Below are 1,075,043 nucleotides of genomic sequence, written 5' to 3' on the forward strand. Positions count from 1 at the left end.
GCACATCTTCCAGACAAGGACAATCTCCCCGTGTCTCGTTACGGGGGAACCCTTGGTTTGAGTTGAGGAGGACGTCATCGTCACCCTCATCACCGCCGTCGCGCCGCTGAAGCTGGCATCACGACCACAGCGCGCGCGCAGCAGCTCCATCACGGCCGCTGATCACTGGGTAAGAGGAGAGAGTTTCATGTCGCGTATCCAAGCTTCGTGCAAGAAGAGGATTCCGTTGCGCCCACCCACGGGCGATCGTAACTTGGGAAGAGAAGGGCGTATCGCCATAATCATCCAACAGGAACGGGGAGACTGGGCGTTGGGCATCGTCAAAACAAGGGATAGCCTTGTTCACGACGAGACAACGGCGACATCCAGAGGGGCATCTGCCGCGCCAGCCAGGCACATCTACGACTGCTCTGGGTCGAGGTGCCAGCACAGACAAGGCCGTGATCTGTTTCGATCGTCACTTCGGACGTGTCGGGTTCGATCTCTAATAAACGGCGGATTGAACCGTTTCCCCCATGTGCCAGACCTCATTTAACGAAGAAACCTTGGTATGACACTTCTTGGTGCAGTATCATTATCAGTACCCCGTACTATTTTGACGCCGACTCTCTCGCCACGTTGCAACCTGGACGACTACAACGACGCGGATTTCCCCAATGAGACCTGACAGAAGAAGGCTTGCAGTTGCATCTGTCACACCACACGGCACATCACCACGGTGCAAGGGACGAGAGGACGGCATAGAAGCAGAGTCCTAGCTCGGCAAGCAGGCAAAGCCACAAACAACGGTCTCACCAGCCAGCCACCTAGCAAGGCGGCCACAGTGGCCGTAAGCCGTCATCATCATCACTCAACCTCAATCAGGACACGGCGGCGGGGTGTGTAGTGGCTCGCCGCCGGTTGCAGAGTCACGTCGACGTGAACAACTGGACAAAGACTCGACAGGAGGAAGAAGAGGAGAAGGGTTTTGGACCAACCAGAACGACAGGCCGGCTTCGTCGTCCTCTGGTGCCCAAGCGACCGTCACCGCCAGAGCGCGTGCCCAACCCCCAGCCCGACAAGGCAGAGGCAGCGGCAGCGACAGCCCAGGCCACCACGCGCACAAGTCTCCGGGAGACCCAGAGGTGCCAACCGCATCCGGCGTCGGTGGGCCAGGATCTGCTGAGGCCGTCGTCTCGGTCCAACGGTCCACCAAAATAGGTCGCCACTGGACGGGGACGGAGCAGGGTTGTTGGCAGCAGCAGGGCTCAGGCCAGGGCCAGGGCTGGGGCCAGGATCTGGACGAGAGCCAGAATCAGAATCAGAATCAGGGCACCCACGCGCGAGGCCAGCAACTCCAGGTGCAGATCCCGCCGCTTGACGTTGGGCTCGGTCAGGGAGAAGGACAAGCCTACTACGCCACACCAACCATCTCAGCCCAGCCATCGTCAGAGGAGATATCATACTCTTCTCCCTTTCACCAGCAGCAAGCAGCTGACGCCAGCAACCTGTACTATCTCGCCCTGCTGCAGAACCAGAACCAGCTTCACCAGGAGCAGAATTATCAACTCGACAACCTCGGATACCAGAGCCTCGACTATCACGCCTCCTGCTGGTCGCCACCACCTCTTCCTCCAGCATCAGCACCTCCTCCGGCATCTCCACCGAGGCCACCACCCAGACGGCGCTTCCAGCCAACTGCGTCTCGCCGTCAGCAGAGCCTGTCCCACTGCCGGTCCAGCTCAAGCTCTGGTAGGCGTCTGCTGGCCTCTCGGTCTCCTGCAAGTCAGTCTGCGTCTGCCACTGGGAAGACCCCTCGCCAGCGGCTAGACCCACTACCACCACAGAATCAGAGCCAGCAGCAGGCGTCCACGTCCACTCCTACGCCCACCGCCCACCACCGCCATTCGCCTTTTCTTCCCCTCCTCCACCTCAACCTCTTCCTTCTGCTCCCTCTTCTCTTTCTGCCTGTTCTGCCTCCCAACAACAACCCACCTCATCCCCCGTCTCTTCTCCCGTCCCCGTTCCGGCCTTTTCTTCCTCCTCTTCTTCCTCGTCCACGTCCACTTCCATCCCCTCATCGTCGTCTCGTCGTCAAACCCCTCACTCGGTCGACTCATCCATATCCCCTCAGATCACAATGTCGAGAGCATCCCGGAACCAACACGCCCCCACCGGTGCTGGTGGACGACAGAACGAATACTTTGTCCCTCGCGATGGCATCGATCGTGAGGTCATCTCGGCCGACATCTGCCGCTACCTTGGTAACGACGCCCTCGTGCGTCCTGGCCACTACGAGGTACGCCAACGCCATGGCTCACGCTGACACCCACGTCCGATTGAACAAATGGCTCACTGCCCACAACAGAACCCCCAGACCGGCCAAGTAGTCCAGGGCTACTACATCACCGCCTACAGGAACTTGACAACAGTAGGTTGCGTCCTTGCCCATCTATATGGTATAATACTTATGACCCCTCCAGGCCATGATTGAGGATCTCAAGGCAGACTCGGCTCGTTGGGATAGTGAAAGGCGGGCGCAGACCTCGCGCAACACCTCCGGAGGTATCCATGCCTCGAGAAATGCCGCTGGCGTTCCGCCGAGACACTCATCTAACTCACCTCTAGTGCAGTACCGCCATTCCGAGACGCATCAGTCGCGCCAGCACCACGGCCCGACCGAGGGTCCCTACCAGACCGACCCCTACGCCCGTGATTCAGGCTTTGACAACGCCAGGTATCCAGGAACGGGCGCTCCCGGCTATACTGGCGCTGCCGGCTCTTACACGCAGGCCTATGGCTCCACAAGTAGTGGTGCGTATGCCGGCTATCCTACGACCCAGCAGTCTCCCCCTCCGGCGGACACGCGATACGGCTCTACTCCTGCGAGCGGCTCCGTCTTGAACCAGGCCTACCAGGCGGCCCAGGATAGCTACATGACCATGGGCGCAAACCGCAACCAAAGGGGATACGCCGGTGACCCGTATGCTAACCAGTTGGCCACCTCAGCCGCCGCTGCCCAGCAGGCTGTCTATGCCACTGCGGCACCCACGCAAGCGGGCTATCCCGCCTCTGCTGCTCCTTACCCATATTCAGGTCAGGTTCCTCCTGTGGGTGCGTCGTCGTACGCGACGATGCAGCCCCAGGATCCCTTCTACGGTCGTGGTGCGTATCAGAGGCATACCCATCCGCCCACTCGCCTTGAGAGCACAGTAACTGATACTCGAGCGTCTTCCAGCAGGCCAATCGACCCAACAAGCATACGCAGCAGCCCAGGCACCACAGTATGATGAAACCCCCCGTGCTCGCGCTTCCGCGACCCCAACAAATACTCAAACAAATCCCAGTGGTTCCTCCAGCACCCGACGTAGTGAACGGGAAAGCGACAGGCACGCTTCCGACCGACACCACCGCTCCAGCCGCCGGTAAAAGGCGCCCTCCCCTTTCTCCCCCTGGATGACCGAGGCCGGAACCTCCCCCTCCCCCTTCATCCCCTTACCTGAGCTTGCCGAGGCGCTCCGACGTCCTCGCGAGTGTGTGATGATTTCTGCATAATGACCGGGTCAAATTGGAGTTCGGCTTTTCCACTTGGATCGACACTTTCGTCCCTCTCTTTTCTGTTTCTCCCGGATGTGATGCCAACCTCAGAGGTTCCAGATTTTCTTTCTCTGGCTGGCTGCCACGGTTGAGTTTGCAAGCTGCATCTCATCTCGGCACTGGAGTTCTCCCACCGGAAAGGTTTTACATCGTCCGTTTTTGGAGACTTGCTTGTCGTCCATAAACCCCCCTGGACACCTGACCTGACCTGCCTACCTGGACTCGATATACCCTCTTCCTCCCCCCTTTCCTGGATATACCAACTGCTATTTGCTACCGATGATTCCCTGGAACATTCAACTGGACCTGACCAGACCGGACCTGACCTTGGAGACGCATACCTTTGGATCTTTTTTTGACCTCTTTTTTGATTACGACCTTTGCATTATGGATGGGCCTGCCCTGGATGACGACCTCATCGACTTACGCACCGTTATTTACCTTGCCTTGCCACACGGATGAGACATGCTGCATACGTTTTACACTGGGATACGGCGCTGGGTGGGAAAAACGGAAGGGGGTCCATCCCTCGACCTGGTGGAACTTGTGGGTGGTGTTACACTGTCATGATGCATGCACGACGAAGCATGTCATATGTGACTTGGCCTTGCTGTCCGGATCCGCCTCGAGTGGGAGTATTTTGTGTTTTCGTTGCTTCCTGGATCTGGCTGGTTCTTGCTCCTTTCCTCCCTCCAATGTCTTTGGCTCCCCGGATTCTTCGATGTGACCCATCGTCGAGACGCGGTGTTTTTTGAACAAAAAGAATAATAGATTGGCAGAGGCCGGAACCCGGACAGCAAGGTGAGTTCGAACAAGAGCTTGTATATATTAGCCAACCCTCTCTCAAAGGATCTCTTTTGCTCCCTCCCTCTCTTCCTGCTCCCTCCTTTTCTCTCTTCCATTGATGGAACTCACCATGGACTCATTGAACTCTTTCTTGACATCTCAGCTTGAACCACAGAGAAACTGACTCGGCAGACTTTACTCTCCAGCTAGGCGTTACTTCCACTTCCTGGACATGGACTCGGGATCTCTCTGGATCAAGTCAATCTTGACAACCACCCGCTCTCCAGCTTCCAATGGACATGGACCGTCTTCAGGAGCACATCCCTCTTCACTCTGTCACCTTTTCTGGGCATCACTTCGATTTGCTATTGGCCGCTTGCTCCCTTTGGACAACCATGACCTCACCCGAGGCTGGTTCTTGTTCGTCTTGGACGATACTCGCTCTCAATTGCAACCGCGTTGAGTAGCATGGGAAACCAAACAAAACAAAAGAATGATGACCAGCAAGCCATTGCAAAGGAGTCAAGGTAACGTGCAAGCAAACACATGGTGTGACCTTCAACTTGGACTCTTTTCCCGTCTGAATAATCACCGGACTGCATATTGCTTCTGTCTGCGGCATTTGTCGCCATCGTTGCTATCTGCATTCTGCGGAATTCAGCCCGGTCTTGCGCCATTGGCTCAACCTTTCAGGACTTTGCTTGAGACGCGTCAACTTGCTTGCTACATCGTTTGGTCTATGGCAACTGTGATACTTCGACAATGTTCCAATTCGGTCTTTTTTCCTGGTGCTTCGACAATATCAACACTTGTGTGGATCAATCCTGAGGACGACAACCTGGTTCAACAATCGAGCATGTACACCAACTCTACTGGAAATTTTTTAATCTGGCTTCGAGGAACACCTGGTCTTGACGATGTGGATGCTTGGGTCCTTTTTCCCCCTCTCTTCTGGGATGATGATGATGTTTATGTGGGCAGCTCAGGGAAGGGTATGGGTATGATGATGGTCTCTGGCGGTTGGCTTCTATGTGGTCTTGTTCCATTATCTGGTATTCTCTGACCTTGGATCCGTGGATATTTCCTGTTTGGACCTCTTTATTGTTTCTTCTCTTTATCTGTTGGCATCTTTTAATCGCTGTTCTTGTCTATTTGACCATGGCCCGGACTGGACGAATGGAGTTTATGGTTGGGAATGAATCTTTCCTTGTCTGGATGGAGTGGAGTGGAGTGGTTTTGTGTGTTTATGTCTTTACGTGTCTTGAGATTGCGTCTTGACTTGGCTCGAGTACTTATCACTGTGCATTGCAAAAGTCTGTCTGTCATTGGAATACAAAGCGTTGGCAACATGGTCAATTGACTAAACAAACATTGAGCCCCTGCATTCGTCCCGTCGTTCCATCCAAATCACATCAAGATCCATATCCATCAAATCACCCAGTCCATCACAGCTGCGGCCTACCATCCATCACTCGCCTCGACCAGCCTTGCTATTCCCCTCCATCCCATCATGTCCGCTCTTGTCGACATCCGTCCTCAGTGGTCGCGGGATTCGCGCGAAGGGTTCGCCCCAGGGTTCATGAGGGGGTTGTTCACGAACGGGCGACGACCACGGCGTCGGTACGGATGGTGAGAGTGAAGGCGCTGGTGAATGCAATGCGCGGTATGATGATGCCGCGGAAGTTGATGAGTAGGCCGAGGAGGGGGTGGTGGCGCGAGGACGCCATCCTCGAGGAGCATCTCGATGACATCGCGGACCCAACGCTCCGCGCGGCGAAGGGCCTCATGCGGGGGGTCAGACTCCAAGGGGCAATAGGGGACGCCGAAGCCACGAATCAGCATGCGAAGCCGGTTCAAGTCGTGGGCGGCAATCGACCCGACAAGCCTGCTGTCAAAGACCATGGCCAGCTGTTGGATGGAGGTGACAGTGTCGGCCATCGCGATCATCATGGGCTGGGCGAGACCGATAAGATGCAGAACGTAGAAGAAGAACCCAATAGATGGCTGAGGACCGGTCGAGATGAAAAGTTTGTGATGGCCGCGGGGGGCCTCGACTTGGAAGACCTGGAAGAGAGTGGGCTCAGGTTCAGGCAGCGAAATGGCAGTTGATGGGGTAGACAAGGGAGACGCCGAGGAGAGAGTTGGCGAGGGGGAAGGGGAGTCATCATCAGAAGAGGAATCAGCAGAGAACATCATGGTGTTTGTAGTTGACATGTGAGTAGAGTTGTGCTTCTGTCTTGTCGTTGGTTGTTGGTTGTTGGTTGTTGGTAGAGAAAGAGTAGCCATGAGAGAAGAGGGGACAAGCCCTAGATATAGGCATTGGAGAAGCAACTCTGGGATATCCAGGTGGTACCGACGAGAACACGACAACTCCAAAGATAGCTAGCCAATTCCGTGACGGGCTCACCCGGACGGCCTGCACGACTCGGTTGATATCACAACAACCGTGGTCTTGGTCGTGGTGATGACCGGCCTCGGCTCGCAAGCCTGGTGCCATACAGGGCTAGGTTTCGGAGGCTGTAGGCTCCCGTGAGCTAGATGTGTGCATCCGCTGTTGTCCGGGGTGCCTCCTTGTTTTGGCCCCGACCTCTGATGGTGATGATGAGTACAGTGTTGAAACTGGACCTGGTCTTGAGAGAACAAACGGAACGGTGTGTGCGGTGCTCGTCGGAAGGTCCGCGGGGAGCCGGAGTTTGTGGTAGAGGGAGATGAGGCAACAAACGGAGACGGGCATGATGAGTATCGGCCATGTTTGACGTTTGAACCTCTTGAACTTGGGTGCTAAGACGACTGTCGGTCTCTCTCCATCGTTCTAGATAGTCCCTATGACATCAGTGAGGTGTTGAAAAGACATGATCTCGCACACTGGGCGGGATTTCCCCCCTTATGGCCTCGTTACACGAGGCTGCATGAATCAGGGCGTGACCTCAGTCAGGGACGTACGTACCTATGCAGGTGCTCGGATAGATTACCAGCATGAGCCCTATCCCGGACTTGGAGAGATTCTGCACGTATAAGGGCGCATATTGGCGTTTTGGGAGTACAAGTGGAACAGAGTCGAAGCGCAGAGCCTGTGGGCAGCCTAGCAGCCTTGCAGGGGAGGTTGGGACGGATGCCTCTTCTGTTCGAGCCGGTTGTCAGTTGCCAAGTCACCTCGGACGTTTATGCTCGGGATGGCAGTGAGACGGGTGGCTGCGTGGGTGTAATCAAGCATGAGCAAGTTTTGTCGAGAATATCGAGTCGTTGACGAACACGTCAGGTTGGGCTGGAGATGGAGGGGGAGCTTCTCGTCCGTGCTGTTGCGGATAGGAAGAGATTGGATGCGAGAAGTTGTTTGTGTATGTCTTGGAGTTGTGGCGCTGCAGCCAACCAGGGCTAACCACAGTATCCGAACGGAATATGAACTGGAGGGAACTAGCGTCAACAAGAAATACGAGTTTCTGAGACAAGGAAATAGATTGCCTATTGTCTCTGAGTACTCGAGAGAGAGCAGGGGATGAAGGAAGACAATGGAGGGGGAGGGGAGAGAGGAGGAGACGATGATAGGAGACACGAGAATAACCAATTATTTACGGAAACCGCAAGGCATCGACTTATGCAGTTGCCTCATATAGGCCGACTGCATCTTGCAGTGCAGCACAGCGTAGCACAGCACAGTTTCCCCGGATGGGAAAGAGCCACGCACGCACGCTCTAGACGCTCCGGTGTAACTGCAGCTTCCCGTCTCGTTTCCGACCTCAAGTAGGTATCGACCTATCTGGCAGGTGGCACCTGACTGCCTTCCAGCTACTGCCAAAGCATTCCCCGCTCTTGAGCCCTCAAGTGGGCGCCGGCAGGAGATGACTCCATGGATCGCTTCATTCTTGACCAAAACACCCACACATGACGCAAAACTGTGAACACCAAGATACCGACACTCGCAGGGAACTGGAGACACAAGCACATTCGTTCGTTCATTCATTATCAATCAACCCGAATCATTCAGTACTCCAGTCCAATCAGCTTCTTGATCTTGTTCCTCGCCGTTATCAACGCAATCACGCCAAACCTCGTCGTCTTCGCCTTCCACCCCTCCTTGATGGGCAGCCGCTCCTCTAGGAAGAATGCCCTGGCGTAGTCGCACGGAACTTCACTACCGTTGCCAATGACGTTGAGGACGAGCGCAATTTCGGCACACGAGAGGTCATGCTCGAAGGCTCCATACTGACAACCCGGGTTGTCGGCCTTCTGTCTTTCGATACGCCGCTTGCGCAGGTCGCCGAGGTCCTGAGCCGTGATTGCCTTTCCGTCCTTTGCAGAGGCGAGGAGGTCCTCGATGAGGTCCTTCTGAGGGGTTCGGTTGTCGCCTTGCTGATGATCACGCCGTGTAAGAGAAATGTCGTGCTCCACGACATTGGGCAGAGCCAGCTGATCCAGGTTCAGAACTCTATGACCCTCAGCGTCTTCTTGCCCGGGAGTCCGCATGCCGAACTTTCCAAAAATGGACCATGGGTCGCTGATCGTGTGCCAGACGCTCTGCAGAAACGTTCGCTGAGGGACAGGGTCGTTGTGGAACTTGGACGGTGCGCGCTCATTGAAGATGGGATTGGCAAAGACGGCGCCGAGGGCCTTGGACAGACCGACAGCATCCATGCCGGCGAGAACCTCTTCAACTCGCACGTTGCGCCCGTCGCGAGGCAGGTAGCCATGGTTTGCGAGACTGTTGATGAGAGGGCAAGGACCTCGCAGGTCACTAGGCTGAGAGGGAGCGTAGGCTCCCTTGGCGAGCTGTTCGGATCCTTCGTCTGCCATGGCTGCTTGCAGGACGAAGACTAGAGATGAGAGATCTAAGAAAAAGATAAGTGTGTGAGAAGAGGGGAAGGCGATGCTTCACCTCCCATAACTCCTCACCTCTTGGGTCACCGTACCATGCCAGCCACCGGTAAGCACCGTTGGCTGTGCGTGCCGAGAATGCGACGCATCTACAGGCCGGCGCGATGTGGCACAACGTCTTGCTGTGTCTCGAGCACATGAGCTTACGCCCAGTCGCAGATGAGGTCTCAGATCCTACTGCACAGTAGGCGAGTCTGACGCCGTCAGGTGGCCTATGAGAGCTGGCGAATTGTCAAGTAGCCTTTCGATAGATGCCGGCAGATGCATGCTTAGCCTGGCTCAACTGGGGATAGAGGCCGCCCCAGCTGCAGCTGAATATCTTGGGAGAGCCACAATAACCGACGTCCAAAAGTCCGCTGCAGAGAGCTTGTTTGTCTGGAGATGCCGGGTTGAGGGGACCCTAGCTTGGACTGAGACATGTTGGGCTCGGATGGGCTCACTCTCAACTCTAACCTCTCTCTTGCTTCAAGGCTTGCATCTATGCATCAGCCCGGTTTCAAAGCTGTCGGTGCACGAGTTTTCTTCCAAAGCTGTTAGCCATGGCGTCATTGTTCCCATCGCCGCATTCACGGTGCGACTGAAACTGAGGACGATGGATCTATACATGGCTCCTCTCACCCAAGTGGGTGTCAGCACTGGTAGTCCTGCCTCGAGAATTTACACGGCGTAACGAAAACCAGCATTCCGACAGTGATATCGTCTTGCATCCTCTTTAGCCTATGGTGGTATCTCCCATGTCATTGGACTGATGATCTGACAGGGAGGTAGACATTGACACTTCACCTCGGCCCTTGTTCCAGCCCCTCAATCATGGACATAATCAGCGAGTGTCTTTGCGTCTCTTAGAGTAGCCACATTCGTCGTGGAGGTTCCGCATACTGGCGGCTACCTTGGCCGGTGTGTCCTCTGTCGTCTCATTTTAAACAAAGGGGACGAGATGGCGATAAACGCGCTGGATGAGATGAGCAACGACGTCTGGTACGACGACGTTGTACACACCCCGCCCTCGAAGCGATACGCAATTTTAACGCTGCGATCGAAGGAATCGTTTGATCCGTTTCTAGTCAGAGAAGCTCTTGCTTGCCCTCCACAAAGGCTGCCAACGGCTTATACCCCTAACATCGATCCAGGGCCTGCTCAAGCTGGCCGGCCACACCGACGTGATGCTCAAGATAGCCGAGTACCTTCTACCCGAGTACTTGACCCTGGATGCGGAAGAGTCTTTGCTGCCCGAGGAAAGCAGAGCCTTTCTCCATTGCCTCGGAGCCCTTTTGAGGATGCTTCAATGAGTTTCAAGGTGTTAGGTACGTCAGGTTATTGTCTAACCAGAAGGATTCCTTGCGCGACCTGACCATTTACAACCCCCGAGATGACAAGACTGCAGATGTCGTATACACGGCACAGAATTGCCTCCATTTGCCATCAATCACCAGGACCCTCGCCTGTATACAAAGTTTGACATGAGATACCGCTACCCTGTTACGTTAAGTATGGCTTGCTGACTCGAGACAGGCAGTCAAGTTACGTTGGATAGGTCATGGCAGGATCCAAGGTCCTTGGCGTCCATGGGAAGTTGGCGAGCAGTGCGGCTGCCTTTTCGGCGAGACGGCATGACCTGTCCCTCACCAGCCTGTCAGAAAACCACTGCGTTCTGAGATGTACTCTGAAAACCCATATAGCTGCCCTGAAGCTATGTCGTCCTTTGTCTGCAATGGACAGAGCGTCGTGGGCTACTCTGCGTGTGTGTCAGGTCTGGCAGGCGTTTTGCTCAGCATTCATGCCCATGAGACCTGGCAGGACACAAGGCTGTACGATACCGAGCCTGACGACGATGCGGCTTGACTGTTTATGCCAATGGATGATGGCGAAGCCATGACTGAAGTCTGGGAGGGCATGGCGACAGACGGGTACATCCGGTCCATACGGGTGAGTCTGCTTTCCTGGATCTGTCCAACTCGAGCTAATATTGACGATACGATTAGATGAAGACAAGAAAGAACCGAATATTCCGCATAGAAGATGCCCCGCGCCGGTCTACCAGTCTCTACGACCGCGTTATCTATACACTGGTTGACCAGCCCAACAACGAACCCAGCCGAGTCTTCTTTCAATGCCAGAGACTGTATGGCATCAGCCATTCAGCGTCTGACAGTCCCAAGCCAAATGGTGAAGGCGATGCCGGGAGTATCCGTCTCGATGGGCTCCAAGAGCCTGTCATGACAGCTGAGCGGGCCACGATTTGGCTCGGTTTCAGGCACGACAACGCATGGACGGAGGATGCTTGCCCTCATGTGGCCGAGATGGCATTTGAGCCTTTGGGCATGGCCCCCATGGATGTTCTCGTGATACCGCTGAGAGGGTTGTTGGACTGATGGTGGTCATGCTATCAGGACGACTTGGTCTCTGGTGATCAGACTAGTCCGCGGCCGGTTTCCACATAGCCGTGCAATTGGGTCTATCATTGAACTTGACGAGTTTATAGAGCAGATGAAGGGGTGGTGTTGCCGTGGTGCTTACAGACAGGATGGGCTGGGTCATACAAGCGTGGAAGGTGAAAGGTTTGCCAAGTTGACAACAAACAAGGTGAGGGTATAGCCAACATGGTGACGTACCCAATTTGAACCAATTTCATTCTCTTGTTTTGAACTAACAAAATCTTTCAAATCGGGGTTCTGAGTTACCCGGAATGTCGCGTGGGCACCACATCTTTGGTTGGCGAGATGGAGGAAGCCAAGGATGGACTTGGCCTTTCAACACTCTCTTCTTGAAGTCCTCTTGCAGCACGGCGACTGCCGGTTGAGCATGTTAGTTGCCCTTGCTTGCAGAAATGAGGGTTTGTAGGCTGTGCTGGAGGGCAGGCCGAGGTTGGTTGGTCTGTTCCTGTCCAAGCTTGAGAACCGGCTGCTACACGTTCATGAAACTCAAGACAGTTGCCACTATAGATGCGCAGCTCTTAGATATTATTTAATGATGGCTATTAGCCCGCTATTCTGCAGGCTGGCACGGAGTGAGTACCACCCATCTTGCTTGATCCAAACTCTGAGCACGGAGGGTTTCAAGTTCATGGCGCTCAAGTTGGACAATGGCTTGGCTGCTCATGACACAATGACTCTTTGCCATGTGGCCTTGGGCAACGGTTCCTATGTAGATGACGGAAGATTCTCCTTTATATATCTCTGGTGGCGCCCCTTTGCTGTTGATTGACAGTATTGTCGAGGTCTCCCTGTTACCGACTACCGACATCACAGATTCTCTTGCAGCGCCATAGTGGCCATTGGAAACACCCAGGGTCAAGTATTGGTATTGTTAGGCGTGAGTTTCTTGAAATGTCCTGGGAAAAGCCTTGGAGCGATGGTCTCAATGACAGCTCCGTCACAGCAGCGAATGCAGCTCGGACCAGACACGAGGATGATTGATTGACTGGACTTGTACGAAAAGGAGAGTCTTGTCTTCGACTCGGATGATAATGCGGGATGCGGTTACACAGGGTTCAAAAGGTGCTGTGTCCATGTCATACATGGCTTGCGATAGTTTGGGCTGACACGGGCTCCCATGAACTTGGGATATGGCGAAGGTTCATGCTCATGCTCATGCATCATGGGGAAATGGAAATGTGGACCCGGACAGAGTATTAGAGACAAGTCATGCTATGCACCTCGTTAAGATTGCGTGTCATTATGAAATACGTATTTTGACAGCATCTCCAATCTCCAAGTCAGCATACTCTGACCCCGAAATGACGAGACAGTCCCGGCGTTGCCAGCAAGAAAGGCTGACCACTTGGAGTTTCTCCGTCTAAGCCAAAGGCGGTGAGCGTCAAGTCCGCATCCATCCATGGCAGGTGGGGTCATGCACATGTTTTTGTGGTGTTGGACCCTGCGATCTGACTGGATTTGACCACATTTTTTTTTCTTCGTCTGGGTTCAGGCTTTTGTTGCTGTTTTGGCTTTTTTGCTTCAGTTTTATGCATTCATCAGTCATGCAATGCAACCGGGGATTATCCGCAAGAGTCGGTGACAAGAGACACTGCATGTTTGCCGTTGTCACTCCCCTCCATCCCCCCTCAGCTGAAGCTAATTAATAATTAGGGGATTGCTCTAGGCCCTTGCTCATTGAGACAGCTCCATGTCTAGGGCACTGTCCTCTGGGGAAAGGCGCGCCGAGGCTCACAACCCCTCCAGCTGTACACTAAGCCCCTAAAATGAGGCCCCTAGAGTGATCGGCCATCCATGGGTGACCCGTGCATTGCTCGTGCTTTTCTCGTGGGAGACTCGTGGTCATTGGTACCTGCTTGGGGCGGGTAATATTGGGCATCCCTCAAGTATTACTGTACTGTACATGGCCGGTACCTAGAATTTTCTCTTGCTGATGGGTGTGCCTGACTCGACTCTGGTGCTTGACTGCAGGCGGAAGAAAAAACCCTTGCATTGAGTGGCACATTTTGCTTGGATCTATTTCCCAGCCGCTCCTGCCTTGGCGTCGCTAGTCAGCGTGACTGCTGTTTTAGCACTGCGACTGCAACTGCTCCTGCTTGATTGCTCCTGTCATTGTTGTTGATTGATGCCAGCCCAGCTCCTCCTGCCTGTTCCTGCTGCCGCATCCCGCTGCATCTGGCATCCATCGGCATCGAGACAGGTTCCAGTTGACGCCGTCAGCCGTGTGTCAATAACAAGCCTGCATCATCATCATCATCATCATCACCATCACCCTCGTAGCTGCTTCTTACTGGGTCTTGTCAGTTTGAGGCTTCATATTTTTTTCTTTTTCAACGTCAAAACACCCTCCACGTTATTATCGTCCGTCCCCCACAGAACAAACAGATAGAACAGGCCAACCTTTGGGGCCACCGTGAAAAAGTGTGTGTGTGTGCGTCAGGCGTGTGGTTTTTTTTTTTATTTGATTTTTTTTTCTTGGTTCCATCCTCCGTCCTGCCGCCGTCTCCAGCTTCCGCCGCCGAGCGACCGAATTGCGTCCCACACAACCCGCCCGCAGCCCTACTCGGTCCCAATCATATCCTCCATCTCCCATCTCTTTCTCCCCCAACCCCTGGAACCTGAACCTGGCCTTGCCTTTTGCTCTGCGCACACTCGCACACGGACGGTCCTTGCTTGGTACCTACCTACCGACCTACCTATTTTCCACCTGCTACTTTTTGGGCTTCTCTGGACGTCCATCGGGACCTAATATTTCCTTCGGCCACGACAAAAACAGCTCCTGCTGCTGAAAGCTTCAAAGGGGAAACACTCGGACCTTGGATCCTGCATCACACCGTGGCCCGTGAGCCTCTCGAGACTGTGGACTACTACTAGCTGGAGTCTTTTTCTCCCCCTTCCTCTGGGTCTCTTTGGGTCGTCTCTCGATGCCCCGCCATCCGCCGCTCGCCATCCTGATCCAGACTTGACAGATCCTGATTCCGCCTCTTTCCTCCGCCGCTTCGCTCGTCTTCCCTTCCTCCCTCTCCCATCGTCCTCGGCTTCGACGTCGACTTCTTCCATATCCACTGCACCATGGATATCGCCGCTGTGAGGTCCTTGCTCGCCGCTAGCTTGGACCCTGATGCCGACAACCGGAGGCGCTCTGAGCTTCAGCTAAAACAGGTGCGTCTTTGCGTCCCTCCCGCGTTTGCCTGCGTACATACGGATACCGCCCTCGAGCCACGGCTTGTGCTTCTGCACCTGTTGGATGCCGTGCTCGCCCGCCGAGTCGCCCGGCCGATGCGGATGCCTTTACCTCGACCCTATCCCTTGATTTGATGCTCTGCGTTTGATCTGTGTCGACCGCTTTGCAGCTGCCCGCCTTTTGCGACGCTCCGCGATCTTGGAGGACAAAGAGGACCTTGCGTGCTGACTTGGATCTTCTCATCGTCTAGATTGAAGAACAGCCCGGCTTCCTCGAATGCCTGCTTGATATTCTCCAGAACGAACAAGAGGCTAGTGTCCGGCTCTCGAGTATGTTTTCATCCAATCTTCCCTCTCCCCTCCATACCGCCGCATCCTTGAGGCTCTTCACCCAAGTTCAATCCTGACAAACTCCTCCCAGCCGTTATCTACGTCAAGAACCGGGTCAATCGATCATGGTACAACAACGAGGGGTACTCCACCGAGCCCCCCGCCGCCCTCATCCCCGAAGATGAGAAGGCTCGCGTGCGAGACCGCCTCCTGCCGATTCTTGCTGCCTCCGAAGGCCTCGTCCGCCAGCAGCTCATCCCCGTCCTCCAGCGAATCCTTCAATATGATTTCCCTGCCCGCTGGCCGCGGTTCATGGACTTCACCCTCGAGCTCCTCAACACAAATAACCCCAGTTCCGTCCTCGCTGGTCTGCAATGTTTGTTGGCCATTTGCCGCGCCTTTAGATACAAGTCGACAGACAGTGATGATAGGCAACACTTTGATAAGATTGTCGAGGCCAGCTTCCCCCGCCTGCTGGCCATCTGCAACGAGTTGGTGAACCAGGAGAGCGATGAGGCTGGCGAGATGCTCCACTTGGCATTGAAGGCCTACAAGCATGCGACTTGGGTGCGATCTCTTGGATAATACTTTTGGTATCTCGAAAGAGCGTGGGCTGACCATGATTATAGCTGGAACTCTCTCCCTTCCTGCGACAGCGCGACGTCAACATTGCCTGGTGCACTGTTTTCCTCCACACCGTATCCAAGGCCTGCCCCGCCAATGCTCTCCAGGGCGACCAGATCGAGCGCGAGAAGCATCACTGGTGGAAGGCCAAGAAGTGGGCGTACTTTAACCTGAACCGCCTGTTCATTCGGTATGATTGCGCTCGCTCTCCTATGCCCTGCTGTGTAACTGACGTTTCCCAAGACACGGCAACCCCGCGAGCCCCGGCAAGGGTGACGAGGCCCTCCAGTTCGCCAAGGACTTTATTGCCAACATCGCTCCCGAGATCCTCAAGCACTACCTCCAGGAGATTGAGAAGTGGGTTGCCAAGACCATCTGGCTCAGTCGACCCTGCTTGTCTTACACCCTCGTTTTCCTCGACGAGTCGGTACGACCCAAGGAGATGTGGACTCACCTGAAGGCGCATCTGACCAACCTCGTTACTCACTTTGTCTTCCCCGTCCTCTGTCTTACCGAGGAGGACGTTGAGCAGTTCGAGGAGGAGCCCGACGAGTATCTCCACCGAAAGCTTAACTACTTTGAGGAGGCGTCGGCCCCTGATGTTGCTGCCACCAACTTCCTCGTCAACCTCACCAAGAACCGCCGGAAGGAGGTCTTTGAGATCCTCAAGTTCGTCAACGTCGTCGTTACCGAGTACGAGGCCGCCCCCGATGACAAGAAGAACCACATCGCCAAGGAGGGTGCTCTGCGCATGATTGCCACCCTGGCTCCCGTCATCCTGAGCAAGAAGAGCCCCATTGCCGACGAGGTGGAATATTTCCTCGTTCGCTTTGTGTTCCCCGACTTCTCGAGCCAGCAGGGTTACCTCCGTGCGAGGGCTTGCGACACCATCGAGAAGTTTGAGCAGCTCAACTTCCAGGACCAGAACAACCTCCTGACCATCTACCGACACATCCTCGACTGCATGGCTGACCCTGCTCTGCCCGTTCGTGTCACTGCCGCCCTTGCCCTTCAGCCTCTTATCCGCCACGATGTTATCCGAACGAGCATGCAGCAGAACATCCCCACCATTATGCAGCAACTGCTCAAGCTTGCCAACGAAGCCGATATCGATGCTCTCGCCAACGTTATGGAGGATTTTGTCGAGGTCTTCGCTACCGAGCTTACCCCCTTCGCCGTCGCCCTCAGCGAGCAACTCCGAGATACCTACATGCGAATCGTCCGCGAGCTTCTTGAGAAGGAGAGCAAGGTTGGAGATGATGGCGAGCTTTACAACGAGTACGACGACAAGAGCATCACTGCCCTTGGTGTTTTGCAGACCATTGGCACCTTGATCCTCACTCTGGAGAGCACCCCCGATGTCCTCCTTCACATCGAGGCTGTCCTCATGCCAGTTATTAAGGTGACCCTGGAGAACAAGCTCTATGGTACGTATTAGCGTGTCCCTTTGACGTGATGCATTGGCTGACTAAATCAGATCTGTATAACGAGGTGTTTGAGATTATCGATAGCTGCACCTTCGCTGCCAAGTCAATTTCGCCTACCATGTGGCAGGCGTTTGAGCTGATCCACACCACCTTCAAGGCTGGTGCCGAGTACTACCTGGAGGATATGCTTCCTGCCCTGGACAACTTTGTGCAGTTCGGTGCTCCCCAGCTGGCCCAGAAGCCCGAGTACACCCAGGCCCTCTACTCCATGGTTGCCGACATGTTCACCGAGAGCATCCAGGGTGGAGTTGAGAGGATATGCGCCTGCAAGCTCGCCGAGGCCATGATGCTCAGCCTCCGAGGACAGATCGACTCGTGTGTCGAGGGCTTCATCAACATGGCCATGAACATCCTGGCCAACCAGGATGTCAAGGTTAAGAGCTACCGCATCCACCTGATGGAGATGGTTATCAACTCGATCTACTACAACCCTCTCCTGACTCTCCAGGTTCTCGAGAACAAGGGATGGACAAACCGCTTCTTCAGCCTCTGGTTTGGCAGCATGACTTCGTTCACTCGCGTTCACGACAAGAAGCTGTGCATCGTGGCTATCTCTGCTCTTCTTAGCCTTGGTCATGAGCAGGTTCCGGCTAGTGTCTCGGTTGGCTGGCCTAGGTTGCTGCAGGGCATCACAGAGCTGTTCCGCACGCTGCCGGCTGCTCAGAAGAGTGAGTTTAATGAATGATTACACCAGAGTGACAGACTAACAAGTGATAGACCGAGAAGAGGCCCTCCGGGACGATATCCACCTCGAGTCTTCGTATGACTATGGTGAGGATGATGAGTGGGATGACGACGACGTCAACTGGAACGCCGACGAGGAGGATCCTTCTACCGAGACACCCGAGACCAAGGATGAGAGCACTGCTTACCTCAACTTCCTCAATGAGGAGGTATGTTGTGAACCCAGCATTTGTGGCGAAGAAGGGGCGCTGACAAGAACACACAGGCTCAGAAGTTCAGCCGAGCCATTGACGACGTTGAGGAGGATGATCTCGGCGAGGATACTGTCCTGCTCGAGTCTCCTCTCGACAAGGTTGAGCCTTACCAGCTCTTCCGTGCCACGTTGATGAGTGCGTAATCCCTTGATGACTGAAAGGCATGCGCTGACTGTTTCTAGAAATGCAACAAGAGCAACCCCAATTCTACGCAACCCTGGCCGGACACCTCACGGCCGAGGACCAGAGCGTTATCCAGACCGTCATGGTCAAGGCTGACGAGATCGCTACGCAGCAGGCGCAGCTTCTCGCCCAGCAGCAGGCTGTCATGGCCGGCAACGTGGGTGCGCCCAACGGCGGTGCCAGTTAGATGTGGATAACGTTATATGACAAAGAAGGAGCCAATTAGTTGCGTTTTTTAGTTGTGTTTACCCCCCTATTTTTTACCTATATCCCCGTTCTCTTTCACGTCAGGGCAGGAGTCAAGATTCCCCGGAGATGCAGAGAAGGAAGAGCAGAGGCGAGGCGAGGCGAGGCGAGAGTGAGTTGAGCCCGAAGCAAAAGAAAGAGACTTAGAAGGTGCAAACAACGATGAACCCACCTGCTGGAGATCCCCTCAAAAGAGTGCCGTGGGTATGATTGGCAAGGGGAGATTGGATGTATCGAAAGAGACTTCGACCTCGGGGTCGGGACGCGGCTGGGGATGAGGTGCGCTTCAAGGCATCCCGTTCCCATCAGGGGAGAAGAGCGTGGAGGGCGAGTTGCATATGGCGAAGCATGATGGCGACCTAGCTAGGTAGGGGGGAGCAAGAGGAGGCTGCGACTATCGATTGAGTGATGAATCTGTAGTCCGAACGGCATATCAAATAACCAATAAGTATAGTTCCAAGATGTGTGTCTGTCTCGCCCTGGTGATGGTCTTGCACGTGGCTATTGATGGTTACGCAACAGTCGAAGTTGAGAAATGGTTGTGAGTCAAGGGTCTTTGTGCTACTCTCGAGCTATGATGCTGTCCCTGTTCAAGTGCTACATCCATATTGGGTTGACTTGAAACCGTTGCTATTCATCGGGTTCATACTGCATTCCATCATGGACAGAACTGGATACTTGATGGTAGATGGTAGTTCATTTGGGCGTTCTCACTCGCCAAGCTCTATCGCGCCATCCCAGCTGAGAAGGGCAAAGTGAGGCAAGCACCAGTTCCCCCATTAGCACAAGACGCTTATCTCTTTCTGGTTTTCTCTTCCAACCTAGGGACTTGAGCCGCATCATCGCGCGTTGATGACAGTGCTCTTCAAGAGGCATTCAGGTCCCGACTATGCATGGACACGGACAGGTACAGAAATGATGGTCACTGGTCAGAACTCCAAAGTCAATCCGAGTCTGGTATCCACCACCAGCGTCAAGATGTAAGAAGAACAGCCAATTCATCCTTGCTCAAGGCAGAATGAATGCGAAAACACAGAATTAGCCCTACGAGCGGCTCTCGGGCCCTGCCGGCGGCAAATCCTTCCCTCGAATCCTACAGCACGGCAGTCAATAAGCTCATCTCATTTCCCAAAGATCTCGTCCTGGGCTGCAGTGATGAAACGGGACCGAGATAGCGTCACCAACGGCGTCAAGCCCCCTCAGGCACAAGGCGTCCAGCGTTGCGGTGCGGTTGGCCCCGTTCTCGGGCGTGGCGCCGGGTGGTGGCAGGGATATGTCACTTCCAGTGAAGCAATCTTGGTAGGAGGCTTACCCAAACATAGGTTGATGTTTCTAGAGTTGAATGAGACGGGGTATGGCTTTTGAGGCTAGGTGCTTACAGGGCGGAGAGTGAGAATATGGTATGAGCTTAAGCCTTGTTGATAAAATGGATCTTGCCCCGAGTATGAATGCTTGAGTGGTGATCTTGACAATCCCTCTCGTTGAGAAGTTTGAGCCATGATGAGATCAATTCTACAGCTTGGCCTTGTTCTGCTTGCTGCAGCATATATTCACTGCGAGACCGTCTTTCAGCGACCACCAGGTCCAGGACCCAATCAAGATTATCGCGATGATCCCATCTACGAGCTTGGGCAGGAAATCGACCTGATCTGGGAGATGGACTTTGAAGAGGCGAGCATTGTCATCTGGCAGCAAGATGTCAACAAAATCTTTGGCGACAAGTCGTACTACGCCGAAGTAATACGCAAGTTAGCCCTCAAATTGCCCAGACTGGATGGTGCTGATGATGGTTTGAGCAGAAAACACAAAGTCGACGAGATACACTTGGAAGGTCACCTACGATGGCTTCTCCGTCGATCACGATCCAACACTGAGCAACGTCTACTTTTTTCAGCTGTTTGACACGACGGGCAATGCGACGCCTATAACGTGTCACTATTTCAACATTACCGATCCCAAGACGACGAGTACGACTTCTGCTGCGACTACGAGTGCGACTACGACGGCTTCAAAGACTTTTACAACTCGTACACCTAGTGTGACGGCTGAGAAAGCAGCGACAACTTCGCAGGTGGAAGATAATGGAGGAATGGGTCTTTCGAACGGTGCTATTGCTGGTATTGCTGTTGGAGCTGGGATAGGTGGGATATTACTTGGTGGATTGGGCTTCTTGCTCTGGAGACGTGTTCGAGGTGGAGGAGGTCCAAAGACGCCAAGGTCGCCTGATGATGACAAAGAGGTTGTATCTGTCTCTAGTCCTTCGGTTGATCCATATCATCATCCTGGGCATCAGTCGTATTATCAGCCGCAAGCACAGGAAGAGCCTGAGCAACCTCAAGAGCGGCAGATTGAGGGGTTGCATGAAGCTCCGACTGAACGGTATGCATAGCGACAATGAGGGTTGAAGTCGGTGACAGGAGCATTGATACATGAGCTAGCGAATATTTACCTCTATTTAAATTATATCAAGGCCATTTTTAGTATTTTACAGCTTCCCATTCATGACATTCCCCGTACTCCTACCAGCTGCAGCCAACGCCGTTCCAACAAGCTCATCCAGATCCTCCTGGCTCTCGATGCCCACACTGATACGGACCAAATGCTCGACGACGCCAAACTCTGCAGCCCATTCCAACTCGGAGTAGTGCGCAAACAAGGCGTAAGCACAGCAGAGTGTAAAGTTTGTTCCCAGGCTCGGTCCCTTGGCCACGTCTAGCGCATCGTGAAAGGCAATGGCGGCCTCTGGTTTCTTGAAGCGTATTGACAAAAGGTATCCATACCCCCTCCTCGGCTGTTTGAACCGTTCGTATATATCTTGTGTCGGGTTACCCTTTGGGTAGTATACTTGATCGACCGAAGAGTGTTGCCTGAGCATGTCTGCCATGCGTTCTGCGTTTCGGCTCGCGATGATGACTCGTTCTTCAAAATCAGCGCTGTTCTCTTCCATGACCATCACATCCAATGGAAAGTATGTGTCGATAGAGAGATCATCTAGGACTTTCTTCATGTTTGTAAAGAGCTTCGACCGCGGGTTCAGGGCTATGCTTCCGCCCATAACGTTGCAAGCACCGCTAAACATCTTTGTCAAGCTCGTACACGCCAAGTCGCACGACGAAATGAGGTCGACGTTGACCGACGTAGCGACAGTATCATCCACGACGAAGAGGAAGTTGTACTCGTTTGCGAGTTTGTATAGTCTGTCCAGATCGACGGAGCCGAGGAGTGGGTTTCCAGGAAACTCGGTGTAGAGTGCGTCCAACTGCATTCCCGCTGCCAGGTCCACCTCGAGTTCAGAGAGGGTTGCGTGGCCGTAGAGTTTGCAGTCGAAGCCGTGGACTTTGCTTAGGACCTTGAAGGTATCGACGTAGAGAAAGCTGGAGGTGGGGGTGAGTTTAGCCGTACAAATGGAACATGGTGGTGTGTCAAACCCACCCGAATACCGCGACTCTCAAGGTTTCCTTGCTGCTTCCATGGAGGCGGCGAACAGCGTCGGCAGTGTGACTGATGGCTGACATGCCGGTTGGGTATAGAAAGACGGCGTCTGTTGCAAGCTTGTTGGTTTCTGTGCTCAGCAAGTCGCCGATTCGTCTTTGAAGGGTGACTTTGGCATCTTGGGATTTTTTCAGTGGCAGATCAACGACAACTTCCCTCTTCCCACTATTCAGGAAGGGTGCGTGCTCCAGCCAGTAGGTTGCTCTTCGAGTCGAGACACCATAGCCGGTATGCTGCCAGAAAGCTTTGGCCTCGACAGCAAGTTCCTGAGGATGTACCACAGCACAAATTTCTCCAACGCTGGATCCAGGAGCCTCTAGAGGAATAGCGTCGGGGGTACGTATACTGCCGTCGAAAGTGATTTGCACGACAACAACAGGACGGTCCGTGTGAAGCTGCAAGTATCTCTGGCCCATGTCGGCCAGATGACAAGCTGGAAAGAGCATAGCCGATCGCCCAGGCTCAGCCAACAATGACCTCAGCTCTTTCGTCGCCCCATTTGCAGGTGTTCTTGATGCTGTCCATTCGAGGAGTCGCTCCGAGAGTTCGCGGACGATGAGGGGGACGAAGAATCGAGGGTAGCCGCTCTTCATCTGGGCGAGAAGCTCAGGGTTCCGCTGGGCCCAGGCTAGGGTGTCTTTCCATGTTGGAAGATAGACGCTGACGGCCTTTGTGTGTTAGTGGGTGGGCATGGGAGATGTTTGTGTTGGCTTACATGTTTGTCGCCAGGTGGGAGGGGACTTCCTAGTTGCGCCTTCATTTTTGAGGAAGGAGATATCGACGAGTATTTGGAAGTGGTATTTGGCGTCAATTACCCATCTCGAGCAGTGATTTTTCTCAATGTATCTGGAGGCAGCTTGGGCACATCTTGAACAGCTTCACGGGTAAGACAGCACAAGGCCAGAGGCAGTGTTTAAAGGATACATGGTCAATTCTTCTTGGTCGTCACAGCGACTCTAGCTACGGCACTTGGTGACGTGTTGAATGGCTCTTGCAGATGGTTCAGCACGGGAATTTGAGACATACATGAATAGTTCAAGCCGATGTGCTTAGCGATGGCTTTCAGCTGTGGTCTAGACAGATGTCAGCACGAAATGGTCGAGGCGTAGGTCACATGCCAAGGGTGTTCTGTGTGATTGAGTTGAGTGGTATTGCAGTTGAAGCTGCGACGCAAATAATCAAGAGCTTGTCACTGATTATCGTCTGAATACAAGAGCAATATGATTATTCGCCTTGAACACGAAGTCAAGAGTGAGGCAAATCGTCTGTCTAGGGTAACCCTGACGATGACGAAAGATGCAGCATTATCATGGATGGATATGCCAGTTTATGCTAATGCAGGACGGATTGGCAGGGGCAGGGCAATAGCTCCGGACCAATCACATATCGGGAATGGTCTAGCTTGGGGCAACAAGTAGTGGGGTCGGTCTTCCCCGCTTAACGGCGGCTGCCGTGGTTGCTTGCGTCGGACATGACCACCTGCCGGGCACCTTCCTCGACGGTCTTGACCATCTTGACCACCTTGACCTTTGACTCACCTTCATCTTGACAACTTGTCTTTGACATAATCTTTGACTTTTGACATACACCATCTTTGATACCCAATTTAGCGAATACCCATACACTACCTATACTCACGTCTATTCTCTTATCCATCGCAGCCATGACTACTCGTTACCGCGTCGAATGTATACACATCCCCTCCCTTATCTCGCCCAGTCACCATGGTTACACAGATACTGACGACACTCAGATGCCCTCAAGACGCACCGAAGAGATCAGTTTATCGGTATGTTCTCTACCTGTTTCGACACATAATCGAAACATTTCCACTCTATCTCACCCATCATCCCCTCCTTCTCCAACTCGCCCCTCCTCACCTGCCAGCCACCATCACCGCCTTTCACCACCCAGCTAACCAGACAACAGAATGGGTCAAAGGCCTCCTCGCAGTCCCTTTTGTTCTTTACTCTCAGCCCACCGGAGTCTTTGGAGATGGTCCTAGCGTTGCTCAGATGGCGGACGAGTCTCACCGCCGTTATGCAGAGATTATGCGTGATGTCGAGCTCATGATTGATGACCATAGTAAGAGCTGCCCCCTCAATCTGCCTCATCACGCATCTAACCGTGAATAGTCGCCCGTCAGCAGGACAACAACTTGCTCCCGTCCAAATTACGGATGCTGGTGCCCACAGCCGGTCCCTTCTTTACCCGTCTCCCGCTTGAGGCAGCCTTCAAGTACCAGGATAGGAAGCGGTACATCTCGTCAAGGAGATTTGTCGCCCCTTCATTCAACGATGTCCGCCAAATCCTAAACTCGGCCCAGGTCATGGCCGTGACCAACGGCGCCCTCCAACTTGCCACGTTTGATGGTGACGTTACTCTGTACGACGATGGGTGCAGTCTCGAGCCGTCCAGCCCCGTAATTCCCCGTCTTCTCGGTAAGATGCATCCCCAACGAGTTTCAAACACCATCTAACCAACCGCAGACCTTCTTCGCAAGAATATCAAGATTGGCATCGTCACGGCTGCCGGGTACACTTCCGCTGAGCGCTATTACGAGCGCCTCCACGGCCTGCTTGACGCCATTGCGGAGTCGACTGATTTGGACCCGATCCAAAAACAGAACATTATCATCATGGGAGGCGAGGCAAACTATCTGTTTGAGTTCTCGCCCTCGTCCCCTCACCGGCTTGCTCCCGTTCCCCGAGAAGAGTGGCTGACTCCCGAGATGGCCTCCTGGTCGGATGCCGATATTACCACCCTGTTGGATGTCGCTGAGTCTGCCCTCCGTGATTGCGTCAAGACTATGAACTTGCCGGCAGAAATCATGCGCAAGGATCGGGCTGTCGGCATCATCCCCAAGACACCTGAAACCCGCATCGCCCGTGAGAGTCTCGAAGAGACTGTGCTTGTCGTCCAACGGATTCTCGAGCTCAGCAGCCTCGGATCCACCGAAGAACGTCCTGCCAAGCCGCGCCCCTCTTCTTCGCCACCTCTCCCGCCCTCGGTCGTGAGTCAATCTCGGCGAGTGCCGTTCTGCGCCTTCAACGGCGGACGGGATGTGTTTGTCGACATTGGCGACAAGAGCTGGGGCGTCACAGTGTGCCAGCAGTGGTTCGGAAGCAGGGAGAGCGGAGGTGCTATCCGCGGCGAGAATACGCTGCACGTAGGCGATCAATTCTTGAGCGCTGGCTCCAATGACTTCAAGGCTCGGAGCGTTGGTACCACGGCTTGGATTGCGAGTCCCGCTGAGACTGTGGAGCTATTGGATGAGCTTGCTGATCTGATGCAGAAGAAGCTATCTTGAGTATGGTTGTGTCGGGTCGTTGCGTATGTTGTTTGTTTGCTTGTCGCAGGTGGCTGGTGTGGGAAGCCCAGGAGATTGACCGCCGGTACGTTGCATATTGCGAGACACGTCAATGTCCGATGGAATCTGATGGAATTTAGGTTTCTATTTTTGTTGAGTTTTTGGAGATTGAATCTTGTTTGAGAGGGATCTTGTCTTGAGGCGATCTAGGTTGAAGCAGTTTGATTTTGCAAATATATATACCCCTTGAACTCCAGCCAACTTGGCAACTCTTCTCTCCATCATCCACCAACCTTCCCATACATTTTTATATATACTGAATCACCATCATTGTCAATTCTTCTCTCCGTCACCCACCCACCTTCTCATACGTCTTTATATATACTGAATCATTATCATTGTCCATGCCATTCCCCTCCGACCCGAAGTTGTCTTTTGCTTCTTGACCCGTCTTGTTCGTCCACCTTGGACCAACATGCTTCAGACGATCAAGGACGAAGACATTTCTGGTCCAAGACGGCATGCCGCAATCTCGGCGGCGTTTAGAAGACCATTGCGGCTTCGCTCAACCCACCTGAGCGTCGGAGCTTGGAGTTGGCACGGGAGGGGAAGACGAGCTTCCTTCAGGACTCCCCGGCAACCCAGATGTCTTCCCCACCTTGGAGGAAATACACTCGGTGCGGTCGCTCTGTAAGTAGGGGTTCTTCACGTCGTTGACTGATCCAAGCTTACCAAGTGTCTCTTAGTGGTTCCTCAGCGCTTCTTGGGGAACTTTGCGACAGGCAAGATTTGCACCTGGTGCAATTTGTCGGGTACCTCGGTGTAAGAAGGAGAGTGCCACGACAGTGCCGGACGGCACTTCCTCAGAGATCTTGACTGCGTCCGATGTTATGGGTAGGCTCTTCTCTCTGCATCTTCCTCCATCTCTGATGTTGACAAATTTGTAGGCGTTGTCAAGCTTTTTTGTCCGGGGGATGGATGCACTCCATTCCCCACAAAGACGCTTGTGATGAAGCAGTTTGAGACTCAGACTCGGTTTGCGTTCCCCTTCTGGGCTGCAGCTCCAGTAAGTAGGACCCCTACACTACATCAGACTCCTTCACAAACATTTCCCTTGCCCTTGACGCGCAGACTTTTATGATCTGTTTGCTAACTGCTTCAAGTCTTCGGTAGTCCATCATCCTACTTCGGCGTTTTACCGAGAACACTACCCACCCCCCCATTCCATAAAATGGCTGGACCACGTATGCCTCTGCCTCTCTCCTCGAGAAGTATCATACTACTTGCTCGAGGCAGCAACAAGCTGCAGCGCCTGCTGGATCATGTGAAGCTAGCTGAGATGTCCATACGGCCCAGCAGCCAGCTGAGAACCCTGCTACGGTCATCGTGATCTACGATGCCGTGCCCGAGGCCCCGAATGTCTCCCTCAACCTACAACATGTCGGCCATCAAAAGACGATCTTGGTGGCTGTGATCCTTGGCGAACCATCATCGATGCAACTCCAACCTGCTACTCCGGCACACGGCTTTGTCCAGAGCTCTTTGCCGGTTATGACCGGGTGCGGGGGATGGTGGCCCTCCTCAACGATGGCCAAGTCGATGCAGGCATTCTCCAACTTTTCGTGGCGGCCGCAAGATGTGCGACAACTCCTAGCAACTCCATGGCATGAACAGATCATGGGTCCCTGACGGTCGAAGCCTCGTTTTACTGCTACTACCTTTCATTCTGTCCGTACACTTCCACGTGCTGGCATTTCAGCGCCCCGATCACAAAGGCCAACACCTCGAACCCCTCGAACCCCGCTATGCGCCCCTCGATATCATCTAGCTGTCTACAGCGCTTCTTGTAGCAGCGATGACGATGGCATCGAGATGATGAGAATGACGGAGACACGGACGTTGCTTGGTCTCCTCACCTCCCCTTCTCTGTGTCATCTTCCAAACGACACTGCGCTCTTTGGCCTTTCGGAGCATGTCGGGCCTCCTACTCCCCATATCTGAGGCCGAGAGGATGAAACTGCTAGCAGCAGCATGAAGTTATCACTCTGCCCGACCATGCAGTTTTCGCATCATTCGAAGAACCACTCTACACTTCACCAACTTTGACCATGGGGTGGAATCTTTGACAAGATTCTGGTGGTGCTTCACGCCGGATGTCGGCAGCGTTTGACGTCCCAAGACAACCAAACGGCCAAGAAGCTGAAATCGAAACATGCCTTGGCGTCGAGCTTGGCCTTATAGGCTTCGTTGTTCAGTTCAGGTGCTCTGGCGTTTCTACTTTCCACATTCTCTCCACGCAGGGATCATTACGCGTGACTTCAACCCTTTCGTATGACTATGTCATCTCCATGCCGACTGAACGCTGCGGCTTCCTACCGGCTCCCTCGGGTTTCTGGGCGTTTCCAACGAGATGTTCTCAAAATTTACTATTCACCTCCTTTCTTGAACGAACCAGAGGCAGTAACAACCTTCTGCTCCTTCCAACCATAACCAGCACATCGCACACGAATCGCTTTTTTCTGGACAACTGCCGAAAGTTTGCATCTGGCGGTCCGACAATGGCCCAAAGGACGAGCGCAACGAGACACTGTTACTAACTGGATCGTTGCCTTGATGGCCTTTGACCCAATGGCCGAAAACAACATCCTGCTCCGCATTCTCTGGCAATGGGGGACCATATCCGATCGGATTGTGCGGTGCCTAGCTCTCAGTGACACTAGCTTTTGCGCAACAAATAGCACAACAAACAATCGCGAGATCGAGTCAGAGGATGGATGAATAGCAACGGCCTCCCGATGTATCGATTGGAAGTGCCAGTCGTGGTATGTGGCGTCACCGCGACAACCAAAACCTACTACTTTCTTTGCCTGGCGGTTGAGACACAGGCAAGTTCGGGAGGCAGGGGCAGAAGAACTCAGCCACCTCAGCCTTCCTTTCTTCGGGAGAATCATGCTCCTCCAGACACTTGACGTCTGAACTCGCCAACATCTATCCCAACCACGGGACGCTACACTTCCTGTTCGACTTGACTGGCGGTGCCAACAGTCCTGGCGATGCGGTCCGGGCAACGGAGAAGTCCCTTTCGCTGTGTGCTCTTTCTACCGCCCACGAGCTTGGCTTCCCTATCAGTGCCCAGCTCGATAACATCGTTTCATTTATGGACATATATATGAGGTGCGAGGTCGAAGCTACCGTACGCACTCGAAAGACATGTTTGTCTACCCTGATGAAAGGTGGATTGGCTGTAAACTTTCTACTCAGCCTGCCTATGCTCTGGCTCACTTCCAGAGAGGCTCAGGCTTTGGCTAGCTCCCCGGACTTTTGAAAAACCCCCAACCGAACCACTGGGAATGGTGGAAGATGGTCCAAGCAGAGCTGGTCCCTGCCTCTCCCGGACACACACCACGACCATTCTGCACAGTCCACCTCGGGCCCTACTCCGGTTCCCATCACTTTCGACGACTGATACTTGCTGGACACGGATGCCCTAGGAAGGGAATCCGAACTATTTCTACACCGGAGAGAACATCATAGAGCATGTTCTCGACAAAACGGTCAAGGTCGAGCTCTGGTATCGTCGCGAGCAAGCTCGGCTTCACATCGGAAGGCTCGATAACAACAACAAATTAGGGGGCTTGGCCGGGTCGGAGAAAGAGATTCCGTTCATTGGCGGGCGCTCAGGGTGGACAAACATGCTGCCCTCATCAACTGGGAAGAGTTCCTCATGTTCTGCGATCATGTCCATAGCAGCACAACCACCCCACGACGATAACAACGACAACAATCAATTTTGGCCTTTCACTGTTTCCCTTGAAACACCTCATGACCACTCAGGCTCATGTATCTTGGAGAACAGGTGCGGGCCTAACCCAGATCCTCCACTTGCCGGGTGAGGAGGAGGAGCAGACTCGACTGATGAGCGTCGAGCACCAAAACTGGCATGACACTGGAGTGGACGAGCGGGAGATACACTTCAAGGCAGTACGAGGGCAACGTGACACATCGATCTAAGATGTGAAATCATTATTGGAGGCAGCCAGCGCGACAACGATGGGCATGGAACAAGAGTGGCAGCTTTAGTTGTGAAAATGGCGCCGCACGTCGATCTCTACATCGCGAATCGATGCCAAAGAGGTAATTGGTACGATCGAGACATTAGATGATACATAGCTTGATACGCAGTATCTATACCTATGGGGGGAATGGGGGCTCAACAATGGTGTATCCCTTGGTTTTCCGCAGGATATTAGGTAGCAAAGAAACATTGATTGCTAGGCTAGAACTCTCTAGCATCAATATACAAAAAAGACATAACAACCTCGGATACATTCTCCCTTAAGATATCCCCATGATAAAAAACACTGACTGAGGTAGCCTGCTCTGCGGATCATGCATATGAAAACCCCTCACCTGGGTAGGTGATGGGAGGTCATGTGGACACCGACAGCGCATCCTTCAGTACATAGCCCACCAATCAACGATTGCTGCGTGAATCGCTCCAAACTGACGACTAAAGATTGTGTAGTATTAGGAAATGAAAAGAAAGCAGAGAAGTCCTATTGCCCTTCGTATGCGAACACTTGGTATCGTTATCCCACCCAGCAAAACACAACTGAAACAAACTACCTGATGATCCTGCTGCTCCACAACTCGGTGCGCAGCGTGCTGATCCACGGCTGCTGGTTGGGATACTCAGTGAGGATCTTGCCGATGTACTCGTGCCAGTCGTCCTGCCAGTCGCAGAGGTGGATCGCCTTGGTGTAGTCCCAGTAGGAAGGATACCAGCCGGCGGAGGCCCAGCCTAGGATGACAATGTTGCCGTCTTGACGGATCAAGATGTTCTTGCGTCGTAAATCATTGTGAGTGAAGACGGACTCGTTGGTCCCCTGAAGGACAGTTGGGAGGACTCGACGGTAGTATTCGGTCTTTTGTGGTTCAGAGTTGCCACAATAGATTGTGTACTTGTCAATCACGGCTTGAATGAACTCGGCCTCAGTATTAAGCGCTCCGCCATCTCGGCGAATTGGCACGTCTGCCCAAAAGATATCGTCTCGAGGCTTGGTACTATCGACACTCCCAAAGTAGCCCAGGCCCCGTGCCGCCCGCAGCGAGACGAAGGCATCGCGCAGCTGGGTGCAGACGTCCCTCTTTTGCGCTGTGTTTAGCGAATCCCACAGATCGTCGAGGGGGTGACCAGCGACATCTTCCATGATGATGTAAGTGATGGTTGTGCGCGTCGTCACATCGCGCTGGTAGATGGCGTAGACCTTGGGCACGGGGGCGCCCGGTGCGTTCTGGCGCACGAAAGTCATGTTTTCGCCCTCAACCGGATCGACAAGGGATCCAAACTTGACGATGTAGCGCCGGCCGACTCGAGCCGTGCATCTTGCGCGACGCTGCTTGATGACGTCTGCCGAGTCCTCGATCTCCTCGGGCGTTGGCAGCGGCTCCAAGATCTCATTGTCCGGCAAGCTGAAGATGACCGAGTAGGCAATTGGTGATGGAGTTCGCACGGGAGGATGGACTGAATTCATGTTTGCGACGATGGTGTTGATGAAAGATCAAGGGAGGGTTGGAGAAATGCCAGGCTGCAGTGCAACTGTTCAGCTTGAGAGAGGGGAAAGCCTGAGGCAGCAATGCTTGCTTATTTGAGACTTTATGGAGGGGGAGGGATGTGGATGGGGAGAAGGGGAAAGATGCGAGACAACATGTCGCAGACATTGGGGGGTTTTTGAAGATTTGGAGCTGAGTGAGGTAACTTACAGAAACGTTATCTCCACTGCCTAGTTAAGCTATTGCTGAGCACACGCCCCCGTCTAGTGTCCGGGGGCACGAGCCGGGGAGCTTCGGTCGGAGTGGGGACCTTAACTGCCGGGCGCGGAGCTTGTGCCTTTCCAGGACCGGAAACGGCGCGGGAAGGCGTTGTCTTGACAAGAACGTACTACGTAGTGCTGAATTGAATTGAACCATGATGGCATTGACAGAATGGCGTAGCGACTGCCAAGATCTTTTCTTGTTCAATCCGTCAGCGTCATCTTTTTCGTGAGTCTTCTGTAATGGCAGGATCGAGGCGTTGGTTCAACCTCCTCTAGAGCACGTGACGTTTCAAGTTGATAGGCAACAGCACCCAGCCATCCTCAGCCTCGACCTCTTTTCTCCATCTGATCTATCAAATTCTTGCTTCAGGAAAACAGAACTGCCATCACAAAACAATGAGTTGGTGTGGCACATGCGATTACTCCCATTGGGCGCCATATAGCCCAGCTGGTGAATGTGAACCTTGGATACCTCGAACTTGTATTCGGCCCTGTTGCAGACTGTGCCGTTTCTCCATCAAGTGCGGCCAAGACATTGTTGCTTGCACGTCTTGCTTCCACTATCTGTTGGTACTCTCTGTTAACCTTTTGCCCAGTTACCGAGGACGGCCGTCAGTCCCCAACCTTGCCGTTTCCCGGGGAGGTCGAGGAAGTCAAGACGCCCGAACTCAAGGCTGCTTTCAAGAGCTGCTTCGGCGAGACGTGCGGGCACCACAACGAAAAGGGCTTCGCCTGTCACGCCGGATGCGCTGCCCTGGCTGAGCGCCTTGGCCTGACCCCCGCCGAGTATCTCCCCGCCCTCGCCTACTCGTACGAGCCTCCCAAGTCGGATGAGAGGCGGCGCCGTGAGCTCGTGCGCTTCCGTTTGCAGCAGGCCCTCAAGAGAAACCTCGGGAGGCTTCCGACTGAAGTTTGGGATTATGTGGCGAAGGATCTTGTTTGTGAGTTTGCTACCGTCGCCATCCCGGTTGTCGAGCCAAAGACGGTGTTTACTATTGACCCTCTGGAGGCTGTGTGGGCAAAGTACGTCGAGATTGATGGCGTCAAGTACGTCAAATCCGTCTCGAATGAACACAAACCGGGGGATCGGCTGCTCTGGGATAAACCCAAACCCCCAACTGGGCATGTCGTCTACATCGCGGAGGACCACTTGGGCATCAATGAGATCACCAACCACTCAGAATTTACGCAGTCGGCTCAGAGCAAGGGAGTCTCGACTTGGTGGCGTACCGTTCCAGCAGAAGACTCATCGACGATTGACTTCAAGACTGATGTGAGTTTAACGCTGTGTTCGGTCTTCATCGCTGACGCCTTTCCAGGGCGTAAAGCTTCGAAGCTTTTCGGCGACTGCTCTGCTTCCAGAGGTCAAGTGGCCGTACCCTATGACGCCAGATGAGATCAACGGCATGTCTCTTTACTATACCATGCTCGATCGTGAAGCCAAATTGATACCCGTGGACATCAATGCACCGGATACGATTGGATACTCTGTCGGTTGGCATTACGGTTGCGTCTATCTTCACGCACACAAGCGTGGAGAAAGCTTGAATTTCTACCATGAGCTAGACATGAGGCAAACAGAGGTGGAGACTAAATCAGCGGCAGTGAATGAAAATGAAAGACACGAGCCTCATGCCGCCAAGATGGCTCGGGTGGCAGAAGAGTCAGATATCGAGTGGAGATACCATCCCTTGAACGCAGGAGAAGCCATTGAGCAGGTCTGGATTCGACAGCCTCGGAAGCTCCCACAAGATGAGGACGACCTCAACAACAGCCCGTATGGTCCCCGATATCTATGGTCTGACTCTCCTCGCGACATTGCGATAGGGGTAAGTCTTGTCCGCCTGTTTGGATGTGGTCTTTGAAGCTCACACCTGCAAGCTCGTAACCAACCAGTCACGCACATTGGTATCAGGATTGCATTGCGATATCCCACATGAAAGGTTTCCATGGCGATGCATCGCAAAATCGTCGACAGCGTCCCCAATGCGCATCTTTTTTAGCTACTCTCTCAGTGGCATCAACTTGTTCGCCGCGCCAAAGAGCATCGCGAGCGACGAGGAGCCTATCCCTGAAGATCTGTATGAAGAGGAACCTGCCAACTTTTACTGGTATGGTTATGACTTCCATACGAGTGCGTCCCTTGAGGATGTCGCACAAGTCGTCACGTGCAAGGCCATCGAGTGCAACGTCATCAACCAAGGGAAGCCTTGCATAAATGGCCTCCTCTTCCGGTACAAGGACGGCAGCGAGAGAACGGTTGGAAAATTCCGGCTCGACTGCGCCCAACCACCGATTTCCTTTGACAAATCTCCGACGCTATTCCTAGGGATTGGCAAGTGCGGATCGCCGACGCGGGGGGATGAGCATGTTGTAGACGTCAGGCTCTCAGCTCCCAAGGATCGGGTAGGGTTGAAGTGGAAGAAGTTTTCGGCCAAGGAGCCCCTTCAGTGGTCGTGGAGGCAGTGTTGGACCAAGGTTTCGACTCCTTCTTGGGAGTATGGCCACTCTTCTGACAGCGAGGAAGATGACTGAGGTGGATGCACGAGGGGGTTTACATGTCAAGGCTCAATGTATGAGGCTCTTGTTTGTTCATGTTAGAGATATCTAGCTGTAAACGTATTTATAGATACAGTGCTGGTTATCATTGTGAATGATACTGGCAATGATGGTAACTACCCGGCAGCCCCTTGTTGTCTTCCAGAGGGCGTAATTCATACCGGGTGTCCCCCAACCAGGTAGATACGCACACGAAGCTGTTATCTGCTGAGCATATCTCTTCTTCACTTCCGCTCGCCCTTTGCCGTACTATTCCGGTCTCGTATTCCTAGGGTAGCTCTGGCGCCTAGGATCTTGACGCGCGGCAATGGATACACAGCCGGCCCAAGAACCAGACCTACTTCTCCATAAAACATTCGATGCATCGCCATGATCTATATTCATGCAAGTAGAATTGTAAAAAGGTCCAGGTTCATGCGGCCGAGGGGAGTGGCATGTCATTGGTTGATGGTGTTGGAGTTGCCGCTGAACCACATTGTCGGGACCAGGCTGGCGCGTAATATCGTGTAGGTCTGAGTATTTATTCCACGCTGAAGACATCGACAGGAGCTATTCTCCATCTCAATCTGTATCATTCAATTGTAAATCATCGCATCTTATTTCATTTTCCCTTGTTTCATACAATTTTCATTTATTATACCCTTTATTTCTTGAAATCAACTCATCATGTCCAACCCTGACAACTACACCGTTGGCTGGATCTGCGCTGTCTGCCCCGAGTATGTCGCCGCTCGGGTTCTTCTTGACGAAATGCACCCTCCTCCTGCATATGTGTCACGACATGACAACAATGCCTATACTTTGGGCAGGATCGGCCAACACAATATCGCCGTGGCTGTTATGCCCGACGGAGAATATGGCATCAACGCCGCCGCAGCTGTTGCTCGAGACATGATGCACAGCTTCCCAAATGTCAGGCTGGGCCTGATGGTTGGAATCGCCGGCGGCGTGCCCAGTGCGAAGCACGACATCAGACTCGGTGATGTCGTTGTTAGCTACCCTCGCGATGGCAACGCTGGCGTCTTTCAGTATGACTTTGGCAAGTCCGTTCAAGGACAGGCCTTTCAGGCGAGCGGCTTCCTCAACCAGCCACCGCAAATCCTACTGGAGGCCGTTCGTCGTGTGATGAGGGTTTATGAGGCTAAAGGACAGGCTCTTGACAAGACTGTCTCAGAGGCCCTGAACCGGAAGCCGAGACTGCTCAAGGACTACTCACGACCGAGCCCTGCAAGCGATCGTCTCTTCCGCAGCGACTTTGTTCATCCCGTGGAGAACAAGGCAGGCTGCGCAGGCCACTGTGATAGGGACGCTAGAAAACTGGTCAAGAGAGCCCCTCGGCCTCGTGGCCACGAGAGAGAGCCTGTCGTCCACTACGGCTTGGTTGCTTCTGGGAACTCAGTCGTTAAGAACGCCCAGCTGCGGGATAAGCTATCGCAAGACAAGGATGTTCTCTGCTTTGAGATGGAGGCCGCTGGACTCATGAACCATTTCCCCTGCTTGGTCATCCGTGGTATCTGCGACTATTCGGACTCACACAAGGCAAAGGAATGGCAGGGCTATGCAGCTATGGCGGCTGCTGCCTATGCAAGGGACATCCTGTTGAACACTGGGTCTGGACGGCCCGAGGTGGAGAGGGTGCCATACAAGCCTGGAAGGAGGTGATTGAGACTGGCGGTTGATCGGCGTTGTTATATGAGCTTAGACTCCACGGGAGAGTTTGTCGAGTTGCGATCTGGAATCGAGACTGACTGTTTCGAGCGTGTCAAAGTGAGATAATGGAGGAACTTTTGTCATGGATCATTCATGGGAGGGTGGTTTAGGGTCATCAATCATTCTTATTGTACAAGCTCTTTCTGTAACCATGAAAGCAATTCATGTTTGCCACCATACGGCACCCATGAATAATAATACAAATGCTGGGTTAAAACTCCCGCAACCTGGAGGCCTGTTGTCCCTCGACATGGCCCTGGACCATCATCTCGAACGCCCTGCTTGAGCTACCTGCTCATTAAATGCCCCCTGACTCTTTTGTTATCTCATCCAGTTCTTTATAGAATAATTCTCCTGGTAGAAAGCCATGAAAGTTAGACCCGCCATCCTCGGCGTCCCCTGGCGATGATGCCGTCCTTGTGTCCTCATCGGTGTCGGGCTCCGGACACAAACCCGGGCTATTCAATGCCTGGAATGCCAGAGCTAGAGAGCCCGTCGGATTACTGCGTGCCTCATGAAAAGGGGGGCTCGGATACCTGGTTCCCTGGAATGCCAGAGCAAAAGAACCCGTGGGATTATTGTATCCCCTGTTAAAAGGCGCGGTTGGATACTCGACTCCAATGCCCCAATCTGCCTGTGTCTCCTTCCTGGCGGAGATCATGTCTTCCCCTAACTCTAGAACGCCTTGGCTCTCTTCAAGTACGGCCACGGATGGTTCGGATACGCCCCGTCCTTCTTGGGGCGATTGAGTGTGTCGATCCAGTTGTGAGGAGCTGTCTCCGGAATCCGATGTTGTTGGCGTGTCAGGATATCCAAATGTGCGTCCCCGAGGGGGCAAAAACTCGTCCAGTATGGAGCAAAGTGCGTCGTCAGACGCTTCTGCATCCTCTTCATCTTTGATATCGTCTTGATCAGACTGGAGTAGACTACTCTCGTTAACTCGTCGCCTCTTCATCTCGCAAGCAGGACAGAGGAAGAAGCATCGAGCGCACTTGAACTCGTTCCTAGCGAGATTGCGGTATCTCAGGAAGCCATCTATTGTATAGCCAGCCTTGAGGCTGCGTGCGTATCCAGCACAAGGCTTCAGGTCGGGGTTGGCGCCGAGGCAAGCTTCCGAGCCACACCAGAGCTCAAATGACGACCACCCTGGTCGTCTCGCCGAGACGATGTCGGCCAAAGTTGACTCGCATCCTTTGCAGTAGAACTGGTCGAGGAAGCCTTTGGACCTGGCTAATGAGGAGTGTGTAAGTCAATTGTGTGGGCCCGAAGTCCAAGTGAGGGGACATACCTAGGTCTATCTGGGAAGTGTATAGTTGTTCTGATGGGAACTGAGGATGTGTTAGTCAAGGCCGTGTTTGTACTTCAGAGCTCAATACCTCTTGGCAAAGCGACATGTCGATCGCGCCGCGGCAAGGTAGGCCCCCTGCGCCATGGCAAAGGTGCCATTCGCTGTTTTTTAGTTGTAGCTGGCTCAGCTGTTCCATCGAAGGTATATTATTCCCGATGCTGAGAGCTGTCTTGCCGGCTGGACTGGTAGGGAAGAGATCAAGAGATCGAGAGGAACCGACAATTTCGATTTGCAATGGCTTCCTCATGACCTTGAGCATCCCCCACATGCTAGCCTTTGTTGATGGAGAAGGACTTTGCGGTGTTGTGGGAGGAGTCAAGGATGGTGTTGGTGGTAGAGGTCGGTTTGGAGGTGGAGAGGGAAACTTTTTAATGTTGACAGCTAGGGCCGGTTGCTTATCAGCATCGTTCCCGTCGCCAAACTTGTAGTGTTGAGGGTTGGATAGATCGTTGCAGAAGATGGGCAGGGCGACAAACGACATTGTCGACATGTTGCCCAAGCTGCGCCTCGTGAGCTCCGAGAGCAGCGAAAGGGCACGCATGTTTAGCGCCGAGGACCGATAGGAAAAGACTTCATCGACACCGCTTGGGACCCGTCGATAGGGTCTGGATGCTTCCAGCGTCTCTTCAAAGGCAAATCGGGAGCTGGGGGTGTCGCTCTGGGGGTTGGAGATGGCGATGGATTCAGGTCTCTTGGAAGGCGCTGGTCTGATGGTGGATGCATCGTCGCTTTGGACACTTTCTCTACTGCTTTGAATGCTCGGAATGGATTCGATGCTTCTACGCTTGAGATGGGCGACGTTTGGGGCGATCCTCTTGCAAATCTCCGACAGGTCGGCGATGGCTTCACGGGCTTCAATGAGGGATTCGCTACATTGTGTTAGCATTGACAAATCGACGAAAGTTGAATATCCAGCTAAGAGGGACAGACTGTTGCATAATGGTAAGCATCAAATTCAGTGATGCTTGAGCATCGCGCACACGCTGGGCTAGCTGATTGATGCGCTTGTCCTTCATGGCCCATTCCAGCCGATCACTGATATCGAGGCTCTGCAGCCGGGGGTCAGAGAGCGGCCGCAGCAGGTTCTCCAGCTGATCCAGCGACGTGACGCAGCCGAGAAAGACATTTTGGGCGTCGTCGAGGGAGAAGTAGATGCTCCTCTGGGCGTCAACTCTCTGCGAGTCGAGGAGCTGCTGGAAGCGAATCATGGTGAGGCGCATCATCGAGACATCACGGAGGGTCGACACTGCGAGGTCGGGTGCCTCCTTGACCTTCGAGGCCGTCGAGATGGCCTTGTCGAGAGCCTTGACGATCTCGGACGTGACCGAGATGCCGCCCGCGACGGCCCCAAAGATGGAGAGGGGATCCATGATACTCGACGATGAGATGGATTCATCGTGAGGGGCTTGACTCTTCTTTTCTACATTTTCTACATAAGCTGAGAGTTCGTGGTTCGCCCAAGTTCGCCTTGCCTTTTCTCAGCTCAAGGCCAACAGTTACCTGTCGATCTCCCCACACACAAGGATGGCACAGATGTTTATACAGTGGCTGACGTTTTCCAAGCCCCTATCGACAGCAAGGAAAAAGCAAATACACGCCCTGAAACGTTTGCACAAGGCATTCTCTTCTATTCAAGGTGGCTAAGCGGCAGCAATAGGGGAAGTCTCATCTTAATTGCGGAGCATATATGGCTGTCAGCATCCGTGTACAGATCGGAAATGAAGCCGGGCAAACAACGTTTATCTCATGTTGCTGACACGTTCCTAGTTTGACACTTCCTTGATATGAAACACGTCTACTTTGATGCGCCCTTGCGGGGACCATGCAGGTAGACTAGGAATGTAGATTAGTTGTCGGCAATAATAGAATTTCAAGGAGGGCAAATTTTAGCCCAACTGCCTCTCATCCAAAGGTCGCTTATCGAGCATCGTATCCAATGTCAAAGCGGCTACTGAGGCTGAAATGAGAGGTTGGGGGGTATGGAGAAACAGAGGTGGATTAATCCCGAGAATCACGTGATACCCCTCACGTCCAACAACACCCGAGCTAGCCTCTTACCAGCTGGTGACCTTATCCCGGGTCGCCCATACCACACCTTGGATTTTATACTCCCACTCTGGTGAATCAACCATAGCTTTCCAGCTTGGCCAGTATTTGATGGAATGGAATAAAAATATTTCGGCCTACTTGGATAGTGCCTCGGCGTTTTCAACACCTTACGAGTATCCTGAATGCCGAAGCATTCCCCTGAACGCAAACTCAATAAACGCTTAATAAAGAATCTTAAAGAGAGTTCACATCACAACACAAAACCTCCCAAACCCTTGACTGAATAACAACTCAAGCCGTGCCACCTTTCTCAGCCATCCCTCTGTGGTCAACGACGACTTGCCTTTGACGTTTTCTTGGTTCCTGATCCCTTCTTCTCTACCCTCAAAACATTTTTACCCTTGGCACTTGTACGAGGCTTTGACCTTTTGGTCAACCTTCTCAGCCGGCTTCCTCGTTGGTCGTGGGCGCAATTGGCGCGGCTCTGGTTGGGATAGAGGTTGACGTGCTGCAATGCGTGCGCTACGACGAAGCCCACCTGGCGGAAGTGAAGAGACGTCTGCACGCCGACGTGAACGCTTGTCAATCGCCTTGATTGGTCTCGAACTTTGAGCTTTCTCTTGAGCCTGCGCTGTGCCCTCTGCTGATTTGTTTGAGTCGTTGTGTGTAGGTGGAAGTGATCCCTGGTCAATCTTCTGTCTCTTCTGGCTGGGGCCTGCCGGCGACTCTTCTTGAGGACTAAGCATTCGCTTCTTCCCCTTGCTCTGGCTTGCACGAGACTTTTCCTCTTCAGCCTCTACCATCTCGGCTTCAACCAACGGAAGCTGCTTCAAAACCCACTGCACATACAGACTGTGACAAGTCCACTTCATCTTCGCACGAGCGTATTCATGTGTACCACTAACAAAAGCGCTCACTTTGTCATTTCGAACCTTGGCTCTTTTATGACGACGCTCAGCACGCTCGACATCCCGGGACACCTTGTTCAGCATCTCTACCCGTTGCTTCTCGGGAATCAGGAAGCGCTCTGGGGATTCCTGGGTCAAGTTGAAGACCCTCTGAGCCTCTGCTTTCGCCATACGGGCCTCGACGTGAGCTTGTTGAGCGTCGTTTTCGCGCTGGAGTGACCCTCTCATGGAGCGTATGTCGTCTATGGTCTCGTGAGGTCCGACGATCTTGGCGTCGACGAGCCTTTTCCAGGCTTCGTCGTGTTTCGGGGCCAGACGTTCCATATCCTCGGCGTGTCCATCAAGACACCAATATTCGTAACCGAGATACTCAATCCATGTGGTGAGCTGATCTTGCTGTGTGGGATCCTCCTTGAGTTCAAAGGGTCGAGTAATGCCATGACTGGCGAGACGACGCTTGACAGCCTCGAAATAGTCGGCGAAACCGTTGCAATCGCGCTCTCGACACCGGAGCCGCTGGCGGTTTCGGGCCTTCATTTCATACCTCCATTCAGGCTCGAGACACAATGGATTCCTCTTCAGCTTGTCCTCAAAGTCAGCTCGCGCCCAGTCAAGCTTCATTCGGTTCGCCCAGAACGTCGCCTCTTTGACATGAACGTCGTAGGTGTCGTTCTCGTCCTCAAGTCCTCGGTTGTCCTTTTGCCACTTGCGAAAGTCCTTCCATCTCTCGTTCTGTTCTAGAAAAATGTCAAACGGCTGGTTGTCCCCGGGGTACTTTTGCAAGGGCTCTACCAGCTCGCGATACTCCTCAGGCTTCTCAAGCACCTCGTCAATTAGCTCGATGGGGTACAGCGGGCGGCCGCCGTCTTCGATCAGTTGTGTGTAGTATATTCTTTCGACTTCTTTGCTCCTTTTCCGACGATTGGTCCTTGGGGATGCGTGCCTGGACTGCTCTGGAGATTGCTGTTGAGGTCGTGACGCAGTGGGATCGCCATTTGGTGGGACTTGACGTAGGCGCTCATCGAGATCATCAAGATCAAGCGGCTGTGAGCTGGGCTCACTGTGCAGAGAGATAACTCGCCCCTTGGATCTGGCGGTGATTAGGAATTAGCAAGCGTCGGGTGGAACGTCGTAGTTGAGCGAGACTCACTTCAACCTGCTGGCAAGACGCTCGCGCTCGTCCTTTGACAGTTTCTCCCAGCCATCCACAGGAAGGCTGTAAGTGCCCGCTGAATCACGGTGCTCCTTCATAAACTGGGTGAGTTGGTCGTCGCTCATGGCGATGAGCTCGCTGACAGGCAGCGGGAAAGGGGTTGGCTCCCTGGCACTTGGTGAAGTCATGTTGTTTCTTGACCACGAACGAAAACAGAAGAGGCGTGATGCGTATGAGGCCAGGAACATATGTGACTAGGCTCTAATAAATGTTGACAGGTGCAGGTTGATGTTTGGCGACTGTGGCAGAAGCCCCTCATCAGGTGTGCAGCTGCAGTTACACATCAACGGAAGCAGGGTTGAAGAGGGTTGTACGTCGCTATTTGTATCTCCCGAGACGGCCCTCATGGAGTCACGTATAGTCGCACTTCTCTGAGTCAGGTACGGTAGGTAGGTGTTAGTTGATGGTGAGCGTGTATCACCAATAACGGCCTGTCTCTGAATAGAGTCAACAGTCAGAGCACGCGGAGTAGAAACACTTCAGATTTCATCTACTCACACCGCGTTAGGTTCTCACAGGCTCTGGTCATAGAGTCTGATCAAGCAATAGACTGGAGAAGCTGTATCTGATGGACTGGCAACGGACCTGTATATATACCCATATGGAGCTGGCATTATGGCTTCCCTTCTACAATTTACCTCGCTATCCTCGCAATCTTCAATACCATCCCAAACCATTCATAAATGCAACTCTCAAAATGAACGACTCAGATATCATTGCGCGGGTGTATCCACACGGTACCAACTCCAACATCCCATTTGAAGCCATCACCACTAGCCCGCTTTGCAGTCGTCCACCTCAAGATTATGTCGAAAAACCTTATAACCGAAACGAGAGAGAGAACCGAGCTGCCTGAGGATACGAAAGGATCTCCCCCATGTGTGGAGGTCAGGTTCAGCAACATACCAAGGACAAGCTGGGGTATCCTCATCGGGTCCCATGCGGAATGCGATATTGTAGTGCCGCTAAAGGGGGTCAGCTCATGCCATATCAGTATAACATTTGACGACCAGAAACGTCTAGTTGTCAAGGACTGGGGATCTCTGGTGGGCACTCAAGTCACTTACGACAACCAAGGTTCAGGAACACGAAGCAAGTTCCAATGGATCATCGGTGGAGCAGAAGTTCCCAGGAACACGGCCAACATCATCCTCGACTTACAAAATGGAATCTCATTTCGAATTGTTGCTTCACGCCACGATACCTCTTGCCCTGACTATATCGAAAAGGTCGATCGTTTCTGTTGCGGGACAGCATCAGCTGGGGAACTTCTCGACGACCTCAACCTTATAAGCCGTCCGATGACCATGGCTCCCACCGGCGCGAACACGCCAGGCACGGACGATATATACCTCAAAAAGAAACTGGGCGAAGGTAGCTTTGGCGTGGTAACTCACCTATGGAACGTGAGTACCGGGCAAGAGTATGCCCTAAAGAAGCTAAGTGGGAAAGCCATGAAGAGGGGAGATATAAATATCGCGGCGTGGCTGAGGGAGGCACGCATCATGAGACAAGTTTCGCACGCAAGTATACCACCTCCTTAACTAATTGTCCCATGTTATACTAAGTTTTCAATAGCCTCATATTGTCGCATTACTTGTAGAATCTTTTACCCCCAAGCCGCGGCTCTTTCTCGAGTATATGCCAGGTGGTTCCCTAGAGCACCACATCAATATAACTGAGGACGAAACCTTGATGATACTCCGCCAGTGCTTATCAGCTCTAGAGTATCTCCATCGTCAGGATCCCCCGATCGCTCACCGGGACATCAAACCGGCCAATATCCTGGTGAAGTCCCGGAACGAGACCTTTATATATGTGAAGCTCGGGGACTTTGGCGTGTCGGGGGATGGCTCTGAGCTCATGACGTTGTGCGGGACTGAGAAGTATATGGCGCCGGAGATACATCAAGAGTGGCAGTTGCGAACCGGCGGAAAGAGGAAGAGGGGGTATAACGAGACTGTCGACATCTGGTCTCTTGGTATAGTGGCATACGAGTTGCTGGATGGCCTCCCACGGTACACCACGGCGTATAGGCAGGACGGCATGGCGTGGTGCGAAGCAATTGTCGACAAGCTTCAGGGGGACGTGCCACTACATAAGGACAACCTGCGTCGCTTCCTCTTGGGATCGATATTGGTGATATCACCCACGTCGCGCTTGTCAGCCAGGGACGCGTACAGCAAGGCCATAAACTTGTCCAGCGAGGGTGACGAGACACCCTCCTCAGGAGGATCGAGTCTGGGGTCACTTTTCGGCTCCACAGAGGAAGATGAAGGGACCATCGTTCAAAGGGCGCCAGAGGGTAACACGACGAGCTTGCCCAATCCTCCGACGATGGTCCAGGACCCAACCATGCCGACGCTCTCGCCCAGGACCCAGATGCCAGCAGATGGCCAAGAGCTGGCACACCTCCTGGGCAATTACTCGTCCGACTTTTTAAACAGCCTCTTTGTCGGCTCGACATTAGCCGAGCTAGGCGAAAAGGAGGGGTCGACGGGTATTGAATCTGCCAAAGCAGATTCAGCTGCGGGTTTGGGCGTCGAGGGCGAAACGGGTGATGAGGTCCTGGCAGTGCAGGACACGGGACAAGAGGATTTGGGAGAGGAAATAGGGTAGCGTTGTAATATTCAGAAATAAGAGTCTTTTTAAAATGCGAGGTGCCAACATCGACGGGTCGATCAACTGGACCAGCGCTTGGAGAACACCACGGTAACACGCTACACACATCGCCAGAGACCCATTTCCCTGAGTCTGATGGGAAGACCCGAACCGGCAAGCATTCAACCCAGTCGCAATGGATCACATCGTTCAGCGATCCTACTAAACGCCCCAGAATCGGAAGCGGCGAAGAAAGAGCCGAAACAACATGCCTTCATTACTCCGTCTCTGGCTTCCGGCCGTACACATACTTGTACTTGCAGTAAATGTGGATCGACCTGGTGTTGCGCATGATGCGGCGCATCTTGGCTAGGAAGACCTGGTACTCGTCCTGGGGCCATCCCAGGATGCTCGTCCAGAGAAAAAGAGTGTAGCCTGGCAAGATTGTCAGTCGGATCCTTCCATGGGGGACATGTGCGAGCTCACCTTCCATGTCATTCTCAAGCGTCAGTTGCGTGAAGCGCCCGATCTCGGCGAGCTTCTTATCAAGAGTCCATCCGCCAACAGGGGCCTAACAAGTCAGCGCCAAAACTCAAAGCTCTCAAGTCACATACCTTGAAAGGGAACGCCTTGATGTCCTCAAACCCTGCTTCCCTAATACCCGTCTCTTGAAGACCGTCCTCAATAACAGTAAAACTATGGCCGAGTTTCTTGCCACCCTCTTCAAAAACAGAGTTCCACACCTTGATCGTATCTTCATCTGCAGCAGTGCCGTCGTCGCAGTAGTAACGCGGGTCGAATTCGCCCGATTCAACATAACCGCCGGGCTTGCAGACACGATAAGCTTCGCGGAACAAGGCGGGCCAGTCCTTGAGAGCTCCGTTGAGGAAACGGATGTGGACGTAGTCGAAAGAGTTGTCAGGCCAGGTCCAAGGCTGAGTTGCATCATCGACCAAGAACTTGACGTTGGGTGGAACCCAGGTTGGCTGTTGGGGAGTCAGCGAGGAACTGCTTAGACGGTGGGATGAATATTACCTGCATTGGCGATAAATCGATACCTGTTACCTCGGCGTTGGGGTGGGCATCACCGAAATCGCTGCCAGTGTTTGTCAGTGCATGGCCATATGTCAGCCACGATGTAGATATCCTCACATTGCCCATATTCCTGCAAATAAGGTCAGCAACAAAACCACATGCAAAACTCAGCCAGCATACCATTTCCACAGCCAACATCGAGCACTTTCTGAATGGTCAAGCCTATCAGCCACCGTCCTTTGAGGCCAAACGCATGCTCTCACCTGAATATTCTCCTTGAGCGGGGCAAGATGGAGCTTCCCATCAAGAAGAAGTGTGAGGTAGTGGTGCCTATCAAGGTTAGTCGCCAAGAAACCTGTCGTCAGACATGTCAAACTTACACAATGTCAAGGGACTCATTCTGCTTCTCGTCGTTGGGGGTAAAGTACTGCGTGTTGTGCTTCTCGCTGTGAAAGGTCCTGCCGTGAATGGTGCGGTACTCGAGGATGCTCGAGGATATCGAAGCTGTGGAGCTGGCATTGTCTCTGGGGAACTCGGTTAGCTAGGGAGGGGAGGGGATGTTGACGATCTTGGATCTTGTGGGTCACTTGCTCATCAAGTAGAAACGCTGAGTCGTCTCGGTTATCGCCCTATGTGTCAAGATATAGTTAGCTGCTAGATGGAGATGTCAGCTTTGTCTGGGCGATATAAAGTTGGCAGCTGTCAAACTCACCCCGGCATCCTTGTCAGGTCATTCTGAGTTTCCACGGCTGCCGCTTGCTTACCTCTGCGGGTGGGCTGTCTGCGGCGATCAGCGGTTGGGTAGGTGCCGTCTCGATTGGCGACTGTCGGCCGGAGGACGGCTTGGGGGATGTCTCGTCTGCCATGGCTGATACTGATATGATGTCTCAAGCGCGATAAAGCGTGATTTGCAGGATCAGGCTGAGGGGAGGTTCAAGTCCGCGGAGGCCGGAACAAGGAAAGTCCCGTGACTTCCGTGACCCTTGATCGCGTTGCAGTCGAGGGAGGACTAAGCGACTGAACCGGGTATTATCATTCTAGGTGTCATTTATTCATTCAAAACTAAGAGATGGATTGAGAGACAAGTTTCCACTTCCTCCGGGCCTTCCCTTCCGTTCCCCTTGCATCTTCCACCTGTGGAATGTTAAGGTTGCTGGAGCATTTCGAAGTCATCTCCATCCCCGTTTCAAAGCCAATCGGCGGCAACCACTTGGTGGTGCGAGCTAATTTAGCCGACAAGCCAGACACACAGTTGATAGTTGAGATTTCTGTTGATAGAAAGTACCTTGAATATACCATCAGCCTCCCCGAGGGAATTATTCCCACTAGCCTGGATACCCTGGTTGTCAAAGGACCACAGTTGGATTGCTGCCTGAGGTATCCACACCTCAGCACGAACCACCTCAACTGCAGTGGTCTTGGCGATTTATGATGCCCTAATTGGAGCAGCCCCGGACAAGGTCACGATGTATCTTTCAACATCCAAGCAATGGATACATGCCCATTCTCTATTTCCGAGGCACAATATATCTACGCACGTCAAGGCCGGGCTGAACATGAGCTGGCTCACGGAGCGATTACTCGAAACCTCCGGCGGCTGTGACGTTGCACCGGATTGTGCCCAGTTCTTGGTCCCAGGTCTAAAGCCCATGACCAATGCTTCAATACGAGCAGAGATATATTGCCCCTTTTTGTTATACCGGGCTTGAAGCATGCTCTAGGAGTTGGTGTGAGATCTCTAGCAATCTGTATACTCAACACGCTGCCTCTTGGATTAACCCTTACCTTAATATCCCTTCACCTCGCTTTCCTTCCACATCTGAGTAAAGGAATCAACAAGAGTATCTTGACCTCGGATAACATTGGTAATATCGTTCATATCCTTTCCCAAACGTCCCCCAGGCAAAAACATGGGTATCATCTCGACAAAGTCATCCACGAGGTTGTCAGGGAGCGGCGAGCTCTGGACAAAGGTCTTCCTTCAAGCCATCTTTTTCGATGAGCCTAGCCTCGATCTTCTTTCCAGTGGCCTTTTCTCACGCCTCGTGGACGTCGTGGACCGAAAGGTTTTGAGGTCTATGGAGGCAGACGACAACGGCAGGGGTCAATGGATCATTGAGAAGTGTCTAGATCGCGGAGCGGGAGGCTTGGGCTGAGCCTAGGACGACAATGACCTTCATCTTGGGGTTTTTGTGGGATTTGCAGGTTTACTTCCAGGTATTAGTGCTTCAGACCTCAAAGGGAAGTTCATTCAGTCCATTCTTTATGCCTGTCCTCGGCTCATGTTCTGTTCGAGGATGCCCCTGGGCTCTGCTTCAACAGTAATGTCGACGGTTGACAAAACACAATCTTCGTGACAGGATCCGTTTGACCTTTTGTAGCTCATTTAATATTCCAAATTACCATTATGCACTACTTATAAGAGCTCCCACTTCTACACAAGCTGACCGAAAGCGAAGTTCATCCCAAGCATCCCACCGGCTCGCCGCCTCGGGCAACATAGGCCCCTCCCGTTTCAACCCAGCCTTGCAGACCACCTCGTCGATGCCCGCGCCGTTGGAGAAGGAAATTAACCGTAGAAACGAACTTCCAGGGTCGGCGGTGAACTCCTGCCTCTCCGGTACCATGATGGCCTGGCCCTGCCGCACAAAGGTCCACTCCGCGTCGTCCTTGAACTTGATCTTCAAGACGCCTTGTATGAGGTAGAAGCAGTGGACTACCCTTGTGAAACACCACCACCGGTTGACGAACGGTTCCGCCGTGAGGATGTACGAGGTTTCCATTGCTGAGATTGAGAACCTTCCATCTGACTGCGCAGTCGTGACGCAGGGCCGGGAAATGATGCCCCCAAGCATCCAGCTGGCGCTGTTGGTGATGCGAAGGAAGTACGGCTGCGATATTGGCGGCAAACTCGTCTCCATTTCTAGCCCTTTGAGAATATCCGGTGCAAGATGAGTTTGTTGAAAGTGAATGTCATACGTGACGTCTCCGCTCTGGTCGCCAGATGCAAGGCGGAGTTCTCCACCGTGATCGTGGCGTAGAACACGACCGAGTCCAGCTATGTCATGAACGGTGGTGAGGATGATGAACTCGGACTGGGGTTCAAGAGGCTTGTAGCCATATACGGTTCCCTTGCTGTGGTGTCAGGACAGAGTCGGTGACGCATTCACTCCACTTACCGGAGGGACGAAGACAAAGTCGCCGAGGCCTAGTGTATGGCCTCGATGATGATTCCAAAACTGAAAGCTGCCCTTGCATACCACAAAGGCGTTGTATGCAGTCTGGTGATGGCGAAAGCGCACAGGCTCTGTCAGCGTCGGTTCATGATGAAAGACAATGAGGCTGTCGTCATTTTCCTGTGCGGCTTTGACGACTGCCTTGGCGGAAATGTCGATCTGGCAGTCATCCTTGAGCCGGAATATTCTGATAGACATGACTTGTGTGTCATGGATCAGCAACGCAAGCCCTGGGGATAGCAACAGAGAAGGGATGCCGATAACGAGGCCCTGCAGCGGTGGAGGCGTCGCGTTTATGGTGTTGAATTGGAGCGCCGTCTGATTGGCCAGAGCAACCCCATTATAGGGGCTGTGCACTGTGCAAGCGCCCAATCACCAGTAGCGAGGTTGGCGATGCCTTCATTCACAATAGGTCCTCGGTCAACAGTTGACCATTTCTTATGCTTCATTTGGCTGACTTGGGCCCTTACGGCTATGCGCAGGGCCCAACCCGACAAATAAAATCAACATACTTGATAGGATCGTACCACTTGAGGTCCCTCCCCGGGAAATGTCTGGCTAATGACGTTTTTGCTCAGCGCGAAGCTCGGGACATGTTGGTGGCTCAACTGGCCGCCACGAGCAAATATCAACATCTTATCCGACATCAACAACTGCCCTCTCATCCTCAGGCATTTCTAATAAAAGCAGTGGGGCACTGGGTTGAAATGGGATGTGGTTTAAACAATGTTGTGGTGACAAGAACGGGCTGCCTGCTGCCTGGAGGAATAAGCCGTATGGCTCCACTAACTCAACCCCGCAGCAACCACCTGGAAAGCATCACCGGTTTTTACCACCATCACTCACGCCTCTTAGAGCTCCAAGTTTTCAAGTCTGTGACGATGGCAGACGGCCTCAGCATCGCCTCCAGCGTTGTCGCATTAGTTGCTTTTGCTTTCAAATCCAGCACTGTTCTCTATACGACCGTCCGCGACTTCCAGAGCCAGGATAAGAACGTCCGGGCGCTGAAAAACGAGCTAGCCGACCTCAGAGGGGTTTTAGAGTCACTCTCCGAAACGGTTGATACCAATTCAAACATCAGTTTTGACGCTCTAAAGCTTCCTTTACTTCGTTGCGGCAAAACCTGTGAGGAGTATGGCGACCTCATTGCTCGGTGCACGAAGCATTCCGGCTCATCTCGACCAAGCTTCCGGGATTGGATCAGCCAGCAGTACCTCAAAGGAGACATCACTGATTTCAGAGAGATGCTTGCTGGGTATAAATCCACTATCAATATAGCGCTAGCCAATGCAAACATGTAATGAACAATCCCCAGGCCTATATTTGCGCAGCCATCTGATTGTAGATGTTTTATAGGCGCGTGGTTTCCTCAATAACGCCTGACGCACTTGAAGAATACAAGGACTTGATACGCGATACGACGAGCGATCTACAGGAGCATATGACACGATTGGACGAAAGAGTACGGGCTTTAGCTGCTTCCGAGGCTGAGAGTTCCGTCCGAGATGAGCCTGAGTGGGTGGCTATGGTGGAGGAGAAGCAGAGTACTCAGGAAGGATTAAAGATCTGTTCCCAACTATCTGCCCAGATTGAGCGACTCGAATCAACCTCGAAGGAGAACCCGCAGTTCTCACAACAGCCTTCAGCATACAAGTTCATCAGGAGTGGCTTAGGCGGCGCCAAAGGCTCTATCCAATCCCTAGTTTCACGGCTTCAAACCCATGAGAACGACATTGACAAAAGAATGGAAGCGATGAGGTCTACAGTGCCCTTATCTGAGCACGAAGCTACCCAACTTGCACAGCTCCAAGAGACCAAGGAGAGCCTTCGCCAATGCATGAGCGTTGTCGCTGATGCGGGCGAGACTTTGACCAATGAGCGGTACAACATCTTCGAAGACATCACAATGGCTGACAGCAGCTACGGCATTTCGGTCTCGACTGTGAAAGACCTCGTGGTTGCGAGACGACTCAACTTGAGCGGCCAGGCCCGTTATTTGGGCGGTCAGATCAGCGATGAGAGCTACCAGAGAACAATCGACGGCCTGACACAACTAGACCTGGAAAGTGTGAAGTCAAATGGACAAGGCGTCGGGCAAACATCTTCTGCTAATGGGCCTAAAAGTGGCGGCGGAGTATCGCATGGGTTTGAACGCTATGGGCGTGGTTTCAACCTACCAGATAAGCAATAGCAGGCGCCGCTAGTTATATCATGGGGGATTTGTCTTTGCTCTCATCGTCTAGGAAATGGCGGTGCCCTACTCGGCTACTATGACGTCTTTATATTATTTCCGCCTATCCTTTATTATGCCGTGTTACTAGTAGCGCGCTCTAGCCGAGGTGTTACTATAATGCGTAGGGACTGACTAGAGACTGCTTATTATTATTAAAAAGTAAGGCTAGGCTAAAATAGGTCTTCTCTCTTATATTATTCCTCTTTAAACTACCTTAGGGGTTGGCCACTGTTTGTGAGTCATGTGCCATCGCAAGATCCGGCAGGTACAGGACTCAAGTGGTGACTTTCGGTCTTCCCCTGTTCAAACCCGTGGCTTCTACCCCTTCTGTCCAAGCGCTCTACACCGAGGTCATCAAGCACGACATCTTCACCGACGAGACTGCCAGTTTGCCGCACTTCCTACAGGCCGCCGACCGAACGCCGTGCCCTGGTGGGCAACGCACCCTCGCCTAGGAGCCCGATGCCTTCGTCCTGGAAATGCCGGTGGACAAGCACGCTCAAAGAACATCGTTGATACCCCTATCGCGATTGAGTACTTGGGCGGAATGTAATAGGCAGCGTCTAGCGGTATTAGGTATACCTAGACTAGAATGTGGCCCCGTAATGATTAAATGCTTCACGCAGAAGTCTTCTCGCCGGCAATCTCCTTCATAAGCGCAATCACCTCCTCATCGCTCATAGCCTCAACGCCCAACAGCTCATTGTCCGTCTTTTCCAGCCTATTTACGTAACCTGGAGTAGAAATAGAGTACCTAACGATGTCACCCATAACCTGCCAGTCTACCTGGCCAGCCTGTAGCTGAGCCATGGCCTTTTCAAACACCTGGTTCATATCCAAATCCTCCTCCTCCCAGCCTTGGTCGCCCAGAGCCCTCTTGGCAAGATTCGCAAGCTCCCTCTGTGTCATTTGTCTGTTGCAGATGTAGCAGATTCGATTTCTGGTCTCTTGGGGCTTGGAGAGAACGTTTGCAACAGCTGTAGCCACCGAAGCGACAGTGGTATTCGGAACAACCGTGTTGCCGCCGTTCAGGTAGCTGATTCTTTTGTTCTCAAGGTCGATGGCGAGAAATTTCGTGCGAAGACCCCAATCGAGAAACGAGTTGTTGGAGATGGCCGTCCAGGTAATCTTGCCGTCGTCGGCAAGCTTCTGGATATGCTCCAGGGCCTTGGCCTTGCCCTGGAAGACAGCCAGGCCTCGCGCTTTGGCGTTGGCCGGGTCCACACCGAACTCAGATGGGATTATTCTATAAACTCCGGCCGCGACGGCGGCATCCGTCAATCGGATGGCCACAGAAGGGTCGGTCGCCGAGGTGGCATCGATGAGGGCATCCTGATCCTTGAGGGCTTCAGTCAAGGCTGAAGCGGATCCGAAATCGACCACCTGCACGGCAACCCCAGAGGGCACATCACTCAAGGTCCTGCGAGAAATAACAGTAACATTGAAATGGCCGTTTCTGACCAGAGTTTGCAGGATGACCGAGCCCAAGCTGCCAGATGCCTAAGATGTGCAGGTTAGCTCATGTTGGAAGCCATAGGAGCAAGTCTGTTACCCACCCCGGCAAGAGCGACATTCTTAATTTGGCGAGTCATTATTCAATGGGATGAGCTAGTATTAATGGATTGGAGATGGCTTTGGAGGCGAGTATGGAGCTATGATGTTGGAAGTGATCTGGAAAACACTCTGGCATACCGGCGACTATCCGACGCCTTTTAAGCCAAAGAGCTGTAGTTTCCCCACGTTATCAGGCAGGTAGAATCCAAGTATTATTCATACAAATCAAAAAGTAACAAGATCGGATTCAATCAGGTACCGAGAAACACATGTTTGACTCCCATCTGAAGAGTTTAGACCCCGGCTTACACGAGCACACCGCAGTCTTGACACCTTGCGTGCCGCAGCCCCCAAACGTCGAGCATAGCTAGTCCAATTCAGTAAGAAGGATGAGCACATTTGTCATGCAAGTTCAAGGAGACCCTTGCCGTCGACAGGTTCGACGATGTGGTTCCTCTCTGTTTAGGAAACTAACGTTAACAAGTGCTGTCGCCAACGGGCATACAACGCTGACCAGCTCAGTCGCTGACAGACAACTTTAGTCATCGATCGGCCATGTTGGGTATAAATTCCAAGTGGGATACCGATGTTTCAACTTTTACTACTGCTGTACTCCAGCATATTTGCTTGATACAGGAGAGATGACTGGTGGACTTGGGAGAACTCGGGATGGACAATGGCTTTGTTCTCGGAAGAGGACTGGGGCTGATTCATCTCCCTCAATGAGTTCATGCGTTCCCGACATATGCTTGATGCAGGCTGTCGTCTACGTTGGCCACCGTACTGTGATGCGACACCGAGTCGCCAATTACAAACGAATGCAACTACTGGTTGCTACCGAGTTGAGCAATTATCCTCCAAACGGCTCTGTGATTCTGCAGCTCTGGCGACTAATGCCCATGGAGTACTGCAACTTGGGATCATACAGTCACAACTGTGTCGGAGACATTTTTTTAATATTATATTATAATAATATTTCTCCGAAACGAGTGGAAGGATGGTTGATGATGCTGGAACATCTCGCGACATCTCGACGTCCTGTAATAACCGTCTCCCAGCGTCAATCGAGATCAAACCATCCCCGATTCGTGACCCATTCATTCAACCTGACCATCTTTTCCTCATAACTCATTCCCAAATCCATTTCCAAATCCTTTCCCAAAGAAATTGTCAAGGATATTGTCATCAAGGAAATTGTCGTGAGGGGCATGTCGAGGCCATAACCCAAGCCATGTGAGGGGTCCAATCAGCAGCAACCAAACCAGTTGTGCCACATGAACCAAAAAAAATATAACACACTGACAAATCTAATGCAAAAAACGCCCCCAATTAACACACTCATAAAACGAAAGGAAAAAACGCAAGGAAACCCACCCATTTTCCACCAGCGCCAACTCAACAACATGATCGCCATCAAGGCATCACCCTTCCACATACGACCATACCCACTGGAGAACTCGGGATCCCGTCCGCTCTCCCATAGATAAGCCAGTGAGGGGCGGATTAGTAGTTGGGTCGGTGACGACCAGCGAATCCCCGCTGTTGTATGTTTTTTGTTTTGCAATTTCTTGCCAAATCTCTCTCTCTCTCCCCCCCCCCTTTTTTTTTTTCGTCGAAACTCTTCCTCGACCTCTAGAAGATTTGCTGAGCGAGTCTCAAGGCGGCAAGCTCGTCCGGAGACTCAGACCTGACATAATACTTCAACTCGTCGCTCGGCACTTCACATCCAGACGTAGCCAGATACAGCAACATAGGCCCCTGAGGAGGAAGTTGCTGAATCGTCTCGTAGTACGGCTCCAGAAAGTGAGCGATCAGGTTCCGATCCGACGCGACCTTCCACCATCTCATCGAGTGCTTGACCTCCAGCTCGGCCATGGTCTCCCCGTCGGGGTTTTGCTCCAGATAGTACTTCACAAAGTTGACCATGCCCATGCCAACAGCAAAGTAGAGCGTCTCGAGGCGCTGCGTCACTTCGCCATCGGGGTTGCAGCAGAAGCTAAAGTGCCAGTTTTTGCCGCGCTTGCGACGAGTCTCAGCCACGAGGTCGTGGATCCTCATGAGCATGGTGTTGGCGAACCTGGGACTGAACTTGTCTGTTCGCCCCACGTAGAGCAAGCAGTTTGACATGTCGGTATCTGCTCTGCCGAATGTAGCTCCGAGTTCTTGAGCTATTCGGCATTGGTGCCAGGACATGGAGGCGAGAGCTGCATCTGCGTTGAAGTTGTGGTCTTGAAGCTCCAGGCTTGAAAGGGTCCATGAATCAAGCCTGCTGAACCACTCAAACACAGTTCGATGAACAAACTCGATCGAAGAGTCAATCAAGATGTCATGGTGAGGGTGAGACTCTGGTGTTCCGCAGAAACACTTGGCCAAGTCATCCCCATCACTCCGGATAACCTCCAAGAGCCCACCACAGCGGCTGGCAAGGCGGTGCTCGAGGGCCAAGCACTGTCTGTGACGCGACTGGAGGGTTCTCTCCGAATGAAGCTCAAAGTTCTCAAAGTCCAGGCTGTTCTCGTCGACAGCGGCCAAGCCAACGGTCCAGACCCGTCCATGCTCGCCCTCGGCGCTTCGCGACTGCTTGCTTCTGTAGCAGATGCGGAGGATCTTGGCTGCCTGCTCGCGGTAACGGAGATCTACCTGATTGAGCATGTGCGCGTACAGGTCCTCGAGCTCTTCTGGTATGTCCTCAATGCGTTGCTCAAGCTCGTAGAAGCGTTCAAATGCGTCGAACCCCTGAAGAAAAACCTTGGTAGCAAGGACAGTCCACAAAAAGATACCGTATGCCCTTTCAGCAAGTGTCTCGACGAGGATCAGGGCCATGGTTTCATCCACATCTCGCAGGGTTCTCATGTACCGATGGGAATCAGTCTTGTCCTGCACATATTGCAGAATGTCTCCGTCGGTGAGCTGATCAAGATGGAGCTTTGGCGCGTCGGCAAAGGAATCAACAAAGACGGGATTGGGCCTGCTCGACACGACCAACTTGATCTTGGGCGATTTGCTGAGCTTCTGGACAAAGGCGACTGCTCTGGCCGCGTCGCCAGCATACTCGTCCAAGGCATCGACGATGAAGCAGAAACGTCTGTCGAGAACGCCTTCCTCGGTCATCTTCTCAAAGGCAATTCTCACGTCCGCCACGGACGGAAGAGGAAGCGACTCGTGGGATTCAAAGAGACTGCCTTCGTAGGCGTAGTGCCACAGGGTGGGCACAAGAACGGGGATGGCACTGGGTATCTCGTCGAGGACGTGGTAGAGGATTGCCCTGGCCATACCGTCTCGGCACTTCTGAAGGACCTTTCCCATCTTCCAGAAGAAGAAGGAACCCAGAGAGACAGTCTCTTCACCTCCCCAGGCGTCCAGACGCCTCCTGGTCTCGGGATGGTTGAAGACGTGCTTGAGAAAGGTTGACTTGCCCGAACCAGCTTTCCCACAGACCCAGTAGATGTCGGATCCTGACTCTAGCCAGTCGGCGAGACTATCCCACCCGACGTCAGGCTGCTGTGGTGCAAGAGCCCATTGAAAAGTCCCAGGGTGAGGATCCTGCAGCTTCATCTTCCTCTCATCCATCCCATCAAACCAGAGATTGTTCAGAACTCTTCTCCGCGCCATAAAGACAATGAGCTCCTCGGCCTCGCGAGCAATCGTAATTCTGATTTCCTTGGAGGCGTCGCGCACCATTCGCAAGTCATCCATGGTCTTGCACCTCTTGACGTCCTTCTTCGCCATCTCTGCCGTGATTTCGAGGTAGTCGGGTCTGTAGGCGAGCTTGTTGAGGGCATTGACGAGCTGTCTGACGTGCTCAAGGAACTTTTCGAAACCTACAGGGTCGCTGGCGACCCGTAGAAGCCTGGTCGTCGACGGTAAGTTGTCCGGAAGTCGCAGCACGCGAAGCTTCCGACGGGTAAACTTGCTGTTGAAGTCCTCCATGCGCGACTTGCTGAGGATGAAGTAGCTGTTGAGATAGGTCGCATCAGGCAGAGAGTCCTCTTGCTCATAGGTCATGATATTAAAGCGACTGTTGAGCTGCGCCTTGTCCATGAGCATTGTCTGGTGGTTGTGCAGTAGCTCAAAGATCTGATGATGGGTGTCAAGCTCATCAAGGCAGTGGTCGTAGTCCTCTTCAAGGAGCTTTAACCATATCGACCCCACTGCAGGAGCAGGGTTCTCTCAATGTCGAGCTTGGCCTGGAGAAGGGGCCAATCCTTTTCCAGAGCCTTGAGGCAGGAAACATCTGAGAGTATGTCGAGGCAGGCCTTGAGGGCGCCTGCGATGCCGGCGTTGCCAGCAAGAGGCGGGGCGACGCCCAGGGTCATGTTGTCTGTAGTTGGTTCCGTAGTGGGCAATAGTAAACTAAAAGGGTGAAGTAGTAGCTTGTAGATTGTTGTTGATGATGGGTCAAGTCAAAAGGTGAGGAAAAAAAGGCAGAATTTATCAGGATGGGCGCCCAACTCAAGTTCTCTCTTGTCTTCTCTTCTCCTGTGCGGGGTTTCCCATCCACCATCCATGTCTTATGCTACTGTAAGCCGCGTTACGGCAGCGCATTTGCACTTTCGAGCAAACAAAACGCCTTGCATGTTGGCTCTCGGATGTGATAGGATTGTCCAGACGAGGGTGGCTAGCTGGCCTGGAAGCGGGCCGCGTCTTGGGTTTCGGTTGTTGGGTTGGTGAAGCGAGAAAAGAAATAACGGAACGGCAGTTCAGTTGTCGAATGCTCTCGTTCAACTTTAATTTATCAAGAGTCTGCAACTTAACAAGACGGACCCTCTTTTGATAATACAACTAGCACTGCTTCTAGCTCTTCCAGTGTCGCTTGTGGCCCAAGGTGGTGTAGTGCCACGTATCTCGCCGAGCTATATTTTCTTCTTCCTCAGCAACTTCTGAGACAGTCCGTGCGAACCGCTTCTCAGCCAACAACCTTGGCCCTGTCCTGTTCCGTGCAATCATGAACCCGGGCCAGGCACACGATGCACTCATCTTGGCGCGACCTTGTCTCGCCCCTTCGGAAGAGGGCCCTGTCCACCACCTTCTGCGGTCCAGAACAAAGCCCCTATCCGAAACAAATGACTATTCAGAAATGCTGACACGCAGCCGTATTGTCCTTGCCGCTGCGAGTCCAGCCAACCAAGCACCTTGACGGGCTTGATACCACTTTAATCCCTGGCGTCATGTAGGTATCTATCCGATATCCCATCCCTCTGCAGATTGTGTAACTCGAAACCAGGCTCTGAGTGTTCAGGGACAATACCCGGGAGGGGAAACCTCTTTTCTCAGCCCGCACAGCAAGCCACATGACATGTCACCATTGCTTTCCTGAAGTCGCTACGTACCTCGTCTCGACTACCGATTTCCAGGTACATAGTGTGTAGTTGATATCAGAGCCGCCTCCCCGCACGGGCCTCGCAGGGGAGTTGTGAGATCTCAATAGACGACTGCTTCATTGTCTTCATTCGTTTATCGTAGTATTTAGTTTGTCTGCTTCTTCTCCCGATCAGTATAGACGATTAAAAAGACTCAAGATCGTGCTGCTATCAAGCCATGACGACAGGATAACGGTCGCCGTGAGTTCAGCTTGACCTGGGGACTCGGTCACATCACCCTGCATGCAAATGTGCAATATAGAGTGCTCAGTTCAGAGATGTAGAGCGGGGTTTGTGCGACCAGTGCATACTTGACGCACGTTGGGATCAGTCTCAACAATATGAACCGCGGTTCTCATACGAGTCCTTCCAGAGCCTCGTTCACTTCTTGGTGGTCCCCGTAGACAATACCCCGAGTCATAGTCTCAACCCGAGACTTCAACACCAGTAGCTCCATGTCGATGACCACTGCATGCATCACGGTGCCCTGTCAGAGTGAGTCAGTGTAAATGGTCGCCCTGACTTACGCAGCCTTGTGAGTTATGTACGTGACACTCTCCACAGTGAGACGTCAACTCTACTAGACTGAGGATAGCCACGTTCCCTCGCTAAAGGGCCTGGACTCCACTGGCTTCGGCAATGACAGGAATCGCGGGCCCTTGCTTGACGAGTGATAGGTCAGATTAGAGGGATATTATTGCTTCTTTATCATCCACGGAAGAATCATGCGGGGGTGGGTCATTTAGTATCTGCCGATACACTCTATGTCTATGACGAACCGCTATGATCTGCAGTCGAGGCTTTGTACAAGACCCTTATTGTCTCATCAATGTGGTGGCTATGAGAGCCTCGTTTCCAAACCCGACAGCTGAGCAAGAGCCCTGATTACGCAGACACGCAGCCGTCCTTGCTGTCCTCAATAAAGATACCACCATAGATCAGTCCCTCGTCGAGATCACTCTCCTGGAAGCCAGAGTTGACGACATCATCCGTTCCAGTGGGCTTCTTGAGAATACCAATCTGGTACTGTCCCCGTCCAGAGTTATCGTTGGAGATGGGCTTCGTGACAGCTCGGAGGGGCTTGCGGCCCTCCGAGTACCAGGCTTGGATGGTGCTGCGACCGGTCAGCAAACAAAAAGAAACAACAATACAGTCTCAGGGTGAGACATACTTCTTGTCAAAGTCGAGCGTGATGGCAAAGTTCTGCCACACGTCCTTGAGGATAGGAGTGGACCAGATCTGCTTGTTGGTGCGGTCGAGAAGCTTCCAGGTGTCCTTGGGCAGGTCCTGGCCGATGATGGTACCAGCCTCAAAGTTGAATTGGTTGCTAGAGTAGTCACCCGCCTCATGCCAGACATTCTGTTCACCGTCAGCTCTGTTGTTTGCACTTTTTGCGTCAATTGTCTCACCAGGTACTCATGGCTGAGGTTGAGAGGCCGACTCTCGTCCTGCAGAATGCTGAAGTGAAGTGTCTTGACGCCTTCAGAAGCAGGGCTCTTCTCATTGTCGTCCTTGGCAAATTGCAGACCGGCACGTCGGAAGCCGTGCTGCTGCATAAAGATGCTCTCATCGCTGATGGTGACCTCGAGAGGAACAGTGCGAGAGACAGCATCAAATCGAGATCGAGGGGTATTCTTGGGAAGCAGAAGAATCTCAGACCAAGAGATGTTGTTTCCCTTGACATAACCAGGGTTGAAGGGGTTCCAGCCACCGCCGTTCTCGGTATCAAAGTCGGTCAGGGAGGCATTGGCGGGGACACATCCGTCAAAGACAACGGCGCAAGAGTTGCTGGCCTTGGAGTAGGTGTGGAAGCGGTGACCGAGAGGAGTGGCCGAGACCACGGAGGAAACAAGAGCGAAGAAGGTTGCGGCACGCATTGTGAATGATTGTGGGTGATATGTACAAACGAGAGTAATGAATGAATGACAAGAAAACAACACTATCCAGTAGTGAGCGAGCTGAAGAGGACTGATTGATGAGACGAGACACTCAAGAGACAGAAGACGTCTGATATATATCTCCTCATGCTCATCTACCGGCTTCTTCGGTAGTTGCCAAGCTTCCGAAACATATCACCAGGCTTCGTCATCGTATACGGCACATAAAGAACAAATTCCTTACCAATCCCACCATCTCGTCACGAAATTATCGCAACCATTGGAGGGAAAATAGCTGCCTTTTGTACTGAACCTGTGGGCCGGGACTGGTGCTGTTGTATCTGAAACGGGCTTCTAGAAGCTAGAAAAGCTTAAAGCGTTGCGCTTGGCTCTAAATAGACGACAAGGTTTAATTAAGGAACCGCTCCGGGTCGTGGCAGGTTCCCGAGGTTCCGGACCTGGTAGAAGAAGAAACACGGGCCATTTCATCATCTTCTCGAAGAAGAGATGGTTTAATCATGGGAGAACCCCTAAAGCGTTAGGGCCCATCATTTGATCGCCTTCTTTCACCATCACATGACTGATCACAATGTGCCTTCCTTGGAAGCCGCCGGGACAGCCCGTCATCTTACCCTCAAAAGGCCCGAGCCTGCAGCCCTACGGCGCCTCCCGTCCGGCTTCGGCGCAACCTCCGTCTCGGTCCCACAATCCCGGCCTCGACCGGCCCTCCCGACCCGGAGCCCATCGGAGTAGTTCTTACGGGAATACCCACTACCCTCGTGGTATCAGTAGCACTGACAAGCTGTAGTTTGCGCTATGACAAGACGCTATGCCACGCCTTCACGAGTCAAACGGCATGGTATCTCAGTATTAAAGTTCAGTCACCAAAAGGAATTGTCCACCATGTGTCCAACCCAAACCTTGAGCCCGCCACAGCCGCCCAAGTACACTATCTTCACACCCTCACGATGTTCTCTCTTCCTGCATTGCAGTAGTGTTTCTCACAGAACATCACAAGCAAACAATCAACGACGATCCCCCTCAATACAACGGATTTCCCCAAAACCTGACCGAGCACCTCCGGGGAGATGATCCCCCACGACGCCTCCTGTATGCCAGGTGAAAAAACGCGGGCACGAATCACCTTGGCTCACCGAGGACGCCCGCTCATGTCGGCATCTCCCATCCGCTGACCGGCGTGTGCGCCAGGGCTGCAGCAAGGGCGGGTTGAAAGTGCAAACTTGTGTGAAATGTAGTTTGAGGGAGAGAAAAAAAGCCTCACTGAAAATGTTGTATGCCGTTCGGCACGTTCTATCCGTGACGGTGCAGCAAATCCTACACACATGGATATAGCATTTGGTTTCTTCTTCTTCTTGTGTGTGTGATACTGCATGTTGACTTGCCAGGTGACTACTACAAGGTCCAGCCATGTATTTGTAGATTACATCAAACTGCACAGACTATCTATCAACGAAGCGTCAAGCTCTCAGTTTAGTCAAATGCTTGAATAAGCAATTATATGCTTAACGCTGCAGCATGATACATGAGAAAAGATGGGACGAGCTGCTCTTTGACACATGGTGGTGCTTGGCTTCACGCCCCGAGGCGTTGTATCTACCAACTCTGCATTTGCATCTTCACTCCCTCCCCCTTCAACAAACATGGATTATACAGCTTCATTTTCAGCCTAGATGGCGTCACAGACAAGCAGGACAGTAAACACCTCAGATAAACATAACCAGCGGTGAGTCATCTAGTTCTTCGTTTAGCCGCAGTTCCCTCGATTCCGACTCGACCAGAACCCTCCGACGTCGCCCACCACCGCCCGTCAACACCATCACCATGATATATTCCGACAGCTCCCTGTGGGGAGACACGGCATGTCGCGTGGGATGCTTTCCACCCTTGTATCACCTTGATTCCACCCACTCCATTATCCTCTGGAAGCAAACATCCCAGCCCACCGTATCGGCGCAACTGACACGCCACAACGCGGGATATACTTCTCCTCGGCGGGCCAAAGCACCTGACAGGTCGACAGGCATCACCGCCCGGCGCCGAAGAAGTGTCACAGATAGCCCGAGAAAGCCCCTTTACAATGGATACCGGTTTATACACACATACAGGTTTGGATGGATCAAGAATGCAACTGTCTATTCTGCTGAGTCGCAAGACAATGACTGACGGTAATGGCTCAACAACCACCACAATGCCCAAGTGTCCCAATACTTGTAACTAGGTCGTAGTATAAGCAAAAGCAATCTTGAAAGGGCGCTTCTTTGCATCCAAAAAGAAAAAAAAAACGTAGCAGAATAAACAAAGGATGAATTGATAACCCCCCAGGTCATCTCCATCCCAACTTTTCTTTCCATCTACCGGGACAGTTGACCATGGTATATAATCAACCCTCGCCAGATTCCCAAAGAAAAGGCACAAGAGACTGATGTTCGGGGGTATTAAGCCTGCTTGCTTCCAATTCTGTCCTCCGTATCCGTTGGTCCATAGCATAGTACAACGTGGTGGGCAAAAAAAGAACGGTTCAAAGGCAGTTCCAAACTGCAACCGTATAGTATGTACAGTTCAGAGCACTAAGTAAAGAGAAACGACAGTGAAATCATCAACTCCGGACCATGTGGGCTGCCCAGCTCCCCTGTCCATGGTCCTCTCCCCAACGCCCTTATAGATGCATGCAAATGACAAGCAGCGCAGTCAAAGAATGCATGCCCTCATTCGAGGGCAGCTTGTCGAAAGACAAAAGAAAGAAATGAAAGCCCCAGTATTGTGATATCATGCCCGATAGAGTCGTATTATAGTATCTGTGACTGAATCGGGTCCATCTCGTCAAGAAAAAAATCTCGTTTCGTTGACATTCGTAAATTCGTCTAATAGCCAGGTTGGCCTGGCATCTTGCCCAGGGAGTGACCACCAGACATCTTCGGGGGCAGATGGTTGTGGCAGAAGATCTTCTTGTTTCCGTTGACCTTGTTGTCCTTCTTAGTGGCGTCGATAACCAGAGCTGGGTCATCATATGATTCTACCTGACAGCACTCGACATTCTTCATCCATCGGTTGTTGATGACCTCGTTGATGCCGATACGCTTGTGAGGGTCGGGGTTAAGCATCTGCAGCAACAGACGGCGAAGAGCAGGCGGGGTAACGCCAACGTCGAGGGCGTAGCACTTGGGGTAGTCGCTGTCGGAAATGCAAGCATCGCACTCGGGGTGCTTAGCGTACCACTTGTTCCAGCCATCGACGAGCTTGTCGTAGTGCAGGTTGCCCGCCTCAGCACGGGACCAGATAGCACCACCAAAGGTGAGGTAGATCATGATGATGGCTGAGCTCCACACATCCAGGGCGCGAGGGTCGTAGGCTTCCTTCTTGGCGAGCACCTCGGGGGCGATGTAGGGCTCACTACCGCAGATGCCGGGAGAGCAAAGGCGAACCTCGCCCATATTACGGCCGCATTGTCCGCCAGCCTCACGAAGACCAGGATGAGTGCCTGAGAAGACTTCTGAGACACCAAAGTCGGTAATCTTGAGCTTGCTGTCCTTGGTAATCAAAAGGTTCTCCAGCTTGATATCGCGGTGGGCAATGCCATTGGCGTGAAGGTAGGCGACGCCCTGAATGAGCTGCTTGAAGAGACACAGGCGGTCCTTCTTGCGCTCCTCACCCTTGAGGTGACCCTTCTGAACCAGGCTGAAGAGATCGCCTTCGGAGCAGTACTCCATAACGTGGTTCCAACGGGAGTGGTCGGTGCAGAGGCGGAAGGTCTCGATAATGTTGGGATGGTGCAGACTCTTGGCGATACTGAACTCGGACTTGATCTTGTTCTCGTAGTCCTGTTCGCTCTCACGGCGAGACTTACCACGGAATTCCTTGACGGCATAGAGTTCCTCGGGGTAGCCCTTGCGCATCATGAGCCTCACCTTGGAGGCAGCTCCCTTTCCGAGATGCTTGCCATGACGGCCAAGGAACTTGCGCTGATACTCAAACTCGCTTTGTAGTTCGACAACATCGACAGCAAAATCATCGGGGAGGCTAAGACTCATGCGTCTAGCCTTGGCACCAGTACCAGAGTCCGGAGGGAGCGGCCAGACGCTGCGTTGAGGAGGGTACATGGTCTCATCTTGCTCAGCGGGCGGTGGCAGAGGAGTGTTGGGACGGCTTCCGTCGAAGCTGCTAGCTCGACGGCTAAGCTGGGGGCGCTTGTCTCCATTCGCACTCTTGGCGTTTGAACCAACAAAGCCGATAGTTCGGCCACGGAGAGTCAAACCGGTGGAAGCCCGATTCTTCTTGAAGTCGCTCTGGCTGGGCAGGTTGTTGGCTGAGGAGCGCTCGCGGTGCACTGAAGCCATTTCGAGACCGGCATCACTTGGTGACGGGGGCGAGTTGGAGCGGGTTGTAGCTGAAGAGCGGTTCATGGAGAAGCGACGACGGTGGGTGGGTCGTGGGTTACCGTTGGTCTGAGGTTCTGCGGGTGCAGAAACAACGGAAGGAGTGGCAGAGTCCATGATGGCCGAGTTGTTGGCCACCTGGGAATTTGAGCGGCGGAAAAAGTTGGACATTGTGCGCTTGAAGCTCGAGGTCGAGCCGCGAGTCGACCGTTTGGAGAGCGGAGTTCCGGTGGAGGTGACTTCGTAGTCCGTATACTTGGGGGTTGTGGATTCGGTATGCGAGGGTCGGCGAGAAGACTGTGTCTGTGTCTGATAGAGCGTCTTGCTGTTGCTGTTGGCGCCTGGAATAGGAATAGGAACGGCGCCTGATGTGACTGAGCTAGCCTGGTAGGACTGGTAGCTCTGGAGGTCTGCGAGGTCTTGATTCTCAAGCGTAAAGTCCTGGGACTGACGACCGCTGATGGGAGTGACTGGTTCAATGGCGGATTCGCTGCCAGACTCTCCACCTTCCTCGAGAACAATTGACTCGGTCAGGTCGGTGAGATATTGACGCGGCGATGAGGCAGAAGGGAAGCTAATGGCCGAATTTGGGCTCAAAGGAGCAGAAGCGGCACTTTTATCTGTGGCGACCGCAAACAACAGACGTCAGCACGCAGGGGTTGATTAAACTTGGGAGAGTTGAACAGGGTGAAAGGTCAAAGGTGACAAGGAACAAGGGACACAAGGACAAAGCATGAGGCAGAATGAGAGATCAGACAGGGAATGAAGCGGAAGCGAGGCAGGGATCGGATGTGAAGAGATCCCCCAGCCCAGGCCCCAAGTCCGTCCGCCCACCAAGCCAAGGCACAGCACAGGAGCCGCAGGGCGGAAAAGGATTGCCCGCCTGTGGATGGACGGCGAATGCGTTGCGCGATGGATGCTCTTGACAAGGCAAAGAGGCTCCAGCCGGTTGCATGCTTTCCCTTTAGCCAGTGACAGACACGGTCGTGATGGCCGAGTCCCACGTTGATCGCGTCACTGGTGCCCCGGGCTCGATCCACGGAGATGCTTCTCGCTTTCGGGCGACGGGGCTTGACGATGACAAACGCAAGGCAAAGCAACAACGCGAGAGCGAGGGAAATGACCCGGAGACTGCGAGAACAGGAGGGGGACGGATTGGAGCGAGGATTGGGGGGTTACCAAGATTGGCTTGGCCCAAGTGCAAGAGAGGCAAAAATGAATGATTACTGAGAGAAGAGGGTCTCCATACCTGCTGAGTCGAGCATGGAGCTCTGATGTGGTTGGTGCTGGTGGGGTGCCACGAGCATCCCTGGGCCCGAGAATGCCGCCATCGTGATGGAGCGAGTTGCTGTTTCGGGGGGTCTCGGGGAGCTAGGTCGCTAAACTGTGGTGGATTCTAATGTCCAGAAGCGCTGGGGGTCCTCTGCTTCTTTATCCTGTCGGAGGCTTGTGGTGGATGTGTGCGTCTGGTCTGGCGGGGGGTACTGCGCTTCGGTGTACAGGCGGCGCCTAAGGTACAGCGGGCAAAGGGCAGAGGTTGGGGGCGGTTGCTGGTCACTGGGAAAGGCGAGGAACCACGACGTCAGGGCCACACACCATCCAAGAGATGGGTCAAATCGAGGATGGAGACGCTTCAGCAGCTGTCGCAGGCTGGGTCGTGCTCGTGGTTGGTTCGTTTGGTTTTTCCACGGTTGGCTGGTCCGTCACAGGCGTCCCAGGTTCGACGGCAGTTCCGAGAGCTGTTGCGGATTGCGGCGAAAGATGTCCAAGATTTGCGATCTTGGCGTTGCGTGCTGCGAGCCTTTCGGTCGTTCTGTCGGCCACTCAAGCTGCCCACGAGGGTTGTTGATACCGTGACGAGGGGATAAGGACGATAGGTGATCTGACTTTTAGTCGCCGGTTAAAGAGATATGACAGAATGCCAATGTTGATCTGGTGCGAGTCTGAGTCGGTTTGGATCTCGTGCCCGTGTAAGCCCAGGTGTCGATGCGGCGTTGTCGGTTGTCGAGATGCGTGCGAATGGAGATCCGTTTCCGTTGACTGTTCTGTTCTCAATCAAGGCCTTCGGTGTTCGTTCCTGCCACGTTCTTTCCGTTGATCCTAGAGGTAGATGTTGGAATGAACAGTCGGGGTCACCGTAACTGATCCGGAGGAGGAGGAGGACGCGATGGCCGAAGGAGAAGAGGAAGACGACGGGAGGAAGCGGCATCAAAGAAGCCGACTTGGGTTATATAACTGGACGAGTAGAGCAGCACAAGCTGTCGTTTTCCACCAGCATGTAAACAAAAAAGAGTAAAAAGGAGAAGGGGGAGCCGCGAGCTTGGAGATTAGGAAACCCAGAAAAAAGCGCGCAGCTTGTCTTTTGTGTTTCGCCGTCTGGGGCGGCAACAAGCTACCAACGCTACGAGTGAAGCCGGCTGCTGTCGCTCACTCGTACATTTCGGTCCCTTGTTGAGCGTCCACCACCCCAGCCCACCAGAGTCAAACCAAACCCAGGACCCTCTATGGCTTGCCTGCTCTGGATGTGGATGTGGACCAGCCGGCGGACGTGGGGAACTCGACCGGGGTGAGGATGCCTTGTCAAGGGGAGGGGGCGTGCGCATACTGAAGATACACGCGCACACACAAAGTGACTGATTTGGATGCACTGATTGACAAGTGGCTCAGGGTTTGGCTTGAGGCTTGACGTGGGCTTGAGTGGAGAGTGTGCCGGTGATCAAGGGAAAAACAGGAAGCCATCGTCGGACACTCTAGAGTCAACTGTCTCTTCTACCGGCCTTCTGCTGCCCGTTCCATCAATTCCAGTGCTTCTCAAGGGGACCGGGACGTGAGTGGTTGGATTCGATCCATCCATGGATCTCTGCTTGGCGGAATACGGATACGTACCTAAATAAGCACAGTGCGTGATTTTTCTCCCATCTTTTGAACGAATCCACATGGATTCATCCATGGAATTATGCGACCCAGTCAGTCAGTGGATGAATCCTCTTTTGCGTCTGGAGATCCATTGCAAGACGCAGATTGGTGTGTCCTGCAGTGGATGAGGGCGCGGGTGAAGAAATAGATGAGACACTAGAGAGTGAAGATGCCAGCTGCTTTCAAGTACTGTTCCTATATGGTCCAATGATTTATGTGAGAGTGATGAAATGCCAGAAAAGAGCATTCTAATAGAATGCAACACTCTAAGAATCTCTTATGCCTTGCTTTGTGATTCCTGTTCAGGCATTGTGGTCATGCTCTGTGAGGACAAATAATGCCTCTGTGTTGTTGTCCGTTTTTTATGTCACTCATGTGGTGAGGTCAGTCTTCCAGGGCAGGGTCGCTCTCCCTACAGGTCGACCGAGGTCCCCAGTTTTCTTTCCAAGACTCCCAGGAGTTTGCTACTTCAACTGCCTCTTGGGGCTCTGTTGACTCTGCAGCACAATTGAATCAACGTGACTGTTGTCAGTTATGTGCTGTCTCTTGGTTGACCTCCTCTTCCTTCCCATCCTCGCGTATACGGTGCACAGCCAGATAAACTTGCTCGCCTGCAGCCAATGCAGGAGCTCATGTGAGTTGAAATGAAGAGCACCAAGCGCGCACCCGCGCCTTCCCTGTTAACGGTAGTCCGCGCACACTGTACCTTCCACCTGAAGAATCGGTCTTTGATTTGGTGCTCCGTGATTGGCTGCACCTCCCTGTCAAGCCGGTGTCACTTTCCCCGTTTCGAGATGGACAGTTCGTTCTCCTCCAACCTGTGACAGCCATCCACCTGCACAAGCTCCACCGCCATCTTTGGCTTGTGTAAGCGCTGCCTTCAATTGCACGCTCCCAAACAACTTATGGATGCATATCATGAAGACGTCTCGAACGATCATGAACTCTTGTTGGTGTTGCCTCTTGTTGGCCCCATGATTGCATCGTCAATGTCCCACCTCAAACACAGCAGCTCCTGTCATGCGAATTGCCCACTGAGGTCCTTGTCTCGTCAATCTGTTGCCGCATCATGGCAATCCACCCCAGGCAATTCCAGCGCGAGCATCTCCCCGAGACCCTGCTTCTGCCAAGGCCATCAGAAAGCGATCGTGACGCTGCGAGAGGAGTCATCGTCATCAGATGCTACATCATGCTCCCGTCCAGACCACTCGCCCTGACGAGGAATTGAAGACGCCCTTCGTGGCGATGCGTTGCCCATCATCAGGCACTCTCCACTCAGACGCATCACGATTTCACGACTGAAGCTCTCACTCCCTGACGAGGCGCAATGGCACTCGGTCAATAATCCCGCGCCTCATCCCAGCCTTGTCTCGCCCTGCCTCGCTGCTCAACGTCCAACGCCCGCTATCATGGACCAGGAGAACAGTTGTCTAACTACACGGAACTCCTTGCTGTCGGCCCCGTTTCACAGTCCCTCTCCTGACCGCTGCGGCCCTTTTCCTAGTCGCCTCGCGTGCCCTTCAGCCAATTTGAGCCTGCATCCAAAGCCCGCACCTTCTAATCTCCAGAAACCGAATCCAGAACCCAGCAGACCGACGAGCCACTGCGTCGTCCGCCATGGGTTCTGTGCTGAGACTGCATTAACATGCTGCAGTGGCTGCCCCACGCGAGCCGAGGGCTGGAAACAGTGGACGACCACTGCAACGCTATCCACGCGTACCCGCTCAGCCGCCTCGCCTGAGTTGGCAGTGGAGGGCGACCGCTGGAGACAGGACGGCGACGGAACCTGGGCAGATTAATTATAGGTCCGTCGGCCTTCTCGCGCCCTGTGAGGGCCGGTTGCGCTGCCGCTAAACGCAAGGGCATCGCTGACATGCACCGCGACAACCGCCTCGGGGGGTCCATTTGATTGGCATCAGTCGGGAGAAACGGCAATTCTTGCCAACAGCACGAGACCAGCAACATCCACCATCAAACCTGCAACCAGACATGAGCCTCTCCATGTTGTCGGGTTTTACATATCTATTGTGGCACCGGATTGGTTGTGGGGGCTTGGTGTTGCGCACCTCAGGGCAGCCGCACTCGCGCGCATCCTTTCATCCGCAAAGCCGCGGATCCTCGACAACCACACTGTTTCTCGTCAATGCGGCTCTGGTATCAGGAGGCCACTCGGCCGGCATATTTCCAGCATGCCAGGACCCGGTTGGCTTCCCGGGTCTGCTTCACTGCTTGAAGCCCATTGACAGAGCCATGCCTGACGCGTTCCCTATGCTTGCCAAGCGCAACTGCGGTGAATCCAGGGCCACGACAGCATCAAGGACGACATCAACTTGCGGCAATGCTGATGATCATTCCTCGCCTCGACATTACTGCCGACGGTGACCCCTGAGTAGCCCGCAAGAGATGTGTACACAGTAACTACACGTCGTGCATCTCGACACAGATCTCAGATACAGTGCGGTTCATCTAATTACGGCCGCTGCTTGTACTGTCGTTGCTGCCATTGCGCCTCACCGTGACGTGGATTGAGACACGTTGCGCGGCGGTTTGAGATTATTCCAAGTAAGCTTGAATTCTAGCTCACAGCCGTCACCGTCTGATCGACGCAAGATAAGAGTCTCGCAGGCGGCATTTACGTACGTGCAACGCAAATCGCATGGGAATTGATTAACAACAATTTGAGACCCAGGGATACGCCTGGGGCGTGTCGGAGTCAAACTATCGGTCTGTCTCTGCCTCCTGGCCTCAGTGACAAGCGCAGTCTCCACGTCACCTTGAAACGCTTCTTGTCATTTCAATAAGGCCGCCAGCAAAGTGAGGATCATCATCAATATTACCGCCGAATTCAAAGGCGAAGGACACGAAGCAAAACAGGGTCGCACCCCAGGTCTAACCTGTCTGCACTGTCCGGCTCTGGAGAATCGGCCAAAGTCCCTTGTTGCCAAGCCTGTCGGTCTTTCCCCTGTTCTGGTGGCCCTGGTTGGTTGGACTCCGAGATCTCGGCTGCTCCAGCAGCAAATCCAGGGACTCCTCGGTGGCCGTTTGGCTCTGCAGACCGTGGTTGCTTCTGAGCCTCCGGCGCCGGTCTTGGGACACTGGGAAAAGATGCCAGTCTATTCCCGCCCACCTTGTATCTTGACCGAGTGCATCGTCCAGCACCCACGGCGCCTCGAGCGGCTGTTTCTTGGTGTTTAAAGCGGTCTCGTGGGCTAACATCGTGTACGAAAAAGGCTCCCCAGAGCCGGTCCGGTGCGGGATCTCCATTCCACACCCACCCTAACCCACACCCAGCCAAGCCATCTTCTCGCCTCTGCAGGGCAGGGATAGAGGACACGGGTGCGAGTGCGTCATATGCGCCCCGGAGAGACCAGGGGTTGAGATGATCCCTGAATAACCCGTGGCACGGTCCCCAGTCTTTTGTGTGTCTCACTCACACTCTCGGCCATCGATTGGCGGTTGCCCTTTTTCATGTGCCTGCTCTGAACGCTCATCAACCACCCATCATGAGCCGTCCAAGAAACGGAGACGAGCACGGGTTGAGTTAAACAGAGGGATCGACGACGGTTTCTAAATTAACAACATCTCCACTGGGCCGTGTCAAGTGAATTGATCAAAGTCTTGTCCTCGAATACCCCCGACAAACAAATGTCTCACCGCAATGGCTACTATACCGATTTTCATTGCCGGTTAGCTCTGCCAGGTCACTCGGTCCAGGGCCAACAAAGCGTCATGATGAGGCTGTTGAGATCACCGACAGTTGTCAACAGCAATAGCATCCGCTTTACAGTTGGGTGTGGGGATTAAAGAATGACTTCTTAGTGCTGTTGTCTAGGGTTCTCCCGTCCTTTCCGTTTTACCAAAGGATACAGTGCGCAACGGGCATTGCCTCGCTCATCCATTTGAGGTTCGGCATGGCAGTTTAGGTTACGGTGTCGCGACATGCTTGGCAGAATTTGGTAAGGATGGGACACGCTAGTTGGACGGGCTCTGCCACACCGTTGTTCGGTGAGTTGTTCATTCTGCCCTCACCTGAAGGTTGATGGTGATCTGCCGCCATGTGCCTCGCAAATCATTATCCGTGCTGGGCTGACAGGGCACCGGAGTCAGGCCGAGAACATGAGAATCTAAAAATGCCAAGAACATCAGGAGGTTATCAGGAGCAGCGACAGCGACAGCAACAGCAACAATATCTCAGTCAGAGATGGACGCGTGGAGGTGTGGCACAGAGTCGTCGGCCCGGTATCACTCTCCCTCCGATGAGACATGGACGTTGAGGATGAGGCGGGCGATACGGGTACTCGCAGCCTTTATGTAAGGTACACCTTGGTTACCTTGGTCTGCAAGGAAAGACACACCAAGTCTCGCCGATTCTTCACCTCGTCTCAAGACGGCCGGCCAGACATGCGTGGCGCCTGTCAACCAGGGCTCAATGCTGCCAAGTCGTGAAACATGTCCATCATTCAAGTGGTGATGGGACATGATGAACTGCTCAACAAGTTACAGTAAGAGACAATCATGGCCAAGAACGGGCTCCCAAGACTTTTCCAAGACTTCCAAGACTTACACAAGAACTCATCGACGGCGCTACGACATGGACCCAAGACAGAGAAATGTTCCCCCACGCTCGATTGCTTCATCCCCAAAAGATTCGACTGGCTCGCTTCCGGCAAGTCACATCCTCTCCACCCAAACTGCTACCGCTCTCTTAAAGGTCTGATGCATGATGCAGTCAAACGGGTTTCCAGCGCGGAAATGAAGAGCTCTTGGTATGTGTACAGTATGCATGCTGCAAGCGCAACTGCGTCTTCCATCCAGGCGATGTCCCATGACTGCCCTCTCAGCAGGGCCTGGCTTTTGACTGAGTGGTCCTCGCTGGGGTCGCCGCTCGTTCAAATCTCACTTGAAAGGTGTTGGGAGCATCGCATAACCAGGCAGAGCATCCCTCAGACGCGAAACATGGCACCACCAGAACTGACCCACGGATATGCCGTGATATCCAGTGCGCCCAATGGATCAGATATGGTTCGGAAGAGGCGCTCTGAGTTCTCCAATGGAGCCTCCTGGAGCCTCTCAGGATCCCTAAAAAACCTCGTGGCGTCTCCCCTGGTTGGAGATCTGGATGCGGCCTTCGGCTCCGGCTTCCTTGGCCCGTTTGTCTGCAAATCTCGATGGATCACAGAAAAGAAAGTTCAGCTACGTATCAAACGTCCAACAGTGGCGGATAAGGCATCTGGTCGCTTCAGGGTTGACAGACATGGGAGCACCTGAGAATAGCCTCAAGTGGTCCGAGCAACCAGCTTTCAAGATCTGGGCAAATGCCGGATCTCGCCACACCTTCTTTGGCTTCCCTCCCCGTGTGGTGCTACACCCAAGACGGCAAGGGCCAGGTCGAGGTCTTGATGAAAAGAAAATTCTTCAAGCTAACAGCAGCACTCGTCAAGCCTGTGAAGCTGATGTTGATGCTGGGCGACGACAGGATGGTCTGAGGTTGGATCTGGTAGTGGGAGGGAGTGTGCGTCTACGTCTGCGATACCACGGTCGCCATCGTCGGCGCCGCCCGTAACTATCGTCTCTTAGTGTCGGATCTGTCGATGTGGGCACGTCAAGGGAAGCGCTGCATGTTATGGCGTGCATCAGGAGCAGGAGCAGCGACGGCAGCCATACATTCATTCACTGAATGCTGCACTGCATCGCATCGACCGTTTGCGAGCGGCTTGTGATGTCTCATGTTCCAAACGACGTCTCGAAAGAGCATATCTCAATGTCGAACAAGATGGATTGCAGAGAAGCTGCATCAGGTGATGGCATCTCGGCGACAGACTCCGACTACTGCAAGCTCAGCTCACATGGCTGAGGAGACAGGCAGACGGACAGGGTGCGTGCCATGATGCACAGGTCGGTACGGTGCGGTGCTGCTCGACTGGGCGGTCATGGCCATCTTGGCGAACCCTGGGCAACGAAGCCCACGATGTTCGAGACTCGAGACCCGCCTTGGCCGCTTACAGCGCTGCGGGACCTGATACCGGCCATCACCTCTCAGGAGCGAGCGCCTATCGAGGAGGACGTAATGAAGGCTGGAGGGAGGGGAGTCCAGTCAGGGCATACGAGGGCCGGTAGCCAGTCAGTGGTTGCGGCGCGGCGGCGCTTGGGGGACAGAAAATGCCTCACCAAACAACGACGAGGCGCACCGTACGGCACCGGCACCGCACACAGCGCGACACCGACGGCTGTCCGCGGATACTTGCTCGACAGGGCAAGTTTATCCAGGCTGCTGGATACGCTACTGTCCTTGCAAGTGATCCATCCATGGATATCGGTCCCAACAAGGCCTGGCTGGACGAAGAGAAGAGGGCCCGTCCCGGTCACAGTCACGGTGGCGTCATGTGTCTCGGCATGTTTCCCGTGCTCAACGACTAAAGATGCTCTCAGCTCTGTGCTGTATCAAACAGGCACAGGCTCTCTCTACCTGGGATAAGCGCGCCTGTCAACCACGTCCTGGACAGGTGCCGGTGCGGGAGCGGCATGTCTCCAGACGAGGCACCCTATCGTCATGAGACGAGTGACATGACGGCTCATGGGATACCGGATCGGGATATATCTCACGCTGAATCAACCAGACGACAAGTAACAATTCGAAAGGATGCACACGCCATGTCACCCGGTGTCCCAGGTCGTCGGTTGACCTTGATGGAGTGCTGCAGCTGTGTTTTGTCTGTCCGTCAGTCAAGCTTTGCCTCCGCAGGCCAAGCTTCCATCCGTCCCTTTTGGAAAGAAAGAAAAAGTCAAACCGCAAACTCAATCCTGGCATGCGTCTTATCTAGACGACAAGATTGGGCACGACGCAGCGCTTGATGATTCATGGCCCCTCCAATACCTTGTCTGCCTCGACCACGCCCAGCTCTTGGCCGCCACAAGTCGTCGGCTTGGCCGCACGACGAACCACAAGCTTGTTGATCAAGCTTATTTCAAGACGAGTTACTGTATCTTGGCACTGGGGGGCCAAGAGACGAACTATTGTGGTGGAGCATCTAGACGAGAGAAAACAAGCTCCGAGAGTGCGCCCAGGTTGCATTGGCGAGGAGAACACGCACATGGCATCGAGTCTTGGTGTTGCCAGGATGGACTTTGTTGAGAAGAGGGGGTTGCAGCGAAATGAGAGAACAAGGGACAAGAAGAGGGTGAATGCCAGCAACAAGCAGCAACCAAGCAACCAAGCAACCAAGCAAGCCCCCCTCCGTTTTCCCCCGCTACCCCATATTCTTGGCGGAGACATGCTGCAGAGAGGCTTGCAATCTGGGGAATAACACGACTCACGATGGAGTCTTGTACGTAAAAGCCACTGGTCGAGAGCCCGGCGAGGGAGGTTAGGGGACCCCTTGAACGCCTCCTGCTTCTGGCCATCAGCATGGCTCAGTACAGCTCAGCTCAGCGCCGGGTAGCTGGGCTGCATATCGCAGTCTCAGGGAGGGAGAGACTGTGTCGCAAGTCGGTCCCTGCGCATCGCATCCTTTGACCTCCCATGCTGACTTGACACACACATACTCCTCATGATGGCCCAATGGGCTCCCCGCGGTAATTTTTGCCCCCCGGCGATTGTTTCCTACATGGGCCCCCAACGGCACTCACAAGGTTGGGTTAGCCCTACCGCCTCCGGCTTCAACTCCCACTTATCCGTTATTGAAGACCGAGGATATCGATGTGATGCGATGCGATGCGATGCAGCCTTTAGGGACCAACAGCATCCCCATGGGGCAACGGCATGGGGGACATCATGATCGACTCATGCCCTGGGTGCACGCCCGGCTGTTAATTGAATCTACATTGCCCAGAGTTGACGATGTCTTCATTTGCCGGTCTATCCAGAGACTTGATAGCAGCAGCAAAGGCATCGTCTCAGACCGCAAGTTGGGGGTTTCTTGTCTAGTGATCAGCCGTGACATAGAGCCGTGATATCCTCTGACTTGCCTACGATGGGCCTCTCACAATCCTCAAAGAAGCATGCAGGTCATGCTCATTCGGTTCTCACGCATATACTCCAGCTCGGATCTACGGAGCCATCACGATCATCATCTCGTTGTTTCAATGAGGGGAAGACTGTGGCATCGGGATACCATCCGAGAGCACCCTCGGCTTACACTGCATACCACGACTGGCATGTGTGCTTGCGCTCACGATGCCAGTCGGGCACTGACCAGGCTGCCATGAGTGTCATGAGTCTCGTCGATTTGTCCCGCGGCGTTGAGCATTTTGAAGCTCGCAGGGGTTGATATAGGATTGCCTCAGCCCTCCAAACCTCACCTAGGCTCACCCTGAAGATTCGATCCAGACACTCGGGCGTTGCTATCGGTCTGAGTGGATGTAATCAACCTCCAACGGGGCGATGAAACGGACAGTGTCTGGGTACCAATGTATCCCAAGACGCGAAGCTGGGAGAGGACTGCAGCTGCAGCAACATGTTTGCCCTCAGCGGCACGGCCTTGCAAGCATTGAAGGCGTTGTCTCGTCCCACCTGTGAACACATGAAGAAGAGCAGCCTCGGGCGAAGTTGGAGTGCAGTCATCGATCCTTGCATGAGAACATGTTTGAGCCTTTATTCACGGACTGTTGGTTGCCTTAGTGTCATCACTGTCCTTTCAAGTCCTATATTCCAGGGTTAATATTGGTCATTCTGCTGTCGAGAGGTGCCTGCCCCGGGCATATCAAGTTGGTCGTCGGGATGTATGAAGTACCTATCCCCGCTTCTTCCTGCCCCTTCACATTGTTGTTCCTGAAGCAGCTCACCAAGGTCGTCCCGAGCTGTCAGTGGCCTAGGGAACATTGTCTCCGCTTTGTTCCTACAGAGATGTGATTCTCTCAGTCATGTGCCCCATCGCCGGATCAAGCTCACCCAGGGGCATTGAAGTCAACTCTGACTAGATCATCCATTGAGCCATTTAGTGTGCCATCGTTACCAGACCAAGGCTGTCACCGCCTTCTCTCTGATGCTTGTGACATGGTCAGCGTTCGCTCTAGACCGCTGTCGAGACCTTGGGCGGGCGGCGTACAGATGATGTATTGTGCTGAGCCCCTGACACTATTCCATGTTTACGCACTGGATGCTGCACGAGGAGTCACGCGAGGAGCGAAAATTTGGCCCATCCCCCTCGAGCTCCTTGGCGCATATTCATGGCCAATATCTTGGCGTAAAGATTCAACTAATAGTCGAAAACGGGTTGATTTTCTCTGGTGATCCCGCTTCCTTCCGCTAAAAATGCTGCTATCACGACATCAGAAGGATTATTATTGCTGCTGGCACCTAAACTCACGAGGGAATGCAAGACGATCTCGTTCGAGTAGCCCAAGAGGACCGGATCACTACCCTGAGCTGGGACACTCAAGTGATTGTCGACGACTCATATGATTCGGACAGTTAGGGTTACAAACACACCCCTGAACTGAAGCAGGAGGAGGAGACTATGGATGCTATCAGGGCTGCTATGTAATAGTGCTCGGTTCGAGCCTTGGATTGAGAAGCCACTACTGCTGCCGTCAATGTTCCCCAACGAAGGAAGATATTGCCGATATGCTATCACTAACCCCAATTAACCTGCTGTCAGATCTAGACACCGTCCACAAGCTGATGGCGGACATTGATGCTGATGACTCGGATGAGACGATCAAGGGTAGCAAGAATCACATATAATTCACCTCGAAGCCGAACCTCGGAAGGGATGACTTGGCGACACAACCTTATGTCTCGAAGATTAAGTGATATGCTGAATTGCTCGTAGGGCTAGATATTTAGGACACCGTTGGGGTCATTGTTGACCAGTTCTTGCCAGTCACCAAAGAGATACGATCATTCATGAGTATGGTAAACAGAGTTCTGATATTGAGGACAAGACTACTCAATGCACTCAGGTATATCCGCTGTCTGAAGCAGCAGCAAACCATCCCTCCCCATACATATAAAACGCCTAATTACTCCCATCAAAGAAGAAGAAAAGAATTGAGTTTGCTTCGTCGGGACTGCTTGTGAACCCGAGCGAGCCCGTGTATCCCAGAAACGCCTAACCATCCCCCCTCCCTTTCTTTGTTGCTAAAAGTTGTTGTGTTTGGTATTACTTGACTTCCTGTGACACGGGAAGTTGCACAGGATCGTTAATCTCCATGTCTAGGGCGTCCTTGTCCAACCATCCCGAGTAGTCGTCATCGTCGTCGGCCGCAGCCGAGGCGGCGGGTAGTGCCTCTATCGGGCTGACCGAACTGCCGTCATCCTTCATTATGGATGACTCGGGAGTGAGTGTCGAAGGTTGTTGAGAAGTCGCTGTGCTGTTCGCCATGGTCTGCTCGCCGCTTGATGCCCAGGGTTGACGGTTAGAGTGGTCCTCTGCTGACGGTGTTGTCGGCTGAGAGTCGTCGGGGGCAGCGACGACAAGCATGTTCTGGCCGATGTCCGGTTCTGGTGCATGGCTCTGTCTGCGTCGACCACGTTGGTGCAACGTAGGAGGAAGTGCAGGCCGGTGCTCGTTGTGATGCTCATGGTGGTGCTCATGATGGTTCTCGTGATGATGTTCATGGTGATGTTCATGATGCGTATCCAGAGACTCGGCAGAACCATGAGAAGGAACAGGCTTCCTTGCCGGAACGTTGATAGGGGGTCCTATCCGTGTCATGCCGTTGGTAGGCTTCGGAAGGGGTGTTCCAGGGGGAGGCAGTGGCTGGCCTCTCCCCATAGGCTGGCTGAGATCAAGGTGGTTTGCTTGTTCCGCCTGTCTTCGCGCCTCCTTGTGCCGTTGGTAGGCATTCCAGCCCCATTGTTTGGCTTGCATGGCAGCGTTGGAGACGGCAGCCAAAGTTGTCTGCTTCTGGCCCTGCTCGTGAGGTCCATCACCGTGAGTCGACTCATCAGACTCTTGCAGCTCTGTGTTTCCTCGCCTCATGAAGAAGTTACGTCCCAAAGAGCCTGTCTGGCTCTTGATCGACTCCTTGATCGATGCTGCTGAGGATCCCGTTCCCTTTTCGTCGGAAAGAGATGCTGACCCGGTCGATGAGGTCGTATTACGACGCCCTGTCGCAACCGGTGTCTTTTGGCTATCCTCTGACACCTCGCCTAGGGGGTCTCCTTTGCTGACGACGAGGAGCGGCTGGATCGCTGAGACGCAGCTGAGGATTTCGGAGGCGAATCTGTAGAAGGTGGCGGCTTTGGGGAAGCATCTTGTGAGCGTGATTGCAGAGCAGCCATGTAGTTCGTTGCATGATCGGGTGGCGAGGACGGCTTGAAAATTTCGGCATGGGCAGCATCTGTTCCCACGATGGGTTCCATAGACTTGGTGATCTTGGGCGTAAGAATAGGGCTAGCACTCGCTGCCTTGGAGTCGACGCTCGTTGAAGATGCAGATGCCGCTGGGTTGTTGCCCGTCTTGTTCAGCTTCCGGCCAAACAGACCGGTAGGGGTTGGAGGAGATTCCATGATGGGTATGGTCTGGCTCTTCTCCAGAGGACGAGTCTCTTCTGTCATATCAGGTTCACCATCAAGGCGGTTCACGGCTCCGACATCCCCTGCTGTTGCCGCTATGCTCTCAGCATCATCAGACGGAACTGTGGCATCATCTCCCTCAAAGATGCCTCCTCGCCACTGCTTGTGCTCCGTCTTGAAGAAGGGCATGTCGTCCCAAAAGGGCAACACAACCGTCTCAGCGATGACTTCCTTGATTCGATTCTCGATCTGGCGGAGGATAACGGTATACGTGATTTGTCTGGTGCTCACAATTGGCTCAATGTCCATCTCCATCTTGGGCATGGACTGAAAAGTGAGCCAGACACGGTTACTAGGTGGAGGTTTAATCTTGAAGAGCATATGACCCTCAGCTCTCTTGAGAACGACCGCAAGAACGAGGTTGACCTCTCGAGCCTTGAACCTGGTTCCAAGATCAATCTTGGCCGTCGCTGCCACCTCGATGCGAGCGTTGCCCGAGTACTTGACGTCGGCCTCGACGACGCACTCTCCTTCGACGGTGAGGTCCTTGAGTTTCAGGTTGGTAAAGTATGGCGCCGCATCGCCCGTGTGGATCCCCTGAATGGCAATGTTGGTGAGGAATGCGGGCCGTTTAACCCGGGAAATCTTCTTTGTGAGTTTCTCACGTATGAAGTTCTCAAGGTCGCGCGTCTTGTGAATGCCCAGGAAAACACGTCCGAGCATCGCATTCACCCATCTCGAGTGAATATTCTCTTCGGTCGAGTGGAGCTTCTGGACCAGGGAAATGATGTTCTTGACGTCAAAGTGCAGAGGCTGGGGCACCTGAGTGTCCGTGCCAAAAGTCTGCTCTTGATTCTTGAGCAGGGCAAAGTAAAAGTCCTCTTTGGCTGAGCAGTTCTCGGAAAAGAGATAAAACGGCTTCGAGACCTGGCTATCGGGGCTCAGGTCTGCACCGCCCTGTCGTCGGGACAGGCGGATGGCGTTGCGCTTGATGAATAGTTCGCCCTCGGGGGTGTTATCGCCGCCCGAGTATATACTGATCTCGTGGTGTGCAAGTGAAATAACATGTCGAACTTCGACCTGCTCTTCATCGTCAAATAGCATCAGGTGGCCGTGTCTAGATATCATCATCGGTCAGCAATGGTGGATGCGGGGCCGGATAAGCTCGACACAAACCTCAGGACCACGTAAAAGACGTTGCCAGCGTTCTTGGGTCGCTGACTCGACCCGTTCCCGTTGTTATCCAGGGGTCCCGGGGTGGGTTTCCTTTCAAAGATGCTCCGATACATCGTCTGATAGACACTGGGACTTGGAGAGGCCACGGTAGTCGAACCGACCGGGGTCGAGCGCTCGATGGGCTTTGCGTTGATGCCCATGGGTGTGTACTCTCTGCAGACGGCAAAGAAGCCAGCAGCTACATCGAGATCGTTCGCGTGCGCTCGGGGTTCGTCTTTGTGCGCCTTCTTGGCGGCGTTGAGGGCGGTCGTATCGTCGTCCTTATGGACGATGTCGGCGTAGCCGCTCGCTTCTTCGGGGGGGTCGGCATCGCTGCGGATGGGGGACGAGTAGAAGCCGTATGCGAGAACGGACAGGACGACGAGAGGAATAAAAGTGACTCCGCCGAGCAGGTAGGCCACGAGGAGAGACGTAAAGCCAGCCATGGCTCCGGATTCCGAAGGCCGGAGATGGACAGAGCGGGAGGGAGGCTAGGCGCGGCGCGGCGGGATAGAGGGGCACTGCAGCCTCGACTCCTTCCTAGCTAAAGGGATCGGCGAGGAATCGGCATCGGAGGTGTCATGGATGTCGCAAAGGAAAAGAAAAAGAAGGAAAAAAGACAGTCGGTGTTGTTTTCGAGGACCGTTGGGGGAGGCGGCTGATGGTGGACGGAAGGTTATACGCGGAATTACTTGATAGGCTGGCAAGAGTGTAAGTGACACCCACACGGCTTCTGCTCGAAGCTACTCGGCAGGTAAGGGTAGCTAGCTCCCAGCTGCCTACGTCATGTGATGAACCCACTGGCTGACAGTCTCTCGTGGTCTTTCCGGGTCCCCCACCGTTTGAGACCCGCCTGTTTTTTGGTGGTTGCTTCAGTGGGGAATCAGATGCACGTTCATCTGTAGCAGAGAGCCTCAAGTCAACAAGCAGCAAACTACCTGCAGGAACAAGGACTCGGGAGACATATACTTTTCTCGTGTCAGGATTCGCCGAGAGAGTTTGTCCAACAGACACGAGGAAAAGCTTGTCAGTCAAATACAGCATCAATCCATCAAGCACACCACAACACAACACACCAAACAGAAACAGCAGGCAACAATCTAAAACGAAATCTCATTCAGTCGTGAATAGGTAATACTCCCCCTAGCAACAACTTCTTCATCCCATCCATCATCTATCTGCAAGTCTGTCCTGCTCTTCACGACCCCTGAACCACCCGCGTCTATGCAGAGTCGGCTCAGGGACCCTCCGTGATACCATTCGGCATCGAGAACATTGCGCAATCTGGTCCAAAGATAGAAATGTCGAACAGCTGGCGCCTTCTAATCCGAAAACACGCCAGCCTCAAAAACATTACAACATTCGGCTCGTACAGAAACAAGGCGCCGCGGTGCATGTCAGGTGTGCTCGTCAACCATAATTGACACAGCCCCTGCATCGCATCGCAAAAAATACAAACTCCTGCAAGTCCCCCAGCTTCCCATGCGCTGATCCGACCAAGAGTAGTAGTGGTGGTAGTGGTGTAGTAAAGCAAACTATGGTGCTGTGTGTATGCTTCAATGGCTTTTTATGGTTCTGTTTTTTGTGTTTGTTTTTCGTCTCCTCCATGTCGTGTGCCGATTGGTAGGATTAAGTTTGTGTGCGTAAAGAATTAAAGGAAAAAAGAAAAAGCAAAGCAAGGGAAAGTCTGGCAAGTCGTAGCCATAGGCATGGCTGAGGTGGGCTGATTATAGTCTTCAGAAACTACATGAGCTGTGATCCCGGGTTCATTTCGAGGATGCAACAGCGTTTTGATAACAGAGTCAAGAAAATCGTGAGTGTCGTCAACGTCCGTGAGGATATTTGGTCGTAACAGTTGGTAGTGTGTAAAGTAGTCTAGCGAGAGACGTGGTGGCACAATTTGTTGCCATGAATACAAAAGTAAAAATGCTCGAGTTGGTTTGATTTGATTTGGTCGCCCTGGCTTACGCTCGAGAGCGAAGAGACGCCATTGTCGTGTGGGACGCCATTAGTCCTTGGTGCGAGTGCGTGTGGTTGTTACCGTGTCGGCCTCGCTTAGAAAAGTGGTGGTGGTGAAGAGTTCCAACGTCATGCTTGCCTATAGTGGCGTTAGTATCTCAATCTTTGCATGGGGCAGATTATCCTGCTTACCATCGCAGCATGCTCGGACGTTCTCGAGCCGGTCAGCTTCTCTATCCTGCCGCTCAATAATCTCCCTCACATCCTCGGCGCTGTCGTGCGCCTCGCTAGCTTCATAAATGTTCACGTTCTGCGCGCTAGCCCCTCGTCCACGCCGGCTCGAGAACGTCCCAGAGAGTTGGCTGCCTTTCCAGTAGCCGCTGAGTTTGCTCAGCGTTCCATTAGGTCGCTGTGGCTGCGCCTTGGGTGTCAAGGTCGGGATGTTCATCGACACACCCACGGCCGGTGACTCGTTGCGGGTCGTCCGCGAGTTGTAAGACGACAAGGAAGCCGGCACTCCAGGTCGGGTTCCGTTCACAGCACGTTGCCCAAACTGAGGGTTGAACTCGTCCACATCTTCACGAGTAAAGTTCTCCGCCATATCCTCAGTATCAGCTTGAACATCGTCGTTGGTTCGGAGAAGTAGGTAGGAGAGGGCATTGAACCAGGTCTCGTGTCGCTGGCCCGTCGTGCAAGTGAACTTGATGGTCCTTCCAGGCGAGATGATAACCAAGCTCTTGCGGTGCAGTCCTGGAGGCATGGGGTTGTCGTCAGTAACGACACGCACCGCCTCAATAGGAACACTCTTGGCCTTCAGCTCTGCCCGCCCCGCACTTGAGGGGTCCCGTTCGCTCCAGTACAGAGTCCTGGTATAAGGGTGCACCCAGAAGTAACGGCGATGTCGGTTCTCCGACATGCCTCCACGGCCAGTCTTGCGTGTGTACTTCCAGAGATACTCGCCGATCATGGTCTGGGTGATAGCCTGGATCATGCGGGGATCAGTATTGGGGCCGAAGCCGCTAGGGTCAATGCCAAGTTCGCCGGGGCGCATGTTGAATCGAGAATCGAGCTCCGAGGCAAACGAAGACTGAGAAGACTTTCGCGATGCGTCAGTGAGCTTAGCAGGTGATTGTCTTCCAAGGTCGCCGTATCCACCACCATTGCGAACAACATGAGGAGTAGGAGTGGCGCGAGCGGACAGGGGTGAAGTAGGTCTCTGACCAGGTGTGCTTGGTCGCTGCTTGAGGGCAGACGCTGGCCAGAGAGGCGGTCCCATATTGCTCTGGTTACCTTGAGATGAACCAGATCGCGCGGCCTGGATGACTTGACGGTGGTTGGCAGGCAGAGGAGGAGCATCGTGGAGGGATGCCCTGCCACTTCTAGCGCTACCGGGTCTTCGGATGGAGCCAGTGTCAAAGACATCGTCGCCCTCCAAGCCCCTTCGAATGGGGCTCTCAAAGCTGTCCCTTGATCGGCGGATCCTGACTGTACCCGTGGTGCCAGCAGTTCCAGGGGTTCCGGGGCTGGCGAGTGACAGGCTCTTGTCAAGGCCAAAGACGGGCTGAGCTCGAGCCTTGAACATGGCATCGATGGCCTCGGCCGTTAGCGCGGTCTGCGCACCTTGGTCACTGGTCGGGACCAGAGCCTTGCGTGTAGGGCTACCGTTCAAGTTGGCAGGGATCTCTCTCAGGGGTCGCTGAGAATCAGGTGTCTCAGGCTCGGGAGTGTCAGCAGGAGATTGGCTTGTCTCATCTTCAGCAATCAGAGAATCTTGGTCCATCTCCCGGCCAAGGGGCGATCCAGTCTTGTTCTTGGGTGTCTCGGGCACATCTCTCTCCTTGAAGGGAGAGTCCATGTCGCGAGGAAGGATGAAGCCGTCTCTCTTGGGAGTTCGGGGTGAAACCGGAATAGTCTCAACAGACTCGATCGACGAGAATCCAAACACTGGTGCCTTGGGCGTCTCCACGACCGGGCTAATGGGCTCCACTCCTTCGGTAGCAATGGAAGACATAACAAGAGTGGGAGGCGTCGGGACGGGCTCGAGGACAGGCTGGACGTTCTCGGAAGCAATCGCAGACAAACCAAGGGATGGAGCAGGCTCAGACACAGGCTCGACATGTTGTGTGGATAGATCAGAGTAGCCCAACTTGACAGGGGTTGGCTGGGGCTCCTCCCTAGGCTCGCAGTTTTCGGCATAAATGGAAGAGAGGTTCAGGGACGGCGGAGGAACCACCTTTTCGGGCTCCTTGATGGGTTCGATAGACTCTGCAGAAATCGATGACAGGGCCAGGTCCGGGGCAGGAAGGGCAACAGGTTCGACGTGCTCTCCCTGGATGTTGGAAATGCTGAGCTGAGGGACAACCGGTTCCGGAACGGGCTCGGCGATCGGCTCAACATGTTCACCTGAGATGGATGACAAGCTGAGTTCAGGTGCACGCTCAGCAATAGGCTCGACCTGCTGTCCAGAAATTGTCGATAGTCTAAGTTCGGGAAGAGGTTCAACGACTGGCTCAACATGCTCTCCCTTGATGGTCGAGATCGTGAGATTGGGCATGGCCGGCTCAGGCTCAGCAATTGGCTCAACATGTTGACCAGAAATAGTCGACAGGCTGAGTTCGGGGGCACGCTCGGCAACTGGCTCAACGTGTTCTCGGGAAATGGTGGACAAGCTGAGTTCGGGCATCGGCTGCACGACAGGCTCGACATGTTCGCCGCGAATACTCGAGATGGTGAGCTGAGGGACAATCGGCTCAGGGACAGGTTCCGCGATGGGCTCGACAGACTCTCCCTTGATGGTAGAGATGGCAAGTTCCGGCGCCTTGGTAGCGATAGGCTCAACCTGCTCTCCCTGGATCGTAGAGAAGCTCAGTTCCGGAGCTGGAGGTGGAGGGGGGATAACCACCGCGGGAATGACAGGCTCCGGCTCCGGCTCCGCCACAGGCTCGACATGTTCACCTCTGATCGCAGACATGGTAAGATCAGGAGATTGCTGAGCAACAGGTTCGATATGCTCGCCTTGGATGACAGACATAGCGAGTTCGGGGGCCTTGCTAGCGATGGGCTCAACGTGCTCGCCCACAATCTCAGACATGGAGAGTGCTGGGGGCGGCGGGATGAACATGACTGGCTCAACAGGAGGCTCAGCAATTGGCTCAACCGACTCAGTTGAGATGATGGAGAGGCTTAGAGCGGGAGGCGGCACTTCAGGCTCGGCAATTGGCTCGACCGTCTCCGACATAACCGTAGTCATTGTCAACTCTGGCAAGGGCGCCTCGGGCTCTGCCACAGGTTCAAGCTCCTGAGACATAATTGTAGCCAAGGACAGGTCTGGCAGAGGGACCTCGGGCTCCGCAATAGGCTCAACTTGCTCGGTGACGATGGTTGTCAGGGAGAGCTCGGGAGGGGGTGTTTCGGGTTCAGCAATAGGCTCGACATGCTCAGTCACGATTGCCGTAAGAGACAAGTCAGGAAGGGGCGCCTCGGGTTCAGCAATGGGCTCAACCTGCTCATTGATGATGGTTGTGAAGGAGAGCTCTGGAACAGGTGTTTCAGGCTCAGCAATGGGTTCAACCTGCTCAGTGATGATTGTTGTAAGAGACAAGTCGGGAAGAGGTTGTTCGGGCTCAGCTCGGGGAGTGAGATCCTCGGCCTTGATTGACGAGAAGCTGAGGGTAGGGAGAGGGCTCTCGGGTTCGGGTAGGGGCTCGATGCTCTGGTTCGAGAGGGGAGTGAAGGTCAGAGCTGGTGGTGTAGGAGGTACCTCGACCTCTTCCCGTGGCTCGATATCCTCCGAGGCAATCGAGGACATGCTCAAGGTCGGAGGTAGGATGGGGAGCATGGTCGGGGGAGCAGGGAACAGAGCCAGCTTCTCCTCCATATCGGGATCGTGCTGCGCCCCGGCGTCGCTGTAGGACATGGAGATAGGGCGCGAGTTCTCAAGATGATCCTCATGTGTCCAAGATATAACACTGCGGACTTCAGAGTGGTCGACCACGGACCCCAAGGATGTAGGGCGGGGGACTACCACGACGCTAACAGGGGAAGCGGGAATCGACTCTTCATCTTCCGTCATGACCCCGGTGGTGACCATTCGCGGGGTCTCGGCCCCCTCAAACCTGGTCAAGATATTGATGGGGTCAGTCATGCTGCCGCTGTCAACCATGATGACCTTGGGCAATGGTGGCACTGCAGGTTGCGGTGATGGTCCTCGGCCCATAGAGGCGGGTGTACCAGAGCGAGCGCGTCTGCGACTGGGTGTACCTGGCTCAAGCGACTCGTCGTCACTACCGTCAAAGTCTTGAAGCTCAGCAAAGAGGCTCTGGCCAGTGGCTTGAGGTGTTCCACCACGGCTGCTAGCAAAGCTGGCGGGGCTGCTTTGGAATGGCGGCTCTTCGCTGGCCTGTCTCGAAATGCGGTGGAAGAAGGGCTCCTCGCTAGCTTGTCTGGAAGCACGGTGGTAGAGCGGCTCTTGACTCGCTTGTCTCGAGGCGCGATGGAAGATGCTGCGGTTCATGCGGAAACGAGTGCTCTTCTGGGATCCGATAGTGCTTGTAGGCGTCCGGAGATGGTAGGCGAAATCGTCTTCATCAGCCGAAGTCGATGCGGTGCTATGGAACGAGTGTCTGCTGGCATGTCGAGAGAGGCCAGAGGGCAAGCTCGGGGCTTCTTCATCTTACCAAAGCCTCGAGTTGTGCCCTCCGTCTCTGTCTCGCCGTCACTTCCTGACATCTGCTCATTGACGGTCTGGAAATCTTCCGTCTCAGTGGCCCGCTCATTGGCTGTCTCAAAGGCAGACTCGCTGGCCTCATTGGCAGTGTCGAAATGGTCGTCATTATCGGCAGACTCGATGCTGGGGAGGATAGTGTGGCTGCTGGTGCTCATAGGAGAAACAGAAGGGCGAGGAGAGGCATGAGAGAGAGAGCCACGAGGGGAGACATCGTGCTGGTCTTCCCACTCACCATCGTCGGCGATAACCTCCTGCCGACTGGAGCGGAAAGATCCAAGCAGGCGCGGCGGCTTCTTAAACTCCTTGGGTTCCGGCTTTCGGGATCGTCGATGAGCCTTGTGCTCAGTCGCGTCGTTTCTGGCCTTTTCAAGATCGTCACGGAGGTCCTGGATGATACGTCGGAGCTCCAGTTTCTCGGTCTTCTCACGATGGAGCAGACTCCTCTGGCTCTGGATGGTGCGCTGGGCGTGGTGGAGTGAAGACTTGACTGTCTCGGTCTCAAGAATAGCATGGCGAGGGGTTCCCTTGACAGGAGACTGAGGCGGCGAGTGATCAGGAGTGATGTGGTCAGCAGCGGATTCGAAGTCATCGTCACTGGGGCGCGCGTTAGGCTCCAGCTCCGTGGCTCTGCTTCGTTGCGTAGAGAAGGCCCTGGCGAGCTCTTGGTTCTGACCGGTCAAGTCGTCGATCCGACGCTGCATGGCCGCGCGTTCACCCTCTGCCATAGCAATGTTTCGCTTGACAGCTCCGATTTCAGTGTCGTGTTGCTTGACAGCAGCGGCGTGTTGGTCGATGAGTCTGGCGTGGTGCAATTTGACCTCGTCAAGCTCGCGTTGTGCTGTAACCTTTTCGGTCTTGATGACATTGAGAGCCTGGGCAAGCTTCTTCTCGCGGTCTGCGGACTCCTTCTGTTGAGCCGACAGTTCCTGTAGCTTAGTCTCCAGATTCCAGTTCTCCTCCTTGTATCGGTTCTCACTCTCGTCAAGGGTCTTGACTCGTTGTTGGAAGGCCTCGCATTCGATTTCAAGTCTGGACTTGTCGGCCTTGAGGTCCTTGGTCTCCTCATCTCGCTCGGCGAGCAGCGCTTGCAAGTTGCGGACCTGGGCGATGAGGGAGGTGCTGATTTCGGCGGCGAACTCGATGTCGTGGACGCGATTGGAGGGCTGGTTTCGAATCTTTCGATTCGGAACACTGAGCTTGGTGGGGGACCCTGTCGCTTGACTCTCAAACTTGGATGGGCTGACTGACCGCTATAGAGAAGAAAGTAATGTCAGTTAGCTGTGCCACGTAGCAGGGAAACCAGGGATGCGAAAGCGACATACTCTGCCGCCCCTGCTCTCGGGCGCAAAGGGGGAGCTCGGATTAGCTTCATTGCTGGGGACCCTCTGTTTAGGCAGAAAAGCCCGTGCAGACTCCCTGGCCAAGCTGTTGTACTCCTTCTCAATGTCGACGAGCTTCTGGCGGAGCTCCGGGTTCAGTTCTCCCTCGCTTTGCAACTTCTCGACCTCCTGGAGCTGCTCGGTGAGGGCTTTGCGCTGGGACACGAGCGCAGTGCCCAGCTTTCCGGCCTCCTCCAGACGTCGCTCGGTTTCGGCGAGATGTGCCTCGAGGGCGCGCTTTGCGGATCTGGGCGAGGCGGCGGGACCGGCGATGAAGAGGTCATGGTCAAAGGTGGAATATCGATGGTGGGCGGGCGCGGGCGTGCTGGCGACGAAGGGATCGGATTGCGCTGCGCCAGGAGCGGGCAGGCTTGGCTTGTCCGAAGCCAGCGATGAGGCCATGATTGCTCTGGAGCAATTTGACCCTCGTCAGGGTAAGCAAAGCTTCCTCAGACTCGCCTTGAAACCATCAAGAGATCGGACGGACGACGTAGCAGGCCCGTCGCGGGGGAGATGGTTGTGGGAGGGTCAAACGTGTTTGTGTTGTTGTTCAAAGCTGAGGTTAACGGGGTACCTTTTGCTAAGTACCTGCCCAACCCAACCGGAGCGAGATGAATTAGAGCTGGCGTGTGCAGTGCCGCAGACGTGACCAGTGAGATTGCAGCAAAGAGAGTTGGCTGCAGGGAGAGTGAGGGAGCGTGAGATTGGAACTAGAGAGCAGACCCGGCTGCAAGAAAAAGAAAGACTTTCCCACAGAAAACGAGGCAGGGCTGAAAAAAACCAACAACGGGTCAATGTGTGCAGTGCAGGCGCGAAAAAGAGGTCGACAATTACGAAGGATAGACCAGAGAATGAGTGCGAAGGATTGAGCGAACAATGCCAGAATCGTCACGTCGTAGGTAGTCGACAGAAAGAAATGCCGAGGCCGTGTGCGTCTAATGGCGGGCTGTTGACGCACCCTGTCGTCTGCGAGTGATTCCAGGTACCGTACGGCGGCAGGGCACAGTAGGCAAATGATTTATTACACTGCAGCACGCAGGCAGGCGGACGGTCGTACCAAGGCCAACAGTGGAGCGAGCGAGTGGCCCCCTGGTCCTCCAAGTGTCGCAGGACTGGCAGCGATATTTCAGGCCGCTGGCTGCTGGAATGTGCCTCCGAGACTTATGCGACAGTGACCTTGTTGATCATTCCCAATCCAATTGGAATTCGGCGCTTCGAGGGAACTCTAACGGCCGGAAGCGTTTGGGCGATGGACGGAGGCTGGTGCTGGTGGTTGGGCGCTGGAACCAAATGAGCGGCCACAAATACGGCAGCGACGTGAACGGTCGACGAACGGCGAGGTCCCGTGGGAAGAAAGACGGAAGAGAAGAGAGGAGAAGAGAGAGATTGTACCTGAATCTCAGGTGGAGTCTCTTTTCCAGGAGAAGGAAGACGTCTCTCTCTGTCCAGAATCGACTGGGGTGGATCGTCCGATTTCAAGGGCGGCCGGTGACGTGCGGTGGTGGACGTGTGGAATTGGATCGCCCTTGAGGAAGAAAGAGATTGACCAAAGTAAAAGCAGCCAGAAAGGAAAAAAGACAGCTCAGAAGAGAGAAAAAAAGGATAATGAGGGACAGTACGTAGGTGCACCAGGTCGAAGAGAGGCGATTCGCAGTCTTCCTCAAAACAGAGCTGGAGAGAAGAAGGAGAAAGGAGATGGCAGGGCCGAGGTTGACGAAATGAGCCGCTGCACAATATGACCCCTCATAAGACGACGTTCGAGGAAAGGACCCAGAAGGAATCGACTATCAAGGAATGGACGGTCCAGAGAAGGAACCTAGTGATGCGCAAAGTCGGTCCTTGGGGAGCCGAGGGGATGAGGATGCAAAGTGATTGGCAAAGGGCATCCAGAATTAGACGCGCTCCCTTTGTGCCTCCGGTCCGGCAGTGGCCTATCGCCCTTCGATATGCTGTATTGGTTAGTATTAGGAGTGAGGTGGTGGTGGTAGCACCGAGTCTAAAGGAGCGTAGACAAGAAAAGAAAGGGTCGGGAGGATGGAAGAGGAATTAGAAGGAGGAGATTTCGGCAGTATAAGGAGAGAGGGGGGATGGAGAGCTGAAAGTGAAGCTGAGGACGTACGTTTCGTTACTCTCGCTCTTGGTTCCTTATTTTCTCTCCTCGTTCAATGACGACGGGGTCAAGCAGCAGAAACAGCAGGGAACCAGGTCCAACCTGTGGGCTGTGCGTCCAGCTGCCTTGCACTGAAGCTGAAGAAGCTACCGACTCGTCACTACCAAAATGCTCCAGACCCTGTCCGTGGTGGATATGGCCCGGTCTGCACGGTACCTGATGATTTCCGCTTTTCCCTCCCTTCCCCTGCGCTTTGCTCTTGTACCTGCGTCAAGCCGCGTGCCGAGATGCACGAGAGCACCAGTCGGGCAGGCCAGGGCAGATGGGACAGGGCAGGGTCACTACCTTCTCCTGCTAGTGAGTGCCCCTGCTGACGGCAGGTCCTTTTTTCGTCTCTGGGCTGGCTGAGGAGCTGCTCAAACTGGGAATGAGGAGTCTTATTGACTGGGATGAGCGTGGAGTCGTGGTGGAACGTGGAGAGTGGGACGTCGGGGTGGGATAGACATGGACTCGCAGCGCCGACCGACACTTTGATGTTGCCAGGTACGCGGAAGAAGAAGAAGAAGTGATTCAATTTTTTACTCTCCTGTGCATTTATTGACATGCCCTCATGTCTTACATAGTACATCCGGCCTTGTCCCAGACGCCGATGTGTGTGTTATTCCATTCTTGTCATGCCGCAAGGACCACGATAGGATCCGTGAAGCGGCTTCGAGAAGGGGTCATACGGGGATGCGCTAATTGGGCCATTGACTGACGTGGGTAAGGGAATTGTCAAGGCAAGGCCACAAGCCGCTGCCCTCATCCCAGGTTGTTCCAGGCCGTGTGATTTATCTCGTCCCCCTGGCCGAGAGCCGGGGGCCAGGCGAGCGAGCGAGGTATGGATGAAGGATCAATTGTGATTCCCACTGGCTGCATATCGAAATGCTGAATTCGACCAATGCAGCATGACGGCGAGCCTTGTCAACATGGACACATCACATCACTCGATACCTAAGCACTGTTCATAATCTTGTTCCTGCGTCTCCCACTGCTTCCGGCCTTGACCATCGGCCTCCACCGCCGTAACGCCGGCCGTGATAGGTTCAGGTGCCCCTGCAGTCCAAGTCCAGGCCTCGCCGAGAGGACGGGGGCTGAAGTCGTGAGGAGGCTACCCTTTTTTTTCCTTCTTAGCCGCCGTTTGATGACGGCGCAGCGCCATAGCCTCTGGCACATGCCATAGGCTGAGCTTCCAGCCCTTCTGGTGAGCCGCGCGAAAGCTTGAGTGTGACCGCCACCGGCTCCGCAAAGAGGCAGATGACCTCTTCTCACGGACGCATTGAAGACTGTAAAGTTTTGGGCGTCGAGTTTGGCTTTCCTTTTTGCTTGTTCGCATCAATTGGGCGTTGCTGAATCAATTACCGAAGCCTGACATGGGATGGCTGGGCTGGGTTCATGCAAACAACGATAGCGCATTGTGCAAAAGTATAAAAACATAAACAAACAACACAACAACACGGCACAGCATTACATCGCAATGTTGACTTTTGGTTGGTGACGACGCCAGTAACGCGGGTGCAGCACTAGATATGTATGGCCGGACGTGTCATCCATTGTTTTTCTAGCGTCACATTCCGTCATGAACAAAACACAGCCCGTCCGTCAATGGCCTGGCTCCGCATTAACACCCTCATTCATCTCATTTCTCGTCCATGGATGTGCCTGAACAAGGGTCGAAGCTCCGGCCAATTACGTTTAGCAACCCCAGCCTAGTCCTTGAAGTGCCCGTGTAGGGGTAGATGGTGGGGTGGACTGCCATCCGAGCTGTTGTGTATGTGTGTTTTTTCCCATGTTTTCCTTCGTCAGAGATGATCAGATCTGTGGTCCCGAATCGATCGAGACCGTGTCCAAAAATAAGTAGCAGAATCGGGTTTACCTAGCTCTTGTTTGGAGTACACTCTTTGCAGTCCACGCCTGGAGCAAGGTATCGTATTTCACCCCGGCCAATTGCAGTTCTGGGGTCTAACCTTGGGACCAGTCTCCCACAAACACGTCACACGTGAGTTCCCATCCCAATATCGCTTCCATGCACTTGTGCGAGATCCGATCGGACGTCTCTGCACCTGAAAGGAGATGCTGGGGTTTGTGCATGGCTTGGTCATCGTCAGCTTACTCCAAAGGGGGGCCGCCAATGGAAAGGTATCAGCATAGCCTACCACCAGCTTCACTTCTCGTTTGATCAGGTACGCTTTCCTTCAAGCCCCCTCCAAAGCACCGACCACAACGAAAGACGACCTCGGTTTCACGGGTTGAAGCCGTCAACTCCTCCGTCACTGGCCTAACACCAAATGTTATACTCAGCAGAACTACATCTTTAAGGGTAGCCTAAGATAAAATAAAGCTTATGTACTAATAGTAGGCAAAGGATTACCTCTTTATATAATATTAAAACAAGAGTAGTCATAGTATTTAAGAGTGGTTAGGGGTGCTTTGCTATTCTACTATCTCGTTTCTTTCTCAGGTAGTCAACATGCCTCGTCCGTCGCTCGTAGCCTTTGGAAAGGCGCAACTATCATAAATTGCAAGAGTACTAGGAGTAGCAAGGGTAACCTCCGTAACGCCACCTCAGCAAATACGTTCCCTAAGGATGGCTTCTCGTTCAACAAAGTCGGTGATATAGTCGCCAACTTGAACGCCGTGTCTTTCTCCTGTCTGGTCTATTTCCTGACCAGCATGCCAATCAGCAGTCTCTTTGATACCTTCATGCTTCCCATCTGGAGCATTACTATCGTCCGAGATTCATTGCTCGTGGTCGAGCTGGAAGAATTCGACATCCTCGTCATCGCCGTCATCCTCATCGTTCCAGTCATGCCAGTCCGTCCCGTCATCCAGGTGAGACGGTTTAGCGCCAGCGATTGCTGCAACTCGGAGAAGATCCCACTGCAGCTCTAGCATATCCCAATCTGGAAGATCAGCTGGGTTTTCAGCGCGTATAGTGAAGACATGCCCCGTCTTGAAACGCAGCCACATATTCCGATCCGCAAACCTGTCGCCCCATATCTTGGTGTTCTCGGCGTTGAGGCCAACGTGCTCAAGGGGGTTGTCGTAGAAATAGGAATTAAAGATCCTGAATGCCGAGGGCTTCAGCCAGTGAAGCTGGAGTCGCCTTTCGTTGGGGTCGGCACTTCGAAGAGGCCTAAAGGCAAGGCGCGCACGACGAAATAAGAAGTCCGATGTGGAGCTTAGTGAGATGTGGTTCTGCGGAGACTCCATGAGGTCGGGATTGGTGAATGTGGCTATCCATGAGGCAGCCTTTTCTCCCCAAAACACCTTCAGGATCGATTGGAGACGATGGATTTCCTGCTGGCCGTTGCCCATACGGGGGAAAAGGCACAAAGTACCCACAAAGCGGCGTGATCCTCCCTCAAGGATACAGGGCGTTGCATTCTCTTCGAGGCTGGGAATGGTGACCATACGGTCTCCTGGAACATCTGCCATCGTTATTCAGTCAGTGTCTGCCTATGCACGGCGAAGGAAGAGAAAATGTCCAACGTACAGCTCTGGATTGCCTCGAAGCCATCTATGTTCAATCTTGCCATGACACCGTCAAAGAAGACGTCGGGGGCTTTCTTACAGGACTGAAGCAAGTCTTGGAGTATCTCTAGGGGCGCAATCATCAAGATTGCAGTCGCGACAGGCGTGAAGTAGCGAACGGGTATCCTGGGCCGCCTGAGTTGATCCCATTTTTTAATTAGGACTTCTCTCGCGGCGAATTCAGTGATATAGTCGTCGATTTCGGTTTCGACGCGATCTGTTGAGTCTTCAACACCGTTGGGCGTTGTCCGCATAGAGAGAACCATGGTTAGTTCGTAAGAGGCAATGACTTGAAAAGCATTAGCTCACTATCCCCCTAAGAGTAACAATAAAGATATGATGAGATGAGGAAGGGCTTGAGGGCGGCCTTAGGGTCGTGAGATCACTGGGAGTCTCTTTGGATCCAGTACGGCCTCACCAACTGGAGGCCAGCTTCTCCAGGGCAGCGCAACGCCTCCTGAAGATATGACCACGGTAGGTTCAGCACGTTGTGGGAGCATGGAATCACGAATTTGTACTGGTTCGTTGCCTTGCTTGTGTCATTGGGTGGGAAAACGCACCTACCTATCGATTGGGGCAGCTATCTGGTGTGTTGTTGGTGCTACTGTTGCTGCCGGTGCTGCTGGTGTCGGCTCTGGCGGTAGCACTGCTGGTGTTGCTTGAATCCATGAAGAGCGGCCGCTTTGTGATTCTTGATGGATTAAGCTTTGTTGAGGTAGAGTGTTCACGTGGATGCATATGTAAAGCATGATGATGTTGACTCTTTGCAAGCATGATGACTGTGTGTGTTGATGATAACTGTATTTATCTGGCAATATTGCATTTATCTTTGATACATAGTATTGCCTTCGCTTGACGGACATCCAGCCTTAGTTGATGCTGACTCTTCATGGGAAGATGTTGACCTGTGCAATGAATGATTCGGGTCGTTTGTTGTGTATTGTGATCAGTGTTTTCTTAGGTATGCAAGATCCAATCAGACGGCTTTGCAGCTCATGGCTTGATAAAAATGGGGCTCGTCAAGCAAGCCCCATTTTGACTGGCCTATTTTTAGACACGGCCTTCATCGATTCGGTGACCGCGGATCTGATCTTCTCTGGTGAAGGAAAACCATGGGGGAAACATGTATTCTCGAGTATTGTAGCACCTTAGATAGCGATTTTCAACCTCCAGGTTACCATGATATCCCGGATTAAGCAGAGGAGGCAACACAATGCAGTGATGAGGCCCCGCTGTCTAAGTAGAAGACATGGCATTGATCCCTCCAAGGCATCGGAAGGGTATCATTCTATAGGCAAGACTTCTACAATTCTCTGTTGTTTATACTTCTTTGGTGACGCATCCGTGCCACCGTTTTTTTTTTTTTTTTGGACAATTGGGTTTCGGTGCCGTCATGTGTTGACAGCTGCGCTGTTGTCGACTTATTCGGTACGTTTTCGAGATCAGCCGCGATGATCAGGAGAAAAAACGATTGTTACACCAATGGTTACTAATACCAGGGAAAATGACGCCAAGAACAGTAAATTAATAGCCGAATGTACTACAAACACTTAAAAAAGCTATGATCTCGTGAATCATCATCGAAATGAGGACAAAAATGAGAACTTCACGATTCAACAAGGCGTTACAGGGTAGCAAAGTCTAAACGCGTCCCCACAGCCACCGCGTCTCCTTCCGCGAAACCACCACCAAGTCACATGACAGTTTCTAGATTCCTCCGTCTGAAAGTTGATTTCCAATTGTTGATCGCATTTATAACCCAGCCGTCAACACAACCTGAAAAAAAAAACCACAACCATGGCCGATTCAAACACCGAAACCGCGGCGCCCGTCGCCATGTTCAAGAAGCGAGGCGCGAAGGGCAAGGCGAACCTGCGAAAACGGCCCGCGACGCCACCTCCTGCAGACAGCGACGATAGCGACTATTCATCCTCGGAAGACGAGTCGGGCCAGCGCGTCAAGCGGCGCAAGAAGACCGTCACCGTCACAGCTTCCTCCAAGGACACCGCGACTAGGGAAAAGGAGTTGACAGCGACGGTATATGCTGCAGATCGGAGCGTGCCAATCACGAGCACCAACGACGCCACAAAACACAGCAACTGGTACGACGAAGACTCCAAGGATGCGCTCTCAGCCAAGAACCTCCTGGGCTCAACAAGATCAACAACAAATGATTCGCAACCCGATGGAACATACAAGGGACTTTCGAATCAAACATCATTCATTCAAAAGAACCCCGATGCCCCCACTCGAAGCAAGGGTCCGATGAAGGCGCCAACCAACATCCGAACGGTCACGGTCATGGACTTCAAGCCAGACATCTGCAAAGACTACAAACAGACGGGTTTTTGTGGGTATGGCGATGCGTGCATCTATCTTCACGATCGAACGGACGTCAAGCAAGGATGGCAGCTGGATCGAGAGTGGGAGACCGTCACGAAGGGGAAGAAGAACCTGGGAGGCACCGTGGTTGCGAGCGCCAACCGCGACAAGAAGGAGGAAGTCGACGAAGACGAGGCAGAGGTCGCCATGCTCGAAGAGATCCCCTTTGCGTGTATAATCTGCAAGGAATCATATAGAGAGCCCATTGTGACGAGGTGTGGCCATTACTTCTGTGAGCCGTGTGCTCTCAAGAGGTATAGGAAAGACCCGACATGCGCCGCGTGTGGTGCCGGTACAAATGGAGTTTTCAACTCGGCAAAGAAGTTGAAAAAGCTACTGGAAAAGAAGAGGGAGCGTGAAGAGAAGAAGAAGCGAGAGGCAGAGGAGGCGGGCGAGGAAGAGGCATGAAGCAGAAACAAGGGGGTTGATGAGGATGATGAGATGGAATCACAGAGTAGAGGGATATGAACGCCATTGACGGGACAAAAAAGATACCACGGCACTTTGAATAATGAATCTAAGCCATTTCTAAAATGCCACACTCACTACCATATTGAACCATTTGTTCTCGTGATCTAAACACCCGACTTCATTCCCATCATTGCATCAAGAGCCTCTGTCGCACGTGAGCGAGATTTGGAGTATGACGTGCGTCGCGCACCATGATAAGATAAGCCAGGCACTCAGTAGCAAGGCCCGCCTCTGACTGGATGATCTGCAGTGCAGCCAATGAGGGGTCCAGGCACCCCACCATTAAGCCACCACCGCCTCCATGTGATCGCTTCATCACTTTGTGAATGTGCCGTTAAGTTACAAACCACAGTCATTGCCTTTTTTTCTCTAGGCTTCTTTCTATCAGTCATACCCAAGGCAACCGTTGACAGAACTCAAAGCTGTCAACACCTGGGATCAACTTTGATCTCTTGTTACTTTGATCTCGCATCGTCGACTTGAAGCTTTCACGAAGCTCCGACCCCGCATCTTCCATCGCTGCCGGTACTTGTCTCTATAAAGAGACCTTATCTCGCCCTTCTTCCAGCTTCATCGTCCACGACACACATCGAACCGAAACCTCCTTCGCACATCGCCCATCATGAACTACATCTACTCAACAGTCAACACCCTCCGGGACCGGTACACCCCCGTCACCCACAAGTCCACCTTCCGCCAGACGGGTCAGATCACACCCGAAGAGTTCGTCGCGGCCGGAGACTACCTCGTCTACAAGTTCCCGACCTGGTCCTGGGCGACGCCGACTCCCCCGAGCGCCGCGTCAGCTATCTTCCCCCGGGAAAGCAGTTCCTCGTCACCCGCAACGTGCCCTGCCACCGCCGCCTCAACGACGACTTTGCCGGCGACGCTGGCCACGAGGAGGCTCTCGTCAACGATGGCGAGGACTTCAAGGGAGGCGCGGGAGATGACGAAGATGGATGGCTGCGCACCGGTGGGCTTGCGAGCTCTCAGCCCCTCAAGGTCAAGGAGGTGAGGACGGTAGACGATTCTGGGAATGTCGGCGACCGAGAGGTTGTGGAGGATGATGAGATTCCCGACATGGAGGATGAGGATGATGATGAAGCTATCATCCGTGATACCGGAGCCGACTCCAAGAGCAGGTAAGTTGACTTCTGCAAACCTCTCGAGAACTTCTACTGACATTTCAGCGGCCGTCGAACTTACACCCTGTACATCATGTACACCACCTACTACCGAACCCCCCGACTCTACCTCTCGGGCTACCTTCCCAACGGCCAGCCCCTCCCTCCCCACGACATGATGGAGGACATCGTCGGCGACTACAAGGACAAGACTGTCACACTCGAGGACTTTCCCTTCTTCGCAAACAACATCAAGATGGCCTCGGTGCACCCCTGCAAGCATGCCTCGGTCATGAAGACGCTGCTCGACCGCGCTGACGCCGCCCTGCGACTGCGAAGGGAGAAGCTGCGCGCCGGCGCCAGTGCATCCGCAACGTCCGGGATGGAAGGTCTAGTGGATGAGATTGACAAGTTGGATGTCAAGGGCGCGCAGGAGGCGGCGGATAAGGATGAGTGGGAAGAGGTGCAGGAGGCAGAGATCGACGATCACGAGGTTGCTATCCGTGTGGATCAGTATCTGGTTGTCTTCCTCAAGGTATGTCCCCAGTCTTTCACCTGACCCAAGCCTCAATCACTAACATACTCCTAGTTCATGGCCAGTGTAACACCCGGCATCGAGCACGACTTCACCATGGGAGTCTGAGCAGAGCAGAGTCAACAATCGTGAGGAAGAGAGGGCCCGTGGAAGAATGCCAACAAGATGAAATGAGTTTGGGAGACATGGCGTCGATGGTGTTTTGTCTTGATTGCTTAGGTTGTTTCCTTGGATGGATTTTGAGTCAGGTAGAAAGGGTAGATCTCCCATCTTGTCATGAATGAAATGAAGCGATAGTAAAGTTGACAAAGGGCACAAGGTAAACTTGATGCTCAATTTCTTGTTCATCCGGTATTCTCATAGAATTATATTTCCTTAAAACTCCAGCACCTGCAACCCAGCCCGTCCTAATCCGGCCTCCCAGTCTGATCCCTTGGCTACCGCATACCATTCCCACCTCCATCCATATCAATTCCATGGTACTGAAGCATCCTACCTACAAACCCCCAGGGTATTAAACACGATCACCGATGCCCTAACACGCATCGACGATATCAAATAAGCCCGCCACCTTGCCTCCATAAACTCATAATGCGTCACTGTTGCCCGCTGCTGCGTCCAAAGTGTTGCCGATGTCCGTGTCCATGTCCATGCTCCTGAAAATAAAACAACGCAATGGGTTTAGTAACCGAGCCCCCGTTACTCCTTTTTCTATCAAATGTTTATCCCTTTTTTAATCCTTTGTCATGAAACCTCATGTGTGTGCTCGCTCGCCGTTGAGCCCGACTGAAAAACTCAGCCTGACCTGAAAAGACAGATTGCAAATTCGACTAGACGTGTGCGTCGTGTTGTTGTTGTGTTGTGTCGTGACATGTGAATCGTGACGTGCGTTAGAATACCGCTCAAGAAAACAACAAACGCAAAATGTTTCATTATCATGAGAAGCGTCAAACGTGCAGCTGCGTTGGGGGAGGTGTCGGATTATCGTCCCAATCTCCCTCTGAAGGAGGCGGAGCAGGCGGAAGTCCCGAAGCCTTCCAAGCCCAGGACGGCCATTGAAAATGTCCTCTTGTGGACCAGTTGGGGAGATAAGACTCCTCAACCCCATCTGTTTTGATACTCCGTGGAACCCCTAGAGCCGCCTTGTCCTACATGGCACCGAAAGGAGCGCCAAAGTTGGACGTGGCTTTAAACTTTAGGGGAACATCGGCGTCAATCCCGTTGTCGCTCGTCTCGCTATCGTTACCACTGTCCTCGGCGTCCGCTTGGGCATCTACCGACCCGTCGCCGCCGACATGTGGAACCTTTTGGCGCTTTTGTGCTTGTGCGTTCGAGCCTGAAGGCCCGGCTCCCACCTCCAAGTCTTCGAGGGAAGTCTGCATGACAGCCGGAAGAGCGTTCTGCCCTTGGCTGATGGGCTCCAGTTTCTTGTTGACAGCCTCCCAGAAAAGTTCGTCCTTTGCCGGCATGTTCCTGATCATAAGTGGTCCTTTGAGTGGTTTGTCGCCCTCATCTGGTTCAAACACGGGCTCGGGATGGTCCAGGTTCAGTTCCTCTTCTGCAAAAGATACAAACGAGACCTTGGAGTCACGCCTGGCGGTTTGTACAACGGTAGCTGCAGGGTCCTTAACCGGCTCTTCTGGGAGTGCTGCTGCAAGGTCGATAACCGTCTCAACGGTTGGCGTCGCGCCTTCGCCCACAATGGCATCCGTATCGGTCGGATTGACAGTGGGAAAAAGCGACAGAGAATGATTGGGAGTGTGACCGGCGTGCATCGTTAGACGGCGAGATTCAACGGCCGAGAGGGCCTGTAGAGTGTATTCCTTTGACGACCCGCGGACATTTGAGGGTCGTCCAAGTCGTTCCGGGTGTTGAGTGGCAGGGCCAGGGGGAGACGCTATGGGAGACGAAGAGTTGTCGGTAGAAGTTGCGCCATCGGCAAAGGTAGACTTTTGAACGGCGGTGGCCTTGAGGGGAATCCCTTCCAACTTGGGATCAATCTCCTGAACATCAATGACTGGCACGGGCGTCGTGGCTTCATCTGAAGGAGATGAGAGAAAGTCCCTGGCAACTGGGTTTTGAGTCTGCATTCTTGGATCCAGGGGGACAAAGGGGGATGATTCGGGTTGTGTGATGGGAGAAAGACGGGAACTGCCTGGACTTAAAAAGTGAGGTCTGCGAGATGCTCCGTCAAGGCCCGGCGGAAGAGATGACGCATCGCCCGTCGATAGACTAGCTGGAATGGCTGGGTTTTGCGGCCTTGACGTAAGTCGGCCCGGTGGAGCAGAAAAGTACGAGTTCTCCAAGGAGCCATCGCCGCTTCCACCTCGCTGACTCGCCAGAGGCGATACCACGCCCGTAACCTGGATGCTCTGGGCGGCGACTGCTTTGAGTGCATTGTTTTCTCCTTCAAGTCGATGCATGCGCTCCTTGAGATCTTCAATCTCTCGAATCATGTTTTCCTTCTCCGTCTCCCAACCCACTCGAACTTCGTCCATGATGATGCGCTCTTCCTGGTAAACTTCTTCGGCGCGTCTTCGATTGGCCTCGAGGTGGTTCCGTTCTGCTTCCCAAGCTTCACGAATCATAGCGTTTTGCTGAACAAGTCGTTGGACCACATGCGACGGTGATTGGGAAGGCGCCACGGCATCGGCAGACACGGATCTTGAGAGTGATGCACCGACAAGTCCGGAAGACACGCTGGGAAGAGGAGCTGTGGATGAAGGTGGCAGGCGGTGTTCGTGAATTGGAGGAGGACCTCCGTACGTGGGAGATATGGTGGCTGGTCGAGCTTTGAGAGATTCGAGAGACTCGGGCTGGAGCTGGATTGATGAATGGTGCGGCGGAACAGACTGCGTAGCTCGCAACGCGGCGAGTGACTGAGGAGACGTCTCGCTGGGCTGCAGAGACATCGTGCTGGCAGGAGGGATCCAGCCACGCTGGTTCTGGTGTTGGATATTGTTTCGACACGAGTTCAGATAGTGCTGCGGGTATTGATGGCGAAGAGTTCCGGCTCGTGGATATGAGTTGGGAGGCGAGATGTGGGAGTAGACGAGAGGATCGTTGAGGGTGAGACCAACGTCGGTGTCGTAGGCGCCCGAAGGCAGGAAAGCCTCGGGCGAGAATCTCGTCGCCATGATCATGGAAGGTGCGTAGAAGGTCGGTCACGGTGGAGCGAGGGAGAAATCGGAGAAGTAGCGTAGGATCGTTTTTCGTTAGGAAGGCATTGACCAGGAGTTTGGTTTCGGTTGCTTTCTTCTGTCCTTGATTCAATCGTGATGGCTTGTTCGGTAGGAAGGTCGAGTCGGCTTCTGAGAGTATCGTAGGTCCCGAGGAATTGAACAGTCTTATTCTCCAGGGAGCAAGCACGAGGGAGAGCAGCACTAGGGAATGGTGACGACTGCCGAATATCAAAGTATGACGCAAATGGGTCCGCCAGGCGCAAGGCACAGGGTCCCTTTTGGTTCAGGTAGTAGCGGGAGGTAGGGTTACGTCTTGGGCTGTGCGAGGGAGAAGCTTGATTCGAAGCAGGCAAGCAAGGTATAACAGAGCAGAGCACGACGTGTGAGGGTGACGGACTCGAGGCTGTTATCTAGAGATTCACATGGGAATGGAGAAAAGATGGAGAAAGGGACAGGAAAGTGAGTCAAAGGCGAGGCAGGAGCGAAATAGCTACCTAAGTAAAAAGACGGTGACTTGCCTTATTGATCCATTCGTTCGTTCCTGCGCGGAAGCCAAGGTCCCTCGGGTCGGTACTGGGTCTGTACCTTCCCTGCCACCCCGAGCAAGCACCCGGTGGTGGTGGTAACCTCGCCCGGTGGAGATGGGAGGGTGCGCGTGCTGCGAAAAAGTGTGGGGAGTGCCTTCCCGGTAATAACTTGTTCGCTAGTGGGTGCTGACGCCCCGTAGCCATTGGGCGTGGCGGCACCTGGCAGGTCGCCCTACAGCGCCGCTCCCCTGTAGCGCGTCCTGTAGCGGGCCCCCGGGCCCCTACGGTTCACTGCGGCCCCCCCTGTGGCATCCAATTTGGGTCCCCTGCAACCAGAGAGATTCCCGTGCTCCCCGGGCCCGAGCCGGAATGGCTGCGGAATGCCTGGAGTGCATATGGGTTATGAGTGTGTATCATTTCATATTTGGGTTCGTTTGACGAGATGGAACATGTACTAAAATAAAGCACACATCATATGTCATTTCTTGCGCCGAGACTGCGTTGGCTATCTGCCGGTGGAGCTGAACCTGCCCATGAAACACGTCCGGTACAGTACGTACCTCTACTGCCCAAGATGTCTTGCAATCATCTCTGCGCTTACACAGTCATGGTCGACAATCACTCGCCGCGTTCCCTCGAGACTGCCCGTGGCAAAGTCGCCTCGAACATTGCCTTTTCATGCATTCCGTTGTTTCAGCCTCCAAAAGCATTGTCTCTGGCGCCTCATATCTTTACAGTACGGGCGGTTACGGCGGACACCGGACAGGCGGGAGAGCAGATGGGCACACGGACGGATTGGATCATTTCAGGGCGTACGTTGATGTTAGCCATATGTGCAGCGCAGTGCATGGCTGCAGCCTTGAAGTACTGGACGTCGACGGCTCTCCCTCGGAGGTTCTGTGGTCAATCTGCGCTTCAACAGATGAACAGACAGGGGCAGGGGCTCCTGGAGAGCGCGCCGACGACATGGGGTTCATTCGAGGCGGAAGAAGGACCCTGATCTTCATGTTGCCTGATACCTCGGCACTATTGCAGCTTTGCCCGGCTGTTATGGCCATGGGTGGAAGATGCAATTCAGGGCTTCTTTACCATGTCTTCTCGCCTTTGCGGTACCTGATATCGAGGTCGCACGCACCCTGGCATCAGATCATTCAACGTTGGGTAACTTGGCTTCTGTGATCGCCGATGCGATGCCATGTCGCACAGCAAACCACATCATGGACAGCTCGACACCACCACCACCGGCACGCCCCTAGTCTCTCTCTCTCTGCAAGGGCAACCTCCACCACGGTCCGCCCCTTCAACGCCTAGCCCAAGCCTCGAGAACCTTGGAAACCTTGATTGGATCTTCTAGGCCCAATATCTGCCAGCTTCCCCCGTCTTGTTCCTTGCCGCAGAATTCAGAGCTCAGGCACACACTTGCAGAGCCCAATCCACGCTGTTAGAGTACCCACCACTCGGTTCTTTCGGGAAGCGCGCTCACACACCGCACACCGCACGCGACAGCTCAGCAGGAGGTTGTTTGCTGGCAACGCATTGCAGCCCAGTCCAGTCCAGTTCAGTTCAGCTGGGCCTCGACGACCACGGCGGTCAAGACCTCCTCACCTTTTGCTCCGACACAAGAGCTAGACGGGGATGCGCCCTGGTTGCCATGTGGCTGGCTGTTTGTGGACGCAAGGAATGTGGAGGCCGCGCAAGCCAGAGGGGAACCAGCACGGGAGTCATCGTCATCCAAGTCATGGAGCTGACTGATGCTTTGATCTAGATCCTCAATCTGCCCTCGATCTCTGACGGCCTTCACATGTCAGTGGCTGTCTCTGGCTCTGACTCGAACTGTCCCTGAAGCTATTTGCGGACCGGGGCCCAGGCTGGATCGGAGATTCCTAGACCTGGCGCTGTCTGACAGACCGAGCATGTACCGTACTCACTGGAGGCTGCGCAGATGCGCGAGACAAGTGATTTCTTCTTGCACAGTACTAAGTCCCTCAACACATACCTGCCCTCGACTCGTGGCGCCATGAACTGACCGACAAGTCGGGGATGGCAGGCGGCGGCCGCTGTCAAAACCCTTTGTGCTCCCTCGTCTCGACAGGGGGACGAGGACCCTTCCCGCTTGGCTCGAGTCTTGCAAATCTCGTCCCAATTAGCCGGAGTCTCAAGTTGCACAGCATGACTCTCGACACTGACCACCCAATTGCAGAGTCCGCATTCTTTCAAGCGGGTATCACAACTCGGCGCAATGCAGTTGATAGCACCAGCGTTTTGAAGCCAGGGTCCATCAGTCGCTAGTACTGTATTCCCCGCTCAACAGCAGCAGAAGTGCAGTTGATATCGTGCTCTCATTCGCGGCCGCAGACCCGACAGCTCCGACGGAACGGGTTTCCGGATCACGGCCCCACTACCCACCGAGCTTGACGGCGCCGATCCATTCTATGGCCACTGTCGTCACGAGCAGATCGGGTTGTCTTTTTGGGACAAACCGAATACTATTATTCAAGACTCGGAATAGAAGCGATCGGGAGAATCTAGAAGACGAGTTCCTTCTAGAATTCCACGCACGAACGGGGTTGGCTGGGGCCGTGGTCAAGATTGTACTATTCACCTCGAGATCCCACCTTTGTGTGCAAGGTTTGGTTATGTTTTTGGGATGCATGGTCTTTCACTGCTGTTGTCTAGTCCATTGAGGCTTGGGTATAAGCTTTAGTTGTGTTACGGCTGTGTTATTTCTGTTGAGTTGATCTGAAGCCCCCACCCCCCGGGTCTCATGGAGCTTTTTTGACAAAGGAGCATGGTCTTTCATTCTAGGAATCAAGTAGCTAGTCTTGGGCAACAATGCCCTGGGTGGTTTATCGGCTTCGCTTCTGCGTTGCACTTCGCGACATTATCTTCTCATGAACTAGAGCATGGCATCGTTGATACATGGTATTCAATAGCTCTATTTCATGATACCGGAATGTAAGCACCAGTGCCACTCTGATCTTGCGCCCCGAATCCAATACGCCTAACAATACATAATCAACAAAAGAAGAACGAATGCCCTCTCTATATAGTCATACACAATCATCTCGAGGTCCCTGATACTATCACCAATCAAGTGACAGCCTGTCAACCCCTTCCACCAACGCCTGTATCACCGGCTGGTTCGTATTCCGCTCTCCACGTGTCTTGCTGGTCTGCCTCATGCGCGTCCAAAAGACAGGACAATCCTTGCTGTCACATTGGACATCCTCCACGGGCCCTATTCCCGCACAGCTGCGACAGAGTGATAATACCTCTTGTAAGCGACGCTCCTCGGTCGATAGACGCGTCTGAAGGGTCATTAGTGATGCAGGGACATTGGTTCGACAGGCTGGACACAGCGGATTGTCCTCGTTTGCGAACTTTTTGTCGCAGATGAGGCAGTGGGAGGACTTCATATACGACTCGAGGGTTGTCTTTCGCGTCCCAAGCGTAGTCGCATGGCGTATTCGTTGTACCTTGGGCATTTCATCATACCACTGTCGAACGTTGGCACCCACAAGGTTGAAGATGCGCTCCAGCGGCGGGATCAAGTTCTTGGAAATGTAGTACTCGGCATCGAGCCGCCAATGCGGGTTGCTGAGAAGCTCCTCGGGCGCCACGCAGCGATCGATGAGTCGAGCACCTGGGGCGCCGGTGATGACAACGTAGGGGACCCTCTCGCCGTATTGTGGCTCTGCTCGTGCATCCTCGAGCATACGCTTGGTGCTGATCAGAGCTCCAGCAGGAGCAGGACCTTTGTTAGAGTACGTTCCTAGACGGACTTCCTTGGCGAAGCAAAAGTCCTGCACCGAAACATTGTTGCGCATGATCTTCTGGCACTGCTTCTGGAAATATGCCTTGATCTGGCTGAGATCTGCCGTCTCAAAGAGGAGTCGGAGAGCCTTCTCCTCAATCTTCTGCTCCGCTGGCGTGCCATCACGACGAACAGTCTCGATTCCCTTGGCGTCAAACTCGGGCTTCGTCTGGTCCTTGCTCTCGTACTTGTACCCGACGTATCGCTTCTTGGCAAGGAGAACGCAAGGGTGGTAGACCTTTTCAAACTTGAGCTTGATCGGTTGTGGGTTCATCTCGGTGATGGCCTTGGCAATCTCGTTTCCAATGTCGAACGCCTGTTCCCTTGTCCGACCTTTCACGTAGATGAACAAGCTATCAGTGTCGCCATAGACGACCTCGGCGCCCCATTTCTCTACCGAGTGAATGTAGGCAATCGCCCTCTCAAGGGTCTCCCGGCCTGTCTGCACGATGCTGTCCGCAATCTCCGAGCATGGCATGCGGCCTGAGAAAGACGCAGAGGCGTAGCCATAGGTAACGTTGGCGAGGAGCTTGAGAGCGAGCTGTCGGTTGTTCAACAGTTGCTGGAGTACCTTGTCGTCCTTGTCCTGCTTCATCCCGCTCTTGACCATTACTCGCGTTTCGAGAATCTCTGTGAGCATCTTGGCGAGCAGTGACTTGCGAATCTCTGTCTTTGCGTACATCATACCGTTTGGCGCAATATTGATGTAGTCCTCCAAGAGGGCAAGGAGACCTTGCTGCCTCTTGTACTCAGTGAAGCCCATCTTGTTCATGCCTCTCCAGTTGGTGATTCGGCCCAGAAAGGTCGAGTAGCAGTAGTTGTAGGCGATCATGACACTCGGATACAGACTTTGAAAGTCAAGTACCACGAGAGGACTGTTGTAGAAAGCGCTCTGCGGTTCCATGACAAGCGGAAGGCACTCGAGAGCGTTCTGGCCGCCGACCTGCTTGCGACTAGGCGACACGAGGAGAAAGTTCTCAGGCTTTGCAATCCTGAACATGATAGACTCGACTTTGAACTGGGATCCTCGGGAAAAGACAGAGAAGAAGTCCACGCCGAGAAGCCGGGCTTGTTCGCTTGTTCTGGCGATGAGCTCATTTGCCTCAAGAATCTCAATGTCGAGTCGAGTCCGGTTTTGGTAATATCTCAACATTCGGCTGAGTTCGCGATGCTTCCCACTCTGGTACCAGCTCGTCAAAGACTTCCAGGAGTAATGAGGTATCCGACGGTGAAGCAGGTGCCAGACGACGTTCTCCATTGTGTACTGGAGGAGGTTGAGCTCTCCTCTCATTGCTCTCCAGACGTTGATCATGTGCCGGCCTGTAACCCTGATTGTCGAAGTAGTGTTGAATCCCCATCGATCGTTCTCCTTGCCAAACCTTCCATGGGACTCTGTCTTCATGCGAGAGAACTCGTCGCAGAGATTGTAGTCGTACTTGAGACGAGCCCTCTCAATCATGTAGCCCCACGAACTACCATGAACCTCGTATCCAGTCAAGATATCAGGGTCATGCGTCCTCACGATCTCCACCATCCGCACCATAAGGTCCAGTTCAGAAGTCTCCTCGATGACTTCGGCAGTCGTTTGGCGCCGGATACGTTCAGACAAGTCGCTGTCGCCGGCCAGCACCAGAATGCCCGTCTGAACCACCTCTGCTGGATCCTGGCTGCTAATGACCGTCTCGTCTGACTTGAGTGCCCAGAAGACACACTGGACTTCGTCTTCTTCAGGATTAGGCACAAACTTGCCCCTTGTATTGACATGAATCTCGAGGCTCATCGTGCTCATGTACTGAGCTTCATGCTCCACGCTTGTCGTCTTCTTTCCCTGTGTGTACTTGAAGCCATGCTTGTTCTTTGGCGTTGGACCGTCGATCTGAGAGTGGTAGTGTCTTGGAGTTGGCGGCAAGTCTAAGCCTGGTTCTGCGTTCGCAGCTCGCTCCTTTTCGAGCCACCAGCTCTCAACTTCGTGGTATGTTGGCGGTGGATTTGCAATCTCCCATCCTCGCCACGAGCACTTCTTCCCTCGACGTTCAAACTGAAGATTCATGCGTGTCTTGTCAAGAGCGCCGTGCTTGATTCCATAGTTGGCTGGTGACGTTGCCGTTGGATCAAACTCAGGGAGAAATGGGAGCGTGTTGCCTTCCAGCCGAAACTCCTTTCCAGCATACTCACGCGTCCGACCGGGGACATCCTTTTCCTTGCTGTAATATGCATCCTGGTAGATGGCATCGGGAAGAAAGTAGTCCTTCAGAGAGGAAGCTACAGAGGCGGCAGAGGGAGGCGGTGGCAGGACGATGTGAATCTGAGACCCCGAAAACCTTTCAATGGCTCGCTGGATCTTAGATTCCTGGCTATCGTTCTCCTCATCAAGAGCAACAGATGACAGCAAAGACGAGGACAATGTTACTTGGGATAGGCCCTTCTCAGGACCAGGAGCAAAGGTGCTGGGGTCAAAGGAAACGTGTTTGGTGAAGTGACCATCTTCACTTTGCTGAGAAGCCGACTTCTGGCTCATCTGGCTGAGACGGAGTTTCGTGTTAGGATCATTTTGGTCCTTGACAGTTGGGAAATGGAGTTTCGAGTTGGAGCCAGCAGCCTCCTTCGAAGGTGATGTTGAGGCTTTGGCGACCAATGAACGCCCTTTGAGGATTGAATGGGTTCTGAATGTAGAAGTTGAGGGTTTACTCGAGTCTGGGGGAATGGGAACCAAGTGCATCTCGTCATCATCGATTAGTGGCGGCTCGTCAAGTCTGGGTCGTTTGTTGGGCGATAGAATTGATGTCGCGCTGGACAAGGGCCTCTTCAGCTGTAGGGGGGCGTTGGACGGTACAGTCTTCCAGGTACGGCCAATTAAGCCTTCGTTTTCTGCCAACTCAAGCAACTCTTTGCTCAGGGGAATGTCTGGTAGTCTGCCAGTCTTCAGACCGCTTTGGCAGATGCCGAGCAGTGAGTCTAGAGAATCATCTTCCAAATCGTCCATGGCATCGGTCGTGGTATCCTGTCTACGCCTCGCCCCTGAAGATAGGGCCGCGGAACCTCGAGAACCCTTGACAGCAGCCTTCTCAATGGACACCATCATTGAAATGGCTTCCTCGTCCGAGTCTTCAGAGAAGAAGTCCTCTTGCAAGTCGTCGACTTGGCGAACCTTGCGTTCGTCGACCTCAATGCTGCTTGTTGGATCTTGTCTCGCTTCTTCTACCCCTGATGGCAGACCCAGTACCGGTGCGAGGGTTGAAGGGAAAAGATCTTCAACAGACTGCAGCGTGGTTCTTACTTGTTCCTCGTACGGAAGGGCCTTGGCAAAGTTGTCGAAGGACAATTCGTCAGAGGTTGCACCCCTCTCAGCTATAATAAGCTCTTGAATCTGAGCCCGATACTCGTCCTCGTGGATCCAACCCTGCGGCTGCGAGTCTCGAACGTTGGCTGACATTGATACAAGAACCTCTGGCGGAAATGGACTGCTCCCTGGGCCAGGGTTCTGCATCTTTCGTTTCCGTCTCTTCGTCTCGTCCTTCCACAGCCCAGCCATGCTGTAAACGTATTTCATGTCTCCAGGAATCGGGTTGGTTCGCTCCGTGAAGTCATGGTGCAGTGGCCTTTCCCTGACCTTCTTCCGGTTTATTATATCCTGGACGCAGATGTCTACTTCTATCGAGCAGTGGCTGGCTCGAGGAAGTGTGGTCTCGTCTGTGATGTACCCTTCAGGGATGGACCGGGTGTGCCATAAATGCGTCGAGTTCAATCCCTGATCGTATTCGGGGACGGGAGACCGGAATCGGGTACTTGAAGCGTCCAAGTAGTCACAGCCGTAGAGGTTGAAGTCAGTCATGAACTGGAGAAGGTACTGGAGGTGCGCTTCGTAGGGCTGAAACTTCTGCTTCATGATGACGCCTTGCTGAAGGAGGTCGGCCAGTCTCGTCATGACAACAGGGTTGAACATGTAGATCTTCAAGAAGAAGCGGTATCCCACATGAAAGCCGTAGAACGGAACTCCCTTGACAAGGGTGATTCTCGCCACGAACCTCGCATTGTCACCTTTCTTGTCTCTCCGATAGCTGACTGCTAAGGCATGATCGATAGACAGATGAAATCGGTAGATGTATGCACCGACTAAGAAAGAGTAAATAACTTGTCCAAACCGAGTCTTGATCTCACTAACCTTCATCAGGAGCTAGGCCCCCCTGGTATTCCACGTACAGGTATGGGAACGCGCCATGAACGTGAGCACATACTTTCTGACCTGTCTCTGTCGATCCGAAGATCCTAATGACAGGAACCTTGGGCCCCTTCGAGATCTGAGAAGGACGGACATCGTTGCGAAGCTGGGGGTCATATCGCGTTGGAGTCGCCTGGTAGTGGTCGATACAGTTCAATCTGACCCGGAACAAGTCCATATTCCCCACGCTTCGAATCCATCAGGGCTTAGAAAAGCATAATCAAAAGACGCCAAAACAGTTTATCACAGACAAGATGGCTCTGTCATGAAGCAATTCGTCTAGGCTGACACGGTCTTTGTGTAACCGACGCGCCTCAGGACCCATGTCTTCAAGCGTCGCGTAGTCACGTGACGCGCGATAAGCCGCTTATCTAACACTGATGCTTTCGAGTTCCATCGCGACCAAGCTTTGCCGCCTGGACAAGCCTCTGTGTATCTGGATCTCTCGTGATCCATCCTTTTTGTGTTCTCTTTTGAATTTGCTGAAGATCATTCAACTGAACTTCGTCAACCCACACAATGCCGCAGCCACAGACAAATCCGCCGACTGGCGCTGGCGCCGCTTCGAAAGAGGAAAACATCTACATCCCATCCTTCATCAGTAAACGACCGTTCTACGCCGGCGAAGAAGGAGACGACAATGACTACCTCAAGCATCAGCGTCGCGAAGAGAAGAATGAGAAGTCTACATGGTACGATCGCGGCAGGAAGGCTGGCCCAGCCGCCACCAAGTATCGCAAAGGCGCGTGCGAAAACTGCGGCGCCATGACACACAAGAAGAAGGACTGCTTGAGCCGACCTCGGGCGAAGGGCGCAAAGTGGACAGGAAAAGATATCCAGGCCGATGAGCTTATTCAGGATGTCAAGATGGGCTGGGACGCCAAGCGCGATCGCTGGAACGGCTACGATGCGAAGGAATATCGCAACGTGGTGGAAGACTACAAGCAGATGGAGGAGCTGCGGAAGAAGGCTACAGCAGGCGTTGATGGCGAGGAAGAAAACGACGATGGCGATAAGTACGCCGAGGAGAACGACATGAGCAAGCACCAGAGTACAGCGACCCGACAACTGCGAATACGAGAAGACACAGCCAAATACCTGCTGAACCTCGATCTGGAATCCGCCAAATACGACCCCAAGACACGAGCATTGGTCGACGGAGGTGCGACAGCCGATAAGGCGGCTGAAATGTTTGCGGAAGAGGGATTCATGCGATCTTCAGGCGATGCTGGCGATTTCGAGAAGGCGCAACGATACGCATGGGAGGCACAAGAAACGTCTGGCGACACTAGCCAACATTTGCAGGCAAACCCAACGGCGGGAGAGTTCTACCGAAAGAAGGAACAGGAAGAGGCAGAGGCGAAGCGCGCAGACCGAGAAAAGGCTTTGCTGGACAAATACGGAGGGGAGCAAAAGGCAATGCCAGCTGCTCTACGCAGCATGGCGGTTACCGAGTCCGAGCGATTTATCGAGTACGACGAAGCTGGTCTGATCAAGGGCGCACCGAAGAAGAAGGCCAAGTCCAAGTATGCCGAGGACGTCTTCATCAACAACCATACCTCGACTTGGGGCAGCTGGTGGTCCAACTTCAAGTGGGGTTACGCATGCTGTCACTCTTTCATCAAGAACAGCTACTGCACAGGAGAGGAGGGCAAGGAGGCCTGGGAGGCTGCCGAGCGGCAACGCACTGGTGCCAACCTGATTGAGGATAAAGAGGAGGAAGAGGAGCCTACTAACGAGGATGGAGACAAGGAGGCTGAAGAGTCAAAGCCGAAGAAACGAACAAGAGAAGAGATGATGAACGGAGTAACAGAGGAGGAGATGGACGAGTACAGGCGGAAACGAACAGTTGCGGCTGATCCCATGGCAAAGCTCCTGGGCAAGGATGAACTTTTGACATAGCGTTATCATCACATAGCATTAATTCACGTTTGAGCAAACAGACACTTGCCCTCTACAAATGGCACATGGGACTTGATCACATCAGACAGGCGAAGCATGAAGAATTGTCGTGGAATAGGGCATGATCCATGAGATTCATTTACACAGGTGAGGAGAGACACCGGAAGTTTTTGTTTGTCGTTATCCGGTGAAATCATTCCATTTTTATCCTCTGGCCAACGCCGCAAGCTATGAAGAGAATCCCCTTCCCGTGAGTGGTATCCCATCACCCAGAGCCCTAGACATGAGGGAGAACCGTTTTTGCATGATTTGGTGCATTTACTCGTCATCCTCCTCCTCCTCGTCACCCTCACCGCCCTCGGCGGACTTGGCCTTCTTTCTGCGGACACGGCCGGGGCGGCCACCACCGAAGGGCGAGGTGAGAGCGAAGTCAATGTGCTTCTGGGAGTCGAGACGGACGATGAACGAGGGGACGTTGACGATCTGCTTGCCGACTCGGATGTGGCGCTGGCGGATCAGGACACGGGCGTGGTGGATGGACTTGGCCAGACCAAGCTTCCAGACGCAGGTCTGGAGGCGGCGCTCCAAGAAATCCTCGATCTTGAGGGCCAGGACGTAATCCAGCTTCATGCGGGACTCGTCAAGGACACCGACGCGGACGAGACGGCGAATGAGGGCATTGCCTTCGAAGAGACGCTTGGGGTCCTTCTCGTCGAGGGTAAGAAGCTGACTGTGAAATGGTTAGAGAGTGTCTTTTTCGATGCGCACAAGGCGCAAGGTCGGTTCGAGCATACCGGGCAGCACGACGGATCTTGGACAGAGTCAAACCGACTCGCCAGACCTCACGCTTGTTGCGCAGGCCATACTCGCCGACGAGCTTCAACTCAGAGTCCCTGTTGTTATTCGCGTCAGTTTACTTTCACGATCGACTTAAACAGAGACAAGCTCATGTTCAGTGGCCGGTGATACTGACAGTCGAGCAGACTCGAAGGGTCTGCGAGGGACACGGGAGGTCTTCGAATGGGCGCGGGGAGGCATCCTGAAAGACTTTGTTAATTGATGCTCGTGGTGATGTTGCCGTCGGTGGCACTCACTTGACTGGCTCCTGGGTGTTTGGCTGGAGTTGAACTTTTGCACACACGAGGTCAAAAAATCGCTACTTGTGTGGAGGGAAATTTGTCTCGAGTTGCAGGTCACGTGTGCAAGTTCGAGAACCCTAACAGGGGTGGGGGTTGTGTGCGGTGTAAAATGTGAGCCGCCCTTGCCCTACCGGTGTGGAAAAAAAATTCGGATAATCTCAGGTCCCGCTCCCACAAGCCCGGCTGCCTTCGTGAAATCCACAACACCAAGCGAAGGTCTTCACCATCTCTTTCGCCAACCCACGACTACTAACCCCAACCCTCCCGCGTTCGGCAGATAACGATTCGAGATGGGTCACTCCTACGGAAAGAGAGCGGGCACCCGCGTATGTTTGCTCACGATCTCGAATTTCAACGACGTCGAATATTGAAACTGACGATTTTGCAGTATGCCTTCAGCCGGGACTTCCGCAAGAAGGGCATGATCGCCCTGAACACCTATCTCCGACAGTACCGGTGAGTGCGAGCCCGAATCGCACGAGCAGCAGCGACAGAAACTGATCGATTGGGCAGTGTTGGTGATATCGTCGACATCAAGGCGAACGGTGCCGTCCAGAAGGGGTAAGCAACGCCCTCACCACCTTGCGACAAACACGCGAATTGCGAGATTGAGCGCTTGGGAAAACTTGTGCGATGGAGCAGGAGGGCTGACAACCGAATACAGTTTGCCCTACAAGGTGTACCACGGCAAGACTGGTGTCATCTACAACGTCACCAAGTCCGCTGTTGGCATCATTATCTACAAGAAGGTCAAGCACCGATACCTCGAGAAGCGAATCAACATCCGAATCGAGCACGTCCAGCCCTCGCGATCCCGTGAGGACTTCCTCAAGCGGGTGAAGGCCAACGCCGAGGCCAAGAAGCAGGCCAAGGCCGACGGTGTCGCCGTCTCCGTCAAGCGCCAGCCCGCCGGTCCCCGGGATGCCCAAACAGTCTCCCTCACCGACAACCCTCCCGAGACCCTCACTCCTCTCCCCTACGAGACTACGATCTAAAAAGGATTCTGCTGGGGTTGGGTGGTGCTTGCTTCTTTTTGCTTGGGGTATTGCGTCCGGATGGGAAAGAACTCTGCATGGCAAGGGCTTGCATTTTGATGTCGATAGGGAATGAGACTAAAAATGACATCGTTTGAAAGCATGCCAAAGTCTGTATTTGAAGATACCTCTGGTGAAGCGTGTCTGACCCATGTCGTGGGTTGGTCATTGACTTGACGCATCAATGAAGAACCCGGCTTCGAATAAGTTGGTATGTGTGATTGGTCTATGAAGTGTTGCTGCTGCCAGTTCGAACTGCATTCGGAGCTCCTTATTGGTAGGTCGATGGCCCTGGATTCCTTCGAACGGCCTCCATCTTCTTTCCAGTAGCCAACTATCACCACCGCAATTCACGATGACTGCAAGTCCACACTCCCGCCCCAACTGAGCGACCTCAGGCCCCTTTGATGACGCATCACTCACGAAACACAAGCCATTGTTTCCCACCGCATGAACCTACTTTCTTATGTTCAAGTTCCCTGACAATGTGTGTGAATGGGAATGCCCAAACAAACAGAACACCAAGGCTGACCATTATCGGCATATCCTCGCCGGTCTCTCTTCTCTTATGTTAGAAGCAATCCAAAAGAGAAAGACCTATAGGGTAAAGAGTAACATGTACGGTCCCCTCTCACCATTTGCCCTCATCTGTGCTATAAACTCATGTCCGTGAGACTGGCAGCGAGTGTGTGCATCTCACAAAACCAAAATGTGAAAATGGCCGAGGGCTAGTATTCGTGTGACCACTACGGTTACCTTTGCTTCGACGGTAACACGGTTCCAATTGTGAAAACCTGTTCCATCATCCCCTTTCATGAGTGCTCGCATGAGTCCGGTCTAAGTCGGATAATTTCTGTCCGACCACCGAACCCAACTCGAGCCTTGCGGCCCTCGGATCAGTGAAAGAATAAGACAACACCTGGACAGAGATGGCGATTTTAAAGCATGCTCCTCTAAGAGCCATAATAAAAAAAAAGGTGAGCTCACAAATTTATAAATACATCTAATAAAATATCATGTCCTCTTATTTTTATTCAATTATCTAACCCTTCTGCATCACCTCTCTTCTGCGAAAGGTCAACATTTGCTCTGCTGTCTCGTTTATTCTTAATCCGCGGCTTCTCATCTCGTGCCCCACATCAAATGCAAGAATACGTACCCCCGTATGACGCTCCTCTCGCAGCCCAGCCACTGAGAGCTATCGCACCCAAGAAGAGCCACGCTCAAAGTCGCCCGAGATTTGTCAAGGCTGACGACGACGACCCAAACTCCTCCTCGATACAGCGCACTACGAGCTGCTGCCTTGCTCTCTCCTCTTGTCGTGATACCAGTACACATTGTTCTCTTTCCAGTCTCTTTAGCTTGCACGGCGTCGGGCCTCGACGGGAGTTATTTGTCTCGTGATTTCCAGGGGTCTGTTGGCAGCTGTCGGAGCTCAACAGATCATTTCTCGCATCCGCGCGCATCCTCCCTTACCTACTCGTTCTATCGAATAATCGCATCGCGGAGCTATCCGCCACTCAGCAGTCATGGCTACCGTGCGCGGCATGGAGCATACCAAGTTCGTGAATCACGGCCGCGCCGGAGAAGCGCACAGCTAACTCATGATTGTGCAGAACCGACCAGGAACTGGCCATCAACATCAAGAAAGCCACCAATGCCGAAGAGATCTCCCCGAAGCGCAAGCACGTACGAGCATGTATCGTCTACACATGGGATCACCGGTCCTCGGCCGCCTTCTGGTCCGGCATCAAGGTGTATGTCTCACATCCCCCCTCCATCATGACTTCTCTTGTTGACCCAAGCTGTGCAACAGCCAACCGATCCTCGCCGACGAAGTTCAGACGTTCAAGGCCCTCATAACCATCCATAAGGTTCTCCAGGAGGGCCATCCCAGCGCTTTGAAGGAGGCAATGGCCAACAGGGGCTGGATCGAGAGCTTGAACCGCGGAATGGGCGGAGGAGGTGAAGGCATGCGTGGTTACGGCCCCCTGATCCGCGAATACGTCTACTACCTCCTCGCCAAGCTCTCTTTCCACCATCAACACCCCGAGTTCAACGGTACCTTTGAGTACGAGGAGTACCTGAGCTTGAAGGCCATCAACGACCCCAACGAGGGCTACGAGACCATCAGCGACCTCATGGTGCTGCAGGACCAGATCGAGCAGTTCCAGAAGCTGATTTTCTCTCACTTCCGCAACGTGGGGAACAATGAGTGCCGAATCGCCGCCCTGGTACCTTTCGTTCAGGAGAGCTACGGTATCTACAAGTTCATCACCAGCATGCTCCGAGCCATGCACTCCAGTCAGTGATTCACCTACCCCATCCCTGTGTTAAACTGACCTTGATAGCCACCGGCGACGACGAAGCGCTTGAACCTCTCCGTGAACGATACAATGCCCAGCACTACCGATTGGTCAAGTTCTACTACGAGTGCTCCAACCTTCGATATCTTACCAGCCTCATCACCATCCCCAAGCTACCTCAAGATCCCCCGAACCTCCTTGGCGAAGATGACGATGCTCCTGCGCTCCCCGCGCGACCAAAGCAGGAGATCGAGCGACAACCGACCCCTCCACCGGCGCCCAAGGACGAAGGCCCTGATGAGATGTCCGAATTCTGGAAGAGCGAGTTGGACCGTCAGAACCGGGAGTACGAGGAGCAGCAGCGTGTGCTTGAGGAACGTCAGCAGCAGGCCCTTTTGGCGCAGCAGCAGCAACAACTCAATGCGCAGCGGGAGTTTGAGGAGCAACAGCGCCTGCTGATGGAGCAGCAACAACGGGAACAGGAGGCTCTCCTAGCCCAGCAGGCGCAGTGGCAGACTCAGGGTCGTCTTGCCGAGTTGGAGCGGGAGAACCTCAATGCGCGCGCGCAGTACGAGCGTGACCAACTGATGCTCCAGCAGTACGATCAGCGTGTCAAGGCTCTGGAGAGTGAGCTGTCGCAAATCCAGAACAGTCTGGGCCAGCAGATGTCGAGCAAGGACGACCAGATCCGAGCTCTTCAGGAGCAGGTCAACACATGGAGGACCAAGTACGAGGCGCTCGCGAAGCTTTACTCCCAGCTACGACACGAGCATCTTGATCTCCTTCAGAAGTTCAAGGCTGTTCAGCTCAAGGCTGCCAGTGCGCAGGAGGCCATCGACCGACGAGAGAAGCTCGAGCGTGAGATCAAGACCAAGAACCTCGAGCTGGCCGACATGATCCGTGAGCGTGATCGCGCTCTTCACGACAAGGACCGACTGAACGGAAGCAACAAGGACGAGGTCGAGAAGCTCAGGCGTGAGCTTCGCATGGCCCAGGACCGAGCCGACAACCTGGAGCGCAGCAAGGGCAACGAGCTCTCGACGATGCTCGCCAAGTACAACCGCGAGATGGCGGATCTGGAGGAGGCACTGCGCAACAAGTCGCGCGCCCTGGAGGATGCACAGTTGAACCTCCGAGATGGAAGCTCCGATCTTGAGCAGCTTCTCCGTGACAAGGAGGAGGAGCTCGAGGTCTACAAGGCCGGCATGGATCAGACCCTCATCGAGCTCAACGAGCTCAAGCAGAACCAGGGCGAGACAGATCACGCCCTCGACGGTCAGATTGATGCTCTGATCCTGGCGAACCTCGACAAGATCAACGACATCATCGACTCAGTTCTGCAAGCGGGTGTCGCGCGTGTCGACGATGCACTCTACGAACTGGACTCTAGCATGCAGGCCGGTAATCAGAACGCATCTCCCACATACGTCCTGTCGCAGATCGAGAAGGCTTCTGCCAGTGCCATGGAGTTTGCGACCTCGTTCAACAACTTCATCGCGGATGGTCCTAACGCTACTCACGCGGAGCTGATCAAGGCCGTCAACGTCTTCTCTGGCGCCATTGCTGATGTGTGCAGCAACACCAAGGGTCTCACCCGACTGGCCACCGACGACAAGAAGACCGACTCTCTGATGAACGGAACTCGCCAATCGGCGCTGTCGACTGTGCAGTTCCTCCGTGGACTGCAGAGCTTCCGACTTGAGGGCATGGATCCTCTCCAGAAGACTGACGTGGTCATCAACAGCAACAATGACGTGCAGATGAACCTGCAGAAGCTCAACAAGCTTGTTGAGACGTTCGCGCCGGGCTTTGGCAAGCTCGCCAACAAGAAGGGAGACTTGGGAGACCTCGTCGATCAGGAGCTGAGCAAGGCTGCGGATGCTATCGCGGCGGCGGCAGCACGACTTCTCAAGCTCAAGAACAAGCCTCGCGACGGCTACTCTACGTACGAGCTAAAGGTTCACGATTCCATCTTGGACGCGGCTTCAGCTATTACCAATGCCATCACCCAGCTTATCCAGGCGGCTACAGTGACACAGCAGGAGATTGTGCAGGCAGGCCGGGGATCATCCTCACGAACGGCCTTCTACAAGAAGAACAACCGATGGACGGAGGGTCTCATCTCTGCAGCCAAAGCCGTGGCATCGTCTACGAACACGCTCATTGAGACCGCGGACGGAGTCATCTCCAACCGCAACAGCCCCGAGCAGCTTATCGTGGCCTCCAACGACGTCGCTGCCTCGACTGCACAGCTTGTGGCCGCCAGCCGAGTCAAGGCTGGCTTCATGTCCAAGAGCCAAGAGAAGCTGGAGCAGGCCAGCAAGGCGGTCGGAGCCGCATGCCGCTCGCTTGTCCGACAAGTCCAGAGCATGATCAAGGAACGCAGCCAAGAGGAGGACCAGGTAGACTACTCCACACTCGGGGCCCACGAGTTCAAGGTGCGGGAGATGGAGCAACAGGTTAGTGCATACCCCCCTACGTTTCCTTCCCTTACCCCCCATCCCAACCTTGCATCCCCTCTCATCTCCGGGGTTTGACGGCACAACGGTTACTATACCCGGGCTAGCTTCAAGATCGACAACTGACAGCCACCAACAGGTCGAGATTCTCCAGTTGGAGAACGCCCTGGCGGCCGCCCGGCATCGCCTTGGAGAGATGCGGAAGATCTCATACCAAGAAGAGTAAGGAGGCTGATTTGTCCGGGGTGTGCGCATTCCCCAAGGTCCAGCCTCTGGGCCTTATTGGACGGGGGTCAGAGACGAGACGAGACAAGAGAGTTGATGGCTTGCGAGGCGTCATAAGCTTGTTGGTCTCCGAGAGGCGCTTCAAGCTAGTGTCTTGGTCCCCGAGCGGCATCGAGAGATGGAATCAAGACAGCGGCCCCGTACAGTACCGTACAGTGCTGTGCGGGATAGTACAAGCTAGTATGGATCAGGCCGAATTGACGAGGGCGATGGGAGAATCTTCAGTGTGTATTGGATGGGACGGTAACCTTATTTTTTTTTCTCCAACATCTTTTTTATCTTGTACTAGTGGATAGAAACGGGAGTCGCCAAGCGAAAGAAGCAGCCATAATCACCTTTTGGGCCATTTTCCCGCGTTGTGACTGAAATCGGGCTCACGACATCTTGTTGTGTCTTGGCGATGTTGGTGTTGGACCCAGATCCCGGAGCCTGGGTCGTACTCTTCGTATCGGTACGGACTTGGGAAAGGCAGACACACACACGGGATGGGTGCACGGTTTCTTGATTTTCTCTCACAGCCTGCTTCAAACCTTGCAGATTGTTTGCTTGGCTGTTTGCTTTTAGTGTTGGTGTTGGTGATATCAAAAGCCTCCTGCGGCTGAAATCCAGGGTAGCACTTTGCCAAGCCTGCGCCATGATTTCCCCTCTCCTGCAGCTGCTTTCCCCCAAGCCCCATGCATGTCTGATCTTCCTGCGACCTGACTCCATTAGATCTAGCCCGAGATAGAAGATCAAGCGTGGGGTTTAGGTGACATGGCGATCATCAAATGCCGAGGCCGGTGAAGCCATCGTGCATCTCCCATCACCACCAACATCACCATCGCCATCACCGGCATGTCATTGTCAATTGTGACAGATTGTACCGCGCATGGTGCTAGCAGCTCGTCTATTGCTTCTTGAAATTGATCACCAGCTAAGGCGCCAAGGACCAACACGCAGTTTAGTGACATGATGAGCAGCATTCTCATTCGATGCTCCAAGCCTTGTTTCTTAAGTATCGTAACATCTCTCATCACCACCAAGACAGCATGCATATCAATGACAATCGTGACCAGCTGTGCCTCGCATGGCGCTAGTAGAGCGTTGATTGCTTCTTCGAATTTCTACCACTAATGCAACCTTGGGCGCTAATGATCAACACTCAATTCTCCAACACGCCAATCAGAAGTGATTCAACGAGATCGCCAGGGCTTAGCATATGGATGATTCCAACGTGGCCGGGTACATGGCTGAGACCAGGCTCTAGTTCCTAATCATCGTGCAAGCCTCAATCCAACCCTCCCTCCTGAAAGCCGCATGGGTTGTCTAGATCCAAGACCACCTTAGCCCCCAAGAAGCTGATCGTTATGGGCTGAGGTGAGGGGATTCGTGGTAGGGTTTGGTTCAGATGCCGTACCCATCGTCTCAGAGGGGGCCGGGGAGGATTCCCGTTGATGTTTGGGGTTAGGCTTCAGTGAGCTCGCTCTCGGCTCAATACCCAGCCGCCCAAGGAGGGAAGCGACAAGTACCTTCTCCAGATGCCAGTCTTCCATTGTGGACCCAATCGCCGTTGCAAGGGTAAGAACGTACATGCAAGCAGCAACAAGAAGGGAGACGATGGAGGCCAACCACAAGCCGATCCTGTTCGCATCGCTTATACAGGGATCCAGAAGAGCAAGGTAAAACAACCAAGCCGACAGCAGAAGGAAGCATGTGACGAGGAGGCAAACAAAAATAGCATGAACTGTGAGAACGATCCCGGATCCTCCTGCTTCGGCGACGAGGAAGCTATATGGAGTGAGCAGGAATCTGATGGCAGCAGTAAAGTACCGCCAGAGAAGGTGACCAGAGTGCCCGGTAGTCGCAAGGACCAGACAGTAGAGAGCAGAAGAGGAGAAAAAGAAAATGCGAGAAAGCCCCCAATAATCCCGTCTTATCTCGTTGAACGGAGGATCCAGAAGGGCCCCGACAAAAAAGAAAGGGCATCCCACGTAGAGCATGGCGAGGCAAAGGCCCATGGCTGTGTAATAAGCCATTCCCAGTATCCCTTTCCTGCCCTGGTTGGTGATACGGATGTAAGGAGTGAAGAGCAATCTGACGAACAGAGTGAAGCACCACCACGTGCCGCTTAATAGTCTGTTCATGTGTTCTGATGTCGTCCACCTTGTATTAGGCCGGAGCTCACGCCTCACCTGATTCGCTATCAGAATAAAGGAATAGCAGAATCCTGCCACCAGATAGCAGAGGATAGAGCTGCACACAATGACGTCCCCGGTCGTCTCATCCAGAAATCCCTTGCAGAAGAAGAAGATAAACATCCCGAACCAAAAGGTGATATAGAGGGATAGAAATACACCATTGGCCGTGCTGTTGGGACCAGCATTCCTTGCGAATTCCATGATGGGATTGTATGGAACAATGAGAAGTCTGACAATCGGAATGAAGTCCTTCCAGCCAGGGGGATCAAGTCGCTCGGTTTCATCGTCATCCTCCAAGTGGACCATGTTGGCCAAGGTCACGGTGGTGAGAAAGGTGGTGAGTATTGAATCGCCGGAGGGCCCCAGTGTTGTGTTGCGAAGGGCGATATAGCGATGCTTCAACTGAGAGACGACAGGCGGAGATGGTGAGATGAGGGTAGTGCTGAACTTGAGTAGTTCGATTGATGAATTGATGGTTGGGAGAAGAGAGTACATTTTTGATCCGTGTTTAGGACGGGGGAAGATGCTTTTGTTGGGGAACTCTACCTTTGTAGGCGGAGTATCGGGGTATTCTTCATAGCCTAACTTAAGAATCACCTAAATGTGGGTTTCCTCACTCCGTATATAGGTAATAATGCAGTCTAAGAAAAGGCTGAGAATTCGAAAATGCATGGACAAATCGGTCGAGGGATTCCTGCCCGACTGTCTGACTGGAGTCGATGAGAAGGCAGCAACCCATCATGCCCGACACCTTCGCACGCCTCATGGAGCGGCTCATACTTTAGATTCTTCCCATGACTTGCAGGCTATTAGATATTGTTGGTGCACGACACCTGCGATCCCTTTGCACATCCTTCGTCATCGCCGTTCCGTCCTTGCGTTTGTATCCACGGAAAACTCAAGTTTTTCTCTAAGCAAATGTTATCAAGGCGGCGGTTAGGGTTCTTCACTTTGGCGCATACTGCCTCAAAGTTCAACCGCGATGCTTTCAGCGTGCATCTCAAGTCACCCCAACAAAGATAATGTTAGAAGGAGGTTGCCAAACAGGAGGTATAAGAACAAGGCCTTCTGCGCTGTTTCCTGGCCTTCTACATCTCATAGATTTGTTAGTTAAGTCATTTGGATTTCATTTTATATAAAAAGGTCGCTCTTGGATTGACATTTGTGACAACTTAATACCACTATATCACTCTTGAACATTGCGACCCCCACCATCTCACACTACTACCACAACACTTACCAATACGACTTTCCGCCACACGATCCTCATCGAAATGGTTCAATTCGAGGAGAAAGACATGGTACGCTCTAAGGAGAAGGAGATGGTCGAGCGCATGTGCCACCCTCCAAGCAACCCCACCATCTCTGAGCCAACCCTCAGGCGCAGAGAGACGGTCTGGGAGAGGGTTTTAGGCAATTTTGTTAACGCGCTCCTGAGGGTTATTGGGGTCGCTATCTTTCTCTTGTCCATTGGACTTTTTTTTATGGCGGTCCAGGAACCTGAGGGTGAGAAGCGTAAGGAATTGGGCAGGGCTTCCGGCTTGAGCTTTGGCACGGCGATCGTGATCTGGAAATCGGTCTGCCAAGCAGAGGAATTTCGCAGGCAGCGCTTTCAAGCAGACCTTGAAGCAGGTTCGATTTCAAACGAGATACCTCTTATTGACATTGAGAGCTGATCCGACCTCTCATCAACTCCCGCCATCGACCACTTGACCCACATTTCAGCAACTCCTTCAAGAACTGCGAGAAGAACAGGAAGCTCGGGGAGAAGAAGGACCGAGGTAGTTGGGATTTATTAAATGGAATCAATATCCCAGAACGTTCATTTGCTTTTATTCCCTGTGAGGATTTGAAGATGGCTTCCCCTGTAGTTCGCATCTCCAACCCCACTCTTTGTTTCATGCTGTAGGCCGCGATCTCTCAGGCCCCAAGCAAGCCAATTTGCCCATTCTGGGTGGCGCCGACTGGCATGGGATCTGCATTGTACGCCCCACCTGCAAGCCCTCGGAGGTTGGTAGTGATGTCTCTATGCGTGCCTGGTACTGTAAAACTGCAAGCTAAAGCTAGCCAGTCTGTGTCGGGACTGGTGCAATGGCCAGTTTGAGAAGACTAACGGCACAAACGTCATGGCACTCCTTGCTGGCGGCGGATAATATAGTCCATCCCTGGTCGAGATCAGCCAGCTCCTGGTCAGCATGGCTAGGAACGCCGCGACCACCCTCATCTGACTTCATCTTTCTGTTCATCATCTCTTGCATGGGGGGCTCGACTTACGCTATTGCTGTGTGGCTGACCTTGCCTCCCACGACAGCGCTATTTCCGTATTAGTGCCATCTCTAACATCCATGTCAGCCAAGCCATACGCTTGCTCCGTCACACAGTAGGGCTGATCGATCGTGTGGGGGGTTTCACAGACCCTTGCATGATGCTAAACGTGGTTGAGTGGTGGAAGCCATCCACCCCAGGAAGTAGGTACCTGCTACATTATTCCCAGCGTCAATTTCAACAAGGGAAGTTAATTCTATAGTGATAAAGCTATGGTTAGGATGGGGTTAGGATTCGGGTCATGGTTGGGCTAGGGCCGTCTTGACTGCTCGTGCACAGAGACTTTGCGTGAAGGCAGGTAGCCTGGCTTAAAGTGGGCCACCAGGTACCTGGTCGGAGGGTTCGAGGCACATGGCGTTCGGAGGCTTTCAGGGCCCACGACTCCACTCGCTTTGGTGACTTCTGACATGAACCTCATGGCAAACTGGACTCAACGCTCATGGCTGCTGCATTGCACCTGCACAGTTTCTGACAGCTGGCTGGCACCGGCATACAAGAACCTCACCTTTTTTTTTTCACCTTCCTCTCACCTCACTTCCGCCTCACTTTTCCTGTTGCCTAGGCAGCCACGTTTGTTACCAGGCAGTGAGCAGTTATTCACTGAGGGGTGGCTCTATCAATCACAACACCATCGGTCCGTTCATTGACGATCACAAGCTGTAGTTGATCAGTCACTAGGTAGGTGGTCTGTAATTCTCACCTTCACATGTCTTATATGATTGCAATTGCCATGTAGATTTGTGAAGTGATTGCATTGCATACCTAATTCATTGCTGATTTAGAATCAAAGTGACCGAGTCCCAGCCAAATCCTGGACCACCCTTGCCCCATCACCCATGATTTACATGAATCCCATCGATGTGACTGCTTTGCTCACTGGAGCTCACTGGAGCTCACTGAAGATGCCATAGACTTCACCGTTGGGGTCTGTGAAGGCTGTCAGAATCAAGAAACGATTGAGGATATGGAGACTGAGTGACTTACTGATCTCGGCAATGTACCCAGCGACGTAAGAGTCATCCATGTCCCAGGCGCCGGCGACCTCGTTGAGTCGCTTCTCGTAGGCGCGTTGGGCGGGGGTAAAGTGAGCGTCGAAGGGCATCGAAGTCGGAACGCCAGGGCGGTTATCGTCATGGAAAGGGTAGGGTTCATTGGTGGGTGGGTATGGGATAGTGATGGGGATGTGACTGAAATCCCCAAGGTCGAGAGTCTCCCAGGAGTAGATCGACATGCGCTGAAAGTAGGCATGGTCGTAGACGGCACCAAGAATCTGCTCCGTCGCCTGGTATGGGTCCTTGACGAGTGCATCGATGAACTCCTTCTTCTTGTCAACCTTGTCGACACTCAGGGTCATGATACCGTTGTTGTTCTGGCTCATGAGTTGAACGAGGCCAGGTCCATGCTCAGGGAGATATCCAGACTCGACGAGGGAGGCAAGGAGCTCGATCTCAGAGGTGGGATAGGCATCGGGGGCGCTGGTAGACTCAACAGAATGCTCGTCGTCCTGGACCTGGGTGATGGCCATCACGCCCTCAGGACTCTCTTGAACGACCCAGCCCAGAGTATCAAGGTAGTCGGTGGGATCGATCATGCGCATGATGGGGCAGCAAAGAGCGAGGAAGGCCGCCAAGTTGACCTTGCCCTTTCCCAGATGGTCGCGGACGAAGGAGTAGACCTTGGCAATGAGGGCCCACTTGTTGCGTTGAGCCTCTTTGTTCCAGAGCGTGGTCAAAAAGCCAGAAACAGTCTTCTGCTGAACGTCGGGGAACATCTTCAGATAGTAGGCTTCCGACAGTTAGCAAACATTCATCGCAAATGTGAAGGGTCCTTACTGCGGAAAGCCATAAAGGCATTCAGAGGGCGCTTGGCGCGGCCAACAGAGGCATCCTGGCTGCCCGAGGCCTGACCAGCATTGGGCGACTCGAGGGCTTCATGAGCGGGAGGGCCGTTCGGGTGGAGCTGGGTAGCAACATGACGGAGGGTGTTGTTAGGGAGGACAGCCAGCAGGTCTTGAACGGGAACCCCGACGAGGCTCTGCGCGAGCGTGTTTCGATCCATGTTGACGAGGTAAATGCTTCAAAAGCTGAGAGTTGCCGATGTGGATGGAGCGAAGTGATGATTGCTGCCGGATGGTAGAAGAGGGAGGATGCTGCTTTTTTTTAAAGCAGTGAGGTGAGGGAGTGAGGAGCAAGGGTGTGTAGAGGGGTGCCGGTAGGATTGTTCTTGGCGACCACCAAGATCCACAGAGGACGATGGTGGGGCCGACCGATGGTCAGGCAACGAACAGGGAATGGTCCGTGCACTTAAACCTCCTCTTTTGGAACAGCAAGTACGTACCCAGGAGGCTTGGCTGATGGCAGTGAGGGGTAGACAGGCCGTAGTCATGAACCTAAGTTGGGCTGCCCGATGCTTCCAATTTACGCATGCAACACAAGTGTGACCGTCAACATGCAATTTTGTGATATAGACTAGACTCTGTAGCGATACCTCAGCACCTCTGCTGTACCTCTGCTGCCCCTTTTTTTTTCAAGCACCCTGGCCATTCTCTATGTAATGTGTGAACGTCATCAGATAGAAGTCATCGTCATCCGCGTCTGCATCCTCGAGAAACTGGCATGCATGGCATGCGGCATTCAAGAAATTGAGGGTAAGATACCCTCCCATGTCCGAACGGGGTGTCCTGCCCTGCATAAAAATTTAGACCGTGAACTATTGCTGGATGACAAAGTACTTACCGCTGGCGTGAAGTACAGGTACTCATCACTAATGTCATCGATCTCGTTGGGTGGCTATCATCAGGTCAGCGTGATGCCTTCGAAATACACGGAACAACAAACCAAGCCGTCCAGTCTCATGCCCGGATATGTCCCCCCGCTAGCTGGGCGAGGTCTATGAATCGTTCCTCTCGGTCGGCCAACGACCGTTCGTTTCCAGGTACATCCTTGAAGATATCAGCCACTGTTTGTGAGGATTATGAGGAAACTTACCACATCCATCTCGACACGCTTGAATTCGTATGCATTCTCGAAACCATCAGTCAACGTGAAAGCTGAGCAGGGCAGATGGTATTCGACGGAGTCCTGAGGCGGGGGAGTGCTGACAGGGAAGGTCGGCAGCTGGGTGTTCATGATGTAGTTGTTCCAAGGCGAACCAGGCACTCTTCGATAGGGATGCCAGAATGGGACAGATCGCCACTCGTTGTCCATTGCAACCTTGACCAGCAGCTTCCTTCCCTGACCCGACACTCTGATGGTATTGGGAGCCACATTGAATTCAATTGCAGGCGCCTGCGACGGCTGAGACAAGCGGTAGCCCTTGGCTACGATTGAGAGTGAGATCTTGAAAAGAAGTGCTGTGGCGGATTGCTCATCGACATAGGTAGAGAGACTACGCCACGGATAATCCGCGAGATGCTCCCCAAGGATGTGGGCGATGTAGAGGAAAGCAAGGGCGGTATGGGCGATAAGGCAGGCAGATCGAAATTTGAGGTCGGCAGGCTTCTCCCAGACTTCGCCTACGACCAACATCGCAATGAAACCCAAGTTGGCGAATGGGAACTGCTCAGACTGGCTATGCTCCCAAGGCATGCCCCGAGGCAGGCCAGCAAGTTCCATGGTGTCATTCGTGCCAGGTTGGTAATGCTTGCGGAAAGACGATATGGCCTCGGCATACCACATCGAAATGCTCGCCTGAATGATGACCGAAGGCTTTTCTCCTGGTATTTCCCTTGCAGCGAGCGTTCGAATGTTCTTGAGGATGTCATTATCCTCAGCAAGGTCTGAAAGTAGGTCTGGGATCAGAAAGGCGACCGATTCAAGAATGTCTAGAAAGCGTTAGGGTTAATGCAAGCAAAACAGTGTAATACATACCTTCAGTCTGGAGCTTTTTGCTCTCCAATTCCGGTAGGGGGATGTCTCTGAGGGCTCGCTGAAGGATAATGCCGTGAAGAGGTTTGAGAGCAGGGTCAACCTTCTTAGCGATGGAAATCTCCCTCCACAGGGGACTGAAGCTGAATGAGTTTTCCATGCTGGTGATCTCTGTGATGCGAAGGTTGAATGCGAACAGACCAGCAGCCGGGTCCGTGATGGCATGGCCCCTAAAACTCCGCATGCCTTAGGCCTAAAGCTCTAACAATAGAACTGTGCTTCTATTGTTCTTTAGGGCCCATTTGGGTAATTTAGACAACAATACGATAAAGCCTCCGATTGTTCTCTGCTTAGATTAGGTAAATTTGCCAAACTACATTGCCTTGAAAACATTGGAGAGTAGGTGACAAACCCAACCTTCGCGTACTGCTCTGTTGCCCAACACAACCCTCCCAAGTTCATAACATCGGTCACAAGCCTCGCCCTTATCGAGGCCGTCCCAACACCTACAGCCATGGCGCCCGACAACATCTCTATGGAGGACATGGCGAAGCACCCCCGATGTACTGCGGAAGGGTTTCTCAGCCCGCCCTATCTGGACGTCCCCCTCAGCTTCGTGTACCAGAAGGATCGGTCTGATGTTCACATCTTCCTGAACGACCTTTCGCACCCCCAATATCTGTGTTATGTCGCAGACAACTTCAGGCATGTGGACTTGTGATTGAAGGAGTCTTGATGATCTAATCGTCGCAGTCGCCGTGTTGAGCAGCCCGTCATGGTGTTTCATGACAAGGCCAGAAGAAAGTTCCGCCTCTGCCCCATGCCTCCGGGTGTGTCGCCCGATACCTCGACCTATGGAAGATTTTGTTTTGCCCGTGGTATGTATTTGTATCAACTGCGGTTATCTAGACGTTGCTAATATGATACTAGACGCTACCGGAGTCGACAATGTTCCTGTCCCCTCTGTCCTCCTGACGCTGGACAATGGATTGGCTCATTCCCTTTCGAAGAATGCATGGATCATGTACAGAAAGACAAAGGAACCGGACATTCGCAGACAGCGCCCCGAAATCTCGCATGTGCAACTTTGTAAGCAATCTTTTCACGAATATGCGAGCTTGTCTAACGTTTGTATAGGCGAGACCATTACTCAAATGTGGTTCAGTGAGACTCCTGAAATCAGAGAGCGTTGGAAGCTCATGGCCCAGGAAGCTCTCGTTCACTACATCGAGAAGAAGAAGGAAGCCGCGAACAACAATGCTTCGAACGGAAGAATGGAAGAGGAACCCTCGGGTTAATGTACCTCTGGGTGTAGCGAGAAGGTATCGCATTGTACTTTCCTCTACTAATCTGTGCGGGTTTGCTGCCCACGGCCTTCACCAGCACTCGGTGGCATTCCTGTTCGCTTGGAGGAAAGGTATCGATGGCGGTAGTATAGCTTGAGATCTCACCTTTGTTTACCAGGTTCTGCGATGGTTATGGTTATGGGATGCATGGTCTTTCACTCTGGTACTCAAGTAGCTAGTCTTGGGCAGCAATGCCCCAGGTAGTTCACCGGCTCCGCTTCTGCGTTACCCCAGGGTGAAGACCTAAACAAGGTCATTCACTGAATTTTCTGTCTGCTTGCGTGATATCGTGATGCCATGATCTAAGATTCAACCGTCGACGTGGGTCGGTCGCTCTTGCTTTTGGGAAACACTGGGGTCACCAAAGCAACCACGCACACTTCTTGACTACGATTAGGCAGGTATCTTGAACCTCGTTGACTGTGTTTATGCAAGTATTCTGGAGTGCTTAGGCAGGCATCTTCAACTTCCATGACTGTGTTTAGACAGGCATCCTCGAGTGTTCATGAGGTATCTTGAACTTCCATGGCTGTGTTTGGGTAGGTATCTTGGACCCGGCTGTATCTGCGTCACCCTAGCCAGTACTCCATATAAATGTACAAATGCCGTCCTTTCTTGACGTCGCTGGCAGCACCTTAGAAGGGGTGGAAGCCCTCGACCATCTCATGGCCCGTTCCAATCGCTGCTCCAGATGAATGTACCGCACCGCCACTCAGACCCCTTCTCCTTCTCTCCAGACGGACCCAGCGGCCGTGGGCAAATGTAGAACGATCGCCCTGTAATCAATGTTAGCTTCAGAGTTTGACCTTGTACCTGCCTGTAGCCATGTACTCGCGACGTTGTGCAACGGTGACGCCACATCATGCACGTTGCCAATCGTAGGATGGCATCCGTTTGGCTCACTTACCGCAGTTGACGCCTGGCTTCTTGGTGGTCAGGCTGATGCAGGGCTCATTGTGTTCACATCGGGGTGCAACTCTCTTGCCCAGCAGCTTTGACCAAGACTCTTTGGCCTCGATTGGGTCAAATACCCTGTCAGACGACTCGCCATCGGTGGTGGCTTTGCTATTCTCGGATGTCCTTCCTGCTGTGGTAGCAAACATTGATGAAGATGACCCTTGTAGGTTGGTCCGTGTATTTGACGACCCTGCCGGTTTCTTTGTTGGAGGGGGCGTAGAGCTCGTTGCCACTCGCTCTAGCTTGTCGGGCTGGGAGGCTGGTGCTTTCGGCTTGAAGAAACCCTGCAGGGTTCTTTGGCCCGGGGCTAGCGGCTTGCTCTTGGCGTCGTTGGAGCTTGTCGTAGTCTTGCTCTTCTTGAGGGATCGCGTTGGTGCCGTGCTCGTAGTCTCTGCGGGTCTCTTCGTGCTCGGTTGGGATTGGGTCTGGCTGGAGCTGGTGGTCTCGATGGTGTTGGGCCTGGACGAGGCGATGCTGGTCTGTGAGCTTGTGACCTGGTCAAGTTCTGCTGACGCTGTAGGTGTGTTGCTATTTGCGTAGCTTGAGGGCCTTGCGGGCGTATCTGTGCTGACCGAGTCTTGTCGGGAGAGGCTTGGACCCGTCTTCTTTGTGAACATGTCGCGAATGCTCTGCCGTCGGTCAAACTCTGGGATAAGCTTTGCAGACAAAGGGAGAAGGTCCTTGGAGCTCCAGTCACGCTGACGCTCGCCATCTCGAAACATCCCAGGGGGGTTCAGGACCTCCAACAGTGCACGCTCCTTACCCTCCACAGTTACCTTGTCAGCGAACGTAGCAAACACAGGACAGTGATCAGACCCCATGAGGCCTTCCTGGATGTTGGAAAATGTGAACCAGTCCTTGATGCCGTCACTGCACAAGACGTAGTCGATTCTGCTGCCGTTGTTGGCAGGCCGTGTGTTTCGCTTTGTGTCCCAGCAGGTGTTCATGCCTGCTCGTTCCGGGTGAAAGCAACGACACAAATCCCACAGAACAGGTTCCTCGCGGCCCTCGTCTCTCTCCAACCACGTTCCCCTCAAAGATGAGCTGGTTGAAGATGCGTCGTACGGGCATGTTCAGCCAGCTGTCCAAGCTTATGTCCTCTTTGCGTAACATCTCAGCGACGTTGGTCGAGTCCATCTCAGAGCGAACAACGTTCAAGTCGCCCGTTAGAATGACCTGCTTGCCTTCTGCTACGAGGTTTCGTATCCTCACATCGAGTGCTTGGAAGAAACCTGAGCGAAAGTCATCCCGAGACTCGTCACGGTTGGCGGGACTGTACACTCCAAAGAGCACAAACCCCGGGAACTCGAGAATCACACAGCGGCCTTCGGAGTCGAGAGTGGCTTCGTCGATGATGCCGTCGAGCTGGCCTGGCCGAGGGTAACCACCGATTTGCTGGTCGGGAGGAAGATCGCGGAACTTGGTCGTGGACTTGGGTGGTGTAAGGACACCAGTGACCCCTTCTTCGGCTCGGATGGGGGCACACTTGGAGTTTCGTGTGTAGATGGCGACACCAGAGTATCCTTGGGCCAATTAGCTTGCTGGTCTTGGAAGCTTCGTAAGGGGAGAGCTGTACCCTTCTTGTGCTTGGGCAAGCTGAAGAAGACGTCCCAGCCAGGGACGAGGACCATCTCATCATATAAATCCTTTCGCTGGATCTTAGTCTCTTGCATGACAACGATGTCTGCTTCCAAGATATCGAACATGGCCTGTGAAAAGAGTCAACACTTGCACTTGGACAGCTTGGATATGACCCAAGTCCCAGCTTCAGCATCGTCTAAATCGTCCCAGTCCTAGCCTCATCTAGATCCCAGCCTGGGCATCACCCAGGCCTAAGTCTGAGTATTACCTAGATACTTGTCTAGGAATCATTTAGGACCTAGGTTGAGGATCATCTAAGTCCTTGGCCAAGTATCATCCAGGTCGCTGTCTGACCATAACCAAGGACCTTGTCCAAGCATCATCGAAGTCCTTGTCTGGAAATCATACAGGCCCTAGTCTGAGTATTATCTAGGTTCTAGCCTGAGCACCATCTGGGTCCCAGCCTGGATCTAACCCATGTCTTATTCTAACCATTCGCAATATGATCAAGATTTAGGCTGTATCTAGACCGATGCTTTTTAAAGCAGGGAAGGAACTTCAACTGAGGGAGGAAGGATCGTAGCGTAGGAGACTGGGGGAAGACTGACTTGGAAGGTTCGCTTTTCTCTCCAAGGTTGATAACCAAAGGGATTCCTGATGAAAGCAAGGCATTAGAACTCCTCAGTCTCTTGACAAAGAAGTACCAACCTGATGCCGTTGACTGGGAATGTGTAAGTGAGTGAGTCTTTGAGTTGGAGAGGAGTCTCACCATTCCATGTTGTAAGACGAAATGCCATCGTGGAAATGCTCAATTCGAGCCTCGGGGAGGATATTTCACAGTAGAGTCTCTGCAGGGGTCGTGATGGGCGTTATTCTGGTGATGCACATCATCTCCAGCGTTTTGGAAGACGGGGTAATGGAGGACAGGGGGAACTCGGCCGTAGGTCACAAACAAGGGCAAATTGGCGGGATTCAAGAACGCCAGATGTGTATGAGAGGGCAAAGAGGACCACGAGAGAGATAAAAACTCAAAGCATCGCGGTATCGAAGTGGCTCGAAGTCGTGATCTTCACAGCATTGCTCGCGTGAGGGTTGAAGATCGCGGCTGCTGACTACAATGACGCAGGAGCTCCACCGCGTGGTGTTGAACCTCGCGGCCTCCTCGCGAGATCACGTGCCCTCGGTCACCCGCGAGAAAAATTCGAACCTTACAATTGAGGCAGCACTGATTGGCGGCTCTAACCGAGCTCGTCCAAGAATGACCTGATCACAAACTTGGCTTGTAACCATCAACCCGTCAACCGAACGAACAACAGCGTTCACCATGTCTGCCGCCCGACAGTTCACCCGCACCGCCTCGCGCGTCTCCGCGCAGCTCCGCGTCCCTGCCCAGCGCCGCTTCGCCAGCACCGCCGAGAACGAGTTCATCAAGGAGCGCCAGCACATCAAGGAGCACGCCAAGGGCACCACTGGTGAGTCGCCGACGACTGCGGACCGGGTCAATTGGATGCATTGGGCATGATTACTGACGGCTGGCAGAGCTCTGGAAGAAGATCTCCATCTTGTACGTCCCGACCCGAGAATTGAGTGAATTACGAGCCGAGCGTCGATTTCGGAGGATCGGAAGCTGAAGACGACATGGCCGCGATGCATTGGTACGAACAAGAGCTAACAAGATGGAAGCGGCGTCATCCCCGCCCTCGCCCTGTCCGGTGCCAACGCCTACTGGCTCTGGAACGAGCACTGGGACCACTGGAACCACATGCCTCCTCTGGAGGAGCGTACCGAGTACCCCTACCAGAACATCCGCTCCAAGAACTACCAGTGGGGTGATGGCGACAAGGTCAGTTTGGATTCTTTACGGGTCAATTGCACAATGCTAACAATATCACAGACTCTCTTGTAAGTTACTACGACTTCCCGAACGATGAACCTCGACATTGGAAGAGCTCTGCGAAGCTTGAACTCGACATCAGCTTCGACCAATAGAGCTTCACGTTTGCCGTAGAATGTCGAGGACAAACTGCTAACCTGCCACAGCTGGAACGAGAGCGTCAACTACCACAACAAGGACAAGGTCGCCTAAGCGAATCTTTAGACTGGTCATGTGTTGGACAACTGACGGACAGCTCCTCCCGGAGATACCTTGTACATGTTCCCTAGACTCGAATTGACTGATTGTTGAGATTGTGTGCCTTGATGAGATTGTGCTGTCTGGTGATGTGAGATTGTCAATGATGAGTAATGCCTCGCCCTTCACTGGTGCCATTGTGGGCGTGCCCAATGCGTGTCCTAGATGAGAAACTGGAAGCTCTCGAGCTTTACCTAGCTCTAGGAGGATCTTAATTGACATGGACGCCAATTGAGCATTGAATTTGCGCTGCTGGCCGATGATATCAGACCCCTCAAGTCATGTCCGACGACGCATCTGCCCACCCAACGTTGTGTCATCCGGCATTTTCCGAGGAACAGCCGACCAAACCACAAACCGCCAAGCGACCCATCAACACACCAAGCGCGCGCGCCAGGCTGGAGCTGAGATGCCTAGAGCTGTCTAAAGAACGGAGGCTATGAGTGTTTGACTCTTTGAGCGTCGATATCAAGGCTTGGGCCTCGCGTAGAGGTAGACACAAATTCCCATTTGCTTGGGGTCCTTCCTGATTGACAGTTACCTAGGCAGGAAGGAAGGCGCGACCGGGTGCAGAGCAACACCATCACTTCCCATCGCGTGCACACTCTGAACTCAAACCTAACTCCTTCATTTCACATCCAAACTCTTCCTTTCAACTTCACACATTTGATGGCGCGCAAGGATGGCCCGATTCCTCAACCCGGCCAAGATTGGCCTGCTCGTCCTCGTAGAGCTCTACGTCGAAGGAGCTGTGCCAAGTGATGCGATCCTCCCAGTCCTCTCCTTCGTCCACGACCACCTCACAGACTTTGCTCCAAAGAGTGTCTCTGCGGACCAGGCCGAGAGATGGGGCAAGGCAGAGCGAACGGTCAGCCTCATCATCAGCATCAAAGATTTTGAGAAGCTACTCGGCAGCTATCCCTTTTTGATGGGCATGCCTGGACGGAGATTATGGGATCAATTTCTAGGAAAGCTCTGGGACATCAACTGCCTTGATGCAATGCACGACTTCTTCGACCATCTCTCTCGTCTGCTGGCCAAGACGAAGGAGGAGCGACAGAGACTTGCCGAAGTGGGTCACCCCGTTGAAGACGAGGGAGGAGTCAAGCTCACACCCAACTCACCCTTTGGGACATTTGTCCGCCGGTCACGGCTGGAGTACCATCGACTTCGATTTCACGACTGCACCGAACTTTGGAAGAACTTTGTACGATATCGACAGCCCACGGCTCAGTACATGAAGCGCAAACTCCCGGGCTTTGGGCGGATGAGCTTCGACAATGTCTTGTTGATGGGCGAGCAAGAGGACTGGGATCACCAGAGTGTCATGGACCTGGCCTCGGTGGCGTACGGTGACATGCTCACTGGGGATCAGAGTAGTACGGTCCCTGTGAGTGCCGACGACATTGGGAGCCTCCTTGAGTTCCAGATTGAACAAGTACAGAGTGAGTGTAACCCCCCAGTGCTGAGGATCTTGCTTACACGAAATAGAGTATGGGAACCGAATACCACTTGAGATTCGCCATCAGTTTCACGACTTGCTCAAGGACAGCTGCATCAAGCCCAGTCTTACACACTACCTCAAGTAGGTCCAGCCCCTTTATGTCGCCGAGTCTATATCTAACAACCACAGTTTCCTTGACGCCTGGAGAGGAGGAGACTATCCTACCGCGTTCGACCTGCTTCATCGATATTTCGACTACACCATGTCCAACAGAGACCGCTCCTACTACCAATACGCTCTCATGAACCTTGCCGTGCTCCAAGCCGACTTTGGCTGCCACCGAGAAGCCCTGACAGCAATGCTCGAAACCGTATCGACAGCACGAGAGAACCGGGACATGTCTTGCCTCAACTTTGCTCTCAACTGGCTGTTCCACTTTGGGCGTGCCCACCCCGATCTTGTTCGCGACCTCGTGTCCCATAGCATGCTAGGCACGGGCAAGGACAATCTCGCATTCCTTCGGGTAAAGTCGAAAGAAACGGGCATGTGGACGCTATGGAGTGCTGTGCTCCTCAGCGAGGCGAAGCTTGGGCTCATCAACGGAGACAGCGTGGCTGCGGCAATGGAGTCAATGGTTCGAAGTTCTCATATTGTCGTGGTGAGAAACATGACGAACATGTTTGGCTCCCACCTCGCGCTCTCTGCGGCCCTGTGGGACCGTCTTGGTGTTTCGAGTATGTCGTCGGTGGCATGTGAAGTCTTTCTGAGATGCCATGCGCGACACTCCATCTTTGACGACGAACTCAAACTCAGCTGTCGACTTGCCATGATGCTCGCGGGGCAAGGAAGATACGACGAAGCTCTAGAGAAGTTGGAAGTGTTGGAAGAGAACTCACTGAGATCATGGAAGCCAAGTCAATACTGGCACAAGTACCGAGGGATCATCAAGCTCAAACGAGATCTACACCACAACAATCTGGAAGGGGCTGACCAACTGATATCGCAAATCGTTCAGTCCAGGGATGACGACCTGGAGCCCGATATGGCCTTTCTTGTTGACAGCCTCCATGTCGACTACTTGATCCGGCGGGGAGACTATCAAGCAGCATTTGCCAAGATCGATCGCATAATGTCGCAGATACAGGAAGAACGACGAGACGTGGTTCTCAAGGTCAAACTTCTACTGCTGAAGGCCACGCTTCTGGATAAGTGTGGCCGAACGCAGAGGGGCTTCACTGCTGCCATGCGAGCGGCAAGTATCTCTTGGGAAGCCCGCAATATTCCAGGTCTCTGGGAAGCCGTCGGCGCTGTATCAAACATCCTCGTTTCACTCAGCGAGTTTGAAGCAGCTTCGCAATTGTTGGTGGCCGTGATACCTCGGTCTCTTGAATGCGATACGGCGAGCTTGTCCGGCCAGCTCTACAGCTACCTGGCTGACGCAAATATGGGGCTTGCAGGGAAGTGTGAGCCCAAATCGGCCAAGCGGATGGAATACATGACCAAAGCCCTCCAGGCTGTACAGAAGTCCTTTGACCAATACTCGCAGATTGAGGACATGGCCATGCAATGCCAGATGACGGCGAAGAAAGCCATGATCATGAAGCTCTCCGGAGACATGGCCCTGGCGGCAGACTACGCGGCGGAGTATGTAGCACTACAGAAGAAGGCTGCTGCGCTCAGTCTTGGAGCGTGATGTGTGATGATGGCCAAAGCAAGGTATGACATGGTATAGCATGGACAGTGGCGAAGGGGAGCATCTTTAGGAGTTGATTATACTGTTTATTTGTACAAGGACGAGTGAGATATGAACCAGCCCTCAGGGGTACTCTTATTCAAGAGCATGAGATTTAATGATACACGTGCAATGTCTCGTTCCTCATCAATCGTGGTTGTCCCACGCAACACTTGTTCCACCTCCTGATGTCTACCATCGTACTTTTTCACCCTTCCTATTCCTCAGCCCACCCTCTGCCGGCGTCCCCTTTCTGGGGCCTCAACGGTTGGTGCTCCTGAATCGGCCTCTGACACATCATTCGTAGCCCATACTCTCTCAATGCAAAGCTCAAACGGCCCCTCTACACGATCCGTCAGTCCAACGCCCACACTCAGAACTTTTTGCCTCAGCATCTCAGTCTGAGGCTCTACAACGAAACCATGGTTCGTTCGTACAAAGTCGTTCCACTTGATGAGCACCGTCTCCCATTGACCTGGCCGCTTGGCGAAGAGTCGGTGCTGGTGTAGATCTGACGGTTCCACACTCTCGGTTTGTAGGTTGACAAGGTAACTGCGGCCATCCGACTTGACTCGCAGCGCGAGGTACAGGAAGGGATCGATGTCCCACATCGACCGCCCAAACACTGTTGGTCGCTGATCGGGAGTTCGGAAGCCGGCGAACCCGGTGCGCTGGATGTTGGGCTTGTCGGCGGGGAGGCGTGTAGAGATGGAGCCGTAGAAGCGAGCATAGGAGGAGGGAGATTTCGGGTCGGCAGAGGTTACGTGTTCAAAGTTGCTGTCGGAGAAGCCGCCGATGGTCTTGTCGGTCATGACGATGCAGTCGCGGACGTTGTTGGAGGTGTTGAAGTCGTAGAGGGGCTTGGGTTTCGTGGCGCCCTTGATGGCCTCGAAGGAGACGGCTGCGGTTTGTTAGCTGGAGGGACCGGAGCTTGAGTAGAGAGAGCATACCGATCTGTGTTCGTCGTCTGAGCTCGTCCATGCTCCGCCCGAAGAAGTTCCTCGAGAGGAGGGTTTGCGTCGCTCTCATGATGGGCGAGTTCTGAAGTAGAGGATGTGAGGTTCGTCGCAAGGTTCGTCGCAGAGCCCAATTGGCTCACCGAGAGTCGCGGGACATGAGCTAGAAGCAGAAGCAACGGTTAGAGCCTTGCGACTGCGTCTTTGCTCGGAGAAGAGGTGGTGGTGCAGCTCGTGATGTGGTTGATGAGTTCGAAAAGCCGTTGAAGGTTTGCACAGGCTAGCATGTGTGAATCAGTGACACCCACCCGGCCTTGCCCCGCGACTGTCCCCAAATCATACCATTTCGCACAGGGTCGGACCACGGCACATTATTTCTCCGATACCGGTCCAAGAAATTCTTCTGAGCCGATAGCGAAGTTCCGCCCGCCGATCAGAGCACCCAGCTCCGGATGATGACCCTGCGCCGGCTCAATTGGTGCCCTGACGAATAAATGCCTGCCTCGTCGACAATGGCGCTGCGCCCAGGCGCCCTGAGGAGGGGCGTCATGGGCACGGTGGGTGTGCAGTTTGCGCGGTACTCGTCCATACCCTCGAGGGCAAAGATGGTGCGGGAGATGGAGAAGACTGCCCGTCAAGAGTCGAAGAAGATGGAAGCCGAGTCAATGTCTGTTATGCAGAAGAGAGCGAATGATGAGTACTTTAGGTCAGGAGGAGGACCTCTGTTTCCTGGTGAGTTGGTCATATACCCTCCAATTGAGGTTGTGAATCACTGCAAGACTGACTTCAACTCAAGGCACTTTCGTCCCACTCCCCCTCTCTCGATACCCCGGCGGCACCAACTTCTTCCGTTACTCATGGTACCGCCTGCGCCAATGGGGCATTGAGACCCTCTCCGTGCTCCAGTTCAAGCTCAAGTCCATGCCCGACTGGACGACCCGGCCCAAGTGGAAGGCCGCCCGCGGCAAGATCGCACCGACAGCCAAGGTCATGTACACCGAGATGCTCACAGCTTTTGCGGCCGGCGACAAGGCTGCTATCAACTCTCTCTGCCTCGGCCAGTTCGCAAAGAAGCTCACTGCCGCCATCGACCGCCGCAACCCTACCGAGCGCACCTCGTTCGAGCTCGTCAAGTTCAACAAGACCCTCTTCTACCCTCGCGTCGTCGCCCACCAGGTGCACGCGGTGAACCCGTACGACAAGGACAATTCGACCGAACAGGCCGTCATTGCGATTGCGTCGACGCAGCGAGCGTCAAAGTACAAGAAGTCTACTGGGGAGCTGATCCCGGGAAGCACAAAGGTGCAGGAGAAGATTGAATACGTGGCTCTGTCGAGGCAGGTCAGCGATAAGACTTACCAGTCTGGATCTTGGCGTATATGGGGCACAGTCCCTGCTACGACTCTCGAGGCGTATCTAGAGGAGCAGGCTTGGATCAACGTGGAGCAGGCCAAGCGAGCGGGATGGACTGGACCAACCAAAAAGTAAGGAAGAGGAGGCAGTTGTACTGATATGAAGGCTGAACGACCTGGTTTCCAGCTGAAAACAATGGGAGCACGAGTCAAGGAGCAAGAGTAACGTGTAAAACGAGAGTGTATATTGTACGAGGATTATATCTGTGTACTATAGAATAGCATGGAAGTCGGCGAACGGACGTCAGTACATAGATAGTACTTCTCCAATTCAATCTTGGGTATTTGCCTTTTGTGTAAAAAGCAGCCGACGTCCACGAAGAAACAAGGTTCCTCAGGTGATATGAAGAGAGGTAGTGTTTGTCGAGTGTACCACTCTGGTCAAGGGTTGGCTGACCCTGTCAGCCGGGTCGTTGTGAGAAACGACCGCATCTGACGACATCTCATGGGGACATGTCTAGAAGAACTTGCCAGTCGTGGCAGAAACGAGGTTCTCAGCGGGCTCATCAGTCTCCCTGCTCTCAGGTCGCTCAAGAGGACGATCCAGAGCATCGAAGCGACGTCCTTGGACCTTGGCCATCACGAACTGGACAGAGAGACGCAGAACAAGAGCACCGACGCCCCAGAGGATACCACCGACAGGGGCAGCGACAAAGGCACCAAACGCACTCCAGTCGTTGCCGTACAGACCCTTCTGAAGGAGCAGAAGCTCACCAGCCTCCTGAGCGTTGCCGTAGTAGACAAGACCGAAGAGGAAGACGGTGAAGATACCACCCAGACCGCCAACGACAACCTCGAAGCCACGCCACCACCAGCAGCTCTTGATGAGGCCAATGCATAGGACGGGGATAGTGGCGGCGGAGATGAGATCGGTGATGAGGTAGATCTGAAGAATCGAGGGGGCCTTGAGAGCAAGGACGATGACGGGGATGATGATGAGGACGACACCGCCTCGAATGAACCAGATATTGAGCTTGTTGCGGAACAAGTCGTTGGAAGCGGACGAGACCATAGCCGACTGCAGACTGTCAAAGGCAGCTGTGCTAAGGGTGACGACCATGACGAGTACGATGCCCACGACCCAGCTAGGGAGACGTTCCAGAAGGGCGAAGAAGGCAATGGCCCCCGACGAGGCAATCTCATCGCCCTGCAGAGCTCCGGACCAGATGGCGATGAGACCAGTGGAACCAACGAGAGTAAGAACGCACAGCACAACGATGGTGGCGATCATGGTGCCCAGGTGAAGGTCCTTGTCCGTCTTGGAGGCAAAGGTGCGCAGCCAGAACGAGGACAGGAAGAAGCAGTTGGTCACGATGGCGACGGGGAAGATGTACAGGAGCTGCCAGCCGAGGAGGTTGGCCTTGAGCAGGCCGGATGAATCGATCAGGCTGCGGTCGATGCTTGTCTTTGCGCCGATGGTGATTGTGGCGATGATTACCAGGCCGATGACCATGGCTCCCTGGATGACATCGGTCAAGAAGGAGATGCGGAAGCCACCAAGAGCTGAGAGAGTCAGAATGTGGGTGCAAGACCGGAAAGGGGTTAACTTACAGGTGTAGATAGTGGTGATGACGCACTGGACGATCATGACGGGGAGACCATCGAGGCCAGTCAAAGCCGTGACGACCTGTCCAATGGCCGAGAGCTCAGAAACCATGTACAAGAACAAGGTAACCAGCGTCATAAAGCTAAGATACAGCATAGTCAAAGTGCCATATCGCTGCCTCGTCCACTCCGTCAAGACGAAACCCTCAGGGCAACGTCGTCGAATGACAGGACCGAGGTATCCAAACATGAGGATGGGCAGAGCCGCCGAGAGCGAGTAGACAATCATGCCCTGAACGCCAGCAATGGTTGCCAGCTCGGGATAAGAGAACAGAATGGCGGAACCGAGAGCTACAAGAGTCAGTTTGTCACCGACGAAAAGGGGATAGGGTCGGGGGGTTCTGGAGCGGCAACACTTTTCCCACGCAAGCATTAACTTGATCGAGTATTTACGGTACAATCTCAGCTTTGCCTCTGCACGTCAGCATCTCCCCGAGATGAACTCGAAAGTCCTCGAGGTTGGATGCCGACGCTGCTTCGACTCAGCGCCCGTAGTGAGCCGCATCCTCTCCCCCTCCCGAGATGTCTCTCTGGAGCAGGTTTGATGCATTGGTATCCAGCTCAGCTAAAGTTATACACTCAGCTGAGCTGGACGAGGGTTAGTAGCAACAGAGTTGTGTGAAACATCTTGGGGAGGGGGGAGAAGAAGTAAGATCGTTTTGTTGTGAGGTACGAACCTGCTCGTTCAGTCTTCACTGCTTCATGCTCGTCGTAATACTCGCGTGTGAGATCGAATTCCTCACAGCCAATTGCTTCATCGTTGCAATGCTGCCGTATTCTTTTGCGTTGCTACCGCTCCGGGATGTTGCGTTTCAAGAGCTCATTGAGGCTCTACTCACCGGAGGCGATGAAGTTGAGGGCCAGAGGAAGGGCTGTCAAACGTTAGTAGGTGGTCTTTTTAAAAGGAACCTGAGCCTTGAGGGTGCCCCATGAAGTACTCATGGGGCCTAGAGTCTCTGGGAGATGAGTTTTCCTGACCCGTCTGAGTTCCGTTGCCAGCGAGAAAGTCCTCTTTGGACTGGTTTCTCATTCTCCAGGCAACGCCTGTTCCAATAACGCTGCGTCCATTGTTAGCTTGGTGTCCGTGTACGCGAAAGAAGAGAGCGCAGAATCTCGAAGGATCACGAACAGGAATGCACCATAAGTCAGGTACATGACGGCGTTGGACGCCTGCGTAGATGGTTGACCCATGGCGGAAAAAGGCGACGCGATCTGTCGTTTTTCGAAATACGAAGACTAGACGTTCAACAGAAGAAGTGTCGTTCCTGCGTGGAATTGTTGATGTAGGAGAGAAGAAAAATCAGGCATTCCCAGACTGAGGGGGATTTTTTTCTTCAAATGCGCCGCCGCTTCAGCTGATTACAGTTAGAACCCATCTCCCACTCCCAATCCAGTAAAGGTAATCAGAGCCGTCACAGATCCATGGAAACTTGGCTTGGCCTCCCATCGAATGCGAGCTTTTTTCGTTAGTGAGTGTGGGGGTCAGTCCATCTCTTGGGACAACGCGAACTCGTGGTGAAAATGAGCCGACAGGGAGTCATCAGGTGGACACGAAAGAGTGGAGTTCGTCATGGAGCGACGGACCGAAGAGTCTACAGGCTTTTTGTTGGAGGAATAAAGGGAGATTGTTAACCCTTTGACGATTGGTCTCCATTGTTCACGGGAATAACTGCCTGGTTCATTAGAGGCAAACCTTACCTTAGTGTCGTCGTAATGCTTGTCGTGGAGTCGTAAAAAGCTTACCTGGACATCATGTAATAATTGACTGAGACTATTCACATCACAGTAAGGCTTACCATCACATAAGGCTTTCCTTAGGCTCATAACATCTTGGTAATGCTTATCTTGAATTCATACCAACATTTACACACGTTGTGACGGCCCTTAGGCCTCTCGTCAAAAATGTTATCTCGCCAGGGCTACCAAGTGCCCCATAGCATGATCCCACGTTCGGCCCTTTTGTCCATGTTCAAACATCATATCATATCATCACCAGGGAAAGCATTCACACATTCACCAAGCAAGAGGGGACTAGAGAGTTTTTTTTTTTTTTTTTTTGGTGGGCTTTCGCCCTTTTGTGGGCTTGCGCCCTTTTCCAACCTTGTTTTTTTGTTTTTCTAATTTTCTAAGGAAGTATCCCATCCATACATGTCCCATCCGTGGTTTTCATACAAACACTTGCCCTGGTAAGCAAGTGGGCAGTGCGAGGCCAAGAGATTGAGAAAGAAAGAAGTGCAAATGAGTGTAGGGAGTCGAAAGCAGAAGATGCTGAGAGAAATCGCAAACAATAAAGAGTCGAGCGTGTTGAGTGTGTCGAGAAGCAACAAGCCTTGGGTGCCGTCTCGACAATGAAGCCTTCGATTGACGTTCCTGGAAAAGTCAACCCCAACCACCAGGTTCGCGGCTTTGCGACTGCTCGATGGTGGTTGGGGGACAAGACATGTTAGGAGGTGGTCTGAAAGAAGCGACAGGTGGGTAGCGAGACTTGAACACCAGGCGATGAAGCTATCGTTGCGACAGAGCTCACTTGTAGTGCTCGAAAGATGTTGAGAGATGCGAAAGAAAGAGGTAAAGGCGAAACAGATTGAGTGAACCGAAAAAAGACGAAGCGAGTACAGAGCATATCGTTGAGAATCGTAAAGTAAACGAGTGTAAGCGATCAGATTGATATGCGTGTGTTGTGTCAAGAAACAACCGAGAAGTCGGTCGTGGTGTGAAGCTCTGGCTTCATGCTGATGCGATGATGAGTGTTGCATCAATGGTCGGAAAGCGAGAGCACATCAGAGAGAAAGAGATTAGTCCGAGAACGCAGACTCCTCGTACCCAGTGGTAGAAGTCTCCTCTTCGGTCTGCTCCTCAGAAGTCTCTTCCTCAGACTCCTCGTTCTGGTCATCCTCATAGATGTCATCCTGCTCAGTGACATGGGCCTGGCGGGTAGGCGACTCGACGAGAACGTATGGGTAGGCTGGGTTACCGGTGTACATCATGTTGCCGGCATAGGCGTTCTGGTACTGTGCCTGTTGAGGGTAGGCAGCTTGCATGTAGCCGAATCCAGGAGTCATTCCCTGAGGCATCATCTGAGGCATCAGTTGAGGGTGTGCCATATGAGTAGACATCATCTGAGACGCCATCATATGAGATTGCATGGCCTGGGCGTTTGCCATCTGGGCCTGCATCATAGGATGCATCATTCCCTGCGGCTGCATCATTTGCGCGCCGGGTGCTCCTGGGTATGCGAAAGCCTGGTGGTAAGGAGGAACCATTGAGACATAAGGCAGTGGCATCATACCCTGGGGGACGAGGTTGTTCTGACCGCCAGAAGCGAGGGCGTCGACAGTGCTCTGAGGAGTCTCATCCTTGGCCTTCTTCTTGGAAGACTTGGGAGTCTTGGTCTTGTCAGCCTTGACAACCTTCTTAGACTTCTCACCCTTATCAGCCTTGGCACTTCTCTTCAGGTCATCGCACGAGAGGTTGAGGCGATCAAGTCGAAGGTGCTCCTCGGATCGAGCGGTGCGCTTGAGAAGCTCATCCTCCACCTTGTTGTTGTGCTTCAAGTTCTCCTCGGAGAGGTGGTGAGCACGGATGAAGGCCTTCTTCTTGGTCATTCGGATAGAGTCACTCTGCGAATCGTCGACGGTCTCCTAGGCCGCTTCCTCGTTGGCAGCAGCAGTCTCGATGGCGAGTTCAGCAGCGGTCTTGAAAGCCTTGCGGGTAGCGTCCTCAGAGGCCTTCTTCTTCGCATCCTCGGCAGCCTTGTGGATATTCTCCTTGTTCGCATCCTGGATGTACTTGGCGAGAGTGCTCTGGATCTTTGCATCCTCGGTCTCCTCCAGGGCCGACTTGGCGCGAGTGACAGCATCGTCGATAGAAGGGAAAATGTTGGTGACCGAGCGGCGAGCACCAGAGCGATGACCAGCCATGCGCTGACCAAACGACGGACCAAGCGTGGAAGCACGATGGGCGTTAGACAGGTAGGGGTTTCGGTTGCTCTCAAAGTCAGATGACCCGGTAGAAGACACCGCGGGAGAAGGGGCCCAGTGAACAGAGGGCTTCAGCTTGTTGGGAGAAGCCAGGGGAGCATAGGCAGGGATGGCAGGAGGTCCCATGGCGGTAGTCTCCTCAAGGTCGAAAAGTCGACGTGCAGGAATTCTCAGAGGCTCAGGCTGCAGGATTTCAGGGCTGTGTGCCTGGTAGAGAGGCGATGCCTGCAGTCTCTGATACTGCATCTGCTGGTACTCGGAACCAGTGTAGGTCGGCTGTCGGAAAGAGGTTTCCTGGTAAGGGGACTGACCACTCTGCAGCTCAATGTACGAGGGCTGATAGGTAGTTGACTGACGGTACGAAGATGATCGTCGGAAGGACTGTGCCTTGGGCTGAGACTGAGGCTCATAGGGAGACTCGTCCTTTGGTGGCCAGGCACCCATCGAGAAGTCAAGCGTCTTGGGACCAGCAAGAACATCGTTGTAGACAGAAGCGGATCGCTGGTGTCCCTTGGCCCGACGTGTATGAGAGCCAGGCTCGTTGCGAGGGGTCACAAAAGCAGTCGCGAACGCTGATGCATTTCGACGATGAGGTCGGTTGGGGGGAACTGTGCCATAGGGCCCAGTGGAAGCAGCTGGAGCCGTGGGAGTGACCCTGGAGCGTCGACGCTCACAGCGAAGCGAAGTGCCGCCAATTCTGTAGCCGTTCTGTATCACTGTTAGCAGTTGACTACCTATATCTTAGACAACATCGGGGAGTACTTGCCAACTTGGAGATAGCCTTGTCAGGGCCATTGGGGTGATCGTACTCGACAAAGGCATAGTAAGTGGGCATACCTTGTACACGTTAGCAAGTAACTTGTCAGAGGTAGATATTACTTACCATTGCTGCCGTCCACCGATTGCTTCATCTGAACATTGACAATTGTTCCGCCCGCCGAAGCCAGCTCGCGGACAAGGAAATCGCTCGTATGAGCGGGGAGGGAACCGAGGAAGATGGAACGACTATCCCTTTCGAGATGGTCCATACAGGTGACGTCGGTGGGATCTCGCTCAGAGGGATCCTGAGCGACTTTGAAATCAAAGTTGATAATGACAAACGCCGTGTTGTCACCAACACCCTGCAAGACTGTTAGTGTTGAAGCAACGACGATGGTAATAGCTACTCACCTTGATGACATCACGTCGAGGATCAAACTTTTCGAAGCGAACACGAACCGCGGGCGAGAGACCAAGACGCTCCTGTGTGGCAGAATCCAGGTCCTCGATTTTGGCGATGGCTCCGAAAGGAGACAGAAGATCTCGAGCCTCTTCGTGGTACACCAGGCCCTTGTTGCGACGAACGACCAGGAAAACCACTATGTATGATGAGCAGGCAGTCAAACGGATTCAGTGGAGTGTCAATTACAGTTGGCGTTGCATCGTTCGGTGCGAACAGGTCGGCCGAGGATCTCGACACCCCGAAGGTTGGCGAGGGCCTTCTCAGCATCCTCAGGCTTCTGATGGAAGAGTCAGTTTCAACTATCAAAGGTGTGGGTGTCAGTGTTGCTTACGGTGTACTGAGCGAAGCCGAAAGGCATCTGGCGCTTGTCGCGCTTGATCTTGACAAAGACAGTACCGTACTGGTTGAAGACCTTGGTAACGGCGGACATGAGGGTCAGATCATCATAGTTCTGACTGAGGCTGAGTCTCGAGTTAGTGTGTTGTTTTCAAAAGGGGTTGTGATGACTTACTTTGCAACGAAGACACAGGCTTCGGGGGGTAGCAAGACTGAGCGTCCCATTCCTGACCGGAGGCGTTCTGGGTGGCCTCTGGGTTGATGAGGGGCCGAGAGATCTGCTCCTGGTTTGAGATCTCCTGAGTGGTGGAAGTATCAGTTCCAGCGTTGTCTCGTCCGGTCATGCCATCCGAGTTGGAAGGGCCCGATCTAGGGGTGTAAGCAACTAAAAAACAGAGAGTTTTCTGGAACACTCACCCAGAGAAGGACTGAGACTCATCATCCGCATCGCCGAAAGAACCAGGGGGAGGGAAACTGTATGTGTGTTAGGGTAACTCGTGCAACGAGCCATCGATCAACACCTACCTCTTGGCTACATGAAGGGCACGAGGACGGATTTCTGGGCTAGTTAGCTAAGTCATTATGGAACAGAAAGAAGATTTCAAAGCGGTGTAGAGGAATGATGAGGGAGTGATCTGGTCGTCTCTGGGGCTTCAACAATGCAAACTACACCTCTGAAAACGGCGAAAAGGCCGCAACAAACAGCAAACAGAGACAAACAATAAATATGCACAAGCATAGCCTAAGCATGAGGCAAACATGCAGACAATCTAGATGAAAGAGGCAAGTGCACACATCGAGTCTGGTGGAGACCCGGTGGATGCATATCACAACAAAAGGAGTAGTGGGCAGAGATAGAGAGATAGAAAAGGAGACGACGAAAAAAAGAGGAGTAGGCCACTTACGGTCATCAGAGCTGTCACTTCCAGAGTCCGCAGTGCGATGGATGTCGAGAGCGGAAAATGCGTTTCGAAGCTGGTTTTCCCCGTGTCTGGCGGCACCCCGAGGGCGACGCCACCCAGACGAAGACATGGTTGCGGCACCGAGAGGAAACTTTGCTGCGAGCGGCGACGTTAGAAACGAGAGCAGAACACGCGGAGGAGAGGGCAGAAGAGGTAGAGGCGAGAGCTAAAGAGGCAGAGACGAGAGCGACGGTCGGGGAGAGGAGAGGGAGCTTGGGAGAGAGGCGGAGAAGATAGAGGCGAGGGAAGAGAGAGGAGGAAGAGGGGAGGAAGAGGGAGCGAGAGAGAGAAGAGAGGGGATTTACCTGGGTGGCCTGTTTCTCTGGTGACCGGGAACCTTGAGAGTGAGGTCGGGCGCGTTCGAAGGTGCTTCTGAAGAGACGAGAGAGGGTATCGAGGCGAGCCAGCAGTCACAGACGTGCTACTCGCGTAGAGAGGTGATGCTAGAGTGAGCAGAGACGTGAAGCTGTTGCTTCGAAGGTGGGAGAAGATGTGATCGGTTGAGCAGCGAACGGCAGAAACCTGAAGGCTCGCGTGGAAAGCTGACGAGCACAAAGGCAGGAAGCCTCTCGAGAAGAAGTTTGAAAAAAAAAACACACACGAGAAGCTTACTTGTCAGGTGCTTGACGATGCGATGCTCGAAGAGAAGATGCGTTGCGGGTAAGGGTTTGCGGAGGTGTGGTGTAAGCGTGGTGAAGGGTGAAGGAGGAAAACAAAGAGAGGCGAGGGGGAGCGTGGGAGGGAGATGGAGATGCAGCTCACGGCCACCGCCAGAAAAACAAGGAGCGGGAGCACCAGCGTCAACCACGGTAAGGCACCTACGACAGATTCACACGCGCAGAAGATTCTAGGGCTAGACCAGATGCGCTGTAATAGGTTTGGACATGAATTAGGGCTTCGATTGATTCTACTCTAGTCCATTGTCCCCTCCTCAGGGCAAACAAGCCTCCAATACCAGTGGTGTTGTGAATGTTAGAGACGCATATAGGTGCTGTAAATTCTTGCATACGCTTCGACACCCACTAACCCACGTAAATGGCCTCCCCTGGAAAACGTCCCAGGAGTATCGTTGGCCAGGGCATTGAACTTGGTCGAGGTGCGTCCAAACAGCCTAGGGAATAATAGACTAGGCGGACGTAAAAGGGAATGGGCCCATAGGCAGCTGGCAAACACTCGGCGACGATTGTTGTGCTTTTGATATTTTCGTTCGACGCACCCCTTACGAAGCGGTATTGATGTCACAGCCATGCAGTGTTGGAGTTCTTTGTGATGTATGTTAGCCGCCAGCGTGCAGTAATTATTTCTTGGTGGGCAGTGTCATTGACCCCATCGCCACCAACGGGACCTCGAGGAGCTGTGCAGTCGGTGCGTATGATTTTGGCTCTTTCTACCATCTTCTGCGTGAATTCAGAGCCTTCTGATTCTATTACTCAACACCCAGAGTCGATATGTCCGCTGCTTCTTTCAAGATTGAAAAAGGAGGTCGTGATCCCGACCCTGTTCTGCATGGCGGTGATGCAGAATTGAGTCGTCTGGCCTCAGAGACGTCGGTTTCCTCCTCCCTTTTTACAAAGACCACGCTGACTCTGATCGCAGAAAATCCTCCTCCCGCTCGATACCGACAATTTACCAAGAATACTATTATGCCTATGTCGATCTGCCCCCTTGTCGAACACCTCTCGTCGCAGCAGCTACTCGAACGCTGAAGAATGAAGACGAATTTGCCCTCGGTCGCTTCGATCAGAATTTGGCAGCAGTATACAGTAGCATTGGGTACAAGAGAAGACTTCGGCGTGCTTGTTCATGACTCCGAAACATGGTGGCTTGCCCTCACTCGTACTTCGAGAGAACGGCAAGACCTGAGGACCCTGTCGCACCAACGGACTCCTCTTGACCCAAGCTTGACAGAGAAAGGTCTGAAGAACGTTGCTAGGGAAGAATACAAGCGAGTGTCACTTCGGGCCTCTTCGTAAAGACTCCTCGAGGACTTGGACGAAGGACACGGGAGATCTTGGCGGTAGACTGGGCAAAGAACAAGGAGAGAGAGACAAGCTTGGTCTTTTAGCGCTGGTCCTGATCATGATGGCTTAATTGGATTTCCTACTACTCACATTGTAGATCACTAGGTATTGAAAAGGGGCGCTGGGTAACAATGGTTCATAGAACCAACAGCGTTCAGGGTCAACCCTCGTTCGCTCTAAACTTCTCTCGCAGGCATGAAGCACACGCACGACTACCCTTACAGCTTTTATACTACGCTAAACTTCGCAGACGATAGACCAAGACCTTTCGCTTTGTGCTCGAGACCACTACAGCCATCGTCGACAGGGAATCCAGGACTGGAGCACTCGTGTGACCTGAGCAAGAAACGAATAACAACTGGGAAGACAGAAGAACCATCTATAGAGATCCTTTCAGTCGTCCTTGGCTCTCTTCTTATCCCTAATCAAGATCACTAGGTGGTTCATGGAAAGAAGGACCGGATTCTATTCTGCTAGACTGGCTGAAAAGGCTAGAAACTCGTCTGGACGAACCGTATATCACTGTTGGCTAACATATTCCCAAGTATTTCGAATCCTTCTCCTTTTCCCTACGCTCGAACCTACGATTATCCCTTCGAGTATTCCTTCGACCGCCCCCCAACTACATCTCCAAGCAGAGTTCCGGCTACGAAGCTCGCAGACCAGAATCTTCCGCTTTGAATCAGAGTCCTAAATGACCGTTGTCGAAGGAATCCCAAGGCCAGAGATGCCAGCAAGGCTTGAGGGTCAGGCCAAAACTCGTGCCGAGGCAGGGAGAAAAACCGTTGAGAGACATCCCCACGTCGTCACGAACGGACAACCTGCATAGAACGGGCAGAATGGAAAGACGAACGGTACCGACCGAACTCCAACACACGTTTGACGGCTTTTGGGTTGAGGATTTCATATGGCGTGCCAAGCTAGGACTCGGCTCTGCCATGTCCAGCTCCTTGCCTTCTCCGACAATGCTGCTTGCCGACTATAGGGTCTATTGGACAACGAAACGCCAAGTATCTGTTATTTATCATGCTGAGAGACGACACAAATTAGTAGAGGTAGGCATGGGGCATATGGCAGACCAGGAGGCAATTCGGTTGTCAGACAGTCCGATGACCAGCTTCAAAGACTGGTCGCCCAGGGGGTAATGTCAGAACATCCAGCTAAAAGCAAATACATGTCTGCTATCAAAGAAAGAACATTTCATTTTTTTTATGTGGCTCATCAATATCAATGTCGGCAGACTGGTAGCCTACTGGGCTCTTGGGTTATACACTTCCATTTTACCACTATGCCTAACACTCCAACCATACAAAGACCATACCACGGGACCACTCTTACACTTTCGACATGGAAACACAAAAAATCACAATACGCAGCTTTTTTGGTTCGCCAGAATTTGATTTCACATCGGCGTTGGGTGAAATTCTATGTGGCGGCAAGTGAGAAAAGGGGCTACACATACACCCGCACTAAGGGAGACAAGCAGGTTGGGTTGGATCTGTCCTTGGAAACCGATCACGCAGCAGCCTGTTTTCAACAAACAGTAAGGTTAGGTGTACTCGTGCATTAGGTTATTTCGACCTCAAACATCCGTTCGACGGCAAACACGCAGATCAAGGTGATCAGCCATCCGAGGATACCTCGCTTTCTTGTACCCTTGAGATGGCTTCGGATTTGAGTTTATTTTTCGTGAAAACGTGTATTGTGATTGTATGCAGAGTGCGTGCTAGCTTTTAGCAATAATCCAGGACCATCCCCGTGTAAGCCGCCGACACATACCCCCAGGCACCAGCCTCCCGCATCTAGTCAACCCCCAGCGGGACCTCGGACGTACGTCTAATCCATCGCAGGCAATAGAGTTAAAAGGAAATAGCACGTGATGTGCGTTTCGACTGCATACTGGCACACTGGGAGCTTGCCAAGATTGCCTCATGACTCCTTCATATAAGGTCGTCGAAGCAAGACATGGCCGAAGAGATGACGGAAGCCAAGAGCTCCAACTCCCCAGGGTAGGGCTCATTGCGACGCTGAGCGTTGATACGTGTGGTAGTGTAACAGCGTAAGCAAGTGAGGTCGCTCTCCAGGTTCGGCGGTACTGCAAAGTTATTTCAATTGTTAGCTCTCCCTCGGCCTTTCTGAAGACGGTCCTTACTTTGGAACTCGGCATACTTTGTCATTATCATCCCATGGTGTCTCCTCTCCGCAGCCATCTTCCAGCAGAATTTCCACGTCGCCGCCTTCTCCCAAAACCATCTTGTTTGTTGCACCAGCCATGAGTTGTCATGCCCTCGCCGGTGGGAGTGTCTCGATGCCCCCCAGTAATCCTATCCGCTCAGGGGAGCGTGTCTTGAACTCTTGTGGTCTCTGATATTGTCCCAGCTGCCTCCCAAGTCGGGCAGTATGAGACGTCTCATTCCGCTGTTCGTGTAAAAGATTCTTGTCGTGAGAAGGTGTAAACCAGGACTCGGTCATGTGAGTCGTGGCGGTAGGTTCAGATTAAGTAGGACGGCACGCCTCTTGTGCAGCAGCCGTTGCAAGAGCCACCACCTCAGCTGACGTGCCTGGCAACTGTTTGTGGCTGGAATGGAAGGTACCCGCATGTATCGGGGAGGAGCCTCCAGGAACCCCCTTTTGCCATAGAAGGGAACTCTGCGGGGATCCCTTCTAGCTGGAAAAACCACAGCTCTTCACCCACACACCTGGGTCCCTCATTTCTGTCGTCAGAGCGTTTAGACAAGCGAAGGTTTAAGGCAGGCTGAGTTCGTTTGCCAACCTCGATACAGCATCACGGTATGTACCAAGACGCCCCAGAAACTTATCGTGCAAATGCTAACCTTTGAAGCGGCGCCTAGAACAACGCTGTACCACGACCGAGGTGCCCGTCGACCACGGCCGATACAGACAATGTCCTGGGCAACATATGGGGTCCGTATGCATCAGACTGTCAGATATCTCTCATTGTATTTCTCTTGGGCCTCGTCACAGCGGGCCTATTCCTTGCCATTGGACTCTCCCTCGACAACGTCACCTACTCCAAGATCGCCTGCATCCTTCTTCTTGTGAGCGCATGTGGGGCCATCACCTAGAGAGGAGAGTGGGCGAGGAAGAGGGTACTGGTCCCTATACTCAGCGGCGCTGGGGGCGATAGCTACGGCAGCGTCTTTAGGGTCGTACGACCGATCGATTGTGGTCCTCGCAGGCATTGTGTTGGCAGACATTGTGTTGAGAAACTGCAGTCTTGAGAAGGTAGAAAGGGATAATTCTCTCTTATTTCTCGTATGGAGGTTAGAGCAGTTAAATACCCAGCCAGAAGATCGTGGTGCCATCACCAAACACAAGTACACTACCACACGGATCAACGCTGAACGACTATGTCAGTCAACTAGCGACTCCCTACTCGTGCCAGGAGCATTGATTTGTCTCCTTTTCCTAAAGCTTAGGTTAGTCTAGTATGACTCTGAGGATAGAACGGTAATACTTACCTATATACAGCCTACATCTTAACTAAGACTCGTACCTTGGTCGGAAACAGAGGTGAAAATATCCTAGACAATGAATCAAAGGAATCATGAAACTTTAGTTTGGTCCAAATTTCCCCAGACAAGAGATTCTCGAAACATCTAGTTGAGGAGAAACGGGGGGCTGATCTAGCTTTCGGCCTTTCAAGAAACAATGCCAAAGAGTTTGAGGAGAGTTGTTGAGAATGCACGTTGAAACTGTTTTCCGATGGAGGCATACACGGATGCTGTCTTGTATAAGTACGCCTCAACCTCTTGTAGTTATTCTCCTTCTCAACTTCATGTTCTCTTCTCGACTCCTCGTCATATTCAGCTGTTCTCAGACTCATCTTGCATCTCGCATCTTGCATAGCGCATACTTCTCATCTCGCAAAGCACTCAACAGACCCGTGTCAGCCTCAGCATAACAAACATCTCTTGTATGGCTTCTTTTTGGCAAACATAGTGGCGGAGACTGATATCACATCTAGTACAGACCCAGTGTCCGGAACTTAACCAGAGTCCATCATCTCCCTTGATACCGACATCATGACTCCTACGAACTCGAAGCTCACAAACAACACCCCTCAGTCGGAGGGAGCTACTCAACTCTCGCAACAACAAGTTGCCAGTCCTGTCCAAGAGATCGTTCGACAGGGTCCTCAACAGCCACTACGAAGTCCCCCTGGCTTGAGCTACGGACAAGATCAATCCCTCATAGCACCACCTAATGAGCCTCCCCACCCCCAGTCGTTGATCCCCGAGGTGCTCATATCGAGGGACACCATCGAGTACGTTGGCTTCACGCCCCAGGCGGCAGCCAAGATGTGGAACGCCTGGGTAGAATGGCCTAGAGGGTTGGTCCGGCGCGAGACAGACCCTGAAGACGGAAAGCCATATATTACCTTTTTGCAATTCATGATTAGACACATCGTGTATGCCGAGGACGCTGTCTACTCGAAATTGGACGAATGGGAAAGTTGCATGGACGGATATGGCCTGTCCAGAAGCACACAGGAGTCTGTCAAGAGTTTCACCAGACATCCTCAACTTCTCCATGTCAATTGCTCTTACTGGTCAAAGATGATCGTCCTTTCGCACTACGAGGTGCTTCAGGGATTGCAGCGGACGTGTCCGCTGCATATGATGCGGTCTAACCGTACGAGGCATCGCGTTCTCCCCTTCAAGTTTACAAGGTGAGAGGGTGCCCCTGGTGATAGGAGAGGTCGAGCTTGGAGATTGTGGGTTCACTGGTACAAAGATAGCAGCCAGGAACTCATCTTGGGAGAGTCTTCTGGCTCAGTTATCCCATCAAGGGCCGGGCTTCAACTATACAACATCTCGGCGAATTGCCAAACGTTCGCTGATTGACAACACAGCAACTTTGAACACAATATGGTCTTGGGACAAAGGTTTATGACTACCAATCTGGAAGTTTACCTCTTTGAAACTGCTCTGCTAGTCGGGAACCAAGCTGGGCGCAAGGCTAACCAAGAGCGCGACAACGTGGACAGCAGTGGGCTTGCGCAAGGGTAACAACTAGACTCTACGTCTATCTTAGGCATTGGCATCGCAATAGACTCATTAATTCATTGATGCTACCTAGTTCTAGGAATTGTGTACGGCTCTTCATACATGGTGGCCTGCTTATTGCGGTTCCTCTGACGGTGCTGCACAGTCAGTGTCCTATCCCTGTGCTACAACACGAGCCTCCTTGTACAAGTTACCTACCTCTTGGGATTGTGCCACCGTCTTAACACTTGGGAATAAACAACGTTTGTTGGCAGCTTCCACAGCGTCACCCACCGTGAAACTCATTCCCTGGAGATCGGTGATCCGGTCGGTGTCGACGGAGCTGACTGGATGGCCTCGGTTCCCAAAGATCTGATTTGCTGCGGCCCAGTGAAGATCTGTATGCTATCGGCTGTAATAAGAATAGAAACGGGTCGAGGCCAATGGGTCGGGGGCCTCAACTTGGCTCTTCGACTGTTCTCGTCGTAGTTAGGCATCACAACTTTGAGGCTCCGCCTGCGGTAGACCCCTCTCATCCTTCCAAGTTTCCTTTGCACGTCCAGTCGGGTCATTTGGTATCGCGGGTTCAAGTGGGGGACGGGATGTGACGCTGGGATGGCTGTTAGACCGTCCACGCCATCGTCAGCTTCTGCACCGGGCTTCAATAGCTGCACTCACAGTGTCGATCTTGCGATATGTCGTCTTTCCAACGGATCGTGTTCGGAGACCAATGACCTGAGAACATGCCTCTTGTGCTGCAACGAGAGGGGTGAGTGTGTGGAAGACGAGGGGAGGGGGGAGGACTGAGTGTCTTGTTAACTCTGTAACTACTCCGTTACTGCTAGAGTTGTCGGTAAATGGGAATGTAGAGTTTGGTATCTAATACGTTCCTTCTTCTGTCTACCTCCCCGATAATTATCGGGCACTATACTGGGCTTGGCTGTTCTATTGTTTCTGATTGCATTGGTCACCTGTCTATAGCTCCAAGGTTCAGCGTTTGCGTCGCACAAACTGCAAGTGTGTGTATACTAGACCGACCTTGCATACAAACGATGCCGCTTGCCCTCATAATCCGACACCATCTCTCTAAGCTCATGTTGCATCTTGCTTGTAGGGCTGGTAGGTACCTAACCTACGTGGCCCAGTGCCTGTTTGTGATCTCGAGATGGATCCAGTTCACGCAGATCGGGCCAACTACTGACATGGGTGCAGACCCTCTACGCAGCCTACACTGCAGCGTTCTCTCAAGGCAACAGCTAGGAGGTGCTGAGTGAAGCTAATCAGAGATCACCAAGCCTGCCGCTGGAACCACCATCTTGTCTCTTGTCTCATCTCCAGTGCTGGTACATGTTCTTGGCAACTTGACCTACCTGCTTGTCAAGACGGCAAACGACGCCTCGTCTCAGTACTTAGAACACACGATGATCATCGTCGTCACCTCACGTCAATGCCCCTTTGAACGAGACCATTCAAGTCGTTTTACCCCTCGATCTGTTTCAACGAGACCATGTCATCAATTATTCGTGATACTGAGACAACGGCGATAAACCGGGTTGAGAAGACCAAGTCGATACAAACCGTTGGTATGGATTGCTCCCTCTTTGTCCCATCACCCCGCAGTCACAGCCATCCACAGTGAAAGCTGCAGATGCAGCTCTTCATCAATGTCCAGACGGCATTGCGTATTGCATAGATGCAGTAGCAAACATTCAAGGCATGGAGGGTCTCTTGGTCCCCTGACTCACCGGACGGCAATCCGCGGAGCATCAGGTAGAGCCCACAAACGAGGCACCGGCCTTCATCTCAGACACAATCCATCAGGCTATCAACGCAAGCCACTTGAAGCATAGACATAAGCGCACATTCTCGCGAGTTCCTGTTGGATCACTCTGGATTGAGGACAGCTGAACCTGGCCCCCTCCGTAGTCCTGATTGGTCTCTCAAGGTAGTTCCAAGAAGAGGCGGCATTCAACTGTGCGAGATGTCACTTATTTCAGCCATGTTTGTGCAACCCATCCTCTTGCCCACGCCATTTCGCTGGGCTCACTGCTGAGCCGAACGCCTCAGGCCCTGCTCCCGGATATGCTGTCATGCAAGCATAACCATTCCAACATAGGATCCTTCCTGACCAGCTTGTGTTCAGCAATGAGCAGGCTCCCGAGATATCGCACCGACAGTAGATACTCATCAACTGCGTCTTGACCAACCAGTCAACGGGCGTTTCAGCACAGGACGCTGTACGACGTTGCTTTGTCGCACGCACCGCACGCAGGCCGACAGCCCCGTTTCCCTGGAAGTGGTAGCCCGACGTTGAGAGGCTGATGGTGGGTGACACAACACAGAGCGATCCCTCCCTTGGTCCCTCCCAGTTCGTCAGCCAAACCTCTTCCCAGCCGACGTCTCATGGGCTGCAGAGAACCGAAATTGGAAGAACGCGCAGTAGTAGCAGGCATGAGGGAACAAACATTCGAATCCATGTCTGCCTGCCTGCATGTATCGTCGATAAGGGCTTATTCCTGCCGCAGCAAGCCCAGTGTGAAAGGGCCAAGGTCATGACGCAAGGAGGGAGAGAACACCGTCAGCCCGCACCTCGGGGACCAGCATATGATCCGACCATCGAGCTCTGTCCCACTTCACAAGGGGATTGTGCGAGGTGACAAACGGGTAGACGTGCCCACAGTCAAAGTTGAGCTGTTTCAAGACGACCGGCCCTTGACTGCCACTGGCAGCGCACGCAGCACAAGTGAGGCGGGAGAAAGAGGGAGCAAGATTGTCAAGGTGGAGAGATTCGCCCGTGCATGAGCATGGGTGGTAAAACTGGGCGAGACATGCCTTGCATGTACTGTAGGTATGGGATGCGTGATGGGTCAGACGTCGTCTACATACAGACGTGCTGTGCTGTGCTGTATGTACATTCGCACATTTTGTTTGTCGCCGATAGGATCTGGTCCCCAGGTTTGTCCAGGTTCGGTATCTTCGGTAAGCTAAGAAAGGGTCAAGCTGCAGAAAAGGCAGATGGGATCGACGGGCAGCTGGCGCGCAAGGATGGTTGCTCGAGATCAGGTTGGTTCTCTCAGAGATTGGGACCAGCTAGTTACAGTAGCAGTTAGTTAGCATGGAGTCCCCGATGCCGGCTTGGACGGGCTTAGTTGGTCTTGGCCGGGGGGCAAATTGCGAGGACGAAAAAAAAAAGCTTTATTTGATGGCCCTGGATGATATTCGACGAGATTTCGGAAGATGAGTGGTGGTTCTAAAAGGGTTGCTGCGGACGGTGTCACCCAAGACATGCGACTTTTCTCGTCTGAACAGGCCTTCAACAAGACAAAACTCGCAACACCAGGCCAGACACTGTCACGACGATTGCGCGGGACGAGGAACAGAGTCAAACGTGAAAGGACCTGCATGCTCTTTGTGGTGCGTGGGGCATGGAAATGATGGACAAGGGAGTCTGGCTGGCTCGCTACACGGCGCATGATGGTGATACAAATGACAAATGTGCGGTCAAGAGGGGGGCTTTGGGGGAGATCCCGGGTCCCACGCATGTTGGAGCTAAACACTGCCTAGAAGTTTCTGGCGCTTATCCCGCGGTACTTGTCCTTCCATCCATTCTATCCATCAGTGGGGAAGAGATGCTCTGCTGCGGCCGCGTGCGACCGGCATCCACTTCTGCCAGCGTGGTGTACCTGTGTGCTGGATACTGGGACGTCCTTGATCTGGGAATGTTTTATGTCGACAGGCTAGTATTGCGGATATCGAGTGCAATGCCACGATGGCCAGGGAATGGGAAAATAATTGCTCAAAAATTATTGCCAGGGACTTGAAAATCATCTCCGTGTTGACACATTTTTATTCTATTTTTTACTTGTGTATTTGCTTCTTCGAGACGCATCTCTTGCTCGGGCAAAAGTGAAGTTTTCAGGTTACTCACACCCTTCTTACAGGGCTCTCTCTCTTGCCCAAACTGCCGAAGACTCTTCTGCTCCGGGGGTCACAAAACTCCGAACCCTAACGTTATCGGGTCACTTGATTCAGCCCATCTACAGAACCAGGGTTCATTCATCTTAGCTGTTCTCGTAGCCTCCGTCTGCTCTGGTGTTGACGGCAGCCCGCAGATGTAGGTACGTACCCGGACTCTTCGGTCGACCTGTGACGACTTGATGGAAAGGATCCACGCCGCCCGCTGTGGGGAGGGATGGACCCCCCTGGAACATGCCAAAACACGCTGCCGGCAAAGCTGCCCCGCTGCCCAGCCCTGGAGACTGAGAGGGTCCTGGAGCTGGGCTGCCCGGGCTAGGGACCCGGCTACCACGCAAGGCAAGGTACCGGGGTACCTGTTTTCCTCTCCGTGCCTCACTGACACAGGGCAGGGGAGTAGAGGGGCGACTTGACCTGGGCCGCGCTTTCCATCGTTAAATCGAAACCCGCGACGACCGAGAAGGTGCGTGCGAGCATGCAACTTCCTCACTCAGGAAATGCGACAGAACAAGGCTGCTTCTGCTTGCGCTTGCAGTGCCAGTGCCTGTGCCTGTGCACGCCCCCCTAATACCTTCCGAGGTACGTAGGAACTTACCTACGAGCTCAAGCTCAGCCTCACTCACGATCCGATCCCTCTTGTCTCATCCATGTGTGTCTCCTCTGCTTGTGTCACTGTCGGATCTGTCTGTGTCTGTGTCACTCTCTGTCCATTGCGTGACGCATGTGTTGGCTGCACCTCACTCGCCCGAGTCTCTCCTCAATCCTACAACACTGGCCGCCTTCCCATCGTCTTTAGCTGTCAGCCACTGAGCCAGCTTCACTCGCCCTCTGCTCGTCCGGCCGCCTCGTCTGCCAGGCTCTCTCACCCCAGCTTTTCTCCCGAGGCTCTCGAATGGACCGGCTACCAAACTCGCCTGCGCCCGATGGACCGACGGACCGGACGCCTTGTCGAGGTCCAGACGCCGTCGGGTGGACTGACAAGGAACTCGACAAGCACAATGAGCGTTGCGCGTAGGTCCATACTGACGACTCCCATCTGCCCGCGGCTGACAATAATCTCAGCAACCTCGACCTTGAAAGCCAAGACAAGGTCACTCGTTGGATGAGGGACCGAATCGGGTATGGGCGCTTCCTCAATTATTCTATTCCCTCTCTGATGGTTCCATAGTATCCTTTACTGCGACCTGCTGCCGAACATCCCCAGTGCCATCTATCCAAGTGACAAGCCCGGCAGCTACATGCATCTCTACCCCCACACCAAGCCCGAAAGCGAGACCCTGCCCAGTCCAACCACTCCTGGCAGAGCCTCATTCCGAGCTGGAATTAGACGGCCCCTATCACCTGAGGAGCGATATCTCGACACCCTCGACCGCGAAAAGAGTTTCCACAACTTACTAACCAGGAATGGAGGACGACCCTGGTATCCCATTGAGCGCATCGAAGAAGTCTCGAGGAAACCGACAAAGCACGCCGAGATTCTGAAGTACTGGCAAGGGGAGTCGGAAGAGCCAAAACCGGATGACTGGGTAGTGTACGAGCGGCAATGGGAAAGATGGGATCAGTTTCATCGTCACCAGCTGAGTGTGAGGAGTCGACCGGAAACCTTCAGTGAGCATTCTTCAAGGTGTCAGAAACGCTTGGCCAAGCACTCGTTCGCTGGGTCTCTTCATCTTGAAAAGAATCTATCAGATCAAACCGAGTTGTCTCAGTGGATCGAGTACCTGTGCTTTGAGTATTTCGAGTACGAAAAGTTCCTCCGGCACAAGCAGTCATATCCACAGTACAAGGAGGCTTGGAGGAATCTCGTCAGCACCAAGGTATTGAAACCGGACGAGACCAAGGACGACATCGAAGCCAACGAATTTGCGGCTGCCTGTGAGAAGGAGAGGACGTCATTGAGGCAAGCGGTGGAGGTTGCAAGATCAAATATCTTGCTGGCAGACCGGGACATGCTGGACCCAAGTGTGAAAGGGCCTACTGCACAACGGAAATTGTTCGAAGCCCAAGCGGAACTGGACTCGGCGATCAAGGAATTCGACGACTTTCAGATTCGGAAAAGTATGATTGAGGAGTACAAGAAGGCGACGGCAACCTACCGAGAAGCCAGGAGCGGAGCAAAGCGCCACGAGATACTACTGAGATGGATACGTGATCAAATACCTTTGATCGAGAAGAAACTGGGATTGCCAACATCGACCGAGGATGGTTTGGACCTTGAAGGAGGCGACAACTGGAACGAGGACGAGGATGCAGATCACCCATCTCTGCTGCCGAAACAACTGAGTGCACCCCAAAGAGACGGGAAAAAGCGGACACGCCTTGAAGATGACCTGGGAGAGAGTTCGGAGGAGGACGGCGGCAGCCCTCCCAAACGGTCGAAGCAGGACGAGGATTGAGGAGGACTCGAGCGAGGAGGACATTTCGTGGGGCTGAAGGTGGTGTGGTTACACGATGTGTTTCACCACTTTGTCAGTCGTTACCCGGAGGCTTCATTACCGGCGATTCAAGGGGTAATCTTGATGGTCTGGATTTCTCTCATATGTCGAATTTCTTACAACAATGAAAGTGACGATTGCGTCTCAAGGGTTGGATCGGTGGGTAGTCTGGATAAAATGGAGGAGTTTGCAAGTTAACCAACGAAAATATGATACCTTAGTGCTAGCTTTGAAATGGAATTGGGTGTAATGTCAGGTCTCTCATCATGACTTGTTTCTAGAGATAAGCCACTCTGTACGACTTATCAATGCCGTCTGTTGAGCTGTTTGCCTTTTCTGGTTTGGCAGATCTTCACTCCCGTCTTCAACCCTAACCCACGAGCCACGGGGACGGGGTGCTCGCGCCACAGTTTGAAATTGGGGGAGGTTCAGGTTCTAGCCACATTCATGACCCTTGTGTGCCCACTTGGCAGGCGCCGAATGCACAAACCATGCCAGCTTTCCCCGCAACCCCTGTTCGGACTCGGTGCGTGCAAGGCGAGAGGAGGTTCCTCCTTTGACGCCATCACCATCATCTTTTTTTCTGAATTTCCCCCCTTTGCTTTACGCCCACCGCAACTTTCTCGAATTTTTGCTCTACCAACACATTTTCTCTAGAAAAGCTGGACTCTACGAATTGCTTACCGAGAAAACATCTTGCTTCAGATGGCCTGACCGAGCGAGTGATGGCCAACCCCTCCCCCTCCGTCGGGGCTCCTCGACAGGCCATCTCCCGCTCCCTCCACAACCTCTCGCGACAACCTCCTCGACCCCGACCCCGAGTACAGCAGCGGCGACGACAAACAGCAGCTCTGAACCCCCCGTGCATCCTTCCCTCCTCCAGCCTCGCGTCGCCGTCGTCCTCAACGTGCCCCCGCCCTGGCACCCGTGGCTCTTCACCCTCCGCCTCGTCTCCATCCTTCCCGCCCTCTGGTGGGGTCTCCCCTCGGCGCTTCAGCTCCTGCTGAGACTGCTGCCGGGGCCGGAGCTTGTTGTTGTCGTTCCGTCGGCGGCGGCTGGGACAAAGGGGTTGACCGTCGAGGCGGATGCGAGGTATGCCCTGACTGAAACTGGGCTCGCTACTATATGGGTGCGTTTATACGGAGAAAAGCTGGCTCTATTGGAATATAGAGCTGTGATATGAAACTTCGAGAAGGAATTGTGCTGACATCGTGGGATTTTCAGTGTTTTGCTTCAGGATATTTGTCTTTTTTCTTTACCGACTGCCTGATGTCGCGATGGTACGTTGTCCACCCAAACACCCCTGCTCTCCAAGAACCATGATACTGACAAGCTATATACAGGCTCATCAACTATACTCCCCAGGCGACAATGGTCCGCCTCCTAACTATTAATGCCTGCAACGCCTACATCACGGCCGGCGTGCTCTCCCTCGCGGGCGGCTTTCAAGACCCCCGTCTCCTCCTCCCAGGCTGGATCGGCATAGCGACTGTACGTTCCCCCCTCACCTCGGCTTCACACCGCAACATTCATGTGCACCCTTCTCCCACTAACACACAAAAACCACACAGACCTTAACCGTAATGTATCACATCACGCACCAGAAAATCAACATCCGCAAGGAGACGTCGACTTCCATCAACGTCTTCTCCATCGCCAGCTTCCTCAGCATGGTGACACTGCTCGCGCACATGCACCTCTACACGCCCCAGTATCCCCAGATACCCCTCATCGCCTCTGGCCGCCGCGCCTGGGACGAGGCGTCACGCGTCGTCGCGCAGGTTAGGGGCAGCATCGAGCAGCATGACGGCCTCTAGCGCATCTCGTCATCTGCGCGGAACTGTGTGCCGGCATGCCGGTGTGCATCCTCCCCCTCACATTGAGCCAGGTTCTTGCTGGACCTGTGAATGGCCATCCGTACTTGGCCGTTGTCTGTTTTGGATTACTTGTATACGTTCTTGTATTCTCGTTCTGGAGTTTTATATCCCGCCCATGCTGGGGCTGTGTTTGTTGTTTTGTTTCAACTTTGTCTTTCAGCGAGTCCCTGTCATGCAGACTCTTGTTGTATTGTATTGTGTGTATAGGCAGTTAGTTTTGGAGTCGGTGCCTTGGAGTTTATCTTGAAACTGGATATGAAGGGCCTGGCGTCAAGTCTATTTACATCACTTTCAGTTGACCTGCGCCTTTTGGATCACGTTGAGACAAATCATTCGGAATTGACCTTGTATTTATTTGCCTGAGACTACTGCGGGGCTTGCCCAGGTAGGATATACTTGACTAACGAGCGACCGACAAGCCTTGTCTGTTCGTCTCAAGACACAACACGACAGGTGCTTTGCCCGTAGCCTCGTCCTCTCTGCACGTGAGCTGGGCAGATGCTGTAGGTAAACCACCACCCACCCGCTCCAGAACGTGTGCAGCAGAAAAAATACTCTTCCAAAAAGCCACCAGGAGTCAAACTCGCCCTGAGTGGATGCCCGTCGTCCTAGAGTAATCGGATCCGAGCCTCGGGGTGTCTCCAATGCAAGGGGACACGTCCGGATAAGGCACAAGCCGGAGGCCATGCATCCCTGTCCCTCTACGTCAAGACGCCCGGGTACGGCGACTGACAGGACGACGGGGCATGCGGAGCTTTAGAAGCCGTGGACCTTGATGGTCTTGGCATCTAGCTCGAGGCCTTCCTTCTTGTCGATGAGGAATTCCTGAACATCTTTGCGCTGATCCCCCTGGAGCTGGATCACCTCTCCCATCTCGGAGTCGTTGACGATGGTGCCATTGCAGGCTGTAGAGGTTAGCAGCTGGTTGACAGTGTGATGGGAGAGAAAACATACCAAACTTCTTCTTGATGACCTTGAGAATCTTCTTCTGGTCAAACTTCTTGGGGAGACCCTGGACAGTGGTCAGAGTCTTGCGTCCATTACGCTCTGCGATGGAGGTTAGCATTGGACGAGAAATGACGTTGCCGATGCAGCGATGCGACGATCCAGGCGACCACCAGACAATCTCACGTGAGGATGCAAGGTGATGCGACTCTCGATGCGCCGCGCCGGTGGCTGAGGTGGCTTGGAGGAGGGAATGACTTACGCTGAATGCGTATATGGATGTAATTCTGCGTCTGCTTGGTTTCTCCGGTGTCCTCGTCGGCTTCGGCGAAGGGGTCTATTGACGAGAGCAGTTAGTAAAACTTGTTTCCATACAAGATCTGTCCTGACATGTGGGTTTGGCGGGGTCGGAAGCATGTGGCTTGGCATCAACAGATGCAGGTACACGCGGGTCGGTTTTGAGGCTGGGTTGCCTCTCGACGATCTGAGGGCTTCCGACCGGTGGGTGAAGGAGATGGATCGAGAGAGAAACGTACCGTAGGTCTTGAGATTTTCGATGGACATAAACTCGGAGGTACTGGGGTGACCTTGGGAAATGGGTTTTGTAAAAGGGTTGAGGGTGTTTTCAGCGACCGCCGGCTAAGATAGCGCCTCGCTGTTGTAGGTTGATCGAAGAAGTGGTACGGGGGGAGTTGCGTAGGATAGGCGAGCTGTGATGAGCTTGCGAGAGAGGAGAGTCTTGCGACGAAGTTTGCGAGAGGACAAGAGTCTGGGGGGGTTGCGGGTATTTGTGTTGGTGACGTTGTAGGGGGTGAAGAAAGAGAGTTTCGAGAAGAGAAGCGGAGGGGCAAAAGATGAGTAAGTGAGTATTGGTTGGGCTCTGGCGGGCGGCGGGCGGGAGGGAGCACGGGCGACGGATGCCTTACGGGGGGCGGTTGTGGCCTAACATGTGAGGCGCCGAGCCTTGTCTGGATGAATTCGGTCGCCATCCACAGCCATCCATGGGAGGTTTCCACCAGGGACCAGCCCGAACAAAGAAGGCCCAGCCGCAGTCCAGGCTGTCAGTGGTCGGATCCGGTCTCTTAGGGGGAGTCACTCTTTGCGCCTTGGCTACCGAGAGTACTATCGCGCACACCGCTCTGGCCGGGCAATTCCAGTCCAGTCCAGTCCAGAATGCGAGACATGCAATGGTATTTTGGCCACATCTCCCATGAGTTGCACCCGGCGAAGCCCGTTTTACAGAATGCGGGTATTTGACTCTATAGAATTCCATCACTTGTCGCTTCCAGACTTTCAAGTTCGTATACCGGGGGGGGCAATGACAACACCGTACCCCTGGGAAATTTAGGAAAATGCACAGCCCCTGACGCACCGGCCATCGCAATCCAGCCTGCAAATCAGGTCCGGCCGGTTGTTGATAATGATATTTTGACCGCCCATCGGGGGATTGTTCCCGGCCGGTTGCGGGAGGGCCCAGCGGTGTTCCGTCTCCACGAACCGAAGAACTGAAGCGAACCCGCGGCAACTCAACCCCACTAGAGGACGATTGCGCTGCGAGTCACCCAGCCCTCGCTCGTGACGCACAGGGGTGCATCCCAGGTCCGTTCCGTGGAAGAGGGAGCTCGGTCAAGGAGCGTCTGACTTGTTGCCACGAAATAGTCCTTCTGCCAATCCTAACGGGCAAAAGGCAACATCGGGGTTGAAAAGTAGTCATTTCGAGGCAGATTTGACCTTGCAGAGCCTGATGTAGAGTCGCCACCTGATTCATCCATGCAGTCCTCAGCGACTTTTACGCAAAACACAGTCATCGCAGTGACTGTCCTCGGTGTCACATCTGCTTCCCGCTGATAGTGCCTGTATTTCGTCATTCTCGACGGATACCCTGTCCCTATCCCGGCTCCTTGGGACAACCCAAGGCACACTTCCCACTTTGCCTTCCCGGAGCCGAAGGTGAAGTGAGAACTGGGGGAGGCTTGTTCAAAGACGGAGGATTTGTCGCCTCATGGTCGTTTAGCGCATGGGGAGAGCTCCGAGTTTAACTGGCCTTTCCTTGCTTGACTTTGTTGGGCAGGCAGAGAGAAAGGCTAGCAACGTCCGGGGTGACATTCCCGAATCGCAAACTGTCGGTACCTGGGGTACATAAAAACGAGGCGAGAAACAAATGTCTAAATAGGCAAGCAACACAATAGAAAATAATGTACAAAACTCATAGGAAAATACCTTTCTATACTCTTTTTAATTTCAGTGAATTTTATATGTATTAAAAGGTGATTACCCTTGATAGAGTTCAAGCTGCTTGCCGTTCTACTCCGTAGTCTGCCGTTGTTTGACCCGCGTACTGGGCACCAACTGAATTTTCCCAAGACTCAAAAGTCTCACCACTTTAACAGCATCCCCTTGCAAAATTCAACCAGCCCTCTCCGGTCTTGCCGGCACCAACCTCCGATCCCCGTTCGTCAGACGAAAAAAAGATGGAGGTTCGAAGGAAATTGCCCTTTGACCCGGAAGAGCTCCCCCGGGATCGCCGTCCGCCCTCCGCGCCGATGGTGGTGAGGGTGGTGGTTGGGTGCCCGTGTGCCGCCACGCTTGTACCTTTGAGACGAGATACTTTGACGATATCATGTTGAACTTGGTTAGGAATCCAAACCTCAACTCCAAATGGTTGTTTCGCGCGGATGTTCTCTATGACGATGGGGATGGCTCGCAACCTCATAATAAAGACTCTGTCAAGGACTGCCCTTCTATTCCAGACTTTCAGGGCTTGATCTGTCAAAGAACTATTGTTCGCAGGCTCATTCCTCGGAATACACTTCGAGATGCGCCCCTGGATCAAACGTGCTCTTTCTACACTTCGCCTCCTACCCCAGAGAGCGAGGACTCTCCCGAGGGTGAAGGCCTGATAAGATCTCTTACCATCTATCTACCACATGCTACCTCTGCTGCAGAAATGCCCTACTATCACCCCAAAGTCAGGGGGGTAGGCCAGCTCCACGAGTGGGATCCGGCTACAAACACGGGCACAATCTCTATCCATTTCCTACCTTTCGAAGAGGACCCTGCCACCGAAGAGGCTGACCGAGAGGCTAATCGAGTGAAGCTGGGGAGGGTTGCCCATCATCTCCTCCAGACCATCCACAAGCACGGTCACGCCAATGCCGTCGGCTACGTCAAGAGGGTAAACCACGACGTCGTCGTGCCCCGAGAGCGGTTCCAGGACAGGTACTCCGAGCTCAAGAACAAGTACGCCAGGCGGCTTACGAGGTCTTGGCTCGAGACAACAGATCCGTCCAAACATGTGTTTGAGGACCTGGGCATCGCGGCTTTCCTCATTGAGCTGTGGGGAGACATGTACAAGGACGCAGAGTTTCCCGGCTTTGTCGACATTGGATGTGGAAACGGATTGCTGGTGCACATTCTACGAGAAGAGGGTTACACGGGCTGGGGATTCGACGCGCGAGAGCGCAAGTCTTGGGCTCAATACAACGGCTCATCGTCCATGTCTCCCTCGGGTAAATCCCTGCAGAGATTGCTTCTCCTCCCCAGCGTCGTGCCGAGGGAGGTTGCAAACGGAGAGCAGCATGAGGTCGGCCCGGATGACATCCACGATGGCATCTTTCCAAAGGCCACATTCATCATCTCCAACCACGCCGACGAACTCACGCCCTGGACACCCATCCTCGCCGCCATCTCGGAGTGCCCCTTCATCATGATCCCGTGCTGCAGCCACAACCTCACGGGCGACAGGTGGCGAGCCCCTCCGCCCCGCGACAAGACCAAGGGCAAGTCCATGTTTGCGTCGCTAGTCGACTGGGTGACTCTGATTGCCGAGGACTGTGGGTGGAAGGTCGAGACGGAGATGCTGAGGATCCCCAGCACGAGGAACACGGGGCTGCTGGGACGAACGAGGACCAAGGACCTCGACGAGGTGGACATTGCCGGGGTGCTGCAGAAGTACGGAGGAGTTGGGGGTTACTACAACAATGTTGTCAAGCTGCTCAAGTCGATGCCGAGAGGTCACTGATCCGGCACATGGCGAAAGGAGACGGGGATCGGTGGCGTCCTGACACTGCAACGCCAAAGAGGAAGATGCAAGCTGAAAAAGTTTGGGATGTCTGTTTGTTTGGCAGCGTGGGATTCACCGGGCTCTGGCATATCACATCTTGGGGGCGATGCATGGTTGAGTTGATGGACAACGTTGACAGTGTGAGAAACTACAACTGCAAGCCCCAAAAAAAGACACGACAGTCGATCACATTAGAACACAAACTGCATTGAGAGAAAAAACCACTCAATCCGTTTGTGTCGCACGGCAAATGCAGAGAGTCATGCCCCTTTTGCGCCTCTTTTCTCACCCATGCCATGTTCCCTCTTGTCACATCGCGAGATCCAATGTGACGATATCTCTGTTTGCTTCATGCACGGATGCATCATGGGGGTCGCTTTGCAGCCTCCTCTGGATCGGGCTCTGGGGCTAGACCCAAGCAGAGATAAGCAGTGGCTTTTTTTTCTTCAAGAGAACTCGATACACTACTGCAGCCATTCGGCAAGTCCAAAGCAATCCAGCAAACGGGTTGACGACGATCTGATATGTCACTTTTGTTCTTCCCGCTCCAGCTTGGCAGCGTCGACAACCCACGGAGCGTAGCCTGCATGAATACTGTATGTATGTTTGCAAACGCCAGCCTTGTTATGTATCGTGTGGTGTCACAGGAACGGCAACCCTTTCGATATGACTTCGTCAACTTGTAACTGGCTTCAACACAGTTCCCCCTCTTTCTTGTCCGTTTGAGGCCTCAGCCAAGCCATGGTTGACGGGAGCTGGCAGCTCAGCCGTGTTGATCAAATCAGCACCAATGCAGGATCAAGGAGAGCAAACTTGGAACAACGAATCACGGCAAGATAGGAGGCATCTCGCAGGTATCATGTCCTGCGAGCACCCGTTTGCTGCCCATGGGGTCGTCCCCGGATGGGCTTTCCGCGACACGAGAGCTGGGGTCTTCAACGGGCAAACGGTGGACTACCGCGATGCGGCTGCATAGTTACCGGTTATTTGCTGCTTCTCAGGTAGCAGTCCGTCGAGGGTGAAGGAGTCTCGGCGTTTGGCAGCCTATGCATCGTCAATGTTCACATTGAACGAAGCAAACGATACTGTCCCCCCTTAGGCTATGAGAGTGTCGATATTCTTGTTGCACGGCTTTCACGTCTGATGAAGCATAAAAAGGCCATCAACTTCCGTTCAACCTTCATCTCCACAGCAGCAGTGTCACAGAATCTCATTACCTGTTCCTATCTCAAGCACATCTCTATCAACACTCCGTTCCACAGCACCTTACCGACACCATGGCTCTGGATCCTTCGTTCGCCGTCTACTTGTATGACGAGTACACCAAGCACCTGCAGACCGAGGCCATCAGCGATATCATGGCCATCACCCCCGCTGAGAAGCATTCCAAGCTTGCGACTTACGGACTGAGTCCTCCTTGCCGGGCCGTCGTCTGGGCTGTCTTGAGGGGCATGGTATGTCTCCTGAACCTTTGCATTTGCCAACAAGTCTAACATAAACACATAGCACGGCCCCCTTTCGAGCTGGTCTAAAAAAGCCAAGGTCATCATCCATGATCTTAAGAGGCCCTGGTTCAAGCCCGAGGCCTTCCGCCTCGAGACGGGCTGCGCTCTCTGGCCGACCCCAGGCCACATCGTGGTCCTGATGCCTCTGAGCACCGGGAGGGCGAACATCGAACTGATGCCCCGGGGCACAAACTATTGCCTCCCCGCCCAGTGGGAGCCCGGCATGGTGCTCTTTCTGAACGAGACGGCCATACGGTTCACGGGAAATGGGTGCCTGCGCTTCATTTACATCTCGCTTCACAAGTCTGCGTTGCCGAAGGTGAAGAAGTATCGGTTCCGGTACTACAAGGCATGATTTGGATTCGTCGGGTTTTTTTGATACTTGGGCTTTGACAATACCGATATTGCGGTTTGATTGCTTGCTTCATTCTTGGTTGTGTGTTTGAAAGGGAAATATTTAGTGTCTCTCGTTATCGTCGAGTGTTGGGCTTTGACAGTACCGCACACTGCGATTTGCTTGTTTCATTCTTGGTTGTGTGTTTGAAAAGAAATGTATTTAGTGTCTCTAGTTAACTGCTTTGAATACACTCTTTGGCGTTTGAGCTCGTATGTCCTCGCCATGGAATTGAAGTGTACCGGTTGAAAACTGCACCTCTGAGCCTCTTGTCCTCTCGTCTTGACCCTTAAAAGGTGCCTTATGGTGCTAACATATGGGATGCCAGCTGCTTGCTACTAGATGGACACTGATATCATGAAGTTGGTGTTCCTTGTGTGAATCAACCAAGACATGCCATGAACGAGTCCTCGATAAGTGACCTCACTGTGAAATGGTGGGCCTCAGGACACTCGGTTTAAACGCCGTCTCTGTGTTAAAGATTGTCTTCTTGCCCCCCGTGTCTCACACTCTTCTTAACACCCGGAGGGAAAGTAGGATTATGGACAAGGTGACAGTACTTCAAGTAATTTTACCCCATAGCATACCCAAAGGGCAGATCAAGGCAACCCAGTCAGAGAGATACAGTTTTACACATATTGGGCCTGATGGCTTGCAAGGTGACAGTACGCCAGCGGAAAGCAGGGCAGCAGATCGTTTTTCGCACTCGTCACTCATCACGTCATATTTAGAAGAACAGACTCTTATTGATGATGAAACATTCTGAATACACACGTTGAATCTCAAAACTCATCTTATCCAAGTCACAGGAACAAACTCGGAGTCTGGAAACTCTCCCTGAACATGCCCATTGGATGTGGAAACGAACACGCGTACTCCTCCTTGAACTCATAAACAGGCCCGTCAAAATCACTCATGCCCTCGTCATCATTCTCATCATACTCCAGAACATCACCCATACAGATACTCCTGTACAGAGGCATTGGCACTCCCTCAGGTTGCAGGATCTCGCAAATGTCTCGATACCTAGTGACAGTTGTTAGTAAAAGGGGCACACCACGGGGCTTGAACAGTACTTACTCCCACTTTGAGCTAGACCCCCCCAGTATGTCGTACACTAGGGATGGGATCTCGAGGCAGTCGGACTGCAGGGGCGTTGTTGGTCGGTATGTGAACGGGATACGACTCTTGACAAAGGTTATGCACGCTGGAGTACATCGAATGAATAGCTGGAAACAATTAGGAGCTGTTCTAACACTCAGAGATATGGTCATGAATCAGGAAGCGGAGAAGACTTACTGTGAATGGGGATCTCGTGGGCGCGAGCCCCAACGACCCTCGCGTACTCGGTGAGAATCATGATGCCCTTGACGGCACCTTCTCGGAGCCTGTCGAGCATGGGCTCCGTGAGCTCGTACTCCCAGATGCCACACTGCCTGACACACTCTCTGATGCCAGCGAAGACAATCTCGCGGGGGCAGCCGTCGACCAGGGCGACATGGCATGCGGCGATGAAAATGAGAGAAAAGAGTGATGCCAGGGGAGGGTTCTCGCATGCTCGAGCGAGGTGCCATTTGCACTCTGCAAAGAGCCTCCCCCAGTCAATGAAATCCTTCCTGAAGCCAGGGTAGAGAAAGGGAAGTCGGAGACGGTGGCACAGAGAGCGCACCTCCCCGTTGGTGTTGAGGTAGCGAGACCAGGTGGCGTCATCCTGAGGAACTTCAGCGAGGAAGTTGATAGCATGAGGATGCCAGTCAAGATGTGGTTCCCCAAGCTCGTCTTCGCTCTCGTAGTCTTCACTGTCACTACCCGAGTCGCCCTCGTACGGACAGACCTCCGGGTCAGGGCCGTAGGTGGGACGGTTGGCACCGGGGGCAGACTGAGAGACTACGTCGCGGCCGACGGAAGGGTACTCAAAGAGGAAGCGAGCTTGGGACATTGTTGAAGTGTTTCTCAGGGGTGTGTGTGTGTGTGTGTGTGTGAGACTTGTAAAGAAGACAGATGAAGAGGGACAAGTAGGCTGTGGAAGAGATCTGGGGAAGGACAAAGAGTTTGAAGAAAAACGAGAGGATAGAGTCAAGGAGGCTCCATTTAACAACGTAGCACAATGAGGACTCGTCTAGTCTTTGGAAAGGAGTTACTACAGATCGAGAACCAATCTCGCCGTGACATCTGAGACTCCTGATGCACCCATCCATCAACTCAGAGTCATAGCGAACATACGAACAAAGCCCTACATAATCTTCTTGTCTCGAACCGTTTTCCCACACGGCAGCTAGCATTAGTGTCGCTGCCTGAAGCCCAAACCCGTAGTCGTTGGCGCCGCCACGTCGACCGATACTCTCGGGAACACGGGGGCTATGAAAAGAAGCAAATCTAAACCTCGTCATCAAGTGAACTGTACTGTGTGATGTCTAGGGCTTGGTATCTTTGCCGATCGTATTCGACAGCCGTTGAAAGCGAACGCCACCAGATTTTGCAACCCTTGTATTTTGCTTTTTCTTCCCGCAGCCAAAGGGGGGGAGCAAACAAAAATCTCGAGCCGTGTCTGTCTGACCCCTCACAAAAGCCATAACCTCCCAGATTCTTCAAGGTGCAGGACGCTACGGGTAGATGCAGACACGGCAGAGTCCTCGACGGGCCGCTGCACACAAGTCTCGAGGGGAGGGAGGGAGTGTGGACGCAGACCGGATACTATGTGATTGTGACTCTTGCTGCTTGAAGCTATACAACGATGGCTTGAAAAGTTGTGCTACAAGTGCACGACTGTAGTTGCTCCATGTCAGCCATCTCTGACCCGGGTACACAGCCCTAGCCCTCCTGCAAGACGACGCAACCTAGATCGAAATCTCCGGAATCAAGCTCCGGTGAACTCCTACATATGCCGGCAACCCGGTTGGGGGACAAACACGCACTCGGCACCTGAGACATGAACCAGCCTGGTCTACAAGATACAAAAGTGTAGTACACAGTACAAATGCGTAATCTTCCAGAGCCTGCATGGTGAATCTGCATCTCCCCGATCGTGAGATCCAACTACAGATTAGCTCACCCCTCCATCTTTTTTTTTTTTAAAGATGTAACTGTAGATTTGCTCACCCCCTCCATCTTGAAGAGAAAAAGAGACGCTCCATGTGGTGGTTTGCAAACGGGTGTTTGCAGCAACAGCCAGCCCCAGGTTGCATATGTCTCAGTCCGGGCCTCAAAAAAACGTGGGAGCCCGTCCCCCCGCATGCCTTTTTTCGTTTGACCGGTGAGACGAAAAAGAACGAGGTCTCGAGGTAGGCAACATGCATGTATGTAGAGTGACAGATTCGGTAGCCCGAACGAGGGCATCTACAGCCCTGCAAGGGATGCAGAGCAAACAAGATGAGATGGGTGTGTTCACGGACTGACTGCTTCCTGGGTAGGGTAGCAATGTCGCATTTGTTGAGAACGATCGATCGAGTCCAAAAAAGAGTAATGATAGGTTTTCTGCAGTATCGTCCCATCACGCCTTGATCCTTGCCCGACCCTATCCCCCCTCCCCGTTCCATGTTGAATAATTCCAACGACGATACCCTCCTTGAACGCCACCGCTTGCTTTGCTGTCCGCTTCATGGCGGAGAGAGAATGCTGCAATCAGGCTGCTGCTGCAATCATGCTGCCGGCTGCAAGCATACATGAGCCGGGGCCTCATTTACAGAAAGAAGCAAACACTTACCTCTGCAGATAGTAAGAGAAAAAAGAGAGAACAGTGCATATTCTTGGCTTGTAGTTCATCCAGGTGATCAAGCCTTGTTGCCACTCTGCCTGCTGCCGTGACCAGACTTGCCCTTGTCGTCTGCAGTCTTGTCACCAGCTCCCTTCTTGGTCATGCTCAGGCGGTTCATTGCCTTTGTAACGCGGGACACGACATCCTTGGCCTTGGTGGTGACCTTGCCCTTGGCCTCGGAGACGTCAGTGGCATTGGTTTCGTTGGCGCCGGCATCTGTGATGTTGGCCTCGTTGATGCCAGTGGTGTCGGCAACACTGGTCTCTGTGTCTCTGGTGACATCCTCTTCGTAGTCCCCGGCATTGCCGTTGTTCTTGGCTCGTGCCATGGCCTCCTCCCGAGCCTTCTTTCGCTCTTTGAGGTCCCACCGGTTGTACTTGGCCTGGTTCCCAGCTCGAGTAAGCAGCTCAATGGTGGACTGGTTGGTCAGGGTCTCCGTCATGCGACGGATATCCTCCTTTGTCTCCTCACTCATGGGTTCTGGCGCCATTGTGTTGGTTCATGTGGATCCTTAAGAGCGCTGTTGATGATGCTATTCGGGAATCTGTTGATGAACTCAAGCTTCTCAAGGGCTGAGGCGGGAAGAGTTGACAAGTACTGTTTCTGTTCTTCTGCTGGGGGCATCTGGAACAGTGTAATGGCTCCTGGTGAGATCCAAACGATTCATTGAGATACCATTCAGGACAATAGATGAAAGTCCGGTGTTTGCAGCGCAGCATGTAGTCCATTGTTACGAGAGAGCATTCTCTCGGACAGCTTCTTTCCAGAAGCGTTCTCAATAACAGCTGCTCGTTTGCTTTGATTCGTCAACTACAGAGCTTGAGTGACTAGACCAAAATAGCAATTGCTTCGATGAACTAATCTCGTTTGGCTCCTCGCGCCCACAGTCTTCAACATGGATCGTGATAATGACCCCAAGTCCAAATCCAGTTCACTTGACCGAGTCGCATGCCATATTAGCCTTGATGCTCGAGTCAGCTGCGAGGGATTCTGGCAATCACAGGGCATCACATAGCTAGACGAGACGATTGAATGCGCCTCAGATACGCTGGCTCGGACGCTGGCTCAGGCTGAACAGTGGCAGAGCACAGCAAAGGCTATTCTGGGTATCTGTGGCGAGCGTTTGAGTCAGTTCAAACATTAGATGAATATCACACGCAGGGTAGTTGCTGGATTGGGATGAAACCTCAATGTCATCAACCTTGGTCTCGGGACTCGACTTCAACCTCATGACCCCTCGTCATGTTTTCACCAAGACTCTTCGAGAGGGCAAGTATAGGGTGTTGAGCAAGGTCAGACAGTAAACCACAACCTCATCCAGCTCAAGCAATTAGTGCACATGCTCGTGTCAAAATGGTTCAATAAACTATCTACATGTCTGTGGCCAATCTCCAGCTATCCAAACATCAAACTCCCCAGCCGCCAAATCCGGCCAGGCTCTCTATATGCTTGCGTCTCGTCATGTCGCATCTCAGTGTAGGTAGGTACCTGGGTAACGAAAGAAAACAAAATCCACCTCGCCTGACCTGGCAGGGAGACGGGAACATGCCGTGTATTTACAAAATGCTTACTTTTTCAAATCCCGTCGTTGATGCTTGCTTGCTGAATGAAATGCCAACCCCTCGCCTAGTCGTAATAAAAAACTCCAAAATGCGGTGCGAATGAATGAGCAATGAGGCCGTGTCTAAAATGAAATGCAAGGGCCGTCGCTCAACGAGTCACGATTTGCTCATGGCTCGATTTTGGCCTTGACCTCGCCGTCTTGGCTCTTCTTAGGTTCCTCCTTCTCTTGAATCGTGTTGTCCTTACTGGTGTTGTCTGAGGAATCGGAGGAGCCTGGTGCCGTTGTTTGGTCGGCCCAGCTCACAGTTCTCTTCCTCCTTTTTGGTGTGTCGGTCGTCTCCTCAATCTTGTCCTCGGCAATCACCTCCTTATCCTCGGATCCCATCAAGTTGACGCTCATGCGAGGGAACTCGGCTGACTCCCGAGTTGGCGTCATCGGTGGTCGAGAAACGGAATACCTCGCTGCCTGCATACGCAGAGAGCTACTCCTCATGCGACTGATCCGTGCCGTATCTCCTCGGTTCATCTCAGCATCCCACTCCGCAAAGTCCTTGGAGCTCCATGAAGCACGGTGGGTGCGTCCAGAGCGAGGCAGGCTGTTAACAGAGTGTCGAGAGCTGGCGCTGTTTGCCCGACTGCGCCGGTTGAGCGGGTGCATTGGATGATCTGGAACATCCCCTCCTGTCCCTTCGAGCATCGGGAATGAGTTATCCTCGACAACCTTTCGCTCGCGTCGAACACTGTTGACTCTGAAAGTAGGCTTGGGAGGCTCCGGAATTTGCTCGACTTCCTTCGACTTGGGCAAGTCCCCGGCTCGGACTTCCATGTGCTCAAAGTATCGGACTCGGATCGGGTCGAGATCCTTGGGAAACTCTTCGCGGTTGCGAGACAGAGACATCCACGTCGAAATCATTCCCAGGGCAATCAAGACCAAAATCGCAACGGCCAGGAAGGCTTGGACCACAATAATGATCATGCCGAAGACTGTCGCAACGATGCGACTGAGGTTGAACGAAGGCAGAAAGGCAATCGAGAAGCCAGTGGTGACAATTTTGGATATCGACAACAGCCAGATCGCCGCCGTGGCATTGCGAGATCCTTCAAAAGGCTTCATCTTGATAATGGCAACCAGGGCGAGCACCTCAAAGATGAAGAGTCCGTAGACCTGAGCCAACGGATTTCCTCGACCCCCACCGATAAAGCACGCTCGAATGAACTGATAGGCAAGATAGACAGCAAAGAACCACCATCGCGTGCGTCGGTACCTCGCCGAGAGCCATCCAAAGCGCTTGATGTAGCCCGCGTCTTGGTGTGCATTCGCTCGGTTGGGGTCGTTGTCGGTGAACTTGATGCGTCGGACTGCCATGCTGCCAAAAAGTCGGGGCTTCTGGGCCTGTTCCTCCTCGCCAATCGAACTCTCCAGTGTTGCCGCAATGAAAGGCACCTTCTTGAACAGTTTTCCTTCCTCAAAGCGGATCGAGTCGGAAACAACTGAATACTTGCCCTCGCGCAGTCTGACGGCGCAAGCATAGGCCGCGAGTGCAGCAAGTCCAAGGAACATGGCGAAGATAACGGCGGCAATAGCCTTCGGGCCTGCAGGCGCACCCAAAGTGAATTGGTACGTGGTCAGTGTCATCATGGTGAAGAAGGCAATGAAGAGTGTCCGCAGCAGACCTGCCACCATGTATCCAAGCCAGTGTGAGCGGAAAAAGTCGAACCCATCAGTCTTGATCAACTTTATCTTGCGAGACAAGTCGAGGAGCAGCTTGGCTGTCACAACGAATAGGGCAACAGCTGCTAGTACAACACAAAGCCAGATCAGGCCGATGATGAACGCGTCGTACAGGGGGATGTTGACACGAGAGAGCGTGCCTGCGAAACCACCGTAATCACCTGGGAGGGGCATTCCGGGGTTTCGTGGCTTTCCTGCCCAAGTGTAATCATACGGATCACTTGCGTTGAACTCATTGCGCTTAGCAAGAGACTGAAGGACATCATCAACATGCAGAGGTGAACGGCGTATAAGTGATCGACCGTAAATCTGCTGTTTCAGTCCACCTCCGTTATTGATGGGAACCGATCCCGCAGAGCCAACCTGGCTGGCGTTCCCGGTGACACCGGCAAAGGGGCTGATGGCATCAACCATGCTGTCGCTCGCAAACATGCCAGCAGTCCACGCAAAGTTGCTCCACCAGGCAGGCAGAACGGTAGGCCAGTCAACCGACAGTGCTCCTGAAAAGAAGATGGACTGGAATGTTTCAAAGATGACCAAAATCGAGAAAGAGTGAGCGTAGTGCATCCTCATGTGCGGAATCTGGAGACCGTAGATGGCCGTCGCGAAGGAAGCCAAGGCGGCGGCGAAGACAAAGACGCCCACAATACTTCCCACATACTCCGGCTGAGAGAAGCTTTGCCCATTACTCATGGTGGCCTGGAAACACCCTATCTCGGTCTGTGTCGAGTTGGCAAAAATCCGCAGACGAGCAAAGCCCTCCAAATCGGGAATGTTCAAGGCGATAGACGGAATGCCAGCAATGTCGTCGGGCGAGATCTCGGTAGAGATGTATGCTTGAATGCCTTCGCCAGCCTCGAGTGGGCAGAGGGTCGTAACGTTGGACTTGCATGGATCGTAAGTTTTGTTGAATCTCTCCTCGCCGTATACTTGGATAGAAAGGTGCACTATAGCCCGGTTAGCTGGGTTGGCTTAGACGAGTTCCCCATACATACTCATGACATTTTCACGGCGAATATTGGAACTTCCGTATAAGTGAAAGGACACCGTGAGGTTGTCGGCATAATATGCAGCATCGAAGGCGGTAACATTGAACAAACTTCCACCACTCAAACAGTCGCCAAAGTCGCCCGTGTAAAGAGCCGGAGTTCGACTAACATCGAGATCGTCGCGATAGACACCATCGGCATCTGTCCCATTGATAAGGACCGGGTCCTGGGCGCAAACTGTTGGGACGAGACTGGTGGCAGAGAGCAGGGCCACCAAAGTCCTTACGGGCCGCCGAGTCGCGAACATTTCGAAGAACGGCAACGGGTCGTTAAGGGGCCGGATGAAGCGGGATGGTGGGCGATCCCGCCCGGGGTAGATTTCGTGACACCAAAGTGGTTATTTCGAAAGACTCTTATATCGAGCGGCTGTAGAAGAGAGAAAATCGGGTAACGGGTTCTCGAGGTGCGGGCGACCCGAACATGAACGTTGGCGGGCAAAGTTTCAGAGCTGCCGTGTCTCGGGGAGAAGATCGCAAGGATCTCGAATTCGCGAACGGGGGTCTGGAGGAGGACGAGGACGTCGCGAAGGAGCGCAAGCGGCGGGGATCGGTTTTTCAGGTATCAACCGGTCGATCGGAGAGGGAAAAAAGGAGGAGAGAAACAAGTCGTGTGTGAGTTTGGACTCTTGGTATTCTTGGTGCCAATGCAAAATCTCGTGTCGTTTGACGTAGGTGTAACCCCAGGAGACAAAGACCAAGAAGTGGCGCAGCGGCCGAGAAAGCCACCAGCGATCGCAGCTTGTGATTTAAGGTTGATAGGCTGGCATCTGCAGGGGAGTTTCAGGAAACGGACAGCAAAATGATGCGCAGTTTACGGCGCGTAAAAGAGAGACTGCGCGAGCAGTAGTATCCGTGGGTAGAAAAGAGGGAGCAAGAGGAGGCTGGTGTTGCTAGAGGGAAAAGTCTCTAGAACCCAAGTCTTGATTAGACCCTTCTGAGGCAATCAAGAGGTGGTCGGCGCGCTTTCGCAAAGAAAGCAAGTGCCCCGTGGTGCCATTGCACCTTCCATTTGCGAAACTGCACCTACGAAGCACCCCTTTCGGGACTTTTTAGGACCTGCCCCCGAGTGGCCCACACACCATTTCCTTCCAACATCGAGAGACAACCCTGTCTTCAGCTATTCAAGGCCTACGAATGCCCTCATTAGACCTTCCATTCCGCTGTGCTTGGCTGACGCTTACTTCTGGTTCAACATGAATTTCTCAACTTGGCGCAATCTGGTCGCGTCGACCGTTCTCACAGCAGCGCCCACCATGTACGCATAACATGATTCAAACCTCCAGACTGACTGTTGGAGGTTTCCAGCCAGTCCATCAAAAACTTGGTTCCCCCACCGCTTTTCCCGTCAAGTCTGGTCTTGGAATCGGGCTACAAAGAGTAACGATTGGCCGACGACGCATCATGCTTTAATCGAGGGGCGGGGGCCTCTCAGTGACTTGATCTCCACGTGTCGTACTTACAACCACCGTCTCAGCTGGTGCCGGCCTCTGGGATGGAGATGGATGCGATTTGACATGTCTTGATTGGAGATGGCGCATGAGAAGCGCTGAAATGATTTCAGAATGGTGAAAGGATCGTGCTACCCGCTCTTTTTCGGCGGGCACTTGATCTTGGCACATTGTTGGCCAAATTATCACCAGCCATCTTCCGGAGATCCCGCAGTGGTGTTATACGCGGGAGTGGGAAGATACGAGAAAGTGGCTGGGCTTTGGGAGAACGGAGAACGGCCATATTGTCGCCGACTTTCCCAATCTCGCCTGGCCACAACCCAGGTCAAAGAAATGGATCACTATTATATTAGCCGGCAGAAACCTCCACGGCGATCACAGCGGGGGCTTCGAGTTAATCACATCCATTTCTATTAGAGATACTTGAGTCAACGCTTCGCTTTGCCCAAGCAAGAAGTACTCAAAGCATAAGGATAATAGATATGCTCATCTGATAGCGAGTTTGAGATATTTTGCCTTTTGGTGTTTCATTGTATCCTGGCCGTGTGGCTAGGCAGCTTGTGTTAGTCCACCGCTCAGGCCTTCATCTTGGTCAAGATGAGGCAGCGCCAGTGTTAAGAGAGCAGGCGGCTGGGTCGAATCGACTCGTCATTAAACGTTGGGGACACTGGCTTGAGACTATTCTGAAACGGCCTTGGGCGGATGTACGGCGCTTTGGGGGAGTCCGTTTCGATCGTGTACGAACAAAGCATCAGTGAGCGATGATATTAGCATATGGTGTTTCTGTCAAGATTAACCATCCCCGTCGAATGCGATAGCTCTTCGGACCGTCGGCAGACACTCCCATCTCAAAGATCTCCTCGTCGACCTTATTTTCGTTCATGGTCGGCTGTGGATTCCCTGATGGGACCGGATCGCGGGACCGGGCCTTGGCAATCGATGGCGACTAAATTCCACAAAATGATGTGTTGCAGGTGGCTGGCCAGTCCGCTCGCGCCCAGCCCCTCCATCCCGCGCGGGCTTTCCGCCCATCATGAAAAGGTGCTGACCAAATGCCACAACCACAAGCGTCGAGCGACGTGACGGTTAAACAATGGTTCACTATTACCTTGTCGCAGCTGTTCAATAGTTCAAGATTGACTGGCTTGTGAGAGGCGAGTGCTTCAGTCACACGACCTTTTCTCAGTCGAGACCACAACGAGGACCACTTGGAGATGCAATGTCCATTGCCATCATCAACTCGCTGGTGACGCCATCGAAGAATCTGCACTCGTTGTCCACTTGATCACTCCGGCTGGCAATTTTTATGCGTACATGTCGCCTTTCATGATGCGTTTTGTACTGCCGCATCGTGTTATCCAACAGCCGTGCTCCACCACGCACCTTGTCTCCCCCACGGGCCGTTGCAGGACAGTTAGCCCCCGAGGCACGAACAAGTCTGGATCAATGAAGTGTGGGTTGCAACAACAGTTTTACTTGGTCATGGAAACGTGGAGGTTTTATGAGTTTGCTACAGCAGTCGACGAAGCTGTGATCAAAGATACGCGCGGCTACAGGCCATCAACACTCCGGAATTAAATGACATTGCGTGTCGATTCAAGGGTCCAAAGGATCCTTCAAACAACCCGAAGTTCCGTGAACCCAGATCGCCAGGGGACAGGCCAGGGGCACCCTCCTGGTGAAGGGTCAATTGAGCAATGGATGTCTAATCGCGAACTACAACAGGCGTCTCGAACGGACAATTCTGCATGGACAACACAGCTTTTGTGCCATGGTCAAAATGCTCACCAAAGCGTTTTCATCGGTCACGGCGTTAACAAGTGCAGAATGTCCGGGGTAACCAAGGCGAGCGTCGCATCAATGTCAGACACAGTATTACTAACATGATCCATCATGACTGAGGGGAAATGTATTTTTTTTTCTGCTTCCACCACTTTCCGGGCGATCGCCCGACCCGACAACCGCATCTGCTCGGGGGAACTGGCGCCCTAGTCGGCGGAACCACCCAGCAACGGCGTCTAGACGCAAGGCTACGGGGGGACTGACCGGACCGGAAGACCATCTGCGAAGCAACATGAGTTAATGAATAACAAGAATAAAAGTCGTGATCGGGCCAAGACACAGGCGCCTCGGAGAAGCAGCAGTCGTGAAGGTCTAGATTATTGCGTGCCCACGAGCGACTCGACTCGACTCGTCCCTCTGAGCCAGCCGGAGGTGGGTGTGGATGCTCGGACGTGGGTGCATGTGGATGGATGGTCGTGCCACATGGAACATGTCCGTGGAATGTCTCGTTCGCTTCTTGCGCAGTGGGATGCGATGCGGGGCTAAAAGAAAAAGGGCCCTGCTGGGAGTCTCCGTCTTGTCGCCACGGCACGGCACCAGGAACCCGGCCGCATGAGGCATGATTCTCAGGGGAGGACGAGGCTTACATCCCACATCACGGCGTTGTTGTTGCAGGGACCATGTCTTAGTAGACGTCCCGAGCCCAGAGCCGCGCAAGCCCATTCACTCCCAGACAGCTACCAGGACCAAAGCTTCAACCATCGCAACTGTGCCTCCTGGGAAACACCCATCATGATCTCCAACAACAAAGGTCGCTTCCAACGCCGCCCGAGAGCGATGCTCCGAGACCTAGCGCCGCCTTGTCCGGTCTCGCGGGCTTCTGATTGGCCTCTAGGGTCGTCGGCGGCAGGTATAAGCCTCAAGTCCCGAGCACGTCATCGAGAGCTAAAACCACAACCCCATTGTTTTTTTCTCTTCCTGACGGTGAGGATGGGCGTCTGGGAGAAGGACATCACACGCAGGCCGCCGATTTCGTCCGTTCGTCAATGGCCACGCAATTTTTTCACTCGATTTTCCCTTCCCACTCGCCGTACACCCCTCCATGTCGAGGGCCCCAGCAAGTCATGTTAGAGCCTGGCAGGGACGGGGGAAACTAGTAGACATGACAGGGTGGACGCAGCAAGATGGACTGTACCTTTTCCTGTATCCGGACGTGATTTAAAATCAACCGCTCCCTTCCACCCCTCGGCTGACGGCTCTCGTTCTTGTCCATCCTCTCTCCCGTCCTCCGTTGTCATCCATTCCCCGAGTATCACTCGTGCAATCGTCTTTCCCCCCACGATTGCGTGCTCTGCCCCCGGTTCTCTTGTCTGTTTTTAAAAGTTTCGAGACCCCTTCTTCTTGAACCTTGATCCTCGACTCGGTTCCTGAAGCTTCAACTCCTTCTCTTCTTCTCCAGAAACACCTTGATCACACATCACATCACAATGGCCAACGCTCCTCACGGTGGTGTCCTCAAGGACCTCTTCGCCCGCGATCTGCCTCGCCAGGCCGAGCTCCAGGCCGAGTCCGAGAAGCTTCCCGCCCTCGTCCTCACTGAGCGTCACCTTTGCGATCTTGAGCTGATCCTCAACGGTGGCTTCTCTCCCATTGAAGGTAAGAGCTGCTGACACCAATGCTGATGCTGATGCTTGGCTTGGCTTGTTCCCCCGCCGCGATGATGATGGCGCGCACGGGCAATGACCCCGCCCCCGCATCTCCGACCCCTGACCTTTGCGACGAGATCTTTTATGAGGACATCAATTGACGAGCAATTCAACAGGTTTCCTCACCGAGAAGGACTACAACAGGTATGTTTGATCGCTGGATCCAGCACAAGCTCTCAACAGGGGCTAATTGAGCTTCTAGTGTTGTCGAGACCAACCGCCTCGCTGATGGCGCCCTCTTCTCCATGCCCATCAACCTCGATGTTGACCAGGCCACCATTGACCGTTTGAGCATCAAGCCTGGCGCTCGCATCACCCTCCGCGATCTCCGTGACGACCGAAACCTTGCCATCCTCACTGTTGAGGATGTCTACCGGCCCGACAAGTAGGTGGTCTCAATGGCGCATACTGTCCATGATACTTACAAGGCATTGTACAGGGTCAACGAGGCCAAGAAGGTCTTTGGCAGCGACGATGACACTCACCCCGGTATCAAGTACCTCTTCTCCACCGCCAAGGAGTTCTACGTTGGTGGTAAGCTCGAGGCCATCAACCGTCTTGAGCACTACGACTTCCTCGACCTCCGCTGTAAGTGCCGATTCCTCGCTTTGGCTTGGCGCACAAGGCTAACGACGACGCAGTCACCCCCTCTGAGCTTCGCTCTCACTTCAACAAGCTCGGCTGGCAAAAGGTCGTCGCTTTCCAGACCCGAAACCCCATGCACCGTGCTCACCGTGAGTTGACGGTCCGCGCCGCCCGCTCCCAGCAGGCCAACGTCCTCATCCAGCCCGTCGTCGGTCTCACCAAGCCCGGTGACATTGACCACTTCACTCGTGTCCGTGTCTACAAGGCTCTCCTGCCCCGATACCCCAACGGCATGGCCGCTCTGGCTCTTCTTCCCCTGGCCATGCGCATGGGTGGTCCCCGTGAGGCCCTCTGGCACGCCATCATCCGCAAGAACCACGGTGCTACTCACTTCATCGTTGGCCGTGACCACGCTGGCCCCGGCAAGAACAAGCAGGGCAAGGATCACTACGGTCCTTATGATGCTCAGTACCTCGTCCAGGAGCACCAGGAGGAGCTTGGCATCAAGATGGTCGAGTTCCAGGAGATGATCTACCTCCCCGACACCGACGAGTACCTCCCCGCCAACGAGATCCCCGAGGGCACCCGCACCACCAACATCTCCGGTACTGAGCTGCGACACCGTCTCCGAACCGGCAAGGAGATCCCCGCCTGGTTCTCCTACCCCGAGGTCGTCAAGGTCCTCCGCGAGCAGAACCCCCTGCCCGCCCAGAAGGGTTTCACCGTCTTCATGACTGGTTACCAGAACAGCGGCAAGGACACCATCGCCCGTGCCCTGCAGGTCACCCTCAACCAGGGTGGTGGCCGCTCCGTGTCCATGCTCCTCGGCGAGAACGTCCGACACGAGCTCTCCCCTGAGCTTGGCTTCAGCCGCAAGGATCGTGACCTCAACATCTCCCGCATTGCCTTTGTCGCCTCCGAGCTCACCAAGGCCGGTGCCGCCGTCATCGCCGCCCCCATCGCTCCCTTCGAGGAGGCCCGCCAGGCTGCCCGTGACCTCATCGAGAAGTCCGGCCCCTTCTTCCTCGTGCACGTCGCCACCCCTCTCGAGCACTGCGAGAAGACCGACCGCCGTGGTGTCTACGCTGCCGCTCGCAAGGGCGAGATTAAGAACTTCACCGGTGTGGACGACCCCTATGAGGCCCCTGCCAAGGCCGACCTCGTTGTCGACCTTGAGAAGCAGACGGTCCGTTCCATCGTGCACGAGATTGTCCTGCTCCTCGAGAGCCGTGGTCTCCTCGACCGCCTGTAAAGGATGACTGGATGGATTGACCACTGGGGATGAGTCGAAAGGGAGATACCCAGAAGCTGCTTGCCTCGATCGATTTGAGAGGAGGTCGGCTAAGCCACAGCGTCGCGGTATGCATGATGCTACGAGACGCTCATGAGATTTTCAAGAGCGCAAGTGAAATACGGAATCGGCGTTATTTTTTATTAAGAGAAGGAAACATTATATGACGGACGGGGAAAAGAAGGGCGAGTGTTATGCTTTGTTGAATCACTTAGACAGCCAAGAGAAGCTCGCAATAGATTATGACGGATACGGGAATGAAAGATAAAGTTGCGATGCAATAGCTTGTCCTATCAGCGTATTATTTGTTGAGGCAACCGTTAACGGTGCCATTTTGAGTTGAGAGTTTCCTGCAAATGTCTAGACAAGTCTGATCCTCCTTTCCAGTGTCATTGGCGACCCTAAAGCTTAGATTCCCTAGCTTCCTTAGGTTCCTTGGAGTCTTTCTCGTCCTTCTTCGTCCTCTTCTCAAACTCATCCGGTGGGCAGCAGTACAGGATAATACCAGGTTGTCCCGTCCTGTGGATGACATGCAGATGGCGTCTCCTCCGCCGCCCCCAGTTCCAGGACGCGTAGTCCGAACACTCACCATTATGCTTGTCAAAGCAACGCACCACAAGCTCTTGCGAAGACTCTGGAGAAAACAGATCGGCCTTTTTCACATATCTAATATTTGCATCAAGACAAGACAAGGCGGAAACCTGTCCGAAGCTTTCGCCATGCAATTCGTCGCCAGCCAAACATCGATCCCGGTGCCCAAGGTATACTACGCTTTCATCCATAAGGGAACATCATACATCGTTATGCGCCACATCAAAGGACAAATGGCGGGATATGACTGGGCATACCGTCCAGAGGAATCAAGAAGGCGAATACTGGAGCAGCTACGGAACATGGTCACGGAGCTTCGCTCTGTTCCCCCTCCAGCTTTTGCACCAAATTGCCCCCTTTACTGGCCCAGGCGGTACAGTACCGCCCCAGGCAGGCTCAGGACACTAGGGGATTCGCCGCACGTAGATGTTGCCGGCTGGTGATGGCACTGCGCTGCTGCGTCACGTTGGGAGTGAAGAAACTCGATGCACGGCCGATTGTGAGGGGGAAGTATTCCAGCCGCCGGGTGAAGCAGAAGTAGCAGACTCGACGGCAGTCGATGAGGTAGAGATGGTCACCAAAGCGCTCACACGTGGAGCATCGGGTCGTGCTGAGGGTTGTGTACAGTACATAGCAGCTAAATGCATCTGCCTGGATGCTTAGAATGGCGCGGATGATGTTAGGACAATGCTTGATGATGGCGGCGTACTGGGGGACCGAGTCAACGACGGAAGGTCAGTGTATAGCAGGACCTGAATGAGAAGTTCTGCTGGAAGCTGGTCGAGTTGGCCAGCAGAATAACGCCGGGGGGTGGACGCGTTGGTGTGTCGCCCATTGTCAAGCGGACACCGCGTCACCAGCGGCGCATCGTCTAAAGTGTTATCGCAGATGGGTTGCTTCGTATAGATCGTGAAATCGGGCAGATCAGGGTCTGTTTTCTCCATCGCGGGCGCACTTTGAGCCCAAGTCTCTTGACGATGAGAGCAAGAGTGGATATATTCATATCAACTGACGGTTCCCTGGTTGTGATCTTGCTGGGTTACCTAAATTAGCACCGGTCAGTACCTGGCCCCAGCACGGCTATTTCTGGGTGAATCTGGTTTGCCCACTGGCACCTTCCGTCAGACAGCCTTGCCGCCGTACTCCTTGCTCAGGAACGCACAAACCAATGGGCCAATTTTACCACGAGGGGACACCTGCCTCCACTGTTTTAAACCCGTGGATAAAGATGGAGAAAGAGAAATACTTAGGAGCTTCATCTCAGGGCTTGATAGGCTGTTGTTTGCGGCCAATACGTTCCCCGCCCGGCCGAGGCGTCCTCGGTGTCGTCGGCATGTGAGGAATACGTGGATCTTAGGCCAACCATGATATTGTGAAAGGCTGTGATGCCGTTTGAAAGTGGTCTCGTGTTGTTGAAGAGCAAGATGGATATTCAAAGTGGTGACAGGCAGTTTTTGGGAAAGAAAGCTGCGCCGTAACCCTCCAGTACATCATCTACCGGCATTCCGGTCGTGGCCGTTGCGGGACATGGGCAAGGTCGTGGAACGAGGACGGCGTTCGTGGCATGGCGGTGTCCAACATGCGCCTCGTTGGATGCATTCTCCTCTCTAACAGCCGTCTGTAGGGTGTATTTCACTCGCAACATTGGGCGGCAACGGCCTCTCTGAGTTGCATCCACGACACCCATGCTACTCCCGCAGCGGCACCATCCTGGGAGCTGTAGCCATGATTGGGTTCAGCGGCGAGTCGTCTATGCATGCGATTGATTTTGCGTGGCATTTTCCTGTCCTTTGGAAGGGAGGACCACCATGACGCGTACCTACTGGCTGAGCATGTGGACTGTTGGCATCCTCAGTCACTGTTTTTAGCGTGAGAGTTATCCTGCATCAATCATCAATCAGTCAGTCTTGAGAGGGAGGAACTAATATGACCTTAAAGAGCTACAATGGTCACATATTGTGTGCTCGCGGTCAAGGCTATTAATAGGTAGGGAGATGACGGAAGCGAATATCGGCGAGATGAGAGAGACAGATGGATTGCTTGGGGGCCAAACACAGGATGAAAGCCCGGAAATCATCTCGCATGCTTGACAGCGCGTAGTGGAAAAGGAAGGGCGATGAAAGGCGAGCAAAGAGTCAGAATAAAATTTCTATGTGATATGGTCTATAACTGATTCGAAAGGAACTCGACAAGCGCGCAGTGCGCAGAAGACGCAAGGTGCCTCCAGCTGTCAGACTAACCCTGCCTTGGTGCCTGAAGTCTCCATGACCTGAGACACAGTGATTCAGGGCAGGCAGGTACCAACCAAAGCCGAGACTGCCCAACAGCTCTTCCGGCAGTGATTCACTGTCTCTGCACTGCCAACCCGACCTGATCTCCGATCCCCTCACCCTCACCTCATTCCTCTTCGCAGCTACGGAACCTGCCTAATTTTTTTTTATTACTCGATCAGGCTTCCTAACGGCCTGAAACCTTAACCGCTTCTTGACTTCCATTTTTCCCTTTTCTGACACGCACGCACTCCGCCAACATACGCGCTTCCTCCCCTCTTGACCGCTTTCTTGATCCAGAACTTCACCTCCCTTTGCTACGACTCGAACGACAGCGATCAACTCTCGGTTAATACTCGACGACTCACCCGATAATCTCCCCATCCCCTCCATGGTCCACCATGTCCACCATGTCCTCCAAGGACCGTGACGTCGAGGTCACCGAAGCCGACCGGTCACCGCGCGAAAAGCCCAGACGCTCCAAGTCGGAGCGAAAAGATCGCAAAGAGCGCAAGGAGCGCGACCGAGACCGTGACCGAGAACGAGACAAGGACTACGACCGCGAGCGACGCCGCCACCGCACTTCGCGCTCTTCCAGGAGCAAGCTCAGCGAAGTAGGCAGCGACACCATCTCCCACACCTCCAGCCGCCGACACCGACATCGCAGGGACAGGGACCACGATGATCACCATCACCACCACCGCGATCGTGCCGCCTCGACGAGTGACTTGGCCAGCTCAGACATGGCTAGAACCTCGACAGCTGCCACTTCTATCCTCTCGGAGCGCATATCGAGGCCTTACCCCAGTTTCAGCAAGGCACACAGCAAGGAGGCAATCATTAGTCGCGATTCTCTAGCCATTCCTCGTTACCCAAGCCCAAGCCCCAGTCCCAGCCCCAGTCCTTCTCCTGAACCAGCCGAACCTGGTGCCAGTGGCGACGCTGCGGCTGCTGAGGCGCCTGAATCTCCAAAGTCGCCAGTATCAGCCGGCAAGGCAGATTCGCCTCCCAGCCCACCCCGGACAGGTCTTGATGGTGACAAGAAACCCGAAGAAGGCACGGTGAAGGAAGAGATTCCGGAGGAGGAACCGGCCAAGGAGGAATCTTTAGCAGAAGAAGCCCCGGAAGAGACTCCGGGGCAGAGACGCCCAAGGTCGAAATGCCAAGGGTCGATACACCAACAGAAGATATTCCTGCCGAAGAGGATGGTCTACATCGCTCGAAATCGAGATCCTCAACCCTTTCCCGGTCAGCCTCACGCAACGAGGAACGCTCCCGAGTTAGTCGCCGATCTGCATCCTCGAGCCAAGCTACTTATGTCAAATCTTCTGCTATCCGCTCCCGAGACAAGCTCCGACCTGAATCGAGGACTTCCAGCTCATCTCGCCCCTCAGCCAAGCGGACATCGTCAACCCGAAGCGTCAAGAGACCCGAGGTGGAAGGAGCCGAGTCCTCGCCCTCGAGTGCTCAAGACTCATCTCCCAAAACGCCCACTCAGACGCCCTTCCCTAGCGTCTATCCCGAAACTAAATCTGGCACACCCTCCGTCATTGACGTCCAAGATATTGGTTCAAGCTTGCACTCGAAAACGGCGACTCCGGCATCTGCTTTCGCGGCACCTCCTCCACCACCTCCTCCGCCTGGCCTCGACATCCAGGATGTCCCACGTGTCGATTACCTCCTCCAAAATGGTGGCCTTGCTTATCCAGCCCCCAAGAATTTCTTGTCTGTGCTACCTCGACAAAACGGAACCCGACCATCCAACCCTCCTCTTGCCGGCGCTGATACCCTATTCGCTCCGTTCTTTAACCTTTTGGAGCAGTACAACACCGTCCTCAACAAGCAGGGATCAATTGCTGTTGCCACGGGGCGTCGATCCGTTGCCCGCAGACTCCTGGACCGCCTGGAGAATGTCTTTTCCCGGGATCTGCCCCCTCATGGCTGCACATGTATCATGTGTGACAACTCACACGAGATTCACCAGGGCCTGAACTGGGGTGATGTCCTGGAGTGGGTGAGTGGGCGCATCGAGCTCCCGCAGTGGCCTCCGTTCGACCTTGCCGAGATTGGAACCAAAGCTGCCGAGATCTCTGCCGATGTCCCCCCTCGACCTGCATCTCCTGTGAAGCTCGACCCCGATATCGCCGAGGAATTCAGAGAGCACTACCTCCGCCAGTCGAAGAAGGTCCGATCTGCCGTGGATCGATGGCTATCCAACACAGGAGAGACACCGGTGCCACCACCTCAGGAAGTGGACGATGAGACGCTCTCTTTCGCCATTCTCACAAACCTTGATCCCGAGGATCGCCCATACTTCAATGCTCTCATGACAGGATCGAAGGAGCTGCGGTCACCTGTCCGCGCACCTACTCCTGGTCATCGACCTCGCACTGATTTCCTCGTCAAGACTGGTCTTGCGTTGCAACGCCTGTACCGACTGCCTCAGGTCCCTCGTGATGCTGAGTCGGCCACATATCTCATCAAGAACTCACACACTCACGATCTACTTGTCGCCCTCTCAAACATTAACAACTCGGAATGGGAAATTCTCATCTCGGGACGGTTCGATGGCTTCCTCTGGTCTGGTGCTGACGACGACACGCTGCACACACCAAACCCCGAGTCACGAGGTCCTACTCCCGCTGGCGGATACTATCACACACGCACCATGAGTCCTGGCCCCCGAGCTTCATCTGTGTATAGCTCCAGAAACACAACTCCCTTCTCTGTCTACTCACGAGGTACCACACCAGCCTCGTTTGTAAGCCTCTCATCTTCAGGGGCGCCATCTGGCCGACAGCCAGTCTCCAACGATGAGGAGATGGAGATGGCAGTCATCGCAGAGATTGAGCGAGATATATACAAGGGAATGGAGCAGCTAGAGGATGCCTTTGAGAAGCTGCACCTCCGAGCAGAGCTGGTTCGAACAGCACTGCGTCAGCGAGGTGCGGGATTGATGCAGAACCTCCAGAACCGCCGACGCATCGACATTCTATCAGGACCCAGCTCCGGCAACTCGCAAACATCGGGCTATGAACGTCCACCATGGGCTGGAAGCGACCGTGACCCAGGTAGCGATGACGACTGGGCATTTGACGAGGCCGATATCATGCCCGACGACTCGGCCAGCAACATCAGCAGCTCGCGACACCGGCGACCTAAGAGGCGCACGGAGCGACGCACACCTGCCCCGATCGACGAGGAGGATGAGGGTTGAAGGCCAGAGGACGATATCAAGGATCTCACGACCGCATATTATATGACTGACGACCAAAAAAATGTTTGAAGGAGCGCATCTTTTCCCATCATAGAAATGTCAGAATCAACGACCAACCCAACCTCTTTTTTTTCACACAACCGAACCCCCTTTGTTTGATTCCAATAACGGCCTGACAGCACGTACCAAGATGTCTGAGAAGAGAGCAAGAACACAACTGTCGGAATATCACGCTTGTATGCTTGACGCTTGGATGTAGCCTCTTTTTTTCTTGATTCTTTATTTAGGAATCTTAGTTGGCTTTGCTCTTTAGTATTTTACTTTTTCGTTTTCTGTGTTTTTTTAACATGCTTTCTCGTCCCTTTTTTTGCTTTCGGGGAGGGAATGGGAACAAGGTCTGATGTTAGAGATATGTGATGAGCCCCGAGAATGTAAGAGGTTGTCGAGAGATAAGGGTCCTTTTCTACCGTGTCTTGGGTGGTTGTCTGAATGTCTGTCTGTTCTAGATGTACGGGTCAAGGGAGGAGGGTTCCAGAGTACAGGGGATATTTGTTCCGCTGGGAAGGGGTGGATGATACCTTATGGATAGGGGAAAATGTTAATGAAATGTATGGACTTGATTGTCTATCATGGTTTGCCGTTCAACATCTCGCCTGTGCTGTCTTTGCTCTTGGACCCAACATCTTGAGCAGCCTTGACGTGAGAGATTGATCACTCGTATTCATACATTGCCGAGAAGCTTCTTCATCGCCACATATACAAGCTACATCAAGTAACCAACATGGACACTCCAGCCCCAATTCTAGTCCTGCTCCATTATCCCTACTTTTGTCCCTTTATCATTCCATCCAGTTCATCAGACAGACACACTCTCTCCCTGTTCCCAAAAACTCCGCCATTCCCACCAAGCCTTCTTCCTCTGAGTCTTCCCTTGCATCACTAGTTGTCCTCTTCTTTACTTTTTGTCTCATTCCTAGCCTTTATCTTACCGAGGGAGATTTTGCCCTCGCACCGAAAAAAAAAGAGAGAGCTGAGACAATCTCAGCCAGGTGTATTATACAAAAGATCGAACCAGGCGGAGAGAATGCCACCAGAAAGGAGGCTCCTCTCGTGCCGAGCTCGGTCGGTGCTCGCGAAAACGACTCAAAACTGCAGAGCGGCCGTTAAACGTGGATAGTAAGTATTACAATGAATAGGCGTCATGTAGTCAGTCACTTTGTCTCAGATGACGACAGGTGTGAAACCCTTGTATATTGGAGAAAAGAGAATTGCCGTTTGGGCAGGAACCGCCTTTAGCCGTAGAGAGACTCGAAGAGGTAAAGAACACCAAAGATGAGGAAGGCACCGGCACCGCCGACAGTGACTTGGAAATGTTAGCTCCCATGATATCAAGCGTAGAGTAGACGTCATAAACTTACCAACTTTGAGGCTGACTCGGCCGGCGATGGCCCGACCGCCAATGACAGCAACACCAGTGCAGATGGCATGGCCACAGCTAGCACCAAGAGTAACCCACCAGTAATCCTGTCCAGCAGCCATGGCGATGGTAGCAATCTGGCTTCGGTCACCCCACTCGCCCAGGAAGGTCATGATAAAGGTCTGAACCCAAGCCGGGCTAAGCAGCAGAGAGCAGAGGTTGGTTACTCCTTGGAAGAGACCAGACGAACCACCACGAGATTCCCGAACAGGGGACTGAGAAGGCGATCGAGGAGGCGACATCAAGCGGTTACTGGGTCGAGACCTTCGGCCGTTGCCATTGAGACCCATCTCCAGAGTATAAGCCGACACGGAATCACCTCGCTTGCGGCCCATCTCCTTTTCCTTTTCGGCAAGCTCCTGCTCAACTTCATGCATCTCAGCAGAGACACCCTCGTTAGGGTCCATCTGGAGACCCTCCCGCATCAGCTTGGCTCCAAAGACAAAGAAGAGAATGGCAGCGAGGAATCCAGTCAGGCGCTTGGGGATCAGGGCAGGAACAGCATGGCCAAGAACAGCTGAGAGCACCGTCATGACAAGCAGGGCACCAAAGGCGGCAGTGAAGACCACCATCCGATCGTGCTTCATAGCCATCAGAGCAGCAACTAGGAAAGTCTTGTCTCCAACCTCGGAGACCAAAATCATGGTAAAGGATAGAACGAAGGAGTGGAAGGGCTGGCTGAGGTGGTCGTCATCTTGTTGGCCGTGAGTTGATCCTCTGCTCGGCTCGGTAGGTTCCTTCTTGGCGGAATCATGGAAAGGTGCGTTCTGTCCAACAGGTCGCTCGGGGAGATCATCTGGCTTCTAGAATAATGTCAGCAATCCTGGTCTCAGTTTCTTGGCAGGCGAATCGATACTCACATCCAGTCCAGTAAAATCCATATCATCGTTGCCCTTGGTGCCCTTAACAAGGGGCTTGACTGCTTCTCCTTCCTTCTCTTTCTCGTACTCTGACCCGACCTCCTTCTCGGTATCCTTGCCGGGTTCCTTCACTACACCTCCGGACGCGCGGATCTTTTCTTCCTCGCTGTGTGGCAGAGGAGGCGCCTCCTTAGGAGCCTCAGGCTTCTTGAAACTTGCTCCGTTGAGGTCCTCCTCAAGCTTCTTTGCCTTGTATTTTTCGGTCACGCCCCCTTCAGTCCCGGTGGTACCCTCTTGAGCATGGACTCGATTCGTGTCGAACATGACGCCGTCGTTGGTCTCGGGGATCTTCTTACCATCCACGATGGTTGGGTCAACGGGTCGGCCCTTGAGCTGAGGGAGGGTATCCGGGTCGCCCTCGGCAGATCCAGCGGCGGCCGCGATTGTCCGCTTGTGGTCGTCCGTCGTCTCGATGAAAGGCCCATGGTGAGGCTTTCCATCCTTGCCATCGACGGGGGCGTCCTTGGTCGGGACATCGTGTCGGTTAAGACCAGCCTGGGGTATCTCATTTGTTGCCTCTGGGACCGCGGCCGGAGCTGGTAGGTCGGCAATGTCATGGGATGACAGCGCGTAGGCAATGGATGGGAGGAGGAGGAAGAGCAAGGGCGAGTGCTTGGTGCGGATCTTCATGGTGGGCGACGAGTCGATGATGTCGAGAGCAAGACGAGATGATCAGGATAGCCAGTCGCAAAGACTTGCTGTCAGCGGTCACGGCCGCGGGTCGAGAGGACAGACGAAACTCTAGTCGAGAGGAGAATCGACAGACAGGTTCAAAGCCGCAAACCTTGTAGGAGTCGAGGTCGCGTGCAACGTAGGATGCGGTCCACGGCGATGACGGAGCGGAGAGGACGGGGGATCAATTGGACTCGAGTCCGTCTGACGCGCAAGTGGCAACGTGACAATAGGAGAAATAAAAGAAAGGTGTCCCAAAGAGAAAATTAATGAGGGCGCAATGCGTGGGCACCGACTACAAGAGAGACAAGAAGGGAGTTGAAGAACGAAACTGGAATGGAATTGGTTGGGGTTGGATATTGGATGGCTTGGATTGGATTTAGGGGCAAGGAAGGTCCGGCCGGTCACAGGAGGTCAGGTCAGATCAACCTTGAGGTTTCATGTGGAGATGCCAACTTCCCTCTTTCCCCAGGCCCAAGGTCCCGTCCCAAAGCCAAAGTGCAGGAGCGACAGGGCAAATTCAAGCTTGCAGGGGTCTGGCAAGTCCCGTCAGAGGAAAGAACAGTGGACGACGTGGCCCCAGCCGCGCCACGCTAAACCCAAATCCGACTAAGGCAACAGTTTAATCACCTATTTTTACACGAGCTTCAGGGGCCGTCGTGGCCACTTTTTCATGATCGTAAACAGGGGCTCTGTTCACCAAGGGAGCAGTTGTCTGTCAATGCCTTGGAGGGGGATTGCCTGCATACGAAAGCAATTTCCTAATATTACGATCATGAACAATCTGCCGCGCTTGTTCAGAAGAACGTTTACCACTGCTTCACCTCCCTCATCTGCATCGCCCTCTTTGCAGCAGTCATGGCACCAATTCATTCCATCCACGCAAACTTGGAGTCGTGTTAAAACCTCTGGGCCGCCCCGCCAAGCATCGGAACTCGGCAGAAATCTGGATCCAAGGTTCAGGATCGTCACTTGGAACGTCGACGCTGGTGCTCACTTCTCTGACTCTCGGTTGGAAGCCATAGTCTCTCACATCCTAGGCCTGAAGCCCGTGGCCGACATCATCTTTTTCCAGGAGCTTTCCAAGTCGGCGCTGCTACATCTCTTGAAAGATGCTCGCGTTCGAGAGTCATGGTTCTCAACTGAAGCGGATACGACCAACTGGGGAGGTCACATATTTGCGACCATGATGCTTGTTTCAAAGGCCAGGTTTGGACCCTCCAACAAATCCATGCCTGTCTCGGCCCTAGGACCAGTGTGGAGGGTCAAGTTTCCCAGTCGCTTAGGCAGAGATGCCCTGTCCAGCGATATCTTTGTTTCCTCCTCAACAGATAACTCCTCCCAGATATCGCGACTTAGACTGATCAACGTTCATCTCGACTCACTCGCCCTTGAACCTTCAAGGCGCCCTAAGCAACTGTCAATCACTGCAGAAATGTTGAGAGAGACTGGAAAGGGTCTGATCGCTGGTGATTTCAATCCTGTCCTTCCTGAGGATAATACACTTGTCGCAGATAATGGTCTTGTGGATGCTTGGGTCAAGCTGCACGACTCTGAGCCGGGGTTCACTTGGGGTGTCGATGGAAAATAGGCCTTCCCGCCAGGTCGGCTCGACAAAATTGCTATGTTGGGCTTGCAACCGCACGAAATCGAGGTCATGCATCCCGGTGTAATTGAGAAGGAGGAGTTTGGGGTTGGACAAGTCCCTTGGAGCGACCACTCTGGATTGAGATGTACCTTTGAGGTCTGAAGGTAACAAGGGAGGTATTGATAATAACTTCAACATGGGACCCTGGGCTGTCACAGCATGCACTGTACCGTAACTTGGCCCCCGATCTCAGTCAGCTTGTTCGATAAGCAAACTCGGATGTATCTGCGCCATCTCAGTACATTAAGCTGCAGCCATCCGATGTGGTGTTGCGCTTGGACGCCGTGATGGTGTCGTACCGATTGGTCGCTCTTGGCTGCACAAAGGAACGGTCCGAGTGAGCACTAGGATCCAGTGCTCAAAGTATCTCTAAAACAAAGGAGTATTCCTTCAAGACACTCACGTGTTGCAATTTTCGATATAATTGACACAGATGCGCTTAACTCCGTCGCTGAAGCTGGCTTGTTCAGGGTAGCTTATGTTATCGCGGCTTGCCTTATCTAATCTCCGGCGATGGATGTCGTCACAAGCTCGGGAAGCTTAGCCGTCGACTTCAGCTTGAACATCTCGTTCACGTCGCATCGTCGATAATTCATCAAACTCATGATTTCCCAAGCTCCTTACCGAGTCTTCATAATCCTCCATATCTTGTAATAAATCTCTTGACAATCTGTTCCGTCTATCCCGCCAGTCGGCCGCCTTGTCCCCTCCCAGCCGTCTCGCTTAGCAAGCAACACTAGGTCCAATCGTGAGCTGCCATCTCACTCACGACACCTCACACCCAGAACTCAATATGGCTCCCCTTAACGAAGGGAGGAGTTCGGAATCACAGCAGGGGAATCAAAATGATCGAGAAGCTCACGAGGAGAGCGATCACGAACCTTCGGCAGGCCCGGCATGGTTCTACGAAGTGGAACAGGATGAAGACGACGACGACGAAGATCCCGACTACCAGGACGAGCCGGATGAAGATGATGACGATGGGTTCCAAGGTATGCTTGAGCTGAATGAGAGAATTTGTCGAGCTTCGTCTGAGATCTGTAGACGCCAACGGTGGCCTCCAGTTTGAGGTCTTGTTAACTAACGATGACGGTGAAGAAGACAACAACGAAGACCAGAACGATCAAGACGAGGATGATGATGAGAGTGCACAGCGCATTCTGAATCTCATACGATGTAAGTGTTATTTCTGCCTTCACCAGAGAAGAAAACTGACTGTGCCAAGCCGGTGCTAGAACAGGTCTACTGACCAGAGGACAACTTGTTGCATTGATGCGCAATCGGGAACTCACCAACGTCCTGTTCCAAGATGACCCTGAAAGCGATATTGAGTTCTTGCAGTGGCCTCTGGGAAGACGGCGCACACCCAAAGACCCAAATCGTTTCCCGAAGGTGCCGAGCGAGGAGGGCATCAAGCTCATGCGGTCGGGGGTGTTTGGTGCCAACGACTACAACTTCAAGGCCAAGAAGCGTCTTGCTACGAGGATGCTGGAGCGTGAGTTGGCGTTGGGGGACCGAGAAGATCGGTTAAGGAATAACGCTCTCATCACACAGGTATGAGCTTCACCGACATGACCAAGACGACTCAACTAATATGACATGTTAGAGTATGTTGCCACGGAGCAGAGCGGAACAGATCATTCACTTTGATGATCCTGTATACTCGGGCCAGTTCTCCGATGATGGAAACTTCTTCTTCGCCTGCTCCCAAGATTTCAAGGTTAGGATGTATGATACATCCAACCCATACAACTGGAAGCATTACAAGACAGTCAGCTATCCCTGGGGTCAGTGGACACTCACAGACGCCTCGCTGAGCCCTGATAACAAATGGCTCGCCTACACCTCGATCCAGACTATGGTCTCGATTGCTCCCACTGACCCAAACGACACTGGAGACCCTTACACCCTGGATCTCGACGATGGGACTAGGCATGGATGGCACGGGCGACGTGGCTTCGGCATCTGGTCTGTTCGGTTTTCTGGTGACGGGAGAGAGCTGGTTGCAGGAACTAGCGCGGCATCTCTTGTTGTATACGACATCGAGTCACGGACGGTTCTGCACCACGTTCGTGGGCATCAGGACGATGTCAATGCCGTCTGTTTCGCCGACAAGATGTCTCCCCACATTCTCTACTCGGGATCTGACGACACAACAATCAAGGTCTGGGACCGGCGAAGTATGGGCGATAACCGAGAAGCTGGAGCATTCGTTGGCCACATCGAAGGCTTGACGTATATCGACAGCAAGGGTGATGGGCGCTACATTCTTAGCAATGGCAAGGACCAAAGCATGAAGCTCTGGGATCTCCGAATGGCCATGTCTACCGACCGATTCAAGGAGTTGAACCCTACCCGGCACACACAGAATAGCGACTTTGACTACCGCGGAGGAGTCTATGACGACGAGGACTGGGACGTACACCCCAACGACAACTCATTGGTGACGTTCCGAGGCCACAAGGTGCTCCGAACTCTAATCAGATGCCACTTCTCACCTCCCTCGGCGACCAACTCGAGGTATGTGTATTCTGGCAGCACGGATGGAAAGGTGTATATCTGGAACATGGACGCGACATTGGCTGGCATTGTCGATGTCAAGAAGGCGACGATGCGCACGCGACCAATGAACCACCGGTATCGCCTTTACCACTTCGATGAGCGAGGTGACTGGGGAACTTGTGTTCGTGATGCCAGCTGGCATCCCAGCGCCCCTGTTCTCGTTGGTAAGTTGACTCCTAAGTTTGTAACTTCCCCCAAGCTGACAATTCTTCAGCCTCGGCATGGAACGGACACAACATGGCGCAGGGAACTTGCTCTGTTCATTCGTTCAACGAGAACGTCGACGACGAGGGAGATCCGCCCATGGGCCGGAGCGTCAGCAATGTGCTCAAGGAAGATCCTGACTTGTACTACAACTCAACGTATGCTATTCATTAGAGCGAGACAAGATTGCAGAAAAGACTTTGGATATATTTTTGTACAATTGATCGTCTTCCCCAGCTGCCTTGACGGGGTGTCATCTCAACCCCATCTTCACAGCTCCCCCTGCACGCAAAAAAGGACACCATCGTCCTCACGGCGCTCGATCGAATTCCAGCGTAGTATGATGTCGCGTTCCCGCCATGATTCCGTTAAACTCCGCCCCATTGAAGGTACTCGCAACAAGAAAGGTTGTGTGTGACGCCCCAGCCACGCCATTTGCTAGTTGGGGATTATCGTAGAGTCGCCACCATCAGATTTCCACCCGTCGGTTGGTCGTTTATGCGCTGCCCACGAGAGCGTGGTTGAGGGGGATATGCACTGCAGTTGGGTTAGAGTAGAGTCGCATTGGGTGGTGGTTGAGGACATACCCAGCTTGACAACGTAGCCGACAGCGCCCATGATGAGGAAGCCAACGCCGACGGCCTGGCAGAGTCGCAGGAACTCCTGCTGGTCGGCTAGAAGATGACAGTTAGTAAGAGACCGAATTAAGCGTAAAGAGAGGCGTACGCTTAGTGCATCGTCGCACGAACTGAACGCCGTCCTTGACGAACTCGGAGGGAACCTCGAGAAGCTCTTGAACCTGGTCGGACATTTTGGCGGTGTTTGAAAGGAGAGGAGGTCGAAAAGACGTTATTAAAGTAAGTTGAACGAAGAAGAATAGAGAGACGACGGGTTCGCCAGTAGAGAAAGGGTCGTTGATGGGTCGCGTGAGTGGATGGGAGAAAGGAGAGTCAAAAAGGTCGAGGATGCGCAAAGGGGGCCTCTTTTGGTGATCCAGTAATGACAGCTGCCCCCCGTGCGAACGACGTGTTAACAATAATTTCCAATTGGGGGGAAGGCCAGATTTCCGAAAGGACGGACGGGCCGTCGGATGTTCCGGGAGAAGGTCTGGACCTCACCAGCCACAGCCAGAGCAACGGTTCTCCCCTGATGCCACCGCTTCAGCCCCAAAGAATGGAGAGGCGCGGAAGCATGGAAAGTGGGGTCGCTGGTTGCCTGCGGCTTTCCCAGGCTATTTCCCCCAGACGCGAGCCGCTAGACGCCAGCTGCCGCCGGGGGGAGGCAGGAGGGAAGTCCTTTGCAGGTGTGCCGTGCCGTTTGGCTTTTGCTTGCGAAGCTCCTTCCCCGGAAAGAAGGCGCGAAGCTCTTTCTCCTCGCAACCTTGGGTTCTCGCAAAAATCTCCACGTCCATCAACTCTGCAACGCGAATCTCGGGCCCATCTTCAAGCGTTCCCTATCCTTTTCATTCTTTTCTTCGAGTTTGCTTACTGGCGCTTTGATTCATTAAGCTAGTTCTTCCCGGTTCGACCTGGGTGAGCGTGCGCCGCGAGAGCCTGATTCAGACGGTGACGGAAGGGCCGACAACCAACGAACCGCGCGCCGCCGATTGAATAAATCGGACAGCCAGACGTCGACGGACCCCCAAGCGCAGTTTTCGACGTCGAACCTGCTAGCGACCGAATCGCGATTGATCGCCGACCGAAGGAAGCGCTCGCAGAAGGAAAGGAGGAAGGTTGATCGGGCTAGACGGCATCCTCTATTCCACTGCTCCCCGCCTGTACCTGTGCCTTTGCCCAGGAGCTAGATATCGAGGATTGCGAGCACAGAGCTTCGTCCTCAAGATTGGATCCTTAAGTCGAGGATCGTCTTGTCTGGAGGTATCATCTGGACCTCAATCCATCCTGTCACCCGAGGAGTGTACGTATTGCAAGCTTCCAGTCCTGTTCATCTTTCATCATCACACTGGTGTGTCAAGGCCTCTGAGTCTTGGGGAGTGCGGTTTTTGGAAAACGGAGCGATCAGTGGCTGATGACCAAGTGTAAAGACCAGAGGCCGTCTCGTGTATCTCGCAGACTAATTATCACTTTTGACCAACCTCATCCTCGTTGACCTTTAGATCGCTTGCACGGCACTAAACTGTGCCTCGTGCATCGAATCGGCTAAGATGGCCGAAGAGGACTTTGAGATCGACTTTTACGGCGATGCCAACAACGAGCAGCAGCAGGATGACCAGCGCGGCGATGGTGGCCACCACGACCACCACCAGGATCACCACCATGACGACCACCGACGGGATAGCCACGATGATCAGAACATGGATGAGCACCACCCGCAAGACAGCCATCGGGGTCAAAGCCACGACCCTGGCCATCACGGTTCCGGCTCCCAACAAGGAACCAAGCGAAAGCAGGAAGAAGATGGCCGGCCAGTTGACCAGGCTGCTACCACTTCAGTCATGATATCCGAGTTGAATTGGTGGACCACGGACGATGACATTCGAGGATGGGCGCGACAAGCTGAGTGTGAAGACGAGCTCAAGGACATTACATTCAGCGAGCACAAGGTCAACGGCAAGAGCAAGGGGTACGATTCTTATGGAATTGATGAGTTGGATGGAGTAACTGACCGTTTTCTAGCCAAGCATACGTCGAGTACTACTCACCTCAGGCGGCGACCGCATTCAAGCACACCGTCGAACAGATCATGGCCGAGAGTCAAGCTGGCCACAAGAAGATCAACTTGAGCTACTGGAACCCCAATGTGAACCCCTTCAAGACACTGCCCAAGGACGCCCCAGCTCGGGCCAAGGACCAGAACCGTTCATCGTCAGGTTCTTACAACGACCGCGGCAACAACATGGGCGGAAACTTTGGCGGCGGCTTCCGGGGAGGACGCGGCGGATACAACCGCGGCGGTATGAACCAGGGCAACTACAACAACCGCAACTATAACAACAACAATATGGGTGGCTTCAACCCCAACATGGGAGGTGGATTCAACGGACCCATGGGCGGCGGCAACTTTGGCGGCTTCAACAACCGGGGTGGCATGATGGGTGGAGGCATGCGCGGTGGCCCTGGTGGAATGCGAGGAGGTCGAGGAGGCATGATGGGTATGAACCCTATGGGCGGAATGCCTATGGGTATGCCCGGGAACATGGGAATGGGCATGATGGGTCCCAACGGGATGCCTGGTATGTTGAAACTCAGAGACTGTGATGGAGTATAGCTAACCCCTCTAGGTTTCCAAGGCATGCCTCCCAACTTCAACCCCGGCTTTGGCTTCAACCAGAACCAAGGCGGCGGTGATTGGGGCAACCCGCACGGTGCTAAGCGACCACGTCCAGAATAGAGCTGGCCGGGCGTTTGGTATGTTGATAGCCTCTTCACCGCACTTGCAGTGGTGGAGCATGGCTAATTCTTCTAGGTCATGCGGTTAGAAGCTTCGACGCTGGTAGTGACTCGGCTTTCGTTTAGCCAGCTCTCCGGCAACGACCGGGCCCCAAGGCGTGGGCAGCTCGGACGACGGTAGGAAACCAGAACCAAAGAGCCTCGTCCGCGGTTGCTCACCAGTCTCAAGATTGCTATAATGGCTTTCTGGACCAGGATGCAGTGAAGGTTCCTCGTTTAATGCAACAACTAGTGGCGTCTTGATTCCGGGAAAGGAGTGAGTGGTATGCGAACGGACAAGTGCCGGGGAGGAGGCGATTCAGGAAAACTGGAGACGCGGCCTCTCAACTGTATCAATAGATTTAGGCATGTAAGGTTAGGCACAGGCGTAACAGAGCGTTTATTGACTTTGACCGAGTGTGTTCATGGTTCTATGTCTTATGTGTATCCATGTTGTGAAGCATTCACAGGGTGTCACTCAAGTCGGAAGAGGGCTTTTACCATGTTACGGATGTAAAGGAACCCAGTGGGCTCTCTTCGCATAGGGAATTTGGAACTCTATCTGGTCATAGGACTGGGAACGCCTTAGGTCTCTTTCATTTGATGTGGGTTGAGTTGGCTACGAGCTCCTGCGCAGTCTCCTAGTCACACCACAACACCTGCCGGGAAGAAAAGGTGGATTGAAAAGGCGATAATAGGTTGGGATGGCGACAGAAAAGGGACAAGGCTATCGGTAATCGAAGCAGGATTTGCGGTTTCTTTTCAAGTCTCTTGAATGTGTGTCCATGTGCGCGGCATGGAGCTCGCCCAGTTCAGGAGAGACTTCTCGTCAACTTGACAAAATGGTAGACCATGCACGATCAAAGAAGGCAGGAATATTAATGGATTTTTAGACAATCAACATGCCCCTTTCGGTTCATCATGTTGTCGGACCGGTGGCGCTGCGCGTGCTTGTGTAGCTAATAACTTTGGTGCGCGACTTCTGCCAGCCGCCTGCAGCAAAAGGGACCTTGAGAAGTCTCGACCAATTGGTAAACAGGTAGATTAAGAACTATACATTACTTTAGAGCACTTTGTTCTAAGACTCGTAGCATTTACATTACTAGTTTATGAAGATAGTGAGTTTGCTATGAGAAGCTCCCAGTGTCATGCCAGATCGTTGGTGTGCCAAACCCCCTCGCTTCTTGAACCACAACCCAAATACGCATCTAGACTCATCTAGTTAAGATTCCAAGAGAAGGCTCATTGTTTATTACCGCAATCCATCATTGTTGCCTGTTACTACAGACTGTGACTGCTGCCTGAGGCTGGCTTATGCTGGGCAGGTAAGCACCAAACCTCGCTTCGACGACCGTCTGACATGTCCAATCCTGTGTCTTGTGATTGTTTTGAGTTACAAGTCTCTTATGTTTGAATTAAACTAGACAAAGACAAATGTCATTCAAGGCCCCAGTCCGAACGCTTTCAAGGATTGCCCCTCGTCATCGCCTATGTGGAACAATTGGTCGTTTGGGGGCCGACGCATTGAGTCGCCGTGTGAGTCAGGCCGTGAATCCCTGACGGCTTATTCGCTACGATCAGATCACTGACATTGGGGCAGTATTTCTCTCCTTCAGGACCTTCTATATATTCATCGCGCTGTTCTTCTCTCTTCACCGTTGAACCGCGGGCACCCATAAACCTCAGGCGACACTCCACCATGGCTACAGAAGACGTCAACAAGGCCAACGTCCTCGAGGAGGCTCAAAGCGAAGAGACTATGGATGTTCAAGACTCTGAGGAAGATTCTGACCCGGGTCCTATCTTCGAAAAGTGGCGGCCGATGATTGATGCCATTGCTGATGGCACCAAGGAGGCCTTTCCAGCCAGCCCACCTTTTGACCCCTCTTCGCCCTCAACATTCCAGACCTACTGGCGAGGGGTCTTTACAAGTCTCAAGGATTCAGTTTTGAAGAACCAAGAGATCCCTCATTACCTAACTGAGCCGCCCGTTTCCACGTGTGCCGTCACCTTGTTCGACAATAGACACGCACTCGGCTGTCCCTGTTGCCAATCCCCCTCGGAGCCCGCCATCGAGCTAGAGAACGAGAATGGCGTGACGAAGGAGGATTTTATGAATGCAATCATCAACACGATGTACGGCGAGGCGCTCCCCAAGGTGTTTATCGAGTCGGCCCCCATGTACCAAGAGGACGAGGAGACAGACGACGCTGATGATGATGGTGTCGAGAGTGAAGATGGAAGCGATGACGATGCATCAGAGACAGCCTCTTTCAAGAACGACTCGGGGGTACTCGTGTACACTTACGGCTGGATGAGTGCTGGCGGCAAAAACGAGGAAGGGACGGTTATGTATGGAGATGAACCAGATATTGTCCTGTACTGTTGCCCACCGGACAAGTTTGAGAAGAGGACGAAGAAGGATGAGAAAGACTCCAAGGACTCCAAGGATTCTAAGGAACCTAAGGAAGCTAGGGAATCTAAGCTCTGAAGACGCTAATGGTATTGGAAAGGAGGGCCAGGTTTTGTAGACTAACGAGAAACTCAACTCAAAACGGCACCGTTGACGGTTGCCTCTGCTAATAATACCTTGACTTGAGGGTTAATCCACTTGATTCCCAATCTATATTTGACCCTTGGACACTGATTGACTGAGTTGGAGTTATGAGTGATCGAAAGTGTCTTGTAAATATCTGATAGGAGGTCTTGTTCCTGTGTGATGCTGGGGGCGAACTGGAGGCTGAACCCATCAACTCTGTGCGACCGCACAATCAGATCGGAATACTTGCTAGGATATTTATTCAACAGCCCTTAGCAGGTTCGTGAGTCATGGTATGTTGCATGCACATGACTGCACGCTCAGTCGCATAGTGCTCCCGCTTGCCTTTGAAACGAAGAAACCGAGCCCCTGGATTGCAACAGCTCTCCCGACGTTGAAGTCATCATATGAGGTTGAAGAGGCTAGTCTAATGTTCGGATTGCAATGTGAAGACTCTTTCTTGGTGGATTGAGAACGATAGGTCTCGGTGTCGTTGGCGCCATCACACTGCTGGTGTATGCCCACTTTCATCACGAGGCAACTCGAGGCCGTTGCGATGACCACCTCTTAGCACACACCGTCAGCCTTGCCCTTGACGCCGCGAGGCCATCATCAGTCGTTGGGCATCTTAACCGGACCATAGATGCCACGAGCTTCATCATTTGGTGAGCCCTCGTCAGACATCTACTCAGGACCACGACACACCTGGGAGCAACCACCTACCAACTCCTGGCTCTCTCCACGACGAAATACTCAGACGTCACCAGAATCACAGATATGTTACACTACAGTACAGCTACATAAAGCTAATCAAGGGGGCGACGGGTACAAACGGGTATCAAAACCCCCCTCTCTCAGCTCCTTCAACCTCTTCTTCTCCTGCCTCTCCCTCTTACGAATACTCCTCATGTCCGGCGGCCTCTCGATCCCCAACTCCCTCCGCAGCTCATCCACGTCATCCTCCAGCCTCTCTTCCCAAAAGACATTGATCACCTCCTTCGCCCTGGCGCCGTTCTTGATCGCCCAGGGGAGGTAGATGCTCGCGAAGCGCTGTCTCTCGCTGCGCTTCATGGTCGCCGCTGCAAAGATGCTCAGACCCGTCATGGGGAGGAGCGTGTTCGCAAATTCAAACGCCTTGAGCGCGACTTCACCCTCCCTCACGATCGGCAAGCCCGTGAGGGCATGGTAGAAATCGTGACACTCGCGGTACCGCTGCATGACGTACGCGCACTCCTCGTCGTCAATGTACCGCACGGCGGAGCGGGTGTCGGGCGACACGCCCTCGCGGTCGAGCCATCCGACGTAGGCGCGGCCGACCGTGTTCTCCGGGAGGGCGCGCAGGGCTGGGAGGGAGAGGGTCTTGGACGAGATGCGGGGGCGGGCGCGGAGGATGCGGCGGCCGGTCGGGTCGGCGAGCATGGCGTCGCGGAGGCGGTAGATGAAGTATGGGGTTGCGGTGGCCTCGCCTGTGGCAGCGATGAGGTCTGTGACGGGTTAGCTAGAGTATTGGAAAAGTATAGAGTGCATACCATGACGATACGGGTCGAAAAAGGACCACAGACTAGCCCCAATGGCCATTCCAGCCCGCTCAACCCTCGTCAGAGGCACATGGCCAGGATAATTTGGCGGGGGCCGGTTCAAGCTCGAGAAGCCGCGGTGAGAGCAAGAAACACAAGCTGTAGCACGCAGAAGGGTGTAGCCCTGTCGGGCAGACCCAATTGACCGCAGCCGTGGCAGAGCAGCCTCCATTGCGACGGACAATCCGGCAATAGGTTGGTGATGGTACGATGTAGAGGGCTGGTGGTGTTGATGGAGACATGGGCATCCGCCATGACTAAGCTCCCAACCCAAAATAGCAAACCAGACGAACGTCACGCGAGAATAGCTTCACAAGGAAGCCGGTGAGTAATTGTTTAATTTGTCCTGATGATTAAACTTACTTATGAGTCAAAGGCCCTTGTCAGTTGATCGTTATTATGATCTGTTCAGCCCAGCCAAGGACTGACGAGCAACCTCCGGCCGCGTCTTGAGATGACGCCCCTCCAGCTGAGATTGATATTCATTCACCACCAGACACAATCCTGATTCGCTCAACGAGTGTGATGTATTGATCAAGGCTCCCAAAGTCATATCTCATGCCAATTTCACCCAATCCAATATCAATCCGCTTCATAACGCTAGCCAAGTAAATCGTCAAGTGTGCTCCCAAGATCAAGCCGAGTTCGCTACATCCGGCCCGTATGGCCTTTTCCGAGTAAGATATGTATTAAGGTGCATCAGTTTCTTGGGATTGTACCCTGGTTCGAGCTGCATCGTTTCAATGAGGTCCCATCCCTCGACAGCGCCGCCAAACTCACCACCTCGGACCTTTTCCTCCACGCTGAGCCGCAATATGGTGACCTCTCGCAAGTCAGGGTAATCGCCGCCCACCAGCACACCACAAACTTCGTCGTTGACCTCCTGGAAGACATCGGGATAGTCGGCATCTGGGGAAATGTAATATTCGGAGTAGAGGCACACCGTCTCCAGTGTGAAGGGTAGGGCCTCGTTGAGTAGCAGCGTTTCCTCAAGCCCGTGGACGCCCACAAGATTTTCCTTTGTGATACAGAGATGCTTCAGGCGTGGCATGCTTTCCAGAGAGCCAATTCGCCCATAGCAATGACGATGCTCTTCAAAGCCGTCGGTGTGTAAACCAAACTCGACTAGGTTCCGGCCGAATTCCCTCAACGAGTGGCCAATGCTGGTCAGGTCGAATTCCCAGTCGATATCAAATCCTGACTTGCGGAGGTTCCCGAGTGTGATGTAGAGGCTACGGAGATCCTTGCAGATGCGTAGGATGTGTCTGATTGTTGGAGCATCAATGATGGCTTCGGAGATGTCCAGACACTGGAGACGAATGGGAAAAGTGGCCCAGAGCCTCGTCTCCTTCTCAAATCCCAGCCAGTGGAAGCCCTGGGCTCGCAGTGTCCTGAGGTTGGGGTGAATCAGGACGCGCCTAAAGTCGGTGATGGGTGGGCTTGGCTCAATGGCCGAGTTGTAGCCGACTCCTCTCAGGCGCAACTCTTGCAGGTCTGGGAGATGGTTGGCATAGGTTTCTGCCACGTTGCCATAGGGCGTCTGCTCATCTTCGTTGCCAAAGAACTCGCTACAGTCGGCGTAGGCAAGCTCCTTCCGCTTGCCCAGACTTCCACCCAGCAGCCAGAACAAGGCTTTGGACGGGCAACTGTATGTGATGTCGACGAGTTTCACGTAGGGTGTCAGGGCCAGAATAAAACTTGTCAGGTTGTTTCTGTTGCGAGGGGTCATGTTGACGTAGGCACTGTGCATCTTCTCGTCCCAAAGTCTCTGGAAGGATTGAGGCATGTTGAGAGAGTCAAGGCGCTCCTCGAGCATGTTGGAAAAACCGGCATCTCTTGGCCACTCGATATCATCGATGACGATGGCCCTAACATTGAGACCGAAGTCGGGATGAGTAGCTAGGGTACGGGCGAGCTTGGCCTGGCGCTCGTACTCATCGTCTTTAACGCCGGACACGATTATTCGGAAGAGCAGACCCTGAGCTACACGGTGAAATTGGCGAGATACGAGGGACAGAATTATCAGGATCTTGAGAGGATCGCGATTCATCCTGTCCCGAAGCAGAGTCCATTTTACATTGGGGATGGCGCATAGGAACCGAGAGAAGATGTCATGCCAGATCTCGTCGGGGAGGCGTATCATGGTAGGCAGCTTGTTGAAAGAGGCCGGGATCACTGAGAGGTAGATAGGTTGGTTACCGTAGGTAGGTGGAAGAGACAAGATGAGAAGAGAAGAGACAAGGAGAGAAGAGAAGAGGCAAATGATGTAGAAAAGACAAAAGCGAGAGGACTAGAGTCTAGTGCAAGAGGCGAGACGAGACGAAACGGGATTGAGTCAATTGTCTATGATAGACATGTTCCCCATCTGAGTCTGGTTGGTGGTGTAATGATGGAGGAGGTGGGAAAGAGAAAAACCCTCGACTCGGCGGCGGCCAACAAGAATTAAAATATTATGAGCTTACCTCCAGCTGAGCTGTCAGTCACGTGGTGTGATTCTGCGAGAGAGAGAAACGGGAAGGATGGATTGAGGGAAGGAGAGGTCGGATCATGGCCTGGTTCGCTCGTTGGACCGCCTCAACTGGCAAACACGTCGACCAGGCAGGTGCAGGCAGGTCAGGTCGCGGGGGCGGCTCGCGCGGGCGTCGGGATTGGGATTGGGATTGGCACTGAGATGGATGGGTGTTTGATTGGGGACGATTCTGTCATAATATGCGTGTCTTATAACGGGTAACGTCCTAGTATTGGTCCGTACAGTATCCGTATGTATGTAGGTTGGTTACATGCCAGCCAGCCAGCCAGGTAGGCAGGCTGCGTACATGCGTTGCGTGAGAGAAGAGGGATTGTTGAAGTGAGGAGAAGTGCAGAAACAACAACTGCAATGCAGGCAGAGCCAGGCCAGAACCTTCTGATATGGGGGGCCTGGGTACATCTGCCGATGGTACGGTATCAAGTACCCCGGACTGGCTGTCAGACGGGACGGACGGGATGGGAACGGATGCAGAACTAAAACCGGCTGAATGGTTCAAGCATCCAATTATTGCTGTTGGGGCTTGAGCTGCGAGACCAAAAGCTGGCGTTATACCCTTGCAAGAGGGGAACCGGAGGAATAATGCCGGTGGATGGAGGGTGACAGTGGCAGTGACAGAGACAGACAGCCCAGCCTGAAGATACCCTCCATGTTTGACGCGGTGGAAACAAAAGAAAAGAATCATGACAATCTGATTTATCGTTTATCGGGTGCAGCTGGTGTCAGGCTGGCTGAGGAGCTGTTTCACCCTGCAACCATCCTTTCAATGAATGGCATGACTCCTCCCTCACTCTGCCACTCATTCCCCCTTGCTCCCCGCCCCAGCATGACACCCAATATGTATCCCGACCATGGATGGATGGATGCGATGCGATGCGATGGCTGAAATCACCTCCTCCTCCTCCTCCTGCACGACTGCGCCCTCCGACCAGAAAAAAAGAAAGGAATGGCGACCTGGTCCTCGGACGCCGGCCATGATCCAGATTCATCCCGACAATGCTTCCCGCCTCCGCCGAGTCCAACAAACGCCCGCCTCCGACGTGTACGTGTACGTGCGTATGTGTGTGTGTGTGCACACCGAATCAGCCGCTTGGCTGGCTGACGTACCGTAGTATTTGGCCACCTGGAAAGGCGTCGAGATAGTCAGCCGCATGCCTGGGCAGGTTGGTCGGTTGGGGATGCGGCTTGACATCCTTGGAGCCAGCGGGCGGTGCGTGAGATGATGAATACATCATGTTGGAATACGGCTCGCAGCCTTAAACAATGACTCTCGTGTGTCAGAAATGTACACATTGAGAAAACTACAACAGAATTGACTCTTTGTTTGTATCTTTGAGCCATTCACCCGAGAGCCTCGTGGCGTCTGTTTGATGGCTGTGACTGGGAGGTACTGTGGCTCAACCTGCCGACCAGGCTGTGACCAACGATGCCCAAGTTTCCTCCCAACATCGTGACAAAGTTGAATATAATTACAAAGGGTTGAAGTAAACGGACCGCGTGTTTGATTGGCTTCCAAATGACACCGGATACTTGCAGATCAAGGCCTCGAGTCGCATGTGGTTCTACGGCTGACTACATATTCGCGGCTCTTTGGCCCTTGTGCTACATCGGGTGGTTGCACGATTCCGAGAATAGACTTTGAATGCCTAGACGGGAAGTCAATGCAAAACCTTGTGCCTCGTCAAGGTTTAGGCACAATGGTGTTGTGTTGGCTATGGTTAATTCACCCATACTCTCGAGCCCCGTGAAGAGAAGAAAGGCCACACACAACCCTATTCTTGGTTCAGTCAAAGTATAACTACAGGGTCAGCATGCAATGACAAAGTTTCATATGAAAATAGGATGAAACTTTGAGGGCCTGTCAACAAAGGCTTCCTCTGACGCTCTTGCCCTCAACAAGTACTTCAAGACCATCTGGACGAGGGCAACCCTCTCAGCCATCCATCCCGTCCCAGACCTTGAACCAACTCAATCGGAGATTCATTGAGAGGGAACATGACCTTCTTCTTGAATACAGGCTGCCGAGCCCCGTTCTTCGAGCCATAAAGAGAACCGACCCCGGTTTCGGCAACACTTCTCCCACGGAGGCCGTACTTGACACCGTTGATTGGCATCATGTTTTGGCCGCCTCGAGGAACAACAAGATTAGGATGGGACTGGGCCCGACCCCAGTTCATGGTAAAACGACATCACAACTTGGAAACCTTTTGCTTGCCGGTGGTCATGATTCTTCGACAACATCAGCTTCGACCGCAGACTTTTGGACTTCCATGGCAACCGAGAATGCGGAACGAATCAACATTACACATCAAATGGGAAAAGGGTTTGAGGGCCTGGTCCTCAATTGACGTGAGTGAGCCTGGGAACCCAAGATTTTCCAGCTCAGAGAATTACGTTAAGAGAGAGGAAGCTTTCTTGAGCGCGTTTTCAAGACACACCTGGACACATGCACCAGCGCCTACGACTGACATGGACCCGTTTCGAATACTGCTGGAGCTCGAGGATCGCCGCCGTCGTCGCCGTCGTCGGTCATGGCACGAGTGACACCCCATATCTCCCTTCGAGCCACTCGTCTTCCCCTCATGCTTCTGGAGACACTCGCCACGGTACACCTGCGAGGAGCAAAAGGCCCGGCTCATCCTCTGGTAAAGCTGGTATCTTGCGTGTCAGGAACGGGGCATCTGAGCCTGGCATGAGTGTTGAAGATACCTTGGTCAACAGACGCCCTCCAGATGAAGCGCTCATAAATAGGCACCACCGGCGATGTACGACCGCAACCAAAGCCAGCGTCAGAACCCTCAGACATCCCCAACTTCGTGGATAATGCAGCAACGCCAGCAAGGCCAGGAGCCCATTGCTCGCCAGGCTACGATGCCATCGACGCAGCTTCAGACCTGAGTACCTGTCAGGTTTGGTGAGCCTGCTGCATGTGAAAAAGGGCTCTGACGATATTCATCAGGGACCACACCTCCCAGACCAACAATCTGAGGTCGCTGCCTCTTGGCCGGCATCCATCGACACGAAACGTGAGGCAGGTTGAGCGCCTGGATGTCATATTTATGTCTGAGGCTGTTTGCTGAATCTATTCTCCGGATAGAATGGCATTGAGGGGAACGGAACGGACAATTCGTACGGTCGATCTTCTGATAGACCCAAGATGTATGGGCATGCTCATACATGTGGACTGTAACAAACAGACACTCGAGTTCTTGGAAGCATTGGATCAAAGTCCAAGCCACGGACCCCAATGTTGGGAAACATCTTGCGATCTTCTGGCTCAGTTAACCCATCAAGGGCCGGGCTTCAACTATAACAAAGAACACATTATCAACACATCATAGCATCATATCCCAATGCTAACACAGTGGCCTTTTTTTCAGCCTTTCTGCTGCCCGCAGTAGAAGACTCATACCTCGCTGCATCATGAAAGGTTAAACCTCAGGGGGTATTTAACTGCTCTAACCTCCCACACGGTCGTCAAAAAACATGAGACACCAAACCAACCCTCTGCAGCTATTACGGCAAAATAGACTAAGTCTAAGGCCTAAGACTTTTAAGAAAAATAGTATAAGTAATTAAATAGTATTAAATAGTAATTATATTATTATTCCTCTCATTTATCTCTTATTCTGCTTATGTTTAGACTATAAATATTTCTCCTATCTTAGCTGACGCGGGCGTCTTGGTGTCTCAAGTTTTTTTACGACCCCGTGCCTCCGTACGAGAATAGTGAGTCAACCTGTCATGGGGAGTACGGCGAGGATCAGGTCGATTAGAGCTTGAATGCAACATCTCGGCGAATTGCCAAACTTTGGTTGGCACACATCAACTTTGAACACAATGGGGAAACATCTTGCACAGTGACTATTTGGGCGTCATACACCTGACAGGCCACGAGCCGACAACCAAAGGAGTCCGAACATGCATACTATGATCTAGTACAAGTTTGTCTACTCTATCCCGCCACTGAGTTCCAAGAGGAAACCAGACTAACGCTTCGCAAGAGAGAGGCCGTTGAGACCACGGGTAAAGATGCGACCACTGCGTTCAAGGACGCTTCAACGAACAAGCGGAAGCAGCGAACCCAGCTTGAATGGTGGATAGCAGATCTTGCTGAGATCTTTAACCTTTTCAAGTAGAGTGCTGGAGGGAAATTCGGTCATCTGGAGAGGTGATGTCGATTCTCAGGCCAGCGGCGTGGGCGCGTTCAGTTTGGATCAGGTGGCGTTTCCAATGAATCCGGCTTCTCAACTCGAGCCGTGCCGACTGGATCGACTGGACTCTTGATGAGGATGGTGTTGATCCCATCATCAGTCCCAGCGTAATAAACATAGACCTTGTCCGTCCAGGAACCAACCATCAAGATCTCCCTCAGTGTCCTCCAATAGCACTTCCAGTAAGTGTTGTCATCAATCGCCTATCGATGAGCTCCCGCCATATCCACCTCCTGAAACCCTTTGGTAGGTACTTGGGCATAACCTGCAACCATACCTGTACTTCTTATATCCTATGTGGTGAATCGACCCTTGGTAGTTCGTATCATTGGTGTGTAAGCAGATTAAGATAGACCCAATTAGAGAGGCTTCTGTCATCTTACTGTAAGATATGGATGTAGATACTTACGGCCAGCAGGCTGTTGGTCCGTATCCGCACTGCGCAAGGGGTGTCTAATGACTGTGAGACTCGGTGGACGTGAAACTACTCAAAATATACAACTACGTTATGATCCGATGTCCCTGCGGACGCAGTCAGAAAAACATACACAGGCACGTTGTATGAATCAGGGTGACTTGGGTTATAATTAGGCCCTCACCTTCAGGAACTCGTTCCAGATCTTGGTACGAAGCTTCCCGTGAGAGATGCCTGTGGACCTCAAAAGCTCAAGTCTTACCTCAAGTTAATGAAGCTCACAAGTAACTGCTCATTTAGTTAGAAAGAAAGATGGTGTTATATGGCGCGTAGACATCAATCGCACCAAGGGTCCTGACAAGTACCTTCATGGCTTCAACAATAAATCTCTGGGTGACAGGGTGACGATCATAATCGGCCTGGATAAGCTACATGATTTCTTCCCTAAAATTGCTGATGTTGATGGCCCCCGCTGTGACAGCTGAGAAATGTTCACCAGTCAGCCTTGTTAACAGGTCGTATCTCGTCGTTGTGTGCCTAGACCAGTGTTAATCTCCATCGACCTTGAAGCTCTTTGTCTGCGCATGGCTCCTAACCCAGGTAAGCATCATGTTATTAAGTCTCGCCGTAGCATTTATTCTCTTGTCACTACCGCTCAAAGTTGTTCATCAACCCTTGAACTACCGAGAACCACCAGAATTTTACGCAGAAGCAGTATATCCTCCCTCATAGATCCAGGTCATCATCATCGTCGTCCCAAGCCTTGCGCCTGCTCACGACAATCTTCTCCTCCTCCTTCTTATCGGCCATGGCGTTCAGCAACTCCTTGAGCTGCGCCTCTGTGACCTTTTGCCGCAGCTGGCCCGTCTGCGCGAGCATGATGAGTCTGTTCTCGACGTCGGTGGCTCGCTCCTCCTTGACGAGGCGGATGCGGCCCAGTCGGTCGGCCGCTTCGGGGTGGAGGATCTGGTTGAGGATGCTCTGGCGCGCGTCGTCGTTTTGTCTGTTTTAGAAGAGAGGCATGTTAGCATGGGTCGTTGTTGTAGAGAGGATATTACTGACTGTCGCTGCTGCTCTTGCTGCCCAGAGGAACCGCCGCCGCCACCTTGGGCCTTGAGCTGCTCAAGACGAGCCTTTCTGATCTGGAAATGATGTGAGTTGTGCCCCCAAGCTTGTAGGAAGAGAATCGCATACCTGCTCTAGCTCTGCGTCATCCATGATTTCTGAAGTATCGCGACGTCAACAGTGTGTAAGTCGATGTATCAGCTCAGCCAAACGCCGACCGCGGGGTTGCTTTGGTTGTCTCGCCTGTTCTGTGGAGGGGCATTTAAAAACGTCACATGACCCCACAGAGCATCAACCTTGATGCTGGACATCAGGCAGCAAGTCAATGCCAAGTGCCGTATTCGTCAAGGATATTTTGAGTTACGAGGGAAATGTGTTTTTACAACGTTAAATAAAATGTATTGGACGCTCTACAGATGTTGCGCCTTTTCAATGCTTGTGTAGATAAGCTCCCCAGACGCCAAATGACCCAGTTCGTCATGATGCTTACTCCAAAAGACTCCCACCCCCTGGTAGAGATCGCGTCCTCTGCCTGATGCTCTCTATCGATGCCTCCTGCACCGGGATATACGCATTCCTCTTCTCCATTGCCTCTGCCCGCCTGGCCTTGACCATTTGCACCATCAGCCTATTGGTCGGCATCTCAAGGCCTAATGTCTTTGCCCGCTTCAAAAAGTAGCCGTTCTGGTAGTTCATGTCCGTCTGCAAGCCCTTCTCGATCCGCTTTACGAGCTCGCTGGGGGCCATGGCCTTGCCTGTGATTCTGCGATAGCAAAACCTCTTGAGACCTTCTCCTTGGAGAAAGTTGAGCAGCTCAGTAGAGCCTTGGACCTCAGGAAGGTTTTCCACTACCGTGGCCATCTCATCCAAAAGCTTGTTCATCATGCTCTGTGCTGACCGGTTGTGCAAGAGGCCATTGTACGGTAAATCCAGGAGCACACATACCGGCTCAACGGCAGCCGTAAACATCATCGACGGGAGCTTGAACTTTAGCCATCGGTCGTAGGGACTTGTAGATGCTTTGAGTGAAGGAGCTAGCTGTAATGATCGCAAGAGGGTTCGATCGGGTGACGCGCGTAGGCCCTTGAGAGACCGCAAAGCTGTGTCGGCCATTGTGAGGACTGTTCGTCCAGCCTTGAGCTCCTTGACAGAGCCACGGTTCCGGTTGAAGACTAGGGCATGGCTCATGTGGCCCAGCATGAAGGTGGGCCCGGAGTATGTTCCGTTAAATATCTTTTCACGGACCTCCTCGAGCACGCCCATGCCGTCGTTCATGAGGCAGATGGTTGTGTTCTCGTCCACTCGGTCCTTGACGGAGGCAATGGCTTTCACAGCCTCAAATCCTCGACCCGTCACGAGTAACTGATCAATATGCGAGGTGCTGGGTGTGTCTGGCTCCTCAACTAAAGCCGTATTCTTTTCGGCGTATGCACTGCTTCTCGTCCTGTCAGGCTGGACCTTTTCGACATTTCGGTATCGTGATTTGGGCATGTCTCGGAAGGACAGCATTTCGACGGAATCATAGACACTGCAGAGAGCATGAGCGATGAATCTTGATCGCTCATCATCGCCCAAAATATGGATCTTATGGACCGGCCCAGCTTTGGCTTTTTCGGCCGGCAGCACAACCGAAGGGACGTAGAATCGTGATGAAGGGGCTGTCGATGTCGGTGTAACTGATCCGGCTTTGACCTCTGAGCCCTGCCATGGCCGTAATGAAGGTGGGTTTGCTAGCTCTGGAGGAATAGCCTCGGGCTTTTTGTGATGTGTGGTCGGGGTCGTGGCGGAAGCAAAGTGTCGCGTGAGAGCCCCACGGCTCACGCCGACACTATGTTGAAGCCATCGGTTCGATCTATGGGCTATTCGTGCGGTGACCCGCGCCTGCGGTAGGCTCGCCACTTTGACGGCTGTGATCGGGGTCGTGGAGGGGGAGGAATTGGGTGGCCACGAGGTAGCCGGAAGCCCTGGAGACTAGAGGGCGGATGCGCGCATGGGGGCGCGTGCGGTTGAAGAACGATGCGACGTTGTTGGAGTCGCTTTCGAGAATAGTGAAGGAGTCGGTATATATCCAATATCGTCGAGTTCGTCTTTAGTGGCGGATTAGGAAAAAGTGGTGATGTCGATAAGTCAAGTGAATGCGTGGGAGGGAGATTATCGTTCAGTCGGAAGGCGAGTCCGTTTTTTCCCTCCAAGTTGAAAATGGAGCATGGCCAATCAGAGGCTGCGGCCCAAGGGGACTTTTTGGGTCTTTTGAGCTGGTTTTTTGGAGGAGGCGCTATTGGTCAATTCGAGCTCCGATATCGTCCAGAGAATTGATAGACAGCCAAACCGTGGTAGAGAGCAGTTGTCAACGATAATGGCTTGATTCAATATTTCATGTGATATTTCAGAACTAATTTTACTATTTGGCACGATCAAGAGCTATGTTATTGCCTGCCTCAGAAGTCTACAGCAGCAACTGGTGACAGCCAAGGATCCAACGTTTTACAGAGACAGAAACTACGGAAAGCTTCGAAAAGAATTGAATCGCTCATATAGTAACACTCAAATTACATGCCGTTTCAATATCTACTTACCAACTCAAATATTAGTTAAACTTGTTGCGAGGAGACGAGTCAAGACGTTGAGCTTCAAAAGACGGCATCACACCGCCAAGTACAAAGGCCCCGATAAACAAATATCCACACGCTAGTCCAAATTGGGTTTCAGGTCCATCAAGTTTCTGCACTGGCCCTTGAAGTCTTTGAGACGACGTGAACATTTCATATTTGCGCCCTTCATCTGCATCGTTTGCACAGAACCGATACAGAGATGGCAGACGTCAAGGATATCACGCCGGATCTTGACCGGCTGGATGACCAGTTGGATGACCTCGAAGAGAAGCTGCAGCCCCTGATCGGCAACTTGGAGGGCATGGCCTCTGAGCTGCCCCTGCTTGACAAGGCCAAGCTGTTTTCACTGACCGCCTACGCAATTGAGTCTCTTCTTTTCTGTGAGTATTCGCGACCGGCGATATCTAAGTCATTTCGATCCATGTTTGATCAACAGCTGACAATCTTTGCAGCATCACTCAAGCTCGAGGGCACTGACGCGCAGAACCATGCCGTCTTCACTGAGCTCAAGCGAGTGCAGCAGTACTTTGGAAAGATCAAGGCTGTCGAGAAGCCTGCGGTAGAGGAGACGCGAAACTTGACAGTCAACCAAGAAGCCGCGGCGCGTATCCTGAAGGCTGATTTGGTATGCCATGCCCTCATGATATTTACACGGACGAAAATGCTGACCATCTAAACAGGCCGACAACAAGACCATCAGCAACAAGCTTGCGGAAAAGATTGCTGAGGAGCGAGCTAAGGCCTTGCTCAAGTCTGTCGAGAACAGGAAGCGACCAGCAGAGGATACGGCAGGTTCTTCAGGTTCCGCGGCTGAGACGCCTGATAGCAAGGGCAAGAAGAAGCAGAAGAAGAGCAAGAAGAGCAAGTCAAAGAAGTGAGGGGTCGAGAATGGAGTGCCTCGACGGTTGACGAGTGGATATCGAAGATGGACAGAGACTTGTCAAGATACCCCAGGAGGTGCAGGTCTGCGAGGGATCAGGCAGAATGTTTTTGGCTTTTAGAAAAGGGATGGTGTTTCGGAGTCTGACATTTTCATTTCAGGGATAGAACCTTTCGGCCTCAAAAACAAGAACGGCCTGCCGACATATCCGTACAGCCTGTTTAGCTGATCTCGCTTCCATCTCCGGATCAAGACGCGTGGATGATCACGTCAAGGCTGTTACCTCGGGTTGATTTGTGCAGGCCCGCACTGCATACATGATTCTCATGGCGCATGAGTCCTCAATCACGGGCTGTCAGGCGGAGTGGCATATTTGCAGCATGTGCATGTGTCCTCGCGCACAACCGTCCAACCTGTTGCGTCCAGGTCCTTGCAGGACTTTCCACAGTTTTTCTCAATGTACCTGCTGAACTCGGTCTGGCATGTTCCTCCTTTGCCTTCGCACAAAGTCTTCTTCCAGGTGCACATCTGCAGAGCCTGAATCAGCATTGCCGAGGAGACTGGGGCGGCGACGACGCAGTTGACAGTCCATCGTCTGACAGTACGTCTGGGGCATCTGGGGATGCATACCTATCTGGCATCAAACCAGGCCTCCTGTAGAGAGAAGCAGGAAACCAGATTCTTGTTGGCTTTGAGGTAGAACATGTGGCAGCCTCGCTGCCCGAATCGGAAATAGAAGTCTCACGGCAGACAGCCCCGCCATGCTTGTCCTCGACCAACTGATTGCATTTCACACAGTGAAAGAGTTGGTTCAGTATCGCCTCGTGATTAAATGGAATGGACAACCCATCAAGACAATGAATATATTGGGCTTAGAAGACTATGCGTTTAGCTCTTTTATACATCCGCCTACCTAGTTACAGTAACAAGGTTAGTCCAAGTCCACGACCAAGCGTCTGATCCCCAGGATCCATTGGGACCTCGAAGCTGCCGTACCCCGGCAACTTCTTATCGGGGCAGATAAGGAATGACTAATATTTCCTCCCCCCACTATCGGCTCATGAATTGGCTGTGAGTCAAGGCCCAAGGCGATCGCGGGGCACTAAACCCCTCCATCCCGTATCTATCTCGTGGCGCCCAAATTCTTTTTCCTCGTTCTTGCAGAGATAGAGCGAATAGACGACGAAAAAAATCATGGCGGTCATTTACATTGACGAAGAGGCCGGCAGCGACCTTCCCGAGGTCCAGGGAACCGAATCAGCCCCCTACAAGACCATCTTTGAGGCCTTCTTCCGCCACGGCGCCGAGTCAGAGTACCAGGTCAAGAAGAAGGACGACGAAGAGTACAAGCCTGCTGCAAAGTCGGCTTTGAAGAAGGCTACCAACTACGCTGCTCAGCAGAAGAAGAAGCTCGAGGCTGCTGCTAAGCGAGCAGAGAAGGAAGCCCAGGAGGAGGCTGCTCGTGAGGCCGTTCTGGAGGAGGCCAAGAAGATCCAGATTGTCAACGATCCTTCCCTTCCTGAACCCGTCCGGATCAACCTTGGCGAGACCGATGCTGCTGTTATTGGAGTGCTTCGAAAGAGCAAGGATGAGCCCGCTGAGGGAGTGAAGCGTGTTTTGGTCCAGGGCCGCGTCCAGCGCGTTGCCAAGCAGGGTGGTCTTATCTTTGTGACACTCCGCCGAGGACTCAACCAGATGCAGTGTCTTCTCTCTGGCGACCTCTCCAAGACATACGATGCCCTGACCCTCACGCGAGAGACGTCGATTGAGATTATCGGCGAGCTCTGGGAGGTCCCCGCCGGTGCCCACGCCCCCCTCGACCGCGAGCTGCGCGCCGACTACTTCAAGATCATTGCTCGAGCCCCTGGAGGCGACGATGCCTTCACCAACCAAGTGCCCCTCGACGGTGACACCCAGACCCTCCTCAACATGCGACACCTTACCCTCCGTCACGAGAAGCCCGCCGCCATCATGTTCGTTCGCGACGTCATTGAGTCGGCCTTCCACACCGCGTACAAGGAGTTGGATGTCAAGAAGGTCAGCCCTCCTGCTCTTGTGCAGACCCAGGTCGAGGGTGGTGCCACTCTTTTCAAGTTTGACTACTACGGTGAGACTTCGTACTTGACTCAGTCGAGTCAGCTCTACCTCGAGACTGTCTTGCCCGTCCTGGGTGATGTGTACTGTATCGAGAAGTCGTTCCGAGCTGAGAAGTCTCTCACACGCCGCCATGTAAGTGTCTCCATGCTCTGTTACCAATTAGTTTGATCCGTTGGTACTAATCATGAACAGCTTTCCGAGTACACTCACGTCGAGGCTGAGCTGGACTTTATCACATTCGATGACCTCCTGAGCCACCTTGAGCATGTCATCTGCCGGGTTATTGACCTGGCTCTGGAGAACCCCATTGCTGCCGAGGCCATCAAGAAGTACAACCCCGAGTTCAAGAAGCCCGAGCGGCCATTCCTGCGAATGCGCTACTCGGATGCCATCGACTGGCTCCGGGAACGAGGCATCAAGAACGAAGAGGGCAACGACCACACCTTTGGTGATGATATGTATGTGCATTTTTGGAGTTCAACGTACCGTATTTGCTAACTCGTATCCAGTGCCGAGGCTGCTGAGCGCAAGATGACTGACGAGATCAACCGTCCCATCTTCCTCACTCACTTCCCTGTCGAGATCAAGTCCTTCTACATGCAAAGAGCCGAGGACGACCCTCGCGTGACCGAGTCTGTCGACTGCCTGATGCCCGGCGTTGGAGAGATCGTCGGAGGCAGCATGAGAATCTGGGACTGGGAGGAGCTCATGGCTGGGTACAAGCGTGAAGGAATTGACCCCACGGGCTACTTCTGGTACACGGACCAGCGCAAGTACGGCTCTACGCCCCACGGAGGATACGGTCTCGGAGCAGAACGGTGCGTACTTTTGCTTGCATGATGACTGAATTGTTGCTGACTGATATGCAGATTCTTGGCGTGGCTTCTCAAGCTCTGGACAGTACGAGAGGCATGCCTGTATCCCCGTTTCATGGGCAGATGCACGCCCTAGATGGCTGTTGTAGAAGGTACAGAGGGGAAAAAGAAGCAAAAATTCGTCATAGAGTATACAGAAGAAGAGCCAGTCTAGAGTTGCCTTCTAGAAATAAACAAGCACGACTGTTTTACTCAGTTAACTGTCTTGTTCCTTAACTCCGTGATGCATCCATGTTCGTAAAGCGGCTGTCAACGGAAGAAGGCCCTGGATCCCTCTGGACCCCGTGGACCCCTGCCCGCCCGCCGCAGCTCATGCCTATACCGAGGCCTTACGGGGCAAATCCCTCCACCCTCCATGGAAACCCGCGAGCTCCCATTGGCCGGGTCCTTGCAGGCTTGGAACCACCGAAATCCGAGTCCCCGGCATTCTTTCTTTCCCCATCTCCACGCCGCCGGGAACTTGATCACATTCTTTTTCCTCAACATCAATTCAACCTCACCAATACACCCGTCCTCTCTAACGAACAAATCGAAAATGCCTCGTCAACGATCCGTCGGCCGCGCTCCTTCGCGCCCTACCGCTTCGGCGCCCGCTCCCAAGCCTCAGCAGGCTCGTCCTGCCGCCACCATGGCTGCTCCTCCCGCCGCTGCTCACCCTCCTCCCCAGGCCATGCCTCCTCAGGCTGCCGCTCCCGTCTCCCAGGGCCCGGGCCTCTTTGGCCAGATGGCCAGCACTGCTGCGTGAGTCATCCTCATCCTCAATTCGTAGTCCGGACTTGAGTTCCGAACTGCGTTCTTCCTCATGTGGAGCATGATATACACATCATGGCCCTCTCACAGCCTCTCCTCCAGACACGTGTGGCTAACTCTGATCCTTACAGCGGTGTCGCTATCGGCTCCTCGGTCGGCCACGCCATCGGCGGCCTCTTCTCCGGCGGCTCCTCCGAGCCCGCTCCCGCCCCCGTCCAGGCCCAGGCCGCTCCCCAGGAGCAGTCCTACAACAACTGCGCCGGTGCCGCCCAGAACTTTACAAAGTGCATGGACGACAACAACGGCAACATGCAGATCTGCAACTGGTACCTTGAGCAGCTCAAGGCCTGCCAGGCTGCTGCCGGTACCAACTGAGTGTTGAGTCACACCCATGTCCGTTACGATTTAGATACGAGGGGGAATAAAAAAGAAGAGACTTTGATATCAAACCTGGGGATTAAGAGCATAGGGAATTGGCTTCCCCTTGACTAGCGTGCGTTATTACGGGATCTGGTGGGAAAATACTACTGTTACAACTCTCGGCACAGCCATCCATTGTATAATACCAAAAGAACAAAAAAAGATCTCCATCCCACTCCACTGGGAAACACTACGCATCCTTCTCTTCCTCATCTGGCCGTGGCTCGAAATTCAACTTGCCAATGTTAGTAAATATGTCATGATGTGTTAAGACCGAAGATGCAACTCACAGAATTCCCATTGTACAGTTGTTGATCCCTCTGCTGGTTCTGGAAGGTCTGGATTCGGGACTCATCCCGAGGACTGGCTGGTGCATCGTTGTCATGCGCTGGTGCCTGCGGCGCTCCACGGTCTTCCCTCGACCCAAAGAGCCCAAAGAACCAGGTAAAGAAGCCCAGGATGAAGTTGATGAACCTCGTAAAGATGTTCCCTGAATCATCGTACGCGGATACATACTTCTTGACGGGAATCAACACCAGCGTTGACGATGGGGAGAGGCCGAGATCTCCGATGGCCTTGTCCTCCTCCGTCTCGTCAATGTTCTTGTTAGGTAGCGGTGTAAGCACTTGCTTGAACGTGTACGGCTGCTTTCCATCCGTCCTGCTCTCGTCTACCCAGCTGCGCACCTCCTTGAGAGCTGTCTCCGACTTGAACCGCGACCGGAGCGTCGATCCATCAAAGAGTCGTACCTGAAGCGCCGTCATGCTGCCGACCTTGGTCATGGAAGGCAGCTTGGTCACCGTCTCCAAGGGAGTTTCAACCGTCTCAGAACGCTGCTTCTGGCGCTCTTCGGCACGCATCCGCCGCTCCGCCTTGTCATCAGCGATGCGCTTGAGGATCCTCGCACGCTCCTCTTGGTCCTGCTGCTTGCGCTTCCTCACTGCATCGGCCGCTTTGTGCGCAGCCGCATTGTCCTTATCCATGGCAGCGGCCTTTGCCTTTTCGGCCTTTGCGCGCTCCTCCTTAGCCTTTTTCTCGGCCTCCCTCTGCTCCTGCAACCTAGCCGCCCGGTCAGCTAATATCCGACGAACATTCTCAGACGTTGAAGTCTGAGGAGCTGCGACTGGTGGTGCAGCCGCCGGGGGTTCTGGCTGCGCTGGGGCACTAGGTGGTGCCGGGGCCGGCTGGGTCGCAGCTGACGATGACGTTGTGGAGTTGAAGACACTCTGGACCCTCCGGATGAAATCCTCTTTGCTGGTGCCGGGCGTGATGTACTCCTTCAGGTCACCATTCTTAATGATAACCACAGTGGGAGTCCGGGGTAGAGGGAAAATCTGCGCCAAGTAGCCAGCCTCCTCAGAGCCGGCGATGAGGCGGAGTGCGATGGCATGGTCCTTGATGAGGTTGCTCAGCTGCACACTGCGGTTAGCGACAAGAGAACCAACCCCAGGCCATTGATCTGCAGATCCAGAAATCCTACCGTGTCATCGGTCAGAAACTCCGTCTCCCACTGCACGCCCTCTTCGCTCTCATCTGTGGCGCACGTGAGCACATCGCCTCTGTCGGCTCTGCAGGGGATGAAAGACATACCTGTCACGAAGCAGAGGACGAGCTTCTGTTGACCGACTGCGGTCGAGATTCCGTCCTGGAGGGATCCTTGGTAGAACATTTTGAAAGAGAAGAAATGGGGTAATTGGTATGATCAAATGAAGCGCCTAGAGGACGAAACAAGGCTGAGAGATGCCGAGGAGTTGAGAACCTCTCTTCTTGCTGGCAGATGTGAAAAGGTGTCTTCGAGTTGGTCTCTGCGTCTCACGAGGCTGAGAGCTTCCGGCGATCGTCTGGAATGCGCAAAAGAGTATGATTCATCGACAAGCGCATATCAGATGAACAACAGACTTAAGAAGGTAAAACAATTCAAAGAGAATCAACAGGAATTGGCACGAGGCATGAGCGTTCCCAACAGTTTGATCTCATCCAAAGGTCGGTCCAAGTGACCAGGTACAGTAGCAGCTTGGAGCTATGACGCTGGAGGCATCACGTGGGTAACATGCCGAAGCTCGGCTTTGTGCTGACTAACCCAAATTGGAAGCTCGCCATCCAGTAGAAACTTTGCGATGAGCTGCATGAAAGGATCCCACGGATGAATGAGTCAACATCAACTCTTTGCTTGCCGTGTTTTTTTTTGCTCTTTCTAGGATACTTGAATATTCTTAGATTGCCAGAGTAGAAGGTAAGTAAATCTCCAGGTAGATGTGCTGAAAATGTCTATCGACGAAGCTTTCCTGCCTTGGGCTGAGGGCAAAGGCGTCAAGTTGAAAGGCATTGAACCTCGAATTCTCCCTGGTAGAGGTATTGGTGTTGTCGCAACTCGCGACATTAGAGTAAGCTACTCCAACTCCCTCAAAATCTTTCTAATTAAATTCCTAGGAAAATGAGGCCATCTTGACTGTCCCATTGAAAGCCCTTCGCACCATAGACACTGTGCCAAAGCACATATCCGAGGCTCTACACGGCGTCTCAGTCCACGGCATCTTGGCTGCCGAAATTGCTCTTGACAAGAGCGATGACTTTGCCGTCTGGAAGACGGTTCTCCCGACCAAGGAGGATCTGGAATCTGGCATGCCCATGATGTGGCCGAGTGAGCTACAGCTACTACTCCCAAGGCGAGCAAAGAATCTCCTGGACAAACAGACTGCTACTTTTCGACGCGAGTGTGAAATTGTCTTGAACGCTTTTTCGAATTTAACTCGAGATGACTATCTATACGCTTGGGTGCTCATCAACACCAGAACCTTCTACAACAGCATGCCCAAGATGAAAGCATACGCCCAGGCTGATCGGCTGGTTTGTATGCCAGCCGCCGACCTTTTCAACCACGCAGATCAGGGTTGTCAACTTTCTTTCTCGCCTTTGGGGTACACCATCAAAGCGGACCGTGTCTATCGTCAAGGTGAGGAAGTGTATGTGTCCTATGGGCCCCATTCGAACGACTTCCTCCTTACCGAGTACGGCTTCATTCTCGGCACAAATCGCTGGGATGAGGTCTATCTCGATGACGTGATACTCCCGCTACTAAACAAGTCTCAGCGCGCAGAACTTGCAAGTATCGACTTCCTGGGTAGATTCACCCTTGACGACCAGACACTTGGCTGTCACCGCACTCAGGTGGCTCTGCGGATGCTCTGCTGCACCCCGGGCAATGGCAGAGGTTCTTTGATGCCGTGGATGATGGGCATGCGTCGCAAGATGAGGTGAATGAGCTGTTGCTGATGGCCCTAAAGGATTTTCTGGGGATAATTGCGAAGACCATGGACGAGATAGACGAAACAGAGGGAGGCTTGGGAAACCAGCGAGAACTACTGCGCCAAAGATGGCAACAGATTCAAGCCATGGTGACAAGGACAATAGAGACGCTTGAATGACTTGTTCCGCCGCTAATTTCGCTCTCGGTTGTTTCTGGGGGGCTGTTGGTCAATTGGGAGGCCAAGGAGACGGCCCAACTCTGCCAGCACGGCTGAAGGCTCCCCGAGGTTGATGCGATGATGGTTCACAAGCAATCTGCCAGAGTGATTAAACCGACCTGGGTCTTCCAATCTGTCGAGGAGCTGTATTGGAACAATTGCTTTGTACAAATGAAAGCCGGGTGCTCCTCTGCAGGTGACGAAAACATGAACCTGGCCCGCACAAGTCAGCATCATGGCCTTTTGCGTTAGGAAATATTTGACCAACCAAGAATGATCTGCTTTGGTAAGAGTCACAGATTCGATCGGCGGGCATGTATGCGGGCATCTTTCCTTTCGGATCCGGCTTTGGCGGTTGATCGTCAATGAACAACCTTTGCTGCTGGGCCAGAGCGATCAGAACAGCAACAATGAAGGGATCGCTATACTTGTCTTCAGGACAAATGCGATCGAAATCGGCCTGCCCGCGACGCTGCATCTCTTCGTCACCAGAATTTAAACCGCAGAGATGTTTGCGAGCGTCTTCAAGGTTGCCCAAGTCGAAATGGGCCAGTTGAGGGAATTCCCTAGACGACTCCTTCTAGCTGTACGTATTATGGATTGGGATATTGAGGATGTCAACTTCACGATATCGATACGGGATCGTCGATCTCGGATGTGTCAGTCAAGGGAATTTATCGAGAGCGGAGAGGAAAGTTACCTGAAAGCTGCAGGCCAGAGGCCAAACCCACGTAGCAAAGCCGGTATAAGGAACCAACAAGCATAAGTTGTTCCTTGGTTTAATTGCTCGATGACTCTTGTGGCAGATGTCAACGGCGATGCCGCCACGTCCCTCCACGGGTTGCGGAATCGTGAGGAAGACATGGTATTGCGCTCCCAACTTGCGTTGTTGGGGAGTTGCCTTGACGCCAGCTCGCTCAAGATAGTGCAGTTTATAGCCTGTAGTTGCTTGTTTGTCCAGAGCAAGGGGTTTTTGAACATCTGAGTGATGCAAATCTCATGGGATATGGCATTGAGTGACAAAAACTGCATTTGGCGAGGTTGCAGCAAACGTTGCGCAGGATGTGGTTGAGAAGATTGTTCTGCCTGAGTGGAAGATTGTCCGAACCCGGTCTGTATGTGTTCATTCCATTGAGGAGGAGGCGGTGTATAATCTGGAGGTCTTCGGGATGGCCCTGCTTCGGCCGGAGGATAACTGAACCTGACTTGTCTGCGAGGCCGTCGACGTGGAGGAGGGGAGGGTTCTACTCGATCGCGAGATGGCTCTTCTTCGGCAGGGTCTTCGTACACAATTGGCAGACCTTGTGACGATTGAGAAGGACTTTCATTGAGTCTAAGCGAGGATCGAGAGGGTTCTGAGTCCGAGAACCATTCTTCAACGCTAATCCGATGACCTTGTCGCGTTAGGGGAGCGAGTTCGCCCTCCTCATCTCCAAGAGGCTGCCGCAGGTCAGTTCCTGACTGGTTATGGTGAGCCAGTGATGCGCCTATAGGGGTCTTGTCAAATCCCAGGGTAATGACCTACAGTGCTGTCGTCGGCAGACGGGCTCTCGTTGTCGGGTGTGTTGTCGGCAGGCGTGTCGCCATCGTCTTCGTCGGTGTTCTTTTTCCCTCTCTGAAACCATCTTTTACCCAAAGATGTAATAAGAGTGCGAAATTTTCCCATTGTAACGACTGCGAGTAGCGATGGTATAGATGAATCCAAAGAATGTGCTTGATGTCGGGTGGGTGGTGGATGTTGATGAAACTGGAGGTGGAGGATGGCCGACTTGCCAGAGGGCTGGCTGTTCAATATGGATAAGAGCGCCCGGCGCACTTGCCTCAATGAAACAATTCACGGTGACAACCATGTATTATAAAAGAAAGGAAAGGACGATTCAATTTGTTGTGATAACCTAAAACCCTGTTCAATCCTACTTCCAACGTTGATCCTACCAAGCCAATGCTCTTTCAGCTTAAAATGTTGACAATCTGTAACTTTTCCCAATAACAACCCAATATTCTCGCGTACCTAACAAAGGCGCTGCTATACTGTTTCAAACAGGTTGTTCTTCCCTTCCCATTTTGTCGTCTGCTTACTTCTTCGCCTTCTATCTCCCCGAGGCCTCCAGCTCAGCCAACGCCGCCCTCCTGGTGGACGAACTGGTTCCGCCAACCCCCGTTTCGTAGACTGCTTCGGCAAGCATTCGAAGCTGCGAAGGGAATCGCGAGTCCGCGTAGTGCCAGGTGGCGCTAAACTGTTCCAACGCCATGTGCAAGTCCTGGAAGTCGGTTCCGGTCATGCCAAAGGCTTCGCACTCCCTTTGCTTCTGGGGTGTCCACCACGGCGGAAGCAAGTTCCTTCGGGATGCCGCTGTTTCGAGGTATTGCTTGAAGGCAGGTAGAGAATCGTCAAGGTCGTCGTAAATGGTGCCCTCTACGGCCTGACCGTCGTGTTGGCACTGTTCCTCCATGCGGAAGCGGAAGCTGTCGATGAGGATCCGGTAGACATCCCTCTCTGAGCGGTTGTGCAGAAAGGTGCCGTTCTGGAGACGAGTGAAGGGCGAAGAGATGCCGCTGTCTAGTCCCTTGGGTGGTGATGGGCCATAAGCGCCACTCAGCTCTTCGCCCAACAGTCCCTGTATCCAACTCGCCGCGGAGCTCTGTGAAACTCCCGGGATAGGATTTATGCTGCGGCAGGGCCCTCGATGGTTTGGCCAGTCACTTCGCTGGCACTCTTGGGAACAGTACTGGGCCGATAGACACGACCGGCAGGTCAGCAGCCTAACATCGGGCTCCCCCCTGTGACAATTGTTGCAGCCGGTCATGATTGAAGTGCTGGTGTCTAGATTCGTTCTCGGTGTTGATAAGTCACTGAATAGACATGAAAGGGAGAGGTTAAGAGGTGATGAGAAGATCAGGCTCTGGGCGGCGTTGGGTGTTGGTTGAACTCTGGGATCATCCAGAGCTGAAACGGGGCGGCAATAGCCTACCTACCCAGCAAGCCACCAGCTTACCCGGTCAGTTAATGCAGCGGGTATTCAACCGGCTTTCACCAATGCTAAGTGATATCCCTCGCAGGTGAGACAGTGATGTGCTTCTCGTCACCCGCTGGCTTGCTTCATCCCACCTTTTGAAAACGGTATCCCGCGCCGAGTCTCTCTCGACCGTCCACTTACATAGACCTCTGCGGCCTTTCTGGACCAATCCATTAAGCCATTCGCGGGGTAAACTTGTCGCCAATACTTGATTGACATTCTCTTGTTGTCTCATGCGAAGAGTTGTTGTCTCATTTGAATACCCGGCAATCTCAGTCTCAATGATACCCGGTCATGGCTGACCGACGAAGATCAGGCTTGAACATTGTGCGGTATTCCCTTTGATTCTACTCCGTCGTAGAGTGCTTTTTGAACAATGTAGTCAAAGATGATCGAAGATATAAAGATTGATTACACAGAGAAGCCGATTCTTCAACACGCAAGACCTTTAACTCTAGTTGAAAATATCTAGTCACATCTATTCCAGATTGTTTCCGCAAGCGCGGGACAGGACAAACTGCCCTGATGTAAGGATTGCGTGCATTTCATGGCTTGATCAGAGGGGCTGTTGGTACTTCTGGCGCTCTCATGTTCTCTTCTCTCCCAGACACATGTCAACCCAACTCAACCCACACCCCTCGTTCACATCAGACAACACTTTGTGAGTTCCGTTGATGAACGGAGACTACTTAAGACATTGGCATCGGGGATCCGGTGTTAATATCCTTCCCTGTCCGATGGCGGACCGAAACACTTAAAGCCACAAATTCACAATGGTGGTGACAACACATCCAATGTGATAAGTGTGTTGTAATTTGTAATTCTGACGACTCCGAGACAGGCTTCACCGCATGTGAGCCAAGTCTCACATTGTGTAAGCAACGAACCATATTCATTTAGACGCGCGTTCTGGGCGGAGTTCCCAAAGTGCAGTGACGATAGCCTCCTTGCTGCATGGCTGTCCAAAGGCGGCGCTGATGAACCAGGTTGAGGCGAGCTGAACAAAAACGATCTACATGTTGAACCATCAAAAAGCCCTCGGCTAAATCAAAAGCATTGGAAGAAGAAAACATTGCACATTGCTGGGGTCATGAATATCATCCGCTTCCCCGGCGGCTCAGCCCCATGTCATGTCTCTAGAGCATACGCCCTGCAGAATTTCAGTTGCGAAATACCATCGTCTTTGCTCGGGTGATGATCTCTCTTGACGAACCAACTAAGCAATTGGAAACCGTTGAGGCTGCTGTTATCTAGGATGAGGCCTTGTGTTTCGGTTCTCTCTGCCAGACTTGCCGTTGTCAACGTGAGCTCGATCCTTCGTTTCTTTTCTTGGACAAAGGAAATCAACACCAGTGATATCGTCTCAAAGGAAGCAACAGGTGAAGAATAATCTTCGAAATGAGTTCATTTGACGTGATTATTTGAATTAAATCGGGACTTGAAGGCCAGGTTGAACTGCTAATTGAATGTACACGCAATGAATGACCACGTGACCTGGGTTAGCTCTTCCCATCCTCAAGTGGATGCTATCACGAATCTCCTCGGCACTTCGCGGCGGCATTCTCAGCGGCACTCTATGGCAATGCTCAAGTCCAAGCTATCTACCAAGCTATCCACCAAGCTTCTTGTTCGGCTCCGGCTCATTGGGTCTTCGGAGAGGCCGCCTGATCCCACTTCTGTCCGCTAGCGCATCGGACGAGTCAGGCTCTCTTCAACCTCTGGATCGCCACAATGCCCCGGGCTCCATGATGGAGGACCACGACAGTTGAGCCCCATCGGAATGACGACGATCGATCCTGTAAGCGGCATCCACAGAGCGACCGGGTGTTTTAGACGGTCCACAGAGCTCTTTTTTACAGGCCTTGTAGCGCTTGCGACGTCACTAGCCAGGGGCTGCCAGGGTTCCTGGATGGGGACTTTGCAGAATCGAAAGGCTGCCCCAGAAAACGTCTGGTCTTTTGAACCCTTCCCCTGCAATGCGACGGAATGGGTTGCTGGTTCGTGATTCTTCTGACGTCCTTTCATTGTCTCTCCTTTCCCTTCATGTCTCGTTGACGGCGGCGGTCATGCCTGCAACTCCATCTCTTTCTAATTCTACGACGCAGATGCTCTCCTTCAGGTCATTGCTTTTCACTCTTTTACTTTTCCTCGCGCGTCCTGGCCTGGCAGCGCATGTCCAGGTCCGGGATTGCATCTCGGATTCTGGAGAGGCTCTCTCGTCGCACCCCCAGTTCACTCCCTATAGCCTCTCGGCATCCCTCGACGAACGACACAACGAGACGCGACTCCAATTGATCATCTCGGGCGAATATACGGACCTAAAGACGTGCGAACAATTCCGCCAACAGGATACCTCGATAGAGCTGAGCTTGGCTGCTCTCGGTGGAACGAGTCGATACCATGGCGAGATTCTAAACTCGACTTGCGAGTCGAGACTATGGACCGCTCAGAAGATTCAAAAGCGAACACAATACTTCAAGGTCCTTTTCCGAATCGATCACCCAGCACCTCTAGCGGCTTTCGAGCTGGAGGTGGATATCAGGGGCTCCGATGGCCTCCCAGTTGGATGCATGAATGGCTTCCTGACACCAGATATTGGCCCAACTATGCAAGGCATTTCCTTCTGGGGTCTGGTTATTATCTTTGTGCTGGTGATTCTCGCTGCTGGCTGGCGAGAGTGGTCCAATCTGGTACAACCGCTGCAAGACGAAGAAGAGGGCTCTGCTCAGAGGGCATCGAACAGGTCGCACCTCACCAGGATCGCCGATTGTCTCTCGTATATCCAATTCATCTTCTTTGCCGGAGCGCTCAGCCTCAATTATCCCGGATTTCTGCAACCGATTGTCAGCGCTGCCAGTTGGTCAACTCTGATGCTCCAACGAGGCATCGTGATACGACACTCCGTCTACTATGGCATTCACGACGGCATTCACGAGATCAATGGCACATTTGGTGGAACTTCGGGCCTCGAGCACATGATTCAGGTTATGGGTGCCCCTGTCACTATGGGCACTTGGAGCAACATCGCCACTCTAGCCGTCGTCATTCTCATCTGCTTCTTCATTCTAATCCACATCGGTCAGAGCCTCAGATGGACACGAGATTGGTTTCGACAAGCTGGGCAGTGGAGTCTGGAGGGCTATGCTCAAGACAGTCACAAGGCAACCATCTGGGTCGCGTTGCGTGTCTTTCTGAGCTACCTCTTGCTTCCTCTTACGGCATGGGCAACTTACCAGATTGACATGGCTCGCTTCTTGCCATCTTATTACACCATCTTGACAGTGGTGGTCATCTGCCTGTTGATTCTGGGATGTTGGTGGGGGTTGTCTTCACGAAGCCCCCAGAATATGGGATATCTGCTCATCGACGAACTCCACAGGCAGGAAGCTGATGAAGTACCATCACGAACCCAGGACTATTACACGTTGGCTACTTTTGGCTTTCTCGTGCTCCGCGGGTCTGTGATTGGAGGCTTGCAACACTTCGGAACAGAGCAGTTGTTTACCCTCATGGCTTGCGAAGTTGGTCAGCTTGGTCTCGCTACGTGGGCTTGGTCGGTGTCCGGCCTGCTTTCCAGGGCTACTGTGGTGACGGTCGCACGACTATGTGTCCTGCTTCTATGTGTGGGCATGGTCCCTGATCTCGTGAGCCACAAGGCCTCCAGTGCTCTCGGGTACATCATATTGATGTTTCATGCTCTTTTCATGATTGGCATGTTTCTCGTTCCCTCGGCCTACGACCTCGTCCAATTTGCCATAGCTGCGGCCAACAAGAGGAAAAGCCCTGAGCAGCCGGACAAGGACGAGGATCAGGAACGCCCTCAAGTAGGTGTACCTCTCTTGATGAAGGTTACTGTTATGCTAACTTGGTGTCAGGTGTTTGGCCTTCGACAACTCTCAAGGCGCCCCACGACTATCACCAATCTGTCCGTACGGGGCCTAGTAGTCGATCACGAGAGGAATAGCTCGCTAAGCTCGAAAGCGCCGTCAGTCTGCTCGCCTCGCGCTTCGTCTTTCGGCTCAGAGCCAGTATCACCAGAGCTACTACGTACATACTTCCGATCCCCAAGGCCCGAGAGGTCATCTTCGAGTCTCTTGGAGAGGAATCATCAGTTCAAGGCTCTGGGAAGATTAACCCCTGAGAGCATCGCTGAGAGCACAAGCGAGAGTTCCAGCTCGGGCAGCTCAGGGGGTGAAGGGGGACTGGAACCTGGAGAGGTGTCGCCAGCGTGGCAGATGGCTTCTCCATCCAATCCAAACGTTGATTACTCGTTCAGAGAGGCTGATCTTTATTATGTCAAGCCGCGACGAGTGTCATTCCGCCAAACAAGTCCTACCAGCTCTGATGACTCTGGTAGGCCGGTGAGTTTCGTGAGCAAGATCAGATTCTGGTCACGATAACAGTTTATAGAAAGCATTTGCATTTAGATAGATACCTTACAAGCGATTTAATTTTGACAACGATACAAAACCTTTGTTGCGCTATACCGTTCCACTGCAAAAACAAGCACAGCAATGTTGCTGTGCAACCACGCCCTGCACACCGATATGCCCTCGAGTGTTGAACTGCTCAACACAAATTCACAGAGGGAACCTCAAGGGACTGTTGCCCAAGTCGTCCCAGGCAGTCTGAAAGATGGCCTTCAGGTCAGAGTCCCCGAGCATCTTGCAGTCGTTCTTGTGGCCTTTCTCACGCCAACCTTGCGCCTGGCAATCCTATAAACCAATCAATATAACGATCCAACACCGCGGTATGTTGGCCCGGATGTCTCACCTTGTCGCAGTACCAGAAAAAGTGGCATTTAGCACATGCCTTGAGTGAGGTTCCCTGGCGTTGGCAGGCATGGCATGTTCTCATTCCGCCGTCGTGCTGGATCGAGAACTGCTGCACGCGGGCACTCAGCGACATCAGATCGTTCAAGGACATTGGGAATATCTATGAGTGTTGTCAGCATGTGATTTCGAGGACGGCGGCTGGGGGAATACCTTGATAAGGTCCTTCTCGCGCTCTCTAACGCGAAGCATATACTGGAGATGCTGCCCTAGGATCAAGTGCTCGGCGAGGTAACCCTTCCTGACGGGGCGCAAGATGGCGATGGCCCAGCCAACTTGGGGCTCGGGGCTGAGGGCTCTCGAGTTTTGACCTCCTGACTTGAATTCGATTGGGCACTGGTTGCGGTAGTGGTCCTGGATCCAGAACCGGACGCCTCCGGGGATGGAGCTGGTCTTGATAATCTCGGCGAGAAGGCACCAGGCCTTGCGAGTCTGTATACGGCGTCCGTCGTTGGCGAAAGTAAAGTAATCTGGACTGTTTCTGGGTGAGATAGGAAGACCTCCGAGGCGAGGAAAGACAGCTTCGTTGCTGAGGTCGGCAAAGCCGTTGAGGCAGGCCTTGCTGTCTCTCCAGAGCCAGTCCTCGAAGGCTTCCGGGTCAAGCCCTTCGGGCACGACGGCTGGGTCTACCTTGCCCATGACGGTGTTCCAGTGGGCCAGGCCCTGGAGCGTTTGCTGGCTGCTCAACGCCTTGGGGTTGTCGCCGCCCAGGAACAAGAGGCAAGCCTGATGGTGCCGCTCAAGTAAAACCATGTGTCTTGCACGCTCGTTCATCACCATGAACGAGAAGCAGGCGATGGAGTAAAGATGGATCGAGTAGTGGTCGAACGCGTCCTCCTTGGTGAGCAGGTCGGCGCATTCCCGGATGGCGCGATACCTCCTCCACACCGATTCGTCAGTGGCCTCAGACCGAGTCCCCAAGAGCTCGTACAAATACCACGATTGCTTCAGTCTCTGGTCGCTCTCTTCCAGGCGCTGCCCCTCGAGGGAGCACAGACTACAGGTGCATGTAAACTCGCGGAGTGCCGCCTGGCGTCCGGCCCTTTCCCGGAGCCTGTTGAGGTAGCAGATGGTGATCTCTTCGCCCTCTGCTATGTCCCTGAGAGAGTGGAGGGTGAGCTTCCCCAAGATTGCGTTCCAGGAGTCGTGGGCGTTGTTCAGACAGGCGTGATTAACACGCGAGGCTATCAAGTAAAGACCGTGGATGTCTTCGGCGGGTCCCTTCAGGCAGTTGCTACAAAAGACGCCCCAGGCTGGATCTTCGGACTTGAACATGTCCAGGCGGGTCAAGTCGAAGTAGGCCGTCTTTTGGGCTGGCGTGAGGTTGTTGACCTGGCGGATGACCTCGGCCTTGACGTTTTGGATCTCTAAAATGACGGGACTCGTGAAGACGGGGGCTTCGGCCAGGATTCGAGTGCCTTTAGGGATAGGTTTGGTTGCGATGAGGCCCTTTCCCTTGCCAGGAACGTCTCGGATGGCGTACATCGGGGTGTCGACTTTCTGGTCGGTGTCCGAATTCTGTTTGGTAGCCATCTTTTCGTCGGTGGCCATGATGAAGAGACCTTGACAGGGAAAATATTTGAGAGGGAGAAGGGGGGAGATGATAAAGGTGTGGTCGACCGTGGGTCAAATGAGCACTGCTCTCGCACTTCTGCAGGTGGCCGGCAATGGCCAAATCGTTGCCCTCAAGATATTGTATGCAGGAGGCAGCCTGCATACTAAGGCTGTTTGTTCAATATCGTTTGGTAGCGTAGACGGGATGCAACGACCCGCCCAGAGGGTAAACCAGCAGGATACCAAGCATATCAGCATCAACCCTGGGCTGATCACATATAATTTAGGCAGTGAAAGTTTGTTTGACTAGTAATTGGCACTGTAATCACGGCAGGGTCACCGGCAGGGGGCAATAGGCCACATGTTGGACAGTGTTGACTAGTCTGGTCAAACCGTTCAGTCGTGTGCAAGCAACTCGGGTGGCAACAGGATGGTGCCCGATCAGTCGCCTATGATAAGCAATCTTGGAAATAGGCTGACGGTAACATGTACTCTATACTTGTCTGTTCCAAGTTTCCCGTGCTCTTGCGTATTTCAGTGCAACCAAGCTCACAGTTGCGCGTTGATGTTTCCCCCATCAACACCCAGAGGCAAGCATCCCAGACAACCACTCCATACTTTGGGAGGTTTACTCAGGCGACGTGTGTGATTTCGCTTGTGAGGAAACATTTGGATATGAGCAATTACTGTATCTATCAAGAAGTTGCCAAAACAACAACGACAGGTTGATGCGTTGTCTTCGTGTTGTGTCGGTACATGCAAACTTGGTCACTCTGCTCCCAAATCTGCTCGCAAAGACATAAAGATAGGTGACAGCCATTCTCTATAAAACAAAGCAAACTCCGACCCGGTTCTAGCTGTCGCCGTCATCAATGTTGAGCATACTCTATATATCAGATCAACCACAACATCCCTATATACTAGAACTTGACGAACCCAGAGCGCATCGCGCCTCTGACAGCCTTTCCCCGTCATAGAGACCTCCCCGATCCCTAAGCCCTGTTGGATCCGAGATTGGCCATCTTCCTCCCGTCTAGACAGATGACGACATCATCATCCCTGTGTAGAAATCCCGTCACTCGAGCAGTGAGCCGCACATCTGCAGCCTGGGTGATGAAGCACCGAGCTGGTCCGAAGTCGTTCAGGACATCATGGGTCTCTGGTCCATTGGAACTACCCATCTCCGTACTGCTTTTATAATCTCGAGTCACGAGTCAATTCCGTTCACTGGTTGTGGACGAAACAAGTCCATGCCCGCCCTCGCCGAGGCGAGGCAATCTATTCATGGACCCTCGGGGTCAACGAAGACGTCGTCGACTACCCAGTAGGGCATTATGGACATATAGCCCCTCCGATACTTCCTCAGACAGAGACTGTCATCTCACAATACGATATCCGCAGAGACAGGAGTTGCCGACACCCTTCGGCCATTCCAACTGTTCACTCCACCTGCGTCCTCGCTGGCAGCTCAGGATCGTTAAGCAAAACGCCCCTGTTGGAGATATATATACCAGTTATCAGAGGGGTGAGCGCCCTATGCCAAGCCAGTTCCCAAAGGCGCCTCTGAATGCCCATTTGTCTGTGGTGATGGGTCACGAAAGGGATCCATCCTTCCCTGGCTCGGGTGTTGTTTGAGGGCGACAACCTGATCGAGGATCTCGAGAAAGGGAGGAAGAAATGTTTCAAGTTTGTTGAAATGCAACAGTTCAACCTAGAAGACCAGGCCACACCCCAGTCATGAGATGTTGGCCATGGGGATTGCCGCTACCGTCAACGGCATCTTTGAGAACATGTTCAAATCACCAGACGAGGGGCGCCACATCGAATGCTGCTCTGCTCCCTTCTAGCTATATAATTCATACTTGCACATTGAGGCGAAAAGAGAACTCGCCCGCTTCCTAGGACATCGAACATCGCATCGACGAGGGAGTTTTGGGATACGACCAAGCCCTGTGACTAACTTTCATCGCCTACATCCTGCCGACTACCTGTTATTGCCAGGCTTCGGCGCTTCCACCATGTGCCGAGTCGTCCCATCATGGCAACGCCGCCTTCGGGGATCAAGAATCGATTCAATTATATATTTATATATCACCTACGCAATTTCCTCTCAAATGACGAGTACGCACAATATGCTCGCTTACCCTATCCCACGAAGGTTTCCGAAAAAAAAAAAAAAAAAAGAACCTCCAGTGCCCTTTACCCCATCCTACGAAGACTTTCGAGGGCTAAAATAGTGTCAGGAAAGGTCATCAGTTTTTACTCCCGCAACCTAATGGTTTTGATTACACCTCTACACAAATATTACTGACAATGTCCTCTTTGCTTGTCTGCGAGCGAATGGAGCCATGTGCCTCAAGTCCCTGCACCTTCAACATATCTCTATGTCTCTGTGCCGCCGAGCTCACTTCGTGTCGGTTCGCTACTGTGAGGTCTAATGCCTCCTTCCTCTCTCCTAGATTGGCCCTGAGTGAAGTGGCTGTCCTCCGACTTGGTGCCCTCATGTGATGTCCTTGCTTCATTGCTTCCAACTCCAAGTAGGCTCATGTCGTCTTCCTTCATTTCACTCGTTGATGGCCCGCCTTCATTCCAAAGACTCTCGTGGTATTGTCGTTCAACAACACTGGCCCCGTTCTCAAAATCCTCGGGTTCACTTTGAGATGAGTTTCTTCCGTCTGGTCCAGTACCGGTGTCTGACGTCTTTGCTTCGCTCGATCCGCTTGGAGACTCTGTATCGACTGGAGAGCTATTGATATGTTAATAAGCTTGTTCGTGTCATTTCCAGTATCAATCCCCGCATAAATGACTTACCAAGGCATGGGTGGCAGCTCATACTGACGCCTGTACACTTGTGCAAAGACGGGCTCAGTATCAGGGACTGGCAAAGCGTACTCAATCAGACCAGCCCTGCGGATACGCCTAGGCGATGTGAATGGAAGCAGCAGGTATCCGCTAGAAGGATCCGGCCACCGCGTCACCAACCAGCCATTGAAGACAGCATCTTGGGAGCGATGCGGTTCCGGCACCCACTGCGAAAACTCATTGGGACATCCTCCCCACCAGTTGTAACGTGGACTGACAGGGATGGGGCGTGTCTTCCAAAACTCTTTATAAATGAAGTTCGGGCGGTTGGCGCAGGTGGAGTTGTTGAAGTCGATCAATATTACCCGGGGAGTGTGGGAATCAACTCCCTCGCTGGTAACAGGGTCTGCGATCATGGCGTTTCTGGGCGAGAAGTCTCGGTGGATGACGCCGTGAAACTTCAAATTCGTCTCAGCTTCGGCAGCTTTGGCAAACATTTCGGGTCTTTGTTCCGGAAGCACGGTATGGAACCCCAAGGCCTTTCCGTCTCTCTCCATGATGGTCTAGAGGTCAGTCCCCTTGATACACTCCATGAGCACCAAGCGCACTGGTCGCAACACCGGAGGAGTGCCTGTCAAAGGCATGTCGAAAGTCCAGGCGCCATAGTATTTGGGAGAGAAGCGGCCATCCGCCCCATCGGCCTTGAGGTCTTCGAATGCAGCCGCCTCTCGAGAATAGTCTTGGTCTGCTCTGTACGTTACGTCGACGGGGGTGCCAAAGTCTGGGTCCGAGAAGGAGTAGTAAAGGGGATCGTAGATCTTCGCGACATATACGTTGCTCAAATCGTGGCCTACTTGGCAGCGTACGACCTGTGCACCACGGCCGTCCTTGCAAGCGATGCAACCAACGATCTTCAGCATTTGCTCTTCTATGACGTCTAGGTGCGGTGCGGTTTCGACGACAGGATTGCGCAGGCACCATTCACTCTGTGGGAATTTGGCGACCTCTTCCTGTGGTGCTTCTTGGCGCTCCAACCCTCTGGTATATCCAGTCAATCCAAATGGAGGTGGAGGGACATGAGGTCGGATGGTGAGGGTGAGGCCGTTGTGGTAGGGGAAATCTGGGCGTCGCGGATCGGGTGGCGGCACCCATGAGTCCAGCAGCCAGTCCGCTATTTCAAGATCGTCGGGTAGCATTTTGAGACCTGCAAAATAGGATGTCGTATCATGGAAGTAATCAGTCTGGCCGCGAGGGAAGTCCCAGTTGTGTTGTGCAAGATGAGGTTGAGGTGCGCCGCTGCCTCAGGCACCTGGGGGGACCTGGCAAACAACCAGCTTGCGTTTGATACAATTTCTGAGCCGCTTCAGACTCTGTGCTACCGGCTTAAAATTAGTAGCAGATGGTGAACCTCCTTTGTGGGATTAAGTTGTCCTCGAACACAGACCTCTCTGATTGGTTGCTGTCCGAGTAGACGAACTGCTTCATCGAGAGGGACTCAGATGGTAAAATATGTCGACTCCAAATGCAAGCCCAGCTACCTCGCTGATTCCATCCTGGAGATTTCTCTAGAACTTCACGATATGGCTGGTGGAGTGGAGTTCGGCGTGCGTTTGCAGGCAGTGAATCACTGCGTCTAAGGACCTCGGACCAAGATCCAAAGTCGTCCCGTACCAATCTTGTCCTCTAAACCTTTCCCTTTCCCTTCCTCGTCCAATTCCTATCCCCAAATCATCATAAGCATGCGAAGATGCCTGCCATAACTATTCTCGCATCATTTGATGAACCTATACCAATAAGGACCGAACCCATCGCGAAGAATCATGATGCTCACGTTTCCGGCCCATCAACCCTGACATCAGAAGCTCCCATGCTCGGACTACGACTACATGATTTCTTTGCCCCTCTATCTACCAGCTTGATCCGTGGTCATCTGAAGGACTCCTATTTGGCTACCTGGGAGGAAACAAGAACTCTGCGCCTCGAAGCCGATGCCAGTGATGCGGCCTCCCCTCAGCTAATTAATCCCGTCGACCTTGCCCTGGCCGCCTATCACCCCAAGGAGATATTCCATCTCAACCAAGAGCACGTCAAGAGTTCCATCAGCGCTTCAGCCAGAGCGGACAAGAGCTAGCACCGACGTCTACCTGGCGGCGCCTCTGCTCGGTTCGCCACCCTCGACTACAAGAGACCTGGCATCATCCGCCTCAACGAGTTCACCGAGGCTTGCTGCACGCCGGATGACTTCCATGGGCGCATCGCAGGCTTGAATGGTGATCCTACAGCCTTCCACGGCTACGCAGAGATCCTGATGAAGCAGGCGGTCAACTACACCTACCAATACAAGTCCAAATACGTCGCCTTCTTCGATTGGGACACGCTCCTTCTCATCTACCTCGAAAACGCCGAGAATCATAACGGTGGAAGCTGGTGCCACATTGATATCGTGACGAACCGGCGCCAAATGAGGCGGGCTCTCCTTGGCTTTCTCGAGGCGGCGTACCAATCCTATGGAGGGAGAAGCCGCAGCAGGGGCCCGGTATACCCAATCCCACAGATCCCCTTGACGCAGCCCAGCCGACATAGTGGCCGGGTAAGATGAGGAGCGGGGACCGTACTTTTGGTATCGCCCTTGGCCGTACTCCGTATCTGGCTCAAGAGTGTGTGCTTGCAGGCTTCATCTGCGCCCTTTCAATACGCATGTGGGCGGTTCTGACCACTCACATCCTCGCCCTCATCCTCATCCTCATCCTCATCCTAACCCATCCTAATCCTTTGACTATTATCATGTTCGTCTTTTCATTCAATCTTCGGTATTCTCCTCCCCGCGATCTCTTCCCTCTTTCGAGCCAACATTCACCATGGCTGTGTAAGTTAACCAGTTTTCTTAACAATGAAACACCCGTGTCTGATTCTGCCATGCTGACCTGTATAGAATAAAATGAGGATTCTGGTTTAATGATGCGGTTTCTCTTGATCATAGACATGGGTTTCAGGGTGGAATACAGTCAATATCAAGGCGCAGTGTTCGTCTGTAGAGCAGTATTCTCCAGGCGTTCAGGGTCCAAAAATTCCGGTAATGGTCGAATCGCGGCAGGGGCAGTGAGGTGAAGGTGATGGTGAATGGTGGAAGGGGTATAAGAGCGATGTAGAGGCGGTACACACACGAAATTGCTAGTAGAAGGGCTTGGCACTGAAAGTTCGTTGATCAAGGAGAGTTTGTCAAACCACTTAAAACGTGCTGGTCGCTCAACTTTCGTGAATCCTCTCGAGCCGGATGGTCTGGGTCGGCGGTCCTTTCGTTGACTTGCCCCGCCGCAACCCTAGCATCTTGAAGCCAGCACCAAATTTCCTCACTCTGTAACAGAAGTCGAGGTTGGTGGACAAAGGGGGGTTCTTGCAACAAGGTTGAGGGACGGCCAATCGTTCCTCCGCCATGACTTGCTGCCTAAAGGCCGTCAAGATTGCCTCATCGGCCCGGGCCTAGCGTCCAAGTTCAAGGTGGTGAAATGATTCAGACAAGCTTTTATGGGAGAGTTTTCCTGAATCGAGCAAGAAACAGCCTCGGAGGGGGTTCGTCTGATTTTGGCATCGTGATCCCACGCATCAAATTCCTCAAAATTTGTGGCAAAGGCCAAGTCTGCAGGGCCCAAAGCTAAAGCTGACACTTCATTTTACCTCAACCCTACTCCTTTACACTTTACAAAGACGAGAAACAGGAGTCTCGATCAATTCAAGATAAGTAAGCAAAACAGGGGTGTATTTAGTCACGTAATTGACATTTTCAGGTCTCATCCCAGACGGCATCAGAACATCAAGATGGCCCCCACAGGCAAGAGCCTGCACTTCTCCAACCAGTTCGTCATCAGCTGTGGTACCGTGTCGCTAGATGTGGAGAGGTCAAAAGTGCTCCTTATCCGCTGGCGGCGAACAGGCGAATACTTGCTCCCCAAGGGCCGCAAAGACATAGGTGAACCCCTTGAAGAGACGGCCCTGCGAGAAACCTTTGAGGAGACGGGAATACGAGTCCAACTGCTTCCCATGGACATCGACACCCTGGCCACCTTGCCGTCCTCCATGAAGGCTGAGGGCCGCCCGAAAGCAGTCACTGAACCTATTGCCGTTTCCCAACGCACTACACAGAAGGGGATTCTCAAGATCATCTTTTGGTATGTTGCTGCGGCAGACTCTACCACTGTTCCAGAGGAGGGAACACAGCAGGAAAATGAGGATTTTGATACCGTCTGGGCCGACTTTGACAATGTCGCCTCCACCTTGTCATTTGATGATGATCGAAGCATTGCTCAAGAAGCCATCGCTGTGGTCCGCAGAGGAGTGGTTCCAGCTTCTTGATGGGCAGGTCCAAACATCTCCCGTCAGAATGGCATTCCCATTCAAGAAGCCAGAAAATCCTCAAAGCGTTGGTCAGTAAGGTCTGCAAAACCTTGGCAGCGAGTCGGAAGATCCCCACCGTGTTCATGCAGCCTTTATGGGTGCTGCTGACGTCGCACAACTCTCTTGGCAGGCAGCCAGTGACACAGACTGGGATTCGGGCGGTCTTGACTGTGCGCGGAGGTTCTAGAGAATGATTTCAGCCTCAAGATGATTGACTAGCGTCTCTTCTGTAGCATTGAACTCAGACAAATGAACACAAGCTGCTCATCCGCTGGTCTCGGTGAATGTCTGTAGCTTCCTGGGCGACTTGAGCCCACCTATGTGCCAAGTACGATTTGTCTAGAAGGAATGGAGGCGCATGTATGCATCCAGACTTCCCATTACAGGACCCAGTCTCTTGCCTGGGCGCTTCACTCGTGGGTCAGAAACAGATGGCAGTAATGCCTGTTTTCACGGCCGTAACTTAACTCTCCAGATGAGGGGGGCTGTTTTCGTCGAGAATGCGCAGGCCTTGCATGAAGGAGCGTCTCCTGGTCCAAGAGACGGCGGCCATGGTCTTAATGGTAGCAGTAGCAGTATCTAACGACTTGAGCAAAGAGAAATCCCATGCTATCAAGTGCTTGAGCAAGATGCCATGCTGGGATGATGGCTCCGACTGCAACTCTTGAGTGACAGAATGGTGGAAGGGGGTGCGGGGACCGACTTCAGGGGTTGGCAAACCAAGTTCCACAGACACGGTGAACTTGTAGGAGAAAACATAACTGCTCCAAGCTTTTCTAGGCTCACTCACTCATCGTCAAGGGACTGATTATATGGGGCTTGGGGGATAAAACCCAGGAAATGGATTCAAGATCGGCGTCGGCACAGCCGGCCACTTCTGCTGGCACGATCCTACATGTCACGCATGGACAGAACTAGAGCAAAACCCAATCTTCTCTCTCTTCTTAATAATTCTACTAGATTTTCGATGCGTCGCGGTGGAGTATGGTCAAGATCAAGGCTTGGAGTTCATATAGGGGGCAATCACATTCTTGTGTAACCATGAGAGTTCAGAAACACAACTCACCAAGAACAGCACAACCAAGACCCTTTATACGATAAAAACCCCATTTCACTCTTCTATAGCCATGTCCAACTCCGTTATCTCTCCAACCAAGCCAACCGGGTTGATTAGTCACCAACCCCTAAACGCCTCCCGGCGCTTCATCACTGCCAGACACCCGACAGAGCCTCTACCCTTATATATCACTTCCCCGGATCCCATTTTCAACAGACAGACATCCGAATGGCGTAACTGTGACGACTGTTCAGCAGGTCCTGACGAGGAACGCACTTCGGGATGGCCGGTATACCGGGGACGGCGACGTGTGCTGACATAAGGTGGGCATGTCGGTGTATATGGGCCTGGAGTTCGAAAAAGGTTGTGCTAGAAGATGTCTGTCCCTTACGCGCTTCTTTTTTTGCTGATATAGGTTTTGTAATTTTTGCAATTTTCTATGACTGTGTTTGGGCGAGTGGTGTTGTGTTGGTGAGTTGGCGGTTGATCACAAATGAAGCTATTCGCAAAAGGACGGGCAGCCAAAAACCAGTCAAGACCCAACTTGCTCAAAGTTAAACACATCCTGCCACTCATACGTATAATCAAAATCCCATCCAGAACTCCAATTCTCCGTCAGCTCACATGAGGGCTGGAGGTCGGTCGGAAGATGCATGTTGAACACGTTGGTCTCGAACTCGATGACATTTTGGGGGAGAGCAGGTGCAGGCTTCTCGACCCGCGAGATGCGCATCCTTCCAAAGTAAGGAATCGTTACCTCAAAGTTCTCAGGTCCAAAGAAGGTCCCGTGTCGCGCCGCATGTAGATTCTCCAGCACTTCGGCAGCTTGAGTCGCTACCGCGCAGTCTAGCACAGAGGTCATATCTCTCATGCTTTTGGCCAGCTCCATGATCAGTTTCCATAGCCGCTCCTCTTCCTCAGCCGAACGGGAGGAACTCTTGGATATCAGATCCGCAGCGAGGATGGCAGCTCCGCTGAAGGCCATAAAGTCGACAAAGTCGCAGCTCATGGGCGCAGTCCCGAGGACTCGCATGTTCAGGTAGGCTCGCACCATTCCTTCGGCAGACTCAAAGGCGGTGGTTCGGCTGTAGTCGTATCGCTTATCCCGAGCTGTCATGCGCACATAAGGCAAGTGCAGCAGCTTGTTGGTTGTATAGTAGAAGAGGATGATGGCACGACGTGTAAAGTCTATGCCATAGTACCCGGTTATATCAGCCTCAGTGGGTTCCCACCACTCGGTCGGTATCATCTCCTTGAGCTGGTCCATCTCCTCTATGATCCGAGCCGTGCTTGAATATGACGACTCGAGCTGGTGACAATTTCGATCGGTGATGTGGCCCGAAATTATACCCACCTTTCGAAGGATCTTCCGCTCCAGGGCATCATTTTCGTCAACTCGGTCGAGGCGGATGAAGTGCTCTGGAACAGCATAAGGCAGCCCCAGGAACAGTGATAGATGTCGATCCTGTACCCAGAGAGCATTCCATATCTCCTTTTTTCGTCCATTTGGGACGAACCCGTGCAGGCCCAGTATCATGGCGTTGTTCAAGGCGGTCCTAGTACTCTTCCAGGCACTGCAGGGACGTCCCATGAAGATGAAGAGTTCGTATTGGAGCGTGAGCGCCTCAATAAACTCCAGACTGCAGACAGGAGACGAGTGTGTTTGCAGCAGCTCCTCCACCTCTTTAAGGTAGTAGTCAATGATCTTGGGTGCCTTCCAAGGCAGACTCAAAGGTGTGTCCTTGTTGAAGTCTTTGGGCAGCTCCTGGAGGCAAAGGCTGAGCCAGACCAGAGCTCTTGCGACGACGCCTGGGTTTGAGGATATGACGGATTGCTGAATAAACCTCACGGCCATCGGCACAGAGTCTGGGAAACACCGTTCACCAGTATCCGTAGGCGTGAATGCCAGGGGCCAAATGGCCCAGAATTGCTGCGTATACTCAAAAATGCTGACCAGTACCGGGGCGCAGGGCAAGTAAATCATTGAAGAACGATTAGGAAAAGGGTCCCTAGGCCGGGGCCGCAACTCGGCTTCAAAACTGGGCTGGGTAGGCAAAGTCTCTCTAAGATTCTTCATAAGCGGTGCGTTTTCGAGGACAACACTGGCATCCAAGTCTTGATCACTGGAAGTGCTCCTCGACGAGACGGACTCGCCAACAACATGGGTAAAGATGGCGCCGAGGGATGTATCTGGCGGTAGACCGAGTCTCTGGCATTCTCGTAGACGAAGGATCTCAACAGCGCCCTCATTCGATTGCACATAGTCGGGCGAGAGACTCGATGTGCTGGGCGAGGTGCTCGATGGCGCTTGCTGGGGTCTGCACGGCGCCTTGTGGGCTTTGCACTGTCGACATCTGTCTGAGCCCTCGGGGAAGATGCATCGAACTTTTCGGCGTCTGCATTCGGTGCAGCTCTTGGTGCCTAGTCTCATCCGCTTAGGTTGAGACTGCATGATTCGTGTGTAAGTCTGTCCTTCGGGGAAAGTTGCTAGGGGTTGTTGGTTTCAAGATGGAATTATGCACTCAGCTCGGTCGAATTCGGTCGAGTCGGCCGAATCCTTACCTTCCCTTCCCACCCTGCGGACCTGGGTCCATTAAGTAGCACAACACCAACAATCAGGCAGGCGCAAGTGGATTAATCAGTTCGGACAAACTGAGACCATTTCATTTCGAGATTTATAATTAGGGATTGATAATCAGGTTACAGTTCGTGTTGAAAGAGGAAGAGAATCGAGTATATAGTAGGCAGAGTAGACGTGGTGGTGAGTCGAATCCAGCATCAGATCAACAACACTCAACACAATAACAACTTTACCACTCTCAAAACATCTTTCAAAACTCCAATATTCATTAAGCAATCCTACAAAATGTCTTCCCAGTCCGAGCAGCTTACCGCCATCGCCCAGTCCTTCAAGGGCGTGCCCGGCTCCGAGCCCATCACTGCCGCCATCGAAGACTTTGTTCAGTTCTTCAAGCCCCAGAATGCTGTCCAAGTTGGCGACAAGTTCCCCTCGTTCCGCCTGAGTGATGCCACCGGCAAGGAGGTGTCGAGCGACGACCTGCTCGCCAATGGCCCTCTTCTCATCACCTTCTACCGCGGCGAGTGGTGCCCCTACTGCAACATCGCCCTCCAGCACCTGCAGCGTCACCTCGACGAGTACAAGGCCCGTGGTGTTACTCTCGTCGCTCTGACTCCCGAGCTGCCCGACTACAGCTTGACCACGGCCGAGAAGAACGAGATCAAGTTCCCCGTCCTCACAGACCGCAACAACGAAGTCGCCAAGAAGCTCGGCATCGTCTTTGACCAAGTTTCCGCCAAGGACCTCTTCAAGCAGGTTGGCGTCGACCTTACCAAGCGCAACGGCCTCGACAACTTTGAGGTGCCCATCCCTGCCACTCTGCTCGTTGACGGTTCTGGTGTCGTTCGCAACGTCTACATCGATCCCGACTACCGAAACAGAATGGAACCCAAGGTTGCTCTGGAGTGGATCGACGCTCTTAAGAACTAGGCATCTTTGTAATAGCGGCCATGCCATTCTTGGACGCCGTTGGATTTGCATGGATTTAAACAGCCCAGGCTTTGGGACGCTTGGGGGGCTCAATGACAATGATATAGACCCCAAACAGAACAAGTACATTGATTATCACACAGAAATAGACTTCAATTCCTACAATCACCGTGCCTTGCCCCCAGTGTACACTCCAAGTTCTCACAAGTCGGCCCAACTTACACACAGCTCCAATGATCACTTTCTATGAGCAATTCATCTCTGATCACTCACATTAACTTTCTCGTGGCCATGACTGAACTCGCCCATATCAGCTCAACTAAACTTGAAATGCTTACCCCTCTAAAAGAAGAAATGGGAGGCTTGTTTTCGCAACTTCATTTATGTAAACCCAGGTCGCCGACTCTCTGGCTCCGTAAAGTGGGTCTTCCCGTCCGGTCCGAGAACGACATCATCACCACCAAGACCATCCCACCATCTCCCTCCACCACGACAATCCCCCAACCTCCAATGCGTCATCTACCACAATGAACGCGCCCCGGAATCTGCTATTGCGCAGCCTGCGCGCTTCAAGGCCCATCCCTCGTTGTCCGAGACTGGCCTCCGCCCCGCCGAAAAGACCCTTCACATCATCCACCTTTCGTCGCAATACCAGGAAGCAGCCCGACGCCGATGACCCGGAGTTTGTGTCGATTCTCGATGGACCGCCGCAGATTGTTCGTGCAGGGAAGCGTCATGGACCTGGCCTCATCATCCTCGGTGCGTCAATTCACGTCTACATACGAGCGGAGAGCTAACCTCTGCGCAGCCATCATCCCCATCACGGCCTTCATTCTCGGCTCATGGCAGGTCCAGCGTCTAGGCTGGAAGACGGAGCTCATCGCAAAGTTCGAAGACCGCCTCGTCCGAGATCCCCTCCCCCTCCCTCCCACCATCGACCCCTCGGCCGTCCACGAGTTCGACTACCGCCGTGTCACAGCAACAGGCCGCTTCCGACACGACCAAGAGATGCTCATCGGACCGCGCATGCGAGACGGTACTGACGGATACATGGTCATTACGCCGCTTGAGCGTGAGGACGCCACGACTATTCTTATAAACCGTGGGTGGATCGACAAGAAGCACAGAGATCAGAGGACGAGGCCGGATGGCCTGCCCAAGGGCGAGGTCACCGTGGAGGGATTGCTCAGAGAGCCGTGGAAGAAGAACATGTTTACGCCTGACAATCAGCCCGAGAGGGGCTTGTTTTATTTCCCTGATGTCAAGCAGATGGCCGAGTTGACGGGAAGCCAGCCCGTCTGGGTTGAGGCCACTATGGGTATGCATAACCTCCGCTTCATCCTTGCCATCTCGTCCAGTTCATCTTTGCTAACAACAGCAGAACCCGAGTTCATGCAGATGGTCGACTATGAGGCTCGCGGCATTCCCTATGGTCGAGCTGCAGAGGTCAACCTGCGGAATAACCACGCCCAGTACATCTTCACATGGTATGTCACCTCTCTCATCCCCACGCCATCCTCTCGGGTTTCTAATGCCTCGACTTCAGGTACGGTCTCTGTGCCGCAACCTCCATCATGCTGTGGATGGTCGTCAAGAAGCCCTCAAACGAGATTGTTCGTCGGGTAGCCCGCTCAAAGGGCCTGTAAAATGTAAATCTCACTCATCCATACCCATGTAAGACTCATGTATACTCTGCCACCTCTCCCTCGCCGTCTTCCTCCCGCGGACGCTTGGCACGTCGCTGTTTGGCGGGCTGCGGGACAGGCATTCTCAGCTCTTGCATCAGTTCTCTCGGGAGGTGCCTCTGCGCGAGAGAAAACATGGAGGAACGCGGTCCTATCTGGCGTTGCCTGTACCATATTAGAATTTCTGGCTAGAACAAAAAAGGAGCTGATACCCAATGAAACATCAACGTACCTTTTCATGAGCGTAAAAACGTCGCTCTCCTCGATGGTCTTGCGCTTCGCGTGGTCTGCGTAGGCGCCAAGATCATCACCCAGTTGCTCAAAGAACCACTCAGATGCTTGGATGAGAGCGTCCAGCGTCTCTGCAGAGAGACGCTGGTTGCTTAGACCCGATGACTGGAGAGCTGTCTGGGCCACCCTCTTGACAAACGCAGGAGGCAGTGGTGGATACTCAATGCCATGCTGTGATATCCGCTTCTGCTTCTTTCTCGCCTTCAAACCACGCGGAAGTCTGTCATCGGCTTGTGCTCGGTGTACTGTAGCAGTTACCGTGGGCTCTGCTATGGGCTCTGGTCCCTCATCCAGTGAGCTGTGGTCGTCAACACCGCCAGCATCGTAGTCCCATCCACCCATGTCGAAGCCTCCCCCTACATCCGAGTCAGAGTCACCGAGCACCACATCGGCTTGACGCTCCTGAGCATCTTCACCCATGGCCTCGGCAACAGAATGATCGACGATAGGTGATGTCTGCGGGACATTGACAGCTGGGTCAGACAGCATAAATGTTGTCTGCTCTCCTACACCGGGAGGGATCTCAAAGTTGAAATCGCTCTCTCGGCCAACAGTCATCCGCCGCGACTGATCAGCTTCGAATCTGTACTCGTCGTTAGGATACGCCAGTTCGCAAAACGCAGGCCAACACTCGACTTACTGGTCTAGAGAAAGGTCATCTGCGCCCGCTCTTGCTTGCAGGTCCTCCAGCAGGCCTGGGAAGAAATCCGACTGTTGACCAATATCCTCCGTGCCTTCTTCCTCGTTAAAATAGTCGCTCATGCGCATGCTTCCAAAGCTTCCACGGGATAGCCTTGATGCCGCCTGCTCGCTAATAGCTCGCCGCGGCATCTCGATCGACTGCATCGTAAAGTTGTCTTCCTCGAGTTGCGACAACCGCGGAGGCCGCAGATCGGAGCTTGTACTAGAAGCATCCTCATCATCAAACGGCAAAGATAGCCGTGGTCTGTCAATCGGTAGGTCGTCTTCATCGTCATCTTCGTAAATGTTGCTTTCTTCTTGCTGCACGGGCGATATGCTCGACTTGTCATCCGGTGACGAAGACGAGGACGTCTGAATGGGCTTGCTTGTTGGCGCCAGGACTCGGCCGAGGGTCCGCAGAATGTCCAGGGGCGTCTCACGCTGCTGCATCAAACTGCGCCGTCGGTTCTTTCCAGGCGTGAATATGGCTGTTCGGCGCTGGTCGAGCGCTCGACGAGCGGCTTTGGCATGGGGAGTTGGCGCATTGGATCGGCCAATAGAACCGGGAGTGCCACGGCGGATAGAGGCTCGGAGGTCGCGGGCTCCGGTACGATCGAGAGGGGTGTGTATCGAAGCGCGGCCCGAGTGCGGTTCGGCGCTGAAGGCGCGGCGGTTTGGAGTTCGTGAGGGAGTTCGGGACGGGGTTTGTGAAGCAGCCTTGATAGGCGACCCGATGGGGCTTGAGTCCATGACGTTTTGTTTAGAGGTTGCGCATCGATAGTTGAGGGTGAAATGGCGGCGCAGATGGCAGGTTGACGGGTATCAAGTATAATTTTTCGTCCGCTGGTGTTCGGGCCAATTGATGCCTTCACGGGCTCGTGTCAGACTCTCCCTCCTTCGCTATTGTTGATGTTGTTGATCCATGTCGATGATGGATGTTAGTAAAGGTGGGACGCGACAAGCTCCGACCACACGCGACGAGGGGGGTCCATGTCCGCGCACGGACCATCTACCCTATCATGACCTGCAACACCAACTTACAGCTGAAGTTGCAACATGACAGGCAATTATTACGAGATGAACCACGAGGTTCTACTCGGGATGGGGTCATTCGAATTGCCGGTAACATGTTCAGCTTGTGACATCAGTTTTCTCTGTTGCCGGCTGCCTGAAGTTCCGACGTTTCATGTTTCAAGGAGTAGGGATACGATAACCCGAGCGTTGTGGAACTCATAGGAGCTTCGATATAGACAAACGCAACCCAACACAGCCTCACTCACGGTAGCTAGTTATGGATTGAACTGAGTCAATGCGCAACATATTTCTACTCGGGGGTGGGGGCCAGGACGGTGCGTCGCATGGCTTCCTGAGGGATACTTTGAAGTGCAGGATTGTTATACCATACCTTTCTAACTTGGAGAAACGGAACTACCTCCCTAGCATACAACTATATAGGAGAACATGAAGGCCAGAAGAATACCGAAAGAGTGACGAGGTTCATAAGATTGGAACTTCCCGAAAGGATAGGCTTAGACTCCATTGCAGAACATTGGCCCGAGAGACCCCGTCGCCCGAATAGGTAGGTTACAATATTCACTGACTCGAGTCAGTTGAGACCGTACAATCAACCCCTTGAAGTCAACCCGAGCAACCCCCAGCCGCCCACGAGAAGACTAGCAGAAAACCTGAACAGGGCTCTGCCCGGAACGCCCTCCTTCCAGCACAGGTATCCATCTGCAACACCGGCCCAGAAAAGAAGGGCCATCAATGTATCCAGTGACTTGAAGTCACCTCGTAGATAAAAGATCCACATGGAAACACCCATGATGGATACCCGGGAACCATATACGGCGAAACACGTATGCGCTGGTTGAGACCTGGCTATGCCCTCTGGCAACCCGAACTCGCGAATGGCACGGGCCGGGTTCAAGAAGGGGAGAAGGCCGCCGAGGGTAAACGCACTGGCGATGAATAGGGGCGGGATATGCCACGGCGAGAAAGAAGAGAATGCGCCTGAAGCCATGGTGTTTGAAAGGATGAAGTGCGAGGCTTACACGGCAGTTAGTGACCGATATCGTGGAGATCTGAGTTGCGGATCTGAACTACAGGGACTGAGAGCAATGGCAACTTGTCACCAATTCGGACCACTCACTTGATATTGATTCACAACAGGCGACACCAAAAAGCAGTCGTTAATTCCGGGTAACCTAAGAGTTGTAACTTGTTGGAATCTTACGAGTGAGGGGAATGAGTGAGAGGCTCAACTGTAGAGTGAAATGTAAGCCGGCAAAATAGTAAGCAAGGGCAAAAAGAAAAGGTTTGAGGACCGAGCGTGGATCGAACACGCGACCTAGGGATCTGCAATCCCTCGCTCGTACCACTGAGCTATCGATCCTTGTTATTGGATGAATGTCGGTTTCCAACTTTTGGTATATATTCGCGATACTTTTATGCATGCAAAGGATGCATTGAGGTTGAATCAATACGTTCAGATAAGCGCCAGGAGTGAGTTGGATGGCATCCATTTGGGAACAACAGTGGTGATTCGTTTCGAGATTGAACCTTCAACCCCTGACTTACCCTCCATGCAGGTGAAATGTAGGTAGGCAGTGCCATTTCCTACTATTCCCAGCCTCTCTTGGCCAAAGCACGTCCTGCCTGTCCTGACGTCTTCCACCTGCACCTGAGGTACGCAAACTAAGGAATTCTTGTGTCATCCCCATTGTTGGGCCTGGTCGTCCTTGTGCGCCATCCCCGTCAATGTGCATCATAATGGCTTAAAATAAACCCATTCAACGATTGCAGCTGTCCAACTGCTTCTGCACTTCCCCCCGCCACCGATCCACAATCCCCCGACCACCTTTTGGGCCAAGAAACGGGTGGACAAGATGGGGAGGGCGGCGGTTGGTGTTGTTTCTTAGCCTGAGGGTACTCACACCACACCGACGCAAGGTACCTACATGCGACGTCCGCGCACAGAAGATCGCCCGCCTCCACCATTTTCCTTCCATTCACAACAGCCACGAGTTGTCCATCCCACCAGCTCCTGCGAATACCCGTTACTGTGCCTTTTTGGGATTCTTATTGCTGCTTCCCCCTACATTGAAGCGTCGCTGCAGCATTCCGTGTCCCGTCCTCCTTCTCATCCTGCTCTTGTCCTCTATCACCTCATCTCGGCGCGCTCCGAAGCCATCCCCAGCCACAGCTGGCCATCGACAAGAAGCGTTATCAGAGACACAAACCGCAAAGCAAAGGCAGGTTCCCTCTCCTCCATCAATCATTCCGCGTACCTTGGTTGGCCGTAGGGGACCCCCTGTATCACCCCCCACTCCCAAGGCGCCTAGAGCTGTCCAGCAGAGCTCCTCTAGAGGCCGTGATTGTCCAGAAGCTCCGACACTCTGAGCGGCACAGGAGCACCACCGAAAGGCCCCCTTGTCCCCCAGCCAGCCCAGCGGGCTGTTGGCAAGGCTAGGACTGTCTCTAGCAGGGGACCTTAGTAGGCTAAGGTGGCACCGGCGGTGGCTACTGGCTATCCTGGGCGCCTCTCTCGTGGTCCTCTCTGGCTGGCGTTGTCCGGGCGGGCGGTCGACTCTCCTTGTCTGTCTCTGTTCTGCTCTGGTCTGCTCTCTCTGTGGTGGATCGCTCCCATCATTGAACCTCCTCCTGTGGCCTCACCTTTCTGCGGCACAAAACGCGTGAACTACACCTCGGTTTCGTGTCAAGTTTGCTCGCTCTGACCTTTCCTCTTTGATTTTATGCATCCTTGAAACTTTTGTCGAGCGATTCGAGTCCCACCGTCGCTTACCTATCTCATCGCCAGCTTCACCGTCGCACTCCGAGCCCCCGTCCTCGCTTCGTCATTGTCGTTCCCCTCTCCTCGGGTTCTACATCTAGACGACTCCATCACAACCTCATTGTCCGCCATCCCGCATCTCGACCTGCGCCCCGGCAAATCACGAGTGACTTTTACGGCCGAACCTCTTCCGATCCCTTCTACAACCCATCGCAACAATGGCTCAGCCCGGCGTGCAATCGTTGAAGGTTTGTCGGTCGCTGGTTGTCTGACGCAATACCTTGGGTGGCTGACCGCTGATGCAGTGTGTTGTGACTGGTGATGGTGCAGTTGGCAAGGTTCGTCTCGACATCAAAGCATCGCCGTCTGGTGCGGTAGCTGCAAGCTCTTTACTGACTCTCCATCAAGACTTGTCTGCTCATCTCATACACCACGAATGCCTTCCCTGGCGAATACATCCCCACCGTGTTGGTTCCCGCTTTTCCCGCCGATAACATCCTGAACATCATGGCTGATGCAACATGTGACGCAGCTTCGATAACTACTCGGCGAGCGTGATGGTGGATGGCAAGCCCATTAGCCTGGGTCTCTGGGATACCGCTGGTCAGGAAGATTACGACCGACTGCGACCTCTGTCCTACCCCCAGACCGACGTTTTCCTCATCTGCTTCTCCATCGTCAGCCCCCCCTCTTTTGACAACGTCAAGGCCAAGGTACGATGAAACGACCATCGACGCAGCGAACAAGAACCCGAGTCCCGTTGACACAAGCTCTAGTGGCACCCCGAGATCGACCATCATGCGCCCAATATCCCCATCATCCTGGTCGGAACCAAGCTCGATCTTCGAGAAGACGCCGCTACGCTCGAGTCCCTCCGCCAAAAGCGTATGGAGCCCGTGTCGTACGAACAGGCGCTGGCTTGCGCCAAGGAAATCAAGGCATACAAGTACCTTGAGTGCTCCGCTCTGACTCAAAGGAACCTTAAGAGCGTTTTCGACGAGGCTATTCGGTAGGTTTCCTTCCGAGCTTGTGTTTGAGCCATCTAACAAGCCTCCAGGGCTGTCCTTAACCCTCGGACTCAGACCAGCAAGGCCCCCAAAAATAAGAAGTGCTCGATCCTGTAGATATCCAACCTTGCACCGCGCGCGGGTAGCCCACGCGCTTGTTTGATTTTCTCAACCAAGGCGTCTCGACGACGCAAAATGACATGACGGCTCTGGACAAATGATCGACGATTTGGCGATACAAAGACGGCGGCTCTAACGGAATATCCTGGGGGAGTTTCTACTCTAAACAATCCCTCAACCTCTCTCACACACACAACTAAACAGCTACAACTGCATATCATGATGGTATATGCGAGGCGGTTCTTGAATGACTTTTGGTCCTTTCTATCTGCGGTTCAATTTTTATCTCCACATTTTTTCTGTTTGCTCATATCTCTCACCTGTTTCCTCCTCGCGGAGGAGTTTATACCGATGTTGCAAGTAATTCAAGAACCGGGTTGCATTTTTGGAGCATTCTATTCTGCATGACTACTGCACCGTGACGCTATGATGGAGAGAAAGACGAGCGAGATGGCTCGTTCTATGGACTTTGTTTGTGACTGCTTTGTGTTGATTGTGGACGGTTGAATCTACGAGTTTAAATATTGCCTTGTTCCCCATGATCATTTCAGTATGCGCTCAAGTTAGCCATCATGGCTTAGAATGGACTGGCACCGGAATCTCCGTTCTACAAATGATGATGTCTTCGTTTTCATTGGCCTCGGATGCAAGTGGCTGATCCTCAACTCTGGTGTAAGTTGGCGGCGTGGACTATGGCTGTTGGATGAGAAGTCTAAGGGAGGCGAGTTTCTTACTCTTCATCATGAGTTCAAGTCACGGAGAGACGGGCTTGCGATTCGTCTAGAAAGTCGCGATTGATTGGTGTATAAGATTGGCAGAAACTCGTCTAGCTTGGTTGCCAGTAAGAGATCTTACATACATGAACTCCATGGCAATGGAGAGTTGCATCGCGAGTCATCACTCATAGTCCTGGGCTACAGCCTTGCGAGGTCATGATCCAATTCCTTGGGGTATCTCTCTATCTTGTACAAGTAAATGCATGCCAACTTTTGTGTATCCGACCGAGGCTTGATTCATTAGACTGCTTCAAGGACAACATTACGCTTCCTCCTCATAATAGCTATGCGCCAGGCTCAAAATGACGACGCAGCCGGCGACGATCTCTGGCATTCAGGTCCTACCAAGCATTACCGGGGACGCGACCACGACGGCTAGGGTGGATGGCGTCTTCCATGTGCTGCTCCTGGTCGGTGTTGGCTCTGGCCTCCTCCTTGGCGTTCTTCTCGCGCTGGATTCGCTTGGTGCGGTTCTCGTCGAGCTTGCGGTTCTTCTCCTGGATCTTTTCCTGGCGGCGCTTTGTCTTGCCGCCTCCGCCGGCACTGTTACACAAAGGGGTCAGCATCATGTTTCCAAGAGTGAGTTGCGAGCGTTGCGATTTGTCAATGGCTCTCTGCTGCGGGCGGGTTTTGCTGTTTATGCATATGACCACTCAAGAAGAGATACACGGGCCGCATCGGTCAGGTGGTGATGAGCGTGACTCAACGGGATGTGACCAGCAAGCCATGGAGGCGGATTGGGAGTGTTACACAAGGCACACTCAGAGACGCAAACCGCAGGAAATGTGATGCATCAAGAGAGGGGGAATGGATGGGGGTGTATGAGTGAGACACTTGAGAAAGAAAGAGGGTTGAAAAACTCACGTCAACTCGACATTTATGCGACGCGCGGGAGAGACACCATCCTCAAACATGGAGTGGTGGAACTTGTCGAGGCAGGTTCGCATATGCCAGACTTTGGCGAACTCGACAAAGGCGAAGCCGCGGCACGGCTTGGAGTCGGCCGGGTCGCTCATGCAGCGGACGTGGATGGGGGAGAGCGAGGCAAAGTGGGCTTGGATGGTGTCGGCGGTGGCGGTGAAGGGGAGGTTGCCGACGAAGACGATGTGGCGGTCGGCTTTGGAATCGGCGTCGGCAGCGGCCGTGTCCGCGTCGGTGCCGTTGGGTACGGCCTCGTCGTTGTTGTCGTTGTTGTCGGCGGTTTCAGAGGACGACTTCTTGTCCTTCTTGCTCTTCTTCTTCTTCTTGTTGCTGGACTCATCGTTGGTTTCAGCGTTGGCGGTGGACTCCTCCTCTTGTTGTGATTCTTTGTCCTTGTTCTTCTTATCCTTGTTCTTCTTCTTCTTCTTTGCGGCCTTGTCCGAGTCTGCGGCGTCTGCAGTCACAGAAGCGGGCTTGACATCGGCATCAGCCATTGGAGAATCCTTAGCAGGCTCGTCCACCTCCTCGTCGTCGTCCTGCTCGGGGAGGTCCTGGAGGTCCTTGCGCTTGTCCTTGCGCTCCTTGCGTGACTCCTTCTTGTGCTTCTTGTCCTTTTTCTCCTTCTTGGCCTTCTTCTTCACATCGGCGGTGGTGGCATCGTCGTCGTTGCGCTTGCGCTTCTTGGGGGGAGCCTCGACGTCGACGGGAGTGACGTGCTTGTCCTCAGCCTCGGCGGCCTCTCTTGCGCGCTTGCTCTTCATGATTGCGCCGGTCGTGATCGGATTGGGAGTGAGGTAGATAGAGATTGTAGCGTGATCTACTTTTGCGCAAGGCGGCAGAAAAAAAAATTATGCAGGATCTGCTTTTTTGCCAAGTCAGCACAAGCCTCTTTTTTTTCTGCTTCCTTGTCCGACGTCGCAAGACAGGGTGGCTTTGGAGCAAGACACAATCAATGGTTCGACTTACAGACGATCACAGACAGGCCAATTTGTGACGCCGGTTGGCAGGCTGCAGGATACTGCAAGACACGACTTGGAGATGGATGGGCCCGACGAGGTTTTCCGGTCTGCACGAGGCAAGGAAATGTTCCGTCCCGACTAACTAGTTAGCCAGCGGGCCAGTCAGCCCGGGCTAGAGAGAGTGTGTGACTTGGTGCTGCTGCTACAGCTGCACGCGCGCTGTGGTTGGGGCGACGTGGGATTGGAGATTTGAGGAGGATCGATCTGCGAGTGCCAAAACGTGCAGGAAAAGTGAGAGGTGAGTGGGATTGCTTGCTCACAAGGGAGCTAAGGAAGCGGGAGATGCCGAGACGGACGACCTACGGAGGATTTGGGATTTCTGGGACACTACCACGGGACGGGAGTCTAGATAAAAATAACATGTTGACGTATGTTACAAGACATGCGACCAAATATGAAACTGTATTGTTTCTGTTGTTTCTTCATCAGTTATCATTAGTTGCCAAATGCCAACTGTCAACGGCCGCCATCATGGCGTCCAATTTTTTTCTCTACCCATGGCATGGCACCCGTTGCTTTCTTTTTCCCATTTCCATTCCCCCTTCAGCTTTGTCAAAAACTTTTCTTTTTCCTTATTTCCTCCTTCGCCGCCGTCTCACACGTATCTCACTAATCTAATCTGCATCATGCACGTACATACATGTTGTCGTACAGTGCTAGTTAGTCTACCGACTAGGCTAGGGTTCTGGGTGGTAAATCAATCCCCCCATGCCATCCATATCCTTGCCATCCATGCTCTGTCCCAAAGCAAAGCTCCGTAGCGGGGCCGTCTATCGTCGACGGCCGTTGTCACTGGCCCCTCACAACCGACTCCAGACCCTGGGCCGCGACCCTACGACATCGACACCCTAGTCAGTCCCGGCGCAGTGTCGAGGACATCTCTCCTCCTGCGTCCCAGAAGATGCGGTGGACGTTGATCGGCTGGCTATCCTCCCTTCTTCAGCCGCTGTGCAACCCCGGAGCTGTCGGCTGTCAAGACGGCACTGCATTTCAAAACCTTGCTGCTTGCTTGTCAGTGGTTGACTTGGGGGGTTCCATGTGACAACCATTAAATTTTTTTCTTCACTCTCATCAACCCCAGTCCATCCATCCATCCATCCATCCATCCTTGGGGATTTCCAGCTGTCAGCGCCGCTACCAAAGCATGGCTACCTGACGTAGGCAAGGTGACGCCCATACGCAGCCAGAGTCAAGTGCCAACTGCAGCTTAGAGGCACACTGTATTATTAGGGACTAGGAGTTGGTGCACATTGACGCAGCTGAAGGGTCGAGGGTCCATGGTTGGCGCCCATCCCAACTTAGGTTGTTCGGGACCATCCTCTTATATCCAAGGGATACGATCCTGAATACAAAACCACCATTCCATGGCCGATGGATACGGTCAGCTGGGATACCAACTATTGAACTCAATCACCACTCGGGCGAGTCATTCAGCTTACCCGGAGCAAAAAGGAAGGAAAGCGAGATGAAAGAGACGGACAGAGGCAAAAAAAAAAAGAAGGTGAACCCCCTGGGCTGTTCAACGGCCGGCCTTTGCCTCGTGGTCGGTCGTCCTAGTCGGTTGAGGTGAGAAAAGCAAAAAAGCTCCGTGCTCCCAAGAGCCAAGGTGAGCGGACAACAGTGCGAATATCTCGAGTTTTAGACGGTAGACGGTCTGGTACCTTCCTGCGCCGCAACTGACAGCCGTGGAGTGCGTGTGGAGGGGGAAAAAGGAAAGGAAGGCACCACCCCTGTCGCTCTGTCCCTTGTCCCTGCCCCATGCTCAATGCCCCATCATCCATACCGCAGCCTTCAAACCCATCTCATCCCCGTCTACATCATCCATCTTTCATCATCCATTGACTTGACTCGGGGGGCCTCTATCCATATCCACTTGAATTGAATGAATCTCTCTTTCTTTTCTCCTCCTGCTGCCGTCTCCGCCATCTCCGCTTCTCTCCGTCCCGGGTCCGCTTGGCTCTCTTTTTACGCCTCCCTACGCTACAGTCCTTGTCCTGTACCACCCCTTGTTTTCCCCTCCGTCCCTCCGGCCCCCGTCTGTCTAGTTGCTGCAGCCAGCAACACTGCAAAAGTTGCTTTTCTCTATGCCATCTGGCTCTATTCACTCACTCTACAGTATCCGTATGGCAGCCCGGCCCAGGCTCAGGTGCAGGCTCGCACACCAACCCAACCCAGTGGCCGACCAGGGGCATGCGCGACATGCAAGCTCCCGTCCATGTCTTGTTTCTGACTCTCCTAGTGTCCTCCTCTTTGCCTCCCTCTCCGTTTATGTGCTCCGCCACTCAACCCCCAGCTCAGCCAGCCAGTTCAGTCGGCAGAGCAGAAGCCCAACCAGCGTTGCCGGCATCATTCATGGTCAAGGTCATTGCCATGGCATGGACGTAGTAGTCGCGGCAAGCAAGCATCAAGCACCAGCTGGCAAGCAGTACAGCACGCGAGATGAGGCCCGCCGCGCACCAATAGTCCAGCCATACCCGCTCCAACCCGAGTCTATGCAGCGCTTTTCTCTGCATCACTCAAAGTCTGCATCTTGCTTGCTTCTTATATACTCAACGGGTTCCCGGGGGTGGGTGGCCACCCGGAATCTTCAGCCTTTTCTCTGCTACGCTCTCCCCTGTCTGTCCGTCCCTTCGTCTCCATATTCCTCTCTCTCATATCTACCATAAACCTCTCTCACACACCTCTTTCTCTTTCTCTTCTCTTTTCTATTCCATCTTCTCCTTTTCCCACGACCTCCACGTCAACCTGCCAACTTTTTGTCCTTTCGTGTGACAACCAGGCTGTCTGTGTCCTCCACCCTGGCCAACCACTTAGAAGAGCCTCGATTTTTCTCTTCCTCCCACAATGCAGTTGACGTGGGACCTGGGAATGGACCATGTCCGGTCCTGGGTCCTCAGCGGCGATTATGAGCTGGACGACTCTTTCGACCGCCCCTTTGCCTGGAGTTCCACCATCGTCACTGGTCTCTCCGAGGCTGCCATTGTGCCTCAGCCTGATGATGCAAGTGCTCGTTCAGACGCTGGCGCAGACACTGAGACCTCTCTCGCTTCAGAGTTGACTCCAGCTTCCAGTGCCCAGGCTTCGTCTCCCTCTCTCTTTAAACTCGCCCCAGCCTTGAAGGAGCAGCAATTCCTCTCTGTGGCGGACCATGTCGACGACCCTTTGATCCCGAAGCAGAAGGACATCCGCCGCATCTTCAACAATGGCCGTCAGACTTGGCAACACTTTCTCAGCCAGGCCCTGGCCCTACCAAGAGGCTTCTTCCCCCCGGCCTAGACCCGTCCATCATGCTCCAGGATATGCCGCCGCTCCCCAACACGGTCCCTTCAAAGGGCGTCCTGGCCGGAGCCCCCACCTGGCTCGTCCCGGAGCCCGAGCCCTGTCAACCGCCGCCCGCCCAACCGTCCGCTCGGGACCGCCCACCACACCTCGACCTCAACAAGGTTACCGGCACCACAAAGTATTTCCGCCTTTCCTACCCCGAACCCATCGACTGCCTCATCTCTTCGGATCCGAGCGCCTCCCACTATGGCAATCCCTCTGGCAGCGCAGACGCGTCCAACGCCCCGCAAGGCCTTGCCATCTGGACCATGTGCTGGTCCTACATCTTCTCCACCCGGCTACTGCAACTGCAGAAGAGAAGGGCCCACTTCACCGACTCCTGCCTCCGCCCAATCCCGATCAACGCGGTTGGTAACCTCGCGCAGAGCGAGATCCTGGTCCAGCTCCCCGGCGAGGCCTCCTTGCGTCTAGTCCACTGGCTCTCTGCCATTCTGGCGCCAAAGCCGGGCTGGGCTTCTGATGACGAAGGAGGTGCATGCTCACCTTGGGATGCGCGATGCACGGGAGATGTGCGGTTCGTCATTGCTACTGAAGAGCAGGTCACGATTGACCCGAATGCTGAGCCTCCGAGCCCATCGGAGGCTACCGAGCTGCTCATTGAGTTTTGCAATCTGTTCGGCATCGGCCATGAACCCTGCCGATCCAGAGATCCTAGCCCCCTGTCGCCCATCAAAGCTGCCTTCCTTGCAACCCTCGCGATTCCCTTCTATCGCATGGCGAAGCTGCAGCCACATCTTCCTAGACCGTCTCTGAAGTTGCGCAAGACGACGGGGCTAGATGAGGGCCAGAAGACGGACATCCGGCGGTATGCTGGGGAAGCCCACTACTACATGACGCTGAGCATGCACCCTTACGCTCTGGGCCCAGTCCTCTGGAGCATCTTTTGGCAGCCCGACATCCAATGTAACCTTGTCAGCCCGTGGCTGGCTGCCATCTCCAGCGTCATCCGCCCCGCCTTCAACTACTGCGACTTTGAGATGCTGGTAAAGATCTTTGCGCTCCGCCGACCCCGCGTCGCGCTTTGGTGGCACGGTCTCTTCCTGCTTGGCAACCCCAAGATCCTTGACTTTATCCACAACTACCTCACAACCCTCGACGAGGGCTGCTTCTACGACACCCTGTCTCGCCCCGACATCGTCACCGCCGCTTGGACAGGGGCTCCCCAGTCATATCAGGATGACCTCTCCTCCACCGCCTACCATCATCTCAACGATGCCGTTCCCCGCGCTGCTCTCTTGCAGCACCGCCACACGCTGACCCTCCGCGACCCGTGGCCTCTCTTCTACGGATGGCGGCCGTTTGGATCCGTTCCGAAGGACACTATCGAGCCGGATCTCTACCCTTGGCTGGAGCATGGCCATAACCGTGAGTATAACCACTGGACCTGGTGGTCCAAGGATGATGCTTCCGTTGAGCCATCTGTGCATGCCGGCTACCGCAAGGAGACTGGGCGTTTCGACCCGACCGTCCCCGACAACCTCGAACTTCTTACCGCCCACGACTCCTCAGCCCCTCTTCCTCCTGCTACCGTCCTGCCCATTGCCTTTGAGCCCTCGCGACGAGCCACTCTGCAGATGATCAACCACTCGCTTGGCAACATTGTTGGCGAGCGTAGCGTCAGCACTGCTGTAATTCCTGATCTGAAGCAGTCTCACCCCTGGCTCAAGGACTGGACGCCTGTCTAAACATCTATTCCCGCATGATACCTCATCTGTTTTCAGCATTCTTATTCTATCACCCTTGCATCCTTATCCCCCACCTTTTGATGAACTATGACGGATACGAGAAAACGACGTTCGTGGCAGATGGGACTGCTTCTTTCAAGTCTGGGGACAAGGGAGGGCTTTTTGGCCCCGAAATATAGTGGAGGAGGCGCGTCTTGGATCACTAAAAGGAGGACTAATTGGGACAAACTGGTTTGTTGTTGTTTTGGGACCTTGGCGATGGGTCATGTATTGATATGGGTTTTGCGTCTGGATTCCCGCTGTTGTATCTTTTCTTCCCTTTGTCTTGATTCCTGTCTCATGGCGCTGCGAGGGGCGTCTTTGACGGCGCTCCCAGCTCGGGTTGCTTGTGTCATTCGAGGGTGTCTTGCTGGATCTTGGTGTTTTGGGTTTTATTCCAAGAGTTGTCCTGGTCCAGGCAAGCTAGCTAGGTGCTTTGTGTCAGTAGAAATGTCAAATACCCTACGACCACGTTTCAGTGGCTTCTCAACTTGATGCTCTATCTTGCCATCATCCTCGAGACTGTTCCCAAGTGACTCGAAAGTTCGAGGCAGCAGTTTGGACATTGTTCGAGGGCTATTATGAGCCAAACCACAAGTTCATTATGTTGTCGGGATAATCTAAGTCTACAAGAACATTATCATTACGAGGTAACAATCGGCTCCACGAGATCCATCACGCCACCAATCAATGCAAATATCCCGAATCAAAATAATAACACCATTGGATCTCAGACAATCCTATACACCTCCATGAATAAGAAACCATCATTGTCCGCCAGACAGCTCAAGGTGAAGAGTGCTAGAAGGACGATGGCGCAATACCAAAGCGAAGGTTAAGATCGTCCTGCCGAGCCTGCGACAACTAGGGGATCTAGAGTGGCACCTGATGGCGGATCTGCTCGAACGAATGTTGACGTCAGATCAGGGCCAGAGTCAGGATCCGGAGCGTCAGAGTTGATAGAGTCGCTGGATTCCTGGCCACTCTCCTGTCTTCGGGCGATATCGACCTCGGCGTTTGCTACGAGCTGAGGTGGCAATCGGTCCAATGAGGCGTCGTCCGTTGGCTAGACGGTGATGATCCTCGTTTGGGTGATTTCGACCTTCGTGGGAGCAAGCACCGTGATGACTTGAGGTCCACGATCAGTGTACGGGGCACTAGGGTCCTCCGGGGGGTAGATGGCTTTGACAAACTCGGTTGTTGTTGGACGATCCGCTCGAATGAACGTTTCCGAGGGAGGATCAGCTCGGATGAATGTTTCAGTCGGTTGGTTTGGCCCTGTCACTGAAGGAGAGTGCTGCCCCGATGCTGCTGGATCTCCAGGCGCTTGGGGATTCCCGTTATCCTGTCCTTGGCCGTCATTACTTGGAGGAGCTTGAGGATCATTGGGGGATTGGCTGTTGTGCGAACCAGGAGACTGAGCTGAGGAATTTGTAGTCCCAGGGTCAAGTGGCCTACCACTACCAGGGCTGGTCGGGCAGTTGCCGTTGCATGAAGGCACACCGTCGCCACTGTTGTCGCCTTGTGCCGAATTAGATCCCTGACCGCCATCACTACCAGGACCGGGAGGTACCTGGCCGTTTGGAGAGGATTCCTGGCTATAAGGGACAGGACCATTTTCTGGAGTTGATGAGCTACCAGGGCAAGGGCCAAGAGTTCCATCACAGGGGGGACCGTTTCCATTGGGCGAAGGATTTGTTCTTCCTTGCGTAGGCGGCGATCCAGCATCTGTCGGAGGTGCAGCAGTGTTACTGGCGGGAGGAGGACCTGGTGGTATTGGGGTAGTAGAAAGACTACTAGCTCCTGGATCAGGTTCGTTTGAGCCGGGAATAGGACAAGAAGAACCCTCTGCATCTCCAGAGCAGCCCCCTGGAATATTGGGAGGCACAGGAGATGATGGAGGTCGAGCCGGAGACGAAGGCTGTTGTGATCCAGGCGGCGCTTCAGCAGAGTTACAACTGCCATTTGGGTCGGATCCTGGACAGGCTTGTCCACTCCCATCGCCTGGAGATGGACCGGTTTGGGGGCTTCCTGGGTTTCCTGTAGGGTCGCCACCATCAGGCCCAGAGTTAGGGTTGGGAACCGAAGGCGGTGTTGGGACTGTTGGAGGCTGACCGGGGACGGGACATGGAGAGGGTCCATTTGCAGGACAGTTCGGATCACCTTGACCTGGCACAGGAACGGCAGAGCTAGGTGCCGGTGCTGGTTCTTGTGGTGCTGGAGGTACTGGAGGAGCTGGAGGACTTGATGAGGCACCACAGTCAGGCGAACCATCAGCCCGCTCAGGGCATCCTCCTGGGTTTTGGGTTCCTGGGGAGGGGACGATTGGAGTTCCAGGAGGTCCTTGGTTGTGATTCCCGCAAGCTGGGTTGTCGGTACCAACAGAGCAGTCTACTGGGTTGCCTTGGTTTCCAGCCGGCGATTGAGGGGAAGAGTTCTCTGGGGCACCAGAGCCAGGCGTGGGAGCAGCGTCATCTTCGCAGTCCTCACCGGCTCCTTCTGGAGGACTTGCATGACCAGGCACTCCAGCATCTCCAGAAGGGGTCAACGGGGTTGGATTCGCGGCCGCTGGTATAGGAGCAGGGTGGGATGGAGGTTGTCCTGATGTTCCTTGATTGGGGCCAATGGGTGGACTACCGGTATCGGCTCCAGCGCCATTGTTTGGGTTTTCGGGCACAGTGTTTGGGCTTGTAGGGGAACCGTCAGCTGGATTGGGAGATGGAGCATTCGGTTGACTACCGGGTTGGCCATTCGGGGAAGGATCACTATCGCTGGGTGAGCTTCCAGAAGGATGCTGAGCCGGTCCGTTGTTCGGAGCCCCTGAAGGGTTGTTGTTTGAGCCCTCAGTTGCTGGGTCGCAGTCTGCATCCACGGCTTCTGGGTTGCCAGCACCGTTGCTATGATTGTCGTTGCCCCCGGGGTTATTCGAAGCTGCGTGTGCGAACGTCCCTGACTGGCCACCATGTGATGTAGAAGGACCTGCTGGCTGGGATCCGAGGACGGGGTCGGTGTTACTGGCAGGTGGACTGGAATCGAGGCTGGGATCTGTGCTGCTAGCAGGTGGGCTGAACCCAAGATTGGGATCACCAGCTCCAGATCCAGTAACAAGAGGAGAATCGCCTGTGGAAGGAGACTGGGGAATACCAGAAGGGACAGATTCGGGAAGAGACAAGGTGAGGACGCCATTGGAGCCGGCCGCGCAGTCGACAGCAAGGGTGAATTGGTTGCCAAAGGCGAACCGGCCCGTGTCAAGTCGAGGAGTCAAATGAGAGAACCGTCGCGGGGCAAGGCCCACATGCTGTAGTTCGACAGGTAGGAGGTCGGTAATGAGAGCGCCGTAGTTGGAACATGCGGAGATGGTATATGCCAGAGCAGGACCGTAGTCTTCTCCACAAGAATTGGCCAAGCACAAGAAGAGTTCCTGATGATTGGAGTCAGCACACTGTCAACAGAATGACTAGTCTCCAACGTACCCTTTGCTTGGCTATGTCCATGCAGACAGCTTTGGTGGGTATGTTGTGCTGGTTGGTGAAGCGGTAACGAGAAAGGCCGCGAGAGCAAGTAGTAGCACATTCTATAGTCTTGTCAACTAAGGCTGTCAGCAAGGGGGTCAAGGGTATTCACCTGGTACAGACATGCCATGACCATGTACAGAGCCAGTGACAAGGCTTGACAGCATCAAGCCGGTGGCGAAGTAAGGCTTCATATCGTGTTCGTGTCTCGAGAGACTGAGCAATGGAAGTATTGAAGCAAGGGGAGTAGTTGTGGCGTAAACGACAGTGGCCGGAAGAAGCGGCTGGTTGAGGGAGGAGAAGGTTGCCAAAAAGAGCACCAAGAGTCGTCAGGAGCGACAATCGCCAAAAAAGAAGAGTAAAGTCGAAGCAAAGAGTTGTCAAAGGGTTTGAAATTGACTGCAGTCACAAAAAGAGGTGGTAAACGACAGTCACCAAGAAAGTCTGAGGTAAACGACACACCAAAAAAGTAGCCAGCAACGAACGCGGCGAGTCCAAAAAGGGAAGCAAGAAAATGGTCCAAAAACGGGCTTGTGAGCTCAAGGTGAAGCGGTGGATGATGGAGAGAGAAAGAAGAGAGAGGGGAGAGGTGGGAGAGATGAGAATAAATGGCCACCGAAGCCATCGTGAGAGGGAAAGAGCTGATCTCGAAGGATGGAAGAAGGTGTGTGGGTGTTGTTGCCCGGGAAGGCGCAGAGCTGATCGAGGAGGAATTGGCAAGAGCATCCTCCTTGAATGTTGATGCCACCACCAAGAAAGAACAGCAGGCTCGGATGAAGAAGCGGGAAAAGATAACTGCCGAACGAATACGCCGTTGAGACCAGGGAACTGACGAGAAAGAGAGGCAGAAACAGGAACAAATTGATTACTGTCAATTCTGCTGCATGGGTATCGTATCTAATAGAACAGCAACGCCAGCGGCTTCTTCTCATCCCCATACCGATCCTTGAACTCCTTCCGCGCCAGGAACTTGGCAAGAGGCATCATGGTGTCCTTCATGTCCATGACGCCGCGCTTCTTCTGGTCGATGTGGGAAGCATCCACGACGAGCCGCTTCAGGTTGTCGAGGGAGAGTGCGCCTGTCAATAGTTAATCTCATGCTGCTTTCCGGTCGAGTAAGTGGAACTTACCGTTGTCGATGAGGTCCATGAGTCGGGCAGGTGTGCCGACGGCGATGCCTGTTCTGTGGCCCTGAAGGAAGCTGACTTGCTCTTCGACTTTCATGTGCTTGGCGAACTGTTCCATCCAGTATCAGCAATTGACCATATATACAGGACACAAGAGGAAAAATACCAGCTTGGAGATTGTGTTGTCCTTGTTCTGAAACTTGCGCATCGCTCTGGTCTCCGTCAGCTTCACGTCTTGGCTTTCAGGTGGCAATGCGCCTCGCACCTCACAATGTCAGCCGCCCTCAAACCCGCTCCTGCAACGATGAGCGTATGAGGCGAGCCCTTCTTCTTAGGCGCCTTCTTCAGACCCTCGGGGTTCTCTGAGACGCTTTCGAGGAAGTCGGGAAACTTGTCCAACGTCCTCGTCTCCTGCCATGAAGTCGTGTCCTGGATGGCGTTGGCTGTCGCATCGTTAGCAGCTACATTCGACAGAAGCGGGATGGGATCTCAGCATTACCTGATACGGTCAGATCAGAGATTTCAACAGCGCTCAGATCGCTGCCGAATCGACTCAGCTTCTGAGCGAGGTGATCCGCCAAAAGCTGGTTATCCATTTTTGTAAACAGGATGTTGAGACCAAGCTCAGTGTCGAGAGTGTCATCATCCGGGGCATTGGCCTTTCTCTTCTTATTCTTCTTGGGCTTGGGTTGAGAAGGGTTGTCCTCCGCCTGCCTCTTTTTTGATGCCGACATGGTGATGGTCTCTGTGGTTTGGTGCTTCCTTGCGAGATTGTAAGAGTTCGTCGTGGTTGAGGCGTCAAGAAATTTTATGTTTTGCACAGTGCCAGAATTTGATCATGGCTGGATTCGCGCTAGGGATGGATATTCGCACGGTTTCTGGCACTGTATCTAGGACACCAGATCCACCAAGAGTCCATCATGAGTGAAGCAGACAGACGGGCTCATGATGAGTGAAAAGGCATTCTTCGATATCAAGCTGGATCATGAAATTCACCCCATTTCGATTGCGCCGTAAATAGTCGCCCAGATTTTGTTCTACTTGAAACCTTTTCAAGGTCATTAATTCCCTACTTGGTACGACAAGAAACCAGACATCCTCCTCTGACGCGCGTCTATATCCCTAGAACCCAAACACCAAATAATACCAGCGCCTGACCAACAAAGCAATATTCTCCAATGTCCCTGCTCTTTATCGCCGTCGAGGCTTAGAAGATGCTGTTGACAATGTTTCCTCCGATAGTCGCACCAGCACCAAAGATAGCAGCGTTACCCAGCTTCTTACCAAACTTCTTGCCGTACTGTCCCATCTTGTTCTCTCCCTCCTGACCCTGCTGCTGACCCGAAGATCCCTCGGCCACAGCCATGGGTGGCACATGCGAGTTGTAGGGGTTCTGCTGAGCGGGTGGGCCGTGAGACGGCGCAGGGTATCCGTACTGAGGCTGGGGAATGGCGGCCTTCTTGGTCTCTTGCTCGACAAGAACGTAGTTGCGTGGAAAGATACCCTCCTGGCCGGTGCGCTCGTTGCGGCCCATCCACCAGTCCTGGTTCATATACTCGTAAACGGCGATCTGGTCATCCTTCTCGAACGAGAGGTCGCGGCCGTCAGAGGCGCCGTAGCGGTACAGGGCGCGGGCCTGAGCGACAGTGGGCTTGACGTTGCGCGCGGGGACGCCGGGAGGAGGCGTCTGCTCGTATGCGGGTGGCGCGGGAGAGGGGGCCTTGTTGACCTTGAGGTCCTCAAAGGCCTTGGTCGGGGGCTCGTGGGAGGGAGTGGGAGTTGCGGCCTTGGCAGCAGCGTTGTTGTTGGAGGCGCCGGTCGCGGTGCGGAGAGGGCCAGAGAGCGAGGACTCGGGAGGGAGAGCGGTGTTGATGGTCTCATAGACCGAGTCGTCAATCACGCCTTTTTCGAGGAGGTTCTCGAGTTCCTGAACGGTGTTAGATGATCGCATCGAACGGCCGTACGTTATTCCAGAGGAGATAGCGAGTATGGCCGATGGGGAGGGAGGCTATTCACATTCTTGATGTTCCGAAGCGACCGGTTCACCTCGATGATGGTCTGGCGATCAGCAGCCATGGTTGCAGATGGAATTGCGCCGGGGCAAAATGGATATATCGCTGGATAATGTGAACAAAGACAGAAATATTAGTCGCAGCGATGAATAGTTGCTCCACGGAAAGCGAAAGCGATGGACAGAATGTCAAAGCCAGTTAGATGACGGAGGAGAGTTTCATGACCTGTTCAAAGTCCGGAGAGCACCAAGAAGAGAACGGACCAGACCCCTACAAAATAAAGCGGGCGGATTGAGGCGGTGCTGCCCCCTCGCCGAGACGGAGAGACTTGGCATGCCGGCTTCCCGACCCAATCACGGGGTTGGGCCACTCGTAAACGCCGCGAGGCTCTTTGATGCGGTGTAACCGAGTCGGTATTTCATTCCGATGTACGCGTATCTTCTAATTAACTTGGGTATTTGTTTGTATGAAGTCATCAGTGAATGGAAAAGAGGCTTAGGTGATGCTTAGTTGTGAAACACGTTCAATTCCTAATGGTTACAACCAACAGTGAGGAAGATGCGGGAAACAACATCGCCTAATATGGATGCCTTTTTATCCAGCAAGTCGGAGTATTTTATTCATACTCAATAGTGGATTATAAGTAAGCAACTGCAAAAACGTCAAGTCTGCCACATCCAATGCCATTTGAGAGGAGAGCTATCTCGAAAGCAAGTGAACTTTTTGAATTAGGTACATGAAAGCAATGATGAAAATACTACCCGTGTCCTGCTTAACTCCCCGAAACCTATCCCATCCTACTTCAGTGGTTGATTCTCCTTCTGGTTGCCAGCCGATGAGCCCTTAGAGACAGTGTCGAAAATCTTCTTGGACTGAGTCGCCTGCAGAACTGGATTGTTCTGCGGATTTGCGTTGGTGTTGATCTCAAAGCCAATGAATGAGATAGCGGGGTGGTTGCGGAGGGAGTACCACACGTCCAAGGTGACAATGATGATGAAAATCATAGACAATGATGGGAATACTGACTTGATCTCAACCCTGCGAACATTGTGGGGGCGGTTGACCAGAAGCCAATGCTTCATCTGGTCGAAAGTTGCAGCGTTAGCATCTCGAAGGTGGACGTGAAGGACCACATTGACTGGAGTTCGAAACAGTGGGACAACTGGCCCTGGAGTCCATGTCTCATGAGCCATTTTCGGAGCCAGCATGATAGGCATCCGAGTCGCTCCTGAATTCTGGAGGAAGTAGGGCATTGCGTTGAGCTTGGGAATTCCACCAGGCCTGATCAGATGCAAAGTAGCCATGCGATTGTAGAGTTGAGCGGTAGAAAGAATATGTCGGCTGTCGATGGCATGCTGGAGTTGCTGGACAAGGATGCTGGTGAAACTTTCTGGGCCAGTTTGGGTATTCTTATCAAACGCTGATGCTGCGATTAGCTCCTTGCGATGTCCAATGCCACCCCCAGCAGCAGCACAGCAGTCCAATAGAATAAGGACATCAGCAGGGGATGGGTCGATGATCTGGGTTCGAACTTCCTGGAAGTCGACCCACTGAGGTGGACAGCCTGGGACATCGGATGGGGTGAGAAGCAAGCGATGGGTACCGTCAGCTGCGTTGGGGTCTCGGTCACCATGACCAATGTAGTAGACAATGGCCAAGTCGTCTTCTTTGAGTCCATGAAGCAACCGACGAAGGTTGAAAGAGAATGTGCCATTTGGGTCTGGGTCTTGGTTCTTGAGCGACAAAGATTCGACAGTGTAGCCGTAGGACCGCTCAAAGACCTCATGAATACGTCTGGCTTGGTTGGCAATCTGAAGGCCATCCACCCAGGTCTCATCAACCTCCCAATGGACAGCAAGAACTCTCACCTTGTCGTAGAGCTTGTTTCGAGAGGTGTCGCCATAGAAGTTGTGGCAGGCGTCAGTCATGGCGGACTGGAATTCGGCAATGGTCATAGGTGTTGGACGCCAGGCGTCGCGAGGGTGGGTGGGTGAGAACTCCATGGTCGTGATGGGATGGGATGGGATGGGATATGAAGACAAAGAAATAAAGTTTGGTGTCTGTGTGTGTGTGTTTGTGTTTGTGCAGATCGACCCAAAGATCTGAGGTGTGATGAGGAGGATGAAGGAAGAGAATTCAAATCTGAGATCGGGAGAGAGGAGCTTTACTTATAGCCATCCAAGACTATGATTCACGATATATAGGGTTTGACCCTTTAAGGCTGTGATTCAGAATCTTGAGGACCTGAAGCTGTGCACGAACCTGCGTTGTTATTGTTGTTTATGAAACAAGGTTGGCGGAGGGGGGCGCAGTGATCATGTACGATGCATCGTTAAAACTTGTTGCATATGAATAGGCCGCCCATTATAGAACATTTCTACTAGCTCCCTATGGGGCCTTACATCTATCTCTCAGGTCCTGCCTTCTCGGCCAATGCAGTATGTCCCAGTGCCTTGCGCATCGTATGCATGCCCTTGATACTGAACTCGGCCATCATGCATCTTACAAATACATGAAATGACAGATTCCATACTCTCTCTGTCCTGTTACGAGTTGCTCGCCCCCCCTTTTGTCCAGCTGGCATTGTCTAAGTTGGCCATTGTGTTCAAAGTTGTTGCGCCAATCAAAGTTTGGCAATTCGCCGAGATGTTGTATAGGTTCCAGCTGCCTAGCCGACCTGTTCCTCGCCGTACTCCTCCTGCTGACTCACTCCAACAACCACAACCCAAGGGAGCAGTTCCGTATTGCTCTTAATGTGACGCTTCTTTTGATGATCGAGGGTAGGAGGAAGAGGGTGCTGGCCCCTATGCTCGGCGGCGACAGCCGGCTCGTAAGGCTGTTGGTCGGCTTGGAAGACTATCGAACGGGTTACCAGGCATCACCAAAGCTTCTTCTTCCTTCACTGATGACCTTATGCACACAAATAAGTTAATTAGAAGACACGCGTACATCGGAATGAGATATCAACTCGGTCACACCGCATCATAGAGCCTTGAGTTACCTGTGGGTATGCAAGGAAAATGACCTGAACACAGGAAGTGGACAAATTTCACTATGAGAGCAAGGGCAACAGAAAAGTAGTGGTAACTACACATTTTGAGTCAAATAGACATCGCTATCGTTAATATTTAATGCCATTTTCCATCCAATTCCAGCTCTTTCTCCCAGATTGACCGTTTATTGCACAAACTGGCTGCTCTCAACAGTGTACAGGTCAACGTACTCATCCACAGGAGTAGACTCGAGCTTTTTGGCATCCAGGTTGAGCTCGACAAGCTCCTTGACCCTGGCCTCGGGGTAGTGGGGGCCGAGGTGGCGCTTGTACTTCTCGAGGATGACGGGCTTGGCCTCCTCGCGACGGAGACGGTGGCCCAGGGGAGCCTCGACGGCGACCTCCTCCAGGACGGTGCCGTCGTTGAGCTCGACGGTGAGGGCGTTGGAGATGGTTCGCAGGTTGGGGTCATGGTAATCCTTGGTGTACTGGGGGTCCTCGACACACTTGATCTTCTGGCGGAGGGACTCGACCAGGGGAGAGGTGGCGGCCTCGCCACCGTCAACGTAGTCGGTGGCCTCGAGGCGGCCGAAGACGAGCATGGTGGCGCACATGTACTGGATGCAGTGGTCACGGTCGGCAAAGTTGTCCATGGGCTTGAACTGCTTGTCGATGATGCGGATGCAGGCCTCGTGGGTTCGGCAGGTGATGGCCTTGATGTCGGCAGCAGACTTGCCCTGGGCCTTGAGGATGTGGTGGATCTTCTCAGAGGCCTCGACGGCGGTCTGGGAGTGGAACTCGGCTGGAGCATGTCAGTCTTGATTCACTCATCTGTCAATTGGGGGTACATACCAGGGTAGGAGACCTTGAAGAGGACGTTCTCCATGACATAGCTGCCATAGGGACGCTGGAACTCGAACTTGTTGCCCTTGAAGAGGACATCGTAGAAGCCCCAGACGGGAGCGGACAGGACGGTGGGAACACCCTGCTCACCCTTCATGACCTTGAGAGCGAGGTTGACGGCACGCTGGCAAGCATCACCGGCAGCCCACGACTTTCGGGACATGGTGTTGGGGGAGTGACGGTAGGTTCGCAGACTCTGACCATCAACCCAGGCCTGGGTGACGGCGTCGGCGATCTGCTTCTCGCTGAGACCGAGCATCTTGGAGACGACGGCGGTGGAGGCAACCTTGACCAGGACAACGTGGTCCAGGCCAACCTTGTTGTAAGAGTTGAGGAGAGCCAGGCAGCCCTGGATCTCGTGGGCCTTGATCATGCCCTCGAGGACATCCTTGACGGTGAAGATCTTGCCGCCAGCGAGGTTACCACCAGCCTTGTTGGTGCGGTTCACCCAGTCGGCGACGGCGAGGATGGCACCGAGGTTGTCCGAGGGGTGACCCCACTCGGCGGCGAGCCAGCAGTCATTGAAGTCGAGCCATCGGATCATGGCGCCGATGTTGAAGGCGGCGTTGACGGGGTCAAGCTGGAAGGGGGTGCCGGGCACCTTGGGGCCGTTGGGGACGACGGTGCCGGGGACGATGGGGCCGAGGAGCTTGGAGCACTCCTTGAACCTCAGGCCCTCGAGACCGCAGCCGAGGGTGTCGAGGAGGATCCATCGAGCAGTGTCGAACTGAATTGAGCGTGTGTTAGCATTGTATTGCAGTGAGAGTGAGTTTGGTGTGTTGAGGTCAAGGCGGGGTATGGCGGGGTTGCAAAATCATCACAAGCTCAAAAGGCAAAAACTCACGGCAAGCTCAGAGTCAATGGTCTTGTTGGCGACATAGTCGGCAATGTCCTTGATCTCAGGATCGTATTCACGGGGAGCGGCGGCCATGTTGGGAGCTCCGGAGGATCTGGCAACGGATGTTGAGAAGGCGCTGTACGAGGCGGGAGTCGACGAGCGAGCGGCGCCGAATGCCGAGCGGGCCACGAGAGGGGCGGCGACGCGAAGGCCCCGGGACTGGAAGCGCAGCTGCTTGGTGGCCGTCCGGAGACTCCGACTAACGGCAGACATGCTGGAGATGTGAAAGCTGCTTTCGCTTTTTTGCTTGAGACTTCCTCTTCGCAATTAAACGGAGAAGGAAGGTCAATTGAGGTTCGCCGGTGAGAGAAGAGAGAAGAGAAGAGAGGGGGGTATCACGGCGAGCAGAGAAGAAGAAACAACCTCAGGGCTAATAACACCTGGAGCTTCACGTTTCTTTGGAGCTTGGTACTCGTTCGTATTTATTACGCTCGGCTGTAGGGGCCTTGGTTTGCCGTGGGTTACCGCGAAGCTACCCTCGGCTAGCCGCCGGCCTGACGACGGCCAAGCTGGAGATTTTGATATTGGCACTGTAATGTGCCTTGTAACGTGGCTGAAGGATACAGTGTGTACAGTGCACCAACATGTGTTCCCCAAGACAACAGTCGAGAAATGTTAACGTCTCATCTCAGACCCAGGTGTTTTTGGCGAGGGGAACGCAAAACCAACCAATCACGACCCCTCCCTTGCTCAATCTGCCTTCAATTGGGTTCGTAGCTGAGCTTCCCTTTACCGACGACGTGCCGCGCCCCAGGAACCAGGGAACGCTCTCCAATGGTTGGAGAATCCCTGGCATGCCAGATTTGAATGCCGAGGAAGTCAGGATACGTTATCTATTGGCTCTTTTTTCCTTGGTTTTAGGAGAGCGAGATCGGAGAATGGGAATGGGGAGATTGAGTGCTATTTTTGTTCTGTCTGAGGTGAAAGTTTTGGGACAAGGCAACGCGGGGAAAATGAGGATCAACGGTTCTTTCAATAGCAATGGATTGGGCTTGATACTCTTCAATTGAACAAACCTACACTGAGTAACGTTCAGAATATGTATCAATTGCACCTCTACGACACCAATTTAACTGTCACAATCCCCCCATCACCGCCAGTTCATCCATCACATCGCTGGACCCCATCTCCTTACCCCAGGTTCCCCTCCTCACGATGGAGCCCTCACAGCTGCTCTCCAGCCTGTCAGGGCGCCCACAAAAATCCGGGGTCCGCTCCTCCGCCCCCCGAGGTCCTTGCTTCGGTTCCCCCGCGCCCGACTCACTTTCTCTATTTGCTTCTCGGACGATGCGAGCGGACATACGACGGATGAACCGAACGCTGCTCCGACCGAGGATAACTCCTATCGTGGCTTGCCGGTAAGCGGAGGGTATCAATGGTAAAAGGTTTTTGAGGTTGTTCGGCTTAAAGACAAGACATGACATTTTGTAAGGCGTCAATGACGAGGTGGACGTCTGCAGCCCATCCCAGCGAGAGCAGCTTTTTTTAAAGCAGTAGGCTAAGAAAGATCTGAGCTCTTGGGAATAACACTGCAGCATTATTACCGCCATCTTTGGGGGTAAATAATCCAGTCCAATCGAACCTGTGCCAGGCCAGGATAGGTCTCACAAGGCAAGCAACCCCGTTTAGCTTCGGTCGATCTCCGCGGGTTCCTCGATCAGGATCAGAAACACCAACGGGTATCTCACTGGACGCTGTAGCACACTGCAACGGCTGACTCGGCGCTGCTGCAGGAAGTCTGAACAGGCTGTTCAATTCTTGATTTACCGGCCCGCTCCTGAGACAGCATAAAGAGGCCGTGGCCTCCTACGTCAGGTCAAGACTTGCAGACGAGAGATGATTCGCGCAAGCAGGCAAGTGATGAGGAGTTGCTACTCATCAGACGAGAGGGGCATCATGAGGATGTGTGGCGCGTAACACAGCATTGCTTCTTTGCCATATAATTCCATCGATCTGTCACTGTGGCGAGTTGAACTTGACTCAAGGCTCGATGAGCTTGATCAAGAGCCTGGAATAAGACGTCGAGATCGTTGATTGTTAGTGGGGGATCGTGGAAAGAGAGAGGATGGCGTTCTGCTGTAGGGTAGACAGCCGGGTATCTCATGTGTGGCTGTAGACACCTCAACTGCAGGGGAGCCTGAAAGGTCCAGTTGCCTTCATCGACGTTGCAGAATGAAACATAGCTACAGTACGTATTGTTCCATATTCGGTTACATACTGTACCGTTGTCCATCCCGGGTATTTGGGTTTGTGTACCTGAAAAGCAAACACCACTGATGCGATCACAAAGCATATCATCACCAGATCGCAGCGGATCCTCTCTAGTGCGACCTACGGGCCCGTATCTCTGGTAAAAAATCGACAATTACTGACTAGACCGAGAAAATGCCCGACGGACGTGCTGCGCGGGATTATCCTCCTGCACGTGTTGTTGCAGACGGTTGAGGAATGCAGATCAAGGTAGTTGCACCAATGCAGGCGGGCAAGGGGTTGCCTTGCGACAGTTTGAGCCAACAGGACGGGAACCCGGTACAGTACATAGGCACGCAAGCATGACGACTCTGCAAGTCCTGGTTGGAGATGACTCGTAGTATAGCCACACTCTTAAGATGCGGACGGCTTTGTAAGTCGAGACATGAGCAGCCACGATGCACATGAGGAGGAGTTGGGAAGGTATTTGCGACGAGGTTGTATAAAGCCTTGTACATTTGATCCCGTGGCGTTGGCCACGTCTTGCGGGGATGATGGCTCGAGTTGCCTTTGTGACTGACAAGAGGTGTGCTACTGTATCTCTCCAACGAAGGTGTGCGGAACGTGCTCCGAGAAAAAAGAAAGGAGGAAAACCTTGTGTGGTGTGTTGCTGCAGGGTTGGGAAACCAACAGAGTTGAGGCATGCATCCCAGCTGGTACGGGTACAAAAGTAGAGCTGAGAAATAGAACGGGCGAGAGTGGAGTTTTTCAAGGCATTGTCAAGCTGCAAAGAGACAGCATGATGCAGAGACAAGAGACGTGCAGAGCTCGGTGAGGGAGAAATGTGTGTGGCCTGAATAGAAGGCTTGTCTGGATCATGAGTGCCACAGTTGGAGCTGTAACTGGAATTTGCAAAAGTCTCGATTGTCAAGATGGCGCTGAAACACGGTCAAACGACAAAAGCTGCGCAGACATCAACTTGGCAACGGCATCTTCCGAAAGTATATTTGCTTCTTTTTCCTCTTCTGAGGCGCCGCCTCTTGTCATTTCTGGGACGCCCGTGTGTGTGTGTGTCACGGACGGGAGCGAGCGAAAAAAGGTGCCGTCAGCTGGTCAGAGAGTCGGGTCCCTCGATCGCAGGGAACGCACGTTGCCAACGGATATCGGAGACTAAACACACACAGGCCCCCCCCCGTCAGACCATGGACAGGGGTGTGTGTGTGTGTTCGTCTAGAGCGGGCCAGACCCAAGGCTGTCAAAGTTTGGGAGTAGCCGATGGCCGCGTGCCAGCACCCTACGTGCAGATCAGAAGGACAATCTACATGACGGGGCTATGGGATATCTCGAGGCTAGCAGACAGTGGATTAGTGTACCTTCTCAGAAGCCTCGATAAAAGTGACTGAATCTGCTCGATAGAAAGCTCATTCAGGGGATCCTGTGGCTGGAGCTAGGTCGTTTAAAGGGTGCAACTCTGATGTCATTGATCGTCGGTAAACCTGCTGGACCCTGATTCTTCCTTTAGCGGCGGGGAGGAGGAGTGAAGCTCCCTCTTGACGACAAAGCCTCACAAAGCTAAAGGGAGCAGCTCCGGCGCCACGGTGACGGTGCCCGCTTTGTAAAAAGTCAGTGGCTTTTGTCTCAGGCGAGGGAGGGAAAAAACGGATCTCGTCACCCCGTCCGTCGATGGTCATGTCGATACCCGAGCTGCTGCATCGCATCTCATCGTTTTCTCGGTGTGACGCAACGCAAGATCGACTTCACTTAAGAGAAGAGTGAGGCAAAGTGAGGCGAGAGAGAGATGTGTAGAATGTGATACAGAAGGATGATTCTAGATTGCGAGGCGGAGAGAAACATGGGTTCAAACACCATTCGAGGCTGGCCGGTGAAGAGATCAATCAGTAAGATTCCGGCCTCACCATCTTACACAGCCTGTACTGCCTGTCAATTGCTTCACTTTCCATCCATCTCAGCTGCAATCACCCCCTGCAGAACTCCTCCCCCTCCCAAAAAAGAGAAGCGCCGAGACTCATCGGGGACGCCTCAACCCCTGCAAAATAGAACGGCGCCTCGTCCCGCACTGCGCTCGCACACTCAGGTTGACAGGGTCCTTGGTCAAAATTGGGTTGCAGTCGCAACAGTCACTTTTTCAGACCACCACACGTTTTTTTTCTTCTTACTCCTTCAAGGGTCCTTGCTGCTTAGGCGAATCCGCATGAACCTTACCCCTGTAGGCTAAACCTCCCGCGTCTGGTCCGATCTAGAGGTTCGTTGTAGGGTCGTGGGAATCGCTCAAAAATCAGCAGAGGCAAAAAAAGCGACAGGAACAAAAAAAAAAAAAGACGACAACATGGCGCGCGCCCGTCGTTCCCCGGCTGGGCCGATCAGGGTCCTTTCCTCCTCCTGAATTTCTCTTTCTCTTTTCTTTTTCATTTTCTCCTGATTGTCACTGTTTAATTCCTGTTCTGTTTGTTCGATCTCGCCTCGTCTTGTTGTCAGTGAATAAGTGCCCGTGAAAAGAAAACAACCAACGGTTGGCATCGCCCCCTCCGTTTTTTCCAAGGCGCCATCACTTGCTTGTCTAAGGGCAACAAGTTCCGGGTTTCTAGACCTGCTCGCCGTCTATCGCCCAAGGACGTCCCGTCTCTCTTCTCTCTCCAGCCTGCAGGTTCCCCCTGCAACATAGCTCCCTCTAGAACATCATCATCGTCATCCATCGTTGTCAACATCGTCATCGCCTCCAAGCTCTCTTCTCGTTTATTGCACATCCTCGTCTGCTTCGCCAACCATCTCGCCCGCTATCCCTACAGAAACAGTAGCCTCAAAATCACAACAGGCCCCGAGAGCCCTACCTGTCTCAGCCTCAATATCCCCTCTCCTGAGCAGTTGACACAAGTCCTCTGTCTTGGCCCTGTTGATGCCATCATCATATCCACTCTTCAAGAGGCGCCAAAGAGTCCACTCGCCTTGGCGCTAGAGATCCATACTGAGCCGGCAGACAGGCAAGACGTCTGGGGACGCTGCAAGCGCATCATACACGCACACCCTGCCCTGCCCCGTGGCGATCTACCGATAACCCGCATCCATCGACGACGTTGTCTCGTTTCGCCTTCAGCCAGGAACCGTTGGAGCCACTAATGTAGCGAGATCCAGAGACGCAAGGATCCATGACCCGTTTGACATCTACACACCGGTCAACTCTCGAGTCGAGTTCTAGCTCACCTACAAGTTTACCGGCTGCCTCTCTACATACCTTGACACAACCACTTCACTTGGACGTTCCCCTGACCCAGCCTCCTCCGGCCCTGACCCACTGCCTGTCCGTCTGATATCCAACCATCCCCAAGTACAAGCCCTTATTCAACTCCCACCGCACAAAGCCTCCCCCTCAACATCTGCTGTAGCAGCCTCAACCAAGTGCCGCCCACCACCACCTCGAGACCGGACTGAGCAGCCAGTGGCCCGAGTCTCACCATCCCAGTACATCAAGTCCAGACATCCTGGCACAGAGAGGTCCAGACTCTTCCCGCACAGCCCGCCTAGTGGGAGATCTCATATCTTGCCTTCCCCTCCCGAGATCTGTCTGTTCATCGGATCCAAAAAAAAAAAAAAGGGGACCGCTATACCATTTTCACCATCGCTCCGTTTCTCAACTCTCCCTTCACCGCAAATCTCGCCAACATGGCAGGGAGTAAACTTCTCGTCTACCTCCTCCGCCGTGACCTCAGAGCCACCGACAACCCTATCCTTCACCACCTGGCAACCACTGACCATGGATTCACTCACCTTCTCCCCGTCTACGTCCTGCCGCCCCACCAGATCGAGGTCTCTGGCTTCCTCACCGAGAACCACAAGTCCCCCTACCCCCAGGCCCTAAGCCAGGTTGGCCGCTTCTGGAGATGTGGTCCGCACCGAGCAAAGTTCACCGCAGAGTCAGTCTGGGATCTAAAGGACAGCCTGGAGGATCTGGGCAGCGGGCTGGTGTTGCGTATTGGCAGCTTCTCCGACGTTGTGAGACAACTGATCCAAGCTCTGAACGACAACCACCACTCTGTTGATGCTGTCTGGATGACCGAAGATGTGTCATCCGAAGAAGTCGATGATCAGGAGGCTGTTTCTGCCGTGTGCTCTGAAAAGAGCGTTGGCTTCAAGTTGTGGCGGGATGACAAGTATTTTATCGATGAGTGAGTTGCCCCAACCCTTGTCTCATCCACAGGACACCATTGATGATCTGCTAACACGAAAAAAGCCGTGACACGGGCCTGAGCAACCCAAAGGAACTCCCAGATGTCTTCACCTCATACCGCAAGACCCAAGAACCCCTACGTGAGCGCCCTCGCCAGTCCCTCCCCCGCCCCCAGGCCGGATCCCTACCTCCTCTCCCTCCTTGGACCCCGCCCCAGGATGCCCCTTTCCAAGTGCCGGACACCTACGAAGAGTTTGAGCGTCGACTCCTACAGCCCATCGACTACATGCTCGCCAACCCCCCTGTCCTGCCCCAGGACGCCAAGTCTGCGCACCCCTTTGACGGCGGTGAAAGCTTTGCTTGGGAACGCGTTCGACACCTCGTCAAGACTGGTGGCATGTGCACGTATCAAGAGACTAGGAACGGGCTTCTTGGAGTCGATTACAGTACCAAGCTCTCGGGGTACCTGGCTCTGGGTTGCGTCTCGGCTCGTTCCATCCACGAGGAGCTGATGAAGCTTGAGGATGGCACGGATCAGGCCTATGTCCGGTCTAGAGGCTTTGGCAGAGGCGAGAACGAGGGCACCAAGGCTGTACGATTCGAGTTGTTGTGGCGAGACTACATGCGGTTGTGCACCAGGAAGTTTGGCGCCCAGCTCTTCAGAGTCTCGGGCTTCAAGGGGGCTACTGGTCAGTATGAGAAGAAGTGGAAGACAGCTGACAAGAAGATGGCTGCTATTGACCAGGATCCTGCTCCTGAGGAGCTCGGAAGAATCATTGATAGATTCCTCGAAGGCACGACCGGCATGGGCCTGATTGACGCCTCACAGCGAGAGCTCTACCACACGGGATACACCTCCAACCGAGCCCGACAGAACGTCGCTAGCTTCTTCTCCAAGCACCTCGGCATCGACTGGCGCTATGGAGCAGAGTGGTACGAGATGATGCTTGTTGACTACGACGTATCTTCCAACTGGGCCAACTGGCAGTACGTGGCTGGTGTGGGCAACGACCCCCGTGGCGACGCTCGCATCTTCAATCCCGTCAAGCAAGCCTTTGACTATGACAGCAACGGCGCCTACGTACGAACCTGGGTGCCAGAGGTCAAGCACATTGAGAAGCTGGAAAATGTTTTTCAAGTCTGGACCACGGATGAGGAGGAACTGCTCAAGTACGGCATCGTCGACGACATCATGGTCACGCAGCCCGTCAAGAAGATTGATTTCCAGGTCGACCGCAAGCCTCGAGGCCCACGGAGACCCTACCGCTGGAGACGAGGACCCGGACGCGGTGGCCGTCGCGGCGGTGCTGGAGGCCCATCGAACGGATCAGAGGACTACTCTGACATTAGTAGACACAACGGGGGACCTCCCTCTCCCGAGAGCGATCGACAGTTTTACAATGGCGAAGCATCCTACATCCAGAGCAACCAACACCCTCGCGGTGGCTGGGCTCCCGGGGAAACCATGCCATGCCATGGCGAGGCAATTCAAACGGGTATGGCAACCCCAACGGCGGACGAGGAGGACACGGCATGTCGCCCTTCCGCGGCGGCAACGGCGACGGCTTCCAGCGAGGATTCGCCACCAACAGCATGCAATACAACAACCAGCCTCCCCCACGGTACATGCCCGCCCCATCCTACCCTCAAGGGTTTCCCCCTCACGCCTACCACCACCAACTCCCTCCCCATCTGGGACCTCACGTCTAGCAGCCCGAGGCTCAGCTACTACCCGTATGGCGGGTATACCCATACGCATGGAACTATGAACACGAGGCGTGGTACCCACTGGGATGGTGATATCACGAGGATAACGAAGTGTGTTGAAGGAGGTTTAGGAACGATATTATATGTTCAAAGGGATCTTTGCTTTTTTTCCTCAACTTGGGCGTGCAGCTATATACACGCATCTGCTGCCAACTTGGACAGAGGAGGAACAAAAAAGTTGAGCACTCGTAACAGGGACAGAAAGGGAGTATGGAATCTGTCTATTGTATGTATTTATAAGAAGCATGCGACTTAACATCGAGGGCTTCCCAGTAGCCTTGGAAAAGGCGAGCTGGGCCGTGTGATTCGCCTAGATTGATTGATTGTAGGTCAAATCTGAGGTTCAATTCAAACTGAAACAACACTGTCGCTTCGTTTCTAAGGGGGGGGGGATGGACGTACTGTGTGTGAATGCTCCGTGTAACTCCATCTTACATCCCTCTCGCTGAGCTCCTTGGGCAAAAGAATCAAAAGCTCCTATGTCGATTTCCGCTGTCAAGTCTGGAAAGCTACTGCTAATAACCTGTGACATTCATCGAATTTATCCCAAAACGTCGATCCTTGGTCCGTTGCTTGATGCTGCGTGGACTCCACAAGCGTGTGAGGGCTCCCTCATGTTTGGCTTGCGAGAAAATGCACAATTGCAGCTTCACGTGATGCACACACCGACAAAAGATAAAAAAAACAAAAAAAAACACGGGAGTGCAAATGCCTGCAGAAGAGGTTGTATTGAGTGCCAGGGATCAGAGGCTGCCATCGAGGTACGTACCACCTGGAGTTCTGAAGCACCAACACAAACGCTTTTCCCTTGAGGCTCAAGACGACGCCCAAGCACATGTTGTTCATTTGATTTCAAATCTTTGCCATTGATTAATTGTTTAAGCTTCATGATAGTTCAATCTCCAAAAACCCTCCAAGTCAAGTGAGAGGGAAACCAAGTCCCCTCCTTAATCCATCCTCGCTTGGCAAACACCTCATCCGTACACCCTCAAAATGACCGGCTTTGGCTTGAAAATTTCGCCACAAATCTAGTTCCAGTCGTTGCGAAGTAATAAGAGATCTTGAAGAAACATTTCTTCTTCTTCGGTGCAAGACTTCTGCCATCCTGGGAGACAATTCCACGCCGAGGCCTCGTGAGACACTGGCCGATTCAACTCATTGCAGAGGTCGACGTGGAAGAAAGAAAAAGGGTTTTAATCAGTTGAAGAGTAAGATTTCCAAAATGATTTGAAGTCAGGAATTGTAATCTCGATTTCAAACCTGGGTATTCTTAAGTTGTCGTCCTCCCATTTTCTCCTCCTCCAAGAAGTGCAGTCCAGCTGCCTCGACTTTCCCCGTAGTTCAGCGTTGACGACCGGACGCCGTCGTCTAGATTCAACACACCACATGAAAGATCATGAGCATCTAGATTCGTGATACTCGTCGGCGGTTATTCCTGTTCCTCCCAAAGCCAAAGTTGAAGCCATTCCCGTTGCCATTTCCATTTCCATTTCCATTTCCGTTGGTGTTCCCGTTACCGTTACCGTTGTTGCCGGCACTGGTACCGCTCACTCGCTCACACAGCTCTCCAGCAACGTTGCCACAGCGGAATGGCAACAGACAACATCCGTCAGGGTCGACAAACTGTTCTAGCCCGTTGGCGCCGACGCCGACGGACTCGCAGTCGGGGCCGTCAGGGAAGCCACAGAAGTTGACGAGGAGAAGTCGCGTGGATCTTACCCGTTCTGTGCCAGGGAGGTGGCGGCAAAGAGAGAAATGGCAATTTTAGGAATCCGGCCGGCGGAGATAGAAGAAAAGGGTAGTTGTCGAGAGAATTGAAGATGCTGGTGTTGATGAATAACAATGGACAGCTCCAGTGGAAAAGCTAGGTATTTATACTACCGACTTCCGTTATGCCTCCCAGTCCGTCTCAGGTCTCCAACATCTTAGCAAATGTCCTGAAGGCGACCCTGTTTCGCTATATCCAACCTATGTAACAAATATGTTGTGAAACGCCACAACAACATGTAAACAAGCTAATCTTCTTCGCTTTCTTTCCGCTTGAACCAACCCCCCTTACTCTGCCGCTTCAGCTGGTCTCGGGACTTGATCCCCAGCTCTCTCACACCCTCGTCACCGCAATTCGCCCACCTGTCCAATAGCTCCCTGGCCTCGACAATGATGTCCTTGTCCTTCGGATTGTCGGCCTTGGTGAGGAGGTATTCCGCGAGTTCAAAGCACATGTAGTCTGCCGGCTCAGCCTCCTCGCCTGAAGCGACGTCGTATCCAGTCTCCTCTGCCAGCTTCAGCGCGAAGCGAACAAAATCCTTCCTGCTAGGCCAATTGTTGATGTCGTTCTTCAAACGCGCAAAGTCATTGTGATACGGTCGTCGGCGCGAAGCGAATGTCTCTGTCATCTGGCGGAGCTTGGATATAAACTCGGTTTCTTCTTCAAGTGACCCTCCGGGGAAGGGGACGGGAAGGATGGCAATGTTCATCAGAGTTGAGTTGGGCAGTAGGACAGGCTTCTTGCCTTCGCTCTTCTCGTTGCGCTGGCGAACGCGGACCTCATCCGTCTTTAGAATGATTCGCTCAATAAGAGGGTAGCAGTTCTCGCGCCAGCTGGTCCAAGATTCACGGCTTCGGAACCGATCCTCACACAGCCTCAGAACGAGTCTCTCAATCAAGTCGTCCTCGCCCTTTTGGAGAAGAATCTCCACAGCACCGAGCAAAAAGTCCTCTAGAGTGTGGATAGTGATCCCTCTGCCATCCTCAAGCTTTGAATGGGTCTCGTGGCTGGGCTTCTGCAGAGCGAGGACGGAGCTCCAAAGCCCAAACTTGAACGCGTCCACGCCCTGATCGTTGAACTGCGCGAGCCAATGCTTGCCGGGCTTTGAGTTGACAAGGTCACGGTTCTTCTTGATTAACTTTGTGATGGTCTTAATTGCTGGTGTTGGGTTGATGTTGGTAAACACCACGGAGCGGATCATGTCGAAAACGGAGAGTGGCATGTAGGCCATAAGTTGGGTAAAGATCGAGGAGAGCATCGTGATGTTGACTGGCATCTTGGGGAGCTCCTCGCCCTCGCCGAGATGAAATTTGTTCTTTGCCAGGAAGAGCTTCATCCAGCGAGCGTTGTTGACCGCCGACTGCTCCAGCGCCGTCATGATAAGCTGCGCAAGCCGTCCCTTGTCGTCTTCGTTGAGCTTGGCGGAGTTGGCCTGCTCGACCAGAAGCGCCAGCAGAGGGGTTTCCTCACTGACAGCAGGCAAGGCAGCGCCATCCTCTTCGGCAGCGGCCCAGTCCTCTTCTTTCATAGCGCGTCGTTCGTTGAGGTCCGCGACGACAGGCACAATGTACTTTTCGAGGGCGTCGAGAATGTGTGCACGTAGCTCTGGAGGGCAGGTTGGTTCTTGCATAGCGCTGATCAGACTGCTGGTGATGGTGATGCGGATATCAATATGTCGTGCCTCGGCGAGCAGACCGATCAGAATGTCGCAAGATGACGAGGCGTTTATGAAGAGGTTGTTCTGCAGAATTTGAGCAAGCATCTTGACTGTTGTAACCTTGATCCAAGGAGTTCGAGGCTTCTTGGCCTCCCCTTCAGCCTCCTTGGACTCGTCCGTATCTTCCTTCTTGTCCCAGATCTCGTTCTGTTGCCGCAGTCTCTCCGTCATGGCGCCGCCCATGTTTTGCAGGATCTCCTTTGCCGCCTTTGCCGGAAGAGACGAAAGAAAGGCCACGCTGAGGAGCTGCCGATGCCATGCAGAACTCTCGGCAGCGCCCTCATCGTGAAGGACAAGATCTCGGATGAACGGGGAAGCCAAGGCTGGCTGGTCAGAGTTGGCGATGCTCTCGATAACTGAAACAATGTCCCCCATGTGCACGCGCATCGCCTCCGACCCCAGACGCGTTCGCATCTGATCCAGCAGAAATCTCGCGAGGTATGCCAGCTGCGTAGGAGAGATGGCCGTATATGCTAGCTTCTTATAGGCAAAGAGGCCCGAGGCTTCAAACTTGCGAGAGCGCCCGATGAGGGCTGAAGAGTGAGGTGCATCACGGAGGGCATCAGATGTCGGGTTGCGAACGATGGCCTCTGCCTCAATGAGAGTGTCCATGGTCGGCTTCCAAACCGTCTCAACCATGACCGTCTCGCACTTTGCGAATTCAGCCGCCGTGCACTTTTTGAGTTTCTTCAAGAATCCTTTCACGTTGTCGAATCTCTTGTCGGCCACGACTCTCAAGAGGCCGATCACGTTATCCCAGTCCCGGCGCTGGAAGCCGGGTTCTCCAACTGCCTTGGTTGCCGTCTCTAGGAGGTTGATGAGGATCCGGTTTGCACGCACGATATCTTCCTTCACCACTGAAGACGTGAATGATATAGCGGCTTCTGGGTTTTTGATGCGTTCCGCTGGCATGGCAGCCAAGAGGGCTGCGATTTCTTTTGTTTTAAACACCCTTGGGCCATACAACTCCTTGCACGCCAGAGTGTCCTTGGTAAAACGGCGTGCCCACAGAACAGTATCCCCCAACGTCTCAATGTCAACGGCGGCGACACATAGATTTAGCGCCGACATGGCCCAAAAGGCGCGAAGTCCTGGCTCCCGAGCCTGTTGAGAGTTCACCCTCCGCTCATGGACAAGTGCGCGGGTACGTTGAAGCCAGCCCTCGTGCTCATTCTCCGTCTTGGACATGCGGATGAACAGCGCTCTAGCAACCTCTACGTCTGCAAAAGTGCTAATATCAGGCCTCTGACGCTGCGCAATGACCGAGTGGTCGGGTCCGGGGCTCAAGAAGTCGCTGCTCGGGTGGGCCTTGTCCAGTCTCTCAAACAGTTGCATTGCCTTCTTTGAGTCAATAGCCAAGAACAAAGCGGCGGGCCAAAGGCCTTTTTCGGTAGTCAATTTATTCAGTCGATCAAGCCCAGAGTCTGACCCATCGTTGATATCGATCTTGTTGTATCCTTTGGCGTGGAGGAAGAGTAGGCGGAGGAGCTCATATCTCGCCTCGTTATCGAGCTTCTTAGAGATGACTATGACATCGCGGAGCGAGTCTACGCCATCCCGTCGCTGGTTTGCGGGAGATAGCTCAATCAGCTGTATCAAGTCGCTCTTGAACCGTTCCTTGACGTCGCTGTCCACGGGGGCCTCGTACCACCGGTCGATCGTATACTGTACAGGCCCGACAACGTGGAAGAGGTTGAGTTGATTCGAGATAACCTTCTTGTGCTTCTGAATGCACTGCACCACGAGATGGAGATACTTCTGTCGCGTTTCGTGGTCGAATCTCCTCTTGAGCAGGCGTTTGAGCAACGGCATGACCAACTCTTCAACAAAGTCATTAGGGACTCGGATGTCTCCCTCCTTGGCGAGGAGGGTGTTCAAAATTTCCTCACTAAAGGCCATATTACCGCAAAACAGTCTCCTCTGCGACAAGAATGTCAATTCCTTGTCACGAGAAAAGATGTCTTCGAGGAACTTCTTCTCATGTTGCTCGCGGTGTCCAAGGGACAGTCTCTTCTGCTGCTGCGACGTCCATTCGACATGCCGTTGATTCTCCCACTCCTCAATCACGTCCATGGTACACGCCGGCACAATGTTCTGATAGAACTCCCGCAGTGGACGATCATCCTCGCCCCCATTGCAGAGAAGTTCCACAAGCTCCCCAAGGGCCTTGCGTCTCTCAGGTCTTGCCTTCTCAGCCGAGGCAGTACGTCCCAGAGCTTTGCACATTGTACGCACGTCCTTGACGCTGAACTCGGCCATCAACTGGGCGAGCCCAGCAGCTCCGCCCACGGCATCCCATGTCGGCTGAAAGCGGTCTCCACGACGGAGGGCCTTGGTGAATTGGCGGATGGCGTCCTTGCGATTACTTGCGCTGTCTGTCTGTCGTAGCTCGCCTACAATCACACTGCTGTCGGGACGAGGCATGTTTGCTGTTGATGGTGATGGTGATGGTGATGAGTCGAAGTGTTAGCTGCCTAGTGCCGTGTCAGCCGAGTTCTTTAAGCGACCACGTCAGCACAGCCTCACCGCTATCCTCCTTCTATTGACGTGCCTCTCAAAAGATAGATCCCATCTAAGTAATGGCCGAACAGCTATTAACCGGGGTCTGAATTGACCTGCTGCATTTGGCTCTTCCATCTCTTGTGTTAGTTATGTTTGCGGTATTGCGGGGCTGTGGCCAAGCACCTAGACACCCACCTGGGTGAGGAAAAAGAGAGACGCTCAGATAGATTCTTTAGCCCATTCTCCCCTAAAGATAATAAATGGAGTATAATAAGAATAAGCAAAGGAGGTCTAAATCTTTACCTTTATTATGATATGTTTTTAGTTAATTATTATGCTTAAGGGGGGCTAGGTAACTAACCCTCTTGATGTTCTGGTGTCTCGTTTATTCCTCGACCCAGGTGACACCCCCGGGCGTGACCATTCTCCCGTTTGCTTCAACCAAATACTCCGTAGCATGACCCTAAATAGCTTGCATGAGGCCTAAGATCGGACGAAAGGGCACGTAAGTTCTGAAATGGCAGGATGATATTGCCGAGAATGAATTGCTGAATCCATTGAGATCCCCTCTGTTTGCAGAGTTGCCGCACGCGACGGTCACTGAACCGGGCTGTTGTGGCAGAGTGAGTCAACGATCTCTGGTTTCTAACGCGTCCCTAAATCTAAATGTTCAAATATTTATGATACTATTTCTTATTTTAATCTCTCAATCAGCTCATAATTAGGCTAGAAAGTGAATGCTCTTTATTGATTGAACTGAGTGCAGCCGTCCTGGTGTCTCAAGTTTTTGTCCGCCCGCGTGGATCGTAGAACCCTGGAACTTACCAATGCACCTTGATAAGAAATGGATCTCAATGCGTATTGATCATCAATCAGCATCACTTTGGTATCCAATTGACGCCCATTGGTACTCCTTGGTATGGCAAGCTCGCAAGTGTCATCAAAAGGGTCTCGCAGACCAGGTTCATACAGGTTTCATCATAGCTAATCGTACAATCCAACAGCCTCAAGCTCAGGCACCAAACTTCTTGTCCTTGTCGTCGACAAAGAACTCCTTGCCCGTCGTCTCCTTGTACTTGTCGCGGATAAAGTCCGAGATGGCCTCGTCCTTGGCCTGCTCGGTGGCGCTCTCGTTGCTCTGGTCGCCCTGTCCGAGGAACTTTTCCTGCACGTAGTCGACGGCTGAAAGAAGCCTGTCAGCGCTGGTTCAATGTCATGTGTTTGGGGGTAGTTACCCTTGTCGAGGCCATCCTCGTTCTTCTCGCCTTGGGCACCGCCGCCGGCCATGCCGTTGAGCTTGTCCATGAAACCGCCGCCGCTGCCAGACTCTTGGTTCTGGTTCTGGTTCTGGTTCTGGTCGGCGTTGTTGCTTCCGCCTCCGGTGAACTTGTTGAGCAAATCCATGATGATGATTGAAGAGATGAACGGTGGAATTGATGTATTCCAGTAAAGAGGATTATGGAGATGAATTTACAGGTTTCAGGTATGATGACGAGAGAAGACGAAAACCTCACAAGACGTCCCCCACGACATCCTTATATAGCTGCGCGACACATCGTCACACACGGCAGGAGGCCGCACAAGGCGGGGTCGATCAAGGACTGAATTCTTGATCGCGGGTGGGAAAGATCCACTGACGCAATGAGACAAGGGTGCACTTAAGGTTGTGAGACCAAGGATGGAGACGCGGGAGACATGGGGACTTGGAAGATGGGAGCTGAAAGATGCGCACCAGTGACGTTGACGTCGTTGGCGATTGGCTGCCCACTTCAGCTCGCAGGTGGGATAAGGTGCGGCGCCCAGGCTCGTGTGCACCTTCGTTGCCCCTCCATGGACTGGGCAGGCAACATCGAAATGCAAGCTTAGCGAGGCCGTGATTCTCTGTCAAAGGGTTCGAAGAAGCGAGGGGGCGGGATGTCTTTTGGCGAGGCCGTGATTCAGAATTTTAGTGAGGCTGTGATTCACCAAGTCAAAAGGGTTGCATGAAGCCAGGGGAGTGTCTTCTGGCGGGCCCGTGATTCACTCTGTCAATGGAAGCGGGGTGGTTGATTTCTGAGGCCGTGATTCACAGCCACAGCGGGACAACCTCAGATTTCTCTCAGATTATGTGGGTCTTTCTTAAATTTCCTAATTCGTCTCGCGAGAATACAGTGTCAATGCACGAGCCACGGTGCAAGGTACTGTGCAAGCCCGAACACCAAATTTGGTATCACGGCGCATTGGGGGAGATGGGCGAAATGTGGTGAAGAATGTGGAGGGACACAATGAGCACAGCCAACATGGAATGGCAAAGAGTGAATAGACCATGCACAATGAACAGGTGAAAGCAGCAAGTGTGTGAATCTAGCTTTCTATTAGGGGTCATTATAGCTATTCACATGAATTCGATCCTTTTGTAAGCCCTTTTCATTACCAGTTCCTTCATCCCTCGTAACCTCGTAGCCATCATCCCTCGTAGCCATTGTCCTTCGTCAAGTCCATCCAGTCATGTCGAGTCCACCTTAGTTGTAAGGGGTGTACATGCCATCGGCATCGATCACAGCCTGGCATCGCGCAGGCATGCTCTCAATCAGTGTCATCAGGTGAGCCTCCTCAATCCAGTTCCAGGTCTCTATAGCTTCAACAACGGCGCTGCGGCCTCGGAGGTGGGCAACCAGGCGGTCTTCTTCGATCTTCGTCTTGATCATGTCCCAGGCGACGGCCATGAGATCGAGGTCGGGCGAGGCGGGAGGCAGCTGGAGAACCTCCATGTTCTTGTTCTGGAGTTCGGTGCGAATCGCGGCGTCGGAGTGCTCAATGGGGCGGTGTTCCATGCAGTACTTGGCGGTGTCTGGCTGCTGCTGGATCCAGTAGCTCACGGTGGGGAGAACCCGTTCGGAGTGGTTCTTGGCGTCGATGGTACCCCAGCTTGGGTCCCAAAAGACGCTGGGACCCTTGCCCTTGAGGCCGGAGAAAGTGGCCCAGAAAGTGTTGCCGCTCTGGAGATGGGCATCGTCGTCAATGATGCAGGCCGGGTCGCGTGCCTCGTGGATGGTGCGGGTGACATGGATTCGAGCGTGAGGTCCAGTCATGATACGGGTCTCGCCAGACCAAACGACGGCCTTCCACTGCTCGACAGTCCAGTCGACGTGGTCCTGGGCCCAGTCAAATCGAGCCTGGCGGAATTCTTCGATGATGGTGGGTCGAATGAGGGCGGGATATCGCTCGTACCCGACTTCGCGCAGCGCATTTCGGATAACAGCTGGCTTGCATCTCCATCCAAGGGAGGTAGCAAGTCTGTTGTACTCCATGCGGCGAGTGTCTCTGGAAGACAGGGTGAAGGCAAGGACGATGAGGAGTTGGGGATGGTTAAGGACGGGGAGTTGGCCCCTGACGGTATTGCCCTTGGGCACGGAGAGTGCCTCGGTGATCAGGATTGCGTACTGGGCCTGACGGGGGGTAAAGTTGAAAAAGATAGCAATGCGGGTGTAGTTCCATCCAGCTGAGCGAAAGAGAAGGCACTTTCTCTTCTGCTCTGCAGTGATGGGCTCGCTGGGTGCCATCAAGTTGTTGTAGGTGCGGAGCTTGGCCGCCATAGAGTTCAGCTGGCAGTTCTCACGGCGATGTTGCTTGAGGACCTGCTGAGAGGTCGTGGGGCAGTTGAGGACATCAGGCGTGAGTCGCGCATTGTGTCTCTCACGCTGGGCTTGGCGGAAAGGGTCAATGGTGAGCTCGTTGGAACGGTACTGCAGCTGAGCAATGGCAAGGCCGATGAGATCCGGGGCCAGAGGGGCGTTGATGGTGACGGGAGGATTGTGAGCCATCTTGACGCAATTGGTTGAAGTTGTTCAATGAAACGAAAATGAACAATGAAGTTTGTGGTTGGTGTTTGCGTTCTTGAGATGGAAGACAAGTACTTGCACCGAGATGGATGTGGTGGGGAGTGTTTGTCTTGGAGGTCCCTGGTGGAGCCAAGGTCAATTCGGTACCTGAGTGGGGACCTGGAGGGGTGCGTTTTCGTGGTGGCATGGGCGTGGCTCAAGCGAGAGGGCTCAGGGCTGTGGCTTGGCCGGCTGAGTCAACGCGACAAGGTATGACGCATACAGGGACCGCAACAACCGCTCACCTCGAAAAAAGTTCAAGTATCGCGACAAGACGCCCTTTGGACAGAGTCTTGGTTCGCCATCGTTGCCTTTTATCCCCGACAGACATAGAATAGTCATCGCAATGGCCAAGGCTAACGAGGATATCCTTAGGCGTCCCCTGTACCGTAAGGAATAACCCCTCACCCCACCATCGTTGCCCCTCAGATCGCTAACTGGGATCGCCAGTCTATGACCTGCCGCCAGAGGTCCTGGACACGTTGACGCTCAAGTCCGATGCCGACACCGAATCCATCGTCGAATCCTCCATCTCGTCCCCCTCCAAGAGCCCTTCAACGTCAGACAGCAACCTCGTTGGCTCCCAGGCTTGTTCCCTCTGCGGTCTCACATTCACCACTGTGATAGACCAGCGAGGGCATCTCAAGTCCGACCTGCACCACTACAACCTCAAGCAGAAGCTCAGAGGGCAGAAGCCAGTGTCAGAGGTCGAGTTTGAGAAGCTGATTGGGGATTTGGATGAGTCGTTGTCGGGCTCAGATTCGGACGAGTCGGACGAGGAAGAGGAGGATAAGCAAGAGTCGACACTTACAACACTCCTAAAGAAGCAAGCGAGGTTAGCAGATAGACGAGAGGACACAAATGGAGATGAGGAAGAGGATGATACCGCGGGTAGGAAAGGTCGTGGCAAGCCGCCCCTGATCTGGTTCAGTTCCCCTGTGCTCCCAGAGAAGACCTACTTTGGCATGTACCGTGCCATCCTCACAGGCGAAGAACAACGGAACCAGGACCTGGTCGAGGTTCTCAAGAAGAAGCAGGTCGAGCCAATCTCGATACCCAAGATGCCCAAGGACGGTTCGATACCCGAGATTGCGTACAAGGGCCCGCACATCTTCCTCTGCATGATCGGAGGCGGTCACTTTGCAGCCATGGTCGTGTCTCTTGCGCCGCGACCAAACAAGAACGGCACAACCATGAACCGGGAGGCGACGGTGTTGGCTCACAAGACGTTCCATCGGTACACGACACGACGAAAGCAGGGTGGCTCGCAGTCAGCCAACGACAATGCCAAAGGTGCAGCGCACTCAGCCGGTTCAAGTCTACGACGGTACAACGAGCAGGCCTTAGTGGAGGATGTGCGAAATCTGCTTCAGGACTGGAAGGCCTTGCTTGACACGTCAGAACTGCTCTTCATCCGGGCGACGGGTGTGACAAACCGGAGAACTCTTTTCGGGCCATACGAGGGCCAGGTGTTGAAGCACAACGACACTCGGCTGCGAGGTTTCCCATTCAGCACGCGACGAGCGACACAGAATGAGCTGATGAGATCGTTCATCGAGTTGACGCGACTAAAAGTCCGTGAGATCGACCCTGCTGAGGTCAAGAAGGAGCCTGAGTCCAGTGCGACTCCAACAAAGACGCAGTCGAAGCCTTCTAAGCCCAAGTTGTCAGAGGAGGAAGAGACAGCCTTGCTACATACCTCTCAGCTTCAGGCTTTCACACGGAGATCCAAAGTCCCCGCCCTCCTCTCGTATCTCAAGAACAACAGCCTCTCACCCGACTTTGAGTTTCGGCCCGTTGAGCAAAACCACCACGCCCCACGACCACTCCATCTTGCCGCGGCCCAGAACGCTGCACCGCTCGTGCTAGGGCTCCTGGTCCGAGGTGGAGCTGATCCCACGATCAAGAACGACGAAGGCAAGACTCCGTTTGAACTCGCCGGCGAGCGAGCAACCCGTGATGCTTTCCGTGTGGCGCGCTCAGAGCTTGGAGAGGCCAAGTGGTCCTGGGATTCAGCCAAGGTACCGCCTGCGATGACAAAGGCTGAAGCCGACAAGCGCGACGAGCGAGAGAAGAAGGAGGCGGATACAAAAGAGGCAGAGCGACGACGTGCGGAGGAGGAGAGGCTGCGAAGCGAAGGACCCAAGGTGCCTGAGGGCCGGAAGCAGAAGGGAAACACGCTCTCTGCGGGATTGACAAAGACACCTCAAGAGAAGAGAGAGGCTGAATCAAGAGGGTTGACACCGGAGATGAGGATGAGGTTGGAGAGGGAGAGGAGAGCGAGGGCAGCAGAGGAAAGGATACGGAGGATGCAAGGTGGTAGTTGAGAAGGCCAGAGAGAGGATCAGTAGCATTCTTTTAGGCAGGATAAAACAACATCTTCCTGAACCAGCTTCTTTTGGTCATTCCTTGATTGAGTTTCACCTGGTGGTTAGTTTATTGTCGCAAGCTTATTCAGGTGAAGTGCAATGAATCAGCCCGATTAGGCAAGGGAGCATCAACGACAGCTCAGAATGGATATCGCCCGTATACCTCACAGCCTTCCTAGCTAGGTAGGTAAGCTAGGAAGTTCATGAAGCCTTCAATCCTCCAAGTTTGCGGGAGACAGAGACTTTCTCAGCCCAAGGACTGGGCCGGCCTTTCTCTCTCTATGACTGCTCTGCCTGCCTCAATGCCCTTCTGTAACACCCCCAACACGGTCAGAATGCCCTTCTCAATTGTTTCCCCGGTATTTCTAGAAGAAACATGGCTTAGATAGGTCAGCACCTCCCTCTCTGAGATGTTCATATGTCATGTAAAAGGGGCGCATATACTTGGCACACCAACTTAGCCAATTACCACATTTTTGTTCACATGATGCATAATTTAACGAGACATTGTTCAAGTCACCAAAGTGATGGTTTTCTATTCAAATTCTATTTCTGGACCAATTCACGGCAGTCGCCTCTCCCTGCTGTGATATAGGTATGCAAAGAACGATGGATCAGCACCAAACATGCTACTGACTCCAGAGGCGATCACAGCCGAGTGCAAACACGCCATCAGGTCGAGGTCCAGTCAGAGCTACATTCTCTCCTTGCTCCATAATAGACTGCCTCATCCGAAAGTCCACGTAATCTCCACCAAAGCTGGCATGCATCGCCGTGGACAGCCATCGCCCCTGAACTGAATCCTCCACCTTGACCGTGATGGGACCCCATCGATAATTAGGCCCCATATATGTCTTCCAGTTGTACAGCCGGCCTGGGACGGGGAGGACATACATGCTGCTGGATGGCTGCTGCATTGACATGAATACTACAGTCCGTCCATAGAAGTCCTTCTTAAACTTGACGTACAGCTCCTTAGCTTGGATGTCAGGGTTGATTGGTTCCGGTAGCTGAATCGTGAATTCTGATTGCCCCTCTGCTTGGAGGGTTCGGAAGACGATGGGGGGATAAGGGATGATTATGGGGGTAAGGTAGGACTCGACGATGTCAAGAACCTTGAGGCGGTCTGGGTCAGCCGTCTCGAGGGGCGCTGGTGTTGCTTCCACCTGCTCGCTAGCGCGGCTTGATCGGCGTCTGAAGAAGTTGAGAGGCATCTTGTGACAGATGATTTGCTGAGTGTGGACGGTTGTGCAGGTGCTTAGTATGTTGCTTTTATAAACCGATTAGTTATTGTCTTGATGGTGAAAAGGTAATTAGCATGCAGAATCAGAGCTTAATAGAAAGGTTGTTGATATTTAAACTTCGATATGACTTCGAGAGGTAGTTGTTCATGACAATGGCTGTTCAGTCTTTTGACATGTACCTTAGAATTTGACTGAACATTGTCATTGTTGAGCGTGAACAAGCCATCTCTTTCTTTGTCGGCTTTCTAGTACGTCCATTTGTCTTCAGCGCGCCCTTTATCTACCTTACAAGAGAGACTTGAGATCAAGCATGGAGCGTGAAGCGAAACCCAGATACGACAGGAATCACAGCCGTTGAAAGCCTGCATGCAATCAGCAAAGTTACAAGTTCTGAACAACGAACAACGGCCAATGCAAAGATTCCACTAGCATGTAAATAGCTCGCCCGTCAGTTACATAGCTAAACTCACCCGCCAGCTGCACTTGATGCACAGCCTCGGAACACAGTTGTGGAGGTTCTGAACAGCGAGAGGCAGCACTGATTTTCCAAGACGGACAGACACTCTCACAGAACTCGCTGCAGTTGTCTCTAGAAATTCACGAAGCGCGTGACACTCATAAACCCTAAAATCTCTACCACTCTTTTCTACTCGCGCATCTGAGAGCTGGTGGCGTCTCTTGCGCAAGACTTGCATTTCCATCATTAACCTTCTATGGCTGCCGTTATAGAGGCTTAAAATTGTCCGATTGGCTTTACTGTATGATTCTAACACATCCACGTGTATAACTGTGCTCTTTGTCGCTGTGGGTAATGGGCTCCTCAGACACGTCGTGATGCTCAACGTCGCCAACCCATCCATGTCCACACCAGCCACATCAAGTTTCTTTGTTGTTGGGAAGATCAACCCCATAAATGCGCCAAGGTGATACCATATATAGCAAGATATAAACAAAGGCCCTCAATCTCGGTATAATGTCAAAGGGACACAAAGGTAAGCATTTTAATCCGCCACAAGCTTCGTATCCACACCCTATACACAAGCCTTCTGAGCATCAAAGAGAAAGCCACTTCGGGAACAGTACCAACGGTCGATTTTCATTCTATTCTCGGTCTCAAGCAAAGCAAGAGACACGTTGTGATTAGTTCCCTCCCTCCTCTCCTCGTGGGCAAATATCTTTCCCCTTTGATGGTACATGGCACATCACCGCATCTGCGTACTCAGCCTCCTCATACAAGGGTAGAAACATGGCCAACACGAAAAATCAACTTGAAACAAGGGTTTGCATTTACTTCAATGACAAAATCAACTACATGAGAACAAACAGACTTGGAAACAACTCCCCCTCCTCTATCGCATCTTTCGGTCATTAGGGGCACTTGATAAGAGAGGAGTAAATGTACTCCCACGCTCTTTCAGCTTGTCCCATGACCAAGGACAGATACATCCCATCGAGAGACGCATCGAGCTCTCCCACGACTTTATAACCGTCGATGGGGGTGGTGAGCTCCCTTCGGTACTTGTTCATCACACCTACAGGACCTTCAAAGTTAAACCCATTAGTATCGCACGGAGATATCAACATCTCCACCTCCATTGGCTGCAGTTTGACCTTCATCTGGACGAAAAGGTCCTTTGGCCCATTGGGGAGGAAGGGATTGCGGGAGTGCACCATGTATTTACCCACCAACCCTGAGCTGGGGGCCGTCGCGTCCTGCTGTACGATCAAGTACGTCTCGTTCAGAGCTTCCACGTTCATACATGGCTCGAAGTATCCATGCAGGGCTTGGCTGATGAACCTACCTGCTTCGGTGCTCAGCAACATGCTTGCGTTGGGGTCTTTTTCCACCTTTTCCTGCCATGCCGTCTTGTCTTGTCGTGCCTCGGCCATGATGACGTCGCTTGACGATGGGGGTGAGCTTGGACAGAAGGCCTTTTTGTTGTCTGCCAGAAATTGGGAGAGATGCCCATATACTTGCCTTAGATAAGGATCTTGAGACACTTCTTGCCAGAAGCAACAGTGGTTAACGTTTTTGCCTTTGCCTTTGCCTTTGTTATGATTGGTACCGACCCAGCCATTGCTGTTCCAGTCGATTTTGGCATTGCTGTCCTTGCTATTGTTTTGGCCATTGTTGGTAAATTTACCATTCTGCTGGCAGTTGCCATTCTGCTGGTTACTGTCATTCTGCTGGTTCTGTTGGTTTTGTTGATTCTGCTGGTTCTTCTGGCTCTGATGATTCTGTTGGTTCTGCTGGCTCCCGTCATTCTGGTGGCCGTTGTCTCTGCCTCCTTTATGCCAGGGTTTCCGGCCTCTTCCTCTGCCGTTATAGCCGCCACGGTTTTCATGAGTCTTGGCCATCTTTACGATTCAGTGTTCAGTGATGGTGATGAAGTTGGGAAGGTGATGCAGGTTATTGGTCTCTGAAGCCGAAAAGGGAACTCGAGGTGAATCCCTCGACTCGTCAATCCTTAAGTATCTAAGCAGTGTACGTAGCTCATTGTTCAGAGTTCATTGTTCGAATACCATAATGAAGTGTGAATAGAGACCGATTGGACATGGTATAATCCTTTCTGTGTCGAGGTTCATTGTCCGTCCAAGGCTTGAACAACAGCGTACAAAGGATGATGGGTGGCTCAAACGACCAGCCACCAGAAAACTCAGACACCAGCTCATCCTCCGAGTTGCCCAAGTCTCGCGTAGGCTTCCATTCATATCTCGTATACGAACACAGTCAGGTATCGACATCGGAAAGGGGCATGACCAACCGGTGATCATCTGGGGCCCAGAACTGAACATGACGGACACAAGCTGATGCCATCGCTTTGATATGGCCTGGATATCATCAGCACCTCGTAAGCCGAGGTTTTCATGTCGAGTTGAGAATCAGAGTCTCCTCCCAAGTGTCTAATCCCCACCAAAAGGCTTGCTACGTTCCCCATGGATGGGCCAACCTCGAACGGCAACAGAACTGTCAAAAGGACTTTTCATCGCATGGTTATCGTAAAGGTATGGCAAAACCTTGTCGATTGAATGCCCTAGTATTTCGTCGTCTCCGTTGTCGGATCCTTTGGGAGGTAAAATCCAAAGAGGCGGGCGGGTTCGACGGGCAGGGGACAGCACCATGGGACAAAGGATCCACGAGAGAACGGAACTCGGCAACATGACACCTCACACAAATAACGAAAGGAACTGGCTCTGGCCGAAGGCGGACGGAAGCGAAGAAGCCGAGGTGGCATCACCTGGTATCTCGGGTCGGTTCATGAGGTGCTGAAGAAATGCGATTGGTGGTTGGACGACGGAAAAAGAGGAAACTGAGGAAAGGAAGCTGGAACACTGTCAGTACCAACTTGCGGTGAGAGTAACGCTTGAACAAGTTGAGTTATCGTCTTGTTCGAGGCTCCATCAAGGAAGGAGTCTCCAGAGTTCCGGCGGTTTAACCAACAGAGAGCGCGGTCAAGTCGCAACACCTCTTTGTCACGACACCTGAAGTCATAACACAGACCTCCAAAGCTGAAATTTGGCTCAGCCCTACAGTTTCGCATAAAAGAGAACTCGAATGCCTTTTCTGTCCTAGAGATCTGCCGAACGAGTGGGCAACACGGGGTTAAAGGGTTTGAGCCATATTGTTGGTGAAACCGGCCCGAGTCCGTGTCCTTAAGGGGGTTAACAAATATAGAAGCCCGAAGCGGGCCAAGAAAGAGGCGACCTTGATGATCATCTTGAGATGATAGCCCTGGAAGGCGCTCGCTCGCTCGCATGCCCAAAGCGAAGGCCCCATGAATCTATCTCTGCCCACGGTCGAACTCTCCCAGATCCATGACCCTTGCCCGGCCCTGCGGATGAGGCCAGGATGAATAAGAGGTAGAAACGAAATCCACCACTCAGCTGGGCACGGACAAGGACAAATGGAAGATTCCACATTTCACTGCCACCTCCTAGGGGTCCCAAAAGAGAAAAGGAAGCCGCGTGCTTCAGGTGTCCAGCGCTCGATGTAGCATCACCTCCGCCCATGGACCAACAGAGGAAGGCACCGGAACCCAGATGCAGGTACCCGGTCCTGGCCGACTAGCAGGCACAAGGCTGGCAGGCTGGGCCATCGTCGGCCGCAGGAGTTGTTCATAGGCCGTGGTCCGGTTCCCCTGTCGGGGGATGCTAGGTACGGCATCTCGCCACGGCCATGTCCCCACGAGGGGTTCGGCAAACGCAGACGGAAAAACATGGCACCAACGTCCAAGGAGAAATAATTTGACGGACAAGTCGTTGGCCGAGTCAAGCTTGCTCGCTGAAATCCTTCCGTAGCTCTGCAGCCTTGGCCATGAGAAAACAACGCCGGCAGCCAACATGTCGGGCATTTTTGTGCATGAAACGGCCGGGCAACCACCAAAGAAGACACTTCTGGGCCGACGATCAGTGGGGAAGGCTGAGGCAAGGGAACCTGGCACGAGAAAAGGAGGAATCGGAGGCCTGGAAGTCGATCGACCAGGACGGTTAATCAATCGCCCAAGCGTCTGGCGATGAACGTGCCACAGGACATGTCAAGAGGGCAGAATTCGATGCCTGTCTCCCAAGGTTACCTGCGAGTGAACCAACATACGCACGCGAATCTTAAAAAACGTACGACCATGTTTGATTGCAAATGTGCACTTAGCAGTTGATTGAGGCCCGCTCTGCGACAGGACGCAAGACAAAAGTGCATCGGATTGACTCGTAGTCTCGACGTAGAAACGTTGCTTCACCGTTCAAAAGTAAAAAGAGGGTCGCAGCTTGGGTGGATGGCGTCGGTCGGTAGGTAACACGGCCATGACAGATCAAATCGCGGGTTTCAGCAAAAGCCGCCATCACCGCAACTCGAAACGCGATAGAGCCAGAAAAAGAAGACACTGGGGAGCACCCTTGCGTCCTTGATCTTTATGGCTAGTGTCGCCTGGGATCCCCTCGGCGAGCCAAGAAAGTCCCCGGTCATGAACAGCTTCGTCAGGGGTAGCACATCCCATCATGGCTCGACCTGCGAGAGAACAACCCCTGACAGAAAATACGACAAACCCCGGAAGCGGCGGGAATGGCGACGTTCCGTGATTGACATGTTTTTCCGTCTCAGGCCGTCTCTGAGACTCCAGCCGGGACAGCACTTGGACCAATTCGCAGCACCGTAATTCACCGTCCAACAAGTGGGGGATGATGATGTGCTTCTAGAAGCCCTTTCAAAACAAGCGACGCAAGAGGCGCAAAATGGGTCCGACGGCGCGCGGAGACAACGGCGAACCATCGTTGACGGACGCCAAAACAATGGCGTGAGCAAGCCACAGGGAGCTGTCTTTCGGTAAGCTCGAGCGTCACTGGAGTAGAAGCGGGCTAGTGTTCAGGCGTCTAGTCAACAGTAACAGTTCGTACCTGAACCATAGTGACGTTGACAAAGTGCCTGCTTCCGAGAGGCTGCGGCGTAAAAACTCTGTGAACAAAACGGGAAATTAAACAAGGAACCGTGGACTCCGGTCTACCAAACAAGTGTGGTGGAGGGCCATTCCGATTCGGCCGTCGCCAGATTCAGGTGAGGGAACCGTGTTTTGGTGGAATCGGTGACGGACGGACTCGAGGTTTCATACCGAACGACTGTGCTTTTTTGTTTCAACTGTTGCTGTATTTGGTTGAAACATTTTGGCGAGAGAGGTTTGGCGAGTAAGCATGCAATCAAGGTTGATGTGAAGGATCCTTGACAGCCGTCGATGCGGCCCGTCATTCATATCACAAACGAGTGTGTTGAAGGCCTCTCGATAATCTTCACCCAGCGTCGGCGTCTCTATGTCGGAAATTATGCTTAAATCATGCGGTGCAAGTTCTTTAACTGTGGCCGACTCTTCATATCCTATCATTCTGATCTTGTCCCGCAAAGGCGGTTGCTGTTGAGATGCTGGCGGTTAACTCTGATCTTCATCACCTACCCGGGACTTGGGAGCAACGGCCAATGCGCGCTGATCCATCCGTAAATGGAGAGATCTCATCGAGTGATTCCTAGAATAAGCACAAGTAAAACCAGCCCGGATGTTTCATAGGGCCTGACCCTTGCCATGTCTTTTTTTGAGACCCTTCAGTGTCCAATATGGCTTTGTTCAGGATCCATTGGTGAGCTTTGAGGGCGGCAAGGCTGGACCCTTTGCTGCTCTGTCTCAGATCGGGTCACTGACTGAGTTGTGATTGGCTGCCCTGATGTTGAAACAACCAGGGGCAGCCTGTCCTGAGACAACTCCAGCGTCAAACGACGCCACGCGATGGTAGCGCGGGCTGGGTGCTAAAAATGAACATCCACCAAGACGGAGGATTCAAGAGAAAGAAGAAAACTGGGGAAGTCATGGACGTGGGCGCCATATTTTTGCCTTTCCTGGTTCCGACAGCTATGACAAAGGCGGAATTGTCGATGGCAGAGACGGCAGAGGGACCTTTGCTTGTGCTCAGCGCTGAGGCCAGCCGCCTGTCTCAGTTATCGTTGCTCGAGCGTTGTCTGGTATCCGTCCGTCCTGGACGGAGTACGGAGTATCCGCCAGCGAGTTGATCTGAAGTCAAGAAGTGCCAGTGCCAAGCAATCAAGATGCCCAGGGAATTCCGCGTATGACGGCATTGGAAAACAAAACCACCAGATTGGAAAGTTACGAGCTAGAACAAATCGACAAATCCGGAGATGATGTTTCTTCGACGCGAGATTGGCTTCTTGCTCGGTGTTGCGAAGCCATCACCTGCAGAACGTGAGGGCCATGTCACGGAACCCCATCGGTCAGGCGATGCGAATGTCAGGGCGGCCCCATGCCAAGCGTGCTGTCTCTGGCCGATGTCTCCCACGGACCTTGGCCACGCTTGAATCCCTGACGGCCACGAACGTTTATTCATGATCAATGGCTGGTTGTACGCTCAATCCTGGAGCGGGACGGTGGCAACGGTGGGAGGGTGGAGTGGCCCTATCTCGGGCGTTGAATCGGCCTCGGTACGATGCTGCAAAACGGGGAAAGCGTGGAAGTTGAGCATCCTGGAACAATTCTTTGGTGCCTTCCAACGGGCGTCGGCTGCATGAATCTGTGCAATTTCTCGAGGTAGCATCCCGTGACGGATTTGTACTGACGTTGCTGTAGATTGCATGGGTGAACATACCATGGTATTTCCGGAGGCCATTCGTAGATCCGCCGACGGCAGTGAGGATCAACCACATGGCACGGAGGCGAGTGTATTTTTGGTGCTTATGCGGATGCTGTGTTTCTGACTCGAGCCTACCCGGCACTGACAACGTTGTGCTGGCGATAGAAGCCATGATTTGTTTGCGCAGGATCAAGGAAGAAGCAAAAGGACATCCCTACTGTGATGGATAAATCCTGTGGCATTGGACGTTGAGGTTGTAGTGGCGGCCTCCATTTTGGCCACTAAAAATTGGTTCCCTTCCATTAGCACCTTCCCTCTGCAAGTCATGCCCGCTGCTGCTACTTTCCGCGGATAGACGTCCAATGCCTTCAGTTGGTGGCTTTCTGGGGAAAGAGCCACCAGAGACATTCTCCTACAGGGGCCAAACCGCCACAGGAAGAACTTGCTCCCTCCCATTATGACCCCTTGACTGATGCATCCGCTCCTCCACCGACCTCACTGGCTCCCGCAAAGACACCCCCAAACCTCGAGCCGCCAGGGCTCCATCGAAGCGCTGCAAGTCTATTGGTGGGCGCATCGCCCGTGGTATCCGTACCTGCAGATGCTGCTGGAGGGGCATCAACGGAGCCCCACCACCCACCAAAAGGAGGTGCTTAACGCTCTCTGATAAGGTGGCGAAGCGTTTCAACGATCAGGTTGCACTTGGCCGTACGCGGAGCTCAATGGAACATCAACAGGCCCCAGCAACGGCAGCGGCGGTATGAGAAAGCATGCTGGCTTCAGGAGGCAAAACGCCGGGCAACAACAACTGGCGGTGGGTTTCTCCTATCACGATCCAGCCGGCTGGAGATATGCACTGACTGTCTCGCCTTGTGCTCGCCTTGTGCTTTGTGGCCTCACATCTCCAGCTCGTCTACCATCACCGCAACGCCGTCGTCGGTGAAAGCCCACAAGTTGAGGACAAAGCGCAAGCCTCTCGCTTTGTCTCTGATTCGCCGCACATCAGCTCGCTTCTTTGTCGACGATCTGCCCTTTGGCGTCTAGTCGACAGATCTAGCGAGCCGTCATTGCTCAACAACTGCCCCGCAGCGCTGCTGATAGACGCCCGCCCCGCGACATTCAGCATCAAAGACACCAAAACGCTGTGTTAACAGCTCATGCGGCTGATCCAAAGTTAGCACATCGGAGCTTTCAACAAAAATATGCATAATCTTGTCCGACTCGGGAATAGTCACATCTCTTGACACACATAGACAACGCAGGATGGATGGACCATGGATGCACAACGCGGCAATGCACAATTGGGCATCTGATAGGGTACACAATGGCATAAACAAAATATGTCAACGGATCCAAGTCTGGGCTGCGAAGAAGAAAGGGGATGCCTCCTTACCCATGGCCAGGCACAGGCATCACATTGGCCGCTGTCGATTTTCCCGTGCTCATGGTGCCAGCACGCTCGGCCATCAGTCCATCCAGCCTTCAGGGCCACATTGGTGCCCTGGTCTCGGCAGCAAGAAAGCCCCCTGGATGCGCTCTGGCAGGGCTTCTACAAATCGTTTGGCTTCGCCTAGCCCGCTGTCGGATACCCTTGTCAGCGGGGCCTCGCCCAGGTCCCAGATCCCTGCACGGTGACCCTGGTTCCTTGTTCCTGGAGCCGCCCTCTGGACTACGAACCGCTTGGCCAACACCACCTCACCGGAGAGCTTGGACGGTGGATGGACCGCTGCACTGCTCAGGAGCCTCACGAGCCCTCTTGTCTCCTCCAGCCGTGCTCAACCTGACCCAGACGCACACCAGGGGTTTCCATCGTCGGTGCCTTCTCCACCAGCCATGGATGGCCGAGGGGCGCATCCTTGGCACCAGATGCCGGGCTGGCCGGCCTTTGTGCTCTGCAGTCAGTCTCCCACTTCTTCTCGTCTGGATGTATGGACTGCATCTTGGGTATATAGTAGCTTCGCATGCCCTCCCATCTCTGGCTTTTCCTCTTGCTTCATCACCACCTTCATCTTTTCTTTTTTCCTTTACTCTAAGCAAATATCTCTTTTCCTTTCTGGTGTCAAAGTCATTCGTTTCCTTTGGCCCACACGTCTCTTAATTACATTCTCACTATCAACTATCTGCACTCATTCGCTACTACCAACTAGTTTTACAACAAATTCTTCGACAACCATTCACAATGAAGGCTACCTTCGCCCTCCTGGCAGTTGCTGCCAGCCTTGGCGAGGTTTCCGCTACCGTGAGTATCCCTGCTCTCTACAGAGCCTCATCTCATCTTATCGGATCGAATACTTACACATCTCTAGTGGGGTAACTGGAAGGAAGCCCCCAAGTACTCTCCCCCTCGTGCCGTTGACAACAAGTGTGACGACAAGCAGAAGGGTGGCTGGTCTTGGGGTGACCTCGACGTCGGCCGTTTCGATAAGTACAACGACTGGGACTTCAGCGGCTGGACCTGCGGAGAAGACAAGTCGAAGCGTGATCTTAGCGGCCGTACGTTCGGAAAGACCATTTTCGGAGAGTGTGGCTCCTCCAAGGAGTCTGCTCCCTCTTTCGGCTGCAACAGCGGCAGCTGCGGTGGTGGATATGACAAGTTCTCTGTGAAGAAGTTCCACGTCAAGCCCGAGTTTGACTGCCGCCTCGAGTTCCACTACGAGATGCCTGACGGCTCCAACTGCAAGCACCAGTCCGACTGCTCCAAGGACGGTACCGATGTCTACAACTCTCAGTGTGGTGGTGCCAAGAAGGTCCACATCGTCTACCCCAAGCAGCCCAACAAGCCCAAGGAGAAGTGCCGTGTCGAGATCCCCCAGATCGACTTCGACTGCGACAAGCCCGAGAAGCCCGTTTGCACCAAGTGCCAGCAGACCAAGACCTTCCCCTACGGTGACAACACCAAGACTTTCCCTGGTGGCGACCACACCAAGACCTTCCCCTACGGTGACAACACCAAGACTTTCCCTGGTGGCGACCACACCAAGACCTTCCCCTACGGCGACAACACCAAGACCTTCCCTGCTGGTGAGGAGACCACCACTGTTCCCAGCGGCGAGGAGACCACTTCTTTCCCCGGCGGTGAGGCTACCACCAGCGTCCCTGTTGGTGAGGAGACTACCACTGTCCCCAGCGGCGAGGAGACCACCACCTTCCCCGGTGAGGAGTCCCAGACCGTTCCCACTGGCGGCGAGAACACCCAGACCTACCCCAACGGCGAGCAGACCACCAGCTTCCCCGGAGCTGAGGAGACCACTAGCTTCCCCGGCGGTCAGGGCACCACCAGCGTCCCTGAGGGTGAGGAGACTACCACTGTTCCCACTGGCGAGGAGACCAAGACTGTTCCTAGCGGCGAGGAGTCCCAGACCTCTCCCATCAGCGAGCAGACCACCAGCTACCCTGGCGGCGAGGAGACCACCAAGACCTTCCCCTACGGTGAGGAGACTACCATTGTCACCACCTTCGACAGCACCTCCACCATCTACACCACTGAGATCACCACTGTCACCTCTTGCGGCCCTGAGGTCCCTGACTGCCCCGCTACTCATGGTACTCCCGTCATCGTGACCCAGACCGTTCCCCTGACCACCACCATCTGCCCCGTCACTGAGACCCGCGTCGAGACCAACCCTCCTGCTGGTGAGACCGTCCCCGCTACTCAGCCTGAGGGCCAGAAGACCACCACTGCTCAGTCCCCTGGTGAGACCCAGTCCGTTCCTGAGGGTGAGGGTTCCCAGACTGTCCCCACTGGTGAGGAGACCGTCCCCGCTACCCAGCCTGAGGCCGGCAAGACCACCACTGCTCAGTCCCCTGGTGAGACCCAGTCTGTCCCTGAGGGTGAGGAGGAGACCTCTTCCGTCATCACCACCACCTACGACAGCACCTCCACCGTCTACACCACTGAGGTCAAGACCATCACCTCCTGCGGCCCTGAGGTCACCAACTGCCCCGTCACTGCTGGTACTCCCGCTGTTGTCACTGAGACCATTGCTGTTTCCACCACCATCTGCCCCGTCACCGAGACCCTGACTGGCTCCAAGCCCAGCGGCACCAAGCCCGCCAACGGTGGTGACAAGCCCAGCTACACCAAGCCTGCCAACGGCGGTGACAAGACCACTGAGGGCTCTTCCCCTGAGGCCACCACCGATGTCCCTGAGGAGGAGACCACTGTTGTCACCACCTACGACAGCACCTCCACCGTCTACAGCACCAACGTCAAGACCATCACCTCTTGCGGCCCCGAGGTCACCAACTGCCCCGTCACTGCTGGTACTCCCGCTGTTGTCACTGAGACCGTCGCTGTCTCCACCACCATCTGCCCTGTCACCGAGACCCAGACCCACAAGTCTCCCAAGCCTACTGGTTCCAAGCCCAGCGGCGACAAGCCCTCGACTGAGAAGCCCGAGACTCCCAAGGATGGCTACAACGTTCCTGACGTTGTCCCCAGCTGCCTGAACACCTTCATTCAGTACCTTGAGAACTGTGAGGACAACACCGATGCTGCCTGCTACTGCCCTGACAAGTCCTTCGTCGACAACGTCTTCCAGTGCCTGTACGCCCACGCTGACAACGACGACATCGTCGCTGAGGCCGTCTCCTTCTTCCAGGGCATCTGCGCTCCCTACGCTGAGCAGAACCCCGTCATTGCCACTGGTGCTGACGCCGTCACTGAGCACATCACTGTCACTGGCACCACCATCATCACCTCTGCTCACTACACCACCGTTGTTGTTGCCACCACTGTCACTGAGCCTTGCGTCTCCCAGGGCACCACCATTGAGGGCAGCAGCACCGTCAAGACCATCGAGACTGAGATCGTTGTCCCCGAGGTTGGCTTCACCTCCGGCCCCGCTGGCAACGGCCCCATCCCCGCTGCTCCCACTGCTCCCGCCACCGCTCCCGTCACTGCCCCCGAGGCTGGCGCCACTGGCTCTCCTGCCTACCCCGCCAACCCCGAGGCTCCCGCTGCTGGCGAGACTCTCATCACCAACAAGCCCGTCGCTGGCACTGGTGGTGTCCCCGTTCCCACTTCGGCTCCCGGAAACGTCCCCGTGACTGCTGGTGCCGCTCGCAACGGCATGGGCATCGCCGCTGCCATCCTGGCTGTCGCCATTGCCCTGTAAGGGTCTTGACGAGCACTGCACATAAGCTTTGTTTTCCTTGTTATCTATAGATTGGGTCTTGGTACCTGAGGCGGAACATGTATGTCACTTGTATATCCCGCATCCCGAGACCGCTCAAGCTTCCAGGGAAGCCCCCAAGCGCGCTCATCAACATGTATCATTCTTACGATCCTTACGAAAAATATGCATTGGTGTGGAACGTTGGAACTTACCCGACCCCCTGACGCTTGCCGTCGGGGTCGAAAATCACTGACATAAAAACAAAAAAAAGAGCACGGGAAGTTACCGGCCGAGCCGACATGCATATAGACGCATATATACCCGCTGGCTGGTTTGTGTAATCTTAATATTGACTGATTTTTCTCTTTTCAATCAACTCCGATGCTCAATATCTGTGTCCCTGTGATGTCTAAGCTGCAATTGCATTGCTTTGTGAATGTTAAACATGAATTGGCCCTTTCTGCTCGCTCTTGACCTTTAAACTGGTCCTCTCTTTGGTCTTTGACCTCCATTCGGCCTTAAACTCTTCCCTTTGCAGTATCCACTGATGTTAGAGGTGGACTGACTCTACTCCTGTGCCTTGACACTAATACCGTTGCTATTGGGATAGACCTTACAAGTCGACGCACCTATTCAATGGTCTTGCCAACATAGGGCGCACAAGGTAACTGTGTCGAGTTGTATAGTATACAGAGTTTGTCCATCTTTGCTTATTTCCCCTCGTAGACTGTGGAGAACTCATCTTCATCTTACAAGTCGTGACTAAAGTCAGGTACCAAGCGACACATCTGTCTTCCCGATGTGCATGCCAGCACCAGTCAGCACCAATCTCGATCCTTCGCGTGAGCTTATTTCAACGTCGTTGAACGGTACACAGACGGGAAAAACGGACGGGAAATTTTATTTTGTGTGGAAGGAGGGAGAGCAGATCTTTTCGAGTTGGTTGGTCGGCGTTGTCACGGTTGGGTTGTAGCCGAACGCACTGTCGAACTTGTACCACGTCCCTTGCAGCGGAAGCAACGGCCTCGAGGCCACTCGGTATTAAAGATGATCTATCTCCCCGAGAGGGTGGATTAGAAATCGCAAAATGACGTCCGAGTTGGAGAGGGACCACTTGCCGAGGCTCGACCCACTCGGTCAGAGAAGAGGAGAGGAGAAAGAGAGAGGATGGCCAGTGATGGGAAATGCCGAACCCAAAGAGATGCATTCTGGGCGCGAATCTGGCTACAAGGGTCATGATGCAAGACGGCCCTCGGCTACAACCCCGGTTATCAGAGCGCATCTACAGATTTGTTTCAGCGCATCACGCAGCGGAATTAGGAGATGGTGGTTCAGTTCAAATTGGCTTCTTGTTCACTTTCTCTCCCCTCTGTTCCTCACGATCGTCATGGCTTCCGACCTCCCCTATTGGCTAGTACAACTCAAGCGTCTTTTCCGTGCCGAGGCCCTGGAGCTGGCGCACCGACGTTTGTGGGACTTGGGTGCTGTGGGACTCCAAGACAGTGGACGGGGTTGATAAAATAAACGGGACACTAGAAGAGCAACGCTACCTCTACTTTTGCAAAGGATTGTATCTTTTACTGTATAAGAGCCTGTTAAAAATATTTTGAAAATTCTCCTCAAGATTATGACACTCCTGAAGCTCTCTCAATTATTTATGAATTTTATCAGAGACCTTCAACCCGTCTACAAGCAACACTGAGTTAATGTCTCTGTACTGGTGCCTTATTCATTCCCACCCCCCTCGGCGTATGCGGGGGATGGAGCAGGTGGGCCAATGCCAAGGCCCCTACCCCAGCTTTTCCCTTTTCCTCGGTGGGAGGTCTTGAATTTGGCGACAGGAAGGCGCCGCCTTATCTACCTTCCCTTTCTCTCCCCAATTGTCTCTCCCTTTTCTCTCCGCCTCAGTCCCTTCACTCGCTTGCGCAGCTTAGATCTCCAGAACCTCCAGCAACAATGGTCTTTCTACCTCCCCCCTCAGTCCCAAAGCTCCCCTTTGGTATGCTCCTCTCCTCAAGTTTCTTCTACCGTAACTTGCTTGCTCACAACGCGCCTACCTGCAGATCCTCCCGACTCAATCACCATCCCCGAGTTTGTCTTCTCCGACAAGTACGGCCGGAAGCCCTTGTCTCGGTCTAGAAGGCCCTACACCTGCGGCATCACCGGAAAGTCGTACACCACCTCCGAGGTCGAGGAGCGCGAGAAGCTGCTCGCCCGCGCGCTTGCGAAGCGCCTCGGTTATGACTTGACCGACGGCACAGAGTGGGACAGGGTTCTTGCGCTGTACTCCCTCAACACGGTTCGTATGCCCAGAGCTGTTGTGTGAGGAAAACGCATGCCAACTGAACGCGTCGCACAGATTGACTACATTCCCTTGACCCACGCCGTTCACCGTCTCTCTGGCATTGTCACCCCCGCCAGTGCCGCATACTCTGCCCAGGAGCTCCAACACCAGCTCGTCTCGTCCGGCGCAAACGCTCTCTTCACCTGCGTCCCTCTTCTAGACAATGCCCTTGCCGCGGCCAAGGGCGCCGGTATCCCCGAGGACCGCATCTTTCTCCTCCCAGTTCCTGGCTTTGAAGCCAAGGCTCCGTTCAAGACTGTCGACGACCTGATCGCTGAAGGCAAGGATGCTCCTGAGCTCAAGCCGCTGAACTGGGTCAAGGGTCAGGGTGCGCGACAGGTTGCTTACCTGTGCTATTCCAGCGGAACTTCTGGTCTTCCCGTGAGTGTTGGTGGCATTGATCGGGACCTCTTGGCTCACAAATCTGTAGAAAGCCGTTCAAATCAGCCACCGTAATGTAATCGCAAACATCCTGCAGATGACCATCCAAGACGGCGTTGGTCGCAAAGCCGCCGGCGTCGACACTCAGGTCCAGCTCGGTCTATTGCCCCTCAGCCACATTTACGGACTCGTGCCCGTTGCCCATTATGGTAGGTCTTTGCTTTCGTTTGGAAGCGTGGTTGATGCTGATCCTGCGCAGGCTTGTACAACGGCGATGAGACCGTTATTCTCCCACGCTTTGAACTCAAGATGCTTCTGTCCGCTATTCAACGGTTCAAGATTGAGCAGATGGCCCTCGTGCCCCCGATCATGATCCACATGTTGAGTAGCCAGGCTGAGTGCGCCAAGTACGACATCAGCAGCGTGCGCTTCATCTTCAGTGGCGCTGCTCCCCTTGGAAAGGAGACCATGGAAGACCTCTTGAAGGTGTGGCCTAAGTGGAACATTTGCCAGGGCTATGGTAAGAGAGTCCTTGTTCTCATCGTTTTCCTCATGACTGACTCGGCCAAGGCCTCACCGAGACTTCTCCTGTCGTCACATCCACCAGCGAGTTGGACATCGACGCTGGCACCTCGGGTACTCTCCTCCCCGGCCTCAAGGCCAAGCTCATCGACACCGACGGGAGTGAAATCACCGAGTACAACAAGCCCGGTGAACTCCTCGTCCAGGGCCCGACAATCGTCCTGGGCTATCTCAACAACGCCAAGGCGACTGCCGAGACCTTTGTGCACCACGAAGATGGGCGCTGGATGCGCACCGGCGACGAGGTTCTCGTCCGCAAGTCACCCAAGGGCAACGAGCACTTTGTCGTTGTGGACCGTATCAAGGAACTCATCAAAGTCAAGGTACGCCCATTAATTATACTCATAGTTGACCGTTTACTTACATCGTGTAGGGCCACCAGGTTGCTCCTGCGGAGCTCGAGGCTCACCTCCTCAGCCACCCACTCGTCTCGGATTGTGCGGTCATCCAGGTCCCCGATCTGCGAGCCGGCGAGGTGCCCAAGGCGTTTGTCGTCAAGGCCCCCGAGGCCAAGGGCAAGTCTGACGATGAGGTGAGGCAGAGCATCAACAAGTTTGTCGAGGAACACAAGGCGAAGCACAAGTGGTTGAAGGGAGGCATCGAGTTCATCGATGTTGTGCCCAAGAGCCCTAGTGGCAAGATCTTGAGACGGTTGCTGCGAGACCGGGAGAAGCAGGCTCGCAAGGAGAAGGGAGCCAAGCTATAGACGGGCGATTAGATACTAGACGTCTAGATGAGCGATGCGATTTGAGCACGTTGAGACGATATTTTTGTAGTTGTAGAGGGGGCATCTTAGCGTAGACTATCTTGCATTAAAGAGAGTCTAGGTGAGGTATCTAGAAAGCGAATGAACTTTTGGAATTACATGAACATTAATCTTTGTCGGAAACTCATTAGACAGAACCCGCCTGCGACCCTGATATATCGTGAGGATAATACCCGTCTAGAAGACCATGCCCTGGGCCTGGGTGCTGCGGGCATCCTTCTTGCGGATGTCAATATTCTTCCACATGAACAGGCACAGCACGGTGAAAGGGATGAAGCAAGCACCGGCAATAACCATCTTCTGCTGAACGACATCGTAGGCGCCAATAATGGCATCGCGCTCAGGGGAGTCCCTGGCGTAGCTCATCTGAACCGTGATGTCGCCGTAGATGGTGGCAGTCATGTTCTGAGCAGACTCGGGGAGGCGTCTAGCCAGCTCACCAGGGAGGACGTTGGTCCAGATACCGCCGGCGATGGCAAGACCGATGGCAGCTCCGATGGAACCAAACATGCCCCACAGAGCGAGGGCGACAGCGACGTCTTGGTGGTTGACCGAGGACATGACGGCGAGACGAGCAGTCAGGGACCAGATACCGCTGTAGATACCGTTGAAGAGCTGACACATGACGAGCCAGTTGACAGCGGTGTGGGAGTGACGGAAGTGGATGAGCAGGGCAGTGCCGAGAACCATGAAGGGGACGCCGATGAAGGACGGCCACTTGAAGTGTCCGAGGTATCGGATGGCACTGTTAAGGTGAGTTTATTGCTCATAGATAGGTCGGTGGGGAGACTCACAGTCCGACGAATGGGCCGATGAAGGCGGCCATCAGGGAGAACGAGTTGAGAATGTAACCGGAAGTGGTGATGCTCTCAAAGTGAACGACCTGCAGGTAAGATCCGTAGTAACCATCCCAACAGCTGATACCAGTTAGATCAAGACACAAAGATATCCGATCAGGGTTACTCACAAGATGGAGGCAAACATGAGGCCGTAGATGAGGCAACCACCCAGGACGGTTCGGTTGGAGAGGAGGTGGAAGGGGAAATAAGGCACAGGGGCGAAAAACTTCTCCCACACAACAAAGGCGGCGATGAGAACGACTCCGAGGACGATCATGGTGATGATGTAGCCACTAGCCCAGCCGTTGGGGGCCTTGGAGGCGAGGTTGAAAGGGAGCAGGAGAAGCGACCATCCAAAGGTGGTGAGGCTGAGACCGACGACTGGAACAAGTTAGAAACAGTAAAAGCGATAGAGATTGAAGTTGAACATACCATCAAACTGCACAAAGTGGTACTTGATAGACTCCCACACGGTGCGGTTGTGCACCTTTTCGGGGGCAAGACCCAGCTTCTGAGCCTTGATCTCGTTCATGATGAAGATGACCATGACGGGAATGCAAAAAGCAAGCAGGATAATGCAGAAAGCACCAAAAGCCCAGCGGAAGTTGACATTGACGTAAAACAGCTCGGCAATCTTGGGACCAGCAAAGGTCGACGAGATGGTGGGTGTATAGTTGAGACCCATAATGATCAATCGGTTTCGGAGGGTGGTAGTGTCGGCAACAACCACGTCGATAACATAGATGAGACCAAGATGGCCAACCCAGTACAGCGTGTGAGCGGCGGCGTACATCTCGACGTTCTTGCAGGTGGCCTTCATGATCATGCCGACGACGATGAGGAACACCATGGAGCCAAAGCCCCAGACTCGACCCCAGATGTCAATGACCTTTGCGATGGGCAGGGCGCAGACGCCTCCGAGGATGGTGGCGACGATGCTCGTGGTCGCGATGAGGCCGTGCTGGGCGAAAGCGGATGTTACGTAGGGGACGAGGTTGGACTGGACGGCTTGGAGGAGACTGTCGACAAAGGCGACGAGCCAGACGCTGGACAAGTCAGCCAACATTCTCTTGGCTGAAGACCTCAATTGACTTACAAGATAAAGGTGGCAATCAGCATCTGCTTCGACCAGACGGTAGTCATGGCCTCGGCCTTCTTGACACCCTGCTGCTTGAACTCATCATCGGACAAGTCCTTGAGATCCTCCTCGGTGATCTCATTGTTCTTCTCGTTGCCGGCGACCTTTTCAATGTCGGGAACCGACACCTCGTTAATGGGCTCGGGCCCAATCTGAGTGTGAGTCGCCATTGGAGCAAGAGATTGGTCCTTCCAAAGTAAAGGAGGCGAGTTGCAAGACGGAGTGGTGGATGAAGGGGAGCTTGAACGTCGAGGAAAGCTCAGGACGTGGTGGGAGGAGTGCCCTGTTAAGTACCCTTTCTTCGGCCAAGATGCGACGCTGTCAGTACCTAGACGCAGACTTATTGACAGGGTCGGCGATGATCGTCCCTCTGGCAAGCCATGGTTAGACTCGTGGGATGGGTCTTCCAAGGGCCTAGAGTTGTGATGGTCTCCATGGTCATGGGGCGAAATAATCGAGACACCAGATGGGGGGACATATGTCTAACTCGTGTTCAGTAATTTACCTAAATATATTGACATGATGCTAAAAGTTATTGCGACATTAATAAACATTGCCCAAGTATTCTGCATTATTCTACAATTTTACGATAGCTATAGAGCCACCTATAGAGGAGATACAACAATGTCTGTCTCCTAGATGCCCTCTTCTTTTTTTGCCATGACCCGCGCCCAGGCTGAACCCCCAAACATCAACCCATGACTGAACAATCCCACGCTCGCCATGACACACTAGATAAACAAAGCTCATTACTACCCTGCGGGTGATTCGCAGCGGCGTCTGCCGTTGAGAACAGAAGTTCCCAACGTTGCATCGAATCTCAAGTCGACAGGAGAGAAAAGGCCGCACCGCGTCCCACCACGTCCCACCAGGACCCTGGGAATAGCACCGGAAAACCCCCAGATGGCAGGGTTAAGCTCCTTTGATTGGTCGGAGCTTATTTCCTAAAAGCTACCGGGCATGGCCCGGGGTTGGCATCCCATCCCCAAGAGCTCGGCGCGGGCAATGGCTAAGGGAGGATCATCGCAAATTTTCGGACACTAGTTCGATAATCTGATCATCTGATAATCGCTGACCAAGGGCCATCAGGGCAAGAGATCGGCCAACCTCTTGAGGCACAGCAACGGGCTCGTCCATGGTACTGGTGTTCCCTTGGCATTAACATGTGATGAAGACGACTCTGTGGATATACACCAGTCGAGGTTTCGACTTTTAACACTGAATCAAGACTGCCTGATTGCAGAAATGAAGTCAAAAGAGTCTCTTCACGTCGACTGTTGGCCGAGTCAGAATAGCCTACTCAACAGCGCGTCTGCCGCGCTTCTCGACTCGGAGCGGCACGCCGTCGACAAGGATGAGAAGAACAATGGCGAGATGGGGGCTTCGATTAAGAAACCGCCACCTGCGCCAAGATGGGGTTTTGGCCTGGACCAGGTCCCAAGCCATAGCCCGGCAGTAGGAACCGGCATGAACAGGGGGCCTGCTCTTCAATTTTGCGCCTTGGCGTCTACAGAACTTCGTGAGGCCCTATCCAACTCTTGGGAATCAGATTCTCAAACCACTTTCAACGTCCCACGCTGCATGTAGGTGTTGTTACATCGCAGAGAGACCTGCATCAGAGCCATGCCCATGGAACAGAGGATTAAGCTCCTCCTGTCACCCATCGCTCGCAGGGCAAAAGATCAACTCCCCCCTTGTTTCCACCCTGATCGCGTACGAGCGTGGGTCCCAAAGTCCGAACCCACCAGTTCCAGTTGATTATTGAGGCAGCTAGCTTAATCCAGCCCGGGCGACCGAAAGGAGAAAAGCCGATGGCCAGACGAGAAACAAGCAGGCCAGGAATGGTCCGCGTAAGAGAGGGAAAAAATTCTTCTCGAAACTGGGCAGCCTGGTCTTCTTGGCAAGCGGCCAGCAAAAGCTCCGTCTTGTCCCATGGGAACATGGAAAGGCTAGAGCCAATAGTGGCAATTCTACCGGCGTAGTGGTAAGTCCATGCTCGTCGCGTGGGTTCATCGGATGGCATGTGGGGAGGCTTTTCGTTGTTCATGACCATTCTAGCCAGAATTGACAAGGTTTCAGGCCTCGTAGGGCCAGGAAGACGTTCTCGTGAAGTGGGATTAAAGTTGAAAGACGATTCGTCAAAGAACGAGCGCTTCTTGGCGCCTTCGGTCCAGGCAGCTCTGGTCTTCCGGCGATGTCACCAAAGACGGGATCAAATCTTGACTGGGCCGGTGGGATAATCCCGATAGCGGATCCGGTTCTCCCTGCTGCCTCAGGTTTGCTGCTTGGCTGTGGTCCGCCTTTGCTTTCGTCCTTTGGCCTTCTCGAAGCTAATTGTGCTGATCGATTGCCACACTGGCGCATCTTCAAACCGCCACGTTTCTTGGACTGATTGATAAGATAAGATAAGATCGGCATGAGGTAAAAGACAAGAACCTCGGAGTCCGACACTGTGTCTAACTGTGTCTTCCAGGACCCCCAAAGATGTGACTCGGTCAATTCCTTTTACGGGTAAATGGAAGTGTTTCGGGCTAATCTGTGCTACGATCAAGCGATATCATCTCTTCGCCTGTTTTCCCTGCCCAGCGGGCACATTTCCCATGACCCCCATTACAATATGCGCGACCGACAGGCATACCACCTCCGTAAATTGAATTGCACTCGCAAAAAGGTGGTAAACGACTCGAAATAGGTGGTCCTGTAATGGTTCGGCGACAGGGATCGAGCTCGGCGTCCGCGTGGAGCTTGGACAAGGGTCTCGCCATGCTTACTCTGGGGGCAAGCATTTAACGCAACCTCGGCCAGGATCATCGAGTCGAGACTCTTGTCGGCCTATTCTCCCTGGTCATGTCAACCATTCCCTTTATTTTCCGGCCGCGTAATGAGCGAAAATGAAGAGATACAGTGGAGTGTTTAATGCCTAAGATGTGAACGATTGCTCGTGCCTTGCCGGTTGGCCAAAGTCCTAACAGTCGTGATTTCGATCAGTTTATCCGTCGTTGACGTGTGTTTCAAGACCCAGTTCACGAAGATCGCACCTAAGTGGTGATAGCTGGTGGTCCATGATTCGTGATCAAGCTCGGCCTGCCACGAACCATCATCGCCCCAGCCCGATTATCAGGCGACAAAGGAATTCTTGCAGAGAGCTAAAAGTTCTAGCAGATGCAAGACTTTCTAGAGAGAGCAATTCAAGTAAGATCCTTGAGAAGACGCTGGTTCAAATAGGGCTTAGCGAGTGTGCTCCCACGTTTTGCCAAACAAGGTTGCATGACCCGCTGTTCTTTCATCCTCCACAATTACCCTCACACGCGGGATAGTAAGACACTGTAATGATATTAGCATATCCTTCCCTAAGGGTAGCTATATATGTGTCAGAAAAGTAATAAAAGAATAACAAAAACAAGATCTAGAGTATTAACTCTTATTAGGTTGCCTCCTTATTCTTTTAATGTTACATATGCATTGTTATTATAGAGTAGAGAAAGCCTTTGAATTCAGGGTTCAACTTGGTGTCTCTGACCTTGTGTCGCCCAGTCGTCCTTCACGGCATCATTTTTGTCAATATCCATCACCACCAGTATGCCAGCCAACGCCTTCATGTATGCCTCTATTCTCTTTGCCAGCCCACCTCATGCCCATCCAACTCCCCGTGCCAGCAAGAAATTCGTCACCCGACGTGTCTGATATGCTTGGCGTGCCCGTCTCTCTACTTTCAAAAGAAATCCCCATCTCGTCTGTGATGATTCCTTCAAGTAATGGCAAATTCCCCGGTGCCTGCGGAATCACTGGCTGCATCGGTAGCCGTATTTGAAGTCCTCGCAAGCTGGGATCGACGTCCGGAATGCCCCGACGCACAGAATGGCGGAGTGGATTCCAAGGCTCATCTGTACCATGGATAAGCTCGTTGATGCCGTACCGGGTATCTTCTGGTCGTGTCTGGAGGATCATGCCTCCGGAAGACCTGGAATACGTTAACCAACGGAAGATTGCCAACTCACGGGTACTTTTTCAACGTACTCTTGCAAGTAGAATGTAACCTCCGTCTCTGACGCTTTCGGATAAGTTATTTTTTCCAGGATATCCTCCTGAGGGTCCTCTTTCATCTCGAAATCCAGCTCGTCCTCACCCATTCCACATTCCCTCAGCTCCCGAACCAACGAATTCTGCCCCTTGAACTTTGCCTGCCGGAAACAAGTTCTCTCCTCACTATTCTCGACGGACTTGTCAAAGGTCGGACTTCTTTGAAGGAGTTTGATATATGCCATGGCTTCGCTCTGTCGCAGAGCCACGTGGACGGGGTAATCTCCATTGTGATCTCGGATCTTCACGTTGGCTCCCCACTCTTGAATCAATCTTTCGACAAGATCTTTTCGGCCACAGCGAATCGCAATGTGTAGGGCGGTCTCTCGGTCCTCGATTAGTCTGTTAATGTCCCCCTTCTCGTGCAAATGGTTCATCAAGACGGAAATGACATCTTTGACCCCTTTAGCTGCTGGGTGTTTGTTGCAGCCCTGCTCCATGGACCACACATCCACCCGAGCACCCCGGTTCAGCAGCAGCGGGACACACACTGGGTTGTCGTTCTCTGCCTCTGCCACAACGCTGAGCTGGCTGGCATTATCGCCGCGAAAGTTGGCATCGGCCCCACGGTCGAGGAGTGTCTCTGCGACGGCAAGCTCCTTCCGAGAGAGCGCCTTGCCCAGGGGTGTGACCTGAGGCACATTCAAATCTGGAGTCGTAGGCATTGTGCTTGCGCCATTGTCTAGGAGCAGCTCGATACCTTCGATGTTGACGGGCTGGATATCAGCTGCCATTTCGATCACTTGATATAGAACCCAGTTGATTTCCTTACGAACCGCGTCTCTGCAAGACGCATGGTTCAAGAGTAGTTCGGCGATGCGGTTGCGCTGAAGCAGGATTGCCAGAAGTAGGGGATTGCTTTCAAACTGTCTCTTTCGAACTCGAAGCTCTCGACTCTTGTTCCAATGCTCATCGCGAATGGTGTACTGGACCTTTTTGTCTGCAGGAAATTCATGTCTCAGAAGAGAATTGACCAACAATTCGTAGGGTTCCCTCCCCTTCGGATTGTAAGAGAAGTCGATGGCCTGCAAGATGGCTTGCTCGCCATGGTTGACATCGAGCTTCTCGAGCGGATACTGCTGTAGTAGACGATCCACCATTGCAACATTCTTCGCTCGGATAACGGAAAGGAGCAGTCGTTCGGGGTGTTTTATCCTATTCGGCTGTCGGTTCAGAATTTGGGATAGATAGCTGGTGCAACCTAGCGAGGAAAGATATTCCAGTGCATCAAGGGGTAGATCCGAGGGGGTATACGGGTTGGCGCGTCTGGCCTCCATGAGCTCCCAGAAGACCCACAGGAAACAATAAAATGTCTCTTCTTCAAGTGCCTCAACAGGTCCTAGTTGAGCTATGAAGCCAGCCTTTGCGTGATGGCCCCAGTTCTCGGCCGAGTAGCATAGGAATGGGTACTCTTTGCAGAAAGTCCAGAAATCTACCACCTTCGGTTTGTCTGGATGTACTGTCCTGCTCCACTTGCCACTGGAAGTGTTATTGTCCTCACTTGCCTCGAATGCCTCGAATGCCTCGAATAGAACCAGCTGCCCGCCATCTTTGGCACCGGTAAAAACATCCACAATCTTGGATACTTCTGGAGGCAGATCTTCCTTCTTCAAATAGCTGAGGTACGTTGTTGATGCTTCGTAAAGCAGATTATGTCCGTAGGCCTTGAGATCCTTGAAGGCTCCCCCAAGGCACTGAGGCTTGCAGCGTTCAGTCAGGTAGTTCAAGGCTGTTCCATGACAAGGCTCAATGATGAATTCGGGCTTAGCACCATTGCTTTTGACCTGGGTGATCTCCAAGAATCCGCGGTATCTTGTTTCGATCACGGTCTGCAAATCCCGGTTGAATACATCAAGGTCGGTCAGATAGTCTTTGCTGATTTTGCTGTTGGTTTTCCTTCTTTTGGGGTTGTTGATGCGGTTGTTGGTGTTGATCTTGTTGTTCATCTTGAAGATCTTCTCTTTGTCGCTAAAAAACACAGCGCACTGTAGCTCTTTGACAGTCAAACGTCTCGAGGCTGCTACCACGATGGACAGGACCTTTTCAACCTCATCTCGAACGTCTGGCTCGATACTGTTGAACATCATCTCATAAAACTTCTCTAGGTCAGGTTGGAGATTGTTGAGAAGTTTCTCGGCCGAGGCTTTGGTCACCTCAGAACTCGTTATTGCGCGGTTGATCAGGTTTGCGCACACCAGCCGGACCCAAAGGAAGACTCCCTTGGCACGATCCTGAATTGCATCCGCAAGCGTTTCTTCCTCGCCCACGTGAATTTCTGTGAGCGTTGGATAGACTTCTTTGATGTACATTTCAATATCTTGTTGGGTGTGCTTGTCAATCTCAAGTCTCGGAAGCACGCCGAGGCTTGCTAGGCCGGCCAAGGCATTGTCGATCTTGGCCTCTTGGGTGCTGGAAATGCATAACTTTAGGCGCCCGCCGCAAAGCTCGAATAGTTTCTGAAGAAAGGAGGTCATATCGTGGAGTTCACCATCAAAGTGGTTCCATGCATCCACAACGAGATAGATAATCGGGCGCTGGTGATCTACTAGGGTTCCCCAGTACTTGAACACTTTCAAGCAAGCCTTTTTCAGGTCATCTCGAGGCCAGGTTGGTGATGACTGATGGGATGTGCGTCCCTGGAAAACTAGCTGGGCTTGTTCGAAAGCATCGGAGTCCGCTTCGACGAGCTGGAATAGGATAGACCTTAGAAACCCTTCAAACGTGCGCGAGGGATCTTGGCCGGCGTAGTGAAAGAAATGACTAACGACGATGGTCTTTCTGGAAGGGTTTTGTCGACGAGCCCAGGTAACAAGTGCTTCGTCCCCAGTCAGGTATTTCATGAATGTTGATTTCCCAGATGCACGCTTCCCAACCAGGTGGAAAACGTTCTCTTCAGGAAGCTCAAGCCAGGACTTGAAAGTCTCATTGAACTCGATCCATTGAAATGTCCCTTCGAGGTGAGAGCTCACAGTCTGGAACCGCTCCCGAACTTCAGGAAAGGCAAACGAGCGCAAAAATGCTATGAGGACCGATGAGTATTTCGCTCACCAAAAGAAGAAGAGACATACCTTCCCGGGCTTTCAACGCGTTCTCATCAGCCTCGGTTTTCTCAGCAAGCTCATTCTTGGGCTTGGTAAAGCGAACTGCCTTCACGATTTGAGCTATGACGCTTCGGTAAGCCATGATAGCTAGACCCCGTCTTGTCGATGGGGATCTTGGCCATGGTCTGCGTGGTTGTTAGGTGAGAGGGTTGGCTGATGATCAGTCCTCGCGACCAAGGCAGCGAAACCACTTTATACCCATCCGTCGCGCTGAATTTTTCTACTTTGGCCAAGGCTTTCATGCATGTCTTGGACATGGCCAATGGCTGTGTGCTGCGCATCTCTGGGCGCCTATCCTGGGCGGTTAATGCGACGTGTTGGTCGGGCAGCCCAGCAGGCATTAATGAGAGGGAACTGGCACGTCGCTAAGGCTTCCTAGCTATTCCCATCAAACTCCCATCACTACATTGTTTAATTCTGGATAATTGCAATCTTAGAAGAGTACGGAGTAGAAAGAGTGATAAAGTTTGAGAGTTCTTGTGATGTCTACTCTCGCTGTTCACCTCATCCAGGGACTTACCCTGGGACACGAGCAATAAATGGGTGTCAACCAGCCGAGTTAGATAGTGTGGTAAATTTTCTTTTCTATGGTGAATCTTTCTTTATATACCTATCACGTCCGCTTCCACAGAGCCTGCTTTGACTGTGCTCCCCTCTGGTTGCTCCAGGGTGTCAACACAGCCTCGACGGCTGGGATCCAATTGGTCCTTCAGCTGCCCTTCGACCTTTGCGGCCACGAGTGCGAAGGCGGTCAACTCTTGTTCTTCACTACCGGGCATTCAAAGCGATAAAACCCATTAGAATATGTTCATGTCACTGCTTTGTTACCGACTAGCTTACAGATGGATAGTGGTGGCTGCCTTTCCCCAATAGCCTAAATAGGTTATCGCCGGTCACATCATGGTGACTCAATACGACCACTGAAAGACACGCCGCGGAGCATGTTCCCTGTCGCCGAAGCCAGCGTCATTCGACCCTGATTGATCCATGCCTCTTCATGAAACTGCAACCGCCATCCAACAAAACGACACCATTGATACAGGCGAGTTGCACAAGGCCCACTGTGCTGCCTAGCACGCCCAGCATATAAATGACCACCCCTTCTCCGTCAGCTTAAGCTACTCTTCATCACGAATCATACACGAATCATACAATCACCGACCATGGCAAGAACCAAACGTGTACGGAAACAATCACCTGAGCCTGAGCCGCCTCGATTCCTGTCAAGGCTCAGGCGACGCAACAAGAAGAAGCCCGTGCCAACGCCTGAAGACATCCTCTCCGTCCCTGACAATCCTCAATCCGGCTCGCCGCTGTTCAGACTGTTGCCAGCAGAAGTGCGCAACCAAATCTTTGCCCTTGCTCTTACCGACTACGAGGATCCTTCCCCAGACAATCACTATGATGACAATACCTGCTTCACCCGGCCCTCATACTTTGCGCCGCGCAGGACGGATACGACCCTACTACGTACCTGTCGAGCCGTCTACCGCGAGTGCAGATTCCTGCCCTTCATGTTGACCGAGCAGTTGCACTGGCTCTCCTTCGACGAACGTGCGCCTCCGGAGTACGATGTCAACACTGCTGTCGATAAGCTGCACGCCACAGCTATGGAGATCGCCCAGCAGATGGGTCAGGAGCAAGTCCAGATCGAGGGCATTAGAGCGTTTCCCCAGATGTTCAAGTTGGAAGGGGGTGAACTGGGAAGTCTCCTGAGGTCACCTTACATGGACCCAAAGAGACTCACGATCACGATTCGGCACGCAGACTGGTGGAATTGGGAGGATGATGCACCGCTTCGCTTCGAGAGTTCCTGGATTAGCGACGTAAGCGACGAGCTGTCTCCCAGCCTGAATGAGATATGTATCGAGATGGAGACTCTAGAGCGCAAGAAGCGCCAGGTTGATCGCATCGCCAAGATGATGATCGAGCGCTGGTTCTTCAAGAAGCTAGATGGGACCGTTCTCGTTGCCGACACAGAGGGGTCAACCAGGCAGGAGAGTCGGTGGAGAGGGACCAGCCGCTGGCACAACAAGAGATGGATCCGCGATGAGACTGAGGAGGGCGTTATAGACTACTACATTGTGTCTGTGACGTTCCGGCCTCGGCATGTCATTGAGAGGAACGGAGGCAAAATCAGCGAGCATGTGAGCAAACGGGTTGAGACCTACCACTATGACAATGATGACCTTCGTCTTCGCTTGCCTGATGAGACTCCGATGGACTGCCCGGAGCCATACATCTATGAGTGTGAGGATTTCGGGTATTGATGTGGAAACGGTGATACTGACGATTCGCAGGATGATGAGGAGGCAGAGGGGAGTGACGAAGGAAGTGACGAAGGGGATGATGAAGGAAGCAATGGAGAGAGCAATGAGGGCAGCGATGAATGGACTGATGAAGAGGATGACGATGATCCGGCCAATGGATCAACTCAGGCACAGGCACAGGCACAGAGGGGCGGGAACGGCATTGTAAGGAGCGGCGGCGAGGGAACTGAGAGATTGTAGAGGAGTGACAGTTACGCAGCTGACAACGAGCGATGCCAAGGATGGGAAGGATTGCATACATATAGTCTCAAGATGAGAACGACAATTGCAATTCGAAAACAGAGGCTTACAGGGCTCCATTCCAACAAGCTATCGCTCAATGTGGCTTGACAGGTAGCCTCGTTCTAAACATGATGCTCTCCTCCGACGCCTTTCGGGAGCGTCACCGTTGTAAACAACCCTGTGGCTTCTCTTTCAACAAAAACTTACTGTGTTAACTGTCACCATCACATTACCGCCGCAATCGCCGTGCTCTAGAGAATGTCTAGATGCTACCCCCCGTTCTGGGTCCCTCCAGCCCCATCCCCAAGGCTAACACATTCCAGTCACTCTTCGCAGGATCGACGTTAGTTACCAGGTCCTCGGCGCGGGCGCACGAGAAACGCCGCAACGGGTCCCTGGTCCGGCACTTGCGTACACACGGCGGGAATGGACAGGTGATAAGCTCCGAGTAACAATGGGGACACGTCGAGCCATGTGGAACCTTTACTAACCCAGAGCATTGGGAGCAGTAGGCTATGATAGCGTTGCTAGATGAGACGCTGCCAAGTTATTCAGCTGGTGGTTGGTTTGCTTCAACATGTCGAACCAACACCAGGGGCGTGAGATATTGATATGCTTCGGTGACTTGGCAAGGCTGTTCCTGCATTCTTCCCGTCTTAAACTTAACAATCCTCGACGCAAGCCACACGGCAAGTCCCTCTGAGCTCAACGGCACGCACGCAGATTCGTACCTCAACGAACCCAAGCCCCCGCAAGGCACCGAGCCCAAGCCATCGCACGATAATTCACAAGATTAAAGTTGCTCTAGAACACGAGTCAGAGATCAGAACGCCGCTGTATGCTTCATGGTCATGGCCAATGACGCGGTCTATCAATTAAGGGTCATTATATCCAGAGAAAGGTGTCGTCGTCGTCGCAAAAAATATGTACAGTTATGCAAAGGTATCCCCCAGTCATGTATGTACACTATAGCAGGTTGGCGCCAAGGGCGAAACCACCAAGCACTGCGAATATCCAGCCTAGGGGCATGGGTTGCCAGGCGGCTGAGTCGTCGTCGCCGTTGTTGCCTGAGTTGGCTCCCGCCGTAACGGTGACGGTTCGCTGGGGTCCGACCGTCTGTGTTGTTACGACGCCGGTTCGACAATCGCGCTCGAACTCGGGGCATGATGTGACGGTGTAGGTGGTGGTGTAGGCTGATGTAGCGAGGCCGGTCCTTGTAGGAGATCTGGTGACGGTTGCCTAAAGGTCTTGTTAGCAAGAGTTGATCTTGTTGAGGAATCGAGAAACTTACGTGTCCAGTGGTAAAGGCATCACCCTCTTTGCACTTGCCCTTCTCATTGGGGACAGCATCCTTTCCAGATCCAACAACCACGATATCCTCGTCACCACAGTTGGCAGCCTGCGCAATGTGCACCTCCTCGTTGTCCCAGTCAAAGACAAAGTATCCAGCCCGGAGGACGGAGTCGCCGAGAATCTGCTGGTTGGTGGTGACGACGATGCCGACGTAACACTGTGCGTAACCCATCTCGATGATGAGATCACTGAGGGGAACACGGACAATCTTGTTGCCAAAGCCAAAGTCGGCTGTGGCGTCGCGGTCCCGGTTGTCGCAGTCGGTGATGTAGAATCCCTCACCGTTGTCCTGCACATCAAGCATTTCAAGAATCGGCTTCGCAGCTTCAAAATGCAGACGCGACAGTGTGCTTCCTGAGTCGAGGATGACGTTCTTGTCCGCATCATCAAGGTCGAACTCGTGCTCCTCGCCCTCGGTAGTCATGCCGATACTGCTCAGCTCCACAGCGAGACGGTATTCGCCGCCCTCGCCGCGGACAATTGGCCGCTTCTCCAGATTGCCAATGTACTTGTTGCGGTCGATGCCGCCGTAGATGACGGCACCCTCGTCAGCCTCGGAATGGCGCAAGTCGAGAGAGTAGACACGGCTGTTGATGAGGCCCTCGACAGCCATGGAAGTGAGCAGCAGTCGGTAAGGATCGTCGTTGTCGAATCCACCCCGCGTATCAGGTGCAAGACCCAGAATACCCTGAGCAATACCATCACTCTCGATCAACACACCAAATGTCTGGTTCTCGAGCTTGGCGTCTCCAAAGGTGAATGTGTCGGCGTAGTATCGAATCGTGGCCGACGTGTGAGTCGAGGGATCCGAAGCGTCGCCGTATCTGAGAGTTTCCCTGCCAAAGGGACCGATGGGCGGTGTCGTCGAGTCGTCGGGCTCATACTTTCCCATCTCATGACACATGTTGTACTCCCTTATGCTGCTGGCCTCGTCGCAGTCGGGGTTGACCCAGAGCTCGTTGGAGCCAGTGTCGAGGAGGACGGTAATCTTTTGCGGTGGCGTGCCGATCTCAACTGTTTCTCGTTGTTAGAGTTGTAACCTTTTTTCATGTCTTTTGTCTGAACGCACGATCGGTCGCGTAGAAATATCCCATATTATCCAACACGGCTATGAGGGCATCGCCATCTCGTCTCGTCTTTTCCTTCTTGGGCTTCTCAACGGTGCCGACGTGCACCGAGAGGTAACCCTTGCCGGTCTTTGATCGCGGGAAGCTCAGCGCATCGGCGCAGCTGAGCGCGGCAGCGACGGTGCCTAATGTCGTCCACCTCATGGCTTATACCGTAGATTGAACCTCTGGTTGAGGTCCAAAGTGCAAGATTGATGAAGAATCACACTGCATCATGCCGTACGCGCTGGAGGTGCCCTACCTTTTGTTTAAAAGGCGACAGCGCAGAACAAGAACCCCCCTTGTCGGTGGCCCCCGGTGGCGCAAGCTACGAGGTGGCATTGGCCTTGGTTGGCGTCTGGATCCTTGGTGTCCCAATGCCAAGTCGAGCCTTAATTGGGGAAGCTGAAAAACGCCCCCCTCTCACCCCGGGCGGCGGCAGTCGGGTGGATGTTCGGGAGCATGGCCTTGAACATTGGATTCTTCCATGGCTGACGCCTTGTGGCTTGCTAGATATTGGGACGCACGTTCCCGCAGCAGCTTATTGAGCGTCGTGAAGGGGGGTGAGGATGCAGCTGAATGTCAGCCAGTTGAGTATTTCTCCTTTAGAGTTGGCTTTGTTAACTCTTCTTCAACAGCCTGAACACCCATTCATTAAGCATAACGCCCTACCTCAGTCCCCCTCCTCCATGTTTCACTCCAGAGGCGCAACCCCGTCATCCTTCGGCATCCCTCCCCTCAGCCGCCCCATATCGCCTCGACTCCGCCTCGCTGGGCAAGCTAACTTGCTCAGGCGGGAGATTAGCGTTGCTGGGGTTCGAGCACACACTCAGCGGGATCCTCGGCCAACCTTGCTGACATTTTGCCCTGGCAGAGAGGGGATAAAGCGTCGGCCATTCTTGGCAATTGATTCGTGATGTGTTGGTTCTCTGTCTGCACGCTACGATCGAGTGTGGCCAGGTGATGCGGGTGATTGCTTCTGGGATAAGGGGGGCGTCTTGCTTGCGCGGCCTCCTCTTTTTTGCCAATTTTGTCGCCTCTGTTGTCCTGATCGGGTGCGTCATGGTGGCTTGATTGAGACACAAGCTGAGAGTCGTATTCATCATCCATCGAGGTTGGAATAAGCTGTAGTGGCATTGCTCGGTCTTCGTTTCCTGGGATGGCCCTGGACTCCGCTTACCGTCAGATGGATGCCAAATTGGGGCGGGATAAGCCTTGTGAGGCAGACGGGATCTTTATCCTTGTGCTCTTCATGTTTCGAAATCATCCGCACAACCTGGTAATTTACACCGCCAACCAACAATACGTGGAGTACTCCGTAGAGAACAAACAAGACGTCTGCATATCTGAGACTATTTCTCCGTGATGCCTCAACTTGTCCTTGATTGGATCTTTAACGAAAAATAAAGTCAGACCCGTCTGCGGACCTTCCCATGAGGTCCCTGGTTCATCCTGGTGGCTCTCAGCCTTGGGGCCTCTTCCGCTGCTTGGCGTCCCTTGTCTCATTTCGCATGCGGAACGCTGAGTCTCCGAGAGCACAAGCCATGAGGGTTGCTTGAGTCAGCTGGTCAAGCCTCAACGGCCAAGACAAGCCTCAGTGTAGGGTAATTTGCAGGGCAACATGGTGAGATTTGCTTATGCTTCGAGGCCGTGGCATTGAATAAGGGACAAGATGCCTGAATTGAGAAGGTACTCTGTCATGCTCCATGTCTATTTCTGTGTAGCCACACAAGCCTTTATATGTTGTGTAGCGAAGTCATATCTGCAGGTACATACTCACGATGCATAACCCATTGACCCAATGGAGCAAATCATCACGCACATCATTAAGCAACCAATCTAACTCTTGATCACAGTATGTTTGTATCCTTCTAATATCTATCATACATTTTTCTTATTCTACATGTGAGCATTTGTGATCATCATCCATCATGCATGGCAAATGACTTAAGACTTGCGGACACCCGACACTAACAGGGCAACGCTACCCATCTGCCTCCTCACATCCTCCTTGTTAACATCATGAGTATCCTCAACCTCTCCCCACTGTCCTGTCTGCCAGTCAACCTCCAGACTGGTAGCAAGAGAGGCCTCTTCAACGCCAAACTTGTTGCCTTGGTTGAGCTCGCCCTTGCCAACCGATCCCTCACTCCACTCAACGATGAACCGTGCAGCCGCAATTAGACTCTTGCCTGCCAGGGTAGCTCGCTCTAGTCCCGCAATCTCAAAGGCGTCGAGGCCTGTGATCCATCCCTGCACAACCTCTCGGACACCGGGGCTCTGCGCCTGGGGCAGAATTGAGTGACCGTCAAGAACAGGCGTGATGGTGATGCCTGGCCAGACATGGGTTGTAAGGAACGATACAATCTCCTCGGCTGTCCGCTTCTGAACATCTCGGAGCGACTCTCCTGCATCGTTCTTCAAGTCGTGCTCTCTAGCCGGGGGAGCCCAGCACAGAATTGAGTCGGTGTCTAGGTATCGTAGGAGCGTAGTAGCGATGGCATTTCGGACCTCCGAAATCTCAGCTCCGGAGGTCTTGTCGGCTTCAGCAATATCGAGAGCTCGGCAGGTAAGACTTGTGAGGGGAATGAGATGCTGTCGTGTCGCATCTTGAGCCGAAGTCAAGAGATCCCATTCAAGAGCGAGTGCCGAAGCGAGGTCGGGCTTCGAGATCGGGAGACAGATGATTTCCTTGGACACAGGGTGCCTCAATGGCCGAGTATCAAGGAAGACCTGCAAAGAACCTGTTCAAGAATACTTGTTAGTCCATTGCCGTTGAGATAACTGTGCGGAACCAATGGCCAAGCATTTGCCATCTTCACTTACCATCCACTTCCTTGACACGCACATCCTTCCAGAACCTCTTCCTCAAAGCGCCGCCTCCCTTTCCACCGCTCGCACTCCGCAGCTCCTTGGCATTCTTGAGCATCTCAGCCTGCTTCCTCCGCCTCGCGACACGCTGGTGAACATTCTCGGCGGCTGGCAGCGGTGGCTCCGGTGGCGGGCCGGTCCCGACGATGGAGGCGACATTGGCGGGCTTCGCAACGGTCGAGTGAATCGGACGGATGAAGACGGGGGCATTGACGAGCCGGGGAACCAGCCGCAGCGGCAGCCGTGTCGTAGGCTTCATTCTGGCGACGAATTCGTGGTGGAATTGGGTTGAGTCGGAAAGATTTGAGGCTGGAGGGCAGAACAGAAAGTCGCAAACCCGCCGGAGTGGAAAATTGGGTCCGGCTGAGGAGGCTCGGAGCCGGTGGATTCAGGGTCGACATGATGTCACCCCGAGAGATGGGAGCTCGCCAAAGACGACATTGCAAGGGTGATTCTGGCTAAATAGAGCTTGGATTCGACAATCGGAAATATAGAATCTAGATAAGAGAATTTGCCATTTATTAAAAGATTGTATCAAAGCTTCTGGGTTGAAGCTTAAAGTTGTCGAGGTACTTTGGACAGCAGTACTCCACGGCGCTGCAGCGAGGCACATTGAGAGACAAGAATGGGGGGCTTCTAGTAAAAAGAATGTATAAACAGGAAACGAATATTGAATCCATATTAAATCCAATCATACCCTTTTCTCATACCCCGTAAGACAAACCGAAATCGCTGTCACCTCCTTGCCAAAGTTGACACGAATCCCAGTCCCCGATAAGGGGCTGATAGCTGTCACGTGATGCGGCACGACCCATCCCTGACCTGAGTAACTGCGACGTGGTGATTCTGGATGAGCGCCTCGACCGCAACCACCAAGTCTCCCTCACCAAACCGCTCCCCCCACGACCCAGCTTGCCCAACATGAGTTACGGCAAAAAGGACGAAGACGCCGACCTCGGTTTGGTCAAGGTGGACCGCACTCAGGTGTTCCAGGAAGGTCCGTCTCGAGCAATCGCCCTCTTGCTGTTCCCCCCACCGTCCAAGTTCAAGTCAAGCTAAATAGGTCGACAGCACGACTCTTCAACTCGTCCCCGATCCAGCCTCGAAGATGTCGCATTCTCCTCACAAAGATCGCCCTCCTCCTCTACACGGGTGAAAAGTTCCCTACCAACGAAGCCACCACCCTCTTCTTTGGCATCTCCAAGCTGTTCCAGAACAAGGATGCCTCCCTCCGCCAGATGGTCCACCTTGTCATCAAGGAGCTTGCCAACTCGGCTGAGGACATCATTATGGTCACTAGCACCATTATGAAGGATACTGGCGGCAGCACCGATGCCATCTACCGACCCAACGCCATCCGCGCCCTCTGCCGCATCATTGATGTAGGTTGTCCTGTTGCTGGCGCCTCCACCGACTCTACTGACACTATACAAGGCCACGACTGTCCAATCGATCGAGCGAGTGATGAAGACTGCGATCGTCGATAAGAACCCCTCGGTTTCTTCTGCCGCCCTCGTCTCCTCCTACCACCTTCTCCCGATCGCCAAGGATGTTGTTCGACGATGGCAGAGCGAGACTCAGGAGGCCGCTGCCTCTAGCAAGTCTTCTGGCGGCTTCTCCCTCGGATTCTCCACCTCGAGCAGCCAGATCCCCATGAACCACTCGACCATGGCGCAATACCACGCTGTCGGACTTTTGTATCAGATGCGCTCGCACGACCGAATGGCCCTTGTCAAGATGGTTCAGCAGTTTGGCGCAGCTGGTGCGCTCAAGAGCCCCGCTGCTATTGTCATGCTTGTCCGACTTGCTGCGCAGCTCGCCGAGGAGGATCCTTCGCTGAGGAAGCCCATGATGCAGCTTCTCGACGGCTGGCTGCGACACAAGAGCGAGATGGTCAACTTCGAGGCTGCTAAGGCTATCTGCGACATGCGAGATGTGACTGACGCTGAGGTGTCGCAAGCCGTCCATGTCCTCCAGCTGTTCCTGACCTCCCCTCGTGCCGTCACTAAGTTCGCTGCTCTGCGCATCCTCCACAACTTTGCCAGCTTCAAGCCTACCGCCGTCCACGTCTGCAACCCCGACATCGAGCTCCTCATCTCCAACAGCAACCGATCGATCGCCACATTCGCCATCACCACCCTGCTCAAGACTGGCAACGAGGCTAGCGTCGACCGATTGATGAAGCAGATCTCCACCTTCATGTCTGAGATTACCGACGAGTTCAAGATTACGATTGTCGAGGCTATCCGAACATTGTGTCTCAAGTTCCCCAGCAAGCAGGCCGGCATGCTCACCTTCCTTAGTGGGATCCTGCGTGATGAGGGCGGCTATGAGTTCAAGAGGGCTGTCGTTGAGAGCATGTTTGATCTGATCAAGTTTGTTCCCGATTCCAAGGAGGATGCTCTCGCCCACCTGTGCGAGTTCATTGAGGACTGCGAGTTCACCAAGCTGGCTGTCCGAATTCTCCATCTTATCGGTCTCGAGGGTCCCAAGACTGCCCAGCCCACCAAGTACATCCGATACATCTACAACCGAGTGGTGCTTGAGAATGCGGTTGTGCGAGCTGCTGCTGTCACCGCCCTTGCCAAGTTTGGTGTTGGTCAGAAGGATCCCGAGGTCAAGAGCAGTGTCCGCGTTCTCCTTACTCGATGCTTGGATGATGTCGATGATGAGGTTCGCGACCGTGCTGCTCTCAACCTGAAGCTTATGGCCGAGGAGGACGATGAGATGGCTGCTCGATTTGTCAAGAACGGTAAGCAAGAAACAGCCCCAAATGTGAACAATGCTAATTCGCCTGCAGAGAACATGTTCTCCCTCCCCTTCTTCGAGCAGCAGCTTGTCCTGTACGTCACCTCGGATGACAAGTCTGCTTTCGACAGCCCCTTCGACATCTCCAAGATTCCCATTGTCACCCGGGAACAGGCCGACGCCGAGGACCGTACCAAGAAGCTCATCGCCACCACCCCTACCCTCAAGGCCCCCAAGGTCGGCCCCACCAAGACCTCTGGAGCCGAGGCTGTGGCATCTGCTACTGCCCAGGCTCAGCGATATGCCCAGGAGCTGCTGGAGATTCCCGAGATGAAGGAGTTTGGCAGCGTGCTCAAGTCGTCGCCTCTGCTTGAGCTCACTGAGGCTGAGACTGAGTACGTCGTCACTCTGGTCAAGCACATCTTCAAGGAGCACATTGTCCTTCAGTATGAGGTCAAGAACACTCTGCCCGACACCGTCCTTGAGAATGTGTCCGTCGTCGCCACCCCCTCGGACGACGAGGAGCTCGAGGAGGTCTTTATCATCCAGGCCGAGAAGCTTCCGACCGACCAGCCCGGCAAGGTGTATGTGGCCTTTAAGAAGATCAACGGCGAGGGCTCTCTGCCCATCTCCACCTTTTCCAACATCCTCCGATTCACCAGCAAGGAGATTGACCCCTCCACAAATGAGCCTGAGGAGACTGGCTACGATGATGAGTACGAGGTGGCCGAGTTCGACCTTACTGGCAGCGATTACGTGATTCCCACATTCGCTGGCAACTTTAGCCACATCTGGGAGCAGGTTGGCGCTTCCGGCGAGGAGGCAACAGAGACCCTCCAGCTTAGCGGCATGTCCAGCATTGCAGGTACGTTGAAATGCCAGATACATCAGAAGTCCAAGACTAACCAATTCCACAGAGGCTACCGAGCAGCTCACCAAGGCTCTCTCCCTGCAGCCCCTGGAGGGCACCGATGTCCCCGTCAACCAGACTACTCACACGCTCAAGCTTCTGGGCAAGACTGTTGGTGGTGGCCGGGTAGTTGCCACCGTGCGGATGGCATTCTCTTCAAAAACGGGTGTGACGACCAAGATCACGGTGCGAAGCGAGGAGGAGAACGTCGCTACGCTAGTTGTCGCGTCGGTGGCTTAAGTCTGGGCGAGCCGGCGTTGAGGATAATGATGTATCGAAGCTTGGCGGTCTTAGACATGCCTCCAGGAGCGAGTAATGTAACTGTCATGATTCATTCTAGAGCAGAGTCTCGGTTCTCACCCTGCAGAGGCCTCGGGTCGGAGGAGGATGCTTGCATTCATTTGGGTATGGAGCTGGCGTGCAGAGAATGGAGGACCGGTAGAAGGGAGCGAGAAGGTTCAAGAGCATGTTTATACGGGGCATGGTTGTTTCTAGTCATGGTATTTCTTGCAAAAAAGATGGAAGTTAGCTGCCAACTATTGGTGTTGAAGAGTGATCCTGGTCGTGGTGTTGTGATGATTGCAACCATGCTGGCCGGCCCCCCAGCACTTCCACCTGTATTAAGAAAACTGTTGTGTAAGAAGCAATATTGACAAAGGTTTGCCAATAACCGCCTCAGTGGTATGCCAGATATCGCTCCCCTTTTGCTACTCTTAGGTAGTTTGATGAGTTGTTGGGGTTGGGTGGTGACAAGCATCGCGACGGAATGCATCACGGCAGGCTGTTGCTGGATCGGCGTCCTGCGTATCTTGACGGGTTTCATCTTTGGCTATGTTCTAGTCTACTGTTTAGTTTGTACATGTAGTAAATATCGTGTTTGGAAGGTTTATACACCGTCTGTCTTGCGCACTGGTTTGTCCTGACTTGCAAGAGGTCGTGGATGCTGAGGAGGACTGGTAACTGAGAGCATCACAATTGCGTATCGGGAGCTCCCACAATCCTCTTTGGTACTAAGTAGTTTGTTTTGTTTCTTCGTGTCCCTGTTGGGATCAACAGGCTGATTTGCTTGGCACCTTGATGGACGAGTGTGTTCGGCGATGGTTGACAGCATCTAGACAGGATCAAACGTGGGCAAACACACACGCATCGCGGGTATTTAAAGTCTCCTCAAGTGCTTAGAGCCTTCCATTCCATCTTTCCAAACTCTTCTACATTAAAGTACTATATTGCTCTGTCCACCGTGGCTCGACTGGCCTGCTCTTCGAGAACATGAAGTCGGGTCGTTGACCAAGAGGCCAGAGTACAAAAAAGATGCTAAATTATATATATGTTTTCAACGCTTCAAGATGAGGAAAGATTGTCGGGGCCCGTCTCTGTGTTACGCCCAATCCTGATGGACTCCAATGGGAGGATCTATGCGGCTTTGTGGTGGCCTCGTTCTCAGCCCCATTTGGGGAGAGGGTCTAATCACCATCACGCTCTACAAATCAACTGAGCTTGGGAGGTCGCTAGCAGCAAGTATGTTGTTCGCGCCCTGATGGCTAGAAACGACGGTCTAGGCGCCCTGCCTGGGTATATATCATCACCCCGCCTCCACCTCCAAAGCTTGGATCATATGCTACACCTTTTCCTGTTCGTTTCACATTGAGATTCCACGAACTCTACTACATATATACTTTGGGTACACGATGCTCAGATGGCTCGTCACTCCCATCCTGTCCGCCGTTACCCGTTCATCTTTGGCGATACAGATGAAACCAACATACACTATCGGCGCTGGTCCGGTCGCGTGAGGTATACACTCTCCCTCACCTCGTCCTCTGATTTTACCTTTTTCTTCTTCTTCTCCTTCTTCCTACATATACACTATATACCCTCATATTTATGCGTATCCTCGCTCCCGTCGCTACATCGATTGTATGATGTCGACCTCTGGGCCAGAGTCAAGGGATACCGCCGTCTACGAGCCCTAGTCCAACGTTGGAAGGAACCATCACTATAATCGAAATGAACACTGAAGACTTAGAGGGAGGACTCTGGGGTGGGCTCCCACCAGCTGGAGCGGCTCGCAAGACATCACCGCTTGCCACGAACCTGGACATTGTACCCACCTTACGGCTGCGGCAGACGGCACTTTATGATGCCAGTCCTACTGAACTTCCGGACCGTGGAATAGGCCAATCTGGCTATATCTTCGGTGAAAGGCCTGAGAAAATGTGAGAACATCGTGTCGGTTGTACCTCGCGTGGTCGAATTGAACTTACCAACGCGTGGACAATCATGCAGCACTTTACCGATACCCTAGGAGACTGGGTAAAGTTTCATGAGCTTTTGGAACTGGCCGATAAGATTCGGCACCTTGCTACGGCTTGTTTTTATATATTTGATCCTGTGGCCTTTGGACTCGGATGGATCGCCTCTGGGAGGAAGCGAGTCCCGCCGAGGATGCTCCCTTCGCGCCCTTAAGCACCGCTGGCAACGAACGTAGGCAGTATCCTCGGCTTGTAGCTGAACTAGACAGAACTTTGCGATGCCTGTCCTGAGCTTCCGGGCTATGATATGGACCAACGTGCCTACAGCTTTGGCGAAAAGCCTGATAAAAGGTGAGAATATCGTGTCGACTCGAGCCTGGAAGTTGCTGACTCTGTGAAGCCAATGTATACATATCCGAGATCTACAAGTACGCTCATCGGGTTGTCTAGTGAGTTTGGCGGAGTGGCTATATATAAAGGGTTCACAGCCTTGGTGCATCCATTAAACCCAAGGCAACGACCACTCTTCAATCACGTCACGCAGGATGTAAGGACTCGAAAATCTCATCGCGCCATGGTAGCAAGAGGCTATAAACAACGACCAGCGCCTCCTTCAGCGCCAATGGCAAGATGCCCTCACCCGCCCTTCAGAGTCGCCCAAGGCTCAGGCCTCGACTTCACCCAGCCAAGAGAACCTAGACGGGCAACGTTCTGTCAGTAGCTTCCACTATACGGCCATGACTAGCGCTAACTAAGCAGGAATTCAAAGCAGGATTTTGGTACTTTTATACTGTCTGAAACGCGTACTGTCCTCCTATAGGCTCCTCGTGTGTGACCACGGGTAGCGCACCCAGACACTGTTGTCGCTGGGGGCACGTTGCATCTGCGACGATGGAGATTCTTAGCCTTTTCTGCTATTCGAACAACATATAGGAAAGCGATGCCTATCTATGGTGGTACTCAGACCAGCAGACATCGCTTGGACCCGGCAAGATTAGACGGGTCTCGTTGGGGTAGCGCATGTCTGGCTGCCAGGAGCGTCGCGACTGCGGTATATATCGTTGTTCACAGTTTCCATTTGCTATATAGTTACTCCGATCATGGTGCTTGATGTTTTATTAGGATTTCGCCCGAGGACTTCAATGGCTGGCATGGAATGCTCCTTGTGGCGCCGAGAGGAGAAGCTTTGGGGGCTCAATTGCTCGCCAGACATGGCAAATGTTTGCGACCAAGACCCTCAGGAAAAGAGACGAACACTCTGGAAGATGGGCTTGGACGACAAACAAGTCTCGTTGGGCAACGGAATTTGTTATATGTGATTCACTGTCACTCAGAAAGGTGAGCGACAGTGAATCACAGCGGCAACAGGCTGGCTACAAAAGCATGTCGCTCCGCGACTCACGACCTCGACCTTTTCGGCTTCTTCATCTCCACCCACCTTTTCTGGATTTTGTTTTTTGATACCATATCTAGATACACATACAAGAAGTTTCGGACTCCGGTCCCGTTCCTATATCGCTTTGTGATGCCGTACAACTCTATGGCACCTCCTGGGCGAGACCCATCGTGTCTCGCGCTTGACCCACGACCCACGCAGTCGTGAGTGTTTCATATCGACCTGGGCCTGATGAGTGACTGACTTGTGATCAAGGCCATATTTAGGAACTCTCTGGAGCCTGGTATTTGGCAATGAAAACTATGTCTGGATTCATGCTCGCATGATTAACAAGCATCCCGAGTTTGCGGCCAAATTCGAGAGCGGCCATCTTTTTGTCAACAACGTTCCGCCTGCTGCTGCACACATCATTATCGAGTATCTTTACACAGGCCGCTATTCGGGCCTCAAAGCGCCTGGGAACCAAGCCACCGACCAGATGAAACATGACTTCAAGATGGCGGTTCACGTCTGCGACATTGCTCACCAACTGAGCCTCGCACAACTGGAGAACATGGCCAGTCGGGAGCTCATGGCTTTGACACCAAGTATCCCTCTCGGCGTTGTCATCGATCTTCTCGACAGCAGAAAATTTTATCAGACAACCATCCGAGGTTGGCTTCAAGAGTACATGGGGCAGAGGCTCTTGCAAGCTGGCAGAAACGCCACCGAGGAGTTTGCCAAAAACATATCGGAAAGCATGAAAAAGAACCAACCGGTCACAGCCATTTTGTGCCAGGCGATCGCCCAGATGGGAATTGAAAACAAGCGCCTCCGTCAGATGAAGCCTTGAGATTATGTGAGGTTTGGGTTTGTTGGTTCTACCATAGTAAGGTGGGAAGAGAGAGAGAGTGTGATGCACGACGTGGCTCGAGCATGGAACCCGTCATGTACAAGTAGCTGGATGTGAGTTTGGTCATCAAGATGTCAGCTGTAAGATGTCTTCATAGATTGATTAATTGAACGAGATTCGCATGCTATGCAATAAATCTTGAAATGGATCGCGGTAAGTATCGGCGCCTGGCAGTGAATCACAGCCGCAACAAGCTGGCCACAAAAGCATCCTCAGCCTTCATCCACGGGCGGTCAACGCACACCAAGTTTTTTGCACGCGCTTTTGGAACGAAATTTTGAAAAGGTTCCTTGGTTCACCGACTCTCCTCTCTATCCTCTACGATCAGGTTCGACAATGTCCAACACTGTCGCGACTGTCGACCAAGGCACGCTGTCGTGAGTATTGCAGATTGACCGGACCCGACAAGTGACTGACCAGCGATCAAGACCTTACCTGGGAACCGTATCGGCGCTTGTTTTTAACGGCAATCATGTTTGGGTCCACGGTCGCCTCATTCGAAAGCACCCGAACTTTGCGGCCAGGTTTGAGCACAACCAGCTTCACATGAAGCCTGTCCCCCAAGGAGCCGCTCACATTCTGGTTCATTATCTGTACACCGAACGTTACGAGGGTCTCAAGGCGATCGGAAATCGAGAGCTCGATAAGACCAAGTTTCAGTTCCGCATGGCGGTTCATGTGTACGACCTCGCGAGAGAGTACAACCTCTATCAACTTGAAGATCTGGCGACCGACGAGCTAGTGGCCCTCACTCCCATGCTACAGCTTGGCACCATGATCACCATCCTTGACCAGGAGGAGTTCACTCACACTAAGATCTCTGGTTGGCTCCGCGATTATATTTCCCATGAGGTCATGACGGCTGGCAAGGCTGCCACCCCAAGTGTTGTCCGAGGCATGAGCGATGACATGAAGCACAACCGGCCCATCACGGGCATTGTCTGCGAGGCGATGGCTAGGATGGGGATGGAGAACCAGCGCCTTCGCCGCGCTCTTAAGGAGAAGTAGGCCCAGGAGTTTTTTCGTTGTTTCCGATTGTGTGGAGAGGAGGGGAAGTGTCGTTGGTCGTTCGTTGGTCGTCGGTCGGAGGCTCGAGTTTGGGATCCAGGTTGTAACGTTCCCGGCTGGTCAAGATGTTAGTTACAAGGCGCGCTTTTGTAATGTAGACGAGCTGGCTTAAACTCAAATGATAGTTAATAAACAGTACTGAACAATATTGCCATCATGCATCGGTGCTTTGTTTTTGCGGTCGCTTGCTTTAGAGTTGGATGAGTGCATCTGCCAGCTGTGACCATTTGTCCTTTGCCCAGCGAGACACTCCATCACTGGCATCGCAGATCTCGACTGTTCTTATACCCAGGGGGTGGAATGTCATTCTTTCGGTTATTGAACTCGTCTTTGTCTGCTTCTCTCAGAACAGGATCACCGCCAGACAAAGGCAAGCCACAGCAGCAACCTGCGCCCGAGAATTCCCGCCATTTAGGACCCTCGACACATCGCAAGATGAGAACTGAACCTGCGAGCGACGAGGGACCTGGAGAGGCCTGTCAGATGCCCGTCAAACGGTGTACTGACTTGTTCGAATCGTGCGCACCTCCATCTATACAGTCTCCCCAAAGCCTTTGCTTCGCCCTACTGATCATTCGCCCAGGCTGTACGTGGAAAATACGTACATAATCGAGATAGCAGACGAGTTGGGAGTCAGAGTCCCACGAAGCGTCATCAACAAGTATCCAACCTTTGCCTCACAATTCGTTGGTCATTACCTCAACCTCTCCGAGTTGGACAAGAATGGGGCCCGCGTTCTCGTCCACTACCTCTACACAGGGGAATACCAGACCCTGGAGCCCGAAGCGGAGTCCCCCGACGAGAAGCGCCCCAAGACCTTTGCTCTTAACCTCATGGTACACTTTGCCGGCGTCGCGTGCGGGCGCTTTAGACTCTTGTCTCCTTGGTCCTCGACATTTAAAGCAGTTCCCGCTATCCGGCTATCCAGCGTCTCGAGAAGTACATCGTCCGGTCTACAACAATGCCCACCTTTCGAGACAGCAGTTCGGTATATCGCTGAGTATTCTGCACTTCATTCTGCTGACGACCAAAACCGTGCGGCTTTCGCGACGGCATTGATGCTCCCCTTGGTCAATTTCGACAGGCAGAATGTCTTGCTGCCCGTGCCTCGCATGTACTTTGCAACACCACCAAGTATCAGGACCAGAACCAGCGTAACGCCAGAGGAACCAATCTGGGGTCGGGACCTCCGGCAATTTGATAGACTCCTAACATTATCATGCAACGCCCATGGCGTGAAATCTATCCTCGGGAGCATCTTCTACGAACCTGGTATACTATGCAATGCCTCTGGCCCATGGTTGCAAGGCACTATTACTGTTCTTCAGTCCAGAAAGGCAGGAGATCTAGATATTCTGGCTCGCGCGTTCTCCCTTCGGAGCCCCCATTTAAGTTTCCTATGGCTCGGTGCTATTATCGCTGGCCTGCATAAGGGCTTCTTAAAGAACCTTGGAGGACTCCTCGGCCTCAACAGGATTGACCTTCATGAGGCGGCCTGGACGGGGACTGTGCTATCTTTCGTGCAGAACCCTGTCCCTCATCAGCCGGAAAGCGCCACCTCAATCTCACGCCAGGACGAGTTCACATTGGCATTCCTTACCCAGGGAATATCCAGCTATAGATTCCCACCGGTTTATCCGTATCCGCCGCCGGGGTCAACAACAATCAATGACCTAGATCTTGATGTGCGACTTCACATAGCATGCCCAGGCGGGCACGGGCTGAAGTTTTCCAAAATCACCTGGAGCTGTACAGGAGGGAGGAAAGAAGTCCAAGAGGCGGCGACCTTGGCCACAATAGTTCGCCCTCCACCAACATCGTCTTGCCTGACGGCTGCTATTCCAGTTGACTATACCCGGATGGACCCAGATAGGGACATTTCAGAGCTCGCCACGCGGAATGTATTCGTGTGGATGCGAGGGATGGATGGCTTTCCCATCAACGAGCGAGAGATTTATAAGCACGAATGGTTTGGTGAGGATGATTCAGATGACGATGAGAGGAACCGTCCCGAAGGCGATGTAGGATCCTCAGTGGGTTGCAACTTGGCCGTCACGATGGGTGGTTGGGTCTCAGGTGTTGTGGTTGCTCGCTGCAACTCTCTTTAGGAGCTGGCCTAGGCTTGGAAGATAGATCTTGATACCTTTAGCTGCACAACTGACGCCTTAAAAGTGACCAAACACTCATCTCTTGCAAATGACACTCATGGATTGAGGCCCCTAATGCTAGACCCAAAGAAGGTACTTCATCAAGTATGAGCCTCGGGTACCCAAGATGCACATGCCCCATTCCAGCACCGATTCCCATCGGGATACCTGTAGGGGAGGAAGCAATGAAACAGGGCCAATACTCTGGATGACAATGTCCATGTCATCCCCCGTCACTCTCCGTTCAAGCTGGATCATGTCCGCCCTGTCCTTGATTTGGTACGCGCCAAGGAGCTCTTGATTTTCGTAAATACTGTATTTCCCAGGACGTAATCCGGAAAGATGAAGCTTAACACTGGAATTGGCATGTTAGACGCGAATAATTAGGGGGAGAAAAAGCTGATCCAATACTCACTTCTTGTCCTCTCCTGAATAGGAACGCATGGTGACAGCCATGGCTGCAAGATCTTCGTCCCAGCTTCCGCGCAGGTAGTCAACGCCGCTGGAGAGGTCGATGTTGTCGATGAATGGGTGAGTGGAAAAATACCTCTCGGTCCAGGGATTCTCGTACATCTTTCGCTGGCCCTGGAAGACATTAAGCCTCGCATATGGGATGGCGGCGTTCCCGGTGAAGGAATCCATGAGAGGCAGACTGCCATTTCCTTGAGAAGTGGCCGGATAAAGAGCCCGCCCTGTTCCCAGGTTGGGGGATAAGCTTCGTCGACAAAGCGTAAGTACTGATTCAGGGTGGTCTCGTCGCCGAGTTCAGATATCATCTGCGCTGCGAATCCTATGATGGGCTTGGTCATGGGTCGCGGAGCACCAGGAGATTGTGCCCTGGAGATCAAGGCCGTTGACGCTTCTACAGCTGTAGACTTGTTTGGTGGTATAATCATCTCCATCACCCTGTCATATGCCGTGTCATACGCGACCTTTGCCAGCTCTGGATTCCAAGCGTTCATAAAGGCAGCAGCCCTGTCATGGATTAGCCCTTCTAAGCCCCTTGAAAAGCTATCTCGGGTGCCCTTGCATACCAGGCTGTGAACCCAGGGTCTTTTGCAAGTGTCTTTCTGTCTTGCTTTGGAGAAAACCAGTCAATTATGAGGCCGTCGTCTTGGAACATGCCCTTGGACTTCCAAGCCTCCTCGTATGTTTCAAGAACGGCAGGGGCTATATGGGTATTGTCCCGAACATCATTGTACCGCATCCCGATCATCTTGATATCATAGCGTCAGCACCAATCGGTAGAAGAATGGGTCAAGGTGCTCTCACAGGAAACTGGTTGCAGACGACGAAAATGCTATTGGGCTCACAGCAGACGCCGAGCCAGTTTTCTCCCTCCATCCCCTTCAATATCGCTTGCTGCAGGGATGTTCGATTATAGATGAACTTTTCTGGTCCCATACCCCAGAAGATTGGCATCCAGTTGAACTCCAGGGCACCATGTTCATTGTACCTGTCATCGTCAAACAGCATCGTGTACAAGGACACCATGTGGAGGAGGTGACCAGAATACTGCGAGACGTTAGCGAGATACCGATAGCTTTCAATAGAGAGTTTGAAAACTTGCCATAATGTTCTCTTTTGCAACTGGATCCGCCCAGGGTCTCCGCAGCTCGGTGAGATCAGGATCTACAAGAGTGCCGCTGTGGCTAGTGAGATACCAATAGCCCCAAACATCTCGCAGCAACATTTTGGAGATGAGCTGTTCAAACAAGATCTTGAAGAGAGACCTCAGAAGGGGCAGCCGAAAGTAATGAGCTGCTCCTGCAGCGTATGTCATGGTCGCCAGCTGGTATCGGTACCCATCAAGCCATTCCTGGCCGGCAACTTGAGAGCCCATGTGACGCCACTCGCCATCTTTTTGGCTTGCTAGGTTATAGAAGTGTCGGAGGTGACCTGCTTGTTCGTGAGACATTTTTGGAAACTTGTCGATGAAGCCTTCATCAAGCGACCGAGGTAATGAGTCGTCATTTTCGAGAGGAACAACACGCCTCGCTCCGATGGCAAATCTAGATAGAGTTTAGTTGTTTGATGTAGTTAATTCACGGATTAAAATGTCTCAAATATAGTGGAATTAGGGTGGTACGAACGATGTATCTATCGAAGCCACCAGGATGGCACCGACATGGAGAATGGTTCCAAGGCGCATGATGGTAATAAGATGATGCTGGTAGATGCGATAGGGGTACTGAGGCTGTTGTCGGAGAAAGGTTCGATGACTCAAAGAATAAAGGATCTAACAATAATTCAGTAGAATTTAACAAGAAAAAGAAGTCAAACCGGCCCATCGGACCGCCTCAAGGCATCGGAGTTCGTCGATTGTCCGGAAGCCGTCCTTAAAGTCGGCCTCAAGAGAGGTGACACGGTCCGGGTACGGCAAGCCCTCTCTCTCCTACGAAAGAGAGGGGTTTAATTGGCTCAAGTTACGTGCTTGCCTTGATGGTGTATGACTACGTAGACAATCGTGATCATGAACTGGGGTTGTCGGCAAAGAGTCTCGGAATACGGAGACGGGACTTGGCCCAATTCCGCAACAGTTCCCGCCAGCCAATCGGCCGTGTCGGAAGAGTTGTCAATCTGCTCTATCCCCCACACGTTGCCGACTTGATCTGCCGGCTCGGTTTGCGAGGTTAATCAGGCGACCGTTATGTAGTCTTTTAGGATCCAAGGACATAGAAACGGACAACAGGGGTTAAAGGATATAGCCTGTACTTTCACTAAAATTATAAAACTATGTCTAAAATGATTTCTTTTTGAATATTTTTATTGTATTTTGTGATTTGCTTCTTAAATCTCAGTTATACAAAGGGGTCGTATCGCCCCTGGCATAATCGGGGGGATGTGTACACAACGGTCGTCATTTTCCTCAAAGCCAATGAATGAAATGGCAGGGTCCTCGCGGAGCGTGTACCATATATCCAAGGTAACGCTGATGATGGCAATCGCGCCTTTGGGTAAAGATGGGAACATAGACTTGATCTTGATCCTATCGATATTGTGCTGGCGGTTTTTCAAGAGCCAATGTCTCACCTGGTCCATAGTTGCAGCGTGAGCATCTCGAAGATGGACGTGAAGGATAACGATGACTGGGCTTTGAAAGATTGCCAAGACCTCCCCCGGAGTCCAACTCTCATGAGCCATGTTGGGAGCCAGCATGATAGGCGCCTGATTCTCCCCAGAGTTCTGGAGGAAGTAGGGCATGGCATTGAGCTGGGGTATTCGGCCCTGAATGGCTAAGTATTGAGTGGCCAAGTGTCGAGTGGCCAGGCGGTTGTAGAGTTGCGCCGCGGATAGGATGTGTCGGTTGTCAATGGCATGCTGAAGTTGCTGGACGAGGGCATCGGTAAACCTAGACGGGCTGTATTCAGTTGTCCCATCAAAGGCAGATGCTGCAATCAGTTCCTTGCGATGTCCAATACCGTTCCCAGGAGCAGCACAGCAGTCCAAAAGAATGAGGACGTCGGCAGGAGATGGGTCGATGATTTGGGCTCGCACTTCTTGGAAGCCCCCTTGGTCGCCATTTCCGATGTAATAGAAAATAGCCAGGTCGCCTTCTTTGAGTCCACCGAGTAATCGACCGAGGTTGAATGCAATCGTGACATCTGGGTTCGGATCTTGCATTTTGATGGCTAAAAGCTCGACATCATAGCCATAGGACCGCTGAAAGAGGTCCCGAACACGTCTGACCTGGTCACCAAGGCCTAATTTCTCATCCTTCTCCCAAAAGACAGCCAGTACTCTCGTTGTGTTGTAGGGACGGGTGGTAGCCTCGTAGTAGTTGCGACATGCGTCGGCCATGGCGGCTTGGAAGTCATCAACGCCAGTCATGATTGGATGCCAGGCGGTGCAAGAATGGGTAGATGTGGATGCCATGGTATAAGAGTGAGAAGAGATTTGGATGAAAAGAAGAAGGGCTTAGGATGAGAATGGGAAGAGGTTAAGATGGGAAAGGAAGAACTTAGGATGGGAATACGAAGAGTATAAGAGCCTGGGCACGTGCATGTGTGTCTTGAGGCGCAGCGTTGTGTGATGCATCTCCAAAGCTTATTGTATGTTGGTTTTGCGTTTGAGTGCGAGTAACTTAACCTATGGCTTTACGGCATTGGTAGGTATGTTTATCTTGCTGGGTTACTTCATCTGATATCTGGTTGACTGGTCAGATGAAGCCCCGAATGTTGAAGCGAGCAATCCCATTGGTCGATCTAGCCTTTCGCCTCAATATGGAGGCTATTCATGGCGTTACCTACTAATGCTCTTTATCACGTACCATCCTCTCCGTTGACTTTGTAAATATCAAGTCGGTAGGTTTATAGGCCATCAGCTGTTGGTTTAACTTTCTCTCCGAATCCTGACCTAGCCTCGTTGCGGATTCATCAACGAGAGCGTCCTTGGCGCACTGAAACGCGAGATCGTTGCATATAATTAGAAGAGACTCACTGAGATATGGACCAGGTTCGGCGAGTTTCGAGTAGAAGGGTTGATGAGCCGTTGCATACACGAAGGCTAATTGATGCAAGCTATTGTCTTGACAGGCCGACATTACCGGCTTTTGGTATTGATGAGTGCTTCTCGTCCTGGGCTATCTTGATCTATTCGCTATGTATTACGCGTGAAACACGGTAAAATAACTCAGGAATCTGTTGGAGAGAGAATGAATACGATAACTATTGAAATACATGTTGGGCTCCTCTGGGCTAATAGTCAAACATACAAGAGCTAGCCAAGCGTTTTCTATAAATTGGTTGACCCATGCCATGACGCCTTGGTCGATCGCCAAGACACCAGCTCGGGACCTGCATGCGTTGCACGAGGGCGCCAAGTGCCAAGAAAGCTAGATACCTGGTCTGCCGTTGAGCCGCCTTGGCATTTTTGACGTCTGTCGAGTTGGAAGTAATTGAGGCCGTGAAATCAACATACTACATGAGATTCAAATCTTCAAGGAGGTCATCATTGTAGAGCCGACATGGAGGTATTCCTGCCACGCATTAAACAATCAAGAAGCCCCATATTTGCTTGCGTAATGGCGTGAGCGAGGCGACTGCTGCACTCTAACCGAGCTCCATGTTGGGTCCAGGATATCGGTGAGGCAACACCTCTATTGGATTCATTCCCATTTAAGGTCCTAAATCGGAGACAGGGGGATGCACGACGGGCTCATCCTTGGTCGGGAGCCCGCCCGACGATGATGATAGCCAGTCTCGGCCGATCCACAGTTGCTATCACACGAATTGGGGGGGTCTGGTGGATGGGTTGCATGCCGCCATTGTGGATAGTGTCGATGGTGTCAGAGAAGTTCGCAGCACAATTTGCTTGTTTGAACCATGGAGTCGGACACCGTCCGGCAAGGGCGACCCTACTAACGATGTTCTAGACTATGACACGATTGCAGTGGCTGAAAGTGGCCTGTCGATGTGTTGTGTTGGTGTTGATGTGCGTTGATAACGTTGATAAACACCAAAGATGAGATATCCAGACCATTGACACTCATCTCTCACAAACTCAATTCCCCCAAGATCTCGCTTGAAAAAGAAAAATCACGTCCATCTCGGATACACGTATCCGCCTAAAAAATCTAACCCTTTTTCTCGCTCTCTTATCTCGTGGCGGAGAAATTGACAGGGTCGAAAATAAGGTGTTATCCTCACCCGGAATCACGCAAGATGGCCTAGCGATCCCACAATAGCCAGCTCCGAACATCCGGGGCCCCGTGCATATAGTCGCCGTCCCTTGTCTATTGGTTATCCCACTCTGTATCGATCCATCGCGCGCTACAATAAGGGGCCCAGAAAGTGGGAGGAAAAAATTCAAGAGCGTTGCAGCGAGCTGACGCGATCGCTGGGACCGATGAGTGAATGCTACAACATCTGATGCTAGCTGACGTTAAACCCGAGTTTTTCCCTGTATATATATCTGCAACGTAGCACTGTCTGCCAAACTGTAGTACCGTTCTGAGCAGTCCGCTTAGCTGTGACACGTTGGGAATACATTCTTCAACAATGGCTGAACCCAAGCACGCAGTCGACGCTAATGTCCGCGAGCCAGACACCGACTCGAGCCGATCTTCGCACGAGGATGTCGTTGTCAAGCCCCTCAAGACCTGGAAGGGTTACATCTGGGACACTTGGGAGCTGCCACCTGAGCAGCGGTGGCTTCTGTTCAAGGTCGACGCCTTTGTGTTGACCTTTGCCTCGATCGGTTACTTTTTGAAGAACATCGATCAGACCAACGTCAACAATGCCTTTCTCAGTGGAATGAAGGAGGACTTGAACATGTTTGGCAACGAACTTGTTACGAGTATGTATAAGCAGGACTGGGGCTTCTGACTATCGACTGACTCCCTTAGGCACCTCTATCTGGACCGTCGGCTATGTTATTGGACAACTCCCCTCTAATCTGCTTCTCACCCGTGTTTCCCCTCGCTGGGTCATCCCTTCATTGGAACTTGGTTGGGGTGTGGCAACCATCGCCACCTCGGCAGTCAAATCCTACAAGGCGCTGTACGCCCTTCGATTCCTTGTCGGACTCTTCGAGTAGGCCAATTGCCCCTATATCGCTGTGCGGCGTTGCTGACATTGCACTAAGATCTGGCTTCTACCCTGGTATCCACTACATGCTCGGCTCTTGGTATACTCCACGCGAGATTGGCAAGCGCGCCATGGTCTTCTGGCTCGCTGGCTCCATTGGCAACATGTTCAGTGGTTTCTTGCAGGCAGCTGCGTATACTAACCTCAACGGAGTACATGGACGTGAAGGATGTGAGTTACTGTCTTTCTCATACTGGTACTGTTCTAACCAAGATATAGGGCGCTGGCTGTTCATCATCGACGGCATTATTACTCTCCCTCTCGCCGTGATGGGATACATCTTCTTCCCTAACCTGCCTCAGGATGGCAAGAAGACTTGGTGGGTTACTGAGCGAGAGCGTGTCATCTCTGTTGAGAGAATGAACGCCGTTGGCCGAGCTGGCAAGCAGCCCTGGACAAAGGCCAAGGTCAAGTCTATTCTTTTCAGCTGGCACACTTGGCTTCTGCGTATGTAACCCCCGAAAGGTCAACGAAACGCAGCTAACAAAGACATTATTTAGCCCTCATCTATGTCGTTTGGAACAACGGTTACCCCCAGCCTGCCATGGGATACTGGCTCAAGAGCTTCAATGCTGATCCTCCTCCCGTACCTGGAAGGCACTTTACCGTTCCTCAGATCAACAACCGTGAGACACCAAGCCAATGATCTAGAAAGTTTCAGTGCTGACTCTCTTAGTACCCCTGCCCACGACCGGAATCTTCATCGTCATGGCCTTGCTATGGGGTTGGCTCTCTGACGGTCCTATGAAGGGTCGCCGATATCCTTTCATCTACCTTGGCGCTGTCATCACTGTAAGTATCATCAGACCTGATTTGTGATGGAATAGAAACTGATCGGATATAGATTTCTTTCCATATTGGACTCCTCAAGATGCCCCTATACGGAAACGTCACAAACCGAATGATTGTGTACTGGTTCGCCAACATTGGAGTGAGTTCAGCCTAATCAAAGATTGGAGCTGCCCATATCTAACCTTTCTATAGAGCGGTGCCGGTCCTCTCATTCTTAGTTGGATTAACGAGATTTGCACTGCCGATACCGAGAAGCGAGCTTTGCTTGTTGGCGCGGCCAATGATCTCGCCTATGTCGTGCAGGCAGTGGTATGTTCCTTCGAGATACTAGCCTCAAGGTTATCTCTGACTGACGTGGATTTCCAGGCGCCCAACTTTGTTTGGAAGACGACAGACTTCCCAGCAGCTAGGAAGGGCTACACTTGGTCTATTGTTCTAAATGTCTTGTTGAGTAAGTAACCAACCACAGACATGGCCCATACCCAACTAACCACCAAAACAGTTGTCATCACTGGAACTGTTCAACTTCTCTTGTGGAGGGATCAAAAGAAGGCAAAGAAGGAAGCTCTCAACGCTCCGCCTGAAGTGGTTGAACAAAAGGGAGACGAGAGTGACAACAGCAGGGTTCCTGCCAAGACTGCCGTTGACATAGTTTAGCTACCCCTTTCAGGTTGAGTTACATGAACCGGAGATTGTAAATAGAAGTGATAGATGATAATCGAGTGAGCGGCTGGACCGTGGGCGCTCACCCCTCATCACTGGACACATATAAACTACCTCTATCTTGAAAGCGTGATCCCATGCTGCGCAAAGTAATCGAGGCGTTCAGTTTAATCTGTTGAGATATCTTAGGGCTGAATGAAGCCTCTATTTTATCTACTCGCTCCGTATGTTGAATCGTCATCCAGAATTTTCAGTATATATATCAGTGGTATTTCCACCCTAAAATGGCTTTTGAAGTCGGGTATTTTGGAAGCCAACTGTAGTTCTCGTTGGTCGGTGCAGACAAAGTCAAGATGATGGATCGCCAGGTAGAACGTCTTTTGTTCGTTTCTCGAGGCGGGAAGCGTTTGCCAGGCAGAGTCTTTTCCAAGTCATTGTAGAGGGATGTGCGTATGGGATCGCGGGGCTGGAATCATCGCTGCACACCTGGTTCTGCTCGCGACAGTGAATCACCTTCGGAAACTCGAAAATTCCAAGAGCGATTACGCCGAGTGCAAAATACTTCGCTTCTTCACCCCTTCTCCTCTTTCATCATCCGGCACACAAGCTAATACATCTTCGCAACAAGGTTTGGCCTCTTTTCATATGCATGCCTTACCATCATACTGACCTCGATTCAGCAAGAAACCCAAGTCTCCGAGTAGTCCAGAGCGGCGACTCGCCCATACGAGAGACACCATGGAAGCTGAAGGCACCGGAGATAATTCTTCGTCAGTTGGAGTTCCCTGCCACCCATGAACCGACAGCTGACCAGTGGTGACAGGAGTCGTGTTCAGAGCATGGTGATCGTGACACTTGCTGGACCCAAACACCTTTTCCTTCCCGAAAAGGCCATCAGCAAATACCCAAAGCTAGCGAGCCGGTTCGTTGGCGTGCAGAACGACAAACGGCTCGACCTCACATCTTGGCCGACAGCTGTGGTGCATGTGCTCGTCATTTTCCTATTCACCGGCACATACCAGGACCTCCACGACCTTGACGAGGACGAACTGGAACAGTATGATGAACCTGAAGCTGTTCTCAACCGCGTTCTTCAGACGTACTTGCTGGCCACCGAGTACGGCCTCGACAGGCTCGTCCAGCTAGCCGTTCATGGGTTTGACGTAACGTCAAGCAGCATGTCGCTCCCGAGCGTCCTCCACGTCGTTTGCGGAAGCAACATCACGTTCGACAATCAGCATCTCGAGCTGATGAACAACCTGATCCAGAGAGCTTCACGAATCGGTCGGGAGGTAGAACTGGATGAAGGCCTTGGGACCTACCGATTAGCGCTCAAGAATGATGGGACCGTGTTTGGTGCACTCTTTTCGCAGATTCTGGAACAGAGAGTTAGGATTAGGGACCTCATGCTTGAGAACGAGAGGCTCAATGATCAACTTGATCCAGAGATGGGTTAGAGGTGGCTGGCTTAAATCTGGTTCATTTTTTTTTCGCATTGGGGGCTGGAGGAACTCAAGTTTTTATAGGCATGGCATGAATCAGTGGACTGAAAGATGAAGACGGAACAAGGGTGGATCATGGCGCCTCGAGATCAAAGGCCAGAGAGGGAGGTGTTGCTGAGATATCACATCTCTTTTCACTTCGCAGTGAATCACGAACTGAGCGTACAGGGTTACTTAATCTCAACTCCGGATCATCACCATCATCTTGAATCCTCCACTCTTCCACCGCCCATCCTTTCCTCTTTTCCACCTCATCGCCGAGAAAGATTTTACTCTTGTTGTGCAAGATCTTTTCTGAAGGCTGCCCAGACTTCACCAATCAACTGATTCCGGATCCGGCGCGAAACTTGCAAAGAAACCCTTAAAACAACGACAACGCACCGTAAAAGCGACATCGAATCATTTCAGCGTGACATTCTGACGACATGGCCAACCAACCTGGTGTCGAATCATCCAATGAGTCGTGAGTACATAGCGTGAGTCTTCACCACCCACGAACATGTCGCTAAATCGTCAAGGCAATACTTTGGGCCTGCGTGCCAATTCAAGTTCAGAGGAGGCGCTATCGCGTGGGTGCCTCGAGAAGTGATCGACAAGTATCCAAACTTTGCCGGCTCGGTCTACACGCAACAGCCAATCGGTCAACCCATCAAGTTCGACGTGACGGGAAGAGTGGGACACACGATCGTGCACTCTCTCTTCACCGGGACCTATCAAACTTTGCCACCCCCTGTGGATGAGAAAGCCAAGGAGCCCAGTGGTGCATTCATTGAAGCTCTCGAAGTTTACCAACAAGCCGAAATTTACGGCCTCGAAGACCTCGCTGAGCTGGCTACCGAGGAGATTGCTCGACAAGGCAAGGGCGAAAGCTTTGCTAGCATCGTCAAGGGGGTGTGTGGCGTGGATGAGATGTGGGAAGGCGACAAAATCTGGCTGGGTGATTACCTGGCTAGCCGAGCAACCATGACCCACGAGGAGGTAACTGAAGAGGATATCCAAAAGCTTCAATTCATTAATCAAGCCCACCCACTTGTCGACATTCTTCTTGAAGCCAACATGAAGCTCAAGTTTCAGCTTCAGCAAGCTGAGGAAGAGCTGAGTGAGGCTTCAAGCATGTAGTAAAAAAGCTCTTCGAAGCAGCTTGGGTTGAGGGGCCTCTGAGGCTTGAGTATGAACGATGACACCAACAACCCTACCTATTGGGTGTGGTTAGCACGGGAGGATGGAGGACGGAGATGAAAGATGCGTGGACACTACGCGTGATGGGATGCGGAACTAAAACGGTGATTTGATTCAACGAGGATATGCAGATATGAGAGATGAATGAATTTTTTGAGATTTTTAAGCCGTGCCAAGTTTGCCCTAGTGATGGCCTCATGCCCTGGAAGTGGCAATTCTGCCTTGTTGTGGCGGAAGTCAATCAACAATACCTAGCCACGTGCAATCCTCCTTCTAATGGGGAAAGGCGAGGTAAGGCATCAGTACACACCATCGTTGAAGTCAACGACAATTGCCTTCTCAATCAGCCCGTCCAGGCTCTTGATGAAAGCTTGGTGTGCAGGATCCGTCTTGACGTAGTAATCTCGATCCTCCACAGAACTGAACTCGGCCACAAATCCATGGGTAATACCATTCTATTACGGTCAATATTTTTCGTGAGCTCAGATGTATGGGGAGGGCAGCTCACCTGTAGTCCCTCTGGGGAGTTATCCTGGCCGCCCTTCAGTGAGCTGATGTAAACCGTGTTGGTCGTTGGGTGGATGCAGTTGTCCTTGAGCGCTAGGAAGCGGGCACAAGCCTGAAATGAAGTGAGATTGTGCACATTGCTGAATATGATTTACAAGTGCGCACCGCTTTGATGTCATCGGGCTTGGCATCGGCTTTGAACTGGAAGAGCACTGTATGCGTGACACTCATGCTTGCTGGACCGGACAAACGAGACACTGAAAAGGCCAATGACAGGGAATAGAGTTGCCTAAACAAAAGAACAGCTTCAATTGGCTGATGATGACAAGATTGAGTGTAGAGCTGAGCGAATATGGTTGATGTCGGAGGGAGATAATCTTCCCCGCTCGGCATCACGTGGAACCATGTGGGCTTCAAGACACATTGCACTGCAGCTGAAGCGTCATTCATAAAAGAACTCTGAAAGCGACAAGTGTGATTAATGAGCTGAAAATGATATTTCCCATCTTGACGTCAGGGGGTATCTGAAGACGAGACTACTCTGACTGGGCTGATTCCTTCAAGGCTCAAGAAGTTGCCATTTTGGCACAAAGTCATGTTCCCAAAGATGGTTGTGAGGCGGCCCTTCCGCGCATCGAAATCATCCCCTTTTGTCCCCTGTTCGATCATGCCACGGTCCGTCATGGCCTCGCGACAATTTTCTAGTCCATCCACGCCTTCGCGACCGCGCGAGTTTCCGTCTAGTGGATTCGAGGTTATAGACCCGTCTCAAAAGGTGGAGGAGGAGAGATTGCCCTTCTACAAACTGGAGGACTACTATCCCATGCAGATCGGTCAGGTCCTTGAAAACCGCTATCACGTAGTAGCAAAGCTGGGCTACGGCATAAGTTCCACTGTGTGGCTGTCTAGAGATCTGATGTACGTTTGTTTTGCCTTCAATAAGACGCAATAGTTACTGACTATCTATAATTCTGTCAGAAATCAAAAGTATTGAGTGCTCAAGGTTCATATAAACACTATCCAACGTAACCAGGAGCTAAATGTTTATCGTCGCCTCTCTGGCTTGACCATGGATCATCCTGGTCGTGGATACGTGCGGCAATTCCATGATTCGTTCGAGTTGAAAGGTCCTCATGGTGAACACGAAGTTTTTGTCATGACGCCCTTAGGCATGAGTCTGAGGACTTTGCAGGAGCTGCAAAAAGATCACGTCTTCCAACAGAGTCTTGCCACAACAGCTCTCAGCCAAGCGTTGCTGGGGTTGAGCTACCTCCATGAAGCAGACGTGATCCATACTGGTGAGTATCTAGACCTCACACACGGCGCTATTATCTAACCTGCGAGAAACAAGACCTCCATTCGGACAATTTGCTTGTTGCTATCACGGACGACGGGATTCTCTCCACAGTGGAAGAGAATGAGATACAAAAACCTTCGGCACGAAAGGTGATAGATGATGCCATCATTTACGTGTCTCAATACATGCTGGGGGGTGCCGGTCCGCTCACAATCTGTGACTTGGGACAAGCCCGCATTGGTAGGGTGCACCGCGGGAATGCCATGCCGATGGTTTATCGGGCACCCGAAGTTATTCTCGGTATGACGTGGGGGAATGCCGTGGATGTCTGGAGCACGGGACTACTGGTATGAACTCGCCCCTTTAAGCTCCCCTCGTTCTTTTTCTGACGCGATTCGGGGTTCACTGTCTTAGGCCTGGGATCTTCTTGAGAAAGAGAGCCTCTTCCGTGTGTACGACCGTGACTCCCAGGAGCAGAACGATGCCCACCACGTCGCAGCCCTGACGGCCCTTCTTGGCCCGCCACCGCCTGAATTTCTCAAGAGGTCAGAGAAGACAGGCAAATACTGGAATGAAGATGGTCAGTACCAAAAAGGAAGCAAGTACTGGGTTCTCCCTGCATTGCACCCGCCTACTCGTTTAATCGCTTCTGACCGAGTATCCAGGTCAATGGCATGGCCCTGTGCCCTTGCCACCAGAGAAGAAGCTGGAAGCTCTTATTCACAATGTGGCAGGAGAAGACAAGGAGGTGTTTATCAACTTTCTTGAGTGCGTATTAACCTGGCTTCCCGAGGATCGACTCACATCCCTGGAAGCCTACTTCCACCCTTGGGTGAGAGGCGAGAAGGTCTCTCAAGGTGAAGATTAGCAAGGAAATTTCAAGAAATGAATTTTGGAACACAATAGACCGCTATGCTAGCTGCAAGAGTGAAAGGTACCTTCAACTGGTTCCAAGGCAATAGGACCTTATCAGCTGCTTCACAGACTTCCATCTCGCAATAGGTATTTCCTAAAGAGCGTTGATAGCATCCAAATAGACAATTATTAGCAGTTGACTAGGCATCGCTGAATGTGAGAGGAGTGAGATTTCTTACTCCTACGGAGCAACCATGCTTGCGAGAACAACATTTGAGCTTGAGGCAAGATAGAGAGGGATATTTGAGAAAGAATAAAGAGAAGGAAATGGCCACATATATCTACTTAACTACTCTCTTATGTCGTGGGCGCTTGGGAAATAGAGATGCAAGCGGCAAGGCTACATAGATTAGGGAGTGCAAGAGACACCACAACGATAAAGAAGATCTAACTCTTCTTAAAACTTGTAAGGAAAATTATATAAATATGCTAAAATAATATCTTAATATAATTAAGATAGTAGACTTTTGTTTTATTATATCTTGCAGCTGCCTCTACCCAGGGAAGGATAAGCTGTGTATCGTTTTTCTTGACCCGCGTAAAGGCCCAACATCCATGTATTTACAATAAGCGCCCTGAAGCAGCCCCATGCAGGTCAAAAACCGATCATGGAGTGCCGGCACGTTTCATCTTGTGGGGGGATGCGATGGTGCATACCCCTCATGCATGTGTCTCGGTCGCAGGAGGCCAGTCTGCGGGCCTTGATAGTGGTCTCCAGGGATTTCATGGCCGCCAAGCCCCGGGAACCAGTCCAGTGGTAATCTTGGATATGCGATTTTGGGGATCGCTCCTATTCCGGACAGGAAGAGGCCCTTAGCAATGTCATCGACATCGGGCTTTTGGCATCTTCATTGGCCAGTTGCAGCTTTACAGGCTTGAGTTTGTCATAGATGAGTAGCTAAAGATGCATTATCTCGGCATAGTTGACGTATTAATCAAACATGCCCACCTCTGAACAAGGATCATTTATTCGTCAGCATATTCATCGAGACAGAGTTGAACAGTTAGAAACGCGATAAACTGCCTTTGACTGCAGATCTTGAGTAGCCAAGTTGATAGAACAGGTCAGTACACAAGGGCATGAGCTTATCAGCCCTTCTTCGCGTTAATAGCTAGGAGCTGCTATTTCAGTAGCTCTCCCTTGCAACGCTGCCCTGCCCTCTTCCCTGGTGGAACCTTGGACACTCCGGAGACCAAAAACAGTAGATAAAAACCCAGAAATAATCATAATTGGAACAACAGCAAAAAGAAAGAGAACCAAAACCAATAGCAGAGACGCAGGACTTGACAAGACGGCGCAGAAAGGTTTCCAGATTGGCCGGTAAATCAGAGCCACAAAGAGTGAGACAGGCCACCGTATCCATGTCCGCTCATCCTCAACAAACGGCACCTCTTCAGAATCGCGTTGAGCTTCAGCCGAGGATCCCGCTTCTTCTTGATCACAATTAGCGCTCCCTTCTCCTCTGCAGACAAAGGAATGAGACCGTACGCACCGGCATCGGGCCTCAGCCGTTGAGGACGACCACCAACTGCCCTGGTGCTGCCCTTTGCTCTGATCATGGCGTCTGCATCGCTTTCCAAGACGGAGGATGATGGGGATCGGCTGTGGGTTGATGAGGAGATGGTTTTCCGAGGCTGTGGGAGGATATGGAGGCGTGACCTCTCTCCGTTGGGGGAGAATCTGCCTTCTGGTCAGCCTTGATCTAGGGCGGCCACTCAACGTTGGCGTAAGACATGCCGGCCCGCCATATCATCCGGGGACGTCAACATCTCATTGTCTCACCTTGCATTCCCACCAGCGCGGCCAACCGCAGGTTTGAAAGGTTGGAGACGGTTGAGCTTGGTTTTAGAGGAGGTGATGTGACCAACAATCTCCATTTCCTGTCGTGACGGCTCGAGCTGGTCTCTACCGTGTACAAGTCTACTTGCGCCATGGGAGTTTAAGGTTTCTTTTATGCATACACCCAGAGGCAATTCTTCTCCAAGGTGACAATGGAAATGACAATGGAAATGTTGTGGTGCCATCACCATCTTGCAAATGACACTTGTGCCTCCAGTTGGGCTCGGTTTTGAGGTAGTAAATCAAGCACAAATCAGGCATATAGGTAAAGACACAAACACGATCTGAGCATTGACAATAGGTAGACTCTGAGATTACACTAATGACAACTATGTAACTAGGAGGCTGGATACAGCAAGACATCGCAGGATTACGCCAGACATGTCCAAAATACAATGCCACTCAAGGGCAAACAACTTCTCACAAATACAAAAGACTTTCCGCAGCAATCTTCAAACGCCATCCCTCTTGCAAAAATCACAAACTTAGGTCCAACATCCAATCAGCGTCTGTAGTAGTACTCAGGGGGCCGGCTACCGCTTGTCGGCTGAGTGTATGAAGGTTGGCTTGGTGCTGATGATCGGGGTGCAAAGGGGTTAGGGTATGATCGATCCGACCGCGTTGACTGGGGATTGGAGGATCGACTTGGTTCCCCGGTTTGGGAGCTGTAGGCTCTACCTGACCCTCCTGCTGCAGGGGGATAAGCCTGACTGGGTCTTGACGACTGAGAGGCGTACCCTCGACCAGATCCTCCCGCTGGAGGGTTATAGGCCTGACTGGGTCTTCCTGGTTGAGATGCATAACCTCTGCCCGAACCACCTGTTTGGGAGTTGGTACTCTGGCCGGGAATTCTGGAGTGGCCCTGAGACCCGGAAGGAGGCATTCGGTAGCGCATGTTTGCACTCCAATGATCCGGGGCTGGCGAGTTTGCCGGCGGAGCACGGTTCTGCCTCCTCCTCGTGCGCAGCTTCGTCGTCTCAGAGCAGTTGGCCCGTGTGAGAGCCGCACGTGTCGTAAAGACAGCCTCACTGGAGCGGCGGATCGGAAACGTAAATACTGGGAAGAGGAGCCGTTAGGGGAGCACACGCAAGAGCTGAGAAGATGGAAACTTACCCTGATTTGCGAATTCGTTCATATAGCCCAGTGAGACGGCATAGCCTGTGGCGTCCCGGTCCCCATTCTCGAAGAAATAGGCAGTGCCCGTCTGCCGAACATTCATAGGGTCATCATTGAAGGACCAGAACTCGACAACACCGCCAAAAAGAATATGTTCCCAGTACCGACCCGCTTCGCCAGCTTCCGAGTCACCGTATCGGAGCAAGCTGACCTCTGGAGGGGTGAGCGGGTTAGGGTCTCCAGTGATGAATCCCGTCAGGAGATGAACAATCTCATGGGCAATGCTGAGGCCCATCTGAAACTTGAACCGGATGTAGCTGTCACCAGCCATCTGTGGCAACTGCTGATGTGCATACACCATATTGTCGATGAGGGCGCTGCTGAGAGAGATCCTCCCTCCAAGACCAGCATCATAGTCTCGCATATTGTCACCCCAGTCGAGCCTCTGGGCCTCAGCCTCGCCACCGACTTCATCGTGGATAAATATGGCAGGGAAGTCAAAGCGCATGGAAGTAAGAAACCTGTTTATCCAGGCGGGCATATCTTTTAGTGATCCCTTGTAAATGTCACGACGAGGTGGCTGTTCGCTCCGGCCCTCTTCGATGATGGCCCTAGCAACTCTGGCTAGACTTTGCCTTCCCTCGGGAGTTTCCAGGATAGACAGCCCCATGTGGACCGAGGCTTCGACGATTTTGTATCTAGTCGAAGTTGAGGGGAGAGGCTCGACCCCGTCGAACCAGCGACCAGGGCGGATTTGAAGGTCCAAGACTCTGCTCTGGGACATGTTGGATATGATTGAACGACTTTCTGGGTTGCGAGTATTGGTGGAAAATGGCGAAAATTCTTGGACAGAAACTGGAAAACGGCCTTGATTGTTTCTAGAGAGTTGTCAACGGAGCTCGTAGCGCGCCGCATGCTGTTAGTCGAACGCATACATTTGTTGAAGAACGTGATATGTGGGAATCTGCCAGCAGATTGAACTGGGGAGCTTTGCAAAAGGGAAAGTCAGAAATGGGATAATGTGAAGTTTGGATAACCAGAAAAGAACACAGGTGAGAGAAACGGCTGTTGGAGTGATCTGAGCTGTATTGGAATCTTAGCCTGGTTTAACAGAAGACTTGGCCATGTCTTATACTTGCCCACTTCATCGTTCTCCTGGACCAAAGCCCCTCTCAAGTCAATATGAGTCGGCGCCAGCGTGAGGAACAAGGATGGATTTCCTGTTGTAAGCCTCAGCGGCACCAGAGGCAACTTGGATGGTGCCCTATTCCTGAAAGCGGAGCATCAAGACCATCAACCAGGCCCAACGCATGAGATGATAACCTGAACCCGAAACAGATCAGGACCAACAGACTGTATTTCCATTATACCAACACTCCAAGGTAACTAGTATTCTCAAAAAAGGAAGGCCGAGGTGGAATTTCCTTGCGCCATTCTCGGGAAAAGAATCACCGTCTTGTTGGTTGCAACCGCCCAGGGCCTGCTTAGCCTTTATGGGGCCTATCAGCTGGCCAAGCATGGGCCTGGACCTGGACGACCGAAGAGGAGCAGGCCAATGAGCCCCACGGTTTCATTTTCTAGCATGAACCATGTCGCTTTTCAAATACGAGGGAGAGTATGGTGGCCTGGCCTCCTGGCTGATAGGAGGGAAGCCAGCGCGCTTACAGCGCGGCGGGTCTTGTAAGCTACCTGATCCCATTGGCCCGCGCCCCGCCCCCGCTATTGTCGGCGCTTGAGGTATCGCACGTGCATGACGATGGTCCTTGGGTCCAGGTAGGCGGCCGCAGCGCGCAGTGCGCTAATTTTTGGCGCCCTGAGCTGGGGAGACGCGCACCGTCTTCTTCCTGCGACAATCTAGCTCGAAACACCACCCCCATCATCCCCAATTCCCAAAATCAGCGTCTTCCCTTGAGACTTCAGATTGCAGAAATCATGTCTTTAGAGCACTCAGAAACCTCATCGGCTGGGGCTCAATCTCCCTCGATCACGGATGACAGCCAGATCAGGAGCCTTTCCATCAATATCCTTGATGGCGACCATCATGATCTCTTCACCCGCGCCATCACCAGAATTCTTTCCACAGGGGTTGCCGAGCTGACATATGCACAAATAATTGATGGCCTTCCCCTGACCCAGGTCATATACGAGTCGAGGGGTGGAAAACTGCCCAAAGGCCATCCTCTCCACAGCGCTCACCAGGAGCTATGTCCAGGTATGCTGGACAAGGCGCGACAGTTCCGTGAGGCATTTGACCCTGAAATTCTCAGTATGGACTCTAGGGTTAGCTGAAAATTCTCGCGTGTCGTGTTTCTGTTAGGCGAGCTGACTTTTGTGCTTGACAGCTGCTCTTTGCGTACCAAGCTGCCGCTCCGGGGTCAAGAGCATTCAATATCCGACTTATTGAGTTGATGGCTGTTGCGGTTCACCAAATCGCAGTGATGCTATTCAATCTCGGCACGAGTCTGCACAAAGACGACGGCATCACGGAATGGGCGCCGCCAAAGTCCAACAGGCTGTACTGGGACCACAACCCAGACGGGCCACTTCCCACCCTCTTCAAGCACCCATGGTACGTTGACTACGATCAGTATCCCAACGGGGCTGCGGACATGGCAGGTTACTGGGCCGAGTCCCGCATCCTTGGGGGCGTTGTCGTGTTTGATCGGCGCAGACAGTCACCAGACTTTGACCCATATGCTGTCTACTTGCACCCGAACCGAACAAATGTCACATACCGGATTTATGAGCTTCTTCCTGAGCAGAAGCAAGCCTTGATCGAATTTTTGACTGCTGATGCAGCCCCGCCGGAAAGCCCCCTCCCGATCTTGGGCCACGACATGAACCGTAATCGCGTGGATCCGGAGGAGCCCATAGAGGAGACGGGTATTTACAGGGACCTGTGGGAACGCAAAGAGTTACCTCTGGATGCGCCTGATGCGGCTAGAATGAGGGATGTGTGGGATGCGCTCGATTTTCCAACACAGGCTGATAAAGCCGCCTCTAAGAGACGGGCGATTGAACGGAGAGATAGGTATCTTCTTGGTGATGACGGAGACGTGTAGTAGAACGTGATGCGTTATGATCAGTGTAGTGATAATTGACAACTGATCTTCTGTGTCAACGCATGTCATTTAAGGTTCCTTGAAAGGTTAAATCCAAGGACTTTGAGCTACAAAATCAACGTTTCTCCCACCTAGAGCCCATTAAGCCTTGCGTGGCTTACACCAGGCCGCGTGTTTGGCTAAGAGTTTCACCGTGTTTCTTCAGCAAGCTCCTGAGTTGCATATGTGGCAGTGTTTACGGCCGAATTAAAGCCCTAGGAGTGATGTATAGGAACCCCATCTCGCCCTTGTTCATTCTATTTCCCTACGCCTCCCACGACCCATTATTGAGCACCTTCGTCACTTACCGCGCAGCCTCACGACAAGCGCCATGGAGCAAGGAGTCATCCCGGTCAACCCAATGAGGGGACTCTTGCTTCAACGTTTTAGGCCTCGTACATGTGGTATATGCCATGGGGCGTTTCGGCCTTCGCTCGACAAGATCGTTGTTCGTAGGTGACCGTCACAAGACGCCCCTCCCCCCGCGCGTGGATCATATTTATCTTGCTGACTTTTGTATAGTCTACTGTAAGAAGTATCCGGTTGGCCCCTGGAAGATGGAAGTAATGGAGACCGACAGTGTGCCGGGAACCAAGAATGGATCCTATCTCTATCATTATAGATCCCCTTGTGTCAAGGTCCATGAGCACTGTTACGAGTGTCTAACCCCTCTCAAGTCTCCAGATAAACGGCGGAAGTTCGTTGGAAGAGTTGTGAGCTCGCTCATGGTCGGCGTAAACGATCCGGACGCTCGTGTTCCTAGTCCGTGGGGATTTTCTCCCGATGTCCTACGCGTGGTGTCCAAAAAGCTCAACCTTCCTGGTCTGGCGAGGCTCCCCGTAGAGATTTTGGTCATGATTCACAGACACTCGAGCGACGCGCCACTGTGGTGTCTTGCAAGAGCGGTGGACCTCATGATCGAGCTGTCTTCGATGCCGCAGGGAATTGAGATGGACTGGTTTAGACTAGTTGATATTGGGTCCTGGACTCGCGGAGATGAGGCCCCCAGGCTTAACCAAGGACCCAAAAACTACACCCGGATCACCCTAGACCACCATGGCATTCGCAAGGTGGAGGCTCTGGACGACCACCCAGAACCACTGAGCGAAAAGAGAAGCGACACGACGAGGTTTATTATTGCTGAGCGAGAGAGAATAAAAGATCTGGATGTCGACATCTATTTCAAGGTATTGTACAGGTTGGGAAGAAACCGTAACCTCGAGCTGATGATGGACAGAACGGCCTTGCATGGCTCGCAACTGAGACGTATGCACGGTTCGCAATGTGGGATACTCCAACGCCGCCCAAAGTCCTTGAAGTTCTTGTACCTCCTTCAAGATGCTTCAAACTTGAGTCGTGCGCCATGTCTCGGCCTATCAAGTATCCGTCGCATCCAAAGACCATTGACCTTGACTCCTGCACTGGCCTGACATTTTTATATAGCGGCTTCTCCCCGGAGGCCCCGCTGGCTATCCATGCCCATACCAGAACTTCCCCAGGCCTTCTGAAAAAGCCTCCGGTTGATGTTTTGGCAATTTACGTGCCGCTGCCACCTGGTGAGAGGATTCTATCAATGTCTATCCTGTGCGGTGATTACAAAGGCACAGGCTGTTTTAGTCTCATGGTGAGCTGATGAACGTATCTTGAAGTTATGGGATTTCTAAATGCAAAATAGTTCGAGACAAAACTGGCTGGGATTTTCCATGTTGGGCTTCAGCAGAGGCTCCCGTCTGAGAAGCACAGCAAGTCGCCCAAAGCGCTCATTTATGACCAAAGGACAAAGAGCCATGAGCCTAGGATTTCTATTTACCCCATGGGTGAAGGAACGTTACCTCATATATTCTACCGGCGAAGCCAAGACTGGTTAAACCGCTGTATAGGCATGTTATGGTCATGGGCCCCCTTGGAGAACATGACCCGCGTTGATGTATATCACTCCCAGAGCGGTATTCTCCGGGGGATGCACATTTATTATGAGAATGGAGCGCAGAGGACGGTTGGAGAGTGTTGTATTGGTTTTCAGCCATACAAGAGCTGGTTGAAGCCGTCAACTCTGTACTGGAGCCAACCAGGCACTAGCTCCTGGGTTCATGTGGTGTTTGATGACGTTCCGACAGGAGGAGATTCGGAAAAGGAGTGGAACCGAGCTGATCTAGTTGGAGAGGTGCATATTTGTTCGTCTGACTATCACCAATATTTCAAAGTGCTGCCAGCCGGAAGTTGGCTCGGGAAGTGATGGGGAAAAGGCAGGGGCCTCCCTGGATATGCTCTAATGCAGTTAGTCACTAGATTCTACTCTCTTCAGAATGCTTTTCTTATCAATCTTATCAAAACATGTTTGGAACAGGTGCGTTGTATGGGGTAGAGGAGTGGTACCAAGGACGTCACGTCTCGGCAGTGCTGACAAGTGACGGGCACTTGTTAGCAGTTTTCTCCGCCTTTCACCACTGCATGATGTTTGTACCTCCATCTGAGCAGACAAAAGCCATTCTGAGCTAAAGACGGTGCCGATTCTATTGTTGCTCAAGAAACGTCAGGTGCGATTTGTACGACTTGACCTCGAGCTGAAGCGGGGTGCAGAGACACACTGCGCCGATTACCTAAGGGGAACGACACTTTTGCTGCTTCACCTTTTCACCTTTTCACCTCTTCACCTCTTCACCTCATCTACTTCTGCCTCTGAGGTTTCCATCCTCTAGCCCTGGGCAAACCTCTTCTCTCCTCTACTCCATCCACCACTTTCTCACCATGGGCCAGGACTGGAAGCTGATCAACATCGACAAGAAGCGCCAGCTTCGCCACATCGGCCAGCCCAAGCTTTTGGAGATCCTCAAAAGCACTTCGGGCGAACAGCTGGTTGGACTTCTGGCCAATCCCTCGTGGCTGAGATTTCAGATTCCCGCCGAGAAAGCCATTCCCGCGAAGAACAAAAAGTGCGTTTGACCCTTTCCCCCGTCGGCCACAATATTGACCTCAGTACGCAAGTCACGACTCGCCTCTCGTCAATCTCCCTCAAAACGTCATCGACTTGATAGTTGCCCTCCTCTACGAATGCCGACACGATGCCGACCTCATCTGCCTTTCCGTCACCTGCAGCTACTTCTTCCGACTTATCGCCCACCTGATTCAGGCAGCCATCTCGGAGGACATCGGGCAGTGGGCTGGCGACCGACTCATTCTCATCAGCGAAAGGGCTGTCGGCTACCCTCCCGAGATTGCGACCGTCTTGGAGAGGTTCCAGTGGGACAGCGATGGATCCAACCCGCTATATGGAATGGGCGAACAGGCCGTGGCCGAGGGTCACCACTCGACCTTGGCATCCCTCGTCAAGGAACAGCCATTCGAGGTATGGGGCAGAGCACTCGATAATGTGCGTGAGCGACTGGACCAGAAGCAGGAGGTTTCGTTGCCGTTCAAGCGTTTAATGAAACTCCTGATGCACAACCCCCACTTCCCAAGCAGCCACCGACCAGCCGTGCTCCGCAACCTCACGACCAAGCAGTTCATCAGCGACGACGCTCTCGCCCGGTCCAACTTTTCCTACAGCCTTGGAGAGGTGCTGCTGTGCTACATCACTTGGGGAGAGGAGACTGCCCAAGACGAACGGGTGAGGCTGCCCATGAAGGGGGAGTGGGCCGGTCATCGGTTCGACATCACTACGAGGGAGAAGGTGAGCGGGTGGGAGGACGTGAGCCAGCAGGTCATCAAGAGAATGATGATGGCGACTAGAGAGGAGAGGAAGACTGGCAGACGGGTAGACGGGAAGATTTGGGGAATCTAGATGTCACAGGTCAGCTCCACGTTGTTCTTCAGAGGGAACTCCGTTCGAGAGATACAGAGTAGAGTTTCTCTGCCATGTTTTCGGCCATGCCACGATTGCAAAATACCCTCAGCAAGCTAGCGTCGTTTTATTCGTCGTACACGAAAGCAATCCGCAATGTCAAAAGCGAAGTTACTGAATTACAGGAACAAAAATGAACATGCCCATCAGCCCCCTTCTCTGTCTCCGTGACCCCAACACTAACCCAACTTGGCGAGAAACGCATCGAGGCACCGGCCCTGTGTCTCCGGGGTCTCGTCATGAAAATTGACGCCCAAAGAGTACAGAACCGTCTGGCGCTCGGTCGCGGTCATGATCTCTGGCGGCATCTTGAGCACCCGAACGCAGAACTTGGCCGCCAAGGCGCCCTGGGTGACCCTCAGATCATTGATCTTCCTGTCGGTTCTCTTGTTGACTACAGAAACGACGTGTCAGTAAACGATGCGGGTGATGCGTGATAAAGGTCGAATGAGAAATGTCTTACAGAATCTGAGGGAGTGATATTCGATAAAGTTGATCAGCACAACCAAGAGCGAGAAGAGCACCATGCCGAGACTGTTCTTCCAGTAAATCGTGTACTGATACCTTTGATCAAAATAACCCCACTTGTCCATCGCCCAATCCCAACCGAGCTCATCGAATTGTCTACGCTTGTTCCAGAAGTAAACGCATGCGATCAACGACAAGAAAGGGGATGCGAAGCAGATGATGCGGCTAGTCGTCCTGAAGAACCGCTTTAGGTACTGTTCTCGCTCTTTTCTGTAGAATGGGACAATCTGGAAAGCGATGGCCATCTGAGCGATGCTGAGATACAGATCCTGGTTTCCAACGGCTGTTTCAGTGAGCATGTGTTTGAGAGAACTGTCATTAAACTCACCGCCCGGCTCAAAAAGCTTCTTGCAGTCCAGCTCAAGAGCGTTTTCAAGCTCCTGATAGCACTTGAAAGCGGCGGAAGATCTGTCGTATGATGTCTGCCTCCGGCTTTTGGAAACCACCTTCACAACCTATCGCGTAGGGTTAGCCTCGACCTTTGGACTCATATACGACGGAGATGTTGCTACCCCTGCTGTTACAGCCTTCCTAGAGAGCCATGTCCCGAGCCCGAGCCACTCGTCTTGCAAGTCACGTCCTTGGACAGCCATGATAGCAAGATCTCCGATGCGCTTGTAAGCAAGTTTGCGAGTGTATTCATCCACGTTGGAAATCTGATGGCTAACGGTTACCTATATTAGCATGAGCGGTCTTTAAATGGCATAGGGCACTTGCATGATTCCGGCCACAACATCGGGGTCCACGACCAAGGCCTGAAGAAGTCGCGAATGTGTGTACTTGGTAATAGCGTAGCGATTGATGGATTCTCCAAGAGGAAACATGGTTAGAAATTGCGCTTCCTTGCCAGTCTCATCGAAGAAGTCTCGGATGATGGGTGGCAGAGTCTGATGAAAGAACACCCGCAGGAGCTCTTCGGGGGCTGTGTCATGCCCCCCCGGAACACGGGCTGATATTTGAAATCAACCTAAACGGCAAGAAGGATGAGCAATGTCCAAGTGACTTTCGGGTTACTAGATACTCACCACAGCGGGCACAAACTCATCCCTGCGGTTGCTCCCAACAGAGGCAGAGTTTGTTGGTTGGACGAGCCAGCCCGGAAGATCGACCTTGGAAAGTTTCTCGGTAAGGGAGCGGGTGAATGCAAGGTTTCTGCCTGCCTTGGAAAAGTGCCAAACTCGTAGTCGGACGAGAGGCGGCACCGTGTGAGCAGGCATCCCGGCTTGTGGAGGCGTCGTCGACGAGGACTCGGCAGGCGCAGGGGAGGCACTCTGAACAGCCTCCGCAGCTTGTCGAGAGGTCGACGAGGACGCGGTAGGCACCTTGACGCACATTTCGATAAAAGACATTTCGATAAGTGGAGGGGAGTTTGGTTGTGTTGGATATCAAAGAGTCGGAAAACAGCGCGTATTTAGAGAGCTCAGACAAACACCTGAGCCAACCTGAATGGCACACCAAGAATGGCCATCTGCAGGCTTTCCCAGGAGAACTGACGACAGACGGGGATGGACCAAGCAAGGGAGCAGGCAAGTGTCTCGTAGAACAAGAAAACCAAATGAGGGGTTGTTCAACTTGGGCTTTAGTGTGTTGGCCTTTGCGGCTTGACCATGCCGCCACAAGGATGGAGAGACAAAGATGAAAAAGCATGTGACGAGCATGGATTGGCAGAACAAAGGACTTAAATGCAAGCAATAAGCCAGACCGATGAGTCAAGAACTAACAATAGACACGGTGCTGGGAGTTACCTAGAGGTTCAGGAAAGGTGTGACAGTATCCTGTGCAAGGTGACTTACGATGGCTTGTGCTTTACCTTGATTGCAGGACGTTTTCGAGCCTTTCTGTGTGCTGTGAATGGACGGCTTCTTGATGTTTCCAAGCTAATTGCGTGAGCTGCCCTCGATACTTGACAAAGGCTTGGGTTAGGTGAGATGAATTGTTTGCAGCTTGGTTACTTTATTTGATTGTTGGAGATTATCAAGTAGGTCTCAAGGGATAGTAATATTACAATTAGGGCTGTAGCTCAATCCCATCCTATTTAATTGGGGCAAGACGTCAATGTCTTCTCAACCGCGACAAGACAATTCACTTCGGTATACGAGAAGGGGACCTAACCTGATTGTAGTTTGTTGGAGGAACCAGAACACACCCAACCACAGCCAGATGAGAATGTTTTCGTGATTTTCGGGGACTTTCAAAAGAGGGATCTCACACACTTCTTGATGAGGCAAATACAAAATAAAATGGCAAGGGCAATTAATCAATTGATAGCAATGAAGATTTGGCCTAAGAAAGAGCCCAAAAAGCTACTCCTTTCTCATTGACCGTGACGAAGGTGATGATGATGATCCGAGGCGTGGCCGCTACTGATCCTTTTCTACATACAAGAAATTGCCCAATGGCCCAAAACAGCCCTGCACGTTTTCCCCCTAACTCAGTAGGTAGCTCCCGACTGTTGAAAGCCCCGAACTTCCCCCACGGCAGGTTTAGACATAATACTAAAGTAAAGATAAGATTCTGTGATAAAAAACAACAACCTAATAGTGCTCTCGCAGTGGGGAAAATACCTGCTTGATGCTTTCGCGTAGTCGAGGGAGGGTTTGGTGAAGTCACCTGACTTGGGACAAGAGAGAAACCGCAGGAGAGCAGAAGGGGTGGGCTGTGCTGCTGTCATTTATGGCGCAGCACATGCGGTCATCTTTTCAGCTCGATCCATGGCCAAGAAGGGGCGCTTGGCCAAGGGCTCGAAGAAGCGGTGGTGGGTGGGCTTCTGAGCGACCCAACGGAAACCGCAGGAGAGGCGCAGACAGAGAGAACAACCGAGGCCAGCCATCATCCGCATTTGCGTGTTATCATGATCACCGGTTGCAACCAACCAGCAACTCTGTTTCAAGCCATCCTCACGAGGCACAATTCATGGCTGTCACAAGTCATAGAGCGCCATGGTTGACAACTCATTCTCCATACGCCCTTGGCCACAGCCTGCCGCGATGAAGCGCCACATTGGGCTGCGAACCAGGGGGCATAGCCCTTTGGGCATTCGCTGCGGCCTTGGGTTTCTGCCTAGGTAATATGAAAAGCAGGCGATCTGAAAAGACATTTTCAATTGTACCAACAGCTCCTCTCTCGTCGACATATTTCTTCCCGATTGTCCCTACCTTACGGTCAACAGGACAGTATCTATACGTCACCATGGATATTGCAGGGCTTACGGTCGGGGCGGTGGCCCTCATTGGCACTTTCAAAGATTGCATCGACCTCTACTCAATGATTTCGGCGGCGAGGTCTCTCGGCAAGGACGCAGCATTGCTGGAGACGAAGCTCGATGTCGAGAAAATGCTCTTTTTCCAGTGGGCAGACCGTGTCGGCTTGGTAAAGCCACAGGAATGGGACAAACGTTTGGATGATGAAACTCTAAACGCAACAGTCGCTGGGGTCCTGTCGAGCATCAAGACTCTGCTAGGGGAAGGCAAGGCTCTGCAAACCCGATACGGACTTGAGCGTCGCGACCTAAGCATCGGCGAGACCTCGTTCATTGATGACACAACCAAGGCTAGCACACCGCGGATGGAGCGCCTTCTTCGAAATTTCGAAAAGCTCAATTTGAGTAGCAGTACTCCAGAAGGAGGCACGGAAACCAAGAGCTTCAAAGTGAAAGACAGGTGGTGCTGGGTTGTACGCGACAAAGACAAGTTTGACCAGTTGATCCAGGAGCTCTTTTACTTTAACTCACGACTTGACACCCTGGTCCCGGACAACAACAATACCAGGTCGACTTTAACGTTGACTGAAGAAGATCTCGTCGACATAAGGAGCATCCCACACCTCAAGCTGATTTTCAAGGCGGCCCCTGGTATACCGTATGTCCTGGAGGCAGTCAAACGAGCTATTCGTACTGCAAACCAGAATCGGATTCTTCAGCGACTGTGGTTTAGACGAATCGAAGATCGAAGGGAAACCGTGAGCGGCGCCCATGCAGGGACGTTTTCCTGGGCCTTGAACCCTCCCGATCAAGCCCAGGAATGGAACAATCTGTGCGACTGGCTGCGGAAGGAAAACTCGGGCCTATACTGGCTGGCTGGCAAAGCGGGTAGTGGCAAATCGACGCTGATGAAATATCTCCATGGCCACTCACGAACGCAAAAGCTATTGAAGGAATGGGCCGCTGCCTCAGACCTCACTCTCATTGACTTCTTCTTTTATCAGCTGGGGATGCCCGAGCAGAAGTCCCAGGAGGGACTGTTTCGTGGGCTCCTGTATCAAGTCCTCAGTCAACACCCTGACTTGATTGAGACTGTGATGCCCAAGATGTGGAAGGAAGCGCTTGCGACGGAGGACGACCCGAAGGAAGAAATCTCGATGCCATCTGTACGCGAAATGCAAACAGGGCTTTTGGACTTTGCTAAGAGTCAGTCGGGAAAGCTTTTCTTGTTCATCGATGGACTCGACGAGTACGATGGGAGACCCATTGATGCCGCAGCTTTTATCGAAGAGCTAGGGAAGCTGGATGGCGTCAAGATCCTAGTGTCTAGCCGACCTCTGTCTGATTTCGTCGCAGCTTTCCAAGGGAAACCCAAGATGAATCTCCAAGATCTCACGAGACGAGACATTGAGAACTATGTCGATGACACAATCACACACCACCCATACATGACCAGGTTGGCCCTGGAAGATCCGAAAGGTTCTAGTGAGCTTATACGGGACTTCAATTTGAAGTCTTCTGGCGTGTTTCTCTGGGTTGTCCTCGCATGTCGTTCAGTGCTGGAAGGCTTTGCTGCATTCGACAGTATCTCGGATCTCAAACTTCGAGTCCACAGAATCCCCCCAGAGCTTGAAGAACTTTTCAGGCACATGCTCCACAGGATTGACCCCAGGTACAGAAACGAGAGCGTGAGGCTGCTGCGTCTCGTATTCGACAACCAGACGAAGGAGGACGTTGGTTCTATCCCGACGCTTGGGCTTGCTCTGAGTGAGCGACGGGGCTTTCGATCTGGCTGGGATGAACCCAGTGCGCCAGAGTTGTCTATCCATCAAAAAAGGATCAAATGTCAAATGATGGAAGGGCGCTTACGAAGCCGGTGTTATGGTCTAGTTGAGATTCAGCGTGTCACATCCACCAACGAGTCCAACATGATATGTGTCTGCGAGAACGAAGTGCACGACCTTTTTCTAGACTCGAGCGTCGTCTTCATGCATCGTTCCGTTTACGAGTTCCTTTGCACTCCGGATGTATGGGACTCAGAGTGGATGCAAATCGACGATGATGCATTCCACTCTCACGCCATTCTATCAACGCTTTGGATCGAGGTCGCAGGCATGGGGCAGCAAAGAGACATGGCCCACAAGAACATCTGCATCAACAATGCCCTGCTTCATATCTACTATTCCGAGATGGACGAAGACTCGCCATCCATCGTGGCAGCCAACCTTTCTAGACTCCAGGCTATTTTCCAAGGAAGCTGTTATGGTCCGTTTTGGGATGAAGCGAGGCAAGGGGCACTACACCGGGCGCGCTGTCGTCATTTCAACCATGACCTCTCTATCGGGGTTGCTCTTGCGGCCGAAATGGGGATGACGAGGCTCTTAAAGTTTGCTTTTGAGCAGCCAAATGATCTATCGCACTGCCTGTGTTCTAGGGAAGATACCTGGCTTGAGGATTGCACAGGCGCCTCGCCCCCTGACGATGGGGAGGGGATGACAATGTCTGGATGTCAGCCGGCATTCCGGGTAAACCAAGACATGTTTGGCCTATCTTCGTCCCGGATGACTGGTTTACCATTGCTCTACCACGCTACGTGCCGACCACTGCTTCGACATTTGCAAACAATGAACTTGGGCTTTCAGAGCGCATGTTCCGGTATCAGACGGTTGGAAACTGTCCGGTATCTGCTAAGGGCTGGATGTTACCCAAGCGAGCAATTCTACCGACCCAATGGAAATCAGGTGACGAGCCCTTGGCACTGTTGGCTGCACTACATTGAAGATGGTCCAAGGCAACGCGGCTGGAACGACCCTGAAGCATCATGCGACGGAGCCCAAATCACGCAGGAACTTCTTGCTGCTGATGTCAGCCTTGGCGTATCCTACGCCGGGCCTTCCTCTCAACTCGACAACGCGGTTTCGGGCATCTCCAGGCAGGTCTCGAACAGAGGTCCAAGTCAGCTCCAGGCTTGGGCGAGGTCAGACCGCCTGTGGGCTGGGGTCGGGGGCAGGGTCTGTCAGGGGTTGGTACCAGGGCGCGGTCCTTCCACAGCAGCAGGCAGCTTAAGTCTCCTTAGCCCGTCTGAATCCATTGACAGTGCTGGAGTTGGCGCCATTTTTGCGGAAAGAAGAAATCCGAGGGTCACTGAGCGGGGGTCTAATGAGGAACGCTGGTGGGCATGCCCCTTTCACAAATTCGACCCTTTCCGACATGAATGCTGCAGCCTACTTCAGCTCAAAAATGTAAACTACATGTTGCAGCACCTGAAGCGTTATCACCTGTGGAATCAGGACCAGGAGGGCCAGCGTGACGCTGAATCCTATCTCGACGAGGCGGAATACAAGCTGGTCATGAAAGCCAGTAGGCGAAGGGTGAGCGAGTTTGAAAAATGGTATGCTATATGGGACATCATGTATCACACGCCTCGGCCTAGCTCACCCTTCAAGGACGGGATTCTGGAGCAGATGCTGGAAATCGCGCGTGACGCTCATCGTTTCTACCGTGAGAACATTGGCGACACTTCCTTGGCGCAGTTGCTAGCCCGCCAGTCCACCAGGGGCTACGACACGTTGCAGGAGACGGAAAATGCCATCGAGGAACTGCTCTTTGACGGGGCACGAATCCGGAATATTGTCCGACTGATGGCTTCTAGGAACCCGAGCGGCAGGACTTGAGCAGCATACTTTCGTCCCCTGGTATCTGAGCAGCACTTATTCACGGTATCGGATTCTCAGCTATAATAACACATTGTTGTGAACATGCAAGGTGTTGAAACCTAGCCTATACTATTAAGCACTGGGACATAGGTGTACTACTTATTATGATGTTCTTATGGTGCGAGCCTTTGGGAGGTTATTGGCCACATTAACACTATGAAGCAACCCATACTCAGCCAAACGGCAATAGTCACAGGTTTCTATCAGCGGCTTGGCTCAAGCTCGCACGGCATTGGCCACTGTAGAAGCAACCTGGTTCGAACCCGTCCGGGTAATCGGACCAAGAACCTAAGAGGAGGACTCTATGTTAGCTTGAGGCCGTAATACCTGGGCTTTGGGGACAACATACCGCCTGTCTGAGGCCTAATGCAACGTTGGATGCGTTCTGCTGGCTCACTAGTTTCTGGCGATTGACTTGAGATGCCGTCTCCTGCTGACGCCTGATGTTTTCGATCCAATTCGCCGTTGCGACGCTGACGTCGAACTTGAGGGCATCTTGGATGATGCCTAGGAGTAGATAATCATTCACGTCGCCTTGGCCCTGGTTCGACACCAAATCCAAGCGGAAAGTGCAATCCTGGAGCGCAAAAGTCTGGCTATCCTGCTTCAGGGTTTTCTTTGCGTAGACAGTGTTGACGGGACCGAGCTGAGCTGGCTGATCGCTGTCTTGGAAATTCTCACTCATCAGGAGGGCATTTGGCAGTGTCGTCTGCTGGTCGGGTTGGCTGGTAAGGGGCTCGAACCGCGGCCAAGGGAGCTTCATGTACAGTGTGACGTCCTCCATTCCTTCGGGAGGGCTGGTACGCCGACGCCCAAAGACGTCGTCGGTAAAGTCCCTGTAGCCAGACGTCTGGTCGCTAAACCGCCAGGCGAGGCGAACTTGGTCGCCTTCCTTGATGTTGATCTTGTCTCCGGGTGCTGCACCCTTTTTGAGAATGCGCCAGATTTGGATTCCGTCATCGTCGGACATACCGGGGAGGAAGACGCCTTGCTGGTTGCGGAAGATCATGAGGGATGAGGCGGGAGTTGACGGCAGGGATGTCTTCAGGTTTTCGGTCTTGCCACTTGCTTCCTTCAACAGTCATTAGGAGTGTTGTTGGATGACCAAATGTTCATTGACTTACAGTATGGGTCAAGACACTCTCGGACTGCAGAGTTTCAGATCGCAGAATGACTCGAGATTCGTGGCACAAAGCCTCATCGTACGGCGCGACAATGCTCCAAACCGTGCTGGCGAACTGTTCATTGTACGCTGTGCCAAAATCGGCTTCACCCACCTTGTTAGTAGCATACCCATATATTGCGGGTGCCCGGTAACTGGAAGAGGAGAGTCAGTATTTAGCTCGGGGATAGCTGGGAACCGGGCGTTGGTGATACCTTCTTGGCGAGAAGAGCGGCTCTAGCTCCTTTCCTACGACATGTGGGTTGCCCCAGAAGTTTTGGTCGATGGCCATGGCTCTGGGCGTGGTGTACCACATGGGTCTATGTCCGAGATAGTACTGCGGAGGTGCCCAAGCGTCGTTCTGGGCACTGTCTTTGAGATAAGACAGGGACAGCCCGTTGTTGGGCGACGTAAGTCGGAGGCGGATCTTCTTGTCAAGAGAGTCCGAGAACTCGAGATACTTGCTCAGGACAGGCACAGCTCCAGCGAAGATCGCCTTGACATCTTGGAGGCCGTCCATACTGGCGATGGCGTCGACCATCAAGGTGAGAGAGTCTCTCTAGTACATCGTGTTAGTATATGGCTAATTGTGAATAAGAGTTGCTTACCTCGATGACACGCCAGTTCTTGTGGTTACCGACAGTCGGGGCCCATGCAGTAGGGCTGCGGCCATGGTTAGCATCAATTGTAACATGAATGCCCGGTCCACCTACTTTGTCGCGAGAAGTGTATCGCCGCCTGTGGCCTCAAAGAAATGCTGCTCCTCCTGCCTCTTGTCTGTCGTCGATGAGGAGCTTGCACTTCCGGACTCCTTCGTGTGCTTGACGGTTGAGCTGACCCACGGCGTGGTCACAGCAACTCCGACAGATACCTTCATGGACTGCTTCTGTTCCTGCTCCGAGGTCTTTGTCGTCTCCTCCATAATCTTCTTTGTCTGAAGCCGCCCGCCCATGGTGACACGGCGGCAGAACAGATATCCAAAATCGCTCTGGAGCTGACGCAAGTCCTTGATGTTCTTTGTCTTCCTCACCTTTTCGATGGCAGCCTTCAGTTCAGGTGTTGCTTCCAAAGTGGCAGCATGCAGATACACATCCGCTCTCGGACACTGTATCAGTTAGGAGTATGATCGCGGAGTAAAGGACAGAGGCACATACCAGGAACTTAGCGATCATGGTCTTGCTGTAGGTGTTGGTAGATGTCGCTGTTGAGATCGACTTCGACGTGGCGTAGCCCGCGCTGACCGATCCTCCAAAGCCGCCAAAACCTCCAGTCACAGAGCCTTCGGTAGATTGGGCACTGAAGTCATTCTCTGCCATGCTCTCTTCGAACTCGTGAGCGCTGACCAAGACGTCGATGCGGGAGCTATCGTTGACACTAAAGGAAGGCCGCAGTTTTGATCCCGTCTCCGCAGTGTCACCCTCACCCGGCTGTGTTTTCAGCTGGAAAGCTACGGGTCTGTCAGTTTGGGATATTTAACATTTATGAGGTCAACTTACCAGGTCTCGGAGCACGAGTAATGCGATTCTTGGTGCGGTCGATGCACCAGCCATACATGGCGCCGCAGTTTTCCAGCACGTGCTCCCATTCTTCCGCACTCAACTGACCAGCATGTCTGATTGGGGTGCGTTAATAATGATTCTAAAGAGGGAACTGGGGAGACTTACTTGTCCCCTTCCACAATTCCGGATCCCACGGTGACATCCTCCGCTTGCGACTTTCTCTCCGTTGACTCAAACTTCTTTGCGGTTTTCGATGAGTCGACGAGGTCCTTGACGCCCTGAATTGGTCAGTTATGCGTTTTATTGCAATGTGACTGCGAGACTTACCAGATCCTTTGCCTTGTCGATCTCCGCTTCCTTAGCTAGAGCTGCTGCCTTTTCAGCTGCCGTTGGCTCCTTTTCTTTCTCACCCGCTGGCTTGTTCTCCTCTGTAGGTTTGTCTTCCTCCTCTGGCTCTGGCTCTGGCTCATCCACGTCACCAGCATGTTTTGAAACCGGGGCAGACACAACTTTGCCTCCAGAAGTAGGCTGCTCCTTGTCGCCAGTGGGCTTCACAGCAGGGGTAGAAACAACCTTGGGTCCAGTAGGTCCAGTTCCCTGAGAGGTAGGTGTCTGTGTAGACCCGGTTCCCTGGGAAGTAGATCCCGGCGTGGGTTCCGGTGTTTGGGTAGTGGATGGATGTGTAGATTCTGTTCCCTGAGATGTAGACGGCTGTGTCGATTTTGTGCCCTCTAGTCAGGTCACACGAGATTAGTTATCTTGCTCTAGTCTCATACTCAGCTGGACACTCACGCGGCAACGGAGAACCGGGAAGGTCATCCGGATCCCGCTTTACAGTGAGCGGGCTGTTGTCGATCTTGGGAGCCATACTGGGAGATAAAAGATGGGGTGTTGCGTGATAGTGATACAAGGACGGTGGTTTGGTTTGAGGAAGGGGTTGAGAGCAGATTCATATATCAACCACTTTGGATTCCGGACCATCTCGTATTTGTGCCTTCAGACATAGAATAAACAGACCTCTTTGTAACCTGCCGGCGACAGGGTTCACAATTCCGCTTCAATAGGCGAGTGCGGCTATGGCGCATGGCGCCGATCTAGTGCTGTGGGCTGCCAATGGTTCAGGATAGTCCGAGACACGGAACGGCCAGCCAGCCACACCGGCCATCTAGTCTCTTGATCCTGTCGAGAACGTCAATGTTTATTAACGACAAGCTTATAATTATGGTTGTATGGACGGAGAAACGAAACCTAATCCTACATGACGTGGCAATATTCTTGGCAATATCGTCTCTCCAACTTTCAGCTCCAAGTCTAGATGGTCCATCTGCAAGCCACTCATGCAGTCAGGGTCATGTGTGTTTACATTCGATGCGAAAAAGTTTGCGATGTCTCACGGAACGAGCCATAATCATCGAAGACGTACGATGTCTAATCTTCGAGGGTTTTCGATACAATCAAGGAGGTAGTTAATCATAGCAGATAGCCCGTATGTCAGCAATGCGGCTGAGAATGTGCCGATCACTAAAACCAAGCCTCTTGCATGCTCAAGACAAATACTGTCTCTTTTACTTTCTGTTCGAGTCTACCCTATGTCCTTCGAAATACATAATAATAGATCCGAGTCCTTGTTATGGTGGCTACGTGTGGGGAAGCAAGGATAGATCTCGCTAGCTCCGCTTCTGCAGATACGAAGTGCTGGGGTCAACAAGCTAAACCTTTCGCCATTGACTAGCTCGCCGGGATTCGAGATTCTCACCGTAAACATCTCGGCAAGTAACCAGTAACAATTAGGCTAGGCACGGTCTAGGCCGACCTCTTTGGGGCTGGGATACTTAAAAGCAAGCAGCCAAGCAATCCAGCGACTGCATCCATGCATAATTGCAGTTCCAGACTCCCATTCCCTGTATTCAATTCGAATCTAGGCAGGGTATTTCAGACTATCATCCGAAATTTAAACACTGTTCAGCTAATATTCTAGGCGCCACGTTTCAACTCAGCTCGCCCCTATGCAGCGGGATGGTTCTAGGCTCTTCGGCTATGTGGAATGAACATCTTGCTTTCCATCGTATTCGAGCTTACATGTGTAAATAGCTATTCGAGATATAAGCTGAACCATGCCGCCCGGGCTTTAAGTGCTCCCTCATGACATCAAGCATTTCTTCCCTCTACCACTCAACATCAGCTCAACCTCTCGTTTGCCACAGATTTCACCATGAGCATGATACTAGCGCCCTACAATGATGCCATGCGCATCGGACAAGGGTATGTTGGAGTTTGCTTCAATATGAGAGTCTATTTACTAACGTAGTTTACAGCTTCAATTCTTATAGTAGGTCCAGTGTCTCGAAACTGTCGAGAAGAGTCTAACCTCGCTTCGCAGCGCATGAGCTTTGTATCGACGGCGCCGTCCTGGTCAAGTCAGCCGACCAGGGCGAACAGAACCAGACAAAGACTATCGAGAGTCCCGCCCAGGTACGTATCACGACGAAGGGCAGTGTAACTGAAAGTCTAACATCTTCTATAGATTGTGTCTTACTCAGCAAGAGTTGTTGAGAAGCTCAGTGATGTAGTTGAGGGTATGAACGTCTCGTACTGCTCTTCCATCAAAAAGGGCACAGTCGCAGTCAGCGGATCAAGCTCAACCATTGACGAGACTACCTTCAAGACGGCCGACCTCAACATTGTCGTCACCGTCAAGGTCACAAACCAGACGACCGTCATCAAGGAGAATGCCGAATTCCAACACATCGATGGCATCGAGCCTGGTTCCACACTCTTCAACGAGTCGTACGGTGACTCGTACATCTCGGGCTTCATCAAGGGTGGAGAGTTTACTGGCATCATTTCTCTGAAGGTACTTGACAGGAGCCGGGTTGAGTCGACGGTCAAGGCCATCAAGTCCGGCCTTGATGCCAAGGATAAGGCAGCCGAAGGGCTTACTCTGAACACTTACGGCTCCGACTCTTCAACCGAGCTTTCTACGGCTTTGAAGAACACGGAAAGCCATGTCAGTGTCGCATGGATGGGTGGCGGCCAGGTTAAGGATGGTAAATACGCAACTACATCATTAGAATTTCCAGACGCTAACAATCAACAGAGACCACGCTTTGGGACGTCAGCTCTGTCTTTGCAGCCGCCGCTGCATTCCCCAAGAGAGTTTCGGAGTGCCCACAGCGCACTTGGGCCATCTTGACAAAGTACAAGTCTAACAGATCCTTCGTCGAGTGGTCGCACAACAAGATGTTCAAGGCCCTGGAGTACGACCAGGTCAGCAGCTACACTGCCGAGTTGTTTGACAGCTATATGGACTATAAGATGCTTCTGAAGGATCTTCAAAACATCATTGACGACCGGGACGGTTTTGAACCTCGCATGGGTGTCAAGGACGCCCTCGATACGTCGATGGAGACCCTGCTTAGCGTCCGGTCTGCCTTGCGAGAGGAACAATCGAAGATCATCACGGCTATCAATGTCCTCAGCCGAGATCCCAGCGTCCTCAGGCGTCAGGGCAGCTGGGCAGCATTGCATCGCTCTGACAAGGTCACCGCCATCATCCAGCGAGCCTTGGGCAAATTGGCAGGTTCAGAGGCCACCGAGGTGGCCGTCCATGTGGCGTCAGCTTCCGATTCCGACGGGGTCGTCGAATTGGATGACGAAGAACCTGTTTCCAAGAAGGACTTCAACTTTGCCACCCTGCTTCCCGCAGAGGTCTGGAAGGATGTCATGCCTGTGGCCAAGCCCAACTACGCCCCAATCACCACGGCACCTTCTGTCGGCATGCAGGCCCAACTTGGGTTGAGTGGGTTTATCCCAGCAGCGCCATCCGACGACGCAAATTGGGTCTCCAGCAAGATTCAAGTCACTCAAAGCTACGAGGAAATGAGGAAGGAACTTGAGAAACAGAGAGCCGAGGTCGACAAGCTGCGAGCAGAGTGTGATGCTAAGATTGCCGAGGCGATGAGCAAGGCTCAGCAAGCCGAGGCCAGCCGTGATAGCCTGAATCAAACTCTCACAAGTCAGCTCAAGACAAAGGAGAGACAGGCTGCTGAGGCTGAGAACAGGAGGGTTGTGATTGAGCAGGAGCTGAACAATGTCAGGGGACAACTCCAAACCCGTACAGCCGAACGAGACGACAACGCGCGGGACAGAGACAACGTCAAGATGAGGCTAGAATCCACAACAAACGAGCTGAACGTCGCAAGGAGTCAGCTCATACCCGGGGAGCGCGACCAACTGCACATCTTCCACGTCCAATGGGGCCAGTCCTTGCCTGTCCAGCTGGGAGGCGTCATCGACAAGTGCTACAGTTACCACTCGCAGAACAGGCCTATCCCGATTACTGTCGAGTTCTTCAACAATCAGGACAGTCTGCGAGGCACGTCCAAGTTGGCGATTTTCGTGTACAGGAAGAACAAGTCGGGTCCGATCAAGGTCAAGGGGGCCATGGAGGCCAGCACACTTGTTTTCGACTAAGCATCTATCTTGTCTCCCTTGGGCCATGTACCTGTTTTCATTTTGATCCTACTGAAAGCTTATTATGCCTTTGAGAACAAGTCACTGGTGTTGGTTCTCTTTCCCGCGTGTAATTGCGAAAAATCAAATATGTCCAAACAATAGTAATTAGGTTATCCTTTATGATTCTTTCCTTTGCAATATTGTGATCATCTGTCGCCACCAAGACATTTCCCTTCAAAATTCTTATCTCATTAGACCCCCTATGCCTCTTTCTGCAACTTGATTCTCTTTATTAGTGTCTCTATCTCTCATCCCAGCTCATCCACTCGTCTCACTTCTATTCATTGATGTTCCATAAAGGCTCGGTCAAACCTCGAGCGAGCGTTATGACGTGCGACACAGCGGACCTCTTCTTCTTCTTCTTCTTCTTCTTCGACTCCCAGTAAAAGCGAACGCCCTCTGGCAACTTGTTCACACACCGTCCCGAGAGATGGTGATAGAAGATGACCTTTCCATCCCAGAGTTTCTCTCTTATCCAAGCATCAAGGGGAAGCGTGTTGTTGCCAACCACAATTTGACGATGGTCATCGTTCAAACTCATCATGATCAGAGAAAATACAGCCAAGGGGGCCGTCAGAGTGTACATACCGGTTTCTTTCCATGGAATTGCCACCCACCCGGCTGCATACTCTTCAACATTTTGACTTTTCACGTGGAAGCGAACAATGACGACTTCCTTGTCAGTGAGAATGAAGCCGTATCGCGTCTTACCGATGGCAGCGTATGTGGCAAGCTGCCGGAGAGTGTAGATAGCGTCTGGCTTCTTCAGACGTAGATCCTCCGAGGTAAATGTATTGGACAGCCGAGAGCAGCTAACGACAAAATTCGTATCATCCATGGCATAAAAGACGCCCCAAATCCAGTCAATTTGAGTATGGGGCGCCTTATAGTCACACAAAACATCGTGCTTGGAGCAAACGAGACTCTGCTTGAGCTTGGAGATGGCATACTGAAGGGGGCGTTGAAGAAGATGATGTAGAGCCTCAATGCCATGCTGCTTGAGCTCATCGAGGGTTTGGATGAGGAATCGAGGATGTGCATCAGACACTGGGCATGTTGGACATGGAAGGTCTAAAATGTGACCATAGGCGTTTCTGAGGTTGACCAAGTTAAAGCCTTGCCAGTACATGACGTCTTTGGGATCAACCATCATCCATGTTTGCACAGGTCTCGGGTTGATGGGTGCGTTGACATCGAGCACGAAAGCGGGAACTTGGCCCGTCAAGGTCTCTTGGATTGTTCGCAGTGGCATCTTGATAACAAAGTGTGTCCGGCCCGATTAGGGTAAGGACGGAAGGTGGCGAGTATGGGGATAGGATTTTGGAATGATGAATCAAGTTGTTGCACGCCTTTATATCATAGTAAATGATCAGAGCTGTTGCGCTCTGCCTCTGGGCTCTTCTGCACATTTGTGTCATCTGATCTCTCATGAACAAAAGACTGTGGACACGGAGAGTAAGCGACAGTAAGTAAACAACGACAAAGGACAGGACAGGTGAGATAATTTACGAATTGTTCTACTGTGAATAATCGTGCAGTAACACAGAACAAGTGGATTACCAGAATACTCGGAGACGAAACTCAAGCGTACCAAAATCCATTTCCGTGTCTAGAGCTGAGCTCCTGCTGCTCTAAGCTGAGCTGCCGCTGAGCTTGCCCTGAGTTGGGCTGAGTTAGCCAGGGGCTGGTCCGCTTTTTGGGCCCTGAATCTTCTTACGAAGGCCCAGATTTGGGCCCGTAATATTATCTTGTTGAGTATGAATACTGGTCCCAGGAGCTCTGCCAAAATCAATACCTTCACAAAAGCACGTGCGGCCTGCTCCTGTCGTACGCCTGGCTAGTCGGCTATAAAAGCGACTTTCGCATTGCACAAGAGAAAGGCATCATTCCAGCTGATATTAATTGGGAAGCATGGAGCACTTTTCTATGCGGCTTTCTCGATCGTATCGACTCGGACACGATGCAAAGGGTCGACAAGCGCTACCAATATGGCGAGTTGCGCCTGTCGCGCCTCAATACAGACATAAAGACACTAGCTGGAACCCCATTGGGTCTCGTTTTGAGGACGATTGATTCCTGTTTTCCGTAATTCTATCACTGTTAAACCCGTCAACTCGGATCATTATTTTTCCCGCTGACGAGTGAATAATATAAATAAAGAGTCGACTTCTCCTCCCATTAACCGATTCATTAATAATAACCAATAACTGACGAAAGTTTCATTTTCCTCAGCGACTTACTGTAAGTAGTTAGGGTTAAGCTGTCTAGATCGCCGACAAGTTTTCCCGCAACGCATTCCCGAATTCGCAGGCTAAAGTGCAAGTCTCTGGGACTATTCTATCAACTTGGCGGCATTGAACGATATTGACTCCTTGAGGCGATACTGCTTGCTGGTACTGCATGTCTTATAATGAAGCGAGCCAGCCTGTCGAGGAGCTCGGTCAGTTCCCAGATGGCGTTGGGATGAAAGAGATGAATTACACCTGTCTCTATTGACTTATTACTTTTGAGGCACATCCTTGCAACGACATCAGATGCAAGAAGGTATAGGTGGGCGTTGATTAATTTCTCATCCGTAGAACATAGGTGGTGATTATCTATCCTCTCATCCAAAACTCCATTATCGCGATATTATGCCACATTCCTTGCCTCCACGCGTTCGGGGTATGTCTCATTCGATACGCTGGAGCCAACCTCGCTTCGCTTCGCATCTTCATAAACAACATTGACATTAGTGGTCCGCAAGATACCATCATATGTCATAATCTCCTCCTCAGATCCGGTCGGGGATACGCCGCGAATCTCAGTATGTGCGTGCTTCCGCGACGGGTGCAGATCGTTGAGCATGAAGCCCGCCGAACGGCCCTCGCGGTTCCCAGTCCGTGACCGTTTCGAATTGGCGTTGGAGAATGCCAACCAGCTGCTGCCGTAATGTTTCTCGCTTGACTTGTCCGAGTTGTTGCCAAAGAGCTTAGGGTACCAGCGACTAAAGAGCGGTCGGAGGGCGGGCATGGAGCAGGATATAATAGCAAGATTAACCTCGACGGCTGTCCAAACGTAGGCGATGTTGTGGTGTCGGGCCTTTTCGTTCAAGTATAGTAGCCTGTAGATGTTGACGAGTCGGATTATGGCGACGATTGGGACACTGCGTCAACATAGTGATTAGTATCGTGATATCAAGTCAGAGGTGATTTCTATCCGCTTACAAAGCGCCAATGGCGAAGATGCCCAGTACCGCCACCTTTACTCCGCGCGGCATTCGAAGGCCCAAGAAAATCCAGAACGGCAACGCCAGAACCATTACGTCCATCAGTATTGTCAACGATGACTGAATGATGTGGAAGCTGTTGTCGATGCATCTGGTATCGGGCTCTTTTCTCAGCTCAGGGTGCCAGTTTGTCTCTATCGGCACACACTGGAACAGGGCACCGAAAAAGATGGCAATCGCGTGAAGGACCGTGGCAATAATCAGCCCCCAGATGACCCTGAAGATGGTCTTGTCGTGTCCTTGCAGACGTAGGAGGAAGACCAGGATCGAGCATTTGACGAGCGCGAGGACGGGATTATAGCATAGTTGCTCGACGAAATTCCACCAAAGACCTGCACTGGGGTCGAAATCTGGGACCTTGTCGTCCTCCCAGCCGTAATAGTTGAGCTTGAAGACTAATTGCGCATACGTTGTGAGCGGATGGGTGTATTGTACAGAAGGACAAGGACATACACATGAACAAAGTCGACGACACCAAGATCGAGGAGACCTAGGCCAAGTGAATTAGCACAACGAAAACTCATTGATAGCACTCGTGTAGCCTCTTACCAGTGCTCCACCGCAAAGCCAATCATCTTGAGTAGAAAGTCAGCATAAAGAACGTTCGAATAGTTGACAGAAACAATCCTCGTCTCTCCTGATAAGATCGAAGACGCACCTAAGCCCAGAGTACGCATCGTGATGCGAGTGTAAGCCCGGAGGGCGAAAATCACCGTCGACATGGCAGGGAAGAAAAAGATGATGAACAGTCCCGTCCGCTGCAGCGACGGTGTAGGAATCTTGGCAACATCTGGGTACGGTCCGGGTCCAGCGCCCCTCAGCTCAAGAGTCGAGCCATCCATCCATCTAGATCGCATTTGCGCATACAAAGATAGAGTCGTCAGAGGTCGTTCGATTTCCAAGTCGTTCCCTTCAGTATCAGGTGAGACGATCGCAGGATGGAAGATCCATCGTCCGGGGAAGGGGTTCGAGCGATCTTAACAAAGAAAAATGTCAGATTGTGTGCTCGAGATGTCCAGCTGCATGCCCCTTACATGTATCAAACCCACTTTACTAACTTACTGTCTAGACGAGGCAACCCTGCAGAGAACCGTTCGCAGGTTGCAGGACTGTAGGATTCACTCTCGACGAGGGTTGCGACACTTGGGATCCTGGAGGAAGGGATCAGCGCAATCCTCAGCTGGCATCTGCATTTGATGATGGCGCGAGAGCCTACAGTTTGCTGATCAGAAGTTTGGACCGCTCATGGGCCCGAAGCCGATCAAGATGGCGGAGAGAGCCTTGCCGGAGCACGACTTTGATCTTGTGTCTTATTGTCTTCCCTGATTAACTCGTCGATTGGGTCGAATCGCCGGCTTAGGTCGCTCTCTAATGCCGATTGACTCACCTCTAGCCTCATGCCAACGATTTTAGAGACCCATCAGGAAGGTCAACCACCCAGGCCCTTGGTGTGCTTACGGTGTCTGGCTGCCTCCCTTCTCTCAACATCGCCTATGCTTACTCCGTGCCTTATCCCGTTGGCACACTTCGCATGAGTGGACTTAGTGCAATACGTCTCGTTTCCAACCCATGCTAGTCTTCTCCCTAGTCACGGCAGAACCAGTTCCCCGACGAACGGAAAGATCTTCAGCAGATCGTCCAAGTTTGGGCATTTGACGTCCAGGGTTCATCCACAACCGACTCCAGGGATGATTCCCGTGGGTCAAGGCTCTCGTCAGGCGAACAGGTCCCGAGTTAGCGAGCCCAATGACTATTCACGTATCCCTCAGACGCTTACTTGGTGGAGAAACCTTGGTTCCCCGAGTCCTACGCTAGTAACGACGGCACCCTGACAGGGAAACACACGCGGGCAAACCATACCCAGACAACCCGGAGCCACGGACTGGGAACTTGGGACGACAGAAACCTGGGAGGGAAATGCTACTGCTAGTTTGCGGCATTATTTGTCTGCGCGAGGCAATGTCGCGCCTAGATTTGCTCCGTACTATGTGGACAAAGGAGCGGTCGTGGCCTCCCTTGATAGTGATATCCGCCACGTCCAGTCGTCGATTTGTCGTTGACAACTGAGGCGTCTGACCTTGTACCGTGGCCCAGAAACTGTGAAATCCCTCTTCGTATGTATTTCATCCCCGTAAGAGGATACCTTTTGTGTTTGGGGAGTTCAATAGGTGTACTTCATAGCTTCTCACGGCTGCGGCGAAACTCGTTGGATGACACTGCACACCGCGACGCGAACCACAGCTCCAACTCCAAGACCCTGCGTGAACGGAAATTGAAGGATGCATCGATAGATGAACGAACGCGCAAAAGGGGGACTCGCCAGAGCGCAGAAGTGAGCCCTGTCGATTCTTCAGCGTCTTACCCCGCTGATCGGCAATGAAAATATACAGATATGGGAGAGGCAGAAGAGATGCTCCATTCGTCTGCACTTTGTCAGCATTCAAGCCAAGACTTTGACTTTCCCTGTCGGCATAATATCCGACTTAAACTGCTGCTTTCGTGGTCAACCTGCAGAGGCATCTCAGCAAACCGGTAAACTCGCCTAGACGAACAACCTGGAATCCTGGACGGCAATTTCGAACTCCTCGTGTGGCCCACATGGTTCCCAGGAATAGGATCCTACTGCTCCGCCGGTATCGGGTCGTCGAATGAGAGGTTGCGTATAAGTAGTTTTATCTGCAACGTCAATTCATTTTTCGCGATAGCATCGTTGTTCTGCAGAAGATCAGCGTCTCTCAAAATGTTCATCCAGTGGTCCAGTTGGTTGGCTTCGGTGGCTCCATTCCTCCTCCTGTCCTCTTCCAACGCCCAAACCATTACCGTCGATGGCAAGACTGTCGGTACGTCACACTACTTCTTCTACGACATTCCTCGTGGAGAATTAGCTTTGCTATGCGAGAGCTTATTTTGCTAATCAAATTATCCCATGGCCAGCCGCCGATAGGTCCAATGTCGCTCCAGCAGCCGATGCTCCTTCGGGTGATTCCCACACGGGCTTTGAAAGCATCCAGTTGACTGAGGATGTACTCACCAATCTCACGGACCTCAAATTGAGCAATGTCTCGCTGTTCTACTTTGACGACGACTCCAACTCAGAGAAGCGATCCGTCGGTAGTTCTCAGAAGTGCAGGGCGTTGCCTGGCGATGCCCTCTATCCCAGCCGCATCGCCTGGAATGTCTTGGACATTCTCAGCGGTGGCGCGTTGATCAAGACGGTGCCCCTGGGTTCTGCCTGCTACGATGGCGAGCATTATGACGAGACCAAGTGTCAATTCCTCATCGACAACTGGAACAAATCCGACACACAGTGAGCTTCATTCCCGTATTCCCTCAGTAGCCTCATACTCTGTTGACACTTTGCAACAGCGTCGTGGATCCCTCCTCGGTCATGTCCCCTCTCTTCGAGGGTGCCACATGTGAGCCCCAAGGCGCTGCTCTCGGCAAGAACTGCACGCTGGGAGGATTCCCATCGTACTCGCTCAACATCACCAACGTGGCCCAAATCCAGCTGGCCATCAACTTTGCTCGCAACTCGAACCTGCGTCTCGTTGTCCGCAACACTGGTCATGACTTCCTGGGCAAGAACACCGGAGAGGGCGCTTTGTCACTCTGGACGCATCATCTTAATGACATTCAAGTTATTAAGAATTATAAGTCCGCTGGAGGCCGCTACAAGGGGCCGGCCTTCAAGGTCGGGGCCGGCGTCGTGGTACACGAGCTTTACGAGGCTGCTGAGCGCGAAGGCTACACCGCTGTTGGTGGCGAGTGTCGTGTAAGTTGGGAAGGCTGTTTTCTCAGAATTAAGACTGACTTGTGATTTCCCAGACTGTTGGTGTCGCCGGTGGCTATGCCGCCGGAGGAGGTCACTCTCCTGTGACGCCCATTCACGGCCTCGGTTCCGACCAGATTCTCAGCGTCGACATCGTCACTCCCGACGGCCGCTTCATCACTGCGGATGAGACTCAGAATAAAGATCTTTTCTGGGCTCTTCGTGGCGGCGGCCCAGCTACTTGGGGTGTTGTCACCTCGATGACGGTCAAGGTCCACGAGAAGACAGTCTTCTCCGGCATGACGTGGGATACCACCACGACGGCCATGAACATTACGGACGATACCTTCTGGAAGGCCATCGAAGCCTACTGGCGACGCTACCCTGAGTTCTCCGCTGCCAAGGCCTACGGTTACTGCCGAATGTCTGGACTCACCGGAGGTGGCTATGCCTGGCGAGGCTTGCCCTTCATGGTCCCCGGAATGAAACTCACTGATTTCAAGAAGCTTGTACAGCCTCTGATCGACGAATGGACTGCCCTGGGTGTTGATCCCCAGCTCCAGTTCTTCGAGCATGACAGCTTGTACCAGGCTTGGACTCGTCACTTCCCAGTCTCCAGAGTCGGTAGCCCTTATGCCCGAACTGGATCGCGCCTCTTGCCTCGCAAAAACTGGGAAGACGAGAAGCTCTTGAACAAGACTATCCAGACAGTTCGCTCCATCGTTGAGGATGGCGCTTTCCTGGTTCACTACAACATCAATGCGGATGAGCCCGACAACACGGCCGCGAGCTCCGTCAATCCGGCCTGGCGTGACGTCATGATGTTCAACATCATCGGTCTCACCTGGACCGAAGACACGTCCGAGTCCGATGTGGCTGCCATTCACAAGAAGCTCACCGGCGATCTCGTTCAGCGCCTCAAGGACGTCAGCCCCGGCGCCGGCGGCTACCTCAACGAGGGCGACGTCATGGACCCCGAGTTCTCCCAGTCCTTCTTTGGAGATAACTACGAGCGTCTGTTGAAGATTAAGAAAAAGGTTGACCCCAAGGATGTATTCTGGGCGCCTACTGCTGTGGGTAGCGAGGGCTGGTACATTACCGGCCAGGAAAGCTATGTGACGAAGCAGACTGGCCGTCTCTGCCGTAAGAACTAAGCAGCGGTTACTTTCTATGCACGGCTGCCTTGTAGATATTAGAAGAATGACATTGTAAATACATAGGGATATAGGTAGATTGTCTTATCCACCAACATGCGACGTGTATGTTGTGAGACAGTGAAACTCTCAAAAATGGGAACATGGACAAATACCTAATCTACGCTGCTCGCAGTGTCCACTGAAGGTCAAAGCACGCCTGGGACCTCAAGAAGATCGGAAATCTTCCGCAACCCATAGAACTAGGCAAACGGGTTGGATTCGTGAACGAAATCTGCCTTGAGCTGAGTTTTTGCGGAGGAATACCAATGGAACTACAAATTTATGAATAACGTTCGGATCCTTGGCGACGTCTCCAAATAGGTCACCACGCACAGTAGCAAGGAATATGGTTATCAACACGTAACGGCATTGAAATTCGAGCGCATGAAACGGCGTGGCCTATGTTCTAGTATGATGTTCCGCTTATTGAAAGTTCCCCAAACGACATGTCATATAGCTGGTGTTGTTAACAAGGAAACGGCCAAAGGCCCATAGGCGCCATGCAAAGGCGCGACATGAAGGAGGTAGTCCAATTATCGCCTGCACTTGGTTGTAGGAGGGCCCTGAAAGTGTTGAAGTGTTCTTTGTCGTTGTCGTCAATGACAACTCCAAAATAGGCCATCGGCCACAACGGCAAACGATATAGCCATGAATAAATGATTGCGTATATTCATCATGTCGATTTATACCGTATCTTCTGCTATCAAATTTGTCCACCATTAAGCATCTCCCTGAGAAAAGTATCTTGCAGACAACTGAGCGACTGCCCTTCAGTGTCATGCCCGAGAAACATATCATCACGTACGATTCTGGAATATCAGAGACTCTCACGCCCAGAAGAATTGTTCCCTGGCCCAAGCACTATCCATCGGAAACAAGACGGCAATCCTCGTATTCTGTCCAATATGCGATAACCCCTCCGGTCGCCCCTTGAGCAAGATACCCCTACGAAGCAGCCCCCCACTAGCATCAATAGGCTTCTCAAAGACAAAAGCCTGCGACGATGCAAGCCTGGTCAAGGTTTGATGCTGCAGGTGGAGCAAGCCGATCATCTGGGGGATCGTCGCGATCAGCCCTTCACCCGAGCTATACTCGGTAGTCTGCTCGGGCACCCGCAGAGCTTGGCGCCATCCGCCTCCACTGCTGGACCATGGCGTCGCTTGGTTCGAGACCTTGATGATCTGCAGCGGAGGCATCTCACCACTGTCAAAGCACTTGACCTTGCGCTTGGTTCGTCCCACGACGTAGCGGTTCGGCTTGATTTCGTCTTGGAGGATTTCGCAGATCTTTCTCGGGACGTCGGATATCATGGCGATGCGGTCTAGAGTGGTGATCTTGTGAGCGGGGGATAGCTTGGCTTGGAAGAGGGCGATGGCACCGACGTAGTCGTCGCTGTAAGTGACGACCGTGAGGTACTCGCTGTCGCCGCCCATGTACTTGTCCAGTCCAAGAAGTTCGTTCTCCAAGGAAAGCAGCCGCTCTTGTTCTTGCTCAGAGAGGTCTTCAAGCTTGTCATCCTTCTTGCCTGGAGTTGTGGGACGCTCCTTGGAAGAACCGTTACCCAACGCCGAGCGCGAGATCCTGATCTTCCGCCCTTCGGAGCTTCGCCACATGCCGAGCCATTCATACGTTGTGAATGACTTCTTCAAAAGGCTCGGTAGGCCAGTGGACGTGAAACCGCCTCCATTACCCATGGCCGAGAGATTGCCACCGAGCTGGACATGCTCGAGAAATTCGTCCAGAGCTTTCTTGGTCTCGGCGACAAACTTTCCCTGGGGTTTCAACTTGAACTCTTCTGCGGGATCATTCCAGCCGGGAAAAACAACATTGTGCTCTGAAGAGTCGGCATCATCGGCCCATCCAGGCTCGTCCACGGTAGTCGAGACATTGACCGTTTCTTCGAACAAAGCCTTCTTGAGATAGAGCTCAAAGCGATTAGGTGTCATCGGTTGCTGCTTCGGGGGTTGCACATCAACGACACCATCACCAAGCCCTCTGGAACCTTCAAATCCCTTCTCAGTGTCATTTTTGCCAGATTTGCGCATATTCCGAGGAATATCGGCACACGACTTTCCAATGGCAGTGAGAAGACGACATGGGCATAGGACGCAACTGAGGCACGGATTTGTGCCCACTGACGCGGCGTGTCCCACGGTATCATCTTGTTCAGCCAGAGCTAGCGCATACTCCCATGAGTCAGGGTCGTGAGTGTTTCTCTCCTGGTAGTACTCTGCGGCATGACCGTTGGACACCTCGGCCTCGGAGATGCCGTGTTCACGGTTCACGAAAACTCCGGGCTGTGGTCCAGCATTGAGCCATGGGTCATCCTCGTCAGACGAGTCGTCTTCGTCTTGGTCGGATTCTGGTTCAGAAGTAGATTCTTGGAGGTTGAGAAGGGCAGTCGCTTTGCCAGGGGTTGTCTCAGTCTCATCGAGCAGGCGTTTGACGGCATTAATCTTCTCCTCGTTGGCGTCTCCTTGCTGAGAGGAAGGCTTCGGCGGAGACTCCATGGTGACTGATAGTGGACGGAGGGTCAATCAGAGAGGGACAGAGAGGCGCGGGGATGCGCGCTTTTGTCCCGATCATGGTTGTCGTGAGAACAGATCGAGACGTGCCTCCTACGGCATTGGCGCCAAGCCTGAAAGTCTGTTTGGACATGGCTTCACTCGTGATAAAGTTTATCTGTATCAACTCAGATAGTCTGGGGTCTAGACTATCTTGTGAACCTTGTTAGTCATCATGATCGACGCTCTTGACCCATCTTCTTGATCGTTCTCTTCCTGATCTTCTTGTCCCCATGCCCTGCCCACTGTTCACTCACTGTCCACTCACTGCCCATTGCAATTCACCATAAGCATTTTCCATTCTCCAGGGCCCTATCGAAGCAATCTAGCCTTGCCTGAGCTTTTATCTTATCGAAAGAAGTCACATGGCGCCGGCTTCATTACATCATGGGTCCGATTTCAATTAATTTAACTTTCGCTCAAAATCTTGACTCAGCCTCGCCCCAGATTCCTTAAGCCTCACAGTCTTGGCATGCACTAAGTAGGCAAGGTCGTGTTTATCGATTGTACTAGGGTTCTAAAACACGCATGAACATGATTCTTGACGTGCTCACTTCCTTTGGTGGCTTTTTCCCAATCATTCTAGACTAGTGGTATGATTCTCCTGACAAATCTTTTCAACACATGATCGACACAGATAATGACCTGACACTTGGCCGAAGTGTTGACGGCGAATTGACGGTTGCTGGCAATCTGACAAGCCAAGATGAAACAGAATTTGAACATCTTTTCCATTTTTGGGAATTCAATAGCGATCAGAAATGACTCGCCTACAGAAATGCCCCTGAGTTGAACGGAACTACCCATGTTTGGGGGGCAATGTCATGCACCCTTGTCAAGCCAAGCTTCTCTCGGCATTCTTTTGGGATGTCCATGACTCAACAATTTATAGCACGCGCAGGGTCCAAGGTGACATCGATCGGCATTGGATCCAAGTCTAGGTCTTAGTCCATGTGGTTCTACATCGCTAGCATCACTTGGCTGTGTTTCCAAAACAACGCCAGGGGTTCAACTCCTTTCCGCGGACTAGCCTCTGGGCCGGCCAAGCCTACCCGATTCGACTAGTCGGCCCGCAATCAACCGGCTGTTGACACGTCGGGGCCATTCCGGAGCCGTAGTTTGAACTTGAACTGGGGGTCCGACCCTCCTCAACGGTTGCGGGCCTCGGCTTTTGTGGTTCCCTCTCCTGAAGTTGTCGTCTGCACTGCAAAGTGCCCACATGAAAAAGATTGCATGCATCTCCTGCGTCTCCCATTCCGCTGTACCGTAGCATCGGGACACCGCGCCCACTGCCGGAAATGGATCACAATGCAACTCATATTCCCCGAGGGCCTAGGATTATCTGGCACGGACGTCTGCAAGAATTGAGTTTTACATAAAATGCCCCCCGGCTTCCAAGTTGCCCGAACTGCTCTGGCAGTTCCGGGGCTGTTTCTTGCAAACCAACAGTTTCTGGCCCATCATGGCGACCAAGATTGAGAATCGAGGGCCGGAGCTCATGGCCGTCAACATCACCTTTCTAACGGCGGCGCTTATTTCCATGATTTTGAGAGCATATGTTCGGAGTGTCATGGTAAAGGCGTTTGGCATTGACGACTGGCTCATGGTTGTTGGAACGGTATGTTGGATCGCCATCCTTGCTTGACAAAGTTTCGCTTTCTGACTTGGCATTGATCTTCTTCCAGGTCTTCTTCACTCTATATGCCTCTTTCTCCATGACGGGCGTCACCTATGGTACCGGACGTCACCACAAGGACCTCGAATTGGTTCAGATCCAAACGGCCAAGATGGTAACTTTTCCTACCTGACGAGCCATCTCAACATGATCTAACTTGGACTCAGTGCTGGTGGTTCTGCTACCTTTGGTACTCCCTCTCCATGGTATCATCCAAACTCTCCATCGGTTGGTTCCTCCTCCGCGTCACGACGAGCAAGATCCATCGATGGGTAATCTACCTCGCCATGATGTCGACCACGTTGTCAGGCATCATCTTCTTTTTCGTCACTCTATTCCAATGCAGCCCCATGTCGTACTTCTGGAACGAGGAACAACCTGGAAAGTGTGTCAATGTCAACGTCGTCATCGCTCTGGCAACGCTCTACAGCGTCTTTGCCGTCATTTCGGATTTCATCTTTGCTCTTCTTCCCGGACTTATTGTCTGGAAGTTGCAACTCCACAAGAAGACAAAGTTGATGCTGATCCCTCTCCTCGCCATGGGCTGCGTGTAAGTTTGGTCTCGCCTACTCATATATTGAAGATGCTAATAGAGAATCCAGGGCAAGCTCGGCTGTTATTGCTCGTTTCCCATACCTGCCCAAGTTTAGGGAGGATGATTTCCTCTGTGAGTACTCTGTGCGTTCTCGCACTCGACCATGAACTGACTTGATCATCAGGGAACACTCTCGACATTGCCATCTGGTCATCGGTTGAGCAAGGTCTGGCCATCACCGCTGGTAGTCTCGCAACTCTGAGACCGCTCCTCAAGCTAGTAGCATTCCGCCTCGGACTCACCAGCAAGCCCATCTCTATGCCGCCTTCGGGCTACGGGGTCTCAGGACACCGTAACACTGGCACTGGAACCGAGGGATACTTCTCGGGTCACAACGCATACACACTTTCTTCTGTTGGTCGTGACGGGTTGTCAGATAAGAAGGCCAGTGCTGGCTCCGGCGCAGCAAAGGAGTATGGCATTGGTGTCAAGAGAGAGGTTCAGATCACAACAACTGGACGAAATGAGAGTGAGGAGGAGTTGCACTCGCCGCAGCCGTGGGTCAAGGCGAATAGTCACTGGCAACAGTGAGAAGATGCAGTAAACAGATGATGCACATACTACATGAACTACAGATCACGACATTCTTTGTACTAATTGAGAAAAGCGGCAGCCACTTGGAGAGACTAGATAGCTAGGCAGATAATTAATAGACACGGGACTTCACAGCTGGAAGCAGATTTCCCACGTTGTACTACTAAGTGCATTGGCTCTTTGAGATTATGCTGTTTCTCAATTCAGTTGCCATGCTGGCATGTGTCAATAACCATGCTCTTTGTTATTGTGGCTGATGGCTCCTCTTGGAAGGTCACCAAGGTCACATTGTGCACTGCATTGACTGTCGATCGTGGTGGGCCCTGGACCCACGAGCAGCACTTGGTGACATCTTGATATCTTAGAGGTAAATTAACCCCATTTTAGAAGGTCTTTAATTTGGGAATCCCACTTGGGGACGTTGGCGCTTGTAATAATGTATAATTGCGTTGATTATTATGACATCTTGCTCGCTAACGCTAACCGCTATCAAACACCTTACTCATACATGGTTCGCCATCATCACTCATCCCTCCTTCAAAGCAGCCAAGATATCATCAGCGGCCTTCTCAGCAGCCATGTACGTAGACACGGCAGTGAAAGTACCCGGGATACGGGGGTACACGGAAGCATCGACAACACGGAGGCCAGCAACACCGCGCACGCGGAACTTGGAGTCGAGAACAGCCATCGGGTCATCGTCAGTACCAATGGGGCAGGTGGAAGAGGCGTGGTGACCCCAAGCGGTGTCCTTGATGTAGGTCTCAATGTCCTTCTGGGAGGTCACATCCTTTCCGGGGAGGACCTCAGTGATAGGGACGGCTTGGCCGGCAAAGGCCTTGCGGGTGAGCTCAACGGCCTCGTACAGGGCCTGGAGATCCTTGGAAGAGTCTCCACTGCCGGTGTCAAAGTAGTTGAAGGTGATATCAGGGACATCAAGGGGATCGGCAGAGCGAAGAGTGACCTCGCCAGCAGTGTTGCGGGGATGAGCCTTGAGGATGGCCCAGGAGAACCAGTCGTGCTCAATAGTAGCGTTGACGGCGTACTGGGGGAAGTATCCTCGGAAGTTGACGGGGCCACCGAAGGCAAAGACGTCAAACTCATCCTTGGCAGTAGCAGTGCTCTTGTAGAACATGGCAGCGGCAAGACCAGAGGAAGAGTAGATGCCGTGGTCACCATCGACGGGAGCCCTCCAGCGGTCGAGGCAAGGGTCCTCGTCAGTAAAGAGGCTAAAGGTGCATCCATCGAACGCGGTAAAGTTCTGGGGAGGGTGGCCTTGGACAGTGATTTCGTAGTGATCCTGGAGGTTGGTTCCAACGCCAGGAAGATCAGAGATGACGGGAATGTTGAACTTCTTCAGCTCGGCGGCAGGACCAACACCACTGAGCTTGAGAATCTGAGGGGTATTGTAGACACCTCCAGCGACAATGACCTCGCGGGAAGCAGTGGCACTGCCTTCCTTGCCAGCGGCATCAGTGGACAGAGGGCTGGCCTTGTAGAGGTGCTTGCCGTCAAGGAACTCGACACCGGTAGCACGGGGAGGCTTAGAGTCATCAAAGGTGACCTTGGTGACGTAGGAGTTGGTTCGCACGTCGAGAGGGTACTTCTTGGTGCCGTTCTCAAAGGTGGCGTCTCGGACAGAGAGAATGAACTCACGGGGTCCGATACGACTGGCCTCACGAGAAGAAAGGGGAATCTGGTAGTATCCAGGGTTCTTGTCGCGAGTGGCAGTGTTGGCGTTGGCATCGCCGGCAATGAGGTCATCCATGGTGATGTTGGTGCCGCTGACCTCGCTCAGAGCGACAGCGCCTCCGCTGAGGAGGCTGAGGAGCTGCTCATCGCCAAGAGGGATGCTGAGAGGAGCAGTCTCGGTGCTGAACCAGCCATCGTAGCCGTGGCCATCCTGTCCAGCGGGCAGGTATCGGTTCTCCTCCAGCTTGACAAAGTACTTGCGCATGTTCTCGGCAGACCAAGAGTCATCACCAGTGAGGGAGGCGATATACTCAAAGTCAGACTCGTGAGGGTACACAGCAATCAGGGCATTGTGAGCTGTGCATCCACCCAGGGCCTGAGTACGAGGGTACAGAGTTCCCTTGAGCTTAGAGCCCTTGGGAGGGTTGAGACCAGTGTACTCGCCGCCATCGGGGGTCTCGTAGGTGGCCTTGTAGTCGCGGGCCTGTCGTGCATCGTCGGCGTAATGATGCACAAAGAAGTTCCAGGAAATCTCAGGGTCTTCAGAGGCGTTGGCGGAGTAGGCAGGGACCGTGTAGTTGACCGAGTTGTAGTCCTCACCAGCCTCGATGAGAAGAGTCTTGTGACCAGCCAGAGCGAGACGAGCGGCCAGGGGACCACCACCAGCACCAGAACCAACAACGATGTACTCATAGCCGGTAAGGGCGACTGCGTAGACAGAAGCCGGAGCGGCCAAAAGGCCGTAGAGGAAAGAGTTTCTCATGCTGACGCTGATCAATGACCCAAAGCCCGTGTAAGTGAAGGAATGAAGAAGGATGAACGACGGCTGTCGATTAGCGACCGATGAATGATCAGCAACGGTCCGGATCCTCCATCTTTTATAGCATTTTGCTTCTTTGGCGATCTGTGGATCTGACCTTACCGCTAGACCACGATGCAAGTCATGTCCTCAGAGATGCCTCGGCTGCCAAGTCCAGAACAAGCATGGCATTGACGCGTCGACGGAGATGAAGGAGCCAAGACTTCTAGGCACGCAATGCTACAGAGCCTCCTTGCCTCCGCATAAACGGTGGCGAAAAATGCTAGAGTAGCGGCTCGCTCTCTTAGCAGCCCGCTCTCTTAGCAGCCGTTGTGGTTGCTGCGAATGGCACGGCAGTAGGAGATGATAACCCCAGATAGTTGATCTCCGCTCAACCCCTGTAACGTCGGTAGCCGTTAGTAGCTTGGTTTCGTCGGCGTAGAAGGAGGCATTCGGCCGTGTAGGGTTGCATTGGGTGAAGCATGGTTCGCTCAGGGGTCAATCCGGCGGGGATCGAGCTTGGACTGGGCCCTTGCTTGATGCTTACGAGATAATCAATGAGGAGAGCGAGATGGTTGAGATAACTTGTGAGATTGTGTCATAGGGGCACAGGGTAGGATACATGAATTTCGGCAGTTGGTCAAGTGTCAGGCCGAGTTGCTGCTTGAAAATCTGCAATCTCTTTTTCTCGGCCGAGTCAGGGGCATTCAGCCGGAGCCAAGTGTGGCGTCACGTAAGAATTGCGGCAAATTGATCATGGGCTCAAATAAAGAATCTATAATCATTGTAAAGAATATGCTACCGCCTGGTATTATCCATAGAGTTGAAGTGAATCTAATGCCCAGTCCTCGAGAAAATCTACCCCAGAATGCATGAATGTCAATCTATGTTAACCATTCACCAAAACTCCAGTGTCTAACTCTGGCCCCATGGTATTGCCCTACACCCACCCGGATGGTTCTCTGATTTAGACTCCGCGGTCCAACTTCTGAGCTTCACACATCTTGGAATACATGCCTCCCTGCTCAATCAGTTCATTATGCGTTCCGGCCTCGATAATCCTACCACCGTAGAAGACAAAGATGCGGTTAGCCTCTCGGACAGTAGACAGCCGATGAGCAACGGCAATAGTGATTCTATCACCCGTAGAGGCTGCCTCCATCAAAGCTGCCTGAACAATACGCTCAGACTCGGTATCCAATGCACTCGTGGCTTCATCGAGGAGAATGACGTTGGGCTTGCGGACCAGAGCACGTGCGATGGCGATGCGTTGACGTTGTCCGCCAGAGAGTTGACTTCCACTTGAGCCACATGGCGTACCGAGACCTTCAGGCAGCGAAGACACAAAGTCCCAAGCGTTGGCGGCTCGGCAAGCTTCTTCAATGACGCTGTCAGGAACAGTCTCATCAACACCGACATCCATTCCCTGAGAGACGTTTTCACGGATGCTTCCGGGGAAGAGGGTAGGCTCTTGTTGAACAAGAGCGACGTGGTTACGGTATGTCAGAGGGTTGATGGATGACAAAGGAGCTGCCGAGTCGATGGTGATGGTTCCACTGGTTGGATCGTAGAATCGCTGAAGAAGAGAGATCATGGTGCTCTTGCCACAGCCTGAGGCGCCGACAAAGGCCACAAACTCGCCGCGATCAATCTACAGTTCACAGTCGTTAGATGGTATTCAAATTGGTAGACAAGGTCACGTTGTACGTACCTTGAGGGAAACACCCTTGAGAACGCGGTTATCCGGAGCCAGCGGATAAGAGAACTGCACATCGTCAAAGTCATAGGACCTGCAACCATTTGCAGGCCCCTTTTCCTTGTTCTCGTCAGTCTCGCGGATCGTTGGCTCCAGCTCCTTGAGCCAGAAATAGTAGTTTGTCGCTTGGTTGGCTTTGGTGAAACCTGTGTACAGATCAGCTGCTGAACTTGTCCCGCCTTTCAAGGTTGAACACTCACTGCTCGCAAAACTAAACAATTGTCCCGCTGCCTGGCCTGAGAAAAAGACACCCATGAACGAGACCATGAGCTGATAGAAGGAGATCTCTCCGTCGTGGACGAGCTTGGATCCCCACCTGTAAGCAATATTAGCATTTACTCTGCGTTGTAGAGAATATCGTACTAACCAGAAACCGAGGGCCAGAATAAAGTACTCAACAGCTTGAGTCATGGAGAACCAAATCATCATGTGAAACATGGAAGGCGCCGTTTGACTGATGGCCTGGTCCAGCTCGTTGGTGTACTTTGTCAAGACAGTGTCCTCGATGGCAAGGGAAGAGACGGTTCGGATCGCCGTGACAGTCTCAGAAGCCACCGAGGAACTGGCGGAAAATCTCTTGCCCATATCCGTGTCCATCTTTGTCTCGAGCCGAATTCGCGCGTAACCGGCTAGCAGCATGGGAGGGATGCCAGCAAACACCCCGACCAGGCCGAGCTTCCACGAGACCACCAAGGCTAGAACACTAGAAGCGAGGACGTTGATGGCTGATAGAAGAACAAGCGCCACATTGAAGCCCATGAGCTCGAGGACGGCCTGGGGGTAGGAATCTAGACGGCTGATGAGTGCACCAACGGTATTCTCTGGTCGGTCAAAGAATCTCAGGTCCTGCCGAAGGGTAAGGTCGAAGATCTCCTTTCGAAGCTTGATGTTCAACGTCTGCATAGCGTCAGCTCCGATCCCACCACTAAATACTCATTGGCTTACCTGTGCAATCACGTTGGTTGCCCATCCGAGAATAAAGTAGACAAAGAGGGATCCTAGAGCCAAGACGAACAACATGAGTGAGAAAAAGTTGCCGCGGGAGACCATGTTTGGACTGGAAAAGACGGTCATGACCTTTCCTAGCAGAACTGCTTGTCCAGGGAAAACAGCAGCTATTCAGACGTCAGCATGTTCTGTTCGCACCAATTCCTCAAAATGCTTACCTCCGGCAGTGCAGGTGGCCAAGATCAACAGGTACCAGTTCCACAAGTTGGGAGTGGCCATGATGAGCCTCGCGATGCTGTGGATTAGGCCCGTCTTGTTGTACAGCTCGTGATCTTCCCGGTCCTTGAGTGATGCCAGGTGCTGAGCTTCTACCGTCTTGAGCTTTGCCAGAGATTGAATCGGCTCCACATCATTGCCCTTTGTCGTTTCTTCATCCGATGACTGGTCGCTGTCTTGTCCGTTTCCAGAGGGAGAAAGATCCTGCGCCATGACGAGCTTGGCATAGACTTTGTTGAGGGCCACGAGGTCATTGTGACGGCCTTGCTCGACAATCTTGCCCTTGGACATGACGACAATGTTGTCAGCGTTGCGAATGGTTGCCAGCTTGTGTGCAATGACGATGGTTGTGCGGTTCTTGGAAGCACTGTCTAGCGCCTGCTGAACGATGGTTTCTGAGTGAGGATCAAGAGCGCTGGTAGCCTCGTCGAGCAACAAGATCTTGGGTTCCGAGATGACGCTCCGGGCAATGGCAACTCGCTGCTTTTGGCCACCTGAGAGAAGACCGCCTCTCTCACCGATGCGCGTGTCATAGCCTTGAGGGAGAGACATGATGAAGTCATGGGCAAAGGCGATCTTGGCTGCGTGTTCCACCCGACTCATCTGTTCGTCGCGGGAAGCAAATTGCCAAGGAGTTCCAACTAGACCATTGGCAATGTTTTCAAAGACGCTGCCATTGAATAGAACGGGTTCCTGGTCGTGTTAGGTTGAGTACGTGGCATGGGATCTGAATCTTTACCTGTTGAACAAGGCGGACATTGGTACGTAGCCAAGACAGATTGAGCTTCTTGATGCCTGTGCCATCGAGCGTGATAGCGCCAGAGGTTGGGTTGTACCAACGCTCGAGCAAGCCGATGATGGTGCTTTTGCCTGAACCACTTGGGCCCTTGGAACTGTTAACATGACGCAACGTGTCTTGGACGAGTAGGTACCACTTACGACGAGGGCCGTGACCTTTCCGGCTGGAACGTTGAGACTGAAGTCTTCCAAGACCTTGACATCAGGGCGGCTGGGATAGCTGAAGCCAATTCCTTGGAGAGCAATGACACCATGCGGGTCCTGGGGCTTCTCTCCAGACTCATCGAAAGGGTTGATCTCGGACTTGCGGTCAATCAAGACGAACAGCTCAGTGGCTGCTGATGCTGCACGTCCAAATGCGACAAAGTGAGGAGCAATCATGCTGATGGTGCTGGCGGCAATGATGACGGACATCAAGACTCTACCCGACGTTAGCGTAACTATACTTGGCGTATACCTCGGTCATGAAACTCACGTAAAGACCTTGCCAATGCCAGAGACCTCGCCACGGGCGATCATGGCGATACCCTGCCAAAAAGCCAAGCCCATGCCGCTGTAGACGACAAAGTACTCGCCACCAAACATGAGTCCGTAGAGTATATTCTTCTTCTTTCCCTCGCGGAAGACATCCTGCAAGAAGATGTCAAACTTGGCAACAACTCTTGATCGGAGGCTGAAGGCGTGAATGGTACGGATTCCCCCAAAGATACTCTCGGCGTAGCCTCCAGCTTGGGCTTGGATCTTTAGGATCCTGGTCTCGATCTTGGCGTCAGGGACCGACAAGGTGCCGACAATGATGATCAGGGCAGGCACAATGCAGATCAAGATGAGTGTGAGCTTCCACTGGCTGATAAAAGCGATGACAAAGGCGGCGACGAATGTGGAGATGGACTGGATAACGATTCCAAGCTTCTCTGCGATGCCCGATTGGATCAGCTTGCCGTTGGAGGTTGCCTGCATCGCGATGGAGCCAGCGACGCCTTGGTCGAAGTAGGCGATCTCTTGACTGAAAGCGGCTTTGAGGTAGGATCGACGGATATTTCTAGTGAGGTGGTATGCGACGTAGGTAAAGAGGGAAGCGTATACGTAGGTTGAGACGAGTCGAACGATGCCGATGTAGACGAAGTAGAGACTGGCTTGTCAGCGATATCGAGCGATCAAGGGCGATGGTTGAACTCACGCAGTCTTTTCCACGGCTGCCATGAAGCCCTTGGGGGCAGAGCCAGAGGTGGTAAAGTCGTTGAGAAGAGTGATGAACTGTCCAAGGACCACGTTGACCATGGCTAATGCGACACCTGAGGCGATGGCGCCGATTACGCCAATCACCTCGAGAAGGTAGAGCTGAGGGGTGCCATATCGAAAGACTCGCTGGATCACTTGTTAGCCAAAAGATAGGTATGCGACAGGTATTAACTTGCGATAAAGGACTTCATAGCTGAAGTCTTTTCAGGGTCGCGAGCCTTCTGGCCCGCGTCTTTGGCTGCCATGGGAGATGCTGGCGCGCAATGGTGGGGTTGTTGGCCGTGTAACTGGGAGCGCAAGGGACGAAGAAAAGATGAAGGGAATGAGCCAGAAGTGATGCTACCGTTTGAAAAGAATTAAGAGAAGAATTAAAGAGTCAAGGAACGAAGACGAAATGTTGCGACAACATGCAAACAATTGCAAGGGGTGAAGAAGAAGTATTTATTATTCTCCCTATCTCCCACCAACAAGATTACGAAGTCTCCAATCATCCCGCACTCTGCAAAGCCTCACGTCCGTCCGAAAATTTGACCCCTTCACGTCATCTCGATGGCTGTGAGATGCTTCGGACCCGGACGCCAAGACCCCGTGGCCGGGAGGGCCCTCAGCTTCGGAGCCCGGAATCCCAGCGCTCCGGAGGTCCGTGCCAAGACTTCAAAAGGATTGCCTAGCATCTTAGGGGGGCGAATGACGGAGTCCGCGTGTCCCGTGCGTGAGGGAGCTACATATGTGATTACGGTCAGAGTCCGCACGTCTTTTGTCTTGCGTTTGCAATCCTTCGCTTTTTCTTTGGCTCCGTAGCGTCCGTGTTTGCTCGCTTACAGGCGTGAAGCCTTTTCCGCTTACCACCATGACATCAACGCCTTCCGAGGGGCGCCAGACGCCTGCAGAGAATTTGATGCATCACGACACGAGCTTCACGCAGGACCAACTGTCGCAATTTGAGGAGCACGAGGGGCCCATTCTAGAAAAGCTCGCAGTAGGAGCCATTTTACACAATATTTTGACAGCTGCTAACTATGATAGTGCTCGAATTGTCGACAGCGCAAGGTGTGACTTGCATCCATCTCAAGCGGGTCCCAATGTTTACATCTTCAGGTCAAATGCGATCGCGTATACCCATGCACCCACTGCATCAAGACCAAGGCGCAATGCATTTTCCCTTCAGGTCAAAAGCCAAGGACAAAACGCCAACGCGTTCTAATATCCAGCATCTAGTGAGTCCATCTGGACGGCTCTGCTGCTGACTGAGCTGACCACGTCAACATTCGACAGCGAGAACAAGATTGACCGCATCGTCAACAGGATTGAAGAACTCAATCAAACTATCCAACAATTGAGTCTCAATCAATCTGGCCCCAAGTATCATGGCACTGCACTCAATCCGCAGACATCCCAAACCGCCTTCCGTCCAACGCCTGCAGCTTCAGAGCCAACCCCATCCAACCCCAGCAGCTTCGTCGACGAATCCCCTCCGTACTCTTCCAAGCCAGAGTATGAGGGCGAGTCGTCTCTATTTGCCCACGCCGTCTTTGCGACAAAGTTCCTCCAAAACTCGGTCAGAAACAACTCGTCGTCCGAAGTCGCACTCGAGATGACGTCTGTTCTCAACGCCCTCAGGGGTGTTATAGACGCCCAGAAGCAGGAGTCTGACACTGTTGAGAATCTTTATCCAAATGCTTTGCCGCTTCCTCCAGGGACTAGTCTTCGTAAACTTCCCATGCCTTCCACCGAAAAGGCGATGGCGTGTCTCCGGATAGCTCAAGGTAGGTTTGCGCTAGAAAACAAGTCTCAGGCAACTGACACTTCCAAAGATAGCACTCCAATCCAAATCCTCTGGCTCATGGACCTTCAAACGATACCCGAGTTCACCACGCATTTCATCAAAGTTTGCTCTCCGGGGCCGGTCACAGAAGCAGATCTAATCATCTTCTACCTCGGTCTGTATTGGCTCTTTTGCGAGTGCACCAATGTAGTAGAAGATGAGAGTCTCAAGAAGGAATACACTGCGCAGTCCATCATATGCCGAGATAGTCTCGAGACAGTTCTCTCTAGGCTTCCATTTCATATGCCTGCGACACTCGAGCACGTATTAGCCTTGTGCATGGCAGTGAGTTTCCCAAAATCTCCCGAAAACAAGTCCCACGTACTCATCAACCCTAGTCACTGTACTGTGTGCAAAGGTGCAAGCCATCAGCAGCATGGAACTTCATATGTGCAGCCTCCAACCTCAGTCAGTCTCTCGGTCTTCACAGCAGCGTCATGCTGGACCAAGAAACGACAGAGTCAAAGAACCAAAAGACCCGGCTCTTCTGGTGCATCTATACGACCGAGAAGATGCTGGCCCTCCGCATCGGCCGCTCTTCCACCATTCGAGAAAACGACATTACCGTCCCGAGTATGACCCCTGAGGTTTTGAACAACCCTTTCTTCAGTCATAGCTTCTTCAGCCAGGCCTTTCCCATCTGGATTGGCATGTCGACCCTTCAGGGCCGAGTATACGACGAGATTTACAGTCCAGCCTCTCTTGCACAGCCAGCAAGTGTTCGCACCGCACGAGCGAGAGCCTTGGCCGACGAGACCAAAAGGTTGATGGCGGTCGAGGACGACCTACAGGTGAGTAGCCATTTTCCCGCTGATGGGCCCAAATTCTGAGTCACGCTGTTCCAGATCAAATGTGAAGATCAAGTATCTCGTAAACTCGGCACTGTCTTGAGCCAGCTCTGCTTTCGTAGCGAGCGGGTTACTAGCCTCTCAATGCTCACCCTTATCTACCGCAGCATTCCCCCTGATAAGCCCGGTGGTTCGGTGTTTTGTGACGAATGCATCGCCACAGCCAGACAAGCAGTCAAGGAGCACGAGAAGTGTGTCGAAATCTTCACCAGCACGGAGAAACAGTCAAACTATTTCTTGCTATATATCAACTGGTAAGTCCTGACTCTAGTCTATTGGTCCGTTTTTTAACTCTGCTGTCAAGGACACTTCTCCAATCCCCCTTCATCCCCTTCATCGTCTTGTTCTGTCACATGATAGAGACGTCTGATCCATCCGATCTGCCCTGTCTGCGAGACCTGGTCCACACACTTGAGACGGTGACAGAACCGTCCCAGTATTCCCTGTGTCAGAAGCAGCTGAGTATGTTCAAAGCTCTCTACGACGTCGCGGTCAAATATTTCAACATCAGAGCCGCTGCGACACCAGAGGCCATGCTTGATACGAGAGGAACGGGGTCAGCCGGTTATTGCACACCAAACCCAAAATTGCCTTCACCAGTGCCGCAGATGGGGGCAAGCAACCAGAATGTGGCAAATTTATCAGGTATGCTGCCTTTTTCGAGCAGTGGACAGCCTGTTGATGCAGCACAAGGTCAAATGCCCATGTACGATTCAAGGACCAATCAGTTTGAGCCAGGAGAATTTGACATGGGGATAGACCAGCCCAGTAGAGAGCTGGCAACGTGGTTCTATGCCAATCACGACATGATGAGGATGCTAGAGGACACATAAAGTATAGACAGTTTAGGTGATATCTCGAACAGGCTCCATCAGGGGCTTCCCCATCTGGTGCCTTTACCTGACACCACTTTTCCTCCAAACGGCCGCACCGAATCTGAACAGATCGGTTCGGAGGTTCAGACCACTAGAGCGGAGTAGGCGTAATATTAGAAGGCCTTGAAGTTTCGCCAGAAGGTCTATGATGAGGTTCAGAAGATCTATACCTAAGGATTAGAAGAGGGCGGGGGAAATCTCAGGCTACCTGGTAACTCTTGGGGAACGTCCGCGACAAGGTCTTCCTAATAAGTGATTACATTTATAAAACTACCTTAGAGCTATGTAAAAGGTCCCATCTAATAAACATAGCTTAACACGCACTCTCTAACTCAATGTCGCTGACGTTTCGGAGAAGGAGTACCAGACTCTGGCGTGCGATACTTTGCTGCAGCCGAAGGCATCGGCTTAAGCGTCGACTTTGCTTCAGCCGAAGACTTCTCTTGACTCTCTTTCTCTTCCTTAAGGCAATCGAGGGACTTTCGAATCCCTTCTAGCCGCTTGCCCCGGCCCCAGTCTAGGATGTTGTGTACAATTTTGCGGAACTTGACGGATTGCTCAGGATCATGAAGGAGGTAGCTGCCGACATCTGCCATGTGGTATTCCCGCTCATCCTGTTTCCATGACACATATAATCGCGCCTCCGTATTGCGGATAGCAATGCTGAATGCAGCGCTGTCGATCGGTTGGGTAGGGACGCTCGTGCACTGCCTCAATTCAACGTTGAGCTCTTCCGTGATATTGACACAAGTCGCTGATCCCCCCAGACATTGGTTCGTCGCCACCCACAAACTGCCGCTCTCACCCTTGAACTCGACGAGCAAGAATGGATATAGGAGTCCGTCATTGTTTGCCTCAATCCCTTTTTTCAGGGTTCGTAGCTGCTGGGGAAAGGCATTCTGCATCGTGTATCCATAGAGCACGTCCGGTATAGGGATGCTGACTCTGTGCTCAGAATCCGTGCTGGGAACATGCCCCTGGGCCATTTTTCTTTTCCCGGTGCGTGTGACATGGTCAAAAGGCTCGGGGTCGGGGAAAACGTGAACAAGGAAATAATTTTCCACACGTGCCTCTGATGCACCCCGCGAGAGATCTTCGAGTCTTGCGTCGCGCCGAATCTCATCCGCTGATGGGCCAGGAGAATCCCGGCCCTGGCGCATCCGGTCCAAGAGTTCGGTGATAGGTGTTGGAGTCGGGTCGTATGAATGGTCGTAGTAGATGTTGTTTCTGACCAGGTTATAATCTCGGTAAGTGGGCTCTTCCACAAGGCTTCTTTTCGAAGAGGACTCAGTGGCGTTCGATCCGTTGGGTGAATCGGCCCCTGAGGAAGAAGGGGGCATCGACGCCGTCGAGCCTTTAGCAGCCTTACGTGTTTGGCGCATCGTTAGAGCCGATCTCGTAAGCCTAGGCGGGATGGGGTAGTCGGCTACAGGTTGAAGACGGCTTTCTAACCGGCAGCGTCTATCTCGGTTGGAACCAGCGGATTCGAGCCACTCAAGAATAAACCTGTGCTTCGAATTGGCGGGCTGGATGGGATCGATACACTTCTGGAGAAATGATACGGATGGGGGCTTCGGTCTCGGATGCTGGAGGACCGGTGCCTATTCAAGCTATGCCATTAGCACTTGACCCTCTACAAACGCATGCTGTCGTACGGACCTCATCAGCCCCTTCACCTTCAGCTTCAGGTAGCTGCGCGTTGGTCGATGGCTTCTTCGTAGGCGACTGGTCGATGTCGTCGAGCTGCCGCTTTGTCGATCTCTCTCGCGCGTCTTGTGGGAGGCCCACTGGATGGAGCAGCTGCTCTTGCGGTAGTCTCGGGCGAGAGCGCCTGGACTGAGGCTTGGAGATCCTGTTGTTCATGATGGCAAGCAGTTCTTATAGAGCATGAAGGAAGATTTGTGCAATAACGTCCCGGGCTGGCCGACCAGAAAGTCCTTTGTTTGTCTCGCGCTGGGCCCCAGCAGCAACCGCGGCACTTGAGAATGAGTTGATTGGCTGTTGACGCCTTGGGGTGCAGGTGGCCCGGGCTGCGGCTAAGTGCGTCTGCCATGGATGGCATATCGTGTGGGATAGGCGCCCAGACTAAAAAAAATGGTATACGGTAGGGAGGCAAGTAGAGCTTTGCCGAGCCAAGAGAACGCAATTTAGAATAAAATAAAGAAATAAAAATATAAAATAAATAAATAATACTCTAAAATTTATATAAAATCTTAGATTTATAATCATAAGCCTTTTATGCTATGATTCGGCGGATTAAAAGTGACAGTACTTGCGAAGTGTGCTATTCTTTTCTTCGACCACAAGGTAGGCAACATTAAATCCCTGTCTAGCCGCGCGTGCCCTATCGCTAGGCGATGTCATAACCCTTGAGCGTACTCCTTGCCATCCGGTCTTTATCATGCAATAACTGTCATCTGGCGGAGGATTCCAATAGTGGCTTTTAGGCTGTGTTGGTATCTGCGCTCCCAAGTTGGATGCATTGAGCGGCGTGGCGCTCAACCGGGTGTTTTTGACAAGTTTTATCGTGTTTAAACATGTTCTGTGTGCAACCGACCGCGCCCTGGATGTGTTGCAGAACCTCGCCCATCGCAGGCTGCCGCAGGACCTTGTGAATAAGAGTGAAAGTTGATGCAGAGTATGACTAGACTATGTTTCATGATATCTAGCTCTACCGCTTGCAGTTGGTTGCATGGCTCTGAGGGGTGTGGCAGGCTCGTTGATATGTATAAGGCTGTTCTGATTGAAGTTGAGGTATAGTTAAGCCCCTGGAAACCGGGCCATGATGACAGTGCATCAAACATGTATTAAGAACTGTGTTTTTTGCTGTTGCAGCTGACGGTCTCTCGCGGAATGGTCATTGCAGACAACATAAAAAGAAAAGAAAAAGTCATCCGCCGCGCCAGCAGCCCCTCTGAGAAGATTCTCCTCAATGTCGGGGCAGACCTGGATTCCGCCGCAGAAGACCGCCGGAGAGACTGGGATGGGGTGGTGGAGGCCGCAAGCATGGGCGTCTGGGCTGTTGGCAACCCCTCGGATTGGGTGGGAAGAGGGAGCAGCTTTCAGGGGTGCGAGATGCTTCTTTGCTAGATTATTCTAAAGTTCTAGCCCGGCGTGGGTAGGCGCTGAATCAGGAACTGACCCCACACTCTAAACAGGCGCCGTGTTATTGTCAGAGGATGTTTCGTTGGTGGCAGGGGAGTGGCAAGGATGGTTCTAGAAGAAGAGCATCTTGTGGAAAGAGTGTAGGCCTTGGTTGTACGCAATCTCACCGGTTCCCTCCAAGTCCAAGTTGGGATGACACCCCAGCCCTTTGAAGAGCCCGCTTTGGAGGAAGACATCCCAATTAGTGATGGTTGGATAGTTGTCATTCTGGGAGAGGGTCGTCGCCAGACGCGATGAATCCGGGTTCCAGAATAGCTTTGGTTCTGGTAGCAAGCAAGCCAGCGATCTATCTTTCGCGGGTATCCCATGACGGCGATATTGAAGTGAACCTCCGTGGTTCCTGTCACACCGTCCAGCTTGGACTTTGCTAGGTTCCCAAGTGATTCCCAGGCCTGAATCCTGTCGACCCCTGATCCGGCATATTTGGATAGTGCTGAGTCGACAGCTTCTTGGACCGCGCCCCCCAACTCCACGTCGAAACTGACTTGTCTCCTATCACAGCCAACTAGCGGAGTCGCGACTGCAATCGGTGGTCAGTGACCCAAAATTCCAGTTCATGTTCTACTCTTCCTCGTAAATCAGTTGAAGGCAATATATAGCTACTAGTTTTCAAATGTGGGGAGACGCAACGTTGAGACCTTTAGCTCAGTGTCAAAACGAAGGAAAATTCGCCCATTTTGACCATCAGCATTGGAGACATCTATCTAACACCAAGACAATTACAGCTCATCCATTTAGTGTTCAACCACTTTATTTCGGTGGCATCCTGGTCTCCAAAGAACCAGTCCTTCAGCGCTTGATAAGGTCCCCTGTCAGCCAATTTCTCCTGACACCGCCACCACCATGACAACCAGTTCAATTCCCCAGTTCTGCAAACATCTCCTTGGCCCTTGAAAATGGCAGCTGGCAGCGAAAATACGAAAGCACGATTGGCAGACGTGGCGAGATGGTGCAGCCCGTCAGCAGCCATGCCAAAAGGACCAGCACAGATAACATAACCCTTGCAAAGCCCATGTTTGATAGGTAACCAATTGAGACGGCAGACTGGCATCACGCGCACCCGGCCGACCCGTTTCAGGGTGCTGGAGCATGGGAATGCCGGTGACACAGCATATCACCTGAATAGAACGTTGACCGGTGGGCGGAGGAGCTCAACCACCCAGCCTGCTTCTGCCTCTCAGTCCCTGCCTTTAATTATCCGACACCGGGGTACATTCCTCACACAAACATCAAACCTTGACTTGCATGGCACCGTTTGCCGTTGCAGGGGGATCTCGTGTTGCCGTATTGAAAAGTAAGCGAGTAAAGCCACTCGGCTTGCTTGCACCAAAGCTGAGACAAGAGACTCCAAGTATTCTTCGGATCTGCTGTAGGAGTGTTGGGGCCATGGCACATAGCCGGCCACATCTTGCAGGGGCTTCAGAATGAGGCGGGTGAGTCAAACATCAAGCAGGCCGAAGGCTGAATTCCACGTCCTCCCGCCGGTCACTGGCCCAGAGAAACATGAATAGGGGAAAAAAGCAAGGGTTGGAAAGCCACTGTGTCGCCAACACAGCCGACGTGACGCGTCAGTTCTTCCTGGAGTAAACGGCAAGGCCTCAATCGAGCTCCCTTCGACTGGAAACACACTGTCTTAGCATTGGGATATGATGCTATGATGTGTTGACAATGTGTTCTTTGTTATAGTTGAAGCCCGGCCCTTGATGGGTTAACTGAGCTAGAAGATCGACTGGAAACACTGCATCCAACGTTGTTAATAAGATCACGGATCATGCTTTACCCCGCCTTGAGGCTTTGCGTAAGACAGCTACTTGGGATGGTTGCGTCATGCGAGACTGTCAGCTGCCAGGACTGAAAGGCGGAAGCAGTTACGGTAATCCTTGTCGAGGGGGGTAATCTCTTCTGTGATTTGGCACCTTCCCTTTTTGTTTCGTGCCGGAAAGGTGCCCCTCACGGACATCTATACTGTAGCTGAATGGGCTGTTGATTGCAAGAGCGGGGGAAGCAACAGAGCACAATAGGGTGTGATGGGCGTGCATGCATGGAACTTCGGGGTGGGGCTCGGAGGGCTCTCGTTGCAAGTTGAGAGCGATGCGCGTACTGTACAAAAACAGTGGATGATGATCGCTTGGGCCTGGGGACACAGCACGATAATAAACATTCTCACAACAAACCAAGCTCCCAATCAGCTTCCACCAAACAAAGAGGAGGTTTAAACCTCTTATGCCGTCAAGCAGAGCCATATAGGATATCAACGTCTTCAACAGCTTGCCGACTCTCAGCGTGAAATGACACGCTGAAAGAGCATCTCGAGGCCCTCGACTCCCATATAGACCTCTCAGAGCTGCGGTTTGACCTCCATAACCCTCCCCCCCCCCCTTTTTTTTTTCCCCCACGAGTCTTTTATTCTAATTTAGCTTTTTGCCCTTCCTATAGTAATACCTTCGAACGGTGTTATATAAGCGAGAAAGTCGATTTTATCCTCCTTCGTAAGCACTTCTCCATCGTCGAGGAAGAGCGCGCCGCCGAGTTCAACCACGTCTCGATCCCATGGCTCATCCCCACGGACGGCAAGGTGGCCGGCGGCTACGTCGTGCCCCGGCCCTGGCGCTTCTGGGACGACAAGCTGGAGCCATACGAGTTCGACTTTAACCACCCGGGCCAAGAGGATTATAATCTGGTCGAGATGCTCAAGAGTAATCCTTCCGCCGACAAAGCCTCGGAGGCTTGGCTTGATCTTGGGAGGTACGCAAGGGAGGTGCTCGCCGCGCAGGACACCCGCCGCTTCGCTTTGGGCTTTGCTCTGTGTGGATCTCTCATGAGGGTTTAGGTGTTTGACCGACTCGGAGGGATCGCGTCCGAACAGTTCAACGTCAACGACGACGGACTTCAGTTTATTCGCACAATCCTCGGCTTTCTTTGGATGAGCAAGGAGGAACTTGGATAAAATCCGACTATCATCTGGAAAAACCTTGAGCGATTCATCGAGATCAAGCGGAATGGTTCAACGGAGCGAATCATTATCGACCAGGTGATGGAGAAGCGCTTATGAGGGAGGACGAGACGGATTTTCGCAATGATGTGATGTCGCTCCAAGATGTTACCGCAGGCTGAGAAACGCGAGTGCAGGACAAAGCACTTGCGAGCTATGGGGGAAAGGGAGTTCAATAGAGGTTAGTCTTGATAGGAGCCTGCTTGGTTTCGTCATGGAGTTGGGAAGCGTGGTCCAAGAGGTAGCCAGCTCCACGGGTTTTCAATATGCCATGTTTCAGATTGATAGAACTCAGACTTAGAAACCCCTTGGATAACTGGCAAAGTCCAAGGTAGATGGTCTCACTAATAAATTCTTAGCCAGAGCTTCAAAGTAATCCGCCAAGAGCCATTGCGCACACCAGAGAGCTGCTTCCTCTTCTCACCCGCCTCGAGGGGATACCGAACATGAGCAGGCTGAAATTTAGGTTGAGACCCAACCCATGTATATTTGATTGCCATCAACGCATATAAGAAATCGGTAAACTATCCTTTCTGTAAAACACCGAGATTCATTTGAGAAGTAATGAAGTTACACCAGAATCCTGGACAGTGCCACAAAAGTGGCCCACACATTTGATACATCAGTAACGCAGCCTGGCATGGGAAGGGTCGCTGTGAAAAAGGCATAATGTGGTTTGCCCAAAACTCATATTTTTTCATTTCTTTTCAGGTATTGATCCAGGATATCATGGTGAGATTGGCCAGAGATGTGTGTGCCTGATTATTAAGGCTTATGTCAATCATGGCTGGGATCCTGAAACGCCCTCAAACGCGACCAACTCCTCCTCTCCACCGAAGCTCACTCCGGGTACAACCATGAGGTACTGCGTCCTATGCGGAATCCCCATCACCCGATTACCCAATGAACCATGGCTCCAGGAATTCCGAGCCGGTGAGTGACGGTTCCCCTCCAAAGAGTCAGCTATCTAACCCCTCTCAGTGTGGGTCGAGGCCACGCGCTGGGACGATGTCAAGCTGTCCGGGGTCGGCATCTGTAATGAACTTGACCAGGTTGGCGTTGACTCAGTTCCGAGACACGCCGACAGGCGCTACGACGACCCTCTCGGCCCAGGACCCATGATTGACGTCGAGCTGCGGATATTCCAACTTGAGCACCTGATACCTCCCGAGTACCGCGTCAGAGAGCCACAGGCGTTTTGGGGATGGGCATTTCACTCATCCTGCTGGGACCTGCTTAACCAAACCTTTACGCCGGATCTGAATCTTCTTTTTGGTGCCCTTCTTTCAGTTCCCATTGGCTTGGACGGTATCATCAATTGGGGTCATACCTATGGAGGAGCCGCGGCATTTCGTCATCGAGGCTCGGTCTCAACCTTGATAAGTTGTTTTCCCGACTTTTTCTATATTCCTCCAGACTTTCGATCGGATCCTTTGCACCTCCCCGGTCTTACGGATGCCATCAAGAACGATCTTGACCTCCAGGGTGACCCCTCTCAGTGCCGCCTTGCAATTGCCAATCTCTCTTTAGAGAAGGACATATTCTCCCGCCTAGCCCCTGAGCTCCTTGAACAAATCCTCACCCTCCTCCCCACTCGCGATGTGCACTCCCTACGTCTTGCGTCCCCAGTCTTTGCCTCACTGAGCTTGTCGGCAACGTTTTGGGCATCACGATTTCGGCAGGGCAACCAATTTGAACACATAACCGAGGTTTCTCACAACCCTCCAAAATCCTGGAAAGTGCTATATCTTACCGTTCGGACTCTGAGCCGCGATAATCCCAACATGGCCAGTCGAAGACGCGTCTGGAAGCTTATCAAGTGCCTGCAAACTACGGTTTCCCAGATGGTGAATACCCCTTGCAATGGGTCCCCGTTGGAAAGTTGGTTCGAGTCTTTCATGCCAGCTGAGCCTTCAAAAGAAGAAGGCTTTTGGCAAACGGCAAAGCGCGGAATCATTGACCCAGAGGCGAGGTTTCACCGTGGCTGTCGAGTCTTGCGAGTCCGGACTCTTCATACCTCGCAGCCGCTTCGAGTCCAGTGCGTGTCTGTATCTCTCGTTCGCACAGGGATGGGTGTTTTTGTGTCTGGTCTCATATTCATCTACCAAGATGGAAAGCAAGATGCTCTAGGATATATACACCAAGATCAAAGCGTCCCCATCCGATTCTCCACCCCCCAGCGTATACAGGGATGGCAGCTGGCTCTCGATACGTCAGGTATCAGGTCGATCGCCGTCGTTACTGAGGATGGGACAGTTTCTCCTTGGGCAGGTGAACCAGGAGACTTTCCAAAATGGCACTTGGCAGAGGACGAAGGTATTACCGCCGTCAGGGCAGAATTCGACGTTGGTTTCACCCTTTGCCAACCCACCTTGATGGCGACTAATCTTGTACTACTCCATTCAGGCCCTCAAAATGGTTTCACTCAGCCGGAATAAGCCTCGCGGCCTCCCGAGCAAGCATGAATGGCGAAACAGTCGTCTCTGGTACAATGTACCACCAGATCATCTGTTGTTTGACGGAAACGACGACTATCACTCACAAGATTCTTCCGGCCCGATCATCTCGACTGTCCTATTTGGTGGATCCGACAGACGTTTCATCTCGAGTCTTGTTGAGATTGCCATTTGGACTTTCAATGGTGCATATATCGGGAAAATGGAATTCCTCTACGCCGATGCCTCGCAGAACCAGCATCTGGGCGACATGGAGCCCGCCGGGAGCATTCCCCCAAGAGAACAGAGAGACAGTTACCAAAGAACCTCGATGGCGATTGACAGCACCGGGGGCGAGGAGCTAGTAGGTATCGAGGTCAAAGAGATGTCGGGCTATGTAATAGGGTTGAAGGTATACGTCCTACGACTTCTCGTTGACGCTCACTGACACCACCGCAACATCCTACAGCTTCGAACAAATTTCGGCCGAGAGGTCACATCCCCTCAGCATCTCATGTCAAACAGGATCAGATGGAGGGCAATTAAACCAACCGGCTCAAAGGTTGTCGGCCTATTTTCTACGCATGTAAGTTCGCCTTATCCTTTTGACCCCATTTACACAACAGTGAAGGACTAACTTTCATCTTCAGAGCCACATCTTTCAAAATGTTGGGCTAATATCGACATCCCTAGGCGTGGAGGATGGCTGAGCTTATAGTGCGCGAATCAGGGATCTTCGGCCAGTATCCTAAGAAGGCGAATACACGAGATTCGTGTTACTACACCATGGGTGTCTACCAGAGTATATAAAGAGTCTGTATTGTCTATAGTAAATCCAATTGTGCAAACAACTAACCCCTCCATAACTATCACCAAGCTAACTTGCATTATTGTCCGCAATGATGACAAGAAGCCATTATTATTGTCCTTAATAATGACAAGAGGCCATCAGCCACAACAGCAAAAAACACAGTCATTAATACATGGCGGTATTAAACTGACTTGTATGAATGAAACATGCCTGACACTCTATGCAATATCTCTTCTCAGGAACACAGTCCACATATCTGGCGCTTCTCGATGCGCATCCCAGTAATGGTTATGTTGCTTATGAATCAGCCGGTAGCCCCTTCGTTCATACCACTCGTGGTTAGTTGTCTGCCGCCTGTCAGTTTGCAGCCCCAAAACGATGTCACAAGTCATACCTTTGGTAACTGGCCAGTCTCCTCCAAGGCCATTTCGTTAGCACTATCCTTGTGCAGAGTGTCCAGTGCCAAAGTCTTGGCACACAACGGCTCGTTGACAGCCATGGCCTCAGCGATATCCATGGCAGCACGGCCAATGCCTTTGCTCTGCAAGGCTTTTGATACGTAAAAGGTCTTGATCCAGTAAACGCCAGTTTCCGGAAAGTCTAGGCCAAGATGGGCAGCCTCCACATTTTCGTCATCTAGTGAGATGTGACCGACTGGATAAATCGGCTCTTGACTAGGCGTGCGCGGCTTGGCTCGGATAGTAGTTGCGGTGTCGACTAGTGGTGTTTTCTCCTAGAGACTGATCAGCCATCGACTGGCATGAGCTTGGTGTATGAAGTGCGTACCGCTGGGAACTTGTCAAAGTGTAATTGGAGTGACTCCTGTGTACCGGGGTCATCAGGTGATAATGTCTATTCAAAGTTCAGCCCACTATCAAAGTCGAGATCAAAGAGGCAAAAGACTCACAATCCAGTAAATGCACTTGTGTCCCGACCTTTGCTTGTCACGCCACTTCTTCTCAACAAGTTCCTGGTTCCATCCGCACTGAACCCGCTGCTCGACGAGTCTCGCAACGTGCTCTGGGGATTCTGGGTCCCAGGGGACCAATAAGAGCTGATCTTGACGAGTTGCCAGAGACATGCTGAAAGTATAGGCCAACTCTTTCACTTCAGAAATAGGGCCAAATAGCGCAGTTACGATAATTTCTCGCAACCGGGTTTCCTTCAGTAAATGTAGCCGACGAGTCTTGGTCACTTTGTCAGCGTGAGTCATTGGAAGGCGCCGAGGATATTTTTATCCACCAAGGGCGCGCCTTTTGACATTTGGCCCAAAATAGCGCAAGCGGAGGTGAATAAGGCTTCTCTGCTGCGTCGCACAGCATTTTGGTGCAGCGAGGTACGAAATTTACTGTTATCAGCTTCGGCACTAGGAGATTTTCCAAGCCTTGGGTTTAATAGTTTAAACCTGTCACCGTATCAAAGGGAACAGAGCAGCCGGCTCAGATCTCGGATCCGAAGAAGGGACTCCACACGCCTTCACGGGGACAGGGTTGTTTCTTAGCTCATCGCTCGAGTCAGGGCCGGCTTCGGAGTTGACATGGGTTCTTTGGCGATTTTGATATTGAGCCTCCTAAATCAGGATATGATTTTGGCTCAGGCTGGGTGAATAAATGGGATCTTCCCATGACTGTGTCAAGATGCGAATAGCTTCGATATGATACCAGCTGCATCTGCAGGCAGCTAGGTCACGCGCAAATAACGACTGGCCAGATCTTATGCGGGGAAGTGAGACAGCTTGGAGACGGGCGATCCTGTGTGCTTCCCCGGACAAGCAAGACGCGCGGAATCATTTGATACTGCATGTACTGCAACTGCTGATGGACAAGGAGTGATGCCACACGAAACGAGCATTTAAGCAATGGGCAAGGTCAAGCCATTTCAGTTTCCGAATCAAGGAGAGGTATAGGGTGACAGACCACACCTCTTTGTCCCCAAGTCTCACGATGGCTTGCCCAAGAGTCAGGATGGCAGCCAGGGACATTCAGAAAACCACCAGTAGCTATCCAGCGACGTTCCGACGTGGGGTGATGATGGCCAACGGCTCTGGTTGAGGGTGTATTGAAGGATAAACCACCAGGTTCCCCGCAGCTCTCGACCCAAGCGCCTTCGACATGGGGGATGATGGATGCGGGGCCCCGGCATTTTGGGGGTCGGAAGAGGGCATGGCGATCAGTATGGAATTTGGTGTTTGGTGAGCTTCTCCTGGTTTGAGAAGCCAGTAGAGCATCAACAGGGAAATAGAAGGGAGAATGAAGAGACACCATAACTCATTTCCAGCTCACGGAGTCTAGCATCAAACGCCTACTATCTCCAGCCATTCATCCCCAGGTTTCGGTACTTCGTCCTCCCCCAGACTCTTTCATGCCGTCATGGCCTGTTTTCGTGCCATGGCCTGATCCCTCACTCCACCTCTCCTGCGGAGAAAGCCCAAAAACTTGGAGTTTCTATTGGCAAAAAAAGCAATAAAAGTTCATGATGCCAAGGCAGCCAACCCCTCCGCCTGCCCGGGGCCTCAGTTAGCCGACATGCCCCGAATGCAGAAGACAATGCCTCAGTAAACAGGCCACGATGAGTTCCGGAAAATTAACGTGTGTGGGCAGCTTCTTATAAGCTCTCAGATGGCCCCTCATTACCCCGGAATTGGAAAGGCTTTTCTAAAGTTTGTCGATCGTGGAGAAGCTCGAGTTAGCTTGTCTGTCTCACTAATACGCGACCACCTCGGCTTAACGACATTGCCGAGAATCAAAACATTCAACGATTCTTTCTTCCAACATCAACAACTGGTATACAAACTCAGCATGCGGTACGGTCTCATCGCACCGGCTCTTTGCCGGACCCTCGCCCGTAACCCCCGCATCGGCGTCACCATCTGTGAGCGGAGTCTGAGAAAGCTCTCATCCATGCGCAGCGGCAAGCCTTTTGAGGAGGAGAACTGCGGCAACTACAACCCAAGGAACTTTTACCCTGCGCGTATTGGTGAGACACTTGGTGGAAAATATGAGCTCATCTCCAAGCTGGGATGGGGAACCGGTTCCACTGTTTGGCTTGCGAGGGCTACATCTTGGTGAGCATCCTCTCGCATACGTCATCATTGACTCTAACAATCTCAGGCTTCCTTGGCAAAATGACCGCTACGTTTCTCTCAAGATCACAAACAACACTCCAGCGGTTCGGGCCGCGGCTCGTAAGGAGCTTGACCTGACAGACCATATCTTCTCTGTCCCAACGTCGCACCCCGGTCGCGAGTACATCCGCGGCGTCCTTGACTCTTTCGAGGTCGAAGGGCCCCATGGCACGCATCTCTGCATGGCCATGGAGCCTCTGCGACAACCGCTCTGGATGCTGGGACAGCAGAGTGGCCTTACCAGCTGGGTCCAGCCACGGACCATCAAGGCTGTGCTACCAAGCATCCTCAAGTCGCTAGACTACCTACACTCCGAGGCTGGCATTATCCACACAGGTGAGTTTTATATGAAGTGTTTCATGCACACACCTTACTTACACCTATCATAGATCTCAAGGGCGACCACTTCATGGTTCCCTTCGAGGATACCCGTGTCCTCGAAGAGTACGCCATCCGCCAGACAGCCAACCCAGCGCCCTGCATCCAAAGGAGCGGACGCCCTATCTACGAGTCACGCAACAGCTTCGGCCATCTAAGGGGAGACGTCACCTACGTCAAGCTTACTGACTTTGGTCTCGCCGTCCACGGTAACATGAAACATAACCACGACATCCAGCCTCGAGAGTACACCGCCCCTGAGGTCATGCTCCGAGCTGGCTGGACTTACTCTGCTGATATATGGAACCTTGGTCTCGTGGTATGTACCCTCCTCTCTGAGCAATACAGTGTGTCTAACTCAGCCTCAGCTATGGGAACTCCTTGGCGACGTTAACCTACTTAGCGGCCGTATTCCTGGCCACTGCAACTTCTCCAACAAAACGCGCTTCGCCCAAATGATCCGCCTCCTCGGCCCTCCCCCCTCGGAGCTCCTCGCCCGTGCCGACCGCGGAACTCTGTCCAAGTACTACAACGAGCAAGGCAAATTCAGATACCCCGAGCTCATCCCCAACGAGATGTTTACACTTGAAAACTCGACGCCCATGCTCGAGGGCCAGGAGCGAGCACTCTTCATCAACTTTGCCCGTCGCATGTTGACCTGGTTGCCTGAGCAGCGTGCTACAGCTAAGGAGTTGCTCGATGATCCTTGGCTCACGTCGATCGGCCGTAATAGGCCCTGTGGGTTTGGATACCTCGAGGACACACGTCTAACTTAGGGACGAAAGATCTTTCTTTGGAATGTGGCTTGGAGTTTGGCGTTGGGTTGTGGCGTTACGGGCTGGGAAAGGGTTAATCAATCACGCAAGAAATTGTAGGAAGCTATTCCGAGCAAATATCCATTTTAGTTAGTGCCTGGAGAACCATGGCAGAATACACAGAATATCCACTATCCTTTTCCTTATTTATCCAGGTACCTCTCTTTGGATGCACCAACGACGTGGGTTATAGGGGTACCTGGAGTTCTAGGCTGTCTACTCATTAACATCTATCATCACTGATCACTGTCATCCAACTTCGGCGGGCTAGATCACAGGAGAGGTGAGTTGATTAAAATATGTGAATAAATACAAAGTCTATGACCGAACCCAGTCTAATGTCTAGTCTATCTTTCTATGAAAGGAAATTATGTTATTTAGGACCTAGCAGGTTCCCTTTTACTCGGCCTTCTTAGAGGTCTTTGTACGGAGCTTCATCAGAACGTACACCAAAGCGTACGAGCTGATGGCAAAGATGACAACAATGGCCGCATCCCGCCAGCCATAGTAGTACTCCTTCAGGTTAAGGGTTCGGAGGTAGTCCTCACCCTTGGTGTAAGAGCACACCTTGCACTCGGACGTCGCATCCGGGTTGACGAGGTTGCTGATCATGCCCAGGCCCTGGCCGAGGTAGTCCTCCAGGTACTCGCCGCAGGTCGTGCCGTTGGGAGGATCGAAGCGTGCAAACTCCTTTTCGGAGCACTTAATGTCGGAGCCCCAAATGTCAAAGACAAGCATGCTGCCCATCAGGTAGTTGAAGGGGTTGAGCCAGTACATCCAGTACCGCCAGAATGCCTGGATCTGCTGGTAAGGCACCAACACACCACAGAAAGAGACAAGGGTACCCAGGAGGAGGGGGTTGACCAAGGAAGCAAAGACCTCGTTGGGCGCGTAGGCGGCGACAAACTGGCCGATACCAGTGTAGACAAACTCGTACATGAGCATGACGAAAAAGGTTGATCCGGCGCGCGAAGCATCATCAGGGAAACCAACAGTGTAATACCAGCAGACATAGTAGAAAACAGCGCAGAGGACAAGGTAGGGGACTTCAGAAACGATCAAGCCCGTAACAAAGGCGATCCATGAGTACATCTTGGACTTCTTCTCTCGCGTCTCAAAGATGTCGCGTCGATGGATGAACAGGGGCTGGAGCTGGGCCATGACACCAGGAGCGACAAAGATGAAGTTGAAAACGGTAAACAGCTTAAGCTGAAGCTCACCGACGGAAGAGCCAATGTTCCAGAATGTGAAACCGTTGAATAGGGCCGAAGTGATGTGTAGAATAAGCTTGTTGTTGATGTAGTCGGTGTTGCGGTACAGAGACAAGTTCATGCGCTGGGTAACAAGTCTGATCTGCTCCAACAGACTAGTAGCGAACTCGTTTCCGTCGTCAACAGTTCCAGGGGGCTTGGAAGCAGCATCCGAGATGATGTGATCGAGTTCCTTTTCGACAGCCTCGTGCTCAGGAGACGATAGCCAGACCTGGTTCCAGTCCTTGCCCTGGGACAAGTGTCCAGAGACAACATCAATCATATGCTCGGCAGGGTTGACATCCTGAGGGCAAGGAGCGCCGTAGCGGCCAAAGTACTCTCGAACCGTCTTGGCCTGTTCACCAATGTCGCCAAAGTAGACAGTCTTGCCACCCCTAGCAAGCAGAAGGAGGGTATCGAACTGGGCGAAGAGCTGGGCGGAAGGCTGATGGATGGTGACGAGAACAGCTTGGCCGACGCCAGCCAGCTTGCGCAAGAATCGGACAGTGTTGTAAGCAGACTGGCCATCAAGACCAGAAGTAGGCTCATCGAGGAAGATAAGGATGCTAGGCTTGGAAACCAGTTCGACACCGATGGTGACACGCTTGCGCTGCTCGACACTCAGACCAGCGCCAACCTCACCAATAAGAGTATCCGCAAGGTCGTGAAGTTCCAGAAGGTCAATGATGGTATCCACATACTTGAGCTTCTCCTCACGGGGCGTGTCGCGGCTTTGTCGTAGAAGGGCAGAGAACTCGAGAGCCTCGCGAACAGTGGCAAAGGGTTCGTGGACATCCAGCTGCTCACAGTAGCCGGCAGATCGTTGGAAAGAAACAGGCAGGGGTCGGCCGTCAACCATGATCGAGCCGTGAATGGTTCCCTCAGTCTTGCGCTGAGCCAAAACGTCCAGAAGAGTGGTCTTTCCAGCTCCAGAGGCTCCCATCAGGGCACCCAGCATGCCAGGCTTGACCCAACCTTGAACATTATCCAGCAAAGTGCGGTCTCCAGAAGGTGTCTTGACAGTGTATGTGAGGTTCTTCCATGTAAAGACAGAGGTGTTGCGAACAAGGTCCTCTCGATCCGAGTTGCTGCCTGTATCGTCGGCGACAACACCATCTCGGTTGCTCGCAGCCTTCTTCTCACTGACTTGTCCCTCCTCATCGGCCTGGCGCAGCGCAGCAGTGACGTGGGCATTCTCTCGGGGAATGAGCAGACTGGGACCATCCTCGGAAGCGTTATGCCACTTGGAGGTCGCGATGACTGTGATGGCAACAAAGAGAGCCCACCAAGCCCAGACAATGCCAAAGTTTCTCCACAGGTGAGAGTGACTATATGAGAGGGACGCCAAGTAGTCATCGCCGGTGACAAAGTTCTGGCCGGGTCGTGCTCCGCCCACGCCAGCACAGGCCTGGTGGTCGGCGTTGTTGAAGCTAGGGCCGCTGGGCACAAGGTTGGGCCCAACACAAGGAATAATCTTGTTGTGGAACTCGTTGGAAAGGAGTGCATCAAAGCCATAGGCCATGGGGTTGATCCAGAAGATCCAAACGAACCAAGGGTGCATCTGGGGTTTCTGAATCATGTAACCAGAGTAGATGATGGTTGCCGAGATGAGCAAGCCGGAAACCTTGGAGGCACCATCAAAGGTGCTGAATCCGGCACCAACAGCTCTGAAAAGCGCAGTCATACACTAAAGAAACAAGTCAGCATTGGGAATTGGGAGTATCAATATTGCACTTACCATGGTGATGGCAACCAAGATAACCCAGAATGTGAAGAAAGCCCCGGCACTCGAGGTCAGGCCAACCATGAAGTACAGGATGATGGAAAATGTCGAGACTTGGAACAGAATAACCGGGATATCGGCCGTGATCTGAGCGATACAGAAAGCGGCAGGGTGGAAGAAGGCAAACGACTTGTGCTTGAGAAGTACCGGACGACCAGTAAAGGAGTCGGTGACCTCAGACATGGACAGGAGAGAGTTGAACAGGATGGCGAAGAAGCAAGCACCAGACTTGATGAACAGACCACCAGAAGTATCAGGGGCGTTGTAGAACAGAGAACCGGCGATGAGGGCTTGGATAATGGTGGACACCTGCTTGATGATGAAGGTGGCCTTGTCTCCAAGCAGGATCTGATACTGGCGCTGGACACAAGCCTTGACCTGCTGGATGAAGCCAACTGTCATGGGATCCTTGTCGGCTAGCTTCTTGTCCTTCTCTTGGCGAACACCCTCCTTGAAGAGTCTAGTCCTCTCCTTAGCGGCATCGGTTGTTGGGTAGTCATACTCGGCAATCATGCGCTGATAAATGGGTGACTTTTCGTACTCGACCCGAAGCATGTCCGCATTTCGGGGGAACCGGTTCTCGAACTCAGGGCGAACATCTCGCTCGGTTGGGACAGTGACACCAGTCAGGTAGTCAGCGACGTTGGCTCCATGCTGGCAGATGAAACCCATGCTCTCCATGAAAGGACGAGCCTCCTTCAGAGGGCCATAGTAGACCTCCTTTCCTTCGTCCAGGACCAAGACCTTGTCAAACAAGTCGTAAATGCCGTTACCAGCTTGGTAGAGGGTAACGATGGAAGCTAGACCGAGGACATCAGTCATCGCTCGAATCGCCTTGGTGTACTCAAGAGCTCTGGATAAGGTTAGTACGTCAATGGATAAGATGTTGTTGAGAAGACTCACGTGCTGGCATCCAGACCACGGGTAGAGTTGTCCCAGCAGAACACGGAACCTCGAGTGGTCAAGGTCTCAATAATGGACACTCGCTTGCGTTCACCACCAGAAACACCTCGGATGAAGGCGTTACCGACCTTGGTGTCGTGGGTATGCTCAATACCCATGGATTGAAGAAGGAAATCCCGTGTCTCAACCCTCATCTCTTCGGCAGATGTCACTCCGTCGGGGAGCTGGAAGGGTACCTTGAGCCGGGTCGCGAAATCCATCGTTTGTCCAACGGTGAGGGATGGGAAGAACAGCTCCTCCTCTGTGTTCATCACGATCTGGCCTCTGTAGTTCTTGGCCTCCTCAGCCGTCATGGATCCGTAATGAACATCACCAGAAACGGAGGCGTAGCCTCGTCGGTGGTTGGCAATCATGTTGAGAAGCGTTGTGCATCCAGAGCCAGGTCGACCAAGAACAAGGAGCATCTCTCCAGGCTTGACGCATCCATGGCTATTGTCGAGGATGGCCTTCAAGGGTGGCTTGTGGCGGGACTCTTTGACAAGCTTCGGGATGTTGAACTGGGAGACGACGTTTTCGTGAATAGCGGCATCGGCCGTGATGACTTCGACGTTGAGGTTTTGCCAAGTGACACCGAGTTCACGGTCGGGGAAGCCAGAAGATCTATCGCGTTCTTTGAAGGCGGCCACCTTGGGCTTCAGAGCCCAATCGGAATCATTGTGTTCGAGCTCGTTCATAGGGGTCTTGTCATAGACCGTCTGGGAGTCGCTGTCGTTGGAGTCCATGGTGAGTGTCTGGGCAATGGCCCCGTCCTAGCTAAGGATGCTAGCCGCAAACCCCAGTCGTACAATGGGTGAATGCCTTTAGGTTTGAAAAACAAATGGCTACAAGTTTGACAAGGTTGAAACTGCCATTTTCAGCAGGGAGAGGCCAAGACCAGGTTTTAAAAGAAAGGAGGCGCTGCGTAAATACTAATCAGGACCCATCAGTCGGAGGTGTTGGCTAAATGGTGACAACAACATGGAGGATAGCGGGCTTTCTCGGGAGTCCGACGCCAACTCGAGATTGGCGAATAGAAGCATTCCATTTGCCAATTTTGAATGAGCCTCAACTCGAGCGGATCCAATGGATCCACATGTCTCTGACACACTGCTTGACATTTTGCGACACATGCTCGCACTCGCAGCGCTGTCGCCGCTTAGTCATTAGCCGAGATGGTGTTGGGATACGCGAAAAACAACACTCCAAAGACGCAATCAGGGAGCAGACGCGGTCCGTGGCATCCGATTGAGATAGAAAAGATGGGTCTAATGCAGTGGGATATTTCCACTCTGCTCGATAAGCATGTGCGTGTGGGGAGCGCGGAGAACGGACACGAACGTCAAGATAAAAGCGAAAGTCGGTGCCTGAAGGAGCCCTCAGATGCGTGAAAAGTCCGGGCACGGCGGGACAATTACAATGTCGGCCTTGGTAAGCAGCGAAGTCCGGGATGACGTAGGTGCCAAGGTCTGTCAAATGCCGCCGATTGCTTCGTATCTGAGCCCCATCGGCTCCGATTGACCGGGTTGACGAGAGGTTTTTGTGATGCGAACCGTGTTGGTCGGAAAGATGCTCAAAGCTCGATGCCGCTGAGTCAGCGGTGGTTTGAGTTTGTTTGAGTGAAGTGGATCGCACCTCCCACAATCCCACATGGAAAGCGGGCCATCTGCCGAAATTGTGGATCAATGCGGGAAGGTTAGCGCTGACGGGATTTCAGGCTAATCCCTTTTCATCCAAACTACCGCTGAGTCAGCGGAAGTTGGACAATCGATCCATTTCCCTCCTCCGCGTCACGGCGTCACCACCCCCAGCTCTGAATCTTGAAACTCGTTTTGTTGGTCTCGGGCTTTCGCGTTCGGAGTTTCAGAAGACGTGTCCCGATTTACCGACTCCGTTCGGGACTGACACATAGCTATCACTTCCGCCGCCCTCCCTGGACTCGAGTTCGGCAAAAGCCAGCTTTAGGGCTCTTGGGCTTGTCTCCTGCATCTCTTTGTTGCCTGTGGTACAACCCAGCCTGGCAGCCACGAGATAGGAACCAAGCTTTTGTCTGAATCCGAGCCATGCTTGCGTGCTGTCTCTGATTCAGTGCCATCTCCGCCATGGTCCAGAAAAGGGCTTGTGATGCCTGTCATAAGAGAAAGGTACGTACCTGGAACCAACCCTCAGTCACACCAGCTCTTTTATCCATAACCCTGGATATCTGGACCCTCTCTGTTCCCCATGATCGGACCATCTCTTGGCACCCTTGGTAGTTGATCAGAAGAACATTCTTTCTTGTGGGGATGCTTTGCCATGCCTGCTGACACTGGGTGGACGATAAACAGATCCAATGCGATTCCACCAGTTCCAAGACACCCTGCAACTGGTGTGAACATCACGGCTTGGCTTGTACATTTAACCGGGTTAGAGGCCGGAAGAAGAAGGCAAAGCCCAGGTGAGTGGTGTTGGCTCGGCCCATCGACATGCACCTAAGCTCGATAGAGCGGTAGGCAAACCCCCATTCGGCATGCTAACTCGCCCCCAGAACCACTCAAAGCTCCGAACAAAGTCTCGCAAAGAGACTGGAGCGCATCGAAGATGCATTGGCTCAAACTCTTGCTCGCCAGCGTGGTACCGATACCTCGTTGACATCGGTCCCCTCCAAACCCTCAACTCCTACTTCCACAAGTGTAACAACAACACCAGCGCCTCGCACCAGCTTGGATGAGACTACCAGATCCTCGATAAGTTTGGGCGAACAGTTTGACGCATTTGGGTCGCCATATGTATCACAATTATCACAATGCCCGCCTATCCCATCGACGCCGAGCGGCTTCACTAGCACCGTTTCATTCGGTCAGATTCATTACGGTGGCTGCCACTTTGGGCGGATCAGCCAACATAATGGCATGCCGATACTTTCTGCCGAAGGAATGAAGTGGCTATCGTCAAGGACTGGTGAGGATGTTTCGTTTCAAAAGTTCCAACCCCTCTCTCCGCGACAACGACTATTCTCCTCCACATCCTCCATCTCCAACTACTACAACAGCCCTTCCGACCTGTATGAGCTTCCCGATAGGAAGCTTGTCGACAAAATCCTCCGTGTATACCTCCACTCCGCCTTTCGACTTGTGTTTCCCGTCATCGACCGCGTCCTGTTTGAAGATACCCTTACCTCGGCATATGAGTCCTCAACCGAGCCTCTATCTCTTGACCAGATCAGTGCCAAATCTTGCGTTTATGCCTTCATCTCCATCATCTGCCTGTTCCAAGGCAGGGTGTCGGAGATTCCTTATCTCGACAGCGATGCCTGTGCCCAGAAGGCACACTACCTTTTGACAGATGCTCTTGAGGACACCAGCATTACAAGTCTTCAGGCTGTCTTTATGCTGGTATGTCTCACACAGGTATCCTAAGAATCCATCAAGTCATACTAACCTTTCTTAGCATATGCACCAAACCTTCTCTGGGCACTTGCAGTCGGCCGCTATGCTGCATGCCATAGCTTGCCGTATCATATTCATGCTTGGCGGGCATACATATACTCCCACCAAAGCCCATGGTACCGACGCCACTCGTGAAGAGCGCGAAACACGACAACTCCGAATGCTGTTCTGGTTGTGCTATATCTTTGACAAAGATATTGCCTTGAGAACCGGCCAGCCTCCTTTGATGTCTGACGACTACTGCGATCTCACCCTCCCTGAGGACTACATGAGTTGCTATTTCTACCTACCAGATCTCAATGAGAACCTAACATCACCATCCTATGACGATGAAAAGCTTATACCTCATCTTCCGGGAGATCCCCGACTGAGCCACCTCAAGGACAAGACAAGTCGCCTCCTCTACTCAGCACAAGCTGCCAAGAAGTCGGATGCAGAACTGCTTCGCGATATCCGTGAGCTTGATGAAGAACTCGAAGCTTGGCGACTATCGATCCCACCAGACTTTCGGCCTGCACTGTCGATAACTGAGAAATCCAAGGTGACGCTTGCGGGAATGCAGCTTCCCCGAAGCATGCGACACATCACGTTGCATCTGGAATATCACCATCTGATGACTGCTATCCACCGTGCGAGTGGACGATGCTGTGGGATGTCATCCGAGAACAATTCTGAGGATGGGGAATGGAAGGGAGGCATACAGTCTAGTATTGCCCTGTCGTTGGAGGCAAGCCGGTCTACAATCGTGTACCTGAGGGCGGCCATCGACGGGCTTGCAGGCGAAGCATTCTGGTAAGAGTTTCTCCGCAATAGCCGAGTTCCGCGTTTGCTCTATATATTATTACAGCTACTAACATTTACCTACAGGGTCGTCGTCTTTTATCCCACGGCTGCGATGATGAGTCTGTTTTTCAACCTTCTCATGAACCCGCTTGAGGAACAGGCCCAAGCAGATCTGGAACTTCTCAGCGACGCTGCTGGTCTAGTCAGGCAGCTGCCTGTAAGGCGGCTTACACCTCATGAGCTTACATACATGAAGCTGGTCAACGATTTTGTGACTGAGCTGATCCGGCTTTGCAAATGCGCAATCGCAAAGGCCACAAAAGAGCGGGAACAGAGGAACCGCGAATTGGAGTTGATGAGTATCTAATGAGCAGATTTTGGGAGGCACATTGTTTAGCGTGACAATCTTTTGGCGGGTTTGCATTGCTCGTTCTAGATTTTTGGTTTCGGGTGCTTTCTTAGAGGATATTAGACATGTAGGATACGGGGTCGGGTTGCTTTAGTGCAAGTTATAATTAGACTATCTGTTACATCTTCAATCTCTTTTGCCCTCTGACTTGTACCCATGTCCCGGGCAGTCGACGAGGTTCTGGAGACTCCTGTCGGGCGAGATAAAAGCTACTTATTCCCGCAAGTAGTCGCTACTGAGATGAATGTACTCACTAACACATGCTAGTGCAAGTCGCTCTCAATCCTGGCTGATGCGATACAGTCATGTGCAAACTCCTGAGCTATCCGAGAGATACAGACGCATCTCTGCTGTGAATATAATCAGAACAAATGACTATGCCACAACTGAATACATATATAAAAACAGAGGCATTTGCTTGTGTTGGAGCTAAAGGATTTGTTGAAGAATAGCCTCTGAAAATCAATCATTTGAGCTGGGCTCTAGGGTATGGGAAGGCGATCTCCATCTTCACTCATCTCCCGAGTGACGCAAATTAGTCTCTGGAGAGGTTTATGGGTCTGTCCGTTTCCCCTGGAAACAATATGTTCATTTCATTACAGACATTATGCGATGACGTAGCCAATGCACATCGCTCGTTGGCATCTAATATTTATCGCTTAGTACCACATTTCCAGCTTGATTTCACACTGATACTCTGAGAGAAGGGAGGTGACGTGACACATTGATTGGTAGGAATGCGACACAGCAACCATCTAAGAAAGGCCCAGATAATTGGTAACACAGGCTTGGGCTGGATCTGGTTCGTCACATTGAGCATCGGGTGGAACGTGGCCATGGAAGTGCGAATATCGCCATCGTAGCAACTCCATGAGCAAGTTATCTTGGGGAAAACAAGATTAGTTACCAAGATATGGTGAAGATGTGCGTCAGGGAGCCAGGGGCACTACTCAGAATTTCGAACTGCACTGGGAAAATATGCCATGAAATGTATTTAACATATAACTCGCTCCAATGTTATAAAACGTGACTAGAGTCGCTTAGAAGGGGACAATGTTGGCTGCCCAGAACAGCTCGCCTCGAGCATAGTGCTCGGTCAGAGGCTCAATGTTATCGATAGAGCATGCCTTAGCAGCAGGTTTGCCATTGAATCTGGCGTCGAGCCAAGCTTCAATATCGGCACGAGCCGACTCGAGAACTTGGCCGTGGCCCATCTCGGGATACAGCTTGGCATGGATCGGGCTCTTGGGATAGGATGAGCAAGTAAGGTTGAAATCCTCCATAGTCAGGACTGCAGGCGTGATGGTGTCGTTGACGCCCTGGATGACCAGCAGCGGTGCAGCAAGCGGATAAGGGCCTTGACCATTGTATCGAACAGCCCATTCATTGGTGGCGGGATGCTGGAGCCAGCTGGTGTTCTTGAAGAGTTGCTCAGGGCTGAGAGTACCAACAGCAGCAAAGCCAGTCTGGAAACACGAGTTGTCGAGAACTTGGAGTCGTTGCTGAGTAACATCGGCGAGATAGTCCTCAACCTTGATCTGCTTGGGAAAAAGCTTGGCAAGGGACTGAAGAAAGTAGACAGAGAATGGGCCTCCACCAGTTCCGGTCTGCTTCCACGAGAGAGGGATAAGCTTCTGGGGCCGCAGAGCGGGAGCAGCAGCTACAGCTCCGATGAATTCGCCAGCTTTGAGAAGACGCTCTTCGCCCTTTCGCGCAAGACGCTCTGCGGTACGCCAAGCCGTCATTCCTCCCTCGCTATGTCCAAAAACGGCCCATTTGCGACTCAAGTAGTTTCCGATAACCTTTCTGGCGGCAACAACCGAGTACGCAACATCGGCCGCGTGCAGGAAACCAGCCTCATACATAAATCCCTGTGGAATGTCGGATCCCTGGCCAGAGTAGTCAGGGGCAATGACGGCATAGCCAGACTCGGCCAGGATAAAGGGCGCCTTCCAGTCATAGTAGAGGCCTCTGTTGTTGGTTGTCGAACAGAGGCGGCTACGCCCGGCAGTGCCATGCGTCCAGACAACAGTCCGAAGCTTGCGAGGCTCCCCAGGAGTCGAGAGAGACCGGTGGAACGGGAGCAAAGCCCATGCGGTTGCGGGGATAGTGCTGTTGTTAATATCCTCGGTGGCATACATGAAGCGGTAAAGACTCAGGCTGGCGGGGATCGTCCAGTTGCGACTGAGCAGCGCAGCGGGTACAGCCTCCCAGCGGAGGATGTCACCTGGCTTTGCCGAAGAGATATTCGCCGGGGTACTGTAGAAGGGATCGCTGACAATGTCGCTCACCCAAAGTTTGGACTCGGACTGGTAGGTACCCTCGATGGCGGCTTGACAAGCGGCATCGCAACCCTTCTGGCAGTTGGTGTCGCAGATGCTTTGCTGAGCGCAAGCGGCTCCAAGGAGACCAGTCAAAGAGAGGAGAAAGCGCATTTTGAGAGAATGAATTAGCCAAGATGGAGCTCAGTGCGCCAAGATGGTTGTCTTGGTGTGTTGATCACGACACAGAGCGAACCTTTATATAGACATGTTCTTGTTGACACATCTTTTCCGCAATCGCATGACTCTTCGTTTACCATTCCGAAAGAACTGAAACGAGGGGTTTCAAGCGGTACGATTAAGGAAAGTGGTTATCCCTTGTCAGTTCTCTCAAGGTCTGTATAGAGTAATGCAGTCCGTGGAGGCACATGGGGTGGCCTGACCACCCAATGATTCTCTTCCCTCGAGCAACAACTGTCAAAATAAAGTTTAATAAACATATGCCGTGGAGACTTGCCGGTGATTCTAGAGTCCCAGCTATAGGCGGAACATGGATTTTGATACTATAGTTGATCATGGTGAACGAGTCGGGGGCGCATACAAGTGCCTATTTGGGAAGGTGTTGCCGCCGATCCATCAACTTTGGGCTAATTGACCGAGGTGAGGACCTGGCGGGGGTATCTTCAGTTCCTTTCGTCTATACCGAGGTGTCCTTCATTTATCGGAGCTCCTTATATTAATTACAGCCAGATTCTCGGAATATTCCTGCAGCTTTCCGAGCTTATCATCAGGGCGCTGATAGCTAAGGGAGAGCCAAGGATAACACGATAACCCCTGTCTCAAAATCATCTTAGACATTCAGCTGCTTCAATCATATATGTAATTTCCTCGCTTACTTGTTCCTATGATGAGATGTAGATTGCAAAGTCTCGTCATCTTCTGATTCCCAGCTTCAACACCTCGCAACCGCCACTGCATCAACCCTTCGGTGGTGGCTTCGCATTGTTGGGCTGCTCAAGGACGTTCAACCTGGACCTGAAAGCCATCACCCGACTTGGTCACTTCGAAAGAGGCAGAGCTGCGCGGCTTGAGAGTCTTGACAATCGAGATGCCAGGCGCAGTGAAGGTGTATCTGACATCCCGTCCGTTGCCAGGGCCGCTGTGGTAGAGCTGAACTCGGTACTTGTTATTGCCAAGATTGGTTACCACAAACTGGTAGTCTCGGGTGCCGCGGGTGACCGAGTCTGCAGGCCATCCAAAGGTCTCGCTGCCATCCTCCCAACGAGGAGCGAGTTGTCTCTTTTCAATCTGTTGATTCGAGGATGAGGTAGAGTGGCTGCGAGGCTCAGCCTCATAACTGCGCGCAACAATGGCAGCACTGTCCTGGCTGTCGACGGCGGCGGCTGCCGAGAATGTGACGAGAGCAAGAACGCTGAGAAGAGTTACAGGCCGCATAATGCTGGTATTATAAGAGACTCTTTTATCGGTACTTGGAAGGAAAAGATTGAAGGTGATGGTGTTGCTCTCTCACGCGAGATCTAGGTTGTTCTTATACCTGATTTTAGTGACAGTTGCTCTCCACCATGTCTCATGGAAAGCTTCAGCCAAATATTCTATTCCGTAATTCCAAGTATTTTCCACCTATCGGGTTCCTATTTCTACATATTTACGAATAATCCCGGCCTCTCAACGCCTCGCCACGTAACATTGTGCCCATTTCTGCACTGACGCCATCAAGAGAATGCAACGCAAGACGGTGATTGCACCAGAAGCCAGAGAAATCACGGGTGCCGCGGGAAGCGTTGCTTGCGACCATATAAGGTCTGCCACCTCAGGGTTGAAACAAGGATTTAGCATCGGGAGGCATTAGACTTTAATTTGATGATCTTCTTCCAATGACTTAGATTTGTGACATATGTTTTATTTAGTTTCGGAGTAAACAATGATTTGCGTTAATATAGTGTACCATGCCGTGAGGGTTTTATCCCATTGCGTGCTAAAAACTGTAGTTGCGACTATGATACACCATTGAAATAGACACACTAACTATGATATATATATTGCGGTACATTCGAAGCATCTTTCATTCCAATATTCTCCTAAAACACCATTGTTTCTTATTATGGTTAATACTATCTTTAAGAAGTGGTATGGGGGAACATGAATAAACATGGACTTTTCCTGCATCCCGCTTATCCCTCCTCACGTGCCACACTTCTCTTTATCGATAGTACCTAGCCACAGTCCAAACCACTTGAGCTATTGCCACTATGCCTGCCCCCAATAATCATTGGATAATGTGTGGTGGTGTTGTAGACCCGGCCAGGTGGGGTATCACGGCTCCGTTATGCCGGCTTGATCACACGGCTCCGTACCTGGGGCATCGGAGCCGCTCCCGCTCATGTGCTTCCGGAACCGGAGCTAAAAGATGACGGCAGGCAAGCGACTTGGGTACCGCATCTTATATAGACAACGGGCTCAGACATACTTTTGGAAGAAATGTGCTATTGAGTACATGACGACAAAGATACATCGCATTCTCTATTCCCTCATTCTTCACTGCTCCAGGGCGGTCCCACTGTGCCGGTCTCTCAGTTGAATACAATCTAAGGCGATATTCCAAGCTTCATGTGGCCTTGGTGCAGCCCATTTCAGGGATACCAACTGGGTGGGTGTGGTGCGGAGCCGCAATTGCAGCCTGGCCTTAACACTACGGATGCCACCTTAGAGAGGATCTGGGGAAGGGATTGGTGGAGGTTACCCCAGATTAACAAGCTCTTGAGCGTGGGGTAGGGCTGAGATGGGCTGTGCCAAGGTGCCGGCCTTGAACGCCTGGAACTTCAACAAATCCGTCAAGGCCAAATGACAGGTCTGCTTGGCCTCTCTCAGTCACCCTCAGACAGCCAAGCCAGCAGGTCTCGCGTAAGCCAATAAAAGGCCTGGGGCAGGATGATTCTCTCCATTGCTGTATCGTTGCATCCCAGTGACTAAGGCTTCTACACATGCGCATCCGAAGCCTTACCCAAGTCTCGTTCTGTCTATCAGGGTCAGAGCCGTACTGTCTAGGTGTCATAATTAGAGTACCGGGGAGGAAGAATGCCTTTGCAATCATAACCGTGGAGGATCTTTCCTCTTAGAAGCTTAGTGTTTAAAGGAGCTGGCCTTTCATGCAGCCTTCGATGGTTCTTGGACTTAAATCCTTGCGGGAGGTGCGGATCCGAGTATCGTGTTGAGATCACGATGACAAGTTTACGCCCATTTACCGCCCTTATCTCCTGAAATAGAAGACTCAAAGGTGGTTGAACATATGTAGTATTCTGCCATGTAGGACTGGAGCTTGTATAAATAGGCAGAGAATTCCACTTCTACTTCCACCTGTGTAACCAGAGACAGGCCAGTTCCCCTTCTTCAACCAGTACCAAACATCCGCGCTCTCTACAGTCATGGCACAAACGCCCAAAAAATACGGAGTTGTACTCTATGAGGGCTTCCAGCTCATCGATGTCTGTGGCCCAATCGACGTTCTCAATGTTCTCACCACCCACGTCGAGGGTATTTCCCTGTCAGTCATCTCAGAGAGCCTGAAGCCTACATCGACCTTCCCCAAAACCTGGCCAGATAAGATGGGAATGCCCCCTTTCACCACTTCTCAACTGATCACACCTACCCACACTTTCGAGACGGCTCCTCAGCTTGACGTTCTCATCATCCCTGGCGGAATGGGCTGCTTTGATCCGGAACCCAACAACGTCGGACAGCCCAACCCTACAGTCGTGAACCCAATCATCAAGTTCATCCAAAAGCAGTACCCAGGCCTCAAGTACCTTGTGACCGTGTGCACTGGGTCTGGCATCACATCACTGTCTGGGCTTTTGGACGGCAAGAAAGCGACGACGTTCAAAGGAGCTTGGAAGGTGATTCCTGCTTGGCGTCCTCAAGTCGAATGGGTCCCAAGCGCTCGATGGGTGGTCGACGGAAACATCTGGACGTCTTCTGGGGTGTGCTCAGGAATTGATCTCATGTTTGGGTTTGTTAAGGAGGTCTATGGAGAAAAGATTGCGCAGGACATTGCTGTTTGGATGGAGTATCAGAGACATGAGGATCCAACCATTGATCCTTTTGGTATTGAGGGATAAGGCTGAATAGCAAGTGGGAGTTTCAAGGGCTTGAAACGGATGCAGTATTGAGACGCCATTTCTCAACGATGTCATGAAAATGCATGCACTCCGGTCGGGATTCGATATCGCTTGATTAAGTAAACGAAGGGATCCGACCCATAGTTAGTTCCCTGGGCCTTTTTTACGAAAAAAATCCAATTGGCCGTCCTCACAACCACGATATCCTTGCTACCATTCGTTTATTAATATTATAAACTTTGAATTCTATCAGGCTTGATGTTTATCGCTAGAGTTCCGAAACTAGACATCCTGATGAATATCTTTATAAACGAACGAATTTTAATGACTATACCAGATAGGTATCTGGCTCGTCTGTAATCTTACATGCCCAGAGTTGCAAAAAACCCCTCATCTTCCATCACGGCCATCTTTCATATCGTGAATACAACCCGTCCCCCATAATGAGGCTGATTTCCGCAAAGAAGTTCACAAAAGATGGCAAAATCCGATTCAAAGAGTTTTACCGGAACAACATCCCTTCCTACGCAATCCTCTCGCACACCTGGGAAGATGGCGAAGAGGTCACCTTTGAGGACTGCAAGTCCCCCGTTGCCAAGGATAAAAAGGGCTACAAGAAGATTCAAAACACATGTAGACTTGCGATAGGCGATGGCATCGAATATGTATGGATCGATACATGCTGCATCGACAAGTCGAGCAGCGCTGAGTTGACCGAGGCGATAAACTCGATGTACCAGTGGTACCAGCAGGCCAAGGTTTGCTACGCTTATCTATCAGATTTGCAAGGTGGAAACTTGAAAGACTGCCGATGGTTCAGTCGTGGTTGGACCTTGCAAGAGCTCATTGCGCCGAAGACCATCCAGTTCTTTGATCGTTCTTGGAAGAATGCTGGCGACAAGATGAGCCTCCTCAAGCAGCTCTCGACTGTAACCAACATCGACGCCGGCATACTGAGTCACAAAGTTCCGCTCTCTTCGGCATGCGTTGCAAAGCGGTTCTCTTGGGCTGCCAAGAGGAAGACCACCCGGGATGAAGACCTGGCCTATTGCCTCCTGGGAATCTTCAACATCAACATGCCTATGCTCTATGGGGAGGGGCGCAAGGCGTTTACACGGCTGCAAGAGGAGATTATCAGGACCACCAACGATTTGAGCATCTTTGCCTGGACCTGGCGCGGCAGCTGGGATGGACGCCCTTATCTCAGTTTCCTTGCTGAGGGACCAGAGGACTTTACTTGGTGCTCGAGCCTTGCATTGAGAACAGACCCATTGGTCAATGAATACGAAATGGCCATCACCAACAAAGGAATTCATATGCAAGGATCTCACTGGGTCTCGGAGTACAAGGATGGCGCTATCCGTTATTCCCTTTCACTGCAATGCACAAACAAGGATGAGCAAAACCGACCTATCCTCATTCCCATGCGCAAGGCCGGACCAAACATTTTTATGAGAGCGGCCAAGTCGGGAAGAATGGATCTGAGCCTCGGCATCACTAGTTCTTACCCGATTAACTCCAAATCCTTCACTCTGTTGACGAGGTTACCACGCGACCAGCTGACATCTGGAAGCTTGGTCTCCATCTTCCGCCACGTCGCCGTCGCCGTCGAGTTTCCGTCTGATGTCCCGAGACTGGGAGTACATGGTATACCGCAGAAGCATTGGGATGTAGAGGACTCCGTCTTCTTCAGTCCCGACAGCGCAGTGCGACGTTGGGGCTGCGTCAGGCCGTCAGGGATGAGCGGCGAGATGCTCGTGTGCTTTTGGCACAAGTCGAACAACGAGTGGGAGTTCCAAGGGACCATCCTCAACTCAGCCGAGGAGGGCATGGATGGGCTTATGCAAGATCTGTTTGTTTTCGCCGAAGCTCTTGACTATCCAGCTGAAGTTGTGGAAGGGGTGCTTAGACGCCATGGAGTCAAGCTGGGCCAAAAGTCGATCCTGGTTTGGCATGGTGGGAAGAAGTTCCGGGTATATTTCCAAGTCGAGCGTGTCAATGACCGAAGAATTTGTTTTGGGCCTCACTTCAAAGTCAAGGTATCGAGGGTGCCGCTAGACTAGCGACAATGTCATTATCACCTCCTTCGTCTGAGATATCAGGGGTCAGCCTGAGAAGGACACTGGTGTCGGTACAACATGGTGACTCCAGATACCAACTAGACTATACCTCTCACGTCTTCAGCCACAAGTTAATTTAGTTAAATATTGCCTTTTGTCAACCTTGCGGGCTCCCTCCTGTTCGCTCTGAGACTAGTGGTTTCAATAGTGCGCCTCATTGTCTTGCTGGTGGACACAGCCACACGCTACAATCGCGACTCATAAAGCACCAATCGCCTGCCTGTCTCCCTCTTCAAGGTCCCCGCTCCGTATCCTTCACCAGAATGTCTTCCAAGAGCCCCGAGTGCTCTCTCAACACCACAGAATGCATCCTCAAGACAGTAGTCAGCATCCTCAGCGAGATTCAAGATGAGAACAACCAGTTCAACTGGGATCCTCTCAGTTTCGCTGTCACGGCCCTCATTGGCATGATTGCCCTCTCGCTCGCGGCCCTGACTATTGGACAAGGTCTTTTGGCAGCGGGCCCTGGGCGGACCAAGTCTGGCACCTACGCCATAGGTCCCTGGTCGCGTCTCAATGTTGGGAAGTTCGACTGGATCGAGATGAGCTATCGAACAGTCTCACGGACTCCAGTCCTTCTCGCCAAGGCGATATTGGAACCATCTTGGGATCAATTGGATCATCTCCGGCATCGACGCACTCGCCATATCGCTGCGAAAGACCTAGCAGTACTCGAAGACCCCAAGTACCTCAAAAAGAGACATGACGACTATTTCCCAGCGACCTGGCTTGCCCTTCTAACAGCAATGGATTTGGACGAAACAAAACTATGGGGAAGCAAGTCCACAGGAGCTGATTATGTACCATCCGACTTCTCGATAGTCCCTGCATACGGCTCCATACGATTTGTCGTCACTCTCACCATCATTTTTGCAAGAGGCTATGCCCGCCTCATCATCGATTCAGAATCCAAACTTCCCCGGGTGCAAGGCGCAGGATTCAACCTCACCTTTCGCCAACATCCGCTTTTGGGTGCCGTGGGACTCTTTGAAAGACACGAGGCTGAGCTCTCGCCGACTTCTCAGGGGTTGGATGAAGTACGAAGCTTAATACTATACGCCAATGGATACATGGAAGTCCCAGTGGTCGAAACTGAAGAAGCGATGAACCAACGAGGGTCAATCGTGGCGACCTATGCAAGAGAGCTCGACTGGAACTATGTTCACTTCGAACTGAGCATGATGTTTCTCAAGAGAGCCGATGCGGCATGTATTTGCAACGACCAGAACGCACCTCCGAGTCAGCGCTGTTGCGGGTTATTGCCGGCAGCGTGGCCTTCATCCTGCGGGCTCCTGAAGCAATTGCTCGATCAGAACTTGATCAACTTCAACATCGCAAAATGGGGTCCCTTGTATACTCTAATAGCGGATAGACCGCGTTTTCTACCGCTCTTATTCCCCCGCACAAAGATTCGGTTCCGCGACAAGCTAGATACTCTGTTCCTTCAAAGCCGATTTTGGGCCATGAGGGCTTCAGCGTACCTGGAACTCTCACCTGACCAAACCGAAGACTTTTCCAGAGATCAGAGCACTTTAGTGGCACAGGCAACTTCTTGGGCGACGACAATAACCGATGGCCCGGTGACGGACCTCAAGTTAAGCCCAAGAGTTTGGGCACTAACGTCTGATTACCTTGAGAGGCCGTTGTCCGCGACCGATGGCGATCGTTTGGAAGAGGTGGCAGCAAAAACTGCACTCGAGCTTGAAATTGTCGCGATCGACACTTGGCTCAGACAGGCGGGGCCTCTCGTTCTCTGCCGGCAAATGACTCTGGGTATCCTGGGTCATGCCATACAAGAAGTCATGCTCAACGCCCACCCGGGCACTACAGAAAGCACTATAAGCAGGGACCAGTTCATATTTCTTGCGTTACATGGGAAACTCCAACGGTTCCTCTACGCCGTTGGGGACCCAGACCTGAAAGCTTGTCTCTTCCACGGGGTGTTTCCAGCCGATGCAGCGAGTTTTGATCGAGCCAAGGAGGAAGTTTGCAAGCTCCTTGACAAGATAAGGGATCTCTGGGAAACCAGAGAAGTGCAAGAAAGTGTAAATGAGGATGAAGAGGAGGACGAGCCACGAGGGCGTCCGGTTTGGAAACTGCCCAACACAAGCCAACACCCGCTTGACGATTTGCTCATATACCGAGTAGTCCTTATTTCTTTATTATACTCGCTATCTATTGACAGTAGCAACTTGCTTGAGGAGGAATCGTATGGACTGGTTGTACCGATCATGTAAGACGCCAGTCACTGTAGGAGGCCTTTATAGAGCGATTCAGGTCCTCAGGGCAACAATTATTCTGGTGTGAAGAGCATCATGTAATTCATACTTCCAGGAACTGTGAATGATCCTGGTCAGCTAGTCATGTCTATGAAAATAAGTCTATATGCTCCGCGCTATCATCCCTTCATGTACGTGGACAACCATATCATTCGCATCTACCACTCGCGTTGTATTTAAAAGTCATTGATTCATCAACGCGTCCGCAAACTTCCAAGCTTAGCCACCAACAGAACCAACAGCGTAGGGAGTAAACACCGAACAACCTTGCACATCAGCATCACTGCCCAATCGCCAGTAGACACCGCAGTCAAAGTTGGTGCTTCCGCGGGTGCCCTGGCACGTCAGGGGACAAGAGCCGTCGGTCTTTTGCGTGACGGTGCAGGTCATGTCCTTGAGGGCGCCACCGCTGAAACCGAACAGCACATACGAGCTGGAGCCGTAATTGTTGGGGTCAGTCTGGCCGTTGGAGCCGCTCCTTGCACCATTGGTCACTTTCAGAGTTCCGTCGAGTCCCAGGGTGAACATGAGTGTGGTTCCATAGGGACCGTCGTCGCCGACTGTACCATCACCCATATCGTAGAGCGCATTGCCATTGTTCCATCCTCCCATGGCGAGGATGCTAACAGTTGGCTTGAGGATAGTTTGAGTTATCGACGTAGTTGTCTTTTCAGTAATCGTCTCAGAGTAGACAGTAGCTGGCTCTGTGACGGTCGATGTGGAAGTGGCAGTAACCGTGGCAGTAGCAGTAACCCTTTCTGTCGAGGGAACCTGGGCGCAAGAGTTGTTAATAGGGGTTGAAACAGAATGGGGGAGATGATGACGCTTACGGTGACAGAAGTGGTAACGGTCTTGGTCCGCAAAGTTGTGACCGATGTAGTGGTGTAGGGAGGAATGTCGAAGCAGTTGCAAGCGTAGGACACGGCCGCAGGGTCGACGTAGTTTCCAAAGGCTCCAGGCTTTGCAATACCACGTGCTTCAATGCGGTGCAACTTGTCCTGCTTGACTCGTTCCTCATGAGCCTCAAGGTCGTAATCGCGCTTCACCTTGCGGCCGACGGGAGATGCGCATGCAGTAATGGTTTCAGTCTTGATGACTTCTGTTATGGTGGATGTAGTGGTAGTCTTAGTTGTTGTCGTCTTGGTCTCAGTGGAGGTGGTAGTGGTTGTAGAGTCCGTGATGGTCTTGGTTGAATCAGTGGTGGTGGTGACTCCTGACGTGATGGTGGAAGTGGTCGTAGTGACACTAGAAAATATTAGAGACTTTTCACTGCAACTAAAGACGTGAATTGTCATACGTAGTGTAGGCTGTCACCGTAACCGACTTGGTCGACACGGGAATGCTGAGGTAGGAAGAGCAAAAGGACGTAACTGGCAAATCCTGACGTGCCACCTTGACCAGGGTCTTGACAATGGTGCAGAGCAAGCCTGGAGGTCCGCTAGGGGGCTGTCCTTTCACACAACCCTTGAGACTATCATAGTACTGGTCGGAGGAGCACCTCTGAGGCGGCGGTGATGCGGTACAGCCCTTACCAGTATCCCAGTACTGGCCGTTGGGACAGAGACCGGAAGCAGGAAGCTTGGGGGCTGCCAAGGCCGATGCAGAGCCCATGAGGCTCAGGGCAAGCCCAGCCACGGCGTTGAAGTGCATAATTGAGACTGGGGAAAACTTGAAAATGCCCGATGTGGCTGATTGTGAGCCGGTAGATTCTCTGCCAACGAGCTGGTAAGAGACATCTATGAGACTTGGCGCCAAGTCTTTATACACAAATCTCTCCCACTTTTCGTAGAATCGTCCAAGAGATCCAGACCCGGGATCGACGGGATCAACGGGACCGACAGTTGTTCAGGAGACCGTAAGGCTGACAAGATTGGAGCTGAAACCCGATGCACGGCGTGCATTAATTGAAGCCTACTCTCCGACTATTGGCACTATCGCGTCAATAGACGTTGATTATGCGAGGCTAAGGCAAGATCTTGGGGTCTTGTCCGAGACCCTTGATAATTTTCGGCCGCCTAAGGGTCTGGAACTTGATCTAGCGCTACGGCAAAGCCCTAGAGCCACGATAATCACCTGGCGCTATGATCCTTGATCATCACGATCGACCTGCCTATTTCTCACAGACCCGTGGACAGAATAGCTAGCCATCCAGCCATCCTTCACGCAAAGAAGTAGGTTCAATTAAAAGCCCCGTGCAATGGTGCGCCGTTTCTCGCCCCAGGCTCTGCACGCCGGGAGAAAATGGAACTGCTAGCCCGTCGATCACCCGCAGGACCCAACCAAGGTTCTAGGCTCGCCTCCAGATCTCGCAAGCAGAGACTGATAGTCTCGTTAGGGTCCGTTGGCCGTGCCCTGCGCCAGCGTGTTCAGTGGCTGTCAATAGCTTCGGCGACCCGGACAGCTCTAGACCAGTCAGGAGAGTAATAGCACTACAAAGGAGCAACAACTCAGCTCACATGACCACATCTTGACCGCTTTACGACTTGTTAAGAATTTGAGATGGGAAGTGTTGAACAAAGTTACTGTTAGGTCAAGGCTTGTATACTCTGGACAGTAATGTGTGAAGACACAACAAGACGCTTTGTGCTCCAAAAATCAAATTGAAGAACAAACGACCCAAATGAGGTATTCTACAGGGCCATCTTGCCGTGGCTGCTATACACATTCCGATGCTCTTCGGCCGCGGATAGCAGAATCAAAATGATCACACCATCAAGTGGCTGCGCATCTCGTTGAAATTGAGGGCGCTAGACTTCCATTGCCCCAAAGGTCCATTCCCATGATTGGTTGGACCAGCCTCCTCACATTGAGCTGTCTGCCAAGGATGCGCCAAGCTAAAATAGACGGCATGTTAATAGTTAAGCATACTACCTAAATCGAGTCAACCTCCGGGCCACGCGCCGCAAGGCCAGCCTTTACCCACGGGACCAGCTTACATGCGCTAGGAGCAGAGCGGAAAGCGAGCTGTCAGTTTGGCCTTTTTGTCGCAGGGTTGAAGTGCTTGCTCTGCCCCTATTACCTCTCCGTAGGGTCATGGCTACACCACTACTTGCTCACTCTACCTTTCGGGTTGTTTCATCTCAGTCTTGTACAAATTTGAATGTTTTATACAAGAGTGATTTTATAGCCGAGTCTACGTCAATAAATTAGTAGAAAGCAGACATATTCAATGGGATTGTCCTTGTTCGGCCGTCCCTTGAAACAATTCTCTTTCTAAAAACACCAAATACAAAGCCATCATCTCTTACACATCAGTAGTATCACAGCAAACCCAGGGTCAGATGCAAGAGCAAGGAACACAAACCACCCGTCCTCCATCAAGGCGAAGGGATAGGTGAACGCATGACGAAAGCCCACTAGGTCTCCTGGGCCAACAATACATGATATATCAAAACTTGAGGCCGACTTGAGTCGACGAACTCCACGCCCAGAATACCATCCGTGGAATGTTTGCTGGATCCAATTTTATCTGGCAGATCACGGGAATCACAGGGGCTCCCAAGCCGCTCTACACCGATCATTGATAGACTCGCCATTCGCATAGAGGTTGCAGTTGTCGGCGACTACCCCAGTGACGATAGGCCTGACCGATTCATCGCCCATCTGTCATAAAATAGGGAGGACTTTGCTGGAAAGCTGTGGGGCGCCTTTTGTGACACTTAACAGACTACAGCTAATTCAGCCATCCCGAGTTTCGCTAATACATCGATCCTCCCATACTTATGTCCAGAGCTGTCTATTCATACTGGGTAATAGGTAGGAACTTATTTGCAGGCCTGCTTTGGAGACACACAATATTTAAAACATGGTTTAGGTTTCAAAAAGAGGTAGTAAAGCCACTTTCTTTCAGTTACTTGCTGGTAAGCATTCATCACCATGGGTTGCAACTCGACGCGTTATTCTCGTCAGGGACAACAGAAGACCACAGCACATGGAACTTAATACGAAAATGGGCGCAAGGATGCGTTCTCTTAAGGACAATGGGGACATCGTCTCGAGACCCGACAGCAGGGAGGGCCAAAGGCTGCGCGGCTGCGTACGTGAAGCGCTGGGAAGCTGGCATCCACATATTCTCGACCTCATCCCGTGTGGAGCACCTAGCAGCGTGATCCGGCCACTTGCAATTACCGCAGCAGCCACCAAAGCGGCCCGGAAGGCAGGACAATCTCCATTTGTTGCCATCAGACCCAGGGCCCCTAGTACAAAGAGGCGTGGTCCTGGACGTGACACGGAGAGGAGGTGGGTCGTTTCGCATCTGATAGTGGACAGCCTTCGGTCGTGGAGGGCATGTCGCACGCATCCAGTTTTCTGGCCCGGAATAGTTTCATGGTACACAGCTGGTCCAACTGGAGAGGGCAAAACCGAATTTAGGGCATTCTCATGCTCGACGACTTGGCCATGTCGTGTCATGCAAAAGAGTCTCTGGTTTCTGTTACCGAGCAACGTTCTGGGTTCCTCCTAGTTGCGTCGCTCCTTGGAAAAGAATCCCAACTTCTTATACATTTCAGTACCAAATGCAAGCCAACCTCTCTTTCAGTGCCAGCAACATGGCGAAAAATGGAGGTCAATGGATGAACCCGCAAGAAGCAGGTTGGAAGTGTCTCGGCAGCCTTCAAACCGAAGCCCTGGGAGAGGGATGACCCGGCCAATGGTTCCAACAGTGACAAGCACCCCCAGATCTGAGATACCCATCAGAACCGCTAAAGCTACCAAGGGGATTGGCGGTAAATCTCCATGGGTGGTCATTCCCCTGCTAGAAGCCGATTTCTCCGCATTCTGTTCATCAAAATGCGGGGTGACTTCTCTTACCTCGGGCCCGGATCGTCGAGCATGACATGAGTGAAGCAAATGGGACGAGTCATTGCCAAAGCTGGATAAATCTTTAGCCAATAATAAATAAACGTCCCTGGTAATAGAATAGGTGTTATGCCCATAATGCCCCCGAACGTGGACCGTCACGCTCCAGATAATCGCGTATGTGCCATTTTCCAGAGTCAAGTTCAAACTGTAACATGCAAAACCCAGCTTGAGGAGCGGACTTGAAACTTCTACTTGAGGATAAGTAAGCTATGTTGTGGTGCAGATAGAGTCGCGTTGCTTTGCGCGTTGCAGCGAAATCTGTCACAAGCATGCACGTTCATGCATGCACGTTTTACGCATCATTACCCCGTTTCATCCCTGATTCTCCAGATCCCACATCCTTCACAGCGAAACTCAACAACGCGTGTCGAGCCAGATATTAGAAAACGGTAAACAGACCACCCTGAGCTGACGATGCGACGATTGTTGCCGATCGTGTCATATTGGGATTAACTTTCTAACCCATGCTATATCTAGTAGCCAACCCCGGACTAATATCATTTCCCTCGACAATGCTAGTAAAATCAGGAACATAATGATGATTGTTTATCCAGACCGAGGTCGGCATCCTCTCACGGCATTTAATTCAACATGGATACATTTTTATATATATTTATTCGAAAACGTATGCCAAGGAAATAGTTTCTAAAAGCTTTCAACAGGCTTTCCTTTGCTAAGATGAAACCTTCCACTTCCCTTCTCACGGCCGTCCTGGCCTCGTTCAATTTCTGTTCGACCGAGGCTGCGCACTACCCAACGGAGCAATCCCTGACGGTCAAAACAACCAGTGGAAAACTCACGGGATTCATCAATCAAACAGCTCCTGCTGTACGTCAGTTTCTGGGAATTCCCTATGCTGAGCCTCCCCTGAACTCTCGACGCTTCCAACCGCCTCGACGAATCAAGAGCAATGGCCATATCTCAGCAAAGAAATATGCCCCGTCTTGTAAGCAGCCTATCAGCAAGAACCCGACTGTGTACACGGAGCATATGCCCGAGTTTCTCACCAATGGCGGAGATTCTGAGGATTGCCTATACTTGAATGTATACGCACCTCTTGAGCCAGTCTCTAAGCGACTGCCTGTCTTCATTTACATTCCTGGCGGTGGCTTCACGGGTGGCGGTGCAGACTCTCTGTACAAGATCCCCGACAAATGGATCCAGCGAACGCAGGGTCACATCGTCGTCACCATGAACTACCGTGTCAACGTGTTTGGTTTCCCCAACGCCAAAGCAGCGCATCAGAACGTGGGCCTGCTTGATCAGCGAATGGTGGTTGAATGGACACGGGACAACATTGCGGCTTTCGGTGGCGACGTCAACAAGATGATTCTGTGGGGACAGTCTGCTGGAGGTGCTTCTGTTGGAATGTACGGATACTCGTACCCAGACGACTTGATTGTCCAGGGATTGATCTCCGACTCTGGGTCAACAAGCACATTGGCCAAGCCCTTCGGAAACTACTCAGACTTTAGCACCCTTGCGAGCTTGACGGGCTGCGGCGGTCTAGCGGATAGGGAGGAGCTCAAGTGCATGCAGCGCGTTGATGCTTCTGTTCTCCAAGAAGTATACTCCAACACTTCTAGCGTCTCTTTTACACCCGTGGCAGACAACGTGACTGCTTTCTCAAACACCACCGATAGACTGGCAAGAGGATTGGTTACGAAAGTGGTAAGTGGCTCTGGGCCGTTAATCTTCCTTGAGGACGCATTGACAACTGACCTTTTTAGCCATGGATCATGGGCAACAATGCAAATGAAGGTGCCGGTTTTGGAGCCTACAATGCAAGCGGAGTATCCCCTCCCAGGTCGCCATCGGTCTACAAGCCATCACTTGTCCAGTAGCGACCGAGATAAGGTAAGTACACAAGGCTTAGTGGAAATTAACTACTCACATTGCTTGCAGAGTACGGGCACAGTTTGGATACCCGACATATCGATACTACTACACTGGAAACTTTTCCAACGTCTCGCCTTTGCCCTGGATTGGAGCGACCCACAGCGGTAAGTAACTGATATCCCACAATCCTTCATGGCTAACAAGCAGTCCAGCCGAGCTACCCCTTCTCTTCGAGACACACTATGAATATCGCGGAAATTCCACCGAGTATGAATGGCAAGTCGCCCATGGCATGCAAGGTGAGTCAACAGCAATTCATGGACGGATAACCTGGAAAACTGACAAGATTTTAATAGCTCTCTGGTTGTCGTTTGCTCAGAACCCCAAGAAAGCCCCCCAGGATGGAAAGGGAATTACGTGGCCACTTTATAAGCCAGGGCAAGAGAAGATGGTGGTATTCGCGGAGGAGGGTAAGAAATGGTTTCAGTTGAAGGATGAGTCTATCAACGACAATCAATGTCGACGCTGAGAAGAGTAGATAGAGACTACTACGTTGTCGTCAATCTCAAATGGCGTCTACACAAGAAGCCATCAGCGACAATAGCAAAGAGCAGAGTGATAAATAAAAATGTCAACCACCGATCTCGCGTCAGCCTCAATAACCGATCTCAAATCTAAGCACCAGCATGCCCTGGAACTTGAAACAGCCACTCACAGATCAAGCAGCCGTGCTAAGGACAAAACGTGGGAAAGCTCCGGTGCTAGCGCTGCAAGATGATCGAGATGACGTTATCCCCAACATGCCCAGACGCCACGATTGGCTCTCGCCACGCACCACCTCGCACAACCGTGTGGCTGGAAAACCTGAAAGTTGACAGACTGACAACGTCATGCAAGGATAGATTACGAACATGGGGGAAGTTTGTCTGGGTTGGGGCTCTTTATAAATGATGCCCTGCCCAGGAAGGATTGCATTGCGTCAGTCGCAGCTTCAACCTTATACCGACGACATACAATGCCTCGAACATTGTTGCTGTGCTTTATCCATGGGTTCAAAGTCTGTTTCCTTATACATGGCCATGTAGAAACCCATACTGACTGGCTAACTAGGGAACCGATGATACTTTTCACGACTTTCCCTTTGTGTGTCCCCGGCGCTGAAGACAACCAAAGTGGCCCGCTAACTTCTGAAAGGACCTGAAAAAAGCAGTCGCCAAACAACTACCCGATGACAAGGTCGAATCTGTCGTCTATCCCAAATATGAGACGACAGGGGAGCTGGTTCAGGCCACTGAGGCCTTTCTTGAATGGCAAGTCATTTTGCCCAAGACCTGAACATTACTAACACACTCAGGCTCAAGGAACGTGTAATGGACATACGCAAGAAGAAATCAGAAAAGCCATGGCCGGCAAACGATCGAGACGTCGGTGTCATTCTTGTCGCTCATTCTATGGGGTGAGTGTTCTCGTTTCTCTCCATCCCGATGCATCACTAACTTCCACCCAGGGGCTTCGTGGCTGCGGATTCTTTGTTTCTGACTCTCAACGAAAGAGCCGCCAATGCAAGCGAAGACGGCCTCATCTTCCCCCTCATCCAAGGCATTTTAACCTTTGACACGCCATACAACGGCCTTGCACGATCCATGTTTGTCTATGGCGCCTTTTCCAACTACCAAAGGGTCAACAGCGTCTTCAACGTCATGACAGCTTTATCAGCTGCTGCACCTGCTGGCCTCGCACGTCTCAGTGCCCGGCGTGCGGCAACTTCAAGTGTAGCCGCCACCGGAAGTCCTCAGTGGAAAACATGGCAATTGGTCGCCGTCAAGACGGGCACAGTCGGCGCCATCGCCGCCGGAGGTGTTGCCGCTTACATGAACCGCGAGGCCATCATGAAGGGCATGCGAAGCGTCAAGAACATCAACAAAGAATCCGTCGTCGAAGGATACCGTTCGAGTATGGATGCCCTTGGACAAGGTCTAGCTTACATCAACCGCGGCAACGTGGGCAAGTCATTCGCTTGGCTATCGGACCACTTCACCTTTGTCGGTGCCCTACTCAGACAAAAAGAACTCAATCGTCGACTGGAGCGCATGGGGGCACTCAAAGGCATCGGGATCCACGACTTTTACTGCTCCCTTGGTGAAAACGGCTACTGGAGTGGAGGCTACTTTGTCCCCGAGAGAACTTTTTGCGCTGTGCCTGAAGAGAGCCACTCGGCGTATTCTCTCTTCGAGAGATGCGTCATGCCCAGAGCGGGTGATGAGATTGAAGCACATCTCAACCTGTTCAAACCAGAGAAGCATCGTGGCTACGAGGAAATGACGGACAAGTCAGCCGAGTTAGTCAAGGAATGGTTCCTCAGCGAAGAAAACGTCGTCGACGACCCCCAGTTCCGTGAGACACCTCCTGAAGAAGTTGCCGAAGAAAAGACAGCCCAGGAGATCCTAGAGAAGGGTCCCGCTCAAGAGGAAGAAGGTGAAAAGGCCAGTGACGGAGGAGACAAGGCAAAGGAAAACGAACTGCCCGACGAGTCTCCTATTGATATTGCGGCCGCCGCCTCTCTGGTCCCGCTACCCGACGACGAGGGTGACTTGATTGGAGATGCAAGCCCTGAGAATGCCGACACCCAAGAGAAGCGCAACTATCTCAACTACCTCTTCGGAGTTGCGCAACAGGCCGGCACGGGCTTCAGCGATGTAAAGGGCTGGCTTCCAAGCAAAATGCCTCACATGCCAAATATGCCAAGCATGCCCAGCATGCCCGCCATGCCCAAGGTTCCCACTGCTGTCTCCTCGCTAGGCAACGTCTCAATGCCAAGCGTCAATATTTTCTCCAAGAAAAATGAAGAGGCTCAGCAAACCGAGGAGAAGCAAGCCGATAAGAAGGAAGATGTGGGAGAAAAAACAGAGGGTGAGGGAGGGAAGGAGCAGGAGCAGGAGGTTAAGGAGGTTCCAGAGAAGGAGGCTGGCGAGAAGAGTCAAAATCTGGTTAGATTTAGTGTTCTTGTTTTGCTTGTAGGAGGCTCACGCCATTGCAGGTTTGTAGGCTCAACTGGGAGGTACCTTTAAGAATAATAATGAATTGCAATAATATGCTCGACTAGAACTGAACCAGCAGCCACCGAATCAATACCTGAACTTAACGCTCTGGAAAATCAGCATCCTGGCGGATACCCCCCTTTGACTTCTCTCCCGAGTCTCGGCTATCTTCTCCTTCACGGTTTTCCTCCTCCATGATCTCACTCTGCCTCATCTCCAGAGGAACGAGAGCAAAGTGGGGCGCGTAAAAGGTCTTGCTCAGGCGCATCTTCTCGGGAGGCACAAAGACGTCGAACCAGCGAGGGACGACGAAGCCGCAGGCGATGAGGAGCATGACGCAGTGGGCGACAGTAAAGGCGAAAATCTGCAGAGGATCGTTGCTCTTCTTGGCAAAGGCTGGGTACGCAAACGAGACGACGATGATTAGGATAGGGGCTGAAACGTAGCGAAGGATGACGGGCCAGACGATCGGAATGCTCCAGTTCTTGCCCGTGGCAATGACAACGTTCAGGTCGCGGCAGAGCTGGTTGCCCTGATCAATGTTAGAGAATTGAAATCTCGAAGGTCTTGATGGATTCACAGAGTAGAATGACAGCCACCAGAGCTTTGTCAGTACAGAGTTTTTCCCAGAACCTGGGGGGTCCAGAGTCAGGCGTCTTGGACACGGCGATTGCAACGACGTTGGTTAAGACAAAAACGCCAAAGCCTACACCAGCACCAACCTTGGGTCCTTCAGCCTGACCAACAATGACACCTAGGAGCATGGATAGAATATAGCCGATGCTATACACAGAGTATCCAGCCACGCCAACTTGGCCAATCACATCCTTGAACCGATAAAGCGTAGTCGCGCTCACTACCTCACACCAGACTACAAAGATGAGGCAGAGGTTGTTGGTCCAGGTGTCAACAGCATCCAAGAGGTAGAATCCAAACTCAGTACAGTAGATGAGCGAGAGGGGGAATGCAACTACGACAACGCTCGTGCAGATGGGGACACGAGAGGTCTTTCGACCCAGGCTAGAGTCGCAAAGAAGTGTCACGAAGGACTCGAGCAGAGCAAATGCAGAGCTCAGACCCAGGACAGCCAGGGTCAGGAAGAAGAGGGCAGCCCAGACATTGGATCCAAGCATCTCAACGAGACCGAGAGGGTAGGTTAGGAAGCCGACGGTGACGGTGCTCAGAGAGATGGACGGGTCGTCAGGGGAGTATCCCAAGAGACCAATAACACCAAAGACAGCAAAGCCAGCCGTGATCTCGTATAGAGAGTTGCAGCACGCAATGATGAGCGCATCTTGCACAGCGTTGGCATACTTGGTGTTGTACGAGGCGTACGACGTGAAATATCCAAAACCGACACCGATGGAGAAGAAGATCTGACTACAAGCTCCCTGCCAGATGTCGCCGTTTCCGAGTCTCCAGCCGTTCCACTCACCAAAATAGTACTTGATGCCCTTTCCGGCATCGGGGAGGGATACGGACCGTCCGAGGATGATGATCAGCATGATGACAGGGAGACCCATGGTGAAGTAGACAGCTCTACCGGTCGTACCAACGCCTTTGAACATGCAGAGCCAAACAGTGAATCAGATAAAGGCACACCAACCGACAGTCTCACCGATCATGGCCGTACCAGGATACTCGACATACCCCCCGTTTTCAGGAGCGACGGGGTCCTTGTTAGCAATGACATCCTGCATGTCAAACTCCATGCCCCGATCCTTCCACGGCAGTGAGCTGTGGAACGAAGCTCGGAAGTAGTGCATGACCCAGGCTAAGATGGGGACGTAGTAGGTGGCCACGACGAAACCCGTCATGATGACAGCGAATCCAAGACCCTTGAGGCGCTTGTTGATGCCGTGAAAGGCAACGACCACGCTGCCTCTGTAAGCCTGTCCGATGGAGATCTCTAGGATCAGGGTGGGAATTCCCAGGAAGATGAGGGCGGTAAAGTGTGGGATGAACCAGGCGAGTCCATTGTTGGCAAAGTCCCAGGGTGCGGGATTTGAAGTCAGACCCTGTTATTCTAGAGCTAGGAGTCAGAAGAGAAGGCAGACCACCGGTAACAAGTAGCATCAGACCATCAGTCGACCTTCAGAACCGAGTGCAATAACGTTGCCTTGAGTCGGAATAAACTTGCCTTGCGCTAAGGCCGATGCGATCCAGCCTTTATAAATGAGACAGTATGGCTCACCTGTTCTCTCGTCTCTAGAAATAGATGCCCGACACCTTCCTCATGCAGCTTAAGCTGAAGAAACCCTTTCTGGAAGCTCGGGTAAGACGAGGAATAGACATGGGGGAGGCGATGAGACGTTGGTTTAATAGGAGAGAAGCAACCAAGGGGGAATAATATTCGTATTGGGAATTACAAAGGATATGCTTATGTGTGCATGTGCCGCCGGGTGACCAACCCCGGGATAAGCACCCTGACACTTCATTTCATGGGTGCTGATTCGCGGCGCTTGACGCGCCCAGGACCCCGGATGTACTCGAAGTTGATCGGGGCCAAGACTCTCTTGGCGGTATTGGCATGTTCAGCTGGCACGCGACAAGATGGAGCTGGGATAGGGGAAAGCGTCCGACTTGCTCGCCGTTCTCTTGAAACTATAAAGTAGGTTCTCCAAGTGAGACTTAATCGACTCTGATACGACGAGACACTAAGGCGCCGAGCTAGAATTTGGCGGGCATACAAACATCAATTGTCAGTCAAGCCAAGTCGTCATGATCAACATTGCACAAAGAGGTCACACGCTGCGACTGGCGCCACTTGCACGTCACAGCGACGACAGAATCTTCCTGATAAAACAGCCACCAAGGATGTCGTCGGGCTTGGCGCCAGCGACGAACTACCGACAGCGATAAGATCCAGAGCGCTTGATCTGCACAAGATCGGTACATGGAGGTTCAGCCTCTGCGCCTGTCGGGTATCACAAACGCCAAGATGATCGAGGTTGGCAGACATTTGCCGCACGAGATTGAGGCTGTGCAGCTTTAAGACCCCAGAATCCGCGGGAAATAAGAAACGTTTAAGCTGAGAAACGCGCCGAGCACGGCAATTAATTGGTGTTGGCGCTGCTTCCAGAAAACTGCCTCTTTCACTGACCGAGGATCGATCCATCATCTCAGGAATCTTATCGCCAGGAATGTCTGCTTGTGCTGATAAGCTTGCATCAAAAGGCGACCCTCTTTATCATGGGATAAGAAGCGATTGAATCCTTCGCAAGCCAAGACGGTTCGATACGAACAAGGGCCCGAGGTGTCTGCATGCTCCTATCGACATGCCCTTACCCTCATTCGTCTCATTTCCCGCCACATCCCAAGAACCAATATATTTTCGGTGTACTTGCCAAGTTCAACCCGGTCTAACGAGGGCGTATGTTGGTTTTAGAAGCGCGTCAAGATTATTTCAGAACCTCGCATCCGACGAAGCGACACCTCACGAGCCACTGAGAAGAAGATCTCCAAGAACCATCCAGACCGAAAACATGGAATTGGCCACGTGCTCTTAAGGGACTGCACCATCTCGATGGGGATCTGAGGGTGGTCTTCCACCCTTGCCGGTTTGCCATTGACCGGGGCAGGGTGGGCTCCATTACCACATATCTGGGGAAGCATAGCCTCAATGAGATCTTGGCACTTTTTCGACGTCGGTTGATATTCTCCAGTCGGGTTAGTTGAGCGAACGCACAAAGGGCGATTTGTGAATACTGTGCCAGGCCGTCTGATGCAGCGGGAGAGGCGAGATGGATGGTTTCCAGGTACTAGTTCCTGCATTGATATGTTCACCATTGCGTTCTTCCATATTGTGCCCGATAACTCCTCTTGGAGATATCATGGATACCAACAAAAGCCAAAAGTGGCAACCGAATGTGTGGGACACCAACAATGAAGTCTAAGATAGCTTCAAACTCCCATTATCAGTCTTCAAAGGAGCACTGTGGATGAGAGGGGTATGCTGCGCAGCAGGCTTGGGTCAGCATCAACGCTGCTAGGATTCAGTTTAGGGTTGCCGGCCCTTTACTCTTCACTCTCTGTCAGGTTCGATAGGTGGCGAATCTCTATGAATCGGATGAATTGCACAAGCATCTGCAGTCGTGCTGGATGATGGTTGGTTCGGGAATGAGTACCCTCGCGCTAACGACAACCCTGACCTGGGAGACAACATCGTGAATCCCAAGAGATTTCCCAAACACCTCGGGCCTCTGGCTGATAATGCCGGCAAGCCTGAGACAGACATCCGATGGGACAAATAAATGGTCGACAGCGAGCCGGAAGCGGCAGTTATCCTTTCTTCGACTGTCATAACATCTTGGGTGAAGGCAACGCCTCCCAGACATGGCATCAATGGCATTTTATATCCAGGTAGAACGGGCTAACTAACCATCCTCACTTACCAGAGATGCGAGGCTTCCTTCGTTTTTCGAATTTACTTGTTGCATCAACTACCAGTAGACTTTCATGATGGGGCATTGTGTACAATATGAGGGCATGATGGGCAAGCTGAGTAACGAGTCAACACAAAATTTCTTTCTGAAATTTTCCTCGTAGATACCTGCCTTATGTGAGCCGATGTGCAGTTATTATGAAGAGATGCGAGTTTACTAGCCTCAACATGAATGCAAAAGACTTTGTGTCTACCTGACCTGAACCCCATGCAGGATGTTGAGGGTCCTTTACTGTGCGAGAAGAGCAAGATGCTCACAGGCGGTCAAGTGTCTATCCAATCGGAAGTCGAGGTGCTAGCCCCTGAGCCAACCGGAAAGGCCGCGGCCGCTTGACACAGTGTGCAAAGTGGAACCTTAATTGTAAGAATTCACGTCTTTTACCCAGGGTAGGTAGGCGAGGCGTTCACATCAATAGATTGATTCCTCTTGCTGCACCCTGAAGATCCTTTGATTTTGTTGGCAGGGTGTGTTACATTGCGTCTGGTATGGATGAATTTTAGAGTACCGTCTCATTGGCATTTAACACAACTGGTGTACTCAGATTTTGGCATGAGAAGCAAATGACACGTTGCTCAATTTCCTCATTCATGACCACCGAAGCATTGCATTTGGCATCCGGTTGTGCATCCATGATCTGATGTGAGGCCATTCCAGTTGTTGATTTTGCTGAATGTTTGACTATTGGTCAGATTGAGACAATTCGCTTGGATGCTGTCTCAGTTCAACCTTCATTCATGATTTCCCGGATGCCACGGAGGCATGACTGCCTGCCCTGAGTTGTGCAGCTGAAATGCTTGCGCTTGACCGCCTGAAGCATCTGCGGGCGCCATTTGAGCTGATCTGACTGAAGTATTTACACCGCCTTTGAAGCCTTTGAATACAACATACCCCAAGATTCTATTTAACTATCTGTTGTCCGTATCCAACTGCCGGGGAGGGTGGCTTCCTCGCTCACCGCTGGTTGGCTACTGCACTTTGTCAGCGGTGCTCCAGGTGCTCGCACTGGCGTTTCAGTGGCTGCCATGGACCCCTGCTCCCTCATGCAGGCCGGGACATATTTTCACCCTCCCCTCGACACCACCACCTGATTTACCGCTTCCCCGCTCTCATGCCATCCCGCGCCGTCACCTCCCTCGATCCGATCCATCCTCTCACTGCCTCTTTCTTTGTAATACATACGCCGCCTGCTCCTGCTGCTGCTGCCCTCCCAAGCTCGGTACCGGCAGTCTGGCACGCCCGCGCCTCTGAGCCTGAGGTGAGCGGACCTCCAATGTCCTCTGTTGGGTCTCCCACCACTGGCCTGTCGCCAAGAAGTCGCCGCTCGTCGTCGATGGATCAGTCACCGCCTGGGCAGCCGCCGACCAATACCATTGAAGTTGTGAGTCTCTGCCGCCTGCAGTCCAACGCCATCAATTGTTCACACGCGCATACAGGACTCGGATCTCAATGACACAGACTCTGCCTATCCCGAATCGTGAGACCGCTTTCATCTCCCCCGTAGCTAATGCAGGCTAACCGTGCCGCTAAAGAGAGGCTGCAACTGATGGCATGTCGCTGAGGTCCTCCATTCTAAACTACAAGTGGGAAAATTCGCGACGCTACCATGCCTACAAAGACGGCTCCTACTGGTGAGCTGCTGGGTATCTTGCTTTTGTCGCGACCATGCTTGCTGACTCTGAAACAGGGCCCCTAATGATGAACAACAACAGGACGCCGAAGACTTGATGTAAGCCGCCTGTGCTAGCATCCACCCACCTTCTGATAAATCAAGGCACGAGCTATACCGAGTCGTCCTCGACGGAAAACTATGCGAGGCCCCAATTGGCGATTATCCCCAAGTAAGTCTCCCTTTCCCTCTGATCCACCCGCTGTTGTACTAAACGGCCTTGCATAACGTCCTCGATGTTGGGTGCGGGACTGGCGTCTGGGCCATGTAAGTTTGGCCACAGAGCGTCCAACGCATCCGCATATTGACCTTGTCAGTGAATTCGCAGACGAGCATCCGTCCGCCGCCGTCCTCGGCATCGACCTATCTCCGATTCAACCAAATTTCGTCCCACCCAACTGCCGGTTCAAGGTCGACGACGTCAACGATGACTGGACATTCGGCGAGAACCACTTTGACTTTATCCATATCAGAGCCCTGATCGGCTGTGTCCCAGATTGGGTTGAGCTTCACAGAAAAAGCCTAAGGTAATGGCACGAGAGATCCAGATGCTATTAATCCTACCATTGTTAAGAGTTTGTCCTCTAGGTCTCTCAGGCCCGGCGGTTGGGTAGAGCAGGTGGAATTATCAGCCATCGCTCAGTCAGAGGATAATACTATTAGACCAGACTCCCCGTTAATTACCTGGAAGGAAATCTTTCAAGAGGTGGGGGAATTGACTGGCAAGACCTTCATGGCGTGTGAAACCGTCGGCGATGCCATCAGAGAAGCCGGCTACGTCAACGTCACCGAGCGACGGGTCAAGCTACCAATCGGCATGTGGCCAAAAGATAAACAACTAAAGCAGTGGGGTGCGTGGAATCGCCAGTACCTTCTCCAAGGGCTAGAAGGCTTTTCTATGCGGGGGTTGACGGAATTGCTGGGGGTATGTTGTTCACCCCTTCTGACTCGGTGTGCGAGCTGAACCTGATCGCAAACAGTGGAGCGTTGAAAGAGTACAAGACTTCTTGGATGAGATGCAGAGGGAACTTCTGGATAGTCGCGTTCACTCATATCTTGAGCTGTACGTACCGGCACCTCCCTCGGATCATCGCAGCGAAGAAACCCTTGGCATGCCCGAGCTAACTATGATACAGGTGCGTTGTCTTTGGTCAAAAACCGGAAGAATAATAGGCACTGCTGGCCTTGGCTTGGTCCAGCATCGTGAACCAGAAGAGGAACATGGAAAGCAAAAGCAGTGTAGAGACCTTGAGCTCTGGCCAGGTCGACGCGTCACCACCTTTGATACCCAAATAATTTGCCTTTTCCCCTGGACCTCTTGGAAAAGATGTTTGCATTGGACCATCCTTTTAGACGCCATGAAGCCTTTCGCTTTCACTAGGCTCCAGACCCATTCTCGAGGTAACAATTCAGACTGGTGAGTATCATATGTTGATAGTTGGAGCTGGTAACGAAGAGTTTACACATCTTCCAGGGCTAGCATTGGGCGGAAGCAGAACCAAGGGCTAGATATCCACTCTCTTGACAGTCCCCCTTCAGCATGCCATGTACGCTTCATATAATCAAATCTCAGGATTCGGAAATGCTCATTTGAGAGGTCCGGAGTCCAGGTGGCCCGAAGCGGACTCTAAAAATTCTCCGGTCAACACGATCTCCGGCCCGCCACTCCATGGGACAGCAAGCCCATCGATCGCGTATGCAAAGCCCTCTTCACCAGCATCTATTCGACAGAATCTCAATAGCTTGTTGAAAATCATCGGTAACAAAATCCATATCGCAAGCATGCCTGTCTCTCCAGAAGCCCTTGCCCTGACCCTCTCGGGATTCATGAGTGGTTGGTCACCATACATTTTTCTATACTGAGTCACTGACACATGTCAACAAGGCTACTACTTCAGCGGTGCCTACGTATTCATACCCGCAGTTGTCAAGGCGCCGCCACCCCTCACCGCTCAACAGTGGAAGCAAGCCTGGGATGTCGGCCGTTACATCGGCAAGATCGTTGTGACGGGAACCGCGGCGAGCTTTGCATACCTCGCGTACAAGGAACCAATCAAGACGGGCAATAACCGGTTCCAACTTTTTTGCGCCGCCTCTGCTATTGTAGGTGCCATTGTACCTTTCACGATCATCTCTTCCTATCCATTCAACGAAGCCATGAACGATCGGCTGGGAGAGATTAATGGTACCGCCAAGGCGTCTGAGGGGGCAAAGGACCTCAAGAAACTTGTCATCGAATGGGGAAGACTTGACTACTACCGTTCGCTGCTGGCATTTGCAGGTACAATTGTCAGGTTGAGCGCATTTCTGGTCTCGAATAGAGGGCAGATCGGATGATTTTTACTACATAGCGCAGAAACAAGCCGTAGGTGGAGAATACAAGAGCAATGTACCTAGGTAGGGTGGGAATGTAGCGAATGTCTAGTCAGAAAGCGTCTCTGAAGAGTTTCTAATCATTACTGGACATGGCATAGCAGGGCTCTTTTGAGCCTGGGTTGAGGCCATTTTGTGGAGCTTGCTTAACTGAGATCTTATCTGTCTAGCTATTCCATTCCTACACAACTACCCAAACGACCGAACAAAACCGACTTGACTGCCCCGTGGGCGCCTGAAAATTATTACACTCTGATCAAGTCCTTAATCCATTGTGCTCGCTTGTCATCTTCCTCTGCCACGGCTTCAAGGTTCAGCATATGTGCGTGTCCCCTTGTTTCCGTCTTGACGGTCTGAAGCTTGACACTCATCTTCTCAGCCTTTTTAACAACTGGGATCTTACCCGGTGCCAACTTGGTCGTGCTGAACTCGACGACATCAATCACCGGAAGCCCCTCATTGGATGGGTCATGTGGCTCCACGCAAACATCCAAGACCATGGTGTGTTCTGGCATCTCCTCCGACGCAACGGCAGAGGGAGATTCACCATCCTTGTATCGACCCCACAAAGCTGGGGCGACCTTCTTCATGACCGTGTTCTGCAGTTGCAGTTTCGGTTGAGATGCGGCATCTGCGCCTACGTGTTGCAGTGTAACCGTCATGTGTGAGCTTGCGATTGCTTCCTTGTGCTGCATCGGGCGCGCAAATAGCGAGGATGAGCTGCTGGTCTTGAATGGTGCATTTTGCCCAACCGTAGCACTAAGCATTGGAACACGTGCTTGAACTTGGAACTCAAGATGGGTTGCACGAATCTCGACTCGGGGCGATCCTTCGTCCTGGAACCCTGGGCGGGCGCTCTCGTGGACAGGCAAGGCGCCCTTTGTGATAGTGATGATGTGGTTTGGTGCATTCTTCGCATCAGATTCGCGGGGCTCAGCAGGTAGATTCTTGACCATGCGCAGGAACGGCTCCCACGAGAGAGGAGGCGGCCTCAGCGACATAGGACCGAAGGCGACGATGGTATCATACTTCCAGAAATGCAAGTGGACGTATCCAGCCATCGGAGGCCCTTGGAGGCCAAGGCGAGCTGAAAACTCCTTCGGTCCGAGATGAATATTGCAGAGTAAGGCCGGTATGTTGACCTCAGCCCAGAGACAAATGCCGACTTCGGCGATGAAGAAGAAGGGGTGGTAGTGCATGAAAAAGTCGGCCCAGGCGCTGAAGGTTGCTCGAACCCAGCCCTTGTTGACCACCAGGTCCATCCTTCCACCACCCATGGCGACTTGAGGGGTGATTGCAAAGTATGCTGCGCCCGAGATGTAAATATCACTGTCGTACTCCCACTTGATGCCGACACGCGATGGAGCTACTGGATAGTGAGACGGCACAGAGTATTGGTTGTGGTAGCCACCGACAGTAAAGACAAAGTCTCCCTCGTATGGAGAACCCGCGAGAAAGACCTGACAAGCGAAACCGCCAGTTAAGCGGCAGGACGGGTTGAGGATAAACGACCTGGGCGTCAGCTCGCCTGCGACCAAGAGATTGCCGTGATGCGGGTCGATCTCGGCACTGATGACAATGTCTAGGACGAGAAAGGCGCGGTCTCGAGACTTGCCCTTGGGGAAAATCGCAGTGGCCTGAGCCATGACGGCAAACTTGGGCTCATCAGCCAGTGTGAGAGCAACGAGGGCCTGGGCATCCACCGTCTGGAAGGCCTTGAATCCAACACCAGCGACCATCCACATATCGGTCGAAGGCATCGTTATCCAACCGGTCTTGCCCCCATCACCTTCACGTAGCGTTGAGAGTTGTGTCATCAAAGTGCTCGGGGGTGCCGTGTCCTTGCTGTTCATGGCGACAAATGGGAAGTCGGCAACCTGAGACACGGACGGCAACTTCAGTGTCGAGTTGTAGCCGAACCCGCCGGTGAGACTATTGATATCGAAACTGCCCACCGTGAAGAGGGTTCCGCGCAACGTGCCAAAGACGAAGAGCGACTTCATGGGGTCTGGTTTGGTCTTGTGTTTCGGGTTGGTCTCGAAGTACATACCGGCTGCGATGGCAGACCACTTGGCAACCGAGACGGCGATAGCGCCCATGAAGCCAGCCTCTCTGTCTTTGGTGGAGCCGAAGGGGACAAACATGCCAGCTAGACGGGTGGGTGACTTTTCAAAATCGACTGCCATGCCCCCCAAGCCGACAACAAAAGCCAAATCTCCGAGGTCATCTGGGCCAACGACCTTTTCCAAATTGATCGCGAGGGTGAGGCCCAGAAGCTTGATATTGACTGGTCCGAGACTGAGGGCTGCGTCGAGGGAGACGATGATGTTGCTGAATGACTGCCCAGAGATGGACAGTCCAATGCTGCTAACGCTTAGGGGACCGAGAGTCTTTGACATGGGTGTGATTGTCTTTCCAGAGGGTTGGTCTGATTCGGCGAGGGAAAGATCCTCTCTGTCTTGGAGTCCACCATTGTCTGATCTCTTAGGACCTTTCTTCTTGCGTTTCTTGGCAAGAACATGGTCCAGAACCAGCCTATGCGTTTCACCCTGGTTCATGCCAATCTGGAAGTGTAGGCCACGTAGTATTGGCTCTGCAGCCCCTGACTTGTTCTTGCTCAACAATGGTAGAGAATCAAACACCTCAAACACCTTCTCGTTGAAAAGCTTGACCTCGGCATCGGTCAAGTCACGATTCGTCCACACGATGCCAAGGTGGTCAAAGGGCTGCTCAATCGCGCCAACGATCGGCATATGTGGAACCTGGCGGACGCTGGGCAGCGTGAACCGGATCAACTGAGCTGGCCCATCGTCAGCCGTGCCTGATACACGGCCGTCACTCACTCTTGCAGCACTCAGCTTGGCCGCTTCCACTGAGCGGAGCTGGGCGAGCGTGAGGACAAATTCACCGACTGTGATGATGAGCGAGAAGATGACGTGGGAGTTGTTGTCGCCGTCCATTTTCTTGCTGCAGTCGAGATCAACGTTTAGCTTGTCGAGAGGAACTTGGAGATTGCGTAGGAAGCCCGGTAACTCGTCCTCATCTACTAGATCGCTGAGAAGACTAGCAACTCGGAGCTTAGCCTCGCTGGGCTCAGGGCGTAGCTCAGCTTTGAAGAGCCAGCTTTTGGTGTCGGCATGGTGCTCATAGTTGAAGCCAAGTTCTACTGCATGGCCGGACTCCGGTCGGCCCAGGCGCAGTTTTCCAGCAATGTCTAGCGAGGTGCCTCCATCATATCGATGCTGAATACTGGCCGTAGCCAGGTAAATTCCACCCATGACGTCCAAAAGTGCACGATTTGACCCGTCAGGGGCAAACAGTTGGAAGAGACGCGCCACTCTGAGTTGCTTGATGTTCGCTGACGACACCCACTCATATCCCTTACTGTTCTTCTGACGCGAGATGCTAAAGTCAATGGGTGACTGGGATGGCTCCGGCACACCCGAGGAGTCGAAGCGTGGTGGTAGAGATAGCGTCAAATGAGCATCGAGCCGAATATCAAGCTCGGGCTTGCCATTTTTGGGTGGAAAGCCGACCTCGAGGCCTAGATATACTGTGTCAAGGCTTAGAAGCGGAGCGGCAGTCTCATCTAGAGTACCAGAGGCTTTCGTCTTGGACATGTCACACTTGAGTATCGCAGAAAATGAGGCTCTTGTTTTACCGTGGCCTAAGCTCATCATCGCCCGAAACTCGGTGACCTTGTCTGGCAAGCCGGGTGGTATATGCGCGCCTTCCGGCAGATGGAGCAGGCTCTCAATTGGGATTTCGTAGACAGGATCGGGCGCAGTAGGTATAGTCAGGGAATTCTCCTCGTAGAACGGATGTAGTCTCAAGGGAGAAGAAGGGTCGCCAAAAAGTGGCACTGGCCAAGTCTCGCCCGACACCTGAAAAGCTCCATTGTTCCAACGAATAGTTATGAGAAACGGAGTTGCCGAGTTGCGTGGGAAGTGTGCGTCAATCTCAACAGAGATTTCGAGAGAACGAGGCTTCATCTTCTCGTCGAGACCAACCGAGATTCGGTGAATGGAAAAGCCAGTGGCACCCAGCGCTGTGGTCAAGTGGTCACTCAAGGTAGGCTGAGATGGCTCGCCTTCCTGCAAGCTCTGGTCACTTTTCCCGCCCATGAGTTTCTTGGCCCAACTGAGCAGGCTCTCCAGAAGATTTTCGCTGTGGGCAAGCTTGAAGACAAGCTCAACACCGGTAGCAGAAAACTCGAGAGAAGCCTTGCCCTGGAATGCTGGCGGAGAGCCGTTGGACTCCCCCCACTTGATGCCGGCTTGCAAGCCCAGCTTGGCCAACGACTCACGTTTTTTGGTGGTCAATCTCTCGACGACGCAAGTCCCGACGACAACGGGGTCTGAAAACCGAACTGAACCAAGGCTGTCCCCCAAGAGCTTTTCCAGATCGTCTATCCCACCACGATCCTTGGGTTTCAAAGCCATACGCAGGATGGTGCGAGAGTAGAACTGGGGAATGAACCAGATGCCTGAGCGAGATCCTTCATAGCCTGATAGTTCGAGATTGCCGAGATGCTTGGACACTAGGATGTTGCCAGAAAGGGGAAAGTTGACAAGTTTCGCCAACTGCGCCAAGGTGAGGGGTGGGAGGTATCAAGCGCGAGGAGCACTCCCTCGATGTTGGCATCAAAACCGCGCAGTGTCTGGTGAGTTTCGGCCTCGGGCCCAAATTGAGAGATCCGAGCTGCCCCGTTTGTTGTAAAGGATAAGGCGGAACTGTCCCCGCTGGGCGTGAGGAGAATATCCGCCCGCTTCAGCAAGACCTTTTCCTGGTCCCGCGTTCCAGCCAGTCTAAGAGAGGCACTGCTGTTGAAGCACTCACCGAGCCACCTGGCACAGGCAGACTTGGTGGGGGCTAGCACCTCGTCGAAAGCAGCTTCAAGACTAAGTTTCTCATCAAGCAGGCCTCTCAGGAGGATAGAGGCAATCCACTCCTCGACAGAGGAAAACCCAGGTGGCGCCGCCGTAGGCTTCATCGACACAACAGCGGCATTGGGCTTTCGCTGTTTGTGTGGATTGTCGAAACCTGATGGTAGTTTGTTTGTGTCAGCGACGACTGGGGAGAAATGCCAGTGTGTCGCGTTCGTCTTGGGCGAAGCATCACTCTCTATCTCCATAGACCCACGATTACCCTCATCAGTGAAGGTCTCGGCAGCGTCTGCAACCTGTTTGGTAACAGAGTCTCCGATGGCCCGTCGCACGGGCCTGACAATTTCAGGCCTGTTGCCGCTCGCCATGAGCATGATCCACTGCACCTCCCGGAAATCGTCTGAGCCTGGTTCAAGGAAGCCTTGCACCTTGGTCTGCGTTGACCTTTGGATCTTTTCAATCGTCCTTTCTAGATAAACCTCGCCCTTTTCCGGTAGCGGATTAACCATCTGATTTAGTTCCTCGAGTAAGGGATGGTCTTTGTCCTCATCGACTGCCTTATTGAAATCTTGTTCGGTCATTGTTTTGTCCGAAAAGAAACTGAGGTAGGCGTAAGCCGTGGCGCTAGGAAAGGCATCTTTGTAGTTTTCTTTCAAGAAAGTTGGGAGAAAGTTGTTATCGGTTGGCTGGTTGATCTTGCGGAAGTCCCTGTGAATGGCCAGAGCTGATAGCCCCCAGCCCATTACAGTTGCCGGATTGCAGTCTGTTGCAATGACGGACCTTGGGTGCCGGGTCAACCAGTAAGGATGTCTGGTACAGACCATAACAGGATGTGAATCTTTTCCCTGCTGGGCGTTTCGTAGTTGGGCCAGATAGGCTAGTGCAAGAAAGCAGTACACCACAGCGAAGCCTAGAGCCGTCTGTTAGTCCTGCTTCCTTGCTTTTTCAGGTGCATGGTATATTCTCGATGTTTACTTACTTGGGTGTCCAAACTGATTTCCAGCCGAGATGACGAGATACTGCAGCTTCTGCATAAGAAGCTTCTCGCTTGTTGAATAGTGAGAGCCGTGGTGGCTGGCCTTTACCACATCAAGCTTCAATTTTCTTGGGCCGTCTACAAGCCATTTTACCAACTCATCTTCCATAGGATCCTGTTCAACGTCCCCGCCGGTGTACAATGACACGCGCATTGGTTCAGTTGCCACTGGCTCGGGCCAGATGACCAACGCCATGATGGATGAGTCGTTCTTTGAAAGTTTTGTTGGCGCGCTCGGAGCACTCCACTGGTCGATGCTATCTTTAAAAGAAAGACCGTCAACCCCATAGACGAGAAAGATTGGCTTTTTAAAAGCCACGAGGTTTGGAGCGTTGGAGTAGACTTGGCTGAGGGATGATGGCCACATGAATGGCCACATGGATGGTTTCGTCAAGGTGTTCTCCGAGGGCTTGAGGCTGGTAAATAGATCGTGGCCCATGGCGTACGTGCTCACAACAGCGCGGCAGACGGGGCGCCACTCAGAAGTTGAGGAAAGCCGGAAGAACAGCCAGTAGCAAGCCTTTTTTTCGTCTAATCCGACCTTCATGTTGTCATTAATGCTCCCAAGGGCCTTGACGTCCTTCCATGGACAGTAAAAGGTGGTTATGTTAGAATTAATGTATGGCGGCAGCTTAGGCGTCTTCCATTGATTGTACAACAGTTTCATAAGGCCGGCATAATGATCCGCGTCCCAGTGCGTGACAACGATGGACGTGAAGGGAAATTTACTGTTGAACTCGGCGCGTATGCTGGCAATGGCTCCCTCGACAGAGCCCACGGATGTTGACCTGCCTCCGTCAATCAAGACGGCCGCTTCAACGCCCGGCGGATCCCGTTGTCGGAGGATATGGACGGCCGAGTCGCCTGCGCCCACATTGATGAAATATGACAGGACGTCGTAGTCCTCGTACTCCATGTTGAAGGGCCAGGGCGGAAGAAGTGAGTATACGTCCGAAAGCAACTCGTGGTGGAGATGGTGATGGTGGGAGGTTTGACAGCGCGCGAACGGTTAGAGGCCCTTGGTAAGTTTAGGTACTTTGTCTTTGTACACAGGCATTCGTAACGGCAGGCAATTCACAGGACCCATCAGCTCCTGAACGGGAAGACCGCGCATCTTGTCACCGGGACTATTGGCTTGTGCATGAGACCATGCTGTGACGTGAATTCAGCTGATAGAAAAAGTATAGGAACCGATGACCCGCACTGTGCGCGCGGAGTAGTTCGTCAGGGGTCTCGGTGCTTGGCATGGTTGGACATGGATTGCTGGCCACCCTGGATTGTGTACTCGACCGCTGAGGTAGATCGGGAAGAAAGCTATGAGAGCCTCCTTTTAGCCGTATTGCTATGAATAAATCTGATCCCGGTGCGCAAAGAAGGCCTAAGCGCGAAGAGTGTGATGTATTGTGGTGGTGATGAAGAAGCTAACTGATCCGTGACACAGATCACGTGCCCCCTTCCACCTACCAGATCCTTAACCACTCCCGTTCACTACAATATAACCCTCGACCAACTGGCTCTGATCCGCAGAATCTATCTTTAACTTCCCATCCAACGGCATGATAGCCACGTTAGACCACTTCGTCTCCATATTCCATGTGTCTTCGTTCTTTTCCTTTAAGGGCTGCAGCCATTGCCAGGCATTTACGCCCTCCCCACCACCCAGAGGCATCTGGATCGTTGGCCCGAGATTGCTTCCGTTAGGATTCACGACCATGATGCGTGCGTCTTCCTGCGCCGGCTTTGCTGGCACCAAGATCGGTCCAACCGCGAAGAAGGCGCGTAGCTTCCTCAGAGCGTCATCGACGGGCCAACGCGGTAGTGGCAGTGAGGCCACCGGGAATAGCGATCCCGAGTAGATGTGCATTGGCGTCTTGGGGTCAATGATGGCGCTGACAACAGTCAACCGCTTGTGGTGTTCCTCATCGAGATCGCCCCCCAGGGTTCCAGGAAGGAAATAAGGCTTGAGACGCAAGGGCTGTGGATGCTCACTCTCAGCCCGTCGCTTCTTCATGATGCCAGGACTGGACCCTGTCAGTTCCCCACTATCACGGTTATACGCCGAAGCAATCTTGTCAATGTCCCCAGACGCGGGAAAGGTGCCAACTAGGCCGTCAAATGCTGCCGTGTGATTCCCTAACGCAACGGGGAACTCATAGTCGCCCAGCTCGAGCTCTGACGTTGCTGAGGACAGCAGAGAAGCATCCTCTAATGGCGGTGAACTGAGCTCAATGGAGACGCCCACGTCAGCGATGCAGAAGGGACGTCCGAGGGCAGCTGGTAGGGCGCTATCAAAGCTGGTACCTGTAGTCAACACACTGTCGCTTGCGCCAGTGAGCATATCAAAGAGAGACGAGCATAGCTCATAATCCCGGAGGGCATCAACAAGAACACGCAGTCGACCAGAAGGAGTAGGATGCCCGGTTACACCGCTGGGTCCATCTGATGCGATCACTGTCTTTTTCTCATCGATGAGTAGCATCTCGATGATAAAGTCTCCCAGTGGGCCATAGACTTGAACACTGTGGTTGTGGAAGTTTGGCAATACCCATGCCCAGATCGGGTTGTCCCACTCGCTGGCAATGTTCCTGACAGGTGTTCCTGAGCTACTGAATTGGGCATCAGAGAGAGGCTCCAGGAAGTGTGCGTTGAGTCGCGCCGGTTGGTTGATGCGCGGTGGGATCTGGAAGAACTGGCATAGCCCATGTTTTTCCTCCGCCTGGACGACTGTGTTTGGCCAGTACTCGGACTCCTTCCCCTGAAGAGCAGGGATCGTGCCGCACGCGAGACTGGGTGAGATGCTTGGATACAAGGCGCCATCACCAGTAGGACCTAGGCGGATGCCAGATACGACCTGTCCAAACTTGTCGACGATGGCAAACTTGATGAAGCGTGCCTGGCCATGCGTCACAGGCTTAAAGGGGCTGAACTCATCTGTATATGACGGATCAAGCGGCGTCGAGATTCCGTACGGAGCCAGATTTGACGGCCCGTTTATTTCCAAAGGCTGCAAGTCTCGAGCTTCAATGCCGAGGGCTTCTTCAATGCCGCTACCATCATTTGCCTTTGGTCGTGGATGGTGGCCTCGCCGCCTCGTGGTGAGATGCTCAGCAAGTCCAGATAGATCGGCGGCGAAGTATTCGAGTCCAGTAGCCTCCTGGAGCGTCTCTTGGAACTGTTTCTTGTCCTGGTCCGTGTTTTCTGATGATTGGGCGAGCAGCTGTTCGATCCTTGTGCGGAGGGACTTGCCTGTCTCAGGAAGAAATGCTGAACGACCGGATATGATGCGCATGTCTTTGCCCACAGCCTCGTCCATGGGTAGCAAGAGCTGGCTTCCCGTCGGAATGACATAACGCCATCGGCCCGTGTCTTTGTCATTCTCAAGTGTCCACCGGTCAAAGGGTACGTGGTAGTACTCCAGCTCCCATTCCAGGAACAGTGGGAACCATCCCTGTGTGTTGTTCATTTCCTCGACGGCCTCGTAGGGATTTGGCACGCCTTTTGGCGAGGGGGCCTCAAGCTCCCGCAATAAAGCCACGACAGGCCTTGAGATATCCTTGAACTCGCTCTCGAGCCATGCTTCATCCGGTGTAACCACAGTAGAAGCGTCTGGGGATATCTGAGAGGCCAGCCGCACGGGCAGGGTCTCATTGAATTTGTCAGGCCATCCGGACTTGGCACCGGCCATCAACACGGTGGGATCTTGATGTTGACCAAAAGGATCTGTGGGAACCGTCTCGAGCGCCTTGTTGCCGGGGATGAGGTACTCGAGATCTTGCTTTGCGGAATTTACTGACCCCTGAGTCTTGGCAATGTACTTAACCAGGTCATCTAGACGGGCTACGACCTTGCGAGCCTCTGTTAGGATCTTGTCTCTTGCTGGCCGATGCTCCTCCAACGGCACCTTTCGAAGACTGGCTGCGTTCCACCAACAGGCATACAGACTATGTATGAGCTGCTCGACTTCTCGTGCGCAAGTGTCCAAGATTACTTGTCCTTGGTTGAGAATCTTTAGCTTGGGGACAAGATCTTTCGCAGCATCCTTGGAGATGGTTTCTGCCTCGTCCTTGGGCAGCGTCCAGGCCGTGCCTTGAGGTCTTGCCAGGAACGACTGCGACGCGGCATCCTCGGCAGCCTTTCTCAGCGAGTCAGGGTCGTCCTTCTCTGCCATAATGCGCATGACGAGTTGTGATAATGCCGATTGTGCCGTAGCCTGAGCTGCCTGGTTACCACCCATGGCAAAATGTAGGTAGGCTTCCAGAGCGTCCAGCATGTGCACGCCTACGGCGATGGGTTGCTTTGCATATACATCCCCTTGCAACAAGGCAGCCGGCCAGCGCATGCCTCTAGAGTCGGCCCGGCTCCATCTGACATTACGCAAGATGCCCTGAGTGAGGGTGCGGCCTGCTATACTGGCAGATGCACGTTCAAAGTTGGCAGCAGAGGGTGAGTCCTGGCTGAGCTTGAGATGGAGGGCATCGAGAAGCTCTTTGTTGCTCATCAACTCTAACTCAATCTCACCACTTTCGGACGCATGCGGGCCGTCGGGGATAAGTCTGTGAGAGTCGACAAAGGTGAGAGGATCCGAGTCCTTGGCCGAGGAGTGGAAGCCAATGACAGAGTAGTCAACAAGCTCGGCATCGATGCCTTGGAGATTGTCGAAGTACGAAAAGACGCCCATGTTGTGCGGCGCGTAGTCGGCAAAGTACTCATGCCCCAGCTCAAAGGAGTTAAAGGGCACGCGGTATTCGCGTCCTTCCGTCATGTTCTTCATCTGCGCCAGTGGCCTAGCCCGTCCCATTCTCAAAAGGGGCTGGTCCTCGATGGGCTTCGAGGTGTCCATGGCTGGACATGTCCCGGCCTCAAAGTCCTCGGATATATCGAGGTGGTCGATCCTGCGGATGCAGTTGCTCTCAACCAAGACATACTTAGTCAGGCTAGGCTTGCCGCGGACCTGACGGACGACGATCCAGCGATCTGGCGCAGGGCGAAACTGCACACTATGGTCGTTTGCAGCCTGGGTTCCGGAGACGTCACCGCCTTTGAAACCTGCACGAGCCTTGCGCGAGTCCCATTGCTGCTTGCCATCGCCTCGCAAGCCTGCCGTTGCACCCATTGCGCTGTCAGTCGCCGTGATGGCGGCACGGTAGAGTCGCGGTAGACACCAGGATAGATAGACACCACAACGATCCGAACGCAGCTCTCCGGTGCTGGGGTCGATGAAGCGGGTGCTGTATCGTGCCTGCATGCGCCAGTACGAGAGGTCAAGGTCATCCATGAGATCGTGGGTTGGAGCCCCAGCCTCGGCATGTTGCAGAAGGGTTGAATAGTCGGGCTCGATGAGGGGGGCGAACTGAGCGGCTGTTGAGGCAAAGTCTTGTGCAACGACCAAGGCTTGGACAGCCATGGGCACGACGACAGTAAAGTTCTTTTGCGCCGGGGGAGCTGCATCTTGAGAGGCCATGGCCAGTGAATAACCCAAGTGATTTGGAGGATACGACGAGTCTGTCAGCTCTCCAGTAGGTGATGAGGGAACTCACCTCTGCCATCTGGTGGTCTAGATAATGCAGTCAAGATAGACAGTGTCGTTTTGGGCTCTGCACGGTGTCGTATCGAGAAACTAGTGACAACCTGCATCAATAGTTCGGCGCGGCTGGCGTTCCCGCAACGGAGACTAGACTAGACGCGTGGAACCCTGCCGAGCGGCCCGATCCCTGAGTGCATCCGTCTAGAACACACAAGGACCAACCCCTCGCCGGGTCCTGCTCTCTCGGTCCTGGTGACCCTTCCTTGGTGTTCTCTCTCAACAGTCAACACGACAGTCAGAAGATGAAGTCTTATTCACGTAACCATCTTCGCCCGGCCTTCAACCACCTCGCGACGGAGGCCAGGTTGGCAGCCTCGCTCGGGTCTGACAACCCACCATCTGCCGAACAACTCCAGCTGTGGTCATACCAACTACCCACCCTGAGCGCCGGTAGCTATGACGTCTCCGTCTCTCAAGAGATCACTCTCCCCAGCGGAGAGACAGTCCATCTTGACCAGACGACAAAGGACCTTCACGTCCCGCTGCCCAAATTTCGGTTGCCGGACCCTTCGGACTTATACAGCGTCCATCCAGCACCTGGACACAGCGCTCATGCGCGGACGCTGGCCAACGTGGTTTTCAGCCAACCCACGACTCCGTGGGAGCGGGAAATTCCCCTTGGGAAAGACCTTGAGAAAGATGTTGGCTCCAACAAGCTGCCATACATGGCCGTATTGACCTTTTCGGACGAAGAGCTGCTCCTGGACCCAGAGGCATACAAGGCCTTTGGCTTCAAGGAAGAGTATGAGCTATCAACTGAGTATGGCTCTATCGTCACCACGGCCTCTAGACTCTCTGCTCCTGGTTTTCCAATCAAGTCAGCCTTGAATGCACCAGGAGCAAGTGATGACTTTAATCCCGATGATCATCTATCCCTGCTGGTGCTCGACTCGGAGATATTCAAGAAAGTCTTCATGGCGTACGACGGCGATAACAAGCCAGTCTGGACTGGGAATGCCGACTTGTCAAAATTCGCATTCATGGCATCGACGCAGGATAGCGGCAGCGGCTTCACGGCGAGCTCTTTTGCGGACGACAGCGGCGATGCTCATCGGCCACACTTCTCCGTCGTTGTCAGTCCTCGCACGGGGCCTCCAGGGATATCCTCACCAACGCGTGTCGTCTCTCACCTCATTTCACTTGAAGACGTCCACAAGATCGCCATTTCAGCCGACAAGGTCACAGGCCAGTATGTGGGCTTGGTATCTCTGCATGCATGGGAGTGGATAGCCGTTCCAGATACCGCAGGCGACTTTCGTCAGATTATGACAAATTTGGGGGAGACTATAGGTCCTCTCGAAGGGCCCTACAGCGATCAAGTCAAAGAAGGACCTTCCGAGGCACTAGCTTGGTTGAAAGCCAGAGCTGAGGAGGGATATGCCCTGAAGCGGCACACAGACCTTACAGGAGCGCAGACCAAGGTGCTGATGCGAGGTCCGCTGATCCCCGTTGCGCCAAGCGAGGACCCTCCCGAGGCCTTCTCGCTCTATGGCGAGGGCCTTGCACGGGTTGACAAGGAGACGGGAATCCCAGACGTCTCTTACAACTCCGCGTGGACACTTGGTCGATCCATGATGATGGCTGACCGTGCTGTGAGCGCAAGCCTACTTCGTCTCAGAGGCAACATCCATTCCGAGGCCGTTCGCCGAGCAAAGGCAAAGGCCCTCTCTCAAAAGGGTTACAAGATCCTCAGCAGCAGGGAGACCTATCTTTCCGGCTTGAAAGACGCAGTCAAGCATCTGCAGAAGGCCCAAGACATAAGTGACCTTCACAATAGAAGCGCTGCAGATCGGTGGGCTCGCCCCGATAATTCCAATCTTCCCGTCATGCGGTTATCAAACGACACTTCCTACTCTATCGCCGACTATGAGGACCAGGTCGGCCAGGTGACCCTGCACATGTTTGGCTACGAGTCCAAAGATGCAGAGGGCAACCCTGTTCCAGTACGCCAGATCGACGCTGACGCAGCTACCATCCGCGCCTGGGCTGTTGATCGTTTCCTCCTCGCCGGTGTCCCCATGCACAGCCTCATTCTTGACCCAGAAATGTTGCCTGAAGAGTCAATTCGGACGTTCTGCGTGGACAACATCTGGATCGACTGGCTCGTCGACGGTGGATTGAGTCTCGCGAACCACTTTGCGCGTGATGATGACACTATCCGAAGATCCTTCAAGAAATGCATCAACAAATATCTCAACACTCCCATGGATGGTGGAACGATCCCTCAGCTGCCACGCTGGGGGTTCCTCATGCGCAGCACCGCCGTCAGCGCGTTTCCAGATCTCAAAGTAGAGGCGCCACTTCCTGAAAATGCACCTGACAATGCCCGTCAGGTGCAATTCATGCAAGTCCTGGCCGAGGACGTTCTCGTGTGCCTGTTCGATCGTCTTCCCGGGGAACAAGAGTTCAGCTACATCCGTATCAGTCAACCACACCATCAGCAGGGCTTCTGTCTCGGTTCAAGCCTATCCGGCAGCGAGCTGCAGGTGTACCATCGCCCAGTGCCGAAGAAGATCGGCCAAAAGGTTGGCTCTGCGGGTGGGGATACTTTCAAAGATGAAGAATCAGTTCTTGGGTTCGACTTCAAAGCTCGCATGCTGCGGCCAGCAACGTACATGAACAAGTACCATGAGGCTATCAAAGACAGCGAGGGTGCTTACACGGGTGCGTCCGATTCGTCGTCGCTCCTTGCCACACAGCTCAGGACCTACAACTTGCGACTGGAACTGAAAGCAGAGAGCGATAAAAGCCACGGTGTCTCAAGTTCAAATCGATGGACAAAGGCGGCATTCAAGCTTTCAACAGGATCGGGGCCGGGACCAGGCAACGAGGAATCTGGAAAAGAGTCAGCACCTCCTGAGCGCATCGTCCGAGCACCTCCCAGTAGCAATGTCGCTTTGCCAACTGGTCCAAGACTCCAGATTCACCCTCCCATCTCTCCGTACGACTTTGAGGCAAAGAACAGCATTCAGAAAAAGCCTCAAACACTTCACGAGCTTGAGTCCAGCAATACGCTCCCGTACTCGGCGACTCCCCTACATGTCAGCTGTTGCCTCTGCTACGAGGCAGGAAACACCAGCAACACGATTTACGCGCCAGAGACACCGACTGATCTCATATTCAACATAAGCGCCGAAGAGTCTAGCGGCCTTCCAGCTGAAGTAGAACTTCGCATCCCCGTCGCCCTCAGCTCTGGGATATACCCTCCCAAAATCAAAGATGGGTCTCGGGGTGTCATTGTGATTCCAGGCACTGGTAATCAGCCGATAACTCCTGCGCTGGAGGATCTAAGCCCCAGTGAGTGGTGGTCGTTTACTCGCAAGCTCGCAACGTCTAGCCTCTACTCTTTCATCCCGGAGGCGCTCCCCGATGAGGGCGATCCTATCCCTATTGAGGCTGGGAAACTCGTCATGCTCATCATCAAAATCAAGCCACGGTTTGAAGGCCTGGTCGCCCCTCAGACGACGTCGTTCAAGACATCATTCATTCTGCGAGGCGTCACCTTCCTCCTGCCGAAGCCGAAGCCGGACCCTTCTGCTGATTGGCCTGCTGGGCCATCGAGGAATGCACGATTCGACCTGCTGTGGCGGCCAAGAAGCCCTGGCGGACAGACTAGTGTACGGACAACCCAGCTGACAATTCGGCCTGCCGTCATTGCCACCCTTGAGGACGAGGAGATCAATTTCGACCTGGACAATCAGACTCTCAAACTCGTCTTCTCCTTGTCTCGTCTCCCTCCCTCGGGAGCCCAAGCCCACCTTATCGTCACACGACAAGGTGTCGGTAAGCCGTTTAAGGAGACCTTCGAGCTTCCGAAAGCAGAGCATGATCCTGACGGCCAAGGCTACCGGTATTCCTTCGACAAGCTCATCTCTAAGCTCGGGTATTTCGTACCTCGTGAGACGAGACTAACAATCGTGGCCCCCGACAATGGGCGCATGCTAGGCCCAGACTCGGCACCGTTTGTGTTCCCGCAGGTTCCAAGCAAAGAAGACCTCCAAGGCTCATGCTCCTTTTATTGGGGTCGGGACTATCATGTGTCGGTCATATGGCCACCACCGCTCAACACCGAACATGTGCCCGTTAAACACAAGTTTGCCATCACTAGCCGACTGCAAGGGTCCTCAAAGGAGCCACTCCGTCGCGAGCCAACAGGCAATGAAGAAGAGATTGTCCGCTTCAAGGCGGATGAGCTTAAAGATTACGGGAATGAAAACTTAGGGCTTACAATCAAGGTGACCATCGCGGTGGACGACATCTCGATCCATGGAACCGTGGTGGATTGGGAGGCAAATCTCACTACAGTGCCAACCGTAAAAGAAACAGTAGAAGAACACGGCATGGCCGTGACGACACGCCTGGAGAATCCTGGCCCAGCTCCCCCGGTTTCCACCAGCCGGTTCCCGAGCATGCGTTTCTGGAGCGAGTCAGGAACAACGGGCTTCAAAACCGACATGTGGTACTGGAGAGATGGCAAACGCCTCGCCGGAATCCGATGGCACGCTTCAGAGGGGACAGCATACGAAGAAGCTGGCCCCAATGTCCCCCAGTCCAAGCCTGACCTCACCGGGGCGGGCGCCCTTGCTGTGGTTCAGATGCACCAAGATCGACGGTTCAAGATTGTCTGGATCGGCAACGACGGTAGCGTCAACCTCTGGTCAAGGGAGAATGAAGGATTGGGGCCCGAGAACTGGAGTTATAGCGTCCTCGCGCCTCCGGGCAGTGCATCAACGCTCGGCGGGGGGTGTTTGGCAGCCTGCGGCGAAGTGCCAGTCAAGGAGCCTCGACCACGGCGCAATCCCGTCATCTGGTGGCTGGGTCCACGCGGAGAGATATTTGGCCGCCGAGCTGTACCTGACGGTCCCAACTCGGAGCAATGGGTCGATGTCGAGCCAGGGGCCTCTCTTCCAGCCGGCAGTGTCGACGTCACCTCCTCATTGGCGAGGCCGGCGCAAATGGCAACTACATGGATGTATGACTCTCGCAAGGAGGATGAGGCAGCTTATCTCTTCTGGGTGCGCTCAAACGGGGATCTTATGGGGACATGCTCGTACACACCAGCCCGCGAAACTGATCCGCCCTTGACAGGGACCGCGATTGCATACCGTAATGTTGGGGCAGCACCTGGCACCTCGGTAACTGCGTTTATTGGGAATGGAACCGGTAGCAATGGCCCAATGGACGCAAAGCCCTACGTGCTCTGGGTATCTACTGATGGGTCCCTCTGTCTTGGCTCCACGGGAGATGTCAACTGGATCTTCTATGGAAGGAGTTGGGACCCCATCATCAGGATTGCTTCACCAGGTTGCGCGAGTCCCCTCTCTGACCTGTGTCTCCTGGGTCACTCGTCGAACACAGCGGTGGGAGTGGTATGGGTAGATCCCGGCCGCAAGTTACAGCTTGCCTGGGCTAAATCGATACCTGGAGCTTTTGGTCGGAATGAGTGGTCGCCATGGGGATGGAAGGAGTTTGAACACCGGATGCCAATCGGACAGACTCCGATAATTGCAAGGGCCGAAGCGTCTGACGCTCTCGGTCTTAATGTGATTTGCTTTCCGGCTGAGAAGGGGGGTGGAAGACTTGTACCGTGGACCTGAGTTCGATAAAGCCATGAGATGTAGTGGGAGGCACGGAAGTGGGTAACTGAAGGACGAATTTCTCGGTTGTTGTTTAATTGAGACATCTTTAGTAGGTATAAATAAGAGATATAACAGAACTCCACAGCGACGACTAAGGAACTACCCCAGTATCTTCAGACAATGAAACCTCATTAGCGCGAACAAGTTGACCCCTGAGCCCCTTTTTCATCCACGCCAGCCTCCTTGCAAAGTCCAACATGGACTCTGGTTGGTATCTCTCCATCTTCCCGTAGATCTTCACATGAGCTAAAGCGAAACCACTCCACGGCTTGACTTCCTCTTCCCCACCCCCTCCTTTGACCGTGATCCGCTGCTGATCCATGAACCGACCGGACAGAAGCCAAGCTCTGACGGCTTCAGTCCCTGCAAGCGCGAAGCAACTAGTGACGCCGTTCTTTCCAAAGTAGCAGACTGAGGCGCCTCGGCGTACGAGGTACTTAACAGCTTCGAGACTGCCGCAGGCACTCGCAAGCATGAGGGCGGAGCCCACGGAGCATCCTTCATAGTCAACCTTGGCCCCCATTTCCAGGCAGTTTTCCATTACATCGACAAGGTTCAGCGCTGCTGCACGACATAGAGGACTCCATCCACGCTGTGGCTCGAGGTTCAATATTCTCTGAAAGGTCCCCCGAGGGACTCGTCGCTGAAGGTGGCGGAATCTTGTTGTTAGAAAGGCCATCTTGCCGAAAGGATACCAATCCAGATGCCAAGGAAACGGGCTAGTTTCGGATAATCCAAGGTCATCCTCCGGCACGAGTTGTGATGCATCGTCCTTGCAGATGACGCGGTGCATCAAACTCCGGCCGCACTCGTCCTCCTGAGTCAAGTCGCACCCCAGCTGTCTCAGCGCAGTGAGGCGGTGGGGAGTAACGCACATACCCTCATAAAGGACTAGATGATGTGGGTCAAGAATCAACTGCCTTGGCAGCTTGGAGATTAGCCCGAGGTGCGGTTCCTCCGTTCCAGACCAAGACATCAACCAAGAGAGGGGATTTGTTCTGCAGACCATGGCCGGTGAAGCGCCCAGGCTAATGAGATGCGCTACCATGTCGACGGTCGTCGCGTAAACTAGAGGCGTCCAGCCGCTGCAGTCGACGCAGTCGACGACTGCGCCACGTTCAACGAGGATTGAAGCGGCCACCTTGTCTCCTTGCCACGAGGCGAGATGCAGCGCTGTTACCATGCGAGACTGCAATCCGTGGCTCCAACCGTGTGCAAAAACAAATGTTTCCTCGTCTCGGCGATTCACGATAATTTGGAGCATTTGCCGACAAGTCGAGTCAGGGTATGGTTTCCTAGATACCGCAGCAAATTAGCATGAAGCCCTCTGGACTCTTACAAGTGAATCTTACACCTGGGCGTCTTGCTCGAACTTCTCCCAGGCCTGCAGTATGATTTCAATCCCTTCGGTATTACCAGACTTGACGGCATAGTGGAGAGGGTAGTCAAGGCCACAGACTAAATCCCCACCACATTTGTGATAAGAATCGACAATAGCGCTCAAAATCGGGGCAAGGTTTGAATCTGAAGCCGCGGCCTCGATGATCGTCATTGTGCCCCAATCTGAGTCCTCAAACGACTTCAAGGTACTCGCACCCTCGTTCAGGAACCACTCTGCAATCTCCAACTCACCTCGCTCCAACGCCAGCATCAAAGGGGTGCACCCCCCAGTCCTCGGTAAAATGGCATCGATTGGGTAGCCCTTGGAGATCAGATTCTGACAATATTTCTGATCGCCAGCTCCGATAGCTCGGCCAAGTGCTGCTGCCAGACGACTTGGCTGTTTTCGAGATAGGTGCCCCCAGTTGCCAACCTCATCCCGCCAAGCTTCGAAGTAGTTGACGAGTTCAACCAGATTCCGCTCTTGGGCATAGTCTTTCGGGCTCTTTCCAAAGTCATCCAATGACTCGGATGCTCCATGTTTGCGCAAGACCTCCACAACAGAGATGCCATCCCTGTAGACAGCCAAGTGCAAGGGTGTCTGGCCGAGCTCGTTCTCCGCCATGGGATCGAACCCTTTGGAGATGAGGAGTTTTGTTGGCTTGGTACGCCCCATATAAGCGCTGACATGTAGCGGAGTCCAGCCCTCCTTGGTCATGGAATCCTCAGCCTTGATGAGCTTCCTCTCGAGGAGGAATTCCAAACAAGCTAAACTACCCTTGGCGGAGGCGAGATGCAGTGCGTTCGCATTTTTGAGGTTTGTTCTTCCTTGACCCCAAGCCTCGACGTAAATGTCCATGGACTTCCTCCAGTTAATGACAGACGATCTCTGTGCACTGTGAGACAGCACCTGCCACAGAAATTCCGCGTTATCTGATTCGAGCGCTATGGAGAGGGCTGTCAGGCGTCCATGGCAAGGATCGGCTCCTCGTCTTAGTAGCAACTCAACGCATGGCAAGGACTTCTTCTCCAGGTGGAAAGCAAGGACAGACATTGACTTTTTATTACGAGCCAAAATGTTGACGTTAGCGCCTCGTTGGATGAGGGATTCCATTAACCAGACATTGTCGGTGGTGTCTACCCGCAGGGCGAGCCTGTGCAGAAGTCCAAGACCATCCTCTGGGGACGTATCATTGAGTTTGTCGCTTTTGCAGTAGTCGACTAGAAGCTGCAACATGGACTTTTCAACCTTGGCCTTGCCGACATAAGAGCGACAGCAGGCTTCCTCAAGGGCTGAAGCCCCCTTGATCCGAAAATGGATGTCGACTTCGTGATCGAGAAGGATTCGCACCATCTCCAAGTCGCCGCTCTGCATGGCCATCTTGAGGAATTGCTGCACCGTGTATGAGTTTCTAACTGACGCCCAGTGTTGGGTCTGCCGCAACATCTCGCGGACCGTGTCGACAGTGATAAAAGATGGCTGAGCCTTGGAGACGTCGCAAGTGTGCCCACAGAGGCGAATCATCTCAAAGACGACAATGATGCCGCAAACTTTGTTCCGTTCTTCGTAGACTTGCATCGCCCCCAGTCCAACCATGGTCATCGTCACTTTGTCTATCAGGTTCGTCAACGCAGTCAACGCCTTCTCATCCGTATCTGAACTGATCCAGATTTCCATAGGCAAGAAAATTTCCCAGAGTGTCAACCCCTCGGCATCTCCGTTGCGGAGCACGCTGGGGGTCGTCAGCATCTTGATGACTTGTGCGTTTGGGTCCAGGCGCCCCCTCAGCGCATTCCTGATGTACATCTCGACTGGCAACCGGCCCCTGAATTTGTACTCGACCGAGTAGTGATATGCGTCCAGTAGAAGTTGCGCCTCCTGCAGTGGCATCAAGCTCGATAGCTCATGCAGTGGTGTTCGTGTTCCTTCAACGGCAGGCTCAAACTCGGCGCCCATCTCGACCAGGCGACGCATAACCTTTCCAGAGCCAAAGCAGGCCGCTGTGCCCATGACTGGGCCGTGGTTCGACCAGAAATTGGGGAGCTCCGAGCATATGTCCAGTAGGGAGAAGAATACACGTTCCCTCTTGTCCTTCTCTCGCTTCATGTCGCGTCTATGTCTGAATGAAATAGTAAATAAACTGTCCTCTGAAGAGACGGAACTGGAGCTCGTGGTGGCGAATTCACCCGGTTGAGACTCTCCATATTCCTTTTCATCGAGGCCCACATCTAAAAGGTCCCTTGAATTGACACCTAGTATACCGAGAGGCCGTGGCCGCAGCACGATTGAAAGCAGCGTCTCACCAGCGAGCGTCCTTGTACGAAGAGCACGACAGGTACCCTCGCGATCAAGTCGGATTAGTTCATAAAAGAGGTTCTCATCAAGGGTGCGTGTCTGGGCCAGACTGTGCCAAATCGTCATTCCCCTTGCGTCTGGATTCGAGAGGGTGATGTTGAGCCTCATCAAGGTCTCATAGAATCGGATCCCAGACTCGCAGTGATGTGCATGAATAGGCAAGCTACCATTTACATCCTCACAATAAGGATCGCAACCAGCGGTGATAAGGAGTTCGAAGACGTCGCAAGCGTCATTCCTGGCTGCCAGGTGCAGAAGTGTTTCACCATCATGGCGACATTCAACCACGTCGATTTCACCGATAGCAAGGTAACGCTTAACCAACTCGAGGTTGTCGTCGATGATGGCTCTGATCATTCTTGCCGGCAAAATATCTCTGACCGTCAACAGCTGAGTGTCGAAAATGTGGTCATGCTCAGAGAATGAGACTTTTGCCTTTATGCACCAGCGAGACACTTCAGAGCCAAGCTCCTTCGCCCACTTCTCGGTACGAACCGATTCTGAAGCAAGGTACCTCAAGAGTGAGAGCATTGATGACTTTGCCTCAGCATTGGTGCAATCCAGTAGGTGGAAGTGTGTGCTGAAGATGGGAAGCTCCCTCTCATCGGGAACAACCCCCGAAGACAGTAGGTATTTAATAGGAGTGACATCGCCGAGCCCAGATGCGAGAAAGGCAGTCATATTGGGGGAAAATCTTCTGTCTTGGGAAAAAAGGACTTTGGATGGTCTAGCCTCCTGTTGAATGAGACTATTGATGGTGAGGTTTCTCCGTCTGTTTACGGGAAGGAGGACCGGCAAGTCCCACGCTTCCACGCCAATGTCCCGGTCAAGATCCTCAGCGAACGTAGCTGCCGTAGCGAACGCAAGGTCTACCGGTCTGATGTTATCCCATCGAGAGTTTACCGCTACTCCCTGGCTGACGAGGGAAGTGCATAGCTCTGGAAGGTTGAGCGCTGCCGCCATGTGAAGCGGTGTAAAGCCAGGTTCGAGGATCCGTTGATGCCATGGTACGCGTTGGTTTGATGTCGAAAGCACGCTCTCGGATTCGTCAGATCCTTCGCAATCTGACCCGACGTCTGGCTCGGTCCCTGTTTTGAGATGGAAGCCATGGCCGTCGTAGCTCACAAGAGTGCTAACAAGTTCGCGTGACCAGCTTATGAAATAGCATGTCCTAAATGGATGAAAAAGCGAATTCGCGAGATTGAACAATGTTGGGTCTTCGAGCCCATCTCGTGTGAAAGACATCCAGAAGACGGAAGAATATGGGTAGAAAGGATAATCTTTGTTCCTCGTACGGATCAGGTCCTCATCATCAAAGTGTTGCTTCTCATCGTGTGTTTTGGGCTCCATTTCAAAGTTCTTCAGCTGTAGAAATCTCAAGCATTGGGTGGCCAGGAGCAAGTCGGAAGTCTGCTTCGAGATCAAGAATTTATCAATCCCAGGGCTATTACCTAATGCTGCCCTATCCTCGAGGAACTCTTGGACGGTGAAGTGAGCGAATTCCAAGCGGTTGCCATCTTGGGATTTTCGGATGAGGCTGCTGCATCTCCTCAAGATCTCCTCCTCTGATACTGTGGTTCTCTTGTCCAGAGTTGCGTCCGGGGTGGAGGGAGTTGAGATCGCCTGGAGCAACTGGAGAATGGTCAATTTTGGTTTGGCAAATGCGATGAAGCTGAGGCACATGTGAACCATCGATTGCACCGTAGTAGAAGCCCTGCTGACCCTCTCGAGTAGTCGACGGTAGCTCTCGGGCAGGTTCGGGGGTAGCTTCCCCAGGGCTTCTCGCCGCTCTCCATCGTGGGCACAGTCGCAAAGATAGTCTAGCTGACAGGCCACCCATCGGAACCTACTCGGTGTGAGTCAATTTGAAACTTGGGGAACAGTGACCACATACATGCCCTCGGCTCGGTTGACGAGGATTTCAGCTATCTCGAACTTCATAGTCATGTCATTGAGTTGCAGTCTTCGGGTTTTGATCCTCTTCTCTAACTCGGCTCCGACAAATAGCCTTAGGTCTTCAGTTTGTGCAGCAATATGGATAATTGCAAAGTCCTGGTCCAAACGAAGACGGATGTTGAGGTGGTCACGGCTGAACAGGGCCATCGACACCCTTTCGGAGTAGTCTGCCACCTCGCGCAACATGTCCACCACGTCTTCTGTTTCGTCACTGCACTCGTCAAGTCCATCGACAACTATGAGTGTCTGGTCAAAGTGTTCCGACATTTGGCTGATCCTAGCCCGAAGCTCGTCACTGTTAGGCGTTCTTGGGAGACCATGGGGAGGGTGGAGTTCGTGATAGTACTCGCAAAGGATTCCAAAGGCCTCTTCTTTCTGGCGGGCGAGCTGAGAGGCAACAGAGGCAAGGATATTGGTTGTTTTCCAGGTCGATGAGTCCTTGTAGTCACAGAAGAAGAAAGCTGTGGCTATCCCAGGAACATCATGGCTGCGTGCTAGGGCCTCCTGGATGACCGAGCCCGCAAGAATCGTCTTGCCGGCCCCCGGTATTCCAGTCAGCCAAAGCCTGGAGTCGGGCGTATGTAGCCAGCGATCAAAGGCCGGAGACTCGGTCAGCCACAGTCCCGTCAAAGCATGTCGAAGCCTGACGCTGGTTTCTAGATTAGGCTGTGGGTTGACGGTCATGAAGAAGTCGAGGATAGGCTGCTTCTTGCGGTCCACCTCAATCAGGGTGTTGATCTCAATCCTCCTTACCGTCTCTTCAATCGTTGTCATCCGCTTGCTCAACTCGCTGGCTTTGGACAGCGAAAGCTGCAACTTCCGCATCGAGTCTGCAGACAACGCGAGATTGATGGTGGCCTTGTGACTGGAGATCTCATTGAGAAGGGTCGTTGTTTCTGAGGCGGAAAAAGGCCACTTGAGCTGCTGGCCTAGGCTCTTTGACTTTGATCCGCTGCTGAAGCTGTCTGTGGCCTTGCTGACCCTTCTCCAGACCTTCTCGAGTGTTTTGTCACAGTGGCTCAAGTAATGGTTTCTCAGAGCTGGATCAAAACCATCCCCATTAGCCTCTAGGCTCTCGGCAAGCGCCTCAAGCACGCGCAGCACGCGAGCGAGGTCATTGAGCTGATCGGCGATGGTCTGTACCTCGTTCTTGGCGTCCTTGGCGGCTTTTGTGAACTTGTAAACATGCTTGAATGTGACATCGGCCAGGGATATGAGTCCAGCGATGCTGGCTGCCAATGACAGAGGCTCAGCCATGGAGCGAGCGTACTTACGACGCGAGACCTGAGGTGTCTTGGAGCGAAGCGAGATGGCATGATACTGTGAACCCCGCACCACGAGGTTGTGTTGTGTTTCTCATCAGCTTCCAACTGCCAATAGCAACTGCAGTACCTATGCATACACTTCGCCTGGGGTAAGCAAGCTCACCAACTTGGGCGGTTCTAACAGGTTAGCAGCATCCGTTGATTGGCATGACAGACTCTACAAGATCTCAAGGGCAGCACCAAAGAGAATACTCTGCGACAGCAAACCACACAACCTCGAAGCGCCTCGCAATCTTGCCCCCCCAATCCTCCGTGCGCCACTCATGGTCCAGCTCCACCCCAGATAAAATCTTGCAATACTCCCAGTACTCTGGGTACCAGCCCGCCTGCTCCCTGTCGATAATCCCGGTGATGACATAGGAGCCGGGGGAACCCGAGACCATGATATTCCCCAGTGTGATGTCTGCATGCGTAAAAGAAATCTCCCCCGTGTCGGGGAGCGAACCACGATACATGTCGGGATGGTCAAGCCCTTGAATTGCCTCATCGGGGCCTGGTTTCTGATGCGTGGCGATGGCAAATAGCCAATCGTTGAATTCCTTAATGGTGGAATATGGGCCCTTGTCGGAATCAATCCTAAAGAACCTGTCCTGTACCGGCCCTTCATTGATAGATCCTGTTGCCAGTTAGCAGAGTCATTCCAGAATCTAGTAAGAACTTGCCGATAATTCCAGGAGACTGGATTGGCTTCAATGATGCAACTATCTCCTTGAGTTTGACCTGAAGCGAGTTCTTGTCGTCTATCGTCAGAGACGGCCATGCTTCCCGCAACGTTTTGCCCGGGATAAGGCTCATGTAGACCATCCTGGCTTGAGAATCCCTCTTTGATGTACCAAGACGGCACTCCAATAAATCTTGACCCCAGAGAGATATACCAAGAGAGTGCCTCCTTGGAATCCCAAGATTTATCCCAGAGCAGGGTGTTGAGAGCGAGACAAGAAAGCGCGATACCTCATGGTAGCCCTTCCTTCTTTCACAGCCTGCATGCGGAGTCCGTATTGGAATAACCCAATGATGTGAAAATGCATGTTGTGTCGGGTTTCCATAAATAAACACAGGCGACCTAATACTTCTGGGTATGTCTCGGATCATGTCCATTTCCATTCCTACACTAGAAGTGAGCTCTCATGCAGAAACTAGACTGTCCGTTCGATGTAAAAGCTCACAAGCAGTTGTAGTACGATGTCTTCCTTTAACCCAACAATCCCGGAACTTGAGGCAGTTCAGAAGCGCATCAGCGAGTCACTGCAAGAGATCCAAAAGAAGGAGGATGAGCCAAGTGACCGTGGACCTGATTGAACTGGCTTCCGCGTCCGACCGAGACCAGATGTCGCGGAGTGCCTCCAGCTCTAGGAAGCGAAGGGGCAGGCTCGATGTTGATATAGATGATAATCTCGAGTTCCTTAAGCGGAGGTTGTTGCAGATAAGGGAGGCCATCCAGCTGCAGTATGTGAAGCTGAACGAGTTGCAGAGTCAGGAGAGAGCTCTGAAGGAACAGCAGCCGCAGGTGTAGAGGCAATATACAATACATTCTCTATGCTATTGAGTTTCTACGTTGCTCTACCTTGGCTACCCACTCTTGGTTTGTTGGGCTTGTTGGTCGACAACCAAGAGTCCTTGATCCTTTAGATATTGAGTGTACCTGCTTGATTCTTCGACCCGCCGTGTGACCTCGACTGCAAGGGTTTTGGCAATGTCTTGACGCTCAAAGAACTTGGGAATAACGCTAGCCTTTTCACCGTCGTAGAGCTTGGGGAAGATAAATTTGTGGTATACTCGCATAAGACAGGAAGGCTGGCGGAATATCTGGGCCATGGGGAACGCCAGATCAGGCAGAGGCTTCCAATCATCTCTGAGCTTGGCACATGTCTCTGATATTAAGCTTTTCTCCTCCGGCGCTTGGAGGAACTCGGGGTAGGCGGTGTAGTGCGGGATCGCTGCCACTGCATCGAGATCGTGGCCGGTAATCCACGGCGGCGGCGTGAATAGTTGCCGTGGGATCGTGCCTGCACACCCCCAGTCAATGATGGCATGAATGCGAAGGTCCTCTGCGACCATGATATTTCCGCATCTCAAGTCCATGTGAGCCAGCACAAATGGGTCGTTGGACCGCTGGGAGCTGACCAGCATGGGAATCTGCCTCTCCAGACCGTCAAGCGCAAGCAATTCCATCTGGGCCTGCTTACGGGACAAATCCTCAGTGAGAAGGCTGTATATTTTGGACAAGACGTGATACTGGTAATCTATGTACTGTCTTGCAGACGCAAAAGTTTTGATGCCCCATTGGTCTTGACAGCATCTTCCAAGTTCGTTAGCAGCCATGGAAAGGAGCCCGCCCACAGTAGGATCTGCTTCATTGTGGGCATTCGGCATCAATGAGCCCGCCGCTGAAAACTCTAGCTGGCCAGCGATGTGGTCACAAATCAGAAACGCCTGTGCCGTAGACTGGCCTTTTGCCAACCCTGAGTCCTGGCCATATGCATGGACACGTGGGATGGGAATGGCTGTACTGCATTGTAGATATCTGCACAACCAGCCCCGTCAGTTGCGTAGGTACATGGGGATACCAACATGATGAACGTACCGCATCGTGGCAACCTCGCTCTGCACCTTGTCCCACGCATTTTGAACGACGGGCTCGAGGGGAATTCTCACGACCCATCTCATACCGTCTTCATCGAAGTGGATAAAGAAACAGACATTAAAGCTACCTCTGTCGCGTCTAACGATGCTGCAGGGCTTTTGGTCATTGTGTTGAGAGGCGAGGCGACAAATTGCATCCTCGTCGAGGGAGCCCATGAATTTCTCGACCCTTTCTTGGAGTTGCTCTTCGGTGGGCGGGAAGTTATTCGCAGTGTCACGGTCGGCTTGGGCATCGGCCGTGTCTTTGTGAACAGGGTTGGCGGCATCATTTGCCCGTGGATCTTGCTGGAAGAGAAGAAAGCTCCAAAGCGTGGACACGTGGAGCACGAATGACGTCCATCGCGCCAGAATGAAGCGACGAAGCGCGAGAAACATCCTTGGGAGGCATAGAGTCCTGTATAGCAGATGACGAACCAGCAGATTCCAAGGCGATGACCATGAGACAATCAGCGCTTGAGTGGAAGTCCTCGTGTTTGCGTTACGGCCATCTGCTTGCAAAGGTACTCTGTAGTCTGCCGAGCTTCGCAGCGGAGCATGCATTGCTTAAGCCGTATTGGGAAATAATACCTACCTAGGTAAGCTATTAGATAAGTAAAAGAAGGCGTTTAGAGGATATATACATTGAGCAGAATATTTAATATTATAGTAGTTATTTACTTATCTTATGCTTAAAACTTTGTTAAGTTTTATCTAATATTTATAATATATACCTCTACTGTTAATTATTACATTGACATGTCGGTGAATAAAGAATTTAAGAAGCAGATAGTTCTATCAGCTCTGCCAGACATTTCACCAGCCGAGATGGACTTTCCTGATTCCCCCTTCTTTCAATCAGGCGATTCTCCCAAACCGAAGCTGCCAACGCCGGCCTCCATCCTTCAACAATATGGAGACCAAGGGGCCTGTGTCATACAAATTGAACACCTCAACATGGCCGTCAAGATCAACCATGAGCCCTATTTACGCCTGGAGGGAGCCCAAACCATGCGGGCAGTTCGAAGGTTCTTCCCGGATGGGGAGGTTCCTGCCCCAGAGGTTTTTGAGTGGAGGAAGTATGACGGTCTAGTCTTTATCTACTCCTCATACAAGCTGGCAGGAACCCAGTGTACCCCTTGGACAAGAGTGAGGAGGCCTCTGACACCCGCTATTGGCTGGAGGGGAGGGCTTGCCGTCTCAGCGGGGAAGGTCAAAGAGATCCGGGTGCGACCGGGAACTCCTGAGTTTGGTCCTTTACTTCGTGGAATGCTAGGTCATGTCGCTGTCCAAAAGCCAGTAGAGAGCTTGAGATGTCAGCCCGAGCCATTCCCCTCCGTCAACATGTTACTCTCCACAGCTCTAGTACAGCTCAACTCAGTATCCTCGCAAGATAGGTTGAACAGGCAGACAGGCAACTCCTCACGCTACGTTCGATTCAAGGAAGCCGAATCAACCGGACACCTGATCGACAGGTCTCGGAGCCTGGCTTGCCCCCTTTCTCCACCAGCATCAAATGCCTCGGCGGGATTCAAGTCTGTTGGTTGTCTCTTGGGGAGTTGTGCGGTCACACGGGCGGCGGGTGAGAGTCAGGCTGTGTTTATCGCCAATCCGACGGCGCGCTCAATGTCGTTGCAAGACCGGTGTATGGGAGAGCAAGCGTCGGTGGAGCCAGCCAAGACATCATGACAGGGGATACATTGGCTGGAGGTTAGCCTGGGATCTGGTTGGTGAGTTCAGGGGAAGAAGCAAACACAGCCTGGTATTTGACCAACACAGAGGTCTCAGGGGTTTCGGAGCATTCATCCCTTGCATCTTTCCAGAGGAAAGCTATCTCGAGCTTAATCCTCATTTAAAACTGTCCATAATCGACCCCGTAGCAGAGGAGTTATCCGTACGATCAAGGTCAGAACAATATTTGAAGCTTCTCGCGAGTCGAGACACGAAGGGCACCAGGCGTGATCAGTCAACCCGTCACCAACAGGCCGGGAAGCTGGCCCTGTACTTGGGGGCCGAAAGTGAGAATTGGAGCATCACCGGCACGGCACTGACACAGTCCATCTCCACCACGCTCCAACTTGTCAGAGCACGGGAATGCTAATTTATCTAGTAATATTCGCTTTCAAGATCCAGTCATACATATACTCAAAAAGATCTAGTATTCGGCTCATATCCTCTACTTAATTTGGACTTCTTAGCCTTCACCTTTCCCAGCTTTGCTTCAAGAAATGATTCGCGAATTAGTCGGAGTTGTCCATGCACTCCCTCGTCCTGGCCCTTTCCAGTCCGGATTTCTTTTTCTCAAAAGGCACAGTGCCCACGCCACAGCGGGATGGGTCATGGGATGATCTCCACACCACCACTGCTCCAACAGGATTGGGAAATGTCCTTATCATGTCCAGCCAGAACGACCTCATTCGAGTAAAGCAGCAGACCGTATAAACTATGAACTAACTGCCAGTCTCTCTACTTACTTCCAGTCTGAATCATCCATCAGAAAGGTTCACCACGGCTGTCTTCTTCCCGGCGGTATATAAGACATCCAGATAGGGGCCCTTCGCATTCACGGTCCTCGCGTTGGAGGTAGGCAACCATCAACTTTCATCATCGTGCCTCAGACTCTGGTGCGTGTGGAGTGGTAGCCTGCTTGGTGCATAGCACCATCTTCACGGCCTCTGTTGGCAAGTGATCGAGACTCAGCCGACATGTCCAAGATTGGAAAAGGGATGGGTATAGCACGATGCCCGGCTCGTATCGAATGGACAATGCAGACTCGAACGAACCAATTATCATCCCCGCCCGTAACTAGCACTATGTGTTCGTACGTAAACTCTACGACATCCTACAAGTTCTGCCGCCAGAATCCAAGGCACGTCCTGACCACGAAGGTCGTTATCGAGCTCTGCAAGAACGGATCGGGCAGAGAGTGTCCCAACCTGACTCTTGACGAGAAGTGTGTTTGGGGCTCTATCACTAAGCCTGAAGCATGTCCGCTATGCCCTAAAGTCTAACGGCGTCCCCGGAGGTTTGTTCAGGAGCATGTCTGCCTGTCTGTTGAACCATGCTAACCGAGCGTTTGCAGATCTGTTCGCTTCCGAGATTCGATCCTACAGACATACTATGGAACATTAAGATGAAGGATATGGAGATTGTACAAACAGGTAGAATCCAGTTGTCGAATGCAACACAACGATAAATACCGCAAAGAGCTACATATTCGTGGCGAGCCGACTAAGGAGCCTTCGAGTCATCTCCATCCGCACTCCGAGCCCGATGCAACATGAGATCCTGCTTGTCCACCGACAGGGCCTCGACTTTCTCTTCCAAATCTTTGACAACCTGATCCGCCGTATTATACGCCTCGTTCCAGCACCTCGTGATGATAGATCCAACCACATTGCCTTCGACCGTCGGGAATTCTTCCTTCTCGTATCTTGCGTAGACCTCGTCATCTCCAAGGCCCTGCCATGGGCGTTGCCAGGCGGTGATTTCGTAGATGGCAGAACCGAGGGCGAAAAGGTCCCTTTTCCGGGCTGGTCGGCTCTCGAATTTTCGTCCTCGTAAGGGAAGCTCGTACTGCGCCTCTTCGCAAAATGTCTCTAGGAAATCGCGTCCTTCGATCAAGGCGGCGCCAAAGTCGCCAAGCTTCACCTGGAAGTTGTCGAATAGCATTAGATTGCGGCAGCTTAGGTCGCAGTACTGGACTTGTTTTGAGTGGAGATAGGCGAGGCCCCGGGCGGCGTCCGTAGCCATACGTAAGCGTATCCCCAGAGGAAGAGGCTTGTCGGGATGTTCTTTGATGTAGCAGCGAACATTGTTCAGGGGAGCTAGCTCGAGGCGGAGAGAGTGGATACCAGCATCAAGTTCTTCCAAGCCCAGAAATCGAAGGATAAGCGGATGGTTGCCGAGATGCTGGTAGATGGCAGCCTCTCGAATCATGCCATCCTCGCCAGATGTTTGGGGAATCCCGGGATCCTCGTAGTAATCGAGCACACGCCTCCCATCCTCCCAAATCTGGTATCCCTTGAGCACAACGTTTGGATCATCTGTCGTGGAAACGTAGGAGCTGCCTCCAACGGCAAGGACTCTGAATCGGTGCGCCCGCTCCATATTATGAAGCTGTACTGACTGGAATTGAGAGCAATGACCATGACCTCTCAGGGGAAAAGCCAGCCAGTGTAACGGGCCATTCGGAAGAACCCAAGTCCGTCCACGTGAAGTTGTCATACGTGAGAGATTCATTAGTCTATCGTAGTTGTTGATATCATACACTACGTAAATATTTAAGATGATGTCTTTGTGGCCTGGATCTTTTGCAGATAATCTCGAACTATTGGACTTTGGCCAGTTGACCTTTAAGTAACCCATTCCAGAGCCCGTCCCAAGCTCCTACGACAGCAAAGTTGTATTTCTCTAAAATTCTCGCCACACGTACTCCGCGGCTATTTCATGAAGGAGCCATCAAGTTTGAAGTTTAGCCGAAGTGTGAACTATCTCCAATGAACATCTCTATTATTTCTTTCCCTCTCACAGAGTAAAATAGACTGAATGCCAGCCACAGGGGCAACAGAAACAATCTTAAACACAATCCCCGGCCTCAAAACTCAACATTATGAAACGTTATAAGTGGGTGTCTCCATGTAACATTGACGTATCTCTAAATGGACTCAGATGTAATCATCCTAACACTTATAGGCATAGCTACCCAAGATTCATTAGCAATGACTTGGTCCTTTGTTTCATAAAGATGCACGCCAGAACCCATTGGCATGGCATAACATCGTTCAATTGTCCTAGTCAAATGTGATAACTGTGCGTTCTTGGACTGATTTCCAGATAAACAAGGTACGGCTTCAGACTAGTTATACAACAAGAATACACCTGTGACAGCAAGGTCACAGCTGCGGGCACCTTAGCCGCTGCGCCACGGGGCAAAAGATTGGGCCATAATCGCTATTGTAGCAATTACAGAAGGTGCTTCAACTGCCTATAGGCCTTATAGCGCTGTTACGGGGAACCAAGCCGTAACAACACCCATGATAAGGCTTCTTGCGACTTGACCATATATCATGTAAGAACTGCATAACTTCTATTTAGGGTGTACCAAACATTCGCGTTCTAAATCTCTAAATCTCTCGTTTCCCTATGCTGGGAGAGCACAACAATATGTGATACATCTTGGCAAATTCGTGACGAAGTATTCACACAGATAAACTCTTGGATAGCATCTTAGCGACCGGGAACAAATTTGACTTAGCATGCAGAATGCTGGCAAGGCAACAACTCGACTATGCTCTCAGGTATGAAAATGCCTTTCTCTCACAGTTGTAGGTGCTATCCCTATCTAAATCTCCCTCAGTCGTCCTTCCCTTGCCTATCTAAGTGGAGATTGTCTCAGCGCAGGAAGAGTAGCTCATCTGCACAAGTCTGTCCTATCCATCACAAGAAAGTGACGTCGTTTCGGTAGTCTGTTGAAAGAAAGAGACCAGGAAAGCCCAATCCAAGCCAAAGAATAATTCAGCTGTGGGTGCTTGATGGTCCGGGATGATCGAGACTCTACGGTAGACGCAAACAACCGGAAAGGGAAACAGTGCAACATATGAGGGAGCAAGTCTAGCCGACATCAAGCCACCAATTCACGAGAGATGATCGTGGAACCCACGTCGTTCGCCTCATGCTTCAGCTGCAGACCTGGTGATGCTCTAACAACCTAGAGCTTACAGATGCCTCGGACGGTTCCCCGCTGGCGCCATGCCACGTAGAGCCCGCCCAGAGGCTCACCCCCACCTTTGAATCATTTTGTAAATTCCAGCTTCAACTACACTTGAGGGTGGTCAGACGTTCAAGCCACGGCGAAGGTGGAACCGCAGAGCCTGCAGTTCCTGGCGTAGCTATTCCACGCAGGCTGCCTTGCTCTCACTGCCCAAGTTAGCAGCCTGATATCCATGTATCTTGACTTGATAGATGGGGAATCAGTTGGGCACAAATGAATCATGATTCATCACTCACACTAAGGTGGGTTGAGCTGGCAGCTGCAACCACCAACAGTTGAAAACAACAACGCATACATTTGCATTTTCGAGTTCCAGAACCGTCGGCTCCTAGTTCAGGCTCCGATGGTGCGACGTAAAGCCACTTCTGCTTCTTTCAACGATTGTTCTAGTTGGTGTCGATAAATACGCCCTGAGTATCCCTCCAAGCCCTACATTCACATTGCATCCCAAAGCTCAACCACTCCATCACCAAGACAAGATGGCCAGAGGTGAGACGTCAATTCTTTTCTCTTCCTTTCCTACTTTTTTGACTGAGTGCTAAGTTCTAATTAGGCAGAAAGCGCTCTTCACGGAAAAGGCATGACTCCAGTCCTGTTCCCGAGTTGCGGAGCTGGCCCTGTGGTCAAGAACCCAGGTATGCAGCGCTGAAAGCATTCCCATCGCCATGCCTATCACAGTCTCTGACCAGTTGTAAAGACCAACAGATGTCTTCATCGCCGTGATGGGTGTCACAGGTTCGGGCAAGAGCACCTTCATCTCCAAGTGTTGTGGCCCAAATGCCACGGCCTCAATCGGCCATTCCATGAGATCATGTAGGTCACTCTCAAGCATTCACTTACTTCCTACACATTCTAACACTATCAGGCACGTCGGACGTGGCTATCTATCCCTTCGTGCTGTCAGACAGCTGCACCGTCTATCTCATCGATACTCCTGGTTTCGATGACTCCCACAAAAGCGACACCGAGGTACTCAATGACCTTGCCGCCTGGCTTGTAGCTTTTCGCGTTGCAAAGATCCTTCTCCACGGCATCATTTATCTGCACCGTATTACCGACACGCGTATGCAGGGCTCCGCCAAGAAGAATCTGCTTCTCTTCAAGAAGCTTTGTGGACAGAACGCCCTGAAGAATGTTGTGCTGGCCACTACCATGTGGAATTGTGACTCGAGCGGAAAGGGCCCCTCACGCGAGAAGGAACTGATAGAAACGTCAGAGTATTGGGGGTACATGATGGAACACGGCAGCATGTTTTTTCGAGTCGACAGTCCTGACTCGGAAAAACATATCGTCCAGCATCTGGCCAACCATAACAACCCAGTTACTACCGACTTGCAGACCCAACTGTTTGATGAGCGACGCAGACTCAACGAGACGTCGGCGGGCCAAGAACTACACACCGAGGTGGCCAAGGACAAGAGGCGGTGGGAACGTGCGGTCCAAGAGACCAAGACAGAGATGCGCGAGGCCAAGAGGCAAAGCGATCACGAAAGTCTAAGAGCTCTTAAAGAAGAGCTTTGCAGATGCAAGAGCGAGATCAAGCGATCCGAGGAAAGGCTTTGCATTCTTGACACAAACATGAAGGATCTGATTGCCCTGTACAACAAGCAGGTTGCCAACGTGGAAGAGCAACAGGCTTCCCACTATGACCATCCCGTCAGGGTGGAACTACCTAGCCTGGAGGGCCAAACACAACCAACAGGGCAACTCATCGAGGTAGAGCAGCCTGGCACAACCCCTGGCCCGTCAAACGAGTTGGTGTTATACGGAACCAACGGCATGTCAGAAATACTAGCACAAGATCTCAGGTAACACTCCACCCGTTCAATCCTTCTAAGCAACCTCGGAGGTATGCTCATGGTCATAAATAGTATCCATACGTACCCCGTAAATCCGATTGACTCAAGGAGAGATTACTCCGGAACCACACACGGTTCTATAGTTTCTCTCCATTCTTGGGGTATGGCCTACAAGTCTAACAGATAATTGAACGATTGAGGCTAACTACCGTTGGAAAAGGTTATTCTCCAGATCACACCGAGCACCACCTCCGCATTTGCAGCACGAGGGACCCTGCCAGGATCCGCTATTTTGATTTAGGGGACGGCCACGACGGTTTGGAATTGAAATACTAACTCTCCAAAGATACAATAAGAGAGATGGTCAAAGTTAGTGGAACGAGCTCGAATGTATGCTTCTGTTTCTGTTTAGGATAGGTCGACTCGGTAGGGGGCAGGGCATAGCAGCCAACTCAATTGTACATATTATGAGTTTATCGGATTTACGTAGGAATCGGCGAATTTGTGCATTTTATGGGAACCTATGTGCATGGAAGTGAGGGCCATATGTCTTTGACGGGTCGTGAAAAGGGAAATCGTCCAGTTCTGGGAACGGACCCAAGCTGTTGAATCCCGATCACCCAGTTCAGTTGGCCCAACTCCAGTTGAGTAAAGATGATGAAGATAATAGAAGAATCTAATAGCCATGGACACCATCAATAAATTAGAGCTACCCTTGATTGAGGCTCGTTAACCTGTTAATATCGACACAATATGTAACTTCCCTCAGTCCCAACCGGTCACCAACTACTCACGTCAGCCATCATCCGTGACCGACACCGCTGTCTTTCGCAGGCAGCAAGCCGACCATGTGAAGTCGACAGGTCGTGTGATTCTGACCAACCTCATCACGCGGCTGACGAAAACCAGGTTGATTACGAACCCCGCGTCACCCACAAGTCTCCGTAAGTTGGCCGGCATTCCGCCGGAGCACGCGATAGACACTACATTTTCCTTGAACCTCAATCTACCTGTTATGGGCAGTCGCTTCGCACAAAAGGTTTCGTCTGTGGATGCGACGTTGGTTGTCGGTGTGAGGCGGATCGTCTTGGCAACCGTGCCAGGATGTCGAGATGCCTCAGGTGCCGGGCACCTTGCGGTGTGACAAAGGCGCAGAGGTTGGTGATGAACATTCTTACGCATTAACTAGCTTGTAACTTTCTTATTTTAGCTGCCTATTTAAGGTTACGTATATCCGGTCAATTATAGGCAAGAAGCTATAGTTGCAGCAACCTCAGTGTCGTTGCAGATTTCACATCGGCATGTTCGGTAGGAGTGGACAAATAAGATCCATGTCAATCTTGGCAAATCGAAAAAAAAGTTAAACAGGCTTCTTGGAAATATGCGCCCATGGTTCCCCAGTGACTGCTCAAGATCGCTTCGACGCTCCGCCAGTGATGGCGTCAGCAGAACGAACTCGTCGAGCATTGCCAGTAACAAAGTCAAGCATTGCAAAATAAACCCGTATCCTCCTCCCAGTAGTTGTACACCTCAAACCAAGCCCATAATTTGACAATTTCGCCTCCCAATGATACCAAACCCCAAAGGAAACCAGATAAAAGCCCTCTCACGCTCTCCGACCAAACCCCCCAAAGTCATCGCGGCCGTGATGAGCCTCGTGCTTCCCCCCACGCTGCATCTCGGCGCAGCTGGGGCAGGTGACGACAATCGTGTTGGAAGTCGTGGCCACGCCGTAGCAGCGGCCGCCGGGGTTGTTGGACCTGCTCTGGAACGCCTGCTCCTGCAGTCTCAGGGCACAGCTCTCAATCTCCAGCTTGGATGTCGTTGTTCCGCAGCAGCAGCACTCTTCTTTCGTTTCCGTCTGGTTACACATTTTTTGCGGGCGCTCTCGACTGAGGTGAGTGTGTGTGTGTGCGTGCAGGGGTTTGAAAGGTTTCTGTCAGGGGGTGGTTGGTCGAAAGCGTGATGATGACGCAAGGATCTTGATACGTGACTTGAGCTGAGGGGAGAGGAGACGGAACAAAGAAATACTGACAATAAAAAAGGACTAGAGACGAAGAAAGCAATCGAGAAGAGGGGTTTGCTCGCCTTCATATAATCGTCAGGTGGTGCGTAGCATGATCAGTGCGAGAGCCTGATTCTGCCTAGGTAGACGAGGCGACCGTGAGGCAACAAAAAAAATGTGCATTGAGGCGGTGTAAACTGAGGTGAGGTAACACGAAAAAAAAGTATACAGTATATTTCCCTCTTTGTCACTTGTTGGACGGCCTCCTGCAACTAGAGATATGCAAGCTGCCGTCACGAGCAATCAAAGACACTGCCTGTTCTGGTCAACTACTCTTAATTCCTGCAGCTTGCCGCGAGGTGTAACACTCCCTTTGGTATTTATATCTCGTATTGGGTGGCCTAGCCCTTGTCCTTGACCAGCTGCAGGTCTGGTCGAGTTTGCCAGCCATGTCTGCCTTGTTTGCACTTTCTAGCGCCTTGTCTCTGGCCTCCTCATCGCCTTGCTTTACTGCTTACCAACGTCGAGTTGGTTGATAGACAGTGCGCAGTACTTGCAAAGCGACAACCCTGTACCCATGCCAATCTGCAAGATTCAGGTCAGACTCAGCTGACAGAGATTGCCTCACAGGTGCGGCGTAGGGCGATGTTAACGCCATTCGCACGCCTTTCAGTTGTCCTCGGATCCCAGGCTCTAGAAGTGCTGCTTTGCCTTTAAGGGGCTATCTGAAACCCACAGCCCGTGCCATTTCACCGGCGTATTTTCTCATCAAGTTACTCATAGTAGGGCAATGACACATGCAGCAGAGCCTCAGAATTTCTTGCACAAAGACTGATCATGGGATAGGCTCGGTGGAATGCCAAGCTGCAGTCAAGACAGGTAGGTGTCGGAGTTAGCACAACGCTAGCCACGCATAGCCACCCCAAGAAACACTCATGGGCACTGGCCCATCATCGCCGTATCAGTTTGGCAAAGTCTACGCTAGTTCTTTGACCCTCGACTTGTTTTGAAGTCAAGTCTCGGGGGTAGGCGGACATAGAGTTAACTATACTGGTCAGAACTCTATTAACCTCAACCTCCAGCTTCAGTTGGATATGGCACTGGGTTTTCGACGAAAGTAAAGGTCTTGGCAAACAAAACTCGACGTATTTAGTTCAGGGCCGCTGTAGCTTTACTAGACTTCTCTTCTCCACTACAACACAATTCCTCATCTCCAGGATATCGCATGATTATCACCCCTTGCCGCTACCCGGAAGCTTTATCGTTTTAAATTGGTATTGTTGAACAGTTACATTTTAGCAGGTTAAGATAGTCTAATAAAATTAGAATGTACGTTTTGGTATAATCACTCCTTAATGGCATTGAGATAGGTTAGAATCAGGCTCTGTGATTATCTGTCAGGCATCCCTAATAATCGAGACCAAGCCAATGCAGCATGTGATTTTAGATTCATTTGAAATTCGGTTTTAATTCGATTTTCATTCAATTCAAATTCTATTTACCATCAAATCAAGTTACGTCTAGATTCCTCAGGGCCATTTCACTTTTCTTTGCCCTCGCGCCCGATCCTTCTCTATATGAAGAAAAGTTACCAAAATTGCACATATTTTTTTCTTCAATGAAGTTGCCGTACTTAACTAAGCAGCTCTTCTCTATCACCTGAGCTTCTTTCACAAAACTAAAGGCGTTATCAATGCTCGACCCATCAGCCAAGCCAGCATAGCCATGCATAGGATCGTGGATCCAAGCCAGTGCCTGCCGATAAATTGGCGAACGTATTCTTAATATAGGTAACATGCACTTCAGCATTACTAGTTTGCTATCAACCCGTCCATCATGAGTTTCCCGAAACGGATTTGCCCAGAATGCAGTTTGGCCTGGCATACTCTATACACGGAATATGACGAAGTTTCAATTAGACAGGTTATCAAGCTCCAAAAGACCACAAACAACCCCTAGCCGGTCAATAGCAATCCCTAAGCTCGGGCAAGATGCAGGAGGCCTAGAGTTGTTCAGAAATTGGGCGGCTGGGTGGCGCCTTTATCAATGCTCAGAACTAAGTTAGTATTTCCGTGAACATTGTCCATAAGGCTCGGCTGGTCTCCTCAGTCTTTCTTCCGTTAATTTAAACTGTTTCTCGGTCGATACATGGCTTTAAACCCAAGGCTAGGTGCACCTTTTACCTCTGCTCTAACTTCTCGGAAGTTCGTTCAAGAATAAGTGCAATAAGAGAATGTGAGCATCAGTGAGGAAAGGCCAAAGACCCTACGTTAGCAGCCCTTTCGGACATGATCGGAATGGCGTCTTTTAACCCTCTTATTCGCGAAGAGAAGTGGCCTGAGGTCGTCCAAAAGCAAAGAGCCGCATAACCGCTCAACCTCGCATCCCACGTCGAAACAGATACTCTTCTTGGCCACTATTCGATTATCCCACTTCCCGAAACCTCTTTAATTATTCAGCACGACCCACTGATTGTGAATTTCTTACCCACTCTGCGTCGGGAGTGAATCCTCTGCAGCCGCTATCTGGGGATTGCCAATCCGCCGGATTGATGGCGCAATACGGCTGAAATGGCCTCATCGATATCCGACGATGGAGGACGCCGAACCTCATCAGATAAGCTTTATAAAAGTGTCACAATGCCCTTCCCAAGCTTTCTTAGCTCTGGCCCCTGATCGGCAAGACATATGCAAACACTTTGCTCGGACGTCCAATTGTATACAAGCTCCAGCAACCACAACTGCACCATATACCATGGCTGTCAAGAACCATGCCAACGGCGCCGGTCGTCTCCGGGTCGCCATCATCGGCGGTGGCCCAGGAGGCTTAGGTGCAGCCATTGCACTCGCCAAGCTACCCTTTGTGGACTGGACTTTGTATGAGAAGAAGCCCGAGATCAGTGAGACTGGGGGTGGCATTAGCCTGCAACTGCATACATGGAAACTGCTTGAGTGGAACGGAGCAGCCAAGAACATCCAACCCAATGACTTCTTCAGGGCTCCGTCAGGCATTAGTGGGCAGTACCGGTTAGTTGCAGCCTCCGAAGTAATAATACCCTGCCAAGTGCTAACCATACCAGGAACGGGAGGACGGGTGAGCTGTTGGACCAGAGCCTTCATCCTGCGGACACCCCCAAGAGCCAACTCAGTTGTCGACAGAGGCGAGCAAAACTGCAGGCCGCCCTTCTCAAGGAAGTTGACCAGTCCCGGATCCAACTTTCCAAGAAGTTGGTGGACATTGAGAAGCTTCCCAGTGGAAGAGTTGTCATCCGTTTCGAAGATGGACACACCGATGAAGTTGACCTTCTTGTAGCTGCGGACGGCATCCGATCTGTGAGTAACTCACTTGGTGTGCTCAACAATAGGTCAGCTGCTAACAAAACAGGTTGTTCGTTCCTTCACATTTCCTTCTCACAAAATCAAATACAATGGACAATCCGCCTATCGCACCATCATCAGCAAGTCGGATGTCAAAGCTCTGGGCACCATCCCCGAGTCCTCAGTGTTTTGGCAGAACCTCGGCGGAAGATACGTCTTCACGAGCCCACTTGGTGATGACGACTTTGAGGTCACGGCACGCATCAGCCGACCCTCCGAGGGCCAAGAGCAAGTCAGCTGGGGTCGCCCATTCGACTTTAACACACTCGTCCACGAGTATGACGAGTTCTGTGAGCCGGTACGACAAGTCGTTCAATTGGCGGCCAAGCAGGGAGAGACTCAGGAGTTTGCGCTCTTCTCAGGACCACGGCTAGAGAGTGTGGTTGCTCTGGACTCCGTGGCCCTCATCGGAGACGCATCCCATCCTCTATCAGGAGCCTTCGGTGCGGGTGCTGGATTCGCACTCGAGGACGTGTACGCGCTGTCCAAGACGCTTGAATGGGCGTGGAAGCGAGGCAGGGGTATCAAGGTTGCCCTGGAGCTATACGACAAGATCCGCTCGCCGCACTACGGGGAACTATACGACGTCCTGGACTGGTACGCTGGCATAAACAAGGAGATTGCGGCCGAGGGGTTGTCCGTGGACAGGGAGATCGAGGAGAGGGTCAAGAGAACCAAGGGCAAAAAGTCAAATTGGATGTATCACTATGACATTCAGAAGGTTGTTGATGAAGCTCTGCTGGGATTAGAAGCTTAGACTCAACAGGCAGTGAATGGAGAAGGGGGTAAAATGACAGTGTTATCTGTGAGTTTGCATATGCAGCAGTTTAGCATTAGCGACATGCTCCCCATGCGTTAGCGAAACTATTGCCATATCTCTATCTTGGAAGTTAGGTTGAATAATGGGAACCGTCTCAAACATCTTGAGATCCACGCGACAACTCGGCACCTGGAGTGTCAGAAGAGACAACCAAGTTACTAGGGTCAATCACGGGTACCTCGGGCGTAAAAAGACCGGTCAAAGTCGGAATGCCTCTGCGCAAGCAAAAAAGGCTGAAAGCCAGTCATCAACAAGTGCACAAATCGTATGCATGCGCGCCAAAGAGGCACAGATTCCTCGTCCGGATTGAACCCGGCAAAATAGGGCGGAGCAGCCGGCCACGAAAACCTCCGACTCTGGACGGATCGTGACGGGTAATGTCAAAGGCATCATGGCCGAGTGGAGCCACAAAATGGGAGCGGAAGCGGCCGAGAGGGACGGACAGCTATGCTCAGCTCTGGCTGGTCGAGAACGAATAGGCAGTAGAGCACACAGACTGCACAGAAGCGCACACAAGGTGACGTGGAGTTGTTGGGGTAAAAACGTGGTCCAAGAGCGGAATGCGGTGAAGATGAGGTGACTTGCATGAGGAGAACTGAGATAGTCTACCCTGTGGCCTTGAGCCTCGAACCAAGGCACGGACTTGATACTCCGGATTCGACAAATGGGACAAATACTGCACGCGAGCTGAGGGCCAAGAGTATTCAAGGTTACAATACCGATGCACTGGAGATCCTCTTCTCTGTCCTGCATTTGACACGCCCCAAGACCAAGGAGCGGAAAATCATGACCTTTTGAGGAGGCTTGCTCTGCACAACTCGCAAGCTAAGACACAAGCATCGACTGTCTTGGTGGAAGCGGTGATGATGACAGGGTCCAAAGCACGGTCGCAAACGGCTGTTGGGGACCAGAGCAGCCACTTGGAGCCGTTGCTCGCTCATGAATGACGGTGAAGGATCATGACACGCATTGATTCCAGCGCGAGTCGCTCTGTCATGCCTGGACCGCGCGAATGGGCTCCGATAATTCACCTGCATCACCACATCACCTCTTCTCAACAACAGCTGCGCTCCACCCTCATGTCTCTCTCTGTCTGCAAAGACAAGTTGAACGCGGGTACCTCGATGCAGAGTGAGACAGAGACACTGTCAGAGCCGGCGCCAAGCAAAGTCGGGGAAAGAAAGCCACGCCACCAGCCAGCGTCCCCGAACGACACGATACGATGGCAGCCTCAGTCAGAAAGTTGGTGTGTGGGTGAAGGGCTCTAGCGGTAAGGTCATGGAGGGGGGAGACTGTGAGCTAGAGGCGTTTGGGGATATAGTTGGCTGCCAGTGACGATGATGACGATGATGCTGATCGTGAGGGTCTTTGGGGGACGATGGCAACAATTGCGTCACTCGTCCGGCGATCCGGTCACAGCTGATATGCAATTGAGAGACAAGCATAAACCACAATGTCGCGATGCATACGAGATAGATCAAAGATGGCTGAGATGAATTAGATTGAAAACAGGCGTAAATAAAGAACAGAGAGTTCCCGTCGTCTTGGCCCAAGGACAGGGGGAAAGGTCCAGGTCCGTAGGTCTGGGCTCAGAAGGTACCCTGGCGGTACCTCCCGCCGTCCTAGAGGTGCGGCCACCCGCTGAACCCGAAAAGAGAACCCCTGAAGTAAGAGGCACGGACAAGGACAGAGTGTACATGATCTTTAAGGGGCGGCCACGTACCCAAGCTCCGGCATCAACAGGGAATGGGTTCTGATAGTCTGGGAAAATGCCCAAGAGAATCAGGTTAAAAGACTAGCGATTACTTGCAAAAGACATGGGAAATTAACAGGCGCAATCATCACCAACAACAACAAAGATCCTTGTCGCTGATTCTCGCTCCCTTTTCCCATTCCGCTGCGCTGGGCTGAAAGAAAAAAACAGTGGGTACCTCCCGGGTACTTCCAGCCTCCGTCCCTCCCGTCCCCAAAAAGTCTATACCTTCCAGGTCCATCCCCAGTTGACCCCCCATGCTTACTGTCCTGCCGAGTAAATCACCGCCAGCCTCCTTCGCCGCGTCGTCGCCTTCTCTCCCGTCTTTAATCCTGTCCACCGCTCCAGCTCGTCCACGCCAGCGTCCGCGTCCTCGTGCCTCCCAGCATCTCCTCGATCGCTCCCAGCTCGACTCTTACAGCATCACGGGGCCGAGCTCAGCCGGAGCGCGAGCGCGATGAACGCCATCCAACAAAAGTGTCGACCAAAACACCAGGTCCTGGTTCTCAAGTGCTATCCCAGGACCACCAAGGGCGCCGTCGACGTCAAGCCCAACAGCAGCGAGCTCAGTTACCTCCTCTACTATGCTACCAGCCGACGCTCCAAGATCCAAAAGATTGGCGCCTTCCTTGAGAAGAAGACAGCCAGTGATGTCTGGCGTTTGCGCATCGGGTATGTCGCATCACCCTCATGTCGGGTACCGACGCATCCGCTTCCATGCACATGATGGACTACCATGCAGGCCGTCCATCTCGCTGTCATGATTGAATCCCTCCCTTCGCATCCGCCGTACTCCAATGCTAACCTGCCCCTTTTCACAGAAATGTTCAGGTCACCCTTCAGATCCTAGCAGCTCTCATCGAAAAGCTCCACAAAGATGCCGTCCTCATTGCTCCCTTCGTTCTCAAGGTCCTCGATACAGTTCTGCGATCCGAAGATATCACCATGATTGAATCTTCTCTGCCTACTTTTGAGGCCTTCTGCGATTTTCACGATGCCGCTCTCCTGTCCGCCGATCAGGCCTTCCTTCACCAGTACGAAGACATCGTTCGCCTTTACGCTCAGCTCGCATCCACCCACCTTGCGCCTGGCAAGGAGTCCCTCAGCAGCCCCGTAAAGGTGCGCTGGCGAAGCGCAGGCCTCGAGGCCATTCGCAGTATTTCCACCGCCGACGCCCTTTCTTCCATCACCGGCCGCCAAATGGATGTCATAATGCCTCGAATTCTCGACAACTTGTGGTCCGACACACCCGATTTCCTCGAAGTTTTGCAGCAGCGAGTCGAAGCGGAGGAAAAGGTTGATACGGAAAAGCAGTTGAGGCGTAGGACAAGCATTGCTACTGTTGCGACCGTCGATACCGCCGGCGACCCGAATCCCGTTGCTCTCGCTGGAACCGCGGGCGATGTCGACAAGCTTGCCGAAGAAGAAGTTGGAGTTTTGGCTATGCAATGCCTCAAGAGCATCTTCATTGTTCCGAACCGATCGCAGATCCACGGTGCAACCGTCTCCCTTCTGCGGTTTATTCAGGGTCGCGTAAGCCAGGGTGAGTCAGTCGTTGACGTTCACGACGACCGAGAACGAGATGGCGGCTGGGCCATCAGCATCTACAGCATCATCTCGCGGTGGACTCCCGTACAAGACCGATACATCATTCTCGTGGCCGCGCTGGATACTCTTCTCCGAATTCCCATTCAGGACGCGACTCTTGATCAGCAACTTGCGTTGACCACCATGATGAGCTCTCTTCTCCGGTCTGACGTGAACCTCATTGGGTTGAGTGTTATGGATGTTCTCCTTGGTCTAATCAAGCAGATGAGGAAGCTCTTGCGGTTAAGGAGCCCCGCCAGCCAGAGCGATGATGGTGACGCTGTCACAGAACCCGAGCAACCTGTGCGCCAGAAGACAAAGCATCTTCTGGGCAGGCTTGAGCTCTGCATTGGCGATCTTGCGACCCACGTCTACTACGCCGACCAAATTTCGGACATGATCACTGCCGTCATCCTGCGACTAAAGCCATCTCGATCATCCAGCACCAGCTCCTCGCCCGGAGGTGAAAAGGCTGGAGAGGCAGGGCCAGGCGTGTCGAATATCGAATTGTCGGAAAGCCAACAGCTCGATCACTACTTTTCCCTCAGCGCGGGCAGAGCATCCGCTCTCCACGTCATCAAAGCTATCCTGCTGGTTGCCAATCCCCAGAAGAAACTCACCGGCAACATGGCCTTGTCTCGAAACCCTGTGCCGATCCATGTCTGGGAGGGCACTCACTGGCTCCTGCGTGACCCAGATGGCCATGTCCGCAAAGCTTACATGGACGCTCTTATCACCTGGCTTGACCGAGAAGCGACCGTCGCAGATGAGATCGCAGTTGATGAGACCCTTCCCCGTTCTCGATCATCCATCAAGATCAACCGAGAGCTGTCCGCTGCTGGTACCCGCCGTGCAGTTTCGAATGCTTCCCACAACAAAGAACGAGCCTCAAAGACTCGACACTCACAATTTCTGCCACTGCTACATCTTGTCATCTACGATAATGCTCTGCAGTTTTACGAGTACGAGAACGATCTGGTGATGCTTCACATTCTCCTCACCAAGCTTGCCTTCAAGTTGGGAGTGAACGCGGTGCGACATGGCCTTCCCATGATCTATCGGTTGCAGGAAGATATTCAAGAGATTGACACGCCTCTGCACAAGGTGCGGATAGCGGCCCTTTGCCACGGGTACTTCTGGGCTCTCACAGAAAAGTTTGACTTTGAGGCGTCAGTTGTCGGACGAGCTATCCAAAACGAGGTGGTGCGACGCAGAAGCAAGGGGTTTTGGATCGAGGGTATCCATATCCCACCTCCTTCAACCGACATTGTCGGATTCCCTGGAGAGACACGGCCGCACCCAGAATGGGATGCAGTCGCACTGGAGAGAGAGGAGCTTTTGCCATTCGATGACCGGAGCTCTCTTGTAGAGTGTGTCGCCGCCAACTACCATGAAACCATCCAAACACCCCCTGGCAGCCCTGCCATCTCCCCAGCCCGAGGACTCTCCGGTCCGATTCTCGGCTCGACAATAACCACGACCGCACCCGAGCCCGAGACCGAGCTGCCGGCCGTATTCCGCGAGCAGATGCTGACAGACTGGTCCAGAGACGCGGCCGTAGCCATGATGGCATCGGTTGGAAAATCAGAGTCCCTTTCAGGATCCAAGACTGGGACTTCAGTAACACAGCGAGGCCACCTCACGGTAAACACTAACGGCATCAATGGCAACGGTAACAATGGGCCCGTGTCACCATACGGTAGCCAGTACAACCTAATGAGGCCTCATTCGTCGCATGCTTTCCGTGAGCGGGATCGGGACGGAACGCCCACCAAGCCTCGCAAGAGCAGTATGCGGAGTGCGGTCTCGCCATCCCACTCCGTATCAAATCGGGGTGGCACCGTAGCCTCGGTGGAGCAGCTCAAGCTTGTTCTGTCTGGAAATCCTCCTCCAAAGACAGCTGGACTCGCCGGCGACGACGACAGCGGAGACAGCATGGTCAGCTACGACTACAGTCCTTCAGAGATCAGCTTTAACCCGGCTACACAGACCGATGAGGCAATCAGTCCAACGAAGAGGCCGGCGACGGCTACGACCCGTCGAGGAGGACCCCTGGGTGCGCACCCTCCCCTTGGAGGGCCACCCAACCTCCACGACGAGAAGAGCGAGGATGACGAGTCGGTTCCTCCTGTGCCACCTCTGCCCAACGTGAGTTTGCTGGGAGGAAAGAGAAGCCCTATCCAGTCGATCGAAGCATCGTTCCATGACCCGGCCAAGTTGGGTAGACACAGCCTTTACAGCCGGGGAGGTGATGGCACACGGCCCAAATCGGTTCGTTCGCAGAACACAAAGACGATGGATCTACAGGATCTCCTTCGAGGGATCGATAGCCGGCCGAGCGAGGGAAGCTTGGGTAACGTGACGAGGCCGCCGTATTAGGGGGAGAGACACATATGTACTATTCGAAGATGTTGGAAGAGGAGGTGGCCGAGGACAATACGTAATAGCGATAGTTGTTTTTAACATGTAGAGTAGCGACAGGCGCGTGTGATTTGTTTTTGAGAGTTATGAAAGACAAAATGGAAAAGGTTCCCTATCCACTCTGGCGGTGATGCATTGTATCCTGGTCGTCGAACGGATCCGCGATTCTTATTAGGCGGACCATGGTTCGCGGTGAAGGCAGCAGCGTAGCGAATGAAGCGGTAGATGGATGGTTCTAATCTGGAGCAGAGTAGTTTTGCCAAGTGAATCCCTGCAGAGGATCGTCTCTTGAAATCCTGCAGCCTTGCAAGGGTCGAGCGCGTTTCAGATGATGCTTGTCTGCGAGCCTACGTGGGTGAGGTGTATGCCGCCAAGCAGAGTCGAACTTGAGATGCTGTTCTTGGTGTTTATATCCAAGAACCTGCACAGTCAGCAACTAAACAAGCATATCATTGACTCTATCCCCGTCTGACGATCAAACACCCGTTCATTATTTAATCTATCATAGACAGAAACCCTCCCAGCCACCCCTTGTCCAGGGGCTTGGCGCGCCACGGTCAGTAGCCCGGGGGGCAGTGCACTCCTCCCCCGGTCAATCCCATCCCCTATCTCTCTTCCCTTCCACCCCCAGTCGGCGGGCTGGCGGCGAAATCATATGCCCCGACAAAAAAAGGCCTCGTTAAAGAGATTCAAAGGTGGCAGTGCTAAACTTGGTGTCTTACCTTGCATCTTCTCTCTCTCTTTTACCCGCCCTCGTTTATTTTTCGCTCATAATCTTACGGTCCTTCTCCTCTTTTTCTTTTTCAACCCTTCGGTTCCTCTTTTTCTCTTTCCTCTTGTTCCGTGATACACAAGTGATACCCAAACGAAGAGAAAAGAAGAAGATCGGATCGCCGGGACGCACACAGCGGGGATTCCAGTGTTTGCTCAGCCTCAAATCTGTTGTTATTGCCGAGTACGACCAGGAAGGAACAAGTTTAGGCCGAGAAGGGGAAGAGAGAGAGACAACAGGGTTATTTTGGAAAGACAAGAAAAAGAGAAAACAGTTTTTTTCTATCCGAGCCTGTTCAGGCTCTTTTCCAAACGACGAGAGAGGAACGACCAAAAACTTGGGAGGATGGATGGGCGATAACCTGACGATACCGATACAAATCAGATGATCAGAGGCCGAATTCCAGAAGTATCCTTTTCACCTCCATCACGCCAGCGGAATAATTAGCAGCGTCTCAAGGCCGTTCAAAACACCACTTCCTCACGTCGATTATTAACGTCTTGTCATCTCCAAAACCCTCAATCTCACACCATGGACCCCTCGGACCCTCGGCACGGCAGTCATCCATCTCAGTCGATACCAGACGCCGCATATCCCGACGACTCCCCATACCGACCTGGCGATAGCAACCACAACACACCGACTCTGAATCCGCCTCAAATTATCATCCCTCAACATCAAGGCCCATCAACATCCTCCTCGTCTCTCCCTCAGCAGGCCTACTCACCACCCCACGCCGGATCACCTTTCTACTCCAACCCATCATCACCCAACTCTGTCCCTTCACCATGGCAGCAACAACAATCAACAACACCGACGTCCCTCCACCCCCACGACATCCCCTCAAGTCCGCCGCCGCCGTACGACCCAACCCAGCCGCCGGCAATCTACTCCCCCTCGAACCGGTCCGCTCCCATCATCACAACCCCACGCCGCCGGGCTCCTCACACTACGGGTCGGCGCCAACTCCCTGGCCCGCAGCCCCCGCGCCAGCTGCGTACCAGCAACAGCAACAGCAGGCGCCGCTGTCTCCGAACCCCTACAGTAGCACTCCCGGGTCCAGCGTGAACGGCGGCGTCGGCGGCGCTTATAAGCTAGGTCCCGTCGCGGCGGCGAGAGCCCGGCGCCGGCGCAAGCTGCAGATGTGCGCCGTGGCGCTCTGCTTGACGCTCCTCTTCATGCTGGCTCTCATAATCGGCATCTTGATGGGAGTTGTCAAGGTGCAGTGGAAGAATAACCGGGATGACGACGACTAGGTCTGAAGGACGGCCCCAACAACTCGTTCATTTCTTTTGTCGACATTTTCTCCTTATGGCTTTTTATTCAGATGAATTTCAGAACTAGGCAGCGGCATGGCGTTTCGGAAGGAGGAAGCTTTCTTTGTTTATTCCCTCCTTGGCTAGGTTGACTTGAGTTTAAGCGTATAGATGCATCTTGGCTGTACAGCCTACCAACAGTACTACTACCTCTTTAAATAACGATACTCTTGAATCAACTGAAACGGGATGCTGTGGCGTGATAGATCTTGGTGAGGTGGTGCTCTTGACTGAATCTGTCAAAAGACGGGCTTGAAGGAGGGCGGCATTGGGGGCTCATGGTGACGTGATATTGAGGAACAATATCCAATCCAGCCTTGCAATCCCCCACCAACAGCCGCAATTCGATAGCGCAGACTTCATCCCACGCACTCCAACAATGGCGTCTTGTAATGTCCGAGTGGACCACTCACACTCGCGAGTCTGCCCTCTCCATCAACATCCATCCCCGACAAACTTCCCCCCAAGCAAACGTGCCTCCCAAGCCTCTTCTTTCATTGCCCATTCCCGGCCGACAAACACCCCCTCTCCACGCTTGGATTGCAAGCCCTCGAGCGGTGTGGCGACAGGATTACCCAAGATGTCGGGAAGAGCAATATCCAAGGGGCGGGATATCGCCAACATAGCCTTTTACGGTGCTCGCTTGTTGATTACTTGGCACCAGAGCGGGACGTGGAGAGCTGGGCATGGCACATGATGCAGAATGAGACACACACACACGGTACTGTGGTGAGTAGTGTGGGTGAAGGACTGGCTGGGAACAAATCCGTCGATAAGCCCTATATCGGGGAGTGTGAGCGGGAACGAGATCTGAGGCGAGGAATTCAACCCGATTGACCCATCTCAGCTTGCCTCCGACATTGGAGGCTAGAATCAAAGTTCCGGTAATTGGAAGGCCCGGGGGAAACAACTCCAACTTGGGTTCCCATGACCACGGTAAGGAGTTGAGCCGCCCTGCAGACCAGCCCTATCCCTCCCCCTCCCCCTCCCCCTCCCCCTCCCCTACGCAGCCATCTCCAAGCCATAAACTCGGTTAGATCTGTGCACAAGGCTGAGGTGAACACCCCCAACCGGGGCAGAGAGATGCCGTTGAGTCTCGACTATTCCACCGCCGTGTCCTCTCGGGCGTTGGGGTATTCACGGCATCCGGGGTCTCAGCCGCAAAAGTAAAATCAGCGCGAGCCGAAACGCGAGATGCCACAAGCACCCGTATTCGGTACATGATCACCAACAAAACCCCAAGTCATTTCTGACTTGTTCTGTCGAGTCTGGATCCTCCGTTGGGCAGTCGGACAACCACAATGGACTGGGCGCAAACAAGCAAACATCCATTGACCTTGCCGAGGTTGGCCGAGGCTGGTGTTTTGTTCTCCCACCGCCTCCAAGCCTCTCTGTAATGAAGCAAAAAGAAACCATAGAAAAATCTCTTCGCTCAGCGCGGGGACAAATCAGTAGTTCATCCAATATTCTCCCAGCTACAAGGAAGATGCCAGTCGCAACCTCGCGTCTCAGGCTCTTTGGCTCTACGCCGCGCCCTGAACGAGTTGACGTGTCGCTGCGTCTGAGGCTGTCAAAGTCTGAGCACTCCCTCGCAAAACAGGGCTGAGAGGCCGTAGCGAAATCAACGTCATCGCTGGCCCTCAAAAGGGTGTGAAGGCCTCCGAATCCGATTTTCTGGGTACCCAATCGGGAGGCGCGCCCTGCACGAGCCCCAAGCGAAGGTCTAGAGGTTTGAGGGGCGTTGATGCTATTTCTGGCCATTGTCTATGAGATTCCAGTCCTGGATCCTCTAGCTGGAACCCTCTAGACAAGAGGTTGACGAGGACAAACTCGCAATTGAGCCTCGCAGTCATGGCATTGAAGCTCCGATGCACTGCAGTCGGCAGGGGGAGCAGGTAGTCAAACGTCCAACACAGCTCTGCGTCTGCCAAAGTCGGCAATTGGAGAAAGAATAGAAGCTCCAGCAGAATCGAATCTAGGGGCATTGACGCCGCTCATCAACTACTGTGGCCTCTGCAGCTTGGTATCATCCAAGGTCCAGTCAAGCTTGCAGCTTCTCGCAGGCACAGCTCATCATGGATGCACCAGCTACTTTAGCCGGTGCAGGTACGAAGTGTAGCCCCAAGGATCTTCCTAGTTTCGACTGCCGAAACGATGCTGTACGTTATGCCACAAGGCTGTACGTCAGCTGCAACGGGGAGGCTCGTTTCGCATCTCCGGAGAAGCAGATAAATCATCATGCATCCTTCACCGATCAGAGATGGAGGCGCAAGATGATGAAAAAATTTTGCCAACGCGCGCACGAACCAGAGAGATTGGGTCTTGGGATGAAAAAGCACCTGCCAGCATGGATACCCAGCGTTGCTTTCCTGTGCTCTCTTCTCTCACACGCTTCGCCCTTTGCTTTCTTTTCTTTTGCAGAGCTCCTCCATAATCTCTTCCATCTCATTCTGAGAGATTCTCATGCAGTTGGTCATACAGTAGCGCGGGATCGGGCACAAGTAAGGCAAGAAAAGTTGACGCTGTCATGATGGAGATGAGACATCAAGAAATATTATGACATGAGAGAGATCAGATTCAGATACAGCCAGCCATTCATCACCCATGACGTTCAATCTGGGTCCGTGAAATATTCCGAGCCAGATACGGGAAGGCACGTACCGAGGGGCACCTCCCTCCCGTCGGGCAGTTTTTACGTGAGCCTCGAGCAAAGGCCAACCGATGGCAATCAACGGAAGGACCACTGCAGATGGGATGGCAGAATAGACTCGGTCGTCCCGAGCTCAGCACGTGGCAGGTCCTGCCTTGAATCACCCATCTCTCTTCTCCATCCATCCGTCAGGCCTCAGTCCAGCGTCCAGCGTCAATGCCGAAGAAGCAAGGATGTCATCATCAGCCAGAGCAGCTTCATCATCACCGCCAACTTCAGTCTTCAGATGATGTTGATTGCATTCACCTGCAAATACTGCAGCAGCAGCAGCAGCAACGGCCATAGCGTTGACATCAGTACTTGGCCCCAGCGCCCCAGCCCAGTCCAACCCAACGAATAGATCAGCCCGGGTCCAGCGGAGGCAAGCCAGCCTCTCCCGCATTCCTTGGGTGTGTGAGTTATTCCTTGGACCTTGGGATGCACCCTATCCTGACGTACGTCTGCTCAGCTTCATCCCCCCTCCAAAGGCCAGCCTGGAGGCGGCTCATGATCGATCGAAAAGCCGCCGCCTCCGTCCCAGTCCCAAGGTTCAGGTCCCTCCCAGCAGTGGGGATAGGGACTCGCGAATTTGGAGTAGAATCATGAGCCCCGGCCGCTACTCACGAATCACTGTCACGCTCCTTCCGCGGCAGCAACCCTCCGAGCCCCGTCCCCTGCCCCGAAGCTCCGAGTGGCCTCCCCGGAGCCTTACCGACTCCTCCCACGCCTCTCCAACGCTCCAATCCAGACCACAGGAAGGCCCTGTCAGCTTTCCGTCCAGTCTCGGTTCTCCAGTCCCCGCCAGGTGGTCCTCTTCTGCTGCCCCGCTGTCGTCCGCTGTAGCTCCAGGGCTGTCGCCCGTCATCCGTATCGTTGCCCGCTGCCCCTAGCTCCCCTCTAGCCCAGCCTCCAGGGCCAATGGTGTGCCATGTTCAACCATGGTACCGGGAGCCCTCCCAAGCTACTGGGGACAGGAGCTCCAGGCCGGTGAAAGAGGAACGAGAGAGGACAGCAAATCGCGGCGTCACTTTTGCATGGAATGGTTCTATTCGACAGGGAATGGGTCGTTCTGGGCATTGCTCTGCTGCATGTCTTCGCTTCGGAAGCACACGCCTCTGGATATCCAAGGGCGCAATGCGTCGAATCGACCGCAAGAGGGTGTTGGCATTGACATTGGCGTTGCTGGACGGAGCACACCCACGGACATCAACGCTGACGTCCAAGACAGACATCCATCCAGGAACGTTGCACAGCGGCGGGAGGGGGGCACTGGAGCTCGCGCCGCTCGCTGGGCCCTCTGCCTGCTGGGTCTCCAGGTCTCATCAGGTACCCTTGCACGAGTACTGGCCGAGAACTTGGGTCTCCATCCGCGTATCCATGCTAGCACAGCCTGGGTCGCATCTGACTTGAATGCCTTGGGACACCCTGGCACCGAGTTCGTCGTTCTGTTGCCTTGATCATGTGTCGTGGCCAGTCGGCGATGCTAAATGGATGCTAAATGCATCTTTCAGGGACCAAAAAGCTCGTGAGAGCCAACTTGACCCGGCGCAGCAGAGCCAAGCGGCCAGCCAACCATATCCGGTAGCCAGCTTGTCCCGAGAAGCCCCTCCGTATCCTGGTGCGGGATCCTCTTTTTTTGCCCTTTGCTATGACCGTGCTTTTTTGCTCTCTTGTCTCTCCTGTCCGTGTTACTGATTGCCAATTCCTGACAAGGAGGGATTCTGGCTGTTAACTGGTTGCTGACTCTAGTCTTGGGAATCTTCCCTTGCGGCGCTGAAGTGGCCCCCCGGCTGTTTCGCCTCTAGCAGCCCCATTCAGCATCCTCTTCTCCGTCTATCTGGACTCGGCCTCGGATCCTCCTGAGTTTTCTTTTTCGATGCCATCCACTCACTCTCATCTGCCGGTGTCGTGAATCACAAGCTCCCTTCACCCCTGCCGCCCCCGTACGTATTGTACGTTGGGTAGTGCATATCCCTCCATTGCCTCTTGTTCCTTTTCCCTACTTTCGGGTTCTGTTTTCTCACGCCCCATCCCATCTATAAGAGACACCCCGGCAGGTTTTGCTTTTCCTCTTGCTCCCGGTTTTTTCACAACTGGTGCTTCATGCTTTCTCATTTCTCATCTTGCAGGTCTCAGCCGCATTGCGTCCGTCGCCCGTTGTTGTTATAAGTGGCTCTTTCCGTCTTGTCTCGGTTGCGGATGTTGCAAATGATATAGCTCTGGTCGGCATAAGATCTACATCTTCCCCCCGACAGCAACCAGCATCTCTTCCCCCTTGGTTGTCAATCATCCATTCAGTACACCTCTGCGGCATTCATATCGGACGACACCTGTCATCCGTCGTCTTCAACTCGTCTCAGCCTCAGCCCAGTGCAGTCCAGCCCGATCCAGCCCGGCCCCGGACTCTTTTTTAAAGTCGTGCTTTGGATTCACGCCAGTTCTAGAACGCCGAAACCAGACTTGACAAGCATTTCACGCCAACCCTTTTAGCACTACAATTTTTGGGATCCGCTAAAACAAAACCATCATCTTTTCCCCATCCTTGGTCCCCTCACCATCCATCACATCACTCACAAACTCGCGGCCGCCCACGCCCAGCACAGGAGGAAGAAGAGGAGGCGTCTACGCAATTATTTGCTTACCCTGGGTGGCTTCATCATCTTCTGCCTTGCTCCCCGCTTCCCCAAGAAATCTCGAGCTAGCCGCCACGGGCGCATCCCAAATTCCCGGTCCTGGGACCAGACGACAAACTCAATTTCAGGCATCCCATCCCAAATCCCGGCGGCGGCCTTGTTTGGTCTTAGTTGCCCAGTCTTCTCTTGTCTCCCCTCTTCTGCCGGATTCTTTTTTCCCTCGTCCGTCCCCTCCCCGCGGCGGTTGATTTCTCACCCTTCCTTCAAGTTCAACAACCCGACCCTTCACTCCCTTGGTTGCAGTATCGCCCTTTTGGCGTCGCAAGCCTCTCACCGTCCGTGTCGTGCGTCTCGTCCTTCTGTGACGCGCAACTCATCGACCCTTGGTATCACGCCGTGAAACTCGCCCTCGAGTCTCGATTCCTGCCCGGTGTCTCATTCCTCAACGCTCACAGCAGCTCCCTCGCTCGGCTGTCCCTCGCTTGTCACCAACCGATCGACCGACATTCGGGCTACTAGTGCCTTACTTTTTTCCCTTACCTGGTCTCCTCGCTCACGCTCACACCCACGTATACCAACCAGGATCCAAATTTTCAAACCAGGAGGAAGACGGGACGTTGTCCAGTCCACATCGACATTGACGGCGCCACTATATTCATCATCACCTTTTAACCGTCACTTTTGCGGTCGCCTCTGTTAGGCACACGCTCGCTCATCACACATCTCAGTCTCGGTCGCCATCATGCCGCGACATTATCATTACCAGCCCAGGTAGAGGCACCCTGATCTCCGCTCATGGCGCAAACTCATCGCTGACTCTTTTTTTCTCTCTCAGCCGCGAACTCCATGTGGTAGTACTGGGAGCAGGTTCGTCAATGCCCAACATTGCTTTTGCTGCTTCGCCTCTTCTCCCTCAACCTGTGCGCTTGTTGGCTGACTCGTTGGTTCCCCTTTGGCAGGAGGCGTGGGCAAGAGTTGTTTAACTGGTGAGTTGTCCCCTTGCCCCCATGTCCCATGTTCCATGTCCTACATGCTGCGCTGTGCTGTGCTCGCTGCGATGCGCTGTGTGTGCGTCCCACCGTTGCACCTTGCATCCACAACCCATCCTACCACGCAATCCATTCGAACGTTCGTCTTCTGTTGCGGCGGCACCAGGCTCATGCGAGAACAGCCCAGTTCGTGCACAACGAGTGGATCGAGAGCTATGATCCCACCATCGAAGACTCATATCGCACACAGCTTCAGGTTGATGTAAGTGCAGTCAGTCCCAGTCGGCGGAAGCCAATCCGCTAGCATGCGGTGCGCGCTCTCCGGTGCTGCCACTTGACCCCCCTTGACTGACTCGTTCGTGCCAGGGGCGCCAAGTTGTTCTCGAAATGTGAGTTGGGCCTTGGTTCTCCCGCCCTTTGCAGGGAACATCCACATGTGGAAGTGGTTGGCACTGACTCGATGTCTAGCCTCGATACAGCGGGGACCGAGCAGTTCGGTAGGTCCTTCATGGCCCAGCAACTCCCACACCATGACCCTCGTACTGATGATGGTCCAGTCGCCATGAGGGATCTCTACATGAAGACCGGACAGGGCTTTCTCCTCGTTTTCAGCATCACCTCTTCATCGTCGCTAAGCGAACTGGCTGGCTTGCGTGAGGAGATTATCCGGATCAAGGATGATGAGAATGTCCCGATCGTGATTGTGGGAAACAAGGCCGATCTGGAGGAGAATCGCGCTGTGCCCCGAGCCAAGGGTTTCTCCATCTCACAACGATGGGGCGCGCCCTACTACGAGGCTAGCGCGAGGACGAGGAGTGAGTTTGCCCGTCCGTCCGCGGCCATGACCATCATGGCCACGCTATGGCCGCATCCGGACTAACAGACGTGCAGCCAACGTCGACGAAGTCTTTATCGATCTTTGCAGGCAGATGCTCCGCAAGGACGATGAGCAGAGCGCCAGCATGGAGGCAGATGAAGGCTACAAGTACGACCACGGTCGAAGTTCGCACAAGCGTCACCGTCGCCGACGAAGAAAGGACTCGCCGCGATGCGCTATACTGTGAACGAATCTCCCCTCCAACCGATTGATGACCACGGGATGGCATCAAGACGACACCACTCTGCTTCTTGCTTCAACTTTTTTTTAGGACCATGGCTTTTTGCCTTCTTTTTTGCACCTTCTAACGAATTGCTTTATGGGACACGGCCAGCAAAAACAACAACTCGCAACAGCCAAGACGAACGAATGATGGATTGATTGATTATTGAAAGGGACTTTGAAGGGCCTCGCGGTCCAATGCGAAACAACGAGGCTCGATGGAGCGCGCGACTGGTCAAGGCGCGGAATGACCCAATATGCATTCTGGAGCGAGACCGAGGCGTATAGACGGCATGCATAACGCATCTCACGCATTCTTCATCAAGCCATGGGCTACTTTTGCCTGTCCTCTCGGGGAGGGCAGCACTCTCGAGCTCATCTTTTGTATATGCACACAACGGCGCCGGCGGTGTTTGGATAACTCTCGACCTGGGATATAAGGTCTGAATGTGGAATTTCTTTTTTTAACTTCTTGAATGACGGGAGCATCTTGCTGTAGCCCTAAAGGAAAGGGGCTTTACCATCAGGGGCGAGGAGAATGGATCACGACTCGACACATTTAGACGGGCGCTAGAATGAGCGAGCATGATAATATGATGTTGACGACGACGCTTGACGATACTTTGATCAGGCCACTTTCTTTCTGATGATGTCTGCCAAGATGTACTACTATATGCCACACGGCGTCTCTTGTGACTACTATCGCCACACGCCAAGAGAGCTTAATTACCGAGCTTGGTGTTCAGTGCGCAACCTGGGGATGGGACGAGGACCTTGTCGCTTGACGGTAAGGGGACCGTCTTCCCTTCATGCCATTCTCCAGGTTTGTCTTTTGCCATGTGTCAGTATTGCTTACTATCGTGGTATATCGACTTGCTATCGATGCAAGCTACTCACGACAAGCAACCGAGTCTTGGGCATCAATGGACACAAACTTGGCTGGTTGCCCTAACTAGGCAATGGCGGGATTGCATAAAAAGACACCCCCTTGGCTTTTGTTTACTCTTGCATTGTTGCGGTTATCTCATCTTGTGGTGGAAGGAAGATGGATGGTCTCAAGATACCCAGGGGATCACCTGGGCTAGTTATTCTGCCATGTCCAGCATCTATGCATGACACATGAATAGTTCAAGTGAAAAATACGGCAGCCCGATTTACACAATATGTTGTCTTAAACTCTTTTATTCCGGTAGCCAAGGGCTCTCTACCGACTCATCATCATGTCCTCGGTCCGAGTTATGTTCACAGTTCCTCCCTCACCCTAGAGCCACCCATGGCTCGTTTTGTCCATCGTTCAGCTGCCACAACTTCTCTCTACAGACCCCGTTTTCCCCTAACTTTGTTGTAAATGCCAACTCAAAGCCATCAAATCGGCATGCTAACCAAGGCTTACCAAACTGTGCTCGCTTGCGTATAACAACATCGTGAAAACCAGACTATGCCAACTTCTCAACCAAGCCTAAGCCTCACTTGCGTCGGAAGATGCCCCAAATATCACTCAGTACTCCGAACCACCCCTTGACCTTCTCAGCCGCGTTGAGCAGCAGCACGAAGCGCTTGACAAAGGCGTCGGCGTTGGAATAGTCCTCAGCATAGCACTCCCACACGGCCCTCCCCTTGCCGCCACCCTCAATCTCACCGACAACCATGAGCTCGTCCTCGTCCTCGACAACCTTGACGTCGACGGTGCGGAGCTTGGGCCCAACACAGAGGGCGCGGCCCTTGACGGCCTCGTCCGCGACGAGCCGGGTAGCAGCGTCGATAACATCCTCAATCTCTGCGCCGCCGGCGGTGCCCGAGAGGAACATGGCTTCAACCTCGGGCTTGAGCATGTTGGACTTGGAGGTATAGTAGGGAGCGATCATGTTGACGCGGATGCCCTGTCTCCAGGAAGTAGCGCGCAGAGTGCGGAACAGGCCGAGGATCGCATGCTTGCTCATGGTGTAGTAGCACTGGCCCGGGAAGGGGCACAGAGAGGCAAGAGAGCCGATGAGGAGGAGGCAGCGGTCACGGCCTTCGGACACCTCGTTCTTGGGGAGCCAGTAGAAGGCGAGGTGAGTAGTGTAGGTGGCTCCTACAATGTTGACATCAAAGGTAGCCATGTTAGGCTTGGGGATTCGGCCGTCCTTAAGGACCGGAGCCTCAAACTTCATCGAGTGACCAGGGAGGATGATGCCGGCGTTGGGGACGACGACGTCGATGCCACCATGGGGGCTCACACGGACGGCCGTCTCAAAGAGGCTGACCTGCGATTCCCAGTCGGTGACATCGCAGTGCTGAAAGGCAAAGGTCGAGTTGGGGTATGAGGTCCTCAGAGCGGCGACGAGGTCCTCACCGGCAGCGTCAGCGACATCGCCAATGACGACGTGGGCGCCGTGCGAGGCCCATTCACGGACCATGTGAGCTCCGAGGCCATTGGCGCCGCCCGTGATGAGGATGGTCTTGCCCTTGAGAGTGGCCGGGTCGTAGGGCTTGCTCACGTCGATGGGCGGCGACTGACGGATGAGGGCGGTGATGTCTCTCTTTTCGGTAGCCATTTTGACGATTGAGTTGTTGACTAGGCTGAGTTGGTGCTGAATGAATCAAGTGCCGTGTCTCGGAGGTTATCAATCTGTAGGTAGACAGACAGACAGACAGAAATGCATGAAACGCTTTGCTGCTGCCAACTCAACGTGTCAGTTGAAAAGAAGCCGTTTCACCAAAAATACTCTTCCCCAACCAATCCAATCCACTTGTGGAGTCTCTTGAGCCCTTCAGCTGGCCTCTCCAGGGTCCAGCCAGCCAGGTCCAATCCATCCAGGCTATATCTGGTCTCTTACCTGGTCTAGTCGTCGTAGTGACCCGATAAATTAACTTGAGCGGGTCGCATCTGCCGGTTGAGCTCGTGTTTCGTATCCACTCTCTGGGCTGAGAGCGAGCGAGCAAGAGGGCGCTTTGACGATCAAGCCAAGTCAATTGAGTTGAGTGCCGAGAGCCAAGATGCGATGCGTGTGGATGGCGGAGGTTGCGAAGTCCAGGTTGCTTGCGCGTAAAAATATTTTTGTGGCGAGGCTGATTATGCACGCCTGCATGCGACTTGCTTGCTTGCTTGCCTTGGCTGTTTGTTTGTGTGTTGATAGTGAATCATTGTTGGTTCCTTAATGATCTCATCTCATCTCAACTGATCTGATCTGATCTGATTAGTGAGTGTCATTCACTGCAACCAGTGACAACTTCAACTCGGTTCTACCAAGTTGAAGCCACAACCACAACACAGACTTTCAATGTCATGGATCTCACTCGAGATTAGGGTTATGCCACTTAGCACCAAATCACCGAACCTTCTTTAGATAGATCTCTCCTCAACCCAATTTCATAAAAAAGTCCCTCCAGGGACCGTCTATCTCACCATCGTGGAAATAACCCCAAAGACAATGGAGAGGCCGCCATAGCACCTAAACAATAGGTAAGCTTCCCTCGATGGCGTACAATGCACAACTTGCTGACAGCTACTATCAGCCTCCTCAGACTAGAAATTCAGTCGCGTAGTCGCATCGCTCGGCTTTGACTCCTCCATGCCCAGTGTGTGTCGTTACAACTGTTGACTCCCACTCTCGGAACTTGCGGTCCCTCGACATGGCTTGACCATGTATCCGTGCTGCCGACTGAGATTCCATCCATGTGACCCTTGGTTGACGCAAGTGAGCCATCTCAACAACCATGGCAGGCGGCATCGGATGCAGCTAGGATCCCAGGCGAGATGCATCGTACCTAGCCGAGCCTTTATGCCGTGTCAGCAAAGCAGCCCCGGTCAGGCGACCGGCGATCTTGCACAATACACTTTGAGATAACTGCATTGATCCAGACTCAACATCTCGGTCGGGCGAAGGAGATCTTCGTCGAGATGCCCAGATACGGATGCCACGCTTGAAAGGGTGTCGCTGTCAGCACGTAGCTCAGGGACCTACATCCCCGCCGTCTTGAATTCATCATGCAGATACTTAACCAAAGTCAATGGCTCTCAACAACCCTTGCTTCGCTTGCCAAAGAAATCCCCTACGTGGTCGGCTGATTGATTGGTGGCTGCTAGCAAAAGAAACCTGTCTTCATGTGAGCAGCAACCAGTCTCTCATTGACGCCGGGAACGGCCCGACCACGACAACCCTCGACGGTCCGGGACCGAAGACTGACCCCTCGCTCACCCAGAGACCTCTCTTTTGCACCGCCCAGAGCCACCGACTTGATGGCATGTGGGGAATCTCGCTGAGAGCCATCGCAGGTCTGGTCTTTGTTTACAAGCCCTGTCCTGGCCCCCATGTCATGGGTCGCCTTGTCGGGTAATGGGCATTTGAACAACCCGATGCTAGCGCAACCCTTCTTGTCAATGCCCTTCCATCGCCCCTAGGCCCAAGTGCCGCTGCCCAACACTCGAGGCCGCCCGTATACTGTATCCAAGCCAAGGTGAACCGGCTTAGGAGCCTCGATCTGATGCGGCTCGGGACGGGAACGTGGCTTCCTAGCACAGCGGTATCGTCTATGGCGATTCGGACATAGGTATCTCGTGTGCACATAGAAGAGAATGCCGTGCTCCAAATCTTCCGAGACAACTGGAGCAAGGTCCGTCCCCGCGTACGGCACGGTGCGGTAGAGGAGAGAGACGGCATTGTCTCAGCCCTCAGAGGCCGTCTCAGCCCTCAAGGGCCGGGCGGGCGTTGCTAGTTCATCCCCTCAAGGGCCGGCAGACGGCAGCGTCGAGTCGAGGTCGGATGAGGGATGGGGGACGGGGAACGGGGCATGGCAACGAGATTAGATACGTCACATGAGGGCAAGAGAATGGGGGAAAGCGCTGATCACTTTGTCTAGAATCACCGTCCAAGTCCCAGCCCCAGGGAGCGTGGCTGATGTGGCCCAAGGTGTAGGATTCCAGCACGCCTTTTCATGCTGCCACATCCAATCTCGGTCGGCCAGGCCCAGCGGAATTCGGGCTTGAGGTTGGCATCGGTTGAAGAAGTAAGCTCAAGCCAAACAAGGGAAGAAAAAAACGGCCTTGGAGGGGGAGGCTCTGATGTGATGGCTCCCGTCGACGAGGAGGTGCGCAGACGCTGGCCTGGCATTGGGCCATCTTGATCTGCCCAGCACCAGTGCTTACTCCCCGACACTGAAGCTTTGGCCATGTCCCCCGGCCCCAGAAGCCTCCAACTTTGGGAAAACAAGACGGCACCAGCGATGCCGGGGAAGTGACGGGGCCCTCGAGGCACAGCTTCCGGCGGCCAACAGGCTGGGTTACCGGGGCCCGTTTTCACGGACGGTGGGCCATGTCCCCTGAAGCTCGTGCGTGCACTCATGTCTCTGTGACCTCACTCGTGGGCCGCGGCGTTGGGCCCACCGCGTTGGCGTCAAGTGCCACGCCAGGGGATCCTTGAAGGATTAAAGAGATGGGCAGGGGGACTCGACTCCCGAGGCTGAAGGGCCATGAGGTCAGTGGTCAATCATTCACCGTCAATGAGCCATGACAAGCCGCCTGGAACCAGTCGGGCCCGTGCAGTCGAGCTACGCACGCTGGGCTGAAGACCAAGAGCAAACTGACGGCCTCGCTCTACCGTACCGTTTTGTCTTGGTTCCATCACCTTGGAGCTGGACCGACTAAGCTTGAGCTAGCCCTCTCCCAACGTCCTGGTGGCTGTGGAACCCGGCCTTGTGTCTAGTAAGAATCGCGCCTCCGGCCCCAATCCGCAATCTTGGATTCACGTGGTGCCGTTAGACCACATGCTGCCACATGTTGTGCTTTGCATCCCGCAATCATGGAGGGCAGCAATCAACGAATCCCTCCCAAACCGATCCCACGTCCGCCGCCGATGGTGCCTAGCTGAGATGTGACCAAGCTTCGACAATGGAGCGACCACATCGACAAGCGCAGTTGGGGCTGCTTGTGGAGAGATCGGCGAAGGCCAAGAGACCGTTGGCGTTGCTGATCTGTGCTTAGTGACGTGAACCGGCTGCTTCGTTAGCTGTTGTTGCGCCCTCCATCCCCTCAGCCTTGGTGAGAACTCATCGCAACTCCTTCTCCTTACAAAGCAATTCCAATCAGCCGAACAACACGTCTCATGGTAGACAATACCACCACCAGACTCACAAGCTCACAAGGGCTCGTCACACACGTCCCCTCGCGAGCCAATCAGAAGGCTGCCGCAGGGAAGCGGAACGTTCTGCCGGCCAAACCTTTTCAAAGTGTTTGGGGTCTCGCCAGTCCAATCGGGATCAAGCATTGACGACCCAAACGGGGTTTGGAGGACGAGACGAGCAGGGTAGTAGTCCGGCAGCACGGAACGCCAAACTCCAAAACTCAGGGTCTGTTTGCTGAACCCTCGACAGATCGGCGCGAACAAGCACATCCATCCCTCTCTCCCAAGGCAAGCCGAGAACACAAGCCGGTTCTGCGTAGGAGGCAAACATGTCTCCTGCACTCGGTTGTGCCGGAGGGCAGCCTCATCCATCTCCCTAAGCTGGCCTGAGAGGTTGGAGAGAGAGGCGAGATAATACTGCTCTTTCATCAATATCCGGCATTCTTCGTGAACATGGATGAAAGATCCCTGCATCTCGGCTCTATTCGCAAAGAAAGCAAGTCGCTTTCGGTTTCTTTCTGACATGCCCTGTTGGATACAAGCGAGGCTGTTTCAACTTCAGTCCTGGCCAAGTGGCTCCGTTTTTAGAAAAGTCAGTATCCCGGCAGGGCTGAGATGTCAACGTCCTTGAGCCACCACCGTTAGCAATCGAAACTCTACCGAGGCGTGCATGTGCCGATATATCCTATCGAGTTGGGTCGGCCTCCGGTCCTGCTGACGAGACTATCAAGAGAGAGAGGGAAAGGATGACGATGGATTGACGGGACCTCGCATCTCCCCAGCCCCGCTATGTGGCACGTCCCACAATGAAGGATACCTCCAATCCAGCGGCAGATTGCAATCCCGGTGAGATCGATGTAGGGGAGGATGGTGAGACGAAAATGACAACCATCAGGCATGCCAAAGGAGAAGAGTAAAGGGAGGGAGGAACATGAACAGGAGGGCACACATGGCTGTCACGTGCGTAATCCAACGCTGAGTCGTACCCAAAGTCCCTGTTTGACAACCAGAGGGGGACCTGGCATGGTTTGAGTTCGTTGCCCAGTGTCCAAGTTGACTGACGTGTGCCAGTCTTCGTTTGTTGAGGGTCTACAGCCCAGATATAGATTTGCAACTCCTCGTCACTGTGCTGGCAATCCGTAACACCTGTGCGACTTGTATAGGGATGAGACAAACCTGGACAAGGCACACATCGGGAGACTGAGGCCGAACAGGACCCCTCAAGGATGAAGAATGTAGCAGGGCAGTTGTTCAAGCCACGACCCGCAGGTTACCTGACCCATCTCCAAACGGGTTCCCCCGTTGGTACACCATCCCATGGCGCTGGCTTCGAAACTTGATCACCGGCACTGCAGTTCTCGGATATGCAGAGCTGCTGGTGTTCGGTTTCATGTCGTCTTCGGCGGGTGCCCTCGCTAGCGCGCACCAGGGTCCCATCTCCCCAAATGTCCGTCGGCGCCTGTGGGCCAGCTTTTGGGCCTGTGGATGCAGGCGGCCCGTTCGATCGATCCGAAGTCCAGTGATCTGGAAAGTGCTTTGCCCACATGCGAGCGAGGGGGGCAGTGTGTCTCGCTTGAGTCTCATTTCGTCACCTTGTCCTCTCCTGTTGACGGTGGATGGATTGCGAGACATGCTCGTTCATATCAGAAGCAAATATGGCCAGCATCTTGGGTCCAATAGGATGGACCAACCGAGAAACGGAGCCACACTTGCCAAGTGCACTCGCTTCACACAACCTTCGCCCGCGACGTCCGAGGGTTGATGTTGCTTTGTCGTCGAATCTAGCTTGCTTTGTTTTCGGAGACTGGGCGGTAGCAGCTCTCAACGACACCATCATGACGGCCGGGTTGGCACAAATACTACCCTTCCGCCCATGTGGGAGCTCACTTGCCCAACAGAGACGCACCAGTTCTGAGCACCAAGGAAAAAAGGTGCAATGAGGCTGTCTGTTGGTTTGATTGACAGGGCCAGGGGAAAGCAGGGAGGGAGTCTTGATACCCCTGCCGCCAAACACTGCATGGTTGTTCACCGGTTGCCCACACCCCTCCTCTTACGTGCTGCCCACTTGCCCATGGCCACAGCCCTGGGAGGTCTAGCCTGCCTGACAGGACACCTTGGAGAATCCTGTGCATTTCGCGACGACATGAAGGCCGGCTCCTTGAACATGGGGGGTAGACGTGGCTCCTGTCGGAGACAACACGCCCCGACCGAGGACGAGCATGTCATGTCGAGAGCAAGGCCCTCTCCGAGTGCTTGTTGCTTGACGGGCCGACGACATGTTTCTGGGGGTTGTTGGGACCGTGGTTCCAAGGTTTCGCATCAGGTGTAATAGAGTCTGTCCCTAGAGGAAGAAATCCCTGTTCATATTCGACGTCGGGTGCCGATGTTGCGTCGCAGCTCACCTGGTTGCCATGAAACTGTCCTCATGAAGTCAGTGGGGGAGGTCGATGCTTGCAAGATCAAGCTCTGCACTGCACGCACCTTGCGGCGGATCCATTATTAAGGTCGTCGACTCGCAGGTGATGTTGTGGCTGCTGCATGGGAAAGGACCCGGACGGCATGATTCAGCAGCCAAAGCCACAGACGGGTTGACGATGATGATGACGACGGTGAAGACTTTTCTGTCCGCTGTGTGCCTGCGGGAAGGCAAGGCAAGGTTGCTCAAAAGGTTGAATTAAAGTCTACGCCTGGACCCCTTGGTTTCAGTCTGAGGCGAAGGCGCAGTTGGAAATGGCGATACGGATGGATGGCGGGCGGGCATGAAGCTGCAGCACGCACGGCAATTAATTTGTAGAGGGGCCGCTGATCAAGCAACAGCCATGGGCGAGCTACAGTGCCTGCCTTATCCCTACCCCTCCCTCCTTCCTCATCAATTCTACGGAGTGAGGCAAAGACCAATCAGAGCCAAGGATCGCTCCAACATCACGTCCGGCTTGTCATGGAAGAGAAGAAAGGAAGGAATAGATCATTAGTGTCAAAATCGTGATTCTACATTGAGTACCCTGCTTTGCTATCAAGATAGACTCTGATAAGTCGGAAAACTAGCCAGTAGAGATTTCCATTACTGCTCTCCATTGCCGTTTTTCTCTTGAAGCAATGGTGCAACATGGAAAGCAGTCTGGCCGTTGTTAATAGCAAGCACTATCTCTCTACTCGGATTGTTTTCTGTCCACCATCGCCAGATTCAGGGACGGGAGGAAGGTACGGCAGATACTCTGAGAGCCCCCCAGCCCCAACAACCACTCATTGACGGTCATTGATCTTACATTGACTTATGTTAAGCTTCTCCCATCGACTGTTGGCTCACGAGACGTAATCTGGGCCCATCTTCACATCGGTATCGCGGACGGTCGGCTACTCGGTCGATTTATCTCGATTAAGCGGTCATGTTGGCTTTGGTTGGGGCATGCCATCCATCACAGATTGCATCAGTGTGCTGGACTGGACGCTTCCCCTCCCCCATACTTGGTCTGCAATTTGCTTCTTTGATGCCTGTTAGCGTTGGTCTCCCTGTTTAGTGCCCAGTCTACCGTTTCCGCCCTTGGACAAATCATGGGCTTTCCCAGGCAAGCCAAGGGCCATCAAACGCCAGCCAGCCGGCTCTTCATTTTTGACTTTCCACTATTCGAGATGCGATGGCGTCCGATTGGCACGATAGCGCTGGGGACTGAACAAACGACCTCGACACCAAATTTGCGCCCACGCCCCATCTGAGCCCAGGTTTCCACACCACCTTTCCCCCTGCCCTGCCCGCCGAGTCTGAGCTGCCCCTCGTCTCTAGGTTCTCTTTTTGTCCGAGGTCATTCGAAAGGAAAGATTTCCTTCGCGGAGAGAGAACCTCCAAGCACGAGCCACACATGAGGTGACGATGGCGGGGAAATCGATGAGTAATTTGCGTCCCTGGCACGATGCTGCACCTGGAGCTGTACCGTACCAGTGCAGCACGCAGCCCAGCCTCATCTGCACTGGATCTCCTCTCTGGAGCTTGTTTCCCTTTTGACAGCATCACCTAATCCTCTGTGGGCCGGCCTCATCTCTCGATTTGAGTTTTCAGAGAGCTCTATTTAAGGGCCAGCGCGGTCTAAGATTTTCCTGCTCCGCAGCCAAGGCACTTGAACGCTTAGAAGCTCTGAGAGCACAAAGCACAAGTGGAAAGTGCTGTCATCCAAACCAACACACCTGGACCATTTCAGGAACCGCTGGAGGGAAAGGAAACACAAGCAAAACCTTCTTCTATCCATCACCTCCAGCATCTACAGCATCTACAGCAACACTACGACGTAGCACTTCATCTAACAATAGCATCCGTCCTTCGGGCTAGAGAGCCCACCATCATCCCGGCGCACTCAACGCTACCCTTTTCGGTCCAAGCTCCCTGGAGCCCCCTTCATCCCCGGTCGCCGCGTTCACTAGCATCAGTGTGTACAGTCAGTGCCTTGCCCATGTACCTAGGCCGCGCTGACCGAGCACAGAGCAGATCCAAGCATCGATCAGGTCCGGTAACCCAGGGACATCCGGGACGTAGGTACCCAATGAACCACGAGGTCGACCCAGCGATCCAGGACCTGGCGGAGGCCCAAGATACGAAGTCGATCCGCGACGGACCCCAGGCCAGGCCCAGGCCAGACGGAGCTCACTTCATCAGTAGCTTGACTGAGTGCCTGATCATATCCATCCACGCCGCCGCACGCACTGGCACTGGCGATTGTCGCGGCCGCTGCCCCCCGCTGTCACCCTCTCTCACGCAGTAAGTTCTCACACATCCATAAGCTATCACACACCTCATTCACTCCCCAAGCTACCCTCCCACACCACCCATCTTCATTCTCCATTCCCATTCCCATTGCCCATTCATTCCCCTTCTCCTCCCTCCCTTTCCCCCTCCCTCCCTCCACCCATCTGCATCGTGCAAGAGGAACCTGGCATCCACACACGCGCGAGAGCTCAAGCTTGGAGACGCTCACACAGGCGCAATCTTGCCTTGCCAGATTAATTATCTGCCCGCCCAGTTACTGTTCCTACCTGGTTGGCAATCTGCTGGCCATCCCGTCCCTCTGACACGCCGGCCACCAACTCTTCTTCCTCTACTCTCCCTCCTACACGAGCCGTTGACTCCCTCGCTTCATTCGGGCACTAAGGTAGAACCCCCGTGTTACCCTCCGGCGCATCTCCGTCACATACCAGCCATCCTGGCGTTCGGAACAGCCATACCTCCTCCCACACAGCCCTGGGTCTCTCAAGCCCTTGGGTTCTTCCTCGATCCGCTATAGACACACTACGGAGCACACTGCCGCTACCGTTGCTTTCACTTCCCCTGCTGGAGTCGGCTCTGGCGCGCCCCTACATTAACTACAACGGCCCCCCCTCCCCCCATTTCCTGCATCGTTCATCATCTCCATCCACGGGACATTCATTTCACCTTGCACCACACTCGCCCGCTGCGACAAGCTGTCGCACTCCTTACGACGCCATTTTCATTGCGCATTTGGCTGTCATCTTGCTAATTCCGCATTGCTTTGTGGCATCTCAGTTATTCTTCTCTTGCAACCATACTCGACAATTTTCAACTCTTTGGATTCTCATCTATCCTCCTAGCTAGACCCGACGCGCGCGACTTCATCCGCGCACTTTCTCGCCCCTTGCTTGTCACCTCAATCCAGATTTGCGCCAAATCACGACCGCGTCTCAGTACTGGCATCTATACTAGCACTCGATCGCCACTTGCATCTCTCGCTAATGTCGACGTTGACCCGTCTCGAACCTCTCGAACCGTGTTGCGACAACAAAAGCGACTGCGACTACGACCGCGATCGCGACCAATCCCCATCTAATATATCTCCACGATCGTCGCATCCGCTTGACCCCAGATCCTCCACCACCAGCGAATTAGAGTCTGTTCCAGCGCATGCAACCGCATATCGGGCGATGACAGAACTATCCGGCGCGACAACAGCTGCGTCTCCAACGACCAGCCAGCCCAGCCGCGCGACTCCTTTCTCAGCAGCCTACCCATCTGCGAACACCCCCGCCGATTCCGCCATGACTCTAGCCTCGTCATTCGGCCTGTCCAGCGCTGCTGGACAGTCGACAACCTTGAGCTACTTCCAGTCTGTGGCACCATCGTCATTCTATGCATCCAGTATGCGCGACGCGCCGAGATCTGGGAGCGCCCACTTCCCTCGCCCGACCTCGCCCTTGTATCCCGTCTTGATCCGCCGCTTGCCCCTCAATACCACGAAGGACTCGGTGCGACTCATGGCTGTCTTCTCCCAACAACTAGTAGATATCGAGCTACTCCCCCACGATCAGTCCAAGGATCCCGGCTTCATCTCAGCAGTCTTGCAATTCCGATCCGCAGGGGGTGCTTACGAAGCGCAGAAGATGCTACATGGGCGCACAATCGCTGACGATGCCGAGTTGATTGTTGAGCTTTTGCCCTCTAATAGCCCAGGGTCTTCCCGACAATATACAACCGAGACGGCCTCAAATGCCTCGACTTTGACGCCATCTGCTACCCCATCCTCTTCAACGTCCGGGCCTAGGCAAATTTCGCGCATCAACGGTGTCTTTTCCCCAGTCGAGACCCTCCCACCTCCGCCGAATGGCATATATACTGGGCACGAACTGCCAAACCCAGACACGAGCATCGTTTACCAGAATCTCTTCTCTCCCCAATCGCCAATCGGCAACCACGTTACGGAGCGCGGCCGGATATCAGGAAAGACGCTGATTGCCAACGATTCTGGTGACGACGAGGATACAAACGTTATCTTGAAGGATCCCATTGCTTACGCCGAGTACACTGATGGGCCAAGGAGAAAAACAGACCCGGCCATTCCTGTCCAAGGCATGAGTGCACTTTCGATCAACACCAAGAACACGACACCATCGGGACCATCCTCTCTGCCTCCGCATATGGGTGTCATGTCACCACAGTCGTTCCAAACCATGAGCCCGCCACAGCATAGGCCGCACTTCCCACCGGTCAATCCCGCCGATCAGAACCCCCCTTGCAATACTCTTTACGTTGGCAACCTCCCTATCGACACCTCGGAAGAAGAGCTTAAGGCCCTCTTCATTAAGCAACGTGGATACAAACGTCTCTGTTTCCGTACCAAGGCTAATGGGCCAATGTGTTTCGTCGAGTTTGAAGAGGTATCGTTCGCCACCAAAGCGTTGCACGATTTGTATGGACACCCGCTCCACAACAGCGTCAAGGGTGGGATTCGATTGAGCTTTTCCAAAAACCCCCTCGGTGTGCGGTCAAACCCGAATCCTAATCACGCAAACGGTGGCGCGCCAGGCGGAATGAACGCAGTCATGTCTGCTTCGGTCAACGGCTTCGCAGCAGCTCACAGGCCTCCTCCAGGACTCGCTGCTCCCCCTGGCCTAGGGGGCGGCCGTCAACAGCATTATGGGCCAGGGGGTTCACAGGGGGGCCCCCAAGGTGCAGGATTCCCAAACTCGGGCAATTTCAACCGGAATGCCAACATGTATGCGTACAACGGCCATGTTGGCGGTCAGCCTAACGGGGCCAATCCGATGTATTCGTACAATGGCCATGTTGGTATCGAGTCCGGCAGCATGAACCATGTCAACGGGGTCAACCCGATGTATGCGTACAACGGCTATGAGCCCAGAGCCGTGAATGGAGCCAACTCGATGTATGCGTACAACGGCCACTCTAGCCCAGATCTCAGCAACCTCAACGCCGTCAACGGTACCAACTCGATCTATGGGTTCAGCAACGGTCAAACTGGCGCCGACCCCAGCGACGTCAGCCTAATCAATGGTGTCAACGCTGTGAACGGCTCAAAGTCGGTCATGCTGGCCAAAATGTCGCATCCATTCAACCCGAGAAGGTAGGAGCGGTTGTTTTATGTGTGATGAAGGACCCTATGCTTATTTTGCCCCTTGTTTTCTTTTCGACATTCGCGATTCACCATGGTACGGAGTATTATTTGCATGTTTGTGTTGTTTTTACATTTGAATGATTCCCCTTCAGCGTTGCTTTTGGATTGGTTTGGCCAAGACCAAGCCGGTCTGCTCTCGGTCTCTCTGCATTATTCATAAATGGCGTTTTCTCTTGGTTTATCATGGATACATCGGATTTGCAGCTTCTTGGCGTTTTCTGTCACTATCGAGCAAGGCGCACTGGCAGTTAGGTGTCTAATTCTGGCGCCATCGGTCTCGCCTACAACAGAAGTACGACACATTCCGTTATTGCGAGAGACTGAACACTCGGCTTGGGATTCGTCGTGGGAGCCGGCTACACATATTCATTTGGTTGGGCTCGGTGCTTGCGGCAGGCAAAAGGAATGCATAGAAGCCTGAGCTCGCCACCTGCTAGAGTTACGCATCTGGTTCTATTCATTGGAGTTCTTTCGAATTGCATTTGTCTCTGGCATGGGCATTGGGGGAAAGATCCAAAAACCAAAAATCGACGGGGGAAAAGCGTACTCGTCTCACAGCACAACAAGCTACGGCGCGGAAGAAGGGGTATGAGGGAGGGGCTGGATTGCCCGAACTCGTCTCACTTGGTCAAAGATCGGAGTTTTCTGGCATGATACGGAAATGATGGAATTGGCAGAGCATGGGAAGAAATAGGAGCGGCCGTCCCGCGTCATATTGCATTCAAGGGAGGGAACGGTCATGGGAACGAACGAGTACACGAGAACATGGATTCAACACACAAGCCCCGACAATCATGGGGGACCCAAACAGGTCGCATCTACACGGAGCAGGCTTTCCTTTCATTCCTGGGCAACCAGCACCGGATGGCGTTGGATCATTCTCTTGAGAGATGTTGCAGGCATGGTTTATGCATGCATTTATGGGACAATGAAAGGCAAGGGTTGGGTGCTGCTAGGTTCATGACATCTCTGGAAGAAACAAGACGGGATAGGATGGGATGGGATTGGACTCGGATTGGATGATATGGGTGTTTGGCAGCGCAAGAAGGTTATGCAGATTATGGCGTTTCTCTTTCTCTATCTGTCTTGTCTTGCATTGCTGCGGTGGATTGCTTTGGTTTTGTTCACCTTGTCTTTGAGGGGGTTTCCATTCGACTTCATCGATGTCTGGGGGCGTTGAATGCTTACCGCGGATGGGTTGGATCCCTCCTCCAAGTCATTTCTTGGTTTCAATTATATAGAGCTATTGCATTGGTAGGCAGATGTGACTACTTAGTCTCTATCACCTGCCCAAGTAGCAGACATCAAAGGAAGCATTGTTTTCGGTATAAAGCTGATACCCCCTGCCCGTGAAATGCTATTCATCTGTACATTACATCCCATAAGCTGTCCCTTCCCAGGTTGGATAGGTCTGATAGCTCTGACTTGTTAAGCAGACTCATCTCTAACACGGGTATATCAGTCCCTCCGCAACGGCCCCCCCGCTTGGCAAAGGGATAAATGCAAGTTGACCTTTCGAGCCTTGAGTAGTCTTGGCAGTCGGGTTATTGAATCAGGTCCGAGTGGCAGGGCGGCAAACAGGGCTCTGGCTATTGTCGAGGACCTCGGAGTAGGGTGCCAGTGATATCTGAGGCGCCGGGCAGGTCGGTCAGGTGCATGTTTATGCATCCATACCTACTCGGAGATGCGGACAGTTCCTTTTGTAGCTACAGGTTGCAGCGTATTTTAGGTATAGGCGATTGGCTCGGGCCTCCTTGGCAAGGATGATATGGTAGAGTAGCAATTCCCAACAGAGCGTTCTGAAGCCGATGATATCCTCGGAAGAATATGCAAGTGGTGAATGCATCAAGTCATGTCGGCGACATCATGTGCATGTCTGTCAGCATCACCGGTGAGCCTCTTGGACGTGGACTACAGCATGAAGGGTAAAAAAGCTGGCAGGGTAACATTGGGTGGCTTGACACCTCGCCCATCTCATCTGGTGCCTCGGGTCGCAGCACAAGAATGCATCGCATCGGGGCGCGTCAAGCCGAAGCGCTTGTGCCACGCACCGTTCCTTCACATTCCGGATACCGGTGACGGGGAGAGGTGGTTACACAGCTTCAGAGGCAGCTATCTATACTATACCCAGGTTCGTGGGCTGAGCCTGGGTGAGTGGAGGGTGGGATGGACAGGGGAGGGGAGGGGGAACTTTGATGATGCCAGTCATGGTGTTGTGTGACGACGGGGGCGAAGGGAATGAGGCAGGCATGTCATGTGGGATGCCGCCAAGGGGGGCACCTTCAGGGGAGGGTGTGTTGCGAGGGCTTCACAGGGGTTGTGATGCAGGGGTGGTGATTTCTAGGTTGAGAGAGATGCATCGGAGGAGTGGCTGTTGGAGGTTTGGTCTCGTTGTGACGGAGGAGGCTCGGTGTACTTTGTGATTCGACCTGTCTCTTGTTTTTTTGAGCTTGGTGGGATCATACGTTTTGAAGAAGAGAGAATCCGAGGGTAGGTTATCGTAGGGGAAATCTCATGCAGCTGGGTATCACAGATGATGGTGTTGTTGGCCCGTAGTATCCGGTACCGGAACGAACGATCCGTCTGCGACGGTAGCAGCAGGCGCAGGTAGACACATGGGGTACCCAAGGAACTGGGTTTGATTATCCGATAGACTCTTTGAGGGGGGGTACTGGCTAGATATCCTGGTCGTCCATCAGGCTGTCATTCGCCCAGCCCATGGTCATGGTCGCCCACAGGTCATGGAACACAGCCTGCTGTCCTTCCTGCTGGCTCTGCTGCTGAGGTGGGAGCGGTGGCATCACTGAGCTCATGTCGAACCCCGTATCCCACGCTGAAATGTACGGCTCCATGCTGCGGTCAAACATTGGACACCCCTGCGGGCCGGGTCCCTTCCCGTGCAAGGCCGTCATGTTGAGCATGGCGACCCGGCGGTCGTACTTTTCCTTCACGACGCGCAAGACGACGCGTCCCGCAGAGAGGACGTCGACCCTTGTGCTCACTGGCGTCAGGTCTGCGCCGTCACACATGGTCTCGAGAAAGGCCTCGAAGCGTAGCTCTTCGCGCGCCCAGGCGTGATCCCAGTCTTTGACCTCGGACATGGGGAACGAGAGACGGACAGCAAGTATGACGGAGAGGACAAATTTGGTCCAGTCGACGCTGGTAAAGGACATAAAGCCTGACTGTTCTAGGTCGGTGAGGTAGTCGAACAAAGCACGCAGGTTGGTGACGCAGCTGCGGAGGCGGGACACAGGAGGGTGGACGAGACCCGGGGGAGTGATCTTGCGGGTTAAATAGAAGACGGCGCCACCTTGGAGAAAGACGTCGAAGAAAAGATCCGCTAGCCTTACGGGTGCTGAAACGTATAAGTTTGGGTTGGATATAGGGGTAGGGGTGCCTACCTGACCGGGCTATATGAGGCAACATGGCCTCCTTCAGTTCCCTATGCTGAGCCTCGAGTCCCAACAAAAGCAACTGAACCTGTTGAGCCGACTGCGCATTATTATCGCGAATCGATTTATTGGCCGTGTTCGTCGAGCTCGCCAACCTCGCAAGATAACACAGCGCAAGATCCCCATCAGCCTCTGCGCACCGCTGCAGCACATCGCAGCAGGTAGCCGTCCAGGGCGTCCAGGGGCAAGCCAGCAGGTCCATCCTCTTCCACGCCGTCATGTAGCTGGGATGGTAAGCAACGAGGGGCCGCATGTACGGGTGGCCGAGGACGTACTTTGACACGGCGTAGTAGTAGCCCAGGTATGCGCGCAGACGGTCGAGCTGCGATGCGGTCATGGCGCCGGGAGGCGTGGTGGTGAGCTCTGGGGATTCTTCCTCCAAGTCGAGGTCGTGGACGAGGTCGCCGGCCATTCGGTAGTATTGGAAGGCTTGCTTGTTCTTGGGGCGGAGGTGGAATGGGTACCTGAACTGTTGAGTCTTGCATTACTCTGTGACCTGGAGAGTGCTTACCAAGCGCAGTAGATGAGAATGCCCTGAAGAAGCTCCATACTTCTCTCTCCGCCAGCTACAAACTTGAGGCCTAGGACTTTTCGAAACTCTTCATCATAGAGGGTATGTCCCTGCAGCGTCCTCGATCCAGATGCCGCTGAGAGGATGGCTAGTAGAACAAACGGTCGAGAAGCGGCGAGACTTGATACTGTCTCTTCGGGCTTGAGAGAAACCACGGGATAGTGCACCAACATGCCACGAAACGAAGCTAATAGGGATGCCGCCGAGTCGAGGTTGAACTGCGGCTTTGCGTGCAGGGACTGAATGGAGTGCGTGTTAGACGAGCCCGGCGTCGGGAATCCTGTAGGCGGCGAATCTGGGGCACTGAGGGCATCCGACTCTTGATCCGATGGAAAGATGGAATCTATCATTTGAGAGTGGGAGTCGCGCAGGGCGTCAAAGTTCTCGTCCACCTCTGGCAGCGAGGGCACGTCAAAGTCGATGGTGAAGGTCTTTGAGGGAGCTGGCGGTGGAGGAGGTTGAGGTTGCGATTGATGGCCATCCACAATGCTGAAGACCATTAATATGAAATTCCCAAGTCTTTGGAAGTGGTGATGAGCCTACAATTTTGTTCTCCTCCGCCGTGTCCGGGGCCCTGTTCGTGAGATGCATTCCTTCTTGGACTCGAGACATCTGACATCCATCAATTGAAGTCCTCAGCAAGAGACCTCGGCGGAGACCTACTTGCGACAGACTCCTGGCTGCTCACTCGGTTGACATTTTATCTTTGTTACGCGACACGCCTCGCAGGCTGTAGAGATCCTCTTGCGCACGGGGGCAGCACCGCCGGCGGTGGCAGGAGATTCGCTCTCCATGGCTGGAATGCACAGATTGCCTCTGTGATGAAGCCAGTGGACAATCGATGAGCTCTGCGTCGTGAAGAAGAGAGAATAGGCACGTGAAGAGGTTCTACCTCTTCTTGGTGAATGCGACAAGATGGAAAAAAGACTCCGAGGTGCTGATGCGGAGGTTTTGCGGGCAGGGGCCGGCGTAAAGAGGAGCCGAACGGGGCCTCAATCGCCGAAGACGATCGGATATAGACGGCTCCACAACCACATGCATTCCGGCATGACCCACCAGCCCCGTGAGCATATATTCGACTTCACATAATATCTAGAGGCCATCAGAGTTGACATTCAGTACTTCGCAGGTCCTATATTCATGCATAGCCTGGCATCTGTTCGGCTAGTATTGGTACAAACAAATCAGGTCATTCGGCCAGCGAAATCTTCAGCCCCGGGTTACTCTCCTTCAACCTCTTCTCCAATAACTCTGACAGAGGCTCCGCTAGCTTCTTGACCTCGTCCACGGCCGTCTTTCCGTGCTTATCTTCCATGTGCCGGGGCAGGTTCGCCGCAGCGCACCGCTCCGTGCAGAATAGTGAAGCCTCCTTCTGCTCGACGCAGTCCTTACAAACAACCGCTTGAGATTCCCCATCCGACATCTCAGTATCTTCGTCGTAGTTTTGCGCACACCTTTCTCCCGCCTCGCAGTCGTGTTCCTTTTCAATATGTTCCTCCTACTATGGTTAGCATCGCCCAGAACACGGAGGCTTGGCAACTTACGTGTCCTTTGTTAAAACACTCCTCTGAGCAATAAACCGTCAGCCTCTTCTGACCACTCAGGTGCGTCACAGCTTGACACAGTGAGCACGAGAGGACGTTCTTCTGATCCGCCGCTCCACCACACACTGCGCATGGCGGAAGGTCGTATAGCTCCTCGGCCACAACGGGGGTCTGGCTCGCCTGGGCCCTAGCCATGTTCTGCTTATGTTCAAAAGCCGTCTTGGCCCTTCGTAGCTCATCTAGCCGTCTCCTATGGCTATCCCGCTGTGGCTGCGAGCTGAGGCTCGCCTTGCGGTCCTGTGAGATGCGGTCGATGACCTCCTCGATTGTCATCGACTCGCTTGACTCGTACGCGTCAAGGTACTTTTGCGCGTGCTCGGGCAGCGCCCCGGTCAATCGGTCTTTGAAGAACCATGAGATGTAGCGCTGTTTGAGATCTGCCCCGTAGTTCTTGTCCTCTTCGACCTTGAGCGTGATGTTGTCCACTTCGGAAGACCAGCCTGGAAACTTGCCAACGCCCTCCCAGATCCTCTCGATAAGCTCTTCGCGCGACCTGTCCGGGTCATCCAGCATGGCCCTCAACTCATCCTGGTCGGCACCGCTGTCGGCAGCGGACAGAAACTGAGGATACATGCGGAGCACCCATCGATACCAGGCCTCCTTCTCCGCCTCGATTCTGTCCTCGATAGACCTGAGGTCGATCTTGTGGTCCTTGACATCAGTGAATAGGGTGTCCAGCTCATTAAGGAACGCCGTTCGCTGCGTGAACCACTCCCTGCCCTCGGCCTCGCAGTACCGAGCGCGCATGCGATCCAGGGTCTTTGGAAAGCACTTTTCACAATCCACCACGTGTCGCTGGCCGCACTCTGTTAGGCAGGCCTTCTTGATGGCGTCGACATCGTCGGCGCATCTCTTGCGCTGTATCCGAGCCGCACTGAGCTCAGTCCAGTGCTCAGGTAGGGCAATCTTTCCGGTTGCCACCATTTTGCTCGTGGGAGCAGTTGTCTTGGAGGGTTCGGATAAGTGTGTCTCGAGTCTTCGATAATGTGGATGGTTGTCTTGTGATCTTGAGTTCGTGGCTCCAAAGGGGCTGGGAAAATGCTAGGGTGTTGTACGCCAGTCCGCAGTGCAAAGAGAATGAAAAAAGGTGAGTAATTAGGTCTCTTGATAGTGAAAATAAAAATGGTCACTTTGGTTAGTTTACAATCAGTGTTTGGGGTATCTTTGATGTCATGTGTAAGAGAATGGATGAGAGTGAGTGGGTGGATGAACGCGTTGCGTTGAGTGAGAAGCTTGGTTAGCCGAGGTTTAAGCGGCGCGCTCCCGGGTAGCCGAGAAGTCAAACTTGCTCCATGCCCTCACAACTCAAGCATAATATATGTCTGCTGAGGCTCAGTATGGGATTAGATTTTACTCTGGATCGACGTTACAGTTGTTCTCTAGGATATCCATTTCCACATTGTTGACCTCGACTTGACGAAAACTTGACATCGGGCATTGAAGGCGATCAGGTCTTATCCTTCTCAATAAGTATCTATACTAATGCACCATGCACACGACCAACATGTCAGAAATCGTCACCTTCACAGCCATCTGTAAATCCATGCGCCGCAAACACCGCCTTGTTGTTCTTGAAACACCGAGAGTTGACAAGGCCGGGTGTATTGAACGTCACCAGCCACTCGTGTCCGAACTGGTTGGGCCCGTCAAAGTACTCAAATTCGAAGGACGTAACGCCCTCCCCCAGACAGTCCTTGATGCTCGGGAGGAGCGTCTTCTTCCCATGGTCCCAGCTAGAGAATCCAGCACCTGGAGATCTCGGTCAGCATCAGCTCGTTCCTTGGGGGAAGTGTCTGCAACTCACCATAGATTGTATAGTCGGCATACCAAAAGTGGTTGTTCCCTCTGCATGTGCCAAAAGGCTCCTTGAGGTTCTGGGGTCGATTCTTCCGCTTAATGTCGAGCCGGTACTCGTACTGGCCGCGCTGCCAGCTGCCGCCGCGCTTCCAGCTCAGTGGGTTATCGTCATCCTCCTTGTCGCACCCGTGTATGATGTGCTTGAATGAGTTGAGGCATTCGTCCTTTCTATACTTTTTGGCGTCGCCTGTCAGAGATATGGTGTACTTGTGTTCATCTGGAGTGCCCTTATCAAACTTGCGTTCCTCTGTCCACCCTGCCCGGCTGGTATTGGGCTCCAGTTCTTCGCAAAAGTCCTGGTAAGTCTGAACAACGCGTTCCATAGTGGCATATCCTTTATCGCCATCATCAGACCAGCACTTGAACTCGTCTACGAGTGGGCACTCGCCACCATCCACACCGAGAACTCTGGCACGAGCCTCAACCGCTGCCGAGAGGCAGAAGGAGGCGATGGTAAGATGGCCAAGCTCGTTCGGGTGGAAGATCTTGCCAAAAGAGTCAGGCGTGCCCATGCCGAGATCCTCGCTGATTTCCTCGCCCTCGATCGCCTCGAGGTCCTTTTCTTCGTCAGGGGGGCCATCTCCTGGGCAGTCGGGCACCTTCGGAGCCCTACGGTCGAGCTTGTGGAGGACATCTGCTCGGGGATTCACCGATTTGTATAGGAGACTGTCGTACAAGGACCTCTTGCTCAAGGGCTTGAGTGTTCGCTTCTTCCATTCGTCATTGGGTCTGACGTTGGGCCTCGTGGTGTCGAACTTGAAGAAATGCAGATCTGGCTGTTCAGAATCGGGGTAGCGGCCTGAACTATTGGGGGAGCAGAACAATCTACAGTATGTTAGCCATCGTACACCAAGGTTGATTGACAGCCGACTCACCCATCAACGGCTTCGTAAGGCCATTTATCCCAGTTTGAAAAGGCGAGCGTGTAATCCACCTTTTTCTGGGCCTCCTCGATGGCCCCCTCGATGACCTCGTTAATCTTGAGAACAAGTTCGTTAAAAGTCTTACGACGCTCCTTGGTGAGTTCGAGCCATTCGAGTTCGTCATCCTTTATTAGCCACCACATCTCGTCATCTCCGCACTTTTCTTCCGAGGCGTTGAAGAAGCGAGCGTAGCCGTTGTACACGACGATGCCGTCTTTGTTCATGTGGTCATCTAATTCGGTGAGGATCTGGATCAGATTCGGTTTCAGAATAGTATCGAGATTCTCCTTGGCCTTGTCAATGATCTCTTCGCAGACATCTTCTCCGTACTTTGGGAGGATAACGCAAGCCTTGATCATGCCAGCCTAGACGTATCCAGGTTAACCACGGTTCTTTAGTATAATGACAAGTACGAACCAGACAGAGATCATTCCCCCCAGCCGTCATGATGATAAAATCCATGTCGTCGTCAAGCTCCTTCACCTGATCGTAGATGCCCGTGGAGCGGTCGCCACTGCACGCTAGGTACTGAAACTTTTCCACGCTGTCGTTGATCTCGTCATAGACGACATTAGGATACGCCTGGTCGTACCTTGAGCATTTCCAGTCGGCACGATTGCCCCAGAAGCTGCCAAGGGGACTACCAGCGCCGATACCAGCCGTGAAGCTGTCGCCGATGGCACCCATCTTCTTGACCCAGGAGAAGTCCTGCGGGTCATAATCACGACGGAAGAGCTTCGCCGGTATAGGCTCATACCGGCTCTGATCTATGGCACGAGAGAATGCCAGGGAAAGCAACGAAAGTATCGAAAGGTAAAAAGGAGTGAGCTGGGCCATGGTGCCCATGGTATGAGTGGCGTTGAGCCTTTTTGGTGGGAGGGTTGGGTTGAGAGTCCTGCCAGCGGGACTTGTAAGATGGAGGCTATTATCAAAGAAGAAACTCAGAGAAGGAAAAAAGGACTGGTGGTATTACTCCGATCTCTGTAGCTGACTCATGATGGTATGAATATTAATGTCAAGTTCTTAGAACTGTCAGTCGAAATGGCTGGACACCATGGCGCCATCCCCGAGTCTCATACGGCGATTACTTAATTCAGATCTTCTCAAACATCGCTAATATCGATTCCTCCAACTCAATTATTGTCGAGACTGATGGATCTGCCGATGTTGGTTCCATTGCGACCTGAAGCCGCGACGTTCCGTCTAGATTCCTTCTGCAACCGCTCGGTTCCGCTGCTGAGTCAACTCTAGATGTCTCATGACCACGTTGTTGGCTTTGACGCTGTGGTTATTATGGGGAGAATCAGTCGTGAGGTGGTTATTCTCGTCAGATTTCTCAACCAACAGCCTTAAGAAAACGCCCCGTGAACGTGGGCGGATAAGATCCAGAGTTACAGGCGGCCGTTTCGTGGAGCTGAAGTACGGCTGCGCCGTCTAGATTAAACTTGAAATTGGAAGTCAGTATATATCGACTCTCGCAAACTACCAACAGTGTCTTGGCAATGTGTTGGCCCGAGATAGTAGGCAAGGGGCGGGCCGAAGCCCGGACCTCAGACACAATTCGACGGGGTGCAGGGGGCGGTAGAGCGTCTCGAGTTGATGGACGATCGACGCCATAACCTGGATAATGGTCTCTTTATTCTAGACCCTGGGAACCAAGACAAGTAACTGACATGTACCGGTACTTCTATGCTGGAAATGCCAAGACAGGGATCAGAAACAGCTGCTCTGGAGAGGGCATGTATATTGGGTATCGAAATGCACTCTTCGGCAATAGATCCAAGCAGTTCACTTCTCGATAGCTCCTTGTCTTTACTTCCCGCCACCATGAGGACTGCTTGGATGACTCAAGCCGTGGTCGGCGCCCTCCTATCCTTCTCTTCTCTTTCCTTTGCCGACGAGGAAAAGACATGTACAAAGAAGACCAAGTGTGATAGTGGCTGTTGCGGGCCGCTGTAAGTCAAACTCCCTAGCTTCTCTCCGCTCTCTAACAGCAAGGAACTATAGAAACTCGACCGGCATAGGGATATGCGGCACTGGCCCTGATTACTGCGGCGAGAAGTGCACATCGAGCTGTGACTACAAGAGCGAATGCGACCCGGGCTGGGGCATCAAATGGTCCAACAACTCCGGCTGCCCGCTGAACGTTTGCTGTAGTGAGTTTGGCTTCTGCGGGACCATTGACAGTTACTGCAAGGGCAAGAAGGTTACCTCGCCTGAGTGCTCAGGCAGAAGCTCAGAGAAGAGGACCATCGGATACTATGAAGGATGGAACTTGGAGCGACCCTGTGGCAGTAAGTTGATAGCCTTTCGTAGTGTTGCTTCTCTCTAATGCTGACTGAGGCTACAGGAATGGAACCTGAAGAGATCCCTTTGGGTACAGATTCTGATACTTGATAGGTTTACTGTGATTCAGATGCTGATTGTTCTTTTTAGGATGGTACACCCACATCAACTTCGCTTTCGCCCTGATCAACCCAAAGACATATTTCATTCAGGCTATGGACCCCAACACGGCCAAGCTGTACGACCGTGTGACTGACCTCAAGGATAAGGACCCGAACCTAGAAGTTTGGATCGGTGAGAACAGTCTGACCTTCAGTGACGGTGAGATAAAAAGGCTAACGAGCAATTAGCTATCGGTGGCTGGGCTATGAATGATCCTGGCCCCTACCGCAAGGTCTTTTCCGAGCTTGCCAAGTCCGAAAAGGCGCAGGACGCCTTCTTCTTGTCTCTGCTCTCGTTTCTGGAGAACCACAATTTTGACGGCGTCGACATTGACTGGGAGTATCCCGTCGCAGAAGACCGCGGTGGCACTGAAGAGGACTTTGACAACTTTGTCAAGCTCCTTCGCCGCTTGAGAAGAGCCCTGAACAACTCCGGCCGAAAGTACGGATTGACCATCACATTGGTGAGAAAAAAGGCATTCGCTTAAGGTGCCCAAAACAGCTACTAATCAAGCCATGATAGCCAGCCTCTTATTGGTATCTGAAAGGGTTCAATATCGTCGAGCTGGAGCCATACGTCGACTGGTACAACATCATGACCTATGACATTCGTACGTGATGGAACAGGATTTGAGGTTCAAGAATTCGCTGACACGAGTTATAGATGGCGTGTGGGACAAGCACGTCGAAGATATTGGAAACATTGCGCAGGCGCACACGAACTTGACCGAGATTGATGTCTCGCTGGAGCTCATGTGGAGGAACAACATCAACCCCGACCGGGTGGTCATGGGCCTTGGCTTTTACGGTCGAAGTAAGTCAGGCCGTATAGAGGATTCAAGGCCACAGAGAACTGACATAACTAGGCTTCACAATGAAAGACCCCAAATGCATGAAAGCTGGCTGTCCTTTCAAGACAGGTGCAGACAAGGGTAAGTGTACAGGTACAGCGGGCGTTCTCTCAGCAGCCGAGATCAACAAGATCATCAAGAGCGGCGGCAAGGTCTCTTTTGACGAAGAGGCGGCCGTCAAGATAGTCACATGGGACGAGGACCAGTGGGTGAGCTGGGACGATGCCGAGACGCTCAAGATGAAGATGGAATATGCTAACAAGCGTTGCCTTGGAGGGTAAGTCAACCTGAGTCCTGTCGCTGTGTTCATCACTAACGAGTTTCACTCTAGCACTATGGTCTGGGCCATTGATCTTGACGACGGAACTCTTATCGAAGCCCTGGGCTCCAACCTCGAGCGTGAAAAGTCAGAGCTGAATCCTGCCATGCCAAATCCTTGGCCGGGACTTGCCATCTACGGATCAGACAAGGAACTGTAGAAGACAGCCTGGGGATGTGATTAGCTACCTACCCCCTTGCTCTCTAGAGTTGATATAATTTAAGACGGAAATCCACTTCGTTTCCGCACGGATGCGAACAAGCATATGAAGCTTAAAGCCAACGGTGACAAGGTCTTGTTTTCAAGGACAGGGGTTGTAGATCAAACAGCTCGCGGAGATAAGTGGTAAATGGTACGGCCACCCATTTTGTGACAATCTTCAAGTTTCTCTTCCACTTGACTCTTTCTTTTCTATTGAAGAAAACCAGGATGCGAGGCTCGTCAGCCGTGGTTTGGCTCCGTGAAAAGAACCCCTGGAAGCCTCCTGAACCTGGCATGCCTTATCTTCCAGCAGAGCGCCCACGTCCTTTGACAGCTTCGTCAGAAAGCCGGGACTCGAAAGAAAGCCCATTCTTCACAAAGCTCCCAAAAGAAATACGCCTCGAGATCCTCCGCCAGGCTATCGGGGGCACCGATATCCATATCGAGCTCGACTACGACTACCCTGCAACATTGAGGAAGCCACCCGTCAAGAATCACGCCTCCCGTATGAGCTTTCGGTACGGTGAGACTTGGTGCAAAAGAACTTGTAGCCATTGGGAGAAGACCGCCATCGTACCCAATAGATGGAAACCCAAGAAATGGCGATGGTGGAGCTGTGTATGCCATCGTCTCGGTGTGACACCCTTCGACGCCACAACTCGTTGGGGTGAGGACGACCCTTCGTATGATAGATGCAAGTATGGCGTAAACGAGTGGTGCAAGTCTACTCCCGGAGAGGCGCCTTTGAAATGTCACGTTGGGGCTATGGGATGGCTTCTCTGCTGTCGACAGGCGTGAGTTGCTGTATTCCGCGTGAATGGCACAAGCTGACCTTGATCAAGATACCGAGAAGGCATTCAAGTTCTCTACTCAACCAATGCATTTCTTCTTTCCAATACCGAGCTCATACTGAGTCTACCAAAGCTTCTTGTGCCTTCCAGACTTGAGTCCATGACTCGGGTGGAAATGCTCTGGAGAATCCACCCCTTTCGGGAGCAGCAGGAACAAGATCCGCCACTATCGGATTTTGATGCCTTCTTGACGCTTACCGAGCAAGCACCCGTGATATTCCCCAACGTGAAAATGATGTATATCTCCCTCCTAGGAGATATGTACGCAGCCGAGGGGGATACGTGTCATCAAAATTACGCCACAGAGCACGTATACCACAAGGTCGAACAAGTCGTCATCAAGCCGATGGAGGACATGATCAGGAAATTCCCTCACCTCGATACCTGTATAATCGCCCTCCCTTCATCATGCTACGGTGCAGAGAAGCGGCATGCGCTGGACAATGGGGGTAAGGTGCTTGAGCAGCGCCCCCACAAAGCTGAGCGTCTCTGGCGCGAGCTTCGAAGTGCTCCGGCTTTGGATGGCTATTGGATTCAGATTGGTCACCGGGATATGGGTGCGCCTTACTGGCTTGGGAATCTCATAGGATTCTATGAACCGCCTGAAAGGGAGACGGAGCCAATGGATATCTTGTACACACTGGATGGTTGTTCACCTTGGGGGGATAAAGGGGGCAGACTAATTAGCCAGTACACCTAAAATGCGCCACTTCTACTCGATCCTACTGCATCCTTGCCTATCTTCACCAAGTCGGATCCGGAAACGCAGAGGAGATGCGAGCGGCCGGACCTGTGGTTCCAATGCAGTACCAGTATCCAAGGTAGAGGTCAGAGCAGTCTCGGCTCACACTCGGATTCCATTCGTAAAAGTCCCTTGGGGCCATTGTGTTAGCAAATATCTAGGATGAAAGGAGAGAAAGCGCATACTCAATGCTAATGCCGGCGCCCCTGGAAATCTTTGTGCAATAGTCGCCTTCTTGGACAAGGTAGAATCGCTTGCAGCCACCAATCATACAATCCTGGGCCTTGTTAGTACAAGAGTAGAGATGATATCCAATGATTCTTCTTACCTCGCGGGGGAGAGGCGTAGCCACAGGGGCTGGACAGCCTAAGCCATCAGAGACCACAGCCGAAGGCCGAGTAGAAGCTGTGGCTTCGGTAGGGATAGGATGCTTAACATTTGGTGCACTGGAGATCGAGGCAGCGCTCGAGGTTGGGTTGGGTGCTGGCGGGTACAAACTCGCAGAAGCATCTGGAATGAAAGTGGCAAGCTGCGTATGCTGAGGACCCGTACCAATCTCGGTCACAGGACAGACAGTTGTGGACACAAGGATGATCTCGGTGGTGAAGTGAGGACCATCTGGGCAGTCGGACGTCTCCACTTCAGGGGCACAAGAGTAAAAAGTCAGCACACGAGTGGTGTAGACCGTTGAGGTAGTCCACTGCCCCCGGGGGATTGGTGTAGGAGATTGTAGACTCAGGGGCGCTGCAGTCCGCAGTTGAAGTGCTCGATTGCGTTGCGCCTTGTCGGGTAGACTTGGTATGCCCCGGAGTAGTGTAATCTGTCGCTGAAGCACTCGTCTCTTCGTGACCGGTTTTGCCATAATCGGCCGTAGTGCGGTCTGCCGTCAAAGTGCTTGAATGGGTTGTATCTCCCTGACTGGACTCGGTAGACTTGGATGTCTGTATCTCTGTGGTTCCGGGGACTGAGGTTTCGCTATACTCTGTCATCAAGGTGCTGTCTGATGTTTTAACAGAACTCTTAGCCTTCGTGATAAATGTGACGCCTGGTTCAGAGCTCGTCAGACTCTCAGAAGAGGCCGTGTACAGAAGGCTAGTCTGGGTTGCGGTTGTGCTTCCAGAGCCAAAGGTGGTCGAATTTAGCGATGAGGTAAACGTAGGGGCTGCAGAAGCAGAAGTCGCAGTGGTCTTGTCGACTCTGCTTGCAGCGTGTTGCACTCCTATACAGACCCAGTATTGAACCTTGAGATTGTCGCAGGTGTGCTTCTTGGCATCGCCAATAGCTGGGTTCCATGCGAAGAACTGCTCCTCGGTGATCCCTATGTGCTTGATGATGCTATCGCACGTATCTTGCCTATAAGTGCCCATCAGAATACCACTCACTGTCATTTTAAGGGCCGATGTCAACTTACTTGGTTACCTGCCACGTCCTATTGCAATTCTTGGCCATGCCTTTCTGTGTTTGGTCCTCCTTCGGGACAGGGGTAGGAGAGGGTATGATACCCGTTCTCGTGGTTGGAGAACCAGGTACTCCGACGCAGTACCACTGATTCTCAACGATGCCCTTGGAGCATTCTTTACCCACGCTTGGATTCCACTTGACAAAGTCCTCAAGAGAAAACATGTAGAACATGAGCAAGATGAGCTCGCAGTCTTCATGAGGAGCCGCCTTGTACCAGGCCTTGCAATCTCTCGTCTGTCCAGAAGGCACCACAGTCGGTTCAGCCGTGACTGTAGGTGGCATAGGGTACTCCTTCTCCCAAGGCATATGAGCAGCGGCGCAGTAGTAATACCCCTTATCGAGACCATCGCACTGAGACTCGACTCCAGGGTTCGAGCGATAAAAGTCATCCTTGGAGATGTATCCTCTGCTGATGATGAAGTCACAGGTATCGCCCTTTCAATGCCGTCAGTGTGCGTTCCCATGGCAATACAAACTGGCGTGGATGTTCTCACCTCCTTGGCTTGGTGCCATGCTTTGCAACTCTTGGAGGCGCCCTCGTGGGTGGGGGAGGGCGTCCAGCTCCAGTCAATGGTAGAACTGGGCTTTGGCGTATAGTCAGGGATGGAGACTGTCGTACTGGGGCGATGGAAGCCAAAGTTTTTGGTGGTAGTGTGTTTCATGGGAGCGTTGATACAAACCCACCACCCGATGAAGAGCCCTGAGCAGTCATCCAGCACCGTCGGGTTCCATTGCTTGCTGGGCAGGGCACAGTGAGCTACTTTCTTTGTTCGCGTGGAATCATGGGCAAGGTCTTACAAATTCTTGACAGTCATCCTCCAGTTTCCATAGTTTAAAACAATTGACTCGCAAGTATCGCCACGCTCGACCTTGTGCCAGTCCTTGCAGTTGCTTGGCTGGCCTTCTTGAGTTCTCTGGGGAGGCCATTCGGTATCTTCGGTCGGGCTGGCCAGTTCCCACGTAGCGACGGGATTCCGAATCGAGTAAGTCGTATCAGCCTTGGTGGAAGTGTTCCTGGAAACTCGGGTAGCGAAGGTTCTGATGGTGGTGGTAGTATCTTGGCCGTGGCCAGCTGTAGTCGAAGTAACACGGCTCTGTGTCTTTGTAGTAAAGGTAGAGAACGTCGTACTCGAAGAATCTTGATCAATACCAACGCAGTATGCATAGGTGACCCAAAAGTTCTTGCTACAGTCCTTGGAGACTGCCGGGTTCCATTTCAGAAACTCAGCGCGAGTGATATCATATTCAGACACGACAGTGTCACAATCATCGCCCTTCTTTACCGTGTGAAATGCGTTGCAGTTGGAGGCGATTCCCTTCAAGGTGTCGCTACCAGGTTTGGAGTCCGCGGCGCCAGAGACACCCAAGAGCACAGCAAAGACTAGAATAAATGGGATCATGGTCAAATATGGAGCCCTTGGAGTTTGTGTTTGAATGAATGAATATGAATGATATGAGAAGAAGAGAAAAAAATGAATGTGTTGATAGTGAATGCCGTTGGTGGAAGAGACCGTTGAGTGTTGAAAGAGAGTGAGTTGACTGATAAAAGGATTTGGGCATGTGTTGAACACAGCACGACTAACAACTCCAACTCCTCATCATATAGCTCATGATGCCATTGTTTTGGCATACCAACACGATCAAGTGACGATAAGTCGTTCCGTGTTGGTTAAGCTGCAGTTCATCACCCTTCGCTCATCTCCTCCAGGATCATCATCTCCGCGAGGGACTACTCCACAAGACGCAGGTCCTTGCTTTCCAGGATCTCACCTCTGAGTCAAAGCACGCAGGATCGCATCTGTGGGCCTTTGTACCGCTACATGGCTGGGATGGTGCTCGTATGCCGCTGAGCACGAGCCCCGTCCATACGACTTTGTTGGCTCTGGGTGACTTTGAGGACGTCTGTCTCAGCTGCAAGAATCGTCAATCTCATAGCTTGACTCATTTCAACGTCGATGAGAAATATTCAAGGGGCTTTGGCGGCCAGCATGTCATGCAAAGACGCTATTCAAGCTGAACATGGGCTTGTTCGGTCTTGCGAAATGTAGAGAGCCATGGACGAGAAATGTCGACACCGAGACTCAAATATTAGCCTGGTGCAGCTGCATCTCGGAACAGTTCTTGTCAGACATGAATCAATCCTGCCATGGCCACACTCTTTGCCCTCTTCGCCCTAGGCCTCGGAGGCGTCCCAGTTAACGCTGGCAGCCGCATGTGGGAAACCTCGATCAACTATGCACAAGTCAACGCGGTCGACGGGGCCTCAATGGCCTTTGTTTCCAACGAAACGGATGCCTCCAAGCGCTGGATCACCATGAATCCGGGTCCAGACAGGTTCGACGACCATATCTGGCCAGATCGGACCATCACCTACGCCTACAATAGCGAGGAGGATGAGGAGGCCATCTCCCTCATCTTCGACGACGCTACCAAGTTATGGGCCGCTGCCGGCCTCCCCGACGATGTATTCAAGTATGGCAAGATTTCTCGTCAAGAATGCATGGACAATCGACAGGAGTGCATGTTGGTCTCTGAAGAAAAGGTTGCCAACTCGGCCACGAGTCTCGCCTTGTCGCGGGGCAGGCTAGAGAACTTGCCGATCGCGCCAACCATGAGACTCAACCTGGATGAGGAGATCGGTCACATGAACGTCAGACTTAACGTTGCCCACGAGATAGGGGTGAGTTTTTGTGATTTGTGAGCCAGTGTCTGGGGACTAACCTTGCCTTGATAGCACGCCTGGGGCCTCCATCATGAGCACCAGAACCCTGCGTACTGGAAGCACACCAGCGAGCATCCTAACCTGGTCGAGTTTGACATTGAGGAGCAGTTCAAATGCGATAACCTCAAGGACTTTGAGAGGGTCATGCGGAGGATCGAGCAAGATGCGATGCCGGCCAGGGTAGCCGACTTGAAACATCAGGTGTGCAACAACTACTACGCGGCCATTAAGGAAGGGTTCGTTGGCGCCGAGAACTGGCTCCCCCTCCGCAAGTCTACGACACGGTACAGGATGAGGGCCCAGGAGATTGACTGGACCTCCATCATGATATACCCAAGCGACGCAGGCGGCATCCCCGACCAAGCTGGTGGCAAGCGCAGGAACATCCTGTTGAGGAAGGACGATACGGTGATTCCTCGCTCCAAGGGGCCCAACACGCGAGATGTCAAGGCCATCATGTGGCTGTATGATTACAGGCCCCGCAAGCGCGATGGAGGTTTGCTATGGGACGCTGGGCTCAAGATGGCTGAGTTGTTTGACAAGATCCGTCTCAACTGCCCGGAGAGGCCCGCCTGAGGGGGTGGTCATTAGCCAGTTCGATACCACATGTTGTTTGTTTAGATCTATAGCTTCTAGTATATATCAGCTCCTGTTCGTGCCCTCTACCATATCACGTATCAACCATGCGTCAAGCCGAAATGTGTTTCGGAATCTGACACCTCAGCAGACACCTCGACAAGGAAATCTCGCTTCAGATCGCCTATGACCTTGAACACAAATCAAGAATCCCTCCTTAGTTCATCCGTGACCAATAACTTGCTGCAAGGGACATCATCTGTACTGAGCCGAGACAAAAGGAGGATGGATGGGAAGGTTGAAGTTGCTGGTTTGGACCTTAGTCAGCAGGTGGACCGTGCTTGCCGGTGATCGCGACAGGTCGTGAGGCTCCTGCCATGCCCCACGAGCAAAACGGTCGCATTCGCATTCACCTTAAAACAACAACACTTGACGCGTCCTCGACATTTCGAATCGGACTTGGAGTCTCATTTACGGTCTAGATCCCCTTTTAGCTCCATTTTCCATCAAAGAGAAAACACCAGACACCTCGATACGTCTTCAGGATGGCAAAAGAACGAAACTACAACCCAGTTCAAGCTCAGCGCAAAGCTGACAAGGCCAAGGCTATCAAAAAAGGTATGTCGCACTGCAGACGTAACCCGTGCGCCCCTCTCTAAACGTTGCCTCTAGGCAAGGCCGAACAGCAAGGACGACGCAACGAAAAGCTCGCGCGAAAGAACCCCGACCGCATCCAGAAACAGATCGACGACCTAAAAAAGATCACATCAAGCGGCGGCAAGCTTACACGTCATGAGGAGCAGGTGCTAGAAGGGCTCGAGAAGGAGATTCGAGCTGTGAGGAAGGCAAGAGACACATTGGGCGACAATGCGCCTACGTTTGGACGAGGGTTCAACAGAGATCGCGACTCGGGAGCTGGAGTACTTGGCAAGAGGCGGAGAGGATCTAACGATGCCACTACCAGCGACGAAGAGGTTCCCGACGATATAAAGAGCATTCCTATGCCTCGCGATACACCGCCTCCGATCCCCAAGGATATCATGGATAAATGGTGGGCGGAGCGACGCGCACGAAGAGCTGCAGAGAATCCAACAAGACAAGACGAAGGAGACAGACCACCAAAGAAGGAAGCGCCTGCTGTCGAGGCCAAGACGGTATACGAGGCGAAGCCAATTGTGCGCGATCTCAGGAAAGAAGCGGTTTCGGCATTCGTGCCCACGGCAGTCAAGTTGAAGATGAACAAGGGACAAGGTCAAGGCGGTTTGATGGAGCCGGAAGAGGCAGACCGGCTCGAGAAGGAAGGTTACCTCAAAACGGGCGATAACGATGCATCTCGGCAAGCAGAACGAGGCCCGCCATCACGGCATGTGACCATGGAGGAGGTGAAAGATGAGGAGGTTTGATTTGATTATTCAGCCGTGGAGGTTAGTTCAGTTGGTTGTCGAGATGCTAATGATGCAATTGACAAATAATAATGCATATGACGGCAGCCAGTTCTTGACCGATTTCTCGGCCGATCTGGTGCATGCATGCACGTATGCAACAAAGGAAATCCGAGGAATGGTTGCAACCCGAAGTGACTCAACGACATTGGCTCATCCTAGTCAACTTTTGTCGATATTCGGCTACGATAGCGGCATGTGGAAAAGTCGGGGAAAGGACCCGTTCACCGGAAGAAAGAATGCGGAGGTCCAAGTGCGCCTCCTTCCGCACATGCGGAGGTAGAAGACGTCAGGGCGTGCCCAATAGAACGGCTCTGAGGAAGATGGTGGTAGTCAAGGATGACCTCGAGATGCCCACTGGTTTGGTGGAGCTGGAGCGAGACGAACAAATGACGAGTTTTCATTACCTTTTTTTCATCACGACAGGCCGGCGCCCTATGTTAACAAACCCACCCTCCGAAAGCGGGCCTTGCTCTTGGCTCGGGACGGCGCCGATGCCCGACTCTACAGAAGCAGTTATAAGTTGGACCTCCCGGCAAGGGTTTCCTCTTTTGCCTCCCCGCTCTGGAAATTCCTGACAACTCCAGACAAGTCGACATGCTGCCAGTTTAAAGACACGACATCAATTGGACAACTAGAAGCAAACAAGAAGGAAAATCGACATCGCTGAGCAACTCCGACGCTATGGATTGCCACCAAGTCACCTCGCGCGCCCTCCACGATGAGAACGACATCATCGACCATGTCAACCACATCGACGGAGGCGACGTGAAGCCAGGCACCGACCTCGAGAAACAACGGACGACAGCATCGACGGCATCCTATCAAGAGACGTATCCCGAGGGCGGCTTGCAGGCATGGTCCGTGGTCGCTGGTTCGTGGTTCACCCTATTCGCTTCACTTGGACTAATGAACACTCTCGGCACCTTCCAGGCCTACGTGTTGAACAACCAGCTCAAGGAGTATAGCGAGGGAACCGTCGGCTGGGTCTTTTCCGTCTACACCTTTCTCGCATTCTTCTGCGGTGTCTACATTGGGCCTGTCTTTGACAAGTACGGTCCGAGATGGCTCGTCATTACCGGAGCTGTCTTTACGGTTGGCGGTATGGTGTTTATGAGTTTCGCCACTAGTAAGTGAACCCCTTAACGAACTGTGCCCCGATATGCTGATGCCTCTCAGAACTCTGGCAATTCATTGTCGCATGGAGTTTGCTTACTGGCTTCGGAACCTCGCTACTGTTCACACCCTCGATCGCCGCTGTCGGTCACTTCTTCAAGGCACGACGCGGCCTGGCAACTGGCATCGCATCTACAGCTGGTGGGCTGGGTGGTATCGTCTACCCTTTCATGTTGACGTCGCTAATCGAAAAGATTGGTTATGGCTGGGCAACTCGAGTCGTTGCCCTCGTGTGCTTGTGCTGCAGCTTGGTGGGCATCTGTCTCTTGCGGTCTCGTCTACCTCCGGCCAAGGACGCTACGGCGCACCCCAACTTTCGTATCTTCAAGAGTATGCCGTTCCTCCTCACGACCATTGGCATCTTCCTTCTCGAGTTTTCCCTCTTTATTCCCCTCGGCTACATCTCGACCTATGCGTTGCAAAAGGGCTTTGGCAGTGACTTTTCTTACAACCTCATCCCCATCCTCAACGCTGGCTCAGTCGTGGGTCGAATCCTTCCCGGTTACTACGCAGACGTCATCGGCCCCTACAACGTTAGCATTCTCGCCGTCATCCTCGCCATTGTTGCATGCTTTTGCGTGTGGCTACCATTGGGCTCCACCACGGCCGGCATCATCGTCTTTACGCTGCTTTTCGGCTTCTCGAGCGGAACCAGCATCGCCATTGCCCCTGTCTGTATCGGGAGGCTCTGCAAGACGCAAGAGTATGGACGTTACTACGCTACTTCGTACACGATTGTGTCGTTTGCTTGCCTGATTGGTATTCCTATTGCCGGCAGCATCGTCCAGGCCAACGGCGGCGAGTACTGGGGTCTTATTATCCTGACGGGCGCCGTGTACATTGGCTCCGTGATTGCACTTTTCATGGCCAAGGTGTACCTCCTGGGATGGCACAACTGGAGGGCTGCGCTCTAAACAGGGGACGCAGGCACCAATTATCCAAACGTACGAGATCAGTTGCATTTGCATGGGTCTCGGAAAGTTGGACAGGGTTTGAAGACCAGGAAAAGAATAAAAGCATGACGAAAGTAAAAGTATTGCATTTCTGTTTTGGAAAAAGGAGTTTGGGCAAGGAAAACGAATCATATAAAGATAAAAATGGCACGGCCGGATTGGATTCTCTGTACATAGTTAAGCATAGCAAAAAGCTGAATATAATGTCTATTGTGTTTTTTTGTAGAAACTCGACCAACTTGTTGTGTAACTCGACCCATTTCACTCAAGGTCATTTAAATGTTGCTCTCATGTCATTACCCGTAATCTCAAAAAGCTCTAGGCGATTCACTTGGTGAACCCCTTGATGTGCTGATCATGCAACTCTTTCACGGCAGGGATGATCAGCTTTTCAACCTCGACGCCGGGATCCTCGCGGGGCAGCTCCTCGGCCTTTAGAGGTCGCAGCTCGGCTTCTCCCCAGCCGCCTTCCCGAGGCACACGCACCCAGCGGTCTTCGCGGCCGGGACTCACAAAGACGACCTCCCACTTGCGTGTAGAGAGGAGGTTGCCGATGACGAGGTGGTGCTGGTACCTGTCCAAGCTGTATCGGGCCTTGCGCACCAAAAGGGCAGGGTCCGTCTCCAGCTTGAAAGACACAATCATGCCCTCGGGCGCCCAGCCATCAACCAGGTTCTTGAGGAACTTGGGCACGGGGTCGAGATCAACGATGAGGCGCTTGGAGCGAGGGACCGAGGGCGACGAGTCAAAGTTGTCAAACGTCTCCTCGTCGTCGGGTTTCCTCTCATCCACAGCGTTGGTCGACTGGATCTTGTGCTCCGACATGCGATCCGGCGGCACGAAAAAGTCGGAAACAGCGGCTGCGAGATACAGCAGTCCAGAAGGGCCCAGAGGCCCCATGAGACGGGCAATCTCACGCAGCTCGTGTAGATAATCGACGATGGTGACAAAGGGAAGTGTCAGGAGCATGTTGCCGTCCCTAGCCTTGCGGTACTTTCTCAAAACACCTCTCATCTTGTCCTCAACCTCGGGCCGTACACCAATCCGCCCCTCACCATCCTCGGCTAGAAAGTCAAGAAAGCAATCGGTAGCATGGGAATAATGCCTCGAGTAAGGCAAGAGACTAAACTCTCGGTGCAGGAAAATCACGGCGTAACCGGCCTCGAGAAAGTACTCTGCGCTGGTGGCGCCGCGGGTTCCGGCGCTGAAGTTGTCAATGTAGCGGACCGTCTGGCGCTCGAGAGGGACGGTGGTGCCGCCGGAGGTGACGAGGACGACGCGGTGGCCAGCTGCGGCGTGGGACGAGATGAAGCCGGCGGCGAGGGCCGTGTGAGCCGCGAGGTTGCGCGGGGGCGGGTTCTGAGAGAAGTAGACGTCCTCGGCGGCGAAGGCCTCGGCGGTAGATGAAGCGGGAGCGGCCATGGCCGGGGGACGGGACACGGGCGGGCGAGTGGAGTAAAAGATCGGAGGTGTGTCCGGAGGGGGAGTAAGCGGAGGGGAATGTGTGAGATGGATGGGTGACGAGTTCAATTGAAAAGAATGAAAAAGTAAACAATCGAGATTTTAGGAAATCACCTGTGGGCGACCTTTTTATCCTCGCTTCCAGCTTCTCCTCATGATCAAAGAGGGTCCCCCATCACCCTGTGCTCACAACTACGAAGCATAATTCATCCCGGCGGATTTTTTGGGGCCATTTCGTCTCGCAGCGAAGCCGTTGGGGATAAGAACTGGCTACAATTTTTGAGGATATCTGGTTGATCTATAGTTCTTTGTGTTCAACTTCATTCATCAATTTCTATCCTTTCATCTCAAGTTGCGTCCATCGACATCCAATTCGCCCCCTCTGCCGGTGGTCCGGTGAGAGCTTCAGTTCCCCACATCCACACATCATAACGCTGCCAGGAGAGCTCACATGACATTGTGTCGCCCCAGTCTCGATATTCAGCTTCCCATTTTAGACCGAGCACTGTCCCTCTACGGTTCGTTTCGACAAGCCATTCCGTGTCGGCATCCTAGACTTTCTAGTCCAGCGTGCTTGGTTGCTGGCCGCGATCAGATCATCTTGGAGCGGGAGGACATTTGAACTCACTTGGCGCATTTTACCACTACCGAGGTATAGACGATATACTACAACATTCAATCCTCATACGGCATAGGGTACCAAAGTTGCACAAAATCACAGAAAGATGCTCCCAGACTAAATAAGGGAACCCGGGTCTAGATCTCGTCTTCTCTCACGTTCAGACTGCAGCAGTCTAGCTACCTATCCAAGCTGTTCCCTCAAGCTCCCAAGAACCCCGAGGATGTCTTCAAACCTCGAGGCAAACGAAATGTCAAAGATTAGCACCCTCCCAGACAGCCACCAAGATACCTTTCGTAGGGCGCTGAGAAACCTATTATCAACTGATGTCGCCGAGCATACCTATGCCCAGATCCTCGACGGACTGCCAACGGAAGAATCATACCTAGAGAGTTACCCCCGTCTGGAAACCCATCCCGTCGTTGAATTGGGTCATGTAGAAATGTGCGAAGGGTTTCTTGATAAAGCTCGAGAGTTCAGAGACCGATTTGACCCTTCCAAGCTGGAGTTTAAAGAAAATGTGAGATTGATTCTTCTTTTGATATTCTTGACCCTGCATGAGCGAGGCCTTTGGGCTGTTGTAGGCTAACCGCATGAGCGAAATCAGCTGCTCTCTGCCTTTCGGGACACTGCCCCGGGGACCAAAGACTTCAACCTACGGCTCATCGAGCTCGTCGTCGTCGCCTGCCACCAGATAGCCGCCTATCTCTTTGAGTGGGATGACGGAGCCCACAAGCACGAGCTCTACAACAGCTGGATGAAGCAGGAGCTCATGGAGTCGGTGTTGCAGTCCCGGCCTGGAAGATCCAGGACCATGGACAACATCCTTCCAGCTGCCTTCTGCCACATGGCATATGTGTATCCCGATCAGTACCCTCGAGGCGTCGCCGACGTTGCCGGATACTGGGCAGAGGGCAAGATCTTTGGGGGTGTCGTGGTGTTTGACCGCGGCGAGACTGAACAAGAGGTATGTTTCTCAACGTTCAACTTGAGCAGGGCATTGTAGTCCGTGGCCATCATGACTAAAACGCCAGGCAGTGCAAGGCCATGTGGATAGACGGAGCCCGTTGGAAGGGCCCGCACACGCTCTACCCACCCACGAAGGACCAGTTTGATTCTCTCGTCAGATTCCTCCTCTCGGAGCCCGACGAGGACATTCAGTGCCCCTTACCAATACGCGGAACTGATGAAAACCGCCCTCGTTGGCATCCGTGGCATGCTTTTTCCCAGTACTACATCTTCCGAGACCGGTACGAGAAGAAGATGCCCCCCGATCCGCCCAGGCGGGGGTGCACACTCGTTCTCGCAGACTGGCCCGAGACGCGTGGCTACTGGATTGCCATCAACCACGAGCTTCTCAGGAGAGAAGGGGCGACGATAACGGATGAGGACATTGCTGCGGCTCAGTTACGGCTGAAGGAGGTGACACCATCCTCACCTTACTGGCGTTACTGGAATCCCTCGTACCAAGGCCCAGTAGGATGATACCGAATAGCCTGTGTGTTGGGTTGATTAGCGAGTACTGGTCCTCTATTTCATTTCCTTCATTTTTTTCCCCCTTGTGCCGTATTCTCTTGTCTGCTTTTGCAAGGAGTTTGGTGACTTGCACTGACGAGTTGACGAGCAAGGTCGAACATCTGATTTCATGGGCTACAACTTAGGAGGCTCTGGGTCTCACATTATTATCATCCATCGCAGGTGCCAATGCGCAGCGCGTGATTCCAATCTCTCTACTCGTACATGCAAGTATTATTACAATAATCTCGTTGTTTTATATCTCATCGCTTGCCCTCGTTTCCTGGCGACAACCTCCACGCCCGCAGAGGCAGGCTCTGCAGATGCAGGACCTTGGGCTTGATGTACCACAAAAAGGTGGCAATACCAAACAGCACACACAGTATATTCACCACGTAGTACCCGTCGTGGATCATCTCACACGTGCCTCCTCCGGCCTCGCACCTCTCCTTCTCCGACTGCACGGCGCACGAGAATGCCTCGGTGATGAGGGGGCTCTTGGTGTCTGAGCTGCCGGGCTTGCCAGGGTGGCAGGTGGCCACTGTGAAGCTGTCGACGAGCTGCAGGACAAAATAACGCGGGAATGTACCGCCAAGATTGCAGACGCTGTAGACTGTTAGTTCGATGCACGGTAGAAGCAAGCCAAGACATTTACTTACGTTGCCAAGAGTGTCATGTAAGTACCGCCAATGACGGGGTCTGACACTCGCGCGTGGAAGGCTGAAACAGCGACAAACATGATGGTGTTGGTAAAAGTCGAAAAGAGATGCTCAGCGATGACAACCAAAAGATACCAGGGAGTAACTCCCTCGGCAGGAAAGATGGCTACGACAAATTGGGCTGTCAGAGCTGCGACAAGTCTGCCCATGAAACCCCAGCACCACAATCGCATAGGTGTATACTTTTGCGACCACATGCCAGCATAATAGCCCAAACCTATCTCGAAAGGAAAGTCGATGAGGACTGTCAGGGCCATGTTATCCTTGCCAAAGCCCTTGTCCAGAAGCTTCAGGTTGGTGACGCCGTCGTTGGCCTGGAAGCCGATCTTGGCGATGAGGTGGACGATGATGATGGTCTGCACGTTCTTGAGCTTGAGGATACCCCACATGATGCGGTACACATCCCACACGCCATCCTCGTTGTATGACTTTTCCTCCTTCTTGAGGAGGCCGAGTCCAACGGTGACAATGATGTACGACCAGCCCCAGAACTTGAGATATCCACCAAGGGAGATGAGGCCGTCATCCGAGGGGACAGCTCGGAACCACTTGTTGGCAAAATCGGCGGCGTTAAAGGCGAGGAAGACGGTATAGGACATGAAGTGACCAGCTGTAAGACCGACAGTCTGAGCGGTAGACGCATACGACACATTTCCGGGTGTCAAGAGCGTGAGCGCCCAGCCATCAACGGCGATATCCTGCGTCGCGCACATCAGGACCAGGAAGAACCACCAGAGCATGAAAGAAAAGGCAGTCATGCCGCCGGGCTTCCCTGCTGAAGCCATCATGTCCTCCACATGCGATCCCAGCCATAACATGCCAAAGCCCGAGAGAAACTGAATTGGAACGATCCACGTCTTTCTTCGTCCAATCTTGGGGCTCCAGATAGCGTCCACAAAGGGGCTCCAGAACAGCTTGAGAGAGTACGGATACGAGGCCAAGCTGAAGACGCCAATCTCGCTATAAGACATGTGGTTCTTGAGCAGAAACGGCACAGATCCCGTCGCGAGACCCATGGGGATGCCCTGCAGAAAGTATAGGAGGACCAGGAGGAGAAAGTTCCTCTGGTCCTGTCGAGGGAGGTCCAGGAAGCCGTGATTGTTGAGGGCCGGGGTCTTGGGGACGGGGTCGTCGAGGGAGAAGGACTCGCTCTTGATGAAGTTTGCGGCGACGTTGTCGGCGTCGGGGTTGGCGGCCTTGCGCCGCATTTCTACTCCGCTGCTCATGATGCCGTTTCCGTTTCCATTCGCATCCTCTACCTTGAGCGTCAGGGGCGGTCGGCGGTTTTTGTTCTGAGGTCGTCGGGCTCTGGCGGTCATAGGTGGCGGGAGGAAGATCGAGGTACGAGCGCGTTAAGGAGGGTGTTATCTCAAGAGATCGCAATGAGTGCGACGAGGCGTTGGACAGCGTCAAAGTCAGATCTCGGAGGGTGGGACACGGGCTCTCGGTGACGTATAAAGCCGACAGGGGGGAACGTGGTAAATGGCAGCGAGGTTCGAGTTGAGATGAGTAAAGTTGAATAAAGGAGAGAGAGAATATTATAGATAGTGGTCAAAGGAAGGGAGAGAAGATGATAACAAGAATCAACAACTAGAACAAGTATGCCCGAAGCAAACCAGGCAGCAAACAGTGAGCCGCAAAGGTTCAGAAGAATAAGTCAGTAGTAGCGTTTCGGGATACGGAACCGGGTTGGCGTCGAAAAAAACAGCTTCCGCTACCGTGGCCTCTTCAGGCTAAAGGATGGGATCTGATTGGATTGCTTCGATGTGGATGGATGGATCTGGATCTTGATGGAGAAGGTCTCGTCTCTTTTGTCCCTTGCCTCTTCTCTTTGACACGTTTGGTGGCGACAACGTCAACGTCAATGATACCGCCGCAGTAGAGCCTGGACAGAAATAACGATACAAAGATGATGCGATCAAGCCTCCCATAAGAAACAAGCAACAAGAACCCTCGAGCCACAGAGGAACAGGGGACGCCTCACCTCTCGGAACTCGCGTCTCTTCCCAAACAGGCAGCGCGTCAGGGGGTGATTGATTGATTGAAATCATGGATGGATCATGGCGAGGGGGAGACTCCACTGGCTCCCCGCCCGGCATCTCGCCCTCTGGATTACCAATCAGATGTGCTGCTGATTTGAGATCCGGGCTCTGGCTGTCTGTCACTGGGCCATGTGCTGTGGCTTGTGTTTGAACCTGGGGTCCAGCGCATGACTTTGCTTACGACATGTGAAGACGTGTTGGATTGGGATTTGAGAATCATTTGAAGTGTCAAAGGTGATTCTTCAGCCTGATTAGAAATGTCATTCCCGATGAAAGAGATGACTCACTCAAGTCTCCTTCTTGAATTTGCCATCATGTGAAACAGCAAGAACCCCGGATCTCGGGGTTTGTATTATCCGCACAGACCATCATGTCTTATCTTATCACAATCCCTGTCAGAGCTCCGCCAGCTGCGACTGGTTGAGCTTGATTGTTTGTAAACAGCTGCATTCTCAACACCAACAACTGAGCAGCAACAAGTCTCACCCTCGGCAAACGAGACCATCATGTCGTCAGAAATAGCCCTTCCGGATGTTAACCCTCTCGATCAAGAAATTGCGACTCTAAAAGAGCAAGGTAGGTCCCATAGCGACGGGCGCATTCAATTGCACCAAGCTAATTGCTATGCCAGTCGCTTCTTTGCGCAAGTCGCTCAAGATCGAAACTTCCACCATCCTCGCCTCTTCTTCCACTCGGAGTCTTCTCAAGCCATCTAGCAGTCTCCTCTCGTCTCGAAAAACCACCCCATATCGCGCAAAGCTTCTCACCGAAGCCGACAAGCAAAAGGCTTACAATCAGCAATGTCTCTATCGCATATGCAGCTCCGTCACCTCCTTCAAGGTCCACGACCCAGATCCCAATGCGGTTGATGGCGGCCACGTCCTCGGTTTGCGCTTCGAAGTCATGTCCAAGGGCCAGTTCCTGCGACCCTACTACGTCATGCTCAACAGACCGTACTTCAACTCCAAAAACCTGCGCATTCACCGCCACACCCTCCCTCCCTCTATACCACTTTCCGGACTAGCCACCCGTCACCTTCCAGCGCCGCGCCCCGAGAGCGACAATCCTCCAAAGCAAGATCTGGACCGTTTCGTGAGGACACTCAGAAGGGAGATTGTGCGGTACCATAACCGACTTGGCGTATCAGCCGATTTAAGACGGAGTCTCGGTCTCCATGACAAGATGGCTGAGGACATTATGCCAGACGATATTGTCGAGGTCGGAATTGCCGATATCGAAGCCAAGCAGATCCGCTTTTCTTGGGCCGACGACCGCAGCGGTAGAGTCGTGATGGACGATGATGGCAAGGCGGTCAAGCTTATCATGTTTGGCAGAGAAGGGCGTGATTGGGAAACGACCAAGGAGCTATATGGCAAGTATGATCGTATTGAGGATGTTACCAAGCAGCTACAGGAGTATGCCAATGGTTGAGGGGTCATCGTATGATGTCATGAACCCTAGAAGCAGAACTTCAAAGGCGGATGCATCAAGGCACGAAGGATGGGCACATTGTCCAGCCAAAGACGTTGCGGCATATATGGACCCAAATACCCCTCGAAAGTCTTTGGAAAAAACCAGCATCTCAAGAAACCTCGGGTCAGGAGAGCTTGGCGACAAAGACGCACCAATTCAAGGCTCTGGGTCATGTGAAAAGTAAGTGGCCCGGCACTGAAGAAGATTCACAGATCTAACACTTGGAAGCAGGGATAGAAGTACAAACGAGAATGAATTATGTATCAAGACTAAGTACAATAGTCGATCCCGAGAACGGGACACCAGAAGAAGAGAATTGAACCACATCAAAATGCTTCTCAGATCGCATCGCCATCATTTCCTACAACCATTACTGTCATGCGCATGAAATCCTGAGAAAATTCATATAGTCGAAATATAAACATGTCTAGAAGAGAGCAACAGCAGCAGCAGCAGCGACGGCAACAGCTCCAGCGATACCGTAACCGCTTCGAACACCAGCGCCGACGACAACGGGCGCAGTAGGGGTAGCATAGCCAGGAGTCTTGATGGTACCGACAGTGGTCGGCGCGGGGCAACCAGGACCAGGGCAGTAGACGGGAACCTCAGTAGTAGGGCTGCCGGGAGGAGGAGGAGGGTAGGCGCCAGTCTCGGCAGAAGGAGAAGGGTGGATGGGGTACAGGGGCTGTCCAGCGGGGGAAGTGTAAGTCTCCTCGCCAGAAGGAGTCTCGGGGGCCTCAGGGACGTAACCAGGCTTGTCACCGGTAGGGGCAGGCTGCTCGGGGGTGTACACAGGCGTCTCGCCGGCAGGATAAGTGGGCTTCTCAGCAGGGACAGACTTGGTGTACACGGGGTGCTCAACGGGAGTAGACGTCTCATCAGCAGTGTATCCAGGCTTCTCGTAGATAGGATGCTCAGGCTTGGTAGAGGTCTCAGCGGGTGGCTGAGGGGAGCTGTAGACGGGCTTGGTCGCCTTGTCGGAAGGGCAAGGAGTGGTCTCGGCGGGGTGAGGGTAGATGGGCTCCTCAGAAGTCACAGGGTAGCCCTTGGTAGGCTCAGGGTATTCGTTGGTCTCGCTGGGCTCCGGGTACTCTGTGTCGACAGGCTCAGGGTACTCGGCCGTCTCCTCAGGCTCGGGGTACTCCTCAGTTTCTTGGGGTTCAGGGTACTCTTCAATCTCGCTGGTCACAGCAGGCTGAGGATACTCCTCAGTCTCGGCAGACTCAGGGTACTCGTTGTGCTCGGGAACTTCAGGGTACTCGTCTGTCTCGCCAGGCACGGGGTACTCGTAGCTCCTTGGCTGAGGATAAGCGTTGCCTTGTCCAGAGTAAGGGTATCCGGTGTTCTTGCCAGGCTGATGGGAAGCCTCGGTTTCGACAGACTCAGGGCAATCATCCGTCTCAGCAGGGGGGTAGTATGGGGCGGCTGGCTCATAGCCATTGGATCCGGTATGCTGAGGGTACGTGACGGGCTTCTCGGGCTGGGGATAGACCTTTGTCTGGGTAGGCTGAGGGTATCCCTTGGTCTGGACGGGATGAGGATACTCCTTTGTCTGGTGAGGATGAGGGTACTCCTTGTCCTTGCCTGGAGCCGTGTAACCCGTCTTGACAGGAACGGGGTAGATGGTGGTCGTCTCAGGGACCACAACAGAGGCGTAGCGACCAGGGCAGTGAGGGACATTGGTCGGGCAGTCAACGATGGTGTTGACATGAGTGATAGTCTTGGTAGTCCAGACATACTCGCCCTGGTCAGGATGATTGGGCTTTCCGGGGTGAACCCAGTGCCAACCATCATCGTCATCATGGTCACAGCCATCAATGTCAACACCATGGTGAGGAGGGTGCCAGACATCAATGCAGTCCTCAGGAGGGTTACCCTTGGGGCCAATGTCAAGATTGATGGGCAGCTCAATGCCAAGGGGCAGCTTGATGTCTGCGTTGAGGGACAGCAGAGCATCGGCGGTGGCCGCGAGGGCAGGGAGGGCGAAGGCGTTGTACTTCATTGTTGCTAGTAGAGCGAGTGTATGTTACTTTTTTGGGTACAAGAGAATGGCACGTCAAACGAGTGACTCTGTTATGAACAGGTGGGGAGGTGAATACAAGAAGTGATGAGGATGAAGAATCGAAAATGAGGAGGGAAGAGATGGTCTTTTATCTTCAGTTTCTCTCTATTCGTGGAGTCCATCGTTGTAGCTGTTAGTGTCCCTAAAGCATCACATCTAAGAATATTACCACACAAGAGACATGGAATACAAGCGGTCCGATTCATAAGATGACGGCATCTCAGATTATCCAGTTGCGCCGCCTCCAGAAAAGTAAACTATCAACACAAGAAACCAATCAACTCACCTTGAAACTATTCTCGGCCGGAACAATGTCTGATGAACCCTTGAAACAATGAGATTGTCCGCCTTGAAACTAGACGGTAGTGCCTGAGCGAAAAAGCAAGTAGACGCTTAACATAAAAGGCCCGAGTTGGGTTTGCTGCATGTCTTGGATCGGGATTTGGGGCGATGAGAGACACGATGATGGCATCTTTGCATTTATTTCCGCGATGATAACCCCAATACTGGGCTCGGCCAAGTAGGAAGGATAGTAATTGGGGTTCTTGTCGAACAGCACCATCTCAACGAAATTACTCAGTGTGTTCGAGTAGCTATTCCGAGAGCAAGACACGACATCATTTATGGGCTCCTGCCGTCCCGTCATGATTTGTTACACATCGACTTGAAGTTGCTTTTGGGTCATGGATGCAACAACCCGGTTATGGGGATGTCTAAGATCCAAGTTTACATGCGAGACTTTTTTGACGGGAAAAGAGGGGAAATGGCATCGTAAATGGTTAGAACAATGTGTCTTTGCAAGACATGAATTGCTCTTTTGTTTCACGGCTTTAGCTTCCGATCTATTTCCCCTTGCTGATGTTCAACTCCACGCCGCATTGCCAGGGAGGCGCAACACGGCAACTCTTCGCCATCGTTAGACAGCCATCCGAGAGTCAATCATGGAAATCATAACCTTAGCTTGTGATTCCGAGTGTTCTTGCTCGTAGCTTCAACAGCAAGACCCAAGTTGGATGGTCCAGTCTGTCCAAATGTCAGTATCGCAACATTATTGGTGTTGTGAGAGTCAACATACCCGATCTACTCCTGCTCCTTGCCTCTATCCTCCTCCGCTTCCTTGAAGCGATAGTTCCTCGCGATAGAATATCCAGTCATAGTCTCAACCTCACCAATCAAGCGGCTTCTTAGTTGCCGGCGCAGCAGCCGAGACAAGCGGCTCATCCATGACACCCTCAAGCCTCTCCCCCGTCTCATCGTCCAAGACGCCCCTGTCGATCCTCCACAGCGCCACCTGCTCGTCCACGGCAGTCGTCCACTTTTTGATCAGCGGGTGCGCGTCGGCCACGTCCGCAAACACAACGTCGTCGCCATCGGCCTTGACTTCGTACTTCCAGTTGCCGTCCTCGGCCCAGTAGTCGGCTTTGAAGATGCCCTTTACGCTCAGGTCTTCGCGGGCTTGGCGGAGGAGCTCGGTGGTTTCGGGCGTGCGTGCTGCTTCGGCGATGCCTTCTAGTACGCCGAGGAGTTGGCCGGCCTTGAGTCCTACGGTCGCGCCCAGACTGAAGCCTTCATCAAAGCCCTCCTGTAGACTTTTTTCCTTTGAGACAGTGATTCCTTCTCGGTAGCCTGCTGTCGTGTGCTCTGTCTGCAAACGGTTGATGTCAGAGGGGTGAGAGACCGACTCATCATGGTGATGCTCCGCCGTTGGCGATGAGGGGCCCGACCCAAAGACGTCGTCCAGAGCATCATTGGTAGCTTGAGGCTCAACTTGAGCCTCCTCTTGAGGGCGGCCGATATAAGCGTCGTCGACCATTTCGGCGACGGGTTGGTAGTGCATTGCTGCGATTGAGAGTTGTGAAGGTGTAGGGTAGCGATCTGGGTGAAAGAGTTGAAGCCAGTGGAAAACTCTTCTTCGAAGATGAGCTAAGCAAAGTCAACCATGAAAACAACTCCGTTCAACCTCGTCTCAAACAACATGATGTGAATCTAGAGATAATGAAGGTATTTATCAGACTACTATTGCATTTTTGGTCTATAGAGGATACCGTAAATCTCAGTAAACAGCCCAACTAGTACTCCAGACCACAAACTGGCTGTGTTCGAAATGTCAACTCACCACGACTAACCCAAATATTCACCAAGCAATAAGCACGACACAACGAAACAGGAATTCATACAAAACAAAGACCTTGACTCCCATGCGCCTGAGAAAGCAAAGAAAACAACCCTCCCTTGCCAAACACCAACTCAAGCACAGGAGTACAGGTCTCTCCAATCGCCAAAATCTTGCCACGATGATGTTGATTCGTCCTCAGACAGCTCCAGGTCTCTATCCTTGCTCAGCAGTGTCTCGTCAATCTCCTCAGAAACTGAGAACTTTGGCGACCGATCAATGCCTCTATATGTGGTTGGCTTAGGACAGTCCTCTGGCGACGCCCATCGTTCTGACTCTGGGATAGACCGCCAAAGCTCCACAAAGTCGGCCTTCCATGTCTTCAAACCCATCGTGGCCTTCCTTCGCTCTTCTGGACTTCGTCGACCTTGCTGTCCGAGAAGCATGAGAGTAAAGGCCAAGTGCTGGCCCACGGCAGTGCAGGTCGGAGCGTCCGATGGATGAGCAGACACCTCGGGTCCAAACTCGGCCAGATGATAGTAAAGGGTCCCAGGCTCATCCCAATCAAGCTTGAGAAATACCGTAGCCTCCCCCGTGGCGACAAGTCCATACTCGAGACCCTCTTCAATCATCCGGCCATACGCATCCGTAAGAGCACACGCCGTCAGCTTCTCTGCGTGATACCGGAACCGCGCAGTTGAATCTCGACAGGCCAGCTGCATCGATTCCCGGTTCGCAACCTCCTCGTAGACATCCATTTCACGTAGAGCAACACGAAGGCGAGGAGCCGTCAGCATGTGAGGTAGCCTCCAGTCGACGACGCAAACTAGCTCTTGCTGCACAGATGGCTGGTCGACGTAGCTGCCAGGGGCGCAGGGGAATGGCATACGCCTACCGTAGGCTGCTCCAAAGGCATCGATGACAAAGTCCTGCCTATCCTCATAGTCAACACCATCTCCAATATTAAATGCCTCTCGGACCTTTTCAATCTTTGCAAGCTCTGATATGATGGCAGCAACCGGCTTCTCGAGGCTGTCACGCATGAAGAACCGGAAAAAGGTTTCGTCTCCAATCGGCTTCCGAGGGGAGCGCCCCTTCCAGAGACGCTCCATGACATCTCTGTTCTCAAAGACTCGAGTCTCAGATCCGAGTGCGTCGTAGAGTTTGCCAAATGTGAGTCTCTGCTGGTCGATAAAGTCGACCCAGGGCTTCAGCTTGGGACAGGGCTTGTCCTGTGGCATGTCCGCGTGGCCCAACGAGAGTTCTCGTGGGTCTGTTTCCACGGCGAACCCGGAAAAGATGAGTTCATGGCAGGCAGTCAAGTATTCGTCGAGTGTTGTGGAGTTTGCTCGCCGCTTGGGAACCTCATCTCGTTGGTGTCTAGGTCGATGTGTAAGCTGGTGTGCATGGTGGTCTACACAGGTTGCATCGCGAGGTCTCTGATTGAGCTCTGCAGCCTTGCGGTGCAGGCTGCTCAAGTCTCCAATGTTCATATTTGTAGCCATATCTTCAACACGTCGCTTCTGAGCTATCCGATATGTTGTTATTTTCTGAATCGTACGTGGCTCAGAGATGAGAGGTAGGAAACAGTGTGTGGATGGATGTGTAGTTGAGAAGCTGGACCGTAAACAAAGATGGGATGGCCTTTATATAGACACTCAACTCCTTCTCAATCATTCAGGTTCTTTCTGTGAGTCAAAGGAGTTGACTTTTCGTGAAGACTTATCTTGATGTTGTCCAAGCACCATCTCGGCCTACATGCACAGAGCCTAAAGACTATTTCCCAACACCCCTTGACAAAGTAAAATAGCATGATATCGTCCCTAAGCCTCTACCTGAGCAGGTTCCTGGTCCTTTACGGCGTTGATACCTGAGAGTGATGCCGTGCCCCCCCTGAAGTTCTGTTCACCTTCTTTCGCACCACTTGCAGTCAAAGTGCGCTTCCTGTTGCTCAACGAACGCTTGACTTAACCCTGATTCCCTCCTTACATATTTCTTTCCTTCGTATGCCTATTGTAGATCAGTAATCAAGAATTTCATCCCCTTGGTCATGAAAAAGAGTAGTTACATGTTGAAGTAAACCCCCTTTCCCAACAAACCTCGTGAACCCCAGTGTCATCCACAACACGCATGACCTAACAGTTTAAGATTACTACCTATATACAGTAAACAAGGTGCCAGCCCCCATTGAAAGCCTTCCCGCGACTTCGCCTCATCAAGAAAAGGTCAACATAGCCGCCCCGTCTCCTCCACAGGAAGCAGCACACCACCCACCTCGTCCCTCTCATGCAATGGCTGCAGCATGCGATACTTTTCTCGGAGGTACTCCCTCTGATTCTCCCGCATCCCGTCGAGGTTGAGCAGAAAGTTCACCACGTATAGAAAGTCTTTGACGTGTGACTTGAATCCGCCCTCTGACTCGTCGTGCGACGATGCTGGCAGCGCGAGCACATCGGCGATGGTGCTGGCAATCTCAAAGAGCTTCTGCATGATGCCGCTGCCTTGCGTCGCTATACTTACGATGCTATTTAGCCGGCTGACCAGGTTGCGAAGTTGGATCGACAGCCGTGACGCCGGGAATTGCAACGATAACCCTTCATGGGTCATATCTGACGGCCCTGACCGGAGCAGCCCCTGCGAGAGGGCGAGTTGCCAGAGTAAAGTCCGTAACCAGAGTCTGGTGATGAAAAGGTCTGCCCGTTGTAGCTCGGTGAAGCCAGGCTGCCCAGAACCGCTCAACTTTGCCTCGGCGGTTGCTGCGTTCATCTCAGCTTGGTCAAGCTGAACCTGCTTGCTCTCGATCCATTGCACCGTCAGACCACCTATCGCCCCTCGCTGTGATTGCCAATACGAGAGGAACGTCTCGTCCAGTATCAGAAAGAGGTCTATCAAGCAATTGAAGCCGGCCCGGATGTGTTCCGGCGTGCAACTGTCTGCAGTTGAAAGACCTGTCCGGAGTGGAGGAAGAATGCATGGGTAGCCAGAGATGCCAAGGAATCGTTCATGGATATAAGCCTCCCAGTAGACTTGCTGAAAGCGTACCGGGTCGTAAGGCAGCTGACTTGAGTCTCGCATGTCCCGCTGGTGCATCTCCAGTGTCTGGACCATTGAGATGGCCTCGCGGATAAAGTTGAAGCTGCGGTCGAGACGGCTGAGGCCCATGGTGGCGATCTCGAGGTAGATGCATGTCATGATGCGCTTGATACTCACAGGCAAGAATTCATCTAAGCGCCCAGTGACATGTGTGCCCAGCCCGGCTCGGTGATGTGCCTCCAAGCCATGATAGATGAGGTCGTTTATTTGCGCCGCCACGCTCCCATGCGTGTGGTCTGCCGTTTGAGACAGAAACGTTGTCACGGCTCCATAGGCGTAGACCAAGGCAGCGTCCTCGGGGCTACTGTGCATCATAGAAATGGCGGCGACCATGTCCTCGGGAGTGACAGCGGGGCTGAAAGGGTAGACGACCTTCTCAAACTCTGGTAGTAGGGCGGTGAAGAAGCCCGGCGTGTAGACCTCCGACGCCGGGCCCGAGTGCGACCCGGGACTGCTGCCACTTCCGGCCCAATCATGGCCCGAGGTCGGCGGCTGGACGGCCGTGGAAGATGGGGACACGGAGGAGGTCGGCGAGGACGGCAGGGGATTCTCCCCCTAATCTGAGCCACCAGGCGGCCTCGCTGCGGGTTCTTGCGCTTCCTCGGCCCCGTGGACCTAACGCACTGGACGTCGAACTGCCGGCAGGGGGAGCAGGGCTGCCCGTCGTCACATTTGACCTTGCGCACTCGGCACCCATGACACGCGGGCATCTCGGAGAACTCAACTGCCGGAGATTTTTTCTGATTTGAGGCTTGGGGGATTTGAGCTGCAGGTCGTCAGCAGCGGCGGGTAAGCATGCTCAGGGCTCAGGGCGCAGACTAGTTATTGAGGTTGTCGAGACGGGAGCGTGGGCTGTGATGAGATGGCTGGCATCACGTGATGTGGTTGGCACGAACGCCTCAGCTCAGCTTGAACGGGAACAGAGAGATATACTTTCCGCATTGGGATATGATGCAGTAACGTTACAATTTGCGAGTAAATGGGCAGTTTCTATGCCGTCACTTATAATCTCACTCTTGAGAATATACCAAAACCCCAGACGAGAGATCTACTGTAACTCTAAAGTTAAAAGACTGGCTGCAGTTAACAATACCCTGTACTCGAGTCGTGCACTAGGGAAATTGACCTGTAGTTCGGAAACTCGGCTTCAAACCACAAATATGAAAAAGGGCAGTTTTTATGCGGATGGATGGCAATGAATTAATAAATATTGTCTTGAATTTTTTCTCAAGTTCCTTCCCTGCGCAGCTCCAGTTTCAGTCTCCATTTCATGTACATTAGCACAAGAACCAACAACCCTCAAGTACATTACCACGTCACAGAACCCAACACCCACTCATCCAATCTCATCTACACCGCATCCCAGAATAGCACCAACGCACCCACTACGTAGTCCAGATTCTTGCCCAACGCCTCGCCCTTGCGGCCCAGAATTTCTACAGTACAGTATCGAGCACAGATCGCCCCGAGGAACCATCGTGCTCCATCTAGAGCCGCCCAATAACGCCGTTTCTTCCGCCCCGGATCTCAGTGCAGAATGCCCAGATATCTACCCGCGACGCTTTGAAGCGGTGACTCCGGTGCACGTTCTCGGGAGCCGCGTTTCGTTTCAAATCACGGGGAATTCGATCGATTGTCGTCCCATCTGCTTTGCCTCGAGCTGAATTCGACCCATGTTCCTTGACAAACCTGCAGCATCATGGAGAAGAGGGTGTGCAAGTTGCTGCACTTGTTGGGAAGCATCTTGCAACTTGGAACCTGCAGCTTCGGGTAGAAACCCACTGTGTTGTAATAATGCTCCGAAAAAGTCCCAGTCTTTCTGTTTGGTGCGGATCGCATCTCTGAGAATCTATAGGTGTACATAGATCCATCCATACCCACGGTTCCTCACAACGGGGCTACAATCCTATTCGAGACTGACAACAGCCCACGGAATTTTCCTTCTATTCATCTTCTGGTCGCTTATCGAACCCCTACCGGTACCCTACCCTACCGAGAGAACCTCTGAGGAGCCCTTCCGCCACGTCCGCCCACATCCCCGGCAGCTAGCTTCGGCACCGGAGCCACGGTTCCAACGCTGCCGCTTCCGGACAACGGGGAATTGGATCCCTGCGTCCGTACGTTAGACCAGACGAGCTTGTCTTGTGTCGCTGTTGGGTTGGACAACCACGGCTGCGCTAGGCTAGAGTGCACACCGCGTGGCACTCCACTTACACCGCGTCCAGTAATTAAGGATGCCTTCCCGCCCTAGGTTCCCCCCCAACCCAGCCCAACCCAACACAAAAGGACTGCCCACGATACGGCACTTGCACGGCACCTGTTGACTCTTGTTCATCGCATGGCGAGCAGGGATGCCCGAGCCAGCGCTGACCAAGAGCTGAGCACCGCCCCGGATGATCTGACTCTTTCCGGCTCTGTGCACCGTACCCCATAGGCTGGTCGTCGCCTGAAGAGCGAAAAGGAGGATTCACTCAGAGCTAAGGCGGGCCCAGAGACAGGACCGTTCTCATGGAACGTGCTCCGATTGGTGACAGCCACGCTCGGAGGCTCCTCTTGCGCCCTCAAACCCTTCTTCAGCAAGGAGACGGTTCAAAGAGTCTTTCGTATTGTGTCCACCCTTGTCCCTGCGTTTGTCAAATTGTTACTGTATGTATGATGTCGTCTAGACGTGTCCGAGATGAAAATTTTGCCATCTTGAGATGATGCTCATCAGCTGCGCTGCAGCTGCGAGATGGACGAAGCGTTCAGCCCCGTCTTCGCCGTCGCCGTGCCGTGCCATATGTGTGTCTTTCTGTCTATTTCTGACACGAGCTCCGTGATGACGAAACCTAATCCATCCCCCCTCAGCCTCGGCGCTCCTCGATGGTGGTTGCCCCAACCTGCCAATTGTCAGGAGAATCAGCCTTCCCTTTGCCACTAGACACCCCCGGAACTCTGGAAGCATTATCCGAGAGATCGGCAAGAGCACGGGACCGCGGTCCTGGGAAGGGCGGCGTGCCACGAGTGGTGGGAACTCCAGACGGCCGTTCCTCCCGGTTGGCTCAACAGGGCTGTGACAGGCGGGCGGGCTGGCTCTAGGGGAAGCATGGCCGAGCGAGCCAGCCCGGGCTGAGAACAACGTGGCCCGGGAAATGAAGGTGTGCCTGGGCTTGCTGGCTCGTGCGAAGGAGATTTGACCTGCGAGATACGCATGGAGAGAAGGTGAGGAGAGAGCGGACCCGACAGACGGAAAGGGGCCTGTGACCTCGCAACTGTGTCCCGGTCCTTCTGGAGCTTTGCCCTGCCCTGGTTTGGAAGCGGCTCTTTGACGACCAGGTCTAGCCCCGAGTACGGTAACGAGCCCCAGGCGGTGGGCGAACGTCACCAACAACAACGGTGAACAGTGCAACGGCTGGGCAACCGGGGGAGGCAGAGTGACGGTCCCGTGCAGCAACATGTGCTGTCGGTGTGGTATGACATGGGATGACGGAGTGCGTTGTGCTGGCTGTTCTCCCATGGCTCGCTAGTTGCTTTTTTTGTTGAATCAGTCTGATTGCCCTTTGTGTGGGTGTCTCTCAGCTCTTGGTCTTGTCTCATCGCCCATTAGAATCCTTTGACCGAGCCTAAGTAAATCGTCACAATCCCACACCGAAGAGTGTCACAATCTCACCGTTCGTTCTTCTGCCCCCCCAACACTCGGCGCGTCGTGTGTCCCCAGGTCGAAGAGCAGCACGGTGGCGTCTCTTCTAGAATCTGTTTGGAATAGAGCCGCCCCCAGCTGCAAGCTCAATCCCGGCTTCTCTTGGTAGGAGCCGCTCATTAGTATTCCCCACAAGCCCTCCTTGCTGGTGGCGGTCCACTCTCTCCCTTGACGCATTGCTTGTTGATGGCCACCCCCTTGTCCATATCAAATCCGCCCTCTAGATGGCTCATCTCGCTCGCCCTGCCTGCGCTCGTCAATTCCGTACAGACTCACAGGACCGTCCCCCTCAATCTCTCTCACCTTGTGTTGATCGCCTCACGTCTCCAAGCTGATCAATACCGCACCACAGACTCCACAGACATGATGCCGCTTCGCACAAACAATTGCCACTCCTGGATGCCTCCTCTAGCCCGGCAGCTTGAGTTGAGTTCCGACCAGGAGCTAGCAGAAGCTCGCGGCCCCTGCCGATCCTAGGTAGCATGGACCGTGGACCGTAAAAAAAACAAGCACAGGGGGGTTCGGAGACTGCTAGGAAAGTTATCAGGGGTGCCAGTGCATTCTGCTGACCGCCAGGTCATCGAACAGCGGTAGCTTAGAAGCCACGCGAGCTCTCTCAATTTCACGGGGATTTAAGACAATAGGGCCCCGTCATCGTTTTTTTCGTGATCAGTATCCCCTGGATTTTGCGAAAATTCGTTGTGTGTGTGCCCTGGATTTCTGTCGCTCAGCCTTTCTTTGCTCTGCTCTGCACACTTGCATCTGCCTTTGATCTCACCAACCTCTGCCTCGCGTATTCGCTTTGCTTCAACAAACCGACTCCATCACCATGCCGCGCGGACCGTATGACACCACTGGCGTGATAAAGCCAAGTGCACCCAAACCACCAAAGCCCGGAAAGTGCCCTCAGCTTGTTCAGCTATGAGGCGTCGCATCGCATCTTTGAGGGTTCTTCTCTTTTTGCTCTCCGTGTTATGAACCGGCGTGCTCAAGGTCAGTACTCACGGCAACCAAGAATACTCCCTTTCGCGATTGCTAACCCTGGTTAGAGTTCACGCCACAACACAACGCACACAAAACACAACCGACTCGACGAATAGCTCTGTACACTTGTTAAGCGATGATGATATCGACTGCCGATCGAAATAAAAGCACTTGCTGGGAAAGGACGGAGTTGTGGGGTTTTGCTTTCTTTTTGGGCCTTTCTTTTGGGCTTGGGACGGTTGGGAAAAAGTATTAGACGGGATAACTCAGGTCAGGAGTCATGATCAACTGAATTGGAAATCAAAAGAGGTGGAAACACGGAACGAGGGCATAGATACGAACGTACATAGAAGTGCGTCTGGCCGCAGGGTCGACCTAATTTTGATACCTACCTTTCACAATCACCAAACCGCTGGCTGTGGTCGGGTCGTGAACCATGCCCAAACCTGAGGGGCTACCCTTTCGGCCGAGATTGATTTGAGGCCCCCTAAACGTCACCCAAGGATGCTGGCCGTTTCGTGGGCCGTCACTGCAAAGGGCACAACGTTGCCGCATAAGTTGCAGCCCTACATTAGCTGTCGCAAAACCTTGAACCAGTTCGCCGGGTTTGTGGGGACCCGACAGAATGTGGGATCTGGGTGGGACCTGGCCCGGAGACCTGTTGGAGAAGGCTTGCCGCAGGTTGCACAAAGGCGTTCCAGGACTCGATGTTTGGTATCGACGCCGAGGGGGACGGATATCATGGCATATCTGCCCGTAATGCACTCGCAATGCTTCACATGCTGGCACTCTTGCTGTCTCGGCGTCGTTTGGCACGGAGGCGAGTCGCATCGGGGAGATCTGCAGGGGTTCCAAGGCCGTCGCTGTTTCGCAGTCGTGCACAAGCCACCAGAGATGAGTGGAACGACAATGACGGTATAGAGGCGTTGATCAAAGGGAGATTGAATGGATGAAGCTGTAGAAGGGAGAAAATTTTCAGTCGAGGAACTCCGAGACCAGTTTCTCCGTCCGGTCGATCGTGGAGAAAGGAATGACCCAGACCTCCTTCCTTCGGCACCTAGCTGGATGCACCCGTCTGAATGACCAGCTTCACCCACCATGATTGGCAGAGTAAGAGCAATTGATGCCGACTAAAGATGGGACGGTCCGTTGATCGAGTAAAGGTTGCAACCCTTCACCTAGCCAAAGGACCGTCCCGCGGATGTGGCAACTGACGTTGAGGGCGATATTCATGTGACTAGTGGCCGTGTCTGAGGCTGTTTGTCGTTGAGGTTTAGGACACGGAGGAGGTGCGGAAGCCGCCGAGACAGGGACCGACTTATACCGGAAAAGACGCCGAACTTGGGAGCAAACATGACGGCAGAGGGTAACATCTCCTTAATAACCATGAACCCAGCCTGACAGCTGGACTCCAGATGTTTTATACGTGGGAACTAAGAATAGGCCGGGCAGGCAGGTAGGCAGTTTACCCCGGATTTCAGTGTGGGGGTGGAGAAGCGTGGGATGTGGATGGACGGATGCCAACCTTTGACCCATTTTACGGCATCGCGAGACCCTCTCTCCCGTGCGCCATCTTTTTCCGGTGGGTGGAATCGGGTGCCGTATCCGCACTCGATGTGATAACGACGCTGATATCGGCATGGTCTTTGATCTAGATGATCTGGACGGATGTCTCATCACATCACGGAGAGGGTGGACGCACGCTCCAGCGTGCATCTGTCCATCTCTTTCTTGGCCAAGTCGGCCTTGAGCTTCCGTCAAAGACACCACTATCTAGGTATTACGCTCTATTTTCAGCCATCACCAGCAGCTGCGTGGATCATGCATCATGCTCAACAGTTTCACTTGCCTCTATCTCACGCATATTCACATGTTTTCGAGCCATGGACGAGCAACCGTCTGCCACGACACTTTATCATTATGCAAATGAGTCCCTACTTTGCCCGGTGGCGTGATCACCATGTCAAGCAGGCGAGCGGAGCTGGCTTGGGCTTGGACCCTGCGAACCAAAGAAGAGGCATCATCTGGGAGCCCACGAGGATATCACGATAACTCTGCGTTGCTGCTGCCACAAGATTGCGTATGCAACGATTTCTCAGGGTCTCGAGTGGTTTCCGTAGCAGCTCGAGATTGGACGCTTTGTGCGGTGTGCGATCCTCAAGGATGGCTTACAGCAATGGGCTGATGCCGCCAGGAATGTCGTATCAGCCGGATTTGCATGCAAGGATCGGAGACGCTGGGCCTCCCAAATTGGTCGACAGGCTGATGAAAACAGCACTGTGATGCTTTTTACAGTATGACAGCTGCTGCAGAGTCGACGAAACTGATCCAGAGGACATGCACCGTACTCGAGCCGCGCGGCAGAGCATGTTGGCCCGGATGAAGGACCGAGAAGTTGTCAGAATATGCGAGTGATTGGGAAATCGATATCACAGGCTGAGACTCTGCAGTCCCGCAAGCGAAAGAGCATGAATGCTCAGACCTTCTCTTATCTCGAGGGCCATGAAAATTGACACCATGTCTTGTTGGCGAGCACGCGGAAACGGGAACGCGTCTTCCCTTTTGGGTCTTTACTTGTCATAAAGGGATTAGCCTCGCGTTCAAAGTCGGACGTTAGCGTGCCGGATCAAGACTTCCTACAGATCCAGCACACCCACTTCTACAACAAACATCTGGCCCGTGATCACTTGCCTCAGACCTCCTTCAGACAGACAGGACATGGATAGCTCGCGCTCTGGCAAGTGCCTCTCGGCCAATTTCATGAATGGGCAAGTCCTCGCATTTTCCACTTTTTTGTTTGGTTTGCTGGAGACCCCAATCTCGTCTCTGGCTATCCAGCCTCCCCACCGCCGCTCGGATGCTACCGATCAACAACACCATCTCCGTCCACCGCACTTCCAACCTCCCCTCGAGCCAAACCCATGCCATGTCGTCTTTCCAACCTCGCCGGTCTCCGGCTCTTTTCTGAGCGAAAAAGTCCAGCTCATCAGCGTGCCCCTGAACGACCAACCTCTGCTAGATTCTGTTCCTGACTCTGTCCCGCGCGTTAGCGGTCCAATGGCTACTCCTGTTGGGGGCAAGCGTCTGGGTCTGCTTGCAAGCTCCCCCGGCTTCGGGTGGCACACCTATTGGTTCGCCCACGCGATCACGACAAGGACAAACACACCTTTGGCTCCGCCGAGTCTGTTCTGCCCAACGGCAAGCACAGCACTTGCGGTGACAGCTGGCGCAGCCCCGGTTCAGCCCTTGTCTTGAAATCCTCAAACATCGTTCACCGCCATGAGCTCGACTCCACGCGGCCCGCTCGCGCCCCGGGGGTCTGTCCTAGCTTCCCAGCCCACACAGCACCTGCTTGCACAGGAGTCCATGCGGTGAGAGCCTGGCCCTTGGCTGCAATACAAAATCAGCTCGTCCTGCATGCTCCTCTCGACTGCTTGCTGAGATGCATTGGTCTTGTCCCAAAGACAATCAAAGGCCTCTGTAGCCTGGAGAGCCCATGGCACCTCCAGTATCACCGACTTCCTCTGTTCTCTCCCTCTTTCAATGACAACGCCGCCCTGTCCGGGCGAGTCGCTCATGAATGGATTCTTCTAAGACCATCATGGCGGTCCCAGAGATCATCGCCAGCCTCACCTGGCAGCAGACTGGATGCCTGCTCGCCGGTGTCTGGCTCATCTACCTCGTCCAGCTGGTTATCCAGAGATTATGGCTCAGTCCTCTGGCCCATATCCCTGGCCCCAAGCTGGCAGCTTTGACTCAGTACTATGAGTTCTACTATGATTTTGTCCTGGGGGGACAATACACCTTCAAGATCATCGACATGCACGAAAAGTACGGACCTATTGTTCGTATCAACCCCTGGGAGGTCCACGTGGGAGACCCCGACTTCTTCTCGGAGCTCTACACTGGACCCAGCCGGCGCCGGGACAAGTGGACGTTCTATACACAACAGGCGAGTATACCATAGGATCTTCCACCGAGACCCTCACTAACACGATGCAGTCCGGGGCCCCTCGTACGCGAGTACCTCATCCCAACGCCTTGGCGGGACCTAATACTGCGACGGAAGGCTCTCTTGCTGCCATCGACCACAGCCTTCACAAGTTGCGGCGAAGTGCGCTGAACCCTTTCTACTCAACTCAGACTGTGCGCAAATTGCAGCCGGTGATTGAGGAGAGAGTGGATGCCCTTCTGGATGCGTTCCTGAACTACGCTGAGGTGTCCAACGGTCAACCTTTGGATGTCATGTACCCGTACTCCGCCTTTACCAATGGTGAGCTCTATCTGTCCCGTGATAGCGGGTGAGTCTAACAGTGTGTAGACGTTATCAACGAGTATGCTTTTGCTCGGAGTGATCATCTTGTCGAGAAGCCGGATTTCGGAGCTGAAGTCACCAACGACCTTCTTATCGGCACCCACATGGGGCCATGTGTGCAGCATCTCGACTGGGTGCTCACACTTGTCAATGCTTTGCCCGAGTCCATCTCGAACCGATGCATGCCTGGTTGGGGTGGTTTCTTGAAGATGAAGAACGATATCCTCGAGCACATTCACAGCATCGACCCACCCCAAAGCACAGGCAAGTGGACAATGGATGGTGGTCACCCTACCATGCTCTCGAGGCCTCGCTCAATGCGGGGGAAGCCTTCACCCCAAGTTCAAGAGGGACAGATCCTCGTCCAAGGCGGTACTCTCACCACCTCTTGGGCCATGTCCCTGGCAACCTTCCACCTCCTCAACCGCCCCGAGACTCTTCGCAAGCTTCGCGACGAGCTCTTTGCTGCCATTCCCGATGCTCATGATACGACACCGCTTTCCCGACTTGAGAAGCTCCCCTACCTTCGCGGAGTTGTCAAGGAGGCATTGCGTCTCGGCATCGGAACTAGCAGCCGGCTCGCCCGAGTTGCCGCAGACGAGACCCTCGTCTACCATGACCACGTGAACAACACGGTCTGGCGCCTACCTCCTGGCTCCATCGTGGGTATGAGCCCATACAAGACCGTCATGGACGAGAACATCTTTTACGATGCCCGGGGCTTCCACCCTGAGCGCTGGGTTGAGGATGGCGAGCGACTCGACAAGTACCTCGACATCTTTTGCTCCGGCTCCCGCGTCTGCTTGGGCATGGCTCTCGCCCAGGCCGAACTCTACCTTATGCTCGCCAAGCTCTTCCGCCGCTGGGGAAGCGGTGGTGTTGTCTTTGGCAGCGACGATGGTGACCAGCGTCTTGGAGATGTTGGTTACTTGAGCATCTACGAAACGAGGGTGCGAGACTGCGAGCCCGCTGCTGACTTTTTTATGCCTATCCCCTACAAGGTATGTCTACATGTCCAACCTGTCCAACAATAACACTAACAATGTGTCAAGGGATCTGAAGGTCTTCGCTTTGCCTTTGAAGCCTACTAAACACGTGGTTCGATACCTCGTAACGAATATACCTATAGGTAACGGTATTTCAGCTTTGCTCTGCTTTCGCTTTTCTGCCCTTGCTCTGCTTTGCCACCTATACCCTGTTGCCTTTTTATCATTATCATATGAGCGATGGAAACGAGATGTATGATGGATGGAATGATGAAATAATGTCACGACTCGAGGAAGTCATGAGTTTGATGTTTGTTTATGGAAGATACCTTTGGATACGGCACCTGGACGTGCCAATACCCTTTACTATGTCTTGTGCTTTTTATCAGTTTGATTTCTATCTATGGATGCTGGAGTTCATCTTGGGCTTCCCTATCGTTTTTACCGAAAGTGTTTCACGGGCATCACCGTGTCTCTGGAGAAGCGATTTCCTTTTTATACCATCAAGGTTTCAGCGCGGCGTCTGGGTTTAAAAACACGGACCTACCGCTGGTGGCCTTTTTTATTATCCCCTTTTTTTACCATCAACACCAAATCACCCATCACCGCCGACTATAGGCGCACGGGCGAGTGTTTTGATTCCCTTTGTCATGAAGGTGGTGGATGTCTTACACGAAATGCCGGATCGGAAAAAGATCATAAGATACCAATTTTGAACCAAAGTCGTGGGGGTTGAAGGGACGGGAGCCCATGGTGGAGGAGGATGAACCGAAGAAGCAAGCTTCTCAACAAAATACCCATGAAAACGAAAAAAAGAATTATGAGAAAACGCGACAAAAATACACACATATTTTTCAGTACAACTACTTCTCTCTGCAAGTGACCTGAAGTTCTCAACCTGAAGCCATCACCAAGTTGAATCACTGCCAATCCTTGGCATCCTCGTCCAAGCATTGCCGTGAATCGAGCCAGATTGATAAACGGCTGATGCAGAATGGGTGATGCCCGTCAATGGTGGGGAGATCTCAAGAGCCTGCAGCCACGAAACCCCCCTAAAGACACAGGGGTCAGGGGCCCTGAACAGCATCCACCACGGCACACGCACGGCTGATTCCATCACCTCCACGTCACGGCCCGGACCAACCAGAGGCGTCAAAGCTGCCACCACACCACCACGTATTCGATTCGACGACCCCGAAAGCGACAGATGCCATCAGTTGAGCAAGTTTCCACTGTCTCCTGAGAGCGCTTGTGGTCAATTCTTTTCTTTTTCTACGTATATATGTCTCTGGTTTTTTCCTATTGAACATCGGTTTCCGTCGTTTCTTCGTCACAAGTCTTGCTATACATCATCTTCGCATTCGCAACCAAACGCCATGGCTGGACTCGATCCCGTCGCGAGGAAAAAGGTTCTTCGCGTAATTGCCGTTTCTCTATTGCTCGATCTGGTATGTTCCAACTCTGCACGCTGCATTGCATGCGCCCGCGATTCTGACAGAAACTCTAATCTAGATCTCCTTCACCTTTATCCTCCCGCTGTTCCCGAAGCTCCTCGAGTTCTACCGCGATCGCGAAGGCGAGGAGCCCTCGCTCGACGACAATGGCCCTCGGACGCTTCTCCAGACCGTTTTGTCCGGCCTCCACCGCTACAAGACCTCCTTTTCACGTCCGATAGAATCGCGATATGATATTGTGCTGCTGGGCGGTGCGCTGGGCTCCTTGTTCTCGTACGTCAGCATACCATCGCAGGGCGCTTGTCGCGGTTTGCTAATAGTGTCTTTCTGTATAGACTTCTTCAGGCCATTGCCTCTCCCCTCATCGGCGCACTCTCCGATCGATATGGCCGTCGCAAGGCCCTCCTAGCTTCCATGTGCGGCAACATTCTCTCCGTCCTGCTCTGGGTCGCGGCCGTCGACTTCCGTACATTCATCGCGAGCCGCATCGTGGGTGGTCTATCCGAGGGCAACATCCAACTGTCAACGGCTATGGCGAGCGATATCTCGGATGAGTCCTCCCGCGGTGCTACCATGGCTCTGATTGGTGCCTGCTTCTCCATCGCCTTCACCTTTGGCCCTGGGCTCGGCGCATGGCTGAGCACCATCTCGACCTTTGCCGCGAATCCCTTTGCGACGGCGGCTGGCTTCAGTCTTGGCCTGATTGTTGTCGAGACGGTATATCTCTACTTCTGTCTCCCTGAGACTTTGCCTGCTTTGACTGGCATCAATGTCAAGGAGGGTGAGAAAAAGAAGTCGGCTCCCAAGGCCGTTAAGCGCACTAACTCGCACTTCATCCTTAACGCCGTGCACTTTGTCTTCCTCCTCTTCTTCTCCGGCATGGAGAGCTCTCTGTCTTTCATGACCTATGAGCTCTTCTCGTTTACCTCTGGCAAGAATGGTCGGCTTCTGGGCTACGTCGGTCTGGTCGCATCAATCCTCCAGGGCGGCGTAACGCGACGTCTTCCTCCTCTCCTGTGCATCAAGATCGGCACACTCGCCTGTCTCACATCTTTTGTTCTTCTTGGTCAGATTACGACGATTGGAGGACTGTACTTGGCGGCTACATGCCTTGCTATGACATCCGCTACCGTCGTCACTGGCCTCAATGCGCTGAGCAGCTTCGAGGCTCACGAGGATGAGCGTGGAAACAAGCTGGGTATGCTTCGCAGCTGGGGCCAGCTCGGTCGTGGATTGGGACCTATCTTGTTCACGAGTGTGTACTGGTGGGCAGGCCGAGAGGTTGCCTATGGTATGGGTGCGACCGGTATGGCGGTTGTTGTCGCGACCGTGTTTGCTGGTTTGAAGACACCCAAGGGCATGGAGAAGGCGAAGGGCAAGAAGACGGAGGGCAAGGCGCAATGATTGGCATGCTTTGGTGAAACGGTGACTGGATGTTCATATAGAGGGGGATGCATAAGGGTTTGGCCAAGCAGGACTTGGCTTGATCTGATATTCGCGGCCTCAGGGCCAAATACATATACCAAATCATAATTGGTGGTTCAAAACAATACTCCAGTATTGCTCCTTGCGTGGTTCATTGCCAGAATGGTGTTTGAACTGGACCCGAGTGCTATTCTACGTTGGGGTGAAGCACACCAAGCATGTCTAACAATCAACATCACGAAGGCGGATTTGCGGCTTCAAGCGCAATTACGGTGGCCAAGAACGAGCCAATCCCCCTCAAATATGGCGCAGGATCCCTCTTGTCGAGGGAAAGTGCAGAAAAAATTCCAAAAAAGATACCCGCACCCGGATTTGCACCGGGATCCTTGGCTCACACCTATACTGTTATAGGAGTCCAACGAGTTGCTATTACTCTATACGGGCTTCGTTCTTGACCGTTCGACCACGGAGGGAGGCCTCTTGGCTGTCTGTTGGGGTAGGTGTTTGGTATTGCGGGCTATATGTTGATGTGCAGGTGTTTGCCAGTTGGTGGCGGCTGGCGGGTTGATGCAGATGGTGATGGAGGCACGGGCGGGATTATGCAGGCTGCACAGGGACGGTGCGAGGAGGGTCGATCTCGAATGTGCGATAGAGCCATGAAGGAGGTATGGACAGTCGATTTAGGCCTGTACGAGATGATATCGACGGGTATTCGGTTGCTTGTTGGTTAAAGCCAGGTATCGACTTCGATATCGACTTGGAGGTGATGTTGCTCGTCCAGGTTACCTATAGAGTCAGTAGAATAGCCACAGCACAGCAAATTGCAGCTTTCACACAACAGAGAACCAGACAGTGGCCAATTCACTGTCCATTGGGGAAGGAAGTCAAAAGAAGTGCAGCGATTCGGCCAATGCACATCAGCTCGTGTAACCAGGGTTGGGGGCTGGTGGCTTTATATGGATTTGCTGCGGGCTCCGCTCGACTCCCTGGACACCAATACGGGTCAAGCGCAAGCGAGACGCAATAGCAACGATTATTTTTTATTGGAATGTGTAATGATACGCTTTGGGTTCGCTTAGTATCTCTAGCCACAACATCCTTGACTTTGTATGGGGGTTCGGGTTGATGGAGTTGTCCGTTGTTGATTCCCTCATGGCTTTGCTACCCTGAACTTGTTTTTCTATAACGCGGGCAAACTGCAATAATTTCAGGATAGAAACAAAATCTGCGACGACGTCTATGAATCATGGAATGCATCACTTGATTGCACATCAATGGAGCAAGCAGCTGCCTCCACCTCGTTCTGGCAGACTTCTCCGCGAACTACAAATGGGCCGCCGAACGACGGGCTCACGGCGGAGCCGATGCAGAGGCAACACATGCGTCGATGGCATACCCACTGTGGACAAACCTCCAGTCTCGGCGGAGGTTGTTGAGGATGGCAAATACCTACAACAGGCCAAAGGATCACGATGCAGACTGAGCGGTCTGCAAAGACAGCGCACATCGAGACCAGCTGGCACGCATACTGTATCTACTAGCAAAGCTCTGGGAGCTGGAGCTTCTTGACTCTTGCTCAAACGTAGCGGCCGTGGATAGGCGGCAGGTGGCCAAGAGATGGTGTCGAGAGCTGGAGCTGGATGCGACAGCTCGCAGACAGGCCGAGGCCCATCCTTGCCTATCTTGGACCTGGTCGAAATCTCGAACATGAGGTAGGATTGCCGCCGCCGCGGTGGCACCTCGACAAGACAACGACTTGTACTGATTGACAATTTGACCGGCTCTCAGTGGCTCCGCGCATGTCCTAGTCGCCAGTTCATCGAATCCACTCAGAGGCCGGCCCTGCACACAATCGGCCATGATTTGGGAAAAACCTCATCTTGGACCTCCACTGCGACCAGCCGAGCCTTGGCGGCGGCGGGTACGTGAGGTGTGAGCTGCATCAAAGGACCAAGACCTTTCGTCGAGGCTCCACAATGGCTGGGAGTTTTTTTTTTCTTGTCGCCCCTCCCTCATTATTTTGGCGCGCGCTTTCTTTTGAGGTTAGAGGCTACAGGACCCCAGCAACCTTTGGTCGGACTGAACTCTTCTGGAGGGGCTTGTTGACAAGGAGGGGGAGGGGGAGGGGGAGGGGCAGAGAAGCAGTCGAGCCATGAGACAGACACAACACACGAACACGACGAGGGAGACGGGAATTACCGAAGTAGAATGACAGCTGTTGATTGAGGCGCTTCTACAGCTCAAGCTCCAAAATTGTCAGTCCTTTGATGTCATATCATCTCTATTGAGGGCCGTTCACATCCATCATCCTTTACCCCTCCAGCTCCGAGGAAAAAATTTTGATATGCGACCTCGACTGAAGACGGCCAGATCTTCCGTGCACTGGGCTCCCAGCGGCGGTGGCAACCAGGAGGCGCTAGTGGTGGGGCATGACGTTGATTCGTACAGGGAGTTTGAGCCAGAAACAGACCGCGCCAGAGAAGAGGGGCAGCAAGCACCTGAAGCTCCCCTCCCTCCCGATCGACACGGGCAGAAAAAAAAATACGTGAAAAACAAAGGGAGCTCTTTCGGCGCAATCAGTCATTTCGGGCACGAAAAAAACTGGAATCTCTCACACGGTGTAATATCTACATGACGCATTCGGTGAGAAAACAGAATAATTAGATAGAGGCTTTCCCTTCCGTGACTCACGCCGCGTTGCGTTGGGCTGACAGAAGGAGGGGCAAAACCCGTGGGTTGGGCAGAAGACAGGTCCCACGGCTTGGGTTGTCGCAGCATCCATGGACTGGACTGCAAAGCAAGCAAGCAAGCCCATCCATCCATGGGCCCCAGACAACCGCCGCGTACTGTAGCATCCACCACACAAACCCACCGAAAAGCCTCGACCGCTAGGCGGCCCTTTGTTGAATTTTTTCCTGCTTGGGCCGTAAGTGTGAAATTTTTTTTCTGCTCCTCCCTTGGGCGGCGGTGCTTGAGAAAAAATTGGTCCCCGCAGGTATCTGCTAACAGATGACATGTACCTTGTCCACACAACTTGTTTTTTTCCGTCCTTCAGCCCTGCTGCTGTGGAAGCCAGATATTGGGTTTGAGGTCGAGATCAGTGGGATGGTCGATGAATGGCTAATGGAAGCGGTCAAAGGATATCTGGTGATGGTCGTCTCTGGTCTTGAACCACGCTGTAGCGTCCCGTAGGGTTATCAACAGGCTCTACTGTACTGTGCTCACAATTGTAAATGCCAAATGCCATACCAAACAGAGAGGTTGCTTGCCGGGCAGAGAGACATCTGTCCCAGCTCCCCTCCCTCAGATATCAACCTTGAGAGGCCTCAGCAACACCGCAACAACCCGTCAAAGCGCGCAACAGCTCATGGTAACATTAATTCAAGCAAATAGCTCCAGTAGATACTCCATCTAGACTCCATATTCCTCAAGAAACAAGCCTCTGATGTCCCGTAATCTCCATAGCTTCGCCCCTCCTAATGTCGTCCTCGTACCATTCCTCAGACCGATCATGCCTTTGCCCACACGCCGTATCCAAGGGCAGGCACCCACACTTCAAACAGACCGTAACCCCCCTTCGGCTGTTTGATTGGGTGTCAGGCTGGGAATTTCTGCCAGTGCTGGCGCAGTGCGGGCAGGAAAAAAAACCTCATTGCTGTTAGGGCTCGTCGGCCGGTGGCCAGCTGGTTGCCCCGCGCCCGCTGCAGCTGCCTTCTCCCCACCCCTCCCCCTCCACCTCTCCTCCCACCTTTTTAAATCTCCTCCTCCCACCTCTTCCTTTCATTTTTTTCTTCCCTTCTGCTCTTCGTCTCGCATACCCGGTTCAAGCATCCGATCTGCGAATTGTACGTTCCCTTCCATCAAAGGCCTTTGAGCATCATCACGAGGACTCTTTGCCTTCGCGCACAGTTCCTTCGCGATCATTCTCATCGCCGCCTCCTCTTCCTCTCCCCTCCCGCACCTGCTGACCTCTCCCCTCTGCAGCACGTTCTAACCAGACACTTAACGCACATCACAAACAACCGCCAAAATGGGTAAGGAGGACAAGACTCACCTCAACGTCGTCGTCATCGGCCACGTCGACTCTGGCAAGTCGACCACCGTAAGTCAAACCCTCATCGCGATCTGCTTATCTCGGGTCGTGGAACCCCGCCTGGCATCTCGGGCGGGGTATTCATCATTCACTTCATGCTGACAATCATCTACAGACCGGTCACTTGATCTACCAGTGCGGTGGTATCGACAAGCGAACCATCGAGAAGTTCGAGAAGGTTGGTGACATCTCCCCCGATCGCGCCTTGATATTCCACATCGAATTCCCCGTCGAATTCCCTCCATCGCGATACGCTCTGCGCCCGCTTCTCCCGAGTCCCAAAATTTTTGCGGTCCGACCGTAATTTTTTTTGGTGGGGCATTTACCCCGCCACTCGGGCGACGTTGGACAAAGCCCTGATCCCTGCACACAAAAACACCAAACCCTCTTGGCGCGCATCATCACGTGGTTCACGACAGACGCTAACCGGTCCAACAATAGGAAGCCGCTGAGCTCGGTAAGGGTTCCTTCAAGTACGCCTGGGTCCTTGACAAGCTCAAGGCCGAGCGTGAGCGTGGTATCACCATCGACATTGCCCTCTGGAAGTTCGAGACTCCCCGCTACTATGTCACCGTCATTGGTATGTTGCTGTCACCTCTCTCACACATGTCTCACCACTAACAATCAACAGACGCCCCCGGCCACCGTGACTTCATCAAGAACATGATCACTGGTACTTCCCAGGCCGACTGCGCCATTCTCATCATTGCCGCCGGTACTGGTGAGTTCGAGGCTGGTATCTCCAAGGATGGCCAGACCCGTGAGCACGCCCTGCTCGCCTACACCCTCGGTGTCAAGAACCTCATTGTCGCCATCAACAAGATGGACACCACCAAGTGGTCCGAGTCCCGTTACCAGGAGATCATCAAGGAGACCTCCAACTTCATCAAGAAGGTCGGCTACAACCCCAAGGCTGTCGCTTTCGTCCCCATCTCCGGTTTCAACGGCGACAACATGCTTACTCCCTCCACCAACTGCCCCTGGTACAAGGGCTGGGAGCGTGAGATCAAGTCCGGCAAGCTCTCCGGCAAGACCCTCCTCGAGGCCATTGACTCCATCGAGCCCCCCAAGCGTCCCGTCGACAAGCCCCTCCGACTTCCCCTCCAGGATGTCTACAAGATCGGTGGTATTGGCACGGTTCCCGTCGGCCGTATCGAGACTGGTGTCATCAAGCCCGGTATGGTCGTTACCTTCGCCCCCTCCAACGTCACCACTGAAGTCAAGTCCGTCGAGATGCACCACGAGCAGCTCACTGAGGGTCTTCCCGGTGACAACGTCGGCTTCAACGTGAAGAACGTCTCCGTCAAGGAGATCCGACGTGGCAACGTCGCTGGTGACTCCAAGAACGACCCCCCTCTGGGTGCCGCCTCTTTCACCGCCCAGGTCATTGTCCTCAACCACCCTGGCCAGGTCGGTGCCGGTTACGCCCCCGTTCTGGACTGCCACACTGCCCACATTGCCTGCAAGTTCGCCGAGATCCAGGAGAAGATCGACCGCCGAACTGGTAAGGCTGTTGAGTCCGCCCCCAAGTTCATCAAGTCTGGTGACTCCGCCATCGTCAAGATGGTTCCCTCCAAGCCCATGTGCGTTGAGGCTTTCACTGACTACCCCCCTCTGGGCCGTTTCGCCGTCCGTGACATGCGACAGACCGTTGCTGTCGGTGTCATCAAGGCCGTCGAGAAGGCTGCTGCTGGCTCCGGCAAGGTCACCAAGTCCGCTGCCAAGGCTGCCAAGAAGTAAGCTACTTGCTTCTAAACCGACAACCACCGGCGGGATCTTACGACTCCGATCTCGCGCCCAAGGGCTGATGTTCTCACTTCAACGACGATATGATCTCACATGCGGTGCATGAGCACTCGGCTTTTGATTGGGGCACATAATGAGAGGCAGGGAAAAAGCCTCGGATCTCAGGTTGTGCAAAACAAAAAAAGAATAGAGAGTCTAGAAGTGATTCGTGCAATTTTTCCTGTTCCCATGCTTGCAACGTGATTGTGAATGTGTGCCTAGTAAGATGATGCCTTGGTGATGTGTTGTTTGGTTTGCCATGATGACTTGGTTGGTGTTGTAGGTCTAACTCAAGCCTGTGTCTAACGGCCCTGCTCTGTTGCCCTGCCCTGTTGCTCTGCCCCGTTGGCCCTGTCTTGGTTCATGTTTGATGGTGGATATGGGTGTTGGCCATGTTGGTTCGTGTCGTGCGTGACGTGAAGGTATCATCATCGTACATGTCTATTCTTCATTTTGTCTTTACATCATACACAAGTGGTGCTACATATACAGTACATGTTATACAAAGTTACTTTTCTCCTTTATACCAAAATTCACCTCCTCCCTCTCTTCTTCCCCCTGCCTGACCACCTATCCTTTGCGGCATGGGGCTTGGGAAGGTCGTCAAAGAAGCCACCCCCGCCGCTCGAGGTGCGCTGGTGCGTGGTTGAGAGCCTGCTTGCAAAGGCGGCAGCGAACGGGTCCTTGAACTGAGTCGAATGGGGAGTCGCTTGTTGCTTCTTGACCCCGTGATTATGTTTGGTAGTGCCTCTTTTCGACTTCTGGGTGGGAGAGGGGGCCTTTGGAGGCTTGTCGGTGACTCTGGCTGAGAACATGGCCGAGAAATCATCCTCGCTGGTGGTTTGACGGGCTCTAGCATCCTGCTGCGGTTGACGAGCTTCAGGCTTCTCTTGCGGTTGATGAGCTCCAGGGTCCTCTTGGGGTTGGCGGGCTCCAAGGATCTCTTGTGCTTGGCGGGCTCTAGAGTTCTCTTGCGCTTGACGAGCATTAAACCTGGTAACTACTTCCTTTAGTAGGATGTTGTTGGCAGCATCGTCAACATGACGGTCCCCGCCAGGTTGGCCAGTAGGAGCCGTCAAGGATATGGGGTCGGCGAACTGGTCCAAGAAGGAGTGGAGAAGCTCTGTCGGGGACTTGGTCTTTGCGCCTCTCCGGCCCTTCTGTGGCTTTTTGGCACTTGTCCGGTCGACTTTGGGTTCCTTGGCCTCGGGTTCCTTGATCTCTTCCGCTGCGACATCTGACTTGTCGACACTCGCTTGGTCGAGCTCTGCTTCCCTGGCCTCGAGTTCCTTGGCCTCTGACGCCGTGGAACCTGGCCTGCTGGTGCTTATTTGGTCGACTTCGGATTCTTTGGCTTCAGGTTCCTTGACATCAAGTTCCTTGACATCAAGCTCCTTGATCCCGGGCTTATCAGCCTCCGCCTCGGTGACCTTTGGCTCGGTGGCATCAGGTTCGCCCATCTCTCTAAAGTGTTCCGTCTCTTCCAAAACTTCAAACTTCCTTGGCCTAGGAGGGGTATCCCTGGCCCCTCTTCGTGACATGTGTTTCTTACTGGACTGTTCAGGTTCCTCGTATCTCCTGAGGTTAGGGCGACCACGCGTGTCGAACTTGCCATCGTCCACAATGATGTCTTCAGTAAGCTCCTCCTCGGGAAGATCGTAACTGTGATCCTCGAGCTGACGGCTCTTGATGGACTCATATCCTTCTGTCCAGGAGAAGCACTGGCCAGTAGCCATGTCCTCGACCAGCTGCAGGAAGCTGTTGCGCTTCTTGCCTTTGAAGCTGGTGCCCGGATAGCCCGGCAGGCCTGCTTGGAGGGTAAGCTCCTGACGCTGGCCGCCGTGCTGGCCAGCCTCGATGCTCGAGTAGCGCAGCGTGTGGTCACGCCAGGGCATTTCAACCGTCTGGTGGATCTCCAGGCCACGGAAAGCGTAGGTGTGGCTCTTGGGCTTGATGGATCTTGTGCCAGGGTTGATGTATTTCGGGGGGATCATGAGGGTAGCTTGACTGGGCGTTCGGAGATGGCCTTGGAGGAGGTTGAATTCGGACGTATCGAGGAAGCTCCTGAGGCCGGATTTGTCCAGATCCAAAGCAAGGAGACGTTCGTGTTGCATGCGTACGTCTACGCTCTCGCCAGGAAGCAAGAGGTCATTACGGTACCACGGGATAACGCAGTAGGCGGCGGCATCTTTGGGGATGGAAAAGTTGGCCAGGTCGGCTTCAGCGTCGACTGGTAGGTGGACCTGAATGACAGGGCCCTGCCTGTTCGCAGCCGAACGGTCGCCGTGAACTGCAAGGTTCAGGATAATGGTGGTGGATTGAGTCAAAGTATCGCTGCCCTCGGGCTTGAGGGCGGAAAAGGAGGCAGGATGCGGGATGAGAGGATAGAACGTACGGCGCTTGTGGGATAGCACCGCACCGAGTATGGGGCTCTCGGGAGGGACGAGGTCATCATCGATCCCGGGCGTGCTCAAGTCGTCGGAGTGTAGAGGAATGATCAAGTCATTGGGATCGGCATCAGGAGACTGGGCCTTCTTCTTGCGAGTCTCAGCCTCCTTGAGTTTGCCTACTTGAAAGCTGTTATGAATGATGTGTCCAAAAGTGGCGGTTGTGACGTTCCTAGAACCGAGTTTGTCTGGTTGGTACTCGGGGAGGGAAGCTGAGCCGACTAGGTCTAGGGGCACAGGAGATGCCTCGTCTGGCTTATTGTTGATGGGGGTCACAACTCGCTGCCACGTCTGGAGCTTGTCTCTCCACGATAGAGCCCTCAGCTGTCGTCGAAGGTCGACAAAGTGGCTCTTTGGGATGCCCTTAGTTTGTGGCCGAGGGAGGCACTCCATATCCACCTCCCGGCCAGGGTTGGGATGGCCGAGCAGCAGGCGAAGGACAACGTCTCCCTTGTCCTCCGTCTTTGACTCGGCGGCGTTCTCCTGGGGATCTGGGAGCCAGGAGACCCTTAGTTCCTTAGAGCCCATTAGGTTAATGCACTACATGATGAGAGAGCAGATAGATGGTCGTACCTTTTTCTCGACGATCTTGAGAGTCGTTTTTGTGAGTTGAGAAAGGACCTCAAGCTCCGTCGAGGAGGGGATGAGTGTTACGTGTTGCCGAATAGGGATGTCTCGGACCACCCGCTTCTGTAGAATCTGGTCTAGATGTGCGAGAATACCGTAGGCGGTGGCCTTCCTGGCGACAATATTAAGGCGATGGTGTTTGCGGTTAAGAGTTATCGTTTCCTCCTCGCCAACGAGAAAGTCCTCCCTCAACTCCCGCACCATGCGATCTGATTCAACTGAGATATCCGGTGAGTATTGAGTGCATCCCAGTAACTCTCAATAAGGAAAACTTACAAGTGAGAAAGACAAAGAAATCAGGTTGCATCTGGACCATGACGTTTCCAAGATCATCCATGCTCTTTTGACTCTGAATCTTCCAGATGTCGTAAATGACCTTTTGAACGCATGCGAGCTTGTCCTGACCTCCTCGGACGTCGATCTTTGTTAGTGGCGCCCAGGGATAATGCTTCACAACCCAGGAATAGTTGATGACATCCTCCGGCACAACTTCAGCTTTACGAAGACGGCTATACTCTTTGAGCTGGTCCGTTGTAAACCCGTTCCGGAGAACCTCGGTCAGCTTCTCAATCTCCGAGTCTCGGAGGAAGCGAGTGTCTGGGCGAAGCTCGTCAATGTTGCGGTATATCTCTTCGACGCTCAATTCACCCTCTTCCTCTGAAGGAGTGAGGCGATTCCAGTCTAATTCAGAAGGTGGCTGAACGGGCTGAGACTGAACCACGGTGGGGGCCTTCTTGGAGCGGCGTATCTGGTTCGGGTTGTTGATAATGATGGCGTCGGCAGGGACACCAAGCGCTGACACTCCCAAAGACTCGTCGTGTACGAGATCGTGGCGGAACCGCTTTGTCGGCAAGACAGTTGGTTCTAGCTCGGGGATGACAGGCAATTCAAACAAGCTACTTTCAGAACTCTCCGCAGGGTGTTCGGCTGAAGAATCCGAGTTCTTTTCGGACGAGTCGAGGGGTAGTTCTGCAGAGGCGGGAGCAGAGGCTTGGGTCGTCGTCTCATCTCGGGTTTCTTGTACTGGATCGATTGGCTTCTCTGAGAGAGATTCGGTCGAAGGAGGCTCAGACTGGGTATCCGAGGTTGGCTTCACATCTTGATCGTCTTGAGGCTTTGGTGCGGTTTCGGAAGTCGTCTCGGCTTCGGGAGAGTGTTTTATATCGGTCGTAGTATCCTCTGGCTTGGTTATAGTCTCTGTTTGTTCTGGAGACTCTTCCTCTTTCGATTTCGATTCGGCCGGGATATTTGCGCCTGTAATAAAGCCTTCAATCTTGCCATCGCTCGCCTTCCCCATCTCCGAAGTATACCGTCGTCGTTGACCGAGACTTTGTGTAATTGGAGCTGCGCGAAAGCCCAGCAGGGCGCTGCGCTGCGTCAGGCCGAACCGACATGCCAGGCAGATGCGCGGCACACGCGCCGCCCTCGATATCATGGGAATTAAAGCAATTGAGGACAGAGTCCTGTGAAGTGGGCGAAAATGCGACGAGGCAAGTGGAAGCTTCTAAGAGAATAATGCTTCTAGGAAATTTTGCTGATGGCCGATAAGAGATAAGATAAGATAAAGTTAATTGGCTCCAACGCGTCGCGTACCTGCCCCTCCAACTGTCTTTGTCTCTACTCTCATCGTTACTATACCAATTCTTGGGCGTGTTTGTAATTCTACTGTTGTTTTAATATCGAAATAGCTGTATTTAGCAAACCATGCCCCCTCAAAGAAATCGCCGTGCTCGTGCCGTGAGTTGCTGTGATTCACCAAAGGACCAGGCTAACACTCTACAGCTTGAGGACGATGGATCTGAGGAGGATGTTCGTCCTCGTCAACGCCGTCGCAACTCTCTAGACGACCAAGATAACGAAGACGACCTTGACGACGAAGATCGTGACGACGAAGAGATGAACCAACACCCTGGCCGGAGCGCCGACGAGCAGATGGCCAAGAAGTTGGTTCGATATGCGATTTCGTGTGAATACTCTAGAACAACCATCCGAAGAGATGGTATTAAGGAGCGAGGTAATGGCACATGAAATTGGCTTTCACATCGTTGCTTATATATGTATTTTCAGTTCTTGGCAACCAAGGGCGCTCCTTCAAGCGCGTTTTCGACTTGGCGCAAAAGCAACTACGAGAGGTCTGGGGCATGGAGCTACGAGAGCTGCCCGTGAGGGAGAAGATGACTCTCCACGAGAAGCGCCAAGGTAAGGCCAACTTTGGAACATCAAGAGTGTCTCTGACAGTTTGCAGCAATGAAGAGCCAGTCACAGCCCAAGGCAAACTCGAACGCCTTCATCCTCACATCGACATTACCAGAAGCCTACCGAACCGCGGCGATCCTCCAACCGTCCAAGACCCCAAGCGCAGACGACGAAGCCACGTATTCGGCCTTTTATACGCTTGTCATCTCAACCATCTGGCTCAATGGCGGGGAACTGAGTGAGCAGAAGCTACAGCGCTATCTCACACGGCTGAACGCGGACCAGAACGTTTCCATGGACAAGACGGAACTGATACTCAAGAAGATGGAGAAGCAGGGATACGTGATCAAGAGGGTCGACAAACCCCTCGCGGGCCAGGACGGAGATCACACAATCACATGGCACGTCGGCCCGCGCGCGAAAGAAGAGGTTGGCCTGGATGGAGTTATGGGCATGGTGCGAGAGGTCTACGGCGAGAGCTGGGGCGAGGACATGGAGAAGAAGCTGCGCTCGAGTCTGAACATCAAACATCAGCGCGTAGACGGCGATGAGCAGGACGAGCCCGATGGAGACACCACCATGGTGGAATGAGGAGCTGATGCCGAAGATATGATACCCAAATGTGTGTTGAAAGAAGCAGACTCTAGCATGTTGAGACTGCGTATATAAGTGCAACTAGAATCGTTTTTATGCCATTTATCCTCCCTCTTGCGGGGGTATCGTTCCTTGACGCCGTTCTATGAAACCCAAACTGAATAGAAATCTCTGCGATCGCGCCCAGAGGTTGTTCGCATATCCAAATCGCACACGTATTAATCTTCGCGCTGTGGCGGCGGTCCGCAAGGCTGCACCATTTTCTACAGAAAAGTCAACATCACCATCGCTACCATTGCAGGGAAAGAGACATACTCGGATCATCTGGGCGCGGACCTTGGCGAGGGGTTCGTTCTCGGCGAGCGCAATGTACGAAAGGAGCGGTCGGTGGCCGGCGATGGAAGAGTACGTGTCGCGCTGGATGTTGGTCCGCCACTCCCAGCTCGTCGTGTCTGGGTGGCCGGTGCCGATGTACTTTGCCTGGAGGCGCTCGAGTTCTTGCTGGGTGCGGAGCTTGTCGGCCTGGGAGGGGTTAGCGATTGAAGCGCAGACGGAGAGAGGGGGGCAGTACCATTGTTGCGAGATTGGATGTGCTATGAAGGTATTCGTGGGGATGCGCAAGGCGTTGATGGCGATGTTAATGCAATGCGACGCCTGGGTGTTGATTGATGGTGAAAGCTCGGATTATTGCATAGCGGGTCTCAGCCCCTGGCAGGTCTTGCAGATGCCGTCAACACCATGCACCAAGTCATTCCTCAAGCCTCGACGATTGTAGTAACTTGTCAAGCTCGAATCAAAATCGAATTATAGAATTCTCGACATTCTTGTCATCATTTTTCCGTCATCCTTCCCTGTTGCCGCGTTATCGCACATGTCATCCAAATCCAACCATATCAACCTCTTGAGCCAGCCCCTTTACCTTTCTCTCAGGTCCCATATCTTGCTGCAAGGTTATCTCCAGGAATTTTCGGTCCGAAACGCCCTTGGTCCGTCTCAGTAGTTTCAAGGACCAAGAAACTTCAAAAAAAATGATATGACGTCGACCGCTGACCGAACTCATGATCCGCTTATGCAAGCAATCTCCTTTGGGGGGCAGATGGTTGTCATTTACCCCTTTAAACCTGGCTATTTTACGTATCTATTCATGGCTCTGTTGTTGACAAGGTACCCGAGGGTCATGGGAGGTGAAGCTATCCGTCCAATCCTAAAATTTCCCATGATGCGGTTGCCTTGGTTATTCAAACAGTGCGTCCTCGTTTAACCACCAGCCAATACCTCTCGATTCACTATTGGCACGAGCTGATCGGAGAATATAGAGTATAAAAGCAATGGTAGATCTCAAAGTTGTTTAGTAACCCCCTTCTTTGAACACAGCTCGGCCACATTTAGCAACACAAGCAGCTTGTAGTAACAAGCACTTCTCAGCGAAAGGCGTCAATAGCCGAACAAGCAGGATACGAAGATCATCAATAACTATAGCGAACGGCGCAAAGTACGGAGCGTACAAAATTTTCTGATCCAATAAGTGAAACATCTTGACTCAGTGGCTCCCTCCGTGACCTTCAGCTTTACGGTGTCCGAAGCCATCCCAGGGGCGATCGCACAATTCATTGACATACATCCCATATAAGCCAACCCATGGTTTCTTCGTCACTCATAATCCACAATTTAGAGCATTGCCCGTACATGTGCCCCTTCCGGTTCGTCATCGCTGCCAATTCCAGAATCTTCAGCTTGCTCATCACCCTGGATCGAGTGGATGGAGGACTGCTCCGATGAAGAAGAACCAGCGACGGCATCATCCACTGATTACATCTCAGTTAGCTCTGCCATGCAACAACTCGGGCCAACTTACATCCAAGCGCACCCATCGCGCCTAAAAGGTCGTCCACCTGGCTCTCCGCCAACGCTTGCTGCCTCTCTTGCTCGAGTCTCTGCTGTTCCTCCTGTTCGCGTCGGCGCCTTTCTTGACGGAACTGTTGGAACGCAGGAAGAATTTCCGTGTTGTACCAGTTAGGATCCTGGGAAAGGTCGTCCCAAAGCCAGTGGCCGACAATCTCCTCCTTCTCAACCCGCCAGAGACAGACGTAGTGGTCATTGTGCTCCTCGGACGGATTGCCGTAAGGATCTTGTTGGATCCCGTAGTACCGCATTTCCTCCCCAACACTGAGAACAGGCCAGCCAGCCCTAAGACGAACTTCCGGGTCAATAACGGTAATAAACTGTGTTGCTCTTCCCACCCGGGTCTTTCTGAAGTTTGCCAACTCTCGTAGCCTCTGCTCTGAGGCTTGGAACGAGATGTACGGCGTGGCAACGGCCCAGTTGCGGTGGTTGAGGTGAAGTTCCAGCGTCGTTCTTCGCACATCAGCGGTACGTAGGTCCTGGTCACGATTCCTGGCAAACATGTGCCCGGCCTCGTCTGGCTGGCTTCCTGACATCCTGTCCCATGTCCTGAGAAGAGGAACATCGATGTCTCCGACGTACAAGGGCCCGGGGAAAGGCTTCCAGTTGCGTCCAGACTGCGCCCATGTGACGCTGGTATTGCTGGCCTCCTCAGGAGAAGGGAATAGCCGGGAACGTACGACGGGGGAATCCTTGTAGGATACCATGGCTTCGGTCTTTGAAATTGAACGAGGCCTCAGGCAGTTGAAAATAAAGAGCTGCAAGTTTTGTGATATGAGAAGGAGATGAAATCCAATGGACTTTATTGTGCTACTCTCTCGACTTGAATTTGCAGCAAAGGGTTTAAATAAATTCTCAGTTGGGCAGGCCAGAGAGGCTTTGCACCAACAGACAGGCAACAAGGCACTCAAAGAAGCTCCCTGCCTCTTTATGAGCCCAAAGTGGTTGCTCAAAGGTCATGATGACCATTGTGGTCGGCCTCCCGTAACCTAATCTGCAGGGTCATTGGACGACTGAACCAACAGGCCGTGGCGGAGGGGGTCGCCAACACGGCTGGGCGAAGTAGTCCTTGACAAGCATTTTGTTCCACTTTGACGAGGATGTATGACAGGATGCTTCCAAAATGCTCTAGTTAATGCTGTCGATGAATTCTACAAGATGCTTATTGGTGGGCAACACACAAGCTGATCATGGCACGGTAGAGGTTTGCGGACGCCCTTTTTGTCCGTCTGTCTGTGTGCTGATGACGAGATCACAAAAGCGTTAACCTAGACCTTTTCACTTCATAGCGAGTAGAAAAGAGAGCAAAATCGCTTGAGACAAGTTATATGAAAGATAGCAATTTAATTGTATTGAGCTGTCAAACTAGGCCAAGAGAGAGCTTGGCCCACGACCTCGAATTGGCAACGAGTAGCAACAAACAAAAGAATAAGTAAAGCAAAAGCAGAAAACGAATGGGTATATCTGAACAAATAAAGGCAACGCTAAACGATAGGAAACCGGCTCAGGAGCCGTCTACGTATGCTCACCAAACACCTGCAATATCAAGAAGACGCCCAAAAGCAAATATCAGATCTTGTTTTCTCCTAGCGAAAACATGTTTGCCCTCGACTCGTCTCTCGCCACCGTCTCCATGCCGACACTCTCCTCGGGAGACGTAGGGCTCTGGAGCTGTCCGTTACGCTTGAACAGGGGCACAAAGTACCGTCTGCTCAACATGCGCCCTGGCTTGGGGTTGTCCATGGCGGCTGGCGGAGGTTGCTTGTTCCTCACCGGGAGAGCTGTCCCGGTGTGAGTTGTCTCGGGGAGAGGTTCGCACTTGGGGAACAGCGAGTACTTGGCCGGCGCCGGGGCCTGCATCGTGTCTTGGAGGAGGTCCCTGCCGAGGGTGCTCATGGTGCAAACAGAGGCGCCTGACTCACGATGGGGATGCTCTGGAGTCATCTCGATTGTAGGTGAAGGAAGCTCTGGGGCAAACGGACCCTTGTACGTAGTCGGTAGCTGCAGAGGCTTCGGTTCTAAGGGCGACTGAACTTGATGACAACCTGAGGCGACTGAAGGGTCTATGTGGTTCTCTTGGTTAACTCCCAACGACTCACAGTGATTCACCACTATCTTGGGCCATTTACCAGGGGGAAAGGAATTGGCCTGTCCATCTGTGGACATGGTTCCAAAGGACCGCTCAGAGCTGACAGACTCCGAGCCTGGTGTCGGTACCCGGTGGTTGAATGTGTCACGCCAGGTATCACGATATGTGCCATCAGATGTCGTCTCTGGCATGGAATCTCTTTGCGACGATTTGGCCTGGTCTTCTTTGTTCTCAGCTCGTCGAGGAGCAATACACCTTTTATAGATCAAAACGCCCAAGAATATCGCGATGCCGAGAAGCATTCCAGAGGTGATGGTTCCGCCAATAATGGCGGCCTTCTCGTTGATCTTGTTCGGTTTGTCGTCAGATCGAGAGGCATGAGAGGTATCGTCTGGGTTATTCGTCAGTTCCTGAAGGAACTTGGACCCCTCAAGGGCTAGATGCTTCAACGACTCGGCTTCTTCTTCGTTCCACGCTTGGTCTCGTGAGGTAATCGGCTTCGCGTCCGTCGGGGTATAGGCTATTGCGGCAAGGAGGCACGCCAAGAGGTTCGTCGACTGGTTGATACGTGTCATGGCGGCCGTCTCTTCGGTCTCGCGCCTTCTTTCTTGTCCAAACCCATTGCAAGAGTTCACCTTCGCCTTCGGCACACACAGGGACTGTCGCTTATTAGTAGACCCAAACGCTTTGTGAACACCCTCTCAAGTGCCCAGAGACCATAACGAGAATAGCCCATGTCGTTTTGGTCGACAAAGAGCTCTGTTGAGCAACCGAACACCTCCAAGAAGTCAACCAAGACCCTCCAAGCTCCATATTGGGCGACGTATTGCGTATGGCTGAGCCCAAATAGGCATCAATCCATCAGACTCAAAGAAGTCCACGTAGTATTTCGGTGTCTCGATCGGTCGTGTCATCGAACAAAGAGTCGGTCAAGTCTGTTGCGTCCGAGAACAAAGAAAGGCTGGGATCGATGCCCATGACACGCATCGGTACTGGCAGACCGTTTGACGTTTCATGTTTCTTTGACGGCGAAAATAAACTTTTATCCAAGATCCTCAGAAATAGCAATTTCGGTTCCTCGGAGCAGATATCCATCGTGCAGCACAAGGTGGGAGCAGAGGCTGATTTATGGCTGCAGTATCACCCACAGACAATCGCCGCAAACACAGCACAGGCTGGGCTGTGATAAGCTTGCGGATAGACTTCACAGACATGCTTCTGTCTCTGCTGCTTTGCGCATGGCGCAATTCCTGTATCTCCGGACTGATAAACATCTGGGTGTATACCACAGCCAGGCACAAGTCATGATTGGGAGACTGGTATCTAATCTCCATCCCTTGGTAACAGCCAGGGGGCGGCGAGGGATGGCCAGCCCCAGCGAGTATGCAAATATGACTTGCGTCAAAGTTAGAGACTACTTTGCCAGAGATAAGGACTCTCTTGGCCGCCGCAAATGCCCAACTCTCGATGCCATCGCGGCCTTGGGAATGCCCGAGGCGCCGACCAACCCGCCGACCTCTATTGATACGGCCTCTGCCCGTCGCTGCCAGGTTGACCTACTACGTAGTAGCCTCGGCCAGTCCATGGGCAAGTCGACTCCGGAGGCAGACTGCCCAGATTGGCGAGAGTTCGGGACAAGGGGCTCGGGGACACCATCCAAGCTCTGCCAACATTGATCCCATCCCCATCCCCAGGCCAGGGCCAAGGCCATCGAGACCTCCTCAAATCTAGATCAGCATGCATTCGTGGCTCAGCTTGTCTTCTTGGCGCACCCTTGCCTAGCAATGGTAACCCGGCACGCCAAGATCAGCTGAGCAGCAGCGTGTGCCCGGTGAGATAGGAGATAACATGCTGCTCTGCACGCATAGCAGAGTACAGTGCAGTGCAGTAAGGGATGGATGACCTTTCGCCTTGACCCCCATCCTCATCGGACCCCCACTCGAAGGGCAAAGCAAGCAAGCAGTGCTCACGCTTCTTCATGCCATGTTGGTCCAGCCGCCTGGAGTCGTTTCAATCCCTTTCCGCCGCGACCTGTCACGACAGGGCGTTGCTCCTGAAAGCTGGGGCGACGTATTCACGGCGAAGCGGAGCTCTTCTGGGGAAACTCGTGGCGACAGAGTCCCTCAACCCGGCAAATAACGACGGCTTTGATCCAGTCCGACTGGAGTCGAGGCGACTGTTTCGCTGATCGCGACCGACGGACAGAGGGCATGCTGGTTTCGGTTGCCTTGCCTTCTGCGGCTCAACCATGTTTCCGGGGTTAAGTTGCGGGCTGAGAATCTCATTGCGGGCGTTGGTGACTCGAGTCAAGAGATGTCATCGGTCAATCTCATACCAATGTTTAGCAACACAACTCGACATGACATATTAATATCTGTCTGTATCTTTGTGCCCACACCGCCAGGGTGGGGCGGCCCTCCGCCTCTGGCACCCAGCCATGTCTCGTCCTGCAGCCTCTCAAATGAAGAAACCGAGGGTCATTTTGGCTTTGGCCCTGCCTGCGACATGGCCGAGCTGTAATGGAAGGACAGGCGTAGCCAACGGAGTCTCCGTAAATGGTCTTCCGAGACCAAGCATGGATGGCATGGCTCACAACCGCTGGGCTTGCAGGCTGGGCGCCGTGTGGGGGAGCGACACACTTTGATCCCGCTGTACATGCTTGCTGTACCGTAGCTGTCGTGCTGCATCATTCATCCGATGCGAGAGAGCGGAGTGAGCATCCAGGAACTCGATTCTCAAGTTGGAGGATCCCATGCCTGCAATGTCCTTCCCGGATGCCAATGGCCGGGATTAGCTCCGGTCCGACAACCTTTCCCTTCATGACGCTTGGGTAGACACTCAAAAATGATGAGAATGAACTTGAAACTCCCTTCTTAGACGGTCAGGACTAGACTGCCGCTCGTTCAGAATACGCTCCTTAGAAGCAATCGCCGCCTCCCCGAGTACTGTGTCAAGCTCACGGCGAGGACTCGGCGTAGAGTCCTCCGACATCGTCGATCACCTCTGACCTATGGATTGTCGCATGGAGTGGCAGTATTCGAATTCAAGACACGTCTGATTCGTCCGTAAGCATGGGGTAGATGCGTCGCCGGTGCATGGCCAAGTCGTGACAGCACAGCGGGAATGCCCCAGAGGTTCCAAGCTCCAACACAGAGCAACCAGCACTCATCCTGTTTTGACGTCTGGATCTGCTTCCCCAAAGTATGGCAGCCTCGGGCTCCTGTTGTTGCTTGCCTGAAAAGCAAGGGTCTTCGCCAGCGCCGGGATACAGCGTCGAGAACAGTCGACTAGCGGGTTTATCTGCCAACAGGCTAAAATCCGAGTCCACTCAGGCCCCTCCAGGATCAAGCCGCTGACACCATGCTCGGACGCTTAGTGCAGTTTTTGAATCATTTGCGGGCGCAACGTCGACACTGAGCCTCTCACAGTCCGCTCGCAAGTCATCAACAGGAACAACGCCCTGAAGCGGTCGACTAGGGGGTCCAAAATCGACACATGCTTCTCCTTTCCGGCCTGAGCACGAGGGAATCTCCATTGTTATTCTGCTAATCCCTTTGAGATATAGCATTCGAGGCCAGGAGACTCCCTCAGGCCCGAAACTGGATATTGTGTCCGTGGCCAGGCGAAACAGAGTTCGGATGACTAGTAGGTACTGTATCTCCTCGACAATCTCATGGCACATCCGTTCCCCCTATGCCGGACCACGCTGGCGTACCGAGAAACGTTTGACCCATCTGAGTGGTGGAGGAACGGCCAGCAGACGAGGCCCAACAGCAACAGCGTATGCCTGTCCGACTCTCGGCCAGACGACTTGCATACCCGGCCAAGGCTGCGGCAAGTAGAGTGCGTAGACCTTCTCGGGCCCTCTGTAGGGATGGAACATGTCGGGATAAACAGGCCTGCTGCCCGAGCCACCAAGCAAGGTCAATCCAGCCAGAACCAGAACCGTGCCAAGCACCAGCATGTGAGACAGCCCCAGCTCGCCCGTCAAACCCCTGCCGACTCGTGGGTAGCAAGTGGGGGTTCCGACATGGCGTTCCATGCGAGTGCTTGGAGGCGTTCAACTCCACTGGCTCCCGTACCCAGTACCGGCCCTCGACTGCCTGTCTCGAACATCGTCAATGGATGGTGTAGCTCGGCCGGAACATACACGCATATGCGACTAAAATAAGCATCTGTAGCCAGGGGGTCCTCCTACCTCTTTCTGTCATTTTCGATGGCCTCTGAGTGTTTAATTCTTCTAATGGAAACCAAAGCCATTATACATGCCAACCGGGAGATTGTGCAGGTACCCCAAAGAGCCGGCATGTTGGGCCAATAGAGATATCCTCAGATCTCCAGGCCAGACACAAGCCAAGAGTTCGGATGTCGCATGACCAGTCCCCGAGAGAGTTGCATGCCAAGCAGCAACGACGACCACAAAGAACCATCGCCTTCCAACCTCACTAGGACGGCGTGAGGGAGCAAGCAGGTCCTGGGATTGGTGGGCAGATGGCACACTGACGCGAAAGCCAGCAGCCTCGTCAGCCTCCAATAAAAGCCACCGTCCTCAGTCAGCCTGTGTAAGCTGAGAGATCACAAGCGGGCTCGCGCCAAAATGGCCCTGGAAGGGTGACGTCTGCGACGGGCGTTGCTGGCATGAAAACTGGGCCTCGAACCCGCCGGAGGTTGCTCTTCATGGAGTTCATTATGGGGTTCGCTCGTTCGCGGAGGCAAGAATGCACTTGGTCCCCAGAGTTCTCCGCTCTCACAGCAAGTGCTGAGTGCAGGGGAGCTAGTTCTGTTCGAGAGGCCGTCATTTCCCTGACCCGTTCATTGCTTGTAGCATCTGAACGATGCCAAATCTTCCAGAAGAAAGCGTCAACCCAAAGGGACGGAGCCGCAACCGCAGCCGCAGAGCCAAGTACCGGAACGGTAGCGGCGACATCCATGGCTGGGACAATACGCCGTAGCTCGATCCTGTGTGTGTGCGTGTGGCTGCCAGCCATCGAAGAACGGCCGACCACTTCTCACATTTGAACGACAGGGCTACACTCCCCTGCATCTTCAATAAAGCTCTGCCGCACAGCAACGTACGACGGACGAACTCGAACAAGAGATGGCAGCACTGATGGTTGCCGCAGGTGACTGACCTCGAGGATCTGCCACAAGCTATGGGCCCAGGTCAAGGCTCATGAGCTCCATCCGGTTGAAGCTCGACAGCTGTGGCTCAACCGTTCAATAGCCAATGTCTCTGTACCCGGAACTCGTGCCGTGTGGGATGCATGTGGCGTTCGGCCAGATGGACCCGCCGCCCAGCTTATCCCGGGACATGCCAGGGCGACCCTAGCTCAAGCTCACGCATGCCCGTGGGGCCTGAAGGGTTCCCTAGATGCAGCACCAGCTCAAGCTTCAGTGTCGCTCAACCCATCTCCATCCCCCATGCCCATTTCCTTTTCTGATCTTGCCTCCGAGAACATGAGAGACCAAACATCGGTGCGGCAAATTGCCACAGATGCGATCGCCAGATGGTTGGCGAGTGCTGACGATGCAAGACTCCACTGACAGGCAGTCCGACTTCGCAAAGACGTGTATCCGTACCTCGGCAGCAGCATCCTTGACCTTGAACAGTGATAATATCGGCCGAGAATGATGGAGAATGATGAGGCTCTGACTTTGAGGTCAAGTCCAGCAAACGGGTAGATCTGACGAGATGGTCTCGATCCACGATGGAGCTGGAATTAAACGGTCAATCCACGTGTCGTATGGTGTTGAGGCGAAAGGTCGAAACCCACCAAATGGGACGAGCCGTTGCCAGTGAGCGTGTCGGTACATGTAGGTAGGCCATAGGTGGTGATAGACATAGAGGTACCGCTGAAAGCGGGCTTGGCCGCCTGAACGTGCGGAAGCGGGAGCTGGAGGCTGTGAGAGTCGTGGTTGAGGCGGCTAACGAGGAGACCATGCTAGGGCGGCTCCACAACTGCGGACACATATCGTCCGTGTGTCCTGGAGTCCATCGCCCATAGTCTATCGGCTCTGAGCTAAGTGGATTTGATCCATGGCCCGTCATCGCTTGTCGCTGCCCAGGCCGAGCGCCAGAAGCCATGATCCATGGGCTCGGAGACCAGGGCCTAGCGCCCATCGACCGAGGACGGACAGGCCAGACCCTTCAGAAGCTGCACACTCCGACGCCCTGAGTCCAGCGCGTGGGTCCGGCCGGCGCCAGCGTCAGAGTGTCTACGGTCTTTGCCCGAAGAACCGAACCAGAGTGGCCAGTCATGGTTGTGGTGTTCGTCAGCCCACGAGCGTCTTTGCTGTACTGGGTACATGGCGGATTCACTTTTGTCCCTCTTTAATGACGGCCTCATGAGGCTGATTCGCTAGATGGAAGAGGTGTGCAACACTGTTGGTGATGAAAAGGTGCTGATGCTTTTTCAGATGGATGCATGAGAGAAGAGGAAATATTTCAGGTCCGACCTTGCAGATGTAAGCGTCGATGAAACCTAGAGTACTTTCCACGTACGGAAACAGTTCGGAAAGATCTCGCTTCATCTGGCATCCGCAGTCGGAGGAGCTAAAGTGCTGAGGGAAAAAGATGACTGGGAATAACGCCGAGCTCGCGCAGATTTTTTGAGGGGTCGTTGAGGAATAGAACGAGTACGAAAATAAAGGGGACGTGAACTCATACCGTAGTAGAGAACTGAACATGGATGAAGACCCCGTATATCTGAATTGTCCCGTAGATTGATCTGTCGACAATGCCAACCCAACGTGCCTAGAGGCTGTGACAAGGGCTCAAGTGTCCCTGTCGATGACGAGGATGTTCCCCCACCGAGATGCCAGGTCTCATTCTGGAAATATGCAAGTAACTGGCTCTTCCCATGACTGCTTCATGGGTGCCCGTGGCCCTGGCTCCATGAGGGCGGAAAGGACAAGCTCATGTATGTCCGGATGTAGGAAGCCATACATCGCGCTAAAGACCTCCTCCAACCATGCTGCGTATGTGCCCAACCAGGCGGCCGCGAGAATGCTTAGCCGGAGCTCTAAGCATCTTGTGAAGGAATATATTTGGCATAACATCTTGTCAAAGCTGGCTCAATCTTGGAGCAGGCATCTCTCGATGACTCTTGTGCAGCAAAACGCGCATCGTCTATGGGTGAATTCGGGCCTAAGTGTAGTGGCGGAGCGGGTTCAGTTCCACGCTCCGCTCGATTGGGTCCATCAGGACGAGTCTTGGCCGGCAGCTAAAACGGAGGTTAACGTGTTGTTGAAGAGACATGGACCGTCTCGTCTCGGGGGTCGATGTGCGAGGCACCGAGAAGGGATAGATACTTTGAGCACTAACAATTTTCGAGGTTGGTACCTGGTACTTTGACTTGGATTTGAATGGAGGCAGGCACCCGACTCGAGGTCCCTTCTCCATATCCCCTCTCGTCCCCAACTTAAGACTTGGCTCCCGTCTCCTCTCGACTCTCAAAACCCTCCACATCCCCCGTCTTTCACCTGGGCCCGACAAGGACAAAAAGGCTGAATCTATCTCATGCGCACCGTCCCTGACCCTGACCACCCTGCCCTTGACCGTCCCGGTTACACAAGCAGACCAGACGGACACCCGGCCCCGTCTGCCTCCCGCTGAGAGGTGCCCGCTCGCCCGCTGGGCTGTCTTTCATCCAAGGTACCTACCACCTACTCCCAGCCGGGTGCCCACTGGAGTGCCCCGGAGCATCCCCCCAAACACCTACCCTGGCCCCACCACCAGATCCTGGTGCGCAACCTGCGCAGTGCAGCGCGGGCAGCACGCAGCGCACAGCTGGAGCACATTAGGTTGGCCTCGCCCTCGCCGCTTCTGGGGACTCCATCCCTCACTGGAGCCCGCGCTCGCAGATTCTCTTCAGGGCTCCTCCGCTCTAGCTTGCTCAGGCTGGGCAACGCTTGATTCAAGGTGTGCTTGAGCGGCATCTGCGTGCAGCAGTGCAACCCACACTCCGACCCTTCGCACACCCTCCCACCAAAAGCCATCCGTGGGGGCTCTGTGTTCCTTCTTCTTTTTTCGTCAGCCTCTCACACTCTACTCTCACTCACGCTCACACTTCTCTTTCCTCTCTCTCATAGCCCACTGTCCGCTCCACAGGGAATGCTCATACGCACCTCATTCTCAATCGCAAACTCAAGCCAGTATTCGTCATGAATCCCACAATAACAGAGCACGACTTTCGCTTTCCCCGGAGGCCCAGCGCCTGGCCCAGCACCGCCGCTCACCACGCTCCCATTCAGCGCGGCGGCGGCCGGCCGGGCCACCTCCCGAATGCTCGCGACGCCTCGGCCAGCTTCAAGGAGCACAACGCCGACATGTCCAGGACTTATTCCGTCGCTAGAGGTGGCCTGACGGGCTCGGCTCTATTTCCATTTCTTCAGAATGGACTCACCGAATCCGACCAGGGCATCTACAAGATGCAGCAAGACGATCCGCTCGCCACTCAGGTCTGGAAGTTCTTTGCGAGAACCAAGCAGCAGCTGCCCAGCCAGCATCGCATGGAGAACTTGACCTGGCGCATGATGGCCCTCAGCATGCGAAAACACCAGCAGGAGCAGCAGAGAAAGGTGGATGAGGCCGAGGCGCGCAAGAGGAAGAATATGGAGGCCAACAATAGGTACGCCAATCGCCTTTTATGCACTTTATTGCCATTCGCGCTCATCGATGGCTCTCGCCTGTCCATCGTCCATGACGTGCTGACCAGGGCCTCGCAGGCTCGCTCGACCCATGATGCAGAATTCTCCCAGCGGCATTGCTCAGCTGCGAAAGTATTCCGAGAACAACATGGCCCAGCCCGACGCCATGAATCTCGACGACTTCATCTTCTCCGACAACGCCGACACTCCTGTCAACTTTTCGTCTCCTCAGGACTCCGATAGATTCGACGACAGATCCGGAAACTCAATGGCTTCGGCCATCCCCATCAAATCCCGCAAGGAACTGTCGCACCACTTTGTCCCTCAGTCTGTACCAGCCCAGCCCCATCAGACGAACCAAGGCCATGAGTTCAACTACGTGAATCGCCATCTTCGCAAGACCAGCATCGATGACCGCCGGGTGAGTGACCTCACTGACCCCTCATGGGGCCTATTGTGTGACTGGCTGTGGAAATTCCCCCCTCCACCTCGAGCGCAAAACTCCAAAGCTGCCGTCTTATGCATGTGACAGCACATTTACTTTGAGCGCGGCTGCTGACTTTACTCTCATCTAGACTCGAAAGCGCCCCGCTGATTTCTCACCACAAGTGCCGGCGGCAAACAGCACGGCTCAGAATGATCTTGATCTCGACTCTGAGCTGCATGACTACTCTCTGGATAATCCTCACCCGGCCGGCTTGGCCCAGCAGCCCGGCAATCCTAACGTGCCCTTTAACCTCGATACCTTCATGGAGAATGACCCCATCATGAACTCGAATGGAAATTTCCAGCAAGGTTTCTCATTCTCTCCCTCTACCTCACCTATGATACCCAATGTTCCGTTCCCTGGCATGTACCAGAATTCATCCGTACCTCCGGCGCCGATGAGCAACACTGCCGACCTCTACTCGCCGACAGGTTCCGCCTACCAGTCAACAGCCTCAACCCCTCATCCCATTCCTGAGCAGGATGGCTTCTACTTCAACAGCCAAGATGGTCGATCCCAACGGCCCCAAGCCTTCCAGCAGAGCATCGGAGGCATGCTCAGCCAGCAGTTCATGTACAACGGCACAACCAACGGAAACAGCGGCAGCACCATGTTCTCTGCCCCAGGAACCGCGACAGAGTCCATGTCTGCGTACAGCACTGCTCCCAGCTCTTTTGGACACATCGACCCATCTCAGGTGTTCCAGGGTGACCAACCCGTCACTTCACCAACCATGCAGATGCAGCAAGACAACATGTTTTCCTTTGGAGCAGACTCGGATGACGAAGACAATGCATTCGCCGACCGCAATGTGGCAATGCAGAAGGATATGTCTTCGTCTCTTGATGAATCTGGCACCATGGGTTGGGATGCCTCGCTTCCTGGACAGTTCAGCACTCAGGCTGCCCGCTTCCCTGGCGGCCCAACTCGCAAGCAGGTAGTTATTGGAGGATCAACGACTGATTATGTCGAAAGCAATGGAGAATGGGATACAAACGGCCTTGCAAGGTCACAATCACAGTCATTCAGGCCAGGAAACCCGAGGAGGCAGCCGAAATTGACACGGAATGCCTCAACTCCAGCACATCTGGCTGGAAAGCAGAATGGCTTTGAACAACTCGCCCAGTCGATGCCAATGTCACCCTCTGGCGACAGGAACGGAACCATGTCTGGATTCTCCTCGGTCGCGCCAAGCCGGCCTTCGTCACCTCCGGGATCGAAGCATGGCTCCACGACGAACCTGCAAGCCGCCGCCGGCAACGGCAACAATAACAACGGCGATGGAAATGCTCCGACCACGTGCACCAACTGTTTCACTCAGACAACGCCTCTGTGGAGACGAAACCCTGAAGGACAGCCTCTGTGCAACGCTTGTGGACTCTTCCTCAAGTTGCACGGCGTTGTGCGACCATTGAGTTTGAAGACGGATGTGATCAAGAAGAGGAACCGTGGATCGGGGTCCAATGTGTCAGTTGGTGGAAGCAGCACAAGGTCCAAGAAGACTGCCAGTGCTGCAGCATCCCGGAAGAACTCGACCTTGTCCATGTCGACGATGGCTGCCAACAGTTCCAAGAACAATGCCAGCAGCCAGCCCCCAAAGAGCGTGACAACACCGCCTGCTTCTAGCCGGCCCCAGAGCAACAAGGATGTGGAGAGCCCCAGCAGCGGCCCTAACTCGGGCGCCAACACTGCAGGAAGCACTCCAAACAGTCACTTTGGGGCTTCCAACTCAAACACTGGCGCTGTGGGTGGCAAGGGTGTCGTTCCTATTGCAGCTGCTCCGCCCAAGACGAGCCCCGGGCCTGGCGCATCGTCCATGTCGGTTTCGAGGCCTTCGACTGTCTCGTCAAAACGGCAGCGTCGTCACAGCAAGAGTGTTACGGCCGATGCACCCATCACCATGGACATCGACAGTCCCGAATCTACGGGATCTAACGATGCTCCACGCCCCTTTGGTTCTTCGGCTGGGCTCTCGAGTTTGCCTGGTGGCATGTCAACAAGTGGTTTCAACCTGAACCAACGGCCTTCAACACTCGGGTCAGGAACAGGGTTGATCAGCATGTCGGGTGGACAAAACAACTCGTTGATTGGAAGCTCGGCCGGTCCTCAAGAATGGGAGTGGCTCACCATGAGTCTTTAATCGCAACGACCCGGCGAGGCTATTGTTCTGGCATCCAAGATGGTAGTTCCCATCATCATCACTTTCACCCCTGCCAGGGCTGGTCTTACTGGCAAGGGGCGCGATGTCGCGAAATCACTTGACGATGGATGTAATCGATTTTGTTGGCGTTTGGGAGACGTGGGCGTTTATTATTACACGACAACTTGATACCTCATCTGGATACAGGGCAGATTGCGTCTCTTCTTTGGTTATATGTTTATGGGTCTCTCCAGGGTGCTGCTCCGTCGCCGTCACCACTCGAGGTTGACGAGCACTTTGTTACGATCAGGCTATTCACGACGGCATGAAAGAACTGGGAATGGATGTTTGTCACGAAGACTTGTTTCCAGGGATGGCACACTCTTTGGAGATCCTGACGATATGTATGGGTGGCGCGATTCTTCTGTCTTTTTTGCAGGACTTTATAGAGAACAAGAACCGGCTATGTACGGATGGATGGGATGGTCCTTGAAGACCCGGATTTTGATGACTTTTGGACAGCGGCTTGCGATAGAATTACCTCTTGACGCTTATATGCGTGTCTGGGGCGAGATAATATCATTGTCACTATGATACCACTTGAAAGACCACATCTGTTTCACTTGAAGCCACTCACTCACTGTAAACTCCTACACGATAGCATTGACTTCTATCTTTTTCCCCCTTTCCTTTGTAACCCCCAAACACCTCTCGTCAACAGCAAGCAATTATACCCGAAGCCTGACCAGACGCAGACTCCTCCCTTGCCACTGGACCTCATCCATCCATCATCATAATAACCAGGTCCGTTTAAAACTCCCGCCTGCCAGAACGAAAAGAATAAAACTCGACTGCAGCATGCAGAAGGGAGTACATGACCAAAAAGTGATAATACAGCAGAGTCGAAAGCAGCCAAAGTGCAACAAAAATACTGGCCTTGGGATGGAGGTCAGGGGCGGTCCTCATCACCATGGCATTCTGCATCTTACAGTCCTCCTTTCGCCGCCTTGAAGCCAAAACAAAAGTGTGTCAGAGGAGAGCTCTCCCCTGGCGCACAATTCCACGCCAGCCGGCCCTTTTTGGACTCCGAGGCTCGTTCTAGAGCATTGTCCCAAACGTATCGTCCGTGGGGATACGCTTTCGAGGGCTGCTGCCGTCTTCTCCGGCAGGCTTGCGGTGTCTGAAAGTAAAACCAACAAAGAGACTCTTGCTCATTTGGTCTTCGCGTTCAGCCATGGTTTCGAGGGCCTGCTGCTTCTCGTGCACCTCCTTGTACTTGGCCATGTCCGCCTCGTTGGTAAAGTCATCAAAGTAGCCAGCATCCGTCTCCGAGTCCAGCTCAGGAACAAATGGCGCACGAGTCTGACGGAGAGTCTCCCAGTCGACCTCGGCAAAGTAGTGGTGAGCACAGATATCCTTAATGTTGGAGAATCGCCTCGTGCGAGAGTTGATGCACCTACAGCTGTTAGCTTCCATAACCATCAAGGAGCCGATAGACTACTTACGTGGTGATAAAGTTCCAGGTCCTGTTGCTGAGGAAATAGTTAGGGTCCTCCCACACAGGTCTCTTCAGTACCTCCTTCCAGTGCTTCAGATTACGCCATGTCTCGTCAGGAGTGGCACCCGCAAAGGGAGGGAACCCAGTGAGGGCCTCAAACAGCATGCATCCCAAGCTCCAGTAATCCACCGTGAAGTCGTATTCTTCCCCTCTAAGGACCTCCGGGGCCATGTAGTCGGGTGATCCCACAATGGATTTGGCATAGTTGACGTCGTTCTCGCGCATCGTCCGATAGCTCTCTCGGCGTTCAGCCACGGTTCGCTGATCCATGGGCTTTCCGAAAGGGACTGCCGTCTCGGACGCTTTCTCGAGCTTGATGCGCATTGACTCGATTCGAGAAGGTGCCAGGACACCAGCAGCCAGACCGAAATCTGTCAACTTGACATGTCCAGTAGAGTCCACCAGGAAGTTCTCGGGCTTGAGATCTCGGTGGATGTAGCCAAGCTGATGAAGAGCGTCGACAGCACAAAACATCTCGGCAATGTAGAATCGGGCGTGACGGTTTGACAACACACCAGTGTTGTTAAGCAGAGTGCGGAAGTCTCCGCCAGGCACATACTCCATGGCAAGATAGATACTCTTTTCATCCTGGAAAGAGTAGAGAAGCCTGACGAGCCACTCGCTCTGCGCAGTGGTGAGAATGTCTCGCTCGGTCAGAACGTGACGAACCTCGTCAAGCTTGAAAAGAAGCTTCTTGCTCATGACCTTGAGCGCGCAGACTTCTCGGGTGTCCTTCTTCTGGGCCAGGAAGACTTGGCCGTAGCCACCTTGGCCAACCTGGGTCAGGATCTGAAAGTCGCCGTGTCGGAGTCGAACTCGTCGCTTGCGAAGGTTTGCTCGCTCTCGTCCTGTGTACTTTGTCCACATCTTGCTGTGTGTCTCCTCATCGGTTTCAGGGGGTGGGGGGTATTCGCTCTTAAAGGCGGCCAATCGGTTCTGTCGGGCACCAACATATGTGAGAAGATCGAAGTAATAGTCGAGGAAGTCTAGGGGGTGTTAGAAAACAAGACCAGCCAGGCATGAGGGAACTCACAAAGCTGCGTAACGTTGACCATGCGTTTCACGTTGGGCTTCTGGAGAATCTCACGCTCCTCAGCTGTCAGGCCTCGAGCCGTGTTAAACCTCTTGGTCCCAGGCGTGGTAGGCCGGTCCCTGTGGTCCCTGTGCTCGTAGAGCTGCTGGCGAGAGAGGGCGGCATGGTTGTGCTGATGAGGAGAGTCGGTGCCAGCTAGGCGGGACACAGGCGGGGTGTTTTCCTGGCCCTGCTTCTTGAGGGGGCTTCCCGACCTAGACTTGTGGATGACACTGTCATCAACATTGGCGCTGGACTCGTCAAGAGGCTGTGCGTTGCTGCTCTTGCCAGGCGATAGCGATAGCGGGGTCACAACACTCTGGGGACGGCCCAGTCTCAGGGGAGGCTCGAGGCCGGGGGTGAGGGTCATTGCATGGTCGAATGCGGCGGGGAGGTCGTTGGCACCAGGAGGGTTCGTCTTCTTGCTGGGACTGCCTTGGGGGGTGCTGGGAGGATTGATGAAGTTGTCGGACTTGGGCGTGGCGGGTCGGGGGAGGTTAGAGTCGCCAGCACTCCTGTCTTTCCCTCCAGGGAAGAAGCTGGACATGAAGCTAGCCATGGCTGTTGATTCTGTTGGCGCGTCGTCGGCTTCGGGGAGAGGAAGTCGAGAGTGGCGCCCGCGAGGCGGAGAATGGTGATGTTATTGTCGCGATGATCGTGTCGAGGGGTAACTTTGGAGAGGTCTCAGCTTTGGGCAGCAGGCGGTGGGGGGGCGCAAAGATAAGGACAGTGGCCTGCAGAGGCTGAAACTGGCGGGGAAATGGAAAGGAGAAGAAGGATAAAATGTTGGGAAACAGGCAATTCCCTTTGGTTTTGTTTGGCCAGGCCTGAGAGAGACGAAGCAGAGAGAGAGCGAGGTAGAGAAGAGCTGAGATCAGACCAAGACCAATGCCGTTGGTGGAGGTGGTGGATGGAGCAACAGCGGGAGGGACCTTAAGGTAGGTACCTGAGTGGATGTTTTGGAATGACGTCGTGTTATTGGTCAGGCGACCTCGTGGATCAACATGGTTGCAGCAGCAACTATCGAGATCTCCTTCCTCCGATGGTGGGACAATTGGTTTTTCCGAGGAAGGCCCGAGACACCACAATTAAGGGCAGGAATGATGCTCTTCGAAACGACATGTTTTGCCGATGGTTACATTCATGTCATGATGACGGAATGTGCCTGACTATTCTCTTTTTAGAGATTATTGCCAAATAGCCTTTCGGGGTGCCTGTTCAATGCCGCTCAGCCCTGGTGCTGAGACGAACTGGCCAATTGACCCTCAAGTCTAGTCCCTTTAAATGCATTTCAGCGTTTTCCATAAAAGTAAGACAAATGCACAATGATGAAAACGTCTCAGAACCCTCTTGCTAGAGATTCAGTGGCGTTGAGCCGTTGCCAGACCCAGACGCGTGCCCATCCCAAATGGGGATAGACAACGTCAGTTGGACCCTTTGTTTTGAAAAGCAAGCACTGAATGTGCTCGATAATGCTTCGACATTAAAGCAGAGAAAAGGTCATAACATTATAGTTTCATCTTTTACTCAATAGTCCTAGATATCACGCATAAACGCGGCTAGTTAGCGCATATCTACCTCGTTTTCATGGATCCGAGCTTTTACCTACCCGACACTAGGATCATGGACCTCTGCTGAGTCTCTGATTTCTCCCCCAAGTCTATCGGCTTTCTCTCTCTCTACGCATTAGGCGCTTCGGGTCGAGGTCAGAAATCAATGCTGGACTCATTCTTCTCCACCTTGCATCCCTTAAGGGACTCCAGATTAGTGTATCAAACACCTGGGCCTAGTAGCTCCATCATCGCCAAGACAGCGAGAACAAACGAAATTGTTTCATGACAAGCAATCTCGCAACTTCGGCAATAAACCCCACGTCATGGATTCGCTAGCGCCCTTTGCATATTTGGGAATGGAATTGCCATTGTTTGCTCGGTAAATGTCGAACTCGGTTCGTCGGCTACATGTCTAGTCTTCGTCTCCAACTCCGGCATCGATTCTATATCTAATGCATCCCACATCCATGTATCGTCCAACTCCCTCGTTCCCCTTGCCTACGAACAGTTAGCATTGATGAAATTCATAGATGAGTCATGACTAAACTTACATCCATCCCAGACGTTGAAAAACACCTGAGGGCATGGATCTCCGCCACTTCCCATCGGACCGTACGGTGATTGGGTGTTGTCTCCCTCAAGCACGCACCCCTCGATCCAGTATAGGGAATACCTAAAGTTGACATTGTCCACATCCTTTTGGATCTCGTCCCAAAGACCCAGCTCCTTTGACTCGTCATCCGTGTACTTGCCGTCGGGGATGAGTGGGTGTCGCTGGCAGAGCTGCTCGGCCGTGCTCTCGACGCTGCTCTTGTGGATGTTGGCGTGGCCTTGGAAGTTAGCGGCATCGTTACAGACAGGCTCCGAGGACTTGAGAGGTGTGCCCGACTCTGTTGGTTCTTCTTCCTCCTTTTGAGTCGTTGTTGGCTCTGGATCGTCTTCCTCTTCTTCGATCCAGTAGCTGTACTTGCCGCATCCCACGTCGACCTCACCCTCGGCGTAGATGCCATCTTCTCCTGCGAGAGCACAAACCGCAGAAGCCTGACCAAAGGCACCGATGCAGTCCTCGAGGCAGTCGTTTTTGCCGTCCTCTCCCGTCCATTCAAAGGTATACTTGTACCCACCGCATTTGTCTTCCCGCTTGACAAACCACGAAGACCACAGACTGCGCTTCTCGTCAGCAGAAAACTGGTCCTCGCTCGTCAGTTCCTTAGAGAGCTCGTCCTTCTTGTTTTTGTTGACCTCTGTGCAAAAGGTTGGGAACAGCCCGATGAAGCACGTGAAATGAATTCCAGTCCTGTCACCATCACACTCAGGGGAGATCAAGTTCAACGCGAGCTCGAAGCCGGCGTCATCGAACAAGTCCTTGAACCAATCGTCGGTCTCCTTGTCGGGATCTGGAGAGTCACTCGACTCGTCAGTTTCCTCGAGAGGTCCAAACATTTCATCCAGAGGCACAGTTTCAATGGCATAGGTGGTAGTGGTGCTCTGCTTCCCTGTAACACATCCGGAGGTCGCTGGGCAATCCCCAAACGTGGTAGTCAAGTAGTCTTCTCCCTCCAAATCAGACGACACAGTCTTTGTGCATTCTGGTGGCTCCGTAGCAGTACATTCAGCAGATGTTGACGTCGGCTTCGTCGAAGTAGGGTCTTCTTCCTCATCGTCATCGTCATCATCTTCATCGTCGTCGTCCTTATCGTCGCTTTCAGGCTCTTTGGTGGGAGCTGGGGGGCGGTTTGTCGGAGCATTGCCTTTGGGCGACCATTTCCAGCCTCCAGGGAAGATGATGATGACCCCGCCATCGTCATCAGTAGTTGTCAAGGTCTCGGTAAGGTCGCTGTGCTCGGGGTCCTTTGTTGGCGTATACGTCACGACAGCTCCATCAGTGCCCGTCACGACTTCTTCGGTCTCCGAAGCCTCTGTAGGCTCGGGGCTCTTGGTGGGATCGTTAGTGTCATCTGATGTCTTCTTGGGAGGTGACGTCGTCTTTGGCGGGACCTCACTTGCTGGTGATTTCTCTGGCCTGTCTCCCGTTGTTTCCGCCTGGTCTTTTGTAGTCTCCGGCTGTGCGGCGGTACTTTGATCGACGGTTTCCTCTGGCTTCTCAGTTGTTTCTAAGGGATCCTGGCTCGCCTCTATTGTTCCCGTGGCCTCTCCTGTTGGCTCTTATGCCTCTGTTGGCTCTTCACTAGCGGCTGAGGTATCTTGTCCATCCGTGGCTTCTGAGGTGTTTGGCTGCTCTTCTGTCGCTGCTGACGTCTCTGTCTGGCTGTCAGTGGCGACGTTGGTGTCGGTTGGATCTTTGGAGGCAACACCGGTGTCTGTTGGGTTCTCTGTGTTTTCTGCCGTGTTTGTTGGCGCCTCTGAACCAGTTGCAGTATCCGGAGGGACTCCAAGGGTTTTATCTGTGCCTGTTGGGTTCCTGGTCTGTACTCCAGTCCCAGTCGGGTCTTGAGTGTTTGCTGCCGTATCTGTGGGAGGTTGAGGCGCTGTTTCTGTGCCAGTGGGAGCGCTGGAGTTCTCTCCGGTATTCGTTAGGTTTTCAGTGTTCACTCCTGTGCCTGTGGGCACCTCCGTGTTGACACCTGTCTCAGCTGGGTTGACAGAATCTGTAGCCGTATCCGTTGGGTCCTGAGAACCTATCTCAGTATTGGTCCTGTCGTCTGGCTCCTTCGTCTCAGTGTTGATTGAAGTCTCGCCCGGCTTCCTGGTCCCCACGGAGGTTTCTCCTGGTGTTGCAGAAGAACCAATGGATGCCCCTTCTGAGGTACCAGCAGGGTTTGCTGGTCCTGTAGCCGTTCCCACCGGCTTGCCAGTTGGAAATGAAGTATCGGGGAGGCCTTCGGAAGACGAGCCAGTCTCTCCGGGCTTCTGAGATTCTGGCGAGGCAGCGGCAGGATCGGCACTAGATTCAAAAGACACAGGTTGAGAGGTGCCAACAGGAGCTCCAGAAACCTTGAGACCGTGTTGGGCTTGAAGGAGCCCCAGTGTTGTTCGGGTTCTCAGGTGCAACAGAAGTCTCGCCCGAAGCAGCAGACGAGTCAAAAGAAACTGCTTCAGTGCCTGTCGGATTGTTTGGTTCCTTCATCGTGCCATCTGGGTTCTCGGGACGAACCGAGGTCTGGCCAGAAGCAGCGGATGAATCAAAGGATGCTACTCCAGAAGTCTCTGCTGGACTGCCATGCTCTTTTCCGGTACCATCTGGGTTGTTTTCCCGAACTGAGGTCTGCCCAGAGGCCGCAGAGGAGTCAAAAGATCAAGGCTAAGTCATTCGAAAGATTCAGAATTCAGTGAACAAGGTTATCATCTGATGCCCACATCTGATGGTACAGTTTCAGCTTGAGTGAGGGATCTCGCCTCGTCATGCGTTCAACTCGGAATCCTTGCCGCCAGCATAGCCTATCCAGTCTAGCAATGTTCGACCCAAAAGTTTCTACTCTTGTCTTTGAGTATGCTGGTTTTAAAATTCGCCAGGGACGGGATGGATCCCATGGTTGCGGCTGATCCCGTTGACGCAGGGGATCCTTGTCTCTGACAACACGATGCTCCCTATTATCCACAGTCAACCATGTTTTCGGAGTGTGGCTTCGGCTCCAGGCTATGCAACAGGGCTTTGAAAGTTTAAATTATATATCGAAACGGCTGAGCCGTCAACTCTGCCATGCCATGGATCTTGACCCATGTTTACTCCGTGCTCGTGTGACCCCTGGTGGCATCTTTGGTCACTGGTTGGCCAGCAAAGGGTTCCGAGAGCTTCGTTCAGATGGTTTGATATTTCTTGTCAAGATCCTCGTCTCCGGAGTGTTTGCTCCTTTCCGTAGGATTAACTTGTGACACATTTTTTATGGTACCACGTGGGGACGGATCGACGGATCCTACCAAGAGTAAAGAGTTTTCAAATCGCATACGATCCTTCAATCTTTCCGAATTGATTATATTAGTAGCTTTATCTTTACAGCCCTTCTATTTTCTTTATAGAAGGGTGTCTTTCACGTGACAACTGCTAGCCCATAGGTGATACGAAACTATACTCTCAAGATAACCGGTTGGAACACAGCCAGGATTCTTCACACAAAGACAATAGTGACTTCCATTTCAGTCCAAAATGCGTTTTCAAGTAAACGAAATCAATATGCTGGGGATTAAGTCATCATGTTAACTAACTGAACATACCGCGAAGACACCGTTTCACTTGGCTGTGCTCTTGGCGCAACCCAGGCAAGTCACCCATGCATGGTCTGAGAACAAAAGGTCTGGGAACCTTCCTAGATGGTAGTACAACACATCAGATCATGCATCTTGGTGGGCCTTGGGTCTAGGGTCTAGCCGGAAATGAAGCCTTTTGATCATCGTGTTGGCCAGGGACTCCACAAATAGAGTTAATATACGTGCAACTACGGGGCTGAGCGCTTTCACGGACCAACAGCATACATGATCGAGGTCCTGTTATTATTCACGGTTCTGATCCGGTCAAGTATGAAAGGTTCGGGGATGATAGATGCAATATAAACAGTCGATTAGCTTTGCCTCTTCGTTTTCACTGCTCCGGTCCCGTTTACCTGCGTTTCTCTTCCCCAACCGCCGTCCTCTCCTTAGCAGTTCTTGACCCTTGCTTGTATACATTCATTCTTCCCACACTCATTCACATGCGCATACTTCAGCTGGCCTGGCTTCTGGCCGGCTTCCTGGCCTTCCTGGGCCAGGTCCGGGCTCAAGACTTTACAGTTGGCGGCTGGACGTTTGACGGGAGTTGCAGAGCACACCAGGACTATGTAACAGCAAGCTTCGAAGACACCTTGAAAATGGTGACAAAGGCACAGTCAGATCTCAACCTGGTCTTGCCTCGCTTTGAAAAGAAGAGCAACCCGCGGCAGACGGCCCAGTACCGTATCGCGAGGGCCATGGGTCGTTGCTTTGGGTTCATGCCTGATGCAAAGAACGACAACGCCAAAACGGATCAGTGGTGGTCCAGACTCTCTCGTAGGTCTGACTCAACCCAGAGGTGTGTGGTTTTAAACTCCTGACCTTGACTCTTCTGATTACGACGAAGAAACCAGGGTGAAGCTCAAGGAGGACTTCAAGATGAAGAACCGACACCCGGAAAAGTTTGCACAGGGCTACTCAGGAGGATGGTACTACAGACAACGCATGGATTGGAGGAAAAAGGTTGCCCAGAACCCTCCAGGTCAGCCCTGCATGGATGGTGCCACGGGTACCACGCTCTTCGAGCTGGACGTGATTCACATCTGCTCAGTCAATTTCCAGTCCAAGCCCATCAACGCTGGTTCTCCGGTTGGTGCCCAGATCACGAGAGACGAGACTAAGATAGGATCCTTCGACGCCAGCGTTTCCAACACTTTCGTGCACGAGTTTACCCACTGGTATGGTTCCGCGAATAGTGGGCATGGGACTGAAGGACAGTAACCCATGAGTGTACCCTCATCTCTCTCCCAATAGTTGATGCTAACCGGGTTCCTCGCTCGTAAAGACATTGACCAACAGAGTCTCAACAAAGACGGAAAGTGGGTGTACAATGACAAGGACGGCCAGGGTGTATACAGGACTCGCAAGCACTCTGAGAAAACCCGAAAGAAGAATGAGCTCATTGAGGACGTGACTTGTAAGTTCCACGTGACAGTCTTTCAGGACACAGAGGATAGAACTAACTTTCTGACAACAATAGACGGCTACATAGACGTTTCTAACCTAGCCAAGACACATAACAACGGGAACGGTGAACCTGAATACGCTACAGAGACAGCCGAGGCATATGCCTTCTTTGCCATGATGTCGTAAGTGATGGTTCTCTGCAACGTTTAGCCGATACTGACTTTCGGGGTTTCCCTTACAGAATAATGGATGGAGCTGACTGGGTCAAAGACGGCATAGCAAGGAAGGTGTTCTACAAGAAAGCACCATCGATGCCGGTGAAGCTCCGAGTCTAGGTCTATACTGGCAATCCAAGAGTTAGTTTTTCATAGGGTTCATAAACTCTGCTCTCAATGTGTTGCGTTATGGAGCAGTCCTACATTACCTCTAAAGAAACGTGCCTCAAGAGATTTAATTCGGGAACAACATCGAGGCAAATGTACCAATGCTTTTTACTGTGTCAACTACCCAGATCCGAAACATTTTCTAGGCTTCCACGTTTTAACAGCACCTAACTACTCGATTTATATCCCGCTATAGAGTCACATGAGGTAAAATAGTCCATTCAGCTATAGGGCAAGCCAGGCTATGCATTGCCGATCTCGAATCAAGCCAATGCTAGTTCACCAGCCGTAAGATGACGTAAGGTGGTGCCGGCGCCCAGCCTCAAGAAACCATTATCACGAGGAATACGAGCCAACAGTCAGCGTGTTGCCCAGAGACAAGGAATATAAATTTCCGTTTCTGCAGTAATATCTGCATATTTGTGCCGTTCTCCCGTTGGAGGGTTCATATAATAGCCTCCTAACCCCCCCTCTAGTCCTGGACGCAGCGTAATCGTGATTACCTCCCCAGTCTCACTTTCAAACCCATTCTTTCGAACATCTCGCCCATTTGCGAAAGAACGGCCAGATGCGAGTATCAAATTCCAAGTGCAGAGAAACACATACTGCTCAAATATCAACCAACACTTAACCCATCATGACGTCGTCCGACTTAAGCCGTCGCTTTCAAATTGATAGAGGCGCATTCTCTAAACACTACGATGTCAAACCGATATCCGGGGATGCCTCATTCTACGTCGACGTCTCCTCTTTCACCCCAGGAAAACCCGACCTTACCCTCCATCGTGGAGCCAGCAAGACCGGTCCGGTTGTTGCGGCATGCCATCTCCCCAAGTTCTCGGGAGATTTGAAAATCGGACTCGCCGGTCCTGCTGGACCAGACTCTATGGCCTGGGAAGACATCACCAGAGAGTCAGTTCTCAAGGCCTCCGAGTACCGCTGGCAAACAGCCATCCCTGATATTGCAACCTCTGAGAACAGAATACTTTTCTGGAAGAGGACTCACTCGGTTGGCGTATCCGGAATGTCGCCGTCGAGTCTAAGTGTCAGGAACTTTAAGCTCGTTGATGGACAGACAGATGAGATCCTTGCCGTCTTCACCAGCGACCGGACATTGTCGGAGTGCGGAGTTTTGGAAATTCGAGCCAACTACGGGGATCAGTTTGACGTGTCGGTTTTGATTAGCTGCATAGGACTGTACGAGAAGGCCAAACGTCGAAGTAGACGCTCTAGTGCTGGTGGTGGTGGAGGAGGAGGTGGTGGGTGAACTACCGATACTTATCTCGGTGTAGGACTGTGGGAGCAGACTCGAATTTGGCACAGCACATAGTAATGATACCTCAAGGGATTTCCATTAAATAGCAATTTATTCTATATTTTATCTAGCAGGAACGCAGTAAGAAGACTTTTTATCATCAGGTTGTTGCCATATGTGTTATCTATGCTGTTAATCCTTTGAAAAGTCTACAGACTTGAAGTCAGGCCTGTGTTGATTTTCCCACTCTACATTCTCTTTCGAAAAGAGGAAATCTTTAGTAACCCATGAGGGGTGAAATTAAATCAATCCTTGTTTCTGGGCACTGGTGTTGTTGAATTAGTTATGAACGTGGAAAAACCTACCCAAACCGCCATACCCTAGGTGGGCCATGAATCGTGGCCCACGATTCGGTCCGAAATGGAAACAATGCCAAACTCAAGCCCTAAAAGAACTTCGCTTTTTGATACAAGTACGCTCGGTGTCATGCGATACTGGTTTAAAGCTACGCTCCATAATCTTGTAATCATGTCCCTCCGAAAGCAAAGAGTGTGGGTGGTTGACGCGCGCCAACCTTGTCGATAGCGTTGAACCTATGTAAATTCTAGAAAGACTCTACGATACTATAAGTATTTTGCTTTGGAATTTTTATTCATTCATTCAGTATCATTCTGTCATAAGCCTAAAGGCATGCTCATAAGAATCTGTTACGAGAGGCCTTGTCAGTGGCATGCCAAGGAGCGAAGTTGGCGTGCCAAGTATCCGGTTCCAGAGGAAGCAACAATATCACGCACACGACCCGGCCATTCCGGGCTTTCTTCCAAAATGTGAGTGGTATTTACCCAGCACTCTTGGCAATAAAAACAGGTGAGGCGGGTCAGAGGAAAAGCGAAGGATGGAGACCCTGGCTCGCTGACTGTGAATTTGTTGGTTGCTCAAGGAACGGCCTATGCTAACTGATGATTAGTCAGGGCCAGTTAGCTTGGCTTGGACTTAGGAAGGGCACGGGGAGTGTTCTCTATTAACTTTAAGTATGAAAATATGAAACAAATCTGATGGAACTCTGATGCTTTTGCAACTTGACCCTTTCTTCACCTTCTCAGTTTCATCCAGCTGCGAACCCAAGGTGTGGCGGACCTCCCTTCACCAAATGAGCATCGAGCCCTGATAGCCGATGAAACACTGACGGTACAGGTGCTTGGCTTCTCTCATCACGACCGACACTGGAAAGAAAAGGCTATTTCCGCGTCCATGTACGGACAATAGCCTCAAAAAGGGCAACAACTACCGTGGCTGTCTACCAAATCATGCCATCTTGCGGCACTCAAGCTCTTGGTGGGCCACTTAGCGGTCGCACGTCAACCGTTCGCTGCCCGGTTTCGGCCGGCTAAACAGGGATCTAATCTTATCAATCTAACCCTCGGGCGCTTGGTAACATCATCATGGGATCAAAGACCCCTTCCCCCTCCTCTACCTAGCGCGGCCGCCTCCGCCTCGTGCCCGCTTTGTTCGCTAGCGAAGAGCTTCTCTCCTCCAAGTGTTTTGGTGTGAGGCGCCAACCGCAGCCTGTGGCCATTAACTCCTTGCTCCCCCCTCACTCCTTCTCTCCGGCTTTCTCCTTCTTTTCCATGTGACGAGCCTTTGTACAATATAAGGCTGCTCCCTTCTGCCCATATCGCATAGAGATATCGGCATCGTTCCTTTTGAAACACATTCGGCCGAAACCTCGACCATGAAGTTTGCGCACGCCATCGCCGGCTTCGCTGCCACGGCGAATGCCTTCAACCCATCCGAGTGGTTCGCCGACAACGACCATGTCGACGTTAGCGCCCCTCACAGAATCCCGTCGGTCCACGAGTCGGTCGTCATGGCTCGTCGCATCCTCGCCCTGACCAAGCTTGCGACGCTCTCGACCGTCTTCCCCGGCGACCACGGCCTCGAGGCCAAGACCCTCCCCGAGGGACTCGGAGGCGTGCCCATTGGCATGATGGATTACGTCGCGGACTGCGAGGACGAAGGCAACCCGACCATCCTCGAGATTAAGATCGCAACCACTTTCCGAAACGTCCGAGCCGGATCCAACATTACCCTGTCCATGAACTGGGTTCCGCCGTATCCGCCTACCAAGCGAATTTCCTTCCTCTCCCGGCTTTCGGCCTACATCCCGTTCATCTCGACCTCCGAGTACAACACCCGATCCGAGGCGTCCTCCTCGGCCCCGGACACGGTGCCCTACTCGGCGGCCAACCTGCCGCGGTTCGCCCTCTTTGGCTACCTCGAGCCCATCGAGTCGAACCCCGTGTCGGCCGTCAAGCTCGCCGCGTGCTTCACCAGCAGACACCCGGATGCCAAGTACTGGCTGCCGGGCAACGTTATCCACGAGAGCTCTTGGTCTCGCCTGGTGGTGACCAAGATATACTGGGTTGGGGGATTCGGCGACCGTGCGAGGATTGGGTGGCTTCCCCTCGACGAATGGAAGAGTGTCACCAGAGACGAGTGGGAGTCCATCAAGCTGCCCGGCGAGGAGAGGGGCTGGAGCGAGTGGTCAGTCAGTCCTGCGGGGGAGCTGTAATGGCATGACAGCCTGATGCAGACGACGTACCTGGCTACATAACTTAACCCTTTGGGCTGGGAATTGGGTGATATTTGGGGCGGCATCATTCTTTTTGCATACGAACTAACTGGACAGATTGGATACGACAATCTTGACCGCATGGGAGGAGTTGATTTCTAGTTTGTTACGGAACGGCAGAGATCTCTGGGACGACAATAGTCCTCTTCTGCACAGCATATGTTTGTCTCTCTACGAAGCGGCAACCTGCAGCCATCTTCAAGGCATGTTCCTTGAGAAGACGAGCAGATAACCGAACTAGCCCGCTTTTTCAATATACATTGTTTCACCTGCGCTGCGCTGTTGTCCAAAGCGAGAGCTGTGTCTGTGACAGCCTTGGCCCGTCACAGACATTTGGATCCATCCATCCCAAGCATGTCCCAGATAAGACACATCCGAACAAAGATCCATGTCGGGGCACGGGTACCGAGGGGGGAAGAAGCTTGGAAACGTCCGTGTCGCTGTGCTTGGCACCGCGTGGCGTGGTCACCAGTCACCTGCCCAAGATCGACCCTTTCCCTTCTTCTGGTGAGATAGAGACAAAGTCCGTGGCTCGTTACAGAGGGCGACACGCTTGCTTGCTTGCTTGCTTGCTCACCGTAGCTCGGACCTCGCTCACCCTCAGAATGGGTGACATGTCGTGTTACTGTCGCAGCTGCACAGCTTGGGCGGAGTGATCCGGCACTCTGCGACCGGCCTGCGGACGATCCGATTCCCTGCGCCCAGGCGAGCGAGTTTCCCTGGGGGTTGCCAACGTGAGGAGTTCAGTTGAATGGGGGCAGGGTGTGTCCGGCTTCCCGTTTCGTGCATGGGTGTTCCGAAAGATCTACCAAGGGGGACGACTAATTAACGCTACTTACAGTGTGACGGAATACAGTAGACGAGGTAACTTATGGAGATGCCGGGGGACAGTTGCAGCTCGACTCAACTCTCAACTCAACTCGGCGTCTTGGACTTGTTCTGCCCCACGACTAATTAGGAAGCTCTCGGAATAAAGCTGTTGAGACGGCAATGGATCCGAGCTTCTGTGTTGCGTACTGTCTTTCTGCTGGGAAACTCAATTAGCCTGTCGGCGGGGAAAGGAACTCGGTCCAGGAGATGATGCCGACGGCGGTCTACTATTAGCCTCCGTGAATTCCGAGTAACGACGGCAAACAAGCAAGCGATGACAGTAGTTTTTCACATGAAGCTCCAGTTTCCGCCGCGTGATGGAGGATGGTGATGTCTTGCCCCGGACGTGGGCCGACCGACGACATCATCATCAACTTCTCCGCATGGGATGGATGCTGCACACCGCAACGCAACGCAGCGCAGCCCAGGACGCAAACGCAGGGCTCAAGCCAAGCGAAGCGAACAGAGCCAAGCGCGGCTATCGCGACCCAACAGCAGCGAGCAATCAATCAAGCAAGCAAGCAAGCAGCAACATCACGAAAACCCCATGATCTGCTCCCTCATGATTGACCCGGAATCGCCCAATCCACCCCAGGAGATAGCGTTATTGGCTCATGGCCCCGATAATAGGTTCCGCTGCCCGCTGGAGCGGCGCGCCGACCGGGGGCTTGCAGTGGCGCACGCTTATTGCTTCGCTCCCTCTCGTTGTTGACCCCCCGGAAGTTCAAATGCCCAGAGCCAGCTCGCTGGAGAAGGGGGGAGCAAGGGGGAGGGAACTGCGTGGGATGTGGATGGGTGGCACACACCGCGGCGCGGCCGCTGCTGTTAGGCGGTTCTGGATTGGGGACTATCGGTCGATTCTTTGGCTGACTAGTTATCGATGGGGACGTGATAGAGAGAGACGACGGATGGATGGAGGACGACTAATGGACATCAATGTCCAGTGTCGCTCTTTTCTTTTGCCGCGGGTTTTGTTTTGGAGAGAGGAGGGGGAACGAGCTGATGGAACGCACGAGCGAATATTGAAATCGGCTCCTTGATCCGGATTGGATGCCGTAAGGAATAAGCTGAGAAATGATGGCTGAATGGGTTGCTGGCTGGATCGGAGTAGCTGTCATGTCCCGCAGACATGGATCGCACAAAGGACCGAGACAAGCGTCGATGGAGCAGCGTCAAGAAGCGTCATTGCGCTCAGCCTCAACACTGCGAAACCGAGCATGTGTCTATTAACATGTTGGGCGTCTCCGGGCCGGGTTGAAGTACGAGTTGGTCATGTCGTTGACGAGAATGTGTCCTCTTTTGTTGACTCTCTCTCCGCCGGGGTCGCCTCTACACGCGCAGCACACCTGCACACCACCCCAAGGTAAACGCACATTCCACGAGGGAAAATGCTCCTTGCGATCTTGGTCGGCGATTAGAGTGTGTGTTGTGTCTCTCTAAGCGGGGTTGCAGATGCAGATGGATGGATGGCTACAGTACCTGGGTATTGTTGTAGAAGTTACTTTGACCCTGCAAGCCCGTACGTATCATCAACTGCAAAGACGTTTTCTCGTTCGGGTATACACGACTGAGAAAACTTTGTCAAGACGCACATACTCGACCATTCCGATTCGCTTCATCTCGTCGCAAACAAACAACAGCCTGCGGAAAGAGGAAAAAACCTAGGCAAGGCACAGTGCAGCGCAGCGCAGTGCAGTGCGTCCAACTGCCTGTTGTGTTGTGAAGCCCTGCGCGTCGCTACCCGGGCTAAGCTGGGGGTCCCGGGTCCATCCCCATCCATCCAACCACGATCCATCTTTAGCACGATTCGTCGCCACCGAGCGCGCCGCCCCCCCAGGATTATCCCCCCCCAATCATCCCGGACCCAAATCCCAAGTCCCCTAATAAAGCTCAGGTAATGGAATTGGATCCCCAATCCCAACCCCCGTCGGTCCCCGTAGCCCGTAGCCCGTCGCCCGCAGCAGACCGTCACGGTTAAAACGACTCAAGGGACCGATTTCTGGCAGGCGATAGAGAAGCATCTCAAACCGAGAGACGGATCAGAACCCGGACTTTGGACACGCTTCAGGTATCGGGTACAGTCCCCATCGGCTGCTATTCACCGAGAAACAGCGGGTAATCGGATCGCACCGCCCACTCCCGCCAGTACCCTCGACTTTCAGCTTGTCCGCACCCACACGGTTCAGGTTCACCCACCCCCCTCCCTAGGTCTCCGTCCCCATATTTCCTCCCATCAGAGCCTTTTACCTTGCCTTGCTTGCCTCACCTCAGACGCTCAGGCTTGCCTTGTGCCTCGCCCCGTCGACCCCATTCCCATCTCATAATCCAATCCATGTCGCCGCTCTCGGTCGGGGTTCCGTGCCGTTTGTGTGCTGCTCGCCTTTAGTATATTCCTCTTTTGTGCCGTACATACTCTTCCTCGCATCTGCATCACACGAGGGCATTCGCGCCCCCCTCCTCTCCCTTCGACCCCATTATCTCGACGACAACGACGGCGCTCGCGATAGACGAGATAACATATAAACGCATCGCACCCGCGACCGACTCACTCACGGATATCGGCATCACGTTGATTGCTCTCTCGCTTGTGTCGGATTGCGCGGCCGAGTTACCGGCTTCAGCTCACGAGTCACCCACGACGACGCGATCGAGGCTTTGAACCCTATCGGGCGACATTTTGACACCGAGCGGATCACATCGCCCTCTCACCTCAGCACCAACTTCGCAGGACACCGCGGCCTCATCTCGAGCGATCGCGTTGCCCTGTGATTTATAAACTTCCACCTCAACCACCATTCAACACATCGAATACCTAGATCTTCCGGAATGGCGCCTCCGCCCCCGACCCAGCAATGACCTCGCGGACCCCCATGGGCGTCCAGCCGCGGCCGCCTCAGCGCTCCGTGAGCTCTTCATCGCTACCCGTTCAGCGCCCTCCCAATCAGCGCACGTTATCCGGGCAGCAGCACCAGTTCCTGCCCGCCTCGCCAGTCCGGAAAGACTCGTCCTTTATCGACCTCACCGGCGATACCACCGATGCCACCCCTAATCGCTATAACACAACCCCAAGACGGGGCGGCTCACGCCTCCGCCTTGAACTATCCCACGATGCCTCCGCCGGCCCTATACCCACTACCGAATCTCCCCAGAGCCTCACCCCTTCACGCCTGCCGACCAACACCGACCCCTTCTCTACTGCTGCCGTCAGCCCAGCAGCCAGCAACAGCGCCAGCTCGACCATGATGCCGATGCCGACGCGCCGTCCACCCCCAACACAGCCCAGATCCGCCCCCCGAATAACCACAGCCGCGCCTGCGCCGGCGAAGAAGGATACTCGACCGAAACCGTACACGGTCGAAGTGCCTCCTCTCGCTCCGCGATACCTGACAACGAACCGATCCGATATTCCCGGCCGAACTCCAGTAGACCCCTTCAGCAAGGGGCTCAACTCAGGATACGCCGATTTCTTCCCGTGGAATGGATCGCATCACGAAGATGAGTGGAGCAGCGACGCCATCACGAAGGGTACGTGGGACAAGGTCAACCTGAACGTTGCCGAGACGTCGTCCGCGAAGCTGGCCATTTTCCCAGCCTTGAAGCAAAAGTCAGGCTTCAATGCTCTTTCTACTATTTTCATGGGTGTCTTGACTCAGCGCAGGCACCGTGGTCAGATCACCGCGCCCTCAACATTCAAGCCCCCCCCGCGAGTGACCCTTACCGATACGAAGAGAGAGGTCTGGCTCAAAGACCTGGCGAACCCTGCGATCTCCCTGCGACGTCTCAGCCGGACGATTCCCCATGGAATCCGCGGCAGAACCCTGCTTGACCAGTGCCTGAACAAGAACGTCCCTGCCGAGAGGGCTGTCTGGTTAGCCAAGTGCGTCGGCGCCAACGAGATAAGAGCTTTCAAGAGAAAGGGGGTGAATGGGGCTTTTGTCATGGGGGGTGAGCTGAAGTGGGCTCGAGACTGGACCGGACTTGTTGAGCAGTTTGTCGATTCTGTTGTTAATGGGTTCGGCGAGATCGACTGGAAGAACAGAGTTACATATGCGTAAGTTATCTGCTTCTGTCTCCAAGACCCAATTACTGACCATTTCATAGCATCCGTCTGGCAACAAACCTGTATTCCGAACAGTTGCTAGACAGAGATCATTACCTAGACTGGGTTGTTTCGGGCGTTGAAAATAGCCCTCAGTCTAAAATTCCTATGTGGATTCTAATAGCCCAGATATACTGGAAAGATCTTCTCAGATCTCGGAAGTATGGCCGACGACTTGTATTTGCACTTCTCAGCCATCTCCATGTGGTAAGTTTTATCGCCCTCACTGATTCAGTCGCCATATCTGACGTGCACCAGATACACAATGACCCTGATCAAGACCTTCTTGTGCAACTCTCGAGCAGACTATCGTCTCTGCTCGGCTCCTTGGTTAGAAATAACCCGGAAAGCTTCATTTACCCCAGTGCTTGGTCCAGGTACCGGGACACGCTCCAGGCTGCTCTCGGCCCAGACCACGAAGCAACTCAAACGGCTATACAAACGATTCATTCACGCAACTCACGACTCCTCGTGTCCAGTACCGCCTCACCCCCGGCTGGCCGGAGTCAATTGGTCAAGCTGCTTGACGCTGCGCTCAAGGGACCGGTTGACAACTTGACGGCAAAATGCTGGGCAACGAGCGAGAACAAGCCGCTCATCATGAAGACGGTTGTGGAGTGGGCGACCTCATTTCACCGCCCAGGCCTTGCCAAGGTCTTTGTTGCGGCGCGACTTATACGGCAGTGGAGCCAGTTCCGCGTAAACCCTACGACACCAATTCTCGAGATTTTGGATGGAGTTGCGATTCACGACAAGACGCGGAAGCAGCTTGTGTATCACCTTGTGACAGAGCTCGTTCGAACCGGCCACTTTTCCGTTTCCCAGTACATGCAATGGACGATTGCCCGCGGTGGTTATCACGACGAGGCGGACATTGATCCAGTGGAGGGCCCTTGTTCGAGTCGACTGCTCGTCGAGTTGCCAGTCCATGCTTTGTCTGAGAAGAAGAGGGGCGAGAGAGGAAACCTGCTGAGACGAGCCGGAAATTACTCAGTTATCGACGAGGAGCAGGACATTGCGAACGCCATCAAATACGTCAAACACACCCTCGGTCTCCCACTGGCTCCTGGCGATCCTCTATCTGAGAAGAAGCCAATGTCTCTCAAAAAGCTGTTGCAGCGGATAGGAAGCAGCAGTAATGCCCTCAGGAGCTGCATTGGCGCGCACCTGCGCGACTATCTAATCAACCAGCTATCCGCCAAAACACACCCTCCCTTGTCTTTGGCGATGTACACCTCTATCCGTGGCATCATGGAGACGGCTGAAGACTTTACCATGTTGTCAGACATCCTCGGAGCTTGCTCCAAAACAGCAGATGCTGATGTCCTCGCATCCTGCGCTGACACCATCAGCTCAAACCTGCAGATATTCTTTGCTCTGGGTAGCGCAGATGACCTGTTTAATAGCTTAATCGAGCGTCTCAAGTCGATCAACGAGGAGCAGGGGATTGTACACCGACCACTGCTCGCTGCCCTCTCCAGCCTTGCTCAACGGATGACGGGCCACGAAGAAATGGCCAGCGAGCTTCACCGAGAGCTGCTCCAGTGCGATCGCAACAACGCCATCGACGCCTGCTCGCCTGTGTCCGATATCATGTCTGCCCCTGCTCAACATGCCGAGAGCGAAATGGCGGAGGAAATAGAGAAGCTCCTGGCTAGCGGCACACGGCTGGACCCTCCTACGATGAATCGACTATTTAGGACCATCATTCCTCGACTTGAGCGAGGGTGGGCGAAGAAGGATGAAACGCGGCGAGTGTTTGGCATGCTGCTGGCTAGGATACGGGGGTTCGACGCTCAGCACTTTGACAAGCTCATGACGGACTGGACGAGCCATATTCGGTCCCTTCAGAACCGGCCTCTCCTTTCGGATCTGTTCCCTCTTCTCGTAAGTTCGGGCTGCCTGGCAATGCCAATCATCATGAGTACAGCTAGTCCGCCGTCTGCGAGCATGCAGAACGTGACCCCGGAGATGGTATCAACTCAACATGGGTCCGCCACCTATCTGCAAGAGCTTCTGCAGCTTGTCATTACCTCGCTACCGACTACGACGGGTCTTTCTCCCGAGGAAAGCTATCGATTCCGCACTGAGCAAAAATGCGCCAAGTTCGAGCAACCCAAGGGCCTCCTGAATCTCGTTCGCAATGCCCTCTTGGAGTATTCTGCCCTCAGAAGCCACGGCAACGGGGTCGAACTTCCATTCGACAACACTTCATGCCAAGAGAGCCTCCTCGAGACACTGCGTACTCTCGTGCTGGTGGATTCGACTGCAGTATCTAACGCCCTGAGCATCAAGTCGTTGCCAGCCGAGGCTGTCGGTATTGTGCGCAAAGTGACAACCAAGCTCTTGATCCCAGGAGACCCTGGCGAGACGCAAATCTCATTTGACCAGATCCTACAAATCGCAAACGAGCTGACGTTGCCTTTCTGCCAACTCAAGCTGAATCTGGACTTGGCCATGCCTCAGCCAAACTCGAACGAAGTATCCGATCAAAGCTCGTCCCGCTTCGAACTCTTTGCCAAGTCTATGGAACGGGCAATCGAGGCGGGCAACATCATGTGGACAAGTCTTTTGCCTTGCCTGAGCGACGACATTACCCAGCACCTCAAGAGCCAAGCTCAGGCTGGATTCCTCGACCTAATTCCTTCGCTCAAGTTCCCCAGCTCTACTGAGACGGGATCGAGGCAGCCTATCCACATGGCTGAGAATCTGTTGGGCGTCGTCGAGGCCATCATTTCAGGCCAGGCTCCTCCAAAGATGGCGCAGCTCTCTCTGGGCATGGTGGACAAACTGACAGACTTATGGGAGATTATTGCAGCAGGACCCCAGGAGCGATCCAACATCCACGCAGATGTCTTGGAGCACTGGCTGCCTGCTATCCTGCGCTTCATCACCCTCCACAGCTTATCTTCGGAGCCTCCGTCAGCGCCTCTTCCAACAGCCACCGCTACGCGACCTCCCATGCCAGCCGTTCACGACATCCGAGCACGTATCATCCTCGTCCTCTGTGGTCTACTACTCGAGTTGGAGCAACTGCCAGCTGCCACAATCGGCTCGCTTCCTCAACAAGTCTTCGATATTGCCATTCTCCTGGTTGACGCACTTCCGGAAGACCTGCGAGTCAACTGCGCCAAAGCCATCCTTCTTACACCAGGCGGCCTCCCTCATCCTGGGACATCGTCCGACCCGCGGTTGTATTACCTCTTCAGTTCACCTCAGCCGGCGGCATCAGACAACCTGATGCTGTCACACCGAGAGAAGGCGGCGTCACCGCACAGTGCCGTCGCCCGTGGCATGGGTGCTCAGTACGGCATTGGGCCTGCGGTCCAAGAGCGACTCAGTCCTTTTGTTCTTCGACGATGGGAGGTGCTTAGTGAGCCAACTCCTAACGTGGGCGAGAACGATACGAGCCTGAGCCTTGGTCTTTTCGAAGCCATCAAGATCCAGTGAGGCGCTCAAACTACTCGACTTGTGTATCTCTTGGCACACCTGTCACAACATTACTATCATACATTATACATTACATGCTCACCCTCACACACACACACACACACACACACACCTCATACTCTTTGGGAGCTCTGACTGGCTTGGACCTTTTTCTTTTATCTTTACTCTCACGGCTATACCCTTTGTACGGAACTCAACGTATGTTTGACCAGAAACCAAGCGATACCATGCACCGCGAGAAAGGGGGGCGAAACTGCAAAGACGGATATATCACTTTTTCTTTATTATGTTACATGGGCGGTCGGCGGCTAAACGGGCATGGTACATTGGGGTTTCATCGTTTGTTTCAGGGGCAACAAGGCTTTATCATCTCGTTTTTTGCACGGCATCAAACTCTCTATTGTCTCTTTTTTACTTTTCCTCTTGTGTTTGTTGTATTTTCTTGCATGGCGCTGCGCACAAAGAAGGGGGGCGGTCGGTGAACGGGGGGAACGGACAATGTTGAAGAAACAGAAACACACGCACGAAAGAAAAAAACCACTTGCATGTTGTGTATGAAACGGGAATCGGATATGGGTGTTTTTTATGTGTGTTCCGGGCCTCTACATTCAACAAAATGCGTATGAGCGTGGTTGTTGTTCGTGGCACATCACTCGTGATAGATGGGTGAAGAGAACGAATGAGGAATTCAATTGGTTCAAAGAAATGACTCGATAATTGTCTTGTGATACTATGATGTCGTCGTCAGAGGCGGGTTACTTTGGCTACTGTCGTTCCGCTCAGGGGCTTCGTCTTTGCCTCTTTTGCGTATTTCCCGAAACGGTAAAAATGTCGCGTGGCTGGCCCGGCGCGGAAGTGGAGCTTTTCCATCCACCGGGTGGCGGCTCCGAAAAAGTTGAACCTCGAACCCGGAGTAAGCGGCCCGGGACACGGGTCGGAGACGGGAAGGGGGAGTTTGGAGTTGTGTTTCTCTTAAAGCTCCTTGTTAATTGTTGAAGCTCCTTGATATTTCTTTCGAAACTACTACCCTTATGCAGTGACACCACCGGCAAACCTGGAACTCAACTCAAGCCACCTTCAATGTGGGCATCCGGGCAGTTGCTGTACCTCCCTAGGGCCAGCAAGAACCTTCCCTCGAGCAGTAGAACGCAAACAAACATGCAACTTATCGAGGTGACAAGCCCCTGTCACCCAGGTAGCTCTGGCAATACACACCACTCAACTTGAAAGCAAACATATAGGGATGCGCTCAGCATGGCCGCCCAGTAGTCTTACATTAAAATTCAAACATACGTAGAAGAGAACATGCATTAAATACGAGACGCCATGCAACATGAAGAGAAAGCCAACGTTGAACCGAGCGAAGCAAGATCCCCACCCCCCCTTCTCCTCCAGCTCTGAGATGTGTCCATTAAGCCTCCTAACCAAACGCAATGATGCGGTGGTTAAACATCTCTTCAAGTCAAGTTTAGTCCTCGTCAAAGATCTGCAGCGTGTTTTGCAGGATCGTGTCGATCGCCTTGATCTGCCAGCCTGCGTCGGCGATGGCGGTGCTTGGGTCAGTTCCCATGAGTGTGGGGCCGAAGATAACGGCCAGGTTGTGAGAGTTCATGCGGTTGTTGTGGCAGTTGTCCATGATACGCCAGAGGTGAAGGGTGAGGGCGCGGAGGGTGGCGTAGTTGGGGTCAGGTAGGCTGTTGATGATGGCGTGGAGGGAGTCACGTCGAACAGTGTCATCGTCATGTTCTAGGAACAGTGTTAGTATGCTTCGTTCAGTGATAGAGTACAGGTAAACTCACTGGCTGCCGCGATGAAGCTGTCGTGATGCTCGAGTGTCAGGAGGGGATCAGGAAGGTCACGGAAGAACTGCTTCAACAGGCCGGTGACGCTGTTGACATCGTGATAAAAGTTCTCGGGGTTCCTAAAGTCGAGAGCCGGGCTAGAGGACTCTGCTTCACAGTCAGCTCCGTTCTCACCTCTCAGTCTACTAGACATACCTGTGTCAAACATGTTCTTGAGCTTTTGGATGTGAGCCATGGAGCCCGACTGTCGGTAGATGCCTTCCACGTTGAGGCCGTACAGATCAACTGCTTGAATGCACTGGTAAACCACCATCGGAACCGCTAGGCCGTCACGTTCATACAGACGGCTCAAGGGGAGTCCAAACATGGGCTTTGATGGTGCTGAGGCTCCACCAGGTGGAGGGTGGCCAGGGACTCCGTAAGGCGGCGGCGACCGTCCGGCAGGAGTTCCTTGACCTTGACCTAGGCCGACGCCGCTGCCCTTGCGATCATGGGGAGCCTGGTATGGGCCGGATTGTTGAGGGGGAGATGCGTTGGGTTGGAAAGGAAGAGCACCCAGTTGAGGAGGGACAGCTGAGCTGATAGAACCTCCATTTCCGTATCGTTGTCCAGGCGCTGGCTGACTAGGTCCTCGGCCAGTAAACTGCGGTCCTGGTCCTCCCTGCGGTGTCGGCACGTTTCCTTGGCTGAAGCTCCTGTTATGAGGCTGGGAGAAGGGACGAGGATCGTCGGTTGGTGAGAAGGGGCCATCGCCACCCGTCACACCGGTAATAGGGCCGAGGCCAAGGGTACTAGTCCTGGAGCCAGGCCCCAGAGGCTGAGGACCAGAGAAGCTTCCCTGGGATGGGGGCAGTGTCACAGCTGGTTGTTGGACTGGACCGCCTGGCTGGTGATTGGAGCCCGGAGGGTTAAGCACCTACGAAACCGTTAAACAGGAGCTCTATTGATGGGCACCGGTGACACTAACTGGGTTGCGCTCATATTTGATCTCGCCCGTATTGGCAGGCATGCTCCTGACCTGCGCAACGACATAGTCATTCAAGTCCTTCTCGTTGTCAATTGACGAAGCAGCCTGCCGCAAGCTACGCTGTGAAGTGCTGCTCTGACCCGGACCTTGAATAGGGCTGACACTGAGGCCGTTGCTCAGCAGGAGCTTCTCGTTAAAGGAAGCTCGAGGAAGGTTAGTTAACGTGGAGGGCGAGATTGGGGTTGGGCCGACATACCAAACTTCTGCATCTGCATCGCCACACCCGCATCAATCTCTCTGATGGACTCCTGTAGATTCTTGACAGCCTCTGGTCGTGTCGACGACACAAGCTGGGCCTTTTCGGTCTGCAGCGCCTGGACATGCCCCTTGTAGGTCTGGTCGGCCGCCTGAACCTTCTTTAACAGATCCTCCTCGTGCTGGGCAGCTGACTTGTGACCCTTGAGGGCGCCAAACATCTTGCCGCTCTGGCGCGCCTCTCCCATCTTTGCCTTCTCGTAGTCCTCGGCGAGGGAGTCGTACTTGGTCTTGCTCTTGCGCATGGTCTGCTCCATCTCCGAGACCTTGTTCTCGGCTGATAGGCCATTGGCCTTCCATTGCTTTCGGCTTCGCTCGGCGACGTTGGCGAGCTCAATCAGCTCATCGTGCATTCGGTGCAGCTCGTTGGCAAACTCGATGCCGTTCTCGGCCATGCGGTCGTGGGTGCTCGCCATGGCGTCGTAAGCGCCGGCAAAGGTGCCTTGGCGGTGGTCGGGCCGTCGCATCACCTCTTGGGTGGTGCGAGTGAGCTTCTTGAGACTGTTGGCATGGTCCTCTTCGAGGCTAGATCGTTTCTTAAGGAACAGGGCGAATTCCTACGAGATAGAAGTCAGTGGGATGAATTGCGGCGGCATCGGAGGGGAACTGGTGAGGGCGCATACCTTTGCTGAAGCTATGCTCTGCTTGAGCCGGTTCAGGAGAGTAACAACGCCAATCTATCAATGCCATCAGCATGTCATCCACAGGTCCATCGGGCCATCTTGTCCAAGCAGGGAAGGCGTACGTCGGAAGATAGAACCTCAGATACTTGCTTGAGGACCTCAGGGCTAGCTCCGGATAGGCCCGGCGCAGCGTCGCCATCAGGGCTCTGAGAAGCATCGTCAACAGCGGCACCGCCATGGTCGGACGGCGGGCCCGGAGGGCTCACGGGAGCGTTGCCCACGGACATGCTGCCAGTTCGGTCGCGCGGGATCTGAGGGGAGAAGGCGTCGGCGCCGGTCGAGTGGAATTCGTTCATGACGACGACGACCAAGGGAGCGAGCGAGCACAGCGCAGGTGTCTCGTCTCGCGGGGCTGTATGTAGCGAGGGCCGTCTCTGGGGTGGATTTGTGTGTCGGGGTCGTCGAGGTGGTCCGCTCACATTCCCCAAGCTAGACTAAGGTCGAGGACGAGGTCGTGGAGCAAACGATTGGGCAGGACGTGGCTCGTCGCCGCAAGACAAGAGGGAGAGACAGGTCTCGGTGGATAAACGGCGTCGACGACGACGGGCCGGTAACAACGGCGACGGGAGGGTAGCGAACGAAAAGGTAGGTTCGGCACTTGGGCAAAATCGAACTATTTTTTTCGAATCGGCGATGATGATGGCGACGATGATGGGTTGACGATGGTGGTTGTAGGTGCCAAGAAAAGCTGTTGGTGGGAGGTGGTGGTGATCTGATGGGGCACCTCAGAGCTTCGCAATCTGCAGCTGGAGCGCACCTAGCGGCGGGGTGCTGCTAGCAACTGGGCCGATGCGTCGGAAGAAGCGGTAGACGGAGACGGAGATTCAAGAGAAGACGAGAGCAGCGAAATACTTTCTATTAAGGCAAGACGAGCGAGACAGGGGAGGGATGCAGAGAAGATACGATGCCCAAGTAATGAGCGCCCGCAATATACGCACGCAAACGCAGGAAAATGGCAACGCAAACTCCCAGGACAGTCAGTAGAAGGGAAACGAAGTAATTCTCGAACAGACAGATGGATTGGAAGATGGGGAGTATGGAGATCGGTAGGTGGAGTGAGGGAGGATGGGATCCATGGGATGGGGCCTTGCCTTGGCCTTGGCCCTGGTGAAATTGGGCTGACTTGTTTTGTGTGGCTGAGAATGGGATGCGTGACGCGGTAACTTTCAAGTCTCTTTAGCGGGCTAGGGGTCCCCATCCGGGCGCCATCTGCGGGCGGCCATGGGCGTTTTGGATAAGGAGGGTCCCCTGGGGGTGGGCTTGGGCTTGGGCTTCAGGGGCATTCGTCTTTCTCGCAGCAGCCTTTTTCGACATGTCCAATGGATTCAAAGGGTGGCTGACGGGGTTCGACCAGTTAAGCTTCACTTGATTGTGTAAATGCCATGAATGTCAGCAACGACTCCAACAACTCATAAGCCAGGATTGTATCTCAGTGTCCTCTCGACACCCATTGTCACCATCCTCCTTGAACCTAGACAGGGAAGCGTTGGCCATGGGCCCTTCCCCCTCTGGATTACGTACTGCGCACCTCTCCACTCTTTGGCAACGTGTTTGGCAGCGAGTTGGACAGCATCAAAAGCCACCACGGCTGCCCGCAGTAATCCAAAACGTGAAGCCATCCATATATCATGCTTTGCCGCCCCCGTCTGAGTCACGGACACGGACAGACACAGAACAGTGCCCAAATTCACCGAGGCCTCATTCCTCCTCACGGCAACCAACATGAGGAGTCCCCGTCTACACTGTAGAAGATGGATGGATCTCGGGTCCAGTCTCTGGCGCAAGAAACAGCCCTGCACGTCTGCGTCTGCGGGCATCTGCAGCCATGCTATGCTATATCGAGAGACCTGCTGCTGGCTTACACCCACAGGCAAGCAAGCAAGCCATCACATCTGAGACTCGGCGCCTTGAATCCCTCCAAGCATCCTCCCGTCATCCCATCAACTATCGTTAACCCTCCTATTTTTAGCCAGCAGCAGCAACAAACCAACACGGCCCGAGTCGCCGGCAAAAGACAAGACTCGAAAGTCCTCGTGTTTCATATCCCAGCCACGTTTCGTGTTCTAGAACAAGAGCACATAACGGGAAATAAGCCTGTTCGTTTTCTTACTCTCAAACGAGAAAGCATCGACGAGTAAAAAGGTACCGAGGTATCCCTGGGACATTTGCAGCCACACCTGTAGACATTGGCCTCTGCGTCCCTGTCGATCTCGCCAAACGGGCAGAGACGAGAAAAAAAACACCCTTCTTGATGCCTAAAGGTGCGGCGCTGGTTTCTCCTTTTGACAGGTTCTGCGTTCTAAAGGGGGGCAAGCATGATGCCACATTCAACACGAGTAACAATTACACGGAATACTGCAGACTACCACTGCCTCACCTGCCTGACACAGAAAAGTTCGATTCCGTACAGTATCAGCATCTCCATCTGTATTCTCCGAGACACGCGCCCTATTCCCGTGTTTGCTCATCAACTCCGTCCCCCAAAACAAACGGAGCGAACTCCCCCAGACCTTGTACACAAGGATCGTGTGTATGTGTGTCTCGTCGGCCATTGCAACTCTATTCCACGTAGCACTGCAACACCATTCGCTTGATGCGGTTGCCTTTTTTCTTCCTTTTCGGAGATTGGACATCTACCGGCATGATTGTGAGCAGGAAGCCGTGCTTCTAATGTAGGATGCCGAGGAGAGATGAGGTTGAATAGAGTTTTCGTCAACCACCTCGGAGGCAAACAAATTGCGATGGGCACGGTGAGCCTGAGCTAGATCCAAGGAACCCCAGCCTTCAAGTTCAGCATCAAGGATCATGCCCTCACTCAACAAGTGTCTCACTCGGGAACCATAATTTCGGAGACATGCATACACATTAGACGCTTTGGTCATCTGGTTCGTCAATTCACTTCACTTCCCTTCCCTTCTATCAATCCCAGGGCATCATCATGCTCAGCCATGCCATGCACTCCTCCATCCGTCATCTATCCATACAAGTCTCACAACATCCAGATCATTACACACCAAGCCGGTGTCGAGTACAAACTCGCAAATGTTAATAACCCTCTCATCTTTCTATGATCTGGAGATCTCCAATCTATCATGACGCAGCACGACCAACGTCTGGGGGTATGAACTAGGTAAATCACAAAATAGAGAAAAAATGGACACGCTCCCTCTCCAACGTCGATTAACATGTCAGGGCGAGGTCGTGATAACATCTCACCCGACCGTCTGTCGCTCTTTTCGTGGCCTGAAAACAGGTCCGCAGTGTATAGGAAAAGGAAATAGACGACAATGCTATGCTGATGCTTGAAAATGCGTTCAACTCCAAATAAACCGGCGGAACATGCTCGAGAGCTGCCCGCTTCCCATGGCTGGTTGGCCTGGTATCATGCCGTACAAAGTAAAAAGTCGTATAAACAAGAAAAAGGTGGAAAAAGAAAAGAAATCGGGGTGGTCGTAAATATCCCAAGGGAAAGTTGATAGTATAAGGTAGTAGAAAATCCAGGTGCTCGTCAAGGCCGTTGCTGAAATGCGTTGTCCGCTCGTGCTTTTCGTTGCACAGTATCACTCATTGATAATACCCAAAGCAAAAACATGCTTACTCTGTCGAAGGGGGCTTTGCCGTCTTCTCCTCGGGCCATGTCGGTGTGGGAATTGGGGCATACTTGACGCCATCGTGGGCCTCGAGTTCCTTACGAAGAATCTCAATGGCGAGCTCCCACCGGCGGACCAACTTGGCCTTTCTAGCGGCAAACGTGCCAGCAAATGTCTCTTCGTCGTGGGCAGCTTGGACAGCGAGGCCCTCAAGCTCGTCGCGGCATCGGTCAAGAAACTTTTCATGCTCGGTCTCCTGGCGGTCCATGAGCTCCTCCATGCGTTTGGCCTGTCGGTCCCGCATGACATTGATCTTGGCCTGGTGCGACCTCTCCATGCCGTCCCGGATGTTGTACTGCTGGCCCAGTTCACGGAGGTCCCGCTCCGTCACCACGCGATGGGGGAGGGAAGTCGAGCTTGAGCTGGGGTCACCACCACGGCCGAGACCATCGCAGTAAGCCTCCATGTGCTTGAGTCGGATCTTGACACTTCGCTCGCTCGCCTCCAGAGTAGATCGGAGGTCCATCTCGGCAGCCACTTGTCGATCCTCGAGGTGGCTGACAGCCCTGGCGTGCTTCTCCTTCATCTTTTCTTCCTGATCGGCATGTCGTTCCACCATGGCCTGTTTCTGCTCCGCATATCGGGCCCTCATGTGTTCCCTGCCTTGTTCGGCAAACTCGAGGAACCGCTCCATTTCGTGCTGCTGCATTTCGGCCAGGTTGGAAAAGTCGTCCTTGTTTCGTGTTCGCTCCTCGGCTGCGAGTCGTTCAGCTGACGCCGCGGCGGCTGCGGCTTCTTGCACAAGCTTCTCTGCCTCATACTCGGCGAGCTGGACCTGCTCCTCCCGCCTCCTCCGTTCCATCTCTTCCTCGCCATTGCAGTAGTTGGGGCACCCAATATTGGCGTCCCACACGCCACCACAGATGTAGCAGAACTGGGCCTTGCACCGACAAGTCATGTGGGTGCAACCCTCGACAAGCTCGACCAGATTCCGGCACTTGTAACACCGCCTCCAGCCGGCCTTGTCACCCATCTTCAAGACCTGATCCAGCTCCCAATCCTCTGGGCAGTCCTTCCCGGTCGGGTGGGCGTTGCGCTTGCACATGAGGCATGCCCGGGTGTTGCACTTGCGGCAGGTGACATTGAAGGGGTATTTCGGGTCCAGCTTGTAGTGCGGCGGGATGAATTCACCGCATGAGGGATTGGGGCAGAATATCCTCGCCTGCCAGGGGGTGCTGTACTGAATAATGGACTTGAGGAACTCCTGTTGAGCGTCCCGGCTCAGCAGGTCCTTGATAACGGAGCCCGGCAGCGGCTGAGCGCAGCACCGTGGAGGCATGCTGGACTCGTCAGCCATGGCGGCGTGAATAAGCGATCTAAGGCAGTCGGCGCAGTATGTGTGGCCGCAGGTGATGCTGTGTAATGAGCTTGAACTCTTGAAATCGGCATGGCAGCACACACAGGTCCTATAAGAAGCCGGTCAGCACACTATGGTTTTCTTGAGAGACGATCCAGGTCGGGATCCGGGGAAGTACACACATGAGGACCTCGAGAGGCTGGGGAGTCTTTTTCCTCCATCGCAGCTTGAATCCCGATTTAACGCTGAAAAGGCTTCGCTTGTTGGTCTTGCCACTAAAGATGCTCTGGGTTGTCGGATCCGGAGGTGGCGACTCCTTGAGAAATTTGGGATGGTTGTGGTGAGGATCGATAACGGACAAGTAACGGTCGTACTGAGCAAAGCTCAAATCCTTGGACTGCCTGGCGCTTGAGAGGTCCGGTGTAGGAGGGCCAAAGAGGGAGGAATGCGTAGTGAGAGCTGTGCTCGTAGATCCACCAGATAGCATGGAAAACGTGCGGGCGTTGTAGACGGTAGAAGCTGACTCGACGCTCGAGGTGATGCGCTTATCGGCGACGGCAGCAGTCGAGATACCCAGGGCGCTGGCCTTGGAGACAAGGTCGTCCTCTATCTGGCCCTCGGTTCGGCCAGAGGGCAACTGGAGAACGGTGAGGAAGTAGTCGATATCGCTAAGCTCGGGGGTGTGGCGTCGTGTTCGGGGTCGGAGCCGGTTTTGACGCCGGCGCTGACGCTGGTGGTGGTTAGAGGCGTCGTCGTGGTGTTGGTGGTGGTGGTGTTAGAGTTGGTGGGCATGTCGACGGCGATGATAGGGCCCTGGCGAAGCACCGCAGCTGCCATGGCTGGTAAGGGCGACTCTGCCAGGGAGATTGGGGGAGGAAGAAGGTGCGAGTCGGGTTCAAGAGTCTGTGTTTTCTTGGCCTCCTTCAGTGCATGATTGAGAGGAAAATCAAGAGATTGGTTAAAAGAAAAAAGTGGTGGTGTTGAGGGCGTGCGTGGGGTGATATCTAATAAGGTAGGTAGGTACGGATGACAGCGGAGGGCGGCTCGGCAGCGCGACTCGATGGACGGACGCGGACGCAGGTTGGGGACAAGGTCAAGGTCAAGGACGGACGGATCCTTTCTTTCTTGGGGTGCCCGTTGGCGAATAGCGCATTTATCTCGGAAGAGCGGGCGGAATTGACAGTGTCTGACACCTCGAGTCTTTTTGAATCAGGTCTCAGCGGGTGGATGAATGGGGTGTGCAGTTGGAGTCGCAGTTGCAGGGCCCAGAATCAAGTTTGCGTTCGCGATTCGATGCCAGTGGTGAGGAGAATTGGGTCCTGTTTGGAACGTGGCAGATGAGATGCCAACAGTAGATGTATGCGTGTACTGAATGGATGTAAAGGCGGTAATAGAATAGCAGATAATCTGGTAATAAACGAAGAGAGCGGTCGGCGCAAAGGTGAGCCAGATAGTTGTGTATGGAGCCCAACCACTAACAAGACGGACCTCGGAGAGTGAAGAAGGGAGGGATCGAAAATGGAGTCGTCCCGCTGACAGACAAGGCTCAGGGATCCGGGCCTTGCTACGAAAAAAAATGCAGGAGGCTTCTTTGACAGGCGAGGTCAGGTTCAAAGAGGGAGGAGAAGGGGAAAAAAGATGCCGGGATGTGTTTCCTTAATAATTATCAGCACCTCCACTTGGCCGTGGTCACGCTGGGATATCTGCTCCGAAAGAGTGGAAGAGCCAGACCAGAAGAGACAGACAGACGGGCGAGAGTGTTACAAGAGGAACAACAAGGTTATTATTATAAGGCTGGCTGTCTGTCTGTCTACTGACCCGAGTATCCGTTCGTAATATCTTACCGCCATCCAGGAACGGGCCAACTTACACACATGCTGGGCAGGACAGGGCATCCTCGGCGGTCCGATGCCATCTCTCTTCCTCATTCTCGTCATCGCTCAAGTATATCACCCGGGACGGACGCTGCGGTGCGGTGTCCACCAACAAACTGACAATCGGCATCACGCAGAAGCTAGCAAAGAAGCAATCATCCACCCCATCGTTCAATCAGCTCACGATCCCAAGGGCGGGTCCGCAACCGCTTGGCCAGGGTTTTTTGGTTTGGTTTGCGTTGCGGCCGGCGTCTTCGACCAGGGTCTGGCTTACAAGGGGAACCCCCCTCCAAGGGCGGCGGCAAAGACATGGGTGGGGGGGACGAGGATGAGGAGAGGGACGATTTTACCAGAGAGGACAAGGAGGCTTGACAAGGGTCCTGCCTTTTGGCACTCTTGTGTGTTTTCTTCTTCCTGTCAGTCAGTCTCTTGTCGCTGCAAGCTCTCTCAGACTCTCGCGAAAATGGCGGTGCCCCAATGGTGGTGGGGAAAGGGGGGTCAGGGAACAGGGCAAGGGATCATCCATCGTCAAATAGAAGTCGATGGGAGCTTGTCCGATGGATATGTGAGTTCTCGGGGATAGGAGCAAATAAGGCAAGGAGAAGCCATTTCACTCTTGTCTCCCTTTTCCCAACGTCATCCCTTGTTGCTGTTGCCTCGGGAATCTGTCATTGCAGCCAAGGGGTGTACACTCATGATCGGGTATCTCTGTTTGGACATTTGTCTCTCCTTCAGCTCTTTTCAAGTCCATCACCAACATCGTCCCACGGCAGCGGACTCCTCCCTCCTCTTCCTTCATACAAAGCCGTCCCCGGCAGTCAGGCGAGGTCAGGCGGGCCAGGCTTGGACTAGGGGGAGGGAAGGGTAGTGCCGAATGGACATCCAATGATTGGGAGACTCTCGGCCGGGTCGTGGACGAGTCCCATTTCCCTATTATTTCCTTTCTTCTTTTGCCTTTGCCGTCAGCCTCTCGTTTCTTTTTCCCTTTCCTCGTCTTCTTCGTCGTCGCCCCCCCCTCTTGGGGTTTTTGCTTTTTAATACCGGCGCTTTGCGCTGTTAAAACTGGTCCTCAACACACCACCATTGCATTTTGCATCCCATCGTTTGACGGCATGTGTGGGCGTGACTGGGAGAGCCTACTGTGATGGCTACTCGCTACTCTAGCCCAGAGAGAGGAATGCGTTGGTAGTCGCTTGCACCATGACGTAGCCGAATGGCACACTACAGGTCTACTCTGCTGTCAGAAGACCTGTTGCTAATGACCGACCTGACCTGAGGGATCTGGACCCATCGCCAATGTAATGTCGATCTCTTCATCTCAGATCAAAGACAATCTCATCCTGCGAAAACTGCATTGCCCTATCGCATCCGGCCATCAGAGACACCGTTGGATTGCCGTGATATCTTGAGGCCCCCGAGAGGCTTTCTCTACAACTCCACCCAGCAGAGTCGAGGCCGAGGCAGTTCGGCCCCAGTGGGTTACAGTCGATGTTGGGTATCTCAAGTTTCGTTTCTTTTTCCACCGTTCAGTTTCTTCTTGCACAAGAGCTAGGAAGACGCCGATTCAACCCATTGAAAACGTACGACATCAACCATGACCCACATCTACAACTCTTAAACTTGCTGCACCAGAGTCGCATAACCACATAGTATTTAACATATCCGAGGGAATTATTGCCCAACACGATGGGCGCTAGACCGAAAAGTCATGATGGGAGATTGAAAAATTGCAAAGGATCCTCGAACGAGTTTCCCCATTTCTCCCACGGCATCCGCCGGTGTCCCCCACATATTGTCCGTCTTGCCGATGCGGAAGTCGATGGATCTTGTTTGGCAAGATTTTTTTTTGGTTCTTCTCCCCTTGATCGTTTGTCCTCTCAAAGAGGAGAAGTCAGTCCCAGTTGCGGAATCGGTGTTGTGCCGGTCATTCGCGAGATGAACATGCGATGATCACTTTCCAAAACTCCACCAACACTACCTACCGTCCCGCGAATATGTTTTGCTTTTTTGCCCTTGGCCCAGTCCACATTGAATATCTCTTACCGAAGGGACTAGGCTCTTAAGCTGAAGGATGGCGCGGCAAGGAAAGCCGAGTTTTTCGAGTGTCTGCTCGAGGCGGTAAAACGATCAAGCAAGCGAGAAATGTGAATTGTTTGTGATGCCCGCAGATCTTGATCTGGCAACGACGATGCGTGTCTCGGAGACCAGCCTCGAAGCGTCCAGAGCTGGAACCACACAACTCCACAATCTCTGATCGAGCTGCCATCGGTCAGCGAGAGAGTAGTAAACTGACATCTGATCTGACAGGGCTGTCTTGCTGTGCTGTGGAGTTTGCTGTCAGGGACGGATACGCGCGCACACAGTAGCAAGGGAGACGAGACATATTACGGGCATCTGCAGGTTGTATTAGAAATCGGATGCGTATATCCGTACACAGCTATGTACGGAGTATGCTGATTCAGATGCTCCGATACCCTTGCTGAGCTTGTCTTGGAAAGATGGTGTTTGTCAACCTCGGCCGAGAGGACATGCTTCTTGCCAAAGGAGACGCAGGTTATGAACAGTATATACTTCCCTCGGGCAGTACACATACTTCGACTATATCTATACTCTGCATGGGTAACCGAAGGAGGTATATTCATCTCCTAGCGAATGATAATCGCTCCATCTGCAGACCCCCTTCAACACAAATCCCCACCAAAACAACCCATTCATCAGACATGGCGCTGCCCTGGCGCGATCTCGTTGACGCTCCAGAACCCATTGGGCCCTCTCCTGTGGCTGAATCAGAGCTGTCATCTTTCTGTCCTTCATGACCGACAGACAAGGCGCCGCTGAAGAATATGCAAAGCTTGTCGGCTTGTTCAAGCTTCTCTCGACCGGCGACTCTTTATGGAATACTTACGAAAAGACGCCTTGGCGATATCAAGAATTGCTTCTTTTATGCACTATGCATATGATGGTCTTGGCTACTTGTCCGTATCCTACCTAGGTCGGCACAGAGTACGGAGCATTTCATACACATTCATGGCTTGCACCTATCAAGCATACCCAAGATCTGGGGAATAACTACAAGGGGCTTCAATACACTGAATGCTTTTTGTCTCGTAATTTGACATTGCCATTCTGCAAAGAAAGGACTAGGATCCCAAATGGCATCATGATCAAACCGGTAGGCTGCCCAACTGTGTCAAACATCCGCTCCCTCGTTTCTTCTTCCTTTCAGCTGTATGCATGAGTGATCGACGCTCGGATCGTCGATTCCCGAGACCGAGATGAGCCGTCACCCAACGGCCGCCCTCCCGCCCTTTCCCTTGAGACAGGCGCTTACAGTACGAGGGACGGGCTCGAAGCTGGCATTTCGATCGGCGGGCAAGCGAACCCAAGCTGTCGGTCACCTAGGCTGTAATCGAGATGGGCTCGTCGGCAGATGCTGTCACCAACAGTCACACACGTCACCTGAACTTTACTTTAGTTGTCCCGTAGCTAGTGTGGGGGTTTGCAGACAGGAACAGGCTTGGCTCGGGGCAACAGCTTGTAAGGCAACCTGTCAATCGTTGCCGATCTTCAGGTTTGCCTTGTAACCAACAGGTTAACATCAGGCACTTACGGGTCGGGCAGAGGGATGATGTGAGCGGTCAAGTTGGTCTTGATGGGTGGAATCACCAACTTGATCACTCTTCACATGCCATTCATCATTCAAGGGTATCAATTACATTAGGTTGTTGGTCTAGTCTTGTGCGAGGTAATCTCTTATTCGCTTCGTATCCTTCTCCCGCCCAACTCCAACCCACACTTGCCCCTTGGAGTTCTGTCCCGTGAACCCATACCGGACCCTCATGTCCCTCATCTCGACTGTCATGTCGGCCCCGCCCATCTGTCCCGTCTCGGGCGGCATCTGGATGTACCGCGAGTCCCGCACCAGCGTCGACGCGTACCCGAGCACGTCGGGCCCGCTGGCCAGGTGAGTGAAGAAGACGCTGAGGATCCCGCTGGCGCTGAGCGCGATGCATGAGAAGATGCAGAAGCCCATCCACAGCCCCGTGACCGAGTAGACCTCGACCAGGTTGACCACCTCGACCTCCGTTGTCTCGTTCCACTTGTCCTTGACCCAATTGCTGGTTTTGGTGCTGCCGACGGCTCGAAGATACATCTGGCCCAGGAGTATATACGTGTTTAACACCTGGCTTAGCCGCAGACTGAACATCTCTTCATCGATATTGATAAAGGAGCCAGATACGTCGTTGTTCATTGTATCTAGGGCTGGCTCGTCCATGTACTGCAGAGCGAGGTCACATACTCCAGAGTTTCGTACTGCCGTTGCCAGTGGCATATATTTAGATATCCACCGAAACACGGCGGGGAATGAGAGGGGGTGATGGCCTCGGGCGCGTGATGTCGTTGCGAAGGCCTCTGTGCCGTGACGGTGCAGTTCTGCTGGCTGGTCGAGCTCGTCCGTCGGCACGTCACGCGAGACTCGACATACTTTTGCGCGATATCACAGTAAGCTGTGAGGCCAGGTGTGTCCCACATCAGCGCGTTGCTGAGCATGGCCTGGAAGTAGAGCCTTGCCGGTTTGACCTCGACCCCTGTCTCGTTCGCAAAGATGGCGGGTCGGGTCCGGGCCGCGTCTGCTGGGCTGGAGGCTCGCATGGCCCTTGCCCTTTGCATCAACAGCGTCCTGTTGGCCCAATACACATCGACAAACCTGTTCAGGGCAATGGCCCAGGAACGACGGTGTTCGTCCTGGAACGTGTTGTTGAAGCCGTACCAAGTGCCGTTCTTGAATGGCCCTGGCGACTCCCAGTCGGGCCAGTCAAAGTCGCGGTACTGAGTAACACCATCCATCTCAATCCCGGTCAAGTTGTAGCATTTGAGGTCAATGTAGCTCGACTCGAGAGAGAAGGTGGTGTTCCCCATCGAGACGTTGACCACCGGGACGCCAACGAGAGCAGAGTGATGCTCGAGCTTGGGGCTCCACGAGACGCTCTGCCAGCTGTCGTTGTCGTACGACTTCAGGAAGGGGATCTTGACGTTGCCCCAAACGTCCATTGAGTCCGTCTTGATTGACTTGGGCGAAAGGAGGGCAGCGCCAAACATGGTCCCCAAGAATGACAAGAAGTCAAGGTGGGATTCTGATGGTCCTCCGTCGTTGTGGGAGGGCTGTGATTCAGCATCCGTATTGAAATAAACAACGGTCGAAGCGTGGCCTCGCTCGTCAAGTCGGGAGCCCAACATCCGCAGTATGGACTGCGCGCCCAGAGGGGATACAGCCCAGACCAGTATCAGAGAGACGGCCAGGGGGTTCAAGGCCCGGAGCTGGAACTGGGTGAGGAGAGCACCCCCGACGGTTCGACTGCCCATCAGCTGCTCCAGAGAGCCCAGCGAGGTGCCTCTTTCCAGAGTCCATCTTGCCGTCTGGTAGATGAGACGTCCAAATATTGCAGCGAATAGAATGGGAAACAGAGTGGCGAGCTGGTGCTATTAAGCTCATTGGTCTCGAGATACGACTGGGGTCAAGAACTTACAACAGTGATGGCATTTTGCCATTGTGCAAATATTTCCTTGTCGACGGAAATCCCATCGAGGCGCAGGACGAGAAAAGAGAAAATAACAAGACCAAACGGCAGCACAATCACGGCGAAATCAGCAGACAGGCCTTGGAGATCCAGTTTCTGCTTCTTGAAAGCATGAAGCTGACCCTTTCCGAGGTCGGTGCTGGAACTATCCATTGAGCCTGTATCGCTCAGCCGGATGTTGTAATGGCCAGGCTGTCGAAGTTCCGCCTCAGTGAAGCCTGCATTGTTGTCTTGGCTCATCTTGGTTGAGTGTTGTTGACCAAGGTCTGGTCTTTGGAGAACTGACAAAGATCACCGATATGAACGGCCCATATCTCGATTTGGTTGGCAGTCGAACGATTAAGTCTGTTTAATAAACCAAAAGACCGAAACAGCGATGTTTTCTCCCTTTATGAGATCCAAACAATGGTTGTTGGCTCTGTTGGCTCTACACTGGGAGTCCCTGATCCAAGTTGGGTGTTGTAACGGCGTCTAAACGACATCTCGCATTGGACGAGAGCAGGGCTTCTAAATCCAGAGACTGAGTTGGAACCAACAGTCAATGCTAAGGTTGAATCCAAGCTTCTCAAAATAGGTGGCCAGGGTGCAATTTGTCCGTAGTTTAATTGTTGACAGTTCGTTTCGATCTGGCAAAGAAATGTAGCAGACTCAAATGATTTAGTTGCCCGTAAGTCGCGTAATTGCACGCCTGCCGACAGCGAGGAAAGTAGATCCACGAGGCATGTGTTTCTGTCAAGCTGAGCAGCAGGGTTTCGGTGCCAGGGTCCAGCTCCCAATGCACAGCTGGGCGCTTAACCAGTGGGCGGCTATATTTCCAGGAACAGAGCATCGAGAGCCTATCATTCGGTCAGTGCCTGCTTCCATGGACCAGTTGAACGACTTGGGGAGTTTGCGGTCAAACAAAGCAAATGTCCATTTCCAGGTACTTGGAAGTGTGAGCCACCATCTTGGCACATAGCCATCTCACGGCCTCTCGTCGGAACGTGAATGACGGTTTTGGAGTGTCCTGGGGCTTGTTCCTGCACTGATTCATTTTCTGGACTTCCAGAGGACGGTAGATTGTGATAATAACAGTCATCGTTCTAAAGGTAGGTGAAGAGACCGCAGTCTTGCTCTCAACCATGAGGCCTTCCCCCAGCATTGATGCTGTTGTGTCAGTCGAGGGACGATTGTCGGAACCGAGACTGGGTCAAGTATGTATCCTCCTCGGATATCAACCTGCGCATAGAATATAGATATATCATATGAACAAGCACTTATGAACTCGAAGAGAAAACCATTGGGGCTGGCTAATCTGAGATATGAGTCTGGGAAGAGTCACGCTGTGTTACAACTGGAGAGGTAAAGATGCTTACCCTAGACACACCGCGTGGTTGAGCGTGGATTGCCGTGAATAGCCTCCTTGCAGGAGTAACGAGGCATGACCGCGGTATTTGTCGTCATGAGGCAAAAAATGGTTCTTTCCCGTGCAGAATCCGACCATTTCATGTTGTGTGCTCACACCACTTGTTTACACGATACGACGACCCTCACGGAGTATCCGTATGCACATCAGACAAGGCGTGGCTGAGATGGACGCCTCACACATTGATTAATTGAGTGGAGTGCAGAGGTAACAAGGGCGTGCAGATCGAGCAGCCTCAGCCTCTCTTTCATCCTCTCTCTTTCACATTCATTTTCGTGACGCGAATAACGGATTTGACTCTTGCATTGCATCACAGTTGGGCCTCCCCAACAATTATTCCATTTACTTGTTGATGACCCCCGCCCACTCTGTCAATCAATACAAACGACATCGCCTCCACATTCGATACCTTAGTACTTAGCTCCTCCACTTCTAGCGGCCCCGTTCCATCTCACTCTAGACCCTCGGCCCCCCGGACTTGACCTTGGATTATCCCGCTCGCGTCCGTCAACTTGTTTGAGGACAACACCACGAGAGGAGGAGGAGGAGCCTTGAAGCTCATCATCGGTTTGTCTTCGTGTCTGTCAAAGCTGTACATCCACTCTTGTTGCCCATCATGGCGGCTTCTGGTCTCATCGACCCGACCAAGACGGGCAACTATCCCGTCATCCTCGGCGATGCTCTCCTGGGCAAGGCCTCGGACGGCATCTTTACTGGTATTCGATGTATGTCCATCTGGATCTTCCCCAGAGACCTTCCTGTGCTAAAATATACAGATAACCACAAGCCAACACTCTCATCTCCCTCCGCCCCGAACCTGGCCCGCCTGAAGCCCTCCGTCCACGGCAAGACGGCCTCATACGACCTCAGCTACACCGACAACGACGAAAAGTACGCATTCACCGGCACGCGAAACCTCGACAGCAACCAGTATGTCCTCTACTTTGACGCGAGCCGCGAAGCCTTCATCCTCGACCGCGTCGATTCCACCTTCAACATGAACGTCACACGACTCCCCGACAACTCGGACCCCGACAGCCTGCGCCGCCAGTTCCCTCACATCGACAGCAACACCGGCGCCGCGCCAAAGGCAGCACCCACAAAGATCGAAAAGACGGCCGAGAAGCCAGCAGCAAAGGCCCGCAAGCCTGCCGCGCCGAAGAAGGAGGCCAAGCGCAAGGTCGAGAAGAAACAGGCCCCCAAGAACATTGAGCTCTCCCTGCCGATGCCCATGCCCGCTCAACCAGAGAAGAAGAAGGAAGAACCCAAGCGACGTGCGCCGCCACCAGAGGAAGAGGACGAGGAGGATGACGACGACGATGGTGGTCTCCTCGTCGAGTACCCCGGTGCCGACACGAGCAACAACCGCAGAACCGACTTCTCTCCCGCCTTCCCGTCTGTACGTCGCTTTGACGAGTTCATGGATCAACGAGAATCAGAAGGCGACGACGCCGACGGAGAAGAGGATGACGACCCCGATTTCGACTTTAAGCTGCCCAGCCCCGTCAACAACCAGATCCAGCGGCATAACGAGCCGGAGCCCATGGATGTGGACTACGGAAACCAAGCAGCCGAGGATTCCGAGGACGACCTTGCCAAGGACCTGGAGAATGCGTTTGAGAACTTTGAGAACAGCCAGCAAGAGAGCCCCGACGGCGATGAGAGCGAGATTAGCGAAGAAGACTAGAGAGATTTCTCATGTCGATGAGAGCAGCTTGATGAATCTGCAACTTGCGACTTTTTGGACGGCGCCTTTTTGTTGGAAAGACTTGGAATACACACGGCGTTGTTTGGGCCAGAGTTTGATGAGCCACTTGTCAGGGGAAAAAAGAAGTCCTTGTTGGACTCGGCGTTGGAGCGAGATTAATGATGTTTATTTTACATGGCATGAGAACATGTACGGGGGTTGTTTTACTTTGATTTGATACCACCAGCGCCAGGACTATACTGTTTGTCCACCACTCTGCCACAGCTATCTAGACACGAGAATATAACATGTCTTTTGAAAAAACCATTACTCAATCAATCCTCTCAGCTCCTGCACCTTCATTATCTTGCTTCCACTTCTCCCCTTGAAGATGATCCGTGGCACCCTCAATCTCATCCTCGCACCAGAGATGCACCTCGGCGTGCGCCAGCAGCTTCCCCCAGCGCTTCAGTACCTCCTTGTCGAGCGTGCCGACAGACATGCTGATGGTATCCGCGTCCTCGCGGCGCCAGAAGAGCCAGCTCCCGCAGGCGGTGCAGAACCCCCGCGCGCAACCCTCGGTGGCGTGGTACCGCGAGAGCGTCGTCTGCGAGGTGAATGCAACGCTGGAGGCTGGTAGTTGGTGGAAGTAGGCGATGAGGGAGCCGCCGTTTTTGCGGCACTGGGAACACTGGCATGTCGAGCCCTAGGAGGGGACTGTTAGTTTATGAGCTTTGGAGAGAGGGAGAGACGTGCGCTTCTCTTCCAGTCGTGGATGTCTGGGAATGTCAAGGTGTATCGGACAGAACCGCAGAGACATCCACCCGATACAGTCGTAGGATATTCCTCTGAAGCCATCTCTGAGTAGTCCACGCAAAAAAAATGTATATCCAGAGGCCGAGTATATGTCCAATACGTCAATATTGCACGAGCGAGAGTGATGATATGATGATGGAGGTTAGAGTTTTGTTCATGTGAGAAGAGGAACCCCTCCTCTGCATTTATATAGACGCGTTGTGGATGCCCATGTCAACGACGCCTTTGCTCTATTTCTATTTCTCAGCCAACCGCCGTCTGTCTGCGTCGATAAATTGTCGCGTCACTATCATGACATCGAAGGGCGTGAAGTGCGGGCACCCGCAGATCGCCCTCACGCCTTGGTATTGCACATGGAATGTCTCTTACACCGCCATAGCTCTCGAGGATATAAGCTGTAGGATGACCCTGGGATCAAATTACCTCCCATTTCGCAATCCAGCCGACACTCTCGCCTGCGTTGCGGACTATACACAGCCGCCCTTCTTTGGGATCCTGCTCTATCCCGTCTAGCACCTTCTCAGCGGCGATGGATCCAATTGCCATGCCGTGACCCTCACTGAGACTGAATGACCCAGTGGTAACAAAACCAATGAGATCCTCTGCATTGGGAACAAGCGGGTGGCCGTTCATGTCGGATTGGTTTGCTGGTTCGGAAGAATAAGGCGTTGGTTTGGAGATGAGTTCGCGCGCAAGGACACGCTTCAACGAGTCCAAATCACGAGGCTTTGACGACTTGGAGGCCTTGCTCTTGGGTGTCGTAGAGGACGGAACGCGGGCGAGCCATTGGGAACGGATATCGCACGGGAGAGAAGAATGTGACGAGGACTCCGGGGGAATGGTAGCCGGGACCTCGGCTTCAGATGAGGGTGGGATGATTGTTGGAGGAGGAGGGAGACGGTAGATGCGAGCGCAGGGTGTGACAATGCCGCGGGAGAGTAGAGTGATTCGGACGGTGACGAGTGCATTTGCTGGTATCGTGGTAGGTTGAGGGATCTCAAGGAGCTGCTTGAACGAGTCCTTGGAGATCTGCTGCAGCCCATGAAGGCCCGATGACTTCTGTTGCGTTGACTTTTGCGTCGACTCGTCTTGGTCAATGTCCATGGGGTCTTCGTTTTGATTATTCGAGGAGCGCCGTGCCTTGGTCGACTTGAACAACAACTCAAAGTTGCTGGCAAAGCCATCTCCAATCTCGCCCTTCCTCCCTCCACCCAGATCCAACGACTCCCACGCCACCCTCTTGCTCTTTGGCCGCCTCTCCCAAGCAGCCTTTCGCTTCCTCCGCTCCTCAAGCTCCCACTCAGCGCCAGCTGCTGTCCCGGGAAAGTCTCCCGGGAACCAAGGCTGGCCGCGTTCGAAAGCGACCTGGCGAATCTCGTCCATCCCAGCGAACCGTGGGTTGCCCCCTGACGAGAGGGGGTAATGCACCAGACTGTACCAGATCGGCTGTATGCACTTCCAGGGGGCAAGGAGAGTCCATGTGCCATGGGTTTGAGTACTTGTGCCAGTGCGTGACGCCAGGAGTGTGACAGGAATGGGAGGATCGTCTGCTGTTGGCTTCAACAGAGATCCAGGGGCCTTTTTCGTCTTTCGTCGATCAACATTTTTCTGTGAGGGGAGCTGCGACGCGCGATGGCGGGCGTCTCGGTCAAAGATGGCATACGGCACTAGGTTCTCTTCTGCTGGCCAAGCCGCAATCTTTTCAAGAAGTTGTAGCTGCGCGTCTGCATCATCAGGGACCTCCAGCCGCCTGGGAGGATACCTAAGACGAGGGTCTTGGACTGGGAAGCTGAGGACAGAACCAGCAGGCAGTGTTGCTGCGTTGCTAAGTCCAGCGAGACCTCGGAAGAGCTCCGCATGCTGATCCTTTGCCTTGTCTTTCGAAGGATAAGGTGTTAGCACGGAGAGCAGGGCCTCAGTTGAGCCAGGACCAGTGAGGTCAATGCTGCCAATCTCAAATCGAAGATCCTCGATGTAGAGTCGGGGGTTCTCCTGTTTGATCAGTTGCAGCAGTTCATTGAAGAGTTCGAGAAAAGCCGAGGGATGAATGCGAAGAAACACTTGTCTCTGTTTCTTTTGAGGTTCTTGGACCTCAGTCTGTGTTGACGACTCGGGGTTCCAGAGAATTGTGCATGGACCGATGACTTGTCGTCCTGTGTTGGTCTTTCGACTCAAAATGCCCGTCCACGATCGGGTTCCCAGTCTCCATTTCCTGCCCTTCTCGTTCCAACATGAATCTTGGACAACTCCAACTCGCTTGAGGACCCTTTCTATTCCAACAGAGTTTCCGTATAATCCAATAGTACTCATGTAACTCATCTCCCATACCACGGCGCCCCTGTCACCCTGCGCTCGATGAGTTGGTCGGCATATCTTTTCGTTTGGTGTCAACGGTATAGCGAACCGCCAGAGGGGATTTAGAGGGTCTGTCATGCGCGCTCTCTTGGCGTGCCATGCATGTGTGGGTAGCCAAGTCTTGTTTAGTTGTCGTTTTCGAAACTTGGCCATAGGTTTTGGGGGCTCATTGAGCTCGTTTCTTCGAATCTTGGGTCTCGGCGCTCTTCCTACCACAGCCAATTCACTTCCGGGGTTTTCGTCTTGCCCATTCTCCTTGGCCTTTTCTAACGCAGCCCGTCGTTTTCTTGCTGCTAATATTCCTAATCGTCGCGCCGTCTCTGCTCGTATCCGTCCCCGAGTTGTCCTAGGTTTCCTCCTCCTAGCTTCTACCTTTGGCGTATTATCCTCGTTCATCTCCTTTTGCGCGCGCGATCTCAACCTGCGCGGAACTCGCTTTGGGTTGTGACTCGCCGTGCGACGGCGCAAACCTCGAGGAACCTTCTGAAAGGCGCGGCTGCTGCCCACAGCCTTGGATGTGGCCATGCTCTGCTCAAGAGACCGGATCTCGAACTCGTGGGCGGCCACAAAGGCCTGGAGGTCGAGTTCTCCATCCTTGAGGGCGGCGTCGGCGGGCTGGGCGGGAATGTTGCGTGCGATGTGAACCTTGGAGCGCTTCTGGGCAAAGTTGTCGCTGCGGGCATTGGGCGCTGGGGCGTCGGCCTTTCGCTTCTTGGCGCCTTGCCCAGATGAGCCTGCGGTGGCAGAGCCAGGAGCCATCGCGAAACTATCGGGTCGTGTCGTGTATAAAGGGTTGGAAGAGATGTGAAGTGTTGGTAGGAGAGGACGCGAAATGATGCAGAACAGAAAATAAAGCTTTATCGATAAGCACTATGGAGGATGCGCTTCATGCCCCTCCAACCCACCACGAATCGACTCACAACTCACAACATTTTTGCCCAGAAGAGAAACGTCAAGTAGATTCTTCTTGTCTCGGAGTTTTATCCGTCATTGGGTATTGAAAATAGTGTCCTCAGCCTTTCCTTGAAATCGCTGTGGTGAAGGGGTCCAATCAGTTGTCCGCTCAACGATGCCTTCATTGACAGGCCATAAGGAGAAACAGTGTCCCACAACTCATGGAATGGGATATGCACTGCCAAGAAGCTGGGCAACGAGATGTGCAAACAACGCGGCAGCCGCAACTACTTGAATAACAAGACTATGATGATCCCTGCGAGTGGAATCGAATCATTCGTATTGAGTGCTATATCTGTACCTATACCAAACCCCTAACGCTCCCTTTCCGTGATGAAATTGCTCTCTATACCTCTAATAAGGTTGCCATAACTCCTATCCGTTTCCAATATCCCGGACTTCCCCGACCTGACTATTCACCCGCGCCCTATCCTTTACCCAAGTGTCCCTACCGACTATACCAAACGCCCAATACCGAAGAAACGCGTCTGATGAGTCTGATGATGCGTTGCTACATCTAGACTCGTGAGGCCTTGAACTTCTCCTTCTGCCTCAGTCTGCAACGCTGTAGTGCCTCCTCACAGTCTCAGCGAGCTGCCCTGGAGGTTGACACTTGGAGCATAGCCTGTGGCCCCTAGAACGACGTCAATATGCAGGCTCGACGCGGTCGAAGATGTAAAAATGCAGATGTGGTGGAGAGCGTACCAGAACTCGGGCGGATCTACAACGTTGGGCGTGCAAGGCCTCTCGTTCCTCTCATAGTTTCGACACCACTTTCGAACGACCCAGGCATGGTGTCTGCATCGAAACTCGACCTGGGAGAGTTGTCAGTATACGATAAGCGAGAACGTGTAGTCGAGAGTATCGAGGTTTGACCTACATAGAAGTAATCGCACATTGTCAAATAATATCACTCTCAACAACAAACAAAGCTTCAATGGATGACGATCGTTCTTCTTTCTCGCCTGATAAATCTTTGCTCATTCCACCTTTTGTTTCCTCCCCCTTCCACTTCTACCTCCTCGCAGCAAGCAGCAGCAGCCGCCCCCGAAAGTGCAGATATGCCCAGGCATGGGCTGCGCGGTGAGACGGGCTTTCGAGGTCGCCGGGGAAAAAGAGGGCACATCACACTCCCCTCCCCGGGGCCTCAAATTGCTTCTGCCCGGAGCGCCATTCGAGACCAAGCGATGCAACATGCAACGGTTGGCAAGGACGCGGCAGACGAATCGGGAAGTGTTGTCTGAGAAAACATCAGCCCCGAGTGCGGGTCGAGTTTTCTCTTCCCCCGTGGGGAGAGGAAACGGTCTCTTTTTTGCTGTGACTGTGACGTCTTTTGCTGGGATTGCTCGAGTATCTACAATGGCAGGGGATTGTTTAAACGAGGTCAGATCATGCGAGAAAAGAGGAAATCTCTTGATCTTTACTTGAACATTGTAGCGGTTGATCTTGTTGATCAGGCTGTGATTCTAAACGTCCGTTATTCAGCTCACCACGGTCTCGGCTGATTCACCAGGCTGAGTGAGACTCCTGTCTCGAGCGCCGGGTATCTCTTGTCTTTGAGCTTCATTGCTTCTGCCAAGGTCAAGCAAGCATACCAGCAACCATGTTTTTCCCCAATCCTTCTGACCCCCCGGTCATGGATGAAACAGAGCGAACCGGTGGCGGATCACAGGATCAGATCGAGAAGATGACCCGCATATGGCTTGAGTCCAAGGGAGAGGTTAGGTAGGTTTTCCAGTGGAGCTCAGCCGCTAAGATACAACCTCAGCCCCCCTGTGGCTTCCGCTGGCAAGGGCCTTCTCTTCACCTGTGGCGCTGCAGTTCGCAGGGGGTCCTTCCCCCTAAAGCAAGCCCGTTGCAGGTAGGTGCTGTCTGTCATCGTGATGGAATTACATGTGACGATAACCTCATGCACCTTCAGTTCATCCTCTCACCCACTCGCGCCGCACCGTCGCATCGCCCACTCCAATAAGTTACAACGTCCCCTCGGCTAAATACCTAGATCCCATCTTAACTCCATCCCACGTGAAATAAACCGCCGTCGTCAGCGGCCCATCAGATAGCGGCGATAGGGCACCGCACAGCTCGGGCGAGCTCCGGCAGCCACTAGAGTTGGCATCGTCGTCGTCTGCCAAACCCAGAGCGGCCGCGCCAGCAAGGAAGGATGTCCTCTTTAAGTAAGGACCCTCCCTCTCCGCGTTTATCATGACGCTACCCTCTCTTTTTCTCTGTTTGTCTTTTCGAGCCTCTGTGGGGGGCTGGCTGGTCGCGTTTGTCAACCTCATTTCTGCTGAGATGCGACAAACTGTGCATGGTGCTATCAGTTGGAAGCCGTCTTTAGCTTAAGTGAGCCTGGCTTACTCCGACTTGGAGAAATCTCTTGGATACAAGATGAAATGAGAGACATTGCTTGCTAACATGGACTTTCTCAAACCTCAAGTTGGCAAGGCTCGAAAGGTGAGTGACGTCTCGTCTCCACCCTCAAGAATGAACTCATGCTGACACTCACCAGCCTAAATTTGAGCTTCATCTCAAGGTACATCCTCATCCATAGCGGCTGAGCGAGGAATCCTGACTCACCTATTCAGATCTACGACCTCAACAATGTCCCTCTCGTCTCGGGCCAGTCCTTCATCAAATGGAACCTCGCCCACTCCATGAACGCCGAGCACCGCGGCCGCACCGCAAAGTGCCCCATCGCCAACCACAGGGTCGACTACAGCTTCGTCACTCTCGTGCCCTCTATCCGCATCTCCATAGACCGTAACAACAACCTCGCCGAGTGTCCCATCGAGTTCGAGGTGATCCAGGAGTTTGGCATCTCCGAAAAGATGACCCTTGGCGTCGTCCGCCTCAACCTCAGCGAGTACGTCGAGGAGAGTGAAGCTTTTGGCAAGGATGTCGCGTCGCCTGGTCGCATGCGCAGCGGCAGTATTGGTGTCAGCCCAACTAGGAGCGCGACAGGGCGTCCCCGCCGCGATTCAGATGTTGTCGAAGATGGCATCGTGAGGAGGTATCTCATGCAGGACAGCAAAGTCAACAGTACCTTGAAGATCGGCATTCTTATGGTCCAAGTCGATGGCGAGCGCAGCTACGTTGCTCCTCCTCTCAAGACGGCCCCCGTGTTTGGCGGTATCGGCGGCATCATGGGCGAGTCAGTAGAGGACGACGCCGGACGTATGTTTACCCCTTGATCTCGTGCCTCCGACTTGACTGACTAACATGCCCTCATAGCTGTCCCCAGCATCTCAAAGTCACGAGATACCGCAGAGCTCCATGATCTCTACCGCAGCGTCCTCGCCGCCTCATGGTGCCGTCAGCCTTCGGAGCTGTCGGCTGAGGAAGTCATCGAGGACATATTCAGCGGCGGTAATGGCTGGAAGACCAAACCCCAAAACGCCTCACCAGACACAGATGGTGATGATGATTATGACGACGATTTGGACCACCGCGATACTCTTCGTCCTCGTGATGCCCGTCGTGTAACTCACCTCAACGTACATCATCACGGCACATCTCCCACCACGGCCTCCTCACCAACACACGCTCAGCCTAATCACGGTCCTGTCGGCTCCTCCCATCGGCGTTCGTCCAGCAACTCGAGTGATAGGAGCTTCTCGACTGTCACCGTGACGCCCGCCAACCGGCGCAAGGGGGTGCGCATCCATGAGCTCGACCACTCTCGCAGCCTCGCTAGCATGGCCTCCACCATGTCGCTCAGCAGCGATGTCCTCCGCGAAGTGGGATTTAAGGGGACCCGTGAGGTGAGGGAGGATGACGTTCGAAATGACCTCGTCGCCTGGAGGATGCCGGGCGACCCGCAAGTCATGTAGACGACGGGTATTGGGAGTTTGGATGGATGGGCACTGGGATACATATTGCGTTGGAGAACATAATTTGAACTATACCATTATCAACAAAGGGTTTCAACAGAGGAGTACAGCATTGATTGAAATCATGACTTTTTTGAAATCTTGAATCGTTTCATTCATCCCTGGCGTTCCCAATTCAACGGAACTCCCTCTATCTGTGTCATCTAGATTCTACCAATAAAACCCGTGCTTTTTGTCGTGTTAAAAGACGTCCATTCCATCCATCCTCTCTCTAGTTATATACCCATTCGTGAAAACAAAGGAATCATGGCGCATGTGTTGATGTTGGACTATTTTGCTGATCAAAGCCGTTCCCCTGTTTACAGGCCCTGGATGTTTCCTCGCACACCGCCCTTGCCGCCAACCTCGCGGATGGTCACGGTGACGCCGAGGTCGGCCAGGACGTTAATCGTGACCTCGACCTTGCCGTCGGCCTTGACGCCCTTGAGGGCGGCCTCAGCGAGGAGGTTGCCGATCTTCCACACCTTCTCGCGCTTCTCCTCCTCCTCATCCGAGTCAAAGTCGGAGTCGTCGTCAGAGTCCTTCTCGCCATCCTCCTCGGCCTTGGTCTTGGGCTCAGGCTTGGTCACCTTGATGTGGGTGCCACCCTCAACGACCTTGATGATCACATCACCACCCTCCTTGGGAGCGGGGATGCGGACGACGCGTCGAGCAGGGGCAGCAGTCTCGGCGGGCATGATAGGGGTGAAGACGTCCTCACCATCGGCACCGACGGTGATGACACCAATGGCGTTGGAGATGTGCTTGACGGTGGTAACGGCGGGGTGAGTGGACTGCTCAATGTCGGCAGCCTCGTACTCCTGGATGAGCGAGGCCTGGAGAGCAGCACCGCGAGCCTGGAGCTCGGAGGGGTTGATAGCGGTGGCGGAGGTAGCGGGGGCCAGGATGTTGGTGGTCTCGGGGAAGATGCCGCGGAGGTTGTTGGCGATACGGGGAGTGTGAGAAGTGCCACCAGACAGGATGACCTCGTCGATATCGAGGACGTCGAGGCCAGCCTTCTTGACAACACCCTCGATGAGGCGGTTGAAGCCCTCAAACACCTTGCGGCCAACCATCTCGTATCGTATCCTGTTGATGGTGACAGAGAAGTCGTAGCCGTCCGCCAGACTCTCCACGCTGAACTGAGCGTTGCTGCCCAGGCTCAGGGCTCGCTTGGTAGCCTCAGACTCGAGTCGGAGCTTGGCGAGACTGCGGGCGTTCTCTCGGGGGTCGACGTTGTGCTTCTTCTGGAACTCCTTGGCGAAGTGGTCCATGAGAGCCTGGTCCAGGTGGACACCGGCGTAATCGTAGTCGTGGGCAGTGGCCAGGATGGTGTACATGCCGCCGCGCGAGGCGACAACGGCAACATCAGAGCGGGTTCCACCAAGGTCGGCAACGACAATGATCTTGTCCTCGACGGTAGCCTCGGGGCGAGCATCGTAGGCCAGGACGGCGGCGACGGGGTCAGAGATGAGCTGGAGGACCTCGATGCCGGCATTGTTGGCGGCCTGGATCAGGGCCTCTCGCTGCTTCTCAGAGAAGTTGGTGGGAACGGTGATGACGGCAGAGGTGACCTTCTTGCCCAGGTAGTCGGAGGCAGAGCCGACGAGGCGTCGCAGGTATCGGGTAGCGGCCTCAGAGATGGAGACGGTGGAAGTCTCCTCGTTGTCCTTGTCCTTGACAGTGAAAACGACAGAGCCGGCAGCATCCTGGGGGTGGGCAGAAGCGTGGGAGTGGGTAGGGTCGATGGCCTTGAACCTGGGCGCTTCGAGTTAGTACGGCTTCTACAGGCTCGATACAATGGTAAAGGCGTACTCTTGACCAAGGAAGTCTCGGAAGTTGGCGATGGTGTTGTCGGGGTTGCGGACGAGGAAGTTCTTGGCCTGGCCACCATAGTACTCGTCGCCATCAACGTAGGAGAGGACGGTAGGAATCTGTCGGTCTGTTCAAAGAACAGTTAGCTACTAGTCTCAAGCGCACAATATAGAATGCAATTAAGCAGGCTCCAAGACATACCGCCGTCCTCGTTGGCAATAACCTCAGCCTTGTCGTCAACAGTAAAGGCAATAGAACTGTTGGAGTTGCCAAAGGTAATACCGATGGCGACTCGGTCGCTAGGCTCAGGGCCCGGCTTGGCACCCGCGTTGTCACTCATGTGGTCGGCTCGAGGAGATATCGTCGAAAGAAGAGGAAGGCGTAAAAAAGACCGGGTCGTCTTTTTTTTTGCTCGTCGTCGACTTTGAGGGTTGTTGTGAGTGAAGTTTTGGTTGGCGATGGTGGTGGTAGTGGGGTTTCTTTTCCCTCAGGGAAAAAAACTGCCCGCTAATCGCTAATCGCCCACATTTTTCTGGTGGCAGCCGAGTACGTACCGCTCTTATCGTTATCAGTGCCCCACCACGAATCCGTCCTCATGTTTTCTACCGTTGCGAGGCTGTCTGAGGCTGTCGCATTGAGACCTCTCCTTTGACTATCACTTCAACAACGAGCTTCCCACAGCAGGATACGCCCAAAATGGCCTCTGAAGTTGTATTCGTGCTGCCAGGCGACAACATTGATCCGTCTCACATCCCCTCACATCCCAAGAAGCCTCTCCGTCTTGGCCCCGGCTTGCGCCATGTTCCGCCCAACGACATCGTTCCTACAATCGCCGGCCAGCTCGTCACAGACCGACAGAAGAATGCAATTCGTGTAGAGAATGCTCGAGGAAGGGTAAGAACTACTTCTACGTTCAAAAGACGCAAGACATCCGAGCTAATCGTCTTCAGTACTCCCCCCGTGTCGGTGAACTCGTCATCGGAACCGTCCAGCGCAGCGCCGCAGAGATCTTCTACGTAACCCTCTCCGACTACACCGCTCCCGCTCTCCTCCCGCAGCTCTCCTTCGAGGGCGCCACAAAAAAGACCCGTCCCCAGCTCGTCCCTGGTGCTCTCGTCTACGCGCGCGTCGCTCTCGCCAACCGCCATATGGACCCAGAAATCGAGTGTGTGTCATCTTCAACGGGCAAGGCCGACGGGCTAGGACCTCTGACCGGTGGTATGCTCTTTAACGTGTCACCCGGAATGGCTCGGCGTCTTATGATGCCAAAGAGCGTGCAAGAAGGCCGCATCGCGGTCCTGGAGGAGTTGGGCGCTGCAGGGTTACAGTTTGAGACAGCAACAGGACGGAATGGCAAGTTTTGGGTCGACAGTGAAAGCACAAAGACGGTTATCGCAGTGGGCAGAGCAGTACAAGAGACGGACGAGAAGAGGTTAGATGTGGAAGATCAAAAGAAGCTTGTCAGGAAGATCATCAAGGAGTTGAGCTAGACACGCATATGGGGAAACTTGTTGCCAGTTTGGCTGTTCTTATCAATTCCTCAGTTGTACAAGGCTGTACCAAAATAGATACCCGAGAACGAATACTCCTGGTCCGTCTTCTATTAGACAGACGGTCCTTTCTTCCCTTGCCCAAACGCCCTTGTCCTACACGTCGGTCTGACGCTTCTTTTTCGGTGGACCGGTAGCCTCCGATACCCATAGACGCTGTGTTGTAACGAGAGTAAGAATCAAGTCGCTCTAAGAAAACAATAAAGTCAAGTAAGTGGTGGCCCAGGACAAGGCTTGATATCCGGATAACCTCCTATCCGTTCTCGCTCAATGCCCTAACCATGCAAAGTTCTAATAGCAATCCAACGCCAGCCGTCCACGTTCGTTCTTTTTGAACAAGTTTTGTTCCTGTGAGCCAGGTAAAATTAATCCTCGAAAACATCTCCAATTCTTCAATACCACTGTCCCCAAGGACGCAGTAATTCACTCTCAGCGCTGTTGGCGGGCGGAAACGGGTCAAAAGGCCTGTCCTACACGCCACTCATCTCATAGTCGACCTCTTCGGGCTCTGGTAGGTTGATGGGCGCCACGTTGTGAATCTTGGTCATATGTCGTTTCCAATTGTCTTTACGAGGGAACCCCTTGCCGCCTTGCTTCGAGTAGTCGCAGCCCGGTACAGAGCAATGGAACTTCTTCTTCTTTTCGTGGCGATCATTGATGTGTCGCTGAAGATGAGTCTTGGTTCCAAATCCCTTGGGACAGTTAGGGTAAGGACATTTGTGATCCCTTGTGTGATATCGCTGATGGTGCCTGATAAAGGTTAGTTGGCTCGTCGCCACTATGGAGCGCAATACACTTACTTGAGCTTATGCGGCTGGTCAAACACCTGGTGGCATCCAGGCTCATCGCACGCATAGGCACCGTTCCTGGGGGACAAGTTGGTCGCGCCGTTCCTCGGTGAGACACTGTGTTGGTAGTCGGATGAATTGGCCACCGAGTTGGGGGATGGTGTATCAAGCTGCGTAGCAGGAGTGTTTAAGGTCGAGGCATTGGTAGAGGCGGGTCCCGGTTGAGGAGTAGAGGCATCAGAGGGATAACTGGCGTGTCGGGAATTGAGGTCAGGCATAGGACTTAGATGAGAGTGTGAGGGAATCTCATCCATCTGCACATCTTGCACCTCGATAGGCTCCTGCTTAAGTACCGACTCGTTCTGCGTGGGTGTAGGCGACTGGATGATCGGGAGGGGTTGAGGATTGTTAGGAGGCAGCGTCAACGGAGAGGGCGAGTCTGTGGGCTCTTCTCGATGCGATGGACCTTCTGGCGTAGGCGACGCTTCTGGCAAAGGGCCGGGGTTCGGTGATGATTGAGCCATGTACATCTGGTAGTCTGTTCGATGCCATACCTCGCTTTCGGTCGAGGCTGGCATAATATCCATAGGGTTCACAGTACCAGGAGCGGGATTAGTAGGCGGGGATTGAGACGCATTGAACTTGAAGGTGGTCGGCGGGGAGTCTGGGGGAGTTTGCACAGCCCCCTTGGGCAGGGTAGACGGCAGAACAATCGGGGAGCCAAGAGCCTGGCCAGAGGGCGCTGGCAACGACTCGCCGGCTGGGGGTGTTATTTCGGTCGGAGATTCAGTGGGATCACCTGCAGTTGTGATTCGTTGCAAAGGAGCATCGTGAGTAGATCGAGGCATATTGGGCGCGTTCTCAGGAACCTCGGCGAGTGAAAGCGATGTTGGCGAACTCATGGACTGATCTCGAGTGCTCTTGCGACTAAACATGAGCTTCAAGTTGTGCCGTAAAGAGCTACTTCGTGATAGAGTTCGCTGGGGTTGAGCGATAGGCTCAGGCTCCGTGAACATGCCGAATGCTTCTGATGGTATCGATGGGCTGTAGTAGTCGGCGTTTGTTCCGCTGAGGACGCCATTATGGGCATCGCCAATGGATTGGGGCATGTACTCTCCATCGTAAGTGTCGAATGGGGTTGATCGGGGTATTGAGTCGTTGGCAACCTGGACGTCGCTGGGGCCGAAGGAAGGAGCTATGTTGGTGTCGAGCCGAGGCGCGTAGCCTGGATGAGTTTGAGTTTGAGCTTGTCCGTTGGGTTGTGTTAGACCATCATGAGGACCCCAGGGCAGGTCCTTGACCGAGCCATCTTCCAGTCCACCGCGGGTGAGCTCCCTTGAGGGCTTAAACGAGTCCTGCGAGGATACATGACGTTGGTCGTCGACAGCGGTGCCGCCCGAGGTTGGAACCTCAGCCGTCTCAGGGTCGCAAATACCAGAAGCGAGTTGCTTTCTCCGTCGTCGGATGCGTCGAATGACAAAGGGATAGAGGCAGAGGGCGACAAGAAAAACGCCTACGACGACACCGACGACGACACCGGCAATGCCTCCTTTGCTGAGGCCGCGCTTAGCCAAGGCTCCCCTCGCAACAAGATGATCCATCACATGGCGCTTCCTCCAACTTGGACCTGGCAAAGCTTCCATCGAATCGAAACCCGCCGAGGTCGAGGGCGCGCGCGTGGCGAATGCGGAGATCGGATCGGGGCCCAGCAACAGCAGGCAAGAGCTTGCGGAAGCTGGTGTTTGTGGTTGAGAAAGTCGAATGCTGATAGCTCTCGGTACTCGTGTGCTGGATTGGATTGGATTGACGGGCGGGGCGGCAGGCGCTGTTAGGTGGTTTGGGGGGGCTTGGGAGGCCGCCGCCGCTCTCTATGTTCGGCGACAGAGGAGAAGAGAAATGGGGCCCGTCCTCTGGCGAGAGGCTCGTGCTTTCCCGAAGGGTTTGGGGATGGGAAAGGAAGCAAGACAGGGGGAAAGGGGGATATAAGTTTAGAGACTCATGGCATCATGGGGAGAAAGGAAGAGATGCATGAGGTGAGAGGCCTACGAAGCATGGCACGACCAAGTAAAATCCGGGGGCGGTCGGTCGTCAGCAGGGCAAGCGCCGATGCAGCGAAGCAGGAGCACCGCACCGCACCGCACCGCACAGCAGCGCCGCACCTTCTCCAATGCCCAGCTTTTTTTATCGCGCCTTCCAACCAACCGGTCTCTCTTCAGGGCCCTTTCTCAGCCTCCCAAACACTGCAGAGACGGGGCCGAGCTGCTGGACAAAGACGCGTTGTGATTGGACGCGTTGGATAGGTGGGTCCTGCTTCCTGGACGGCGGGCACCCGAAAACCCCGTTAGGTCGGGTCTGAGCCACACTTGCCCAAAACTGCTCCTTTTCTCTTCTCTTCACTCCATCCACTCCACGCCCCCCCGCGTGTCTGGCGTGTAAATGTTTCCACTTGGGTTTAATTCCCTGACGAGATGATACGAGAGACGAGGTTGGTTTCGTGAGCTCGCTCTGAGCACGTGGAGAAGAGCGCGGAGCACCGAGCTGAGTATCCATTCTATCCCTGTCTGCTCAGAAAATAAGCAAATAAGCGCTACCAAAAGCTTGACTTCGACTTGGCTAGGTACTGTACTGGGAAGCTGGCCTGAGCTACTGCGACACTGATGGATTCGCTGCGGGTTTGGTTTTACGATGGAAGCAATCAACTGTTGCAGCACAAAATATCGGCCCGTCCGTGAGTTCACGACTGCCGACGATGACGCTCGCCCAATGAGCAGCATATCTCACGGTCCTGGGTCCCCGACTTCCCGATATCGACCTACAATGCGCTGCTCAGCTGCAATGTAGCCTTGACCACGGATTGCTAGCCCTACGAGGCCAGGTCCATCTCTTGATCCCTTTGCTTGAACGCGACTTCTCGGTCAGCCGTCAATTGACATTTGGATCTGTCATAGTCTCGGCTGACCGCATCACGTATCTGCGAGGCGTTGGCCCAATGCTGTCATCCCCCGACTACACCCAATCGCACATATCCGCGTAGTGATCGTACGGATATCGACGAGATGCCCTCATCGTTGCTCGCAATTATTCAATCTGACCTATAGTCTGGGTATGATATTGCTTAAGTCTCGATAGTCAATGGATCGCCACTTCGCGCAAGTTGTCTTGTTCTAGACCTCGCATCAATGTCAGGGGCATCAAAACTTCTCTGGCCCAGCAGCATCCGGATTATCCAGAAATCGTCACGTCGGATCGGGTTCTTCTTATCTGCCCGGTCAACCTCAAAATACGCGGACCTGGAGACACCAAAAGAAGCGGATTTGACACCAATCTCGCTTTGTGACATGCCAACCAGGCCATCCTTAGCAAGTCCTCCGTTGGCCCCATTATTGCCATGTGAAAATTATCTTGAAAGAAGACCCGAATTCGATCAAGGCTTAACTACTTATTACATATTGCAAAATCCTAGAATCTCCTCTCAAAGTCATCCACGTCCACTTATTAGCCTCAAACATGTTTCGACACCATCTTGGTGTCGAGGCCGAGGCTGCGCCACAGCCACCGATCTGCAATTGACACACATCTCGACCTCCACGTCCCCTTGTCCCACTGGATCCCTCGTGCAGCAAAGTGATACCCTTGTCTTGGCGTGCCCTCGTGCGTTTGGGGGCTATAATCTCGCCTCGCGCTCCCATGAAACATCCTTGGACCTCCGGCCTCTCCGTTGGTGTCTCCATTGTGTGTTGTCTTGTCCAGGCTTGGTTCCAACGCGACGCAACCGATACAAAGCTAAGCCTCGGATGCCTCTCATTGAGGCCTCATGGCAATTGTCTCTTCGCCATACCGGCCAGTAGCTAATTCTCCGAACCCTACCCAGTCGTGTGCCATCAGGCCGGGTCTTCCCCACTGCCGCGCCCTGTCTCCAAGTGGCGTGGCCTCCAATGAAAGCCCCCTACGTTAGGAAGCACATAGCCTCTAAGTTAGCTGCCGACATCACCACCTCAACTTTGTTCCAACATCAAGGCATTCATTGTGAGTGCGATGTCCTGTTATTCAGACAATACTGGATTCTTTCGATCAAGGACATGCATGCCTCTGTCTATCAAACTCGTGCTCTCAACCATTATAGAAAAAAACAAAGCCAACTTGCGAAATCAACCAACCAACCAAACCAAACTGATCAGACAATTTATCGCCATTCTCCATGCCATCCACATCCACAACCATCCACAGCCATTCTCGATCCTCCTGATCACTTCTCAACATTGATTGAAAACAGCCTCTTATCCGCCACAGCCTGATCCCAGATCTTGGAAGTGTACTCAGCTCGAACAGGTCGGCCTCGGTTCGTACGCCATGTCATCTGGTAGTGCATCACAATCACTTCAGCCTGTCGGGCTCTGCTGATTGCGACATTAAGTCGCTGCGGTTCATTCATGAAGCCGGCCTTCGTGGTTCGGACCATGTCGAGAAACACAACATCTGCCTGGTTCCCCTGGGCTTTGTCGACAGTCATGACCTCGACTCGCTCCTGCCATTCGGCGGGCCACTGTTTGACCTCCGCCAAGTACTGGCGCATCGCGGTGCTGTAAGGTACCTGAATCATGATGGTCCCAGGCTTTGTCGAGTATATCAGGCTCTTGAACTCCGAGTCCGTCAACAGCTTCTTGACTTCGCCGACAACCCAGTTGTGATGAGCAGGGTTCCAGAAGCTGCTTCGGTGGGTTTCTTCTCGGCTCTGTGCCAGAGAGATGACGGCTCGATTCTCGTTCAGATTCTTCTTGCCCTCGCCCAACTTTTCGAGATATCCCTTGAGGTATTGCACAGTGGCGGGATACTTCTCGGCCTCAGTGTAACCAGACTTCATCTGACCATCATAGAAGAGAGTAGACGGAAGCTTGTGAAGGTTCCCAAATGCACGCTTGTTCACCAGCAGCTTGCTGTTGATGGCGCCCACCATATCTGCCCGGGCCATGAGGCTCACGCGCATTTGCTCAGCATGAGGGTTGAACTTTAGTCCCTTCTTCTCGGCGTCACGTCGATCGCCGCTCTTGACAAATGGTCGGGTTTGTTTGACATCACCGGTAAGAATCCAGGCGATTGGCTCGAAGAAAGCGATTGGAATCAGTGTAGTAAGTTCTCGGGCATGAGGAGCCTCATCGATAAACACCACGTCGGGTCGGAAGAGCTTTGAAAAGCTGCCGTACGCTGCAACAGGTGTAGTGGCAATGAAGTCTGTCTGTGCGAGGACAGCACGGTACAGCATCGAGACTTGGCTCCGAAGTGACTTCCAATCGTTGCTGCTCAACACCTCACCGTCATCCATTCTTGCCAAAATCTTCTTCAAAGGTGTGAAGCAGTCGTGTTGGTGCTTGGCATAGTAGTCCCATGCCTCTTCATCCAGCGTTGGGGCTTTGTTGAAGTTTCGCTCCACGTTAGTGTGTTTAGCAAGACTCGCGGTTGTCAAGAACTTCTTGGTAAAGTCTGCCTCTGCACTGGAATCACCGTCCTTATCAGACCCGGATTCGTTCAGCTTTGCGCTGTTTCGCATCTCGTATGGCCATCCGTGCATACGAACAACGCGGAGCTTCAATCCTGCAGCCTTGCAGAGCTTGAAGTAACGATCCGCCGCGTCATCGACGGTCTTGTTCAGGTCCACCACAAAGAGAATAGGGCTATGTCGCTTCTTGGATCCAGGACGGCGCTTGGACTGGATCATCGCGGAGACAACCATGTTCCACTCAGTCTTTCCAGCCCCGGGGCATCCATTGACGAAGTAGAGGCCATTGGGGATCTTGGTCAAGCCGTCAAAGGCGGCACGATGGTCTGCGTTGAATGCCTTGAAGCGCTGAACAATGAGGTCTGGAATCCGATGGCCTGGGTACAAAGGATTCTTGAGGTGAGGAAATACTTCGTGAAGGTTGTAATGAGTCCTGAATGGGGTCTTAAGATCCAGGATCATCTCAAAGGCAGCCTTCGCCTTGGCCGACAGTTGTCGCTCTTCCAGTCGCGGCTCTTCAATAAATCGTCGCATCGCGGCGAGCTCGGCCTCGTAAGTGTTGCAGAAGGTATCCCAGGTAATGGTGATGGTCTGGCGGGATGCCTCACTCAACTTGAGATTTTGAAAGTCATCAAGGGAAGACACGGACTGCATTGTGCCCATGAGATCAAGTTCAACGTGTTCTCCATTCTTGTCTTCCCACGATCGAGGTACGTCGACCTTGAAGGCAGCACATCTGGAGACGGCTGAATCCGGGAGATCCTTGGCGTCTTCGTAGGGGTTGGGGATTCGCGTCGCATGAAGATGAACTAGCGAGAACACTCCATTGGCGTTCTCAATGGTGACATCCATATCCACAGTGAAATGGTCAGCCATAGCAGGGAAGATCATGTCGTCAGTCATCTTGGGGACCTTGACAAGAAACAACCAAGACTTAGCAAACGAAGTCGTGAGGCCGGGGATAGGAGCTAGAGGCCAAGCTTGAAATGGTGTGCGCTGTTGGTTGAATCGCTGCAGGACAGCTTCTTCGTTCTGCATTTCAATTATGGTTCCCTCCTCGTGTCGCCAGACATAGAGATCTGTGACGGGGAACGTATGCATAGGAGCGATGGTCTGCGCATCCATAGTTAGCGACCGAGAAACTCTAGCAGAATCATGGGTATTTTTGCTTGCCTTCTCAGAGACCCGCTGGGTCACGGTAGCCACGACGGACATTGTGAAAGTAGGAGAATGATGTTGAAGACAGTAAGGGAGGTTAAAGGCGATATGAGAAGTCAAGACAGTGTGCTTGCTTCTTGCTGATAACGCGTCGCCCCGTAGCTTGGGATGACAGGAGGGTTGGCCGCAACAGAGGGAGGAGGAAAAGAGACTGATGGCTAAGCAACGGCCAGAGAAGACGGACGATGGGGAGAAAGAATAAAGAGAAGAGAAGATGAAGTCAGATGAAGATAACGCGGGTGATGAATCTCTTGAAGTCTTGAGTGCGTTCAGCCAGCTCGACAAAGCGATGATTGATTGATGTTGGAAGCGCAAGAAGCCGTAGATAAGAAATCCCGAAGTTCTGACTGATGGTGAAGGAGGGAAAGAGAGAAGAGAGGCAGGAGGGAGAGAGGAGGGGACTTTATGTTCAAACGAGGAAGGCGGTTTGCACTGCCGTTTGCCCGTAGGCTGCCACTGTCAACACTGTCAAGCCTCAACACTGTCAAAGTCATGCAGGTGAGGAAAAATCTGAGGAGAGTTCTGAGAAATACCCTTCCATTGCCTTTGAGGCAGTGAATCACTGCTTGTTGAGAGGAGGGGATGCACGCACACACGCCCCTGAGAGGCACCTGGTGAAGGTGAAAACGGTGTCTGGTGATGATTCACAGTCGTTGTCAGGTCAACAGCAAAGGTAAAATGGAAAAATCAATCAAACACTTTTCGTCACAGCTATCTACGGGCATCTTGCCTTTACTCGCAGCTTCCATCGGCCTATGAACGTGTGCCAAATACCATACTCATGCTCAACCCTATCTCCCCAACAGATGGTCATCATTCTGTAGCCTAGAATGGGCCTCCCAAACACTGACATGCAGATGAGATACCGCATCGAACATCATGGAAAAAGGTCAAGCCAGTAGCTTTCCATCTCCGTGATCCCAATTGAGGGGAGTTGTTGGGGATTAGGTCAGATCGATGACCACACTCCCAGCTCGCTAATCGGTTCTAGCACCTTCGTTGCTGTCCACAGCCATCATGCTCCCTTCCATCATCTCCGGTGAATGGTGAACTTCATCTTCAGAAGCATCGGTCAGGTTGGTCGTCGAATCGGTGTCGTCATCGTCGACGATGATGGCATCTTGGCCATCGTCGTAGGGTAGCATGCCATCTTCCTTCAGAAGCCACTGCTCGATGTGCTTGTAGAGGACGCGGACCGTGTTGGGAGGGAAAGCGTTTCCAATCTGTCTTTTGATGGACGTCATGGTTCCAAGGAATTGATGGTTTTTGGGGAAACCTTGGAGACTCGCATACTCTCGCAGAGTCAGGTTGCGTGTGCCGTCTGGGTAGTAGAAGTCACCTCCACGGGTGGTGATGGTTCCAGCAAGGCGGTTCGGGTCGTATGGAGCTCTTCGGGGTTCGTAATATTTCACATTGTCAAGATCATGAAGATCATCGCCTGGTCGAATACCTCGAATGGCCTTGCCGATGCTGTTGTAGGGCAACAAGCCGGCTTCTGGACCGTGAGTAGGCTGAGGGAATGGAGGAAGTCGCTCTCCTGGAGCGGCGGCAATGAGAATCAGACGCTTTCTATCCTGTGCTGCGCCCCAAGTGCAAAGTTTGATGACTCTCCATCGCACCGAGTAACCATGCTGCGTGAAGTCGGCGAGAAAGGAGTAGAAGTATTCGGCGTGACGGTGATGTGTAAGGCCAAAAGTCTGCTCGACGGTGATGATACGAGGGCTGAGTTTCTTGAGCAACTGGTTGCAGCTGTAAAGAGCAAAAATGTTGTCGTCATCTTGGGCCGACGCGTGGGTGTGGGCAGGTGAGAAGAACTGACATGGAGGGGAGAAGTGGAGGACATCGACACGCATGTGTTGATTGTCAAACGAGAGAAACTCATCAAGAGACATCTTGAAGAGATGAGTGTCGGGGAAGTTTGTTTCGTATGTGTCCCAAACTTCTGGAGCTTTGTCGATTGCGTATTGGATTTTGAATCCAGCCATTAGAGCTCCTCGCGAGACTCCGCCCGCACCTGAACAAGAGTCGAAAACAGTGTACTTCTGGCCCTTGGCTCGAATCTTCTTTTGCTTGGTTCCATTGTCGTCATCAAGGTTGATGCAGCCCTGTTGGGAATTGAAGGTTGGCGCCCACGATCCTCCTTTGACTCTGGTGCCTCGCCATTGGTTGCTGAGGACTTCCTCAGAGATTCGATACTTTGGATCGAGAACCTCGGACTCGTGAACGCGAACAAAAGCTTCCTCGGTCTGTCTCTTTCTGCTCCCTTGCCCGGTGAAATAGACCTCCAGCTTCTAACGGCAGGTCAAGTGGGTAGACTGCTTCTCTGGGCGGCGTCTTGCCTCTGGGTGCTCGGGGTGGAAGGTGGTCCGGTTGAAGCGGGGATACAGGGCGTTGGTGGTGATAATGGGATAAGGTTTGATGACGGAGGATGGGCTGATATCGACAAACTCTTCAGATGCACTTGGATCATCTTGATTGTAGTAGAGCATCATGCAAACTTCGTGAGCCTTTCTGGGGAGCTTGCCCCAAGCCGAGCGAAGTCTGGTGAAAGGAATGCCGCGGATCTTGATTTCACCGGAGGATGTGCGCCGGACCACAATCTTGACAAGGACGAATTGGACAAGGTAGTCTCCAGAGTCGAACTCGTGGACTTGGAGAAACGTTCCAGGCTGGATGGTGTAGTTGGCGACCCGCACTTTTTCAAGTGCAAATTCGTCGTCATTGAGAAGGTGGTGGCCTGAGGTTCTCAAGTCTACTGTGAGGTCAATCACTTCCTCAGTCGTCGTTCCGAAAATTGGTGGTGACTCGTCGGTGATGGTGCAAGACGAGTCCCGCCGCTGGCGGCCACCAGACCCGGATGGCCTCTCCGTGAGGAAGCAAACCTCGTCATCTTGCTCGAGGTTAATGGAGGATGCCGGCATCCTTTCGATGAGGAGCCAGGGTGAACCCAAGGCAGAGAGAGTGATAGAGTCTAGATCGTTGAGTTAACAGACTAGGCAACCGTAGATGAAAGAAGGAGGGAAACATACCTTGTGATGTGCTTTGATGTGATGTGGAGATTGAAAGAAAGAAAGAAAGGAAGAAGGAAGGTGAAGGAAGACTTCTTCCAGTTGTGTGATTTGACTTTGCGCCTGAATTCGGCGGATTGGCTACCTCATTGAGAAGTGAATGTTGAAGGGGGGGCGCCGAAGGCGTTTGCAGTGACGGCTCAGAGCTGCATAGGTGTTGCGAGGGCAACGCAAAGGATGATAGGCGAGAAACGGTAAAGCAAAGGCAAACGCCAAATTTGCGGGGTAATAATATGGTAAAAATCATAATGGCGCAGAGATTGCGCGCGTTTGAGAAAAAACGCCGAGCAATTGAATAAGTTTGTGATCAAAGTGTTCATCTCTGCCCCCGTTTGCGCGGGGAGAACTCAACTCTTTGTTTACACCGTGAGGTCAGAGTGAACATGGCATTTACTACCTTGCAAACAGAAGGGAAGAATTACTCAATCTGTAAGTCGCCACCGTTTGATTGCCTGATATTGGCGTGACATGCTTTGTTCTTTCAACATGACAGAGGTGACCATGGATCCCTGAGATCGTCATTGCAATACTCTGATGACTTGCTTCGGCCTTTTTCTATTGAGCCACGTTGTTTCAAGTTGGATTTTCTGTATGTACACTCCCCTCCGTACCATGAGTTAGACGTATCAATGCCTTAACCTTATCCTGGAGTGAGAGTTTGCTGACGATGAAGGGCCGAGACGCTTTTACCCACTTTGGGAGATGCGGCCAGTTTCGTAAATATTTCTCCGAGACTCCATAACGCTTGTTTACGCAATGGATTTTTCTAGTATCTTCCTTGTGTATTGGAGCCGGGGTGTAAGTCTTCAGCCTAGCTTTTGTTGAGTGGTCTGTGTTGGCTGCTCTGGCCTCCATCAAGGCCGGAGCAGCTTCGACAAACGACGATGAAGGGACCTGGTGGGTATTAAGAAAGGAAACAGCCTGCGTTCGGATAAGGGTGGCAAGTGAATCTGCATGGTATCTGGTTAGTTCGGTGCCCAAGCATCAAAGTGACCTCACATTGCTCCCTTGGCATGGAGCTGTTCCATGGGGGATCAACAAATGTCAAGAAGCTCGTACAGTGTTCTTCCCTTCTGACTAGGGATACTATCTTTCATCGATCGTGGTGGTTATGGAAACTTCCTTGTGAAGTATACATGCCTCTGGCCCTGAAGTTCATACCCATCTTCGACTCGCTTCCACTCTTGGTAGTGTCGACTTTGGATCCGCTGGCATTTACAAAGTAATACTTTCGCCCCAATACGTGACGTTGGATCCTCACTTCCTTTCGCCGACCAGAGCGCCGAGAAGATACAACCACTGTCCCATCATCCTGACCCTCGGCCTCATTGACATCCGTCACCACTCCTGACACCCTCGCAGCGAAATCCCACCAATTATTCCCGCTCGTTGATAACAGGCTCAAGATATCATGATTAGCTCTCGATCCGAACATGGAAACGCAGTTTCTTAATTGGTAAAGACATCTTTCTTCAACATTCCGTCTCATGTGGCGTTTACTGTAGTGTGGTGCTGGGTTCCTACCAGGGAGTACCGCTTGGAAGTGGTTGAAGCTGACGTTCACGTGATATCCCAGTTCGCAACACCCCTCTCTCCTTGCCTAAGTACTCCAACAGCCTTCAACTTCCCTTCGCACCGCTTCTCTATCAATGTTACCATGAATCATGGTCTTTCCCGGCCTCGCATAGAGGACCATGTCACTCGGCTTCGTGCCGCACAACTCTACCGACCCCCAGTGAACATAAGACAAGCAAGGGCGCAGGCGGTCCCATTTCGCGACGACGAGCTGATGGAAGGGCCGCACAGTTGTTCCGCAGCAGATTTTGATATGCCATGCCTCCGGAGATGCCCTTTTAACCTGGCCGATATTGACTGGGAATCCTCATCTCGTCTCGGTGGTGGACTTGATGGGTACGTCTGGAAGGTGTGGTTCAAAGGGGATGAACCCTTTGTTCTGAAAGTGGTGAGCGAGTCCAGTCTCTTCGTTCTCGCTAGGCATACCGGCTCACTCTATTGATAGTTTTGGGACGCCGAGCCGCCTGAGTTCTACCACTACTTCGCTGTGCAGCGGGAATGTCAGAACGCCGCTCACATCCAAATGATGGAGACGGCAGTGAAACGGGCTTCAGCGGATTCAGCTTCGATTCTCGTCAAAGCTAAGCCAGAAACCAAGTATGATGCACTTGACAACATTCACGCCTTTTCAACCGAGGGGCGCGACCTATGGGCATCTGTCGAAGCTTCAGAGGTTACCGCGATAACCTCGATTCCGCGGATGAGGAAATGCTATGGCTGGCTGAAGTTCAACGGCCAGACTTTCCTTAATATGCCTCCGAAACTCTGGGCGCCAAGTCTTATCATTAACAAGATCAATCGCAATTTTTCCCCCGACAAGGAGTATTTTGCCATTGTTTACGAATTCGTCGAGGAGGGTGAAAACGATCCGGCGACGGTGGAGAAAGTCGACGAGTTCTTGTGGCTTTCTGGCTTCGGGCATAATTCTTCGCCCCTCGAAAAGAATTGGAAGAGTGGAGTGCTCATCGATCTCTCGGATATTGTTCATGCTGGTGGCCTTGGATGGTCTCCGAAATCTTACGGGGCAAGGCCAGCCAACCGCATTTTGAGGCCAACCAGAGGCTGCCGAAGCTGAAAAGAGAGGATGCAATACTCACTAATCGTATCAAGGCAGCGGCGCTGCTTGGTCATGTTGGGTAGAATTGAACATCTTGAACTGACTTGTCCGCTCAACCAAGGGTTGAAAACTTGCGTGGGTTGATCAAGTGGAAGGTCGGTGGGATCCAAAGACATATACAACATATGTTCTATGCTCGGTGCGAGTATACCCAGACACGGCTTTCGTGGAACTCGGTCCCAAGAACTTGTTGGAAGCCGTTGGGATTAGCAGTCTTACATCAACAAGCAGCCTAGCAGTTCAGAAACTGGGATATGGAACTTTGTGTTAAGAGCAGATATCAAAGTTTGGGGGAATGGGCATCATGCTGGGACAGGCGACCCTAAATCTCTGCTTAAACGCTTTTTCGAGACTTTTCTCTCAAGTTAAGAGAAGTAGCTCGTCGCTAGTCCTTAAAATATGTTCCCAGTCTGGACTACCATCAGCCTCGGTCGTCCTCGATCGCAAAGCCCAAAGTTCCTCAAGCACCTCGAGAGCCCTTGAAATATTCCGAAACCGACGTTTTTGAAACGAACTTTGAAGCTTCCATCGAATGGCCTCCATCTGATCGCTGTTCGTCACTTCGCCTCCCGCGATGAATAGGGGGAATAAAAGAGAGGATTCGCCAACGTCGTCGAGCGGAACGCTTGCAACGCTCTTAAGAACGCCCGAAACTTCTGCGTGGATACTGTCTTGGAGGGTAGCCCGTGATAGATCAACGTCGTTCAGGGCTTGCTGGGTAAATGGATCACTGTGTTGTAGGTGCTGTCGCATCTTTCGATATAGATGTATAAGAGCAGCTCCACGGTAAGCAGAGGCGACAGCCTCAAGGGTGGGAGGGGTATCATTTGGGCATTGCCAACTTTTTAGGGCGTCCTCTATGGCCAGATATTGCTGAAAGTGAGTAGAAACCCCAGACTCGGTCGTTTCCCAGCTTAGGTCGGTGGTTTTGGCAACCAAAGCAAGTATCGCGGAAGCAACACCCAAGTAAGTGTCGACTTCGTCTGTGATACCCTCGAGATATCTCGCGTCCAGTAAAGGCTTGGTTCCAATGGTCACGCTCCCAATAATATCATGGTATGCGAAATTGCGCAACACCCACCGGCCTTCAGACGTCGCCTTCAGGGCGTCGGGTCCTCGTCCAGTCTGGTGTTGAGCCGATGTGATGAGATGTTTTGCACCGATTAGGTGGTTATACCAGCTCGAATGACTCCCCAAACACACCTCAGAAGTCAACAGGATAAGAGAAGCAGAGAGGGTGGGCTCGGTAAAGGTGGGTTGGTCTGCTGGGAGGCATACTACCCTTGACAAGGCATGCAGGGCATTGGATCGTGCCTCGAGTGATACAGTGGTATATGACGAGTCCAGGGAAGATAGGTGACCTGAGGCGTAGGCAATTAAAGCTTCAGCAAGTGCAGGTGACTCTATAGCCATGGGTAGAAAGTCTTGAGTTGAGTGAGCAAAGAGTGTCGGAATGGAGGAAGCAATGGATCTTACCAGATAGAAACGAGTTATTATGTTTGCTAACCGTCAAAAGCTCAGAAAGAACTTTGATGTAGTGATTCATAGCATGACGTCTCCTGAGTGACTCCGTCTGGAGTGGTAGGCAAGCCAATGGTCTCGTCAAGGCCATCGACTCGGGAACTGGCTGAGGAAGAGTCTCCTCTGCTGTCCCACTTGCTTCAGTCACGGAACTCCGAGAAGGAGGCACAATGCGACGGATCGGATCCCGGATACACTCGAGATTAAGCCTAATGCATGCCCCGCATACTGGGAACGTGTTTTCCATGCATTTCTTTCGCCTGGTTGCTAAGTTAGCGTGTGTCCAGTACTGGAGATGTTGCCGAAAATCTGCCTAGGAGATAATGACCTGAGAAAGAAGGATAGCTTGGGGGCTATATACTGACCTGTATCTACAGGTTAAGCATCCTGTCTTGTCATGCTTAGAGCCTTTCCTCCTTTGCACTGTTTTCTCTGGCATCTTGGGTTTGGAGGAGTCGTTGCAGTTGGTTTGAGGTGTGACTGAGTGTGGAGGCAGATCCAAGACCGAACGAGGTGTGGCGACAAGGCACTTTTTGGCGTCTAATTGCACCCAGCTTGTTGCATTAGTCATGTTTGGACTCATGAATATTCCGATAGCCAAGCTTAGACCATTTATATAACGAGCTTTCTCGATTATTGCCTAGATTGCTATTCTATCTACGGGATGCTGATGACAACCTTGCCCGTATGGGTCGAGCTCCAGAGGTAGTCATACGCCGCCCTGGTTTCCTCAAACGCGAAGACCCGGTCAATGACAGGCCGGATTGACTTGGCCTCGAAGCAAGCCAGCATGTCTTGAAGCTGCTCTCGAGAACCAACAACTACGCCACGAACGACACAAAGTCTGTCGAGCGCGAGGAACGCTGCATCCGGGCCTCGAAGCTCCTTGCCCGCCCCTAACGGGTCCGGGTTGGTGATATGGCCAATGCAGTTTATCTGCCCATTAAATCCAATGGCATCAAAAGATGCTTGAAGCGTCAAGGTTCCGCCAATCTCGATAATGTAGTCAACTCCCTTGCCGTTGGTGATCTTTATGGCCTCCGCCGCCCAGTCAGGTGTCTTCCTATAATTGACAACGTGCGTTGCGCCCAGAAGCTTGGCTTTTTCAAGCTTCTCGTCAGACGAAGACGTGACAATGGTCTTTGCTCCTGCAGCATGGGCAATTTGCAGCGCAAAAGTCGAAACTCCACCGGTGCCTTGAAGCAGAACCGTCTGGCCGGGCCGGAGCGGCGTGAGGCCATACAAGGCGTTCCACGCAGTCAGTGCAGCGCAAGGAAGGCAAGACGCTTCTTCGAATGAGAGATAGTCCGGGATCCTGACCACGCCAGTCTGGGGGAAGATGAAGTATTCACCCAGAAGACCCTGGATCTCGCCACCCAGTTGAGTAAGGCCGATCTCGCGTGTTAGTCGGCCGGCAATATGATCCTGGGTGAAGTTGGCCAAGACTCGATCCCCGACCTTCCACCCAGTCACTCCCTCTCCAATCTCTTCGATGGTGCCTATAGTTTCAAGTCAGAAACGCAAGGGCAGCGTCGGGGAATCTGGGGCCAACAAACCGGCACCGTCACTCCCGGGAACCACCGCATCCGGCCCAGGGAAAGGATATGTCCCAATCGCCAATATTCCATCCCTCCAGTTTAGAGAAACAGCCTTGATTCGGACCAATATTTGACCAAACTTGGGAGGTTCCTTGGGAACATGGCGAAGGGTTAGGCAATCGAATCCCTTTTTCTCAGGGAGCCAATACTGCTTGAAGGTTGTTGGCGCCATCTTGTATTCAAAGATTGATAGAAAAGAAGAGATTTTTTGTTGGTTGGATTGCAATACCTGAGAATCTGAATCTATCTTGTCGAGGGTGCTCCCTTCCCTCTCGCAGCCATGGGCTCCTCTTATAGATGCGTCATATCTATCATATCTAAGCAGTTCACAAGGAAGATTCCTAATATCGCTAATTGAGCGTCTGTGGCGCTTTTGGCGTGTTGTTCCGGTATCAGTTCCTCTCTCACATTGTTCGCTCAACGTGTGTGATGCGTCTGGCGTGATGGGCGCGATGGGCGTATTCGGCGTAATTGAGTGTGGGGCAAGGCCAGGTGATGCTATCGCCATGTTTAGGGCCCGTCATTGCTGAGACTAGGTAGTGAATTGGTGAGGAGCAAAGCCAGGGGTTGGTTGGTTTCTATTATGGAAGAGAAAATCACATCCTCGATATCATGTTTAGGGTTGATTCCAACGTTGGGTCTGGTTCTGAAATGATGTACGAGGAATGAAGAGATGACGGCGAGCTTACAGTCAATTGGGACTCATTGCAAATGAAAGACCTACGGATTCGATAAACTCATCATCATTTAAAGCCACAATAACGTGAAAATAACCTAGCATTACACGCACCGAAGAGCCTCACATACTCATAATTCCATTTATGCTCTTTATGACTAGGCACACAGCGCAACTTACCCGGGAGCCCAAGGAATGCCTACTAGGTGACATTTCTTTCCTCTGCCTGAGAGTCGAGGGGTACAATCATCAATATCCCATCAGCAGCAGAAGAAAAGAGTCGGAAAATTTTATCTTGCAAATCCAATTCTTCAAGGATCTTTCGCCGCTTGACACGGCCGGGATATGGGCGGTGGTGGGGCTTGCGATCTTGGGGTAGACTCTTGAGGTCATTGATAATTGGATTGATCTATGAGCTAGGGAAATGCCAGAGCGCAGCAATGTAGTCGATAACTTGGAAAATAATCACTTAAATCAGGATCCAGGGACATTTTGATTACAAACAACTCTTGTCATGAACAAGGTCTTGCTCTTGGTTGCTGTCAAACGTCTCTCGACATTGCCTAATTGGGGTTACCAACTTCAGAATCTCAACCACCAAAAAACGCCACTAGTCGCCGGTATTGTTTGCACCTTCACTTACCTTGCTCAACCCGCCATGACAACACGTACACTACGAAAGCGGGCGGCCGCGAGTACCACAGAAAAAGTAGTGCCCAAACGACAGAAGACCAAGGTCGTTGGCCCGCCCGACGACGAAGCAGAGGAGTTGCCACACAATCTGGGCCCTGTCCGTCCATTCCGAAGGAACCACCAAGAGGATGCCACGTCAACAAAGGTCGCGGATGGGATAGTCGAACACGTCAAACTTGAGAACGGTCCCCCGGAGTCCAAACCACTCGTGGAGCCAACGGTCAAGCCGGAGCCCACAGATGGAGAAGTGGTGACTCGAAGATCATTGCGACCGAGGCGATCCGCTGCCAAGTCCTCGTATTTTGAGTCTGACGATGACCTCGACACAAAGAAGCCCACCAAGAGACCAAGCAAGCAATCAGCCGTGAAGAGGGAGGTAAAAGATGAATATGAGGATGCCGAGGCTACACCAGAGATTCCAGCTCGAAAGCCTGTCAAAAAGACCAAGGATAATCCCTATGGACTCACACCTGGCATCACCCCCTTTCCCGAATGGACAGCTCCTTCAGCAGGAGAGTGCGAAGAAGTCTATCGCAGACTTGCTTCTATTCATGGCGAAGCTAAGGCACCCGACAAGATACCGGCGCCGTCATTGGAGGTATCAGGGTGTGGAGAGGTTCCTTCAGTTCTCGATGCTCTGATCCGGACCCGCCTCAGCGCAAACACTTCCAATCGAAACTCGAGTGCCGCCTTCAGAGGGCTAGTGAGCACTTTTGGCACTGTCGATGAAGGGATTGGTAAAGGGAGCGTTGACTGGAATAAGGTCAGAACAGCTCCCTTGACAACCATTGTCGAAGCGATCAAAACAGGTGGTTTGGCGCAGGTCAAGGGAAAAGACATCAAAGCAATATTAGAGTTGGTTCATGAGGAGAATGTGAAGCGACGAGATGCTTTCATTCAGGAGAAGAAGTCAGGCAAGATATCCGGGGTTGTCAAGGCTGATGGCAAGACCCAGGGTCAAAAGGACCTAGAGATCTTGAAGACGGAACAGGATATCCTCTCACTGGATCACATTCACGGAATGCACCCCGATGAAGCGATGCAGACATTGACCAAGTTTCCCGGTATCGGCGTCAAGACAGCATCCTGTGTCATCCTGTTCTGTCTCCAGCAGCCCAGCTTTGCCGTCGACACACACGTCCACCGGCTTACCGGGTGGCTGAAATGGATGCCGCCCAAAGCCACGCGGGACCAGACGTTTAGCCATCTGGAAGTGCGAATACCGAATCATCTCAAGTACGGGCTGCATAAGCTCTTTGTTCAGCATGGGCGAAGCTGCATACGGTGCAGAGCTAACACGAGTGAGGGGAGTGAGGAGTGGAACAATGAAGAGTGCCCTCTGGAAGGACTCGTTGAGAGAACGGGGAAGAGACAACACGCAGCGGCAAAGAAGAAACAGATCAAGGACGAGGATAGTGACTGATATCCGATCTAGGCCTGTATATATGTACGATAGATGTGAAAATTAAGTTTTAGATCCTGTGCTAGACAAGTGAAAGTGATTGTGAATAACGCCAGGTCTAAGCCACAGGGAAGCCAAACGAGTGTTGCGAGTCAGCATGAAGAAGGTTGATAGAAATGTTTGTAAAACTGTCCTCGAAAATGTTAAGAAGGAATTAGCCTACTACGTAACAAGACATGAGCATTGATTCGAGTTTCGATACAATGGCATCAGGATTGTTGAGATAACTGTAGGTTGTTGGTGATTCACTTGCACTTGGCCGAACATCAACCGCTCCCCAGCGACGGCTGCCCCACTCATTTCATTAAAACCCCTGCAAGAACGCGGCTCCAAGGCGCGTCAGAGCCAAGGCAAGGCGGTCCGGAGCTTCAACCTGACTACATTTATTTTCAAAGCCTGTTCTCGGAGCACATCCATTGCAGGCTGACTGCCTGCTGCAGAAGAAAGACTTTTGGTAGGGCCTCATTGTGTTCATGTTTTATCTATTTGCGTATCTAACCCCGCTAGATTCGTTCCTTCCTTCCAACTGCCGCTGCTGCTGCCGTGTTGCGGCCTTGATGATCTTTAGTCCTCAGGGCGAAAAGTGACCCAGCAACCACCAACCTACCTCCCTGATAAATTCCACCTTCAACATCATCAATCAACCTTTCCACCTACAACATCCTCTCGCCTTCGATCGTTACCTCGGCTTTGCCCCCTTTCTTTCCTTCTTTCATCAACCGATCCGTGCCTCCGCCCGCATCGAGACGTCGCCGCCTACCGCACCTCCCGAGATCCTCGATGATCCAACCTTGTTGTCGACATCAGTCCGATACCCCACTTTGGCCGCGAAATCGAGAGATGCGTTTACCCAGACACGTCGCACAATATGGACATACATGAGGAGCTCAGTCAGTGGTACGAGAAGATCCAAAAGTTCCCCAAGGAGTGCCATCTGCTTTGCCCCCGAATCAGCGACGATGACTACGAGAACTACAAACTCCTCGACGATCCCGACTCGACCATATCACAAGATGAGAAGAAGAGTCGCATTGAGGAGGGGAACGAGCGTCTCAAAGTCACATACTGGAACTGCTTGATCTTTGCCTTTGACAAGCAGAGCCAGGGGAAATGGGGAGACGAACTTGCCGACAGACTCAATCACATCCTCAAGTATTGCCCCGAATGCGTCTTCAACTGGCACATGAAGCGCAAGGATGTTCTCCAGCAATTCCAGGAGTAAGTTTACCTCTGCGCCAAGGCATGGCAGATTTCCTTGTTAACAATTTCAGACGATGGAACGAAGAAGTTGTCACCGAGATTAGGGAAATGCTCGAGAACATAGACATCGCTCGTATCGATAAAAACCTCGTATGGGCCAAAGAGTTTATTGAGAGGATTGTGAACACCACCGGTGCTGCATTCAAGAAGTCGCAGCTTGGAGAGCACTTGACCGAGGTTCACATTTCCGTCTATGAAGCTCTATGCTGCATGCCGTACATGGCACAGCCAGACCGACGGGCGACATTTCAATTTGTCTTTCAGCGCTTGCAGGGCAAGAGTGGCCTCAAGCTCGGAACGAAGGACCCTTTACCAGGAATGACATACTTCATTTTTGACCAAAGAAACCAAGATCGCCGCAAGTGGGCAACACAGAACTTTCAGAACCTTGACAGCAACGCCATGTCCTTGGAGCAGTTCGACTGGGCTGTCAGCGGAGGACTCAGTTGGGCCATTGACGACATCAGCCGAAAGGACGCCCAGGCGCCAGAAGCGTGGCCCGAGATTGAGCAATTCTGGCAAGGGTTCAACGAAATTCTCAGAACACTCACTGCCGATGTCATACTTCAACGTCTCCGAAGCCTTGAGCTAAAACCAGGAAGTTTCAACATCTACGACCTGCTCTTCAGCCATATTCAATCCTGCCCTGCAGAGGGTGTCCTGGTTATAACAATCATCGTCTTGACCGGCTTTCTCAAGAAGGCGCCGACAGCCTTCTGGGACGTAATTGGTGACGCAAGACCCAATGTGATTGCAGATCTGCTCTTCGCGAGCCCAGTCTACAAGAACTTGCTTCGCCAGTCTCTGGAAGATTGCTGGACTGGATTCGACACAAATTCCTCTCTTGTGCCGTTTCCCACCTCCTGGGTTGACCCCTGGCTGCAATCGCTTAATCGAGATAGAAGGTATGATGCCTGTGAGGTCTTGATGCATACCCTCTTTGAGTCGCTGGCCAAGGATCAGTCAATTGGAGAGCCGGGCAGGGCCGCTTGCATACGCGCTGGTTTTGATGCCTTGCAATTCACTATGACGACCTTCCTCGACCAGGACACCAAGATCGGTGCTGGAACTACGCACCTCTACGCCAGTGCTGCATTCAATCTGGTCATGAAGTACAAGGATCTTATATTGAGAAATCTGCGTGCTCCTGGCCCAGACCGGGAGGGCTGGCAGACTTTCCAAGTGGCCAACGCAGCCAAGAAGGTCATGTCAACTGCCATGAAGCTGGACATGAAGATCTTTGCAGAGGAGTACATTGCCTGCCTTGAAGGAAAGCAGCTCCAGTCCGCAGTCACAAGAGACTCCAAGGTTTTCTGGCAAGGCGTCGTCGAAATGTTTGATCTGTCATCCGAGCAAATCGATCTAGCAAGAGACATTGTACTCTCTCTCGAACCCTTGATTGGTGTCGAACAAGTGAGAGCGCTAAAGAGCGATACCAACTTGGGAGAGTCTAGCAAACAGTTCAATAAGGCTCTTACCGGAACCGTGGAGGTTCTTGGGAACCTCCTTGGACGAGTTTCTGAACTCGACGCCACGGATCTCAACACGCTGTTTAACGACCGCCATGCTTTCCAGGGCACTATCGGCCTCTCCACTCACGGAGAGTCGGATCTCGCCGAGGCAGCTTCTGAACTGCTGAAAAGCTGGACTGGGGAGCTGTCCCGAAGCAGCGCCTTCGAGCAAATGTCGCAGCTGCATCCTGATCAAACCCTTTCGTCCATAGTGTGGGCATTGGAGCGGATCCTGAAGCCCCCGAATCCTTGGGGTCCTATCAGGCCTATTCTCAACATGAGTCGAGATATCCTCCGTGGTTTGACAGACCCTATCTCTGGTGTCCTCCGAGTCAAGACTCTTGAGCCAATGTCGGCAGCAAAGGTTCTACGTTGGTGGAGCGAGCAATGGCGGTTCGTGTCGACTGCCTGCAGGAACATCGAAGGCTGGTCTCGATACATTCAGAACGCCACCATGACAGAGTTCTGCAGAGAAATCATGGAGCTTGCTGAAGCTCTTGTCGCAGAAGACGGTCTCATCACTTCCGCCATTTCCAAAGCCCTAGGCAAGAGTGAGCAGGATACCATGTCCCAGATCCTTGTGCCAGCAAAACAGCACTTTGGCGGCATGGAAAACATGATCCGACTTAAAGATAGGTGGCTCGTCGACGTCACAGTCCGAGTCCTGTGCAAGATTCTCACCCGTCTTCGAGAGAACGGCCATGAGATCAACCCGGCCTCCCGTAAGCTGATTACTGATGCTTGTCTACCGACCAGCGTACCTGGCAAATATGTTAGAACCACAAACATGACAGATCAACAGCGGGCCGAGCTTTTGCAGGCCCTGGGGCAGACTGATGAAGAGGTTCAGATTTACCAACTGGGCATAGTGGAACAGTCGGCACAGAAAACCAAGGACAAGGTCAAGAAACAGAGCAGGCTTGATGCTTGGTCGAAGTCGGGTACTTCGTCCACAGGAACAATTACCACACCGTCCTCCAGATCAAACCGGGACGATGTGCTTGAGCTTAGTAGCTCTATCGACAGTCCTATTCTTAAGCAGCTTGAGGCACAACAAGCCAAGGCAAAGGCAAAGGCCATGCTCAAGGTCAAGCCCAAGCCCAAGGGACCTGATCTCAAGGCTATCTCTGCACTGAAGGAAAGCAGACAGAGAGCAAAGGCCGAAAAGATGAAGCGTGATGCAGAGGCTATCGCGCGAGCCAAGGCCCTTCGAGGGGAGATTGTCCCCGGTGAGGGTTCTGGTCTGCTTGGCCTTGGTCTTAGCGGCAAGGATCATGGAAGAAGCGACATCATGGTTAATAGCTCGGATGAGGAGTCAGAAGAAGAGGATGAGTCTGATGCTGACAACGAGCTCGCGGCTCTCAGCACTGGAGGCCAGAAGACTCTTGATGAGGCTGAGAAGCGTCGTCTGCAGGCGCTCCGTGACAAACTCCGTAAGCCCGTCAAGAAGGTAAGGCAGCAAAGATCTGTCAAGGAGATGAGAGCTCGGTTGATTCCTCCCATGGATCGACTGCATAACACCATCCTGGCCTGGGACATCTTCCACACAGGCAATGACCCACCCAACGGTCCAAAAGCATCTGAGGTTGCGACCAAGTACTCCAACCCTAGATCATACCAGGATACATTCTTCCCGTTGCTGGCATCCGAAGCCTGGCGCTCCTTTGTCACTTCCAAGGACGAGATAACGGCTCAACCCTTTGGCATGAAGATTGCTAGTCGTGCAAGTGTCGATAGCTATCTGGAGGCGACATTCACCATGCCCGTCGTCCAGAACAAGGATCGGGGTGTGTCGGAAGGCGACATTCTACTCGTATCTGAGGCAGAGAATCCCCTGACCGAGCAGACCGCTCGACACTGTCTAGCCAGGGTTCATCGCATCACATACAAGAAGGAGATGATCGAGGTCACTTACCGGGTGGCCTCTCGCAACAACCCCATGACACAGGTCCTGACCCCCAACGTTAGTGTGTATGGCGTCAAGATCACAAACATGACCACTATCGAGCGAGAGTACGCTGCGTTGGAGAGTTTGCAGTACTATGACCTGATGGACGAGATCCTGAACGCCGAACCATCTCCTATTCTTCGCTATGGCGAGGAAAAGGTGTCCAGCTGCATGGACAACTTCTCCCTGAACCACGGACAAGCTATGGCTGTTCTTGGTGCCCATGATAATGACGGTTTTACACTGATCCAGGGGTGAGTTCTTGTGATTTCTATAGAAGTAGATAACACTAACATTGTCAGTCCTCCTGGAACTGGAAAGACCAAGACCATCGTGGCCATGGTTGGCACCCTTCTCTCGGAGCAGCTCAGCCAAATGAACAACACGGGCGTTCCCGTGGGCGTGCCCCTACGACCGAACGGGGCACCTGCCGCCAACAACCAAGCTCGTTCTAAGAAGCTTCTTGTGTGCGCTCCCAGTAACGCCGCCGTGGACGAGTTGGTGCTGCGATTGAAATCTGGCGTCAAGACGATCTCGGGCAAGACTCGCAACATCAATGTCATTCGACTTGGCAGAAGTGATGCCATCAATGCTGCTGTGAAAGACGTTACCCTCGATGAACTCGTCAAGGCCCGCTTGGAAGGTGACGGCACCAAGGACAAGGCCAAGGCTGACCGCGACAAGCTTCATGAAGATGCTGGCAAGATCAAGGAGGAACTCTCGCTCCTACGACCTCGCCTCGAGGCATCAAGAGACGGGGATGATCGAGGCCTCTACAATAGGCTCTCTCGAGAATTCGAGGAGCTCAAACGACGCCAGATGTCGATCGGCAAGCAGATTGACGCGGACAAGAGTAGTGGCAACTCGGTTGCTCGAGAGATGGAGTTGCGCCGACGCCAGGTCCAACAGGAGATCCTCAACTCTGCCCAGGTCCTCTGCGCTACTCTGAGTGGAAGTGGTCACGAGATGTTCCGAAACCTCGATGTCGAGTTCGAGACGGTCATTATCGATGAAGCTGCCCAGTGCGTGGAGCTGAGTGCTCTAATCCCCCTCAAATATGGATGCTGCAAGTGTATCCTCGTCGGAGATCCCAAGCAGCTCCCACCTACAGTCCTTTCACAGTCGGCAGCCAAGTTCGGATACGACCAGAGTCTGTTCGTTCGAATGCAGCAGAACCACCCCAAGTCTGTGCATCTGCTTGATATGCAGTACCGTATGCATCCCGAGATCAGCATGTTCCCTAGTCGCGAGTTTTACGAAGGGCAACTCGCGGATGGTCAGAACATGCATGAGCTTCGACAGCAGCCATGGCACAAGAGCGCGCTGTTTGGCCCTTACCGCTTCTTTGATGTCCAGGGTGTTCAAGAACGGGGCCACAGAGGCCAGTCCCTGGTCAACACCAAGGAGTTGGACGTTGCCATGCAGCTGTACGACCGATTCAGCAAAGAGTATCAACAGTGTGACTTGACTGGCAAGATTGGTATCATCACTCCCTACAAGGCACAACTCTATGAGCTTCGCAACCGGTTCCGGTCACGGTACGGTGAGGCGATCACAAACATCATCGAGTTCAACACGACCGATGCTTTCCAAGGTCGAGAGTGCGAGATTATTATCTTCTCGTGTGTCCGAGCCAGCTCAACTGGAGGTATCGGTTTCATGACTGACATCCGACGTATGAACGTCGGTCTTACACGTGCCAAGTCGTCACTTTGGATTCTGGGTGACTCTCGAGCACTTGTACAAGGCGAGTTCTGGCGGAAGCTTATCGAGGATGCCCAGGCACGAGATCGATACACCAAGGGCGATATCTTGAACATGTTCCGAAGACCTCTCGAGAAGGCCAAGCCAGGCGCTTACTTACCTCCGCCTCCCCAAACCGGGGCTGGTTCTTCCGTGCCACAGAAGGCTCAGGATAGCGACCTTGTCATGCGTGATGCCCCCTCGAGAACGTCCTCACTTCCTTCATCACGCTCAAACTCGCCAATCGTGACAGCAGCACAGCAACCTCCCCCGGCGCCACTCATTCCAGGCCTCGGTGGAATTGAAAGAACTGAAGTCGTCCCACGCTCCGGTGGGCCTCCAGTCATTCACACATCATCGGCGGGTAAGCCTCAAGGGGAAACAAAGAAACGGTCGCACGATGGACCAGAGCCCCATCAACCCGTGACAAAGAGAGTATGTCAACCAACGCCGCCAAAAGTGGTCCGCACACCCGATCAATCTAACACCCGCACAGATAGCGAGCGACAAAGCACGAGGCGGAGGGCTCCTGGGCAAGTTTGGTCAAAGACCACATCGACCACCCAAGCCTCCAACAGACCCCTCGGCTATGTCAGTCATGGGATTGACGCCTCCAGAACGGCCGCCTCCGATGGCGCCAACTGGTCCTTCGATACCAACCGGCCCCAAGATACCAACGGGGCCGAGGATTCCGACGGGACCCTCGAATCCGACGACGACATCGAGTGGATCGACGTCCTACCAGGGACAGGACGACAGTAAGAAGGTATGTCAGTTGCTTCGATTGATTGAGTATTTCACTGACCGTTTGCAGCAGCCGATTCGGCCACCTCTGCCGCAACCTGGGCCCCGAAAGAAGGGCAAGCCAAGCCTCTTTGTTCCCAAGAGACGGTAAAGGGTTAGATAGATGGACCACATTTTGTACTATATGCATACGGGATACTTGGCATGCTGCATTCAAAGGCGTTGAGGGCATATGGGGCATTTTAGGAGAGGCATAACTGTAGAAGACAATGCGAGATGGGTGATTCACCGTTGGGGCTACGCAGGAACACCGAGAGGTTGGATCTCGGATATGGGTGGATGGATGGCTTGCAGCTTTTAGCAAAAGAAAATTGGCGGCGCGAGGATACTTGCGTGCGAGCCATGAGAGTCTCATGCAAGGGGGAACTAGGATGCTCATCTCGGGCAATTGTTAATGGGGGCGTGGTCGGGACATATCTCGACCAGTCTCGAGGCCCAAGGTGAGACTTGAGCAACATTCGACTTGCTCTTTACGGCCGGGTCTGGCTAGAATCAAGCAGAACAATGCTTGACCGTTATCTCCATCTGTTCAACATTGGATGCACGTCCAGACTCGGGAGCGTGATGTTTGGTGTGTGTCACGTGACATAACTGTGTTGACGGGGTCCGACTTGGGTGGTAACCAACCTGGCAATTTGACATGCCACTGAGGGTATCCTTAGCGAATGCTCATTAAGATATCTTCATTTTACTGTGAAATGGTAATTTTAGAACAAGAAAAACATCCAAGCTGGAATAGAGGCTTAACAAAGTGAGCTCTAACCATTCTCTAATCCTTAGACCAAAGGTATAAGGCGTGAATATGCACAGAGTTGGTGTTTCAAAACACTCTTCCCAAAAACATCATCACGGACCGGAGAATTGTCAAGTCGTCCAAACTCTATTCCGCAAATTGAAACACGAACGCGCCGGCGAATGAGGCGATTTTGTTTGCCCATGGGCAGACTTTCTCGCTAAAAGGAAGGATCCGGTAGTTGGGGTGCGAGGTAGGGTCCTGGTCCATCCAGGGCGCGATGTAATGAAAGCGAGCAGGGGTCTTCTATCACAGGTACGGTACAGGGACAAGGGGCTCCTTCAATATCGGCATCAACCTGGCAACAACCCGTCGTTCACCGGGCGCAAGCGGGGAGAGGAAGAGCGAGTCTCACGGCATATGCCAGCAAGCAAAGCAGGCTCCGACGATCTCAACTGTTTACGACATGCGCTGAAGAGTCCAGCTCAGATGCCAAGACGCAACATGGAAGGCCTGAAAAGAAAGAGAGTTGATCACCCAACATCACAAGCCGAAACAATCGAGAGCCCTGGCTGGCAAAACCTGGCTTTGGTCAGGGCACTAACGGTGCTCTGCAGGGCAGATCAGCGGTGGCGCTCGGAAGGGCCTCTGGCCGTGGAGCATTTGCGCCTGGGGGACCTTGGGCCGGGGTGTGGGCTGAGGAGCACAGCTGGAGATTGGACCGAGCTTGATGTGCCTGACGCGTGCGGCGTTCCTGAAAAGAGCCTCGGGCAAGCTGAAAGGAGGAGAGTTGGTTGTGCTTTGGTTGGGGTGAGAAGCACTCGTTGGTGGGATAGGTGAGAGAATGTCATCCCGTCCAACCATCAGGGAGGTTGGGGGAACACAGAGCACAAAGACGGCACACAATGTGACGACAGACAACTGAGCTGCTGCGAGCACTGACGATGGGATGGGTGGCCCTGGATCTCGACGGGGACTGAGCTCCAACCAAGGCGCGACCCTCTCGTCCTCTCGTCTACGATCCGGGATCCCTGTCCACTTCCACTTCCGGGGACCCTCTCGGACCCTCAATGCGCTGGACGCGGCTTTGCTTTTTATTGTTCCTTCGTTTCTTTTTCTCGCAGGGAGGTTGGACTGCGAGGACTTGATGTGCGTGGGCGGATATGCTGCCACTGCCACAGCTGCAGGCAGAGAGGAGGGGAGCAAGAGGAAAAAGAAAGCGAGCTAGCCACGGGGCTGGAAATGAGATCTCCAGTATCAAATCTGAGAGTTGAATGAGAGAGAGACGACCGAACGATGGGGTACCCGCCGCGCGGCGTCGATCTTTTGTGGTCACCAGGTTAGAGCGACAACCCGATGGGCTGGATACGTGCTGTCGTCAGAGTCGCAATTACGGCTGCGGCACCATGACTTGTGGCTAGCTCAGGGCCATTTCCCAGCGTTTCTACCGGCCTCCGTCAACGGGCCCTCCCCCCTTCCGAGCCAAAGGGGACAACGCCGTCCAACTGGTAGCGGCACTTGGCCCCCCCTCTCTTCTCGATCAAGGGTGGCGCTCCTAGGACATGGATGGGGCGGCCAAGCTTGGTGACGGCATGGCACTGAGACCTCACTGACTTAAAAGAGAACCCTGGCTGGGGCTTGCGCAAAAAAAGAGGCTGCTTGGGAGGGAGAGAGGAAGAGAGAGCTCGATCATGAGGCGCCGCCCCCGGGGTCTGTGTCCTTGCAAACCTGATTTCTTCCCTCAACACCAAACTTTCGACACATCACCAACTTACATCCCATCCCACTTGACCTGATCTCGTCTCTCACAGAGCTCAAACCCCGTGGCTGACTTTGATCGTTAGAGAGCTGTTGTACTGTGATACTACTTGCTGCCTCCTGCAACCAGCCGTGTCTCTCTCTTGTCATCCAGTTCCTCCCTCCCGGCCCTTGACGGCCTTCACCCACCGGAGGGAGGAGTACAAAGCATAGCACTACATGCAAAGAGAAAAGCCCCGAGGGGACGGACGGTGACACTGGACGCACAAAGAGGCAAGAAAGAACCGGTGACGAGGTTCACGGGTTTCCGCATACTGACTGAGACAGGGCTTCTTCCTTTCTCCTCTCATGGATGCAAGTGCACCATAGTTGCGCAGAGAAACTAGGACAAGTTTTTTGGGCGAGGCACATAGCTCTTTGGCCGCTGTGCGTGTGTCTCTCGTATTAGTAGTGGCCCGGCATGGCTCAAACTATTGGCGTCAACCGCGAGGTTTCTGTCACGTCGGGCAATGGCGGCAGCTATCCTCCTCGCACAACCGCGTCAGCCTACACCTCGAAGCCTCCTCAGCAGCAGCAGCAGCAGCAATATCAGTCTCAGCCGCAGCTCAGCTCGACAACGCCAGCGGCACGTACCCGGCCAAGGGCAAAGTCAGCCTCCAACCTGCTCACCAGGCCCAGCCAGGACGTTGAATTCCACGACGACACCCTCCTGGATCAGCAAGACCCTGAAGACCAGCAGGATGGGCTTGCGGAGCTGATCGACTTTCTGAGGAACCACGCGCCGCCGTCGGGCAACTTCATGTCCATCCCCGACGACATCAGCGACGAGGACAGGGGCCGTTGGTATAGGCTGCGCAAGCTGGGCAGGAGGAGGAGCAGCAGATCCCTCTCCAAGACGCCCCAGACCATCCGGCTCCCGGACTCTGCAGTCTCGGGCATCACCATAGGCGGGCACCGGCATATCGCCATCTCCATCCCGCTTGACGCCTCACCCTTTGGCCGGACCCCCAGGTCGCAGTATCCCGTCTATCAGCACCGCAGTGTCAAGCCGCTCACATCACGATACACACCCACGAGGGCTGTACTCAACGACAAGGGCGTCGTCACGGTGCTCCGAACTGTCACGGAGGATCGGGAGTCATCCTCAACCAGTCCTGCCTCGTCGCAGAGTCCCGCATCGGTAAATCACCAGAGACCTCAGAGCACCACCCTGGGAAGAGCATACTCCCCCGGCGCTATTAATAGCAGCAGCCACGGAGACACGTCCGAGTACTTTAACGTCTATATCCCAGCGACGCCGCCGAGAGTGTTGTCCCCGGATCAGGTCAAACAGTCCAATGAACAATCTCGGGAGTTTCACGACTACGATCAGTCAACCTCGACGCCAATAAGTTCCAATAGGCGAGACACCCTCCCATCGCGAAACACCAGCATGACAGGCGGTCGCTTTGTGCATCCGGGGACGTCATCTATCGATGCCATGATGTCTCAGCCAACCGCCGCGACTGAAGCTCGTCCAGCTCCTCTCTCATTTAACAGGCCCCCTTCCAAGGAGGGATCTCAGTCACTCTCCAAGAGCATCATTACGACAAGCGAGAACGATCCAATTGTTGCAGAGGCCAAGCCAGTCGAGGCAAAGCCTGTTGCAGCAAAGGAGTCTCGGATACGATCATCAACCAAGAAGACTGAGGAGACTCCAGTGACGGTCATGACTACCAGCCCTCTGGGCAATTCGAGAGAGAAGACCGATAAGCCCAAGAAACAAGTAACAAAGGATGAAAACTCACCTACTCCTTCGGTCAAGTCGACACAGAGTCGCCGTGAAAAGGTCCGGGACAAGAAGCGCAAGGACATGGAGGCGCAACGTATCAAGCGTCAGAGCCAGTTGATCGTTACGACAGAGATCATGCCAGAGAGTGATCAGGACAAGGCAAAAGAGACATCAAACGAGGAGGACACAGAGAAGCCTCCACCAGTACCTGTGAGGTCACCGCAACGACAGAGCATATGTCCCATCATGGTTGTGGCAAACGTCAAGCCATCACCTCCACCATCATCAAGACTTCCTGATGAAGCTCGAGATCAACCTGAACCTGAATCAAAGAAGACGACAGAGCCTTCAAAACCGGAGCCCAAGGCTGTGCCAAAGACACCTTCAAAAGATGCACAGGAGGATCTATCCAGCAGTACTACCTCACCGCCTCATCCCTACGTAGAGGGTTCAAGCAACCCAACTCCTCCCCAGTCGGCACATGGATCACCAGCTCACAAGAAGACGGGGTACGACCGAACTTCGCTCTCACGACGACGAGAGTGGAACGCAGCTCGGGAGCAGGAGCGCAAGGTTCGAGAGGCCAGGGCGATGAGCCCCCGATCAAAAGCAAGGAAGCTGGTCATGACGAAGGAGGAAATCGAGGAGAACAAGGTCCCTACGATGGAGAAGGAGGTTCTACGCCGCTATGAGGCGTACCGCGAGTATCGAATTAGAGAGATGGAGCGAAGAGTCCGTCGACTGGAACGCAACGGTGATGTATGGCTACGAGCACTCGTGCCCGTCCTCGACAACCTAAACCGCACCCTAGCCAACGTCCACGAGGACCAACAACCCCGACGCGCCCAAGGCTGGGTCTCTGACGAGGAGCTACCCCGTCAGCGAAGCCCTCAGGGAAGGCCATCACGACAAACCAGCCGAGGCCGGATGCTGGCTCGACCAGGGGGCACTTCGGAGCGAGAGTTCCTGGAGCAGCTGGTCAGGACAAAGGAGGAGCTGGAGGCAGGAAACGTGAGCGATGACATGAGTGGATTTGACACGATCGAGCCGCTGATGAGGGAGCTAGCTGGACGATCGCGACTGAGCTTCGAGGCCAGGTCGCTCGGCATGGAACAGGACGGGCTGCACGCATTCGCGGTTTGATATTGATATCCAAGGGCAAGGTATTTGTGATGGGAAGGGTTATAGGGGGGTTGGTTTATCTCTTGAGCGTTTGATCTTTTTGGGTTTCTTTTATACTTGGGGCAATGCTTCATGTCGACTTGAGCATTTGTTTCTGCCTCTGCACCAGACAATATTTCCTAGCTAACGGCTGTCATGACAAGTCTAGAGGGTTATTATTATCCTTACCATGTATTCAATCTCTTCACCACATGTATTTTCCTTACTAAATATATACAACAACAAAATCGAGCCTTTGTTTCATGGCAATAACCTCTCTTTTAATCCAAACGCCTCACCCTTGAACGTTTCTCAACTCTATTTTCAATGACACGGTTCAAATCTCAAACGGTTTCTTGTCTTGCCTATTTCGGATTTACGCGCTAACGCATCGATCGGGGGCAGTGGCGGATGCTGTCTGAGATCTGAGTAGATTCCTTGCATGACGTCGATCGTGGGAGTTGAGGGTATACGCATCATCGATGAGGCTGGCTACCTACCCATGGAGATGAGACGCATGTTGAAAAGAAATCCGACATTCCATCGATACCAATTCCAACTCTTCATCAATTATTCTATAGCTTCCCGCAAAAGTAATTGAGCTTCATCATGAGCAAACCCTGGATCTTGGTCTCCCCCTCAACCCGTGGCATAGGCTACGCCCTCACCCGTCACCTCCTCCAAAAGACGTCCCTCCCCATCCTCGCGACAGCTCGCCACCGCCATGACCCTAAGGACGTCAAGGCTTCTCTCCTCGAGGGTCTCCCCAAGAGTGACAGCCTCGCCTCGAGGCTTTCCATCGTTCATGCCGACGTAACGGACGACAAGTCCCTCAGCGAGGCAGCTTCTCAAGCGGCAGATCTGTTTCCTACGGATAAGCATCATCTGCGATTCGCGTGTGCCATTCCCGGCATCTTGAGGCCCGAGAAGAACCCAAGTCAGATCGACGCTGAGGCGAGTCTCGAGCAATTCCGCGTCAACACTGTCGGCCCCCTACTTCTCATAAAGTACTTTGACGCCTTTCTCCCTAAGCGGACGACAGAGCTCGCTCCAAGCCCCGAGAGCGACGAGCTTCGACTCCCTGACCATGCTGTATGGCTTAGCATGGCGGCCCGTGTAGGATCAACAACGGATAACCGTTCAGGAGGATGGTTCTCGTACCGGGCGAGTAAAGCCGGCGTCATCAGCTTGGGTAAAAGCTACGACAACTTCCTGCGAGGTCGAAGCGGTGACAAGGCCATCTCGGTCGCCTATCATCCAGGAACGGTAAAGACGGATCTCAGCAAGGACTTTTGGAACAGCGTGGAGGAAGGCAAGCTATTCAGCCCTGAGTACGCAGCTGAGAAGCTTGTAAGCGTCGCCACGGGGTTGAGTCTGGATCAGAGAGGCAAGTGTTGGGGATGGGAGGGAGAAGAGGTTCCGCCATAGGCGTTGAAGGGTAAAAGACCAAAACACAAACATGACTGATTAAACAAATAATATCTGCTCTGTCGCTGTCCCGAAACCTTCCCAGCCAACATTGGTAGTCATACATGATCTGTATAAGAGACATATCAGACAAGCAAGCAACTCAACTGTCATGCGCCATCCGAGGGGGAAATCCATCAAGGCATGCTTTCATATAGATGAACTGAAACCGTGAAATAAACCACCAACAACGTCTTCTTTTTGTATGTCTATAGTTCCACCTCCTGGAAGGATGCCCCGTCAGGCGTCGGCGCCGTCTTTGCGTTGGCGTCATCGTCAGCCTCATCCTCTACCTTGGCCTTCTTGTCGTCCTTGTCCTCGCTCTTTCGCTCGCTGCTGGCTGGCCGTAAGGCAACCTTGTTCTCCTCCTTGTCCTCGAACCGCACCTTTTGCTCCGCCTGCTGCTCTGCCTTGGCCTTTTGCTCGGGTACGTCGTCGTCTTCGCTACTCGAGCTCTGCGAGTCGCCATTCTTTTGCGCCTGCTCCTCCTTCTTCTCCTCCGGCTTTGCTGACTGCTCGCCGTTTTGCGCTGGTGGTGCGGGGAGATCCTTTTCCTCCTTCTTCTCATTCTTCTCAGGGGGTGGCGGAGGGTGAGGCGAAGGCTCTTCGCTCGGGGGTCCAGGCTTCATGGCGTCGAGGTAGAACTTTGTGACACCGAGGATACGACCAGTCTTCTCACAAGCATCGACCCATTCGGGACGTACGACGGGAATGTTGCTCTCGACAGCCTTCTCCCATTGCTGCCCCCGGCCTTCAGTGGTGACAAAGTGTGTCGTGTCAATGCGGACACCCTCAACAATCTTGGCGCCAATGCGCTCAACCGCCTTGATCAAGTTCTCCTTGGTAGTTCCCGGCAGAATACCCGTTGTGATAGTGATACCGCTCAGATCCGTCATCTTGTGTGTCCTCACGGGCACGCGCTCGCTGATAAAGGTGCCGGCGCTGGTGCGCAGGACCAGGTGGAAGGTGTACTCGGTGTCGACAGCGAGGCCGCTGATCTTGGTGCTGTGCATCTGGAGCGGACGGGGAATGTTACCAGCCTTTTGGCCATTTCGGTAGAGGCTCAGGGACATGAGGTCGGCGGTGGCGAGCTGAATGGGGTCCCATTCGAGGACGACCGAGGTCTGGGTGGCATTGCGGCAGCGGAGGACGGGGGTGACGGGCTCCGAGGCGCCAAACGAGCTGTAGATCTGATCTTGGAGGGCGCGGAATGCGCGGTCGGCGGCGGCTTCCTTGGTCGCGTTCTGCGAGACGTTGATGTCGACGATGCTTCCGGACGAGATGTTGGGGGGAGGAGGATGGAAGGGAACTCGATCTACAGGAACAAAGGCATTGTGTCAGCAGCAGATACAAGTGAAAGAACAGCGATTCGAACTCACCAGACGCTTATCCGGCGTCAGAAGGACGGTAACGCCCGCGTCGACCTTGCCGACGGTGAGGGAGACGAGCATGGTAGCAAAAGTCGCAGCAGGATAAGGGCGAACGGTGATGATGACAGGGAGGGATGGATGGCGATGGGGCACGAGGACGCGGCAGAGATGCACGCTCAGGATGAAACAAGGGTATGCAAGTAGAAGCTGGCCGAGATCCGTCTACTCCCGATCCGTGTGCGCAGAGGCCGTATCGTAAGTGCAAGAGAGGAGGTTGGTGACAGTGTCCAGTGCGATAACGTCGACGTGGAATTAGCTTCACAGTAGCTGCTGAGCTGTTCGTTTGTGGAGGTTGAAGGGTGACGGCTTTTCTGGCGCGCGACAAGACAGCGCCAAGCAGACTGGCTGCCGCTGCCCGCTCCGCGCCAGTAAATTTCGGGGGAGCACGGCCCCCTGAGCCCCTGTAAATTAGCACCCAGATTACCTCGACACTGCCCGCAACCGTCGCGGATCTTGTGAGGCTCTCCCCAGCTGCGTCAGCCCAGAACCGCCCCCTGTCTCTTTGTTCCTTAAATTAGGTAGGTAGGCTGCCGTCCGCGCCCGTTGACATGTTTCGGCCTGGAGCCGACGGGATCGATAAAGATGCCGGGAGATTAACAATGGGAGTTGCAGCACTAGAGGTATGGACTACGTTACCTCCAATTGGCCTGGAACCCAACTCCTATCGACAACGTCTCAATTCTCTCACCCTTCGATCCCCGTGCTCAGCCTCGCATTCCAGAAACTTGGTATTGTTGTAATGTTGGAGAAGGAATGTCCGCAGTGCAAAACGTTGAGTGTCAGAGACATCGTCGCCAGTGAGGAACCCGTCTTTATCCCAGTAGGAGAATTCTTCTCTAGCGATCTGGGCTTGGGCGCCTCAATGGTGCGAAGATGTGTACCCAGGTCCAAAACTGATAGACATTCAACAGGTTCCCCTACAGGGTTTCAATGCGATTTATCTTCCATGTCCTATCCTATCCGTTCCGCAGCCAGCCCCATTGTTATTACTCTAACTGGTGTGCGGGTAGTATACTGAATCTGTTATAACCTACCACCTTTACTTGCTTCTCCTTTGACTACCAGATTGCGCCTGTTTCCCAAGCACCCTGAGGATCATGCTCAGGATGCACCCATCCCAAAGCCCCCGTCTCCTTGTCAACGCCACGGCAGTAACCACCGGGGTGGATGTGGCCGGACTGGGGGGTCATTGGGCACCCAGATAGGCTACCCCATGAAGAACTCACGCCGAGTTGCAGTCAGTCCTCCAGCAGTGAGGGGACCCGGGACAGCAGCTCCTGTTTGACATCGCCTGAGTCCCTGCACCATGAGCCGATAGAGTGCGTAGCGAAACGTGCAGAAGCTTGTCTCCAGCGGCAAAACCCAACAATTCACCGCGCAGTTCTCGTCGCGAATATCCCTCGCCGTTTGTGCTCGGAACTGGAGGATGAGGAGGACTTGGCCGTCCCAGCAGAAGACCTGGGGGCACTGATATTTGTCTGCATATCTGTAATGGACTTAGTGAGACTCCTGCTACATAATGATCCCGCTAGAGGCTATTGTTCACTTACCCACGGAGCTCCCGCGAGAGAACCCTTTGAGGTTCCCCCGGATCACCTCGAATCCATTCATTCGCTTGAATGAGATTCCGCTTCATTTCGCCAATGATGACAGGTGCCCTTTCACCCTGAATATACATGGCATATGTAGAGTCGACACTCTGAGGAACGTTGACATCTCCCGGGGGGTTCGTGTGATCTGTGGGAACAATCGTTGGGTATCTGTGCCAGGCGGCGAGTACCACATCCGATACTTCTGTATGCCACCAATGCTCGATATCAGCCTCGGTCTCGAATCGCCAGTGCCTCGAGTTCGGCGGGTGGCCGACGTCGCTCATCCGCTTTTCCTCATCGTTCATAAGGGGAAGAAATGCAGCATCGAAGTCCGCGTGCGTCATTCCCGTTTCATCAATCGCGGTGTGAAGCCTATACCTTCGGATGGGCGCATATGATTTCGCCCATGTTTTCCCCGTATATGAAGTTATATTGGGATTGGCTATAAAGTTAGAAGGGTGGTCATAAATAAGTGACTGGACTGAACTCATAGTTATGATAGTAACGATGATGGTGATGATGACGATGATAGAAGCCTTTGGATTTACCAATGTAGAGCCTGATAACTATCCAAATCCCCTCAAATAATGGGGTAAACACCCTCTTCCATCCAACCTGGAAGGCTTCTTGCCCAGACCTGCTGCCTGCTCGTTGCCGCCTTCAGCCTGCAGCCTGCAGCGGCCTGTGTCTGTCGTTGGTGGGAAACAATCAAACCAACCAACAGCACCCATGGCGGCTAATGATGATGGAGGCTATCCTGAGGTAACTTGTCTGTTGGTGCTGCGTGCTGGGCTGGCCTGGTGATGACAAGGATAAAAGTGCCGCCGAGGCCTCAGGGGGAATGAAACCGACTTGACCAAAATAAAGTCAAGTCAGCCAACAAGATCTTGATTGCCGTGTCCAGAACTACGTCAAAATGGAAGGTCACTTGCGAGACCAAAAGGCCTGGTGTTCGGACTCGCTCCACAGCCGATGACGGGGATCGAGCTGCCCAAGTTTAAAATCCCTGGTGAACCGGATCGGTATCGCTTGACGGCAGCGGGTGGCCGCAAAGAGCCTACCCCATCATTGCAAACAGTGGTTAGTCGTAGCTGAGGAAGTATTCTCACGATCAACCTTGGGCTCATGTTGTTTTGTACAGCAATTTTGGTTTCGGACGCGTCTGGTTTCCGCCACTGGCCGAGCTGTTGATAGGTATCATCCCAATGTGCTGCGACTGCGCGTGGATCCTTCACCACTCCAGCGATTCATTCACGGTGTGGTGGGTTTCTTCCCTCACCTGGTCCGTTCATTCGTTGAGCGCGTCTTTCCTGAATGGTTTCTTCCGACAAACATTGTCCTCAAGACTGAGAGACAGGGCAAGGAAGAGGAGCACGGAGATGCTGATGAGCTTATGGACACCGAGATCCAAGCCTACAAGCAATTGAAACCCGTGCAAGGCGTCGTGGTGCCCGTTTACTACGGTCAAGTCCGGCGCAACGGTTTCAGGTCGATAATCATCCAAGACGTCGGGGGCGCGTCGTTACGCGAGCCCGCAGGTATGCTCCTGGAATTCGAGGAGCTTGCAAGACTGCTCGAGGAATGTTATGTTGCCATCGCCAGCTTTGGCGTGCGCCTCGAGGACACCCAACTAGGAAACTTCATCCTCGTAGACGGTAGAGTGACGGCCATAGACCTGGAGATGGTGACATTTGGCCAGACTAAAGAACAGTTGAGACACGCCATGTACGTAGCGATAACTGGGTTGTTAGAAACGTACCGAGACCATCGCAAATTCTTGCGAAGGGAGGGCTGGCTAGAGGCAGCGTGAAGAAAGGGATTCAATAAGATGATATAATTCTACAAACTTCACGCCTTCTGTTATTAAAGCTATAAAAGGGGGGCGTCATTGATTCAATGGCACAGCCAATGCACAAGGTATTCATTCATAGACTATTATACAGCCAAACCATCCAACATCATCTCTCATATACTTGCTGCAGCTTTTCTTGCACCTGCAGCCTTGGTTGGTCGTTAGGTACAACCTGGGCATTTCCTTAATCCTTAACAAGAGACATCTCCGTTCTTGGGGGCATAGCCTCACTTCTCCTTAACCATGAGGTCGAAGTTCACTAGCAGCTCATCCATCAACTTTTCACCCTTTGTAAATGATATCCTTAACCAAAACGGTGAGCACGTGCCGGCTTCACCGGCTCCGACTTCTTCCTCCACAGATATTGCTTCCACTCCCTATCGATCGCCTGCGCAACGCCTTGGCCAAATAGGTGAGCCGGAGAGTGTGCCGCCTTCAGCACATCTCCCAGCGTCACTATCACCGTCCCTCGGATCCCAGTGCCAGGGTGTCCCAGCTCCTCCAGCGCACTCGCCAACGCCCAAGTCAACCTCCGCTGCGTGATGCCCTTGACCACCCCGACGAACCCGCCCCGGTTCATGGTGTATATCCAAAGCTGCTCGTCGACCAGTTTCTGCCGGTACTGGGCCATCACAGCTGGTGTTAACGGGTGTTGATGCGGTGTTAGATATTGTAGGTGATATGGGTGAAGTATGTATTCGGGCGAGTACTGCACGCTGCAGCTAAAGTTGTCGGTAATGCGTCGATGTTCCGGGCCAAGCCATATCCTCAGAGCTTTCGAGTTGTTGTATTCTATGCCCGTCTCGTGGAGGAACTGCCACACGTCGGGCGTCGTCCTCAACCTTCCATTGGGCTGGACAAAAAACTTGGCCTGCGCGGGGATATAAAAGTTGGTCTGCGCCTTCGGGTTGTCTAATTGCGGGTTCCTGGCCGGCGGCGGTCCCTCTAGACCTTTTCTTCGGGGTTGGTCTGCATTCTCTGGTGAGGATTTTCGAGGGGCCCTATTTGATGGGCCTCTACTTGATAGATTCGGTTTGCCTGTTCGAGGGGGAGGAGGAGAGGAGGTAGATGTCGAGGATGAAGATGTCGTCGTTGTAGAGTAGGCGCATCGGAGAGAGGTTAGGGACCATGACAGCAGTCTAGGCCCTGATGAAGCTCGAGCTACCGCCATGATGATGAGATGGCAGAGCGGCTTCTGACCATTTTGTGGTCAGAGGATCGTCGAATGCGTTTGCGCCTATGATTGGCGTGCGCAAAGTCAATGCGACAGCGGGCGATGGAGCGAACGGGAAAACGTCGTCGAAGATGAAGTCGCCATCTTCGGAGCCGGCATTGGATGTTCAAGATTCAATTCCCGTAAAAGCCACAGTGGCGGTGCAATAATCCTGCCCCGCCAACAAATCCTAGCCGCCACCGTCAGAGTCACTGTCAATGTTATGCATGATAACGGGGTACCACACTCACAGCAAAGTTCGTGCCCGCAGGAAAAGTATCAGAGGATCAGTCATACGCCACACTTTGACTCATTCTGGGTCTAGTTCTGAATCACAAGCCCACCCGCCGCCCAAACAAAGCCCAACTCCGTCAGTCAGCAACCAAGCCAAAGTCGCCTTGGAAAAATCCACTTTCTCAAACCAACGACACCACAACAACATCATCACCACTTTCCCCAGACCAAACCTCACCTCTCTCTCAATCCAAAGACACAGACCCCAAACTCATCAACATGCCTAAGAACAAGGGAAAGGTACAGTACTCACTCCAACGTCCACTGATTTCCTTCGACGTCGCATCTCTACGCGCAACCGAACCGAGATGCCCCGCCCCCACCATCACCACAAGCCTACCGCGCGTAACAACAGCGAAACCTCATCATTGCTAACATATCTATCTCTGTAGGGCGGCAAGAACCGCAGACGTGGTACCAAGGAGAACGATGACCAGCGCCGAGAGCTCACCTTCAAGGAGGATGGCCAGGAGTACGCCCAGGTCGTGAAGATGCTCGGCAACGGTCGTCTCGAGGCCCTGTGCTTTGACGGCAGCAAGCGTCTCGCCAACGTAAGTGACACAAAGAAAAAAAAAATTGCCCCTCACCCGAAATGACCCGCGTTCAAACGTCACCATCCGCCCAGAACATGTCACCAGCTAACAAAATCCCCCATCTATAGATCCGCGGCAAGATGCGCAAGAAGGTCTGGATCAACCAGGGCGACATTATCCTCCTCTCCCTTCGCGACTTCCAGGACAACAAGGGCGACGTCATCCTCAAGTACACTGCCGACGAGGCCCGTACCCTCAAGTCCTACGGCGAGCTCCCCGAGAACGCAAAGATCAACGAGACCGACTCGTTCGGCCAGGGCGAGGATGGCGAAGCCTACTTCGAGTTCGGTGACGCCGACTCGGAGGAGGAGTCCGACGCCGGCCCCGGCGGCAAGAAGGAGGTCGACATCGACGACATTTAAGAGTCGCCCTTTGTCTCCCCCGTCTCTTTCTCACTCCACCGAGCCCCCGACGTCCCGGTCAAGAATCAGTCGTTCTGTTTCCCCAACCGGCGTCGTTGATACTGTCTTCTCTCTCAAACCCCTGGATGAGCCCTCAACTCTATTCCTTGGGTCCCACGACAGTAGTTGCTGTGGAGCCCTGGACGGCCGTGGTGGGAGGGACGTCACGGCCTGTCAACTTCTTTTTCCATCAAATCTCATGTCTGTTTTCTGTCTTGTTGTCTTTGTTGGTTGTACTGGACGATCAAGGTTTCTCATGCATGCATCGCGACTATCGCACTCGTCTCAAAAGTACTGGTTTAGACAAGATAAGAGAACGCTCACTTTTTCATGAATACTGTTTATTCGTCTACCACGTATCCAGACTCAACAAGCTCACACACACACGCTTGCTCGATCTGTCCGTGATCTCGCCTCGCAACTCGCGCTCGTAGAAATTCGAAACTCCTCAACACCATGCGGGCTTTTCTCCAGAGCTTGACCTCCTTTCCGTGCCAGACCCATAACGGATGCCCACGCAAAACAAGCCAACTTGACAAGATTTCAAACCCTATGAAGATGTTGCGGCCGCGCTTGCTCAGCGGCCTAGAACGTAAAGGTGTGGGAGCAGACTCCATTCTCGCTCGTGTGCGCAAGCCTTTCCATCCAAGCGACGAACCATGATTTTTTCCGGCTTCGTTTATCATATCCTCCTCTTGAGTCGCTGTAGTGTGTCACTTTACCAGTCGTCATTGTCGCTCTCGTCGTCTATTTGCTGTTAGAAACCCTGATTCAGATATCGTTGAAATTGTCATAACTTACCACTCTTAGAGACCTTCTCTTTTCGCTTCTGCAACGCGGCAGCCAGAGCATCGGCCATACCACCGCCACCACCAGGTGCACCGGGAGCTCCAGCGGCACCGCCGCCGCCGCCAGACTCACCACCAGCAACTTGGGCACCACTTCGGTCGCGAATCTGCGAGCGATCAACCTTCTTAAGCGAGGCGATACCGCCAGCTCGCTGGATATCTCCCAGCATGGCCGATCGACCAGTATCTGCTGATGGCAGAGCGGGCGCTGGGACACCTGATGAGTATCCAGAATCGCGGTTGGGCATGGGCGGAGGTGGAGGAGGCGCGCCGCCCATCGGGGGCATGGGAGGTGGAGGTGGGGGCGGAGGTGCACCAGAAATTGCCGGGGGCGGCGGAGGAGGTGGAGGAGGAGGAGGTGCACCGCCTGAAGTTGGCGGCAGAGGAGGGGGTGGAGGAGCACCACTTGTCGGGGGTAGCGGAGGGGGAGGAGGAGCGCCGCTGGTAGGAGGCAAAGGCGGAGGCGCATTGTTGGTCGGGGGTAGAGGCGGCGGAAGAGGAGGATGACTGCTGGCGGCCGGGGGAGGGGGTACGGGACGCGAGCTCGGAGGAGGCAGTGGTGGAGCTCCAGATGCCGGCACCTTTGGTGGTAGAGGTGGAGGAACAGCGGCAGGCGCAGCATGGGAATCGTTCGCACGCGGGGGAGGCGGAGGGGGAACTGGTCCACGGCTGGGTGTCGGGGGAGGAAGTCTCGCGCCGGCGAAGGGGGGAGGAACGCCAAACTTGTGGCCGTCGTTCTTCTGCGGATCGAGCGGCGTCTTGGCCGGCCGAGGAGGCGGTGGTGGCCCAGGGTTGGGGGCCGCAGCAGCTGGTTTCGGAGGCTCTGGACGCGAGAACTTGCCGGCATCGGCCAATGGCGGAGGGACGCTGAATTTGGGTCGGGGAGGTGACGCCGGCCTTTCAGGCGCGGCAGGAGACTCCGCCTTGCCGGATCGTCGCGGAGCCGGCGGAGGTGGGGGCCCGCCTTTTCTCGGGGCCGGAGGCGCAGGAGGAGAATGGCGGCCGGTCGCGGGCGGAGGCGGAGGTGGAGCTCGTGAGCCGCGGCCCTCATTTCCGTTGGTAGGAGGTGCCGACGCAGGAGGAGGCGGTGGTGGCGGCGTCGAGTGCGGCTGGTTCAGCTTCTGCTGCTCCTCCCTCAAGAAGTCGACGATAAACTCCTGGTTCTCCTTGATAAAGTCGTCGGTCAACCCCTTTTCCTGCAGATCGGCACCAAAATGCTCGCGCCAGAGAGGATCAAAAGCGTCGAGGAGCGCAAACTCGGATGGCTTGACGCCATTGATGCTTCCCGTGGAGTTGACAACATGATGCTGGACGGGGTTCGAGGTCATTCGTGGAGATTCCGGAGGGGTCGGGGCCGTGTTGTGGGAATGAGAGGAATGGCGGTGACCAAAAAGACCCCCAAGGATGCCGTGCTTGTGAGTCGGCTGGGCACCTCCTCCGAAGGGTGTAGACTTGGTGGCTCGGCTCGCATTCTTCTCGCGCTCGTCCATCTTCTTCTTGAACTGCTTGGCCTCCTTTTCGTCGACGAAGCTTAGACCAGCTAGACACTCCTCCAGTTCGAAAGTATGGAAAAAGGTTCGGTCCTGGTTGTAATGCCACGTATCAAAGATTTCCTGGTCCCAGATGACTCCTCGATTGGAGGGCTGAATAGGTTAGCGGGCTGATGAGAGAGGTGGTGAGGCAGGCCAAGGGGGCATACCGAGATGTCGACCAGCTTCAACCAGTAGGTATGTCCAACCAGGTCGTTGGCGAGCACAATAGCTCCCTGAAGTCCGGTATAGGTCCATTTTGAGCGATTGGGGTAAGCGACGTAGAGCCTAGCAACGGCCACTGCCTGAATCTTGTTGGACTGCTTGGGCACGATCCGCTTGACGGTGTCCTTGTCGTCGTCGCTGAGGATGGACGGCATTGTGACGTCGTGCTCGAGGGGGTCGGAGAAGGGGATTCGGGTCGATTCGACGTCTCAGCACCGATATCTCGAAGATGTACGGGCAAGAAAGAGTATGAGCGAAGGGAAGAGACGAAGCCGTCAAGTTGTCGCCTGAGCTGGACGCGTGGAGTGGCGCTTAGTCGGTCTCCTCTTTCGGCGTCTGGTCAGAGTGAGTCGCTTGGCGCTCGCGTGAGGCAGCCGAATTCTGGGGGTGGGAAGTAGGCCCAAAGATTCCAGGCAGCGGACAAAGAGAGAGAATAGAATGTGCAAACAGCGCCCGAGCTTTCGGGCTTAGAAGAGAGGGTCCGTCTCAAATGGCGTGGGAGAGGAGCACGGATGGACGTCGCATGGATGTCAAAGTGTCGGTCCGTGGGGAACCAGGCTGGCCGGGCGGCGCTTGATGAGGCGTAAGAAGAGTCGGAGAGCGGGCACCAGCCACAGCCGCTGGCGAAAGAAGCGCTTTCGGAAGGTCAGCACAGCCACCTGCCAAGCCTCCGAGCGGGGCAGTCTACGTCCTTTTGCAGGAAACGATAGATTTGCTTTTTAGCAGGAATGGAAGCTTGTGAATGGAGCTTCGAGTGTTGATTCTTCAGCGGCATTTGATCAAGAACAATAAGACATTCTATTCTTCAGGGCTGGCTCAGGTCGTGACGAGTCGCAGATTCAGCCACAAGCAGGGTTCTAGAAATTTCTCCGTACATGGGCACGCACAACTGTTGGGCAGCCACAGATTACCACCAAGATAGCCGCCAACTGTGGGTTCAGTGGAGCAGCATTTAGGGGGGAAGATGGAATCGACTGCGCGTCAGCCTGAAGCTGAAGCTCCGAGAGTGCCGTCAAACAAAGCTATCGGATACGTATACGAGCATGAGATTACATGTAACTGAAGATTGCGGACATCCATGCGCAGGAAGAGAATATCTTTATCATATTATATCATGTCTGGTGCAAGTTCCCATGTCTAGTCGTACAGTCATATCAGCAAGCGAATGCTGCTTATTTCTTGTTCAGAGCCTCCATCTTGGCCTTGCGCTCCTCCTTGGTTCCCTCTTCTTGCGGCATCTCCTTGGGAACGGCGGGGCCGGGGTGCGCGTTAAAGGCAGACACCTTGTCCTTGACCTCGTCCTTGATGGGCTGGATGGAGAACTGCTTCTCGCCCTGTGGCAGAGTGTGTCAGTCATGGGTTGGTGAAGTATTGGACTTGGGAGAGCTAACCTCCTTCTGCTGCTCGGTGCCGGTCATTTTGATGGTTTGCTTGGGAAGAGTGTTGTATTGAGAGTAGGTTCTTGTCTTTGTAAATGTTTTTGGTGTCTTGATCTGAAGTCTTGTCCACAAGTTGGATATTGTCGTCCTATTTGTAGTTGGCAAACGCATCATGGCCGCGACGGGCGATGACGTCGTCTCCCCTCCCACTGGCTCACCAAAACGCAAACTACGTAAGACGGCCTGTGGCGCCAGCGTGAATCAGATCGCGACGGGAAGAAACGCAAGCCGTTAGGGAGCCTGCAAGAGTGTCACAAGAGATTGGGGAAACTCGCTAATTGGTTATTTCCTGCAAGAAGAGCCGATGCCGAACTTGACGCATCGTACCATGACGTGGTGCCCTCGAGATTGTGGTGTGAACAATGTAAGTGGGCATCACTGTGAGACGGCCAAACCAAGGTCTTGAACAAGCTCGATCTTGGTAGCGTTCGTCGGAGAGAAAATCATCTACGGATTCACCAATCGCAATTTTTAGCCGGCTTTTGACAGGACGCCCGTTATCTGTGAACGGAGATCTGTTGAAGTCATGTTTCTACTTTCATGCAAGTCATTCGCAGCAGATCATCTTTCCGCTCGCAAGGTCTGACGTATGCCTGAAAGCCAGGTTCAAGGAATTAAATGGGCTAGAGCTTCGATTTGTTACAATATGAATCCGACTCGTTCTCTGGATAACTGTCAGTTTACGGAGTAAAGAAGTATCCCATCCTTGTCTAGCAAAAGCTGGGGTAAATGCTTGGCTCTGTGCAAAGGCTCTACAACCATAACTCCATCAAGTCGGCGATGACAACACCAAGTTGAATAAAATTACTTAATATACATCGGATAAATACGGGCCTTTGGCATCATTGATATTATTATCCATGTCTTGAGGCCTTCCATTCACCTTGTTCAGATCATGGCTGGTCCCTGCCGCAGCCTGATCCTCCCCACCAAGATCGCCATTCACGCCAGCCATCTTTCCCACCTTCAACACCTCTTCCACCACCAGCACCATCACTCGGGTGGCCCGCATGTCTGCAAGCAATGCCCCCCAACCAGTGAAGCTCTCACTTCCGCTCGTAAGTTGCCTATAGCCACCCACCACCCACCCCAAACTGACCATCCCCAAGGAGTACCAGCAGAATCTGTTCCAGGAGCTCCGAGCCGAAGATGAGCTCGTCGTTCTCGCCCGCGGCCTTGGGCTGATGCGCCTGATCAACAACCTCCTCCACTCGTACGATGCGGCCGGAAACAACCTGATAGTCATTGTCGGGGCCGAAGACCGAGAGAATGGCTGGATTGGAGAGGCATTGGCTGAGCATGCCGCCATAAGCATGTCCCCCAAGGCACGCGGCTTGACTGTGGTCAACACCGACCTCCAGAGCGTTGGCGCAAGAGAAAAGATGTATGCTGGCGGTGGTATTTTCAGTATCACGTCGCGCATCCTAGTAGTCGATCTCCTGACAAGCTTGCTGAACCCCGAGTCCATCACTGGCCTTGTCCTCCTTCACGCTGATCGCGTTGTCGCAACCTCTCTCGAAGCCTTCATTCTCAGAGTCTACCGGCAGAAGAACAAGGTCGGCTTCCTCAAGGCCTTTTCCGACAATCCCGATCCTTTCACCACGGGCTTTTCGCCTCTGGCTACCATGATGAGGAATCTTTTCCTTCGAAAAGCCTCGCTCTGGCCTAGGTTTCACGTCACGGTTGCGCAGTCTCTGGAGGGAAAGAAGAAGGCCGAGGTCATCGAGCTTGAGGTCCCCATGACAGACTCGATGAGGGAGATCCAAAACGCCATCATGGAGTGCGTCGAGGTCAGCATTCACGAGCTCAAGAAGGGTAACAGTGGCCTGGAAATGGACGACTGGAACCTCGACAGTGCTCTTCTCAAGAACTTTGATGTCATGGTCCGACGACAGCTGGATCCCAATTGGCATCGTGTCAGCTGGAAGACTAAGCAGATCGTCAACGACTTGACGGTGCTCAGAACCATGCTCAACTCCATCCTGACTTATGACGCTGTCTCGTTTCTTCAGCATCTGGATACCATCCATGCTGCGCACTCTCCTCCTCCAGGGTCAACTCGACAAACACAGTCACCTTGGTTGTTCCTTGACGCTGCACAAACCATCTTTGACACGGCAAGACGGCGTGTCTACTCAGCCACAGCAAAAGATGCCGCCCGAGAATCCAATATTGATTCCCTTCGGCCAGTCCTTGAAGAGCTTCCCAAGTGGTCGCTCTTGGCCGAAGTCTTGGAGGAGATCGATCGCGATCTGTATTTCGAACCTCCCGTCAAGGACGATTCCAACGGCAGCATTCTTATCATGTGCTCCAACACAGACACATGCAGGCAACTACGAGACTTTCTACAGACAATGCATGTCAAGCCCAAAACGGAGAAGAAGCCAGACGAGGATGAAGAAGATGCAGATAAGCCATCTGCCGCGTTCATGATGCGAAGGCGACTGCGAAACTATCTTAGGTGGAAGAGGCAGTTTGCCCAAGTCAGCGCGACTCTATTTGCCGAGAATCAAAAGGCTCTGAATGGTGCTACTGACTCTCGTCCAGGTATGGGCGGTCACAGGGGCGGGAAAGCACCGGCGAACAAGAGAAGACGGGTGCGCGGTGGAGGCAATGTCGGCGCCTCGATGGGTCGGGCAGAAAATGGCAGCATCATGCAGTACATTGAGAAGCCAGGAGAAGTCGCTGATCTCATGGCCGAGGTCCAGCTAACAGAAGAGGAGGCACAGCAAAAGGAGGAAGTTATCGCGGACCCTCTCGACAACATGGAAGATTACTTTCAGCTGTACGACATGCAAGATCTTATTGTCGCCCACGCCTATGACGGAGACCAGGACGAACACGTCCTCGAGGAAGTCAAACCACGGTACATCATCATGTACGAGCCAGATGCAGCCTTTATCCGACGAGTCGAGGTATACCGGTCGTCACACAATGACCGGAACGTCAGAGTTTACTTCATGTACTACGGTGGCTCAGTCGAAGAACAGAAATACCTTTCGTCGGTCCGCCGGGAAAAGGATGCATTCACCAAGCTCATCAAGGAGAGAGCGAGCATGTCACTAGTCATGACAGTCGATCCCGCTGAAGATCCTGAGGAGGCATTTTTGCGAACTGTCAACACAAGAATCGCCGGTGGTGGCAGGCTAGCAGCAACGGCTGAGCCACCACGAGTGGTTGTGGATGTGCGAGAGTTCCGCTCTTCTTTGCCATCACTACTTCACGGACGATCGATGATCATTGTGCCATGTATGCTCACAGTGGGCGACTACATCCTCTCTCCCAACATCTGTGTGGAGCGAAAGTCCATCAGCGACTTGATCTCGTCATTCAAGGACGGTCGACTGTACACCCAGGCTGAGACCATGTTCCAGCATTACAAGAGCCCGATGCTCCTGATCGAATTTGACCAAAACAAGTCATTTACTCTAGAACCGTTTGCCGACCTCTCGGGCAGCTTGAACAGTGTTGCTCCAACCAACATGTCTTCAGACCTTCAATCCAAGTTAGTGCTACTCACGCTGGCCTTCCCCAAGCTCCGCATCATCTGGTCTTCGTCTCCCTATCAGACAGCCGAGATCTTTGAGTTGCTCAAGACGCAGGAGGAAGAGCCAGATCCAATTGCGGCAGTCAGGGCCGGTCTGGATAAGGATGCACGCGCCGAGGATCAGGCGTTCAACCAGGAGCCACAGGATATGCTCGCCATTGTGCCTGGTGTCACGCCCAAGAACATCAAGAGCTTGGTGCTTGAGACGGAGAGCATTCGTGAGGTGGCCAACATGACAGAGAAAGAGCTGGAACCGTTGGTGGGCAAGACGGCTGGACGACAGATTCACGGCTTCTTTAACCGGAATGTCATGGAAGAGGATGACTAGGTAGAAGACAAGAATACATGATACACAATAATGTCTTGCTCTTGTGTTGTACAAGTTTCATAGAATGAATTATCCAATGTTAAAGGTCCACTGTCTTAGGTTGGAACATTAACCAACATGAACGAGAAGGATGTAGGCACTTATACACAACATCTGAAGGGCATGTTTAAGTTTAACAGGACAAGGTGGATTGGGTATCCTATGCTAACGCAATCATACAAAAAGGAAAAACAGTCGGCCGTCTCATGATGAATCTCTCCAAACTCGCTCTCCCCCTCTCACAATCTTCCTTCTCAGATCCTCTTCACAAGCGGGATCTTCCTCCCCTAGACCCTCGTCGTCCGCATGTGTCTACCGGTGCGTCGACGGGCTCGTCCGGAGCGGCTACCGCAGTAGCCGCAGGTCAGGAAGCTGACAATTATGCCGCAGAAGCGGACGACGGCGCTGATGAGGGCGTGGATGATGTTGCCGATGCCGCTGATGACGGCCATGATGGCGTCGCCGATGGTCTGGAAGACGGAGCGGATCTGGGAGAGTCAAATGTTAGCTAGTGTTGTGTGTGAGGCGGTGCAGTGTGGCTGGACGTACACAAGACATGATGCCACCCATTGTGAAGGATTTGTAGAGGGTTTTGTTTTAGGTGTGTTTTTTTCGGTGGTTGCTTTCGCAAAGAGTTGTCTTAGGTGGAAATGGAAGAATTGATGGTTTTTGTTTGTGGTTTGTTGTCGGTTTATGCGTTGTCTTTGAGTGATGAGTTGGAATGTTCCTCTTCCCCCTCAGGTTCCCCTGCATCCTTATATACAAAGATCCTGCCCCATCCCTGCCCCCAGGTTCGCGCCTGCCATCCATGTTTTCCCCCTTTCATCAAACAATTCTCTTTCCCTGACGTCAGGTTCACCCATCTCGATCCTTCGCCTCATGACCTCCAGCCACAAGTGCCTTTTGGTCCTGTGGCTAATGCATCATCCAAGAGTCGTAATTGGTCAGATGTGTGGCGTCCATGACGTACGCGGCTCGCCGTGTGGCTGGCACCAATGTCCCAAAATCAAGGCCATTGTGCATCCTTCGGCCGCCGTAGCCCTTCTTTTTTTCTGTTAATTCCGTTTGTGCTCTTGAGGTTGCGTCTGCGACGTCAGGGACATCGAATTGACCAGGAGGTTCCCCTGCAAGTGGATCCACTGATTTTCTCCTTTAGTTGTGTGACATGGCCTTGTTTGATGAAAGTGTTGTAGTACAGTAGGAGTGTGACGTCACAAAGTCATGATGAGATCAATCATCATAGACGGTTGTGTCACCGCGGCGATCAAGAATCCCCATGGAGAAGACGCGTCGGGAACAGGGCATCCCCTGTTTTCTGTGCCGCTGGCCTCATTGGTTCGAGTTCCCGAGCTTGCAGCCATGACGGTTGCTCGACGTTGTGTGTGTAATGTCCGCATTTGGTATATTCTGCTTCGAACTCGAACCTCATTGAGATGAGTAGGTATCTGGTATCGGGGGCTATCTCTCTAAGTATTTTGTACATGTGGCGGTGTCTGTGCCGTCGAGAAGTCCAGGAACGCCCAATTTCTAATATACAAGACGTTTAAAACCACCGCTTCTTTGCCGCCGTGGCCTTTTGCATGTTGATCCGCCGCAACATCTCGCGATTTCTGTTATCCAGGAGTCCCAATGCTGTCCGGTCATCGGGGAAGTAGACCTGGCCGCGAGGGATCCGTGGTCGCTCGTCGTCCATCATCTTGATACGCTGTACACGGCGTAGCTTGGTCAGACCGTACCAGCACACGATGAGTGAGAAGATGACCGAGATTCCAGTGACGCTTCCGAAACCCCAATGAGTCTCTTCGATAAAGTTCTCCAAGTTCATGCCGTAGAGACCAGCGAGGAAGGTTCCCATGGCAAGGCCCAGCGTTCCAACGCTGAACTTGATCTCGAGCAGCATAAGAGCGTTTCGATTCGCATCGAGAATGGCACGAACACTGTAAATGTTAGCAACACGACATTTTGGCATGGAATATCATGCTTACATGTCCTCCGTGTTTCGAATACCCGAAACGAGGCTTCCTGCCTCTTGGACGATTTCGTCCGTCAACTTGTGATACGACTCAAGCAGCATCTCAACCTCGGTGTGATCATCCATTCCCCTGTAGAGATCGTGCGCCTTTTCAGTCAAGTACATGGCCGCAAGGTCGTCATCCGCCTCAAGGAGATCCTCGATGGCATCTCGGACCAGCTTAACCTTTTGCTCAAAGGTGCTCACTCTCTTGGACAGGATGAGAAGCACGCGCAGCTTCTGCCGGTCGATATCATCCTCAAGCTCGCTGAGAATGTGCATGACCGGCTCGCGCACCGCTTCAAAGTCGGCCTCGAGCTCTGACGTCACTGAGGTCAAGACGGCTTCCAGCGCCCGGAACTCGTAGGGCAGCGAGCCCGATCCTTGTGTGTTCTTCTGCTGCAATTTGCCTTGCAGGTCGTACATGAAGGCCGATTGGGGGTATGAGGTTTTCGAGCCGTAGACATCGAAGAGAAGTACACGGTCATGCTTGATGAGGACCTTCAGGTGCAGAAGGTTGAGCAGGATGGCCGACGGACGGATGAGGATATGAGGCAGATTCGACGAGTCGATCTTTCGCAAGTCTCGGGGCAGCAGACCATACTGGTAACAGGCATCGTTAACATCTAATCGAATATCAATCGCGGGGTTGCAGCGACATACCTTGGCGATGAGCTCCGTCTTCTTGAACTCGCCATCCACCAGGATCACGTTGCCATTCTCGTCCACTTCTGTGCAGCGCAGCCGTGGCTCGGACGCCGCCTTGGCCGCCATGGTTCGACGACTGTTGAATATCGACGAACCGTCGCTGTACTCATCATGGCTGGGAAGATCGTCGGGCTTTAGGGATTTTTCACACTTTCGGCCTGTGATCCCCCATAGTCGCTCATGCCACTTTGGTGTAGAACCCGTCGAGGATCGACCCCATTTGAACCAGCCAACACTGCGCGAGGTACTAAAGTTGCATCTCGGTGTCGACGTCAACTGTTGCTGGTCTTGGCTCTTGAGCCTCCGCAGGATCGGCTCGAGGTTGAGGAATGAGGCTTCCAATGTTGCAGTACGGCGCTCGTATGTCGTAGCAAGTGACCTAGACTGCCTTCGTGTCGCAAGATTCGAGGATCGAGCCCGGCGACACAGGACCGGGCCGGCTATCGCTTCTGGGCCATGAGTTGCAAAGGCCCTCTTGGACTGGTACCGTAGGAATCGCAGCAGGCTTCGAGAGGGGACCGGGCGCAGAGTTGACATCTCTGAGGAATCCGCGCGTCAATCGACTCACGCAAGCATTGGCGATGGCGTTGAGGGTGGTTAGGTCGTCGAGTTAGAGAGCTTCTCGACCAGTTATCGTCGTGGATAGCAAAAGTTGGAGGTTGACTTGCCTTAGTCATCAGAACCAAGCCGTTGGAGTTTTGGAGGCAACCCGAATTTTTACGCTGGGATTCCGGGGTCGTGCACGGGCCATTTGCACTTCGATTCGCCGCTCAACTTGATGGCAGTTGGAGCGGGCGAACCACGATAACCCGTGAGACTGAGCAATAGCCAAGGTAAGACTCTTTAAAGATTTTAATATTCATCATCTAAGGGTTAAGTCTAGGGGTCATCGTTTGATATCTTATACTCTGAGCTTAAAGGGCCTCCATATCAACGCCTACTTGAACCTCCCATCAGCCATCCCAGATTTCTTTATCAAGCTCCTATCAACTTGATTGCAAATCTAAGGATTTCAATCTTACCTGGACCAAGCATCTCCCCTCGCCTGAGATAGAGCCATTCCATCCAGAGGATCCGGTCCAAGTTTTCTCGACTTGGTGCTACAATCTGAACCATTCGTCCAATCATTGTCCCAGCTCAGCACAGCAACCAACTAGTATTACCACCATCACCATTCAGTTCTACATCTTCATATCGACATCTGGATTCCCAAATACTATATCCTCGATATGGGCCTTACCCCAATCCGCATTCGAGGCAAACGCAAAGCTCCCTCTGGAAACAAACCATCCAAGTTACGCCCCAACCCTTCGACAGACGACAACGGACCAAGTCCCAAAAAGATGAAACGCTCACTCTCTAATGTCCTCGCCTCCCGGCCCCTTCGTGGACGCCCGACTTTACAATCTCTACCTGCCGAGGTCCTGGAGATAATCTTCCTCTACAGCGCCAGCCTATCCCTGCCGCGCTCTTCCCCTATTATCGGTGCAAAGCTATCCGGCCGTGCTACCCTCCTACGACATTTTATGTGGACGTTTCACGACACTTGGATCGATTGGTTCGGAATTCCTGTGAACTGCAATACATCTAGAGATGATGTTGGTGGTGATCCCCGACTCCAGGTTCGTCGGTCTCCTCTGCTTTCAGGCTCTTTTTCCTAACCCATTGCGATAGTCCGAGGTTTTCGAACTCCCTTGGGTAAAAATTGATTTTATCCTTCAGGCCCAGCAGACATGGGCCGATACACACGCCAAAGACCGGTACTATGAGCACTGCCTCCCGAAGCTCGACACGGAAAATAACCCCCTTATGCACACCTCCGACCACCCCATCCAAGGCCACAAGGGCGAATTCAACGCCCGCCAGTGCTTCGAAGCCGACTACCAGGTAGTATCGAGCTGGGAGCCTGTCAAGGACGTCGAGTGCTGGGCCCAGTGTGACGTCCACCCCGAGTTCCGAGCGCCCCGTTCCCTCATCACCGGGCCCTGGGATGAAGAGGAGCTACGCCGGCTTTTCTGGCTCCGAAGGGCGGGGTGGGCGTTTCACTGGGATGGTGAGAGCGTCGACTGGGAATCTCGGCTCGAGTGCCTCCGCAACGCCTTCATCGACGCCCCTGTCCCCAGTGTGCTTATCACCAACCTCCTAGACCTCCTTCAGCTAGGACAAGGTCTGCCAACCGACATACTGCAGAAGGAGAGGCGACGGATCGAGCAGCGGCTAGAATGGGGTGGTGACGATGCAGCAGGCAGGGAGGTTCTGCGACAAGTTTACTCGGGCACGGAGCTGTGTGACGAATCTCCTCTCCACAGACATTGAGGCGTCATCACCCCGCGACACGAAGCATCCCCCCGGGCCTTGCTCAGGCAGCTAGAGCTTACCAGATCCAGCTCGCCGATGAGGCATGACTAACTCGCCGACGCCCTTTGGTCTTACCATGTCAAACCCCAAGGATTCCAGATGGCTCCTCCCTGTCAAACCATTATGGGATGTATTACTGCTCATTTCGACTCATTATGGTTCATCATTCAATAATTCACATGTACAGAGTTACAGTCTCCCGTAGCGGAAGTTTCGGTCGTCTTGCTGCACACCATTATGTGGCATATGGAATCGAACCGAGTGAGGCACCGAGGTCTCGACACATAGTCATAGTGCCACAAATTAACCACTTTTAATAATAATTAATTTCAAAACTAATATTCTTGTGTGTATGTATCTGATATCTTGTATATTGTTGCTTATCTTCTCACAGCATAGAGGCTCGTTCTGTGTATCAGTAACTAATCGGCTTCTTGGATCGTGTGGCGTGGGAACTAGGGTTTGTGTGCAAATCATGGAAATCAAAAAGTTTCCGTATGAGGAAGGTAAACCCATGCTTCAAAAAGCTTTCATGTCATGGAACCATGACGGGACTGGATGGGGGAGGCTCATGTCGGAAGGGTAGCATCACCCGAGACCTCAACACCATGCATCAACATCAACAGACATCAGCACATGGATAGACAACATGGACATCACTTCACGCACGCACTCAACTATCAAAATTAACTTACCTCGTAGCCGAGTACACTTACCTTTCACTTACCTGTCTGCCCACTTACCTTTGATCCTCAACGTCATCAGTTTTTCCCCACACACACCACCATACTCAACGACATCCAACAACCCACGTCGTCTCCAACAACACCAACAACATGAGGCTTTAAAGAAGAGCCCACACACAGACACACCACTCCTCGCCACTGATTGCCTGATCCGGCAAGCCTCCAACCTCAAGGGGAAGGGAGAAAAAAAGAGAGTAACATCCCGTGAAGTGTGTGCCAAGTGGACGGGGGAACGAGATGACTCACACACCGTGAGCACACCATCCAATGAACCGCGATCCCGGGACTTCACGGCCACGGTCCAGGCAGGTCCCTAGCGTTCCCGGATGCAAGGTTCTCGTCCACGGGTGCTTGTGTGTGGTCGATTTAGGCGCTATCGACACCCAAAAAGAACAAGGCGATGCTCAGATGATGCACGCCTTTGAAGGGCTTTCACGGCCACAATTGCGCCTCAGGTGCTCCGCTCCTCAGGCTCCTCAGGCTCTCTCTCAACCGCGCGTTAGCTCAGCGGGTAATGAATGAATGAATCGTTGGTAGGTTTTCGTCTCCAGCGTAATCACGAGGTCACAGGTAAAGGGGTTTGTTTCGCTTCAGCCGCGCGTAAAGGTCAAAAACGTAACGTAAGGTAAGGGGCGAAGTAATGAGTGTTTGTTTCCAGCATAATGCTTTTTGATTTCGTGCTTGTCTTGCTTTCTCGGGCGTCTTGTCTCCTATCCGAGCGTTGGTTCCACGAGGGATCAAGAAAGACGGCCACGAGTCCACTATCGCGAGACTGTTTCAAGCTAGCTATTAGATTTCGCCATAGCGTCATCGCTCTCTCCTCAGTCCAGTCTTGGGGGCGCTCCTTTTGCTCGATTTCGCTTCCGAAGTCGGTTGGTTGGTTGCCATTGGAGTTCCCAGAATCTGCCTTTGAAGAGGTCGGGTGGATCAAGCTTTGGCTGTATGTCGAAAAGACATCATGAAGTGTTTTTTGTTGGTTGTCTTGTTGTTCGCAGAAAAAGGCAGCTTGAACTCCAGTTGATGCGAGAACCCATTACCTCGCAAGGTCCCGCAAGTCGACGCCGAGGCTCTTTTCTCTTCTTCGGTAGTCGTCGTCGGGTTTGTCTTGTCGGTCTTGATGGCGAACCAAACCTATTACTCCCCCTATAATTCCATTCCATTCCATCCATCCATCCATCGGGCATTTGTCGTTTGCCAGTATCGCTTTCAACTCTAGACTCTTGAGAATCTATAGCCATCATGATAGAGCAAACAATGCCGTATAAAAGCAACAAACACAAAAACAAAAATGCAGCGGCGTCCTAGTCATACAAGATTTGCAATGCAGTGCAATCATCGCCTCCCACCGTCTCCCGAAAAAAATGACTTTCGCCGCCGTCTCCCCCTCCCAACCAAGTGTCCGATCCGGTTATGCATGCAAGTGAACACGCTTTTGGGCCTCGACCTCGAGCGCCATCCAGATGCCTCTTTAGGGCATGGATGCACGCCCGTCCAAGGCCATGGTATCAAAGGCCTTTTGGCAAAAAGACTCCCTTCTTCCCAGCCTCCCAGGTAACTTGCTTCTTGACATAGAAAATAGTATTGAGTTCGACATTAATCTTCACAGTGTAGTCAAAGGATATAGCGTGTCGGTGTTCGACGGGGTATCAGGTTGGTAAGGAAATTATTGTGACCAACGAGTAGATAGTGATGTGAGGTTTAGTTCAGGATACCCTCCCACATGCCAGGTCCCCGCAGACCCATGTTGGAGTGGACAGAGGAAAGTGCATACTCCTGTGCCGCCTCGGCTGAGCAGCAGATTCGCTTGCCGCTGCCGGGAAGGCTGGGTTGAACGGGAATCTGGAGGTTCGATTCCAAGGCAGAGCCTCGGGTGCGAACCAACGTATCGGACCAAGCGGGGCGCTCGGTAGAGTAGTAGTGACCATTGAGCATCTCGCGGACATTCTCCTGGAGACCGTTATCCATAGAAGCAGTTCTGCTTCGCTTGGAGCCAGTCCGGGCGAATGCCGCGGGGACAGCTTCAGCAGCGCGGTAGTTCTGAAGCTCCTGCAGGGCGCGAGCAGCGTCGGACGCATCGCGGGTCATATCCTCCAGTTGCTGTTCTCGTCTGGCCAGTGGAGTCTCCATAGACCAGTCCCCGAGCTTGTTAACCGTGCCGGTGTAAGACTCGGGAGAAGACGAATAACAGTGCACGTCGTAGTCCTCGGGAACCGAAGGGATCGTCGGCTTCTGGCTCAGCCTCTCATTGCTCAACCTCGACATTCGGAATCGCGACTGCATGCCCAGCTTGGAGGAGCTGAGGGTCGCGCTAGCGAGCGAAGAGGCAGAAGAAATGGAGGAAGAGCGCGAGGAGCGCGAGGAATCCGAGATCATCGATTCGGGTGAGGAGGCAGTCGAGACTGAGTTGGCGAGGGAGGATCGACGGGTTGGGCAGTAGCTTTGAGGCGACGAAGTAATTGACATGGGAATGCGGTCGAGATACTGAGTGGCGCTCGTGTTGTTGGCCTGGGCCATTGCCAGGCCCATGGCTGAGCTCTTACCAAGCATGTGGGAAGCGGCACCCGCGGCAGGAGTGCAGAGTCCACTGCTCTGAGGAGTAAGTCGGGGGGTGGGTAGCATGCCCAAAGCCGGAGCTGGAGCCACGCGGCCGGGAGTATATACAGAAGGCGTAGGCTCCATAACCATGGGCGCGTTGTATGACTTGGGAGCGGACTCGGTCGAGTCATAAACAGTTGAAGGTCGGGTTTCCTGAGGAAGGTTGAGGATGCTGCGAGGCGAGAGCGCGCAAAGGTCGCTTGACCGAGCGGCAACGGGAGCAGCAGGAATCAAACCCGCCAGGTTGGTCAGCTGGGGGTTGAGACCCAGGATAATGCGCTTCCAGTCGGCGACCTGCTGGGTCACAAGCTGAGAGACACCACCCGGGGAGGGAGGGCTAGGAGGAGGAGTGTGCTTGAGCACAATATCAGTCCATCTCTGGAAGACCTCATCGGCGATGTGGAGCTTCCAGTTGACAGCAAGGAGGAACGCGATCTCGTTCTGGTTGATCTCATGAGTGTTGAGCCCCGAAATCTTGCTCCAAGCCCGAGCAGAGTAGTTCCGGTCCTGGAGATACTTGGAGGCCAGGATCAGAGCCGCGAGGAACATGCGGCGGCCACACTGGAGCGCGCGATCGGCATGTCGATCTTCGGGCTGCTCAGTAGTGAAGTTGTGAGTCGGGACATGAGGCTTGATGAGAATCAGGTAGTAGAGAGCAACCTGAAGAGTGGAGTAGCTTGTGCGCGAGCGGCGCAGAGTCTCCTGGATAAAGGTGCGCAGCGGGAGAACCGCCTTGCTACCCAGCTCGCTTCGGCAAACAACCGAAGAGAGAGGCCAAATTGCTTCGACAATTTGAGTCGACGAATCTAAAAGGGTGACGGCTAAGCAGACGAACATGTTGTCAAGATCCAGTCATAACATACCAACAAGGCTATCGACGAAGTTCACTTTTCGGTCGGACTGTCTAACCAGAGAGGGGCGGACCTTGGGACCGTTGGAAGTTCGTCGAGGGTTTTGGCGTAGCTCAGCAGGGACTGCCTCGGTCTGGGGCTTTTGCGCGTGACGTCGGAAGTTGAGGACGCGATCAGCAGCAGAGGCCTTGGCCGAGAAGAAGGATTCGCACGAGTCCGAGTCGGAAGAGTGGACAGAGGCGGAGGTGTCGTCGGAGTTCTGCGAGGAGGTGTCGGACCACACAGAGGATGTAGATGTTGAGGCGGAAGAAGCTAGAGATGCGTTGTATGGCGCATAGTGGGTGGTGGGGATAGAGGCGGGCGAAAGAGTCGCGTCGCACTTCATTTTGGGTGGTAGTTGATTATAGTAATAGGCCTGAAAGGGTGGTTCAAGCCAGGATGAATATCCAGTCGCCGTCAAGGGCTAAGTCAACCAATTAAATCGTGGTTTTACCGTAAGCAATTCGAGGGATCCGAGTCGAGTTGTTATACCTCGAGACAGCGTACAAGTGCTATCTCAAAGTATACGCGTAGTTGTGAGAGCAGGAGGCGTCTAGACGAGAGAGTCGAGAAGCGACTTGATAACACAAACGATGAGACCGGAAGACGAAGCGGAGACGGCGACTGGAAGAAGGTAGGTTTTGTCAACAGGCATTGCGGCAATGCTTCAAATCTCGAGGTTGAGGTTGGAAGCGAGTGGCGGGCCTAGAACAAGGCTACCATCGAAGCGGGTAGGAGGGAGTGGCGAGTAAGAATCCTAGGGTGACTGATGTCGGGGTCGGGGGTCGAGGTCGTGGTTGTTGAACTTGTTGATTGATTGATATGCAGGTACGGGGAATGTGTGGCTGAAGACGGAATGAGGTGACCTGGAAAGGAGATGGAAGGGTTTATTAGGTAGCCCGAAGTGGTGACTCTTTTTTAGGTGGCCTTGGGGGGCGAGATGCCAGGCGCTGAGGTGGTGAATGACAGCCTGGCGTAGTGGGTTGTGACTCTTTGCACGGTGGCGAAACCGAGCAAAGACCGCGGGGCTTGTGGCAGGTGGACGCCAACTGGCGATCTCGGAGAGAGCGTGAGGGAGCGTGAGCGGCGGGAGCCTGTGCCTGGCCTGGGTTTGTCTGAGGCAAGGATGACTAACGCGCGCGGCGGAAGACGCAACGGGTGTGGCGAAGGGGATGGACGGGTAGGTACCGGGGCTGCAGCCTGGGGAGGGAGTGGATGTAGGGACTAGGTAAGGAAAGTATGTTGTGAAAGCTTGAATGGAAAGGGTCAACAGACACGAGAGGGGAAATGCAGAGGGGATTGAATCAAACGGCGAAGGGAAATGATGTGAGGATGGTGATGGTGATGGCGATGGTGATGGTCAGAATGATGGGGGATGAGTGAGGGCTGGTGAGTAACACGGGAGACAGCGAGTCCGGAGACTGACACAAGAGTCACCCAAGTGGAAGAGAGACAGGACACTTCTCTCAAGTCACCTCACCAACAAGGCGAATGACTGGTGCTAGGCTGCGGGCAGAGAGAGGGCCAGGGGAGGCAAGGTTGGTCCCTAGAGGATAAGCTGGGCTTGGGCTGCGCTCGGCTTGGCTGGGCTGGACTGGACTGGACCCGGGGGCGGCAGTGCTGGCTGGCGAATTCGTGGACCGTAGGCGGGAAGCAGTCAAAAAGTATGACTCTTTTTTTCGACCTGTTTGGGTTGGGCGGCAAAAGATGTGCTGTCCGGTTTGCTCACAAAAGAGGTAGAAAAAGTCGCAGGGTGCAAGTGAATGCCGCTGCGGCCTGGCGTGACGAGGATTGTCGCGGGAGCCTGAGAGGAGAGATGAAGGTATGCAGGGAAAATAAGCAACAACAACAAAGACGAAGGCAGACGTCGTGGAGAGTGGAGAGGTACACGATCCAGAGCAGACTTCAGAGAGTCGCTGGGGACGGATTTAGAGGGAGAAATCGAACATGATGCCGACGATGCTGTTCGATGGGGGGAAGGGGAAAAGGCGGGAGATGGCAGCGGCGGGCCATGGCATAGTTTTGAATGCCCGGGACAGCGACAGCACCAGAGAGCCCGGGAGGAGAGGCGAGTTGAGCGACGGCACCTACGGCGCGCGCGCATCAAGCCCCAGTCGCGAGGTACCAGTACGATGCAGCCGTGAATCTCGTGCCTCTCGACACGGTGCAGCTGAGCCCTTGTCGATGAACCAGCCAGTCGACGCCTTCTTCTGTGACGCGCTGGCCCTGTCCACTGGGCCACTGGACCTTTCGGCTCCACATCACAGTGTTATACAGTGCTCAAATCGCGCATTTAATACATGCCATGGCCTTCTCGATGGGCCTTGCAGCGTGTCTGCCTTTTGGCATTTCCTCATTGGCCATCCGGATCCTGCAGCGCGCGTTTCCCCCCCTCCACCCACCAGGGCGCATCCACATCCTCCACCTCCACCCTTTCCCAAGCACGAAATGTCTCCCACTGGACCACCACTTCCCGGCCTCAAGGCAGAAGAGATCAGTGAATCAGTGAGGATGGTGGCAGAGCAAAAGGGATGAGGTTGACCCGGGCAGTGGCAGTGGATCGCCAACCGTCAAGACAGAACATCGCCCGCCTCGGCAAGACCTTCTTTCCTGTCGATACTGTATGTTTCACTCATGTTGGTTGAAGCCTCATAAGAATGCCTCATCTCCTCCATCACCGAGCAGATCAAGACGCCTTACAAGGCCTCCACTTTCAAGAGCCTTGTCGACGACGCTGCGCTCCTGTCTTTGACTGAGGTGCACAATCAACTCACCTCATCCTCAGACACTTCATTCACTTTACTCACGCACTAGCACGCCAGCCTGGTTCGTCCATGCGTCTCGCGTATCCCTGCCACTCCGGCCACCCTTGTCACCCACACAACCCTTTTCGGCTTCACTGAGTTGTCTCTTGGAGATGAATCCTCCTGCCCTTTGCTCGAGTTCGTCATCCTCAGTCAAATACAAGATGCTCTGCATCAGCAGTCGGGGAAGACTCGTCCCTGACTCAAACACTTTGCTAGATCGCGTACTACCCTCTTATAAAATCCCCGAGGCCGAGAGGATGAAGCTGCAAGCACTAACCGCTAACACACCCCATTCCTCAGCATCCAACCCAAGAAAGGAACGGACAGAGTGGTCTCGTCCAGAAGCCTTGACCAATTTGAGGGGAAGCACAGCCCGCCAAAACTTGGCTGCTGAGCGATGACTCTTCTCCTTCAGCTCCTCTCTGGACTGGACTGGACAGTGCACACCTCCGCCATCTCCGCCACCGCCCTGTGAACCTCTGCCTTGGCCCGCTGCCATTTTTGTGACTGTCACCTACGACGACGAGGTCTCCATTTCCTGTCATCCGTCATCAATATCGTGCCTGGTCATGAGGGGACCCCTCGGATTCGCTGCTGACCCGAGCTCATGGGTCTGTGACGATTACCGTTGCTCTCAAACTCCGTGAGCCCCTCAAGCGCCGGCTCAGGCATTTTGCTACTTCTTCACATGAGCATTCGACCGTACTAGGTACCGTCAACAGAGATTCACAATATGGCTTGTCCAATGATACCCCAGGTGGCTTCCCGCCAGGATTGGATGGACCAACAGGAGTGGGATGGGGATGGGTGGATGAGATGGCTTTTGGTTTGTCTCGTCTCGTCTCAAAGGCACGCCCACGACGCCGACCGCGCCGCCCGGATGCGCTACGAAACCTGAAATCCAACCATGTGTGCTTCAAGATTGTGCGGCCTAGAGTGTGGCCCCCAGATAGCTACGACTCGCCCAACAACTCAACCCAACCGAGCCAGACCAAAGCCAAGGCCAAGGCCAGAATAGCCAGAGAAAAACTTTTGAGTTGCACCAGATCTTGCCACAGTCTTCGCCGTGTCCCGGGTCGCGACAAAGAGGAAGCCGAGTGTGGCACGCGGGTCAAGGAATAAACGAGACACCAGAACTGCAAAGCACGCCTAACACATTTTCATATTACAGTATCACTTTTGCAGCAGGTGAACTCATATAGAATATGCTAAAATGATAGGAAGGGGTATCCCAATGACAGGTAATACTTCAGATCTCACTTATTTACTCCCTTCTTATTCTTACACTTGCCATCTGCTACCCTGATGAGAGGATAGATGATGTCTAATTGTACCGATGTCTCTTTCTTTTCTTTGACCCGTGTGGAAGCGAAAAAACACACCACTTTAATCAAGAAGCGCGCCTGTCCAACTCCGTTCCGATTCAAAGGAAATCTCATGCTTCTCTCTGTCCGGGTCTGGGCCGGATTTCCAGGCCATTCACAGCCCTGCTGCCTCCCTCCCTCACACAAAATCCCGAAAGGTCTCGCCATTCTCCCCATCGGATTGTTAATCCAACAGCCACGGGGAACCCGTCCGTCCCACAATGACCTCACTTGCAGTGACTGGTTCCCGGGAGAGTCCGCCCCGAGCAGCGAAGAAGCGATGGAAGCAATTGCCTTTTGGGCTTTGACTTGCATGTATTCGGAGCTCGTCTCTCGTGGCTCCGTAATGTTGCTCCGGGAACCATCTGGCAACAGCTTCGGAGGCTCGCCGACCAAACACGGGGTGCAGGACACCTAATGTTACAAGCCTCGAGGCTGCCATGCGGGCCGCAATGCACACCCTCGACATTAATATTGATACATCTTATCAGTGTCGATGCGCCTGGAGCACTTAGTTGTTTGTGTCAACCCTCTCCTAGGCATTTCTCTGCCTGGATGTGACCGTCTCGGTCGCCCTCCCTCTTTAACATCTGCACAACTCTCAACTGGGCTGGATGTGCAAGGTGATAATCATCAGTTCCTGCATTGTCTCGGTGAATACGCATCATCGACGCTATGGCAACGAGTCTGTCAGCCTGTCGACAAACATTCATGGCATAGCCATCATGATTGCGTGGTGAGCGGCAAGTGCCGTCATAGCCTCAGTTCCACTACTGTACGCTCATGAGGACGCGCGAAACTGGTGATGCAGTACATGATGAGTTTTCCTTGCCTCGATCTGCACGCACGCGAATCACTCGGTATCTGATTGTCGAATGGTGAAACGACAGCCCATCACTCTCGCACTCAGCAGATTTGCTTTGTTTCCGCCTCCCGATCATGATCAACGACCTCCCTCGTACCGGACACCTCACTCTGGCTCGTGCGTCCACCAAGTGGCGGCGCTATCAACCCCTTAACAGAGAGCCAATCTTGTTGGCGTTACCGCGACAAGTCCCGACTCAAGACTGCATGTAACTGTCTCTGTGGTCTGCCGGACTCTCCCCACTGTCCAAGATGTTGTGCAGCCAGGGAGGTTGTACAAATCATTACCTCAGCAGCGGCCGTGGGCTCACACTCTCGATTTAGGTACGGGGGCACTCCATCGGACACCGGATCCTTAACAGATCCGGGCGAACAGGTTCTTTGCCTAGGTTGTGCGCCGTGCTTGTGGACACCACGGGATTATTGCCATTCACCGTTCCCGTCTATCCAGGCCGTGTTACAAAGCATCTTCCTCTATTAGAAACGGATTTGCCGCAGCAGCTGTCACAGCCTTCTCCTTTGAGCGGGCAGCCCGGCAGGGGATACATGCACACGCGCACACGGGTTCACCTTTTTGGCTCTCGAATGTGCATCAAGGAAAGAGTCTCGACAGGGTGTTCATTCGGTAGCCGAATGAATCCCCCGCTCGGCTTGGGGGACCGTGATTGGCTCCGGGGTGACGCCGTCTGATGCTTCCGGGCTATCCATCCTGCTCTCTACTGTACATGACGGTCAGTTGTCGATGCCGTCGGAATACCTACCTCACGAGTTTTGCGGGATAGGCAGCCAGTGTGGTGTGGGATCTCAAGGACCTGTGAATCGAGCGTCTCTGGGCCAAACCCTAGATTCGATGCGCACCCTCCCACACGAACGACCCCAGCGCCTCCTCCGGCGTCATCAGGCTCGGATAGAATGAGTCAACCTCTAAACGCGACCGGCCTACCCTGGACAATCCAGGCTCCCCTCGGGCACATTCGCATTGAACGCATTCTCGCCCGAACTTTGACGGACAAAGGCAGACGGGGGAGATGATCCACCGTGATGTTCACGCCGTCTATTCTCGTGCTCGGCCAAGCTGTTCACAAGCCTAGACGCTGCCTGCACCGCCGCCTGAATCTCAGCCGCTGTCGGACGGCTGAGTATAGATGACGCATTGCAAGACACTCCCTCCCTCATGGAACCTCGGTGATTCCAAAGATATCGGCGTGGTTCTTCGGAGGCAGCATCGGAGACTGCCCAGACGAGAAACCCCCATCATGTCTAATTCACGAACGCCTTGGAAGGACCCATGATGCTCCTGGCGTTCGTTCGGTATCCCCCAACCCAACACCGGGTTTGATCCAACTCCCCACGTGGGTGAAGAAAAAAGTGATACACTAGCATGGAGGCACCACAAGGCACATTGTGTTTCCCACCGAAAAAATTGTAAAAGACGAGTAACGACAGCCATGATGAAGCACCTAGAGGATCCCTATAGCATCACATTATATCATGTACCTAATCTAGGTATCATCTCACCGTCCGTGTCTCTTCTTTCATCATCAACTAACAGCATCGGAGACGATTTTGGTCCTGCCGTGCCGCGTGCTCTCCCCCATGGCCCCCACATTCCGACCCCCGGCTTCTTCGGAGCCCCGCCCGGGCACGGAAGTTTCCATATGGATCTCATGAGAGGCGGTCGAGATTACGCGATGCTCGAGGCTGGGCTGACGCCCACCGAGCTCTTAATGTCTAGCTGACACGGACAGAGAGGTTCAAGCAGCAGCTGAGTTCTTGAATCCAAAGGGCTTATCTCAGACGAATCCTCTTTCGCGGTCCCGCCGGAACAGGAATATGCGCCCAAAGTCCCATTCCTTGTTCCTGTTCTGTTAATTTCGAACCTGGATGGATGGATGGTTGGATGTGACCGACCTGACGACCCCGGCCTCACCGTCAGATTTACAAAAAAGCACAGAACGTGGCTGCCTAGTCGTCCAGGGCACACCGCGCAGGCATGGCCCTTGTCGCCATTCCCTGACAGCACGAGGCGCGTTAGAAGCCCATCATCATGGTCATCCAATATCCACGCGCCGCTCGCTGCAACCATCAAACACAAGGCAGCCCTGGGTCGCGCATCACAAGGGGGAGAAGAGAGACTTTGACCGTTCCCATCAGGCAGCCTTCGAGAAGGCGTCAAGAAGGCGTCTGAAACCTCGAGGTTGCTGGAATCCTCCAGATCCTATCGACAGAAAGACTGCCCCCAAATGACATTTCCAAGTAAATGCCCCGACATCTGCCGGCGTTCCCCATCCACTCATGCATATTCCCCTCAAGGAAGATATAACCCAACCAGGTAAACCTGAGTGCTGATCTGCGGTGACAGCCTCCTGCCCCTCTTGAGACGTGGTGAACCTCTGAGGGGCCATGGCGGGGCAAACGATAAGGCGACGAGGCGGGCTTGCTCACCGAGTTGTTGTTGTCAATGACCATGAACCTTGGAAAAGAGGCCAGGCTGGCTTTTGCGACTAGTATGCTGCATGATAGAGACATCTGACCGAGGAGAGGTTGACACCGAGAGGCCATCTTCGTCGACCATGTTCCTGTTGTTTTGCTGCCTCCATTCCCACTGTGACTCAGTCGCAAGTTCGTTGTGTGACGTAGAGAAGCAGAGTAGAAGATATACTATTGTTACACGACTTGGAAGCTCATGTACACCACTCGCAAACTACGCGGCTTTAGCATGCATGAAAAAAGATCTCGATGGCAACCCGTACCACGGGCACATCGACACAGGTCCAACACCACAAGGCAGCCTGCCGTCTGCTTTTTCCGCAAACACATCGTCATCCAATGCAGAACAAATATTGACGACTGTTGCTACCCCTCGCGAGACCATCTTATGACCGACATCTAGTGTGTAGTCTTAAAACTCACTGTCACTACAACAACGCTCATCATCATGAGCCCTACTTGCCACACTCCGTAGAGTCACCTATTACTATCATCAACTTCGGGGGAGGGGAGCTCACCAAGGTAACACGTCGGGTTCATACAATGAAACTGGCTTTTTGTTTCAACCAGTCACCATCTCCAAGTCTTGAACCGAACATGACACTGCCGGTAAGAATGACCCATACTCGGGCGACCGAGCCGATTCTTCAAACTTTTTTATTCCGCATCATACCCTTCGATGTCGGCGTGACTGACGTCCGAGGAACCACAACCTTGTCATTGTACCGACCTTAACCGTTCAACGAGGCAAGGTAAACGAGTCACAAGGTGTGACAGGTTGACCATTTTGTCATGAAGAACTTCTCCGAGGCTGAGATGACTGGGCTGGACTGGAAAGGGCACTCTCCAACACAAGACAATCAAGAAAACAGTCTGCACTGAGGGTTTTTGCAAAATCCATTCAATAGTTACATACTCAATTACAATTGACCAAATAAAAGCCGGAACCGTTTGCAACTTTTCCCCTTCGCCGCCAAAAATGTCTTGTTTGATACCATTCTCCTGGTTTCCTCACCATTGCGTCCGCGGCAGCGAGAGAAGTTGACCCCTGTTGTCGTACGATCCACTCTAAACACCAGGCGATGCGGTACTCTAGGAAGCCATGTAAGTGCTGGCATCAACACCCTCCTTGGGGAATTCACTATTCTAGGTTAGTATCCAGTATCACAGACAGGAAGCAACAAAACTTACGGAAGGGCGACCTCGAATCGCTTCTCAATCTCCTTCAGCACCTCCTGGTCCTGGTCGGTGCTGACGAAAGAGATGGCCAGACCCTTGGTACCGAAACGGCCGGCACGACCGACTCGGTGAAGGTACGAGCTGGCGTCGTTTGAAAGATCGTAGTTGATGGCGAGGTTGATACGCTCAATATCAATACCTCGGCCGAAGACGTCAGTAGCAACGCAGATTCTCTTCTTGAACTCCTTGAATTCCTTGTAGCGACGGATACTGTGCACTGTTAGAAAAGGGCCTCAACGAATATGCAATGACGACTTACCGTTCCTCCTGGCTGACACCCGAGTGAACAGCGATCGAAGGGAAGTTGCATTCCCGGAGTAGCTTGTCAAGCTCGGTAGCACGGACGGTGCTGCGGACGAAAATGATGACCTGGTTGAACTGCAGATCATCCAGGAGCTCGTTGAGCTTGCGGTTCTTCTCCTTCTCCTCCAGCTTGATGTAGTACTGCTGGAGACCGTGGAGGGTGAGCTTGGTGTCCTCATCGACGTAGTGCTCGGTTGGGTTCTGCATGAACTTTCGGCAGATGGGCTTGACCTCCTCGGACAGAGTAGCGGAGAACATCATGACCTGCTTCTGCTGAGGAGTGGCGCGGAACACATCCTGAACATCGGTACGCATGTCTACCAAATTAGTATCGCGTCGCATTGCGCACCGAGAAGCAGTACTTACCAGGCTGGTCAAGCATCTTGTCGCACTCATCGAGAACGAAAATGCGGACGCTGCCAAGGCGCAGAGCCTTGTCGCGGACAAGAGCCTTAAGACGACCAGGAGTGCCGACAATGATGTGAGGGCAAGTCTCCTTGTTCTTCAGGGTCTCGACATCCGTCTTGATGGGGGTACCGCCATAGAACACACCAGTCTTGATGTCAGGCATGTACTTGCTGAAGCGGTTATACTCGTCCCGAATCTGGTAGGCCAGCTCACGGGTGTGGCACATGACAACGACCGAGACCTCTCCGTTCACAGGCTCAACCTGCTGAAGGGTCGCGAGGACAAAGACGGCCGTCTTTCCCAGACCGGACTTGGCTTGGCAGATGATGTCACCGCCGAGAAGAGCCTGAGGGATACAAGTTTGTTGGACTGTCGATCGAACCGATGTTAGAGCGGGTTTCTAAGAAGCAACGAACGACGGGTGCAGTGTCAGGAAGTCCGTCCATCGTCGCAGCTTAGCCATTGCCAAATCTCGCAGTCTCCATTGAGATTGGTGGTTCATCAAGGCGAAATGATGATGCCACAACCGAAGATTCCCAGGTCGAACAGCTGCGCAAGAACCATGGGCCTGGAGCGCCAAGAGTTCTGGTGTGCTGATCAAAGTGTTCCTCGTTTCGTCCATTATTTCAACCAGAATGATCCGTTCGCGTCAACCTCCTGCGCCATATCCGCTTTCACGCGATAGGTTGCGACAGGCGGGTTGTGTTTGCGGAGAACCACGTCTCTCACCCGTGGTCTGCTTCCGCCCGGATACTCGGACCATCTCAGGTCCCTGCTGAACCTCCTCCGACAACGACGACGATTTGTAGGAGAAAATGGCCATTTCTTCTTGCTTGCTTGCGAGATGGACGGACGCTTGAAGGGAGGGGATTTGATGACTTAGGGTATTAGAATATCAGGACTAACCCTCCGATGGATGTTCGAAACCGCAGTCGGCAATGGCGCGGAGGAGCTCGGCCTTGAGCAGGAAGTCGCGGAAACCGGTCGAGTGAATACCGACGTAGCTGCCCTTCTTGTCGACATTGTTGCCAGCGGCGAGCTCGCCCTTCTTGCCGTTCGAGGTGGTGGCGGCGGTCTCGTTGCCGCCGATCTCCTCATCGGAGTAGTCGATGAGATCTTCCTCGTGAGACATGATGGCGGTTGGTGTTGAGCGCGGGTTAGATTCTCGAATGCGAAGCTGCCGCGAAAGCTGTCCTTTTGCAGCGAGGTTGCGCTGACGTGCAGAACGCGATGCTCTCCACAAGGGGTCGCGTCGCCGGGGAAAGAGTCGAGGATGCGACGCGAACGTGCCACAAGATGAGGGAAACAGAGGAGAGTGATGGATTGAAAGAGAGAGAGAGAGGTGGGAGATGAAGAGGGAGCCCCAGGTCGTTCAAGGATGAACTTGAAAGGCTTTCTTTGTTTGAGGCTGAGGAGGGAGACGCCAGAAAGCAGGCAGGAGGGCCCGCTCGATCGCCCTCTTGACAAACAGGTCCGTGCACCGCGACATGCACGTGACGCGAGGCAGCCGTCAGCAACGGGAACAGTGCCAAGTTGGTGTTTTTGGCACGGACGGGCGAGAATCCTTGAAGCTTCGAGATGAGTCTTTGCAGACTGAACTTAGAAATCACATACAAATCCTGACAAAGACTTGGAATTAATGGCCAAGGCCAAGGAGCCGAAAGGCGTCCAGAACCGCATCATCTATTCCAGAGCCTCATATCTTTACCAAGCGGCCTCATACCTCGCCAGCCAAAATCGCCAACCTGGACAAGATGCTTCATCAAAATCCTCGCCCTCTGGTCATGAGCACAGTGCTCCAGCACCAACAGCCAACGAACAAAAGGCCGCGCAGAATATGTCTCGGCATATCGCCTCCAGTTTACGGGCTGTTTCTTTGAAGGCCCAGATTCGACAAAGCCCAGCCATGAAGCAGACCATCTGCAAATTCTGCGACACTCTCCAGGTCGAAGGGGAGACCTGCACCTCAACCGTGGAGAACGCCAGCAAGGGCGGGAGGAAACCCTGGGCAGATGTTCTTACGATACGATGCAAGACGTGTGGAAACGTCAAGAGGTACCCCGTCAGTGCGCCAAGGCAGAAGAGGAAGACCTTGCGAGGACCGAAGCCCGATGAGCCCATGGAGGATGTTTGCGACGAGACAAAGACTCAAGAGCCCACCCCAGGAACGACTCCAGGGCCGTGAAACAAGAAACCAAAGTTTGAATAACTTGATACCAATCTCCCGTCGGCTACGATAACATGCGAAGATCGTCAGAGCCGCGGAATTGGCGAGCTGTGAGAAGGACACTGAAGTCGGTCTTAACACCAGAACCCCCGGATGCCATACAACAAAGGACCATCTTTGGGAAATTGCATGAGAGATGGTGTAGGGCTGGCTGTGCTCGCCCTTGAAGCCAAGCCTTGGAGCCTGAAGTTGAATGCTACGAACAAGGCCAAGGTCTTGAACGCGAAGCGGCGGACCCCATCACAAGCACATGTCTGGTAGATGTCTGAAGTGATTCGCCAATATAGATTCGGCGATGATGATAAGTCGCCGTAATAGAGCATGGCTTAAGCCACAATACTTGTTTCTTTGTCTTAACCCGTTGTCACGTAACATCTCCATGGATACCATTGATCCATTACTTCCCTGGCTGACCAGCCTCTTTGACGCTTTCTTCTCCCAGCACCTTGCTCGCCGCCATGAAACTATAATCGTAAGCCACTAACTTGAACACAGGTTTGGGACGATCAACACTTACAGCCCGCCATGCCAGCTGCCCAACCCCCTCATCGCCTCCGCCTGCACACTGGTCATGCGTAGTAGGTTCTCTGTATCGGAGAGATTGGCGGAAAGCTGGGCGAGTTGCGAGTTGAGCTGTGCCTGTTTGTCGCGGGAATGTTAGCGGAGGAAGTCACTGCTGTGGCCAAAGACCTACGAGCTGTCTCGACTTGAGCGCGCTTCCGCTGGTCGCCATGCTCTGCCGCACCTGCGACCCAGTCACGTTTCGCGTAGCCATGACTGAGTTTCCTCTGACCTATTTCTGAAGCTCTTCAACTGCAAGTTCCCGGTCGTTGTGCCAAGTCTCTGTCTTGTGGCCCAAGTTCCAGCGCTCAGGCAGCCAGCAATGAAGTCGATGATAAAGAACGCCAACGCAGGAAGCCTGGAGTTTGGAGGGGGTTTGCGACGTCCTGGACGTAGGGGAAGGCAAGAAATCAAAATTAGATGTTTATCACGAAGGAGAGATAGATAAAAAAAAACCCCCCCGATATTGCCGTTGTTCTTATTCTGGGTGCTTGTTGTGATGAGAAGTCAGGATAGAGCGAGAGTGGTTGAACCTGGGGTTCTGCTTGATTGGCCCGTGCACTTTCCCGACTTGGACGTATCAACAAACAATCACTTGCTCACTTGGATGGAATGCAGGAAGGGCTGGATCTACCTTCATTGTCTATCTACCCCTTTTCCTCAGAAACCTATCTATCTCATGTTGATTAATAGCTTGTAGTAAATGAATGAATGTTGGGCCTCTTCTGTCTGTACGGTTCAAGATCATCCTGACTCCGTTCCGCACAGTTGGTACCTCAATTATTGGCAGCTTTGTCTGCGCCCGATCTTTTATCAATATCAAAGTTGATTCTGAACAGACTCAAGTATTATGCCTTGTTAATAATTACTTTACTTTTGCACTCAACATTTGCACTTTTCCCAATTCGTTGTCAAGGCTCAACGCTCGTCCCCGATACCAAGCCCTTCACATCCAGTCAGGTCATATACCTCCAATCACTCCACTGCCCTTGCTACTTTGTAGCCATCACTCATTAGGAAACCCTTCAAACTCGATTCATCGCCATCTTCTCTTTTGTAACCATTCGTGTCTATGTGTGTTTCCCAAAGGATCCCACTCCGAGGCTTTCCCTTTCATTTCTCCACAAACAAACAAACAAACAACTCGCGATCAACAGAGTAACCAGAAAAGAAACAACCATCCTTAGTCTAATGTGCTTGTGTGCCCCCAGTGAGAAAAACAATGCCTGTCATAGTCCCTCCCTGCTTGCGACGCCAGTCTGAATTCTTCATCATGCCTGCAAACACATGGGAGGGAACTCCAGTGAGAAGAAAGCAAAGACTTGTCCAGGTTATGCAGCGCCTTTGATCCTCCCCATCCACCCCTAATCCTGGAAGCCTGACCGCTCGTCCTCGGTCCCAATGACGTTCCGCCAGTAGTATCCTGAGTCCAGGGTGTTGGACACACCGAGACCATGCACATGCATTGGCTCAAGTGGAGGCGTGAAACGCCGCTCAGGGGCTGAGGGCCGATAGTCGATTATATGCTAAAAAGCACAGAATATCAAGTCCGATCCCAATGCAATATTACCAAAATAGGTTCCTTCTGTTTGATCGTTCCAATGTGTATGTACGGGTTGTGCCGGAACCGGAGCTAATTATGAAGACGTTGATCTTCCGAGAATAGTCCAAAGTGACCTTGACTTTTGTCGTGTCGTCGCGTGTTTTCGATGGATCTGAGGCGTATAATAAAAACAAAAGGAAAGTGTCGTCCTTGTCGAGGTGCGTGTCGTGTGAGTAGGAAGCCAGATAGGCGTATGTAATACAGGTAAGAAACTTCAAAGGTAGTCCCAACAACAGCGGGATACATGCAAGTTCCTCTCAAAAGCGAGGCTTTTAAGGGCATGAGAAAACTTAAGATGCCGCAACTCCCATGTTTCGGACATGGCTCGATTCTGTTTTCGAGGTCGGTTGTGCTGTCGTTTCGTCGGGGCCAGGATAAAGGCTAAGGACCACGGCTGTTCAAGTGCAGCTTATCGCACTCCAATCGGGGGACGCGGAGGCAGACTGCCCTGGCTGCTGTTTGCTGACTCGGATTCACCACTGCCCGCGCTGGCGCTCGCACTACCCGTCAGACTGCGAACATTCCTAGGTTTAGTTTGAGGGAGGGCGCTCACCCCAATATGTTGTTCAACTTGCTGTGGTGCTACTGCGTTGCCTTGGCCCGGAGGGTGTCGGGGAACGGGCTGGCGAACACCATCGGGTGGTGAGGGTCGCCCGTTCATGCCTGGGCCATAGCCATTCGGGGAGATCCTCGTCGGCTGCCACCGCGCATCGATGGACTATAGGGATTTCCAGGAGACTGACTGGCCCGCCGAGGGTAGGCACCGTTCATGCCGGGAGGTCCACCGGGGCCAGGGCCATACTGAAGGTCATCAAGCCTTGCAGCCGTAAGAGAGTTGGCCCGAGAACCTGCACTCATGGCACCACGGTCCACAGCTCCGTAGCGATTCGAAGAGCAACTCAAGAGAGGATCCTCCAGAATGTTCTCGGTTGTCATCGGAGCATGAGTATGCCCGACCTGGCTGGTGCGGTTGCGGCCGAAACTGGGTCTGAATCGCCCTCCTCGCGTAGGTGGTGGTAGATTATCGGGGTTGCGGCGGAACTGCGCAGGGTTCTGCTCAGGGGCCTTTCGGTTCTTTCTCGATGTCACGCTCATCATGTCGAAATTATCTGGGTCAATCAGTGGAGGCGCGGGGTTTGCGGTCGGATCAAAGTAGTCGTCGTCATCATCATCATCGTCGTCAAACACCTGCTTGCTGTTGCGCATAGGATGAGGACCACGGCGGGGACCAGGTCCTCCAGGTCCTCCAGGGGGGCCAGGCGGCCCAGGAGGTCCACGTCGCATCCGCATCTCTTGCTCTCGAATGGCAAGTTCTCGCTGTCGGAGGGCCAGCTCCCGCTCTCGCAGAGTAATATCTGAGTTATCACCGGCCACGGAAGGCTCAGAGCCTTCAGGGATGTCGTCATATAATACAAGGTGTGAGAATTCCTCTAGGCTGTTCTCCTCAAGAGATCCTCTCCTCGATGGTTGGCGAGAGCCTCCACCATTCATAGAAGGCGGCGGTCGGGGATAACCGTTGGGTGGCCCACCGTTCATTGGAGGTGGTCCACGACGCATACCAGCCTGGCTGAGATTGGACGAGTTCCGTGGCCTGGGTTGGCGAGGTGGCATCCCGTTTCCGTTGGGCATACCGTTCATCATGGGGCGATGGCTGTTCTGCGATGGCATTCGAGGCAGTTGCGGTGCGGTCGGAGAGCTTGGTGGCATGATGTTGGCATTCGGATCGCCCGGTTTAGGTCTGTTGCGGTTGACGGCATTCAGGTTATGGAGGATGGCGTAAAGGGTTTCGATTCTGGGAACGGAGACCTTGTTGTCGCGAGCGAGCTTGACGGGTGATCCTAGGTAGGTCTCGATTTCCATAGGCCTCCTGGCAACGTAGTCCTGCCACATGATACTCTCTCCCGAGGCCTTGGTCATCTCGTCAATTGTCTTTTGCTTGAAATCAGCGTCGAATTTGCATCCGTTAGCAGCGGCCAATCGAAGTAGCTCATCAAGAACTTCAGACACCATGTCCCTGACGCCAACCTTCTCGAGAAGAGCGGCATGGTTGGGAGTTTCGAAAATGACACTAATAGGATGGAAAGCAATGGGCCTGGAGAGCTGGTTAGTCGAATTCGAGCCAAAGTGTGGAAGACATACCCCATCACCCTCTCATATTGTTGTTGGCGTATGTTCGGGGACACCTTGCATTCCACCTGGCCAGAGCTAAGGGTCACCGCCAAAGCCTGTGCCATATCCTCCTGGATAGACTGGGGGATGTTTTTATTCTGGCTGGCAGGTCCAATCCAGATATCTGTAGGTCCTTTGTGTTCAAACTCGCTCTGGCCAAGCTGTGTAAGCTCGGCACCAGAAACGAGTGACAGGACGACATTGGTCGGAAACCGCTCCTCAAGAGCAGCTTCGACTCCCAGCGTGTGGGTAGTGTTGACGAGAATGCAAGTGTGCTGGGGGGTGACGACAGAATCGATTACGGAGGCGAGGTCATAGACATCTGGCAATGCCTTGACACAGAGAACAACGTAGTCGAAGGGGCCTTCGCGGGCACTGGCGGCGTCTTCGGGGTTTCGGACAACTGCAATTGGAGACAATTATTAGCTTTTGATGTCGCAAAAAATCTGGTCGTCGGCAACGTACCATGCCGGGGCTTGAATCGTTCATTGCCGAATGTCGGTGACCTAAGAAGAACTGGTCAGTGATTAATTCGTACCAGGGAGGACTTGATTCACTTACTTGAACGAGATGCCGTACTGTGCCACATGTTCGTACCCAGACTTCCAAACGAGCGTCACATCGCACGCGTTGGTAGCTTGTAGTCGCCATGATAGGAAGGCTGAGACAGGGTTGCCTCCCACTACACAAATTCTCATTAGCTCGTTGTCTGCCATGTTGAGAAGCGTAGGTGGAACGCTGCACGAGCAACCGTCCAGGCGGTTGGCGTGAGGTTGAAGATTGGGTGAGTAGAAGTGAAGATTGTAGTTGACGGAGGTTGTCTAATGTGAATGGATAGGAGGGGCCAGGTGGGTTGTAATGACGCGCCCAGTCACCGGGAGCCAGGCCTAGGTATGGAGGAAGAATTGCAGGAGAGAGAGGACGACAAACCTGATAGAATCCTGAGCCGGGGCGATACAGGCGCCATGGTGTCCGACGGGGACCTAATGTGGAATAGCGGGCTGGTCTGGTTTGAGGGTGTAGCGGGCGGTCTCTGATGACGGACCCGTAGCCTCGGGGCGTGATGGGTACCACAGCGCAACGAGGTCGGAAGGGATGGGGGCGCCTCCCTGGGGATGGCTGGACAAGGACAGGCCCAGTGGAGGCAGATTATCGTTTATTGCGAGCCGCAATGGAGAAGACAACGGCAGGACGGGGGTCCAGGGCGACGGAGCAGGCTCAGTCGTGCATGTAGCGGATCGTGTCAAGGAAGCTATCGCCTTTCGGGTTGGGACGAGGCCAGCGAGGCGTCGCGACCACGGAGAACGGACGAAAGATGGCGGCGGAGGTGACAGCGGTGGGATCAGCGAGCGACAGGGCCAGAAATCGTGGCGGCGGCAGGATGGCGTACCGGGGTCGTGAGCGTCGACAGCGATAGGTGGTGATGAAGCAACGAGAAGTCGACAGACAACCAGTCAATAGTGAGTGTGACCGGTGGGACGAGAGCTGAGATGGACGGTGACCAACGGGGGGGCGTGGGAGACTGTCTGGGGTTCGTAGGACGAGATAGGAGGAGCGAGTGTGGGCTGAGCTGAGCGAAGCTGGGACAAGAATTGGAGCTTGATCGAGGCTGGAAATGGCGACAGACAGCGGGCGCGGAACAAGTTGCGCGGACTCGGACTCTGGGCGTGGGAGTGGCCGTTGGGAAGAAGCGGTTTTCCCTTTGCAATCGTAGGCGACAGGCCCCGGACGAGCTGGAAATGGATCCCTGTGTTTTCTTTAGGTTAATCAGCGTCGGGTTGATGAAAGAGAGGGTCCTCTCGGTCTTGGCCTGGGCGGTGCGTGCGTGTCGTGCGTGCAAAAGATGGATATGGCCTGTGATTGATTGGGTCTGGACTTGAATTGGGGCAGCAGGGGTAAGGTGCCGCCGAGAGAAAAACTCAAGCACGTTGTGCAGTGTAGTGTAATGTCTACGGGAGTACCTCCTTGGCTGTCCTGTACTTGGCGAGACAAGTACCAGCCATTGCAATCTCTCTAGAGACCGGGGGGAGGCCAAGATGCCTTGGAGAGGCAGGCAATGTTGAGAGGGAGCAAGAGAGGTGTGGGAAAGAAGAAAGATAGTCGGCCAAGTACCAAGGGGGTTAAGCTTGCAAGGGGCCAGTAACAAGTATCGAGCAGGAGGCCAACAGGGAAAAGAAGACAAGGGTCCCAGCAGGATGTGCGATTTGCGGGAGTGGCTCAGCCCGAGTGTCGGTTGAAGGACAACGGCGACGATATCATGAGCTCCAAGTGGTGGACAGGCTCAGATTGGATGACGGCGTGTGTGTGTGAGTGTGGGTGAGGGTGACAGGGGAATGCGACCCCGGAAATGCTATCCCCGTATTTGCCGATTCCAAGGAAAAGAATGCCAAAGCGAGGATGGGGGATTGGGATAGGGAGTTGATGGAGGGTGTGGCTTCTCAAGGGAGGATCAAGAAAAGGGATTGTCACCGCGTTGATACTGACCGTCGAGGCGTATAGAGACCGGTGTAGCAGATGCAAGGTTCATGATCTGAGCGTGGAGGGGAGTGCAAAGGCAAAGAAAACAGAGTTTTGGCTCTTCAACTCACCCACTTGTTCCTTAATTTTCCTCTCTATCCCGATAGAATTCTCCCGAATCCAAGAGTGAGCAAGCCAGTGGGGTCGTAGTGACGAATGCTGACGATGACGGGAGGCCTTTGTTTCGAGATTTTGCGAGCTGGAGCTAGTGAGGGTCGGTGCGGAGCGGCCGGAGTTGAGGATGGAGAAGGACGGGAATGCCACGAGGAGGCACGCGAGATGAGATGCGTGACTTCAGCTGGGAACGACAATTGAGCTGAAAAGCAAGCTGATGGCCAAGCGTCGAAAGCTGGGAAGAAACTTCCTTCTGTTGCTGTCCAAACAAGAAGCAGCATCAACGGGTGCGCAGGTAGGTCGCTCGGTAGGTAGCGAACACCCAGGATGTCCAACCAAAAAAAGAAGCCAATATTCCCTTCTTGGATGTTCGTTCGTCAAAGAGAGGCGCCCGACCGGATACCGAGATTAATCGAACAATTCCAGGAGGGTCCCAAAGTCAGGGAATTATTAATGAAAAAAAAAAAGGTCGTAGGTAGGTAGGTTGGTTGGAGGTTGTGGTCGGCGTAAGTTCGTTGGTCGTAATCGATCGTTCCTTCCTTCGATCTTCTTTCCCTATCCGGGTCGTCGCTTTGATGTTTTGTTTCGTCTTTTAGAGGATCTGCTCTGCCCCTTTCTCTTCCTCAACCAACACTCGATCAAAGGAGCACAAATGAGAAAGAGTCTTGATTGATGGCGACTTGCAGCAGCGCGCAATCAGTGTCGGAGCAAACACATGGAGAAACAAACGAGAGCACTTCGAGCACGAAAACGAGCGAGGGAGAGGGAGAAATTTTGGCGACTGAAGGGAGAAACCAAGGGACTCGGGCGCATGCTAATGAATACGAAGTCAACCCCAGAAGCGAAAGTTGCCAGCGCGTTAGACGGGACCCTGACTGATTGCCGTCCATCCATCCATCCAAAGTGTCCGGCGACATCATCCGCACTGGCATGGCATCCTCATACCCATCTTCATCCGCTGTCCACCACATCCCTATCAGCATCCCTACCGGCATCACCCCGTCCTCACACTCCATGTGTACGGCACAGGTACTGCTGACGCGGGCACGCATTACGCACTGGGACAGGTACCTGATCAAGTTAGTTGACCCCTAACCAGCATCTAGGCCAGGCATCGAAACCCGTTGAATCCTCCTGCCCCGATATCGTACACGCTCTATATGTGGATTGGCCGGCATATATTGCCATTCTTCTACCTCTGGGTCGACCGATGGCTGACGTGCATTGAAACAAAATATCCACTGCCCGACCAACAACAACAAACAACAACTCATGTGTTGCGGTGTGCCGCAGCGTTCAAACTCGCTGCCAGCAATGGACGAATCCTTTTCTCGGGAGACCCGGTTCTTGACATGCCATCACTCGACATTCGTCATACTTTGAATACCCCGGTGATTAGAGCGTCGTATTAAGACACACGACCTTTCCTCCAAAAGTCGGGACGACCACCACCAAGAACCAAATCCCACCCGTACCAAGCTGCACTGCAACCCTGCCGAGAGGGCCCAAGCTCCAGCCGTGGACACCATGCCTCGTGTAAAGAATGGACCCAACCTTGCCGTGGAGCATTGCACAGCACACCAACCCACTGTCCCGCACCGCTTGCCTCGCAGCGAGGGACAAGACGCAGAGCAAAAGCGTGGTACAGTGGATAAACGGAAGGATTCTCCCTCTCCCGACGCGACGCAGACCCTCCTCCAGACGGGGAATAAAGCTGCCCGAGGTATCCTGTCAGGTACTTGCCCGTGCAGGTGCAGGTCTGCGCCTCGGAGGCCGCGTACGACCATGCTGAAAAAGGAGGCCGGCCAGGCAACGCGAGACTCACACTCATGCCTTACCTTTGCCCGTCCGTGAAGCCATCCTCATCAAGGTCGTTGATACGGGAGAGCACATGTCTGGTGTTGAAACTCGAAACAAGTCAGAGCAAGCCATGACGCCTCATCACTCAAGAGGGACCAGCCATGCCTGCGTTGGCTTCAATACACAAACGCCTGGCACGTATGCGATTCGCCGATCACCTAGTGCCTGTCATTCACAAGCCGCAAGACATACCCCCTTCAACAGTGTGTCTGTTTCAACAGACATTCCTTGACCAGGTCGACGGTCTGGAAGGAATGCCATCATCTCCTTTCTCGAAAGACAATTCCCATCTTGAATCCTCCATTTCAGTTTTTCCAGAGCCATCCTTGCTCACAGGTGTACGTCGCCGTGTTGGCCCGGGTTAACAGTGACAAGACTGAAACCCAGATATTGGTTGTGTTGTAGGGTCCATGGTATCACATGGCATCACAGACCTACGCCTCCAGTACCTCTTCAAGCATGTGTCTTGTGTGTTACACATTTTTTTAAACTCAATTGCAGTTGGCTCAATGCTAAGCATGTTTGTTGGCCGAGCTTGGTCTCTAGGTTTCAAATCCACATTCTTACCAACGTCATTTAAACATAAGGGCATGGCTACGTACTCCGTCCTGGAAGGTAGAGCTATTCAACTACGTTTGTTCCTGGCAGCTCACAAGCTCAACTCAAGTCCCTGTGGTTTGTAAGCGGGACGCCTGCTAACAATAGAATCTCCTATCTGGCCTGCCCTCCTGGCTCTTGGGTTCCCCTCAAAGTATCCTTACTGGAGTTCCTCGCTGTAGGTGGACCTGATCAATGAGTCCGAAGTCCGTCCCCACAGAGAGACCACCAGAGCCCACACGTTCTCCTCATATTAGAGTTGCTTCCAGTCCAGAGCGTCGAATGGAGGAAGAGGGAGCTCAGGTCCTCGAACTACCAGGTACGAAAGGGCGTGTTCCAGCGATTCCGATTCGTAGGACCACGCTCAGAATACGCGGATTCCCCGCCGCCGTGGCTTCGTTCCAGGGGCCGTCAGGGGTAAACTGACCCTCCCGCAGCGCCAAGTCCTGCCATCCCGTCCCCTGGAGGACTAGGTCTTATCGGTCTTTTCATCGCTTCGAGCTGGTGTTGGGTTGGGAGGGGGGCCATAGGTCATTCACTTATCAGTCACTGACAACAAAGCAGATCGATCGTGGACCCGAGAACCCTTGCCCTGTTTTCTCACGTTGTACCTTGCAGCGTTTACCCACACCCACCTGCAGGCAGGCAGGTCGTCGAGTTGACGACGGTGAAAAAGTGGACAGGAATTCCTTTTGCCATTTACTGCTGTGCCGTCATGTACGCGAAACCACGTCCAAGTCCCGCGGCGTCTTTCAACCATCGCTTGAGCGTCGCCACGGCGTAAACCAGAGCCTGGTGGAAGATAGGCACGCCGGAAGCTCCGGTGCAAATCTCGATGCGACAATACTGTCGATGACGTAATGTCAAACAAGGGCAGTGCTTTTTTTTTTTTGAGTCGAGCCTCTGGCCTGACGCCGAGATGGAGATGGGACGAGTTTGGTTCCCAGTCCAGGGGCAGGGGTCAGGACGGAGCAAGCAGGGCGTTCTAGCAACGGGCGCCACGAAGGCCACCCTCTTCATCAGCCAGAGGACCGACGCTGGGCCTAAACGAGGCCGTCGCTCCTTGCCCCGGGAGAGGCCGTTCGAGCTAGCTATGTTAGTGCCAGCTTGATTCGTCCGGCCCCGCCGGTCAAGTCTTGTTCATCGGACTTCATCGACGATCTGCCGGTCTTACTGTACCCAGTGAAATCTGCTTGCCGGCAGCCGGACCCAGCTGCAGACACTATCAACTGCCTGCACCGCACAAAGAAGGCTCACAGGCCGCAGAACCGGCGCGCGCCGTTGGGAATGGCGGAGGTGCAGCAGGTCTGTGTTGGCAACTGCCTATCTCCAGGTTCACCCTTGACCGGCCTTATCCGTCTTGGGGAAATGAAAAACTCTCCCTTTTCGCCGGCTGTGTGTGTGTGTGTGTGAATCGGTGTCGCAACCGGACACTCGTTCTCGCTCTGTCGCCGAGTCTAAAAATATGGTGCCTGCAGGTCCCTGTTCGTGGAGCATCTGCCGTTGGTCATCACATCTCAAATATATCTGGAGCTTGTAAATGAGTTTCCTGACAAATCCTTTCCCGCGGCTACCGAAGCACAGCCAACCCGTCGATCCCATTGTCGGCTCAGGGTCCTCTGTGTCCGTATAGCCCTACATACGCTGTTGGCTGGAGTCGATAGACGGTGGATACCGGAGCCAAGAGAAAAGCCAAGATAATAGCCAAGAGCAAGAGTAAGGAGATCTCACTCAGGACACGGCCTGCTGCCGCGGGCACACATCAGACGTGGGAAATTCTGTGGACATGAAGCTCCTCACAGCATCCCAAACTAGCTTCATGCGGTCTCATCCCCCCATTTCCCCAGCATCGGAAAGCACTTCTTCCGTTGTCGAAATGGCTCAACCAAGTTGAATGTCCGGGAGGTTCACTCCGGACGGTGGTCTATCTTTTGACCTACTGTCCTGCGTCTCCTGCTGTTGTCTTCGGGACCCAAGGCTGAGCGGCGCCCGATTGTCCCATTTCCTGGCTAGCCCGCCGCGCGGTAATCAAACGACCCTGGTCGACGTTACCTTCAGAATGGCCCATCTAGCATCGCCCACTGACATTCAAGTCTCCAGCACGTAGCCAAGAATCATGGAGCAAGTGCTAAATTTGACACCCCAGGGGGATCGTCGACGCTATCGGCGGGTCAGCCATGGGATTTCCAGAAACTTGCATGTTCTGACTTCTCCATGATCCTATCATAGAGGGCTTGACGGTTGCTGATGTGTTCTGACCTGGGTTCGCATGTCCATGCTGCATTTGACTATTGGCATGCTGCAGCATGGGGATGGCCAGTTGGCTTGGACGGCCTCTTGGACGAAATTGGATGTGCAAGATCGACACTTGGGCAGCATTTGGCCGTTAAGCTCGTCTGCCTCTGATGTCACTGGCGTTAGAGTGCGCAAATCTGCCATTCCATCCATGGCACTGAGACACCAATGTCGCACCACCTTCCCCGGTCTGTGAGTGCAGGGTAGCCAGCCAACGTGGGGGGTTTTCCTTGATTTGCTGGCTATCCATTGCTTACACTAGAATCTACTATAGGACATGGGCTTTGACTATTGTATTAGAGCGCGTTGTATAGTTCATCAGCTTCATGAGCGCTATGTTATTCTGAATTTCAAAGGATTGGATGGGTGTAGCTGTAGCTGGCGAGCTCACTGCTTAGCCAAGGTATCAGACATCTCTCCGTAGGATCCTCACCGAGTGCTGTGAGATTAAAAACTGCTAGCAAACGAGCCGTGTTAGTAGAGCAAGGCCACATGTTCACGAGGAATTCCCAAATGAGTAAACTCAGTAGTGGCTACTAATGCGAGCTCCACGGCACGTTATCTGGCACTACACCGCGCAGCTTGCTCCCGAGATCCTGGTCGTGGTAGACTGTGGAGGCCAGATAGAGATTATGCTTCCCTTGAGCGAAATGAAAAGATAGCATGCAACTATCAACCAAGAAGCATTACAAAGGAAGCATATGATAAGCTTAAGAGGTTGCCGGCTGCTATAGGTTGACTGTTGGAGCTGAAAATTGCTGCGCTCCAAAGCCTGGAGCACGACGCGCCGGGAGCGAACTGCAAAGCAACCAGACAGATGCAAGTTTCGCCAGGAACAGTCACCCGAAAGTCCTCGTAGTACAAGTCTCGGAAGGTTGAATGTTACGCAACCATGTGTTCCACCATGCGTCAAGCGGTTAGGGGCATACCCGAGGCGTGTGCTGCAGCGTCCCGAGCCGTAGATTTCTCCAAGGACGAATGGGGCAGATAAAAGAGGAGGAAATACGGGAACGAACATGAAGGCGAGACAATGGCCTGCATGGCTTGAATGTGATGGACCCTTACCACGTTGAATGGCTACCTATGGGTAGCTGGAACACGTGGTAGGACAAGCTGGAGCAATAACTGCAGAGACACGGGATTGAAAACTGCATAATAAACTACCAAAAATAAATAACAATAGCGGATTAAATCGTCCTAGGAATTGTTTCATAGAGTTGTCACCGAGCTGTGTGGTCTTGTTCGAGTGTGGACGACAGTCGAAACTAGACTGTCATAACCAACCAATAAAGTCGAGAGAAATTGGTAGACACCAAGACGAGGGGAAAGTGAGAGGTATGAATACCTGTGTTATTTATTCTCCCGGTGAAAGAAAGCAATCGTTGACGTACTGTTGATGAGTGTCATGCACGCCGCCGGAGTATGCAATAGGTCTTGTTGCCAGAGCTGAAGGCCTGGTATTTAGGCACATGCAAGGAAGGGCCTCAAACGCAGAAGATGTCAGCTTTTCAAGGATAGATGATGAGCCTCACAACGGTGAAGGGAGTGTGGTAGGCATTGTAATATTTGGTTGTCCCTGTGCCTGAAATGTATTGACTGTCACGCAACGGCGTCGACAGCGCAAGCATGATAGAGTCACAAGGAATGTATACATCAGACGACAGGTGACAACATATGAAAACCTTTGACTGTAATAAAGAGTTTTTTGCCTTCTACACACATTCATCTCATTCGTGTTGCTCTGACATGAAGTGTCTAGTTCCAGCGGATGGGGAAGAAAGGGGGGCAACCCTGAGAAGCGCAACTACTGAACCAGAGATACAAGCTACAACTGAACAGGCACTGGATGTGTGGCAATGAACTACGCTATGACCCTACTGGAAGCAACACTGACCGCAGATAGGAATACCAAGTGCTAAGAAACCTTGCTGTAACTGTCCAGACCAGATAAGGCCTCCTACTCCTTGCCGTCGTGTTACAACAACAACAACAACGTTCAGGCTGCCAGTTCTTATCGCGCTGCCTGCATATCCATGTACTATCTTCATGGCCAACCGAATGCCCTGCTGAAACATTCCGGCACCTGGTATTCACACGACATGACTGGCGTCCTAGCATCACCTCCTCGAATGATATACTACCAGTCGCTTGTGCCTGGATCCCGGCAAGTTGCGTTGGTCTCTGAATTATCAACTGCCACAGGGATATTATGAGCAGTGCATAATCATCAATCGACTCTCAGTAGAGACCTGAAAACTTCAAGGCACTCCTTACCCTCGCTTCTGCCACATCCACTCCGCAAAAGACCTCAAGCACTTCATTTGGAGGATGGCAGTCTGAAGAGACGTTCTGAACCTTCTACATGCTCCTGGTAGGCTGCCGACTCTAACCAATGCTACCCCTTTTTATTGAAGTTCCCGTTGCCTGATTCCCTCTTCAGCCGTCCCCAAGCGCCTGCACTGGAATAGAGGCCCTGGTATACCATTTTCGTGGCCGCTAGAAATGCAGCATTGGAGGAATTCCTTCCCCGAAGCGCTTCGTTATGTGTTATGAGACGGGTATTTGGAAACCACTGTGAGGACTTATTAGAATCTACCTCCTTCTGAGCCCGGCATACGTACATGTTATAGACCCATAGTGTCCTAGTTAAAGATCTGAGATGGATGATCCCTTGATACCCCACGTTTCTCCTCAGTTGCGCCTAATTCTCATCAGGCACAGTCGCCAGAGCGATGATGCTGAACTCGAGGTTTCCGTCGGCGGCATTGGTAAACTTCTTGACAGTAGCCTCCAACGCCTTGTCGCTGAGGAGATCCTCGTCATCAGCCAACACGCCCCGGTCGATCGGGCCTCCCCAGCCTCCTTCAAGATCATACAGGTGTCCGTTCTCCCCCTTGACGAAGCTGATGAAGTGGTAACCGACGGGCTCCTGGCTAGCAGGGGCTACGGTATCGCCCGTAACTGCGGCGGCCATGTGGGCCTTCTCCAACTCGGCAGAGTTGTACAAAAGGTCGGCGCGTGGTAGCGGCTTGAGAGGGAGAGCTTGCTTCAAGAGGTTGTCGAGATCCGAGCCAGGGACGATGAACTCCTTTGCTGAGCCGTTGCTCACGCTGTGGAGGAGAGCAATGAGGCCACAGGCGTTGCCAATGGTCTGCTTGTACCAGGTGACGGGCTCATCAGGACCGGAGCCGTCGTAGGTCAACTCCTCAGAGCCGGGATCGTTCTCGCGCACGCGGTAGTACATGGGCGCGGGGGTGATGAATATGAGAGCATGGACGGGACGGGGAATCATGGCCAGCAGGTCTGGCTCGTCGACGCTGTAGACATCGTAGAAGCCAAGTTTCTCAGACACGCCGAGGTTGTGGATGAGCTTGTTGAAGACCTCGGGGTTGTTCTCGAGCGGGATGAAGACCTTCTTTCCGTTCTTGTACGAGACTCCGGGAGTAGTCGACATGGTGGATGATGTTTGGTGAGACGTGATGGAGGTGAAACTTTTACCCCGCGATTGTTGTTATCGGCAGAGTTGGAGGCTTAAGGCGGTTGGTTGGAGGAGAAGCCAAAGTCGTCAAGTGAGGTCAGGCAGCAGATGATGCGTAACCTGGTTGAGTCAGCCACGCATGCCAGCGTAGGCGGCAGCACAAACAGCAGCAAAACAATAGGCAATGACGTATTGGAAACTCAGTGAATCAATGCCATCGTTTTGAAGTGACCGAGATGCAAAACTGGGTACAGTTGGTATAATTGGTTGACATGGCCGTTTGAGACGAGAAGTTGCATTACGTCCATGTAAGCTGCCGTGAATCACAGCCTGGAGTATGTCAGCTACTGCGAACAGCAGTAGTTCAATGATTGAGATGGAGTATCTATTGTACTGACCTGATGCTCGTGCAGCAAGACACGGCTACAGTTGTTCCGCTCTTGGTCAGGGCATGTTGACTTGTGGGAAGCAGTTTGGCATGAATATGCTGCACATGCTTACGCTCGGCACATCTCGATCATGAGAATTTCTGAATGCATAGATAGAACACGATATGCAAGATAGGATGTATTCAAGGAAATGAGAAACCCATGTGAGAACCAATGGTTGCTCTTGGGCTCAGGGTAAAGCGACGTCGGATCCTCGCCATATGCATTCTTGACACAACATGGGGCGATGAATATCAGATCCGTGTTTCTCCAGAAGCTAAATCCTATATGTTACAAAGCCATTTGTCAAGAACAAAAGTTCCCCAGTCTGACTATCAAGGTTGAGTTATTAGCTGATCTCGTCGATCCATGAACCGGCAGCGACACGGCATGCGACGTCTCGGCCGAGAAGCTTGGAGCCGGAATGGGCTGACCCTCAAAAGGTCCCGGTATTCTGGTTGCACCGTGAGTCAAGGGAAACAAAAGTTCGCCGCGTGGACATGTGTATGGAGACATTCTCCGTCTTTGTTTATGCGAGGGACCTTTTGCTGAGGACCGCCACTACAGTAGAGGAACTATTTGAATGTGATGTGGATCAGGCAAACCGAGGAATTATTTCCGGAAAGCTCCATCTGTTGGGATACAGTACAGTAATCGGCCAGATAAAATAAGATTCGAACTAGAGTATCAGATCTTTACTTTGATGTTGAGGGGAATGGAAGATGGCAATGTTGTTGAGTGTATGGAGAGCATCTGTCCGATTTGCGGAAGCCCCAGGTTCTTCTAGGCTGCACCCTGTATCCGAGACGCTGGATACCGCCCGAGACTGATACTCAAAGACCCTGGATCTGGTCGAGAAGCAGCTGTTTATCAGGACAGACGGCCGGTCATGCCGTTTATAGAGACAAAAGTGCCAAGCTGGGGGGAAAGAGACTCGCACCTGCCAACGTGTAAATCCTCACCACTACCACGGCCATGGAATAGTCCGAGGCTAGCCCCAGAGAGGAGGGAGATAAGCCGCCCATTGAAGGTTTCAACGCCATCCGGACGGCTTCTCATTGGCTGATAGCGAGGGCTGAATGGCGTGCCATGGGCTCAGGGGCAATTGATTGCGAAGCGAGCAGGGCATCTGATGCGACCTGAGGGCTGAAGGTGGGAGCGATGATGCCCTCAGGGCAGTTGCTTTTGCATGTTTCAATGCACGAATCTTCCAAGAACACAATCCAAAAGAACCAAACGGAAAAAGTGGCCCATCAAATAGAATGGGAGGGCAGGTCGACAAAAGGTCCGAATCTCTTCGACTCGCGGCCACAGAAGGACCATCGAAACTCGAACGCACGAACAAGGCCAAGGGCCGGCCATGCCTCTTTAGGAAGGTGGCCCCAAAAACTGTGCCGTTGTCCGTGATGGAAGCGCAGCAAGAACATCACGCTATGTCCGGGATCGTCTAGAAGCGGGTTCCAGCGAGAGTCTCCAAGACTGCAGCAGCGGTGCCAATCTGGTCCTCTTCGCGGGGAGATTCGTCGTCTGGGCCTGCCCTGTCTGGGCTTGTCTCTGGGGCTGAGACCGCCCCCCGGGGCCTGGGTCTGTATAACCACACCCGCTAAGCAGAGCAGACCAACTAAGCAGCCGACCGTCGGCAGGGCATTCATTCCCTCTTTTCTTGCTTCTACACTGCCTCTTGCGAATCCAGCATCGCTCAAAAGGTCGCTGTTGCTGCCGTCGTCGCTGCTGCCGTCGCTGCCATCGCGGGCTTCGAAGCAACCCACGCGTCGCCGTTAGGTCGCCCGTCGCTGTCGCTATCGCCCAGACAATAACGGGCGTTGCCGTCAGATAACCAACCACCATGGCGCCGTCCCTCTTCCGCAAGCGCCACGAGGCCGAGGACATCATCCCCATCCCAGGCCCCCTCGAGGCCGCTGCCATCTCCGCCTCTGGCCGCGATCGTCTTGAGAACCTCCAGCAGTTTGAGAAATCCCACAAGTTCGACCCGAACCTGCCCATCGACGACCTTACCGATGTTGACGCCGCTATCGCAACTGGAAATGCCGAAAAGGGCATCGAGATTGAGCACGCGCTCATGGAGGACAACAGCCCCTACCCCGAGGTGAGGGCTGTTGTCCGAAACTACGATGTAGATGTCCCTGCCAACACCATCCGCGCCTGGGTTATTGGCATGGTCCTTTGTACTATCGGTTCCGGTATCAATATGCTCTTCTCGCTGCGCAACCCTAGTATTACCGTATCTACATACGTCGTTCAGCTCGTCGCGTATCCCTTGGGTCTCGGCTGGGATCTCATCATGCCCGATCGCGAATGGAATCTCTTTGGCCTCAAATTCAACCTGAAGCCCGGAAAGTTCAACTACAAGGAGCATGTGGTTATCGTCGCCATGTCTAACGTGAGACCTTTCTCTGCACTGACGCAGGCTCTGGCTGACCTCGTTTCTAGGCTGCTTACGGTGGTGGTGTTCTTTATGCGACAGATGTCCTCCTGGCCCAGCAGATCTTTTATGGCCAGAAATTCGGCTGGGCATTCCAAGTTCTCTTCGGCATCACAACTCTCTGCACTGGATATGGATTGGCTGGACTGGCGCGTCGCTTTCTGGTGTGGCCCGCCGCAATGATCTGGCCCACCGACTTGGTCAACTGTGCGCTCTTCTACACCCTTCACGACCACTCTGGTTCCGACCCGACCAAGACCAATGGCTGGAAGGTTGGACGATATCGATGGTTCTTGATTGTGGCAGGCGGGGGCTTTATCTGGTACTGGTTCCCTGGCTGGATCTTCAAGGGTCTATCCTACTTCACCTGGATCTGCTGGGTGGCTCCTCACAATGTCACTGTCAACAAGATCTTTGGAGGTCTGACCGGCTATGGCTTGATGCCTACTTCTTTCGACTGGACCGTGTACAGCGGTTATCTGCAGTCCCCTTTGATCCCGCCCTTCCACGCTATCGCCAACGTTCTCGTGGGCATTGTCGTCTTCTTCGTCTGCATCTCGATGGGAATTCACTTTACCGGAACCTGGTACTCTGATTACTTCCCCGTTCAGTCCTCCGAGTCTTACGACAACACGGGCAACGTCTACAACGTCTCCAGGATTCTCGACCACAACTTCCACTTCAACGAGACCGCCTACAAGGAGTATTCGCCTCTCTTCCTGCCAACGCAGTTTGCTCTGTCGTACGGCCTCTCCTTTGCTGCTGTCACGGCTGTTGTTGTGCATGTTTTTCTGTACCATGGTCAGGAAATCTGGAGGCAATTCAGGCAGGCTCGCAACCAGGAAGATGATGTTCACATGCGCTTGATGAAGAAGTATAGGGATGCAGAGGATTGGTGGTATGCTGGTAAGTTAAACCCCTTTTGCAACGACCGCAGAATCGCAATTCTGACCTGTAAACAGCTCTCTTCGTCGTCATGATCTCCATCTCCATTGGTGTCGTCGCTGGCTGGCCAACTGGGTTCCCCGTTTGGGCCTACTTCCTGTGCATTCTCATCCCCATTCTCTGGCTGATCCCCATTGGTGTCGTGCAAGCCATTACCAACATTCAGCTTGGTCTCAATGTTCTGACAGAGTTCATCATTGGATATATGGTCCCTGGACGCCCCATGGCCATGATGATGTTCAAGAACTACGGCTACATCTGCATGGGTCAGGCCCTCTACTTTGCCCAGGATCTCAAGCTTGGCCATTACATGAAGGTCCCTCCACGGGTCATGTTCTCGTCCCAGTTGGTTGCGTCCATCTGGTCCGCCATTGTACAGATTTGCGTTATGAACTGGGCACTGGGACATATCCCCGATGTCTGTCATGATGATCAACCCAACAACTACACGTGCCCTGGCGGTCGTGTTTTCTACACGGCCTCCGTTATCTGGGGAGCTATTGGCCCGGCCCGAATCTTCAGCAACGGCGCCATCTACTCCTCCCTTCAGTGGTTCTGGCTTGTTGGCGCTGTCACACCTATTCTGACATGGCTCATTGCTCGGAAGTGGCCTCGATCCATCTGGCGCTATGTTAGCACGCCTCTTATCTTTGGAGGCTCTGGCATGCTCCCTCCGGCCAGTGTCTATATCTACCTCTGCTGGGGTATGGTTGGCACCTTCTTCAACCACTTCATCAAGAGGAGATATACTGGATGGTGGCTGCAGTACAACTACATCACCTCTGCGGCTCTTGACTGCGGCCTCATCCTGTCAACCATGGTGATCTTCTTCACCTTGTATCTGACGAGTGCCAACCCTCCTAACTGGTGGGGGAACTTTGGTGCTTTCAATACTTCGGATTGGAAGCACTTGGCAGTGAGCAAGTCAATTGCCAACGGAACAACGATTGGACCCTCAACTTGGAATTAAGATTTAAGAAAGTAAAGGATTAAGGATTAGAGCCGTGGGTTTTAGTTTGGAAAGCGAGATTCTGGAATATTTGCTGGGATTCTTCAGGCGTTATGGAATGGGTTATGTTTTTATAGGATTGTTAGTTGGCGAGATACCTCAATCATGATTGATGTTTATGGACGATAGTCAATAGCCTCCGAGATTGGTGTAAAACGGTCCAATGGATGTTAATGTGTGAGAAATCACTATCAAATCACTGAACAAACGCGCCTGGAACCGATTGCACAGCAATTATTGTATGAATTCTTCCCATCACAATTGCCTCCTCTCAAGACGCTTTTCCTCTTGTGGTGGTAAATCTTGGCACCGACCTTGCCCCAGTCACGTGCAGTTCGCGCCAATCGAGATCACATGACTTAGCTCGCACACACCGAACCCCGGTTTCTTAGGGCTCAGCAAGCAATTCGACCACTCCACCAAAAAAGCCCTCCCAAGTTTGAGAATTTCTCGATCGCCATCCTACTAACCGCCCAAACACCACAGCCAAGATGAGTACGTGACCACCTCACCGGGTAGAGGGGACTCTTCCCTCGAGAGAAACGGGTTTTTTGCTAACGCGATCGCCAACAGCGAAGGGTACCTCCAGCTTCGGTAAGCGTCACAACAAGACGCACACTCTGTGCCGACGATGCGGTTAGTCCTTGTGCCCTCTCCCTCTCCTTACCAGGCCTTCCTCGATCAGCGCATCAACGAATTCGACGAGAACCGAGACGGAATTTTTAACGACAATGAGCGACGGGGAATGGCCTGGATTGGAGACATGGAAACCTCGAATGAATCGGGAGACTGATGGGATATCTAGGTCGTCGCTCCCTTCACATCCAGAAGAAGGAGTGCGCTGCTTGCGGCTACCCTTCTGCTAAGACCCGGAAGTGTACGTGAAACCCCAAAAACGCACCTCGACCCGACAATCTCGACTCGGATGGTGCTTGTCCGTTGGGCATGTCATACTGACCCGATCCCTCGTGCAGACAACTGGTCCGAGAAGGCGAAGCGAAGAAAGACCGTCGGCACCGGCCGAACCCGCTACCTCAAGGATGTGTCCCGACGATTCAAGAACGGCTTCCAGACTGGCCAGCCCAAGGGCGCCCGGGGCATCAGCAAGGAGGCTTAAACGGGGATACCGCATCCCTCTACCCTCCCTTCACCACCCTCTCACCGCCCCGTCCCTCTTCTCCCCCGCCTGAACGGAATTTGATAAAGATGGTGTGTGCGCACCCCGCACGGGAACTGCTCTTTTAGAGCTGAATGAACGGCGGAAGGGAAAGAACTCCAGGCTTGGAGAACCACGGTGTTGGTGGTGGACGGAGCAGGTGTCTGGTTTTGGTTCGCGGATGAAAGGGGCGGCTGGAGCATGGGCACGGTGTTTTACATGTTTGAGCAAGGACAAAAAAAGAGGACCCTTTTGCTTTTCTGAGATTCCATAGGGATTCGGTCACTCACGAGGTTCTGAAATGGCATCTTGATTCTGCATGAAGGTGCCCTGGCGGTTGAGAGGTTTTGGTGTGTGGGAGAATATGAGCCATATGTGCAATTGGCTTGTTGTTAATGTGTGACGAGTCTTGATGTGCTTTCATGAGAGGCTCGAGCCAGTGATCTATTCGTTGATATGGATTTCAACCGTTCTTTTGGCCCAACCCAAGTCGAGGACTCTACCACACACTCGGTTCTTATCCAACTTCTCTACCCTGGAAACCTGTCTCTCAGGTTCCCCTCTCAAACACCTTGACCCCTCCATCAGCAGCAACATGATACAAGAACTCAGCCGCACCGCCCATGCCCTCGACTCCAGGCCCCGTGATACGCACAACCCCGCTGACGTCCCTCGCTGTTCCCGTGTCCAGCATCCGCAGGGCCAGCACCGCATCAGCCGCGTGCACCGCTGAGAGGGCGAGGCTGGCATGTTCGCGCTCCAGCGTTGTGGCTTGGGCAGCGATGAGAGGTGTATCGGCTGAGAGGGTGAGGAGGGTGCTGTGAACAAGCTGCAGTGCCAGTTAGTTTATAATTATCACACATACTGTAGTCAAAGGGAAACTCACACTGCGGAGAGAAAGAACTAGGTTCTGGAGAGCGAGGCCTGTGGTTGACTCGTCGGTGATGGCAAGTAAGGCGTCGAGTTGGTCGATGATGAGAACTTTGCGCGACGTCCGCAGGTCTGCAATGGCGCCTTCAACCTCTTTCTTTACGTCTGCAAGATTTGTACTTCTTATAATTCTCTCTTTGCGCGCACCTGGTACTGAAGGGCGCACTGCTGGTTGAGCACTGCTGTACAGTCCTGTGAGACCATCGACGAAAGTGAAGCGCCCTGTCCTGCTGAGAGCATCTAGATCCAGTCCCTGACTGTAGGTTAGTCAAGACGTACTAGATTATTGAAAGATGAGATATTCGAACAAAACTCACCATCTTGGTTGCACCCTCTCTCCAGAAAGCTCCATCTCTCATGAAGCTGACCAGAACAACTCCAGTATCTCTCGCACCCTCATCCCCATCTGCGCTTCCCTTCAGATACGAGTACACATGGCGCAGGGTAAGCCAATTCGAGCTTGCGCCGAGAACACTGGTGAGGAGTATGAGAGATGCCTCTGGAGGCAGAGAGAGGTAGGACTCTAGGAGGTGAGGTATGCGTGACGAGGAGGCCATCTTTTCTGAGGGATGATGATTTTGATATTGGAGATTTTGATATGTCTGTACTGTGCGAGCGCTGGAGTGAGGTTGGTGGGATGTGCCATGGTGGGGGTGGGGACTGTGAGGACTTGAGTAATTGGGCACTGTACTCAGGCTCAAGTGTAAAGTCTCAGGAAACCAAACGAGGTCTCAATATTTTATAAAAATGCAGTCAAAAATGAGAAGATATTATTATGAGCTTGATATCCATTTGGATGTGGACTACCATTGAAATTTGTTATCATTGTATTCCCGTTCACTCGGCTTGGTTACAATAAATTTCAGCAGCAGGTGCCTGAATGATGACGCACTTGCTAAGCACAAGCACGGGAACATCACTTCCACTGCCTTCCCTCTCACTTCTCTTTGTCACTTTTCATCCTCAACACCATCGCCGACCATCCGTCACCTTGCATATCACCAGTTTTCACGTCGGCTAGGGCCCTTTACCATCTCTGACCATACTAACGACACGACACCTACCATCGCTATTATTGCTTGCCCACGAACCCTGCCAACAGCATCCGTCGCCCCGCATAGGCTCAATTTCGTCAGCCCTCTCCAACAAGCTCACAAGGAAGCCCCGTTGGCTCAGTGGTAAAGCGTATCACTAGTAATGATAAGATCACTGGTTCGATTCCAGTACGGGGCATGTGACTTGTTTTTTTTGCGTCTCTTGACTCTGATTGAGCTTGGGGACTTGGTCCTTTTTGCTCCATGTTGTCGCATTGTGAAGTCAAGCATGGTTTTTGATGGAGTTGCTGTCTCATAAGAAATAGCTGACTACTCATAAGGCTTCCTTCATTCAGGTGTTCCGTGAACTGACAACAAGACTCAAGTCTTTTTGCATATTATTACACTCGAGATTCACGCAGACACTTGGATGTGACGCTCCCTCAACCAATTTTGTGCAAATTTCACTTCCATGGGTATTTAGCCTGATATTTCCATCAACTTCTTCATCCCCTATTGCTTCTCCGGTGTAGCCCGGCCACTCGACTCCTCCATCACCGCCTCACCCTGCACGATAGTGTTTGGGCGCCTACCCTTGACCAAGGACGTACACACCCGGGCAATCGTTGCGCGGCTCTCCCATAGAGGGTAGATGCCAACTGCGAAAAGAGAGAGGAAGATCCAGATGATGCCCACGCTGACCCAGCCGGTGAAGAAGGGCTTGGAAAAGACATAACGGGAACCGTACATCGGCATAGGCCAGAGCACGAGGAACGACAGAGTTCTGGAAACACTGGTTAGCATGGATTCGACTGCTTCCGGGTATGGAGGACAACTTACAGAATGATTGTCATGGTGCTGGCAATCTTGAAAGCCTTCTCGAGCTTTCGCTGCTCCTCCTCAAAGTCGGCCTGTTGAGCCGCGGCCACCTGCCTCTGGGCCTCCTCGTCAAGGCCGGACTCCTTGATCACATCGTGATCATCTGCTCTGCGGATGTTCATCATCGACTGCCAGTCATACTTGTCAAAACCAAAGATTAGACAAAAGATTGGGATGAAGATGACCGGGGAGAGTAGGGCCGTGAGGTTGCCAGCAAGCATGGGATCGTTGGATCCGGTGCAAGTCACATCCAGCTTGCCGCATGTCTTGCTCGCAGTCGCCAGCCACGCCGAGATGGCACAGGCGGCACCGAGGATGGGAGACAGGGTGGCCGCCCATCGGTTCTGGCCGCGCCAGATGAGAGTCAGTGTCGCTGGGAGCACAGCCGCAGAGATGAGCACACCCATGAGGAGGTAGAGGTATCCCATCGAGATTCCATTGTACCACAGTCCGACGGAAATACAGCAGATAATAAGAGCGTAGACGACCATGCAGGCATGGGACATCCAGATAAGGCTCTTGCCACTGGCATTGGGACGGAAATAGGTTCGGTAGATGTCATAGGTGAAGATGGACGACGTGGCAACCAGCTCAGAGTTGAAGGACGAAGTGACCGCCAGGAAGACCATGAGAAGAGTGGCGATGGCTCCACCCTTGCCCAGAAGAGCAACAGCAGCATATGGAAGAGCCAAACCAGCCGAGACGTCAGCCTCGCTCATACGCTCCGGGTACGTGGGGAAGCGAGGGTTCGACTCGAGGGCGAGGGCTGAGAGACCCAGAGTGGTGGCAGTCAGCCAGGGGATGGCGAACCAGGCAAGACCTCCGATGATGTAGCCAGGGAGGGCATGGACAGGGTGCGCGGCGATGGCCTTGTTGTAGTAGCCGTTGTCGAGGAAGACGGTACCAAAGTTGCCGACAATGTTGATGACGAAGAATGTGACTCCCCCCTTGGATCGCATCGTCAGATAGCTGCCGTCTTGGTTGCCGGAGACTGGGTGGGCCTTGGCTGCCTCGACAAGGAGGTCATACACAGCAGAGGGACTGCCCAGGACATCGGAGGATGCATAGGCCGTCAGGGCAAAGATGATGATAATGATGAGCACAACACCGCCGTGGATGTAGTCGGTGATGAAGGTGGCTTTGAGACCTCCAATGAAGGTATAAGCAACGACACCCACAGGGAGCAGGAAGATGGCAGCGATAGTGTTCATGCCGGTTAGAGCATTGACGGTTGCAGCACCACCAGAGATCAACATCAGAGACACAAGCACGTTGGTCAAGATGCCAAAGACGATGAAAGTGAAGTGAGCAGGTGTCCCATAGCGAGCCTTGATGACTTCGAGAAAGGTATGTGCGTTAGGGGCACGTTTCTTGAGCATGATGGCCAAGGTCGCGAAGAGAAGAATCTGCACAGTCGCTCCGGAAGCATACCAGAACGGGCCCGAGACGCCGTACCGGTAGCAGACACCGGAACTCTGTAGGAGGGTGGCGGCCCATGTCCACGAGGAGACGACGGCGGCGGCGACGAGTCCCGACTTCATGGAGCGGCCGGCCGTGTTGAACATCTCGGACGTCTGGACCTCATTGTTGTGGCGCTTGAGGATGTGGGTGAGGCTGATCTGCGAGATGTGAGCTTGTGATATTGTCTTTCAGACAAGAGACTAACCATGAAGACGGCAAAGGCGAGGCCGACGCCGAGGACGATGCCGTAGCCGGCGCCCTGGCTCAGAGCTGGAGTCCCAGAACCAGCCATGTTTGTAGAAGCTGGTGGATATCACTTGGAGTCTTTGCTCTGTAGCTTCACAGGATGTGGCTGGCAGTGTAGATCAAGTAGACCGACAGGAACACTCGCCATATATACTACTCTACACATGCTTGAACATTGGATCCCCAGCCCTATCAGCAAGGCCAAGCCAAAGCCAAGCCTTGCAGGTGTTGAAGCATTATGCAGCAACACCTTTGAGGGCTTGGGAGTATCGTTACATGAGATAAGGAGGGCATACGTCGATCAGTCACAGAAAAGAACAGGGGTGACGCCGCCGGGGAACTCAGGATCACGCCGGGGGAACTGGAGACGACACCGGGGAAGCGATGGGGAAGCGAATAAAGAACCATCGCGACGGGTGCGATGACGGAGAAGTTCAATCCGGGGCTTGATGCTTTGCCCCCACAGGTTTGCTGCTTGGAAGAGGTGCTAATGCACGGTAGTTCTTGGTAGTGATAAGGTCTTTGAGTGGTGTTTTGTCATCAGAGCCTCAGAGCGGGCGAGTGGATGCTGATGGCGTTTATTCTCCGTTAGATCCATCCAATACCATGGGTCGAGCTGCACGCACATGTTTAGCTTGGCACTTTAATTCAATGACAATCAAGAGTGATTCAGCGCTATCACAGATAATAAGGAAAAGAGTTGCTGGTCTTGCTTTGTCAAGATTCTCTGGGGTAATAGGGCTTGGACGAATGGGGGAGGCTTGATAAGAAAGACCATGGTTCTTTGATAAGCTCGTCTCCCCCAGTTCGAAGGCATCGTCTTGGCATATGTACCATGATTTTTTTTCTTCTTATCTCGCATGGATATTTTCTTCCCCAGAGACTGTTTTTTTTGAAGGATTTTCAAAGTCGGCCTTGGCTTTTTGTTTGACGAGCGCCGGCGGGCCGAGTCTTTTGTTGGTCGCCGGCGGCCTGGATAAATACTACTACAGGTCGAGAAATGATGCTCGATCTGAATAATCCTTGATCTGTAACCATCTTTTCAATCCGTAAGCGACCTCGTTAAAAGTCTTGGATTCATCCGGGGCGAGCCAAGTCTTCACCACGACATGGATGTTAAGGGAATTAAGTGGTGAGCGAACGGCTCAGGGTCTACCGCCAGTGCACCTCCTAATTCCCGAGCCACACTCATATGCATGCCAAACTCGAACTTCTCACCTTTGTTGGATGTTACTTGAGGAGAAGGGCGATTGAGTTTCCCTTGCCTCCATTCCGCAGCCCGGCCGCGAGGCAGCTTCGAGCCAGCCATCAGTGTTGCAGGTTTCAAGCCGCCATGCCTTGAATGTCCCGGCTATCATCCGATAGTCCTGGGCCCCCCCTCCTGGTACTGTTATCCAGGCCATCGTGGATGCTCAAGCTTGAAGTCCCCGGTAGAGCCTCTTCGAGCGCGGACAAAGCTTCTCGTGCAGTCGCATACTGTCTCATCCAGCACTTTAGTATGACACCCCCCCTGGCAGCTGCTCGACGTCGGGAAACTTTCCCGCCTTGAAGTTCGGGTACACAATCCGCTCTTCCCAGTCGAGCCTGTCGTCGACTTTAGCAAACCTGCCTGGAGTCGTCTTGTATGGCCACCTCCCAGTGAGGATGGTGTAGAAAATTGAACCCATCCCAAAGATGTCCAACAGCGTGCTTGTCCTGTTCTCGAACACGGGGCTGTAAAATGGGCCGTCTGGCAGGGAAAAGCCGTCGAGGCCTAGCTCTTGGCAGACCGAACCGCCAAAGTCGCAGAGTTGCAGGTCCCGAGCTCCCGGTGTTGTCTCATGTACGAGTATATTGCCTGGTCGAAGGTCTGAGTGGACGACGCCACGGCTATGGATGCAGTCGATGGCCTCTGCAACTTGACGGCACCAGGTCAGGCGCTGGCCAAGACTCGTGGAGGGGTAGCTATCTAGGTAAGCCTGGGGGTTGCCATGGCTGGCTTCGGCCAGGAGAATACCATTGCCCTGAAGCCCGAGGAATCTATAGAGGGGTTAGCAAGCATTCAGCGACTAGACATTGCAGCTTCGAGATCACCTTACGATCCTAGGATGGTGGCCTAGTCTCTTGAGGATTTGCTTTTCGACAGAAAAACAATTGGCAACTCGTTCATCGACTTCGGTTTGGCTCAGATATACAATTGGCTGTTTCAAAGCGACGCCTGGGGAGACGCGCTCAATGATACCTGACGAGCCACAGTCCAACATTGCTGCTTCGCCGTTACAAGAGTCAGATGGAATTCTCTTAGATCTAGGTGTTGCAGGCAGGGTGCTTGATAGGCAACTCCTCCGCATGGCCCCTTTGCTGGTCCAGCCATCCGCTTCGTCTGCGCCACATGCTGTGAGACCCTGCAGTACTTCAGACCCATCAATGCGCTGGTTTTGAGGCAAGAACTGTTAGTCTTCTTAAAGTATGAGCGCCATCAAGCCATGCTGGAGGAGAAAGGCATTACTACGCAGTACCTTTGAACTTGGGAGGTTGCAATTGCACAGTCGCACCTACGAGTGATTTTAATGACGCTGTTGCCCATGTGGCGGGAGATGATAGTTGAAATGCTCCGGATGAGCTGGAAAGGCGGTTGTTTGGGTTGGTTAATCAACTTGAATTTGCTGGGTGATTGATAATACAAGTAGTGTTGGAAAAGATGCTCTGATGTGGCAAATATTACAGGAACAGCAGCAGTTTTACTCCACAAGCAGTTGATAACCTTGGAGAGGGTGCTAGGAATTATTACACTAAGTTAAAACAAAAAAAATAAAAGATCTTTAAGTAATATATATATAAATCAGATAGATATAATATAGAGGACATATATATTCTCTGAAGCATATGTATATAGGTAGGTATATTATAAAGTTTTTACGAGGTCCTCTCTATAAGTTCAAGCGGTACCTTTATGCTAAGTATATAATATCTAGATTAAACACTCCCTGCTATACCACTGCTCGGCGAAGACCCGAATTCACCTCTCCCTCTACATCCCTCTTGGTCTCATCTATCAAGCCCTCCTCAAACAGCTCTGCCCACCTTGCCGCCAAAGATGCCATGTCCCGATCCTTTAGACCCCCTCCTAGTTCTGCAGCTACAGATGTGACAAGCTTGCCCTCGAGGCCACACGGCACGAATCGTGCCCATGGGTTCACCTCCTCGGGGCCTTCAACCGGCACGTCGATGTTGACGGCAATGCCTAAAGCTGTGACGTGCCGCCGGTGGTGCACTCCCATGGCTGCGATCTTGCGCGCCGGCTGCCCCTCCGGCGTGGGGACCCAGACGCCGGGCTCGTCGCGGGTTGTGTATGTCTGTAGACCGAACAGGTCGACCAGCAGACGCCGCGTCGTGGCCTCAAGATGGGCCGCATACGACATCACAGAGTACCGCGCGTATAGCGGCGAGTGCATGTCCAGCACCGGCCACAGCACTAGCTGTCCCGGACCGTGGTAGGTGGTCAACCCACCGCGGGCCGTCTGTCTTACATCGGGGATGAAGGTTTGCTCGGGGACGGCATCACGGCGGTCAGGGAGGGCAACCCGGAGGGGCGCACGGAAGCGTGAGGTCTGGGTTGGTGTCAGGTCGGTTTGACGGCGGCCAAGGGTCAGAGTCGGGGTAGCTTCAAAGGAGAGGAGATGCGGACGGGGCGGTTCGTCGTTGGGGAGGGTCTTCCAGGCGAGCAGGCGAGAGCGGAGCTTCTCCTGAGCGGCGTCGGCTTCGTCATAGGGGACAAAGGCGCCGGGGCCGGAGCCGGTGAGATGCTGATGCACAAGGAGGGAGGCCCATCGACGGGCGGCCGGCATCCGGGTTTCGGAGCGGGCTAGAGTGGAGAGAAGGACGGCGGAGGGCCGTAACCTGGGCTGCAACATGATCCCGGGCCAACAGGATGAGAATTCCTTACAGTTGGATTGGAGGACAACTGGCGGGGGGGCGGTCGACGTGGCTTGGCAGGGATCTACGAAACAAGTCCCCCCGTGTGACCTGACCTGAATCTCTTGTGGTGGAAAAAAAGAAGGACTTTCCTTCTGAAGATCTCGTGGGCCCGGGCCAGATGGCGCCGAGGGAAAAAAGGGCGCTTGTGGAGATGTGACGTCGGCAATGAAAAAAGTCGGCGCCGGAGGGGGAAGGTTCCGAACAATCTCGTCCGTTCCCTTTTTTGCACAGACTTTCATCCCGTCTTGCTCAGCTGAGCTACTTCAAGTCTCGATCGGCAGCTGTCAAACGGGCAAGATGGGTGATACCAACGTGAAGCCAATCCATCTGTTTGACCGAGACGAGCAAGAGCTAAAAAGCTATTGGCTGGAGCTTGGGTCAATCACATGAATAGAGATGCTCAACACGTACGACCGAGCTTGTTTGTCTTGATGCTCAGCTTCTTGGCAATATTTTGTCGCCCCATAATCCATAATCGACAAGAGCTCATGGACAAACAACTGAATCGTCGGCATCATCAACTCGGATGCAATGACATCAGCGAAGCTACGCTTTTCTTTGCTCTGCGCTAGCCTGGATGGACGGAAGGATGGATAATGTCGGGGGGGACAGCAGCAAGCTGAGCTTTACCTCCTCCCTGGTCCAGAATCGCCGCCAGTGTCGTCATCGCCCAGGCTTTGGAGCGATGGGTCTGTTCCACCTAGAGGGGAGACGAGAGAGAGTCCCGTCCGTCTCCCCACCCTCTCTTGGCACTGGAAAGCATCATGGGCTCTGTGCGGTGAACCAGGCTTTTTAGTGCCATTCACACAGTCTTTGGTGGTGATGGACCACGGGAGCCTACGTAACGCCTCCATCTCCAGACTGAATTGGCTGGACTGTGACTGCGATCCCGATCCCCCTCCCTGGACCATCCCATCCATGATTTATTAGCCTTGTTCTCCCCAGAACCTGTTTGCCCACCTTCTTATTCCTCCTCTTCTCATCGTTGTCCCTCTAATAAGACATCATTCTCTGTCGACTGAGACAGACATCCAGTGGCTCCACCAGCAACACGAGGCATCGGCAAAGCATCACATCACATTTGACTCTGTACATGCGCTATTGAAAAAGCTAAAAAAGAGAGGGAGGGAAAAGAAACAAAAACAAATTCACCTCGGCAAAGAAAAACAAGCTCCAGCGCGATCTTTTGCTTCCCTTAACTCTCCCTTCTTCTTCTTGTTCCCTGCTTTTTCTTCCCTTTCCCCATCTGCCGGTAATTAAACACGCCAAAACGCCCGACCCCACTAGCGCCCTTTTTACAGTGCTTGCCTTGCTTCCCTGGTGGTGATCCTGGCGTGACGACACGACAAGCAAGCAAGCAAATATAGCAGCAAAAATCAACCGACGTCGGCACATTTGACCTTCTTTTTTTCCCTCGGTCAGGCCCTTAACTTGACAAGCGAGCGACTCTTTTGCTAGTCAGATCGAGTTTGTTCAGCTTCTCTCGAAAATCAATCACAATGGCAAAGCGTGAGTTGCCCCTAAACACCAAAAACCCAGACATCACCACTAATCGTGACTTCAGACGCCCCCCTCGGCCTCGCGGCCCTCGTCCTTCTCGCCGCGTCCCTCCTCTTCCTCTGGTTCATCATTCTCTCGGGCCTTAACAATACCACGCCCCTCAACAAGACCTATTTCCTCCGCGCCGACACAAGCGACATCACCGGCGCCCGCGATGTCACCCAGTGGACCTTCTTCTACATCTGTGGCGCCGGAAACAAGGACTGCAGCGGTGCTCGCCCTGCGCCCTCCATCGGCCGCGCCTGGAGCTCGAACCCCTCCGGTGCACCGGACTCGTTGGTCGGCGGCAGCGATGGTGACCGAACCTCGGGCGAGTACTTTTTGCTCTGGCGCTTCGGATGGGTGTTTATCCTCATCACCCTCTTCTTTGAGACGGTCGCCTTCTTCACTGGATTCCTCGCTTGCTGCGGCCGTCTTGGCGCTGCCATCTCGGGATGCTTCTCGACCCTGGCTCTGCTGTGCTCCTCAGTTGCCATGTCCCTGATGACGTATGTATTTCCTCACCCACAACCAAAATTCAACTCACTCACTAACAATCTCAAGTGCCACCTTTGTCAAGGCTCGTGATGCCTTCAAGTCCGATGGACGCTCCGCCTCCCTCGGCAGGTACGCCTTTGGCTTTGGCTGGGCCTCTTGGGCCGCTCTCTTCCTCGCCACCGTGCTCTTCTTCCTGGGCCTGCGCGGTGACAAGTCGTCGTCCAGCGGAGGCTACAGCGGCCGCCCCTGGCGACGAAACCGCAGCGTCCGCAGCACCACGGGCTACGATGGCCGCCGCGTCAAGGACGACTACTCGTAGCGCGGGACGACGCCCTTGAAGCCGGCAACGGCCGCCGTGCGGGACGCGGAAGGGGATGGTGCTGGTGCGTCGGCTGAGGGTGAAGCCCGAGGCCAGGACCATGTTGAGCTTCGTCCTGTTCAAGATGAAGGCAACCGTCCTGTCAACGCCGAAGCTGTTGACTTGACAGCCAGAGCAGACGAAGACAATGTGGCTGACACCACCACCACCATTCCCTCTGAAACCAACATTGCCGCTGCCCAGGCCGGCAGCGGTAGCAAGACCTAACGTAATACGCTCACATCTCGGCCACTATCCATCTATCACCCGAACACGCTGTTCGGGCTGTTGTATACACGATGTCTTTTTTTCTTGGGAGGGTGGCATTTAAGCATGCTCCAGGAGTAATGTCGACGTTTTGTCCCCGAGTCATGAGCGATTAATCAAATCAAACTGTAATGAAAGATACCTATTGCGAGATAATACAATGAATTAACGCAGTGCCTCAGTTTCCCAGTGTAGCATTCAGCTTTGTTGCCATCCTGATGGATAGCTTCGTGACCTGGGTTCATCATTGGCGCAACATGTCGTGTGGTAACTTTGACTAAACACTCATCCTGGCTGCTTAGTTTAGACATGGAGAGAGGAAACGAACTGGCTGCCAGAGGGAAACAGCTTGTTTATTATACCATGCTCGACATCAAGCTTTTGCCATGCATTTCAACGAAGCTTATTTGAAGTTTGAAGGCGTCAGGCATTGCGCCTGTGACATCTTCATAAAGTGGTTAAACCTATAAATGCATGGCCCATATTTGCGTCTACTTCCTGATAGACACGTCTTTATCCTCTGCCTCCCGATAGAATACACCTGCCACTACTACGATCGTTCTAGAGACGATGCCGACCCCTACCGACTCGGAAGTGAAGCCTCTCCCCCAGTCGCAGGCTGGAAATCCATCCCCCTCGACGTAGACTGGACGAATACCATCTTTGACATAAACTGGAAGCCCGGCATAGAGGGGAAGCGTTCCTTTACAGGCTCGTAAGTTTTCTAAGCACCTCTCATCTTGCTTTCTAGATAAGCTCATGTTGTAAAGCCCCAGCCCCCAAAAGAAGACTTGGGATCGTGACCTAGCTTTGGTAGCACTCCCAATTCTTGGTTTCTGTGGCTTCATGTATAGCATCTGGGACAGAATATGCCACTGGGAGGAGCTGATCTGGCCGAGCGGTGATACCGCCACCACCATGCTGATGAAGGCCTACTGAATGTGCAGTACCCCTAACTGAAACGTTTGAGGAAGGAGATCGATGCTCTACATTGTTCTACTCTGGGGCGGGCATTCCTCCCTTGGACAATCATCTCTGCGTATTACATGCTAGTTTGCCGACAACTAGGCCAAGCTCGAGTATAGGAACTACTACTACACGGGCCAAGGAACAAAACACCGACCAAGGCAAAGAAAGGAATGAGCACATTCTGCTCTAATGATAGTAACAGAAGTAGAATAAATAGTCTAGAAGAGACCCATGCTAGATTTTCCTCATGATATCTCTTTGCTCACTTTAGTGTTTTTATGTACATTCACCCAATCATGATGAAGTCATGACCTTTGAGAGGAGTTCTGAGATGATTTGCCTCGTTGATTTCTCGACCCTCCTGACTACTTCACAGAATATGCTCTGACTTTAAACAAACTTATAGCCAAGAGCCCCTCAAAGTACATCCAACTCGATGACCGTTGATCGACAGAAACCTTGCTCACTCACAAGTTCATTCATTATGTTGACTGACCACGATAGTATTCAACTTTTTCCATTTATTTCTCTTGTTTCCTCCTTCTCTTACTTCACACATCCTCCCACTCACTATGCATCTCATCTCAGCCATTCTTAACCCAACGAAAGCCCGAAGTCGCCCTCAAAGCCCTCTCTTTGTATTCCCATCCCATCTTCTCGTGTCATTCACTTTTCCATTCCTTCGTATACGTACATGAGGAAACAAAACAAAAAAAAAAAAAAGAGGAACCAAAAATATGGTGCCCTGGCCGATTCCAAACCGCCCCCCTTCACCCCTATTTAGTTCTGTTCGTCCATAAAAGAAATATGCATAGATCCAACCCATGTCCGTCTAAAACCATCCCAAAGCGTGTACAGGGCGTTTTCCAGGAAAATTCAATAGCAAATATGGACCAACAGAGGGGATAGACAAATCCCGCAAGCAATCAAGTGCTTGTTGTCTCGTCAACAAAGGCAGAACTGCAAGCTGAGCCATCACATGGATCTATTGCACAGTGCCTGCCTGTGTGCCCTCAGAATCCCCCTTCTGTTTCACCAGCCAGATACCTGCTCTGTTGGCGGGTCAACGTTTTCGTTCGTTCTCCTTTGATGCTTTGACATCCTCGCTGCGGCACTCATACATTGTTCGGGCTCGAGATTGGACTGACGGTGTCGAGTGGTGCTGTGTGCAATGCTGGTCTCGCCGGCCCGTCACTATCCAGGTCCTCTCTCTTTCGGCGCAGCACGTTGTTAACCCATTCTGCTACCTCGGCGTCCTCAGTGGATGACTTCAGGTCAATCTTGCCGACAGCTTCGGCCACCTTTTCGACCTCGTCTCCTTCCTCCGCCTCTTCAGTAATCGTTTGGGGTTTGCTGAATTCGCTGAGCCATGCGTGCTTCAGCATCATGGCATAGGTTGGTCGTTTCATGGGGATCTTGTGGAGGCACCCTCTGACAAAGTCCTTGGCCGTATCCGAGTAGCCCTCTTCTGGCATAGCTGGTGGTTCGCCCTCGACGATGGCCTGTTGATCCAGTTAGTTATGTAGCATGGTTGAAGATATATGAGGTCACTTACGCTCAGTTGGCTAAAGATGGTGGATGACACCTCAGGCGGGTAAGGGTAGGCACCCTTGGCACACTCGATGATGGTCAGACCTAGACTCCAGACATCGCTCTGGACGCTGTATGACCCGTCTGCGTTGCCCGCCTGTGCAAAACCGCCACCAGAGATTCGTTCCGGTGCCATGTAACTCTGGCAGCCGATGTTTGTCCTGGCTATGCTGGCCACGAGGTTACCACTGACGCCAAAATCGCAGATCTTGACCTGGCCACGTGTGTTAACCAGGATATTTGTCGGCTTGACATCACGGTGGATGATGCTGTGCTCGTCCTTGAGGGACTTGAGACCCATGACTGTGGAGTATGTGATCTTTCGTAGTACGTTCTCTGGGATACCTCCGCTGTACAACTTGTCGATGGACCCGCCGTCCATGTACTCGATGCACATGTAAACAGCGCCCTCTTGGAAGAAGGCACCGTAAAAGTCGATAATGTAAGGTGAAACACATTCGTGGAGGATGACGAGCTCCTTCAGAATGGTTGTGAACTTGGCATCGTCAAGCTCCAACCGCATCTCCTTCATGGCCATGATGGTCCCGGTTGTGCCGTCGCTCTTCTCTGAGTCGGCAGCATCCTCGGCCGGCCGTACTGGTGTTGGGTCCGACTGCGAGTACTGGACAGGGACGGGCTTTGCACCGAGACCTTGACCGAACCGGGGAACTCTCCTCTTGGCATGCCTCACCTTGTAGACGGTTCCATAGTTACCCTTGCCCAGCTCTGCCAACGTTTCCACCTCGTCGAGTGAGATTCTAAAGGTCTGGCCGTTGGCAAAGTTGACTCCGGTCCGTGTAATTGTAGCAGCGCCATCAAACGTCACCCAGCCCTTCTCAGTGTCGATGTATTTCTTAAAGTCGTCCATCTTCGACCCTTGACCTGTAGGACCCGTTCCGTTCGATTGTGGCTGGCCAGGCTTGTCGCCTGTAATGTCCGACAGCTTCCCAGGAGGACCTGTTCGTCTCATGCCGGTGGTCGGGGCAGGGCTTGCTCCGCTCATATCAGACAGCTTCATGCCCATACCACCTCCCATCTTGGCCCTCCTCTCGCTCAATGACGGTTTCGGGAGGATGGGAGCGGACCTTGGATGTGGGATGGCGCTTGGCCGTTGCATATTAGGAGGCATGCGTAGATTCGCGGGGAAACCGTTTGACATGTTACCCGTTGGCGACTGTCCCGCAGGCGACATAGGGCCGCCGCCAGCGGGCGACATGCCTTTTTGCATTCGCTGTTGATGTAACGCCCGCGCCTTGGCCATGATGCTGTTTTCTACCGAGGCACCACCGCTTCCGGCGAAGCTCGACGACGTCGACACAGGATGTCTAGCCATACCCAAGAGACCCATGGCTGTCGAATTTGGGTTCATGTTGGGGGGATCAGACACGGACCGTAACGACGGCATTCTTCTCGGGAGCTCATCGGGGCTGTCGTGACTAGGAGATTCGAGCGGTGTGCTTGGTTCGGACGAGTCTTCAGAGCCTGGAGACGCAGGTGTGGAAAACTCCTTCAAGGACGAGTCGTCCGGCGTGGCCGGAATCGAGCCGGAGGCGGACATCGGAAGGGTACGGCGGAGCTACCTAGGTAAAAGAGACAAAGCAAGACTGTTGAGCAAGTTGTGATGGTGGATGATCGGGATATCTGCCAACAGCGGGAAACAGGTGGTAGAACAAAATTCGATAAGGCGGCGTCGAGGTCACGAGAGACAGCTTGCAAGGACCGCGGGGAGCTGTCGATCGGGAGACGGGACGCGATCGATTCGATAGGTACGAAGAGGAGGGATGGAGGGGAAGCAGATGGTGCGATTTTTGGAGCTAGACGGAGGCTCGCAGCGGGCGGTCTAGACCTTTAGAACTCTAGACTGCGACCAAAGCGACTGGGGGCCTTGTCGCCGGAGGATGAAGGTTGCAGAAGACCGGGGACGAAGAAGCCCAAAGAGGCACGCTGGTTTGTGATATCGGGATCGATGGCCCTTGAGCGGGTTGAAAATTGTGTTGCGTCGGGTGCAGATATTGCACTTGGGAGGTGATGGCGGATGCGCGAACAGGGATGCGGGTGCTGCGGAGCTTCTACCCAAACTGTATCATGAGAAGCCACCTCTCAACCATGATATGCCCAAAACAGGCGATATTCGCGGGACGAGGTCGACGATGGTTCACGAACTTTGAGGAGGGGTCGATGAGGAGGTTTCTCGGCGGGATCTGGATTAGACTCGGCCGTTAGCATGCGTTTCTTTTGCCTGATGCGCCGTCTCTTGCTACTCGTGGCTAGGCCACCGGATGCACATGGCGATTGCACTCGTACCTCGACAAGCCCCTGGCTGCAATGAACCGCAAAAAGGCAATGGAATTGGCTCAGGTATCCATCCGATCCGGCGCGTCTCTGTGGTCGGGCAACGTGCAAGTGGCCGGGTGCGGGTGCGGGGTCGCGGGCAGGCTTGCGCAGGCGAACAGAGGAGCGAGGGAGGGGAAGACGAGGGGCCAATGACTTGTGTAAAGCTGCAGGCGGCGTCTGCGCGGGTAGGATGCGCAGTGGAAGCTCAGAAGTTGCGAAGAGGTCGCTGTGAGGAGGAGAAGAGCAAGACGACTGTGAAGTGGATGGTGATGGTTTTGTGAGAAAGGCGCGAGAATGTAGTGGTGGTGAGGTTGGTATTTGGTTAAGGTGGGCCAGGACTGACCGGACGTGGAACCTCCAACCTAACCAGCAAAAAATCCGGTCCAAATTACGGCGCAGCTCTCCCCTCGGACACGCTGGGCACCGGTGCTGCCACTGGGCGCCGCTTGAGGTGGCTTCATGGCGAATGCCCCTATCCCTGCCCTGGACACTACAGGTACTTGGCGATGGATGGATGGAACTCCCCGCGACGGGCTTAGGTTGCGACAGGGATCCAACCTATCGACGACTTTTTGCAGTGGAGGGAAGGGCAGAAATCTGCGCTAATGTCACTGAAATTGTGTGACCAGTGCCAAATGGGCCCAGAAATATGGCCAAATGGGATTTTCATCTTTTGCAGAGACCGCAATCTAGTGAGGTCAATGATCGCTGGTGCCGAAACAGTGATGTAATCTGCCAATCTCTACGATAATTTTCCAGACATTTTTAGCACAGCGTCTAGGAAAAAACGGCTGCACACGCCTATGGTAAAATGGGTAATAATGCGCCGTTCGGGAAGGAGTATGATTTTCCAAGGCTTCGCGCGCGATTCGTCCGTCCTTGATTTTGGGAAATTTGCGACGCCATCGTCGATGGGGAAGCTGTTCCGATGACGTTGATGCTGTCGATATAAACTGTGGCTTGAAGCTGGCCTTGGCTAGAGGTGGGTACTTGGACGGGCAGTAGGAGAAACACCGCAGGCTGAATCAGGCTGACACAAGTATCGGTGCATCTCATCTTATAAATCAGATAGTCATGTGTGCGTCTTATTTTATCAGCCTCGGCCCAGTCGGCTGCATCGCCTCGTAACCTGCTTGGTGCCCTGCCTTGGCGGTGCAAGTGATGGGTCGGCGATATCCCCGCTACCCGCTGCCCACGATGAACATCTTTGACATGGCATCAAGAGGGGTAAAGATATGCATAGATTTTCATCATAGAGAGGGTTAATCACCAGATAAGACAAAACGAAACAGGTGTATCTGAAACAGCACAAGATTATCACGCCTATCAGTCGACCAGAGACATAGGAGACATGTATCGGTACCATCGCGATGGTGATAAGTGTGGATGGAAAATTGGAGATGTTGATTTCACTTTGGTAATATTCCAAGGCATGCTGACATCTAACAAGCCAACCTGACACTGGTGCAGCATCAAACAAGCTGTGCTAACCTTGAGTACCAACTGGAAAAGGTCTGGCAGTACAATGATATCTTGTCGCATTTTTGCCGTCAACATTACCTGCTCGCGTGTGCATGCATCGTGACAGACTGCACATCTCTACCCCTTGGAGTTGGAGACCAGGCCTGAGACAGCCCCAGTCGTCATGGCATCGGGGACTCCAAACCTCACGTTCCACGTGGGGAGCCGGGCCTGCCAATGCTCCCTCGCCGCGTTTGACGTGCGGGCGATCAAAGCACACTCACTTCCACCTTGGGGATGTCTCTGACCTTAGTGGGATGGTTGTGTGATGTGCATCATTCTCTCATGCCAGACATGTCTGGCCACTGGTCATTTTACGTTGACCCTGGAACGCGGGCTTTTACACATGGCGGCGGAAGCAAGAAACCTGCAAAGGAATGCTTGATGAGCTTATGCAAGGGCTTTGCCATGGCGCAGGCAAAAGGGAATAATAATTTCACTCAAACCCCTTGAAGTTTCCAACGGGCTTATGGCTGGATGTTGAGGCTACCTTCTGCTAGGCAGGCAGGCAGGCTTGGTCTAAACTGGGCGGTAATTGAAAAAGAGTTCATGGCTGGTATCTCATGGATCAAAGATTCTCCCCGAGTCTCGTGACTTGTCTCGTGGAATTTCTTTTTGCCCCTGGCTGGATCGTCCAGCACAGCCTTCTTCTCCTCAGCCGAATCCTGGGCTGGACCTTTTCTTGGCTTGTCCACTGCCGACCTCTGAGCATGGAGGGATGGACAACGTGCCTTGATTAAGCCATGACGAAGGCGGTTGTTGCCATGGCGCCACAGTCCAACCCATTGGCGCCCCGCCCAGGTCAACTCTTTTTTCTCTACCCCTGCTCAAGCCACCCCGGGACGCTTGATGATGGATTCCGTCACCTCTTCAAACGTCGCTTCGTCTCGATCAATCAGCTTTGCTGCTGCTCGTGAATGTCTCAGCGACTGATTCGCTGGATGGCTCGCGAGGGGAGTCATCGATTGAGGCGTCACGTCGACGTGGCCTCGTTACAGCACAGTCACAGCTTGAGCCCAATTGGAGCCTGCTCCGATCGATAGTTGGCCTCCCAAAGACGCGTGGCGCGCTCATCAAAGTGTAGGAAATCCTTGTGTATCACCCACGCCCTGACGCCACGGCAAGGTTTCAGCTGCTCTGCCCCGGACGGTTCAGGCAATGGCTGGGTTACCTCAGGGCGCATATGCTCAAAAGCTTGTTCCGGGAGAGGTGCAGGTTGATGTGCCCGTCACAAAGAAAGCGGCAGACAGCTCTCAAGGACCTGAAGCTCCAGCTTTGGGTTACTGTAGCCGAGCAGTCCATGCAAGTGTCGACGGGGCATCTGACAGCACATAGCCTTTGTCATAGTTTACCTAGCTGAACTAGGTTATCAATCGACCATGGGGGAACGTGCATCGTGGGTTTGCTCCAGGTATCCAAGATCCAATCCATTGCCATGGCCGGCACCGCCGCCTTTCGCCCCATCTAAAGAGCCCACTCCCACGTCTTTTCCCTTGATCTCGTCATCGCTGCCGTTGCTTTTTCCCTCTTGCAACCTTAAAACAGCGCAAGACCTGGTCAATTTCAGAGAGTCTTGCCTTTAATTGCTCTCTCCTGATCCTCCCGCGCCTAGCACTATTGGTCGTTGCTTGGGTGCCTTATCTTTCGCAGCCGCAGTCGCAGCCTGCGCGCCCCCGATAAAAGCGAGCTCCCCTTATCGCCCCCCGATTTGCGCCGACCACCAACAACTCATCTTTATCAACAACGACAACGAAACGAACCATCGCCAGTTTTTGATGGCTTCGTTGCGGACCTTTTCGGTACCGTCGTTCCGGCTGACGCAGTTGGCCCAAGATGCATACGAATTGCCTCTGCAGACCTTAGCGAACACCCATGAGTCGCATCCTTCTCTGGGGCATCTTTGCCTCCTGGTCTTTGAGGCCGTCCTCGAAGTAGTCTGTGTCAGTTTGCCAGGCTACATCGTTGCGCGACTCGGCCACTTTGATGCCGAGAAGCAGAAGTTTTTGGCAAACCTGAATGTGATGTTATTCACGCCATGCCTGAGTACGTCGCGCCTATCAACATCTTGCAAGCTCCTTCAGACACTGACATCTACTAGTCTTCACAAAGCTCGCCTCGCAGCTTAACGCTGAGAAGCTTTCCGATCTCGCCATCATCCCCGTGATTTTCATCGTCCAGACCTTTGTGTCCTGGACTGTGTCGGTTCTCGTCGCGAAAGTGTTCCGATTCAACAGACGCGCTTCCAACTTTGTCACCGCCATGGGCGTCTTTGGCAACTCCAACTCGCTGCCCATTTCTCTCGTTCTCTCGCTTTCGCAGACACTCAAGGGCTTGCATTGGGACAAGGTTCCTGGAGATAACGACGACGAGGTCGGTGCCCGAGGCATCCTGTATCTCCTTATCTTCCAGCAACTTGGTCAGCTCGTCCGCTGGAGCTGGGGCTATCACGTCCTCTTGGCTTCCAAGGACAAGTATCCTGAGTACCGCGAGCAGATTGCCGAGGAAGGACAGCGATATCGCGATGAAGAGCATGAGGAGCCCGAGGTTGAGGTCCTGATCGAGGGTCTTGATGGGGAGACCGAGGACGAGGGAGACCACCAGAGCATCGATTCGGAAAACTATGACCCTGCCGGTCGCACGCCCATTGCCCATGCCTCCCGAGTTTCCCTGGCTGTTTCTAGCGATGATGATTTTCTTTCCAAGAAGACCACTTCCAAGAACCACCAGGGACAGGTTGGAACCAACGGCTATCTTAACGGCAACGAGGGTGGTATTGAGACATTCCCTCGCGTCCCATCGTTGGAAGACGATGAAGAGTGCTGTGGTTTCTTGGCGCGAGCGACCTCATCGGCAAAGGCCCCTTTCATTCGCCTCGGAAAGGCTACATCGAAGGGTGTCTGCAACTTGTACCAGAAGTCCCCCGCTTCGGTCAAGTCGTTCCTGAAGTTCATGAAGCGAGTCGGTGAGAAGTTCAACAACTTCATCTGGGAGTTCATGAACCCCCCGCTCTGGGCTATGCTTATTGCCATTCTGGTCGCCTCCATCCCTGCCCTTCAGCGTCTGTTCTTCGAAGAGGGCTCTTTTGTCCAGAACAGTGTCACCAACGCCATCCGTTCCAGTGGAGATGTCGCCGTCCCGCTGATCCTGGTTGTGCTGGGTGCCAACCTTGCGCGCAACACCATGGCTAAGGATGAAGCTCTCGACCCCGAGGAGGAGCGCATCGGTAACAAGCTCCTGGTCGCCTCGCTCCTTTGCCGCATGGTCTTGCCCACCGCTATCATGGCCCCAATGCTCGCGCTGATGGCCAAATACGTGCCCGTCAGCATTCTTGACGATCCCATCTTCGTCATTGTCTGCTTCCTGCTCACCGGCGCTCCTAGCGCTCTGCAGCTGGCCCAGATTTGCCAGATCAACAGTGTCTTTGAGAAGACCATGGGCAGAATTCTGTTCCAGAGCTATGTCATTTGGTAAGCTAAACCCCGGTCCCTCGGCATAATGCAGCCCGAGATGCGCTAACACCTGACAGGATTCTTCCCTCCACTCTCATTCTGGTAATGATGGCTCTCGAGGTTGTCGAATGGGCTCGATGATAGATCTCTTTACTTCCTTGATTGGAAAAACTACGAACACGACATTGTCGATTCGGCTTGGAACTGGATTGGTTTTGCTTTCTGAAACAACATGTGCGGGCGTTGAGGCGAGAGTTATACAATGGACAATATACGAATAGGGGCCACAAGGCAGATCTGAGTTGTTGGGACCAGACCCGACTTGGATGGACTGGGCTTTTAGGAATTGCGTCTTTTGCGTGTGTTATCACATCACTTGGGATTGTCTATCAAGCAGGACAAAGTCAAGTTTTGTTTAGAATTAGTATGAGGAACGACCTAGTACAAGAGCTTGTATTGTTCAGCTCACTTAAGTATAGCAGCGAGCGTGATTACAAGCACAGCCTGATACCAACATTAAATAATGATATTGTTTTGTCATGAATGACCTGAAAGTGCCCCTCGATCAGCTAGTGCCATTAACCAAGTTCTCGGTCGGCACGATTTCCCAGTCTCTCACGGTTCCCTTCCAATCGCTGATGCGCACATCCCTGATATCCACCGACACAACCCTGACCTCCTCGCCAGCCACGAAGCAATTGCGGCCACCGTCCTGGGCGGGGCCATTGCCGCCGTTGCCATTGCCCTGCTGAAACCGCTGGATATCGACCTCCTCAAAGGTGTTGTTCTCGAGATGCTGCTGGCGATAATATCGCTCCTCCTCAGTCCCGCTGGGCACCAAACGGGCGGCACCTCCTATGGTGGCACTGATGCTAGATAGCTGCGATGTGTTGAGGTTGAGGAGAAGGGAGGCGAGGCTGGAGCGTTGCTCGGGGCCGGGGGAACCACCAGAGAGGCGGCGGCCATGGGTGGGTGGTCGATGAGAAACCCCTATAGCTGAGATTAGCACGCCAACCCTGACAGATGAAAATCGAAGAATGAGATGCGCGACGTACAATCGTGAACGAGTAGAGACACATTGGGGTTTGCGACAAGATTGATAGTCTTGCGAGATGCCGGGTTCGTGGTCATGATGATGACCGGGTAGTTGGAGTAAGGCGACGAAGGCAGGTATGTGTAGTTCATGAGCGATACTTGTGGAATGTTATCGTTACATGTTGCCAGATGAAGCTATATCCAATGTCAATCTTCTGTATTGGAGATGATATCCAACGCAACGGGCTGTCGGCGATGCGGGGGAGGGGTGCAGCGTACGAAGCGAGCATTCTCAAGGCACTGGACAACGTCTGGGGGAAGCGTCGATGTTGTCTGCTTGTTAGTGTCGCCTTGAGAGGCCTCAGCGTTGAGTGGTATATTTTGATCCATTGTGCGATGATGAGTGTTTGTTGATGTTGATGATGGAGTTGACCAGGATGGAACTCGTCTCGACGCAGCTTCTCCAACTCGGCACATTCCGCGACTCCCGGCAGGAATGATGACAGCGCTTGAAGCTTAGTCATCTATCGCTATCGATCTGGAGCTGGAGGGGCAGTCGCATGTGACGTAGCGGAGCAGCACCTTCCCCAGAGCGAGCTAAGCAATTGATCTAGCAAGAGCTGCCGTCCGGGGAAGTCCTACCCGGCTACTTGCGGTTCCTCGCGGTCACGTTCGCCCCCAACCGGCTTGGACCTCTCAAGCCGACGGCATAGCACATTCACGGCATTAGAAACGAGGGTCATCAACCGAGAAAGGCCTTTTCGAATAAATTTTCCCCTTCTTCAGATGCTTCTCCTTGCAAACCTCTCCTCCTGAGGCCTTCTGAAGCTGCCATTGCTGTCTGTCTCTGAATTGGGTGCCTCTCTCTCCAACCGCCCGCCATGCGTTCCCTCCGCGCAAACCGTCGTCTTCCTCTGAAGCCTCTCCCTCGTCTCCTCTCTACGACCGCCTCTCCCAGCGCGGCCTCTGCTTCTACTGCCTCCTCCTCTTCTACTCCCAAGTATACACCGATCAATTCGGTCCTTATCGCCAACCGAGGCGAGATCGCCATCCGTATCAACCGTACTGCCGAACGCCTCGGCATTCGTGCTACCACAGTCTACACCGATGTTGACGCTGGCTCCTGGCATGCCTCGTCGGGGTTTCAATCACTTGGCCTCGGCCCTGCCAACGCCTATCTAGACGGCGAGAAAATCATTGCGCTGGCCAAGCAGAATGGTATTCAGGCCCTACACCCCGGATATGGCTTCCTGTCAGAGAACTCCAAGTTCGCAGAGCGCTGCGAAGAGGAGGGTATTGTGTTTGTCGGACCCCCAGCTACTGCTATGGCCGACATGGGACACAAGGCTCGCAGTAAGGAGATCATGACTGCTGCCAACGTTCCCTGTGTGCCGGGCTACCATGGCACGGAGCAGGGCGAGCAGGAGCTTCTTGAGCACGCTAAGAAGATCACATTCCCTGTTCTCCTCAAGAGTGTACGAGGAGGTGGTGGCAAGGGAATGCGAATTGTCTTGACAGAGGATGAGTTCTTGACGCAGCTCAAGAGTGCTCGTGCCGAGGCCAAGGCCTCCTTCGGTGAGGGCGGCGAGGTCATGTTGGTGGAGAAGTACATTGTCCGTCCTAGACATGTTGAAGTCCAGGTATTCGCCGACAAGTGGGGGAACACTGTTGCCCTTGGCGAGCGAGACTGCAGTGTTCAACGACGACACCAGAAGATCCTAGAAGAGTCTCCTGCTCCTGATCTGGACGAGGCAACTCGACATGACCTCTGGGACAAGGCTAGGAAAGCTGCGTCTGCCGTGGGCTACGTCGGTGCCGGCACTGTCGAGTTCATCCTCGACAAGGACACCAACAAGTTCTACTTTATGGAAATGAACACTCGACTCCAAGTGGAGCATCCCGTCACAGAGATGGTGACCGGCTTGGACTTGGTGGAATGGCAATTCCGAGTCGCTGCTGGCGAGAAGCTGCCCCTGACTCAAGCAGAGGTTGAGGAGCAGATGAACCAAAGGGGTGCTGCTATCGAGGCACGAATTTACGCAGAGAACCCTGAGAAGGGCTTCATTCCTGATTCAGGCAAGCTGGTGCGTGCCTATCTGCCTACCGAGTTGCAGAGTGAGGATGTCCGCCTGGATTGGGGATTCCGATCTGGCAGCACAATCTCTGAGGCATACGACGGCATGATTGCCAAGCTCATTGTGCGAGGCGATACAAGAGAGCGTGCCATCGCTAAGATGGAGAGCGTTCTACGTGCTTACGAGATTGTCGGTGTTGCTACCAACATCGAGTTCCTCAAGCGACTCTGCCAGACTGACGCCTTTGTTGCCGGTGATGTCGAGACCGGCTTCATTGACAAGTGGAGAGACGAGCTCTTTAAGCCTAGGCACATCAAGAACGAGGTATTCGCCCAAGCAGCACTGGGCATGGTCAACTTTGAGCTCCGAAACTCTGTGCCCCACGGCCAGACACTAGGCTTTGGCGAGGCCAACACCATCGGTGAACGGAAGCTTGCCTTTAAGATCCTTGACGGATACAGTCAGGAGGAAGGCGAGGTTGTAGAGGCCAGCGTGACACAGACGGGTCACAACCTTTTCAACGTTGTCGTTTCTCGCAAGGGTGAAGAGACGCCCCAAGTCTTCACCAACATCGCATGCCAACCAGAGCCAGAGGGTGAGGTGATGAAACTGGAGTCATACTTCCCCTTGGAGCGAATCCAGTCTTCCGTGGTGCCCCAGCATACAGACAACGATACCAAGGTCACCATCTTCCAGCATGGAGTCAAGACAGATCTTGTCCTTCTACCGCCCAAGTGGTATGAGAAGGCACTCGGCTTGAAGGAGGCGACTGCATCTGTGGCTGCGCCAATGCCCTGCAAGATCCTGAAGAATGAGGTAGTAGAGGGCCAGACAGTACAAAAGGGAGCGCCCCTTGTTGTGTAAGTGTTGTTCTGTGAATCCTTCAAAACAATGCTAATACAGGAGCAGGATCGAGTCGATGAAGATGGAGACTGTCATCCGATCACCACAGGACGGCGTGATCAAGAAGCTAGCACACAAGGAGGGGGTAAGTGATAAAGTCCGATCATACCCAATCAAGATGATTCTAACCGGTTGTAGGACATTTGCAAAGCTGGAACAGTTTTGGTCTTGTTTGAAGAGGGTGAGGCCAAGGAGGGAGAGGCTTAAGGACAATGAATACCATGATAATGTTGGGTTTTGGGGCGTCATAAGGAAGACAATTTTATGCGAATACATGGGTTTTCAGTATGGCTCATGTCATGAATGAGGCTACGTTGGGTTGCAAGAGGGCCCGACCTATGTAGTCTCTTGATAAGGAGAGGATCTACATGACTCTTAGACTCTAGGATCGCAATGATGAGATAAGTTTAAATGCTATTCTGAACACTACCAACTCCAGCTGTGATAATAACAAAAAGTGAGATATTGCCTGTAACTGTATGCCAGTTTTCCAAGATGTCTTGGAAGGTCTTTTCTCTTTACACCGTCTGTTTGTAAGTATGTGATGTCTGTATTCCTGTAAATGCCCATATCCGAACGCCATGAAATACTATCCAACTCCCGGTCGTAAGTCGTAAACCTAAAATGAAAGAATGCTATGGTAGCCACAGGCTACCTCGTGTGCATCTTGGTGTAGTCCTCGGGGAGGTATCTCGCAAGCTTGGACTTCTTTGCGGCCTTGCGGATGCGAACCCACCAATCTTGGAGGCGAGCTTCAAACTTGGGGTCTTTTTGTGAGGTGAACGAGGTGAAGTTGTTGAGCAGATCCTGGAGAACGGTCAGCATGACTAACATGAATAAACAGCAGCAATCTCTTACCTCCTGAATCGCCAGCGTGATGAATCCCAAAACAAATGCCACCCAGGCAAGCGTCCCCTTGGTGCTCAGAAACTGGTTTCCGCCGCGGAACTCGACCGTGCCCGTGCATTTGCCCGTCTTGGGGTTGGGGAAGATGTTTTGAAAGTTCCACAACACGTAGCGGTTTCCCTGCATGTAAAAGTATAACTCCGTCTCAGATCCTTTGGCCTTGATTTCGGTCGCCACCTTGTGCATGGAGGCATTGCTCCTCCCACACAGCATGAGAGTGTCGTGGAGGCCCGATCCTTCGCTCTGTGAGTTGGGGCGGCAGTACTGGTTCTGGCGACGCGCCTGGGGGAGCACGGCGGCGACAAAGTCCTGGTAGACGACCGTGGCGAAGGCGATGCGACGGAGGGATCGCAGGGAGAACTTGTTGTGAAGGGAGACGGGCGTTACGTGGACGTGGCCGCCGCAAGAGACGTCCCTCTGGGGGTTGAAGTGGACGCGCATGGCTTCCCAGAACTCGCCGAGGATGCTGCTAACCTCTTGGGTTGTGTCGAGGCGGGGGGAGACGACCTCCATGCAGACTAGTGACGACGTCAGTGGCGAACTAGACAAGGATATCACGACTTGTGAAAGTTGGAGGATGAGTATATAAACTTACCCATGGGCCGCTCCCTCTTCAAGGAGCCATCTCTGGTCACAAACCACTTGCCTCCGTAGTACTCGGGATGCTTGCTGTACCTGGAGTTGTCGTCGTGGACGGCCTCGATGCCCCGGTTTCGCAGCTTCTGGGCGAGTTGGCGATACCAGTCGACGTTGGTGAAGCTCTCGCCGCCGCCGTACGGCTTGGCGACGGCCTCGATCTCGATGCCAAAGTTGTAGTTTCTAACCATGATGGACGTTTGCTTGTCTTCGATGAAGGATGGGAGATGAAGGATAAAGGGTAAGAGAAAAGACTCGAGCTTGCTTGTGTATATGAGGCCCTCTAAAAGTTTCCGTATGTATGTCGTCTGCCGTATCACATTGTCTGTCCGTCTGTTCGCCCTGCTCAACTCAACAAAAAACACGAGCAAATTGTACGTATTTCTTTGGCGCTCAACTCAGCTCAAATATTGCCCGCATGACCTGAAGCTGTCACATCTCGAAAAGAGGAGAGAAGGAGAAAGAAAAGCAAAAAAATTCACCGTCCTATTAATGCAGAATCGAAGCAGAACCCAGGTCGCTGTCACTTGCGGGTCCACCCGCCGGGGATCACGGAGGCTAGTCCGTGTGGGGCCGGGGCCTTAGCCGGAAGAAGAGGAGGAGCCCAACCTTCTTCTTTCTTTAGCGGCAACGGGCTGGGCCGTCTCGTAGCGTCTCAATTGACAGTGAGGCTATCGGATGACTGTTCAACGTTACTTTTACTCTGTCACAGCCTGGGGAGGCGCCCACGTCGGACCCAGGCATTCGGGCCCCCGTCAGACTCTGCCGTGCTCTGCTATTAGAGGCTGACCCTCCCCCTGAACGTGGACGACGGCAATTGGCTCTTGGTCGAGGCCCTTGCTGCCCAATGTGACTCTCACACAAGTCAGAGACATCACCGCCAGACGACACGCACACGATGGTCCACACGCCGCATCTCGCTCCGCCTCCTCGGAACTGGTCTGGCCTCGCCAGCTCGCCTTGCGTTCGCCTGGCTTGACCGTCAACTCATGACGTGCCTCTTGCGAGGGAGCCAACCTACCCCCATCCATTAATCTCCGTTAGCTCACTAATTGCTCTCCTCACCTCACGCATCTCCCTTTTTTTCTACTCTCCCCCTACTCGCCAATCTCGTTAGCCCACTCACACACGCACTCACATCACACATCACATACATACATACACTCCGACCATCGGATGCACGGAGCTTCCTGCCTCCGGATCATCTTCAACAGCATGGCCTCGCACGCCCCGGTCACCGCTACCGCCGCCGCCACCAACAAGTACTATTTCGCCTATGGCAGCAACCTCCACCTCGAGCAGATGAAGCGCCGGTGCCCCGGCAGCAAGCTCATCGGCAGTGCGAAGCTATGGCACTACCGCTGGCAGATCAACGAGCGTGGATATGCTAATGTCATGGAGGCTGACGGTCACTGGGTCGAAGGTCTCGTCTTTGAGATCAACCAGCGTGATGAGTCCCGCCTGGATGTCAATGAAGGTGTCTCCAAGAATGCCTACCAAAAATGCTTCATGACCGTCATGCTTCGGCGTGCAGAATCGTCTCTATATCGCCGGCCCGTATCCTGGATCGTCAATAACGGAGGTCCAGCCCAGGCACGTCAGATGGCAGCAGGACAGAGGAGATCCGTCAATCATGATCCGCACTGGGAGCAGAATGTGCTAGTGTACATCAGCCCTCAGTACATCGTCGACAGCCCGCCCAAGGAGGAATACATAAACCGGATCAACCTGGGCATCGCCGATGCTAGGGTCCTGGGTGTTGCTGAAGACTACATCAGCAACTGTATCCGGCCGTTTGTCCCGGCAACAACGCCAAAGGAGACCACGGCGCCAAAGACAACAGGTGCTGGGACAACAGCAACTACACCTACCAAGCCAAAGGTGGTGAGAAAGGTTCCGAGTCCAGGGAGAAAGGCTGTCAAGCAGCCCGTTCGAGAAGCCAGGAGACCTGCCGGTGCTGCTACTGCTTCAAAGAGAACTCCAAACCCATCACCAGCCCGATCAGCCCCAGGAATTAGCCCAGCGCGAGCTTCAAGACCAACACAGGCTCAATCTCAGGCAGCTCGTCGAGCTAGGAGCCAGGAACCCCCAAGAGTAGTCGTGAATACCTCTGGACGGTCAGGACCATCTCACAGGCGAGCACGTTCACATGCCTACTCACAACCACCACCCCTTCCCCCAAGGCCACTATCTGAGCAGGTTGCCGAGTACTACCAAGGAACTACTCTCCGACCCCCCACCACAAACCGTCAACGGGCTACCTCGGACGTCGGGGCACCACCACCTCTACCACCTCGGCCTGCCCGTCGAATGCGCAGCATACCCGTCATCATTGTTCAGGAAAGTCACAGTAGTTCATGGCGCAGATAAAAGAAAAAGCGTCGACTAGCTGGAATACTAGCCTCGACGTCATCAACATTCTGGAGATACTCATACAAAAGTGATAGTCCTCGTGCGTCTATATGTTTCATTGCCTTGTCATCCATCGTCCGCTAACTCCTGTCCGTTAACAAAAGAAACTCGCCTCACACATGAAATCTCATCTGTGTCTGGTTGATGCCGATACTACACTCCCAGCCGTCCCTAAACACACGGTCAGAGCTTGGAAAGGTGACCGGAACGGGGGTTCTTACTTCTCGCGGGCCCTCTCGCCACGCTTCGGCTGGGACCTTGTGATGACGGTGCATTGTCCCATAGCCATCTCATCACGGTTGGCGCTTGGCTTACTTCGCCTTCTGTGTTGTTGATGAGGACGGTGGGTTTCACAATTGCTTTCACGCCCTGTTTCTTTCCTTCTTCCATCCTCTCGACGAATAATCCGGGGGCAACGTCAAAGAGGTACGACACGTTTCGTCGTGACGGCGAGGTTTGTTTGGTCCCGCTCAAATCGAGAATCATGCCGTTGCTCGCAAGGTTCAGGCATTGGTAAACCTCGAGTCTAGACGCAGCCGTGCGAGGGGCGGGCCATTTCAATGAGAAGGAACTTGAGGCTAGATGGAGTTGATGGACAAGGTCTGATGCGGGCTCAACAATGCTGCGGCGAACTGAGCTGTGTAGCTCTGCAGGAGGTGTCCTGGGAGCAATGACTGAGAGAAGAGTGGTCAAATCATTGGTGACCATATGGAGGTATCGTGACCGTCGGGTTTTGAAGATGGGTTGATGTGTCAATGCTGTGAGCGTTTCGCTCCTCCACTCTCTGCATTGGGCCTCATCTAGAGTAAATTAGTCTCAGGTATAACGGAGTTTACAAGGGAAATTTACCTCTTGGGAGCCGAGACATGGTGCTCTGAAGTTCGTCGAGCCACATCAGGGTCCCATCCTCTTCTGTGTCATCCAGGGGACAATAGAATGATTTCGAAAACAAGGCAAGGTACAGGTAGTTCATGATGGCCCCCATTATGTGATACTCATCAGACTGGTCGGCATTCAGGCAACGCCTCGACTGCTCTCTGAGGAGGGCAACAAAGCGTGACGCCTCTGGGGGAACTGTTCTCGACTTGAGACGGCCGCTCTCCAGATCCTCAAGGATATCCTTGACCCGGTTCTCAACCCACCGCTGAACGTTTCCTACCAAGTTCTTGTAGGCTTCCCTCGCCTCGGTCTCAGTAATGTCCTTTCTGTTGGGCTGTAGACGAAAAATCTGTTCCTGGGCATCCTGTAGCTGCTTCGCCTTGGTCTTGGTTTCCCTCCGGGATTCGGAAAGCTGTTTCTGGGCGCTGGCGAGTTTCTTCTCCAGGGCTTCAACCTTGGCCGAGAGCTTGCTCTTCTCAGTCTCTCGGTTCTCGATTTCCTGCTGCCGGGAGTCCAGTACATTCTCGGTGAAGCGGCGTAGATGGGTCTCGTTGGTCAGCTTGGTTTTGAGATCAGGGCTCTGGGGAGAGGTCCCCTTTCCTACCGGGCCATTCTGTTCTGCTGGTCCTTGCTTGTTCCCATTTTGAGCCGGAGTTCCGGCCTCTGACTTCATGGTGGTTTGCTGATAGACTCCAAGGCGGTTGCCCTCAATGACGACTCAGGGTAAATGTCATCTAGTCTGTCAGCAGCGTATTTGAGGGCGATTCACCGTCTAACCTAGGCCAAGCTCAACTGAGTCCGACAGCTTCAGCCCGACAAGATGGAGTGAAGCCACATGTGGCACGACTGGGTCATTCCCTCGATGCATCGCCAATAAACGCCGTGGTTGCGCGATAAAGACCCAAGCAAGCAGCCTCACGGTCCGGTTGGACGACGGCTGTGTCTCAATTAGGCGCCGGTCGATGGCTACCTAACGCATCCAACTCGCTCTCCGCTATGTGACACAAAAAGTCGGTCTCGCCTCAGAGCTCCACCACATACCTTGCGACTGGCCTCCCACCGTCGTTTTCTGCATGCAGGGCCAAGAGCACGGTGCTCCAAACCATGACCGCCTACTGGATCCGACGCCCTGCGTGAGGCCGGAGAGCGGCAGGCGATGAGTTGGTCGTCGCAGCCTCCAGTAGTCGGTGAATGGGGCCCAAGCAAAGGCCCCAGTTCCCGCCCAGCAGTGAGGCCCGAAAGGATCGCAACAGCAGCGTCGTGGCCACCGAAAGAGCCCGTCGGGTGCTGATGAAAAATGATCCGAAGCCCTGCTGATCTCTGTCATACCCAATGAAGCGCCGACGAAGCGAAATCTAAGCGAAAACGCCATTTCATTTGCAGGTCCGAATAATCCGACTGGAATACCGCCTCGCCCCGATACACTCACTGTAAAGAGGCCCGCGGAATGCCATACCTGGTCGCCTTGTGTCACCAGCAGTTGATATAGCGATGAGACAGCCATAGCAGGGAACCTCGAGATAGCAACCATCAGCCATGAGCAGCCGAAGAATCATCGTTTCGATAGATTTCGGAACGACTTACTCAGGGGTTGCTTGGGCCGACACAACTCGAGTAAGCCGTCTGGTCTGCCCTTGTACCTCGAGACACTCCACTAACCTCCATCAGCCCGATGTTCAACATGTTGTGACGAGCTGGCCCGCCGTCGGCTCCTCCAAGAGCAGTCCCAAGGTGCCAACGGAGCTCCGGAAGGTCGCCAACGGATGGCAATGGGGATTTCAGATTCCCGAGTCGGCCAAGAGAAGTAAATACTTCAAACTGTTCGTCTGCCTTCTGTGGTCGTTTCAGTCGCTTGGTCTAATCAAGTAACCCTTGCAGGAAGCTAGACGACACTGGCCAAATAACCAAGGATGGAGAGTCAGCTCAAGATCTTACCAAGGTATACCTGTCATGCCTCCACGCGCATTTCGTCACCATTCTGGAGGCACGGTTGTCGCCAAGTGTAGTGAGGTCGACCCCCATGGACTTTGTTGTGACGGTTCCTGCGATCTGGTCGCCTGCGGCAAAGCAGGCCACAGAACGAGCAGCCGCCATGGCTGGATTCTGTGGACATCAAAGAATCATGCTTATTTCGGAACCGGTATGTTCGGTATCAGGGATGAGATTGCAGTCCTAACTGGCGTGTAGGAAGCAGCAGCACTCTATACCCTCAAGACTCTGAGCCCTGCCACGTTACAAGTAGGGCGCAAGTTTGTTGTTTGTGACGCAGGAGGTGGCACTGTCGATCTAATCTCCTATCAAGTCACACAAGTCGGCAAGCTCGAGGTCAACGAAGTCACGGAGGGCACTGGTGGGAAGTGCGGCTCCTCGATGCTCAACACCCGCTTCCGCCGGCATCTGAAGCAAACCCATGGTGAAAAGTACTGGACTGATGAAAGGCTCATAGTCGCCCTGAACGAATTCGAGTCGGTAAGTGACCCAAGCATCCCCCGAAAGTGCCCCAGCTCTAAGCGTCGTAGTTCAAGAAGACCTTTTCTCCCAAGGGCGAGCCCCTGACAATCAAGGTCGAACCCAGCCTTGGTCTGCGGCGAAACCGGTACACAATGTCACAAGAGGATATGAAGACCAAGATCTTTGAACCTATCATGAAAGATATTGTCTGCCTCATCAAGGAGCAAATCAAGATGGCAGGAGATGGCGTTGCTGCTGTGATCATGGTTGGAGGATTTGGCCAGAGCCGATATCTCAAGTCCCGTGTGCGGGAGGCCATCTCATCCAAAACCGAGGTCCTTCAACCAGAGAGCGGCTGGACGGCTGTCGTCAAGGGCGCGGCAATCCACGGGCTCAGTCGGTACTCGCCAGCAATATCCCGAGTGGAGGTTGCATCCCGAGTTGCGAGAAGATCATACGGAGTATGCTTGCTGACCAAGTATGATATGATGAGGCATGATCCAAAGGAAGCGTGGGTAGTTCGGGTCACTCTTCAAGTTCCCGCTGACATGTCGCAGTTTCTGGTCCGAAAAGGAGCAAGAAACGGTAGTCACTGAAATGTGCTGGTTCATCAGAAAGGTAACAACACTGACAAAGATTGATAACGCTCTGGTATTGACATGAGCAGGGCGAGTCTTACCCCGAAGGTAAACCGTCAACAATCGAGTATCAGTGTGACCTTCCCGTCATGCTTGGCCATGAACCGCAGACCGAGATCGAAATATTCAGTCACAGCGACGACTCAAAGACGCCCATCCACCTGGACTCAAGCACACAGTATATCGGAACGCTCTCGCTCGACTTGAAAAAGATCCCCGCCTCTGCCAAGAGAACTGCCAAGGTCAGGCGCATGGGGTGGCATCGGTACTATTGCCTCAAGGGAGTCATCGAAGCCAGTTATGGGTCAGCAGAAATCACATACAAGGTCAAACTTGGAGGTAAGAAATTCCCAAATGAACTAAAGACCTCGTCCTTCTAACACGGTTCCGCAGGAGTTACGCATGATGTGGTAACTGTCCGGTACGAACGGTAAGGACAAAGGCTGGCTGGATGCCGCACAATTGTACGACAGAAAGGAGACGAGTTCTCCACGAAGTAATGAATTATCTTGGATCAAGCTCAGGCGTTTTTTGTTTGTAAGCATGTTCGTCAATGGAGTCAAATTTGGTGGCGTAAGTAGGTAGGTAGGTAGTTGTAGGAGGAAAGTGCATCTAATTCAAGCGTTTGAGACCGAATATGATCCACCAAAGGACTAACATTAGGGTATAAGATAACTATCAAGAAGAAAACGGACATAGATATACAAATAAGCCATGAATTTTATACATATAATAATATAGTTTGTCAGTCTCTAATACCTGAAAATATTTGAAACAGAAATAGAGAGTACTCATCTGTTCACATCTCCTGTTCCCCAGGTAGTCAGAGACAAGCGGGAATGTGCCAGTCAGACAGTGGATCATGTAAAGTGGTCACGTGCACTCGCGTTAAGCCCCACTACCCATCGTCGCGTCTTCTGCCTTGTTGGATCTTGAAATCAGCCATCCCTCGCTATCCATCCAAACCAGCGTGGAATCACGATGCTTTATGCGTCATGGCCGGAAATATTCATCCCAGGGCGGCTCTGCTTGATCATGGACGCCCAGGCGGTGATTTTGCTACCGGTCCTCCGCCGTCAACCCTAGCTGCCCAGCTCGTGGAGAACATTTCAGCATCAACCAAATCCTCTAGGTCGGACGAGAACAGTGAGCTGAAGGGCTTCTTCGCTATCATCCAACGCGTCAAAGATGATCCTGCACTTCTCAAGACTCCTGAGGAGCGTATTGAAAACAATCACATGCTCCTTTACGTCTACGCTCGCGTTGTCCTGGATGGCATTCGGTTGGACGATCCATTCCTCGATTGGGCCCATGTACGCACCGAGGGCATCAAGGCAATCAACTTTCTCAAGTTCACCATCAAAGAGACACCATTGGTGCTCAAACACAAAGTAAATGGTCAAGAGTTCATGTTTCGCGGCCAAGAACCTTTGTGGGTCTGGTTGCTCCCTCAACTGTTGAGGCTTCTTGGGCATCCGCAATGCGTCGAGCTTACGGAGGGCATTGAAGGTTTCCTTCAATACTTGATACTCACTGTAGCGCAGACACGGAGTTTGTGGGACTTGGCTCCTGCTATCATGCTCTATCTGCGCACCACATTGTCTCGTAGGTCTTGCTCTACCGTGTTGAAGACACCTTTTGCTCACAGATACTAGGCCTTCTTGACTACCTACAGAATCTCTCAATTGTGCCTTCTTCAGAAGGAATCCTCAGGGACCTATCCCTTCCTCCAGATTTTGCCGTAAGCCGGCACTTGGGCGATGATTTATCCCGTCTCAACCAACTCACCTACCGCGTCGAACGAATGCCACAGGCTCTTCAACAGTGTCTAAGCCTCGGCGATGCCTTATCCTATCCCCTCTTATCCGGTGATGTAGCGTTTGACATGGTTTCGTCGTTCTCGGAGAGTGTGGTATGGTTGCTCGATGCTCTTGTGGACATGCGGTCTCTCCAGAAGCGCTACGAATCTGTATTTCCGGGCTCGCCTCTTCATATCATTCAGAAAACCTTACAGATTGTACGAGCGTTGTCCAATAAGAAGGGAGTTGGCGTTTCACTTCGGAATAAGGCCGTCACGCTCCTGGTCTTATTTTGCGGCGAGATGGCATCAAGTCCTGACAGCTCGCCCATGCTAGACTCCACTGACGAGGAAACTCGTCGCACGTATTGCGTGGCGCTTGCTACAGTCGCAAAGGCATGCATCGGCGATAGACCCCTTGGTCGGTTAGCAGTATCCAAGCTTGTGGACGAAACTGCTCTGCTATATCCAGAGATGCCAGCAGAAACAGATATATGGGTGGGAAACTACAATCAATCATGCTTTGCCGGAAGCTGACAACTCAACAGAGAACGACACAAACTCTGCGACAAGTCACCGCCGTTCCCCAGCCGAAACTGCTTGATAACGATTTGCATCCTTCAAAGTTCCAGGACGAGTATGTGCGTGAGGCGATCGAAGCGTTGTCAATGGCCTATAAGGAACCTGATGTCGACCCCGAGGACCGTACCAAACGGAGAAAGGTTTCATCCCAAGATCATAGCGCCATGTCTGTCCTAGTGAATTCGATTAGGGAGAGCTTGGGGCTTTCACGGGAAGATGATGACAACTGGGCGAATTTTGAACAACAATACATGTGAGTTATGCCTCAAGCACTGATGTCTCGATACTGATGAATAAAAGGGATGCGTTCCCGACGGTCGATGAAACGCACCAGTGCCTTGCTCTTGATCTTTTGTCACGAATTTGCTGTCTTGCTGACAGTGAGCCCGAATCGTCTGGTGCTGTCGAACCAAAGGCGGCTGATTCCCCGTGTCCTATTTGCGAGACGAATTCATGGCTGGGTCGTACAGCTTCCCACGAGGCCATCCTTCATAGGTCTCGGGTTGAAGCTCTCTTTACAAAGTTGGTCCGTTTGCCATCCATCGCAGAGTCTCGCCGTCCAAGAGTTGCTGCTATGCTGGCGCTGAGAAGAGTGGTCCAACATTGCGATGATACAGAACTGCTTAACTTGGAAACATCTGCATTGGGTCAGTGGTGTCTTCAGTCTCTGAACAGTTCTTTAAGGGAACTGCGCATCGCTGCAGGGAGGGTCCTGGCAACCTTCTCCCTTGACAGACCTGAGCCAGGTTTTGCACGTATGGTACTCCCGACTCGTCACCCAGGTAGAAAAGGCATCACCAATCAGCCCCTTCCTGACCTCCAAGCCGACGCTGCTCACGGTAGTGTGCGTTCGAGCGCGACGGATGGAACGTCTCCGATGAAGCGCCAGGATTTGGTGCATCGCAACAGGAAGAATTCAATTGCCTTTCTCAAGTCGCTATCTGAGAAGAACCGTGCCAATCTAACAGAGACATTCATCATGGCATGGGGCCAGTTGGGCACAGTCGTGTGCGAAGACGAACTTAACATGGTCCTCATCAAGCTCATGGAATACTTGGGAAGCAGCAACAACATAGTCTCGGCGTTCGCCTTCAATGAGCTGTTGAATTTGTCAGAAGCCCGCGGAGTAACACCCCGCGGTCTCTTTGAGCCTTTCTGGCCAAATCTGGCATACATGGCGACCAAGGATATGGTTCATCGTCCTCAGATGAGCCGTGTGATCGCTGAGTTACTGCAGGTCTCGGTTAACGAGCTGCTTCTCGTCATCCAGACACACGCGGTGCCATGGCTAGTGCTTGACAAGCAGAAGGACGTGATACAGAAGATCTCAGAGGCCCGGCAGGACCCAAGAGATTGGATGGTGGTGATGGATCCCCCGAACCTAGCTGCCACTCTTGCTCTGTTGTTGATCCAGGAGACTGAAGACATTACTGCCTTTGCAAAGTCGCGCTTGAACGAAATATCGACTCATTTTCACACTGCACCCATCATTGAGCTTCTTCAGACAGAGCCTGTCCTCACCGTTATGGAGTTGCTGAAGGTGGCGGGCGAGGCAGACGAATCCAAGAAGGCACCCGTAAGTCAAATGCTCACCAATATATGTCAGATTCTAATGCCTTTGCAGGTCCGAAAAGCCTTGAACACCATTGCTTCAATGATTCTAGCAGAGAACAAGGACGCCAGGGCGATGAAGAAAGGGGAGAAAACTCCTCGATTCATTCAATCTCATCTTCTTGGCCTTATGGCTCGCCTCACAGAAGTCATCAATGATCCGAATCTTCCATTCCAAGAACGTCGGCGATACATTCGGGCTATGGAACAAATGCTGTGCGTGATCAAGGACTCGGCAAGATTCGCCAGGCCACAGGTGAGAAAATCTGAGTTCCATACTGGTTTCACCGCTCACATGTGCAATAGATTGCCGCCTGTCTACTATCTACTCTGGCACAGGACACTCTGAGGGAAGCGAGTTTCTCCTGTTGGGCGGCCATGCTCAACTATTTTGATGAAGAGGACGTCGAGCAGCTGCTGGAGACCACGTTCTACGTGGTTACCCAATACTGGGACTCCTTGAACGAGTCAACAGCCCTGCTTGCCAAGGAGATGCTCCAGACCACCGTTAATCGTTACGACGGCATGATCGCGAGATATATCCTCAAGCTACCCTCCCTTCGCCACATTCCTGAGCTAAAAGACGTTGAGACGAAGCTGGAACAACACCGACCAGCAACTCCATTGGTTGAGGAAACCCTAGAGGCCTTCTCCGAGCGGATCAAGCACGAAAACTCAGGCGTTGTCCTCCAAGCACTGACAGAATTGGTTTCGTACCTTCAAACCAACCAAAACGCACTGCATGCTTCCGCCGCCAGTCAACAATCAGACGCTGTTGTTGCAGCGCTAATGCGATCTCTTCTTGACTGCGTGTGCACGTACAACAACCTTCCAGGAGAGATCGCTCCGCTCTGTACCGAGGCGATGGGCCTAATTGGGTGTCTAGATCCCAGCAAGATCGAGACAGTGAGGGAACAGCGGTCCGTGGTTATCTTAAATAACTTGGAGACTTCCGAAGAAACCACGGACTTTGTCCTTTTTCTATTGGAGCATGAACTTGTGCCTGCATTCTTATCTACCACTGACAACAAGTTTCAAGGATTTCTGTCATTCGCCATGCAAGAGCTGCTCAACCGCTGCGACATCACGGCCGCGTGTGCCATGGAAGGCACCGGCATGCTGGGTGGCAGCGAGATTTATCGGAAATACATTGCGATGCCAGAAGCTGTTCGAGAAGTGGTGGCCCCTTTCTTGGGCTCCCGCTATGTTGTTGCGCCAATGGCTCCTTTGGAGGTTCAGTACCCGATCTTCAGTCCCCCTAAACCACATGCGACCACTCCCCCGAAGCCGTATGCAACCTGGCTGAGATTCATCGTCTTGGATCTTTTACGAAAGGGACAAACCCCTTATGCAGATATGATCTTTGAGCCCCTTGCGCGTGTCATTCGCGTCAGAGACGTCATTATCGCAGAATACCTTCTCCCACACTTGGTTCTGCATCTCCTTTTAGGATCCAGAAGTTCTAAGAAGGAAAAGGACGACGTCCTCGGCGAGTTGCTCAACATCCTGAAGCATCAACCTGCAGAGAACGCCTCGTATCAAGAGAAGGAGGAAATGAAGCGATTTTGCCATGTAAGTTGTGAAACACTTGGCAAGGTTAGGCTGCTAATGGAGTTCAGGTCGTTTTCCGAGTTGTGGACTGCGCAATGAGATGGATCCAGACCAAAAGAGCCGCAGGACGCCTCACCGAATCCGACAAGGAGAAGTTAACCCAGGTCCAAGAAGCTCTGGATATGATACCCGCCGAGTTGATATCAGAAAGGGCCATCGATTGCAACGACTACGCCAGGGCTCTCTTTCACCTCGAGCAACATGCCCAAAAGATGGAACAGAGAAAAAGAAAGCCGGATGAGCGCACTCGCCTTCTCGAGAAGCTCCAGGACATCTACGCCAATATCGATGAACCCGATGGGCTGGACGGAATATCAGCCCATCTTCATGTTCTCGACATCAACCAGCAGATCCTGAGCCACCGCAAGGCCGGAAGATGGACCGCGGTACAGAACTGGTATGAAATGCAACTAGCAGAAAGCCCCGACAACGTCGATTTCCAGATCGACTTGCTTCACTGCCTGAAGCAGGCTGGCCAACACGGTGAGGAATCCAGAAATCCCCGTCTCGTTCTTGGCTAATTATAAACAGAGGTCCTGTTGAATCATGTTGAGGGAATGCATACCGATGTTTCGACAGACAACAAGATCATGCCCTATGCTGTGGAGGCGGCATGGGTGACGGGCAGGTGGCAAAGCCTGGCCAAGTTCAGCAAACGGTTCCATGGCGATGTCGTCGAGGACTTCAACATATCGGTCGCGACCATCTTTGCCAAGTTGAGGAACAAGAGTGACTTTTCCGAGTTGACTCTCCTCGTGAATGACATGAGGAGAAAGATTTCGGCATCAATGAGCACCTCATCTACTGCATCGCTCCAGGCTTGTCACGATCTTCTCCTCAAGGCTCACATCCTCACCGACCTGGAGATAATTATAGCTACGCCAACAGAAGACGAGGTGGCGCGTCAGAAGTCCATGTCCCTTCTGGATCGAAGACTTGAGGTTCTGGGTGCCTACGTGAACGATAAACAATACCTTCTTGGGATCCGTCGAGCAGCCATGGAACTCAGCCGGTAAGTCAGGTTAAGCAAAGCATGCAGAAAGTCCCCAGTACTGACCGCGAATAGGCCAGCATTTACTGACCTTGATATCTCGGGCCTGTGGCTGTCAAGCGCACGGCTTGCGAGAAAGACAAATTCGTTGCACCAGTCGTTCAACGCTGTTCTACACGCCTCCAAGCTCGGCGACGATGGCGCGGCCATTGAGAATGCCAAGCTGCTCTGGAGAGAAGATCAGCACCGCAAGGCGATTCAGATTCTCCAGGGAGCTATCAAGAGTAACAAGTTCATGACACAAACAGGAACTTCAACCAGCACCAGTTCCACCAAATTGAGCCCGCAACAAAAACTGCTGACAGCGAGGGCTCAACTCCTCCTTGCCAAATGGCTCGACAGCGCTGGTCAAACGCATGCCGGAGCCTTACGCGAGAAGTATCAACAGCCGCCCAAAACGTACTCCACATGGGAGAAAGGACACTACTACCTTGGCCGACACTACAAGAAGATCCTTGAGGCCGAGAAGCCGCTCAAGGTTGATGACCAGAGCGACAACTACATTACGGGCGAGGTTGCCAGGCTTGTCATTGAAAACTACGTGCGCTCGTTAAACTCGGGAACGAAGTATCTCTACCAGACTCTCCCGAGGATCTTGACCCTTTGGCTGGACCTGGGAGCACAGGTGGACAAGGCACCCGAAGGCAAAGTCTCACTGTCTCGTGAGCTTCATCGAAGACGCGTGGAACAACTGAATCTTTTGCACTCTTTCCTCGACAAGTATATTCACCGATTACCAGCGTATGTCTTTTACACGGCATTGCCGCAGATCGTCGCCCGTATTGCGCACCAAAACCCGAACGTCTTCGATCGACTCACACATATCATTGTCAAGGTTGTCGAGGCTCACCCTCGGCAGGCGCTCTGGAGTCTGATCGGCATCATGACAACCAGACAAGTGTCGGAACGAAAAGCGCGGGGCACTCAGATCCTCCAAGCATTGAGGAGCGTATCCAAGAAGGTAGAAGGCTCGACATATGACCTGAAGTATCTACTGAGGATGGGAGAGAAGCTAGCTGAACAGCTACTTCTGGCGTGTCAGAATGGAGACTTCCATGGCAACAAGACGGTCCACGCCAGTCTCACCCGAGACCTTCGATTCAACCACAAATGCACACCCTGCCCGTTGGTCGTGCCTGTCGAAGGCTCTTTGACGGCGACACTGCCAGCTGTATCCGAATACGTCAAGAAACACAAGGCATTTTCGAGAGATATGGTGACGATTGGGTCCTTCCTGGATGATGTTTTGGTGCTTAGCTCGCTCGCCAAACCAAGACGACTCACGGCACGAGGCAGTGATGGAAAGCTCTACATGCTCCTCATCAAGCCAAAGGATGACCTGCGAACTGATCAACGTCTGATGGAGTTCAACGGGTTGATCAATCGATCGTTGAAGCGAGACGCCGAATCTAGTCGAAGGCAGCTCTACATCCGAACGTACGCAGTCACACCTCTCAACGAAGAGTGTGGTATCATCGAGTGGGTGCCGGGGCTCAAAACCATGCGAGATATCCTCATTGGGCTCTATGCTTCACGGAAGATCTATCCTGATTACACTGTTCTCAAGCAACTGATGGACGAAGCCTGTCTTTCAGATGGCAAGACAAGAGTGTTTACAGATGAGGTTCTCGGTCGGTTCCCGCCAGTGCTCCAGCTCTGGTTCACACAACAATTCCCCAACCCATCAGCCTGGTTCAGTGCCCGACTGCGATACACACGCTCATGCGCAGTCATGTCCATGGTGGGCACGATTCTCGGACTTGGTGACAGGCACGGCGAGAACGTCAACCTAGAAGAGGGCAATGGAGGAGTCTTTCATGTCGACTTCAACTGCCTGTTTGACAAAGGTCTCACGTTTGCCAAGCCCGAGCGTGTGCCGTTTAGGCTCACTCACAACATGGTGGCTGCCATGGGTATCTACGGCTATGAAGGACCTTTTCGCAAGTCATGTGAACTGACTCTGAGTATCCTTCGACAACAGGAAGAGACGCTCATGACGATTCTTGAGGCATTCATCTATGACCCGACGTTGGATCTACAGAAGGAGAAGCGGACGCATCGAAGGGGAGACGTAGGCGTCAAGCTACAGCCGCAGAGTGTGGTAGACAGCATCAAGCGCAAAGTCAAGGGATTGCTCCCGCACGAGAGCATTCCATTAGGAGTCGAAGGACAGGTGGAAGAGCTGATCAAACAAGCGGTTGACCCTAGGAACCTAGCAGCCATGTATATTGGGTGGTGCCCATTTCTTTGAGATGGTGCAACGTTTCAGCTGGGGTTAGATAGACAGACAATGGGTTCTTTTAAATAGACAATTCAAGGCATATAGAGAGAGGGGAAAGTGTGAATAATGAAGAAAAATGAAAACTGCAGATCAATGTACTGCCTTCCAAGATGCCTGGCTTTCTTTATCTGCATTTTAATTTATTGCCTGTTGGTTGGTTATCGGGGGCGCATTGTGGTGGTGGTGAGGGGAGGGGGCCTGTGACTTGGGTAGCTCCTGCCTGGAAGAAAAACGAACGACGCGTCGCGCGCACCTCCCTCAGCCCAGCTCCAGCTCCTTCCCAAGCTCCATGCGTTGGCAGCGCCTCCCACTTCACCCTTCCTTTCAATCTCTCACATCATCTCCCCCTCTCTCTCTCTGCCTATTTTTCACTTCACAGGCGAAGGGATATCTATAAATTCCCTCTCCTTTCCCGCCAGCTCTAAGGCCTGTATTTGATTTCCTCACTGTTGCGCCTCTTGATTTTTACCCTGGCCATTTTCTCTTCAGGTCGCGCGCGCAAACCCAAGCGAAGCTCGCCCCCTCTCTCTGTCTGCACCCTTTGTCTCTTCCGACTCATATTTTTCCCTCTCTCTCGTGCCATTTTCGTCGCATCACAGGACGTTTCCTACCACCGCAAAGATGGGCGAATACCGTATTGGTGAGTCTCGAAATTTCATATTCTCGTGGGCGCCGTTGTCGCACTTCTTGCGGCCGCTTCTCCCCAAACTCTATGACGAACCATGATTTCTAACGGCGTCGCAGAGGTGTCCCCCAACAACCGCGCTGGTTGCAAGGACAGCGAGTGCAAGAAGACCAAGGAGAAGATCACTAAGGGCACCCTCCGCTTTGGCAGCTGGGTCAGTATCGAAGATCATGGAAGCTGGGCGTGGAAGCATTGGTAAGATGTCCTGGTTTCAGTCGCAGTCGCAAACCCAGCAGCCTTGCTAACGTGTACCATAGGGGATGTGTCTCTGGTCAGCAGTTGCAGAACGTCCGCGATCTCTGCGAGCAGGGCGATGGTAGTTTTGACTGCGATGCTATCGACGGCTACGATGAGCTTGGGTAAGTCATCGTCTCGTACCACGTCTGTCTCTGTACTCACACTCTCAGGGACCATCCTGACGTGCAGGAAAAGGTTCGGCGCTGCGTCACCCAGGGATTCATTGATCCCGAAGACTTCAATGGAGTAAGCCTTTCGGATTGCCTTGCTGGTCGACTCAACTAACCATCACGTAGGATCCCGAGAAGAACAAGCTCGGCGAGAAGGGCATCCATCTAACAGCTGCTCAAAAGAGAAAGAGAGAAAAGGATGCTGCTGCCGCCGCTGTAAGCTCTTAGCCAATTTGTACCACCAACGTTGCTAACCCGATATCTAGGCTGCTGACGACGAGGAGGAGGACCAGCCCAAGCCTAAGAAGGCACGCAAGACCAAGGCCGTCAAGGCTAAGAAGGAGGAGGATGAAGAGGAGGAGGAGCCCGCTCCTGCTAAGCCTGCCCGTGGCAAGAAGGCCGCTGCTAAGGCCAAGGTTAAGGATGAGACTGAGGACGAGGCTCCTACGCCCGCTCCCGCTAAGAAAGGACGCCGGACTTCAGCCCAGAAGGTCAAGGATGAGGCTGATGAAGAGGAGCCTGCCGCTGCTCCTGCTCCCGCTAAGAAGGGACGCCGAGCTTCGGCCCAGAAAGTCAAGGACGAGACTGATGAAGAGGAGTCTGCTCCTGTTCCTGCTCCTGCCCCTGCCAAGAGAGGGCGAAAGGCCGCCACCAAGAATACTGAGGAGGAGGAGGAGGAGGCTCCCGCCCCGGCTCCCGCTAAGGGGCGCAAGGCTGCTGCTCGAAAGACAAAGGATGAAGCTGAAGAGAAGCCTGCCACAGTCAGAAGACCACGCAGGGCCGCCGCCAAGAAGGCCCCTGTTGTCGAGGAGGATGAAGACGCTGCTGAAGAACAGGAGGAAGACGAGAAGCCTGCTCCTAAGGCCAAGGGCCGTCGTGGACGCCCTCGCAAGGTTTGAGCGTGTCTTAGTTGAGATGTCAAGATGTCTTGGGCAGTGTTGACTGCCAAGGGATAATGATGTTTCCCCGGTGAGTCGAGGTGTTGAGGCATGATCAGTGTGCATTTCATGTTTTGGGAGCGTTTTGCCATGATATCTGGTGGACTGATGAGGGTTGTTTGGTTGATAAATGGAGGTCAATGTACAAAATAAGGCACGACCGTAGTGTAATAATTCAGGGCATGGTGGAATTGGCTTGAGCAGGTGATGCTGTGACCAGCAACTGATAACCTTGGGGATATGATTGTTGACCAGAGGATCTTTTCATACCGAGGCAACTGGTAGGTTTGGCATCCGTGACATGAAATGAACCCAACAGAAGTGAGATCCAACTGTACTATGTTCTTGTTCATACAGACCATAGGTGAAAGGCTTCCAAGGACATGGCGTAAAAGGCACTGGTCTCACAGATGAATGAAGTAGATCTATATGTTATCATTGAGCCTATGGAAATGCTAGAATAGTGCGTTGGTTCGCTCGCTCCTCATATACAACCACACGTCACCCTCCCGAGATAGTTAATTGTCCTTTGCCTTGAATATGTACAGTTCGAAAGAAACCCCTCTCCTTTTCACGGCCCCTTGCTCGCTCATTACCACGTAAAACTCTCCTCGACAAAGTCTACAACGCTCGAACCCTGGACTACACGTGCTGCTTCCCGGACGTCGTCGGCGAGGGCACCTGGACCGCACACGGTGACGCACATGGCTCCCATTTGCTCCTGGACCTCCTTCTGGAGGAGGAGGGGAACGTTAGGCCGCCCTGGGAACATGCGCACTGTGGCGCTAGCACTGACGATGTCGCTTGGGTTCTGGGGCCGAGTCACGAAGACCTGGACGCGGAGGACGTCTTTGCGGTTGGGCATGCGGAGGATCACGTCCATGTACGGGCGAACCCACTCGAGGGACTCGTACTCACGGATGATCCAAACGAGGGTGATGCGTCGAGTCGCTGTCGTGCCGTCGTTGTATCCTTGGAGGAGGTGGCGCATGTACGAGACCTGGTGCGTGATGCCAGTTGAGCCGGCAAAGAGGACGACGTGACCGTACGAGTCGAGGCTGTTGTGGCCGGCGTAGGGGCCTTCCATGGCAGCCTTGATTCGAAGGGGTCGGCGGGACAAGGAGACGCGATCGTTGAGCTTCTTGGTGAAACCGGTCTGGGCTCCAATCAGGAACGAAACCTTGGTGGTCGTGTTGGGCTTGTCGATGGCGTTGAAGGGTTCCTTTTCGAGGACGGGCAGGGAAGAGTCCTTGACGTGCTCAACCCAGGCGATGGAGAAAGGGTGGCTTTCCCAAGCGCAAAGGCCCCAGAATCGCAGGTAGGCGTGGGTTCCGGGCTGCACGTCGACGTATCTAGGAAGGTGAAGTGTTACTCGGGTGACGTTGCCAGGCATGTCTTCACAGAAAGCGTCAGTCCATCCCTTGGCGGACCAGTTGACGTAGACGATCCGGATCATGCGAGCAAGGCGGTCAGCGAACCAGAGAGCCATGATGGCCATGATCCAGGGGAGCTGGGGAAGGCCGCCAGGGAGTTCAGACGAGGCGCAGTGAGCCCAGGTGGCGATGAAGGCCACAAAGGCCAAGACGATGTGGACGTTGAGAAAGGTCTCGTAGAAGGCGTGTCGCAGAGGCGAGAGCGAGAGAATCAGGAGGAGGGTCATAGCCACCGTCCCGACTGCTCCTGAACCCACAAAGAGGTTGGTGGCGATGGAATGTCCAACGCCCTCCCAACCGATGTCGTCAACAGCAACAATCGCCCAGGCGATGGTGTGGATGATGGCCTCAAGGACAACGATGCGACCCATCCAGCGATGAAGCAGGTTGTAGGTATCGAAGCTAATCTTGAGAATGGCGATGAGGGGGTTGTTGCGTCCGGCAAAGATGATGAGAGGCACCATGTTGACCAGAGACAGAGTGCCAGAGCGGCCTCGAAGCTCAGCGCAGAGAGCCATCTTGTTCTCATTGGCCCAGTCGAGGACAAACATGTAGGCAGTGTTGCTACCGAGGTAGATGAAGAGGATGACAAAGTGAAGTCGTGAGGGGAGGGTACCCATGCTGATGGCGGAAGAGAGCCTCATTTCTCTATTGTGACGCTTCTTCCACAACGGGGCATAGATGATGTGCTTCTTGAGATCGGGCATCCAGCTCCACTGCGAGGTTCTCCAGTAGCCCTGCTTGTTGCCGGCCACATTGAGCGTCGACACCTGGCGGAGCTTTGCCCAGAGGATCTCGAAGATGCGGATGCCGAGAACGATGAGGGCCATGATGCCCAGTGTCCACCAGAGCACATCCTTGAAAAGCAGATTCATAGGTTGATTGACGCCATCGAGACTCGAGTGGTAGTTGGGTGTATAAGAAGCCTGCTCGGGGTTGGCGTGAGCCGCCTCGGCACGGCTCTGCAAGGTTGAGGTAGCCATGAAGGAGTTGGCACTGGCGATCCGGCGCCGGTAGAAATCCATCTTGTTTGGTTAGGTGTAGTAGTAGTAGCAGCTCCTTTAGGAGCAAAGAGCGAGAAAATGAGCGGTATATGCCTTGTTTTATCGGGAAATGTCGAAGAGATGAGAGAGTGAATAGACGCTGTTCGCGGCGGGAAGAGGTTTGTCCCAGAACAAGAAGAAAGAGACGACGGTGATTGAAAGAGAGTAGATGTGCGCTTGTTCCTCCTTTAGTGATTTGTATGTTCAGAATTGTCAGAACATGATCGTGAGTAGTCGGTCGTTTGTCGTGGTCGTTAAAAAGAAATGAAAATCAGGGTTGCTTGTTGATGATGAGCGCGGTGCTCAGCGGTGTAGTCGTGGTAGTTTGGGTGAATCAAGGCTGTGTTCAACACAACAATGGTGACACGGCGCACAAAGGCGATGACGGAGAAGAATGGGAAGGTCCAAGAGAACAATGAGTGAACAGTGTCTGCAATCCGGGCAGAACAAAGGGCGATTGGAATCGAATCACGCGCGGTGCTCAATGACGTCCCGTTCACCTCGTCCACGAGGTGCTTGTGCTCAGATGCAGATGGGGATGGAGCCAGGACTCGCTGGCGATCTCCAGGTTGACCGAAAAAGAGGATCTGCAAAGAGGGAGGGAGAAGAGATTGACCGAACGTCGTGAAGAAAAGCGAGTGCAAAGTTGAGAAAGGCAGGGCAGGCGGCAGACGATCGACGTTTGGCCCGCGCGGTGCTGGTGCTGTGCTATGTTGTGCTGTGCGAGGGAGGAATTAAGGCGCTTGTCGCAGCACACACGCAGACGAGAAAGGATGAGATCGGCAAAAACAAGGACGGCAGAGACCTATGTTTTGAATGATTTCAGAAAATGAAAAGAATGTTCCGTCCCAAGACCCAGAAACCGGGCACCGAGAAACAAACACGCGAGAGCGGCTGTGGCGGGCAGCTGGTGAGCAGTTGTCGTCGTCGTGATCGAATGAAACCGGAAGCAGCAGAAATGGACCAGCCTCGGGCGAGAATGGATTGTCTATAAGAGGACAATGGACCGATGAAAAATTGAAATGAAGGGGAGAATAAACCACCGTGAACAGCGCAAAGCACACGAGAGAGGAATGAAGGTATGACGCCTCCCAACTTGCACCTCGTGTGTGTTGAGGGCGGCCACAGCGATAATATGTAAACGGGCCCCCAGCCAGAGAAACGGACCGCTAGCTTGGCGCTGGATGGAAGGATTCACTGCGGTCGCCTGCTAGCCCAGCGGGGAGATGCTCACGTCCGTTCCCCTGGGGCCCTCGGATGATCCCTGTATCGCCTCCCCAGGGGGGGGTCTATCTCCACCCCTTGAAGGTTCTTCAAGATGCGAGTCAAGCTCGTGACTGGTTGGTTCATCCGTCTTCTTGGAGGGTGTGATTGTGTGTTCTAGCCTTCTTAGCCAAGACCCTCTTGGGGAATGGAGCCAACGGTCTGAGATATCCAATATTTCTTGCCTGACCACGTTTTTTTCCTCGTAGTGTCGCTCGTGGCGTCTTACACGAGAGCTGGAAGGACGCAAGGCGCAACGAACCAGCGACCGTTTAAGCGCTGGCGTCCTCCTTTGGCAGCGCCTCCAATAATCTCAGATAACCTTAGCAAAGCCATCGCCCTCTGCAGGCTACGGCTGGGGCGCTCGCAGCAACGGCTGGGCTGCGCTGGACTCCATGGCCACGCAGCGGTCTGGCCTATGGCACGTCAGATCTGCCAAGAATATCCCAGGCTCTCGGCCGCGAGCGAAGCGGGATCGCCAATCAATCCAGTGGCAGCCGGCGGTGCAACCCCCAAGCCTCTGAAACGGGCCTGGCTCAGGGGTGCCCTCCCCTTTGGTACCGCGCTCTTCAGGGGTCCGACGCTGTCACTGGTTGGCTCCGGGAGCGCCAAGACGACGCCGGTCCCTCTTCGCTTCGGCGCCTGCTGGCCACTCGATGCTCCGCACGCCGGCCGCGAGTGAGACGTCAACCTCGCGGAGGCATCCAGTCGAGAATGCCCGTGACGCTATCGTCGCCCCTCTCTTGTTTCTGTTTCTGTCTGTTCTGTTTGATGTTTGGACAGTCCCCTCTCGGCTCCGGCCCTCAATGGCTTTGTTTCCTGACGCAGTGCCGTCGCATGCGGACACTTTAGGGCCTGACTGAAACAATCTACGGCGAACACGGCAAACTTGGAGGGCTAGATCCGTCATTCATGCCATGAATCATGGGAATCAACTCAAGCACCGCCGCTCGCAATCCACCTGCCATTGTTCGACAGAACCCCTCCCACTCCGTCAGCTTCCGATCCGTGCCCCTTGTCAAGATTGTCGACTCCGACTCAGGCCAGGGCCTAGATAGCCCTGCAAAAGTCATCACCGCCAAGAGTGGGAGGCCGGCCCGCTGGCAATTGAAATCCTCGCCTTGTGGTTGATGGAATCTAGATTCGACGTCAGTTATCTCTACACCGGAAATATGCCCGCCGCCTCAGGTGGGCTGACGGCCTGCGAGCCTCTGCATCCTTCACTGCCAAAGCGGGATGAACAAGCAGGGACAAGCCTCTAGCACGTCGCAGGTTAGATGAACAAGTGCCAGATGCCCTCGCTTCCGCCGCCCTGGGATCTCTTGGTGCCGTCCCATGTCAGAAAAGGAAAGAAGAAAGAAGAAAAGATGACGGCCCGGCCTCCGGGTCCTGAACCTGATGCTTGCATCAATCCCGTCCAGCCACGCGGTGAACCATGAGACATGACGAAGCCGTCCTTGTGCCGTCCCGTCTTTGGACGTTGGCGAGCATTGGTCTTGATGCTTCCGTTTCGACTCACCTCGGCCCATTTCTACCCCAGGATCGATACAGGTCGGAGCCTGCCGGCATCTTTTACCGCGCCAGGGAATGGAATGCCGATTGTGGCATGTTGTCATCTGTGTTGGTGAACAGCACGGACTGAATCTCGAATGATCCCAGCATCGGGTTGATGACCATGGGCCACACAGATTCAAACTAGTTGTCCAGGGTAGCCGCCGGCGCCTACGCAGCCAGTCGTGGAAATCGTGTTGGATGTTCTACATATGCGGGATGACCGCGTTGATCCATCAATGATATCACTTGCTTCTATCTCTGTAGGAGGGGTGTTGGAGGCTATCTATTGGAGGCTTTGTTGGTGCCGTTACCCGGTAGGTGGTTTACTTCATGAGAAGCTTCAATGACGTGGAATACTGTACCAAGGGCTGGCGGTAAGGATCCCGCCTCGCGTGCCTGTCACACAGCAAGAAAGTGGCGGTTAAGAAACAGATAACATGAGATTTTAATTGTCATGACATGTCCCGGATAGATGTGAACAGGCCGTTCTTTGCTTCACTCTAGATGTTGACACAAGAGTTAGGTAATTAACTGAATGACGAGTGTCACAACACCCTATATAGGCAAAATGTGATTTCAGTTACCGGGAACTCAATCATAATACGCAACACCATTGGGTTATCCCACAGCAATTCAAGTCGGTATTGAATGTCCAAATGGCACAATACGCTGGTCACTCAACCGTTACATCCGCATAATCTACATCGGTGAAGGGTTTCGGTGTGCGGTGAGGCGCCACACCAAAACGCCACAACCTGCGCCACTCGGCCAGACGGCCAGGAACATTGAAACCTGAGGCATTCACTGATCGCTGCTCCGTGACGCTCCCGAACAACGCCGGAAATTTCCAGGAAGGCTATCACGAGCCGGCATTGAACATCGGTTGCACGGCCATTGCCCTCGACACAATGGGTTCCAGCGAGTCGAAACCTATCTCCGCACACGTGTGGAAGGCGTACGTCCCCCTCAATGCCCCAGAACCGACCCGATCATGCTCAATCGATGACTGACGGCTTTCCAATAAACAGCTCAGCGCCTAACGGCCTCTCACAAGACCTCGTCGACTCGCTACAGTCCAGTAACGAGGTACATTACCCCCCACCCGAGCCGCAGACCGAAACACGATTATAGTCTACTCGATTGAAACTAACAAACGTCTCCCCCACCAGACTGATGCCTCCCGCACCAAGATCTACGAGCTCCAGATCCAGGCCCGCGTGGCCGAGGAGCTCAAGAGCTCCAGCAGCAAGAGGCCGAGGCCCTCAAGGTCGCACACGACAAGCTAAACAGCGCCGAGTACAAGGAGGATGGAAGCCTGAGCCAGCACACCGTCAGCAAGGAGATCGAGGCGATGCGGAAGCGGCTCGAGGAGCGCAAGCAGGTGCGGCCCCTGCCCGAGGCCGTCGAGGGCGCGCGCAACGAGGTCATCCGATGCCTGCGGGAGCACGACCGGCGGCCGCTCGACTGCTGGCAGGAGGTGGAGAACTTCAAGGCCGAGGTCAAGAAGCTGGAGAAGTCTTGGGTCGAAAAGGTTGTGTCGTAAGAGATGGGGATGAGATAGAGGGGGAAAATGGATTCATCGGTATAGAGATATGGTGATGATGAGCCTTGGAAAGGTACGCACGTGTACATTATGACATTGGCGGCGATAAAGGCTGCGTTGAGGAATACAAAATGTACAGCAACTCATAACCCGACGAGCAGTCCTGTCTGCTCCTGACCCTCGACTTCCGCAGGTATATCGTCTTCCACTGAACCGTCTGCTTCACGCTTCTTCTGTAGCTCAGCTTTCCGCCGGAGGCCTTCGGCACGCTTCCTCTCTCGTCTCGCCGCCGCATCCTCCCACTCTTCTCCCTCCGGATTGCGACGCGGAGCCGGGGCAGATACGGCCTCCCGGAAGGCATCCCGGAACCGTCCAATGCGTTTTGTATTCTCAGCGAAACGCTCATTGGCAATGTTAATGAGTGTTCTAAGATACTCGGGTGATACCAGACGCAGATGGTGACCATCAACCTGGTGTCCGATGAGAGACTCAAAGGCGAGACCCATTGTGCGAATGGCCACCATGGGAGTAGCAGCATCCTTGCCGCTCGGGATGATGTTGAGAGCGCCAGACTCGCGGAAGCCGGCCTGAAAGGCACACTTGAGGAGGAGCTGGGCATGTTCTGGTGATGCCGTGAGGACGTGGAGGATCTACGTGATATCTCAGCATGATTGTTCTTGTATATTCTAACATACTGCGGCTGCTTACCATGGCCTCGAACTTGAAATGAATGAGTCTCCTCTCTTTGACTGTGCCAGTCACATACTGAACTGCATTCGAGTCCTCAAGCCCCAATGTACTGCTCCAGTCCTTGTTCTCATCCCCATCATCTGGCACCGGGTCGTGAGAGACGAATAACCATGTTCCTCCTGCACCCTTTCCACCAACGCCTGCTACTTGTTCATCATCTCCATTGGTCTCGGCAACCCTCCGGCCCTCGAGAAAGACACTGACTCGCCCCGCGCAACTGCTTGTCGTTACAAACCCTGTCGACTGGTTAATCTCGTCGATGAGGTCCCGGATCCCCTCGTCTACAGAGCCTTTTGGTGAAGCATCCGTGTACTCAGTGTTAGGAACAGAGAGCTGCTCGAGGATCTTTTTCTTCTCTTGTCGAGAAAAGCAGGCGGACAGGGAGTCGAGGGCCCTGCATTTTCGAGATACGTTTTTTTTGTTAGGCGGACGCAAGGCTGTGATTTGGGGGTGTCACGATGGACGATAATAGAGGGGCAAGGGTGTAGAGGTCTGTTAATGGAATATCGGTTGAAAGCGCTGGTGTGGTGATGTGCTGTTAGGGCGGCAACGCCTGCTCCTCATTGACGCGGGGTACTGTACTGGTCAAGTGCCTGCGGCTCCGACCGACCTCGTGATCACCGCTCACTTATCGCATCCAACTTCATACCTCACGACCTTGGTCACGACGTCGTTGATATTCACGCCCTCAAGGAGTTTGGTTGGTATCTTTCTTATTGAGTTCTATCTAGGAACTGAAGCAGCTTCTATCTGCCCGGTTTCTTGCGCGCTATTCCCTGCCCTTTCCTCAGGCTCCCTGCTATTTACCCAACGCCATCCCATGAATCCAGATACCATGAGCTTCTTTTATCGCCCGGTTCTGGCTGTTTCATCGACAAATTTTACCCCCAAACGCCTGATGCAATGCTTCAATCATTAAATCGTCAAAGATGTGCCCCTTGTGCGAGTGCACCTCATACGGCGGGCAGAGCCACCTGCTCGAGGGCCGCGGCCAGCTTCTCCTCCTGCTGCTTTTGCTCCATCTGGGCGAGGAACTCGGCATACCTCGACTTCTTGTTGTGGATGCCGCACTCGGTCTTGGCCTGGCCCTTCCAGCGACCGGCTCGCTCGTCCTCGCCCTCCTTGACGGGGACGGTCGAGTGCCAGTCGCCGACGGACTTGTAGCCCTGGTCGAGGAGGGCGTTGTAGGGGACATTGTGCTCCTTGATGTAGTCGTTGACTTGCTTGAAAGACCAAGTGGCCAGGGGGTTGATCTTGACGACGGCACGCTCATCATCGTACTCGATGATGGGGATGGAGCCACGGGCGGCGCCCTGAGATCGTCGACGACCGTTAAGCACGGCGGCGACCTTGAGCTCCTCATAGGCTCGCTGGAGGGGCTCGACCTTGACGATCCAGTCATACATCTCAGAGGCGGTGTTCCACATCTCCTTGCCGTACATGTCCTCGAACTCCTCAGCAGTGTTGACACCGTCAGGCTTGAAGATGTGCACGGGGACATTGGGGTATCGGGCCTTGACCCGGTCGACTAGGTCGTGTGTCTCCTGAAAGTGGTACAAGGTATCCAGGAAGATGAGGTCGACGGTGGGGGTGTTGGGGTGCTCCTTTTGAATCTTGGACAGCATGTCCATGGTGACGAGGCCGGTCAGGCCGAAGGCAGTCGACTGATACAGGTTGGGGAACATGACCTTGCAGAATCGGAGGATGTCCATGGGGTGCATGGTCTCGAGCATGTTGTTGAGGTGGTCGATGTGGGCCTTGGTGAGAGAGACCTGAGGGAGGATGGTTGATGATGAGGGCGATGAGTATTCCGAGTTCTGTCCAGAGACATAGCCTGACTCGCACTCGAGCTTGATGTCCTGAAAGGACGACTGCGAGGAGGACTGAGAGATGAAGGCGGGCATGTTGGCGGCGGATGAAGTATGGTACGAGGAGAGAGGTTGTTGTCTGAGGGGTTTCGGGAGCTGGGACAGTCGACGAGAGTACCCGGGGTTATATTCAACGGTGAGTTAAAGCGGATGCTTGGAGAAGCTCTGACACAGTTGATGACGCAAATATTGTGCTGACTGGATACAGGACAAGACTCGGAAGCACGTTGCAGGAGGCAAGACGGGGAAGATGACGAACACAACGATGAAGAGAGGGCAGTCAAATTCTTTAAGAGAGGGAGAGGCCTGCTGTGGTGGTCAAGGGGGGCTTTACATGCTCTGTCCGGGCGACCGCCCGCAGGCCCCCGGCCAGAGGCAGCCTTAGTAATTCGGAAACGCAACATTCGAGCCAACCGAACCCGAAAGCCACCAGTCTACGGTGCCTGTGATGCGCTCTGGGCGTGGAAAAGATGGGGAGCATCAATTGCGCCATCGCCGCCATGAGGATTGTCGTCTTCAGGCTGCGACTGGGACTGATCACGACATCGACGCTATGCCTTTCGCGATGGTGGGTGCCATGGCAGTAACGAAGGCTGATTGGCCTGTCGACCGGAGCCCTGAACTGGCGGCTGGTCGATGGGACCTGTTTTGCCTCACCATCGGCAGCGACAGCAAGGCGTGGGAGCCGCCGAGCCGGAGGTAGCGAATACTTCCGGGCCTACTGTTGACTGAAACCACGTCCGAGACTGCACGGCGCCGCCGGAAGAGACTTTTTTTTCCACCATGCGAATGGAGCAAGGGAGCATGGGGGGCTCCTGGTTGAGAAGCCGAGATTGGGCTGATTTGCATTTGGACATGATCTCATTGATACGGCTTTGTTGTTGTTGTGTTGTTCAAGATCTGGGGGTGAGGCGACAGATGCTGGAGCCGGGGTCTTGATCTATCAAAAGCCAATTTGAGCACGAGGGCAGTTTCCCCGCGATCATGTCATTCGGGGCGTGGGTTGCGAAATCCGCTCCCTCGGAGAAGAGTGCCTTTCTGATGTCGAATCTTTGTCGTAAGACTGAGCCATCGTGTCGCCACGGCCCTGATCGACCAAGACGCCTTGGACTGTAGTATCTGCGGGCTCCCACGCTTTCACCCACGCTCTAGACCGGTACGGGGGAAAAAAATCTCTAATTGAATTTTGTCGTCTTAATGATGACAACGGTATGAGCCTGTGGCCTATCATCTTGGCCCCTCGGAGTGCCGTTTGTCGGAGCGGCAATCGCTGTTGTCCCTGACGGACCGTCGGCACCGAGGAACCGCGACTGCCGAAAGAGCCCCTGCCCCAGCAAAGGCAATTGCGATGCGGGCCTCTCCGGCTTTTGGCGCTTGGATGATTTCGTGGGGATGCCGGGTAAGGATAAAAGTCTGTCCGAAACTCGCCTGCCTCAACTTTCCTTTCTCGTCTCGTCTCACGCAAGCCCCACTCTAAGCGACGGACAAGTCCCGAGAAAGTGCCGCCTCTGCTGACATATTCACCCAGCTTATTCACCAACAAGCGAATGCAGTCGAAAATCTGTTGGAAGACAACGTCATCTTCGTCTTATTCATGGTTCTTTAATAAGCTATGATTTCTAACAGGTCTTGCCATTGCGTCTCTCGAGGCGGCGATGATTGAGGATGGCACGGGCTGACATCTCTGCACACTCGACATGCACACTCAACAGGTGTAGATCGCGTCTACGAACATCTACGAGCTTAACCCGCGGACTATGTGCTGATGGGAATCTGGGAATATCGAATGCACTAACAACCAATCATAATACTAAATGGCAGAACCAAACGCTTCCCTATCTGTGCAATTAGGTTCAACACGAACCAACTTGGCTCAGTCGGTCAACTGCAACTCTATCACGTGACACAAATATCAACCCAGTTTCTGACATCACGGCGGGTTGGAATGATTGCTTATTCGCACCAATCATAATCCAAAATCCTTTGACAGAAGCCGCACGAGCCGCACCTACCAGTCTAAGCAAAACCCGCGCCGCACGAGCCATCGGACAGCAACGGCAACGGTTGGGCGGGGCACGGAGGGAACAGGCCGGGACAAGATCGTTCTACCAAGCAACCCAACCACTGACTGAACCTCTGGAGGTTGACTCGATCTTTGGGTTCGTCGCTGCCCGCGCCACCTCTATCGTGCTTCAGGCTGCTCCTAGCCCTCGTCAGCTGTCGTGACCCCCCCAAAAACAATCCCCGACCTATTCCCTTTCGTCAAGATCGCCCATTCGACAAGGGTAGCCGCAGAAATCTTCACGACCCCCGCGCACAGCACAATGGCAGACCAAGCGAGCCCCGCCAAACAGAATGCCGCACGGCCTCAGTTGACGAGCTCGATGAGGAGCAGCTCGTATCTCAGTGACCACCAGCAATATCGCCCTCCCCGACAGGAGCAGTCTCGACAGGACCAGTTCCATGGCATTGACACCGTTGTGGAAGACTCGGGCATCTCTGTTCATGCTCCTGTCCATCACACCAAGCCAATCCTGCCCTTCAATGGCGTTCCCTCTGATGAGAACCCCCCGACTGTGGTCGAGAGCGGCCTGAGCCATTCCTACTCACACCCCAATTGCGCTCCCCGAGCTGGCCAGAAGTCGGATCGTCTCATTGCGACACTCTTCTACAAGCCGAGGGAAGACCAGGCCTCACGATCACCTGTCAAGACCACTTTCGCAGACAGCAGTGAGGCTCTGCCTGCCAACCTGGCGCCCACCAACGACCCCAAGGAGTACCCCCTTGAGCCGCCCACTCAGGAATCTGAGCAGCTGGATCACATCTACGGCTCCTACATCTCGCCGCTATGCATCACCTCATTCCTCCATCTCATGTCTTCCTTCCCCCTTCCTCGAGACGCTGAAGAGCCTTATTCTTCTCACCGGTGTCTCGACAACCAGGAGCAGCCGCGCATTGTTGAGCTGACGCTCTCTCCTGCACCGGCTCCCGAGTACCTTGGGCTCGACGACCTGCGGAAGCATGAGATGATCTATAGGTTCGAGCAAGAGTGGAACGTGGATGTGATTCTTCAGCGTGATATCGTTTGGAGGCGTCACCCGCGCCTGGTCGTCTTCGACATGGACAGCACTCTCATCACTCAGGAGGTCATTGATCTCCTGGCTGACCACGTCAAGGATCCCCCAGATCTGCCTGCTCGAGTTGCTGAGATTACGCATCGTGCCATGATGGGCGAGCTTGAGTTTGAGGGCTCTTTCCGTGAGCGTGTTGCCCTGCTCAAGGGTCTTCCCGCTACCCTTTTCGAGGATCTGCGGCCGGTATTGGACGTTACCAAGGGCGTGCCCGAACTGATCAGGGCGTTGAAGCGACTTGGTATCAAGACGGCAGTTCTCTCTGGTGGCTTCCAGCCCCTGACTGGCTGGCTGGCTGGACAGCTGGGCATTGACTATGCGCACGCAAACCATGTGGTCATTGAAAACGAGAAGCTGACGGGCGAGGTGAAGGGTATCATTGTGGGCAAGGAGCGAAAGAGGGATCTCCTTGTGGAGATTGCTGCCAAGGAGGGCATCGACCTGTCTCAGGTTATCGCCGTTGGTGACGGTGCCAACGACTTGTTGATGATGGAGAAGGCAGGACTGGGAGTTGCTTGGAACGCGAAGCCGCGGGTGCAGATGGAAGCGAATGCTCGTCTGAACGGAGAGAGTTTGCTGGACCTCCTACACATTCTTGGCTTTTCTTCTGAAGAGATTGGGGATTTGATTGCGTGAGCGGTTGGAGTTGGGTAAAGAGAGTTGTCGCAAGATGTGAGAGGCTGGAGTTTTGGGTACGTGAAAACAGGCTGTTGCTGTGTTGGGCGGGTAGATACCAGATAAAAAAGAAAAAGGAAAACACTTGGTGATGTTGTCTCTTTACAAGCCGGAAGACGTAGTACTTGTTGTGCCTAGTTGAGTATGGCTTCAAATTGATGTCAGCCGTTCGTCCGGTTGGGAGTGAGCTGGAACTTGGATGGCCAAACTTGACAGTGACAATAAAGCAATTGACAACGAAACAAGCTGTAGTTACAGACACAAAGCTAGAAAATATTGTGGCGCGTCGTATGTGAACTATGGGTGGTTGCAAAACTCGAGCCCATCGCGTCCTTCGTCTTTCTTCTACACGGGGCTAGAGGATTGATCCAACTCGCTCTCCCCTCGGATTTCCCTACAGATACATGCTCGCGCGTGACAGCTTCCAAAAAATCCCTTTGCCGGCTCTTGCTTGCTCGCTCGCTCGCTTTAAGGGTAGCCGTCCTTGCCCCACTTGTTGAACTTGTCGTGAAGCTCGGCGGGGAGGGTGACGTTGGGGACGACGACGACGTTGAGGGCGCTGGGGGCGTCCTTGGGCTCCTGGCTGGGGTCACCACCGGGGTGGTACTTGTACTTGCCAGAGGAGCCGCTCTCCCAGGGGTGACCGTCCTTGGCGATGTTGACGGGAGACTCGGAGGTGGCGCCAGTGGGAGATCGGCCTGATGTTGGAGATGTGGTCAGCAATTGCTTCGATGACGGCAGTCCAATTGGGGCGTTCACGTACCGAAGTAGAAGCCAGCGCCGCCGAGGGCAGCGACCATGACACCGCCGAGGATCTGTGGTCGGTCAGCAATTGTCCAATTCCTCATGGTCGTGCGGTTCTCCCAGCCGGTGCACTGTCGGGTCCGGCCGAGGCATTATGACGCACCAGAAGCTCGGGGTTTTGACGGGTCTCCTTCTTGAGCTCAGCCTTCTGGTGAGCCTCCTGGAACCGGCGGGTGGTGGTGGTGAAGAAACGGCGGGCGACGACGCGGGAGGCCATTGTGACGATGGGCTTTGTGACTTGGATGGGGAATGAGAATCTTCGTCGGGGGAACTTGGGTTATGTTGAAGCTTTGAAGTTCTCGTATGATTTCGGGAGCCCGCCGTCTGCTAGTTTGCGAGGCACGCTATTGGCCAATGCCGGGGAACAGATGGGATCACGTGTCGAATCACGTTTGGAGCCGAGATGACGTCTTGGTGGTCGAGTTCCACCAGGATGTACAGGCGATCAAGAGCCAGTCATAAATGGAGGGGATTTGTGTCGCCATGTTTTATACAAAGGCTGCATGACTATTTATGTCCTGTTCTTAGCGTGCAGGCCGTCGAGGAACCAGGCACAACAAGATTCAGCGCCTGTCCCTGGCGGGGCGATTCGCTCATCGTGATGCGACGGCGCGCAGTGCCATTCTCGCCTTGGAAACTTTATGGGCCAGAGGGGAATGCTGTCATAAACTCTTGGTTGCCTATTCAACGTAATAGACTTTATCACGCCGAGGTTACAAGAAAGCAACTTGGACAGGCTGTCAAACGTCAGCGCAACGGGTTGCTGCAGAAGGTTACCGTTCCCAGTCGAGGTGACGTCTGCGGACATGTACATGATGTCCAAGACACTCAAGGGCCTCAACACTCGCTTGCAGAGAAAAAAGATTAATCGCTGTAATGCTTGCAGAAACCATTCACTGCCATCTCTCTTTTTGCATTGCAAAAGACGCCGCTAGCAGGGACTCTTCAAGCTAGCCCCTTACCAGGGGGACCGAGAGCAGCGCAGCACAACTTACATAAGGCTCTCGTGTGCAATGCAAGGTTTCTCTTGGAAGTTAACAAGGCCCATGCCCAAGCCCAAGCCGGCACGAAAAAAAGGAACGAGCATACAAACCACACTTGACTCCTCTTCCTCCTCATCGCCGAGTCCTTTCTTTTCTTACCCGCCCTTTCCGTTCCCTTTTTACGATACTTCTCTTCACTTCTTCTACGCGCTCTCTCTACCCGTCTTGCGACCCATTCTCATTCCCTCCCTCTCGAGTCCGTCCCTAATTTCCTACGATTCCAAACACGCCTCCTCGACACCCCTGTCTATCCCTTTAGTTGCTTGACTACCGCGAGACACGAGCCACCTGCCGGTCCTGCCGACTCTCACATTCAACCACCTGCCAGCCTCCCGACGGCTCACCACTGTACTGCCCAGACGGCCCCGAAAAGGTGGCGCTTGATGCGATCTTGAACGCGATAGTCGACGCGCGACCGTTCCTTTGACTCGAGAGACAATCCGTCAACTAGCACCCGGCGAACGACCCGCAAACGACACCATTACAAACCAACACCATGACTTCGAAGCCCGATGATGATGGCTTCCCAGCGCCTCACATCCCCCGTTCCGAGGTCCCCGGACCACCGAGTATCATCTCCTCTCGAATGACGGATATTGCAAGCGATGATGGGGGCGACTCAGAGGCGCACCGGAAGAGGATGAGTCTGCCGCGGAGCGCGGATGTGGCCTCGAGACCTGGAACAGCCCGGACCGGAGCATCATCAAGGGGAGCATGGCCAGGCCAGCTAGGAGGGAGGAAGACGTACGTTTCCGGAGTTCAGGCCAAGAGGGGGAGCATCGCGAGTTCGACTGCAGGATCTACAAGCCAAGCTCCGAGCTTGTCGACTCGAAGCCATGTCCCTTCACTTACGTCGCATGCCTTTTTCCGACCCATGAGTTCGCAGAAACTACAGGCGCAGAGAGGAGGATCACACCGCCCGCCAACCATGAGCCAGCAGACACCAGGCTCGCCAACTTCACCGACATCACCAACTTCGCCAGTCCTGGATGACCACGGCGCCGAAGCAGGCGGCAGCCAAGCCAGGCAAAGCATTATTTCGAACCCGATCGCTCAGGTGCAGCGCCCGACTAGCGACGACGAGAATATGCGACCTCCGCCATCTCGTGGCACCGAAATGACGGAACAGGAAACTCTGGACCGGATCACGGCAAACACAAGCCCAAGCCATGGACATTACCCAGCCGGAAGTCTGACGGATAGTGTCCGTCCTCTTCAAGGCAAACATTCGGCAGACCAAGGCCATTTTCAACACAGCATTGTTATTGACAAGAGCTACAAGGACCTATCAAACCTTCCGAGCCCTATCAAGTCTCCCCGATCGTTTCGCTCTAGTTTCCTTATGCCTGGTCGAAGCGAGCAAGGACAACAAGGCCAGAACCGCAGCACCGAAGGAGCCGAGAAGCTATCGTCCTCTGCATCATCACCGCAGCTTCGGCCTGTGGATTCCCAAGGACCACGCCATCCGCGGGTGCCTTCTAAGCCCAGCCAGAAATCCGACCTCGGCCGGGTTCACCAATATTTCGAGGGTAACACAGTATTCTGCCTAGGTGGGCGGTGGCAGAACACGAAGGAACGCCCGGTCAATATTGCGACAGGCTTCTTTGTCGTGATTCCCTGCGCCCTGTTCTTTGGGTTTGAGGCACCGTGGCTGTGGAAGAATATTTCGCCCGCCATTCCAATCATCTTCGCTTATCTGGCCTATATTTGTTTCTCCTCCTTTATTCATGCCTCTGTCTCGGACCCAGGGGTAAGTACCTAGCGAATCAGGTTTATGGAGGGAGTTCGGCGACTAACATTGGACAGATTCTTCCACGAAACCTTCACCAATTTCCGCCTGTTGATGACAACGATGACCCTCTCCAGCTCAGCCCCCCTACGACGGACTGGGCGTTGATCAAGTCAGCTGAATCAGCGACTGCTGCAATGGAAGTTCCGGTTAAGCACTGTCGGACGTGTAACATTTGGCGACCTCCGCGAGCCCACCATTGTCGCTTGTGCGACAACTGTGTCGAGACTCATGATCACCACTGCGTGTGGCTCAACAACTGCGTCGGAAAACGCAACTACCGATATTTCTTCACTTTTGTCTCATCAGCCACCATTCTCTCAGCCTACCTCATTGGTACCAGTCTTGCCCAGATCCTCATCTACAAGAATAGGGAAGGCATCTCATTTGGCAAGGCGATCGACCACTTCCGAGTTCCTTTTGCGCTAGTCTTTCTCGGATTCATCTGTTTTCTATATCCAGCAGCCTTGATGGGATACCACATCTTCTTGATGGCCCGAGGCGAGACGACAAGAGAGTACATGAACTCTCACAAGTTTATCAAAAAGGAGCGATTCAGGGCGTTTTCACAGGCCAACATCATCAAGAACTTTATCGTTGTCTTGTGCCGGCCGCGACAACCGACCTATTATCGGTTCAAGGCTCACTATCAAGAGGGTGACCAGCGGCTTGGTATCCGCAGGGACAAGCGGCCCAGGTCGAGCTCACAGGGACTGGAGATGCACAGCGTCAAGCCTGCAGCACAAAGCTTTCAGGGTCCAGTCTCATTGAGGAACGAAAACAACAGCCACAACAACCAATAACCACGGCGCTCATTAACGGGAAACTACTTCTTTTCCCACCCTCTCTCTTTACCCATTCTAGAACGGCGGAGCTTCTGGGAAGTACTGATTTTAATTTCGAAGCGGTGACGGATGACTTACTAATGTCTGCTTATACTATATATACCCTTTTGTCAGTTGACCACATTCATGTATTCCCTTTTTGTTACAGGCTTCAGGAAAAGCCGGCTTAGCCAGCAAAGGCGGGCGTTGATCACGGGCCACGATGGGAGCCTCGGTTTTTGATGTACAAGTCAAGATTTAGATGCAGTAAAAAACGGCGAGCTTGACTCGCATTTGCACACACGCAGTGATTTGTTTGGCCGTTGAATTGCCCTGCACGATGCAAGATCTAGAAGTGACAAAGAAAAGAGTCCAGTGGCGGACGATAGGAAATGCACGTGGAAATAACAGGGATCAGCAAAGGATGCATCCATGCATGAGAGGAAGAAAGGAAAAAGCCTTATCGGGGGACGATAAGAGAAAAAAAAAATTTGTTTGGGCGCCGCCTTTTAGTGCTAGTGGGCAGGCATGTGGGAGGCGGGAGGCCAATACATGCCCAACCCATCTTTCCCTCGTAAGCAAAGCGTCCGTCTTTTCCTCCTCCACGTTCGCTTTCTCCTCAAGGGCCTCGTTGGTTTTTGTATTTTTTTTGCTCTCTACTTGGAAGGCGATAGAGGGCGATTCTCGTTTCAATTACTGACTGAGGCCCCTCTCCACTCCAAACAACAAAAAAAGCACAAAAAAAAAGGCCGCTCACGATGCCTCACCCCGTCTCGCCTCCGTCGCAGGAGCCGACGATGGTGTTCAAGGACGCCCCGCCCCCGCCATCCCAGGAAACCATCGCCGACTTTCTCAACACAATCTTCACGGCCAAGACGTCTGCCGCCTCGATCGATGCCTGCTACGCCCTCTGCGAGGTCCTGCTGTCTTCTGTCGGCGTCGTTGGCTTGACCCAGTATGGTATCCTTGCCGAGGTCAAGAAGGCCGCTGCCGATAAGAAGTCGGGCCTCCGTCGCGAGTCCAGCCAGAACCTCCTCGGCGCCATCTTCGAGCGTTTCCTCCCCCGTCAGAAGGTCAGCGAGGTCGTACTGCTGCTCCAGGATGGCGGCATGGTCGGCTGTGCCCTCGATGCCCTTGCCGACAAGGGCGCCGTTGTCCGCGATGCTGCCCAGTACGGACTCGATACCCTACTTGTCAACCTGAGCCCCGAGGCTCTCGTTGTCGGTCTCCTGCCCGCCCTGTCCAACTACCTGTCCAAGAAGACTGGTAAGTGGCAGGGAACCGTCGGCGCCTACAAGCTGCTGCAGAAGATGGCCGACAAGGCCCAGCTCGCCATTGGAAGCACCAAGGAGGAGGCTGCCGACAAGGACGTTCTGCGTGAAGCCATGGGTGCTAAGCTCGCTGGCTTGATCCCCATCGTTGAGGGTGGCATGCACGACTTGAAGGCCGATGTCGAGAAGCAGGCCGTTCACACCATGACCTCGCTCACCACCCTTCTCTCCAACGACGATGTCGCTCCTCGCTTCCCACTGCTCATCGACACCATGCAGCACCCCTCCACCCAGACTCTCCAGAAGGCCATCCACGCCCTGTCCATGACCACATTTGTCGCCATTGTTACCTCGCCCGTCCTGGCCCTCCTGACTCCCTTCCTCGAGCGATCCCTCAACAACCCCACCACCGCCCAGGAGGTTCTGCGCCAGACCGTTGTTATTGTCGAGAACTTGACCAAGCTCGTCCACGACCCGATCGAGGCTAGAACTTTCCTGCCCAAGCTGATTCCTGGTGTCAAGGGAGTTTGCGACCGAGCCTCCCTCCCTGAGGTTCGAGAGCTGGCTGAGCGTGCTCTCGCCACCATGGAGAAGGCTATGGGTAATGATAAGGACATTGTCGCTCGAACCTCTGGTGACGATGTTGCCCAGATCCTTGACGAGCAGATCAAGCTCAACAGCGGCCTCGCTGGACAGCTTGACCTGTACAAGCAGGCTCGCCCTTACATCTCTGAAATGGTTGCCATCGATGTCAACTACCGCTTCGTTGACCGCATTTCGGCTAGAATTGCGCCTTATCTCAAGGGCTTTATGCAGGATCCTGAGGCTCACCAGAAGGTTGCCGATACCATTCAGCAGCACTACGTCGACGAGGACCACCGCCGGTACGGTGTTCCTGAGAAGGAGGACGATGGTGAGATTGAGATTGTCAACGCTGACTTCTCTCTCGCCTACGGTGGTATGCTTCTTCTGTCGCACACCAACCTGCGCCTCCTGAAGGGTCACCGATATGGTCTCTGTGGACGAAACGGTGCTGGAAAGTCGACTCTCATGCGAAGCATTGCTAATGGCAAGCTTGAGGGTTTCCCGCCCCAGGACGTCCTCCGTACCTGCTACGTCGAGCACAACCAGGGTGAGGATGCCGACATCAGCATTCTCGAGTTCGTTGCCAAGGATCCTGAGATTGCCACTCAGGGCCGTGAGCGCATCTCCGAGGTTTTGGCCGAGTTCGGCTTCACTCCTGGTCCTGAGGGCCGACAGTCTGAGAAGGTCGGCTCCCTGTCTGGTGGTTGGAAGATGAAGCTGGCTCTGGCCCGAGCCATGCTCCAGCGTGCTGATGTCCTTCTCCTGGACGAACCTACCAACCATCTTGATGTCGCCAACATTGCATGGCTCGAGAACTACCTCAAGACCCATCCCGATATCACCTCTCTGATCGTGTCCCACGACTCTGGTTTCCTCGACAATGTTACCACTGACATCTACCACTACGAGCCCAACAAGAAGCTGGCCTGCTACAAGGGTAACCTGGCTGCCTTTGTCGAGATCCGCCCCGAGGCCAAAAGCTACTACACCCTGTCGGCCTCCAACGTCCAGTTCAAGTTCCCTCCTCCCGGTATCTTGACAGGTGTCAAGTCCATGACCCGTGCCATTATCCGCATGAGCAACGTCTCCTACACCTACCCCAAGGCCACAAAGCCATCCTTGCATGAGGTCTCCTGCCAGCTGACCCTGTCGTCCCGTGTTGCCATCATTGGCCCCAACGGAGCTGGCAAGTCGACTCTCATCAAGCTGCTTACCGGCGAGACCATTCCTACTACCGGAAAGGTCGAGAAGCACCCCAACTTGCGTATCGGCTACATCAAGCAGCACGCTCTGGAGCACGTTGAGATGCATCTCGAGAAGACTCCCAACCAGTACCTCCAGTGGCGTTACCAGCACGGTGACGACCGTGAGGTTCACATGAAGCAGACCCGTGTGCTCTCGGATGCGGATCGTGCCCAGATGGACAAGTTTGTCGACCTCAAGGACGGCAACCCGGCCCGACAGATCGAGTCTCTGGTTGGTCGCCAGAAGTACAAGAAGACCTTCCAATACGAAGTGTAAGTTGCCTCCCCTGGCTTCCAAGATGTACATTGCTAACATGCTACAGTAAATGGCGCGGTCTGCTGCCCAAGCACAACGCCATGATCTCTCGAGAGACCCTGACTGAGCTTGGCTTTGACAAGCTCGTCCAGGAGTTCGATGATCACGAGGCGTCTCGTGAGGGTCTTGGTTACCGTGAGCTCCAGCCCAAGGTCATCTCCAAGCACTTTGAGGATCTTGGTCTCGACCCCGAGATTGCCAACCACAACGAGATCGGCTCGCTGTCTGGTGGACAGAAGGTCAAGGTCGTCATCGCCGGTGCCATGTGGAACAACCCCCATCTTCTGGTACTCGACGAGCCTACCAACTTCTTGGACCGTGACTCCCTCGGTGGTCTCGCCGTCGCCATCCGCGACTTCAAGGGTGGTGTCATCCTCATTTCTCACAACGAAGAGTTCGTCGGCGCCCTGTGCTCGGAGCAGTGGCTCGTCCGCGACGGCCGTGTGGCTCAGCGTGGTAATGCCGCTGTCAGCCTCGATCGCTTCGAGGACAGCCGACCTGGCAGCGCCGTTGCCAGCACCGCTGCCAGCACCGCCGCCAGCACCGCCGCCAACTCTGTCGTCAGCAGTGCCGTCAACAGTGGCATTGAGGACAACTCGGACATGAAGTTCAAGGCCAAGAAGAAGAAGAAGATGACCAAGAAGGAGCTCAAGGAGCGTGAGGTCCGTCGTCGTCTCCGTCACATCGACTGGCTCAACAGCCCCAAGGGTACTCCCCACCCTCCCGACACGGACGACGAGGACAACTAGAGGGGGGCAAAAGGCGGCTTTTGTTTGTTTGCTTTTTTCTTCCCTTCCTTGGTCGATTTGCGCCTTGTTTTCCAGAAATCCACCCTCCGTGGATTTTGTTCATCATGTGCGGGACACTCGGGCTCTCTTGTTCAAGAGAGCATGGCATGACAACCAAAAAAGATTGCAATGATATCGTACACGCGCCATGTGGTAGACAGATAGACCAGACCTAGCTTGGGCTGAATGGGTTATAGAGGCGTTGGCTTGGGATAGACGGCTTTGAATCTTATCATCTATACTTTGACCATGGGCTTTGATTTCTGTGTATCTGCTTCTCTGTGATGTAATTGTCTCTTGGGTCTGCTTAGTGATGAGCTGCCTATCAAGTTGTGAAAATGCGCCAGATATGGAGGGAGCGGAGTTTGTGTGTTGAAAGTCCCCCCTCAGCACTTCATGATGAGCACTTGTCACCTTAGATCAACGCCACAAATGACCAGCATTCCTTTCATTTACCCTCGAATGTCTCTTTTTGATTTAGCGACTATTATACTCTAACAATGCAAACGAATGCGACTCTGGGTATGAACCTTCCATGCCTCTCTCCCATGCCATGCAACAACCAACATACAGGAATTCTCCTCGTCTAGACGCCCAAGACCTGATTGCCTGGCTAACACCAGAAATCATCTATATATGCTGAAATCCTATATCTTGCGCGCAGTCCATGATGTCAACGCCAAAACAACCAAGGAACATATGTATGAAAGATAGATCTGCCCAAATTGACAGCCAAATGAAAAAAATAAACAAGATTCTTTTCGCCACATGAAGGTGCATCACCACGAGAAGGTCATCAGGGCAGGGTTGAGGGCAAGGGGCAGCAGAAGATGACTTCCGGCCACAGTGACCATGGGCAAGATGGCGACAAAGTCGGTGATGCGCCAGTCATGGGGGACAAAGTCTGCAGTAGCGAGAATAATGACACCAATGATGCACAAGAGAGACAGAAGCATGGAAACACGGAACTAGATTTACAAGTTAGCTTGACCGTCGGTGATGCTGTCTTGAGGGGACAGACTTACCTTCTTCAACACCTTGGGCACCTCAATGAAGAAGTTGGAAAACTCGGCTTCCTTGGAAGTGGAACCCCAACTCATGTCGATCTCGAACATGTGCGCCAGGAGAGCCTGGCTGACGTGCAGAGACAGGCCACCGAGGAACAGGGCCAGCATGAGAGTCCACTTGAAGTTCTCCCAGATAGCGTATCCTATAGTACGTTCACCAGATCGATACCGCATGATGGCAAGAGACAAGTTACCAAGACCGTTGAAGACGATGATGATGGAGAACCACACCTGCCACGAGTCGAGGTAGTACTTGTCGAGGTAACCGTTATACCAGCCCATCAGGAAGTAGTTGGCTGTTGTCATGATCCAAGCAGCACCGATGGCATAGTAAGTGCCAATGTACGACACGATCGTGATCTTGGAGGTGAAGCGAATGTTGGAGAAGATGAAGCGGCGGAAGAGAGGAGTGAAAGGACCTCGCCACAGCCAGGTACGGATGGGGTTGAAGAGAAGCTCGTTGCAACCAAAAGCGTACTTTTCCCATCGAGCCAACTCATCGTACACAGTCAAGGACACACCCTCCTTGAAGCCATCGCCAGCCCAGGCAGCGAGACGAATGATGTAGCCATTGCACTGGAGACGGAGGGACATGTCGAAATCTTCCGAGACGTGGCTCTCAGACCAGAACTTGTCGTAACCATCCTCATCCTGGTAGGCAACCTGCTGAATGGCAGACCAGCGAAGGATAGCGTTGTGGCCGACAAAGGGAGCAACATCGCCGTTGGAAACCGTGTAACGAATAGCAGTGTAGATGAGATCAGTGAAGAAAGTGATGCCATTCTCGAAGTAGGTGTGAACAACCTGCATGACACCGGAGGAGAACTGCATGATGCCGACGTCAGGAGACTGCTCCATCTCAGAGACAGAGTCGAGGATACAATCCGTGGGAACACGCGTGTCTGAGTCGATCAGGAGAATGTAGTCACCAACGCGAATGTTGCCATCGGCCCAAGCGCGACCGTTCTCCTCAAGGACCTCCTTGAGAGCCTGCTCGTAGGCGAGGGCCTCATCGCTCTGGCTCCAGTCGGCAGGACGCTTGATGAGTTGCAGACGCTCCTCAACATTGCACGAGATCATCAGGCCAAAGTTCATGTTTGAGGCCTTCTTGAACTTGCCCTTGCGCACAAAGCCGTCTTCACCGTGCTTGGGACGTGCGACCCAGCCAATGCTGTTGTCGGCATAGAACTCGATGCGGGCATCGCGCTCCTCTTCACTGATGAGCTGAAGACCATCATCGTTGATAAACATGTTGGCAGAACCACCCTGAAGCTCGTAGGTTGACATGGCCTGCTTGATGGACTTGACCGTGGGAAGAATGACAGCATTCAGACCCTCCTTGTAGACAGGGCACTGAATGGTGATGTGAGGCAGGACGGCAGATTGGAGTCTTCGGGGAGGGCGGGCCGAGTAGAACTTGGAGTTGATGGTCAGTTGGCGGATGGGGCCAAAGATCTGTGCCAAACAACCAACGATGACCTGGGCAAAGAAGAGGGAGAAGAAGACCTGAATGGGAAAGAGAGCGACGAGTCCAAGACGCACGTAACTGCCGTCAATGGCAATCTCGATAGCAATCTGTCTCCAAGCCGCTCCCAGAGACGCCACGACGAGGAGGAGGGTAAGCGAGACAAGCACCGAGTTCTGCAGGTGAACTGGCCGCGCCTCAGGCTTGATCTCTCCACTCTCCTCGTCAATCTCGTACTCGGCCTCTTCACCACCTTCACCTTCTTCTTCATCCATTGCTTGTCCCGAGTTCCACACGAGCTCCATGAGCTCCGACTCGATAATCTTTGCGCGAGCCATCAAGTTCAAAGCATCATCGTCCCATACGACAAGCAGGCCATCCGAAGCAATGAAGGCGGCGAACTGATGCTTGCGTGCTCGAGGAAGGTCATTAACCGTAGGCAGAATCTGGACACGAAGACCGTTCATCAAGGGCACATCAACTGCATCAGGAGACCATTGCAGAAAAGTCTTGATAACTCGAGAGTTGACCGTCATGGCACACTATAATGCGTTAGCATATCTGATAAAAGCCAGTCCTAGAAGTTCATCATACCTGGACGTTGAGCGCGGTGCAGGCGACGGCGAAAGGCGATTGTCCCAGCTGTGGAGGGCAGGCCATGTACTGGCCGCGAGATTTGCGCAATAGCACGCCTTCGATTTCGCCGGAGCCATCTCCAACCCAAAGCATTGAGCACTGCTGTTGGTACAAGTAGTTCACCATGACCTCGTGCTTAATATCATCAAGAAAGCCACTGGCACTCGACTTGCTGGAGACTGCTATTGAAGGAGGGCCCGCTGTAAACTTGGGTCCGGGAGGCTGAAGCTCCATCACGGCAGCCGGAGGAGCCTTCTCATCGTTGGGAGGGTGTAGAGAAATTGAGGGACGATGGCTGGGTCTCCTAGGAGGAGGATCGGCCGGCAATGGAGGCGCAGGCTCGGCCTTGAAGTAGCTGCCGAGGCCCATCTTCGAATTCGGATCTGAAGTTTGCCGATAGGGTGAAGGACTGTTATCAAAGTAGACTGATCCTAGTCGATAACCCTCTGTCGGGGCACCTTAAAGGTGTGCGATGTTCAAGGCTGAATAATGATTGTTGTTGTGTGATAATGCGATATCGTAGAGGCAACCCAGAGTGAATTATGTAGATTCAAATGACTGGAAAGGTCTTAGATTGGCACGACCATAAAATGAGTGAGAGAAGGACAAGTTGAGTGAATGAATGACACCGACTTGGTCGAGTGAATGAATGAATGGAGAAGTTGGAGGGTAGAGAGTAAGCAACTTACAAGAGGCGAAGGGATGTTCCAGTCGAGCCTATTCATACCAGGTTTGCCGTTGATCTTTGACTCAACAGAGTTCAAGGGGGCAGGCAAATCAAGGTTTAAGGGCCCTGAAGGAGATATAAGTTCACGGCCAACGACGCCACTGCGGATATATAGCAAGACGATGAGGACGGACATGGCGACGGAAGCCATCAGAAGTGCATTTCGGACAGCCAACACCAAGGGCCTCCACTTGGACAGTGAAGACCCAGACCTGAGTCAAGACCCAAGGCCAGCTCGATCTGGAGGACCATGAGTCTGGATGAGCGGAGCTTGGGCACTGGGGGAGGGGTGAAGTTAGACGAGCCGGTATCAATATGGAACAGAGGCTTGGGCGAAAGAGACATGCTCTGACGATCAGAAACGGGCCTGATTAGCCTACTGAGGTTCAGCGGCGATGGCGAAGGACAGTATCCGGATGACTGTGGGCGAGACACGCCAAGGCGGGCGAACGAGGCTTCAGGCTTGAAGTTTCTGACGGAGAGGCGCTCTCCCCAGGCGGTAGGCGCCTCAAGTCTAGATGGTCCGAGTCGGGGGAGGCAAAGGCATGTCTACCCGACGAGAGGATCCGCAGTGGACCGCTCAAGAGGAACTCGATCGCAAAAGCATTGTGGCGCCAGACTGCCTTTCCTGGATCGGGTCCTGTAGACTCTAGAGAATCGTCAAGCCTCTCATGGGTCTTGAGCCGGCGGAGATGGCGAGCCATGTTGGACGTTCGAGAGAGGGAGTCTCAGGGTCCAAAGGCCGGGTCCGGCGACTAGCTGTGGGAGAGCAGCTCAAGGGGCACATGGAACAACGGTTTTTGGTCTTGTAGAATACACGAGATTCCTTCTGCAAAGACTGCCGTTGGAATAACGGACCTGGCATCGTGAGATTGTCTCGGTGAAGCCTCCAAGAATCCGGTTCATTGGAGGTTGGTGGGTAGAGGGTCGTTGTCAGGCAGGTCCCGAATTAGGACTAGAGCTATCGGAGCTAAGCCAATTAGAACCGCTCATCTAAAAGTTTGGACGCAAATGGGGCAGGTGGCTTTGACCCGCACCTCCCCTAGTGCGCTTTTGACAGCTTCCGGCGGGAACAAGGTGAAGCACGCTACCAAACGTAGTTAACACTGACCAGTGAGTGACGCAGGAACGAGGCAGGAACAGGACAGTAATGACTCTGCACCTGCATCGTCCCTGCGTGGGAAGCTCAGAGCCAGCGCAGGTACGCAAGCGCCTGCTCTTTCCCATCCTTACACTCGCTGTAGCCTTTGCCACAGCTTCCCCTTCTTGCCCCTGACTAGATAACCGTTCAGACCTCTTTTTCAACATCCTTTATTAATCATCTATTGACATGCGCTGGGCAGCCTTGAGAGAGGCCTCTCATTACTATAGCGTGAATGAGCTCATGCGAAGTTGCGCTTGATCCCCTCAGGTTGATTTCATTGGCATGGCGCATTCCTCCCCCAGCAACCAGGCGAGTTCTTCCTCAGCTTGTCCGCTCTCTATACCCTCAATGGCCTCAAACTTTACGCCGCCCGGGAAAGGCCAAGGCAACAAAAGCACAGATAGCCCAACTCCCGAGTGTTCCGCCAGAAACCCGCATCCTTCCCCTTCCCGGCCATGGCGAGCTTCAGTGCCTTTGTTCTCAGAGCGCCCATCCACCATCGCGAACCATAAATCTATTGACTTACACCATGCCAATCAGAACTCCCGGTACATGTCCTTGGAATGCATTGTCAGCGGAAGCCAGCAGCCACATTGTTAGTGGCTCAGCTTCCCCACGCCCACTAGCATCACTCGAGACACGCCGGAAGCATAACCAGACACCAAAAGAGCATCTCGATGTGTTTTCCAAGTGGAGTGCCGGCCCTCTTGGTGACCAATGCTCACAAGTCTTGAAGTCAAAACACCGTGCCTGTTCCTATCGGGAAACTCGAGAGAGGCGATATTCGCTGATCAGGGAAAGCTTCCGCTTGGCCTTCGGTCCCGATGCACTTCGGACAGTGCGAGGGGGCCACACACCCATGATTCCCAGAATCCGGTCAAACTAGGATGATGAGCTCACGTTTTTTGCATGGTTTTGAAGCCACTAAGATCTATCATGTCTGAGATCTCAGGGCCCTGTGTGTCCGAGACCTTGAGATCTGCACGACAGTCCATACCAACCCCTGCCCTACAGCCAACCTAGAATTGGGCGGCAACCGCTGTGAACGCAACTCTATGCATGCTTTTCGGGGTCTGGTATTACAGGAACGGCCTCCAGGGCCCAAGATCTGGACTCAACGCATCTCTAGTTCTGGATGAAACAGGCACTCCGCCCAAGAAAAAGACTCTTTCATGACAGGAGTTACCGATCGGTTAGATTAGCCTTGCATTTCCCCATATTATTGATCAAGTCTCGATTTTTTCAGCATACAGGCACATATCCACTCGGCCGTGGATACGAAGACCAAGGACTACCACGGTCATGCCATCCTCACTCCTCGGTACTGCACCACGGCCAAGCACCTGGGCCAGCTCTTGATTATCCCACGTCGTTGTGTGCCACAGAGACAGCCCAGCCCGTTGTTCCTGAACTCAGATATTCTTCCACTACCCATATGGCGTTGAGCGGTTTCAAGTAACCTTTTGGGTTTCCTTATCGCAAATCTCTCCTGGTGCCTTAACTTGGTCTTGACTCGGGTACACGATCAAGGTACTAAAACGGCCTCTCGCCGCGATCGGTCTTGGCCACTCTCATTGAGCTTGACCATTTTTCAACTTCCCATACTCGACAATAAAGAGGGTTTGCCTTAGCGAGCCGCCCATGCCATCGGCACGGCATCACTCAGCCCACCTCGAAGCTCGGCGCCTCCGTTCGCCTCCGCTCTCCACTTCCCCGGCTGTAGCTATGGCGTTACAGCTATGGTCCACAAGCTCGGTTAAAGGGCCACGGGGACTCAATGACAAATCTTGGTAAGAGGGCCTCGTCTGTGCCGGTAAAGTGATAGCGGCTCCGGGCGGGAGCTCGGAGGCTCGATGCTCCCGAGCTGAACGGGCGGACCGGAGCTATGGCTCAGCTTCTATGGTCACAGTGAGCAAACGTGGGTGGCACTTGGAATTCTCTTCTTTTTAGTCAGTTACGCAGCTCATTATGAGTCTTGGGCAGGCTTCGGGCATGAAAGGAGACGGAAGGCCGGTCTGAGATGGGGTAGTTGACGAGACTAACACGAATGCCCGACTCACACTCACGTCGCCCTGGCCTACGTAGAGAGGTTTTGCACAATGTCAAACCTTGCCGCTGAGAAGGATGTTTGTTTCGCTCTCATGATATGCAAGATCCAGTTTATAGTGATGATATCAGGGACAGATGACCAGTTGTGTGTTGACTGAAACATGGTGTACTCCGCATCAAAACACAGTTGGATATTTCACCTCTTATCTGCTTCACACAGGCACCTCAGGGCGACTCATGTTGATAACCATCGAGCAATACGGTTGAATGCTGTATGGACTAAATAGAGACATGAAAAACGCAAATAAACTCCGGAATGAACGATTCAACAATATTCCATCCCAATTTTTGCAAGATTGCAAAGGTCTCTCCCCAACACCCGTCAAGATCAGCCCCCTCTATGCAGCGCTTACAACTCCTCGTCGCCGTTGCACTGCTGCGTAATGACAACACGGCTGACTTCCATTTGAGGCTGCTTCCAAGTGGGATACCACTCGCCACGGGCCTCCCAAAAGTCCTTCTTAGCTGTCGGCGAGTTATCGTACCATGGCTTTCCAGACTTGCCATCCTCGAACCAGCCATTGGTGGCGCCGACAGCAACGTTGAGGATCAGGTAGAACTCCTGATCAAACGGTGCATTGAGCTCGCCCGAGGCGGACCAGGGGTCAGTGAGTCGAGTGCCATTCTGGTCGACGTCAGGAAATCCGCCGCGCTTCCACATAGGCTTCTTGAAGTTGGTGTAGGTGACCTGGAGCAGGCGGGTGTTGACATATGTAAACAAGTACTTTTGAGACCATTCTAGACCAAACATGTTGAAGCCAGCACTGTACGTAGTGTGAAGGGCCTTTCGCTTGTTGTTGGTCTTCCACCAACCGTCGTTGGCAGAGTTAGGACCCCAGTGCAGGGCAGAGCCGACAATGTCGTTTCCGCCTTGAGCGTATGTCCAATTGTTTCCACGCGACTCAATGATGTCAATCTCGCCGGATCTAGGCCAGGGGCCGTAGGTACTCTTGACGGGCAACATCCAGATGGCAGGCCACAACCAGTCACCCTCGGGAAGCTTGGCTGTCACTTCGATTCGGCCGTACTTGATGGTGGCTCCCTTCCTGGTGTTGATGCGACCAGACTTGACAGGGGGGACAACACTGTTGTTTCCCGCAGTCAAGTTGGTTGAAGCAATACAATTCGACCAGACCTTGGAGGTGCAGCTGCCGTCCTTGAAGAGGTTGATGACGTTGTTCTTTTCCATCAACTTTGCATTCTGGAGGGTGGCCTTGATGATGAGGTTACCGTTGTCGACATAGACATTCTCATCGGTGTTGGTTGTTTGTTCAAACTGTCCGTTACTACAAAGGTCAGTAAGCTGACAGAGACCAAGGATAGAGCTTATAAACTTACCCATATCCACCAACTTCAACTTCCTTGGTCCAGATCTTTGGATCCAAGCCTCCGCTAAAGTCTTCATCCAGGACAGGGCAGTAAGTATTTTTCACAACACTCCTTATGCCGTCCCAGACGAGAAACCCAGAGCCGGCAAGACCGATAAAGATGGCCAGGATTGGGAGAATGGTCACCCACTTCTCCTTGGGGTTGGTCTTTTCCAGCCATGGCTTCTCAATTTCACCGGGCTTGACTCTTCGCGAATGGAAGTACCGGTTCCGGTCCTCAAATTGCGTCCCGGAACCATGGGAAGACTCATAGTCCGAGGGAGGGCGTGAAAACTCGGGGATGCTAAACATGCCCGCGTTCCCGGCCGAACCTGGTCCACGTACAGGTTCGATGCTGTGACGGAGGCCACTGTTTGGTGGCTCTGGATGAGCTGAGTGAGTATTGGAGTCGACAGACATGGTTCGTGAAATGTCTGTCGGACCAGGGCCAACCCCGTCATGGTCCTGGCTGCTTTGTCGATGCTGGCTCATGGTGGAAGAAGTGTCGAACAGAAGACGTGTCTCGAAGTATATGAAGCTGGAGAATGAGGATGGAAAAGTCCAACTCGGCCCTGGCGGGAACTCAAGGCCAGTTCCTCGGATGCTCTCTAAAGATTGACAACAGAGCGGAGGCCAGAACAAGCAAGTCTTGTTTATCAAACTCGCGAAAACTGAGAACAAGAGGGCAGACGAAGAGATAAAAGACGATGAAGTGGTAGGCGGTTCAACGGCAGCAGGAAAGCCAGGTTCCGCCCACGGTTTTGATCAAGGCCATGGTCAACCCGATTCGATCTAACGCCGGACTCAGCCGAGATACGATCCAGACAGTGCGTGAGAATGGATCAGAGTTGCTGGAGGCTGAAGGATCCATGAGTGACAAGACGAAGATGGCCAAAGGCGGATGAGAGCGTGGTTGCTAGGGAGAGGTCCGATCGTGGTATGGCTTGCGGCACAGTGCTATTCACACACGCCCAGCTGACTGACTGCTTGTTAGGGCCATTCTTTTAGCGCGCTTTGCATGTATTTCCACCAAGACCTAGCATCTAAATACAGTGCTCCCAATGCACGACACTGTACGCTCTTGCCTGGTCATCAATTCCAAAAACTCAAGCCACACCATTCCAACAACTCTCCTCCATCATCACCAATCTCGACAATGTCTCAGGCCCTGCTCGCAACCGTCGATAACAAAGTTTACATGAGCCAGCTCTTCCGAGCGCTAGTCGACGGCCAGACCCCCATAGTTTCCGTTCCGGTCCTGCCCATGACTCCAACCCATCCTGTCGAGATCCATCGCCGAGGTTGCCAATGAGGCAGCCCTCGTTTCCCTTGGCAATACCGGCACTGCTGTCACGAACCATACCGAGTACCCGACTTGGTCCTTGCTTCCTCTCGAGCCTTGGCAATGATTCAAGCTCTCCAGAGGTGAGAGACGTGATTAGTTTTGTTCCTTGTTAGGCGACAAGGGCATCACCGGAGTCGATTTGTCTACAGTCAGGCAGAGTAGGATTAGTAGGATCCTAAGGCCTTTGTTTTTGGTTACTATTCACGCAGCTCAGCGATCAGATTGTCTTCCTCCTTCGAATTCCCACTTACCCTAGTCTCACCAACCTGCCAGACCTCACAGAAGTGGCGATAGCATCGACAGGAACAAGCTCAACGTGGCTGAGGAGGCATGACCACGCCCCTCCCGCTATCTTCAGGGCCCTGAACCTTGATTTACTTTAGGTACACGCCCTGGAGATCCCAGGAACCGCGTCTTGATCACCCACGACGAGGGCTTGCCACTTGATCAGCCAACCTCCTGGCCGGTGGGAACTTGTGGGAACTTGGCGGCTCGATATGCGCTTGTTTAGCCGCTTACCCAACATTTCATGTCTATGCTGGGCTGATTGTCGACCCAGATGGCGAATAGCATCATCGCTGCCGTCACAGAAAGGGCAATCTCAGCAACCAGGAGCTATTCACCACCAATCCTACAAACTGTCAACGGTTATCCCTTACCTTTTGAAGGTATCATTGTTCGCCACCTCTACGCTCAAAAAAACCTGTCACTGGCAATTGCCATGGATATCTACTGGACAGTGAACGTGACGGCATGATCACCGTTGCGCTCAGGCCTAGTGCTGCTAGTCGATGCATCCCTAATCATCATATCACCTCAAATGACGATACAGCGGCATTCCCGTGTTGCTACTGACAAATTGGGCCTTGCCGAGGTCTTGGCATGGAAATGTTAGGTGCTCAATTGCGTACCTTGCGCTCGTTCACCATGTTCCTTAGAGTTTGCCCCTAAAGGCCAACTGTGGATTTGAACGAGGACAATGACAAGGCGATGCCTACCTACGAAAATCTAACAGAAGCGGCAGGCCTGAGGTCTCTGAGGCTGATGAGGAGTATTTCAACTGTTTGATCGACAACAGAGAATCAAACCTAGAATGCCAAGGCTGGCTTCTGGATGTCTCGGGAAGCTCAGCACAAAGTCAATCTCACAGGTGGCCCAGGGGGACAAACGGGGACGACCGCCTCTCTTCTTCCTCGTGAAGATTTATGAGAATTTGATTCGTTGTCAGTGAGACATGACGACTCTTCATATTGGATGGACACGAGTTGCCCGCAGATGGCAGTGTGGATAGCGATTGCATACCATACACATGAACCGAGTGTCTGGACCAGGCACTGGCGCCACAAGCGTGGCCGGCTCCCCCAGGGCATCAGAGGTCAACCGGATCGAGCCACTATTCGAGCTTATCGGGCAGTCTACCTTTCCACCTCTAGAAGATTTGCGGCCTGAGTGCTGTCTCAGACCATTGGCCATGTGCCATGGTAAGGGTTCAAACTGCACGTTGTCCCGGTCTCCAACTGCCGCGCCTGCCGATGGCTTGGTCAACTTGGAGTGGTACACATACAAGGTTATGCCATGGCTTCATCTGGCGTTCAAGACCCCTACCTGGATGGCTGTCTAACGATCCATCTCTATTCTCAGTATTCAGGCACCAGGGGAAGGAGAGTCATGAATGCCCAAGCCAAATGTCGGCATCACTACCATAGAGAAAAGAGTTGCAGAGCTTGACAGTTGGCCTGGATTTCAAAACACATCATTGATGCAACAGATCAAGATACCAACAACTGGGAAAAGATGACTGCAGCTGCAAGTGCAGATCAAGAGTCACTGAACACTCTTGGGCGCACTCCCCACCAGAGGCTTTGTTACTGGAAATGGGAAATCCTTAGCCATCCCTCTCTCAAGATGACGAGTACCCCTCCATTTTCAAGTCGATCACATATCGACATGCCGCGCTCTTCAAAGGAACTACGGCCCAAGTAGAGCTAAGAGGTGACGAAAGGTGTGGCTCGTGCCCCAGTTTCGTGAGTCCCAATCCGGGGATCTAGACCACAGATATCCTTGACACAGGCGCCCACTAACAGGGTTCAGGGTTCGAGGCTCGGATGCTCCGCCGATCTGACAGGTGCTACAGTACGACACCTCCAAGTGCGGCCACGGTCACAACCCTTCATGGATCCGGAGGCTTGGCGGCGCATTTGGGTTCACCGTGGGGCGTTGGAGTTGGATGCTCGCTTTCATCGACAATGGCGGCAGCTTACAGTTCACCATGTGCCCAGCAGACTCTCTGAGTGGTCCAGAGCTTGGAAAACGGGGTGCCCGAGAGTTCTCGCCCAAGTAAGAGATGGTGGAGCTTTGCTGGTGAGGGGAGGAGAGTTCCCATGGCCTCGTCTGTGGGAATACTTATTAAACGCGGCCGGTAGACCGTTTCCTCGCCCGCTCACTTTCGCGTTGATCACGCTGCATTTTGCGCCTTTCTCTCCTTTGATCTTACTGCGATAGACGCATTGTTATTGCGTCTGACACTCTCTTCATCTTGACAAGGTCAAGTTTCGTGGTAGACAACTCGGTGCAACCGTTCACTACACTCCCTCCCCTTGCCCGCGAACGGCATACAAGAACAACAGTCTTTCCTGCGTCTGCTATCTATATACAAGTCGACACGATCGTTATATTGTTGGCCTCGGTCGCCACCTGAGCCATGTTGTGGTCCAAAATTCTTGTTGGCTTTGCCAGCATGGCAGCCTGTGTGGAAGCAGCTAAAGACTTGGGAACTGTCTTGCGAAATCACCCAAAGCTGACCAGTTACTACAAGTTAATTCAGGTTGGTCATGCCCCGCTCAAGCCGGAACGCCCATGCTAACAAGGCTCCTAGAAATACCCCGAGATCCTGATGCAATTACCCAGTTACAAGGGCGTGACGGTACATCTCAGCCACGACATCCTTTCCCCTGCATTTGCTAACTCATGACAGATTGTGGCACCCTCCGATTATGCCTTTACCCAAATTCCCTATTCAGCACTTTCAAAAATCTGGAATCCTGAACACAAAAACACGACTGTGCCTCTGCTCCAATATCACATCCTTCAGGGGACTATCAACACTGAGGATCTTGAAGCTGGCCCTGCCTACGTCAAGCCTACACTCCTTAAGGACCCTACATGGGCCAATGTCACGAACGGTCAGAATATCCTCATTACAAAGCAGCCAGACGTGGTGGTCTTCAGCACAAGGCTTGGAAGCCGGGCCACGGTCGTCAACAACGATATTGAGTTTGAGGGTGGTCTCATCCAGATCGTCGACAGTGTGCTTGTCCCTCCCTCTGGGATTGGCCAGGTCCTCACGGCGAGTCAAGTTCAGTCCTTCCTCGGCGGCTTGTACGACTCCAAGATCATGCCCGCTCTCGACGACGTCAAGGACATCACTGTCTTTGCTCCCAGGGACCAAGCCATGGAAGCCATTGGAGGAACTCTTGCCAAGATGAGTTTGAGCCAGTTGGCCGAGGTCATGGGCTACCACATCGTCCGTGGCAAGGTGCTGGTGTCTACAGATCTCAGAAATGCCAAATCTCTCAAAACAATAAGCCAGGGCAAAAGGCTGCAAATCCGTCAAATCGGCAACGAGATGTTTGTCAACTCGGCCAAGATCATCTCGACCGACATTCTCATCTCCAATGGCATCCTGCACATCATCACCAACGTCAACAACCCCGATGACGCGGATGCAGTGCCGAATCCCAACCTCTGGGCGCAGACTCCTGTCTTCCGCAACAGCCACGTCGACAACGTGTTCCAGACGGCCATACCCTGCACTACGCTCTGCATAACCGACCTCCACATGACTCCCAAGGCGACGGCGACAAAGGAAAACGTTGACGCGGCGGCCATGACACCCGACTCCATGTTCACGACGAGGAGCAAGGGAGTAGCGCCGGCGCGGGCTACGGCGCATGTGGCTCGGGCTGCTCTAGGCATGATGGGTATAGGTGCTGGAATGGCTCTACTGTGATGATATTTCCGGGTTTCTTGTACATTCTGTCATTTCCTCGAGCTTTGGTGTTTCAGGTCCGGCTTATTTCCCTTCTCTCCTTTTCCACTTGTAGGACTAGTATCCATAGATTCGCAGTGGCAATACCTATCGTTTGATAGACACTGATGTGACACTACGTATCGTGCACGTAGATTCCAAGGTGGAAACAGAGAGTGCGCTGCCAGTCTGGTCCGTGGGAGCACATGTCTGATGCTCCAACTTGGAAATTTCGCGCGCCCATATTATTATTTCTTGGCGCACCGAAATATTAAACGAATAATAAGAAGAGACTTTATTAAGCTACGGCATAATAATTGAGGAAATTAGAGGAGATCCTTTCTAACCTTAAAACTTCTACTCTGAGATTCAACATGCTATGATAGAATACGAGATGCTAATGAAAGTTAGGTTGCCAAGCATAGCCAGCCTCAATGGTAATGGATACCAAAAAGGCAACTTGGCCAGACTCGCTCGTTCATTTTCTATGGCCATAGCCGGATAACGATAGCCGAGTAGCCGTCATATGTGAAACAGCCCAAAGAATCCTCATGTGAAGAAGCCACGCATCGGCAGCGCTTTGATCCATGCTCTTGAAGACAACACATGGGAGAGGAATAAGCAATTATTGCCAACTCAAAACATAATGCAATCTCCCACTTGGTCTGGTCCCATTCCAATTGAGGCAACTCACTTCCGACATACTTTTTTTCTACTTCTTTCTATTTATTTCTTTGCTCCATCTTGGCAATCAGGTAAGTCATGGCGAAAGAGTGAACCTGGTTCCCCGCAAAGAGAGGACCTTTTGTCCTAGCCTCGGTCTAGGACGGAAGAATCATGGTTCAACGGGTACCTACGTACGTGTGTACCTATGCTTGTGATCCATCCTTGATGCAGAACCAACCTGATTCACCGGGAGACCTTCCGAACCTGTCCTATGGACGGATATCAAGGTCCCAGCCGGCGCACGGTGTCAGTCTAGGGTAGTTTGACTCTCTTATCCCTGGTTTGTGGGGTATCTAGCCAACTGGCAGGCAGGATGGCTTCATCAGTGTTGGGAGGGAATAATAGCACGGTTTAAGGAGAGAGGAACAGGGGGGGTGGCCGTGTAAGTGGACCAGAAGAGAATAGAAAAACAAATAGGCCTGAGCTCCCCCTCCGAGTCCGAGTCGAGCCGGTTGCCGAGAGAGGAAATTGGTGAGGGTCCCAGGATGGATGCTGGATATGGTATGTAAGCTATATCTGCCTGTGTCTGTGCCGCGGAAGAACGGGGATCAGACGGAGAAGGGAATGGGATGGGTACGGGTACGGGAACGGGGCAATCGACAAGACTTACCCGCCGCCTGAGCTTGTGCTTGCGCTTGTGCTTGTGCCTGTGTTTCGTAATAGGCAAGTCAAGTGTCCAATACCTAGGCCGCCTTTGGTCATTATCACACAATGCCACAGCCCGAAAGTGCCAAAAAGGGTCCCGCATGTTTCCACACTCTTTCTTGAGGCCTCCCTAAACGGGCGATAGGGTTTCATGTAATGTAATGTCATGTACTATGACGAGTGTTCAGCTGAGCTGAAAGTAGAACAAGTAGAGTACCAATCGGTAAAAAAAAAAGACATGCACACGATATATCCGGCGTTGCAATAGTGGTAACCCGATGCCTTCCCCCTCCCCCTCCATATCCGTTCCCCCTCCATAAAACTCCAGCCGCCGCCTATCGAAAGGACCTGTCCCAGAAACAATAGAACCATATTAGATATAAGACGCCCCCTCCCCGGTCCCTGGACCCCCTCCCCCGTCGAACCCCCGATAACCCACGCCACACAGGGCAACATCTCCGTCGTTCATGCGCCAAGACCTTCAACTGGGCTTGCCGTCCGTGGGACCGACGCTTCACCTTCCCCCCCACAAGCGCTGTTTGCTTCCGCATCCTCCCCAAAATACGCAGATCTTTGTGACCCAGGCGTCCGTCGCTGCCGTCGTGTGTGTGGCTCGTTCTGTTTGGGGGTCACATCTTCGACCCTGGCGTGATCGCCCCACGGGACATGGAAGGCTGCTCCTCTTCCCCTCTCCCGCCGTTTCTTGCCTTCCCACGAGGTGCACACTCTGTAGATCCCCAAGACAAAACTCCCGGGTGGCGGACCAGGGTGTGAGTGTAAGCTCCTCCTGGGGGGGCGAAGATCTTGGCTTCGAGAAAAAGGAAACAGGATTCCTTGCCTTGCCGCTCCGGGCAGCTGGATGAGGCTTGATCGGCCGAGAGAAGACAAGACAGACAGACACACGCAAGGTGGTGGCGGCATGAGGAGAAGAAAGCTCATCTCCAACAGAGTTCCCCAGAGATTCACATCCATCACAGAACCCAGCTGTGCGGAGGAGAAGGAGGCGGGTTTGGCTGTGGAGGAGGGACGCGTGGGCCTCCTGGGGGCGTAGGCGGAGGGTCAGGATCTTGGGGTTGAGGCAGACAAGTTGGCGGCTGTTGGATCTTTCGCATGTTAAGAATCATGAGTGAGCGAGGAGAGAGTATAGCAGAATCCATCTGTGTATGATTGATAGTCAAAGAGTAGAATAGAATGATGAAGCGAAAGAGGAAAAGGACAAGGAGAGATTATATAAAGAGGTTGACACTTAGATAGACCGAGAGAGAGAGAGGGGGTGGGAAACACGGATTTGGAGAAGGCTTTGCCCGCAGGCCGTGAGGTTATATTCGTCAACGACCGTGGCTTACCCCCCTTCCCCGAGCTTCTCAGTTAATCGGTGCGTCTCTCTGTCCCGTCCCAGGTACCTAATGAGGCTCACCTCTAGCTCTCGGACGGCATCCATGGCACGACATGTAGGTGCCTCGACTGGGATGCGGGCTGGACTGGACTGGACTGGACTAGAGTAGAAGCTGGGTGCTTGCTCCTCACCAAAGAGCAGCGCAGCGCAGCTCCCGTCTATCCGCCTTCCTCTACGCGGCCAGCCGCGCATGGTCATGGTGTAGCCCGCGGCATCTACATCCGCTGCCCGCCATGTCCCCAGCATCACCCATCGTCATACCCGAGGCAGTGGTTCACAGCGAGGACTGGGACTGCGCCGGGCGCATCAGGTGGTCAGAGGGGGCGTAGGCGTGAGGGGAACTGAGCTGGAACGGCGAATATGTTGCCTAGATGAGTAGAGCCGAGCAGCTGGGTAGGGTTCAGGGCCTGGCCGGGGAGGTGAGGAAGCCAGGCCAGGCAAGGGAAGGCATGTATGTCATGGGAAGGAGTTGATGTGTGAGAGGCCAAGGCAAGGCAAGGCAAGGCAAGGCAAGGCAAGGCATTGACATGACATACAGACCGACGCAGCGCGCGCATCCGCGCTAGCTGTGACACGCCCTCGGTGATTTGAGGCTCAACTAAGAGTATAGTATCCATCCTCCTGGGAGACGCTATCCTGTGGCAGGTCTGAGAGAAGCAGGCGGCCGCGTGGAGTTCGTGTGGGTGACAGGGACTCCGTGACGCCCAGGGCAACCAAGCAAGAAGCGCAGCAGTGCTCACACGCACGCAGCACAGCGGCAATGCTTGTGATGACTAGAGGCCGTCCGTCCGTCGTCGGTCAGTCAGTCAGTCATCCATACCTACCTTACACATACAGGCAATCAGGCTGAGATCACATCCCCCTTCCCCATCACACACCTCACCTCGCCTCTCCAACTTGGGGTACCGAGACGCCGCATCAGTGGGGTCGGTCTGTATCGATATGGCTGACATCCATGGGACTTACTTGGCTGACTGCAGCTCACCAACATCATCATTGTCGTCCACAAACAACAAGCAGCCACACTGTCAACTTCTCGGTAGCATAACCGACTGGCACGGACTAGGATCCTTGCCAATATTTCGTGTTCCAGAGCCGAGCGAGAGTGCCATACCATGCTATGCCATGCCAGGCTGAGTGAGAGCGCCCTGCCCTCCGTCGCCGCCGAACGCCGACCGCCAACCGCCCAGCTCCATTCATCCAGGCTTCAGCCAGCAGCGGCGCCGCGCCCAGAAACAACAACAGACGATGCGCCACACACATGCCTTCGTCGTACCATGCAACAGTCCTGAAGCGGTAATACTGCGAGACCGGACGCTAAAGCCGAGAATCGACCGAGCCGTCTGTTCCCTTGGGGCATCTCACAAGCTCCTTGGAAGAGGCAGAGAAGGATAAGGGGATAGAGAGGCATTTAGAGGCCGCTCCAGCAAAATATCGGGGAGATGACCCCCTGCGGCGGCCGGACGGTGAAACTTGCAACGCTGGTGGGACGAGCTAGGAGCTTTTTTCCTCCTCTTGCTTGACCATCCTGGAACCCGGGCTCCCGCCATTGGCTACCATGCGGATGGATCACATGCTGGAGGAAGCTCTTGGTCGGTGGGTATGGGTAGCTGTGACGGTGGTGGATGGATGTGAAGCCCCTCCCCTCCCCAAGTCGGAAGTGTGGTGGCTGTCATTGCATCGGGTCGGACTCGTGCTGAATGAGCGGCGCTGAACTGCGCTGGACTTGCCCGTGATGCGCTGCGTTGCGCTGCGGCGGGTGCTACGTTGTAAGACGCCCTCAACTTGTACCCTGCTGTCGTCTCCAAGGCGCGCAGTGAGCCGACACTCGCCGACAACCATGTACTCCTGAGTAGACAAGAGGTGCAAAGGTGGCGATACATGTCGCGAGATGTGCGCCAATGCCATCGACTCAGCGCAGTGCTGATGGTGTCAGACCTCGTTCCGCATCGAATCTCAGCGCTCGCTTCAACACATCCACCGTGTTGGGCCTTCCCAGCTGAGCCATAGTTGGCGCCGACCCCGATGGCCTAGGCCTCTCGTCTTTTCGCGGATGGGAGGGGGGCTGACGAACTGTCAAAACGGGAGTGGTGGCACACTGACAGCAGCGGGCTCCTTGGATGGTACCTCGGGCCAAGCTAGAGCATCATGCCCTACCCGGCCGAGTCGTTTCATGGATCTTGCCTGCAAGGGCTGAGTCGCAGGATCGCCAGTTGGTGTTCAGAGGCCCTCCCTCAGCCCTATAAGAGAGGGCACCCCCTTCTCGACCAAGGGGACAACGCTGAGCCCGTGCTGCGAGCCCAGTCGGGGTTAGCTCGACCGTCTTCTCGCGTCACCATGCTTCTAGTTGCTATTTATGTCGCGCTACCGCCGTCACTGCAAGGCGGCGGCGCCGGCTGGTGAAGGTGGGTAAAGGTTGCTGTGAGCCATCACGGAGACGCGGGAACTGCCAAGTCTAGACCCGCCAAACGTACCATGGATGCCATGCCAGTACCCATCCCCACACCAAAAAGTCTCGACGGTGGACCAGGGAGTGACAAATGATAGATGCGATCTAGTTGATCCTTGAAGGCTCGATGTGCGTTCGTACAAGAAAAGAAGCTACTGCAGCTAGGCGGCGTCAGCGTCAACGGGATAGCCATGCTCTCTGGTCCCTGGAGACAAGCAAGGAAGGACAAGCGTCCATATCCATCGCGGATCATCATCACCGGTGAGAGATCCATGCGGGCGAGACGACTTGCCTCGACTCGTCAACAGAACCGACCGTCCTTCCATTTCATTCCTTGGCCTCGGCCACACCGCCGCCTGTGGCAAAAAACCCATGAACCATGAACGATAGAGCGAGGTCACGCAAATCATCAACAATTGCTGCAATTTGGTACTGAATGGGGCCATTAGGTAGACTTGACTCGACTCTGCCAACCAACGCAACGGGGAAAAGATCCGGGCTGCAATATGATGGACCAGGGTCCCGAGAACCCTCAAGGCGGCACCTCCCATCGAGTTTGGTCATGCACCAATCTTGATGCGACTATATCCGTCAGCTTTGTCAACCGAGAGGAGGGTAGTTGACCACCAACTTGTTTTGGGAGCTAATTAAATCCTAGGCCCTCTTCCCTGCCCTATAATTCCTCTGTAAACGCCAATCGGAAGCCTGTCAAATATGTATGTACACCTTGTCTTGCCTTGCCGGATGTCGTCGCTCATCTGCGGTGGCTGCGAGATCGACTCCGATCACCGTGGCTACCGTAGCTGCTACGACTGTCGCCGCGGCGTCTGTCATCGTGCTCGTCGTGGCGGCCGCCGCCCCCTCGCCGTCTTGGAGCTGGGGATCTGGAGCGTGACCTGGATGAGTAAGAGTTGTTGGACCGACTGCGATACCGGCTCCCACCACCTCGCGAAGGAGGTGGCCCAGCTGACGATCTCGAAGGGGAGCGCGATCCTGGGCGGTATACGTCCGACCTAGGCCCATACCGACCTCCTGGAGACATGCGACGACGACCCCCTCCGCCGCCTATACCTCCTGGGCCGCCTCCAGCGCCCATACCGGGGGGACCCCCACGCGGGCCTGCGAAGGGAACTCTGGGATCGATGTTGGCTCCACGCCTGGCGGTGGGAGGAGCCGGAGAGAGCTTGCGACGGGGAAGCACTATAGAGACGTTGATGGTCGCGCCGTCCACCTGCGCCTCATGCATGTGGGCGATGGCGGCCTCAGCATCGGCCTCGTAGTCAAATAGGATGTATGCAGTTCCACGATTGGTGCCAACTTTACCCGGGTAATTAGTCGATGTCAAGGACCAGGGACATGGGTGCTGCAAAGACGGGGGCATTTTGTGATAATCTTACAAGTGCGATTAATGGGAAGATCCAGGTCCCTGATGCGACCGAATTGCCCGAAAATCTCGTAGAGGTGCTGTTCGTTGATGTTCTTGGACAGGCGCTCCACCACAATCTGGTTGCAAGGAGGTTAACCCCCGGGGTTGTAATACGCCCAGGAAAAGGAGCACATACCTTGGTGCTCTTTGCGAGCGGGGAGCCACTCCGGCCTCGTTCACTGCGGTCACGACCACGGTCACGGTCACGACCACGACTCCAGCTGCGGCTACGGCTGCGGCTCCTGTAACGACCATTGCGGCGCGGCGGGGTTGGCGATCGCGCAGGAGAACGCGAGTCATGACGGGGACGACGCTGGGGAGAACGCGAGTACTCTGATCGCGGTGTTGGCGACCGAGTGCGAGACCGATAGCGGCCACGCGACGGCGAACGCGAAGCCATTTAGGTCGGATGTGTGAGGCCTGAGGTGGTTGAGAAAGAACGGGGGGTTGTCGCGTCGTGAAGTTGAACAAACTCAAAGGAAGCAACGGTTGGCGGGCGGTGGTGGCTGTCTGGAGTTCTTGACAGGTGATCACGTGAGTGCTGCATTGACGCGACAAGTGCACCTGCCACCACAACAACTCCCAACTTCAGAGGCAAGTGTCACACATTCACTGCCTTTGTCTTGATGCAAGGATTAAATAGTTAGGTAAATACTTAGATTGATGTGGCTTTATTCTCGGTAGAAGTATTGAGTAGACAATTAGAAATGACTGCACGATCTGTGTGACTCTGGGTCTTTTCCTCTTATTCCATGGTAATTACCCCATAAGATGGAACAAAGAAATAGGTACTCACAATGATTTACTCAGGATAGCTTAAGTGTTATGCTACTTGACATCCAAGTTAGTGTGCCAAATACCTGCTGCTTATCTCAAACACTTGGAACTTGCACATCGACGTAGCATTGGACAGAATCCTTCGACCTCTCTCTCATGTCCGTTCTATCTCCAGACGCAGTTCAAGCCAGGGCACGTTTCATGAGATCCATTTGTTTGATCTAACTACACCTTGACTTCAGTACCCCAGACAGTCATGCAGCATCACAACACCGCCTAAACCGATCATGGAAGGGTGGATGCTTCTTTGTCCGTCTGCCGATCACTCCCTGAACTGTGCAACAAAGCCGATGCTCCTCCTTTGGATGAAAGAAACTCCAGCGCCACTGAAGCCCTGCAGTCAATCCCTGCCGCCATGCTGGATATCGCACTGGCCTCTTGTTGCCCTGCTTTCGAACCCATGTTCCGACAAAGACCTTGACCAGACGAAGTCGACAATGGTGGATGCCTAGCTTAGACGCGGGTAGCCGAGTCGGTTGCCGCTTGAACCGGAGTCATGTTGATGCCTTCGTTTCCTTGGCCGACAACATTGTCAGGGGGGCCCTGGGACGTCTCATTGGTCTTCTTGCTCTTGATCACATCTATCACCAGCGTCGTCAGCACCGACTCCTCCTTGATCACAGACTAACATGCGGACTTACCCAAAAGCTTGATTCCGAAAGACCAACCCTTGGCGGGCTGCTGGCCCTGGCCTTGTCCTTCGTTCTTCTGACGCGCCTGACGTTTCTTCTTCGCATTACCCTCCTCGAGTCGGGTCAGCGGACCCCCAATGCGACGGCGCTGATCGACGCTTCGGCAGATAAAGACGGCTGAGATGAGAAGGACGAAGCAGACGACAGTCACGGTGATGAGAGCGATCTCTAGACCAGTCAGATGCCCCGCGGGCTGGGCCTCCAGGCCCGGGACGTCGGAAGTTTCAGTGGTGGCGCGGTTCTCCATCATGATCAGTCTTGATGACGACGACGATGATGAGTTGTTGATGTGGTTTGATATCGAGGAAGAGCTCCAGCAAAGATCGAGTGATCGAAGGGATGATGAGAGCGCGAGAAGAGAAAGCTACGCAAGCCAATTGAGAGTGTTGAGCTATCTCGAGCAAAATGGGCAATGCCAAACGAGATGATGGACGGTATTGTTTTCAAACAAGTTGAGGAAACCAAACAAAAAGATTACCAGGACAACAGCGAGAGAAAAATATGCGATACCGGGTGGGAAGCTTGACGGCTGTTGCCAGCTGGCAGGGCACTGCGAGATCCATCTTGACACTGCTGGCACAATTTTGGCTCCCAACTGATCATCGAGTCTTGTTAATCTATCGTGGTTTTCTAGAAAGGGAACCCTGAATTTTCAGGAGGACTAAAGAGGTCTGAAAGCGAGACTCAGCTTGCCCCGGCTGGAGTCAGCCGAACCCAACATCCATTGACCAAGGTGATTGTTGAGCTGACACTTTGCAGCATGGGCTTATCATCCGCCGCCTCCATTGATTCAAACGTCTGGAACAGTCGAGTTATCAAGTACGACATTTGCGTTAGAGCAAACTGCTGGCCGATGCAGATCCGAGGCCCGCCGCTAAAGGGGATATACTCCCATCTGTTTGGAAGTCAGCGTTGGTTCATTGTCAACAATGGGGACCATACTTTGCTCGGAGTGTCTCCCATCTCTCGGGTTTGAACTCTTCTGCGTCGTCGCCATAGATGTCTTTACGTCGGTGAAGACTATAACTCGACCACCGGCATGCCGTGCCTTTGGGGACAAAAAGGGGCGATTGCCCATCTGGCCCACCGCCCTTGGGAAGAACTGTGTCTTTTACAGCTTCTCTCGAGTTTGTTGACACAGGAGCCCATAATCTCAAAGCTGTCGAGCAAAGTCGGTCAGTATTGTCTTGCTTGGGGCCAAAGTTAGGGTAATTCTCGACATACCTTCCTTCAACACCATGTTGAGGTACTTGAGTTCCTTCATCTCTTCCCAGTTTGGCTTTCGCCCATTCAGTCCCGCAATCTCGGCTCTCAACTTCTCAACCACGTCTGGCCGCCGTGCCAAAATCCAGAATAACGAGCTCATGGTGCTGGCACTAGTGTCTCTTCCACCGAGGATCATGGCAAGTAGCTGATCTCGGACATACTCCTGCGAAGCCCCTGAGGCGAACATCTCGTTCATAAACACGTAAGGCCTTTCCTTTTCCTTGCCTGAAGCAAGTGCTTCCTTCACGTAGCGGTCGATAAATCGCCTGCAGGTTGCAGCAGCCTCGTTGAGCTTTCTATCTGGCACAAGCAAAACAATCCAGCCTAAGCGGGCACGACGCGTTGCGGAGAGGAGGGCATAGTCGAAGGAACGAGTGAAGTCAAGGGCTTCTAAAGAGGGATCCGACAAGGTATTGGTTGAGTAGCCAAACCTGTCCTCGTGGTTAGTTACAGACAGGTTGAAGATGGCTCGGTTGAGGAACGCTCACATAAAGTCGGTCGAGATATCCATGGTGAACATGTACAGCAACTCCTGTAGGTCTACTGGTTGGCCATCTCTGGGTATTCTATCCAAGAATGCCTCAACATGCCTCTCTGTGCACTCCAGGTCGGCAATCTGATTTCTCACAAAGCTCGGTCGCATCATGGCCCTCGCATCATGCCAGGCGTGACCGTTGACAGAAAAGATGGCCTTCGGCCCCAGCGCGAGCACCATGGCTGTCTGCCTCACGCCGGCGATCTGCCACGTCTCGAACTGCCCTGACAGTAGCGCCTTGACGTTATCGGGCTCGTTTGTCATGACGATCCACGCGCCGACGTTTTTGACCCAGAAGGTGTTGCCCACGCTCGAGAACAGCCCATCCCAGAACTGCAGGATCGAGTGTGAGCTGATGGCCTTTGACATGTCGACGATCCAGTCAGTGCCGAGGAGCCGGTCCCGGTGGGGGTAGACGGGCGCAGGCTGGGTATCGTGGACACGCATCCAATGAAGCCAGTAGTGCTTGGAGCGTAGATACAGAACCATGGGCGTCAGGAGCGTGACCACCCAGAGGGGATGTGGCATGGTGATGGGGACGACATGAAGGCCTGAGGGTTGCAGCACAAAGTGCTCGACGAGGGTCAAGAGAATGTACAGTGAACCGAGCTGCACAAAGATCAAGTATGTCTGCTCTTTGTATATGTTCGACATGTTGGGCGGCGAGGCTGCGGCGTCGGTTGATATCAGATGCTCTAAGCTTGGAGGAGGGCCAAGGATAACCAGGCTCGAACCACGGCGGCACGTCTCGCAGTTATATACGACAAGGACGGCAGTTATGCCTCGTACTTGCCAGGACCAGACAGCTGTCACATCACCGAGGCTGCAACCACAGTTTCAATCATCCAAGCAAGGATGGCTATCCTCGGGGTCACCAATTGGGCAGAGCCTGCCCTACAGCACTTTTCCCCAAGCCATGACCTTGCCGCCACGGGGCGTCACTAGGACGACAGGAGGAGGGGGTCTAGACTCCGGCATACATCAGTGACACCAAGGCTTAAGCTGTGGCAGCTTGAGCATGAAAAGCTGGCGTTTGTCTAGAGATGCGTACTAGGAAGTCTTGGAACATGGCAATTGCCGTGATCCGTGATGCGGGGTATGTAGCGTGGCATAGCTACTTCTTGGTAAAATGCATGTGAGATCGCAGCTTATGACCTAAATTACATGGCTTAGAGACAATTGTAAGAGTCGGGGTTGGCGAGTGTGGGTAGCAGTGACAGTTGTTACCCCTGTACCTGGCGGCGAAACACACCTGGATTGTGAGATGTTGGTTCCGATATCCGTGGTACTTGTGCTCTCACTAAGTGGGCGACGATGATCAACAACCTCGACTGGGAGTCACCGCCAACGATGGACAAGGGTTGCCAAGTAACGTAACCTGTCAAAGACGTGTTAGGTTCCCATGTCCAGCCTGTACACAATTCATCTGGCCTGGGTGGTCAGCGGCCACCTCCTCTGAAGCAGTTGGGAGGACAAAGATGGATTCCACCTGCGATGATGTGAGATCAAGTTGATGAAACTCTTCATTTCTATACTCATCTAAAAGCAAGATCAACAACACAGTCAGAGTTTGTTCTACCAGTCAGCAGCTCTCTTATCAAAGGACTAACTAGTAGTAGCATTCTTCAGAAACCATGATCAAAACATGTTGCAGAAGAGAAGCCTTGAACGTTGCGAAAAATAGATTCAATGCAGAGTAAACCCGCTTCTAACTATTGACTCTGGCCCTTGCGCGCGCCGGTCAAGTATCCATTCCATCCGCTCCCCGGATAAAACTCCCAAGAACAATTCACCCCTTTCTAACCTCGCTGACGCCCGGCCGATCAGTTTAGGGTGTATACAGTCAAGCTGACCCCCCGACCCCCTAATCCTAACCATAACCCTTATCCTAACCCCACCCTAACCATAACCCTTATCCTAACCTATCCCTTGACTAATAGGTGTCAAAGGGGTCGGCTCACAAGGGGGTCGGGGGTCGGCTTGACAAACCACTCCAGTTTAGGTTCGGCTCTGTGAGGCGTTGAGAGCCTTGCTAGCAGTCTGGGCGGCGCTGCGGAGCTGGGACTCCAGGTTGGTGTCGCCAAGCATGGCTCGGCCGTGGGCGACAAAGTCGTCGTAGACGGGGACGAGCGCATCGGAGCGGAGATCACATCCGTAGTAGAACAGAACACTTCCGTTCTTGTTGAAGCTTCCGTCGGCCTTCTCGAAGAACCAGGTCAGGTTCTCGTCCTCCTCGCTGACAGTCCAGGCCAGGCTAGGGTGGTCCTTCTTGATGGCGGCAAACACGTTCTCAGCAATGTTGCTCAACCAACCAGACTTGGTGATGTTGAGAGTAGCCAGAGTGGCGACAGGTCGCTCCTCGCTGGCAGGAAGGACAACAGCCAAGCACTGCATGCCATCATCATAGTAGGCGCTGAACTTCTTCTCACCAAGGAGGTCCACAAATCGGTCAACAGTAGCCTCGGCATCAAGACCCTCCCGGTCACGGACCAAAGTCTGCTTGAACTTGGCAAGATCGCTGATCTCACTGACAGACTCGACCTTCTGAACCTTGTCACCGCGGCGGATCAGGGTACCGGCACCGGAGTCGGTGAACAGCTCCTTCTGCAGATCACTGGGGTGGATGATGGCAACTGAGGAGCTGCGAGGAAGGGTGTCGAGAAGCTCTTTGATCTCCTTGATCTTGAGTCGCGTTCCATATCGGCACCAGGGCTGGGACATGAGGTGGTCAAACTCGGCATCCAAGTTGATGGCCGAGATCTTCTCGCCATCACCATCAAACAGTCCTCCCTTCTCAGACAGATACACGACCTTCAAGGGCTCCAGGGCACGGGCAAGCTCGGCGGCAGCGACATCGGCGTTGACGTTGAGCAGACGTCCATCCTCGGACTCGGCCATGGAGGTCAGGACGGGGATGTAACCGGCCTCAATAGACTTCTCAATGGCCTCCTTGTTGACCTTGGTGATCTTTCCCACATACTGCCACTTCTCCTTGTCGAGGTAGTCGGCCATGAAGGCACCGCTGATGGATCGGGTAGCAACACCAAGCTCATCAAGGCGGTCAATGAGCTTTAGGTTCTCCTCAAGGAAGAGCTTGCGAGCAACACCCAGAGTCTTGGCGTCGGTGACCCGGATGCCCTCCTCGAATTGGGGCTCGACACCGGCCTCCTCCAGCAGGCGGTTGAGCTGCGGGCCAGCACCATGGACAAGAACAGGGTACAGGCCGAGCTCGTAGAGAAAGCAAGCTGCGGCAGAGCTCGTCGAGATATTCGGTAAGGATAGCACCACCGACCTTGATGACGGCGAACTTTTGGGACGAGACTGAGGTGAAGAGCTTGAGGTACTGCTGGCCCTCACGCTTGCTGCCAATGCTGCTCACTGTCTGCGCAACAATCTCTCGGGTCCTATCTCGGCCAGGCGAAGCGGTAAGGAGCGCTCGGCTCGTCGAGAGGGCTCGTTGGTTCGTGAGGCATCGGTTCTGGATCGGAGCAGCCCTCGTGCCGACGCGGGCGACGTTAGCGAGACGGGCAGCTCGTCGAACACCGGCGGGCAACATCTTCCTCGGGTAATAGAGGCCAATTCGTGAGGAGGGGGGATTGGATGGGTGTCAAGGGAGAATTGGTATCGGACGGGGAGGTTGTGACTCTTTTAAGAACGGGCGGCCCATGGAGCCTCGGACTCTGGGGGCGGGGCAGAAAAACACCTGGGCTACCTACCAGCCAGACCAAGAAAAAAATGGCACACTGAGGTACTTCGAGAACTCCGCCGGGCTATGGGAACGCAATTTAGAGTGAAATAAATTAATAAAAATATGAAATAAATAAGTTATACTCTAAAGTCTATATATGGTTTTATATTTATCATCATAAGCCTTTATGCTATTATTCTGTGGATTAAAAAGGTAGAGTACTTGCGAAGTATGCTATTTTTTTCGTGGACCACTAGGCGACCCCCCAGCTGAAAGAATACCACTTTGCTAAACCAAGCTCTCTTTGAGGTAGATAACCACCCTCAGTAAACTTTTATACCAGTGAGAATAGTGACATCCTCAATGAATTGTTAGGATCTTCTCTCTTCAACAGCTCTCTCTTCTTATCACTTCCACAAGCTACAACCGATGAGCCATTTCCACGAAACCTCAAGTCGATCGGCCAAGTAATTCTTTCACCCTCAACTTTTTGCCCCCCTCCCCCTCCTCGAGACCGCTTCGCACAGCAGCTCGCAGCACTAGCAAGATCCTAGCAAGTAGGTACCGAATCCACTGAAAACTGCACCGAGGGAACATTGGATGCAACAGTGGTTCTATCGGGAAGAGAGCCGGTCTAGATTCCAAGAGGTCTAGTCCCCAGTTACCGGTGCCTTGTTTGCAGGTTTCCACTCGATCGACGATACACAAAATTTTCTTAACCGGCTACATCTGAGTCGTGACACTCTCGGACAAGAGATTCAGGACGAGAGCAACCCTTCGTGATACCTACCCACGTTGTGCTTTTTAAAATTTGGGGGTTCAAGCCTGGGCAAGGGATCATCACTTCCCTTCACCCGCCGATCCCTCTCTCAACCCACGTTGTCGACGTGGATTTCATGATGGCGCCAGATTCATCCCACGCGTGCCGCGAGAGTGGCCGAGCTAGTGTGTCAACTACCGGTTGAGGCAGGGAAAGAAAGAAAAAAAAAAAAAAGAGGGCAGGTCGCGATGAGGTATTATCAATCAGCCGGCATTATCAATCTATCGACCTGCAGATGGTCTCAGGGCTACGGAACGCCGAACCCACCTTGGATATGACGCCAGCCCGGGACCCTTGGCCGCTCCAGCGGGCACCGAGGCTCTCCTTCGCTGCTCCTTCACCGACCCGTCATGATATGTGCATGCCGGTTCCACCTTCGGCGGAATTTCTGGTTCAGCTTTGCATCTCGTTCGTCGGAAGCTCGGTTGCCGGCCTCGCAGAATTCGTGTCTCGACCTCGACAGGCTTGCCACGAGGTAGTTAATACCACCCTGCTAAGCGTTCAAAACTCCATAGGGGACCACTTCGGACTTCTAGCTACAAGTAGTAGACCCCTCAAGGCCCAAGACAAAGTTCCTGCTGGATCTGTGGACCAAGCTGACAATGCATTCAAAAGATCCCTCACGCAACCAAGAGACAGAACAATGCTATGAATCAAAGATCCAGCAGAAAGGTATACATCTCAATTAATCGGGAACGCCTAACCTCAATCATACATCCAGCCCGGCCTGGCGTCTCCAGGAACAACACCGAGAGTGCGTCATCGGCGTATAGCTCCTTGGAGCAAATAGCGGCCAGCATAACATGACCGGGGGGCCAACGCGAACAAACTCCACCGTGCTCAAATCATATTCCGTTGCAGTAATGGCCAGTTGCCCAAAAGTTCCATTTCCCATGGTCGTAGCTTACGATATTTGACGTCGTCATATCCCAGCGTGTGCATCGTGAGGACCAAGTACCCAAAGCAGCAGAGCAAGGTGTCAATCAACCCTTGGTCACAACTGTTCAAGGTCAGCATCTGATCAGACATCTCTCAGAGGCGAGAAAACTTACCAATAGGGACAATAATAACTACCAGCAGGATGATAATACCAACAATCAGGCACATGCGCATCTTCATGTCCTTCCACCACATCTGCTTGCGGACTCTGTTGGCTCCCCGGCGGAAACCTTGCGCCGAGACGGCCAGGTTGTCGGTCTTGTCCTGAAGGGCATCGAGTCGCTCGCCACGTTGGGAAACCTTGTTGATGTTGTCACGCATCACACCGACGGTGTCATCGATTTGCTGTGATATGCATTAGCATGTTAAACAGACATGAGTATTCTTGTGGCGCAAGCCGGGACTGTGATGGATTGCGAGAAGTCGATTCCGATTATTGCAAGCCGCTAGATCTGGAGACCGAGCTCCATTCGATGAGACGCCAGGCGTAAGCAAGGCTCCACGAGAGGAGGCCGAGCGAACCAGACTTGAGCTACTCGCAAGCCAGCTGGCGACACTTTTCTTGGGGAAATCCAAGCTCCAGAGAACATGGAATCGACCAGAACTGCGCAGCTAGCGATTCGGGGTTAAAAGAGCGACCAGATTGCGACTTGTTCAATTGGCGCTCGTCGCCGAAAGGGGCAGGCTGTCATCATTGTCACAGGTCGCCAGATCTCGCAATCCATACACATGGGCATCGCCGCGCATCACGGAAAATCATCAGAATCAACTTACAGCTTGGAGGGCCTGCGTCCTGGCATTGCCGCCAGCACCCTGTTGAGCGCCGGCCTGGCCGCTGGGGATGTAGGGGTCGTAGGGGGCTTCCTGCTCGGGCATTTTGGCTGTAGTCGGGAGGTTACTGGAAAATAGGTAGGTTGTATCGATCGGAGCGACGCAGAAATTAGCGATGCAGAGGAGATAGAGGTCGAGGTCGTGGTCGTGGAGTCGTGTGTGGTATGGTATGTGAGAGAGAAGAGGCTGGCGTAGAGAGGTTGGAGGTGGGAAGTTGATTGTGAGACGTTGCGCTGGCCAAGGCGAAACGAGTAAGGTTACTAAGTACCCAAGTTACGTAGGTAGGTAAGGTAGGTGGTAGTGGAGGTACGACCAGGTTGAAGGGCGGTGCTCCAGGGCTGTTTTTGGAGTGGGCGCGGGCGTTGCGAGGCGCCGCAGAGGGTGACGAGGCCTAGGCCTGGGCGGGCAGCGCACGGAGACGGCGGGAACTGAACGGGGGGGCCGGGCTTTTGCTGAGTTCGAATTGGCTGAATTGGCTGCCTGGTGACCACCTCTACCACCTACCTACGGACTCTAAGTACCTTGCGTCGTCGTCCTTCGGGTGTGTGCAGGCATCTATCTTTTTCTTGGCGAGAGGCTTACGAAAACACTCAAGGTGTTTGGTCTCTTGTGCTGCTTCTTTGACCATCTATCAATAAAAGCCATGCGCAGGGAGCGAACACCCGTCAAAAAGGGGCCGTTCCCTTACTTCTACTCTGCCGCAGCCTTCACCATGACCATAAGAACATGTACCCTCCACGCCAAGGCCTTGTTGCGAGGCTGGTAAAGGAACCGGCTGATGACGGTCCCATGTGATGCCTCAGGTGCCAACTTTTCTACCCTTTTTAGGACGGAGGTGAGAGGATGGCCAAAGCGCCAACAGGCTGCGTATTCGGATCCCAGCAGCGGTTGTCGAAATTAAATACCCAAATTTACCATCTCTTTCGCCTAAAAGTGTTTGGTTATTTTACGCACCATCATCACCAGCCACCAGCCACGGGTTGCCTCAGCCATGGATGAATCTTAGCTCAGCGCTTACGAGCTGTCTCAAGGCTCATGCCCTCGGTTTCAGGCGCCACAGCAACCATGCTTAAAGATGAGACGCCCATCCATCTTATGCTGTGCACCCAGACAGGGCACTTGAAACGTCAAATAGCTCTCTTCCTCTGTTGATCAAACGCATCTATAAGTGCTTGCCACATCCGAATGCGCAATCAGGCATTGGATGCGTCTGGCATACGACGACTTACGCAGTGTGGCGAGACCTTCGCCATCTAGTCAGCCGATGAAGAACCCAAAGGAGAGAACCAAAACCTGCTGGTGCCGCATACGCACTCCCAGGGCGTAGAAGAAAGTGCGATACTTCTCACCTTACAGTTCATGAGCCTATTATGGCCATGATCTTCAAGGAGTGTTGTTGGCGCATTGATCTTTGAATCTTGCCTCACCAATGGCCTCACATTGCCAAGACTTGAATTCAATATTGCGATAGGAGAGAACTCCTCCAAGACAGTGACATGGTGCTGAATATGAAATCATCAGGATTGTGATGAAAAGTCTAGAAAATATACATCATACTTCTGTGACAGGCAAGTTCGCCGTGAGCAACGTCATTCAGCGGAAGCATCGGGGAGGCATTGCCTCGTTTTCCCTCACCCGCACGGGAGCTCGGGTTTCAGGCTCAGCCCGGCATATCAAATTCGACACCATAGACTCCCGAGTACTAAACGGTCCCGTGCTCTCGATGAAAGCGTCTCTGAGATGCTGCCGCTCCCGATCATCCTGAGGCGCACATTTGAAACGCACCAGCCCAACTATCTCATCTGCCACCAAGTCTATGCGCCGGCAACTCCTGTAGGAATCTCTTGGCCTTATTATACAAACCTTCTCTCAGGATAGGAGTGAAACATCTAAGGCGAAATAAAATGCTCTTTGAGTTTCTGCAAGGTATTTGTCCGTTTGTATTAAGACGCACAAGCTCCTTCGACATGCTCCGTTGTCATGCCGAGATATAAGCCATGTGATGTTGCTAATCCGATCTGATCAATACCTTATCTCTTGTCCTTGACGATACTTGGGGCAGACGATCAGTAGTGTTTGTTGCATCGCGACATCTCTCTAGTACGGATTGAGCCAACCCCAGCTCTTACACAGCAGGTTTATCCTCAACTCCCTAGCTATCTTGTGGCGAGCTCCTTGAATTAAAAGTATTGAGTAAAAGCTTGCTTACATCACCTCTCGTAAGAGAACTCCCTGCGAGTACTCCACCTGATCTCCAATCACTATCCAGCCGACCCCTCGGCCTCTAGGACGAGGGCAGGCGATCACATCGCGAGCCAATTCGACTACAAGGAGACTAAATCCCGTATGCCCACGTTCATATCCGTACACAAAGCCGGGCGATCAAAGAACTCAATCAAATCCCCAGACTACTCGACCTCCTCAAGGATAAGTGCGATATCCCGCTTTCCACTCAAAGCCAACAACTTGAGGCCAGCCGCGTCACTTGAGGCATTGCCATAAGCTCAGAAGTAAGCTTTTGACATGCTGTATGTGTCCCAACCCACCCCTGTCTCATGCTCAGTAAGGTGACTCTTGCCAGTAGCCAGATATCAACAACTGATGGCCCATAGCAGTCCTCCACGATCCTAACCTCCGGATCTCGCATATTCTCATCCACAATTCTAAGTATTACTTGCATGTGTACTATAAACTCTCGACCAGTAATTGGAAGGGCTAGGTATGAGCTCCTAAACCACTATCCTGACCCTCCCCCTCGCTGCCATGGTATCAATGTATACGAAAACAGATCCCCTTTTCCGAAGACCTTGAACTCAGGTGCTCCATTATGGCCTGCTCAATACCTGCCCGGGGCAACGTAACTGATAGTTAGCCAATAGCCTCGATCACTGGGGCTGCGTAGGCAACGAGAAGCAGGCAGTTTGTAAGCAAAAAGCACTTGCGAAGAAAGGAGCAATTCGAGTGTTGCCGGCCTGGCAGACACTTGGTTGCTGATCTGAACGCCAAGGCGACGGAATACATCACTGACTTGGACTAGTTGTCATAGGCGAATATCGCGAGAACTCGGGAGTTATTTGAGGTTGAGCCAGGGGTAATGGCCGGCCGGCGAGGCTCGAGAGATTCCCCTGAGTCTTGAAACACAACCCCAGATGTAATTTGGAGGCAATGATGTCAGGGAAATGACTAGACGGCCCGAAGACTTATGTCCATGCCCTCGCCTTTGGCACATTAAATATCCTCCGTTGTCCCCAGCACCAGGGCATAACTAGTGACGCGACACCGGTGATAGCCTTGAGCCAGGTCGAGAGGCTCCGTGGTAAAAAATAATGGCATGCCTTACTGCGTCTCGTGTGTCCATTCTCTATATCAACTCCTTTGGTTTCTAGAGAGTGGATTGTCGTTATGATTGGATGGGGGGTTACGATCTCGCACAGCGATTCTCAACATCCCGCAACCCTTCACTCTCCAAGATATATCTGAGACCATTCCCACTCAAGGCCTTCATATGAAAGACAATTTCGCTTGGTTTGGTCCCCAAACCATGGATGAATGAACCAAAACATGCGATCATCGTGCACTGCGAGAGTCACTCATTCTCGAGTAACAATATGCCGTGATACAGGAGCCTGGTTGTGCTGCCAACACTCGACTAGGCATCATGGAGAGGCCTGTCTGGTATTTCTATATCTTATTTTGGGTGTTCAGTCCCAGGGAGATTCTGTAGCAGTTGCACACTTGCAGTGTCTAACGTTACAGCAACTGGATCTATCTGTGAGGGAGACACAACATGAGGTGTAACAGTTTGAGAAGGGAAATTGGAGCCAATCATTGAATGAATTCGCGCTGCGCTCATAAAATATGAATCTCGTAATAACACACCTACCAAAGGTGAGCGAGCAATTGAGAGAGCAAAAAGAGATTGCTTGCTCGCTCAATTGAGATGCATTGCTCGAGTCTTTGTCAGCAATAGCAGTAACCAATCAAAACACTCAGCCCCACCCGAACGCAAATGATCATTCGGCCGAGGATCCGAAGCGCCCAGGGCCGGCCGCTTCTGTCCCAAAAAGGTAATGCAGCATCTTTCACAGGCTCTCAGTCGTCACTCCACATCATGCACGCACATGCATGTTAGTGACGCGTTCGGCCACGTCGAAGCCGGTCAATAAATATGTGTCCATGGTCCCTGTTGCTGGGAATGCGATGCGGCGCGACTTGGAACCGCAAGCAGAGCGAAAGAAACGGACAAGAAATGAAAGACAAAACAAAGCCGAGCGTTCCACATCGAAAAGATGGGCACAACAGAGGCAAGACAAGGCAAGACAGGTGGAACACTACGTCACAGCCTCGTTCAGCTTGTGGCCCCCGGCTCAATGCAAATTTCGGTTTTCGCATGGATGCCGGTCGGACATCCCATCAAGGTCAGTCCATGTCAGACGAGGCCAGGCCAGGCGAGTCGAGGGCAGCAAGAGAGTCTTTGTTCTGCTCCCTCCCAGCCACTCATGCACGCAGCCGATGCTTGATCTGTGGCCGAACAATGGCTTTTTGGTGTTGGCTTACTCACCTGTTACCTAAACCACCTTTATGCTTGTATTCTCCAAGTACCTACGGACTTCGTATAAGCTTAGCAAAGCCACCGGTTGAAAGCTTGTCTCCGGTCTCCTAGCGGTTGCCCTACGCACCAGGCTCCGTGCCTTACGAGTCTCTGATGAGAGATTCATTTCAAGCTTATCCCGTCTGGGCGGCACCTTTCCCAACGTAGGCCCCGTATCGTCAAGGTGGAGCCGGGGACGCCATCCCAAGGTGCTCCCCTCGTATTGGGAAATCTCGTGGCCTGGGCCAGGGGGCCATTAAGTGGGAATGATCGCTGGGCATCTCAGCCGATGGGTCTCGAATGGGTAGCCCTACCTATTATACGCGTTCGTCGGGGTGAGACTGGCGCTAGAAATGGCCGCTGACAGGTACCGCCAGCATGCGTGCAGAGGCTGTACACGATCCTCCTTGGCCCCTGGCCTGGCCCCGGGAAACGTCCTTTTTAGCTTTTTTGCTTTGCTGGTCCTCCTGTCAGAACGGGCTGGGATGTCCATCAGTGAGCTTCAACAACACGAGCCAGTCGTTCCGCTGCCCACTCACACAACTTTTGCCGTCCTTTTGTTGTCCTGTGCATACACGCACCACTCTGGGGTCCATCATCCTGTCTTGCCCTGTCTCTGTTTTTTATCTCTCACCTCTCTTCTTTTCACCTTCTGGATTCACAACCTTGGGTTCAGTTATATCCGATCCGTCCACTCGCTTGTAAAGTACCTACCTACCTAAACTACAGTACCTACAGTAGCTCCTTCCTTCCCCTGGTTTCCCGCCCGCCGTTCTTTAACCATCCCGGCCCCTCCGCTCAAGTTCAGGCGCCGCCCCCCTCCCTCCGCCCTTTGCCGTCATCCATCCCATCCCATCCATCCAATCCTTTCTTGGTCACCTTTCTTGGTCGTCCGTCTCACTCTTCTTCGACGCTCGCCTCGCCTTCTCGTCGCTTCATACCTCCTCATGAAGCTCGATGCGCATCGTCGTCGTTGAGCTCATCGTCGCTCACTTCTCTCTTTCGCCATGCGTCTGACATGGGGATCGGAGCCTAGGCTCGGGGCCGGCGCGCTCATGGCGACTCTGTTGATGATGCTCAATGGCCTCCTCGCCGCCGCCTACGAATTGAATCCCAACTCGACTTGTACGTTGCGCCCTGCCCTGACTTGATGTTGAAAACTGCCCAGGCAGGCTAACATTTGAACCCTCTCCAGCTTCCATCACATCCATCGCAAAGGACATTGCCGCCGACTTGGTCGGCATGTATCATGGCCATGAGCCTGGCGGTACCCCAGGCCTGCTCCCCGAGCCTTACTACTGTACGTCGTTTCTTCAACCCTTGTGCCCCGGTGCTAATCGCTCTCACAGGGTGGTATACCGGTGCCATGATGGGATCCCTCATCGATTACTGGGCCTACACAGGCGACGACGAATACGTTGCCCTCACCAAGCAGGCACTGCTCTTCCAAGTCGGCGACCACAACGATTACATGCCCCTCAACCAGACCAGAACCGAAGGAAACGATGATCAGGGATTCTGGGGTCTCTCCGTCATGTCGGCCGCCGAATACAATTTTCCTCATCCTGAACCCGATGAGCCGCAATGGCTCGCCCTCGCCCAGGCCGTCTTCAACACCCAAGCCGCTCGTTGGGATACGGAGCACTGTGGCGGTGGTTTGCGATGGCAGATCTTCCAGGTGCGTATAATTCTTGGTCAATTCTTAAACTTTCCTCCTTTTGCCTGTCAGGTTCCGTGGCGCTGTCTGAGCGCTTCTAGATCCTGGCCACCATCGCTCTACATGGTGTGGATGAAAGCTAATCAGCCGCCATTCTTGGACTTAGTGGAACAACGGCTACGACTACAAAAATTCCATTTCTCAAGCATGTTTCTTTGCCTTGGGCGCGCGTCTCGCCCTCTTCACCGGCAACAGCAGTTATGCAGACTGGGCCGAGACCACCTATGACTGGATGGAGAAGGTCAAATTCATCGACCCCAAGTCATTCTACGTGTATGACGGCGCTCATACTGGAAACTCGTGCTCGAAGATCGTGCCCTACCAGTTTTCGTACAACGCTGGCGGTTTCATCCTCGGCGCTGCCGCCATGTACAACTTTACCGAGAGCCAAGTCTGGAAGGATCGCCTTGACAACCTCCTCGAGGGTGTCAAGATCTTCTTTGCGGGCCCCGAAAAGAACATCATGTCAGAGGTCGCCTGTGAGCCCGTCAAACTTTGCAACCTCGATCAACAGTCTTTCAAGGCATATCTGAGCCGATGGCTAGCTGTCACTACTCAGTGGGCCCCGTACACTGCCGACATGATCATGCCTCTCCTGCGAACCTCAGCTGTCGCCGCGACGAAGGTCTGTACCGGAGGAAGCAACAAACGAATGTGTGGTCTTTACTGGACCAAGGACAAGTTTGAAGGTACTACGAGTGTCGGTCAGCAAATGGCCGCTTTGGAAGTCACTCTTTCGTGCATGATCCAGAGTCGACCCGCCCCCTTGACACAGGATACCGGAGGCACAAGTAAGGGTGACCCAGGTGGTGGCTCTGCGGATATTGGACGTACAACCCCTGAAGTCGACTGGGACCCCATCACTGGAGGAGACAAGGCAGGAGCTTCAATTCTCACAATTCTCCTCGCTGTTGGCCTCGTGGCCTTTACGGTTTGGATGTTCCTCGACGAGACATCAAATAAGGGCGTTGTTCCTCAGTTCCAGGGCTTCTCATCGTCGGTTGCTGCTGCGGTTACCACTCTGGCTGCTGGTGGAGGTCTCGCCGCAGCTCTGGGTTTCAGGCGCGAGAAGGACGAGGTCCGCGAAAAGCCCAGCATGATATTCCAAACGACAGGCGACCATAGCTCTCAGACAAGCGGTGACAAGCATATGGCCGTCGAGCGTCAACCAATCCCTGTTGGGGCTGTGCGCAGCGGAACCCCCGGTCAGCATCGTCGAGTGTCCAGCATGCCTTTGGGATGGCCACATAACCCAACAATGAGAGGAAGCGCCGCATATGACCCTGACAGTACCCATCCGGGATCAGGCCGACAGTCGCGGGTAGATTCCGAGCGAGGAGAGTCGAGCAGTACCCCGAGCAGCTCTAACGAGGCCAACCGAAGCTACATCCCTCACGAGATCCCGGTAGGAACCGCTCTTCCTCTATTTGACGACCCCAACCAAGCGTTCGATGGGAATGGAAAGGCTCCGGCTAGCGTGCAATCTACCGAGCCCACCAGTAATGTGGTCGAAAATAACGATAAAGCCGTGGCAGTTGGTGGCGAGAATACGACAGTGCCCAGCCCCGAACAGGGAGACACATCGGCCAGAGCGGAAGTGACTTCATCTGGAGAAGAGCAAGCTCGCCCTGCCGAGACTCCTCAGAAAGACAAGGCGGGCTCACCGGAGACGATTGGAGTAGCACATTAATTATTGGAACACGTCAGACAACCAGTCAACTGTTTGAAAATCTTCAGGACTACGAGTTTTGGGTGATGTTGGACGATCAAGCAGGATCATAACGGACTTACTACTACTACATCTACATTCATGGACGGCGTTCAATGGTCAGGGCGCAAATTGGCAGGCAGCCTGTGAAACAGGCTTTGAACAATATATACATACGGCTGTCTACATGCATTGGCAGGCCGTTAGTCGCATCAACAATAAGGGGTTAAATCATGGCATGGGTATGACTGTCTCAGCCATTACTGTCCTTTTCTGCAGGAGAATCAAATATACGGAGATTGAAGTTTGATGGCCACATTGTTATCACGTCGACGAGTGTGATGGAGCGTATCGTAGATGCGCCCTAAACTCTGTGTTCTCATAATCTATCGCTCCCTATCTAGCCACTGCAAGCTTTGCCCTACTCCCCAAGCATGGCGGTTGTTTCGTACTCAGCCAGACTTGTGATAGGTCTCCCGAACAGCCTCCTTCTCCCTCTCCAGAAACTCGTCAAATGAACTCAGAGGGATCCCCCACTTCTTCACCTCCTCCAGGCTAGTAAGATTTCCCATGTCCCGCATAATAAGCTGCCCAGTGATAAACGGGTTGGTGTCCTTCTGGACGTCGATCTCCTCGTCACTCAGGTAGTTGGTCTTGAGCTCCCGGCCCACGGCCTTGGACAACTTCTCTATAACCTCATCCGGGGTAAGCCATTCATCGGCGTACAGGATCTCCTTTTCGTGAAAGCGCTCCGGGTTCAGGAGAGCCTCGCCGCCGAACCTGCCGATCGTGACCGTGTCAACCTTAGGCAGGAGGGTTGTAGGTGTGAGTGCCGTCGTCCAGACTCCCTCCTTGACGAGGCTCGGGTACATCATGACAAAGGGCTCAAAGTAGTTTGCCATGAAGTTGCCAGGACGCAACACGGTCCAGTACTCAAAGCCAGCGGTACGGGTTTCGATCTCGATGACTTGCTTGTTTCTCATGACTGTGTCGACGAAGCTACCAGGCTTCAGGACCGTAAGCTTGTCGGGTTCATTTGCGCTGAACCCGCTGGAAAACACAGCGTGTTTCACCCCAGCCGCCTTGCCGGCGCTATAGATGTTTTTGGCCCAAGTCCTCTCCTTGGTCAGGTCCGTGAAGTCGGGCATGAGGACTAGGAAGATGGCGGTGCAGCCGGCCATGGCCGTCTCGATAGCTTCCTTGTTGTCGTAGTCACCAGGAGTGAGCTTGACTCCGATGGACTCCAGGTCGTGGGCTTTCTTGGAGGTTGGGTCCCGGACGAGGGCGTGGACTTCTACGTCCTTTGATCGAAGGTAGCGGGCTACAGCACCACCTTGGCAGCCAGTGGCACCACAAACAAAGACTGTAAGGTCAGACATGGTGAATAATGTTGGTTGATTTGCGTGGGAGTGTAAAGTATAGGTGTCTCTGCCTTCAAGCATCAAAAGATGTCCCGTGTAAGTTGAGGTGAACTGCTGTAGATGTTTTCTGGGTATCCTAAGCGCTTGGACGAAAGATGACAGCCTTTATATCAAACCCCTTTTGAAAAATCCCGAACTCCCACCCATTTCCGCTAAAGATCGTCTCTGATGAGCCTCCGCCGACCAAGGTCCGCTATTCCCGACCCCGGCGGTTGTAGGTCCCGAGTCACCTTCACCGGGCGGAGTTCCGCCCAGACCCACTTTTCCGGCGCACCTCCACTCCAGGCCCGATCTCTCACTCTCAAGTCTCACCTTAATCCTTCAACATCAAACACGACGCGTGCATCTCAGCCGCAGAGGCTCTAGCATTTCCTTTCTTCACATTCTCCGCATGTCAAAGTCTCCGCTGCGGACTTTTCCCCCATGTCTCTCACCGCTCGGGAACGCCGCAACCCTCCTCCGCGGCGGAAGTCGTGCGCCGCCTGCACAAAGGCCAAGCGGCGCTGCGACTTTGCAGTACCGGCTTGTCTCCGATGCTCGCAGAGATGCATCCCCTGTCAATATCCTTCGCGAACTCCGCGGGGGCAGACCACGACGACGAATTCGTCAAGTTCGCCAGAGACCATCATGCCCGGCCTGCTGACGAATGAGTCGGCATCCTCTACGCCCCCGGCTGTCGGTCAACTTGATGGACCCATCGTGGATGACTTCAATGCTGTCATTGCAGATATTGATACCAACTTTAATGAACTGGCGTCTTTTGATGTTCCTCTTGACGACGCCACTTTGGACCTCATCCAGCCGTCTTTAGAGCTGTCACCTCCGTCTACCAAGGAGTTTGGTGCAATCCCGGAAGCCATCACAGGTCGCCTCAAATGGTCAATAGCAGAGATCCAAAAAGCTCCTTCGACTATGGTCCTCGAAAACCAGACCCCTTGGTGCCACGCTCTCCTATACAAGAACGAAATGCCACGATCGATGCAGGGTAAGGTTCATCTCTCTTCCGTCAGGTACTCACTAATGCTTTCTGCAGATGCGCATGCAGCCTGTGCACTGTATCTCGCAAAGAACCGAGTAAATTCCCCCTTCATCTTCCGTAGTATCGAGACCCGCGTCAACGATCTCCTATCATCACCTCCACCCGTGACGCCGTTCGAGTGCCTTGCGCACACCCACGCTCTTCTCCTGTACCAAATCATCCGACTCTTTGACGGTGATATTGGCGCTAGAGCATCTGCAGAACGCATGATCCCCGCTATAGAGTCCTCGGCGATGGCTCTGTTTTCTCATGTGCAATTTGACTTGGACCGGACGTCCACCTGCTCCCTCCCCCTCTTCCCGATAGACCCAACGAAGACATTCTGGATGGACTGGATCCTCCAAGAGTCTCTCCGACGCACACTTCTCTTCACATTCTATTTTATGCAGATCTACCGCATCATGGCCGGCTATAAAGGTCTGCAGTGCGATGGGAGGATGGGGCTATGTCACTCCTGGACCCTGTCGGCGCATCTATGGCATGCGCGTTCTCCGCTAGCTTTTGCAGAGGCCTGGATGAACAAGAAGCATTTGGTAGTGACAGATGCGCTGTTTGGCAAAGTTCTCCAGGAGGCGATGGCCCATGATATAGACGTGCTTGGGCGTATTTTCATCTCGTCCCTTCTGGGTGTGGATGAAGCGGAGGGATGGTTTGCGAGCAGAGGTGGGAAACTCTAAGCCTGAGATGAGTTTGTTGAGACATGTATAAAAGAGAGGGATTGTCCGATAAGGCTGAAGTCACCGGCGTATACGGGTTTAATTGTGATGCATGTGATCCAGAAGAATGAAAGCTTAGAGGGCTATGATCATTATCAACCTCGGACATTATTATGTTCAAGGTGACTCCTCTCGACGAGCATCCCATTCCCCCTGAGAATCATTCGAGAGAGTCTGGAGCCATTGTCGACATAGCCAGAATTCGCAGTACCGGATAACAAGCAACAGCGGGTTTAGCTCAGTTGGGAGAGCGTCAGACTGAAGTCAAACTTCAATCATCCGATATCTGAAGGTCGTGTGTTCGATCCACACAAACCGCAAACTTTTCTTTTTGCGCTTGTTCAAGATTTAGTTCAGCTAGGAAGAACCAGCTAACCATCTATTTTTAGAATTGTACATTTAACATTAACTTTTGCCTCACAGGAAGGAACCTGGTCGCGGAGTGCCAGCTTTTCTCGATCACTTGCAGCCCAAAGATGCTCGTAAACGGCCCTGCATCAGCCCAGATTCCCAATCCGCTCACTCCCTGGACCCTGAAGTAATTAACCAAGTGTCATACAAGAACCACCTCTTGATCCATAAAGATTAAGTAAACTAACGGGATCCAGTAGTTCGTCTTGAAATCCGCCAATGACCTCGAGGAGGTCGTCCGATTCATGGGTCGAATGTGGGCGGCCGGAAGTCGGCGGATAGTAACCCCGGTCTCATTCGCGATCCTGCGCCAAAGTTCATCAGCGTCCATGTCTTACATCCCCTTTAAAGCGTCGGCGATAACCTCCGTGACAGATGTGCTACTTCTCGTGCCTCGCCAACCCCTCCTGAGGTCTCGTCATCATGCCACTGCAAGGACTTGACACAAGCCCCTCTCGCGGGGACCGCGACAATGCCTCGTTCCTCTCTCCTATCGCATACGACGACGATGCTTCATCAATCCACACCCGCAGCGACCAGGACACGGACAGCGACGACGATGAGCTTATTTCCCGCGCCAGAAATAGCCGGGAGCTTCGCGCCCACGATCGCATCGTCTTGATGGAGGAGGAAGATATCGATCGGCTTGTTACCGATACCAGAAAAAAGCAGGAAAGAGAGCGTCGTGGCTCCGGACTCGCCGTACCCAACCTTAAAAAGATGTTTGGACGTCGAGGAAGCAATTCAGGCACTTTTCAGCTCAACAGCTCGACCGAAGACCTTGTGTCCGAAAAGAGAAGCGCTCGACGTCAGAGGAGACAGAAGAAGCGTGAGAAGCTAGTGGAGGATGCGCAACATGGAGAAGATGGACAGTTGATGTACGAGATGGAAGAGGGAGGGATGAAGGAAGGCAGCTCCACCGGCGAGAGCAGCGAGAGGGATGATAGCGATGAGATTGATCGACACCATCTCAACCTCATCGCCGAGGCCAAGGCCCAGAGACGTCGCAGCTGGCGCCGCTGGGTCTTTATCCATTCCCTCATCGCGATTGGCTTTGCGATCCTCATCTTGATGGCCTGGAAGCTGTCCAAGAATCGCAAGGTCAAACCCCTGAAGCAGGCGCTGGTGAGCAACGGTACCGCCCTCTTCGCGCCCACGACCCTCATTATCAGCTTGGATGGTTTCCGCGCCGACTTCCTCCAGCGCGGCCTGACACCAACGTTGAACTCGTTCATCGCAGAGGGCGTGTCGCCAAAGTGGATGCATCCTTCTTCCCCTCCGTCACGTTTCCGAACCACTACACACTTGCGACTGGTCTGTATCCCGAGTCCCATGGCATTGTTAGCAACACATTCTGGGACCCCGATCTTCAGGCCCAGTTCTTCTATACCGATCCAGACCGTAGTCTGGACCCGAAGTGGTGGGGAGGAGAGCCATTCTGGGTGACGGCCGAGAAGCAAGGAGTCCGAAGTGCCATCCACATGTGGCCCGGAAGCGAGGCGCATGTTCTGCACAAGGACCCAAGCATTCTGGACAAGTTCAACCAAAAGGAGACACTTGACAACAAAGTCTCGAGGATCATGCAATTCCTTGACATGCCCGGCCTGGAAGACAAGACGGCAGATGTCAAGGATATGCGACCTCAACTGATTGCCTCCTATGTGCCTCACGTTGACTCCAACGGGCACAAGTTTGGCCCTAACAGCACTGAGATCCGCGATACTATCGAGAAGGTGGATACCATGCTGAGCAACGTCTTCAAGGGTCTTGAGGAGAGAAACCTGACAAAGATTGTCAACGTCATTGTGGTATCGGACCATGGCATGGCAACGACGGATATCTCCCGGCTGATCCAGCTCGAGGACCTCATCGATACCGACAAGATCGAGCACATCGACGGGTGGCCGTTGTACGGTCTACGCCCCAAGAATCTTGATGACCTTCAAGGACTCTACGATCAGCTCAAAGAAAAGTCCAAGTCGAACCCGAATTACGAAGTCTATCTTCGAGATGTCGACATGCCCGAGCGATACCACTTCTCCAAGCATCACCGCATCGCCCCCCTGTGGGTGGTACCAAAAACAGGTTGGGCTATTGTCACCAAAAAGGAGTTTGATGTCAAGGAGGGACAGAAGAAGAAGCTGGTGTACCACCCCCGTGGTCTTCACGGTTACGATCATGAGCATCCGCTGATGCGGGCCATTTTCATCGCCCGCGGCCCTGCATTCCCGCACCCAGCAAACAGTCAAGTTGACGTGTTCCGTAAGTCAAGACCTGAGAAAACTGGCAGTTTCGGAACTAACAGGGCACAAACAGAAAATATCGAGGTGTACAACATGCTGTGCGACTCGGTCGGCATTGAGCCGGCTCCCAATAACGGCACCCTGCGACTACCACTGAAGCCCGTTGGTCTGCACAAGCCTGAAGAGATGCCTGAGGAGCCAGCAGACCCCGTGTCCACGCATGAGGCAGAGTCGTCTGGGTCCAAGGAGCCGGCTCGCCCAACCATTCCAGAAAAGCCGTCGCAACCTACGCGACCGACAGTCCCTGAGAAGCCGAAGCAACCTGAACGGCCAACGGTGCCGGTGGCGCCGTCAAAGCCGGCAGAGGCCAGCGTGTCTCAGGCGTCCAGCAAGTCGGCAAAGCCTTCAAAGCCGGCAGCTCCATCGTCCAAAGGAGGTGAAGGAGATGAGGATAGTGATAGCGATAGCGACGACGAAGACGAGGATGAAGAAGAGGAGGGTTGGTGGGATTGGATTACTCACAAGGTGGGCAAGGTCTGGCACAAGCTGACCGGAGAAGACTCGGATTAGTGCTGTTTTTGTGGATATGGATAGATGGGCTGTACTGTAATTACTGGCGTTTGGGCTGATAGCGACTGATATTTTCAAGCGGCGTTTGAAGCCTAATGTAGAGCTGGGCGGATGGGCCAATATACCCAGCATGGATACATGATTTCTTTCAATCCATCCATCCCGCCTCTTCTCCATTTCTCCTCCCTCAGAGACGTGTCCTTGCAGGCAGCAGCGGCGCCCGTCGTCTGACGGCACTGCACATTGGGAGCCTGCCTTGCGAGATTGACTTCAGTGTCTCTGGTTGGTGGGGTTGGCCACCTATGGCTGAGCTGAGTCTTGGGCACACGCACAGGCATAGGCGAGGAGGTTGAAAAAGCATGATTCATAGGTTGCCTTGATATGCAGGCGAGCCGTCAGTCCTCTGAAAAGGGATAAAATACGGAGACGGCATGGGGAGCCTCAGCGTTTTGACATTCGACAGGCCAGGTATCAGAAACTCAGAGGGAGAGGCGAAGCATGATCGTGAATGACAACACTGAGACGTCGTTGACGAGGAGATGGCTACAAATGAGCCAGCCAAGAAATGTAAAAAAGGCTGTTTGTAAACGTGAATGTAAGTACCAAAATCACGGCATTGGAGCAATTAATTCCCTACGAGGTGTGTTTTTTCGACCTCGAGCCAGAAGCTGACGCCCTTTAATTGCCTCCCGTCGGGTGCTGCCCGTCCCCCGCCATCAGCTCTCCAGCTCCGCTGGGCAACCAAAGCTACAGGTCCAGGGCGGATTCAGCGGATCCCCTCCCCCGCTAGCGGCACCCTCGCACCGGGTCAACCACTATAACTCCCCACGCTCCAATCCAATTGATCTCTCCTCCGCACCTGCTGCAGCGCGACGCGTGACGCGGCTCTAGCTCCTTCCACACCATCGGGTACAGCACCTACAACGATTACCTACACATTCACAATCCTAATCTGTGTTCAAACCTACCCGGAAGGTGCCCGGTTTTTTTCAAGCATCCACCATCCATCAATATTCAGCTCATCAGCTCGCGAAACAACAAAGAGGGAAATAAAGAAAAGGAACACCGGTTCGCCTGGGCTGTGTCTCGTCTCCATTCAATAATCTACCGATCGCAACGGCCTGCCTGCTCTTTGTTCCACACATCCGTTGTCATTGGTGCACACCTCATACTCTTGAGTACCGTGCCGTACAGGACTGGACTGAACAGTACCTCGCCTCCTCCGCCAACGCCCATGGGCGACTCCTTGCCTCGTTTGGCCCGCCCTCTCTCTGACCGACCGGTGCCTGGCGTGCCTCGTTCTGCATCACATTGGATCCCAGCCTGAACCCATCACATCCATCCCATCCCTGGTGTGCTGTCCTGCTGCAGCAGGCGTCAAGCACAATCAAAAATGGCTGATGCCGATGGCGCTTCCATGAGCGTCGACGAGATCAACGAGGAGTTGACCATTCAAAAGGTCATTCTCGACTCGCTCACCGACCAAGATCTCGAAACCGTTGAGGACATGAGAGAAGATGCCCGCCAGGAGATTGCTCGTCTAAAGAAGCTCCTCCACGCTGCCAAGAAGAAGCAGCAGCCGCAAGAGTCTACGCCTCGTAAGTTGGCACAGCCTGGTCACCCCCCCGGCCATTTTCACGATACACAGTTACCGCGGGGATCGCTGTTCTGAAGGCTGACTGACTGACTGACTTTTGATGTGTGCAGAGCCTCAGCCTACCACGCCCGTCAGAAACCAAGAGGCATCCCGGTCTGTTTCAGGTACGGGTATCCGTTTGTTCTCTGTTTTCCTGTCTCAGTACCCATACGGTTGACCGTCATTCAACCATAATTTGCCTCACCCTGCCTCTTAACCTTGACTCTACCCATCTCCGTCGCATCTGCTCCTGTAAACCCACCATCCATTTCTTATTCCACCTGTTTCTTACATCTCTCTCCCTTCCCCAAACGCTCCTCAAAGGACGTCTCAAAGGACCTGGGCTGAGCTGGTCCATCTGACGTACAAAGACGCCCCAGAGCCTTATCCTTCTTTATCTTGCTTGCCCTACCTTTCAACCCACACAAGCCACATTCTCCCACTGCACAGACAGCTATTTCACTCAACTTTGACCTGAGATTCTGTCCTAAAACAGGTGGCATCGCCATCTGATTCTCCATCTCTCACTTGACTCCTCGCTGACCTTGCTCCTCAAGAATATCGAAAGCCTGGGGATCGCCAAGTCATGTACACCCCCTCAACAAACAACCAGAGCTTCACCGAGCTCGGATCATACTCCTTGCCTAATCGGAAACGGGGTGTTGATTCCGCTCGTCTCTCTACTCATGGAACACAGCCCAAGACACGCAGGGTGTCTCCGATGCCGCCTGGAGACCCCTTTTCTACCGCTCCAGCCCAAATGGACTTTAGCCAAATAGACTTCATCGACCTTACTGGGTAAGCTACCTGTCTTACAGGCCAACCCTCAAGGATGTGAACTAATGCAATCTAACCAGGGACGACGATGATATCGGCTCTGAAATCGTTGCTCAGCAAATCAAGGCCGAGAAGCAACGAGACCAGGAAAGGGCAGACCTGGAGTATGCGCTGATGCTCTCCCAAGGATCACCAGGCCCAGCTTCGACTAACTTGTCTCCTCACAACAACGCTTTCACAAGAATCATGAATAGCCAACCACCCGCTGCCAGCTCACAGGGCTTTGACTTTGACTTTGCTGATGACTGGAACGCAGCCCCTGGACCATCCAACCGAACACCAGTACCAAAAGTCGAGAATCCCGGCCTCTTCATCCCGGGTGCATATGATGCAAGCTGGGATGATCCGTTTGCCTCGGGGCCCTCAGCCAGCTCTACTGTTAGAAGCAATGGGGTTCACAGCTCGGCAGGAACGGGCCCTCCGAATACGCCTTATGGGAACGTCCAAGGAGGTCGACCTATTAAGAATGAGTCGGCACTTATGTCAGACTTCGCTAACAGTGTTGCGATGGCTGAAGCTGCCCGCCTCGGCTCAAGTGTCCCCCAACCCGGGTTTCCTGGCTTTGGACACCCTAACGGCAGTTATTCTAATGGAATTCCACACCGTGGCGCCCCCTGGTCTGGTGTTCCAGGCGTTCCCGGTTCGTCCTCGGGGCATGGCTCGTCTCTTGCTGATATCATCACCAAAACGAACATGTTCGACTACACCAGCGGCATGGACAGCCACGGGAACCCATTGCCCGAGAGACTCTCGGATTTTATCCAAGATGCCTACCACGACCCCAGAATGACTGAGAAGGACCTGGACAATCTCCTCCAGAACATTCGACCTGACATGGACATCCCGGAGATGAATCGCGACGGTACACCGGCTGGATTAAAGAGACCACTGTACCCCCACCAAGAGCTCGCTCTAACTTGGATGAAGAAGATGGAGCAGGGGTCGAACAAAGGCGGCATTCTTGCTGACGACATGGGTCTGGGAAAGACCATCTCGACCCTTGCGCTGCTTCTGTCTCGTCCAGCAACCACCCGCCCCAAGGTTAGTCAAGCTCTTTTTATCCATAGGTATCCCTGCTAACTTGGTAGACAACCTTGATCGTCGGACCTGTGGCACTCATTCGTCAGTGGGAGGAAGAGATCGCCACCAAGACGAAGCTCTCTCATCGCCTTTCGGTCTTTGTGTACCATAACCGCAAAACTACAACTGACGAGCTGCTCAAGTACGACGTGGTCTTGACTACTTACGGCACAGTTGCGCAGGAACTCAAGAAACTTGACAAGTACATGGAGGACAACCGTGGCCGAAACATTGACATGAACGACAAGACTTTACTCGTCAAGTGCCCCCTGCTGCACCCGGCAAAGGCAAAGTTTTACCGTATTGTCCTCGACGAGGCGCAGTGCATCAAGAACAAGGACACGAGAACAGCCAAGGCGTGTACCCAACTGCGAGCGACGTATCGATGGTGTCTCACAGGAACTCCCATGATGAACGGAGTCCTGGAGCTCTACTCGCTGCTGAACTTCCTTAGGATCAAGCCGTACAACCAGTGGGAGGAGTTCCGCCAGGCGTTTGGTATTCTCTTTGGTCGGAACGGTGATCCGAAGAGCGTCGCAATGAAGAGACTGCGAGCGCTTCTCCAGGCCATCATGCTTCGACGCAAGAAGAATTCAGAACTCGATGGAAAGCCCATCCTGAAGCTCCCCGACAAGACTGAAGAAATTGTCTATGCGGAATTGTCGCCCGAGGAACGTGACTTCTACGACCAGCTGGAAAAGAATGCCCAGGTGCAGTTCAGCAAGTACCTCCGCGCCGGAAGCATTGGAAAGAATTACTCAAACATCCTGGTCCTCTTGCTTCGAATGCGTCAGGCATGTTGCCACCCACATCTCAATCTGGACGTGGACGACGCGGCCCCAAACTCGACCATCTCAAACGAGGAGAAGGAAGAGTTGGTCAGGTCCCTAGATCGGGCCATTGTGGAGCGAATCAAGGGCATCGAAGGCTTTGAATGCCCCATTTGTTACGATGCTGTCCCGTGTCCCAGCTTCTTCATCCCTTGCGGACACGACAGCTGTAGCGAATGTCTTGTTCGCATTGCCGAGAATGCCTCAACGCTTAATCTGCAGGAAGGGAGTGAGAGTAGCCGGGCTAAGTGCCCCGTGTGCCGTGGCCCATTCGACCCCAGCAAATGCTTCTCCTACGACATCTTTCAGAAGATTCACATGCCCGAGTCAGTTGTGGAGAAGCCTGATGAGGAAGGCCAAGAAGAGGACGATTCATCAGATGATTCGGAAGAATCAGAATCGGATTATTCCTCAGATGACGAGATCGACCACAAGGGAAACCTGAGGGATTTCATCATTAACGACGAGTTCTCGGACGAGGAAGATAGCAAGAAACCAGCAAAGACCAAGAAGAAGAGCAAAGATAAGGGCAAGGGCAAAGGAAAAGGCAAGAAGAAGGCATCTGACATCAAGCCTTCGATGCTCAAGACTCTTCGCAAGGAGGCCTCCAAGAACCGTGATGCGTACAAAAAGTACATGCGATACTTGCGCAAGACGTGGGAGCCGGCGGCCAAGGTGACGGCATGCATGGATCTGCTGAAGCAGATCAACGAAACAGGAGAGAAGACGATCGTCTTTTCCCAGTGGACTTTGTTGCTCGACCTCCTCCAGGTGGCCATGTCTCACGAGAAGCTGGAAAAGCCAGAGAGATACGACGGGTCCATGTCAGCCACACATCGCAACATCGCAGCCCGCAACTTCCGGGATCGAAAGGACGTCAAGGTGATGCTGGTGTCTCTCCGAGCTGGCAATGCAGGTCTGAACCTGACGGCAGCGTCGCGAGTCATCATCATGGACCCCTTCTGGAACCCGTACATTGAGATGCAGGCTGTTGATCGTGCCTATCGAATTGGCCAGCAGAAGGAGGTCAAGGTGTACCGCATCTTGACGAAGAAGACAGTCGAGGACCGGATTGTGGCCCTGCAAAACCAGAAAAAGGAGATCGTCGAAGCAGCTCTTGACGAGAACGAGGGCAGACAGATTGCGCGTCTGGGCACGAACGAGCTCAAATTCCTCTTTAATACGCGCTGAGGGACCAGGGCGACGTCGACGACTTGAACGACTCGCTGACAACAGACGAATCATGACCACTTTCAGGCAGCGTCATGAGGATACACAGATTTGTTTTACTACATGGTCACCACATTGTGTGACGAAACCACGGATCGGGGAAACACGGAAAGGGCCAATGGACGCTTTAGACGGCAATGGAGTTGTGGTTCTGACCTCGGCCTTGTGAGGGAGCCGCAATACAGAGGCAGTTTTTGGGTTGACTGGGCTGGGTATTATTCAGCACGGGGAGCACATAGGGAAACGCCATGGGAACTTATGATTCACGACAAAGGCATCTTCAGGGATGGGCTGGAATGGTATTTGGGGATATTGCTTTTTGAAGATGGATGGCATGGCCGGACAGGAAGCATCCTGCAAAGATGGTCTAGAGCAGATGAGACACCGACGAATTAGAGCAAGCGGACATATTTTTGATAATTGAAGCATCATATGAATGAGAATAGTGAAGTCTACAGTAGGCATGCCTGGAACAGGTGTATTCTCTTGGAATAGATGTGGAAAATGGGTATATCCCCAACTGATATGCTAAAAGTAACTATGCCCCGGATTTAATCTTGCCAAACGCCATCGAAATCGCTTGAACCACTACTTTTCATGTCCCATGATAGGCAAGGCCTCTCAAGTATTGAGCGAGTCTGGAGTAGCCAGTAGCCAACCCCTCATGCCTACAGGCTGCTCCTCACTCGGGAAACGCCCTCTTGGCCTCGCGCTGGACAATGTCCTGCAGACTCGCCGGCTCGGAGGTGGTGTCAGGGTTCCACTCCCACTCCTGTCGTAGAGTTTTACCCTCGACCTGGGAGGTGCCCGTGACGAGCAGCTTGGGTTCGCGGGTGAGGGCGAAGCGCATCTCGAACTCCTCCTTATCGGCGTCGCGGATGGAGTCGCCCTTAATGCTCTTGACCCACCGGGTGCTCGAGGGAGACGAGGCGAGCAGGGAGCGGAAGTGCTCGGCCAGGACGCGGGCGGTGGCGGTGCTGAGGTAGTCGTGTAGGGCGTCCGGGGTCGGGTATCCCTCTCGGAAGGGGGCGCAGATGCGGGCGATGAGCGAGTTTGGAGGGGTGGTGACTTGGTAGTAGGTGGCAGTGACGGGGAAGAGAAAGGTGCGGCCGCGGACGTCCATGACGGCACCGGGGACGAGGGTGAGCCTGAGGTTAAAGTCGATGGGAGGGATGATGTTGCGGACCATGGCCCCCGGAACCGAACTTGGGGGCGCCCTCAAGTCCGCCGGGTCCGGATCCGAGACCCGGGGCGTCAGCAGGATGAAGTTGGCGGGGAGGCCGGCGTGCTGGAGAGACTGTACGATGCGGCCGACGTAAGTGGTGGCATTGATCAGGTGGCGGTAGTGCATGAAGTAGGCGATGACGGGCCGGACGAGGGTGTGTATATTCTGGCCTCGCGTGCGGGTGACATGAGGCGGTATAGGGCGTGTCCTGATGAGCTCGGCATGCCGATGAGCCGAGGTGAGGAGGATGTGAAGTGAGATGGCCGCCATCTCGGCGAGGTGGTTGTCAGGTAGAGACTTATCCAACAACGGCTGTGAGCCCAGAGGCACGAGCTCGATGGTCAGCTTGGACTTGGACGCGGGATCCAAGTCGCACGTCAGGCGGGAGCCGTCGGGCTTGACATCGTATGCGGCCAGATTGCGAGCCTCGCGTCTGATCTCGTACCAGAGCTCCTGCGAGAAGATGGTGTTGCGGGCCTCGAGGACTCGCGCCTCCAGGGGGGCGTCGTCCGTCGTTTGCGCGGGGAGGGCAGAGCGGCCTGTGACTTTGCCGTCCTTCTCGAGGGTCACGACGAGTCGTTCTGACACGCCGCCAAGTCGACCACAGTCGAGCTGGACTGCGCCGTCATCTCCTCTCCGCATGGGGGCTAGACCGTTGTTTCTGAAATCGGATGCAGCTGTTTATCGTGTGAGCAAGAGGCCGCTGTTTGTAGTATGGCACCAACCTTCTGAGAAGCCAAATCGAACACCAAGCGTGTGCCTCTCCTTGGGGACCCTTGATATAGACCACCCATTCTTCTGAACCGCCACAATCTCATCCCAGTACCTCCCCTCTGCCGTAATCTCCTTCTGCAGGAACTTGCAGGCCTCCTCGGCAGCGTCGCGCGTCTTGTTGACCTTCATGATGGTCCAGCCCACGGCCACGTCCTCGTGATCCTTGGCCTTTGCCGGCGACACGGTCGGGTCGTCGAGCTTGTCGAAGCCCATGGTGCCGATGCCCGCGATGTCGCGCAGGCCCTGCGACAGCGTGACGCCGGCCTGCGTGGGGTTCTGCTTGGAGAGGAGGAGGGAGAGGAAGTCGAGGGTGAGGAAGGCTGTGTTTCCGGCGATGCTGCGAGAGAGATATATTAGCGCGCGTCGCACATGTTGAGGCCAAGGTTGACTTGCTCAATGTTCCTCAACACCTCCATGCGCACCTCCTGAGGATCCCTCTCCGCCTCTTGATCCTCGTCTTCGTCGTCCTCGTCCTGACCGGTCTCGGCCATGTGCACGTCCTTGTCCTCGGCGGCATCCCCATTGGCGGCGTCCCGCGCGGCAATCTCCTCGCGCAGCTTGTCCTCGGACAGGGCTCTGAAGCCGCCGGGCTGGGCATTGACGCGGGCGATGAAGTCGGCGATGTTCTTGGGCCTGCGGTCCGCGACGGGGTTCGGTCGCAGCGAGAGCGGCTGGTCGTCGTGACCTGGAGCCATGGCGGGGGTGTTTGAACTCCTCTTGTCGATGGTCTGTTCGTATTCGTACGCGGTGAGGACTTGGATATTAGCTGATCATGGGCGTGAATGCTGTTGTTGAAGTTGTTTAATCCCTTTAAATAAACTTATAATACTAATAATTTTTATTTCTTAATGTTATACTTATAGCTATATAGCTAGATCTTAGCTAATTATAATAAGGCTTTTTTAATCTTTTTATTTAATATTATAAAAAGTCTTAATATTTATTTTAAGTATTATAAGCTATGCCTTATATAAGTATATATAATTATTTTTTAATTTATTTAAAAATATAATTTTTCTTTAAGTTAATTTTTTTTTTTAGCTTTTATTTAATAAAATTAAATTAATTATTTATATTATAATTTAATAAAAAGAGGCTAAGTAAAAAAAAAGCTTATAGCTAAAGATTATATGTTTTATTTATTTCTTTAATTTAATTAGCTATATACTTATTATAATATTTTAAATAACTTTATATAATATTACTTCTTATAACTTATTATAAGTATTTTTTATATTTTTATAAAGCTTATAGACTTTTTTAATAAGATTATTTTAATTATATAAGAAGGCTTATTAATAAGTATTAGCTATATTACTTTAATTATTTTATTAAAGGTCTTTATAAAAGGCTATTATAATCTTTTTATATATTATTAATTAATTATTATTATTATTAATTATAATTAAATTTCTTTTTATAAAGATAATAAAAATAATTTATGTCTTTTTAAATAATTAAAAATTATAAAAATAATTAAAAGGTTAATAATAGAAAGAAGAGCTATTATAAGAAGAGGTTAGATTTTAAGAGCCTTTATTATATATAATAATATATAATATCTAGCTAGGATTTACTTAATTAGTTAGCAGCTTTAATAGCCGCTTTATATTCTTATAAATAGTTCTTAAAAGGTTTTTATTTAATAAAATAAAATACCTAAGGGGCTTAATAAGAGACGCAAGGGGGGAAAATAAATAATAATTTTAACTTATCTTACTTATATATTATTATTTATAACTTAAGGATGCTAACCTTACATATAATTAAGAGTATAAATATTATTACTTAAGATTTTTTTAAGTAAGTAATATAAAACTTAAGAATCTTTATATAAATAAATAAATAAATATAAAATCTTATAGAAGGAGAGATATAAGTAGTTAATTACCCCGCTGTTTTAAAGTATCTAAGACGTAGGTATTATGTTTTTTTTTATATTTATTATGCCTATTATAGTTTTTCTATTAATAAGAAAATAAGGCTATTTCCACTTAATAGCTATCTCCTTAAGTCTAATTCCTAAACACTTCAGGGAACAAGCAAATACCAATAGGTTGAGTTTCAGTGCAATCGATTTTTGCTAGCTTAGGAAAACATGTGACACCAATCTCACTCGCTCTGCTCTGCCGGTGACTGGCTCATTGCCCCCCAAGTACAGAGTTCGTCCTCATCGTTGCAATAGAAACAGCTAGGTATGCTGCGCTGAGTAATACAGCGAAGGCCTAAAGCTTTGCACCGATCACAGGCTCCCCGGCACTTCTGTTTGTGGACGTTGTCCACTTTGCCCTTGTAAATCTGATGACACTCAGGGCAGCTGACCAGCCTTTTCGGACCAGTTGCGATGGGGGCCTTGCATTCTATTCCTGAAGCATTGCAAGCGCTGCAACCATTGGCTCGTCTTGCCAAATCGCACGGTACGTCATCAAAGGCCTGGCAGTTCGTACACTTATGACAGTTGAACCGAGCACACAAACCAGCGGCTTCCAGAGTCTTGAATGCCATTCCACAGTTGGAGCAGCTGAACTCAGGCCCTCGTTGTTGCTTCCTGTTATGACCTTGTCAATACATCTCCAGAAGTAGAGTCGTGTAGTTTGCAATACTTACAGCCTCATATCGTGGTATTGCTTTTCGAGAGCCACCAAGTCTGACCGCTGCAAGTGCATCTTCAGAGATCTTCCGTCAATGGTGACTGAAGCGTCCGAGAGTCCACTCTCCCTTTCCAAGACCCAACCAAATTCGCGAGCTATCTCGGTCGGCGAGACTTTGTCGGCAGATTGTCCTGGCTTGGAAATATGCCACTTCATCAAATCAACAAACCCATCAGGGTCCTGGTTGGTCTTCTCACAAACATAGTCTCGATATGCTTTCAGTACCTGGTCTGAGGAGTGTCAGTGAAGGATTTCTCTCAAACGAGCATTGACATACAGTCCGTAAACTTCAGGTGACGAGTCACTCCTGACACATAAGTCATCAATAGAGATTCTCTCTCGAAAACATGTTTGATCAGTGATTCAACTCGATGTGTCCTCTGTGTGTTGGATTCATCGCTCGTCACAGGAAGACCGTGATCCTCGATAACTTGGTTGGCGATGCTACCAATGTCGACTTCATTTCTCCTCGTTCCTTGGACAGCTCTAGCAACCCTCTGCAGCAAATCAAGTTCGCATTGGCCTGTTCATAAGTTAGTCCCATGTTCATCTATGAGGGATGAGAGCCTACGAGGTATTATATTCTTGCTCTTCCATTCCCTAGGCTGGCGGCGGGTAAGGTATTTAGTGTAGACTTTGGCAATGTATTCATCCGTGGTCATGGACGACACTGAGGACGAGCTCTCTTTTAAGGATAAAGGAGCAATGACAACCCGCTTGTTTGCCTGTGCCGGCCTCATTTCAGCGGAGGCCGGCCGCCTGGTTGAACGAATGTGTTGCGTTGTACTTGCTTCGATTTCGGGTGCGGTCGAAGAGCCTTGGCTTGGTTGTCGGGCCGAGTTTGTAGAGCTCTGGCCTTTGATTTCTAGCTTTCTCGCTGCTTCGTCTTTCTCCCTCCGTTCTTCTTTGAATTTCGTCACGTCGGTGTCTGTGTTGTAGAATAAGGCCGCAAGGTCGCGGCTGATGTCTGCGTCACATCGGAGGGTGAACGGTCTTGCCGCTGCCACGGACTTGGTCGATGAAGTCTTGCCGTCCCGTTCATGTTGCGAGATGGGTAAGAGATGAGGTCGAAAGCGGCGTAGCCCGACTAGAGTCTCTATGAAACCGTCAGGGTGCTGCTGTGACAAGGACTCCGACGAGTCCTCTGTGCCAGAATCAATCATCGAGCGGCTAGCTGGTAAGTTCGAATAAAATATCGGCTGCACTGCCTGAATTGCAGGCTCTATGTCTGTCCAGCTGGGTGGGTTCGCCCAGGCCTCCTAGACCTTTCGGGAAACCATACCCAAAGTGAGAACCCGAATAAATGTCCGGAGCAAAGCTTCAATCCAAGACATCAAAGGGAAGCAGCTTCTGATGGAAGCTTCAGAGACGTATGCTTGGCGGTCCTTGCGGAGCCCATCGACCAACTTCGACGTCACACGTTCCAGAAGACCCCCCACAAGGCGCCGAATCCCACCCCAGCGGGAGATCCATTTCAACAACGGGACACCCTTTTCAAATTCGACCTCCAGGTCGTCGAAAGTCATGTCCCCCGAAATATCTTCATGAAGTTGATGACGGCAAAGTTGGCGGAGCCTTTCTCTCATAACCGGCTTCAGGCGAGCAGATGATGCGAAATTGATCTCGTCAGTATTTCCAGAGAAAGAATCTAGCTCATTGGTTAGTAACGAAGTGGAAGATAAACGGAATAGCCTACCCCTGAGGAACTGAGCATTGCGAAGGATCAAAGCCAGTCGAGAGATGCCGCCGACTCTTGATCCTGATACCCAGATATCTCGCACAGCCTTCGGGGTACAGAGGTAGCACAGGTTGGGGTTCAAGAGTTTTTGCGCCTCAATGGCTACTTTCTGCCAGTCGAAATAGGTCGTGTCGACATCGCAAAACGATAAATCATTATCATTCGCAGGGCAAGGCTCACTGGCGAAGCCCTCTGAGAAGGCATAGCGGAGTACACCAGCCACAGCGGGGATTGTGAGATCATCGTATGGCAATTGATAAGTCTCTCCATGAGCCGCGAGCACTTTCTCGTAGCTCGCGCGAAGCCTTTGTACCATGCCGGGAAGATCTGGAGAACTTCCACCAAGCTCTCCTACCAGTTGCATGATGTCCTCGTACGTCAGCTTCCGTTTTGATGTTTTCAGATAGAAAGTCTCAAGTGTGGCGTAAACTCTGTCAAAAAGATGATTATCCGCAAGATCGTTGTCCGCAAGATCAATATGAAGGAAGTAAGGCACAACCTGTTGGCAAATGGGTAACACCCTGTTCAGGACTCCAATGTTCTGACCTGGTTCACGTCTGGGCAGGTTCACCTGACTCTTGAAGTAACCCATCAACAATTCACTTTGTTGAATATAGTTCCCACCCCGACGAATTGAACAGCGATTGAGCTTCCCAGTTGAGACGATGTTGAAGTGCTCGGTCGCGAAGGCAAGTAAGCGAGAATGTATGGAGGCAGCGCGATGCTGAGTCTTTGGGAACCTGAACAAGTAGTGGAACGAGTGCTGTGCCCCAGGTGTGACGCCAACCTCGTGAAAGTACAGCGCGCCACTGGTAGGCTGCCCCCGTAAGACTCTCATTTCGAAAGAGTCTTTGCAAAGAAACCTCTCGTGGTCGCTCAGCCGAGAAGCCTCTCCCCCAGACCCAGTGGCACTTCCATAATATTGCTCCATGCAGGGGTCGACGCCAGAGGATTGGACTATCCCCAAGTATGAGGTATTAAAGAGCTGGCCGTCATAAGCAGGATCACTCAGATCTACCGGCACTAGCATCCTGAAGAGTTGCTCCGTCCAGCAATCCTGGCCGAGGATAATTTGGACATCAAGTGGATGGTTGCCAAAATGAAGAAATCGCTGCACAATGCGATCCCTATCGGCTTTTCTCGCATTGGCTACAGTCCACCGATACCATTCAGTAGCTATACCAAGATCTGAGGCCTCGGGTAGGGTCAGGGACAGTGCCAGCCGGGCATTGGCGCGTAGGAAGGCATCCCAGCGACATCGATATCGGTCGAGTATTTTCTGAACGTCTGTGTAGGTATTAGATTTGTTCGTGCTCTATCTGAGGAGGACTCGAAAAGGGGCCTCTTACCATCACACAAAACAGGCTGTTCTAACAATCCCGGTGTGGCGGCTTCGATCGCGGCATCTACCTCTGGGCTATACCAGTAACATCTCGCAATCTCGGGACGAAGCAAGAAGTCTATCCGCGCCTGGACTTTGGCGTCGTCTTGTACATAGTCGTTGTCAAGGAGAAGGGTTTTGAAGTCAAAGACGAGGTGCGACTCATTAGCCTTTGCCTGTTCTTCTGGGACCTTGCACATCTTCAATACTGTTCGATGCCACAAGGATGTATCATCGACGCCATGAATACTGTCTTCTTCGGCGCCGTCATCTGATGCCCCTGCATCGTACTCGTTTGCGTCGGAAGCATCCCCGACATCTCCCAGGTGTTTTGGAATGCCGCAATCGACTGAAGGGCGAGATTGAGTCGCTGTAAGAAAACTCTTCTTTGTGGCAACACGTTCATATAGGGCAAGAGCCAATTGCCGGGCGACCGTCATTTGCACTTTCAACACATGGATTGGTCGAACCCAGAGTCCAAAGTCGCCCTCTTCTGCGTCGGACCCACCCACAGATTCCTAATCTGAGACATCTCCAGAGGCATCAATGTCGTCAACCTCTGTGGAGAGGAATGAATCGTATCCCATGATTTTGCTTATGGTGCCGAGGCGTGTAGGCGTAAACAAGTTGAAAAGTAGATCCAGCAGCTGTAGGGCAGGGTCTTCGGTGGTGCCTCGGGGGTCGAGAAACACAGATGTCCTGAGGGCCCAATCTGCGTTTCGGCCAAGTCGGTCAAGAGGTTGGCTTTCAGGATCTGAGTCCTGAGCGGAACACTGCCACCAAGCCCAGGGTACTGTGTGTGAAGGAAAAAGTGCCTCCAGGAACATCTGTGTGCGATTCTGGAAGTCTGTAAAGTCCGCAGTGGGGATAGTACAGTCCATGTAATGACCGAGTGCGCAGCACAGTACAACTTCACAATTTACCCTGAAGTTTCCGGTTATTGTGTTCGACGTCGTTATCTCGCAGATAGCGATCGAAGTCGTACCCGCTCGTGGATCTCGAAACAGGACGGTCTTTGCGCTTGAGGATGCTCCCGTTACCATAGTGGGTCGGAAGTACTGATGAGCTAACAATCCGAGCTCCTCCTGATCAGCATCGCCGTCGAGAAACCGCTTGATCGACGACACCGGGACTAGGGAAACATCTTGCATTCCAGTGTTGGCAATGCAAGCCGCGAGGATGAGGTCGAACAAAGATGGCTTGATTCTGTTGCCTGCGTAAAGTGACAAGAGTTCCGCGACTGTGACAGGACGATGGGGACGGTCATCAGTTGTCGTGATAAGACCTTGCCCTGCTGCGGTTTGAATTGCCGGCAGTAAGACACGACCCAGCCTTGCCCGCTCGACCAATTGCCTTTGTTTTGGATTGGCGTCGGTATAGATCTGAGAAAGTAGTTTAATCAGTGACGTGGAATTGCTCAAATTGGACAGCAAAAGCGCTATCTCATGTTCGGTAAGTGGCTGCTTGTCACCCGTTGTGCTGAATCTAGGACGTATACCGTGGACCCAGGCCCAGTAGGGTATCGGCAGTCCACTTTCTTGGCTGCTCTCAGGTTCTGTGCTGGCAGATGGTGCGTCCAGCCCAATGTAACCGAGTTTGAACCTCCCCTTCCGGGGAGATCTGCCTGTGACCAACTCAGGGAGAGTATGCCTCCACTTGACCAATGGCACTCGCATTTCTTGCAGAACTTGCCGTGGGATACTTGAACCCTTGTCCAACAGGGCTTCCAGGGAAATACCCGACAGGCATGAGACTGCTTGGATGAGGTTGTCACAGTCGATGTGTCGTGCGAGGCACGCACGTGCATGCAGGAGCGCTGGCAGGGTCTCCATGAACATTTGTGGCAATTCATTGTCAAATGTCTTGAATTGTGACTCAAATCTTGGCCGAAAACACTCGGGTATGAAGCCGGAGACATCATCCTATGATATCAGTGGCGATGGTCGGTTCTTTCTCAGGGAAGAGAAGGGCTTAGTAAGACGGTCGCCAAACGTCTTCCTCATCCAGTCGGGGCTGAGAAACCCCTTAGGATGGGGGAGGTGAGAAGGCCAGGTAGGGAATGCCTGAATGGATGACCCCCCAAGGGCCTTGGCACAAGCCTGGTAATGGTCGTGGATCATGCGCAGGATGTCGAGTTTCTGGATCGTTGGCGGCGGGAAGTCCCAGGGCGATCCTCCAGTCGAGACTAGCTCAGAGAAATGAGTGTTCCAAGCAGAAATCCTTGACGCGAGGAGTTCCCGAAACGTAGATCCGTATCGAAATGACGAGAAGCCGGATTGATGGTCGAAACATGCAACTTCCTCTTTTCTGTCGACAGTGGCTGCCGCGCTTTGAATTTGCCCAATAAGCAGAGCAAGGGCGTAGATTGCCCTGTCCACGAAGTTGGCGAGACACTCATCATCGTACAGACCTTGTCGTCGTTTCGCTTGCAGCCTTTTGCGCAAAGTTTGGATGCGCTGGAAAGCAGCGACATTCTCAGAATACTCGATATCCAACGAGTCGCCTGGTGCCCTGAAAGGTGTGGCAGTGTCGATGGTCGATGTCAACATGTCAGAATCGGCCACGATTTGGTTGTTATCGTCGTTCCTCTTGCTGTGTAGGGTAAGACACAGTGTTGGGTGCATAGAGGTGTCTGACCACAACGACATTGCTGCTCATGGAGGAAGCTGTAATGATGCGAGTGTGCGAAAGGGTGTTTTGAGGAGCAAGGCCAGCTCCATGCCATCACTTTGGTGTGAAGCAGCTTGTGGGGCGGGCACGACCCATTACGCACAGGCGGCTGTGTAAATAGATTCGGATTACTCAGGGCCCTGATTGCCCTTAGGAAGCTGATTAGTTGAACTGGCTGGGCAGCTGTGGCTAAGTGTGGCTCTTGTGGCTAGATTACGAGCCGGTTTCTGATTGGCTTTATTCTACTCTTTCTGCAGCTCAGTGATCCAAATCTTATTTGCACAGGGCTGTGCGTATATGGGTCGCCCTTTCCAAGCCAGCCAGTGTACCTGGTTGGAGGCATTATGTGTAGTGGGTGCCTTAGGCTACAACACTCCAACCAAGCCTGGTCCACTTCCTTCTCGCTCTGTGGGCTCTGGAGGAGTCTGGCAATAAAGTTGTGCATGCAGCTCCGTCGGGAGACTCTCTGTAGAGCCTACAGATCTCCCTTGCCTTGACTGTATCCGCCTGCTCCCTCATGAAGACCCCTTCATAAGGGCTAAAACGACGATATACTCGGTGCTGGGTCAATTGATTGTGGCCAACGTGCTTGGGGGGCAGGCGGTATGAAAAAAACACCGCCGCTCTCCCCATACAATTTTGGTGCCAGACCGGCGGTGTTTTTTTCATACCGCCTGGGGGGGTACTATGTAATACCGTGATACCGAGAGATCCCCCTAAAAAAAGAAAAAGAAAAAAAATCGCGCTTGGTCTGGAAGATGAGCTCGAATGGGCAGTCTGACGCCATCTCTGCCGTAATGGTTTTGCGTAGATAACCACGCGACCCCTCCCACCAGACCCGTCGCAGCGAAGCCAGACCTTATTGACTTCGCGACGAGTGAGGCCAACCACGGCCGTAGTTGACTGCTGCATTATGTATGACATCATTAACACAATCTCTTCCTGTATTCACTAGGGCTATTCAATTTAAACAGATGCAGTAGGATGAAATTCCGTCGACGCAATCCCTTCCTGCCTCAACCAACTCTATTCAAAGTGAACAGACTGCCTTCTGGTCGGTGGATGGAGGAAGAATGTCTGTAGGTCGTCTCGGCCGCGATCGTGGTGTTGTCATTGTTGTTGTAGTTTAGTGGTGCCGGTCTGTCGCGTGCGGCGTATCTCCTCAGCGGGTGTACCGTTTGTGGCCTAAGTAGCACGTCTCTATACGCTAAAACCCTAACGTATAGTGGCTAACTCAGGGCGACCTGCTACTATATCTGTTAAGGTTCTAAGACTGCGATGGAAATCGGAACCGAGTGGGGTCAAGGCACCGAGTCAGAAAAAGAAAAGGTGTGCGGTACGGATGAATGCTAAAGCTCAACAAGATAAGCCACATCTACCAATCACGATCTACCTGGATGCCACCTGATTTGGCACCTGAACCTTTCTGTGGGCGTGATGCCTGCAAAAGGTGTGTGTGTTCTTCCAAGGTTACGAAGTCCGGTTAACCTGGCGGTGAGGTGGGCTCAGGCTGTTGTGGGTCTGGGTGCCTCAGGCACCCACAACACTTTCTTAACCCAATTTTCCTCCGAACTCGGGCGCTCCTCATAAATTGTCATGACTGGCTGCCTGTTTCAAATCAAGACTTGCCGACGTCCCTTCTTTCCCCAGACACAAAGTACACACCAGGATTGCGAAAACCGAAGAGACAATTGCTTCTAGATCAGCACTCGCTTGCCCTTGACCTCAACGCCCACACGTCAGCCAGTAGAACACCAGACTTCGTAGTCATGGGCCGGCTCGTGACCGTCGCTGCCTCCTCGCTCAGGCAATGGGCCCTTGACTTTGAGGTACTGTCTTATTCATTGGATGAGAGCGAAATCCTGACTGACGCCTGTTAGGGAAATACGGACAGGATTATCGAGTCGACTCGCCAGGCTAAAGCTGCTGGTGCAAGACTTCGCGTGGGACCGGTATGCTTCTTTTCGCTTCATGCTTTCCATCTCCATTACCCCTCATCCTCTCCAACGGCTTTAAACAACTATCCTGAGATTTCCCACTCGATAGGAATTAGAGATATCGGGTTATTCGTGCAATGATCACTTTCTTGAGCCCGATCTTTACCTGCATTGCATGGAGATGCTGGCCCGAATTCTTGAAGACGAAACCTGCCATGGCATACTCCTGGATATTGGTCTTCCCGTCACCCACCGCAACGTGAACTACAACTGCAGAGTAGTCTGCCTCGATGGAAAGATTCTCTTTATCCGCCCGAAAATGTGTAAGTACAACAACCGTCAGCCTCCTCCCCCTGTTGGCTCCGCCGAGCTACGTGGGCTATTTCCAGGGCCAGACCAGTTCTACGTTGCGTTACTAACATTAGAGACAGATTTAGCGAATGACGGCAGTAGGTTTCTCTTACATCCCGGTGTAACAACAACTAGACCTGGTTTAAACTAACAATATAGATTACCGAGAAATGCGGTACTTCACTCCCTGGCTCCGGCCGACACACTGGGAAGAGTTTCACTTGCCAAAGATTCTACAAAAACTACAAGGAAGCACACATGTGCCCTTTGGAGATTGCGTCATAAGCACACCCGATAGCTGCTTTGGAGCTGAAACTTGCGAGGAAATGTGGTCGCCGGACGCGCCTCGTGCGTACATCACACACACTGCTATTAGCCCTGCTACCGGAACCCACACTGACAGGTTTGCCTAGATATTCCGATGACCTTGGACGGCGTTGAAATAATCACCAATAGTTCTGCTAGCCATTTCAGCTTGCAGAAACTAGATACCAGGCTGAAGCTCATTGGTGAAGCCACGCGCAAGTGCGGAGGTGTATATATATATTCCAATGTCTCCGGTTTGTTCCCCTTGTCCTGCATGACACTTTCTAGTATCTTCATCCTTTTCCAACACCTGACTTTCCTTTTCACAGGCGGCGATGGCGACAGGCTGTATTTTGACGGGTCTGCCATGATTTTCTGCAATGGCCAGGTACTCGCGCAGAGCCCCCAGTTTTCGCTCAATGACGTCGACATTGTCACTGCGACCGTTGACCTTGACGAGGTTCGGGCCTACCGCTCGAGTATATCCCGGGCGATGCAGGCTGCACAGAACACTCGGAAGTACCACAGGATACAGACCTCCTTCGAGCTTAGCCCCGAAGAGGATGATTTGAACCTGCGTCTCCGACCGACTCTACCTCGGGAACCGAAGTTCTACTCAGCCGAAGAGGAAATTGCACTTGTATAGTAACCCCTATCGACCAACAACAACTCCTGGGCTTGACTACTAAATTCATGCACAGTGCACTGGTTGTTACCTTTGGGATTACCTGGCAAGGAGTAAATCTGGGGGGTTGTGAGTTGTCCAGATCTCATGACAACTCGTGGCTCGATGTTCTCGTTGACTGACGGTATTCTGTAGTCTCGCCCCTCTGTCCGGTGGCCTGGACTCCTGCTCGACAGGTAGGTGAAGTCGAAGCAGCTGCTCCTGTGTTTTCTGAGCATGCCAGGCGATTCACTAACAGCTTCAATCCAGCCGTCTCTGTCTTCTCGATGTGCCGACTTGCCATCCTTGCCATCAAGGACGGAAACCAGTCGGTGATCACTACCCTTAAACGTTTATTCGGCGACTCTGCTCTTCCCCGAACCGCTCAGGAACTATGCCATCGCGTCTTGCACACAGTGTACATGGGAATGTCAAAGCAGAGCTCCCGTGAGACACGCCAACGTGCAAAAGATTTATCCGAGGCCATAGGAAGCTACCACATCGATCTTGATATCGACTCTGTGTATCATGCGCAGAAAAACCTCGTCAAAAGTTCGCTCGGCTTGGATGCAAAGTTCAAAGTAGAGGGCGGCTCAGAAGCCGAGAATCTCATGCTGCAGAACATCCAAGCACGCACACGGATGGTGGTACGACAACCTACCTGGAGTGAAACCCCTAGCTTTGTTCATATTCTGTGGCTAACCCATCCATCTCCCACCATGGCAGGTTGCTTACGAATTTGCTCAAATCCTTCCAACGACCCGTGAGTTGGCTGGCGGGGGCAGCCTGCTGGTCCTGGGCAGCGCCAATGTCGGCGAGGGTAGGCATAGCAGTCATGATCCCCTGATGAACGAGGACGCAGCTGATTTGTGTGTCTGTGTGTGTATTTCCAGCGCTCAGAGGTTACATGACCAAGTACGACTGCTCTTCGGCAGATATCAACCCGATTGGCTCCATCGACAAGGCAGCCCTCAGGGGCTTCATCGCGTGGGCCCAGGTTGAGTTTGACATGCCGTGTCTCGAGGGCTTCCTCACTGCCACCCCCACGGCCGAGCTGGAGCCCGTGACGGAGGACTACACACAGTCGGATGAGGCAGACATGGGAATCACCTATGCCGAACTGACCGCCTTTGGTATGAACGAACAACCTGTAGTTCCCTTCCTCCCTTTTGAGATGTTTTTCTAATAACAAAAAAAAAACACAGGGCGCCTTCGTAAGGAGAGGAAGATGGGACCCTTGTCAATGTGGCAGCATCTCGTTCACGTCTGGGGAAAGGATCGAAACAAGGGACCAGACGACCAGAATCCCTCCCTCGAACCGGCAGAAATCGCGGAAAAAGTCAAGTTCTTCTTTGCACAATAGTACGTCGTCCCCTCAGGGAATGTGGTGTTGAGGCAGGCCATCTTTCTACGAGCATTCAACACCGGGCCGACCAATGCTTCGAACCCCCTCGCCAGAAAACCACAGTAGCTAACCGAGGAACAGCGCCATCACACGCCACAAGGCCACCACCCTCACCCCGGCTAGTAAGTGCGCGCACGTTGAGTTCCTTTGAGGAACCATTCTTAGGCCCTAAATGCTTTTGGCCACCCTCGCCCTTTTCCGAATTTGGGATGAGCTTTATTTCTGTGCTAACCTTTTCTCCTTTAAAAAAATAGTACACTGGTAAACGACTTGAACTTCTCTCCCCCACTTGTCCTGGTATAAGTTGAGTTGAGTTGAGCTAATCCCCCGTCTAGCAACGATTACTCGCCCGACGACAATCGCTTCGGTAAGTCGTAACCACTGCCACAAATGGGGAATCCCAACGAACGGCAAAAAATGGCTGACCGATTCTAGACCTGAGACCATTTCTCTGTCAGTCCAAATGCAGAGTGCTTCCGTTGCGGCCATGGTAAAACTAATGCGAGTTTTTCTTAGACCCCTCCTTCTGGCAGAGCTGGAGTTTCAAGAGGATAGACAGGGAGCTTGCACGGATAGAGAAGGCACGAGAGAAGACCCGATCGACTCTATGACCGGGGAGGTAGGATAGCGAGGTGTTTACTTGCGAACCTCGGGGAGACAAATAACTCTTGGGAAGAAGAAGGAACCCCCCCCCCCCCCCCCCCATGTTGGATGTCTGCTTGGAGCTGTGGGCAAAGACACCCCTTTAGTGTGAAGCTATACCAAAATTCGGTTCTAGATAATAATGAACCTCTGACCAGCTGCGTTACTCTGGCAATGCTAGTAGTACAGTGGGCGTGGCGGCGAACAACGCTGTCGGCTAATGCAGGAAGACATCCACGATAGTCCCAAACAAGTTGCTTCAACATTTGGTCCCGGCAAGAAGCCGGGGGCGTGTGGCTCAGCTCTTATCGATGGAGGCGCCGCCCACATGAAGGAAAATCATGCTGAGGCAGAATAGTTCAGGTGCCTCGCTTTCCTTCTCCAACAAATCTTCTCTCTCCCAGTTCTCGCCGCGGCCTCTCTGCGACCGACATCTTCAATTAGCTCCAACTGCTCAATGATTAACGTTGCGTTTTTTGAACCTTGGCCCTGGCCTATGCTGCCGAGTTCGCGATGCCAGCCTCGATAAATGTGCCCGCGATGACGAGCCCAGACTAAGAGACTCTTCCGGACATAGTGCGCGACTCAAGAATCGAGACTTGGGGCCCGATCGGCAAGAGGCTAATAAATAGCCGAATTTGCTAAGAAAATACCTTTACGTGCATAACTAGCCTAATATACTAGAAACGCCGCTATATAAGCCAGGCCCTTACCGCTTTTCTTTTCTAACTCTAATAAGGCTCTTATTACTTTTCTTTTAAGGTATTAAGGGCTTCTTATAGAGTTAATATTATATTATTATTATAATTAGAGCTTTATAAGACTATTAGTTTAAAGACTTATATTATTATTTTATTGCTTTATTTTATTTAAAATAAGAATTAAAGTATCTTAATTAATATCTTAATAATTTTAATAATAAAGACTTTATACTTAAAGCCTAAGGTTTTAATAGGCTTAAATTAATAAGATTTATTTATATAATTATTAATAGCTTTAATAATATATTAAAATTAGCTTTATTTATAATAAATAACTTATATCTTAATTAATTAAAGAAATTAAAATTTAACCCTTTTTTATAATAATTTTTCTCTCTAATATTAATCTTTTAATTATTTTTATAATTATTAATTACTTAAAGAGGTTAAAAGCTTAAAAGATTATATTTATATTATTTTTATAAAAAAAGATTTAATTATAATTAATTAATAATATATTAATAAGATTATAATAGCTTTTTATAAAGATTTTTAATTAAAAAATTAATATAATATAATTAATACTTATTAATATACTTTTTTATATAATTAAAATAACTTTATTAAAGAAATCTATAAGCTTTATAAAGGTATAAAAAATACTTATAATAAGCTATTAGAAATAATATTATATAAAGCTATTTAAAGTATTATAATAAATATATAACTTATTAAATAAAAGATTTAAGTTAAACTTATAGTTTTTAATTATATATATATATATATATATATATTACTTAGCTTTTTTTTACTTAGTTATAATATAAATAACTTATTATTAAAATTATTATTACAATTATTATTATTTATATATTTATATAAGCTAAGATATAAAGTGGGGCACCTAGCTCTCGCTATAACCCTAGTCTCGATATCCTAAATCCCTCACCCGCGATTAATACTATAATATTTAATTAATAATTTCTTAATAAAATAATAATTAATTTAAATAATTAAAGCTAGAAATTAATATATATAAATTCCTTTTCTATTTATATAATTTCTATTGCCTTATTATAAAAATTAGGGCTATAAGCTTCCTCGTAATGTAAAGCTACTTATATTACTTTAAAATACGTAATTATAATTTCTAGGATATATATAAAGGTCTTATTAGGGTTATAGTTAATAACCTTACGCCTAGTTATCTCCTTTAACTTTAATTTCTCCTCGAGGAATATTATATAGAGTTATAAGGCTATAATTATAGTATTCTTCTTATTAAATTCCCTTGTATATAAATTTATAATATCTTATAGGTCCACGGGAAGGTATTATAACTCTAATTAAGGCATTAAGTTTATTTTTTTATATCTTTTTCGCTCTTTAGCGTATATTAAAGCTTAGTATTATTAAATTTCCTTTTCTTTAGTATATATAGTAGCGCTAATAAAGATAATAGCTCCTCGGCGTTAATAGCTTAGTCTAAAAGTCTTTTCTTATTAAGAGAGAATATTCTTATAGCCTAGAACCCTAATTATATATTCTAGCTTATAAAAGCTTAGTTTAATGCTTATTTATAAGCTTTAATAAACCGCTACTTCTAGATTAGGGCTATAATATTAAATAACGCGAAGTCCCTAGTTATGCGATAAAAATAAGACTTAATAGGTAAGAATAAACTTATATCTAGCGGCTAAGAGATATATAATAAATACGCCGATAAGTATATAAGTTAAATCTTATTTACCTATATTATATATATAATTTTAATTATAATATATATATAATAGCCGTCTAAGATAAGTATATATTAAGCTATTATATCCTTTAGTTAAGTCTCTTAGAGAAAAGATTTTAATAAATTACTTCTTAAAGATAATAATATTTAATTAACCTATAAGAGAATAATTAAAGAATTAATTTAATATATTTTCCCCTAGAAATTATTATTTTTAGAGGTTTATACTAGTTAGAATAAGGGCAAGGGTTAATTATATACCTATTACGCTAATATACTTAAGAATTATAGCCTAGGTATAAGAATTATTATTTATAATAATAAAGTATCTTATAAGAGTAAATTTATATACTTTACTGGCCTAGGTCTCCCCTTTTATAAGCCTATATTTATTAATATTATAGATATTATTATTTTAAATCCCTAGGGATTAAATAGCATAAGAAACTTAGTTTATATATTTTTTAAGCTTTTCTTTCGTTATAAAATATATATAATAGGTCTTAATTAATTATAATACCTTTATCTTAATATCCTTATAGCGGTCTAGGAATTAATCTACTTAGTTATATTTAATAAGTTTTTTATCCCTAGTTATATTTATAATTAATTATATAAATCCTTAGATATATACTTTTAAGGGAGCTTAGCTAATTACTTCTTCTTATAAAATCTATTGCATTAAGTCTTCTTTTTACTCTTCTAATAGTCTTTAGAATAGTTTTATCGCCTTATAGATATTTATATATCCTTAAAGCTAATTACATAAGGTTAAACGCGGGATACTATAGGCTATAGCTAATAAGTTAATTATATCCTATTTAATCTATATAATCGCGCTTTTAATTAGATATTTATAATCTTTATTGATTTAAGAAGATATAATAAAGATTTTATTTAATTTACTTAAAAATTAATAATATTATAATTAATTTCCTTATTTCTTTCTTTAGTGAGGGGTAATATAATACTAATTATCACGATGATAAAAAGGAGGTTATAGTGAGACCTAGGTGCCCTACTCTATATATTATATATTTAATTATATAAGTTTAATTAAATAAATAACTTAAAAAATATATATCAAAGATATACTATTACCGCGATATAAAGAAGCTAATTAAATGCAACGGTGCGCTATATTAATTAAGTAATAATAGCTAAGCCCCACGCTAAGACCTGCGTGGATGCCTGGCTCATAGTGAAGGGTAGACCGGGTAAGCCAGCTCCGGCAGAGCTCACCCGGCTCCGCTGGGTCGCGCGATTGGCTCAACGATGAGAGCAAAGCCCGCATCTTTACCTTGATCCCTGACCATTCAAGGTTAGCTCAGCCTTGAACTTGGAGCTCTGCTCTCAAAGCGATCAAGCGGCATGTGGATGACGGCGGGGCTCCATCAATTGTTGCTGGGGTGGGCCCGCCTCAGGCACACTCATCCATCGATGCCACCCACCCAGAGAATATACGCACCTTTGAGGCTAAGAAGCATGATATAGGTACTTGACAAAGATATGTAGAATAGTGTGAATAGTTGATAAAGTCTTTTGTCTAGCACTTAGGGTTGGCAGTGCAAAGCACTCAGTAGCTCTATCATCTAATGATATACACATACATACAGAGCTTCACCAAGAGCAGAGAGCAGGGCAAACAGATGGCAACAAGTAGAACCTATTCTTTACTCAACGTAATACTATCCAATCAGGGCTCTGTTCAAGTATATACTCGCCAGATCTCGCAATGTACATAGAGCTGAGCTTTGTGAAGAATTGTTTAAGGAATATGTATCCATTTCCGTTTAGTTTATAGATCCAATGATAAAACTCCTTTCAATCTTGCAAAAGCAACTCTATCCGGTTTATTATGTACAGTTATAGTTATGCTGCAACCCAAATGCAAACCTAGCCCAACACCAGTTCGCCATTGCAATGCTAGTCAGTCTAATCCCGCCTAGTCTAGTAAAGCACATCGCCGCCTCAGTCTTCCTTTGGGCCACTGCTACTGCTCTCGCTCCAGATCACATTGTCGTCTGCGGGCCTCTGTCCCTCTCGCTGCACCATCCGCCATCTTCGCAGGTTGGATCGAGGGTTGTCGCCCGTCATCGTCGGCATCAGGTCATCTTCCAGGATCGGCACCTCTCCCAACGGGTCCAGTTGGTCAATTATGTCCGAAATCTCCATAGGCGGCACCGACTTGAAGACAGCCTGAATGTCGCTGTGTGGCGATAGAGCTGTAAATTGCCACTTGGACCGTTTCCCAGAGGCACGTCTGGACTGCACCCACAACCGTCGTCGCTCGGCAAAGCTGATCAGGAGGAGCGTCGGGAAGTTGAGCGTTCGGATGAGCGCCACGTTGATGATGTGGAACACTCGAGCTGTCGTGACGAGCTTCAGAGGAAGCAGCGTGGCCAGCGCAAGGATGTTGAATGGAGGAGGATAGGAAAAGATGGAATCGCTCTTGACGCCCTCAAACGTCAAGACGGCCCGTCGGAACTGAATCTCGGCCGTCTCATCCGCCACGATCTTGGAGAAGGTGTTGGTGAGCATGGCGATGAGAATTGTCAAGAAGAGCGTGTTGCCAAGGAATGCAAAGGCAATCATGAGCGCTGGACCAAGCACGATATGGAACCGCACCGACTCCTCAATGCCCTCGCCGTCGAGGCCGAACCAGATCCAGAGCATCCACTTGCCCACAACGTACCAACTGAACTCCTTGTTGCCATCGTTGCTGGCACTAACGAGCCACTGCAGAGCGAGAAGAAATCCGGTGAAGCACCAGGTCGCTAAGAAGGTAAGCACAGTAAAGTCCTTCATCATGGCGTGGACGGAGATGAAGACGAGGTTGTTAGGTAGCAGGTTGAAGGCAACTCGCGTCAACATGACTGGCGCAGCGACACAAAGAATCGGTAGACCGTAGCCCGAGTGAAGCTGATCAGCCAGGAAGTCGTATAAGCGAGCGAGGAGGTAGGCGCCGAAGATGCAAGCAAAGGTAATGTCGAGAAAAGCCCATAAATTTTGTGCGTGAACCTCCCAACCATGCTCAACGATAGCCGCCATCTTTTCGAGAAGCCAGCCGGCTGTGTAGACGCAAAAGGCAAATTCCCACATGTTGACTTCCGAGTGCCGCGAGACCATAGTCATGACGTAGAGTGCTAGAAGAATGACGAAATGAACGAGTTCGATGAGATTCCTGTTGGAGGGGACGATGAGGCGGTGGTGGTTAAGGAGAGGCGCCGTCCGGGGGTCATAAAGAGAGATGGGGCGGCGTTTATAGTGATCCGGAAGAATATCCATAAAGGACAGAGGTGTATAGATAATTTGGCCGTTGTGGACAGCGTCGACGGCTCGCTGGCAGGCCGAAGAGCTGATGAAGAATTTGCTCTCAGAAACAATAGCAAGCTCCAGAGCAGTCACCTTTCTCTCTGAGCCGGAGCCGTCTTGGGAAGCCCCAGGCCACTGCGGGCGACGTCCACGACGTTCCATGTGCTCCGGAGCACCCTGGAAGGGATCGAATCCCTCCACGAGGATGTGGGCAAGTAGTAGAAGGCCCTGGGGCCCTGGGTTGTCTTCGTGAAAGCGTCGGAGGACTCGACTAGCGAGCAGCTCACACAATATGGCCCGAGCCTGGTTGACGCTCTGATGAACCGTGTTGGATTGGTCTCGCAGAAATGAGACACGGTTGGCCAGTAGGCAATAAACTACGTGGCTCCATGTCAGGAAAGGATCTTGCAGACGAAGGATCTCACGTCAGGACTTACCGACTGAGATGTCGTCTGGGTTGTAGAGCCGCTCAACCAAGGGCCTCACAACGAGGGCGTTCATCTTGGGATCTCTAAAGTGCTCCATAGTGTAAGGGTCATCTTGGCGAGGAATTAGCTATTAACTCTTGACTGTTAAACAACGAAAACTTACCGATACTCGCAAGGACTAGCCGGCGGACTCTACACTCAAGGAGAGTTAGCACGCTGATTCCTTCACCAGAGAAGCCTTCACCACGGCGCGAAATTGGGCGGATTCACCGATGAATTGTCATGTACACGGGGAGCGTGGCCGTGACCAAATCCAGCGTCGATCGATTGCCCTCGTCAAGACATCCCTTGGCCTCAGCATCGTCAGATGCAGCGAGGAAGCCGTCATCCTCGTCGTCGTCAGCAACTGGCCTCAGCCAGTCATTGGAGCGCTCGGTACTTTGCCGAATCATGATGGGAGGGTGGTCAGATCGATCTATAACTCCCGATCTGAACAAATTGAAGAGGTCCTATCTTGCGCTCTCTCTTTCCCTCTCTCGTGGGCGCCAGATCTGAAACTGCTCCAAGACGTTGAAGATGTGAGGGGGAAAATGATTTAATGGGCGAGGTTCACGATGGGAGGCATTGGCATTGGCAGTGTGTAATTAGGCAAGTACCCCTGAGATTCGGGGTCGGTAGCGGCCAATCGGCGCGCTCAAGACCCCGAGAGACCCGCCCTGGGATTCGCGTCCTTGGTCCCTTTTCGGCCAACTATTGGATCCCGTCGTGGATCGCCTATCGTGGATACGATAAAAAGGAGAAGTCATCTAGATGCTTCACGATGCGTAATCTGAGTGTAGAAAGTTGACAATGGCACCGAATGCCCTCCCAAGGTTCACACCTGGAGCCGTGTTGCATTGCGCTGCAAAGCATGGAGGCTTGGCGGCCACTGATTGCCCCAAAAGCTTCCACGTCGAACCCCTGAGAGCCATTCGCAGCCGGCACTCAAATCGCAGATCGACAGCACTAAATCCAGGGTCCAGGGGGAGCCTAGGGACTGGAGGCCTATAGCATCTTTGCGCTCTGTCATCAGGTTAATAAACAGTTGTCAATTGTGATGTTCCGTCTCGTTGTGACTATCCAAACGCCGTTTGCGCATATCGGCCATAGTGGGAAATGAGTTGGTGGCTGACTGGGATCATGTTTTAATTACCACCGTTTAGACGCATTTCGTCTGTGGCCTCACAATTTGCCCCGAACTGGCGGCATTTGCCGCCTTCAGAGACTCCAGACGTTTGGAGCTTGATTACCTACAGTTGGTATGGAATGGTCTAGGCCTCAAGGTCAGAAATGGACCCCTGGGACCTAGCTCCAGCCCTATGAATCTCTCCCTTTTCTGGATTGGATGCCGTTGCACCTTGCGGAGCAGGCAAACAGATAGATCGAATCAAGTGGTGTATCCATGCTGATGGGCTTCTAGCCGTAGTCCGTGAAAGGCATCCTTCAGCGCACTCGGCATGATAGACGATGCCACTTGGCAAGGATGAAACACGGCAGAGTGAGACGAAGCCAAAGGAGACCTACCTCTGACATGCCACGCCAGTAACTGAGTAGGAAGCAATAATCGCTCATCGAGCACTCCTAAGCACATGTATGGCTTGGCGCCGGCTCTCGACAAGATGTTGACTTAAAGTTTGGCGTCTCGGAGGCGCAACACCAGTGACAGGGGAGATTGGTGAATCCGAGTCGAGGACTTGATAGCTGAGGGGCACGTGCATCTTGGCGGGTGTCGTAGACGGGAGTCCAGTGGGCCAGCGTTGAAGCTATCTTGGCTGGACCGGACGGGTCATGGATGGCATCGACTGAAATGGGCTGTCGAGGCATGCACACGGCCCTGCAGGGCAATCGCAGGTCGCAGCGACTGTGGTCACTTGCATCATCAACGACCGATTTGGAGGGCTTGCCAGGGATCATTGACCGGCCCTTGGCGAGTGAGTACCTGGTGATACTTGGGATACTCGAGTGTAGGGGTGGTGGTTCACTCACCATACCCAGGAGCTATGCTTGATGCAGTTACAATATTGGACCTGAGGTTCGCTCAAGGCGAATCTGCAATATTTCCCCCTCAGTTCCGAGCTGCACCTGACCATCTCCAGAGGGTGACCCCAGGTCTTGGCCGCGAATTAGAAGCTCAATATGGGGTAGCGAAACCTTGGCTTCAGGGCGTGGCGTCTTGGATGCGCGCTCAAGAAGTGGCAGTGCAAGGAGGGAGAGAAACAACCAGTGATGAATATGGATGCCAAGAATGTGAACAGATACGAAGGCAAAACACATGCCGCAGGTTTGACTTGAACCCAGCGGCGAGCATGCGTCACCTCGGCTGCGATGCATCAAACGCCGCGGAACTCGGAGGGAGGCTGCTGATTGACCAATGTAATGTGAAAGAGGATGACAACAGGCCAATGTCGAGCGAGCCTCAGGGCCTGTTTCCATTCTCTGCCCAGAGTCCGGGGGAACAGGCAGGACAGGCGGCGGGGGTTCCGGGCGGCTTTCCTGCTGGGGGGTCTAAGAGCGACGGCGACGAGGGTTTGACCTGCGGCTCGTTGCATTTGGAGCGGGATGGCTCTCCAAAAAGAGGATCCTCAAAAGAGGTCGAGCGCCACTGCGACGTAGTAGAATGACATGGCGGATTATGAGTCCGGTCGGAGTGCCGGTGCAAGCCAGCTTACTTTTGCAAGTCGAGCGAGCGAGGTCAGAGTGTCATGACGCGTATGACGGTTGCTCAACAAGCTCACCTCCGTGCATGCCGATGGGACGACTGCCGCAAACCTGTTGGGGAAAGGTGATCAAGAATAGGACGGTTTGCCAGTCATCAAAATCCTTTGAGCTTGGGGAGACTTGGGGAGGGGGTTGCAGGGGATGGGATGAATGAGGCGCCCCCTGACTGATCAACGAAGGACAGTTCTGTAAAGGTACAGCAGGCCAAAAGTAAGTGTGGCGTTTCGTTTGGTGCTACTCTAACGTGCCGGTGGTCGATTATCATATGCCAATTCTCGGCCTCTGTTGGATGGAGGCTGTTTGTTTTTTTCATCAACCCAATCTTGGCCTCTATCCTTCAGGGGGTCTGGTCTTCTGGCACAACCTCCGTCGCGTTCAGGTTTGCTGGCTCGTGTGCGCCCACCCATGGAAAAGCCCTGCAGGCGGGCGCAGACCACACAATCCATTGCACTTCGGTATTGGTAGCATAAGGTGCTGACGGCTGATTCTGATGGGGATTCGGATGGAGCGGACGGAGGTTCTGCGTCAATGCTTCAGAGCATTGCCTCCCGCTTGTCGTGGCACGCGCTCAGCACCAGCACCAACACCAGCCTCATCCCAACGGCCGGTGATTCAACAAAGATCTCTCGGCACCCGGACGTCCAATCCCGCCCGTATATTGGTCGCATCTTATTGATCGCTCGACCAATCTTGCCTCCGGACGGACCGGACACGCTGTGCTGTCTGTACCTTGCTGTACACTTGTCGCCCCGATGACGACCTCAGTGCAAAGCCTGCAAAGCCCATCGAATGTCGTTGTCTCAGGCTCATAATTTGCAGGCCATAATTTTGCAGGCTCCATCTGTGACGCAATCCATCCGTGTCGAGCTCTGCAGCCTCTGGGCTCTTTCTGCTGCTTCCCCAGCGGACCTAGCGTCACCAGTTTCCCTTCAGAGCTTCCCTGTAGCTCACATCCTGGCTAAGCCTGAACGGGAGTCCTGATCTGGGCGAGCCCGCTTGGCCCTGCCGCAGGGTACATGATGGTACTCGCTGTCTTTTGGAGTAGCCAGGTGCCTTACCTACTCCACCTCGAGAGAAAATGGCCGAAGGGAAGGGATTGGGATCCTGTATTAAAACCGAAGACCGAGAGATCAGAAGCCTTTTCTTGCAATGGTCCAACGGACCAGTTGGACATGGAAAGGAAAGGACAGACGGGACCTTGTACGAGGCTTGTACTCACCAACAGACCTCGTCTTGGCCTCGACTCGGCTTCTTGGCATTCAAGTTTGATTTTGATCCCCCCGTACCGTACCCAGGTACCGTGCCCTCAACTTGCCTTGCACACACACCTGTCATGGCAAAACAAGCGTCAAGCCGGGTCGTTGTGGCGTCGCCGCCTGAGTGCAGCCCCGCTAGAGAGCTCTCCAGGTTGTCCTCTCCGCACGGCGACTGGGTTCGGTTCCTAGGGCAATGCGCCGCTCGAGCTTGTGAGTGACTCTGAGCCTCGGGTTCTTTTTGCTGTAGTGGCCCTTTTGTTCTCGTCTTGTTTGCCGTTGGTAGAAAGAAAAAAGGGCCCTTTTTCGGCGCCGCAGAGATGCTCCCGGTCCTTGTCAACGAAAGACCTCTCTCCAAGGGTGTCGGCCGCCACTGTTACAGGTCTCGTCGCATCACGGCTTTCCGTTGCTAGACGGGAGAAAGCCAAGGGAGCGTGCCCGGGTCCCGTCCTGGCCAGGTTGAAGTACCTTTGCAGGGAAAAGTGGGGATCCAAAAGTATCTTTAGGTACCTGCCTACCTAGTGGAGGTGCTTTACTTTGGTGCTGCAGGCGCAGTCCATCCATGTTCTTGCTTTGCTGCAACAGCTGCACTGCGCTTCTCCGCGCTTGGCTTCCACTTTGTCTGCCTTCCGTCGCCTGGCGTCGCTTCCTCCTCTTTCTTTCTTCCCGGCATCCATCACGTCCATTAATACACGCCTCCACCTATTTTGCCTTTCTCCATCCTCCTTCTTCTCCTCTCCTTCTTCCTCGCACACTCGTGATACCCTCATCCTCTTCCGTCCGTCGCCATAGTCATCGCGGATCGCCTGTGCGCGCTCCTCTTTGCAATCAAGTCTCGCCATCCTTAGCTCTCAACCTCCGTCTCCTTCGGCTGCTCTGTAGCCACCCGCAATCAAGATGACTGACTGGACAACGGGCATCATGCCGCTGCACCATGTGCACAAGCCTCCGTTCACCATCGAGGCTCCTGGCTACGAAAAGGTTCCCGGCGAGACCATCCCCCGACGTCATCCTCTGGCAAAGGACGGTCTCATCAGCACCCCCGCCCCCGACGCCAGAACTGTCTTCGAGATCATCCAGCGCAGTGCCCGCCTCTACCCCAATCACCATGCTGTCGGCTCCCGCAAGCTGATTAACATGCATACCGAGAAGAAGAAGGTCAAGAAGAACGTCGACGGTCAGGTCCAAGAGGTCGAGAAGGAGTGGTCCTTTTTCGAACTTACCGGCTTCGAGTATTTGACCTACCAACAGTACCTCGAGCGTGTCTTGCAGCTCGGCTCTGGCCTACGCAAGCTGGGTCTGACTAGCGAGGACAAACTTCACATCTTTGGCAGCACCAGGTATGTACTCACCAGCGCTTGCGCGCCCCAGTCTCATGCTTGCGCTTCCCGTTCCAGTGTCTAACGCGGCGTCTAGTGTCGGCTGGATTTCCACATCTCATGCAGCCGCCTCGCAGTCTATTTCCATTGTGACCGCCTACGACACTCTGGGCCCCAGCGGTGTCGAGCACTCTCTCGTGCAGACTAACTGTGCTGCCATGTATGTCGACTCTCACCTGCTCAAGACCGCCTCGGAGCCCATCAAGAAATCCGACGTCAGGGTCGTCATTGTCAACGACAAGACCATCTTTGCCAAGGGCGGCGAGGTCGAGGCGTTCAAGAAGGAGCACCCAGACCTGCAGATCATCACCTACGAGGAGCTTCGCCAGCTTGGAGAAGAGAATCCTGTAGAGCCAAACCCGGCCAAGCCAGAGGACCTCTATTGCGTCATGTACACATCGGGTTCGACAGGCCTGCCCAAGGGCGCTTGCATCACCCATCAGGCTCTCGTCGCTGGAGGTACGTCCTAAGCTCTGCAACCCCCTCTACTCACTCTCGCTAACCTTTGATTTTCAACAGTGACTGGTCTTTACCTGTGCGTCAAGGAGTGCGTGAGTGACAGGGAATGCATTCTGGCTTACCTGCCCCTGGCGCATATCTTCGAAATGGCGCTCGAGAATATCGTCTTCTTTATCGGAGGAACGCTCGGATACGGTAACCCTCGAACCCTGTCAGACATCTCAATGAAGAACTGCTATGGCGACATGCGTGAATTCAAGCCCACGGTCATGGTCGGTGTTCCCCAGGTTTGGGAGACTGTGCGAAAGGGCATCACAGCCAAGCTCGAGTCGGCTAGTCCTCTGCTCCGAAACCTGTTCTGGGGTGCATACAGCTGGAAGGCGTTCATGACCAAGAACAAGCTTCCGCTGGCCAGCCTCTTTGACAGTGTCGTCTTTGGCAAGGTCCGTGAACTGACGGGTGGTCGCATGCGATTCACTATGAATGGCGCTAGTGGCATCTCGGACGGTACCAAGAACTTCATTTCGCTTGTCGTTGCTCCCATGCTTGCTGGTTATGGTCTGACCGAGACCTGCGCCAACGGTTCTCTGGGCTGCCCGCTCGAGTTTTCGCCTGGCGCCATTGGTCCTGTTCCTGCGTCTTGCGAGATCAAGCTTGTCGCGCTCCCTGAGCTGGGTTACTCGACCGAGTCTGCTACACCCCAGGGCGAGATCTGGATCAAGGGCTATCCTGTCATGACCAAGTACTGGGATAACCCCGAAGAGACGGAAAAGGCCATCACCCCTGATGGGTGGTTCAAGACCGGTGATATCGGAGAGTTCGATGCTAATGGGCATCTGAGAGTCTTTGACCGTGTCAAGAATCTCGTGAAGATGCAGGGCGGCGAGTACATTGCTCTGGAAAAGCTCGAGGCCGTTTACCGAGGCGTCCAGACTGTGGGTAACGTCATGGTGCACGCTGATCCCGAATACTCTCGTCCTATTGCTGTCATCATGCCCAACGAGAAAGTGGTGCATGAGAAGGCTAAGGAGTTGGGTGTTGACGAAGGAAACCTACACACCCTCCACACCAACAAGAAGTTGGTGAGCTATGTGCTCAAGGACCTCCAGGGTGCTGCTAAGCGCGCCGGTCTGTCCAGCATGGAAGTCGTTTCTGCTGTTCTCATCACCGATGAGGAGTGGACATCCGACAACGTAAGGACCCCTCTGCTGTTATGTTTTTGTGTCTGATGATTTGCTAACTCGTATTGTAGGGTCTTCTTACTGCTACCCAGAAGCTGAACCGAAGGAAGATTACGGAACACTTCAAGAAGGATATCCAGGCCACGCTCAAGACCACTGGATGAATGAGATGAGACAGCTGAGCGAAGAGAGATGCCGGGTAACAGACAACGGAAGGATGGATACCAAGTAGGAGGACGAGAGTGTCGATGTGTGTGGGTGGGTTGACGAGCTTTTGGTACGGTTCTGTTTTAAGTGTATGTATGTGTACTGTAGTTTGGCGGCGTTGGCTTGATGATATCTTGAAGGGAAATTTGCAGAGACAGGGGATCTAGGCCCTCGATCATCTTATGGTTATTTTAATGACCCTGCTCTAGTTATGTACCCGTCGAGGCCCGCTCTGTTCCATGAGCTGACGTGATGGCGCTCAACAGGCAACCCTTGAGACCCATCCATATCAAGTCGAAAAAAAGAGTCTGACATGTGAAAGCCGTCGACCACGTGTGCATGAAGCCGGTACCTGGTGGGGCGGGAGCTAAGTATCAATGCTTGAATCGACGGTGAAGCAAGGAACCAAGAGTCTTCCCCCCGCTCGAATCTTTTGACGTCTACCTAATCTTGTGGTCGCCAGGGTGCCGGGACGGGTGGTGGACATGTCACTCCCGGAGAGTCTGTCGAGCGTGGTATGATCAGGTACCATCATCGAAGCTTGTGAGACGAAAAGAAGCAGAGCAGCAGGTGAAGGGTAATAAGCAGGTAGCATAATAAGTATATAGGTATAGGTATCGGTATAGGCACTCTAGACAAAACAGACGAGATGTCGCTTCACCGCCATCTCCCAAGTCGAGGAGAGGAAATCAGACGCTATAGAAAGATATACCCTGCCTGCTCCGTGCGATGCCATGCCATGCTGTGCCAGCGTTGCTTGCTGGGCTAGATACATATCAAAGGGGGGAAACAAAAGGAGCGCCAAAGAGTGCGAGCACGAATTCGAATGGATAGGGTGACGACGGGACGACTTTGGCATGTGGCATGGCGTTCCAATGACGGAGGAAAGCCGTCAAGAGGGCTGCCACATGTCATGAAGTGCCGAGACGTCAGGGACGAGGTGGGGGGACATGACAGGGGGCGGTTTAGGAGGTGCAAAAGCACACACACACACACGACGTATCCCAATGGAGGCGCTGGAACGAGATGAGAAGAGGGTCCTTGGACTTTGAAAAGCTTGGTCTTGCTTCTTCTTTTTGACACTGCCGGGAATTCCGAGGCTATACGAGGTGTCTGCGTGGGATGATAGGAGCTTGTCTCGCTACCGAGTCCATGGGATGGATTGTAGACGAGTTGTGGTAGGTGACGGACGGGCAACGGTGAGTAGCAGGGAGCCAGAGATTGGGTCGTCGCCATGAACCTCGGCAGAACTGCGTCCCGCTTTTTATCGCATCCCCTTTCGGCGGAAGAAGACGAGGTAAGGTACTCGGTCTCGGCCAGACTTGAAGACTTCTTCCTGAGCGTCGTCGCTGCCGCCATGGCCTATGCGGACCTTTGTTACGCGCGAGTCGTTGCAGCAGTACCAAGCGTACGGGTCGTGAGAAGACGAGTCGCGGACGTAGGCCAGATAATGGCCATTATCGATGCGACTGCCCGTGTGAACAATAACAGCATACGCTTCATACCTGAACGGACCCGTGAAGGCCGGATCTGTGGGTTCGACACCAGAACATGCCGCGCGATCCGCAGGAGGAAGAAAGTAGCGCGTAAAGTCGGTATCGTTGAAATCCCATGTGATGGGGGCCGTCGACTTGCGCAGATCGGAGGTTGCCTGCTGGTAGTGGAAGCGCCGGAAGACGACACAGAGCAGGGAGGGGAGGCGGGCGAGCGAGAGGGACTGGAGAGCGCGGGTGGGACGTCGGCAGCGGTCGCATGAAAAGTCGTCGAGGGTGTTGCCCGCCGTGTGCTGGTCGAGAACCTGCTCAAGCGTCATGCCGCGGCCCATGCCAACAGTGACGGGGATCCAGTCGAACGGCGTGAACTGATAAGTACGCGTGTGACACTCGAAGCATTCGACCGTTGACAGCTCGAGTCCGCGCCAGTAGCGATCGACTATAGACCGGTTGTACTCGAGATGGTTATGCCAGTAATCAGCCGCCGCCTGGAGGAGGCTCTGCTTCGTTGTGTCGGGCTGCGCAGCCTGGCCCTTGCGGTCTCGCCGAGTATTTGTCTCGTCGTGAAGGTGAGTGAGCAAGAAGGACATGAACTCCTGAGCGTCTTGCTGCTGTTTGCCACCAAACTGCTCGATGCTCCGGCCCTGATCGCAAATGTGACGTGAATAATCCTGGCATCGTGTTAGCTTCCTTGTCTATCGGACCGTTGCGTTGCGTTGCGCTGCGCATTGTACTCACCATGAGTGTCTGGGCCTTCATAACCTGGAACTTGCCCGAGCTCATCCAATGGAACAGGTTGGAGATGATACGTATCATCAGCTGGGGATGATCAATCTTTTCATCATCCTTTCTCGGCGCATGATATCTGTCCGCCCATCCCGAGTTTGCCAACTCCCGGCCAAACTCGGGCGAAGCAAGAAGACTCTGCAGTGTGCTGTTGGCATAGCACCAGTTGTGGGGGTTGTTGAGACCTGTGTAGAACTTGGCGGTATCACCTGTCGACTGCTGCTCCATGGGCTTCGCCGAGGGCACCCTCACAAGGCGAGTTGGGGGAGGCGTGTTATTGTTGCCATAAAGCTCACTCTCATCCCCTCCCTCAGACAGACCACTGTAGCTTGGCCGCGGGAGGGCAGGGGCTGGCCGTGTGGGCGGCGAAGGAAGGTCTGTATACAAGTCGACCTTGTGAGATAACCCATAGCCCGGTCGGTGTTGCGGCTTTTCTGGAGCAGTCATGGACTCTTGTTCTAGAGTAACAGGAGGAAACCTCCTAAGAAACTCTTCAGTTGTGCGCGTGAAGCTTGGGGAGGATGCCGTTTGCATATCGTCATTCTTGAGAGTTTCTTGCCATGCCTTGACCTCGTCTGGTCTGAGAGGCTTGACAATATACTTCGACCTCCTTCGTTCAATTGCCGTGGCACGGTTTCGGCTCCGTTGCAATTGCACCGGCTTTGAGGGTCCTGGCTCGTTTGACTGCAGAGATGCTGCACCCATAAGATCAACCCATGCATCCAGGCCTCCTTTGAGTATCTTGGGAGGATTCCTAAGATCTTTCGGGTAGTTAAAGTGTACCAAGGCTCGATGAAGCGAAACAATGACCAAATCGTCCGAGTTTCGAGGATGCTTGGGAATCTCCTCAGAGTCTTGGTCATAGAAGACAACTAGATCGTACTTGTCGCGTTGCTCGAAAAGCGACTGTTCTTGATTCGGCGATATTATAAGACTCTCTGAAATCTGATCTGCTGAAGGACTCTCCCTAAGAAGTATACTTGGTTCAACGCAAATCGTCGACGAGGACATGATGTGACCTTCATTGAACTCCTGTCGAACTCGAACGTCGATTATGAGAATGGTACCTTTGGCCTTCATGGCCTGATATAATTCCTCTGGTGTAATAGACTCTCCTTCTGGGATTTTGATCGCGTTCCCAGGAGGAACAGGGGGGATTGTGTTGTTTGAGTAGCTCTGTGTAGGAGCGGTAAAGTAATCTGACTGGGACTGTGATGAAGCCGTGGGAGTGCCAGGAATGGAAGCTGAGGATGTGGTTCGGTTGTATACGCCCCGTGGCGTACTCATAGGTGGCCTGGACACTTCACCCGATATGCTCCCACGAGCAGGGCTGTAGATCGCATCAGGCATCTTAGGCAGAGTTGGAACATTGGTATCCAGTTCGACCTTTGGTGGCCTAGGCGGGGGCATTTCTCGGGGTCCCATGGGCTTGGGAAGGGTTATCTGGTGTGTCTTTATGCGAGGATCCTGTCCTGGCGAAGACTGTGGTCCCCTCAGGTTGGCAAACCGGGCGGCAAGATCTTGTGCTGTATTGGTCCTTTGAGGTGGCTTGATTGCGTTCCCATGGAGGGCCTGGGGTTTTGGTTGAATAACTGGCTTCGACCGAGCTATAGGACCACTGATGCTGGACCGGGGAGACCCATTGACTTGTTGATTCAGCGGAGGTATTGATCTATCAACCGCTGGCTTGGAGGGAGATTGGGGCCGGCTGCCCCCTTGAGACGAGCCAGGTCGACCAATCTTGGGCTGCACGCCGGTCCTCTTGTTGTCCGCAATGATATCCTGCTTGAGCTTGGCGTAGAAGGGATCTTGTTGACGAAGCTGGTTGAGGAAGGCGGTATGAGCACGTGCGAGATCCTTGTGGTCGCTCTGCATTGAGGAATAATCTCGGTGGTTTCCAATGATCTGAATAGCAATGATGGACGCTCGGAGGTACTCCTGGAGGGCGATGGCTGGTCTCCGAAAGTCGCGGGCCATCTCAGCCTGGCGCAACGACGCCTGAGCCGCCTCGAGCAGCTTCCGGATGGACTGATTCTCATCAATGTTTCGCGGGTTGGCGAGGATGTCGTCGATATGCGGAATTGATGAAGCAGCAGGTGCATCCCCTCCACGACGGCCTCCTGGGCCAGAGGGGTGGCCAAATGCGCCTCCGTTGGCCATGGAGTGTGTGCCGGCGGTGGCTACGCTGCTCGCGCGCGAATGGCCCAGCGAAGCCATGATGAACGTCTATCGGGGGCGCAAATGTTATCGGCTTGTCATTTCTCGGCGGAGGAACTCGGTACTCGAATATCGAAAACAGATATGGCGACTCTGGTCGTGAGAAACGGGGATCTTCGGTTGAGGTGGACGGGATATCTTGTGAGCGAGGAGCATGGGTGGCGGAGTCGGGGAAGGGTGGCTAGCTATTAAATCAACGCTTCCACGACGTAAATGGATATAGCCAGAACGAGTATCATCGTCTTAAAAAAGCCGCTCAAAGAAACATGACAAAGGAACTCCTTGGCAGAAAGACATGACCCGGGCGCTAAGGAGACGAGGAGTTGCAGGTTCAAGTTGGCATCACGCCGGCAACAAAGGAACCGCATCGGCGAGTTGGGCGAGGTAGGTTGGAGGGTGCCATGTGGTCGCGGGGACGCATGGCGAGGTACCTACGGCGTCGAGGTAAGGTACATGCTTGGTAGTACACCTTTGCGGGGAGTTTAGGTACTATCTCTCTCAACACTGGTATCACGTCCCCTCCCCTGTTCATGGGGTACCATGAGCCACGTACGCCACATCAACAGGCGTCATTCTCCCCAGAGAAAAAGAGCTTCCTCGGTGGTTGAGCGGCCCGTTGCCCGCGCTGACGCAAGGCAGACAAATAAATAGAGTGGAGGCCAGGCAGCTTGAGGCGCTGGCCACGGTGGAGCTCAGTGCTGAGGCCGCGTCGGATGCCCTGGGGAGACCTACGCACAGTGGAGCTGGCATTGCTGGCTGCCTTGAAGTGCTTGCGTGCCCCTGCAACTTTAGGCGCCTGGCTGCTGTGGAATCAGTGCTCGGGCATGCTCTCGCCCAATCCAGGCCAACGCAAGCTAACCTGATGGAGGTGCCGACTACGTAGTTCCTCCATCGCCGCCTTGTGACTGAGGCTAGGTAAGGTTGACGAGAGCCGGGAGTGAGCTCCAGCTGGAAACCCAGACCAGACACCAACATCTGCATCTACTCCATCCATTCCGCGGCATTCTGCGTCGTCACTGCAGATCCCCCATATCGCGTCTTCTTCAAGTATACTGCCACTTTCCGTCGATCGAGCGCGAACCCCTTCATCGCATCATCTCCGCCGCCCTCAAGATGATGAGCTGGTGGTCGTCCTCGGCCAACACGGCCCTGGACGAGCAGATCGAGAAAGCCACGAGCAGCAGCCTGTAGGCCGACGGGAACCTTTCGCCCCAGTATCATGCATGGCTGACCCGGTTCCGACAGTGAGGATATTGCTCTGAACCTCGAAATCTCCGATGTTATCAGATCCAAGACGGTCGCGCCCAAAGAGGCCATGCGCTCCCTCAAGAGGCGCATCGGCAATAAGAACCCCAATACCCAGCTCAGCGCACTGAATGTATGATGACTTGTGGCCATTCCGCGAACAATGAAGCTGACCTGCATCAGCTTACCGATACCTGTGTCAAGAATGGCGGGTCGCACTTCTTGGCCGAGATTGCGTCTCGCGAGTTCATGGATAATCTGGTGTCACTTCTCCAAGCAGTCGGAGGTGCTGCCGTCAACGCTGATGTCAAGTCCAAGATCCTCGAGCTGGTGCAATCATGGGCTGGGGCTACTGAAGGCCGATACGAGCTTTCTTACATCGGCGAAGTCTATCGAACCCTGCAGCGTGATGGTTACCAGTTCCCCCCAAAGACCACTGTGGCTAGTAGCATGATTGACAGCAGTGCGGTAAGGCATACTCACCACTCGTGTCTAGAATTCTACTAATGATGGATTCCAGCCTCCAGAGTGGACTGACTCGGAAGTCTGTATGCGATGCCGGACCGCCTTTACCTTTACCAACCGAAAGCACCACTGTCGAAACTGCGGAAACTGCTTTGACCAGCAGTGCTCGAGCAAGACCGTCGCCCTCCCGCACCTGGGCATCCTTACCCCAGTCCGAGTCGATGATGGCTGTTATGCTAAGCTCACCAACAAGGGATACAAGATCCCCAACCCATCCCTCGACCGATCGCCTACCTACCCCCACAAGACTCGCAGTACCTCGGCCATGCAACCCCGTAACGCCCGTGTCGACGATGGCTTTGATGAGGATCTTAAGAAGGCATTGGCGATGAGCTTGGAAGAAGTCAAGACCCATTCTCGAGGCTATGCTGAGCCTGCCCAAACTAGCTACACGGCCAACGGTGACGCCTCGGCAGCCAAGCAAGCAGAGGAGGAGGACGAGGATTTGAAGGCTGCGATCGCAGCTTCTCTTGCAGATATGGAGGAGCAGAAGAAGAGACATGCTGCGGCGCTCAAGGAACAAACATCAGCCTCGTCGAACCCCTCGACAACGACCAACTTTGTGCTCCCCAAGAACGACTACGAGTTGACACCTGTGGAGGCGGAGAACATCAACCTGTTTTCAACCCTCGTCGATCGGCTTCAGACTCAGCCCCCGGGCACTATCCTTCGCGAACCGCAAATTCAAGAACTGTACGACAGCATCGGCACATTACGACCAAAGCTGGCACGAACTTATGGCGAGACTATGAGCAAGCACGGTATGTGAACATATCTAGCCTGGGAAGAGCTGCTACTAACCCCACTCCAGATACCTTGTTGGATCTCCATGCCAAGTTGTCAACAGTAGTCCGATATTACGATCGCATGCTCGAGGAGAGATTGTCCAAGGCTTACAGCCAGCAAAGCCTTGGTGGTTATAACCTGCCACCTCCTCGCCAGGCGGCTGGCCCATACCCCTCCATCCCATCCCACGTTCCTAGCAATCCTGCCGGCGCGGAAAGCTTTTATACTGGCCAGCAAAGAGCCAGCTACCAGGCGCCTCCTCAACACCAACACTATCAGCAACCCCCCCAAGCAATTCCCCAGCAACAGTATCCTCCTTACGGATCCGCGCCAGAGCCCCAGCCAGGGCAATACCCGCAGCCCCAACAGCCCCAGCGGACTGGTAGTTGGCAGAACAGAGCACCCTCGGCTCCTCAAGATCCCTATCAGCAACAGCCTCAGGATCCTAACCAGCCAACGCAGACCCCACGACAGGCCCAGGCGACACCTGCCAATGACCCTAATGCCTCTTATTATTTCACTCCCCAGCAACCGACTCCGGCACCTGTGGGACCATCAGCACCTGGACCTGCTCCTGATGCTGCTCCATCCCCGTATCCCAGCTTGCAGCCATCGATGCAATACCCCAGGGGATCAGTTTCGGCTCCATCGCAACCTACTCCGGTTCAGACGCCGGCTCAGATTGCTCAGCCAGCCCAGCCCGTTCAAACTCAACAGCCCCCCCAAGCTCCTCAGCAACCCCAGCAACCTCTCCAGTCTCCTCCACAGCCGCAGCAAACCCAAGCACCCCAGCCGTCCCAGCCGCAACCCTCGCAACCAGCCCAGCAAGCACCACCTTTGCAACAGCAGCCTTACTGGCAACCTTCTATGCCCCAGCAGCATCACCATCACCAGCCTCAGCAGCAACAACCCCAGCAGCCTCAGCAGCAGCCCCCGGCTGCGCAGCAAAACTGGGCATACGGTGGCTACAGCCAAGAGTCGTTCCCTTCTGTGCCGCAGCACGACCCTGTGCCACAGCAGCCCGTTAAGGAGGAGGCATTGATTGAGTTGTAAGATTTTACAGTGAGGCCATGGTGAACCAAGAGGTTAGGTTACTTGTGCGGTGCAGATCCTCCTAGATGACTTGGACTGCGGCGTTGAACGGATTTGTTGTTTGTTGCAGAAGAGAATGAATGTATTCTAAGTCATGTCAACTTGATCAGGCATAGCTGACTACAATTCTATGATTTGTGAAACCCGGCTTATGCGTTGTCGGTCAGATGTGACGTGACTGATTACTTGCTGACCGTTGCAGTTATCAAGCCGAGCTCGAAGTACGAATCAAGTAATTCGAAGCGGTAGAGGAGGATCCAGCAGCTTGGTAATCCAAGCAATAAACGTCCGTCACTAGGCTTCCGAGCCGCCGGCACTTCCCCACCAGCGGGCTAATGCAGCTCGGAAAACCCACACGGGCCAATCGGCGAGCCGCGGCCGCCCACGCCGCTCACCTAGGAGGGTAGCTCCGCAGGACGCGGCGCCGGCCCCGGAGACGCAAACCTGTTCCTGGCCCGGGTTCGGCGGGGCGGCCACGGAGCTTGAGTCATAAGCTGTGTGATGGGTTTTTTTCCTTTTACAGTAAATGTAACTTGTCAATTGACGATTTAAAAAGAGACCTGATCCTCTTGTTCCATTCTCATCTCGTCAACTTGACATCCATCTTTCATCTACTCAAAAGTTTCGTCATATATCGCTCACCCAGTCTAACCTCACTTCACACAACATGGCCCCGACAATTCATCTCGTCCGCCACGCTCAGGGTTTCCACAACCTCTCCATCGAGAACGAGCAGTTGCCCGACCCGGACTTGACGCCCCTCGGCGAGGAGCAGTGTGCCGCCCTCCGCGCCGCGTTCCCCCACCACGATAAGCTCACCAAGCTGCTGGCCTCGCCCATGCGTCGCACCGTCTACACCTGCCTCCACGCTTTTGGCACCGACGCCCTGCTTCCCATCACCGCTCTACCCGTCTTCCAGGAGGTCTCTGCTCAGCCCTGTGATATTGGCTCACCTGTGGCCAAGGTGCGAGCTGAGTTCGAGGGCAAGGCTGACTACGCCGGTGTAGAGGAGACGTGGTGTGAAAAGGGCCCCAGCAGCAAGTATGAGCCCACGCTAGAGAAGCTCACAGTTCGAGGCAGGGAGGCCAGGAGGACCTTGAGAGAGATTGCTGGCAGCGGAGATGAGCACATTGTAGTTGTTTCCCACGGAGGATTCCTCCACTTCCTGACAGATGACTGGCACGGTGTCCCTGATGGACGAGGTATGAAGGAGAAACTCCCCCTTTTGAGGAAGCGCTGACCAAGATGACAGCTACTGGCTGGTCAAACTGCGAGTTCCGGTCGTACCAGTTCGTCGATCCTACTGGCGAGGATGAGGATGCCGCCCTTCGCGAGACCGAGGAGAGCTGGCAGCGACGAGAGGGCAACACAATCCCTCCCACACAGACGGAGCAGCGTGAGCTGAGACCGATTGTGCTGGAAAAGATTGCTCCTCACCTGAACCTTTCCATGCCCAACGGGAAGCTCTAGACGGTTCAAGGATGAGGGATCGTGCATTTGGAAATTTTTAAACTAAACTGATAGAGAGAGGTGGAATAGAATGGGCTCAAGGTCAGACAAATCTGCATTAATAGCTAGAATTTGATGGAACTAGCAGGAACCTAATTAGAGATGTGCTTCTACATCTTGCAACCTGTGAAAACCACTTCAGATCGCCTCCAAAACATTCATCCCTAGTTGCCAGACGAGCTTGGCTCGTCCAGATCCTTTCTCCCGAGCGTGTCCATCACCTTTTGGATCTCCTTCCAGCCGGACTGTCGAATCTCAAGCACGATGACAACCCAGCCAGTCTTGGCACGGGGGTCTTGCTTCAGCTTGCATCGACAAAAGCATTTGGCGTGTGAGGGCCGCTTCTTCAAAAAGTCCTGGGCGGTGATGTCCCGGGGACTTCCTACCTCCCAATGGATAAGAGTTCCGTTGATGTATGGTGGTTGTTCTTTGAGGAGGCTTCGGAGCTGAAAATATTGCTTCTTCTGGAAATTCTCGCGGCTGGAGTAGACGACTCGACCGAACAATTCAAAGACAGCTTGGTCTTGATTCTTGAACATCTGCTCCTTTGCATCCAGCATCTCCTGGACATCAACAAACGTTCTGTAGGGCCTCATCAACACTTGGCTGATATCAGGGTCAGAGCTCTCAGTTTTGATAGTCGCTGAGGATTCCGTTCTAGAAGACACCAAGGTTTCCTTCTTAGTTGACGGCGTGCCAGCGACGGATGATTTGGAGTTGTAAGCGCCGGGCGAGTGAAGTACAGATTCCTGCTTCGGAGCATGGCGGGAATGCTCCTGGACTTGACTCCAGTCCATGTCCTCAGGGAGCAGGGGATCATCGGTGTTGAGTCCGGCTGCATTTTCGTTTGTATGGGGAGGCGAGTGTTGCAACTGAGGGTCATATTCATCCGCAGATCGCGAGTCTCGATCCCATGCTCGAACAACGCTTGACGGTGGCTGTTGAAGCTCTTCCTATGATGCCTCATCCAAAAGCTCCGTGGAGGCGTCTTCATCTGAGTCTTCCAGTTCGATAATGTCTGTATCACCTTTCTGACATGCTTGAAACTCAGAAAGCATCTTGTCTGTAGATTCGTCAAGTTCGTCCAAGTACTGGTCCAAGTCGGAATCATCAAAATAGTCGGACTTGTTCACTTGCGATGCTCGTTGAGAGGGGTCCCACGAGCTTCCTGGAGACTCGACCGGCCTAGCGTTGCTAGACTGGAGAATTGCATGAGTTTCGAAGGTACAAGTTGTCACTTGCGAAGCTTCGCATTGGTCAAGAATGGCAAGTGCGGGAAGCGGTTCGTCGACTCGGACATTTTGGCGTTTGACTTTGTCGTAGCTTTCGCTACTATCTGAGCGCTGGCGCTTAGGTGGGTGCCCAGTCAACTCGAGACTAATTGACAGGACATGTGTCAGACAGGGAAGATATGAAATCATGGGTTTGTTTGGGTTATTACAACTCACATTGCTCGAGGATCGACGTGCGGCTCCATGATGAATCCACCTCAACCGTCAGTAGGTACAATAGTTTCCTTCAACGTCACAGCAAGAGGGATTGTGTCATAGGCATGTCGTTCATGTGGGTAACTGAAATGTGGACACTGGGGAGCAGAAGATCTTCGAGGCTCCAGAGTCGAAGTGACGTTTAAAACATGTAAGAAGAAAGGGTCCAGAAGTTGAAAATCTCGATGCGCCGAGATCTTCGACCTGGACATCGTGACCTGGGTGATCAGGCACCTCCCCTGTTGCTCCTTCCCTCCTGCCTCTCTTCGTGACGTGTACCTCAACTCCACCAAATTCCAAAACCGGTTTTGCCGGGACGGTCGCTGATGTCCGGAAGGTGCAGACACGGAAGGGGCGACAGGAAGAAGAAAGAAAAAAATGATTGCATTGGACCAGTCACGGCTGTGCAGGGTCTTTGAGATGCGTTTTGCCTGCATCTCGACCAGAAGGACTGAAGCGCGCCGGTCACCGGCAATTCTCGCCTCCTGTTCCCAGCAGAACTCCACCCCAAGCCTTATTTTAAGGACTAGATCTATCACAACCCATGCAGCCAGGCATTTTTGCCGATGCGGCCAGGGCCGAACCCATGGAATTGGCTTCGGCTATAGATGACAGACAGAGATTCCCCCAATATTGAAGAAAATGGATCGCGAAGGAGAAGTGAAGCATTGGGGGAGTGATTGGGGGCGGGTACACGAGTCGTCAGCCCCGCAGATTGTCCACCAACCACGGGACACGTCAGGTAGCGTCACTCTCACAGAGCCTCTCCCAACGGTTGAAGGACTACTTTTCCGTCCTCGTGAGCTGAGCACGAAAGAAGGAGCCATTGGTTGAGATGATGGGCATCAACATGCAATTTGTCAAGCGGATCCCACTCGTAAATATTTGCCGAGAATCCCGTGGGCATGTCCAGCATGCAATTTGCTAAACATCTAGGGCCGGAGTAGCCTTGACCGAAGCAATATTTCTTTCAACCACCTGCGCTCCCCCCATGCACGTCAGCTGGAGCGAAAGCACCGAGAGGCCTGGACCGCAGCGTGCCCCCCTGAAATAGGTTCCCGGGACCCCTGAATGGCCCGCTGATAGACAGCGGAGAAGAGACCAGTCGATGGGGCCGAGGCCGGGGCTCCGCATGTGCCGTCCGTGTGACCTCTGGCTTGGTGGAGTTGGGGTTCGACAGGCGAAGGTGGGGATCCACTCATGATGGCAAAAGCCGGCCGAAAATCAAACCTGCTTTTGTGCTTCTCCGGCGATCGATCTCCCACGGCAGTGGCACAGACGACGAGGCAGTGGCAGAGCCAGAGAAACCCCCGCCCTCCTTCCCTTTCCGGACCCCGACTTCGCAAGCAAGCACATGTCAGGGAGGTTGAGATTGCCATCCCATTACACTCTGCCACTCTGGCCGTTGTCTCGCCGGCTCCCGCCTGCCGTCCAGGTGTTGCTAACTCACTATGGCATTCCGAGGCGTCACCCTCCCCCTTCCCGTTCTCCTCCCCCACTCTCTCCGCCGACTCCTGGTGCATTTATCTCGTGCTCCTTCCTCATCTCGACTCCCTCTCTTCTCTCCTCTCTTTGTTTCTTCCATCTTTATTCCACATTCTCGATCTCTATCAACGACTTCTCCTCCTGCTTCTCCTCTCTCCGTACCTAAACTCAACCGCTTTCTCCGTAGGCGAATATCTCTAGCATCGCCCACATTCATAAGACGCCTCTACTCTCTATTACATCGTCCTCCACCCTCCTGCTAGGGACGGCTCCCTTGCCACGATATCAAAAGACACAGACAACCCCATCTGACTGCATCGTGTGCAAGGATGCAATTCACAACCGTCGACGCGTCGCCCCAGCTGGTGCCCAGCAAACGGGACCCCTTGGTGCCTATCCACTCACACACGGTTGAGGAGCGTGAGGCTAAGCGTCCACGAACTGCCGAGGTCTTGCTTGAAGAACAACTTCCTCAATCGCTCATCGACGCGGTTGAACTTACCAAAGAGACTATCAAGGCAGAAGAGGAAGAACAGCTTCCTCAAGGAATCACCGAGACGGAGGAGGAGAAGCAGAAGCATTGGTTCGTCGGTAGTATCGACCAGGGAACGACTTCAACTCGGTTCCTCATCTTCAATGGCCATGGCGAGCCTGTTGCTAGCCACCAGATCGAGTTTGAGAACCATTACCCGCACTCGGGGTAAGTTGAGCCCCTTTTCTTGTCAAGACTATCGCTAACAAGACGGCAGATGGCATGAGCATAAGCCAATGGAACTCCTCGAGTCTGTCGAAACATGCATTGCAAAGGCGACCGAGAAGTTTTGCGCAGATGGCCACACTGTTTCTGAGATCCGCTCCATTGGCATCACCAACCAGCGCGAGACGACGGTCCTCTGGGACAAGAACACCGGCGAACCCCTCTACAATGCCGTCGTCTGGCCTGACACTCGTACTGCCGCGCTTGTGCGCGACCTAAAGACCCGACCCGGTGCCGAAAAACTCCAGGAGAAGTGCGGACTCCCATTGTCCACATACCCCTCAAGCGTCAAGTTGCTTTGGGTTCTCCAAAACGTAGACTCCGTACGAAAGGCCTATGACGAAGGCCGCCTCGCATTCGGCACTGTTGACTCATGGTTGATCTACCAGCTCAACGGAGGTGCAAACAAGGAGGGTGGACCTGTCTACGTCACAGACTCGACCAACGCCAGCCGTACCATGTTCATGAACCTCAAGACACTTGATTACGACGATGATCTGCTCAAGTTTTTCGACATCGACCGTAACAAGCTTGGTCTTCCTAAGATCGTGCCATCCTCTCATCCCACTGCCTTTGGTACCCTCGCCCGCGGGCCCCTGAAGGGCACACCCATTGCTGGCTGTCTGGGTGATCAATCATCTGCTCTGGTCGGCCAATGTGGTTTCAGCCCAGGCCAAGCCAAGAACACATATGGCACCGGCTGCTTCCTCCTCTACAATGTTGGACACGAACCTGTCATCTCCAAGACGGGCCTGCTCGCAACCGTCGCGTATGACTTTGGTCGGGGTCGTAAACCAGTCTACGCCCTCGAGGGCAGTATCGCTGTTGCTGGTTCCGGTGTCAAGTTTCTACAAAACAACCTTGGCATTATCAAGGCGGCTTCAGAGGTGGACAGTGTTGCTCAGTCCGTCCCCGACAACGGTGGTGTCGTCTTTGTGACGGCGTTCAGTGGTCTCTTTGCCCCGTACTGGATTGACGATGCCAAGGGCACGCTCTGTAAGTCTTCTCGCAAACCTCTCGCTTCTGAATCAGGGCTAACATGTTTCTAGTTGGTGTCACCCAACATACAAAGAAGGGCCACATTGTGCGAGCCACACTCGAGGCTACCTGCCACCAAACGGCGGCGATTCTTGACGCCATGGCCTCGGATTCTGGCCATGCCTTGGACATCCTTGCAGTCGATGGAGGTCTCTCCAATTCGGACCTCTGTATGCAAACTCAGGCTGACCTGAGCGGCGTCCCTGTTGATCGCCCAGCCATGCGCGAAACTACCGCACTGGGGGCCGCAATTGCCGCCGGACTTGCCACTGGAGTCTGGAACGAGCTTGAGGAACTGCACGAAGTGAACAGGAAGGGCCGCAAAGTCTTCAAGCCTCAGCTTGATATCAAGGACCGAAGTCGGATGCGGAAGCGGTGGGAGCGGGCTGTCGACATGAGCAGAGGATGGCTCAAGGATATCGATGATGAATAACGAGAGGATGAAGGAAAGTCATTGGCGGGGAGATATGTGTATCATAACGGTGTTAAAAGGTGTGAACTTGGCATAGCGAGCCTCAGCAACGGAGCTAGGTGTTGGATAAGGATCCTTGGGAATTAGCCGAGGGCTTGGTCTATTGAATAATAAATCTTCTTTAAGCAGTCGGCTGCAAGCAGCTCTGAATGTGTGATACAGAAAGAATCTTGTGAGAGTTGAAGGGACTGATTACCGGGCATCCGATTGGGTCCACGTCGGCTGCTTCTGGGCGTGTAAGTCTGCAGAATGGTGCACAAGTGTGAAGCTGATCAAGTACATGTATTGGGCTTTTGAGGCGATGGCCCATGGCAGTCTGGCCCGTCTACTGGAGGTCCCGCTGAATAGTCTCTACTCTGGACCGTCCTATTTTAGGCATTGATCATCGCTGCTGAATGAGGCCGAGAGCATTCGATGGTGGTCTAGGTCTCAACCAGGAGTTGATAATCGCTCAGATGAGCCGGTAGATGCAGATGCCGAAACTCGAAAAAAAAAAAAAAAAAAAAAAAAAGAGTGCGTCTATTCCGAGTCATAAACGGCAACTCAGGCTTACGCGCCGTGAGAAAATGAATTTAGTTCCCGTGTGGTTGCGACCTAAATATGGATCGGTTGGTAAGACGTGATGGGAGCTGGATCCTTGACGGCTCCTGGTGATATAAGACTGTGAACGAGTAAGCCCCCTGATCTCCTGTAAGGTCCAAATTGTCGATATGAACGAACATGTACAGCGGTTCATTTAGTCCATATTGTCTGTCTGTCTAGGGCGGCCCGGACGCTGACAGGATGCCGTTTGTCTGAAGCCAAAACGGTCCGTGTGGTGCAGATGCGCTCCTTGGATGTACATGCAAAGGTTCGTTTGGATAAGCGCCGACCATGTGGTCCCCGAGTACAACAGATAGGGCTTGGAGTTGTCCCATTTAATGTTTGAGATAACTTGAGGTGATGGCCATCCTGATGCTCTGGCTCTGGAGCAGCATCTAGCTGAGTACATACCTATTGAGGACACCTCCACAATGTGGTCTCTTTGTCAACCATCAACTGAAAGAGAAGTTGCTGGTACTGCGGCAGATAACTACCCTTCCCCTCCATGTCAACACCCCAGCGCCAAGGCAAAAGCCCAAAGAGGCTTTTCCACCTGTACACACTGTTTGCGTGGCCATGTGCGGTAGCATGCACGTCGCAGCTGGGTGAGCATCAAGCCGGGGGGTTCGCGATGCGGTGAGTGGCCTGTAAGTACGATACGATAGGTAGCTTGTATTAAGCTCTTGAGGACATGAAGCTTTTCTTGGACGTTTCATCCAGGCCCGCCAAGGACAAGAAGATGATGATGATGACAAGGTTGCAGCCGGGCCCAGGTTACGGCACCCAACCAGGTACAGAATCAGGGGTCCAGGTCCCCATAAAAAGTCCTAGAAGTCCTGAACTTGAGGGCCCTGCATTGGACGCTTCCCATCCATGATCGTATTTGTCACCCAAACCCGACAGGTCCTAGTCCCCGCCCGGGGCGAGGGCGGCTGAGGGTAATTGGTACATGGCGTTACGAGCCTCACACGCTCTAGGTCAACTGGAGGGGAAGCAGCTGGAGGGTGATGCGCAGAGGGGAGAGGGTTGAAGATTGTCAAAAGAGGATTGATATACTAGTCATCAGTTTCTGATAAAAGTTACAGTCATTGCGATCATCTTGAGGCCGTCAAAAGCTCGCAAAATGGCCAATCGAGGGGTTTGAGGGGTCAACGGCTTCGTCTTTCGCTGCTTGTCGTTCGTCATGCGCATGCTCCCGCCGTGGCTCAAAGGTTCCCCGCCATCCATCCCACCTTTTCCAGTTGACATGAGCGATCAGGCTCTGGACGAGGGACGCGGATAGTAACACAAAAAGCTGATGAATGGCAGTCAGCTTCTATATCAGGATTCCACATCCCTCTACTTTTCCAATTCCCTTCCATCTCGTTCATCCCTAACCGAAAAACGGTCAATTGGTCCATGGGAGTGGGAGCTGGAGAGAACCCCACCATGGAGCCCGCCAATGTCGGCCACAGCCACAGTCATCAATCAGCGACAAGCCGTGCCGTCAGCGAGAGGGACCCCCCGGCAGTTTCTTTTTTTGCAACGGGCAACAGATATGGACAAGGCAGACTTTGGGGCCGCTGTCCGTGGCATTGGGCCCTTGTCCTGTTGGTCAAATGTTTACTCTTGAGCTTACATGCCCAGCCTGATTGGCAAATAGACCCAGGTTGAGTATCAGGTCGGCCGTTTGTGCTGCGTCGACGAGTCTCTACCCGCTGCCGTAATGCAATGTAGCTGCCCGTCAGTTCGTCTCGATTCTCGCCCGCCTACCAATTCTCATCCCCGTCATTGAAGCCGGTGAGAGGAAAATCCGTCGGCCAGTTGATGGAATGTCCTGCTGCATCCCCTGTCCTCAGCCTTACACTGCTGGAAACGCCCTAGCGCCGTCAGCTCTAGACTTCTCCACCTGGAGGGGGGGTCCTGGGCGGTCTCTGTTTCTGGTGGTCCTGCGAGGTGCCCCAATCCCCGTCCTTGATTCTCTGCCCACAAGTGCCCAGCCTGCAGCGCCTCGTCAGCCACCTCAGCCCAAGAGCCCAAAAGGCCTGCTCAGATCTCATTGTTCCTTTTTATTGCGAGAAGCGAAGGAAGCAGTGATTCCCACGATCAGAACCCATCGCCTATCCACCTGCTAAAGCTTGCGCCTCTTTGCCCATCGAATTTTCTCTCTGTGACGGTCTCATCAGCATCATCAAGTTCGGCTCGTCCGTGCCCACGCCAGCGCCAGCGCCAGACTTGACGGCCTGCCTACCTACCCATCCATACATACGCCAACGCAACACAGCCAGACAGAGAGCCCACCTTTCGTCGACAGGCTCTCCCGCTACCTCGCAACTTTTTCTACATGCCTGGCTCCAGCTGTCAGAAGAGCGACTCGGCAACTTACTTGCTCCCAAGCTACAGCCACGGAGCGCACCTAGAGACGGCAACGGATCCAAGGTCTAGAAGCAAGCCAAACTGAACATCGGCGACCATATTCCAGGCCAGCATCAAGCCAGCCCAGAAGAGAGCCGCCAGCGGCGTCCAGTCCTACCAAGTCGACCTCAGCTCTGCTGCAACCAGCTCAGCCCAAGCTCAGCCCAAGCTTGTCAGCCAACCAGCCGGCGACCACTTCAGACTCGTACATCCCACTTCGCACGCCCCCCTCCTGCTCCCACTCCCGCCCGCCCATCGCATCAACCTGGGAGCTAGACAACCTGGTGCTGGACTGTAGCCAGGCCAGGCCAGACCGTCTCTTCTCTCTCTCTCGACTTTTGCTCCCTCACAACGCCTCTGCTCTGCTCTGCACTGCGCTACACTGCTGCTCTCCAGAAACCGCTTCTCTCCTCCTCCACCCCCCGTGCTAATTTCTGACCCGAGCCCGAGCCTGACCCTCTCTCATTCCCCCCTCCCCCTCCTGCGCCCAATCCCAATCCAACCCACCCCCCTCGTCGTCGTCCTATCCTGTCCTGTTCTGTCCGCTCCGTCCTGCCCCGTCCTGCTGCTGCGGCGCCTCGCCTCGCCGCCCTCTGCGTCTGTGCCTGTGCCTCTGTGCCTCTTCTGACCTTTGGTCCTACTCCTCAAACCTCCCCCCTTTGCTCCTCTTCCTCTCTTCCATATGAGTTCTATGAACTCCCGCTTCAAGAGCTTTGGCTTCGGAAAACGCAAGTCCGCTGCAAGCATCCAGAACGTCGAGGGTCTGACCCCAAGCCCAACCCCTCCTCCGGGCCAAATACCGCAGCCTCCTCACCAACACCAACACCAGCTCAACGCTCCCTCAATCGCCGCCTCGTCGTCCACGACAAGCCTCCCAATGAATCACCCGGGCCCTGGAAATCGCCCGCCCAGCTATACAGCCAACTTTCCTCCCGGCCAAGCTCCCCTCGGCCGCACCAGTCCTCTCACCCAGCAGCCCAACCGCACTCCTCCCAGCCAAATGGTTGGCGGCCCGCCCCCGATCAACACCGGTGCCCCCGTGGGCTACCCTCCCGGAATGGCTCCCATGGGCCAAGGTCCTCCTCCGATGGGAGGTCCTCCCGGCTTTGGACAGCCTCCTCCGCCTCAGGGCTACCCTCCCGCCGGTCCTCCTCCTCCTCAAGGCGGCCCCATCGGTCAGCAGTTCCAGCGCCCGGGCCCCGCTGCTGAGGTTGAGGGAGCCAGCCGGAGCAAGGCCCAGCTGATCGTGGGCATTGATTTTGTACGCATTTGAAGGGTTGCCAGTTCAGAAGCGCAGTGGCTAATTGAGAAACCAGGGTACCACTTTCTCTGGCGTTGCCTTTGCGTTTGCGACCAACAACGAGGCCAAGGAAGACATCATTACTGAGTGGCCAGGCGCTGGCTCTTACACCAAGCAAAAGGTACGTGGAGTCGAGACAAGCAGCAAATATCGAGAGGCGCAGAGACTAAAGTCATTCTGCTCCAGATTCCCACGGTGCTTTACTACGATCAATACCAAAAGGTGGTAGGATGGGGTCCCGATATTGCTGACGCCCTCGCTCCCACCGGATACCCCAAGCCCGGTGTGCAAAAGGTTGAGTGGTTCAAGCTTCAGCTGATGCTCAGCGGAAACACCTACATCGATCCCATCAACCTCCCTCCTCTGCCCCCAGGAAAGTCCGAAATCGACGTCGCCGCCGATTACCTCTTCAAGCTCCGACAGGCCATGCGGTCAGCTCTGCAAAAGACGCTGGGTGAAGTCTTTAACCGAGAAGAGCGCAACATCCGATACTATCTGACCGTGCCTGCTATCTGGAACGATGCCGGCAAGGCCGCCACCAGAGCTGCCGCCATCCAGGCTGGTTTCCTCCGAGACGAGAACGACAACCGTCTTACCCTGGTCTCTGAGCCCGAGGCCGCCGCCCTCTTCTGCTCCAAGACTGGTCTCCTGAACCTCAAGGTCCACGATGCCGTCCTGATTGTGGATTGTGGTGGTGGTACTGTTGATTTGATCGCCTACGAAGTCGAGGAGGAGAACCCCTTCACCGTCGCCGAGTGCACAGCTGGTTCCGGTGACTCGTGTGGTTCCACCGCCCTGAACCGAAACTTCAGCAACATTCTCCGGACCAAGATCCGCAAGATGAAGCTTCCCGATGGTTCCAAGACGGCCGGTCGTGTCTATGCCAAGTGTATCATGGACTTTGAGAACCGAATCAAGGCCGATTTCCGGAATAACGGCCAGAAGTGGGCTGTCGACGTTGGTATCGAGGCTGAGTTCCCCGAGGCTGGCATCGAGGAGGGTTACATGACCTTCTCCAACGAGGAGATTCTCCAGTGCTTCGAGCCCGTTGTTAACCGCATTCTGGAGCTCGTGAGAAACCAGATTATTGCCATTCAGGCCCAGAACCGTACCCTCCAGAACATCCTGGTTGTTGGTGGTTTCGGTGCTTCCGAGTACCTTTTCCAGCAGATCAAGCTCCACGTCCCTCCCCAGTTCCAGTCCAAGGTCGTCCGCCCCATGGACTCAGTGGCCGCCATCGTCAAGGGTGCTGTCACCGCCGGAATCACGGAGCGAATCATCACCCACCGTGTCGCCCGTCGACACTACCTCATGGCCACCCTCCAGCCCTTTAAGGAAGGCTACCACCCTGAGGCCTACCGTGTGCCCTCTCTGGACGGCAAGGACCGTTGCAAGTTCACCCGACAGATCTTTGTCCAGAAGGGTCAAAAGGTCAAGAACGGCGAGCCTGTCAAGGTCTCGTTCTTCCGACAAGTCGCTCCTGGCGCTACCCTCATGTACGAGGATGTCCTGTACGCCTGTGACGACGATGTCTGCCCCGAATACACCAAGGATCCCCGTAAGTTTATTGTTGCGTACAAGTGATTCAAAGACTAACAATCCGCAGGCATCAAGGAAGTTGTCACGCTTACCTCGGATCTCTCCCGCAAGAACCTGGAGAAGGACTTTGAACGAATGGATACCCCTCAAGGCACCTTCTACCGCGTCTACTTTGATATCTACCTGACCCTGGATGGCTCCGAATTCAGTGCCGAGCTTGTCTGCCAGGGCGAAGTCATGGGCCGCTGCCGCGCCCGCTTCCGATAAACATGCAGTATAATGGAAAGAGAAAGCGATAAACTTGGAGTTTCACTTTGGAACCGCATGATACCTGGCAAGATGCAGAGGCGGGTGAGACTTGCTCGGAACACCCCCCGAAATATGACAGACAGAGCAAGGGAAATATCTGGGACCGTCTTGGGATCATCCGACGAGACCAAAGAGACATGTCGAGCGACGAAAGATGTTGGATTTAGTACTAGGAGATTAAATAACTTGAGCGTGGTTGACACCAGGTGTGTCCAAGCCTGGTGTTGGGTTCTGAATTGACGGAGGGGGAGAGTTACATGCATGAACGACATGATGATCACTCGTATATAGACAATGGAGACATCATTGAATGTGCATAGCGTCTCGACAAGACTTGTGTGTTTAGTGGCTAATGATGCAAAGATATCGGGTATGAGAATGTCCAAATCTTGATCTACATCGAATCTGATCCTGTATATGAACTCAGCTGAGACTCCTGTCTTGGTGCCCAAGTTATTGAACTAGAGCAACTCAATCAGTCAAATGGCAAGGGGTACCAGCCGACTTGCACAGCTAGATTTAAGTCATGGTCCGAGTTGCATGGCCAATCCCAGGCGAAAGCTGGACCCGAACTCTCCAATCCAGTGATACCTTTTTCTCTCACGGCAATATTTAGCAGAGAGTATCCAGGACATGGTGGCATATATGTCATTGATCAGCCAGTGTCAGCCACAAGGAAGCCCTTCTCAACTCAAATTCCCGGCACATGGCAATCGCTGTTCCTGGACCCTCTATCCCGCTCTCTAAGTGACAAGGAAAACAGAACAAAGGAGGTTCAATTACGGTTGGAACTGGGCGTTATTGGGAATTGGATGGTGGGGTCATGCAAGGTGCCGCTCACGTGGGGATTACCTACTTTACAGCTACAGCCCAACCAACGTTGAGTTAAGACCTCATATATAATTGCCCATCGTGCTTCTAACGCAAGCACCCGGTCCATGTAGAGTAAAATCAACTGCTTTCGTCGACTTGTGGGAAGTATGGTGGGATTTCTGTCCAACTTGCAATATAGATCCAACATTCGGGAGGTTTCTCATGATGGCCTCACTTATGGCGGCAACAGCCAAAAAGGGAAGGTTATATCACAGCATCAATGTTCACAGCTACCAACACGGGATCTGTGTAGAATCTAACCCTATACCGCATATTTGCATTCATCGTTACTCACACAACCATTCGTCGTCTGATCTTTTGCTGGCATGCATGTTCAGCCAGGGGTCTGGTTCTTGTCGATATCCCTGGCCCGTGGTCCCCTGACGTCATAGCTTTCAACCATGGCCACTCAAACTCGTGTAAGTCATGGCAGCCCAGACAAACATGGCAAGTTCTCGCTGTGAAGCGCCTTCCTTCGGTGAGGCCTTTCCCTGTCTACTCTTTCCTTTTGCACTGTTTCAAAGTCTCGAACTGGCCGTTCCATTATTTTCGGCCTTTCTTTCTCTTTCATCTTCAGCTCCATTCTCTCCTTTACTCGAGGCCGACTCTTGGGCTTCTATCCTTCTTCAACCCTCTGGATTTGTTACCCTCTTTTTGTTTATCTGTTGATCAGCAAGCACCAAAAATATTAATAGTATCGTCTCTCCTCCTCGGCTGTTTCAGATTCTGGCCACCTCCCCTCCTTACCCGCTCCTCTACGATAACCTAGCCGATCTCGTCGCTCTCAGCCGGTCCACCCCTGCTCATTGCCCTAGACTCCATCATCTGTCCAGCCACTCTTCGCTGCCACGCCTCCAGCGCAGATCAATTCGACAAGGGTCATCAGAAAACGGTTCCCAGGTATCCAGGAAGACAGGCTTGGCTCGCAGCATCGTCATCGCCGATACGTCACTTAAGTCCCTCGATCCTGGAAAGCACCCCAACGCCGTCGTATCTTACATATACTGCTCGCCGACTATACTTGCTTCAGTGGACAGCTATCTTTGGAGGCCATGGTCACGACCAACTAATACTTTCTATCACTTTGTCCTTCTCGACTCAACACAATTCCCTCGGGCAACCTCAATTGGATCACAACGCAAATCAACAATTCGTTGTTGATTGTGTCTCACTTACACCCTTTGAGCCAGGAAATGGTATCTTCGTCGAAATGTGGAGACGCCAGAAGCGCCTCTTCATTGCGCCGATTGCTGGTGCCTGCCCTCATCATTGGGTTGTGCATGCAGGAAGCCAGGGCTGTCAGTTTAGAGGTCCCTCCAAGGATCTCGGAAGATGACCTTTTGCAAAAATGGGGGCAATACACCGTGAGAAATCTACGTCGAAAAGAACCTGAAGACCCTGAGAGGCCGGTTCCCTTGGTCATTACCAACAAATGCGATTCAACCATCTGGCCTGGCATCGCAACTCAGTCTGGTAAAGGCCCGGGCGTCGGGGGCTTCGAGCTTGCCCAGGGGAAAAGCAAGGAACTTTGGGTAGGATCAGAGTGGCAAGGTCGCGTCTGGGGGAGGACGAATTGCACTGTCAAGGGCGATTCATGTTCCTGCAAAACGGGTGACTGTTTTGGCAAGTTGGACTGCGAGTTCAGTGTAAGTGCTTTACCAAGTGTTTTTCACATCCAGTATTAACGTATAGTCAGGGGTCAACGCCAGCAACACTCGCCGAGTTCACCTTAGCTGGCGGCTTACACAAGGAGCAAACTTTCTACGACATTTCCCTAGTTGACGGCTACAATCTCCCGATGGGCATTGTGTACATCCCTGCCAAGAACACAACCTTCATCCCGCCAAATCTCACCAACTGCGCGTGCATTGCATCTCCTAGTTGGATCTATGCACACGCTGATACTGGGACCTACTACACCAACTCGACATATCCAGTGCCTCTGGAAAACAGGATCGACAACAATGACGCACGCCGCTGGTGTCCATGGAAATATCTTGCCTTTCCGCCCACTAAGCCTGGTGACGGCATCTACCCCTACCCGGACGATCAGATCCAGCGGCCCGAGTTTTCACCTTGCAACAGCGCGTGCGCCGCATACGGCACTGACAAAGAGTGTTGTGTAGGCAGATACCACGACCCGGATATTTGCAAGCCATCCGATTACAGCAAGGCCGCCAAAGCAATGTGTCCCGATGCTTACAGCTTTGCTTTCGACGATCAGAGTTCGACGTTTATCATTCCTAAGGGTGGCGGCTGGGAGATCGTCATGTGCCCCAAGGGTCGCTCGACTAACATTCTGCGTCAGTTGGGCGATGAAATGAATGAGCTAGCCGATTCAGGGGGACTATCACAGGTTGCCCAGAAGCGGCTCAAGAATGTCACATATATCATATCTGACAAGAGTATCGCGAATAATGTGTTCCCGGCGATTATTACGATGGGCTCTGCGGCGTTGGCAACTGGACTATGGCTACTATTATGAGCATTTGGGGGTCTGATCGAGACAACTTGACAAGAGCTGGAAACATACTTTCTTTCCTTTGTTTATAGAAGACAGGCTGGTTCCTGATCTTGTACGTCCTTTTGACTGTTCCTTTCCTGACGTCGGCTTGGATCGAGAATGAGCATACGATTAGATGATAGACGATGAGCTGAGCAGGGAGTTGGTTTCAAATCCCTGGGCCAGAATGCTTATACCCTTCTTTCTTTGATGCCCTAGATGAGAAGTTGTTATTCTCTCTACCTTTGTACAGGCTTCTATCGCTTTGAGATAACTATCATGCTGTATGTCCACCCTCGGATTAGTCCACTTCCCTCTGCGGTGAAGTGACTTCTAGATATCAAGTGTTTCTAAGCGCAGCAGCGCGTTGATGACTATCTCCGCCTCTCCTTTCGTCTCCTCTCCCACTCGGCGCGCTCTTCCTCATCACTGCCGCTAAACTCGGCGTCGTCATCACTCTCATCGTCTACACCTTGTGCGACGGCATGCTTGTGACCGCCATGCTTGGCACTAGCAGCCGAATTGTCGACGGTAATAAAGTCGCCGGCGTTCTGGTTGGCGTACTCGTGCTTCTGGATGAGCTCGCGTAGCTCCTTGTTGGTGGGGTCGACGAGCTGGTATGGCGTCAGGCGGGCCTTGTTCTTGACGCGCGGGTTCGAGCCGGCCTCGAGCATCATCTCGACAAGGGCGTTGCCAAAGGGTCTCTGGGCGGGTGGCTCCGAGTTGATCCAGCGGATGGCGGTGTGGAGGGGGGTGTCGCCCTCGAGGCGGGTTAGGGGGTCGCATTCAAAGTCGGGCTGGTCGAGGAGGAGGTCGATGATTTCGTCTAAGTTGGAGGAGGTGTTAGCTCGTTGTATGCTTCGATCGCGGATGATGGGGAGATGCACAGTTGCCGCGGGAGGCGGCCTCGTGGTAGAGGTGGTTGCCCATGACGGTGGTGGTCTCGTTGAGGAGCTTCGTGATCTCGGGGTCGGATTTGTCCTCGAGGCACTCGGTGAGGAGGTCGGTGTTGTTGCGGCGGCATGCCTCGATCAAGAGCTCCTTGACGGAGGCGCCCTGTGTGCGTGTTGGTTAGATGGTACGGTTGTATGGGTTGTTGAGGCCTGACTTACATCGTGCTCCTCGTCAGCGCCCATCTTTGCTGGTTGACCAAGATGTGTATATCAAGCTGATTTCCAAGGGAAGCGGGGTATCAGTTGGTTGACAATGGGAAAAAGATTGAGGGTTTTCGGGAGAGATTCCGGAATGCTCGGTACAAGTCGAGGTGTGCAAAGTCAACAATAGAGTACGTGTTTGCGGCGTCGTCGTCACCAGGGGATATGAAAGGAGGTGGCAGTGATGATGTAGCGTTTGTCGTTGGTGTTTTGGAGGGGCTGAGGCTGAAGCGCCCAGGGCAGCAAAGAGCAGGAAATGGCGGGGGAGATGGCGCTAAGACATGGTCCGTCATGGTAGAGGCTGGACCCCACTAGAGACGCTGCCGCCTGGGCATGGAAACGCACGAGGTGGAGGCCTTGGCGGCCTTGGGACTTTCTTGGAGAAAAAAGAAGTCATATTCGTTTCTATTCAACAGACGAATCAACGACGCACAACGAACAACAATAAGACACCCGTTCGCTTTCAAACAAGGCTCTATTGCAGACAGTTTCTTGCTATCAACTCTTGTCCCTAGCAAACCGCCATCATGTTGCTCTGTAAGACTCATCCTCACCTCTCCCCCAACCTCGCTAACCACACCAAGTCTGTCCCCATTGCGCCAACATCCTCACCGTCTCCTTCACAAACACGCGCACCAACCGCCTCGAGTGCCGCACCTGCCCCTTCGAGCACCACATCACCGAGCCCGTCTTCTCGCGCCGCATGTACGAGCGCGTCGAGAAGGAGGACGTGTTCGGCGGGCCGGGAGCCTGGGACAATGCGCAAAAGGGCCGCGTCCAGTGCCCCAACGAGGGCTGCAACGGCGACGAGGCCGCCTTCTTCCAGGTCCAGATCCGCAGTGCCGACGAGCCCATGACGAGCTTCTACAAGTGCATGACTTGCGGACACCGGTGGAGAGAGAACTAGGCTTGTTATGAGTCGGTGTCGGAGGAGGGTCTTGCTATTTGTTCTTGGTTGCGAGGAGAATCGGAGTTTGTCATAGACTGTAGCTCGTGTTTTTCGAGTTGGAAGAATAAAAAATTATGTAGCCTCGTCATGTTGCGAGGCGTTTGCTGGGCTGGACAGTTACGATTGAGAAGGCTTCTGCTTCGTCTTGATCTTGATCTTGATCGTCTTCTTCTTCCGCGTAGGAGTCTTGATGTCATCTTGTTCTTCGGGGCTTCTCTGGTCCTCTTGTCGTGGCTTGTGTGACTGTCCACGAGGCGCGTCGTCGCCTTGGTCGCAAGTCCTCTAGCTTTCGCGATGCCAATCGATCGAGGCCTTCATGCCCTCCTCGACCAGTCTCTGGACCACGTCCGGGCTCATGATCTGCTGTCGGAACATCTCCTGCTGGAGGAGCTCGAGGTGTCGCAGGGTCGGACCCGGGTAGGTCAGGTACTTGAGGTAGGGCGGCTTGCTCCAGTACTGGAGATAGGCGAGGTATGCGACAAAGGCGGGTTGGTTGAGGAGCTTTTGGGAAGCGAGATGGTTGAGGTAGTAAGGGTTTGCTAGAGATTGTACAAACTAGAAACAATAAAGGTCAGCCGGGGAGAGAGGGGAGAAGAGCGCAGAACGAACCTCGAGCTCAATCTCGAAACGCGAGTAGCCGCCATACTTGGGCTCCGTGTCCGTCTGCGCGGGCGCGGGTGGAGGTGAGCCCATTGGGACATCTTGAGAGGCCTCAGCAGCCATTTCGGATGATAGTATGAGTTATCAAGCAAAAGGCGCTGTATTTGTTGGTGGCGATGCGGGTTGATGGTCTCTCTCCTTTGCGTTGGCGCAGGGAAGTGGAGGGAGGCTGCACAAAGGAACTTGGAAGCTGCCCGACCCACTTTGCACTCTATCGACGTCAGCTGAAGCTTGCTTCATCAAGCATCCATGATGGCTTTGGTTAGGTCATGATGTTAACCTATGATTGTTTTTGTTGGTGTGTTTTGCTTTACTCCTCTCAAACATTAAATCACTACCTATTCTCTTCTTCTTCAGAGGTGCTTGTAGTATATTATTCAGTGGCCCTCTCGAACGGCTGCCTCCTGTGATGCCTACTAGGTAGACCAACAACAAACTTTTCTGCCTACGTCCCTATATATGCACCTTTTCTTTGTGCTCTAGGCCCTCGAAACTTGATCTCTTCATCGATCTCTTCTTTATTGAACTGTCACTCATCTCGACTCGAAAATGTCAGAATCCCGCGCTTCAAGTACAGTCAAGACGCGCATCCTCATCATATCCGACACCCACGGCTCCGAACCAAAACCCAAGCCCGACGACGGCTGGCCAACCACTGAGGATGAACTCGATCAGGGTGACTTGAAGTGGGCTCACACAGGCTGGAGAGAGCCTCTGCCAGAGGCGGATGTTGTCCTCCATTGCGGAGACCTGACCCTGCGTTCAACCGTCCCGGAATACGAAGCAACCTTTGATGTGCTACGCTCCATCCGGGCTCCTCTCAAGCTGGTTATTGCAGGGAACCACGATACTGCTCTTGACGAGCACTTCTGGATTAATGAAGCCCGACGTACTAAAAAGACCATGAACCAGGTCAAGGATATCATCGAAGCTGCCAAAGCAGACGGGGTCCGATATCTCACCGAAGGCGTTCACGAGTTCACCTTGGACAACGGGGCTCGACTCAAGGTGTTCGCAAGCCAGTGGACACCTGCATTTGGCGGCTGGGCATTCCAATATGACGACGGCCACGACTTCAAGATCCCCGAGGGCATCGACGTGGCCATGACCCATGGCCCTCCGACTGGCATCCTCGACTTTGCCGGCATGACGGGGACCCGGGCCGGATGCCCCGACCTCCTGCGCGCCGTCACCCGCGCGAAGCCAAAGATCCACTGCTTTGGACACATCCACGAGGCATGGGGCTCGCTCCTCGCCACGTGGGACGACAACAAGATCGACCAGGAGCGGTCCAAAGCCGTTGGGCTCAAGGGCCTGCGGCCAAACCGCGTGACGCAGGATGAGGAGACGTACAAAACGACGAAGGCGAAGCTCATCAAGATGAGCCGGCAGAGGGGTGCGCATCTGGATCTCACCGAAGGTGACTACCATCTCGTGCAGGGGGAGAAGACGCTGTTTGTGAATGCTGCCATCATGAGTATTCAATATCGAGCCATACAGCTGCCCTGGCTCATCGACGTCGACTTGGCCAAGGCCGATGAGAGTCAAGAACCTCAAGATTAAGATGGAAGAGAATACGGAGGGAGAGCAGGATAAAGGAGCCAGGGGTTATGTGCTTGACAAATCGCAAGCAAATCCATTTCCATCATTACTTTTTTTTTCCGCTATTGCAAATAGATATAGCCTTTCATCAAAAGATGCTATACCCAATATCCAAAAAGTGACCAAAACATCCAAATGTCATATCTCGAAGCATACTCTCGTTCAGAACATTAAACAACGCCCCAGGCCTCGCAATGAAGCCCCATTAAGATTACTCCCCAGGCGCTCTATCACCGGATTATACCTGTGTAAAATCTCACACCTTACAGAGCGAAAAAGGCAGCCAGGATGGCGAGGAAGCCACCAAAGGCAGGGCCGGTCATGGCAGCGGCGTTGCCAGTCTCGCTGGCAGCGGCGCCGGTCTCGCTAGTCTCGGAGCCAGAGCCGGAACCAGTGCCGGTCTCCTCATCGTCACTTCCACTAGCACCAGTCTTAGTGGGCTTGGTGGTGGTCTTGTTGTTGGGGCCAGGGGTGACGGGGACGTCGGTAGTGGAGGAGAAGATGGCAGGGACGGTGACGGAGCCTGTGATGGAGGTGTCGACGCTGACAGTGACGGATTCAGTGTTCTCCTCATCGGAGGCAGTCTCGGTCTCAGACTCGGTCTCGGGGGCGGTAGCAGTGACGGTACCGGTCACAGAGCCAGACTTGCCAGCGGCCGAGGAATAAGCCGCGCAGGCAGCCTGGGCGGCGGCTAGGGCCTTGGGGAGGTCGGCAGCCTCGCACTCCTTAATCAGGCAGGGCGAGATCTGGGGGGTGAGCTTCTCCTGGAAGGAGGGTTCGCACTGGCAGGCGGTATCCTCGAGGTCACAGCCGGCCTTGGGGACGTACTCCTCAAGACACTTGAGCTATTGGGCGTGTGTTAGATGGTGTTGTTGTGACACAGGTGTCCATGTTGATGTTGACTTACAGCGCACTTGGGCTGGCCAGTGAAGTCCTGGGCGGCGACGAGGCCGGCAGCAGCGAGGAAGAGAGTGGCCTTCATTTTGAATTATGGATTTGAAGCACGATTGATGAGAAATTTGTCTTGTTCGTTAAATTCGTAAGCAAGCTCGAGATGATGATGCTGGTGGGTAGAGGTAAGAGGCGCTCCTCGGTAGGTCGGTCCAGGCCCTTTTATAGCTGCTTCCAACTCCCGGGGCGCTGCTGGTTAATTAACTTACCCCATAAGAACAAGCCTTGTCGGGCGGACAAGGGTCCCGGTCCAGAATTGACTGAGGGAAACGGGCTCCATTCAAATTATCCATTCATCGGCTGGTCGGAAGGGCCTCTAATGGGCTTGTCTCTGCTCCAGCTGCCTCTCTCCTCCTGTCCTGCCCCTGGACCCCTGGAAGCTTGTGAGCTAGAGTCCACTAGACCCTGCGCTATGCGGCCGGGGGTTACGTGCCTGAGTGGAAAGTAGCGTGTAAATCCCCCGTACTGGTACTTGTGTTCCCCAATCTAGACGAGCCTGGAGCCATTCCCGCCCAGCCAAAGCTTGAACGTGTTGCCCAGAACTTCTTTTTCGCTTTTTTTTATTTTAAACTTTGGCTGAAACCTGCCCAACAAATCAATTAGGAAGGAATGAATCCTTGGTGCCGTTTTCCCGTTCGCCCCAGACAATTAAATACGGATACGTACAACCAAACTCCATGGCCCCCATTTGCATCGAGAAGCCCCAGTTTTCCTTCAATTCCTCTCTCTACCCCCTCCCCCTCGTCTTGCCAGAATCATCCGTTTTTGACCCTGTAACGTCATCAACTGAGTCCCTACGAATAGAGAAGAGGTCATTAGAAGCTGCTGGGGTGTCAACAGCCGAGAAACCACGCCATGGCCACCAGAACCACCGAGATGAAAACTCTTGGTGAGGCTGGGGAGGATGGAAGGGCCAAGATGGAGAGGGCTTACTCAGTTGTCAGCTTATTACCTTATATCCCCTCCATCTTCTCGCATGGTACATGCCGCTCTGGGAAAGGATCAATCCTCTTGTGAGGCATTGCCATGCCAACGTCTCAAGGCCATTGGGCCGGCGCATCGTCTCTCTCTCGTCTCTTTTTGAGCAGCACAGAAGTGCAGTGGCTTCCCTGTCAATCCCCGTTTGAGAGTGCAGACTCACTGCCATCCTCTCAGGGATCATTGGTGGATACCTCGGGGGCTTTTTGTTGACGGATGCTTCTAATTCTGGTGAGGGGGTCATGGCTGTGAGAGACAACCTACCTACCGTCAACACTGCAGGGTCCTTCTTTTATCCATACATGGATGGATCTCGGCAACTGCTGACCCTCACATGACGGCTTCAGGTCAGGTCAGGCCATGACGGTTACGTTTCTTCCTCCAACACCCTTGGTTTCTCTTCTACTCGAGATCCAGCCTACCTACGGTGCCTGGCCAGCCACGACACGACAGGACATGACACCCGCGTCGCGTCGCCTGCACCACCCACGCACGCATGCAGGTGGAGTGCCTATACATAGGTAGGTAGGTCGTGTTGGCAAATACGAGCCGCCATTCCGCTGGCCTGCCTAAAATCGATGCATGGCAACGTAAGAAGTCATCAACCATGGACTTACTGGATTGTGTGGATATAAGTCAACCTCTGCCTCATCCTGCCAGCTTTCGTCTGTCATGCCTCTCTCTTAAATCCAGGTGCTGCCAGTTCGCACTTGGCGCTAGTAACGATGCAATGTTGCTTGATAGAAAGCTTGACACACCCGCTCCAAACCTCAAACACTCAAAAATGACATCAAATCCGGATGGGGAATAAGAATAGGCGCCCGTAGACAAGAGGTTGTTCCGAAAGTCAAGTCGGAGGTCGGTACGGTCGAGCTCCGACCCGATAGCGGAGCAGTCACTAACTAAACTTCCGGTCCGGCCCGGCCATCCATCCATTGCCCGGGGAAAGGTATAGCAAGCGCACACGGAAGGGAAAGGGATCTCTTCTCCAGCTAGGGATGGCAAGGCTTCACAAGCCTTTATCGTATCTAAAACCGCTACAAATGTAGCACAAATGCTCATAGCCCAACAAACGATGTCATCATGCACGCACGATCAAGCAAAATTGACTTTGTTCTCTTTATTGACTGTCACACTCTATCAAGGCTCTTTAGGTTTTATTGATACAAGACAACTCGGTCACTGCCAAAACCGAAAGTCCTCGTCTATAGACATCATGCTTTTTCGTTTTTGTCTTCTTAATTAGCTTAGCCCTTGTAGGGGCTGGGGCCAACCATCAGCTCGGGCTTGACGAGAGTGTCAAACTCCTCCTCGGTCAGAGCCTGGAGCTCCAGGGCACTCTCCTTAAGGGTGAGGCCCTTCTTGTGGGCGTTCTTGGCCACCTTGCTGGCCATGTCGTAGCCGATCTTGGGGTTAAGGCAGGTGACAAGCATAAGACTGCAAGACATAATTAGCGTTTCGTACGTGAGAGTTTCAGTCCAGGGGCACTTACGACTCCTTCATGATGCTGGCAATCTTCTCCTCGTTGGCGGTGAGGCCGGCAACCAGGTTCTTCTCGAATGATCGCATACCGTCAGTCAGCAGGCGGGAGCTGTGGAGGAGGTTGCGGATGACCAGGGGCTTGTAGACGTTGAGCTCGAACTGGCCGTTCATGCCACCGATGGTGGTAGCGACGTTGTTACCCATGACCTGAGCGCAGACCATGGTCAAGGCCTCGCACTGGGTGGGGTTGACCTTGCCGGGCATGATGCTGCTGCCGGGCTCGTTCTCGGGCAGGTTCAGCTCACCAAGACCACAACGGGGACCGCTGCCAAGGTATCGGATGTCCTGGGCGATCTTGGTAAGGGAGCCGGCGAGGGTGTTGAGGGATCCGTGGGCCTGAACAATGGCATCGTGGGCGGCCAGAGACTCGAACTTGTTGGGGGCAGTCTTGAACTCGGTGCCAGTCATCTTGGTGACCTCCTCAGCAATAGCCTCGGCAAAGCCCTCGAAGGTGTTGATACCGGTACCAACGGCAGTACCACCCTGGGCGAGAAGTCGCAGGTCGGGGAGAGAGCTCTCAACGCGCTTGATGCTGAAGTCGAGCTGAGCAACGTAGCCGGAGAACTCCTGAGCGAGGGTGAGAGGAGTGGCGTCCTGAAGGTGAGTGCGGCCGATCTTGATGATCTTCTTGGCCTCAAACTCGTCGACCTTCTTCTGAATGGCCTCGCGGAGGCTTCGCAGGGCGGGGAGGAGCTCACCCTCGAGGTCGAGGACGGCAGCAATGTGCATGACGGTGGGGAAGGTGTCGTTGGACGAGGCGCTGCGGTTGACGTGGTCGTTGGGGTGGACGGGCTTCTTGCTGCCCATGGTGCCGCCGAGGATCTCAATGGCACGGTTGGAGATGACCTCGTTGGCGTTCATGTTGGACTGAGTGCCGGAGCCGGTCTGCCAGACGACGAGGGGGAAGTGGTCGATGAGCTTGCCGTCGGCCACCTCCTTGGCGGCCTGCTGGATAGCGGCACCGATCTTGGGGTCTGTAAAAGTCGCTCGTCAGCGCATTGGCCTTGTAGGATACGTGAGTTATGAGTTTGGCAGCAGCTTCACGGAACTCGTCAGCTTGCACCCACAGCGAGGGCACAAGCCAAGCTGTCCAAGCTGAATTCTCTAATACCCCGCCAACCTCCACCAAGACTCTCTCTACTCACCGAGGCCATATCGCATGTTGACAGTGGCAGCAGCGCCTTTGAGGATACCGAAAGCCTTGACAATGGGAGGGGGCATGCGGTCCTGGGGCTGGTTGATACGGAAGTTCTCGAGAGAACGCTCCGTCTGGGCGCCCCAGTAGCGGTCGGCGGGGACCTGGATCTCGCCAAAGGCGTCGCTCTCAGTTCGTGTCTGAGACATTCTGACGGAGGTGCTGTGGATGGCTCTGGAGAGTCGAAGGCCGGCCGGAGCAGTCTGATTATGAAGTCGCAGCTGCGGGGCAAGCGAGCATGTGGGCGTAGCTCGGGACACCCGAGGCAGCACCGACTTCACAAGCCCCGAGGTGGCAGCAGCACGTCCCGTGACGGTTCGAAGCATGATGGGCTGAGCTGGTTTGGCGGCGGCAGTCTGGCGAAACGCTATTCCGGGAGGTGGAGGGAGGGCCAATTGGGCTTGGCCTGAGCTCAGAGAGGAAAGAGATGGGCTTCGAGAGCAAGGATTCGAAGGACGCTGGCCAAAGAACTCGGGGAGGAAGCAGGTGAACAATCAGAGAGAAGGCCAAACCCGGATTCTGTTGTCCTCGGCTGGTGATTTAGTAGATTTTATCGGCTCTTATCGGATCTGATACCGGAACTGCAATGCTGGGACCCGTCAACCCGGCGGGCGTGGTCGGAGCTGGGTCACGTGGTTGAGCCGTTTTGTTTGCCGGCGTATAGTTGATATGCCGGTGTCGGCTCGGCGTAGGTACCTAGGTAGGAAGAGGAGGTATCAATCAACCGGGCGTAGTGGTGCAAAAGGGTGCTGTAGTTATCAACTCTGGGTGGTTATTGGAAGGCTGGTTGCTATAATCACTGAGCAGGGCACTTCTCGTTTTATAGTAGTCAAACATGATGAGAATGCAAGGCACAACCCAAAAACACAACGCAGTTCTCGGCACAATGCAACATAAAACCTAATGTTGTCCAACACCACAACCTTACCTATGCAAACTTGCTTATGCTAGACGCTACTTTACTCTGTAGAAAGCCACAAGCTCACGCTTGGCTTCCCTGCAACTTCCCAACGGAACCTACCGGTAGGTTTGCTAAATAAAGACCGATCCAGATCTGTTCGAGTTGCGACGACGCTTGACTGAAAGCTCAGCACTCCTGGGCCAAACGCCAATCTTGTGCTGAGGGCTTCGAGCAGTTCAACGAGTATTAGTATTACACCATCTCAACTACACTAGTAACCATCATGAATCGTCATCCCATGGTGGTCGGTTCATGATGATGGGTCTCGCCGGGTCCCAAGGTCCTCGTATCTCGTTCTTGTACTTTTGCAACCCAATCAGCCACCAGCTGCATCCTCCCGTTGCCAGTACCGCGATTAGTACTCCTACAATCATTCCCACGAGTCCACTCTTCCATGGCCATCCACCGGCGCCCTTAGTGTCGCCCAGGATGAGGCCTACTCCAAATCCTGCCCCCAGTACCAGCAAGATAGCCGACACCACATGGAATTGCCAGCTGCGGTGCCTCGCATATCGTCGGAAGACGGGAAACAGGCCGAAAACCTCGATGCTGAACAGTGTCAGGCTAAAGACCTGCTTCGTGGAGGGTAGCCGGCTTGCCAACACTGTGGATGCCATGAGGGCAGCATTGGTCGAGAGTGATGCGGGAAACTTGGCTCCCACGCCACCCGAGTAGTCAAAGAAGAAGATGTTTATGGCGAGGAGCCAGAAGGACATGGCCCAGATGCTGTCGCTCGATGTGGACCGTGTAAGGGATTTGAGGATGGGGCTAAGTCCAAGGAGTGTGCAGTAGATGAGAATTGCCGACTTGATAGTCTCAACCCTCTGTCGGGACCTGCTCTCTTCAGCAAGAAGGGGTGGTGGCAGCTCGGGGAGGTGCTCCTGGCTCGCTCGAGGTGTGTGCACAGCACCGCTGGCCAGCGAGCTGGTTGAAGTGGACTGCGCTCGTTTAATCGAATGGTGCGCGTGTAGGTTTGTAGTCGAGCTCGACGCCGATGGGACTGAATCGATCCGGAGCGGAGGGGGGCGCCGAATACTACCGGCACGGCCGGGTCGCCTCATGCTTCCGGTCCGACCAGCTCTCCCCGTCACTGTTGCTGCTGCCACTCCGTGACTTGTGTCATCAGGGCCCTCGATCTCAGACAGCCAGCGCTCCCAGAGAATCCATCCGACAAGTGTAAGGAAGCTGCTCCAGCTTGTGACAGACACGGGAGAGACACGCTCTTGGAAGATACCAACAAAGCAAACGATGAAGATAATAACGGAGCAAACATGCTGCAGTATAACTGTTGAGTCGGCAACGAGGGGCCAAAAGTCATACGGTTTAAGACGGGGATTCCGCTGTAGGTTCTCGAGAAAGGTCGCTTGGTCGGTATAGTTGTCGGGATCTGTTGAAAACTTGGTTAGCTCCTGTCACGGAATGCAGTTGATCAATAAACTCTTACACGATTGCTTCACCCACATCAACTTCTTCCACGGCCGCTTGCGCCTGCGACTTCTACTACGCTCGCCAGGGCGGCGAGGCGGCGATATGAAGGCATCGTCAGGGGAGAGATGGGAGCGGCCAAACCCATGAAGCGTTGAACGGTCTAACGAGGGGAAGGGCGTCTCGTCATCGGTAGGGGATGGCATGCTCTCGGGAGGGCATTGGAGGCGGTGGAGGTCGCGCTCAGTCGTTGGGAGCAGATCTCTTGTTCGCGTATGCCTTCTCTGGCGACCGTGTGAATAATGGCAATGGCGATGATGATGCCAATCAGGAGGATGAGGATGTGCAATGAGTGGGTCGCCCAGGCTTAGCGGGCTCGGGGATCGGGGCAAGCGCGCCGTCGACATCGAGTTAGGCGCGTCCCGCTAGGACGGGAGCTGGATCCGAATCCGCCTGCCTGCCTCTTTCTGCGATGGATGGATGGATGTCTGCTCCAGCATTACCCTACTAGGTAAGATCTGTTGCACAGCATGAGGCCGTTTGGCGATGGTGATGATCTGTTAACATTGTGCGCCGTCTGCTCAGAATACCTAGATAGTCGGGTAAGCAAGTCAAGTTTGGCCGAGAGCTTGAGCTGCATGAATACCTAGGCATTTCAATACCTACCTAACTTACAGCACCTACCTACTGCGGTACACTCTGTCAAAGGGCTCAAAGGAAAAAAGATGGAAGGAGCAGTTTGCAGTTGTGGGGCCTGCTTACCAGGGCACATACACCTCCTGCAACCACAACGGCATGAGCGTTGGTGAGCAACCCATACCACAACCTCCCATCTCACCCAACAGCCTCGTCCAACATCAACTGCAATCAAACTGCCACCAACGCCGCGGTAATAACCCGCTCCCAACTGACAATCAAGGGGAAACCATCCATCACCAACATCACTCATGGCAGCTGCACCCCAAAGGCTGAAGCGTGCGTCTCGCGCCTACTCTACCCTACAGTGTCGACTCAAGACAGCGCTTCATGACCACGCCCGTCAGCTCAACGAGGCAAAAGGCGCCATGCGCGCGTTCGAGTGACCAAGGAAAGTCATCCGAGCGGCAATAGCTGACTCGATATCCGTACTAACGTTAGTATCGGCCAAACCACCGTGCTCATCCCGACGTCCGATGTGAATGGCTTGCTTCCGTCACAGCGCAGATACGCACACCGATGTTTCATACGCACCCGCATCACAGTTCACTTCAGCCTGCCATGGCCACCATGGGCTTTCTCAAGACTCACCCTCATCACCGCTCTTCCCTTGGTCCACTCTTCCGCTTCATCAGTTCGTCTTGGCGGCGAGAGGCAGCCCACACCACCGACTCCAGAGCATGTACTTCCTCCCAACCGAGATCCCGGCTTGATGTCGTTCGTGGACACTCAGGATGCAGGCTTGTCGTTATGTCACACTGATACTACCACATCCCCCCACTGGCTCCTCACCAGTGACCACTACCCACCGATCCCGACAGATCAGATTTTTTGAAAACGTGGTCTTGGGACCAGAGTTAATGCCCACGCGGCCCGTACCTGCTGATGCGCCTTTATCGTCGAGATTGGCGACCGAGGCAAGCCCAAGCAGAGACACGCCTGATGCTCTTGCGTCCTGCTCAGCCTGGACCGATCTCGAGCCTCGAGTCTAGATCTGCCCGCCAATCAAGCCGCAGCCTGGCCAAGGTGTTCGTCCTTGGTGCTTGGGTTGTCCCGGAACCAGTCAGGCGGCACCAATCGCGTACCATCCCGCCTCAGCTTCGCGAGCTCCACACGGGGTTACCCGACATCCCTTGCAAGCTCCAAGCCCTCCCGCCTCACTTCGAGCGCATGTCAAGCCAACCCAAGCCGCTGGGACCGTCTTGTCAGCTCTGGACGATTGGCAATCGCCTTGACAAGTTACCATTCGAGCATTGGGTGCATCGCCCGCCCCGGCCTGAGAATGGGAGGCCTGGAATTGGCCGAGAATGCGTTCCAGATGCATGCCGGAAACGACGACATGCGAACCTGGGCTCGAAGTGTTGCAGACCCATCATCCTGGAGCCCGTTCCCGTCCCATGCTGACCCCGACCCCGGCATCCCCATCACCACCAGAGGCCGCAGTGAAGGTGATAGTTGGTTGTACTCCGTGCCAACAAGCTCCGGGTTGATACTGACTGGACTTCGTCCGCCCTGGCATCACGTCGGCTGCGTCCGCCGGCTGCGCTCTCGGGAGGCGCGTATTATGCAGCCACGCCCAGGATAGCCTGCCAACAGTCTTCTCACATCAGACCATCACCCAGGACGAGCTGTGCTGGGGTTCTAGATTGGCGAGAAGCTTCGAATTCTGTGAGCATGAGGGTTCTGGGTCGCCCTCTGCAGGCTCATCGGCCGCCCGATCATGATGACACGTGACAAGACACGCGGAACATGATGCAGCCCCTAGAGACAGGCGCGAGGCTAACATGTCTGGCTCGGGGCTGAAAAGCTCAGCCGGAGAGACACTAGGGTGGCGCTCTCGAGCTTGCTTTTTAATGCAGAGCTAAGAGGCGCGAAATACCCGATATGTGTGATCGTCGACTGGACCTCTTGCACCATCTGCGCCTCACCCCGGTCCTATCACCACTCTCTTCCTTGGAGAGCGGTTTCATTGGTTGGCTGACCGAGGGAACAGGATGGACCATGCAGCATGCCGCTATCGAACCGCTAGAAGCGGTGTCGGTGAACCATCCCGGTTTTGGCAGGCTGTGGCACAGTATAGCATCACGTCCCACGATGGCTTCAAGGGGGATCATTGATTTTCCCCGCCCCGGACATGCCGCAAACAGCCATCCACCCCCAGCATGTAGGTATGACACCGTTTCCGTCCTGTCCTCGTGAGACCCCTGTTCTGGACTTGACAGTATGTAGGCCGACGTGAGATTAATACCGCTGCCCGTACCTCTCTGCTCGATCCTAGACCTCCAATCATCTCCCGTTATGCCACCTGTTGAAGCCGTGTTGTACTCCTCGCACTAGAAGCTCACCCTACCAACGCCATTGCTCTCATGAAAGTACGAGGCCATGTCATCCTCCACGTCGTCAACATTGTCAGTGGCGAGCTTTGGTTCTCTTCCCACCGAACTTCGCCTCAAGATATGGTCACGAGCCAATGAGCCTCGGATTGTCCTATACGGCGACTTGGTCCAGAAAGACGGTTCTTACCCATTGCCGACTGTTACACAGCTCAACGCCGAGGCGCGAGAGGAAACCAGGCTAGGGTATGAGCCTATTGGCCACGGATCATACTTTGACTTTTCCAGAGATATCCTCGTTTGCGACCACAAGATTTCAGACCAAGCACCCGACCCTTATCTGGAAGATCTGGCACCGCGGATAAGACGACTTGCCTTCTGGGATTGCTTCCCCGACGATGGTCGGGTGGATGGGCCATACCACTACTCTGTCTACCTGTCAGCCTGCTATCGTCAGCGAGATTTTGGCAAGATCGAGTTCGACCGATTCTGGTTTCCCAACCTGGATGTCCTGTGGATCGTCAAAGTGGGAGAGATTGATCCAGCATGGATGATCCACATGGACACAAATGCTCCGTATGAAGTTCGTCTCAGAGAGCTGGCGAAACAGTTCCGATATTGGGTGGACGAGAACATCATCGAGATGGCGCCCCTGGATCTGGATGACCCCGAGTCTCAAGCAGTCCTGAACGAGGGCAGATGCGGCAAAGAGGATTGCCACGAACTCAACAAAGGGCGCAGCAAAATGGTGTCCAAAGTTGTGTTTCTGGATGGAAAATACAAGGCGCCCGACGACGGCCTGAAATGGGTACGAATCCTGCCATGGCACGTGGATGAGGACAAGGACAAGGAGAACCGGACCTGCGAGAACAGGATGAGATGGGTCCTGGTGGAGAGGATCTTGACATTTGACCTGCAATGGGAGGGATGGAGCGAATCAGGATGGGAAGTCAGGAGGCACAGAAGAGGCAAATGAAGGGAAGCGCCGAGGACGAGTCTTTTATGATTCGAGGTGATGGGATCTCGCAAGGGCCGACTTGACTGAGGGCAGGCTCGTCAACCATGCTTCAGCCGCTGTGCTGACAAGATGACAGAGCCCGGCTCCTGCTTGCCGAGCAGTGAAGGAGAACCAGAGGCTAGGCCACGCTGGCTTGATCATGGCTCCTACAGGCTCCTAGCATTGGATGGGAGCTGAAGTTGAGTTCGGGGAGTCCGCGCCAGACTCGAGAGCCGATTATTATGGCACCAAGACGAACATGAAACCGCAGAGATGGCCTTTGTCGAGACATCCGACGGAAAGCGCCTGCTTATCGACACATGAGTCGATAAAGCCAGATACAGAACACAATAATGTACACAGCAGTTACACAACAAACGGAGGAGAGTAAGACGTAGTAAATCGGATGTTATATGCACAACCACGAAGACATAGAGAGGTATGCAGTTGCGACTCTAGCAGATTTCTAATTTTGACAAAATGTAAGAAACGCGGGTCTGGGACTAGCAACGGCACGCAAAAGAGGACTCCGGGAACGGTATTACAAGCAGCATGAAAGTGGCGTGGTACTGTACTAATGCATGAACAGGGACTAGTTCGCGACAAAGGGTTGTTCTGACCCGGCTCAAATGTATACTCCTCCTATTGTTACTTGAACGACAAGTTGAGTGACTGTCTTTGTACACATTATTCTATGATGTTAAGAGCTGGAGGCTTAATAAAGAAGCAACATGATGTGTTCTTGGGACTGTTCAGGGCAAAGGTGAGTTAAGTATGCTACTCGGAACAAAAAGTTCAGCAAGCTTGGGAAGATATATGTTCAAGTTGTGCTCCTTTGGACCCGAGGAATTCCGATTAGTAGCATCGGCAAACCAGAGCTCTATTTCTCTTGAAGAAGAAGAGAACTGTGCCGTTATGGATGACGGCGTCCCGTCCTTCACACCCCCATACCGTCAGACCGCCCCTAAGGAGGGTCAGGTTGAACCTGCCACTGGGAGACTATCTCCAAAAGACATGGAAATCCTGTGGAAAACACTCCTTGAACCGGCTGTCGTGGAATTTTATCCAGGACAGTCCCAGAAGGACCAACAGGTACGCTCCATGATCGATATGATGCGAGGCAGCGATGAAGGGCTCAGGTATTTTCAGCGCACCCACCGGACATTGTTCCAGGACTCCAAATTTCGATGGAGGCGGATGAATGTGTTCAAGGACACTTTCTTGACGACCAACATGACTCTGCCAACGCCAAATATTCCAGGAATGGGGACAGGGATTCAGGAGACCTCTCTCCTTAGTCTTCCTATCCGGAATCTGGCGTCGAGTTTCTACGACATTATCCGGCCAGATTGGACAATGAGCCTAGAGTCTCTGGAACTGCGATGGTTGCCGGATCTGTGCGAGTTTACTATGGCATGTCCTAAACAATGTGGCGATACCATGCCCTCGAGCGACAAGGGCGACACGGTAGCCACTGGAGACTGGTATGGCTTCCGATATCATGTAAGCACGCACAGAGTCGAGTACACTCACTTATCCAGACAGGAGACCCTGGAGACGGGACTCGCTGGTAAGGATCCGCTGACAGGCTTATTAGGCACTGTGGTTCGCCTCTGGATCGTGAGGGAGGGGAAGAGGACAACTCGGAGAAGAAGGGACGCCACGAGTGGAATGAATTGTGTCTGGAAACGAGACCCGACGAGCCGGAAATGAGAAAGGCGTGGCAGGTTTGGCAACTGACGAGGGTCAGATTTGAGAATCCGGTCCGTGCTAAGCCTGTCATGCTGTTTTCTCCAACTTGGTGAGGGTGCTCCTTGGTAGTGTTTAGATGATAACATGGAAGTCTGGCGGAAGCGTTCTATACGATAACCATGTGCGTTGAATTGAACTTGATGGACGTGTGAATGAATCTGTATATTGTGCCTGTCTGAGAGAGAGAACCAAGGTACCCGAAGATTAATCGGCTACTTATTTACATATGCCTACCTAACCAATATATATCCTATTCACGAAGACCAAGGTAATGCGAGTAAGACGAGGGACCCAGACTTTGTTAGAGAGTGGATACGCACTTTGTCAAAAGCAGTCTCGTCATGCATGGCTTCAAGTATGTCATCTCCACCTTTTTTCGTTATCAACGACAACCAACCTCGGGACAATGGCTATTCCATTCTGGGGCGCAACCATTGTGGGAACCACCACTATGGGATGGATTGAGATGCGTCCTTGACGAGCGAGCGCTTATTAATCTCTCTCTCCCCTCCCGCAATCGGAGTCGAAATATCATCCTCTCGGAGTTTGCGGGAGTAGCGTCAAACTTGCTTTACCATTTCTTAGCTCTCATCTCATCTTGCTCTGACGTGAGAGACTGAATTAGCAAGAGGAGGCGTTGTATAACTCGGAGCTGTCGGGTTAGAGATGAGATAGAACTGGTTATATACTGACTACTTACTACACCGCACTTGCATACAACTCACCTCCTCACCGTCAACATGACCCTCAAAGACGACGTCCTCCTCGTCTACCTCCCCAGCCCGGCGCCAGAGCCCTTCCTCGCGCAGGCCCGCGAGCGCTTCCCCGAGCTCGAGGTCCGCTGGTTCGAGGCCCCCATCGTCAACTTTGAGCTCCTCCCGCCCGACCATCTCCCCGACGAGGCCTGGGAGGGCGTCACCATGCTGTGCATCTACCACCAGCCCGACCCGGCCAAGGTGTCGCGGGCGCGCTTCTTCCAGGCTGCCTCGGCCGGGCTTGACATGTGGGCGGGGTATCCCAAGTTTCGGGACCCCGAGGTTCAGTTTGCTAATGCTAGTGGGTGTCAGCCGTATGTTGGATGCTACTATTCTCCTTGTTGAAGCTGTATTGACTCTTTGTGTAGACCTCAGATCGCCGAGTGGGTTATAGGAGCGTACCTGTCTCACCAGCATCACTTCCACGTCTATGCTGAGCAGCAGAAGCAGCAGCTCTGGCGACCCAGGCTCGAGCTCGGCATGCAAGCGTCGACAGGCCGTCGCATGTAAGCCTGCACCCATTTCCAACCCGTGAACCTCTAGCTCACAACAACTCAGGGGTATTCTTGGCTATGGAGGTATCGGGAGGCAGTGCGCCCGGCTCGGACAGGCGTTGGGGATGGAGGTGTATGCTTACACGCTCCGAGAGCGTCCGACGGCCGAGTCCCGGCGCGACGAGACGTATTGCGTCCCTGGCACCGGAGATCCTGAAGGCATCATCCCGTCCAAGTGGTTCTCGGGCGGTTCTAGCCAAGACGTTGACCACTTCCTGGAACAAGATCTCGATCTCTTGGTAGTATCTCTGCCACTTGGTGACGCCACGAGAGGTCTCCTCGGCGCAGAGCAGTTCAAGGTCCTCGGCAAGAACCACGGCAAGACGTTTGTGTGCAATATTGCTCGAGGCCCCATCATCGACACCGACGCCCTGATCAACGCTCTCGAGAACGGCCTTATCCAGGGCGCCGCCGTGGATGTCACCGACCCGGAGCCGTTGCCCGAGGGACATCCCCTCTGGAAAGCGCCCAACTTCTTCCTCACGCCTCATGTCTCGTGGCAGTCATCCAAGTACTGGGATAACCTTTCAGGTCTTCTCCTGGAGAATCTGGACCGTCTAGCAACTGGACGGCCGCTGCTGAATGTGGAGAAAAGGAGGCCAAATTAGGGGGTTAGGTAGTAAGGATGCATTATATACCTCATGATACTCTACATAGATGTACATGGCAGTTGAAACGCTTTGTAGTTCAGAATAAATGCAAAACAGTGAGCTGGGACGAGTATCCAAATACCGTCATGCCTCAGTACGAATAACAACTTGAACCTCCGATATCCAACAACCATTACTCCAACTCTTGTGATATGCCAGTCAGTCATGTTACATTAGATTCCTCCGGTCATTCCTCCTCAAGCTTGAAGCCCTTGACCATTCGCCCGCTGACTTCCTTAGTCTGTTGCCCAGGCTAATACTGGCAGCCGAGAGCCCCTGCATCCGTGTGGGTATAGTTGGCTCGACTCTCTCCCACTCACGAACCACCTTCTCTTCATCGTCACTATCGCCTAGTGCTGGGCCTGGCAGCATGGGAAGATGCCTCGGCCCCTTAAAGACGGCTCCACGAAGAGCCGCCCAGGATTCAACCTGACCATCGTCTGCCTCCTCGACGCAGTTGCACTCGTCGCCTGCCGGACACTGCGTCTCGCCAGCAGCATGCCATTCCGCCAGACATGCCTCGTGGCTTGCACATCCACAGGCCAAGCACGGTGGGAAGAGGGCATCCACGGGCTCGAGACAGTAAACGCATATAAGCTGGCTCTGAGACCGATGGCAGCGCTCGCATGTGCCTACCGCACCGCCAACCTTAGAGTCGGTCGACGTGTAACGAATAGGTTCGAGCTGGATCTCGTGAATGCGGCATACTCCCGTCACATCAAGCCCACGGCCGGATGCGAGTAGGGCCTGAAGCTGGTCCTTCTTACCCATCGCAATAGGGGGCGAGTTGGCATGGTTGATAGGTCCGTTCCCGCTCGCCCCATCATGAGCAGAATCAGGATAGCTACCATCCATGTGACCACCAGCCACGTCCTCCTTGAGAGCGTTGAACTTCATAATCTCGAGTCTAGCAAGGGGTTGGTTCCACATTTGCAGCATCTCGGCGTATGCGTATCGGTAATGGGCGTATACGTCACCCCGGTTGGATTCAAGGAGTGGCGTGCTAAGCCAGCCGTCATCGTCGAATATTGTTTGATCCTCCATCGACACTGAGATCTTTGTAGGAACCAGCGGCAGCATGTCGTCCTTGTGGTACTCGTCATCATCCAGAGACGTTCTGCCCCCGCTCGAATCCATCGCCGTTGATGCACTCCATGTCACATTTCCAGGAGCTAGACTGCTGAGGATCGTCTCTGCCGGGCTTGGCTTCTTCTTCCCATGACTTGGCGGGGATGATGAGCTCACGCCGGCAAATGAACGAGGCAGGTTGGCTGCAAAGGCTGATGCCAGTCCAGAGTTTGCGCGATTCAGGAAGCGTGTGTTTGGAGATGTTGATACGCTTGGTGGTGGCTCAAGATCCCCAAGATAGTCCTTGAACTTGTTGGGCGGCGTTTCTCCGCAAGAGTACGAGTTTGACGCCGGATCTCCGTTCCAGAGACCATCGTCAGATGCTTGTGATCCCGCATAATGGACCGGAGTATGGATAGTCATGGGAGTCGTGATGGCAGAGTTGGTATAGCTGCGGCTGTTGATGTTCCAGAGTGAAGCATCCGTCGGGAAATAGTCGAGAGAAAACGCCGGCGCCTTGAGAGGAAGAGGAGTTTCCGGCTGAGCCAGATGCGATTCAAAGTAGGCCACACTGTCCCGGGCTGAAGACTCGCTGAATATGCAAGATAGCATGGCTAGCATCTGGACATCGGCAATTCTCTCAAAGTAGAAAAACAGATCCATGATGAAGTCTCTGGCCAGAGGGTGTTGGCCCCATTTCACCCTACCCGTCAGAGACCCATTGCCTTTATCCACAACCGACTCTAGAGGAAGAGCATCTTCGTGACATCTCGACACCACATCGTGAGCGATTACCAGGATAGAGTCACGCCTCTGGTTGTGGGAAAGTACTTCAAGCGGGACACCCTTCTTCAGTAGCAGTGCCAGATATCGCCACACATCAACCAGATCCCTGGCCCCGTACTTTTCAGCTACCTGGGCATTGTGCTCGCAGACGTCGGCTCCGTCGCCAAATATGGCATACTCGCGAGCAAACTCTTCCTTGGACGGCAGCGCCGATCGGAGATCATGGATCGATATCAGGTTCTTTGGCCGACCAGGTCGTCGACGACTAGTGCCAGTGCCGGTGCCGGTACCAACACCAGTGCCTCCGCCGCTGGAGCGTATTGACCGATCCTCACTCCACGTCTTTCTAAACTGGCGACTGGGGTGATACCAGAGGTTGATCTTGTGCATCGATGTCGACTCCGAATCGCTCGAAGATGACGACGACGAGGAAGAGCCGGAAGCAGACGAATCAGAGTCACCGCTGGACATGGATGCGTCCTCTGCCATGAATCTCTGTCGGGGTCCCAGATCGTGGGCGATCTTACCAAAGCCCGCGAAGAAGGGTTCCCCTTTGGGGCGTTCCCTGTATGCATCCATGGTAGTGGTAAACAGTGCCCTTGCCTTTTCCTCCTTTGAGGGGAAGAAGCAGACCAACCGCCCGTTGTGCGAGAATCTAGCACCGCACGTTCTAGGGGTCGGTGGAACAATAGTCCTGTTGGGAGGCGCAAGTGCGGTGTCTATCTCTGCATGCGGTGGAAGCTCTTGTGACATAGAGGCCGAACCCCCAGCTGGTATGTCCTCGTCGGATTCGCTTGAGCTCTCGTCGGCCAATCCGTCGAGGTCGTCATCAAGATCTCGAACATTCTTGAAAAAGGTGGTGCTGCTCTCGAGGTCGACTTCTCCAAGGAGATATGTAAAGGCCACTTCAAGACAGTTTTGCTTTCTCTGCAGGAACCGATCCGCCAGCTGGTGAATCTCACGATCGATCTTCTTGTGAGTTGCTGCTGGCATAAAGGATGACCTCTCGACGTAGAACTTGGGCGCTCTGGCCTTGGGATATCCAACCGGGATGTCGATTCTGACCTTGATGAAAATGGTCTCCCCGTCTACGCCCCACGGACCGTTCAACGAGGCGTTAAGGGAGAGATTGTCCATATCGATGTTCTCCCATCTCACTTTGGGAAGTTGCGTGCTGACTCGCAAGAGCTCTTCCTGAATAGTATCCGGCTCAGCCCATTCATCATCAGGATATCCATGACTAAAGATGCCCGAGTCCTTCGACATGTGCCGTTTTGCGCCCGCCGAGACTTTCCTCTTGGTCATGGCAATACCTTTCATCCAGCCGATCTGTGACTGGCTACGATCGAGGGCCCTCCCTGAAGTGACCTTGGCCTTCATCGAAGGGCCTCGCCATGCCACGCCGACACGATGGTTCTGGCTCGCGCCTGATCGCATACCGAGTGTCAGGGCGCTTTGTCTGTAGTTGCTGCCGCCGCCAGGTCGATGATCACTCATGGTGGCAGTCTTGCGATCGCGATCCGTGCTATCATCGACAGTGCGGAAGGTCTTGTAGGTGGCGCCTTTGCGAGTGAGACTGATGCCCGGTGACGCAGGCATTCCTCGAGTGTGACCAATGGTGGCCAGGGTTTGAGGATCAATACATTGAAGTTTGAGCTCATTGTCAGTGCCCCAAGTGACGAGCTGGAATTCGCGATCATCCATCCCGTCTTCGGTGACACCGCCGCGGCAGCGCCAAAGGAACTCCTTTGCCTTGTGATCCCCGTGACCAGGCCAGACTTCCACCGGACTGGACGTCACATTGGATCCTTCTTCGAACCGGGTGCTATAGAGGTACAAGTCGCCAGGCTCGTTTTGGGGTATAGCAACAACGCCTTGTCCAAAGGGCGTGTGCCGAGCTCTCCATACTGGGAAACCAGTTTCAATGGTGTGCTCGAGAGGATCATCAACGTTGTAGTCCCAGAACTTGATACTCTTGTCAATGGAGCATGACACAATTGCACTTGGCCGATTTCGGTTCCAGTCTATACCGTAAATCTTTGACTTGTGAGCTTTGATAGATTTGAGAGGTTCAGATGAGCGGCGCTCATCCCAAATGTGAAGCCATCGATCATGGGCTGAGGCAAGAATATGGGAAGCTTGGCGACAGTATTTGACCTGGGATGCGCCAGCCGTCCAGTCGCAAAAGGTGAGAACTGGCTGACGGGGTCGTCGAAGATCCCACGCGTGGATGTATCCATCTACTGAGCAGGTTGAAAGGAGATCGGGATGATGAGCAGACCAGTTGACATCGGTGATTGCACGGCTGTGGCCTTGAAGTGAGTGCTCAATGGCTCCAGAACTTGAATCTTCTCTGCGGTTGAGATTCCACACGAGAGCGCGATGGTTGGCGGCTGAGACGATCCAATAGTCTCGGGCTGCAAAGGGGGACCATTGAACGTCAACCACCAGCCAGGGGAGGCCATGAGTCCGTAGACGACGCGGGGGGCTATATGGCGAATCCAAGTCTATGATGGCCAGTCCATCGGGTCTATGCATGTCAGTCAAGGTGCATCCGGTACAGATCTGTCATGCAACCTACGAGGCTAGGGCGACATCGCGGCCAGCTGGGGAGATGGTGGCTGAGCCAACCAGGCCGTCGACGTGGATGGTGCCATCGGCCTCAAAGCTTTCACTATCGTAAGCCGACTTGATGATTTTGCCCTTCTTGGGGGGATCGGTGAGCTGGTCGAACGAGGGCATGGTGGTGGGTGGCCGGATGAAGAAGCTATCACGACATTCCTCATGCCGGGGCTCGCGAGAAGGGGCGGTGCTCTGATCAAAGGCGCAGCGCCATCAAACGGCTGCAGGTCATCTCATTGTCTGGCAGAGACCCCCCTGTAGCAGCTTCTGGGCCGTAATGGCGATTGTCTGGCGGGTATTGATGAATAGGTCACGATGGTTGGTGAGTGAAGCTCGCGTCTCCAAACCCCCAGGCCAGGTACTAACAGACCCCTGCAACCTTATTAAGCGCGACTGGCCCGGGCTGGACATTGCATGTACCTCCCCGCCATCATGGCACCTGACGGAACCTTCCGCCACCAGGCGCAGGTCGGGTGCCTTATCGGGCGCATGCCATGCCGTGGACGGTGTTTGTCGCTGCGCTGTGTGAGTGATACAGTCAGTCAGTGTCCGTACATGGATGGCATTTCTTGCTTAACATCCATCTCGTCACCCGACTCTTGCAGTAAATAGACGTTGGGCCTTGTTTTCGGGCCCTCTCTAGAGTATTTATTCTATAATCTTTGGAGCATATTGCTGAGGATCTTCTCTCCCCTTTGCCTCCCTAACTTGCCCCTCGACGATACTTATCCGCCCCCCCTCGTGCCTCTGTCTGCCCCGCCTCGTTCCAAGGGTTCAGAGTCAAGACTTAATCTTCAACCCTTCACCGTCAAAACACGTCCTTCTTGGTCCACCGACGCACCGACGCCAGACCTGCGCATATTCCGACTCCAAGTCACCGTCCTCTCTCTACCAACTTATACCTCGACACTCAACCTCCAGACATCCAGATGGCTCTCCCCAAGCGCATTGTCAAAGAGACGGAACGGCTCATGGCCGAGCCGTAGGTCATCCCCCAAGGATCTCGCGCTGCGACATGCATGTCATTTTAACACCAACCGCGATGTAGTGTTCCTGGAATCAGCGCCGTTCCCCACGAGGACAACCTGCGATACTTTGACGTCGAGATCCACGGTCCTGCCCAGTCGCCATACGAAGGTGCGCTCCCTTGCCGCCTCACAAAATCTCCAACTAACCATGCCAAGGCGGCGTCTTCAAACTCGAGCTCTTCCTACCCGACGACTACCCCATGACTCCTCCCAAGATTCGCTTCCTCACAAAGATCTTCCACCCCAACGTTGACAAGCTCGGCCGCATCTGCCTCGATGTCTTGAAGAGTGCGTGGAATAACCGAGTCCCACACTCTCTCAAAGCAGTCAAGCTGACAAATGCCATAGACAACTGGTCTCCCGCCCTCCAGATCCGAACGATCCTGCTCTCGATCCAAGCCCTCCTGGGTGCCCCGAACCCCGACGACCCCCTCGCCGCCGACGTTGCCAAGAGCTGGAAGGAGGACGAGCAGGCGGCCATCGCAACGGCCAAGGAGTGGACCGCAAAGTACGCGCAACCCTGAAGATAAAGAAACCAAAGAAATACAATTGCAAAAGAACCAGACTCGAAGCCGCCATTGGGAAAGAGGTATTTCGGAGCACAAGTGTTGGGAGTTTCGGGGCCGGCTGGTGTATCTCGTTGTAGAGAGCATTCTTGATCTTGGAGCGAGGAACAATGGGCACTTGCAGGTTTGCGCTTGGTGTTGTCTTATAGACCCAAGAGACTTGTTTAATCCGACACCATTCTTCAATCTAACGGAGGAACAGTCGCCGACCTTTGGCCACGTTGTTATGTCGGGTGATGATTCATATCGGGCCGTGAGCTGACTGGAAGCTCTTCGAAATCCTCGGTCAAAACTTTGCTCACCGTAGATGCAACGAAACTCACTTAACGACTTGAAGCTCGCGATGGCACCAAACTATCAAGGTTGTTGTTGAGGGGTTGCCTAAAAAGCCGTTTGATTGTTGAGATTCAAGTGAATATAAATACACCGTCTTCTTCCTCTTGCCTCTTTTCCCCTTTCTCCCCCTTTCTCCCCTTCGGCGCTTCCTCTAATACACTCTTCAAGCAACCATCCATCTCAGCAATCTGATACCGAAAAGAGCTACCACGATGTCGAACCCTGCCTTCCTCGAACACGAGGTAGCCCTTCGGTCAGTTAACCCAAGCGTCTACGAGAGGATCTTGCATACCTTCAACCTCATGAGTCGGCTGGTCTATGTCCTCGGGCGTATCATGGACAACTCCACTCCGCACATGATCTCCAACGTTGATGTTGTTTCTCGCCGCAAGGGAAGGATGACGGCACAGCCTTGGACCGATCGCTCGCTTGACATCGAGTTTCCTGCCCCTGGTGGTCAAGTATGTTCTTACTTCCCATGGATATCCCCCTACCTATGTAGTTGAGCTCCTTAACTAATGACATGACATACAGGAGTATCTCAGCCTGCACTTCTCGGACACCATCTCTGATGTCATCACACATCACCAAGTCGCCAACATAGTCGCTGATCTAACCGATCTGATGTCGTTCATCAACCCGAATCTTTGGCAAAACCTCAGCGATGTTGACCGGCACAGGATGATCCTCTTGGCCATACCACAATCTCTAGTCGACGAAGTTGGACTAGACGGGCCGGGCGCTTTGACACTCTCTGCCAAAACAGCGCCCAGGAACATGTCAAGGCGTAGAGTTCCTCCCGATGGATGGATGCGAGCTTCCCAGCGAGGTGAACAGAGTGGCTGATGGATGAGGCGGTTTAGGGCATCTTCGAACGCCGTGCAGTAATGAGAAACGATGTTGACTTTATATAAGCAGCTTGCTTACAGAAGGTCAGTCATCTATTTTCATTATTAGCCAGCATTCGATGGATCGCACTTCAATTTTACTAGATGCAGAGAACTTAATGCCACTCTAATTGTTGATACCCGACATCGGTAGCTTCGATATGCTCCTATTTCTCAACGTGACTATCACGCCTAAGATGGCTACAGGACGGCAGCAGCATCCTCTATGTAACGCCGTAGCCCAAGTCCCCCGTTCATTCAAGAAGCCACCTCAACCCTTCCACCATCCTCTCCTCAGCTGCCAAAGCTTGAGCCAGATGAGGAGCTTTCAACCAAAACGTATGAGGCCAGCCCATCTCGACCTGCACTTGGGCTTCAATACCCGTCTGCCTCAGAAGAATAGCATAACAGAGTCCATCTGAATAAATCGTATCGTTTGAGACGAGCTGAATCCAAGTCCGAGGGTGACCCTCGAGTTCAGCTTTCGTGACTTCCAGAGGGAGCTTATCGAGGCCATCCCTGGGAGCATCTCGCTGTAGGTATCCGTTTAGGGATGTGATGAATGTCGGAGAGACGCTGGTATGGTATCGCCGCAACGACTCCGGGATGAACTCAGGACCACTGGGACCATCTGCCGTAACGGGACATCTCAGTAGCAGCCCATGTATGGATCCCTTTGGCGCTGCCTGAGTTACTGCAGTTGCCATCTGTCCGCCACTTGAACTTCCCACGACAATTGTCTTTGTAGCTTGGCTTCCAAACGCTTTGAACCCATCCATACAATCCGATAAACATGTGCTGGCAGGAGAAGAGGGTAGAAGACGATAGCCGATGGAGTACAGGCGCACTCTTCCCATGCCACTCTTAACCAGGCGGCGACAGGAAAGCTCCTCGCTATCAGCCTCACCGACCTTCAAGCCCCCTCCATGGTAATATATGATGACAACATCAGGGTCAGAAGGCTGGTCGTTTTCCAATTCCAGTTGAAGAACAGGAATGGGAAAGCCATCCAGTGATGAGGGGATAGTAAACTCCTTCTTAATGATGCCTTGCGAAAGCTCATAGTCTCTGGCTCCAGGGGCCATCATTCGTGCGTTTAATTCACGGCATTCCTGGGCATAGACGGGCTGCCTCTCTAAAACAGAGTTGAACACTCGGGGAGGCCCTTTTTGCCTCACCTCCTCTTCATACTCCAGCCAGGCGGGGTCGAGTGGAGGTGCCGTTGTAAAGACATACTTTTCGAGCTCAGGTACGGAAAACGACATGATAAGTTTCGCGGTGGTATTCGTATTTGGAGGGTAGAGTTTTGCAGTTTAAGTTTAAGAAGTGACGCATGTAAGAGGCTATGTAAATGTGTGTTGAGAGGTTAAAGTGCCGGATAAAGACAAGAGTGGCCACACGTGACAACAGGCTATATCAATAGCTTCATGAGGATCGTATATATACTTAAGGTGACGACTCTATTTGGGTCTTTAAATTATTGTTTTATTGGCCCTTTATTGGGTAATACGTTACATCGAAAACTATCACCAGTCTTGGCACGAAATGTCCTTGGTGTTGTGACGCCAGTAAATGCCTTACACCGGGTTTATTGAAACTTTGGACCAACTACAACACAACTACAGTTTATTAACCTTGATGAAGATAGCAATATGTGTCATAAAGAGCTTCATGGCCATTACATACCATCCAATCACCAACGTAATAGCTTCTTGCCATAATCCATCATGAGATATAGGGTATGTCAATAGATATATCATATCAGACCTTGGGACTGTCAAGACGGATTTGGCATACGTTTCATAGAGAGTGGATAGTATCTCATAAGATCATATCTTCTTTTAGTGACACGAGGCTGTAGGAGCAAAAGTTTAACATCTAAGTTGAGAATTGGTGGAACCTGAGTATTGTTCATCAGATCCACACTCGGCCGAGCGGAGGCTGACACTCGGGTTTCCGAACGGCGAACGATGTTGATGCTCATGAGAAAACTCGCATCTTGAGAGATCCCTCCTATCAATAAATAAGGTGAGGCATATGATTTCAGCTCGCCAACTAATATCATGGATTACGAGGAGGGCAAAGAACGGACATGGACGCGAGTTGACGCATAGGAGTGCCAGGTTTAGCCTGAGATCTTGAAACTTGTAACGGGAATCATGTTATAGCATTGTCCGCCCTCGTTGCCTTGGGCTCCCATAACCACATAACTGGAACGGGCCCAATAGTGAAGCAAGTTGCATGAAGCACACAGGAAATGTTGTAGGTGGTTGGGTATGAGGAAAACCTGGGTTCTGCCTCGGGTTCTCGTATCTACAATGCTAGAGTACACAACGCGAAGCCGGGATCCGGAATGCGTAATTCGATTAAACCATAGCCAGGTCGCCGAACTTCTCCTGTAGCGGGGGTCAGAACTGTCACAAGTCTCAGATTCCGGAGTACGCACCTTGTAACCCGGCACCATCCATCGGCCCTTGGAAACGAGCTGAGCGGTCTTCTCGTCGATCGACTTCTCGGCGGCGGCAACCTCGTCCTGCAAAGTGTGAAAATACAATCAATTACCCCCGAATCCGTGATACGTACGACAGTGAGGTCCTCGAATGGTCGGGCCTCCTCGATGTTCTTGAGGGTGGCGGCGAGGTCCTTGAGCTCGAGATCGACGGCCTGCTTGGTGGCCTCGGCGTTCTTGACGGCCTCGGCCTCGAAGGCGTCGATGGCCTTCAGCTGTCGGCTGACATCGTAGGTGACGGGGGTGAAAGCCTTGAATCGCTTCTCGATCTCATCGACGATGGCCTGGTTCTTGAGGACGGATCGGTACTGGGCGAAGTCGACGGTGGTGGGCTGCTCGTTGAGCTGCTGGACCTTGCGGCGGACGTCCTCGTTGCGCTTCTTGAAGGCCTGGAGGGAGGCGACGGTCTGGCCACGGAGACCGAGGGAGCTGGTGACCTTGGTCCAGTCAAGCTTGAGAGCTGCGCTTCGCTGTCGGAGAAGGAGAAAATTAGCTCACGGCTTCCGAGGGCGAGCGGACGCGTGCCGGGGGGCCGGGGCAAGAATTGGCGGCATCTATCATCAGTCGCACGCGCCAATTGATGAATTGAACTTACAGTCGCCATTTTGAACGAGGGTTGCGATGTCGAGGGACGGGGAGGATGATCTTGATAGATGTTGATTGACTTTGCCGAACTTCGCCAGGGAACTACCGGGCGCTAACCCATCACGTGATGTCCCTCTTCAATCCGGTGAGCGGCGGCTTCGGAACCCCTCAATGACGACCAGCAGAAGGGTTGGGATCCCTGGAACTGGGGAAATGCTTGGCTAAATTGTGAATGGAGAGGGAATATCGAGACGCAGTGTAACTCTACAAGTTATTAAAAGAATTGACCAGAAACCACATGTTGGAGCTTTCGATATAGAGCAACAGCTTACAAGGACGAATTATGCGAGGAGTTACATAAAAATCACCAAGTCACAACTCATAAACAGTTCTTGATGGATTGAGGTAGTGATTCCTCTTCAATTGATTCCTTTGTTTGGCATCAAATCCTTTTCGCGGGGTACAATTCACCCAGAACTAATACAGAGCCCAGTGTGTGTCCCGTGCTCAAGCTTTTGTGGAAGATCCAGTTCAGCCAGCCAGTCAGCCCTAGATACTTAGAGCCATGATGGAGTTGACGATATCATTGTCGTTTTCCTTCAATGCCTTGATTGCCTTGTTGCGGCTGACACTGGCTTGGGTCATGACAAGCTCAATGTCCTTATCCTCCAGGCCTGTGGCATCGACCTCCTCATCGTCGTCCTCCTCCTCATCAGAATCATCATCGTTGTCCTCCTTCTTGGCCTCGGCGGACTCGGCAGCCTTGCTGGACTCGCCGTGGTTGTGGCCGGCGTGGTCATGCTCGGCGTTGGCGCTGGCAAGCTGCTGGGCAGCGGCTTGTTGGGCGGCGGCGTTGACATCCTCGATCTTGGCCTCACCGAAGACACTATGGCAAAAATCAGACACAAGTGCTGTGCGCAAGAACCACTGCCACTCACATGTAGGTGTTGCTGTTAGGAGACTTGTAGACCTCGGGGCTGTTGATAACGAAGAGGATCTGGAGCACGTGGTTTAGCATGATGCCTCATTTACCCCTCCATGGCCCTCGCTCGGCCGGAAAAGACGCCTCTCTACTCACGTTCTTGGGGCGGCGGAGAGTGACACGGGTGATGCCAGGGATGCGGGTAAGGTGCAGCTTCTCGAGGGCCTTGCGAGCCTTCTTCTCGTTGCGGTTGTGGATCACAGTAGAGCCGGCGGGCAGCTGGCCCTCGCCGACCTCCTCAGCCTCGGACTCGTCGCTGCTGTCATCGTGCTCCTCGACAACGGTCTTCTTGGGCTCCTCATCGGGAAGCTCTTCAACGCGGGGGTTCGACATTTTGGCGGCTGGTGCGGGCGTAGATGTTAGTGACTCGTCCTCGTCAATTCCTCAGAGGGGATTTTGTGAGCAGAAATTTGTCGCCACCGACGAAATTGACGAAATTGTGGCACAAAGAACAAAATCGCACCTGTGAACTTACTTGTTTGCTGGTCCCAGTTACGTCTGTTGGCTGGCCGGATCTCTCTCGTCGTCGTTTGTGATGAGAATATCGCACAGTGATAATTCTAGGGCTTGGTGGGCAGGTGGGAACTAAACTGCATTAGGTAATCAGGTTTTTTTCGCAGCACTCGCTCGTCAGGCATGACGACGAGTTTGGGGGGGAAGGGAATGGATATCAACACTGGGAGACTGCGGGCAATTCATTGCACAGAGAGGGATGATTCTGGGGTATTCATAAGCTTTTTATTTTTTGGCTACACTTCACAATGATCCAGTCTTTTTTGAATGCTCCTCATGCTGTGAATTCATTTGATCTCAGAATTTCCGTATTGACGCCGTTCATCATGACGATGAAATGTGACATACAGCCTTCCAGAACGGAGCAAAAGAGAATCCAGCAGCCTCTACGCTGCCGTGATGTGTTTCCTGCCCAGTTCCGTGCCTCTCGATCTAAACCCGACCTAGCACCTCCGTGACTCCAGCTTTAATGACCCATTTATGCGGAGGCCTTGACCTTGGCCAGAGCCTTGCGCTCCTCGAATCGTCGCTGCTTCTTGAGTCGGAGAACCTTGAAGCGGTCGAAGTCGGTGAGGCCCTTCCTCCGCTCAATCTGATCCCGCTTCTTGGCCCAGTTGGTCTGCTCCCACTTGGAGTCGATCTCGGCCTTCTCCCAGGCCTTTTTGACGGTGCCGGTTCGGGAGCCGCGGTTGAGGCCCTCGATGATAAGGGAAGAGAGGAGGACCTTGCTGAGGGGAACGGCTTGTCGGGGAACGGCGAGCTCGGGCTTGGCGGAAGGACCGTCGACGAGAACCTGTTGTGCGGGTCAATATCGTGCGCTGAGGAAACCGGTGCAGGCAGAACCTACTCGCTTGTGGTCGATGATCTCGACGATCGTGGCCAGGCGGCCCGCGAAGGGGTGGTCGCCGTTGATGACAACGACACGGCCGACCTCGACGAGGCGCCAGTTCGAACCCTCAATGACTGCGTCGCCCATTGTGACGGTGATCTGTGTAGCGGTCGATTAGTCGCAAGATTCAAAAGTCGCGCGCAGTGATTGCTCGAATGTAACTGCGATCGTAGGAGTCGGTGTTCATACCAGTTGTCGATTATGCTGTCCCGTTAGTTGGTTGTTTTCTGGAGCCTCGCGGACCTTGAAATCGCTAAGGACTTTTTGAGGGTTGACTCGGCTATCACACATGTGCGGGCAGAAAATCATCCTGTGCCCTAACCAAAATTTCCGGGTTTACTTTCCGCCGGGATCCGACCCCCGATGCGACTCCAGGGGTGTGCACGGACCAGCCTCGGCTGAGAGCTTCAAAAGAAAATTTCAGACAACCTCAGCTTGTCTCCTGCAGTACACTTCTTTGGTTGAAGAAGTCACACGATCTTGCACGCATCAAGGTAAGCCGACAGATTTTTCTTTGACTTCTTTTCTTGTACTAGGATGAGGTAATTTGCGATTGATTCTGTCCGATGGCACTCTCGCCGGAGTCGCTATATCGGGTGGCAAGCTGATATTCAATTTCTTACATATTCTGAGCAACACTCTTCTACCAATTGTTCTTGCGCTTCTGTTCATGCACAGGATGGCTAACAATGATTAATAGTGATGCACCAAGCTCCTCGATTAACTAGCTTTGCGCGATTGATGTTCTCGTACTCCCTCACTATCCCGGAGGTCTTGAACATGGGTTGTGGTCACGCGCAATCTAATGTTGCGATTGGATGCATGTCAACAAAACATAGAAATAGTCTTCATGACAGAATTGATCATTAATTTATCCCATGAACCTTGTTTGCATGCCGCCAGCACAGTGATGTCCTTCCTTAAGCCTTGCCCTTTCTCTTGAGCTCCTCCTCTTCCTCTGCTTGGAGCTGAGCGTCAACCTTGGCACCCCTGGAGGGCTCGTTACCGTGCGCGCGAGCCTTGAATGAGATTAGTATCCAGAGTTGGCGATTTATGATGAGTAGGGGTTGCGTACAGGCAGAGTAGGGTCCTTCTTCAACCGTTGTGTCTCGATGCCATCATCGGCCTCCTCCTTTTTCTGTTGCTGCTTAGTTGTTGCTCTAATAACGATTAATGGTATCAACAAACCTCCTCGGCCGCCAATCGGTTGGCAATTGATCGCTCATCCTCTGCAATCTTGTTAGTGTTTGACATGGAATCTGCATGTGATTTCTCTTACTAGAATCCAGGCTGAGATGGGAGTTCTCAACTCCTTCGTTGAATCGCTCATGGGTGTCTCTCTCAGACTCGGGGGCGTTCCTCTGGTCGCCAGCCTCGTAGACGCCACGGTTACCAACGTTCGAGTATCCAGACATGATGGAAATGATTGCGATTGCGATTGCGTGTAGAATGTATAATTGAAGAGCGAAGAGTGATGCTGTATGAAAGGAATTGCTCTTCGAGTCGACGGCCTTTTGTAGTCACTTAGAAGATATGGAAGCTGCCATGGTGGTTGTCTCCACAGCCTGACTTCATAGAAGACGTCATTGTATGGCGCTTGGTGGAAACATCGCGCCCATCGACACACATACGTCATGGAATGAAAGGGAATGATTTAGTGAGTTTGTTTGACTTTGATGACATTGTGTTGTTGGCGATCGCCCGGCGCGCTCTGGCAAGAATGCAGATTTGTTTGTAGTCGCGGCATAGCAAACTATGTCCTGGACTAGGCAGGATGCCACGTGAAGTGAAGCAAATCCAAGCAAGATCTAGACACTTCTGAATTGAGACCTGTGATAGCTAGTACGAACGGTTTGGCCTTAAAATTTCAGGGCTTGGCCTCTATTGTTCTGGGTTGCGCTTTCATCAATTTGCCATGCACGGTAGATCACCGATCCGTAGACGCTTCGACGGCTGCCTGATAGCAAAGCTGCTGTTGTTTTGATGGCTCCCCAAGGGCTGAAAAGAGAGATATGCGTGCGAGAATAACTCGACAACAGTACGAGGGGGGCACCCAGGGATCGTTCTCGTCTGCTCGTTGCCTCAGGGAATGTTGGCTCCAAGATCACAATAGATATCCATGAAAGCTATTGTCAACAGCCGCCCCAGTACGGCAATCTCATATGCCCGGAACCAGAAACACCACTATTGGGCCATCAAATCCCCGAAACTTAGGCATAAATTCTGTCAGTGTTTATCTCATGAGCAACCGATGTTTGGTTGTCGGGTCTGGATTGTTTGGTGTTCCAGGTTGGCTTCCAACGGATCCAGGGCCAATCACTTCCGTCATCGAGCGGAAGATGGCGGGTGTTGGTGGACGGTCCCGGCGCACGGGCCACCCGGAAAGCCGAGCCATTAAGTCATCATCCGGCGTGACAGGCAGCTTCACGAAGCTATACCAAATCGGAGCTCCGACATCAACCTCTCTCAGCTAAAAACACATCTTTGCGTCTTTCATTGAGAGTCAATTCCTCCTGACAGTCACCCATCTCGTCCTATAAGATCATTCAAAATGTTTCGTTTTGTAAGTCACTCACCCAGAGTCACCAGCGCTTGCAATTGCTCATCATTCACACAGCACAAGACACTCGACATCGTCACGGTCTTTCACAAGGCCAGCTCTCCCGCCTCCGTGAGAGTCGCCAACCTTCTCAAGCAGGTCTCTGCCAATGCCACTGCTGGAGCCACCCTTGACCAGGCGAGCGAGACAAAGCCCGCACGCGAGCAGTTTGAGCTCAATGTCACTGAGGATCCCCCCACCGACGACCAGGTCAAGACGATCCTGGAGTATGTCGGAACCAGCGGCATCTCCAACATCATCAAGGGTGCAAACAATGAGAAGGACGCCCTGAAGAAGTTTAAGGAGAGCAAGGAGAACTTTATCCGGCCGGTGGTATGTTGAGTCTGCATTTCTGATAGTCCCCAGCTAATTGTTTTTGTAGGTCGTGGACTGGAACAATGGCAAGGCCATTGCTGGTGACAATGAGTCCGAGATCCTCAAGCTGTTGAACGCTAAGAAGTAACGAATTTTCTTTGTATCCATGTATAAAACATCGCCTCATCCCCCCTTTGTAAATACCAAGTGCATGTCTGGATTACCAGATAGCAATATTTGACGATGAAAACTTGATCACTTTGTGGCCGTGAATGGATGACAATGAGGATGCTACACTAGAAATGATTGAAGCAGTGAGTCAGCCCCCCTTTTTCGTGCGTGATAGGCTATCTGAGCTGCAAGCAGGTATCCGGTTGGAGCACAATCGCTGAAAAGATGAGAAGCTCATAAACGTATCGCCATCCTATAAAGAAATCCATGTGCACCCCTGGATACACCGCGGTGACTTGACTATTGACTTAGCAGAGCCACGCGACGAAAAACGCCTTCACGAGATGAGAGGACCTCGACTCCAATGCAAGAGAACTGTGCAAACATATTTCATCTAGACGGAAGTGGCGGGAAGTGATGTTCGTGTGCGGCGGGAAACAGCAGCAAGCACCCTTGTCGGTCTTTCTCTTCAATGGTTACAGTCCTTGTCTGCGATCCAATATCAACTCCCGACCCCCCAGCTGCCTTGCCTATTACCCTTGACCCGAGGCTCTTCTCCTGCCCTTTGCTTGTCTGTTTTCCCTTGGTTGTTTCTGTTCTCCTGGGGGTCATTATCAAGGTGCACGCGTGTTTGGTTAGTCGGCTATTGTTCGCCAGTGCCAACTATCATTCACCTTTTGCCGGCTGCCAGTGCCAGCTGTCAGTGCCGTGCCAGTGCCAGTGACCGCCCGCTTCTGACGCTCGTTTTTACTCTCTTTGTTTTTGTTTTTCCTGTGATCTTTTTCTCCTCTTCTCCAACCTCATTTTCGTACAAAAGTGAAGAGTTTTCGCTGTTGTGCTCAACCTTCATTTTTGGCGTCACTTTCATCCGACGTCTTCGACTCTGCAAAGGAAGGAGCAACCCTTACCTTGCGCTCACATCTTTCGGCTACGGAGCCCAAGCGATCGCATCGTCTTCATCATCTCAGCCCGGTGCTGTGCCCTTTCGTTTTCAGAAGGTAAGCATATCTCAAAGCACCCAGCCTCGCCTCACCCGTCGCCTTGCCATGGTGTTCGCTGCCTTTCGCTCGGAGCAGATGACCCTTTGGCTGGAACTGACATGAAACTCCACCACGCCCAAGAAGGGCCCATCGCTTCTGCTTTTTTTCTCTTCCGACAAGCGCTGACCACTCTTGTCAATAGGGAGCACCATTGGCTCACCCTCACCTCCCCAACATGGAGGAATCACCGCCTCCGGGGCCGCCGCATCCCAACGCGATCGTCTGCGAGCGGGTTTACGCCAAGGACCAGCCTCCCAGCCTGCAGGCCGCATTCACCGAGTTCTACCCTAATGGCTTGCCAAACGTCTACAAGATGCTCCAAACGCCTGGAGCGGAGGGTGTTCCCCAGACCTATGTCGAGGACTACCTTCCCGTGGGTTTCTATACCCAGCCGCGACCTCACGCAAGTGCCATTTTCTCTACCCAAAATGGCCAGCGCCCATTTCGGAAGATGCAACATCTGCTTCCTCAGCGCCGAATTCATCTCTGGTCTAGGGACGAGATACAATCCGTGTGCAACTCTCTGCGCAAGCTGTACTGGGACCACATGAAAGGCATGCGACAGCCTTTTTGCTGGGACAACCTGTGGGAGTATTTTGATGCATTTGACTTGTATCACTATGGCGCCCTCAACCTTTGGAACGTGGTCAACCAGCTTTTCGACGAGAACAAGACCATCTACGCTGATGTCATCAAAGAGTTTGCCGTCCACATCGGTCACTGGGCTGATGACTGGCTTCGCAACAAGCACAACAAGACAAAGCTCTTGTCATGGAACGAGATCCAGGGGCCCCTCCTGCGCATCCTCAGCCCTGAAGACTGGACCGACATTGGTGACGTCCCAGACGATGCAGTGCCAATGCTCGCTAATGCTCTGAAGCACCGACGGAGGTTGATGCTCTCGCCTGGGAGCTTGGCTAAAGACGTAAAGCCCAACCACTTGTCTTCGGCCTGCCTCCGCAACAGCCTTGAAAACTGGCTAGGTTTGTTTAGTTGCCCGGGCTCGTGATTCACTGCTAATGCCTTCTCAGCTGGACAAAGGGTCTTCGCACCTGCTGGCCTTCCTTCGCCTCCGGAAGTTAGGTCTCACCATTGTTCACCTGCTTCGAAGGAGGCTCCCGCACCGGTTACTATGTACGAGGGCCATCACTACTATCTCCCACCTGGTATGAGTCGATCTTCTAGTGCCGTTGAAAAACTCCAGCAGTCCGCCGCTGCGGCCGGACCCGTCATTGCCCATGGCAGCAACAAGGCCATTGCACCAGAACCTGCGAGAGCGGCTAGCAGTGATGGAAGTTCGCATACTCTGCAAGTTTCGCCCGAAACGAGGAGCAAATCAACCGAGCCCATGCCTTCCTACAAATCCCTCCCCGTCGCCAAATCGGCTAGGGAGTCGGATGCTGGGGCTGAAGGTGTTCCCTCAAACGTGCGGGACGACGGCTCTCATCTCGGCGAGAATGAAGATGACGAGTACTCGGAGTTTGCTGCGCTTACCCCAACCAAGATCAGGCGGCGGGGACGTGACAGCCCGCGATCTGCACAAGGAGCTCCTAAGACTACCGTGACCGCATCACTGCCAGCATCGGCTGTCATGGGCTTCTCGGAGCTTGCTGGACCTTCGGTGCCTCCCAATAGTGGCCTCAGGTCAATCGACCATGAAACCAGGCGCCCGTCTGGTAGTCCTGGAGTTGCTTAGGACACAGCTCAGGCTACTTCAGCGCCCGTCAAGGAGAACCAGACTCCTCGACGCAACAAGAACAAGAAGTCAGAACTGCCGACGAGTCACGGAAAGGAGCAGAAGAAGGGCCAACGATCCAACAAATCTGGTACTCGTCCGGCCAATCATGACTCAACTGGGACACGGACATTGGTCAATGGCCAACAGAGATCTGGCTCAGGACCTCATGCAGTCGCTGGAGCAAATGGTAAACAGGGATACCAAATCCCATCCCGTATTATTCACCCACGAGCTTCTTCGAGCTTCACATTTCACCAAGTCGGAGCTCCCACCGCTCATGACCACCAACGTAACTATTCTGGTCTTCAGCAACACCCAGATGTCTCAAATGGCGTGGACTATCGGCATCAGATCCCACAACACCAGCCAGTCCCGCCCAAGGGTTTCATGGCGCATGGAGGTCGAGGTAACAGCATTTCTTCTCGTTTCGAGCAGAACGAGAGCCAGTGGTCTCACCAACATCGCCCCGAGAATTTCAACAACGTTCCACTCACACCTAATCGTGGAGGTTATTACCGTGGGGGGCCTCGTAGAGGAGGAAGCCGTCGCGGATCTAATAACCAGCGGAATGTGACAGCACCGGCTGTTCAGCATCAGGTTGACCACGGATCCAACCACAAGAGACGTGACGGGGCACCCTGGAACAATCCCCAATGGCGTCGACAAGGCTCGAACATGACACAGTCATTCTGTCGCAACGTCGATAGCCCTCTTGGCGCCGAGTATGTCCCCTGCTCCTGCGAGCTGTGCAACGCTCGGAACCGCAGCGTGCACATCAAAGTCGAGGTTGCTCAAGACCGTGTCGGACTCGATCTAGTGATGCGGATCAAACTCGGTCTTGGGGCTCGATACGGAATCGTTGAGGAGGTCTTTGCCATACCCTCGAAAGATCCGGGCCATTTCCTCGCTCGGTAAGTACCTGGAGGGCAGCATGACTGTATTAATCACTGGCTGACATTATTTAGATTCCGCGACGAACATTCTGCCAGACAGGCTCTTACGATTGGCGGAGGTTACATAGTTGAGAAGGGAATCACAATCAGAGTCTCGCCGTCGGTGCGATCGAAATGGATGTCCCTTCTCCCGAGTAACAACCCGGAGGCTGCCATTCCGCCAACCGTTCAAGCCCCAATGGCTATGGGCTTCCCATCCCATCCGGTACACACCCCGATGGTCATGAGCCATCCCGGAGCCCTTCCTCCTTCTCATGCGATGTCTGGACCAATCTGTTCTGTTGCTGGCAATATGCAGATGATGGGCCAGGAGTTTGTGCCTACGCCCTTCTTTCCCCATGACACGCACTTTGCCCGAGGCCCATCAGGTTTTATCAGGCCCCCTTTCCTCGAACAACCACACACCGGCACACAGCCAGCAACTCAGCCACAGAGATTCCATCACCAAGAGCAGATTCCAATCTCAGCACCTTGTGAGACTGCTCCCCTCGTTGGCTCCCCTACCGCTGGCCTTGAGAAGGACACTGGATCTCCTGCCGAGACTCTGCAGTCGAAGCCACCATCTGAGGAAGCGCTGGATGAGACTCAAGACATTGAGCAAGATGGATTCACTAGTCCGCAGAGCAACAGAAGCAAGATTACTGGGGTAAAGGCTAGGGTTTCTTTGCCCAACACTCCCCAAAAGTCGGCCCAGAGCCCCCAAGCTCAACTGACCGTTCACACACCTCCTCAGGCGCCCGCTGAAGTCATGGCCGGAGGTATTGGGAAACAGCTTTGTGATGACACAAAGGTTGAAACTGAGAGCGAAACTCAAGCAGGAGGGGAGACTACAACCCAGCCCAAATCCCCTCTGGAACCAGAAGAGAGTGGTCAAACCAACCATGCTCGCGTGCCAAGCATCTTTACGGAAGACCAGATCAAGGAAAGACGACAAGCATGGGCCAAAATCTCGATGCCCCTTAACCCACGCAAATCCAAGCCCACCTCACCAACCAAGAACCACAGCCCTGTCCCCAAGGATGGTGCTTTGCGTGTCCCACAGTGCGACAGACTTGAGGCTAACATGCCAAATGGATCCGAGATGTCTTCGCCGACTCAGCCCCAGACGTACACTCCCGAGACCGGCAGTGAATACGAGCCATCCCCTGAGAAGCTCCCTGACGGAATCACCCAGTACCCCGAGAAAGCAGACCGTCCTACAACCCCTTCGAACCAAGCAGTAGGAAGTGAAGCAGCCTCCAATGGCCAACTTAGCGAACCTGTCATCCAGCCGCAACCTCAAGCAGAAGTATTCACTGCTGAGGAATCCACCATCACCAGAGGAAAGCAGCTCAAGTCTAACCGAATTGCCGAAATTCAGGAGGCTGGACAGGAGGCATCTATGGGGACCTTCGAATCGGACAAGAGACCATATCCATCGACAGAAACCCAGAGCAAGGGAAAGTCGAAGAAGTCAAAGAGGAAGAAGAAGGGAAAGCAAAATGGTGATTCCCAGATCAACACGTCAAGGCCACCTCTTCCTCAAACATGGACTGGTTTCCAAGATCCATATGTCATAGCCGAACTAACGCAGCCCATGACTATGCCAGAGTCATCCACACACTTTGCGGGTCAAGCGTCCGGCTCACCCTCCTCAGGCAAGAGGCATCACGATGATGGAAACCAGTCGTTCAGCCCTGGCTCGACGAAGCGAACTAAGAAGTACGATTCCAACATGGGCTCCGCACGCGATAACCAAGCGCCATCACCTTGGGCTTTTGATGAGTCTGACTCTCCAGAGGAAGCTGTGCGTGGCCGCAAGGGATTCAGAGAGGGCAGAGGAGGATCTCTTCGAATTGGGAAACAACACCGACCGCGTGCTATCATGCCTCAACCTACACTCACCGAGCAAGACATTGACAACCAGGCTTCCCCACCATCATCTGACTTCGTCTTTGAAAGTCCCCAGTTCGCGGCTCCAAACAGCACCTCGTCATTGATGAACGGGGCCAAGACTGGCGCAAAAAGCCGACTCAACCCTAAGGCGCAGGAGTTTGTCTCACCATCGAGGCCGACGGGTGACGGAAAGGCGGGTTCTAACAAGTCGAGTCCTCTCAAGGATTTGAGCATCAAGTCTCAGGAAAACTCATCTGGACCTCGGGGTGAAGGTGAGAAGTCTTCAGAGATAGGTGCCGACAACCACGAGGCATTCCCACGTGGAGCGAGCGACCTTGCTCTCCAGCACCACCGAGCACTCTCTGAGGGCACTAAGAAGGAGAACCGTAGCAACGAGACTGGAGCACACGGAGAGGGCAAGAAGACGGCAGCCAAGGGCAAGAAGGCGGGAAAGGGAAAAGACAGGGCTGTCACCTCAGGGGCAAAGGTGGACGACAAGGCCGGAACCAAACAGGAGAAGAAGCAGCCAGCGCCTCAGACCCCAGATGGAAAAAGGGCCAAAGACAAGAAGCGGGAGCTAGTGGTCAACGACGACTGGCCATCCTTGCCGGGACCTCGCGACCGGGCTCCTTCAAAGCCGCAGACGCCATCAGTGTGGAGTGCAAAGAAGAAGGCGACGTCGACGGGGGAGGAGTGCGGCTCTGTACATGGGTCACCTCAAAAAAAAGACTAACTGGTGAGACGATGGACGGAGAGAGGAGGGCACGGACAGGAGGATGTGAGGACCTAGCGAGGCAGATGCATTGGTTCTTGATGTTCCTCCTCGTGACGGAGCTAGGGGTGGTGGTCAAGGGATTGCTGATGTTGAGAGAAGCAGGGGAGGGATACGGATACTTTTGATGATGGACGAACTGGACTTGTATTGGATGTGGACAACTTTGGATTGTCCACGGGGAGAGGTTATCTGCGATATTTGCATTACTTTACTGGTAATGGGGATATTTATATTACTGTTAATTGGAACATTTTGGCACAGTTCAGTTTGACTGGTGAATGATGGCGTGACGTGTGCTAGAGTTAAGAAGACACCTGACCATGGCATTGACTGGGATTCGGCGTCATGATGAAATGAATGTTGACATCAGTTGACGGGTATGTCGCAGGAACAGTAAGGTGTGTTGGTAGTGGTACAATGCTCTTGTTGCATGTTTATTTTCACCCATATGTACATTTAACCGTCGTAAAGCGCGCTTCGTTGTCCTCGCATGTCCTGCCCTCTGCCCATCTCTTATTGCGTAGGCTGAACCAGTCCCGAGACGGCGTCCTCGATCTCCTTGTCCGACAGGCCCTCGAGGACCTTGGACTTTTCGGTGCCTCGCTCTGCAGAAGTCAGCAAGGGTTTTGGGTCTGGCGGTTGTCCCGTACGCACCGTATCGAGCGTAGACCTTGGGCTGGGTGCCGGCGGCCTCGCGGATGAGGATGGGGATGTTGGGGTTGCTTCGCTTCATGGTAGGGTAGGCCCGGGTGATGAATGACCTGCGCGTATGAGGTCAGCCCCATTGATTCTCGTCCATTGTATGTGTCTCTGTATGTTTCCCGGCACTATCCACAGTCGTATCGATCCAATTGACCCCATTGTCGCGTGGATTGTCGTTCATCCGGTGGATTCGAGAGAGTTGATTCCAACGTACCGAACAGCCGCGCTCTGCTCCGAGGTCTGGCAGAAGAGGAAGCGCACCTCGCGGAGGGACTTTGTGAAGGCGTACTTTGCGGCGGTCATGGCGGGCGTCGTCGTCGGTGTCGTCTTCGTGGGGTTGTTGAGTGAAGCTGCGGAGGAACGGACGAGCTCGACTGCTAGGTAATTGCGGGCTTGTGGTTGGCAAGGGTGGCGGATGAGGCTCTTCGGGCGGAATAAAGTGACGGGCGGGAATGGTTGCATAAAATGGACCGTGTGCATAAATGGAATTGTGCACAGCCTGAGCTCCGGTGCCGCTGTGACCTTCCCCGCGGTGAATGAGTTACGTACCGTTTTTTTCACCGGGGACACCGTAACTCCGGGTTCCGCCTTCCGTTTTCTGGGGCTCTCACCCGCCGGTTTGCGCAGGGCAGCTAGTGAGAGAGGAAGGTGCGCCCCAAAGTGTCTCGGGACGACAGCGACCGACCCTTTGGCCCCAACGTCTCTCTTCTCGTCAAGCTTCTCGCCCGAAGACCCGCGACTTTCTCTCCCTCATCAAGAAGAAGCAGAAGCAGCAGCTGTGAGTCACCCAGTTCCTATCCCCTTTTACTCTATCCATCTTCAATTGCGTCATAGTTGATTGGCTCCTTCTCTCTCCGCGCCAATAGCTACTGACTCTTTTATTTTTCCTTTTTTTTCTCGTTCCGATAGGTAGCTGATATCGCAAACCCTCAACCGCAGCATCCCTACAAAGACCATGTCCTCAACCACCGTCTTCCGCGCCTCGCGCCCCCTCTTCCGACAGGCCACCACCACCTTTGGCGGTGCGCCCGCCCGACAGGCCTTTCGCCAGAACTTCCGCCAGAACTTTAACCAGGGCAGCGGTCGCCGGTGGCAGAGCACCGATGGCGCCCAGCAGCAGCAGCAGTCGTGGTTCAATCGCATGTGGGAGAGCGAGGTCGGCTTCAAGACTGTGCACTTTTGGTGAGTGATCATGCGTCTGTGTGACCGTTATATACTAACGTGTTGTCTAGGGCTCCCGTCATGAAGGTTCGTTGACTATCTACTCGACTATATATACACGATTACTGACTCTATCCGTTGCAGTGGGCTCTCGTCCTCGCCGGCATCTCCGACTTTGCTCGTCCCGCCGAGAAGCTCTCCTTCACCCAGAACCTTGCCCTGACCTGCACCGGCATCATCTGGACCCGCTGGTGCCTCATCATCAAGCCCAAGAACTACCTGTAGGACACACCCTGTTCCTCTGTTCCTGTCTCCCCACAACTAACACACACCCAGCCTCGCCGCCGTCAACTTCTTCCTCGGAATGGTCGGCCTCGTCCAGATCACCCGAATCGCAAAGTACGAGTCCGACAAGAAGGCTGGCCTCAAGGGCGCCATTGAGGACATCAAGGCCGATGCCAAGGAGACCGTCAAGGAGATCAAGGGTTAAATCACACCCTTATACTTGATAGAAACCACATCCGCCACACACACAACACATACAACCCCTCGCCTGGAATCGGGAACGGGACGAGTCGCTTCAATGCGTTTGGACAAGAGCTGGGCCGAGGCATGCGTTTGATCACCATGTCGTTGCTGCAAAAGGAGGGGTTTTTGGGTTTGTCCTCTACAGGGGCAACCCTAGGGATGAGATGAATTGTCTGTTTTTCCCTTGTTACAGAATTAGAGGATAGCTATTACATGTTGGATTCGGGGCTCCAGCAAATAAAGAAACCAAACCAAACCAATGCAAGATATACCCACATGCACCTGCAATGCAATGCTCATCATGAAGAGAGCTCGAGATGCATCCACATCCATGATATATATCATCTTCTCATCGTCCAACACAAAATCTCTCTCTAATCTTCCTCTGCAGGTATCATTCATGATAGATAGCATTCATACGACACCGACACTCATACCATCCATAAACGCCATGCATACAAAACTTGGCCCCCGTCATAACATCCAACCCCAAGGGCCCCTGGCTTGTCAAAGCCTGGTGGTCCGTGAAAAGAGAAGCGAAACATCATGAATAATATGTACATGAATAAAGAAGCACCATCTTCCTCCAAAATGTGTTATAAATAAACACCATATCAACTTGGTGGCGTTTCAATCCCATCATGTTCGTCTTGTCTCGTCTCATCGTCATGATAGTCATCGTCACCTCATCCCTACTTCTCCGTGTGTCCGTCATTAAGGAGCATCTCCAGGATGATCTGTCGGCCCGGAAGCTCCGGATGGCACATGGAGATCTTGACAGTGCCCTTGGATCCTTCGCTGCCGCTAGAGGACTGCAGGTAGCCGTTGCTCTGCGAGTTGAGTGTGCTTCGACCCGTGGGCCCACGAACACCGAGGTCCAGGACTCGGACCCCGCGGCCGGCAATGATCTGTCGCACTCGTCCGTTCTCCGCGTTTCGTACCTCGACGTAGTCATCGTTGAAGATAATCAGGTACGAGCCGTACATTGTCGCTCCTCGAGCCTTGCCTCGCTTGCCCGAGTACTCCATGATGAGTGTTCGGCTCACCTCTCCGTGCTTGTCCACATACACGGCACAGTCCTCGTACGTCAGGATAAACTCGTTCTCGTTGAGCCTGAACATTCCCAAAGGTCGCTGGTCTCGGATTCGAGCAGCAATGTTGGCAATGGCCGGTTCCTTGAGATCAGGGATCGACATGGGCTGCTTCTTATCCAGCGTGAGCATCTCAACTCCCTTGGCAGTCGCCACGGCGATATACGTCTGGAACAAGCTGAGAGAATAGCACTCGGTGGGGAAGAAGAATTCGTCAAACTCGCGGAAGGTCTCAGTGGTTCCTCCGCCAGTTCTGCGTCCACCAAATAGTCGGGACTTCTTCTCGGTCGACTTCTGGAAGATGGGCTCCAGCACCTTGAATGACGTGTGCAAGCCCTCCTTGCGCTTGTAGAAGAGAAGCATTCGGTCCTTCATCTTGGCTGTGGCAAAGTATGTCACGTCCTTGGCCAGTCTCTGCGGCGCTCTCCTGGGGTTGTCGGAAATGACAGGCGCCGAGAACTCGTTGACCGGGGCGACTGCATCCAAGGGATAAGAAATGAGGTTCTTGTCAGCGATGAGCACGCAGACTGAGAACTCTTCCAGAACCGCAATTTGCGTGACGCGGGTTGCTTGGACAGTCTGCAGTATCTTGTTAGCCACGAATCGTAAACAAAGAAAATGGGAACTCACCCTCAACCATCCGCGGGGATTCGACGGCTCCGAGATGAAGATACCATAGTCGGTTCCAATGGCAATCACAGACTTGCCAAAGGCAGTGAACCCAGTGGCACAGTTGACCTGAGCACGGCAGACAGGGGCAACACCTTGAGCCGGTCCCAACACACTCTCCAGCTCCTGGATGGACCGGTCAAGGGGTGTGCCCTTGATCTGGGGGACCACCGGGGTCTTGGCCCACATCGAAGTGTTGTCGTAGTGGAAAGCAGCATCGGCGAGAACACGGAGTCGGAAAGGTTCGGCGTTCTGGGAGAATTGACCCTTGGCGTACGTTGTCTTGGCCTCGATGATCTTGTCACACCAGTCGCTTCGATCCTTGGCTGAGGTCGCGTAGAGAGTGTACACTTCGTGGCCCAGATGCTTGATCCTGAAGGGGTACAAGATCTTACCCTCCATGTCGTTGGACCCAATTGGTGTAAGCCCAGAGCCTATCGAAGAGCTGGTAGCCGCGTGCTCCAGGCCAGGTCTTCCTGAATTAGTTGCCACCTTGTTCAGCTGGGTGCCGGAAGCAGTGGCAGCGGTGGTTCTGCCCAGAGGAGCAGTGATACCCTTCTGCTTCTGGACGGGCTCGTCGTTTCTGCTCTCGAGGAAGAGGAAGGCCATTGAGATAGGCTGCCATCGGTTAGTCACAATGCTCGTCAAATAAGCCAGGATAATACGCACCTCCTTGTTCACATCATACTTCTTCTCCCCCTTACCATCCTTGGGCGTCACAGTCTTGGCCAGGATCAGGTAGTGGTCAAACAGCAATGCATGGGTGTCGACCCATCTGACTCCCTTGGATCCCATCCTCTGCAGGTCACCCTCGAAAAGCAGCTCGTGGTTATGCGCCTCGAGGTTCAGGGCATGGTGGTAGCCTGGTCGGAAGACAATCATCCTGTTGAGATCTGTCATCTGAACCTTCTTGTTCATCTCGGCAACCCTGCCATCACACTCGTGAGCAACCACCTTGATTTCTTGGATGGCCTTAATAAGGTTTGTCTTCTCCTCGCTGTCTGTCTTCATCTTGTGCTCGACACTCTCGAGAAGCAGAATATAACGCTGAAGACGCTGGATGGGGGCGATCAGGTAGTGCGTCCAGTCCTGCTTGGACGCAATCTTGTGCCTTTGCATCTCATCCAGGAATCGCTTAAAGTAGAGGTTGCGATCCGCCTCTCTTCGGACCGTGTAGACGGCATTGGGATATGCCGATGCATACTCGACGTAGATAGCTTTAGCCTTGCGGATCCATTCTCGGAACAGATCACTGAAGCCTGTGATCCAGGGTCCCTGCTCCTGTTGTCGATACTTGAGCTGCGCCAACAGATGGTCCTTGTTGATGTCTTGGACGGTATCCAGCTTTCCAAATACGTCATACAAGAACCTGTCTCTCGTTTCCGGCTTCAGAATCGGGGGCTGCATGGCACGGAGACGATCTCGGTAGTATCTGCGGAAGATGTCGAGCTGCTTGATGTAGTTCTCCTCACCCGTCACGATCTCGTGGAGGATGTTCTGCCGTTCAACCTCCTTCTTGGGCTTGGACTCCCAATCTTCCTTCTTGAGGCCATAGAATACGTGCCACTCGTCGGCCGGCTTGGTGTCGGGCAGCTCCTCCAGATCCACCTTCTTCAAGGAACGGGTGCAGTGGTACGAGTAACAGCGTCCGCTGATCTCTTCATCGTGCAGTTTGGGCGCATAGCATCCAGAGCCTGTCAGCTGCCACAGGACTCCTGAGATGTGGCCGTTTCCAAACTTGACCCATTCCTCCTCTGGTACGAGAACTGCCCGCTCCAGCATCAGCGTTATTACGTGGTTACTGAGAACCTCGGCATCTGCCACGTTCATGGTCGGAATCTTGCCCGTGAAAAGGTTGATCAAGGCTTCCTCAACCGTCTTGCTCCTCAGGTCGGCTTCGCCCTCTGCCATCTCGCGAATCCAGGCCTCGAGACAGGTGAGCGCCCACGGCTCGGGGCACCTTCGGAAGTCGGCGGCGTTGAGCTTCGAGGGGACAAACTTCTTCTTGCGACCGCTTGGCAGGGTGATACCACCAAAGTCTGCTGTCTCGTACTCTGGGAATGCTTGGCTCTGTGGCATGTGGCTTTGTCGGGCTAGTCTCCTCCGTTCATCAGCAGCCGCATCGGTCCTGGAGCGCGCCGGAGGCTGGACTTGAGGAGTATGGCTGTGTCCGGACAGTGAAATGGATCGCTCGGGCTGGGGGTTGTATGCGCCGCCAGAAGTGTAGTATGCTTCGGGGTTGTCAACCTGACCAAGCTGCGAGCCCACGCTACGCGAGTACCCATGTTGGTAGGGCTGACGGTTGTTAGTCTGAACCGAGAGCAGCGAACTGCTGTCAGAGCCGGGGCCAGGGATCGCTGGTAGTGGTCGACTTGACAGTCCTGGGTGGTAAAAGAGGTCCTGCAATTGGTCTCTGTTGGGAGATTCTGTTCCGCTCTGGCGAGAACGTAGCGAGACCCGCTCATCATCATCGTCAAAGCTCATACGCTTCTCAGTTGGGGGCTTCAGTCCTCCTGTATCGCCATAGTTCATCTCTGCCTCAAAGTTCCGGTTGGCAGTATTTGGCGTGGGAAGCGGCCGAGCAGCAACGTCCTGGCCCGAGGAGGCGGGCGGCGATCCAACGGTGCCGTAGGCCATGCCGCCGACGAATCCGCCGGCCATTGCGCCCAGATCCATGCCGGCATAGTCGCTGTCACTGCTCTGTGCTTGCTCTTCTGGATGAGTGGGCAAGGGTCTTGACACGGGCGGTTCTGGATTCGCCATGGCTGGCATATCGGTGTAGCCAAAAGCAGAGCTGAAACGCTGCTCGTCGAGCTCGGCTTGCCGCATGGCCATCAGGCCGGCTTCCCCGTACGCATCATCATCATCATCATCATCGTCTTCCTCGGGCTCGTAAGCGGTGGTCCCTGTTCGGGTCGAGGTGGTTCGGCTGGCCATGTTAGGGATCGTTGTGGCATTCGAGTCGTAGCGAGAAAGGTGCTGGCCGGACAAGTCTTCGTCGTTGTACTGGCCATTGGTGGGCTCGGGTAGTGGGCGATAGGTCTGGCCAGAGCCGCCCAGCTCCATCTCTAACTCCTGCATCAGATTGTCATTGACATGCTCGTCTTGATATTGCTGCTGGCCACCACCCCATCGTCCAGACGAGTCCTCTGAAGGCCGACTCGGTAGAGGCGCATTCGTCGGATGCCGTTGTACGCCTGGGGACGAGGACTGTGGGAGATTCGAGGGTGATCCCACGGGGGAGGCCTGCGAATTCGAGCGAGATGGCCGGTTGTAGTGCGAGTTGTGCTCAATGGGAGAATAATAAGGCCCGACCGGGATCTGAGTTGTGGTGGGATAGGGCGGTTGCGAAGAGCCTGAATATGAAGGAGTAGACGCGGCTCCGTTGGCCAGACTGCCCGGATATTGGTTGTATGACTGGTCATAGCCTGAGGCCTGGGCTCCAGAAGTCGACGAATTGAGAGATGGGCTACGCAGCGGCTGCTCATAGCCAGGTGACAAGCCCGGAGATGTAGCAGACTGCGCGTAAGCATTCCCGTATGTCGAGTTGGGCGACTGGCCGTAGCCAGGCGAGGTCTGAGGAGCGTAGCCCTGGGCATACGTGTTATTGAAGCCCTGATACGACGACTGGCGCTGGAGGCTGCTGTTTGTGTTCGCATAAGCTGAGGGGTCATAGGTGGTATGGGGCGTGTAGGAGCCGGCAGTCGAGGCGAAGCGGGTGGGAGGCTGCTGGCTGTTGCGGTAGGGGAGGGTGTTGGTCGACTGCGATCGCGGGAAGCCCGAGGTTTGCGCAAAACTCTGGGGGTTGTACGAGTAGGTTGGGGTGGGAGGACCAGCATCTTGATACTGATGCTGGTAGCCCGCCAGCGCGCTGTTGTTGGTGGAACCATAACTAGAGCGGCCAGCCGGGGCACCGCCCAGGAAGAGCTCATCCTCGCCGGTGGCAGGACCGCTACCAGGGAAGGCGGATGAGCGAGTGGAAGGTTGCTGGAGATAGGCGGCATCGTCTCCGCCATTGAAGCTGGCTCGGCGGGCTACATCGACGTCGTAGGATGACTGCTGCTGCTGCTGTTGCTGCTGCTGTTGCTGGTAGTCCTGGCCGCGGCCGGCGACTGGGTACTGGACGGGCGGCACATGGCCGTATCTCCGCTGATCGTCACCGCGAAACGACATGGCTGAAGGGTCCTCGAGACAAGACGATGAAGGAAAGCGGTGGTTGCAGAAATGGTGCGCGAGAGCAAATGTCAGAGCCGCTTAGGCCTGGCGGGTCGGGCGTCTACCTCGTATAGAACGGCGAGGGCTGGTGAGCGCGGGCGGGTCGCATTGAGGGGTATCGGACAGGGCGGAGGACGAGGACGAGGAGCAAACAGGCCGTCGTCGACGATGGGGGATGAGGTGGTGAAAAAGCGACGAAAAAGAGCGACGAGGTGAGTTGGCGCGCGCAGTGTTGAGGCGGTCGGGGTTCAGCCGAGAAAATGGATCTTGGGGCACCGACGTTGGTGGTGGTGGGTGGACTCGAGGATAGAAGTCGAGCGGCGGGCGCGGGCGCGGATTGATTGATTGTTCAGGTGGGCAGGGCAGCCCCTCTCAGTCTCAGTCTCACGCTGCTGGGCTGGCACCTGAGGTCGGAGCTTGGGGCCTCGCGTGCTGCGGTGAGGCTCGGGTATATACTAGAGAGCTGGGTAGCTAGCTAGCTCTGCGACAGGACGAGTCGAGGTGGTGGACGAGAAGAAGAAGGACAACGACAGAAAAGAGCCGTAAACTTTTGGTTGGTGGTGGAGAGAGAGCAGGGTCCAGCGAGCGGCACGGTAGAGTTGGCAAGGTAAGGTAAGGTAAGGTAGGTAGGCAGGTACGGCAAGTAATAAGAAAAAGGTAAGATTGAGACGTCACTGAAGATCAATCAGGCTCCGATGGATGGAAGCTCCCCCCATAGAATAGGATGGGATGGGATGGGCCACAGTACAGTACCGTACCGTGCCTTTCTGGGAATCCCCGGCCTGTGTGTGTCCTTTTTACGACTGTTGCGTGCTACGTCGTAGTGAATGTACAGTACGGACAACGGAGACGACGGGGGGCGGCTCTTATTGAATGACCAAGCCACACTTGAGATGATGACTAGAGGCCCATGACACGACAACGAGGCGTGGCTTTTTCCTTTCTCGTCTCTCCCGCCACGGTCTTTTTTTCTTGAAGGACTTGGCATCTAGTTGCAGTCACCAAAGTCCTGTGCCTAGAAGTTACTCACAAGGACTATCAAGGCTCTACGATGCGACAACTTGGAGGTGGGCTGCTCTCTCTGTTGGGGGGGACGCCCGCCCGCCCAAGCCCAAGGCACAAGGGTCCATCTCCGCATTAGTTAGCGGCTGGCCGATGACGCCCCGGGGTCGGGTTTTGCGGCGGTGCAAAGGGGAAACACGACACCTTTTTGGGGGCGGTGATGCTCGCAGAACAGAGCCGTCTTCGACAGTGCCTACAGTACAGCTAGCCAGGTTGGCGGCCTCGCTGTCAGACTAGTACATACGAGTCCTTAAAGAAGAATGCCTTGTAGGAGCCGATTACGTAGGTTCTTTGCCCTCGAGTGCCCTTGTCAAATGCGGAGCTGGATCTGCTGGATCTGAATTATCCCATGCTTCAATGCCAGCAAGCGGGCTTTGTCAGGCCTTTCTCTCGAGTCGAGTTTCACCTGCAGACGGCATCGAAACATGCAGGCAGGTAGGCAGGTTTCTGCACTGTTTGATCCGCTGGCCGTTGTTCCAAACTTCCATACCTGAGTTTCTAGTTGCAGCCAGCCGACGAGTGTCAATCAGCTGTTAAGTTTGGGCCTTCAACGGCAGTTCATTTTAATGTCTAGCTATTGACTCTGGGTTTCTATCCATGGCAACATGTGTCAACGGTCTCGGTGGTGTTTTCACACCTGCCTTGCTACCAATCCAATCACAACAACCCAGTCTCGCTACCCTCCGAGTGCCTCACAGTTGATTCACTGGCCCAGCTGTTCGGTATGGTTTACTGCATCAGCTGCCTGCGTGTGAATCTTCTGACGCTTCACCCTGTGGATAACTCATCTGACTGCATGCAAACGCTGTCACTCAAACTATCCATCCATCCCGCGGAGAGACCGAGGCATGTCAGCCGCCATCAGCCACAGCCAGCCCTACCAACCGCGACCGTTACCGCAGTCACCAGTCAAGTCAAATCTCCGACGACGACAAGAAGCAGTCATGGCTTTTCGAGTTGCCCATCCATGGATTGCCCTTGCACCATTTGCTGTGCCCTTTCGGCTCCGTATCTCGGATATCGCTTCATCTCGCCTGCCAATGCCAATGCAATGCTGCGTTGCCTTGGCATCAGTGCGCTCCACTCGCTCACGGAGATGGATCCATGATGATGGAGATTTTGCTGGGCATTGCTCCGCTGAAAACATTACCATCGACACGTCTGACAGAGGGTTTTTAACCAAAAGCAGGAAAGTAATAATAACACATGGCATGTTTAAATAGCGCCGAGAGCAGTCTTACTACGTACAGTACCGCTCGATAAACCAACAACATCCTCATCCTCACCCTCACCGCATCATGTAACGTGCCACACACATTTCAGCATCTCCAAGTCTGTCAACTCAAAAGTTCAACTACTTATTTCCGTCTGTATTGTTGCTTATATTTCCGCTTCAGTAACTTTGTAAATAGTGATCCTCGTCCGGGTATTGATCAGGCTTCACTCTGCCCTTGACCAGCCCCGGACCTGGGCAGCCGGCCCGGAGCAGGCCATGGATGACCCTGAACATGACATCCGTATTCTCCACATCGAAAACATGACTTGTCTCCGAAAAGTTATTGTGATACTCCATAAATAGTACAAATCCATCAAAGTGTAGGGTATGCATGGTTTGTATAGTGCTCGTCCAGTCAATATGCTGCTCCCGAGAATAGACCCAAATTTGATCACATCGTGGAGCTTCCCACCTGGCTCATTGTAGATGTCTATTCAATCTTCCATCTCCTTGGTGTTGGTTGTTGAGGTCCAGTGATTGGCCACTATTGATGTCTTTTGCTGGACTGCATCTACATTCTTGGCCAAGCCCTGACTCACTCTTTGTCATGTTGTCAACACTGTATTGCCAAGCCAGACTGTAGGTGATAATTCTAGAATGCGCCCGCCTTCACGTGAAATCTTCCGCAAAGCCATAATATGGTAGCTCCTCCTCGTGGTTGCTGAGTGTGCCGTTTTCTGCTGCCACAGTCATGACCGTAGGGTGACTAAAACCCAAATGAACGGCGAGGGACAAAGCGCCAAAGGTTATGGATTTTTGGCATGCACACAGACTAGAAGATGCCAGAAACATCTGAATCGGTAGTTTGGGCAAAGGGTCAGCTTGATGATACTAATATATCCATATCTTGATGCAGGTATCCCATCCGTGAAATATGGCAACATCGCATCAGTATAGTTGCTGGTGGGAAAGCTTCAGCTTGCATAGGATTAAAACCTACATAGTGTTCAATAGCATTGTCGTATTTGCAGCTCTCTCTACTTTTAACCATCATAGAACTCTAATCCAAGCCAGCAACATCCAGCCTTTAAATAACAACTACCTACACCTGTCTACACTTCCATCTATACCACATTCAATCGAAACCACCGACACCGGCGTCTCAACTTTACCCCGGGTAAACAAATCTGCACTCACGGGACCCAGCTCCGATCAAGCACGCCGGATTGACGGGTCCCCAGCTTATAGTTCTAGTATCATTGAAATCTAAAGAGCCTTGATAGAGTACCTATAACGATGAATAACTAGTTAACTTGATTTGATGAGATGAGCATTTGTACCGGGTTTAGATACTTGCTCTTAAGGGATTATTTCCGAGGTGGAAGAAAAACATTGATCAATATTGACCGAGTTTGGGCATCCTTGATCGAATAAAAGATTCCGTACCCTCCCGTGTGTGTTTATGCCGAAATCACCGATTGCGGGTCCGGCGATGGGCGGGAATACTCGGCGGGGTGGTCGGAGATAGGCCGGCGGGGTTGTAGTTACCATCCATTTCAGCCTCTCCAACGACATGTGCTGTGTTATAGAGCAGCTCACCTGTTTACAAGTTGATACTTAATCTACATCTCGCCTGAAGAGATCCTCAATGACTGATAACGCTGATCGCAAGATCTGGCAACCCCTCCACCCCGCCATCAGGGATCGTCTGGACCCCCAGTACGTCGCCTACCATGAGGCTCATCTCCAGTACATAGAGCCGGAAAAACTGGGCGTCTGGGATGGATCTGCGAGGACCAAGAAGGTGTCTCTGCCGCCTGGAGGCACGAAGCCGGTTCCTGTCGGGGGCATCGATGATTTTGATGTCGGCAGATTCCGGGTGAGGGTTTACACGCCAACAGGGGAGTGTGATGAGAGAGGTTGGCCTGTTCTTGTCTGGTTCCACGGCGGTGGCTGGGTTCTTGGTGGTTTGAATAATGGGACTGATCTTTGCTCGTGGGTTTGTCAAGGCATGGCTATTAATACCTCTTTGTGTTGTGCCGAGATGTGTTTCTGACTCGATGCTAGGCGCGCGCTGCAAGGTCGTGACCGTCGACTACGGTCTCGCCCCAGAGAACCCCTTTCCAATTGCAGTCGAGGATGCGATTGATTCTTTCAGATGGGTTGCCTTAGAGCCAGCTGAGCTCGGAAAGATCGACACTTCGCGCATCTCCATCGGCGGAACATCGTCAGGGGGAAACATAGCCCTCGCCGCAGGAATTGCAGCCTCAAACCCTGGAGCTCCCCTTCCAACTGCCAAACCCTCACTCCCAAACACAGCATCACATCCTCCGGCGTCACTGTTGCTTTTTATCCCCGTGGTAGACAACACTGCTACTGCTGAGGATGTCTGGAAACCCAACGCTGAGACTGCCCCTTGGCTGACCCCTGAGCGGCTGTCGTGGTACCGCAAGCTCTACTTGCCCAGGGATGAGGACTGCAAGAGCTGGGATTCCAGCCCAAATTTTGCTCCTGAGTCTCTGCTGAAGAATCTTCCAAAGACGTGGATTGCTGTGGCCGAGATGGACATCCTTGCCCCTGAGGCACTGGCATTTGGGGAGCAACTGAAGGGCCTGGGGGTTGAAGTTGATACCCTAGTTGTGGAGGGGGCAACGCATTCTATCTTGTCGCTTCATGGCATAATAGATAGAGGTCGTGAGATGATTGGGAGTGCAGTTAAGCACCTTCAGGGGGTCTTTGGAACTTGACAGCCAGATGTTGGTCAAGTACTGACGTGGTATTGAAGTACGCTAAACTAATATCTCTTGGTCTGTTTTCTTTGCGACGCCATGCCAGGTCCCATCCTATAGATCTAACCTCTATCCCGTGTTTCTTGCATATTTCTTTTTACCCCATACTGTGTTTTACCCGTGTACATAATAATTAAAAGAAAAGGGCTTCTATACAGCAACACCCTCTGCGGTAGGAGCCTTGCTCTCACTGTCGCTCACGCTGTCACTCTTGGATGTCTTGCTCTTCCGGCTGCGCAGACACCATAGACCCTTGAGACCACCATCATCCAGCTCCAGAAGCTCCTTCATGCAAAACGCCGGGTGGAACACGTTGAGAACAACCACGGCAACAACGATCAAGACACCCTCGAAGCCGACAAACATGTACTGATCTCCCATGACGGGGCCTTCCCACCCCTCAGACAACTCGGCAACTCGAAAGGCACTCCGCCAGAGGATGCACAGGGCAGCGACAGAGAGAGCGCCGAGGAAGGCCTTGAAGCGGCGCGAGTTGCGCACCTTGCGGACCTCTGGGCGCTGGTCGAGGGCTGCTTCGCCGAGGGCGCGCTGGCGGCGGATGGTGCGGAGGGCAAAGTCGAGGGAGCAGAGGATGAAGCCGAAGATGGTGATGACCTGGAAGGCGAGGCCGGCGATCATGATGTTGGAGCCCACCTTGGGGTCTTCGTGGTTGTGAGACGAGACTGAGGCCATGCCGCCGCCGAGGGCCTGGAGGACGAGGGAGATGACGTCGCAGGGGATGAACTTGGGGGAGGTTAGTTATCCAAGGCTGGTGACTGTTTGACGATGAACTTACAATTCGAGTGTAATATTCTGGAGGGAGTCTCGAGTTCTCAGGCCCAAACGCCGACACGATTCTACGCAGGCAGAGATAAACTCCAGCAGCCATAAAAGCTGGACCAATGGTCAAGCAGCAGATCTGAACGAGGAAACCATTCTCACTCCATGGGTTCTGCCAGCTCATGATACGACCAATGTATCCGAGAATCTCACAGATGAGGCCAAGGATAAGAGCAACATTGAAGGCAGTTCCCTTGCGTGTGACGATCCAAGTGACGATGAAACCGATCAGGGAGGCGGAAAAGATGGCGAGGAAGGCTGCATTGGGAGCCAAGTCGAGACGATACTGGTAGAAGCTGGAGACATTATCGCAGATGTCCGACTTGGGATGTTCAAAGCACCACGTAAAGAGACCACCATCATCAACAAATGTTTGGTTGTTCAAGTCTGGGACGTCGTCGTTGGTGGACATGATGGGCGGTTTGCCGAGAGTTGGGGCCAAGACTTTGGGTGAGTCTGCCAAGCAAGGGACAAAGTTGATAGAGTTATCGTCGAGTTATGTATGTATCGCTTCGTCTTGTTGAACCGGAGTTGATGAATAGTTCCTCCGTCTTACTGCATCTAATGGGTGTGGTATCGGGCTGACTCACGACACAAAAGTCAACAACACTCCAAGAAAAGAAGGTTATTGAAAAGGTAAAAGAGAATGAGACACAACTAAAGTACAGCACGGATATAACAGAAAAGAAGAAGAAAAAAACACTCGCTCAGCCCAAGGAAATGGATCCTTACTTCAAAAGGATTCCCTTCATCTCAGCCCCGGAATTCGGGCATAAAGATACAGCCGGATTGGAGCCTCCGGCACGTCCCCGTGGCCCGCCGGGGCATCCTTCAGCTCGGAATTGACCCGCCCTTCTGCGATATCTGTTGGCGCTAGGGCAGCCTTATACATGAGAGGGTGGTCGATGCGAGGGATGGGATTGGACGTCTCGCCGAAGAATGCGAAACAGCGTGCGCGGCTTCGTGTGATTTTCGTATACTACGTTGTAGTTTCATGTCCTTGCCGTGTAGCAAGGGCGTCTAGACTCTGGGGCTGTGCAGGTTTAACATGAAGAGAATCAGCCTGGGCGGATTTCAAGATTCTGATATCATCACTTTCAACTCAACATAGCCTCCACATGAAAAGAACGTGTATGCACCTGCGCGTATAGTAACATCAGGGAGGCTCGTAAAAAAACTCAATCTGGATTGATAAGCGAACCCGCCTCAATGAACCCTGTCCGGGACTATCCCGTTGCCAAGATCGCCATTTCCATTGCAACGCTGTCTAACACGGGAGCCTCATCTGAACTCTCAGCCCCAAACGAGGACGTCCAAGGCTGAAATTGAGCATGACAAGAAGACACAAAACAAACAATCTCATTTAGATATTCTTCGGCTTTCAAGCCATCTGCCGCGTCATCACAGACCCACTTTGTTCAATCACCATCGTACGAGTTTAGATGGATGCCAGGGTCAAATGTGCCAAGAACGCCAGGCTGACATCAACCACTCCATCACTCGCACTTCTTATCAAACACTCTGCTCGACCCTTTTGAACGATATCTTTGTTGCTGCATTACATAGAAAATGTTCGACGTTATATCTAGTCCCACGAATTAACCATCTGATATGAATGTATCCTGCCAGCAGTTCAAACTCCACTCAACCCAACGCCCTTTTCGAGTCACACCCCGTTCATAGTTACTTACTCTTCTTCTTCTTGTCCGGGGTTGCGCTTCTACTATCGTCTGCTGGCGTTCCGCTGACGCCGCTCTTGGTTACCACACCTCCAGCTGCTTTGCTCGCTCCCACGCTGATTCCTCGGCCGGAACGCATGCTGTCGAGGCTAATGTTGCTCCCATTGCTCCCTCTGCGTTTGGCACTGGCCTTGATCCTCGCTGTCGTTGGTGACTCGTGGCCTTCATCAGGCGAGTCTCCTCTTGAGAGCCGACCTCCAGCAGGTACGTCTGGGGTCACTGGCCGACCGTCCACAATGGTGCCCGCAGCGAGACTGACCCTTGCCCGTGTCGTGTTCACCGGTGATGGAATCCCAGTCGAATGCTCTCGTGCACGGTGCGGAGCCAGGGGAACACCGTTGCTCTGGCTTTCAACGCTAGGCGTCAGTGTTGATGATTCGCTCTCGCTTCCTCGGTATGAGTATCCAAACGCGTATCCTGAGCCAAGGAGGCTCTCTTGTCTGCTGATGTAGTATTTGTCGTACTCTTCTTTAGAATGCTCGGCATCCGTGAAGCTGTCGAGGGCATCGAACACATGTTGAAAGACTTGAATGTCAACGTCCCGGGCCCATAAGAAGTCGAGATGCTCGTAGTGAGGGATCTCGGTCGCTACCGTCTGCGGCGGTAGTTCCTTGAGCATCACCTTGATGTCAACCAGGGAGTCACTCCCTCCGTACACCAGAACAATTGGCGTCTTGATGTTTCGCGTCGGGTATTTGGCAACCTTGGAGTACTTGCTGGTCGTGATGACACTCATAGGCTGGTGAACATCGTCGTCATACATCTGGAAAGACTTGTTCCGAATGATTTGAAACCAATGGACCACACTCTTGGTGCTCGTGAACGAGTAGAGATGTGGGTAAGCTGCCAGCTTCTGGCTCGCCGAGATATTCTTGGTCTGCCAGTTGAACAAGAAGGAAAGTCCCATATCGATGAGCTTGCTGAAGATGGGTGGGTATAGAAGCGTCTCCCACATGGTTGCCGAGCTGAGGATGGACCTGCGACCGAACAGCAGGTAGAGAACTGAGGGAGAAGCTGTAACGAGAGCATCAACGATTCCATTCGACAAGCCAGTGGGAGCCATGGCCGGCGCAAGAGCAATAAAGACGTTGACCTGCTGGTTGAGCTTGGGGTGGATGGCCAGGGTGGCAAAGGCTTGTGCCGTGCCTTGAGAGAAGCCAATGTAAGACAGACTCTCCTGCTGCGTTGTGTCGAGGATGTATGCAATGCTGTCAGGGATGTCATGGAAAGCAAACTCATCGATGGAAAAGTCCCAGAAGCTGAGCGATGTTGGCGAGTGGTGAATCGACTTCTTGGAGTACTTGTTTCCTCGATTGTTGCCAAGCTACGAGGGTTAGTCAAGATGAAAGTTAAGATGAAAGAAATGAGACCTACCCAGACATCATAGCCCCTCTCAACCAGTTCAAAAGGCAAGCATCTATGCCCATCCGTAAGAGCAACCCAAACCTCAGAGTTCATGAGAAGACCATGGTGCATGTAAATCACCTTCTTGCGCAGGCTCGTCGGTCCAGAGTTGACCTTTTGCCCCTCCTCGCCCTTTCTCCACGCCAGACGATGAAGTCCGAGGAGGTAGCCATCTTTGGTTTGGGCAATGTGCTCTTCAGCCTCGTAGCCCCAGATCCGACACAACTCGACAAAATCAGCTGCGTCCCGCACAGCTGTTGAGATGGCTACTGAGGGTCAGCCTGAGCACGACAGCAATTTATAGTGTTGACCAACATTTTCGCCTGTTCTCCGCCCTCTTCTTGGCAGGGGGAGAAAATTTGTTAAATAACCGCCTTGAAGCTCGATAGAAGAATGAAACGAGGAAAGGAGCTGGGAATATCAGTATCAACAAAGCCCACACACCGCTCAGGAGGCGCGCATCGCGACTTACGCAAAGCCAGGGTCAAGACTCGGATGAAAGCCTCGAGACCGACGAGGATAAACGACCCAACGAGCGCGACATACTCGTGCCTACAGGATCCCAAGGTTAATGATAATGAGGCTGGCGCACAGATGAAGAGGCGGCAGACCGCCTCAGCAATAGAGGGAGCAGATTGGACAGGGGGCGACTCACGGACGCAGCCTCCCAATAAACGGAATAGCCATGGCGACAAGATCTCTCAGATGAGACCAGAGCCGCCGCGATAGGATCTCAACCCTCGATTCTGTGTTGCGAGAGGGGCCAGGATGAGAATGAGAAGGACGCCGTTTGGCTTTGGCAGCAGTTGGAGGTGATGTCACATGCAATTGGGGAGCCCGACGTTGACGTTGAGCACTGACGTTCTGCGCTGGCGCTGGTGCTGGCGCTGGTGCTGCGAGAGGGTGACAACGAATCATGACCTCAGCGACTTTAGGCGAGATTGGAACCAAGTGGACAGGACGGGCCATTCCCTTTGCAGCACCGAAGAGCGAAGACGAGATCCATGGAAAAGAGTTGAGATGAGGCCTTTAAAAGGGGTCATATAGGTAGGAGTGCTTGCTGTCCTTGACCATTCCATTCATGCCTTCATCTTTCATCATCAGTGAGACATTCATTCATGGCTCCTATCGTGTTGAGAACCTTGAACATGGGTGTCTAGCACATGCAAATGTCAGGGTCGAGTACAGTGGATTGGGTGCTAACTTTCAGTGGATGCAGCGCTAAAGTACCCGCCACTTGCGTGGAACGTGGACAACCCCGATAACGATTGGGTTTGAGAGGAGAGAACAACAAAAACGTGGAACAATCAAGGGCAAGAGAATAGAGAAACACATGATGATAATAGTAGAGCTTCACTTACCTTGACCATGAATATCGAAGCCCATCATGTCTCAGTCTTGTCGTGCTGTTAAGCTTAAACAGCGGTAAGATGCAAAGCAAGTGTGGCTCATGCCCGCAACGCCACAATGGGAGCCTCAATTCGTCTCGATGAGCCAACCAATCACAGGCCGACCGCAAAATGAACCCTTTTGGTGCAAGTCTCGAAGCCGTTTTGATCCCGTCTCGTCCATCACCTGAGCTGCCATCGACCGAAAAACCACCAGCCCAAGATGCCCAGCTCGTGCAAAGAACTGCGTAAGCCGTCACCTCGACCTCTCAGCCGCTCGATCTAACAGTCAATTTCAGGCGAGGCCCTCGCGCAGTGCCTCCAGGAATCAGACTGTGTCATGGTCCAACGCAACAGCGCCGCCGACTGCCTCCGCGAGCCCCTCGTCGACACCCTCCCCCTCAAATGCCGCCAGCTCAAGAAGGGCTTTGGCGAGTGCAAACGCGGCATGGTCGACATGCGCAAGCGGTTCCGTGGTAACATGCCCGTCGCCTACCGCACCATGGAGCAGGCCGAGGAGGGCAAGGGATATCAGCTGTACGCCGGACGTCCTGCCTTTGCGGGCGGCGTCAAGGAGACGGACGGAAACGAGCCTATTCCCAAGGATTGGCGGGAGATTGAGAACGAAAAGTACAAGGCCGAGCAGGAGCAGCAGCGGCAACAACAGCAGCAGAAGAAGTAAAAGAGGCGGAGAGACACATTGACCCTGATACTGAGCCGGCGGGGGCAATTGGGTGAGGATTTTGATGGTGAAGATGGTCACGAAGGGAATTCCGGAGATGGAAGACCCTTTACTGCTGGCCCTGAGAACGGTGCTTGGTTAAAAGGCTTGGAAACAGCCTCCTCACACAAGACCCGACCCGGCGTCTCCGGAGCATCCGCACGCAGGCACATATTAATCTGCGGCTCACCGTGATGACGGACGGACGGACACAAACCGTCCCTACCTACTCCCCTCCTCCTCACATGTTGTACAATATTTGTATCTTGCATCTCGAATCTCTGGGATTGTTTATTATCATGTAGTCATATCACACATGGCCCAATCAAGGAGGTTGGATCTGGCAGCACAGCACAATTGCAAGACAAATGCCGTCCTCCAAAGCTTACCGATACCACCATGACGAACCTGTCCCTCTCAGGGCTTTTTCATATCCGGTCTAAACAAGGTCGATCCTCAAAACGCCTCGCCCGGCACTGTAACTTAATTATGCTCCCGAGCCGTCCCCCACAACCCGCGAATCCATGGCATTCAAGAGAGCTAGCTAATCAAAGTCGACCAAACCCCACGCGCGCGCCCGACTTTGGAAATTGCCCTTGTGCCCTTTGTCCTACACACCCCCCGAGTCCAAGTGCGTAAGCAAGCCCCTGTGCTTGTTCCTTCCTTGGCGAGGCCCAGTGACGACCTGTGAAAAACCTCATCTTGCGGTCCCAAGAGGCTTGGCTTCGCCCATATCCCGGTGTTTAGTGAGGAGTTGATGGTGGTGGTTGGGGATGGATGTCGGGTTTATCTTAGTGGCAGTTTTCCCTTGTCCTGTCGCCTGCTTGCTTCCCTATCTTGTCTCTTGTCTTGCCGCTGCCGTTGCTCTTATCATCCTACCATTGCATCCATCGTCTCTTCCCGTCTCACCACTCCCGCCCGGCCTGAGACTTGGATCGATCGGTGGGTGCAAACTCTCCTATCCTCCTATTCCGGCCTCCTATTCTTCCTTCATTCCCATTCCTCTTGCTCATCTTTTCCTCTCGAATCATTGTCTGATTCATGAATCCCTCGTCTATCCGCCAGATCCGGTAATGCGTCCTCCGCAGTTCGCGTCACCATCATCTTCGTTGTCGTCGTTGTCGTCATAGCTTCATCAACCGCGAATCGCCCCCCTAAGCTCGCCGCCCTCCCTTGTGACCAACCCTCTCGCCGTCATTCGCCCCTCCCCCTGCAGCCATGGCCATAATGATCACGGCACGGCAGCGGAGGTTGCTCGTCCTACTCTCCACCGCATTCTTCGTCTTCAGCGTCTTTTACTGCTGCTCGCGCCTCGTCGCACTCACCATGCCCCACGACGACTCGGCCGACTATGACCAGCCCAAGGTTGAGATATCGAGAGCCGATAACCCCATGTCTTACGGCTCGTACAACCGACCCGCCTACGACGGCATCGACCTTGTTAGGAACCTCCCGAGCGAATACATTCCAACAAAGGCCAACGGCCGCCGATTGGTTGTTATCGGTGATATACATGGCATGCTCGACCCCTTCGAGAAGCTGCTCAAGAAGATCACCTTTGATCCCAAGCGCGATCACATCGTCGCTGTTGGCGACATGGTCAACAAGGGCCCCAAGACCCCCGAGCTGATCAACCGACTCATGGAGCTCAAGGCCAGTGCCGTCCGCGGAAACCATGAAGATCGTGTGATCCTTGCCTGGTCGGCCCTCAACGCTCAGCAGGGTGTGCAAGCATATCTCGACTCGGAAGCGGAAACAAAGAGACGCGGCGAGGAGGAAGATCTCAAGACGGCACGAAGCCTGAACGAAGCGCAAATGAATTGGCTAAGGAACCTCCCCGTCATCCTATCCGCCGAGCCCATGTCCCTCTTCATCGTTCACGCCGGCCTGGTCCCCGGTGTCCCCGTCCATCAGCAGGATCCCTGGGCCGTCATGAACATGCGCACTCTACGCTTCCCCCGCGCCGAGTTCCGCATTAAGGAGATTGAAAAGAAGCGCAAGCAGGAAGAGAAGAAGAAGAAGCAGGAGCTCGAGAAGCAGCAGGAGTTGGAGAAGCAGAAGGAAGAGGATCTGAAGAAGCTTGCGGAGAAATTGCCCAAGCGAGACGGATCCTCCTCCGACGAAGAGGGCCAAGAGGCTTCCGTCCTCGTCCCCCGCGCTCAACCCGATCCCGTTGTCGCCGCCGCCGCAGCATCGGCCGGCGATCCCGCACTCGAGCTTCTTAGCACCGACCGCGATGTATGGATCCCCGTCAATGACCGTGGGGGCGAGCAATGGTCCAACCTGTGGAACAGCGAGCAGAAGAAGCTCCCTGCCATCGAGCGTCGTACTATCATATACGGCCATGACGCCAAGATGGGTTATAAAGAAGACACATACACCTTCGGCCTCGACTCAGGCTGCGTCAAGGGCAATGCTCTTACTGCCCTCGTTATCCAGGGCACCGAGGATGGGGGCTGGAAGCCTCTGACTTTCCAAGTTCAGTGCAAGAAGGGCTGGTTCTAGTCGGGCACCTGTGATTTCATGCTATTTATCGATGTCATCATGACCATTCTCTGGGCAGCATCAAGATGGGACATAGGTGTTGGGTTTGGCAGGCCAAGCGTGTCTTTCGATGGGTGGGTGGCGTTCACAGGTCTTGTCGGTCGGATCAAGAACGGCGGTGTTTATACCAAAGCATCTAAACATGGAGTTTGTTGTACTGTAGTTAAATCCCAACTTGGGTCCTAATTGTCTCACCGAGGGGTTCATTGCTCATGGGCCTGACATGTCGTCTTGATTTCCTATGCAAATCCTATCTGTGCCTGTCGACCTTCTCTTAATGATCCTCCCAAGCCGCGGCCTGTCTCCAAATCCACGTGAATGGATGGGTAGAGTGTGATATGTTCGTGGTATCATCAACGATAGCTTACAGGTGAATATCGCGAACCAATTCAAGCCAATTGCGCGCAGCCAGCCTCAATTCCACGATACCTCCCAAAGCAACCTTGCCCTATTAACTTTTTTCTTCCTTCAATTTCTTTGTACTCATTATGTGTGGTAGGTAGCTTAGGCGAGCTTCTCCTTAAGGATAGCCTTGAGGGTAACGGCGTCAGCAGCGAACTTGCTGATACCCTCACGGAGCTTCTCGACGGCCATCTGGTCCTCGTTGAAGTCGAAGCGGAAGAGGGCCTCATCGTTGATGTAGGTCTTCTTCTCGAGGTCCAGAGCAGCGGCCTCCTCAGCGTTGAGCTTCTTGGGGACGGCCTCCTCGGAGTTGAGGAGCTCCTCGAGCAGGTTGGGCTGTAAATCATCAAGTTAGTAACACATACATTTCATACTCAAGGTTTGGATCTGTGTGCTAAATGTGATACTTACGGAGATGGTCAGGTAGTCACAGCCAGCAAGCTCGGTGATCTCGCCAATGTTTCGGAAAGAGGCACCCATGACAATGGTGTTGTAGCCGAACTTCTTGTAGTAGTTGAAGATGGCCTTGACAGAGGCGACACCGGGGTCCTCCTCCTTAGCGTAATCCTTCTTGGTGTGAGCCTTGAACCAGTCAAGGATGCGACCGACGAAGGGAGAGATGAGGTAGGCGTTGGCCTCGGCAGCACCAATGGCCTGGACAAGCGAGAACATGAGGGTAAGGTTGCAGTTGATGCCGTGGTCGCGCTGAAGAATCTCGGCGGCCTTGATACCCTCCCAGGTAGCGGCAATCTTGATCAGGACACGGTCCTTGGAGATGCCCTGCTCACCGTAGAGCTATGGAAGTGTGAGCACGATCATAAGACCGAATTTACTTCAAGACCAGGCAGAGCTTACCTCAATAAGGTGAAGGGCCTTGTTGACGGAGGCCTGGGTATCGAAAGAGTAACGGGCATCGACCTCAGTGGAGACCTTGCCGGGAATGATCTTGAGAATCTCCTTGCCGAACTCAACGAGGAGGCGGTCGAGGGCATCGTCAACCTGCTGGTCGACAGAGCCACCCTTCTGCTTAGCGTAGTCGATGGCGACATCGATCAGCTTGGCGTACTCGGCCTTCTTGGAGGCAGCGAGGATGAGGGAGGGGTTGGTGGTAGCATCCTGAGGCTTGTACTTGCCAATGGCTATCGAGAACGGTTAGTTTCTTGTTCGATATATCATATCATATCATGACCATGGTGGGGGTTGTTGAGGAGGTGAGAAGATGGCGACTCGACGTGATGATGGGATTTGGGAGCTCGCGAAAACGAGGCTTCTGGGAGGGAGACACTAACAGGCAAAGTCACCTATGGAAGATGAGTTAGCATTGAGACAAAACTAGCTGGGGAGATGCGGTAATTACCAGAGTCGGACACAACGGTCTGTTGAGGTGGAAAACAAGCAAGCGGTCAGCAGAGAGTCCAACAAGGTGATTGTGTGAGTAACGAGGTAGCAGTATGAGATCCAGTAGCTGGAGCTTCAGAATGACGATAGCTTCCGTCAACTTTCTCAAGCTGCTTCAAAACTCGAGCTATCCGGATCTCGACACATTTCTCGTCGCGATACTAGACGATCTGGAGGGGCAGTGGTGGGGTGACGTACAGTGCCGGTGGCCTTGAGCTGATCGAGAGAAGTAGACATGATTGCTGTTGTTGTTTTGTGATTGATTCAAGATTGATCACACAAAGGACGAGAAGAGGATGAAGAGGAGAAAGAAAGAAGAAGAGGGAAGAAGAGGGAGTCAAGGGGAAGAAAAAGATTGGGGATTCCCACCAAAAGTTGGGAAGGTACCTGACGTACATGCGACGACTCGCGCCTTCTTTGCTGTCTCTCCCTCGCCTCCGTCGCCCCTCCCCCTCGTTCGCTGCGCTGCACCATGCGCCCATGGCCCATGGAAGGTACGGCATCCCGGTCGGAGCGGGGCTTCCGATTAAGTCATACCTTCACCTCACCTCATCCCGTACCCGCATCCGCCGCGGCCGCTCTCATGGCTGGTCGTGGAAAGAAAAGGCCGAAACAGCGAGGGAGCTCTTGAAACGCTTCTGAAGCAATAATTGCTGGTCAATTCTTTGATATAAATCTGCACCCTCGTAAAGCAGACTCTGGGCTTTCCTTTGGTATACTTTAAAGTCCTATTTGCCCCCATTTTGGCCTGCTAGGAGCTGGTTTCAAGTACGGTGATGCTTCCGATGTTAGCGGGCTGTTCCAGTGTTATTTTTTCCACCCTGGACGTCAATGCTACAGCCGCACCAGCAGCAAGCAAGCAAAGCTGGTGTATAGACGCTGACCGGCGAGTGCTTTGACCGACGATTCTGCAATCTTTTCAGCCTGCCGCAGCAATTGGGTTCTTTCTCTGACCGCCCGCCCGACTAATTCTCTCATAGGCCATTCACCTTTTCACGATGTGTCGCAGCTTTGGACGAAGAGAGAGAAATGACACGCTGGCTGGTCTTGGTAACTGCTACCGCCGCTCACCCCCACCGCCAGAATCAGAAAAACAACAACCCACCAGAGGTCCAAGCCAAGCAGACAGACCCTCGAGCCTCGATGCGAGGCCACTCGAATAGAAACCCCCACCCCGCTGCCAGCTTCTGTGTTGGGCCGAGTCCAGTCGCTTCGATAGGTCCGTCATTCCTCACGTCGCCATGCCCACCGAGAGAGCCCCCGACAACGGACCCCACTTGCACACCTCAACATGATGCCCCGCGGAGCCCCTCCATCATGCCGTTAGCTCGTGGACTTGGAAATCCGTGGATACTGAGAGAGCAAATGTGTGATATTAGCCTGTGGAGGTGCTCACCTTGAGCATCAGGCTGCCACATTTAGCCGTTCCCCCATTCCTGAGATCTTGCCTGGGCTTCCTGGGGGCTTCGGCGCGGCGCGGCGCATTTGATTAACCCCCGGCGAGAAGAACTGGTCCAACATGGTAGATATTTCAGAGGGCCGCATCCCTCCATTCTGGCAGTCTGGCCACCCATACGGCAGCTCCGATCAGCATCATTCCTGATTCCATAAAATCTCTCCCCACGGCACGTGGCACCGAACCCCGACACTTGGTGGCCGATATGGCCGGCGTATGCTCGGCGGGGAGAACTCCGACGTTTCCGGAGCTGCCGCATAGATGCCCCCGGAGGTCCAAAAACCGGACCACGTGTACCTAGGAAGAACACCACCGTCACTAGAGACATGCCACCAAACGGGCCGCCATCGTCGCCATCCATCTCGGAGTTCTGACCACCTAGCTCGCGGGAATCATAATCATGGATGCCTCCCATCATCGTCGTCCGCCGCCTGGACCTGTGTCTCCGGGTCCATATTTCCGACCGTATGCTTTTCCACGTCTGCGCGAATAGCTAATCTAGCTTTTGTTTGGCAGGGAATCAATTGCGAGTGTTGATGATTAATGTTGACTGACGCACTCAACATGTTTGGTCAGCCATTATCCAAGCCATCCTCTGCTTGGCGCGCAACCGCCTCTGGATGAGAACTATCTGTGCCAGTAATCTTTAAGGAAAATGATACATCAGTCATCCGATGTGTTTTGGTGCGACTTTTTTCTTTGTTTTTACAGTATGCCTCATCTAAACCGCACCCGCAATTCCAAGGCCACGCCGAGACACCATTACATGCATTTTTGTTTCGCCTATTTTCAAAACCTCGCCCTTCATAACCAAGTTCGTTGACGCGTCAATCTCGACCAGTCCGCGCTCGCCTTAATCCTCAGTGATATCACCATACTCCCACATGCCCTGTCGCTCCTGCTTGGCCTGGCTCTCGACCTCCTTGAGGTGCTTCAGAGTAGGCTCAAATGCCTTGCTGCGCTCCCAGGCCTTGAGCTTCTTGGGAACCATGCCGTAACCGCCGGCAACAACCTCCTTGTTGATCGAGTCGTTGGGACCAGGAAGCTCGCCCGAGGAGCCGGTATCGTAGAGCGTCACGTAGCTCACGTTCTCCTTGTTGTCCACGAAATCGAAGCTGGCAACCAGGCGCTTGTTCTCGGTCAGCTCATAGATGAAGCCGATAGCATCCTCAAAGTAGTCGGCGCCGGTAGGGAGCTGCACAAATGACAGGGAAGCATCAACGGCCTGAGCCTTGAGCTTCTGCGGGCCGAACTTGGACTGATCCAGGGTACGCAGGTGGTTCCAGGGGATCTTCTCGCTGTTGCCGTAGTCGATGTAGACGACTTCAGACTTCTTGGCGGTGCGGTCGTTTGCCCTCACACGAGCTCGGTACCACTGACCGTCGGCGGAGAACTTGGCAGAGACATACTCGCCAGTCTTGGGTGCGTCCTTGAGAGGGTTGTTGTTTTTGGAGTCGAGGTGGAACTTTCGGAATTCACTCGTAAGACTCTCCAGGGCGGCCGTACCCTTGCCAATCTCCTGGATCTTGATCTTACCATTGGCGTCAATGTTGGTAATAACAACATCGCGGTAATCGGTAGGCTTCTTGTCAATCGACACTTCAGCCTCGGGGGCAGCATCGACAGCCTCTTCCTCTTCATACTCCTCATCTTGGGAAGGGTCCCAGTCGTGCCACAGACCAAGTCGGGCCTCCTTCGCCTTCTTCTCGGCAGTAAACAACTCAGCAGCGTTGCCTGACTTTTCAGCAGAGTAGGCATGGACAGAGGCCAGACCTTCTTCCACCAACACCTTGGCAAAGTTCTCTCGGTTGATGTACAATTCGCCGATGAAACCACCGACCTTGTCCATGTCGTGAATGTCAACCTCGCAGTCGCGCTGGTTGCAGCGGCGGTTGGCAAGCTCAAGTGATTCCTTTCCGAAGGGCTCGCCACCCTCACCGTCGGCTCGGGGAGCTCGAGGGGCGCGGATGCCGCCCAGGACCATGGTGAGCTTGACGTTCTCGCGAGGGATCAGGATGGTGAATCGGGAGCCTGCCTTGCAGAAATCGACAATGGCGGGGACCTTCTTCTGTCGCTGCAGAGTTGCCAGCATAATCTTGGCCTTCTGTGCGTTTTCAGAGAGATCAGAGTACTGCTTAGCCTTCTGGGGCTTGCCAGACCACATGCCCTTCTTCTCCTCCTTGGCCTTCTCCTGAGCAGCAAGCAGCTCGTCATAGTTGGGGGCTCGGTCGGTATCATCCTTTCGGTGTCGGATGACGGATGCCCATCCGTTCTCGACCAAGAGGAGGTTGATGTTGGTGTTCTTCTCAGTAACAGTGGCGACCTCTCGAGCATCAAAGCCCTCAGACGCAGGCTTGGTACCATCGATGCTAATTCGCACGTGCTTTCCTATAAGCTTCTGGCGAAGGAACTCCTTGGCCTCTTCTCGGAAGGGGCTTTCGGAGGGTTCTGTAGTTCGAGGTCCTCGGACGCTGCTGATGTTGATTCTCTTCTCTGTGGTGCCAGCCTTGTTTCTGACAATAATGGTGTCTGCGCCGATAATCTTGGACACAATCATGTCCTGGTTGCCACCCTCAGCCTTGGCAACGTGGTGCTTGTGGAGTCGGATCTTCTTGGATTGGGCCTGCTTCTCTGCGGCGCGGAGAGCAGCCATCTTCTCGCCGAGCATTGTGGAGTGGAAATCATTGCAACGAGCAAGGCCCTCCTGGAGCAGGAACTCGGCAATGTTGCCTCGGGGTGGAGGACGGTGGCCACAAGCTGGCCTTGAGGGCTAGCGCCGACAATCTCAACCTTGACCTTACGTTGGAGGAGTCTTGTCTCGACGAAAGCCCTGGCCTCATTTCCGTATTCCTCGGCGGGCTGGGTGGTGCCAGTCGAGGGCAGTGTTCGCTCAGTCGAGGGGGTTCGGACACCAGCAAGCAGAGTCATGGGCTGAACATGCTTCTTCTCTGAGAGAAGGAGTCGTACCAGGAGTCGGTCACCGCTGAGAACTCGCTCGACGATACCGTCCACAGTCTTGCCCTTCCATTCCTTCATGAAATCGGGGCCGCCCAGGTCGTTTTGCACCTCGATGATGCCGCCCACACCCACATGGAGACCCTTGTCCTCAGCCTTGGCCTTGTTCTCGAGCTGGCGGAGGGTTTCGAGTCGGTCGAGAACGTCGTCCGACTCTTCCTTCCGGCCAGCATCCTCGCGAACCTTCAGCCAGCCAGCCTTGACCAACTCATCGGGCAGGTGGGTGCCATCCTGGAGCTCAGCAGTACCAAAGTCGCGGCCCGAAGTAGGAATGGTGTAGAGGACGGAACACTTGACAGGCTTGCCGACGACGAGGTTGCGAAGGTACTCTCGAGACTGGAAGGCGAAAGGCTCATCGCCTTCACGCCTCAGATGGGGAGCAGTAACGTAGGCGAGGGAGAAGGTTCGCTCAGCATTGGGGTTGTTGGGGCTAGTCAGGATCAAAGTGTCGCCACTGAGAACGCTCTTGACGTTGCCAACAAACGATTTGGACATGATGGGTGTAACACGAGACGGAGCGGGAAGACCTAATAACAAAAGGCTTGTGTTAGTCGAATCATGCGAACTATCGGCTAACAGCTGCGGCGAGGCGTAGAAGGGACGGGAGACGGGAGCTCGAGGGCAACAAGGGCAGCACCAAGGGTTTATAGTGCCACCAAGAAAGTGCCTATTAGCTGCGAATTGGGCGCAATGCTTGGACGCACTCGTTGATGGAACCATAAGCTCGCCGCCAGTTGAGCTCCAAGCTCCTGATCTTCCACCAAAGCTGCCACTTGACACCGCCACATTGGACGGACACATTGGAGGGGAAAGAGGGGCATGCGAAGAGTGTCAATTAGAAATCAACATGATTCTACTTACCTAGAGTAGAGGGGGGATGACTTTCAAAGGATGAAGCCTTGCTGAGAAACTTGAGAGCTGCTCAAACAAGGACGATTCGAGGATAAGAAGGAGCAAGGAGGAGCTTCATCCAAGCATCCTGTGTGGAGTTGAAGTTAACTGCCCATGAATGGGTCGTGTGCCTTGTGGAAAGGTGGCCCCAAGGCCGAGTTCGCCGCTAAAAGGCCACCTTGGCATGGAAGTGTGGGGTCAGAGTTCAGGGGGTTTGTGGCGGGTGGATGCCCTGGGGCGAATTCGAGTGCGGGGCACAAATCGCCTGAGCAGCTCCCTGAGCTCCCCTCGATGCGCCTGGAGCACCTTGAGCCTCATTCAGAGGAAGAGACAACCAACCCGGATGAGCTGATCTTCAGCTCGAGGTCTTGAGGTGGCGTGGCTAATTGCCAATCAGCGTTAGACTTAGGGCATGAAACCTATTGGCCAAGTTGCTAACGGTAAGCCGATTGCTGATGAGCCTCCCGTCAACATAAGGCAATTGCTCCTCTTATGATGCAATTATCTGGGGTAGAGTCGGGTAGAGCTTTGGTACAGCTAGACATTCTCCTAGACTTAATTGGCCTTTTTGATGAGACTTAGTAGGCAGAGTCCGTATTAAGTAGAGGTTTCTTTGCAAATATTTGTCATAAAGCACAAGTTATAAGAGTACAAAGGTAGGAAGTTTGTCGCAATGAGCATGTCAAATATCAACTCCCTTCAACAATCAGTGTCCATTATTGAACGGATGTCAAGCACCTACTCCATGCTAGAATTGTACTCCTACATTGGCAGTGGACCAGTGTATGATTGCTAGACTCTTTTAATGCTAGACATTGCAATTAAATGGATTCCCATCAAATCAAAGGGAGAGTAGATAGATAACCCTATGAGGAGGAGAGACGCAAGTTATGAGACCTCGAAGCTTGAAAAAAGAAAATGATAACCGATGATGCTGCTCAACTGCGGCGCATTGCTCTCCCCTAACGTTACCATGGACATGATCTCAACATCCCCTCAATCGACCTCATATGGTGTTGATCACAAGTTGCATGCACAAGAGTATGGTCTGAACACATCTTCAACATGAAATAGATGGCTTTTACTCATGAATATCACTACCTAGCACCCCCTACAGCCAGATGACACGAGAACTTCAAGGTTCTCCAGTGTGCCCCCCAATCTATCTCGAGACGCTCGAGCTCATTTTTGCCATCTTGTTCCTCGTGCTCTTCCAGTTCGCCACCACTTCTCAACGCCGCCAGTCTACTGCAATAGATAAAAATAGATATCGTCGAGAAAGGAACAAGGCAAGAGGGTATCGTATACGCGCCAAGGCCGGCAGCGGTAAAGGAGAAAACGAGAGGCGAAAGTTGGCGCAACCATAGAAGCGTGGCAATTGAGGGATGGCCCATCACCGTCAGGTCACCAGGAGTGCAATGGTGGCTGGCGGAATGGCATCACAAAGGCCAGAGGCGAGATTACGAGTTGGAAAGGGGTTGTCTGCATGGGAATGGATACTCTCACGAGCGCCCTCATAAGGTGACGCCACCTAGAGGAAGGACCTTCGACTTGTCGCCATGGAATTTGGCGCGGTATTCGATGATGCCTTGACTGATTGTCTGGAAGTCCTTCACCTTTCGGTTGCGGAAGTCCGTGAGCAGTTCGCGAAGTCCTGCAACGTAATCCTGCTTCTGCTCCCCCTCGTAGTTACCATAGGCACCGAGCTGAAGGAGGATCTGGTCATCTGTTGCCGTTTGGCACGTTAGCGTTCCCTCCGCTGGCATTCGCCTCGGCTCGGCTTGTGGTTTTCTCTCATGGTAAGCCAAAGTGACACGTACCCGGGGCTTGCATCTCTTCAAAGTGCTGGAATGGACACTCGTTGCCTCTTGGGCAGCTCCCTTCGGTGAGTTGATCAGGGCATACTTCCTTTTTCACGTCGATTTTGTTGCTGTATGTCAAGGATCGCAGGCCCCCAGACACTGAGTCTTCGAACTGGGGGTGAAAGCGATACGCCCTGAAGTAATGAAGAGGTGTCTCGTACGGGATGAACGATGACCGAGGGCCATTAGTTTCCGGCATTCCCTGCGTCGTCATGGTTTCGTTGACCTGCTTTTGCGTTAGCTCTGCGGTGAATGGCAGACATCAAGTGGTCTACTTCTCCAATGTCATCAAATCCCAGCTCTCCATTGCCTGTTGAAATTGCGTGAGGAATGGGCGATGTGGCCGAAGCGCCCTGCATGTCAGCGTCAGTCGTTTCTAGGAGCGTGTCATCGGCCACATTGCTTTGGCTGGCCGGGGACTGTGGATGGCTAGGAGCCTGCTGAGATGGCAATTCGATGCCTGCCTCTGTTGGTTCATACTCATCCGAGGACTCATCAACTTCGTTCTCATCGTTGCTGTCACCCGCCACCTCTTCCATAGCAACATCCTCTTCCAGCTCTGCATCATCGCCACGGGGATCTCCAAAGGGTGTGCCCTCTAGAGGAGTTTGTGTGTGATTTGCGGAGCTTGGAGTGTTAGGTGTAGATGAATGGTGATTTTCATCAGCAATGCTCTCGACGGCTGCGTGTTCGTTTGTCGCGGATTCGACCTGGACTGCTTCAGGTGTCTCTGCAGCCTCGGCCATATCACTGCTTGAGGATTCATCCATGGATGCATCTTGGTCGGCCTCGTCACTTGAATGGATCGCGTCGTTCTGTCCCGGAGATTCCACAACAGCATCATCCGCAGCAGGCAGGTCCGGCACTGGTTCAGCTGAGCGAGAGATTAGTCTCCGGGATGAAGCGAGTTCAGGCGCAAGTTCTAGTCCGCTTCGTCTTCTCGTTTGGTGTTCCGAATCCGGGGGCTCACCTTGGATGGCGTCTGGTTCGGGCTCGCTTGGCCGCGAAGCTGGTTCAGATTCAGGCTGCAGTGCATCTTGTTTCAGTCGCTCCTCTTCAGCCAAGCTATCTTGAATCTCCTTTGTGATCCTAACGACTTCAGATTGCAAGTGCTCCAGCCGAACAGTCTGTTCCCTCCTACGGGCTTCCAAGATGGGCAGGCGTTCACTGGCAACTCGAGCGCGAAGTGCAGGTCTCGCTTGTTGATCTCGGGCCCTGGTTTTGGGTAGGGTCTCGAGCGCATTCAAAGACGGGCGGCGACGAAGTGGTGTGGACGCACGACCTTCGCCAACAGCAGCACCCGACCCCAGCTCAGTCGACACTGCGGGTGTCGACACCGCAGGCGTTGGCTCGGAGGCGGCATCGACACTACCCTCCTTTGATTGAGCTTGGGATTGAGGAAGAGAAGGTGAACCGTTGTTGGACTGCTTTGCCTTCTTACGGGCTTCCGCTTCAGCAATTTTCCGTCTCATATCCTCGATCTTCTTGTTCATGTTCTCCAAATTGACCTTGCTGTTAACATTGGATGTCGGAGTTCCCGCTGCCTTGGGGCTAGAAACTGCGCGGTGAGATGCACTGTCGGGCAATGCTGGATGGTCACGGAAGGAAATAGTTCTTGAGCCAGGCGTCGTGGGCCGTTGGATCGAGGAGGGTCGAAGCTCAGGAGAATCGATCTCCATCTCAGCATCGTCTTCGTCATCGCTGACATCAATCAGGAACGGTCGCGAGTCACGCGCTTGACCAAAGGGGCGTTTCTGCGCGGCAGCTGTAGATTGCTCATTGAGGTCCGCTGCGACAGGCCGTTTGCGTTGATTAGGGGCAGGTGATGGCGCGCTGGACGACAAGAACAGCCCTGGAATTGAGGGCGCCGAGGCTGTATCAGTCCTGTCCGGTGCGGCCACTGGCTGATCATCGAGGTTCATTGCATCAGGGGATACAGCTCTTGGTGTCTCGCTCGATTCAGGCGCCACAGCGGATGATGAAACAGAGATAGAAGGGGCCAGGGCCTGCGTTGCTTTTGCATTCGCCTCCCGCGCTTTCATGAGTGCTTCCATTTTTTGCTGTATCAGCTTGGACTTTTCCGATTGAGATTTAGTCTTCTCGGGCTTGCTGATAGTAGTTGTGGCAGAGGCGTCCACAGAAGTCTTTGAAGTTTTGTTGTCGTCCACAGTTGTTGCAGTTGACTTGGAACCCTTCGCAGCCAGCAGCCGTGCTATTCGGTCTTTTCGCTCTTCCGACTTGTCCTTGGCTCGATCTGTGCTTTCCGACTTCTCATCGTTGTTGCTTGTTGTCATCAAGTGGCTGCTTCCATCCTGCGCATTGCTCGATGTGTCCATAGCTTCGGGTGCTGCAAGCACCCTTGTTTCTTCCAAAACTGGGGCATGGGTAGTGATGTCAAGGCCCAGTTCCATAAACAGTTGATCGAGAACCGTTTTGTCCACCCCCTCCTCAACATAGTTCTGATATCGCACATTGAGCGGCCAGAGGCGGACGATTGCGTCTTGGGCTCGCTTTTTGAACTCGAACAGCACTTTGTCCGACTGACTTGTTTGAGTCTGTCCCATTTCGTTGTCACGAACATGGTCATGTTGGGGGCGGTTTGGGCTCGCAAGTTCGATAACTTGAGGGGGTCTATCACTACGTGGTGTGTCTATGCAAAGTCAGTAAAGAACGTCGTTTAATAAATATCAGTAGGGGGGTTACGCACGAGCGCATGACGCGCCGTTTTCGAGGCCGTTCGACTGTATCTCGCGCGGTGAGAGATAGGGAGAGTACGAGCCAGAGCGGTCCCGAGCGGGCTGGTCTCCGTTCCAGGCGTTTTCCTTGGAAGATGCGTTGGTTGGCAAGGCCGCGGTTACAGGAATCTGGGACATGGCATCGTGGTAGCCAACCTGGGCTTTGTGCCCTAGGCTTTGCGGATCCCGCGCACCATTTTTGGAAACGTCAACCTCGCCAGGCTCATAGATGTCCTCCAACTCTCCTTCACTGACCTCTCCCTCTTCCATAGCATCATCGTCGGTGCCTGAGCCGTGTTGCTTATTGTGCGCCACGTGAAGGTCCTTTGTCGCGAGTCCAACAGGCGCGGTGGTCTGTTTCATCGGGGATGGATCGTTTGGTCCGGTTTGCGCTTCGACGGGGCCGTGAGGCCAGGCAGATTGCCATGGCGCGGTGTCGTGAGAGAAGCCCATACCTAATCCAGGTATGGCGGTGTGATTGTACTTGTAGGCTTCCACAGTGCCATGGCTATAAGCTGCATGCTGGTCTTCCAAGGTTGCACTCGTGAGGAACGGCGGCGCAGCATACGCTTGACCTGGAGGGTATTCATAGGGTTGTGATGTTTGGTAGCCATGGGGAGGCCCATAGCCCGAACCGTAGAAGCTCATCTTGGCTACGATGGGGAGAGCTTTTAGCTCTTGGTGATTCCAGTGTTGATTTGATAGCCAAGCACATCTAGGTTGCCACGTAGTCAAGGGGCCGACGAGTTCGTTTTGCAAGAGAGGAGCGGCGAGAACTGGGCCTTGGTAGGACGGCTACCTAATCTTGTGCGCGAGTCGCTTGCGATGGTGTCGAGCCTGGCGGATCAGGAGAATGGATGTCGTCCTTCCAGACAATGCTCTAGACTTATCAAGGTCGAATCTAAAGGGAGAATCAGTTAATGCGGTTAGTAAGGCCCGAGGTGCCTGGCATCACTGATGATGAAAAGCACAAGAATTATCGATCGCCACGAGACGCGCGACACAGGGATCTTGTGAGAGGTGAAGCGACAAGATCGAAATTCAGTCGCTTCTTGAGAGCTGCGGCTCGGCTAGTCCGGTAAAGGTTAGCGCCGCGGGTCCGCATTGCGTTGTTCACGTGATTTAGCTTTGTTTACTTTGACCTCCAACGGCCCCGGCAACGCGACCACATGTATCAGTGCGACTGGCCCGTTCCTTCGCAGCCCAAGGTGCATTTTAACCCCAGACTTGCATTGCATTGCTTGATGACATTCCTCATGAAGGGGTAAATTCACTCGGAGCGCAAGAGCCCTTTATTGTTTTACTTTCTACACGAAGATATTAAGCTTCTTGCTCCCCTTATTCCCCGTCCCGCCAACTTTGTTTACTTGCGCAAGTACATCCACCACTCACGTCAAGTCCGGCACACCATTCTACGATCCCACAACGCCAGGTGCTGTTGATGCGGTCGCTTTACCATGGCCTTCAACGGCGCTGGATCTACGCATCGGCGCAGTAATCCCTTTGCGAGAGCTCCTTCCGGTTCGCCCGCTGCGAGCCAAGCTATCCGACCTAAATCTGCCATCTTCTCCTCCCCCTCACAAATCCCCGGACTTTCGACACCACCTCCGCACAACAGAACATACTCGAATGGGTCGGTATCGGCATCCCAGGGCCTGCCTGGGGCCGTATCACGGCAGCATCGCAGTGACTCCAAGAGCGGAACACCGACTTCGACCACATTCGCGCCGTCGTTCATCAAGACAGAAGAGATGAGGCGGAGTTCAGATACAGTCAAGGGGATTGAAGGTGAAAACGACTTCTCTGGAAAACGCTATGTATGGGTTAAGGATCCACAGGCGGCTTTCGTCCGTGGGTGGATTGTGGAGGAATTGGAGGGAAACCAGTTACTTGTACAATGCGACGATGGAACTGTAAGCACATCCTGGCTGGCAGCCAGCTGCATCTGCTAACTGATGTTCAGCAACGAGAAGTCGATGCCGAGAGCGTCGACAAAGTGAACCCCGCCAAGTTCGATAAAGCAAACGATATGGCCGAATTGACACACCTGAACGAGGCATCCGTTGTTCACAACCTGCACATGAGATATCAGGCCGATCTGATATATACATATTCGGGACTGTTCCTTGTCACGGTCAATCCGTATGCGCCGCTACCCATTTACAACAACGACTACATCAACATGTACCGGGGACGAAGCCGGGAGGATACCAAGCCTCACATCTTCGCCATGGCTGATGAGGCCTTCCGGAACCTCGTTGAGGAGGGCAAGAACCAGAGCATCTTGGTGACGGGAGAGTCTGGTGCTGGCAAGACCGAAAATACCAAAAAGGTCATCCAGTATCTCGCCGCTGTTGCTCAGTCAGACTCGGCCCTGAAGAATAAGGGGCAGCACTCGAACCTTTCTCAGCAAATCCTGCGAGCCAACCCAATTCTTGAGGCCTTTGGCAACGCCCAAACTGTGCGCAACAACAACTCTTCACGTTTCGGCAAGTTTATTCGCATTGAATTCACCCGAAATGGCGCCATTTGCGGAGCCCTCATCAACTGGTATCTTCTGGAGAAGTCCAGAGTCGTCCACATCAACCCGCACGAGCGAAACTACCATGTTTTCTACCAGCTTCTAAAAGGCGCCACTCACAGCACCAAGCGAGAGTTCATGCTTGATGGGCTTGGTGTTGAGGATTTCAACTATACGCGAGACGGACATGACACCATCGTGGGCGTGTCAGATCGCGAGGAGTGGGAGTCACTCATGGAGGCCTTTGACGTCATGGGATTCACCAATGAGGATCAGGCATCAATCTTGAGGACTGTTGCAGCTGTCCTGCATCTGGGCAACATCAACGTCGTCAAGGAGAGTCGAGCTGCAGATCAGGCCCGCCTCGCTCCAGACGCAAAGGTCCAGGCTGCCAAGGTTTGCAAGCTGCTCGGTGTACCCTTAGAACCATTCCTTCAGGGCCTGCTTCATCCCAAGGTCAAGGCTGGTCGTGAATGGGTTGAAAAGGTCCAGACTCCTGAGCAGGTTCGCCTAGGTCTGGATGCCTTGTCAAAGGGTATATACGAACGAGGATTCGGCGACCTTGTCACCCGAATCAACCGTCAACTTGACCGGAATGGTATGGGACTCGATGATTCGCACTTTATCGGAGTTCTTGATATCGCTGGATTTGAGATTTTCGAACAGAACAGCTTCGAACAGTTGTGCATCAACTACACCAACGAGAGGCTTCAGCAGTTCTTCAACCACCACATGTTTGTCCTGGAGCAGGAGGAATATGCCCGAGAGCAGATCGAGTGGAAGTTCATTGACTTTGGGCGCGATCTACAACCCACCATCGACTTGATTGAACTCTCAAACCCTATCGGTGTCTTCTCTTGCCTGGACGAAGACTGTGTCATGCCCAAGGCCACAGACAAGTCCTTCACCGAGAAACTCAACTCACTATGGGACAAAAAGTCTGCCAAATACCGACCGTCCCGTCTTGGACAAGGCTTCATTCTTACGCACTACGCCGCCGAGGTCGAGTATTCCACCGAAGGGTGGCTGGAGAAGAACAAGGACCCCTTGAATGATAATGTCACACGCCTTCTCGCCGCCTCGACAAACAAGCACATCGCGGCCCTCTTTGCCGACTGTGCTGAGTCAGAGGATGACCATGGTACCGGAAGAAGTCGCGTCAAAAAGGGGCTTTTCCGAACAGCCGCCCAGAAACACAAAGAGCATCTTCACAGTCTGATGTCAGAGCTCAACTCGACGCATCCCCATTTCGTCCGTTGCATTCTTCCCAACCACAAGAAGAAGCCGAAACAGTTCAACAACCTGCTTGTTCTCGACCAGCTGCGCTGCAATGGTGTCCTAGAAGGAATCAGAATTGCTCGGACAGGCTTCCCCAACCGACTTCCTTTTGCAGAGTTCAGACAACGATACGAGGTGCTCTGCCAAGATCTTCCCAGGGGATACCTCGAGGGACAAGCGGTCGCTGCCCATATGCTTGAAAAGCTTGGGCTCGACCGGGCCCTGTACCGGGTTGGTCTTACCAAGGTCTTCTTCAGAGCGGGCGTGCTCGCTGAACTCGAAGAACAAAGAGACGCTCTCATTACCGAGATCATGGCCAGATTCCAGTCCGTTGCGAGAGGATTCATCAAGCGACGCGCAGCCTACAAGAGACTCTTCCGGACCGAGGCCACCAGGATTATTCAGAGAAACTTCCATGTGTACCTGGATCTGGCAGACAACCCCTGGTGGCAGCTGATTGTGAAGATGAAGCCTCTGCTCGGGTCCACTCGCACAGCGACCGAGGTCAAGAAGCGAGATGCCATGATCAAAGAACTCAATGAGAAGATGCAGCTCGAATCGGAGAACCGCCAAAAGCTCGAGGAGGAACGTCGCAACTGCCATGCTGAAATGATGCGTATTCAGCAGACGCTTGAGAGCGAACGAGCACTTGCTTTAGACAAGGAAGAGATCTTCAAGCGCCTCCAGCTCCGAGAAGCTGAGCTTGAGGAGAAGCTTGCAGGTGCCATCGAAGACCAAGAAAGACTAGAGGACGAGCTGGACGACTTGTTGGAAGCCAAGAACCGTGCCGAGCGAGAGGTCGAGACTTACCGCTCACAACTTGAGCAAGCCGCCACCCTCATCGCTAAACTAGAGGAAGAGAAGGGTCGTCTGAATGCGAAGATTGCCGAACTTGAAGATTCACTCTCCGAGGTCACTCAGAAGCAAGCGGAGCAGGCCGAGAAGGAGATTGCACTCCAAGACGAAATCAAGGTGGCGCAAAGTCAGCTATCCCTGAAGGACAGAAAGGTTCAAGATCTGGAAACAAAGCTGCTCAGGATCGACCAAGATTTGGAAGTGAAGCTTCACACGGCCCAAAAAGAGCTTCAAACCAGCAAGATCCGCGAGTCTACGCTATCCCGTGAGAACCGTGACATCCAAGCGCAGCTTAAGGAGCTGTCGAAGACGTCAACCGATTATGAGGACCTTGTGCGCAAGAAGGAGAGCGAACTAGCCCTTCTGCGAACCGACAAGAAGAACTTTGAGAGCGAGCGGCAGTCTCTCGAGGATCAAAAGAGGTCTTTGACTTCTGAGATGGAAAAGACTGCTGCCAAGTTCCGTGACGCTCAAGCTGAGCTGGTCGCAATGAAGTCTCAACAATCCCAGTTGGAGCGAGAAGCTGAGGACGCCAAGAACCTGCTTGAGAGACGCTTGTCAGAGGACGCACAAGCTGACCAAAATCGCCAACTGGTCGAGTCTCAAATCAAGGATCTCAAGGATGAATTGTACCAGACACAGATGGAACTGAGCAGGGAACGCCAGTCTCGCGATGACGTGCAGCTGCTCGGCGAGCACAAATATCAGGAGCTCAAGGACGAGTTTGACCGTCTCAACGAGTCAAAGATCATCATCGAGAAGGAACTCTATGCTCAGCAAGATACTCTACGGCGAACCATGGAGGCTCGAGCAACGGCTGAGCAGGAGCGTGAAGAGGCCAGACAAGAAATCCGACGACTCCGGGCAGCAAAGACGCAAGCAGAGGAGGCGCGAGTGCAAGCCGAAGTCGCCGGTGAGCGACAAGCATCCAAAGCAGCACGGGAACGTGAAAACAGTCTTCGAAAGGACCTGGACGCGGCACAAGAACGGCTTCAATGGTTTGAAGGCGAGTGTGCCAAGCTCAACCACCAGATCGAAGACCTCAACAAGCTCATCCTAGAGTCGGGCGAATTTGGTCTGAAGAATGACCAGGCCAAAGAGAGACTCGAACGGGAACTGGGCACTGTCAAGAGCCGCTTGATGGCGTCGGAAAACGACAACCGGGCTTTGCTGAACAAGCTTCAGCAAAAGGGGTTGGAGATTGCACGCTCAAGCTCTCGCGCCAGTGAGGCTTCTCGTGGTCAGATCCTGACTCTTCAACGCGAAAAGGCCAGGCTCGAGGAGCAGAACGCCAAGCTCAACAAGCAATTGGGTGAATCTCAGATCGCCATTGCATCCCTCGAGAAGAGGGCTGAGAAGCTGCAACTGAACCTTGAGGACCTCAGCCACGAGGTTGCTCGCGAAGTCAAGTCCAGCAGAAACGCCGAAAAGGCCACTTCGACCTTCACTGCTCAGCTGGCTGAAGCCAACCGAACCATTGAGTCGGAACGACAACTTCGAACTCAAGCACAGACTACCGTTCGTACGCTTCAAGCTTCTCTCGACTCAAGAGACAAGGAACTCGAAGATCTCAGGGCTCAGATGCTCGATGTCTTGAGGACGGTTGATCCGGAAGCCCCTATTCCTCCTCAATCAGACGGCACCGACGAGAAGGTTCTCATCCAAAACTTCGACTTGGTGAGGAAGGTCGAGGAGCTCCAGCAGAACCTCCGTGTGCAAACAGCAGCGAGAACAAACGCGGAGAACCAGCTTGCTGAGCTAAGGGCATCTCGCAACGACACCTCTCCCACTCGGCCCAGGCTTGAAGAGATCCATCTCAACGAGGCGCCATTCCAAGGATCACCGACCCAAAGGAGAGCAGCCAAGCTTCATGCGCGAAACTACTCCAACACTTCAACTCCCACGCGCCGCTTCCAGGACTTTGATCCTCTTCAAGACTCCACCCGGTCTGACCGTACAGTCGATACCTTGAGCTTCAACAACCGCATGGATCTCAAGGCCGAGGTTGAGGAGCTTCAGAATCAGCTTCAACTCAAGGAGATGCAGAACCGTCATCTTCAAAGCCAGATTGACCGAAGCACACCCGTTCCAGAGAACTACGACGACCAGAGCCCCTCTCTGCGTCGGATTCAGAAGCTCGAGATAGTCAACAACCGTCTCCACGATATGCTTGATGACTCAAACAAGAAGGTTTCTGCGCTGGAAAGGACTATTCGATCAGGCGAGCTATCATTGCGAGACATTCAAACCCGAACACACGAAGAGATCCTGGAAGTGCTCAACAGTCAGGAGGATTCGCGCAGGGCCTTGGTTCACAGCCACAAGGACGCTGTGGCCGAGCTGACCGACATCAAGGTTCACTTTGAGCGCTTGCGGCATGATCGAGCCAAGGCCGAGGTTGAGCTTCGTGATGTGAGGTCTGACCTCGACGAGATGACGATGGCTAGGGAGCAAGAGGCGCAGAGCCGGAACCAACTTCTTCAGGAGTTTGCCGACCTGCAGATTCGTCTTGACGCCGAGACCTCGAAGCTCATCGACGTCACTTCCAGCCTGGACCTGTACAAGAGCCGCGCCGACGAGTACTTCGGTAAGCTTGAGCAGGCTGAGATCGCTGTCCTCAAGGCCAGCCGTGCCGAGCAGTTTGCCAAATCGCAGGCCAAGGAGGCTGAAGACACATACGCTGTGGTCATGTCTGAGCGTGAGAAGATGGATGCCACCATCGAAGACCTCCAACACCAGAACCAGCGTCTCGAAGAAAAGGTGGAAGATATCTCAACCGATCTAGAGGCCGCTATCCAGGCCAAGAAGCGTCTCCAGCATGAGCTTGAGGATTACCGCAACCAGCGTGCCATGGAGATTGAGGACAAGGAGTCGAGCATGGAGCAGACTCGGAAGAAGTACCAAGCTGAGTTTGCCACTCTCACCAACGAGCTTGACCTTGCTCGCGAGGAGAAGCTTTTCAAGCAAGCTGAAATCACCCGACTTCGAGAAGAGCTCGACGAGCTGCGATCCAAGTGGGATGATGAGGTCCTCAACAGTTCGACTTGGTCCAAGGAAAAGTCACGCCTGGAGTCGACCCTGGCTGATGTTGCATCCTCCCGCGACGAGGCGGTGAATGCGCACAATGAGGCCCAAGGCAAGGTCGTCTCACTCTTGTCTCAGGTCCGAACTCTCCGCTCTTCAGTCGACGAGATCGCCGCAGAGCGAGACCTCCTCCTGCGGGAGAAGCGCAACGTCGAGGCACGCCTTGAAGAGGCCAAGGCTGGTCTGGAGGATCTTGTCAAGGGAGAGAGCCCATCTCTTCGCAACGCGGCCAACATGGACAAGGAGATCTTGGATCTCAAGTCGAACCTTGCCCAGCAGGAGGACATTGCCGCTGCTGCTGTTGAGAAGATGAGACGAGCTGAAGCCCTGGTGGCCGAGGTCCAGAAGGATGTCACGGTCGAGCGTGAGACCAGCGCCCAACTGCAGCAGCAGAAGGCGTCGCTGGAGAAGAGCCTGAACGAGGCGCAACTCAAGCTGATTGACCTTGAGACCAAGGGCTACTCCAGCGCAAGTCAAGATGTCAAGTTCCTCCACAAGCGCATTCAGGAGGTAAGTAATGCTATCCTTTAAATTTACCAGTACCGATGCTAACCGTCGACAGCTTGAGTCTCAGCTTGAGGATCAGGAGACTGAGCGCAGCAAGTCACAGCGATCTGTCCGCAACGTGGACCGTATCGTGAAGGACCTGCAGGGGCGGATTGACCGCAAGGACAAGCAGAACGCGCAGCTCTCAGAGGACGTCTCGAGGATGCGCGACAAGGTCGAGAAGCTTCTGACGACGATTGAGGAGCTACAATCCTCCGAGTCGAACAACCAGCTGTCTGCCCGACGAGCTGAGCGCGAACTGCGCGAGGAGAAGGAGAAGTCGCTCCGCCTAGAGCGGGAGCTCGAGGGCTGGAAGAACCTGCGGAACGAGAAGGGATCGGGAAGTGTTATCGGCAGCGTCCGGAGTCGCATGGGCCCCTGGAGGGTCAGCGAAGGCGACGATGCGTCCGTCGTTGACATTCCCAAGAGGAAGAGCAGCCTTAGCCGGGTGCCCAGCCTCACCAAGGGCTTCTTGTAAGAGGTGCAAGGGGAGAAAGGGAGAGCGAGCATATAGGATACATGAATGGCGTGAACGGTGAAGGGCGTTGAAAGCATTGTTCTGGGTAATTGGTAATGTCAGGGGATCCATCATGGAAGGACAGGCATGGTATAATGGGTTGGTATGGGATGGTATCGTATCGTATGACTGAATGGTGTGGATTGTAGCATATGTTTTTGTGTCAGCGTCTTGCGCAAGATATCGACTTTACGTAGTGATAACGAAGAACTTGATGGCTCATTGTTATGCATACATATATACATCTATCAACTTTGTAGCAGATTGCCTCATAGCGCCATGTTGCCATCCATCTTCTTGTTAAGTATTGAACACACAATGTACTAATACACCTATAACACAACAACAATGATAGCATATGCGTCTGCCTCATGTTGCAGATGCTCTCTTTTGCTCGAGAGCAGAGCCAAGTCAACTCTTAGAGTGACATCTCCTTTCACAGGCAACACCCTCATCCACCAAACCTCACTGTTGCGTTCAGACGGGAGGATCCTGGGGCGCATACGGATACAGTGGATCAAACATATTTGTTGGATCAAATGGGGGGGCGAGGCCGAAAGGGTCGTTTTGCGTGAATTCGTAAGGAAACATGTTGTATGTCGGTTGGTAGAAAGGCTCAGAATACTGTTGAGTATGTGCTTGAACGAGAGGATATCCCAGAGGCAGCGGTATTTCTTCAAGTGGATTCGCCGTCGTCGTCATCTCGGTGGTCATCTCCGTATCTCCATAGCCATCTTGGGGTCTGGAGGTGAGTTTCGTGGCCGTGTCGGTTCGTTTCTCGCGTCGTCGATAAAAGTAGAATTCTCCTCTATAGAGCTGCTCTCGAGGGGATCGTCCTCAATGGAGTCATCCCCCATAGAGTCGCCATCTACAGAGTTATCAGTCATAGGGTCATCTTCTATAGAGCCCTCGTCCATCGCGTTGTCGTCCACCAACTCCTCAGCTTCGTCTTCATCGGTGTCCTCGGCCTCATCTCCCGATTCCATCGAATCCTGCCGTGTTGCTTCCTTTTCCACCTGCAACAACTGTGGAGGAATTTCGTCGCGGTCCTCAAGCTCTTTTCTTGTCCGGACGTTCCTGGTCGCATCAACAAAGTAGGCATCCCCGGCCGTTGTCTCCCACAGAGGCAAGGTTACGTCGTCTGGATCGCCCTCCGGACCAGGGAGCATGGGATTCACGCGAAGCTTGCAGCACGTGTGTGGTACTCGATCAGTTGCGTATGCACATCTCGTCCGGTTATCGCGGAGGACGCAGTGGCCTTTGTGCCCAGAACCACGAGGGCACTCATCCAGATCATCGTCTTGCACGTGGTAGTGTTCCATCCACTGGTAGCCCCCAATGTAGGACGCCACAAGGTCGAGGTCTGGGTCGTTGAAAGCTGGGCAAGGATCAAGGTTGCAGCAGCTACTCTGCACATCAGTCAACTCGTGCTCTGGGCCGGTTTCAAGTAACAAACAAGCATACCGCCGTCGGGCCGGTTCTCCAGTGGAGGTCGAGATCTCCTGCATCGCTGTCGCTCGAGGATTCGAGCCTGTCAACCGCTCCAGGGACCACCTCGTCCCCCATCAACAGCCCCAACAAAGCAAGCTTCTTCGTCAAAGCCTGCCACTGGTTTCGAAATATGCGCCGTTTCCGTTCCAAGTTTTGTATCTTGGCGTAAGAGCTCATCTCCTCGAGATCATGCTTGTCCTTCTTATTCAACCACACATATGAGACCTTATCTGGTGTCTCAGCCATCCAGCGGAAGTAGATGCGAGCTTTGGTTTTCTTCTTGCCCTGAAAGGTGTTGAGCACAGAACCAACAGCTGCCGCATGGTGTTCGCCTGATTCGCTTCTCTTGCTCAGTTGAGGGACGAAGCAAATGTAGTCAAAGGGCAGCTCGAACAGTCGAAGAGACTCGAGGTCAATAACGGGGACTCGGTTCTCATCGTTATCAATGTTATGTGTCGGCACGAGGCTTCGTTCGACCCAGACCCGGTCTCCTCGCTTATAATCGTGGGTTGCTGCCCTTTTCCCTTGTCTTGGAATCATCTTGGCCTGCCCATCTCGAACAATGACGCCGTGCGCATCGTCCATCAATGGGCCCTCGGGGGCATCGCTGTGCCTCTTGAAGTGCTGGCTGGCCTCTTCCTGAACCCACACCTTATTTTCGGCGTCCGAGTTGATCTGACGAAGCACAAGCGTGTCGTGGCGTTCATCCGGGGACTCTTGTGGTGAGTTGAGAAGGATGGGATCACCACCATGGCCCTCAACTTTGTACGTGTATCTCCAGACACGGACACGGAAGTCGGGCTCCAAATCATCCATGTTGTAGCTCAGGGTCGAACGGGTGCAGATATCATGCCTTTTCCTCAAGAAATCCGAAAGGTAAAATCAAAATCCGACAGGGTGAATTCAGACCCTGAATCGCGGGCGTCATCCACATTATACAAACGCAGCGACTCGACGCACGCTAAAGATGCAAGGAGATCTAGGGATGGAAAGGCAGCCGATAATCGACATGAACTGACAAGCCTTTTCTCGGTGGAGTTCCATGGATACCACCCAATGTCCCGCGGCCTCAGCCCCGGGTATGGCGGACATGGCATGGCGAGTGTTGACAGAGACCAACAATCGTTGTCACATCCATCCATCGCCTTGTGTCCTCAGCCGGATCTGATGTGTCAACCGTCTCCGCAGCCCCTAAGGCACGCACGCTTTGGCCAGGAACTCTCGATGGCGCTTTCCGAGTGGAGTTGCCAGCAGGGGTGACACTCAATCATCAACCCCAGCTCTGTTGATTGGTCTTGGTATCGCTACCCCAGCCTTTTCCCTTCCCTTCCCTTCCCGCAGAAACGGACGGACCACCACAGTCTTGAAAGTCACTGTGTCAAGGCAAGGTAAAAAAGGTGGGTAGGCCGATAGGTCTGGGCGAGCTTCCGAGAAGACGGTGAGACGAGGCTGTAACAGTGCTGCGAACATGAAGCATTTGCCGGGAACAAGGTCAAGTGCCGGCAATGTATTACCCCTTTGAGACAAGAGGCGCCTAGGTGGATCATATTGCTTTTTTTTCTGTCGACGTCTCTTTCGTTTGGGTAGTTCGTGCCAGGGATTTGTGTTGGCTACCAACAGCACTGATTCGGGTCCTTGATTTCGGTCAGAAGGACTCCAGAGATCGAGATCCAAGATCCAAGATTCAACACGAAATAGTCAATGCAGAGGCGGTTAGGGTCTTAGTCTCGACATCATAGTACGTGGCTAGCAGCCGTTGATAAGACTCGCCAACGGTGCCGATGGCGGAGCGAGCCGATAGCGTCGATGGCGTCTGCTCGAGGTGTCACAAACATGGTCCATGTGATGTGATCCAGGCCCGGACGGAGTCCAGGGTTGACAAACACCCAGGGCTCCATCCTGTCTGCACGCACTGTCTGTCACCTCCTCACCTCCTCTCCAGGTGCATCTGATCGGCCGCTCCATTGAGGCGTCCGTGTGGTTGACTCTTGTGAACGCTCCGCTCAAGCGGCATATGGACAAGTTGGTGTGGTTGCAGCTGCTTTGCTTCGTCATGTGCGTGTGCGCCTCTGGGTTTCACATGCCTCAACCTTTACTGGTTGAATGTCTTCTATTTGGTATTCTAGACCGTTCAGAAGCGGCCCGCTTCCGCACAGTTCGGTATGTCCTCCATACACCTGTGAGGGAAATCTCCGAGTGACCGAGCAAGACAAGACAGGAGTTTTGGCGTAATGTGCCGTGCTTTTGAATGTCTCAATTCCGTCCCGGCCAAGAATCCTTGAAGACGGGTGGCCAAGTATTGCATGTGGTGAGATTGGGGAGTGTGTGCTCCTCGGCGCTGGATAGCTTATCGTACATAACGGTCATCCGGCCCGCTTCGAATATCGAATCGAGGGGGGCCGGGCCATCAGGACACGCTGGTCGACTAGTCTTGATAGAACTGTCGACTTCAGTCCTTGTTGGAGTCGCTTGATGGCTTCTCAGATGCTGTTGGCTTGTCCATGCCAAGTCGAGCCATCAGGTCCTCCATCATCTTCTCCATTTCCTTCTCGTCCTCAGGATTTACCAATCCCGGCCGACGAATTGCCGCTTGACTTCTCTCCCGCAGCTCTTGAATCGAGGAGAGATCAAAGCCCCATGATATTCCTCCAACCAACAGGACAGCGAAGCTCATGACATTGAGTGTGGCAAGTCCAAGAGCCTGCACTGCAAGTAAAGACCTATCCGCCGAGTCGAACATTACCGGCTGCCGATTGGATGAGTAGAACTTGGGGAGGGAATCCAGCCGCCTTCTCAATACTGAGCGTCGTGAGATAGCTACAGATGCAGCCATAAATCCTGCACCAGCGAAAAACAGACCAAACTGCTTGAGTTGACGGGTCCATGGCGGGGATGTTGATGGGACTTCAGTCGGAGCCGCGGTAGCTCGATCAACTTGAGCCGCAGGGGTGCTGGCTGTGCCCGGCATAGCGGCGTATGTGCTGGTCATTGAATGCCAGATACGCAGATTTTAGAGAAGCGACACCTCGGTGATTGGTCTAGCCGGGATTTAGATGATGCTGCAGCGCGCTTGATGGAGTTGTTTGTCTTTGTATTCTCTTTCCTTCCAATGTCAAATGCTGAAAATGCAACACCAGGTTTGCCTTCCCCACCGGAAAAACGGCAACCCGGCAAGTGCATCAAGCCAAATATGGTCTAGTTGCATAGAAACTGTTCCTTTTGCTCGCTATATACATATTAATTGCCATCAAGCACTGTCCAGGCATCCCAGTCACCAATACACTATCTGCTTCTCTACACTGCACAACTTGCCAATGTTCATGATTCGAAGCTGTCTGGTGATTCAACACTCGAGCCATCGCTAGACGTCGCTGACCCGATATGCTGTGGTTTGTTGTTTCTGTTGAGGTTGATAAATTCTCTTTCGTCCTCTATGCCACCATCAGTCAGAAGCCGAGACCAAGATTCGGCTTGGGGACTCACTCTCTAGACGGAACTGATTCGTCACAACGGGTGTCCCGCACGCCATGGGGTTTCGGACGAATCGAGGGATGCATGTGAGTTCTCCAAACGGGATGCCGCTCTTGGGTATTTTATCTTGGGGCGGCGTCAACCTCGCCCGACAATGGTCCTTCAGTTGCAGGCTCTCGTAGGTTTTGGCATCGTCTATCGAGATGGCGCGGCTAAAGGTGTCTCGCACTACCTCGTCTTCGTACTCGGCGACAAACTCATGGAGCCCGTCTTCATACAGGAACTGGTACAGGGCCAGGGCGACAAACATGCAGCACTGGACAGGCTTCTTCCTCCGCTGCACTAGCGTGTCCGCCTTTTCGTTGAGTCTCCTTCTGCGCTCGTACTCGAGCACCGACGCATCCGATGCCGGCGTTCCCGGGGGCGGCTTCTCTGGAGGACCCACGACTGCATCTGCTCGAGATGTGTGATTCTTTGGCCGGAGATGATGGCTTTGCGTGCCGCCTTCAAGATCCTTATGACGCGCGCGCTCGAGACTTTCACCTTGGCCTCTCTTCGAATCACCATCTTGATGTCGCAGATGAGCATGGCAGAGTAGGCCATGACCCTGGACGTCCGGGAGAAGAGTTGATCGAGCTCGGGGTGCTGACGATTGCGATACTGAACCCTTGCGCATACGACCCAATCCCTCCATAGAGTCTCGAACCGCTGTATCGTGCAGCTCAGTCGCTGCGATGACCGTATGCACACCGCGGCTCGAGGCTTTCCCTGCTCGGATGTTTCGCCGAGGGCACGGGCGATGGTGAGAAGGGCGAAGCTGGCAAGCATGTTTCCACGGAGCTGACTAGTCAGTTGGGTGATGGACAGAGTCCCGCGGGAAGAAGAGGTTTGACTTTATTCTCACAGAGCTGCTCGACTTAAGAGCGAGCGATGATCCCCTGGTTACAGCCATGGTTGGTTCAGTCGGTTCAGCCAAAGACGCCGCATCTCTAGGTGCATCTGTTTCGACTATCACGATCCGCGAAGAAGCAATTCTTGAACCATTGGTCCAGGAGCCGGGTTTAAGCCATCTCGGTGCTCGCTCCTTACAGGCACACATGACTAATGGTCACCTCGCTGGTCACGATCGTGGGACTAACGTGACGATAGAACCAGGCACACAAGTGGGTATCAAGACGAGACGGCAGCGGCCCTAATTCTCCGGGGGATTGCCCTCCAGTCGGAGATTTTGTTGGCACATCTAGGACAGGGAGGGAGTTCGATATCGGGGAGGCGAGATTAGGCGTACACCGAGCGTCGGATCGAGGTTGGACATGACATGGATTCGTGGTCGATGCAGGCACAAACCTGGACCGCGGGCTAAAGGCCACGGATCAATGACTAGCAGGGAACAGCCGACTTGCAAAGCGAGCCACCGTATCAGACAGGTGTGCCGCCCATCCGCCCCGGTCCAATAGCCTTGGAAAACGAGACAACAAGACGATACCCGACTCGTAACCAGTTGGTTGCTGTGTCATTCATGGCTTTGGCAGTTCCCACCCAGGGATTTCAAGCGCCTCACCGGTCCCATACACAGGTCAACTTTTGCGTCATGATGTGGAAGAAGAGTTGACTATGCTGGTTGTGGTTCGTTGTCGGGCGGTGCAGTAGATCATGGGAGGCATGCATGTTGCGGGGTGATGGTCCCGCTACAAGGATGTGCCTGCAAATGCCGCCTGCCTTATTTCGACCTCAGCAGCCTAGGCTGGGGCTTTGAGCCTCTGTGAGTCCCTGATCTGAGCCTCTTCCATCAACCAACCATTCTTGTTACCAAGACAGCCAGCGCCAACTGAGTGGGAGTGTCGATCCCATCGTCAGAATCAGGCCATCACACGCGTCTGTGTTTCTACTGCCGGCTCCAACGACGATCGCATCCATTTCCGCTGGTGATTTCAGCTGTATTGGGCCATCATCCGCCTCACTCATCCCAAGTCCCTGGCGCTGGCGCTGGCTCAACAGGGCGGGACGACCCTCGTCGACCAGGCTAGGTTGCCCTGCCTAGCCTAGCCTAGCTTAACCAGGCCTGCATATCCAAGCACCTGGACGGCGGACAGACTTCTTTGCCGCCTTCTCTTGCAGCGAGTCATTCGGCCCACTCTTGGTATCTACCAGGTACCAACACAGTCCCTAGTGTGTGCTGGTACCGACCTACCTACGGAGTAACTTGGTCCGCATATGCGCAAAAAGCAAGCTGAACCTCACCATCTCATCCACGGTTGCCACCATACCCAATCCTCTGCTGCGTGCAGCTCGCGCCTCAGCATTTGTCCATTCTTCTTCGCAGCTCTCAGCCCTGGCGTTCTCGTGCTTGGGATAGTGAGAGACGAGGGATAGTGGTGGCTAGCTGCCTATCGTTCATTAGCTCCGGGTATCAATTATCCATTGCATCTTACGTACAGACCCGTACGGATATCGCGCCTAAGTCTCCGCAAAGGCCTCATCTCAGTCTCGGGTGCGGTGTCGGCTCCGAACCTCTTCCTTGTACGTACGGACATGGAGATCCTCGACCGCCAATCAACTTGGCACATTACGCCAAGCTCCTGCTCGGGCCTCTTGTCTTGGTTTCCCCAGTCTTCTTCTGCATCGACTCCTGGATGGGAAAGTGGTACATGGTGCATATGCACATGGATAACTAACCAACCCTTTCCCAGATTCGCATCTCTATTTCAAATGGTCGTTTCGAGACTCGCCACCCAGATAGACTAGAGCCACCATCGCCAACAACACACTACTTTTGAACTTCTTCACAGCCATGCCGAAGCCAAAGAGCAAAGCATCGAGGCCAACCAAGCCTGGGGCCACGGCTCCTCCACCACCTCCTCCCGCCATTCCTCTTTGGCCGGTGTTCAAGCCTCCGCTGCCAATCGTTGACCTGTCTCCTGAACCACATCCGTTGACATCCAAGGTTGTCCTCATTCCCTCCTTCTTCCCGCGTTCCCTCTGTCGCGACTATGTGGCCTTTCTCAAGACCCTCCCCCTTCAGACCACACCGGGTCGTCCAAAGCGGGGCGAGGCGGTCCGGGTCAATGACCGTTTTCAAGTTGACAGCCCAGACTTTGCTCGTCGTCTATGGGAGGAGACAGGGCTTAAGGATGTGTTATTAGACGGTGATGTCGAGGAACGATGGTGAGTCTCAGTTTGATCCGTTTCACAGTCACTCGCATTGAAACACAGGGCTCTCTCTTGGTCGTTGGGAAACCTGCGTGCGTCCTACGCTACGAGTGCCGACAGAGAAAAAGCAACTTGGCTGTTTGCGATGGATGGTGTCTGCTAGCCGAGATTGCGAACTGTTGATGACCTTTGTTTACAGGGGCGGTGAGCCTGTCGGCTTGTCTCCCAATATACGGGTGTACCGCTACTCGAAGGGACAGTTCTTCGACTGCCATTGTAGGTGCATCGTCATGTCCCTCAACATGCATTTTGTTCCGCGCACTCAACTCCTCCGTCCCCATCTTCAACACCACCCTCACTTCCGACGTCAGCCCCGTCGGCTCTTGCACCAGCCGGTCCCTGATGTCTCACACGGACGCGCTACTGTCGGTCGGGCTGTCTCCGGCTTCTTCTCCCACTCGCCGCGGCGGTGATGGTGTCTGCGGCTCGATTTAGATCGGCCTCATTGCAGTGCCAAGTCTCTGGCTTATATCCGTCCCCCTGCCACGGCCATGCTGGACACATGGGACACACTTCCGGGATACACACACGCTCTGTCTGTGGGCAACGCAAGAAATCTTGGCTAACCGCTGTGCCCAACTCCCCCTAGATGATGATTCCAACAACCTGATTCTGGACGCGGATCCTCCCCTTCCAGTCCGGACCACCTGGACGCTGCTCTTATACCTGACTTCTGCCTCGGAGGGCTGCGTTGGTGGAGAGACGGTGTTTTACACCAACGACCGCAAGCTGGCGCGTGAGGAGATAGCTGTCCCTCTCGAGACAGGCATGCTCCTCTTGCATAAGCACGGAGATGATTGTCTCCTCGTAAGGCTTCCCCTTTCCACGTTTTCTCTTCCCCCTCCAACAGTTCCCCCCCGGCCAATACCATGCAAGAAGCGGCTCTGAAGGCTGACTACTTGACGCTAATCTAGCACGAAGGGCGGGAGGTGACCGCAGGCGAAAAATGGGTCCTCCGCACTGATCTGTGCATCAAGCGGTGATTTGGCGATCGCCAAGTCTTGTCACGGGCTGACTTGAGATTACGGATGACACATGCGGATAGATGGATACATACGCATCTTTTAGTTCGAGTGCCGCGTATGTACGGATACTGTATGGACATTCTATAGGATAGGTAGGGTGCCTGCCTGCTCTGCTTTGCTCCTCGGCATGCAACGCCATGACTCCCAAGGCTCGTCTGCTTCTGCTGTGTAACCCAGCTTTTGCAACACCCCCTCTAAAGCTCCATCCATCAGTTGCCTACTCTCCAGTGAGACGTCCCAGACGATCCATGGCGCTCTCCTCCTCATCCTGCTCCGTCGCCTGTCCTTGTCCGCCGCATGTGTCGCCCTTTTCGGGGGCCTCATCTGATGCCTCCTGACTGGCCTCGCCCCTATTGTTGTTGCTGCTGCTGTCAGTGAGCTCTGACTTGTCTTGGCCTGTCGACGCCTTCCCTTCGTCCGCCATGGAGAGCAACGTCTCAGATGGCACATCATCGTCGTCGTAACAGCTCTCATCATCAGGTTCAAACAAGGCTAGTGGCTGCCCACGATGGACAACTGTCCCATCCGGCAGACGGGTATGGACCTCTGGCCCAAGACCAGGCTCCGGCATGGTCTCCTGATCCTGCGCGCTGCATGCAGAAACTTGGCTGGGTCCGGGGTCGGTGGACGACTTGTGGTGTTGGGTCGCTCTCCGATGGGCTGCTGCCAAAACAGATGCCTTGGGGTCATACTTGGCCCCCAGGGCCAGACGACACATGACCCAGTGAAAGATCCATGGAAAGCTGATGAGGGGCATCGACTTTGGCTCCAGCTTTCGGGGCTGCAGGATGTGTCCAGCATCGTTGATGGGACCCCGGTGGTGTTCGAAAAGTGCAATCTTTGTCTCTTCCTCGGTAACGGTGTACATGGCTGCCACAAAGCGATCAACCTGGTCCGTCAGCTTGCCACCTGCAGCCTCGTAGCAGATGTCACGGAATCGGTACTTTAGTGCATCGTATTCGTGGCTGAGGCTCTCCTGCAGCTTGTAATCCGTGCCCACAGCAGGCTTTGACATGGCGAAGCCCGTCCAGAGCTCAAACTCGGTCTTCAGGTCATGCTGGCTGAGCAGCCGTCGGACTGCGGTATCGTACTGAGACTTGATCCTTCTCGCTGCTTTGAGTAGTTCATTGTCTAGTTTGTACTTTCTTGTGATTCGGTCGTCGAATGGGCTGTCCCAGATGGGGTTGAACTGGATGGCCTTGTTGACAACCTTGTCGTAGATGACACCGAGGGCCTTGTGCGAGTGGTAAGTTTGTTTCTTTTCCATAAAGTGCGGCCACTTTCGAGGTTGCTGGTCACGCCTTAGTGTCGCCGGCTCCCCAGTCTTGGGGTAGTCCACGGCTTTGGAGTGTAGCTCTGCGAGTTCAAGACCTACATGCGACATCAGACAGGTTAACAAGGAGCAGGCAGGGCATAGCCGGCAGTACTCACATTTTGGGGACATGGGCCCAAGTTGATCGGCAAAGCCCAGATGCGAGGTTGCAATAAGGGGGAGTTTGTCGTTCTTCAGGTACTTGACGAAAAAGTTCCTGAGGTCATCGACGTTGACGTCGCGATCCAACTCCTGAGGCTTGGGAGCAGCGTAATCCATGGGTGAATAGTTCCATGTCTTGGGCATCAGACTCGGTTCCCACATGACAAAGAAGTCGTCGCCGTCGAGGTCACCGCCAGACAACATGTTGGGAACGGGCCTGTCGCCTGTTGCGGGAAACACGACGACGTCCTTGATGTGATGCAGCTTTGGGCAGTCAACCGCCTCGACGACACGGATGTCTCCCGGATGCAAGGATGGATTGCGCCCTACGATACACACGCCGCGTATGATGTGTGTCTTGTTGTAGTTCCTGGAGTCTGTGATCTGGAGGAAGATCTGGGGCAACATGTTGACATCTTTGGGCTTGGACCCCTCTGAGTCTTTCGAGTGGCCTCTGAGCGTCTCCGTCTCATCGACGCAGCCGAGGACGAAAGCGCTCTTCTCGATTTGGATTCGCGCCTTTTCCTTTAGGATTTTCAGGGACCATGACCTCCAAAGACTGAGGACATTGATAACAAATGGCTCGCGCAGCTCATCTGTCTTAAACTCGGCCTTGAGAAGCTCGGCAATGACGAGGTTTGTCTGATGCTCGTCGACGAATTTAGTCAGCATCTCAATAGCAACACCATTGTCCTTCATCGCTTGTTCGTACGACCCAAGTTGTTGATCCAGAAGATCCGTGAAGGCTTTAATAGGAACTCCCAGGCTCTCGAGGATGATGATGGTCTGCCGGTTGAGAGTAGCCGTTGCGAAGCCAGCGCAACGAATGATTTCGAGGCCTTTGGAGTCGGCCTCAAACTTCTTCTGAGATTCGCGAACGTGTACCTCCATTCCCTTGGCGTCCGGCCAGACAGTAAGAACGCCCTTGCAGCCTCCCATACGGAACTGGAAAGCTGACGGCTTATCAAAGATGTCGAGGGCCATGTCTTCGTTGACAAGTTGTGCCACGAAGGGGGATATCTTGCCCACGCCATCTGTGAAGCAGTGCCCGTTTCGCTCGATATCGGGAATCTCGCGGATAGCAGGGGAAGAAATGCCACGGACCTCTCGTGTGGTTGAGAAACACTGGCCGAGGCGAGCCGCATACTTGGCCACGATTTTGATATGGCTGAACTGCCCCATCCACTTGCGGATATCATCGCAAGAAGTATGCTCTGTAGGGCAGAAGAAGTATGCCCCGTTCGCCCTGAGCTGAGAGCTACCAAAGGCCAGGAACTCGAAGGTGCGGTCGCCAATGCGGATGCCTTGGTACATTGTCCGCAGGACTCTCTTGTAGATCTCGTCGTTTTGGTCCTTGTTGATGGTGATTTTGTTATTCTCCAGCTCCTCAACAAACTGGATTCTCAAAAAGCGATCTTGAATGTGTTTGTACTGTCGCATAACACGGTTGGACATTTCCACGGCTGGTGAATTGAAGCGGACCGTCGTCGGAGTGATGACAGCCTTGCGAACAAGCGCACAGTACTGGGGGATTCTAGCGATGGGTGAAAAGGCCTCGGCTTCAGGGTTCTGAAAAACGGACATGGGATTCTGGACAGGCTCTCCCTGATCTGCGAGGTATTCGAGATAGAGTCTGGCCTTTCTGGGGTTCATCGAGGCTAGCTTCTCGAGGAACTCGGGAGTGATGGTGTGTTCGTTGAGGATATTCCGAGAGATGCAAACCTCAAGCTGGTAGCGAGTCTCAAAGGGCAGCTGTATGATGGCGTCCGAGGTCTGCTGAAGCATTTCCAGGGCATTGCCATTTTCAACCAAAGTCGGTTGTTCCAGGTGCTTCCACATATCTGCATGTGCGCCATGTGTGACACGAAAGTCGCCTTCCTCGTGGACCTGCGTGGTGATGTTGAAGTCGTCAAGGGCGCTGACGAGCTGCTGGTTCTCAAGCTTGGCCGCTTGGGTGCTGGCATCTAGGACAAAACGAATAGTAGTCCAGCGGCCAATATCGATGAACCCTGGGTCCTGGTAGTCGTTGTGTAGAGCAACGGGGTGCTTCATTGGGATTCCTGCCTGTTCAACAAGGTCCGTGGCACGATTCCACGTCTCCGTAGCATTCCAGTTGTTGGCATCGTCAGAGAAGGACGAGCGAATGTTGGGCTGCTTGCAGTAGTACTGAGGTGGGACGTTAACGGGCACCACCAGGGCGCATCCATTTTCATCGGCCGGGCTCTGGTGGAGGTGTTTCATCTTCGAAAAGTCGATGGTGACCTTGTGCTGCCGAACATGTTTTCCACCTCGGGTCTCAACCTCCATGGGGAAGAAGGCAGTCAAGCGCATGGCCCTGAGGCTGACCTCAAGCTTGAGGGTGTGCTCGTCGACGGTATTATAGAACGACTTCATAACCTTGATGCTTCGAGGTCCCAGCATGCTACCGAACTGGATGGCGAGAGGGTGCAGCGTGATCTTGACGGGGTGGTAACGATCTGGACTGACGGGGCTTCGAACCCAACACCTGGGGGTCGCCCTGAACGGGTTCACGAAGATCTTGAGGCCATTTGGGTATCGATGCACGTCTGGGTGAGGGACCCAGTAGGTGCCGGTGGACCAAAAGGGCCTCTTGGGCGGCGGCTCGAACCTGATCTTGGCCCATGACAGCGCAGGGTCTCTGGCGCTTTCGTTGATGTCTATGAAGGCAATCTCGCCCTCATGCGAGAACCAGTCCCAGATGTCGGAGGTGGTAACGGACCTGGGCAACTTGTCGAGCTGGATGGTCATCTCGGGCCATGTCTGCCACTCGGCCGGGGGTTGGAAGGTGAGCGCGTCGTTAGTCGGGCTTCGGGTTCCTTTTTCAGGTCTCCCTGGCTTTCCTGGTTTCATCGGCCGCTTACGGCCTTTGGATGGACCACGGGGAGGGGGTCTCTGTGAACTCATGGTTCAACTTGTCGCGACGGTGATGTTTCTGGACGATGGTATACCAAGAAGGTAGATAAGGAGATCTAATCCGTGAGATGTGCGCCTAGTATATTTCGAGAGAAAATTGTAAATGGGCGTGATGGAAAAGATAAATGTGTAGGGAGAGAGAAGTGAATGAAGAAGGAGTGAAGAACAAGAGGCCTCAAGGGTGCTCAATAGAGAGGCGGATGCGCTGCGACAGTGATTCAGTGGAGCAGCAGCAGCATATTATAGAGCTCTCAAAGAGAAGAGATGCCTGATCTGGATGATAAGAAAGAAATTTCGTGTCGCTCGGAGATGGGATGAAAAATATGAGGGAGGAAACAACAAAGGCAGGACCCAGTTGCAGCTGTTGCCAGCTTTATTGGCACTGCCAGCAATAGCCATAGTAAATTCCATACCAAGAATCTCTAGCAATATTAAGATGAAAAGACAACAAATTCACTCACGCCCGTTTACTCCCGTCAGAGTGTTGTCATGATGGAGTGTCATTTGTTAGTTATGCCTGTGACACGGATAACTGCGTCCGTCACGCATGAGCAAACAAGAACGGCAAATGGTTTACTCCTCAGTTGCACCACCAGGCCAATCACTAGCATATGCAATGTGCCGCTGGACAGCAACTTGGGCCATCATGTCATGCTCGATTGATCTCGTGAGGAAAGACTTGTTTTGTTGCATCTACTAAATTTGATCTCAGGGGGTTGGTTACCCTACAATATCCCAGAGAGAATTGTGATCACCACATCAACACAAACGTATAGATATGTAGGTAGGTACAGATTCTAGACTCTAATCGCATCCATTTTTAATAAACAGTCTCTAGTCTCCCCTTATACCATGCAATACACCAACACCTCCCTCACTCGCTCCTCACAACCCTGTTGGGCGTCACTGCTGCCTCGGCCCCTGGATACTCGGTCCTCTCCCAAGGCACGTCCATGATCTTGCCTGGGTTCATAACCCATCGAGGATCCAACGCCCTCTTTAGCGTCGCCATGATTGCCAGCGTCTCAGGCCCAACCTCCCACAGCAAACTCTCCTTTTTGCCCCATCCGATCGAGTGCTCCCCCGTGCACGTGCCCTCCATGTCGAGCGCCCGTCTCACCATGTTCTTGACGCACTTTTCCACCTTGGCACGCTCTCCGGGCACATCTTTGTTGTACATGATGCCTTCGTGGAAGTTTCCGTCACCTACGTGGCCCAGGATCCCAGCGAAAAGACCGAGCTCGTCCATCTCCTTCTTGCTCACCTCGATAATGTCAGCCAAACGGCTAAAGGGGACTGCCACATCGGTGCTCCCTATCATAAAATGTTAGTCAACCTATACCACCCTACAAGAGGTATAGTACTTACAAACATCTTGGCCACTCTTTCTTAGGGACAGCATCGACCAGAGTGACTCCTTTCTCGCAGACCACAGTAACTTCTGCTCGCGCTCATCTCGCGCAAACTCAAAGTCGCCGCCCTTGTTGGCCGCCGTGATCTTTCGAACCCGCGTGATGTTATCCCTGACACCCTCCTTGGTGCCCGAGAACTTGAAGAAAAGTGTCGGCGACTCCTTCCAGATTCGAGGCTTGGTAGCGCCGCCCAGGTTGATCACCCTCATCTGGACGTCGTCCATGATCTCCATCGCAGCAACTGGGATGCCTGTCTGCATGACGCCAGCTGCTGCGGCAGCGGCATCGCGGATGCTGGGAATGTGACGACGGCAACCGAATACTCCTCAGGGATGACGGCCAACTTGAGGGTGGCTACGAGCGTCAGCTTAGATAAATACTCAAAAGGGGTTATGGAGTTTATACCTTCTGTGACGAGACCCAGGGTTCCCTCGGAGCCAACAAAGAGCCCGTTCAAGTTGTACCCGGCCGATGACTTGCGCGGTCTTCTCCTTGTCTTGATGATGCGTCCATCAGACAGGACAACAGTCAAGTTGATGACCCAGTCCTTCATGGTCCCATACCTTACAGCATTAGTACCAGAGCAGTTTGTCCCAATCATACCGCCAATCTTGGCACTCGGGCCTGTTGTTTCTAGTCAGCATCTGAGCTTCCCCAAGACCACATACTTAGCATACCAGGATCAACAGGGAAAAAGAGCCCACTACCCATCTTCAACAATTGCGCATTAAGATCCTGCCACCCGATGCTAGGCTGGACAACAATGTCCATATCATCCTTGTTGAACTGGATAATTTTATCCATGTAAGCAAAGTCGACGCTGACTCCTCCGTAGGGGGCTGAGAAGTTGCCCTCGAGACTCGAGCCGCCAGAGTAAGGGATGATGGGCACGCGGTGCTCGTGGCAGATGCGGGCTATAACTGATACCTGCTCTGTTGTACGGGGATATGCCACTGCCACAGGTAGAGTGTCAGGGTTGACGGTCGACCACTCTGAATAGCCATGGGCATGAAGATCCTCAGGGTCTGTCGAGATGAAGCCTTCGACACCAACTTCCTCCTCAATTTTCTGGATGGCCTTTGCAAGTCAGTCTTTGAACAATGAGAATACTTAAAATGTCTCTACCTCTTCCATCTCGGGCAGTGTAGCATAACGAGACTCGGTTGACTGGTGGGCAACTGGTTCCAAAGATCGACTGGCATCACCTTGTCTGCTCAAACTGGCGACTCCCCAACCAAGAGCCCCGGCTCCAACAGCAACAGCCAAGACCCTTGATCCAGACCAACCTGAAGCCTTGTCGGAGCTGCCATGACTAGACGCTGAAGCCTCGGGGCTAACACGCCTTGACGATGTGGTGAAGCCGCGGCGGACACTGCACCTCAGAGCACTGCGGCCCAGGAGGGCTTGGGCCGTACTTCTGCTGGTGAGCATTTGGGAGTTTGGTGAGAATAGGCCCGAGGCCGATAGCGGTTTGCGGTTTCTTCGTCCGAAAGAAAGGAACGCCTTAGGGACCCGCAATTGTGTTCGTGAAGTGGAACCAAAGATCAGATCTCTTTTTGATCAGATAACCGAGCCCTTGACCCTTTTTCTCACGAACCGTGATTTTCTGGTTTTCCAACACGAGAAAGTCGTTTTTGCCTCTGGGATGGGTTTTGAAGAATGCTGCCGCCTCTAAGCGAGTCTGGCCTCGAAAGGTGCCCAAAAGCAAAAAGCCCAGAACGGACAAGCAAAACAAATCAAAACAAGACAACTCAGACCGAGACGAGAGACAGATCAGATCCTTCAAGCCAAGACGGCAAAGCCTAAACGGGGCATTGATTTGATCGGGTCGGGACCGGAAACGTCACGATGTATAAGTACCCGGGAGTCAGTCGCGAGTCGGGTCGGCAGGAGGAACCATCGCCGACATGTCGTGGGGCGGCGCCAGTGGAGAGCGGCGCCGAGCGATGGACGGCGGTCTTAGCCTCCACTGACTGATGCAATACAGAAGAAAATGGCTCCCTCTCTCTCCTCTTTTCGTTTCTCTATTAGCGGCCCGGCGCTATAAACGGCCAGTGGGCACACGATCTCTGGCCCAGGGCCCGGCTGTCGAATGGCAGCGCGTGGGTGTCGTGCGTGTTGTCTGGCTTGTGTATGTAGCTTGCTGTAGATGGCAGCTGGTTAGGCTGTTGATCGTCCGCCGCCTCACTGGCTCCCCACGCAGCAGGCAACGCACTCATGCACAGCAGAGGAGCATGGCGCATGAGACCTGCATGGTCGAGTCGCTTTCGAAAAGGACGGTCCGTCGCCGAGTCTGCTTCCAGTTCCCGTTAGTCAAGCATTCTCTCCCTCGTGCGTAACTGATACCTCGGTGAGCCTGTCCTGCCTGTCCTGGCTGCGTCGGCCTCCCCCGCCCCCCTCCTCCCACCTCGTACGGGACGGGATTAGGGATTACATACAGGGTCAAGCTGTCAGCCCCTGCGTACCGGTCCAGGTTTCTTGCATCTTGCAAGCGTGGGAGGGTGTGGAGAGCAACAGAGACGAAAGCCCACTTGGTCCAGTTTGCGAGTTTGGGGGTCGAGAGGGATAAGTAGCTAGTTTCGATGGAGAGCTTGGGGGTTTCTGCCGAGGGAGACGAATCTGGTCTTGGCTGATTCCTGACGTCGTAATCAGCAATCCCGACCGACGTGGGGTGTATCCAGGAAGAGGCATCATGGCTTACAACGGGATATGCACAACCTCACGCGCATCTAGGTCAAATGACAGCCCCTGCAGACTCATGCTTGGTAAAGCAATCGTGTTCGACTTCATTGGGCATGCTTCTATGGATGCTTATTCCGTCCCGCCTCGGCAGCCCGTCTGAGCATCGACATCTCTCAGTGCCTGGATCACCTACCATTTCCTACGTCACCAGGTTCGTTCCTTCGGGACGTCAATTAGCTTCGGAACCTTCTCGATTCAATTCCGTGGCCTATTCAGCAACCCCAGCAACAGGGGCCACAACAACATGGAGAGCAAAAGGTGACTTATCATCAAAGAGAAATGCGCTGTGTATCTGTTGAATGCGTTCTGCCACTAAATCAATCATGCCTGCTGGCCAATTCAGCATTGCAGACAGTGAGTGGTGTATGGGCGAAGCAAACATGCTCAAGCAATCCTTGTGTTACGCTTCACGACCTCAACCGTCCAATGAACGAACACAAAATATCACTTCAGAAAGTCAATCCCGACGTCTCAGAAAACCTCTAGTCATCTACATACTACACTGCTCTCGCTCTTCCCCACCATGTTGCAATTCATCCACCAGTTGACGCCTTTCGAGGCTATAGAGTATTTTGTCTAGGTAGCTCCCACTCTGTCTCCATACATCTCCACTCTGTCTGTAGCCTCCTCCCACGACCCATAAGCAAAACCGCCTACATGTGGGAGCAGTTGTTGCACGTCATGATAGCTGCGGTTCCGAGGTGCAGTCACGGCTCCAGTTGCTGCTGGTTGGCCTCAAACCTTGGCCAAATCACACATCTCACAGAGCTATGCCACGGCCTTTGAGACAGATATTCCTGTCACTTGTTGCATGTCTCACTCAAAATTGAGGCCTAACCTTAGTCCAACATCACACTCCAAACCAGAGCTCCCAAGTCACTACATGCCCAGCCGAGGCTTCAAGGCACAGGCAATCAAGTATGGACACATCACACAACGCAAGAACAACTCTTCGGAATCGACGACACTGCGTGTTTGGCTCAAATTCATCTTTTATCGTAGCCTCATGGGGCTGGCTATCTCCAGGGTAGTTAAAGCCGCAAAGCAAACGTCAAATCCGAGACTCCAGACCACATGCCATTTTTCCCATTCCTTACGCAGAACCATCCACACTTTAGTGAGCGATGGCGTAGGCGCGTCGGCGGTCACGCTCCTCAGCGATGGTGAGCTTGACACCCTTGCCCTTGGGCAGAGAGATCCAGGGCTTGTCCTGGCCAATGACGAAAACGTTGCTCTCACGGGTGGCAAAGGTGTTGTCAATGGCGTCCTTGACGTGGACGATGTTGAAACCACCGTCGTGGCGCTCACGGTGAGTGATGACACCAACACGACCCATGTTACGTCCACCGGTAACCATGACGACGGCACCAGTGTCGAACTTGATGAAGTCGGTGATCTTGCCAGTGGCGAGGTCAATCTTGACGGTGTCGTTGACCTTGATCAGGGGGTCAGGGTAGCGGATGCTAGAGAGGCTCGTTAGCATTGGGGTTACGGGGAGGAACATACAACCGTCAAATAAAGCTCCTGTCGCGTCAGGTGAATCGAATCGACCAAAGCTTGATCCAACGGCTGAATGATGTCTGACAGAACTCACGTTCTCGCATCGTGCGTGACCAAGAATGGGATTCCACCACGACCAAGCTGAACACGCTTGACCTTGCCCAGCTTGTACTCGGCCTCCTCGGCCTGAATTCGGTGGACGGTGAATCGGCCCTTGGTGTCGTAGACGAGACGGAAGTTCTCGCCGGTCTTCTCGATGGTGATGACGTCCATGAAGCCCGAGGGGTAGGTGGAGTCGGTGCGGACCTTGCCGTCGACCTTAACCAGTCGCTGCATCAGGATGGACTTGGTCTCACGGTAGTTGAGAGCATACTTGAGGCGGTTTCGGATGAAGACGATCAGAGGCATGCAGTCGCGGAGCTTGTGAGGACCGGCAGAGGGCTTGGGAGCGTAGGTGCCGGACAGCTTGTCAAGCAGCCAGTGCGAGGGGGCGCTGAGGCGCTTCTGGTGCTTCTTGCTATTGAGACGGTCAGAATCTCGTCCTCCAGGCCAGGGACGGCGGGGGAGAGTCGCGCATCGACAGGGGCATTTGTCTGCAAAGACTGTGATGGCTTCTCTCGTGGTCGCACTCACATTCCGCGGGCCATGGTGTCGGTTGGCTGGTTAGTCGACGGTGTTGAGGAAGATGGACGAAGGGCCTAATGGACGAGGAGCAAAAGTGCGAATTGATAGACCACACTTTTTTTTCGCGAGCGCTAGCCGGCCGGGGGTTCGTGCCCTACGATTGTAGGGGAATTTGTGGGTCACGTGCAGGGTCAGCTGATGTGTTCAAACCTCATGGATCCACCTCCGCAACCATCCAAGGAGACCAGTGGGGAGTGGAATGGGTTGAATGAACGCTTGCAGTGGTTCAATTCGGACAAGAGGATTCTCTGCCCCTATCTATATTAGAGATATTTCCTGACGACATTGTTCATCACTAGTCATTACGGATTCATTACGGATTCATTGCAACTTAAGACCCTTCACAACTGAAAGTCGTATTACTCTCCAGACCAACTAAGGTCTGATGGATGGCCAGTGCCATGTCTCGTCAGTAATATTCGAGGATATCTAACAATGTTCCTTTTAAAACTTTTCTCAAACAATCCATCTTTGCCTGCGAGGCAACCCGTATTTTCCCTCCCATGAGCGCCAGTGTATAATGTCAGCCCGTAATAAATGGCCGTTGACCAGCGCGTGCTGCCATTTTTGTTGTCCCATGGATGTCTTCCAATCTACGTACGCCCTGACCCCTTTTTCAATTCAATATTTCCCAACTCCTGTTCCAGCATCGGAACCTTCGTAAACATTAGTGCAGATTATCCTGCTCATGACGTTATAGCAGCACCTTGTACTACCTCCCCAGGTGTTGCATCCCCTCCTTACTGCGAGCTTCCTGTGGAGCACCAGACGGTGGTGTCAGACCAGGAACTCCTCGAGTCCAAAGCGTTGGTTCCCCTGTGCTAGCTTTGCATCATCGAGAAGTAGGCGTGAAATGTCCATTTCGCCGCCCATGAACTGGGGGGCCGGAGCTTCTCCAAACTCGAATCCTTGGACTGCGTGTAGACTGTCCCCGGTGTCCATCCTCTGTAGTGGCCACCTGGGAAGATCCTCTCGCGATGTTGAGCGGTTCGTTTGGGGCTCAAGTGCAGTACTCTTTGACAACTTGAGTGAGTTCTCGATTGAGATGCTCACCGACGGTTCCATGACATCGCTCCCGCGGTTGGCCTCTTTAGTCTGGAACGTGCCCTTCTCTATGCGATGGTAGATATTGGAATATTTGTTGCGTACACGATCTCTCAGGTCGGTGGGTTGTCGGCTCGAGAGATGGAAGCGAGGATCCCGTTGAATCTTGGTCCATGCAGGACCATGAGTGTCGAGACCCTCGAGGATTTCTCGGTCATCCTGTTCAGTGAAAGGCCGACGTTCACGACGATGGGATTCTTGAAGGGCCCGAGAATCCCAAGTTCGACAAGATCTTCCATCTTCTTGCGGTGTGCACGACTCTTCTTCTGCTTCGGGGTTCCGTCTGTGTCGTTCTGTGGAACCGAGGTCTTGTTCATTGTTGAAGAAGTATCCCCATCTATCAAAATCTTTTCCAAATGAGTATCAGTCTTACCCTTCTGTTTCGTCCCTTTTCCGGAGCGTGACGGTGAGCCAAGCTCAGATGACTTGCTAGACTTGCGAAGCTCATCGGGGCAGCAAGTCCTGAACCTGTCTTTGAGGTCTCCGGCTGTTCGGCCATTAAACTTGAAGTCCGGATCCTCAAGAATACTGGTCCACTTTCCTACGCCATGCCGGTCTACGCCGAGCAAGAGATGGTTTGTCTCTTCCTCGGACCACTTTCTTCTGGGCTTGGTAGCCCGTTTCCGTCCTTTGTTGGAATTGGGATTCTTGTCAGTCTCCTGTGTAGGTTGGTTGAACTCGTGCAGCATCTTCATCTGTGCGCCATCCTTTCCGTCAAATGAATCGGACGATATTGGCGGAAACAGGGCAGCGTGTGGCGGGGGCTCGTGGAGTCCGTTGATGATAGGTGGCATGACAGGCGCCTGCTGGGCGGCCTTTTGCTTCTTGAGAGGTTGTGGCAGTTGCACAAAGTCATCCTTGACATGAAGCCCACGGTGCCGCTTCTTGTTGGAGGCATCATCCGGGAGATCGGGACTGTCATCCAGCATCCGGCTTATCGAGTGGGATGATTCCGGGCGTCGGAATCACCCAGCGCTAGACGCAGCGGAAAGGGTCCCGAGGTCGCCGCTGACTTCCCATCTTGACGACTTCCTTCCCTCCAAGGATCGAGGGTACCATCATCAGCCCCAAGATATATCGGACCAACACCGTTGGCGATGGGTTGGGTATCGGCGGCTGGTCTCTCGCCTCGCGGGTTCGTGTCGGGTTCAAGCGGGGGCAGGGCTCGGTCGGCAGCCTTGGGGAGCGGAAGAGACTGCAGCGGGGGAAGGTCTGTATGCGGAATCTGGGGCGTCGTCGGCTCGTTGAGCAGATGAATCAAGCGTGGCTCGATCGTGGCCATCGTGGGCTCGCGGGATTGGGATGGCACATTGGGTATAAGTCGAGGGCCACCAAGAAGCAGGCACAGGCACACACAGGTTCAGGCGAGGGAGAGGAGAGGGGGAGGGGAAAAGAAACAGCCGTTGAGAAGGAGGGACAGGAGCTCAGAGCGCCATTTCGGCCATGGGAATGGGAAACTGATTCACAGAGAGTCGGGGTCGTTAACGCCTGAGGTCTCACCTGCTTGTCTCTCTGTTGGAGCAGCACGTGAAATCGCCACATGGTGAAGCTTTGGACCTTGGGCCTTGGGCCTTGGTTCGTTAGTGGAGAAGGGCGGGTTTCCATAGCTGGCCAAGGGACAAACCCTCTTTGGACTAACAGGAGCCCGTAGCTCTCCGGGGCCTTGACACCTTCCATCGTGCCCCGGAACCAAATCTAATTCTACGATAACGGAAAGTCAACCTTTGGATTTCATTAAAGATAGAAACTCAATCAACAAATCATCTTGAGCGCTTTCTTGGTGTTGAATTTGAAAATGCTGTTATGGCGAGACTTGCTCTCCAGGAGTGGGGAAGGCTGGTCTTATCGTGAGTTATCACCTTGATTTCTTTTCCGGAGCTTGACCGATATGAGGGAAAGAGTGGGGCACCACTTCCTATCCCGGGGTAGCGCCTCGGCTCAACCTGGACCCCCTTGCAGTGGATCACGGGTGGTTCGGATTGGCCAATGCCCTTCCATCGGCAAGTCTCTCTCTGTACGAGTCTCGCTTGTGATAAACCGGCTCTGCTCTGTTGGGGACCGGCCTCGGAAGCCGGCTTTGGGTTTGGCCTCTGGGGAACGGAAGCGGGTTATCAGATGGTGCCTCCAGCTCCAACTGGTCCACTGAGAGAGCCAGCCACACACACCTTGCGACTTCAGTGTGACCATCTGCCAGACATTGGTTGACCTGTGACGATGGCATCTTCTCTCCCAACCTTTCCACGTGTGGTATTCACCACTGTTGAACCAATCTCCCTGTACGGGTATAATCACCGCCATTCTTTGTACCGCCGCTCACGTTCCGCATAGGGTTGCCGGCTTCCTCGGAGCGGTCATTGATCCAGCTTGGTTCATTGGCGAACAAGTCCTTCAGAAGGATGGCATTGCTACCTCTGAAGGAAGTATTGTAGTGGCTTGGCAGCTGGGGAATCTGTATCTGCTACTGGCCTTCATTGGCATAGCAGTCCTATCGACGACATCCGAAAACAAGGTCGTCCGGGCCTACCTCGTCGCTCTCTGGCTCGGTGATGTCGGTCACATCGGGTTCAGTTGCTATGGGCTTGGGTGGGGAAAGCTCGTAAGGCCTGTTGAGTGGAACGCTATGGCTTGGGGGAACATTGCCATGACGGTGAGTGATGGGTTCCTCGATCGCCTTGGACCATCAGCTGATATTTGTAAACAGCTTTTTCTCCTGCTGACACGAACAGCCTATTTTGCGGGACTTTTTGGTCCGGATCGCATTGCTGCATCCAAGACGAAGAAGAGAGCATAATGCATATGGACAGACAAATTCAAAGTCTTGCTTAACCTGAGCTGGAGAGTACAGGCGATATGGACCACATCCATTGTATATAAAGCTCTGAACAAGAGCTCCCCTCTTCCGCTTCATACATGATCCTCTGCAGATGGGTGCATTCACCGCGCATCAATTCACAACATGCCAAAACGCCTGGGTCAAGGAAAAAACGAGACACGAGGATAGATAAGGTAGCTTATTCTCCCGTAAATATAATTATTAAAATATAATAAAAATAGATAAAAATCTTCTAGATTTTATACTATTTTATGATATTTTTATGAACTAATTTATTATACTTATGAGGAGTTAGGTAACCCTCTTGATTCTCTGGCCGCTTATTTCTGTACCCTAACAAGGCAGTGAAGCTCGGTCCAAGCTGTGATGGAGCACTTTAGCAGATGATTGGTTCCCAGGTCCCCAGACGGATGGTCCATGCTTCGCTTCTGCCCCACTACGCGCTCTTCGCCGCTCTAGCCAATCACAGCATTGCGCCACAGCCAAATTCTAGGGTTAGGGTCAGCGTCGCAAGACGATCGCAAAACAAACATTCAGCAACCATCATCAGCGCGTCTCTGCCTACTCTCAAAAGACTTACAGTTGCAGCATCTGACAGTGTCTCTTCGTCTCCTGCAGCTCATCGCATCGATGGAGACCAGGAGTTATGCGAAGCGCGCAGGACGCTATGCGCCTGCGCCTGCTCCCTCGCTGCCGCCGATGGCGACGCGACATAGAGGGATTAACCCCCTCAGCTCTTCGCCGCGCAAGAGCCAAAGCACGCAAGAGTCCAAGGGGAAGCTTCTGAGGGACCCGGTCGCTCGGCGCAACGCTCCAGTCGATACCGCTAGTATTGCGAGCATCGCAACGGAGCCCAGTCGGGTTGACGATGAGACCGAGTTTGGCGAGGATGAAAAGTTTGTTGAGGATGTCAAGCCGGCCGAGGGTCGCGAGTATGTCGAATCCAGCATTTATAGCGATGAGGAGGGCGCATCGTTTGAAGATCACAGCGAGGAGATTCGAGTCGGCTTGGAGGCCAATGACGCCAGACGAAAAATCCTAGAGCTCAGCATCCCCGACTTGTGCAGGGCAGCTGACGACTTGATGGAGTATATCGGAAAACGAGACACGGATCCAGATGTCTTCCATGGCCGTCTAGCAATCAAGAGACGCGCCTTTCAGAGCGTCCGAGCAGAGTACGAGGAAGAAGACACAGCACCCTTTATCGACTGGGCGCCCTTTCTCAGCGAGTCTGCCGCACTCGCGCGTGTCAATGTGGTGACAGCGTTTGACAAACTTTGCGACTTTAACCCCGACAACGAAAGAGAGATGGCATCTTTCTTGACAACGCTTTGGCCCTTATTCCCAGCGTGGTTTGTCCTAGAACAATCCATGTTCCAGGAACCAGAAACCATGCTGGACCTTCGCACATGGCTTTTCATCGAATCCTTTTCCCGTCAAACCGGCGAGACCGACTACAAGAGACTCATAGCCTCCATATTCTGCAAAGATGAGGGCAAGGGGAAAATAAATTACGCCCAGCTGTTCGCCGGTGGCCATTTCCTGGAACTTGGGGGAGAAGGGGAGGATCACGATGAGCTCTGCTCAGCACGCGTCTCCGAAATTGTCAATATTGTTCATAAGAAGAAGGCTGGAGAAGCCATCAGCCTACTGAGGGAGAAGTTTGGTCTGGATCAACTGATCCCAGAGCTTCAGAGTACTTTCAAGGCCCTTTACAAAATTCTAAAACCTGCCGAGAAACAAGCTTCGATACAACTCGACACTCGAGCTTTCACCCCCTATGAACACCAACAAGAGAGTATGAGCATGATGGGGAGCCAAGCTGACGATCTCGCATCCGAATCGCAGTCGATTATCCGCGCCGGGACTGGCGAGGCCGAGTAAGTAACCGCGCCATGCTACCGTCCAAGAGTCAGCACTAACACATCCATCAGGCCAAGTCTGTTTGTTGGACAAGAGTCCATCCGGGCTTTGCAAGAAGGGAATCGGAGAGAGAGCACGGTACCACCATCGAATCAACAGCTCGTGGTACCTGGACGGAATGCTCCTCTCGATTACCCCGATCACCAAAATACGGATCTTTTGCTCAGGGATTCACTTCCTCCGCCTCAACCCAAGAAGAAGCGGCCTGGTCCGTTCGTGGAGAACTCGGATGATGATGATGATGAAGACTCCGGGGAGAGTGCTTTGAGACTGATACCCGTAGTGTCAAGTTGATCAGGCGCGAGGAGCCCCGAGGATTAATGGGCCCCCCGCCACCCAAGAAGTCTCGAGTTCAACAATCAGTACCTGACTCTCAGCCCTCTCCAAGCCAAACTCCGGACCCATCGCCTACCGCGCCACCTCAGTCCTCAGCAGCCAACCTCAGGGCCGTCGATGAGAGATACGCAGAGATGGCCCTCCAGAACCGCCTCAACTCAAGCCAAGGCCCACAGAAGCGCATCCCCTGGACTGAGCCAGATTCCAATATGCTCATCGAGCTCATCGCCGAGTGTCATTGTGGGTGGTCCGTCATAGAAAGACGAGGCAAGGAACGCTTCGAAATACCCCGGAATCAGCAGGCGTGCCGCGACAAGGCGCGCAACCTCAAGGTCCAATTCCTCCTGACGGATCGAAATCTGCCCCCGCTCTTCGACGAGGTTGCGCTGGGGCCAAAGGAGGTTATGAAAGTACAGAGTCATGGGAAGAACCCCTTCCGCAGGGTAGCCGATGTCGATGGAGACGGCCGCCCGATCGGCACTGAATTCAGGACAGCGTCCATGGAGACCTTTTAGACGTCGTTGCGCCTAGTGGCCGAAGTTGTTGCTGAGTGTATCGCTATCGTTGGAGCGTTGGTATCTTGCTATGAACCTTATGAAATGGGTGGTCGGCCGTGATAACATGAATTGGAAAGGCGGGCGTTTATGGATCGATATAATAGCTGCTGTCTGTAGTATGACTTTTACAACCGAGTTTTGCCACAACCGTTACCACTTCAAATGCTCTGTCAAGGTCAGAGAGAATAGGGCTTGAATCCAGTCAGCTGTGTTGTTAACCACAGTAACGAACCCTATTGGAACGAAGACGTCGAAAAATTGATTTGTAGTAAAGGAGAAGAAAAGAAACTAAGAAAAGAGACGTCTCCCGGACAGTAGTAAATCTACAGAGTTGCACCAACACATATCCTTATACATCCTCTGCATTCCTTGCCCTTCCTCCTCCCCACGGCTGCTTCGCGTCTTCCCAACGTGCAACCATCAAGTCGTAAAAGACGGAGGGAGGGCGCGGTCCTCATCCTTTTTAGCTCCTCAGCCTGTGAGGCCAGGCACCAGCGCCTTGCAGTGCAGGACGCACACAAATATCGACACGCGGAAAAGAAAGGCAGTAGGGCAGAGGTGAGATGAGTTGAGCAATAACTGTATCGTTGTGATTTGAATGAGGCTTTCTTCTTTTGTCGAGGCCGCTAACACAAACGCCGCCGCCGTTCGAGATAGAAATCTTTTGAAAAGAAACAGAGTCAAAGAAAAATGTCATGAGCCGGTGGTGAGACCGTTGGACGTCGACAACTTGGTTGCAATCATTGGTCCAGCAGGCTAGAGCTGCGCGGTCGAGTGAAGAGCAAATGTCTCACAAAGGGGGTATCAGCCGTGAGAACGAGTGGAGACAATGTCTCTCCGCTGAACATCCATCGATGGATGCCTCCTCTCGTGCGTGAGTTCAGAAAGCGATCGATGTAACAAAATGACAAAGGGGTATGCTGCAGAGTTTCCGAAAATGTTATGACGTGAAAGTAGTAGCTTGGGCGTTAAGGAAAAAGGTCCGTAATGTAGCGGTTTTGGTATCGTGTGGATTTTTATCCATTCGAGATGAGAGCGGGCTGGCCTGAAAAGCAAGCATGGTCAATCAAAGAGGTATGCGTATGTCCTCCCTTGAGTCAACCATTGGTTCGCTCTCGGTTGAAGCCACCTATCTGTGGCGGTAGGGAATTTCCCTCTGCTTGAGTCGGTTCGTCCTCCATCCTTCATACCACTGTTCTCGGCTGGCCTCACGCAACTCAGAGCGCCATTCACTGAAGACAGCTTCCTTGAGACGCTGGAAGTCACAGTGTTCCTCGTTGTAGGGGTCAGCAAATCCCCAGGGGAACTGTCGGCCAACAACACCTGGTTCATACAGGTCAGGGCTGATGATGGAAAGCGGCAAGAAGGGAATTTCATCATCCTTCTCTTTAGCCTCCTCCTGCGCTCGGTGTCGTCGGATAGAGCTCGTTGACAGCCGTTTAGAACTAGGGGAGGCCGGGCTATCTCGTTGGCCTTGGATCGGCAGATCATCGCCCTCGGGTGTTTGAGCACCTTCTCGGTGCCCAGCAATCTCGTCCTCGTCATCTTCATCCTCTTCTTCGGCAATCCGGTCAGACGAGATGCTGCCTTCGTCGTCATCGTCAATGCCAAGAGCCTCCATAGGGTCCAGGCCAGACTTCTTGATGCTATCCCACACACTCCTCTTGAGCACATTCATGTGCTTCGTGGTTATGGTATCTGCCTTGGCAATGACGGGGATGACAGTTGTCTTGCCCTGGAGGGTGCGAAGAACCTGAAGATCAAGGTCCTCGTCAAGACTGCCAAGAACGCGAATGCTCGAGGCGTGGCCATTCTGCTGGCCGTTGATGGCTGGGTTTCTCGCAGACGCAATGTTACGGTCAAGACGAGAAGGATCGAGGACGAGGAAAGTCGCGTGGATGTGGGTATCTTGTACGCCTGGGGAGCGCACAACCTTCATCTCCTCGGCAAAGGTCTCTTCGAACTTGCTCTCAAGGAAGGCTGACATCTCCCTAAGTTGAAGGTCAACCACATTCTTCTCCAGACCCTCCGAATCCCAGAGGGTCAAGCCAACACGCTCGCCATCAATCTCGGTCTCGAGGTAGTGAGGAATGAAATTTCCAGAGGGAGTGTTGCGATTTTCAGGGACCTCATCATCACCCTTCTTGGCTCGCTTTTTGGGCGGGAGAGCGAGTGCGGTTTTGAGAAACTCGAGAAAGGAAGTCTTGCCAGAGTTGCGTGTGCCAATAATGAGAATGCTAAGGCTCAGGTTAGTTTACACGAAAACAAAGATAAAGACGCGACGAAAAGTAGCTCGACGCCAAGGGAATCCAGATGTAAGAGGGCAATGAACACTCACTTCAATGGAGTAGGATCCTTTCTTCTGCGAACGCGACGAGGGCTGTTGACGGTGCTAATAGCACTACTAGCATAGCTGTACCGACCACGGTTGGTCATGCTCTCGGTTCTGGCATAGGGATCGTAGCCGCCATTCGGCAGCGGAGGAACAGGGACGGCGACAGGAGTGGTAATGGCAGCACCGTAGCCGCGCGAGTACTCGGCGGAGGGTCGAATGGCAGAGTAGTCGGAACGGGGGGCGCTGGCTGGCGACTCGGGTCGCAATTCGGGGCCAAAAGACTTGGAGAGCTGTTCGCTATGGTTGGCGAACTCGGGCAGCTTGGGAGCAACACGAGAAGCGGCCTGGCGCTGGCGTTCGAGCTCGGCCTCTCTAAGGGCCTGCGCCTTACGGCCGCCCTTGCCCAGATCACCGCTCTTACTGCGTCGAAGCAACATCCCGAAGCTGGTACGACGAGTCTGGTCGTTGCTCATCCTCTGGGGGATGGATCATGAAAAGAAAAGAGTCGCGACGGACGGGAGGGACGACGGCCCAGGGAGGGCATAAGCTGGCGGCGCGCGAAGGATGGGAGGGTGCGGAGCACGTGGAAAGCGGCGGGGAGGAACCAACTACTGGTCGGAGATGGAGATGGAGGGAGGGTTGGATGGGGCAGCGACGACCGAGCGTGTGAGTCGAGTCGAGAGTAAAGTGGAAGTGACCAAAGATCGGGGGCGGGAGCGAGCGAGACGGAGGGTGAACGGATGGTGGGCGCACGATAGTCGACGGGTTGAAGGGACCCAGCGGCGTAAAAAGCGGGTTGACAGGCGACGGGCTTGGTTATCGACAGGCGATGGTGACGGACAAGTGACGGGCGATGGAGAGACGAGGCGGCGGTCGACAGCCAAGGGGGAGATCAGCCAGGTCGTCTGGGCTGTATTTGGTCTCGAGCCTCAGTCAGCCACAGGTACACACAGGGACAAGTAGATGGGCGATTTCAGGAGGGAAGAGGAGACCGCGCGCGACGGTTGGCGATGATGATGGGATGGGATGGGATGGGGGATGAGATGGATGCCCAGACCGCGAGAGCGCGCGCCAGTCGAGCGAAGTTGTGGTTGTGGGGGGTGCAAGTACCGATAGTGAACGTTAGAGATGGGTGGAGAAGGAGTTAGAAACAAGGCCGAAGCGTTGGATTCGATTGGAGTTGAGGAGTCTTGGGTCAAGATGTAATTACTGCCAGAGCAGAGCGGGAGATGAGTTGGACGTGCAAGCTGGCCTGGGCTTTCCCTGCAGTGGAGGTCTGGCAGTGTGCGAGCGACGGGAGCGCGCAAGTTGTGTAGAGCCCTTATTTGCTCGAGACGGATGGGAAACACGACGAGATGCGTGTCAGAGGACGTTGGCAACGAATGGACAACGCCCAGGGGGCCCCAAGAGCAGCGAGACCCCGTTTTGCAAGGGGAATCCAAGCTCGAATGGTTTCGAGTGTGCTGGGGTGGTTGATTGGCTGTCACCAGTCTTGTTCGAAAACAGCCCGCCATGAACGGGGGGCCAAGATTGGCACTCGGTAAGTGAGTTGCCTACTGTCCGCTGTGTACTGCGCTAGATACGAGAACGGCAAAAGGGGAGAAACAGAGAAGAAAGGCTGGAAAGCGGAAAGGGGCCTGGAAGATGCAGAACAGGGGCGGATGGGATGGGTGATGATGGCACGAAACAATTTACAATGGTCACACACACCAACCATCGATTGGTACAGGGACAGTACATACGGTACACAGCCCAAGAACCAAGGTGCCTCCGGGGCTGTTTAGGTTTCGATAGATACAGGGCCATATTTCCAGACTCGCAGCCCTCCCTCCGACTTCCACCTCATCTCGTCTCCGTGGCTAATATCCATGGATGGCCATCGCCATGACAGACGTTGATCGTCGCCAGCTCTCGGCGCATTTCCCTCTCCAACAAGACTCGGGAAAGGCCCAGACGCGATGCGATTCGCCAGCTTCTTCTGCAGCGCTAGCGCCAGCGCAGGGTCCAAGACACCCAAACCCAAGCTTGCCCAGGGGGTGGGATGGCGGATTAGTTAGGGGGGCAGCCAGAATCCTTAATAGGGAACCGACTGGCTCCACGGCAGTTATCCAGTAAAGAGGGCATAAAGGGGCGGCATTCAATATCGCCGGAAGCAAGATCGTGTGCTTCCTTCATCTCAGCCATGCATCAAGAAGCGTCGTCTCTCCTGTTCGTGCACTTGGTGGACGAGTTTGGTACGTACCCTGAGATGGTGCTTCAGAGGCACAAAACGCGCTAAGCGGGGACGCGAGGCCCCGCCAATTTAACGCCACGGGCCCATGCCTTTGGGTTCCAATGGATGGAAGTGTTCAGTGGGAGTTGTGCAAGACACGGATCCAATGTCAATTAATTAATTAAAACTGGTTACATGCGACGCTCATATCGCAGAAGAATACACATATCCTCATCTTGTGCCACTCCAGCTTTGTCATGCTCCAGTATGCCCGTCTTGGCTCAGGTGATGTACCTCCCCGTCAAGCTTCAACGGCCCACTGATGCAGGTACCGCGGTAGTCGATAAAGTGTCCGCTAAAGACATGGACACCTCCATTGCTCCACCCCGCCAACTGCATCCGTCCACAGTCCGCCCACAAAGGTCTGGGCCGCTAAAGGCTTCAGCTTCCACTTGCGGTAGCGTGGACCCCTATAGCACCAGGACAGTATCCGTCGCCTCAACTGCAAAGTGCCATTCTCCTGCTTAGATGGCTACCTACCTATCTGCGCAAAAGACGCCAGCCACAGAACACGCGTTGGAATGGATGGATGGATGGAGCCTGCTGCAAACCAAGCTGCAACGGCTTTCATTGCAGGGCACATGCTGCATCTGACAGAAGAAACAAAACACGCTCTTCCAAGAGTGGCTCGGTTTCAACTCCTGCGGGCCGCTTTTCTAGAAACGGTGCATGGGTTGGTTTGAATCTCTTCCAGCTCCCCGATAGACACCTATTGTCTGCCAGTCCCGTCTCGAGACATTGTTCAAAACGCCACGTGTTGAACATTCAATACCAAGCACCAGCCCAAGTCAGAGTCAGAGTCAGAGTCGCAACACCAGAGACGCAGCTAACCTCTTCGACCAGCCCGACGAGCCTCCGTCCCCTGCCCCGAGAACACGACGATGTGACCTGCCCTGCTGAAATTGCAAGTCCCCCTGCAACCACCGGGGATAAATCCTACCTTGTCCCGGCTTTCCGAACCCTAGCCCGGGGGATCCATCTCTTGACCCTTCGTTTCAACTCTTTTGAGTCGTGTCTTTTTAGAGTGTTCATCAGATGTGGGTTCGTCAACTGGTCGAGTGAGCTAGCTGCCATGCCCGATGCTGACTTGATCAGGGCTGATCGTCGCAGATCACCAGGCTGCTCCACCCATCGTGCAGCCCAACGTCGACGACAAGCTGGTTCCTTGTCGGGACTCCAAGTGAGATCCCTTTGAGCCAGACGCTCTTGACTCATGAAACGAAACGAGATTGCCCTGGACGGACTAAATATGGGCGGTTAACCACGCGACAGAATCTATAGGTCTCGTCTCGAGTCGTTCATCGCAAGACATTGTGTAAGCGCCTACCCACCAAGACACGCCTCTGCGCAACACTCGTGCTACGCATCACAGATTCTAGTTCATCCTCCTTCATATCCAAAGGCCAAGTGGTTAAAAACTCCGTGCGGGTTTCACCGTGACACGGCATAACTCTGCTTTCCTGAAACCCCGCCTCAAAGTTGAGCGCTCAGCACGGGAGCCAGCCATGCCCTCGGGTTTGAACTGAAGAGTGGTTTCTATTTTCGTTTCCTTGTAAGTGACATGAGATGGATGCCAGGGCGCCTGTAGCAAACACCTGCGGGTACGCTCTCTATCCCGATTCTCCTGACGCCTCCGCCAAAGCGGAATAATGCCCCCAAACTCGCCATCTATCTAACGTACACCAAGACTTTTCATACAGATGACAGGGAGTATCTATCATAATCATACAGCGGGAAATCCTTCCCTCCGACGGGGCAATGATCAACAAGGCAATCAGCCCTCAAACACTTCATGCTGGAGCTCGATGCCAAAGTCCTGAGCAACATCCTTCATACGCTTCTCCATCTCGTCCTCCATGCCGCCTCCGAGACCCAGCCACTGCCGCACCTTGAAAATATAAAAGGCCACATCCGACGCGGTCATAACCACCTTGAAGATGACGTGCCGCCAGCGGTTTTGGAGGCGCTGGCCCAATGGCAGTCGAGGATCCTCAAAGAGACTGCGGCTCGCCCACTCACCCATCATCTTGATGCGGTTGACAGGCGAGCCCAGGTACTGGTTGTTGCCTTGGACGATACGCATGTTGCGGCCGATGAAGATGAGCTCCTTTGGCCACTTCTCCTCGTCTGTCAAGATCTCACGGATGCCCTGCTTCATCCGCTGCTGCATCGCATAGTGTCGCTCACCCGGCGTCTTGCCCTCCAGCTCCTTCATGATCCCCTTGTGCGTTCGCATGTCACCGCCCTCGTACGGCCGCATCAGAGTCGCACTTGCAAACAAATCTGCCGCCTTGATACCCCATTCCTCCGTCACTTGTCCAATCGTCTTGTTGTCGAACGTCATGAGCGCCTTCCAGAAGGTGCCATACTCGTGTCGGAACTTTTGAGACATGTACACATACAGGCCGTGGTCAATGAGAACCAGCTCAGCCCGGCCGTTGGGGAGCCGTCTGATAAAGATGTTTCCCGGGTGCGGGTCGCAGTGGACGACTCCCCACTTAAAGATCTGCGCGGAGAAGAGATCTACCATGGTCGTCATGACTTCTCGCGTGGAGAGACCCAGTCCGCCTCGGCCACGGCGGCCCCGCCACTCTTGACGCTCCGGCTTGAGATTCTCCCTGTACGGCCGTGTCCGGAGCTCCCGGCGGGCGGCGGCCATATCGACCTCGGGCAAGGGGCTTCCGGCGCCCGGTGAACCCCTGCCGTAGCCTCCGAGCCATCTCGACGTCATAGACTTCTTATCCCAGAGCCTCACACCCTCGATCCATTCTGTTACGAGAATTCGCTTTGTCGTGAACTCGGGGTACACTGTTGGGATGTAGACTCGCCCCTTGAGGCGGCTTTCTGCATTCACCAGTTCGCGCATCTTCGCAGAGTTCTTGGCCTCGTTGACGAAATCGGTCTCCAGCTCGAGTCGTTCAGTGATGAAAGGCACCAGCGTGTACAGTGGCAGGTCGAACCACTTAGAGTAGATCCAGGTCACGGTTCTGTCTGTGTCAGAAAGCATACGAGGCTTCAGTGCAGGGCGGTAACTTACTTGAATGCCCACAGATCCCAGGAGATCTGCTTGGCAATCTCTCGCTTCTGGATCTTGACAGCCACCTCTCGTCCGTCGGCGAGCTTTGCCCAATGGACCTGAGCAACACTCGCACTCGCCCGGGCCTTGCGCTCCATCAAACCCATACCCTCCTTACCCGTGAAGCTGACACCAAAGACCTCCTCAACGCTCTTGCCAAAGTCTTCGCGTATCACCTTCTCGATATCCTTCCAATCGTCCTGCGGCGCATCGTCAAACATGCGACCAAACATCTTTTGAAACTCCGGGGTAGAACGGCGCTCTGCATGGCAATGGCCTGCCCAATCTTGAGGTATAGACCTCCATTGGCGCGAAGCAGGTTGAACAACCGCTCCGCGTTGCGGTTGTGTAGGTCCTGCACCGTGCCCCCGGTGAGCGGCTGAGGGCGAAAGTTGACCTTGTAGTCGAGGGCGACAAGGAGTCCTGTCCCAAAGGTGCGCATTGATCGTCCGAACCCGGATGCGTAGATCTGGCTGTCCCCAAGGTATATGACGCCTCCAACGGCGGATATGATCAAGAGCCGCCGAGCCCACCGCCGCCCCCTTCGGTATTCTTTTGCCTTCTTTGGGGCACCGAGCTCGGCCGGCGACGGTGGTCGCATAGCCTGGAACGGGCCTCCGGATTGTAATCTTCGGTACGGACCGGTGACGGTGGGCCGGGGACGCAGGGCGGCTCGCGCCGAGGAGCCAAGCATGCTGGAGCGCAACATGCTGGCGATTGAGGGGTTGTATCTGGCTAAAGGCGACGCAGCATGGGGTGTAACGAGCAGTCGTACCGGGGACGGGAAGAGACAATCAATCGCAGAGACAATTGTGTGGTGTAGAGTGTAGAGAGACAAACCAAGAGAGGAAGAAGCGGGATGATGGACTTTGCGCAATGTCCGGAGGAATGACGTCCGTGATAGAAAAAAAAAGACCGGGGCAGGAAGCTTATCGCCGGCGTGCTTCGGAGAATTGGCTGGGGCACGCGACCTGTTGTCCGCGCGGGGGCCGGAGATACCGATCCAGTTTGCTTGTCTCGGAGGCTATCGTGAGCTGCGCGGAACAACTTCAGCCCGCGCCTTTGTGTAAAATGTCTTTGTTATCCTGGTTACATATGGATGTAGACTAGGTAGTTTTGCGACAGCTGTAACCCGTTTGAAAGAGGGTTCGGCGTGTTCCGTTTCTCGTCAAGGAAGAGAAACACATAGGTATCCCGGTAGGTAGTGATCGATCTGCACTCCAAGCCACCGTCCCCGGGTCTCTCAACTGTCGCCAAGACGTAATCACCTGCCATAGGTTCTTCCCAGTGCATCACCGAACCTGTCAGCACCGAAAGACGCCAGTCTGGACCCTCGACTGCTGTACCAAGGTATGGGTGGAGGTTGTCTACCTAAATGCCTGTAACTCAGTATGTGATGATACTCTATCGTGAGCCTCCATACCGGTCAAACCGACCGCCGGCGTGTTTCTACCGCAATATACGAAGTCACCGAACAGGGACAACTTCTCACATTCGATTATTTAAGCTTGTTTCCCGAGTGATCTTCTCCCACAGCATAGCAATCGCTGGGAAGCGTTATCAACGTTATGTCACCCATAGGTAGGTACTAGTAGCTGTACGTTAGCTACCTACCCTACAGTCCAGTCTGGACTACGGACCACGGATGGTGTGGATGGGCAATCAAAGAGATGACCATATGGAAATGCTTCCTGTTTACGGGAGTCTTGCGGCAGTGCCGTCTTGGTGCTGGCTGAGTTGTCTTGTAGTTTTCCGGGACCTTTTCATGTTACTTCCGTGTCACGTCTCAACTGGGTGGCACGGATGCCGTGTATGGCAACACTGCTGAATGAAGAACATGCAATTGAACCATGTTAAGAGAGTGAAGATTGCCATCACAAAAAAAATAGCGAAGGGCTGGAAGAGTTATCATATCGGGTAGGGCAAGCTCCAGGATAGCACTGTTCTCGAACAATGGCTATATTTGGTGGCCACCTCTTTAGAGCCTCAAGACGAAGGAGAACCACACAGCAAGGATCCGACACCAAATAAACGCCCTGCCATCTATTTCGAGATCTGCGGACCAGTCAAGCAGCATGATGGCACTGCGGTGCTCGTATTGGGTTGATCTGAAACTCGAAAAAAATCTGTTACAGCCCGCCAACAGGTATCGAAACGTGGAGCCTTATGCAGCTTGTCTCGTCTCAGCGGGCGGGACGGAGCACATCGAGATGCTAAAGATGGGCACTGTGAGATTCTGTGCGCGAGGCGGATGCGCGTATGCGCGTATGTGCGCTGCGTGCGTGGAAGATCCTGGCGGATGGACGAGGCCCACATAGGAACATCGGGCCGTCACAGGCTGATTCACACTACGTAGCCGGTACAGTAGAGCGTCTGTGGGAGAGTCTGAGTCTGAGAGAGCATGAATGTTTGGCGCGACTTGTCACTCCCGGAGATTGGAGCCGCGTGCCTGGGACTTTGAGAGTTGCACATTGATTCGTCGGTGGAGCGCACAATTGACTTTGATGGCTTCTCGGCCGTGTGTCGGATGGGGAGACCAAACCCCGGGGTGACGCCAGAATGAAGCTCTATCACGCCTGGGAAGAGACGAGCCTGGACGCGTAGGTCATTGCGAAAGCGAGGTCGATAAAGGTAACAGCTCAATTTCCCAGATGGGACTCTGGACGTTAGGTAGCCTGACATCGTGGGTAGGGTTCTGAATCAAGTCCATCCATACCTGGACCACATAGCATCGCAGATTATCCATAATTGGCTGGCTTGTTGGTCCCATCGACGTCTCAGACAAGGTCAAGGCCGTGAGGGGATGCTGTCATCTGCATTCGCAGAGGAGGAAACGATCCGGCTAGATGCTATAAAGCCTCGACCTGTGGTAGGCTTGAAATTGTCCCAACACGATAGCTCGATAGCGGCATCGATCGAATCGAGCCAGGTTGGACTGGCCCAAGACGAGGAAATTAGATCAAAGACGAACAAAGGCGCGTGAGAGGCAGTTCGTACGACAGCACCCAGAAATGACGGTTGCGGCGCGGGCGATTGGTGGGCTTCTATGAACGGGGAAGCTCCACGGGCGGCGGACCCGGTTGGACAGGGACTAGCCCTGCGAAGTTGGATGGAGTGATAACGTGCCTGAGCGGGGAATGGATGGCCTTTTCGATGGATGGTACGCAGGATGGTAGGATGGATGGATGGGGGACGAGGGAGGAAGGGCATTGACTTGAGCCAAATTAGACTCGTAGCTTGTCTCGCTTATGCATGTGCAGAACCTTAGAGATTCTTGCACAGGGAAAACAGAACAACAGTGAGCATCTTGTTGTGTTCAAGCATCAGTTAGGTATTGCAATCTACTACTGAAGCTGTCGCTCGATGAATCGCAAAAGATAGGCAGCTCGCATCTCGAGGCGTTCGTCAACGGTCTAGGTCCCGATAGCGGACAAGGCCACTCTACATAGCACAAATCGTGCCCCTGGGACCTGGGCCAACGCACCCACTCTCCCAAGTTCCACCATCCATCCCTGGACTAGCGCCCACAATCACCCCCGGCGCCAAGCTAAGCCACACAGAGCCAAGTTGGAAGGAGCACTCGATTACACCTCAGAATCCCAGGTAGCCAGGTCATATCCCCTCCTCGCTGCTCGCCAGACATTGGTACCTACCAACCCATTCTTGATCCTAAACGTCGTTCCATTCTCTGGAGCAACGTCGTTGACGTCGACGACGATCTTTAACGGCCACCGAGGCCATCACGTCTGAAAGAACGCGTGCGCATTGTTTACGCGCCGCTGAACTCACGACTGGCCGTTCGATAACATTTTGAAGCTCTATTCACCTCAGCTATTGCGACTGCGCCCCATCCTACAACCCTAGCCGAGCCTTATCGTTGAGCCCAACCTTGGAAGACGACAATAGACCACCATAGAAGGAAGGATACTGGGAAAGCAGACTCGATTGCAGGAAAAGAGGACGATTTATCTTCAAATCGACAACCCACCAGCTACGCGAAGCTCTTTTTCGCTACCATCACGCCCGTTTCTCCAACGACCATTATTCTTGACCCATGACGTCCACCGAAGCTGCCACCGACAACACCATCGAAATAGTGCAGCACTGAATCATCGCGTTTGCCCTGTCCCCGCGTCTTGACGACGTCGGCCGCTCGCTTCCTTGTTGTTTCCCTTGCTTCAACCAAGCGCCTAGCGCATCGCCATCATGTTGCGGCCAGCCACTCCGCTGTCGATCCTGCTGTTTGCGGCCTTTGCGCTGCTTCTGCTCGCCGTTCTTTCTACTCCCGTAATTGAGGTCATCCCGCTGAGCGACTTCGATGGCATCAAATACGGTGTATTTGGCTACTGCGAGAGTGGCAAGGGATGCAGCAACATTGGAATTGGATATGACACTGGTGAGTTTCTAACCAAACTGAAAGACAGTCATGGCTGGAAAAAACTGACATTGGTATAGGAAAACTAGTTGGGGACAACACGCAAGCCTTTGACTTGCCTTCTGGCGTTCGCAACACGCTCTCAGCTATCCTCGTCGTTCACCCAGTTGCTGCACTCATCACACTTATCTTGTTTATCATGGCAGCTGTGTCTCACCTTCATTCTCCGTCTCATTCCACGAGATTCCTACTCATACTGTTCATCTTTCTATTCCTTGACTTCTTGGTCTGCCTTTTGGCGTTCTTGATTGATGTACTCCTATTTGTTCCGCACCTGGCATGGGGCTCATATCTGGTTCTCGCTGCCACCATCTTGGTGGCCATGAGCGGCCTGGTAACCTGCGCGATGCGCCGCACTCTGATCAGCAGGAAAGACCGGCAGAGGCGCATCGCAGAGAATGCCGAGATGAGCGGCGAAAATTACTACAACAGAGCTGCTCAGAACAAACCGGCCGAGGAGGTGGGCGTTACTAGACAGCCGACTTTGCCAACGGTGAGTGGTGGCAATGGTGTTCACGACAATCTCCCCGCTTTCGCGAGCTTTGAGCAGCAGGCGAAGAACGACCAGACCAGCGAAGAAAACATCCCACTCACTCGCCGAACCACATCGAATCGATCTCCAGTGCCAATAAATGAGGCCGCGAGCGTGGGAGAGGTTGCTGCCTTCAACAGAAGCCCACAGAGGCAACCCTCGCGTGATCAGTTTGGAAACCCCATTAACGATGTTCCTGACCCGTACGCGAGTCGGAGAGGACCTTCGCCCAACATGAGTACCCGTGGAAGAGGAGGTGGCGGAAGCTATCGTGGTGGACGAGGAGGTTATGGACGTGGTGGATACGACAACTACGGGGCCCCAATGCGTGGCCGTGGAGGCTATGGATCTGTTGGACGGGGTGGATATGGTCCTAGGGGAGGCCGAGGAGGATATGGACCACCGCCCAGGGGGGCCTATGGCAGCATGAGGGGAGGTCGCACGCCACCTCCTGGATACAACGGGCAGTACGAGCGGGGACCATCTCCTGCCCAAGCCTATGGTGTTTATGACAACCAGCCATCGGATCTTTCCAATGGATACAACTCAACGAACCCTTCGATGCCCAGCGTCAACACGGTCTCATACACGGCATACACCCCTGACTCAGCTTTGCCGCGCGCCGAATCTCCCCCTCCTTTGCCGGGAACTCAGCCTGCCACGATAGGCGGCCAAGCAATTGAGATGGATGCGGCTCCGACGGCTCAACGCGAAGGAGAAAACGGACAGTTGAGAGATAGTGATGCGGATGTGGCTGGAATGGTTGGCCTCCAACAGGGGCGAATCCCGCAGCGACATGATACCTACATGAGCGACGGAAGCAAGTACAGCACCGATGAGTATGCTACATGTTTCCCTGGTCCGCTTGGAGATACTAACTTCGGACATAGGCAATATGCTCCTCCCCGAGCGGCATGGAACCAAGGCGACGGCCGCAGTTCGCCACGCGCCCCATCCCCTCTGGTGACAGGCCCTTCAGCGGCTGAGCTTCCTGGCAGAAACACACCTCCAGTTACGCAGCAGGCCATGACGGGTGGAAACAGTAACTATTATGAAGACGTCGATCCTCGCTTTGCGTCCAACACGCCTCCTGGCACATCCTCCAACAACCTTCAACCCCCTCCCATCGAGCCCATTTACGAAGATATTCATGCAAACAACCCAGGCGCTCGAAGCCCTGCCGAGTCTGAACGGTCCAACTTCACCTCTATTTCTCAACGCGGCATCAACCCTCGCTGGAACCCGAACCCACCACCCCCGATGCCGTACCAACAGGTACCACAGAGACGACCAGTAAACCAGCAGCAGCAACGCCAAGACATGATCCTGGACAACCCGGACTTTCAGCTGCCCAACGCACGAAGTGGGCGAGGCCCTGGAATGGTGCCAGGAAGTGCATATCCGCCAGGCGGCTTCTAGTAAATCTGCTGAGCGTGAACCTCCTTGCTTAGCATTTGCTTTCAGGTCATCGTGTTGACTGCCTATATCTGCGCCTCTGTTTCAGCTTGGTCGTTCAGGCGTTTTTGGGTTTGATAGCTTTAAAGACCCCCTTTTCTTTCCGGGGCACATTTTCTTGGATACCTACTCGCCTTCTTTTCGCACGATCCTTTCATCAACATTTAGAATAATGAGGGGGTTTGACCAGCTGGTCAATCTTGTGGGATGCATCGATTTGCACCATATATGTGGCTAAGCTAAGCACCTCGGTCCCCTAACCTTATATCCTTCGAACAGATATGGGGGTTTCAAGTATACACAAAACTTTTCTTTCTTGGTTGAATTCGACTCATACCGACGGGGAGTCTCGGGCTATCTTCGGTGCCCGGGAAATTCACTTCATCGATGACAAGGCTGGCCCTGGTGGAAATGCCGTTAATGGAAATGTGGTCACGAGCACGAGCGTCTCTGCATGCATGGACTATCGCAGAAACAAGACGCTTGTTGGGGGAATGATGACGGACAGGGAAGACAGGGGTAACATGTGTCGGTGTATGGTTGCCATGGATGTATGTGAATAGGTTCCAAATGGCCAGGGAGCCTTTGTATGTAAGAGTGTTTGATGGAGAGAATCAACAAAGAATCATTGCATCAAGGTGCTTTCTTTTCTTGACATTACTATTGGATCATCACTCACGTGTTTGCCGCACTTGTGTCCCGAGTCTGGCCAATTACTGCCTCTGTCCGTGCTTGATAACTGTCGGCCAGCTGATGGCATCACCACCACACACGTGTGGATGTGATTCACCGTCCATACACAAAGTTTTTTTTTCCACGGCGGCCAACATGGCCAAGTTATAAGGGTGCCATCGTAGACCCCCATTTGGCTTCGCCGTTTTTGACTCAGGTCAAGGTTGGTACTTGTTGGCTTTGCTTCGGCGGTTCTTCTCGATATAATTTTGTCCAGGGGCGAGTCCGCTGCAGATTGGTGCCAGGGCCTCAACTCGCGGGTAAGAGGACACTCGAGGTGAGGGGAACAGAAACGACAGAGGTAGAGGCCAGACGGGTTTGGAATATTTCCCTTTTTGGACAGTTCCTCACTTTCCTCTCACTTGCTCCTCAGATTCCACCTCAGATCTTGTTCTGCACCTCGAGGCCCCGGTCCGCCTGCTCTCTGACCCTCGGGGTGTATAACTTCTCCTTCCTCAACCGAACCCTCTCTCCCCCTTCCTCTCAAAATCTTCGCACATTCACAGAAGCACGGCAATCTTCAACTTCAGCACTTCGCATCCTCTCAAGTTGGAACGCATCGTTCTTCTGCCTCTCGTAAGTCGATACCCCTTCTTCCTTCCTTACACTCTCTCAGGGCTGCACCTTCCGAAAGCATCAGCTGCTCCATCTCCTTCTTTCCTCGACAGAGAAACACCGAGATACGAGCCTCTGGCAGGTGCTAAGGAAGGTGCAACTGCCTGTGAGAACCCAACCGCTCCTTCTCCCGAATTCACCTTCACACCACCTTCTCCCCGCCTTGCACCGCACATATCCTCTTTCTTCTTCCTCAGACACAAAATTCCTCTCCTCTCTTTCTCTTCTCCCCAACATCAATCTCTCGTCGCCGGTCGAAACCTCTTTGCCCAGCAATGACGAAGGCTTGATAGCCCCCTCCCTCCTTGCATTCTCTTTCGGAGCATTGTATGCTACCATCCATTCTACCCCTCCACTCCTTCCTTGGCTTGGAAACGCAGTGTCATCTTCCTATCATTTTTTCTCTCGTTCAAGGCGTCCGGCTCTCCTTGCGTGTGCCAGTATCCATCTAACAAGAACCTTCCTTAGTTCGCACTGCACACCAGCTGCCCTTCCCGTCTCCGGAAAGCTGTACTGCAACCCAGTCCATCATGGATAGCGCATCTTCTCCCGGTAGCATCGACTCTACCTCGACCGCGCCCACTTCGGCTTCCAAGGTCACCTACACCACTGCTGGCACCCCATACAACCCCAGCACTGCCCAGCCGCTCCAGCCGCCTGCTCGTCGAGGCCGCTCGCTGAAGTGGTCGGCTGGCCTTCACACTGCCGGCCTTTCCTTGTTCCCAAAGTCCGCTCTGGCATCTCTGCCTGTCAAGTTCGTCAACCACTCGTCGTCGAGCCAGGAGCACAGCCCTATGCAGACTACCCTCGACCGGGCCATCAGCCCCATTCACGACACTGAGCACACTTGCGCCAACATGTCCGCTCAGGTCCCGCGCCTTGTGACCTCGACCACCCCTTCGCCTCTCACATCTCTCTTCTCCGAGGTCGTGCACGACGCTCTCAGCGACGCCGAGGCCAGTGACGATGACGAGAATGAGTACGAGCTGGGCATGGACCCGCTGCTGAACATGACAGTCAAGTCTCTTCAGAACCTGGCCTCCTACCCCAACCCGAACCAGAAGAGGGCTCAGAAGGCGCTTTCTCGCGGAACCAAGGCGGCCCTGGAAGGCTACAAGGCGGTTACGCGCAGCGAGGAACCCTCTACCCCCTCAACCGACGAACCGGTCCCCAAGAGCCGCTCCAAATCCATCTCGATTCTCCCAGCATGCTGCGACATGCCCAGGCAGAGACCATTGGCTACGGCCGAGCTCAAGACGATGGGTTCTGGAACCCCCGGACAAGTCGTGTGCCATCCAGCCCGACACTGTCAAGCCTTTCGATGCCGCAGTCGGCGGCCGCATTTCTGACAAGTTCGGTTCTGCAACCCTCGCCTCCGGCCCCGGAGCTCCTCGACCTTTGAGCGCAGGCCCTCCTGGCCAGCGCCAGTATCGACCTTCGACATTCAAGTCCACCTTCAAGGCCCTCAAGCCCCAAGCTTCTGGCCAGGATCTCGACCAGGAGGATGACGATGATGTCCTCATGATTACACGACAGACCCTTCAGCAGGCGGGCATCGATGAGAAGAGACATGAGCCCAAGTCTCCTCTGTTCAAGCAGACAGCTTCTCTGAGCACCGCACTCATCTCAGTCACTCCTCAGAAGACCATGTCATCTACCAAGGCTTTCCTTGCGAAGCTCAACGAGGAACGAGATGCGAACCCATGTGGTTTGGCCAACGACAAGCCGGCTTGTCCATTTGAAACCCTTCTTGTCCAACAGCCACCCTATCCTACTTGCTGGAACCCGACTCCAGTCACCTCGACCGGTCGATACGCACCCAACGACGATGTCTGGGCGGCCAACAAGCTCCAGAAGCGACGCGAGATGGTGGACCGCGCCTGGTACGCCGGCGCCAACTTCATGAGGGCCACAACCGAGGAACTCGCATGTGATGTTCAGTTCCCCAAGGCCAAGTGCAAGTTTGGAGCGGTGGGAGACGGTCGCCCAATCAAGAAGGGTGGTGAGCAACGATCGGTGGAAACCGAGAAGATCGAGCACCTCTCAGTGGCAGAGCTTGCTGGGCCTCTGCTCAACATGGCCTTTGTCAAGATTCAGCAGTTCCAGGACGATGAGTCGCAGAAGAAGTACGCCCAGGAGTTTTCGGCAGTTTAGGCTGATGAGGGATAGGGTGATGGATGATTGGAAAGGGGGATGTGCTCGGACGAGTATGAACTATTCCACATGTCGATGATGGTATCAAGGAATAGTTTCTGGGAATAAGTACGAAAAGGAAGGTTGGATGGATGGCTTCTGCCAAAAACGAAAATGGAGTAGGAAGGGATTGGTGCTATTGACATGAAGGTGGACGTGGACATGGAAGTCTGGGTCCAGATGTCGGCCTTGGAGGATGGATACAAGGGTCAAGGGAATGCAACTCGGCTGATTCGTTTACTGATAGTTTACGGTAGACATTAGCCGACATGACTGAATGAAGCAAAACACTGAAATCACAGTGTACAGACGATGATGGACGTGATGGGCCGGCCAGCGTGAGCAGCATGTTGGACGTGACAAAGTTGGACTGTCTTGATGTCACGACGTGCCTCTGGCTGAGGACGAGTGGGAATATTGGGGATAGAGTTTGTAGAGGAGAGGGTGATTGGATAATGCAACAAGAAGAGATCAAGAGATACTGCACAGTAGATTCAAGTTGGGGTCATGAGATGGATGGCAGGGGGAGCACATGGCCAGGTGTAACTGGGCTGCAGACATGGATGTGTGATGTATGATGGCACATGGACGAGAGGTACAGAGTTGACGCCGAAGTCCAACGATCAAGGTCGAGCGAAGTTGACTCGAGGTGTGAGTGGGCCCTCCCATGACGTTTTGCCAGGGGCCCCCCTACCTAGAGCCCGCCATCAAAAGCCGGGACCTTATCGATTGTCCGTTAATTTCGCATTGAAATGCGTTAGAGGAGGAGGGGAGGGGAGGGAAGGATGGTGTGAGTGAGTGAGCTTGTGTGTGGGTTGTGGCTGCTGTTGCCAAATTTCCCGTTTTCGAGCCCTTTCTAGACATGGCAGGTACAGTACAAGTACAGTACGGTGGTGGTGTCGTGTGAAAGGGGAGGAAGGAGCGCATGATTGCGGAGGGCATTCATTTATTAGTTTGTGCCGATCCACTTTTGCTCGTGCTGGCATCTTTTTTTCCCTGTGAGCCATCCATTCTTTGCTCTCTTTCTCGCGGCAACCAGGTCCTCTCCGACCCTCTCGTATTCTTTTAATAAGCATACTCTTGCTCAAACACTTGTCGCAAGCTGAAACCGAGCGCGGGTGGTACCTTCCAGCGACACGGATTCAAGAGAAAATCGTCTGCTACGGTCTCAGTCGACGCGCGTGGATCTGGATCAAGCGAGCAAGCCAACGCATACAAGAGCTGCAGAGCGGGATCGGACGAGAAACCGCCTTTACCCACTTGCTCGAGGGAGAGAAAAAGAGGACACGATAACGACCGACCTACCGACAGACCGGCCGACCGCTCCTCCGATCGACCCGAAACCTCGCATCCGACAAGCAAGCGCAAGCACAAGCACACTCGAACAAGCAATCATTATTCGAACTTGACCTGTGTGTGAAGCTATCGCCAACCATGGTCTACGTACGGCAACGCGAGCTCCCCGCGCTCCGCGAGTACAAGTACTCGGGTGTTGATCGGTCGCTGCTCTCCAAATATGTCTTGAAGCCCTTCTACACAAACTTCGTCATCAAGTGCTTCCCCATGAGCATGGCCCCGAACCTCATCACGCTCACTGGTTTCTCCTTCGTCGTCGCAAACTTCCTCACCCTGCTCTGGTACAATCCCACACTCGACCAGGACTGCCCCTCGTGGGTGTACTACTCGTGGGCCCTGGGCTTGTTCCTGTACCAGACGTTTGACGCTGTGGACGGAACTCAGGCGTAAGTTGCTACCGAGACGAGGATTTGAGAATAGATGGATTGCGACAGCTACTAACTCGGGTAATAGACGACGAACCCGACAGTCCGGACCTCTCGGCGAACTTTTCGATCATGGAGTCGATGCTTGCAACACTTCCCTCGAGGTCCTCATCTTCGCTGCCTCTCAGAACATGGGCCAGAGCTGGCAGACCGTGGCCACTCTGTTTGCATGTAAGACGATGCGATCAGCAACTGCTTTTCAACATGCTAACTCTCCCTAGCTCTTCTCACCTTCTACGTCCAGACCTGGGAGACCTACCATACCAAGACCCTCACCCTCGGCATTGTCAATGGCCCCGTTGAAGGCGTCCTAGCTATCGTCTGCGTCTTCATCTTCACTGGCCTCGTCGGCGGTGCCCACTTCTGGCAGCAGAGCATGCTCCAGACCGTCGGCGTGCCCTCGACACTTGGCATTCCGTCCTTCGTCTACAACTTGACCTTCACTGAGTGGTACCTCGTTCAGGGCGGCATTGTTCTCGTCTTCAACACGGTCGAGTCCTCCCTCAACGTCATCCGTGCCCGTCGCTCGCGCGGCGACCGTTCCCGCGGTGCTCTCCTTGGCCTCGTCCCCTTCTTCAGCATCTGGTCTCTGATCATCGCCTACCTCTATCTTCAGCCCAAGATCCGCGAGTGCCACCTTATCCCCTTTGCGCTCTTCGCCGGCCTCGTCAACGCCTACAGCGTCGGCCAGATGATTACCGCCCACCTCGTCCACCTGCGCTTCCCTTACTGGAACGTCCTCGGTCTGCCCATTGCTTTTGGCGTCATCGACTCCATGGGCCCCATCTTCCAGCGCTATTTTGGATATGGCTGGCCCAGTGCCCTCGGTGATAACGTCTACCAGGTGGCCTTCATGTTCATGATGCTCGGTACCGCTGTCGGCGTTTACGGCAGCTTTGTCGTTGACGTCATCGTCACCATCTGCGACTACCTCGACATCTGGTGCTTGACTATCAAGTACCCTTACGTCGAGAACGAGGTCCAGACCAACGGCATGAAGAAGGATTAAATGTCTAGATTGGACATTTGTCGACGACTGTCTCGGACTATGAGTTGCTGGCATATCACTTCTGAGCTGTGATCATGTCAAATCACCGATTGATCAAAGTCGACGGATAAGACGTGCCAAAAGAGATATACTGGCATGTCCTCGGGCATGGTATATTGATGAGAGTGGGCGAGGGTTATATAAAATGAGGCGGTTTGGCGGACGGACGGGTGGAAATAGAAAGGGATACGGGCATCTAGAGGGTTCCTGCTTGCTACTCGCTTCTCGCATAGATTCAAGACGTGAGAAGACGTTAATTCAAAGAGGTGGACGAGGAGAAGAAGAAGAAAAAAAGGGACTTTCTTTGTTGTTGCTTGTTATATGACGGACGGTACTGCATCACGAGGAGGATAAGGATATGATTCTCATCTTGTTTTGGTTGGAGTTTTTGGCGCAGCGTTGTCTGTCTTGTCGTTCCTTGTTGGAGATGGATGGTACATGTACAACCCCGTGTACGATTAAAATGCGCCCAAGGTATCGCTTCTTGGGCACCAGAATCATTGATTTGCTCGTCAATCTCACTAGAACCTCTAGTAGACAATTGGTATATGCATCAAGTGTTCATGTTCGAGACTCGTTACTATCATGACTGTTGAACCGCTTTTTTTCCTATGTTCACTTAAATATCACTAGATATAAACCCAAGCACAAAAAATCAAAGACAAGAACCCCCTCGGCCTGGTCGTCCGTACGATCCACGTCTATCCCCCCTAGTAACTCCTTGTACCCGCTGTGCTCGTCGTATATCATCAGGCTATGCACGTCCTCAACCGGAGTCCTTGATCACCCCCAAAGGAGTTTCAACAGTCGACTTCCTGGACCAAACGAGAATCACAAGCATAAAACGCCACGCCATAAAGCCCCGGCGGGCGGGGTATCCAATCCACTAGACCAGCCTCCTTCGCCGTGATACACATCAATCATCCAAGGTCCGTATACGCCGCGTATCCTCCCTTTGCTCACTCCTCCTCTTTCGTCACCATCCATTTACAGAAGGTCATCCGTGCCACTGGCGACACTCTGCTCAATGGCGCTCTTGATGGCACGCTCCGAGAAGACAGGTCCCTGACCGTCGCATCGTGCGCAGTGCTTGAGGCGCTCGCTCACATCACCAATATCGACAAGACCCTTCTTGAAGAGTTCGTGAGAGATGATAAAGTCCCATGCCGCGCCAGCGGCAAGAAGCCGTTCGCCATCATCTGCGGTGACGATGCGGTGCGAGGGGGATTTGTTGGTGTGGTTCTGGAGGACGTTGGAGTAAAATTCGGTAGGGTTAAAGCGCATCGGGCCGGTGGCAGGCTCCGGAGAGATGGAGCCATGGCCGACGTGAGAGGTGGCACGCAGAATCTCGTTCTCAGTCGACATCTTCTGGAGGTCTCGCTTCAGACGTTCGTTCTCGAGAGACGCTTGTTGCTGTGCCGCCTCAAGACCCGCGAGTTTAGCCTCAAGGTCCTTGACATGCTTCTCTTTCCGCTCACGGAAAGCACGTTGTCTGGGAGAAAGAAGTGTTAGCTCAGGGGTTTATTTGTCTCGTGCCAAGGAAACGGTCAGGCCACTCCACAGTGCCTGATGTACCACTGCAGATGCGGACTCCTGGGTCACGATCTGAGAAGGAGAGCAAGAGGGACGGAACGTACGCAGCACGGTTCTGGGCCTTCCTGCGGGACTGGGCTGGTGTCAGGTTATCATCCTCCTCGCTACCACCACGAACGGCATTCTGGTCCTCGGGGGAGTCGATCTTGGCGGGACCGTGTTGCTGCTGGTGATGAACAGACTGGACCTGGGCGGCAAAGACGTTCTGGCCAGGAGGAGTAGGCGGCCCTGGAAAAGCAGTAGGCGGCTGGTGAGGGTTGCCGTTGAAGCCCTGGGAGGCGTAGTCGAAAGCCTGGAACTGATCGTTGTGGTTTGTGGGCAAGTTGTCATAGTTTTCCTAGACGAGGGGAAGGAGGAGCGTCAGCAGAGGAACACAGGGGACGTCGGGTTTATAGGGACTCGATGCAGGCATGCCGTTGGTGAAAACGGCGGGCAAAACGTTGGGCTTGAGGCTCAAAGATTGATAGAGTAATGCTCAGGTAAGGAGCGCTAAGGCAGGGCTGCACCTGGGGGAGTGGGGGAAATCGCGGAGAAGGGGAGCAACTGACAGGCGGGGATGCATTAAAATCGTCGGAGCCGGCAGAATGCGAGTGCGATGGTGTCAGAGGAGGAATCGGCATAAACTGGTGGTAGGGCTGAGTGCCGGGGAAGTTGTATTGCCCGGTGAAGTCCATGGTGAAGCGATCGGAGGCGGCGGAGGTTGGTTTTGGCGATACTGTAGGTAGGGAAGTGGAGAAGGAGGAGAGAGTGGCCGCGCAATTGCGAAAGAAGATGGGCTCTGTTTTGAGATGACTAAACAGCCCGTATAGAAGAGTCAAAGCTCGAGGCCGTCTGGATGGATGAAAAGGGGAGAAGAAGTGGTCAACTGAAGTTGTTCAGGCTAGGTTGGACGGGGATTGGATTAATACGAGGTGGTTGATGAGCGAGCGAGAGAGGAAAGAGAGACAGGAGGAGGGATGAAAGGTAGGAGCAGGAGCGATGGAGCAAAGATGATGCTTGATCACTGCAGCGGGCAGGGAAGGCAGGTACCAGGAGGTGGGTGTCAGGTAAGGTTAGCAGCAGAGAGACAGGTACTCGGTGGGCGCTGTGCAGTGTAAAAGGTACCTCGACGACAGCAGCGACAACAACGTGGACCTCGTCACACACGAACTTGGCCAGCCACGGGAGGACGGGAAAGGAGGGGCCCTTTAAAGGAAAGGCCTTGAAGGTGCCGTGGGTGGTGATGTATCTGCGAGCTAGGCGATATACAGTAAAGGCCTGGTGTTTTCTTGGGTCGACGGTATCTTCCTTCAACTTGCATACCTAGGGAATGCTGCTTGCATCCCTATCCCTATCCCATGCTCGCCTTTTCTTCTTTGCCCCAGCCAGCGGGAAAACAAGGGCTCGGCCAATGTCGATGACAAAAGGTCGACGAGAGGAGATTCCGCCTTTAGTTCGCCGTCGGACGGGAGAAAGGCCCCGGAGATGGATGCAATGCACCAAGAAGTTTACCGAATTGCTGGATGACAAAGGTTCCACCCACGCCCACGCCCACGCCCAAGAGCGAGGCTGAAGCTAACGAGATGGGAGCTGCAGCAAGGCGGCCGACGTTACTGGATAGCTTATTCGTCGTCGCTTGATTTCACCAGGATCTCTGCCCACCTTTTTCTTAGGTTCTCTCACCCCGTTTTACCCGCTATCCCGGGATTTCCAGTCGCGATCCAATGTGAGATGGCGGCACAGCCGTTGAACGGCGGCACGTCCCATCCGCCATTGGGTCCAGTGTCTCTCTGCCTCGATGTCATTGCAGCTGCCTCTCTCAGAAGGAAAGCCATAGGTGGCGTTATCAGGCGCTCATGTTGATTTCCAGTTGGCCAAGAGCTGCACTCCATGTACCGCTGCACCGGTCCGTACCGAAAGGAGCAGATATACAGACGCTCACTCTCTCTGTATGCCACCTCTATATCGTACATCTCGAGAACCATAACCCCCCCCCGAACTCCAACGTTCGTATAGAGCCCCAGAGGAAACTGGAAGCGCAAGGTCAAGGTGACATGGACAGAATTGGGTAGCTACAGTACAGGGAGCTCCTCTTCACCGGTCTCGGATAGGTAATGCCAAGACACCACGATGTGGGCGTCATTCCCCTCGAGCTTCAAAGACTGACTCGGTTGCGCGTCAATCTCCCCCAGGATGGGGAACAGACAATCAGACTTTCAACGGTCCCTCCCTCTTTCATCATGCGCCATTCGACAATCTGGTCTAGATCCTCGCTTGTCTCTGTCTGTCTGTTTGTTGCTGCCCGCCTTTTGGTGCTGGGACTGGCTGTTAGTGGGCCGCTTGATCCTGGCCTTTAGTACGTTGCGTTAGGCTGGGCGGGCTGTGATCCATCACATGGGGTTGTCGATGCGGGATCTTCGCTTCGCATGGGTTTCTGCGGCTTTAAGGGAAATTTGTTTGTATGACATGGGATTTTTTTCTTCTTTATTTTTGTTATTTGCTTTTACCTGTCAATCTCTTCCGAGACGATTCTCCAACATTACCCTTTTGGCTCTGCCGCACTTGGTATTCTTATTGTATGACATTGACTGTGTACACACCCATTGCCATCGTAGACTTTCCTTCATATCATCATCTATCTGCTGCCTTGTGCTCTATTCCCTGTTACGGGATCGACACTCGATGAATCTATTCCAAATTCAACCTCAACTTCAACACCATCGTCACTTTCCTCGTATTTCACCAGCATCCTCCTCTTCCTCTCGCTCCCGTCATACTCCTACTCCCCCCAGCAGCCCTACAGGAACCCTGCATGCTTGTTCGGCCCTATTCCCCATCGTCAACCCCGCCCTAGGTCCTAGTTTGTTCAGCCAGCTCATCAAATACAGGCAGGAAAAAAACAAACCCGATGGACGCCTCAACCCCCTCCCCTCAGGACACAGCTCCAATCGCGCCTTCTTCTCAGTCGGCCGCCCGCCCGCCTAGGCGCCCGCACAAACCAGAGGGGCCCTGTAATGTACTGTGCTGTAATGCAAAGGGACCCCCCCAGTTGAGGTGCGTTGCGTATGACAACTTCGAAACAGCCAGCAGCATGGGCTAGGCCGCTCTCGGCTTGGCTGAGCCTTCCTTGGTGCCTTAGCCGTGCTCGTGTTCCTTTTTCCATTCTCCCCCATCTGCTCTGCTCTGCTCTGCGCCTTGCTTTTCGCTCTGCAAGAACGACGTGACCCGAAAACCCATTGTAAAACCGCAGCTTGGGAACCGCAGAGATTGCCATGAGGTGATGTTGGAGATGCCGTCTCGGATGACTGATCGGAGACTAAACTAGATGTAGATCCTGGAGCTGAGACCCCAAGGTCAGGGAGCTAAGTGGCCCTCTTACCCCATTCCATGTAAGTCTGTGTCTATCATTGAGTTCAGTTCTGCAGTGTCACCGGTAAGCTTCCCGCAATTCCCTGACTATCTACGCAGTAACGTCTACTACCGACTTTAGCATGTGTCTGTCCATCTGTAGCCCAAGACCCAAACTCATCCTTGTGCGTCCCCGCTGAAACGACCCTGTCTCTGGCGTCTGTCCCAGCCTGAGACCCCTCCCCGACCTTTGGACAAGTCGCTGTGAACTCAGAACCCTATGCACATGCGTGTGTGTATGCAGCCGAGGAGATTGGTAGAAAGAGAGAGAGAGAGAGAACGTCTGGATGCCCAACCTAACCAACCCGTGGACCGGGGAGGCGGCATTTCTCCTCCGAGACACGCACGCCCTCAGCGGCTGATCTGATATGATAGTCCAGGGTCTTTTAGAGCTGCATCTCTGCTGTATGTACGTGGTGGTTAAGTTACCAAGGTAGGTAGGTAAAAGGTAGACAGGCAGTAGTTTTTCCTTGACGCTAGGTACGGATATCCATTCTGCCATTCCAAATATCGGCATCCCACCGCGGCCCCACCCAAATCGACATCCCACCCGCCCTCCGGCTCGATTAAGCAACTGGTAACCCCACTCTTCGCTCTCCAATTCAACGTCCGCACCTGCCACTCGGAAAAGGTGGCACCCGCCCGTCTTGCCGAGTACGGGATGGATGCAAAGATACGTACCACCCCCAACTACCGTCGGTACGTGGTAAGTAGCCTACATCCCTTGGAAGGTGCCCAGGGCAGGGCAGGTACATCACTGTAACAGTGTAACGGCTGCCCCACACTCGCTTCACAGCCCGCCCCGTGTCCCATCTCCCCTCCCCTGTAACCCTCCACTGTCAACGCCGTCATCCATGGACCGAGTCCCTGAAAAAGCACTTGAGGCTCAACGCCATCGCTTCAGCTGCATCCATCCCTCCATCTAACCCTCGCATCGCACTCCCTCTCTAATGCCGCAGCGCAGCACACTACAGTAGTCGTCATCTCTTCATGTACGCCCAAAATGCACCACTTACGTAGAGGGCCCACGGTGCCATGGGGACACAGCTGCTGCTAGCAAGGTGAGATGGGTCATGATTCATGTCATATGTCTGTCTAACCTACTCCAATTGGCTTGATCCCTTCCATCTCAGCTTGCTACCTACATATCCATCTCTCATTGGATCCCAGATAATCTTTCTTTTTACAAGCACCCGTCTGGCCGTCTCTCTTCTGTCTCTGTCTACTGTAGTCTGTAGCCCCAGTCCCTGCAGCTCCATTCGGCTTCTGAAGCCGACCTTTACCAGCCTCGCTCCTGCAATTCTCTTCTTACGGCAGCAGTCTCTTGGGCGTGCGAGGGTAGTAGCTCGCCAGGTGCACACTTGGCAGGTTGAGATACCATGCCACCACCCGATCCAAGCCGATACCACCACCGCCATGCGGGGGCACTCCAGCGCTGCGGAAGATGTCGACATACTCCTTGATGCCCTGGCTGGTTGGGTCAATACCCTTCTTGCGGATCCGCGCCTCCAGTGTCTCGGGCACGTGGACACGCTGTCCGCCAGAGAGGATCTCCTGGCCTCGCATGAAAAAGTCGTATGCGTTGGTCACCTTGGGGTTTTCAGGGTCCTCCAGCGCATAGAAGGGTCGCGCACCCTCGGGGAACTTGTCAAGCACGTAAAAGTCGGTGTTGTACTTCTCCTTGATCAGCGCGCCAAGCGCCTTCTCCTGAGGAGTCGACATATCCTCATCATCCGACACGTTGCGGTACTCCTCAGGGCCCTCTGCACGGAGGAGGGCCTGACCCTCAGCAAAAGTAAGACGAACCTCCTTGCCGGGCTCAGGAAGAAGGAAGTCCTCTGAGGGATACACGGTTCGGACGAGGGCGATCTGCTCGGCGCATCGCTCCTTGAGACCTCGGAAAATGTATAGAAGGACGCCCTCCAGCATCTCGCGGACCTCGTGGTAGTGATCCTCAATCTCCATCTCCAGATCGAGACCGGTGAACTAGAGCAGTCGATCAGCGTCTGCATTCAATCTCAAGCTCGGATCTCGGTATCAACTTACCTCGGTCATGTGTCTGGGAGTGTTGGAATTCTCAGCTCGGAACACGGGGCCAATGCAGAAGACCCGCTTTCGACCACCAGCAATCTCATATTGCTTGTAGAACTGGGGCGATTGGGCCAGGAAAGCCTGCTTATCGAAGTAGGGCATGCCAAATACGTTGGATCCTCCCTCAGAAGCGGCTCCGATCAGGCAAGGGGGCTCGAACTGAACAAAGTCTCTCGCCTCGAGGTACTCGGAAAACAGCTTGCGCACAGTCATACGCACATCGGCAATGGCCTGCTGGACGGGAGCTCGCTTGTGCATGACGGGGTTGTTGAGATGGGTAGCCATGCTAGCACCAGGGACGTTCTCGAGGCTCAGGTTGTCGACGCCCTCCTTGACTTCCTCGACAGGACCGCCGGCATCCTCATCGTCGAAGTTGGTGACGGGCCTGTTGGCAACGGCAAGACCCATACCCAGGACCTGGGGACCGGGGCTGATGACATAGCACTTGGTGAGGTGCAGCTCGTAGTTGGAAACCTTGACACTCTTGACTGGCTCAAGGGGCTTCTCCACCTTGGCCTCGACAAGAACATAGCCCTCAAGGTTCAGACTACCAATCCACTTGACCATCTGCTTGGAGACAGGTGTGCCCTCGGGGCTGGCGGCGACAACACCCTGAATGGCCCAGTCACGCTCCTCACGGAGTTCGACAAAGGCCATCTTTGCGCCCTGCATACGGGCATTTTGGATCCAGGCACGGAGCTTGATGGTCTTGCCTAGGTGCTCATCACCAAGGTTTCGCAGCTTGATTCGCTCGGCGTCGATCTTGGTGAGGTGGGTGGAATCGCCATAGTTGTCCTTGGCGAGATCCTCAGTGTTGCCAGCGGCGGCCTTTGCGGCGGCCTGTCTGGCCTCGTGCTCAGCAGCTCGGCGGGCCTTCTCGGCCTCCTTCTTGGCCTTGGCCTCAGCCTTCTTCAGCGCCTTCTTGGAGGGACCGGCCTCACCACCCTCACCACCCTCGGCGGCGGGGGCCTTCTCCTCAGCGGGAGGAGGAGCGGTAGGCTGCTCGGTAGGGGCGTCAGCCATGATGAAGTTGTTGCTTCGAAAGAGAATAGATTTTTTGGCGGGGTATCTCTGCTCGAGGCGCGGAACGATCGCTGGTGGGGGGAGGTCGAGGAAGAAATAGGGTCGGTAACGAGTCAAGATGAGTCGAATTGACCAAGGCTCGGGGACGCAGGAGACGACACCGGAGCGGAAATCAGGTGATGAAAGCGACAATGACTGTGTCGGTGTCGATGTCGGAGAAAGTGAGGTGACGCATAAAAAAGTGTGAAGTGGTGGTGGAATGGTGGTTGCCCAAATAAGATCCAGGCAACGGAATGGCGGGGTCCCTGGGTTGTGACCGCACCTGCCCCGCCAAACCAGACGATTCGCCCTCGACCACGGCGTCATGGTGGGGTTACCCATCGGTTTGGAAGGCGCTGGCGCCCGATGGCAAAGCGCCTTCCCTTCCGGAGATGCCCTTCATCTCCGTCATGGCAATGAAGCTCGATCGAAGACATGGATATCTTCTTGTCCGTGATCACGGCGAATTGGACTTGGGCTATCTGTACCTTCGACATCTTCAACCTGAGCTTGAATTTGCCTATTGCCTAATCATTAATCTTCTAACGCCATCAATCAACTCGGCAATGCGCATTAAGAATATCGTACACCTCTCCTGAATCGCCTCCCCCGTCTAACTCATCACTCCGTTGCGAGGCCACCGCCCCGGACAAACATGTCCGTCAATTAGTAGAACCGCTGTCAACACGCAGCCTCCCCTCGCCTCGCTTACCTTGCCCCTGAACGCCCGTATTAGAAACGAAACCCCGGATGATATGATATGATATGCAGCCTATGCAGAGCACGAATTACCGCCCGTCTGGACCCTCGCCACGCCTTTTGCGTGGCCGTCTCTCCAGCCTCCTTCTCCTCCATCTGGGTATCAAACTGTGTTCACCATGTCCTCCTCCCCTCAGCGCATTAAGAGAGGCCTAACCGGCGGGCCCAAGGTCGCTAGCCCAGGGACAGCGGCTCAGACTTCTCGCAGGTGAACAGGTTGATATGGTGGTCGCCCTTAGCGGCGCACCCCAGGATGGGTCGGTGGGGGTGGAATGCCGTCGCCGAGATGGGCGAGCTTCGGCTCTGCTGCAGGAAGCTTGAGTATGGCTCAACGTTGGAGAGCTCATGGCCGTCGAGGTTGAAGACCTTGACCGCGTGGGCTGACGTTCCCCTGCCGAGACTGGTTAGCCATGATCCCTGTAAACCCAACCTCCCGGCACCTGATTCCATCTGGGTAGGTACTTACACAGCAAAGACCGGCAGGTGTTCATGCGTGGTCGCGGTCCGAAGAGTATCTCGTGTTGTCTGGAAGGAATGCAGAGGCTTGTCCATGCGGATATCCCACACCTTGACTTTGCCGTTTCGGCTCGCGCTCAGGAGCTCCCGCTGCCCTCCGCGCTGCATATGGACGCTCTTAATCCATTGCCGATCTGACTCATCCTTCCACTTGCGCACCATAGACTCTTGAGGTCGATTTCTGGTATCAAACACTCGTACAGCTCCGTCTCCGAAGCCGGCAACAAACATGTGTCCCGTCATCTGATCCGAAGTCAATGATGTTACGCACGATCCGGACCGCGCTGGGATGTCCATGATACAGGTCTCGTACGCCGCATACCAGACTCGAATCACTCGGACATCACCAGCGACAAGGACTCGGCCCGTCACCTGCTGCCAGTCAAACACCATGCCCGAATTGACGTTGCTGGGAACCATGTGTGTCAGGGCGCGCCACGACGACGCAAGCTCAATCTCTCTGTCGGACTCGTAGTTGCGGTATACCCGGATCACACCGTCCGATGAGCCGGTCAGAAGCATCGCCTGGTCGTCTTCGTTGATGAACTTCATGTCGCTTATCCTGGACCCTTCCGGGTTTCCGTTACTGAATCGACTCAAGCGGCCCTGTTTCTTCCAGTCCCACACATAGACAGTATTGCCTTCGTCGGCTACAGCAAGGTGGTCCTCAAACTGGTGGAAGGTCATCTTGGCGGGCTGAGCACCGTTGTTGACGATCCCGAGTTGGTTGTTCCACTTGTGACTTCCGGCTTGTTGTTTCAATGGCTGAGTTTCTCGGAAGATTGCCTCGTTGCGAGCTCTTCGCCAGAGACGCTCGTTGTACTCGGTGCTTCCGGGCTCGTCCGCCTCACTTGGCTTCATTTGTGGCTCACGGAAGTACTCGATCGACCATTCCAAGAACCTGCTCTTGAGCGGAAGGGTTGGGGGCTTTGCCAAGTTTCGGCTCTGGTAAGCACCGGAGTAGGGTTCAGGAGCGAGATGATATTGTGCAAATGACGATGATTGATCATTCTGCTCAGGTGGCATGGGGTTATGCGAGAGCTTCAGCGAGGGTGATCGAGGAAGCGGTGGAGTTGGTGTTGTCGGTGTCGATGGTCTTGACCTGTCCTCGGCGTTCATCAACGAAGGGAATAGGAGACTGGCAGTCCTACGGAGCAGTCCAGGGGAAGGCAGTGGTTGCGTAACTTGAGGGCCCGCAGCACTGGTCCGTTGACTGGCGCTGGGCGTGTGACGGTGTGCCAACCTCGAAGCACGCTTCTGGATCTCAGCCATGACTAGTTGTGCTGGGGCGCCAACGCTCGAGTTGAGGAGGGCGTGGTGGATGAAGTCGACCACGATGGTCGCCTCTCGTTGCACTTCCGGGTGAGGATCCACGCTGAGGACCAGCGCCAGTTTCCATAGCGCCATGTAGACAGTGTTGTGAGACAAGCCCTGCGATGTCGACTTTATCGTTCCATCCTGGTTACGGTGGTCTGGCCTGGCGTAATGGAGGCCCATCTTGTGCTCCTGGCCATCATCCCGAGGAGGGAACATGAGATACTCCTTCTCCTCTACCAGTTGCTCATAGGCTGCAACCAGGAACTTGCTCTCAAATCGGACAGCGAAATGCGAGAGGAAGACGACGAACTCCTTCCGGACCATCGGGCTTCCGTCGTTGCCCATGTCGAGGATCGTCCACGCAATAGACTCCTCGATGCGAGCCACTTCGTCCGTGAGGTCAGGGATGCCCAGGAAAGTAGTCATGGCGTGAACCATAGCAGCTCGAACCTCACAGCAGGGGTCCTTTGTGAGATAGGCCAACTTGACGTAGGCGTTCTCCCTGATTCCACGCCATTTAGCCTCGGGGAGATCCTGCCACAGCTGGCTTATGCACAGGCATGCCCATTGTCTCAGAAGCGGGTTCTCCTCGTTCTGCAGATGTGTCAAGCAGTAGGTCATGATGTCTGTCTGGTTGCAAACCATCTGGCCGTTCTTGTAGTCCTTGCAGAGCATGGCCAGGATGAAGGCGCACATGGCCTTGTGCTCGTCGCTATCGACAACTGGCAGGCCCTCAGAGGGCTTGAGAATCTGGGCAAAGTAGCTGTACCCGCTATCCTTAATCAGGTCTTGCTGGCATGATATATCTACTGCGATGAGTCGCGCCCAGATGAAGACCATCACTGGCTTGAGCTCGGCAGCCGCAGACTGCAAAAGCTTCAGGACATAGGGGAAGATGCCGATACTCAGAGCGAGCTGTACCGACCAGGGGCCCAGATCAAGGAACCGGCCAAGTAGAATGAGTGCGCGAACTCGATGCTGCTGGCTAAGCAGTACTTGGAGAACGACGGGTAGCTGGTCAGGCGACTTCTGGGCCATAGCATCGCCTCTCGTTAGGTAGACATCAAAAGCAGTGAGCTGCTCTGTGAAAAATGTCGAATTCTGGTACTCGTAATCGAGACCCTCGCTCTCCTTCTTCTCTAGCATGGGGAGCTGAGCCAGAGCCATGTCGACAGCCAGATCCCAGGTCTCCCAGAGCGGGTGCTGATGAGTGTCCGGGAGCTGAGGGTAAGACTGCGGGTGACAGCCGTACACAGTCATAACGCGCTGAGCGAGCAAGAAGTTGCGGAATAGAGCTGCCACCATCAGATCCTGGCGGAAGAACTTGCGGAAGAGGTCGCGAGGAAGGGTTGTCCACGCGATGCTGTCAGTAATGGCCGTGAAGATCCAGTTCAGCTCGCCCAATGGTGTACGTCGTTCCTGTAGGCGGCCAGGGAGCTTCTTGGCTCGGTCTGGGCTGAGGTTGGTCTTGAGTGGGTTCTGAAGGACAAAGAACCAGAGTGCCATCTCAATGGGTGTGGTGAGGCAAGCCGTGAAGAGGTCAGCCGGCAAGAGAGGATTCGTCGGAAGGTTTTCCTTGACAGCACATGCGGCCAGATGGATGTATGGCCGGAAGTTGGTCTTTGTGTAGTTGGGGTCACGCTCGGCAGCTTCTTCCTCCTCCTCCTCGTGCTTTTCGACGAATCTATGGTAGTTGTTGAGGATGTTGCCGGCCTCGGAGCAGTCCCAGACGAAGATGGTGGGGGCTTGCAGCCAGTGTTGCAAATCGTACAACGAGACGGGGATGTACTGGGTGTAGTTCTTGTTGAACACCCAAATCTCGCCTGATGCGGTCGGCTTGGGCACGCCGTGGCCGTTGTAGTGAAGCAAAACACGTTCATCCTTGGCGTTTCTACGCAAGGAGATGCAGAACTTTTTCGTTTCTTCAACCGAAGGATCCAGATACTGCTTGTAGCGGGCTCTAATCGCCAAGGTCTCATACTGCGCCTGTAGTGCTTTGCCGATGTTCTCGAGAGCTTTCTGGATGGGCGGGATCGTCGGGTCCGTCCAGGCTTCGAGCTTCGCGCCTGGATTCGTCTTGAGCTGGTCGGGTGGTTCGACTCCGATGTTCAAACACACTGCGAGGGCCGCAGAGACTGTCTTTAGTCTGTCTCTCTGTCGCCAGTCTTGAAGTTCATACTGAAGCGGCTTGGGTTTGCCTGTCGTCTCGTGTCGTTTATCGGTGAAGTACATGTACCAATTCTATAAGTCATGGTTAGCTTCGTGGGTTCATCCAGGCTCCAAATCGCGCAGATGCATGTGCCGGTTTTTAAGCTTAAGAGCTTGTGAACCGGACCAGGAGCTTTGATCGCCCAATGACAGCGACAGAACGACGACAGCTGAACAGAAGGTGCGAGGTCCTCGCGCAGAGAAGGCTCCGTGGTGGATATCTCTCCATCTTGGAGGGTTCATGCACCCCAGTCGTCGATATCAAGAATATCCAACCTCAGGTGGATCCGCGCAGGCCGTCCAGCAGATGAGGACGGAATGGGAGGCACAACTTACATTAGCCAGGTCTGATATTATGTCCTCGGACTGGTAGTGATCCTCGAAGCCGTGTCTAGCCCCCCATTCGGGTATATCGTCCTTCACGATCTCTGGCTCGTCCATGGGCCGCGCGTAGTCGCTCTTTGACCGGAGCAGCAATGGCTTCACAGACCGCTTCTGCTGGTGATGCTCAATGTCATCTCGTGTTTCGAGAACCGCGTTTCCGTTGCGTCGACCGGGCGCGCTTGAGGGTCGTTGGTCATCATCATCGTCATCAGATCTTGGAAGTTGGTTGGGAGCTGGGCGACCATTCAGCACCGGTTGCGCTCTGGAAGCGACTCCATTGGAGTCGGCTGTGGGCGCAGAGGTGCCGTTAAATTCGGATCTCAGCGCCATCGCGGGCGGAGGGTCACGGAGCGTTGCTGTCGCTGTCGCTGCCGGCGCAGGTAGATTATCGTGGCGGGAAAGCGCGTGGTTGTCGTGGTGGACGTGGGTCGGCGATGGCCTGGCGTTGGCGGAGGAGCTCGCGGCGGCGAAGCGGGTGCGGGTATGGCTGGGGAGCAGATGCGGAGCGGGTGACGTCTGTTGGAGCGACACAGCGGTCATGACTTTCGGACTCTACAGTAGTAAAGCTCAGGCTGGCATGATGAATAGTCGCTCGGAGTGCCCGAATTGCTTGGCGGTGGAGGGCATAAAATATAGTTGAGCCCACGACCGAGGTTTCTGCAGTGTAGAAGATGAGGTCAAGAGTTGTGGTGTCGGCGTGCGGCGGCTGACCAGGTCCACGGCAGAAATTAGGAATCCCTAACACCGGATGGGCCACTGACTCAAGCGCCCTCTAACGCGGGCATGATTTGTTAGGAGCTGGTGCCTGAGGCCTCGGGTCATGTGTGTATTTTGGAATATTCCTAACTATTTTGGCTTGTACCTTCTCAACGTTGACAATTGATGCCTTTATTGTTCCGTCTATGACTGATCGTCGGCATTCTATGATCGAGTCCCCGGCAATTCAGCTCAAGTCTCCCACTGACCACTGGCCGGCCCATTATGGTCTCCATGGATGTCACGTTGATGCGCTCTCTACGCTACACTACCCCAACCCCCAGTCGACCAACAGTCGCACTGCCACATGCCTTGGCATCGGTCGAGCCACAAGCGCTAACTCTGGCATGGTTAAGAGGGGACCTGCGCGTGACCTTGCACGTGGCTTTCGTCTCTTCTCTGGATGAAGCGACCGAATAGCCCGACAGGCAGCTCCAAATCTATAGTTGTCAGTACACAGCATGGCTGTGAAAGGATGCACGACCCGTGGTTACACGACGGATAGATTTGAAGCCCACCAGCAAGACTGACATGCGCCAACCTAGCTCCAGCTTCCACGAATTATGCGCTTTCATGCATCCCCTTTCACAAGACTCGGCGCGGGAGCAAGCTTGGCAGATCGGCGGGCTACGGCATGCCGTACCTCATTTGCTCAGCCATTTTCCTCATTCAGGCACTTCATGCCTGGGACTCGTCAGCTTTGAAGTCGTAGCCGCTGTTGTCTGCTGGTTGTCTTGTTGCCGCCCAATCGATAACAGCTTATCCAAAGCCCCGATGCTGGGGTGTCTGGGCGCCTACGATCACTGTCCCTATCTGGTAACCAGCAGCATGGATCATCGTATTGTTCAGCTTCTCGAAAACGGGGAGAGTCTAGGCTAATGCTGGCACCTCGAAAGCGGATCCTGGCGGAAACACATTTGATAGCCGGGTCGACAAACGCGCAGACCGACAGCTTCTTGATTATACATATGGACAATATCTGATCTTGCGAGGTTGAATTGACGCCTTAGCGGCGGCTTATCTCCGTAAGACGGGCGGCCACACCCGCGGGCCGGTGCCACTTGCGAAAGGAGATCTTCCTTGAGCGCGAAGAGTTCTAAAGTTGTGAGCGGGAATGACTGCTTGCTCGGCCGAGCTCGCCATCCAATACCCTCTTCTCAGCATGAACCACAGTACGAAAACACTGTACGGGCTTCCACAAATCGAGAAGGAGACCTTTCTGTTTAAGGAATCTCGGGCTGATGGTTGAGGTTTATCCAAAGACCAGGTTTCCCCTTTTTCCAACAAGCACAACCAGAACGGTGGAAGGTTGAAGGGTGGGGCGAAAAAAAGAATGGAAGCTTGGCCTGTGCTCTAGCCCGCTCCGTCCGGCGTCATTAGCGGGAAACATGAAACGAGCCTTGACATGGGGCGTTGACGTTGGTAAGTTGGAAGACGACGTTTTAATGTCCGGGCGGAGGGCCTCGCTCAACAACAACCCTGCCTGCAACGTGCTTTGGAATGCTGAGTAGCTGCGCAGGATGAAATTTCGAGGCCGAGAACCGGTCACGAGCATCTGATTTTGATAATCACCATTGGATCCTTCTGCCGACTGAAACGGAGTCCTTTGGGTGTGCTGTCAGCAACACATCTCGGCTGGGTTGCGGGATCCATAATATCGAAGCCAATGACGTGCATCCCCAGTCGCCAAGAGGTCCCATTTAATGGAATGCTCACTTGAGTGCAGACATCGAAGAAACACGTCCTCTTTACGCCGACGCCTATCGGAAATGTAGAGTTAAAGCAACTAGCCCGGAGCTTTACCAGGGCAGGGCTTGCAGTCGTGTTTGCCTTATTACCCTCTTACAAGAGCCGGGTGCGACCCGACGGTGAGATGACAGACCGAGACTCGTCCTGGGTGCACACGAAACATATCCAGGTTCTCTAACGACACCGGAGCTACGCACATGTTTGACCGTTGGGCTCGCCTATCCCTTGGCTACTGGTAGTCTGTGCTTCATGTCGATGGAACTCTAAGAATATCCAATATGGCTGGCCACTTTTCTCAAGAGAGCAAGTGTTTGCAGAAGATCTAGGACTAAATCGGCAGCCACCATCAACAACGAGGGTTTCTAAATGTGAAAGGGGTGACATCCATTAGGGGCCAGGCCATTTGGTGTCGGGTCCCCAGCCGCCAGGAGAATCCACATTTGGGATGCAAGGAAGATCTGGAGAGAATGGAAGAACGGGAGGAACCCTAGCCAAGCGGCACACCTGCGTAATTCTCAAGATTAATTAAAAGGGTTCAAGGGTCAACGAGATGGTATCGAGAGTGGCAGGCCGGCCATCTTTTCTTTTTGTGCCTTTCCGACGTAAAACTGAGGTCGTTAAGAAATGTGACAACGTTGGGTTACTCCCAGCCCCTGGATCCAAGACCCATCGAGGGATATGGGATGGCGTTGAACCCCTGCAGGGTACTAAGCGGTACCTTTTATCAGGCGCTATCCCGCACTGTGACGAAGTACCTCTCTTGTACCAGTCTCATCGCGCTCACCCCCACAAAAGCCCACCATCCGCTGCAGTGCGGCACTGTACAAGTCGCCTTGCAACCCCTAATATGTCGTCTAAGCTGGAGCCGGGCTATGGCCGGGGCGGTGCAAGACCCGCGATTGGTCAGGAGCTCCAGGGTTTACAGGTGAAAGGCGCTGGCTTTTGAACAAAGGACAGCGGGCAACAGGAGGTGCCAAAGCCCTGAGGTCGCTGTGAGGACCCGGCACATGGAGAGCACCCCCTAAAGGCAGGACCCAGTGCGTGTAGTGCACCACACGCACACCCACCCAGCCCAGGCGACCTCAACGAGGCGAAGGCAAGGATGCACCAAGTCCCATCCAACCATCCATCGTGTCGCTGCTGCTGGCTGGTGCTGCTCGCTCCCGTTGCAGCTGTCGCCGCCTTTGGCTCCAGGCTGGCTGCTCATTTCCAACTCCTCCGTACCTGACCATCACCACCTCCCATCTTTCACCTTCTCCCACGCCAACCCAACGGGGGCTTCTCCATTCGCCGCATCGTCGCTCATTCACCCTCCCCTCGAGCGTCTGGACATCGGCTTTCTGCTCAAACGACACTCTCACTGCCTGGACGCAGGTCGATTTTAGAAGGCAAAAAAGGTCCCGCGCTCCTCGAAGGCGTGCGGCAACCCAGCGCAATCCATCCGCCTCGAAACCAACCCCCTCTCGTCGACTCTCACCCCCAAAATTCGGGAGGTTGACCACCACTGAAAATTTCCAGTGACGATCCGCAATCCTGTCGACGCCGTCGCCGATGCTGGCCCAGCCATCCCGAATCTCGAATTCCGACTCCTCTCGTTCCTGCATCTGCGGCTAGGTCTGTCCCTCCTGTCGGGCCATCCGCTTCGTCTCCCCGTGATCCTCTCTTACACGCGACGGCTACCCCGACATACTATCCATCATAGTTGCCTACCCATCGCATCATCACTACGAAAGCCACCCAGTGCTGTTCCCGAATCAATCTTTCGCCGCTTAGCGGCTGCTTCCTGATCAACCATGGCTTTTCTCTTCAAATCCAAGAAGCACCCGGAGAAGGCGCCTGCTAGTCGCGAGGCCGGCTCTGGCTCACAAGGATCGATCCAAAGCGCCAGCGCCCGCGTCGCCGAAAAGAATGCCGTCCAGCACCGCGCAACTCCCACCGGGAGCTTACACTCTCTCGAAAATGAAGGCAGCAATGGAAGCCCAGATCATGGGCCTGGGCATGGACATGGACGCCGTGGCGGAAGCGCTGATCAGCCCGTACAAACCGGAGAAGTGCCAGTAAGTTGCCCGCGCATAGTTGCCCGCCCATTCAATCACTTGGGCGTATCAACAGCTGCTAATCTGACCTGCAACAGCGCAACGGCCCTCCAGCAAACGGTCCTAACGCGTCCCTGTATCCCTGGTCGCAACGGCGATTGACCTACACCTCAACACATCCTCCCCCATTCCCTCGATATGGTGCTGCCGTGAACTCAGTATCTTCCAAGGAAGGCGACGTCTATATGATGGGCGGTTTGATTAACGGATCAACTGTTAAGGGAGACCTCTGGATGATTGAGGCCGGAGGCAACATGGCCTGTTACCCCCTGCCAACGACGGCAGAGGGACCCGGGCCTAGAGTCGGCCATTCGAGTCTGCTTGTTGGCAATGCTTTCATTGTTTATGGTGGTGACACCAAGATCGACGAGTCTGATGTTCTTGACGAAACTCTCTACCTTCTCAATACCTGTACGCTCTAATCCCCCATCCAGTGCGTTCTCTCAGCTAACAGATGTTCAGCAACGAGACAATGGTCCCGCGCTCTGCCGGCTGGGCAACGACCATCGGGTCGATATGGACACTCACTTAATATACTAGGCTCCAAGATTTTCATCTTTGGTGGCCAAGTCGAGGGCTTCTTCATGAATGACCTTTCTGCATTCGATCTTAACCAGCTCCAGATGTCAAATAACCGCTGGGAGATTTTGGTCAAGGGAGAGACAAGCCCCAAAATGCCTGCCGCGCGAACCAACCACACCATGATTACGTTTAACGACAAGATGTACCTGTAAGCATTCCTTATTCGATGCCCTTTGATCATCGTTCTGGCTGACACGTTGGTAGATTTGGCGGCACCAATGGTTTCCAGTGGTTCAACGACGTATGGTGTTACGACCCAGCCGTGAACAAATGGTCTCAACTCGACTGCATCGGTTATATCCCAGCACCTCGCGAAGGCCATGCTGCTGCTCTCGTGGACGACGTTATGTATGTCTTCGGTGGACGAACGGAGGAAGGAACAGATCTCGGCGATCTCGCGGCGTTCAGGATCTCGTCAAGACGGTGGTACACGTTCCAGAACATGGGTCCATCCCCTTCACCTCGCTCAGGACATAGCATGACGACTGTGGGCAAGTCGATAGTGGTTCTCGGCGGAGAGCCAAGCTCAGCAACTACGTCCGTGAGCGACTTGGGCCTGCTATACGTCCTCGACACATCAAAGATTAGGTATCCAAACGATGCACAGCAGGCCGCGCAACAGGGCGCGCAGCAGCGAGTTCACGGAGCACGACGACCAAGTGCTGGCGAGGGAAATCGCCCGCATGGCTCACGAGATGGGTCAAATGGACCCGATTCGAGAAAGATGATTGTGGGAGGGCCATCTGCTCCCCCCAACGGTCATCGATCGCCCCCTAATGCCGCCGACGGCCATGGACCTCAAGGGGGTCCTGTGAACTCCAAACTGCCCAGAGCTTCAGCTGTCCCTCCATCAGGACCTCCTCCTCAGGGTCCTATGCCCGCTCGACCCACGGTAGACACATCTGCGGTTGCCCGGGTTCGGGGACAGTCTGCTGAACGAGGTGGCATGTCCGGCTCTCCTCGAATGGGTCACACCGGATCGCCGATTACACGTGAAGTCATCAGCGAGACCGATAGCCCTGCCTCCAATGGTCGACGGACACCTACGCAACAGGCCGCTCGTGCTGGCTCAAGGCAGGATCATGTGAACGGAGATGTGCCCAGGGCCAAACCGCCTTCTCAGCCAAGCCGATTTGCAGGCTCAGGAGATGGTTCATCAGAGCCATCGGCCAAGCCAACAGTAACACCCCGTCCAGCTTCACCACCAGTTCCTACTCGACAACCAAGCAACCCGCTATCCAGGCGATCTTCTGGGAGGAACTCTCAGACTGTTGTCCTCCTCAAGGAATTGGACTCGGCGCGAAACCGCAACGCTTGGTATGCTTCAGAACTGGAACTCGCTCGTAAGGCTGGCTACGCTCCCAACACATCCTACAGCCCTCTACTCGAGAACAAGGCGACCGAGACCTTTGACGACGAGGATCGACCCTTGATAGAGGCTCTGCTGGCCATGAAATCAGAGCTCGCAAACGTGCAAAGCGCAGTGGACAAGCAAGCGGTCATTGCTGCAAAGCAGATTGCTGAAGCAGAGAAGCAGCGTGATGCAGCTATTCAGGAGGCTGTTTATTCTAAGGCCAAGCTTGCAGCACACCTGGGTGGAAGCAACGCCAGTACACCTCAACTTGACGGACCCAGAGATGATTCTGAGGCTAGGTCGAGCGAGCTGAGCAGAAAGCTCGCCTCTGCTCTGTATCTTCACAAGGAACTTCAGTCTAGGCTCGAGTCAACAAAGAGCGACCTTGATTCGGAGAAGAGAGCTCGTCAGCTGGCAGATGACACCACAAACGCTGCACAGAAGCGTATGGCCGAGCTCGAAAGCTACAAGCAGCAGACCTCCACTGAAGTCGAACGGCTGAAGGCTGAGCTGCATCTCGCTCAGCACGAGGCGCGTGAACAATCCGTCACATGCGCCGAGGCTGTTGCTGTTGCGGAGCTCCTTCGAATCGAGAAGAACGATCTAGAAAGCAAGTATGAGGAGGTCGTTGGCAGCTCCAAGGATCAAAACGATGCCTTTGATTCTCTGCGAGCCGCCATCGCAGCTTCGGAAGATTCAAAGGCTCTCATAGAGTCACAACTCACTGAGGAGCGCAGCCAGCGAGAGAAACTGGAGGCACAGCTCAACAAGCTCAAGTTTGAGCACGAAGCTCGAACAGCTGAACTCGTGGCTACGACTCAGCGGCTGCGCGATGCCGAGGAGCTTTCTGAGAAGCATGCTGCTGAGGCTCGAACCCATCGCCAAGCTGTTCTGGCAGGACTGGACAAGATCTCAGCACGTGACGCTCCCGCGGCCAGCAACGCTGATGCTGAGCGCATTGCGGCGCTTCAGGCGCAGGTTACTGCTTCCAACGAGTTGGTCAAGAAGTACCAGCAGGAGGCTGATGCTGCAGCTGATAGACTGCGTGGCGCCGAGGAGCGCATTGCCGGCCTTGAGCAATACCAGGAGCAGTCAAGCCGAGAAGGAGTCGGTATCAGGAGGCAGCTACAGTCTGCTTTAAGAGAAACGCAAAGCCTCCAGGCAGCGAACTCGGATCTAAAGAATCAACTGGCTGCTCAGCAGCTCGAGACGAACGCCATGACAGTCCAGCACAATGCTCTCAAGGACATCCTTAGCGAGCGAGGCATCAGCCCTACTGCCTCTATCCGTGCCCGAGGTCTTGCTAGCCCACGAACCAACTCTCCTGATCTGACCCGTGTGCGAGATCTCGAGGCTCAACTGGCGAATACCGCTGCCGCCCATGAGGAGACGAAGCAAACCTTTGCAATTCAAGTCCAGGAGTCTGAAGCAGCCTGGCGCGAGAAGCTCTCACAGCTCGAGAGTGACTACCAGTCAGCTGTACACTATGTTAAGGGCACAGAGAAGATGCTCAAGCAGCTCAAGGAATCGCTGTCTCGCTACAAGACCGAGAATGGCCGTCTCAAGACAGAGATTGAGGAGCTGGAGGATCGTCTTCAGGCTGGAGGCTCCGGTTCTTCCCCCGAGTGGGAGAACGAGAAGGCAGCACTCGAGAACAAGATCCGTCATCTGGAGGCTGAACTACAAGAGGCGGGAGCTGAAATAGAGAAGCGCCTCGCCAGCCTTCAAGGAGAGCTTCGGGATAGCAACCAGCAGCGAGATGCAGCGGTAAAGAGCAACGCAGAGGCTACTCAGAAGCTCAACAGCCACCGTAAGGATTTGGAGCAGCTGCAGTCGGAAAACTCTCTCCTTGAGCAGCGCGCAAACGATGCCGAGCAGAAGGTGGCCCTCCTCCTCGACCAGGTTGAACACTCGGTCGACAACTATCGCCGACGTAGCCGACAAGTACCCAGCATGAACTCGGAGATGGCAGCCAGCCCCAACGGCATCGGTATGGGCCACTCCAGACAGGAGAGTTCAGAGGGCGAAAGCATCTACGGAGGCACTGGCGGGAACGGCCTGGAAGCTAGAAACAGTGCAGCCCTGGACAGCCTCGCCAACGAGCTCGAGACGCTCCGAAGCCAGTGGGAGGCGACCAACAAAAACTATCGACTAAGCACCAACTTTGATTTCGAGTCGGCGACGAGTGCCAAGAAGGATGACGACGGTACGACAGGCATTGGCCTCAGCGAGAGCCTGGCCGACTGGCGAAAGAGGCTCGACACGGAAGAACACCACAGTGACGGAGAAAAGTCCCGTCACCCCTAATCCGAAGCGATTCAGGATTCCGATACGCATTCACGACGCACTTATACCCGCCGTCTTCGTTGCTGATTTACCTACCTGATGGGCAATGGTTCAACGTCTGTACATGCTGTTGCTGTTGCTGTTGCTGTTGCTGCCGCTGAGCTTGGTAGAGGCGAATGGAGTTTTGGTCGTCCAGTGGCGGACGCCATTGTTGTCGTCCTTTTTCGTTATTGCAGCCAGCATTCTTTATACCTTTCTGATTCTACCCGCTCTTTGTTTGTTTCAGTTCACGTCGAATGCGTCGACCATGCCTTGCCCCCTTGGTAGCTTGCTCGGCACAAGCAACCAGGGGGTTCATATACTTGTTGTTTTTTCTCATCTTCTTCGCCCTTGTCTTTCGAGAAATACGTGTACAATATGGGGCACTTTCTGTCTGTTCCTCGGCTTAACGGGAAAAAAACTAAAGGAGGACGGGAATAGTCAGAGTCAGTCTGCGACGATGGGCCAGGTTTCTTGATTTTCCCAGGGGAGAGGAGCTGGGCTGGGAGATGGTGTTTCCAGAGAGCAAAAATCATTTCAAACTAGGGAGACTGTACGGTCAGGAGCAGGAACTAAATGAATACATGAAGTTGTGATTGGCTTGATACTCGATTTGTACTGTTCCCCTTGGTTCATGTCTGTTGACGAGGTTGTGTATGCATAATGTTATCATGAGACGTCGCAGAACGAAACAATGCAGCAAGTAACTTGACGCTAAGACATTATCTGGTATCATCTTGATCTAATCCCTTTGGTGGTATCCCCTTTTCGCCAGACGCATCCCAATCCCGTAACCCTTCCCATCCGTTGGTACATTCAACTAGATTTACAAAAAAGGACAGCCAAAGCCCATCCCTTCAAGCAGCAGCAGCCATCAAGTTTTTCTGGATCTTCAAGCACCGCTTAAAGTCGAGCTTGCGGCCCTCGCGGGGCATGTGCTCACCGCTGGCGATACAGAGGACGCGCATCTTGGGATCGTAGCGTAGGCCTGTTAAAAGCTTGGGGGTGATGAGGAAATACTGGCTCGAGTGCTCGCGGCAGGCAATCTCGACCATGCGCTCGTGTACCATGCGCTCGTTGCGGGGGTCCATGCCCTGGTTGATCTCGTCGACGACGCGGAAGGGAGACTGGGCCATGGACTGGAGAGCCATGAGGAAGAAGATTGTCGAGACGGCGCGTTCGCCGCCCGACTGACGATGGGCCGTCAACTGCTGAAGAGTTTCGTTCTCACTAAAGGAGATGTTAGCCAGGGGTCAGTTAAGAGGCACAATTGGTACATACCGGAAGCGGACCATGATATCTAGGGCCCAGGCGTCAAAGTCCTCGGCCTTGTGAACGCGGACCTCACCGGCGCAGCTGATCTGCTCGAAGTTGTAGGCAAAGGCATCGTTGATCCTCGACACCAGCTGGTCGAGCCTTGGCTCCCACTTGGCCATGAGCTCTTCAACGCTCTCAGTCAAACTCTGAAGCTTTTCGCTCGAGTTGGCCATCTTGCGGGTCAGCCGGGCAATCTCCTGCGCACGCTTCTCAAATTCGCGGACGACGTTGGGGTTGGCGGCGTGGATGCATTCCAGCTTGGCTTCTTCAGCCGATATCTCATTCGCCACGTCCTCGGGGCTCTTGTTTTCACAGAGCTGCCCGAAGAGCTCGTGCTTGTCAGGCTCGGCGGCGAGGATCTGCTCAACAGCCTCAGAGAGCTGCCTGCCTTCTTGCCGGGCTCGGTCAGCCTCCTCAGCGGCCACTTGCAGAGCTTGCCGCTCAGTCTCGAGCTTCTCCATAATGTCAGCGTTTCGTGCCTTCAACCCGACAATATCGGAGTAGGCCTCGATCCGCCGGATTTGTGCTTCCAGAACACCATGATGAGCCCTGCGAATCTTCTCGATTGCCTCCTTGTGGCGGAGGACAAGCTCTGCTCGGTTTACGACGGCCTCATCCCACTCGTAACGAATCTCAATCATCCTCTTACGGATTTCGCGCAGAGCCTGTTCATGAGCCGCCTTGGAGCGTTCCTCGGATTCTAGCGGCGTGTTAGAAAGAAACGAGGGCCAGTTCATGGACGTGGGCATACTGACCAATCTTCTCTGGCAGAGACTGCCACTTTTGATACTCTTTTTGCAAGGTATTCTTCTCGGCCTTTAGGCGAGCCTGGTTCTGGTTAGAGTAGCCCAACAGAATCGCCATACATGTTTTCACTCACAATAGTGTCCTCAATGGTGGCTTTTTGGTCATCAATGGCCTGGAGCTTGCCTTGCTGATCTCGGAACTCGGCTTTCAGAACGTCTCGCTCACCATTGAGCTCCACAAGTCGCTTGTTCAACTCCTGCTTCTCCTGCGAGTCGACAGGTTGCGAGGTCCAGAACTTGCCTTGCTGAATGGGTCTGGTGATGGCTGTCATTGCCTGAGGGCCGTACTCTCTGCGTCGTCGTACCGTAAACGACTGGCTTCCCGCGGCCCAGGAATTAACTTTGCCACTCTTGACTAGACGATCGTACTGGGCATCGCTGTGGTCTTTTAGAGATACGCCAGACTGGTGGAGTCTCTTCTCGGCGCATAGCATCGCCAGTACGGGCTCGGGGCCCTCCAAGAAGTCGATGGCAAACCCATCGAGCCCCATATCTGCTGCCTCATCCGCACTGACAGGTCGCTGAAACGCACTGAACGGCTGGGCGCATGTGCGGATGACGACTGACAAACTCTGAACGCGATAAAGCTGGTCGGTCAGCTTCCGGTAGTCGTTCTTTGTCTGGGCTGTGAAGCACGTAAAGTCATCGCCCTGGAGAAGGGACTGGACTTGGTCAGAGTATCGTTCATCCTTAATGGAGCAGCTAATCATAGGAGGCCCAAAGACCTCCTTTTCAAACTCGTCCTTATGCTGCTGAATCCAATCCCAGCCAGTTGCAAGCTCAGGGAAGTGCCTCTTCATGAAGTTGAGTTGTTGGCCTTGCTGGGTTTCGAACGACTCGACGTTTTGCTCAACCTCTTTGATCTGAACGTTCAGGGCGCGTCCTCTCGCTTTGACCTCTGCATGTTGGGTAGATAACTCGCGCCTCTCGCCGTCTAGTTCTCGAAGCGTATGTTCTTCTCCACGCTAAATAGCCAGCCAGTTAGTGAGTCTGTGTTGTTGGTGGCCTCATGGCACTTACAATCTTTTGGTTGAACTCTGATGGGTTGAACTCTTCCGGTCGGTTCCTCAAGTCAGCCTGCAGGGACGTAATCTTGGACTTGGACTGAGCGAGCTCTTTCTTCTTGCCATCGAAAGCCTTGTGCTCGGACTCGAGTCTGCTCTCAAACAACTTGAGGTTCTCGGTAGCAGAACTAACATCGCGCGCCAGCTTCTTTGCAGCGTCCTCGGCACTCTTCATAGCAGCCTTTCTTCCAGAAATCGCGGTGTCGATCCGTTGTGCGTAGACCTGCTTCTCGTTGACTGCCTCAAGGGATGGACCGCTCTCCCGCTCGAGGCGCCTCAACGAGTTCTCGGCGCTCTTTTTCCGCTCCCTGGCATCTTGGTACTTTGCGCGGGCCTCGTTGTACTTGGAGAGGACCAAAGCCGACTGGAGGTTTTTGATCTGCTCCTGGATCTCCTCACGCTCTCGGATCCTGTCCACATCCGCCTGGAGACCCTGTTGTCGATTCTCGAGATTCTTCAGTGTTTCCGTGTCGGTGCTAACAGCTTCGGCCAGTTCCTTCTTGTCCTTGTGGAGGTCTTGCAGCTGTTTCTGCCAGTCAAGCATCTCTTCAGGCGCAGCTGCGCGGAGGGTCTCGTGCAGAAGGTCCACAGGGGTGCAGGCAGCAAACTCTACAACCCTGTCCTGTGGTAGAAATTGGCACAGGTTGTCGACCTGGATCTTGAGCTTCCGCATCAATGTCTGGACTGTCTTGTGGTTGGTTTCCTTCCCGTTCATCCACCATTTTTGCGTATTTTGTTCTCGTCGGATCTGGACCTTGACGATATAGTTCCTCCGATCCTTTGGTCGCTTCTGAAGTTCAATCTCGATAGTCGCAGTGTCCTTTCCATGCTTGACAAACTCCTTGACTGAGCCGGCCCGTCCAAGGTGTTTTGGACTGTAGCCTAAGCCGAGGCAGATGGCGCAAACCAGAGAACTCTTTCCGGTACCATTGGGGCCGACCACCATGTTCAGATGCGGTCCTGGCAAGAATTCGGCCTTTTCGTAGGTGACAAAGTTTTCGACGCTGACCCTCACGATGGCGCCGGGTTGGAAACCGTTGTCGGCATCGGCGCTGCCTGAAGTACCGTTTACTCCTGGCGCATGAGACTCATCATCGATCGCACCGTCAGTTGAATCGGGGTCAAGTCGTTGTCGCTTGGGGGAATCGATAGCGGTCGCTTGCGATCGGTTTGGGTAACGGTCTTCATCGTCGTCGCCATCGTCGGTATCAGAGCGCCTGCGACGGCGTGAAGCGGGGGCCATGTCGCCCTAGAGAAGGAAGGGAGTCGCCTTGCAATGCGCGCAAGGATAAAAGGCGGTGATTGTTCTCGAGAATGAGGGGCTCTGTCTTGGAGGTGCAAGATGTTGCAGAGACAAAGGGAAGAGGTGGATGGAATTGGATAGGTTCCGTTGGTGGAACGCGTCCAATCGCGTCAGTGCGCGCCTTGCAAATGTGGCGTTGACAGGAGTTAAAGTGGTGGGGTTTGGGGGATGGAAGGCGGGCAGTCCCTGTAAGTGCCGTAGGGGTCTGTGTAAGCTGTGTGAGGCAAGCTGGGGGTTGCAAGAAAAGTACAGAGGTAGTAGATGAGCAGGTACTTGCCAAGTGCAGTCATCCGGGTGCATTATCGAGTATCTTGCTATCCGCACATATCTACAGTTGCGAGTGTGAATGGCTGTCATGAGCTTCAGCCGTGTTAGAAGAGCCACAGCAGCCCACAACCTCAGGAACGTGAATTACAAGGCATTCTGATACTCTTCAAAATGAGATGTGACCTGGATGTCCCCTTCAGCCACAATCAGATGCCTTCTTCACCACACCAGGCTCTTCGGTTCAACTTGGTCAAGCAATACATCCACAGTCCATCCCTCAAAGCTCTTCATCTAACCACAAACACAAGCCCACCATCGCAAACTTTATGCCAAATCTCAGCTGTGGCAGGATGAAACGAGGCACATAAGTGTATTTTGGGTTTCAAGACACTTCGAGACAATGTTTGATCGGCATTTGCTGGATCACCTCCTGTAGTGGCTTTCTCCCAGCTTAGTCATTTGCCAGCTCCGCCAAGTTGAACCCCTTCAAAAGGGGTCAGACAACTTCATCCCTTAAGATTCCAGTTCCTGTCGGATGACTTCATTGTCCGAATGCTTAGTACTTCCGAGAAAACATTTTCCTGGGTGGCAACCCTTGACACGGAAGACTCTCTTTGTTTCCGGATGGATGTTTGAGAAAGACTGCACGAAGAGTTTCGCACAGTATCTCCCTCCACCATCCGGTTACTTGTCAGCTCACTCGCGCTCCATATTCACGGATGCTCATAGAAGTCTTGAGCAGAGAGAATGGCATTTTCCTTCATCTACCTAGTGGGTCCGGTGAGAATGTTCTTGTTCGTTTGATGGCCAGATCCTTGTTTGTCTTCCCTTGTCAAGACCCAGTGGTGATCATGATGAATCTGGACCGTTACATCTTTTCAGCTCTTGTGCAGCCATCTTCAACCTCAAGCCCAGGCCGGTCACTCACAGTGATGATTCGGATGCGGATATCGAGTCGAGGCTCTGGCAGACATGGCGCATCTATTGAGTCCTCGACGATGCACCGTCTCCCTACCTACCGAAGGCCTACAGCGGCATTCAATGAATCTCTCCATTGGCCATGACCCTCGAAACTGGAATGCATCACGATGCCTCGATGCAACAAGGACCCCTCCTTGTCGGTTCTCGCCAGGTATCGTCATCCAATCTTTCTCCACCGGCAGCTCGGGTCGAGCACTGTCAAACTGGCAGGTGCAGCTGCACGCCAGTGGCATATGCAAGTCAAATGCCAGCAACGTCGCCTCCCTTCAATCTGCACCTTGTACCCAGCCTCACCAAACACTGTAAACATTGCATCCATTGCATCCATTGCATTCCTTGTCCGACAAGCTCGATCCCATCGGCCGGCCCTCACTCAGTCTTTCGCCCCGTTCGTTTCACACGCTCATTCACTCACCAACTCACTCACGCTCGTTTCTCCCGTGGCCGCGTGGGCTCTCGGTTCTTCAGCCACTCGTTCTCACCCGCCCAATACATTCGTTTCGTTTCTCGTCTTCTCTTCTGTCTCCCTCTCTTAATCGCCCCTCTCCTACCTAATCCTCCTCCTCGTCGCATCTGTTGTTTGTTGTTTGTCTTTTCTGCACCGACCGATATTCGGCCTGCTCCAACCTCGGCCTCGTTCCTAGTTCCCTAGACAAACTCACGCTTCCTCTCTGTTCCTCTTCACGCACTTGAACAAGCCTTGATCTTCTCTGGGCTTTGGCAATATTATGTTCTGATCTACACTCAGCAGCCACGGCGATCATCATGGCCGAGACGATGGTTTCTACCGTTCGATCGCCTCTCTCTGAGGCCTCAAACCGCATCAACTCTTCCTACCACGCCCAAGACTCCCACCGGTACAAGCCTCGTTACGATCAATCCGAGGCAAACAATGCTCCTCGCTCAGGCTACAGTCATCCTGCCGCCTACTTTTCTGGTCGTCCACCTCCACCACAGGCTCAGGCTCAGGCTCAGACTCAGCGTAACGGCCCAACCACACAGGCTCCAGATACCCTCAAGCCTCCCCAGGATACGGAAGATCAGCGACGACACTCAGCAGCGTCCTACGACTCTTCAGGCAGCGGCCGTAGCAAAAAGAACTACAAGACACACATCGGCCCGTGGCAGTTGGGCAAGACGCTGGGAAAGGGGTCATCTGCACGTGTACGACTCTGCCGCCATACTGTCACCAACCAGCTAGCTGCCGTCAAGATTGTCAACCGTCGCATGGCCTACCTCGTCCAAGACAGCAGTCTAGCAGCCCTAAGCAAGTGGGACAGCAGTCTTCCCGATCAGATCGATGGCGAGATGCGTGTTCCTATGGCTATCGAGCGCGAAGTGGCCATCCTCAAGCTCATTGAGCACCCCAACATCATGAAGCTCTATGACATCTGGGAAAACCGTTCAGAAGTGTAGGTGCTCTCGGCAAGGTGCTAGCATCTCCTGATACTAACATTCTCAGGTATCTCATCCTAGAGTACATCGACCAAGGAGACTTATTCACCTTTATCAACCTGAAGGGAAGATTGAGTGAAGAGGTCTCGGTCTACTTCTTTCGCCAGATGATCAGCGCCATCTCGTACTGTCACTCGTTCAACATCTGCCATCGAGACCTTAAGCCCGAGAACATTTTGATCAGCGCCGACCTCCAGATCAAGATTGCAGATTTCGGCATGGCTGCCCTCCACCAAACCGACACCCACCAACTCGCTACAGCTTGCGGTAGTCCTCACTATGCCGCACCCGAACTTCTCAAGAACAGACAGTACCGTGGAGACAGGGCAGACATTTGGAGCATGGGCGTCATTCTTTACGCCATGCTCTCTGCCACCCTCCCCTTTGACGATCCCGACCTTCGCGTCATGATGAACAGGACGAAAAAGGGACAATACGAGATGCCGAGTTTCTTGAGTCCCGAGGCAGAGGACCTCATCCGGTGTATGCTACAGGTCAACCCTGACCGACGCATCACCCTCAAGGAGATTTGGCGTCACCCTTTGGTTCAGAAGTATGCATATCTCGATAAATTCGGAGACCTCAACGAACAGCTGCCCGACACACGTAAAGGGTTCCAGTACAACCCGGTACCAGCCAAGGATGTGGATTCTCAGCTTCTCCGCCAGCTGCGATCCATGTGGCACATGTTCAGTGAGAGCGATCTCAAGATGAAATTGACATGCGACGAGTAAGTCTTTGCTGTCATCCGTTGGGTCAGAATGTCGTTGCCTAACGTTCCCAGACCTAACGATCAGAAAGCCTTCTACTGGTTGCTGCACAACTACCGAGAGAAGCAGCTAGAAGACTTCAAGCCCGAGTTGGCTCATTCCATGAGCGACTACCACCACATGAAGCCCAGCGTATGGAAGAAGCGTGTGTCCACGCGCCAATTTTCTCAGCCGCGCAGCAATGGTCACGGGCGTTCCATATCGCGGTTCACCGTCATCTCGAATGCCGCCGAACCAGAGTCTGGAGCCAGTTATGGGCCACCTCAAGAGGGTGCCGTGCTACACTCCAGTCAGTCAAGGACCAGCATCCACCGTCATTCTCAGACGGGTTCCTACGCCAGCCAGGCCTCGAGACTTCGAAGTGGTTCAAGTGCACGTCGTGGGCGGATGGCTTCAGCCCGGAACTCCACTACAGGTCGTCTTCAGTCTTCTCGGGGCTCAATGTCGTCTCTCCATAGCAGCCGACAGGGAACTCCCATCTCACGCAGCCTGCGACACAAACGAGGCGTCGACTTCACCCATGTGCGAAAGCGGTCGACCTCGACCACCAGGAACCGTAACGTCGCCACGCCGCCATACGTGACTGAGCAAGGATCGACCTACCAACTAGAGATGGTTCGATCACAGGCACCAGAAGTTCCAAGCCTGCCCAGTGGCATGTTACCCAAGCCGACACGCCAGCCAGATCCTGAAGCCACCCCTCGGGCTAGTATTGAGGCCGCAATTGGATCGAGATATGCGTCAGAGATCTTCAAGGAAGAGCTGCGGCATTTCAGTAGCAACATCGCCAAAGATTGCGATGAGGCTTTCAAGAGTTCACTCATCGAAGAGGACTCCATCGCCGGTTCTCTCACTGAGCCAGACCGGACTCACTACGAATCGACACCGTTCTCATTGACGATCGAGACTCCAGCTGACTCAATCACGGAGCTGGACGATGTGAACAAGTCTTACAGTACTCGCCCGCTACCCCCTCTGCCCTCCCCGATGGACGAATACGATGGCAGTTCGCTAGCACCAACGCCCATGGGATCTCGCCCGACTACAGGGGACTCGCACCTTGAGGAGCTGCGGGCAGACCAAGTCAAGGTGGCACAGCCAGTCGTGCTTACCAGACATGTTGAGCGACGAGTTGTCTCAGCACCGACCTACTCTCAGAGACACAAGAAGTCGGCTGGTCTGCCATCAATCAACGAGGCTGGGGCTTCCAATGACAAAGCTCGTATCGTGTCAGCGCCTCCACACACTCCAACCAGGAACGGAGGCCATAGGGATCGCGGCATGGAATACCTGAGCAGAGTCGAAAATAGCATCCGTGTCGTGCAC

At 53.2% G+C, this 1,075,043-nt stretch overlaps 337 protein-coding genes across 337 annotated transcripts in view; 161 read left to right on the forward strand and 176 right to left on the reverse strand.

Annotated features, from left to right (window-relative positions):
* Positions 1-656: 656 nt before the first annotated feature.
* On the forward strand, positions 657-3,269 carry MRS44_004399 (uncharacterized protein; the record flags this gene model as incomplete). The annotated part of the gene is made up of 5 exons (XM_065622188.1): positions 657-751; positions 887-1,731; positions 1,791-2,278; positions 2,348-2,410; positions 2,463-3,269. 5 exons carry the CDS (start codon positions 657-659, stop codon positions 3,267-3,269), a joined length of 2,298 nt encoding a protein of 765 aa, XP_065478260.1.
* Positions 3,270-5,898: 2,629 nt separating this feature from the next.
* On the reverse strand, positions 5,899-6,558 carry MRS44_004400 (uncharacterized protein; the record flags this gene model as incomplete). The annotated part of the gene is made up of 1 exon (XM_046280943.1): positions 5,899-6,558. One exon carries the CDS (start codon positions 6,556-6,558, stop codon positions 5,899-5,901), a length of 660 nt encoding a protein of 219 aa, XP_046136472.1.
* A 1,785-nt stretch (positions 6,559-8,343) lies between these two features.
* Positions 8,344-9,153, reverse strand: MRS44_004401 (uncharacterized protein; the record flags this gene model as incomplete). The annotated part of the gene is made up of 1 exon (XM_046283235.2): positions 8,344-9,153. One exon carries the CDS (start codon positions 9,151-9,153, stop codon positions 8,344-8,346), a length of 810 nt encoding a protein of 269 aa, XP_046136471.2.
* Positions 9,154-10,171: 1,018 nt separating this feature from the next.
* On the forward strand, positions 10,172-11,076 carry MRS44_004402 (uncharacterized protein; the record flags this gene model as incomplete). Its single annotated transcript, XM_065622189.1, has 4 exons — positions 10,172-10,538; positions 10,639-10,722; positions 10,779-10,866; positions 10,914-11,076. The coding sequence occupies 4 exons, from the start codon at positions 10,172-10,174 to the stop codon at positions 11,074-11,076; spliced, it is 702 nt and encodes a 233-aa protein (XP_065478261.1).
* A 30-nt stretch (positions 11,077-11,106) lies between these two features.
* MRS44_004403 (uncharacterized protein) lies at positions 11,107-11,606 on the forward strand (the record flags this gene model as incomplete). The annotated part of the gene is made up of 2 exons (XM_046268917.2): positions 11,107-11,160; positions 11,217-11,606. The coding sequence occupies 2 exons, from the start codon at positions 11,107-11,109 to the stop codon at positions 11,604-11,606; spliced, it is 444 nt and encodes a 147-aa protein (XP_046136470.2).
* A 3,135-nt stretch (positions 11,607-14,741) lies between these two features.
* Positions 14,742-18,601, forward strand: MRS44_004404 (uncharacterized protein; the record flags this gene model as incomplete). Its single annotated transcript, XM_046268916.2, has 9 exons — positions 14,742-14,831; positions 15,104-15,182; positions 15,274-15,749; positions 15,812-15,996; positions 16,050-17,233; positions 17,284-17,961; positions 18,011-18,186; positions 18,243-18,366; positions 18,414-18,601. 9 exons carry the CDS (start codon positions 14,742-14,744, stop codon positions 18,599-18,601), a joined length of 3,180 nt encoding a protein of 1,059 aa, XP_046136469.1.
* A 1,214-nt stretch (positions 18,602-19,815) lies between these two features.
* Positions 19,816-21,049, forward strand: MRS44_004405 (uncharacterized protein; the record flags this gene model as incomplete). Its single annotated transcript, XM_065622190.1, has 3 exons — positions 19,816-19,959; positions 20,179-20,556; positions 20,621-21,049. 3 exons carry the CDS (start codon positions 19,816-19,818, stop codon positions 21,047-21,049), a joined length of 951 nt encoding a protein of 316 aa, XP_065478262.1.
* A 96-nt stretch (positions 21,050-21,145) lies between these two features.
* Positions 21,146-22,912, reverse strand: MRS44_004406 (uncharacterized protein; the record flags this gene model as incomplete). Its single annotated transcript, XM_046272612.2, has 3 exons — positions 21,146-22,034; positions 22,093-22,820; positions 22,868-22,912. 3 exons carry the CDS (start codon positions 22,910-22,912, stop codon positions 21,146-21,148), a joined length of 1,662 nt encoding a protein of 553 aa, XP_046136467.1.
* Positions 22,913-23,815: 903 nt separating this feature from the next.
* Positions 23,816-25,462, forward strand: MRS44_004407 (uncharacterized protein; the record flags this gene model as incomplete). The annotated part of the gene is made up of 5 exons (XM_046280941.1): positions 23,816-23,840; positions 23,906-23,941; positions 24,082-24,237; positions 24,288-24,593; positions 24,642-25,462. 5 exons carry the CDS (start codon positions 23,816-23,818, stop codon positions 25,460-25,462), a joined length of 1,344 nt encoding a protein of 447 aa, XP_046136466.1.
* Positions 25,463-30,084: 4,622 nt separating this feature from the next.
* MRS44_004408 (uncharacterized protein) lies at positions 30,085-30,996 on the reverse strand (the record flags this gene model as incomplete). The annotated part of the gene is made up of 1 exon (XM_046279954.2): positions 30,085-30,996. One exon carries the CDS (start codon positions 30,994-30,996, stop codon positions 30,085-30,087), a length of 912 nt encoding a protein of 303 aa, XP_046136464.2.
* Positions 30,997-31,674: 678 nt separating this feature from the next.
* MRS44_004409 (uncharacterized protein) lies at positions 31,675-33,813 on the forward strand (the record flags this gene model as incomplete). The annotated part of the gene is made up of 4 exons (XM_065622191.1): positions 31,675-31,729; positions 31,875-32,551; positions 32,598-33,107; positions 33,160-33,813. 4 exons carry the CDS (start codon positions 31,675-31,677, stop codon positions 33,811-33,813), a joined length of 1,896 nt encoding a protein of 631 aa, XP_065478263.1.
* A 690-nt stretch (positions 33,814-34,503) lies between these two features.
* Positions 34,504-35,499, forward strand: MRS44_004410 (uncharacterized protein; the record flags this gene model as incomplete). Its single annotated transcript, XM_046275644.2, has 1 exon — positions 34,504-35,499. The coding sequence occupies one exon, from the start codon at positions 34,504-34,506 to the stop codon at positions 35,497-35,499; it is 996 nt and encodes a 331-aa protein (XP_046136462.1).
* A 346-nt stretch (positions 35,500-35,845) lies between these two features.
* MRS44_004411 (uncharacterized protein) lies at positions 35,846-38,265 on the reverse strand (the record flags this gene model as incomplete). Its single annotated transcript, XM_065622192.1, has 4 exons — positions 35,846-36,777; positions 36,836-36,845; positions 36,909-37,764; positions 37,826-38,265. 4 exons carry the CDS (start codon positions 38,263-38,265, stop codon positions 35,846-35,848), a joined length of 2,238 nt encoding a protein of 745 aa, XP_065478264.1.
* A 1,074-nt stretch (positions 38,266-39,339) lies between these two features.
* On the reverse strand, positions 39,340-41,193 carry MRS44_004412 (uncharacterized protein; the record flags this gene model as incomplete). Its single annotated transcript, XM_046270675.1, has 2 exons — positions 39,340-40,942; positions 41,003-41,193. 2 exons carry the CDS (start codon positions 41,191-41,193, stop codon positions 39,340-39,342), a joined length of 1,794 nt encoding a protein of 597 aa, XP_046136460.1.
* Positions 41,194-41,762: 569 nt separating this feature from the next.
* Positions 41,763-43,684, forward strand: MRS44_004413 (uncharacterized protein; the record flags this gene model as incomplete). The annotated part of the gene is made up of 3 exons (XM_065622193.1): positions 41,763-41,802; positions 41,855-42,471; positions 42,644-43,684. The coding sequence occupies 3 exons, from the start codon at positions 41,763-41,765 to the stop codon at positions 43,682-43,684; spliced, it is 1,698 nt and encodes a 565-aa protein (XP_065478265.1).
* A 259-nt stretch (positions 43,685-43,943) lies between these two features.
* MRS44_004414 (uncharacterized protein) lies at positions 43,944-45,567 on the reverse strand (the record flags this gene model as incomplete). The annotated part of the gene is made up of 9 exons (XM_065622194.1): positions 43,944-44,101; positions 44,153-44,237; positions 44,281-44,652; positions 44,702-44,762; positions 44,819-44,831; positions 44,882-44,909; positions 44,965-45,031; positions 45,082-45,242; positions 45,466-45,567. The coding sequence occupies 9 exons, from the start codon at positions 45,565-45,567 to the stop codon at positions 43,944-43,946; spliced, it is 1,047 nt and encodes a 348-aa protein (XP_065478266.1).
* Positions 45,568-47,106: 1,539 nt separating this feature from the next.
* Positions 47,107-48,135, reverse strand: MRS44_004415 (uncharacterized protein; the record flags this gene model as incomplete). Its single annotated transcript, XM_046275643.2, has 2 exons — positions 47,107-47,832; positions 47,881-48,135. The coding sequence occupies 2 exons, from the start codon at positions 48,133-48,135 to the stop codon at positions 47,107-47,109; spliced, it is 981 nt and encodes a 326-aa protein (XP_046136457.1).
* A 683-nt stretch (positions 48,136-48,818) lies between these two features.
* Positions 48,819-50,625, forward strand: MRS44_004416 (uncharacterized protein; the record flags this gene model as incomplete). Its single annotated transcript, XM_046275642.2, has 3 exons — positions 48,819-49,234; positions 49,294-50,071; positions 50,389-50,625. The coding sequence occupies 3 exons, from the start codon at positions 48,819-48,821 to the stop codon at positions 50,623-50,625; spliced, it is 1,431 nt and encodes a 476-aa protein (XP_046136456.2).
* A 163-nt stretch (positions 50,626-50,788) lies between these two features.
* MRS44_004417 (uncharacterized protein) lies at positions 50,789-51,762 on the reverse strand (the record flags this gene model as incomplete). The annotated part of the gene is made up of 2 exons (XM_046279953.2): positions 50,789-51,670; positions 51,727-51,762. The coding sequence occupies 2 exons, from the start codon at positions 51,760-51,762 to the stop codon at positions 50,789-50,791; spliced, it is 918 nt and encodes a 305-aa protein (XP_046136455.1).
* Positions 51,763-53,356: 1,594 nt separating this feature from the next.
* On the reverse strand, positions 53,357-55,771 carry MRS44_004418 (uncharacterized protein; the record flags this gene model as incomplete). The annotated part of the gene is made up of 1 exon (XM_046275641.2): positions 53,357-55,771. The coding sequence occupies one exon, from the start codon at positions 55,769-55,771 to the stop codon at positions 53,357-53,359; it is 2,415 nt and encodes an 804-aa protein (XP_046136454.2).
* An 86-nt stretch (positions 55,772-55,857) lies between these two features.
* On the reverse strand, positions 55,858-56,301 carry MRS44_004419 (uncharacterized protein; the record flags this gene model as incomplete). The annotated part of the gene is made up of 2 exons (XM_065622195.1): positions 55,858-56,077; positions 56,276-56,301. 2 exons carry the CDS (start codon positions 56,299-56,301, stop codon positions 55,858-55,860), a joined length of 246 nt encoding a protein of 81 aa, XP_065478267.1.
* Positions 56,302-57,969: 1,668 nt separating this feature from the next.
* MRS44_004420 (uncharacterized protein) lies at positions 57,970-58,961 on the reverse strand (the record flags this gene model as incomplete). Its single annotated transcript, XM_046268913.2, has 3 exons — positions 57,970-58,198; positions 58,256-58,443; positions 58,494-58,961. 3 exons carry the CDS (start codon positions 58,959-58,961, stop codon positions 57,970-57,972), a joined length of 885 nt encoding a protein of 294 aa, XP_046136453.2.
* Positions 58,962-61,843: 2,882 nt separating this feature from the next.
* Positions 61,844-64,686, reverse strand: MRS44_004421 (uncharacterized protein; the record flags this gene model as incomplete). The annotated part of the gene is made up of 2 exons (XM_046273649.1): positions 61,844-63,975; positions 64,605-64,686. The coding sequence occupies 2 exons, from the start codon at positions 64,684-64,686 to the stop codon at positions 61,844-61,846; spliced, it is 2,214 nt and encodes a 737-aa protein (XP_046136452.1).
* Positions 64,687-70,786: 6,100 nt separating this feature from the next.
* MRS44_004422 (uncharacterized protein) lies at positions 70,787-72,688 on the forward strand (the record flags this gene model as incomplete). The annotated part of the gene is made up of 4 exons (XM_065622196.1): positions 70,787-71,468; positions 71,515-71,758; positions 72,167-72,335; positions 72,389-72,688. The coding sequence occupies 4 exons, from the start codon at positions 70,787-70,789 to the stop codon at positions 72,686-72,688; spliced, it is 1,395 nt and encodes a 464-aa protein (XP_065478268.1).
* Positions 72,689-76,371: 3,683 nt separating this feature from the next.
* On the reverse strand, positions 76,372-79,390 carry MRS44_004423 (uncharacterized protein; the record flags this gene model as incomplete). Its single annotated transcript, XM_065622197.1, has 3 exons — positions 76,372-77,467; positions 77,527-78,846; positions 78,906-79,390. The coding sequence occupies 3 exons, from the start codon at positions 79,388-79,390 to the stop codon at positions 76,372-76,374; spliced, it is 2,901 nt and encodes a 966-aa protein (XP_065478269.1).
* Positions 79,391-80,908: 1,518 nt separating this feature from the next.
* Positions 80,909-87,410, reverse strand: MRS44_004424 (uncharacterized protein; the record flags this gene model as incomplete). The annotated part of the gene is made up of 4 exons (XM_065622198.1): positions 80,909-81,042; positions 81,096-85,510; positions 85,630-86,879; positions 86,952-87,410. The coding sequence occupies 4 exons, from the start codon at positions 87,408-87,410 to the stop codon at positions 80,909-80,911; spliced, it is 6,258 nt and encodes a 2,085-aa protein (XP_065478270.1).
* A 4,486-nt stretch (positions 87,411-91,896) lies between these two features.
* MRS44_004425 (uncharacterized protein) lies at positions 91,897-92,957 on the reverse strand (the record flags this gene model as incomplete). Its single annotated transcript, XM_046275639.2, has 2 exons — positions 91,897-92,588; positions 92,654-92,957. 2 exons carry the CDS (start codon positions 92,955-92,957, stop codon positions 91,897-91,899), a joined length of 996 nt encoding a protein of 331 aa, XP_046136446.1.
* Positions 92,958-94,488: 1,531 nt separating this feature from the next.
* Positions 94,489-95,481, forward strand: MRS44_004426 (uncharacterized protein; the record flags this gene model as incomplete). Its single annotated transcript, XM_046275638.2, has 1 exon — positions 94,489-95,481. The coding sequence occupies one exon, from the start codon at positions 94,489-94,491 to the stop codon at positions 95,479-95,481; it is 993 nt and encodes a 330-aa protein (XP_046136445.1).
* A 685-nt stretch (positions 95,482-96,166) lies between these two features.
* Positions 96,167-97,311, forward strand: MRS44_004427 (uncharacterized protein; the record flags this gene model as incomplete). Its single annotated transcript, XM_065622199.1, has 4 exons — positions 96,167-96,248; positions 96,302-96,686; positions 96,735-97,203; positions 97,258-97,311. The coding sequence occupies 4 exons, from the start codon at positions 96,167-96,169 to the stop codon at positions 97,309-97,311; spliced, it is 990 nt and encodes a 329-aa protein (XP_065478271.1).
* A 1,040-nt stretch (positions 97,312-98,351) lies between these two features.
* MRS44_004428 (uncharacterized protein) lies at positions 98,352-100,340 on the reverse strand (the record flags this gene model as incomplete). Its single annotated transcript, XM_046268908.2, has 1 exon — positions 98,352-100,340. The coding sequence occupies one exon, from the start codon at positions 100,338-100,340 to the stop codon at positions 98,352-98,354; it is 1,989 nt and encodes a 662-aa protein (XP_046136443.2).
* Positions 100,341-101,519: 1,179 nt separating this feature from the next.
* MRS44_004429 (uncharacterized protein) lies at positions 101,520-102,677 on the forward strand (the record flags this gene model as incomplete). The annotated part of the gene is made up of 3 exons (XM_065622200.1): positions 101,520-101,724; positions 101,778-102,073; positions 102,267-102,677. The coding sequence occupies 3 exons, from the start codon at positions 101,520-101,522 to the stop codon at positions 102,675-102,677; spliced, it is 912 nt and encodes a 303-aa protein (XP_065478272.1).
* Positions 102,678-109,464: 6,787 nt separating this feature from the next.
* MRS44_004430 (uncharacterized protein) lies at positions 109,465-110,847 on the forward strand (the record flags this gene model as incomplete). Its single annotated transcript, XM_046268906.2, has 1 exon — positions 109,465-110,847. The coding sequence occupies one exon, from the start codon at positions 109,465-109,467 to the stop codon at positions 110,845-110,847; it is 1,383 nt and encodes a 460-aa protein (XP_046136441.1).
* A 318-nt stretch (positions 110,848-111,165) lies between these two features.
* Positions 111,166-111,885, reverse strand: MRS44_004431 (40S ribosomal protein uS4; the record flags this gene model as incomplete). Its single annotated transcript, XM_046268905.2, has 3 exons — positions 111,166-111,577; positions 111,642-111,740; positions 111,821-111,885. The coding sequence occupies 3 exons, from the start codon at positions 111,883-111,885 to the stop codon at positions 111,166-111,168; spliced, it is 576 nt and encodes a 191-aa protein (XP_046136440.1).
* Positions 111,886-112,276: 391 nt separating this feature from the next.
* On the forward strand, positions 112,277-112,981 carry MRS44_004432 (60S ribosomal protein eL21; the record flags this gene model as incomplete). The annotated part of the gene is made up of 4 exons (XM_046270700.1): positions 112,277-112,312; positions 112,375-112,442; positions 112,500-112,547; positions 112,651-112,981. The coding sequence occupies 4 exons, from the start codon at positions 112,277-112,279 to the stop codon at positions 112,979-112,981; spliced, it is 483 nt and encodes a 160-aa protein (XP_046136439.1).
* A 1,568-nt stretch (positions 112,982-114,549) lies between these two features.
* MRS44_004433 (uncharacterized protein) lies at positions 114,550-118,011 on the forward strand (the record flags this gene model as incomplete). The annotated part of the gene is made up of 5 exons (XM_065622201.1): positions 114,550-114,581; positions 114,637-114,777; positions 114,837-115,324; positions 115,372-117,785; positions 117,925-118,011. 5 exons carry the CDS (start codon positions 114,550-114,552, stop codon positions 118,009-118,011), a joined length of 3,162 nt encoding a protein of 1,053 aa, XP_065478273.1.
* A 1,381-nt stretch (positions 118,012-119,392) lies between these two features.
* Positions 119,393-120,742, reverse strand: MRS44_004434 (uncharacterized protein; the record flags this gene model as incomplete). Its single annotated transcript, XM_046280940.1, has 1 exon — positions 119,393-120,742. One exon carries the CDS (start codon positions 120,740-120,742, stop codon positions 119,393-119,395), a length of 1,350 nt encoding a protein of 449 aa, XP_046136437.1.
* A 779-nt stretch (positions 120,743-121,521) lies between these two features.
* On the forward strand, positions 121,522-122,400 carry MRS44_004435 (uncharacterized protein; the record flags this gene model as incomplete). Its single annotated transcript, XM_046273648.2, has 3 exons — positions 121,522-121,879; positions 122,157-122,257; positions 122,311-122,400. The coding sequence occupies 3 exons, from the start codon at positions 121,522-121,524 to the stop codon at positions 122,398-122,400; spliced, it is 549 nt and encodes a 182-aa protein (XP_046136436.2).
* A 1,055-nt stretch (positions 122,401-123,455) lies between these two features.
* On the reverse strand, positions 123,456-124,630 carry MRS44_004436 (uncharacterized protein; the record flags this gene model as incomplete). The annotated part of the gene is made up of 3 exons (XM_065622202.1): positions 123,456-123,508; positions 123,557-124,357; positions 124,405-124,630. The coding sequence occupies 3 exons, from the start codon at positions 124,628-124,630 to the stop codon at positions 123,456-123,458; spliced, it is 1,080 nt and encodes a 359-aa protein (XP_065478274.1).
* Positions 124,631-125,098: 468 nt separating this feature from the next.
* MRS44_004437 (uncharacterized protein) lies at positions 125,099-126,682 on the reverse strand (the record flags this gene model as incomplete). Its single annotated transcript, XM_065622203.1, has 4 exons — positions 125,099-125,257; positions 125,308-125,361; positions 125,560-126,395; positions 126,442-126,682. The coding sequence occupies 4 exons, from the start codon at positions 126,680-126,682 to the stop codon at positions 125,099-125,101; spliced, it is 1,290 nt and encodes a 429-aa protein (XP_065478275.1).
* Positions 126,683-126,952: 270 nt separating this feature from the next.
* On the forward strand, positions 126,953-127,736 carry MRS44_004438 (uncharacterized protein; the record flags this gene model as incomplete). Its single annotated transcript, XM_065622204.1, has 4 exons — positions 126,953-127,119; positions 127,192-127,316; positions 127,369-127,527; positions 127,576-127,736. The coding sequence occupies 4 exons, from the start codon at positions 126,953-126,955 to the stop codon at positions 127,734-127,736; spliced, it is 612 nt and encodes a 203-aa protein (XP_065478276.1).
* A 711-nt stretch (positions 127,737-128,447) lies between these two features.
* MRS44_004439 (uncharacterized protein) lies at positions 128,448-131,119 on the reverse strand (the record flags this gene model as incomplete). Its single annotated transcript, XM_065622205.1, has 7 exons — positions 128,448-128,560; positions 128,692-129,664; positions 129,765-130,264; positions 130,318-130,450; positions 130,931-130,976; positions 131,031-131,043; positions 131,092-131,119. The coding sequence occupies 7 exons, from the start codon at positions 131,117-131,119 to the stop codon at positions 128,448-128,450; spliced, it is 1,806 nt and encodes a 601-aa protein (XP_065478277.1).
* A 527-nt stretch (positions 131,120-131,646) lies between these two features.
* On the forward strand, positions 131,647-132,408 carry MRS44_004440 (uncharacterized protein; the record flags this gene model as incomplete). The annotated part of the gene is made up of 5 exons (XM_046275635.2): positions 131,647-131,794; positions 131,862-131,886; positions 132,006-132,165; positions 132,217-132,224; positions 132,363-132,408. The coding sequence occupies 5 exons, from the start codon at positions 131,647-131,649 to the stop codon at positions 132,406-132,408; spliced, it is 387 nt and encodes a 128-aa protein (XP_046136431.1).
* A 727-nt stretch (positions 132,409-133,135) lies between these two features.
* MRS44_004441 (uncharacterized protein) lies at positions 133,136-135,590 on the forward strand (the record flags this gene model as incomplete). Its single annotated transcript, XM_046272611.2, has 3 exons — positions 133,136-133,898; positions 133,945-134,038; positions 134,087-135,590. 3 exons carry the CDS (start codon positions 133,136-133,138, stop codon positions 135,588-135,590), a joined length of 2,361 nt encoding a protein of 786 aa, XP_046136430.1.
* A 263-nt stretch (positions 135,591-135,853) lies between these two features.
* On the reverse strand, positions 135,854-136,658 carry MRS44_004442 (uncharacterized protein; the record flags this gene model as incomplete). Its single annotated transcript, XM_046272610.2, has 2 exons — positions 135,854-136,530; positions 136,580-136,658. The coding sequence occupies 2 exons, from the start codon at positions 136,656-136,658 to the stop codon at positions 135,854-135,856; spliced, it is 756 nt and encodes a 251-aa protein (XP_046136429.2).
* Positions 136,659-137,097: 439 nt separating this feature from the next.
* Positions 137,098-138,073, forward strand: MRS44_004443 (uncharacterized protein; the record flags this gene model as incomplete). Its single annotated transcript, XM_046273647.2, has 2 exons — positions 137,098-137,317; positions 137,382-138,073. The coding sequence occupies 2 exons, from the start codon at positions 137,098-137,100 to the stop codon at positions 138,071-138,073; spliced, it is 912 nt and encodes a 303-aa protein (XP_046136428.2).
* Positions 138,074-138,454: 381 nt separating this feature from the next.
* Positions 138,455-140,793, reverse strand: MRS44_004444 (uncharacterized protein; the record flags this gene model as incomplete). The annotated part of the gene is made up of 5 exons (XM_046268903.2): positions 138,455-139,500; positions 139,549-139,893; positions 140,442-140,474; positions 140,512-140,660; positions 140,732-140,793. 5 exons carry the CDS (start codon positions 140,791-140,793, stop codon positions 138,455-138,457), a joined length of 1,635 nt encoding a protein of 544 aa, XP_046136427.2.
* A 1,604-nt stretch (positions 140,794-142,397) lies between these two features.
* Positions 142,398-143,207, reverse strand: MRS44_004445 (uncharacterized protein; the record flags this gene model as incomplete). Its single annotated transcript, XM_065622206.1, has 1 exon — positions 142,398-143,207. One exon carries the CDS (start codon positions 143,205-143,207, stop codon positions 142,398-142,400), a length of 810 nt encoding a protein of 269 aa, XP_065478278.1.
* Positions 143,208-143,243: 36 nt separating this feature from the next.
* MRS44_004446 (uncharacterized protein) lies at positions 143,244-146,172 on the reverse strand (the record flags this gene model as incomplete). The annotated part of the gene is made up of 10 exons (XM_065622207.1): positions 143,244-144,298; positions 144,345-144,419; positions 144,466-144,703; positions 144,753-144,940; positions 144,991-145,081; positions 145,136-145,265; positions 145,330-145,509; positions 145,558-145,614; positions 145,666-145,699; positions 146,046-146,172. 10 exons carry the CDS (start codon positions 146,170-146,172, stop codon positions 143,244-143,246), a joined length of 2,175 nt encoding a protein of 724 aa, XP_065478279.1.
* Positions 146,173-151,113: 4,941 nt separating this feature from the next.
* MRS44_004447 (uncharacterized protein) lies at positions 151,114-151,341 on the reverse strand (the record flags this gene model as incomplete). The annotated part of the gene is made up of 1 exon (XM_065622208.1): positions 151,114-151,341. One exon carries the CDS (start codon positions 151,339-151,341, stop codon positions 151,114-151,116), a length of 228 nt encoding a protein of 75 aa, XP_065478280.1.
* Positions 151,342-152,169: 828 nt separating this feature from the next.
* On the forward strand, positions 152,170-153,156 carry MRS44_004448 (uncharacterized protein; the record flags this gene model as incomplete). The annotated part of the gene is made up of 2 exons (XM_046280938.2): positions 152,170-152,816; positions 153,000-153,156. 2 exons carry the CDS (start codon positions 152,170-152,172, stop codon positions 153,154-153,156), a joined length of 804 nt encoding a protein of 267 aa, XP_046136424.2.
* Positions 153,157-157,999: 4,843 nt separating this feature from the next.
* MRS44_004449 (uncharacterized protein) lies at positions 158,000-159,503 on the forward strand (the record flags this gene model as incomplete). The annotated part of the gene is made up of 3 exons (XM_065622209.1): positions 158,000-158,118; positions 158,170-158,226; positions 158,276-159,503. The coding sequence occupies 3 exons, from the start codon at positions 158,000-158,002 to the stop codon at positions 159,501-159,503; spliced, it is 1,404 nt and encodes a 467-aa protein (XP_065478281.1).
* Positions 159,504-160,033: 530 nt separating this feature from the next.
* On the forward strand, positions 160,034-161,359 carry MRS44_004450 (uncharacterized protein; the record flags this gene model as incomplete). The annotated part of the gene is made up of 4 exons (XM_065622210.1): positions 160,034-160,068; positions 160,200-160,634; positions 160,886-161,033; positions 161,147-161,359. 4 exons carry the CDS (start codon positions 160,034-160,036, stop codon positions 161,357-161,359), a joined length of 831 nt encoding a protein of 276 aa, XP_065478282.1.
* Positions 161,360-162,175: 816 nt separating this feature from the next.
* MRS44_004451 (uncharacterized protein) lies at positions 162,176-162,928 on the reverse strand (the record flags this gene model as incomplete). The annotated part of the gene is made up of 4 exons (XM_046275632.2): positions 162,176-162,324; positions 162,374-162,466; positions 162,627-162,701; positions 162,901-162,928. The coding sequence occupies 4 exons, from the start codon at positions 162,926-162,928 to the stop codon at positions 162,176-162,178; spliced, it is 345 nt and encodes a 114-aa protein (XP_046136421.1).
* A 2,056-nt stretch (positions 162,929-164,984) lies between these two features.
* Positions 164,985-166,385, forward strand: MRS44_004452 (uncharacterized protein; the record flags this gene model as incomplete). Its single annotated transcript, XM_046268901.2, has 1 exon — positions 164,985-166,385. The coding sequence occupies one exon, from the start codon at positions 164,985-164,987 to the stop codon at positions 166,383-166,385; it is 1,401 nt and encodes a 466-aa protein (XP_046136420.2).
* Positions 166,386-167,704: 1,319 nt separating this feature from the next.
* MRS44_004453 (uncharacterized protein) lies at positions 167,705-168,287 on the forward strand (the record flags this gene model as incomplete). The annotated part of the gene is made up of 2 exons (XM_046268902.2): positions 167,705-167,881; positions 167,934-168,287. The coding sequence occupies 2 exons, from the start codon at positions 167,705-167,707 to the stop codon at positions 168,285-168,287; spliced, it is 531 nt and encodes a 176-aa protein (XP_046136419.1).
* An 842-nt stretch (positions 168,288-169,129) lies between these two features.
* On the reverse strand, positions 169,130-170,265 carry MRS44_004454 (uncharacterized protein; the record flags this gene model as incomplete). Its single annotated transcript, XM_046283233.1, has 3 exons — positions 169,130-169,352; positions 169,407-169,572; positions 169,626-170,265. The coding sequence occupies 3 exons, from the start codon at positions 170,263-170,265 to the stop codon at positions 169,130-169,132; spliced, it is 1,029 nt and encodes a 342-aa protein (XP_046136418.1).
* Positions 170,266-172,096: 1,831 nt separating this feature from the next.
* On the reverse strand, positions 172,097-172,570 carry MRS44_004455 (uncharacterized protein; the record flags this gene model as incomplete). Its single annotated transcript, XM_046280937.1, has 1 exon — positions 172,097-172,570. One exon carries the CDS (start codon positions 172,568-172,570, stop codon positions 172,097-172,099), a length of 474 nt encoding a protein of 157 aa, XP_046136417.1.
* Positions 172,571-173,809: 1,239 nt separating this feature from the next.
* On the reverse strand, positions 173,810-176,671 carry MRS44_004456 (uncharacterized protein; the record flags this gene model as incomplete). The annotated part of the gene is made up of 2 exons (XM_046268900.2): positions 173,810-176,322; positions 176,371-176,671. The coding sequence occupies 2 exons, from the start codon at positions 176,669-176,671 to the stop codon at positions 173,810-173,812; spliced, it is 2,814 nt and encodes a 937-aa protein (XP_046136416.1).
* Positions 176,672-181,140: 4,469 nt separating this feature from the next.
* Positions 181,141-184,269, forward strand: MRS44_004457 (uncharacterized protein; the record flags this gene model as incomplete). The annotated part of the gene is made up of 6 exons (XM_065622211.1): positions 181,141-181,309; positions 181,476-181,503; positions 181,562-181,744; positions 181,799-181,947; positions 182,001-183,192; positions 183,657-184,269. 6 exons carry the CDS (start codon positions 181,141-181,143, stop codon positions 184,267-184,269), a joined length of 2,334 nt encoding a protein of 777 aa, XP_065478283.1.
* Positions 184,270-186,497: 2,228 nt separating this feature from the next.
* On the forward strand, positions 186,498-189,313 carry MRS44_004458 (uncharacterized protein; the record flags this gene model as incomplete). The annotated part of the gene is made up of 2 exons (XM_065622212.1): positions 186,498-187,344; positions 187,407-189,313. 2 exons carry the CDS (start codon positions 186,498-186,500, stop codon positions 189,311-189,313), a joined length of 2,754 nt encoding a protein of 917 aa, XP_065478284.1.
* A 1,292-nt stretch (positions 189,314-190,605) lies between these two features.
* Positions 190,606-192,340, reverse strand: MRS44_004459 (uncharacterized protein; the record flags this gene model as incomplete). Its single annotated transcript, XM_046280936.1, has 3 exons — positions 190,606-190,676; positions 190,732-191,593; positions 191,651-192,340. The coding sequence occupies 3 exons, from the start codon at positions 192,338-192,340 to the stop codon at positions 190,606-190,608; spliced, it is 1,623 nt and encodes a 540-aa protein (XP_046136410.1).
* Positions 192,341-193,157: 817 nt separating this feature from the next.
* On the forward strand, positions 193,158-193,973 carry MRS44_004460 (uncharacterized protein; the record flags this gene model as incomplete). The annotated part of the gene is made up of 1 exon (XM_046280935.1): positions 193,158-193,973. One exon carries the CDS (start codon positions 193,158-193,160, stop codon positions 193,971-193,973), a length of 816 nt encoding a protein of 271 aa, XP_046136409.1.
* Positions 193,974-194,823: 850 nt separating this feature from the next.
* On the forward strand, positions 194,824-196,970 carry MRS44_004461 (uncharacterized protein; the record flags this gene model as incomplete). The annotated part of the gene is made up of 5 exons (XM_046268892.2): positions 194,824-195,022; positions 195,075-195,206; positions 195,256-195,584; positions 195,637-196,756; positions 196,807-196,970. The coding sequence occupies 5 exons, from the start codon at positions 194,824-194,826 to the stop codon at positions 196,968-196,970; spliced, it is 1,944 nt and encodes a 647-aa protein (XP_046136408.1).
* A 322-nt stretch (positions 196,971-197,292) lies between these two features.
* On the reverse strand, positions 197,293-197,607 carry MRS44_004462 (uncharacterized protein; the record flags this gene model as incomplete). Its single annotated transcript, XM_046280934.1, has 3 exons — positions 197,293-197,333; positions 197,384-197,470; positions 197,523-197,607. 3 exons carry the CDS (start codon positions 197,605-197,607, stop codon positions 197,293-197,295), a joined length of 213 nt encoding a protein of 70 aa, XP_046136407.1.
* Positions 197,608-198,960: 1,353 nt separating this feature from the next.
* MRS44_004463 (uncharacterized protein) lies at positions 198,961-200,147 on the forward strand (the record flags this gene model as incomplete). Its single annotated transcript, XM_046268893.2, has 3 exons — positions 198,961-199,379; positions 199,433-199,989; positions 200,038-200,147. 3 exons carry the CDS (start codon positions 198,961-198,963, stop codon positions 200,145-200,147), a joined length of 1,086 nt encoding a protein of 361 aa, XP_046136406.1.
* A 1,737-nt stretch (positions 200,148-201,884) lies between these two features.
* MRS44_004464 (uncharacterized protein) lies at positions 201,885-202,676 on the forward strand (the record flags this gene model as incomplete). Its single annotated transcript, XM_046283944.2, has 1 exon — positions 201,885-202,676. The coding sequence occupies one exon, from the start codon at positions 201,885-201,887 to the stop codon at positions 202,674-202,676; it is 792 nt and encodes a 263-aa protein (XP_046136405.1).
* Positions 202,677-203,534: 858 nt separating this feature from the next.
* On the reverse strand, positions 203,535-204,473 carry MRS44_004465 (uncharacterized protein; the record flags this gene model as incomplete). Its single annotated transcript, XM_046272609.2, has 2 exons — positions 203,535-204,208; positions 204,254-204,473. 2 exons carry the CDS (start codon positions 204,471-204,473, stop codon positions 203,535-203,537), a joined length of 894 nt encoding a protein of 297 aa, XP_046136404.2.
* A 462-nt stretch (positions 204,474-204,935) lies between these two features.
* MRS44_004466 (uncharacterized protein) lies at positions 204,936-206,444 on the reverse strand (the record flags this gene model as incomplete). Its single annotated transcript, XM_046275631.2, has 1 exon — positions 204,936-206,444. One exon carries the CDS (start codon positions 206,442-206,444, stop codon positions 204,936-204,938), a length of 1,509 nt encoding a protein of 502 aa, XP_046136403.1.
* A 2,499-nt stretch (positions 206,445-208,943) lies between these two features.
* MRS44_004467 (uncharacterized protein) lies at positions 208,944-209,726 on the forward strand (the record flags this gene model as incomplete). The annotated part of the gene is made up of 3 exons (XM_065622213.1): positions 208,944-209,177; positions 209,284-209,593; positions 209,671-209,726. 3 exons carry the CDS (start codon positions 208,944-208,946, stop codon positions 209,724-209,726), a joined length of 600 nt encoding a protein of 199 aa, XP_065478285.1.
* A 2,457-nt stretch (positions 209,727-212,183) lies between these two features.
* Positions 212,184-212,675, reverse strand: MRS44_004468 (uncharacterized protein; the record flags this gene model as incomplete). Its single annotated transcript, XM_046275630.2, has 3 exons — positions 212,184-212,460; positions 212,520-212,599; positions 212,652-212,675. The coding sequence occupies 3 exons, from the start codon at positions 212,673-212,675 to the stop codon at positions 212,184-212,186; spliced, it is 381 nt and encodes a 126-aa protein (XP_046136402.1).
* A 2,658-nt stretch (positions 212,676-215,333) lies between these two features.
* Positions 215,334-216,012, forward strand: MRS44_004469 (uncharacterized protein; the record flags this gene model as incomplete). The annotated part of the gene is made up of 3 exons (XM_046268889.2): positions 215,334-215,514; positions 215,587-215,759; positions 215,815-216,012. 3 exons carry the CDS (start codon positions 215,334-215,336, stop codon positions 216,010-216,012), a joined length of 552 nt encoding a protein of 183 aa, XP_046136400.1.
* A 1,196-nt stretch (positions 216,013-217,208) lies between these two features.
* Positions 217,209-219,062, forward strand: MRS44_004470 (uncharacterized protein; the record flags this gene model as incomplete). Its single annotated transcript, XM_046275629.2, has 4 exons — positions 217,209-218,243; positions 218,304-218,569; positions 218,621-218,929; positions 218,981-219,062. The coding sequence occupies 4 exons, from the start codon at positions 217,209-217,211 to the stop codon at positions 219,060-219,062; spliced, it is 1,692 nt and encodes a 563-aa protein (XP_046136399.1).
* Positions 219,063-219,521: 459 nt separating this feature from the next.
* Positions 219,522-220,111, forward strand: MRS44_004471 (uncharacterized protein; the record flags this gene model as incomplete). The annotated part of the gene is made up of 2 exons (XM_046280933.1): positions 219,522-219,727; positions 219,868-220,111. 2 exons carry the CDS (start codon positions 219,522-219,524, stop codon positions 220,109-220,111), a joined length of 450 nt encoding a protein of 149 aa, XP_046136398.1.
* A 235-nt stretch (positions 220,112-220,346) lies between these two features.
* MRS44_004472 (uncharacterized protein) lies at positions 220,347-221,825 on the reverse strand (the record flags this gene model as incomplete). The annotated part of the gene is made up of 4 exons (XM_046268888.2): positions 220,347-220,391; positions 220,447-221,568; positions 221,637-221,689; positions 221,747-221,825. The coding sequence occupies 4 exons, from the start codon at positions 221,823-221,825 to the stop codon at positions 220,347-220,349; spliced, it is 1,299 nt and encodes a 432-aa protein (XP_046136397.1).
* Positions 221,826-222,420: 595 nt separating this feature from the next.
* MRS44_004473 (uncharacterized protein) lies at positions 222,421-223,414 on the forward strand (the record flags this gene model as incomplete). The annotated part of the gene is made up of 2 exons (XM_046268887.2): positions 222,421-222,540; positions 222,587-223,414. The coding sequence occupies 2 exons, from the start codon at positions 222,421-222,423 to the stop codon at positions 223,412-223,414; spliced, it is 948 nt and encodes a 315-aa protein (XP_046136396.2).
* A 179-nt stretch (positions 223,415-223,593) lies between these two features.
* MRS44_004474 (uncharacterized protein) lies at positions 223,594-225,286 on the reverse strand (the record flags this gene model as incomplete). Its single annotated transcript, XM_065622214.1, has 4 exons — positions 223,594-223,833; positions 223,889-224,186; positions 224,321-225,081; positions 225,146-225,286. The coding sequence occupies 4 exons, from the start codon at positions 225,284-225,286 to the stop codon at positions 223,594-223,596; spliced, it is 1,440 nt and encodes a 479-aa protein (XP_065478286.1).
* Positions 225,287-225,710: 424 nt separating this feature from the next.
* On the reverse strand, positions 225,711-226,427 carry MRS44_004475 (uncharacterized protein; the record flags this gene model as incomplete). The annotated part of the gene is made up of 1 exon (XM_065622215.1): positions 225,711-226,427. The coding sequence occupies one exon, from the start codon at positions 226,425-226,427 to the stop codon at positions 225,711-225,713; it is 717 nt and encodes a 238-aa protein (XP_065478287.1).
* A 2,315-nt stretch (positions 226,428-228,742) lies between these two features.
* MRS44_004476 (uncharacterized protein) lies at positions 228,743-231,068 on the forward strand (the record flags this gene model as incomplete). Its single annotated transcript, XM_046270652.2, has 3 exons — positions 228,743-230,461; positions 230,513-230,998; positions 231,048-231,068. The coding sequence occupies 3 exons, from the start codon at positions 228,743-228,745 to the stop codon at positions 231,066-231,068; spliced, it is 2,226 nt and encodes a 741-aa protein (XP_046136394.2).
* Positions 231,069-231,217: 149 nt separating this feature from the next.
* On the reverse strand, positions 231,218-233,020 carry MRS44_004477 (uncharacterized protein; the record flags this gene model as incomplete). Its single annotated transcript, XM_046283231.1, has 3 exons — positions 231,218-231,352; positions 231,411-231,572; positions 231,623-233,020. 3 exons carry the CDS (start codon positions 233,018-233,020, stop codon positions 231,218-231,220), a joined length of 1,695 nt encoding a protein of 564 aa, XP_046136393.1.
* A 2,385-nt stretch (positions 233,021-235,405) lies between these two features.
* On the reverse strand, positions 235,406-237,021 carry MRS44_004478 (uncharacterized protein; the record flags this gene model as incomplete). Its single annotated transcript, XM_065622216.1, has 3 exons — positions 235,406-235,769; positions 235,835-236,388; positions 236,434-237,021. 3 exons carry the CDS (start codon positions 237,019-237,021, stop codon positions 235,406-235,408), a joined length of 1,506 nt encoding a protein of 501 aa, XP_065478288.1.
* Positions 237,022-237,572: 551 nt separating this feature from the next.
* Positions 237,573-240,175, forward strand: MRS44_004479 (uncharacterized protein; the record flags this gene model as incomplete). Its single annotated transcript, XM_065622217.1, has 5 exons — positions 237,573-237,911; positions 237,957-238,415; positions 238,484-238,691; positions 239,531-239,564; positions 239,611-240,175. The coding sequence occupies 5 exons, from the start codon at positions 237,573-237,575 to the stop codon at positions 240,173-240,175; spliced, it is 1,605 nt and encodes a 534-aa protein (XP_065478289.1).
* A 1,631-nt stretch (positions 240,176-241,806) lies between these two features.
* Positions 241,807-243,726, reverse strand: MRS44_004480 (uncharacterized protein; the record flags this gene model as incomplete). The annotated part of the gene is made up of 1 exon (XM_046275627.2): positions 241,807-243,726. One exon carries the CDS (start codon positions 243,724-243,726, stop codon positions 241,807-241,809), a length of 1,920 nt encoding a protein of 639 aa, XP_046136389.1.
* A 414-nt stretch (positions 243,727-244,140) lies between these two features.
* Positions 244,141-244,782, forward strand: MRS44_004481 (uncharacterized protein; the record flags this gene model as incomplete). Its single annotated transcript, XM_046275626.2, has 1 exon — positions 244,141-244,782. One exon carries the CDS (start codon positions 244,141-244,143, stop codon positions 244,780-244,782), a length of 642 nt encoding a protein of 213 aa, XP_046136388.1.
* Positions 244,783-245,309: 527 nt separating this feature from the next.
* Positions 245,310-246,428, forward strand: MRS44_004482 (uncharacterized protein; the record flags this gene model as incomplete). Its single annotated transcript, XM_065622218.1, has 3 exons — positions 245,310-245,541; positions 245,591-246,269; positions 246,329-246,428. 3 exons carry the CDS (start codon positions 245,310-245,312, stop codon positions 246,426-246,428), a joined length of 1,011 nt encoding a protein of 336 aa, XP_065478290.1.
* Positions 246,429-246,463: 35 nt separating this feature from the next.
* On the reverse strand, positions 246,464-248,189 carry MRS44_004483 (uncharacterized protein; the record flags this gene model as incomplete). The annotated part of the gene is made up of 3 exons (XM_065622219.1): positions 246,464-246,632; positions 246,700-247,341; positions 247,399-248,189. The coding sequence occupies 3 exons, from the start codon at positions 248,187-248,189 to the stop codon at positions 246,464-246,466; spliced, it is 1,602 nt and encodes a 533-aa protein (XP_065478291.1).
* An 874-nt stretch (positions 248,190-249,063) lies between these two features.
* On the reverse strand, positions 249,064-249,462 carry MRS44_004484 (uncharacterized protein; the record flags this gene model as incomplete). Its single annotated transcript, XM_046268886.2, has 1 exon — positions 249,064-249,462. One exon carries the CDS (start codon positions 249,460-249,462, stop codon positions 249,064-249,066), a length of 399 nt encoding a protein of 132 aa, XP_046136385.1.
* A 1,988-nt stretch (positions 249,463-251,450) lies between these two features.
* On the forward strand, positions 251,451-252,356 carry MRS44_004485 (uncharacterized protein; the record flags this gene model as incomplete). Its single annotated transcript, XM_065622220.1, has 5 exons — positions 251,451-251,480; positions 251,538-251,644; positions 251,765-251,945; positions 252,009-252,241; positions 252,290-252,356. The coding sequence occupies 5 exons, from the start codon at positions 251,451-251,453 to the stop codon at positions 252,354-252,356; spliced, it is 618 nt and encodes a 205-aa protein (XP_065478292.1).
* Positions 252,357-253,476: 1,120 nt separating this feature from the next.
* MRS44_004486 (uncharacterized protein) lies at positions 253,477-254,817 on the reverse strand (the record flags this gene model as incomplete). Its single annotated transcript, XM_046268884.2, has 2 exons — positions 253,477-253,678; positions 254,000-254,817. 2 exons carry the CDS (start codon positions 254,815-254,817, stop codon positions 253,477-253,479), a joined length of 1,020 nt encoding a protein of 339 aa, XP_046136383.1.
* Positions 254,818-257,919: 3,102 nt separating this feature from the next.
* On the forward strand, positions 257,920-258,351 carry MRS44_004487 (uncharacterized protein; the record flags this gene model as incomplete). Its single annotated transcript, XM_065622221.1, has 1 exon — positions 257,920-258,351. One exon carries the CDS (start codon positions 257,920-257,922, stop codon positions 258,349-258,351), a length of 432 nt encoding a protein of 143 aa, XP_065478293.1.
* An 11-nt stretch (positions 258,352-258,362) lies between these two features.
* Positions 258,363-260,102, forward strand: MRS44_004488 (uncharacterized protein; the record flags this gene model as incomplete). Its single annotated transcript, XM_046268881.2, has 1 exon — positions 258,363-260,102. One exon carries the CDS (start codon positions 258,363-258,365, stop codon positions 260,100-260,102), a length of 1,740 nt encoding a protein of 579 aa, XP_046136381.2.
* An 874-nt stretch (positions 260,103-260,976) lies between these two features.
* MRS44_004489 (uncharacterized protein) lies at positions 260,977-265,514 on the reverse strand (the record flags this gene model as incomplete). Its single annotated transcript, XM_046275624.2, has 9 exons — positions 260,977-261,207; positions 261,262-263,562; positions 263,615-263,715; positions 263,766-263,869; positions 264,594-264,732; positions 264,784-264,889; positions 264,947-264,992; positions 265,046-265,223; positions 265,280-265,514. The coding sequence occupies 9 exons, from the start codon at positions 265,512-265,514 to the stop codon at positions 260,977-260,979; spliced, it is 3,441 nt and encodes a 1,146-aa protein (XP_046136379.2).
* A 473-nt stretch (positions 265,515-265,987) lies between these two features.
* On the reverse strand, positions 265,988-266,856 carry MRS44_004490 (uncharacterized protein; the record flags this gene model as incomplete). The annotated part of the gene is made up of 2 exons (XM_046275623.2): positions 265,988-266,707; positions 266,797-266,856. 2 exons carry the CDS (start codon positions 266,854-266,856, stop codon positions 265,988-265,990), a joined length of 780 nt encoding a protein of 259 aa, XP_046136378.1.
* A 733-nt stretch (positions 266,857-267,589) lies between these two features.
* MRS44_004491 (uncharacterized protein) lies at positions 267,590-268,795 on the reverse strand (the record flags this gene model as incomplete). Its single annotated transcript, XM_046279395.1, has 1 exon — positions 267,590-268,795. The coding sequence occupies one exon, from the start codon at positions 268,793-268,795 to the stop codon at positions 267,590-267,592; it is 1,206 nt and encodes a 401-aa protein (XP_046136377.1).
* Positions 268,796-269,460: 665 nt separating this feature from the next.
* MRS44_004492 (uncharacterized protein) lies at positions 269,461-271,798 on the reverse strand (the record flags this gene model as incomplete). Its single annotated transcript, XM_065622222.1, has 5 exons — positions 269,461-269,648; positions 269,818-269,879; positions 270,016-270,586; positions 270,637-271,414; positions 271,532-271,798. The coding sequence occupies 5 exons, from the start codon at positions 271,796-271,798 to the stop codon at positions 269,461-269,463; spliced, it is 1,866 nt and encodes a 621-aa protein (XP_065478294.1).
* A 5,655-nt stretch (positions 271,799-277,453) lies between these two features.
* Positions 277,454-280,030, forward strand: MRS44_004493 (uncharacterized protein; the record flags this gene model as incomplete). Its single annotated transcript, XM_065622223.1, has 3 exons — positions 277,454-277,956; positions 278,022-279,776; positions 279,967-280,030. 3 exons carry the CDS (start codon positions 277,454-277,456, stop codon positions 280,028-280,030), a joined length of 2,322 nt encoding a protein of 773 aa, XP_065478295.1.
* A 1,099-nt stretch (positions 280,031-281,129) lies between these two features.
* Positions 281,130-285,634, reverse strand: MRS44_004494 (uncharacterized protein; the record flags this gene model as incomplete). Its single annotated transcript, XM_046275620.2, has 2 exons — positions 281,130-281,449; positions 281,785-285,634. The coding sequence occupies 2 exons, from the start codon at positions 285,632-285,634 to the stop codon at positions 281,130-281,132; spliced, it is 4,170 nt and encodes a 1,389-aa protein (XP_046136373.2).
* Positions 285,635-286,724: 1,090 nt separating this feature from the next.
* MRS44_004495 (uncharacterized protein) lies at positions 286,725-287,116 on the reverse strand (the record flags this gene model as incomplete). The annotated part of the gene is made up of 2 exons (XM_046273644.1): positions 286,725-286,894; positions 286,948-287,116. The coding sequence occupies 2 exons, from the start codon at positions 287,114-287,116 to the stop codon at positions 286,725-286,727; spliced, it is 339 nt and encodes a 112-aa protein (XP_046136372.1).
* A 1,097-nt stretch (positions 287,117-288,213) lies between these two features.
* On the reverse strand, positions 288,214-289,515 carry MRS44_004496 (uncharacterized protein; the record flags this gene model as incomplete). Its single annotated transcript, XM_065622224.1, has 1 exon — positions 288,214-289,515. The coding sequence occupies one exon, from the start codon at positions 289,513-289,515 to the stop codon at positions 288,214-288,216; it is 1,302 nt and encodes a 433-aa protein (XP_065478296.1).
* Positions 289,516-289,918: 403 nt separating this feature from the next.
* Positions 289,919-291,899, forward strand: MRS44_004497 (uncharacterized protein; the record flags this gene model as incomplete). Its single annotated transcript, XM_046279952.2, has 2 exons — positions 289,919-289,961; positions 290,023-291,899. 2 exons carry the CDS (start codon positions 289,919-289,921, stop codon positions 291,897-291,899), a joined length of 1,920 nt encoding a protein of 639 aa, XP_046136371.1.
* Positions 291,900-292,570: 671 nt separating this feature from the next.
* Positions 292,571-293,155, reverse strand: MRS44_004498 (uncharacterized protein; the record flags this gene model as incomplete). The annotated part of the gene is made up of 1 exon (XM_046280931.1): positions 292,571-293,155. The coding sequence occupies one exon, from the start codon at positions 293,153-293,155 to the stop codon at positions 292,571-292,573; it is 585 nt and encodes a 194-aa protein (XP_046136370.1).
* A 1,398-nt stretch (positions 293,156-294,553) lies between these two features.
* On the reverse strand, positions 294,554-295,543 carry MRS44_004499 (uncharacterized protein; the record flags this gene model as incomplete). Its single annotated transcript, XM_046283228.2, has 1 exon — positions 294,554-295,543. The coding sequence occupies one exon, from the start codon at positions 295,541-295,543 to the stop codon at positions 294,554-294,556; it is 990 nt and encodes a 329-aa protein (XP_046136369.1).
* A 4,542-nt stretch (positions 295,544-300,085) lies between these two features.
* On the reverse strand, positions 300,086-300,479 carry MRS44_004500 (uncharacterized protein; the record flags this gene model as incomplete). The annotated part of the gene is made up of 2 exons (XM_065622225.1): positions 300,086-300,247; positions 300,294-300,479. The coding sequence occupies 2 exons, from the start codon at positions 300,477-300,479 to the stop codon at positions 300,086-300,088; spliced, it is 348 nt and encodes a 115-aa protein (XP_065478297.1).
* Positions 300,480-302,486: 2,007 nt separating this feature from the next.
* MRS44_004501 (uncharacterized protein) lies at positions 302,487-305,424 on the forward strand (the record flags this gene model as incomplete). Its single annotated transcript, XM_065622226.1, has 2 exons — positions 302,487-302,546; positions 302,614-305,424. The coding sequence occupies 2 exons, from the start codon at positions 302,487-302,489 to the stop codon at positions 305,422-305,424; spliced, it is 2,871 nt and encodes a 956-aa protein (XP_065478298.1).
* A 1,956-nt stretch (positions 305,425-307,380) lies between these two features.
* MRS44_004502 (uncharacterized protein) lies at positions 307,381-309,437 on the forward strand (the record flags this gene model as incomplete). The annotated part of the gene is made up of 7 exons (XM_046275617.2): positions 307,381-307,423; positions 307,488-307,723; positions 307,784-308,149; positions 308,199-308,358; positions 308,409-308,669; positions 308,720-309,054; positions 309,105-309,437. The coding sequence occupies 7 exons, from the start codon at positions 307,381-307,383 to the stop codon at positions 309,435-309,437; spliced, it is 1,734 nt and encodes a 577-aa protein (XP_046136366.1).
* Positions 309,438-309,674: 237 nt separating this feature from the next.
* Positions 309,675-311,644, reverse strand: MRS44_004503 (uncharacterized protein; the record flags this gene model as incomplete). Its single annotated transcript, XM_046275616.2, has 5 exons — positions 309,675-310,242; positions 310,292-310,414; positions 310,465-310,717; positions 310,769-311,382; positions 311,433-311,644. 5 exons carry the CDS (start codon positions 311,642-311,644, stop codon positions 309,675-309,677), a joined length of 1,770 nt encoding a protein of 589 aa, XP_046136365.1.
* A 1,075-nt stretch (positions 311,645-312,719) lies between these two features.
* On the forward strand, positions 312,720-313,061 carry MRS44_004504 (uncharacterized protein; the record flags this gene model as incomplete). The annotated part of the gene is made up of 1 exon (XM_065622227.1): positions 312,720-313,061. One exon carries the CDS (start codon positions 312,720-312,722, stop codon positions 313,059-313,061), a length of 342 nt encoding a protein of 113 aa, XP_065478299.1.
* Positions 313,062-313,116: 55 nt separating this feature from the next.
* Positions 313,117-313,527, reverse strand: MRS44_004505 (uncharacterized protein; the record flags this gene model as incomplete). Its single annotated transcript, XM_065622228.1, has 1 exon — positions 313,117-313,527. One exon carries the CDS (start codon positions 313,525-313,527, stop codon positions 313,117-313,119), a length of 411 nt encoding a protein of 136 aa, XP_065478300.1.
* A 1,505-nt stretch (positions 313,528-315,032) lies between these two features.
* MRS44_004506 (uncharacterized protein) lies at positions 315,033-318,737 on the reverse strand (the record flags this gene model as incomplete). The annotated part of the gene is made up of 3 exons (XM_046275615.2): positions 315,033-315,435; positions 315,492-318,573; positions 318,623-318,737. The coding sequence occupies 3 exons, from the start codon at positions 318,735-318,737 to the stop codon at positions 315,033-315,035; spliced, it is 3,600 nt and encodes a 1,199-aa protein (XP_046136364.1).
* A 1,081-nt stretch (positions 318,738-319,818) lies between these two features.
* On the forward strand, positions 319,819-321,165 carry MRS44_004507 (uncharacterized protein; the record flags this gene model as incomplete). Its single annotated transcript, XM_065622229.1, has 2 exons — positions 319,819-320,802; positions 320,956-321,165. The coding sequence occupies 2 exons, from the start codon at positions 319,819-319,821 to the stop codon at positions 321,163-321,165; spliced, it is 1,194 nt and encodes a 397-aa protein (XP_065478301.1).
* Positions 321,166-322,173: 1,008 nt separating this feature from the next.
* Positions 322,174-323,831, reverse strand: MRS44_004508 (uncharacterized protein; the record flags this gene model as incomplete). Its single annotated transcript, XM_046280930.1, has 3 exons — positions 322,174-322,446; positions 322,499-323,574; positions 323,630-323,831. The coding sequence occupies 3 exons, from the start codon at positions 323,829-323,831 to the stop codon at positions 322,174-322,176; spliced, it is 1,551 nt and encodes a 516-aa protein (XP_046136362.1).
* Positions 323,832-325,613: 1,782 nt separating this feature from the next.
* MRS44_004509 (uncharacterized protein) lies at positions 325,614-326,796 on the reverse strand (the record flags this gene model as incomplete). Its single annotated transcript, XM_046268878.2, has 2 exons — positions 325,614-326,410; positions 326,493-326,796. 2 exons carry the CDS (start codon positions 326,794-326,796, stop codon positions 325,614-325,616), a joined length of 1,101 nt encoding a protein of 366 aa, XP_046136361.1.
* A 662-nt stretch (positions 326,797-327,458) lies between these two features.
* Positions 327,459-330,435, forward strand: MRS44_004510 (uncharacterized protein; the record flags this gene model as incomplete). Its single annotated transcript, XM_046268877.2, has 5 exons — positions 327,459-327,534; positions 327,609-327,919; positions 327,972-329,289; positions 329,338-330,150; positions 330,203-330,435. The coding sequence occupies 5 exons, from the start codon at positions 327,459-327,461 to the stop codon at positions 330,433-330,435; spliced, it is 2,751 nt and encodes a 916-aa protein (XP_046136360.1).
* Positions 330,436-333,658: 3,223 nt separating this feature from the next.
* MRS44_004511 (uncharacterized protein) lies at positions 333,659-334,675 on the forward strand (the record flags this gene model as incomplete). The annotated part of the gene is made up of 3 exons (XM_046280929.2): positions 333,659-333,762; positions 333,921-334,046; positions 334,099-334,675. The coding sequence occupies 3 exons, from the start codon at positions 333,659-333,661 to the stop codon at positions 334,673-334,675; spliced, it is 807 nt and encodes a 268-aa protein (XP_046136359.2).
* A 396-nt stretch (positions 334,676-335,071) lies between these two features.
* On the forward strand, positions 335,072-337,911 carry MRS44_004512 (uncharacterized protein; the record flags this gene model as incomplete). The annotated part of the gene is made up of 4 exons (XM_065622230.1): positions 335,072-335,112; positions 335,164-335,739; positions 336,151-336,281; positions 336,344-337,911. 4 exons carry the CDS (start codon positions 335,072-335,074, stop codon positions 337,909-337,911), a joined length of 2,316 nt encoding a protein of 771 aa, XP_065478302.1.
* A 117-nt stretch (positions 337,912-338,028) lies between these two features.
* On the reverse strand, positions 338,029-341,826 carry MRS44_004513 (uncharacterized protein; the record flags this gene model as incomplete). The annotated part of the gene is made up of 10 exons (XM_065622231.1): positions 338,029-338,305; positions 338,366-338,535; positions 338,604-338,925; positions 338,985-339,166; positions 339,223-339,406; positions 339,459-339,465; positions 339,517-339,962; positions 340,044-340,189; positions 340,381-340,562; positions 340,758-341,826. The coding sequence occupies 10 exons, from the start codon at positions 341,824-341,826 to the stop codon at positions 338,029-338,031; spliced, it is 2,985 nt and encodes a 994-aa protein (XP_065478303.1).
* A 2,123-nt stretch (positions 341,827-343,949) lies between these two features.
* Positions 343,950-345,986, forward strand: MRS44_004514 (uncharacterized protein; the record flags this gene model as incomplete). Its single annotated transcript, XM_046270684.1, has 10 exons — positions 343,950-344,247; positions 344,297-344,483; positions 344,536-344,708; positions 344,757-344,984; positions 345,038-345,163; positions 345,214-345,329; positions 345,382-345,468; positions 345,522-345,638; positions 345,696-345,780; positions 345,832-345,986. The coding sequence occupies 10 exons, from the start codon at positions 343,950-343,952 to the stop codon at positions 345,984-345,986; spliced, it is 1,572 nt and encodes a 523-aa protein (XP_046136355.1).
* Positions 345,987-346,730: 744 nt separating this feature from the next.
* Positions 346,731-347,449, forward strand: MRS44_004515 (uncharacterized protein; the record flags this gene model as incomplete). Its single annotated transcript, XM_046280928.1, has 2 exons — positions 346,731-346,762; positions 346,816-347,449. The coding sequence occupies 2 exons, from the start codon at positions 346,731-346,733 to the stop codon at positions 347,447-347,449; spliced, it is 666 nt and encodes a 221-aa protein (XP_046136354.1).
* A 470-nt stretch (positions 347,450-347,919) lies between these two features.
* On the forward strand, positions 347,920-348,613 carry MRS44_004516 (uncharacterized protein; the record flags this gene model as incomplete). The annotated part of the gene is made up of 2 exons (XM_046273642.1): positions 347,920-347,957; positions 348,013-348,613. The coding sequence occupies 2 exons, from the start codon at positions 347,920-347,922 to the stop codon at positions 348,611-348,613; spliced, it is 639 nt and encodes a 212-aa protein (XP_046136353.1).
* A 359-nt stretch (positions 348,614-348,972) lies between these two features.
* MRS44_004517 (uncharacterized protein) lies at positions 348,973-349,411 on the reverse strand (the record flags this gene model as incomplete). The annotated part of the gene is made up of 3 exons (XM_046279394.2): positions 348,973-349,128; positions 349,182-349,292; positions 349,346-349,411. 3 exons carry the CDS (start codon positions 349,409-349,411, stop codon positions 348,973-348,975), a joined length of 333 nt encoding a protein of 110 aa, XP_046136352.1.
* Positions 349,412-349,862: 451 nt separating this feature from the next.
* On the forward strand, positions 349,863-351,345 carry MRS44_004518 (uncharacterized protein; the record flags this gene model as incomplete). Its single annotated transcript, XM_065622232.1, has 5 exons — positions 349,863-350,102; positions 350,214-350,478; positions 350,532-350,824; positions 350,892-351,057; positions 351,143-351,345. 5 exons carry the CDS (start codon positions 349,863-349,865, stop codon positions 351,343-351,345), a joined length of 1,167 nt encoding a protein of 388 aa, XP_065478304.1.
* Positions 351,346-353,734: 2,389 nt separating this feature from the next.
* Positions 353,735-355,132, reverse strand: MRS44_004519 (uncharacterized protein; the record flags this gene model as incomplete). Its single annotated transcript, XM_046279393.2, has 2 exons — positions 353,735-354,288; positions 354,346-355,132. The coding sequence occupies 2 exons, from the start codon at positions 355,130-355,132 to the stop codon at positions 353,735-353,737; spliced, it is 1,341 nt and encodes a 446-aa protein (XP_046136349.1).
* Positions 355,133-356,280: 1,148 nt separating this feature from the next.
* Positions 356,281-361,230, forward strand: MRS44_004520 (uncharacterized protein; the record flags this gene model as incomplete). The annotated part of the gene is made up of 8 exons (XM_065622233.1): positions 356,281-356,628; positions 356,691-357,379; positions 357,840-357,901; positions 357,972-358,636; positions 358,687-359,073; positions 359,125-359,623; positions 360,055-360,382; positions 360,435-361,230. The coding sequence occupies 8 exons, from the start codon at positions 356,281-356,283 to the stop codon at positions 361,228-361,230; spliced, it is 3,774 nt and encodes a 1,257-aa protein (XP_065478305.1).
* A 239-nt stretch (positions 361,231-361,469) lies between these two features.
* MRS44_004521 (uncharacterized protein) lies at positions 361,470-363,152 on the reverse strand (the record flags this gene model as incomplete). The annotated part of the gene is made up of 5 exons (XM_065622234.1): positions 361,470-361,684; positions 361,754-362,101; positions 362,147-362,273; positions 362,331-362,492; positions 362,844-363,152. The coding sequence occupies 5 exons, from the start codon at positions 363,150-363,152 to the stop codon at positions 361,470-361,472; spliced, it is 1,161 nt and encodes a 386-aa protein (XP_065478306.1).
* A 1,855-nt stretch (positions 363,153-365,007) lies between these two features.
* MRS44_004522 (uncharacterized protein) lies at positions 365,008-368,691 on the forward strand (the record flags this gene model as incomplete). The annotated part of the gene is made up of 1 exon (XM_065622235.1): positions 365,008-368,691. The coding sequence occupies one exon, from the start codon at positions 365,008-365,010 to the stop codon at positions 368,689-368,691; it is 3,684 nt and encodes a 1,227-aa protein (XP_065478307.1).
* A 258-nt stretch (positions 368,692-368,949) lies between these two features.
* MRS44_004523 (uncharacterized protein) lies at positions 368,950-372,262 on the reverse strand (the record flags this gene model as incomplete). Its single annotated transcript, XM_046283225.2, has 11 exons — positions 368,950-369,021; positions 369,083-369,805; positions 369,858-370,050; positions 370,111-370,454; positions 370,504-370,558; positions 370,609-371,000; positions 371,050-371,342; positions 371,392-371,507; positions 371,560-371,672; positions 371,722-372,125; positions 372,187-372,262. The coding sequence occupies 11 exons, from the start codon at positions 372,260-372,262 to the stop codon at positions 368,950-368,952; spliced, it is 2,781 nt and encodes a 926-aa protein (XP_046136344.1).
* Positions 372,263-373,606: 1,344 nt separating this feature from the next.
* MRS44_004524 (uncharacterized protein) lies at positions 373,607-375,867 on the forward strand (the record flags this gene model as incomplete). Its single annotated transcript, XM_046283943.2, has 5 exons — positions 373,607-373,656; positions 373,710-373,723; positions 373,775-373,866; positions 373,919-374,441; positions 374,492-375,867. 5 exons carry the CDS (start codon positions 373,607-373,609, stop codon positions 375,865-375,867), a joined length of 2,055 nt encoding a protein of 684 aa, XP_046136343.1.
* Positions 375,868-376,186: 319 nt separating this feature from the next.
* MRS44_004525 (uncharacterized protein) lies at positions 376,187-377,161 on the reverse strand (the record flags this gene model as incomplete). Its single annotated transcript, XM_046273641.1, has 1 exon — positions 376,187-377,161. One exon carries the CDS (start codon positions 377,159-377,161, stop codon positions 376,187-376,189), a length of 975 nt encoding a protein of 324 aa, XP_046136342.1.
* A 1,379-nt stretch (positions 377,162-378,540) lies between these two features.
* MRS44_004526 (uncharacterized protein) lies at positions 378,541-380,034 on the reverse strand (the record flags this gene model as incomplete). The annotated part of the gene is made up of 5 exons (XM_046279951.2): positions 378,541-379,054; positions 379,116-379,572; positions 379,631-379,667; positions 379,727-379,752; positions 379,836-380,034. The coding sequence occupies 5 exons, from the start codon at positions 380,032-380,034 to the stop codon at positions 378,541-378,543; spliced, it is 1,233 nt and encodes a 410-aa protein (XP_046136341.2).
* A 1,883-nt stretch (positions 380,035-381,917) lies between these two features.
* Positions 381,918-384,100, forward strand: MRS44_004527 (uncharacterized protein; the record flags this gene model as incomplete). Its single annotated transcript, XM_065622236.1, has 4 exons — positions 381,918-382,017; positions 382,079-382,484; positions 382,544-382,949; positions 383,003-384,100. 4 exons carry the CDS (start codon positions 381,918-381,920, stop codon positions 384,098-384,100), a joined length of 2,010 nt encoding a protein of 669 aa, XP_065478308.1.
* An 869-nt stretch (positions 384,101-384,969) lies between these two features.
* On the reverse strand, positions 384,970-386,652 carry MRS44_004528 (uncharacterized protein; the record flags this gene model as incomplete). The annotated part of the gene is made up of 1 exon (XM_046283942.2): positions 384,970-386,652. The coding sequence occupies one exon, from the start codon at positions 386,650-386,652 to the stop codon at positions 384,970-384,972; it is 1,683 nt and encodes a 560-aa protein (XP_046136339.1).
* A 1,516-nt stretch (positions 386,653-388,168) lies between these two features.
* MRS44_004529 (uncharacterized protein) lies at positions 388,169-389,573 on the forward strand (the record flags this gene model as incomplete). The annotated part of the gene is made up of 6 exons (XM_065622237.1): positions 388,169-388,324; positions 388,392-388,496; positions 388,549-388,931; positions 388,984-389,048; positions 389,101-389,503; positions 389,552-389,573. 6 exons carry the CDS (start codon positions 388,169-388,171, stop codon positions 389,571-389,573), a joined length of 1,134 nt encoding a protein of 377 aa, XP_065478309.1.
* A 463-nt stretch (positions 389,574-390,036) lies between these two features.
* On the reverse strand, positions 390,037-391,965 carry MRS44_004530 (uncharacterized protein; the record flags this gene model as incomplete). The annotated part of the gene is made up of 1 exon (XM_046283224.1): positions 390,037-391,965. The coding sequence occupies one exon, from the start codon at positions 391,963-391,965 to the stop codon at positions 390,037-390,039; it is 1,929 nt and encodes a 642-aa protein (XP_046136337.1).
* A 1,003-nt stretch (positions 391,966-392,968) lies between these two features.
* On the reverse strand, positions 392,969-397,266 carry MRS44_004531 (uncharacterized protein; the record flags this gene model as incomplete). The annotated part of the gene is made up of 11 exons (XM_065622238.1): positions 392,969-393,652; positions 393,713-393,903; positions 393,958-394,073; positions 394,125-394,654; positions 394,703-394,872; positions 394,924-395,674; positions 395,721-395,867; positions 395,921-396,200; positions 396,255-396,911; positions 396,960-397,155; positions 397,194-397,266. The coding sequence occupies 11 exons, from the start codon at positions 397,264-397,266 to the stop codon at positions 392,969-392,971; spliced, it is 3,795 nt and encodes a 1,264-aa protein (XP_065478310.1).
* Positions 397,267-397,871: 605 nt separating this feature from the next.
* Positions 397,872-400,527, forward strand: MRS44_004532 (uncharacterized protein; the record flags this gene model as incomplete). Its single annotated transcript, XM_065622239.1, has 6 exons — positions 397,872-398,071; positions 398,240-398,787; positions 398,836-399,131; positions 399,185-399,637; positions 399,692-399,948; positions 399,999-400,527. The coding sequence occupies 6 exons, from the start codon at positions 397,872-397,874 to the stop codon at positions 400,525-400,527; spliced, it is 2,283 nt and encodes a 760-aa protein (XP_065478311.1).
* Positions 400,528-400,901: 374 nt separating this feature from the next.
* On the reverse strand, positions 400,902-402,432 carry MRS44_004533 (uncharacterized protein; the record flags this gene model as incomplete). The annotated part of the gene is made up of 2 exons (XM_046268874.2): positions 400,902-402,170; positions 402,229-402,432. 2 exons carry the CDS (start codon positions 402,430-402,432, stop codon positions 400,902-400,904), a joined length of 1,473 nt encoding a protein of 490 aa, XP_046136334.1.
* A 3,393-nt stretch (positions 402,433-405,825) lies between these two features.
* Positions 405,826-406,564, forward strand: MRS44_004534 (uncharacterized protein; the record flags this gene model as incomplete). Its single annotated transcript, XM_065622240.1, has 2 exons — positions 405,826-405,836; positions 406,171-406,564. 2 exons carry the CDS (start codon positions 405,826-405,828, stop codon positions 406,562-406,564), a joined length of 405 nt encoding a protein of 134 aa, XP_065478312.1.
* A 945-nt stretch (positions 406,565-407,509) lies between these two features.
* On the forward strand, positions 407,510-409,971 carry MRS44_004535 (uncharacterized protein; the record flags this gene model as incomplete). Its single annotated transcript, XM_065622241.1, has 6 exons — positions 407,510-407,575; positions 407,647-407,659; positions 407,708-409,071; positions 409,133-409,573; positions 409,631-409,747; positions 409,855-409,971. 6 exons carry the CDS (start codon positions 407,510-407,512, stop codon positions 409,969-409,971), a joined length of 2,118 nt encoding a protein of 705 aa, XP_065478313.1.
* A 219-nt stretch (positions 409,972-410,190) lies between these two features.
* Positions 410,191-411,053, reverse strand: MRS44_004536 (uncharacterized protein; the record flags this gene model as incomplete). The annotated part of the gene is made up of 4 exons (XM_046283222.2): positions 410,191-410,319; positions 410,367-410,705; positions 410,759-410,824; positions 410,880-411,053. The coding sequence occupies 4 exons, from the start codon at positions 411,051-411,053 to the stop codon at positions 410,191-410,193; spliced, it is 708 nt and encodes a 235-aa protein (XP_046136331.1).
* A 1,717-nt stretch (positions 411,054-412,770) lies between these two features.
* On the forward strand, positions 412,771-414,250 carry MRS44_004537 (uncharacterized protein; the record flags this gene model as incomplete). The annotated part of the gene is made up of 4 exons (XM_046280927.1): positions 412,771-413,036; positions 413,083-413,432; positions 413,486-413,793; positions 413,843-414,250. The coding sequence occupies 4 exons, from the start codon at positions 412,771-412,773 to the stop codon at positions 414,248-414,250; spliced, it is 1,332 nt and encodes a 443-aa protein (XP_046136330.1).
* Positions 414,251-414,688: 438 nt separating this feature from the next.
* On the reverse strand, positions 414,689-419,007 carry MRS44_004538 (uncharacterized protein; the record flags this gene model as incomplete). Its single annotated transcript, XM_065622242.1, has 3 exons — positions 414,689-417,226; positions 417,278-418,175; positions 418,226-419,007. The coding sequence occupies 3 exons, from the start codon at positions 419,005-419,007 to the stop codon at positions 414,689-414,691; spliced, it is 4,218 nt and encodes a 1,405-aa protein (XP_065478314.1).
* Positions 419,008-420,726: 1,719 nt separating this feature from the next.
* On the forward strand, positions 420,727-422,839 carry MRS44_004539 (uncharacterized protein; the record flags this gene model as incomplete). Its single annotated transcript, XM_065622243.1, has 4 exons — positions 420,727-420,749; positions 420,789-421,635; positions 421,691-422,481; positions 422,557-422,839. The coding sequence occupies 4 exons, from the start codon at positions 420,727-420,729 to the stop codon at positions 422,837-422,839; spliced, it is 1,944 nt and encodes a 647-aa protein (XP_065478315.1).
* Positions 422,840-423,921: 1,082 nt separating this feature from the next.
* MRS44_004540 (uncharacterized protein) lies at positions 423,922-425,316 on the reverse strand (the record flags this gene model as incomplete). Its single annotated transcript, XM_046283221.2, has 1 exon — positions 423,922-425,316. The coding sequence occupies one exon, from the start codon at positions 425,314-425,316 to the stop codon at positions 423,922-423,924; it is 1,395 nt and encodes a 464-aa protein (XP_046136327.2).
* An 840-nt stretch (positions 425,317-426,156) lies between these two features.
* MRS44_004541 (uncharacterized protein) lies at positions 426,157-426,597 on the reverse strand (the record flags this gene model as incomplete). The annotated part of the gene is made up of 1 exon (XM_046273639.1): positions 426,157-426,597. The coding sequence occupies one exon, from the start codon at positions 426,595-426,597 to the stop codon at positions 426,157-426,159; it is 441 nt and encodes a 146-aa protein (XP_046136326.1).
* Positions 426,598-428,585: 1,988 nt separating this feature from the next.
* Positions 428,586-429,278, forward strand: MRS44_004542 (uncharacterized protein; the record flags this gene model as incomplete). Its single annotated transcript, XM_046283220.2, has 1 exon — positions 428,586-429,278. The coding sequence occupies one exon, from the start codon at positions 428,586-428,588 to the stop codon at positions 429,276-429,278; it is 693 nt and encodes a 230-aa protein (XP_046136325.1).
* Positions 429,279-429,721: 443 nt separating this feature from the next.
* On the forward strand, positions 429,722-431,341 carry MRS44_004543 (uncharacterized protein; the record flags this gene model as incomplete). The annotated part of the gene is made up of 1 exon (XM_065622244.1): positions 429,722-431,341. The coding sequence occupies one exon, from the start codon at positions 429,722-429,724 to the stop codon at positions 431,339-431,341; it is 1,620 nt and encodes a 539-aa protein (XP_065478316.1).
* Positions 431,342-431,661: 320 nt separating this feature from the next.
* Positions 431,662-433,635, forward strand: MRS44_004544 (uncharacterized protein; the record flags this gene model as incomplete). The annotated part of the gene is made up of 1 exon (XM_046279950.1): positions 431,662-433,635. One exon carries the CDS (start codon positions 431,662-431,664, stop codon positions 433,633-433,635), a length of 1,974 nt encoding a protein of 657 aa, XP_046136324.1.
* A 261-nt stretch (positions 433,636-433,896) lies between these two features.
* On the reverse strand, positions 433,897-435,327 carry MRS44_004545 (uncharacterized protein; the record flags this gene model as incomplete). The annotated part of the gene is made up of 3 exons (XM_046273638.1): positions 433,897-434,448; positions 434,508-434,922; positions 434,975-435,327. 3 exons carry the CDS (start codon positions 435,325-435,327, stop codon positions 433,897-433,899), a joined length of 1,320 nt encoding a protein of 439 aa, XP_046136323.1.
* A 3,888-nt stretch (positions 435,328-439,215) lies between these two features.
* Positions 439,216-443,485, forward strand: MRS44_004546 (uncharacterized protein; the record flags this gene model as incomplete). Its single annotated transcript, XM_065622245.1, has 10 exons — positions 439,216-440,208; positions 440,268-440,377; positions 440,443-440,540; positions 440,589-440,675; positions 440,733-440,830; positions 441,487-441,519; positions 441,571-441,690; positions 441,738-441,832; positions 441,884-443,363; positions 443,480-443,485. The coding sequence occupies 10 exons, from the start codon at positions 439,216-439,218 to the stop codon at positions 443,483-443,485; spliced, it is 3,120 nt and encodes a 1,039-aa protein (XP_065478317.1).
* Positions 443,486-443,514: 29 nt separating this feature from the next.
* On the reverse strand, positions 443,515-445,709 carry MRS44_004547 (uncharacterized protein; the record flags this gene model as incomplete). The annotated part of the gene is made up of 4 exons (XM_065622246.1): positions 443,515-443,946; positions 444,008-444,972; positions 445,021-445,432; positions 445,644-445,709. The coding sequence occupies 4 exons, from the start codon at positions 445,707-445,709 to the stop codon at positions 443,515-443,517; spliced, it is 1,875 nt and encodes a 624-aa protein (XP_065478318.1).
* Positions 445,710-448,967: 3,258 nt separating this feature from the next.
* On the forward strand, positions 448,968-451,862 carry MRS44_004548 (uncharacterized protein; the record flags this gene model as incomplete). The annotated part of the gene is made up of 10 exons (XM_065622247.1): positions 448,968-449,237; positions 449,293-449,333; positions 449,389-449,487; positions 449,544-449,585; positions 449,843-450,052; positions 450,123-450,450; positions 450,506-450,661; positions 450,725-450,788; positions 451,099-451,359; positions 451,411-451,862. 10 exons carry the CDS (start codon positions 448,968-448,970, stop codon positions 451,860-451,862), a joined length of 1,923 nt encoding a protein of 640 aa, XP_065478319.1.
* Positions 451,863-452,143: 281 nt separating this feature from the next.
* Positions 452,144-458,736, reverse strand: MRS44_004549 (uncharacterized protein; the record flags this gene model as incomplete). The annotated part of the gene is made up of 3 exons (XM_065622248.1): positions 452,144-456,481; positions 456,526-457,694; positions 457,764-458,736. 3 exons carry the CDS (start codon positions 458,734-458,736, stop codon positions 452,144-452,146), a joined length of 6,480 nt encoding a protein of 2,159 aa, XP_065478320.1.
* A 555-nt stretch (positions 458,737-459,291) lies between these two features.
* Positions 459,292-463,281, reverse strand: MRS44_004550 (uncharacterized protein; the record flags this gene model as incomplete). Its single annotated transcript, XM_065622249.1, has 1 exon — positions 459,292-463,281. The coding sequence occupies one exon, from the start codon at positions 463,279-463,281 to the stop codon at positions 459,292-459,294; it is 3,990 nt and encodes a 1,329-aa protein (XP_065478321.1).
* Positions 463,282-463,646: 365 nt separating this feature from the next.
* Positions 463,647-469,001, forward strand: MRS44_004551 (uncharacterized protein; the record flags this gene model as incomplete). The annotated part of the gene is made up of 1 exon (XM_046283217.2): positions 463,647-469,001. The coding sequence occupies one exon, from the start codon at positions 463,647-463,649 to the stop codon at positions 468,999-469,001; it is 5,355 nt and encodes a 1,784-aa protein (XP_046136316.2).
* Positions 469,002-469,134: 133 nt separating this feature from the next.
* On the reverse strand, positions 469,135-479,243 carry MRS44_004552 (uncharacterized protein; the record flags this gene model as incomplete). The annotated part of the gene is made up of 8 exons (XM_046275608.2): positions 469,135-470,338; positions 470,396-474,625; positions 474,674-476,055; positions 476,138-476,177; positions 476,253-476,676; positions 477,345-477,546; positions 477,732-478,569; positions 478,645-479,243. The coding sequence occupies 8 exons, from the start codon at positions 479,241-479,243 to the stop codon at positions 469,135-469,137; spliced, it is 8,919 nt and encodes a 2,972-aa protein (XP_046136315.2).
* Positions 479,244-479,636: 393 nt separating this feature from the next.
* Positions 479,637-480,368, forward strand: MRS44_004553 (uncharacterized protein; the record flags this gene model as incomplete). The annotated part of the gene is made up of 1 exon (XM_046283215.2): positions 479,637-480,368. One exon carries the CDS (start codon positions 479,637-479,639, stop codon positions 480,366-480,368), a length of 732 nt encoding a protein of 243 aa, XP_046136313.2.
* Positions 480,369-481,910: 1,542 nt separating this feature from the next.
* On the reverse strand, positions 481,911-482,789 carry MRS44_004554 (uncharacterized protein; the record flags this gene model as incomplete). Its single annotated transcript, XM_046268873.2, has 1 exon — positions 481,911-482,789. The coding sequence occupies one exon, from the start codon at positions 482,787-482,789 to the stop codon at positions 481,911-481,913; it is 879 nt and encodes a 292-aa protein (XP_046136312.1).
* Positions 482,790-484,931: 2,142 nt separating this feature from the next.
* MRS44_004555 (uncharacterized protein) lies at positions 484,932-486,264 on the forward strand (the record flags this gene model as incomplete). The annotated part of the gene is made up of 4 exons (XM_046273637.1): positions 484,932-484,941; positions 485,006-485,087; positions 485,150-485,265; positions 485,318-486,264. The coding sequence occupies 4 exons, from the start codon at positions 484,932-484,934 to the stop codon at positions 486,262-486,264; spliced, it is 1,155 nt and encodes a 384-aa protein (XP_046136311.1).
* Positions 486,265-487,857: 1,593 nt separating this feature from the next.
* MRS44_004556 (uncharacterized protein) lies at positions 487,858-488,124 on the reverse strand (the record flags this gene model as incomplete). Its single annotated transcript, XM_046275607.2, has 1 exon — positions 487,858-488,124. One exon carries the CDS (start codon positions 488,122-488,124, stop codon positions 487,858-487,860), a length of 267 nt encoding a protein of 88 aa, XP_046136310.1.
* A 2,886-nt stretch (positions 488,125-491,010) lies between these two features.
* MRS44_004557 (uncharacterized protein) lies at positions 491,011-492,390 on the forward strand (the record flags this gene model as incomplete). The annotated part of the gene is made up of 3 exons (XM_065622250.1): positions 491,011-491,282; positions 491,336-491,588; positions 491,641-492,390. 3 exons carry the CDS (start codon positions 491,011-491,013, stop codon positions 492,388-492,390), a joined length of 1,275 nt encoding a protein of 424 aa, XP_065478322.1.
* Positions 492,391-494,663: 2,273 nt separating this feature from the next.
* MRS44_004558 (uncharacterized protein) lies at positions 494,664-498,172 on the forward strand (the record flags this gene model as incomplete). The annotated part of the gene is made up of 2 exons (XM_065622251.1): positions 494,664-494,878; positions 495,028-498,172. The coding sequence occupies 2 exons, from the start codon at positions 494,664-494,666 to the stop codon at positions 498,170-498,172; spliced, it is 3,360 nt and encodes a 1,119-aa protein (XP_065478323.1).
* Positions 498,173-499,774: 1,602 nt separating this feature from the next.
* MRS44_004559 (uncharacterized protein) lies at positions 499,775-500,242 on the forward strand (the record flags this gene model as incomplete). Its single annotated transcript, XM_046268871.2, has 1 exon — positions 499,775-500,242. One exon carries the CDS (start codon positions 499,775-499,777, stop codon positions 500,240-500,242), a length of 468 nt encoding a protein of 155 aa, XP_046136306.2.
* Positions 500,243-503,112: 2,870 nt separating this feature from the next.
* MRS44_004560 (uncharacterized protein) lies at positions 503,113-503,856 on the reverse strand (the record flags this gene model as incomplete). The annotated part of the gene is made up of 2 exons (XM_065622252.1): positions 503,113-503,436; positions 503,704-503,856. 2 exons carry the CDS (start codon positions 503,854-503,856, stop codon positions 503,113-503,115), a joined length of 477 nt encoding a protein of 158 aa, XP_065478324.1.
* A 73-nt stretch (positions 503,857-503,929) lies between these two features.
* Positions 503,930-504,448, forward strand: MRS44_004561 (uncharacterized protein; the record flags this gene model as incomplete). The annotated part of the gene is made up of 1 exon (XM_065622253.1): positions 503,930-504,448. One exon carries the CDS (start codon positions 503,930-503,932, stop codon positions 504,446-504,448), a length of 519 nt encoding a protein of 172 aa, XP_065478325.1.
* A 2,673-nt stretch (positions 504,449-507,121) lies between these two features.
* MRS44_004562 (uncharacterized protein) lies at positions 507,122-507,677 on the forward strand (the record flags this gene model as incomplete). The annotated part of the gene is made up of 2 exons (XM_046270639.2): positions 507,122-507,428; positions 507,505-507,677. The coding sequence occupies 2 exons, from the start codon at positions 507,122-507,124 to the stop codon at positions 507,675-507,677; spliced, it is 480 nt and encodes a 159-aa protein (XP_046136304.2).
* Positions 507,678-509,178: 1,501 nt separating this feature from the next.
* Positions 509,179-510,249, reverse strand: MRS44_004563 (uncharacterized protein; the record flags this gene model as incomplete). Its single annotated transcript, XM_046268869.2, has 1 exon — positions 509,179-510,249. The coding sequence occupies one exon, from the start codon at positions 510,247-510,249 to the stop codon at positions 509,179-509,181; it is 1,071 nt and encodes a 356-aa protein (XP_046136303.1).
* Positions 510,250-519,738: 9,489 nt separating this feature from the next.
* Positions 519,739-521,679, forward strand: MRS44_004564 (uncharacterized protein; the record flags this gene model as incomplete). Its single annotated transcript, XM_046278335.2, has 1 exon — positions 519,739-521,679. The coding sequence occupies one exon, from the start codon at positions 519,739-519,741 to the stop codon at positions 521,677-521,679; it is 1,941 nt and encodes a 646-aa protein (XP_046136301.2).
* Positions 521,680-524,401: 2,722 nt separating this feature from the next.
* On the reverse strand, positions 524,402-526,543 carry MRS44_004565 (uncharacterized protein; the record flags this gene model as incomplete). The annotated part of the gene is made up of 4 exons (XM_065622254.1): positions 524,402-525,081; positions 525,128-525,642; positions 525,690-526,238; positions 526,413-526,543. 4 exons carry the CDS (start codon positions 526,541-526,543, stop codon positions 524,402-524,404), a joined length of 1,875 nt encoding a protein of 624 aa, XP_065478326.1.
* Positions 526,544-526,938: 395 nt separating this feature from the next.
* On the reverse strand, positions 526,939-528,277 carry MRS44_004566 (uncharacterized protein; the record flags this gene model as incomplete). The annotated part of the gene is made up of 2 exons (XM_065622255.1): positions 526,939-527,247; positions 527,294-528,277. 2 exons carry the CDS (start codon positions 528,275-528,277, stop codon positions 526,939-526,941), a joined length of 1,293 nt encoding a protein of 430 aa, XP_065478327.1.
* Positions 528,278-528,860: 583 nt separating this feature from the next.
* On the reverse strand, positions 528,861-530,979 carry MRS44_004567 (uncharacterized protein; the record flags this gene model as incomplete). The annotated part of the gene is made up of 4 exons (XM_046283213.2): positions 528,861-529,102; positions 529,158-530,035; positions 530,086-530,498; positions 530,551-530,979. The coding sequence occupies 4 exons, from the start codon at positions 530,977-530,979 to the stop codon at positions 528,861-528,863; spliced, it is 1,962 nt and encodes a 653-aa protein (XP_046136299.2).
* Positions 530,980-531,891: 912 nt separating this feature from the next.
* Positions 531,892-533,910, forward strand: MRS44_004568 (uncharacterized protein; the record flags this gene model as incomplete). The annotated part of the gene is made up of 9 exons (XM_046283212.2): positions 531,892-532,088; positions 532,141-532,427; positions 532,484-532,510; positions 532,570-532,713; positions 532,770-533,044; positions 533,104-533,191; positions 533,245-533,394; positions 533,447-533,708; positions 533,763-533,910. 9 exons carry the CDS (start codon positions 531,892-531,894, stop codon positions 533,908-533,910), a joined length of 1,578 nt encoding a protein of 525 aa, XP_046136298.2.
* A 269-nt stretch (positions 533,911-534,179) lies between these two features.
* MRS44_004569 (uncharacterized protein) lies at positions 534,180-535,502 on the forward strand (the record flags this gene model as incomplete). The annotated part of the gene is made up of 2 exons (XM_046283211.2): positions 534,180-534,745; positions 534,794-535,502. The coding sequence occupies 2 exons, from the start codon at positions 534,180-534,182 to the stop codon at positions 535,500-535,502; spliced, it is 1,275 nt and encodes a 424-aa protein (XP_046136297.2).
* A 43-nt stretch (positions 535,503-535,545) lies between these two features.
* MRS44_004570 (uncharacterized protein) lies at positions 535,546-538,405 on the reverse strand (the record flags this gene model as incomplete). The annotated part of the gene is made up of 7 exons (XM_065622256.1): positions 535,546-535,675; positions 535,730-535,821; positions 535,873-536,183; positions 536,230-536,897; positions 536,956-537,440; positions 537,500-537,743; positions 537,804-538,405. The coding sequence occupies 7 exons, from the start codon at positions 538,403-538,405 to the stop codon at positions 535,546-535,548; spliced, it is 2,532 nt and encodes an 843-aa protein (XP_065478328.1).
* A 746-nt stretch (positions 538,406-539,151) lies between these two features.
* MRS44_004571 (uncharacterized protein) lies at positions 539,152-540,303 on the forward strand (the record flags this gene model as incomplete). The annotated part of the gene is made up of 2 exons (XM_065622257.1): positions 539,152-539,685; positions 539,740-540,303. 2 exons carry the CDS (start codon positions 539,152-539,154, stop codon positions 540,301-540,303), a joined length of 1,098 nt encoding a protein of 365 aa, XP_065478329.1.
* Positions 540,304-540,848: 545 nt separating this feature from the next.
* On the forward strand, positions 540,849-541,706 carry MRS44_004572 (uncharacterized protein; the record flags this gene model as incomplete). Its single annotated transcript, XM_046268868.2, has 2 exons — positions 540,849-540,921; positions 540,976-541,706. 2 exons carry the CDS (start codon positions 540,849-540,851, stop codon positions 541,704-541,706), a joined length of 804 nt encoding a protein of 267 aa, XP_046136294.1.
* A 723-nt stretch (positions 541,707-542,429) lies between these two features.
* Positions 542,430-543,835, forward strand: MRS44_004573 (uncharacterized protein; the record flags this gene model as incomplete). Its single annotated transcript, XM_046280925.2, has 2 exons — positions 542,430-542,874; positions 542,925-543,835. The coding sequence occupies 2 exons, from the start codon at positions 542,430-542,432 to the stop codon at positions 543,833-543,835; spliced, it is 1,356 nt and encodes a 451-aa protein (XP_046136293.2).
* Positions 543,836-544,201: 366 nt separating this feature from the next.
* MRS44_004574 (uncharacterized protein) lies at positions 544,202-545,296 on the reverse strand (the record flags this gene model as incomplete). The annotated part of the gene is made up of 1 exon (XM_046275606.2): positions 544,202-545,296. The coding sequence occupies one exon, from the start codon at positions 545,294-545,296 to the stop codon at positions 544,202-544,204; it is 1,095 nt and encodes a 364-aa protein (XP_046136292.2).
* A 908-nt stretch (positions 545,297-546,204) lies between these two features.
* Positions 546,205-547,439, forward strand: MRS44_004575 (uncharacterized protein; the record flags this gene model as incomplete). Its single annotated transcript, XM_065622258.1, has 3 exons — positions 546,205-546,474; positions 546,562-546,921; positions 546,993-547,439. 3 exons carry the CDS (start codon positions 546,205-546,207, stop codon positions 547,437-547,439), a joined length of 1,077 nt encoding a protein of 358 aa, XP_065478330.1.
* A 293-nt stretch (positions 547,440-547,732) lies between these two features.
* Positions 547,733-549,507, reverse strand: MRS44_004576 (uncharacterized protein; the record flags this gene model as incomplete). Its single annotated transcript, XM_046270656.2, has 2 exons — positions 547,733-548,075; positions 548,129-549,507. The coding sequence occupies 2 exons, from the start codon at positions 549,505-549,507 to the stop codon at positions 547,733-547,735; spliced, it is 1,722 nt and encodes a 573-aa protein (XP_046136290.2).
* A 1,347-nt stretch (positions 549,508-550,854) lies between these two features.
* MRS44_004577 (uncharacterized protein) lies at positions 550,855-551,661 on the forward strand (the record flags this gene model as incomplete). The annotated part of the gene is made up of 1 exon (XM_046268867.2): positions 550,855-551,661. The coding sequence occupies one exon, from the start codon at positions 550,855-550,857 to the stop codon at positions 551,659-551,661; it is 807 nt and encodes a 268-aa protein (XP_046136289.2).
* Positions 551,662-552,130: 469 nt separating this feature from the next.
* MRS44_004578 (uncharacterized protein) lies at positions 552,131-553,705 on the reverse strand (the record flags this gene model as incomplete). The annotated part of the gene is made up of 1 exon (XM_046268866.2): positions 552,131-553,705. The coding sequence occupies one exon, from the start codon at positions 553,703-553,705 to the stop codon at positions 552,131-552,133; it is 1,575 nt and encodes a 524-aa protein (XP_046136288.2).
* A 1,225-nt stretch (positions 553,706-554,930) lies between these two features.
* MRS44_004579 (uncharacterized protein) lies at positions 554,931-555,602 on the reverse strand (the record flags this gene model as incomplete). Its single annotated transcript, XM_046268865.2, has 1 exon — positions 554,931-555,602. One exon carries the CDS (start codon positions 555,600-555,602, stop codon positions 554,931-554,933), a length of 672 nt encoding a protein of 223 aa, XP_046136287.1.
* Positions 555,603-556,012: 410 nt separating this feature from the next.
* On the reverse strand, positions 556,013-557,371 carry MRS44_004580 (uncharacterized protein; the record flags this gene model as incomplete). Its single annotated transcript, XM_046280924.2, has 1 exon — positions 556,013-557,371. One exon carries the CDS (start codon positions 557,369-557,371, stop codon positions 556,013-556,015), a length of 1,359 nt encoding a protein of 452 aa, XP_046136286.2.
* Positions 557,372-558,104: 733 nt separating this feature from the next.
* MRS44_004581 (uncharacterized protein) lies at positions 558,105-559,668 on the reverse strand (the record flags this gene model as incomplete). The annotated part of the gene is made up of 2 exons (XM_065622259.1): positions 558,105-559,463; positions 559,510-559,668. 2 exons carry the CDS (start codon positions 559,666-559,668, stop codon positions 558,105-558,107), a joined length of 1,518 nt encoding a protein of 505 aa, XP_065478331.1.
* A 7,567-nt stretch (positions 559,669-567,235) lies between these two features.
* MRS44_004582 (uncharacterized protein) lies at positions 567,236-569,040 on the forward strand (the record flags this gene model as incomplete). The annotated part of the gene is made up of 4 exons (XM_065622260.1): positions 567,236-567,505; positions 567,550-567,907; positions 567,956-568,950; positions 569,002-569,040. 4 exons carry the CDS (start codon positions 567,236-567,238, stop codon positions 569,038-569,040), a joined length of 1,662 nt encoding a protein of 553 aa, XP_065478332.1.
* Positions 569,041-570,311: 1,271 nt separating this feature from the next.
* MRS44_004583 (uncharacterized protein) lies at positions 570,312-571,793 on the forward strand (the record flags this gene model as incomplete). Its single annotated transcript, XM_046273634.2, has 3 exons — positions 570,312-570,383; positions 570,448-570,662; positions 570,725-571,793. 3 exons carry the CDS (start codon positions 570,312-570,314, stop codon positions 571,791-571,793), a joined length of 1,356 nt encoding a protein of 451 aa, XP_046136281.2.
* Positions 571,794-575,844: 4,051 nt separating this feature from the next.
* On the forward strand, positions 575,845-577,647 carry MRS44_004584 (uncharacterized protein; the record flags this gene model as incomplete). The annotated part of the gene is made up of 4 exons (XM_065622261.1): positions 575,845-575,916; positions 576,023-576,199; positions 576,349-576,487; positions 576,539-577,647. The coding sequence occupies 4 exons, from the start codon at positions 575,845-575,847 to the stop codon at positions 577,645-577,647; spliced, it is 1,497 nt and encodes a 498-aa protein (XP_065478333.1).
* Positions 577,648-578,225: 578 nt separating this feature from the next.
* On the reverse strand, positions 578,226-582,201 carry MRS44_004585 (uncharacterized protein; the record flags this gene model as incomplete). Its single annotated transcript, XM_046280922.2, has 3 exons — positions 578,226-580,655; positions 580,713-580,984; positions 581,043-582,201. The coding sequence occupies 3 exons, from the start codon at positions 582,199-582,201 to the stop codon at positions 578,226-578,228; spliced, it is 3,861 nt and encodes a 1,286-aa protein (XP_046136279.2).
* Positions 582,202-582,470: 269 nt separating this feature from the next.
* MRS44_004586 (uncharacterized protein) lies at positions 582,471-583,553 on the forward strand (the record flags this gene model as incomplete). The annotated part of the gene is made up of 4 exons (XM_046283940.2): positions 582,471-582,503; positions 582,549-582,780; positions 582,834-582,965; positions 583,012-583,553. 4 exons carry the CDS (start codon positions 582,471-582,473, stop codon positions 583,551-583,553), a joined length of 939 nt encoding a protein of 312 aa, XP_046136278.1.
* Positions 583,554-583,774: 221 nt separating this feature from the next.
* Positions 583,775-584,130, reverse strand: MRS44_004587 (uncharacterized protein; the record flags this gene model as incomplete). The annotated part of the gene is made up of 3 exons (XM_046270678.2): positions 583,775-583,819; positions 583,872-584,078; positions 584,128-584,130. 3 exons carry the CDS (start codon positions 584,128-584,130, stop codon positions 583,775-583,777), a joined length of 255 nt encoding a protein of 84 aa, XP_046136277.2.
* A 1,094-nt stretch (positions 584,131-585,224) lies between these two features.
* MRS44_004588 (uncharacterized protein) lies at positions 585,225-586,165 on the reverse strand (the record flags this gene model as incomplete). The annotated part of the gene is made up of 2 exons (XM_046279391.2): positions 585,225-585,361; positions 585,412-586,165. The coding sequence occupies 2 exons, from the start codon at positions 586,163-586,165 to the stop codon at positions 585,225-585,227; spliced, it is 891 nt and encodes a 296-aa protein (XP_046136276.1).
* An 862-nt stretch (positions 586,166-587,027) lies between these two features.
* MRS44_004589 (uncharacterized protein) lies at positions 587,028-588,122 on the reverse strand (the record flags this gene model as incomplete). Its single annotated transcript, XM_046273633.2, has 1 exon — positions 587,028-588,122. The coding sequence occupies one exon, from the start codon at positions 588,120-588,122 to the stop codon at positions 587,028-587,030; it is 1,095 nt and encodes a 364-aa protein (XP_046136275.2).
* Positions 588,123-592,100: 3,978 nt separating this feature from the next.
* Positions 592,101-592,478, reverse strand: MRS44_004590 (uncharacterized protein; the record flags this gene model as incomplete). Its single annotated transcript, XM_065622262.1, has 1 exon — positions 592,101-592,478. The coding sequence occupies one exon, from the start codon at positions 592,476-592,478 to the stop codon at positions 592,101-592,103; it is 378 nt and encodes a 125-aa protein (XP_065478334.1).
* Positions 592,479-595,710: 3,232 nt separating this feature from the next.
* MRS44_004591 (uncharacterized protein) lies at positions 595,711-598,823 on the forward strand (the record flags this gene model as incomplete). Its single annotated transcript, XM_046270634.2, has 3 exons — positions 595,711-596,177; positions 596,275-596,617; positions 596,772-598,823. 3 exons carry the CDS (start codon positions 595,711-595,713, stop codon positions 598,821-598,823), a joined length of 2,862 nt encoding a protein of 953 aa, XP_046136274.2.
* A 1,098-nt stretch (positions 598,824-599,921) lies between these two features.
* On the reverse strand, positions 599,922-602,012 carry MRS44_004592 (uncharacterized protein; the record flags this gene model as incomplete). The annotated part of the gene is made up of 3 exons (XM_046273632.1): positions 599,922-600,279; positions 600,329-601,367; positions 601,415-602,012. The coding sequence occupies 3 exons, from the start codon at positions 602,010-602,012 to the stop codon at positions 599,922-599,924; spliced, it is 1,995 nt and encodes a 664-aa protein (XP_046136273.1).
* Positions 602,013-603,418: 1,406 nt separating this feature from the next.
* MRS44_004593 (uncharacterized protein) lies at positions 603,419-606,498 on the reverse strand (the record flags this gene model as incomplete). Its single annotated transcript, XM_065622263.1, has 5 exons — positions 603,419-603,504; positions 603,558-605,141; positions 605,196-605,911; positions 605,970-606,225; positions 606,444-606,498. The coding sequence occupies 5 exons, from the start codon at positions 606,496-606,498 to the stop codon at positions 603,419-603,421; spliced, it is 2,697 nt and encodes an 898-aa protein (XP_065478335.1).
* A 1,154-nt stretch (positions 606,499-607,652) lies between these two features.
* Positions 607,653-608,951, forward strand: MRS44_004594 (uncharacterized protein; the record flags this gene model as incomplete). The annotated part of the gene is made up of 5 exons (XM_065622264.1): positions 607,653-608,008; positions 608,064-608,298; positions 608,464-608,626; positions 608,690-608,798; positions 608,858-608,951. 5 exons carry the CDS (start codon positions 607,653-607,655, stop codon positions 608,949-608,951), a joined length of 957 nt encoding a protein of 318 aa, XP_065478336.1.
* Positions 608,952-609,636: 685 nt separating this feature from the next.
* Positions 609,637-610,266, forward strand: MRS44_004595 (uncharacterized protein; the record flags this gene model as incomplete). Its single annotated transcript, XM_046275603.2, has 1 exon — positions 609,637-610,266. The coding sequence occupies one exon, from the start codon at positions 609,637-609,639 to the stop codon at positions 610,264-610,266; it is 630 nt and encodes a 209-aa protein (XP_046136271.1).
* A 1,720-nt stretch (positions 610,267-611,986) lies between these two features.
* MRS44_004596 (uncharacterized protein) lies at positions 611,987-612,826 on the forward strand (the record flags this gene model as incomplete). The annotated part of the gene is made up of 1 exon (XM_046280921.1): positions 611,987-612,826. One exon carries the CDS (start codon positions 611,987-611,989, stop codon positions 612,824-612,826), a length of 840 nt encoding a protein of 279 aa, XP_046136270.1.
* A 3,782-nt stretch (positions 612,827-616,608) lies between these two features.
* MRS44_004597 (uncharacterized protein) lies at positions 616,609-621,305 on the forward strand (the record flags this gene model as incomplete). Its single annotated transcript, XM_046268862.2, has 3 exons — positions 616,609-617,807; positions 617,858-618,062; positions 618,114-621,305. The coding sequence occupies 3 exons, from the start codon at positions 616,609-616,611 to the stop codon at positions 621,303-621,305; spliced, it is 4,596 nt and encodes a 1,531-aa protein (XP_046136269.1).
* A 1,468-nt stretch (positions 621,306-622,773) lies between these two features.
* On the reverse strand, positions 622,774-625,368 carry MRS44_004598 (uncharacterized protein; the record flags this gene model as incomplete). The annotated part of the gene is made up of 7 exons (XM_046280920.1): positions 622,774-623,051; positions 623,105-623,254; positions 623,303-624,023; positions 624,075-624,277; positions 624,331-624,946; positions 625,013-625,066; positions 625,135-625,368. 7 exons carry the CDS (start codon positions 625,366-625,368, stop codon positions 622,774-622,776), a joined length of 2,256 nt encoding a protein of 751 aa, XP_046136268.1.
* A 3,298-nt stretch (positions 625,369-628,666) lies between these two features.
* On the reverse strand, positions 628,667-630,856 carry MRS44_004599 (uncharacterized protein; the record flags this gene model as incomplete). Its single annotated transcript, XM_065622265.1, has 3 exons — positions 628,667-630,038; positions 630,202-630,692; positions 630,749-630,856. The coding sequence occupies 3 exons, from the start codon at positions 630,854-630,856 to the stop codon at positions 628,667-628,669; spliced, it is 1,971 nt and encodes a 656-aa protein (XP_065478337.1).
* A 4,767-nt stretch (positions 630,857-635,623) lies between these two features.
* Positions 635,624-637,712, reverse strand: MRS44_004600 (uncharacterized protein; the record flags this gene model as incomplete). The annotated part of the gene is made up of 3 exons (XM_065622266.1): positions 635,624-636,192; positions 636,249-637,368; positions 637,422-637,712. 3 exons carry the CDS (start codon positions 637,710-637,712, stop codon positions 635,624-635,626), a joined length of 1,980 nt encoding a protein of 659 aa, XP_065478338.1.
* Positions 637,713-639,493: 1,781 nt separating this feature from the next.
* MRS44_004601 (uncharacterized protein) lies at positions 639,494-640,564 on the forward strand (the record flags this gene model as incomplete). Its single annotated transcript, XM_046268859.2, has 2 exons — positions 639,494-639,602; positions 639,654-640,564. 2 exons carry the CDS (start codon positions 639,494-639,496, stop codon positions 640,562-640,564), a joined length of 1,020 nt encoding a protein of 339 aa, XP_046136265.1.
* A 331-nt stretch (positions 640,565-640,895) lies between these two features.
* Positions 640,896-644,494, reverse strand: MRS44_004602 (uncharacterized protein; the record flags this gene model as incomplete). Its single annotated transcript, XM_046275602.2, has 2 exons — positions 640,896-641,246; positions 641,804-644,494. The coding sequence occupies 2 exons, from the start codon at positions 644,492-644,494 to the stop codon at positions 640,896-640,898; spliced, it is 3,042 nt and encodes a 1,013-aa protein (XP_046136263.2).
* Positions 644,495-646,292: 1,798 nt separating this feature from the next.
* Positions 646,293-646,683, forward strand: MRS44_004603 (uncharacterized protein; the record flags this gene model as incomplete). The annotated part of the gene is made up of 3 exons (XM_065622267.1): positions 646,293-646,414; positions 646,458-646,550; positions 646,611-646,683. The coding sequence occupies 3 exons, from the start codon at positions 646,293-646,295 to the stop codon at positions 646,681-646,683; spliced, it is 288 nt and encodes a 95-aa protein (XP_065478339.1).
* Positions 646,684-647,107: 424 nt separating this feature from the next.
* Positions 647,108-648,522, forward strand: MRS44_004604 (uncharacterized protein; the record flags this gene model as incomplete). The annotated part of the gene is made up of 4 exons (XM_046268855.2): positions 647,108-647,146; positions 647,202-647,225; positions 647,278-647,866; positions 647,924-648,522. The coding sequence occupies 4 exons, from the start codon at positions 647,108-647,110 to the stop codon at positions 648,520-648,522; spliced, it is 1,251 nt and encodes a 416-aa protein (XP_046136261.1).
* A 359-nt stretch (positions 648,523-648,881) lies between these two features.
* Positions 648,882-650,716, reverse strand: MRS44_004605 (uncharacterized protein; the record flags this gene model as incomplete). The annotated part of the gene is made up of 3 exons (XM_046268856.2): positions 648,882-650,319; positions 650,377-650,503; positions 650,578-650,716. 3 exons carry the CDS (start codon positions 650,714-650,716, stop codon positions 648,882-648,884), a joined length of 1,704 nt encoding a protein of 567 aa, XP_046136260.1.
* Positions 650,717-651,072: 356 nt separating this feature from the next.
* MRS44_004606 (uncharacterized protein) lies at positions 651,073-651,866 on the forward strand (the record flags this gene model as incomplete). Its single annotated transcript, XM_046280918.1, has 2 exons — positions 651,073-651,270; positions 651,327-651,866. 2 exons carry the CDS (start codon positions 651,073-651,075, stop codon positions 651,864-651,866), a joined length of 738 nt encoding a protein of 245 aa, XP_046136259.1.
* Positions 651,867-652,396: 530 nt separating this feature from the next.
* Positions 652,397-654,357, reverse strand: MRS44_004607 (uncharacterized protein; the record flags this gene model as incomplete). Its single annotated transcript, XM_046268854.2, has 2 exons — positions 652,397-652,676; positions 652,727-654,357. The coding sequence occupies 2 exons, from the start codon at positions 654,355-654,357 to the stop codon at positions 652,397-652,399; spliced, it is 1,911 nt and encodes a 636-aa protein (XP_046136258.1).
* Positions 654,358-656,960: 2,603 nt separating this feature from the next.
* MRS44_004608 (uncharacterized protein) lies at positions 656,961-659,423 on the reverse strand (the record flags this gene model as incomplete). The annotated part of the gene is made up of 1 exon (XM_046270701.2): positions 656,961-659,423. One exon carries the CDS (start codon positions 659,421-659,423, stop codon positions 656,961-656,963), a length of 2,463 nt encoding a protein of 820 aa, XP_046136257.2.
* Positions 659,424-660,403: 980 nt separating this feature from the next.
* Positions 660,404-662,347, reverse strand: MRS44_004609 (uncharacterized protein; the record flags this gene model as incomplete). The annotated part of the gene is made up of 2 exons (XM_065622268.1): positions 660,404-661,662; positions 661,723-662,347. The coding sequence occupies 2 exons, from the start codon at positions 662,345-662,347 to the stop codon at positions 660,404-660,406; spliced, it is 1,884 nt and encodes a 627-aa protein (XP_065478340.1).
* A 1,804-nt stretch (positions 662,348-664,151) lies between these two features.
* On the forward strand, positions 664,152-665,144 carry MRS44_004610 (uncharacterized protein; the record flags this gene model as incomplete). The annotated part of the gene is made up of 2 exons (XM_046268853.2): positions 664,152-664,457; positions 664,515-665,144. The coding sequence occupies 2 exons, from the start codon at positions 664,152-664,154 to the stop codon at positions 665,142-665,144; spliced, it is 936 nt and encodes a 311-aa protein (XP_046136255.1).
* A 402-nt stretch (positions 665,145-665,546) lies between these two features.
* Positions 665,547-668,477, reverse strand: MRS44_004611 (uncharacterized protein; the record flags this gene model as incomplete). The annotated part of the gene is made up of 5 exons (XM_046283939.2): positions 665,547-666,610; positions 666,663-666,967; positions 667,073-667,309; positions 667,369-668,206; positions 668,264-668,477. 5 exons carry the CDS (start codon positions 668,475-668,477, stop codon positions 665,547-665,549), a joined length of 2,658 nt encoding a protein of 885 aa, XP_046136254.2.
* A 1,018-nt stretch (positions 668,478-669,495) lies between these two features.
* On the forward strand, positions 669,496-671,097 carry MRS44_004612 (uncharacterized protein; the record flags this gene model as incomplete). Its single annotated transcript, XM_046270638.2, has 1 exon — positions 669,496-671,097. The coding sequence occupies one exon, from the start codon at positions 669,496-669,498 to the stop codon at positions 671,095-671,097; it is 1,602 nt and encodes a 533-aa protein (XP_046136252.2).
* Positions 671,098-672,004: 907 nt separating this feature from the next.
* Positions 672,005-678,493, forward strand: MRS44_004613 (uncharacterized protein; the record flags this gene model as incomplete). Its single annotated transcript, XM_046280917.2, has 5 exons — positions 672,005-672,354; positions 672,408-676,109; positions 676,158-678,033; positions 678,095-678,364; positions 678,413-678,493. 5 exons carry the CDS (start codon positions 672,005-672,007, stop codon positions 678,491-678,493), a joined length of 6,279 nt encoding a protein of 2,092 aa, XP_046136251.2.
* Positions 678,494-681,353: 2,860 nt separating this feature from the next.
* On the forward strand, positions 681,354-683,807 carry MRS44_004614 (uncharacterized protein; the record flags this gene model as incomplete). The annotated part of the gene is made up of 1 exon (XM_046268852.2): positions 681,354-683,807. One exon carries the CDS (start codon positions 681,354-681,356, stop codon positions 683,805-683,807), a length of 2,454 nt encoding a protein of 817 aa, XP_046136250.1.
* A 627-nt stretch (positions 683,808-684,434) lies between these two features.
* Positions 684,435-685,253, forward strand: MRS44_004615 (uncharacterized protein; the record flags this gene model as incomplete). Its single annotated transcript, XM_046268851.2, has 1 exon — positions 684,435-685,253. The coding sequence occupies one exon, from the start codon at positions 684,435-684,437 to the stop codon at positions 685,251-685,253; it is 819 nt and encodes a 272-aa protein (XP_046136249.1).
* A 248-nt stretch (positions 685,254-685,501) lies between these two features.
* Positions 685,502-688,658, reverse strand: MRS44_004616 (uncharacterized protein; the record flags this gene model as incomplete). The annotated part of the gene is made up of 5 exons (XM_046268850.2): positions 685,502-686,607; positions 686,668-686,884; positions 687,411-687,580; positions 687,949-688,208; positions 688,273-688,658. 5 exons carry the CDS (start codon positions 688,656-688,658, stop codon positions 685,502-685,504), a joined length of 2,139 nt encoding a protein of 712 aa, XP_046136247.2.
* Positions 688,659-689,286: 628 nt separating this feature from the next.
* Positions 689,287-690,124, forward strand: MRS44_004617 (uncharacterized protein; the record flags this gene model as incomplete). Its single annotated transcript, XM_046283208.2, has 2 exons — positions 689,287-689,394; positions 689,456-690,124. The coding sequence occupies 2 exons, from the start codon at positions 689,287-689,289 to the stop codon at positions 690,122-690,124; spliced, it is 777 nt and encodes a 258-aa protein (XP_046136246.1).
* A 346-nt stretch (positions 690,125-690,470) lies between these two features.
* MRS44_004618 (uncharacterized protein) lies at positions 690,471-691,337 on the reverse strand (the record flags this gene model as incomplete). Its single annotated transcript, XM_046275601.2, has 1 exon — positions 690,471-691,337. One exon carries the CDS (start codon positions 691,335-691,337, stop codon positions 690,471-690,473), a length of 867 nt encoding a protein of 288 aa, XP_046136245.1.
* A 555-nt stretch (positions 691,338-691,892) lies between these two features.
* MRS44_004619 (uncharacterized protein) lies at positions 691,893-692,628 on the forward strand (the record flags this gene model as incomplete). The annotated part of the gene is made up of 3 exons (XM_046275600.2): positions 691,893-691,913; positions 692,066-692,224; positions 692,335-692,628. 3 exons carry the CDS (start codon positions 691,893-691,895, stop codon positions 692,626-692,628), a joined length of 474 nt encoding a protein of 157 aa, XP_046136244.1.
* Positions 692,629-693,008: 380 nt separating this feature from the next.
* MRS44_004620 (uncharacterized protein) lies at positions 693,009-695,424 on the reverse strand (the record flags this gene model as incomplete). The annotated part of the gene is made up of 4 exons (XM_065622269.1): positions 693,009-693,252; positions 693,390-693,414; positions 693,469-695,158; positions 695,215-695,424. 4 exons carry the CDS (start codon positions 695,422-695,424, stop codon positions 693,009-693,011), a joined length of 2,169 nt encoding a protein of 722 aa, XP_065478341.1.
* Positions 695,425-697,718: 2,294 nt separating this feature from the next.
* MRS44_004621 (uncharacterized protein) lies at positions 697,719-700,583 on the forward strand (the record flags this gene model as incomplete). The annotated part of the gene is made up of 2 exons (XM_046280915.1): positions 697,719-697,766; positions 697,818-700,583. The coding sequence occupies 2 exons, from the start codon at positions 697,719-697,721 to the stop codon at positions 700,581-700,583; spliced, it is 2,814 nt and encodes a 937-aa protein (XP_046136241.1).
* Positions 700,584-700,831: 248 nt separating this feature from the next.
* Positions 700,832-701,134, forward strand: MRS44_004622 (uncharacterized protein; the record flags this gene model as incomplete). The annotated part of the gene is made up of 1 exon (XM_065622270.1): positions 700,832-701,134. The coding sequence occupies one exon, from the start codon at positions 700,832-700,834 to the stop codon at positions 701,132-701,134; it is 303 nt and encodes a 100-aa protein (XP_065478342.1).
* Positions 701,135-702,165: 1,031 nt separating this feature from the next.
* MRS44_004623 (uncharacterized protein) lies at positions 702,166-703,878 on the reverse strand (the record flags this gene model as incomplete). The annotated part of the gene is made up of 3 exons (XM_046268848.2): positions 702,166-702,559; positions 702,608-703,236; positions 703,297-703,878. 3 exons carry the CDS (start codon positions 703,876-703,878, stop codon positions 702,166-702,168), a joined length of 1,605 nt encoding a protein of 534 aa, XP_046136239.2.
* A 692-nt stretch (positions 703,879-704,570) lies between these two features.
* On the forward strand, positions 704,571-705,657 carry MRS44_004624 (uncharacterized protein; the record flags this gene model as incomplete). The annotated part of the gene is made up of 2 exons (XM_046279389.2): positions 704,571-704,963; positions 705,016-705,657. The coding sequence occupies 2 exons, from the start codon at positions 704,571-704,573 to the stop codon at positions 705,655-705,657; spliced, it is 1,035 nt and encodes a 344-aa protein (XP_046136238.1).
* Positions 705,658-708,143: 2,486 nt separating this feature from the next.
* MRS44_004625 (uncharacterized protein) lies at positions 708,144-710,276 on the reverse strand (the record flags this gene model as incomplete). The annotated part of the gene is made up of 2 exons (XM_046270646.2): positions 708,144-709,846; positions 709,904-710,276. The coding sequence occupies 2 exons, from the start codon at positions 710,274-710,276 to the stop codon at positions 708,144-708,146; spliced, it is 2,076 nt and encodes a 691-aa protein (XP_046136237.1).
* Positions 710,277-711,877: 1,601 nt separating this feature from the next.
* On the forward strand, positions 711,878-712,465 carry MRS44_004626 (uncharacterized protein; the record flags this gene model as incomplete). Its single annotated transcript, XM_065622271.1, has 1 exon — positions 711,878-712,465. The coding sequence occupies one exon, from the start codon at positions 711,878-711,880 to the stop codon at positions 712,463-712,465; it is 588 nt and encodes a 195-aa protein (XP_065478343.1).
* Positions 712,466-712,729: 264 nt separating this feature from the next.
* On the reverse strand, positions 712,730-713,236 carry MRS44_004627 (uncharacterized protein; the record flags this gene model as incomplete). Its single annotated transcript, XM_065622272.1, has 2 exons — positions 712,730-712,903; positions 713,015-713,236. 2 exons carry the CDS (start codon positions 713,234-713,236, stop codon positions 712,730-712,732), a joined length of 396 nt encoding a protein of 131 aa, XP_065478344.1.
* Positions 713,237-718,547: 5,311 nt separating this feature from the next.
* On the reverse strand, positions 718,548-720,537 carry MRS44_004628 (uncharacterized protein; the record flags this gene model as incomplete). Its single annotated transcript, XM_046275599.2, has 5 exons — positions 718,548-718,596; positions 718,647-718,904; positions 718,954-719,314; positions 719,364-719,774; positions 720,312-720,537. The coding sequence occupies 5 exons, from the start codon at positions 720,535-720,537 to the stop codon at positions 718,548-718,550; spliced, it is 1,305 nt and encodes a 434-aa protein (XP_046136235.2).
* A 507-nt stretch (positions 720,538-721,044) lies between these two features.
* MRS44_004629 (uncharacterized protein) lies at positions 721,045-721,590 on the forward strand (the record flags this gene model as incomplete). Its single annotated transcript, XM_046268845.2, has 1 exon — positions 721,045-721,590. The coding sequence occupies one exon, from the start codon at positions 721,045-721,047 to the stop codon at positions 721,588-721,590; it is 546 nt and encodes a 181-aa protein (XP_046136234.1).
* Positions 721,591-724,453: 2,863 nt separating this feature from the next.
* MRS44_004630 (uncharacterized protein) lies at positions 724,454-726,681 on the reverse strand (the record flags this gene model as incomplete). Its single annotated transcript, XM_046268843.2, has 4 exons — positions 724,454-725,888; positions 725,936-726,368; positions 726,431-726,471; positions 726,527-726,681. The coding sequence occupies 4 exons, from the start codon at positions 726,679-726,681 to the stop codon at positions 724,454-724,456; spliced, it is 2,064 nt and encodes a 687-aa protein (XP_046136232.2).
* A 9,368-nt stretch (positions 726,682-736,049) lies between these two features.
* Positions 736,050-736,802, reverse strand: MRS44_004631 (uncharacterized protein; the record flags this gene model as incomplete). Its single annotated transcript, XM_065622273.1, has 1 exon — positions 736,050-736,802. The coding sequence occupies one exon, from the start codon at positions 736,800-736,802 to the stop codon at positions 736,050-736,052; it is 753 nt and encodes a 250-aa protein (XP_065478345.1).
* Positions 736,803-739,100: 2,298 nt separating this feature from the next.
* On the forward strand, positions 739,101-741,612 carry MRS44_004632 (uncharacterized protein; the record flags this gene model as incomplete). The annotated part of the gene is made up of 3 exons (XM_046275598.2): positions 739,101-739,655; positions 739,706-740,603; positions 740,660-741,612. 3 exons carry the CDS (start codon positions 739,101-739,103, stop codon positions 741,610-741,612), a joined length of 2,406 nt encoding a protein of 801 aa, XP_046136230.1.
* Positions 741,613-742,142: 530 nt separating this feature from the next.
* Positions 742,143-742,768, forward strand: MRS44_004633 (uncharacterized protein; the record flags this gene model as incomplete). The annotated part of the gene is made up of 3 exons (XM_065622274.1): positions 742,143-742,146; positions 742,457-742,528; positions 742,626-742,768. 3 exons carry the CDS (start codon positions 742,143-742,145, stop codon positions 742,766-742,768), a joined length of 219 nt encoding a protein of 72 aa, XP_065478346.1.
* Positions 742,769-743,357: 589 nt separating this feature from the next.
* On the reverse strand, positions 743,358-744,294 carry MRS44_004634 (uncharacterized protein; the record flags this gene model as incomplete). The annotated part of the gene is made up of 3 exons (XM_046275597.2): positions 743,358-743,636; positions 743,694-743,990; positions 744,055-744,294. 3 exons carry the CDS (start codon positions 744,292-744,294, stop codon positions 743,358-743,360), a joined length of 816 nt encoding a protein of 271 aa, XP_046136228.1.
* Positions 744,295-745,284: 990 nt separating this feature from the next.
* On the reverse strand, positions 745,285-747,403 carry MRS44_004635 (uncharacterized protein; the record flags this gene model as incomplete). Its single annotated transcript, XM_046268841.2, has 3 exons — positions 745,285-745,555; positions 745,612-747,269; positions 747,317-747,403. 3 exons carry the CDS (start codon positions 747,401-747,403, stop codon positions 745,285-745,287), a joined length of 2,016 nt encoding a protein of 671 aa, XP_046136227.1.
* A 1,447-nt stretch (positions 747,404-748,850) lies between these two features.
* On the reverse strand, positions 748,851-751,184 carry MRS44_004636 (uncharacterized protein; the record flags this gene model as incomplete). Its single annotated transcript, XM_046275596.2, has 3 exons — positions 748,851-749,376; positions 749,431-749,786; positions 750,360-751,184. The coding sequence occupies 3 exons, from the start codon at positions 751,182-751,184 to the stop codon at positions 748,851-748,853; spliced, it is 1,707 nt and encodes a 568-aa protein (XP_046136226.2).
* A 1,629-nt stretch (positions 751,185-752,813) lies between these two features.
* MRS44_004637 (uncharacterized protein) lies at positions 752,814-753,937 on the forward strand (the record flags this gene model as incomplete). Its single annotated transcript, XM_065622275.1, has 4 exons — positions 752,814-752,823; positions 752,879-753,362; positions 753,418-753,649; positions 753,692-753,937. 4 exons carry the CDS (start codon positions 752,814-752,816, stop codon positions 753,935-753,937), a joined length of 972 nt encoding a protein of 323 aa, XP_065478347.1.
* A 2,123-nt stretch (positions 753,938-756,060) lies between these two features.
* On the reverse strand, positions 756,061-758,093 carry MRS44_004638 (uncharacterized protein; the record flags this gene model as incomplete). The annotated part of the gene is made up of 2 exons (XM_046268839.2): positions 756,061-756,447; positions 756,501-758,093. The coding sequence occupies 2 exons, from the start codon at positions 758,091-758,093 to the stop codon at positions 756,061-756,063; spliced, it is 1,980 nt and encodes a 659-aa protein (XP_046136223.1).
* A 290-nt stretch (positions 758,094-758,383) lies between these two features.
* MRS44_004639 (uncharacterized protein) lies at positions 758,384-759,330 on the reverse strand (the record flags this gene model as incomplete). The annotated part of the gene is made up of 3 exons (XM_065622276.1): positions 758,384-758,507; positions 758,658-759,121; positions 759,262-759,330. 3 exons carry the CDS (start codon positions 759,328-759,330, stop codon positions 758,384-758,386), a joined length of 657 nt encoding a protein of 218 aa, XP_065478348.1.
* A 2,218-nt stretch (positions 759,331-761,548) lies between these two features.
* On the forward strand, positions 761,549-763,980 carry MRS44_004640 (uncharacterized protein; the record flags this gene model as incomplete). The annotated part of the gene is made up of 4 exons (XM_046270694.2): positions 761,549-761,669; positions 762,041-762,433; positions 762,489-763,857; positions 763,917-763,980. The coding sequence occupies 4 exons, from the start codon at positions 761,549-761,551 to the stop codon at positions 763,978-763,980; spliced, it is 1,947 nt and encodes a 648-aa protein (XP_046136222.2).
* Positions 763,981-764,404: 424 nt separating this feature from the next.
* On the reverse strand, positions 764,405-765,264 carry MRS44_004641 (uncharacterized protein; the record flags this gene model as incomplete). Its single annotated transcript, XM_046280912.1, has 3 exons — positions 764,405-764,829; positions 764,895-765,069; positions 765,154-765,264. The coding sequence occupies 3 exons, from the start codon at positions 765,262-765,264 to the stop codon at positions 764,405-764,407; spliced, it is 711 nt and encodes a 236-aa protein (XP_046136221.1).
* A 491-nt stretch (positions 765,265-765,755) lies between these two features.
* On the forward strand, positions 765,756-768,059 carry MRS44_004642 (uncharacterized protein; the record flags this gene model as incomplete). The annotated part of the gene is made up of 3 exons (XM_046275595.2): positions 765,756-767,809; positions 767,859-767,937; positions 767,991-768,059. 3 exons carry the CDS (start codon positions 765,756-765,758, stop codon positions 768,057-768,059), a joined length of 2,202 nt encoding a protein of 733 aa, XP_046136220.1.
* A 444-nt stretch (positions 768,060-768,503) lies between these two features.
* On the reverse strand, positions 768,504-769,585 carry MRS44_004643 (uncharacterized protein; the record flags this gene model as incomplete). Its single annotated transcript, XM_046268837.2, has 3 exons — positions 768,504-768,659; positions 768,711-769,276; positions 769,354-769,585. The coding sequence occupies 3 exons, from the start codon at positions 769,583-769,585 to the stop codon at positions 768,504-768,506; spliced, it is 954 nt and encodes a 317-aa protein (XP_046136219.1).
* A 1,024-nt stretch (positions 769,586-770,609) lies between these two features.
* Positions 770,610-771,764, forward strand: MRS44_004644 (uncharacterized protein; the record flags this gene model as incomplete). Its single annotated transcript, XM_046280911.2, has 1 exon — positions 770,610-771,764. The coding sequence occupies one exon, from the start codon at positions 770,610-770,612 to the stop codon at positions 771,762-771,764; it is 1,155 nt and encodes a 384-aa protein (XP_046136218.2).
* Positions 771,765-771,989: 225 nt separating this feature from the next.
* MRS44_004645 (uncharacterized protein) lies at positions 771,990-773,358 on the reverse strand (the record flags this gene model as incomplete). The annotated part of the gene is made up of 2 exons (XM_065622277.1): positions 771,990-772,606; positions 772,656-773,358. 2 exons carry the CDS (start codon positions 773,356-773,358, stop codon positions 771,990-771,992), a joined length of 1,320 nt encoding a protein of 439 aa, XP_065478349.1.
* Positions 773,359-774,221: 863 nt separating this feature from the next.
* On the forward strand, positions 774,222-784,678 carry MRS44_004646 (uncharacterized protein; the record flags this gene model as incomplete). Its single annotated transcript, XM_065622278.1, has 17 exons — positions 774,222-774,299; positions 774,354-774,505; positions 774,564-774,825; positions 774,873-775,154; positions 775,205-775,647; positions 775,694-775,754; positions 775,804-776,113; positions 776,168-776,204; positions 776,793-777,379; positions 777,430-778,070; positions 778,121-778,407; positions 778,455-779,730; positions 779,779-780,021; positions 780,072-781,337; positions 781,385-781,859; positions 781,908-782,388; positions 782,443-784,678. 17 exons carry the CDS (start codon positions 774,222-774,224, stop codon positions 784,676-784,678), a joined length of 9,117 nt encoding a protein of 3,038 aa, XP_065478350.1.
* Positions 784,679-785,430: 752 nt separating this feature from the next.
* Positions 785,431-786,699, forward strand: MRS44_004647 (uncharacterized protein; the record flags this gene model as incomplete). Its single annotated transcript, XM_065622279.1, has 5 exons — positions 785,431-785,588; positions 785,651-785,752; positions 785,801-785,876; positions 785,927-786,016; positions 786,067-786,699. 5 exons carry the CDS (start codon positions 785,431-785,433, stop codon positions 786,697-786,699), a joined length of 1,059 nt encoding a protein of 352 aa, XP_065478351.1.
* A 631-nt stretch (positions 786,700-787,330) lies between these two features.
* On the reverse strand, positions 787,331-789,196 carry MRS44_004648 (uncharacterized protein; the record flags this gene model as incomplete). Its single annotated transcript, XM_046270691.2, has 1 exon — positions 787,331-789,196. The coding sequence occupies one exon, from the start codon at positions 789,194-789,196 to the stop codon at positions 787,331-787,333; it is 1,866 nt and encodes a 621-aa protein (XP_046136213.2).
* Positions 789,197-790,532: 1,336 nt separating this feature from the next.
* MRS44_004649 (uncharacterized protein) lies at positions 790,533-791,159 on the forward strand (the record flags this gene model as incomplete). Its single annotated transcript, XM_065622280.1, has 2 exons — positions 790,533-790,554; positions 790,687-791,159. The coding sequence occupies 2 exons, from the start codon at positions 790,533-790,535 to the stop codon at positions 791,157-791,159; spliced, it is 495 nt and encodes a 164-aa protein (XP_065478352.1).
* Positions 791,160-792,939: 1,780 nt separating this feature from the next.
* On the forward strand, positions 792,940-793,574 carry MRS44_004650 (uncharacterized protein; the record flags this gene model as incomplete). The annotated part of the gene is made up of 3 exons (XM_065622281.1): positions 792,940-792,986; positions 793,060-793,109; positions 793,237-793,574. 3 exons carry the CDS (start codon positions 792,940-792,942, stop codon positions 793,572-793,574), a joined length of 435 nt encoding a protein of 144 aa, XP_065478353.1.
* Positions 793,575-793,717: 143 nt separating this feature from the next.
* MRS44_004651 (uncharacterized protein) lies at positions 793,718-796,228 on the reverse strand (the record flags this gene model as incomplete). The annotated part of the gene is made up of 4 exons (XM_065622282.1): positions 793,718-794,224; positions 794,283-794,718; positions 794,974-795,032; positions 795,284-796,228. 4 exons carry the CDS (start codon positions 796,226-796,228, stop codon positions 793,718-793,720), a joined length of 1,947 nt encoding a protein of 648 aa, XP_065478354.1.
* A 2,288-nt stretch (positions 796,229-798,516) lies between these two features.
* MRS44_004652 (uncharacterized protein) lies at positions 798,517-799,959 on the forward strand (the record flags this gene model as incomplete). The annotated part of the gene is made up of 1 exon (XM_046268833.2): positions 798,517-799,959. One exon carries the CDS (start codon positions 798,517-798,519, stop codon positions 799,957-799,959), a length of 1,443 nt encoding a protein of 480 aa, XP_046136210.1.
* A 507-nt stretch (positions 799,960-800,466) lies between these two features.
* On the reverse strand, positions 800,467-801,019 carry MRS44_004653 (uncharacterized protein; the record flags this gene model as incomplete). Its single annotated transcript, XM_046268831.2, has 3 exons — positions 800,467-800,696; positions 800,762-800,813; positions 800,906-801,019. The coding sequence occupies 3 exons, from the start codon at positions 801,017-801,019 to the stop codon at positions 800,467-800,469; spliced, it is 396 nt and encodes a 131-aa protein (XP_046136209.1).
* A 1,322-nt stretch (positions 801,020-802,341) lies between these two features.
* On the forward strand, positions 802,342-804,437 carry MRS44_004654 (uncharacterized protein; the record flags this gene model as incomplete). Its single annotated transcript, XM_046268832.2, has 2 exons — positions 802,342-803,595; positions 803,652-804,437. 2 exons carry the CDS (start codon positions 802,342-802,344, stop codon positions 804,435-804,437), a joined length of 2,040 nt encoding a protein of 679 aa, XP_046136208.1.
* Positions 804,438-805,216: 779 nt separating this feature from the next.
* Positions 805,217-808,623, forward strand: MRS44_004655 (uncharacterized protein; the record flags this gene model as incomplete). Its single annotated transcript, XM_046275594.2, has 2 exons — positions 805,217-807,831; positions 807,882-808,623. The coding sequence occupies 2 exons, from the start codon at positions 805,217-805,219 to the stop codon at positions 808,621-808,623; spliced, it is 3,357 nt and encodes a 1,118-aa protein (XP_046136207.2).
* An 818-nt stretch (positions 808,624-809,441) lies between these two features.
* On the reverse strand, positions 809,442-813,261 carry MRS44_004656 (uncharacterized protein; the record flags this gene model as incomplete). Its single annotated transcript, XM_046279947.2, has 6 exons — positions 809,442-809,630; positions 809,688-811,736; positions 811,789-812,239; positions 812,520-812,547; positions 812,770-813,071; positions 813,149-813,261. The coding sequence occupies 6 exons, from the start codon at positions 813,259-813,261 to the stop codon at positions 809,442-809,444; spliced, it is 3,132 nt and encodes a 1,043-aa protein (XP_046136206.2).
* Positions 813,262-816,159: 2,898 nt separating this feature from the next.
* MRS44_004657 (uncharacterized protein) lies at positions 816,160-817,669 on the reverse strand (the record flags this gene model as incomplete). The annotated part of the gene is made up of 2 exons (XM_046278332.2): positions 816,160-817,096; positions 817,149-817,669. 2 exons carry the CDS (start codon positions 817,667-817,669, stop codon positions 816,160-816,162), a joined length of 1,458 nt encoding a protein of 485 aa, XP_046136205.2.
* Positions 817,670-821,223: 3,554 nt separating this feature from the next.
* MRS44_004658 (uncharacterized protein) lies at positions 821,224-822,531 on the forward strand (the record flags this gene model as incomplete). Its single annotated transcript, XM_046270653.2, has 3 exons — positions 821,224-821,346; positions 821,398-821,445; positions 821,497-822,531. 3 exons carry the CDS (start codon positions 821,224-821,226, stop codon positions 822,529-822,531), a joined length of 1,206 nt encoding a protein of 401 aa, XP_046136204.2.
* A 2,360-nt stretch (positions 822,532-824,891) lies between these two features.
* MRS44_004659 (uncharacterized protein) lies at positions 824,892-825,514 on the reverse strand (the record flags this gene model as incomplete). The annotated part of the gene is made up of 2 exons (XM_065622283.1): positions 824,892-825,077; positions 825,338-825,514. 2 exons carry the CDS (start codon positions 825,512-825,514, stop codon positions 824,892-824,894), a joined length of 363 nt encoding a protein of 120 aa, XP_065478355.1.
* Positions 825,515-828,473: 2,959 nt separating this feature from the next.
* On the reverse strand, positions 828,474-829,591 carry MRS44_004660 (uncharacterized protein; the record flags this gene model as incomplete). The annotated part of the gene is made up of 4 exons (XM_065622284.1): positions 828,474-828,661; positions 828,795-829,082; positions 829,163-829,268; positions 829,328-829,591. The coding sequence occupies 4 exons, from the start codon at positions 829,589-829,591 to the stop codon at positions 828,474-828,476; spliced, it is 846 nt and encodes a 281-aa protein (XP_065478356.1).
* Positions 829,592-830,481: 890 nt separating this feature from the next.
* MRS44_004661 (uncharacterized protein) lies at positions 830,482-833,175 on the reverse strand (the record flags this gene model as incomplete). Its single annotated transcript, XM_046278331.2, has 6 exons — positions 830,482-830,609; positions 830,670-831,084; positions 831,435-831,615; positions 831,663-831,879; positions 831,945-832,417; positions 832,475-833,175. The coding sequence occupies 6 exons, from the start codon at positions 833,173-833,175 to the stop codon at positions 830,482-830,484; spliced, it is 2,115 nt and encodes a 704-aa protein (XP_046136199.2).
* Positions 833,176-834,519: 1,344 nt separating this feature from the next.
* On the reverse strand, positions 834,520-836,077 carry MRS44_004662 (uncharacterized protein; the record flags this gene model as incomplete). Its single annotated transcript, XM_046283936.2, has 2 exons — positions 834,520-835,749; positions 835,814-836,077. The coding sequence occupies 2 exons, from the start codon at positions 836,075-836,077 to the stop codon at positions 834,520-834,522; spliced, it is 1,494 nt and encodes a 497-aa protein (XP_046136198.2).
* A 1,935-nt stretch (positions 836,078-838,012) lies between these two features.
* Positions 838,013-838,844, reverse strand: MRS44_004663 (uncharacterized protein; the record flags this gene model as incomplete). Its single annotated transcript, XM_046268825.2, has 3 exons — positions 838,013-838,029; positions 838,082-838,313; positions 838,743-838,844. 3 exons carry the CDS (start codon positions 838,842-838,844, stop codon positions 838,013-838,015), a joined length of 351 nt encoding a protein of 116 aa, XP_046136197.1.
* A 5,553-nt stretch (positions 838,845-844,397) lies between these two features.
* On the forward strand, positions 844,398-846,797 carry MRS44_004664 (uncharacterized protein; the record flags this gene model as incomplete). The annotated part of the gene is made up of 4 exons (XM_046268824.2): positions 844,398-844,515; positions 844,586-844,690; positions 844,740-845,068; positions 845,214-846,797. The coding sequence occupies 4 exons, from the start codon at positions 844,398-844,400 to the stop codon at positions 846,795-846,797; spliced, it is 2,136 nt and encodes a 711-aa protein (XP_046136195.2).
* A 470-nt stretch (positions 846,798-847,267) lies between these two features.
* On the reverse strand, positions 847,268-848,194 carry MRS44_004665 (uncharacterized protein; the record flags this gene model as incomplete). The annotated part of the gene is made up of 1 exon (XM_046280909.2): positions 847,268-848,194. One exon carries the CDS (start codon positions 848,192-848,194, stop codon positions 847,268-847,270), a length of 927 nt encoding a protein of 308 aa, XP_046136194.2.
* A 669-nt stretch (positions 848,195-848,863) lies between these two features.
* MRS44_004666 (uncharacterized protein) lies at positions 848,864-849,952 on the forward strand (the record flags this gene model as incomplete). The annotated part of the gene is made up of 1 exon (XM_065622285.1): positions 848,864-849,952. One exon carries the CDS (start codon positions 848,864-848,866, stop codon positions 849,950-849,952), a length of 1,089 nt encoding a protein of 362 aa, XP_065478357.1.
* Positions 849,953-850,825: 873 nt separating this feature from the next.
* On the forward strand, positions 850,826-853,215 carry MRS44_004667 (uncharacterized protein; the record flags this gene model as incomplete). The annotated part of the gene is made up of 2 exons (XM_065622286.1): positions 850,826-851,527; positions 851,575-853,215. 2 exons carry the CDS (start codon positions 850,826-850,828, stop codon positions 853,213-853,215), a joined length of 2,343 nt encoding a protein of 780 aa, XP_065478358.1.
* Positions 853,216-854,608: 1,393 nt separating this feature from the next.
* On the forward strand, positions 854,609-858,789 carry MRS44_004668 (uncharacterized protein; the record flags this gene model as incomplete). The annotated part of the gene is made up of 5 exons (XM_046268822.2): positions 854,609-854,813; positions 854,923-854,976; positions 855,409-855,649; positions 855,709-856,729; positions 856,777-858,789. 5 exons carry the CDS (start codon positions 854,609-854,611, stop codon positions 858,787-858,789), a joined length of 3,534 nt encoding a protein of 1,177 aa, XP_046136191.2.
* A 721-nt stretch (positions 858,790-859,510) lies between these two features.
* Positions 859,511-861,522, reverse strand: MRS44_004669 (uncharacterized protein; the record flags this gene model as incomplete). The annotated part of the gene is made up of 3 exons (XM_065622287.1): positions 859,511-860,730; positions 860,779-861,164; positions 861,236-861,522. The coding sequence occupies 3 exons, from the start codon at positions 861,520-861,522 to the stop codon at positions 859,511-859,513; spliced, it is 1,893 nt and encodes a 630-aa protein (XP_065478359.1).
* Positions 861,523-863,187: 1,665 nt separating this feature from the next.
* MRS44_004670 (uncharacterized protein) lies at positions 863,188-867,037 on the reverse strand (the record flags this gene model as incomplete). The annotated part of the gene is made up of 8 exons (XM_065622288.1): positions 863,188-863,260; positions 863,301-863,375; positions 863,435-863,708; positions 863,756-864,001; positions 864,050-864,652; positions 864,761-865,126; positions 865,175-866,503; positions 866,566-867,037. The coding sequence occupies 8 exons, from the start codon at positions 867,035-867,037 to the stop codon at positions 863,188-863,190; spliced, it is 3,438 nt and encodes a 1,145-aa protein (XP_065478360.1).
* Positions 867,038-867,115: 78 nt separating this feature from the next.
* Positions 867,116-868,435, reverse strand: MRS44_004671 (uncharacterized protein; the record flags this gene model as incomplete). The annotated part of the gene is made up of 1 exon (XM_046268821.2): positions 867,116-868,435. One exon carries the CDS (start codon positions 868,433-868,435, stop codon positions 867,116-867,118), a length of 1,320 nt encoding a protein of 439 aa, XP_046136188.2.
* An 84-nt stretch (positions 868,436-868,519) lies between these two features.
* Positions 868,520-869,245, reverse strand: MRS44_004672 (uncharacterized protein; the record flags this gene model as incomplete). The annotated part of the gene is made up of 1 exon (XM_046268819.2): positions 868,520-869,245. One exon carries the CDS (start codon positions 869,243-869,245, stop codon positions 868,520-868,522), a length of 726 nt encoding a protein of 241 aa, XP_046136187.2.
* A 1,791-nt stretch (positions 869,246-871,036) lies between these two features.
* Positions 871,037-873,888, forward strand: MRS44_004673 (uncharacterized protein; the record flags this gene model as incomplete). Its single annotated transcript, XM_065622289.1, has 10 exons — positions 871,037-871,096; positions 871,148-871,219; positions 871,359-871,653; positions 871,715-871,958; positions 872,150-872,506; positions 872,563-872,599; positions 872,723-873,172; positions 873,252-873,345; positions 873,419-873,658; positions 873,731-873,888. 10 exons carry the CDS (start codon positions 871,037-871,039, stop codon positions 873,886-873,888), a joined length of 2,007 nt encoding a protein of 668 aa, XP_065478361.1.
* Positions 873,889-878,985: 5,097 nt separating this feature from the next.
* On the reverse strand, positions 878,986-881,209 carry MRS44_004674 (uncharacterized protein; the record flags this gene model as incomplete). Its single annotated transcript, XM_046275589.2, has 4 exons — positions 878,986-880,706; positions 880,767-880,868; positions 880,921-880,949; positions 881,028-881,209. 4 exons carry the CDS (start codon positions 881,207-881,209, stop codon positions 878,986-878,988), a joined length of 2,034 nt encoding a protein of 677 aa, XP_046136185.1.
* A 4,455-nt stretch (positions 881,210-885,664) lies between these two features.
* MRS44_004675 (uncharacterized protein) lies at positions 885,665-887,950 on the forward strand (the record flags this gene model as incomplete). Its single annotated transcript, XM_046278330.2, has 4 exons — positions 885,665-886,107; positions 886,184-886,605; positions 886,666-887,798; positions 887,858-887,950. 4 exons carry the CDS (start codon positions 885,665-885,667, stop codon positions 887,948-887,950), a joined length of 2,091 nt encoding a protein of 696 aa, XP_046136184.1.
* Positions 887,951-889,257: 1,307 nt separating this feature from the next.
* Positions 889,258-892,489, reverse strand: MRS44_004676 (uncharacterized protein; the record flags this gene model as incomplete). The annotated part of the gene is made up of 2 exons (XM_065622290.1): positions 889,258-890,181; positions 890,225-892,489. The coding sequence occupies 2 exons, from the start codon at positions 892,487-892,489 to the stop codon at positions 889,258-889,260; spliced, it is 3,189 nt and encodes a 1,062-aa protein (XP_065478362.1).
* Positions 892,490-893,602: 1,113 nt separating this feature from the next.
* On the forward strand, positions 893,603-896,373 carry MRS44_004677 (uncharacterized protein; the record flags this gene model as incomplete). Its single annotated transcript, XM_046280908.2, has 6 exons — positions 893,603-893,676; positions 893,735-893,867; positions 893,918-894,202; positions 894,255-895,020; positions 895,071-896,094; positions 896,340-896,373. The coding sequence occupies 6 exons, from the start codon at positions 893,603-893,605 to the stop codon at positions 896,371-896,373; spliced, it is 2,316 nt and encodes a 771-aa protein (XP_046136182.2).
* Positions 896,374-896,804: 431 nt separating this feature from the next.
* Positions 896,805-897,607, forward strand: MRS44_004678 (uncharacterized protein; the record flags this gene model as incomplete). Its single annotated transcript, XM_046268815.2, has 2 exons — positions 896,805-897,339; positions 897,390-897,607. 2 exons carry the CDS (start codon positions 896,805-896,807, stop codon positions 897,605-897,607), a joined length of 753 nt encoding a protein of 250 aa, XP_046136181.2.
* Positions 897,608-897,810: 203 nt separating this feature from the next.
* Positions 897,811-899,123, reverse strand: MRS44_004679 (uncharacterized protein; the record flags this gene model as incomplete). Its single annotated transcript, XM_046273631.2, has 3 exons — positions 897,811-898,481; positions 898,674-899,023; positions 899,095-899,123. The coding sequence occupies 3 exons, from the start codon at positions 899,121-899,123 to the stop codon at positions 897,811-897,813; spliced, it is 1,050 nt and encodes a 349-aa protein (XP_046136180.2).
* A 1,824-nt stretch (positions 899,124-900,947) lies between these two features.
* MRS44_004680 (uncharacterized protein) lies at positions 900,948-902,846 on the forward strand (the record flags this gene model as incomplete). The annotated part of the gene is made up of 3 exons (XM_046268814.2): positions 900,948-901,318; positions 901,368-902,371; positions 902,425-902,846. The coding sequence occupies 3 exons, from the start codon at positions 900,948-900,950 to the stop codon at positions 902,844-902,846; spliced, it is 1,797 nt and encodes a 598-aa protein (XP_046136178.2).
* Positions 902,847-906,543: 3,697 nt separating this feature from the next.
* MRS44_004681 (uncharacterized protein) lies at positions 906,544-908,967 on the forward strand (the record flags this gene model as incomplete). The annotated part of the gene is made up of 4 exons (XM_046268813.2): positions 906,544-907,122; positions 907,178-907,282; positions 907,348-908,719; positions 908,768-908,967. 4 exons carry the CDS (start codon positions 906,544-906,546, stop codon positions 908,965-908,967), a joined length of 2,256 nt encoding a protein of 751 aa, XP_046136177.1.
* A 1,316-nt stretch (positions 908,968-910,283) lies between these two features.
* On the forward strand, positions 910,284-912,367 carry MRS44_004682 (uncharacterized protein; the record flags this gene model as incomplete). The annotated part of the gene is made up of 4 exons (XM_065622291.1): positions 910,284-910,301; positions 910,652-911,192; positions 911,269-911,528; positions 911,579-912,367. The coding sequence occupies 4 exons, from the start codon at positions 910,284-910,286 to the stop codon at positions 912,365-912,367; spliced, it is 1,608 nt and encodes a 535-aa protein (XP_065478363.1).
* A 392-nt stretch (positions 912,368-912,759) lies between these two features.
* On the reverse strand, positions 912,760-913,521 carry MRS44_004683 (uncharacterized protein; the record flags this gene model as incomplete). The annotated part of the gene is made up of 3 exons (XM_046268812.2): positions 912,760-913,211; positions 913,273-913,441; positions 913,498-913,521. 3 exons carry the CDS (start codon positions 913,519-913,521, stop codon positions 912,760-912,762), a joined length of 645 nt encoding a protein of 214 aa, XP_046136175.1.
* A 545-nt stretch (positions 913,522-914,066) lies between these two features.
* On the forward strand, positions 914,067-914,446 carry MRS44_004684 (uncharacterized protein; the record flags this gene model as incomplete). Its single annotated transcript, XM_046280907.2, has 2 exons — positions 914,067-914,076; positions 914,124-914,446. 2 exons carry the CDS (start codon positions 914,067-914,069, stop codon positions 914,444-914,446), a joined length of 333 nt encoding a protein of 110 aa, XP_046136174.1.
* A 324-nt stretch (positions 914,447-914,770) lies between these two features.
* MRS44_004685 (uncharacterized protein) lies at positions 914,771-915,211 on the reverse strand (the record flags this gene model as incomplete). Its single annotated transcript, XM_046280906.2, has 2 exons — positions 914,771-915,043; positions 915,098-915,211. 2 exons carry the CDS (start codon positions 915,209-915,211, stop codon positions 914,771-914,773), a joined length of 387 nt encoding a protein of 128 aa, XP_046136173.1.
* A 486-nt stretch (positions 915,212-915,697) lies between these two features.
* On the forward strand, positions 915,698-916,711 carry MRS44_004686 (uncharacterized protein; the record flags this gene model as incomplete). Its single annotated transcript, XM_046275588.2, has 1 exon — positions 915,698-916,711. One exon carries the CDS (start codon positions 915,698-915,700, stop codon positions 916,709-916,711), a length of 1,014 nt encoding a protein of 337 aa, XP_046136172.2.
* A 302-nt stretch (positions 916,712-917,013) lies between these two features.
* On the reverse strand, positions 917,014-917,732 carry MRS44_004687 (uncharacterized protein; the record flags this gene model as incomplete). The annotated part of the gene is made up of 2 exons (XM_046268809.2): positions 917,014-917,595; positions 917,658-917,732. 2 exons carry the CDS (start codon positions 917,730-917,732, stop codon positions 917,014-917,016), a joined length of 657 nt encoding a protein of 218 aa, XP_046136171.2.
* A 2,194-nt stretch (positions 917,733-919,926) lies between these two features.
* On the reverse strand, positions 919,927-921,742 carry MRS44_004688 (uncharacterized protein; the record flags this gene model as incomplete). The annotated part of the gene is made up of 3 exons (XM_046275587.2): positions 919,927-920,116; positions 920,172-921,195; positions 921,367-921,742. The coding sequence occupies 3 exons, from the start codon at positions 921,740-921,742 to the stop codon at positions 919,927-919,929; spliced, it is 1,590 nt and encodes a 529-aa protein (XP_046136170.2).
* An 856-nt stretch (positions 921,743-922,598) lies between these two features.
* On the reverse strand, positions 922,599-924,008 carry MRS44_004689 (uncharacterized protein; the record flags this gene model as incomplete). Its single annotated transcript, XM_046268808.2, has 2 exons — positions 922,599-923,764; positions 923,822-924,008. The coding sequence occupies 2 exons, from the start codon at positions 924,006-924,008 to the stop codon at positions 922,599-922,601; spliced, it is 1,353 nt and encodes a 450-aa protein (XP_046136169.2).
* Positions 924,009-924,749: 741 nt separating this feature from the next.
* Positions 924,750-926,083, forward strand: MRS44_004690 (uncharacterized protein; the record flags this gene model as incomplete). The annotated part of the gene is made up of 3 exons (XM_065622292.1): positions 924,750-924,880; positions 924,940-925,215; positions 925,462-926,083. 3 exons carry the CDS (start codon positions 924,750-924,752, stop codon positions 926,081-926,083), a joined length of 1,029 nt encoding a protein of 342 aa, XP_065478364.1.
* Positions 926,084-926,880: 797 nt separating this feature from the next.
* On the forward strand, positions 926,881-927,807 carry MRS44_004691 (uncharacterized protein; the record flags this gene model as incomplete). The annotated part of the gene is made up of 1 exon (XM_046273630.2): positions 926,881-927,807. The coding sequence occupies one exon, from the start codon at positions 926,881-926,883 to the stop codon at positions 927,805-927,807; it is 927 nt and encodes a 308-aa protein (XP_046136168.2).
* A 936-nt stretch (positions 927,808-928,743) lies between these two features.
* Positions 928,744-929,633, forward strand: MRS44_004692 (uncharacterized protein; the record flags this gene model as incomplete). Its single annotated transcript, XM_065622293.1, has 2 exons — positions 928,744-929,312; positions 929,426-929,633. 2 exons carry the CDS (start codon positions 928,744-928,746, stop codon positions 929,631-929,633), a joined length of 777 nt encoding a protein of 258 aa, XP_065478365.1.
* Positions 929,634-930,320: 687 nt separating this feature from the next.
* On the forward strand, positions 930,321-931,497 carry MRS44_004693 (uncharacterized protein; the record flags this gene model as incomplete). The annotated part of the gene is made up of 3 exons (XM_046275586.2): positions 930,321-930,649; positions 930,704-930,841; positions 930,894-931,497. The coding sequence occupies 3 exons, from the start codon at positions 930,321-930,323 to the stop codon at positions 931,495-931,497; spliced, it is 1,071 nt and encodes a 356-aa protein (XP_046136166.2).
* Positions 931,498-931,726: 229 nt separating this feature from the next.
* MRS44_004694 (uncharacterized protein) lies at positions 931,727-936,135 on the reverse strand (the record flags this gene model as incomplete). Its single annotated transcript, XM_065622294.1, has 3 exons — positions 931,727-931,780; positions 931,864-935,923; positions 935,975-936,135. The coding sequence occupies 3 exons, from the start codon at positions 936,133-936,135 to the stop codon at positions 931,727-931,729; spliced, it is 4,275 nt and encodes a 1,424-aa protein (XP_065478366.1).
* An 809-nt stretch (positions 936,136-936,944) lies between these two features.
* On the forward strand, positions 936,945-937,567 carry MRS44_004695 (uncharacterized protein; the record flags this gene model as incomplete). The annotated part of the gene is made up of 3 exons (XM_065622295.1): positions 936,945-936,997; positions 937,064-937,152; positions 937,200-937,567. The coding sequence occupies 3 exons, from the start codon at positions 936,945-936,947 to the stop codon at positions 937,565-937,567; spliced, it is 510 nt and encodes a 169-aa protein (XP_065478367.1).
* Positions 937,568-938,157: 590 nt separating this feature from the next.
* Positions 938,158-938,791, forward strand: MRS44_004696 (uncharacterized protein; the record flags this gene model as incomplete). Its single annotated transcript, XM_065622296.1, has 2 exons — positions 938,158-938,406; positions 938,480-938,791. 2 exons carry the CDS (start codon positions 938,158-938,160, stop codon positions 938,789-938,791), a joined length of 561 nt encoding a protein of 186 aa, XP_065478368.1.
* Positions 938,792-939,086: 295 nt separating this feature from the next.
* MRS44_004697 (uncharacterized protein) lies at positions 939,087-940,097 on the reverse strand (the record flags this gene model as incomplete). Its single annotated transcript, XM_046280904.1, has 1 exon — positions 939,087-940,097. One exon carries the CDS (start codon positions 940,095-940,097, stop codon positions 939,087-939,089), a length of 1,011 nt encoding a protein of 336 aa, XP_046136163.1.
* A 1,101-nt stretch (positions 940,098-941,198) lies between these two features.
* On the reverse strand, positions 941,199-941,945 carry MRS44_004698 (uncharacterized protein; the record flags this gene model as incomplete). Its single annotated transcript, XM_046268805.2, has 4 exons — positions 941,199-941,228; positions 941,279-941,365; positions 941,416-941,811; positions 941,937-941,945. The coding sequence occupies 4 exons, from the start codon at positions 941,943-941,945 to the stop codon at positions 941,199-941,201; spliced, it is 522 nt and encodes a 173-aa protein (XP_046136162.1).
* A 530-nt stretch (positions 941,946-942,475) lies between these two features.
* Positions 942,476-943,241, reverse strand: MRS44_004699 (uncharacterized protein; the record flags this gene model as incomplete). The annotated part of the gene is made up of 3 exons (XM_046275585.2): positions 942,476-942,812; positions 942,865-942,923; positions 943,005-943,241. The coding sequence occupies 3 exons, from the start codon at positions 943,239-943,241 to the stop codon at positions 942,476-942,478; spliced, it is 633 nt and encodes a 210-aa protein (XP_046136161.2).
* A 658-nt stretch (positions 943,242-943,899) lies between these two features.
* On the reverse strand, positions 943,900-944,397 carry MRS44_004700 (60S ribosomal protein eL14; the record flags this gene model as incomplete). Its single annotated transcript, XM_046283934.2, has 2 exons — positions 943,900-944,214; positions 944,269-944,397. The coding sequence occupies 2 exons, from the start codon at positions 944,395-944,397 to the stop codon at positions 943,900-943,902; spliced, it is 444 nt and encodes a 147-aa protein (XP_046136160.1).
* Positions 944,398-945,230: 833 nt separating this feature from the next.
* On the reverse strand, positions 945,231-945,725 carry MRS44_004701 (uncharacterized protein; the record flags this gene model as incomplete). The annotated part of the gene is made up of 4 exons (XM_046283933.2): positions 945,231-945,329; positions 945,386-945,448; positions 945,499-945,539; positions 945,590-945,725. 4 exons carry the CDS (start codon positions 945,723-945,725, stop codon positions 945,231-945,233), a joined length of 339 nt encoding a protein of 112 aa, XP_046136159.1.
* Positions 945,726-946,861: 1,136 nt separating this feature from the next.
* Positions 946,862-947,372, forward strand: MRS44_004702 (uncharacterized protein; the record flags this gene model as incomplete). Its single annotated transcript, XM_046279388.2, has 3 exons — positions 946,862-946,873; positions 946,928-947,242; positions 947,292-947,372. 3 exons carry the CDS (start codon positions 946,862-946,864, stop codon positions 947,370-947,372), a joined length of 408 nt encoding a protein of 135 aa, XP_046136158.1.
* Positions 947,373-948,610: 1,238 nt separating this feature from the next.
* MRS44_004703 (uncharacterized protein) lies at positions 948,611-953,734 on the forward strand (the record flags this gene model as incomplete). Its single annotated transcript, XM_065622297.1, has 4 exons — positions 948,611-949,418; positions 949,467-950,056; positions 950,144-951,084; positions 951,139-953,734. The coding sequence occupies 4 exons, from the start codon at positions 948,611-948,613 to the stop codon at positions 953,732-953,734; spliced, it is 4,935 nt and encodes a 1,644-aa protein (XP_065478369.1).
* A 555-nt stretch (positions 953,735-954,289) lies between these two features.
* MRS44_004704 (uncharacterized protein) lies at positions 954,290-954,781 on the reverse strand (the record flags this gene model as incomplete). The annotated part of the gene is made up of 3 exons (XM_046275584.2): positions 954,290-954,381; positions 954,431-954,537; positions 954,693-954,781. 3 exons carry the CDS (start codon positions 954,779-954,781, stop codon positions 954,290-954,292), a joined length of 288 nt encoding a protein of 95 aa, XP_046136156.2.
* Positions 954,782-955,433: 652 nt separating this feature from the next.
* MRS44_004705 (uncharacterized protein) lies at positions 955,434-956,129 on the forward strand (the record flags this gene model as incomplete). Its single annotated transcript, XM_046275583.2, has 4 exons — positions 955,434-955,660; positions 955,711-955,726; positions 955,784-955,920; positions 955,976-956,129. 4 exons carry the CDS (start codon positions 955,434-955,436, stop codon positions 956,127-956,129), a joined length of 534 nt encoding a protein of 177 aa, XP_046136155.1.
* Positions 956,130-956,859: 730 nt separating this feature from the next.
* On the reverse strand, positions 956,860-962,100 carry MRS44_004706 (uncharacterized protein; the record flags this gene model as incomplete). The annotated part of the gene is made up of 2 exons (XM_065622298.1): positions 956,860-957,837; positions 957,889-962,100. The coding sequence occupies 2 exons, from the start codon at positions 962,098-962,100 to the stop codon at positions 956,860-956,862; spliced, it is 5,190 nt and encodes a 1,729-aa protein (XP_065478370.1).
* Positions 962,101-966,068: 3,968 nt separating this feature from the next.
* Positions 966,069-967,167, forward strand: MRS44_004707 (uncharacterized protein; the record flags this gene model as incomplete). Its single annotated transcript, XM_065622299.1, has 2 exons — positions 966,069-966,387; positions 966,488-967,167. The coding sequence occupies 2 exons, from the start codon at positions 966,069-966,071 to the stop codon at positions 967,165-967,167; spliced, it is 999 nt and encodes a 332-aa protein (XP_065478371.1).
* Positions 967,168-967,359: 192 nt separating this feature from the next.
* MRS44_004708 (uncharacterized protein) lies at positions 967,360-968,461 on the reverse strand (the record flags this gene model as incomplete). The annotated part of the gene is made up of 2 exons (XM_046268803.2): positions 967,360-967,953; positions 968,006-968,461. The coding sequence occupies 2 exons, from the start codon at positions 968,459-968,461 to the stop codon at positions 967,360-967,362; spliced, it is 1,050 nt and encodes a 349-aa protein (XP_046136152.1).
* Positions 968,462-969,732: 1,271 nt separating this feature from the next.
* On the reverse strand, positions 969,733-972,161 carry MRS44_004709 (uncharacterized protein; the record flags this gene model as incomplete). Its single annotated transcript, XM_065622300.1, has 4 exons — positions 969,733-971,112; positions 971,163-971,431; positions 971,665-971,744; positions 971,848-972,161. The coding sequence occupies 4 exons, from the start codon at positions 972,159-972,161 to the stop codon at positions 969,733-969,735; spliced, it is 2,043 nt and encodes a 680-aa protein (XP_065478372.1).
* Positions 972,162-972,803: 642 nt separating this feature from the next.
* On the forward strand, positions 972,804-973,262 carry MRS44_004710 (uncharacterized protein; the record flags this gene model as incomplete). The annotated part of the gene is made up of 2 exons (XM_046273629.1): positions 972,804-972,828; positions 972,880-973,262. 2 exons carry the CDS (start codon positions 972,804-972,806, stop codon positions 973,260-973,262), a joined length of 408 nt encoding a protein of 135 aa, XP_046136150.1.
* Positions 973,263-974,528: 1,266 nt separating this feature from the next.
* MRS44_004711 (uncharacterized protein) lies at positions 974,529-975,806 on the forward strand (the record flags this gene model as incomplete). The annotated part of the gene is made up of 1 exon (XM_046268801.2): positions 974,529-975,806. The coding sequence occupies one exon, from the start codon at positions 974,529-974,531 to the stop codon at positions 975,804-975,806; it is 1,278 nt and encodes a 425-aa protein (XP_046136149.2).
* A 543-nt stretch (positions 975,807-976,349) lies between these two features.
* MRS44_004712 (uncharacterized protein) lies at positions 976,350-977,882 on the reverse strand (the record flags this gene model as incomplete). Its single annotated transcript, XM_046268800.2, has 6 exons — positions 976,350-976,583; positions 976,659-977,042; positions 977,103-977,386; positions 977,537-977,548; positions 977,605-977,623; positions 977,844-977,882. 6 exons carry the CDS (start codon positions 977,880-977,882, stop codon positions 976,350-976,352), a joined length of 972 nt encoding a protein of 323 aa, XP_046136148.1.
* Positions 977,883-979,954: 2,072 nt separating this feature from the next.
* Positions 979,955-982,611, reverse strand: MRS44_004713 (uncharacterized protein; the record flags this gene model as incomplete). The annotated part of the gene is made up of 2 exons (XM_065622301.1): positions 979,955-981,858; positions 981,903-982,611. The coding sequence occupies 2 exons, from the start codon at positions 982,609-982,611 to the stop codon at positions 979,955-979,957; spliced, it is 2,613 nt and encodes an 870-aa protein (XP_065478373.1).
* Positions 982,612-984,521: 1,910 nt separating this feature from the next.
* MRS44_004714 (uncharacterized protein) lies at positions 984,522-988,252 on the reverse strand (the record flags this gene model as incomplete). The annotated part of the gene is made up of 4 exons (XM_065622302.1): positions 984,522-984,733; positions 984,828-985,095; positions 985,145-987,519; positions 987,577-988,252. 4 exons carry the CDS (start codon positions 988,250-988,252, stop codon positions 984,522-984,524), a joined length of 3,531 nt encoding a protein of 1,176 aa, XP_065478374.1.
* An 809-nt stretch (positions 988,253-989,061) lies between these two features.
* MRS44_004715 (uncharacterized protein) lies at positions 989,062-996,366 on the forward strand (the record flags this gene model as incomplete). The annotated part of the gene is made up of 3 exons (XM_065622303.1): positions 989,062-989,517; positions 989,568-995,852; positions 995,905-996,366. The coding sequence occupies 3 exons, from the start codon at positions 989,062-989,064 to the stop codon at positions 996,364-996,366; spliced, it is 7,203 nt and encodes a 2,400-aa protein (XP_065478375.1).
* A 749-nt stretch (positions 996,367-997,115) lies between these two features.
* Positions 997,116-998,712, reverse strand: MRS44_004716 (uncharacterized protein; the record flags this gene model as incomplete). Its single annotated transcript, XM_046268797.2, has 2 exons — positions 997,116-997,814; positions 997,870-998,712. The coding sequence occupies 2 exons, from the start codon at positions 998,710-998,712 to the stop codon at positions 997,116-997,118; spliced, it is 1,542 nt and encodes a 513-aa protein (XP_046136145.2).
* Positions 998,713-1,000,345: 1,633 nt separating this feature from the next.
* Positions 1,000,346-1,002,195, reverse strand: MRS44_004717 (uncharacterized protein; the record flags this gene model as incomplete). The annotated part of the gene is made up of 3 exons (XM_065622304.1): positions 1,000,346-1,000,851; positions 1,001,380-1,001,974; positions 1,002,046-1,002,195. 3 exons carry the CDS (start codon positions 1,002,193-1,002,195, stop codon positions 1,000,346-1,000,348), a joined length of 1,251 nt encoding a protein of 416 aa, XP_065478376.1.
* Positions 1,002,196-1,004,158: 1,963 nt separating this feature from the next.
* MRS44_004718 (uncharacterized protein) lies at positions 1,004,159-1,005,560 on the forward strand (the record flags this gene model as incomplete). Its single annotated transcript, XM_046268798.2, has 4 exons — positions 1,004,159-1,004,532; positions 1,004,717-1,004,793; positions 1,005,167-1,005,384; positions 1,005,492-1,005,560. 4 exons carry the CDS (start codon positions 1,004,159-1,004,161, stop codon positions 1,005,558-1,005,560), a joined length of 738 nt encoding a protein of 245 aa, XP_046136142.1.
* A 259-nt stretch (positions 1,005,561-1,005,819) lies between these two features.
* On the reverse strand, positions 1,005,820-1,010,001 carry MRS44_004719 (uncharacterized protein; the record flags this gene model as incomplete). Its single annotated transcript, XM_065622305.1, has 2 exons — positions 1,005,820-1,006,973; positions 1,007,034-1,010,001. 2 exons carry the CDS (start codon positions 1,009,999-1,010,001, stop codon positions 1,005,820-1,005,822), a joined length of 4,122 nt encoding a protein of 1,373 aa, XP_065478377.1.
* An 883-nt stretch (positions 1,010,002-1,010,884) lies between these two features.
* On the reverse strand, positions 1,010,885-1,012,853 carry MRS44_004720 (uncharacterized protein; the record flags this gene model as incomplete). The annotated part of the gene is made up of 6 exons (XM_065622306.1): positions 1,010,885-1,011,324; positions 1,011,379-1,011,676; positions 1,011,733-1,011,776; positions 1,011,828-1,012,046; positions 1,012,091-1,012,499; positions 1,012,548-1,012,853. 6 exons carry the CDS (start codon positions 1,012,851-1,012,853, stop codon positions 1,010,885-1,010,887), a joined length of 1,716 nt encoding a protein of 571 aa, XP_065478378.1.
* Positions 1,012,854-1,015,278: 2,425 nt separating this feature from the next.
* On the reverse strand, positions 1,015,279-1,016,311 carry MRS44_004721 (40S ribosomal protein eS4; the record flags this gene model as incomplete). The annotated part of the gene is made up of 3 exons (XM_046273627.2): positions 1,015,279-1,015,627; positions 1,015,759-1,016,181; positions 1,016,298-1,016,311. 3 exons carry the CDS (start codon positions 1,016,309-1,016,311, stop codon positions 1,015,279-1,015,281), a joined length of 786 nt encoding a protein of 261 aa, XP_046136138.1.
* An 814-nt stretch (positions 1,016,312-1,017,125) lies between these two features.
* Positions 1,017,126-1,018,734, reverse strand: MRS44_004722 (uncharacterized protein; the record flags this gene model as incomplete). Its single annotated transcript, XM_065622307.1, has 3 exons — positions 1,017,126-1,017,760; positions 1,017,826-1,018,385; positions 1,018,466-1,018,734. The coding sequence occupies 3 exons, from the start codon at positions 1,018,732-1,018,734 to the stop codon at positions 1,017,126-1,017,128; spliced, it is 1,464 nt and encodes a 487-aa protein (XP_065478379.1).
* Positions 1,018,735-1,019,666: 932 nt separating this feature from the next.
* MRS44_004723 (uncharacterized protein) lies at positions 1,019,667-1,023,059 on the forward strand (the record flags this gene model as incomplete). Its single annotated transcript, XM_065622308.1, has 5 exons — positions 1,019,667-1,019,728; positions 1,019,781-1,020,099; positions 1,020,868-1,022,165; positions 1,022,220-1,022,420; positions 1,022,492-1,023,059. The coding sequence occupies 5 exons, from the start codon at positions 1,019,667-1,019,669 to the stop codon at positions 1,023,057-1,023,059; spliced, it is 2,448 nt and encodes an 815-aa protein (XP_065478380.1).
* Positions 1,023,060-1,024,230: 1,171 nt separating this feature from the next.
* MRS44_004724 (uncharacterized protein) lies at positions 1,024,231-1,025,873 on the reverse strand (the record flags this gene model as incomplete). Its single annotated transcript, XM_046268795.2, has 2 exons — positions 1,024,231-1,025,338; positions 1,025,440-1,025,873. The coding sequence occupies 2 exons, from the start codon at positions 1,025,871-1,025,873 to the stop codon at positions 1,024,231-1,024,233; spliced, it is 1,542 nt and encodes a 513-aa protein (XP_046136135.2).
* A 3,609-nt stretch (positions 1,025,874-1,029,482) lies between these two features.
* On the reverse strand, positions 1,029,483-1,031,493 carry MRS44_004725 (uncharacterized protein; the record flags this gene model as incomplete). The annotated part of the gene is made up of 3 exons (XM_065622309.1): positions 1,029,483-1,030,695; positions 1,030,746-1,031,046; positions 1,031,085-1,031,493. 3 exons carry the CDS (start codon positions 1,031,491-1,031,493, stop codon positions 1,029,483-1,029,485), a joined length of 1,923 nt encoding a protein of 640 aa, XP_065478381.1.
* Positions 1,031,494-1,034,990: 3,497 nt separating this feature from the next.
* Positions 1,034,991-1,037,170, forward strand: MRS44_004726 (uncharacterized protein; the record flags this gene model as incomplete). The annotated part of the gene is made up of 2 exons (XM_065622310.1): positions 1,034,991-1,035,180; positions 1,035,240-1,037,170. 2 exons carry the CDS (start codon positions 1,034,991-1,034,993, stop codon positions 1,037,168-1,037,170), a joined length of 2,121 nt encoding a protein of 706 aa, XP_065478382.1.
* A 1,913-nt stretch (positions 1,037,171-1,039,083) lies between these two features.
* MRS44_004727 (uncharacterized protein) lies at positions 1,039,084-1,040,707 on the forward strand (the record flags this gene model as incomplete). Its single annotated transcript, XM_065622311.1, has 2 exons — positions 1,039,084-1,039,719; positions 1,039,760-1,040,707. The coding sequence occupies 2 exons, from the start codon at positions 1,039,084-1,039,086 to the stop codon at positions 1,040,705-1,040,707; spliced, it is 1,584 nt and encodes a 527-aa protein (XP_065478383.1).
* Positions 1,040,708-1,042,180: 1,473 nt separating this feature from the next.
* Positions 1,042,181-1,043,536, forward strand: MRS44_004728 (uncharacterized protein; the record flags this gene model as incomplete). The annotated part of the gene is made up of 3 exons (XM_046268794.2): positions 1,042,181-1,042,488; positions 1,042,556-1,042,698; positions 1,042,749-1,043,536. The coding sequence occupies 3 exons, from the start codon at positions 1,042,181-1,042,183 to the stop codon at positions 1,043,534-1,043,536; spliced, it is 1,239 nt and encodes a 412-aa protein (XP_046136131.1).
* A 1,026-nt stretch (positions 1,043,537-1,044,562) lies between these two features.
* On the reverse strand, positions 1,044,563-1,045,842 carry MRS44_004729 (uncharacterized protein; the record flags this gene model as incomplete). The annotated part of the gene is made up of 3 exons (XM_046275578.2): positions 1,044,563-1,045,067; positions 1,045,213-1,045,505; positions 1,045,717-1,045,842. 3 exons carry the CDS (start codon positions 1,045,840-1,045,842, stop codon positions 1,044,563-1,044,565), a joined length of 924 nt encoding a protein of 307 aa, XP_046136130.1.
* Positions 1,045,843-1,049,863: 4,021 nt separating this feature from the next.
* Positions 1,049,864-1,051,669, reverse strand: MRS44_004730 (uncharacterized protein; the record flags this gene model as incomplete). Its single annotated transcript, XM_046268791.2, has 2 exons — positions 1,049,864-1,050,541; positions 1,050,602-1,051,669. The coding sequence occupies 2 exons, from the start codon at positions 1,051,667-1,051,669 to the stop codon at positions 1,049,864-1,049,866; spliced, it is 1,746 nt and encodes a 581-aa protein (XP_046136129.1).
* Positions 1,051,670-1,052,641: 972 nt separating this feature from the next.
* MRS44_004731 (uncharacterized protein) lies at positions 1,052,642-1,057,432 on the reverse strand (the record flags this gene model as incomplete). The annotated part of the gene is made up of 3 exons (XM_046275577.2): positions 1,052,642-1,052,858; positions 1,052,934-1,056,541; positions 1,056,845-1,057,432. 3 exons carry the CDS (start codon positions 1,057,430-1,057,432, stop codon positions 1,052,642-1,052,644), a joined length of 4,413 nt encoding a protein of 1,470 aa, XP_046136128.1.
* Positions 1,057,433-1,060,479: 3,047 nt separating this feature from the next.
* Positions 1,060,480-1,061,001, reverse strand: MRS44_004732 (uncharacterized protein; the record flags this gene model as incomplete). The annotated part of the gene is made up of 1 exon (XM_065622312.1): positions 1,060,480-1,061,001. One exon carries the CDS (start codon positions 1,060,999-1,061,001, stop codon positions 1,060,480-1,060,482), a length of 522 nt encoding a protein of 173 aa, XP_065478384.1.
* Positions 1,061,002-1,061,190: 189 nt separating this feature from the next.
* On the forward strand, positions 1,061,191-1,065,736 carry MRS44_004733 (uncharacterized protein; the record flags this gene model as incomplete). Its single annotated transcript, XM_065622313.1, has 4 exons — positions 1,061,191-1,061,454; positions 1,061,532-1,061,904; positions 1,061,956-1,062,223; positions 1,062,280-1,065,736. The coding sequence occupies 4 exons, from the start codon at positions 1,061,191-1,061,193 to the stop codon at positions 1,065,734-1,065,736; spliced, it is 4,362 nt and encodes a 1,453-aa protein (XP_065478385.1).
* Positions 1,065,737-1,066,611: 875 nt separating this feature from the next.
* On the reverse strand, positions 1,066,612-1,070,184 carry MRS44_004734 (uncharacterized protein; the record flags this gene model as incomplete). Its single annotated transcript, XM_046272056.2, has 5 exons — positions 1,066,612-1,066,984; positions 1,067,036-1,067,771; positions 1,067,827-1,067,899; positions 1,067,952-1,068,842; positions 1,068,898-1,070,184. The coding sequence occupies 5 exons, from the start codon at positions 1,070,182-1,070,184 to the stop codon at positions 1,066,612-1,066,614; spliced, it is 3,360 nt and encodes a 1,119-aa protein (XP_046136126.2).
* Positions 1,070,185-1,072,257: 2,073 nt separating this feature from the next.
* MRS44_004735 (uncharacterized protein) overlaps positions 1,072,258-1,075,043 on the forward strand; it is a gene marked incomplete at both ends in the record, with an annotated part of 3,867 nt that continues 1,081 nt past the window's right edge. The window contains 3 exons of the mRNA XM_065622314.1: positions 1,072,258-1,072,904; positions 1,072,955-1,073,677; positions 1,073,732-1,075,043. The exon at positions 1,073,732-1,075,043 is cut by the window's right edge and continues 796 nt beyond it. Of these exons, the coding sequence (XP_065478386.1) occupies positions 1,072,258-1,072,904; positions 1,072,955-1,073,677; positions 1,073,732-1,075,043 (2,682 nt within the window). The remainder of the gene's footprint in view (positions 1,072,905-1,072,954; positions 1,073,678-1,073,731) is intronic.

This window comes from Fusarium solani, assembly GCF_023522795.1.
Source record: "Fusarium solani strain SB1 chromosome Unknown bctg00000002, whole genome shotgun sequence".
Taxonomy (NCBI): domain Eukaryota; kingdom Fungi; phylum Ascomycota; class Sordariomycetes; order Hypocreales; family Nectriaceae; genus Fusarium; species Fusarium solani.